The sequence below is a fragment of the Sceloporus occidentalis genome, unplaced genomic scaffold (assembly GCF_023333645.1).
Source record: "Sceloporus occidentalis isolate IW3139 unplaced genomic scaffold, rSceOcc1.0.p SCAF_67, whole genome shotgun sequence".
NCBI lineage: Eukaryota > Metazoa > Chordata > Lepidosauria > Squamata > Phrynosomatidae > Sceloporus > Sceloporus occidentalis.
The window spans coordinates 906,619-2,060,051 of record NW_028317047.1 but is presented as its reverse complement, the minus strand read 5'-3'; the positions used below and the strand labels follow the sequence as shown (position 1 = coordinate 2,060,051).

At 39.7% G+C, this 1,153,433-nt stretch overlaps 12 protein-coding genes and 1 non-coding gene across 19 annotated transcripts; 6 read left to right on the top strand and 7 right to left on the bottom strand.

Moving 5' to 3' along the window:
* Positions 1-26,135: 26,135 nt before the first annotated feature.
* LOC149286619 (small nucleolar RNA SNORA35) lies at positions 26,136-26,265 on the bottom strand. Its single transcript, XR_016277591.1, has one exon. It is a non-coding gene; the product is annotated as a small nucleolar RNA SNORA35 (small nucleolar RNA).
* Positions 26,266-236,757: 210,492 nt separating this feature from the next.
* On the bottom strand, positions 236,758-250,661 carry LOC149286618 (uncharacterized protein KIAA1143 homolog). Of its 3 annotated transcripts, none has more exons than XM_089493852.1 (3): positions 250,554-250,661; positions 237,709-237,880; positions 236,758-236,966 (listed from the first exon to the last, which is right to left on the bottom strand). In XM_089493852.1, exons 1-3 carry the CDS (start codon positions 250,659-250,661, stop codon positions 236,758-236,760), a joined length of 489 nt encoding a protein of 162 aa, XP_089349978.1. The 3 variants fall into 3 exon arrangements, with proteins under 3 accessions (XP_089349978.1, XP_089349979.1, XP_089349980.1); XM_089493853.1 differs by having other exon boundaries at positions 237,709-237,853; XM_089493854.1 differs by having other exon boundaries at positions 237,718-237,853.
* Positions 250,662-251,691: 1,030 nt separating this feature from the next.
* Positions 251,692-281,131, top strand: LOC149286617 (kinesin-like protein KIF15-A). The gene is made up of 35 exons (XM_089493842.1): positions 251,692-251,710; positions 253,399-253,441; positions 254,151-254,337; positions 255,979-256,055; positions 258,461-258,498; positions 258,728-258,825; positions 259,021-259,200; positions 261,897-262,106; positions 263,252-263,377; positions 263,817-263,939; positions 264,486-264,609; positions 265,199-265,287; positions 265,870-266,076; positions 267,325-267,502; positions 268,026-268,161; positions 268,470-268,611; positions 268,923-269,120; positions 270,227-270,334; positions 270,611-270,716; positions 271,113-271,278; positions 271,568-271,718; positions 272,379-272,464; positions 273,428-273,506; positions 273,930-274,016; positions 274,368-274,472; positions 274,901-275,023; positions 275,118-275,264; positions 275,776-275,871; positions 276,057-276,194; positions 276,880-276,989; positions 277,699-277,774; positions 277,896-277,933; positions 279,189-279,354; positions 279,562-279,693; positions 281,054-281,131. The coding sequence occupies exons 1-35, from the start codon at positions 251,692-251,694 to the stop codon at positions 281,129-281,131; spliced, it is 4,167 nt and encodes a 1,388-aa protein (XP_089349968.1).
* A 7,455-nt stretch (positions 281,132-288,586) lies between these two features.
* Positions 288,587-320,467, top strand: LOC149286616 (protein-glutamine gamma-glutamyltransferase 4-like). Its single transcript, XM_089493841.1, has 16 exons — positions 288,587-288,604; positions 290,105-290,251; positions 294,065-294,252; positions 306,010-306,209; positions 307,816-307,922; positions 308,299-308,431; positions 309,611-309,729; positions 310,476-310,583; positions 310,671-310,845; positions 310,974-311,112; positions 311,250-311,353; positions 311,798-312,049; positions 316,178-316,474; positions 317,431-317,600; positions 319,379-319,515; positions 320,326-320,467. The coding sequence occupies exons 1-16, from the start codon at positions 288,587-288,589 to the stop codon at positions 320,465-320,467; spliced, it is 2,436 nt and encodes an 811-aa protein (XP_089349967.1).
* A 9,284-nt stretch (positions 320,468-329,751) lies between these two features.
* On the bottom strand, positions 329,752-340,485 carry LOC149286615 (palmitoyltransferase ZDHHC3-like). The gene is made up of 6 exons (XM_089493828.1): positions 340,183-340,485; positions 335,741-335,865; positions 334,982-335,078; positions 331,655-331,736; positions 331,118-331,248; positions 329,752-329,910 (listed from the first exon to the last, which is right to left on the bottom strand). The coding sequence occupies exons 1-6, from the start codon at positions 340,483-340,485 to the stop codon at positions 329,752-329,754; spliced, it is 897 nt and encodes a 298-aa protein (XP_089349954.1).
* Positions 340,486-343,941: 3,456 nt separating this feature from the next.
* Positions 343,942-355,259, top strand: LOC149286614 (exosome complex component RRP42-like). Its single transcript, XM_089493851.1, has 8 exons — positions 343,942-343,998; positions 345,707-345,808; positions 346,539-346,633; positions 347,859-348,024; positions 348,922-348,992; positions 352,213-352,336; positions 353,367-353,522; positions 355,155-355,259. The coding sequence occupies exons 1-8, from the start codon at positions 343,942-343,944 to the stop codon at positions 355,257-355,259; spliced, it is 876 nt and encodes a 291-aa protein (XP_089349977.1).
* Positions 355,260-357,355: 2,096 nt separating this feature from the next.
* On the top strand, positions 357,356-362,609 carry LOC149286613 (tetranectin-like). Its single transcript, XM_089493832.1, has 3 exons — positions 357,356-357,452; positions 361,109-361,207; positions 362,209-362,609. The coding sequence occupies exons 1-3, from the start codon at positions 357,356-357,358 to the stop codon at positions 362,607-362,609; spliced, it is 597 nt and encodes a 198-aa protein (XP_089349958.1).
* A 14,254-nt stretch (positions 362,610-376,863) lies between these two features.
* Positions 376,864-413,168, bottom strand: LOC149286612 (CUB domain-containing protein 1-like). Its single transcript, XM_089493840.1, has 9 exons — positions 413,039-413,168; positions 386,391-386,606; positions 385,450-385,806; positions 382,727-383,095; positions 381,708-381,926; positions 380,983-381,372; positions 379,391-379,759; positions 378,353-378,440; positions 376,864-377,284 (listed from the first exon to the last, which is right to left on the bottom strand). Exons 1-9 carry the CDS (start codon positions 413,166-413,168, stop codon positions 376,864-376,866), a joined length of 2,559 nt encoding a protein of 852 aa, XP_089349966.1.
* Positions 413,169-419,988: 6,820 nt separating this feature from the next.
* On the bottom strand, positions 419,989-420,927 carry LOC149286611 (transmembrane protein 158-like). The gene has a single exon (XM_089493839.1). It carries the CDS (start codon positions 420,925-420,927, stop codon positions 419,989-419,991), a length of 939 nt encoding a protein of 312 aa, XP_089349965.1.
* Positions 420,928-478,433: 57,506 nt separating this feature from the next.
* On the top strand, positions 478,434-532,790 carry LOC149286610 (leucine--tRNA ligase, mitochondrial-like). Its single transcript, XM_089493829.1, has 20 exons — positions 478,434-478,553; positions 479,270-479,398; positions 490,239-490,330; positions 491,592-491,652; positions 495,108-495,197; positions 503,208-503,351; positions 511,820-511,927; positions 512,699-512,858; positions 514,234-514,338; positions 514,669-514,784; positions 518,475-518,758; positions 519,504-519,602; positions 520,049-520,186; positions 523,109-523,212; positions 523,885-524,067; positions 525,090-525,259; positions 526,197-526,274; positions 531,138-531,249; positions 531,982-532,109; positions 532,611-532,790. The coding sequence occupies exons 2-20, from the start codon at positions 479,300-479,302 to the stop codon at positions 532,788-532,790; spliced, it is 2,451 nt and encodes an 816-aa protein (XP_089349955.1). The 5' UTR covers positions 478,434-478,553; positions 479,270-479,299.
* Positions 532,791-572,765: 39,975 nt separating this feature from the next.
* Positions 572,766-591,082, top strand: LOC149286609 (histone-lysine N-methyltransferase EZH2). 5 transcript variants are annotated; one of them, XM_089493817.1, is made up of 19 exons: positions 572,766-572,882; positions 573,725-573,826; positions 574,337-574,453; positions 575,886-576,006; positions 576,181-576,330; positions 576,421-576,523; positions 576,814-576,977; positions 579,310-579,401; positions 580,269-580,509; positions 580,754-580,923; positions 581,540-581,634; positions 581,904-581,944; positions 583,742-583,867; positions 584,906-585,084; positions 585,894-585,989; positions 587,518-587,599; positions 588,609-588,689; positions 589,349-589,433; positions 591,022-591,082. In XM_089493817.1, exons 1-19 carry the CDS (start codon positions 572,766-572,768, stop codon positions 591,080-591,082), a joined length of 2,223 nt encoding a protein of 740 aa, XP_089349943.1. The 5 variants fall into 5 exon arrangements, with proteins under 5 accessions (XP_089349943.1, XP_089349942.1, XP_089349941.1 ...); XM_089493816.1 differs by having other exon boundaries at positions 573,725-573,853; positions 576,181-576,321; XM_089493815.1 differs by having other exon boundaries at positions 573,725-573,853.
* A 3,208-nt stretch (positions 591,083-594,290) lies between these two features.
* Positions 594,291-613,708, bottom strand: LOC149286608 (cullin-1-like). Its single transcript, XM_089493822.1, has 21 exons — positions 613,569-613,708; positions 607,346-607,520; positions 606,993-607,160; positions 606,849-606,899; positions 606,136-606,226; positions 605,770-605,933; positions 604,895-605,057; positions 604,200-604,330; positions 603,337-603,444; positions 603,149-603,255; positions 602,966-603,014; positions 601,223-601,354; positions 599,253-599,370; positions 598,267-598,343; positions 597,103-597,234; positions 596,859-596,951; positions 596,709-596,756; positions 595,589-595,671; positions 595,122-595,227; positions 594,900-595,013; positions 594,291-594,371 (listed from the first exon to the last, which is right to left on the bottom strand). The coding sequence occupies exons 1-21, from the start codon at positions 613,706-613,708 to the stop codon at positions 594,291-594,293; spliced, it is 2,331 nt and encodes a 776-aa protein (XP_089349948.1).
* Positions 613,709-646,713: 33,005 nt separating this feature from the next.
* LOC149286607 (contactin-associated protein-like 2) lies at positions 646,714-1,140,847 on the bottom strand. The gene is made up of 24 exons (XM_089493838.1): positions 1,140,829-1,140,847; positions 1,138,356-1,138,466; positions 1,107,161-1,107,354; positions 1,035,404-1,035,551; positions 996,166-996,369; positions 994,179-994,363; positions 993,431-993,574; positions 991,157-991,421; positions 965,473-965,622; positions 908,746-908,917; positions 879,016-879,122; positions 856,280-856,399; positions 853,092-853,292; positions 754,738-754,894; positions 749,694-749,821; positions 715,765-715,935; positions 706,822-707,040; positions 702,067-702,303; positions 700,545-700,784; positions 700,075-700,211; positions 679,956-680,049; positions 663,309-663,536; positions 649,450-649,524; positions 646,714-646,913 (listed from the first exon to the last, which is right to left on the bottom strand). The coding sequence occupies exons 1-24, from the start codon at positions 1,140,845-1,140,847 to the stop codon at positions 646,714-646,716; spliced, it is 3,906 nt and encodes a 1,301-aa protein (XP_089349964.1).
* Between the last annotated feature and the right edge of the window lie 12,586 nt (positions 1,140,848-1,153,433).

The following is a 1,153,433-nucleotide window of genomic DNA, read 5'->3' as shown; positions in this document are numbered from 1 at the left end:
TAGCGGTGGATACCATTTTGTACAATGTTGACTCTGGACTCTGACCTTTGGCATGGACTTTGATTACTTATTTGGATTATCCTTCTGTACCATGCAGTTGTCCCCTTGTGAATGACCTGGGTTCTGTCGACTCCATTGCTGGAAGATTCCTTGCTTCTACCATTTGTATGTATGTAGATGGCACCTAAGAATAAGTATAAAGCTATAGCAGACAACTGTCTGCAACTAGGCAAATCTTCACCTGCCTGCCTTGTGCTGACTTCTGAGCCTGAACCTGTCCTTACACAGGTACCTGCAGGTATCCTGCTTGAACCGGTACCTGCAGTCCTGAAATAATGCTCAAGCCAAACTGTGGTGACAGCAGGGGCAAATTCGACTCTATTCTATCTTTTGCAGGTCATCCGGACCACACACATACCGGTGCAAAAAGGCAACTTTATGTAATTGACCAAGGAAGTAAAACACCTACAATCCCTGCTATTCAAGGATCCAGGTAACTCACATGGCATTATAAGTAGGGTGGCTTTAGCGCTATGATATGAAATGAAGCGTAATGAAATACCAGCAGCCACCCAGCACACATTCAAGACATGACTGCAAGAATTCAGAGCTACGACTACATCCTCTCCCTGCTTTGATACTATTCTGTGCTGTACTCAGCAGGTCTAGAGACCATCTCTGTCCTAATGAATGGGCCAGAGGGAGGAATCAGAATGTATTTATTTAGTTTTTATTGTAGAGGATAAGGTCAAATCAGCTTTTGCCCGGTTGGACCTCAAAGAGTTCCTCCTGATCCCAATAGCATGATAACATTGAGCAGGAGTATACCTTCTTGCACTGCATATCCCAAGAGAAAGCTCCACATTAACCGGATGAAGCCCTTGGTTTTAAATCAGATGGCCTTTTCAAGTGATGCGATTAACAAGCCATCTAATTCTAGTTTGGAATGCATCTCCTCTGACTCGCCTCTGAAGGAGATGCACTGGCTTCCAAGCAAAGCCTGCAGCCCGGGGCGGTCTTAAGCTCATTACAGCATCAAGGAACTTTCAATTCAACCTATTATGAACCGATAAAACTTGTAAGGCTATGCCTTTTGGGTGGTTAATGGGGAGTTGGATCAGCTACTCTGTGTATTGATGGTATTTCACCTAACCACTTCCCCACCATGTGGTGTTAAGAGTTGCAGGACTCTGCCTTCCTATGCCCCATACCCCATACCTGCTTCTGACACACATTTTGCTCAATCCTATAATCAAGGACCTTTATAACCTGGGCATGCTGCCAGTTTTCTTGCTACAGCATTGTATTTCCTGGCATTAAAGTGTGCGCATCTGGTTTGTTTGTGTTACTCTTTTCTCTGTTTTTGACCCCTGATCCTGATTTGCCCTTTTGTACCATGTTGACCGATTATCTGGACACTGATCTTTGGCATGGACTAATTTTATTTATACTTTGGTACTGTGCAATTGTCCCCTCTTGTATGATCTTGATTCCACAGACTATGTTGCCATCTGCCTATTTTCTTGCTGGTGCTGCCGTGAACGTTGCTTCTACCAGTTCTGTTTTTGTAGATAACTCGTAATAAAAAGTGTATAGCAGAAAGCAGTTTGTAACTAGGGACATATACACCTGCCTGTCTCACCCTGAGTTCTAAGTCCAAATGAGTAACTACATATGACCCAGTACATGCAGTCTTGACATCATTTTTTAACTTAAAATCATCGAAATATGTTTAATATACATTCATTTTTAAAATATTCAAACAGAAATTTAATAAATCACCCACCGAGATGTGGATGAAGAAAGAAAAGAGAAGATAGAAGAGAGGAGAACAGAGAACAAGAAGATGCAGAGCAAGAAGATGCTAGACATGGAAGTCAAGCTATGAGACACGGAAGCATAAGTGGTTGGCAGAGAAGGTAGGGAGGCATTCAGAGAGCATGAGAGAGAGAGTAAACGAACATTAGAATGGGAGAGAGTGTCTGAGATAGTGAGAGTAAATATAAACAACAAATTTCGTCTCCATTTTTTGGGGCAGGAAATATTTGTACGAAATATTGACCCATTTGCACGTCTACTCTGAACCCCTTTTAAGCCAAGTTTATACAATGGTTGGTGAATAACATCTGGATAAACATAATCAATTGTTATATTAGAATATTAAAGTGCATTATATTACAACTGCAAAACGCTATGATGAAAGGGTACAGGAGCAATTTTGCAATTGCGTTGGGTTCTTGCATTAAAAGTTTTGAGGTCAGTGGTACTTGGCTTCTGTGTTTGTCCCTGACCAACTGAATAATCAGTCCAAGAATGTGAAAAATAGCAGATGACCTAGCTCTTTAATACTATATTGGGCAATTGTACATTGATTGGTTTGTGAAAGACACTATAGCAACTGGGAGGCAGCTGGGAAAATACATTTTACTATTTTTTCAGAAGCATGTCTGAAATATGAACTTGGTTTAGGCTACAAATGGAAAAATAATACATTCCATTAAATAAGAGCTGTGCACTTTCTAGAACTTCTTATCTTACACATTCTCCAATGTAATTATTGGGACCTGAAACCCAAGAAGAATGAATTACAGGTAAGGCCACTGGAACTGGGCAGACAATGGATAGCAAACCATGTTTCTTCAAGTGCAATCTAATTACCATTATTAGAATGCAAAGGGGATCTTAGTAGTCAACTGAGCACGATGTCACGTTTCACCATGCGCTAGCTGGACTTGTTCAAACTTTGTTGTTTGTTTTTCATTTACCGACCACTAGTGGCCGCCCTTGCCACTCAGACCACTCTGACTAATTATCAGGTCCAGCTGCAGTGGCTTACCTGATCAAGTCAGCCTTGATAAACCTGCCCAGCCCTGCAGTCTGGGCCTTGACATTAATGTTTGAGGACTACCTGTTTGGTTCCTGCCTTGTTCCAGTACCTGCCTTGTTCCAGTACCTGCCTTGTTCCAGTACCTGCCTTGTTCCAGTACCTGCCTTGTTCCAGTACCTGCCTTGTTCCAGTACCTGCCTTGTTCCAGTACCTGCCTTGTTCCAGTACCTGCCTTGTTCCAGTACCTGCCTTGTTCCAGTACCTGCCTTGTTCCAGGATCTGCCGTGTGCCCCGCAAGTGGGCTTATCTGCCGTGTGCCCCGCAAGTGGGCTTATCTGCCGTGTGCCCCGCAAGTGGGCTTATCTGCCGTGTGCCCCGCAAGTGGGCTTATCTGCCGTGTGCCCCGCAAGTGGGCTTATCTGCCGTGTGCCCCGCAAGTGGGCTTATCTGCCGTGTGCCCCGCAAGTGGGCTTATCTGCCGTGTGCCCCGCAAGTGGGCTTATCTGCCGTGTGCCCCGCAAGTGGGCTTATCTGCCGTGTGCCCCGCAAGTGGGCTTATCTGCCGTGTGCCCCGCAAGTGGGCTTATCTGCCGTGTGCCCCGCAAGTGGGCTTATCTGCCGTGTGCCCCGCAAGAGGGCTTATCTGCCGTGTGCCCCGCAAGTGGGCTTCCTGCCAAGTTGAGTGACTTTCTTTGTATTTATTGATGTACCATTGCAGTCAATACAACTCTTAATCCAGATCTGTTGTCTGTGGTTTAATCCTGCGCCTGTCTGTAACAACCCCAGACCATAATGCATCGTGGGGTACAGACAGAGCCCCTCGTATCCCCTGCACCTGGGCTCCTTATCAACCTGTGTTCTCAGCTCGTGACAGAATGTCAAGGCCCACACAAGGAGTTCGCGGGGATACCTGCAGTGCTGGAATTGTTGGCAGAATGTGTACTCCACCTATGCAAGTCGGTAAGGACTGTGGTGGAAGCCGATTGCGTGGACACAAAAACCAAGACCCAGACACCAAGAAAGAAGGCTGCTAAGAGCTTTAAGCGAGAGCCGCTCACCAAAAAAGAAATACAAAGGAGACAAGAGGACGACTTATGCTTTTATTGCGGAGGGATTGGCCACAGGATTACATATTGTCCGCACAGACCAGTCAAGACATCTGCAACCCACCTGGAGAAACCCCATGCCCCAGAACCTGCACATGACGCCAGCAACGTCACAAAGCAGGAGCATACCCTGTCACATCCACAGACAGGTGATGCAGGGGTTAACCAGTCCTCGGCACCTGTGACTCCTACGCCCTCCATCACAATGTCAGAAGACCTCCAGACCTTGTCTGACACCCCCGAGTGGCCCTATATGGACAGTGCGTCATCTGATGCAGAGGTCATGGACACATCCATGGAGATCAACCCCCCGGCTGTTTGTGCAGCCAGAAGCACCACTCCTACCACTCACAGGAGTAGAAGTAGGACACGACAAGCACATACCGGGACTTTCGCATCTGTCTATCCAGCCCAACTCGGCACAACAGAACCTCTGCCATCAGATCGTGTAGTGACATCCAACGGCAATGTAATATGTCGTGTAGATCTGGAAGCATATGAGAAAGCACTACGTGCTAGAGAGGAGGAGGAGAAGAAGAAGAAGAAAAAGAAGTCTCACCGCAAACGGTGAGACCACCGTTCCGTGGTTCCGTAAGCATCCGGAGGCTGCTCCTTGCAGTGGGGGTATGTCACGTTTCACCATGCGCTAGCTGGACTTGTTCAAACTTTGTTGTTTGTTTTTCATTTACCGACCACTAGTGGCCGCCCTTGCCACTCAGACCACTCTGACTAATTATCAGGTCCAGCTGCAGTGGCTTACCTGATCAAGTCAGCCTTGATAAACCTGCCCAGCCCTGCAGTCTGGGCCTTGACATTAATGTTTGAGGACTACCTGTTTGGTTCCTGCCTTGTTCCAGTACCTGCCTTGTTCCAGTACCTGCCTTGTTCCAGTACCTGCCTTGTTCCAGTACCTGCCTTGTTCCAGTACCTGCCGTGTGCCCCGCAAGTGGGCTTATCTGCCGTGTGCCCCGCAAGTGGGCTTATCTGCCGTGTGCCCCGCAAGTGGGCTTATCTGCCGTGTGCCCCGCAAGTGGGCTTATCTGCCGTGTGCCCCGCAAGTGGGCTTATCTGCCGTGTGCCCCGCAAGTGGGCTTATCTGCCGTGTGCCCCGCAAGTGGGCTTATCTGCCGTGTGCCCCGCAAGAGGGCTTATCTGCCGTGTGCCCCGCAAGAGGGCTTATCTGCCGTGTGCCCCGCAAGTGGGCTTCCTGCCAAGTTGAGTGACTTTCTTTGTATTTATTGATGTACCATTGCAGTCAATACAACTCTTAATCCAGATCTGTTGTCTGTGGTTTAATCCTGCGCCTGTCTGTAACAACCCCAGACCATAATGCATCGTGGGGTACAGACAGAGCCCCTCGTATCCCCTGCACCTGGGTTCCTTATCAACCTGTGTTCTCAGCTCGTGACACACGAATAACTTTCTTCAGCTTTCTTCACATAAACTATGATCTAAAGACTTCAAATTTCCTTTTTTATGAAAAGATAAGAGACATGTTTGGAAGCTTTTACATATTTATTGAAGGAGTAGCTGTGCTTTTGATTAAATGACCTGTCCTGATTTTTGCAGGTCATTTATTTTACTGTCCCTAACTGCAGAGGAACCTGAGTCAGCAGAAAGACTTTAGATATGTGTTATACAGGAAGTAGATAGACCAAAGAACTCAAATAGCTTATTATCCCTGTTAAAGAAAGCCACTGTTCCCACTTATTTCTTGTATACCATTTCTGGTATTTCAAGCTAGAGACATTTGCAGAACAAGAAGTCATTTTGTTTTAAGTAATTTACTACCATAGTGATATGCCAAGAAGTGGCACTTATCCAGAGCAATGATGTCTAGATAGCTTAAAGAGGTTTATTCATGTTAAGAGGGGACAAAAACTTACACTGGATATGGAATATCACATATAATAAAAAAGAAAGTTAATAGCATATATAAACTGAAGGTGGGTAGCAACCTTTCTTAAGAGTTTATGTCTAGGAGTTCCTTATAAAAGTCAGGTACCCTGGAGATCTCTAACTACTGAGAACATTTTCAGTGTCATACTTACCATTCCTTTATCTAGCACTGTTCTATGCTTAGTTTCCAGTGCTCTCACTAGCAGCTTGCATTTTTGCTATTTACTGTATAGTGTTTCAGACCATTGATATGAACTCTCCATCTTGGTTTTATGTTATGTCACAGAATACAGACATTGGCTGGATATTTGACTACTGGATCTGGGCTAGTGACCTGACGTTCATTTGTAAGAATATTTCCCTGCCTTGTGTTTTTGTGCTTCACCTTTTAGACTGCAGGTTTTTATGATTCTTGGACGTTACAACTCCAGTTAGCAATAACTTACTGTAAGATGAAGAATGTTGATTCTCCTGGACCTTGTGACTGACACTGTTCCTTTCAACCAACAGTTATAATAGCAGAAACAATGAGTAGGAAGGCAAAGTGTGTGAAGTACAACTAGGTGCTAAACAGTTCAACACTCCATTATAGAGGGGACTAATATGCATATGATGTGATCATATGGGAGTTAATACAGTTCTTCCTCTACATAGTCATTTTTATTAAGGTGCACAGTTGAGTGAATGAGAGTGAGAGAGCCTAAATGAGTGTGAAAGTCCGTGAGTGAGATTGTAAGATAGCATGAGAATGAATGTCATTCATATCAATAATTAATGTACAAGATGTAATTGTACATGGTCATACTTTCTTAAAAAATGCTATATATATAAATATATATATAAAATTGAAACTAAATAAAACAATGTTCTCTTATGTAAAACGTAATGTACATCATAAAATACAAATACTTCACTCATGTTCTTTTTGGAGAGGTTCTGATAAATTTCACATCTGTAAGTTACTCTGGGTCGGCACAAATGAAACAAATTATATCCGCTTCATATGACATTTTTGCCTGTAGCACCAAAATACACATGGCAAAGAACAAATTGCACAAATTTCCTTTTTTGTAAGCTATAATGATACTCTAGCCGTCAATAAGATTGTATTAAAGTTTCAACATCCCAGAAAATTCCATCAGCGTTATTTACAGTAGTTCCTCATTCTAGACACCATAGAACAGGAGGTCAATTTGTCAGAATGTTTGTGTACAAGTTGGCTGTAAGTACCAGAAGATTGATTTATGGAACACTTTGTGAGTCTTTTGATAGCTAACATCAATTTTCTTATTCTCTTTGAGCTATATGATACATCACACACACAAGTTTTGCAATTATTTTGCTTGGAAATTTTAAGCTTTGCTTTCTTTAGTCTATTTTATATAGGTTTATGGAAAAAGACTAAGACTCATAGGCTCGGATACAATCGACCAAAATCTTTTTTAAGTCTCTTTTAGCATCATATGACCTTGGACAAGCATCTCTCTAATGTTTTGCTGTAGGCACTAAGATTCAAGGAGTAAAACTGTATTATTACTCACTTCTGATCTTTCTGAAAATAATTGTTGTTCTGGTTCACTGATTTAAAAAGTTGCAACCTTCAGGAATAAAGGCATCTTAAAATTACATCAGATATATATATCCCAGGATTTTTGGCTTAGTTTTTATGACATTCCAATTGCCACATTTTAACAAATATTTACTGTACAAAAGTGTGCTTATGTTCACCTGGGTGAGATCACATGGATTGCCCCTTCTTGACATGGGGAAGACCACTTGACATCTAAGACCTTAGACCACCTAAGTGAACATTATAATGAGTCCTAATGACCACCAGAAATTTCAACCACACCTTGCGTCCAAAAAAAATGGCTTGAGGATACCAGGTCTTTCTCCTGGTACAGAACTGGTATTAATGCATCCTACTCACAAGATTAAAGTGCTTATTAAATGCATACAATTTACAGTTTTAATACACGTTTACTATAATTTGCAAATGGATAGTTATCATTACTTAAAAACAAAATTTAAGCATTAAAAAGAATAAACAGATGTCCTTTTTTCAGATGATGGAAATGAACAAACCACTTTGACAGCTACAGTACTACTAACTAGAGCCCTGCGCGGGACTGCTTTTTTAATCCCGCTCCCGCTGATTTTTTGCCCAGTTCCGCCGGCTCCCGCCACATTTGTGGCCAATCACCTGAACTGCAGATTTCCTGCGCAGTCCCGCAAGGCTGCCCTCGAGTTGCTCCCTCACAGCCCCTCTTCTCTTGCTCCGCCCAGGAACAAGGCAGAGTCACGAGAAGTGACGTCACATCACGTGACTCCGCTTTGTTCCTGGGCGGAGCAAAGACACTGTAAGGGAGCAGCGCGAAGGCAGCGTTGCGGGACTGCGCGGGATTACCAGGACCCGCAGGTACAGTGCCTGCCCACCCCACTTCCCCCGCCTACAACACCAGCAAGACCGCCCTCGCCCGCAGGACCCGCCTCTCGATGCAGTCCTCTACTACCAACACTGTATTCCCAGATGCTGTTGCATATTAGCCTAGTATAAAAGGTAGAATTTTGTGTTTTATTATATAAAAAGAATGCAAAATGTTTCAAAATTAACATTCTTTAGCAAGGATGAAATCTTAAATTTTAGCATGACGACATTTTTCAGGAATCATACCATTCCCTGCTCAATAATACTTTTAAAGAAATAGCTTAGCAGCATTAATCTTTAAAAATATAAACTTGGAATTGGAATTCCTGGGGTTTGTGCACTAATTGTTCATAAAATGTGATCTGAGCTATAAGTCACAAGTATTGACAAACACAATGTTCTTAAGTTAATAACACACATACAGTGATAACCTTTCATGTCTTAATTGAGCACACCCATAAAACATTCACAGTGCTGGTGTCAGGGTTTCGGCCTACCTGCACTGGCTTTCCTCCTCATGGCTCTCTGTTTGTTAGGCCGCGCCCCCTTCCTCTTCCAACTTTATGTCCTAGTTAACCCCTCCTCTTCCTGCAGGCTGTGACTATATTAACCAGCTAGTTCAGTTGCTGGTTGCCCTTTCGTGGTTCTGGACCTGTGAGTGCGTGCTTCCTTCCAGTGTTTGATTCTTGTGTATGACCCGGCCTGTCTGACTCCCATTCTGGTGCTGACTCCTGCCTGCTTTTGAACTATGTGGGTTTCTGGACTCCTGACCTTGGCTCGTATGACTACCCGTTCTGGCTCCTGACCTTGGCTTGTTCTACGACCACCCGCTTGTCTTATGTTTTGGATTCTTGTTATTATTTTATTTTAATAAACATTTTGACCAGTACTTTTTTGCCTCCGTCCTGATTCACTGGTACCCTGACATTACGAAAGGGCCATGAATCCTGATGGTACTGGTACTCTTCCTGTTCCTACAGTCTTCACCCGGTTAGACCAACAGGATCACAGGTTGGACCAGTTGGCTGCTGCAGTACAGACACTCCTTAACCGTACAGCGCATTTGGAACCACCACCTGCACGACCTATAGCTCCAGCTCCTTATGTTGTTCCTGCACCAGCTGTTGCAGCTGAACCACTGGCTCCCAGAGGCATGAGTGGTACTGCTCCTCTGCCCCAACGCTATGGAGGGGACCCCACCCAGTGCCGTGGCTTTTTGAACCAGGTTGGCATATATCTCGAATTGGTGCCTCAGGCTTTTCCGACCGAGCGGGCCAGGGTTGGTTTCCTGATCTCACTGCTAACCGACAAAGCTCTAGCATGGGCTAATCCACTTTGGGAGACGAATCGGCCTGTTGTGCAAAATTATGCAGAGTTTGTGGTTTCTTTCCGTAGAGTCTTCGACATTCCGGCCCGCGCTACCTCTGCTGCCAAACACCTTATGTCCATTCGCCAGGGGACTAGGACTGTGTCTGATTATGCGATTGAGTTCCGTACCTGGGCAGCAGAGGTCGGGTGGAACAATGAGGCTCTAGTGGCTGCTTTCTTCCATGGTCTGAGCGATTCCATTAAGGATGAAGTAGCAGCTAGGGATCTCCCTACTGACCTCGAAGCCTTAATCACCTTCCTGACCCTTATTGATACGAGGCTTAGGGAGAGACCCTCTTTCAAGGAACGCCTGAGGAGGCATCCTTTTAGGTTGGCGCCAACCTTTTTGAACCCACCCGTTCCTCCCTCTCCTCCCGCGCCTCCTGTGGATGTCCTGCCTGAGGGCGTTGAGCCCATGCAGTTGGGGGCTACCCGGCTCTCTGAGGCCGAGAGAGCGTACCGTAGGAGGGAGGGCCTATGTCTTTACTGTGGCCAAAGTGGGCATTTGCTACGTTCCTGCCCAACTCGCCCGGGAAACGCTCGCACCTAGGGTCCGGTCGGGGACACACTCTAGGTGGGCTTACCCGGTCCCCTAACATCTTCAAAAACAAGCCTCTAGTTACGGTTGTTTTGTCATGGCCAGTGGCTTCGATTGTTACTAAAGCACTCATAGACTCAGGTGCTGCCGATGCCTTTATTGACACCTCCTTTGTGGCTAACCATTGTATACCTGTTATTAACAGGGAGAAGCCCTTGGCCGTCCAGGCTATTGATGGTAGGCCTCTACAGCCTTCGCTCATTACCAAGGAGACTATTCCTCTCTCCATGTCCATCGGGGCTCTCCATCAGGAGAAGATCCAGTTCCAGATGATCTCCTCTCCTTACTTTCCTGTGGTGTTGGGCTATCCGTGGTTACAAAAACATAATCCTACCCTCGACTGGCGGCAGTCTGAGGTGTTAGCCTGGTCGCCTTCTTGCCAAAAGGAGTGTCTTTGCGAAGTTATCAAGGTCCTTTGTACTGATGCTACCCCAGTGTTGCCACAAGGATACAAGGACTATGCTGATGTCTTTGACAAAGTTCGGGCTGGTTCCCTACCTCCCCATAGGTCCTATGATTGCGCCATAGAACTCCAGCCAGGCGCTGCTCCTCCTCGTGGTCGAGTCTACCCATTGTCAGTTGCTGAGAATAAGGCCATGGAGGATTGTCTCCGATGCCCTGGCTAGGGGATTTATACGTAAATCCACTTCCCCCGCTGGTGCCGGCTTTTTCTTTGTAAAAAAGAAGGGGGGTGAACTTAGGCCCTGTATTGATTACAGAGGTCTGAATAAAATTACGATCAAAAATGCATATCCAATACCGTTGATCATTGAGCTTTTTGATCGGTTAAAAGGGGCCAAGCTGTTCACCAAGTTGGATTTACGTGGGGCCTACAATTTGGTACGCATTAAGCAAGGACACGAATGGAAGACAGCATTTAATACCAGAAGTGGGCACTATGAATATCTGGTTATGCCTTTTGGCTTATGCAATGCCCCTGCTGTCTTCCAGGAGTTTATCAATGACGTACTCAGAGATATGCTACAGGAGTGTGTTGTTGTATACCTTGACGATATACTCATACACTCGCCTTCTCTCGAGACCCATATCAGTGACGTCAAACGTGTCCTCCAACGCCTCAGAGAGAATGGTTTATACTGTAAGTTGGAGAAATGCGAGTTCCATAAAAACCAGGTTGCATTTTTGGGCTATATTATTTCCGATAAGGGCTTTTCTATGGACCCTCAAAAGGTTTCTGCGGTACTTAGTTGGCCTCGTCCTGTTGGTCTTCGGTCTGTCCTACGCTTCCTCGGTTTTGCTAATTATTACCGCAAATTCATACGCAACTTCTCTGATTTAGTCAAACCCATTACTGACCTCACCCGAAAAGATGGTGATCCTTTACGATGGCCTCTGGTTGCGATTCAGGCGTTTGAGGATTTGAAAAAAAGCATTCGCGTCCGCTCCCGTCTTGGTCCACCCAGACCAGACACTACCATTCATCCTGGAGGTAGATGCGTCTGAGACAGGAGTAGGCGCCCTTCTGTCTCAACGTCCTAAACCTGAAGGCCCGCTACACCCGTGTGGCTTCTTCTCAAAAAAACTCTCTCCAGCCGAATGCAACTACGAGATTGGTGATAGGGAACTTCTGGCTATAATTCTAGCACTCAAGGAATGGCGTCATCTCCTTGAGGGGACCACGACACCTGTTTTAATTTTAACAGATCACAAGAATTTGACCTACCTCTCCGAGGCCAAAAGATTGACTCCTCGGCAAGCTCGGTGGGCCTTATTCCTTTCCAGGTTTAATTTTCTGGTATCTTACCTCCCGGGCTCGAAAAACGTACGTGCGGATGCTTTATCTCGACAATTCACTTCCTCTTCCAGAGAAGAAGTGCCTCCGACACCGATTATTCCTCCCGATCGCATCCTGGCAAGCATCCGTACCAGTCTGACCTCCCCATTGGGGGAGAAAATCCTGGCTGCACAAAATCAGGCTCCACCGTGCACACCGCCTGGCAAGTGCTACGTACCTGTTCCCCTCCGACATTCCTTGTTGCACACTTACCATTGTTCTAAGGCCGCGGGCCACCCTGGTAAGAATCAAATGATTTGGGGTATGACCCGTCAGTTCTGGTGGCCCAAGATCCGTAATGATATTAAGGAATTTGTTGCCTCCTGCCAGACCTGCGCTCAAAGTAAAGATCTCAGGCATCTTCCTGTGGGTTTACTGCAACCTATTCCCAATGGCGAAAGACCCTGGAGACACATTTCCATGGACTTCATTGTGGAACTTCCTCCCTCCCAGAACAATACTGTCATTCTGATGGTAGTGGATCGGTTCTCCAAGATGTGCCACTGTATCCCACTTAAGAAACTCCCGTCTGCGCAAGAATTGGCAAACGTCTTTACGAGGGAGATCTTTAGGCCGCACGGAATACCTAAAGAAATAGTCTCGGATAGAGGGAGTCAGTTTGTGTCTCGCTTTTGGCGTGCCTTTTGTCTCCAGTTGGGGATACGCCTTTCCTTTTCCTCGGCCTACCACCCACAATCTAATGGAGCCGCAGAGCGCTCGAACGAGGGCTTGGAGCAGTACCTTCGTTGTTACATTTCGGATCATCAGAACAACTGGTCTGACCTGTTGCCTTGGGCGGAGTTTGCTCATAATAGCCATGTATCCACCGCCTCTGGTCTCTCGCCTTTCCTGGTAAACTACGGGATGCAACCTACCATGCTACCCGATAGCTTTCCACCCCAGAGCATCCCTGCTCTCGAGGACCGTCTACACGAACTCCGATCCATGTGGGCACGGGTCAAGGACTCACTCCAGTTATCACCACGACGGTACAAGCTCCAGGCTGACCGCAAACGGCTTCCGGCTCCTTCCTACCAGGTCGGGGAGAGGGTTTGGTTATCCTCTCGCAATCTGAACCTCCGGGTTCCCTCTCACAAACTGGCCCCTCGTTTTGTGGGTCCCTACCGTATTCTGCGCAAGGTTAATCCGGTGGCTTATGCCTTAGATCTTCCTCCCAACATGCGTATTCCGAATGTCTTCCATGTCTCGCTGCTGAAACCACTTGTTTGCAACCGATTCACTGCTTCAGCTCCTCGCCCTCGCCCGATTCCGGTTAATGGTCATGATGAATATGAAGTTCAGTCTATCATCGATTCTCGTGTGTCCAGGGGTCGCCTGCAGTATTTAGTTCATTGGAAAGGATACGGACCTGAGGAACGATCTTGGGTGCCTGCCCAGGATGTTCATGCCCCTAGACTGGTACGAGCCTTTCATACGCATTTCCCCTCTAAACCTGGTCCCTCCCCCCGGGGGAGGGGTCGTTAGGGGAGAGGTACTGTCAGGGTTTCGGCCTACCTGCACTGGCTTTCCTCCTCATGGCTCTCTGTTTGTTAGGCCGCGCCCCCTTCCTCTTCCAACTTTATGTCCTAGTTAACCCCTCCTCTTCCTGCAGGCTGTGACTATATTAACCAGCTAGTTCAGTTGCTGGTTGCCCTTTCGTGGTTCTGGACCTGTGAGTGCGTGCTTCCTTCCAGTGTTTGATTCTTGTGTATGACCCGGCCTGTCTGACTCCCATTCTGGTGCTGACTCCTGCCTGCTTTTGAACTACGTGGATTTCTGGACTCCTGACCTTGGCTCGTATGACTACCCGTTCTGGCTCCTGACCTTGGCTTGTTCTACGACCACCCGCTTGTCTTATGTTTTGGATTCTTGTTATTATTTTATTTTAATAAACATTTTGACCAGTACCTTTTTGCCTCCGTCCTGATTCACTGGTACCCTGACAGCTGGTAGAAAAAGTAAGCAAACCCTTTACTTTAATAAGTGGTTGGCAGCTTCTGGTAGCGGCGTATCCGACTTGCACGACGTTCCAGAGGAATTTTAGACCATTAGTCCTTGCGGAACTGCTTAAGCTCAGCCATGTTCCTAGGATGCCTGGTGTGAATGGCTTTTTTTGAGGTTCATTAGACATGGGCTCTGACTGGCTACTCCAAAAGACGTATATTTTCTTTAATAACTTTTTATGTTCAAATAACAGGTGCTGATCAACTATGTCATATAAGCAACATACAATAGAATAATGTATACACTACATATTAAATACCTGGAACTACAGTAGATATGTTGTTATAGAACAAGAGAAGAAAAAAGAAAAACAATACAAAAAGGAGGGAAATAAAGGTAGGAGATAGGAGGATAGGAGAAAGCCTAAAGGCTGATATTCCACAAGGTTAGGACATTTTAGGTAGTGGTTTTCTGTAGGCTAGAGTAATGCCCTCCGAATGCTATTTAAGAGCATCTGGCTATAGATCACTCATGCCAAAAGGGACTTATGAAGATCAGACCTCAGGTAGTCCCTCCATACCATCCATCGCAGATCATTTTGTGCTCTGACCCCCCTAGAGGTATACACATTATTTTCGATTGCCCATATAAATTGAACTTTATTGATCCAATAATAAATAAATAGTTAGTCTCTTCTTAAATGAATAGTAGTGTCTTCTTATACTTGGAAATAAGTATATTTGTGTGGTGAAATAAAACTGTGGCCAGAGAGGCTTTATAAGCTTGGGTCTGCTATCTTTTGAATGACTCTGTTGACTGTTGTCCATAAGTTTTTCAATCTAGGGCAGGAACAGAATGTGTTCCCAGCCCCTCCAGCATCAATGCACCACACCAGGGAAATATGGTTAAGATTTTACATGGGGTTTATTATAATAAAGGCATCTTTAGGATGGCCAATTGGCTGTAGGTTATATGTTTAAGCAGTTCATCCTGGACTATGTGTCGAGATAGAAGCTACTTGGGTTGCTATGGCCTGAGGTGTGTTGATGAAGCTTCTATTTAGCATAGTTAATCTTGAAATTGGTCAGCTCACTGTATTACAGGAAATTCTTGCATGAATAGCTTGTAATCACAAACTAGAGGTCATCAGCATATGCTGCAAGCTTTTGCTGTGTATTGCCCATGGGGACACCATGAATGTCAGGATTAGCTTCTTTAGCTTGTGCTAATGGCTCCAGGGTCAGGATATATAACAGTGGGGACAAGGGCAGTGGCGACTCTAGAAACAGTATATAGGGGGGGCACACATGATACCACAGTCAAACTGGGGGGGCATTAATAATTCCCACCATTAAATCATACCACTGAAAAAACATATATATATATATATATATATATATATAGCCAAAAGTAATGTGCTATGGAATGATACTTTTGTTATTGGACAATACAATACTTGATCATTCAACATGGGAAGCCTGAAGCCACAATTTAGTACGACTAATACTTGAAATCCTTTAAACAACACAATACACTAAATGATTTCAGGGCCTAATATTAGATCCTGCTGCTGATATATATATATTAGTTCCTGCTGCCCATATATATTAATATTAGTTCAGAACTGAAGGTATATATCAAATAAATAGAATCAGACATACAAATCCTGTATTTGCAGGTATACAATAATAATATATGAAACGTAGCATCGCAGGTATAGATCAAATAAATACATGGAAACAGCATTGCAGGTATTAATCAACTGAACAAGACATACAAACCCTGTATTTGCAGGTATACATAAATAATGTATGGAAACATAGCATAGCAGATATGGATCTACAGAAGAACACACAAACCCAGCTTTGCAGGTACAGATCAATTGGAATTCACATAAAAACACAGCATTAAAGGTATATTTAAAACCCCCTAAATTACAGGCATAGATCACAGGTTACACACCCCAAAGCAAGCCCTGGCGTCCACACTGTCCACATAGAACCTGGCCAGCACCCAGATAACACACATAAGATTTGCCATCTTTGTCCCATATACACCCTGCCTGTGCCATCTCAGTCTCCAAGGCTCAAACATCCTGCTAGTGCCATCTTTGCCCTTCCACAATTATACATCTATGATACACACAAACACATTAACTCATGCTCTCCCTCATTCAGACAATTCATCCACCCATTAACTCATGCTCTCCCTCATTCAGACAATTCATCCATTTTAAGAAACTACACCCCTTGGAGCTTCAAATGAGGGGCTACATGTATTTCGAGGACAAAAGTTGAGTGCACAAATAATGATGGAATATGTCGCTTTGGCTAGAAAATATGTTTTTTCTAACCATAGCGACATGTTCATTTTTGTCTTGCGCACTCCAGGTTTGTACTAGAAACACATACAGCCCCTCATTTGATGCGCCAAGGGGTGTAGTTCTTGCAAATGTGTACTTTTTGTGCCATAATTTAACTTCCTACATGAACAGTAATGCCACGTCAAGGCTTCAACCCTAATTACTGATCATTCACACGCCATAATTTCCATACATTCACTCACAGAAGCACACACACACCATTCTTTCCCCTTACAATCCCAAAGAAATGATGGTAAAGGGAGAAAAAAAAATCACTTTTACAGCAAAAATAAGTTTTGCAGTAAAAATGCAAGGAGCTCCAGGGATGAGATGGTTACTCACGTACCGCACAGGCTAAATGGCTGATTTTAATAATATTTGCAGTTCATCAGGATTTCAAAAATTGCCTCCCTCTACCGTTGGCTTAATTTAACCCCATGATCAAAGGGATCATGGGATTAAAAATTAGTATCGGCCATTTTTAAAAAGGGAATGTGACTTTTTATAGCTATATGATCGCTGTGGTAACATTGGCTACCACAGTGATCATTTAGCTAGAATACGTAAACTTTTTTTTTTTTAAAGTTTAACTACTTTATGTTTAAATCATTTTTTTTACATTTTTTTTTAACGTAATTTTTTAAAATTCTTTTACAAGCTATATACCGTTGGAAAGGTGAGATAATTACCTTTCCAACTGTATATGTTTGGGGGTCTGTAGCTGCTTAGATGCCTGAGATACAGGCATCTAAGCAGCATGCCCCCATACCGCTTTAACTGACAATTGTCAGTTATTAATAAAGTTGCGCGGTGACGTCATCGCGTCATTGCGCGTGCCGTCACCGGCCGGATCGGATGGCCCCGGTGATGCCCTTCAGTGTGAGGGGCAGATCGCCGGGGTAGTTGGTGATGGGGGTCCACAGACCTCCATCAAGGTAAGATAGTGCTAGCGACGGCATGGTGCCGTCATTAGCAGTCAAGGGGACTGTCCTGGGTGGCTCCAAATTCGGCGGGGGGGCAACAGGGGGGGCAAGGAATATCCTAGGGGGGGCAATTGCCCCCCCTTGCCCCCCTGTAGCGACGCCACTGGACAAGGGGGATCCCTGTCTCATGCCATTCAACAACAGCCCATTGACTCACACTATCACAAAAGGCAGATTTTCTTTTTTTAAAACCAGTACATTATCCTGCATGGTACCTTGATAACCTTGGGAATTCATTGTCACCTCAATAATGACATGCTGTCCAGGCAAAGCAGCCCTAAATCATGATCCTAAATCATGATGCTCCCTCCACCATACTTGACTGTTGGGATGATGTTTTCACGTGGGTATGCAGTACCCACATGGACTCCATGCCTGTTTAACGTTTTGCATTTAGTAGAGTCATGAACAGAAATGCTAAGCAGATCCAACGATCCATTCAAGCCTTTATCTGTTACTCTAGGGTTCTTTTACCTCATAGAGCATTCTGCGTTGTGCCCTTTGAGTCATCTTGGCTGGGTGCCTTCTTCTAGGGAGAGCAGCCACAGTACTAAATTGTCTCCATTTATAAACAATTTTCCTAACTGTGGACTGATAAATATGTAAACTCTTTGAGATTATTTTGTAATCCTTTCTAGGTTTATGCAAATCAACAATTATTGATTGCAGGTGTTCTGAGATTCCTTGTTTGTGAGGCTGGATCCCTCCTGCTTGGTTGCCGAGGCGTGTCTTTTTTTTTATCAATAATGCGTGTTTTGTGGGTTATTTTTACTTTATGACCTGAGCATCTCTTCCCCTTTTATTGACAGCTGATCATCACTAGGATACTCCAGATTGAACCCTAGTTTCACTGCTGCAGACCTAACTGACAGCAATTACCTTTGACTTCCAGGTCCATTGCTGTTGAAGACATGTTTTCAATTCTTTCTTTTTTTTTTAACAAGCCTCTGGGGGCTGAGTAAACAAACATATCAAGGGTTAACGCTGCACAATTGCTCTCAAGAAGCAATTGTGCAGTAGGGAAGGGTAGGGACTGGCCCACCATGAAAATGTAAAGGAACCACTCAGCTATCACATGCATTTAAGCGGACATAATGACTGTAGTGTCCCTTCAATAGTATTGTTTTAAAATACCGTATTTTTCGCTCCATAAGACGCAGTTTTTTTCCTCCCAAAGTAGGATGAAAAATCAGCCGCGTCTTATGGAGCGAAGATGCAGGCAGGGGGGGGGGGGGGGCAACAATATACCGTATTGGCTCGAATATAGGCCGCACTTTTTTCCCCCACTTTAAGACTTTAAAGTGGGGGTGCGGCCTATATTCGGGGTCTAGCGCCCGACGCCCGGGACATGCAGTCCCGGGCGCCGGGCAGGCAGCGGGGTTAGGATACAGATCCCCCGCAGCGGTGCAGGGGACCTGCATCCTACTTCCCGATACGCTCAGACAGCCTCCCCTGCCAGCACTTCCCACGGGGGGGGGTGCCGGCACGGGAGGTTGTCTAAGCGCATCGTGCGGATGCGTTTTACCTCTGCACCCCCCGCGGACTTACCGGAGCAGACTCCCGGGTGTCTTGCGGGGTCGGCGGGGGACGTCTACGCAATACAACTTCCGGTGCCGGATGTGCCGCACCGGAAGTTGTATTGCGTAGATGTCCCCCGCCGGCCCCGCAAGACACCCGGGAGTCTGCTCCGGTAAGTTGGGGAGGGGGGGGCAGAGGGGGACAGTGGCAGCGTATCTCGGGGAGGGAGGACAGTGGTAGCATATCTCGGGGAGGGAGGACAGTGGCAGCGTATCTCGGGGAGGGAGGACAGTGGCAGCGTATCTCGGGGAGGGAGGACAGTGGCAGCGTATCTCGGGGAGGGAGGACAGTGGCAGCGTATCTCGGGGAGGGAGGACAGTGGTAGCATATCTCGGGGGGCGGGGGGGGCAGAGTGGCAGTATGTTTTTTGGTGCTTTTTTAAAGAAAAAAACTTTTTCTTTAAAAAAGCACCAAACTTTTAGGGTGCGGCCTATATACGGGGGCGGCCTATATCCGAGCCAATACGGTACTCACCAAAAGTGTCCCGGACAGTCTCTGTCTCGCTTCGCCGTCCAGGGGAGGTCTTCATCTGGAGACCGCCGCCTCTGTCGCCGCCTCTCCTCTTCTCTGGTCCGTTGCGACGGCTAAGGGCGGACTGGATGGAGAGGACGGGGGGATTTGACGCAAGCGCCGTGTCACGTATGGCGCCGGCGCATGCGCAGTACGGCGCTTGTAGTCCAACTACACTTCCCATCATGTCTGACCAGCTTTTTTCTGTGCAGGCATGACGGGAGGATGATGTCCTTTTTTTATAGCCCATTTTTTAGCTCAAAATATTTTTTCCTTTTTTTTCTCCTCTAAAATCTAGGTGCGTCTTATCAGCAGGTGCGTCTTATAGAGCGAAAAATACGGTACATCATAAGATAAGAGTCAAACTTGCATGCTTGATTTTAGTGGATTGAATAACTCAATGTTCTATTTCTATAACTAAGCTGAAATGTTCTGAATTTCAAATGCAAAGCATTTGCTCTGTTACGTACTATGGATTTCAAATTGAATAAACCGATACAAGAAATAAACCTTACTCTTATATTTTCTATGTTCTAAATCTCTTTAAAATGCTAAACATATTTGGTCTCGATTAGGATCATCTTGAATTTTGATGCTCTGTACTTCACTTTACAAGGTAAATGTGATGTAAGATGACAGTTTGCCTTCTTAGTTCATTGACAGGATGTGGATGTGAACTGCTCTAGATTAATTCCCAAAACAAATGTTACTTAAATATAATGGAGTCTGCTTACACCTTACAATGGAGACTGAAAGGGATTGGGTGCAAAATAGGAGCCCCTATTCAGTTATTTCCTAGATGCAAATTCGACCTTTGCAAACAGTACATGAACAGGGCTTTCCACTGCAGATATTAATTTGATCTTAATATAGAAGTTGTTGTATGCCTTTTTCAGTGGGAGCACTTTCCTGCCACTGATTGGCTGTATCACAGATATAGGACTGCAAATAATATTTTCTGGATGCCCTTAGATTTAATCTGTGTACCCTGTTCATTATGTGTATTTACAGTTAAGCTGTTTTCATCATGTCCTACGTACCCCTGGTTCTTCCTTTACCCAGTTTTTGTGTTCTTCCTGCTCTCGCCTGACCAGGTCTCAGCCATGATTTCCTGGAAGCTTTTGGTCGCTACAGCTGCTTCTGGGCATGTGTTAGACTCATGATGGGGCATAGGCTGGGGTGGTTCCAGAGAGAGAGCTCACTTAGGAACCATGGTTTTCTTCAAGTCATCTGGAGACCAAGGTTTGGTAACCATTGTCATGGAGCTCTTGTCCGGCTATCCATCGGTACCCGAGGATTGCCACCGCTCCATCAGGATCACCCCAAAATCAGTGACTTTGTGGCTATGGTGACCGGTCTGTGGCTCCATGCATTAAATATTACCGTATTTCCCCAAAGTATTATCATAAAATTCATACTCATCCTCATCACTCCCATCCATTAACTGCCCCTAAATTAACCCTAAAGACCCCATCAACCATAACGGCCCCTAAATTAACCCTAAACACCCCATTAACCATAACTGCCCCTAAATTAACCCTAAACACCTCATCAATCATAACTGCCCTTAAATTAACCCTAAAGGCCCCATCAACCATAACTGCCCCTAGAGTAACCCTAAATGCCCCATTAACCATAACTGCCCCTAAATTAACCCTAAACACCCCATTAACCATAACCACCCCTAAGTTAACCCTAAACACCCCATCAACCATAACTGCTCCTAAATTAACCCCCATCTCCCCTAACTTTCAGCAGCCCAAATATTAATTTTATACTTACTGTTAGATAAGTTGCTGTCTGAGCAGTGTGGATGATATGAGGAAAGGGGCGGGGCCAATCGGCAGTGTGACTGTAGGGAGGTACTGGGAAGTACCGTAGTAACTGCAATCTACAATCTACAACAACTGTATAAGACGCACCCGGTTTTTAGACCACACATTTTTCGAGAAAAGGTGCGTCTTATACATGGGGAAACACGGTAATATATAATATAGCATTATAGCATGCAGCTATGACAAGACCAAGGACTGATTACAGGTTGAGTCTGTACAGCAGGAAATATAGCTCAGACTATATGGCTATGAATGAATCAAATTCACTACAAAGGGATATTTCAGACATCAATAGACTACTTGTGTTAGTAACTCTACCTTACTCCAAATTATTTATAACTGTAAATAACTCAAGCACATTGTATGTTAGGTAGCTACAACATCTTCAATTAATGCATAATCCATTTTCTTGATTTGTAAATGTTTATGCTGGATACTCAACTACAGCTATTTCCCAATTTGTGGGATACATGGAACTGTTTAGGATTCATTATTTAATGACTCCTTATTCTCGTATGAAGCTAAAATAGATTAGTTTGGCACAAATTGCTCATTTCTAATTACAGCTCAACTGTAATATTTATGGATTAGAATGATATGGGCGGTGTATATTCATTGACTATATATTTTAGAATATACGTGATTGTCATTTACTGAAATGTGTTTTGACATAGAGCTCAGGTTTCTTACTGCGTGCTCTAATCAGAGACACAAGGGAGCCCTTGGTTATGACATCATAACTTGGCACTTCCTTTGTACCTGGTTCCTGTGGGAGCAAGAGAGAAGTTATATGTGCTGGTGTAAGTATTATCATTTTTTCACATCCTGATATTTAAACAAACCAGCAAAAATCTTTCTGGAAAGAATTGAAATCCTGAATGCCATTCCTATTTTAATGTACATATTAAACTGATTGTGCAGCTTTTAACATTTATTTTACAGTTTGTTTGTCTGCTATTCAGATCTTGCCTAAAAGAACCCGGCATTGTATACAATTGTACTGATTTTCATGTTTTGCCTTCACTTTCCACATATAGTATACTTTAAGCACAAACCTATATTGACTCACATTTTATCATCAAATACAGTACATTTCATATAAGGTATCCATCATGAATTATTAATTTGAAATTATTCAACAAATCTAAGGGTGCTCATAAAATCAGCCCTAGTTTGATGTTATTGCTGTGAAAGATGAAATTACAGTCACAAGAAATTTGATTAGTTCAGTGAATGGAATACCATAAAAATATAATTTAATATAGGTTATATCATATGGTTTATTTGCCCTTCAAAATATATTTCTCATTTTCTGAAAAGATTTATTCTTGATAATTAAACAGAATAAATATAACCCCTCATTTATACTAATTCTCATCTATGTTTTACATTATTACTGAAATTACATAGAGACTTTAAAAAACGGTGGAATGAAATATGCAACAAAAAAAAGACCCTTATTTGTATACCTGGGAGGTCTATCTCCTGTGTGGCAGTGGCTTCATGTGGGGGATTAGCCACACTTGGGGCAAGGCTGGCTTGACATATAAGCGGGGCCAGCTCCAGGCAGCCTTAAGTGGGCTTGGAGTAGGAGGGGAAGTGGGTAATGAAAAGGTGTAGTCCAATACCCATGTCCCATGACCTCACAAAAAGTAAGGTGACCCAGAGACTCAAGAAACCAGTACTTCTCTCTGAGACTCCAGGTCAAACCCAAAGAGTTCCCAGGATAATGTATGAACGCCACACTTAGTAAGTTTCTTCCACAAAAAAGGCTGATTTGATTCTTCTAAGTGATAGAAAGTCACTGTTTTGTGACTAAATAAAAACCTCTGTAGTTTTTCATGAGCCTCAACAGTAATGCATCGGGATTACGTGTTCACTAAACTGTGGGCTGCATGGGAGTTGAAATATTCTATCTCCCCAAATAAACTATCATTGCTAAGAACAACCCGGGCAAGTTTTTCCTGTATGGCCTGTAAAGCTGTATCCCCAGAATTTGTTCTGTTTTTACATATATCTGTTGTAAGGGGCTTTTTGAAGGAGGAGTCCTTGGGAAAGCTACCACCTATGTGTTCCGATGAATGAATAGAAGGGTTAAAAAGCTAAGTACCCTGTTTTTTTATTATCTTTCATTCTTGTAGAACACAGTTACAATTTTATTGTAAGTTTTTCCTGTAGAATGGTAAAATTGTTCTTGCATAAATTAGTGAGATTACTATAAAATGCAATTATGCAGGCATACCTCAGCCCTTTTGCAGGCTAGGGTTGGCAATGCTGGAGACATGAAATATTTAATGTCAATTTATCTTCAACTCAAAGTTTATTTAATAAAATGTAATATATCCCCAAAGTCACCGAAGATTCGCCCAGTCAGAATCTTAATCCATATCTCTCAACAGTCTTGGTTTTTCATGGGATAGTCCATTTCTTGGGGCACTGTCCCTCTGTCCTGTTTTTACCTCTTAACCTCTTTGAGGCATGTAGAGTGTCTTGTATTATGTCCTTTTTTAACCTTGAAAAGAAAATGCATGGTAATATAAGGATGATTTCATTTGTGTAAATGTAAATTCATTTGTCTTACTAAATAAATCAGAGTACAGATCATAGTTAGGGTGAGAAAAAAGGTCACTCTTCATGTATCACATGAATCTAATACTCTGATCGCACAGAGTAAAACAGATAAGGCGAGAAGACTATTTTCATTAACAAACTATTTTGCTTGCTTTTATAGCATGCTTTATGTTTCACATGAAAAGAAATGTCAATACCAAAGTGTATTAATATCAAAGTATGCTTATGGAGGTTAATTATGCCCTAGTGCAGTGCCATAATATCTACTGCACTTGAGCAAACACTTATGGATGAATTGATAAATGTTCAGTTTCTAAATGTCTGTATTGTTGTTTAGCGAGATGAAGAATCCTTAACATTACATACTGGAGCGAATGTCAATTAACCCTGCTGAACACTGTAACCTAGATTGCCTTTTCATATGTAATTTAGGGTTGAAGAAGAGCTTTACTTATGCAAATTTAGAATTATCACAAACCATCCTGAAAGCTGCTATTTTAATATTAATCTATTTTAGGGGCAAAAGCGATTGTATTATCTCTGTGAAGGGACATATATTTAAACCACTTTTAATGACATGTGGTCCCAGGCTACCCAGAGCCTTTCCTTGGGGGACGCGGCCAGGACTGCTCACTGACGTCTTTAACATGGATGGAGCAATCGGGTAGTGGTAAACTGGCGATTACAGGGAGGGCTTGTGGGGGCTCTTTTTTTGCAGTTTCTGGTCTGCCTGGGCTTTTAGCATGACCTCACAGGATCTGCTTCTATATAAGGCAAGAGTCAATTTATATATTATTTTTTATAAACACTTCTGCATAGAAAACATCCTAATCCAGGGACGTCCAACATGCGGCCCGCAGTCCAAATGCGGCCCGCGAGACCTCGAGGTGCGGCCCGCGTAAGATCGGCAGCCAGGGCAACCGATCTTACGTGGGCCGCACCTCGAGCCCTGCTACTTACCTATGGGAGGGTCTTCTGTACTGCATAGAGGAAGCGGAACCTAGCAGAGTTCACGTGACATCACATGACTCTGCTCCAGTCCTGCTTCCTCTGTGCAGAACCAGAGAACGCAGAGGGAGCCCGCGCCCTCTGCTGAAGTCTGCTAGCGGCATCGAGGAGCTGCAGTGCAGGTAAGGGGGTGGGGAGGGTGTTTGAATGAGTATGCGTGATTGAGGGAATTAATCTGAATGAATGAGTATATGAATGTGTGTGTGTGATAGCATGGATGTGTAAGTGCTGGAACCTAGGCATGATGGGACTGTGATTGCTGTTAGCAATCACACTCCTATCATGCCAAGTCAGCCACTACATGCTGAAACCTAGCTAGCTGCCCCTCTTGTGTATTGATGCTGCCAGTAGTATGGGGTCTGCACATCACTTACAGCCACCCTGTACCAGCATGTACTGGCTGACTTGGCATGATAGGAGTGTGATTGCTAATGGCTAATTTTTTTGTCCAATTGTGGTGTGTTACCTACTTTTATTAACCCCTTCGTGACAAAGGCTGATTTTACTTTTTGTACCCTTCGTGACAATGGCTGTTTTATCGTTTCTGCGGTGTTTGTGTTTAGCTGTAATTTTCTCTTAACCCATTTACTAAACCCACACAAGTTATATATTGTTTTTTTCAGGACAAGAAGGGCTTTCTTCAGACACCAAAATTTTTTTCATATGATGTAATTTCCTATAATAAAAATAATAAAATATGACGAAAAATTGAAAAAAAAACACATTTTCTCACTTTTATTTGAAAAATCTTTTATTCATCATAAAAAACTACTGAAAAAACATGCTAAATAGATTCTACTATTTGTCCCGAGTTTAGAAATACCCAATGTTTTTATGTTTTTTTGCTTTCTTCTACACGTTATGGGGCAATAAGTACAAGTAGCGTTTTGCTAATTCAAAACCATTTTTCTCTGAATCTGGTAATTCTGTCTCTATGTGGTATTTGGGGCATCTTTGAAGCCAGCAAATTAAATTTACCCCACCAAACCATATATTTTTGAAAACTAGACACCCCAGGGTATTTTAGATGCTGATAGTTTAACCCTTTCCATGCACTAATCCTACCACCAACCCTTGTCAAAGTTTGGGATAGTAATTGTTTTTGGTGTTTTTTTCACATACTTTGTACTTCAGGTGTGAAATTACAGCTCCTGGTATATGTTGCTGTCACACAACACCCAGATATGTGTCCAGCAACATCTCCTGAGTACATTGATACCCCACATGCATGGGTTTGTCAGATTGTTTGGGGGCAAAAGGGCCACATTTGGAACATGAACAATTCAAATTCAGTAGGAATTTTACATCTGGGTAAAGAAAAATGCTTGTACCCAACTATCAGTAGGGACAGGTTACAAGAAAGCCTGGCCTATCTCCAAGAAGGGATTTGATCTAGCACCTTAAGTGGTCCCTCATGCCACGGAATGGACACAGGGGTCACTTGACAGTGCAAATAAAAACGCTTAAAAATGGTGGAGCAAATAAAAGCTAAAAAACAGTAAATGTAACAAAAAATTAAAAAAAAATACAAAAATGGAGCAGGAACAAAAAAAAAATAAAAAATGGGAAACTGTGTGATACAGCTTGAAGCAGTCACCGACACAGAGTGCAGGTTTTCCAGGGCAATCTGGACAGTAAAATGTGGTGTCCTTTCTTTGCCCCCTGCTGTAGCATACCCTGCATCTCTTTTGGGGATTCTGCTTCTTTGCTGTAGGGGGGATTTTAAAAATAAAATGGGTAGCCCCAATTCTGTTGGTTCCCATCACTACTTGGGGACCAGGTGCATCACGGTACAAGATACCTGAAATTACTTCGAGCTGAAACTGCAAAAAAGACAGCTTCAGTCCAGTGTCTGCTTTTTTGTGCAGCAAAAAAGCGTTATAGGTTGCAATTTGCATTAGATAAATTGCAACCTTCTTGTACCAGGCCTTTGTCTTCCTCATAATGAGGTAGGGCTGTAGGAGTTGATCTGACAGATCAACTCCACCCATGTGCTTGTTATAGGCCCTGATGCACACTGGCTTTGTAGTGACCCCAGCTCTGCCACGGACAGAAACCTCCACGGTTCTCTCATCGTGGATGGTGCTCAGCATGCACACCTCTTTTCTGTCCTTGAACTTCAATGCCAAAAGCTCCTCTTGGCGTAGAGCTGAGGTCTCCCCCTTTCCTAGCCGGGTTCGTACCAGGCGTTGTGGGAAACCCAAGCGGTTCTTTTTTATAGAACCGCAAGCTACCGTATCGAAACAATACAGCAGCTTGAACAAAGGGACGCTTGTATAGAAGTTATCTACATACAAGTGGTAGCCTTTGTTCATAAGGGGGGATATTAGGTCCCAAACAATCTTGGCACTGGTGCCCAGATGATCTGGGCAACCTGGAGGGTCAAGGTAGCTATCCTTACCCTCGTATACCCGGAAGGCATGAGTATATCCTGTCTCGCTCTCGCAGAGCTTATACACCTTCACTCCATACCTGGAGCGCTTGGAAGGAATATACTGCTTGAATCCCAACCTTCCTTTATATTTCATTAGGGATTCATCCACGCAGATATTCTTTCCAGGTGTATAAACCTCTGGAAACCTGGCAGCGAGATGGGTAATCAGGGGGCGGATTTTGTACAGCCTATCAAACTGGGGGTCCTCCTTAGGGGGGCACAGGCTGTTGTCGCTAAAATGCATGAAACGAAGAATCATTTCATACCTTTGCCTAGTTATAGTTTGGGCAAAAATGGGGGTACTAAAGATGGGGCTGGTGCTACAGTAGGAGCGGATGGAGGGCTTTTTTATAATGCCCATTAACATTGTGAGTGCCCAGAATTTAAGAAATTCTGGCACGTCAATGGGAGTCCATGGCTGTTTTGCCCAAAAAGAATTAGGGCTAGCAGCACGGTGCTGCTGGGCATAAATGTTTGTTTGTGTGACAATGTCTCCCAAGACATCGTCTCCCAAAAAAACCTGCACAAATTGCAGTGGAGTGAATCCTGTAACATCAATATTGATGCCAGGAATTCCAGAAAAAGGAGGGATAGCTGGCTTGTACCTATTAGGCGCTACCCATGCCTCTGGTGCACTGCCACGACTACGTGTGGTAGGCGTCCTAACAGCCACAGATACATCACTAGATGTATCTGTGAACTGACCAACGTCAAAATCTGACGCTGTATCAGTGGCCTCAGAATCTGTGGCCAAAAAGGCATACGCCTCCTCAGCCGTATACCGCTGCATGGTAAGAATTGCAGCAAAAATAGTGGAAAAGGAAAGGGTTAATGGCTATAATAAAAAATAAAAAAAAACCTAAAAAAAAGTAAAAAAAACTAAAAAAAGTAAAAAAACATGTAAAAAAAAACAAAAACCAAAAACAATTGCCACTATGCAAGATCACTGTTTATGCAGTGATCAATGGCAATGAAGGGGTTAATATTATATGGGTGGCTCTTATAAGAGCCTTTGGATCAATATATATATATTTTTATTAGGGAATACCTGAAATACCAGAACACACCGATCTGTCTCTCTCCCTCACTAGAAGCAAGTGAAGGAGGGGGGCAGATCCAATACTGATCAAAGGCAATGTTTAGAAAACATTGCCTTTGATTTATCAAATCATGATCACTCTTATGAGTGATCTGACCACTAGGGGTGTTATTCACTGGATGTCCATGACATCCAGCAACACCCCCCCGATGATGTCAGCAGGCTCCGCCCCCCGGCTTGATGGGCGCCGCCATCTTGAAACACCGCGTGTGTTTCGAAGACACCGGCACCGGGAAGGTAAGTTGAGCATTTAGGAAGCGATCGCGAGTCGCTTCCTTTGCTAAACAGGTGTTGCAAAGATGCCTCGATACTGAGGCATCTTAGCAACACCAGCTAAGCAAAGGAAGCGACTCGCGATCGCTTCCTAAACCCGTTTTTTCGGCGGCGGGCGCCGCCATGTTTGAAAGACGTGCAGTCTTTCAAACATGTTTTTTTTTTGCTCCTAGGAGCGATCGGGGGGGGGGCGGGAATGTTTTTTTTGGTGTTGCTCAATGCCTCGATGTCGAGGCATTAGAGCAACACCGTTTGAGTGAAAAAATCGATCACGGATCGATTTTTTCACCCGTTTAAAGACGTGCCGGTCCTGGCACGTCAATTGTCATAATCGTCACGATTTTCAGTGACGTGCCCGGACCGGCAATTGTCACGAAGGGGTTAAAAATGTGAGTTTTTATTATTATTTATAAAGGTGGGGGGTCATTTTTGGTTTTGGCTAAGTGAACTGTGAATGTTTTGGTCGAGAATTTTCATTTTGGTGCATCCCTAGAATAAATAGAAGTATTTCATTTTTAATTATCCTGAATTTGTAGTCACAAACCTTTCTAGGCCCAGAAATCAGTGAGAGGAAAAGTAAAGGTTTTGTGTCATTTACTTAATTTTAATCTGCATATTTTATTAAAGGCCATATTTTCTCACAGTGAAAAATGAGTGCGGCCCTCGCACGTATACAATTCTGATGAAGTGGCCCACTGCAGAAAAAACGTGGACACCCCTGTCTTAATCTATTTGTTGAAATCAAGCTTCTAATTTACATATTGTGCTCAACACTGGGGAACTATACTAATGTTTAGCATATGATAAATCCCTACCTCATATATGATATATACAGTATATCAGGGTCTAAAAATGCTTACCTGTAAATTCTATAATGCATTACTACTCACAAAAAAATCTCTCACAATGTGCAGAAACTTGCCCGTCCAAGAATCAAGTAGATGGCAGTTAACAAAATTAAGTAACTCACAAAACTCACCTTGCATTCCCAGGTGCTTGAAAGGGGACATGTGAGGCCTCCCCATACCCTACACAACCATATATATATTTTTTTTCAAATAATGAAATCAATAATAATAAGAAAATACCAAAGGGGGTGGGTGATTGCCTCCCATTTCCCCACCCTGGGAGGCAGTGGCGTATCCTAGCTTTTGACCGACAATCCCCCTGTCGCTAGGTAATCAAGTCCTCCAGTGTGCTGGTGCTCAATGTGCTCAATTCAGGTGAGATCTCTGATCTCCCGAACCAGACCATTTACACTATGGATGCTATGTTGACTCAGCACAGTCTCTACAGATTGAACTAAAAGGCGCTGTGCACCTTTAAGACACAGATCAATGGGATTTGACATCACAGGCACTATATGACCTAATGTTATGCAGTGCCTTTTCATGCAGTGATGATGAAACACAGTAAGCAAACTGGTTTGGTTTTGCATGAAAGGGAGATTACAAAAAAAGCATATAGCCGCACTAGTATAAAAAAAGGAACAATCATCTGCCTTTTATGTACGCTAATTTCACATTCTAAATGAATCTAGAATCACATATAGAAATGGTTTCTCATTCTATGTTCAATGTATCAAAAACATTTCCTAAAAGTAGACATAAAGACATTTTCACAGATAGGTAAGGAAGTTCTCCAAGCCTTTTATTTGGTTTTACTTAAAGATAATAAAATACAGCAAACCTTCTTTTCTGCTTGATGAGTCTGTGTAACCTGCTCAAGTCTATTCAAAATGGATCAGAGAAAGATGACTGGTGATGGATGGTGTAATGGTACAAACGGAAAGAGGCATGTAAGGTCAACATCACCTTTATTACTTTTATTATACAAAATATAATTCATTATAGATGGGAATTTTGACGTCAAGAATTAAAGATGACAACCTAGTACTTACTACAGTCCATTAAATTACAATGTTATGCATTTCTAAAAAGATATATGGGGTTCAAAAGACAATTATCACTCTATCAAAATATATTTTAGATGAATAGAACATATAAAAATGACCATGATTCGTCCCAGAGGCAAAAGTGAAGGCTAATATTATAACAATAATCTTTCACTTCTAGGAAAGAACGGCATCAACATCAAAGCTAGATGCACTTGACCCACAAATAAATCCCTGAATAATTTTTAATTATTGATTTATTACTAATCAATTCAAAAATATGAATTTATTAATTGGTGACTCATTATAATTTTGCAAGCAAATGCTGAAGGGTATATTTTTAAAATAACATAACATAAAATTTCGATCATTCTTGAATGGCTACTAAGCAGACAAGGTTCAGCAACATTAACTGTTGACTGTTAACTTATGACAGTGGTATATAATATAATAAATATATGGAAGCCTGCTCTCTGTTTTACCAAATGACTACATTTTGAAGGCTCTTAGTCTTTCCAGTATTTTTGCCAAGTGATTTCACATTGGCTGAGTGGAGTCCTGTGTGGCCAAACAAAAAATGTCTAATCTTTAACAGTAGCAAGGGCTCAGTGGCTAAAATACCCTTCACTTGTAAATCAGTGGGCAAGAATCTTTACTAAATGTTTCACTATTATATTTGGTCATCTTTGACAATTTACTGATTTCACATTTATCAGAAAGCACTGCTAAAGAGCAAACTACAGCTTTAACTTGAAATTTGAATAAATATTCTAGCTTTAGTGTTTTTACAAAATGTTTTTCAAGACCCATTTATTTTATCTGAGAGATACACTATTCTTGTTTATGCCAAATTGAAACAAAATATACCACGTGACCCAGCGGTGAAACCGAGGCAGTCCCGAGATAAAGCTGCTGGGTCAGTGAGTATGTATGTTTGTTAATATATATGTAAGTTTTTTTATATGTATGTATGTATGTGAGCATGGACGTGTAAATCTGTGTGTGAACATTAATGTGCAATTGTTTGAGTGTGTGACCATGGATGGGTAATTGTTTGTGTGTGCGTGTGACCATGGCTGTGTAATTGTGTGTATGAGAATTGATGTGTAATTGTGTGTGTGTGAGCATGGATGTGTAATTGTGTGTTTGTGTGTGAGCATGGATGTGTAATTGTGTACGTGAACATGGATGTGTAATGGGGCAAAGATGGCACAGATATGCTGTTTGGGGAGCACTGACAATCTGAGGGCAAATATGTCACAGACAGGCTGTTTGGGGGTCAGGATGGGGAAAAGTGGCGCTCACAAGCTGGTTAGGGCAAAGGTGGCACTGTGGGACATGTTGCTTAGTAAAGTTGGGGACCCCAGGGCCCTGCTAGTAGGTAAATGTCAGGTGCACCATTCTAGAACAATTTTGTTTCAGTAAACCAACCATCTGTTCTTCATCAACACAAAAAAATATCTTCCAACATCAATTTATACATTTTACAAGATACTTTTTTATGTAACATTTTTGTGGTGTTATCCTTTATTTTTATAACCAATTCTTGAAAATGTCATAGGGAAAAGACAAAGGGAATAAAGAAGACTTGCAATTTGCCAATAGGTCACTGTCAGGTGCACCATTCTGCAGCACACCTGTCTCAGTAACCCAACCATTCATTCATCTTTACACAAATTTATTTCACAACATTATTTTTTTACATTTTACAAGATACTTCTCTTATTTACCATTTTTGTAGTGTTAGCTTTTACTTTTAATATATTCATGAATATATTATCTTCCTTAGCAGTGTGAGAACCTGATCTATGCTAGCACTGCAATAGTTTATAAAATATTTTCTAACAGGTATTTTCAGCTCACACAGATATGCTAATTGGCAGCAATTTAGGATGGCCTAGTTTAGACTACATACTTTTTTCTCCTCTTTTCTGAGAGCTTGTAAATTGCTGTGATATATTTTTTTCCAGTTGCATACCAATAAAGACCAGATGGTGCAATGAATATGTAGTATTTTGTATTATAATTTGGAATTTAAAATACGCATTTATTGCTTATCAGAAAGCAAAAGGCATCCGTGTTTTCTGAAGATTATGATCGCTAAGCTACACTAATAGGGCATACATACATGCTTTATTTCCAAAGATGTCAATAATATATTGGGCTTTCAATGTTCTACATTGCTGATGTCAAGGTAATTTTTGTACCATGCTATCAATAAGAGATTATGAAATAAAGGAGAGATATTCTATGCGGTTAATGATTTTTTAACAATTCAGGTAAGACTATATATATATATATATATATATTCACTATCTATTTTCTATTCCCATCACTTGAGTGTAGAATAAATGGGATGGAACGGTGTTGATTCTAACTAGTGTAATATATTACTGTGTTCTAATAACCAAGGTCATTTCCACCTTCAAGGCATGAGAATCAATGGTCTGTCATAAACACTGACAGTTCTAAGCAAGCCAGCTAGGCACATGTATATCTTGTAATTCGTTTCCTTGGTTTAAAAGGGTATATATATATATTTTATAGACAGTGTTTAACCTTGCAAATTCTGTTCTCTGATAATTTGTCTTCTGAAGACTGAATTGTGTACTCAGCACTAAAGAATGGTTGAAAAATTGGCAGTTGGCAATATATAAAATTGAGTTTGTGTACCCAGAAAGATTACACTTTTACTGCTGACTTTCCAAATCCAGAGGCCACTATTGCATTGATTGGATATCTGTTAATATCTGGAAGTTTCTATAAGTTTGGCTAAGATATAAACAGTAAAAGTAAAAGACTGATGAGTCAATTTATGAAGTTGTCCTTCTTCTCAGTAGGAAGAACATTAAGAAAATCAACTTTAATTGTGTGTCTGCATTCAGACTACTGCAAACTGTCAGCTCATGATAATCACTAAACTATATACACAGCAACATTTCTGTGTGTGGTCTTCATTGTGCATAATTCAGTTTATTTTAAATGAGGCGGAAGTCAAAACATTCTGAAATACCAAACCCCAGTAGAATAACTATTATTAAAAGGCGTAAGCATTATTCAACAAGGGTTTAATAAGATTAAAAAAATAACCATCCTGATGTTTTGCTAGTGGATGTCTTTCTGAGGTGTCCTAGAAAAATGTAAAAAAAAAGAACAGAATTTCTATCTATTATGGCAACTGCATTGTTCACTGTTTGCAATAAACATGTATAATTCTTATCCATGATTGTGCAGTCTTCCCTGACTCCACAAGTTCTTAGAATTTAGTAACTTCAATCAGAATCAGCAAGTGTAAAAGTATTCTCTGACTCAAACAAGGGCGGTCATTATATCAGTATGTATACAGTATCAAGTACATAGACTAACATACGCTATAATACCAAAAGTATGTGGACACTCATCCTAATTAATGAGTTTACGTGTTTCAGCCACACCCATTGCAATAAACTCAAGCTATTTCGTACTGAGGAGCTCCGTGACTTTAAATGTGGAAGTCATAGGATGCCAGCTTTGTCACCGGTCAGTTCATGAATTATTTGCCTTGTTCCACTGTAAGGGCTATTATTGTAAAGTAGAATCATCTAGGAGTAACTCAGCTCAGCCATGAAGTGTAGCGCTTACAAATCCCCTGTACATCATGAAATGGGTTTCCATGGGTGAGTAGCTGCATACAAGCTAAAGTTTACTATGTGCAATGCCAAGCGTCGGCTGGAAGTCTGATGGATGAATCTGGATTTCACAGATGCCAGGAGAACGCTACCTACCAGAATGCTTAGTGCCTACTGAAAAATTTGGTGGAGGAGGGATAATGGTCTGGGGGTGTTTTTCAGAGTTTGGGCTAGTCTCATAGTTCTAGTGAAAGGTAATATGATTGCTACAGCATACCAATAAATTTTACACAACGTTCTAACTTTGTGGCACCAGTTTAGGGAAGGCCCTTTTTCTCTTCCAGCATGAGTGTGTCCCTGTTAGGAATTGACTTTGTCGGGACAAACATGGCTGCAGGCCCAGACTGGCCATCTGGCATACCGGGCAAGTGCCTTGTGGCTGACAGCACCACAGACTCACTCGATCTGCCCATCCAGCAGCAAACAGCCTGCTGCCAGAGGAGCGTAAGAACATAGAGTGTAGCCACATATATCTAGCCATGGGCTGTACCTATGACATGAGGAGGCCAGGGGGCTTAAAGTGAACTCAAAGGACCGATCAGTCCAACAGTTAGAAATATTTTCCTCCACATACACTACCATTCAAAAGTTTGGTTGTTCATGTTATTTTAAAGGACAAAATTTACTTTTCTGGGACCCCAAACGTTTGAATGGTAGTGTAAGTATGATCATGTCAGATCATGTCTCTTGTAGGCTGACAGAGGTAGCAGTTACATGACATTACTAATTTCTCTTGGGCATCAGACTCCAGCTGACCAATCAGAGCAGCAGGCTTGAATATGTCTAGAGCAGATAACATGGGTCATGTTTTAAAAAAATGACTAGACATTGTTTTTCAGCTATTCAGCTACTGCTTGACTAAAGCTACATAGAATCATTAGATTGAAGTTCTAAGAAATAAGCACAGCAAATAAATGACATCAACAATAGTCCAGCTGATTGTCTTTCGTGCTTGTTAAATAGTCAGGGTTAGCTTTCATAAGTGTGTGAAATGCTGTCAATAATCGTGGCATACGGAGAAACTGATGTAATGTGAAAGTCCAGTACTTATGGTTATTATTATTATGAGCCATAGAAAGGTTAATTACTTGTTTAGCCTTCTTGCCTTTTCTTGGCTTGAACCAAAACCGTAGTTTTATGATTCACTATGAACCTTTGTAATTGCATCCTGTTCACACACTTAATCTGTCCTCATTTATCCTGACTCCACTAATTCCATGTCTTTTGCCTGTTTTATAGATCCACACTTCCCATGGATTATCAGTTTTTGTTAATCTCATCAACTACTGTCTCTTTCTATGTTACATAATGTTACATTTATTGATATAGCAATACATTAAAAAAAGTTTTTGGTAAACAAATAATACCGTATTTGCTTGATTATAAGAAGACCCCTCAAAATCTGAATATTAACTAAGGAAAAAAAGAAAAAGCCTGGATATAAGACGACCCTATAGGAAAAAAGTTTTACTGGTAAATATTAATTCATGTAAACTATTTTTTCATATTTAAAAAAAGCTATGATTGAGAAAAATATGTATTTTTTATTTCCTTTTATACGCCAACCTGCCCCCCATTTTTGCACATCTGCCCCCAGATATGTCTTATACCCCCCTATATTCCACTCTCCCTCCCTGATATGCCTTATACCCTCCTATATGCCACTCTGCCTCCAGAAATGCCTTATACCCCCTATATGCCACTGTGCCCCATGATATGCCTTTTAACCCTCTATATGCCACTGTGGCCCATGATATGGCTTTTAACCCCCTATGTGCCACTCTGCCTCCAGAAATGCCTTATACCCCTATATGCCACTCTGGCCACCAAGAGAGGAACAAATTCGTCTGTGTGAACCATCCTGAACTATGTGGGGAAGTAGTAGAGAGGTTGTATCCACTGGAAGGTGCCCTAGAAAAACATTAGTGTTCATGCCTGGGAGAAAGGCTGTATTGTGCGTGAGTGGTATCAAAAGTGAGGGCTCTTGTGAAAGATGGTATGTTTTGGAGACTTTAACCTGTACAGTTTTATTACCGTATTTGTTTCCATCATTAACCTCTGAGGAAGCCTATTTGGTGAAAAGTGTCAGGTTGTAATGCAAACTTGAAATCAATGAATTGTTCCTATATTAACCTGATGTACCTTGATAGCTGCTGCACAGGCAAAAAACTATTAACACTTCAGGGCTGAACATTTTTTTGTTGCCATGGTAAAAACAGTTTGGAGAAATGTGGCACCGACATTGGGACTTAAAGGCCAACTAGGTACTGGTCATAGTGTTTGACGCCAGAGGAGACATAGAAACATAGAAATTGACGGCAGATAAGAACCATTCGGCCCATCCAGTCTGCCCAACCTCTGAATACGTTCCTTAGTACCTAGCCTTATGCCTATACCATACTTGCTTGAATGTCTTCACTGTATTGACATCTATCATGTGCCTATATGGGAAGATATTTGCATTACTAAAATATAATCTTTACATTGGAAATGTCAAGGTGAACCCCGTCTAAAAAGTCCCCAGTACCCGTTCTCTCTTGAAAGAGAGTAATAACATGTGCATAAAGTTTAAGCAATATGGTTTTCAGCTCTGATTCACAATTCAGCAGAAAGCTGCTGGAGCAAATTACATCTGACTTAATTTCACTAAAGATTATGCTGAATATATAAACTACAAACACAGCATAAAACTAATTATTCTTGGCACTTTTTTCTATTTAATATGCTGCATTTATGGGTAATTTGATATCGTATTCAACCTATTGATTCGTACAGTACACCTGGATATCTAGAAACTTTTTTAGAATATAACAATTATGTCACCGCGTAGTGTAAAATGGAGAGACTTTATTAAAAAAGGCTACTTTGTAAAATATGACAAAATGAAACGCCTAATACATATATATATATATATATATATATATATATATATATACATGCTATAACACTGCCCTGTGCATCATTTAGTGATATGCCATTGTTATGTGTATGTGTTATAGCTGTGTTATTTTAGCTCAACTTACTAGACAAACAATGACTTTCTATCATATTGGTTTATGACAAACAGCAGAATGTTTCAGTGTCACCCAGAGGGACTCTTTGACTGGTGACAGTCTGTGGAGTAAAATACTTCATTTGATAAACATAACTTTAACATAACCATAGATAATCAGCTCAGCTTGATGTTTGAGTAGGGAAATTCATCCAAAATATCACATTTTGTATAAATTTGTTATTGTGTGTAATGTATTGTAATATTGCTGCCTGCAAAACACCTACAGGTCTGCAGACAAAAGGAGGTTTATTGGAGCAAAGTTAACACACTTTTCTTTAATACTAAACTAAATTAATTTGTATAGAAGTGTATTTAGTACTCAGATACACGTATACTTCAGATATGAATTTTCCGCTCCTGTAATATGTCACTGTCAAACAACACCCCAATATATATTCAGCAACATGTCCTGAGTACAGTCATACCCATGCATGGGTTTCGTTGGCTGATTTGGAGGTAAAAGGCCACCATTGCTAGGTGTGTATTTTTGGGGAATTTGGACAACGTCCTAATTTTGGGACATCTTTGAACCCGGTCAATTCAATTTACCCCATCAAATCCCACATGTTATTACTATTTGGGGGCCTAAAGGGAATTTAATAATTCACTCTAACAAGATTTTACCCAAGGAGACTATTCAGAATTGTTTAAAAAAATAAAAAAGAATAGTGTCCATCCATCACTAAGTCCAGCAAACCTGAAAATATCTGCCATGAGCCATGTCCATGCCTATCCCTGGTTAAATCTGTGTATGGGTGTTAGTTTGCAGGGTTAAAATAAGTGTGTCAGTATACAGGATTACTTTAAGTGCATGTGGAGGGTGACAGTATACAAGATAAACTGTGTATGTGTCAGTGTACAGTGTTAGGCAGTGTATGGTTTTTGTGTGTGTAAGGGGATTGTCAGTGTATTTTGTTAGAGTATGTGTCAATGTACAGTGCTACAATGAGTGTATGTGTGTTGGTGTACAATGCTAGACTGTTGAGGGTTAGTTTATGGTGTTAGACTGAATGTGTGTTAGTGTACGGTGTTCCAGTGAGTCGGTAAGGGGGTGTCAGTGTATAGTGTTAGACTGTGTGTGTAGGTGTGTCAGTATACCGTGTTAAACAGGGTGGAGTGTCCATTTACAGTGTGTGTGTGTGTATTAATGTACATAGTGTCAGTCTATGGTGTTAGAATGTGTGTTATTGTAGGGTGTTTGCATATAGTGTTAGAGTGTATGAGCCAGGAAGGTGGTGTGCAGAGCGACAAGCAGGGGGCAAAGCATTGAGCAGTGAAGTATCTGTACAGAGTAGGGGACAGAGCAATTATTTCCTATGCCTGGGTGTAAAGTACAATGTCTAGCTTTCTCAACTGCCCCTGCATAGGGAATAATGGCTGTGTACACCCTGCTGTGTACAGCTTCTTTACTACTCAATCCTGCTAGACCTTAAAAATATTACTAACTATGTATAAGAATGGACCAGGGCACAAGAAAATGTTTTTGACTGGGGTGCCAATTGGTCTAGGACCGGCCCTGAACAATAGTATGGGATTCTGGCTACATCTAATAAAGACGTACAAGGAAGGAAAAAAAATATTTGTTCCCTTGCTGATTTTGTACATTTTCCCACTGACAAAGACATGATCAGTCTATAATTTTATTTGAACAGTGAAAGACAGAAAAACATCAAAAAATCCTGAATAACGCATTTCAGATAAGTTATAAATTGATTTGCATTTTACTCAGTGAAATAAGTATTTGACCCCTTTGCAAAACATGACTTATACTTGGTGGCAAAACCCTTGTTGGCAAACACAGAGGTCAGATGTTTCTTGTAGTTGGCCACCAGGTTTGCAGACATCTCAGGAGGGATTTTCTGCCACTCCTCTTAGCAGATCCTCTCCAAGTCATTAAGGTTTTGAGGCTGACGTTTGGCCACTCAAACCTTCAGCTCACTCCACAGATTTTCTATGGGATTAAGCTCTGGAAACTGGCTTGACTACTTCAGGACTTTAATGTGCTTCTTCTTGAGCCACTCCTTTGTTGCCCTGGCTGTGCCTTTTGGGTCATTGTCATGGTGGAATACCCATCCACAACTTATTTTCAATGCCCTGGCTGAGGGAAGGAGGTTCTCACCCAAGATTTGATGGTACATGGCCCCATCCATTTTCCTTTTGATGCAGTGAAGTTGTCCTGTCTCACCCCAAAGCGTAATGTTTCCACCTCCATGATTGACGGTGGGGATGGTGTTCTTGGAATCATGGGCAGCATTCCTCCTCCTCCAAACACGGCGAGTTGAGTTGACGCCAAATAGCTTGATTTTGGTCTCATCTGACCACAACACTTTCAACCAGTTCTCCTCTGAACCATTCAGATGTTCATTGGCAAACTTCAGATGGGCCTGTACGTGTGCTTTCTTGAGCAGGGGGACCTTGCAGGCGCTGCAGGATTTCAGTCATTCACGGCATAGTGTGTTACCAATTGTTTTCTTGGTGGCTATGGTCCCAGCTGCCTTGAGATCAATGACAAGATCCTCCCGTGTAGTTCTGGACTGATTCCTCACCGTTCTCACAATCATTGAAACTCCACAAGGGGAGATCTTGCATGGCGCCCCAGACTGAGGGAGATTTAAAGTTATTTTGTGTTTCTTCCATTTGCGAATAATCGCACCAACTGTTGTCACCTTCTCACCAAGATGCTTGGCGATGGTCTTGTAGCACATTACTTGTGTAGGTCTACTATCTTGTCCCTGACATCCTTGGACAGCTCGTTGGTCTTTGCCATGGTGGAGAGTTTGGAATCTGAATGATCGATTGCTTCTGTGGACAGGTGTCTTTTATACAGGTAACAAGCTAAGCTTAGGAGCACTCTTTTTAAGAGAGTGCTCCCAATCTCAGCTCGTTACCTGTATAAAAGATGCCTGGGAGCCAGACACCTTGCCGATGTTATTCTGTCTCTCACTGTTCAAATAAACCTACCATTAAAATTATAGACTGATCATGTCTTTGTCAGTGGGCTAAAACCACAACCCTCCTCCAAACTCTCTGCTGTCAACTCTCTCTTTTGTGAAAAGACCCACATATCAATGTTAGGATGCCTCCAGAGGCAATTAGCCCTCTCACATGACCAAACTTCTCTTGCTAGCATTGTGAATACCAGAGGTGTAACTTTCATAATAATTGAATAGGAATTGCACATAGACCTTTGAGGCTCCTGTATGAATTGCATTGATGCCTTTTTAAAAATCAAAAAGCATTTTTTTTCTTGGGAATTTTCCAGATATTATTACCTGTTTGATAAAATCCAGGGTCACTGTTTTGTTTCTATAAATATAATAACTGAAAAAAATGATGTGTGATCTATATTTTTCCTGTCACAGAGGGCATAGAGTAGAGTTTTCATCTTGGCTTTTGGCTTCAATGAACATCCATATACTCCTTGTAATAGCTGGTAATTTTCAAAAGAAAACAATAAATCACATTTTTATTACTAGATGTAATAGAAGCCTCATATTGCATCCAATGGCAGATATTATTGGCACACATTATTATTGCTCTTGTTTAATGCCAGCATATTCTGTCACACTGTATACTATATTGTAGGTCAATAAGGTGTTACATTAGAAATACCCTAAGCATAATTATTTTTTTCTTCAATCCAATACATAAAAGACTTAGTACAGCTTCCCTTCATTCTTTACATTCATGTATAAATGCAGTCTTAAATGTAATGTGAGAAAGTTTTACTTTAGCAAGGGGTGGTAGACCTGCCTCTTGGGAGAGGTGGTAGAAGCTAATATAGTGAGGGAATTTAAATATTCAGGGAACTGACATATCACTACCCTAAATCTGAGACAAGACCAAGGACATCTGAGGATTTCAGTCTTTACATCAGAAAAAATGGCAGGCTAGATGGGCTAATTGGTTCTAATCTGCTGTCAAATTTTATGTCCCTGTATAGGAATTTTCTTAGGGTCCACCTCAAACATTTGGTTATGCAGAACGATTCCCACCTTGTGTTCTTGTGAGGGGTTCACGTCTATCACTGTGAAGGCTCATCATATACTGCGATCACACCCCAACATCAGATGCATCTCTCTGTTTTCCCACATGATATTGTATTTTAATTTCAAGCATTGTCGGAAGCCAGATGCTTTAATAAAGCATTAATAAAGCAGAATACATACATGATTATGTATGTAAAAATAACACAATATATTGCATATAATATAATTTATACCATACTGTATATTGGATAAAATGTACAGTAGCTCAGAAAAGTGAGTACACCCCTCACATTTATGTAAATCTTTTATTGTACCTTTTCATGTGACAACACTGCTACAATGTAAAGTAGTGAGTGTACAGCCTGTATAACAGTGTACATTTGCTGTTCTCTTAAAAATAACTCAACACACAGCCATTAATGTCTAAACCTTGGCAACAAAAGTGAGTACACCCCTAAGTGGAAATGTCCAAATTTTGGGCCCAAAGTGTCAATATTTTGTGTGGCCACCAAGGAGTTCACCAGAGCTTCACAGGTTGCCACTGGAGTCCTCTTCCACTCCTTTATGAAGACATCATGGAGCTGGTGGATGTTAGAGACCTTGCGCTCCCCACCTTTAGTTTTAAGATGCCCCACAGATGCGCAATAGGGTTTAGGTCTGGAGATATGCTTGGCCAGTTCATCACCTTTACCCTCAGCTTCTTTAGCAAGGCAGTGATTGTCTTGGAAGTGTGTTTGGAGTCGTTATCATGCAGAAACTAGATAAGGCTGCCCGTAGCAGTCAACAGGAAACTCAGCTACTAAAGAGGCCGGATAATGAATATGTATACACCGCGGGCAACGGAATCACTTGTCAGTGGGCTGCAGAACCAGAACCAATATTGGTCAGGAACAAATAGACAATAAACAAGAGTCAGGCAAAAGAGTAGTCGGGGTCACGTAGCACAGTTCAGGGCAGGCGGCAAACAGCGGAAGTCAGGAACAAGCAGAATTCAAAGCCAAAAGGTTCAGAGAGAGTCAAAACGCTAGTGAAGTACTGAGGCACTATCACAGGCTCCTACCCATTTAATTAGGGGGAGGGGGAAAATAGATAAAGGCCCCTTTAAGACCAGAACATGAATATTCATGATAGCGGTCCGTGCATGTGCAGACGGCTCTCATGACGTCATGACGCGCGTCCTGCTTTGATCTTTTTTTCCATGCGGGGGAGCACGTCTAGGAGCTGGGAGGACCTGCCAGCGGCACCCACTATCTGGATGAGCAGGGGGCTGAACGTGAGGACTACGTCTCAGCTCCCCTGCCCGAGGGAGCACCGGAACACCACGGGAGGTAACACAGGTGCCACAGGTGCACAGCGCCTAGGTGCCTGTTAACCACGGCACACAGCACTCAGTCACTGAGGCACTCAGAAGGCTCATGCAATGCATGTTATGTGACCACGTGGTAATAAGGAAGTACCTAACACTGCAAGCTGGAAGAGGAAGGGGGAGTGTGTTTGAATGTATGGTGTTAGTGTGAGCTTGTGTTAGTGTATGCTGTTAGCATGTATGTGTGTGTGTGTATGTGAGTGTATAGCGTTAGCATGAGTGTGTGTTAGCATATGATGTTACAGTGTGTTTGTATGTTTGTGTACTGTATGGTTTTACCGTGAGTGTGTGTGTTAGTATTTGGTGTTAGCTTGTGTGTTTATGGTATTAGCATGAGTGTATGTGTCAGTGTATAGTGCGCAGGGGTGAGCTTAGGGATAGTGGTGTGAGGTAGGAGATATGTATGTATGTGTATGTGTATATTGATAGAGTGAGTGGGTGCTAGAACAACTTTAGTATGTATGTTTGTTTTAGGGGAATGTCGGAGAAATACTACAGACATGCACAACTAACCCTAGACTCCCCATATCTAGAAAGAACTAGCTTTGGAAAAAACAGGAGCTAGCTAATAAGTGACACTATCAAAGAGGGAAGGAAAAACATCATAGGAGAAAAGGTAGATCTGAGTGTTCTCAGCATACAGGTTGGTACTGTAAGCCAAAGGACGAAATTAGTTTGCCAAGGGTGTTATGCAGGGCCCAGGGGAATACAGGTTGCTGAACCCATGTAGCAGAGACGGAGAAGCGAACTCACGAGGTAGCAGAAATACAGATGGATAAATGCAAAATACAGAGAAGTCCACGGTCGGGGCAGGCGGCATAGAATCAAAGTCGAGGATATCCGAGGTCTGGGCAGGCAGCACAGGATCAAGGTCAAAAAGCAAGCCAAGGTTCAGTACATGGTAGACACAGGAACAAGCGTAAAGCGAAATAACCCAGAGCAAATCACAGTGTGACTCTTTGAACAGGCACTGCAATAATGGGACAGAAGGTTTAAATAAGAACAAGGGCAGGAAAACAATCAACCAATCATAACGTGTATGACATCATCGCGACCGACACAAGCGTATAGCGTTGTCGCGCACTTCGTGCAGTATCTGAGTGTGCTACACCCGCAAGCGTCACGCAGGTTCAAGGACGAGCGCTGCGAACGTGCTGCGGCAACTCGCTCATTCACTTGCGAGTGCCGCGGGCATTCCGCGGCTGCTCGCATAACATTGTGCGCATGCATTTTTGAAAAAGGGCATATTGATAGTGATATCAGAGAGGTAGGATGTGAACCAGAGACTAAGATTCTGAAGAAAAAGTGGGTAGTCTACAGAGCCAAAAGTGTCAGAAAGGTGCAGAAGGATTATGAAACAGTAATGGCCCTTGTACTCCCCAGCAAATAAATAGTTGATAATATTAGTAAGAGCCGGGGTGTGTCCGTCCTTGCAAGTGGGGAGTTAGTAGACTATGTGGAACCGAAGAAAGGGTAATAGAGAGGAAATAAGATGCAAAAGAGCAGAAAGAGGTGTCATGAGAAATGTTGAGGTCACCAAGGATAAGAATCAGAATGTCAGAGGAGAGGCAGTATGAAAGCCAGAGAAGTAATCACCACAGGGAGTAGAAGGGCCAGGGGGATGGTATAACTGCAATGCGTGCAGAAAATGTATTGAGTAGTTAGATAGGTCAATGTTATATATCACAACATGTAGTAAAAGCCACCAAATAGAACACAGAAGAGTAAAGCTAGGTTAAAGTCTAGAATTAATCCCTGCAAGAGATATCCTTCATTTACCCTGCAGTGTCTTTCTCATCAGTGCAGATGTCGTCGGAGGGAAGCTGGTTATTTCTGCTCACTTCTGCCTTTGCATGTGCAGTAAGATAAACAAATCACCAAGGAAACATCAATTTTAAAGTATAGGTGAAAGAATGCATAAGCAATACGAATTACTAAATAATGAGTATGATAAGTATAAAGACCGTCAGGAAGTTGTATCTTGGGTCTAGAGCACAACCAACACATTTGAAACAAGAAGAATGAATGTATATAGATGTTAAGAGGGCTATTATTTCACCAACAGTCCTGGCTTCCTCAGGACAGTAACTGCACCACTCAGGGCCGGCCCAAGACATAATGCCGCCTGGGGCAAAGTTTAAAATGCCGCCACCCCCTGCCAACGCCAGGGGTCATCTACCCTTCCTCTCCCTCCCTCCCTATTATCTACCTTATCCCCCCTTTTGTACTTCACTTACCTTTCAGCAGTCCTGCGGCGAGTCTCCCTGCTCTGCCACGGTGCACGCTGCTTTACTGCTGAGCGCCGGAAATTACGTCATATTCCGGCGCTCAGCATTACAAGCCGGCACCGAGACCGATCTAGAGGGCTCGCAGAGGAGAGAGGGGCGCCAAGCGGGTACTGACAACTTGATAAGCGAAAACCACTCGGCGCCCCTCTCTCTCCTTAAAAAAAAAAAAAAAAAGTGCCGCCTCTTCAAATGTGCGGCCTTGGGCAATTGCCCCACTCTGCTCCATGGTAGGGTGAAAACAAAATGCATGTCACACATAGCCTCCTCGTGATCCTATCGTCTCTAGATGACTACTTTGATAAGCTTGGTGTTGACCTTGCCCCTTCCCCTCACTTATGGAGCTGGCCGCACTATTCTTGGTTTTTGCTATACCCCACATAACACAGGTGTCCCAAATATGAAAACCTGAAATGAAGAATAAGTCTACACAAATAATGAGTTAGGTAAAGTAAACTTTTAATGCCAGATAAACGTTTTGATGCTCTAAGAACTAATTCAACACAAATTCTTGATCTGCTGCATGGTACATTTATATCTATCAATATTTTAACAGAGCATAGTGGAGGTGCTAAAAAGGTTTTTACAGGAGAACTGAGCTATGAAAATCTGCTAAGGTTTGTAAATGAAGTGTGAAGACAGAATAGCAGCATATCAATAACTTAAATGATTCCCACTTCCAAAGCAATTATTTAAACTCCTTGCTATGAAAAAAGACCCAGCAGGGAATGTTTGTCAATTTAAGACATTTTGCTGTGTTTTGATTGATGACTGGCATATGGGACAAAGAATTGTTTCCTTATTTTTTATTTCATTGGAGTGTGGAAACAATGGGAATTATTGTTAATTTGTTAGTATAATGAAGGGTTAATTTCTAGATTTTAAGCAAGTTTGCCCAGCTATTCCATTGAGAAAAAAATTAATGAATAGCAGCACAAGAATTGGCACTCCAGATGATTACGTATTTGAAATTGGGTCCAGCTTTTTCTGACTTGACAGGTGATCTCATCACTGCTGCTCAACTTTGATCAACTAAACTAAAGGAATCTTTTCTCATGAACCATCTAACCTTTCCAGCATTACTAAATACTACCTAGCAAGAAACCTTCTCTTCTCCGCTGACCTTCAGCTATTCTCCTCCCTTACAATGGACTTGATTCTGTTACGTGAGATGTATTTATAAATGTACCGCTTTAATTTTCATGAAAAAAAAAGCAAATGACAATCCTCAGCCAAAATGCATGAAAACAAGAAGCGACCATTTCCCTCCTTCCTGATTTCTTCAATTTTTGCTTAATTGTCACATTTAAATATATTTCAGATCATCCAACTAATTTTAATATAAGGCAAAAAAAACAGACAATGCAGCATATCCCCTTAAACCTAATAACTGGTTGTGCCACCCTTGGTGGCAACAACTGCAATCTAACATTTACCATAACTGCCGATGAGAAGAATTTTGGCTGAATTGTTTTCTTTTCCTGGCAGAATTGTTTTAATTCAGCAAGTTTAGAGGGTTTTTGAGCATGAACTGCTTTTATTAAGGATATGCCACAGCATCTCAATCAAATTCAAGTCAGGAGTTAGAGCAGACCACTCCAAAGCATTTATTTTGTTTGTTTTGAGCAATTCAGAGGTGGGCTTGCGTGTTTGATTCAGATAATTGGCTAGCTGCATAACACCACTGCACTTGAGCTTTAGATGACAAACTGGCGGCTGGACTATCTCCCTCTGGATTTTTTATCAATAGTTGCACGTCGGTCATGTCTTGAATCAGGAAAGCAGCCCCAGACCATCACACTACCACCACAGTGGACCGGAGATCTTGTGGAGCAGACTCTGTGGTGACTACTGCTTCCTTCTCCAGATCCACTGCTCATCTGGAGTGTGAGGCAGGCACGTTGTGGGCACCCAGGCCCAGCCAACTTAATCCTGGATGCAAACCTGGGGCTGGCAAGGCTGGCATGGCACAGTCAGGGGATGAGTGGCCACCAGTTTCTGTATCCTCTACTTTCCCTAATTTTAGCCAGATATGTCCTAATATGTTTGGGGTGGGTTTCATTTTGGTTGTCCCCCCCCACGGTGATACCTTGGGCATTGCCTTACTGGGATGCACAGACCTTAGGTGTAGAGGGACAAGGGGGCTTTTCATTTTTGGGGCCTTGGGCTGGTTGATGATGCGGCTAAAGGTGATATATACATTTGTTTTGTGGGCCTTCTGGTTTAAATAACATGATTTTATGTGTTTAACAAAGAATTGTAAGGTAAATAGGGTTTTGAAAGGGTACCATTGAGGTTACCAGAAGCGTGATATGCATCTTTTTCATTGTTATTTCTGTTAGGGTTGGGGTATTTCTGCAAGTGTTCATCTCCATACAGGAGTCTATTGTTTAAATTGGCATATTCCTGGGTGTTTTTTGGGATGTGTAGGGTAGGTGATTGTTTCAGGATTAAGTGGCTCTCGATATAGAGCAGATTTTTTGATTCAGGGGTCTCAGACGGACAAGTTGGATTGTATTGAATAAGACAATATACAAGTTTGTTGCACATAATGGTGGGCTTCTTGGCTAGACATTGTTCTTTGGAAGGTGACCTTTCTAGTTTGCTATGCGAAGATGGGGTTCAGCTTACTGATATCGATTTGGACATTTTACACTGTTATACAGGCTGTAAACTCACTACTTTACATTGTAGCAGCGTGTAATTTCTTCAGTGTTATCACATGAAAAAGATATAATAAAATATTTAGAAAAATGTGAGGGGTGCTCTCACTTTTGTAAGATACTGTACATAAATAGCCTGTGGCATCTTAAAATAGACAAAATAGACAAATGATACCACAAGCTATTTATGCACATGTTAAAGCGAATAAAACAATATCCCAGTTTGTTGCACATAATGGTAGGCTTGGTGGTTAGACATTGTTCTTTGGAAGATGCCCTTTCTAATTTGCTACGATTACATAAGTTATGGTGGGTAAAGGTGATGGAAAACCTTTCCACTTAAATTTAATAGGTAGTAGAAGCATTATTAAACACTCATCTACAGACACCAGACAAGCCAGAACAAGTCCCATTAAGGGCGACACAGCTGTCCATGAGTGGTGGTCTGGCTATTGCACCTCTTGTCTAAAGGCTGTCTTGTACAGCGGGCAATTACTTTCAAGGGATCCATGTATAAAGTAGATATAGAGGCAAAGGTGATAATTGTTAACCTTATTTGCATGTGCCTACCCAGAATCCCTTGTGGTTGTGGCAGCACCATAAGATTTCTGAGGGAAAAACAAGCCTTCTTCTACCCCTTAATTTGCTATGCAGGAAGGTATTGAGAAGCCTTTGGTGGCGTGGGGGGAGTCAGGTCACTTAAGGTGTCAAGCTCCCCTCCATTCAGGACACATGACAAATAATGTGTTCCTATGGATCCTATTCTACCTATGGATAAATTTAAAATTAGGATGTGCATCAATAGCTTGTGGCATCTTAAAACAGACACATGATCTCTGGCGAAATGCACAATAAATAGCTATAGACAATGCATATAAACATAAGGAATATCTCAATCAAAAATCATTAATTCCCCAAAAAACACAGAATTCTATAAGGTAAATTTAGAATTATATGCCTGGTAGAGCACAGGGTATTTGCAGAATTCAAATATCTGTGGCTAACACATTCTTATGTGCTTATATTATCTGTAACATTGGATAACCAGTCTCATGTCTTATAGTGACTGGCAATCAGCCTGTGTTTCCTACTAGAAATTCAAAGCTCAATGTCCGTTGGTGCCCTTATGATAGAATGTCCATGAGCTCATCTGATAAAACTCTTTCAGAATTCCTGGCAAGTAGCTTCTTTAGCTCTGATGAAAGAGAACCAACCCATTAATGAATGTGTCTGAAAACATGCATTTCGCGCTTTATAATTAACTAGGATGCTCTCATCACAACTGGAAACCTTCACAAATGACCCAGCTTTGACCTGTTTACTCAACTGTTTTAAGACTGACTGGGATAAAATTATGAACTTGATCAGCAATAGTTAACTCCTATTTATAGAAGCAGCTAACTATGGCCCCTATTCCAGTATGCTTTATATAGCAGTGGCAGGAGTGAGATAAACAACAGCTTTAAAAAATATAACGTCATTATCTCATAGCTATTTTAGATAAGTACAGTCTAGGGTTCCCATTGGCTGAAAGTCATGAGTGTGACTTTGCAATGACCTCAACACTGAGAAGGACTATGAAAAGGGTAGGATGATAAACATTGAACATACTAAGTATTGAGTAACATCTGCATACCAAATATATTTTAAATAATATTCTCAAGAACATTGCTGCTAGCCTGATATATAATAACTGCAAGACTTAGTACAACATTTAGAATCTCATAATAGTGCAGAATCCTAGAGCAACGAAGAAAAAAATTTTTTAAACTTGGACAATAAAACAGTTTAAAACCTTAGATCAATTCTATTTGTCTTTATCATTTTACTGGCACTGTTATCTGGTGAACATAGAAATGGAGAGTCATGCCCTGCAACAGTAAGAAACACACTTATTATAATGGAATAAAAATATACCAATACAGAAACATCTCTTGCTGCCTGTGTCCACATGATATACTCGCTGCCAGTCAGCTCCAATGCTGTCTCAGTGAGAGTTCTGGCGAGGAGTCTAAGGAGACCTCCCTTGCTTCAAACAGGCAACCGGTGACAGGCATCCCCTAAAGTTAAGTGATTAATTTTTTTAAACAGATTAAATAATGCATATTAGTTGGGGCTGCATAAGGCACTGGGGTAATCCTTTAATCATAGCTCACTTGCTCTTTGTGGCAACCCTAAAAAAACATGCCCTGTCTGTATATATCACAATCTCTCTCCAATGTTTTCGCTCTCTATACAAATCTATTTTCTCTCTCTCACTTTGGCCTCTTTGATTCCTTTGGTATAAAACTGCATCTAATTTGACAATATGCTGTATTCTGCTAATTCTAATAGTATTTATATGTCACAAAGTTGTTTCACTTATCATGACAACAGAGCCCCAAATCATATTCCAGGCATTGACATTATCAGTGCATGTACCAGTAATGGAAAAAGATAAGAACCCTCTTAACTTAAAATAGTCTTCCATTAACTGTGTGCTTGTGCCAGAGGGTACAGCTGAACAGAAAACACAGTACAGTGCAAACAGTCATGCCCCTCATTTAAATAGCAGTGACAAAGTTCAACTATATTTTTTAAAACCTATACTACATTATCTTTTTTATTATTAACTTAAATAGCCTAATTAATTTCCAATTTAAATGTATCTGTCTACAATATCGAAATATAATCGATCCTTTATTTCAAATTGATAAAACATATGCCCACATTAGCCACTAATATACAAAAATACTTATTATCTTTTGCATTATTATTATTATTATTATTATATTTTATTTATATAGTGCCAGTAATGTACACAGTGCTTCTTACGGTACATTCATTCAAAAGGTGTGACAAAACTATAAGGGGGTCCCACTGATTTCAATGGGTGTTCCCGATGCCGTCTGTGGGTGTTCCCATTGATATTGTGGGAAACACCCCATTTAAAGGGGAAATGGGCGAGGAGTATGGGCCCCCTGAGGATTCAGGTGTTGAACCAGAGACCCAGAGTTGAAGCTTCAAAGCAGCGATTCTCCTGAAGTTCTCCAGGCCAAACCTGGAGTTCCCAGGTATGCCTATATACCATGTAGTATGTGTTGGGATAATCCCTCTTGGGAGTTTACAAGGTGAGATGAACACCACTTTGCATTATAAAAAGCCCACCAAGAATTTGCCTATGGAAAAGATTTTTAAATTAATAAAATCAGTATGCAAAACGTTATTAATGGAACTTTTAGATAACACCCCAGCCAAGTTTTTTATTTGATCATTTGAAGCCCCAGGGTAGTGATAACCCCTCGCAGATTTGCCTTCCAAGAAATTAATGAGCAGCTCTAGTTGCACTGGAAAATGTAGTTCTCTCTAACCAAGTTAGAGGGTAAATGTCACTACTGATATAATATAAAAGTTTTTCAATAACTTCAGTCATATAAAAAACAAATTGTTACAAACTTCATTTTTCATTTCATTTAGATATTCCAGTAGACTCAATTTCATTGAGTAAAGCCTCAGGTATTTCATTGAAAGAAATGACCCGCATAGCTCTCCTTCCCTTTAGCAAAATATCATGCTGTTAAATGGAAAGTTTAAAAAGCAAACACTTAATGTGTGCCAAGCTGATTTTTGCTGGTTAATCTACCAGAAAACAGCGTGCCATTCTTTTTCCAAATGCTATCTGTGTTCAGGAGAGTAACTTCATCACTATCTGCTATCAACAGCTCTAGGTGATTACTGGTCTATTCAGATATATACGCTTCATTTTCTTTGTTCCATTCACATTAAGATGTATAGTTGGCTGTCACTATGCAAGAAATTTCCACATCAGAAAACACAAAAAAGAGGACAAGGTAAAATCTTCTATCAAGAAAAGGTTTATACAAGTAAACCTTTAATAACCAACCTTTTCAAACTCACAATAGGGAAACTTAAATCCCATCACACACACAGCTCCTTTATAACAAGTACTTTAATAACAATAGTTTATAAAATTATATCCTCTCCCTTTTTAAATGTAAAACATAGTTTTGCAAAAGTAAAATAATCACCTAGTGACCTAGTAGTTTTGAAACATCTAAACTAATTTAAAAAACAACAAAACAACTGAAGCATTATTCACAGGAGGATGGAAGGTAGGCTTGTGATTTGAAATTTGAGATGCGTTCCTACAAAGTAATTATTACAAGCTTGATGCATGGAAGACTTTGCTAATAGAAATGGCATGCCTAATAATGAAATTAAAGAATGCCTATGATAGTTATAAAGAAGAGTAGGATATTAAATAAAGAACTGGGGTCATACTTTCTAGCTAGAGAGTAGATGGTCTAGATTGGTAATTTTTGCTTTCAAATTAACATTTTACTAACCAACACTGACATAGGCATATACTGTATCTTGATTACTGCATTACACTTTATCTAAGCTCCCTTGCCATAGATAACTTTCCTTTGCTAACCTCAGAGAAATGGCATGAATTTCTTGACATCAAAAGGCAACCTGAGCACATTTGGTTAGACAATCCCAAAATACAAACTCATCAAAGTAGAACCCCACAATTGCTAAACAGCTGCTCTAAAAACATTATTATTTTTATTATCATTGGTTTATACAGTTCCATTATATTCTGTATTACTGTACAATGGGAAAAAAAAGAGAAACAAAAAGTGATGAGGTCAAATTTCTGGCTCCTACCTTATAAATTTATAGCTATTGAAACATGTATACAGTTTCTAGCTTTATGGCTAGTACAATGGATCAATTGAAAAATCCATTTAACACCTTGTTGGCGTGAGTTGATTAAAAACATTTAACTCTCAAGTAACATTCCACAGACCCACCATGAGTGGAATCCCACAGGATTTTGTATTCTGTCTAGACCAATGGTCAGAAGCAGGGAGGACTTTACATAAAAGTAGAATCTGGTATGTTTTCTTGAGTTGAAATTTGGAGCTAAGTCCCCGGATAAAAACAATGAAGCGTCAAGTCTGAGGAACTCAAATGACTAGAAAATATGCCAGCTGTTCTAAATAAATTGGCACTAATCCAATTATATTTATATTAGTGCAAAAACACAAATACTTTCTGCTCAAAACATAACAATGATATAGTGTATGACACTCTAGATTTCATCCTAATGAAAATGTAATTAATGTTAGACACATTTTGGACATCTATTTAACTTTACTTCTCCCTTCTTTTTCAGCCCCAGTCATATAACAAAGTTTCAAAGATTTTTGAAGATACATATTATTATCTTTTATTTACATAGTGCCAACAATTTACTCAGTGCTTAATACAATACACATATTCAAGGGGTATGACAAGACGAGAATTGACAGACTAAGACAAACGATACATTAGGTGGAGAGAACCCTGCTCGCAAGTCTACAATAGTAGCCAATCAGGAAAATGCAGCCAAATGCATGGCTGTAAATATGATTTTCTAATTATAGAAATCATGGAAATCCTGAAACTCTGGTAGGATTGTGGTCTTTGACGATTGATTTTAAAAAGTTTAAATGTCAGTCACGCTACTAAAATCTAAGATTAAAATATATACACTGTACATCCATTTCTCAATATTCAATGTATTTTTATAAAATGATAGATGGTATTTATATATTTTGGCTTAGCTTTAATGAGGCCCAATTTTTAGTTCCTGTGAAAACTGAATCATTATTTTTAGTATGATTTTCTAAAAATCTACTTTATTCAGGCAGAGTTATTGGACAATTATTGCTGAACAAAGCAGTAAAGTTTTCTGTCTCAGATGCTGCTGTTGGCAGTTCTTGTTGTGTCATCTAAGAATAATGAGCTGTGTTGACTTATTGGCAAAACATCTACTGTAAAAAACTGATAGTGAATTTTTGTTTTCTCAACTGAAACCAATTCACCATTTTATTTCTATATATTTGACCTTTAGAAAACTTATGTCACAGCTGCCAGGACTGTGAGAAATGTTAAAACCCCTTTTGTGCAAATTGTGACTAAATTCGCTAAAACTATACTTGAAAGACATTTGAGCATGTTTCTGAATGAATAAAGTTAGAAATCATAAACCCTTGTGAATGATGTTTTGACACATTGTAAATCATATAAAACTATTTCTGCGTTTTAGGATGTAAATGCATGGAAAAGATAAAGAACAACAAATACATTTTTATAAAAAAAAAAATCATTGAAAGCAATAGGCTTATGCTTCTAAAGGGCAAAACATTTCAGTAAAGGGCAAAACATTTCAGTAAATCACCAAAGACCAACACAATCCTTGCTATGCATACTATACCTGCTAAATACTTTCAATAATACAAATTATTACCATAAAATACTACACATTTTCCAAATCATAGATGAGATATATTAGATTAATTAGAATTATACAATTTTACATATAAACTGTATCTATACATGTTTAAGTACATGATATACCTAAGTATTTGAACTGTTTTTAAATAATACTGACATACCAACAATAAAGCTCCTAGTTAGCTATTTTGGTTATAACGCACTAAAAGTGTGATATATATATATATAGTCATCAATATCACTAATATCACTATTTTCTCAACACTTTCCAAGAGTGTTAATTAATACTTGGAATCTTTCTGATTATTTATAGCAACAGCTTTTTTGTTGTTCTATATTTTTACCATTTTGAGATGTTGCAAGCAGCTTTTGTTTAAGTACACATGACTTATAATATTTCATTTTTGGGGCCAGGGCAAATAACACTCATGGTTTGTGGTCATTTCCCATATACTTTTGTTATCATATCCACATTTCCATATATTTCCATTCTTCTCCATGTGCCCATTTCTCTCTATTCAGTCTTCATTTTCCACCTTTAACACTGTCTTGTTTCTTTATGGTTCCCCTTCAATATTATAACATACCTGATAATCAATCATCTGCAATTAACATACTTTATTTTAAAATATTGCACTGGTGGTGGAGTGGGAGGTAGGTAAGTGAAAAAGTGTCAGAAGTTAATTCATTAAGGGAATCTAAACATACAGGGGATAGGCATATGTCTATCCTGAATCTAAAACAAGACAAAGGACTGATTATAATTAGTGTGTGTCTACCTAGGTATCAGTGTGTGTCTGACTGGTAACATGTGTCTTTGTCTGGTATATTTGTGTGTTACAATGTTATTGTATGTGATTATTTTAGTGTGAGAACAAGTGTCTGTGGGTATGTTAGTGTGTGTCTAAGTATGTTAGCAGAGCCGGCCTTAGGTGTTCAGGCACACTGTGCGGACTAGTTCTCTGGCGCCCCCCACAACAAAATAGAATAGGGTAAATCTAGTTCTAATTAGAGATTATTTATTTGCAAGAGCAAACAAGCACAATAATAGATAACTGGAAACAATGGTAACAATAATGTACCTTAAATACATTAAATATATGAAAAAAGACAGCTAACAGTACAATCTTTGTAACAAAAATATTTTCCCATTAAATATTGAAAAAATTGGACCCTAGGCAATTATTTTCATTTGCACCCCCTCCACACACCCTAGCATGCAATCACTCCCTCCACTCCCACACCAAAAAAAAATGTCCGCACTGACTGCAGATTAGGGGAAGACTGTGTGAGTTAGTGCAGTCTTCCCTCCTGACTCTACTGTGACTTTGAAAGGTCTTCTCTCCCGTACTCGTCCCCAGACTCCTTTTGTCCCCTCATTCACTAAGCTACACCTCTCTTTTCCTTCCTCCCTGTAGTTCAGGTATAGATCAAATAAACAACACATGTAAACAACACTTGCGTGTATAGCATTGCAGGTATAGTCCAACAGATTAACACACAAACCTAGCTGTGCAGGTATAGATCAACTGGGGATCACATGCAAACTCAGCACTGAAGGTATAGATCAAATAAACAACACATGGAGGCAGCACCGCAGGTATAGATCAACTAAAGATCTACAAACCCTGCATTTGCAGATATACATAAATAGTGTATGGAGACATGGCATAGCAGATATAGATCAACAGAATAGCAACCAAATATGGCTTTGCAGGTATAGATCAACTGGAAATCACATTTAAACAGCATTAAAGGTATAGATAAAAAAACAAAATTACAGGCAGAGATCACAGGTTGCACACCCCAAAGCCAGCCCTGGTGTCCACATAGAACTTGACCAGCACCCACATTACACACACAAATTACAGCCCAGCCTGAGCCATCTTTGTCCCATAAACACCCTGCCTGTGCCATCTTTGTCCCATAAACACCAATGCCTGTGCCATCTTTGTCCCCAAATCTCAAACACCCTGCTTGTGCCATCTTTGTCCCATAAACACCCTGCTTGTGCCATCTTTGTCCCATAAACACCCTGCTTGTGCCATTTTTGCCTTCAAATCACTTATACATACACACAAAACACTTATACAGTCACTCCTTCAATCTGTCATTTACACAATTCCTTCACACAATTATTAATTCACTCACTCATTCACACAAATAATTTACACATATTCATTAATGCATTCTCACCATTCATCCACACATTAATTCATTCATTATCTTCCTCATTCACACAATTCATACAGACATTAATTCATTTATTATCTCACACTTTCACACAATTCATACAGACATTAATTAATTTATTATCTCACACTTTCACACAATTCATCCACACATTAATTAATTTATTCTCTCACACATTCACAAAATTCATCCACATACCAATTCATTAATTCTCTTTCTCATTCTCACTCTTTCTTTCAAGATTCTTACAACCTCCCTTTTTCACAATCTCCTCCCCCTTCTCACTATCTACTCCCCTTCGTAGTATCTACCCCCTCTCCCCCCTTCTTACTATCAACCCCCTCTCCCCTTTCATACTATCACCAACGCCGAGGCAGCAGGGAGAGGAGGATGTTAGCGTGTGTCTGGGTATGTCTGTGGTAGGGCTGCAACTAACGATTAATTTCATAATCGATTAGCTGGCTGATTATTTTTTCGATTAATTGATGAATTGATAAAAAAATAAATGTAAAATATTTGTTTATTTAAAATAACTGGATGTTAAAAACAAACAGAAGAATAAAACATTTCTTTGAGAGAAATGCATTTCTTGTTTTTATTTTCCACCCACCCCCCAGTTATGTACATCTGACCTCAGGCTTGCCTCCCAGATATGCCTTATAACCCCAGATATGCCACTACGCCCTCCCTAGATATGCATTATATCCCCTATATGCCTTATACCCCCAGATATATCCCTCTGCCCCCAGATATGCCTTGTACCCCCTATATGCCATCGTGCCCTCTGATATGCCTTATACCCCAGATATGCCACTGTGCCCCACCAAATATGCCACTCTGGCCCCCAGATATACCTTATATCCCCTATAAGCCTTATACCCCCCTGATATGCCACTGTCCCTTCTGATATGCCGTATACTTCCAGATATGCCACTCTGTTCCCCCAGATATGCTACTGACACCCCAGATATGCCCCTCCCCCAAATCTGCCTTATACCCTCTATATGCCACTATGCCCCCTGATATGCCTTATAACCCCCTATATGCCACTCTGCCCCCCCCAGATATGCCTTATACCCCTTATATGCCACTATGCCCCCCTGATATGCTTTATAACCCCCAGATATGCCACTCTGCCCTCCCCAGACTAACCATCCCTATGCTCCATATGCTCCGGCTGCCAGGGAGGAGGATATAGGTCCCCTGGAGCGCTGCGGGGGATCTACCTCTCTGGCAGCCGGCAAACGGCAATGCGCACAGACAACCTTTGCCGCCGGTACTTCTGCCGGGGCTTCTATGGTGGAGCACCAGAAGGTCATGTCACACTGGTGCTCCATCATAGAAGCCTCGGCGGAAGTGGAGGACAAAAGCAGAGGATGTCTGCGTGCATCTGGATCTTAGCGTTATTATCCGACCTCTATTTGAGGACAGATTCTAACACGAGGGGTATTTTTCAGAGTTTGCTCTGAAAAAACCCTCATCTTATATTCCATAAAATCTATTCAACTAAACGATAATGAAATTTGTTGGCAACGATTTTCATTATCGATCATTAGAGATTTTATCCATTAGTTGTTGCTGCCCTAGTCTTTGGGTATGTAAACATGTGTCTGAGTATTTTAGTGAGAGCGTGTCTAGGAATTTTAATGTGTGTGTGTTTGTATGTTAGTGTGTGTGGGGGTATGTTAGTTTGTTAACATGTGTCTTTGTGTTGGTGTGACTGTCTGCGTGTATGTGGGTGTGTGTTAGTGTGAGTTCCCCTCCAGAGGTCAGGCTCTGGATCTTCCCCTGATGCACCCTAGAACTGGTATTACATTTTAGGTTCTCTTCGGCAACACACCTAAATTCACAGATAAATAGTTATGGCCACATTACTGTGAAAAACCTCCGAGTGCATACAGGCACACCAGCAGCAGGAGTCAGCATATGAAATGCTAAGTAGAATATCCAGCCGTCATTTCGCTTTTCGCTGCCCTTAGGAATAACGTTTAAAGGAGCAATCTTATCTACTCAGGGTGTTCCAGCACCTTCTAGACTAACTTGCAGCCTCACCAAGATTAAGCTGCCTTACAGACAGAAAGAAAGTATATTACATTTGATGATTAAAAACTGGCATGTAGTGATGCACAAAATGAAACATCTTTGCTAGAGGTTTTGGAACAGTTCTCCTGAGGCAGGAAATTGTTATGTAAACTCAATAAACACTGAAAGGCATATAATTTAAATCATTTTTCAAATTAACCCCCTGTTCAGTTAGTGGTATTATGTATCATTTCACAGCTTGTTTCAGCTTGACATCTGATCTTCAATAAGTGTGTGACCTTTTGGTGATTTGGGTTAAAGGGGGACTTCTACTGTTTTGTTCTGCATGTGGCATATTCATATTATCAGTAGGATACCAAGCAATGTGTGGAGGTTTTTGTTAACTGAAGCAGAACGGGAAAATGTACATAAAGTTTTGTATGGGTGTCACATTCCCATTTCTCCAATGTGATTTAAATGCAGTACATTCAGTGTCCACTGTAGTTGAGCAATACTTTTCCTCTCCAGATTATGCACACTAAAGGGCAGTACTAGCCATTAACTGTTTATGAGCTGCATGGGACCCTAGAATGTCCCTTTAAAAGAGTGTATGCACTGCTGAATTCCTTTATCCTCTATCATTACATCTTAATTTAATTTCTACCTTACTTTCAATTATGCAACTATCTTATTTACTGTTCTTCACACCCAGTAAATTACCAGATAGAGCAACATACATTTAACAATGCAGCCCACGTTTAATGTTTCCTGACAAAACATGCAACCAGGGCCCTAGTTCGTACTTATTTTCCAACATCTAGATTGTTTCAACATGATCGTTAATTGTTTTTGAACTATTCACTTCTGTCATCAACAATCCAAACAGGATGCTGCTTATCACTGTATATTCATTGTCCTTACACTTTACTCTTAAAGATGTTTGTAGCATCTTGACCATCTTGTTAGTTCCTTTATCAGGGGCCTCTAGGATTTCATTTAAAATCTTGACTCTACAAAGCTCCTGTTTCACTTATTAACTGCACCTATCCTCTTTAGTTATTCACGTCTCTCACTTTTCAAAGTGATTCTCGCATACTGTAAAATGCCTTACTATCCATTGTAATTTCCCCTACAGTTTACAAATTTACTTAAGAGAAGCCTAACCAATCCACTAATCTATTAACTTTTCTATCTACAACTGTCCATCTCTACCTTATCTTTCCCAGAATATTCCAAAAAACAAACCAATTTATCTACTATACCGTCTCACTTCCTAATTCCCTGCTTGCTCTTTTTTTGTACCAAATGTCAGAGGCCTTTCACCTAACTACTTATATGCATACCTGAGAACATCCAGGCTCCAGGAACCTGGAGCCCTCCTTTTTTGGGATGAGGGTAGGCAGTCCTGCTGACCTTGATGGGCAGTCTGTTAATGTTGGAGGGAAGTTCCCCTAAATTTCCTAACCCTACTCAAAAACCTGGCCATAATTGGACGGGAAGTGGCCTGGGATTGGGGCGTGCCGCAATGCAGCTACCAGGAGTTTCTCAGTGGTGACCCGGAGACCAGGAGAAGTGGCGCTTCACCTAGAATCTCCGTGCGAAATCCAGAGAGTTCCTAGGTATGCTTATATGATGTGTGCCTACCTGTTGTACAACAGATCAAAATATGGCGATGCTATAGAAATGAGAAAATAAAAGCAATAATAAAAATAATATTTCTGCTAGAGGCCAGTAGTGTTCTAATAATTTCTTTTTATCAATAGCAAAATATTTCACAAAATAAATCCAATTTTTTTAATGCTATAATCTTTTATTTACATTCTTTGCAAACAAATCTTCTCTGTGGAGATTGCATTGGTTTCTTGGAAATAAGTGATACCATTTGGTATAGTAATGCATCCTTTCTTTAATCTGTGCTTAATAATGATGGCTTAATGGCTGTACCTTTTTGCTTGTCTAATTTTCAAATTAAATTCCACCAAGGTCTCATTTCAAGTTTTAAATGAGTTTTGGATCATTCACAAGTAAATAATTAGTGCTGTTATTTAACCCCTTAATGGCCATTTTACAGATTTTTACTTAAAAACTAAAGCATAAAACCTAACTTGCCATGTGCATGTTTAATAGGATTACCCTCTTACCCGTTTAGAGTACCCACACACATAATATATATATTCTTTTTTTCAGAAGAATAAGGACTATGATACTTACAGTGCCCTCTGCTAATATTGGTACCCTTTGTCTTTATTGCTTAGCCCTTTGATCTTTTTTTCACAAAATATACAAACATACTCTGCTCTCATGGATGTTAAACAATTGCAAACACAACACAGGTTTATCTAAAATATAAGAATTGTAAAATATATGTGTTTATTCCCAATGATAGTGTACTTTTTTTTTTGTACACTTGGGTGACTTGGAAGTGGAAATTGTTCAACCAAAACTTCCTGTTTCACAGGAGTATAAATATTAGGTAACACCAAATACCGTTAGTCATTCATCACAATGGGCATACCTGTGAACTCTCTGGGTTTGACCTGGAGAACCCCAGGAGAAGCACAGCACAGCTTCTCCCACTGGTTCTCCGGGTCAACACCCGAATCCTCCAGGTTGCAGGATCGTGGTCTTGACACGGGCTGCCTCCTGCCCATTTTCCCCTTTAAATGGGGATATTTCCTGTGCTTCCAGTGGGAATACCCCCTGGCACCAGTGGGTAGTCCTGGTCACATCTGCGAAGCATTCAGCGACTCCGAAAACCCACCCCAGTGACCACCCCGGAGAGCTCTAATGTTTTGAGGTTGTTTTTCTGCCAGAGGACCTGGGCATTTTGTTAAGACATGGCATCATGGACTCTATCAATATTAAAGGCCTGCAGAAGGCTTGCCGAGATCATGCCGGGCACAGGACTTGAACCTGGGACCTCAAATCTTCAGGAGGTTCTCTGTTCTGCATGCCACTTCTCTGTCTGTGCTGTTGATGATTATTGCAGTTATCTGCTCTACTATTTTGTTATCTGTACTGAAGGTACTTCCACCTATGGCCACTAAGTGATAATCACCTGCACCTGGTACCTGTTTAGCAGACTATTTAAACCTGCTTCTAGCCTGGATTCCTTGTGCAGTTACACTTAGTCTGTTGAGCATGGGTTGTGGCCTGTTATATTATATCTGACTTTGTACCTGTACCTGTACCTGTACCTGTACCTGTACCTGTACCTGTACCTGTACCTGTACCTGTACCTGTCTCTGTCTACGAATCTCTGCTGCCTGCCCTTGAATCTGGACCGTCTGGTTATCCTTTTGTACTGTGCTGCTGGACCTGGCTTTGTGCCTACTCACACTATGTCTGTGTTATTTGTGACCTGCAAGACTGTGCTTTGCAAGTGTTTGCATTCCCTGCAACTGGACTCCCTGTGTGGGACCCTGACAGATATTAAATGAACACCTGAGTGCCTTTGCCTGAAAGCTTAAAATTTGCTGTGGATGGTTCTTCCAGCAGGACAATGATCCAAAACACATGGCCAAGGCAACAAAGGAGTGGCTCAAGAAGAAGCACATTAAGGTCCTGGAGCAGCCTAGCCAGTCTCCAAACCTTAATTCCATAGAAAATCTTGGAGAGGATCTGCAAATAGGAGTGGGACAATATCCCTCCTGAGATGTGTGCAAACCTGGTGGCCGACTACAAGAAATGTCTGACCTCTGTGATTGCCACCAATTACTAAGTCATGTTTTGAAAGGGGTCAAATACTTAAATGCAAATCAATTTATGACATATTTGAAATGCGTTATTCTCGATTTTTTTGTTGTTATTCTGTCTCTCACTGTTCAAATAAACGTACCATTAATCATGTCTTTGTCATAGGGCAAATGTACAAAATCAGCAGAGGATCAAATAATTATTTCCTTCACTGTATGTCTGGAAAGTGACAAACAATTACCGGTAATTATAAAATATAATAATATATATAATAGAATAGAAAAAAGGAAAACCATAAAATCAAGGTTGTACCATGGCTACCCCAATCCACTGACTTGAACCTCATAGAAATCCTTTGAGGTGACCTGAAGAGGAGAGTCCACCAGCTTCAACCTCAGAATTTGAAGGATTTAAAGAGGTTCTGTAGGGAGGAATGGTCTCAGATCACTTGCCATGTATTCTCCAACAGGCATTAAAGGAGAAGACTCAGAGCTGTTATATTAGCAAAGGGAAGTACCACAAAGTATTGACTAAAAAGGTGCCAATAATTGACCTCCCCCGGGTTAGCCCCCCCATATTAAATTTTTTTACAAAAGATCATGGCATTTGTTAGATCATTGTTAGATCAGGTTTGATCAACTGTTTTTTTCGTTAGATCTACTCTAAAATAGGCAATATTAACAATCTTTTTCAGGGGGGGCTAACCCGTAGCCAGCCCCCCCTCAACAAAAATTTCAACAAAATGTTACTGATTATGATAGCTCTACGTTAGATCAGGTTTGATCAGACAAAATTTTTGTTAGATCTAGTCTAATTACTGAGATATTGCATATTTAATGAGGGGGGGCTGGCCCCCCCTCAACTGAAATTTGGATTTTTTTTAATGGATCTTGGTAGATATTCGTTAGATCAGGTTAGATCAACTGTTTTTTTCGTTAGATCTACCACGCAGGAGGCGGTATTCACAATCCTATTTTGTGTGCGGGGGATGGGTACACATACGGTCTGGCCCCCCCTCAACTGAAATTTTGATTTTTTTTTAATGGATCTTGGTAGATATTCGTTAGATCAGGTTAGATCAACAGTTTTTTTCGTTAGATCTATCACACAGGAGGCGATATTCACAATCCTATTTTGTGTGCGGGGGATGGGTATACATACGGTCTGGCCCCCCCTCAACTGAAATTTGGATTTTTTTTAATGGATCTTGGTAGATATTCGTTAGATCAGGTTAGATCAACAGTTTTTTTCGTTAGATCTACCACGCAGGAGGCGGTATTCACAATCCTATTTTGTGTGCGGGGGATGGGTACACATACGGTCTGGCCCCCCTCAACTGAAATTTGGATTTTTTTTAATGGATCTTGGTAGATATTCGTTAGATCAGGTTAGATCAACTGTTTTTTTCGTTAGATCTATCACACAGGAGGCGATATTCACAATCCTATTTTGTGTGCGGGGGATGGGTATACATAGGGGCTGGCCCCCCCTCAACTGAAATTTGGATTTTTTTTAATGGATCTTGGTAGATATTCGTTAGATCAGGTTAGATCAACAGTTTTTTTCGTTAGATCTATCACACAGGAGGCGATATTCACAATCCTATTTTGTGTGCGGGGGATGGGTATACATAGGGGCTGGCCCCCCCTCAACTGAAATTTGGATTTTTTTTAATGGATCTTGGTAGATATTCGTTAGATCAGGTTAGATCAACAGTTTTTTTCATTAGATCTACCACGCAGGAGGCGGTATTCACAATCCTATTTTGTGTGCGGGGGATGGGTACACATACGGTCTGGCCCCCCTCAACTGAAATTTGGATTTTTTTTAATGGATCTTGGTAGATATTCGTTAGATCAGGTTAGATCAACAGTTTTTTTCGTTAGATCTACCACGCAGGAGGCGGTATTCACAATCCTATTTTGTGTGCGGGGGATGGGTACACATACGGTCTGGCCCCCCCTCAACTGAAATTTGGATTTTTTTTAATGGATCTTGGTAGATATTCGTTAGATCAGGTTAGATCAACTGTTTTTTTCGTTAGATCTATCACACAGGAGGCGATATTCACAATCCTATTTTGTGTGCGGGGGATGGGTATACATAGGGGCTGGCCCCCCTCAACTGAAATTTGGATTTTTTTTAATGGATCTTGGTAGATATTCGTTAGATCAGGTTAGATCAACTGTTTTTTTCGTTAGATCTATCACACAGGAGGCGATATTCACAATCCTATTTTGTGTGCGGGGGATGGGTATACATAGGGGCTGGCCCCCCCTCAACTGAAATTTGGATTTTTTTTAATGGATCTTGGTAGATATTCGTTAGATCAGGTTAGATCAACAGTTTTTTTCGTTAGATCTATCACACAGGAGGCGATATTCACAATCCTATTTTGTGTGCGGGGGATGGGTATACATAGGGGCTGGCCCCCCCTCAACTGAAATTTGGATTTTTTTTAATGGATCTTGGTAGATATTCGTTAGATCAGGTTAGATCAACAGTTTTTTTCGTTAGATCTATCACACAGGAGGCGATATTCACAATCCTATTTTGTGTGCGGGGGATGGGTATACATAGGGGCTGGCCCCCCCTCAACTGAAATTTGGATTTTTTTTAATGGATCTTGGTAGATATTCGTTAGATCAGGTTAGATCAACAGTTTTTTTCGTTAGATCTACCACGCAGGAGGCGGTATTCACAATCCTATTTTGTGTGCGGGGGATGGGTACACATACGGTCTGGCCCCCCCTCAACTGAAATTTGGATTTTTTTTAATGGATCTTGGTAGATATTCGTTAGATCAGGTTAGATCAACAGTTTTTTTCGTTAGATCTATCACACAGGAGGCGATATTCACAATCCTATTTTGTGTGCGGGTAATGGGTATACATACGGGCTGGCCCCCCCTCAACTGAAATTTGGAAAAACAATTATGGATTTTGGTAGATATTCGTTAGATCTGGTTAGATCAACAGTTTGTTTCGGTTGGAGGGACAACCCATATGTATTCCCATCCCCCCGCACACTATATAGGATTGTCAATACCCCCTCTTGTGTGATAGATCTAACAAAAAAAACAGTTGATCTAACCGGATCTAATGAATATCTACCAAAATACATGAAAAAAATTCCAAATTTCAGTTGAGGGGGGGCCAGACCGTATGTGTACCCATCCCCCGCACACAAAATAGGATTGTGAATACCGCCTCCTGCGTGGTAGATCTAACGAAAAAAACTGTTGATCTAACCTGATCTAACGAATATCTACCAAGATCCATTAAAAAAAATCCAAATTTCAGTTGAGGGGGGGCCAGCCCCTATGTATACCCATTACCCGCACACAAAATAGGATTGTGAATATCGCCTCCTGTGTGATAGATCTAACGGAAAAAACTGTTGATCTAACCTGATCTAACGAATATCTACCAAGATCCATTAAAAAAAATCCAAATTTCAGTTGAGGGGGGGCCAGACCGTATGTGTACCCATCCCCCGCACACAAAATAGGATTGTGAATACCGCCTCCTGCGTGGTAGATCTAACGAAAAAAACTGTTGATCTAACCTGATCTAACGAATATCTACCAAGATCCATTAAAAAAAATCCAAATTTCAGTTGAGGGGGGGCCAGCCCCTATGTATACCCATCCCCCGCACACAAAATAGGATTGTGAATATCGCCTCCTGTGTGATAGATCTAACGAAAAAAACTGTTGATCTAACCTGATCTAACGAATATCTACCAAGATCCATTAAAAAAAATCCAAATTTCAGTTGAGGGGGGGCCAGACCGTATGTGTACCCATCCCCCGCACACAAAATAGGATTGTGAATACCGCCTCCTGCGTGGTAGATCTAACGAAAAAAACTGTTGATCTAACCTGATCTAACGAATATCTACCAAGATCCATTAAAAAAAATCCAAATTTCAGTTGAGGGGGGGCCAGCCCCTATGTATACCCATTACCCGCACACAAAATAGGATTGTGAATATCGCCTCCTGTGTGATAGATCTAACGAAAAAAACTGTTGATCTAACCTGATCTAACGAATATCTACCAAGATCCATTAAAAAAAATCCAAATTTCAGTTGAGGGGGGGCAAGCCCCTATGTATACCCATCCCCCGCACACAAAATAGGATTGTGAATATCGCCTCCTGTGTGATAGATCTAACGAAAAAAACAGTTGATCTAACCTGATCTAACGAATATCTACCAAGATCCATTAAAAAAAATCCAAATTTCAGTTGAGGGGGGGCCAGACCGTATGTGTACCCATCCCCCGCACACAAAATAAGATTGTGAATACCGCCTCCTGCGTGGTAGATCTAACGAAAAAAACTGTTGATCTAACCTGATCTAACGAATATCTACCAAGATCCATTAAAAAAAATCCAAATTTCAGTTGAGGGGGGGCCAGACCGTATGTGTACCCATCCCCCGCACACAAAATAGGATTGTGAATACCGCCTCCTGCGTGGTAGATCTAACGAAAAAAACAGTTGATCTAACCTGATCTAACGAATATCTACCAAGATCCATTAAAAAAAATCCAAATTTCAGTTGAGGGGGGGCCAGCCCCCCCTCATTAAATATGCAATATCTCAGTAATTAGACTAGATCTAACAAAAATTTTGTCTGATCAAACCTGATCTAACGTAGAGCTATCATAATCAGTAACATTTTGTTGAAATTTTTGTTGAGGGGGGGCTGGCTACGGGTTAGCCCCCCCTGAAAAAGATTGTTAATATTGCCTATTTTAGAGTAGATCTAACGAAAAAAACAGTTGATCAAACCTGATCTAACAATGATCTAACAAATGCCATGATCTTTTGTAAAAAAATTTAATATGGGGGGGCTAACCCGGGGGAGGTAATAATTGTGCCACACATGTATTTAAAATTTTTTTGGATAAACTTGTCTTGTGTTTGCAATTGTTTCATATGCATGAGAGCAGAGTCTTAGTGTTTTTTTTAATCAAAGGTGGAACAATAAAGACAATTTTTTCATGAAGCCCACGGGGGCCAGAATGGACTAGAGTGGGCCCTGACAGAGTGCTGAGCAGGGCTAGGCTAAGGCAGGAATTGTGGATTTTAGGGGAGGAGTTTTGGTAGGAGGATATTTAAGTTTGGTGATCACAGGGGTAAGGATCCATTTTGTTTAACCTTACCTGGTGAAGCTGGCAGGGCGGCCGGGTGCTGCCTGCGCTGCGGCCTGTGCGGATGTCAAGGTAGGGAGACAGCGGAGAGAGGCCTAGGCATTTACCTGGGGCAGCTGCCGTGGGGTTTGTTGAGGCATCCAGGCTAGGAGGTTTTGGCTGTGGAGCTGAGGGGCTGGGGAGGCCAATCTCCAATCTCCATCCTGAAGTGGCATATGGGGGGTTTCCGGCTGCAGCACCCCATCCCTCGCACAGACACACGCAGGCACACCCTAATTGATGCATCCATCAGGATGGGATGAGTTGGTGGGAATCTGCACCCCAAGGAGGTGGTTTTGGTGCTGCCACTCCTGCGGTATTTCTCTGCGGCGGCACAGGATCATACGACCTTGCTGTACGGGACGGCCAAGGGGTCCATTATTAAGGTTTTTTTTTTGCGTGTTATTTACATCGGGTGCACATGTGTGGGTTGATGCTGAGATGTTTTTTTCGGGGGCTGTAGTGTGGTATCTATGGAGTGTATAGTGGGGAGTTTCCTGGGAAGTTTATAGATGTGCTGGGCTTGAGATTCTTTGCAGGTTACATTGCTGTTGTTTGTGTGGTTCTGGCAGGTTCCGTAGCAATGTTTTATTTGGAGGCAGTGGAATGGTTTTAGGTCACGGTTACTGATGGACCACTGCAGGGGGAAAGCATGGCTCTGCTCTTGAGAGCTGTCAGTCTAATCGGTGGTTGGAGGGAGGTGACACCTGGTAGACAGACGTGACAGGGGGATATGATAGAAACGTTTAAATGCTTAAGGGGAATCAACAAGTTAAAGGGAGAGATTTTCTTTTAAAGTAAGTACTACCACTGCAAGAGGACGTAGTCATAAGCTAGTGGGGCAATGGTTTAAAGGTAACATCAGGAAATATTACTTACTGAAAAGGGTAGTGGATGCATGGCATAGCCTTCCAGCAGAAGTGGTAGATGTTAATACGGTGCAAACGTTTGGCCAGGCATGGGATAGGCATAGGACAGCGTTAGATATATGATAAGGGCAGGTACTAAGGAAAGTACTCAGAGTTTGGGCAGACTGGATGGGCCTAATGGTTATCTGCTGTCTCTTTCTATGTTTTTATATGTTACGGTGTGTTGGAAATGTTTGTGTGTCCCCCCCCCCTTTATTGCCCCCTCCTGTAGCTGCTTCTTGAGTGGGTTGCACAGGCAGCTTTACACAGGGAACCCTTGCTTTGTTGTGGTGTGAAGCTGCATTTGTCCAGGTCGCTTGCAATCAAGTAGGGTCATACTGGGGTTTTGGGGTGAGGGGGTAAGGGTTATCTGTTGATGTGACAAATTGCATGGTTGAAGGGTTGCAGCAGGAAGGCGATGTTGATGGTTGTTTTTTCTGAGGTGGATTATGTCTCCTGAACGGTGTCCCCGGTTAGCCTGGGGGTCATGTTAAGATGGAGGAGGAGGACTAGAGGCATGAGGGAAATTGTTTCTGGCTTTCTCTGGGAAGCATGGATGGGACGAGGTTAAGGAAAGGGGGCTACGGTACCGCGGTTTTCTGAAACTTTCGGTACTGGGTTCAGCATGACTGGGGTGAGATGTATTGGAGGGAGTCTCCTGACTAGGGATCCGCTCTGTCAGGTTTGTTGTATGGGGGTAACGTTTTTGGGGGGTCGCCATAGAGAGAGCTGTTTTGTTGGTGCCTAGGGGATAGCGGTGGGGGACCAAATGGTTCCGTCATGGGGTTTGAAGCTGATTCTGTTGGGATGGTTGATTCGCTTTGCTGGAAGAGTGCCTGTCAGCATTTCCCGGGGCCATGGGGTCTACGGTTTGTCCGAAGACTTCAAGCGGGCTGGGGCCGGGCTGCACATGGATATACTGGGGTTGGAGGAGGGGTACGCCAGTGTTGTGGGCACGCAACTACTAGGGCTATACACTGTGGCGTGTGCGGTTGCTGTGTTTGTACACTGGGGGTTGTGCTGGGGTGGTATGTACTACATGGCCCAAGGTGATTTAGTGGGACTGCGGGGTGAGTCTCCTGTTTTGGGTGCCGCTGTCTGATTTTGATCTGCTTCTGGTACGTCTAAGAGGTCACCATCTTTGGGGAGGGGTGGTGGTGTTCAATGTCTTTTCTGCGTTCCTTCGGTTTTCGTGCACTTACTCTGAGCGATTGGAAACTTGCTGGTGCATAGGTTTGTTACATTTCCCTGGTCTTGATTCGGTTTGGCTTTTCGGGAGCTGGAGGGCTCTGATTCGGATAACTATGTGTGAGGTGGGGTGAAGCAGGTGCTGAGAGCTGACTTGCTGGTCAGTGAGCTCTTGCTCCAAAGGCTGCGGGGAAGTGTTTGGGACAATTGGTGATGGGGTTGTCCAGGGGGCCATTGGTTCATGTTAGTATGGCCTGAGGTCTGGGATATATACACCCTCTCCTTGTTTTCTTTGAACCGTTCTGCTTAGTGTGGCCCTGTTTTTGGGTAGTTGTCAGGGGTATTGGTAGGGTGGTTTTGATGGAGCTATATCGGAGGAAGGGCACTTTGGTTCTTATGGTTGGGGCTTTGGTGGATGTTTTTTGTGCTTGGAGGTGCATGTTTCCTTCGGGTGTTGCATAGAAGTATCGCTGATTCTTGTTCTTGCTTCATGGGAAGTGGCCTCGGCAGATGGAGTTGGGGGTACACCATTCGGGTGCTTGCCTTGCCTGGCAGTATAGTGGACTCCCGAGGTCACAAATATTGGCATTGGTGGGATTGTTTATGGTGGCAGTATATTCAGTGGGAGGCCCACGTAGCCATGTTCAGATGGTTCCTGGCAGAGGCGACCCTTTCCCAGGTCTATGGGTTAGGGCTGGGTGATGCGCTCCTTAGTTTGTGGATGTGGGATCAAGTGGTGGGCGTTCCTATCCCCCCCCCCATTGGGATTTGTGGGAGGTGGTTAATGAGGTTTCACTGTCTAATTTTGCTTTGGACGTTGATGTGCAATAGTGCTGGTGCGGTTATGGTCATAAATTACCGGATGTCTTGGTGGGCAGGTTTGGTTTGTCTACTGTGCCCGATGATGCCATGTGGATGGGCTTTTGGGGGTTATATCAGCAGATTGTGTTCTTCTGGGTACATCAGGATGGATGTTGGCTCGGTCTGCTTGGCCGCCTCACCATGCAAATGGTGTTTGAGGCTGGTGGTCGGGGGGGGGGGCTCGGGTTGCTTCTCCCCTCTGTGGGTTTTTTCTTCGGGCCTCTTTTGGTAGGCAGGTTATGAGCCATTCTCAAGAGTAATGACCCCGACGGGGACCGCAGTTAGGTATAGCGGTTTGTAGCTGGGTCTTCCAGGGGTTTTGGTGCTTGGTGATGGAGTTTTTGGTGGTGGTTTGGTTGCCATTACACAATTTTGGTTATGAGTATGATTGTGTTTGTTCTTCTTCTTGCTAGGGGGGTGCCGGTTTGTGGGGGTCACCTATCGGCATTCACTAGTTTTGGGGGTGTGGCGGAACTGTGGTTGGAGAACTGAGCCCGTAGGTGGGGGCCGCAGTTGGGCATAGCGCTTGTGCAGCTGGGTTACCCAGAGGGTTTGGTGCTTGTGGCATGGAAATTTTGGTGTGGGTTGTTGGACCTTGGTGGCTCGACATTACAAAACTTGTTCAGTTATGAGTTTGTTCATTTATGTTGCTGATGTGAGGGTTGGTCACCGTGAGACGGTTGATTTGGTTTGTACAGGTGCCGTGCCTGTTGTTAGCACCTTACGTGAGTTAGAGGGGTATTGAGCATTGCCTGGGCGTCATGGTTACGCTGCTGGTGTGCTTTGTCCAGAGGCAGCAAAGGTGGATGGGCTGGTTTGTGGTGCTGGATAGGTTTTGTAGGCATTTGGCACAAATTTCTTGATTCAGTGAGTGGCGGTGGGTTTTGAACGGGCCAAGCTTTCTTTTGTTGGGGGGAGCCCATCCGGCTTGAGGTGTCAAGGGATGGGCTCATGGCGGTAGCTTGCCAGGTATCCAAGGGGTTAATGTGGTGGTATGATCATTGGTGGTCATAACCGGTGGGAGGTTCCTTGCAAGGAGTGGTGCTCGGAACCTCAGGTCCGGGTTGGGGCATCCTGGTATGTCCCCTCCCAAAATTGGTGTGTGGTTTGGTACCTGGATAACTTGGCAAGCTAGGTTGGTTTTGGTTACGTCATTGTCTCTGTTAACGCATCTATGTTTATTATTTCAGGTTTTACAGGACAATGACTGTTAAATAAAACGGCTGTGGCCTTTTCAAACCCATCTTGTGTGTTGGTGTTTTATTTAATTGAGCAGCTGAGCCGAGCCTGGCCCGTGAGTCGAAGCTACATCTGTCACAGCCTTTTTGCTCATATTTTCCAAAGCTGCCAGCATTAGTGGAGTGCACTGTACATGCAGACATACAAAACACCATTTGGTAACACTAATAAATAAAAAGGTAGGTACATTACTGCTAAGCAAATGTCCAGTATATGTTCTTCAACATCTCACATGCATGTTCTTTTTAATTGTTTTGGAGAGCCAAAATGCACACTTTTTATTTTTTGTTAACACAATGTTGTTTGAAACTATATATTATATTATATAACAGTAACTCAAATATATTGATTTAGATTCATGTGAACCTTTTCCTAGAACTTTTTGAATAATAGCTGTTTGTTGTTGCCTTCATTGTTGTTTCTATATAAAGCTTCTTGCAAAACAAATTGGGAGATTCGTTAAAATTGACCAATAAAACCAATTATGTATGCGTATGTTGTTTAATTTCCAACTATTCCTTTAATATGCAAAGAGAACACTATCTAAGAAATTGAAAATCTTATTGAAAGTCTTAAAAAAAACTCTTAGAGTTCCAGAACTATTTAATATAGTCTAATATAGTGTTTTGCATTTGTGGAATAGAAAGTATAGAGGGCTGTTGGAGGAAGCAAATACAGTGTTACATAATGCCTCTAGCTTCTATGAGTCACTGGCTGATTTATAAGCTGTAATTGTTCTACAAGCCAGCCAGACATATTTCCTTGTGGCTGTAATAAACACAGTGTTTGCGGTATAACTCTTGGATGAAATAGCACATTTTGTTGCTTATAAAAATTTCAATTATACAATTTACTGTCATGAGACCAAGTAAAAAAAAATAACAAAAATTGTTGAAAAATTTGACTAGTAAGTTACAGGCGACTTCAAGCCATATAAACTTGTTTACACATCGTCAATAAGATTTGACAACCATCCATGGATCATCTTGATAATGATCTATGGAACAGATTTGCAGAATCTACACTCATGGCTCATGGCACTCTCTCAAAAATTTAATGCATAGCACAATGGCACTACACATTTTACATTTCCATCCCACCCTCTGTTCCATCCATTTTTCCCACTAACATGTCAAAAGGCAGAGGCATAAATATTTAAATTTAATATTTTTAATTGAAACATATTTTTCCAAACATCTTTAGGAAAATATCAGCAAATTGTAAGTAGATGTAATTTGCAAGAAAAAGAACTATGCTTTAAACATTCTTGATGACAATACTGGGTTGCCAACCACATCCTCATTTATGTTTAGAAATAAAGGCAACCCTTGACACAGAAACATGGGGATTAATGGTAGCCTATCATGTCCTCATTTTAGACTAGACCACAAGTTATATCATGTAAGATTCAAGCATACATCATATTATTTCTTACTATTGTGTACAGAAATATACAGAAAGGGGATCGTACTAGCTAAAAAGTATAAATGGCTGTCAGGCATCCAACCTACCTCGGCTGCCGTGCAGGGTCCCACCACGAACTGCATCCATGTCCGGACACCTAAGACGCCGTACGAGAACCACGCGGTTGCGGAGTGGGCCGCATCCCCGGCCTCGATTGAAAGGCACCTCGCGGAAGATGGCCGCGAACACGATGTTCATGGCGGGGGGCGTGTCCAACTTCCCAGTTCCATTGAGCTAGTGCAGGAGGTAAGCAGAGGGCGGGGAATAGGGAGGATTGACAGCTCCTCACTAAGGGTGGATAATTAGAGGGGAGGAGTCGGGATCTGGCAGGGCTATATAAACCCCCAGCACTGTTCAGTCAGTGCTGGCTTGTTAACTAAGCGGTGCCCCATTCCTGTATGCTGATTACCTGAATCTTGCCCTTCCTTACCCTTATCTTGTTTGTGGATTTCCTGGCTATTCGACCTCGGCTTGTTTACTGGACTACGTAAGTTTCCTGGCTATTTTTGACCTCGGCTTGTTTATTGGACTCTGTGCTTATCTACTACCCTTGACCTTGGCTACGTTTAAATGGACTCTTGTGTATTTCTGTAATCCCTGACCACGGCTTGTATTAAGACATCGCTTCCGGTATATGCCTGTCTTTTGTGGAATAAATACCTGTTTGCACCACTCTGGAATCACCTGTGTTTAGCGTCTCACTGCGCTGTGCTCCGTTCCCCTACCTTCTGACAATGGCATACACATTTAGGTTCCCAGGTGGCCGCTAGAATAATAACCAACAAGTACGCAAAGCAAGAATTTAGTGCATACCAGTGAATACCACTTAAAAACCCCATATCTAAGGAAAAGATCTTGGGGATTCTGTCACACTGTATAGCTATATTTTGTTTAGCACACCACTACCTTAAAGTACCCCAAGTTTGTTGAGCCCTGTCTAACTTTTCATGGCTATATCGCTTACCAAAGAGCTGAATAACTGGAACTGCACTGCATTGTAACCCAAAATGATACTCTCAAGCAATTTAAAGCCTTCACTGAACACCATCAATGAGGTGGGCCCTAACAGGAATCTACAACGGTGTCCAGTTGCCTGGGAAGAATTCCAATATTCAAGAGTGTTTGTGGGAATTTGTGCCCATTCAGCCAGAGCAGCATTTCTCAACTCGGGCTCTGATATTAACGAGAAGGACTGGCTTGAAATCAGCCTTCCAATCCATCCTAAAGGTGTTCAAGGGTCTGTGCAAGCCATTCAAGTTACTCCACACCAAACTCATCAAACCATGTCTTTATGGACCTTGCTTTGTGCACAAAATTGGAAGCATGCAGTTGTCTAAAATGTCCTTGTATGCTGTAGCATTAACATTACACTTCACTGGAACTAAGCCTAGCCTACATCCTGAAAAATAGCTCCAGGCCATTATCCCTCCTTCACCTAACTTTACAGTAGGTATTATACATGCCAGTAGGTAGCTTTCTCCTGGCATCCGCTGAACCCAGATTGATCCATGGAGGTCTGATAGTGAAGCATTATTAAACATATTTCCACTGCTCCAGAGTCAGCGGTGGGGTACTTTATACCACTTTAGCTGATGCTTGGAATTGAGAACAATGATCTTCGGTTTATGTGCAGCTGCCCACCATGAAAACCCATTTCATGAAGTTCCTGACACATTGTACTCGTGCTGATGTAATGAATGATGCTACAGAGGACAGGCAATTTTTACACACTTTAGCACTTAGCAGCCCTGCTCTGTGAGTGTCTGTGTCTACCCCTTGGTGGCTGAATTGTTGTTACTCCTAAAGGCTTCTACTATTATTCTGCACATTAACAGCACTTACAGTGGATCCAGGCAGATCGAGCAGGGTAGAAATTTCTCAAACTGACTTTGGCAAAAGTGGTATCCTATGACAATGCCACGTGAAAAGCTCTACAGTACAACACAGTGGTTGTCTATGAAGATGGCATGGCTACATGGCAATATCTTTTGAACCTTGGTGTGCAACTGATCCAAATAAGATAATATATATATGGGGATGGCCTCCCTATGTACTTGAACTAAGAATAAAATTATGTTCTTGGTAACTTTTACATTTTGTATGTTGTCGTAAGTTAAAAGTTTCAAATTATAGAGTAGAGTGTCTGCATAAGCACAATAAACGAGTAGACAAGTATAGCAAAAAAATATGAACCAGAATGTCAAGTATAATATAATTATAAAAGTATCTGTACATTATATGTTGTGTCAAATATTCTTGTCTAGATTTCAAAATGTATGTAGCAAGTAAAGCAATTAGGTGGGTGAATACGAAAAAAGAAGGAAATGATACAATCACAAGGAGTTTGTAACACTGGCTCCTATGAATAAGGATGAGAGAGAGATTTTTTTATACAATTCGGTATAGGGATACTATCAGAAGATAAGGTGCTTAGGCAGTAAAGGAAACTACAATGTATTTATAACATTGGGGAATATATCTATTACACCTGAGATCAAACCACAATAGGATCTTTCACTTTTGTGAATTATTATTGTATTATTTTATTTAATGTTCCTTTTTGAAATTGTTCAATTTATATCAGATGTGCCCCCATAGCCAGTGCAAATGTCCTTTTATTTCCAGTAATGCTTAATTTCAGTTTATGTTGAAATCCTTCAGCCACAGTAGGCAGAACACACATCCCCAAACTCTACCTGTATTGTTTAATAGACTACTATAGTACTCTAGAGCGGGAGATTATATACAACCATGGACACCCTTTGTAAAGCTATTATCACAAATGATTTACATTTTAAAATGTGCACGGACAGCTCCCATGTGTAGAACAACATAATTTGAAATGGATCACTTTTATATAATAATGTAAGTGAAAATACATTAATATATTAATAGTTTGTGAACAGGAGTAAGAATTAGAAGAGCAGAAATCAAGAAAGTTCTCCTTTAAATTTAATTTGTAACCAAAATAGCAAGACTAGTCTATAATTTCTCTACCATCTTAAGTTACATGCTTACGGTAGATGCATAAAAGCAACAGTCTATCTATGCCTTTGTAGCGTAATTTACCAGATGTTTCTACATATCACTGAATGGCGATGTATGCCAGCAATATTTTCTTTTATGATGTTAGTCCTTGTGCATTACAGAATTTAAGACTGAGATTAAATCTGCTGTTTCTTACTAAAATTATTTTCTAGCAATATTGCCGCATAGATATAGAATGGTACAATAGATTAAATGGTACCATAGACACAATACACATAACAAGGCTCATTGGAGTAACAAAAAATGCTGGAGTCCCTTACCTTCCACCTTCCACCCCAAGCTCCTGTCTTAAAATGCTGCTTAAGAGGCTATCTGAATAGAAATGCACATAGAGGAAACCTGGTGTTGAGTGACCCTGTGTACTTACATGGGGGCCCCCACTAGACAGGGGGTGGCACGGGCCCCAGTTATGCTGGAGATATGGCTCAGAAACAGATTGGTTGCCTTCAAAGGATGACTGTCCTCCGAAGTGCTTACTTGAACTATTACTCAACAGTCATCTTTAACCAGTGAACATGAAAGTCAAGTTAGACAAATGTAAAATGGTAAAACAAGTTTAGATAATATTACTTATTATATTGAAATCCCTGGTAAAATATGTTTAATTTTTACAAAGCAATGGAGTACCATTCAAAAACAGTGAGCAATACACATCAAAAGAGAACGCATGGGTCATAAAGGCTCACCATATAACAGTAGTGATGGTGACTGAGACAAATATTTCATAGGTGGTGAGTCAAATTTTTCAGTTGATCTTTCACATTCCCTCCCAGATGCCTCTGACAGACACTTTTTGCAGGAATCCTAGTGACTTCCAAAAATAGTTGAAACTAGAAATGCATTCTAGTTGCATCCTCTGTGTGTCTGGTTGGCAAACCCATAAAAAGTTTTTTAATCATCATATACTTATCGGCTCTTGATACCAGGTATAAAGATATCTATAGTGCCAGGCCCTGGAGTAAGTCTTCCAAAGTAAATCTTGTAGTATTGTCACAGTAGAGAACAGTGGTCAGATTTTGGGGCAGGTTGGCAGGTATAGCAGCTTTAGGATAAAACAGATAAATTGTAGAAAGGCACACCCAAATTAATAAACTAGCTAATTGTGGTGCAATATACCAGGTCTTTCCCAATAAATATCTGATCAAAGGTAAAAAGAAGGAGGTGCACAAACTGAAATATGCAAAAAATACACTGTTTATTTAAAAAGTAAAGCAATACTTGAATGAAGGTAGTTGGGTTCCATGCTCTGACTACCCATCCAAGCACACTATGCAAAACTCAATAAACACATGACATGCAATTTGGATTAAAACAGGCCACAGCTTTTATTAAATCACCATAATTAACCCCTTAAGGACAATGGGCGGTCCCTAAACCCATTGAAAACAATGCATTTTGAGCCTGTACATGTACGGACTTTGTCATTAAGGGATTAAACTGTGTTAGCCTTAAACCAAAACATAACATTCCATAAATAACCATAAATACTTAAGTAGCCACACTTTGGGCGAACTGAGCAAAAATCCCTCAAAGCTCCTACAGGGCAAATCCCTGAGCCCTCTATGGAACCCAACTGTACCCACACACCCTTACTCAAAACATCAGTCTTACATCAACTGATCTTGAAACACAAAGACCACATCCTTCTACATGACACCCTCAGGAGCATGCTTACTAGTGCTAAGCAACTCCCAAATCTGCTTTCCCCCGAAAAATGCCCGAAACAGGTTAACCTCAAAATCCGACATGCATACCTATGCTAATACAGCAAAAAGCTTCACCAACTGCTCAGCGGAAACCGGCCTCCTAAGGTCCCAGGACCCCTCCTCCAACCGTTTGTAGCCTGCCAGACCGAAAACTCCTTAGTACAGTCTGGGATGCCACACAGCTAAAAAAGGAAATTAAGACCCAACAACCGGAGACCACCCGCCTCCCACCTACAAAGTAGTGAAAGCAACCCTCCATGCTCCAACCTGATCCCCATGGTCTCTAAATCACCCACAATCCAACTGAAACTGAGCCCACTCATCCCACACCTTACCATACCGGCCCATGTAGTACTAGACACTGAACTATGGATCCACTGCATCCCTTGTCCAACTTAAGGGCCCATAACTCCACCAGAAACGAGGTCTGGTCTGCAACTGAAAATGAGAGACAGCATCGGCTGTTACATTCTAAACACCAGGTATATGCCCTACAGGTCCCATTCAGACCCAAACATTGCATTACCAGCTGACGCAAGAGGCGGACCACCCCCAAATTATCACAGTGAAACATCACCTGCCCCACAACTTAACTGCCACCGGGATCGCTTCACAGCTCAAGAAATGCAAGATTCCTTGTAAGCCCGGATTCCTTTCATGATGCTGGCCACTTATCGGCACACCATTGTGTGCCCAGGATGGCCCCAAAACCAAGGCAGCATCCGCATACAGATGCAACTGGGCGTTAGATATATCAGGGGCCAGCCAATCAGAAATCATCACCAAACCGACAAATCATCCCGAGGGGGTGTGTAAGCCAAATGAGATGTCATGGCTTAACCATCCCTGCAGTTGCCTCCCCCAAGGGTTTACTAAAAAACCTGCCAATTGGCAACACTCGACATGCAAAGTTCAGCTTCCCCAGCAATGACTGCAGATGGCATCCCCTTTAAGTCAGCCAACTTGTCTGCACTCCATTGCCATGGAATCAGTCTCGATAACGAGAAAATGCAAACAGGTAGCAGTCCCTTCAGACCTCGAAACACCTCATCACCGCCAACAGATCAGGACAGTCCCCTGAGCCCAGAGAACCAATGCAGAGAAAGTTATCTATGTAGTGTAGGATAGAGGACACCCTGACCTCCTCCCTCACTACCCATTCTAAAAAGGTCCTAAAGCAAGATATAGAGCATCCCATAAAGAGTCTCATCCACGTAAAAACGACCCTCAAATTGGCAACTCAAAAACGGTGACAATCCAGATGCACTGGGAGCAGCCTTAAGGCTGCCTCCACATCTGTCTTTGAAAGGAGCATGCCATGACCCATTGCCTTTACCATCTGGACTGCCTTATAGAATGAGGTATAGGCTACCCCGCATAACTCAGCCGAAATACTGCCATTAACCTAACCCCCCCATGGATATGACAAATGGTGGGTCAGCCAAAACTTGCCCTGCTATTTCTTAGGAACCACCCCCAGTGGGGACACCCTCAAATTCTCCAAGGTAGGAGCGGCAAACAGGCCCGCGATCCGGCCCAAAGCCACCTCCTTCGCTAAATTGTCCCGGGGAAACTTCAAAACAGAATGCAAATTTCTAACAAAAATGAAGGAGAACGTTCAACAAAACCCTATGTGAAACCCCTCAACAAAATCTCTATTCTTATACTGACTCCAGCTCGACCTCAGAACACCAGCCTCTCATCTGATCCAAATGCTCATGGACTTCCCTGCCACCATCCCTATGAGCACTAGCCCTGAGAGCTGCGAAGATGGCATCAAGATCCATAATCCAGTCCGTACACGACGAGGTCAGCTAAGCAGCTAAGACTGTTAGCCGTTGCTTCCAAAAGTGGCAGTGATTGAGGTCACCTAAAGGGCACCCTATATCCCCTTGGGACCCCTGCCCCCACATTTACACACCACAATCATACAACACTCATACATGCTCCCTCTCCATTCAGCTCTGCCAATTCTCAGGAGCCTGTACAGAAGATAAGTATATAAATAAAAATTGTACTACCAACAATAGACATAAATAATAATAACATAGCTATACCAGTGACAAGAGAACTATATTATGGAGATTCCCCAATGTTTTGGCAGAATACCTTTATCATCCTTATAACGATATGGTCTCTAATGTGAAAGCTTAACCAGTTTAACTTGTTGTCACATCTCAAATAATTATATGAATTAAACAATCCCCAAGAAACCAGATAGGATACATCTCCAATAGGCAAAATTCTAGTAAGGCACTCTATATTCTTTCTAAATCTGTACTGCAAATATGCACCGTTACAGACAATCTACAGTTTGACTTCAAAATTGATAATATTTTATAGCCATTATTTATATGAAGGGCAGCCTTGGCGATAGCTTTCAAATAGTCATTTGTGAGTTATGTAATTTTTATGAGCATTTGTTGTTTAAATATGATCAATATATTAATATTGTGTTTAATCTATTTTGCATTTAAAACGCTGCTCATGTCCACAATACTTATAGAAATGTCAAGGTTTATAATGCAGCAGATGAATAAGACCCTCAGGCGCACTTTTTCATAATCATCAATATATATATATATACAGTATATGGAATAATAAATAATTAGTTCTGTGATGATATAACCTATAGTAATTGGAGTGAGGGATATGTTATATCCCACATTGCACAAGGACAATATTAGAGGCTGCAGTCTGAGTTGCTGTACTTATAAAGGTGTAGGGCAGGGGTCAAGTTTTTTTCTGCAGTGGGCCACGTCATCAGAAATATATGTGTGCATGGGCCACACTCATTTTTCACTGAGAGAAAATATGGCCTTTTAGCTTTATAATGCATATTAATACAGGGTTAATTTGGCGATAATGAAAAAAGCAGTGGAAAAGTTTTTTGATCAACTTTTATATGTCATTCTATCCCAGTAAAACAAAGTCAGTCTACAAACCATTTAAAACAAGTTTAGCCAAATAAAACTGCACAAGGCTGGAGCACACTGTGGGTACAAGCTGGATTTAAGCTGGCGCACACTGGAGCCACACTGACACCCAAACACACACACCAGGACAGGCTCTGCCACTCTGACATCCAGACACACACACACACACCAGGACAGGCTCTGTCACACTGACACCCTGACACCCAGACACACACACACCAGGACAGGCTCTGTTACACCGACACCCAAACACACACACCAGGACAGGCTCTGCCACACCGACCCCCATACACACACACACCAGGACAGCCTCTGCCACACTGACCCCCAAACACACACACCAGGACAGGCTCTGCCCCACCAACACCCAAACACACACATCAGGACAGGTTCCGCCACACTGACACCCAAACACACACCAGGACAGGCTCTGCCACACTGACACCCAAACACACACACAAGGACAGACTCTGCCCCACCAACACCCAAACACACACACATCAGGACAGGCTCTGCCACACTGACACACCAAACACACACACACCAGGACAGGCTTTGCAGCACTGAAGCATAAAAAAAATATTTTCTACACTGCTTTGTCATTAACTGTCCCTTTTGTATTTTTACCCCCTTGTGTATTGATGCCCCAGCCCGGCCCCCTTTAGTATTGATTAATGCCCCCCCACAACCTTGTGTATTGCTCCCCGTTGTGCATTTATGCCCCCACACCCTTGTATATTGATTTATGTGATGCCCCAGCCAATCCCCTCCCTTGTGTATTGATGCCCCCACCCTTTTTGTATTGGCTAATGCGATGCCCAACCAACCTCGAAGTCTGGTGGGCCACATTTGGCCTGCGGGCCATACGTTGGACGCCCCTGCTGTAGAGGGTTTATTTGGGAATGTGGCATCTCATAGAGTGTAAAAACACTCTGACCAAGCTTTCTGAGCTCTTGGAAAACAGAGATGCGAGTCTCAAAGGGTAGATACATCCTAAAGAAGTGTCTCTGGGATGTATGGTTATTTATTATTAAGTACTAGAGGTCAGGGTTTATCGAGCTAGCATAACTCTGGATTGTTTTTGTGTATCGAAATAATTTCTTTGCACAACAAAATATAAATAAAAAATGTCAGTCGTCTTGACAACAGCTACACTAATTGGAAGTGACATGATTACTCCATGCTTGAGATTGAACATTGTTTCCCACGTGGTCCTCGGGACTGGTATGTATTTTACCATATCTAATGGAGTAGAAATAACCATGGGAAAAAAGACTAGTGTTAAACATAGGGAGTCATGGAACCTGGTGAGCCTGCCCTTCATTGTATTGCGTGTTCTAGACATTGACATTCTTTCCTTATGCTATTTATAACCAGTGTAACCCTTTCTGTCTTTTGTAATATTTTTAGCGCTGGATACTACTACTTTCAGAGTGCCTTTTATGATAAAATATTTTAGCACACCATTTTGGATCTCTTTATGGTTTAGATGACCTGATGGTTTAGACATAGGATGAGTAAGCCTTCCATTTTTAACAATAGGCTTAAGACTTAACAAACATTGTTTCTAACACATTAAAATCAATGGCATAGTATGTTAATGTTTTACATATTGGAATCCTGTTGGATATAAAACACGTTAGAATCTGGGGAAATGGAGTTAAAGGAGAAAGAGATTTTACAAAATATACAGTGTTATAATTTTTACACAGCAAAATAACAAGCAGACACCATTTTTCACATGACACACCCAGTTGTGACCTTGCCTAGCCTAGCTGCCTGCTAGATAGGTGCCAGCATTCGGTTTTTCTCTAGAGCAAGCTACTGTGGAAAACCTCACTATAAAGGACCAAATGGTAACTATACCTTTAGCCCTATCCTTAATTATCCTCAGCTGCTAGGATTTCAATGCAATATTCTACTTCCCAATCCTGGAATGTACAATATGAGCTTTCATGGCAGTGAAATAGTAAAACACCACCGCCTTGTCTGGGACTGTAATCTGATACAAAGAAGAAACACTTTTGGATTAACATCCAAGGAGACATGAAGACAGATTTATTTTTTGTTCCCATGCGTACAATCAATGCTCTTCTGTCTCGCTAGATGTTGCTTTAGGGTTGTTTGGGTTCATGTTCTTCTTCCCATGCACTGATTTCCTTTGAATCTACCACCAAAATATTCAAACTAATGATCCAAAAATAGCTTTCTGCAGGAAGTGTTTTGGAGTGAGCATCTTGGAAGTTAAGACAGTCTGTTGATTCTGAATCAACAAGCAACTGGTTTTTTTTAGTTCTCTGTGTATGAAAATTCCCCACTGGATTTAACAGAGGTGTTTGCTTACTTTTCACTTGAATTTTCTTGATCACGTCAAAAACAGTAGCATTTTAATGTTTCAGATTGTGACGCTTTGCTGTGTCTAAATCCCCCATCTCCCCCATCTTTAGCAGCAGTGTACAAGACCAGATGGAGCTTGTAATATATAATAGCTAGTTGTTTAGCTTCTGATTCTTTCATGCAGAATTAAAGTACGGTACTTGTTTTTTTTTCACTAGACCTACAGTAGATTTGCATTTGGTATAAACTAACATTGGAGATATTTTGTTGGTTTTTCAGTTTTGTTCTTGGGCAAGCCATGAATCCCATTGGTGTTTGGAGAAGAGCCAGAACATCATTCTCTCCTATCTATACCTATCTTGCACATGCCCACCATGAGCCACATGGAAATGTTGCCTGCCAATACAAAATTAAGAAAACAATTACATGAAAAGTATAAATATATAAGATTATGACAAATTATCAATCCAATGATAAAATAACATTCTAAAAGACATAATGGAGCTATAAACTTATTAATATTAAATGTGTCCAGTGGGAGAAATTATGCATTAAGAAGATAGCATATATCTGAACAGTTCCAGTTTTCATGGAACAATCCCAATCTTTGGGCTTTGTCACACTAAACCTGGTAGCATGGGCCAGGTGAGGATACCCTCCAATCTCCTCTGACCAGCCCAGGGAGGTGAAAACTAATGGAGACCAATGCTGTTGAGATCTCCATTGCATCTCCCACTTTGCCAGTAGCGTTGCAAGGTGGCTGTCTGGGTATGGCAGGCAGGTGGCCATGCTTTTTGCCCCATCCATTTCTGGGGACTGACTCCCACCTATTTCTGGGACCAACCTCCCCCTCCCCCTCTGGTCACACACCCTAACACAGGTGTCCTGATTTGAATAACAAAAATGTTAGGGGAGTTATATTATGGGGTATATTCACTAATGGGGCAGTTGGCAGGAGAGTTTGTGGGTGAGTTGCGGTTTCAGCTACCTTACTATACTATTCATAATGAAGGGCTAATACTGGCAGGTTCCTTCAGAAAGAAAGGATAATCTGTCCTGGATAAAGTATAGGGGTAATGAGATGGAAGACAATTCATTGGTTTAAGTATACATTATATGGGGCCAACCAAGCTGATCCTGCAGAAGAATCCTATAAGGGTTAGAGCTTGATAATGTATGGTAAAGTGAAGAAGTTGAAACCATGCAAACCCTCGTGTCAACACTCCCTTCTCTAAACTATTGCCTGCAGGCCACATCCAGCCCACTGCAAGCTTTCATCTGGTATGCTGGCGGAGGGTATAAATGCTGGGTATGCAGGGGATGATTTTGGTGAAATACAGGATACTAATGATGGGGAATGAAATTATGGTGAGGAGGAATATGATGATGGTAGGAGGTAAGAATATGGTGGTTGCGGGACATGACATATAAATTATGATGTGGGTTTGTGATGATGGTCAGGGGCAACGCTCATCTCTCACATACACACATACAATCTAACACCTTACTTACACATAAATTATATGGACAAAAGTATTGGAACACTATCAGGGACCTTGCATTCTAAATACATAGATATTAATGTAGTTGGGAGCCCTGGTTTTATTGTCCATCTTTAGGACCAGGGTTTACCCAGCCGCTGCTATGGGACTCTGGCCCAGCTACTATGCAGACTATTCCCAGGGATGTTTCTGACACTGTCACTCAGGGTACCGACGTCAGGTCAAGTCGCTTTTTGAAACGTAACATCCTTGAACCGCCAGCTCTCCACTGGTCACACGGGATTGATGCCGCTCTGTCGGAATCAAAAAAAGGTGGGCACTGCTGGCCATAGAACTGTATGGATGCGCTAGACTGTCTGGTGCTTGATGAGATTATGCTCCTAATCCAATTATGCTTTGTGTATAAATATCTGTGCTGTTACCAACAAACTCAGTTCTGTTGGTACCCTACACTAAATCTCAGATAGTACTTGGGTGAATATGAAAGGTTAATCCCTTGAGCAATTGAGCTTTTAGCGGCAACGAAGATCTCTATGGCAGAGCTACTCAGTCGGCGAATGGGTCTCCATCATAATGCCTGTCAGATCAGTGATATGTTTTACACAAAATCTCCCTACATGAACTATGCATTATACCAGGCATTCATAGTATGTATTAATATTCGTCGTTTTTGCTTAATATACTTAAGTTATGGATTGTTCGTCAAAGAGACCTGAAAAACCAATAATTGTTTTCTCCATTTTCAGGTTAAATGAGCCTGCTTAAACATGTTGTGTCTGCATAATATTTTTCCTTATGCTGCTTCTGTATAATATTTCACCTTTATTAAGGTATATAAAATGTACTGTAGTACACTGCTATCCGTATAAAGCATACATGTAAAAATACAGTAATTATTCCAAACCTATAAAATAGTGAAATATTTCTCATTGAATGCCAAATACCATTATGTGAACATAATCTAATATTTTTTTTTCACACATTTGTATGCTAATTTAAATAACAATGATGAATGGTGGGAAAAATAAATGTGTTGAATGTTTACTGATGTTTAAGGAAGTGAGTTTTGTTTATCTATACAACCTATGAGTAAGTAACAATATCCTAAAGCAGGAAGTATTCAGATTTTTATCACTATGTGTATATTAAATAATTAAACCTATGCCAATATATTTAATTTGATGGTAAATGTGGGAGACGCCTCACTCATAAGGAAACAAGGTACCGGTGTTAGCCACAAATAATTGGAAGAAAAGCCTGTGTTTTGGAAGGTACAGCAAAATTAGATTTCTGTACAAGCATAAGAGAAAAATACATAAAAGTACTTAAAAAAAAGTTACATAAAATGTTGGAATAAACTCTAATATAGTTATATACTCTTAGAAAAAATGATACCAATTCTATGGGATAATGCACATGATGATTTTCCATTTTTGGTTCATTAGTTTTCGGACAATGTATTTCAATTTGGAGGGCTTTTTCCATTCAGAAACTAAATTCATTGTCATTTAACCTCACTCTCTCTCACTCAATGGCTCCCTGTCTTCTCCGCCAACCGCTTTCGTGTCCCTGTCTCCTTTACCACAGGAATCCTTCTTGTCTTGCCTTTTCTTGTTCTTCTGTCCTTCTTTCTTGGTCTGTTTCTTCCTGGGGAATTGTTATGAAGGGCGGGCAGAATGGCTGGACTGTCCCTTTACAATTGTATTTCAATGAGATTGCTTGAAAGTCACAATGGAGTTACCAGAGTCCTGACAAGCCCTGAAGGAAGCACAGGGCCGGCCTTAGGGGTGTGCGGCCGTGCAGGGCGCCATGGTAGCAGGGGCGCCTGCCCGGGACTTAAATTAAAGCATCGGGTTTTTTTTGTTTTGTTTTTTTTAAAACTTTATTTAACATCAAGTCCCGGGCAGGGGCGCCAAGCGGTTGCTCGTGAAGTTCTCAGTAACCGCTCGGCGCCCCTTACTCTCCGTGACTCCATCGCGGTGCCGGCATCTCACGTTGCGCGCCGGACTATTCCGATGCTCAACATGAAGTGCCGGCAGAGCGAATAGACGGATGCCTCCCGCTCTCACCACAGGACTCCGACAACAAGGTAAGTGAGAGGGGGGTGTAGTTTGAAGGGGCAGGGGGGGGGTATAGTTTGAAGGGGCAGAGGGGGGGGTAGTTTGAAGGGGCAGAGGGGGGTAATTTGAAGGGGCAGAGGGGAGGTAGTTTGAAGGGGCAGAGGGGGGTAGTTTGAAGGGGCAGAGGGGGGTAATTTGAAGGGGCAGAGGGGAGGGGTAGTTTGAGGGGGGGTAGTTTGAAGGGGCAGAGGGGGGTAATGAGGGGGGGCGCCAGAGGAGTAGTCCGCACAGGGCGCCACAACGCCTAAGGCCGGCTCTGAGAAAGCATCTCTCAAATTTAAATCTGGGACATTACTGTGCTTTCTTCAACAGACACCCAAGACTGTCTGACATGGAGGGCATAAAGCATCCAGAAAAGAGTCTACATTATGTTCTTATATCAGAGACGGATCTACAATAAGATTCAAGAGGAAAGCAAGACTAATGGGAAGTATAATTACATGAGTTTGCTATTACCATGACGAAAAGTCATGATTTTATTAAAGACACAGAGGCGAGTATTGCTTTAACTCTTTCTTTACTGAAATAAAATAGCAGCAAAATATGAATAAAGGTAAAAGGAAAAATTTAACATGTGGCCCCAACAGCCAATCCCTACACAGTATCCATTATAATAGTAAACTCCTCCTCCAAAACTTCCTCTTTCTTTGACTGGCGAACTGATAACTTGAGAGAGGCCGAACATCCATCCCGAGCCAAACGTCAACTGCCGTCAAACAACTGCCGATGCAAACATTTGAACTTGAAAAGTTTGGCAAACAAGTTAAGCTGTAGAAATACAAGAAGAAATCTGCGAGTTAATACCAGTGAACTGAACATATAAACACCACGTAGTTCATGAGCACATAATTAGAAAATGCTACCTGGAAAAAACCGACGTCCAGATAAGAACAAGGTCACAGTCAACCAGACAGACAGAAACAACGAAACCAACTGCATATACCTACCCATATACAAACCAAAATCCATCGGGTGGGAATGAGTGTCACGATGCGAAAGGGTGGGAAGCAATACTCGCCTCCGTGTCTTTAATAAAATCATGACTTTTCGTCATGGTAATAGCAAAATCAAGACACGGAGGCTCCTATTGCAAGTTCAAAGCTGGTGAACAATAGACGAGAACACATGAAGCGAGGGTTTGAAATAGAATTCTTTAAACGTAGACGCCCTGGACCAATCTGCCGTTTTCATTAAATCTTCCAAACGGCAACCTAGCTTAAAGATTTTCGTTGCCACCACACTCCTAGATGAGTGAGCCCCAAAAACAGATTTGTCCACCCCCGCAAGACTCATGAAGCGTTTTAACCAACGCGCCAAAGTTGTGGAAGAGACAGGTCCAAATGGGGCTTTAAAAGATATAAATAGGTTCGGATGAGATGGGGATCTCAAAGGCACCGTGCGAGCTTCGTATTCGCAAAGGCAAGCCACTGGACATAGAGATGGATTAGATGGAAAGGCCGGATAAGAAACAGATTTAATAGACGTTTTGGTTCTCCTGGAAATATTAAAAGTAACCCCGTCAGGGTCGAAAGAGCGTCCATCAACATCAAGAGCTCGAACATCTGCTACCCGTTTACATGAAATCAAGCATAACAAGGTAACCAACTTGGCAGAGAGGTCCTTCAATGGAAGATCTCCATTCTGAGGCCAAGACTCCAGAAAAGAGAGAACACATGATACGTCCCACGTGGTCGAGTATCGAGGACGAGGAGGTCTGCTGAAACGTGCACGGACACCCGTTGAGACCTGCATGAGAAGCTGAAATGGCGGAACGGTAAACATTAATGGTCCTGTAAGCTCTTCCCTCCTCAAAGAGGGAAGTGAGAAACTGGAGAACTGCATTCAAACGCGCTGAAGGGGGATCCAAGTCCCTAGCCACGCACCAAGCAGACCAAATTCGCCAGGCAGCCCCGTAGGCTTAATAGAAAACAAGAAAGAAACACCTCCACAAAAAACGGTGAATGATAATAAGAAAATAATAATAGTATATTTATAAATACCCTACAGGTCCTGCTGCTACCCGAGAATAACACTCCTCATAAGTGTTAACAGGAACAATAGAACAAAATACCGGGGCGCAAAGACATGTGGGAAAAAATAAAAATAATAATATAGTGTAATAAACAAACGTGCTCAATATTTGCACTATTTTTGGTTTCTGTTCCTTAGCACAGTATCTCTAAGGATATACAGACTCCATCACTTTGATGAGCGCCTCACCTTGAGCACGTTTGTGAGTGCAATTACTTCATTTTTTATCTTCAAAATATTTGAGATTTTATTACACTATATTATTATTTTTATTTTTCCCCACATGTCTTTGCACCCCGGTATTTTGTTCTATAGCCCCGTAGGCTTTCCTGGTCCCTGGAGCCCAAGATTCTGCCAGAAGTCGATTAGTCGTGTCCGATACGCCATGGATTGTCCAAGGTCCCCGGAAATTAGCCATGCTATCAACTGCAGAGAACCGTCCTGAATCAAAGGGTGGGGAAGACCGTCCGGGTTCTGCAGAAGAAGAGGCAACGTCGGCAACAACCTTGGGTTGTCGATGGACATCTCCAATAGGGGAGGGAACCAAGGTTGCGACCTCCATAGCGGAGTAATGAGTACCAATTGAACCCCCTGGCGTCTGACGTGAAGTAAGGTCCGTGGAATCATGGAAAAGGGAGGAAACGCGTAGTGAGTGGAATGCATCCACTGCCAGCACTTCTGGGTCTGGTCGCCAGCTGAAGTACCTCTGAAGTTGTGTGTTGAGCCTGGAGGCGACCAGGTCTGTATACAGTGGACCCCAAAGGGAAAAAATAGAAAGGAACACCTGCGGATCCAATCTCCAATCGCTGGAATCCCGAAGATGTCTGGAGTTCCAATCGGCAATAGTATTGTGTAAACCTGGTAAGTATTCCGCTTGCATCGTAATGTTCTTGTGCAGGCAGTAAGTCCAAAAGTCCAGCGTCAAGTCTGCTAGAGCCTTGGATTGGGTACCTCCCAAATGGTTGATGTACCGTACTGCAGAAATATTGTCCATCCTGAATCGGATACAGATGTTGGCATGTTCCTTTGAAAAACTCCGAACAACAAACGAGCCCGCTAGAAGTTCCAGACAGTTGATGTGAGGTCTGGCTTCCTCTGGAGACCATCTGCCTCCCGTAGCGAATCCCTCGCAATGAGCCCCCCAACCGTGCAAGCTGGCGTCCGAATCTATGGTGAATTCCGGTTGAGGTCCTATGAGGGCCACGCTTCCAGATTCTTTATCCACCATTGCAACTCGTCTTTCGTTTCTGTATCCAACGCAATAAGGTCCGCGTATGAAGCTCCTTCGCAGAGATGAGCTATTTTCAAGCGCTGAAGGGCCGGTAATGGAGTGGGGCAGGAATGCTAATAGCCCCACGATTCTGGCGAGAAAGCGTATGGAGATGAGAGGACGCGTGAGAGCACGGGTCAGTTCCTTGCGAATGGCACGAACCTTCAAGGTCAGAAGGCTGAGGGTCTCTGAGATTGCGTCCACCAGGAACCCTAGAAACTCCATTTTGTGGGATGGTTCCATCCTGGATTTCTCCTGGTTTATGAGGAAACCTAGGTCCGAGAGGAGTGAAATCGTAAGTGAAGGTGGGACAATAGGGTCTGTCGATCCTGGGCCATGATCAGGAGATTGTCCAGGTAAATGATGAGTCTTACCCCCTGCGTGCGAAGCCAAGTCACCACCGGACGTAGTAGCTTGGTGAAACACCATGGAGCTGACGATAGCCCGAACGGAAGACAGGTAAAACGCCATCTTCGTGTATTCCAATAAAATTGCAGGAGGTTTCGTGATTTTTCCCCCATAGGGATAGTGAGGTATGCGTCCTGCAAATCTAACTTCACCATCCAATCGCCCTGTAACAACAGGTCCCGCAGGAGAGGAATCCCCTCCATCTTGAAGTGCCTGTAACGCACCAGGGCATTGAGCGACCATAGATTGATCACCGGTCGGAAACTGTCTCCTTTCTTTTGAACCAGGAATATGTTGCTGACATAACCTGGAGCCACGTCTGTGGCCAGTTCTATAGCCCCCTTTTCCCATAACACAGTCAATTCTTGATCTATCAACGCTCGGTCTTGTTGGGAAAATGCGAAAGGGGTAGGGAGAACCGTCTGATGAGGGGATCCCACCAATTCTATCTCGTAACCCATGACGCAATTGAGGACCCATACGTCTGTCGTGAGATGCTCCCAAACATGGAAAAAATGTCGGAGACGTCCTCCCACTGGAAGATGGAAAGAAAGGGTGATTAGATTGGTACTCACCATACGGTCGTCTATAAGCACGTCCTGATCCTCTGGAACGCCAAGGTCTCGCCCTTGAGGGGAAGAAAGGCGAATTCCCGGGTGTCATCCATCCTGGGTGGAATGGAGTGAGCGAAGGAGCCTCTGGAGGTTCGTGATGAACTGGAAGCATTGCGGCCGGCCAGACGGCCCCTGAATCTGCCGGCCCTGGTGGAAACCCGGTTCTGAAACACCCGTCTCATGGATGATTGGGCCTTATCCAAGGCGGTGAAGGCACCAACAAATTTCCCGAGTTCTTTGATGAAGGAGTCTCCAAATAAGAGAGCCTGAGCATCCTTGCCTACTTCTGTCAGAGCAAGGTTGACCGATTTAGGTTCCACCTTAAAAAGTATGGCTTTGCGCCTTTCAATGCAAAAGGAAGTATTGACATTTCCCGCTATGCAAATAGCCCGCTGAATCCACCCTAAGAGGGTATCGGGGTCAATTGGTTCGCCCGTCTCTTTGGCATGAGATGCCAACTCAAATAATTTGGTCAAAGGACCAAACACATCTAGGTGTTTGTCCTGACAAGACTTAAGGGCAGATTCTAATCCCTTGGCATGTACATCGCCAATCTTATCAGTTCTGGAGGTTGGAGGATTAATATGTTTCTGCTTGGTCAGCGCTTTGTTATGCGTTGCCTCGGCAGTTAAAGTTGAGGAGCGTGGGTCAGATGAAGTGAGAGGGACGTTGTTAAACTCTCCCTGTTGACAGGATGTGAGGGCCTGTGCAATGGAATGGGATAAGGTGGAGGTCATGGAGCCCATGGCTAGAAAGTTAAATCACTGTGCTGTGAAATGAATCGAACTGACAGGTTCACCAGGGTACCGGCAACGATTAAAGCAACTTGGCGCAAAGAACCGCGAGGCCGGCCGTATACGACAGGACTCGAGTGTTTAGAACTCCAAGCTCCTGAATGTATGCAGCGGTCACGTGCATGCGCCAGAAGACAACCGAAACACGTACGGAAGCGGTATAGTGTCGTCGTTAAAGTAATATAACAAATTATATCCTATTTACAATGATGCGGCGGCGGAGCCCGTTGCTACCGAAAGGTCTGAGGAGCAAGGACCCAAGAGAGACAAATTCAATTCAACCTGAAAAATTCTACAAACAGAAATTCACATAAATACATTTATCTGAAATAAATTATATATACATAAACTATATATGCATAAATTAGATATAAACAAATATAAGACAAATGCACAGGATGTACTTATCTGATCCAGTGAGCAGCAAAGAAAGAGGAAGTTTTGGAGGAGGAGTTTACTATTATAATGGATACTGTGTAGGGATTGGCTGTTGGGGCCACATGTTAAATTTTTCCTTTTACCTTTATTCATATTTTGCTGCTATTTTATTTCAGTAAAGAAAGAGTTAAAGCAATAGGAGTCTCCGTGTCTTGTTATAAAATCTGTATGTTCATCTTCTCCTTTGATGCCTATCACCTATCTACATTTTATTAAGACTATAGGGAGATTGAATTAAGCAATCTGGTTGGATACATATACATTAGGAATACCTTGAACTGCCTGAACAAAGAGCTTTGTGGATCATTGACATCTAATCTACTTTTGTCTAACGTTATAACTTCACTACAATGAACAATTGCCTGTAAAAGCTAATAGTATAAATTGAGGGATTTGGACAACCCCACCAGCTGTACAAAGGTACTTCAACTTCTAAGTGGTTTATGGGGGGCATATTCTTTTATGATAGAGATGTGTAATACCAGTGTTTACTACAATGGCTGCTAAAGTAACTAAATTATCTCGGAATGTGAGGGCCCTCAATAAATGTAGTAGACACTTGGCTTTGAAAGAGGCTCACAAATCGAAGGCTGTGGTAGCATGCTCTCAGGCAACACGCTTTAAAAAGGACAACCCTTCTGCATTTTATTCTAGAATTTACCCGATTCATTATGTAGTTATGACTTCTAACAAAATAAAGGGTGTCTTCATTCTCTTCCATAAGAAAAAAAGTAGTTAGCCCACAAGGTAGATTTCTTATACTGGTTGGTAGGTTGAAGTGTGAATAAGTCACAAAAGCCATTATAATTGCAGTGTTCTTTTTTGAGAAAAGGGATTAGAAAAAGCTGACAAGTTCAGCAGGGAAACACATTTTTAAGAGGAGATTTTATTATGTTAGTAGACCTAGATTTAGATGGCACCAGCCAATCGTCAGGTAAATATCTAAATACAGCAGTGTGAGGAGAACCAGCAGGAAGTTCCGTGAGTCACTCAGTTTGACATCTCGTGTGAACAACATGGGTGTGCAACAAGTCTTTCAACAAATTAGCATACTGTCTCTCTGAATTAGATAAGCAACATAAAATTAACTGTTCAACAGTTCACATTTTGAAGAGTTTTATTTAGCGCAAACTGCTTTTAAATTGAAAAAAATGAAAATATTTGTATTATACAAGGGTAATAAAGCTGAAAGGCTATTGACAAATAAGCTCAGAACCCATAAACTGCAATCTAGAATCCTATATTTAGAGTATGGGGCGGACAAGAAATTGAAGAACCCAAAAAAGACATAGGGGACTTTGCTGCATAGATTAAACAATCTGAAGCATGAGACAGGTCTTTACCAGCCATCTGTTAATGATATTGGGGCCTCCTCTGTAGGATCTCGACAAATAAGGTAGCCTCAGAACAAACAGGACCTATATTAGAGAAATGGAAGTTCTGAAGGCAATTAATCACTGAACCCTAATAAAGTTACCTCCCAGATGGGGAGATTAAGGATCCCAGTGTCAGCACCAAGCTTTTATACACCCAATTTGTGGAGCCAAGAGGCACAATGAAAATATTTACCATGTTGCAAGTAGGGTAGGCAAATCGGTGCAATTTCCATTAGCGATGATACGATACAGCATGGCCATCAGACAATGACGTTACCTTATGTGAAGAGGGAATCTAGCCGAGAAAAAAACTACCCGACAGGGTTAACTTTAAAGGAATTTGAGTAGAATCCCCACTATTATTTGATGAAAGTAATGTTATAACATTTTCTTTGTTTTGTTCATTTTTCTCCTGTGCATCTTTAAAAAGGAACACTGCTGTTTAATGAAGACTCTCCCAATGGAGAAATTAAACAATGGGAAGATGCACAGAGTGTATGGAACAGTAAAAATTTAAATTATATGTTATGGAATGTTTTGGAAACCAGAGATGATGTGCTTAGCACTATACATTCTCCTTTTCTGCTCAGATTTTCAATATATTTTGTTTGTTTGTATAAAAAATACAATAAAAATAAACTAAAATATAAACTATATATTATGCAGGGCCAACTCAGACGTTCTTGCAGAAAAACTGGCCTTTATAATGCATAGTGAATTCATGGAGTTGAAACGATAACTCCCTTGCCAACTCTCCTTTTAGTAATTAACCCCAGGTTTGTGTAAGAAAGCCTCTAGACAATCTATTCATATAATGAATTTGAGCCTATTTATTTCCATCTCAAATATGCTTGTGGAATAATCAACCCTTTGAGACAAAATAACCTTCTTCCCAACTGCTGACAAGATAATTACCAAGTCTTTTTGGCTTGCCTTCAAGTCTGTCTAATCCTGGTCTGTGAAAATTCTGAAGATTGCCAAAGAAAGTGTGAGGTGAAAATGCATTGAGAGCGTTTGCTTGCTATAGTTATAGAGAGATTGGCACAATAACCTGATTATGGACCAGGCTCAGAAGCGGTGGTAAAAATTACTCACTGGGGTTCTACAATTCAATCAATTTTGAACAATTTGCATGTGCCTTTTCATATTCAGTCAAGTGCTGCAAAAAGAGAATGATAAAACATCACTGCACTTGCATGGGCTCCTGTTATAACATTCGGACGCACTTTTGTGCACTGTTTAATAACCTACTTATATAGAAAAGCTTTGTAGCTGCTCTGTGCCTGTAATGATGACATCATAGACCTCCAAATACAGTCATACCTCTTCTGTAGACCTCTTCTTCTGGCCCTCCAATCACTGCCACTGATACATTGTTAGATGATGAAATTCCACCACAAGAACCATTAGCAGGAGAAAAGAAAAGGCACAGAACCACTCGACGCAGATTTGACTAGACACTGACATGAAAGTCAGTGGGATACCTACCGTCATGTTAGTGACAGGCACATCAACTAGTAAAATACTGCAAAATGTATAAAACAACATTAGCTCTGTGTTAGCGTTTCCTGAAAATGTATTTCTAAATTAAGAATACGTATTACACAAGTACGTATTATAACCCACGTTTTACAGTGTATCTTTTCCACAACTGCTCTGGAAACAACCACACTCAAATGTCCATTTCATTGCCTATGTCTGGTTTTCGAGCACTATATATATATGTTTATATATATATATATATATATATATATATAATGTAAATGGGTTAAGCCGTATTAGTCCAGTAGACACGATGTAAAAAAACAGAGTATTGCAGATTTTTTATTGTACCTGATGAAGAGAGGATAACTCTTGAAAGCTTGTCTTTTAAATATTATGTTAGTCCAATAAAAAAGGTATCACCGCATACTCTGCAATACTGTTTTTTTTACATCGTATATATATATACATATATATATATATATATATATATATATATGAAAAATATATATATAATAAAAATAATATAAATGCAAATAATAGTTGCATTTTCTTTTAACACCACTACAGGAATTTAATCTTGATTCAAAATCTCTGTACCTTGCTGTGACTGTCTACATTTTACTGTATAATGTATGAGCAATTTCTGCTTGCAATCTGTTATATGTCAGTATGCTGTAGCATTAATGTTACCCTTTAATGGAACTAAGGGACCTAGCCCAAACCCTGAAAAACAGCCCAGACCATTTTACCTTCACCAAAGTTTACAGTAGACACTATGCATTTTGGTAGGTAGCATTCTCCTGACATCCACCAAACCCAGATCCATCACTTAGACTTCCAGAAATTGAAGTGTGATTCATCACTCCAGAGAACATGTTTTGACTGCTCCAAGGTCCAGAGGTGGTATGCTTTACACCACTCTAGTCGAGACTTGGCATTGAGAGTAGCGAACTTCATCATGTGCAGTTGCTTGTTCATGGAAACCCATTTCATGAAGCTCTTAATGGACAGCGCTTGTGCTCATGTTGCTTCCAGAGGCAATTTTAAACTCTGTAGTGAGTAATACTACAGAGGACAGGCAATTTTTATGCTATGCGCTTCAGCACTAAGTGGCCCCACTCTGTAATTGTGCAAAGCCTATGGCAATGGCTGAGCTGTTGTTACTCCTGGATGCTTCAATTTCACAATAATAACACTTACAGTGGACTTGGGCTGATATAGCAGGGTAGAAATGTCACAAACTGACTTGTGACAAAGATGGCATCCTATGATTAATGGTTAAAGTTACCAAGCTCTTCAGTATGACTCATTCTACAGCCAATGTTGTCTTTGGAGATGGCATGCCTATGTGCTTGGTTTTATGCACCCGTTAGCAATGGGTGTGGCACAGTTAAACTCATTAATTAGTAGGGGTGCTCACATACTTTTGGTCATATAGTGTAGCTATAATTAAAAATATAGCAACATAGCATATTCAGCCCTTCAGGACAGGACTATTTAATTCTGTTAAAGAAGGACCAGAGCAATTACCCTAGCTCCTTTCTCATTCAATTAGTGAACACACACAAATTATATATTTTTTTCAGCACAAGCTGGGTTTGAAACCATATTCACAAGTGTAATGCATTAAAATAATATTAGTGGGAAAAATGAGGTATGAGGGAAGATGTTGTGGCATTAGACAAGCTCAGAAAGCTTTCCTTGCTTAAGCGGTGTTGCTATAATGCCTTGATGCCCACCATAAACTGTATGACAAAGGACGCCTAATTAAGCTTAGGAGGCAATCAACGATAGTGAGGCATTCAGCGACTCCAAAAACCCACCGCAGATTTTACCACTCGCAAGATGGCGGCATCCTTTAAAAAAAAAAAAAAAAAAGTTTGCAACGAGGTCTCTCCAGCCCAGATTTCTAATCACAATGTGATTAGTAATATATTTAAAAAATAATAATAAAAAAATGGGAAAAATAAAAATAGCTCAAAATAAATAAATCAAAATAAGGTAACTGTCATGATCCCGGCCGGAGTACGGTCCGGGGGGACTCACCGCGTCGCGCTCCCGTGCGGAGTGCGTCGCCCGAGTACCCGCGGCGTCACAGCCCTGTCCGGGACGCTTCGCCCGGGTGCTCGTGGCGTCGCGCTCCGGTGCGGAGTGCATCTCCAGAGTACCCCCGAGTGGCGAGTACTCGGTACTTACCCCTCCCGGGACGATCCAGCCACACAATGTCCTCATACACGACGGTTCACAAGAATGAACCGCCGCACAGTGATGGACACCCACGGTGTCACAGGACACGCCCCCCTATGGAGGAGAAGCAACGTCCATTGGACGTCATCAGGGTTGGGGGCGGGATCTGGAAGGGCGGCAGGTTTAAAACCAGAGCACTGATGCCGGTTCAGTGCTCAGTTGTTTTTACAACTAGCTGTAGTACTTACCTGGCGCATATCTGTTTATTCATGTTGATTCCTGTTACCGACCTTGGCTTGATTCCTGACCGCGTTAACCTCTCTGCTCCTGACCCGGATTGTTTGACCATTCTCTGCCTGCTGCCTGTTACCAACCTTGGCTTGATTCCTCACCACGTTAACCTCTCAGCTCCTGACCCGGATTGTTTGACCATTCTCTGCCTGCTGCCTGTTACCGACCTTGGCTTGATTCCTGACCGCGTTAACCTCTCTGCTCCTGACCCGGATTGTTTGACCATTCTCTGCCTGCTCCATGTTACCGACCTTGGCTTGATTCCTGACCGCGTTAACCTCTCAGCTCCTGACCCGGATTGTTTGACCATTCTCTGCCTGCTGCCTGTTACCGACCTTGGCTTGATTCCTGACCACGTTAACCTCTCAGCTCCTGACCCGGCTTGCTTGACCATTCTCTGCCTGCTACCTGGTACTGACCTCGGCTTGATTCCTGACCACGTTAACTTCTCTGCTCCTGACCTGGATTATCTGACCATTAAGAGACTGATCCATTTGTATCCTGCATCCTGGTTTCCACACCTATGCAAACGTAACAGTAACATTTAAAAATCATTATGCAGCGATGTCATCATCAGGGGCACCATCCAATTACAAACAAAATATAAAAAAAGTCCAAAAATATAAATAAAAAAATTAAGTTTATTTAAAAAAAAATAAAAAATTCTGACATAGAAAGAGTTAAAGTACTAGCATTTTAAAGACCCAATATTGCAGTACACATATTGGGGTGTTGTTTGGCAGTTACATATACCTAGGGTTGTAAATTCATACCTAAAGTACAATGGGTGTGAAAAAGAACACACAGTACATTACTTCCACAAATTTGACAAAGGCTGGTGGTAGAATTAGTGCATGTAAAGAGTTAAAATACCACCATTTGGAATACCCTGGGAGTCTGGAGGCATACCAGGGGGGCAGATTGGCAATAGGGAGAATAAGGCATATCAGGGAGGCAGAGTAGCAAGCCGTGGGGCAGATGTACATAACTCGGGGGCAGGTTGGCAAATAAAAGGAAATAAAAACAAAAATGCATTTTTCTCAATCATAGTTTTTATTTACTAATAAAACTTTTTTCCTATTTTTTTCAAATTAATATTCAAATTTTTGGGGCGTCGTCTTATAATCAGAGTCATCCTCTAATTGAGCAAATACGGTATTTGTAAATGGGTAATAAGGGGGCAGTAGCGTACCTAGCGGGGGGCGGGGGGGGCGGTCCGCACCGGGTGCCGCTCATGAGGGGGGTGCCAACTTGCCGGCACCCCTCCAGAGACGGACAGCAATGTCCGCCGCTGGAGGAGCAGGCTCGCAAGGGAGCGGTATCGGAGGTCTTTAGCAGACCTCCGGCTCCCTTGAGTGATTTTAAGACTTGGCTTAAAATCACTCAAGGGAGCCGGAGGTCTGTTAAAGACCTCCGATATCGCTCCCTTGCGATCCGCGCGGCAACAGCTGCTGTGCGCCGGGATTTGTTGTCAGATCCCGGCGCACAACATTGAAGCCGCACCCACTGCTGTCCGTGCCCTCTGACCCGGAAGAAGACAGAAGAACTGAAGAAGAGGAGCGAAGAGGAGGAAAAGAAGCTGTAAGGAGAAAAGAGGAAAGGTAGGAAAGCATTCAGTGAGTGAGAGTTGATTGGTATGTGTGTGGATTGGTATGTGTGGATTGGTATGTGTGGATTGGTATGTGTGGATTGGTAAGTGTGGATTGGTGTATGTGTGTGGATTAGTATATGTGTGGATTGATATGTGTGGATTGGTATATGTGTGGATTGGTATATGTGTGGATTGGTATATATGTGGATTGGTATGTGTGGATTAGTATGTCTGGATTGGTATATGTCTGGATTGGTATATGTCTGGATTGGTATATGTCTGGATTGGTATGTGTGTGGATTGGTATGCGTGTGGGTTGGTATGCGTGTGGATTGGTATGTGTGTGGATTGGTATGTGTGTGGATTGGTATATGTGTGGATTGGTATGTGTGTGGATTGGTGTGTGTGTGGATTGGTATGCGTGTGGGTTGGTATGCGTGTGGATTGGTATATGTGTGGATTGGTATGTGTGGATTGGTATGTGTGGATTGGTATATGTGTGGATTGGTATATGTGTGGATTGGTGTGTGTGTGGATTGGTATATATGTGGATTGGTGTATGTTTGGACTGGTGTGTGTGTGGATTGGTGTGTGTGTGGATTGGTATGTGTGTGGATTGGTATATGTGCGGATTGGTAAGTGTGTGAGAGTGATGGGTGTTATGCTGTACCATTTCCAATGTATTTTTCATTATATAATTATGCTCTAGTACATCATAACTCCCATCACTCTATACTGTTCCATACAGTGGCAGAGCTGGGAGACAGAGGCCTTGCACCCCCACCGCAGGACTCCTGAAAGGTAAGTGAACTTCAAAGTGGGAGAGGGTAGATAGTTAGGAGGGGGTAGATAGGGAGAAGGGAGTGAGACGGGGGGATAGGGGGTAGATAGGGAGAAGGGAGTGAGAAGGGGTAGGTAGGACAAAAGGGAGTGAGAAGGGGTAGATAGGGCAATCCTATCATGCCAAGTCTGCGAGTACATCCTGGAATCTGGGTATGCCTGGGCATGATAGAAATGTGATTGCTGTTAACAATCATATATATATATATATATATATATATATATATATATATATATTAATATTGTTATTTAATTGTTTTGTCCTATTTTGGTGTGTTACTTACTTGAAATAAAAGTGTTAGAATTTTTTTTATGGTGTGGGGGGTAAATGCTGCATTTTCGGTTTCAGTCCAGAATTTGTTTCGGTGCATCCCTACTACTAATGAAGTGGTAGGCCTACACCACATCAATGTTTGGCTTAGTATATAGTGATAGGAGTTATGCTGCACTATTGTCAATGTCTGGCTCAATGTATAGTGATAGGGATTACGCTGTACCACCGTCAATGTGTGCCTCAGTATATAGTGATAGGTGTTATGTTGTACCACCGTCATTGTCTGCCTCAGTATATAGTGGTAGGTGTTATGCTGTACAACCGTCAATGTCTGCCTCAGTATATAGTGATAGGTGTTATGCTGTACCACGTCAATTTCTGCCTCAGTATATAGTGATAAGTGTTATGCTGTACCACCGTCAATGTCTGCCTCAGTATATAATGATAACAGTAAGCGTTATGCTGTACCACCTTCAGTGTCTGCGCCGGTATATAACAGTAGAAGCTATGCAGTTTTAAAGTGGGGGGGGGGTGCCACATACAGGATCCGCCCCAGGTGCCAAATACTCTAGGTACGCCCCTGTAAGGGGGTCCGATTTTAGAAAGCCTGTCATACTGAGGGGTCATCTTTGGGAAAACTGGCGTTATATTAGTAACAATGCTCAGGACTAGACTTGTGCATTCAGATTCCTACAAATTGCAAATTTACCTAATTTTGGTAAATTTGATTATTTATACACAGCCCTGAAAAAGAGGCCGGACCCCCACAAACTTCGTCCAAAATTTGTGGGTCCACATTCAGCCACACTCTCTGCCTTTCACTCTCTCACACTCTCGTTCACTCTCTCTCTCTCTCATGCTCTATAAATGTTTCCCTACCTTCGCTGCCGAACACTTCCTCTTCTGCCGATCACTTCCGCTTCCACATCTTCTTCTATCTTCTCCCCCTCTCTTCTCTATTCTAATTTCAATCTTCAGTACTTAATCTGCTATCTTCTTTCTTTATCCACATCTCCTCGGATATAACCTGGCAGCAACTTTCACCAAAATGGCTGTGCTTCTGTGATGTCCTCCCCGATCGTTTAGCTAAACCTGCTTAATAGATTCTAATATTTGTCCTGCATTTAGAAATACACAATGTTTTTATGTTTTTTGCAAGTTATAGGGCAGTAAGTACAAGTAGCGTATTGCTATGTCCGATGTACATATTTTTCAAAAGTAGACAGCGCAGGGAGTTAACTTGAGATATTTTGACATCTTTTATGGAACCAATTTAGCACCAATCTTTGCCAAGAAGTAACATTTTGGTGATTTTTTTTCACAACACCCCAATATGTGTTTGGCAACATCTCCCGAGTACATTCATATCACCTATACAAAAATGTGTCAGATTGTTTGGGGCTAAAAGACCCAGTTTCCGACATGCGCATTTCAGTTTTTCGACTTGACATCTGGTCATCCTGCACTCCTGTCCTGTTAGGGATATGTTTGAAGCCAGCCAATTCAGTTTACTCCCATCAAACCATATATTTTTTTGATATCACCCCATGATATTTCAAATGCTAGTATTTTAACACTTTACATGCACCTATTCTAACAGTTTTCAAAAATATTACGTTTGAGGTAAAATTCAATTGGATGGCTTCAAAGATCCCAATAAATAATCCAAAGAACATCATTGGATGTTCCTGGTCGCTTGTTGTGGATGAAGCAACACTCCCTGAGTGGCGGAGGCAATCATTGATCGCTTCTGACGTTCTTGCAAGGATAAGGGCAGCACCATATTGAAAGACACTATGTCGATGATCGTTAATCGCTTTCTAAGCTTGTTTAAACCTATGATGTGCCAGGGGTCCTTAACTGTATGTTTTCCACTTTTCACTCATCAGTCCACAGAATATCATCCCAAAAATCTTGTGGGTCCTCAAGATGTTTTTTTTGCCAAATATTATATGAGTCTTTATGCTCTTTTTAGTCAGCATTGATTTTCGCCGTACAACTCTCCCATGAATTATATTTTTGCACAGTCCCCTTGTTCTTATGGAATCATGAACACTGACCTTAACTGAGGCAAAGTGAGGCCTTTACATGTCACTCTGGGTTATTTTGTTACCTCCTGGATAAGTCATTGATGACCTCTTGGAGGAATAATTATTTTGATGATTTGATACATCAAAGTGTGACAAATATGCAAAATAGAAGAAATCAGAAAAAGTGAAAATACTTTTTTTCACAGCGCTGTATTGAGATTTTGGAGTCAGTTACAGTTGGCAATTGCAAATCAATGGGTTTTTTTTGTTTTCTTCTGGATGAACAGTGGGGTGGAACTTTATGGACGCATTGTGCTTAATGTCATATTTGTTTCGGACAGTAAGGCACATCAGGAAAAACAGGCAGACTAGATGGGCTGAATGGTTAGCTAATGTCAAATGCTATGTTTTTATATTTCTAGCATAGATAGTTTATAGTATTTATTTCATTTGTTAAAGCCCCCTGGGTAAAAATATTTTACTCAACCTATGGATTGAATGTGCTTTTTGTGAGTGATTTTGTATAAAGTGGACAAAAATGTCTTCTGTAACTTTCTCTGTACATTTTGTTCTCTGAGATTACCTTTAGTGTTTCAGGTTTCCTCATAAGGTTATGTGTAAGTACATGTTTCTTGTTGGTCAAAAAATATTATCATTTAATAAAAGCTAAGATATTCAGAAGTGTTGCCTATGTTAAATATACACACTGAAACTCAGTAACAAGTCAAAAAACATTGGTAGTAAATGCTCTGCTCTTGGGAACTTACAACCTATGATCTCTGTGATGCTCAAAGTGCAGCTATTTCGGTGAAATATACATTCCATTAGCAGTATAATTTGAACCTGTACATAGCCTAGAGACCATTGGGTTCAGTAGAGTGTGTATTTTGATATGTTGAATTATATGGAATTAGATGTTGATGGACCTTACCTGACTGTTTGATGTATCCTGTCAAATTGCCTGCAGTGAGCTGAATTTCTGCTTCCCCTAGATAATTGTATTTACATATTATAGTTGTGCATTAAGTGCCTGGCTCTCAGCATCCCAGTTCCTCTGATATGTGCAGTACACGTTCCGTTAGTGTTTCAAAGTATACATAATATCACAGCACTGTCTGATTTTAATGCATTGAGTGCCTATATAATAGTGCATTTATATGTATATCTAACATTATTATGACTGCATTATAAAAGCTTGTCTGACATCTTATATTTAAATTAAAAACATCACAAGAGCGAAGCTTGCTTGTTTTATTTCGTCTTATTGTATTTCTTTTAACCTAAGAGAATGGAGTCTTAGTCTGTATAATTATAAGTAAAGGCGTTGTAGTGAAGCTTTTGTTTGGAGATAAACTGGTTTGTATTCTTGACATGTTGTGCGGGTACTAGGCTGAAACTAGCAGTTTCTTTACTCCCCCGGGTGTTATCTTGGAGGCAGGCAAAAACTTTTTGCTGTAACTCCCACAGGAGAATTCTTTGCTCCTAAGCTTACACTTTTTACAACAATGTATTGTAATCTAACAGAAAGACCTCCTTTGGCATTGGTAAGGGTAGCATAACTTCAGTATTTTATGTATATATAAGTGATGTTTTATTTTTTGCCATGGACACATTTAGAAGCTGTCCACTATAATAGTGTAAATGGTCATTGAATTTGCTATCCACTGCCAAAATTCCAATGTAGCTCATGTAATTTAAATTGAGGACATCTTAGACAAACCTGTTTTGTTTTTCAAAGATTTTGCTGTGCTGCCCTTGGTTTATAAGCGTGCTTATTTTGAATTTGTTTTAACCATTAGAATGCCAGCTACATATGGGATATCTGATTGGCAAAGTGGATCTAGACCACAATTGTATTCAATACTTAGTAGCACTTTCCCATCAGAAACACCTTTCCTATCTGTAACAATTCCCTCTACTTCCTGAAGTGCATTTGTTTTAATATACACATGGAAGATTTGTTGATGCATGTACAAATGAAGTAAGGCATCTGACAGAGGAAGAAAGTGTTGCTGATTGGTCAGAGACTGAACATCGGCTTCTCTTACCTGCTTGGCTACTTCAGTAACCGTAAAATAAACCAAATACTTAAGGATTCCTGCCTGCTGATATGCAGAGATCAGACACAGTGATAACACCCTCATAACTGTCCTACAAAATAATCAGATAAAACCGTTCTGAGTAACATGGCACGGGAGGACCGGGGATTTTAGTTACCCTGGCAAAAAGGGCAGAGAAAGGTACACCTTGGGGGAAAATTGGCCTGGTGAGTCCAATGGCTTTGGTGCCAGGATTTAAGGGTCTGTAAGAGCGACTCTATTGGTTGCTGGCAAGGGGCTTGTCTGGCATTAACCAAGGAAGAGCAACTGTCCTTTCCCATTCACACTAAAGAAGGCCAAAGCCAGGATTTAAAGGTCCGTAACAGTGACTATTGGTCGCCGGCAGGGGGCTCGTCTGGCATCAACCAATGAAGAGCAGCTGCCCTTTCCCATTTATTCTTTAGTGGTTGATGCTCTCCATTGGTTGATGCCAGATGGAGTAACTCTTACAGACCTTTAAATCTACAAGAAAACTGGCAGAAAATGAAGAAAAAAACGAACACGAAGTACGTATATTTGCCCAAAACAAACATGGGAACAGGGGAATATTCATAGAATACGAAGATTTTTCCCCAAAGACGAACATGAAGATGAAGTATGCTAAGGTTTGGATATAGGTCCACGTTGCGAGAAACCTTGTTTATTCTTGAAACAAAGGTTCTAGGTCATATCGTGCAGTAAACCCCTCTCTCTATTATCTGTTCTATAAACGGAATTGTTGAATTAATTGACCCTTTGTCTCCATCAAGACTAATATCTGTTCTCAGTGAGGGGTAGAATACAATTTAATATAACCTATAATATTGACCGTTATAGCAGCCAAGTTGATAGGATTCCCATGTCAGTGCTACTGAAGTTTAGTTACTATACTGTATGCTTTGTTACCAAAGGCAACAATAATTAACGTATATCTTAACATATGCAAGACAAGAACTCTACATTTGGCATTAGGTATATTGACACAAGTTTTAATATACTAATATCATTCTTAGTTCTTATCATTTTATTTACTCTAACCAACTAGCAGCAAGGAAAAGGTTAAAAAAAACAACCACAAAAAACCACAGGAGTATATATAAACCCCAATTTAATCCTCTCTTGGGAGCTTGTCTCTCTCTGCTCCTGCTTGTGTAAACTCTGGCCCTTTTCCCCCTGTGCCCCCTGCTCCTTTTGGTGGGATAGGGCTCTCTTGGGGTCTGTTGAGGTTCACCATTCTACCTGGCAGCCTCTCTGCCTTGTTGTTTCCTTACCTTTTTAGCCATTTTGTCTCATTTGGCGGCCATTTGGCGAATTCTCGTATCTCTAGATTACAGTGGCCATCTTGGTGGGGCGAGCTTTGCCTGTGGCAGTCTTTGTTAGTCTCTGGACTGACTTCAAGTGAACCCGGTGGCCATATTGGTTAGGTTGCCGACATCTTACGATTCATGATTTTTGTCGCCCATCTTTGTGCACCTCAGTATCATGGTTAGTTCTACCTGCCATTTTCAGAGAGTTTTAGCTGTGCAAGCTTTTTGAGTTCTAGTGTGCCACATACTCTTCCCAGCCCTATACCTACTTAGGTCTCCTGACCCCTGTCTGGTTCTCCAGCTGTTATTCCTAGTGAAAGTGTCTGCCAACATCCCATCCACTGCTCCGGGATAAAGCACCACCATCGTGCCTATGGAGTCTACAAAGGTTCTCATGTGATGTACATTCATGTGACTCCATTAAGTTCCTGTGTCGTCTCGACGGATCAAGAGACGCTGCTGAGCAACGCAGAGGTAAGCAGCAGGTCCCCTTTCCGGTAAAAAATAAAAAAAAAATCTACCACCACTGTATAAGACTCACCCAGTTTTTAGACCCCAATTTTTTCTAAAAAAGGTGCGTCTTATGCATGGGGAAATTGCGGTAATTTAATGGATATAAAACAATCTTAATTTTTTAGATACATGATTTGATAATAATTAAGTACCTCGCTATAAAAATGACTACACTACCAATATTTAATTATATTATTATTATTTATTTATTATCAGTTTTCATGTGCACATTTGTTTAAATAGCTTAATCTTTGATTTTGTAACTGTCTGTACATAACTGGATATTCTGTGTATGAAACATGGTGTTATACACTTGCCTGTTACTTGTTCCCACACTGCACTTTCTTCCAGGATCAGGGCTACTCTGCTGAGAAACAGGTGCGTAACTAGACGCCTCAGGGCCCGGGTGCGAGAATCTGTTAAGGGCCCCCCCACCCCCTCACCCCCCCCCCAAAAAACATGATTTTTACCCAACAATTTTTTTTCAACTAATTCAACAAATTAAATTTACATATTGAATCATAATCAAAGAAAAAGGGGCGCATGTACAAAGGGCATAATCCAGGGGTGTCCAAGTTTTTTCTGCAGTGGGCCACTTCATCAGAATTGTATACGTGGGAGGGCCGCACTCATTTTTCACTGTGACAAAAAATATGGCCTTTAATAAAATATGCAGATTAAAATAAAGTAAAATGACACAAAACCTTTACTCTTCCTCTCACTGATTTCTGGGCCTTGAAAGTTTTGCGACTACAAATTCAGGATTCCCTAGATTTATTCTAGGGATGAACTAAAATGAAAATTCTGGACCAAAACATTCAGGGTTCACTTAGCCAAAACCGAAAATGACCCCCACCTTTAAAAATAATAATAAAAACTCACATGTTTAATAAAAGTAGGTAACACGCAATTGGACAAAATTAGCAATATGACTTGGCATGATAGGAGTGTGATTGCTGTTAGCCTAGGCAACCAGTAAATGCTGGTACCTAGGCATGATGGGACTGTGCTCGCTGTGATTGCTGTTAGCAATCACACTCCTATCATGCCAAGTCAGCCAGTACATGCTGGTACAGGGTGGCTGTAAGTGATGTGCAGACCCCATACTGCTGGCAGCATCACTACACAAGGGGGGCAGCTAGCTAGGTTTCAGCATGTACTGGCTGACTTGGCATGATAGGAGTGTGATTGCTAACAGTAGTCACAGTCCCATCATGCCTAGGTTCCAGCACTTACACATCCATCCAGTAAATGCTGGAACCTAGGCATGATGGGACTCTGATTGCTGTTAGCAATCACACTCCTATCATGCCAAGTCAGCCAATACACGCTGGTACAGGATGGCTGTAAGTGATGTGCAGACCCCATACTGCTGGCAGCATCAATACACAAGGGGGCAGCTAGCCAGGTTTCAGCATGTACTGGCTGACTTGGCATGATAGGAGTGTGATTGCTAACAGCAATCATAGTCCCATCATGCCTAGGTTCCAGCACTTACACATCCATCCAGTAAATGCTGGAACCTAGGCATTATGGGACTGTGATTGCTGTTAGCAATCACACTCCTATCATGCCAAGTCAGCCAGTACATGCTGGTACAGGGTGGCTGTAAGTGCAGACCCCATACTGCTGGCATTATCACTACACAAGGGGGGCAGCTGGCCAGGTTTCAGCATGTACTGGCTGACTTGGCATGATAGGAGTGTGATTGCTAACAGCAATCACAGTCCCATCATGCCTAGGTTCCAGCACTTACACATCCATGCTATCACACACACACACACTCATTTATTCATATAATCATGAATTCACAGATTCATTCCCTCAATCACACACACTCATTCAAACACCCTCCCCACCCCCTTACCTGTACTGCAGCTCCCTCGATGCCGCTCACAGACTTCAGCAGGGGGCGCGGCCTCCCTCTGCCTTCTCTGCTAAAGCACAGAGGAAGTAGGAAGTCACGTGAACTCCGCTTCCTCTGTGCTGTCCAGAAGACCCTCCCACAAGTAAGTAGCAGGGCTTGAGGTGCGGCTCGTGTAAGATCGGTTGCCCTGGCTGCCGATCTTACGCGGGCCGCACCTCGAGGTCTCGCGGGCCGCATTTGGCCCGCGGGCCGCATGTTGGACGCCCCTGCCTTATTTTAAAAAAAAAAACTTTAAAAAGATTTCGGGCGGCCCCTTGGCTTGGACCCCCCTGCCGCCGGGGCCCGGTCGCAGTCGCGACCCCTGCGACCCCGGTAGATCCGCCACTGCTGAGAAAACTAAACCGGAAGTGACTGGGCGCAGCAAAGTCCTGGCAGCCATGAAGAACTTTAGGGCTCAACCAACAGAGGAAAAGGGGTTGCCATGAGTGAAAGTCCCTGTCATGGAACCAGGGCTGCAGAGGACTTTTAACTAGACCTGTGCATTTGTATTCAAGCGAAAATTAACACGAAGCATGCGTTTTCATTGTTAAGCCCGAATACCGAAGAAACAAACATGGCGACGGCTAAACGTACATGATAACGAAGACACACAACACGAAGAATCTTCGTGTTCGTCTTCGTTAATATTTCCAACTAATCTCCATGGTCCCTTCCCCATCTATCTATGCAGCATCACAGGGGCTGACAAGAGTGGAAATCCGTAGGTTTACACGAGGCGTTAAATTGGTTGATGCTAGAGGAGGCCCCTGCCAGCGACCAATAGTCGCTCTTATGGACCTTTAATGCCTGTTCCCTCCCCAGGCCAAGTTTCGGCCTCAGGAGTTAAAGGTCGGTGTGGAGCGACATCGGCGACCAGTAGAGTTGCGTATGCCCTGGAGTGGGGAGCCCAGTTAATTACTAGTAAATATTAATTCATGTAAACTATGTGAACAATTTTTTTTTTAATAAAAGCTATGATTGAGAAAAATATTTTTCAACCTGCCCCCCCAGTAATGCAAATCTGCCCCCTGGCTTGCTACTCTGCCCCAGAAATGCGTTATATCCCCTATATGCCACTGTGCCCCATGATATGCCTTTTAACCCTCTTAATGCCACTGTGCCCCATGATATGCCTTTTGACACCCTATGTGCCACTCTGCCTCCAGAATTGCCTAATACCCCTATGTGCCACTCTGGCATTTAGGGGGTTAAAAGGCATATTATGGGGCAGAGTGGCATATACGGAGGTATAAGGCATTTCAGGAAGCAGAGTGGCGTATAGAGGGTTAAAAGGTATTTCTGGAGGCAGAGTGGCATTAAGGGGTTCACAGGGAACTCTGATCTCTGACAGCCGGGGAAGGTCTGTGCGATGGACACAGACAACCCCCGCTGCTAACCGGACCTCCTCCCGGCTGCAGCCGAAGTTGTCTACGCGAATCGAGTAGAGCTCTACACGCTGCCCGGACTAAGTACCGGTAAATTGGGGGGGCAGGAGGATCCAGGTCCCCTGCATTGCTGCGGGGGATCTGGATCTTAGTCTCATAGTCAGACCTAGTTGAGGTCCCGGGGAACCTTCAAACTGCTACCACTCGGGGTCCGGTCCATGTATCAAGTTGCTTTTTTGGACCTAATCATCTGCAGCATTGCTGTGCTTGGTGGCCTGATTGTGGTGCCGGGCTGTCTGGGCAGGGTATTGTTTGTGGTGATGGGATTATCTCTTTATCTGACTATTATAGTTTGTATATAAGGCTGTGTGTTTTCACAATAAAGTGTCCTTTGTTTTCACCTCAACATTGGTTTTGTCTGATGCTAGGGGTGGGCTGCTATAATTACTTATTGTCCATCCAGATTTCGGTCAGCTACAGCGTCAGAACGGCTCCGTTCCGACAAAGTCTCGCTTCATCTCTCTAGTGCTAATTCTGTCTTCCCCTGAGAGGGTTAATCGCTGAAGTCTTGGGAAGGAAGCAACAATCTGGCGAGTGTACCCAGTCGGGGTACAGGGTCTCCCGTCACAGTCCCCATCTGGGCACTGACCCGACTCTGCATAGAGGGTCCTTATGGACTTGGCATAACACATGTGAATACTTCACACCACTATACATTGCTGGTACTCACTTGCTAAACCTGAATGTAAAAGCCGCTAAGGTAGGACAAAGCATGGGCCATTTCATCCACTGAATATCATATACTGCTGATCAAATTATTTTGATGTAAACAAAGGATGTTTCTCTTTCCACTTCAGAAGGCCTTCAGATACAAGGAAATGCATATCTGAGAACTATGACATGTTTACAACTGTCTTCTTCCTATTAAAAATGCAATAAGCAAGTGTCATTTGCACATACTTTTTTATTTCCATACGGATATATTGTTCCCTGAAAGTATCTGTCTATGTTTCCTAAGGAGCAAGTTTATGATAAACACACTTACTAGATAATGTGAATATGCAAATTGCCTTGGTTCTCAACTTCTAGTGCAATCTGTGCATTCTGAAATCATGCCCCTCTGCACCATCTCGAAGACCGTAATGGAAAAAGCACAGTTCCATTATATATATTTTTTTAAAAGGTAAGGGTAATAACAGACTCTGCATTCTAATGACCTTATGTTTGCAGAAGAAATCAGAAGTGGCTGCACACCTCGCCTAGCAAAAGCATCTTTGCTCAATGCACCATCACAGTCTCTGTCAGCCTTCAGGACAAAGTGATTTTTTTGCTGTCAAACCTTGTTGTCTCACCTCAGTGATCAGGTGACTGACCTACATCAGCGAAAACAATAAGTCACATATTTTTTTCAAGCTCATGTTTCTATATATATGTAGTGGGCTTCATATTTATATTTTGTTATGTTGTTTTGTAGATTACTATAGATCACGTAATAGATTGTGTATTTAATATTATGTATTGCTATGGCTTGGCCCTTATCACTATGGACTTCTTTGAAAACTCTTAAGAAAAAAGTTTTATATAGCACTGAGAAAAATACCAGCACTTTATAAAGTTAAAATGATAACACAATAGAATCATTTCATCATTAATATTAATTTTATAAATGTGAGAATCATTTAATTGTTACATACACATCGTTTCTAGTAGACTTGTGCTAGCTTTTTCTACGAATCTCCGAAAACCAGATGACGCCCCTGTGAAAACTAAGAAAAAAACAACAAAATGTCCAAAGTTTGCTGGCTCTTTCACTCACTCTCTGATTGTCTCTTTATCTTCTCTGCCAACCACTTCTGCTTCCATGTCTCGCATTTTCTTGTTCTTCATTTTCTTTCTCTCTCTTCTTTATTCATCAGCATCTCCGTGGACATAACCACCCCGGAAAACTTCTGCCAAAAATGGTGGAGCTTCGGATGACGTCCTCAACCCCAATTGGTATATTTCTATTGATATCTTACATTTTGTAGTTCACCTGGGTGAACAGGAAATTGTTCAACCATGACCTCCTGTTTCACAGCGGTATAAATATAAGGTAATACATAGGCCAAATGTTATTAGTCATTCATCACAATGGGTAAGACCAAAGAATATAGCTGTGATGTGCGTATACGGTCAGGGCAATAATTGAGAACTTCCAGTCAACTGGAAATGTTATCAAGCTCCAAGGGTGACAGCTGGAGAATTGCAGTAATTAGTTGCATTTTGCCATGTATTCTCCAACCTCATGAGGCATTATAGAATACAAGACCTGTTATCTTGGCATTAGTATTCTGTCCATCATTCTCTGGAATGTGGCAGGGACACTATGCCAGCCAAAAGGCAAAACAGGGTATTGAAAAAGGCCACCTGGGGTAGAAAATGTATTCTTTCCTTTTGCTTGCTGTGTGAGTGGTACTTGCCAGTGCCCTTTGGCTAACAATAACGTAGTGAGGTATCGGGTTCCCCAAAGTCTTTCCACTAACTGATCATCTCTAGGCATGGAGTATACGTCAAACCTAGTAATTGCATTCAGTTTGCAATAATCATTACAAAACAGTACTGTATCATCAGGTTTAAAATTTCTTGACCTTGATTATGTTTGGTTTAAAATTCTACTTTTTCCTTGTTTCTGTCAAAATGTTGTGTTTAATCACACTAGTTCTTCCTGGGACTGGGAAAACACCTTTCAATTTAATATGACAAACTCCTTTACTTCCCATGTCTGGTGTATACACAGGGTCCCAGAGATATTTACCTCTAGGTCACTATTGCCCTTATCAGGGAAGTATAAAGCTTCTAAAACAAGAACATTTCTTTCTTTCCACGGCTTTAGCAAATTTACATAGTATATTTGCACCTCCAGTTGTCTGCCTGGTTGCTATATTTTGTTATTTATTTCTCCCACTCTTTCAATAATCTCATATGGCCCATGCCAAGTTGCCAGGAAATTGTTCTCTACTGTACCAATCAGCACTAGCACTCCTGGTTGAAATGCTCAAATCTGGCATTAATATTATAGCTATTCTGCTAATTTTGTTGAGCTTTATTTGAGCTTCATGCATATGTTCTCCAACTATTGGCATGGTGGTTTCCATATGTTACTGCATCTGAGGTATGTCTTCTATTACACTGCAATGTAGTGGTAGTTTCTAGTTCCCATGTTTTCTTCACTATGTCAAGTAATTCTCTGGGATGTATGCCATATAATAAGTCAAAAGATGAGAAACTAGAAGCTTGGGGGACTTCTCCAATAGCACACATTCTAGGGCAATAGAAAGTCTCAGGTTTTTTTCAATTACCTTGTGTAGCACAGTCTTTAATATTTTATTAAATTGCCCAAGCAAAAATGTGTGGGTGATACACAGAGGGTTTAGAGGGTGTTTAATGTGAAGGAGCTTGTAGAGTTCCTTTGTCACTTTGGACATGAATGGAGTACCCTAATCTCCTTGGCAATCCCAAACCGGCAAAACATTTTCATTAAGTCTTTAGCAATAGACTTTGCTGAGGTTGTACGCATAGGTATTGCTTTAGGATAACGGGTAGCATAGTCAAGTATTGCATCGGTATATATATGGATGCACCCTAGAGGTCTTCACAAGGGGGCCCAGAAAATCCATAGCAATATGTTTAAACAGGACTTCAATAAGAGGCATGGGGACTAACAGCTATGGTAAGCCATAAACGGTGCAGTGACCTGACATTCAGGGCATGATGAGCAGTAATTTACTATTGCTGCAATTATCCCAGGCCAATAAAACCTTTTCAACACACAATTTCTTGTTTTGTCAAGATTTAGGAAAATGTGCTCATAGGCTTGTGGAACCAACAGCTGCTTTGTAACAACAGACTCCCTTTTCTCAACCCTGTACAATAGATCATTATACACGTCAAAATAAGGGTGAATGAGGGATTTTCCTGAATTGACAAGGGATGCATTGGAAATTTTATTTCTGGCCACTACTAACGTTGGGTCAGCCCAACTTCTAAATCAATTAATTCTATTTGTGGTTCTGGGCTACTATATGGCCCTGTATCACACTGTACAGAATTTTCACCAACTAATTTTTAGATAGCTGCATATTTTTAGGCCCTCATCACTATGTAGCTCATCAGCCAAAATATCCTCAAAAGCAAAATCATTACTCTGTTCAATTGAGCTGAACATTTGCGTTTGGGTGAACATCAAAACAAACACAAAGGGTGCGTTTTCGTTGTTCAGCCAGAATACCGAAGAAATGGACATGGCCGCAAAACGTATACGAAGACACACAACACGAAGAATCTTCGTGTTCGTCTTCTTTTACTAATCTTCCTGGTCCCTTCCCCATCTAGCCTACCTTATCTACACAGCATCGCACAGCAACCTATTGGTTGATGCTAGAGGAGGCCCCTGCCGCCGACCAATAAAGCCATTCTTATGGCCCTTTAACTCCTGTAAGGGTCCCGGGGTTCGGCACCTACCGGGACGCCCGCCCGTTTGCGGCGCCTCCTCCATTCGCGGCACACCGTCTACTAGACGGGCGCACGTCACAACAAAACTTTATGCGTTCCCCGTCCGCGGCAGGGAACGCGCCTGAGTGACGTCACGCACGTAGGCGTGGCGTTCACGAGCGGGCAATTTAAAAACTGAGCACAGAGACTCATTCAGTGCTCAGTTATTGTGCAGTCCCTGTGATTTTCTCTCCGTTCGTTCCTGATTTAACCCTTTGTGTACCAGACCCGGCTTTGTATGAGATTGACCCTTTGTGTACCAGACCCTGCTTTGTATGAGATTGACCCTTTGTGTACCAGACCCGGCTTTGTATGTGATTGACCCTCTGTGTACCAGACCCGGCTTATATGAGATTGACCCTTTGTGTACCAGACTCGGCTTGTATGAGATTGATCCTTTGTGTACCAGACCCGGCTTGTTCAAGATTAACCCTTCGTGTACCAGACCCGGCTCCTGTTCCACAGCCTGCTTCCTGCGTTCCGGTCTCCACCTGTATTTTTTTGAGGAACTCCTCTAGGGTTCCCCTCATAATAACTGAGCCCTATGGAGTCCGCAGGAGTAGCAGACGCCATTTCTGCCCTTTCTCAACAACTAGCCTCCATGAACCAGTCTCTCCAGGAGATGCATTCTGATCATAATCAGTTGCGTCAACAAGTTCACCACCTGCAGATGCAGCAGGATACTCCACCAGAGCCAGCACCGGTACCCCCGGCACCAGTCCTCGAGGGAGCTACTGCTCAGGAACCACAGGTTCCTTACCAGAGAGATTTTTGGGGAACCGCAAGAAATATCCTACCTTCATCACCTCGTGTCAGATCCTATTCAATCTCAAGCCTCGGACCTACTCCTCTGATTATGTCAAGGTGCATACTGTCATCTCTCTTCTGTCTGAAGAACCGCAGTTGTGGGCTCACCATTTACTTCACAGTCAAAGCTCTCTCCTTGATTCCTGGTCGTCTTTCCGTCAAGCTATGGACACTCTTTATGACGACCCGTACCGAGTCTCTTCTGCTACTGCCTCTCTACGTTCTCTCAGACAAGGAAGAAGACCCGTAGAGGATTATATTGCAGAATTCCGGCGTATAGCTCTAGAAACCTCATGGAATGAACCCGCACTTCTTGATCAATTCCGCTGGGGACTTTCTGATACCATTAAAGATGAGTTGGCACGTACGTCTATTCCTCCTGTGCTTGAGGACTTCTTCAAAATGGTTACGCAAATTGACCGCCGTTTTAGAGAACGACGCCAAGGACATCAAGCCTCTACTTTTTTCTGGACTCCTAGTCGTACCGTACCTGTGACCCCAACATCACTTCCACCGGAGGAACCTATGCAAATAGGCATCGTCAGAGGTCCTCTATCACCTTCAGAGAAGGAACGACGCAGAACCATGGGACTGTGTATGTATTGTGGCAGGTCAGGTCACCTGTTTAAAGACTGCCGATCCCGCAACCCCTTCCCCAAGGGTAAGAACTCTGCCGGTCACTTGAACAATTATACTGAAAAAGCTCCATGTTCTTCATCTCGCTTGTCGCTTGTCGCTTTCTGTGTCTCTACAGTGGAAAAAAGAATCTGTATCCCTATCAGCTATGGTGGACTCGGGGGCCAGCGGCAACTTTACTGACACAGACCTGGTCCGGACACTCTCTATTCCCACTCGCCCCAAGAAACATCCTCTTTCCATCCAATTGGAGGACGGAAGTCCGCTCAAGACCGGGCCTATCATCACTGAAACCATTCCATTAAAAGTTAAGATTGGAACCAGCCACATTGAGACTCTCCAATTCGACGTGGTTCCCTCACCAATTTCTTCCATCATCCTTGGCCTTCCCTGGCTAAGAACTCTTAACCCTTCCATTCAAATCTCCACATTGCATACAAACCTGCTTAAAGACTATCTCAGTATGTCTGACTCAAGACCTCACTTCACCTCAGGAACTTCCTATATCCTACCAACAGTTTCAAGATGTCTTCGAAAAGAAGAGTGGGGATAAATTACCCCCTCATCGTCCCTAAGATTGTCCCATCGAACTTCTTCATGGAGCTGCTATTCGGCAGAATTTAGCCCCTATCGGAGCCCGAACTGGCTGTACTAAAAGATTATGTTGATGAGAATCTCGTAAAGGGATTTATTCTACCATCTACGTCCCCGGCAGGGGCAGGAATATTTTTTGTCCATAAAAAAATTGACTACCGGGAATTGAATAATATAACCGTAAAAAATCGGTACCCACTTCCACTTATTTCAGAATTACTGGAACATGTACGGTCAGCTACGGTCTTCATAAATATAGACCTACGTGGAGCTTATGAATTGATAAGAATGAGGAAGGGGGATGAATGGAAAACAGCGTTTAGGTGCCGTTATGGACATTTTGAATATCGAGTGATGCCTTTCGGTCTCTCTAACGCCCCCGCTACATTCCAACACTTCATCAATGATGTTTTTCATGACGTCTTAGACTGTTTCGTTATAGTATATGTACAACAGTTTATTGTTGTAAAACATAGACTGATATAGCCACAGAACTTCATTAACATAAATCAACATTGATAAACAGGTACATGTAGACAACCCAACCTTTAATCCCCTTTAGCTACTGAATATCCCCCTGGTAGCCATCCTGTTAATGGGATTACTTTACACAATGGAGTTCCTGCCTGTTTGGCAGCCAGGCTGGAGCCATCTCTGAGTACCTTGGGCTCCTGTATGACAGGTCATTCTGTCACAGTATACCTTGACGACATATTGATATTTTCGCCCTCCCTGGATATACACCATGACCACGTGTGTCAAGTTCTCAGCCGACTCAGACAAAATGGACTGAGGTCCAAATGTGTATTTGAGGTCCAAACTATCAAATTTTGGGGGTACATACTCTCTCCCAACAGTATCCAGATGGACCCCAGGAAAGTCACTTCAATACTCCATTGGCCTGCTCCCACTGACCGCAAAGGTGTACAAAGATTCGTGGGATTTGCAAACTATTATCGTTAGTTTATCCGTGACTTTTCCAAACATATACAACCTCTCACAGCCCTTACTTCAAAGAAGATTCCATTTCTCTGGAACGAAGCGGCACAACGAGCATTTGACTTTTTAAAGAACAAATTAATCTCTGCACCTATCCTCAAGCTTCCGATTCCTCATCATCCATATACCTTGGAGGTAGATGCCTCCGACACAGCGGTTGGTGCTATCCTTTCCCAAAGGCAGGAGGCCGACGGTCAACTTCACCCAGTCGCCTATTTCTCTCGGACTCTCGCCCCAGCAGAAAGGAACTACTGCATTGGGGAGCGTGAATTATTAGCAATTAAACGGGCATTAGAAGAATGGCGACATTTACTCGAAGGTGCTTTACATCCCATCGTTGTATTTACTGACCATAAAAATCTGGAGTATCTATGAACAGCTAAAAGACTAAAACCTCGTCTGGCAAGATGGTCTTTGTTCTTTACACGATTCCAGTTACACATAACGTACCGTCCAGGCTCCCACAACGTCAAAGTGGATTCCTTATCGCGTATGTATGACTTACCTTCTGATACATCTTCTAATCAGAACACGGTTCTGTCACCCAGTCATTTTTTGGCAGCTACCCATTCCTTATGGGACTCTATTCGGAGACACTCTCACCAGTCTAACCCCCCGAACATACCAGGATTACAATTTCGTCAAGGACTTTTTTACCATACGGATCATATCTATGTGCCTCCAGAGATCCGTCTCCAAGTGTTACATACCTTCCACGATACACCCCTAGCCGGACATGGTGGAGTGAAACAAACCCAAGATTTAATCCAACGCTTCTTTTGGTGGCCCAAACTGAAAGAAGAGGTTAAAACATTTGTGTCTTTCTGCACCGTCTGCGCTCGTTCCAAGGACTCCCACCATAAACCTGCTGCTCTCCTCCAACCCCTTTCAACTCCGTCTAGACCGTGGGCAAGCATATCCATGGACTTCGTTACCGACCTAGCTCCATCTTCACACCTGACCACCTTGCTGGTGGTAGTGGATCGATTTACTAAGATGGCCCACTTTATTCCTTTCGAGCATCTTCCATCCGCAGTGGAGAAAGCATGTTTGTTCATCTCCGACCGAGGATCTCAATTCACCTCTCGCTTCTGGAGTGCTTTTTGTGACCAAATCCACATCCACCGCTCCTTATCTACAGCTTTCCACCCACAAAGCAATGGCCAAACCGAACGAACTAATCAAACCTTGGAGCAATATCTCCGTTGCTTTACTACATATCTTCAAGATGACTGGAGTTCCTATCTACCGCTGGCCGAATTTGCTTATAACAAGCACATTCACCGATCCATCCGTATGTCACCTTTTTTCGCCAATTACTGGGTACCATCCATCCATGCTGCCTGGATCTCCAATTTTAAGTACAGTAGCTTCAGTTTCAGAACATATCACCAACCTTACTCAAACATACAAATTACTACATAATACCCTGAGTACGGCGAAACTTCGTTATAAGTTCTTCCTATAAGATGGGCGACAAAGTATGGCTCTCTACCAAACACCTGAGGTTATCTTGTCCATCTAGGAAGTTAGGTCCTAGGTTCATAGGTTCTTTCCCTATTGCTCGTGTGGTTTCCCCATTGGCTGTAGAATTGAAATTACCCAGCACCTTAACTGTCCACCCAGTTTTTCATGTATCACTGGTGAACCCATTCCCTGGCCGTCGCCCTGTTCCTCCTCCTCCCATCATTATTAATGATAACCCCGAATTTGAAGTTGAGGATTTTTTAGACTCTCGATATTTTCGTAAACGATTACAATATCTCATACGGTGGAAGGGATATGACTCTGACGAAGACTCCTGGGAACCCGCTGACGAGGTTCATGCTTCCACTTTGGTTTCTGCTTTTCATTTGCACCATCCGGATCGTCCGGGCCCTTCAAGAGTCGAGAGGCCTCCCGTTAAGGGGGGGGAACTGTAAGGGTCCCGGGGTTCGGCACCTACCGGGACGCCCGCCCGGCAGGTCCCGCGTCGTTAGCGGCACCTCCTCCTCCTCCTACATCACACATGTAGGCGTGGCGTTCACGAGCGGGCAATTTAAAAACTGAGCACTGAAACTGATTCAGTGCTCAGTTATTGTGCTGTGCAGTCCCTGTGATTTTCTGTCCGTTCGTTCCTGATTTAACCCTTTGTGTACCAGACCCGGCTTTGCATGAGATTGACCCTTTGTGTACCAGACCCGGCTTTGTATGAGACTGACCCTTTGTGTACCAGACCCGGCTTTGTATGAGATTGACACTTTGTGTACCAGACCCGGCTTGTATGAGATTGACCCTTTGTGTACCAGACCCGGCTTGTATGAGATTGACCCTTCGTGTACCAGACCTGGCTCCTGTTCCACAGCCTGCTTTCTGCGTTCCGGTCTCCACCTGTATTTTTTTGAGGAACTCCTCTAGGGTTCCCCACAACTCCTGACGGCGAACCTAAGGATTACCCCTGCGATGCTGTGTAGATAACGGGAGCAGCAATCGGTAGGTTCGCCTTCAGGAGTTGGAATTGGCCTGCTGGCGACCAATAGAGCTGCTCGTACGGACTTTTAAAATCCTGGCGCCAAAGCTACTGCGTAAGGATTACCGCGTTAACCCCGTATTAATCCCTTCTACAAAAAAGGCTAAAAACAGAAAGAAAACGAACATGAAGAATGTACACAAATAATCGCTCAAACCGAACACAGGAACGGGCGAATATTCATGGAATACGAAGATTTTCCCCCCCATAAAGACGAACACGAAGACGAACAAGAAGACGAACACGAAGAGTTGGCCGGCACCCAAGTCTAATAAAGACTGGTCTAGAAAGGTAGCCAAACTCCTTGAATCTAGTAATGCCTTTATCTGTCTCCCTTCCAAATCCAAGGTACACCAAGGGTGGCTATTCAAACATCCATCCCAGTTACTACAAAAATTACACTCTATTGTTTAAATGCTTCCAGGACAATCTTTTGTAATATACCAAAAGTTCCTGCATTTAAACCATAATTAGTACTTTTTGATTCCTTTGTAGGCTCTTCCCACCTCCCTTTCTCTTTAAACAATGTGTCTTGAAAAGACCTGGTTTACCCTGGGACAGAGTTATCAGATTTACTGGGGTTGTGGATCTTCGAGCTCTTTGGTCTGACCAGGAGCTTGAAGTAGTTCCCCCTGCTGCCACATACCTTTCAACCAATGCAAGCAATAGGTCTGCTGTTTGGGGTACCTATCCGGCTCAAAAGGTCTAGGGTGCCAGCTACGTAATGCATTCATGGCTGCACTCTGGGGCCTCCATTCCTTGATTACTGCATGCAATCACAGAGTAAACATTTCTGTAGTATAAATCTGCTCCAGAGCTGGCTGACACACATCCTTCCTCTTTTTTAGGCATTTGAAAAAACTCTCTCTCAGAAAAAGCTGCCAGTTGATATATTGTGACATCAGTTGTTCTAGTCTTCAAAAGCAGGCACCAGAGGTGGCAACAGGTTGGCATACTTTCAAGCATATGTATGTTCTACCTAGAGTTTGTGTTCTGAGCATGAGTATGGAATATACCCCCTTCCAATATGGAATACTGTTGTGTATGTTGTGTACTGTGACCTTAATGCACTGCAAGTGCAATCTTCATGTACATCTACAGCTACCGGATACATTTAATAAGGGGATTGGGAAACTTTAAGAAAAATATTCAGTTAATTTACTTTTGCTATTTGGTTTAGAATTTATTGGGAAATAATGGGGGAGTTTTTAGCAAAATATCACATGATAGAATGCATGGTTTACGCTAAGGTAGGTTTTTATAAATAGCTTGACTTGTCCTGTAAAAAAAAAAAGGTTTCCCCTGTAAGTTGTGTATAGGATTATCACCTAAATGTTTTAATAACAAAACTCTGAAAAGTGCCCCAAAGCGTTTAACCATGCAAAATGAAAAGATAACAGGACAAAAACAACCTATGACTGAAGGTTATGTATAGTCACAGCAGGGTAACCATTTTCCTGTGAGTATTTGCGAAACTGAGAAGACAACCAGAGACCTGTGTGTAGATTTTGGATTTATAAGAAGTAACTGTTTCCATGGGAATGTTTTATGGTTGAAAAAAGGCAGCCACGATTTTTTTCCTGGAGGTACCTCATTAAATTTAAGACTAGAAGGGTCATGTGCTGCATAGTTCAGCTCTATTTCGGACTTTACTCAAAATGCCCCTAAACATTATTATGACATAAAAATTCATTGGCATGTATTTTGTAAAACTACTAATAGTCCAAGCATATATGCTGGAAACATTTATAGTGATAAAGAAAATCCCAATAAAATATATGTTAGAAAAATGTTACTTAAATAAGAATTGAGAGAACTGTATAAAATATGATAGAATGTACTGAAGTAAAGTATATTATTTTATTATTATAAAGAACATACTATATACTAAGAAGTGTGGGAGTTTATATTAATATTTGTGAAGTGGCAGCATTTCATAAATACTGTATATATCAGCGGGAACACCCCCAGCGTCAGTGGGACTGCCCAATGACATCAGCGGCCCTCGCTGTGCTCTCCCAAGGGTAGACTCCGGGTAGCCGGAGCCCAGAATTCTCTGGTATGTTTGTATATATATTATTAGAATTATAATAATGTATTATATATATATATATATATATATTCTATTATTATATACATGCACCAATCAGCCATAACATTATGACCACTGATAGGTGAAGTGAATAACACAATCTTGTTATCATGGAACCTGTCAGTGGGTGGGAAATATTAGGCCAGATGCGTGTGCATCGCTTACCTGGAGAACACGTGGCACCAGGATGCATCTATGAAGGCCCCAACTTATAGGACTTAAAGGATCTGTTACTAACGTCTTGGTGCCCAATACCACAGCACACCTTCAGAGGTCTAGTGAAGTCCTTGCCTTGACAGGTGGAGGCTGTTTTGGTGGCAAAAGAGGGACCTACACAATATAAGGCAGGTGGTCATAATGTTATGGATGACCTGTGTAGATATATATACACAGTTTATATATAACAATAAATATATATACTGTATATATGTATATAAACTATATACAGTATACACAGTACATATATTCATACACAGTCCAAAAGGCTTGCACTCAGTTTATCTGTATAAAGGGGCGGAATGAGATCATCCAGGGCCCCGGGCATCAAAAGGTCATGCCGACCCCCCCCCATGGTGATGCTTCTCTATTAGCCAAAGCCTATCATGACCACGCCTCTTCCTGATTAAGCTCCTCTCTTGTGTTTACACACCTACATATCATTTATTTCAGTATTTGTAGTAATAAAAAGGCTAACTTTTAAACAGTTTTAAAAAAATAATTTACACAACATTACAAAATATAGTTCGTATTAAATATATATTAAATAATATAGACAGCAATTGAAAAATACCACAATATTGCTCAAATAATCTTAAATACATAAATATTTTAAGAACTAAAACAAAGAAGTACAAAGGCTCATTGAAAGTATATTATGATTTTGACACAAAATAGGACTTCTATATGAATTCACAATTCATATATTTTATATTATTATAAACATTAATGTTTACCATAAAACTTACAGGAGAAGAATTGATCAATCACTTCATCAAAGCTAAATTCATGTTCACCATATATCGAGGAAACATCTCTGTATACAGAGCCAGACATTGATGGTGGCACACCATAACCTCCATCACTTAATACTGAGTCGGGCACTGATGGTGGTAAACCCTAACTCTTTTCACTTTACACTGACCCAGGTACTGATTGTGATACACCTTAACGCTCATCATTTTATACTGAGCCAAGCACTTACTGTGGTACTGTTATTCTTCTTCCTCTTCTTCTTCCTTTTCTTCTTCCTCTGGTTTGGTCTGCCTTCCAGTCCGGATGAAAAATTAGCGGTGAGTGACGCTTTATATATGGCACAATATCCCAGGGCTCAGTTTCAGCCCCCCTGATCCCTTGATTTTGGGCCTGTTAGAGGAAGATCCATAGTCCGTCTCTGGAGGGGCACACACACAGGGCTGGCCCTGGTGGCACCACCCTGATGAATGGCACCGGGGCGAATGATCTCCCCCAGGTGGACCTTGAAATGTTTGCAGGCCCTCAGTCTGTGCCCAAGTGGCCTATGGGTCTGTCTGCCCATGTCTGCATATATATATAAATTATTTTAAAGAAGCCTTCCCTGACAGTAAAATCTAGAAATGGAAACTCACAATCACAGGGCTTATATACGAAGCACACTTTAATCTACAGTAACAAAAAAACAACACAAAGAAATAAATTGATATTGACCTTCATAGCCTTTTATTTCAGATTATTACAGAGCCAAAGCCAGGGGTATCCACATTAAAAATGTCTCCACGATCGGGAGGAATAACCCAGGGTTGTGCAAAAGCTGGATTGCTGTATTGAACAAGTGTTTTTTTGACCTGATGATTCAGGTGGTTGAGGAAGTCAGAAAAGAAATTAAAATTCCAGATTTGGAAAGTCCCAAAGCTGTTTCTCTATCAGAGCCCACATCTACAGAATCCTTGGTTAAGTTGAAAGAAGAACTCACTAAATACAAAATTGAGCTTTCAGTGGCAAAAATGTTATAAGGCCAATGAAGACTACATGTAACATCAGGTATATAAATAGCTTTGTGGTCAAAAGGATACTGTTCCACCTAGAGGACAGCGCTGAGAATGAACAAGGATTAGATAACCACTGGGACCCACGGTAGATGTAACCTGGGGCGAAGTTTAAAATGCCGCCCCCCGCCGACGCCGGGGGGGGCGGCATTATCTACCCCCCATCCCCCACCGGTACTTACCCTTAAACAGTCCTGCGGCGAGTCTCCCTGTGCTGCTACGGTGCCGGCTTGTAATGCTGAGCGCCGGAAATTCACGTCACTTCCGGCGCTCTGCATTACAAGCTGGCACCGAGACCAAACAGGTAAACTCGTCGCAGAGGAGAGAGAGAGGGGCGCCGAGCGGGTAAGCGAAAACCACTCGGTGCCCCTCTCTCTCTCCTCCGCTTCAAAAAAACCAAAAAAAACCCGCTTGGGGCGGCAAAGTGCCGCCCCTTCTGAAGTGCCGCCTGGGGCAATTGCCCCAGTCGGCTCCATTGTAGGGCCGGCCCTGTCTGTGCACTTAGGCTGCGGTTGCCATCTTTATGGTCTATAGCCTTCCCTTTCAAATAATTTTATTCTGTAGTAAATTACTTAATTAATGCCGATTGGGGTGCCTCAAGATATTGTGCCTGTGGGTACACTAAAATGTGAACATGATGTGACCATTCTTTGCAGTAAAATACTTTATCTAGTCCCCACAGTACTCTAGAGAGATTATGAAGAGAAAGGAAGATCTTGTACTTACTTTATTGTAGAGATTCCAAAATGGCAAAGGAGCAGTAAAGGTCTCTTTTAATATAGTAAAAAAAAAACTAAAATGAATAAGACTTTAGTATGTCTGCCCCATGAGACTTAAAAAGAAATTGTCCTGATCTTCTTCTCCTTCAAGGTAATACATTATTTAAAGAAACACAAATGGTTATATCTGATGTATATAAGTATATAAGGGATATATCAGCAGTGAGTTACAGTCCACTAATATTGCCCTGGGCCTTTGTCCACTTAAACCCCTTGGAGCGTGACATATTCAAAAGAAGAGTTATGTATTCATTTCAGAGCAAAACAACCATTGCTTTGATACAGTCGATGAGGTATAATGTGAAACTGTTAAATGGAAAATTAAGCCTTTATCAATTTGACTAAAGATTTTTTTTATTTAAGCTATGTTTCCATATACTGTCTGTCACTGTAATATTACATTCCAGTGTAGTAAGGGAATTGCATTACAACTGACCTTTTTAATATTCAGTATTTTGATTGGCTGATTATCCAGTAAACAATGAAAAAAACCATTATGGAAATGTTATGACAACAGTACAACACATTGACATATGCAGCATAAGTTGTTTATAAGTTGGAAGCTTTACAGGAAACATTACAAGAAATGTATGCCATTGATGCTTTCTACTGACCTACCTATTGACCTACCTAGTCTATAGCATTTGAGGGAGTCCCTTGTGGAGGCCAGAGGCTCTACATAGCCCTCTATGTAGTTGACAAGATAAGAGAACACCCCCTTAGGAGGACAAGAAGATATGGAAAGGTGGCCTGACAAGGAAGTTACTTGTGACCAGAAGAAACAGGTATAGGTACATCAGTAGCGTACCTAGCGGGGGGGGGGGGGGCGGTCCGCACCGGGTGAGACAGTAATGTCCGCCGCTGGAGGAGCAGGCTCGCAAGGGAGCGGTATCGGAGGTCTTTAGCAGACCTCCGGCTCCCTTGAGTGATTTTAAGCCGGGTTCAACCCTTGAACTCGGCTTAAAACCACTCAAGGGAGCCGGAGGTCTGTTAAAGACCTCCGATATCGCTCCCTTGCGATCCACCCGGCAACTGCTGCTGTGCGCCGGGATTTGTTGTCAGATCCCGGCGCACAACACTGAAGCCGCGCCCACTGCCGTCCGTGCCCTCTGACCCGGAAGAAGACAGAAGAACTGAAGAAGAGGAGGAAAATAAGCTGTAAGGAGAAAAGAGGAAAGGTAGGAAAGCATTCAGTGAGTGAGAGTTGATTGGTATATGTGTGGATTGGTATGTGTGGATTGGTATGTGTGGATTAGTATATGTGTGGATTGGTATATGTGTGGATTGGTGTATGTGTGGATTAGTATATGTGTGGATTGGTATATGTGTGGATTGGTATATGTGTGGATTGGTATATATGTGGATTGGTATGTGTGGATTAGTATATGTCTGGATTGGTATGTGTGTGGATTGGTATGCGTGTGGATTGGTATGTGTGTGGATTGGTATATGTGTGGATTAGTATATGTGTGGATTGGTATGTGTGGATTGGTGTGTGTGTGGATTGGTATATGTGCGGATTGGTAAATGTGTGAGTGATGGGTGTTATGCTGTACCATTTCCAATGTATTTTTCATTATATAATTATGCTCTAGTACATCATAACTCCCATCACTCTATACTGTTCCATACAGTGGCAGAGCTGGGAGACAGAGGCCTTGCACCCCAACCACAGGACTCCTGAAAGGTAAGTGAACTTCAAAGTGGGAGAGGGTAGATAGTTAGGAGGGGGTAGATAGGGAGAAGGGAGTGAGACGTGGGGATAGGGGGTAGATAGGGTGAAGGGAGTGAGAAGGGGTAGGTAGGACAAAAGGGAGTGAGAAGGGGTAGATAGGGCAATCATACTCCTATCATGCCAAGTCTGCGAGTACATCCTGGAATCTGGGTATGCCTGGGCATGATAGAAATGTGATTGCTGTTAACAATCATATATATATATATATATATATATATATATATATATATATATATTAATATTGTTATTTAATTGTTTTGTCCTATTTTGGTGTGTTACTTACTTGAAATAAAAGTGTTAGATTTTTTTTTATGGTGTCGGGGGGCCATATTCAGTTTCGGCCAGGTAAATGCTGCATTTTCGGTTTCAGTCCAGAATTCGTTTCGGTGCATCCCTACTACTAATGAAGTGGTAGGCCTACACCACATCAATGTTTGGCTTAGTGTAAAAGATTCTAATACATTTTCTAACCTCAATTAAGAAATGGACCATATATAATTATTGTTATAGGCAATAGTCAAAGATATGTAATCATTGTTCATAAATAAATGATTATTAAGATATATTAATAGGTTTCAATAATAAGCTTCAGGGTTTCCTTGACCTTAAATATAGAATGAAGGATTTGCTGAACAGGCATTCTATAGATAGGATAGTAACTTGCTAATGCAGGGTATAGTTGTAACTCTAAAAGGGCATTACAGTATACGTACAGTGACCAACTTAAATAGGGTTTCGACGTGTAAAGATCTTAGTGAGCATGTTTACCCGATTAGGTGAAGACCAATAGACTGACAAGACTGACATCATTATTCAAACCGTGTATATAAGTTAAGCCTTGGAGAAGCATGAGAGGAGAGGTAGAGGGGAGATGTACTTGCCATCCACGTACTCTTCACGTCCCAACACTCCCTCCCTCCATCCTCAGGAATGCATAGGACAGATGTCATGAACTAAATTCCTCTCCAAGGTTTTGTAAGACTCGTTTTGTATTATTTTTGTTATCTACTTTTTATATTCTTCTTCTATTTTTGTTCGTATTAAATGTTTTACCTTTGTTTGCATCTAAGTGACTCTGCCTATTTTTGACGCACATACATTTATATGAGATCCAATTATTTGAAGTTTGTATTGGCCTTATACATTTTATTACACTTAGTATATAGTGATAGGAGTTATGCTGCACTATTGTCAATGTCTGGCTCAATGTATAGTGATAGGGATTACGCTGTACCACCGTCAATGTGTGCCTCAGTATATAGTGATAGGTGTTATGTTGTACCACCGTCATTGTCTGCCTCAGTATATAGTGGTAGGTGTTATGCTGTACAACCGTCAATGTCTGCCTCAGTATATAGTGATAGGTGTTATGCTGTACCACCTTCAATTTCTGCCTCAGTATATAGTGATAAGTGTTATGCTGTACCACCGTCAATGTCTGCCTCAGTATATAATGATAACAGTAAGTGTTATGCTGTACCACCTTTTGCGCCGGTATATAACGGTAGAAGCTATGCAGTTTTAAAGTGTGTGTGGGGGGGGTGCCACATACAGGATCCGCCCCAGGTGCCAAATACTCTAGGTACGCCCCTGAGGTACATGGCTTTGGATTGGGTGGCAGAAGACAGCAACTGTTCAGAGAGTGATTGAGCAGAACTTCTGTATGCAGATACTTAATAGCAGTAAGGGTTAACATATATAAAAGGCAGGAAGATGGAAGAGAAATGTATTTGGCACCTGATGAAGCCATATGAACAACAAATGCGTAGTGCGCTGTATGTTTTATAGTCTCTCTAGCTACTAGAGTAACCGCAGAGGTAGGTAGCATGAAAGTTCTCAAGATCCAGCTGGAAAGCAAGTACGCTGGCAAATATACCATTGAATATACCATTAGCTGGACAACTGGGGAGAATATAATGCTTATTCAGTTAATAGTACCCAGCGTTAAGATGCATTCAATAAGCAATTTGTGAAACTGAGAATCAACATTTAAATACATAATAAAAGAAAACTTTCTTCATTGAAAAAAGTACCAGTTTTTCCTGTGTGGAGTTGATGTCTATTATCAGTGAAGAAAGAGTCCCAATCATTAATCATAGTGGGTGGTGGGTGCCTCTCCCAGATGGCTATTTGATTGAGTAGTATTACTGCTTAAAACCATGTGAGTGGATCCATTTCTATTAGTTAGTTGAGTAAAAACTTTTTAAACTATTGCAGTTGTCCCATTTTTATTACAGTGATACACAGAAGGACATTGAACTTGCAATGTGAGCGTAAACTGTATACAAGCTTTATGTGTTGATATCGCACAAACTATTTATAATATTTTTACTTAACATCAGTGGTTTCAGAGATAGAGAGTGACTACTGCAGAACTCGGACAGGCATATACATTTAAGACAGGGGCTGAAGATGGAGTGCTGGTGTGGAGTAGCAGGATGAAGGCATCAGTGACACAAGGGCAGGGACAGAATGAGACCATCCAGGGCCCTGGGCAACAAAAAGCCATGGGCCTCCTGTGGTGACATAACCTATTTTGACTACACCCCTTCCTGATTGAGTCCCTCCCCATGGTTACACCCCCTTATATCTATTTTTCAGTATTCGTCATTTAAAAAATGTAAACATAATATAATTATTTAACATAAAACATAAACATTACAAATAAATTTAATTATTTAAATATATATTAAATAATACGAACAGCAATTATGAAACAGTTATGAAACAGATAATGCCCAACATAAAAACGACCCACTCTTCTAGGATACTATGATGAGGTCACATCATCTCTTACTAGGCAAAGAAAAAGAAAACCAATCACTGACCTAAACAAGCTCATTTTTATCTTATGCTTATTTTAACTAAATAACAACTAAACAAAAGCAACTAAATATACAACCTCACCCAACACAACAAAGTAGCCTTCAAAGCCAAGTTAGCATTGCAAAAAGGCTTTATCAACAACAGGCAGACTAGGGTCAGACATATTATAGCGGCCATGGTTGAAGCCACGGACAAAACGGCCATACCTTGGAGGCTTATTAACCTTTACACAGAAAAAGGTCAATTGGCAATATCTTTCCTCCCAAGGCTTTGGGGGTAAACTTTATTCAATATATATTCAAGCTAAATATACTCTTCTCCCTGAACATTCATAACCATAACCATTATTTTGTTTAGAAAAGGGTATGCGACAGGGTTGCCCTCTTTTCACGTTTTGTGCACAAATTGCATATGTTACCCATTATCATGCCCAAGACAGATCTATGAAAAATAAATAACCAATGGCCACCTTGGCCAAATTCTCGTTCTTCCTATCTTCCTAACAAAAAAAACCCAGGGTACCACATCAGATGGCATATTTAAAGTGTGGGCATTCCTGGGTTTATCATTGACAGATTTAATAAACCCTAGCACAGGACAGATATTCACATTTTCCACTCTGGAATACAAATACTCCCTACCCCATCACACATTTGGCCATATATTCAAATCCAGAGTTTTAGCGGCATGGTCTGTTTTCCTTCGGGATGTCCCTTAGGCCCCACAAACCCTACTGTCGGCCTTTAAGCACAAAACTTCAAAACCTCCCTAGCTTCCTAGTTCCAAGATAACCTTTTCAAGCGATTTCAGAGTCAATGAAACAAATGCAACTCAGATGATGCTGAATTGGAACACTGCATTCTTACCTGCACCCTCATCACAGCTTTCCCTTATGGGTCACCTGACGACTCATTTCGGGTATCTTTGATGGTACAGAGACTAGAAAAACAAAGTTACCAGGGTTATTTTCCAAGAATGGTCTCAGATCCTCCAGGACAAAAAGGCCAGGGAGATGACCTTCTACACATCTGGGGGCCATATCTTTCAGTTCTACTGGACAGTACCCAACAACAAATCAATTTAGCATTCTGCACCATTGCTTGGTTTTGCTCCTGTGCTCTCATCAGAGATTAGCACCAACCTTGGTTACCTTAAAAAGTTAGTGAGATATGGGGCATACACAAATCCAATCTCAGGGACAGAAGCTTGTTCACTCATCAGGAGGATGAGGTTAAGGGGGATCACCTGCTGCCACAGCTCAGTATTCTTAAGTCGGACTGAGACGGTCAACTCAGAGTCTGCTGGAATTAACGACGCATTCCAAGTTGTTTCAGTTTATTTCTTAATTTATTCTGACACGTTTATGATGTTTTCTCTTTTAAACAATATTGTTACATTAACATACTCTACATACCACATTTCACCTAGCACAAGAAGAGATAGGATCTTTTTTGCTGAAAAATAATTCTAAAACACACGCAATCTAATAGACCACACAACCATCTTGCTCTCTAGTACACTAAAATCCTATAGCCTACAGTACTACTGATTACCATAGATCAGCTCATACTAGCACACACAGACTGAGACATAGCACATACACATCACACATATTGACCTGTGGGGGGCTGTGGAAACACTTGTAACAATATATATACAGTACACATTCCAGCTACTATGCTTATTTGTCAGTTGATCACATGATGTATGATGTATTTTGACTGCATCTAATGTTGTACCTGGCTACAAAGTGGAAAGTCACAATGTTTTATTGCATATGAATTTGTGACAACAACGCAGTATTTCCCCAAAAGAAAACCCACTAAAGTTTTGCATGCCTACATCCATGAGGTTTTTTTACAGTTGTATCATAGTTCACATACCTGCTATAACACAAATTTTCTTAAAAGTATATCATTTTTTAAATACCTGCTTGAATACAGGTAAATTAAATTAGAATATCTTGATCTTGTGACAAAAAATGGTTTTACAGCCATTCTCTTCTTGCTTTTAGTGGATATTTGCATGGAATATTAAAGGGTTAATTTTAGGGATAGCTTTAGGGTAATCCATAAACTTCCCAGGTATGAAAGTGCATTGTTGTTGAACAGAACATGAATAGAAAGTCTAAGTGAAAGAGATACAAGCTTCTGATTAACCTTGGTAAAGTCACATTGAAAGTGTTGAGTACATTAGCGATAGGCTGAAAAGATAATACTAAATAGTTTATTCTCGGGATACAAACAAAGCTATGATTGATAGCCATTTGTCTCTATAGAAAACACTGCCTTAATCAAATGGTTTTGTGTATATATATATATATATATATATATATATATACTCTGAAAAATACCCCTTGTCTAGTTGAATATTTTTTCTCGAATATAAAATGAGGGTTTTTTCAGAGCAAATGCTCTGAAAAATACCCCTCGTTTTATAATCTGACCTCAAATAGACAACCTCGACTACTGCCGGCACTTCCTCTTAAGCTTCTATGATGGAGCCCCGGCATGACCTTCCGGTGCTCCATCATAGAAGCCCCACCGGAAGTGTCGGGCAGAAGCGGAGGTTGTCTGCATGCATAGCGCCTGCCAGAGAGGAGGACCCCCCAGTGCTGAATGGGACATGGATCCCCTAATACTTTATGTTCAACCCGTCCATGGGGGCAGTAGGACCAGATGTAAAAGTTCCAAGTTAAAAAATTGCACACTTCCTAAATGTGGCGTTTTACCGCCCAAACAACCTGACAAACCCATGCATGGGTAGTGCCACTGTACTCGGGAGATGTTGCTGAACACATATTAGGGTGTTGTTTGATAGTGATGTATACCAGGAGCTGTAAATACATACCTGGAGCGCAATTTTAGTGCTAGAAAAACACAAAATAAATTACTACCCCTGACAAAGGGTAGTAGTAGAATTAGTACATGGAAAGGGTTAAAATACCAGCATTTGAAATACCTTGAGGTGTCTAGTTTTCAAAAATATATAGTTTGAAGGGGTAAATTGCATTGGCCAGCTTCAAAGATACCCTAAATCGCATATGGGGCAGAATGACCAGCGTTGGAAAAAAAATTGCAAAACGCTTATTGTACTTATTGCAAAATTTCTAAAGAATCTAGAATCTATTTAGCATGTTTTTTGTCATTAGCTTTTTTTGGATGAGTAAAAGATTTTCCGGGTAAAAGTCAGAAAATGTATTTTTTTCAATTTTCCATCATTTTTTTTTTTATGGGAAATTAGATAATATGATGAAAACAATGGTATCTGAAGAAAGCACTTCTTGTCCTGAAAAAGACAATATATAAAACATTTGTGAGTTGATTAAATGAGGAGAAAATTGCATCTAAACACGAGCATGCAAAAGTGTTAAAACAGCCTGGACCTTAAGGGGTTAAGGAGCATTCCAAGCTTATGTACAAGGCCTTTTGAATGAAACAAGGTACAGCTGAACATTAAAGTCTGATTTCTAGAATCAGAACTCTTAATTTAGGGTTGATAACTAGACTTCCAAGTGATAAAGTTAAAGAGTATATTGGTAATACTGACAAGTAGACTTGTGCATTCGTCTTCGGGCGAACGTGAAAACGAACACGAAGAGTGCGTTTTCGTGTTCGTTCCGAAGACATGAAGAAGAGAAGACAGTGCAGGTAAAACGTAGGCGAAGACGAAGACTCACACACGAAGAATCTTCGCCTTCGTCTACTAATCTACCCGGTCCCTCCCCCATCTAATTTACCTTATCTTCACAGCATCGCGGGAGTTGACTGAAGTGGAAATCAGAAGGTTCGTCGTCAGGGGTTACAGGGCAGTGTGAGTGAGCCTATTGGTCACCTGCAGGGTCTTCCTCTGGCATCAAACAATTGGTTGATGCCAGAGGAAGACCCTGCAGGTGACCAATAGGCTCACTTGCACAGCCTTTTTAATTCCTGATTTCCGTAGCATAATTCCTGATTTTAAGTAGCATATGCTTGAAATCCAAAGTTATTCTGCTACTCAACGTAAAACCAACAGAGGGCAGCATTCTGTCCGAAGATATATTAGCCATATGTGGCAGTGTGTTCATTTTCATTTATTAATTATTTAAATACAATATATTTCCATGATCCGCTGGTCTCCCCGCTGCAACAGTTAAATGTCCGCACTCGCGGACATTAATTTTGTCGAACTTCCAAACTCTTTTTTTCTATTTATTTTGGGGTTTTTTTGTATTAAACTGTTAGACGAAAGGATCATGGGAATAAATGCAAATGAGCACACGGCCCCATATGGCTTATATATCTTTGGACAGAATGCTGCCCTCTGTTGGTTTTACATTAAGTAGCATATGTTTGAAATCCAAAGTTATTCTGCTACTCGACGTAAAACCAACAGAGGGCAGCATTCTGTCCAAAGATATATTAGCCATAGTCTAACAGTTTAATACAAAAAAACCCCTAAATAAATAGAAAAAAAGAGTTTGGAAGTTCGACAAAATTAATGTCCGCGAGTGCGGACATTTAACTGTTGCAGCGGGGAGACCAGCGGATCATGGAAATATATTTTATTTAAATAATTAATAAATGAAAATGAACACATTGCCACATATGGCTAATATATCTTCGGACAGAATGCTGCCCTCTGTTGGTTTTACGTTGAGTAGCAGAATAACTTTGGATTTCAAACATATGCTACTTAATGTAAAACCAACAGAGGGCAGCATTCTGTCCAAAGATATATAAGCCATATGGGGCCGTGTGCTCATTTGCATTTATTCCCATGATCCTTTCGTCTAACAGTTTAATACAAAAAAACCCAAAATAAATAGAAAAAAAGAGTTTGTAAATTCGACAAAATTAATGTCCGTGAGTGCGGACATTTAACTGTTGCAGTGGGGAGACCAGCGGATCATGGAAATATATTTTATTTAAATAATTAATAAATGAAAATTAACACACTGCCACATATGGCTAATATATCATCGGACAGAATGCTGCCCTCTGTTGGTTTTACACTGAGTAGCAGAATATTCTGCCCGAGAATATATTAGCTATATATGGTACTGTGATCATTGGTCGACAGCAGGAGGCCCCCTGCTGGCGACCAATGGAGTTGCTGATACACACATTTAAAGTACTGGCGCCAGAGCTGCGTTAACCCCGTATTAACCCCTTAACCGGAAAAACGAAGAAAAAACGAATATTCGCCCGAAGAGAAGACAGGAACGGGCGAATATTCGCGGAATACGAAGATTTTTTTTCCCCGAAGACGAGCACGAAGACGAACACGAAGAGCCCCCTGGTGCCCAAGTCTACTGACAAGCGTTATAGCCAGGGGAAGGCTGGCAGCCCAAGGCCTGGGGGGCAAGTCTAGTCAACTGGCCCATTGCGCCACCAAATCGGCTGCAAGCGACATTGAAAGCGGCTGTCGTGCGGCAGTCACTCCACCGGCGCTTAATGAAATCAAAGTGGCCGGCGTGCACGCACCGCACCGCCCAATGGCTGTGCCTAAGCTCTTCATCCCACCCCTTTTAAGATGTGGGACAAAGAGCTGAGGCACAGCCATTGGGTCTGACTGCCGCATGATGCAGAGGCGTACCGAGAGTATTTGGCACCTGTGGCATATACTGTATGTGGCACCCCCCCACACACACTTTAAAACTGCATAGTTTCTATGGTTAGGCAAACATTGACAGGGGTACAGCATAACTATTATATACTGAGGCACACATTGACGTCAATGCGTGCCTATCACTATACATTGAGCCAGACACTGACAATACTGCACTACAACCCCTATCACTATATACTAAGCCAAACATTGATGTGGTGTAGGCTTACCACGTCAGTGACTGGCTTAGTATATAGTAGGGATGCACCGAAATGAAAATTCTGGACCTAAACTGAAAATTCAGCATTCACTTGGCCAAAAACCAAAAAAAACAATATTAATTAATTTATATATATATATATATATATATATATATAATTAACAGCAATCACAATCCTATCATGCCCAGGTTCTAGCATGTGCTGGCTGACTTAGCATGATAGGAGTGTGATTGCTGTTTGCAATATATATTGTAGGGGACAGCTCACGCATGGGGAGGCAATGACAGTTTCACACAGGTTTCCAACGTAAATGCGTGTTTATTTAGATGTTGTAATCACAGAGCACCTTGTAAACAAAACAAACTATAAGCCTGTCCAGCTCTAACTAAACAGCAGGATACCTCTCTAGCAGCCTAAGGTCTGACGCAAAGCAAAGTAACCAGTTTTGTATGGGGTAAAGCTTCATACCTGGTGGGCTGCAGCGCTGGCTGTAGCTGCTCCTTCATTCAGTGTCTCCCTCCCTCTGAAAACCTAACAGCCCTTTCTTTTAAGGCCTCCTCCCCAGTAACGAGCTTAGGAAGCCTCACCTGAGAGCACCTGGGTTTGCTACCAGGCCTGGCTGAGGTAACCAGGTGAGACATATATCCCATCAACCACTCTCCCATACACTTTACCACATAATATATATATAATTATTCTGTCCAATAAAAGTGTTGTTAACACACCAAAGTTGGACCAAAAAAAAATTGATAACAGCAATCACACTCCTATCATGCCTAGGCAGCCAGTATATGCTGGAATCTGGGCATGAAAGGAATGTGATTACAGCCTCCCTATGCCATGATATCACCCAACACTTACACATCCATGCTATCTGAAACCCTCATTCACAAACATTCAGCATAACACCCATCACTCTCACACACTATCCACTCTCCCTGAATCTTGTCCTACCTTTCTTCTGTCACTGTCACTTTTCCTCCTCCTCTTCGTTCTTCCTTTCTTCTGTGTCCTGTCCTTCCGGTGCGGAAGATGGTGGGCGTGGCTTCAAATCCCGGCGCACAGCCACAGTTGCCGCGCCGGCACCCCTCAGATGAGCGGCAGCCGGGGCGGGGCGCCCCCGCCAGGTACGCTACCGTCACGACGGGCGCATTCAATCCAGCCGCAAACTAAGCGGCTGCGTTGAATATCTGTCTGCCGGCCCACCGGCCCGGATTCAGGGCGGCTTGGGGGGGGCAATTGCCCCCCTGCCCCCCGGCCCAGCCCGCCCCTGGTTATAGCCCACCATCCACAAGTTCAACTTGCCCAACTTAAAATCATATATTAAAGAATCATTGCCAAGCACTAAATTACATCCACCAGGCAAGCCTAAAAGACTTGATTTTTCCCAATGGAACCCTGTCTAGCACAGCAGTCATGAGCGCTAATGTGTAAAGTGGATGTAGAGTGTTTGTCAGTCCTTCCTTCCTTATTTCTTAACTGTAAGCGGAAAGGTTTTTCATCACTTTTCTCATCCCTACCATAACATATCGTGAGCTACTGAACTATTACTAAGATGATTATTACAGTAAATCACGACTGTGTCTTTAGAGTGACATATCTTATTTCATTTCAAAATTAGTTTCCTTGTAGTAGTATGAATGTCTTGTGTTTAGGAAGGAACTCAAGTGGTCACAGAGACTAATAAATTATATAAAGTGGTCTAGATGTCGCTATGTATCTGAAGATTGTGTGTAGGCTATGTTAGGGAAATTTCATATTCACTGTATTCCAAATAATTATTCCATTGTTTAATTGACTGATAAGTCACAAAAAAGTTTATGATGTTTATATACCCATATAATTTACCCATATAATAATCTTTGAATACTCTGTTCTAAAAATTAACATTTAACTTGTATTTTTCCATTACCTGGCAATATTTTGTTTGATACCACATAATGCCTAGTTTACAATTTACTTAAACATATAGTATGAAATGTATTTAAATCTTCTACTTATTCAGATAGTTCTATAAATATTAGCCCAACACTATTACACACAAGTGGATAAACCAATTTTTAAAAACAATGCATACAAATTACTATAAAAAGTGCAGTGGCAATAATCTTTAGAATAGTTGGTATGAACGTATTGTTCTGTTTAGTGCAGAGAATGAATACAATGAATAGAGTAATACACTTGAAGTTAATGAGTCTTTACACCGTAGAATGCCATCTGTCTGCATGATTCCTTTTAACATCAGTAATTAAAACCATCCAGAAAAATTCATTTTCTAATTTTGGAAATATAGCTAACAACTAAAAACCATATGCATTCATTAAAGTTGAAGTGGTGTCAATATTTTAACAATCTACTACATCTAACATTGTACAATATTATATAAAAAAAAATCTTATTCTTACCATAAAATATATGTGGACACCTGCTAGTAAAGCACAGGCACAATAAAAGTGTGTTGGGCAAATGTTTAAAATTGAGGGTTTGAAAAACAGCGAATGTTAACAGTGACATTTAGCCTTGTGAGTGTTTGGATAGGTAGTTGTTGAGACATCCAGTCATTTTGCAGAAAAAGTCTTATAGAGTAACTTACTTAAGTAACATACATCCAAAGAGAAAATCACATGACCGGTGCAATGTATATATGGCCATTAAATACATTCAAATAAAGAAACCGACAAGGAGGTGTAGAGATAAAAGGCCACATTGTATTGAACACTGTGCCAATTTATTTTACAGCAAACTGTAATAAAAAAAAACATATGAATCCACTGATACAACATATTAGCTTAAACATAGCTAACTGATGTAATTGTCCTGACTGGCTGTGATCCCTGAGACCACTGACATAGGCACTGGTGTAACATCACCTGGATGCACTGCTTGCCACTTACTAGGGATCCAGGCCACTGTGAGCCCCCCACTAGCTCTGTTCTGGGTGGTTGTGGTGAAAGTTCTGGGTGGTTGTGGTGAAAGGACAAACCTGGCAGGCTAAAATAAAGTCTGAAACATCCTTTCTCCATGTCTGGCGATTAAGGATAAAATTTGTGAAACCCCCAGTATGGCCTGCCGTCTTACTGGAGTGAAAAAGTGCAAGAATTTCTCACCTTTTTTGGCGGTGCAAGAACGAATAGTCTCCCAGTAATATTATTAGCTGGAGCCACATTCTGGGAATTATGAATACGGTCTAGCAGAGGAGATGACAGTTTAGGGGTGAAGGCGGCCACAATACAGTGCTGCGGAACAATGGATTCTTCTTTTGGGGGATCCTCTTCTGTCACAGTAAATATACGTGCATTGACCTTGGTATTTTTGGATCCTGGTCGATATGAAATTATGAAATTAAACCTGGACAAGAAGAGAGCCCAGTGAGCCTGACATGGGTTCAGCCTGTTGGCCCAACTTATATATATTGGAGGTTTTTGTTATAGTCACCGGTTTTGTGAACCTTCCAAAAGACTTCACTGAGTGGAGCTCATGTTTCCCAACATTATAATTCCGTTAAGCAACAGAAAATGTTTTGGAAAAGTATCCACATGGAATTAATGGTCCGTCATAACTCTTACGTTGAGTTAGTATGGCTCCAGACCCAATTTTTGAGGCATCATCCTCGAGGAAGAAGGGTTACATAATATTTGGATGAATTAGCACCTATAACACTGGGTGGACCCACAATACAGGCAGGGCCACAGGAGGTGTCTGGAGACCAGCGGACGAAATCAAGAAGAGGTCAGCAACTGGATAAACAGACAAATCGTGGTCAGGACAAACCGGGGCAGTAACAGAATATTCAGACAAATTGTGGTCAGGCATTTCCGAAGTCAGCGATGGAATAATCAGACGAACAGTGGTCAGGTCAGTAACAGAAATATCAAAGGAATACAATACGTCAGCCCAAATGTACCAGGCACTATCTCAGGCAATGCAGAGATGTCCTTGGGATGTTTAAATAGCGAATCGAAAACCCCTGCCTCTGGGGTAGGAATGAGGTGTGGAAGACATTTGAAGCCTGAGGTTGTACAGAACCCAAGGCTGCCATATTCTGTACAACAGGAACATTAGACAAATGTGTGCATGCGCACACCATCTGAATTGCGGCGGCCGGGTTGGTGGCACAACCAACCTGTGAAGGATAAGCGGGACCCACTGTAGTAGTTTCAGATTCACACTTCCTCAGTTTGGCATATAAACGATTTTCTCTGAAATGCTGCAGGACTCTTTTGACATGTTCAGGGAGGGTAGAAAGATTAGGGGAGTGAATCAGAATGTCATCCAGGTAGATGATGATAAATTGTTGAAGATAATCTCTGAAACACTCATTGACAAATTCCTGGAAAACTGCAGGCACAATACATATACAGTATTACTATATATTAGACTTGTGCACTGCAAGCAAAATAGATTTGGATTAAATTCTCGTTTCATTTTTACCACATTCATTTTCAGGCAACAAATTTCGGTTCCTGGCTCTTCGGCTCGGATGAAATTCGGGAAGTGTTCCCAAAGGAACTTTCTGGACTAACTTTTCCCCTACAGCAGCGCAATCTCAAGGTTAAGATAGAGATCCACACTTTTTTGCACTACAGGACCACGGCCACCAGCAACAGCAGCATTGCACCAATGGACACACACATCCATCAGCATGCTATGGGATTCAAGTACAAAAATTGGACCAGTTTTGTTAATTGATCCCTCAGAGTAAGGGAGGTGATATGGCAGTGGCAGCAGTACAGGGTACCGTAACGACCCAGAGCGCCTAAAGATGGTGTTCAGAAGTTATTGCGCAGTAGCGGAGTTGGACAGGGCTTGGTGCAGGGCGACTGCACTCTCCTGGGTGGGCATCTAGGGTTGTGCAGCCACATTCCAGCACCCTGATACAGCAGAGGATGTTGTCCAGAACAAAGCAAAACTTGGTGATATCCTGCAGGCACCCTGGAGCAGGCATGAGACATAGCTCTCCAGACGAATATGCAGGATGCTGCAGGCTGGGAGTAAGGAAGCTAAGCAGAGTAACAGCAGAAACATAGCAAGCAAGGGGGACAGAGCAAGGAACAGGGAGACCGAGCAAGAAACAAATGACAAAATCATTTGGGGCATACCTTTAATTATTATTTTCATTTTTACCGGCAAGTATATAAAATATTTGGAAATGTCCATGAGAAGGAATAATTCAAGTGTTTGTGGGTTGGGCAGAGCTGACTACGTGTAATAGTCAGGTGACCCACGTTATACCAGCCCCAAGTAGGCAGAAACTTTCTTGCTTGGAGTCAGAAGTTCTGCTAATGCTAAAATCTTGTCCACTCCACATACCAAAGTAAGGCACGGTTTTAGTCACAATTACAACCAAGAAATCCCTGAGGGGCCAGGATCCAGGGCTAAGATAGCTTGCAAGCTACTTTATGGTAATGCACAGAATCAAACCATTACTTGCAGTGCAACCACAACTGCCCTTGGTGCTACCACTACTACCCCTGGCGGTACCACTACCATAAGCACTGGCAGCACCCTCCAGAGCAAAGATCGGCAGCAAGCAGTAGCACAGATGATAACAATCTATTTTTTCCCAGGACAATGGTGAGGAAGAAGAGTCTCCTTCCTTACTCCACCAGATAGAAAAGAATATGATCATCTTTGATGAGGATACTGATGATGACAATGACCTGGATTTAGATTATTAGCCATACTTGGAGGAGTGAAGCAACACATCTTCCAGTTTCTCTGTCTTATGTTTTCCTCTTTCCAATGTGCAGAAGCAGCATTAGCAGCATACCGTTGCCACAGGTTTCCCTTAATTCAAAGGCAGCACTACCACCACCACCATCGCAACCATCATTAAAACGATTATGAGGAAAAAAAGAACAGAAATACACTAATACCACTGTGGGAGATGGGTGCAATGAAAGTTGCAAGGAGATCAGTTTTGTTTAAGATGATAATGTGGTAACCACATAAGAACTAGACTTGGGCACCAGGGGGCTCTTCGTGTTCGTCTTCGTGCTCGTCTTCGGGGAAAAAAAAATCTTCGTATTCCGCGAATATTCGCCCGTTCCTGTCTTCTCTTCGGGCGAATATTCGTTTTTTCTTCGTTTTTTCCGGTTAAGGGGTTAATACGGGGTTAACGCAGCTCTGGCGCCAGTACTTTAAATGTGTGTATCAGCAACTCCATTGGTCGCCAGCAGGGGGCCTCCTGCTGTCGACCAATGATCACAGTACCATATATAGCTAATATATTCTCGGGCAGAATATTCTGCTACTCAGTGTAAAACCAACAGAGGGCAGCATTCTGTCCGATGCTATATTAGCCATATGTGGCAGTGTGTTAATTTTCATTTATTAATTATTTAAATAAAATATATTTCCATGATCCGCTGGTCTCCCCACTGCAACAGTTAAATGTCCGCACTCACGGACATTAATTTTGTCGAATTTACAAACTCTTTTTTTCTATTTATTTTGGGTTTTTTTGTATTAAACTGTTAGACGAAAGGATCATGGGAATAAATGCAAATGAGCACACGGCCCCATATGGCTTATATATCTTTGGACAGAATGCTGCCCTCTGTTGGTTTTACATTAAGTAGCATATGTTTGAAATCCAAAGTTATTCTGCTACTCAACGTAAAACCAACAGAGGGCAGCATTCTGTCCGAAGATATATTAGCCATATGTGGCAGTGTGTTCATTTTCATTTATTAATTATTTAAATAAAATATATTTCCATGATCCGCTGGTCTCCCCGCTGCAACAGTTAAATGTCCGCACTCGCGGACATTAATTTTGTCGAACTTCCAAACTCTTTTTTTCTATTTATTTAGGGGTTTTTTTGTATTAAACTGTTAGACTATGGCTAATATATCTTTGGACAGAATGCTGCCCTCTGTTGGTTTTACGTCGAGTAGCAGAATAACTTTGGATTTCAAACATATGCTACTTAATGTAAAACCAACAGAGGGCAGCATTCTGTCCAAAGATATATAAGCCATATGGGGCCGTGTGCTCATTTGCATTTATTCCCATGATCCTTTCGTCTAACAGTTTAATACAAAAAAAACCCAAAATAAATAGAAAAAAAGAGTTTGGAAGTTCGACAAAATTAATGTCTGCGAGTGCGGACATTTAACTGTTGCAGCGGGGAGACCAGCGGATCATGGGGATATATTTTATTTAAATAATTAATAAATGAAAATGAACACACTGCCACATATGGCTAATATATCTTCGGACAGAATGCTGCCCTCTGTTTGTTTTACGTTGAGTAGCAGAATAACTTTGGATTTCAAGCATATGCTACTTAATGTAAAACCAACAGAGGGCAGCATTCTGTCCGAAGTTATAGTAAGCTATTTATACTAAGTTAAATGTCCGTACCGGCGACTTTGTTGGTCGCTGGCACTGACATTTAACTGACACAGTGGGGAGACCACTGGTGTCCCTGCTGTGTCAGTTAAATGTCCGTACCAGTGACTTTGTTGGTCACTGGCACGGACTTTTAAGTTAACTGGTGCAGCAGGGTCCCAGGTTGCTTTTTTTTTCTGCCTAGCAACTAGTGGTAAGGGGCCGTGCGAGTGAGCCTATTGGTCGCTTGCACAGCCCTTTACCCTACAGATTTCTGCTCCCATTATCCAACGCAGCATTGCAGGGGTTAACGGGAGCGGAAATCAGGAATTAAAAAGGCTGTGCAAGTGAGCCTATTGGTCACCTGCAGGGTCTTCCTCTGGCATCAACCAATTGTTTGATGCCAGAGGAAGACCCTGCAGGTGACCAATAGGCTCACTCACACTGCCCTGTAACCCCTGACGACGAACCTTCTGATTTCCACTTCAGTCAACTCCCGCGATGCTGTGAAGATAAGGTAAATTAGATGGGGGAGGGACCGGGTAGATTAGTAGACGAAGGCGAAGATTCTTCGTGTGTGAGTCTTCGTCTTCGCCTACGTTTTACCTGCACTGTCTTCTCTTCTTCATGTCTTCGGAACGAACACGAAAACGCACTCTTCGTGTTCGTTTTCATGTTCGCCCGAAGACGAATGCACAAGTCTAATAAGAACTACCCTGAAGTATTTAACAATATTAATTTGTCACATCCAAGAGAACTCTAGTCCGTTCCATCTAGGAAATTGTGTTAACTTATTAACTAATTAAACAGTTTGCCAAATTCTGTGGTTTTAGAAAGAACCCCAGGAATTGAGGACCAAGGAGAAGACAAGGTAAGTAACGCATCTTCCATATAGGAATCAAAATCTATTATCAGATTTTCTAACAGATTCAGCCTGATGTTCTATAGACAGGACATACAGTAAAGGTGCCAAAGGGTATACTTGTCTGGTTTCGCTATTGATATCAAATAAATCAGAATTTAAATAGAGACCAAATACTTTAACTCTGGGAAAGGAATACAAGGCTAGAATATTTGTCTTGAATGTGCCAGACAAGCCAAAAATATTTAGAGTTTCTGATGAATAAAAGTCCACCCAACTCTGTCAAAGGCATTCTCTGCATCCAGAGCTATAATGACAGAGGGGGTTTTCCTCCACTGAATTTTAATTAGGAGGTCCAAAACCTTCCTTATATTATCCTTTCCAGATCTTCCCACCATAAATCCAACTTAATTTAGGTTAATTAGATTTGAGATGATCAATTTCAATGTATCTGCTAAGATTTTTAAAAAGATCTTGATGTCTAGATTGGTCAAATAGATGGGTCTGTAGTTTGAGACCAAATGAGGTTCTGTCTCTGCCTTTAAAATAAAAATAAAATATTGCTGATTTCAAAGTAAAACAATAAAATGTTGCTGTATAGCAATCCAAGCCTGGTGCTTTATCTCTTTTCTGATCTTTAATTATCTTTTTAATTTTATCTTTCAAATTGGCTGGTTAAAATATTTTGTTTCACTTCAGATAAACAGGGAAAATTTAACGTTGCCAGAACTTGCTTAATTTCAGTAGGTGTTTTACTACTTTGTGGAAGATTATACAGATATTTATATTATTGCATAAATGCAGAGGCGTATCTAGGGTATGGCACCTATGGCTCGTGCCATAGGCGCCATTTGAAGGGGGCGCCAGTGAATGGCTTTCAAACGCCGTCTTTTTTTTTGATGCGGAGGAGAGAGAGGGGAGCCTAGCAACCGCTCGGCGCCCCTCGTTCTCCCCTGCATCAAAAAAAGAAGACAGTGTTTAAAAGCCGCTCGCTGGTGCCCGCTGCTTCACTGCGCGGGCGCCGAAATATGACGTCATATTACGCCGCTCAGCAGTGAAGCAGCGGGCACCAGCAAGCGGTGCAGGATGACAGCAGCATCGTGCTCCCGTCGCTGGACTTCAAGGTGAGAGAACTATGGGGGGGGTATATGTGGGGAGGGTATATAGTGGGTAGGGGGGAGGGTATATAGTAGCTAGGGGGGGAGGGTATATAGTGGCTAGGGGGGAGAGGGCATATAGTGGGTAGGGGGGAGAGGATATATAGTGGGTAGGGGGGAGAGGATATATAGTGGCTAGGGGGGGAGAGCATATATAGTGGGTGGGGGGAGAGGATATATAGTGGGCGGGGGGAGAGGGTATATAGTGGGTAGGGGGGAGGATATATAGTGGGTAGGGGGGTAGAGGGTATATAGTGGGTTGGGGGGAGGGTATATATTCCTTCAGTGCTGAGATCACAAATGAATTTCAATTGATCTGGGTTTGTCTGTTGATCTATACCTGCTATCGGCAGCAGGGACTAATATTTATATATATATGTGGGCAGCAGGGGCTAGTAAATGGGTTTTAGATATTTGGACAGGGGCACAATTTCAGTGCTTGCCATAGGCGCTATTTTCAGTAGATACGCCTCTGCATAAATGCATTACTTATCTGTAATCGAGAGAGTGTTCACAGCCCATAACACTGAGAGTTTAACCTAATGCTATAATATTTATCTTTTAAAATGATCTGTGGGTCTGTGGATACATTTGGTAATCAACTATTGTAGTATTAACAGTAGGTAACCTCTTTACTTTGTTTATAGCACACAAACACAATTGTGTATCCAGTCCACCTCACTAAATATGTGCAGGTACTCCTCGACTTACAATGGTGTTACATCCCAATGAACCCATAGTAAATTGAGTATATGACTTCACATATCACTACATGTAATGTATTTGTATGATCCTTGAGTAATCAAGTACATGTACTGAATGTGCATTGATATCACAACATTGTAAAGTCGAAATATCGTAAGTTGAGCAATTGTAAAGAGAGGAGCACCTGTACAATAATTCTTCCTTATTTGTGAAATTATATTTTCATGGGTATATTTGATTCTGCCCTGGAAAAAAAACCTCACCAGGACTTTCTGTGAATAGACAAAATGTTAATCTACAAAGTACATTTAAAAGAAAATGGAAAGAAAATCAGAAACCTAGAGTATTCTCCCTGGTCACCAGTAATGAGTTTTTATTGATCGAGTACAAGTTTGATTTTGTCATCTAAGTCTATGACGGAATCCATTATCCCAGAATATTGATCAAAAGCACTCGGAGGGAAAAGTGAAACAATTCTCTTCTATTTAACTTTGGAGGATTTCCAAACATATTTGCAGACCATTATGTTGCATGCAAGGTACACAAAATTAGGGTCATTATCGGCCTTGCCACTGAATTAATGAAGTCAGTATTAAATGTTAGACATTAATACCACTATTTCTTCTTCACTGCCTGTTTTTATTGAAATTTATGCCTAATGGGTTTAGAAACACTGCAGAGTCCAGAACATAACTTACCTCTGGATATAACATCAATAAGACATGTGCTGGGAGGCAACAAATGCCAAGGGAACTGACTAATTTTTCTTTTTCCTGCATTAGTTTCCAAAAATTTGTCTTTCAGCAGTACAGAGATTTTCACAGTTAAATTGCTTGTTGGAAATACCTAATGTACGTTGATTCCATTTAAATTGCAAGCATCATCTGCAAAGGTTTTACTTTAAGCAAATTTTAATTATAGGCTTCTAACATCATAATCTTTGTGAAAAACAAATGTTGAAGAGCCAAATTTGGGAAGCCAATAATCTGAAAGATGTTGAAAGGCACTGTATTACTTATTGTATTGCTTCTCATTTTTCTCCATCATTTTAACAATTAATGACAATATCATTAAATATCACAAACTGTGAATGTTATGTTACAGCGAAACTATGGTTTTATTATTTTATGAATGACTACCTCCAATGGCTGTCTAAAGCCATTCTGGAAAATTCCCAAATATGGATATCGCAAGAATATATATAGTAATTCTCTGACCCAACCCAGAGGCTCTTTATATGACAGCTCATTGCTGCACCATGAGGATATTGAGAACTTATTGTTCTGTTTTTGACCCTTTTTGTTTTTCATGCTGCCTGTTCATGCTCCCACATCCCACCCAAATGTCACCAGCTCACAACTCCCTAAGACTAGGATAGAAGAATGTGAGGAATGTGTTGGATATTAAAATGAAGCTTTATGCATTACATATGGTCCCTAGTTTAGTAGAAGTAATGCAGACACAATTTTATATACCATAAATTATTTTTTGTTACGTACTTGTTAACACTCTATATTTAAATTGTGTAGTGACGTTGAATATAATGTACTGCATATAAGGTTGTACTTGTACCTGAAGCCATTTTGGGTGATGGGCAGGATGGGCAATAATAGATGGTGCTACTGGATATTGATAGGCAGGTCAATGCTACATCATAAAGTTCTACCTTAATAAATAATACTTCCTTTGATAGACTGGGAGCAGCTATTGTTTAGGGTCTAACTAGGGGCATAAAATATGCTACTGGGTAGTTTGCAATAATACCTTCTATCAGAACATGTGAGAAAAAGTAATCTTCACACAGATGTGTAGTTTGTCCCATCTGAAAGGCTATAAATGGTAACTATGGTGACAGTATTTTTGAAGAATTATAATTCTCTAAAATACAGTAGCTGAAAGTTCATTTTTTTGGTAGAAACAGCATACAGCCTGAAAAAAGCTTATACCCACATGCAGAGGCATATCTACTGAAAATAGCGCCTATGGCAAGCACTGAAATTGCGTCCCTGTCCAAATATCTAAAACCCATTTATTAGCCCCTGCTGCCCATATATATATATATAAATATTAGTCCCTGCTGCTGATATATATATATATAAATATATATATATATAAATATAAATATTAGACCCTGCTGCCGATAGCAGGTATAGATCAACAGATTAACACGCAAACCGAGATCAATTGAAATTCACTTGTGATCTCAGCACTGAAGGTATATATCAAATAAACAGAATCAGACATACAAATCCTATATTTGCAGGTATACAATAATAATATATGAAGCGTAGCATCGCAGGTATAGATCAAATAAATACATGGAAACAGCATTGCAGGTATTAATCAACTGAATAAGACATAATAACCCTGTATTTGCAGGTATACATAAATAATGTATGGAAACATAGCATAGCACATATGTATCTACAGAATAACACAAAAACCCAGCTTTGCAGGTACAGATCAATTGGAATTCACATAAAAACACGACATTAAAACGTATATTTAGAACCCCCTAAATTACAGGCATAGATCACAGGTTGCACACCCCAAAGTCACCCCTGAAGCCCACACTGCCCACATAGAACCTGACCAGCACCCATATTACACACATAAGGCAAAGATTTGACACCTTTGTCCCCAAATAGCCCAGCACAAGTCAACTTTGTCCCCAAACAGTCCGGCCTGTGCCATCTTCGTCCCAAGGCTCAAACCTCCTGCTAGTGCCATCTTTGCTCTTCCACAATTACCGTATTTGCTCGATTATAAGACGAAGTTTTTTTCAGAGCAAATGCTCTGAAAAATACCCCTCGTCTTATAATCGGGGTCATCTTATAATTAGACCTCAAATAGGTCTGACTATGAGACGACTAAGATCCAGATCCCCCGCAGCTGCAGGGGACCTGGATCCTGCTGTCTCCCCCCCCCGCCCCACTTACCGGTACTTCTGAGTCCCCGGTGTGTAGCTGGGGCAGCGTGTAGATGTCTACAGGAAGGAGGTGTGGCTAGCAGTCGGGGAAGGTCTGCGCGATGGACGCAGACAACCCCCGCTGCTAGCCACGCCTCCTTCCGGCTGCAGCGTGTTAAATGGGGGCATAAGGCATTTCTCCAGAAATGCCTTTTTAACCCCCTATATGCCACTCTGCCTCCTGAATGCCTTAAACCTCCCTATATGCCACTCTTCCCCATAATATGCCTTTTAACCCTCTAAATGCCAGAGTGGCATATAGGGGTATAAGGCATTTCTGGAGGCAGAGTGGCACATAGGGGGTCAAAAGGCAAATCATGGTTAAGAAAAAGGCTCGGCAGGCCAATAGAGTCCAGGACCTGAAAGAGAAACGGCCAAGAAACTCTATCAAACGCCTTTTCAGCGTCCATAGAGATCAGCGCATAAGGCACGTCGAGCCGCCTGGCATGGGTCAGTAGATTGAGGACTCTGATGGTGTTGTCCCTAGCCTCTCTTCCGGGTACGAAGCCCACCTGGTCCCTATGTATTAAAGAGGGGATATAGGATTGGAGGCGAAGGGCCAAAACCTTCGCCAAAAGCTTGAGGTCCGTATTGATAAGGGAGATGGGGCGATAATTAGAGCAACAGTCAGCATCCCTACCCGGCTTGGGAATGACGGTTATGTGAGCTAAATTGGTTTGGGGGTCCGGGGTAAGGCCTTCAGCCAAGGAGTTGAAAAGGGTCGTTAAGTGTGTACCTAAGACCGGGAAGAAACGGTCATAGTAGACACTGGTGAGGCCGTCCGGACCCGGGCTTTTACCCTTGGGGGCCAACTTAAGGGCAGCCTTCACCTCGTCGCATGACACAGGAGCATCTAGAGCCTCCCGTGCGGCCAAATCCAGGCGCCTGGGCAAATGTTTCTCTATATATGCCTTTAGGGAATCCGAGGATCGAGAGCACCCCGAAGACCCAGAGGGCAGATTGTAAAGGGAGTGATAGTATGAACGAAAACATCCAGCAATCTCAGAGGACTCATGAGCCAGCGAACCCGAAGGGTGTCTAATTTTCGAAATGAACGAGGCGGCCCGTCTGGACCTCAGAGCCCTGGCCAGAAGCTTGCCTGGCCTATCGCCAAGCTCATAAAAGGACTTCCTCGCCAACAAAAAAGAACGCCGTATCCTACCATCCAGAAGGGAGGCCAGTTGTGTCCGTAGAGCATGCAGTCGGGGGAGAATCGTCGAGTCTAACGAGGCTTTATGCGACTGTTCCAGGAGATGAATCTGCTCAATAAGCGATGACAGATTGGCCAATTTAGATTTTTTCTGCATGGAGCCTAACCTAATGAGATGACCTCTGATTACGGCCTTATGGGCCTCCCATATCGTGGGGAAGGGAAGCTCGTCAGTAACGTTGTCAGGTGGGGGGGTGCGGAGCGTGGCGCAGGCACCACTACACAAAGTCCAGTACGCAGTACAAAGAGGGGCAAATCCAATAGAAGAGTCGGGGTCACGGTCCAAAGGTCAAGGCAGGCAGCAGACAGCATAAACGTGGGACGAAAGCCAAACAGTCAAGATACCAGGGATTCAAAGAATACAGGGAGGTCATACGCTATGAGGAAGCTTAACAAAGAAGCATTGGTGCAGAGGCTTGTGGGGATTATATAGGGGCAGGTAATGTGTATCCACCCCTGTCACCTGATCCCCTCCCACCCTGAGTGCTACACCTGAGGGGAGGTAGACAGAGCCGTGTCTATCTCCTCCCCCTCCCTCTGGTGGCTGTGGAGAGGGAGGTTGCATCACGGGGCTAAGCCCCGCCCCCTCCTCTCCGAGAGCGCGGCGCGTGTGCGGCACTCCGTGCACGCAGACCGCGAGGCCGGGAGCGTGGCCTGCCACGAGGCAGGGCCGCGCCGTGATCGGGAGGTCCGCGGGCAGGAGTAGACCTCCTGCCTGACGGTTCCTGCGACGCGGGACCCGAGACTCGGCGTGGCGCACGGTCCTGGGACCGTGCGGCCATGTCGCAAGGAGGCCGGCCGACGGGGATCGTGGTCCGGGCGGAAGGACCCCGCAGCGAGGTAGGTGGTCCCCGCCGGGTCTGACATACCCCCCCGTACGAGCGACCCCCGGGCGCGACGGGGAACGGGACGACCCGGATGGGTGCGATGGAAGGATCGGATCTTAGCAGGGGCGTGAACGTTGGCCAGGGGTTCCCAGGACCGTTCCTCCGGGCCGAATCCCTTCCAAAGTACGAGGTACTCGAAACGACCCCTGCGAATGCGTGAGTCCAGGATGCTTTCCACCTCATATTCATTGTCGTCGTCCACCAGGACTGGAGGAGGAGGAGGGGTGCTTCCACAGGCGTCCCTGGGAGGGACCCATTTCTTCACTAAGGATACGTGGAACGTGGGATGAAGACCCCAGGAGGCAGGGAGCTGGAGCCGGACTGCCGCTTGACCGATCAAAGCGGTGACGAGGAAGGGTCCTAGATAGGTGGGACCCAATTTCTTGGAGGGTGTACGCGTGGGTATGTATTTGGAGGAGAGCCACACCTTGTCGCCCACTTGAAGAGGGGCATGTGGCCGGTGGTGCTTGTCGAACTGTTTCTTGTGTTGTGCTTGGGCTTTTTGCAGCGCGGCTCTGAGGACTGGGACGGTTTGTTGTAGGCGCTGGATACGGTCCCGGGCTGGAGGGACCCCCTCGGTGGATGGGAGGTCAAAGAGAAAGGACGGGTTGTACCCATAAACCGCTTTGAAGGGGGACATCCCTATGGACCGTTGTAGGTGGTTGTTGTACGAGAACTCCGCCAGTGGCAACAAGGAGAACCAATCGTCTTGGAGATGCGAGACGTAGCAGCGTAAGTATTGCTCCAGGATTTGGTTCACCCGTTCAGTCTGGCCGTTGGTACGGGGGTGATAGGCTGAGGACAAACAGCGACGGATCCCCAGTCCCTTACAGAACGCCTTCCAGAATCGGGACGTGAACTGGGTACCGCGGTCCGACAACACGGTGTGGGGAGTCCCATGCAGTCTGTAGATGGATTGCAAAAACAGGTCGGCCGTCTTGGCCGCGGTGGGTAACGCAGTGGTGGGGACGAAATGTGCCATCTTTGTGAGACGATCCACCACCACCATGACCGTGTTGTGGCCTTGTGAGGGTGGTAGGTCCACGATGAAATCAACTGTGAGGTCTTGCCATGGTTGCTCGGGGATGGCGAGGGGTTGCAGGAGGCCGGCTGTTTTGGTGGTGGGTTTCTTGGATCGGGCGCACACAGCGCATGAGTGGACGTACTGCTCGATGTCTTTCGACATAGTCGGCCACCAGAAGTATCTTTGGGCGAGGTCCTGGGTCTGTCGGTGTCCTCCATGACCGGAGGAAGGAAGGTCATGGACCGCGTGGAGTACTGTATGTCTCGCCGGGAGGGGTACATACACCAACCCATCTTTCAGGAATAGGCCCTGAGAGGCCCTGCAAGTCGCTGTCTCTGGTACTGAGCGTAGGGTTCGGCTGTGTCTGCGGAGGTCCTCCATGAGGGACGTCTGTACGCCCAGGAAGTGTGCGGACTGCAGGATACGTGACGAGACGGGTTCCTCCACGGGGTCGTATAACCTGGATAAGGCGTCGGCCTTGGCGTTCTTGGTCCCGGGTCTGTAGGTGATATGGAGTTGAAAGCGCGTAAAATACAACGCCCATCTGGCTTGCCGAGGGCAGAGTCTCTTGGCTGTACGAAGGTATTCCAAGTTGCGATGATCGGTGAATACTGTGATGGGGTACTGTGCTCCCTCCAGCAGGTGCCGCCACTCCTCCAAGGCCATCTTAATGGCCAGGAGTTCCCGGTCCCCCACGGTGTAGTGACTCTCGGCTGGGGAAAGGCGTTTGGAGAAGTAGGAGACCGGATGAAGTAGGTCTTGTGCTCCTTGGCGCTGTGAGAGAACGGCCCCCACAGCGGATTCCGATGCATCTACCTCCAACCAGTAGGCCTTCAGCGGGTCAGGGAGTACGAACTTATTGCCCCACTGCAACAACACCGGAAGGGAGAGGTGAGAGGCCACACCGTTGAGACATAGAGAGGTACGCAAAGACGTGGCCTTACCTCGAGGTGGTGCTAGGGGGCATACACGAACCAGGTGCCCTGGCTTCCCGCAATACAGACACAGGTTCTCGTTCCTCCGTTTGGTTCTTTCCGTTGTCGACAGGGGTCCTCTTGCCACACCGATCTGCATGGGTTCAACGGCATCAGAAGAGGAAGGACCCGGAGTCGCCGTCAGAGGACGGTTGGTGAAGCCAGGACGAGAGAGAGGTTGAGGACCCCGCTCGACTCGACGTTCCCGGAGACGGCGATCCAATTGAGTGACGGCGTGGATCATGGCCTCCAGAGTGGCCGGGGGGTGTACCCGGGCTAATTCGTCCTTGAGGGACTCCGCCAACCCGAGCCGGAACTGATGAAGCAGTGCGGGTTCATTCCACTGTGTCTCTGTGGCCAGACTCCGGAACTCGGAAATGTAGTCCTCCACCGGCTTGCGTCCTTGCCTGAGGTTATGGAGGAGGTTCTCAGCAGTCCCCCTTCTGTGGGGGTCTGCATATAAGCCGTCCATGGCCTGGCGGAACAGTACCCAAGTCTCCTGGCGTAGCAGGAGTTGGTTCTCCTGTAGGTCCATCATGTTTTGGGCCATAGCCGCAATCTGCTGGGTCAGGGTGTGGAGCGCATCAGCAGCGCCTGCAGGCTCCATATTGGCTTCTTTGTTTTGTCAGGTGGGGGGGTGCGGAGCGTGGCGCAGGCACCACTACACAAAGTCCAGTACGCAGTACAAAGAGGGGCAAATCCAATAGAAGAGTCTGGGTCACGGTCCAAAGGTCAAGGCAGGCAGCAGACAGCATAAACGTGGGACGAAAGCCAAATAGTCAAGATACCAGGGATTCAAAGAATACAGGGAGGTCATACGCTATGAGGAAGCTTAACAAAGAAGCATTGGTGCAGAGGCTTGTGGGGATTATATAGGGGCAGGTAATGTGTATCCACCCCTGTCACCTGATCCCCTCCCACCCTGAGTGCTACACCTGAGGGGAGGTAGACAGAGCCGTGTCTATCTCCTCCCCCTCCCTCTGGTGGCTGTGGAGAGGGAGGTTGCATCACGGGGCTAAGCCCCGCCCCCTCCTCTCCGAGAGCGCGGCGGGAGCAGGGCCGCGCCGTGATCGGGAGGTCCGCGGGCAGGAGTAGACCTCCTGCCTGACGGTTCCCGCGACGCGGGACCCGAGACTCGGCGTGGCGCACGGTCCTGGGACCGTGCGGCCATGTCGCGAGGAGGCCGGCCGACGGGGATCGTGGTCCGGGCGGAAGGACCCCGCAGCGAGGTAGGTGGTCCCCGCCGGGTCTGACAAACGTTGTCAGAACAGTATTCCGTAAGGCGGTCAGAAAGGTCAGATAACGAGATGGGGTTGTCAAGCAGATTTTCATTGAGCCTCCAATTCCATACTCTACCTCTGGAAGGGGACATATGCAAAGAGAAGTGGACTGGAGCATGGTCACTAAATGAGCGTATGCCTATCTCAGAGGAATGCAATTGAAGCAAATGGGGATGAGACATAAACAACATGTCAATCCTGGTATAACGGTTGTGGAGGGAGGAGAAAAAGGTATAATCCCTGCCGTCGGGATGCTGCGACCTCCAGACATCCACCAACTGGCCAAGGTGAAGGGCCCTCCGAACTCTTTTAATATGGCGAAAAGGGATGTGAGAGAATTGGGAAGAAGAATCTTTAGAGGGATCCAACGTCATATTCAAGTCACCCCCGAAGATAGCCAGACCCTCTCGGAAGTCTCCAAAGCGGGACAGAATACGGGAAAGGAACAAGGACTGGCCGCGATTGGGAGCATACACATTACCAAAAGATACCTTTTGATTACCTAGGTAACCTTTTAGAAAGATGGCTCTGCCCTCCGAGTCCCTCCAAACGTCCAGTAGACGGAAGGGGAGCGACTTGTGTAGCAGAATCGCAACACCCTTGGTCTTAGAATCAGGTGAGCTAGAGAAATAATTATGAGAGTAGTGATGGTTGAGTAGCTTAAATTCTCTCGAGGACTTATAATGCGTCTCCTAGAGGAACGCCACATGCGTCTTAAATGAGTGCAAAACATAAAGCAGCTTAGAACGCTGTTGGGGCATATTTAAACCTCTGACGTTTAAAGAGGTAAATTTGATGTGCTCAGGTGTCATTGAAAAGGTATCTGGGGGGACAAGGCGGAGCGAGCGTCACAGCAGTAGTGCAAAAATAAACAGGAAAAAGAGAAACACCATGAAACCAAAAACAACAGAAACGAAAACAAGAGTCAAAAGTGTGCACAGCGAGCACAGCAGGAGACCCTGGATGCCGAAGCATCAAATATTGACCAAATTAGGGCTCTGTACGCTAACCCCTCTGCACGGGTTAAGGTGAATGGCATCCTATCTGACAGTTTTGCTATTCGGAATGGCACCCGTCAGGGCTGTCCCCTTTCCCCCCTTCTCTTCATCTTGGTGATAGAGCCCCTGGCACAGGCCATTAGGATGAATAGTAATATCTGTGGCATTTCGGTCAATGGTCACACACACAAACTCGCTATTTATGCGGATGACATGCTTTGCATGGTCACTCGACCGCAGGTCTCCCTCACACACATTATACACGAACTGGACTTTTTTGCGACCCTCTCCAATTATAAAATTAATTTACACAAATCCGAGATCTTGGGGATTAACATTCCTGACTCGGTTAAAACGCATATAGTTCATTCCTTTCCCTTTCGGTGGGCTGCCTCTGCGATCAAATATTTGGGAGTGTGGATCCCTTCGGACCTGTCCCGGCTCCAGCTTCTTAACTTTGATAAGCTGCTTTCCTCAGTACATGCGGATCTCCGCAAATGGGCAGTCCCGCACGTCTCATGGTTCGGCCGCATTGGGGTTCTCAAAATGAACATCCTCCCCAGGTTCTTATATTTATTACAGTGCCTGCCCATTTCCCTTCCTAAATCGTACTTTCAGAAATGTCATAAGGTTTTTCGGAACTACATTTGGGCGGGGCGGAGTCCTCGGCTCTCCCTCTCCCATTTAACCAGACCTAAGAATAGGGGGGGACTGGGGGTGCCCAATCTCGAATGGTATTGGATGGCGTCTCACTTGCGTCGACTTGTAGAATGGTCTCTGGAGGTACCTAAGCTATGGGTTTCCCTGGAGGACTCTTTCTTTGTTCACCATATTACAGCCGCCCCGTGGTTACCGTCCTGTTACTGGACGTTGACAGTCACCTCCCACCCCACAATTCCGGCCACTTTGCGTGTCCTGAAGCGGGTGGCTTCTCGGTGTCTCCTGACGTCCGCTCCGAGCCCTATGCTCCCCCTCACGCACAACCCTGACCTTGACCTCACCACACGCAGGGGATTGCGGAGTTTGTCCCCCCCCCCACATTCCGGCCCTGTCAGGATCCATCAGATCCTGAGGGGCGCTTCCTTTCGCCCGATAACTGATCTCCTATGCCGGTCACCCCCCACCTTTCAGCTTCTTTTCGTATACCACAAAGTCAAGCACTACGCCGCCACCATGCTGCCGGCTCCCCTGATTACGAGGGAGTTGCGTGCTCTTGAGAAATTGTGTGTTTTATCTGAGGAACCAGCCCACTTGCTATCTCACCTTTATGCGTTATTGTCGGACGAACAGTGCAAAACGAAACCATTCTTCCTGAGTCTGTGGGAGAGGGATCTTGGGATCCCATTTTCTGAGGCTGACTGGGACAAAATGATACTACTTACCCACAAAGGCAGCATTTCAAGTAGGATTCAGGAATGCTCCTATAAATTTTTGTCCCGATGGTATAAGGTCCCCGTGGAGTTGCACCACTACCTCCCCCTTGTCTCCCCCCTGTGCTGGAGATGCGGCGTCTCTGACGGCTCGTACCTACATTTGTGGTGGGACTGTAGGGAGATACGCCCTTTCTGGTCCGCCGTGGTGAAGGTGATCAGGGAAGTGGCCGACCCCAATTTCGTAGCCTCCCCTGCAGCTCTCCTGCTCCATCATACGCAATCTTCTCTCGGTGTCTATAGGCGGTCCTTACTTGTCCACCTGATCCAGGCGGCTCGAGCTGTCATTCCCCGTTATTGGAAGTCCCCGAGACCTCCCCCCATTGATGCTTGGTTATCCAGGGTCAATTTTATCTACCAAATGGAGGACTTGGTGTCGTCTTCCAGGGGAAGGGAATATGGGAATGATCTCACCTGGCTCCCCTGGACGACCTTTATCTCATCCGCCCGCCTCCTTGACATATGCTACTGATCCCCTCCCTCTTGCCACCTAGGGTTCTTTGGAGGTACGGTTTTCCTCCTCCTGAATCTCTGCTGGACGGACTACTGTCTTCAGGCCCCGTCCCCTCCTTGCCTAGGGTTGGGCTGGGTCGTGTTGTTTGTCGCGTCTCGTGATGGCCGTTATTCAGACAATTCATCCACACATTAACTCATGCTCTCCCTTATTCAGATAATTCATCCACACATTAACTCATGCTCTCCCTCATTCAGACAATTCATCCAGATATTAACTCATGCTCTCCATCATTCAGACAACTCATCCACATATTAACTCATGCTCTCCCTCATTCAGACAACTCATGCTCTTCCTCATTTAGACAATACATTCACATATTAACTCATGCTCTCCCTCATTCACTCAATGCATCCACACATTAATTCACACTCTTTACTTATCCCTCCCCTTTCCCTACTACCCTCTTCCTCAATATCTACCCACTCTCCCCCTCTCCCTCTATCTACCCCATCTCCCTCCCTTATCACTTTCTACCCTCTCTCCCCCCTTTCTCACTATCTACCCCCTCTCATTTTCTTATCACTTTCTACCCCCTCTCCTTCCCTTATCACGTTCTAACCCCTCTCCCTCCCTTATCACTTTCTAACCCCTCTCCCTCTCCCTACTCACTATCTACCCTCTCCCCCTTTGTAGTTCTCTCACCTTGAGGTCCAGCGACAGGAGCACGAAGCTTCTTTCTTCCTGCTCTGCTGCGGTGCCCGCTGCTTCACTCCTGAGCGCCGGAATATGACGTCATATTTCGGCACTCAGCAGTGAAGCAGCGGGCACCAGCGATCGGCTTTTAAATGCTGTCTTTTTTTTTTTATGCGGGGGGAGAACGAGGGGCGCCGAGCGGTTGCTAGGCGCCCCTCTCTCTCCTCCGCATCAAAAAAAAAAAGATCATATAGCAGATTCCCCCACAAATAAACTCGATGTCTAGTTTAATACTTTTAATCAATGGCTTTTGGATTTTTAGTCCCCTTTTCAATTATGTTGTAAGAATTGTTAGTTCAAAAAGGTTATTTAGTTGAAGTTGATACCTTTCATTGGGCCAACATAGAAAAAGATGTAAAGTCCTCTTTAGATAGAGTTCATGGAAATCTAGTTTATTCTTATTTTATCCTTTTGCGATACTTTTTTACTTCTGTTTGCTATCCACAGATTATCCCATGACCTGGATGTATTTTTCTTCTTAGAATTTACATTGTGACAGAGTATATGTGTATAATGTACAAGCTAATTATTTTGGTGTGAGTAAAGGTACTTACAGAATGTTGAAATATGTGTCAAAATGTTCCCCATTTCACGATTAGCAGTTTCCTGTACAAACTAAAATGTATTCAAACTTGACAGAGAAATTGTGTACTTCCTAGGTTGCTGAATTTCTAAGTATTTTGGAGTTATTTTGTCTAACCATTGAATAGCAGAGTAAATCAAGTGCTGCATATAACCAGAAGCTTAATGTCATGAAATGTTGGCCAAGAAACACGTATTTCACTTTGCAGCCAGACCACACTTTATTAACACAGCTCACTTTGTCTGTCTTCAACACAGGATGCAATAGGGAAAGGGTCAATGAGAGTTCAACACACAAGGTCAGAAAATGAACTTGAGTGTATGTTTATGTACCATATTTTAATAAGGTTTGCTCAGTGACTTAGACGAAACCACATGTTCAAGCGTCCCTTCTTCACCGTTTGATACTCCAGTTGCACTTTCATTGGCCTCCGAAAGTACCTCTGCACAGACGAGTGTTTGTTTTAGGACTGTATTGAATTTGGCAGGTATTGGGTATACTAAATCCAATGAAAACCAGCATTATAAGCAATAAAACATGTCTCTGGCATAAAAGGCTTAAGAACAAAATGCATGCTCTATGATTATATCACCTGATTTGCCAGTGGAACTTACTTAACCTCTACTCACAAGTATGCTGTGTTATGTATACTACAGAGCATTCATTCACTTATTTCTACAGTACAAGAACGTCTGGTTATGAATTATAGTTTAGAGGAAGAGGTATGAAGAGTTTGTGCTCCATAACTCGCACAAAATGGATATTCCACTGACTCAGTGGAGAATGCGCCCTTTTAGGAGCATTCAATCTTGGTGTCTCTAAAGGTTGCCCACAAGTTTACACCATAAATTATGCTGCCACTTGGTCTATTAATGAGGGTCCATTGAGTATCATTCTCTTACATTTTATGCAGTTAGCAAAAACAACTATTAAGCATTGCAAGGAAGAATTTTATTTCTATTAAATTGATAAGGGTGATATATATTTAGGTGGTATACATTAGAGTGCTATTCATATGTCACATAATTGTGATGGGTCTGCAACAAGAGCTTGTGCAATGAGAAAATTCTGGGTCAAATAAGGCAAGCAATGTCAAAGAGGTTTGTGCCGATGTACAGCTGACATGGGCATAAGTTGGGCTCAAGAGCAATTTCTACCTTGACATATGTCTTCAGGAGAAAAGAAGTTCAGACTGGAGCTGAGCTGGCTAAAGCACCTCTACCCCTTCTAGTTTTGAGACCTCTAGTTTTTAATCTTTAGTCTCAAGGGAACTTGAGACTGAAGATCAGGCTGTAGCATTACACTAGGCATACTTTCATTAAAAAATTATACATATAAGGTATAATTGTGTCAGCTTCTTACTGTAATGAACAAATAGTCCATCAGTTCATTAGAGTAACTGCACTGACTCAAGGCTCTCAGCATTATAGCTAAAACAATAGAAGAGTATGAAACAAAACTTGCAATACTGCAAATCTGTACCACTGCACAAAAATAACAGAAACTTTTTTCCGTTAATCCAGTCCATGGTACCATGGTCCTACATTCACTCTATTTAACATATTCACTACTAATACCTGGTAGACAAGCCAAGATATGTGAAATTTTTTAAGTGAAAGTGTAGCCTCTCGAAATCAGGACAAGTGCAAAAGGTCATAAAAAAACTGTAGCTGGGACATTTTTAATATGTTCACTTTCACTCCCTGTAGATGTTCAATTTTGCTTTAATCAGTATGTGTTTGTGGAATTGTACAATAAAAGCGGGGCAGAAAACCTTGTAGAAAAATAGTTATTTGTTTAACAAAATGGACAATGTGACATCAAATTATATTAATTCCCTTTGTAAGTACTTTACTATGCAATATGTACCTGCAGAAGAAAAAAAAATGAAACAAGCCACTTACTCTTTGGAGAGGTTGCAGCCCCAGAACTGCAGCGGACTGTCCCCTCTGTGGTCCATATTTTTTAAGTCAAGCATGAAAGCACTTCCTTTGAAGTCAGTGACAGTGTTTTCTATGCATGTGCTCAGGGGTCTCATTCTATCCCATGGAACTCTGGCATAAGCTAGAACTGAAGCTGGCTGGTGGTGAATTTAGCATGCATACTTTATGGCAAACAGAAGATGGTTTCAGCTGCACACATTTTCTTTCAGGCTTAGGAGCTGGGGGTGGATATGAGGGCAAATTCATAAGGGTCGATCCATGCATTTGCAAGGGGGGGTGAAGCAGTAATTTAAAGAGAAAACAGCTATCATCAGTAGTCCACATCAAGGAGTATCACTTGAGATTGGAGTAGCTGTTTATAAAAGTAAAACTTAAATGTTATTCAATATAATCTAAAATACATCGGGTTAGATAGGGACATAGCTTGCTCCTCCACAAGTGCAGCATTGATATTGGAAGCCATTTATAGCTGTTAGTCAATCAGAATCGATAGAAAGGCTCTTTCATTAGCGGTTCTCAGCCATTCAGAAATTTATGAATAGGAATTAGGTGGTTTTCTTTCTGAGGCGGAGACCACATTCATTTGTATTGCGGGGTTTTCCGCCAAAGAAGTATTTTAGGTTAAGCTGCTTTCATTAAGCAATGCAGAGTCTCTTAACATAGCAAATGGCAGGAGCTCCCCACATTATTCACAAGAGACATACATGCTTTTTGCAGCTATGGTCAACATTTTTCCTTTCTCATTTTGCTTTATTTGTATTGGATTATATTTAATCAAATTTAAGTTTTTTTGGTTTTTTTAAACAGCTACTCTAATTTAATTTTTATACCAAGGTTTATTTAGCTAGGCCCACTCCCGTACCCCAATAAATACACATACATACTTTGGTAAAGGAAACATGCTTTTATTCAGTTGGATACATTTTGGCCACAGTTATTGAAGTAATTCCCCCAACCATGACACATAGATAATGACATATTGACTTTCAGTGCAATTGAAACAATCACCAAAATTGATAACTTGATAACAAATTCTAAATAACCACAGCAGCATTTAAAACCACATAAACCGTATGGGCTGGTATAGGTTTAACTTGGCTGTTCCAAAAAACCTCAGACATTTGCCTCCTCCGTACCAGCCACAACAAAAACTAACCAACAACATTGACCGTAATTCCACCAACCGCCACCTGTGAATAACCAAAACTGCTTCTGTTTCACACAATTTCTTTGCTTCACAAAACTACCCACAGACCCCCGTCAAAAACTCCACTCTTTATATACCTAGCGCCCCGCAAGCCCCCCCATCTGGATTTCCTGCAGAGAGATAGGGTCAAAAGTTCACCCCTGCTAATAGACCCATTTACAGTGGGTTAAGTTCTGCACCTGTGGTGGTTTAAAAAAAATAAAATGGGTATACAGTAAGTTTCATAGGATTGTCAGTTGATTGTTACTATCTGTTGAAATTGTTTCTTGAAATATTCCATTACTTTTTCCTTGGGAGCAAGGATTGTTTGGGAGGTAAAATGCCCCATCTAGGAAGTGCACATTTTTTAAATTGGAACTTTTACATCTGGTCCTACTGCCCCATGGCCCTAGGGTCATCTTTGAAGCCAGCTAATCCAATTTGCCCCATCAAACCATATAATTTTGAAAATTAGACACCCCAAGGTATTTCAAATACTAGTATTTTGACCCTTTCAATGCATGAGATTCTACCACCAGCCTTTGCCAAAGTTTGTGGTAGTAATTCATTTATTTATTTATTTTCACACAAATTGTACTTCAGGTATACATTAATTTTGTGTTTTTTTATCACAAAAATTGCGCTTCAGGTATGGATTTACAGCTCCAGGTATACGTTGTGGAGGTAGCATGCAGACTATAGTAATGTTAATTGAATGTACCTTTGATCCCTCCCTATAAGAACTCCCTGTATGTCCTTAGTTGTGTTACAATCTTTCCATCCTTATTGCAGTTAGTTACAATCTTTACATTTTCATTACCAATGTAACCCTATGTGTGTTAGCCTTTCATAGGCTTCATCACAGCATTAAACCCTCCATTCTCCCATCAAAGAAGTATTTTCTTGTGATTATTCCAGCTACATGGATTTAAGCTATTTACACCTAGACAAAGGTGTGTCGGCACCTGGAATCCCATTTTCCCAAATATATCCCATTTCTGACATACGTCACTATCAAACACCCCAGTATGTGTTCAGTAACATCTCCTGAGTACAGTGATACCATGCATGGCTTTGTCTGGTGTTTGGGGGTTAAAAGGCCACATTTGGGAAGTGCGCTTTTTTCCTCCATTTTGGTCAGTCTGTGCCTATGCCCTATCTTTGAGCCTGGCCACTCTAATTTACCCCATCAAACCATTCTTTTTTTTTTAAATTAGACACCCCTTCGATATTTGAAATGCTTTTACTTTAACTCTTTCCATGTCAAGATTTTTGGGAAGATGCAGCGCTAATTTAAGCACTTGCTCATAATAATAAACTTTTTTTTATTTTATTCTTTTTGGACTTTTTTTTACATTTTGCTGGAACTGGATGGTTCCTGTGATGCAGAATTATTTTCAAATGTTACCACTTTTTTTTTACTTGCATGGTTGAATGCAGTACCTGTATTTCACCTGCACGTGGAGCCAGAGTTCTCAAGAGTTATTTTAAAGGACGCGCCGCCATCTTGCGAGCGGTCACAGTGCATCCTGGGGTGAGTGTTTGGGGTTGCTGAACGCCTCGTTATCGAGGCATTTCAGCGACACCATTGAAGTTTAACCTTAACTCTTTTAAAACGGGTGTCCATCGCCATACAGTGTATGGTGGATGTTGACGCCCCAGGGGAGGGACCAGACATTGCCGATCTCAGTGTTACTGAATGCAAGGCACGTCATTGGTCATCACCTAACCGTTTTTGCGTCAAGCAATGGACGTTAAGAGTTTAAAAAAATCTTTATTCCCTAATCAGGTGCGTAAAACACCCCAATGGAAAGGGGGAAAATACTGAAATGCTATAGTATTTGTAGGGGTATTTTGTTTGTTGGATTTGAGAAATATTTTATGGTTTTGTTCTACAAAATGGTGGATGTAAGGTGATCCCACAAAATGGTGGATGCTAATCCACCATGCTAATGCTATTGTGTTTAAATAGCTTGTTGTCAGACAGGGGATATCTGAGGCTCTGTCTGTACTCCGAGATGCCTATTGACAGACAAGTAAGCACAGACAAGAGATAACAGTCACACACCAGGCTGATATACAAGAATAGATTTTATTGATGAAAGCTGGCTAATCAGGAACAGGACTAGTATATGCAGTGGAATAAAGCACAAACAGGATACAGTTTATCGTAACACATGGACTGGAAAGTCTTACAGGCGTGGAACTGGAGACCCTCTGGTGGAGCACCCGGCAGGAAGCCCTGTGGCGGGGCACGCAACAGGAAGCCCCCTGGCGGGGCACACGGCAAGAATCCCTCTGTGTAGCTGAACTGGCGGGGGGCCGCTCTGTGCAGCTGGGGTAAGAAAAGCCAGATACGTTATGCAGGAGAATCTGCAATATCAAACCGGGTCGGTAGCCGAAGGACACAATCATAAAGCCTAAATGTTATGCAGGAGTCTGGTCACAATCAAACCGGGTCAGAAGCTGAAGATCAGAAGCAGGATGCTAGGAACAATTCAGGACCACGTACAGACATTTCTATTAACTATATGCTACAATACAATAAAAAAATACTTTAAAACAGGTTAAAGGATATAATGGAACATGTAAAATGATAAAATGAATTAAAACATTTTACATAAAATTAGAATAAATACATAAAACCAGTCTTTGGGACATTCATGCAAGTAAAATCTTCCACATATTAAGGCACCAAAGTCTTTTTTTGAGTTCATTGAACCAATGCCTTTGCAATCCTTTAAAAAGTGTGTGTGTGTGCATACCACATAAAGCCATCTTTATGGAAATGGAAGGGTCTATATATTCTTTATGAAGTAATAAAATATTTCTGGTTTTCCAAATTGCTTCTTTTATACAATTTATCATAATCCACAAAACATGTGACTGGTCAGCTGTGGGACAGGAAAAAAGGCCATATAAAACAACCGTATAGCTTAAAAACCGGAGGCCACAAATCCATTTTAAAGTGGACCTGCCTTTTTCCATATGTCTTGTGCATAAAAGCAGTTCCAAAATATATGTAACACTGTCTCATCTTGGGTACACTGATCTCTGGGGCACTACCTGCCATGCAAGATCTCTCTGAGAGTTGGCTAGAAAGTGGCGGCATACATTCTGCCAGACTCTTCTGGACTCTATGAGAGAGTATTGTGCCACTTGTTCAGTTTGTTCCTTTGATAATATAGCAGCAGTCAACTTCTTTGGATTTGATAAAATATCCGGGCTAAAATCTTGGAGGTAGTAAAATTGTATTGCTTTCCTTAAAACGACATACTGCTTTTTAACTGCGGATTTAAAAGCACAGGAGAGTTAAGAGACCGTGAGTTAAAGTTATATTTCCTAAAAATAAGACCAACCGCGTAGCTTAAAAAAGAAGCAAAGGTACATTCTTTGTAAAAGTTTTTAAAACACATTCACATTAGGCATCCCCTTACCACCATTCTCGTTTTGTTTGCATATGTTCTCTCTTTTTAGTTTCTCACTTCTGGAGGTCCAGAAAAACATAAAACAAACCCGCATAAGGTTCTTTGCGTACAAGTCAGAAGGGGGAATACCACCCCTAAATACATCATTATTGGCAAGAGTATTGCCTTGATGATTAAAATGCTCCCTTCCATTGTCAGCTTTCGGGTTTGCCATAATTCTATTTTGTGGTTTAATTTTTCTGGGCTCGTGCAATATACACTAACATCATCCATGTAGCCCAGAGGCTTCACCTGTACCCCCCCCCCCGGGATGGGGACGCCCTGGATAAACTTATCCTTTCATAGAAGGACTAAAAGGGGTTCAATGGCACGGACAAAAAGAAGGGGTGAAAGCAGACATCCCTGCTTCACCCCAGATTTAAGAGAGACTTTCTGAGTTAAAGAACCATTGATTAAAAATAAAGAGATATTCATGGGATACATGATCAAAAGCTTTTTTAAAATCAAGAGATAAAATGGCCAGTTTTTGTTTACGGTCTTTCTGATATCAGATCAGATCACGTATTACATTGAGGTGCTCCCAGGTAGCATGTCCTGGGATACCACAGATCTGATCAGTGTGATTTGGCCATAATTTTATAGTCTACATTAAATAGGGTGATAGGCCTTCAGTTCTCCAATTTTGATCTATTACCCTTCTTAAAAATTTGCGTAATAATGCCTCTTCTCCACGAAGAGGGTAACTTCTGGGCATTAAAAGCTTCTATAAAAATATTAAAAATATTGTCCTGTAAAAGTTCCCAAAAATATGTATAAAATTCAATAGGGATTCCATCTGCTCCTGAGGACTTACCAGCAGAAAAGCTTTTCATTGCATCATGCAATTTGGTTAACAGCTTTCTTCTTAAACCCGCTTGATCAACAGATTCTAAAATATTAGTTATAGCCCCCAGAGTATCTGTTAAAAAAGAAACGATCTATGACTTTCTCATTAAAATGCTTTTGATAAACTCTTGTGACACATTTAAAATGCCCGCAACGGAGGACTGGCCTTCCATTTCTAAAATTAGGTCTCTCTTTTGAGCTATTTGTTTTAAAAAGAAGTGAGAGCACTTCTCCCCTTCGTCCAAGTGCTTTACCCGGGCATTAAAAATAGTTTCTTTACCTTTAAAATCTAAAACCTTTTTAATCTCCTTTAAATAAAAAATTAGTTAATCTGTATTGCTTACACCATACTCTTTCAATTTAAAAAGTGTTTGCAAACGCACATTAAGATCTTTAAAAACTTGTTTGCTCTCTTTTCTCTTCTTCTTGCCAGCAACAATAAAAAAGTTCTTAATCCTGGACTTGATGGTTTCCCACCAGTCCAAACATTTTTGACTTGGGTCGTTCTGTCACCTCCATCGCCCATATGAGACTTTAAAATTATTCTGGATTCGTTCGTCCACAGACATGGGCGTAGGAACCCCTAAAAATCTGGGGGGACAGCCTTTTCCCCATCAGATCCCCACTTTCTCCCCATCTCTCACACTATCTACCCCCTCTCACACTTTCTTACTATCTACCCCCTCCCTTCTCACACTAACTAAACTCTCTCTACCCCCCTTTTCACTAGCTACCCTCTCCCTACCTTCCCTTCTCACTAGCTACTAAATATGCAGATTAAAATAAAGAGTATTTTTCCTCTCACTGATTTCTGGGCCTAGAAAGTTTTGTGACTACAAATTCAGGACTCAGGTTAATTAAAAATGAAATAGTTCTATTTATTCTAGGGATGCACCAAAATGAAAATTCTGGACCAAAACATTCACGGTTCACTTAGCCAAAACCGAAAATGACCCCCCACCTTTAAAAATAATAATAAAAATTCACATTTTTAATAAAAGAAGGTAACACACCGCAATTGGACAAAAAAATTAGCAATATGATTTGGCATGATTGCTAACATCAATCACACTCCTATCATACCCAGGCAGCCAGTACATGCTGGTACAGGGTGGCTGTAAGTGATGTGCAGACCCCATATTGCTGGCAGCATATACACAAGGGGGGCAGCTAGCTAGGTTTCAGCATGTACTGGCTAACTTGGCATGATAGGAGCGTGATTGCTAACAGCAACCACAGTCCCATCATGCCTAAGTTCCAGCACTTACACACCCAACCAGTAAATGCTGGAACCTAGGCATGATGGGACTGTGATTGCTGTTAGCAATTACACTCCTATCATGCCAAGTCAGCCAGTACATGCTGGTACAGGGTGGCTGTAAGTGATGTGCAGACCCCATACTGCTGGCAGCATCAATACACAAGGGGGGCAGCTAGATAGGTTTCAGAATGTACTGGCTGACTTGGCATGATAGGAGTGTGACTGTTAACAGCAATTACAGTCCCATCATGCCTAGGTTCCAGCACTTACACATCCATGCTATCACACACACACTCATTCATTCATATACTCATTCATTCACAGATTCATTTCCTCAATCACGCATACTGATTCAAAGACCCTCCCCATCCCCTTACCTGCACTGCAGCTCCTCGATGCCGCTCAGACTTCAGCAGGGGGCGCGGCCTCCCTCTGCGTTCTCTGGTACTGCATAGAGGAACCAGGATGTGATATGATGTCACATGAACTCTGCTGGGTTCTGCTTCCTCTGTGCAGTACAGAAGACCCTCCCACAGGTAAGTAGCAGGGCTCTTGTTGTAGCAGGGCTCGAGGTGTGGACCGCGTAAGATCGGTTGCCCTGGCTGCCGATCTTACGCGGGCCGCACCTCGAGGTCTTGCGGGCCGCATCTGCGGCGTTTCTATTGGGGGGGTTCCTACGGCCCTGGGGGGGATTTCTTCGTTATCGGTCCCCCCCGCATGAGTTACTGGGGGGGATCTGTCCCCCCCGTTCCCCCCGGTTCCTACGCCCATGTCCACAGACCATTCCTAGTTTTTGAATCATTGGGAATTAAAAGCTAGTGTCAGGACCCTACCGGTTGTCGGCGGGGGCTCTCGCCCGGCGGCGACACCCGCATCCTCGGCCATGTGTCCGTCGGGTCCCAACCCGTCGGCGGCGGAGGTCCTCACCCGGCGGAGTCCCCGCCGAGCAGCTACATCCTCGGCCGCACGGCACGGCATCTCCGTGCCGCGGGCCGCGTCCCCGGTCTCCGTTGCGGCAGCAGCCGCACGCCAGGACTAACAGTATGGCGGGGGGGCAGGTCCTGCGGTCCCAGACCGCTGCTGGCAACCAGGGGGGGCGTGTCCTGCGGTCCCAGACCGCTACTGACAGCCAGGGGAGGCGTGTCCTGCGGTCTAACCGCAGAGGGGAGGGATTAGGGACTAATTGACAGCCACAGAGAGAGGAGGGGTTAGAGGAGGAGTAACAATTAGGCGGGCTATTTAAACCTGCAACCCTGTACCTTCAGTACTTGGTTGTTCAAGTTCCCTACCGGATTCCTATACCCTGTTGCTGTTTCTACTCTAATTGGATTATACGGACTTTTGACCCTCGGCTGGATTTCTGGACTTTGTTTTTGGATTACCCTTGTTGTACTGCGAACCTTCTGATTTGATTACATGGACTTTTGACCCTTGGCTATATTCTGGACTTTGTGTGTTGGATTACCCATTACTTCACTCCCTTGCACCCGGTGTCTCTCTGCGCTGCGCTCCGATCCCAACTCAGCCTTGACAGCTAGTTTTTAAAAGCTTATGGTCTGAGACTACATTATCTTCTAAAAACATGTCCTGGAAATAAAAACCAGCAGAAGACAACATAAAATCTATGCGGGAGCTGACCTGGCCGCTAGAGCATGTATATCTGGGGTCAGAGGGTTTTAAATGCCTCCATGCATCTTTCAATTTAAAATCAATGATAACATTTCTAAGGTGGCGAGAATTTCTATCTACCTTCTGGTTCTTATCCCCTCCACTCAGGGCCGGATTAACAGCATCATGGGCCTGGTGCTGACGATTTTGGTGGGCCTTTTACGGAAATAGAATAGACAGAATCTTAACTCCTCGGCATCCATGTGTACTGAATAAAGAGAACATCAGTGCTAGGCAGATAGTATAAAATAGAATTGTATGTGATGGGATTGGGAGTGCATCAATACACCAAAAAAGTCTTCCTACACCTGAAGCCACAATTTAGCACCACTAATCCTTTTTAATAAAATATGTAGATTGAAATAGAGTAAATAACACAAATCCTTTACTTTTCCTCTCACTGATTTCTGGGCCTAGAAAGTTTTGTCCTCTGAAGTGACTACAAATTCAGGAGGCATTTTATCTCTGGATGAGAAAAAAATAAATAATTCAATGTATTCCCACCCAGACACCAGGATGGGTTCTGCAACACCAACACCCAAACAAACACACCAGGACGGGTTCTGTAACACCAACACCCAAACATACACACCAGGACGGGTTTTGTAACACCAACACCCTAACACACACACCAGGCCAGGCTCTGCCACACTGACACCCAGACACACACACCAGGACAGGCTCTGCCACACTGACACCCACATCCGGACGGATTAACACGGATTTTTAAAACATTTTCCACCCTGCTTATGTCTTTTGTGTTTTTGCCCCCTTGTGTATTGCCCCCTGCCAGCCCTATGTGTATTTATGCCTCCAGCTTGCCCCTTCCTTTGGTTTTGATTTATGGTATGGCCCCAGTTGCCCTCCTAGTGTATCGATACCACCAGCCCCCACATGTATTCGTGCACTCCAGTGAGCCACCCGTTGTGTATTTATGCCCCCCAGCCAGCCCCACATTGTATATTTACCCCACCAGACAGCTCCCCTTCAGTATTAATATATGTGATACCCCAGCCAGCAACCCCATGTGAATTTATGTCACCACACCCTTGCATATTGCCCCAACCAGCCCCACATTGTGTATTTATGCCACCCATCCAGCTTTAGTATTATAGAGCAGCTGCACTTCATCGGTTGATGGCAGGTGGCCCCTGCCAGCGACTAATAGACTTGCTCGTATGGACCTTTAAAATCCTAGCGCCAAAGCTGTTGCATACCGCGTTAACCCTGTATGAACCCCTTCTAATTTAAAAAAAAAAAAACACGAAAAATGTACACAAATATTTGCCATATTTTTTTTCCCCACGAAGACGAACACGAAGAGACAACAAAGATTGGCTTTACTAACTGGTTTTCATCTCTTGGTTGCTTGGCCATCAAGATTATCCCTAAACAAAGTGTAATTATCAAGTCCATGGTTTAGAATTTTTTTTTAAATACACATAAGATAAAAATGATTTTTGAACTAAAAATTTGCAAAATAAGGAACCATAATTCATAGACTAACCATTTGAGTGACAGACTGGTGTGCATTTTAATAATAGAAACTGAATAAATGTATAGAAAATACAACAGAGAAAGCATACTTACAGTATTGGACACCCTTGGTTATAAACAGCCAGAAAAGAAAAGCTACAAATTAGATGGTGAGAAAAGCAAGGAGTTGTTAAATATTCACATTTAATATGCTTTTGGTAATTTAGTTTAATCCAACACACAACGTGTACGTGGGCAGAATCTATCCATCCTTCTGTTTACTGATTTTTCCAACAGTTCGAACGTAAGTAACAAGTCCTTCTCCTCTGCAAATTACCCCATCGGTCTATAGTCACATCTTTTGGTTTTTGTCCACTAAACTCAGAGTTTGTAGTAGTGTTGTAGTTTCAGTTTCCTAATTTTTTTATGCATTATAAAGAGTCATACTTGGAAAATTCCTTTGCAAGATGGGTAAAGTTAGCCTCACATAATGCATAGTTTAATTAGAAAGGTGACTTTAAGGAAATCTCATTGAATTTAAAACTTAGATGGTTGGCAAATTGGATTTCTGGAGCTGATGGCATACCTCATATGGATACGTGGGAATATCCAGGCTTCAGCTACCCGGAGTCCTCTCTCTTTTGGATGCGATTAGGCGATCCAAGTGGCATCGGTGGGCGGTCCTGCTGACATTGGCGGATGGTCTTGCTGATGTTGCTTGTGGGACTAGGAAAGCTGGCTGTGGTTGGAGGGAAAGTGGGTGGAAAGTGGGGCCTGTCACATTGCTGCTCCCACAACCTTTAGCAGAACTCCAGAGAGCTCCCAGGTATACTCATATGTGGTGGCACTTGTAGTGATTGTGGATAAAACTTTTCTGTAAATAGTATTTCACGCCCTAAAGACCAAAGTTTTTAGCAACATAATTTTTCATTTATTTAACCGTAATAGCCTTTTGTGTCTTTAATGTGCTCAGACAAATTATATTAGTTTTTATAAGAACTTCTACTAATTTTACTATATTTTTTGTAAGGCTGCCATCAGAGAGCAGTGCAATATGTTAAAGATCACATTAAGCCAAGATATGAATGTAACCCTATGCCCAGCAATAGACAAAATTTACTCCAGGGAAACCCCACAGGCTCGCTCAGCCAAGGATAACAGACTTGTTTGAGGCTTTCTGAACTGCCTTCAACTCTTGGACATTGGAGGTTGAACCCCTCAGTCAAAGATTTGTGAGTTGTAGCATGCAATTGCATGTGACTTGAGTTGTCACTCTAGTTAACCCATTAACTTGACTGTTTAGTGATGGATCTATTCTGTTAAATGATGAGTCAAGTTACGGGTTAACTCAACTGACAAGAGTTAAATGAAGTTGCATGCTATCACTTACAAAACAACTTTCAGAATTAATGTGAGTTGTTTGCAAAGTCTTGTAACATTTTGCTAGTTGCAGGCGAGGGTATACCATGTGGGTAAACCTGGGGACGTTTATTGCTGTTTATGCATCTCTCCTTATCCCCCGCTCAAAGGTATGCCAATTTGGAGGGGCATAGACCCCAAATCGATGCATCCCCCACCATCCTCTGAGATATTTTAAAGTCCTGCATATTCTTAATCAATAAAAAATGGAAGAGGCTGAGGATAATATACTTAATGCTTATAATCAATGTTCAATAAAACATAATTGCATTCTACTCTGAAATAATGTTTCTTTCAGAATAAATAGCTAACTAGTGATCTGAGGTTTATTTAAGCAATGTATTGATTATGTTTGCCTTCAGTACACTTGGGTTGAAACACAAACTAGAACTAGGAATAATGAATCAATTGATCAGTTGTATCCAGAGCTGTTTGACTGATTTACTCCTGAGGAAGTTGAACCATAGATCCGACGAAACGAGTATATTACGTTTTTGCATATATTCACTGCAGATATTTACTGATCTGCAAGAACTGATCTTGATCACCACAAGTGAGTTATATTGGGATGCCACAGACCGCTGTGGTATTCACAATTTTACAGCAAGACAGGAGGCTTCGTATTTTGCATTACTTCCTTTACTGAATAACCTCCAGCAGCAAAACAGTTAATGATAAAAGAACAAATAACCAATAAGAACAGAGCCCAAAGACCCTATAAATGATACAAAGTCCAGTCACTCCTCCTCTTTCTTTGCTGCTTAGCCTCCAGGTGAGAACCTTCCATTTTATTCGCCCTAATTATTAGGCCTATTACTTATATTCCTATCTGGAAGATTGTTATTTAGGCCTATTACTTATTTACTTATTTACTTATTTCCTTATTTCCTTATCTGGTATAGTTATTTAGCTATTGGGTTTTCATTTCTGTGGTAGCTACTATATTTTTGGTCCTACCTTCATTATTTTATTATTATTATTGTGGTATTTCTGTTGTATTCCTCCTGTATTATTTTATTATTATCGTTATTTTATTGTTTGGCCTCCATTGGTTTTTCCCCTTTTTTCGTTTTATTAACTTTCCTCCCGCGTGTCTACGTCGTTATCTGTACGACGGTCACGTGGGCCTGCGCCTCGCGGTCGCACCGCGGCATCTCTGCCGCGTGACGCGACTTCGCGGGCTTCTATCCGCGCGGCTGTGTCGTCCCGCGACGGTTTTTTCTTCTGGGCTTGAGCTTTCCGGCCGCGTGGTCCCTGGTTGGGACCGCGCGACGGGATCACTCAACCCGTCCTTCACCGCGGTCTCGGATTGTAGACTGTCTGTCTGCAATCCGGCCGCGGTACTGTGTTTCCTCTCCCCGGCTGGTTTTCTTACCGCGTGGTCTCCTGTATCGGAGACCGCGCGGCGGGTTCGTCCAGCTTTTCTGGTTTATGCCGCCTCGGATTGTGAACTACTAGTTCACAATCCGGCCGTTATTTATATATTTTTTCCCCGCGCGCGGCTCAGCTTCTTTAGTCTGACCACGCGGCGCGGCCATTTTGTTTTTCTTTAGCACAGTGGTACTGTGCAGGTCTTTTAGTTCTAGGGTCCTAGGTTCGATTCCCGGCCACTCTTTTTCATTTTTATTGCAGATAACTGAGTTGAACTAACTAAATAATTATATATATAATAAAATAAATAAATAAATAAATAAATAAAATAAGATATATTTACCTTTAGCCTGCCTGCATCTCACATTTGTTTTGTTACCTGCCTGTTGGGGTGAACCCCCCCTTGTACGTTGACGAGGGTGAACCCCTTGGCTATTTGCTGCCTCTGGCTCTCAGGTTGTTTGGGTCTTGGACCCACCATTTACTACAGGGTCACGTACCCTTTTATTTGCGAGGGTGAACCCCTCTGCTGTCTGGTGGGGGTGACCCCCCCTTTTTTCCCGCCTCTCTGCTACCGCTATATTACAGTATTGTTATTAGGAGCTGCTACCTCATTATACGAGCGTTTTTTGCCCTTGCCTCTCTCTTACTATTTCCCCTTTATGTGTTTTAGATAACACATTGGGCATTATGGCGGATGATTCGGAGACACCTATCCCCGCAGCTTTTCAGGCATGGCTTCGTACTGCATTAGCGGCTTCTCTGCCCGCCGCTCTGGCTGAAGCTCAACGAGCCCGCCCGGGCCAGGCAATCATTCCGGCTGAGGCCGAGGAATCTGACAATGGGGTTTCCATCTCCCCCACTGACCGGGATCCCTCCCGCAAACGTGGTTGGGCGGCTGCCCCATCCCTCTCGGACAAGGGCAAGGGTCATCTGAAGCGGTCCAGGCCTGTTACAGATCCTGAGTCACCATCAGCCGACCTAGAGGCAGAATATGAAACCTTAGATGAGTATCAGGCGGGCTCCTCTGGTCACGGCTCTCCTTCTGTTTTGGCTCCCGTTTTGCCACCCGACGACCCCAAACCCTCCTGTTCCAAGCAGGATCAACCTTTTGAGGTCACCGATCAGATGGGCATCCCACTTTTCGACCCCAGGGCAATACGTCATCCACGCTCCACCGAATGGACCCCATCGGATCACATTGCGGAGTTTGTCAAGTTTTGGGTCCGCAGACCACTGGACAAAGAGGTTCGCCAGCGGCTCCGGTCAGAATGCCCCCGGCCAACCGTTCCCGCCAAGGTCACCAATACACCTGAGTTTGACCAATCATTCGTTACGTTTCTCACACGGAATGGCAAGGATCCCAGGAAGGGGATCGAGCTTGGTCTGCGTTCCACTCAAGACAAGCTCTTGGATGTTACGGGTCCTCTTACTCACATTTTTCAGATGGCGGACGAGGCCCTTCTCGATGGATCTCCGTTGGATCCGCATTTGGTTCGCGAGTGGACCCAGAGAGCCCTATGCCTTCAGGGAAATGCTAATTGTGCCCTGTCAGCTGAGCGCCGTAAAGCGGCTCTCTTCAAGCTCGATGCCAAATTGGTGGAGTTGGCTCCCAAGGAGCTTGGTCCTGAAGCGAACGGGCTGCTTTTTGGAGAGAAGTTCCTCAAGGATCTTACGCGTCACGTTACCGTCTTCACCTCCTTGGAGAAGGCGCAGACATCTTTGAAGAAGGTGTTCAGATCCGGGGACCGTTTTTCCGCCAGGGCTGGCCGGCAGAGGGGTCGTGCCGCCAGCAGGTCAGCCACCTTCGGCTCAAGACCCCGATATCAGGAGTCGTCCAACACCTTCCGGTCCCGCTTCCGCACACCATTCCAGCGTGGAGCCTACCGCGGTAGAGGATCTTCGTCCTTCAGGGGGAAGACTGCGTCAGGTAAAAATCTCTCCTGTTTTTCCCTCTCTACCTATTGCGGGCAGACTCGCCCATTTTTTCCATGCGTGGTCGGCCCTTTCCTCGGACCCCTGGGTTCTTCAGACGGTCCTAGGGTTTCGTCTGGAGTTCCTTTCGCCTCCGGTCCAAGCGTTTCCTCCTTGCCCCCCTCGATTTGCGCGCGCGGCAGTCGCTCTCGTCCATTCAGAACTCTGCTCGCTTCGGGACAAAGGGGCTATAGAACGGGCGTCAGGTTCCCCTCGTTTCTTAAGCAACATCTTTCTAGTGCGCAAGAAGTCGGGAGACTTTCGCCCCGTCATAAATCTGCGGGCCCTCAATGCATTCATAGTCTACCGTCACTTCAAGATGGAGGGCATACATCTCCTCCGCGACCTCTTACGTACCAACGACTGGTTTACGAGACTCGACTTAAAGGACGCCTACCTTACCGTTCCCATGCACCCGAACGACAGGGGTTTTCTGCAGTTCCATTGGCGAAACCGCCTTTGGCAGTTCACTTGTCTCCCATTCGGCCTCAGCTCAGCTCCCTGGTGCTTCACGAAGCTCCTAAAGCCGGTTATGGAGTTTCTTCGTACGAGGGGCATCCGCGCCATTATTTATCTAGACGACATCCTCCTTATGGCGGGCGACGTGCAGACCCTCCTTCGCGACACCACGACCACGGTCCGTCTCCTGCAGGATCTAGGGTTCGTTATCAATGTGGAGAAGTCATCTCTCTCCCCCACTCGGACTGTCCAATTTCTGGGGTTCACGGTGGATTCTGTGGCAGCGGTACTCAGGTTACCGCCCGCAAAGGTCCAATCTATAAAAAAGGAGATTCGTCGCCTACTCGGTCGTCGCTGCGTTTCCCTTCGGAACCTCGCGAGGGTTATTGGCCTTCTGTCCTCGTCTATCCAGGCTATCTTCCCGGGCCCTCTCCACTATCGTGCTCTTCAGCGCTTAAAAACTTTCCATCTTCGCGCGTCGGGTTCTTACGATCACCTTATCACTCTTTCCGACGAGGCTCGTCTGGAACTCCGCTGGTGGCTGGGGCACATGGAAGCTTGGAACGGTCGTGCCATTTTCGGCTCGGTTCCGGACTTCGTTCTGGACTCCGACGCCAGTCTGTTGGGCTGGGGAGCGGCCTGTGGCCCGGTGGCCACGGGAGGTCCGTGGACCGCCGAGGAGCGCGGCCTTCACATAAATTGTCTCGAGCTGATAGCCGGCTCCTTCGCGGTTCGCAGCTTCACCAAGGACCTTACGCACTGCTCCCTGGTTCTGCGCATGGACAACGTGTCCGCGGTGAGGTACATCAATCGTCTGGGGGGCTCTCGCTCGCGGCTTCTGACCGAGCTGACCAAGGATCTCTATCAATATTGTCTAGACAATCATCTGTCAATTCGGGCGGAGTATCTACCCGGGTCAGACAATTTGGTGGCGGACTGGTTCTCGCGCCATTGGAGGGACGCCAGCGACTGGCGTCTACTCCCCTCGGTCTTCCGCGCGATCGAGCTTCGCCGCGGTCCCTTTCATCTGGATCTGTTTGCGTCCCGGACCAACTGTCAGACTCCAGCGTTTTTCAGTTGGCTGCCGGATCCGCTCTCGCAGGCTGCGGACGCGTTCCTCCAGTCGTGGCCTCCGAGGGGAGCTTATGCGTTTCCCCCGTTCTCCATGATCCTTCGGGCTCTTCACACCGTAGCTCGTCAGGGTGTTACGATCGTTCTGCTGACCCCCCTCTGGAGAACTCAACCTTGGTTCCCGTTGCTCCTAGAGCTGTCTTGTGCGGATCCCCTTCTTCTTCCATCGTTGGGGGACCTCTTGCTGGACCCAGACGGGTATCCTCACCCTCTGGTCCTGCAGGACCGCCTGTCCCTCGTGGCCTGGACAGTTTCCGGGGCTCCTGGGACATGTCAGGTTTATCGGCGACGGCTCGAGATCTACTCTGGGGATCCTGGGCTCCTGGCACCAGGAAATCCTATCTCCAGGCTTGGAGGGTCTGGAGTCGCTGGTGTCTGGAACAGCGTTGTGATCCCCTTACGGCCCCTGTAACGTTTGTCATCAACTTTTTAGCTCATCTTTTTTCCCAAGGGAAATCGTACAGGACCATCAACCTGTTTCGGTCGGCCATTTCTGCTGCGCACGTTCCCGTGGCGGGCCTTGGGGTCGGTAAAGACCCCGCGGTCTGTCGGCTCCTGCGCGGCATTCGGTCTTCCAGACCCCCTTTGCCTCGCTATGCTTCTTTTTGGGACGTTTCCAAGGTCCTTGAGTTCCTGGAGAGTTGGCCAGACAACGACCGGTTGTCCCTGCGTCAATTGTCTGCCAAACTTGCCTTGCTTCTTTGTCTGGTGTCCTTCCGTCGCGTTTCCGATGTTCTGGCCTTTGATGTTTCTTCTTTTTCTTTTTTCCCCTGCGGGGGTTTCCGTTCGCATTTCACGCCGGACTAAATGTCTGTCGTCCTCGGTTTCTTATCCTTATTTCCCGGACAGACCTCGGTTGTGTGTGGCGCGTTGTGTTTTAGCTTACATTCACGTGACTAGTCCTTTTCGTTCCTCTGATTCGGGTCCTCTGTTCATCTCTTACGTTCGACCTTTCCGCCCGGTTTCGAGTCCCACCTTAGCCAGGTGGGTTCGCTGGATCCTTCGGTTGGCTGATGTTCCGGACTCTTTCGGGGCTCACTCGGTTAGGGGTGCGGCTGCCTCGGCGGCTTTCGCTGCGGGCAGTTCTATGGCCGACATCATGTCGGCGGCGGACTGGTCGCGGGAGTCCACGTTCCGGACTTTTTACTTTCGCCCTCTGTCTCATGCTTCTGTTAGCTTTATGGCTGGGCGTTAAAATTGCAAAATACGAAGCCTCCTGTCTTGCTGTAAAATTGGAGATTAATCTAGCCTTGGTGCAGAATTAATCTGAATTTTATTAAAGACAGGAGGCGAGTATTTCCCCCCCTTCTAGATTTTCCCTCCCTGGGTTTTTTCGTTGGGTTTGCCTTTTTTCGGGGATTGTTTATATGTGTTTACTGTTAGTTTTTATTTCATGATGTTTTCGGTATTATAACCAGTTTCTTGTGTCTTTATTACCAGGTTTTTTTTCCTTGTTACAAATGCCTGGTACTTTCACGTATTTGTTCTCCTTTTCAGGCCGCTCCTCTGCTGTCTAGAGTGTTCGTGGATCCTGTTCGTTCAGTTTTCTGCTGGGTTTTTCCGCTGGGATATGGCTGTTTGTTCCTGGTTTTTTTCCTGTTCGGCTTATCCTGGCAAAGAAAGAGGAGGAGTGACTGGACTTTGTATCATTTATAGGGTCTTTGGGCTCTGTTCTTATTGGTTATTTGTTCTTTTATCATTAACTGTTTTGCTGCTGGAGGTTATTCAGTAAAGGAAGTAATGCAAAATACTCGCCTCCTGTCTTTAATAAAATTCATATTAATTCTGCACCAAGGCTAGATTAATTTCCAATTAAACAAGCAGTAAACAACTAAAGACAAGTCAAGCAGGCCGTGAAAGGACTTATCTTTATGAATTTAGGTTTAAATGCATGTCTGAGTATTCCCGCCCCCATAAGTTTAAGGCGGCTTGGTTGATAAAATGTTGCATTTTTTATACTGGAATTTATTTTACAATCACTCTAGTCAAGTAGGGGTTTGAACTGCCCTTAGATCTACTTTTTGCTTTATTTCAGCTTTTATGGCTCCAATGTAGGTTTACCAATCCACATACACTGGCTGTACGTTACTTAGTTTTTCAATTCTTCAGTTAATTCAAGGTTCACAATAACGGCTATTACATATTATATAACCTACTTTAGTACTAAACATCTTAATAGAGTTCAGCACTTTCAAAGCTGACAATGGATCTGGGAGAAAATTCTCCTATGGACTGCTTTGACATTTCCAGCTACTACCATACGCATTTTTCTCTGTGTTTCTATATAGACACTGTTGTGGCTAGTAATAAGTACATTAGGAAGCACTCTGTGGCTCTTTTACAGACCTCTGTAGTAGAGGAAAAACTTGCAGGCGTTGCGGGTGGGAGCGGGCGGTCAGACACTGTACCTGCGGGTCCCGGTAATCCCGTGCAGTCCCGTAAGGCTGCCTTCTCGCTGCTCCCTCACAACGTCTTTTCTCTTGCTCTGCCCAGGAACCCAGCGGAGTCACGTGATGTGACATCACTTCCCGTGACTCCGCTGTGTTCCTGGGTGAAACAAGAGAAGAGACGCTGTGAGGGAGCAACACGAAGGCAGTCTTGCGGGACTGCGCTGAATATCTGCAGTTCAGGTAAGGAGGTGGGCATGATTGACCACATATGTGGTAGGAGCGGGCGGGATTGGACACACATGTTGCAGCAGCGGGCGGGAGTGGAACACATACATTGCAGGAGCGGGCGCGATTGGACAAAAAATTAGCAGGAGCAGGATTTTAAAAAGCAGTCCTGCAAAGGACTCTACTCTATAGCTCTATGTGGCTTTTTGATTATGCAAACTAACATCTAGTGGAACAAGAGGTAGAGTTGTATAGGGATGTCAATCTTTGGTTTATTATTATTCCATTCTTTTCTGCAATGTACTGTTACACACAAGCCTTCCCTTTGCAATTTTAAACATTAATTTTGTATAGCATTTGATCATTTATTATGATTACTATTTCTTTATACTGAGCTTTCGGCAAAGTGCTTTATACAAATTGAAAATCAATGGTTGAGGGAAAATGAAAACAGAATAATCGCAGTGCAGGCAGAATAAAAATATGAATAAATATTGCAAAATGTGTAAAAACTGTTGTTATTTGAAGCTGAATAAAAGGGAAAAAAAGTTGAAATAAGAAGTCCATCCTTGTGGTAATAAATGTTTTACTTTGAAGAAGCAGTGCATTTTATTATTATTTCTTTAAATTTTTATGGTAGTTAGCAGGGTAGGTGCATAAAATATTAAAAAACAATACATCCCCGAGTCAATGGACCTTAATTCTAAAATGTGGACCAGGTACCATGGAAATTTTTACGCTGATTGCCTTGTATCCTATGCTTTGCACCAGAATAAACTTTAGTGTGTTGTAGATACAGTCATGTGAAAAAGAAAGTGCACCCTCTTTGATATGGTTTTACATATCAGGACATAATAACAATCATCTGTTCCTTAGCAGGTCTAAACATTAGGTAAATACAACCTCATATGAACATATTATACCGTGTTAATATTTCATTAACAAAGATAAAGCCAAAATGGAGAAGCCATGTGTGAAAAACTAAGTACACCCTTACTGCTTCCATTTCAAATGCCCTTGATTAACTGGTCATCAGCTAGTGTGACCACCTCAATAAAAGCTGACATTTTAGCAATTTGCTGGTCTGGAGCATTCAGGTGTTTGTTAACACATTGCCAAAGACATCAGAAATGATCTTAGAGAAGCAATTGTTGCTACCAAGCAATCTGGTAAGGGTTATAATGCCATTTCTAAACAATTTGAAGTCCGTCATTCTACAGTGAGAAAGATTATTTAAAAGTGGAAAACATTCAAGACAGTTGCCGATGTTCCCAGGAGTGGATGTCCCAGCTTATTGACCTCAAGGTCAGACTGGGCAAAGCTCAGAGAAATTGCAAAAAAAGACAGCACATCAGCACATTGTAGTCATTGAGTTGACCATGAACTCCTCTGTATACCAAAGTATTCTAGAGTCAAATGTGAGGCCATCTGTCCGACAGCTAAAGCATGGTAAAATTTGGATCATGCAACAGGACAATGATTCCAAGCACACCAGCAAATCTACAACAGAATGTCTTGAAAAAAAAAGCATCAATGTGTTGCAATGGTCCCCTCAAAGTCCAGACCTCAACCCGATTGAACTGAAGCCACGTTGTAAAGAGAGTAGGCCAAATTCCTTCATAACGATGTGAGAGACTGATAATGTCATACAGAAAAGGATTACTTCAAGTTATTCCTGCTAATGGTAACTCAAATAATTTAAATTACCACAAAGAGCAGTGTTTAATTATCTGCGTAGGATTTTTTTGGATGAACACTTATATACAGACAATATGGAAATTATAATATTAGTGGAAGGTTTTTTTTGCAAAAAAAAGTTAAGTTATCCAAATTCTTAGAACTAATTAAAATTAAAAATAAGAATATGCCATATGAAATTTGGCTTGTGTGACTTAAATTTTTAATTGTTTAAATTGTATAGACAATAATTTTGAGGTACTTGGTGCCATGAAAACTTAATAAAATGTTGCTACCTGTTTTTGATGTAACCTAGATGAGGGCTCATTTTGGCATATCTGGTGGTTCTGTGAGAAGGTGAGACCTTTGTGAGAAATGATGTACATCTTATTAGAAGATATGAGTATACTCAGTTTAAAACTGGAGGTGGCTCTTCTACATTTAAATTGGCAACTGGTTTAATTTAAACAGCATTATCTCGCTATACACTGTATGGTGGCAATAAAAATCCTAATAGCTCAAAATTGGAAACAAACAACAGCATTTAACTTTTAGCAATTAAAAATCAGCTGAGGTACCAACTGATTATGAAAAAATGTATTTGTTGGGTGTTAGCTGATTCTGTCAGAATTCAAACTACCAACAAGAACTGGATGAGAGTTCTAGAGTCTGTATAGTAGGGTTCTATGCCTGTGCAAATATGCCCTAAAAGGTTATAAAGAACTTGATAGAGACCACACCCTCTGCTCCCCGGCAATTGTTTGTATATTTTGTTGATGTTGTTTTTTTATATTACTGACTGTCTATTTTTTTGTTATTTATGGTATGAAAGAAAGCATTGTGATTAAATAGATAAAGGTATTCAAAGTATATTTCAAATGATAGGACAAAATGTAATTATCTAAAACTAGAGGGCTGGAGATTGCAATGTAAGGAAGTTTTACTTTATACAGAGTTGTAGATAAGTGGAACAGCCTTCCAGCAGAAGGTAAATGTTAATAGAAAGAGGGAATATAAACATGAATAATGCTATGTTTTCTTTCATGTGGTATTAACCGTGAGCCCCCAGCATGTTAAATGTTTATCTCCTACATGGTATATTTTAAACACTACATTTTCTCCGGGGGGGGAGAGGTACTTTTCTTCCAACATTTAATAATTTGGTATTATGATACCATAATATAGTAAAGGCATTTGTAAACAGACCAAGTATAGTTTTATAGCTGTCTTCATCCACCCTTGGCATAGGTAATTTAGATATTTAAAGAATAAATTAGAATTAACCCAAGAAAAGTCCCTAATGTATATTTATTACACTGCTGGTTATTCCAGGATACCAAGAGATATGTGTATCTTCTTTGTTTTGAAATGATTCACAAGAAGGTGTACATCAAACATGTCATAAAAGACATATAAGCATACCTGGGAACTCTCCGGGTTTGACCCGGAGATTGCTGGGTGAAGCACCGTTTCTCCAGTTCTCCGGGTCAAGACCCGAATCCTCCGGGTCGTAGGGTCTTGACACGCCCCGCTCCCCGCCCATTTTCCCTTTAAATGGGGGTGTTTCCCGATGCCGGGAACTCCCACTAATGTCATTGGGAATGCCCACGATGCCGGCGGGACCTCCCACTGACGTCCGGGGGACCTCCCACTGATGTCTGTGGAAACTGACGTCAGTGGGCAGTCCTGGCCGCGTCCCACAAGGGAAGGCTCTGAGTAGCCGGAGCCCAGAAATTCTCAGGTATGCAAATAAGACATTTCAATTTTGTGTTAAATCATAGTGTACTTAGTGAAGGCTTGATGAGTAAGGCTGGATATAGGAATAAACAAAAATGTAGAGAGGTGGACTGGATAGATAGATAGATAGATAGATAGATAGATAGATAGATAGATAGATAGTGACTGCGTAGTTCGCTGAGTCAGAGAAAATCTACTTTTCTGTACATTCCAGTACAGACTAGTAAAGCTGTACAAAGCAGTATTAGGGATTGACTATGCCATTCTGTAATGAAGAGGTAATACCAACGTGTGATATTAGCACATTCAGATATTGTACAGAAAGTTTTAACACATGAAGAATGCAAATTCTCGAAAGTCATGTGGTGTAGCTGACTTATACTTAGATTTATTTATAAAATTCTACTGTGTTCATTCTTTCTTTCCCATTTTCCTCTCTTATTATTATCATTATTATTATTATTATTATTATCTTCTCTGAATGCTTCTTTATATTTGTTCAGCTCCATCTTCTACAATTTCCTCCACTAAACGATAGCTACTTTTGTGACCTTTAATAATTGCCTTTGAAGTGGACGCTCTTGACCTTTGCATGGTCATTTTATCTTCTTATGTGTAAGTAGCTAAAATTGGACTGTAATATTGATTTACGAATGTACAGTCTTTTGAACATTATTAGAAAAATAAATTAAAGTTATGGGAAGTTATGTAAACTGCAGCTAGACTGGGTTAGTGGCAATGCTAGGTTAGGTGCACCAGTTACTTGCCTTATTAAATAAACATGTCTTGTTGGAGGAGGTTACAAGTTGGGCCTTCTAGCACTAAGAGAGTCCCCCACTCATAACCATAATGACCATAGCATTTATCAGGGGTAATATGTAGCTGTCTGGTGGTAAACTCCAACCTTCATTATTCTGTGGTACACAGTGGGTTGATGTTTATCACAGATAATTAGCATACCTGGGAACATCTGGGCTTCGGCTACCCGGAGCCTTCCCTTGCAGGATCCGGCCAAGACTGCCCACTGACGTCAGCGGGCGGTCCCATGAAATCAGTGGGAGTTCCCCATTTAAAGGAAAAATGGGCAGGGAGCGGGGCGTGTCAAAACCCCGCTCCTGTGACCCAGAGGATTCGGGACTTGACCCGGAGAAGCGGTGCTCATCCGGCAAACATAATAAATTCACCCAATGTGATAGAAAAAGCAAAATATATACTTAAATATAAACTGAAGATTCGCTTAACCCAGGAACATGTATACATAAAAGACACAAAACAATACACATAAAGAGTGCGATATTGCAAAGTAGTTTAAATTCAGCTGGTGCCCAGACCCCAGTATAAAACTCACATATGGGTGAGCAATGTAGCTGCTCACCAGTGTAGGCACAGGGAGACCCACGTGGGACCAACAGATGAAAAACTTGACAGTTTCAAAAACGTTGGTATGATCCTTCGTTATAATACCCAGGTCACAATATGGCAGTATAGCAGAAATAGGAGAAAATGGAGGAGCAGGAAGTTAAACAAAATCACAGATTTACATATAGTAAAAAGACTTGCTCCATAAGGTGGGAACGAGAAGTGCTCAGATCACTCCGAATAGTGTAGTATGGAATTTACAGATACCGGTCAAACCGGAAGCTACAATACAGGTTCTCACGAGGTTCTCAGGCAGAGATGTCCGTCCTGTTTGGGCGGAAATATACACTACACATTTTTGCTCCTATAGGTGGGCTTTATCACGGGCAGTGAGGTATCCTAACCTAGTCTGATTAGGGCGGCAGGTCCAGGGAGGTGATAGTCCTTCTGCTGCAAAACTTCTTGGGTGATCAGGTCCACTGATGTGCTGCTGCTCAATGAAACATTTATGGGGGAGATCTCTGATCTCTCCAGCTGGCCCATTTTAATATGGCATAGCCTCCATAGATTGCATTATTATTATTTATTATTGTTTTATATAATGCCATCATATTCCGTAGACAGGGCATAACAAGTAGTATATAACATAATTTGAGGAGGAGCTTACAATCTTGCATTAAAACGCTTTACGCGCCGTTTTGACATGGAGTGCCTAGATATGACGTCAGGGTAGCAGTAAAGGTAAATACACCTCTGATGACCGTATTTGTAGTTCTACCACTACTATCTGCTGACTACTTCTTGTGTGTAACATTTAGGTCTAGGATACAAATCCCCTCTTAATAATTGTTTGGGCTACCACTGGTTCTTAACATAATAATTGCCTTTTAACTTTGTGAAAAACCAGCACCATTTGGTATCTTTAAGTCCAGAGCTTTTGAGTACTCTACATTCTTACATAATGTATGTAGATAACACTTAATAATAACAAATTAGCATCATACAGAAGTTATTTTCAGTATTTCTTTCATAGCAAACACAAAACAAACCAGGTTTAAATTGAAGGAAATAAAAATAACAAAATATCTTCACTCCTATTTATATTCTAAAACCTTCTCCTTAATTATTCCCAGTTCTCTTTCTGTTTATGTTTATGTTAGAACATTGAAAGGCAATAGATCGTTTGAAGAAGTCAGCAGAGAGCTGCTCAAGTGCAGCAGACTAAAATATATACATGTGCAAAACTGTTACAGAATATGAGACAGCTGTTCAGATAATAGGATTGCAGAATGATAAGCACAGAATGATCTAAAAGGCCAGGGAAATTTCATTTAAAATAAGGTCGAGTTCTCATTATGGTATTGACACAGCTATTGCCCTTGCAGTGCAATATTGGAATGTTTATGTTGTTGTTATACTGGGATGGACTCCAGAAAACAGGAGGGTATTGTGTAGCACATTAAACATCACTTATATAACCAAAGGCATGGTTTCCAGTTTGTCAAAAAAGCAAGAGCAGGATAAACATCTAGGCACAGTTTTTTGTGTTGTGTTGGTGCTTTGTGCTTCCCAATGGATAAGTGGTTTTAAAAAAAAACACCAAACACCATAAGTGTTGTCTCTTGTTGTAGAATGCAGTTTTTCAGAGCTGTAGTTAAAAAATTAATTGAAATCAACTTTAAGTGAGTAGTTGTCCCAGGGTCTCAGGAAGGCACTCCTTTCTAGGGTCTCAGTAACCAGGTGAGCAGCAAAGGGCCACATCACTTCCACCCCTCCCCCTTGTAGCAGCAGCTCTTAAGTATTGGACATCTTTTCAGAAGTAGTACTTAGAAGCTACAACAACCTTTTCCACATAGATAGCTATCAAAATACAAGCAATCATTAACAAATTTATAGTTAGGATTAGACTTGTGCAGTCGGATACAAATTGAAAATGCATGCCCCCCCAACTGTCCCGATTTAGGTGGGACAGTCCCGATTTTCCGTCTCTGTCCCGCCTATCCCTTCCTCTGTCCCGCTTTGCAGGGGCAGAGGAAGGGTGAGGTGAGAGCGATACTCACCTTAGGTGCAGCTGCGGGGGTCTCGCCTGATCAGCAGCTGCAGCCTGCAGACTAGTTGGGAGATCAGGATCTCTCTCTAGTCAGCCCAACATTAGGGAGTGCGAGGTCTGTCACTTCAGATCTCGCTTTACTCTGAAGTGACAGACCTCGCGCTCCCACCACAGGATGCATGCTGCACCTTGAGGCTGGAGGAAAAAGGATGGAGGAAAAGGTAAGGGATGGGGAGAAAGGGGTGTAAGGGCAGTGTACATGTATATGTGTGTGTGTAAGGGCAGTGTATATATGTGTGTGTGTGTAAGGGCAGTGCACATGTATATGTGTGTGTGTGTAAGGGCTGTGTATATGTGTGTGTAAGGGCAGTGTATATGTGTGTGTGTAAGGGCAGTATGCATGTATATGTGTGTAAGAGCAGTGTACGTGTATATGTGTGTGTGTGTGTGTGTGTGTGAGGGCAGTGTACATGTATATGTGTGTGTATAAGGGCAGTGTATGTGTATATGTGTGTGTAAAGGCAGTGTATGTGTATATGTGTGTTTATGGGCAGGTGTGTGTGTAGTTGATGGAAAAACAAAACATAATATGAGGAAAAGCAATAAAAATCTCCAAAGGAACAACCTCATATACTGCATGAAAGTATGTAGAGAAAGAAAACGCACAATATAGAGGAAAAAAAGGGAAGGGGGGAGGGAAATTGTCGCCTCCTGTGTTTCTGAAAATTCCAATTATTCTGACAATAATTGTTACATTATGCAATTATTTGCAATTTTAACGTCTGGATAATAACGGCAGCATAGCTGAAATTACTGGTCAGAAATAAAATGCACCAAAAATAGTAGAAGGGCGAGACCAATCGGCCTCCTGAGGGAGCCGCCTGCTAAGAAGGCACGTGAAGCTGCCCCCCTGGACAGAATGTGCCCTAATACCAGGGTTGAGAGCGCCATAATTGGGTCACCAGGACCAAGGTTACCTGAGAGGTGAGAATATGTTGAACGACCCTGGGAATGAGAGCAAATGGGGTAAATGCATAGGCTCCAGATATTGACCATATTTCAAGAATCCATCATCAGAGCTTCCGGATCCGGTAGCCAGCTGAGATGATTTGTCCGCGATGCAAAAAGGTCCAGAAAAACCAATCTGTGTAATGTCCAATGGCTGGTGTCCCTCCAGTGTCTGGAGTACCAATTGGCCCTCTGATTCTCTACTCCTGGGACATACTCGGCCAAAAGAAAGATGTTTAGTTAAGAATTGGTAAATCTGTTTTGTCAATTCCGGCAAATGTATGGATTTGGTTCCGCCGAGGTGGTTGATATAGCGGACTGCAGAGAAATTTTCCATCCTCAGAAAAAGACAGCGGTTTGAACAATCTTTTGCATGACTGCGGATAACAAGAGAACCCTTTATCCAGACAAATGATATGTAACGTGCGTTCCTCTGGACACCAACGACCTCCGGTGGTCTCCATGATAGACTCTGCTACCCAATCTACCATGCTGGTGTCTAATTCCAGGATGAAATCTGGATGTGAACCGAAGATGGCCCTGTCATTACAAGCCTAGAAGTAGAAAAGCTGTTCTTGACGTACCTCCTTGGTAAGCTGGACAGGTTGATCATATGATGGCAGTCGTCTCAGATGAGTTGCTGTATAGCACGGTAATGCAGAGGACCTGGAAAAATTGCCTAGATGGAAGAAGTCAGTAGACCTACAATTTTTGAGAGCCTTCTCAATGGACAAGACTGCGTGCACAGTAAAGTCTTTCTTCATGGCGGTAATTTTTGAAGTCAGTAGTCAAAAAAGGGCCGGTACTGAGTCCATGTTGTAACCTAAGAACCAAATCTTCTGAGTGAGCTTGGACTTTGGAATGTTTACCAAAAAACTGAGCTGGTAAAGAGTTTGTACTGCAAACAAGGTCTGAGCCAGGAGGATAGCTGGGTCTTGAGAAAAAAGAAGGATGTTGTCTAGATAAAGGATTGATCTGACACCTCTGGATCTGAAAAATTACATCACCGGCTTTAAGAGCTTGGTAAAGCACCAAGGGGCAGAACTGAGCTCGAAGAGGAGACATTGGAATTGCCAGAGTTGATGCCCCCATGACAGAGACATGGCGGTTCAATTCCTTAACAAAGGAATCTCCGAAGAGATCATTGGCAGCCATGCCTAGCTCTTTTGAGCTCAATTCCATCCATTGTGAGCAGAGCTGCCTTTCTGCGCACGGTAGATATGGCCTTGTAAGCATTGCCAAGATGTTTAAGTCAAACAAAAGCAAACAAAATATACACAACAGGGGCCCAACCTGCAAGTAACAGCAAGTTTCAAAGACTGAAGAACCGAAGAACTGATGAAGAGCACTGCACAGAATCGAGAAAAACAAAATGTCGACTGAGTCTCGCGAGAAACAAGAGTTCACCCATCAAAGAGGTGGGCCAAACTTCAACCAAACCATATGAACCACAATAAAAGAGGACAAATACAAGGTCAGAGCTGACCTTATTTTTATGTTGAGCATCCAAGAAAGTTTAAGAAGGATGAGCTGTATTTAACTATATTCTTTGCTGCTATGGGGACAGTAAAGGAAGATTATGCAAATATGAAGCTGCTTGTTTTGCGTTAATATGTAGAGGTTCCATGCATTATGTATTCGATCTATACCTTCAATGCTGTGTTTCCATGAGTTATTTATTTGAGCTATACCTGAACTACATGGAGACACCTAAGGCTGGCTTTCTCTGCAGCTGCTGTGTCTCATCATGAGGGAGAGAGAGATGCACCACTCTAAATGAATGAGCACCCGTAAAGTCTCCTACCGCCCCGAACAAGCAATGTAGTAGTGTGCCGAATGGCTGCTTTATATATATATATTTATATATCTATATAGATATTATTTCTCCAGGCTCTAGTTCCATTTTTCATTTTGTAAAGGAGGAGGACTGGATGGAGTCAACACAGGAGAGACAGGTCATGTGTATAATGCGTTCATATGACTCTGCCCTCAAGGGTGGGATAGAAGGGGTGGAGCCAAGCAAGCAGCAAAAAGATAAGCATTAGGATAATGCTAGTGCACAGAATTAAGAGTTCTGAAGATTTGCATGAAGGTCAAGGATGTATGCATTTCAAGTTGCATCTAATGCTTGAATCTGCTATAATGCATCTGACTTAATGTTTGTTTCACTCATTGTCATTATATTACATGTAGGTCAGTAACCTCTGAGTCTCTACATCCGGAAAAATGGAGAGACTAGATGGCTTCGGTGAATTTGTTGCATAGACTATTGTTGCCACTTCACAAGCCTTCACAGTTTAGTGAATAGATCCCTTTGCACCCCAAATGCATCACCAAAACAATTCACTCTAGTGTTTGTTCCCATTTCCACAACAAACTATTCAATATATCTAAGGAATCAACATAGAAAATAATCAATTGGCAGTTAAAGTACGATTCCATTATACACCTGTCTGGCACTAGCACAGTTAATAAACCTCTCCAGCGTTCCATGCAAACAGCACAAGCTGGTTGTACAATGCATTTGATTTGATGTGCTGAGGGAATTTAATATGCTCATAAAATACCATAAGGATTCAGCCATGTATGTAAAACTCATTACCTGCATTTTAAGAGAAACAAAAAGGTTTTATGCAGATTAGTTGAAAGCAAGAATTTTAGCATTTAGGATACTGAAGGCCAAGGAGGAGATGGCCTCCTGGGCTGGTCCAAAATTGTTCACAAAGGGCTGGTCTAAGCTGTGTTAGCATAGATGTGTATTTGTAAGTGTTTTATGTGTTAACATATATGTGTAAGAGTAAGTGTTTGTGTTTTAGGATGGATGTGTATGTGTAAGTGTTTGTGAAAGGGAGTGTGTGTTAGCATGAGTCTGTAAGTGAATGTTAGCGAATATGAGTAATGTATGAGTGTGTAAGTATAAGTAGGCATGTGTATTTGTGTTAGTGTGTACGTTGGGGGGCAAAGGGCAAGCTTTACTTTCCCCCAGGCCATAAGCTGCCAGCCATCCCCTGCTGAAGGTACTGTAACCTTTTGAAAATGTTATTTCCAAAATAACAATGCTGACAAGGAATTATTCATTTAATGCCTCTGTTTCTAACTGTTTCCATTAAAGTGCTGCTCACCTTGAGACAGTGTGTCCTTATTACCCCTGGTATACATAAATAAACGATGGTTTGAATACATAATATGTTATATTGCTAGTAGAATCCTTTACAGAAGACAAGCAAAAAAGGCATTAAAAACTGAATTAATCTCTGGGTCAATAAATTAAAATGAAATCTACCATACATATATACTGTATATATCAGGGGCGTCCAATGTGGGGCCCGCAGACCACATTCAAAGCAGCCGTCATGCGGCTGTAAGACCGCGTCCGCCGCCCGATTTAACTTCATTAAGCGGCCGGCGGAGGTGGTCTTGCAGCCGCACAACGGCTACTTTGAACTTCGTGGCCAGGTGGCCGATTTGAACACGTGATGTTCGAGGGGTGCAGGCTCACAGAAGATGTTCCTCGTGGCAAGGGGAGGATCATCACATTGGAGAAGATCAGGAAAAAACAAAAAAAAACAAAATTTAAGTATTACCAAAAAAATAGTTAGGGGTTATAGGAAAGCGGACCCATATTGAAGGGGGGGTGGCTGGGTTATGGCATTACAAAATAAATATAAACAGGGGTGTGTGTGGCTGGGGGGTAATACACATGGCAGTGGGGGCATCAATAGACAAGAGGGTGGTTGGGCATCACATTAACCAGTACAAAAGGGGTGGGGGCATCAATACACAAGGGAGGGGGCTGGCTGGGGCATCACATAAATCAATACACAAGGGTGTGGGGGCATAAAGGCACCTTAATCAATAGTAAAGGGGGCCTGGCTGGGGCATCAATAAACAAGGGGGCAAAAATACAAAAGGAGCAGTTAATGACAAAACAGTGTAGAAAATATTTTTTTATGCTTCAGTGTGGCAGAGCCTGTCCTGGTGTGTGTTTGGGTGTCGGTGTGGCAGATCCTGTCCTGGTGTGTGTGTTTGGGTGTCAGTGTGAAAGAGCCTGTCCTGGTGTGTGTGTTTGGGTGTCTGTGTGGCAGAGCCTGTCCTGGTGTGTGTGTCGGTGTGGCAGACCGTTCTGGTGTGTGTGTCTGGGTGTCGGTGTGGCAGACCCCGTCCTGGTGTGTGTGTCTGGGTGTCGGTGTGGCAGAGCCTGTGTGTGTTTGGGTGTCAGTGTGGCAGAGCCTGTCCTTGCGTGTGTCTTTGGGTGTCAGTGTGGCAGAGCCTGTCCTGGTGTGTGTGTGTCTGGGTGTCGTTGTGACAGAGCCTGTCCTGGTGTGTGTGTTTGAGGGTCGGTGTGGCAGAACCTGTCCTGGTGTGTATTTGGTTGTCTGTTTCCTGGCACTTTACTTTACTAGTGCCATCCTAACCCCCAAACAGCCTGCCTGTGCCATCTTTGCCCCATCTTGTCAGTGCCCCAGATGTCATATCTGTGCCATCTTTGCCCCCAAACAGATTATCTGTGGCTTTTTTGCCCCTTGCCCCTCTCTAACATACTAATCTGTACAAATATGTAAACTCACTTACACAAATTTATACATGCTAACACACTCATACTCAATACACGCACTCATTCTTACAAACACTCTCCCTCTCACACCACTTATATATATATATATATACATATCCATGCACACACACAAACACACACTCATGCTAACACATGCTCCATCTCACACCAATTACACATACATGCTCATACACACTTACACATACCCATCTATGCTCGCACACAAACACTTACACATACACATCTTTGCTCACACACACAGGAAAGGTAGGAGACCTAGGCCTGATTGTAACCACTTTAGAGAATCTGTATAAATAAGCAGGAGATTGTAAATCTCCTCTTGCATGACATGGTTACATATTCAGAATGTCCTGCTGGACTAATGAGCCTGTCGGCTGGTTCATAAACCCTGCTGTTGGGAGCTTTGCTTTGCCTTTGTCCAGTGAGAGAGGAAGGTGGCAGGGAAGGTACTGTTTAATTGTCTACCTAAACCACAGTAATTTAGGAACCTGTCTTGTCAAGATATGGACTGATTCAGATGTATTGAATGGCTACAAGAAGTGGATAATACTGGTTTTACTGTCTACTTGAAACTTGAAAGTAGTTTGAAAACTAATGTACACTTCTGTGTATGCAGGGTGAACTTCATAAAATTACTAGGACCAATGTTTCCTCTTTTATGCTACCAGCATACAAAGGAAATTTATGTGCACCACAAAGGTTACTAATTATTTCCGGTAGATCGCCTCCCCTGGGGATGGTCTTGATGGCAGCCAATGTAGCTGCCACCACAAAACAAAATTTATACCAATTGAAGCACAGATCTCCTCTCACTGACCGTCTACCAGTCAGTGCTGCACCGGATACGATGTCATATCTGGTGCAGTGCGGACTGGCAGACGTGTAGGGGAAGATAGCGATGTAGACTGCCAGATAGGGACGGTGTCACAGTTTGGCTGAACTGCTCTCTGTTTTTACACTCAGCTCATGAATAAATGATCAGTCTTTTCTTCCCTGTGTCAGGATGACTCAGCTGATGTTTAACAAATTGCCTTTACTCCTCTGTTACCATGGTTACTAACCTGATTCTTATCAGTCAACCCCTTCCAGGTTATTTAAGCAGCTAGGCCCATTTCCTACTTGCCCTTGTATTGTTTCTAGCTAAAAGTGCATTCTCCTGTGTTCTGTTCTGTGCATGACCCGGCTTTCTCTGACATCCCTCCTGGCTCCTGATTCCTTGCTTGTTCGTGGCTTGTTCCTAGCATCCCTGATTTCTGTATACCTGACCCTGGCTTGTTTGACTACTCATCTTGGTTCCTGACCCCAGCTTGTCTTTTGGTATGCACTCCTGGATCATGATTTTTCTTTATTTGCTTGGTTATTACAATACATATGTTTTGCACTTTATGTTTTGTGTCCGTCTGGTTCCTGGTCCCATGGGGAGGAGAGCGGAGAAATATGTTTGTTTGATATGAAGGGGTGGTGTGCTAAGGGAAGGGTATAAAGATGATTACATAACATCCACCAGCTTCATGATGTTGTCATGGAGGAGTGGAAGAGGACTCCAGTGGCAACCTGTGAAGCTCTGGTGAACTTCATGCCCAAGAGCATTAAGGCAGTGCTGGTAAATAATGGTGGCCATACAAAATATTGACATTTTGGGCCCAATTTGGACATTTCCACTTAGGGGTGTACTCACTTTTGTTGCCAAGGTTTAGACATTAATGGCTGTGTGTTGAGTTATTTTGAGGGGACAGCAAATTTACACTGTTATACAGGCTGTGCACTCACCACTTTACATTGTAGCAGAGCGTCATTTCTGCAGTGTTGTCACATGAAAAGATATAATAAAATCTAGCAGGCGGTTTTAGCAGACTTTTACTTAACCTCCGAACTGTATGTTTTATTTTCTGCTTGTAGTATCTGTATGTATTCATCTTGTTGCACAATAATTTCCATGCTCTAATAAATCACATGAAAACAAAATGCTGTTTGAGCTTTGCTGTCACAATTCCTGATCTCACAATGTGGTAATATGTACTGTATATGTGTGTTGCTATGAAGGTTTCATAACAGAAACATTAAATTAATATTAAATAATTTGTTAACATGTATTTTTAAATGGCAATGGAGCTGGAGTTGTGAGATAAGATTGACAAACGTACAATACCATATTTAAATCATAAAGCTTGGTATCTGTGCAGATACAACACATTATTATATGAAAAATCTACAGTAACTTTAATGTAATTTAAATTTGAAAAAATAGCAAATTAAATGTATAATTAATATGTAACTCATAATGGCCCCTCTCAGCTTTTATTTCTGTAATGTGATGCACTACCTATTATGTGTATACACAGACACACCTATATATAATATGTGTATAGATAAGATTAATCTATAATAGATGTAGTCCAAATAAAACTAAACAATAATACCACGGAAAAGAATAAACCATCTGTCACGTACAAGTAAATGGAGACACCGTGGTCAGGTAGGACTCCAGGACAGAACAGTTCATATAAGCCGAGGTCAGGATTCCGGAGAGCAGGATAGTCGTATAACGTAGCCGAGGTCAGGATTCCGGAGAGCAGGATAGTCGTAAACGTAGCCAAGGTCAGGATTCAGGAAAACAACGAAGTCAGACAAGCCAGGATCAAACACGGGAAACAGTAATCAAACGCTATCTGGGAGCTAGCACTAGGCATAGACAACCATCAGGAGGCAAGGCATAACTGAACTGAGCAGGTTTAAATAATGAACCGCAGGGGAAGTTCGAATCTCCCTCCAAAACCTCATGACGTCACTTCCGGTGTCCGGGACTCGCGGCCATCATGAGTGTGGCGTAACCTCCCTTCATATAACCCTGCAGTGCGAGTGCAGAAGCAGGACGCCGTGTACCAGAAGGTCTGCCTCTCCTGCGCGGCACTTCAGAGGACGGCGGCGGAAGCGGCTGTGCGGCGGAGGGGGGTCTCCCTCTCCTTCGTGGCGGCTGCTGCGGAGGTGGCCGGGCGTTGGAGGGGGGTCTCCCTCTCCTCCGTGGTGGCTGTAGCGGAGGTGGCCGTGCGTTGGAGGGGGGTCTCCCTCTCCCTCGTGGCGGCTGCAGTGGGGGTGGCCATGCGTTGGAGGGGGGTCTCCCTCTCCTCCGTGGCGGCTGCAGTGGAGGTGGCCGTGCGTTGGAGGGGGGTCTCCCTCTCCCTCGTGGCGGCTGCAGTGGGGGTGGCCGTGCGTTGGAGGCGGGTCTCCCTCGTGGCGGCTGCAGTGGAGGTGGCCGTGCGTTGGAGGGGGGTCTCCCTCTCCTCCGTGGCGGCTGCAGTGGAGGTGGCCGTGCGTTGGAGGGGGGTCTCCCTCTTCTTCGCGGCGGCTGTTGCGGCAACGTGGGAGCCGAGGACAGGTGAGTAACACTATCTAGTGATTCTTTATTACACACTTCACAAACAATTGCCTCAATTGAAAGTGTAGTCAATGCGTAGAATTTTAAAAATATAATTTATGGATTGGGATTTTAACTACATGAAATAAAGGATATGTTTCACCTTCTTCTGACACTGCCCATCTCCATAGTTCAGTAAAATTGCATTATTATGCCAGCCATTTAATGCTCTGTATATTCAAGTCAAACATCAGAAAAAGTTCTGCCCATAAATCACATATGATTAACATCTCCTGTACTCTCTGTTGATCTCCTGTTGGCTATAAATCCCACTGGCAAGGATAAGATTCATGCAGAGTCAGTTGAGTGAATAAACATCCATCAATAGAACAGAATAGTCCAAGAAAAATCTTTACCGTTCTAGTAGAAGGTATACTTAATTTATAGATACATATAAATAAGGCAGTGCTCCCTGTTATAATGAATGTTGTCATTCTCTTCATTGTCTGCTTATATAAAAAGCAGGTTACGGACCACCATTGGGCCATTAAGTGGTCTAAATCAATACATATATGCTTAGTACTGACAACCCACCATGTTATTATTAGTGTAGTTTTATGTGTATAAAGAAGGCTAGGGGGTTCCACACAGTGAACCCGGTGTGTGGAAGGGCTCCTAGAACATGTTGCTGTGGGAAGGGGATGCAGGAAGGAAGGAAGGAAGGAAGGAAGGAAGGAAAAGAAGGTGAGAGGAAACAAAAAAAAGAAAGCAAGAGAGAGGAAAGATGAAGAGGAAAGAAAAAAGAAACAAAAAAAGAGAGAAGAAATGAGAGAGGAAAGAGAAAAAAATCTAAAAAGAAAAAGAGGAAAAATACAAATCAAGAAAGATAAAAGAGAAAAAAGAGAGGAAAGAAAAATCAAGAAAAGAGAGATGAAAGAGAGACTAAAGAACAAAAAGTGAGAAAAGAAGAGAGCAAAGGGAGCGAGAGAAAATACAGAAAGAACAAAGAAAGAAAATGGAAGAGAGAAGAAGGAGAGAGGGGAAAGAAAATTAGAGGAAAGAGAGGTATTGTGACTTATTACAAACATGCAATAAGTTTTATTACTGCATTTGTCCGAAACCCTTAAGATCACTTGACAGGACATCACACACCATGTTAGGAAAAAACTATAAAGTCACAAAATGTTTCAATTTCTTACCCAGAGCTTGCATGTGGCAAGTAAATATAGAAACAACACAAAGACTACTAAACCATGAAAAAAGGAAATATTAAGTTAAATATATATGATAATAAATATAAGAATGGCTGTTAGCAAGTTTGCAAGGCCAGGCAAGCTTGTATTATAATTATTACTAGTTAATATAATTTATACTTGTTATTTCACTTAGAGATAAGTGATAAAATAAAAATAACAATACAAACAAGTAGCCAAGTGTTATCAGTAAAAAGTAGAAAAGGTACAAGAGTTTAAAAAAATATGCCATATTATAATTAATGTATCTGTCATAGGTATGTGAATCATAGCCTTAGTGTTGATGCAGATGATCCTCACAGAGGAGCTGGCTGATAGTATGGGCGCAAGTAGCTGGAAAAGAGTTTGCGGCTGAGGGCAAGGAAAGGGGTAAATGCATTGGGGGGATTCTGCATGATCATCCCATGCCTTTTCAAGGGGGGAGCTGATCTAGAGGGACCACTCAGCTATCATATGCATTAATGTGCATATGATGGCTTAGCACTTCATTGAGGATTGACAATGATCTGAAATGCAAAACTTTGCCAGGCTCTACTTTATAATTACATAATTACATTTTTTTTGCAATAATAATAATAATTATTATTATTATTTATCAACGACTTTTGATAGTTTATTACATTTTGGGAGTGGTTTATAGATATACTTAATATTTTGGGATTGTCGAAAAGAATACAGTTAATAGAAAAAAAAATTTTTTCATCACTGTAGTTCAGGAATCTGTAACCTGAAACTTAATGTATGGATCATTGGAAAAATCTACAATTGTTTGTATTCAGGATTTCCAGAGGTGATATTTTGTTAGAATGGTCTTTTATTAAAATCCTGAAAAATATTTTGGGAAAACTGTCAACTTAGAAACAATCTTATCTCCAAATAAGTAAAAGCCTTTATAATTGAGTGATTAAATAATTTCTTTCCAGTGGTTTCTCAGCCCAGTGCTAACTACTATGAAGCAAAATAAAAGAAAAAAATCAATAATAACAATCTCTATGGTTCTCAAAATGTCAGAGGATCACCCATTTTAGTAAAGAGTGCTCATCTTTAAACAAAGCAGAGCAGATGTATAGACAATTTTGTTTGGACAACCAGATAATTTTTGGAACCAACTAGATTTTTTGAACCCAGGCTCGCATATGTCCCTAGATTTAGATAGTATAAATTACGAAGGGGAATTAACTAGCTGTAAAAATTTCATAGCTATGTTAACATTAATTAAGTCTCCCCTCAAGATAAAGGAGAAACACCAGAACATTACTTTATATCCGTGTTATGCAAACATAACAACCCTTTATGGATGAAATATTTTGGATGAAAAAAATAAATAAAAAGAGCAAATACATTTATATATAGCATTAAGGCCTAACTATATATATATATATATATATATATATATATATATATATATGTAAAATTGTAAATATCCACAAACATGCAAATGACAAAAACAATTACATTATCTGTAAAATTTAAGAAGGTATTTTAAAGTGTGCCCAATTTCTCTACATTATTCTTTCTGTGGATTTAGCAAATTAATACACAATACAAAGATACAATGCAATGGTAACGGGCAACGTGAGCAAGCCTGTGTTTCCTGTTCCAACATATGAGTTATATCAGATGGACAGCAATTTGTTCAGGGAATTTAATTAATTTTCTGTGTAAAAAAAACCAAACACTTACTGCTCAGATAAGATTCGCGCCCATACTATACATTAAATATATGGGGGGGGGGTTTTAGGAAAAGAAAAAAAAGGTTGATTTTGTATTGGTAATTTATGCTTAAATAGTGTCAAGGAGATGAAGACAGCATGTAATCCAGCTGTGAGCAGAATTGCATATTTTAAGTACAGCAGAACAGATATCTGTCAATCGAAGGCAGGGAGTGAGAATTAAAATTCAAGATATATATAAAGTTGCATAAATGTCGAGCTGTAACAACATGTCAATTAAAGAATTTCTACATTGCAGTAACTAGGAATCTGTTCAACCCTTTAAACCAAAGTCAAATGATGCATTCTTTAGAAGCCAAAAACTGAAAACGTAGAGCTTAAAGACAGTGTATACAAGTTTATACAATTGAACAGGATAAAATGCTGTTTGCATGGTGTTGCATTGTTCAATGAAAAAGCTAAAACCTGAATTTAATAAAGAGTGGTGTTGAAGCAGAGGCTACTGTGTGTCAAATACAAAATGGTGTCACAAGGATCTCAGAAATTAACTTGCAACAACAATGCATAAATAATGAACTAGGCCAAAATCTTTTGGTATACCCTCAGCCTTAATGCTGTATCAAAATAGGTGACTTGTAATAAAAACTATATCGGTGATTACTGCCTTAGAGATATTTTGTACGGAGATTTTGTTTACTTTACTCCTAACTGGAGAAGGAGATCCCTAATTCCATTCTGTGTCGTGTAGGCAGAGTTGTCTATATAGTTTGCCTGATAGATTGCACCATCCTTCTAGCACCTTAAATGTTAGAAGGCATTTCTGCAAGCGTAGTAAACAAAAAAACAAAAAATGTTATTCTGTATATCCTAGAAATCATAGTTGTAAGATTCACACCTTACGCGCAACACTTGACTTTCACAAGAGCGCCCTCTTCTGCTTTTTCAGAAGCCATTTTATATTTTTTAGTTCTGGGAGTTACAACTAAATATCAAGTCTGTAAACATAATTACGATACCACTAAGATTACAAATGCTGTAATTTTTTGTACAAATTTTGTAAGGCCAAGACTTTTCATTTGGCAATTTCAAAAGGCAACCCAATTCAATAATTACTGCTGTAGTGATTTTTAATTTCCTTACATTAGTAAATGCCTAAAAAAATAGCTTTCAGTCTAATTCAATATAGATATATTATGACATCTGCTTTAAAATATATTGAGATTTTTTATAAAATAAACAGCATAGGCAATATGCAATTTGCCTCTACAACCAGATATGCTGTGACAAAAGGCAAAATAATAATTGTGCTTCCTACTCAGTCTATAATGAACATTTGTTAAAAAAATAAAATAAAATGGCAAATGCTCTGGATATTTGTCTTAATATCCCTATGCAGTTTTGCTGTTGTAGTGACAGTAATTATATATATATATATATATATATATATATATATATGTATTTGCCCACGTCATCAGCAACTATACTATGCAAACACAAAAGATACTGTGTTTATTGGTATATGGAATCCTATCCGCTAAATACACCTTTTTAACTGCAAAAAAAATAATCTTTCTTATAAACATTGAGGCTTATAACTTGCTATCAATTACTAAGTGACGTTTTAAGGGATATAGATTATTATTATTTGATAGAATGCCATTTGTTGTGCTTTTTAGACCCCAAGCTTAATATAAAAAAATAATCTATTTAATTGAAGGATTAGTATAGGTGATAATATACTCAGAAAGTATTGATATAGTTTTAGGCATCCCATATGCTTGCCTGCAGAGACAGGGGATATACTGCTGGATACAGAGCCACTTGGTACTTTGACTGTAATGAGCAATGAGCAGACTGCTGAAAAATTGATACCGCCTGCAGATTGCACAATCCACTGAACAGCAGGGGGTCAGCTTCTTACATCTTCTACTCCTGGTATAATATGCTAATTTCTGCAAGCTCACAAGGGTAAAGGAAAAGAAGAAAAGATTTCACAAAAGGAGAGAAAAAATGCTAATGAAAACCACAAAGATGACTGCAGAGAAATCCTAGAGCTTTGTATGGATTAACTGTGCTGGAGATGTCCTTGTCAAAAATTAACCCTTTTTTATCCCATGAAATCTAGGTGCACTCAGTCCCAGTACACATAATGGGTAATGCTGGTGAGCTTATTGCAGTGCTTCAAAGCCTGCAAACGACTCACTTTACCAGTTGGGCTACTGGTAGCACTCGGGAGGACTAGTCGAGTCATTTGCTACCAGTGTTTGTCTTGTCATCCACATTTGCAACCCTAAGCGTTAAACATGTTTATAGTGTAGAACTAAAATATAGGTGACCTAAAAGATAACTTTGCAACATATTTAATGTTTTTCACAAAAACATATTAAAAAATATATATAGTATATACATATATATATACTATATATATGTACTATGAAAATACTTTAGCTTAAATTAAAAATAAAATTACATATTTTGTGAATTCTTTTTATATATATATATATATATATTCACCCAATTAACAAAGGTCTATCCACTGCTAATGAAATATTTAATGGTATTATTCTTTTATTGTTTTATTATTTTGCTGTCACTTCCTGTGTGCTTTCTTTCTTTCTTTCTTTTATGTGTTTGTATGTACTAATGTATATTGTTAAATTGTACACTGTTGCGTAATTTGTTGGCACTTATAATAATAATAATACAGTACATCTACACAAGATGATGTATCTGTTGACTAAATAAAGAACTAGTTTTATTATTATTTTATTATTTAATATTGATGATGATTCCAAACAAACTATGTCTGCTTATCGACCAATCTTCATAGACACAAAATACAGAAATAAAGCATTTTGTGTTGTCGCACTTCATTGTCTTGTCTTCCAAAATATAAGACGTGATGCCTCTATCCAAGGCTAAATCAGAACATATTTACAACATCCCTATAGCTACAATCTTCTAGGATCTGATGTGTGAATAGTTGAAGTGGTATATAATACAAACTTATTTACAGATGTATTTTTCTTATATGTTGTTCTTTAAAATTATATATCCAAAACATTTGATTTAGCATTAACAGTACTATAGAAATTCATGTTTGGTTTATTTTGAAAAGCAAGTTGAATTAAGGGTATCTTCTCATAGATATTTCGACATGTATGTTTACGCGTTCGCTGGACAACTCCGAGACTGAGAGGATAAGCTACCGGCGTGAAATCTTTCAAATCGGTATTAAAGCAATTTCTTAAAAGAAGGAAGAAAGAATTAAGGATCTACCGATCAATAAACTATTCAACTTCTAGATACTAAGGAACATTTGTCTTGGAAATATACTTTTACTTTTGATTTTTCAACACAATTTTACAGATTATTCAAATACTAAAAATAAACAGGCACTCGTTTCAAATGTGAATTTTGTGATGTTTGTGGTTACTCTATTTTTGTTTGTATATAGAGTGCTAAGTTCCAATGTTATTGTTATATTCGAAAGTGATATATCTAATATTTTGTATATCATTTAGCATCATGTATTTCCAAATTATAGTATGTGATTGTTTATCAAAGAATGATAAACCAATTTAAATATTATGCACCAAGTGTTAATACTAGATAAATGAGAGAGATTTAATAGTGGCGAGCTTTGAAAATGCCATCTGGAGATTTATTTTTTTTTAACCTGTTAAAAGGCAGGGAGTATAATTTTCTTTGTTATTATAGCACATACAAAAACTAAAAAGAAGAGGTCTGTGTAGTACTGATAAATTGTTAATCCAAAGTGTGAACATTCTTCCTACTGACTATGTAAGTTCCCATAGTTTGAGAATCACTCTGGAAAGTTGTCACAATGAAGATAAGCTCCATTTAATATGGGTGCGTGTGATTGCCTTTTGTACTGCACCAAACCGCAGTGGGATACAAACCATACAAAAAAATGGAGAAGTGAACATCAAAAAAGCTAGAGAAATAGAGAGGAAAAACAAAGTAGAAATCTGGGGGAGCTTAGTGGAAGAAGGTGGTTATAAAATATATAATTATTTGTATAAACAATCCAAAAAATTTAAAATCTAAATCGCGGCATCATTTTATGGTACAATTTTTTATTTTTTTTTAGTAACTTTAGTTAACTTTTTTGTAGTTCTATTAGATTTCACTGACAATAAAGAAAGTAATTCAAGAATGAGCAGCTTCTAGCATTATTATTATTATCATTATTATTTTTTTATAGTTTGAACTAAATACAAATGAAAAAAAAATCTCATCAAAATGATTTTTTTTCTTTAGGTGGAGGTCAATTATTCTGCGGTCCTACCTTGATGATCAATATTTTCTCTAAAATAACCTTTAATAAGAAAAAGTATTCCCAATGCAGAATATTTTTAAATCAATGTCAATGATAGTTGGTACATTTAATCACAATCCTTTTATTTAATTATTTTGTCTTCTGGGTGTACTTTAATATTCTTTTTAACAGCAAAATTGTGGTAAGGAGAATTTATCAAAGTTGTATTTAGCGATTTTTCATTGAAATGGAAAGGCTATTGATTGTGGGCCCATACTGAAGAAACAAAACGTCAGAAATCAGGTTGGCAGTCAAACCTTTGTGTTGTTAACCCCCTCTCTGCTACTAGGGACTCACAATGATTTAGTAAGTGATGCAAAACCATTTAGCGAAATCCAAAGAAGTGGTTTATCCAGCCAGAACATTTCAATTGGTTTTGTCAGATGTTTGTGGGACTTCCAGCTAGCTAATAAAGATGTAAGCTCAATAACTAGTAAAAGAACGGAAACGTGTCATAACATCCCAAATTTTGTTGCAAGGTTTTAGCATGTGTTGCTTCCCTTGTGTGCAGACATATTTTCTGGGCTGGTTTCTTATACCAGAATAACAGGTAGTCAGCCTGTTTGTCACAACAATGTAGACTGCGTGACTAAGACCTGTGATAATTATTTTGTACACTTGAACATACAGTATATCTAACTATAACAAGATTTATTGTAATATTAGGCACTTTAAAATGGCTAACACCTTGGTTCAAGAGAAGCTACTTTGTTATTGGCTTTAACCGTAGGAAATAGCTAATGTTTTTCATCAGAAAGTGATGCAATCTCTTGATCTTTACATGGCCCCTGGAATAGAATAAAAAAACAGGGAAATTGGTCACCTGCCTAACCATTGACCTGAAGTCCTGTAGTCTGAACTCAGATTACTATTGGATATTATGAAATTGTATATAAAATATTATGTATAAAAAAAGACTATAAGTAAAACAAAAATTTGATATTCAATGTTCCCTCTAATTTTTAGTAGTTGGTGTACCCAAAAATCTTATGTTGTACAAATGTATGTGCGCACCGAACACTTGTGCAAATGTAAACCTAAAATAGTTTCAAGATAATTTTGGCACAGCCTCTCTTTGTTGGCTACTAAAGCTGTATTGACATGTGTTAATATAATATAAATATAAATGCAACTTATAAAGTTACATATTTAGTTAAGATTTATTTAGATACTTTCAAGTTTGAACTATTTTGTTCTGTTTGTTGTTCGATTAAATAAAACGTTAAGGAAGCTTCCACCAATGTCCATTAACTTGTGTATATATTTATGTGTAAGAGTGTGTGTGTGTATGTGTTGGAGTAATGTGTGTATGTAAATGTAAGTGTAGGTTGTTAGAAGAAGAGGCCTGCTTGGAAAGATTAGTAACCTCTTGTGGGCACATACATTTTCAAACACCTGTGTGTGCGCACAGTTTAGAGGGAACATTGGTAATATGGCATGTGTTCAAAATAGCGGGTATACAATAAAAAAGTGATACCTGTTAGTTGAATAAAATTGATGATTAAAATAGCCTTTGTGTAAATGGCCATAAATGGTATGGTCATATCTGTTAACATTTCTTATCTTAACAGACGGATTCCATTATTTCAATTTGAACGTATGGGAGACCTACCTGTTTTGTGTCTTTTTATTTATATATGGGCCCTGTGATGTCTGATGTGCAATTCTACAATGCAACCTATATCACAAAGCCACAAAAAAAATGTGTAAAAACAACAAAGGTTTTATATACAGTGGATACATTTACAGATAATATCACAGTATCAAGATATAGAGTTGAGAACAGACATGGGGTGAAAATACACTAATATACTAAGACCAATAATATTACTATGTTGTGGGTGACTGACAGTTATCTTTTGTAAAGTGGATATATATTTTTAATCTGAAATTCCTTTACAAACAGAAGAGAAGTGCATGTTCCAAAGTTATTGTATCATTCCTGGCAATATATAGACATGGTGATACTTACTATGTATATATATATATATATATATATATATATATATATATATATATATATATATATATATATATATATATGTATAGAGGTCGATACTCTCGAAAGCTCATATTTAAAACGAATGCACAAGGGGGATCTTGTTAAAAAAATGCAATATATATATATATATATATATATATATATATATACACATATTACATTTTTTTGGAGTATTTGTAGTCAGCATACATGTACTGAGTGGCAAAAGAACTTCACAATAGGATGAAAAATAAGACATTTTAAAAAAATAAGTGAATTTAAAACTAGTACTTGGCACATGTAAAAGGTAACATATTCCAAAGAGAAAGAAGTATAGCTTCTATATATATTTAATTACTGGAGAGAGATAACCCGGATGTACATGCAGTAAATTAAATACCTATACAATCTGGAAAATATGTTGAAACTGTATAGGGATTATCTAAAAGATACAAGTAAAAAAAAACGAAAGAGCTTTCTCTTTTTTTATGAAAATACTATTTTTTCTTCTGCAATTATTTAGACGATGTAATCACATTGGCCTGGAATATTTTATGCAATAATAATCAGCATTCAAAGAAAAGATATGTAGATATAAACTACTATAGTTACTATATATAGTATGTATACAGTATTTATATATATATATATATATATATACACACTTAAGCACATATTTATACAGTAAAATGCCAAATTCACAAAAGGAAATATAAAAAATGTCATACTGAGTATACTCTAAACGATAATAATGGTAATAATATTTACCAATCCTCTACATTTGCCCCAAAAAGTTACTAGTAAGTACATAAATGAATTTACTTATCCACTGAGTAAATTATTTTACTTATCTTTGCAACATAAACCCATTTTTTACATGATAACACAGGAAGTTAGGGAGCTAAGGCCCAACATGTCTTGTATTTACTTTTTCAAGACAAACTACATCAGGCATTAATATAAAGTTAATATATGAATGTCTTTAATGCAAATTTGCATTGTATAATCATTTAATTGCATGTCTTTTACGAGCTTGTATTCATTACATATATAAATGACTAGCATTAACTCAGGGAACAAATGATTCTCAAAACACACAACCAACCTCTCCAACAATAGCATTATTGAACTAGTTCACTTTTTGGTGACTGTTACACCCACATCACTATTAATGACCCAATGGACTTTGTCTGGGAAAGTCTTGATAATGCTGGAGGTGAAATGTAGGTCATTTATCAAAGCCCAGACTACAAGTCCAGGGCAAAATTGGGTACAAAAACATTGCATGGGATTTATGTCACCAGAAAATCTAAAGGATTTTGGCTGGAAAGAGTTTTATATTTTAATCAGATATTGTTAAAATAGCTAAGGCTTTCAAGGTGTTTGCATAAAAATACGATATGTTTAAAAATATCTTTTTACTTTATTTCTTCAATGGGTCCTGTTTTTATGAATAAGTATACTGTTGATTTATAACTAAGTAAATATTTATTCAGGGATACCATCCGCTTAACAATGTCTTATTTCTCAGCAACAAAAAAGAAAGCTAATGGAAATTAAATATATGCCGTTAAGTGGAAATCTGCAATTTCTTATTCAAGTTATGAGTTTGCAATTATTTTCTTGAACATTTTACATGAGCCACATACATCAGAAGAAACATGCAGCAGCCTTTGTTTCCTCATAATATTCATAAAACAAGATATGCTGTGTAATATTTATATATATATATTTTTATTTTTTTTTATTTATTTATTTATGCTCCGCCATATAGAAGAAACAGACAAAAGGGTTTCTTTGAAAGGTAATTTTACTTTCATTATTAAATAAAATGTATATTCATATTTCTTATGAGAAACCAGTAAAAATAAAGTTGATAATCTTCCTAAAGCTAGACCTTTTGTAAATTGATTCATATATAATTTCAAAGGAAAAAACAGTAAAATACATAAATGTAGAAGTACTTATTGTTGTTAATATAATTTATTAATGTGCGAACATTAGCATAAATGGTAATTACATTCAGAATACAATTTCTAAAAGTATTTACTATTTATATTAGGTGGTTGTAGGTGTCTTATGAGAAATGTTGAATTAATTTTTTTTTCAAAATACCTACATTTTAGTTTTTGATATTTCAGCAGACACCTGGGTATTTACTTATGTTTTGTAAAATTGAGTAATGCTTTAGTTAGTAATAATATTTTTGATATATCAATAAAAGTCTGAAAGTATGGACTTCACATTAAACATCGGAATGTTTCGGGTTCTCCTATTTTTATATTATATCCTATTTTTGTGGTAAGCAACCAGGTGTTGGAAGATTCAAGTGCTGGGGCCTTTTTGTGAATATATATATATATATATATATTGGACCTGGGTCAAATCATAGGACAAACAGTACCATCAAAAAATATATTTCCTAACTGCATTGCTTTGAATGATGTTTGTCTATGACCAATATACAAATACTAGGCTTTCTTATGATGACAATAATGAAATCTGCATTTAATAGTTAATTGCCACAGATTGCAGAACATGCAGTGCAAATTAATAGAAAACTGAACGACAGATACTGAAAGCGTAAAAAAAGAAATCAGCTAAATTGATTTCATAGAAACTGCACTATTAAATTGTGTTATTTATTTTCAAAATGCAAAAGGATTACAAGAAACTGTTTACTAGTCTGTAGTTGTATAAAATTAAATGTAAAATTAAATTATTTTACAATAAGCTCACTGTTTTTAGCAAATTCTTCGGAAAATGTGGGATTTTTTTTTAAAACATATGCTGAAATATGAATTAGATTAATTAAATATCTATATACATATGTGAATCAGTACAAACTAACCAAATGTAGTGAAATCAGATTCAAATTATGACATAGAAATATGACAATTGTCAGAAAAAGACGGATAATTTGATTTACAGATGATGACGGCCACAGAATACAATTGAAGGGTATAAAAGACGTCAATACCAATATTTCTCATAAATGTGCATAAAATGTTATGAAATGAATGCAAAATGCATTGTACTTTTATTCTGTTGTTTTTTTTCTTGTTTCGACAATTATATATTAGATACATTGTGACAAAATGTAACATTATTTGTATTTTTCTTGTTTCTGTCAATTAGATACAGTGTGACAAAAAAACATTATTTGTAAAAGAATGTTTCAAGTCTTTTTCTTAATATTTGAATACAGAACTGGCATTATTACAAAGATAAAATGACGCTGATAACATTGTATCTGTAAATTAATAATTATCATCTATTCAGCAACTGCTACAGACAGAAATACATCCATGGATTGGAGTAGAGGATACAGAAGAACTTGATAATAAAAAGAAGGTGGAAGAAGAGAAGAGGACAATCAAACTCTCAAAGAAATACACCGAAAAAAAAGATTCTCTGCTAAAAGTCTCTCTAGACCACAAATGCAGGTGAAGAGAGTAAAGAAGTGAGAAATGTACCTTCGCATATCTGCTTCCCAGCCTCCTTCTTATTTATTTTACCAGAGCACAGCAGAAAATCATGTGTGCTATGAACAACGAGGTTTAAAATACAAGAATTCTATGCATTTTGGACATTGAAAGAATGTATTTCACACTGTGTTTTCAGTTGTAGTACAGAAGGGAGTCACATGACAGTGACCCCCAACTGAGTGATCACAATAGGAATGCCCCAATAAGCCGCAAAACTAAGTAGTGAGCAAAACCAACTCAGATGGGAGATTAGGAGAAAGAGACAACAGATGCAGTAAGAGTGCTCTAAGGTGTTTAAAGTTGAGGAAGTAATTCTTTCTTTAGGCACATAAATACACATGATCACATCATTATATGATGAGTTTATCTAATTTTTTACTTTTTTATTTGATTTTTAAAACATTTTTAGGATATAAAAAGGATCCCTGAATTATAAGAGTTAGAAGCACTATACGCATTTGATTCAAACTTATACCAGAATGAGCAGATACCCTTTTGGGGGATTTATCTCCAATCCATTTCTCGCATGTGTTTATCACTTCCTGCTCATCTTTTTTTTACTCCCTGCTTCCTGACATTAATAATGCCTACCTCGCTCATTCATTTACCTCCTTCATTCTATTTATCTTTCACCTCTTTAGCATGCTGCTGTTTCATGAATTATCCCACCCTGTCATTTTCTTCATCTTTCAATTTTATATATTTTATTTTTTACTAACTTAATGTTTATACACCTTCTCCCTTTCATATTTTAACTTATGTCTGTCACATATTTACCCCCCTTTTTCTCTCTTGTTCACATGTTCTTTTAACTACTGTTGTCTTGTATGTTAAACCCACTCCTCCTCTCTTACAACTAGACTTGTGCATTCGTCTTCGGGCGAACATGAAAACGAGCACGAAGAGGCCGTTTTTTTGTTCGTTCCGAAGGAACGTAGAACAGAATACAGTGCCGGCAAACCGTAGGCGAAGACGAAGACTCACAATCACGAAGATTCGAAGATTCTTCGTGATCGTCTTCGTTTTTGCCGCGCAACCGCCAAAATTTCAAACAGGAGTGAGCTGATCCTCGTCTGTCCAATCAGCTCACTCTTGTGACGTAACGCTAAGGGTCTCGTCCAATGCCTGTGCTGCTGTTTTTTGAATTCTGAAGGCGCCTTTATAAGACCAGAGCTTGCCTGAGAGATCCATTCATTTTTCGCTGTGACTGCTTTGGCAACACTGCTGTGCTGCATCCGAGCGTTACAGAGAGAGATTGTTCTGTTCTGTGTGAGACTGGTAAGCCTTAGCCTGCCATTTCTCACTGTGTACTTCATCCTCACTTCAGTGCTACTTAATTAATATATTTAATAATAATAATTTGATTAATTTAATTTTTTTAAAATTAATTTGTCATCAACTTTAGTGTAAGTGCTGTTGAGTTGACAGTGCACCCAGTGCCTCAGTGGCACTGGGGTGCCCTTGCCCTGGGCTGGCACTAGTGCCTATTGCCTGTCCTGCTTAAATAAATTAAATAGAATTTATAAATTACAATTTAATAGAATCTATAATTTAATAGTTCATTATAATATTATATATATATATATATTTGTCAGTCATATATATATATACTATAGTATACTAGTGTAGAGTGTACTGTAGACATTCATCTACTAGTGTCTAATTTAAAATCAGTAATATTAATTAATATAATTAATAATTGAATTCATTATAAAATTATATATATATTTGTCAGTTATAGTTAGTAATAGTATACTAGTGTAGAGTGTACTGTAGACATTCAGAACATCTACTAGTGTCTAATCTAAAATCAGTAATATCAATAATTCTCTAATTCTTTCTTATCTTAATAGTTAATTAAATTAGCTATAAATAAAAGTAATAATATTAATTAATTACTACTAGCGTATAGTTCAGCTAATCTTATTAGTACTGGTGCTGCAGCTCTATAGTTTGTGCTTTGTTTTAGCAACAGTAAGAGACCAAGTCAATTTTTCTTAATTAATCTTTCATTTTATTTCATTTGTTTTGCTCACCTCAGTCCATCAGTGAAGTGAACTTGTTGGGCTAGTGAGTGCAGCCGCATAAGTGCTGTGTTTTTTTTTGATCAGCAAGCAGTGACGTTAACTGTTTTGCAAAGATTTTCTCATTTATTTTACATTTTATTTCAATTTTATTAAAAGTACCCTTAGTGTTTTGCTCACCTCAGTCCATCAGTGAAGTGAACTTGTTGGGCTAGTGAGTGCAGCAAGCAGTGAAGATAACTGTTTTGCTGTGACATTTTATTTTATTTCTAATTCTTTTCAAGAAAAATTGACTGTGACGAGCTGTACTAAGCAAAGCTTCAAGCTACTAGCTGTAGTACTAAAATAATTCTAATCTTCTTTAATCTTAATCTATAATATATTATAAATAATAATATTCTAATTCATAATCTATAATATAAGTAATTCTAATTCTAAATTCTAATTCATAATCTATATTCTTCTATCTATAATACATAATATATAAGTAAATTAGTTCTAATCTATTAATATTATATAACTTAATATTAATTAATAAATCATATACTGAATCTGATTTAACCTCACTTTAGCTTAGTGGGTTTGAGAGCGTCTGCCTAGAGGTAGACTTATAGTAAGGAAATATAGCTTTAGGCTAGCATAGTGGTAGGCTAAGCTCTTAGGCCCGTGTAAATTCAAATTAAAAATAAAATACTGCTAGTTATTAAATAGTTAATCTTGAGTTAATAATTTCAATAACTTTAGGATTTTGGCAGATTGCACACAGCACAGTGCAGTAGTGCATAGTTTTACTTTTTAAGCAGTAGCACTGAAGAGAACTTCCTCTAATTTTTTTGTCTTTAATTCGTTTTTCCTTTTTTTTATTTTTATTTTTTTATTTTTTTTTTTATAGTTTTTTAAACACTACACTACACTACACTACACTACACTACACACACAACACAAAATTTGAAATGGATCCTCCTTTTGGGACTAAGGAGGGACAAGCTCCATCTACCACCACCACCACCACCACCAGCACCACCACCAGCACCACCACCAGCTCTAAGATGCAGCCTTTGCGTCAGTCTAGTCGGCCAAGTAGGCCAAGCTCTCGCTTATCATTTGGGGAAGCATTGCTTGAAGGATCATCAAGTAAAGGAAAGGCACCAAAAGCAGGCAGTAGTAGTGCGGCTAGGCCCACAAGCTCTATGGTTTTTTACGGAAAGCCTAAAGCACCAGAAGCACGTTCAAAGTTAAAGGGTAGCACAAGTAGTACCAGCCCAGTGACTAAAAAGAAGTGCCTTTTGCCCCAAGCAGCATCTTCCCCATCCACCAGCAGCATGCAAGGTACCAAGCAGAGCCAAATTAGCAGCAAGACTCAGAGGGGTCCCAAACCAAAGCGATCTCATTCCTTTGTAGGGAAAACCACCACCACCACCACCCCCGCCTCTACCACCACTAGTGCTGCGCCTACTGTTCCCACTGGTACCGCCACGCCATGTCCTCCTAGTACCTCTAGCAAGCCACCAAGTCCTTACAAAATTTTTGTAAAGACAGTTAGAGAGAGGGCTACACATAGTGGAACTCCACCTAGCGAGGTAGCAGAGGAGCCTGAGACTGAGAGGCCAAGTGCAGAGTCTATTCTTCCTGCTCGCACTACTACTAGTCACGAGTCTCACGACGATATCAGTCTTAGCTCCAGCCTAGCAGGAATTCCATTCGATCTGGCTAATGAAGAGCTAGACTATGAGCCAGAGGAAGTAGAGGAGATGAGTGGTCAGGAATCAGATTCCTCAGGGAGCAGTGTCCAAATGACTAGTGCACAATTTTCCCCTGAGCCTCCACCTTCTCCGCTACGATCATCACCATCACCACCACCAGCAGCAGCAGCAAAACCTAGCAAATCTAAAGCAATTAGCAGTCCCACTATGGCCAGTACTGTTACCACCAGTCCCACCACCACTAGTTCTGCCTCTGTTCATCCACCCCGAGCAGTAAGAGCAGCACCCAAGGCACACTCCAAGGCTATGCGCGCCCCAATTTGGGAGCACTTTGAAAATGTTGAAGAAGGGCGCTATGGAAAGTGCAAACATTGTGGGAAGCTAATAAGCAGAGGGAAAGTGTCTGGCCATTTTACCAGTGCTAGCATGAAGCATCACCTCAGCACTCAACACAACGCTGTGCTATTGGGGAAAGATGCAGAGGTAAAACTTAGTGCAGGCAGCATAGCTGGTGGCCGTGGAAAAACCCCAACAGCTTCTTCTTCTGAGCCAATAGCAGCAGCAGCAGCAGCAGCAACTAGTGCTGGCAGCCAGAGACCAAGGCAGGTTGGAGCACTGCATGCCCAGCCCACCCTGGAAGAATTTGGGGCATTCCACTCCAAGAGAACGATGCCCAAACAGCAGGCCAATAAAGTAACGCGACTTATTGGTCAGTTCATTGCTGTTGGAGGGGCATCCTTCTCCATGATTGAAGGGGAGCCTTTCAAACAATTGATGGCGGCTGTGGCTCCACAATACACAGTTCCGTCACGTTCCACTTTCAGCAGGAACATTGTCCCCTCGCTGTATCGGTCCTGTGTTGCAGCAGTGAAAGAGGAGCTTTCCAAGGCTGCTGGTCAGTGTGTTCATTTCACTACAGATTTGTGGAGTGCACCTAGCGCCCAGCATGCCTTTCTTTCTTTGACAGCACACTGGTGGCAGCCCGGTGTGTCTAAGGAAGTTGCTGCAGCAGGCTACCGATCATTCCTTCTCCATGCAGAAGTGATGGATGAAAAGCACACTTCCCAAAATATTCTGCATGCGATTAGGAAAATGTTTAGCCTTTGGGTGGGAGCAGAGGCGGGCACCAATGTTGAAGTTGGTTTTGTGGTAACTGACGGAGGTGCCAATATGGTGAAAGCGCTGCGAGATGGTCATATTGTTGGTGTGCGCTGTGCAGCCCACATCATCCATCTTGTAGTGAAGGCAGCAATGTCAGAAGGAACTAATGTGGCAGCAGTAGTTCTGTCCCGCTGCAGAAAGATCGCTGGGCACTTTCACCATAGTGTTAAGGCTAGCCAACTTTTGAGGGAAGAGCAAGAGAGGTCAGGTCTTCCCGTACACTGCCTACGTCAGGATGTCAGTACACGGTGGAACTCCACGTTAGACATGCTAGAGAGGATTTTGGAGCAGCAGAGGGCAATCCATAATCTTGCCTCAGAGCACAATATTGGGATTACCTCTCCATTGAATAGGGAGGATTGGACAGTGATCGCCCAGCTAGTGGCAGTCCTTAAACCATTCAGGGATGCCACAGAAAATTTAAGCTCAAACACTGCCAGTCTGGCCCAGGTAATCCCAGTGTTCTCCCATCTAGGCAGCAAGATGGATGTGTTCCTTGGAAACCGTGAGGCTGTTCAAGGTGGCACTCTACATCCTGACGTAGCAGCCATAGTCAGGAAGCTGAAGGATCTGCTAAAAGTACACCTTCGCAAGCGAATGGAAGAGAGTCCCGAAATGATGCTAGCGTGCCTTTGTGATCCAAGAATTAAGGGAAAGCTAGCTTTGAAATTCAATGTTCTCAGTAGCTACCGGGAGCAATTGGTCAACAAGGTGCGTGACTGGCAGCGTAAAATGGGAATGCTGTCCGAGGAGGGTGAGGTGCAGGAGGAGGAAGAGATGATGTGGTCTGCTACCCCTAGCAGCAGCATCAGCAGCAGTGCCACAAGCAGCACAACACAGCTGAGTGGAGCAGCTGCGTTTTGGGAAGAGGCACTTGGCAGTATAGTTGGACCATCTGACAGAGCTAGCAGCAGAAAGGAGAGTAGTGCTGCTGAAATGGTCAAACTTTACCTCTGTGAAGTTCCTTCTGCTCCTAATGTTGATCCTCTTAGCTACTGGGATGAAAAGAAGAGTGTGTGGCCTGCACTCTCATGGGTTGCGCAGCAGCTTCTATCATGTCCGCCAACCACTGTTCAAAGTGAGCGCGTGTTTTCTATGACTGGAAACATACTGAGTCCACAGCGCTCACGCATGGCACCTCATCTGATGGAGCAGATTGCCTTTCTTAAATTCAATCTGCCCAAATTGGGTTACCCAGCTCTTAGCTTGGAAAGTTAAATTTTTTCTCTCTAATGTTTAAGGTAGTTTCTCCCCCTGGTTGCACTTGCTGCGGTGTGGCAATGCCTGCTACCTCCGCTGGTGTAGCCAATTTACGCTAGGGCCTAGTGTCTGAGCTCTGTAAGTCCGCTCCCAAACGCCTAGGACTGACAGTCTTTGGATGCTTTGCCCTGGGGTGAAACAGGTGAGTGGGTCGTCAATTGCCCACTCATTCACCTTTTTCCGTTTCCAACGCTGCTGCTGGTGGTGGTGCCAGTATCTTTTGCCAGTTCGCTTCCTGGCTGAAATCATGCCTCAGATGTCCCTAATGGAAAGGGTAGTTTCTCCCCCCTGGTTGCACTTGCTGCGGTGTGGCAACGCCTGCTACCTCCGCCGGTGTAGCTAGCTTATGCTAGGGCCTTGTGTCTGAGTTCTGTAGGTCTGCTCCCAAACGCCAAGGACTGACAGTGCTTGGATGCTTTGCCCTGGGGTGAAACAGGTGAGCGGGTCGTCAATTGCCCACTCATTCGCCTTTCCCAATTCTGCTGCTGCTGGTGGTGGTGCCAGTGTCTCTCTTCAATGCCAGTTCGCTTCCTGGCTAGTGTCATGCCTCGAATGTCCCTGATGGTAAGGGTAGTTTCTCCCCCCTGGTTGCACTTGTTGCGGTGTGGCAACGCCTGCTACCTCCGCCGGTGTAGCCAGCTTACGCTAGGGCCTTGTGTCTGAGTTCTGGAAGTCCGCTCCCAAACGCCAAGGACTGACAGTTTTTGGATGCTTTGCCCTGGGGTGAAACAGGTGAGTGGGTCGCCAATTGCCCACTCATTCGCCTTTCCCAATTCTGCTGCTGCTGCTGCTGGTGGTGGTGCCAGTGTCTCTTCGATGCCAGTTCGCTTCCTGGCTAGTGTCATGAATCAAATGTCCCTAATGGTAAGGGCAGTTTCTCCCCCCTGGCTGCCTCTGTCTGCGGTGTGGCAACGCCTGCTACCTCCGCCGGAGTGGCCAGCTTACGCTAGGGCCTTGTGTCTGAGCTCTGGAAGTCTGCTGCCAAACGTTTAAGACTGACAGTGTTTGGGTGCTTTGCCCTGGGGTGAAACAGGTGAGTGGGTCGCCAATTGCCCACTCATTCGCCTTTCCCATTTTTCAATGCTGCTGCTGGTGGTGGTGGTGGTGCCAGCATCTCTTCTCTGCCAGTTCGCTTCCTGGCTAGAGTCATGCCCAAAATGTCCCTAGTGGTAAGGGCAGTTTCTCCCCTCTGGCTGCGTCTGTTTGCGGTGTGGCAACGCCTGCTACCTCCGCCGGAGTGGCCAGCTTACGCTAGGGCCTTGTGTCTGAGCTCTGGAAGTCTGCTGCCAAACGTCTAAGACTGACAGTGTTTGGGTGCTTTGCCCTGGGGTGAAACAGGTGAGCGGGTCGCCAATTGCCCTCTCATTCGCCTTTCCAATTTTTCAATGCTGCTGGTGGTGGTGGTGGTGGTGGTGGTGGTGGTGCCAGCATCTCTTCTCTGCCAGTTCGCTTCCTGGCTAGAGTCATGCCCAAAATGTCCCTAATTGTAAGGGCAGTTTCTCCTCCCTGGCTGCCTCTGTCTGCGGTGTGGCAACGCCTGCTACCTCCGCCGGAGTGGCCAGCTTACGCTAGGGCCTTGTGTCTGAGCTCTGGAAGTCTGCTGCCAAACGTCTAAGACTGACAGTGTTTGGGTGCTTTGCCCTGGGGTGAAACAGGTGAGCGGGTCGCCAATTGCCCTCTCATTCGCCTTTCCAATTTTTCAATGCTGCTGGTGGTGGTGGTGGTGGTGGTGGTGGTGCCAGCATCTCTTCTCTGCCAGTTCGCTTCCTGGCTAGAGTCATGCCCAAAATGTCCCTAATTGTAAGGGCAGTTTCTCCCCCCTGGCTGCCTCTGTCTGCGGTGTGGCAACGCCTGCTACCTCCGCCGGAGTGGCCAGCTTACGCTAGGGCCTTGTGTCTGAGCTCTGGAAGTCTGCTGCCAAACGTCTAAGACTGACAGTGTTTGGGTGCTTTGCCCTGGGGTGAAACAGGTGAGTGGGTCGCCAATTGCCCACTCATTCGCCTTTTCAATGCTGCTGCTGGTGGTGGTGCCAGCATCTCTTCTCTGCCAGTTCGCTTCCTGGCTAGAGTCATGCCCAAAATGTCCCTAATGGTAAGGGCAGTTTCTCCCCCCTGGCTGCCTCTGTTTGCGGTGTGGCAACGCCTGCTACCTCCGCCGGAGTGGCCAGCTTACGCTAGGGCCTTGTGTCTGAGCTCTGGAAGTCTGCTGCCAAACGTCTAAGACTGACAGTGTTTGGGTGCTTTGCCCTGGGGTGAAACAGGTGAGTGGGTCGCCAATTGCCCACTCATTCGCCTTTTCAATGCTGCTGCTGGTGGTGGTGCCAGCATCTCTTCTCTGCCAGTTCGCTTCCTGGCTAGTGTCATGCCTCAAATGTCCCTAATTGTAAGGGCAGTTTCTCCCCCCTGGCTGCCTCTGTCTGCGGTGTGGCAACGCCTGCTACCTCCGCCGGAGTGGCCAGCTTACGCTAGGGCCTTGTGTCTGAGCTCTGGAAGTCTGCTGCCAAACGTCTAAGACTGACAGTGTTTGGGTGCTTTGCCCTGGGGTGAAACAGGTGAGCGGGTCGCCAATTGCCCTCTCATTCGCCTTTCCAATTTTTCAATGCTGCTGGTGGTGGTGGTGGTGGTGGTGGTGCCAGCATCTCTTCTCTGCCAGTTCGCTTCCTGGCTAGAGTCATGCCCAAAATGTCCCTAATTGTAAGGGCAGTTTCTCCCCCCTGGCTGCCTCTGTCTGCGGTGTGGCAACGCCTGCTACCTCCGCCGGAGTGGCCAGCTTACGCTAGGGCCTTGTGTCTGAGCTCTGGAAGTCTGCTGCCAAACGTCTAAGACTGACAGTGTTTGGGTGCTTTGCCCTGGGGTGAAACAGGTGAGTGGGTCGCCAATTGCCCACTCATTCGCCTTTTCAATGCTGCTGCTGGTGGTGGTGCCAGCATCTCTTCTCTGCCAGTTCGCTTCCTGGCTAGTGTCATGCCTCAAATGTCCCTAATTGTAAGGGCAGTTTCTCCCCCCTGGCTGCCTCTGTCTGCGGTGTGGCAACGCCTGCTACCTCCGCCGGAGTGGCCAGCTTACGCTAGGGCCTTGTGTCTGAGCTCTGGAAGTCTGCTGCCAAACGTCTAAGACTGACAGTGTTTGGGTGCTTTGCCCTGGGGTGAAACAGGTGAGCGGGTCGCCAATTGCCCTCTCATTCGCCTTTCCAATTTTTCAATGCTGCTGGTGGTGGTGGTGGTGGTGGTGGTGCCAGCATCTCTTCTCTGCCAGTTCGCTTCCTGGCTAGAGTCATGCCCAAAATGTCCCTAATTGTAAGGGCAGTTTCTCCCCCCTGGCTGCCTCTGTCTGCGGTGTGGCAACGCCTGCTACCTCCGCCGGAGTGGCCAGCTTACGCTAGGGCCTTGTGTCTGAGCTCTGGAAGTCTGCTGCCAAACGTCTAAGACTGACAGTGTTTGGGTGCTTTGCCCTGGGGTGAAACAGGTGAGTGGGTCGCCAATTGCCCACTCATTCGCCTTTTCAATGCTGCTGCTGGTGGTGGTGCCAGCATCTCTTCTCTGCCAGTTCGCTTCCTGGCTAGTGTCATGCCTCAAATGTCCCTAATTGTAAGGGCAGTTTCTCCCCCCTGGCTGCCTCTGTCTGCGGTGTGGCAACGCCTGCTACCTCCGCCGGAGTGGCCAGCTTACGCTAGGGCCTTGTGTCTGAGCTCTGGAAGTCTGCTGCCAAACGTCTAAGACTGACAGTGTTTGGGTGCTTTGCCCTGGGGTGAAACAGGTGAGCGGGTCGCCAATTGCCCTCTCATTCGCCTTTCCAATTTTTCAATGCTGCTGGTGGTGGTGGTGGTGGTGGTGGTGCCAGCATCTCTTCTCTGCCAGTTCGCTTCCTGGCTAGAGTCATGCCCAAAATGTCCCTAATTGTAAGGGCAGTTTCTCCCCCCTGGCTGCCTCTGTCTGCGGTGTGGCAACGCCTGCTACCTCCGCCGGAGTGGCCAGCTTACGCTAGGGCCTTGTGTCTGAGCTCTGGAAGTCTGCTGCCAAACGTCTAAGACTGACAGTGTTTGGGTGCTTTGCCCTGGGGTGAAACAGGTGAGTGGGTCGCCAATTGCCCACTCATTCGCCTTTTCAATGCTGCTGCTGGTGGTGGTGCCAGCATCTCTTCTCTGCCAGTTCGCTTCCTGGCTAGAGTCATGCCCAAAATGTCCCTAATGGTAAGGGCAGTTTCTCCCCCCTGGCTGCCTCTGTTTGCGGTGTGGCAACGCCTGCTACCTCCGCCGGAGTGGCCAGCTTACGCTAGGGCCTTGTGTCTGAGCTCTGGAAGTCTGCTGCCAAACGTCTAAGACTGACAGTGTTTGGGTGCTTTGCCCTGGGGTGAAACAGGTGAGCGGGTCGCCAATTGCCCACTCATTTGCCTTTCCCATTTCCTTTTCCATTTCATTATTTTCCTTCTGATACACAACCAACCAAACATAACACACACAATAACACATATAACACATATAACACACAGTGACATCACACATAACACACATACACACACACTTACAATGCACAAAACACAAGGACCTTTTCCTTGTTATTTGCCCTGGCCTTCACTCACTAATAGCATTACATTAACACTATAACTCACACTTCACCCTATAACATTTTTCCATCCACATACCTGCCAACAGACCCAACTTTTTCAGGGACAGTCCTGCTTTTTTCCAGTCCTGTCCCATCTAATTTAGCTAAACTAGGTATGCAAAATGCAAATACACATAGGTAGTTATAGCTCGGTAGGTAACGCTACTATAAACATTTAATAAATATAATCAAGTACTAAATAATAAATCTAACTTTAAAATACATTTAAATAAACCCCTATTTTTTTTTAAAAAAAAACATTAAAATTTAATTATTATTATTTAGACATAATCCATCTTTAACCAAACCAGTGCACTGCTACTAATCTTAAACATAACCGTACATTAACCCTAAGCTATTTTTTAGTTCTTGTCCAACATTTTTCCATCAGCATACCTGCCAACACACCCAAGATTTTGGTGGACAGTCCTGCTATTTTCCAGTCCTGTCCAATAAGTAAGTTGGGTTGTTGCAAAGTATGCCATTGTAAATAGGTAGCAAATGTTAGGCATGTAAAGTGGTCCAAAATCAATTTAAAAATGTAAAATATTCCCTATTCTTTTATTAAACATCTATGGACAGTACACCTCGGTATGTGTGTGCAACTCTATTGGTCGTTTCGGCAGGGGGCTCGCCTGCCATCAACGAATGAAGTGCATTCTGCAGTTCTGCAATTCACTCGTTGATGCCAGACCAGCCCCCTGCCGAAACGACCAATAGAGCTGCACACACGTACCTTCACGGCAGCTGCTGCTGCTGTGATGTGTTATTAACCCCGTATTAACCCCTGCTAGGCAACCAGGAGGAAAACGAAGATTAAACGAGCACGAAGAATGTCCGCGAATATTCGCCCGAAGAGAAGACAGGAACGGGCGAATATTCGCGGAATACGAAGATTTTTTTTTCCCCGAAGACGAGCACGAAGACGAACACGAAGAGCCCCCTGGTGCCCAAGTCTAAAATATACAGTATCTCAGAAACATCAGAAACATCTTTTCATGTGACAACACTGAAGAAATTACACTCTGCTACAATGTAAAGTAGTGAGTGTACAGCCTGTATAACACTGTAAATTTGCTGTCCCTTCAAAATAACTCAACACACAGCCATTAATGGCTAAACCTTGGCGACAAATATACTGAGAGTTCTGTAAACCTATACAATTCAAGAAATATTCAGGATATGTGTGAGTGACTTAAAAAAATATGAATGCATTTATATTGCTCATGCAATCAGACCAATCAATCAAGGAGTTTTTGATCTAGAACAACATCAAGAGCACATATGCTTAACCATGAGCAGTGATTTAGCTTTTTCTTACTAATTTAGAAGAAAAAACAGAAGCTGTCACTAGAGGGTGCTGTTTCCACAATAAATTAATATACTTATATTGAGCTATAATTCAAAAAGTAGTATTGGTGAATATTTTTGTGAGTTATGCATACCCAGTGAATTATTTTGTTTTTTGAATGATTAGTGCAAATGTGTTCTGCTAAAATTAACAGTTTTGTTTGCCGTTATTTGGAATAGATTTTACCAATCACTAGAAACAATTTCTAGGGGTAAAGTTATGCTCACCAGTGACTTCTTAGCTGGCCAACAGGGTAGTCACTGTGAAATAGATCATGCCAGGCAAATTGTGCATACTTGCTTATATATATTAAAATCAAAACTAGTTATGATGGTTGTTAGCTTACTTTACATAACCAGTTTTTTTGGGGGGGCAAATAAAATAATGTTTGAACTTGTTGGATGTTACTTGGAGCTTGGAGGACATGGATGAGCTGAAATGCATCAGGTCGGGAAAAGCCTGGTCATCAAGATAGTGTGTACATTTCCCACTAATGTAAACGACACTGAAGAAAAATAAGTCACCCTTAATAATATATGATCCGTGTTGTATACATGGCAATGTAGATATACCTTGTTTTAAATATTTTATATACTGTAAGTGTGTTGATGCCATTTTAACTTTTCAGTAGCAGTTACAAACTGATAAGAGTTGTAGTGGGAGACAGTAGGTGACAGTAAGTTAGTAGAGGATGAGACTGATGCTCATTGATCATACTGCAAGTCAATTCAATAATGTAATGCAGAACATTTCTGGGGGTGGGCTATGTGACGGGACGTCCTGTACCCAGACTAGGTACTCCCGCAAAACGTTGCTTCCTCCTGCCAGGACACCAACGATTAACCCCTTCAGTGCCAGACAGAACCAGCGTTGTAGAGAGAAGGGGGGACGCTGCCACTGTGGCTAGCCGAAGCTTAGCTACACAGTGTGGCTATTGTCCTGAAAAGGACAATAAAGTACCATAGCAGCCCACCCCAAGCATCAGACATCACTCATGTGTCCAAGCTCCACAGTCTTTAGAGTCTCTGGTACTTGGGGAAACGTGGCACTCTGTATCAGGGCCCAAAGTCTGTAGGAAAAAGGCTGGCACTCAATCCACTCCACGAGACCATGGCACGGAGACTTCCGTGACATTTCTCCCCCTTCGCAAGGAGACTAACACAGGAGGAGACCCTAGATGGGTTGATTCCAAAGTTGGTCAGTCCATCCAGCCCCAACTGGTCCCCTAGCCCAGATGCCCCTGCAAGGTCAGTGCTCACCCGGCCAACCTCTGCCTCTCCAGATGAACATAGCAGCCACTGGAGAGAAGTGCCGACTGCCCCTTCTCCCTGGAGTGTACTCAGCCGCTGTGGAGTGATGACGCCTGTATCCCCTCCATGGTGCTCCGGCTGTCGCTGGGGTGATGGACCAGCTTCAGCACCTCCCTGGATCACTGTAGCAGCGGCGCTCTGTCCTGTTGCCAGCATTTCAGCTGGTGATAAAGAATCTGTTGAGTCGGCCTGCCGCTGGGAAGGAATGACATTTTCCTCAGCTCCCTGAATTGGGATTTGCAGCTGGGGAGGGAGGACAGGTTCCTCCACTTCTGGACTTGTGAGCTGCCACTAGGGAGACTGGCTTGCTGTGCCATCTCCCGGGCAGGGAATTAGAGGCGCACACGGTATTTTGGAAGGGATATATTCTTACAACGAATACACAAATTATTTCTAAAATATTACACTCTAACACAGTATTACAACAACTATGAAAGAAACACTGATATATAAAATGATGTGACACTAATATATAAAATGATGTGACATTAATATACTTTTCAGTTCCTGGGAATTCTTATGAAAACAATGGAAAAAGGACAGGATGCAGACATAGTGAACTAACAACTTTATGGGTCACAGCTGCGTCCACTTCACTTAAAGTCTTTTAACCAAACCTGTTCTCCCCTACTGCTAGCTTAGAAAATCTCAATTTTGCTGGGGAACATAGGCTGAACATTTATTCTATATTTTTGTAACGTAAGCTTAAAATGTTCCACATTTAACTGTGTCCATAACAAGAGGAGTCAAGTGATACATCTTCCAGTAATTTCTCTGTCATAGGTTCTCCTGCATGCACTGGTGCCACTACCACCACAACCGCCACTCTCTCAACCATCATTAATACTATCATGGAAAAAACAAACAACCACTAGTACCACTGCTACCTTGTCTGTGGGCAACACTATAGTAAAGTGGCATACCTGGGAAATTCTAGTCTCAGGCTACCCGGAGACTTCCCTTGCGGGACTCCCCACTGACGCCGGGGGTGTTCCCGGTGACGCCGGGGGCGTTCCTGCTGACGTCAGTGGTGTCTGTAGATGAGTGTTTTAATAATGCTTCTACTACCCCTATATATATATATCTATCTGGTACCCCCATTTTGTAACGGAGAAGGACTGGAGACTTAGGCACTGTCAATGCAGGGGGGGAGGTCATGTGTATGATGTGATCACATGATAACGTCCCAAAGGCCAGATACAAGGGGCACAGCCAAGGTGGCACAAATCTTTGCACCAGCCCTGTGCTTTATCTGTCATAACCAATGCAGTCAGTTCCCTGCATGAGATGTGGGTTGTGCACTTTAATCTCCTAAAAATCCTTTCTTCTCAAATTAATACTAGTTTTCTTGGCTGGGTGACCATTAAGATTGGAGTTATCAGAATGCTTTTGGTTTCACCTCTCTGGAGAGACATATCAGATGATGACACCAGATGATCTAAATATTTTATTAGCAATATGTTGGCTCACGAAACTATGAATATTAAAGCTGATGGATGGGTGATGGATGAGCCTTAACACCCATCTACAATCAACTTTTCACAATACAGTCTAATACACTGGTATCATTTTGTCTAAAAACTTTAATCTCCTTGTGTGAATATTTTGCATAACCTTGCATAAGCCATGTTTGATATCATTGAAGAAATTGAGCCCACAATAAAGTCCAGAGATAAGACAGAGATAGTGATAAGATCTTTATTTTATTACCTACACACAGCTCATTCAACACAGTCACAATATATTATGGAATGGTTGAGTTAAACAGATTTAAAAAGTAATGTCAGTGGGATCAAATAGAGAGCATTTATGCTTTAGGGCCAAAGATATCAATTCAATGTATATACATAAAATATTTTTAACACACTGTTTATGCATTTATTGCCAAAGGCAATTACAAGATAATTAAAAAAAATAAAGATAACATAATTTGGTACCACAGCTGTTATTGCAGAAAAAACATTGATAATGTGGTTTGTTTTAATGGATTACACAAAATATTGAAGCATTCAAAGTTTCTACTGATCTTTTGTGTAATTTCATGATGTAGCATCACTTTTTCCTCTGTGCCTTTACTGTGGTTTAGTAAATTAATCTGAATTGTAAAATCCACAGCGCTTGGCATTTTGAGCAAGCTCATTGATAGAATGTCAAGGCTAGACCAGATGATAAAGCCAACACAGAAATGTTCGCTCTACAGAGATTCATCTGTCAATCAGCATCTAGGAAAGGAGCATAATTGTCTTTTTACCATAACACTTTTGCAGTGAACATTTCCTTGTGTTTTCTTCTTTTCACAAATCTTACTTATATCAAGTTTGTTAATGTCAGATTGTATAATCTCCATTACATCCATATGCAATGTCTGCTTTGTCAGTTTTAGTCTCAAGTATTGCACTTTGTAGATGAGCTTTATGAATAAAGGTTACCGGGATTTATATCAGAAACTCTGGACAGGGGCTTTCTAAAGCAAAAGTACAGGAGCAAATTCATTTAAGGTCATCATTTCATATTGTGTAGGCTGGGGTACCTGCTTGCTTATTCATGTTTCATACTCACTAAGGTCTGATACATGCTGAATAGCACACGTTGATTACACAATTAAACAGTTATGTCTTTCAACTGTAGTCCAAGCCATGTTGTTTCTAAAAAGACCTGTGTGATGAAGCTAATGTAACCCTACCATATCTGTGGAAGAGTGGGAGCACCACCTCTGTGAATATAAAAAGCAGTCAACATTCTATCTTATGTCGTGAGTAATATATATAACATTGTTGTCTATCATGTTTTGATCTCACATCCCATAACAAGTAGATCATTTACCAAACATGGCAAAAGGTATTAGACAAGGGCCATCTACGTTCACTGTGGGACATCAGGGACTATTTAAACTACATTTCAGTAATTCCGTTTGTAGCATTACATTTATTATAATGATAGTAATTCATAGCAGCTAACAAATATGAAAATATTTCTGTATTTTATAGTACATAATTTAATGGTGAATTACAGGAAAAAGTAAAAAAAAAAAAAAAAGTAAAAGTACAACAGACTCAATATCATCCAAAAGTGTTTTCATGGCAGAAAACGGCATTTTAAAATAAGATGTCTATTGTTCTTAATAGGAACAGGGCTGGAAATTCTACAAATGCTGCATTTTAATGTACATAGAAAACACATAATGCCTTTTTATAATGGCACCTGACAAAAAAATAGAATGATTATTTTCTTAGGTAATCCAAACACCATTGTTTTCCTTTGAATATTAATATTGGCAACCTTAAGTTAATTATATCAAATACCCTCCAGTCATCTTTAAAAAAAAGAGCTTAAAAATTAAAAAATAAATTGCTTTTGAGAAATAATTCACTTTTATGATATTGTGTGTTCAAGGACATCAGGATATAAAAAAAAAGCTGCATTTTAGTTACGGCAACTATAGAATGGCATTAGTAATAAATTTTATAAATGAAAGATAATACACATTGGTAATATTCTCTAAGCAACATTCTTCTGATTCATAAAGTCAAATGTTAGTTTATGTTTTCCCCATGAACTAGAGCACTGCCTTGACTTCCATTGTAGTGTGTTAAGCACCACAATAAGCATCTGAATGTTTTAATTTTTTTGTTAGAGTCATGAAATATGGATACATGCATGGTAAGGTTACTAAATCACAATAACTGGATTTCATATTAATGTAACTGTGAACAAATATTAATGGCATTTCTTGGTAGGTGCCTCCAACATGACCCCAATAACAAAAGCAACTTCTGTGCTTAAAGAGACATTCCAGCCTTCATATTTTCCATGCAAGAGATGAGTTTGGAAAAACACGTCGGTTGCCGTATGATATAATTACTGGCAGTCAGATCCTGCGCTTTCTTAGTGAGAATCCCATGGGTGGAAAACAGTCCCACAGATTTCAATTGGACCATTTTCCTGCCACTGATTGGCAGCTTCAAGCTATGTTAGCTATATTACAGCTCATAGATGTCTTCATTCTACCAGAATTTTCTAGACATTGTTCCTTCAATTATCCCTGTTTAAAATACAAACACTTTCGTGTACTTCTTAGATCGCTTCATCATTAGTGTTTCTATGGTTACCTCGTGGCATGGAAATGTGTTTAAATTATGCCTTGCAGTATAAATCAACTTTTAAAAAAAAAATAATTAAACATATTTATAATTAGTTTGGCCTGGATATTAGTTGGCAGTAATTTAATATTAACCATGTACATTGTTATATGTATTAATTTGTAATGTTTGTATTTCATGGCAGTTTTTTTTGTTTTTCAGATTCAAAATGTATGTTTTTTTATTCTTAGTAGATTTTAATCATGAGTAATAATTAAAAGTTTTGACAATTGCATTGGTTTATGTTTTTTGTGAAAAAATTCTAAAGATTCTGAAATTTCTTGTATATGTTCCACAAAATCCGCTGTTAAATGCTGACATTTGGAAGTGATGTAGGGTAAGCATAGGTACCTGTATAAGAATTGTAATTAGAAATATAAAAAGCAGTCATTTTCATTGGTCTAAAATATAGTATTAGAGGATTATTCCTAAAATATAGCCAACCCAACTGAAAAGGGAATGTAAGAGGATTGCCATGTACTCTTTATTCATTGTTATTCGTCTTGAGTGTATGTAGGATTTGTGGGCAATTTAGTTATCACGTTGACTGTGTTTCTTTTGATTTCTCTATAGTGTTGCTGTAGTGACTTTGCCAAACACTGAATAGTGTTTTTGTGAACAGTCTTTCTTGTAAAAAGTGAAATATTTTCCTAAAACCAAGTTTTAGGAAACAAATGATGCATTACACAGATTAAGATTATTTCTGATTTGCACTATGCAAGGAATGCCATTTGCCAGGTAGATATTATTGTTTTTTAAACTACTTGAATTATTCTTCATTTTACTGGAAATCTTCCTGCCTTAATGCATATTCTTATAATTGCTTTTGCATATTATTAAGCAGCCCAAATTGACACTGTGAAATTGTTTTATATGTAGTATGTGTTACAGTACAACTATTTATGGATCAAATGAGTGAACCAAATTACATAAACATACAGAGCTTTATTATAATTAAACCAGAGAAGAGTATGCTATAGGTCTATTTTCTTCTGAGGTAGGGTACTGTGTTCAAACAGGAGACCTGGCCTTCTAGGGTAAAATGCGAAATGGCAAAATATGTCTCTGCCACTCAAATCTCTGTTTTGCAGTTGTCTAAATGCACAACCATGTACCCACAAACAGGGCAGTTATTAGTGGAATACAACCAGTAATGGTGTAACAGGCCCAGCTAAGCTCTCTCATGGACCCATATTTGGTTGGGACAAATGTGTAAGGCAGGACGATGGGAGGAGCATGTGCAACAAAAGCATATGGTGCTTATGGGAGGATCATAAGGCGGGGAAATGAGTGGAACATGGGCATCACTGGGATGGACATGCTGAGGGCCAAATGGGAGCAGTAGGGGGCCCAGGTTTTAAGTCTGTACTGGGACCCAAGATTTCAAGCTTTTTGGTTGATTGTGTGCTGTCTGCCCTGGATACTACTCTAAACAAAACAGCCATATAAAGTACAATAGCCACTTAAATTGGTGGGAATTAGGAGAACCTTACATCAGCGTTATCTTGATTTTGAATTGATTGCCCCCTCCATAATAAAATGTTGCATTAGTCATAACGCAGGGGCAGAACAGTAGGAGGTGCAGCCGGTTTAAAACCAGGGCCCCACAACCCCCCAAGGGGTCCATTGAGGGAGATCATAGTATTTACCTTTACTGGCCCTACTTGCAAGGGCCACAACCCCCCAGGCCAGACATACCGCTAAGCCGGGCCGCTGGCTTACTGAGTGCTGGGATATGATTGGATATTACTGTATGTGGAAGTTTGTTAATGTGTTTATGTGTGTTTAAGTATGTTAGTGTGTGTGTGTGGAAGTATGTTAGTGTGTATGTGTGGAAGTATGTTAGTGTGTGTGTTTGGAAGGTGTTAGTATAACGGATGGGAAATTAATTTCAAGAGAATTTTAAAACTGAGTTCAAACCAGTGGAGTTGGGAAAATCTCCTATTCAGCTGTTGTTCCAACTCTTTGCTTGCTGAATAGGAGACATGGGCGCCAGCCAACTCTTCGTGTTCGTCTTCGTGGTGAAAAAAAATCTTCGTATTCCACGAATATTTGCCCAAACTGAACACAGGAACGTTCGTGTATTATTCGTGTAAATTCTTTGTGTTCGTTTTTTTTTTCTTAGTTTTTAGCAGTTTTTTGTAGAAGGGTTAATACGGGGTTAATGCGGTGCGCACTACGCAGCAGCTTTGGCACCAGGATTTGGTCCCCAGCAGGTGCCTCCTCTGCCATCAACCAATGACGTGCACCTGCACTTCATTGGTTGATGGCAGATGAACCTGCTGCTGGCGACCAATAGAGTCCACCAGTGGTCTCTCGCTTCAAGAGTTAAACCAAATGGTTGATGCTAGAGGAGGCCCCTGCAGGCGACCAATAGAGTCGCTTGCACGGCCCTTTAACTCCTGACAGCTCTCGTTAACCCCTGCTATGCTGCGTAGATAAGGTAGGCTAGATGGGGAAGGGACCAGGGAGATTAGTAAGTGAAGAAGAAGATGAACACAAAGATTCTTTATGTTGTGTGTCTTCATCTTCGTATAGGTTTTGCCGCCGCCATGTTCGTTTCTTCGGGATTCGGGCTGAACAACGACAACGTACCCTTCGTGTTCGTTTTCATGTTCGCCCGAATACGAATGCACATGTCTACTGAATAGGCCCTAGAATACTTTATGTTTCAAGTTTATATTGCACTACAGTCCTAAGCTCACTAGTTCCATCACTTCCATAAAGCTATATAAGTCAATCTGTTCTATAGTAGTATAGTAGTATATTGTAATATATAGTAGTATATTGATTGAAAACTCAAGTATGATTACAAAATTGTAGTAAGGAAGACAAATAGTAAAATAGGTTTTGTTCCCTAATGAAGAATTCCTTTAAGAATCATTGTTAATTTCATTTTTCAATTATTTATCCATTCCAAAGATCACTACAGCAGAGCCTGAGATAAAATCTAAAAATGAACTGCCTGAATTTTCAGTCAACAAGAAAGCAGCACAGATGTTTTAGATGACATTTAATAACATAAACTTAAAAGAGATTTCAGAATGACTAAATATTTGTTGATAAAAATGGACTCAAGATTTTTTTTATACACATAAAAGATGTAAATGTTTATTAGATGATAAACAAAAAATACTTAAACTTCCAATGCAGAGGGAGTTATTCTGCTGATTACTTTAATTAATAATATTGGAAGAAAATGTCATAAATCAAAATTGATTATAATAATCAATTTTCAGTCTGACAGATACATAAAGGTTTTGTACAGGCATATAGAGAATAAACGCAGTGGGCTTACAGGACGAATGTCAAAGTTATATACAGTACAGATAAAACAATACTTAAGTAATGTAAGCTTTGTATTTTCTATGACATTTGTGAATCATTATTTAATTGATAAATTATCAATTTACATTCAATGAGTATGAATGTATTATGTCATATAAGTTGTGCCAAGTTGCCTTCTTATAGATTCTGTGGAAAAAACTCAAACGTGCCCTTTGTAGTATTGACTTCCACCAGAAGACTCCAGCTGGGCAATGGGGCCATCATGGTGGTTTCAAATCATTAAATAGCTAGAATTTCACCCACTATTCCAGTGATGTTGGTAGTCGAGATTCTATATTCCCATTCAAGAATAACAGACTTGAATCTTGTCATGTATGTATACATCATGTGGAAGCTAGGATCTTGGCAATAAGGCACAGCAGTAACCAATGGAGTAAAGTGCAAATAAAAGCTAGATGACAACTGGTATACTTACTTATGTGGGAGAGTGAATATTACAACTGAGTTCTGCGGTGCATTATAAAGTGACAAATGCTATGACTATCTCCTGTACACAGGAATGAGCAAAAGACCAACATCATTGAGTTGAAATGTTCAACTCTCCTCTAAACTCTTATTTAAGGTTTCAGATTGTATTTATAGGAAGGTGTGAGCTTGTGAGGCAAAAAAAGGAAGAAGAAATAAATAAGAGGCATGTAAAGAGAAGAAACTGGGGAGAAAATAAAAATAAAATGCTTATAAGAGCTAGGCCCTTTAATACTATATGATTACAGAGGGCTTTCTGTAACATCATGCCATCAAGTCTTAGGAAGCATTTACAACCTGGCAAAACCTGGAGTCATTGTTGCTAAGGGAGGTTATTAAAAAGTCTGGGCAAGGGTTCCATTATCATAGTAGTAAATTTGGTCATCTGACATACCAAATGTAGTAATTACAATTAATATAGGTGTTATTAGCAGGATGGAACCATAGCTTAAAGTATTTACCAACGTCAAAAGAAAAATATAAACCCAACATTAGTGTTTAAATCTCTTTATGGTACACATTCCATTTTGTATTGTTACCACTTTGTACGGTAATACAGACATTTCTCATGTCTTGATATTCAAGATCTGCTGTCATGTGGTGTTCCCACTCTAAAGTATTGTGTGTTTCTCCACAAAAGGACTTTATTTGGGTTATCTTGTAGCCACCAACTGAATTCTTAGATACAAAAGATATTTTCAGATGTTGTTAGGGCTAATTTATTGGTAGTGTATCCTTCTCACTCATGAAAGCTCCTTGATCTTATGATTCTATAATCTTATCTCCATCAAAAATGTATCAAGGGAATCATGTCAAATTGGTTTACAAAATATGTTAGGTTACATTGTTGTGATTTAATTCAATAAAAATGTGATAATACCTAAATGTGTACATGCTGAAGGCAGGTCTATCACTTCCTAAATCCTACATGTAACAATTGTATCCACTTCAGTTTAATGACCACAGAACATATGTTTGCTTTCTTCTACCTATGTTTATGTACATATATCCAAAATAATTTACATTGCAGAGGAGGTTTCATGTTAATATGTGGAAACTGTCAGAGGGCCATTTTGTATTTGCTGTTTGCTTTTAAAGCATTGCTTTGAGGTATGTGGGCATGGCCCAATACTTAAAAGGTAAATTGTGTTGCTATTACATACCGTACTTTGTAAGATCAAGAACAGAAGATGCTATTAACAAAGTATATTTGAAAAAATAGCTTTTTGTAACAACCAAAGATGTTTCTTTAAATCTGATGTAAGTAACTAGCACCTATGTGCATGTTTAAGTCTTGTTTGAAACCATTTACCTCTTCTACATTCTTGAAACTGTAACATTTAACAGAGGCCTCCAGGAGAATAATGAGTAACAATAAAAGATCTAATTAGTACCTGTTCCCGATGTCTCTCTGTCTACAATTGCGAGCATTACTTCAGTTATAAAAGAAATAAAGGTTATCATAAATTAAATGTTCATACCTTTACCCATCCTACTCTGCAGACAGTACTTCACTTTAGGTAAAGTCAACAGAAAGCAAAAAGTCACAGTATATAGTGGGTGATGGAAAAAGAGATTGCTCCTATATGACGCACTGGACACTGGTGCAACAGTTATTATGAGATTGGTCTTGGGTTTTAGTTCTATAAAACACTGCTCTGCTGTACCAGTTTTGTTATATTTATATAACGATATACCAGGTTGAGAACTTCCTTTTAGGGAAATCCTAAAGTTAGACCATCAGGGTCTTCCTCTACAGTCAAACAGAATGTATGTGATCTATAGTACTTATTAACTTATTAGCATAACTGGGAACTCCCCATGTTAGACTACCTAGAGCTCTCCCTATTCTGGGAGAGTGGGTTTGTGAAGGTGCAGGGCTAGCAGTGGCATGGCAATGGCAAGCCCTGGACACAAAAAATAACATTAAAACAAGCAGAAAGTAATTGGAATTGTACCCATTAAAGGTGGACCTCCACCATAGTTTATATTACTTGTTTCATTTTAAAAACAGATGTTACAAAATGTGGTCTTTTTATGCATAAAAGTGTGTAATTTGTTTCCAAATTGTTTGACAACAGCCTATTAGATTAAGTTTTTTTTTTAATCTAAGCCACATCTACTAGACAAACACAAACACTTATCGTACTGCCTTGGGGTAAACAATAGTATGTATAATTTTTAATCACCCAGTGTTTACCCTCTGATTAAATCTATGGGGGGAAAAGGAACATCACTAGCATCACCATATATAATCAGTTTAATGTGGCCATAGAAACAGAATTTTACAGCAGATAAGAACCACCCAGCCCATCTAGTCTCTCCATTATTCCTGATGTAAAGACTCCAACGTTAATCAGTCCTTTGTAGGCAAAGAGTAAGAGTAAAGTTGGGTGGGGAGTAGACATGGCACGCCCCGGGGAAGTGGAAAGTGACACAGAGACCCAGGGAAGCATGGCTTCACCTGGAGACTCTGGGTAAAACCTGGAACGCTGTTGAAATCTCTGATATCATTGTAAAATAATAGATATGTACATAACAGTGAGTATCATTATAGTGAAGGGAAAATAAGGACACATTTTACTGTTTCAAAGGAAACATAAAAAATTAGCATACACACATAATTACACCAAATATTCTACACATTTAAATTATAAAGCTGTTTTTTAATATATTCATTTATTTTATTTAGAAAGCTTATAGATTAGTATTATGCTGACACACCAAATGGAACCAGTTAATTGAACAGTTGAATAAATAATTTCTACCACCTGCTTAACCATATAACCAAAATGCCAGCATATAGGTCAAATAACATAGACTAAAGGATTTTTGTGTGTATCTGTATGCGTATGTTTATACGAGAGGGTACTTAACCATTAAACTTTCTGTTTTTTTCCTGATTAAAACCAGAAAGAGTTAAGAAAAATTGTGCATTGCTCCCCTTTCAGAGCTTTGTGCATTTCAAATTAAATAAACCCCAAGCAGCAGGTGCTGGTATAGATATGTAGAAGAAAAAAAAATGCACCATGCAACTCTCAGCTTTAAAAACCTAATGAAAACCACGCCGAATTTCTAGAAATCTCTTTCTAGTCGAGCCCCCTGCTGAGATAAAAGGTCAGAAAAGGGAATGAGGGAATAGGAGGAGGCTGAGAGGAACAGAAAGGTATTTTACAGACGAGATAAATGCACTAAGAGACAGTGTCCATGCAGATAGTCCACGGTGATTGTTTTCTTTGAATGCCAGATGTTAGCATGTTTCATAAAAGAAAACAAGAGAGAAATCATTTAAAAAAAAACAAATACAATGTTGGTTTAAGCAGTTTCTATGCTATGCAACATTTAAAATTTTAAGAAATATGAGGATACATTTCTGTTGGTCCCATACTGCCATCTCCTGGAAAAATTGAAAATAAAAAGCTTTCCATACCTTTGGTCCTCTATGTGTTCCCATGCACATTTTGTGGAAAACAGTTCATGAAAAATAGAAGATTTTGACGGCAGATAAGATTTAGCCCATCTAGTCTGCCCATGTATAGTATTTTACATCCTCAGTTTCTTTGTGAAACTAAGCTGCGAATGACCTTAGTGAAGGTTATAATTTCCAAATGCTCAAAATTACCAGTGAATTGAAAGGCCTAGGTTATATATATATATATATATATATATATACAGAAGGTATAAGGGCATAAATCCATGACCATCGTTGGAGCTACAGGATGTAATTATTTTAGACTCCAGTTGTATACTGCAACATATACCATGCTATCTATAAGGGATCTGTCACCATCACAGTTTTCTGTTTTTTGAACAACATATTTTTTGAGCAACATATTATATTTTTTTTGTTTTACTAATTTAGCTCAGTGACAGTGATATATATTTATCTATTGTGAAAGGTGACAAAACTAGTATAACAATTAAATTAGGGAAATAACTTAGCTAAAGGGAAGAAAATGCTCATCAGAACAGGAAGTTGTGATGGCTGCTCCCAGTGTTATATGTGGCAAGTTACAGAGTAAAACTAATATTTAATTCCATATTTTATTCTTTATGTACCATGGGTTTACAATACATGTGGGTTTATGTGGTATACTGAATTACAAAATTATGAAACAAGCAAGTGTTCAGAGGGCTATTCGTGTCATGTATACTGAAAGCTTTCTTTGACAAATGATGACAAACCTATGGGGTAATTGGTGTCTGTCACAACACTTCATATTTTTTGGACATAATAATGGTAACTGACCTGAATTTGTCAGGAAAACTAACTAGCTGCAACAAGGAAAAGCAGTTAAGGATTGGGGAACAACATTTGGCCTCTTCCAATGGCCTCTTATTATGCACACTACTAGTGTTAAGTTCCTTTGGTACCTTACTAGTAAATTCTTATTAAAAAACACAAAAAATAACATTAACACAAGCAGAAAGTAATTGGAATTGTACCCATTAAAGGTGGACCTCCACCATAGTTTATATTACTTGTTTCATTTTAAAAACAGATGTTACAAAATGTGGTCTTTTTATGCATAAAAGTGTGTAATTTGTTTCCAAATTGTTTGACAACAGCCTATTAGATTAAGTTTTTGGTTTTTTTTAATCTAAACCACATCTACTAGACAAACACAAACACGTATCGTACTGCCTTGGGGTAAAAAATAGTATGTATCATTTTTAATCACCCAGTGTTTACCCTCTGATTAAATCTATGGGGGGAAAAGGAACATCACTAGCATTACCATATATAATCAGTTTAATGTGGCCATAGAAACAGAATTATACAGCAGATAAGAACCACCCAGCCCATCTAGTCTCTCCATTATTCCTGATGTAAAGACTCCAACCTTAATCAGTCCTTTGTCTACACTTAGATTGAGGAAAGCTGTATGTCTGCCCCATGGATTTTTAAATTTGCTTACTATTTTAACCTCTGCCACTTCTGCTAAGATGATGTTTTACTTATTTACCACCCTCCCAGAAAAAAATAAAGCTTCCTTACATTACCTCTAAGCCACTCACTTTCTAATTTTAGATGATGACCTCTTGTTCTACTATTTCTCCTCTGAAGAAATAATGTTTGAATATGAAATGCAATCAAAACTACCTACAATGGCACGCTCCTGGTTTGCAGATCGAGAAAATTTACTGTAACAATGCTGTTTTTGTGTATGCTATGTTTGGCTGTCATTCACCTGCTTATTCACTGGACTTAGGCTGGTAAATATATTTATAAGTAAGTACGAGATAGAGGCGGAAAGAAATATTTTTCAGTGCTACGGATGACAGCCTTCTAACTACCTAGAGCCCCAATGTACTTTGTGGAAACACACTGCCATACTTTACTTTTATAGACTTTATTATAAAATAAGATGCATTAGCAAACATTTAAGAGAATAATATCTTGTGAATTCACAATAGATTAAAACAACAGCATTGAAGAAAAAACTGCACGTCGCCTATTAAATGGGAATGCTGGCTGTTGCCAGCATGTAAAGGGATGTAATGGTTCTAGCCACAGACCATCTCCCCGCTGGTTCTTTATCGATCATATGGTATTATTTGAAGAACGTTCCAATTACTGAGCTGCTAAACTGTGGAATATAGAAATAAGCTCAGCGTGGATGGAAACGTAAAGACGAGGGAGCAAGAGTAAGCTATCAACAAGAAAAAAGAGCTCAAGATGAGGAACAGCAGGGGAAGGGGCTTTATAATTGCTGTAGGAAAATAGACAGCATAGATTAGGCTGCTTATTGATAATTTGAAATTAAGTTTTGCAGAAGGGAGGGTGTAAATAGAGAAAAATTGCTGTCCATGAAACACAAGATATAAAACCGCCTATTATGCTTCTTCAGCATGCCTCGTCAGGGATAAAAGATATTTTCAAAACCAAAAATACAGAGGTTCTTAAATATATCAGAACTAAAAGGGCTGAAACAACATCTTGCAGAACATAATGTATTAATGGAAACTACATACAGCTTGTGCATTTTGTTTGTCATTTTGGTGATATTTGTTTTAAAAGTATACTCCATGGAATTTGTTGCTACCATTTAAAATACCCACGGTTGTCTACTTTCAAAAACACATGGTTTGATGGGGGTAAATGGAACCAGCCGGCTTCAAAGATGTCCATAATAAGACATGGGGGCAGGATGACTACATGTCAAAATTCCAAGGAAATGTGGTTTAATTGGAAACATTTAAATGTCTTGGGATTGACTAGTCAAAGCCCAGACATCAATCCAATTAAGAATGTGTGGTATTACTTAAAGATTGTTGTACACTAGTGGAGCCCATCCAACTTGAAGGAGCTGGAGCAATTTTGCCTTAAAGAATGGGCAAAAATCCTGGTGGCTAGGTGTGCCAAGCTTATAGAGATCCCCAAAAGACTAGCAGCTGTATTTGCTGTAAAAGGTTTGGGTTTTTTGTCTTATTTCACAATAAAAAAATATTTTACATCTTCAAAGTGTTGTGTAAATCAAATGATACAAACCCCCAACAAATCCATTTTAATTCCAGGTTGTAATGCAACAAAATAGGAAAAATGGCAAGAGGGTGAATACTTTCACAATGCACTGTAGGTATATATACAAAGAAAGCTCTAACTGTCCTTTTTAAAACATTATATAGCTTTTATGGGTGTGTTAAAATTTAAAGAGGAAGATCATCAAAAATTGAAAAAATGCTCTGGTCATTGAACCAGGAAAATCCTTGGTTCTTAATGGGTTAATACACTTTGATGAAACTAGGGAAAATATCAACTACAGGCATACCCCACTTTAACATACACAGTGGGGTCCAGTATGTATGCAAAACAAACATCTGCCTATGGCAGCTTCAGGACTGAAAGTTTATTTGGTCTCCACATGAGTTTGGAGACCAGCCCCAACCCTCCCCTGCTGCCCGATCAGCCCATTAAGAGCGATTGTGCAGTGTTAACCCCTTAAATGCCACGATTATGTGTGAGACAACCACGGGATTGTAGGGGTTAATATGTTTCCCCACAAGCTTGTGGGGACTAAATATCAGTCAATTTTGTACTCCTAAGGAGCATCAGCACTGAAAGAGTTTAAAAAAAAAAAAAAAAAAAAAAAAAAAAAGCAGCACCGACCTGGAAGTCAAGAGTGCTTCCAGGTCAATTGTTGTGAGTTCAGGGTCTGCTGCAGTTCACACTGCTGCAGAACCAATCAAAAGTGGACCGATGATGAGAACAGATCACTCCTAGCCAATATAAGGGGTCTGATCATCATGACAGCCCCTGGATGACCCTGCCAGGGGAAAAGAGAGGGGTCATCTAAGGTAATAAAAAAATAATTAAAAAATGTAATACATCATTATTACCTGATCATGATGGCTTAAACTTGTCAAAAATACAATATATAGGTAACCTAATAAAATGCTATGTGACCGTGACCACTGATTAATGACCGTTTTGGTCACTGATCATTGATCCATCTCACTTCAATAGCCAGGGACCTATTCTTATAATTATCCCTAACACCAACACGATACAGTACTGTAACCTTTCATCTAAATGTAATGATAACTATCAATCACCAGGATCCAAGTGTTACCCCTAATGTTATCAGCTAACCCATATTTTCACTAAACTGAAAAGTAAGGGGGTGACTTTGAGGGGTTAAATTGAAATAATGGACCTCTACAGTGTCTCAAATGCGACATGGACCCAGCAAACTGATCTGTCAAAATTCCATGTTTGAAAACCGCAATGATACAAATCACAAGTTGTTTCAGTAATTTAATGTACCAAGGGAAATGTACTGAAATACTGTATTTGGCTAGAAATTGTTTGTTAAAAACGAATTGAGAGGTTGGCGCTAAAATGGTTAAATAAAAGTGTTAAAATGCCCCAAGTAAAATACTTTGGGATGTCAACTTTCAAAAAATATATACTTTCGTTCAGTAGTTTTTCTTTTTCTGGTCGCTATTGGGACCCAACTCCCAGCATACCACATTTTAAAAAAATCTTGTTTAGAAACAGCGATGTGCATCATTCATTTTAACCCCTTCAGTACCGGGACGTACCTGGTACTTCCTGGTTAACAGTCACCGGTAGACCGGGACGTACCAGGTACGTCTCCTCCAAAAAACGCCCCCACATCACCACAATCGCGGTGATCGTGGGGGCGCTGCTGCTGCTGTCTGCCCAGGAGTCCTGTCGGCGCTTTATAATCTGTCGGCGCTTTATAAATAAAGTATAATAATAATAATAAATGATGGTTATATATATATATATATATATATATATAATTATTAATTCAAAAGAAAGCCCTGCGCGGGCAATCACAGTTGAATAAAGACATAGCAAAACTGCTCTCATCATTAAGCCGGTCCTGAAGGGGTTAATGATATTTAAATTGTCGTATTTACTTTGACTGTACTCTATTGTAACAGTGCTCTGGAATCTGCTGGCGCTTTATTAATGTAACAAAATGAGTAGATCCCAAGAACCTGAAAGGTCCGTGCACAGAAAGACATGACAGAAGTAGAGAACAGTAGCAAGAGAATGCATGACGGGAAGAAAATAATTGGGACATTTTGGGAAAAGCTATTGTAATGCTCTAACTGAATTAAAAGTCTTAAGTCCAATCACACAGTTTTATTTACTAGGCAATTGCACACATTCTAATTCGTGCTCAAGTGAACTTAGTCCTCTTATCCCAAAATTCTACACACATGCACCTTGCAAATAAACTATACTATTCAAGAGGACCTATTGTCATCATTCTTGAAACAAAAATGAGCAAGAAGGACTTACATTTACATTTTATTAGCAATCTGTTCCCAGTCTACAAAAATAGACTTGTCTTTAAAAAATACAAAAAGAAAAGCCACTTTAAAAAAAAAAAAAAAAACACACGCACACACAATCCCTACAGGAATATTTTACAGAAGTGGAAACACTACTTTGTGCCATCATGGGTAAAACACAACAAAATAAAACCATTCATGGAAAATATAAGCCAGTCATTTACTTTAACATTTACAGCCTGTTTATCAGCTTGGAAACACCAACAGTCATGTTTGAATAAATGCTAATTTTCATCATCTTCATCGTCAAACGAAAGTAAACTACTATTTCGCACTTGTTTCTGGCTTGATTTGCTACTTGGTGACTCCTGAATTTCTTCTTGTTTTTTCTTCTTTGTGGAACTTGCACTAATGCCCGAGAACTTGTCACCAGAGATGCGTTTTTCAGGCTTCTTAAACATGATCCTTCCGTCTGCAGGGGCCGATTCCTCACCTACATAAGGAATAAAAATAAACACCACCGTGTGCTTGAATTTATTGATTGCAGATTGCCTGTTCAGCTCAATAAATATCAAATGAGTCCAATAAGAGTATCTGCTAATGTTCTTATCATATAACACAACTTTTCAATGGTCATTTTGCACTTCCCAGGCTTTGCTGCCATCTAATGGAGAAAAAAAGGCTATAGAAATTCCAATATGAGGTCCAAAGAAGTTATGCATCCATGGAAACTGCTGCACAGTTTGAAAAGTAGCCTTATCACCATCGCAACAAATGGAAACCTCCTGTGGACCATTCCATCTGCTGCTATGTTGATTAGAATATACCTCAAATTCAGCACCATTGTATATATAACGCCGTACACGTTCCTTCTCTAAGACTTCACATAAAGGCTGGATACAAGATCAGCTTAGTGTAAGAGAGACTTTAAACATCTTCTTATAAACGACATTTTTTTTTTTTTTTTAACAGATACTAGATTCATTTTATTGTACACAAGGTATTTTATTATTAAACATTCTCTACAGAGTCCATTATAATGTAGTCAGCATTAGGACATTACTCAAAGCGATGGAAAGTCTTCTTAGTATCTTCAATGCAAAATGTCTACATGCTTTTCAAATTTGCAACTATATTTGCAAAATATTTTCCAATAAGGAAGAGCGTGTGGTTTTATCAATTATATTATATATTATCAATTATATATATATCGGAATAAGCCTTTGTGTACAAACCTTTAGAACTTTCTTTAACTTGCTGTTTAATTTTCATCACTTCCTCTTCTGAAAGGTCACCTTTCTTAAGCACTACCACCTGGGGCAGCTCATCTTCCTTATCACTGCCATCACCGTCATCTGCAAACACAGGAAGTTCCTGACGCTGTGAAAAAAAAACGGGGGAAATACTCTGATATATTCCTACAGTAGGTAATATAGCCAATACAAATGCACAGGACCTTTGGAAATTTATGAATCCACGAACAGTTTGAACAGACAGCGACGACCCAATTATTTCTAAGTTTCAAGGGTTATAATACGAGATTTAAAAGGTTTGGGATGTTTCAAATGTCTTTGTTTGGAAATTAAATACAGTTATAAAAAAATTGCAAAAACTGGGATAAAAAAAATAATGTTTAACCCCTTAAGGACCAGGCTGTGTTTTACCTTTTGTACCATTGGGACCGAGGCTGTTTTAACACTTTTGCGGTGTTCGTGTTTAGATGTAATTTTCTCTTCACTCATTTAGTGAACCCACACAAATTCTATGTTGTTTTTTTCAGGACAAGAAGGGCTTTCTTTAGATACCATTGTTTTAATCATATTATCTAATTTCCCATAAAAAAAATAATAAAATATGATGAAAAATGTAAAAAAACAACACATTTTCTGACTTTTACCGCAAAAATCTTTTACTCATCCAAAAAAGCTAATGAAAAAACCTACTAAATATATTCTACTATTTGTCCTGAGTTTAGAAATACCCAAGGTTTTTATGGTTTTTTTTGCTTTTTTCTGCACGTTATGGAGCATTAAGTACAAGTAGCGTTTTGCTATTTCAAAACCATTTTTTCCAAATCTGGTAATTCTTCCCCCATGTGCCATTTCGGGTATCTTTGAAGCCGGCCAATGCAATTTACCCCATCAAATCATATATTTTTGAAAACTAGACACCCCAAGGTATTTCAAATGCTAGAATTTTAACTCTTTCCATGCACTAATTCTACCACCAGTCTTTGTCAAACTGTGGTAGTATTTTTTTGGTAAATTTTTTTTTACACAAATTGTACTTTGGGTATACATTTATAGCTCCAGGTATACGTCACTATCAAACAACACCCTAATATGTGTTCAACAACATCTCTCGAGTACAGTGATATCACCCATGCATGGGTTTGACTGCTGTTTTGGGTTAAAAGGCCACATTTGGGAAGTTCGCTTTTTTTTCCCTATTTTGCTCAGTCTGTGCCTATGCCCTATCTTTGAGCCTGGCCACTACAATTTACCTCATAAAACCATATATTTTTGAAAACTAGACACCCCAAGGTACTTAAAATGGTAGTATTTAACCCTTTCCATGCATCAGATTCTACCACCAGCCTTCGCCACACTTTGTGGTAGTATTTTTTTTTTCCACACAAATTGTACTTTGGGTATAAATTTATAGCTCCAGGTATACGTCACTATCAAACAACACCTTAATATGTGTTCAGGAACCGAGTTCAGTCATACCCCACATGTATGGGTTTGTCTGGTGTTTGGGGTTAGAATGCCACATTTTGGAAGTGCGCTTCCCCCCCCCCCATTTCGGTCAGTCTGTGCCTATGCCCTATCTTTGAGCCCGGCCACTCCAATTTACCCCATCAAACCATTAATTTTTTTAAATTAGACACCCCTTGGGTATCTGAAATGCTTTTATTTAAATTTTTCCATGTCAGGATTTTTGGGAAGATACAGCGCTAATTTTAGCACTTGCTCATAATAATAAACTTTATTTTTTTATTATAATTTTACTCTTCTTGGACTTTTTTTTTTACATTTTGCTGAAACTGGATAGTTCCTCTAAAGCATAATAATTTTTAAATGTTACCATGTTTTTTTTTAAGCTTTTTCTTTTTTAAATATTTTACTAATCACAGTGATTAGAAAGCTGGGCTCCATTGACTTGTATGGTTGAATGCAGTACCTGTATTCAACCTGCAAGTGGAGCCAGAGTTGTCTAGAGGGTCTGGAGACCCTCTAGCAAACTTTTTCAACTTAATTTTTTTTTCCCGGGCCGCCGCCATCTTGCGGATGGCGAAGACTGCGTGCAGCTGCGGGTGTGACCGCTCTCCGGAGCGGTCACAGCCCGCCCTGGGGTAAGTATTTGGTGTCACTGGATGCCTCCTGATCGAGGGATTCCAGCGACACCATTGAAGTTTAGGAGGCGATCGTTGATCGCCTCCTAAACGCTTTTAAAATGGGCGTCCGCCGCCATACAATGTATGGCGGATGTTGACGCCACGGGGAGGGGCCAGACATGGCCCATCATGCCGATCTAGGTGTTGCTGAATGCCTCGACATCGAGGCATTACAGCAACACCGTTTAAGCCAAGAAAGTGATCGTTGATCACTTTCTAAGCTTGTTTAAGTCTCATGATGTGTCAGGCACGTCATAGGTCGTTAAGTGACCGTTTTGCATGACGTGCCTGACCCAGCAATGGACGTTAAGGGGTTAAGCAAAGCGGTACTAGCTATGCACTTGCATTTTACTACATAACCATTTTCCAATAATGTCCATGTTTTGCCAACATTTCATTTTATTTTTTTTGGAAAATAGTTTAACAAACAGGCTGTTTTAAATGTCTGAGGTTTTTACAGCTTTATATAACGTATTAATACGTGCACATTAACCCCTTCGTGACAGACGGTTTTTCAAATTTTGTACCATTCATGACAATGGCTGTTAACCGATCATATCTTATTTGAAAAATCTTTATACTCATCTACAAAAGCTAATGAAAAAAACTTGCTATGTAGATTTTAGTCCTCATAGAGGAGCGTTTTGCTATTTTATAAGGGCGTGAAAGGACCCCCATACAGTCTACACTTTTTTTTTTTTCTTTCTTATTTTCTGTACTTTGGGGGGAAGATACATTTTTTAATGTATATTTTGAGCAGGAGGGGCACAAGGTTTTTTTATTTGTGATTTTATTCATGGAACTGGATGGTTCTGCTTATGAAGTTGTGGTGACATTGTTGGAATAATTAAATTTTCATATATTCTTTAGCTATTTATTTTATTGACAAGCAGACTGGAACCATGTCCTGCAGTCCAATGAGACCAAGATAAACTGGAATTTGATTCAGATGGTGTCAAGTGTGCATGGCGGCAACCAGGTGAGGAGTACAAAGACAAGTGTGTCTTGCCTACAGTCAAACATGATGGTGGGAATGTCATGGTCTGGGCCTGCATGAGGGAGCTACAGTTCATTGAGGGAACCAAGACAAACATGTACTGTGACATACTGAAGCAGAGCACAGACTGGGCCGCAGGGCAGTATTCCAACATGATAACGACCCCAAACACCCCCCAAGATGACAACTGCCTTGCTTTGACTTGTCGCCAGGTAAAGGTGATGGACTGGCCAAGCATGTCTCCAGACCTAAACTCTATTGAGCATCTGTGGGGCATCCTCAAACGGAAGGTGGGGAGGCGCAAGGTCTCTAACATCCACCAGCTCCGTGATATCGTCCTGGAGGAGGGGGAAGAGGACTCCAGTGGCAACCTGTGAAACTCTGGTGAACTCCATGCTCAAGAGGGTTAAGGCAGTGCTGGAAAAAAATGGTGGCCATCCATGGGACGTAAAATTTCCAACCCATCTCAAATGGTTAACATCTTTGCAGACTTCTACACTCAGCTTTACAACCTCCGCAACTCACACCCTTCTCCTCACCCTTCTTCTTCCAACATCCCTCTATCCCCTCACACATAGCTGAGGACATCGACGCCCCTATAGAACTCCGCGAAATAGAGAAGGCCATCACTCAATTTAAAAATAATTCTGCCCCGGGACCGGATGGGTTTACGTCCTCCTACTATAGTATCTACCTTTCTACCTTAGGTCCCTTCATGCTAACCCTCTTTCGCTCTTACATGACCTCAGGACTGATTCCCTTGGAAAACCTTCGTGCTCATGTTATTACTATACCCAAGCCAGGCAAACCCACTGACAGCTGCTCTAACTATAGGCCCATATCTCTTCTTAATAATGACATTAAAATATATGCCAAGATCCTCGCCAATAGACTGGCTCCTCTACTCCCATTCCTATTGCACGCCGACCAGGTGGGTTTTGTCAGAGGACGTCAATCCTCGGACAACACGCGCAAATTCATTAACGTGATCTGGGCTGCTAATCTCCGCAAAATTCCCACTCTCCTTATATAATTTGACGCAGAAAAAGCCTTCGATAGGCTCCATTGGCAATTCCTCCAAGCAACCCTCCTTAAATTTGGCCTCCCCCCCTCATTTACCCAAGCCATATTAGCTCTCTACTCCTTACCTTCGGCTTGCATCTCCATGCTAGGTTTTCACTCCCGTCCTTTCCCTATAACTAATGGCACCCAGCAAGGCTGCCCCTTATCCCCTCTCCTATACGCCCTCGCACTTGAACCACTAGCGGAAAGTATTCGACAGGACCCTCTCATCTCAGGCTTCCCAATGACTCCCGACTCCCCGTGTACCCTGGGCCTTTTTGCAGACGATGTCTTACCGTCTATTACCTCCCCCTTGACATCTCTTCCTGCCTTACTGCTACAATTTGAAAAGTATGCATCATTTTCATACCACAAACGTAACATTTCAAAAACTCAAGCCCTTTGCCTCAACATGGACACTATTCTCTATCCTTTTGATTGGAGGGAATCCTCCTTAACATACTTAGGTATTCACCTGACTACACACATACGATCCCTCTATGCTTACAACTTAATTTCTATGTGGCGACAAGTCAAAAGGGACATCTCACGTTGGAAGGGCTTTGAATTGTCTTGGCTGGGGCGCATTAATGCACTGAAAATGACTGCCCTACCCAAACTCCTATATGTCCTACGCACAGTCCCTATCCCTCCCCCTCCCTCTTTACTACATTCTATACAGTCCTTCTTCATTGACTTCACAAAACAGAAGGGTAAATCCCGTGTTGCCAATTCCACTAGGTTCTCTCCCAGACTTTGTGGGGGATTGGGGGTCCCACATATTAAGTCATATCATGAGGCTTGCATTCTCTCTCAAACCCTTATGTTCCATGCCTCCTCTAACATACCGGCCTATATTTACAGATACGTCATGCCCTATCTTCTATTTTTTTTTTTTACAAGTCTCAGTTTATTGAAAAAGAGAGTAAAAACAGTACAACACAGACACCAGTTATAAAAAAGATGTAAGGCACAATAAACCAAATAGTGGTGTGGGCCACGTGACAAGTAATAACACAACCATCAGGCACAGTAGTAAGAACACCGTAATGAGAGGGCAAATCAGACACATAGCAAAAACCCATACATGTAAAATCCTCTCAAATGACAGTCGGCTTGTGTAACAGAGAAAACCATAATCAGGAGAGCCGATGATCTAGCGACCCGGATTAAACCGAGACAGGCTAAGGAACATAAAACGAGGTAACAAATAAAAGGACGTGAGAAAAACATGACGCCAAAGGTAAGTAGAGCTGGAGAACGAACATAGGTACAGCGAAAGACAAATCCATGTAACCACAACAGAGTTCTGTAAGAACTGGCTATTCATGAGCCTGAAGCCTGGGGTAAGATCCTCTGGAAGGCAGGAGATCCGAGGAAGGTCTGCCAGGGCAGCCACTTCAAATGGTTGGCACAGCCAGAGCCCCTAGAGGACATCACCAGATCCTCCATTTGACAGAGGAAGTTAACGTATGACAGCCAAGCAGAGATCGGAGGAGCGAGGGGTTGTTTCCAGAACCTAGGGACAGTGGCTCTGGCGGCATTAAGGAGGTGAATGACCAGAGAGCGTTTATAGGATCCCAGACTCGACTGCGTGACGTTAAGGAGGGCTCCCCCAGAAGTAAGACAAAAAACGGGATCTACAACCTCCCTGAGTACCGCTTCCACAATATCCCAGAAGGGCCGTATCAGAGGGCAAGCCCACCAAATGTGGAGATAGGAGCCAACGCCCGCGTCGCATCTCCAACATTGCGGAGAAACCTGAGGAAGGAAGTGGTGAAGCTCCGCCGGGACCTTGTACCACCTAGTAAGTAGTTTATAGGACGTTTCCTGCAGTTTAGAAGAGGTTGCCCCCTTATGGGTGAGAAGGATTACTTTGGACCAATCCTCATCAGCCAGGGAGAGACCCAGGTCCCTCTCCCACAGTCCGAGGAAATATGGCTTAGCCTGAGACCGGTGCGAAACATATAAAGTATACATGGTGGATAAAAGGTGGGCATGACGGGTCCTGTCCGAACAAATAATTTCAAAAGGGGTATGCGGACGAGCCGAGTCAAAGGCAGGGGAAAGAGCCGACAGGAAATGTTTTAGTTGATGATAGAAAAAAATTAAGCTAAAAGGCACCGGAGTAGTCTGGGACAGGGAGGAGAGCGGCCGGAGCGCACCATCCGAAAAAAAGATGGTGAAGCCGAAGAACCCGCACATCGTCAGGCAACAAGTGGCGAATGACACCAGCACCCAAACCAGGGGGGAAGGCCGGATTGGAGGACATCGGGTACAGATGACTGGGGGATCCCAGCCAACCCAACCGCGAAAGATGTGTGCGAAGCACCCGCAACGTGGGAAGCAGAGTCGGACGACTAGGAATCGCAGGGCGGCAATGAATGTCCGCCAGCCAGGGTACAGCCGAAATATCCACCACGAAGGAGGATTCCTCGATTTGGACCCACTGCTTAGGGGCGCGGGCCGCCCACTCCACCACCCGACGTGCATGGGAAGCGATCCAATACCCCTCGACATCTGGGAGGCCCAAGCCACCTCGCTCCCTAGGACGGGTCAGGTAGGAGAAGCCGAGTCTGGGGGAACGATCAGACCACACAAACTTAGTAAACACTCTACGCCACGCCCTCAGATACGACCTAGGGAGATATACCGGGAGGGACTGAACCAGATATAAAAACCTCGGGAGGATGTTCATCTTCAGTACCCCCACCCGACCGAACCACGAAATATGCGGAAAAGACCATCGCCTTAGGTCATCTATGACCGAAGACAACAGTGGGTCAAAGTTGACCTTAACCAGGGCGGACAGGTCGGCGGGCACACGAACCCCAAGGTAGGTCAAATATTCGTCCACCCAGCGAAAGGGGAATAACGATTGAATAGATGCCTTCAGGGACGGGGGAATGTGGGAGCCCAGAATCTCAGACTTTTGGATGTTTATTTTGTACTGAGAAACCGTTTGAAACTGCCGGAGCTCGGCCGTAACGTGCGAAAGGGACGACAACGGGTCAGAGAGCAAGCAAAGCATATCGTCCGCGTAAATCGAAAGCTTATACTCGACCCCCGACACCCTAAGGCCAGTGATATCGGGGTTCGAGCGGAGAGCGTTAGCGAGGGGTTCCAACATTAAAATAAACAATAAGGGGGACAGAGGGCAACCCTGTCTCGTACCATTAGCCAACGAGAAGCGCTCTGACAAAATTCCATTGACCTTCACACAGGCCGAGGGCACGGCGTAGAGTGCCCGCACCTGCTGTAGGAAGCGGGAGCCAAGCCCCAGTCTCTCCAGGACGCGGAACAGAAAGGCCCACGAGACCCTATCAAAGGCCTTCTCCGCGTCAAAGGAAACTAACAGGAAGGGAATCTGCCAATGTTGCGCCTGCGCCAGCAGGTCCAGAACCTTAATCGTGTTATCCCTAGCTTCCCTCCCCGGGACAAACCCCACCTGATCGCCATGAACCAGGGCAGGGATAAGTGGTGAGAGCCTGAGAGCCAAAACCTTCGCAAACACCTTAAGATCAGTATTGATCAATGAGATAGGGCGATAGCTGCTGCACAACTCCGCGTCCTTGCCAGGTTTCGGTATTACCGTAATATGCGCTACATTAGAGAGGGGGTCCAGGGAGCCGCCCGTAGCGAGCGAATTAAAAAGGGTGACCATATGTGGACCTAGTACTGAGAAAAACTTTCTATAATATACGGGGGTCAACCCATCTGGGCCCGGGCTTTTACCCTGAGGGGAGGATTTAATAGCTCGCTCAACCTCCTCCAAAGTGATCGGGGAATTTAAAACCTCTCTATCCGCGCTCGGAATACGTTTATGTAGATGCTTGGACAAATAACCATCCATGAGCGATGAAATACGAGAATCAGGGGAGCGACCCTGAGAGATGTTATAAAGCTCCCGATAAAAGGACGCGAAGCAGGCGGCTATGTCCTTAGTGGTGTGATGCAGAGTGCCCCCAGCGTCCCTAATCTTGGGGATAAAGGAAGCAGCTCTTTTAGCGCGCAGCGCACGGGCCAACAACTTCCCAGGCTTATCACCCAGTTCATAGAAATGTTTGCGGAGAAGGAGATAATTTCTCCGCAATTTAGAATCCAAAAGGGTCGCAAGCCGGGACCGAAGCGCCTGAAGCTGTTCCAAGACTGCAGCGGACAACGAGATTTTATGCTGCAGCTCAAGTTCCGCTATGCGACACGACAAAGAGGATAGCTCAGCCTGATTAAGTTTCTTACGGTGCGAGCCCAACTTAATAAGGTGTCCCCGAATAACAGCTTTATGGGCCTCCCAGACCGTCGAGAAAGGGGAATCGGGAAGGCAATTTTCCTCAAAGTAGTGTTGCAGATGTGATGTGAGGTCCGCAATACCCTCAGGGGCATCTAGCAAGTTTTCATTGAGACGCCAGCACCAAACCCGTGGGGGGAGCAGAGGCAGGCACAGGGTGAGGTGGACAGGGGCGTGATCGCTGAGAGTCTGAGACCCGATATCAGCGGATCGGAGGTAGGAGAGATGATGATGGGAAAGGAAGAGAGAATCAATGCGGGAATACCGATTATGAGGGGGGGGAAAGAAGGTGTAGTCCAAGGTAGAGGGGTGGAGGACCCGCCACGCGTCAACTAGCTGATTGAGGAGAAGCATACGCTTAACCCGCTTAATTTTCACAAACGGTATGTGGGAAGTCCCTGCAGAGCAATCGAGCCTGGGATCCAAGACCATGTTAAGGTCTCCACCATAAACAGTAATGCCCTCCTGAAACTCCGCCAATCTAGAAAGAAATTTCACCAGAAAGGGAACTTGATCCCTATTTGGAGCGTAAACCGTAGCCAACGAAATTTTGTGAGCCCCCAAATAACCCTTAACCATTAAACCTCTACCCTCCTCATCCCTCCAGACATCAATAAGGTGGAACGGGAGGACCTTATGCAGCAAGATAGCGACGCCCTTGGTCTTGGAGTGGGGGGAACTAGAAAAAAACGCAGTTTGGAAGTATCTGTCCCGGAGTGTGAGCTCTCTAGTGCGAAGATAATGGGTTTCTTGCAAGAAGGCAATTTTGGTACGAAAGGAATGTAAAACATGAAGCACTTTAGATCTCTGCTGTGGCTTGTTTAATCCCCTCACATTGAGGGAAGTGCATTTAACAAAAGTGTCAGACATATGAACCCAGCATCAGAGATATAAACAGCGGTAAGTAAGGCATAAACACGTCCAGTAAGGCAAATAAACATAAAACAAACAGTAAACAAAAAGAACAAAAAAGGGCAAACAGGTGCCCAATGAAGTCACAACGAATCGTGAGCCAAGTGACCATGCGAGAGGTCAAAAACCCTAGGACCCTGTCCCAAAGGGCAAGGCGGGTAGGCTCTTGTGGGGGAGAATGTGTAGTATGTAGTGTAAGTGTGGAAAAGCAGGCGAAGTGGAGAAGAATGTGTAAGGAGGTGCAGGAGAACCCTCTCCATATGTAAAAATGTAAAAAAAGAAAAAGGAAACACCACGACAAAAAACTGAAAGGCAGTGAGGCATGAGAGTGTGTATACCAGAGCCACGGCCAAAGGAACAAACCTCAGACGAGGGGGCAGGTGGGAGGCCCCCGAATAGCTGCAGAGAAAAGAGTAAGGGGAAAGCGGAAAGAGAAGGGGGCTAGGGCATGAAGAGGAGAGAACCCCGAAGACCGTAATGTGTGAATATAAACATGAGATAACCGAAAGGGGCACATTGAAACCAGAAAAGGTGCAAACCATAAAATACAAGTTGCGAAGTGGAGGCAACTGCCCGCATATGTAGTCAACACACAGGAATCGAGTATCATGTAGGAGACCGCTGAAGCATAACCGCAGGACAAAACTACGACGACGTAAACACAAAAGAAAAGCAAACCAAAGGTAAAAAAACAATAAAAACGGCGACTGCGAACAAAACAAAAACGAAATGTCAATGTCCCGGCAAGTGACATATAAAGTCTCTCCGTAGAGGTAAGTCAGGTAAGTGTACCCCATGACCATCATACCTGGTGACCAAACAGAGAGGACCAGAGTAAGGAGCATGATGTGGACACCAGAATCCAAGTCCGCGAAGATGGACGGGCCGAGGCACAAAGGTGAGTAGGGACGAAAGTCAGCCACAACCGAAGCCGTACAGCCAGGGGCCAGTCAGGTGCAGCGTGATGCGAAGAGCAGGGTCCAGAAGGCAACCCGTCGAACGCGGAGAGGGAATTCAGGCGTCCGGAACCTTTTGTCTCTTGGTGCGACGAGGCCTAGGAGACCAATCCTTCGTGGAGTCTCGAAGCGGAGCGAGGGCCGGAAAGGAAACTTCCCAGTCAGGGATAGTGAGATGCGGAAGGCCAAGGTCTCGCAGAAATTGAGGAACGTCGGACGCCTGGCGAATGACGAAAGTATCCCCATCCCGACGAGCGATCAACGCAAAGGGGAAGCCCCATTGGTACGGTATAGATGCATCACGGAGAGCAATGGTAAGGGGTTTCAAAATGCGCCGAGTCTGCAGGGTAGACGGGGAGAGATCTGGGAAGATAGAGATGGAGTTACCCTCCCAGATAAGGCTCAGACGCTGCCTACAGGCCCTCAAGATGTTCTCTTTCAAAGGGTAGTCCTGCAGTCGGCAGATGACATCTCGCGGTGGAGCGTTAGCATCCCCTCTGGATCTCAGTGCCCTGTGCGCCCTATCAAAGAGAATTTGCGTGTCGACGGGCCTCTGCAAGGCGTCATTAAATATCGCTTGAAGTGTAGAAGGAATGTCCGACTGGGGGACGGATTCCGGGATCCCTCTCACCCGCAGGTTGTTGCGACGTCCACGATTGTCGAGGTCCTCGACCTTGCGTGCCAGGAGCCGCAATGCGGTAGTCTGGTCGGACATCTGCGAGGAAAGGGAATCCACTGTGGCAGCAGTCTGTAAGTTGTCGTGCTCGACGGCAGCCACTCGGTCACCCAGCTGATGAACATCTGCCTTGATATCGGCCAGCGCGTCGCGGATACTCTGCGTGGCTTGCTCGATTAAAGGCACCATTTCTGCCCTCGTGGGCAAAAGGCGCAGCGCATCTTGTAGCGGGAGTTGCTCGGGAAGTGGCGGGTCCGCACCGTGATCCTCGGCCCCATCATCATGAGAGCTGGTGGCAGACGGCGCCATCTTGGCAAAGGAGTCCCGAGAGTCGTGGTCCTGGGCAGCGTGAAAAAACGCCCGCACTGAAGTGGCAGCATGTTTGTCTTTGCTCCCCTGAGACCTCGGGGTCCCAGGGACCTTGTTATGTTTGCCCATGGTGCAAAAAGTCGTGGTAGAGGCGTAAAAAACGGAGAGGGTCCTGCAGAGCTCCAGGTTTATGCGGCCATCTTGTTAGGCTGCTAGCCACGCCCCCGCCCTATCTTCTATTACCTCCCCCGTGGCTCCATCCCCATATGAATTACACCCTATTCTCTCCTTATTTCGTTCCGCACCGGAGATTAAAGGAGCAATCTCCCGTTGGTATCTTTTGTTGGTCTCCAAATTTTATGTACACAAATTGCCCCACATGCACGCCTGGGAGAGGGAACTGAACCAAACATTTCCGTCCGATTCCTGGTTTGAGTCGGAAGCTATGATGAAAGGGGTATCCCATTGCTTGAACCACTTAGAATTGCAGAAAAAAATAAGCTGCCCCTGGTATTTGACTCCGTCCCACATGGTCAAGGGCTACCCTAAATTCTGTTGGAGAGGCTGTGGTCAGGAGGGCTCCATGCTCCATATGTGGTGGACTTGCCAACTTCTAGCCCCGCTTTGGCAGCAAATATTCTCTACCATTCGCTCTATGCTCCACTTCCACCTGGATCCCTTACCTGAATTTGGATCTGAATAAAAACCGTTATTTACAAAAAAAAAAATAAAAAAAAAATGGTGGCCACACAAAATAGACACTTTGGGCCCAATTTGGACATTTCCACTTAGGGGTGTATTCACTGTTGTTGCCAAGGTTTAGACATTAATGGCTTTGTGTTGAGTTATTTGGAGGAGACAGCAAATTGACACTGTTATACAGGCTGTACACTAGAGGACTGCATTGGGAGGTGGGTCCCGCGGGACCCGCCAAAAAACTTGCGGCCGGTCTTGCTGGGGGTGCGGGCGGGAGCGGGCGGTCAGGCACTGTACCTGCGGGTCCCGGTAATCCCGCGCAGTCCCGCAAGGCTGTCTTCTCGCTGCTCCATAACAGTGTCTCCTATCTTGCTCCGCCCAGGAACAAAGCGGCGTCACGTGATGTGACGTCACTTCCTGCGACTCCGCCTTGTTCCTGGGCGGAGCAAGAGAAGAGACGCTGTGAGGGAACAACTTGCGGGACTGCGCGGGAAATCAGGTAAGGAGGCGGGCGTGATTGGCCACAAATGTGCCAGGAGCGGAACACCCACATGGGCTCTACTGTACACTCACTACTTTACATTGTTGCAGTGTCACGTCTTCAGTGTTATCACATGAAAAGATATAATAAAAAGGTGAGGAGTGTACTCACTTTTGTGAGATACTGTGTGTGTAATATATAATATATATGTATATATATATAAACTGCCATTTCAATCAAACACATAATAAACCATCCCATTAAATTTCAAATAAAGTCCCACAACTCCAGAAGACAGAAAGATACCTTTGTGTCCACCGTTGGACCTTCTTTGTATCCAACATCTTTTTTGAACTTGGCCAGAAAGGTAGGTTCTGCTGGCTTCACATAGGATACCTGATTCCGTTTACTCATTGCTGCAAGTATGGCAAAGAAGTGTTAGAATATTAGTAATGAAGAATAAAGGGGGGGGGGTAGCCTACCGATAACTATGGTAGCAAATTAATGGAAAAGTCTTGATATTAAACATTTTGAGTAAATAATTTCATTAAAAGCACAAATCCACGTTCTATAACCACCACCCTACAATACGCAGTAAACATATACCTGTCAAATCATAGATGTATTTATGGCATGCATATATAATGAAAACATCCTTCAGAGATAACCTTTGCTAATACTCCGCTTGGCACTGTGGATAAATGAAATGTGCAAGGAAACATGATCCTTATTTATTTCCATGGCAACGTGCAAATCACAATAAATAGGAGCAGCGCAGATTTACAGAATAAGTAGCTCGATCAAGTAATCATACATTTTAGACCGTTAGTTCATTTAAGCAGTGTCCTGTCACCTTTTTGTTTTGTCAAACCCAAACTACATGTTACATAGTATATCCGGTTTGCCCATTGTACAGCGCCACAGACTATGATGACACTATAAAATCAATATATAACTGAGTGAATAAACGGGGTATTCTAACTAAGCGGTTCCTGTGAGGATGTTTAGTATTAACCTTCGCAAAATGAATGATTCGAGACAGGAACTGGTCACTTTTCCATTAACAGAAAGAAAAGAAAGATAGCGTTAACACACGTATTGTACCTGCTCTGTAAATGCAGCTTGGATACCCATAATCCTCTGCGTAAACGCTAATACCGCCCAAGCAAACAATGGTAGACGGTAGCCCTCTGGAGACAATTCTCTTGTAAAGCGATTTGCACTCATCAGAAAACCAAAATCTCTCTCGGCTTCATAGCTTCTGCCGTCTCGTTGGATGCGATCGGCTCTGACATGAGTGGCGTCATCGAGTGGGCGTGTTTGTGCCGCAAAGCGCCAAATTTGAAGTTCCGCCATTTTGGCTGTGGAGGTCGCTGCCGAATATTAGAAAGGGGTTTATTTTGTTTTTCTTAAGGAACCCAGCGAACCTGGAAAGACCAGGAAGATGGCACCGGGAACTAAGGGTACTATTTATTTATACCGTCGCTGGAGCCCCCTCTGTATATATGCTTATTACGGCCCAGTACTCGGTGGTCCTTTGGCTTAGTCCTTTAAATTCCAGCCCCTGTGCCAAGTCACCTCAGCCTCCCCTATAACTCAGTAACTCCTGGGAAGACTATTCTAGGTGGCTGTAGTATTTGTTGAATTGGTTCCATGTATAATTAGTAAATCCCATCTCTATTAGTCCCTGTGGCATTATGTACCCCTTCATCAGTGACAGTGTCCACATTCATCAGTGGGCTGTGTTCAATGCTTCATATTGTAGGCAAAAAAAGAGAGAAATCTGAAAATATTCAAATAAAAGACATCACGCTGTTAGAAGTCACCGGTTCTGTATGTCGTCTTGTTATGTTATATGTTATGTCCTGCCTACCTTTTGTACAGCGCTGCGGAATCTGATGGCGCTATATAAAACAGTAAATAATAATTACGTACAGGGAATGGCAGGCTTGAATGACATTTTGACACATGTGGCATATGTGATTTTCTAACAAATACTGCCTTTTTAATTTCATTGCTAATTCTTTTTGAGGTAAGTATGTGCGATATATAGTATATGCATTTTTCTGTTACACGTTTTAGTAGCAAGCCATTTATTTGTCGTTATAGTCTATAAAAGCAAATCGGTGCTTATTTTGACAGAGCTTAGTCAGATGTCACAATTCTTGTCACAATTTCACATGTTTTAAATAGTATTTTTAATTATTTTACAACAATGAAACACATCAACATATAACTAACCTATGGAAAACAGATTTCGACGCCAAACAGACCAACAATGTTTACTTATTTGCCAAATAAACGCCAGCCGATGTAAACACTTTTTAGGAATATTTTGTTAAATTAAGCCAGGGAATTACATATAATAGAGGGTTATTTTTTTTTACTGGGGTGTCCAAGGAGAATCAATACTACAGGATTGCTTGTAACCAATGGCCACTCTTAATTATTAAAGCGTTATTATAAACGCAGCTTCTATGTTGACTTTTTCTATCCCCGTTTTCCTTACAAAATGAAGTTCCCGAGCCTCCCTGCGACTTTTTTTGCTTATTTTGTGTGATCTGGTCTGTTCAGCAGGTAAGGTGTCTGCCGGAGGTACAGGACAGCACTAAATCTGGCTTTCGACCCGATTTCTTGGCGAGCGTAATAGGAGCGCAGAAACTTGTTGCGTGACTAAGGTCATAAAGGACGCACCGAGTATGCTGAATGTGTAGCATATCTAAGTGAAAACCAGTGATCAGAAAAGTAACACATCTCACATCTTTGTAAAAAAAAAAATAAAAAAAAATGTATCACTGGGGACATCAGTGAGGCTGATACTTCAGCAAAAAAAAGAAGCGCTTCGTTCAGCAAACCGTTTACTTTTCCGGAAACACAATGCAGGACTGTTGAGGGGGCTTCACTTTTTAATTTGAATTTATATATATATATATATATATATATATATATATATATATATATATATATGTGTCTATGTCTAATGGAGTGAGTAGAAGTGATGGAGCTTTTCCTCAGTTTTCTACTTGTGCTCGCCCCCCAAATATTACCGCATTCAACTTCTTGATTCGCTAAGAAATCATCTTTGTGCATAAGCGTCATAATTAATATATATACGGTACAGTAAATGCGTTCTATCTTTTTGTCTTCCTAGGTGACCCATGTGATGTTACGCTACCTCTCTCTTCCCTGCCAAGGTAAAATAAGAGATGCTGTAGTATAAGCATTACAGTGACTTTTCAATGTGATGCGTAAAGAAAATAATCTGAACCATGTAGATGGAAGATGCAGACATGTACCCTGGGAATAGTTTGCACAGAGGCTAGAAGAAAAACATAGTTTTAAAATTACCATCTACTGTTGATGAGTTGTCAATATTACTTTTGATACTCCCAGCTGCACCGCATTTTGTATCCATGTTATGCTGACCTTTAGCATGGTGCATGAATGCCGATGAGTTGGTTCCGCCTGGTTATGGCATCTCATGTTTCCTAGCATTGTGATTATTATCTTTTATTTATATAGCGCCAAGCAACTTAGAGGTAAAAGGAAGCAGAGAGATAGGGCGGTAGTTAGTCAGACGAATGGGTGTCATTAGCGCTAGTGATCAATTACACTATGAAGATCTTGAAGAAGTTCAGGTGGCCATATAGTGCCAGCCCATTCTTCAGAAGGTTAGAATGTTTAGGAATTCAGATTTTTCTAAAATGGGAAGCTAGATTATAGCATCATCTGTTTTAGTTTAGAGAGAACTTTGAAGAGAATTGTTTAATACACAATTAATTTACCAGTTATCAATATTATTTATTACAGCTCCTATTCACGTGGAATATCAAAATGCCCTTGCAACACCAGCGCCCGACTACTGTACTCAATTCAGTTCACTAATACTTTCTGTTTCAACAGTGGTGAAGGGGACGCAATCAAAGTGTTTGTGAGGATTCGTCCTCCGGTAGAGGGGAGTGTAGCTGGTGGTGATGGGGATCAAAGCTTGTGTCTTTCTGCTCTGTCTCCCAATACCATCCGCTTGCATTCCAAACCGGAGCCAAGAATATTCACCTTTGATCATGTTGCCAATATGGATGCAACTCAGGTTTGTGCATTTGTTTAGTTGTGTTACTTAGACAATTGCCTGAATTGTTCTCCCTGTTAGACTTTTAGATCAGCCAATTAAGCATAAAATCTTTAATATTTTTAATACCAGATTTGCACCCACAATTTTTTCCAGGTGTGTTCAAAACATAGTTTCTTAGCATTCTCCTTCTTTCTTGTCTTTTAATGTAGTACCTTTCCTTACAACAGGCAGGGAGTCCAGAAGTATTTATAGTGTTAGCTATGTCCTTAGTTTCCCAACAGTAATGTTTAACTCCTTCATAATCAGACATGTACCAGGTACTTCAGGTCCACATCATTCCAAAGTGTCCTCATAAGACCAGCGACATACCTGGTACTTCATGGTTAAAAAATACAGCCGCGAACATGGGGCTACCGCTTTTTCTGTCCGCCTGGGCAGTGCAGCAACACATAGCCCCCAAAGTCTTTGATTACTCCTACAGGAGCGATCATACAGGCTCAACCACCGGTTTATCGGCAATCGTGTCCAGGCAGTCCAGCAACCATGAGAGGTAGCTCTCATGAGAACGATCATATGCAGTTAAGTGGCGATCAGGGCCCAGCTATTCCTTCTCCAGCCCTGATCCTCCCTTGCTTGTGGGGAACTAAATCACAGTCAATGCTGTGCTCCTATGGCTTGTAAGTCAAAGGTGCTTCTGGTCAATCGCTGTCCGTAAAGGCACTGCTGCAAATAAAGATGTTCAGATAGCTCCTGATCAAAAGGTGCTGGTGTGAAATCAGCTGTGTGGGACATGCTCCATTCATGTAAAGTGAGTGCTGCAACCTCAGTAAAGTGAAAAAAATGTATAAGTTATCCAGCGGTAGGCTGATTGCTGTGAATGGTGGTTCCTGGTCTAGGGGGCTACCTAGCACCAGAGGCAGTCCACAGGAACCACCATTAGCCCTACCAGTGCCATTCATGTAAAGTGAGTTCTGATCTTTTAGACAAAAAGTGTGCCAACTGATCTATAGCCTATGGCACTGAAAAAAGGCTGTCTGATCATGCAGGGGGACAGCCAGCCAACCCCCTCACCTGCAAATAAAATCAATAAAATCTACAAATAAAAATTAAACAAAAAATCAACAACTCTACTCTGTTCTTTAGTGCAAACATGGTAAAATACAAAAAGGTCCTGAAGAGGTTAAATATAACCTGCTGTCCAAAAATCTCCAAAGGCCTTTTAAGTTTCACTTTTGCTAGCAATGTCACTAGTAAATATATAGCTAAAACATGCACATTACCTGAACATTGACACCCAGGGTGTTGAGAGGAAAACACATAAATTCATGGTGATCAACATATCTCGCTATCGTCAGGTTTTCCCACAAAAGGGGTATTAGAAGATCCTTCATAACGCCAAGAGCAGATTAAATAGTGATCCAGGGATTAAGTTAAACCTTTTCCCCCTGTTTTTAAATCATTGCTATTGACCTGCGTACCGTAAAGCAGTGTTACCTTTTGCAGTCATCTGGACAAAAATTATGGTTATTATGTGACCTCAATAGGAGCATTATGATTTGATTTCTTAGGTATTTTGAGGTATATAGGTGTATTTGTTTTGTATAATTGGTTTGTGTTTGACCCCTGTCATATTTTTTTTTTTTTTATTATTTTATTTAGGAATCTGTGTTTTCAAGCGTGGCAAAAAACATTGTTGAGTCATGCATGAATGGTTACAATGGCACCATATTTGCCTAGTAAGTAAACCAACTGTTTTTTAGCAGACTTACTGGATAACAACTCTGACAGATGTGTGAACAATGGAATATATATTCATGTGTGCATTGAAGTCTCCCAAAATTAAGCCAACATCGATATAAATTTTAAAAAAATCTTTACCGTTTTGTGTTACTAAGAAGATGAAGTTTTTATCATTTTCTATTTGTTTGCTTTTTTTTTTATGTTCATCTGTTACCAAATTTAAATGACCATTTCCATAATCTAGTTTATTTGTTAAGGATTTTATATCCAGCTATTTTCATTACAAATTTTCACTTTATGAATCTAGATGTTAACAAATCACAATCTAAGGAATTAAAGTATATGTGAAAATTGAAAAGTGACTTATTTAACATTTAGATTTTAAGAGGAGAGTCACGCATCAGCCTAAAATTATAATCATTTTGTTCTGTTCTGGATGAAGGTTGTAGGGTATATAAGTTGTTAATAATGTAGAAATAGTCTAAGATCCTTGGTGTACCAAAATATTGTAGAAAGTATTTCCCATTAACCCTTTATCATATGATAAATGTACTATGACATGTTTACCAATGGCCATATACGAATCAACGTCGTACCAGTGCCCACAGACAGTGGTCATTGGATGCACAAAGCACACGCTTGCTATTAACCCCTTGATGACAATTGCCGGTCCGGGCACGTCACAGAAAAACAAGTCGTTTACGACAAATGACGTGCCAGGACCGTCATTTGTTAAAACGGGTGAAAAAAGTCGATCCGTGTCTGGCCCCTCCCCGGGGCGTCAACTTCCGCCATACATTGTATGGCGGCGGACGCCCATTTTAAAAGCGTTTAGGAGGCGATCAACGATCACCTCCTAAACTTAAATGGTGTCGCTGGAATGCCTCGATCAGGAGGGGGAACCTTCCAGTTGAAAAAAAAATTGTAAATTTTTTTTTAAAAAGGCAACAAAAATAAAATATATATATATATATATAATATATTTTTGTGAGCAAGTCCTAAAATTAGCACATTAGCTTAAAACAATTCTCGCATGGAAAGAGTTAAAATACTGGCATATTAAATTCCCATGGGGTGTCTACTTTAAAAAAAAAAATGTATGCTTTGATGGGGTAAATTGAATTGGCCGGGGGGGGGGGGGGTGGCCACACATCTAATTTCCAATTAGAAAAATGCGCACGTACCAAATGTGGCCTTTTAGTTCCCCCAAAAAATGACCAACCCATGCATGTGGGATATCACTGTGCTCAGGAGATGTTGCTGAACACATATTGGGGTGTTGTGTGACAGCGGCATATACCAGGAGCTGTAAATTCATACATAAAGTAGGTGTGTGGGGGAAAAATACACACAAAAGAATACTACTGCAAACTTTGAAAAAAATCTGGTGGTAAAATGTGTGCATGCAAAGAGTTAAAATACCAGCATTTAAAATACCCTGGTGTGTCTAGTTTTCAAAAATATATGGTTTTGTTGGCACACTGAAATGGCCCGGCTCAAAGATGTACCAAATAGGGCATGGGCAGTGGATCCCCAAATGCCAAAGTTCAACATTGAAAATGCGCATGCCCCAAATGTGGCCCTTTTGCCCCCAAACAGCCAGGCAAAATCATTCATGTGAGGTATCGCTGTACTCAGGAGATGTTGCCGAACACATATTGGGGTTTTTTATGATAGTGACATATACCAGAATCTGTTTATTCATACCTGAAGTAAAATGTGTGTGAAAAAAACAAATGCAAAAAAATGACTACCACAAAGTTTGACAAAGGCTGATGGTAGAATTAGTGCTTGGAAAGGGTTAAAATACTAGCATTTGGAATACCCTGGGCTGTCTAGTTTTCAAAAATATATGACTTGATGGGGTAAATTGCATTGGCCGGCTTCAAAGATACCCGAAATGGCACATGGGGGGAAGAATTACCAGATTTGGAAAAAATGGCTTTGAAATAGCAAAACGCTACCTGTACTTATTGCCCCATAATGTGTAGAAAAAAGCATAAAAACATTGGGTATTTCTAAACTCAGGACAAATAGTAGAATCTATTTAGCAGGTTTTGTCATTACCTTTTATAGATGAGTAAAAGATTTTTCAATTAAAATTCAATTTTTTTCTAAATTTTTCACCATATTTTATACTTTTTTTAATAGTAAATAATATGATACAATCAAAACAATGTCATCTAAAGAAAGCCCTTCTTGTCCTGAAAAAAACAATATCTAATGTGTGTGGGTTCAGTAAACGGGAAAGAAGAAAATTACAGCTAAACACGAGCAGCGCAGAAATGTTAAAACGGCCATTGTCACGAAGGGTACAAAAAGTAAAATCAGCCTTTGTCACGAAGGGGTTAAATGAATATCAGTAAGACTAATGTGTTTCTTTGTATTGTTTTCTTTTCAGTGGTCAGACTGGCTCAGGAAAAACTTTTACAATGCTGGGTAGGTAAATATGTAGAAATCATAGTTTACTTTATAATATCAATTTAGTTATTTTCTGTGAAGTTGTTCATTTTGTTCCAAAGATACTTTAAATGTTTTTACTGAGCCACTTTACAACATTTTACATTTCATTCCAAGTAAAATTACTTTTTTAAATGTCAACCTTACGTTCTTTTTTTGTGTCATGCTGTATTTGTACAATATTTTTTTTTGCTTTTTCTGTTTTTAGGCCCTTCTGAGTCTGACAACTTCACACACAATCTCAGGGGAGTCATTCCTCGAAGCTTTGAATATTTATTTTTTCTAATCAATCGTGAAAAAGAGAAGGTAATTGAAAAAATCCCTATATAATAAGTATTTTTATTCCTCCACCCCACGGCAACCCACAGATGTATCTCCCACTGCTGTAAACCCTCTATGATTTGTAACCGGTTTATCCACTGGCCGACGCTTTCTGTTGTCTTGTCACAACGAAAAAGCAATTTTATTTTAATTTTTATTTTTTTTTTACTTGTTTTCCAGGCCGGAGATGGTAAAAGTTTTTTGTGCAAGTGCGCGTTTATTGAGATCTACAATGAGCAGATATTTGACTTATTGGATCCAGCTTCAGCAGGGCTCCTACTCAGAGAACATATCAAAAAGGGTGTTTTTGTTGTTGGAGCGGTGGAGCAAGTCGTCACCTCTGCCGCAGAGGCATATCAGGTAAAAAAAAAAAGAAAAGAAAATGCATAGCAGTACAGAGAGATCAGACAACACAGTGAGATTATTTTCATACAGCTGAGAAAAAGGAAAAATTATTATTGAGGAAAATTAACATTGTTGTATTCCTACAGATTGTCCTGAAAATAATATTTAGACTAGGGCTGAAACAACTAATCGATAATAATCGATTATGAAAATCGTTGGCAACGAATTTCATCATCGATTAATCTAATCGATTTTTATCGATTATAAAAAGAGGGGTTTTTTTTCAGAGCAAATGCTCTGAAAAACTCCTCTCCTTATAATAATCCGATCTCAGAGATCGGATTATAACACCGGAATCCAGATCCCCCGCAACGCTGCAGGAGACCTGGATTCCCCTCACTGTCGGCCGGTCTCTCACTTCCCTCTCTCTCCCCGGGTAGAGAGGCAGAGCGGGGTATGGGAGGGGGGAGGAGTCAGAAGGGTGTATGGGAGCCACCCTCCCATACACCACTGTGGCTCCTCCCCCCAGAGAGGATGATTTTCTGTCAGCCTGTGAGTGTCCGTTACTGCACTTCACTTACACTGTGGCTTCTATGAAGCTGCAGTGAAAGTCCTTGTCTAGTGAAGATCCGTTGCTGACAGGAGGCAGAGTGGAGTATGGGAGGGGGAGGAGGCAGAGTGGAGTATAGGAGGGGGAGGAGCCAGAGTGGAGTATGGGAGGGGGAGGGGCCAGAGATGTATGGGAGAGGGGAGGAGCCAGAGTGGTGTATGGGAGGGGGGAGGAGGCAAAGTGATGTATGGGAAGGGGAGGAGGCAGAGTGGAGTATGGGAGGGGGGAGGAGGCAGAGTGGAGTATGGGAGGGGGAGGAGGCAGAGTGGAGTATGGGAGGGAGAGGAGGCAGAGTGGAGTATGGGAGGGAGAGGAGGCAGAGTGGTGTATGGGAGGGAGAGGAGGCAGAGTGGTGTATGGGAGGGGGAGGAGGCAGAGTGGTGTATGGGAGGGGGAGGAGGCAGAGTGGTGTATGGGAGGGGGAGGAGGCAGAGTGGTGTATGGGAGGGGGAGGAGCCAGAGTGGTGTATAGGAGGGGAGGAGCCAGAGTGGAGTATAGGAGGGGGGGGAGCCAGAGTGGAGTATAGGAGGGGGAGGAGCCAGAGTGGAGTATAGGAGGGGAGGAGCCGGAGTGGAGTATGGGAGGGGGAGGGGCCAGAGTTGTATGGGAGAGGGGAGGGGCCAGAGTGGTGTATGGGAGGGGGGAGGAGGCAAAGTGATGTATGGGAGGGGGAGGAGCCAAAGTGATGTATGGGAGGGGAGGAGCCAAAGTGATGTATGGGAGGGGGAGGAGGCAGAGTGGAGTATGGGAGGGGGAGGAGGCAGAGTGGAGTATGGGAGGGGGAGGAGGCAGAGTGGTGTATGGGAGGGGGAGGAGCCAGAGTAGTGTATGGGAGGGGGAGGAGGCAGAGTGGCGTATGGGAGGGGGAGGAGGCAGAGTGGCGTATGGGAGGGGGAGGAGGCAGAGTGGCGTATGGGAAGGGGAGGAGGCAGAGTGGCGTATGGGAAGGGGAGGAGGCAGAGTGGCGTATGGGAAGGGGAGGAGGCAGAGTGGAGTATGGGAGGGGGGGAGCCAGAGTGGTGTATGGGAGGGGGGGGAGCCAGAGTGGTGTATGGGAGGGGGAGGAGGCAGAGTGGTGTATGGGAGGGGGAGGAGGCAGAGTGGTGTATGGGAGGGGGAGGAGCCAGAGTGGTGTATGGGAGGGGAGGAGGCAGAGTGGTGTATGAGAGGGGGGAGGAGGCAGAGTGGCGTATGGGAGGGGGAGGCGGCAGAGTGGCGTATGGGAGGGGGAGGCGGCAGAGTGGTGCATGGGAGGGGGAGGAGCCAGAGTGGTGCATGGGAGGGGGAGGAGCCAGAGTGGTGCATGGGAGGGGGAGGAGCCAGAGTGGTGCATGTGAGGGGGAGGAGCCAGAGTGGTGTATGGGAGGGGGAGGAGCCAGAGTTGTGTATGGGTGAGTTATAGTGGTGTATGGGGGGTATTATGAATTTCAGGGAATATAGGGGGTATAAGGCATATCGATATTAGGCGTATCAGGGGGTCATAAAACATCTGGGGGTAAAAGGTATATCGGGGCTCAGTTGCATATCACTGGCATATAAGGAGTATAAGGCATATCAGGGGCACAGTGGCATATCAGGGGCACAGTGGAATCTGGCATATAAGAGGTATAAGGCATATATGGGGGCAGAGTGGCAAGCTGGGGGTCTGATGTGCATAACCGGGGGCAGTTTGGTAAATAAAAAAAATTTAAATAAGGCTTTTTTTCCTCATAGTTTTTATTAAATATGAAAAATAGTTAACATATGAATTAATATTTACTAATAACTTTGTATTAAAACCTAGTTTGAGAAACACTGTGTTTGGGTTCTTGTAGCTTTTATTATTATGTCAGTAAAATAAGAAGGTGAATAGAGAGAGGCCATTGCAATAAAGAGATGAAAGTGTAAATTGTACGTTTTTTATTACATTATTTTAAATTTAAAAAAATAGCATTTTTTTATCCGATTAATCGAAAAAATAATCGGCCAACTAATCGATTATTAAAATAATCGTTAGTTGCAGCCCTAATTTAGACTATTTTTAAACTCCAGACATGGGAGTTAATTGCACCTACTGTGTAATAGAATTCCCCTGAATTATTCGTTTTCCCATTTTCCTAGGTTCTGTCTATGGGCTGGCGAAACAGACGTGTAGCTTCCACCTCAATGAACAGAGAATCATCCAGGTCCCATGCTGTCTTTACAGTTACCATTGAATCTATGGAAAAGATCAATGAGATAGTCAATATCCGATCCTCCCAGCTTAACCTGGTGGATTTGGCAGGTTCTGAGAGGCAGAAGGATACACACACCGAAGGAGTCAGATTGAAGGTAAGGAACAAAATGCACATTCAGTGTCTTACCAACAGCACAGTCTCTTCCCAGGAATAGTGCAAACTGGTTCATAAACTATTCACTGTCAAAGTAGGGTGTAATTAATATTGTTCAATTGAAACTGAAATATTAATGTTACTTGGTGATCAGTTTATTTCTCATATAGAAGAGTCCACAAAGCTGCTTTAGAGTTTTGCTCTTTGACACTTCAGCTGATGTCACTAATGGTAACATCTGACATGCCTGTGATGAGTAGCCCCCTCATATCACTTTTTACAAGGCTATCCTGCCCCCAATGGACCCATCCAGAGTCAAGGTCTTTTTTTTTTTTATTCGGAAGGTCATTTGGGGGGCATTCCCAAAAGGGGAAGATCCCTTCTGGGCTCTCCTTTTATTGAAGAAATTATAAAAAAAAATAAAAAAATAAGTTAGGACGATCATAGAGGTGCAGAAAATGTCCCTGTAATACACTACTGTGGTAACCACAGCTTCCCCTATACCCTTGCAGTATTGTATATGAGTAATGAGCATCAATCTCATTCTCTAAACTGTCACTGTCTCGCACCCCAACTCCCATCAGCCGGTAACTGCTGCTACTGACAAGTTAAAATGGTGTCAACACACTAATATATCTATTGCTTGTCCCCTCCCCTTGTAACTGCTGATTGGCCAGAGTGAAGAAAGGGAAAAACTCCCACAGGTTGTTGGCCCATCAATCACAGCCATAACAATCAATCAGACCATCGCCCTTCTTTTGTTTTGGCTACCTATTCTTGATATGTACTGTCCCACACACACAGTCTCTTCCTCTTTAACTCATCAAGGAGTGCCAAAAACAGCTTGCGGTGGCGACCATTCGTGGCAACGAATCCTAAGGAAGAGTCGGCACTTTTGCAATCTGTTGTCGTTAGTTTCTCGGAGATCACCTTTTGTTTTCGTTGAGTAGTACAAACGCATGAAACGTGCAATTTTCAGTAAATAAAATTTGCACGAAAATGAATGCGCAAGTCAATTATAAATGTATTGGCACATTTCTCTCCCTAAAAGAAGCAACGTTCCCTCCTACAAACCTTTTTTTTTCTCTTCTCTATGGTTTTGAGTATGTTAAAAATTGATTTAATATATTTTTTTCTTCTGTATAGGAGGCAGGCAGCATAAACCGCTCACTGAGCTGCCTTGGTCAGGTGATCACTGCATTGGTTGATGTCGCTAATGGCAAACAGAGGCATATATGTTACAGAGACTCAAAGCTGACTTTCTTATTGCGGGTAATTTCTTCTCTATTTTTGTTTTGATTTCTCAGTTTATATTTGTTTGCATATGCTATATGTTGAAACACAGCTGTTGAGGTGTATGATCTGAAAGGGAGCTACAAGTGATCTCTTACATAGGCAGTTGTATAATAAAATACTTTTTCCACCTGATTTACCAATTTTGCCATTTTTTTTCCTGCAAAAATAATTTGCTACCTGTAGCAAAATAGGCTTAATATTTATCCTTGAGTAATATTTGTAACGTATTTATATAATATACTATATTGTTTGCTTTTGACCAGCTTTGCTGATGGTAAAATGCAGCTGCTTTGGAGGAGAGTGCAATTATTGTAGGCAATTGCTTGCTGTAAGACAACTGATTGCAAGGACATTTTCTGTTTTATTTTGCATGTTTCCAGACTACTTTTATTGAACATGTTTCTCTCAACCACAGGATTCTCTTGGTGGAAATGCAAAAACCTTCATAATAGCAAATGTACACCCTGGATCCAAGTGCTTTGGGGAAACTTTATCTACTTTGCAGTTTGCACAACGGGCCAAATTAATTAAAAATAAGGTAACACTTGACATTACAATGGGAGAATATTAGCCTATGATTAGAGAGAAATTTGTATATGGAAGCTCATTTTGAACATTCATAGACTGACCATTAAGTTATTCTATTTGGAAAGCAACCATATTACCAGACCATCTGATAAGCCGCCTGTTCTTTGTGTACATTTTTCAATGTCGAGGAGAGAACCAAATACCACTGAACGTTGTTAGGTTTTCTGCATCCATTAACGCCGACAGACGCAACCAGCCTGTTTACTTTTATACCCCACACAATGTCTCTAATGTATAGGGAATAAGCCAACAAACCAAATACATTCATCCATTGGCAATCCTGTTTTGCCAACTGATTACAAATGACTTTAGCCAACCAGGGATAAGAGCTCAAGGATCACCAACATCTACAGCAATGGTCCTTATCAGTTCTTCAACCTTTATTGCAAATGAACGTGTGTTACTGGTTCATCTGAAACTCCTTACGTTTACCTCTGTACTATTTAGATCAAATGTACAGTGGAGTTAATTCAGACTTTTACTTGAACTTCCCTAGGCCGTAGTAAACGAAGACACTCAGGGGAATGTGAATCAACTACAAGCAGAGGTCAAGAAGCTGAAAGAGCAGCTTTCTCAGCTTCTTTCTGGACAGATGCCACATGATATTTCTATTGCCAGAGGTGAGAGGGTTAATGAAAAGCATATCCTAACGTCTGCACGTGTGGATGACATGATAATGCTACCCCTTGGCTGTCACTGCATGAATAATTTGTTATAGCTGGAAATTTCAGCTTACAATAAATTGGCATTTTGTTTAACTTTTTATCTATTTTAAAACAGTCCTAATATTTTATTTAAATTGTGTATCTATTTCAATTTTATCTCTTACAAACGAAGAAGTGGGTGAACTGGTAACAATGTATATTATTAATAGTATTGTGTACAAAGCCCAGTATACCTCTATGATCTAGCATGTGGCTTGCAATGCTTTCTGGATCTGATAGTATCTCAAATTAAGTTAAGGATTGTAGGTTATATGCTTAAAATACAAGGGTGATAACTTGCTAGAATATATGTGGCCACCCTTCATGAGAAGTTTTCCCCGTTCTGGTTTGTCTTTTGCTGGTTTGTCAGTAACACAGTGATTTTCACATTGTGTTGAAGAATTATGGTGATGTATACATCATTTTCTATTCTGGCTATAATACACATGTGAAATGAGTGTTTTATTTTTCAATTAACTTCTTATTTTGCACTGCTTAATTTCAGTAGTTTCAGTGGAAGAAAACAACGGTGACTACATGAACAACTTTTTAGAAGCCATGATGCTTTTGGACAAATCAGAGAACGAGAAGAAGGTAAACTAAAATAGTGTGTGTGTGTATATTATTATTATTGTATTATATAGCGCCATCAAATTCCGTAGCCCTGTACAATGGGTAGACAGGACATAACAAGTAGTATGTAACATAACAAATTGACTTACAGGGGAGGAGGCGTATATATAAACCAAAAGTATTGACACCTGCCTATTACACCAACAGGGGCTTTGATTACATAGCGATTAATATGTAGTTGGTCCCCCCTTTTGCAGCTATAACACAGTCCCTCTTCTGAGAAGGCTTTCCACAAGATTTTGGAGTGTTTCTGTGGGAATTTTTGCACATTCATCCAGTAGAGCATTTGTGAGATCAGACACTGATGTTGGGCGTGAAGGCCTGGCTCGTAATCTCCATTCCAGTTCATCCCAAAGGGGTTCGATGGGGTTGAGGTCAGGGCTCTGTGTGGCCCAGCCAAGTTCTTCCACACCACACTCCTCCAACCATGTCTTTATGGACCTTACTTTGTACACCACTATATGGACAAAAGTATTGGGGCACACATCTGCTCTACATAGTAGGCACCTAAGACAAACCCCCCATTTTTGTTTGCCTTTGCAGGCCCTCTTTCAAAAAGTATCCCAGCTAGAGGATCTTTGCAACAAAAAAGAAAAGTTTATTCAATCAAACAAAATGATTGTCAAATTCAGGGAGGATCACATTGCTCGTCTTGAGAAAGTTCAAAAGGAAGGACGGGACTTATCAAATAACGAACAAGATGACCTCATCGCTCAGCTCAAGGGGGAGATACTTGTACTAAGAGAACAGGTCAGAAATGCGTGTTTTTACTTAATCACTTTGACTTCACTGCTGCCAACGAAGTGTGTGTGTGTGTGTGTATATATGTATGTATGTATGTGTGTATATATATATATATATATATATATATATATATATATATATATATATAATGACCCCCCCCCCCCAAAAAAAAATATTTGAATATTAATTTAGGAAAAAAAGCTTAAATATAAGACTGATTGAAAAAAAAATTTTTATTTGCCACTCTGCGCTAGTTATGCACATCTGCCCCCCAGATATGCCTTATGCCCCCCTATTTGCCACTCTGCCTCCAGAAAACCACTAAACCCTGCCCCATGCCACTCTTAACCCCCTACCTGCCACTCTAACCCCCCCGACTTACCAGTGCATCCCTTTACTTGTGACCCATATTCAGACAGTGGGGCAGCCGGTGGAGGTCTGTGCGATTAAAACCTCTGCTGCTGGTGGCCAGTACTTCCACCGGGGCTTCGGCAAACATTCACTGCGGGATGCTCACAGAGAACCTCCACTGCTGCCGCCACTTCTATGGTGGAGCACCAGAAGGTCATGTGATGCCGGCGCTCCGTCATAGAAGCCTCCAGAGGAAGTGCCGGCAGCAGCAGAGGCTGCCAGAGAGGAGGATCCAGGTTCCCTGCAGCGCTGCGGGGATCTGGATGTTAGTCTTGTAGTCAGACCTCTGAGGTCTAATTAGAAGACGACCTTGAATGTAAGACGAGGGATATTTTTCAGGGCATTTGCTCTCAAAAAAACCTTTTCTTAGAATCGAGCAAATACGGTATATAATGTTTTTTAAATAAAATATTTATAGTTATCTAAGCTAATGTGAAGTGTTTTCCTACATTGTTCTGTCTTCTGTATTTTGCTAATCAATTTAGCCGTCTTAGTATACATTTTGAAATGTTTATACTGTTAGTTTGGACAATCTGTCTACATGCACTTCCATTGACTAAATATGCACGCTTATCTAAGCTACCATCATATGAAGGCTAGCAAGTCAACATGCAGTCACCAAGCCTACCCACTAACACTGTAATTTGTCACCCCTCTTTTTCCAAATTATTTGAACTGTTTAAATACAATTTGGAAGCCTCAGTGACAGAAGGAAGCCATAATTTCCCATCACTACTGCCTTGCGTAGCTGTATTCATTCAAGATCAGAGGATTTTGCTCTTCTGTGGTAATTATGCGCTGTTATAAAATGTAATTCATTGCTTTTGTTGTGTTGTCTTCCAGATTGAGCATCACCCACGTGTGGCAAAGTATGCCCTTGAGAATCACAGTCTTCGAGATGAGAATAAACGTCTGCGGTCCCTTCAGTCTGTAAAGAGAGCACATGAGCTAAACGCCCAAATAATAACAGATCTGGAAAAGGCATTCTTGGAGGCTTCTTCAGCCTCAAAAGATAATGGAGGTACTTAGGCCAATTTCATATACAAATCTAGGCTTTATTTTAAAAGTTTATTGTAGTTCAGAAAGTGATATTAGTATGTTATTACTTGTGCCAACAATGACCCCCAAACTCACAAATTAAAGCACTCAAATCAAAGTGATGTTTGTGCCACCGCAAGTGGCAACATTGCCACTTATGCTGGAATAAACATCACTTTGATTTAAGTGATATCTTTTTATTCGTGAGTTTGGATTCAGATTGGGTGGAATCCTGTACAGCACCTGAATTTTTTTGTGCTGCGCGACATTATCCAGTGATCTTGCATGGACAATTTATAAAATGTTAAGTTTGATTTATATAGTCTTGTCAATCAGTTATACTTTAAGACGTGGCTGTAGTTATGAAAGATTTAACATTTCGGGGTGAAGGGTGAAACATATCACCTCTGCTGTTTTATACTATGTGCAGTCATGTGAAGAACAAATACATATAACACGCTTCGTTATGTACATGTGATGTTTTTATTCATGTTGTACCCTATTAGATATGCAAATGCATTCCGCTTCAATACCCTCATCGGATATGCCATCTGTGGAAAAGATGCAGGAGAGATTGCTGCAACTTCAAAGTGAGCTGGCCACTTCGAAGCAAGAATATGAAGAATTCAAAGAGCTCACCAAGTATGTGCAGATTTATTGCACGCTTAAGTCAGTAACTTACCAATAACCCTGTATTTTAATACACTAAGTATTTTGCCACTAGCTAAATCAGGTTAGTCCAGATCTTATTTCTTAGACAATGTATGGAGGAGACATCTTTGCCACTGTGTATACACAACACAGAGATATAGAATAGCATTCTTTGCAGTCCTGCTTTGTATTCCAATTATTCATATTGCCACCATAGATCAGAGGTACTTCATACATAGCATAACAATTCATTGCACAAATCGGCTACTACATGTGAAAAATCATATGCCTGTGTCTAGGAAGAAGCAGGTTGAACAAGAAGCGGAGGTTCAGTCGCTTCTGAAGTCTAATCAGCACCTTGAAAACATTTTAGAGGCTATGAAAGCTCACAAGCGACAAGAGGTTTCCCAACTCAATCGAATGCATGCAGAAACCATCAAGGTAATGTGAACTAAACCTCTATTTACCAGCTGCACAGGATGTGTGTGTTTATTTATTTATAAAGCATGAATATGCGAAAACCTTAAACTTGAATCCATGGAACTACCAGTGTATATTTTCATCATTGATCAATGTACCCACACTCGCTTGGAATACAAATAAGGCAACTACCAGAAGTCCTCCCCCTTTTATTTTATTAAACAATGTTATTGCTTGTAAAGCTAGATTTCAAACATTTCTTGATGATAGGGGTTGTGCACTAAAGCATTTGACCGTTTCTTTTTCATCTGTCTTGTTTTGTTTCAATTCAGAATATGACAACTCCCACTAAAGCATACAACCTACGGTCTCGCCTTGTGCCCCGCATGAGTCCAGACAATTTTCAGAATGGATTGATGGATACTCCTAAGTCAGGAGAGCAAATGGATGACATCTTCAATGAACCTATCCCGCCGGAGATGAGTGAACAAGCCTATGAAGCGATTGCAGAGGAGCTCAGGATGGTGCAGGTAGGCTGTAGAACACGCCTCAAGAATTGTACTCATTTTTATCATCGGTAGTGTACTGGGGAGACTTCTGCCCCCCCCCCCCACCTCTTTGTACCTAGAGTATTTCTTGCTTTGAAATAACTGTAAATCCCTCCCCCATTTTGCTTTCCTATCCATCATTATCTTTCAAAAGCACCCATTTCATTGCTTGCCAAACGTTAACCTATGTATCATAATTGTACGTCCAATCATGTTATTGGCTTTCTGTTTCACTGTCATTAGGCCCCATGCCCAAGAGAACTGTCCTTATTGAACTGATTTCTTTATCATAACAAATGTCAATGATCACTCATTGTTCACTTTCTAGTATAATATTGCAAGGATTTGTTTTTAAAATGGCATGTCCCGTGTAGACTAATAATTTAACCAAAGCCATGGCATCAAAAATAGGAGAAGAGAGTGTAAACCCCCCCCCCCGCCTTTTCCTCTGCCGCAAAACTCGGTGTTTATTGCAGGAGGTCTTTAAGGGAGTCGGAAGTTCTGGATCGTCGTGAAGAATCTTCAAACACATCAACTTATATCTCAGTAATAGATAACATCATTCAATAAGCCAAAGAATAGAAACAGATGGGCTGATCAGACAAATAATGAACTGCTATCGCTATTCATAGCTGTTTGTTCACGCTTATCATCGTTAAAAAAAAAAAAAGAGCAAAATCATGATAGGATACATGCAACTTTGTTTAATGTGTATACTTAAATGCTACTCGGTTTAAATGCATGTTTGTTGTATGAAACTAATTGCAAAACAAAACAAAACATGCAGAACAAATGATATGTGGGCTAAAGCTCTGTCCTAAGATAACTTTTGCTATAGACCATGGTTACCAATGAGCTTTTCAGGCCTCCCAACCCCAAAAGATAACTTGCAGAGGCAACCTAAACGGTTTGATGGACTGCAGGGGGGGTTTACGATGTGATTTGCTAATGCTTGTTTGAGGTTAAGCTCACAATAAGGTGTTTGAGTAAGGTATGACATCCTGATGTTGACCTTCTCTATCTTTATATCTTGAAGTCTCCTACTTTATCAAGTAGAACTGAGTGAATGTGCTAAACTTTACTTTTAGGAGCACGTGGCTGCCCTTCAAGCAAAACTAGATGAGGAGGAAAGTAGAAATATGAAATTCCAACAGCAGGTTGACAAGATGGAACATCACTCTACCCAGATGCAAGAGGTGAGGGGGGGTACCTATTGTTGTTGTATAGGAAGTGGGGGGGGGATAACACTATGCTAATAATAAATCAATATTTATTTTTTTTATTGACACACTCAATATCATCCGAACAGAAACAGCAGGAAACGTAATTCGTAGTCCAAAAAAGAATGAACCAAAAACAAGACGATAAACTTGTCCGAATCGTTTTTGGTCCATTTGCACAAGTCTACTTCTACATAATCATTATCTGACCGTTTTTGCCAAAACTGCCTTTTTTCCCCCCACTTTCGATAGCATTTTTCTTCAGAAAGGACAAATTGGAGCACAGAACAACAAGAACGTCTTGCACAAATTAAATTGCTTGAAAAACAACAGCAGGACTTTAAGGTGAAAGAAGAAAGTAAGTTGATTTGGGGTGGTATACCACAACCCGAAAAACTGAATTTTGCATTCATATGATGTCCTCGCTCAACCCTGTAATCTGAATAAACAATAGCAGCATATGCTTTTTCATACAGCCGGTATGTGAGCAGACCAGCTGACTATGCTGCTCATAATTATTTGTCATCACGCTGGCTGGAATGTTAATTCATGCCTTAGTATTGATTCAAACAGTTAACCTGACCTTACTTGGGAGTAAGTAAATAGATATGGTTTGGGGGCCTTCTAGTTTGTTAAATATGTATCAGGCAAGTAAGAATGAGGATTAATACTTGGTAAGCTTAAGCATTCCCACGCCAGTTTATTGAAGCAAGCAGCATTTGGAATACTGATTTAAATGTATTTTATTCAACAGTATTGAAAAGCGAGGTCCATGACCTGCGAGTTGTGCTTCAGTCTGCAGACAGAGAACTCCGAAACGTGAAGTTAGAGTATAGTGATTTTAAAGGCAAACAAGAGAAGGAGCTGAGCCAGCTATCAGACAGACATATGAATGTGCAGCTTCAACTCGATAATGTCAGGTATTGTGAACACTGCGTTTGTTGGCCTTGTGTGTGCATGTGTGTGTGTATGTATATGTGTATAATATGTACGATATATGTGTGTGTGTGAATATTTACATGGGTTTATTTAGTGTCCTAAAATTTTGAAATGAAAGTGACAGGTCCAATCCTCTCTAGGGGGATCTTAGCTGATGCCTCCACGGTCTTAGCTAATTTTCATAACTGAGAGGGTTTTTTCCATTGAAAGAAACCAAACAAATTTGCCCTGTTTCTTTTTTTTTTATTTTTTTTTCCTTTTGCACTAAAGGTTAGAGCATGAAACCTTATTGGAGGAAAAGAGATCACTTCAGGATGCATATGATAACCTCGAAGAAGTAATGAAGTTTGAGATTGACAACCTGAAACAGCAGCTCTCTGAGAGCAGACAAGAAAATGAGGCTTTGAAATCTGAACTTAGTGTAAGAATATACTGTCCCAAACTGTACATTAAAATTTATGTATAATTATACGCTGTATGGACAAGAGTATTGGGACATCTGACCATCACGCCAACAAGGACTTTGATTTTGTATTCCAAATACATAGACATTAATATATTGTTGGTCCCCCCTTTGAATCTGGGAAGGCTTTCCACAAGATTTCTGTGGAAATTTTTGCACATTCATCAAGTAGAGTATTTGTGAGGTCAGGCCTGGCTCGCAATCTCCGTTTCAGTTCTTCATTAAGGTGTTTGATGGGGTTAAGCTCTGTGCAGCCAGTCAAGTTGTCCCACACCAAACTCATACAACCATGTCTTTTGTCTCTTGTTTTCCTTCCTTTTGAAAGAAAGGCAAAGTTTCTCCATTAAGATAACTTTAAATGGATCAAACATACAGTGTAGACATTGTTAATGTTGTAAATGACTATTGTTAGCTAGAAACAGCTGATTTTAATTAAACATCTTCATAGGCGAACAGAGGCCCTTTATTATTATTATTATTATTGTATTATATAGCGCCATCAAATTCCGTAGCGCTGTACAATGGGTAGACAGGACATAAGTAGCCATCAGCAGCCATCACTTGTGTTCTGATGGCACGTTGTGTTAGCTAATCCAGTCTAATGTATGTATTAAACAGAATTTGCTGGAGCTCCTAGAAAATGAGAGAGAGTGCAGACAGAAGCTGGAATCTCAGCTTGAAGAAGACAAAGAGTACAAGACAAAGTACGTAACTTTTTTGCCTTTGGATCAAAAGCAGGAAGGATGGGTAGGAGGGTTGAACTTGATGGACTTGGGTCTTTTTTCTACACAAATTACTGTGCTGCTATTACAAAGCTATAATCGGTTAGATGTAAAAAAAAATACCTAAACAAATGCCCACTGTTGCTATGCTATGCTAGCGTTACTATAACATTAATTCTTGTGTTTGTAAATGAACTGTGGATATATCACAATATAAAGTTTTATGAACAATGTGGTATTTTATGTTGCATTGTAAAATCTACTTTTAGGCTATTCTATTTGGCAAAATGTCAAAGAAATTCATAATTAACCCATTATTAATAAGACTGTTAATGCTTGCCAGGCTTAAGTTCTTCACAAATAATGACTTCAAAATCCCTCTTCTCTGCCATTGCTGACTGCATACTGCCCCTAATACTATACTTTGCCTTTGTGATTTTAAAACCCAATTGCATTGCTCTAGTTTACCAACGCCGAATTGCAGCTGCCACACGCCTGTCCATTTGTCTAACAAAACCATAAGCCCAATTAATTGCCTTATGTCGCCGTCGATGTATTTTACAGATCTTCATACTGTGGGCAAAGACATCCTCACCATTGAGACAATTTGTAAGATCTCTAATAATGGTATTAAAAATAATGGGTCCCTGAGATACCCCACTAGGAACAAAATTGTCTTCTGAATATTTGACATTAACTACAACTGTGTATATAAAGTAATTCTGATCTTACAACCATCTCAAGCCAGTCACTAGTACCATTCTATTGGATGTGATATGCATAGCACCACTTTGTAACTTTCTACATGAAATATATTGACTTCACAATTATCGCCCTATCATAATCTTTCAGTAACTGCAACTGAATCTCCATGAACATGTGTGTTGAATATTGTTTGAATATTTTTTTGTATACTAAAAGGTCTTATACACTTAACTTTTTAAGGGAACTTTTGAAAGTTCTTGATGAAAACGTGCATCTCAAGAAGGAGTGCTCAGATCTTATGACACGCTGTGAACAGCAGGTACTTCCTGTACTTTGCACCAACGTTTTACTTAAATTGTGTGATTTATCCACCAGCACGGTTTTGTTCTCAAATATACTTTAGTTATTTGATAGAGTTCATCTTAAAAAGGCATAACTTTTTGTACATATGTGTTGTAAACATAAAATGAACTTGCCTTTTGCATTGCTGAATTTATGTCCGGACATAAAAGGTGTTTGTTGCACCTTTCGTATTATGTACCAGGTTATCTGAAACTGGTGAGTTAAGCTGTAATGTCGGATTTTCTTTTTTAGTGGATATAGAATTTTTTGCTCTAGATAATCTACAGTGTATACTATAGATAGATAGATGCATGATGTAGAAATATGGAGATGAATATGTAGACATTAGATATAAAACTATTAGTGCATAGTTCCCTTTCATAATGTTCTGATTTTTAAGGTCATGGATCTCCAAAAGCTTGACTACAATTTGACATCTTGCAAAGAAACAATAGCAGATTTGGAGAGGAAAAACTCTGCAGACAAGGTGTGTTTACTACTACTCAACTACTGGTGCTCGTTGCTTTCAAATTCTGCATCAACAAACTAGAAGTATAAAGAAGAACTGTTTTAAATATAAAACATGTATTCTTTAACATGAAGATAAATACTTTAAGTTTGGAAATCACATGTTGGAGAATGGGCACTGTAGTCCAATCTTTTTGTACACCAAGACTGCCTGAAAACAAAGTTCATTTTGAACTCTGGGTTTAATTTGTAGGTGCCGTTCTAGCAAAGTTTCCAAATCATATATACGACACTTGCTATAAAGCTATTTGAGCTATGCCGTTCTTGGGCCACTTTTTCATACTTTGGCCTGTTCTTTTGTTTCTAACAGGATGTTGTGGCTGACCTCATGAACCAAATTCAAGCCCTGAGAACCACAGTCAACCAAAAAACAGAGTCTGTAGATGTCCTTACGAGAGAACTTGAAGACATTAATGTATGTTTACTGTAGACTTAAATATATAATTAATATTCTAATTTCACCCCCCTAGCTGGAAATGTATATGCATGTTAGATTCAATTATGCATCCTGGATAAGAGTGTCTCTGCAAATGCAGCATTGTCTTTTTCCAGATGTTGTTGAAATTTAGTACAAAAGGTTATTTCTACATCTCTCGGCAATAGTACTTGACATAAGTTGTTTTGAAAAACAGGATAGTGGGTGTTCACATATTACTTTATCAACACAGTGACAAGAAAAAGTAAATGAACCCTTTGAAACATTTCTGTGTGTGTATGTATATATAATATATATGTGTGTGTGTATGTATATATGATACACACACATACAGTTTTGAATGTTGAAATGATCATAAAAAATGTTGGTAAATTAGAATATCCCTTGTTTTTTTATGTTCTTTAAAGAATAAATACAGTTCTGTGGTGTCGGCAAGGGAAGAAAGCAAAAATATTTTAGAAAAGCAGGAGCAAGTGATCGAAGAACTGAGAGAGAGCTTGGAGAGGAAGCAGTCCGCTGATAACATCGAGGTGAGCAGTCCAATGAATCACGACCCACAGGCTCTCTGGTCCTGATTAGTGGGCGCTTGATACTCAACGGTGATACTGTGCTTTTTCTTTATAGAGAGAGCTTTTATGCGATGACTTGGCTCACGCAACTGAACAGCTGGACAAGTTAACAGAAGCCTTTAACAAGCAGGAGGCCTTACTTCAGTCACACAAAGAAGAACTGGTTCAAAAAGAACAACAAATCACAGAACTAACCAGCCAGGTAAATGTAACACTCTGGCACCAGGGCTAGTTTTACCACCCAGGTCCAGGCTATTGGCATCTACCATTTTTGCTAAATTATTATATAAAAGCAATGCATGCACAGTCTAGACAGCTGTCTTAGCAGAACATGCGCAAACGTTGGTGCGGCATGCTTGGGAGAGGGTGGCATATACCCAGGTATGGATAGTTTCTTCCACTAAAAATGGAGCATGTTCTGCAGTTTGATTAGACTGCTGATTTATTGTGTATATATGTATATATCTTTTGTGTGATGGTATGATAACTTTTTCTATAAAAGAGAGAGGGTAGCTATACTTTTTGACAAGTTTCTTTTATTTTACAGCATTTCAAAATTTTTTTTTTTTTTGGTTATTCCTGGATTTTTAATTTTATATCCTCTGCAATGTTTCCATCTAGAAGCTGTCTTTGATTTGTGCTTTTTTCCCCCTCTTAGACAATTAGTTTATATCTTTAATGTTGTATTCATTTGACTTTTTTTATTGATTTAGCTAAAACAACTCGAACACCTAAAAACAGAAAAGCCAAATAATGAAGAAGCGAAACAGTCATATAGTAATACATGTTCCCCCACCCAACTTCCACAGGTATTTCATTGCTTGTAAATTCATGCTTTGGTTCATGATGGCTCAGTATTTTGATAATCATGCTTTCATCTGCCTTATTACTTAGACAAAGAGTTAAATATGTTTCAATAATTGTATTTCTTTACGGATCAGGAAGAAAACCAATATTGTGTAGGCAGTATGTTATGATGTGTTTTCAATTTTAGACTCCCAGAACCCCACAGGCATACCTGTTTGAGTCTGAGCTAAGTGGCCTACTTAACACAAATTCTACGTTGGAGCTACTTGTATCTGAACTAAATGAGGACCGAATGGCCAAAAATGAAGAAATCTTAAGACTTAAGGTACGTAAGTTTAAAAAAAAAAAAAAAAAAAAAATCTTTCATATTTTGGTTGTAATTTTAAACCCCTTCAGTCCCCTATTTCACATCCTGACTCTCTTGCACGGAGAACATCGCTGTAATGGCTGCCAGCATGACCACCAGTAAGCTGTTGACTGATTGCGCAATCAGCATTCCCTTCTGGGAGATGTTACTGCTGACATCAACCTGGAAGTTCAGGAGAGGACAAAATATCCTCTCCAGGGTCTGTCTAGACCAGGGGCGGCCCTCCAGCTGCAGGACTTCATCTCCTACAATGCTCTTTCAGCTAAGGGGCAGACTGAGAAGTATGGGAGATGTAGTCCTGCAGCAGCTGGAGGGCCGCAGGTTGGACACCCCTGGTCTACACCCTGTGGCATATCCGATTGCTCCCCCTGCTGATTCTGGGAAAAAAAAGGATGTGTAATTTGTGTGGGTACATTAAACATGGGAAAAGGGAATGTTAATTGAACCCGCATATGGTAATACATGGCAAAAAAGCTGTGGGACCTAAGGTACCAAAACCCCCTGGGACTGAAGGGTTAACTATGTTTTTATTTTATCGGCTTTACCGTGCGTACCTATGATCCATTTATCGTTAACCATCCATTATTAACCATGCGATTATTGCAGTCGTGTTCATCATACTAAAGTCTGCTGTACATTCCAGGCACAGTTGTGTGAAACAGAAAACATGCGTCTGGAGATCCAGAATTTACAGGCACAGTGCAATGAACTAACAAGCCAACTGGACAACCGTAAACAAATTGATAGGGCAAAGTAAGTAACCCGGTGAAATATAGGTTCTTAAAATCGATGAGTACCATCTACTGCAAATGGCCCTGAAATCGTAAGCTGTACATGTCATAGTCCTGTTAAGATATTTTCAGTTCCATGCTAATTTCAGTCTTACACATGAAAATTGACTTTATTATATAAGCATAAAATATCCCAGGACATTTGGTAAACAGCTCAAACATTTGTGATCTCTGTTGTGATCAATTTTTTTTATTTTTTTTTAACATAATGAACAGCTGACACAAGCACTTGGCATATAAGTGATTTTTTATATTAAAAACAGTCATCACAGCTTTTAGCTAACTAAATTTATACTAAAATTATAGTTTGCAGGATTTGTGGTTTGAGATTTTTACGTTAGAAGTTTTCAAGCGTTTTAGGACGATTGTCATTAATGTGAATTAATTACATTATTAATTTCCTGCCCTGGCGTTCTCACTCTTCTTGCCCTGACTTTACAGAGGATGCCACAAAAAGTAGCAGTTGGCTATAGGGGACAGGTAGGTTCGTGGTTATAAAGAACCATGCGGATCCTGAGCAAAAAATGAAGAAACCTTCCCCATGCTATAAATGTAACATAAGGTTTAATATATATTCTTATTGGTCAACACCTATTACATAGGTTTTACTGTATATAATGGCACAATGTAGTATTTTGGAAAAGTGACAGATCTTCTTTAATATACTTTAGTTTGGCACAGAAACAATCTGACATGCAGGAGCTGAAGAAAGAAATGGAGAACGAAGTCTTTGAAAGGATGGAAAAGGTACTTTTAAAATGTTATTAGCTCCCTAATTAATAGTAATTTTTTATATTGAATATATGAAAATGTATTTCCTATTTTGTTTTTCTACGTAGTTTCATAGTTTTCTTTTTTCTCCCCACAGGGTAAAGCAGCTGGTCACTTACTGAAAGTTGAGGCAGAGTAAGTCAATGGAGTTTTCTGTAGGACCTGAAAACCTTTCAGGGATTGCTTGTTTGTTGGTTTCTTAGGCATCTAAAATCCCCCAAAATGTTTTATTTAAATTGGTGATCCACCTACCGATCCCAGTGGTTGGGTAAATGTAGCATTGAAATGGAAACATCATTCCGAATAGCAGTCAATACCTAAAACCTTTCAATGAATATTAATTTAACCATTTAAGTGTCTTGATTCATGGACTGATCATTGCCATAATATTGGGGGGTAGTGTTTTATGTGATTAAGCTCTGGAGACAGAAAAAAATGTGCAATCAATGGAACTGCAACTTTAAACTATAAGGTACTATATGGCAGGGCTTGACAAATTTGTTGTGAATCTAGGCGCCAGCTAAAAAAGTTAGGAGCAAGGATTTTTTTTAAAACTAACAGTTGGTCACTTACTAAGCTCACAGCATTTGACCTGGAAGCACCCTGGACAGTTCAGAGGGTTGGGGCTGGTCTACACACTCATGCGGAGACTGAAGAACCTTCTCCCCCTGTCCCTGAAGCTGCCTCTGGCAGCTGGGACGCAATTGCTGGTCTATAGACCAGCCATTGCAGGGAGGAGTCTCCTTGATGACTCCTGTAGGCTTCCATGCCTACAGGAGTCATCAAAGGGCTTGTGGGGGCTCGTTTTTGCTGTTGCTGGTCTGGGGCATTGAAGGGGTTAATGCTGCACTTTCGCTCTCATGGAGCGATCAGGCAGCAGGGGGATGTTGTGTCAGGTCCCCACACCTGTGTGGGGGACCCAATCAACACACAACCCCCTTCCCTTAAGCTGTCTGTGGCAGCTGAAAACGCAATTGCTGGTTTGCCGGCAATCGCTTTTTCAGCCTACAGAATCACTCCTTGGGAGTGATCTCGGGCTCGGGGTGGCTGTGCTGGTCTGCCCATCCCTGCTATGTCGTACTTTCTACTATCAATTGCATTTTCTACTATCAATTTTCTTACATTCACTCACACGTGTACGTGATATACTGTATATGAAAAAATATGTATCCTGCGTTCTTGCGTGTTATATTGCAAATACACAGTAAGTTAAGTTGGATGATAAGGTTGAGGCTTTTAAACTGTCGCAACTTTAGGAATATGTTCTAAAAACTGGTCATTATCGACTAATATGGCATTATGTCAGTGTATAAACACATTTCTTAGGTAATGAACGTTTTGGGGTTTTTCTTTTATTAAAGTTGGTGTATCCTTATATCTTTTTATATAGGTTAGAAGAGGCAAGAAATCTCCTTCAGAATAAAGAGCATTTCTTAGATGAGCTCGGGAAAGAGCTCCAGCGTACAAGAACGTTAGAGTCCAAAGCCTTCCAGGAGAAAGAAGAAATAAGGTCACTGCTGGAAGGAAAATATGAAGAGACGGAAAAGCTTTCCCTGGTAATGAATAACATCCCAGGCTTACGCTAATCATGGGTTTTATGCAAGAGAATACCTTGGGGAAGGTGACTGTTCACGTTTGTGGCACATGAATACTTTTTTCCCCTTTCCTTGTGTTCACAGTTAACATTTTCATGATAAATGAGATGGCCTCACTTGTTCTCCCAAATATAATGATTATTGTTATGATGTCGGTCTTTGTTTTAGGAGCTGGATATGTTAAGAAAACAAGTTGCATTTCTTGCTGAAGAAAATGGGAAACTAGTTGGACATCAAAATCCTAACCAGAAGATTCAGTACTTGGTGAAACTTAAGAAAGATAATACTAAACTTATGGAGGTAGGATTTACAAATCAAATGTGTTAAACACTGAGTATACCTTTCACACTTTTTTTTTTCTCCTGTGTAATGGGGACATTTAGCTACTATTTGGGAATCACCAGTAATGCTCTCACTGCAGATCAGTGAAGGACTCTATAAATCGGGGGAAACGATTGTCATGAAATACTTGCTGAATCTGTAATTTTCCCCCTAAAACACCAGCTTTTTTTCTAACATTGTACAAACATTCTCTTTAATGAGAATGTATTTTTTTGTATTCAGTATGTATATACAGTATTTGTACATAATAAAAAACAAGGCAAGATACCCCACAGAATCTTTTATTAAGAAAACCTTCACAAGTAACAGTGCACGGTCACCATAGCAAAATCCACAAATACAAGCAAGTGTTTAATATGAACCCAGTATACCCATCACAATTAATCACACATACATCGTGATCTGTTCAATGTGTTACATCTGACTCGGATTAGAAACCTCAAAACACAAACACATCATATATTAAGTAGGCTTGTGCATTCGGATTTGTACGAATTTTAACAAGATTTGCCAATTTCGTCAATTCATACAAATGTCCAAAAATGAGGGGCACCCAACAAAACAAACGAAGTAGAGAGCGCCATTTTTTTCCCCTATTTAGTTTTCTTTTTCACTCACACTTGCTCAAACTTTCATTCTTGCTCTCTCAATGTCTCCCTATCTCTCCCGCCCAACGTTTCTGTGTCCCTGTCTCCTTTCCCTCAGCTACTTTTCTTGCTTTCCTTTTTGACCGCTTCCCCCCATGTCGTCTTCGTCAGCTTCTCCCCGCGCTTCCGTAAAAGAGCAGGGCCTCGAGCCACGCCTCCTGCCCTGATTGGATGAACGGAGGGAGGCTGTCCCCGTGGCTCCGCTCTTTTGCGGACGTACTCGGACCAGAATAATGCAGAATAGGTGCAGAAGCACTTCTTTCGCTGCAAATCTGTTTACATTCTTAATACTAATGGATAATAAAGTACCCAATAATATATAATAAAGTTTCTAGTTGGATGTAATGTAGGCAATTACAGCGAAATATGTGGCAAGATGATCTTTAAACAAAATAAAAAGGAAACAGAAAACTTTCAATAGGCATGACTGCATTTATAAATTCACATACTCTTTTTCAAGATCAAATGTGCCACAAAATAGGGTTATTCCTCAGGAGGGGCTTCAATGCAAAGTGTTCTTGTACATGTTATGCAACTTTCCTTATCAATACTATAACTGTAGTTACTAGGCGTTTAGTTTATACGCACATCCTGCTATAATTGCTTTTGCTTCTAAATGTCTCACCTAGATATTTTTTTTGTTTTTGTTAACATAGATCTTTGTCTTTTAGGAGGCCGAAAAACTGCGGATAGAAAATGCTTTTTTCAAAGAAGTGAAGAAATGTGAACACTGTTTAAACAATGTTTAAACAAAATATTAACAGTGAATTATTGTAATAAGTGTGTTTTTTACAATGAAATGCTCCTTTTCCATAATACATTCTCAAGTGAGGTCTTCAAGCTAGATATTAACTGTAGCTATGTATAGGAACTGATGCTAAAAGGCAGCTTTTTGTTTAACTAATATTTGTTAAACGGTACTATACACTGCAAAACAACCAGAAGTTTCTCTTTTTTGATTAATGGCTGTTAATGTTTTGATCTTAATTCTAAATAGTTTTTGATAAATGTCAGCATGTAGGGAATAAGAGGGATTAGGGGTTGATGCTTAGAAAAAAAATATGTGAAATTGTACTTTTGCCTATACAATATCTTATGGACGTGTGTGTTGATTTTTGTATGTTATATAAATGTCTTTCCATGTTTTGTCTGTCCTTAAGCTGTAATACATTAAATATTTTTTTTTCTACTGATTATTTTCTACTTTGTTTTCATTGACCTTTGTTATTTGGCTTTTTAGCCTCTAGTCCTGTTTGGTGTATTTCAAATGTACCATATGTCCTACATTTCAGGGTGTCTCCAATGTAGATATTACATTGATTTTGTTAGACACAATGAATATCACATTAACTTCCTAAATGATAATATAGCAAGTAACCCTCTCCTTTTTTTTTGTATTTAAGTTTATTATACAAACTGATTATGATAAAACAGACATCAACCTGTTTTAGCAGGAGTACATAAATCGGTATTATCGGTACAGGTAGACGATAAGCAGTACTGCGACGCAGCGCAGGGCAATACACGTTACAGTACGACTTCAGTTACGGAAAGCTCAGTAGAAGCAGTGTACAATTACATTTCCAGACGTGGCGCATATGGTTAGCACTTTGGTGGAACATAACCTGGGGAAATGGGGGGAGGGAGGGGGCCGAGGAGAATGGGGCTAGTCTTCAGCCTCTAGACTGTCCTTGAGAGAGTAGTCTCTCAGCAGGCTGTGGATAAGCCTGCGGCAGTCACGGACTGTGACCTGCTCCCTCCTCAGCACCAGGCGGTTCCTGGCAAACCATAGAGCGTCCTTTACACAGCACATGAGACGCCAAGCATCCTCAATGGCGCTCTCCGTGTGTGTTCCTGGAAAAAGTCCGTAAAGTATCGAATGGTAGGACAGGTACTTTCTCTCGATATAGTCCTTGAGATCCAGCTCCAGGGCTCTGAACAAAGCCTGTGCAAACAGGCACTGCCAGAACAAGTGAAGGGAAGTCTCCTCCACAATGCACTGTGGGCAGTGTCTATATCTACACAGCCCCCTGGCATGCATAAATGTCCTTAGGGGGAGGCCTCCCTGAATGGCCATCCATGCCATGTCTTTATGCCTGTTGGTTAGCCTGCTCGACGACACGTTAGCCCAGACAGTCTTGGCTGTGGCATCGGGGAGCCCTGGGCTGTTCTCGATAGTGTCTTTGGCTCTGATGAACTTGTGGATCACACGGGGTAACCACAAATCTGGTTTAACTCCCTCCAGTTGGTGCTCCCTTACAGATTTGCCCACGTCCGAGTAGAACCAGGGCATGGTCCAATTGTAAGGGACGGAGCTGTCCCACTTTTCCCACTTGAGCTGCCTCCACAGGGGCAGCAGGAAGAAGCGAGACATGGAGTTTCCAGCAGAGCCTTTCGCTACGTCTCTGAGAGTCCTGTGCACGCAGTTGCACACAAAGAAGGTCCTCAGCATGGTAGGGATGTCAGGCACTCCTTTGCCTCCCTTGCCGGGTTCCTTGTACATCACTGCGCGCTTTACTCTGTCCATTTTGGAGCCCCAGATGAAGTGGAAAACTGCTCAGTTGATGGCTCGGTGAATGATGACCAGCAAGGGCCAGGCCTGAGCCACGTACTGCAGCACGGGAAGAATCTCGTTGCGCAGCACCAGCACTTTCCCTTCGATGGTAAGGTCTCTGAGGCTCCACAGCCCAAATTTCTGCTTTACTTTGTTGAGTCTCTCCTCCCAGCTTTTCAGGGCCGCGCCGTCTCTGCCGAAGCAGACTCCCAGGATCTTTAGGAAGTCGGTTTTGACGGGAAACGGGATCGGCTCAGAAGTCAGGTCCCACTGCCCGAACAGCATGGTCTCCGACTTCCCGCAGTTGACCTTTGCGCCTGAAGCTCGGCTGAAGTCCTCGCACGTCTGGACGAGCGCTCTCACCGACCGGCGATCCGTCGTCCATGTAGAGCGAGCACTTTATCTCCTTCTTGTCTCTGCCCGGCGCGGTGATCCCTCTGATCTCTGGATTCCGTCTGATGCACTCGGCGAAGAGCTCTATACAACAGACAAAAAGAAGAGGTGAGAGAGGGCAGCCTTGTCTGACCCCAGAGAGGACCGGGAAGGGGTCAGTCTTCCAGCTGTTCACCAGCACCGAGCTGCGGATATCAAGGTACATCAGGTTAGCGTAAGAGCAGAACATCTCCCCCAGCCCAAACCTCCGCAGTACCTGACCCATAAAACCATGAGACAGTCGATCAAATGCCTTCTCTTGGTCTAGGGTGACCAGAGCGGCACGGACGTTGCGGTCCTTGATGTAGTAGATCGTGTCCCTGATGAGGGCCAGGCTGTCCGTGATCCGGCGTCCTGGGATGCCGCAAGTCTGGTCGGGGTGGACGATCTGCCCGATGACTTTCTTCAACCTGGTGGCTAGTACCTTGGCGAGGATCTTGTAGTCCACGCAAGTAACCCTCTCCTATAATAAATAAATGAAATGGCTGCAGTGGGGAGTGTTAAATAAACGCAACATAACCATGTTTGTTATATTAATCCTTACCTGATTACCTGTGGAGAGTAAAAACCAGATAAAACACAAACGGAGCTTTTTTTGGACGGTGGATTTGTGGTCTGATCCAAAAAGTATGACAAAAACATGATGTACTGCAACTTTGTGCCAAGTCAGTCCTGAACTTGCAAAAACATGAATTTGCTGGCCGCTTAGTCACTCATGCCACTTTCCCAAATCCTACGTTTTATGGTTCTTTACAATAATTATATTTCATATCAAGCACATGTATTTATGAGCCTCGGTTAAAGTGAGGCCACTTGCATGGTGCAAGCAGCAAAGAAATTCTACAGCGGAGCTGTTATGGGGGGTGAGTGAGGGAAGGAGAGAAGTGTAAGTGTGAGAGTGCATAGATGTTTCTGAACATGTATGTGAAATTGTGTGTAACCATGGATGTGTGAGTGTGTGTATAAAAATGTGTGCCGCTGCGTATGAAAGTTGGTGGATGCCAAATATAATGAATGAAAGGAGAGCTGGGATGGAGAAGATATGGGGACAAAGGGGACAGATAATAAGTAGGAGGGATAAAGTGAAATCGGAGGAAAGATAAAGAGAATTGAAGGCGAGGAGATAAATAAAATGAGGTAATTTAATAAGAACAAGGGACCATATGGGCAGCAACCACTCCCAAAGTGGACTCCGCTGCTTTAAAATATGTTGTGAGCTCTAGCCCCCTGCTACCAAGATTACATTATACACCGTATCACCACACTGGTAATGGCCATTTTTGTTTTAGGGATTGTGGGTAGTGGCAAGACCAAGGGGCTTTACCTAGACTTTGATCTATGACCTACTGAGTTATGTTATTTGAATGTAATTTAAAATATGCTATATTGTGACTTCTATGACTGTACAAACTGATATACATGCCAAACATATCTAGAGATGCATGTATGTATTCCATAGTGGAATCACAATGCCATGTCACATCATGTCCTGTCCCCGCTGCATATTTGACAGCACATTATTCCTATAACTGGTATTTTGTATATACAGGACATAGACTGTCTAGACAGCAGCACAGTGAAATGTCAGGACTGGCCCATCAAATGCAGTTGGCAAGTGCCATCTCTGCAGATGCTGCTGTTCGCAATCACAGTGGGAATACGGTGCTGTCTATGTCTTGGAGGCAAAGCTTGCTGCCCTGTTAAGGATTGCATGCCAACCCAATTCTTCTTTTCCCACGTGTTGCCACTTTTGATGTGCATGTTTTCTTTAACTGAAACGCGCATCACGATAGCAGTATGAAAGGTATTAGTGGATAGTGATACATTAGCATTTGGGCGTTTCTTTCGTTAGTATATCATATAACATATAGTGTATATGTATATATCACACACTCGATCACAGCGATCTCTCCTTCAGATAGAATAATTACAGAGATCTTATCTGATCAAGTCTTCTATGTATATGCTACGCTCATAAATACATTTACATTTACAGGTGTGAAATATTTGGCGAGCATTGCACCTAACTGTAAAAATAGTTTTTCGTGTAACTTGTTTCCATAGATCTTTTTCGCTTACACAGTGATATAAGCACACCATTCATTTCCTTGCTGTATCCACGTTAAGTAGGCGTGGACAGGCCCTTAACAAACATGGCCGCCCATGATCACAGGCCACCACCTTCGCTCGGTCACGTGACAGAGCAGGAAGGAAGCCTTGGCTCTGGTTCGCGGACTCGATGTGGTCTGCTTCGGCGTGTAGTGCGGCGGCGGGTCTCTTGGGGGCGCTCTCCGCCTGCTCGGCCAAGCTTGCCCTGGGTGCGGATCACCTGCGGGATCTGTGTGAAGATGTAGTTGGGGAGCAGGGAGGGGTTTGTGAATGGGTAAGTGATATGTAGCGTAACGCTGCAGGGACCACTGAAAGAAAGGGGTCATCCTTAAGTACATTTAGTGTGTGCATTGTCTTAAAAAAAAAAAGTATATATCTTGAGCATAATATAGAATAATGTAGATTAGCGTTCACAAAAACTTAGTTTTATCTAAATTTTCTTCCAAATAAACATACTTAATCTACAGACCTGAAAGCTGCCATTGTTATGAGTCATGTGACATTTTGGGTGACCTCCTCTTTGTAATTATCAGTCTGAGGCAATTCCTTATTGGCAATGCTTAAAAAAAACAAACTAAAATAGATTCTAATGTTTATCATAGTTTATCAAATACCCAATGTTTTTTATGGTTTTTTGCGAGTTATAAGTGCACATAACATATTAAATTTAAGTGGAAGGGTTTCTGTTACCTTTTACCCACCACAACTTATGTAATCACATAACATATTGGCATTTCAAAAGCATTTAAAAAAAAAAAAAAGTCCATCTGCCCAGGGCCGGACTGGGACTGAAAATCAGCCCTGGAAACATTTGGAGAGCAGCCCCATATAGTTTATCTCGCGATTGAGCTCTTATACCCACACGCACCCCTTATACATACCCGAGTCACACTATTTGCCGTACAAATAACTATAAAACATTCTTTTTATCATATTATTTGTATTAAAATACCAGAAAGCAAAACTGTTAAAAGGCCCTAATAAATGAAATATATTACACATAATGGAATCAAAACATTTACTACTGCAAACATTTTTAGATTGAGACATTTTTTTGTTTTTATTTCCTTTTATTTGCCAACCTGCCAACAACCCCTTCTACCCCCTTTTTATTTTCTTTTGCACAGAGCCCAATGTCAAGGAGCTTTCAATTACTTAAGTTAATAGAACCTGATTAAGTTAGTAGAATCTGATGTCTTTTCGTATTGCAGGGTACATCCAGAAAATAAACACAGATCAATTCTGGTGGAGTGCCAGACATCTGCCCCAGGCTTGCCACTCTGCCCCCTTTTAACTCCCTATATGCCCCTCTGCCTCCAGAAATGCCTTATACCCCCTATATGCCACTCTGCCATATAGGGGGTTAAAAGGCATTTATAGAGGCAGAGTGGCATATAGGGGGTTAAAAGGCATTTATAGAGGCAGAGTGGCATATAGGTGGTTAAAAGCCATACCATGGGGCACTCCAGAAAAGCCTTATACCCTCCTATATGCCACTCTGCCCCATGATATGCATTTTAACCTCCTATATGCCACTTTGCCTCCAGAAATGCCTTGTAGCCCCTATATGCCACTCTGACTCCAGAAATGCCTTATACCCCTATATGCCACTCTGGCATTTAGGGGGTTAAAAGGCATATCATGGAACAGAGTGGCATATAGGGGTATAAGGCATTTCTGGAAGGAGAGTGGCATATAAGGGGCATAAGGCATATCAGGGAGGCAGAGTTGCATATGGGGGGCATAAGGCTTTTATATAAAAAAATATTAAACAGTTTGTTAAAAAAAATAAATTTGTTTATTTACCTTCTACTTCTTCCACTTTGGGGCTTTTTCATCCTGGCCTCCGTCCTCTGGTAGCTGCAGGCTGCCGTTTTCTATGTTGACAGGATGTCAGTGACAGGACATCCGGTGCTCCAGCAGTCTGAGTGTGAGGGGGCGGAGCTTTCACCCCTCACGCTCCTCCCATCACTATGCGGCCATCAGATTAATGGAAATTTAATCGAAACGGCCGATGCGTCCTGACACCGCCGGCCGGAGCTACTTTAATTCTTTTTTTTTTAAAATTGAATATGCCGGATCGGCTTGCCATATAAAGTAAAATAAAAAAAGTATTAAAGTAGCTCCGGCCGGCGGTGTCAGCACGCATCGGCCGTTTCGATTAAATTTCCATTAATCTGATGGCCGCATAGTGATGGAAGCAACATGAGGGGTGAAAGGTCCGTGTGAGGGGGCGGGGCTTTCACCCCTCACGCTGCTCCCTTCACTAGGCGGCCATCACACACGGCCGCTGAGTGCTGATGCCGCCGGCCGGCGCTGCTTTAATACTTTAATAAAAAAAGAATTGAAGTAGCGCCGGCCGTTTAGATAAGATTTCGGGCACCCGCCCGGCCTACGAATCTGCCGGCCCACCGGGAAAGTCCGGCCCTGCATCTGCCCCATATATTGGTTTTTTTTTCCAGGACAAAGGGGCTTTCTTTAGATACCATTATGTTGATCGTATCATATAATTTACTATAAGAAAAATAATAGAATTGTGAATAATTGGGAAAAAAAGCACTTTTTACTCATCTACAAAATCTTTTACTCATCTACAAAAGCTACTATGTATCCTGAGTTTAGAATTACATCCTTGTTACATGAGGCTGTGGGAGAGAGACTACAACACACAGGAAGAATAGAAAAAGATAATTTTCTTGACACAAAAGTGCCCAAATGCAAGTAAAATACAAAAAACATTTTACCATATGGATTGATATGGAGCAGGCCTCCTTGCCATTTCCCTTGTCATCTGTCATTGGGCTTCGTCCTGGTGCTCTCCGGCTCGCGCTTTGTTTGAACCCCTTTGTGCGTGCCTCCTTGGGAGTTTGGCGCCGGAGGCGGATTGGTGGGTCCGTCTCCTCTTTTCCGTCTCCGCTGACTCCCATAGCTGTTAATCTGGATTTTGTTCTGGGACTGGAGAGGGGCTTCTTGGAGTCTCTAGGTCTGTCCCCCACTTTGAAGCTGTCTGAGGTCTGGGATGGGTCGGCCCCTGTATGTTTCGAAAGTGCTTCTCCCACTGCTCCACGCTCCATTCTGCCGTGCTTCCGCTATAATCAGATTGCGCGCTATGTCACTTCACTTCCGGGTAAACATAATCTCAAGAGAGAGCTGACCCCTTTTGAACATCTCGCAGGGAAGGGAGACTTTGCCCAGGGGTGGGATCTCCCTTATTTACCGCATTCTTCTGCTGCAGGACTCTTCGGTGTCCCCGTCGTTTATGGGATTCTGGGAATCTGCCCTCGGTGTCGTCCTCTCTGACCACCAGTGGGAGAAGATCTGTGTCTTGACACACAAATGCTCCATCGCTTCCAGGGTCCAAGAGACTGCATACAAGCTCTTGACCCTGTGGTATCGAACCCCTGTGGCTGTTAGCAGGTTTTTGCCGGGAAGTGATCCGTCCTGCTGGAGGTGCGGCCTCGAACCTGGTACCTACCTGCATATTTGGTGGGAATGCGGCCGCTTGCAGTCCTACTGGGCGGGTGTTTTTCGCTGTCTGGGGGAGGTTGTGGGCAAATCAATAGCGCCTTCCCCGACTCTGGGTCTCCTTCTTCACTCCGAGAGGTCCTTGGGTACCATGAAACGCTCAGTTATATGGCATCTTCTCAATGCGGCACGTTGCCTGATCCCCCTGTGCTGGAAACGCCCTGAGCCTCCCTCCCTACGCCAATGGGTGTCCCGGGTAGAGGAAATATGAGTAATAGAGGAGTTGCTCCACCTGTCCTCCAACAGGATGGAGGCTTACACAGGGACCTGGACATGCTGGATTACCTTCCAGTCCTCTGCGGTTCTGTCAGATTTCCTTCGGTTGTAACACCTTTGACTCGCCTTGGCCCTGACCTACTTGGACATCCTCTCATCCTGATTTGACCTTTTTTTTTTTCTCTATCTTTTCAGGCTTTCCCTCTCTCCCTCTGCCCTCTTTCCCCTCCTTTCTCCTCTTCCTATCTCCCTACCCTCTCTGTTCTCTGTGTCTCTGTGTTTGTGAGGCCCCCCCCCCTTTTTTTTTTTTTTTATATCCTCTCACTCTTCGTTGGAGCTTGAGTCCTTTACATATTAACCACAATGCTTTACACCATGCTCATTCTTGGTTTATTCTGGCAGAACAGAGCGGTGTCTGTGATCCAGTGCGTACTTCAAGCATTTTTTTATTTTTTTTTTGTACCTATTCTGGTCTATTTCATTTTATTTTCTGTTATAGTCACCGTTTGTTTTATCTCTCCCAAACTTATTTGTTTGATGTTTCTATGTCTTTGAAAAGAAAAAATATGATTTACCTAAAAAACATCTTACCAATTATTGACACGTTGGTACATGGTCCCTGCAGATGTTCGTAGGTTTGTGCCAGGGCTCACGGAGAAGTGCTGGAAACGCTAGTTTGTCCCAACCCACAGCTTGGGTTCTTCTGTATCACACTACACAGCCTGAAAGTGCTTAAAAAATAACCCACCATCCATTTATTAAATGCCGCAAAATGGGCAAAAAAAGAAGAGGTTTTGATTAACATTAATTAATGTTGTAGGATGTGAAACAATAGCACAATAAAACTTTGTTGTAGAACATTTATGGAACATTTCTTGTATTGCAGATCCACCTTCTCCTTCGCTTCTGCTGCATCTGCCTGGTGTTCCTCTGCAATGCTGTAATGTGGACCTTCTTTGCAAAAGCCTTAAGACTCTCTTCCTCTTCAGCTACTGCGACAGTGACAACGACTGCCTCAAATTTTGTATCTTCGGTAAGTTCCATTGAAGAAAATGAAGAGAAGAAAAGCACTCCGGTTTTACTTGTATTCCAATTCATTGTTAAGAAGTACCGTATTTGCTCGATTATAAGACGACCCCCTAAAATCTGAATATTAATTTAGGAAAAAAAGAAAAAGCCTGAATATAAGACGACCCTATAGGAAAAGTTTTACCAGTAAATGTTAATTCATGTAAACTATTACATTTTTTAATAAAAGCTATGATTGAGAAAAATATTTTTTTGTTTTTATTTCCTTGTATTTTCCAACCTGCCCCCCAGTTACGCACATCTGCCCCCCAGGCTTGCCACTCCAATATGGCACTGTGGCCCATGATATGCCTTTTAACCCTCTATATGCCACTGTGCCCCATGATATGCCTTTTAACCCCCTATGTGCCACTCTGCCTCCAGAAATGCCTTATACCCCTATATCCCACTCTGGCATTTAGGGGGTTAAAAGGCATATTATGGGGCAGATTGGCATATAGGGAGGTATAAGGCATTTCAGGAGGCAGAGTGGCGTTCAGGGGGTTAAAAGGCATTTCATAGAGCACTCTGCCTCCAGAAATGCCCTATGCCCCCATTTAACACTCCCCCCCCCACACACACACTTACCGGGGCTTTCAATTTCCTGCTGTATACCGGGGCAGCAGTCTTCCTTCTGTCTCCCCCCCATTTAACACTCCACCCCACCCCACACACTTACCGGTGCTTCCAATTTCCTGCTGTATACCGGGGCAGCGGGTTGACGTCCACGCGATCCGTAGACAACTTACGCTGCAGCCGGAAGGAGGTGTGGCTAGCAGCGGGGGTTGTCTGCGTCCATCGCGCAGACTTTCCCCAGCTGTCAGAGATCAGAGTTCCCCGCACCCGCTTCCGGGTGCAGCGTAAGTTGTCTACGCAGATCGCGTTGACGTCAACCCGCTTCACTGGTATACAGCAGGAAATTGGAAGCACCGGTAAGTGTGTGTGGGGGGGGGAGACAGAAGGATCCGCGGTGCGGGGGATCTGGATCTTAGTCTCATAGTTAGACCTCTGTTTGAGGTCTGATTAGAAGACGACCCCGATTAGAAGACGAGGGGTATTTTTCAGAGCATTTGCTCTGAAAAAAACCTCGTCTTATAATCGAGCAAATACGGTAAATCCATATAAAATCAACGTGAGAAATTTAGCAAACCAAAAACTGTGCAAGCTTAACACGTTTCATGCCTTATAGTGTTTCACTCTAGGTGTTTTCCATCATCAGCGGAGGTAACCTGCGCACTGTTAGCCCAAGTTTGTAGTCCTTAAAACCTTTAATTTAAAGCAATTTATTCTTACAGTTTTAAGTCTCATTAATATTGTGACAGTTTATCAATAGGTTTTAATGCACCAGGTCACTTGTTTTGGCTGTTGCACCATGTTGGATAGGTTTCAGGTTAAGTGCATCTCACATTAAAATCATGGCCCAAGTTCATTTTCTACAGGACGTATTGAGGAAGCAAGAGACTCCAGTGGGAATCCCCCACATAAATCACACTGTGATTAGTAAAATAAAGGAAAAAAATAAAATTAAGTTAAAAAAATAAATAAAATGTGGTAACATGGAAACATAATTCTCCAGTTATGTCACCATCAGGTGAACCACTCAGTTGCATTAAAATGTAAAAATGAACAGAAAGTTTACTTTTATGAGCAAGTCCTAAAATTAGCTCTGTATCTTCACAAAAATAGTGGCATGGAAAAAGCTAAAATGCTTGCATTTGAAATACCCATGGGTTGTCTAGTTTTCAAAACTACATGATTTGATGAGGTTAATTGTATTTACCGGATTCAAATATGTCCCAAATAGGACATAGATGCAGGATGGCTAGATGTCAAAATTGAAAATTGCATACCCTCCCAAATGTAGTCTTTCAGGTACAACCCTATTGGTGGTATCACTGTATTTAGGAGATGATGCTGAAAACGTAATGAAAGCCTGTAACATATACCAGAAGCTGTAAATTCATACCTGAAACATATTGGGTGGAAAAAAACACACACACAAATACTACTGCAAATGTTGACAAAGGCTGGTGGCAAAATGTTTGCATGGAAAGAGTTAAAATATCAGCATTTAAAAAAATTACCCTGGGGTGTATGATGTCCCAAATGGGACATGGTACAGAATGACCAGATAAAAACATAAAACATTGTGTATTTCTAAACTCAGGACAAATATTTAGAATCTATTTGGCAGGTTTTTTTTCATTAGCTTTTGCAGATGAAAAAAGCTTTTTTAGGTAAAAGTCAGAAAACGTCCCCCTTTTCAATTTTATATTTTTTAAGGTACATAAGATGTACCTTCTTGTCCCGAAATTACAATATATAATTTGCCTGGTAAATGAGAAAGAAGAAAATTACAGCTAAACGCAAAGACTGCAAACATTGAAACAGCCATTGTCATGAAGGGTACAAAAAAGAAATAGGAGTTAAAAAGAAATCTTTCGGCACTAGACGTGGTTCTACCACTTATAACTGGAAATGTTTTAGGAAAAAGGGGAAAAAAGATTAAATTATGTAAGTCAAGTCTGACACATGGAAAATGGTTCTTGACCTATTGTATACCCAGTTAGGTCAAGAAATTGTCTATGCATACAATGTTTCATAAAATGTATTAACAGGTTAAATGATAGACCGTTAACTAAGCAGTGAGGCCCCTTTAAATAGAAGGGAACTTGTGACAACATAAAGTTTAGTGATTTAAAACCATAATAATGAGAAGATGTCCAAGCCCAAGTACTATGTGACTTGAGGTCAGGTGTAAAATAGAGACATGATACTTTGACATTGTAAAATTATTGTTTTTGTAGCAGTCTGCCAGATATCCACCAGAAGATATGATGTTAACACCTTCTTGATACATAATACATTAATAATTTATTTAAAATTGTTATTTTTTAATGCAGGCTTTCCTGGGCAAGGTGCTGTTTGGAGAATCACGCGCTCTACTCTGGTGGGTGGGCATTTCAATAACATTATGCGGACTTCTCTTGCTCCATAAGCGAACTCCACCATCAAAAGATGAAAGTGAAACCAAGAAAGAAAGTTAAACTATGAAGGAATATACGTAGTGCTACAGAAGATAAATGATCCATGGAAACACTATGATCAATACATTACCTACATTAAACTTATATATTAATTTATAGAAACATAGATGTTTTACTTTTCATTGTTCTGATTACATGGTTTCCTTGCCACTAAGAATGTTTGGTTGGTTGTGGGCTGTACATCTAGCATAACATATTGTGTCATTGAGATAAAAAACATCGATCAGTTAGCAGCTGCTTTACTAGTAATGAACATCGTAATGAAAATGAAAATTATCTCATTACCTGGCTGAGGATATATCCTGTCAAAGAGCAGGTTGTTTGTGTACATAATGCATCTGATGCATTTGCTAATAAGCAAAAGTATTTTGTCTTTCTTGGGGGTGGCTGGCAATTCAGATGAAGACTGGAGAGTTGATGCAGACACAGAATTTCAGGGGTTTTCTCTACCTTTCTAAGTCGGGTATATTTTGGGATGGATGCTGAACATTTAGCTAGCTAGAACAGGGAAAATTTTTAAAAAAACTTCTCCTGTGCGCATAGATACCACACATGTGGGGTATGCCAGGATTACAGTCACATTAGAGCCCAAATCACAGTTTCGCCTTTTTTTTTTGGTTGAATCAGAAAGCCACATTTCATGATTTTGGAAAGTAAACCTACCCCTAAATATCAAAATAACACATATAAACTATACATTCGCTTTTTTTTTTACCTTTTTTTTTCCATAGGAGCACATACTATTTTGTGACTGGGTCCCCACAAGCTTGTGGAGGCTGAAGAAACAAACCTTTGTGCAGCAAGAGAGGGTCAGGGCTGGTCCCTACAAGTGTTTGAGGACCAAAGATAACATTTACCCCATTCCTGATGCTGCCTATGGCAGCTGGGACGTGGTAGCCAGTAAACTGGCAATTGCAGGGTTAACACTCTCTTGGAGCAATTGTGCGGCAGGGGAGGGTTAAGGCTGGTCCCCACACAGGGCTGGTTTGTTTTGCCATCCCTTTGGCTCCACCCCTCCCCCTTTGTGAGCACATCATACACATCCCCTGCGTTGATAGGACCCTTGGTCCTTTCCTTCACTGTGCTACCTCCCATGTAGTTCAGGTATAGATCAAATAAACACCACATGAAAACACAACATTGCTGGTATGGATAGCCCTGGCACCCAGATTGCACTCATAGGACTTGACCAGCACCCAGAATGCACACGTAGGGCTTGTCCCAGCACCCAGATTGCACACATGAGAACTTGCCCTAGTACCTGGATTGCACTCACAATGGCCTCCTCTAAGTCAGAGGTCCTCTCAGTTTGACTCATGTGCACCCTTTATTAATTTTCTACCCTTTAGGCCCAAAATAGGAACAGTAATGGACAGACAGTCAGATTACACATATATACACTGCCCTTACAAATGCCTGCCCATAAAAACATGCACATGCACTCTTGCCCCTACACATAAACACCCTGGCATACACTTGCCTTGCATCCACACACTTGCCTTGCATCCAAACACACTCTCTCTTTCCCCTTTTTTCCACTGTCTCATTCTTCTTGCCATCTCTCCCATTCTCATTATGCCATTTCTATTTATCTCTCCCCTTCTCTTTGTTCCTTTCCTTTCTCCTTCTATTTATCTCCCCCTTTTTCCTCTCCCCTCTTTCTCTATCGCTCCCCTTTCTCTTTATCTCTTCCCATTATTTTTATATATCTTTGTTTTATTGATATCCTCTTTATCTCTCCTCTTTCTCTTTGTCTTAATTTCTCCTTCTCTTTCTCTTTACTTCCCCCTTTTTCTCTATCTTTTCCTTGTCTGTCTTCCCTCCTTTCTGTTTATCATTTCTCTCTGTTAATCTATCTTTTATCGCTACCCTTCTTTCTCTTTATTTCGCCTACGTTCTCTTTATCTCTCTTTTTCTCCCTACCTCTCCTCTTTTTAATCTACCTTTTGTTTGATTCTCACTTTCTTATTATCTTTCCTCTTTTTCTATATCTTTACATTATTTCTGCTGATATTAATGCCAGTGGAAGTTTGGAACTCTTTAGTTATGGAATTAGCAGAATGTTGGCGACTTTTACGCACCAAGCGCCTTAGCACTCTGTGACCCCGCTCTGTGACTTTACAAGGTCTTCCGCTTTGTGCTGAGTTGTTGCTGTTCCTATACACTTCCATTTTCCAGTAATGCCACTTACAGTTCACCATGGAATATCTAGCAGGGATGAAATTTCAAGAACTTACTTATTGCAAAGATGACATCCTATTACAGTACCTAAGCTCTTTAGAGCAACTGTTTTTTTCACAAATAGTTATAAACAACAATATATAGAATACGTTCATGCTTACATACAAATACTCTAACACTTGCCCTTGCAGCCACATGCTTACTGGCTCTTAGACACACTTCCCCTTACATACAAACACTTTCAAAATACATACACACTCTCTCTCCACTTTCTCATTACCCCTCTCCTATTTCTTTATCTCTCATCTATCACTATCTTTCCTATTCTTTATCTATCCCTACCTCTCTTATCCCCCCCTTTCTCCCCATCTCTCTTCTTTCTCATTCTCTTGTTTCTCATTATCTCTCTGTGGTTATTTATGAATGCATGTGGCTGTGCCTTTAAACCCATTCGTGACAATGGCTGATTTAATTTATTTTTTTTGTACCTTTAGTGACAATGGCTGTTTTAACGTATCTGCGGTGTTCGGTTTTTTTTAGGATAAGAATGGCTTTCTTTAGATACCATTATGTTGATGATATTACATAATTTACTAGAATAAAAATAATAATAAAATGGTAAATAATTTGAAAAATCACTTTTATCTGAATTTTTTTAAACCTTTTACAAAAGCTAAAGAAAACCTGCTAAATTGATTCTATTTGTTCTGTTTTTATGTTTTTTGTTGCTTTTTTTCAAATTATAGGGCAATATGTGCATGTAGCATATTGATATTTCAGAACCATTTTCTCTTTCAAAAATGGTCATACTGCCCCCATGTCCTATTTGGGACATATTTGAAGCCGGCCACTTCAATTTATCCCATAAAACCATATATGTTTGAAAACCCAAGGGTCAAACAACACCCCAATACGTGTTCAGCCACATCTCACGAGTACAGTGATACCACCCATGCATGGGTTTGCTGGGTTGTTTGGGGACTAAAGTGGACTAAAGTGTGCATTTTTCACATTGGAATTTTGACATGTGGTCATGCTGCCCCCAAGTCCTATTTGGTAGATTTCTTAAGCCAATTCAATTTACACCCATCAAATCATATATTTTCCAAACTAGATACCCTAAGGTATTTCAAATGCTGGTATTTTAGCTTTTTACATACACACATTTTACCAGCCTTTATCAAAATTTGCATTAGTATTTTTGTGTGTTTTTCTATATTATTGATGAATTAATAGCTCCTGGTGTATGCCACAGCCAAACAAACTCACTCATCTCCTGAGTACAGTGATACCACCCATACATGGTTTGTTGGTTATTTGGGAGGTAAAAGGTCAGCTTTGTGAGGTGTGCATCTGTTTGGGAATTTCAACATCTGATCAGTCTGTGCCCATGTCCTATTTATTGGGACATCTTTGAATCCAGCCAATTTGATTTAGCCCATCAAATCATACATTTTTTTAAAACTATATACCCCATGGGCAGTTAAAATTAGTTAAGTGCAGACATTCGGTTAGGCGTGGAGGAGTGGAGGTCATATTTACACAATGGGTAAGCAGTGTAGCACTTTATGGTAATACCTTTTAGTGGTTATCAGATGGTCCATGTATATATGAACTTAATAAGAATTGATGCACGATATAAGTTGGAATGCGATGGCATGTTATAATGGATAAAGGTTATTGTGTTGCCCCGTTTGCTCCATAGAGAGTAATTGAGGTGTCAACGCCTTATTGCTATTTACATTATTGCCATAGTGCATACAGGCTACTTTACATATGCAACTTTAGTACCTTCACATGCTCGGATTTGTTTCTTAGAGATCTTCTTGTCCAATATTTGAGTGCTGTATGTGTTTTTATATTTTTGTATAATAAAGATATATATTTTATTTTTGAAGGGCTTGTTTTGAACTCATTTTTTCTAAGTATATAATTAATGAGGAGTTTCCCTAGTTTAATGACATGATCTTAATATACACCATGGAATTCATATGATGGAATTATGTGTGAGAGGTGTTTCGGGATTCTTGTGTGTTGTAAGGTAAATGCAGCTTTGCAGGAACCACAACTTGCTTTGCATGATGCATAGTGGCCAACATTTGAAAACAAATTCCAGGAACACTTTGACCATAGCTTGAAAATTTACCACATCCACTGCCCCCAAAACTCTGCCTACTATGACCAACCCACATAATTAGCATAATTTAGCTCCTCCAACACTACCATACATCCTTGGTATGCGGTAGATACATTTGCAGCACAGCACAGGAAGGTGAATTGCATCACCTTTACAGAGGTTATTTTCAGTAAGGTAGATCAATAAATAACAAGAAAATAATGATATTACAACTGCAGAGAATGAACCTCTTAACAACCAATGACATGCCAGGCATGACACGCAAAAGTACTCAGTAAACGACCGATGACATGCCAGGCACCTGAGCTAAGGGGGTGGGTGAGGGAAGAAGGGAGAGATGAAGGGGGCAAAGTGTATGTGTTTGTTAGAATGCATGTATGTATGCATGTAAGTTAGTGTGTGAGCATGTATGTGTAAGTGTGTGTGCATGTATGAGTAAGTGTGTGTGCATGTATGTGTAAGTGTGTGCATGTATGTGTGAGCACAGATGTACATGTGTCAGAGCTTGGGTAAGCAGGTCGGGTAGGAGCCCAGTTGCAGGGTATACCAGAGGCTCTGTCTGTACCTACCTACCAGTCATGAATCATCAGAGCCCCTGGTATCCCCTGCAACTGGGCTCCTACCCGACCTGCTTACCCAAGGCACACAACAGACAGGAAAGCAGGACTGGAACTGAAGAGTAAAGGGGAACTGTAGCGAGGACAGGAGAACTGTAGCGAGGACAGGGAACTCAGAATGTCAGGGCACACGGCTTGGAAGCCCTCAGGCAGGGCACAGGCTTGGAAGCCCTAAAGCAGGGCACACGGCTAGGAAGCCCTCAGACAGGGCACACGGCTAGGAAGCCCTCAGGCAGGGCACACGGCTTGGAAACGGCTGGACAGGTAGGTAAGTTTAGATCACAAATGTGATCTGGTACACAAATCTAGATCGTGAACGTAGCCAAGGTCATAGACAGGAGATAAAAATGAAGTACATGGAGCTTTAGCTACAAGCAGACTAACAAGAACCTAAGCCAAACAATGCAAAGGCCCAGACTGAATGGCAGAGCAGGTAAAAAAGGGCAGGGCTAAACCCAGGTAACGTGGCTCAGCTTTCCCAAGTAATTAGAAAGGGGTGCTCCAGAGAGGGAAGGGTGGCCTCTAGTGGCTGCATGTAGACATGACAATGTTATGATTATCACATACAGTAGTCCAGGGTGCTAGGGTGGAACCCTGACAATATGTGTAAGTGTGTTAGCACTGATGTGTATGTGTGTATAAGTACATTTATGTGTGTGAGCACAGATGTGTATGAGCACAGACGTGTATGTGTGTGAGCATGGATGGGTATGTGCAAGTGTGTGTAAGGGTGTGTGAGCATGGTTGTCTAAATGCTTGCGTTCAAAATGGGTGTCTAAATGTTTGTGTGTGTGTAATAAGAAAATGGGTGATCCATGTGCTTAGTGATATTCTCCAAAAGGATATGTAGATAATGTAGCCAAATTTTAAAAGTTTGAGTAAACATAAAACATAAAAAACATAAAATACAAGTGCAATACTGTAAATCTGTGAAAGCTATCTGGATTTTGTTTCTTTATACCTCTTGCTGAAACAGTTGTTAAAATAATTGCTTCCTTACATTAAGCATTTCATGTGTCTCTAAATAAAGAAGCCATTTGGTCCCACGGAGGAAGAATATAAAACTCTCCCCTACAACAGGAAAGTAGGCCGCTTCAACTGGTCTTGGTTAAATTGTCCTTCTGTGTTTTCTATTTATTGCCAGGCAAGTAAAGAAATTATATTGCTATAAAGTATGGTGTTTATTTATTATATTTGTGAAAGCATTGGCAGGTGAACGTAACCTGTATATGAAATGACTCTCAAAAGAAAAAGTATGAGTTAAGAAAGAGAGGGGATTTAAAAGAAGAAAGGAAGGAGGCGGAGAAAAAAATAAATGTATTCTGTAAAAGTGCCAAAAGGGCATAAAATATATAGAAATGTAAGGAGCCCACAGTGGTGAAGTTTAAAAAAAAAAACCAAAAACATAGAAAGAGATTAACTAGATCCAAGTGCTTTTTGCACCCTACCCTTAGCTGGCCTTATTATATGTGTGTTTTTTTAAAACAAAGGGTAATAAAGAAGTTCTCAGGTAAAGGCACTGACCCAACTAACACCTTTGTGGTAACTTCTAATATTTACTTTATTAATAATACTTTAGCTCAAATTGCAGCATCGCAAACAGTACTATTTAGAGATATTCTTGGCCTAGGTCAAGTCCGAGCTTGCTGAATCTCAATCTCTAGTATAGAGGTTCCCAAGGACTTCGGCTCATTAGCTACTCAATGACCAAGCAGTCTGGTTCAACTTATGCCAAGCACTGACACACTAAAGAAGGAATGGGAAAGGGCAACTGCTCTTCATTGGTTGATGCCAGACAAGCCCCATGTCGCCGAACAATAAAGTCTCTCTTATGAGCTTTTAAATCCTGGTGCAATCCTACGGATTCTGCTATTAACCTCTGCTATACTACGGAAGAGTTAAGAAAACCAGCAGAAAATGAAGAGAATACCGAATACGAAGAACGTATACGAATATTCACCCAAAAGGAACACAGGAACAGGCGAATATTCGTAGAATACAAAGATTATTTTTTCCAGAAGGCGAATGTGAAGACGAACGCGAAGAGCTTATGTATCTTTACATATTTTTCTATGTTGGATCAATAAAATGTATCAACTTCAACTAAAGTTACATTTTCTTGTGGGCTAATAGATCTTCATACATTTTCTTATTATTAAACACAGAAAATCTATACATAGATAGATACAGTGAAGGAAATAATTATTTGATCTCCTGATGATTTTGTACGTTTGCCCACTAACAAAGACATAATCAGTCTATAATTTCAGTAGGTTTATTTGAACAGTGAGCGACAGAGTAACAAAAAATCCAGAAAAAGGCAAATGAGTTATACCAATAACCAAAGTTATGGTGGGTAAAGGTGATGGAAAACCCTTCAACTTAAAATTAAGGGGGTAGTAGAAGCATTATTAAACACTCATCTACAGACACCAGACAAGCCAGAAGGCTTGTTTTTCCCTCAGAAATCTCATGGTGCTGCCACAACCACAAGGGATTCTGGGTAGGTGCATGCAAATAAGGTCAACAATGATCACCTTTTGCCTCTATATCCACTTTATACATGGATCCCTTGAAAGTAATTGCCCGCTGTACAAGACAGCCTTTAGACAAAACTCGGGAAGAAGTGCAGTAGCCAGATCACCACGATCCCAGCCAGCCAAGAAACATCTAATTAATATTATTATATATTTTCTTATTCTATAAGTAAAATTAATTAAAATTAAATTGTTTAAATAAAACTTTGCAGATAAAACCAATATTTAAAATATTTAGGTGCTTTTGGTTTTTCTTCTGCTCTGGGAATGTGTACAGGACCTGGGCTAAACTCTTTCAAGTATTGTGATGCAGTTTCTTAAATAGATAAAAGCACAAAAAATGAACACATAATTAAGAAAATGCAATTAAAAGTAAGCATCCTTGTGATCCCATTAACTCCTGCTACTGTGTAGTAGGATGACTTATATCGCAAAGTGAACTATTTGTTATGAAAGGCCAACCCAGGTCAGTTTCTCATGCAAGATGGGCTGGGTTGGCCCTCATAATGGATTGTTAATCCGTAGCAACAGTTTGGCCCAAGACCCAAGGGGTCTAGGTGCTCCCACATGCCAGGGGGTTTAGCAAGGACTAAGCCACACTTTGCCAATAAGGATGTTGCTATGGAATCTGGTTATGATAACATAATCTATTTTATTGGTCCTAAATGCACCCATGAGAAGAGTGAGAACATCCATGGCTTGGTCCTAACTCACCTACCAAGTTTACTAGTGATAATAAGCCTCCATCATATGCATAAGGGTTAACATGACAGGTTAAAATATTTGGAGCTTGCTCATCATCATTGCTTCATAACATTACTATGTGACAAGATAATATTTGTTTTCTTCTATGTCGCAGTAGAAAAAAAAATGTGCCTTTAATTTTCAAACTCCCATGGAAATTTTTTTTGAAATATGTGATTTTAATGTTTTAATGATATTCCCTTAAAACAAGACTCCCTTTCTCTGTTAAACTTCACAATAAAACACAGCAACAGTTTTGCGGTACGTTATGGCACAGAAAAAAAAATTCCAAGTGGCAATGCTTACAGTTGGGGTGGCATTCTGTCATTAATTTTATTGGGACTGAAAGTGAAGCAGAATCATTTCTTTATAATCTGAAAATCAATATTTAAGGAGCTCATTTAGAGTAACCTTTTCAACACCCTTTGCAGTTTGCATAACATTTCTGCTTGCTTTTGGTGTGGCCTGGATTTCATAAGGGATTTTATTCTGCAGCTGCTCCCAGTTCCCCATGTTGGTTTTGGTAGCCACATATTATATGTGTTATCTGAAGCAGGCCCCGTATGTGAAATAAAACAATAAACAATGGGGTTTTCACAAATCATATATATCATTGAAACATATCACATATTGTAACTTTACCAATGGTGTTTGCATCCTATTCAATCTTAACATCTTAAATATATTTCCCACCCGCCATGTTTTTTTGAAGAAAAGTCACAGATTTGGGTTCTGTCGCATTGTTCTGCCAGATATCCTTATTGTACCTCCTTTGGGATAATGGGCTGTTGGGGAACTCCTCTTATTTTCCCAGACTTGCCAAGCAAGCTGTGACACTAATTGAGGTCTGAGCTCCCCCATTACAACCTTGTGGTACTTTTTTAGCTAAGTGCTATAAGTTGGCCAGATGGATAAGGTAGGTAGGTGGCCCGGACCCATTACATCTCTAACCACGCTTCCTCCAACAATGGAGTTTGCTTAAAGGGTATGTTCTTAATGGCAAAAGGTTTTGTTAATATTGGAATACTGTATTTACAATAGGTTTCTTACATACTAGTAGCTTTCATAGAGATAACATTAATTTTGAGGAAAAGGAAAACATGTAATACATGCTTGAACCACATTGATTAACCAAAAACAGGACAAATACAGCTTCCACTCAACAAAAAGGCAATTCTTTAATGTGCAGTTTTACCTATCATGTCAGTAAATCCAATAGAATATAATATATAATAAAGTGAAGCATTCAGACAGTCTTTGATATACTAGAAAATGGCATTACTGCCCCTATAGGTTTATTTCTTTTTTTCTCTCTAATAGTTATATCTTTTTCTCGATTAGGGAGGGATAGGTTTTTGGCAGTGAACTTTTCTCACATAGGCTTTACTGCAACCACCTCCTCATACCTGCCCCTCTATTTAGATTACTTAAACATTACTTCATTGGTGTTTCCTTACTGACGTCAAAATGTGAGATTACATAAAAAGCAAGGATCTTTGTCTTGCCAGTTTACAACAACGTGCAGAGGACAGAAAAGGGACTTTTAGTCGGTGAGTGGAAACTATTAACTCTTTTATATTTGTTAGGGGTAAGAAATCCAAATGGCACTGATGACCTAAAAGGAACATAAAGGTGGGTCATAAAGTGAGAGTACAGGTTTTCATGATCAACTTGGTTGCACACAGCTGGAGTTGACAAGGTCTGCCATTGACCACTCCAAGGAGTTCATACTCGCAATGTAATTTATCTTTGCTTCAATGGAGAATCACCAAAGGACCCATCTTACAAATGAGAGACCTTGGTGTTTAAAAGAAATTGCCGTTATCCTAATGAAAGACAAACATTGTTTCCCAAGGCAAATGTGTTATTTTTGCATAATTAATAAATAACATAATGTTCCTATTTGAACACACGACAGCTGTGTAATCACTATAATGTCATTTGATGTACTGTATAATGTGATTTGGTTATAAATTGCCCCTATAAAAATTACATTTAATTGAAAGCTTCCCTTTGGTACATTCAGCATAACATGCAATATAGGGAAACTATTATTACATGAACGTTACAACCATATAATTAGGTATGATTGCGTTTAATAGCTGTGTCTCCTGTTGCCAGACTTCTTAAAATTGTTTAGTAGCAATTATCTGGTTATAACATTATAAACAAAGAGACAATGAAGCCAACAGGTCTCCCTCTATTATTTTAATGTATTTTATACTCTACAATGACAAACTGATGCTGTTCCTAAAATCCCTATTATTTTATTCATTTGGTGCCCCCTAGTGGTATTTTCCTGCATTGGTTGCAAAAGTATCCTACCTTCCAGATTTAAATGCCCTGCTTGAGAGTTGGAATCCCACATGTCAAGAATAGTAGACAGTGTTTATTTTATTAATCACTTTGTGAGCAGCCAATCAATGGCAAGAAAGCACTTTCTTTGAAATAGGAGTGCTTTCCGTGCATGCAAAAGGTGGGGTCTCTTTAGACCCCTGCCCAAATGCTTGCCAAGCCAGCACTAGAGCTGATTGGCGGTAATTAATATTATACCACCTGTCAGAATATGTGTTCAGCTGAATACCTCTGCTGCAAAGCAAATAGAAAGGAGTTAGGAAAGGGGCATTTGCATGTGTGGGAATTCTGCAGAATCACCTCATGCCTTTGCAAGGAGAACACACAAGCCTTTAAAGAGACTATGCCGATGTCATATGCATTGAAGTGCACATGATGGCTTGAGGGTCCATTTAGAGCAGTCACTAAGAGAAAAAAACACCCAAGGTTTTGTATCTTAAATATATGCAGCACAAAATATCAGAAATGTTAAGTTAAATATAAAATACCACAGCATTGAAAATAAGACTGCGCCTTTACTCATATGGTGCAACTACAACTGGCTTTACTCCCCTTATAACATGTTGCCAAATAGCCTTTGCTGTCAAGGTTAAGTTCCACTTTAGGGAAATATGCATTATTCGTGGTATATTGATTTCTGCAGGAAGTTTTGCCCATTCATCCAGTAAAGCATTTGTGAGGTCAGGCACTGATGTTAGATGAGAAGGTCTGGCTCACAATCTCCGTTTCAGTTCATCCCAAGGGTGCTCGATGGGGGCTCTGTCATGTTCTTCCACACCAAACTCATCCAATTGTCTAACATGTCTTGCTGTACCATTAACATTACCATTTAATTGAGCTAAGGGGCCTAGCCCAAACCCTGAAAGACAGCCTCAACAAAGTTTGCAGTAGGCAGTATGCATTCCATTAGGTATCGTTCTCCTTACATGTGCCAAACTCAGACTTCATCACTCCAGAAAACACGTCAGAGTCCAGAGTCCAGTGGTGATGTGCTTTATACTGCTCCGGAAAACACTTGGTATTGCGTATCCCTTACAAAAAATTACTGGAGTTTTTCTGAAGTAATACTGCAGTTTTTTGGACATGAAAATACTGCACTTTTACTGCAGTATTACTGCACATTTACTGCAGTTTTACTGCATTTGTACTTCACTGTACTGCAGTTTTACTGCACATTTACTGCACTTTTTTTTTTATATTGCAAACCTGCAGTTGTACTTCAATGTACTGCAGCTTTATTGCATTTGTACTTCCATACAAAAATAACTGCAGTAAAACTGCAGTACAGTGAAGTACAAATGCAGTAAAACTGCAGTAAATGTGCAGTAATACTGCAGTAAAAGTGCAGTATTGCAGTTTTTTCATGTCCAAAAAACTGCAGTATTACTTCAGAAAAACTGCAGTAATTTTTTCGTAAGGGTAGTAAACTTCAGCTTCTGTGCAGCTGCTCAGCCAAGGAAACCCATTTCATGAAGCTCCTGACACAAAGTGCTTGTGCCGATGTTGCCTCCAGAGGCAGTTTGAAACTCTGTAGTAGTGAGTGAGGATATTTTTACTCACTAAGCTCTTTAGCAATGGGCAGCCATGCTCTACAAGTGTGAATGATCTACCGCTTTGTGGCTGAGCTGTTGCTACTACTAGATATGTCCACTTCACAATAATAGCACAATAAATACACATGGACCCAATGTGAGAAAGATAGGATTGTGAAAAGTGTATTTTTCCTCCAACACCAAAACAGTGTGGTCAGCAGGGAACACCATACAATTATCCTAGTCTTTTAAATATGTAAAAGAATGTAAAATTATCTGTAACTCCGACCATGTGAAATTAAAGACCTCTTGTTGTGACAAATCACATTGTATTTTAGTATGCAGCAGGTGGACTTTAAATGGGTAAATGTGGATAGGATCAAAGCTAAGTAAGGTTCCAATATAATTTTTTGCATCACCTGAAGGTAACAGGTGAGCAAAATTTGACATGCCCAGTACGAGATATCAAGAATTTCAAATTTCACATATTTTTTTGGGCATACGCCATTTTGTTTAAATGGAAAAGCAACTAAAACGTAAATTAAATATGTATCACTTTTATATTGTTTTCAGTCAGGAATATCAAATCCTAGAAATGCATCTGAGAGCTACCAAAGTCGATTTTCTCAAAGGCGAGAATAAATGTCTTCATAACACTTCAGAGTACGACAACTCACACCTCATTCTAAGAAGAGGACAGGAGTTTACTCTGAAGATTACATTTGATAGGCAACTTACTAAAAAGGACAAAGTTCAACTGCAGTTTACTATTGGTAAGAATAAAGCACACTACCATCGAATTATTTTCATTATTTTCAAAATTCCAAAATGTTGCTTTTAGTATAATTTTAGCTTCATGGCTGTTGGCTCCTCATTCCCTAAAACAACTGTTTTCGTTGTTCTAGTTTTACTCCCAGCTTGTGAATGTAGTAATGAAAGTCCTATTCCTTATTAACAAACTTGAAGAACATTGTTGTAACTTAGAAATATTTGTTGACAAGGTACTTCATTAAGACACATCTATACTTTATATAATCTATAAAATACTACAAAATCTCCTACAGGTTCTCAAGGGAAATAATTATTATATGTTTAGATCTGTAATGATACATGTCAGTTTAAATAAATTGTGGACTGGACTGAAAATTTGACTTTTAAAAAAAAATACCGTATTGGCTCGGATATAGGCCGCACCCGAATATAGGCCGCACCCTAAACGTTATGTGCTTTTTTAAAGAAAAAAATTTCTTAGTAAAAAAAAAACACTTAGTGGAACAGATATGCTGCCACTCTGTCCTCCCCAGACATGCTGCCACTCTGCCCTCCCCAGACATGCTGCCACTCTGCCCTCCCCAGACATGCTGCCACTCTGCCCTCCCCAGACATGCTGCCACTCTGCCCCCCCGAGATATGTTGCCACTCTATCCCCCCCGAGATATGTTGCCACTCTATCCCCCCCTGAGATATACACTCTGCCCCCGAGATGTGCCCCCCCCCCGAGATATGCTGCCACTCTATCCCCCGCTGAGATATGCTGCCACTCTGCCCCCAAGAGGTCCCCCCTAGACTTACCAGTGCAGACTCCCCGGGGTCTTGCAGGGCCAGCGGGGGCCAGCTACGCAGTACGCGTATTCAACTTCCGGTGCTTGCACTTCCACCGTGGGGAGTGCCGGCAAGGAAGATTGTTAGCGTATATCGCGCAGACGTTCACCGGCTGCGGCGATGCAAGCGTTAACAACCTCTTGCTGCCGGCACGTCTGCACGATGTGCTTTAACAATCTCCCTTGCCGCCCCCCCCGTGGGAATTCTCAGTAAGGGAGATTGTTAAAGCACATCGTGCAGATGTGCCGGCAGCGGGGGCTGTTTACGCACATCGCCGCTGCCGGTGAACGTCTGCTCGATGCGCTTTAACAATCTCCCTTACTGAGAATTCCCACGGGGGGGGCGGCAAGGGAGATTGTTAAAGCACATCGTGCAGACGTGCCGGCAGCAAGAGGTTGTTAACGCTTGCATCGCCGCAGCCGGTGAACGTCTGCACGATATACGGGCGTCGGGCGCTAGACCCCGAATATAGGCCGCACCCCCACTTTAAAGACTTAAAGTGGGGGAAAAAGTGTGGCATATATTCAAGCCAATACGGTATTTTACCTGTGTACATAGTGTAAAAATATAAATGCACATAGAGAAAATACTGTATTATTTTAATATTTCATGAACAAAAATGTACTGTGTATTGGACAAGTGCCAACAACTCACGAGAGGCAGTTTTTGTTTTCATTCACTGGATTACATCAGTCCCAAGGTGAAAGATATTGATGTTAAAATTAGGACTGTAAATGTTTTTTGAAGTGTTGCTAATCATATGTATGCATTTCTTAGGACCACGTCCAATGCAATCTAATGGCACACTTGTCATAATTGAAGTGGGTTCAACAAGCTTGACAAAGCAATGGAGCGCTGCCATCCGACAGTTCAATGGCAATGAGGTAAAATGAAATCACACCACTGGGTAAATGGAAAATCTGGAAAAAAGTGGGTCAATTTACTTGAAATACCTTTATCTACAGACAGGATTTGAAAAAAAACATATACTTACTTAAAATAAAGTTTTCAAGGTCAAATTTGAAACAATCAGTGCAAACATTCCACTACAATTTATCCAGACTTAGCATGCCTCAGATTTGCTCCTTTTTGTTGTTTTTGATAAATATTGCGTCCAGGCTGAAAGTGAGTCATTGTTAAAATGCAAAATGCTAATGCATTGTATAAGTGACTGCAACCCTTTATTTGCTAAATATACTTTAAGTTCCCAAAATCACAAATGATATCCACTCTAACAAACAGTGTTTATTTCTGTTCTAGTACTTGATTGCTGTCACAAGCGCTGCCAACGCTATTGTCGGAAAATACTTTTTGAGCGTGGTAACAGGAAAAGGAATTGTCTACGTTCCAGCAGACAGTCCCATTTATATGCTGTGCAACCCTTGGTGTGAAGGTAATTATCGACTGCCTTGATCCTGCCTTTTTCAATCAAATAGAGCAGAATTAACCAAGAGGTACCGTCCAGGTACTGATAAACTACACAATATTCTTACCACAATATCTGATCTTGTATAAATAAACAGTGGGACACAGGAAATTATTTTGCTGCTTGTGAATTTAATTTCCTCTAATTGATTCGTTTGTTTTACTTTTTATCTAAATTTACGATTGTGAGCAGCACTATGCACCAACATTGCCCTTGGTAAATAGGTTGGAAATCTGCCGAATAGAATAGGGTAGTAACTATTGAGCAAGTCCTGCCTCCCTAAATGACAGCCAACTTTGAATCCTCTCCATTGTTGTAAGCATCAGGGATGAATTAAAGCACTTTTATATTCCACCACTTTAGCCATTCCCCTCTTCCTAAACCTCCTGGGGAGTTCACCCATCCTTTGTCCTTGCCTAACCATGTCCACCCTTTTCTACCCTCATACCTTTTGTTGGTGGGGGTGCTCATGGAAAGGGTCTGTTACAGGGCAGAGATGGATTTATGCCTTGTTAGGAAGAGTCAGATGAGGCCAATTTGTCCATTGACTGATGCCTATTTCACCCAGTTTTGGAGATCTTTGCCTCCTCTGGCATAGATCTCTATCATTCACTCCATTGTATCCTGCTACTCTTGGCTCAGCGAGCTAGGCAAAGACTGCAAAAGAGTAAATAACAACTAAGATCTGTACCAAACCCTTACTACTGTGTACACTGCAAAGTCCGGTGGGGAGGCAGGATGGTGCTGTCTTTTGCAAGGCTTAGGGCAACACTGTATTGAAGTGTATCAATAGCAGAGGGAGCAGAGATCTGTTCCTCTGCCTCTATAATCCTTCTGATGCTGCTCCCTCGTGGTCCTTTTAGAACTATGCAATGTCTTGTTCTGACACAGTCATACATCACTGCCTCCAAAACAAATGCCCAACTTAAATAAAATTTAGAAATATTTTATGCAACTCAGGTAGGGCTGAAACATGAGCATGGTCTGGGCCACTGAATAATTGCCTTTGGGAATAAGCCCATCATTGGTAGGTTATGATAGACATTGGCAGAGTTGGCAACACTGACAAGACATGTTAAGCTGCATACTTATTTCTGGATTTTAGTGTTTTGTAATTTAATGAGTGCGGTCCTCCACTTTTCATAGATGACAATGTCTATATGCCCAATGAGGATGAAAGGAATGAGTATGTTCTGAAAGACTCAGGATACATTTATGTGGGATCATCCAGTAAAATCAGCGCAAGACCATGGAACTTTGGCCAAGTATTTATTTATTTACTTCTACTTATCAAGGCTATGTCAAATATTAAGACAAAAAGGGGCAAATCTATATTTTCTGGATAGTTACTCAGTACAGAATTTCCTCATTGCCGTCTCATAAAGTGTTAATAATTCTTAGCAGGCGTGCAAAAAATGTAGTTTTTAAAAACTGAATACCATACACGTGGGTCTATTTATTTTTTATCTTGCGTTTGAATTTATTGATCTGTTGCTAGGTTAATATAATTAATATTTTTTTCCTAAAAATATGAACAATATATTCTTAATATATATTTTGTTTAATAGAAAAAATTATGCCAGTTTTGGTGTTGTACTACTCCTTTTGTTTTTACTGCACTGATTTTGTCCAATTTACTATAATCATGCTTAAACACTGTGTCTTACAGCTTTAGTAACCAACATATGACTCTATATGATGTAGAAATGTAGGTCCCATAATGGGTATGGGACTCTGAAGCCATTATGGCAGTTGGAGAGCTACTTGTTGGCTTTCCTGTTTTTTTGTCTTCACCAAGTGATCATGGGAAACAGATTGACAGTTGGCATAAAAGTGTTGTAGTGCAGTATCAGCTAGAAAATATGAATAAGAATAAAAATAGGAACATTAAAAAAAGCAAATACAGAAATGGTGTCTGGTTTTCAGTGTTGGATTCAATTATCTCAAAATCATTCAAAATTCCTTTTTACAAATTCAAAAACCTAAAGTTTGTTTTTTTTGTTGTCCTTAGCATGAAGTTGATGTCTTGGACTGTTGTATGTACCTCCTTGACCGTAGTGGGATCAAACCTGCAGCAAGAAGGGACCCAGTGATTATATCTAGAAAATTCTCTGCCCTGGTATGTTTTATGCCTTATTGTCTAGACCAGAATTACACTCAGTTTTAATTTCAATTACATAAAAACTCATAAACCATTTTCATTCAGGTTAACTCCAATGATGACCGTGGTGTGTTAACTGGAAATTGGTCTGGCAATTATTCTGCTGGAACCTCACCAACTGCCTGGACAGGAAGTAGTGCTATTCTACAGCAATACTATACAACCAAGAAGCCTGTCCTTTTTGGACAATGTTGGGTTTTCTCTGGAGTTCTTACCACTGGTATGGAGCAGCAAAACTGTGTTTTTTATTTGAAAGCATCCTATCATCCTACCATAAAGGAAAGTATTGGCATGTGTATATTTTGAAACATTCCATATGTTTTTCCCTTTTCTCTCTTCTTTTGTTAGTGTTGCGTTGCATAGGAATTCCAGCTCGAAGTGTCACCAACTTTTCTTCAGCTCACGATACTGAAGAAAATCTAAAAATTGATATTTACATGAATGAAAAAGGCGAAAAACTAGATGAATGGACTTCTGATTCAGTTTGGTATGGTCCAGCTATTCACACTATCTTTAACTGTTCAGAATATAATATGTTCTTCCAAAACAAATAGACATTGGTGTCTAAAGGACCAGCCCATCACAATTTTATATCCTAAAACAATGTTTTCCTTTATTTCATAGGAATTTCCACGTATGGAATGATGTGTGGATGAAACGACCTGATCTGCCCAGTGGATATGATGGCTGGCAGGCACTCGATGCTACCCCACAAGAACCAAGTCAGGGTAAGTCTATAGGCACCAAATAATCCTTAATAGCAAGTGTGATAAACTGGGTCTATTAATTTTCCATCGCAGGAAAGGGCAGGCATCCTCAATAACTGTAGTGCTAATGGTGAGTTTAGAATTTTATTTGGTAACTTGGACTAATAGAAAATTATAATGCACCCATTGTTTCTGGGTATTCAGAATAGAAAATGTGATCAAATACAGGTTAATTTCTCCAGAAATAAGTCTATTAGTTTTAAAAAAAAATGCCTTTTTTAAAATTAGTTTGTTAGCTTAGGACCAAGGTGTAAGTTTGAAAAACCAAATCATTTTAATCAATAGCAATCATTCAATTTTTACTATTATAAATCAATGCTCTTTGCAATGTAATCATGTAATTTTAATACTTCTGGTCAACATCTTTTAAATGATCAAATGTGATTTTTTTTTATCCACTGGCAGGTGTGTTTCAATGTGGTCCTTGTTCGTTGACGGCAATAAAGAATGGAGAGGTATATTTGCCATATGATGCCAAATTTGTGTTTGCCGAAGTGAATGCTGACCGAGTCCACTGGTTGGTTGCGGAGATAAATGGGGAAGAGGAAACCTCTCAAATTAAGGAGGAGAAAAACTGCATTGGGAAGAATATCAGCACCAAGGCAGCAAGTAGGAACTTGAAACAGGACATTACATCACAATACAAGTACAAGGAGGGTAAGAAACAGAGATGTATTGTTCTTGTACACTAATAACCATTTAAATTAAAACATTTTATGACAATGCATTTAAAATGTTTTCCAAAAAAAATATAGCTTAGAGGAGAGTAGAGAGGGCATGTGATAGACGTATTTAAATACATAAAGAGATTAAACAAAGTACAATAGGGAAGCATAATTCAAAGGAAAACACATCATAGGGCAAGAGATTATATTTTAACATTAGTGTGCCAGAGGCTTAGATGTAATGTAAGGAAGTTTTATTTTACTGAGTGGCTGGAAGTGGAACAGACTTCCAGCAGCCATGGTAAAGCTAGCATAATGAATGAATTAAAAGTGCAGGGGATATGCGTAAGCTGATCTTGAATATGAGAGGAGACCAAGGACTGGTTAAGGTTTGAGATTTTTGCAGCGAGAAATTGGTTTTAAAAATCTTAAAGAAGAATGGGCTGAAGATTCCTTATCTGCCAAAAAATTCTATTTTTTTTTTCATTAAACCTATGCCAGTATCAGTATTGATGGCAGGGCTTACTAAATGGTACGAATTACACTGAATATTTAATTCTTGGTAAAACAAAAGAATAAATGATTCCTTACTTCTTAAACTCCTTACGTTAATAAAATAATAGAATCACAATTGCATACCCTCCTTAACATTTAACATGACCAAAGCTGGACACTTGTATTGGGGCTGTGGCAAGAAGTAGGGAGCATGGCTAGCCCTGGAAGTGGACAGGCTGGGGTGTGTGGCCACCCACCCAACTGCCTTACCCAAATAGCCACCTTGTAATGCTAGTGTCACAAGGAGGCAAAATGAGAGCTCCTTTGATTTTTCCCTGGGCTGATCAGAGGAGATCAGGTGGGGTAGCTACCCAAGACAACTGGACGGTGCTCAAAATTCTTGACTGTCCTGAGAAAATCAGACTGGCGGTAGGTATGAAATTGGGTCTTCTCTAATGTTTAGGGGCGCACATTTACCCATGTTATTATTATATTTAGGCAGAAATGGAAATCAGTGACGGATTTACACCAAAAAACATCTCTTTGGGAATAATCTTGTAAAGTTTGTAAGTGTATGAGCTCGTAGTAGAATAATGAATTCCAAAATGACAACAATGTAGACCAAAGTAAGATCCAAGCTTTATTCTCATATCATAAAAACATTATGGCATGAGAGCACAGTCTCACACGTTTCCCCTTTAGAGGCTTAATCATAGACAAACAAATTGAGAAAACACAAGTTATAATAGCCAGTTGACTTTGTTACTCTTCTAAGAGGTGTGTAAGTATCAGCTCATACACTGTCAAAGTTTCATTATAGCGGGTGGAGATTCAGTAGATGCATGCTGTTGCGGTGATGGGCACTATACATCCGAGGATACTGTGATTCTGCCTGCACTCTGTTTCTTTAATAATCTCGTTAACTCAGCCATCACAACAACAATGTGGCTATAACGGTATATTCGCAGCCATTATCATATATGTCAAAGAAACTATCCATCAAATGTAATAAAAAAACAATTAAAGAATTATGTTGGAAAAGGAATCCAAGTGAAAGAAGCAGAGTAAACTCCAGAATTACCTGAAATATAAGGATTTGTCATGTGTGTTAATAAGGGATTAGCGCAGTACTGGCACAGCTATTATGAAAGAAGAATCATTCTGCATGGTAGATTTTGCTGACAAATGTTTTTGCAATTCATTTAAAGGTAATCCATAGCTAATATATCTCTGCAGCCAAACAGTCCTGCTCGTGTTTCTTCATACAGATTCGTCCTAACCTTTTCAGAGCCAGTTTTGTGCCGTGCTAGCAGATGCTAAACCGATATTTGAATTGAAAGATGTGAACAAAAATCTCCAGTCTCTTTTATCAAGAAAATTATATATCCCAGCATGCAATGTATCCCCTCCTTTGGGATAGGCCTAATAGTTTACCAGCTTTCTAATTCTTTGTAATCATTTTTGTTTAATTACAAAAAATAGTAAAATAAGAGGAGCTTTAGATGAGTGTTTAAAAACTCTCAAAAAACTCTCTTTCCCAAAAGACAAATCAAGACCTCAAAAACATCCATGCATTCTGTTAAAAAACGTTAACACAACCTCTAGACACCTTTTTCAGACCTCTTCTTTAATATCAAGATTATTTTGCTGACAAGTCCAGTTTATGGAGAACCTCTACATGTACTGTTCCTCATCAAACACCTTGTTTATGATGTAGTAGCAAGATTATGGCTATGATGTAGTAGCAGGGTGCTATGAATCGGCATCCATTCTCTGTAATAACTTTCAGTCCAAAAGTGTATATACAAAATATCTTAGTGTAATCTAAGAGTTGGTATGTAGACATATTCAAAATGAAAACCCAGGGCCGGCCCTACAATGGAGCAGAGTGGGGCAATTGCTCCAGGTGGCACTTGTAGAGGTTCTCCATAAACTGGACTTGTCAGCAAAATAATCTTGATATTAAAGAAGAGGTCTGAAAAAGGTGTCTAGAGGTTGTGTTAACGTTTTTTTATTATTATTATTATTTTTTTAAAGCGGAGGAGAGAGAGGGGCGCCGAGTAGTTTTCGCTTACCCGCTCGACGCCCCTCTCTCTCTTCTGCGAGCCCTCTAGCTCGGTCTCGGCTTGTAATGCTGAGCGCCGGAAGATGATGTCATTTTCGGCGCTCATCATTACAAGCCGGCACCGAGACCGAGCAGGGAGACTCGTCGCAGGACTGCTGAAAGGTAAGTACAAAGGGGGGGGATAGGGTAGATAATAGGAAGGGCGGTAGAGGAAGGGTAGATAATGGGGGGGTGGCAGAGGAAGGGTAGATAATGGGGGGGGCAGCGCTTTAAACTTCGCCCCAGGCGGCATTATGCCTTGGGCCGGCCCTGTGAAAACCTAATGTTATCTTGCTATATAAATGAAGACGCAATCCAAGAGGGAAGATTGTAACATTTCCTTTAGTCTTTAAAAAAATCTTCTGCAATATGCCGACATTGGGCATCAAGTATTGGGTGGCAGAATATAAATGAGAATTTGAAAAATAAGAATATGGTGGCCTAATCTAGTTGCATATCTCATCTACTAATCTTAAATAATATTTCTCCTTTGCATTAAAAATGTTAATGACCCAAAGTTATAAAGATATCCAATCATTCTCAATTGGTTTGTAATGTTTTTTACGATACCACTTGTCCCGCTAAACTTTTTGTTGTACAGCACCATGGAAAACTGTATGGTGGCACTATAAATCAACAATATTTAAAAAAGCTTTGGATTCTTTTGAAGCTAGTTTATGAAGTATTCATACTTGTATATTTTAGAAGTTATTCGCTTACAGCAATCTAGATGGTTACAGGGAGATACTCCTATTTCATCTAGATTTATTATCTCCCTTCTGGTATGTTTGAAAAGAAGCGTTTCCTAATGTAGAAACGGTGAGAGATGATAACTCATTTCATCTTCCCCCAACAAGTGTTTGGGTCTGCATCAGTGAACTACTTCAGCTGTGAGTAACCAGGCATAGAAAAAGTTAGGTATCTCATCATGTTTTATAAAAAAAAAATCAGTCTTTAGTTTGACACAACTACATGGCATGACCAAAACAAGTCTGAATGGCAGCAGCCCCTGGACTGCTTTACTAGGGGCTGATTGCTTTATTGGGAGACCGGCGCTCATAGTGTACCCTAATTCATAAGAGCCCAGTTATTGTGCGGAGGTCTGTGCAGACATCAGTAGAAGTCAACACCACCTAATGCAGAGCTCCGGAATATGATGTCATATCCTGGCACCCTCAACAAAGAAGGCTAGCAGAGGCAAAGAAGGACTTTTTCTGTAAGGTAGGTCTTAAGAACAGTGCTGTGGGTCAGACAGCGGCCCACATAAATAAGCCACTGCCAGCAAATTAGGGCCCACCATAACAGATAAACCAAGCACCACATTGGGCACCGGACACTGTCAATCTTATCAAACTAGAGTACATAAAACAGAATAGATTTTATGGCATTAAAAAAATACTTGGCCTGTTACTGTAGGTATTGTCATAGAGTATCAACCACTCTCTGATATAAATAGCTTTAATAATGTTTGGCTTACAGATGCTACACAGTGTGTTTATATATTTTTCATTTATTACCCAGGATCCCCAGATGAGAGGAAAGCTTTTGAAACTGCCTGTTCTTACTTGAAGTCCGATGCTTGCTTAGTCTTTGCGGCTCCTCCGCCACCTCCTCCTGCTTGCATAAAATTACAGATCATAGGTGATAAAGACTTGTTGCCTGGAAACCCATTATCTCTAAACATCTCTGTCGAAAACGAATCAGACGAGACAAAGACCGTGAATGTGATTGTTGGCTGCCAGCTACAGACCTACACTGGCAAAATCATTGCCAATTTGGCATCCCTTTCTCAAACTGTTGAAGTTGCAGGAAAACAAGGTATCACGATCAAAAAACTTTTATTTCAAAAGTTACTGAGATTCTCAAAGACACCAAAAAAGGAATAAAGCTTTTTATACACTATCTCTGCTGTTTATAAAGATATATTGGATAAAGATCAAATTTGAAAGTCACTTTGGCACACGTTGCTATCAAAATAAACATCGGTGTTCTTTTGTTTGTTTGTTCAAGCATATGGCAGACATAATGAAGAATACTAATTTTAAAAGCAATGGTCTATGCAAATTGCTTGTACTAAGCAGTAGTCTGTAAAATTATATAAAATGTAATATTATTTAGCGATAACGTTGGAGAATGCAAAATATTAGCATTACAATCTTATAGATTCCTGAGTAGAATTTCTAAAATGGGGGTTACTTCTGCTCCTTAATCTATGTAGCATGCAAGGGTAATATAATGCATAATCTGTAAAACGAGAAGGATGCTGTTTTTTCCCCCAGAAACTTCTATAATATAATATCATCTAACCATCCCGATTTAAAGCTTGTCCATAAAGGGTGGGAAAAAGTAAGAGGAAAGAAGAATAGTGTTACTTCACTGATGGAGTTCTTTGCCTCCACCTGTACTGTCCACTGTCAATTATAGCGGGGAGACAATCCTACAGATCCGCAGCAGGCTTCACGTTAGACATATGTGTGACATTCCCCAGCTAGACACCAGCAATAAGAATAAAGGGAGTTTGGTTTCTGGTCACCATTGTAGAACCTGGGCTTCATGCAGGTATACCCCTGTTTTAAAAACATTGGAGTATATGTAATACAATGAAGCAATGAATATTGCTTAGTGGTTTGTGAACATAATTTGTTTATTACCTTCTAATTTTAGTAAGACACTCAATAAAGTCATTGTAGAATAAACTGTAGCTCTGAGACCATTGAACTGCTCTGAGTTCTAGCAAGACGTATTCTGTATTCACACGATTTCTTTTCTTAAAGCTGCCTCCATCCCCTTGAATGTGGCTGCTGACTTGTATATGAAGTCTGTGATCTCGACAGATGACGAGCTGATTATGCGGGTCAATGTTATTAGCGAAACCAAGGAAACAAAGGAGAAAGACAGCGAGAGCGTGGTGATATCCTTCACATACCCTGACATCAAAGTGGAGGTAATCCTGTTATGTTGAATATATCTTTTCTACAGTCCGACACCTTAGGAGATCCAAATCCAGATCTTATACATACTTAAGGTTGGTCTACACTAGACGGTGGATACAATTAATATATAGAATAATAAGATAATAATACATGAACATATTGGATAATAAAGATAATTGTAAACCAACACATCAAGTACTCACATTTATTTTATTGCTCATTATTAGCCATAATATTTATAATGTATTCAATATATATGATTCCAATGCTTTGAGTAGGGGGGGGGGCGCTAGGCACTATAAAATTAAGCAAATTACCGTATTTGCTCGATTATAAGACGACCCTGATTATAAGACGACCCCCCAAAATCTGAATATTAACTTAGGAAAAAAAGAAAAAGCCTGAATATAAGACGACCCTAAAGGAAAAAAGTTTTACCAGTAAATGTTAATTCATGTAAACTATTTTTTTTAATAAAAGCTATGATTGAGAAAAATATTTTTTTTGTTTTTATTTCTTGTATTTTCCAACCTGTCCCCCAGTTACGCACATCTGCCCCCAGGCTTGCCACTCCAATATGGCACTGTGGCCCATGATATGCCTTTTAACCCTCTATATGCCACTGTGCCCCATGGTATGCCTTTTGACCCCCTATGTGCCACTCTGCCTCCAGAAATGCCTTATACCCCTATATGCCACTCTGCCTCCAGAAATGCCTTATACCCCTATATCCCATTCTGGCATTTAGGGGGTTAAAATGCATATTATGGGGCAGAGTGGCATATAGGGAGGTATAAGGCATTTCAGGAGGCAGAGTGGCATTAAGGGAGTTAAAAGGCATTGTATAGAGCACTCTGCCTCCAGAAATGCCTTATACCCCTATATGCCACTCTGGCATTTAGGGGGTTAAAATGCATATTATGGGGCAGAGTGGCATATAGGTGTATAAGGCATTTCAGGAGGCAGAGTGCTCTATTAAATGCCCCCTTAACGCCACTCCAGAAATGCCCTATGCCCCCATTTAACACACACACCCTATACCCCCATTTAACTAACACACACACACACACACACTCTCCCCTCCCCTCCCCTCTCAGCCCTCTCTTACCGGTGCTTCCAGCCGGGGCAGCGGGTTGACGTCGCCTTCTGCTGCAGCCGGAAGGAGGTGGAGTTGGCAGCGGGGGTTTGTCTGCGTCCGTCGCGTATACTTTCCCCGGCTGTCAGAGATCAGAGTTCCCCGCACCGGTGCGGGGAACTCTGATCTCTGACAGTCGGGGAAGGTTTGCGCGACGGACGCAGACAACCCCCGCTGCTAGCCACACCTCCTTCCGGCTGCAGCGGACGTTGTCTACGCGGATCGCGTAGACGTCAACCCGCTGCCCCGGCAATACAGCAGGAAGCACCGGTAAGTGTGTGTATGATGGGGGGGGGGGTGAGACAGGAGGATCCAGGTCCCCTGCAGCGGTGCGGGGGATCTGGATCTTAGTCTCCTAATCAGACTCTATTTGAGGTCTGATTAGAAGACGACCCCGATTAGAAGACGAGGGGTATTTTTCAGAGCATTTGCTCTTAAAAAAACCTCGTCTTATAATCGAGCAAATACGGTAATACAAATGGACAGGTTATGAGACCACATCTGACATGTGACCCAAGCCTTTGTAAAAACTTCTTAAAACAACAGTCTCCTATTATTTTATGCAAATGTATTTTATCTTATATTTTTGCATTGAAAGACCTGTAAGTTAGTTGTTTTTTTAAATATGTATTTTACATCTATGTTTTATTCTAGATGCCAGAAACTGGGAAGCTTGATGAAGATTTCACATGTACTTTTACATTTAAGAATACACTTAGTATTCCTCTAGAAAAATGTGAGCTGCACGTGGAAGGATTGGGTCTCTTCAAACTGCATAAGTTTGATCAAGGGTAAGCAGGGGGGATGATTAAGATAATTAGACAGCTCTCACCGGTGAATTGATCCTTTAAGGTTCTTTGTTAAAAGCACACTCGACTCCCCACATTGGTTGGTTAACTCATATTGAAACGGAATTAAATGCAGAAAAATATACTGGGGTTTTTTCAAAATGGATTTCAACACGCCCAGGTATGCATATTTCCCTAGTCTGAAACTAACTCCAAATACATTTGGTGCTTCTATCACCTTTTGCTACACACTTTTATCACCATAGTACTTTGATATAAGGAAAAATGTTAACCGGAATAGTGACATTTCTTGGAGGGCCCGATTAAATTCCCACATTGTCTACTGTAGGAAGTCATCCTTGATGCAACTGTTTTCCGACACAGAGATACAATTTGCCTTTAAAATACTGTTAGCTTTTCCAAAACAACAAAAGGAGAAATGACCTCCAAAAAGATGTTCCTATTTAGGAAATCCCTCTTTTATTGAGATATTGTTCCTCAGCAATTACCCTTTGATTTTGCATCACTACCTGATGACAATGGTGCAACACCAGTGCTACATCATCATTTCCACGCTGCTTTCTCCAATTCCTGCCAGTTTTGGTTACTTGAAGCAGCCAGTCACTGGCAGGAAAGGGCTCTCCTTGAAATCAATGGGAGTGCCAAATGTACATTGCTCATAGTTCGAATGTATCGTTCATTCCTCTTGAAAAACTTATGTAGAGCTGAAAGAAAATGTTCACGTAACCTGCAAATACGGGCAGTCAGTCAGGTGTTTTATTTGGCCCATAAGTTCACAATAATATTTTACAGGGATATACGACCAGGAGGAATCTTCCGTTCCAAGATTATTTGCAACCCAAAGAAATCTGGTGAGAAGAAAATTGTGGCTGAACTTATTTCCAAGCAAATCAAAGTAATTTCAGTGGAAAAAATCATCAACATTACAAAATAGAAATATTATGCAGATTATGATATTTCTTGCATAAATTGAAGTATGGAAGTATATTACATGGGCAATCCAAATAAACATTAATCCAATTAAACATTAATCCTCTCTGTGTCAGTGTTGGTATTTTGTCACTGGTCCTATTATTTTATGCAAACTTATTGTATTGTATATTATAGCATTTACATCTGAAGGTGTACCATTAAGGTGAAAAACAGATTTTTTTTCATTTTCACGTTTTTTGTTTGCCCATGATGTTTGGCTATCCACACATTGGCCTTAGCTGCCTTAGCTCTGTTTTGAATATAACACCTTTTAGGAGTGTCAAAAGTGCATCCTTTACTGTTACAGCAACATTGTGTTGCATTTTACTGCATGTAAGTCAATAAATACCTGTTGGACAATTACACTGTTATTGGTGTTACAAGCACATTTTCACTCCCCATCATCAACTGTGGCATCAAACAGTCCCTGAACATACACGGTAGTATTTTACTTCAGCTTGCTAGTTCAATTAACATCTACAGAAAGCATACACAAGTACTCATTTTATTGGAGTTAAAGACATAAGGGTATGCAAAAAGCAAAAAGGAATATATTTTATGTAAAGGTTGTTTTTTCTTTTATAGTTAATATTTTATTTTGTGACAAAATATTGGAAAATATTTTATTCTCTCTGCATCATTTAAAAATCAACAAATTATGTGTAAATTGATATTTTATTAATGTAATTTCTTTTCATAAACGAAAAAATCATACAGCATACACAGTGAATTTTCGATTTTTGGTTTTATTCGAAGTTAAAGTTTTATTATAATACGGAAAAATAGAATATCTTTTATGAAATCAATATGAATTATAAGGTGGGAAATAAAAATCCTGTTAAAACATTGAATATTTCTTGTCATTTCTCAGTTATGCATGTAGGTCAATCAAACTAAAGAGTCAAACAGTTTGCTCTAAAACACTTATGGCATGAGGTGGCCAAACGTGCTTGTTAAACTAGAGCTCCCGTAACCCTTTTCCTAGCCAAGTTTAGAAACAGTGAGGGGTCTCTGTAGGCCATCCATGGATAATGATAATGACAAAACCATTGTAAGTTTTCCCTGTGAGGTCTTCTGGCTTTAGTTGCCGTTTAATACATTTGAGATGACTAACCACATAACTAGTGTCAAGTGACAATACAGCTATACACAATAACAACAACATATATTTAAATAATTATCCTCATGGTTAACGTAACACATTTCTTGTCTTGTGCAATTTATTGTAAAGTTTTCAAAATTTTATAACTTTGTTTTTAATGAGAGTAAAAACATTATTCTTCATTTGTATATTAGCTCAGTTACATCTACCAAAGGAAAACCGGCGCATATCTATGGCAAAGTGGCAAAGACATGGAGAAATCATTATACGACGGGATGTTTCTGCATAATTATTAGTTCCATGAGTAGCAATTATTATCATTTATACGGTATATATTTTAAAGACTTTACTTGTAATTTAATATTTAAAAAATTAACTCAAGAAAGAAAAAAAAAAATTAACCTGTTAAACCCCAGGAAGTAGCATTTTAGTGTCCCAACAGAAAGTAAAAATATATAATTTAATTTTTAGAGTTCATTAAAAAGATAGTACCAGCAAGAAAAATAATTTGGGTTTATGTTGTGTAATTGTTTTATATATTCAGTTCACCTACTGAAACATGTTTTGTATCCCACATATCCCAACATGAAAGCACAGTGCTTATTTCCAGGAGTCTCTGGGTTAAACACTGCTTCCCAGGGGGCAGAGAAGCTGCGTTGGGTCACAACCACTATTTACCCTGCCTCTACCCACTCTGACCCCTTCATAGTCTTACTGGGGCTAGCCCTGCCTCATATAAGGAGAAGAAGAGGGGCATCCAGGCCGTCCACCATGGGAATTTCACAGGAATACTTATATCTTGCTGTGTCTGTGGGTAAACGAGAAATGCACTGTATATCAGGGAACTCTAACTAGGGGTATGTGTTTTTATGGTCACGGTTCAGTGACAGGTTCTGATGGCAGTTACGGTAAAGGTTAACGGTTCATTTATATGGTAAGGTTTTTTTTTTACAATGTATCAATGTACAATGATACATTCTGTGTCCAAGGCACAATTCAATTAACACAAATACTGTTGTTGAACAGAGATGCGTGGAGAAAGGTAGTGCAAATCATGGCCTGACCACATTATTTGGAGCTTTTTGTCCCCAAGTGCAGTGTCCAGTTTGGGGACTGCGTAGCCATAGCTGCCAAAAATCCTTATAATTAGAAAACCTTTCGTTACATAAACCAATTTGTTGGGAACTGCCCAGCTAATTCACAAATTCAGACCACTATGGTCATATTAGGCACAAACATACATTGCAGAAGCTTTCTTTCTTTCTTTAAGGAAATAATTTTATTTCTAAAAGGGGGACTTTAATGGGCAAATACTCATTCATGTTTGAGGAGCCAGTATCATATACCTCACTGTAACAAAGACCCCCCCCCCAAAGAAAACTAATACTTTAAAGATGAACTTCTTCCTGGTACCCTTTCTCAGCAAAATTATAATCTTTTGATGATTTAAGAAAAACTATATGATTAAGAGATATTTCCCCACTGGGAGACATTGTTCTAAACTGACATCCCAGCTGCATTACTGAATCAGAGATTTATTGCTACTTTGATCAAAGAACATGATCCATCCCAGCTGTTGCCCGCTGAAAAAATAATATGCCTGCCCCAGTGATATTTTAATACATTTCATTTAAATATAACTTTGGCATGTGTCATAATCACATCTGTGTGATTCTCGGGCTGGTCACTTGAAGCTCTTCCATTCATGCCCCAGGCAACTGCGGGGCTGGCCCTAGTAGTAGGGAAAGGGGGTAACAAGTGGGTAAAACTAAATACTACTCACTATCCTCCACTAATGCTTTCCCAGAGTCTTAGTAATCATGTGTGATTCCCACAGGGTCAGACCTGGAGTTCCCAACGTCAGTGACAAGACAGACTATATATTTTCTGAAAGTAATGATGTCCAGTTTATACATTGGTTATCATTTACCTATCCGCACAATACTTACAATACGATCAAAGTGTCTAAAAGTAGGTGTACATTGCAATTAACTAAAAGAACAGGATGATGAGAGCCAACTCACTCATGGAAATGTTTTATGATTAAATACTATTTCACGTAATTCTAAAAGACAGTTTAAATTATAACTATCACACAATATAATTCCAGTTAAAAAATATTATTATTGCCATTACCCAGTTTTAAGCCCTTTGTTGTCTATTCCTCTTCATTGCCCACCTCAATAACCTCCACATGCCCTACTAACCGCCCTGTGACATATATTTTGTTTTCTTCTGATGAGGCAGACTCGATGTCTGAAGGCACTTTCTGGTACAGAGTACGTGAGAAGGGACTGAACCAGCTTGGTGAGAAGCTGCCACCAAATGCTTGTTTGAGCCCATCCCAGCTGCTAGTTTTCTCCCACGTATGATTTTCTTTCTTCAGCCGTTCAATACCCTAAAGGACAAAAAGGAAAAATGCATAAGGGAAATAAATATGTATGTGTAAAACATGTCGTACTTCAGTAAAATTGAAGCACAAATATTGTACAAATTTAGTGTCATTTCCACACAAAACCAAGGATGGATCAAGGTCAAAAGCTGCTTTGCATTCAGTAACAGGACATTATTATTTTGGGTAGACACCTATTCTATTTCTCTGTTTTGTTCAGGATATTGATATGTTTTTATGTATAAATTATTATGGATCACTTTAGTCATAATGTTGAAACCTCTGTTTAATATTGACTTGCAGGTTTAACGTGTAATAGTTGTGTTTTCACCCTGTATGTTTATTAAGAATGACTCAATTAAATTCAACGTAATCACTTCACCTCTGTTGTGCATTTGACGTTGTACGTGTGATGAGACTAGTCTAGGTTTGTCTGCATAATCCCTTGCTATTGTGCTCTGTGAATCCTTTCCGGTGCCCTGTATGTGTACATTTTTTGTGTAAATGTACCCTTCCCTGGGAAAGTGGATACATAAACTATACCCAGTCGCAATAAAGTGTGCTCTCTTGCATCCTGACTGGTGGTACGGTTATTTGGGAGACCCTTTGTCCCCAAAGAAGTACTTTTACTCTGAGAACCAGAGCTACCCATCTTAAGCCAGCTTTCACTACGAGGAAGGTGGCAATGATGGCCCCTACTTTAAGTTACATACTGTAATGGTTTGCTTTTAGAAGAATAGAAACTAACATTTATATAGCCTCTCAGAATTAACCGTAGTTAATTTTCAATCCTTTTCTTCAGATTTGTTTACTCTATTGCCCATTTTTTGTCCATGTGTCTCATATTCCTGCATCATAAATATTTATCCTGACAATTCACAGCTTTCTGCGATTTAATATCTCCCTTTTTCCCTTTTCTCAATATTATTCTTCTCTTTTCCTTCCTATGAACTACTTTTATCTTTCTTGCTCCCTTAGTCCATTCAGTCTCCCCATGAATTATTCTCGTTACCTCTCTCTTCTGCTCCTTACACCAACTACTATTACCATACCTCCATACTACAGCGAAATCCATTTTTAGAAGTTTAAAATATTTGCTGTGTAGGAGTATATGGCAGTGGACAGTATGCATTACTCATTTTTATATAAAAGTACATCTCACTTTTGAGCACCTCTCATACTTTCTTACCTTTACTTTGAATCTTTGGTGTTCCTCCACTACTGGTCTAGATGGGTGCCTCTGTTTCAGCATTATATATATATATATCATAACAATTGTTATACATAACAATCATCTGTTTCTTAACATGTCTAAAAATGAGGTAAATACAACCTCAAATGAACGACAAATGACATATTACACCGTGTCATGACTTGAATTCAACAAAAATAAAGCCAAAATTTAGAAGCTGTGTGTGATAAACAAAACACACCCATACTGCTTCCATAGGAATTAAGATGCTAGGCAGCAGACAGGTGCTGCTAATCAAATGCCCTTGATTAATTGATCAGCAAGTGTGACCACCTCTATAAAAGCCTACGTTTTAGCAGTTAGCTGGTCTGGAGCATCCAAGGAGGAAAGACTTCAGCAATGACCTCAGATAAGCAATTGTTGCTGCCCATCAATCTGGGAAGAGTTAGCATCTTCTCTCTAAAAACAACATGGCAGCATGGCTTACGTTTGCAAAGTTGCATCTGAACCAATCACAAGACTTCTGGAACAAAGTGGCGATGTTTGGCTAAAACCAAACACAGCATATCAGCACAAACACCTCATTACAACTTAGCTCCATTATTTTTCAGTTACCATCTTGACTGGCATTGGTTGGGGATTTGTTTGTCATATTCTACTTGCTCTTATTGTGATTTTTCATACCATACCATTAGAATCTTTAAGGCGTGTTAAAAATTCAATTACTTTTTAAAAAGATGTACAAATTGATTTTCTAGTAAGAAGCAAAATTATACTTAAGTATACATCAATAAAGCAAATTTTAAGGCAACATATTTTTCATACAATTTATTATAGTACTTGAAAAAAGTTTTATTGCATTTTTTTTCCAGTATGGATGCATTTACTTTACAGAGCTAGTAAGATATGGGTGTATTTTCACATTCCAGCATAAAACAGGAAGCATTCTTTGTACATTGAACATAATTTCCATGAGATGTTTATTCAAGTTTTAATGAGGCTGTCACCAAAAATACATCCAACAATAACATAGCTGTCTATATGTTGTATTAACATTTAATATTACGGTACATAAGTAAATACATTCAACCCGTCTTGAAACTCCATATTTTATGTGGCAGCCAATCAGAATGAGAGTTGGTGAGTTTCATGCTGGGATTGCATCATCTCAGCAGAAAAAAACAGAAAACCAAAGTGCAAATTTTGGTTTTTTTTTACAAATGTTAAAAATTGCCATATAGAAGGTTAAAATGTTAATACAATATATATATATATATATATATATATATATATACAGATAGTTATGAACTGTTGATTCATTTTTAGTCTCAGAACTACTTTAAAAAGGAACAGTCTGGTACCCACAATTATCTTTTTTTATGGTCCACTTTGCATGAGCTTCAATGCATATTTCTGCATGCAAATTGTTGCATATGTTTAGTTATTGGAGACAGAACATGTACTCCTCCCCTAGCTGCCTCTACGTTTTATTCTGACCTAGTGGGTGGCTGGGCATATCCACCAGGCAGCCACACTCGAACTGGTGCTGGAGTGGTAGACTGGGTATTGGGCACTATCGGTCAGCAGCCCACCTGGCATTTGCCTGGTGTGCCAGATGCCCAGTACAGGTCTGATCAATATAGAATACATATGGTTAGCTGCCCTTTTCCCACCGATGAAGAATTCTACTGAGCATCTGGAGAAAGTTATATAAAAAGTCATCGGATTTTCCAGCTCTAGTAACTAAATGCATGCACTGGTCGGCATGCAGTAAAAATGTACTGAAATTCATGCAAATTGGACTCCAATTAACAAATCGCTCATCAGCACGTTTTTCTTTTTTTTTTTCAAATAATTTATCCCCTGATCAAATCAATATTACGTCCTAAAATTTGATTTGAAACTACAGAACAAAAAAATGTATATGATAAATTTCAAGTCAAAATAGAATAAAAAAATATTCTGCAAAGCGATTTATGAATGGAATGTTCTCTTTTTCTTTAGACTATATATGTATATTGATATTATACTGACAATATATAAAAAAAAAATGTATGGAACATCACAGGAATTAAGATGTGCAGTATACTTTGGCATTTAAAGAAACTGTGTGCGTAATGCACGACTAACGTATGACATGAGCTACACTCAAACAATGAAAGAGTTCAACAGAATAATGCGTTGATTTGGACACCATCTAGGTCACTCAAACGATAAAGCACGATATGCATTAAATAGCATTTTCCCTATTGCTTTTGGAGTCATTTCCAATTTTCTAAATCAGAATCCTGCTAGAATTAGTGTATTTTGTTTCAAATTATCTTGTAACAACGGGATATGTATTTTTTTATATATACTTTCTGATTCTGTTGCAAAGTGTGAAAACAGTTTTCTCGCTATAATAACCAATTGAGATTGGTGGAGATTAAACCACTCTTCAGGCCTTGCACCAGAATTATTCATCTCTTCTTCCTCCCTTAAACTCCTTCCACAGTAATGAGAAACAATCAGGATTCGGGGAAGCTTAATGGGACACAGTAATAAGGAAAGCATCAAGGCAAGTACTTAAGGTGGTTACTCACAAGGGCAAGCAGATGAGAATTTATCCTGTTTATTACATTTCTTTGCAATTACTATATACTGTACTTTAAAATATAGAATATGGAAACATGGCTGGTCTACCTTAACTGTTGACATAATCCTAGGCAGGCAGACTCCTTGACTACTCAATATAAGCAGTTTAATATCTTATTGAGATAGCATTCAGCGACATCATACCCAATGGTCATTTTGCCATGACCATTATAGACCAGGCAAAGATTACAGCTTGATTACATCACTCATTAAATACTCCCAGCTTCAGCTACTGCCTAAGGTGATGTTGTTTAGCAACATTTACAGATCTACTTTCCTTCCAACTCCAGCATAGTGGTTTATTTGCCAAAAAGGCATTTAGCAGGAGAGCTGCAGTTTTAAAGTCATCAACTGCATTATGAAAGGGGCATCCCTGATGAACCTGCTTGAAGAAGGGGTCCTGCATAGTTCAGTCAGTGATTTAACTATGCATTATACATAACCAACAGCACACTGGAGTTGATCCTTTATAACGCATTGTAAAGTCAGTGAGTTGAAACCTCAGTGTGAATAGTGAACAAGCCACAGGGAAAGTAATTGGCCACTGTGATATCAGCAAAATATAAAGTCCATTTAATTGGATGTGTGGTTTTTCGGTACTTATAGATACAATACTGCACCTTTATTTCCAATGAACATATCATATGAACACTGGAATTCAAACTCTTAAATCCCATCGAACATACACAAAAGGTTGCCACAAACCCCCACATGTACACAGAAGTAACGATTACTGTAGAGTTCAAACAAATGTGACGCTGCAATATTCAAAATGAAACTCTGCATTTCAGTAGCAAATGACAACCATATGCATAGATATGTGCCCTGCTCTCTTCCAAAACGTGACTGCGATATGCGATTATTTCAACTCAGAAGAGAATCCTAGTCCAAACAGAACTAAAGTTCAGCTGCATATGAGAAAGGTAAAAAACCTTACCGAATTAAAATTTTACATCTTGTAGCAAGAGTCCAAGTGGATGGACCACAAATTAACAGCATAATCATATTACTATTACGAATATATCCAGCACACAGTTGGTTAAAGTCATGTACAACATCATTGTGCAAATTCCAGTCTTGTCCAACCTTCTGTACACTAAACCATACTCCTCTTAATGTGTTTCCAACCCAGGGTGGTTGCTTGGAACTAGTGGACACTTAACAACAGTACAGATTATAAATTGCATTAAGTAAATCCCATGTAGGGATATGTTACATCGTACAAATTGCTACCATTATAAAATATTACGTTACTTCGACATCAATTACAAAATATTTGACAAGACAACCATGCAGTAATTTATGATTAGCAAGGTGGCATCAAGTTGTGAGATTTTGGTTGTCTAAACCTAGATTAAAGCAAAGGTTGTATGCTAATATATTAGATCCTAACCACGGACATAGGGCCTGTATCATCAATACTGCTAATTCTACAGAACACTAAGCCCCATTTTAAACAGGTCTCCCTGCACCAAGTCTAAGTTTTTTTCCAAGTGGTGGTATTCACAGGCCAAATGTCCAAGGAGAAAATATGCCCCATGAGTGACATTTGAAGCCTGTTATCAGTTGGCACTGTTAGCAATGGAAGAGGATCTCAGCTGTACTCAGAAGCGAGGTATGTTACATGAGCCAGAAGCAGCAGAGGCATAGGAGAATCACAAGTGTAGTTTTTGAGGTCATATAGAAAGCAGAGGTGTGAAGAACACGAGTGACAGCCTGAAGATTACAGGGGGGGAAAAAACAGAACTGTGTGATGTTGGCGGGCAGATGTCTTCACCAGTTACTTTCAGCCATATAAAAAGAAGAAATATATAGTCTTATTTTTATGAAAACATTCAATGTCATGCTGGTAATAGGTGTTACTGCAGTGATTTTAGGGGGGGTTGTTCTATCTTTTTCGTGGGGACAATGTTGGCAAAGAAATCCTCAGACCACATATTGGTATGGGTCTGCTTTTCCCTTGTCTGGCGTGGCGAATGGGCTAAGCCAAGCTATAGAGAACGGATGGCCAAATACTGCTTTGAGATTCATCCATTTCGTTTTTTTAGCCCATCTTCTCTCTTCCTTTTTCAACTGTTCTATTCCCTGGAAATGAAAAATCAGAAACTTATGGTCAAGAGGGTTGCCTCATTTTCACCGAGAGCACAGGACAATAGAATAGCCGCTTATGTTGGCGATCAAGTCAAATATTTGCATTGTCCTGCTGTAGCTCGCATTCTGGAAGCTCTGGGACTTCGTGGGACCTCCAATTACTTTACTTTAAATGTCAGGGCTAGTGAGAAGATCTTAATGTTGCTTACCAATAAATATTGTATGACATAATGCCAAGTCTATTCCACCAACACCACGAATGAGTTTATCACATAGATATTAAGCAAAACAGATTTGAGCATAGAATTAAAACAGATAGAGAATGAAATGTTAGTTTTTATTTTTAATATAAAAAAAAGAATACAGAAAGCCTCTGAGATTAAAACATAGCACATGTTAATGTCAAGAGTCAAAGCATCTGCAACTTTTTACAACGTGAAAGCTATTCATTCATCTTTTTGGTTTGGTACAGTAACAGTTCTGCAACATCTAACATTTATAGAATGTCCATTTTACAATAAACACCAAAAACTAAGAATTTTTTAAGGGAGCAAACTGTAACTACACAGTAAGGTCACTGCCAACTGTATCAAGCAGGAAAATGTAGACGTGGCACCAGAGCCTTCACTGAGAAAGCCTGAATTTCTCACAGCCTACCTAGCCTTGGCAATAAGCAAACTGCTGGTGGGTTGGGTGCTAAACCCATTTGCAAGGGGGACATACACTTGGAGCACGACCAATGCTTGTACACATGAACATACAAAAGACATATCTGCCAAGACATATGGCGTTCCAAAAAGGAAGAGAACAGCTTTTCTGACGAAAACACAACTGAGACTGCAACAAAAAAAATGAACAGTGACATAGTCTAAACCTGCTTTATGGATCCCCTTGACAAAATCCATTAAATCATTTGTGGAGTCCATCAATATTACATTTGTTAACTTCTATGAATTCAAGCCTGCCAAGACCTCATCAAACTTATGATACTGCGGTTTTTTTGCTTGGTTTCATAGGTATTGATCTGAAAATCAATCAAAGATTGGAAAGAAAATGTATGGGAGCATCTTAATACAATATGACATGTCTAAATGCAGTAACTTGCATAGCACCTGGAACAGCTGCAATCAAAATAAAGAGATGCTTCAGATTGTAAGGTGAGGTGACCCAAGGTCTCCAGGTAGTAACCACAAAAACTCACCGTTTCATCAGTGCAGATGGAGTGTACCTGTGTTCCAAACATCACTGCAGTGAAGATGAGGAAAAGCAGCCCCTCAAAACAAAGAAGGATGAGCAAGATAACTGTGGTCGGTGGTGAAAAGGAACTACATTCTAAAGAACAAAGGAGACAAGCATGGATTAAATGTCATCAACTACCCATTACTGTTATCTACCTATAGTCTGTTCCTGTTATTAAATCAGTGTAACTATTTTGCCAATATTTATTTTAATAGGTCACCCCATTGATCCTTGGATCTCAAGGTAGCAGGGTTATCCATTACCAAGAAAAACAGCAACAGTTTACATGCATATTATAGTACAGTATCAAAACTAGCACAATACTAGAATACTACAAACCAAAGAATTTGGGGGTAGCCCTCAGTTAGCTCCCCAACCCTCATTATTCTGAACAACTACATGCCTAAAAACTGAATGCTGATTAACTTGAGTTCCCATCCGTCAACATCTTGGGGAGATACCTGATGACCAACCTTGCATTGGTTAAAAGGCTACTTACTTGTCCAATCTTCTTCAAAGCAGTACAGGAAATGAACACCCACCATAATCAGGGCATGCAAGGAGATGAGTGCTATGTACATCTGGAGGGGGGAAAAAGTGTATATGTGTATAAACGCTATTTATCCAGTAAGGCAATTTCATTAAATTGATGAGAGAAGTTCAGTTATTGACAAAATTCCAACAGACTTAGCTAAATGTAAGATGTTTGTTTTGTGGGCTGGAAAAAAATCACAAGAATGATGCATTTAGTAGCTAATTTGCTTGGCTGATTTGGCTGTGAAATGAGTTGCTGGTTCCGGTAACCTTAACATGTGACTTGAAAACAAACTGAACCATGTACTTTACAATGACATCTTATGCACAAAACCAAAATAAGGAAAACCTAAAAACAAACTGAAATTTAAATATATATAGCTAGTTTTTAAACAATGCAAATGTAAACAGAAAATTGCATAGAACTGCTTTATTTATTTGATCTCTGTCAGCAAAACACCAACTCAAGTGGATCACATTATCAGTAGGATAGTGCGGTAATAGAACTGAATACGTTTCTTTCCACGATCTTCCCTTGCCCTTCATGGGAAAGGGTTATTTTTACCATAAAGAACATGTTCAATGTTCGGCATGGATAGGTTAAAAACCGTTTGTCCGTACTGCGTGGCACCCATACCTCGGCTCTATCCCAGGTCAGGTTCTTCGAGGTTTCATTCGGTTTCTGTTGTTACGTGTCCTTCAGGTGTGGGTCATTTCTCTGTTTCTCAGATATCCAACTTCAATTGTAGGGTCACTGCAGTTTCAGGTACCTATTGTCATCTTGGCTTAGCGCGTCAGGTCAACTATGTTTGTGTCTCACATACTTTTTACATCACTCTGTATTACGGCTAGTTTTTTTTCTTTTTTAGCTACCATTGCTAGTTGGTGGCCACTTTAGCGTACATTTTAGCCCTCCTCATAAATAGTTTTTGCTTAGAGAAGTTATTTGGTGTGGTTCAGTAAGAGTCAACGTTCTCTATCACAGAGATATCTATTCTATTATTTCACCTGCATCCCATTTTCAGCTTCAGACACGAAGCCATAACTATTTTGGCTGCTGTTTGCCAGACCTTCATTTCCTCCTCTCTCTGTAGTTCTGTAGGCATGGCTCACATGAGGGACATGTTAATATCACTAGTAGCCTCTATCTCTGCTATCCAGGACTAGCAAATTTGTAATCTTGACCTATAGCTGGAGGTCCTCCTTGCACCTTCTGGGTCTATGAGGTCAGGTATGTGCTCAATCAGGTCCCCCTTAATTATTCCAGCCATAGGCCGGAGATTGCAAATTTGCTAATCTTAGGAAGGATATTTTAGAAGGGAAAGATGTCCCTCCTTATCAGCTCTCATGATTTGGCTAATAAATCTCTCTTTTGTGGGGAAGTCTCTGTGGTACTTAAATCTCAAGAGCCCAGACTGGCTAAAAAACTCTGTTACTGAATTTGCTCTGGCAAAGCATCTGCGGTCTTGGCTCAGTTCAACTGCATTACAGACTGAAGCCAGTTGGATACAGAAGTGTTTTGCAGGCATTTGGCGGGGGGGGGGGGGGGCAGCTTTAAAATGCAGCTTGTCAAATAGAGTCAGTCTACAGCACACATGATCATTTTTTGTTCCTCTCCAGACAGCCCTCCGTCCACCAGTGCAGCATGGCCATCGGTTCCCTCCCTCCTCGGTCCTACTCATGACAGAATAGGTAGACCCATCTCCTTTCTGGGCAGAGTGCCTTTTGGAGAAATTGCCGAATGTTCGGCCCCTTTATCACTATCTGCATTGCTGTCAGCAAAATTTTCATTAAAAGAGAGACAGCGTTTCAATTTGTCAGCACCTCATTCCTCGATATTACCCGACATTATATCCCTCATACCGGCCATTATGCTATAGTCTCAGGGAAAGGCTCATGGTTGTCCAAAGCAGACATCACAAGTTGTAACTTACTCAGACTTATGGCATCTGCATGCGATCGTGAAGGGGGTAAATATTTATTTGGTAAACATCTGGTTCAAGGAGCCGTCCAAACATTGTGTTGCCTCCTCCTAAATTCCTACTGTCGCCCCACAGTATCCATTACCTGGATGATTTTATTTTATTTTTATTTTTTTTACTATCAAGTCCCCCGATTAATCCCCTTCCAGTTTGCACAAGATGGCAGGGCCAGGCACCTGTATTGAATTTCTGGGTTTAGCTTTAGACTGGATTAAAATGGAGGCCAGCCTAACTGTTGTAAAGCATCTAAGAATTCAAGAAAAAAATCAGGGTTCTAAGGAGTTCTCCAACTTGTCCTAGACTGCAATTACAGTCCCTTTTGGGTCCCCTAAATTTCACCATGCGTATAATTCCTCATGAGAGGTTGTTAATTTCTCACCTTATCACCCTTTTATCCGAATTGCACAGTCAGGCAACATAGTCAGTACAGATCAAGCAACTAGGTCGGACACCGGGTTTTGCAGCAATTTTTAGGAAACAATGAATTTCTCTGTCATACTTTTTTTCTGTCAGTACCTTCCTTGCAGCCTATTGTCACTCTACCTTACTATCATACAGTACTGTTAAGCTATACCTTCAGAGGTGCAACATCACATATCAAAGATGTTCCCTGATAAATCTTCTCCGATTACTTCCCATCCTGTGAAGAGCTTCCTAAAAGATCTTCAAAGACCAAATGGGGAGGTTTTCAGGGCTTTGGTAAACCGTCTAGATGCCAGTCGGTTTGCACCTAGTACGAATCTAGTTATCAAAGCCATGTTCCTAGGGTTTTATAATTATATACAAATGCATATAAACATACATATGTTCATTTTTTTTTTATTATTATTATTTATTTATTTTTACTTTTGAGCTGGGTATGAGGAAGGGTCTCCGAGGACTCCTGCAGCCTTCTCCTACACTAAAGCTGTAAGCTCAGATGCAGTTATGCTGATCACCAGGCTAATACAAAAAAAAAATAATTCAGTTGTAAGGTCACCAGGACACCTTTTATTTCGATGTAATAGTACGTCCGTGGGGTCCTTGAGGGGGTAAATAATCATGTGCTTAAATAGAAAAAAAGCATTTTTACATATTACTTATCTTCCTAATACATTAAGCTGAATAGATTAAAAACCTAATAAATCAAAGTCACCCTCTCTTTTTTATTTTTTAAGATATTTCCTATACATGTACACAAAGGCATATTAAGGTCGAGACCTAGGGCAATACCAGAAGCTCAGTCTATCATATACTAACATACAGTGGGAATCATCTATGCACTATTCAATATACTAAACTGTTATGAAAATGTAGTTATAAGAACTTACTGTGAACAAAACAAAGAACTTCTGATTGTTCTCTCCCACACAGTTGTTCACCCATGGGCAATGATGATCCATCTTCCGAATGCATCTCTTACAAACACTAAAAGCGGAAAGGCAGATTAGAAGCTTGAGGAATTTACACTAAGGAATATGTTATCAAGCAACTGTATTTCCCTTAAATGCATAACGGCAAGATAAAACATGCCTCCATATTAGTGAGAAAGAACACATTTGACATCTGTATAGCCCATAACAGAAGTTACTAACTGCATGTAATGGTGCAAATGGTTGCCTTCATATATCGACTTTTGTCTTGAGGGACCAAAGCGTCAGACTTGCATGCAAACAACTAATAAAAGAGCCACATTTAGTAAGATAACTAGGAGATATATTTCTTTTTTCTAATGTCCTGTTAAAGGGGAATGGCCTTTAGCACAATTATCAAAAATATGGTTTGTACATTTCATGTTCTCAAGAGGGGAAAAAAGGAGACGAGCCCCGGTAAAATGGACACTCCAGCCATAAATTTTTGGGGGGCAAACAGGGAAAATATGGTACATTTTATTGGTTACTACGGTGATTTTCCGCTTTTGAACAAACAAAATGCAATGTTACTATGGATCAAAGTTTAAAATCAATTACACCATACATGCGAAATCCATAAATTGCCTATTGACATCTTTAAATGAAACATTAAATTACTATAACTGTTCTTTAGCGATCAGGAAAATCAGGAAGTGTTCTAAGTGTAAGGACTTTTACCTGCAGTGGTGAGCTCGATCGGGTTTGATGCTGCAGCACTTTGGACATTTGTAAACAACTTGTCCTGGCTTCAGCTGCAAGCTCTCAATAAATTCCTTTGTGGCATTTCCTTTGGGAACAGCACCCTAAGAAAAAAAGAGATAAACTGTGTTACATGTAGACACGGGGGGGAGGGGGGGTAGCCTTTATATTAAAGGGATTGTTGGCAGATCATAAACCTGTGGCTTATAGCCCCAGAGTGGCCAGTCTTCAGGAACTCACAAGCCACCAGGGAAATTAGCCCAGACAGCAGGGTCTTGAGTCCAAACTGGAGACACATGGTAGGCGTGAGACTGCACAACACTGGTTAGGTCTTGACAAGCGCCATAAGCACTCCAGGGAAAGGTTTTTTCTTTCGAGCATTTTTAATTTGTAAATCCACAATTTTCCTCTTTTTTAATTTACTGTACCCACATGCATAGTGTTTTTCAGAAATAGTAGGGCCATTTTTGATACTATACGATTCTTTTTAAAACACACTTTGTTCGCACCACGCACTTACAGTATAGAAGAAAATTTAGGCAAGATTGCATGGTTTAACAAATATTTTGGTAATGAAAACCGCCAGCCCTGAACGGGTTAAAACACTTCATGAGCTATATGAGATATTAAATATTTATTTTCATTAAATGTGAATTTTAGCCACAAGACATTGTGTGATGCATTGGAATGACAAGAATTCTCCGCTGGAGGTGGGGTGTCCAGGGTCACCCCATGGCACCCTGCAGTGGGGGTGCGAGGCCATGCGGGTTATTCAAATGTCATCTGGACTGTGACAGCACAAACCTTCACTGATTTTACAGATCCCTGGGCTGGTCAGAGGCCATCAACGGATCTCTCTAATCAGCCCATTATCACCATGGCTTACAAAAAGGTGGGACAGTAGTGCAGAGGGACAGTGCCCAAGAATTGGGAACATCCTGAGAAAACCGGGACCCTTGGGAGTTATGCTTAATTAGTTTGCAGAGTTCAGTAACTATACTCTTTTATGAACATAGACACTAATTGACCTAGACAGAAAGAGCTTGTAGTTCTAGGATTTACATATCCCAGTGACTATGATGTTTCCATTGCATAATACTTTTTATAATGCAAAACAAGTAGAGATTTTAAAAATGTTAAAATGTCACAATTAAAACTTTTAGCATTACAAATGTATTAAAAACTCCTATAGCCTTCTATTCAGATGGGGATCAGTGTGTCTCAGTGGCAGAAATACCACCATCTGATCGATTTCCCATCTTGAAGTTATATAGCTTCTCCTTGACCCCACCCATACAAAGGCTGCCTGAACCAATCAGCAACTAAGGGGCAGAGATCACTAACTGGGGGTGGGGCAATCTTGCAGATCCAGAGAAAAGGAAGTTAACATGTTTATGATATCATAGATAGATGAAATGATGCAAGGAATCCAACAGAGAATACAATCAACCCATTTGTTTTGAATAATCACTGCTTGAACCACAATATTTAGAATAATCATAAGCTGAACCAAAATAGTTTTCTAGGTAACAATTTCATTTTAATAATTATTGAATTCTATTAACATAATTTAACATAATTTTAACAGTTTAACAATGCATTGCACTCCTCTAAGGCGCTGAAAGATTAGAGATTGTTAGTTTCACATTCTGTGTTTATCTGCAGGAAGGGCTAAGACGATCCTTTATTATTAATAGTTAATGCAGACAACATAGATTTACAGCAAACTTTGGATCCAGTGCCAAAACCGCCTGATCCACTAGAAAAAAGTTAATAACTAAACGTTCCTGTAATTCCTGAAAAGTAATGTTCCAGGAGCTACCTGTGATTAGGGACACTCCTTGTGTAAATTCGCACACTGAAGCACTTAGCGAGCATTAAGGCTGGGGCAGTTACCAGATGAGGCAGGTTACTTTAACCACTTGCATGCCAGAGGGAACGAAGCCCAATCTCATAGTGGTATCAAGAGTGTGATTTAAGAGCAACGCTCATGTCTTGACTGTGTGTGACACTTACCGGCAAAAATACATTTATACAGCTTATTATATAATAATAAAAAAAAAAAACGGATACAAAAATAAAGGGAATGAAAGTAATTATATATATATATATATATATATATATATATATATATATATATATATATATATATATATATAATATTATATGTTGGATGATGCATCACCTTTAAGTACACATAATAATGTAGTTTGGCTCGGACAAATCTAGTAATTATGGTACAAATTGCTAAATCCACAATGCCCCACCCCCGTTAATAAAAAATGGCAGCCATTGCGGTAATTACGCTGCTCGTAGTATATGATAAAAATCATTAATTTGACCACTAAATACATAACAGATCCGACTGCAGAACTCTGCGGCGAATAGCAGGGAGAAGGCAGGCGAGACGGGGGGTGGTTGTAAGTGAAGATTGTGCAAACTTGACTTCCAAATTTAAGGTTTGCTTAATCGTTTTCTTAAGAGGAAAAAAGTTTAGAGAGGCACTTTGAAACTATTTAAGTTGCTTTGATCCACTGCATGACAGGGCTCCGAACTTGCGACATACTGAAAGACAAAGGGCGAGGAGAGCTACGCTGCCTAGAATTCGCATTTCTAGCCTAAAACTTCTGCAATTGGAAGAATTGCAATTACAATTCTGATCGATTTCAGAAGAAGCCCAAGATGGGCTTCTTATAAATGTACACTGCATATTTGTATATGTAAATGCCACTGCTTATTTATTAGATGCATGCAATGCGTTTATTGTACAGAACTCCAAAGTAGTTGTATTTAGTACGAGAAACAGTTGTCATAGTAGCGGTGCATTTTTACTTTTAACATGCTAAACCATGTTACGCAGCATGGAGTTTGGTACCAAGCAAACCATATAGACTGTGTACACTTACTCTTGGATAGATATATATATATATATATATATATATATATATTGTGACCGTGTGAACCCCAGGGAGATGATTAGCATGGCATCTGAGTACAGCTGCTATGCAGATTATACATATGGGTCCCTGGGGTGGAGCAATTGGAGAGCAGGGTGGGCCAATGCTCCATTCCCCCATTCTGTGGAAACTCCATGCCGGGTTTTCCAGGAGGCAAGAAATCTGCAGGATCCGGTCCGGGATTTCTATGAGGCCGGCGTCAGGCACAGGTGCTGGGCATTAAAAACCCCTGGAGCCTGATACTCAGGGAGACTGTTGGGGGAAGAGGAAGTTCCCTGTGCTCCCAGGGCAAGGAGAGGCCCTGAAGAAGACCATCCCTGAGCCAAGTGAGGCAATACCTGTCTGGACATTTTGTGTGCTGTCTGGGGGAGGTTTTCCAGAGCCTGGCGTAGCTGGGTCTGGTTGGGAGGTTGAGGTAGTGGGTGATTAGGCTGGTCAGTTTAGACCAGCATTGTTCAGTTAGAGAGGGCTCCAATTGGGAGCTAGGTTTTCTTTTTATGATTTGGTTTTTGGGGTTTAAGTGGTTAAAATAAAGCGCTGTTTTGTTTAAAGCTGCTGTTCCTGACTCTGATTGCCCTAGAGGACTGTGCTTAGGACCCCTAAAAGTGACATGTATGGCCCTCATGCTATAGGGTTTGTCACAATATATATAAAACAAACTATAAATTGATATTTTTATGGCTTGCTTCTTCAGATGATTTGCATAGAAGTCAAAGGGCTACCCTGGCGACACATGTAATGTATTTCTTTTAAGGAAATGTAGTCAAATACTATTTACCTTTTTCCCCTGAAGTCTAAATAAATGTATAAAACATCCAAGTATTCAGAAGTTTATGATATTTGCTATGTATCACAATATAACCCAATTCTTTATTCCCCTTCAAAAAAAATAGTAAACAGTTGTATAATGTAAAGGGAAAATGCAAAAGTCTGAAATCTGGACAGGGATTAACAACTTTCCCTCCTTAAAATGTGATCCGTCGGGTTTTATATTAAATATACTGATTTCACAGTCATAATGTGTAGGGTTAAGTCGGAGTGTCTGTCAACAATTAGCAGGTAAAGAGAATCAATAGTTATATTTAATATTAATAAATTGATATTGAGCAGAGTTCCACAAACAATTCAGTTTTAAATTCATCTTCCCTCTAATTTGATGGGGGGAAAAATTAGGACAGAGATTTTGAGGCATATCAAAAGATAAATGTATATAGCGCAAATGATAGATTTTCATTAATAGAATTACGGAGATAAATTGTAACGTGTATGTAATAGCTGGTTTATATGTAGAGAATCCAGCTAGACATTTTTATATACTATTTCCTTGCTTTTGTATTTTGCATTTGCATTGTTCCTCCATAATTTTGAAACAAAACATTAATCCACAAAACATCAGCTCTGGAACACGTGCGTAAAATGCTCATGAGTTTACGTTGCAAAGTCGCGTACATGGGCCATACTTACAGGATCGGTGATCATAGCTCGGAAATGCGACGCCAGAGCCATGAAGGCCAAGATGTTAAAGATGATTCCATTAATTGTGCTGTAAACCAGGTCCTTGGATGGCAGCAGCATAGCAAATATCACCACAAAGTCAGCGTAGAAAATGAGCAGCCAGGTCACCACAGCACACGCAATGCCGCAGCCATCTTTGATGAACCACACTTTATCCATGGAGTCGCGTACGGGTGGTGGCAAGCACTTCTCTGGCTGGAGGTATTCTGCCGTCCTCTCAATGTCTCGGTAACGGTGGCTTGGGGCCAACATTATAAGGTTTATAGTCCATATTTCACCCTGCAAGAAACAAGCACCAGTTCAGATGAAGGCCGAATCCCTGCAAACAACTACATTTCACTGAAAACTAAATTATATTACTATATACTTCTTACTAGCGATAAATATTACAGGTTTGTAATTTCTTAAATATAGGGGATCTACATGCACAGAATACGTCACTTCGTCAGTAGATGGTACGAAAGAACCAGTATTGCACCTGCATCTTAAAAATCAACTCACGAGCGAGAACAATAAAGCCAAGTTAGGTTCCTAGAAAACGCAGGGCTTCATTCATAAACCTGTGCTCAGGACACACTGTCATGTGACACAAAAGCAGGCCCTGATAGGTTGTTGCCATTGAAAACACAAACGTCTCTACAAATTAGTAAATTCAGTCATTCAAAACTGGCCACCTAAGATTTCCCCATGCTCAGAAGCAGCTTGACCTGAAATATTTTCAGTGCAACGTACAAAAAACAAATAAAAGAATAGCAAACATTATTTACTGTACAAAATATATAGTGTGTATATATATATATATATATATATATATATATATATATATAGTTTACAATTTATGTTCTTTGCATAGCGAGAGATATTCTTTGCAAAAGATTACAGAAACATTGAATAAATCACATATTTTAGGTAACATGACAAAAAAAAAATGTAAAAAAATAAATAAAAAAATTCATTCATGTACTTCACACTACCACATACCTCTTATCTCTTTGGAACGGATGCCATCATGACAAAGTATCACGGTCTAAGAATTCCTTTCCCATATAAATGAACAAAAGATTCAGGACTTAAAGTGATTTTAGTTCTGTAGACACTTGTTTTAAGCTCTTAACCCAGTAAGCAGAAACCAAGGCAGTGAGAAAAACAGCCATCCAAAGACAACGTTCTAGTGTTCAGCCAGATTTAAATCCCCATAACCAAGGGAAAGGGAGCATTAGTGCCCTTAATGAAATAGCACACCGTGGACAAGATACGAGATAAGCCAGAACAAACCACAAAAGCGCAAGTTAAGTAAGCACAGAGAAACTGCTTGCCAAACCCGGAAGCTGCCTGCAAAGCTCCGACGTTACCGAGTCATTTCCTCACTACACCTGTATTAAGCTAATCCAGCCCTCTTCACCCGCCCAACAGGCGTAACTTGAATTCCATTCCCTTTCTAGATTTTCTTCATAGATACCAAAACAGGTAGTGTTTGTGAATGCTGACCTCCACAGACCGTGTAACACAATACGGAAAGTGTCTATGTTTCACGCGATTGACCCAATAGATAAAAATTAGTTCCCACGGTGTCCCCGTACACTATTGACCCAAAAGCTCAAAATAGTTAAAAAATATTCAGTTTTAAAATAGGTAAACATCCCTTTTATTTGGAGTTTTTCCCCGTCTGGAGATTGCAGGTATGATTGCCTAGCATGCCAAACAAATATGTAATTAGCGTGGCCAATATATTTAAGGATATGGTTGAACTGTACAAACCTTGATCACCCATAGATGTTCAAGGGCTGCACGGCTACAAGGAAATCCAGTCCTACAAACAAACAGAAACGTGAAGCAGTTCCAATGAAAGTATGAAGTACCACCTGGACTGGGACACAATGCGAGACCTCCCATAATGCGAAAGTCAAGCAATTTGTCATGTACATGGTGAACTCTGCAGGAAGGTTATGGAAGGAGACGACAGAACGCTGAAACTGAATAGCAGGCATCCCTATTACACTGATCATGTCCAAGACAACGTGATCCTGCACGGTGTCAATTTCAATGTCATCGTGACACTGATGGTTCCTTATATTCCAATACCTGAAGAACTGACTCTAATGCAGGGTAGAAGATTGTGTGTATATCTGGGAACTCCCATAATTTATTATATATTTTAATTACTTTAATATACATATAGGGCATATTCAAGTCCCTAATGTGGCTTCTCAATCCCTAACAGTGGCACTTCTGTAGTTCACCCTCTAGATTGTATACTCATTGACCAAGGTCCTACTCCCCTGTTTCTGTTAGTCATATTGGTATGTTATATACTGCTTGTTGTTCCCGGTGTACCAGTTGTACAGCACTACGGACTATGATGGCGCTATATAAAACAATAAATAATAACTCATAGTTCACTGTGCATTAGAAAGGGAGAAAGCCGCCGAGTTTCTCCTGCTATAAGGGTCGTAGTGACCCTGCATAACCTGCCATAAAAATGGTTGAGTTAATGTAAGAGATCTCCCCGCATGATGCTACGCAAACAAGAACAATACAGAGGAGTAAAGTTTCAGCACATTGTCATCTCCGCCAGGCAATTGACACAAGTGGGGGAATAGTTTAATGGAGGGGGGGGGTCACAGAGGTCCCACAGTATACACACAAGTGTGACTTGAGATACAGATACATTGGTTCTAGACATCATATGCAATGACTCAGAGAATGCTGCAGCCAGGGATCTATTCAGACCTCCCCCCTATGCGCGGAAAGCGCTCCTATTGAATTCAACGGGAGTGCTTCCCTGATGTCGATTGGCTGCTTGAAGGAGCCAATCAGCGGCATGGATCGTCAGACGACGTTTTTGATGAACGCACTCACGGAGTACTTTAGTATACATTCTCCTACGGAGGGCTGATTTAAAGGCACTTTACTAACACCAGGTACAGTATAGTACTATTGTACATATGTGCATTTACAAGACATAATGGCACATTACTTTTGATCAGTGATAAGATTAACAATGTTAACATTTGACGAGACAATCGTTACACCTGTACAGATGTTTCATGAGATCCCTAAACATTTTACAACAGTATTAATATTTTTATTGACAGACACACATATATTTGCAAAGCAAACAATACCAATACCATATCCATTACTAATCTTATAATTAATTATATAGAAACTCAGCATCAGCCACTTCTGTAGGTATCAGTAATGCAGAAAAACATAGATATATATATAAATCCCAACCCATTGGCCACCCCTTTCAGTTAAGACATGCCACACTTTGCCACCCAAGTGTTGGGAGTAGCCAAGACTGGCAGAAATGACACGAAACCTCTGCCCCAAACCCCCCGACAAGCTGGTATTAACACCCCCTTGAAACTACACTGGTATTAAGAGCAGAGTCTCCTGTTTAGTACATACACACTTACAGGCAACTATATCTTCCCTGCTTTCGCTTGTGAACAGACCGGAGATTGGCCCAGGGGTTGCCTATTCACTCACCGGAGATGGCGTGAGGAGGGGCCGGGTAAAGGCTACCTCCGCCGCAACCACCACCGCACACCGAAAAAGAGGAAGAGAGACAGCATATAGTGGCGCACTGAAGATGTCGAGTGCTGGCAAGAAGCTAATGTGGGCAAACTGGAAGACCGGCGGTGACGTTCTGTCGTGTGTTGATGACGTATCAAAGCAGCCGGAGAGTGTGGGTCGTTCAGCATGGCTTCTGTGGTATTAAGTGAGGCGGAGAAGGCTTATATCCTGCACGGGATTCAGGTGCTAACGCAGGGATGGGGCAGTAAATGGGGTATGATCGGAGACCCTCTAAATGTTTCACTTACCTATTAGAAGGCGTGCACGGGTTAAATAGCACCACATTAGCCCAAAATACTAATATTCGGTGCACCCCAGGAGTCGAGAAGGGGTTTTATTCACTATACATTATGAAGGTCCAACCCCAGTGAGCTTCTGCTGCGGAAAGAGCTTGGCTGGCCCTGTATAATGTATAGTTAAATCCAGTGAGATGTCTCAGAAGTCTCCTTACACATTGAGTTGTACCTTATACAGGGTCAGCTCAGCCCTCCTTACTGTTAGTGTTGACCCATGATAAGGAATAGTAAATTGAGGAGCAGAAACCACCACTCTGCTGCAAACAACCCATTTAGTGAATAGACTCTAATGATCGCCCTGTTCTTTCTACTCAAGATAAGTTATTTATTTGGGTTTTAGTCAATATACAGTGAATAATGATTAGATAAAGCACTTGATTTCACTGAATTGAGACCATATATATTTTATCTTAGCAATTTGAGATATACAGTATTTTCCTTATGTACCTCTGTCTTCTTGTACAAAGACATATATATATATATACCGTGTGCATGTGTGTATATATATATATATATATATATATATGTATATGTATGTATATGTATGTATGTCAGTATGAACTAGAACTATGTTAAAGTCTACCCAAAGTAGGCCTCTCACAATTAAGAAAATACTGTCTGCGCTTCTCACCCTAATAAAGTTGGCAACAAATATATAAACATGATATAAATGAGAGGTTTTGGTTATATGAATTGGCCAAAGCATAGTTAAGCTCACCCGCCACATCAAGGCACACCCTCAATAGGGTGAGATCCTACTCTCACCTCCTACATACATTTGTATTATTTGAGCCTGAGACTAGCTCAGCGCACCGACATTTTTTCTTTTCCCTGTTTGCACATATTTGAGGTTGTTGGCTCCTCATCAGTCTGGTTGCAGCTTGCTGTCCAGGGGTTAATAGGGAGGAGGTTTAATTGCACCTCCCCCAACACATTAATAAGGTTTTGGTAGCAGTATAAACTGCTTTGTGTGTCCACTATGTAGGAGGTGAGAGTAGGTTCTCACCCTATTGAGAGTGTGCCTTGACGTGGCGGGTGAGCTTAACTATGCTTTGGCCAATTCATATAACCAAAACCTCTCATTTATATCATGTTTATATATTTGTTGCCAACTTTATTAGGGTGAGAAGCGCAGACAGTATTTTGTTTTTTGTATACATTGTACAGCCAACACACTGTATTTGCAGCATGCTCACACTGTTTGGTAGGCCTTATATTATACATTTGTATTATTTGAGCCTGAGACAAGCTTAGCGCACCGACGTTTTTTCTTTTCCCTCTCACAATTAAGGAATATTTCTCCCCATTAATTGGTATTTGTTCTCCATCTAGAATCTGTCAGCTTCTGTTGGATTAGATATGGGGACGGGTGGCATATTGGGAAATGGCAAGCTGGCAAGCACATAAGAGACTTTAATTGAGCAATAAATCTATCTACGGATCTAATATTACATCCATGGGTTTAGCTGCCAGTTTTGCAGGGATGTAAAAAGTCCTCTGCCCTTAAGTGGTTAATAAAACGTCATCAAATCATCTCACCGAGGTTTTCTAACTAGCTCAAAATATCAACATCTGATAATTTTTTCCTCTTACAGGATGATCTGCGGGTTGATGGCAGAGCATGCGAGGACTACCGATGCATTGAAGTGGAGACTGAAGTGGTGTCCAACACCACAGGATCCGCACGGGTGAAAATTGTACGTTGTCTTATGGCATATTGAGAGATGTGTTGAAGTCGATGAAGGTTATTTCCCAGTGAGAACCAATGGCAGGGGAAACAAAAGAAACCGTTACACTTTAAAAGTTTGATTCCACCACATCACAAAAATGACGTTTGATGCTCTTCTAAAGCTTGGATGTGACCAGTTTGGAAGTAGAATTTAATGGACTTAGTGTTTGGTTGTAGGCCACACATAGAAGAGATATGAGGTGGGAATCGGCAGAGGAGTTCAAGCAGCCTTTGTCAGGATAGGGTGAGAAGAAGGGAATAGATCAGATCATGCTAGGTTAGCCATATCTACTGTTGTAACGTTTTAAACCAATCTCCCCAAAACAAAGCACTAATCATTGATAGCTGATACAGATTTACTTCTACTGAAACCATAAAAGCAAAGGTTTCATTTAAACCTGCTTTTCCACTTACTCTGCTCAAGCTGACACTTTTATAGGTAACACTCCTAGAACGATCCAAAACTCTTCCCAAAAAAAATATGTTGTAATGTTCATAATGTGCAGGCAGTGTTTAATTCTCATGGGACGCTTATTCAGGAACAGATAGGTTGTCGCTTTAGGAACCGAAAACTTTAAAAGTGTCAGTGATGTTTTTTATTAGATTAAAAATTCGGATGAGAGAATAAAAAGGCAGATCGGCTAAGGTTTGTTATATTTGTACTTGCATTTCAGTTTTTTTATGTTTCTATGTTACAGGGTCACACAGATGTTTTAGTTGGTATTAAAGCAGAAATGGGGACTCCAAAGCTGGAGCGTCCAGAGGAGGGCTACCTGGAATTCTTTGTTGACTGGTTAGTAGATTACAAAAAAAACTTATACTCACGCGGGGGTTGTCTGCATCGCACAGACGTCCACAGTCTGCCAGAGAGGAGGATCCAGGTCCCCAGCAGCGCTGCGGGGCTAAATGAAAAAGGAAAAAAAAAAAACACCTGCCCAGACTTAGAGACTTAAAGTGTGGGGGGGTAGAGTTTGGCCTATGACAAATACGGTATATGTAGAAGATCTGACATCCCATTGCTCTAGCACTACTGTAAAAATTGAAATTATATATTTATGTTTTTGCTAATATCCCTGCATGGAATACTCTCCGGGATTCACCAGCTAAATGCTCTTCTGCTTTTATAGGCAGCTTGATAATAGTTCACTCATAGTAGGAAACTTTTGACTGTGATGTTCCACCCTCTATCTCTGGGGTATAATTTTCACATCGTGCTGAATAAATGTTACTAGCTTTGTCTTTAAAATAGAACACAGTGGAGTAATTTCTTTGAATTAAGGGTGTACTGTCATTATGTGGTTTAACAACAATAATTAAATAAAGCAGTTGTAACTGTGGTGGGAGGCTGTTGGCTGTAATGTCATATACACATACTACAAACACCCCTGATTCTAATGGAGTTAACTTATTTTACACTACTCACAATATTACCAAACCTATTTTGTTCTCAACCTAGATAGTCAGTACGGTAACAATGCAGATCTGCATATGACTTTTTGCCCCTATACAGCCTATTGTTTTGGCCAAAGCAAAGTGACAATTGAAGTATCACATCTGGTAGAATTATCAGAGTCGTACTATAGGAGATGCAGTAAAATGGGGACTAAACATTTTGATTAATTTTGTGGATCCTAAATGATAAATGCAACCATTGTAGTAATTTACAGAAAGATACAATCATGTTGGTCTGCTTCCTTTGTTTATGGTTCCATGCAGCCTGTCGCATCACCCAAAGCAATCTTTGCCCCAGTTTAAGGCCTTCACCATAGCTGATTACAAACCCAGTGGGACAGAATTGAGATTGTCAGTTGTGCATCACCTGAGTGCACACTCAACAGTCAGAGCAGCCGAGTCACCTCGTATTATATCTCAACTAGCCTGTCAACCAAGCAGTGATTAACCTCTTCCTGTGAGCAACACACGGCCTAGATTAACTGCGTCAGTTAGTGACCTGCTCAAGGAAACAGGTCCTCTAGAGCGCATTGTATTAATGTTTTATTTTCTTTGAATTCTTTCAGTTCTGCTAATGCCACTCCGGAGTTTGAAGGACGTGGAGGAGAAGAACTTGGCACAGAAATAGCAAACGTGCTGTATAAAATGTTTGAAAACAAGAGCAGCCTTGATCTTCGATCTCTTTGTATCCAAACTAGTGAGCATTGCTGGGTTCTTTATGTTGATGTGTTGGTGAGTAAAGAAAAGGGAAAAAAAACCCAAAACATCCAAAGAACTAAATGATACATGCATGATTTAAGGCATACTTTATTTTTGTGATAATTAAAGGATACATTTTATGTATCTTAACAGCCTTTCCATTAATTAAGCACAGGTTTAGGAAACGAAAGGTCTGTAAATAAGGCAATAGTTGTACATAATATGAAGAAAAGAAACAACATACACTTGTTCATGCCATAATTATTACAGCGGATAATCAGAAGCAAAATAGCTGTCCCGTCCTCCTAAACTTTGCTCCCATGAATTTGGAGGAGCTGTGGATATTGGTTCATGTCACATTATTTTATACGAGAGCAAAATCACCCTTTAGCATAGAGGTGTCAATGTATTTTTTATTTTTTTTACAGCAGAACTCTATACAGGAAAAAAAAATTGATCATTGCAGGTTAATAACCTTTTTCAAATATTTCGCTCTCTATTGCCGTCCACCAAAATCCTGCTAATTAAAGATCTTTGAAAATTACATCTTTTCATGTAAAGCGCTTGATTTAGGCCCTCTGTAATTACTAGAGAGTTAGCAATATAAATTTGCCACCTGCCTGCTCTTCTAATTGTTCATTGTGTTGGAGTGTGATCACGTCTGGCTCTGTGACAGCGAACACACTGTTGCTTTGAAGAAAACAAGTGAACAATTACAACATGGCTTATTCTCTCTGGCTCGGGTAGAATTGTCCTTGCTCTTGTCACACAATGATACGTGGAAAAGAATACACAATTGTATTACTTCGGACATAGCTGCTACATATCATTCAGGTTTTTTTTTTATCATTATAAATGTCTCTTTATAAGCATGGTGCTTTGCTTTACTCTCTATTAAACTATTTTATTATTATTATTACTTTTGAATAGCTTTTGGAATGCGGTGGAAACCTCTTCGATGCAATCTCCATAGCAGTAAAGGCGGCTCTCTTTAATGCCAAGTAAGATATTTTTCTGTTTAATTGCCTAAAAACTGAATTCCCAGTAGAAGCTTGGACTGCCAGCTGTACTTCTGGGGTTTGTGAAACCTGTTTATGATGCCAGTTACATAGAGGGGTTACCAGCTGCTGGCTTTGTAGCAGACGGGCATTTCAGTAAATGCTCCAAAGGCATTAATGACTTCAACGTGCCTTGTCACCGACACTGGCATTCTCATTAGAACATGCATGTAGTACTGTCGTAGCAGAAATGCCAGGAACATGCATGCCATCATTTATTTTTTTACCAGGAGGAAAATGTATATAAATAAACTCCTACAGATCTACTAAGATCAGGTTTCTAATACATGATTAGAAATGTATCTCTGTGAGGAACGCTTTCATTTACTTTTATTGCTAACAGTGGTGAAGTATAGCCTTCTCACCATTCATTTTTGAAAGCAATCCTAAACCCTCTCTGATCTCCCAAACTGACCTGTTTACGCTATGAAGGTCTATATCTGGTCCTTAATTGGCAAGGAAATGTCATATTGTAGCGCTCCACACTAATGACAATGGCCTCGGAGGTGACAGCTAGAGGTGCTGCCCTAGATAAATGTCACTGTTATAAATCTGTCAACTAGTCAGGTGTTAGAGAGGAAACAGATTATTATTATATATATTATAACTGCCGTTGTGCGACAGTTTTTATCTCTTGCTGATTTTCATTGATGTTGGTTTTCATTTTGTGGCTTGAAGGAATATAACGAGGGAGTCTGAAGCAACAAATACAACCAAAGTCTGTTTCAGGCAATCTAATATCCACTCACCAGATATGAAAGAAAAAAAAAAAAACAGTTATTGTCTCGTAATTTATATTCTGCATAATGAATGGAATTATTAGGGTTGCGTGTTTGTAACCCTTGGTTTGGTTTAGCCCTGCCATATATAAATGTGACTAATCTTGGCATCAGACTGTAGCTGTCAGCACATGCGTTTCCACAGCCAGTTAGTTATTTCTAAGGCTCTAGAGCGCCCCTGAACCAGTATCGGAGCCATATTAACAAAAATCAAGGATGTTTAGGGTATCTCTTAGAGAGCGACACCGAAAATCATCCAGGAACCTGCGCATCCTCCCTCATCTCAGCTGTGGTTAGTGTTCATAACATAACATTTACAAACATATTAACATGGCAATACGGAAATACCACCGCTCTCTAAGAACATAAATACTTATCTAGGGTTTTTTGTAAAGCTTCTGGATGCTCCTCAAATGTTTTTTAGGATCAGATGTATTTTGAGGCAACCTGGGTCCTATTTTGTCTGGCAAATACTGCTTTCTGCATTAACTATAATATACCAACGGGCAAGCACATGTTTGGGGATTATTTGCTGCATCAGGTCCTGGACAACTTGCAATCATTCCGTAAATCCATAAATTCTTTGGATCAGAGCATACTACAAGAGAACATCGATGTATTTGTGAGTTGAAGCTGAGGAGCAACACGGTCATTCAGTAAGACCACAATCTGACACACAACAGCAAGTCTTCTAAGAAGAACAAGAAAAGCCTAGTCTAAATCCAGACCTGACCCCAAAGAGACAATGATGTATAGCAACTGATTGCAGTTATTGCTACCAAAGCAAAAGGGAGCTTAGTATTTCCAACAGGGCCATTGGATGTCGAATACGTTTCTTGCATATGGCATAGCTATATATTAAAGTTTGTTTGAAAATATAATTACTCTTCCAAAAATATGTAAGAATGCAAAAAATCACATGGGAACAAATATTTTGTACACAAAGGTATTGCAATTATGATATAACAAAAACATTTTTGCGTTTGATTTTGTGTACTGTACTCGTGTTATGAAAACAGTGTGTTATATTTCTCTGTTCTGATGCTAAGGACATAGCATTGGCATTATAACCGCCAGTTAATGAATAACACGTTTGGGATCTATCCGCAGTGCCTGTAAAGCATTTGAAAGCTATAAAATCCACATGTTTTCCCTTTCTTCTGAGTAGCACATGCTGGGAGGAAAACCTAGGATGAGGGCACCAAAATTGTGAAATTCCCTAAAACTGTGGTTTACGTTTTAAACCATTAAACTCTGCAGAGTTGGGCGAATTGTCAAACGACCAAAGTTAACACCAGATGGTGGGAAATGATGTATTTCACGGTAACCGTGGATAGATTTTATAAGTAAATAATATTGCCGGCTTTAAAGTGCAGACTATTGCTAAAAATTGTGGAGCATAAAATCAATGTGGACGTAGCACTAAGAGTGTTAACAGATCTATGGAAATCTAGTCATTCCCGTTTACCAGTCCACAATGCACGTTGCATTTTTTTAAAGAAGGGGAGGGTTATAAAGTTGAACATTTCCAGAGGTTTTTTCTAAACACTGCTTAGATCAATACTGACTGACAAGCTTCTCGTGTTATGGATAATGTGTATCAACAAGAGTCAGAAGCACTAGCTCCTAGGGATTTTACCTTTTATTATTGATCGGCTCATTGGCAGCCAGTATGTACTTTTTGATCCAGATCTGTTTCTGTGAATGCAGTAGAGTTGTGGGGCTTTAGTTTCTCACAAAGTAGCGTTGGCACCGTGACTGTTCCTTAACTTGGCTGTCATGTCGTCGTCTCTGCTGCTTTACCAAACCCATAGTCAAATAAGCGGAAGATTACTCCTATTTGTTTATGGAAATATTCCACAGACATGGTGCAGTTGTGCTCTTTAGCTCTTTCTGTTGGTATGTAGTGCTCACTTTGGGGTTTAGGAGAGTTGTGTGTCTGCGCCTTGACTTCCTTATACACTATGAATGCCCAACCCTAGTGAGCATTTGCTGCAAGAATAGCTTGGATGGTCTTGTATGATGTATAGTGTGACACTAAACAGCCCAGGGAGGTGTTTTGTTGTGTTGTATGCACATATCTTGTGCAAATTATAAGTGTGGGTCCCTGGGTGGAGATTTGGAGAGCAGAGTGGACCAATACCCCAACTCCAGTATTGTAGAAGACTGGTTGCCCAAATTGGCTTTGCAGGATCCAGTCCAGGATTTTAATGAGGCCTACATCAGACACAACCCATGGAGCCTGACAATCAACTCTGTGGAGAGGAGAGGTTAAGAAAGTTTCCCCTGTGCTTGCAGGGCAAGGAGAGGCCCTGAAAATGACCACTGAGCCAAGTGTAATCTAGCTTTAAATTATGCTAACAATTTTATGTTTTGTGTTTTAGGATTCCTAAAGTTCACATGTTGGAAGATGATGAAGGAGCCAAAGATTTTGAGCTATCGGATGATCCTTATGACTGCATGCGCGTGAATGTGGCCAATGTCCCTTGCATTGTCACTTTAAGCAGAGTACGTACCAACATATACTTTAAGGATTTTTGGAATCCATTTTTTTATCTAATATGCACTTGTTTCAGGTCCCCCAGCTGGTAAATTCTTACTGTGAGAAAGTTTGTTAAAAAATGTGGATTTACCATTAAAACCTATATTGATTGAGTACAACAAAACTGTATGCTATAGATTTTTAGCATTAAAAAGTTATACTTTTGCCCCATTGTATCTTTTCACTAGAATATTATATACATTTCTGTTTTAAACAAGAGACAAGAGTGTCAACACAACAAAGTGTTGATTCATGATCATAGTATTGTTATAATGGTTGTCTTTAATGCAATATAATATATACACTGGACAATAGCATGATAATATGCAAAAAATGGTATAACATCTGCCAGTCCCTTTCAGCAGCCGCCGTGACGATGCTTGAGAAAATTGTTGTGACCTAGTCTGATACTGCAAAATAACATACAAGGACATAACAATTAATGGTAAAGGTTTCCCAGCAATGGATTGTCCTCGCACGCTGAGTGATCCAAAGGTATCAGTTCACTAAAGGAAGAGACGATAGAAGTCTTGGGGTTTTACCCCAGTGGGCTTCTGCTACAGTCGGAGCTTGACTGGCCCCTGTATAAGGCATGTTTCAACAACTGACCTTTCTTTAGTCTCCTCACACATTCAGTTATATACTATACAGGGCTAGCTCGGTTCTTCTTGCTGGAGAAACCTGCTAGTGTTTTGGGGGTTTTTTTACAATGGGGGAAAAAAACATAAACAGAACCTTCTTCTTGGTATTTTCAGCTCATCACAGATCCATTTACAATTAAAATCATGTGTGATAACAGAAAATGCATAAATGAAAATAGACTAAGGAAGCAACCAAGGCCAAATATGTTTTGCAGGAAATTGGATAGACTAGATAAGCCTAATGGTAAACTGAATGATTCTTTCTTTAATATTATGTTTAATGTGATTATTTGTATAATGGAAACTGATGTTAAAGCATGATTGTCTCTTAATATGCAGTTGTTCTTGTTTACAGATTGGGCACAGACACGTTGTAGACGCCACCTTACAAGAGGAGGCCTGTTCACTGGCGAGTCTGCTTGTCTCTGTGACCAGCCAAGGGGTCCTAACGTTCATGAGAAAGATAGGCAAAGGCAGTCTGGATCCTGAAAGTATCTTTGAGATGATTGAGGTAAGGGAATAGCAAACTGCCTCTTATAGAGTGATTGTAAGCTTCTCTTCAACTGCTAGAAAATCTCCAAACTACACCATGGGAACATCTTTGTCAAAGAAGTTGTATATTCTACAACTCTTAAGAGACAAAATAGTACATCACTAAATATAATTAAGATTTATATATGTCACTATAGTTAAACCACTTGGCCAGTATGTCAGAGGTTACAAGTTCTTAGTTAAAGTCTGTGAGTATAATGACAAATGGTATAACTAATATTTTAGGAAAAAATGGAAGTACTTCTGTATAATACGCACTCATAGCTCTAGGTTTGCAGGTACACGTATAGCCACACTCATACTGACACTTATACATGTACACTTACATATACAAACTCACTCAATGCATCACACACATATATACATGTAGGTCTCCCTCCCAGCGTTTGTAGGCTTTTCCCTTGCGGTCCAGCAGCTGGTGTTCTTCTGCTCCCTCGCACTCCTCATGTGCTGCCTGCATCACAGGAGGGACTCACTGCAAGTCTTTAACTTGTAACTTGTGGGGATTTTACAGACCAGACTCTCATTTTCACCTCCTGTTGCTTAGAATATGTACTTGTTTCATGATGCGCTATTCTTCATCATAATCTCTGGTCAACAAGAGCCTTGTTGGCCTTGGGATGAAATTCTTCATATCACCCCAACTCACCGACAACTTACTGTTTGTTGAATAAATCCAATTTTTCCGAATCCTTTTAAAGTGTGAATAACTACGTTATCCAACACTATCTACTTTATTGTCCAGCGTATGCAATACTACAAGGTAACTTTTAGATGTCACGTTTTTCTTTTGCTCAGCATTGTGATAATGTTCCATATCTCTGCACAAGGTCTTATACAGAGATCTAGACACGCAGTTTTAATTATTCCAACCAGAGGTGCTGAATGCCAGATATGAGATCATTGATAACCTTCTGCTATGAATTATTCTGCATTAATTCAGAGAACAATCTATTGCATCTTTCCCTCTAGACAGCAGGAAATTAATGGCCTCCATGAAGGACTGTAGCTGAGTGAAAAAAATTATTTTAAACTAGTGAAGGACATGAGTGGTATATTACAATTATTAATGAGTTCTGATCTTCTGTCTTCAAGGGGTGAACTCACTCATGCTTCTATTAGGCGAGCCCCTTGGACTGAATAGCTTTGCATACAGATTCTGCGCTTTCCTGCCAGTATACACGGGTGCATGCAGTCTGCTGTGTAGTATTATTATTGAGTAGCTATTGGATAAATGCATACTGTATATAACTTGGTCTCAAAATACAGATGTTAATATGGATTTCAAAATGCAGTAGAAACCCCTTGGGCTAACCAAGCTACTCTTTCAGAAAAGGATCACTGGTTTTGCATGGTGATTTTGTTAGTTTTTAAACTCCCATGTCGGGGAAAAAAAAACCTCATATTGTGCCTTGTGCTTAGCTTTGTCTCCTTCAAATGCTTCTGTTCCTTCTCATTGATATCTTTTTATTCAGCATGATATGGTGCCATTTGCTACATGTCTAACCCAGGGTACTGTTTTCCAGTTTTCTGTGCCCTGTTAATATTTTTTTAAAACATAACATCTTATCTTTTCTGGTTTTCTTCACAGACAGCGAAGCGTGTCACTAAATCATTACATACATCGCTACAGAGCATATTAAACCATGAAGAAAGCTTAGGAAAGAAGAGACAAAAGATTGGATTCCTGAGATAAGCTCCATCAATATCTTTTATCTGTTTTCGAGAAAAAAAAAATAATAAAAGGATTATTTTTTCATATACCAGACTAAGAATATCATTTAAGGATCACAATCTGCAATATCTTTTGTACTAGCTGACACCACATATGCGGCTAAATTCAAAATGCAAATATCCTGGTGGTTTAATTAATGGGTTGTTTAAAGCAAATTCTTTAAATGGTGTTGCGTAACAATTATTTAATGTTATTACATGTGCAGGTAGAGATGCCTGCATGTTCTAAAAAGACTGGGGTTTGTTACTGTTACAAATGCGTGTATTGGATGTCTAGATAGATGCAAGGATATAACACATCTGCGATCAGAAAGGAAATGATGTACAGACAGTTTGTGTTTATAGGAATGGTCACACACACACACGTGATTCCAAACAGTATACACATAGCTGGAAACTCTGAATTTGACCCAAAGTGTACAAGCGAAGTGCTTCTTCCGAGGGCCTCTGGGTGCCAGTCTTTCTCTAGGAAGAGTAGTGTTTAACCACTGTCCCTAGGGGCTAGCCTTGCCCCTATGTGCCTCTAGCTCTACCTACACAGCTGGCTAACCCTGACCCTCAGAAAGCTGCTCCCCTTGAAAAGGGAAAGTTCCAGATAGTCCATTCTAAAAGGAAAATACCCTTACAGCTGGAACTTTGAGCTGTCTTACCTGTATGAGACTTGTGGCCCCTTAAACCATTGGGTGATTTTTTTTTTCTGTATAGTAGCATCAATCCTGTTTCTACCAACGAGGGGAAAGAAAACAAGATATTTGACATTAAGAATAATAATTCTGTAATTAGGAATTCTCAATTTCTTGGTAAACCAACTGAGAAAGTTTATAGCTGACACTCTGTAATGAAGTAACTACAGACAATTCATAGCAGGTTTGTATCATGAAACCTATTGAAATATGCTACAAAACAAAGGTCGGTAGGTGTGTGAATAAAATGGTATTGAACAACATCACAAAAAAACTGTTAGGATTGAGAGATCTAAAAACCGGAGACAATAGCGGAAAACCCATAATATAAGCATTATTACAATAGGAATTACACATTTATGATGCTTAGGAAATGATAACACAATACTGACAGATTTCATGACCCTGCTGGCGAGAATGTAATACATTATAATGTGTGGATACGCATGCTTGACTGCACCTGCCACCAGCTTCTCAAGGTGTTTTATACTTTCTTACTCCTTTGTCTACCACTAATTTTCACCTCCTGCATTACTTGTTTAATATCATGTAGTGCAAATTAGTGAGAAGACAGACACGTTAATTAGCGGAATTAGGAATTTAAAAGAATTTTTTTTTTACACTGTGAGGACATAAAGAGGAACGTGTCCTTATAGATGGGGTGACTGATGGTTGGATGTGCGGTGGGATAGTGACAGTCTAGGTGGATGATAGGAGAGGAAGAAACTGCAGTATGTCCTATCATACCTCTAAGGTGTTCCTCCACATGAGAGACAGTTACCTTTGGAACCCACGTACATCTGTCGCGCTCTCCTCGGCTGCCATCCCTCTTTCTAAGAGCTGAGCATGTTTGATGGGTTGGAGTATATCACATAGTAAGGGGTAAATAAGCAGAGGAAAATGTTTAGAATTCAGTGAATAAAATAAACTCTTCTAAATGATTTACTTAGTTACACAACAACATGTGAATATAGCCCAAACCCACTAGGCAAACTTTTAACAGCACGCTTTTAATTAAAATGTCCCCTTCTTTGTGCCAATGAAAGGTTGGGTGGGATGTACTGTGAGGATTGTATATGCATAGCGTATGAGGAACAATACCTTATACTTCTCATACACAATATGAGAAGTAAGTTGTTCCCCCCCCCATATTTTCCATCTTAAAAATAACACACTGTACTTCAGATATAATAAAGCATATTTTTCATAACTGGTGACTCTCACTTGGTATGGCTCCCTGGCGTAGCCTCTAGAGGTTGGAGAAAGTCTTGTTTTTGGGATCTGGAAGGAGTTTCTGTACAGCCTGTTTTCTATTATAGGCGTACTTAAGAAAGTGCAAGAATTTTTTGGGCTGCAAACTGTGGCTGAATTCACCATGGAGTACAGAGGAGTCTGCCTGGTCTTGTGTCTCTTCTGCTTTGCTCAAGTCACTTTTCAACAAAATGGTAAAAAGCAAAGGCAGTCAAATAAAGGTAAGTATATTTACCAAATGAATTATTAAACCTTTTTTTAGTTAGGTTATTGTGGCCGGACTTCCCCTGCACTACTAAGCCAAAGACCACCAACAAACACGCACACTTAGGGGCCAAACAAATTGTCAAATTAAGGCATCTGCAAAATTTCTCTAATATTTACTAAAGAGTTACGTGCCGGCATTAACTTCCTTTTGATCCAAGGGCAACAATAACCCATTTACGCATCCATTACTCATCTGTGTGGCCAGAATCATATTGATTCAATATATTGCTGAAATATTTTAAAAATGAAATGATAATGCATGGTATAGATAGGCGATATAAATGTTCATTAATGCACAGGTTTGTTTTTAAGAAAATTTTAAGGAAAAAAAATCCAGTTGCTATTAGTCTCCCCAGATCAAACTTCCTATTCGTTCCTGATGCACTGCATGGCATCTTGCACATGTGTATTAGGGCAGGATATAACCTAAACCCATCTTTCTATAATTGTTTCTCCATTTATTAAAAGGAAAAAAAATGATTGGAAGCAAACTGAATCTAAACATTTCATGGTAACTGAAATATTTTTTAAGCCCAGGTCAAAAGAAGGCTTACAGAAAAGTTTAGGCAGAATTTACACAATGGCTGGATCCATTCTGTGCTCTATTTATTCACCTTATGGACTAGACAATGCACATTTAGCATGGTGTCACTGGGGTGTTTGTTTTTTCCTCTATGCTAAATGTCAGTCATCCTTAGTCCAGGTTTTGTTTGACTAAAGTGTCTATAGGCGACCAATTTTCTATACCCCTTACTGCAGACACATCTTACCTGTGCTTTGGTTCGGCAAAAGGACTGTCTGAGTTAGCAATGCCAGATAAGGTATCTTATTTTAGATAAGATAAAGGAAATATGTTTTTTGGGCCACCGTGTTTTTAATCTCCCGATTCAGCAGTTTTTTCCCCCGATAATGCAAATTTTTGTGATACTTTTGGGTTTTTGTTATATATATATACTAATTATAAGTTAAGTATTACATACTTGAATTAACAATTTTGATTGTATAACCAATGATATAATCATCACTGCCAAAATGTATTTTAATGGTCGTTTGCTTCTTGGTGTCCCTTATTGTATTCATAGTTAATAAATAACAATGTTCGTTACTTATGATTCACAGCATGTGCTTTCATATATAACCCTTTTATGTATAATGTGTGAATGTCCCCCAAAGACTAAAGGTAAAAATAATAACACAGTTTTCAGTAAGACCTTCCCTTAATGGCGTCACATGTCTTATTTCTGAGTAGAAAGGGACAAAAGCAAATCCATTTAGTTTGTGCAATGGATTTGCACAAATGATCAAGTCTGTTCTTTATTATAGTAAGTTGCACAAATATGTTTGATATTTTAAGTGTCAGCTGAGTATGGTTTTTTTTATATATAATATATAATATTATATTCCATTGGGGTACATTGGGTTAGATTATACCACCTTGGTGTGTGTTTTTGTAATGGGATTTAATTTATATACTTTGTGTCAGAACTCCTTGGAATCTATCAATAGCATCTCATGCTAAAGGAATGCATGGAAAATTACAAGAACAAATAGCCCATCTGATGATGTGAAATATTTAGCACCGCAGCCAACATAGAACCTAATAACTGTTTCCATTTTTAATGATATCCAGCCAACTGCACCAGCAGGGCCAATTATGGCGTTATTATATAATGTGCTATTAAAAACAATGCTCATGAAGAAACCATGATTGCAGAGTATTGTAATAGAACTTTTTCAAATGTCACCGATCATTTTTGCTGTCGTTTTCTGGTTGTTTCAGAGTCTTTGGATTTATTGCATTTAATTTGTGCTATTCTCGTTTAAATCCTTTCCAACACTTCCTTGATGTGCTTAACCAGGGTACTCTCTTAGGCCTAAGGACACCTCCTACATAGCTCTAGTCTTTTGTTTATTAACCACCATTGCATTTATTTTTTGGTCGACCCATACCTCTCAATAGTTCAAATGACCAAAGATGGTCACTTTAAGGACACATTATTGCGACTAACATGATTCAGATACATTTCTTGTTTCATTTTTAGATTAAATTTGGAGGACAGAAATAAAATTTGTTGTTAATCACCCTCACTCTAACACTCTCTCATGCTCTTTCACACTCACTCTCATTCACTTTCTCTCACGCACTCTCAATATCTCCCTATCTTCTCCGCCAACATCTTCCGTGTCTCTGTCTCCTTTTCTGTAACTCCACTTTTTCTGTGGAACAAGAGACAGGGACACGGAAGTAGTCAGTCAAGAAGGTAGGGAGACGGAGAGAGATTGAGAGTATGAGAGAGAATGAATGTAAGTGACAGCAACGGAACACAAACTGAAATTTGCTTCATTTGCTTTGTTTAATTGGAGTCTTTCTTCGTTTCCAGGCATTTGTAGGAATTAACAAAATTGGCTAATGTTGTCAAAATTAAAAGTCGTACAAGTCTAGTGACTAGGGTTTCCACTGTTTGCCTAGCCTGGGCATGCTTTGAGAAATTTTACAATAGAGGAAAGGAGAGTCAAGAGAGGAAGGGGGATGATATAGAGAAAAAAAGAGCAGATGAGACAAGGACAAAGTGACATAAACAAAAGTAGAAATAGGATAAGACCAATGAGAAGAAGACAAGAGAACAAAAGAGAAATTGGGAAAGAAAAGACGAGAGCATAATGGAATAGTGACAGGAAATTAGAGAGAAATAAGATAGAAATAAGATAGAGAAATATGACGAGAAAGATAACAGGGAAAAGAGAAAAGGAAGCTAAAATTGATGACATATGGAACCAAAGCAGCTATTATATACCTATTACATCTTAAACAAGAAGCAAAACCTTCTCACAGTTATGGTGTCAGTCACAGTCTTTTCTGCAGAATGTGTACTGACAGGAACGTGAGTAATCTCCACAAAATCACCAGCACATTTACACCTTGATGCTGTGCTCAACCTTCCTCCCATCCATCAACACCAGCATGCACAGAATGTTAACTCTCTACACCATACTAACTGAATGTCACTATTTACTCATATGTTCAATGCTCATTCTGGGGCTCCCCTAATTGCAGCAATCGGCTGCTTTCACTTTATCAAAGACTGGTAAGAGATCCTTGTGGAATGCAGTCTCACATGGCAACCAGATGAGAATTTCCCTAGGCATAAAGAGGTAAAGCCAGGACCCAGGAATACACTCTTTATTCCAGGGGAAGAGGGATACTACGGAGGTGTGGGTTTGTACAAGGTAAAAGAAACACAAACTTCTGATCCTACGCGAGCAGGGATCTTGCTGGCATCCTGCCAGTCCCAATGTTACTAGCAAGGGTGAGAGTAGGGATTAAAATGGTGCCTAGCACGACCATGATAAATGGATACACATGTCCTTTAGTGTGCTTCTGTCAGCCAGATACACAGGTCTGCACACTGCAAATGTGTAGGAGTGTGGCACACGACTGTCTGTACCTAGCTACCTAGCAGCCGTACTAAAGGGATCTTCAACACGTGTAGCAATATACGTGTAGACAAATTGAGTACCCAATTCTTTTTGCAAATGCTTACAATGTCTTATCGCTCCTTGTTTGATGGATTTGTTATGTTTTATTATTTTCTTTTTGCTTTCACAACAGATGTAGTTAGCATGAAAATGCATGAGGACCTGAAGAAGGAGGTTGAGAACATCTGGCAAGAAGTGAACCATCTCAAAGAGCAACAGTCTCTCACGACACGTAAGAGAGCCTCACTTGTTTGAAGGGCCTATGGAGACAGTCAGTTACAGGAGCCCACAATCCAATGATATATTCTTCATAATGCAGTCTATGCCTAGCCTATTAACCAGAGGATCTGAAGGAGGAAAGGAGCAGCTTATTAGTAGCCACCTTGTCACTCTGCCCCACATCATAAACATTTTTCACAGTAACAATACATTTTCCCATGCCTTGCTCATCTTGTTTTGAACACACAGACTTCCAGAATTTTGGAGCCTAGATCTGACCAATAATGGCTACCACCTATTGAAGTGTAGATCTGACTCCACCACTATGGCTCCGGTTTAAAACTATGGTTTACATTTACAAAAATGTAAAATTGTTCTTAACGTTCCTGCCATTTGTTTCAGTCATTGTACCAAACTGTTTTTTTTATTTCACTCAATTTCCAATGGTATTGTCATTGAGCAGTTTGGTGAATTGTAGTAAATTAATAAATAAATCATCAATGTACCAATTCAGCACATTCCCTGCCAACCAAACCGAATATTGTCTTGTGTAATGATTCAATTTGAAAAAAATACATTACGTCTCAGTTAAGTAGGTTAGCTCAATCGTTCTGCTGCTTCTGGGGCCTTTCTTAATAAGTATACTATAAATCATTGGCTTCTGTGCTAAAATAATAACTAGTCAACGCTACAGTGGTGCTTAATTATGGGCTTCAAGGGCCACAAGCAGACCAATAATTCTGTGATTCTTTGCTGAATTCAAGTAATTTTGGGGAATAGTTAATTGAGAAAGTTGTTCTTCATCTCTGATGAAACTGTGGCCTGTTTGTGGTCCTCAAAGCCAGCAGTGGTACATCTCCATACCAGGTCCACATCTTCAAGTACTGGTATCAAAAGTCCCATATATCTTGTTCTATACATCCTTTCTATTGTTCTATACAATGTTTAAGTAATGTTGGAAGAGTAAATATATATACATTTACTAATGTATTTTTTTCTTTTTTGCCATACCAGTTTGTATGAAAGGTATGAAGATCCACAACAAATGCTTCCTGTCCTTTACTGAAGCAAAAGCCTACCACCAGGCTAGCGATGTGTGCATTGCACAAGGAGGGACTCTCAGTGCACCAGAAAACGGGGATGAAAATGATTCTTTGTATGATTATGTGCGGAAGAGCATAAATTCCAATGCAGAGATCTGGATTGGTATTAATGACTTGGCAACTGAGGGTATGTGGGTAGATATGACAGGAACCAAGGTCCCTTTTAAAAATTGGGAGACTGAAATCACCAAACAGCCTGACGGAGGGAAGCAAGAAAACTGTGCATCCTTGTCAGCTATGGCAATCGGCAAGTGGTCTGACAAAAACTGCAAAACTGAATTGCCTTTTGTATGTCAGTTTGCAATAGTTTAGCTGCTTTGCCGAATGTTGTCTATCATCCCAAGTTAAAGGTAATGTATGTCCTAAAAATAAGAGTACTTGTTTTACTAAGGCAGTTTACAGACCCCCTTTCTTGGGGCAAAGGCTGTGGGCTGATGGAAATATAATTTAACCCATTTTGTTCATAGAAACCTTACGCATACATGTGGTCACAATCAGCATTAAGATATCTTAATAGCCATGCCAATGTAAAATGTAAAATGCATAATATAAGTATAATTGTGCAGTCATATATCTAGAAACCCTGCAGATAGTTCTTACCATTTTCCCCTGGGCTCTGAAGAAAGACTTTCAACTATTTTTCTCCACCGAGATTTAAGAAAAATCTTTCAACTGTGCCTTACAGAGCTGAGACATCATGATTTTTGGCACCTAGGGCACAGCTAAACTTATAATCACTCTGCTGGGACAACCCAGGTAAACCTCATGTTCTGATGGTAAGCCTCATGCACAAGCCATATAAACCATACAGTTTAATTAAGGGGTCCCAATTCATGGTGTGAAAATCCAACCCTATACATTATAGCTGCCATATCAGCATTTCACATTGTCCAGTTATATTCAATATTTAAATTACAATGGTAGTTCTGCCTCCCTTAGCCACAAATCTAAGGCTCTCCTAAGTAGACCTTCATTAATCAGAAGATGCTAGTTCTGCTACAAATATAAGGTTCCCTAGTTAAAAAATTAAAACTACAAGCTATAGGTACTTTTTGCTATTATGTATTATGCTTCCCTTTAATGAAGCAATATACATCCGACATACCAAAAGGTAGCTTTATATCGGCAACACATGAAAATGTGTCCTTGGGGAAAAAAGCTGACCTGGCAATCCTAATAAACATAAATCAGCCAGCATTATGAAAATAATGTCATCCTGCAATATAAGCATTCCCAAATATTGCTTGCTTTTTTGTTTTGTTTTTTTAGATCATCATTTCCTTTTTAATTCACTAATGATCATGATTTTTTTCATGATCTTGCTCAAAAAATATATATATGAAACATGCTCTGTCGCTTCCCAAAACTCATAAATATTAAAAGCGGGTTATTGATAAAGTATGACACAGTATAAGCTAAGATTTCTTTTGGTTGGCACATTTATTTTTTATTTCTACTTTATACAGTGTATATAGTCTAGTAACAATGGAAGTAATTAAGCTATACATAAGTATTCAATTGTGCAATTGAATAAAAATATTCATGTGTCTATTTACTTTTCATTCAAGATTCCAAAATACTTGTGTTTATATACTTGTATGTATGGTCACTGAAAAGATTTCACATGTTTAAATATTAAAGGTTTGTTAGAAAGAGTGACTAAATGCCACAAAGATATCAATGAGCAAAAGTCATTATACTATAACGTTTAATCTATACATTTGCTAGAAATTTGGCTAATGCAATTTATAGAAAGTTCTACCTGTTACAAGTTTAAAATGCCAACGGGTTCAGCATGGGCATCTATAAAATAACTCGGGAGGGACCCTGGGGTGCCAACAGTCCCACACTGGTGTACTCCAACAAGAGGTGGGCTTTTTTATTTGGTAGGTACTTTGTGTGGGAAGTGTACCTGGGAACTTCCTTGGGATGGCTCCTTATAGGAGGCAGAACGGTGTAAGGGGCAAGGGTGACCAAACATAGATGTGGTTCTTGCACCAAATAACATTGAAAGGCACAGGAAGTGGGAAGAAACCCATGTAGGGTGGGCAGAGATTAAATACACTGATCTAGATGCACAGTAATCAGTTGGGCCGCCATTGGGGGGGTACATCTGGTACTGGTGCCCAGACAGTTTGGGGGCTCGGCCATGCTACTCTCACTTAAGAGAGACCCCTTTCCTGGATGTAGGGTTATGCTGGAAGTAGGGCACAGAAAGACCTCATTTTGTTCCAGGAATTCATTTTTGTTTTGTTTAAGGTAGGTAAGTAAGGGGACGACTTGGCCCAAATTAGCAGTGCTCTAGCTTAATTTCTCTGTGACAACCCTGAATTTAGGAGCGCCACCACCTGCCCCATTAATGCTGGAAGCCCCAATGTTCTGCTCAGAGGACATGGAGTTAAGAGCCTGCTGTTGGTCTAGGATCTGCTCCATCATGTCCAGAGTTCCAGCTCGTGACTACATCCTGTCATAGATGTTGTTAAGGGTAAGTGACTTTTCCTTCTCCCCTCTCAACTGCTGCGGTGTAAGTGCCCGGAAATCTTATGACACTTTTCAGTTAGTTGACAGCCTACACTGCCCATCAGTGTCCACTCTCCTATCCACCAGTACATTTTCTGCACTAAAATAAACTATTGTCACTTTATTAATTATCTCAGCTCTGCTAATCTAACTGTTACTGTCTCACACTGTCTCTCTGACCTAATCTAACATGTTTCCAAAAAAAAATTATGAAGATTCCTTCGAAGAATCCTTGACGCCATACATCAAGAGCCCCACACATATGTGCCACATCTGTAAGTATGGCTTTTGATCTCCCTCTCTGGATTTAGTTCAGTTTCATACCAACTTGTCAGAATCCAGTACCACCTGCAAAGCATTCATGATGAGAGAAACATCTCTAACATAACATTTCAAACAAGTATGTGGTATGCGATCTGAACCGTAATCCAGATGTTGCCTAATAAAAAAATGTACTCCATGACTAACAGCAACCTTTGATTTACCCTCTTTTTCATGGCACCAACAGAAACCATGTTCCTGAATTTGTAAATTTTATTACCATTATCCACTTTAATAATATCAATTACGTTTATTCACTAAAGGGTTTTAGGAAGGAAAGTTTGCAGGAGAGCGGTGGTTTCAACTTCTGAAATTCACTGTTTATCATGATTTTCTCCAAAAAAAAGGGGTTTTAAGATGGCTCTGTATAATGCATAATCCAATGGGTGATTAGACTTTGAAAAGATCTCACTAATTTAAAAAAAAATTAGATAGTAGATCTCTTTATCCACACTACAGTGTACATTCAGGAATCGGATACATGAAAGTGTCTCTGGTCTGACAAATGTATGATCATAATGAAACACTCACTTCACAATGTTGATTATAAGGATAAAACAGTAAAACAAAAACAGGCAGAACACCCAGCAGCCCTACCTAAACTCTTGTCATTCCCACCCAATTTAGGAGAACGCCACTCATATAAAGATCACTGGTGGCGGCTACCTGGACTCTATGCCTATAACTACATTTAATATCGGTACTTCACAAATGATTTCTTCTTAGACAAGCATGGAATCATAATCATGTTCTGTCCCTGGTAATAAATCTCTTACAACTTTACAAGAGATAATTTCCATAAGAACTAAACCTGTAGAACTGAAATAATGACTGCGTGGATCTTCGAGTAAATAAATTTCCAAGTTTAAGACATACCTGAACTGTAAGCATCCTACCACTGGAAGTCACTGTTGGGTTAAGATTGAACATATTCTGTGACTTAAAGCTAGGTAATATTAAGGCTTTCATAAAGAAATCCGTTGACAAGTTGTGAGGCATTCAAAGATTTTTATGTGCCTTTTCAGTGCACTATTTTTATATTAATATGATATTTGATCTAAATAAGGATGCCAAACTGGTACCACACAGTTGGAAAAATACAATTGTATAAAATGTCTTTGTATGTTGTTGCATTAAGATTGCCCATCACTGTTTAATTAGAGACCTACCCTGAAAAACAGCCCCAGACCTTTATCCCTCCTCCACCAATTATTACAGAAGGCACTATGCATTCCGGTAGGTGGCGTCCATCAGACTTCCAGATGTGAATCTTAAATAATGACTCCAGAGAATATGTCTCCACTGCTTCAGAGTCCAATGCCAAAACATGACATTGTGCATAGTGATCTTCTACTAGTGTGAAGGTGCTCAGTCATGGAAACCCATTTCATTAAGGCATCAGCACAAGATTTTGAACTCTGCAGTGATTGACGCTTTGTGGCTGAGCTGTTGTTACTCCTAGATGGTTCCACTTCACAATAATATGAATCGGTCACTATACTCATCTAGGGCACACCTTTCGTAACAAGCAGTGCATTTTCTGCAGATCTTTCCTGTGTGTGTGAGACATTGTAAAATGGTGGAAGAGCACATGAATGGATGTTGGCTGCACAACTAATAATATCTAAACATTTTTCCATTCTATGACATTCAGGGTGGCTGGCACAAAGGGCAGGGGATAATTGCCTCTGGGTCACTCCAAAACTTTCTCTCTGGGAATGTGGTGGGGTCACATTAACCTGTGGTGAAAGCGTGGCTGCACGCACAAACTGTGGGGTTTGTTCAGCCCATTGCATTGGAGACACTTGCCGGTGTTGTTCCCTCATAATGAATAATGTAGTGAGGGTGTTAAAAAAAAACACAGTCATCCTGCAAAATCTACTTACAACTCACCCTTCGGTGAATAAACCAATCTCTCTCTGTTCAGAAGATTTCAATTACAAAAAAGGAAGAACCCCTTATGTATGTTTTTTTATTATTATTATTAAAATAACCACGATATGTCCATTTATTACACTTTTGTTTTGCTAATTGGATTCCAGATTCCAAAATATCAATGTTGGTCCACTGAATTGATTTATCAAACATAATTTTAGATCATGGATAGATAAAAATCTATAGTTTAAAATTACAGTATTAAAAACTGTCATAACATTATTAATCTTAATGCTTTTGTCACGTTGATAGATAACTACAAGTTGGCCACAAAAGGTCTAACCCCATCCATTAGCTGCCAACCATCCCAAATTTGTTAGGGCACTCCCAAAAAATGTGGCTTAGGTTCCAATGGTCACTGAACCAGGAATTTAAGCTTATCATGTAGTGCAATCATTTTGGTACTCTCAAACAGTTCAAACAGATGAGGGGTCTCCAACAAGTAGTTCCAACAGGAAACAGGTGTTATTTGTATCATTTATAGCACTACTAATGCAATTAATTAATACAATATAATCTCAACATATTTAACAATATGTTTAGCATATAATCATAATCATATAATCATACCACCTAAAATGTTCATTGTAGCTCTCATAGCCTTCATTCATCATAACTAGCTCCTATTAAGTTTAAGGTTGAAATGTCTTTGCATTAGATGGATTCCTAACTAGGGTGTCTAATTGGCCATTTATAATCTGACAACTCTAAATTCTGCAAATTAATTGCCAGAGAAAAGGGCCCTGATCAATTGTAAAATTGTCATGTAAAGATTATCCATCACCATAACTCGAATACTGGCCAGCAAGTACAAACCAAGCAGTATGACTAACTCTGCCAGACACTTCTGCAAGGATTCATAATGTCTAAGGTAAGAAAAATGTTCCTGGCTGAATTGATAGTCACTGGATCCAACATGTAGGGAGTGGCATTAGTTAACGGGAACTTAAAAAAAATAATTTGTAATTCCTCTTAACCTCATGAGAGCATCAACATAGCCAGTTGTACAATAGAGACAAGACACACAAACATATAAGGAAATAAATAAGTCTTGTACTTTTTAGGAGTTAACATCAGGAAGCTGTCCAGCTGTCAAAGTATATTGTTCATTGTACATTACTTTAAGATGCATTATTTAACCTGAATAGGAAAAAGGTAGCTCCAGAGGTCCAGGACATTGTCCCCCTCCCTGATTCCATTTTTCATGCCACTTTTGGCTGCTTGAGTATGATGGCTGAAGTGCCCCTTTAGAGCCACAACCTAGCTTTGGAACCAATAACATCACAGATGATTTGTAGTAGGATATAACCCATATTCCCTTTTAGAAGCAAAAAGGGACAGAATACTGAAGCAAAGTAGGATTTCTCAAGAGCAGCCATCAGACCGGCTGGTCTTGAGGTTTTGGGTAAAACCAGGACACGGGGAGAACATCCGACATTAATATAAATATGACAACTATGTTGTTATAAAAGGGAAATATAGGTTTTTAAATCTTCTGTATTGCTATTAGTATTTACTGACGTGAAATTATTAAAACCCAGCATTATTTTTTGATGATTCGGTTTTGTATTATTCCATAGTAGCCCTTGTGTACGTGCATTTTCTTTTAAAAAGCATACTGTATTACAAAGTCAACTGCTTCCTCTGGTAGGAAATTGTGGTTTTCCCCCGGTGATTAAGCAGTATCTCACTACCTTGTAAAGAAATCCTCCTCCCTTTCCAGCTCTGGAAAGCTGAAAAGAACAAGAGCTTGCATCATGCAGACAGAATATAATGCTTGTGATCAACTGCACAACCATCTAAAACAATTCTTTTTACAGAATACAACAATAAGTAATGATAACAATAATAAAATAAAACATCACAAAACATCCAAATCAGTGTTTTTATGGTCCTTGAGCAAAAAATAACAAATAGGAAGGAAAATGTAGCACATGCTATGGATTTACTTGTACAAAATATCAGCAGGACACACAGCGCAGATTAAGGGTGTACTGCCTAGACACAGTCCTCCAGAGGCGTATCTACCGAAAATAGCGCCTATGGCAAGCACTGAAATTGCGCCCCTGTCCAAATATCTAAATCATTTATTAGCCCCTGCTGCCTATATATATATATATATATATATATATATATATATATATATATATATATATATATAAATATTAGACCCTGCTGCCGATAGCAGGTATAGATCAACACACAAACCCAGATCAATTGAAATTCACTTGTGATCTCAGCACTGAAGGTATATATCAAATAAACAGAATCAGACATACAAATCCTATATTTGCAGGTATACAATAATAATATATGAAACGTAGCATCGCAGGTATAGATCAAATAAATACATGGAAACAGCATTGCAGGTATTAATCAACTGAATAAGACATATTAACCCTATATTTGCAGGTATACATAAATAATGTATGGAAACATAGCATAGCATATATGGATCTACAGAATAACACAAAAACCCAGCTTTGCAGGTATAGATCAATTGGAATTCACATAAAAACATGGCATTAAAGGTATATTTAAAACCCCCTAAATTACAGGCATAGATCACAGGTTGCACACCCCAAAGCCAGCCCTGGCATCCACACTGCCCGTATAGAACCTGACCAGCACCCAAATTACACACACATAAGATTTGCCATCTTTGTCCCCAAATAGCCCAGCACAAGTCAACTTTGTCCCCAAACAGTCCGGCCTGTGCCATCTTTGTCCCATATACACCCTGCCTGTGCCATCTTGGTCCCCCAGGCTCAAACCTCCTGCTAGTGCCATCTTTGCCCTTCCACAATTATACATCTATGATACACACAAACACTTTTACAGTCACTCACTAATTCACACTTTTATTCAGACAACTCATCCACACATTAACTCATGCTCTCCCTCATTCAGACAATTCATCCACACATTAAGTCATGCTCTCCCTCATTCAGACAATTCATCCACACATTAACTCATGCTCTCCCTCATTCAGACAATTCACACATTAACTCATGCTCTCCCTCATTCAGACAATTCATCCACACATTAACTCATGCTCTCCCTCATTCAGACAATTCATCTACACATTAACTCATGCTCTCCCTCATTCAGACAATACATTCACATATTAACTCATTCTCTCCCTCATTCACTCATGCACACATTAATCCACTCTTTACTTATATCACTTTCTAACCCCTCTCCCTCCCTTATCACTCTCTAACCACTCTCCCTCCCTTATCACTCCCTAACCCAGGGGCAGCCCCCCAGGCTGCCCTGAATCCGGGCCGGCAGGCTGGCCGGGCGGCCGGCAGACGACCATTCATGGCAGCCGCAAAGTTAAAAACTAAGCGGCTGCCGCTGGGACTGGCCTCCGAAAATGATGCGGACTGTGGCTGTGCGTAGGGACTTGATGTCAAATCCCGGCGCACAACACTGAAGCCACGCCCACCGTCTTCCGCACACTGGAAGGACAGGACACAGAAGAGGAAGAATGAAGAGGAGGAGGAAAAGTGACAGTGCCAGAGGAAAGGTAGGAAAATATTAGTAAGTGTGTGAGAGTGATGGGTGTTATGCTGTAGTTTATGATGAATGTTTGTGAATGAGGGTTTCAGATTGCACGGAAGTGTGGGGGGATAGCATGGCATAGGGAGGCTGTCTAGGCATGATAGGAGTGTGTTTGCTGTTATCAATTTTTTTTTCCGTCCAATAATTCAATAACAGTATTAATAGATATATATGGTTGCAAACAGCAATCACACGCCTATCATGCTAAGTCAGCCAGTACATGCTAGAACCTGGGCATGATAGGATTGTGATTGCTGTTAATTATATATGTATATATATATATATATATATATATATTAATATTGTTATTGATTTTTTTTTTGTCTAATTTTGGTGTGTTACTTTTAATAAAGTATTTTAAACGGTTTTTTTTTTTGGTTTTGGCCAAATGAATGCTGAATTTTCAGTTTAGGTCCAGAATTTTTATTTTGGTGCATCCCTACTATATACTAAGCCAGTCACTGAAGTGGTAGGCCTACACCACATCAATGTTTGGCTTAGTATATAGTGATAGGGGTTGTACTGCAGTATTGTCAGTGTCTGGCTCAATGTATAGGCACACATTGACAGTGGTACAGCGTAATCCCTAAGTATATAATGATAAAATTTATGCTGTACCACCGTCAATGTGTGCCTCAGTATATAATGATAACAATTTTGCTGTACCCCTGTCAATGTTTGCCTAACCATAGAAACTATGCAGTTTTGAAGTGTGGGGTGGGGGGAGTGCCACATACAGGATCTGCCACAGGTGCCAAATACTCTAGGTACGCCCCTGCATCATGCAGCAGTCAGACCCAATGGCCATTCCTCAGCTCTTCGACCCACGTCTTAAAAGGGGTGGGATAAAGAGCTGAGGCACGGCTATTGGGCGGCGCGGTGCGTGCACGCCGGCCGCTTTAATTTCATTAGGCGCCGGTGGAGTGACTGCTATCAATGTCGCTCGCAGCCGCTTTGGTGGCGCAATGGGCCACTTGACTAGACTTGCCCCCCAGGCCTTAGGCTGCCAGCCCTCCCCTGCCCTAACCCCTCTCCCCCTTTGTAGTTCTCACCTTGGGGTCCAGCGATGGGAGCACGAGGCTTCTGTCTTCTTGCACTGCAGTGGTGCCCGCTGCTTCACTGCTGAGCGCCTTAATATGACGTCATATTTCGGCGCCGAGCACTGAAGCAGCGGGCACCGGCGAGCGGCTTTTAAACGCTGTTTTGTTTTTTTTTTATGCGGGGGAGAACGAGGGGCGCCGAGCGGTTGCTAGGCGCCCCTCTCTCTCCTCCGCATCAAAAAAAACCAAGACAGTGTTTAAAACCCGTTGGTGCCCGCTGCTTCACTGCTGAGCGCCGCAATATGCCGTCATATTGAGGCGCTCTGCAAGAAATGCCGGCACCGGGACGGGGGTAGAGGGCTCGTGGAGGAGAATGAGGGGCGCCGAGCGGTTGCTAGGCGCCCCTCTCTCTCCTCCGCATCAAAAAAAAACAACAAAAAAACAACGGCGTTTAAAAGCCGCTCACCGGCGCCCCCTTTCAAATGGCGCCTATGGCACGAGCCATAGTTGCCATACCCTAGATACGCAGCTGCAGTCCTCCATAATGTATATGGGACAGTTTCCCAAACATCCATAGAGAGGTGGCTGCCGGTGAGCCCAATTGCCAAAGAGGGTGACCTGTCCCCAGTTATGCTGCAAAGGGGCTGCCTAGTCAGCCTAAGCCTGGTTGTGTACAGAGCCTGCAGGATTGCAAAAGAAGAATCAGTCTTCATTAGAGGAACGAGGGAGAGGCTATGCAGGGTCATCTTAACATCATTGTAGGCCCTTGGGGCCCTATCCACCACCAATAAAATTCATAATGTGGAGCGAGATTTAATAAACAATAACATACATATAAAGTAAAAGAGAAAGTGAGTGAGCCTGTGAGAAAATGTGAATGAGAGTGTGATAAAGAGGGGGATTTGAAGTCCGTACAAATCCGAATGCACAAGTCCAATGCATAGTGTTAAAGTCAGTGTGTGTGTGTATGATATTAGCATATGCGTGTGTCTCTTACACCATACGTGTTAGAGTATGCTAGTGCATGGTGTTGGCATGACTGTGTTCGTGTGTGTGTTACCGTGTTAACGTGGGTGTGAGTGTTAGCGTATTGAAGTGTCAGGGTTTTGGGAGTCTGGGAGAGGGTTTTGCGAGTTTGGGAGAGGAGACCAAATGTGTTTGTGTAGATGTGTGGTGTAAGAGAGGCGAGTTTGCATGTTACTGTATATGCATGTTACTTACAGGAGCCCTGAAGAAATACTGCACCCAGATACCACTATCCCTAAACTGGCCTCTGCTCTCATAAGCTGTGCTTATGGGAGGATTGTAAGGCGGAGTGATGGGTGGGACAATGGGATGGAGTTATGAGATGGGTATGGAGCTGGTACTTGGCCCCAAGATTTCCAATAGCAGCCCTGACCCCCAGAATTATTTCAATTGCTACATTAATTTATGTTAGTTGTCTACTATGAAATATACAGCAGTAAATCCTATGCTAAGTTCTGGATCTGTTAAAGGGACAAGAGGTGAAAGGGCTGAGCCAAGAAAAATCACATGTCCTTACTAGTAGAAGATACAAGTGACAGTAGGGGTGTTTTAGCCAGCATGCACTTTTTTCAGACTCAGTGTTTAGTCCAAACCATCTCACTCAGTTCTAAAAGAAGATTTTAACACAATAAGAGAACTGATAAGAAAAAGTTGGCATGGAAACTGCCACTGTAAAAGATCAAATTAGGATAAATAGATAGACTTGGAGACATATAAATGTTGCTCACAATTTAACTCCCAAGAATGGAATGTCAGATAAAATAGACCATACAGAAATTGGGGTGCTGGGTCCATGTTAAGGAATGTAACTGCAAAACACATCCAAATAGGCATAACAGAGAGGAAGAATAGGGAATAAACTTGATAAGGCTACTCGGAAACAGGAAAATAAGTTAAAACCTTGTTGTCAGTATTGTTGATGCCAGCTGTGGTGGCAGGCCTTAAATGAGGTTTCCCAGAAGTCCATCTTTGACTTATACAGTTTGTGGATTAATGTCATGCTACTGACTCAAAGCATTCCAAAAGAAGAAAACATCCCTAAAATACCACTTTTTAGCTAAGCATTAAAACTTAAAGAAGAAAGGTGTGTAAGTGTAAAAACGCAAATAGGGCAATTCTAATAAAAATAAGCTACTAGTCCAATTAAAGGATCTACTTCATGTAGACCAGTTCTTCCCAAAGTGGGTGATACCACGGCCTGGGGGGGCGCCGGAAACATTAACAGGGGCGGTAGTAGCCTCGGGTGCTATTGGGGGACGTTGAATAAAAATAAGGGGACAGTGGAAGCAGAAATAAGGGAGAAGAAAATTAGGGAAAACAATTCTTCGTACATGTTTCATCTGTTGTGTTGAGTTAAAGTCGTAGTGATTACTTTATTTTCCAAATAAACACACAAAATGCAACTTATAACTATAACCCAGTGCTTCCCACTGGGACGATAATGCCCCCTGGGGGGCACGGGAACGTTTTGTGTAGATCTCCAGTCTTACAGTCAAGCCATCAGATACAATCCCACACACTGATGAAAGATCTCGGACAATATTCCCACATCCCCCTCTACTTTCATTCAAGCCGCCTCTCAATCTAAAACAATGGATTGTGAGGAGCATCCTTCACAGACAAACAGCAAATGGTACCTTTCCCTGCCAAATAAAAACATTTGAGACTTGTTCACACATCCACAGCACAGATAAAATACTAATACTAGTCTCACACTTCCACCACAAAACCAATGGCTGTTTTATGGGCAAATCATCTAAAGCGGTGTGCCACTATGTGTGTGACATGCCCAACAGCAATGTATGTGGGATAAACTCGCCAAGTACACATAAACGGTTAAATTCCCACAGACATACTATCAACCAGAAAAAAATACACCTGTTGGAGAACATTTATGTCAACCTGGACACAGCATACAGGATATGAAGCTCTCAGTACTGATGGGATTGTTCCGCACCCAGATGGAGAGAAAAACATGGGAGGTCAAACTGATATGTTGGTTTAATGCCTTAGTCACTGGCCTTGAGATTAGGAATTTATCTCCCGATACCACTTTACAAATTAATAATCCTCTCACAAACACTGAATTACTTCAACCAATTTATTACTGCTCACATTTGACATCTTCATAGATCTGGCATGAGTCAAATGGTTCTATGGCCCTTTTAACCAGGGAGTAAACTGATCAAAGACTGTATCTATCTATTAGATCTCTGTTAGTCCAGCTTATTTACTGTTGAGGAAATTCTCCAATACTATTTTACCTTTTTGTAAACTGTGCTTTTGTATTAAGGAAATTCTGTTTTAGCTTCACTAATGCCTGAGGAAGGGACCTAACAACTTGGTCTTGAAAGCTTGCAATTAAACCCTGTTAGCCAATAAATTTTATTATTTTAACTATACTCTTCTCCTGTTTTTCCACGACTAACGCGGTACAAACCTTTTGATCATTTCAAAAAGAAAAGCCAAATTAAACAAAGCATTTATTTAGTGGTTCTTCTGAAAGCACACTGCAACTTAAGAATTATATTTTGTATAAGATACAGTTTTACAATCCTTGACTTTTAGCCTGTTCAAACACATCTAGACACACCTCGCTGTGCCACAAATTTCTTGTATGAACATGTGATCATTGCTGAAGTCTTTCACAGTCATAATATAACCCATTAACAACCAGTCACATTGATCTTAAAGGAACAGTTATCTCATTGTGTTATTCTTAATAAAATATTAAAATCCCCATATTTTTCAGTTTTATTTTTCCCCAGAATTGTTTTTTAGTGATCGCTTCCTTTCTTCTCCTTTTAAGGGGAAGAGTTTAAATAGTGTATGCAAAAAACAAAACATGTTTTTTTATATTAAATACATTTTTTAAAAACAAAATGACAGCATGTACAGTCACAATTTATCTTACAAAAGTGTTTACATTTGCTACACATTTCAAACCTCTGAATATAGTACATTAAACAGTTACAGTCAAAGCTGACACATTAACAACAATTTTAAAAGAACTCTGGCTGAAAATTGAACCAAAGCGTTATAAATTGTAATATACTATTTGAGTGGTGTTTTATAATGTCTTATTTTATTCTTGCTGCGTGGTGGTCAGTTTAATATTCCATTAGGATTTTACTTGGAACCAATTTTTACTGCAAATCACATAGATCTAAAATGAACATAATGCACACATTGGAAGTAGAATTATAAATATGAACCACACTTACTCACTTCTCAGGCTTCTTGCTCTTAGCTATAAACTGTCAAGTAATACTCAGATGTGAGTGAGCAGAATTTCCAAGTCATAACTTACAATCAGTAATGACATCACTTCACATCATTACCTTGCTTAATATTATACATTTCACAATAAATATTATTATGCATGAATATGTGTGTGTGTATATATTTACTTTAAGCTTACTCTGTGACCAAGGGCACCATGGTTTCATTGATAAGATCTTAGAGTACAGGAGAATGAAGTTATCTGTTCATTGAAAACCTCTGTGAGCAAAGTAAACAGTTTTAAGAAATACAATAAAACTCAAGTCCCTTTAGAATCTCTATTGTAGACTGTATCATAGTAATTTCTTGGGATATTTTTAAACAGGACTGGCCACACTATATTGGTAACGTATGCAGCTGCCTCGGGAGCTGTGCTGGTGTATGCACCACCAACTAAACAAGTTCATGCAAAGGGCATAGTGTAGGATGCCAGAAAATGCAGGGTTGTCTCTGTCTTTAAAGAAAGCACATACAACCATAATATTTCCACATGATAAAAGCATACTGTATCTTTAATCCAAATCTATTAATATTTACATTATATATATATATATATATATATACTGTATAAACACACACACATATATTACAAAGTATATTCTCCTTTATCAAAGTTCCAAGTTTTCCTCTAGGCTGCAATGTAAATTAAATGTATTCTATTAACTATGCAGCTGACACAGAAAGTTCAGACTGTGGAGTCAAAGCGGTCAGTTGTCACCATATCGGTAGTTTCCGCCAGTATCCAACAAAATGCAGGTTGACTGCCTTCCTTGCAAGGTGCAATTGGTCCTACTGGATGGTGAACTTTTATTTCAATTACAATGCGTTTATCTGTAACTGGAAAAAAGTTGCCTTATCTCCATTCTTCAAACAAATCAGACTGATGGTACATTTCCATTCCCTTGATAGTCTAGAAAGGATAAACTGGTATCTTCATCTTCAACAGGGACCTTTGGGATAGTTTCTGAGAAGGTGTAAAGTTCATTTTGTGTCATTGAAAGGGCAAGTGGATCCTGCCAGTGGTCCTCTTTAGTACTCCCATTGGAAGACAGAACTGGGGGAACAGGAGGAGGAGGATCGGACATATTTCCTTCAAAGGAGCGGTACACATCCACCTCTGGGTTGCTCGGACCATTGGTGTTTTTCAACAAATGGCCATAGACCATTGTATCATCAATCACAGCATATATATGGGACTCCTTCTTCCTCCCTTTTCTCAATAAACCTTGACGTCTTGGTATTTCTGTGTTAACTTTCGAATTGTATATCCCCAGAGGGGTTTCTTTCTCTTTTTTCCTAAGAAACATACATAAAAGTAAATAATTATTAAATATAAAGCACTGAAAGATAAAGATTGCTCATATTCATGATACAATGGTTTAATAATAAAAAAACTATTTTCTGTGTTACTAAGATATAAAAAAACACTACAAATATATATATATATAAAAAATATATCCCTGTCTAAATATTAAAAGAGAAGTTGTTTCAATAAGAACTTCTTATTTTATTATAGTAAATGAGTATGATCAGTGCTTGCAAACACCATACAAGATTTAGAAAAAAGCCTAGTGCAGTAGGCCCACCACGAGTAGAAGAAAGATTTATTATAATCTTGTTCCCAGGCACCCAGTAATGTAGCGTTTGAATATCTTTCTTCAGAGTAGGTAACGTTGAGCCTGAAGAAAGATATTAAAAACGTCGCATTACCGAGAGCCTCCTTGGTTTGTGCTTTGTTTTTTAGTTTTTAATCAATTGTAATTTAATATAAATTGACTCATAATTAACTATTATTGGATGTACTACATATCTTTGATTATATATATTATAATAAAAAGATAAATGTTTACTATAATGAATTCTAGTGGTATGTATTTAATGTTTTTTCATATTTTTTATATTAGTGCTGCCCATTTTTAATAATGTATATTTGTAGTCTCTAGTTTCCAGAGTACATATTTGCCATTGTATTATTTGAATTTAATATTGGGCAAATTTATTATATTCCTCTGGGACCACAATGATTGCTGCTGAGCAATTGTCTTCTCTGCAAAAAGGTTTCTATCACCAGGTGTCTGGGAATGATAAGCTAATTAAGTAAAATGTTTTTTTCACATTGGTGTTCTAATTTTACCATAGCACATTTAGTTTATATGTTCTATATTATTACATTACTGTAGAACATAACTCATAGCCTGTGTTTCTCCCAACCCTATGCATCTAAATTATATTTGGTCCAATAATATACAAATAGTAATTACCCTAAGAGTTTCAACATTGTCAGTTATTAACTTCTAGCATCAATTAATATAAAACTTTCTATCTTCTAATTTGGCTACTGAAAAGACATAATAATCCACCTACTTTTTTCTGATGCAGCAGAGGGCTACTACAATGGCTATAATAACAGCTCCTGCAGCAGCAGCGGCAGCAATTGCAATGATTTTTGTATCTGAAATAAAGCAAGAGATAAGTAACAAACTGAAAAGTAAAAGCTCAAGGCATTTTATCGCACAGTGCGGTACATTTAAATATACTAATGTGCATATTATTTCTATTAGGGATAAAATCATATCTCCCAAGTGTCCTTAGTTTCCAAGGACACCCAAACAGTATTTCAGGATAAGGAGATTGCTCAAAACCAGATAAGGGACTGACCCCAAACAAGTCTGGTAGAAAATACAACTTGCAGAATTATCATTCCTATGTATAGGTCTAAGGGGAAGAGGTTGTGACTCAGAGAATCAAGAAAACTGGTGGCTGTGCATACTGCATACCTCCAACCTGTAATTTTCTTACTTGGGTTTTGTGCAGCACACCGGAGAACGGATATGACGTCATCCCTTTAGTCACTGCTAAAGAGGAGCTGAGCCACAGGCACATACCTTATTGCTGAGTCTCACAATACCACTGGAGCCTTTACTAGCTAATCAATGTAAAATCACTATCCAGCAGTTCTTAAGTTACTGAACTGGGTAGGTGAAGCTCAAGACTTGGAGAATCACAGAATAACCAGCACAACAAATGTTAGAAACACAATAGAACCATTTGGCCCATCTACTGGGCTCATTTTTCCTGGTGTAACTGAGCAATCTTTGGTCATGTCTTATATTCAGGATAGCTTTATCTCCCTCACTATATTATCCTCTACAACTTCTCATGGGATTCTATTGTATTAATCTACCACCCTCCCAGTAAAGCAAAAATTACATTACATCTAAACCTCTGATTTTTCTTGCTTACAGGCATAGAAGGAAATATCAATTTAATGAAACTTCCAGTTCTTCATTCTTTGGTCTTTTAACACTAAATAGTTGGTAAACAATATGGTTTAGTTACAAAGGTCTAGTATAATTAGGATCCCTAGGAAATATGTTTTACAGAAGCACTATTAAATCTCACCTGAGCTACTGTAATCGGTTGTTATAGTGAATTGTATTTGAAGCTTATTGTCTCTGCCCTTGGGTTTGCAGTTGGAGACATTCACCCAAAATGGATTGTAAAGATCCAATGTACGTGGTAATTTCTCATCTTCTTTTGTTACAATGTTGATGCCATTCGCTTTCTTTTCCCTCACCCTGAGAAGCGCACTGTTCATTTGACACATAATGCCAATTTTTTCCCTATCAAATGTTAATTTAGCAAACTGATTTGTAGCAAGTTCTATGTTCCAGGAGAGAGAAACATAGTCTGGAAGTCCTTCCTCCCAGTTGGGCGTGTGAAGGCGAGTGGTGGAACCAGTCTTGGGGCTCACGGTAAAATAAACCTCTTCTACAATAAAAATAAAAGGATTACATTATAATAATATGCATAAGAAGCTCAGTTTACAAAAACTATAACAGTCCTTAGTATTTCTTTTTATATACACAGATAAACACCAAAGCCACTAACTAAGGATAGCTCTGGCTCAATGTTTTTATCAGTCCATATTACATAAGAATTAAGATTTTTTTTTTACATTTTCAACTCAGATTGCCAGTGGTGGCCATTTGCCCAGTATGTATTTCAATCTAAAATGATTATTCTCTGGGTTCTGTGGTATGCTTTGGAAGGTGAGTGTGTTCGTCTGTGTATTCCTAGCAGGGTTTCTATAGAGTTGTCAGGGTAGACAGGGATATGCAAATTGTGAAACAGAGACTCATGTCTAAAAAGCTTGAATGGACAACAAAATCCAAATGGAGTACATTGAATATGCATTAGGAAGTCCACTTTTTTTTTCTTTTTCTTTATTTGGAATATTTTTTTAGGCCTGGTTTCACTGCAAGTAGGTTTTAAAGTTAGGAAGAGCTGTCTGTTAAATTAAGAAAGAATATTTCTGACTAGGGATTCCTGGGTATCTATAAGCTATCTTCAAAACCCAGAATTAGAAGCAATGTAGTCAAGCTTTTCAAGTATTAGTTTTATCATACAGAACAATTGTTAATTAAGAGATTTTAATTTGGTTTATACTCCATTGGTACTTCCTATCTATTCTATCACCGAGCCCAATACAAAAATGTGAATACACATTAGAAAAGGTAATTTTATGAAATATGCTTAATGTTCTAATATTTGAAATGCTCTGCATCTACTTGAAATATTTGTAGTCTTAATCTCTATGCTAACCGGTACGGATGATAGAGATAGAAACTAGAAATAGCTGTCATAAAGGCCCAAGCACATATCCCATGGCATGAATACGACTTTGGGTATTTTGAGGTTATGTATACAAAGTGATTCTGATTACAATTTTAAAAAGTGATTCTATTTCCATAGCAAAAGAAAAAATTACCTTTCAAACTTTTGACCAAAATCACTTTAATTATATAGCCCCCTTCGTATAAACATACCAACAGTAATGTTGCAGCAGAAATGTAGTCTTCCACTGACACCTGAGTTATTTATCCACTTCTTTTACAAGTCTAACATCAAATAAATAATTCTGGATTCCATAAGTAGTTTCTGAATTATAAGTATCTGAATACCTGGTAGTAGGTAGTAAGAAATGTTCATACCTCTAAGGCGTGTTACAAAGGATGCATACAAGTCATGTATGAGAATATGGCTGACGTTGGCATATTTCCGTATGCTTAATATGATTGTGACGTTGCCTTTCATCTGAATCTTTTCAACAGACCCATTAGGACAAAATGTTCCAATTTTAAATTGGTTTTCTTGAGTAGAGCTGGTGATGCCATATTCAAAAGCTGTAGTTGTTGCGTTGCATGTTTTTCCTGGAAGAGGCTGATGTAGTTTTAAACTTTTGGACCCTATTTCAGTACTGCTGTTTGGTGGAGGTATTAGTTTCCAAGTGATTGTTTCCAGACGTACAGGAAGGTGGACCAAAGACGGGTGTATGGCAAGGTTCCTATCTTTTATGGTGCAGGTTTTAATATCTGAGCATGCTGGAAAAGAAAAGAAAAAAAAACAAACATGTCCAAGTGAAAAGTTGTAGTTGCCCAACTATGTACTACATAAAGCTAAAGGGGTATTTCTGTTTAATTATTAATTGTTCTAATATTATGTTCTAAACGTTTAGTGGTAATGCAACCTAAACACTACACAAACATTTCAGTAGCACCAGGATACTATAGGATTTTTGCAGCTTGCATGAACATTTTGTCTTTAATTGTAAACAAAGTAATTAGATCATTTGCAAAACTTCCATGCCCTCGAGAACTGAGATGGAGAACACCATCCTACAATGTCTGAATTTATTAATTATTTATAAATTTCCTACCTATGACACTCTCTGCTGTTACCATCAGGCTGTCCAAATTTTCACAAAGGAAGTAAATTCTATAGTATCTGCCGCCTGCCAGGTTTAACTCCGTACCGCAGTCAGTTTGGCCTTGGCAGATGAGACAGAGTCTGACAAACTGACGACCGCTTATGGGCCGCTTTGAGATGCGCACATTCATATCATTGTCTCTTCTTAGATCAATATGGTAGGTTTTATCTGAAAACAGAAAAATGTGGAAGTGAGATAAAAAGCAGTTTCAAAGATGTTCCACCTTGCAATGTTTAACACTTTTGTCACTAAATGCAGAGTTAGAAACATAATTCCAACAGTACTGTTGTTGATGAGACACAAAAGTAGACGCTAAAAGGTAGTTGCTGTAAACACTGAAAAAGCTTCTAAGTTGCACCGAAAAACAAAATATACAAGTAGGTACTCTGTATCCACTCGTAATACAGAGAATGGAAGGGGTGGAGCTCAAAGAGAAAGAGGTGGTGCCTTAAGAGGATGGGTGGAGTTTATAAAGGAAGGGGTGGGGCAAATTAAGATTATGAGTGGTGTGAGTTTAGACAGGCCTAGGGCAGCACAAAACCCACTGGGCACATCCTTTACTCTTTGCAGTCTCTTCAACTACATCTAGAATCCCTAATGAAGTGTAAAAAAAATCTGAAGATTTATGCTAATGCTGGAATAACAACAAAAGCTTAATTGCAAAAATAAAGAAGGAAAATGTTCAACACGTGCAACCATTATATTATGCTATAACTGATAAAGTTCTACTATAAAGATAACTTTATTTAAGTACACTACACAATACTAACACATTTTAATGAAGTTCAACTGTGGCATTAAATTGAGCCAATGCATTTGTTTATTGCTTTTGGACTGACCATCTGTCTGGTTTTTTTTTTGTTTTGTTTTTTACAACACTGGAGTTTGCAGTTAACTCATTTCTTGTCTCCTCTGAAATCCTTTCAGCGTGCTGTTACATATAACTGAATTAATACAAAATGACTCACTTGCTTCATTTGGAGTCTTCTGAACTGTGACACTGAAGACCAACGTGAGGGCACTTGGGTTGAGATTGTCCATGTCACAATTGTACAAGGACATATTGAAGTTTCCAGGTATATTTGCAGGTTGATTGCCTTGTAGTTTGTATACTTCTGGATTGTTGTGGAATGAAGTAAGTTCATATTCCACTCGCTCCTCTTTCCTCAAGCAATTGGGCAAGGTATAATTTAGAAACTGAATGCTGGCTCTGTGATCTGGTGGAATGGCGAACTGCCACATCATGAGCTCATCATTGGGGAACCCCTTTGGATAATTTGCAGACATCATGGTTATCATGGACTCTCTCTGAAAGGTGGATTCAATAATACACAGCCCTGTAAATGAAGAAGAAAAAAACCCACAAATGTAGATAAGCATTACATAAGCATATCCAATTTAGAACCCAGGGTACCAAATTTTAATTGAAATAAAAAAACAAATGCTTTCTTCCAGCGATGTAAAATCGTTGGTTTACATAGCCTCATGAAGAATATCTTCAAACCTAATATCTTGATTTAAGATGAACTCAAAATATAATGCCATATTTTTAACAAAGTATTAATTATGTTAGTAGCCAAGAAGCACAAGTGTATAATGCTTTGGGTCCTTAGGGCAACTTGAGTGGCCCCTGTCTGTATTGAAGCAGTTGTTATCATGCAAATGTTTTAGCCCTCTACTGCAGAGGTTAGGTTACATTGTAATGACATATGATATCTTGTTTATAAGTTTCATTCAATGACAAATTGTTAATAATGTCAAGAATGTTCTCTGTGTTAATGCAGACGTTATGTAACAAACATACATAATTCCCTAAAATAACAGACCTACTCAGGCCACAGATATTTTTCTTTTGTTGTGACACAGCCCAAAGCATGCACAAGAAAACAAAAATACATATACCGGTAATTACATTTCATTGACTGTCAGAGACTATTCAGTGACTATTCACCAAGGTCTGCTTTGTTATATGATATCAAAATGATACCTTTTATTAGACCAAACAAACAATATCATGTCACTAACTTTCAGGTCCTCACATCTCTTTTTAAGATGAAAATGTTCATCACTTAACATTGTCTTGTAAGCTGGTCCAGTAATAGGCATCACCTTCAACTGAAAAAAACATTATATATATTATATATATGGCTAATATATGGCTATATCCATTTTCTGTGATAGGATATCAGCATTTTTCCCATCAGATACAAAACACCTTATAATTAAGTCAGTATTTTTAATGAAATTAAACAGTGGGGCATAAAATGGCATATATGTAGGAGTCCAAGTCTTTTTTGATGTTAGATGGGCTCCAGTAGCAATGCATTTGTAGTATGTGTGCACATAAGTATTGGAAATCATTTTTATAACTGTTACAATATTTTTAAGTATCTTTCTCATTTTTATCCATATAGAAAAAGCTAGGCAGTACGGTTACTATCCTTTTAAGCTTAGTTGATCAACTATTACTTACTTTTAATTTATATCCAAATTTTTGACTGGATTTTCCATGTTGCACACTAAGCAGGTTTCTAGAGGACCATCAACAGGGGACATAAGGCACAAACAGGGGCCTTAAACCTTAAAAATTGGGTGCCCCTACATTTGCCCTCTTACGGAAGCAGGTACTACGAATACATGGCACCAGGCCACCAGGCCCCAAAGAGTCACACAATCAGTGTGTATGTGTGTATATATAGTGCTAAAATGTGAGTGTATGTTTGTCTTGTGTTAGAGTCAGTCAGTGTGTGCATGTATACTGTTAGTGTTTATATTTTATATATTTACATAAAGCGATAGTCAGTGTGTGTGTGTATGTATGTATGTATGTATGTATGTATGTATATATATATATATATATATATATATATATATATATATATACACACATACACACACGTATGGCATTAGAGTCAGTGTTTCTAGTTGAATAGTATGTATGTGTGGTGTAAGCGTGTATGAGTGTATGATATTATCAGTGTTACTGAATGAATGAGTGTGTATGTCAGCATATAGTGTTAGAGTGTGTGTGTATTAGTGTATGGACTTTAGCATGTTTATGTCTGTTACTGTGTCGTTAGACTGTAAGTGTATGTTAGCATATGATGTATGTGTTAGTATTTGGTGTTAGTATGTGTGTGTGGTCTGTTGTTGGCATTTCAGTATATGGTGTTATATGGTGTCAGCGGTAAGCCTACGGTTAGTGTCATCTGTGAGATGGAGAGGAGGAACAGGCTAAAGATTGTGTATGGTGTTACAGTGAGTGTCATCTGCGCGTCAGTATTTATGTTGGTTAGTTTTAAGAGGGCGCTGAGGAGATACTGCACCCAGTTGCGGCTAACCCTAAGCTCGTCTTCTGTAAATTCATCTATATTTTGTATGGGATGTTAGCATATTTTATTTACAAACATACATAAAATCCAATACTTTTGCCAACTCAGCTGCTTAAAATATATCCACAAGTCCACAAAGCCTTGGAAACATTAACATACAATAAATACAATACATGCTGTACCATCTTGTAACTTTCTTCTAGCACAACAGTTATAAAACAGTAACCCAATACTAAATACACTTGAAGACAGATGCCCCTGCTTTTCGGTGAGGGGCACCAACACCAGATCCCGCAAACCAGGGGTGGGTTGGCCCACTTGGGAATCTGCATTGATTATATACCAATAGAACTACTTACTTCTAATAGAAGACCGGTTTGCTATGCTGAATCCAGACTCTGTGAGCGTTTCATTCCAAGGTAATTCAAGAGTAACAACTCCCCCTCCTTGCAACTTAATACGTGATACAGTGCCGTTTGAGCAAAAGGTTCCAATACTGGTGGAGGAACCACTAACAAAAGTTCCAATGGTGTAAGTTACTAGATCTGGGCATTTCATTGAAGAATCTATTTGCTTTAGCCATGGAGTTGAAAAGCTTAATACCAAGCCAATATTCTGGGCAGTTGCCACGTGCCATGAGAATGTTCTATTAAGGCCAGTCAAGCTTGCAGGCTGTAGAACTACATTTCCAAAGGGACACGAACCACTGTTGCAATCTAAACGTAAAAAAGAAAGTACATGTTTATTTGTGCAACTCCAGCTAACCTTTAAGTACTATTACACCCCAGTTTAATCATAGGAATACCTAAAAAACCTCCAAAAAAAGTTTGCTTTTTAATATATTATATATGACTCTACTTTTAATAGACGTACAGTGTGCTAGACCCTTCATGATGCACAGCGGAGTCTGTGCGATTAAATGTTTCAGTTTAGTAAATAACTTATTTTTGAAAATTGGTTTTGGATAACCAAAGCAAACCTCAGATGTGTAAATTGGGACACCTGTGTTGGAGGGTCTGACTAGAGGTGGGAAGGGGGTGTAGTCAGATCCAGGAAGGGCATAATCAGAACCACCAGCCCACCATACCCAAGCGCCACCTTGCAGTGCTCAGTTTCAGAGTGTTGCCTGGTGACCTTAAGGGAGCTGCAACAACAGAGACCTCCAATGATTTCACAACTTTCAGGGATAGAAAAGAGAATAGAAGCCTATGAACTCCATTGCCCACAGTGGTGGTGCCCATGAAACTCACTTGGGAGTTATGCAAAAAAGCATATTATATAAAACATTAAGAACACTTACCGATTTTATTGAGTATCTCCATGACAAAGTATTTTTCAGGTGAAGGGCAGCTGAAGGTGTACCCCACAGTCATCCCTGGGCCTATCCATAATGTAGAAAGTTTACAGCCATCTTTTTTAGTACAGATGAAGCAAGATGGGGATACCGGTCGAGTAGAAGCAGGTTTTATTGTGATAGTGATGTTGTCTTTCAGTGGTATGCTGATGTCAATGGATTCTAGGAAAGAAATTATTTAAATTATGTAAAATTTGTATAGTAGATTTTTAAATTAGTAACTGTGAGGCTTACTGGAGGCTCAAATGTTTTCTAGAAGACAAGTGCTATTTCTATTATGCAACCCAGACACATGGATGCTTCTAATCCTTAATCTTCTCAGACCCTATTATACCAGATAGAGAGGGTAATACCCCGGCTCTTGTGGTCATTAATTTCTCATCAAAGGTATCACTGCTCTTTCTTCTAGAATACCTAAATTTGAGGATCTGCAGGTTTACCTTCTCAGTTTTCTCCCCTGTTAATCCCATCTATCCCTTCTCCCACAAGGTCATATCTACTTCATACCTCATCTATTCCCACTGTTGTGCCTTAGTAAGTTTCAACATCCGGTATATTAGTATATGAATGTACAAAATATTACTAAAACTACATGATACAGGCAAAGTGTGATATCAGACATTGTATAGAAAATCCAATCATTGTTTAACATTTAGTAATAGATGTTTCATATACCGTACTTCTAATTAGTGGCTTCAGTACAGTAAAGAACAGAACTGTAAAGATGAATTAGAAATACAACTAAACAATAATCACTTGTAACTTATCAGAATTTATTGCTCAATATTAATTACTACAGTGCCTACAGACAAAATATTCCCTTATAGTGTCTGCTTATATTTAATCATGATCTGCCCATCATTAGATCATTTAGACTAGAAATTATAGTACAGTGTACATATAGTAAATGATATTCATGGAATTTACAACATCACATAGAGGAGATGCTTACCATGACTGCATACCTCCAGCAAATAAACAAACGTCTGCTTTAAAGGGGTATGGGTAGAAGTGTGGTTACTGGACATGACATCATGAAAACCTTTGATGAGACTTTTTGCACTACGATATTTACATAGCCGAGGAAGTAATTTCAATTTACATACATTGAACTTATAAACATTTATGTGGTTTCTATGCATATTGTTGTGACTTGTAGGAATGTAGAACACATACCCACTCATTCTCAAGAAACATTCTAAAAACTTTTAGAAGAGAGGGAAACTAGGAAAGAAAGATGTACCGAGGGACTTGTGTCCTGAAGAGTAATTGGGGATGTATGAGACTACACATGAGTATGAAGAGTTGAATTACAGGAGTTTACTTACAATTAGGTTGACACACAATATGAATAATGTTATATGGCATAGGGTTCTCTTATTGGTTGCTCTCATTGTTTTAACTTGCTATTTGTCAAACAACTTCACCACTTCATAATGGGTGCATGTCGAAATATGTGATGGCTTCATTTATTATATATTTTTATAAGAAAATTATTTAGTTTTAGTAACTTTTCGCAAATTGTTTTGTTTTTTTTTACAGAAATAATGGTGGGAAAATAATGTTTTTTGTGGGGAGGGGTATATTTTTACCACTATACCATGGCATGTGATGCAATTTAGTTTTTTTCCTAAGTTAATTTGACCTGAAGTCAACAAAACATAGGTTTCCTTAGTTAAGGTGTAAGCCGAATATTGGCAAAAATATGTCCTGACCACCAGCACTCAAAGGGGTACAAATGCAGTTCATCACTTTCCCAACATTTGCAACCCTACTTGGTTAGCCAGTTGCATGCTAACCTGACAAATTTTATGGAACTTTTAGAACTGCGTGAAAAGACAGCACATGACATTAGCTGTGGAAAAACACAGATGAAGTTAGGCAAACTTAAATGGTTCTGAACAGCTGTTTTGTAGTTCCATAGCTTTTTATATGCATATTCAACTTATCTTTGGTCAGAAAATATTTCTTGGTTAAGTCAGCCAATGACATGCAACTGTGAATTTCCAGGGGCTTCATATAACAGGCATGTGAGGGTATATTGAGGGGAGACTCCGTCCATCATATGCACATTGCCTGGTGCCTTCATTGCAAATGAATGCGGGAATTCAGCAGGTGCCAAGGACCAAAATGTGGGACTGTCCTGGGTGATCTGGGACACGTGGTCACCCTACATGGGGCCAGCTATTTTAACACCCTGGTCTCAGCACCTACATGATTATTGTACCCCATTAACTTATTTTTGTGAAGCTGTATAGTGGCTCAGACAGTCTTTGGAAGGTTGGATTAGGAGAAGGGCTAGAACTTCACCTTCCCTTATTCCGCTGCTAATGCCTCTAGCTATAGAACCCAGCACCTTTTCCACTGCTTTTTTTGCATTGCCTGTCTTATGTGTTATCTTCCCTGCCATCACCTTTCTATTTAGCAAACTAAAACCAGCCGACAACTTATAGAAAATGAAAAATGTTTCATTGTGTAGTGCAGATTCTATGGTATTACCTCCTACCGCCAAAGGTGTGCAGGGATAAACAAAGCCAGAAGTCCAAGTATAATAAATGTTGACTGTTTTATCTACATTTTTGTCTATAAAATCTATAAACTATACAATGCAAAGAGTATAATGTGAGACATTTTTAGAAAAAAAGAATCAATTCATATGAGCTGATAACAAACAGGTAAACAAGAGTATAATAAGAAAATAAGATTTTATAGGATTCAAAGTATGTATTTTCGCGTTGAGACAGGTTTCTTGTGTCGCTACATATGTGCATTTATAACCAAATGGGTACTAGGAAACCTGTAGTTTGTTTCACATAGGAACATTTAAGGACACATTATTTATTTATTTTAATTATCAATTAAGATAAAACCAAATATGTTGAATACTGAAATGCAACATATTTCAGAAGAAACAAAGCTAAAAAAGTCTCTGGGAGATAATAGGTAATCCAGTATGTCCCTTTAGGTTGCCCTGATGAAGACCAACTGTTATTGAGGCTTAAACATCAGCATAAGATGGGTTTATGTTTTACTCTATAACCTAAATGCATTCTGATATCTGATTTGGTGTGGGCAGTGATATTGTATTGTATGTGTTTATAAAACCGAGAACTCATTCTACATATGCTCTTTAAAGAGACACAAATATGAAGAAAACAGACTCCTATTTATCGGTTGCTGTACACTATATTCCTAATCAGTCAAATAAACACCTCTGTTTCCTGGCATTAGACTTGGAAAATGACTGCTATAGGACAGTGCATTTTGTCAAAGACAAAGCAGCAGTGGTACAAAAAAGGTTTATTAGATTATCAAGCAATTAGTATTGGTTTACTTAATTACTCAGTCATATGGTGTGCCCAAATTGGTCAGAATTACCTAATTTGAGTTATATTGTTTTTTTGCAGATTATTTACAGCAGTGTCATCTTTACATTGTACAGTGGGGCAAAAAAGTATTTAGTAGACTTGCGCATTCGTCTTCGGGCGAACATGAAAACGAGCACGAAGAGGCCGTTTTTTTGTTCGTTCCGAAGACACGCCGAAGAGAATACAGTGCCGGCAAAACGTAGGAGAAGACGAAGACTCACAACCACGAAGAATCGTCTTCGTTTTTGCCGTGCAGCCGCCAAAATTTCAAACAGGAGTGAGCTGATCTCGTCTGTCCAATCAGCTCACTCTTGTGACGTCACGCTTTTTGAATTCTGGAGGCGCCTTTATAAGACCAGAGCTTGCCTGAGAGATCCATTCATTTTTCGCTGTGACTGCTTTGGCAACACTGCTGTGCTGCATCCGAGCGTTACAGAGAGATTGTTCTGTTCTGTGTGAGACTGGTAAGCCTTAGCCTGCCATTTCTCACAGTGTACTTCATCCTCACTTCAGTGCTACTTAATATAATTAATAATAATAATTTGATTAATTTAATTTTTTTTTATTTCATTTGTCATCAACTGTAGTGTAAGTGCTGTTGAGTTGACAGTGCACCCAGTGTCTCAGTGGCACTGGGGTGCCCTTGCCCTGGGCTGGCACTAGTGCCTACTGCCTGTCCTGCTTAAATAAATTAAATAGAATTTATAAATAATAATTTAATAGAGTCTATAATTTAATAGTTCATTATAATATTATATATATATATATATTTGTCAGTCATATATATATACTATAGTATACTAGTGTAGAGTGTACTGTAGACATTCATCTACTAGTGTCTAATTTAAAATCAGTAATATTAATTAATATAATTAATAATTGAATTCATTATAAAATTATATATATATTTGTCAGTTATAGTTAGTAATAGTATACTAGTGTAGAGTGTACTGTAGACATTCAAGACATCTACTAGTGTCTAATCTAAAATCAGTAATATCAATAATTCTATAATTCTTTCTTATCTTAATAGTTAATTAAATTAGCTATAAATAAAAGTAATAATATTAATTAATTACTACTAGCGTATAGTTTAGCTAATCTTATTAGTACTGGTGCTGCAGCTCTATAGTGTGTGCTTTGTTTTAGCAACAGCAAGAGACCAAGTCAATTTTTCTTAATTAATAATTTTTCATTTTATTTCATTTGTTTTGCTCACCTCAGTCCATCAGTGAAGTGAACTTGTTGGGCTAGTGAGTGCAGCCGCATAAGTGCTGTGTTTTTTTTTGATCAGCAAGCAGTGACGTTAACTGTTTTGCAAAGATTTTCTCATTTATTTTACATTTTATTTCAATTTTATTAAAAGTACCCTTAGTGTTTTGCTCACCTCAGTCCATCAGTGAAGTGAATTTGTTGGGCTAGTGAGTGCAGCCGCATAAGTGCTGTGTGTTTTTGTTCAGCAAGCAGTGAAGCTAACTGTTTTGCTGTGACATTTTATTTTATTTCTAATTCTTTTCAAGAAAAATTGACTGTGACGAGCTGTACTAAGCAAAGCTTCAAGCTACTAGCTGTAGTACTAAAATAATTCTAATCTTTAATCTTAATCTATAATATATTATAAATAATATATAACAATATAAATTCTAATTCATAATCTATAATATAAGTAATGCTAATTCTAAATTCTAATTCATAATCTATATTCTTCTATCTATAATACATAATATATAAGTAAATAATTTCTAATCTATTAATATTATATAACTTAATATTAATTAATAAATCATACTGAATCTGACTTAACCTCACTTTAGCTTAGTGGGTTTGAGAGCGTTTGCCTAGAGGTAGACTTATAGTAAGGAAATATAGCTTTAGGCTAGCATAGTAGTAGGCTAAGCTCTTAGGCCCGTGTAAACTCAAATTAAAAATAAAATACTGCTAGTTATTAAATAGTTAATCTTGAGTTAATAACTTTAGCACTTTGCCAGATTGCACACAACAGCACAGTGCAGTAGTGCATAGTTTTACTTTTTAAGCAGTAGCACTGAAGAGAACTTCCTCTAATTTTTTTGTCTTTATTTCGTTTTTCCTCTTTTTTATTTTTTATTTATGTTTTTATAGTTTTTTTAAACACTACACTACACTACACACACAACACAAAATTTGAAATGGATCCTCCTTTTGGGACTAAGGAGGGACAAGCTCCATCTACCACCACCACCACCACCACCAGTTCTAAGATGCAGCCTTTGCGTCAGTCTAGTCGGCCAAGTAGGCCAAGCTCTCGCTTATCATTTGGGGAAGCATTGCTTTAAGGATCATCAAGTAAAGGAAAGGCACCAAAAGCAGGCAATAGTAGTGCGGCTAGGCCCACAAGCTCTATGGTTTTTTACGGAAAGCCTAAAGCACCAGAAGCACGTTCTAAGTTAAAGGGTAGCACAAGTAGTACCAGCCCAGTGACTAAAAAGAAGTGCCTTTTGCCCCAAGCAGCATCTTCCCCATCCACAAGCAGCATGCAAGGTACCAAGCAGAGCCAAATTAGCAGCAAGACTCAGAGGGGTCCCAAACAAAAGCGATCCTTTGTAGGGAAAACCACCACCACCACCACCACCACCCCCACCGCCTCTACCACCACTAGTGCTGCGCCTACTGTTCCCACTGGTACCCGCCACGCCATGTCCTCCTAGTACCTCTAGCAAGCCACCAAGTCCTTACAAAATTTTTGTAAAGACAGAGAGAGGGCTACACATAGTGGAACTCCACCTAGCGAGGTAGCAGAGGAGCCTGAGACTGAGAGGCCAAGTGCAGAGTCTATTCTTCCTGCTCGCACTACTACTAGTCACGAGTCTCACGACGATATCAGTCTTAGCTCCAGCCTAGCAGGAATTCCATTCAATCTGGCTAATGAAGAGCTAGACTATGGGCCAGAGAAAGTAGAGGAGATGAGTGGTCAGGAATCAGATTCCTCAGGGAGCAGTGTCCAAATGACTAGTGCACAATTTTCCCCTGAGCCTCCACCTTCTCCGCTACGATCATCACCATCACCACCACCACCAGCAGCAGCAGCAAAACCTAGCAAATCTAAAGCATTTAGCAGTCCCACTATGGCCAGTACTGTTACCACCAGTCCCACCACCACTAGTTCTGCCTCTGTTCATCCACCCCGAGCAGTAGGAGCAGCACCCAAGGCACACTCCAAGGCTATGCACGCCCCAATTTGGGAGCACTTTGAAAATGTTGAAGAAGGGCGCTATGGAAAGTGCAAACATTGTGGGAAGCTAATAAGCAGAGGGAAAGTGTCTGGCCATTTTACCAGTGCTAGCATGAAGCATCACCTCAGCACTCAACACAACGCTGTGCTATTGGGGAAAGATGCAGAAGTAAAACTTAGTGCAGGCAGCATAGCTGGTGGCCGTGGAAAAACCCCAACAGCTTCTTCTTCTGAGCCAATAGCAGCAGCAGCAGCAGCAGCAGCTAGTGCTGGCAACCAGAGACCAAGGCAGGTTGGAGCACTGCATGTCCAGCCCACCCTGGAACAATTTGGGGCATTCCAATCCAAAAGGTCAATGCCCAAACAGCAGGCCAATAAAGTAACGCGACTGATTGGTCAGTTCATTGCTGTTGGAGGGGCATCCTTCTCTATGATCGAAGGGGAGCCTTTCAAACAATTGATGGCGGCTGTGGCTCCACAATATACAGTTCCGTCACGTTCCACTTTCAGCAGGAACATTGTCCCCTCATTGTATCGGTCCTGTGTTGCAGCAGTGAAAGAGGAGCTTTCCAAGGCTGCTGGCAGGGGAGGGCTGGCAGCCTAAGGCCTGGGGGGCAAGTCTAGTCAACTGGCCCGTTGCACCATCAAAGCGGCTGCGAGCGACATTGAAAGCGGCCGTCGTGCGGCAGTCACTCCACCAGCGCCTAATGAAATTAAAGTGGCCGGCGTGCACGCACCGCATGCCTCAGCTCTTCATCCCACCACTTTTAAGACGTGGGAAGAGGAGCTGAGGCATGGCCATTGGGTCTGACAGCCGCATGATGCAGGGGGGTACCTAGAGTATTTGGCACCTGTGGCAGACCCTGTATGTGGCACCCCCCCCACACACACACACTTTAAAACTGCATAGTTTCTATGGTTAGGCAAACATTGACAGGGGTACAGCATATTTGTTATCATTATATGCTTAGGGATTATGCGGTACCACCGTCAATGTGTGCCTATACATTGAGCCAGACACTGACAACCCCTATCACTATATACTAAGCCAAACATTGATGTGGTGTAGGCTTACCACTTTAGTGACTGGCATAGTATATAGTAGGGATGCAACGAAATGAAAATTCTGGACTGAAACTAAAAATTCAGCATTCACTTGGCCAAAACTGAAAACCCCCCCCCAAAAAAACCTTTAAAATACTTTTAATAAAGTAACACCAAAATTAGACAAAAAAATCAACAACAATATTAACATATATACACACAAACACACATATATATAACAACAATCACAATCCTATCATGCCCAGGTTCTAGCATGTGCTGGCTGACTTAGCATGATAGGAGTGTGATTGCTGTTTGCAATTATATATATATATATATATATTAATACTGTCATTGAATTATTCTGTCCAATAAAAGTGTTAACACACCGAAGTTGGACCAAAAAATAATTTATAACAGCAATCACACTCCTATCATGCCTAGGCAGCCACTACATGCTGGAATCTGGGCATGAAAGGAATGTGATTACGGACTCCCTATGCCAAGCTATCCCCCAACACTTACACATCCATGCTATCTGAAACCCTCATTCACAAACATTCAGCATAACACCCATCACTCTCACACACTTACATTCAGCATAACACCCATCACTCTCACACACTTACATTCAGCATAACACCCATCACTCTCACACACTTACATTCAGCATAACACCCATCACTCTCACACACTTACATTCAGCATAACACCCATCACTCTCACACACTTACTAATCCACTCTTTCCTACCTTTTCTTCTTTCACTCTCACTTTTCCTCCTCCTCCTCTTCTTCTTCTTCCTGTCCTTCCGGTGCACTGAGCGCGGAAGACGGTGGGCGTGGCTTCAATGTTGTGCCGCGCGCATCGTTTCTGAAGGCGTGCCGGCATGGTGGCACCCCTCAGATGAGCGGCAGCCGGGGCGGACCGCCCCCCTCCCCCCCACGCCAGGTACGCATGACGGCCGCATTCAATCCTGCTCGCGGCCGCTTAGTTTTTAACTTTGCGGCCGCAGCCGCATTGAATGCTCGTCCGTCCGGCCCACCGGCCCGGATTTAGGGCGGCCTGGGGGGCAATTGCCCCCCTGCCCCCCGGCCCAGTCCGCCCCTGGCTGCTGGTCAGTCTGTTCATTTCACTACAGATTTGTGGAGTGCACCTAGCGGCCAGCATGCCTTTCTTTCTTTGACAGCACACTGGTGGCAGCCCGGTGTGTCTAAGAAAGCTGCTGCAGCAGGCTACCGATCTTTCCTTCTCCATGCAGAAGTGATGGATGAAAAGCACACTTCCCAAAATATTCTGCATGCAATGAGGAAAATGTTTAGCCTTTGGGTGGGAGCAGAGGCGGGCACCAATGTTGAAGTTGGTTTTGTGGTAACTGACGGAGGTGCCAATATGGTGAAAGCGCTGAGAGATGGTCATATTGTTGATGTGCGCTGTGCAGCCCACATCATCCATCTTGTAGTGAAGGCAGCAATGTCAGAAGGAACTGATGTGGCAGCAGTAGTTCTGTCCCGCTGCAGAAAGATCGCTGGGCACTTTCACCATAGTGTTAAGGCTAGCCAACTTTTGAGGGAAGAGCAAGAGAGGTCAGGTCTTCCCGTACACTGCCTACGCCAGGATGTCAGTACACGGTGGAACTCCACGTTAGACATGCTGGAGAGGATTTTGGAGCAGCAGAGGGCAATCCATAATCTTGCCTCAGAGCACAATATTGGGATTACCTCTCCATTGAATAGGGAGGATTGGACAGTGATCGCCCAGCTAGTGGCAGTCCTTAAACCATTCAGGGATGCCACAGAAAATTTAAGCTCAAACACTGCCAGTCTGGCCCAGGTAATCCCAGTGTTCTCCCATCTAGGCAGCAAGATGGATGTGTTCCTTGGAAACCGTGAGGCTGTTCAAGGTGGCACTCTACATCCTGACGTAGCAGCCATAGCCAGGAAGCTGAAGGATCTGCTAAAAGTACACCTTCGCAAACGAATGGAAGAGAGTCCCGAAATGATGCTAGCGTGCCTTTGCGATCCAAGAATTAAGGGAAAGCTAGCTTTGAAATTTAATGTTCTCAGTAGCTACCGGGAGCAATTGGTCAACAAGGTGCGTGACTGGCAGCGTAAAATGGGAATGCTGTCCGAGGAGGGAGAGGTGCAGGAGGAGGAGGAAGAGATGATGTGGTCTGCTACTCCTAGCAGCAGTATCAGCAGCAGTGCCACAAGCAGCACAACACAGCTGAGTGGAGCAGCTGCGTTTTGGGAAGAGGCACTTGGGAGTATAGTTGGACCATCTGACAGAGCTAGCAGCAGAAAGAAGAGTAGTGCTGCTGAAATGGTCAAACTTTACCTCTGTGAAGTTCCTTCTGCGCCTAATGTTGATCCTCTTAGCTACTGGGATTAAAAGAAGAGTGTGTGGCCTGCACTCTCATGGGTTGCGCAGCAGCTACTATCATGTCCGCCAACCACTGTTCAAAGTGAGCGCGTGTTTTCTATGACTGGAAACATACTGAGTCCACAGCGCTCACGCATGGCACCTCATCTGATGGAGCAGATTGCCTTTCTTAAATTCAATCTGCCCAAGTTGGGTTACCCAGCTCTTAGCTTGGAAAGTTAATTTTTTTTCTCTGTAATGTTTAAGGTAGGTTCTCCCCCTGGTTGCACGTGTTTGTGGTGTGGCAACGTCTGCTACCTCCGCCGGTGTAGCCAATTTACGCTAGGGCCTAGTGTCTGAGTTCTGGAAGTCCGCTCCCAAACGCCATGGACTGACAGACTTTCATGCTTTGCCCTGGGGTGAAACAGGTGAGCGGGTCATCAATTGCCCACTCATTCACCTTTTTCCTTTTCCAACGCTGCTGCTGGTGGTGGTGCCAGCATCTTTTGCCAGTTCGCTTCCTGGCTGAAATCATGCCTCAAATGTCCCTAATGGAGAGGGTAGTTTCTCCCCCTGGTTGCACGTGTTTGTGGTGTGGCAACGTCTGCTACCTCCGCCGGTGTAGCCAATTTACGCTAGGGCCTAGTGTCTGAGTTCTGGAAGTCTGCTCCTAAACGCCAAGGACTGACAGTCTTTGGATGCTTTGCCCTGGGGTGAAACAGGTGAGCGGGTCGCCAATTGCCCACTCATTCGCCTTTTCCAATGCTGGTGGTGGTGGTGGTGGTGCCAGCGTCTCTTCTCTGCCAGTTCGCTTCCTGGCTAGTGTCATGCCTTAAATGTCCCTAATGGAGAGGGTAGTTTCTCCCCCCTGGCTGCGTCTGTTTGCGGTGTGGCAACGCCTGCTACCTCCGCCGGTGTAGCCAGCTTACGCTAGGGCCTTGTGTCTGAGTTCTGGAAGTCCGCTCCCAAACGCCTTTCCCAATTCTGCTGCTGCTGCTGGTGGTGCCAGCGTCTCTTCAATGCCAGTTCGCTTCCTGGCTAGTGTCATGCCTCAAATGTCCCTAATGGTAAGGGCAGTTTCTCCCCCCTGGTTGCACTTGCTGCGGTGTGGCAACGCCTGCTACCTCCGCCAGTGTAGCCAGCTTACGCTAGGGCCTTGTGTCTGAGTTCTGGAAGTCCGCTCCCAAACGCCAAGGACTGACAGTGTTTGGATGCTTTGCCCTGGGGTGAAACAGGTGAGTGGGTCGCCAATTGCCCACTCATTCGCCTTTACCAATTCTGCTGCTGCTGCTGGTGGTGCCAGCGTCTCTTCAATGCCAGTTCGCTTCCTGGCTGGTGTCATGGCTCAAATGTCCCTAATGGTAAGGGCAGTTTCTCCCCCCTGGTTGCACTTGCTGCGGTGTGGCAACGCCTGCTACCTCCGCCGGAGTGGCCAGCTTACGCTAGGGCCTAGTGTCTGAGCTCTGGAAGTCTGCTGCCAAACGTCTAAGACTGACAGTGTTTGGGTGCTTTGCCCTGGGGTGAAACAGGTGAGTGGGTCGCCAATTGCCCACTCATTCGCCTTTCCCATTTTTCAATGCTGCTGCTGGTGGTGGTGGTTGTGGTGGTGCCAGCATCTCTTCTGTGCCAGTTCGCTTCCTGGCTAGAGTCATGCCCAAAATGTCCCTAATGGTAAGGGCAGTTTCTCCCCCCTGGTTGCACTTGCTGCGGTGTGGCAACGCCTGCTACCTCCGCCGGAGTGGCCAGCTTACGCTAGGGCCTTGTGTCTGAGCTCTGGAAGTCCGCTGCCAAACATCTAGGACTGACAGTGTTTGGATGCTTTGCTCTGGGGTGAAACAGGTGAGTGGGTCACCAATTGCCCACTCATTCGCCTTTTCCATTTCCATTTCATTATTTTCCTTCTGATACACAACCAACCAACCAAACATAACACACACAATAACACAAATAACGCAGTGACATAACACATAACACACAACACATATAACACACAGTGACAACACACAACACACATAACACATACACGTACAATGCACAAATCACAAGGACCTTTCCTCTTGTTATTTGTCCTGGCCTTCACTTCTACACTCACTAGCATTAACGCTATAACTCATACTTCATACTATAACATTTTTCCATCCACATACCTGCCAACAGACCCAACTTTTTCAGGGACAGTCCTGCTTTTTTCCAGTCCTGTCCCATCTAATTTAGCTATCTAGGTATGCAAATACACGTTGGTAGTTATAGCTCGGTAGGTAGCACTAGTATAAACATTAAATATAATAAAGTACTAAATAATAAATCTAACTTTAAAATACATTTAAATAAACCCCTTAATTTTTTAAAACCCATTAAAATTAAAATTAAATTATTTAGACATAATACATCTTTAACCAAACCAGTGCACTGCTACTAATCTTAAACATAACCGTACATTAACCCTAAGCTATTTTTTAGTTCTTGTCCAACATTTTTCCATCCGCATACCTGCCAACACACCCAAGATTTTGGTGGACAGTCCTGCTTTTTTCCAGTCCTGTCCAGTAAAAGTTGGGTTGTTGCAAAGTATGCCATTGTGAATAGGTAGCAAATGTTAGGCATGTATTACAAGTGGTCCAAAATCAATTTAAAAATGTAAAATAATCCCTATTCTTTTATTAAACATCTATGGATGTGTGATTGTGTATGATAAACGGAGGCCAAGTTCCTTGGAGCATTTGTCTCTAGGTCATTTTGTGTACAGTACACCTCAGTACGTGTGTGCAACTCTATTGGTCGTTTCGGCAGGGGGCTGGCCTGCCATCAACAAATGAAGTGCGTTCTGCAATTCACTCGTTGATGCCAGACCAGCCCCCTGCCGAAACGACCAATAGAGTTGCACACACGTTCCTTCACGGCTGCTGCTCCGATGTGTTGTTAACCCCGTATTAACCCCTGCTAGGCAACCAGGAAGGAAACGAAGATTAAACGAGCACGAAGAATGTCCGCGAATATTCGCCCGAAGAGAAGACAGGAACGGGCGAATATTCACGGAATACGAAGGTTTTTTTCCCCCCGAAGACGAGCACGAAGACGAACACGAAGAGCCCCCTGGTGCCCAAGTCTAGTATTTAGTCAGCCACCAATTGTACAAGTTCTCCCACTTACAAAGATGAGAGAGGCCTGTAATTTTCACCATAGGTACACTTCAACTATGGGGGGAAAGAATACAGGAAATCACATTGTAGGATTTCTAATGAATTCATTGGTAAATTCCGCGGTAAAATAAGTACAAACAAGCAAGATATCTGGCTCTCACAGACCTGTAACATCTTCTTTAAGAGTCTCCTCTGTCCTCCACTCGTTACCTGTATTAATGACACCTGTTTGAACTTGTTATCAGTATAAAAGACACCTGTCCACAACCTCAAACACTCACACTCCAAACCCCACTATGGCCAAGACCAAAGAGCTGTCGAAGGACACCAGAAACAAAATTGTAGACCTGCACCAGGCTGGGAAGACTGAATCTGCAATAGGCAAGCAGCTTGGTGTGAAGAAATCAACTGTGGGAGCAATTATTCGAAAATGGAAGACATACAGGACCACTGATAATCTCCCTCGTGCTGGGGCTCCACGCAAGATCTCACAAGAACGGTGAGCAAAAATCCCAGAACCACACGGGTGTATGACCTAGTATGACCTGCAGAGAGCTGGGACCAAAGTAACAAAGGCTACCATCAGTAACACACTACGCCGCCAGGGACTCAAATCATGCAGTGCCAGACGTGTCCCCCTGCTTAAGCCAGTACATGCCCGGGCCCGTCTGAAGTTTTCTAGAGAGCATTTGGATGATCCAGAAGAGGATTGGGCGAATGTCATACGGTCAGATGAAACCAAGGTAGAACTTTTTGGTAGAAACTCAACTCGTCGTGTTTGGAGGAGAAAGAATGCTGAGTTGTATCTAAAGGTCCTGGAGTGGCCTAGCCATACCCCATAGAAAACCTTTGGAGGGAGTTGAAAGTTCGTGTTGCCCAGCGACAGCCCCAAAACATCTGCTCTAGAGGAGATCTGCATGAAAAATCCAAAATACCAGCAACAGTGTGTGAAAACCTTGTGAAGACTTACAGAAAACGTTTGACCTCTGTCATTGCCAACAAAGGGTATATAACAGGGGCGTCCAACCTGCGGCCCTCCAGCTGCTGCAGGACTACATCTCCCATCCTCCTCAGACAGCCCCTTAGCTGAAAGAGCATTATGGGAGATGTAGTCCTGCAACAGCTGGAGGGCCGCAGGTTGGACGCCCCTGGTATATAACAAAGTATTGATATGATCTTTCGTTATTGACCAAATACTTATTTTCCACCATAATTTGCAAATAAATTCTTTAAAAATCAGACAATGTGATTTATGGACTTTGTTGTCTCATTCTGTCTCTCATAGTTAAAGTGTACCTATGGTGAAAATTACAGGCCTCTCTCATCTTTGTAAGTGGGAGAACTTGCACAATTGGTGGCTGACTAAATACTTTTTGTCCCACTGTACTTGCACGGTCTATGCACAAGGTTTTGGCCAAGCATAGCACTAGGCCAGAAGTAAATGGCTCCTCTCCTTGGGTGAAATCTCAGGTGTCCTTCACTAACTCACATGCTGTTATATCCATTTAAAATGCATTCTGATTTTCCACAATTCTTTGGGAGACCTACTCCAAAAACTCCTCTATTCCAGCTTTAACTTTATACCTCCCAACACATTGAATTGAATTCCCATAAGGACATAAGCCAGACATACTACTTCTATGATGCTGGCTGAGCGTCATGGGAAGTGCAGTAACAGTAAAGCTGCAGATGCTAGCTGTGAACTAAAATTCATATGGTTCTCAGCCAGCCAGGTGTCCACCAAAATGCTGGCTGAGCATCATTGGAAGAGTAGTCCACAGCAGCAGAGATTTTTTATTTTTTTTATAAAAAAAAGCCTACTGTTAGCCTCCCTCCCAGGACCCCAACACACACAAATACATGTACACTGCCCTTAAACACACACACATACATACATGTACGCTGCCCTTACACACCAGCTACCAAATAACCATACTGCTCTTACACACACTGGCCCATATACACACACAACCTTACAAACACATACATACACATAGACTGCCCTTACACCCCTTTTTCCCCATCTCTTACCTCTTCCTCCATCCTTCTTCCTCCAGCTTCCATCCTGTATCTTGCATCCTGTGGTGGGAGTGCGAGGTCTGTCACTTCAGACTTTACTGCTCCCTCATCACTTGGCTATTAATGCAGAGAGCAGGGATGACATCATATCCCCGTGCCCGGCATTATTTGCCGGCGCGTAGTGATTAGGGAGCAGTAAAGCGAGGTCTGAAGTGACAGACCTCGCGCTCCCTAATGTTGAGCCGACTAGAGGGAGATCGTGATCTCCCAACCAGTCTGCAGGCTGCGGCTGCTGATTGGGCAGCTGTGCGCCCCCTTGCAGCTGCACCTGAGGCGAGAGCAGATCTCGCCTCACCCAGGGCCAGACTGGGAATGAAAAGCATCCCTGGAAACATTTGGAGACCAGCCCCATATAGTTTATCTTGCGGTCGATCTCTTATACCCACACGCACCCCTTATACATACCCGAGTCACACAATTTGCCATACAAATAACTATAAAACATTCTTTTTATCAAGTTTATGTATTAAAATGCCAGAAAGCAAATGTGTTAAAAGGCCCTAATACGTTAAATACATTAGACATAATGGAATCAAAACATTTGCTACTGCAAACATTTTTAGATGAAAAAGTTTTTATTCAGTGGAACAAAACAGTGATCACATTATTCTTCACGATATTCTTGTAATAAACTTTTATTTCTTTATTAATTCATGCAAACTATTTTTTCATATTTAATAAAAGCTATGATTGAGAAATTTTAGTTTTTATTTCCTTTTATTTGCCAACCGTCCCCCCCAGTTATGCACATCTGCCCTCAGAAATGCCTTAAACCCCCCTATTTGCCACTCTGCCTCCAGAAATGCCTTATACCCCCTATACACCCCCTAAAATTGGGACAGTTTGGGGGCATGCTTTCCCGCAGATCTTTATCGCCTGCAAAAAAACAGATCACACCAATAAGACCTTCTGTAATATTATTAATACAAATAGTAACAAGTACAGGTCTCAATACTGATCCCTAAGGTATCCCACTAGTGACAAGTCATTCATCTGAATATACACCATTAACGCCTCTCTTAGTTGGACACAACAGCCAGATGTTGTAGGTTCCTTAAACATAGCCCTCTAGTGAATACATGTTTGTATGCATGCATGCATAATAGACCTGATGGTACTGCATGCCAGAAGAAAGGAAGCAGCTGCCAGAAAAGTAAACAAGCGACATGTCTAAGCAAAATACTGCTCGTTTGGCTGAATAATTGGAGTTTGGAAATAATGTTATAGTTTCAGTGACCGTTCAAAGCGAAAATAGACAATGACTGTCGCTTTAAATGAAATATTAAAAGTGCAAACACCTCAACAAATACTCAAGTACTACTAAGCATATTTATTCATTGTTTTTTTGAACAGTAGTTTAGTTTAATTTTTTGCACGTTACATAGAGGTGTCCAAGACTAAGCCAGGCTACACTGCCAAACTATGATTCACTTTTGGGTGAGGTTACAGCGGCCACAAAAACAGTTTGGGTGTTCCTATGCAAACATAAAATTACTGCTCACACGAGGAAGGACCTTGGGTAACTAGGAAAAAGCTGCTTACTGTGTGAAGAGGAATACAATGAGATAGGTTAAAATGAGGATGCTCAGATTAAAAAAAATAGCAAGATGAAATAGGTACCGCAAAAAAAAAAAAAATCCCTTACCAGAGAATGTAGTTTTTTGATATTGAACTTCATTTGTTTAAAAAAAATGCATCAATACATTTGAATTATACATAGGTATTATATCATGGCACGTGGCATGTAAGAAATGTAAGGAGGTTTTCCCATCACTGAGGTGCAACTGGAGTGGGCTGGACACAGGAGATATTTTAACATCTCTAGTTTATTTCACATTACCATACGTGGGAACTAGTGGGCTCCAGCTACCAGAAGCTGACCCTTGTGGGACGCAGCCATGACTACCCACTGACGTCAGTGGGGGGGGGGTCCAGCTGATGTCACCGGAAACACCCCCATTTAATGGGGAAACAGGTGGGAGTGGGGCAACCCAGAAGATTCGGTTGTTGACCCGGAGAACCAGGTCAAACCCTGAGAGTTCCCAATGTGACGGAACCCTCCATCACTGGGCCCACTGGAGAGGCCTGACTGCCAGCCTCCTCCCTACCGACTATGGGCCTTGACTTTGTAAAGACTTCTGCGTCACCCCCAGCAGTATCATCTCATCACTAGTTGAGGGGATTATCTCTGGCAGACAGCCAGGATCTGTAACCAGGGAGTGACCACCATTGTTTCAGTTTAATGTTGTATAAATCAGCCCCCCCCCCCAAGTGCCACTACTACAGATATTTACCCCGGCCATCCCTGGACCTGATTTTGGCTAGCGATAGATAGTGGAGGTTGGGACCCCTATTGTATTGTTAATCCCGTTACTGCCCCTGTTGTCTCTGGGATGCAGATTAAGGGGGCGGTTTGTGTTCCAATATCTTGTTTTATGTTAATATGTGTTTTGCTGGATTGTGTGTCTAAAATAAATCAGTCTATGTTTTGGTTTATACCCTACACTGAGTCTCGGCTAGTGACTGGGAAACCGGGGGGAAAGTGTGTTGTCCCAGGCTAAAGGAGCACAAGTCAGTGGAGTTAGTCGGTCGGACTATCCAGCTCTGTGACACCCAGGTATAAACGTTACATTTAGACTTTACACACTCAGTCACAGAGATTTAACTTCTGATATGTTTCATTCACAAATAAAAACTATATCATAGATACTGTATCTGCATGTGTCATGTCTAAAATACTCTTTGCTCGTTTCTTTTGGTCTCCAAATTCCATTTCTTGATTTAGTTTTTAGCTTTCTGGTCTTCTTTTATCCACTTGTTTTTTTCCCACTAATTGGGTGAAGTTTACCTATATTTACTCATTGATATCCTTAGTTATATCTCTAACTTATAATATGATATTCATATCATAATTTATTTTCTATTGTGTGGACATTGGTCGTGTGTATCTTTACATACAAACAGAATGACACACATATCAATGCATTAATTTACAACTGTACACATATCCATTTATACACACAATGATACACATATCCTGGGATTTGTTAATCCCTGACATGTGCAGTACCCAAATAAAGACTGACCATTATATATGATGAAGTACACTCACTGGCCACTTTATTAGGTACACCTGTTCAATTGCTTTTTAACACAAATAGCTAATCAGCCAATCACATGACAACAACTCGATGCATTTAGGCATGTAGACGTTGTCAAGACAACGTTCAAATCAAGCATCAGAATGGCGAAGAAAGGGTATTTAAGTGACTTTGAACGTGGCATGGTTGTTGGTGCCAGACGGGCTGGTCTGAGTATTTCAGAAACTGCTGATCTACTGGGATTTTCACACACAACCATTACAGAGAATGGTCCGAAAAAGAGAAAATATCCAGTGAGCGTCATTTGTGTGGACGAAAATGCTTTGTTGATGTCAGAGGAGAATGGGCAGGCTGGTTCGAGATGACAGAAAGGCAACAGTAACTCAAATAACCACTTGTTACAACCAAGGTATGCAGAATACCATCTCTGAACGCACAACACATCGAACCTTGAAGCAGCAGAAGACCTCACCGGGTGCCACTCCTGTCAGCTAAGAACAGGAAACTGAGGCTACAATTCGCACAGGCTCACCAAAATTGGACAACGGAAGAACGTTGCCTGGTCTGATGAGTCTCGATTCCAGCTAAGACATTCAGATGGCAGGTCAGAGTTCGGCATAAACAACATGAAAGCATGGGTCCATCCTGCTATGTATGTATGGCAGTCAGTGATTATGGTTGTGTATTTGTTATGCATATATGTTTTTGTGTATGTGCAATATGCCTTTCTGTGTCTATGTATATCAGTGTAGAAGCCCAAGAAAACAAGAGCTTTCATGAGAATATGATTCCTGGTCATAATAAGATCTAGAGATTTAATAAAATCTAAAAAGTGGCCACAATTGGCGCAATATATATTTTACAATGTAATCTAACACATGTGTAATTGTATAATACTTAGAAAACATTTTAAAAACGTACTTTCTATCTATTTTTACCCAGTTTTTGCAAATGTAAACATATATTTTGCTTACAAAATCATATTGTATTTTAGCCTACTGGACAGAATAATTACTTTACTATACTGTTTTCAAATGAAATTGGTTATTTATATAGAGGAATTCCAATTAAAAATGTCAAAAGTTCCTTGTACCTAGATTTTCCCCTCCCCCCCAGAAATTGTATATGCAGTAAACATTACAGTGCGCTTATGTATACTCTTATACATGCACCTTCTTGCGTAATTCTTCTCCGTAATGTCTATTTCCCAATGTGGTAGGTGAACATAGTTACACTTTGGGCATGTGCATGCAGATAAAGGGAGAAACAATGTCATGTAACAAGCAGGGCCATGATGTGCGTACCTGGGAACTTTCTGTCTCAGGCTACCCAAAGCCCCCCATGCGGGTAGGAGGTCCCTCTGATGTTGCGGGACACATGCTATTTTTAATGGGGAAATGGGCATGGATTGGTGACCCAGAGAAGCGGTGTTTCACCCGGAGGTATGAGGATGTGATGTCACAATGCTTCTCATATACTGTTGGCAAACCATGCATGATATCATATGTGCATAGAACAGCTTGTATGGAGCTAGCTGGTATACTTTACACCACTCAGCACACATGTCGACTCCTTTTATAGTAAATATTGAAGCTTCCCAACATACCCATGATCTTTAGAGTGCTTCACAACCACATTTTAAAGTGTTGGCACAGCAGGTCCCTGAAGGCATGGACAGTTATCCTGGTGGTACTGCCTAGAAATTGGCAGCACACCAGATTTGATAATAAGGAAGGAATCATCGAAAGCATGATGTCATATGGTATTATGATATTTATATCAAAACTAAAAAAATCTTCCGGTTAACATAACTGGAAAGACATTTCACAGAATTATTATATATTTTATATAGCACCATAATATTCAGTTGCCTTGTACAAAAAGCTAAACAGGACATAACTAGTGCATAACATAGCAATTTGGGCATACATAAACAAAATTGCATTCTTAAGGTTATCTCATAAAGGGTTAATATTTTAATATTAAAGGTCACCTTGATTATAAGTTCACTTTTCTGTGTGAATTCAGGTGTGTGCGAACACAACTGAAACGATCACAAACTCGGATACTTAAATCTGGCCTGCTATTAGCTGGGTAAGAAAACTTAAGGCAAAGACGTGTATTGTAACTATTGCTGCATGGTTTATTTTTTATATACAACCAATGTATTTTTATGTACATAAACCCTTTGCTTCTTACCTGTCATTTGTGGAAGCAGCCAAGTGAACAGAATACCCACTAGTAACATTGCTGCGTCCCTGTGTCCCATGTCACAATGTGTCGGCGTTCCCCTTATCCAGGAAATCCTTCTCGCTGTCCCATACACAAGGCAGTTTGTCACCTTAACTCTCCCAGGGAGGACTCCTTTTTCTTAGTATACCTTGGTCCCACATTGAAGAAGAAGGAAAAAAAAAAAACAGGCTTGATGAAAAAGGTGTTTTCTGCCCGTCTTCACCTTCCTGAAACCAACCTACAGCTTTCAGGAAATGGAGGCAAACTTTAGACACACTCCCTGTTTCATTGCATAGGGCGGATTCCCCTGTATTCCCTCCTACCTCCAAAGGTGTGCAGGTATAAACAAAGCCAGCACAATAAATGTCCTTTGATCTCCAAGCAGACAGCTGCTTGTTCCTGCAGTGAATGCAGTATAAGTGTATCTGCAAATCAGGAGTAATCTAAACTGGGAGATCCTGTTTGCAGCTAAAAGGGTTAAAGGCTGTCCACTGCAGAGGACTGAATGGAAATGTACTAGCGTCCATTGATCTGCCATTAAACCAACATGTTTATCTATCAATCTATTTAAATGGTTAAGTAAAGCCTTTTGTTAGATTCCAGTAAAGAGTATTGATAAGATCAAGACAATTAAAAGGGGGGATTATCAATGACCAAGAGGAGATGCTGCAAAAAGTGTAATAGAAACAATGTATCTAACAAACTTTTTCCCCCATCTGCAGCCATTGTGTTGTCCTACGCCTCCTGTTTTCTGCTAAAAAGTTAGACCTGTGTCAGATGGGTCATTAGCATCATATATCGTCCACTAATCTGCCAACAATATGAATCTAATATTTTTGCATCCCTATATAACAGTGGGGAGCCAGTTGCTAGGGCAGTTGATCACTGACCAGACCAGCAGCTTTTTTTTCTCCCTGGAGTTCCAACAATACAATGACAATGTAAGGGGAAGCACTTTTGTTCAGGCCAGTGACCAGGGATAGGTAAAGTGTCCATACAAGGACACCAGTATCCGTGGCAAGGTTTGTGGTCATAGAACATCATTAAATTGTCCACCACAGACATTTTTTTTGTTGTATACATTGTACAGCCAACACACTGTATTTGCAGCATGCTCACACTGTTTGGTAGGGCTCATATTATACATTTGTATTATTTGAGCCTGATACTAGCTTAGCGCACCAACATTTTTTCTTTTCCCTGTTTTGAGGTTGTTGGCTCCTAAGTGTCTGGTTGCAGCTTGGTGTCCAGGGGTTAATTGGGAGGAGGTTTAATTGCATCTCCCCAACTGTGCCCACTGTGTAGGAGGTGAGAGTAGGTTCTCACCCTATTGAGAGTGTGCCTTGACGTGGCGGGTGAGCTTAATTATGCTTTGGCCAATTCATATAACCAAAACCTCTCATTTATATTATGTTTATATATTTGTTGCCAACTTTATTAGGGTAAGAAGCGCAGACAGTGTTGGTTTTTTGCTTATTTTTAAGTGACTAAGTGAAAGTGTTGTAAAAATATAAAACCTTAATGGGGGTTTGACTATGCTTGGCTACTAGGCTTTATGCCTACTTTCTTAGATGTAAACAATGGCTCTGTGTAAGATGCTTCTCTCTTTCTGTTAGCTTCTCTTTTACATTTTGTTTATAAAGTTCCCACAGATTCCGTAGCACTTTTACAATATTCAGAAGGGAAATTAACAATAACATGAATATACATTAAGATACACAAGAGAAAAAAAAGGCCCTGCTCTTGTGACTTTATGATCGGAAGGGGTCAGGATTAAGCCAGGGTGGGAATGATAAATTAGATGGTAGAATGTGGCCAAGATAAAGCTTCCCGTTCCCTGTTTCCAGAGATGATGTCAGGTCTCCAGAAGAGATAAAAAAATAAGGACACTTTGTTCAAAATATCTTTGTATCTATACATGCACCATGACTTGTACACATTATTTCTGCTTTTGGCTAAGATCAGCTGCAGTACCAGTGAGACAAGGAAACACATGCTCCTCTGTCCTTAAGGTTAAGGCAACCTGATTCAGCTGCTGCTTTAGCACCCACAAAGTTTCTAACCTGGTCGCATCCCACAGAAGTAATTATGGTGAGGAGTTTGTGTTGTGTTGCTTAGTGCACAAGAACACCATTGAACTCTGGGCTTCACATTTTATTTTTTTGACCCTCCCCATATCCCTTTTTAGTCAAAAGAAGAATTTTTAAAATGCCAGTTCATGGGGCTGGGGCCTCATAAGGCACTTTTTTTTATTTTTAACTTCCCACATGTATTGCACTTCTTAGTTTTGCATACATGTGCCAATGATTTGTATATTTTGTAAATAGTTTAGTTATGTGGATTTTTGTTGGTATTGAGATTAATACGCTGGGCAATAGCGTACACCAGAAATTGATTTCTGAAAATATCAAATGGAACATGATCCAAGAAGATTAAATTTTTTTGGTGGGAAAGGCAGTGTGTGCATTTTGGCTCATGCCAACTTTAGTTGTCAGCCACCTAGAACTATCTAAGTGGAACAAAGAAGATACAGCCCTCCTGCCGACTTAGGTCAAGTTCGTATGGATCTGAAATCCCTTAGGGAAGATTTCTGTAGCAGTACTAGCACCCCTGGCTTCAGTAAAAAAATATTCTTTCATTTAGCACCCCCCACTCCGGCTTCCTTAGGTGAAGTCAAGAAGGCTCCACACGAATCACCAATGACTAGTTTTAAAATAATGCTATGTAAGAAACGATGTCTGCAAGTAGATCTTGTCCTTTAAACGTTTAGATGCTGTAATAGTTTTCTTTAATGTTATGAAAGACACCCTTCACTCATTTTATGATTTAGAAGCTTTTAGGGTATAATTGTACTTATTGTTTCAGCTTTTGTTTTGCCTGACATAAAATGTGTATTTTATATACAGCTTAGTTAGTTTACTGGGGTACAAGGCACATTTATGACATACAAACAAGTAAATGTAGCTACTGCCATCTGTTGGTTTAAATGTTTTATGTTTCTAGTAGCATGTGTAATATTAACAATTAAATGATATCTTGCGTGATTTAAGTTGAAATACAGAAAAATATAATGGTTGTCCTATTTCCATTAATCTGCTCTAAATTCAAAGCAGCAGAGCTGCAACTGCTATCAAAATATCATGTGATCAATAAAGTATAGGTTGCATTTTTTAGCTGTTTGAAAATGTAGCTTAAGGCTAGGTTTCCAGCCTGGTTTTTGTCCTGCGTTATTTTCTTGATGAAAAACGCCAGGAAAAACGCTAAGAAAACTGCCACTGCATTTACCTGCGTTTTGGCGTTTTTTCTGGAGTTTTTTCTGGCGTTTTAGCCTTTCTGTGGAAATTGCTTTTTTGACCTTAGGCAGTTTTTCCAGCCTTTACACGTTGGAATTTTCACCCAGCTAAAAGGGATTAGGATAAATGGCAAGTATCTGCCCTCTCCTGATGTCATTTACTTGGTAGAGTTCTACTTAAACCCCCCCCGGCGGACCCTTTTGTCTCTTTTCTGTGGTTTGTAAGGCTTGCTTTATTCCGAATGTCTGCTCCTCTAGGAAGATTGGCCCCAAATGATGGTGCAAATTGTTTGCTGTTGCTTTTGGCACGCAGGATCCAGTTGGATATGTTTGTTTGTAATGGCATGTTTGTTCCCAATGGTGTAAAATTCAATATGAACTTTGTTTTGTGTGAAACTGTTTGTTTCCAGCCTATTTCTCGTAGGACACACAGATACTGGGTCCATCCTCTGCATTGTAACTGTGGAAAAAAACGCCATAAAAAACGCCAAGGCAAAACCCACATGGCTTTTTCATGGTGTTTTTTCTCTCCCATAGACTTCTATTGGAGAAAAACGCCAGATTTCTTTGCAAAAAACGCCAGAGTGTCAACATGCTGCGATTTTGAAAAACTGCCACAGAGCCCAAAAAAGCAGAAAAACGCCAAAGAGGACTGAAAAACTGCCAAACAGAAAAACGCCAAGTGGATATGGCATTGTGTGATTTCCTATTGAAGAACAGCTAACATCTGGCTGCAGCGTTTTTATGGGCGTTTTTAGCAAAAAAAACCCAAGTAGAAACCTAGCCTAAGACTTTTAAGGGAATTAGGCCCTGGGACTTGAGGATTTATTCACTAAAGTGAAAGATAGCAGGAGAGCTGTGGCTTCAACTTAAAGAGTTTGTTAAGCATTCTAAAGAGCCATCCCTTTCTACCACAAGAAGTGGGTTCATCTTCATATATACTGAAACTTGGGTTTACACCCTATACATATTTAAAAAAAAAAAAAATAAGTACTTTTTGAAGCAAAACAGTCTCATGAATATTCATATTTCTAAACATGTTGATCATCCAGGTTCATGTGTTTTTCTGAATAGTTGATTTGATTGGGCTTGTTTCCACATTGGAGGTATGGCTTTTTGGCCTTAAGTTTTCCATGAAGTCTACTTCTGACCAGTCTTCTCTGGATACTAGATGGATGTACCAAGGTCTCACTGTTTTCTGCCACCTCTGAGCTAAAAAGAGATTAATAAAAAGTACCAACAAAAAGATGTACTCAAGAAATGGCAGTGACAAGCAGTCCTAGTTGTAGATATTGATGTAGTGATAGATTTCAAATACATGTTATATTAAGATTTATGTTGAAGAAGGGATAGTGGTGTCACTACGTTCAATATATGCCCAAACAAATACGAATTAAATCAAGACGCTAGTAAACAAAGTTTAATTTAAAAAAAACACTTTTTTTGCTTATGATCAGATATGTACCTGGGCATATTATGTCATTTCATGCAGCTCCACCTTAGAATGATGTGTAATGCTGGATGCAGAATGCTATGGAGATTATGTGTCACGTCCGCCGTCACCAAATAAGCACTCACTGCAGAAGCTCTTTAGCCCCAAATCACCTAGCAATGAGTTGGGCCCAAGCTAAGCTGAACTTAGATGATCCTAATAGTGAGGAAACTCGGGTGTAGGCAGGTGAAGTTTGGTTCTGAGTGTAATTGACAAAGCTCAGACAGATCCAGATAAATGTACAAGGAAACTGCAGGCTGGACTCACAGAAGGGTAATGCAGAATGGATGGCTAGACACAGCTGGGTTTGGTATACTAAATCAGTAGTCAGACAAGCCAGGTACGGTACATAGGTAGGGCAACCCAGGATCAGAATCAGTAAGCAGAAAAGAAGTCAGGCACTACCCTTGGCTTAACCCAGGCTAGTACCTCAGCCACTCTGTTTGTAATTTCCATTTTTTAATGCTGAGGACGACATTATATTGGATATCAAATGGCGGAACTACATAGGGTAAGACATGCTATGGAGGCTGTGCTGTCCAGGCACGGTGCTCCATACCAGATTTCCCTTGCAACCTGCCCATTGAGCAACAGCACATCAAGGAGCCTGATTGCCCAATAGATCTGCCCTACACTTGCTGACTGTGTGTATTACATGCACCTAAAATTGATAAAAACATTAAACCGTTATAAAATGTATGCTAGTCTTCTGTCTCATCCAAAATTGATCGTTCATCTAGATGTATAAATCATATTTGTTAATATTTATGTTTATATATTCGATCTAGATTACGGATTTTGGGGGGAAATTTAAGATGCAAATGGGTAAATCTTTTAGAAGCAAAACCCACAAATAACTGGCTGTGTTTGTTTTGGGGGAAACAACAATACAGGCAACTATTTAGTAATGTTTTTTTCTTTTCAATAAAAAAGTAAGGTAAAGACCTGTGTTCCAGAAAATACATTATTTAGCCATCATAGCAAGCATATTTTGTCCCTCAGTGTTCCATTGTTAAAAGGTTTCCATTGAAACTACTTTCTCAACTTACATTCTCTGTTCTGACTGGACCTAACATCATAAATGGTAGGGACACACTTTTGTTTGGAGGTAAAAGAAATACAGATGTCAAAACAGAGGAAAATGTAATTGAAGGGGATTTTTGGGAATATTTTTGCCTTGAGCATACTAGGTAAATTCCCGGGCCTGGGCATTATAAATGCTCCCTCTCTAGCATGTGTGAGATTGGAAGGGGTAAGGTTAGGTCAAGAGCATACCTGCCAAGTGTCCCACTGTCCATGTAGCTGCTGATGGATCACAGGCAGGTTGGATAGTTCCTCTGATCTCCTCTGTCCAGCCCAGGGAGCTGTAAATGCATAGCTGTTTTGCTAAAGCATAAACCTCCATTCCAACTCCCACATTGAAGCCCACGGGGGCCAGAATGGACTAGAGTGGGCCCTGACAGAGTGCTGAGCAGGGCTAGGCTAAGGCAGGAATTGTGGATTTTAGGGGAGGAGTTTTGGTAGGAGGATATTTAAGTTTGGTGATCACAGGGGTAAGGATCCATTTTGTTTAACCTTACCTGGTGGTGTTTGTCCCACCCTCCCTCCCATTATGTGGTTGAGTTTGTGGAGTAGTGTTGCTGCATTAGTCACAGTTGTGGGCGGTAGCTTGCCAGGTATCCATGGGGTTAATGTGGTGGTATGATCCTTGGTGGTCATAACTGGTGGGAGGTTCCTTGCAAGGAGTGGTGCTCGGAACCTCGGGTCCGGGTTGGGGCATCCTGGTATGTCCCTTCCCAAATTGGTGTATGGTATGGTGTTGCTGCATTAGTCACAGTCGTGGGCGGTAGCTTGCCAGGTATCCATGGGGTTAATGTGGTGGTATGATCCTTGGTGGTCATAACCGGTGGGAGGTTCCTTGCAAGGAATGGTGCTTGGAACCTCGGGTCCGGGTTGGGGCATCCTGGTATGTCCCCTCCCAAATTGGTGTGTGGTATGGTGTTGCTGCATTAGTCACAGTCGTGGGCGGTAGCTTGCCAGGTATCCAAGGGGTTAATGTGGTGGTATGATCATTGGTGGTCATAACCGGTGGGAGGTTCCTTGCAAGGAGTGGTGCTCGGAACCTCAGGTCCGGGTTGGGGCATCCTGGTATGTCCCCTCCCAAAATTGGTGTGTGGTATGGTACCTGGATAACTTGGCAAGCTAGGTTGGTTTTGGTTACGTCATTGTCTCTGTTAACGCATCTATGTTTATTATTTCAGGTTTTACAGGACAATGACTGTTAAATAAAACGGCTGTGGCCTTTTCAAACCCATCTTGTGTGTTGGTGTTTTATTTAATTGAGCAAATGAGCCAAGCCTGGCCCGTGAGTCGAAGCTACATCTGTCAAGAACCTTGCAGTAGAAGATGGCTTGTTAAGTAAGGTGGGAGAGTGGGCACACACTTTTAGCTCTTCCCTTGCCTCTTTCTAGCCACATCCCCAATGCAGGTTTCCTATTTTTCTAGATCTGAAATGTTGGAGGGTATGCAGGAAGTGGTATACTGTATTACCAGGTTGGAAATAGGCAGGATCAAACACCACACAGAGAGGTCCAGTAATCATCTCTGATATCAAGAGACCATAGATGTGAATATTTCAAATGGCTAAAAGGGAACATCTTTTGCTTTTAGTAGTGTGTTTAGAAGCCTTTGTAGAACAAGACTATGTGATCCTGCATTATATTGATGCCAATTAATGAGTAGGGTGTTTAAAAGAATAATGTATCTTATTTATTAACACTTTCTATTGTTAAGATACACATTCTTTTGACTTTTAGGCCTTCAACACAATGTGATACCCGTGTACCCATTAAACATTCTAAGCTCCTTGAAACGAGGGGTACTGGGAGTAAAACTAGTGACATGTATGTGTCTACAAAATGAATCACTTTTCACTCCTTCTGGAAATATGATAAAATTATTTCTTATTTTTCCTCTGTAGATGTTTACACTAAAAATATAAAATGTATACATAATAATTATAAATAATATTTTTTTCAACATTGTAAGATCACAATTGTTTGTTATTGTTTGTGACTTTACATTTATTATACCAACTCTAATTAAGACTTAATGTGACAACAGAACACTCTACAGACTAGAGATCAGCCACGGCCTGTCAGGCATTTGCCTGGGGTGCCAGATGCCCAGCCTGGGCCTAGTTCCTGTTAGATTAATAAACCTTTCACCAAGTTGGGGGGGGGGTGTCAGGTGGGGGGTGCGGAGCGTGGCGCAGGCACCACTACACAAAGTCCAGTACACAGTACAAAGAGGGGCAAATCCAATAGAAGAGTCAGGGTCACGGTCCAAAGGTCAAGGCAGGCAGCAGACAGCATAAACGTGGGACGAAAGCCAAATAGTCAGGATACCAGGGATTCAAGGAATACAGAGCGGTTATACGCTATGATGAAGCTTAACAAAGAAGCATTGGTGCAGAGGCTTGTGGGGATTATATAGGGGCAGGTAATGAGTGATCCACCCCTAGCACCTGATCCCCTCCCACACTAAGTGCTTGTTCCCCTCCCTGCTGCTACACCTGAGTGGAGGGAGACAGAGCAGTGTCTATCTCCTCCCCCTCCCTCTGGTGGCTGTGGAGAGGGAGGTTGCATCAACGGGGCTAAGCCCCGCCCCCTCCTGTCCGAGAGCGACGCGGGACCCGAGACTCGGCGTGGCGCACGGTCCTGGGACCGTGGGGCCACGTCGCAAGGAGGCCGGCCGACTGGGATCGTGGTCCGGGCGGACGGACCCCGCAGCGAGGTAGGTGGTCCCTGCCGGGTCTGACAGGGGGTTAAAACATCTGCAAATAATAATAAAAAAACACCTGGCCAGGGGCGTACCTAGAGTATTTGGCACCTGGGGCGGATCCTGTATGTGGCACCCCCCCACACACACACACACTTTAAAACTGCATAGCTTCTACCGTTATATACCGGCGCAGACACTGAAGGTGGTACAGCATAACACTTACTGTTATCATTATATACTGAGGCAGACATTGACGGTGGTACAGCATAACACTTATCACTATATACTGAGGCAGAAATTGACGGTGGTACAGCATAACACCTATCACTATATACTGAGGCAGACATTGACTGTTGTACAGCATAACACCTACCACTATATACTGAGGCAGACAATGACGGTGGTACAACATAACACCTATCACTATATACTGAGGCACACATTGACGGTGGTACAGCGTAATCCCTATCACTATACATTGAGCCAGACATTGACAATAGTGCAGCATAACTCCTATCACTATATACTAAGCCAAACATTGATGTGGTGTAGGCCTACCACTTCATTAGTAGTAGGGATGCACCGAAAGAATTCTGGACTGAAACCGAAAATGAAGCATTTACCTGGCCGAAACCGAATATGACCCCCCCCACACACCATAAAAAAAAATCTAACACTTTTACTTAAAGTAATTAACACACCAAAATAGGACAAAACAATTAAATAACAATATTAATATATATATATATATATATATATATGATTGTTAACAGCAATCACATTTCTATCATGCCCAGGCATACCCAGATTCCAGGATGTACTCGCAGACTTGGCATGATAGGAGTATGATTGTCCTTCTCACTCCCTTTTGTCCTACCTACCCCTTCTCACTCCCTTCTCCCTATCTACCCCCTATCCCCCGTCTCACTCCCTTCTCCCTATCTACCCCCTCCTAACTATCTACCCTCTCCCCCTTTGAAGTTCACTTTCAGGAGTCCTGCGGTGGGGGTGCAAGACCTCTGTCTCCCAGCTCTGCCACTGTATGGAACAGTATAGAGTGATGGGAGTTATGATGTACTAGAGCATAATTATATAATGAAAAATACATTGGAAATGGTAAAGCATAACACCCATCACTCTCACACACTTACCAATCTGCACATATACCAATCCACACATATACCAATCCACACACATACCAATCCACACACATACCAATCCACACACATACCAATCCACACACACACCAATCCACACATACCAATCCACACATACCAATCCACACATATACCAATCCACATATATACCAATCCACACACATACCAATCCACACATATACCAATCCACACACATACCAATCCACACACATACCAATCCACACACACACCAATCCACACATACCAATCCACACATACCAATCCACACATACACCAATCCAGACATATACCAATCCAGACATATACCAATCCACACACATACCAATCCAGACATATACCAATCCAGACATATACCAATCCACACATATACTAATCCACACATACCAATCCACACATATACCAATCCACACATATACCAATCCACACATACACCAATCCACACATATACCAATCCACAAATACTAATCTACATACACCAATCCACACATACTAATCCACATATACCAATCCACACATATACTAATCCACTCTCACTCACTGAATGCTTTCCTACCTTTCCTCTTTTCTTCTTACAGCTTCTTTTCCTCCTCTTCGCTCCTCTTCTTCAGTTCTTCTGTCTTCTTCCGGTTCAGTGGGCGCGGCTTCAGTGTTGTGCGCCGGGATCTGACAACAAATCCCGGCGCACAGCAGCTGTTGCCGCGCAGACATTACTGGAGGGGTGCCGGGTGCCGGCAAGTTGGCACCCCCCTGATGAGCGGCACCCGGTGCGGACCGCCCCCCCCGCCCCCCGCTAGGTACGCTACTGCACCTGGCGGAATACTACTGGCTGTAACACCACATGTAATGGTATATTCTTTCTCCTGTGAACTTGCTTACTGGCAAAGGGACCAAACCCTCAATATTCAAAACACCTCTAACCACCACTTCTCGTACTTGCATCAAGGGACTTTTCTTATACGCAGGCAGTTGCAGCTGTGTCGTTCTGATTTTAATGGTAACATGAATTCAAGGTAAAAATTGTCAGTGATAAAATATGCTTAAATTATTTATTTATAAAGTGTTTTACCCGGAAGATTTCTCTTGTTTTCAGGTATGTCCTGGGTTATGTGTGTACCACATACACCGTATAGTAACAAATACCGGTATGATCTACTTTTAATGAAACATGAAATTACAATGAAATATTTATTTGAAATCTATTTATTGAAATATATGGATGTATTACAATTTTCCTGTCCTTACAGATGTGAAGGCGTTTTCTTTTTGTACACATTCCTAAACCATGTATCCTCTTTTTTCTTTTATGGAATAATCATTCAACACTGAAACAGTGAAGATGATGACCATAGCCAGGGGTGGCTCTAAGTTTATAGGGGACCTGAGCAAAAAGATCTCCCTCTGTACGAAAGAGGATACAAAAAAGAATTCTAGTAAAAAAAAGATAATTTTATCTTGATATAACTTTATGAAAATATGTCTAATATCGCCTACATTCTCTGTTGGTGTCCTTTACAAGCAACTGCTAAATCTGCTTACTTGGCTGCCCCTAACCTTACTTAAAATAACAGATGGCCCTTAATATACAGTAATGATTTTAGCCAGAGGGGAAGTACTTTTCCTTTACACCTAATACTTCCTGTTTTTTCTTTCGTGCTAAAAGGTATACAAGAAGTCCTCATAAGAACCAGTGTACACAATTTTTGTTTCCCCTTTGTGCTGAAAAGAACTCTGTGTGGCTAATGCTCCTATGCAATTTTCTAGAATATCACCTTTTAACTGTTCCGGTGTTGGATTCATACCCGCAACCAAGCAATTTTCAGTACAGAAAAGCAAACTCTCATATACAGAGAACCACAAATGTTTCATTAATTCTTTGTCAAAGCAACCAGGTGTTACAAATGTATACCGCATACACTTAAGGTGCATTTCACTTTAATTACTATTCACCTAATTCACTGTGCATCTTAAGCAACGTGATCACCTTTGCAAGTTACGCCTCTGCAAAAAGAAAAATAGTCTAGTGATGTTTAGACAGAGAAGTAAATGTCAGAGTGAATTGTGGAAACGGATTTTATGTTCTATACAAAGTTCAGTATTTTTAATCGACTGTGAATCAGAGTTGACACCTACACAACTCCCCTCCCCACCACAAGTGGAAAATAATACAATAATAATACAAAAGAATGGCAGCGCGGAGGGAATATACTGACAGCTGGATTTTTTTTTTCCGTTACAAAATATCCTATGAAGTATTATTTCAGTAATATAATAGTTCAGTAATATATAAAAACTGTGCTTTAAAATTGAGTCACAACTAGAAAACAAATAGCTCCTGATTTAACCCCTTACTTGTCAGGAAAGAAGACAATGTGGCCATCAATAGCTAGTTAAGAGTCAAGGGCATTCCCTATTGGTTAGTGATGGGTCGATGAAAGTAACAGGTCTAGCTGCGCCCAATTATCAATGGTATTTTATTTAAAATATATATGGAAAAATGACATCAAAATAGATTGATCAATCATTGAAAACAAAGAGAGGAGCAGTCATATTAATAGTCTCCAGGTGAGGTTGTGTGAGTGTTATCACTCAAGTCCCAAAGATAGCAATAATGCCTGAAAGGTTATAAATTACATTGAACTTACATTTCTTTACGAGACACAATGCACAGGGTTGCCTTGTAAGCCTTTCCGTACATAAAGCTTGGAAAGGAGAAGTGGCAGAGGACAAGCTATGATCGATTAGATATGCAAATGTGATAAAGAAGGTAAACAATATTTTAGAGAAGGGTTGTTTAAAAGTAAAGGTTGACATCCGTAGATTTTGTTTTTTTATTTTCTTAGGAAAAATAGTTTTTCTATTACACTTTATTGTAGTAACATTATTGAAGAAACATTGAGTTTACGAAAAGAAGGGGCATTTAAAAGGGTGTTAGGGGCATGTATTTGTATAGGGCTTTGGACCGCAAAATTGATATGTATATAACCCAGTTGGCATGAAAGTACAAGTACTGAATTATGTTAAAGTACAAAATATACAATTTACGAACATGTGTATCAGAAACCCATGTAAACCACTATAATTATTTGTATCACATTCATACTGTACTGTAAATGTACATAAAATTGAACACAATTTAATTGTACGCATATTTTTCTCAAATGTAGTCATCTGGTGCAGAAGGAAATAAAAAAAAAATGTATGCAGAAAACTAAAAGATTTTGAAATAAAAAAGTGGAAATGGATAAACTATTTACCACAACACTATTGTACCATATCTGAGAATGGCTATTTACTACTTGTCCGTCTGTGTTCCATTCCATTAGGCAAGAACCCTGCAATTATGGGCACTGGCCAGATGAGGGCAGCCACACTCCAGACAATGATCACCAGAGTCATGAAACAAGCCACCAAAGTGGATTCAATGGGTTTTCGATTCATTCTCCATCCCTGTTCCCCCCTCAGTTCCTCTAAGCTGAAATCCAGGCAACAAAAATTTAGTGATTCTCCTTGTAATGAATTATGAGGTTCAGTCGAAGAGGATGACGAAGAAATGAAAGAAAAAGTGGAAGAACCAGGGGCTGATGCTTGATGGTGCCTGAGATGACCACTCCTTCTGCCCCTTGACCATCCACAACCTACACAAAGTCGAAACTCCTGCTGGGCACCAGCAACTCCAAGATGCTCAATGACAACTGGGGACACAACACGATTGTAAGCTGCAGAGAAAAAAGCTCTACCATGATTATTGGTGGAGAAGAGCAACAGGTCACACTGAAATCCCAGCTGGCGTCCCCAGCGAACCAACAGAGAGGTGAGCATTAACCTCTGTACACTGACATTGCAGTGTGCTGCCCCATGTTGCTGTGAGTAAGAGGGATGGAACTCCTGCTGTTTTCGGGGCGAGAGAATCAAAGTGTCTCTACTGGTGTCCCATATGTTGCTATCGGAGGGAGCTGAAGGATGAGGAGAAGCTGTGGCATCAATGGGCTGACCTGTCTGGATCCTGTCAACATTCTCGTGGGCAGTGGTTCTTTTCTCATTCTGTAAATCAAGCTCCAAGTTGGCCAGTGACCTGCTAGAAGAGTTAATAGGCAGAAGGAATATATCATCTTCACTATGTCCTTCCTGGCTCCATCCTTGTGTTGGTGGCTGGATACATAGAGCCAACAAAGCCAATAGCCACCTTAGCAGGCTGCAGGTAGGGTAGAGGCGCAGCACCCTCATTGCACAAGATGTTAAAGAAGGGGCTGCATATTTAGCTGGTTGCAGACACAAAGAAAGAAACTCACACAGGCGTGGACGAGTCTGCGAGTAACTGTGAAAGCTCCACTCTGCCTCCAAGTCAGCCTCCCTCTGCTTTTTCTCCTCCTCTTTCTCTCAGCATTTGATTTGGATGATTAGAGGATTGCAAGAATATCTTTATCTATCCCTTTATTTCTGTTTCCCGAAAGAGAAACTACGAAGGTCTCCTGCCAAGAAATGTTGGCTAACGCTTCAACCGGTGTGAACAGCAGGGATGTTTTGGATTTAGTTAGTTTAATAAAGGAAAGGATCAGCCTGTAATAGCTTATTGCATATGGGAAAAAAACATGTACACTGGTTAATGGAGTAGCTTTTATTTCTCCCGTTTTCAATAAGTCTAATAAAATATTTTATTAATGCTTTGCTAACTCTTTACATCATAATTTAAATCAATATATTGATCTCGCTTTACAATTCACTCCCCTTCTACAAAATAATTTTTATATTATATTTTTCTTTAGGATTATTGGGAAGTCATACCCTGAAATTTAAAAAACAGCCTCATGCAATAAAAATATTTTAATGCAAATAAACCGACACCGCTTTTAACAAAATGGAATAAAGTAAAATTCATAATAATTCAAAACAATAAATAAAAATATTACAGAAAAGGTCCACCCCTCTATCGCTTTTCCTTGAGCTGACTGGGCCGTTGCTCATCCCTGCCACAGTCTGCCACTGGCAGAGATGAATTTGGGTCTTTGAAGGGTCCCTTAGCAGCTTGCAAGAAATATGTGAAGACTACTCCTATTTTATCCTTAGTAGGCAAGTGAATTCCACAAAAAAGAACTTCCTGAAATGGAGTGTGCCACCCTAAACCACTCTAAATAATTAATTGTAATTGTGTGGGAGGACACTAAATTTGGCTGAGTTTCCGGTCTTATTATAGTTACTGGACTCAATTAGTGTATCAACTAATTGATAGTATCAATTAATTAAAATATAATAAGCATACCTGAAAACTCCAGGAAGTGCTGGTTCTCTGTGTCGACACCTCAACCATCCTGAATGGGGTCCTGACAAGCCCCACTATTTAATAAATAACTCACAAGATAACATTTGTTAAAATAGCATCTCATAGATCAAATAGCCAATCCGATACTGCTCACCACTCCTGTGTTTGTTTTCTGCTGTCGCCTGTAGAAAAATGATGGTACTCTTGAGGTTCCCGTGGGTGAGATTTGGCAGTCCGGTATTTGGATGTGTTGAGCTATCGGTGAAGCCCCATCATGTTTTTATGTGTGGAAGACAAACTGGAGAGGCTTAATTGTAGCTCCAACAAACAAGCTTTTGCTCTTTTCACTTTCACTAAGCTTTTCTATTTTATGACCATTTTATTTTATGGCCATGCCTCTCATTAAAAGAGTTTTACAATATTTTCTTTTTTTACCAGATGGGTGACTAGGGTCTTAAAAAACCTAGTGGTGGCTGAAATGCAAATCTAGCCCTAGAGAAGGAGAATGAATGAAAGTTGACCACTGTTCCTCTTTATATGGGATCCTTGAGGAAAATGTATACAGGACAGCATTAAGATCCATTGTCACATTACATAGAACCTCACTAAATATGTATTATGCAGGACCAACTCAGTACTTCTAGTAGAAGGAGCTGTCTTGGCACTTAATAATGCATATGTAGTAAAGTGTGATAACATATTAAGATGATGTAATTCACTATTTAGCAAATAAACCTCATTGTGTTGATTTTCCTGTGATATTTCCCTAACAAAAAAGCACAATTACTAAATTGTCAGCATATTCCTACTATTAATAAGGGTATCTCAAGCCATAGGGAATAGACTGTGTAAATTAATTGTAATGGTGTTTCTTTAGGTCTTTTAATGATATACTTCTGTCATTAAAGAGGTAAGGAATCATCATCATGTTAGGCACATAATCAGGGCCAGAAATTCCAGTAAAATACATCATCATGCATCCATCTATGTTATCAAGGATAAATACTGTTTTATCGAATATCACACTTTGGAGATTTGGGAGGAATTTCACTTTTCATCCCTTAAGCAATCAATTTCAAGGCTGCATGTCCAGAAGGGTAGAGACCCTTTTCCTGCATTCATGGGGCAATCCGGTTTCTTAGCACTCTACAACACAGCTTCTGTAGCACATTTTACTGGCATTGCTTGTGCTTCTAAGTAGAACACCATGATATGATGTCATAGCTCAGTGCTTATTGGCAAATTAATATACCTAGGAACTTACCAAGGCAGGCTATAGGCAGCTCTCCCTCTTCTTACGGAATGGCAGAATGTGGAAACAGGACTAACTGAGGAGTTGAGGGAACATGGGTGAGGAGTCTGCATAGCCACAAACCGCTCCTGCCTGGAAATCCAGAGAAGCAAGGCTTCACTTGGAGACTCAGCGTCAAACCCAGAGAGTTCTCAAGTATGTTTACTTATCTTAACTAATACCAATACAAGATCTTGTATTTTTCACTAAGTGAAGGATTTAAAATGGAAAAAGGTTAAGGCTAGGTTTCCACTTGGGTTTTTGTCCTGCGTTTTTTTCTTGATGAAAAACGCCAAGAAAACTGCCACTGCATTCTCCTACGTTTTAGCGTTTTTTTCTGGAGTTTTTTCTGGCATTTTAGCCTTTCTGTGGAAATTGCTTTTTTGACCTTAGGCAGTTTTTCCAGCCTTTACACGTTGGAATTTTCACCCAGCTAAAAGGGATTAGGATAAATGGCAAGTATCCTCCCCCTCCTGATGTCATTTTCTTGGTAGAGTTCTACTTAAACACGACCCTTTTGTCTCTTTTCTGTGGTTTGTAAGGCATGCTTTATTCCGAATGTCTGCTGCTCTAGGAAGATTGGCCCCAAATGATGGTGCAAATTGTTTGCTGTTACTTTTGGCCCGCAGGATCTAGTTGGGTATGTTTGTTTGTAATGGCATGTTTGTTCCAAATGGTGTAAAATTCAATATGAACTTTGTTTTGTGTGAAACTGTTTGTTTCCAGCCTATTTCTCGTAGGACACACAGATACTGGGTCCATCCTCTGCATTGTAACTGTGGAAAAAAACGCCATAAAAAACGCCAAGGCAAAACCCACATGGCTTTTTCATGGCGTTTTTTCTCTCCCATAGACCTCTATTGGAGAAAAACGCCAAGATTTCCTTGCAAAAAAACTGCCACAGAGCCCAAAAAAGCAGAAAAACGCCAAAGAGGACTGAAAAAACGGCAAACAGAAAAACGCCAAGTGGATATGGCATTCTGCGATTTCCTATTGAAGAACAGCTAACATCTGGACGCAGCGCTTTTTCACACAAAAAACGCCGTGTGGCTGAATTGGCGTTTTTAGCAAAAAAAAAACAAGTGGAAACCTAGCCTAATGCAGGTTTTATTGCAGACCCAGTGAGTTCATTTTCTATATGAATTGAAGACTGTTAAAACATATAGGCTTGAAGCACTATGCATTTTAAGCATTAATTCACCACCCAGCATCAGGTGTTTTACACAGCAATTGCAAAACAAACACCATCTGATCCAGCGAGGGTTTAAATGCCCCAAGGGACATACCTCTTAAGAAATTAATGTACATGCGCATGAATTATGTAACAAAAGGGAAGTATTAAATCTGAAAAACATTTATCTGTCACGTAATAACTTCCAACAACACAAATACAATAAGGTTCATCATCTTAATCTGCTAAATTGGACATACCAAGCTTCATTTGGTTCCTTAGTCCTTTATACCATTAGAGTTTGGGGACATTGTACTGTTTAATTGTAATGTCTGTCATATTTCTTAATTCACCAAATTATAAACATTCCAAAAAAATATTATTAAATAGATACCTGGGGAAGCAGTTATATTACTTTAGTAGACTAGGAGGGTGAAGTAAACTGACCAGATTTTTTAAATTCATTATACTTTATACGATTCTAAGGCAAAGGAGTTCTATGTAAAGAATGTATTTAGATGAATGAAAAATAAATAGGTGTATAAAATCAAGCACATAGGCATGTCATCTCTATAAACAAACATTCAGATTAGAATAGCTCGTACTGAAGAGCACAGTGACTTTAAACGTAGCATTGTGATAGGATGCCACCTTTGCCACGAGTCAAGATCTGCCCTGCAAGATCTGCCCTGGTCCACTGTAAGTGCTATGATTGTGAAGTGGAAACGTCTGGGGTATTGGCAGCTCAGCCACAAAGTGGTCGACCCATGGGCGTAGGAACCCCTAAAAATCTGGGGGACAGCATTTTCCCCCATCAGATCCCCACTTTCTCCCCATCTCTCACACTATCTACCCCTTCACCACCTTCTCACACTATCTACCCCCTCTCCCCTCTCAAACTTTCTTACTATCTACCCTCTCCCTACCCTCCCTTCTCACACTATCTACCCTCTCCCTACCCCCCTTCTCACTAGCTACCCTCTCCCTACCCACCCTCTCCCTATTGCCCTCTTCTCACTAGCTATCCTCTCCCTACCGCCCCCTTCACACTAGATACACTCTCCCTACCCCCCTTCTCACCAGCTACCCTCTCCCTACGCCCCCTTCTCACTAGCTACCCTCTCCCTACCCCCCCTTCTCACTAGCTACCCTCTCCCTACCCCCCTTTTCACTAGCTACCCTCTCTCTACCCCCCCTTCTCACTGTCTACCCCAGGGGTGTCCAAGTTTTTTCTGCAGTGGGCCACTTAATCAGAATTGCATACGTGCACGGGCCGCACTTATTTTTCACTGTGAGAAAATATGGCCTTTAATAAAATATGCAGATTAAAATTAAGTAAATGACACAAAACCTTTACTTTTCCTCTTACTGATTTCTGGGCCTAGAAAGTTTTGTGACTACAAATTCAGGACTCAGGATAATTAAACATGAAATAGTTCTATTTATTCTAGGGATGCACCAAAATGAAAATTCTGGACCAAAACATTCACGGTTCACTTAGCCAAAACCGAAAATAACCCCCCACCTTTAAAAGTACCGTATTTGCTCGATTATAAGACGACCCTGATTATAAGACGACCCCCAGGAAAAAAAGAAAAAGCCTGAATATAAGACGACCCTAAAGGAAAAAAGTTTTACCAGTAAATGTTAATTCATGTAAACTATTTTTTTAAATAAAAGCTATGATTGAGAAAAATATTTTTGTTTGTTTTTATTTCCTTGTATTTTCCAACCTGTCCCCCAGTTATGCACATCTGCCCCCAGGCTTGCCACACCAATATGGCACTGTGGCCCATGATATGCCTTTTAACCCTCTATATACCACTGTGCCCCATGGTATGCCTTTTGACCCCCTATGTGCCACTCTGCCTCCAGAAATGCCTTATACCCCTATATCCCATTCTGGCATTTAGGGGGTTAAAATGCATATTATGGGGCAGAGTGGCATATAGGGAGGTATAAGGCATTTCAGGAGGCAGAGTGCTCTATTAAATGCCCCCTTAACGCCACTCTGCCTCCTGAAATGCCTTATACCTCCCTATATGCCACTCTGCCCCATAATATGCCTTTTAACCCCCCTAAATGCCAGAGTGGCATATAGGGGTATAAGGCATTCCAGAAATGCCCTATGCCCCCATTTAACACACACACACACACACACACACACACTTACCGGTGCTTCCATTTTCCTGCTGTATTGCCGGGGCAGCGGGTTGACGTCTCCTTCCGGCTGCAGCGGACGTTGTCTACGCGGATCGCGTAGACGTCAACCCGCTGCCCCGGCAATACAGCAGGAAGCACCGGTAAGTGTGTGTGTGTGTGTGGGGGGGAGACAGGAGGATCCAGGTCCCCTGCAGCGGTGTGGGGGATCTGGATCTTAGTCTCATAATCAGACCTCTATTTGAGGTCTGATTAGAAGACTACGCCGATTTGAAGACGAGGGGTATTTTTCAGAGCTCTGAAAAAAACCTTGTCTTATAATGGAGCAAATACGGTAATAATAAAAACTCACATTTTTTATAAAAGCAACACACCACAATTGGACAAAAAAAAAATAGCAATATGACTTGGCATGATAGGAGTGTGATTGCTGTTAGCAATCACACTCCTATCATACCCAGGCAGCCAGTACATGCTGGTACAGGGTGGCTGTAAGTGATGTGCAGACCCTATATTGCTGGCAGCATCAATACACAAGGGGGGCAGCTAGCTAGGTTTCAGCATGTACTGGCTGACTTGGCATGATAGGAGTGTGATTGCTAACAGCAATCACAGTCCCATCATGCCTAGGTTCCAGCACTTACATATCCATGCTATTACACACACTCATTCATTCATATACTCATTCATTCACAGATTCATTCTCTCAATCACGCATACTGATTCAAACACCCTCCCCACCCCCCCTTACCTGCACTGCAGCTCCTCGATGCTGCTCACAGACTTCAGCAGGGGGCGCGGCCTCCCTCTGCGTTCTCTGGTACTGCACAGAGGAAGCAGGATGTGATGTGATGTCACGTGAACTCTGCTGGGTTCCGCTTCCTCTGTGCAGTACAGAAGACCCTCCCACAGATAAGTAGCAGGGCTCTTGTTGTAGCAGGGCGTGAGGTGCGGACCGCGGGTCTCGCGGGCCGCATTTGCGGCGTTTCTATTGGGGGGGTCCCTACGGCCCTGGGGGGGATTTCTTCATTATCGGTCCCTCCCGCATGAGTTACTGGGGGGATCTGTCCCCCCCAGTTCCTACGCCCATGGGTCGACCACGCACATTCATGGAGCTGGGCTCACTAATGTCCTTCTCTTTGTAAAACTAGAGTATTTCACTTAGAAATACTTCTTGATTACTTTCCTGGTAGTCCCTCTGTCTCCTGTCATGCAATCTCAATGCATTCTCCCTTAATTAGAAGAACCCTGCAAAAAGGGCAGAGCATATGTGCTTTGCAATACTGTTATTTCCCTCTGACCAGTATCTGCCCTGCATTATGGTGTGCTCTGAGCAGTCTTAAACCCACCCCTGCAGGATTCTAAAAAAAGTGCAATTTAATATCGTAAGACCCCCTTCATGGCCACTCCATCCACCATATGCACTTTAATGCATTTAACAGCTTAGTGAAACATTTTAATATTTAAAAAAAAATGTGTTTCCCACACATATGCACCTACTGCTTACCAGTGTAAAAATGTAGTATATTCATCAAATTTCAGCTACCTTACTAGCTTGTGTGACATTTCTGGGGGGGAAAGGGGGCCAAACGAACATAGTAGAGACGGTGCTATCCGGAGCACTGGAGCTTCAGTGTTTAAGGTATTTTTTATGCAAATCAAAGTACCTACAAAGTTATTTAATATGCATTCTTCATCGTTTCAACCGTATAGAACATCACCATGGGATGGGATGGGGCAGGAGAGCAAAAAACCTTGCTGGTCTTAGGCCCAAATAGAGCCAGGCTGCTCATGGAGGCTGGGCTCAACAAGGTCTCTGTGATAGTAGCATGGCAGTAAGCTTCCCTGAAGACAGGATCTGTGTAAGGTGAGTGTGTGCTTGAAGGAGTGTATGTCTTAGAGTGAGTGTTAGAGTAACTGTGTGTGTTACTGTTTATGTGTGTTTGTTAGTGTTTCTGTGTTTTAGTTACAGTGGGGATGAGGGGTAAGTTCCTTTGCTTGGCCTCTGGGCCTGAAGGTGCCGGCCCTTCCATGGATGTCAGACTGTCCACTTTACTTTTATACTTTCAAATGAGGAAAGCTATAGCTGATACAGGTTGCCCAGTTCTTCCGGTTATTCTCAAAGGGACCATGATCTGCTACTGTATGCTCATTCTGAGAAAAACCCATATATTGCTGTAATGATCTGTAGAATTGGTGCAATACTTTTTATTAATAATTGTTGATGCAGGCCATATTTTATATAAAGAGAATTAAGTAAAATAGTAAGTGTAAAATTAGCTACCCACAGTGCACACAGCTTGCAAGACCCAGAAGAAGTTTCAGATTGTGCCAATAAAAGAGAAAAGTCAGAGGTTCTCCATACAAATTATCATGCTTGGAATTTCTGTCCAAGCTGTTAAAGTGCTCATGACTCGCTTACTATTTCTGTCATTCGCTTATCTGAAACATGGTATGTCACATTCTGATTTAATTAGTCCCCCGGGAGAGAATGACAAGAGTTTGCCTGAGGGGACACATAGCAGATAATTTTGCAAGTTTAGGGCATCCTAATTGGCTACATGATTTACACGGTTCTCATCTCTTCTCTGCAGAGTTAGCGCTTTGCTATTCTGGACCAATATGCTGTACTTGATTTGGTTAGTTTGTCAATCCCATGAGAGCACTGGAAATCAGGCACTAAATTGTTCAGGGCACAAAATACCGTACTATATTATGTCCCACATAGCATAGCGATATACAATCTGTTGTGTGGTTCTCTATCAACACATAACTACAGCGGTGACTGCATGTTTATCAGCTGTCCTGAATTTCACAGGTTTGGTGCTAATTTTGTCTCTGCCCAATTTATTATTCTCCATGTTCAAGTATGGTGATATTCAAACTTTTAACATTGTCATTTGAATTCTAAATAAAAGGGATCTGCCAACAGTATAGCTACTAGAATTACTAAGTTTATTTGCCAAACGTATCTATAGCTTGTGCTTTTGTATGTCAATCAGTGTAATTGTTTTGGAGATATTTAGTTTCAAAATGTAATCCAGGAAAGCAGAGACCTTTGTTAAAATGTGGCACAATTAGCATTTTCTATAACTTGAACATTTTTTTTTCTCACAGTGTAATTATTTTACAATTATTTCTTTTAAACATAATGGACTATTTTACCACAGGGAAGTTAAGATCTAAGGTAAAAAGTGTCAAAACATTATCTTATCAATAGCTAAATTAATCAACAACAATTAGCATTATGGGCAGGGGAGGGCTGGGCATGGATGTGCTGCCAAGATGTTTTTTTAGAAGTTTTGGATTACTAGTCTAGCATTCAAATGGCCGAAGGATACTCATTATGAAAACATTATGACTTGCCCTTGTAGGTGACACCTAGCTCACTTATACAGTCAATACACAGTATGCTGTCCAGCATAATGGAGAATTGCCTGACTGTAGTGCGATTACAAACTTGAAAAGTGAAAATTAACAAAAACATTAAAATTTACAATATACAATACTGATACTACTGATACAGAAGTCCAAGAGGGCCCTGTTCTTACAGTCTTATAGTCTATAATGTGAATGTGAGATACAAAATACTTCAGAATAGGTTTAACTATGAACCAGTGCCAGATAATGACAATCGTCCCTGTCTCCAATGGAGGTCCAAGATGTCCACAGAAATATCAAATGACACCTGCTTAATGACACCTCCCCCGGGTTAGCCCCCCCATATTAAATTTTTTTACAAAAGATCATGGCATTTGTTAGATCATTGTTAGATCAGGTTTGATCAACTGTTTTTTTCGTTAGATCTACTCTAAAATAGGCAATATTAACAATCTTTTTCAGGGGGGGCTAACCCGTAGCCAGCCCCCCCTCAACAAAAATTTCAACAAAATGTTACTGATTACGATAGCTCTACGTTAGATCAGGTTTGATCAGACAAAATTTTTGTTAGATCTAGTCTAATTACTGAGATATTGCATATTTAATGAGGGGGGGCTGGCCCCCCCTCAACTGAAATTTTGATTTTTTTTAATGGATCTTGGTAGATATTCGTTAGATCAGGTTAGATCAACAGTTTTTTCGTTAGATCTACCACGCAGGAGGCGGTATTCACAATCCTATTTTGTGTGCGGGGGATGGGTACACATACGGTCTGGCCCCCCCTCAACTGAAATTTGGATTTTTTTTAATGGATCTTGGTAGATATTCGTTAGATCAGGTTAGATCAACTGTTTTTTTCGTTAGATCTACCACGCAGGAGGCGGTATTCACAATCCTATTTTGTGTGTGGGGGATGGGTATACATACGGTCTGGCCCCCCCTCAACTGAAATTTGGATTTTTTTTAATGGATCTTGGTAGATATTCGTTAGATCAGGTTAGATCAACTGTTTTTTTCGTTAGATCTACCACGCAGGAGGCGGTATTCACAATCCTATTTTGTGTGCGGGGGATGGGTACACATACGGTCTGGCCCCCCCTCAACTGAAATTTTGATTTTTTTTAATGGATCTTGGTAGATATTCGTTAGATCAGGTTAGATCAACAGTTTTTTTCGTTAGATCTACCACGCAGGAGGCGGTATTCACAATCCTATTTCGTGTGCGGGGGATGGGTACACATACGGTCTGGCCCCCCCTCAACTGAAATTTGGATTTTTTTTAATGGATTTTGGTAGATATTCGTTAGATCCGGTTAGATCAACTGTTTTTTTCGTTAGATCTACCACGCAGGAGGCGGTATTCACAATCCTATTTTATGTGCGGGGGGATGGGTATACATACGGGCTGGCCCCCCCTCAACTGAAATTTGGAAAAACAATTATGGATTTTGGTAGATATTCGTTAGATCTGGTTAGATCAACAGTTTGTTTCGGTTGGAGGGACAACCCATATGTATTCCCATCCCCCCGCACACTATATAGGATTGTCAATACCCCCTCTTGTGTGATAGATCTAACAAAAAAAAACAGTTGATCTAACCGGATCTAATGAATATCTACCAAAATACATGAAAAAAATTCCAAATTTCAGTTGAGGGGGGGCCCACCCGTATGTATACCCACCCCCCGCACAAAAAATAGGATTGTGAATACCGCCTCCTGCGTGGTAGATCTAACGAAAAAAACTATTGATCTTACCAGATCTAAAGAATATCTACCAAAATCCATTAAACAAATTCCAAATTTCAGTTGAGGGGGGGCCAACCCGTATGTATTGCCATCCCCCGCACACAAAATAGGATTGTGAATACAGCCTACTGGGTGATAGATCTAACGAAACAAACTGTTGATCTAACCAGATCTAACGAATATCTACCAAAATCCATAATTTTTTTTCAAAATTTCAGTTAAGGGGGGGCCAGCCCGTATGTATACCCATCCCCTGCACATAAAATAGGATTGTAATTACCGCCTCCTGTGTGATAGATCTAACGAAAAAAAACAGTTGATCTAACCGGATCTAACGAATATCTACCAAAATCCATTAAAAAAAATCCAAATTTCAGTTGGGGGGGCCAACTCGTATGTATACCCATCCCCCGTACACAAAATAGGATTGTGAATACCGCCTCCTGCGTGGTAGATCTAACGAAAAAAACTGTTGATCTAACCTGATCTAACGAATATCTACCAAGATCCATTAAAAAAAATCCAAATTTCAGTTGAGGGGGGGCCAGCCCCTATGTATACCCATCCCCCGCACACAAAATAGGATTGTGAATATCGCCTCCTGTGTGATAGATCTAACGAAAAAAACTGTTGATCTAACCTGATCTAACGAATATCTACCAAGATCCATTAAAAAAAAAATCAAAATTTCAGTTGAGGGGGGGCCAGACCGTATGTGTACCCATCCCCCGCACACAAAATAGGATTGTGAATACCGCCTCCTGCGTGGTAGATCTAACGAAAAAAAAAGTTGATCTAACCTGATCTAACGAATATCTACCAAGATCCATTAAAAAAAATCAAAATTTCAGTTGAGGGGGGGCCAGACCGTATGTGTACCCATCCCCCGCACACAAAATAGGATTGTGAATACCGCCTCCTGCGTGGTAGATCTAACGAAAAAAACAGTTGATCTAACCTGATCTAACGAATATCTACCAAGATCCATTAAAAAAAATCCAAATTTCAGTTGAGGGGGGGCCAGACCGTATGTATACCCATCCCCCGCACACAAAATAGGATTGTGAATACCGCCTCCTGCGTGGTAGATCTAACGAAAAAAACAGTTGATCTAACCTGATCTAACGAATATCTACCAAGATCCATTAAAAAAAATCCAAATTTCAGTTGAGGGGGGGCCAGACCGTATGTGTACCCATCCCCCGCACACAAAATAGGATTGTGAATACCGCCTCCTGCGTGGTAGATCTAACGAAAAAAACTGTTGATCTAACCTGATCTAACGAATATCTACCAAGATCCATTAAAAAAAATCCAAATTTCAGTTGAGGGGGGGCCAGCCCCCCCTCATTAAATATGCAATATCTCAGTAATTAGACTAGATCTAACAAAAATTTTGTCTGATCAAACCTGATCTAACGTAGAGCTATCATAATCAGTAACATTTTGTTGAAATTTTTGTTGAGGGGGGGCTGGCTACGGGTTAGCCCCCCCTGAAAAAGATTGTTAATATTGCCTATTTTAGAGTAGATCTAACGAAAAAAACTGTTGATCAAACCTGATCTAACAATGATCTAACAAATGCCATGATCTTTTGTAAAAAAATTTAATATGGGGGGGCTAACCCGGGGGAGGTCTTAATGACGGATGCCCACGGGGTCTGCATAGACTAGAGGGGGCCCTTGACCGGGATGCAGAGCAGAGCTAGGCCAGGGGTCATGTAAAGTTCAGATGGGAGGGGGAGGAAGTGAAGGGGTATATAAGGTTAGGTAAAGGGGGGTTTCAGGCTGTTACGTTTTGCCAGCTTACCATGTGTGTTTGTCCCACCCTCCCTCCTTTTATTTATTCCGAGATGTTTTCTTGTTGCTCTGTTTCTGGTTGGTGTTCATGTTTACTAATTTTCTCTGTTTCTGTTCTAGGCATTTTGTCACAGCTAAGGGCAGTAGCTTGCCCGGTAATTGGGGGGTGTTATGTGGTGTTATAGGTACTGGTGGTAAAGTGTTGGTGGGAGGTTCCTGCCTGGGCGTGTTTTCTGCAACCTCAGATGTACCTCAGATATAACAAAACGCAGCTGAACATAAATACACAGAACATTGATTATATATATAGCCAGATAATACAAACATGGTACAGGATGCCACAAAGGACAGGGAACAAGGCAAGCAACACGGGATGGAGTGAGGAGCTGAGATCCTCAAATGTATAAGGGAAAGAGGGCAAAGGTACATAAAATACAAACACAAATAAACAAGACAGCAAGCTGTGGAGAGGAGTTTAACTCCAGGCAGACCTCTTAAACGGGTGGCAGTTTCCAGGGCTGGGGCTGAACCCTGACAGAAATTCACTATTGGGGAGAGCAAAGTGGAGGTGCTGATAGAGTGCAACAACATGGAATAGTCTGGTAAGAATAATAACATTTACTATTTACTAAAGTAAAACATTTTACAGTAATATAATAAGGAGAAATGACAATCTCTAAAGAGGGATTGTTTTTGTTCCACAAACACAAAGAAAAGAATAGCATAAATAGTATTGTGTAATGTGTGTGTCAGTATTTGAAGTTGCTTTCACTTCCAGGCCAAGGACATGTCATGGCAAATGTTTACAATGCCCAGTTTATCAAATGCAATTCATAGTAAGATGGTATCTTTTCTTTATTGTAAATACAATAAATAAACACATAGGAGAAAACATAAAAGGAGCCCTATGCATAAAACAATCCATTAGGGAGAACACTTAAAGCCCCTTTGAAAAAAAATATTTTTCTCTTCGAGCATAAAATACAGTGCTGTGTCCAATAATATAGATTAACATTGGTTAAAAAAACTTGTCCTGTTTTTGTTTCCATAAACCTTTATTTTTAAAACTGAAGTCTGCCATTGTTGGTAAAGTCACATGATATTTTTGTGATTTTTTTTCCCCTGCTCAAACATCACACTGAGCTGATTCTTTATGGCAATGCCAATGAAGTCTGTTCTTTCATTCGTCAGAGTGTCCAGCTAGGTTTAATAACATAGACAGTGTGATACGGAATCAGGGTGTCTAGTAGATTGGTGTACAATAACAAAGCTAAAACACATATACATGGTTAATATCCAGCTGAAAACATATGCTAACAATAGAACTCTTTTAGAAGAACATTTGTTTCATAAAGAAATTGAAAATGTAATTTTAGTCTGATACTGGTGTAACCCCTTTGGGATTACAGTAATTTCTGCTGTCACTGATTTACCTGCAGTTCTCATGTACTGACCAGTAGATGACAAACCTCTAAACACATTTACTGGAAACATTTAAGAGGGCAATAAATTTTAATGGGAGTTCAGTGCTGGATGTGAAAGGTGAAGGGCCCCTGCTAAGAAGTGATTGATGTTTGGGGTTAAGCCCTGATAACGTGCAGGGGGTGCTGGAACACCACAATAGCCCAGGCACACATACATACATACAAAAATACGCAGAAACACACTTTTACTAACATACCCAGACACATTGCCAGGCACACATGCTAACATACCCAAAGACACAGTCACACTAACATACCAAAAGACACATGTTCACACACACACTGAGAGACCTAAACACTTTCACTAACATACACAGACCATGCTAACAGCCAACATACCCCAAAAAACTACTCCCACAAGATCTGCCAATGGTTTATCAAAGGCGTATGGAAATGCAGGGTGGGTCCAATGGAACCACGAGGAATCATGTAAAGGCCGGGTCTGCCCTTGGAGATTAGAGAATAACCCAAGCCATATAGTGGATTAGCATTATTCTGGGTCCCAACTATGTGCACCAACTAACAGTATCTGACTGCCACTAATGTGGGGAGGGGTAAAGTATATAGCCACTGGAACACCTGCTATTGTGTTTTGCACTATATTGACTATTGCATTCTGTACTATTACTGCATTGCATTTATTTAACTACTATGTTACTGTATTGCAGTACAAAGCTATATTTAACCCCTTCAGGACCGGCAGGTTTTTTTAAAATATTCTAATTCCGTGCACGTGATCGCTTTGAAGCAAATCACGAGCACGGAATTAAAATATTAAAAAAAAATATGAGGGGGAGTGGCTGGTACGGATCGCTGGGGAAACCCAGTGGTCAGTAGCAGCCGCCCCTCGCGATCCCAGCGTTCATAGCGATGCTGGATCACGCATGGTACGTCCTGGTCTGGCGTTGGTGTATGACCAGGAAGTACCAGGTACGTCCCGGTCTTGAAGAGGTTACGTTAGCTCTGTGTCACCTTTTATTGCAAGCTTAAATATGTCCCCAACTGGAGCCCACATTCATACCCTGGATACCCAGCTGGCTGGAGACACTGCTGAAACCACTAATCCCAATTCCCAGGAAGTGGAGGCTCAGGATCGCCTTGAAGAGTGTAAATAGGTAACTGGTGGGTCTACACAAAGCCCAGTTACACTAGTAAAAAAAGAAAATGGTTGAAGTTCCCCTTTAGCCTTTTCTCATTTCATTGAGCAACATAGGTAATGATGCCCATGGAGTCTGACTAGAATGCAGGGGACCTAAAGAAAGTTCAGTGGGGAGGGGGAGGAAGTGAGGGGGGTATATAAGGTTGGGGCATAGGGGGGTTATAGGCTTTTTGTTGTGCCAGTTTACCCGGTGTTTTTGTTATTGCAGCAGAATATGTGTCCTGGAAAACATAGCCAATGTGGTCGCCTTAACCGACCATACATACAATATATATGCTGCTTCTTCATTCTGAAGGTGCCAGAACTAGCTCCAACTGAGGATAAAAAATATTTTCAAGAGGAGTAATAGTACAAATCAATACAAGTAGTAACTAGATGCTTACAATATACAGTATGTATGGTGACTTTTGAATACACACTACATTTTGCCTGCTAAAATGTAAGAACATTATTACATCTGTTTATTGAGTATCGAATTGGAAAATATAATATAAGCAGCAGGCAAGTTAATGTTAAGTATTATTCTAAGCTTAGTTTTGTAAAGTGAAGTAGTGAAATTAACTAACATCTTCTGCCTTTAGCAATTAAGGATTTACAGAATATTTGAGAAACGCTTGACTAAGTCTCACCGTAAAGTTTTCTTTTTGGTCTTAAGAAAACACTAAAGAAAACTTATATTAACAGGAAATTTTGAACAAGATTGAATACGATAGTTATTAAGTATAAAAAGGGATACTAGTACAAAGTTTGAAAAACAGTCACATAGCAATAATTTTGCTGTTGATTGGACTACGCCATTGGTTGCTACCAGAAGTTGATCTACATATGCCCGGATGTATAGAATTTGACAGTATTTCCCAATGCTAAAGTAATGTTGAGTCATAACAGATTAACCTTTGTAAAAATCCAATGTTGGAGAAAAATAAATTATGCATGTCACTCACGTGTTACCAACTGTGGTTCAAATAAACTGACGTCCATACTCAGGAGGTTTAAGTAACATTAATCCTTAAGAAAAAAAACCTGCTCCTTTTTTTTACGTTAGAGATGGAAAGCAGTTGTGTATTGTAATAGAATCTGAGAGAGCCATCCATAAATTTGTTATTCGTCATATGCTTTATATGACTAAACTGACACGTTATTTCCTTTTGCCTAGAGGGATGCTGAGCTTTTTCATTTCAGGTTGAGTTGGTGAAAATCATGTGGTGCGACACAGGAAGCTTGGTAGTTTTACACATATTCCAGAAACCTATTTCTATACAGACACTTTGTAATAGAGAGTAAAACTGGTTAGTGGATCTATAACTCATAACCCAACTATAAGCATCAATAATGGTGGGCTGCAAAACAAGCATATTAGTTTATAGTATTTTCTTTATCTCCACACTACAAAGGCTACCAAAACCTATTGTGTTCTAATCTTTATTACATAGATAGAAGCCGGTCATTAAAAACTATTTTTCTCATAAAAGGATAATTATTTTATAATGAGGGTGGTAGTGTTTGTCAACATAGATTCGGCCCATCTAGTGTACCCATGTAAAGACTCGGACCTTAATTACAAAATCTAATGAAAAAACCTGCTAAATAGATTCTAATGTTTGTCCTGAGTTTAGGAATACTCAATGTTTTTTTTCAAGTTATAGAGCAATAAGTAAAAATAACATGTTGCTATTTCAAAACCATTTTTTTTAAAACTGGTCATTCTGCCTCCATGTTCTATTTGGGACATCTCTGAATCCTGTTAGTTCAACTTACCCCATTAAACCATATATGTTTTAAAATACCTTGGGGTGTCTTAGTTTTCAATGCTAGTATTTTAACTCTTTCCATGCAATAATTCTGCCCTTGTCAAACATTGAGGTAGTAATTTCTTCATGTTTTTTTTTCACATGCATTTTACTTCAGGTATAAATTTATTGTTCTAGTATATGTCACTGTCAAACAATACCTCAATATGTGTTCTGCAACATCCCCTGAATACCATCCATACCATCCATAGGCTTGTTGGGTTGTTTGGGGGGCTAAAAGACCACATTTAGGAAGTGCACATTTTTTTAAAATGTTGACATCTGGTCAACATGTGCCCATGTTCTATTAGACATCTTTGAACCCAGCCAATTCGAATTACCCATCAAACTATACATTTAAAAAAAAAAAAATTAAATGCCAATATTTTAACTCTTTTCAAGCCAGGATTTTCTTGACGATATAGAGCTAATTTAAGGACTTGCTCATAAAAATAAGCTTTTAAAATATATTTTTAAACTTTTTTGGTGGATGTGTGGAATAGCCTCCCAGCAGAAGAAGCTTGAGGTCCACAGAACCCTTATGAAATAAAGTTTTACTTAGTGTAATGAAGATTTACTTTCCTGAGGGGGTGGAGGATTAAGTAAGTCAAGGTCCACAGAGTGCCTGTGATCTTTATTCTCATTTTTCCCTCATCTTTGCACCCCTCTAATATAAGTTGGTGTTTTGGTTGAGATTTTTAAAGATATTATTAAAAGTTTAATTTTAGAGTGATCTGAGATAGGATTTTGTCAGAATAGACATGTCTTGCATTGGAATGGTTAACTATAGCCTTTGTTTTCTTTTGCTTAACCATGTGAACCCTGTCCTGGATTGTTCCCTCTGAAGCTTGCATTTGTTAATACTTAATAAGTGGTCACACAGCTATCATATACATATAGTGTTGACATTGTATAACTGTCTTATTTATGTGAAAAATTAGCCCCTGCATTTATTTGGCTCATAATATAACTGTATGTGAGTGCAGATTTACATTTGCGATATCATGTTCAGATTGTATAACATAAGAAGGCATACCAATAGTTAAATAGAGCAGTATAAGGTCAAATGCCTGGACAATGAGATGGTGCAAATACCAGGTATGCAAGTCATACAATATAGAATAAAAGAGCGCTATACAGACCCATAATAAAAAAATCTATTGCCAGACATTTTCTAGAGATGAAACACACTGTTTCAGAATTGTGATTCTTGAGCCTTGAAATAGTAAGCACGCAGGTACAGATGCTCTCTAGGGACACCTATTTAAATAGACATGTGATGTCTTGGATCTATTGGCTTGACACCCTCTATATTTCTATAATCCTCACCTGTGTGTATACCTTGTTTTATGTATGTGGTTTAAATTTTGAGTTCCGTTTTCACAGTATATTTTAATTTATCTAACTGCTACCTTTCATAGAACTTTGTCTTGAGGAACGTTCATGTACCTATATTAATGGTGAATGTCTCATAATACATAGTGATGGAAATACAACTATATGTAATTATTAACAAACATCTGAAGCTTATGGTATGTTGTATATATGTACTATAACTGCATGTGATGCAATATAATTATATATATTCTGTTTTATAATTATATGTATAATATAATATATATACCGTATTTGCTCGATTATAAGACGAGGTTTTTTTCAGAGCAAATGCTCTGAAAAATACCCCTCATCTTCTAATCGGGGTCGTCTTCTAATCAGACCTCAAATAGAGGTCTGATTATCAGACTAAGATCCAGATCCCCCGCACTGCTGCAGGGGACCTGGATCCTCCTGTCTCCCCCCCCACACACACACACACTTACCGGTGCTTCCTGCTGTATTGGCGGGGCAGCGGGTTGACGTCTACGCGATCCGCGTAGACAACGTCCGCTGCAGCCGGAAGGAGGTGTGGCTATCAGCGGGGGTTGTCTGCGTCCGTCGTGGATACCTTCCCCGACTGTCAGAGATCAGAGTTCCCCGCACCGGCAAGTGTGAATAGGGAAAAAGCAACAAAATGCAAATGAAAGTGATGATGATGGGAGTTATGCTATACCAGCATCAATGTCTAAGTATTTAGTAATGGGCATCATGCTGAACTACCATTAGTGCCTGGCTCGCTACATAATGATGGGAGTCATTCTGCACCACCTTCTGTGTCTGGCTCGCTATATAATGATAGGAGTCAAGCTGCACCACCGTCTGTCTCTGGCTCAGTATAGATTGGTAGGAGTCTTGCTGTACCAACGTCTGTGTCTAGATCACTATATAATAGGAGCCTTTCTGTACCAGTGTCTGTGTCTGGATCATTATATAATGATAGGAGCCTTGCTGTACCATCGTCTGTGCCTGGATCACTATATAATGATACGAGTCTTGATGTACTATGTGGAAGTTGAAGAATTTAGCTGATTCTGGATGTCTGCTGATAGCAGATAAGATAACACTACAATCACCTGTCTACCTCATTTCTTAGTTTACTTTTGTCTTGTTTGTGTCTTGGAAGAATGTGTACGTATGGTATGTTTTCGTGTGTTTTCTTTGCTCTAAGTGCCTTGTTGCAAAAGAATCAGAGTCCAACACGACAAAGGACAAGTTGTCCCGTTCTTGACCTCTTTTAACCGTGTGTGTCAGATGGCTAGGCAATATGCTAATAACTGTTTGAGCTTCTTTGCCTATATATGTTTAGAAAATTAATGAGGTGGAGAGAAGTCTGCGAACTGGACTCTCCCCTGAGCGCACTTGAATAAATAAGCTCTTGCTTACTCAACTCATTGAACTGGTGTCGTCAGATTTCTTGCCGACATTCACAACTACCATCTGTGTCTGAATGACTATATAATGTTACGTGTCTTACTGTACCACCGCTTGTGTCTGGATCACTATATAATGGTAGAAGTCTTGATGTACCACTATCTGTGTCTGGCTTGCTTTATAATCATAGGAGTTATACTGTAGCGTCCTTGGTGTCTGGATCTCTATATAATTGCAGCCTTTCTGTACCACTGTCTGTGTCTGGATCACTATATAATGATAGGAATCTTGCTGTACTACCATATGTGTCTGAAACACTATATAACGATAGGAGTCTTATTGTACCACTGTCTGTGTCTGGCTTGCTATAAAATAATAGGAGCTTTGCTTTACCATCATCAGCAAAATTACAATGTAATGATAGGAGTTATACTGTAGCACCCTTAGTGTCTGGATCACTATATAATGATAGGAGTCATGTTGTACCACCAATTATGTCTGGACTACTATATAATGATAGGAGCCAAGCTGTACCACCGTCTGTGTCTGGCTCACTATATAATGATAGGAGTCAAGCTGTACAAAGTCTGTGTCTCGATCATTACATAATTTTAGGAGTCCTGCTATACCACTGTCTGTGTCTGGATCATTATATAATGATTCATGCTGTGCCACCAGTACAAAAAGTAAGTGTCCCTAATTTAGGAAAGTTAGGAAATGTGATTACCTTAGCTACGCGCCACACTCTGCTACAGCTGCATCCCGGCGGCTGCTGTGTCCTGACACAGAGAAGAAAACTATGAATGAGTGGGCTCTCCCAAAGCCTCGTGCTTTTCTATATCTCTAAGTCCTCCAGGCTCCTGGTCTTTCACTGAGCCTTCGGTGACGTCAAGGCAATGGGGTGGGTCATGTGTATGAAGTTCTCACATGACTCCGTCCTAAATTTTTTAAATCTAGTGTAGCACGATCTGCTCCTTCCAGTGCCTGCCCTCTCCTTCTATTAGGGTAGGGAGAATGATGCTGATGACCCAGCCATACACTGCACAATCCCAGTAGTAAATCTGGAGCCAGGGCTGGGTGATGGTAAATTTCTGGACCAACAACAAGGTATAGCTACCTGTCTGCCCAGTTCAGGTTGTAGGTAAAATTTAACACAGGTGAACGTTTTAATAAAGTTGATGCTGCCCCCGCAAAAGTGATGTTGTCCCCTGACCACCACATAAAGTTGATGCTTCCCCCCAAAGGTGATGCCATCCCACTAACCTGTATATATTGATGTTGTCCCCCTATCCCAGTGATGGGCAACCTTTTTGGCGTGGTGTGTCAAAAATCGGCAAAAAATCGAGCATAACTCGCGTGGTGTGTCACTTCGACAAAAAAACATGCACCTCTGCCCCCAGGCTTGCCACTCTGCCCCCCTGATATGCCTTCTAACCCCCTATATGCCACTCTGCCTCCAGAAATGCCTTATACCCCCTATATGCCACTCTGTCCCATGATATGCCTTCTAACCCCCTATATGCCACTCTGCCATATAGGGGGTTAAAAGGCATATCATGGGACAGAGTGGCATATAGGGGGGTATAAGGCATTTCTGGAGGCAGAGTGGCATATAGGGGGACACACTTACATACATACACACACATGCCGATTTTTTTTGTTTTTAACAAATACAAAAAACATTATACAGTACAAAAAATACATTATTTTACTCACCTTCTACTTGTCTTGACTTCCTGGTAGCTGCAGACTGTTCTCCTCTATGCTGACAGGATGCCACTGACCTGACATCCGGTGCTGCAGCAGTCTTCCACCTCACGCTGCTCCCATCACTATGCAGCCATCAGACTGCTGGGAATGTAATCTAAACGGCCGGTGCGTGCTGATGCCGCCGGCCGGAGCTACTTTAACACTTTTTTTTTATTTATATGGTAAGCTGGATCGGCTTGCCATATAAAGTAAAAAAAAAGTATTGAAGCAGAGGCGGCCGGCGGCATCAGCACGCATCGGCCGTTTAGATTACATTCCCAGCAGTCTGATGGCCGCATAGTGATGGGAGCAGCGTGAGGGGTGAAAGGTCAGTGCGAGGGGGCGGAGCTTTCACCCCTCACACTGCTCCCATCACTAGACAGCCATCGCACACGGCTGCTGGGTGCACAGATTCTTTCATCCTCGGCGGCCGTGCAGGAGCCGAGGATGGATCGCATGAAATCCTGCGCGTGTCACCCCAAATGGCTACGCGTGTCAGCACTGTGTCATAGGTTCGCCATCACTGCCCTATCCTAAGAACAAAGTTTATGCTGTCTCCTAACCTCAAAGTACAGCGTATGCTGTGCCCCTAACATCAAAATAAAGAACGACTGGTGGGTGTTACCATGCTATTTATGAAGAATCATGAGATTGACTTTGAAACATAGCTCAGTGATTTTGCTAATGTAAGGTTTGCACTGTTTTTTATAGACCAATATTGATTGCACTGTTATATGCTAATGCAAGGTTTGCACTATTTTTTATAGACCAATATTGATTGCACTGTTATATGCTAATGCAAGGTTTGCACTGTTTTTTATAGACCAATATTGATTGCACTGTTAAGTTTTGTTTTTTACTATAATTTTATTATAATTTGCTCATTTGCACTTTAGTTTATTGATCCATAATTACCGGTATTTTATTTTTCTTGTACTATATACTGCATATTGAGAGATGTTAGAAATGTTGGAAGTGTTTTCTGTTGTTTTTTGTCATTTATTTTACCATTTGATATAATGTTTTATATAATTTTTTATTGAATTTTTTTACCTTTTTTGAATTATCTCATCCAAAAGATTAATGGGGGACTGTAAAATATCAAAAATTAGCTAGTCTAATAAAGTGCTGCATGCAATGTTGGTTATTGTAACAATCTGTTCTTTGAACATCTCTTAACCCCTTGACATGCTGACATGCTGGGCATGTCACAAAAATACATCCCCTTAATGACAATTGGCGTGCCTGGCATGTCATGGGGTTAAAGGTTTCTCCCAAATGGAGTTGCTGTAATACTTCAAGGCAATCTGCAACACTGAAAACTGCTGCAGGGGCATTGTTCCCTGGAGCAACAACATGTAACATATGTAATATTGTCGTGGCTGTCTGCTTTAAAAGAGCTTAGTAGTTAAGTTCAAATGCTGTTGCTAAAATACCTCGATGCAACACCAAAAACCCACCCCAGGATGCACCGGAGAGTGACCACAAGCATTTTAGCTAGAAATATTGCCTCTCACAAGATGGCGGTGCCCACTAAAATAGTAAATGAGTTCCCAAGAGGCTATGTATTGAGAGCAGACAGAATTTTAAAGGCCTGACCCCCCCCAGACCTTGTTTTAGGAAAGGGTTTATACACACTATCATTCATAGTGTCACTGTGAGACTGTCATACTTACAGAGAAAATACATCCTATACAATATTAGGGCCTGAGCCATGAAAAACTTGTGTGGTAGGCTCCATTAAGTGGTTAAGGCCACAGCTTCATTGTTGGATCTATCCACATTATCCATATAATCAATATCATAAACTTCGTTCTTCATTACGAATGACAAGAAAAGATATGTGATTAATTTAAGAAGAAAGATTCTCAAAATTAGGACACGAAAATCAGATTTTACACCAAGCAAATTTAAGGAAGCTGACAAGTGTGATTGTCCACCTTTTGGCCTTGAGCGTTATGTGTTTTATAGGACATAATTGATCCTGAAATAAGATGTAGCCAAGTCAATATTAGGATACAATGGATAATGGAATTTAATCTATATATTGCACAACATACATGGATAAACTGAGGTAGCAGACTAACTGCAAGTGCGAGCCCTACATCCATAAATGAATCACTTTATTATGGCACAGGTCAACAACCAGCAGTTATGATTATATGTGTATATTATTGTATATCAGTGGCGTAACTAGAGTTACGGTCACCTTGGGCAGAATAAAAGTTTGCGCCAATCCCCTATGTATCCCCCCCAACCAACCTGTCCATGTCCATCTTGTTGTAATACTACAGCCTCATGTCCATACACATATACACATACACTGCCCTTACACATGCCTAACCACACATACACCTTGGTTGTTTTAGAGGGTTTTAGTCTATTGTTTAACTGCTGCTAGACCTCATATTTTATATTCTAAAATGACTTGCATATGCGTTAGTTAAGGTATAATATATACCAATAACAGCTCCTACTGGCTTTATCTGCTACTAAAATATTTTATACTAAATTTAAAATATAAGTTAAAGGCTCAAATGTAAACCCAGGCAACACACTATTTGCAATTCCTTCCACTGCACTGTATTAACAAGAGCTTGAAACTAATAATGCTGTGACATAGATCATCCTGGGCATTCTCAATATGTCTGCTTGATGAGAGATTGTATTATAAATGCATGCTTGCTGTGGTTATTAGTCAATTTACATTAAACATGTAGGAGTTTACTTGTACATACTAATAGAAAACTAATCAATATTCTTTATGCCTGTGGAGGTGCTTCTCCATTACTGATTGGGATTTCCTTATGTCCTGCACAGTACTTATTACCCGCATTATGGAGCTTGCCAGCGTGTCTTATGCAAACCTCCTGCAGTCAGTCCTGCAGGGAAGCTGTCATTACATTTCTAGAAATTCAAAACCATTAGTCTGACATGTAATTCATTTGGGTAAATAAGGAAGAGGAAAACATCCGATGATGTCACAATGAGTGATAGAAATGCACTGAACACAGCAGCTTTGGGACACAGGAAATATTTTCTACATTGTGACAATATCTCTGGTAACTTAAATGTAATCACAATAGAACTATTCATATAAAGTAAAATCTGTCAGTAACAGCTAATACACAAATCGGGGGTTATGCTTCAAGAACAGTAGTCAAAGTGCTGCAACCCCCATAGCAACCAAATCTGTACTCTTTTCTATGTAAATGTCGTTCTTACCTTATGATAATAATGCATGTGGTTAACATTCCCATAATTACTGTATCTAATATCACTGTCTGTTGATTAATTCCTGACAAGGATTTTATGGCTACACTGGGTTCCCAGTCAGGTGGAGGCAAACCCTATTTTCCCTTGCACCCCAACCTCCCAGAGTTTATTACCTGGGGTTCAGGATTCCTACTAAATGCCTCAGAGATACATCGTAGAAGGCGGTTAGCAAGAAGATGGATACTTATATAATCAATAAATGTCCCAGTGAGGAAATGAAAAGTTAATCCCACTATTTTTAATAACCGATTGCATCTTGAATTGTGTGTAATGCATTCTCTCCATGCAAAGTACATCAAATAAACAGGAAATTATTTTAGATAAAACATTGCTTCCCTGGGGCTGGGCGTTTATTTCTTCAATCCCCAAGTGTGGGGCTGGCATTTGGTCACCCACTCGCCAAGCCTAAAAAGTGCTCCCGGCGCTAGATGTGCCCCTATTCATAGCCAGCCCTGGGAAGCTCTAAAGTATAAACATATTGTCAAGGAAACATTATGTAGGTATATGAAAGGTATGGATTATTTTTACATAAGCTTAAATTCGAGCTAAAAGAAGATATGGTCACTTAGAAATAAAGGATAACCGCGTCATTTTCGCTAATGTAATAAGAAACAAAATAATTACTCTAATTTATTTTACAAAATAAAGTAACGAGTTTTCTAATATGAAAATTAATTTTGCTTCCATTGGATATTTTCCTTTCTTCATTTCCTTGATTGTTTATTTTTTTTACAATCTGAATGTTCTGTTCCTCTTGATTATTATTTTCCTGTAATCAATAAACAGTAATACAGTTAAAGCAAGTTTAAACATTTCAACAAGATGTGCATTAGTAAAACCAGATTTCTTGATCGCTGGTCAAGATGAAGACATTAATGCCTTCGTGGTGTGAATGCTCAATAACTTAACACAGATTCTTCCCAAAAGAGTTGAATAAGCAGATTTTATTGCTCGTGCACACGAGGGAGTGTCATTAGCCAGACTACTCTCTCTCCATGAAAACAACACATGTCTTATATACCTTTACAAACAAGATCTGTCTACGTAGCAAGTGTCCTGAAATATACATACAGAAAGATACAGAAAACCATTCATCCTATTATGGTCAGTTTATGTCAAAGACCATGTTTGCAGCTGAGATGATCAATCACTTCTGACCCCCCTCATTGTGGTCCTTGAATAGACTTGGTCAGTTTCTTCTAACTTACTTGGAGCAAGAAATAGCCAACCACCTGTCCACTCTCAACCTTTCATTGCACATAGAGTCACATGGAAAAGGACACTCAGGGTTAACATAAAAATGTCTGCTGAAAAGCTGAAGGCACATATTCAATATTCACAGTGGTAACATTTTTGACCATTTGAGCCTTGAACATTTCACTTGGTCCAGTAGATTAGGCAAATTTACTTATTGTGTAGCTCTATATAAATAATACCCCTCTATAATAAAGTTATTAACATTGAAATATTTTTGATTTATCATTGTTTTACTTAAAATGAGGGGCATTGCTAGTAAGTTAATAAGGATATTGTAGCAATACCTGCATCTGCAAAATCAGGAATATGGGAGAATGTGTCAGGTAGGGAGAATGATTTTACATGTAAAATGGTAAGGCTGTCTCAATTCTTCCTAGGGCAAGGGCTTGAATAAGCGTCTTCTGATTTCATAGTGGCTCAATCCATTGTTGTTAATATTAAACATCTGTTTAAATACACTATATGACCAAAAGCATGTGGACAACCCTTCTACTTATTGAGTTTAGGTGTTTCAGCAACAGCCATTGCTAACAGGTATATAAAATCAACCATGTAGTATTGAAGAGCTCAGTGACTTTAAACATGGCAGTCATAGGATGCAAAATGTACCTCATGAAATTTCTGCCCTGCTAGAACTGCCCCAGTCCACTATAAGTGCTATTAGTATGAAGCGGAAACGTCTATGAGAAACAACAGCCAAGTATCGTCTGGGAAGGTATAAAGCTCACCACTGGACTCACAAATCTAACTGATCCTAACTATTTTAATGAAACCCCATTATAACCTTAAAAGATTGGAGACACATTGTGATTGGCTACGTGAAACACAAATAAGAAGCTGTTGACGTGGAGCACTTGGAAGGCCCTGGGTTCTCAGACTAGGTCACTGTAGACATTCTAATGTCAACTAGCTACAGTAGCCTCATGTTACCAGAGGAGAACCTCGGGATGTCCAAAGGGGCTCAAACATGGATGGCATCTAATGTTTTGCGTAGTTTGGGCACAAGAACACTTTATTGGCACTGATCAAAACAGTAATATTAATAACAATAATTGGACGCTTGTGAACAGATCTCAGTCTTTCCTATCTTCTCTTTGTATTTAGAACTAATTTACAAAACAATATTAACTATTAAGCCTCAGAGTTGAATCACACTGTCACATTGTAAATTTGCTCTCAACTTCTATTTTTATATAATTTAAATTGGATTTGATGGCTTTCTAGGTGTTCATCGAAAAGATGATTTTTTGGTAAAATTCATAAATATTAAGCAACATCCAATCATTTAAAAGTCAAATTGTGCTGAACACTTTCATTTCGTACTTTTCAATTTCACAAACTTCAGAACAGTTTCCATGCATTATCAATACCCCTATAAGTACTTTTATTGAGGATTTTCAATGGCACATTTTTCAGAACATAGAATCTGCAACTAATTTATTTTGTTTATGACAAAGCTAAAATGTTAATAGCACTTATAGGTCATGGTAATTTTCTTTCCCTTATTGTGTTTTCCTGACCGTTACTTTGAGGTAGTGATATGCAGATATTACTAAATATGGTGTTATTTATATATAATACTATGGGGAATTTTGTCAACAAAGGGAGAGCAGACTGAGTGACAGAAGCTAGACTTCATATTGAGACTGATAGGTATCTTTATTTTATTTTATGCATATAAGCTTAAATAGGCATTCTATTCTATTTTTCGTTAATAAATTATTAACTATATTTGAATTCTCTGTCCCTTTCTCATAATTGTGCTCACTACTTAATTTATTAAATGTGAGACTGATCCATATATAAAAACTTATTGTGAGAGAATAACCTTTTCTTAAGACATTACATGGCAGGTGAGGATGTGATCCCCTTACAACACACACATGGACATTAATACAACTGTACACACACTAACAAACATATTCAAACACACACAGACACCGACACTACCAAAAAACACACACTAACATACCCACACACAGACACCCAAGCTAGCATACCTAGACACAGTAACATACCCAGACACAGAAAAACACACAGACTAGTTTACTCAGAGACATAGCACACTAACATACCTGCGCATACACATAAGCAGACACACAGTAACATACCCAAAGACACACACTGACATATCCAGACACACGCAGTAGCCACAGTAACATACCTAGACAGACACACTAACATGCACACACTATCACACACACTAACATATCGACAAGCATATACAGACACATAGACACCAACACTAGCACACACACCTGGACACTCAAACTAACACATATGCACACAGAAGCACCGCCAAACACTCACACTCACACAACCAGGCACTCAACACTAACATACACAAATACACACACAGTTACACATGCTAACATACCCAGACACACAGACACTCACAGTAACACAACCAGACATATTAATACACACACACTGACACTAACATAACTGGACACACACTAACACACATTCTCAGGAACTAAAACACAACACTAACAAACGCACACCTAAATTAACATACCTAGACACACATTAATATATCCAGACACACACTATCATACTCATACACACACAATATAAAACTAACAAACTAACATTCCCAGACATACACACACACAGTCACGCGAGTTGTTGCGCTACTACTGCGATGTCACGCAGCGCAACACAACCCTACACCACCCCGCTCCCTCCTTGGAAATAGGTGAATAATCATGTTGCCGTCTTACTCACTAGGGGCAATTGCCCAATTGTTTATGGTACAAAAAAAACAGATTTTAAGAAAGTAAGTACATGGAAGAGGAGTCTAGTCCACCACAAAATCATATGCTGCAGTGTCAGTATTCAACATTATTAACAAAAAATGGTCTCTTTGACAGTTTTAGATGATTCATGTTCTTGGCTCACAACCAGTCATGATGCTACTGTCAATCAACTCTTCCAATCTGCGAATATTCCTTGTTCAGTGAATTATTTAAAATTAACTAGTCGTTATCATCTGGCTAGTAATCACCAAGCATTTTAGAGGGCACAAATATATTCCAGAGTTATCTATTTATCTGATTATGTATATAAATATATATATATACACTATAATTGAAAAGTTTGGGATTACTTTGCTGCAGCCTATGTAACTATGTATTAGAAATGTCATTTTTTTATTTCTTTTGTCCATTAAAGTAACTTCAAGTGGATCAGAAATACAGGGTATTGTTAATATTGCAAACGACTTGGAAACAGCTGATTTTTTAATGGAATATCTATATAGATTTACAGAAGCCCGTTATCAGAAACCATCACTCCAGGTATGAAGTGTTAGCTAATTAAAGTTTAAGTTTAAAAGGCTAATTGATCCTTTTGCAATTATGTTAGCACAGCTAGCAAAGTTAACTTTTGAACGGTGGTGTAAATATAAAGTAAACATTTTTGTCACCAAGTACATCTTGATTTTGTAAAAAATGATCATCCAAGGGCACATGCTAACATAAACCCTACCGGCATGATCAATATGCAATCCTTCTTAGGCAAGGTTTGGTGGGTATGAGTGTATCACAATTTTCTACATCTCTAAAAGTCACAATAATATATATAGATAAACAACAGAATTTAGACAGTTACACATTAAAAGGTGTAAAAAAAAAGATTGGCCTTTTTTCAAATACAATAAATAGCTATAATTACAGTGATAAAAGCTAGTGTCTCCAACTATGCCTCCTGTAATACCACATAAAACAAATGTCCTTCTTTGCCCATTCAAAATGCTGGGGAATTTGATTTTAGTAGAGATTATTAATTGATTATTTTATTGTGGTTCTTTTATCCCAAGATTAAAAAAAATGTTAAAAGGTTGATCTGCAAGGAGTGTAGGACAATGCAGGAAAATGCCTTGTTCCCGTCTGCTAGGTATCAGAGACTACTGTCGACCCAGTACCTTGGTCTTCAGCTCCTATTTCTAGTACGCGCCTATTTAATATGACAGTTGAGAATTTTTGTAACTCAGGCTCCCTACCAGCTCAGTGTTCTATACCTAGTGTGCCAATATGGTAAAGCCTGGTCTCTTTGGACCCCATATCTTAAGGCCCTCTGGAGAGGTATTATCAGGACCACGCAGCCACCAGCAGCTTGACACACCGCAATGAAGGAGCACTCTTGTCCCTTACCTAGAGAAGGCTCCCCTTCCAGTATATATATATATATATATATATATATATATATATATATATTTATTAATTTTTTTTATGTGCACGTTTGTACTCCTTGTGCACCCCTCTTAAAGTGATGTTACCAGATTCCACTTGACACGTGGACATGCCCTGACACTTCTTGTTCAGTTGTAGAGTTTACTTGCCCCAGAGAGTTTGTTTTGCAATCCTATCTGACCTTCTGGATTTGACCTCTTCCTGACCTATCATTTGAGAACCTTGCTGCCAGCCCCTGACCTTTGGCTGGTTGATAACGAGTTTTGGATCCCTCTTTGGTACTATGAACCCAGCCTTCTCACCTTTTGGGCTCCTCTTTCTAGTAAGCCTGACAGGTATACAGAGAGTGGGATTATGATGGCTCTTCAACAGGTCCCACCATTGCATCAGAGTCGCTTACTCTGTATCTAGTAATTGTCCTTTCAGTAAGATTCTGTGTCACTCCCAATCACCTCTGTATTGGTAAAACCTGGTAACCTGTAATCTGAGAGCTAAGACTATTCACAAAATGCAGTTTGGTATCAGGTAAAATTACATTAACTTTCGTCATCCCCAGGATGGCGGTGATGCAAGAACTCAGCCCACCAGGTCAGATTAGGGATCAGATGAAGAAAGCTAGTGTTTACATATTGGGAGGATTCTCTTCTTGTCTTTACGCTGGAAAATATTAAAGGGTTCCTTGCAGATCTCCACAAATCACTTCAAGCTGATTTCAAAGCCACGTTCACAGATATTGCCAGAGAAGTGCAAGAATTGGGCGAAAGAGAGGTACACATTGGAACCAAAACTTAGTACTGCCTACAATGCGTTTGTAGACACATTAATAGAAGAGAATGAGCGGCTAAGTACAAAATAGCAGATCTGGAAGATTGATCAAGGGAGAACAAAGTTGGAATAAGGAGGATAGTGGAGTAGGTAAGCATAGCTCTCTCTTCCTGCTGGTATATCGAGTGTAATAGCATGAGCACCAGTACACAGTTATAACCTCAAATGCATGATTGCACAATGGAAATGGAAAAGAAAAACAAAAGCATTTTCACAAATGAAAAAACTATATAGGATGTCACCATGACATTACTGACATCCATTAGGTTCAAAAGAGATCTCTATCCATATTGCATAGAGAACTGTGCTAAAAAAATAAAAAATAAAATATTAATTTAAACAAATGCCCTAGCAGGACAAGTAAAATAAAAATAAAATAAAAACCTTGGCTTTTATCTTCACTAGATTTTTACTTTGTTTCCTTTGTTGAAGTGGCAGTTTCGGATTTTTTCTATTTTTTTTAAATGTTAGCACAAAAAGAATTTTTAAATATTAGCACACATAATTATTATGCCTCGTGTGTTTCCATGGTTTCAAAATAAAGCATTAATTGTCCTGAAAAAAGGATGTTTTTTCTTGAATCTTGATTAAACCAACATATATGGTCTGAAGTGAAAACTTTATTATAATATTATGTAGACTAAAAGTTTTAGCTCAAGTCATATTTTGTTTTTCTTTTCAAGAGGCAAATGTTATCTCAAGGAGGTTCCTTATTGGGCATTTTATTACAGCCTTAACTTAATATGCAACAATCTGTTATACTGATGCAATGGTGTAAAATTCTGTTAATTCTGCGTTATTGTTGATATCTTGTTTTGTTATAAACATGTAATATTAAGTCAGTTGATGCAACTTATCAGAAGTTGATAACTAAGGTTGTGTTGCCGCCCTGGAATGAATATTCTTTAAAAAATTTGTTTTGACATTAAAACTCTATGTTTAAAAAAAAACCAGACTAGCTATGATAGCTTCGGAAATTTAGATTCTGCCAAGCTCAGTGTTAAATCTGTCTGTATAGCTGTATTTGGCGGATATCCAGTATGAACCCTGAATCTGCTGCATTCAAAATTGGCTTCTGTCTTGGCATTGTGCAGCATTTATTATGAGCATAGTACAGGCAATGGGAATTCAGGAAACAATGGAATATACAGAACATAAACTGTCCTAAAGAATTAATAATGGGCAAATTGGTTCTCACCTGTCGTCAGCATGTATCTATTTGACCTGACAATCATAGTAACTGATGAGTCAAAAGTTGCTTGGGATACCACTGGTGATTTGTAACCCAGTCAATGCGGTAAACAATCTAGCACATTTTTAAATGTTTCAATTTAATTTATATTTACTATAAATTGGCCAGCTGTTGTGGTCCATGTCCTATAGTCTAATTGGGCTACTACAAGGAATGCCCTTTAAGGGGAATAACCAGCTTTGTGCATATATGACGTAAACAGGGCATGAGGTTATGACATAGTTACAATGTGGTTGGTCAAGTAATGGAGGGGGCACAACCTTGGCATGATACTTACAACTGAGTGGAGTGCAAAGTGACATTTTATATCCACCCACTTATTACACCATAGCCCCATTCTGTCATGATAGTTCAGTACGGCATGCTGGCAACTCTTCATACAAAATAAAGTCTTGTGTATGTTGATGACATTTCCTCCCTCATCCCTCTGCCTCTCAAAGTAGTAAACTTGTATTTGCGGTAAGATAGACCTTTGAGGACATTTAAGTGGTAATGAAACAGGAGCAATCTGTATTATGAACCAAGAACAGAAGGAAGGTGTGAATGATTAGGTAGACAGCAACAGATGGTCACTAATCAGGGGGTGAATTATGTATAGGAGGGAATGGGAGAAAATGTTGAGAGCGTGGGATGGTAATATTTCTACAGATGTCCGTTAGTCCTATGTTTATGGTGTGAAATACAACTTTTTTGGTGCATGCAACATATATAAAATATCCCCGCATAAGCAAATGAGTAACTACATGTAATTGTTGTTGATATATTTATTAGCAACTTCATGTATTCTAAAATATAAGCCTCTGAAACATAGCTGTAAATGATTCCATGCATTGACAATATAATGTTTACTAGTCAAGCAGACATTTTGGACAAGTGATTAATGCGCAGCCCTTTCTTACTTGTCAATTAAAGAGATAATATTGTTTTGGTAATATAGGCATAAAGTAAGTTCTTATTAGAATGCTTTCTAATACAGTCAGAGTGAGGGACAATGGCATGAAAAAAAAGCTTTTGAGGAGAATTATAAGACTCTCTTTAATCAAAAACCTCTTTAATCTTTTCATTAGAAAAGGAGGGCAGCAAATAATAGATAAGTAGAAAGTTGGAAGATTTTATAGATCTTAATTTAATCAAGGATCTGCTAAAGCAGTCTTAAAGTACAATCTGGTATAAAAGGGAATATATAATGGGACCGTAAGATTTAGAATAATTCAATTTAATAACATATAATGACTGCTCAATCCTTAAGTCTAGCCAATTACATTAGCTAGTAAAGTGCATTAACATCTCTTGAAAGTGAAAAGATGACTTTAATAGTATAATGCCTGGTTTCTGCAAAATGAATCATTAATAGAATTAAACTGGAATGTCTTCTAAAATTCCCACCCTCTGTACTATGGCCAAAGGCTCAATGTATATGAAAGCCATGAACCAGAATTTACTGAAAATTGTGGTGTAATTGTCTTATTTTCAAAAACATCAAGATAATTCATTGCACATTAAGTAAGAAAGATAGTTGCTTTTGTTATGTTACTATCATAGCAAGTAGAAGATGTTCTAGAAAAAAGGTAGAATGGAAATGTTTCTACGTGAAGTAAATAAATCCCTACCAGATATAGCACTGGCCTCCATTTAAATATTAATAATTATGCGCCTATATCTTTTTTTTAAAGTACACTCCAGAACTTCTAAATAATATGTTAATGTATCCAGGTTTATTCACTAAATAGTCATTGTGAGAATAGTTCTTTAAATGAAGTCATCCTAGAATCAAAAACCGTTTGGCACATTTCGAGTAAATGTGAGGTGTTTTGCTCCTGGCAAGGAGTATTACTGAGTATTTCCTGCATGCACATGGGATTTTAGTAATTTGCATACAAGCATTGGGGGTCCTACAAAGGCCCTACACCGTCTCCCCTAACAAAGTACCTGAGAACTCTTTGCGCGACCATGAGTCTCTGGGTGAAGCACTGCTGCCTCTGACTGTCAGGAGAACAGTGTTTGACCATGTCTACTACCTAACCACTTAAAGCTATGTCTCCTCACTAAGCCACTTATCCAGAAAAGGGTGAGCTTCAGGTAGCCCCCCCCCTGGAAAGTTCCAAGCTTTCGCCTCAATTCTAAAATAAACAGAAACAATATGCAGGTCCTGGGAGTTGGGGTGACTTTTCATAATGAGCACCCTTGCTATTCCAGCAGAGGCCATTATTTCAACTTTCAGCAGAAATACCAATATGTAAGATTTGTGTCAACACATTGTTTTACATCACCATTTTCATGAAAATAAAGGAAGATCACTATGGCTTTCACCATGATGCTTGCAAGCATTTTCCAACTGCATACTTTAGGCCCAGAGTCTCCATTTGGGGCTTTGGGGTGGTGGAGGGATGCTCTCTTAGGATTTGTGGGGTTAAGTGCAAAATTTGAACTGAGCTAACGTCTTTTATTTTTCTTTCTAATGTTTCCAGAAATCTCCGCATCCAAGGGATCTCTCTTAAAATGAGTGGGAAATGCTAATGATGTAATGGTATTTATACTTAAATTATTTTAATTTTTGAAGACTTTCTTCAGGATCATCAATGACTTTGAAGGGCGTCTCTCACACTCAGTGATCTTACTTAATATCAGCACTGATAGTGCAGTAAAGGATTGCGGGAATGGAAGTTAGTCATTTAAATCTCTTTGTGTCCAATAACTTCCTTTAAATGTACATTCTATCTGTAAAGAAGGAGCCAGCGATGCTTGAAATGACTGACCGAAATGATCATAGCGCTTACAAGTCTATGAGCTACTTCTGGGCTCCGGCTACCCGGAGCCTTCCCTTGTGGGACGCGACCAGGACTGCACACTGACGTCAGCGGGCAGTCCTGATGACATCGGTGGGCAGTCTCGCTGACATCGTGACCCGGGGCGTGTCAAGACCCCGTTCCCGCGACATGGAGGTTTTGGGTCTTGACCCGGAGAACCGGAGAAGCAGTGCTCACCCGGCAAACCTGGTATGAGTATAAGGCATAAGTTATACTTTTTTTTGGCATAATAACTGTCTCATTTACAAAAAATACAGTACGCACTTTTCTACAACACTCTTATTAAACAAAATAAAGAGCGTTTTCATCATATTTTATAGGGTGGTACTATATTTGTAAACCAATTTCCCATTTCTCTGGAGGTGCATTGAAATGCTTGTAAGTAAATGTAGGAAGGAAGAGGAACATCACTGTTTTTGATAATGGAATATCCTCCCTATTAACATTGTAATTCATTTGCTTGTTTCACATAAACATGTGATTTCTAAGATACTGCCATATTGCTTAATTGCATAAATTCTTGTTTTGGCAGAAGTCCCAGTAAACGTTCCTTTAGCAGGAGATCTGGAATCCGTGATGATTGATATTTCCACCACATACAAATGATGGCACATTAAATTGAATGATCAATTCTTAAAAGTCTACATATTATATTTAAACCTTTTTGGACCCACAATGGCAAATGCCTTTAAATCATTTGAGATGTTAAATAAACAGGACTATTAAATGAAAATATCTGTGGTCTGGATAAACAAATAGGATATGTGGTAAAAGACATATTAATCTGAACACATTTCTTATTTTAATCTTTTTTATTAGAACATGCCTACAAAAATACATCAAAATGCTATCATTGCAGTCATTATACAAATAAGGAAAAAATAAATAATATTTTATATAATAATCACATTATAACACCTATACTAAAGTATCTTCCATGATACATGTCTTTTCTAAACACAGTCAATTGTGAAAAATCAACTGATCATCCAAAACAAACAAACTGCAGTCTTCTCAAAAAAGCCATGAAGGAAGGAACTGTCTGTCTTATACCAAAGCAGACCTCTGAAAAAAGCATGGAAGCAGCGTGGAAACAGAGAGGTATACATTTAGGCAACCTTTGAGAAGTCTGGGAAAATGCTTGGAATTTGTGGACTCTAAAGGAATTATTCGTTCACTTAAGTTTGTAGCAGTATGGATTTCTTTATTGGATCACGCTACCATGCATAAGCCACGGGTATTCAATGAAAGCGCTGTCCACATTTTATGGGTGAAGCTGCACCTAAAGCCGCTTTTGTGTTACGGAAACAGAGCATGATTCAATAACACACTGGAGCTCTACTGTGGCTCCTACACTCCTATTTAATTTATGAAGAGGGTTAAACCTACCACCTAAAGTAATTAAACAGAAATACATATCATATATATATATATATATATATATATATATATATATATATATATATATATATATATATATATACACACACACACACACACACAGTATATATATACATATACCAAGATCTCAGACCAAGATTATAAAAAGAAGCCTCTAAACACAGAGGAAAGAAGATAGTTTGGAACATTTTAAATGGACAGGTTAGTGTCCCATGCAGCCACAACATTTTATGTACTATAATATGCATGATTTAACTTGTTAAATAAAAGCACCTTTACCAAGAGTATTTGGCGCAGATCCTGTATGTGGCATCCCCCACACACACAAGAATTAATGTTTGGCAAGAATATTTATTTCACAAATTTGTAAACTGTATGTAAATTGTAAAAAAACTAGTGTCACCTCTGCCCCTTTAGCAGTCTACCTGTGCCACCTCTGCCCCTTTAGCAGCCCGTCTATGCCAGCTCTGTCCCTGAAACAGCCTGCCTGTGCCAACTCTGCCCCTGACACAGCCTGCCTATGCCACCTTAGCAGCCAGGCTGTGCCATCTCTGCCCCTTTATCAGCCTGCCTGTGCCAGCTCTGCCCCTGAAGCAACCTGCCTGTGCCAGCTCTGTCTCTGAAACAGCCTGCCTGTGCCAGCTCTGCCCCGAAGCAGCCTGCTTGTGCCACCTCGGCCACTGAAACAGCCTGTCTGTGCCAACTCAGCCCTGAAACAGCCGGTCTGTGCCAACTCTGACCCTTTGGCAACCTGCCTGTGCCAGATCTGCCCCTTTAGCAGCCTGCATGTGCCACCTCCCTGTTTAGCAGCCTGACTGTGCTACCTCTGCCCCTAAACACTCACTGATTCATACATTCATTCATTCACCCATTCACTCTCCTGCCTTTTGCAGATTTCGTTGGCCTGTGGGCCTGCCGAGCATCACTGGGGCCGTGCAGATGTCTAAGCGGCCCAACGGGCAAATGCACTGTGTGAGGAAACTTTCCCACTCAGGGGAAGCAGCCACATTAGGTGGCCACCCCCCTGATGAGGGGCACCCAGAGCGGAGTGCCCTCCCCACCCCCCTTTAAGTATGCTTCTGCACCTTTAGAAACTAAAACACCAGAGGTCCAGATTCACTACAGGGTCCAGGTGTGCCACTGGTTGTTTTGAAATGAATAAGAGTGCCTTCTGCACATGTATACAGGTGATCTTGTTAGAATCCCCCTCAAAACTCCTACTAAGCAACCAGAACTTGAATTGATTGATGTTGAATATAACATATGGGCATACCTGGAAACTTCTGAGCTTCGTCTTCCCAGAGCCCTCCCTTGCGGTAAGCGGCCATGACTGCCCAGCAGTGAGCGTTCCCGCTGAGGTCGGATGCATTCCTGGTGACGTCAATGGGCGTTCCCGCTGACACCCCATTTAAAAGGGAAATGGAAGGGGAGCGGGGCGTGTCAAGACCCCACTAGCGCTGCCCTGAGGATTTGGGTATTAACCCGGAGAAGCGGTGCTTCACCTGAGCGTTCCAGAGTATGCATTTGGGTTGGCTGAATCCGTTTCTATAAGCTATTTGCATGGGGGAGCAAATGGAAAAAAAGAACCATTCAGCTATCAAATGCATTGATGTACATATGATGAATGGGCTGTCTCTTTATATAGATTCATTTGGGGTAATTTGTTGGTGGTGAATTTAAATTAGTGGTTGATCAAGGAATTAATCTAAGTGCCCTTGAAGCTCAGAAATATTTCCTCCCTTTTCTCAGCAAAACTATAATTATTTTGGATAAATGCAGTCACTAATTATAGTCGATAGGTTAACCTTGATGTACCTATATCAGGTTTCAATTCCACAATGTAATAATTAGCACAGACTTTATTTTCTATAGAGTAAATAATGAACACCCCTACATATTTGCATATTTCTTATGGCAAATCTAATCATTAGGTTTTTTACACACTTGGCAGAAGATGACTGACCCCAAGTAAGCTGACAATTACAAACAGTGATAACATAAAATAGAAAAAAAAATGACTAGCAGAATAGCAAGTAATATACAGACTCTATATGCAAATGATTTATTCACTTGTAAATGTAGCAAGTAAACATACAGCACTATATGCAAATGATTTATTCACTTGCAAATGTACTCCAGGCATTTCCTGAATATTGTGTAGGCAGTGACTTCTTAACGCTTGGGCACACTGGGCAGTTACTCAGCCCCCCCCCCGGTTCTAGGGGCCCCATGTTGAATCTCAGCTCCTAGTAGCCTGCCTCACCTGGGGGCGGTCTTGAGGCGACCATTTGAAAATATGTATGCAACCTTAAAGCCTTAAAAAAGGCCTGTGCCAATTAAGGCACAGATCTCCAATGATCCACTGAGCATCTGCCAGTCAGCATCGCACTGGATATGGCATCATATCCGGTGCAGTGTTCACAGGAAGGCATGCAGTGCAAGACTGCACCGTGGACCTGCAGGTAGTAAGTTGCATACAGACTCAGAGGCCTGTGACAGGGAGGTAAGGAGATTATGCTGGGCGGAGGTATAAAGGGGAAATAATGCTATGTATAGAAATAGAGGGGAATGATTTTGTTAGACTAGAGGGTGATAATGATAGGTGGGGAGGAATATTATGATAGGGAGGAATATGATGATGATTGATGATGATGGTGGTGGTGGGAGGAATATGATGATGATAATGCATTTTGATAGGGAATAATATGATGATGATGGTGGAGGTATGTGTCAGGGACTGGGTCTATACAGACGACTGTAATGACCCAGAGCGCCCAAAGATTGTGTTCAGGATTGTGTTATGCAGTAGCGGAGTTGAACAGGGCCTGGTTGGGCATCTAGGGTTGTGTGGCCACATACCAGGGCCCTGACATAGCAGCTGATGTTGTCCAGAACAAAGCAGAACTTGGAGATATCCTGCAGGCACCCTGGAGCAGGCATGAGACATAGCACTAGAATCATTTGCAGGATGCTGCAGGCTGGAAGTAGGGGAGCTAAGCAGAGTAACAGCAGAAACATAGCAAGCAAGGGGGCCAGAGCGAGCAAGGGACATAACCAGACAATACATACCTGGTACATGACACAACAAAGGACAGGAAACAAGGCAAGGAACACAGGGGATGGAGCGAGGAGCCGTAATCCTCGGACGCTTCTCCTTTAAGCAAGGATAGGACATTTTAACTGGGACATGAGGAGAGGAGAGAGGAACCAAAATCCTCAGATGATTCAGGGTATAGAGGGCAAAGGCACATAAGAGACAGACAAACATGAATACAGGAACTAGCCTAGGACTATGTAATAACAATTGGAGATTCCGTCACATCATATGGCCATAGTATGCTTAGCCAACCACTACGCTAAAGTACTCCAATATTTGGTGGGTCCTAACGCTAAACCCTGCCTACTGAATCACTAATAAACTAAAACCAAACATTAAACCTAAACACAGAACCAAGAAGGACATACCTTTAGACTGCAGACAGAGACAAACATTACAAACGGGTGGGGCACACTTTATAAAGGAAACAGGAGCTGAAGCAAAGAGCATAACTATAATCCAGGAATCAGAGGTTCAGGACAGAGCATACGGAAATGCAGGAACGGATTACAGCAAAACATGGGAACTGAGGCAAGGCAGTTTGAATATGGTATTCCAGGGTCAAATTAGGAATATGGTGGTTGGGGGTACGAATTGATGAAACTAAGATTACATTTTTGAGAAGAACACTTGTTCTTGTCTAGACCATCTATGTCCTCAAAGAGCCCAAACAGCCTGCCTGTGCAATCTTTGCCACCAGCTTGTTAGTGCCCACTTGAGAAAAACACGCAACACTGTGTATGGCGTAAAATGACACCTCATAGCCACATTAAAATATCATCCAAATGGTGAAGTATGGTGGAATGAGCATTATGATTTACGGCTGCTTTGCTGCCTCAGGGCCTTGACAGCAGTGGCGTCGCTACAGGGGGGCAAGGGGGGGGCAATTGCCCCCCCAGGTTATTCCTTGCCCCCCCTGTTGCCCCCCCACCGAATTTGTAACCACCCAGGACAGTCCTTGACTGCTAACGACGGCATGGTGCCGTCGCTAGCAGTCCCACTCAGGTGCTAACGACGGCACCATGCCGTCACTAGCACTATCTTACCTTGATGGAGGTCTGTGGACCTCCATCACCACCTACCCCGGCGATCTGCCCCTCACACTGAAGGGCATCACCGGGGCCACCCGATCTGCCCGGTGACGTCTCGCGCAACTTTATTAACAACTGACAATTGTCAGTTAAAGAGGTATGGGGGCATGCTGCTTAGATGCCTGTATCTCAGGCATCTAAGCAGCTACATACCCCCAACATATACCATTGGAAAGGTAATCGCCTCACCTTTCCAACGGTATATAGATTTTAAAAAAAGAATAAAAAATATTAAGTAAAAAAAAAACAAAAAAAAATGTAAAAAAAATTATTTGGGGGTCTCTAAAGGCAGATAAAAAAAGATCAAAATTGCCTAGAGACCCCCAAATGAAATTATTTAAACATAAAGTAGTTTAACTTAAAAAAAAAAAAAAAAAAAAAGTTTAAGTATTCTAGCTAAATGATCACTGTGGTAGCCAATGTTACCACAGCGATCATATAGCTATAAAAAGTCACATTCCCTTTTTAAAAATGGCCGATACTAATTTTTAATCCTATGATCCCTTTGATCATGGGGTTAAATTTAGCCAACGGCAGAAGGAGGCAATTTTTGAAATCCTGATGAACTGCAAATATTATTAAAATCAGCCATTTAGCCTGTGCGGTACGTGATTAACCATATCATCCCTGGAGGGCCTTGCATTTTTACTGCAAAACTTATTTTTGCTGTAAAAGTGATTTTTTCTTCTCCCTTTACCATCATTTCTTTGGGATTGTAAGGGGAAAGAATGGTGTGTGCTACTGTGAGTAAATGTATGGAAAGAATGGCGTGTGCTTCTGTGAGTGAATGGAGATATGAAAGGCGTGTGAATGATCAGTAATTAGGGTTGAAGCCTTGACGTGGCATTACTGCTCACGTAGGAAGTTAAATTATGGCACAAAAAGTACACATTTGCAAAAACGACATCCCTTGGCGCATCAAATGAGGGGCTGCATGTGTTTCTAGTACAAACCTGGAGTGCGCAAGATACAAATGAACATGTCGTTATGGTTAGAAAAAACATATTTTCAAGCCAAAGCGACATATTCCATCATTATTTGTGCACTCAACTTTTGTCCTAGAAATGCATGTAGCCCCTCATTTGAAGCTCCAAGGGATGTAGTTTCTTAAAATGGATGAATTGTCTGAATGAGGGAGAGCATGAGTTAATATGTGGATGATTTGTCTGAATGAGGGAGAGCATGAGTTAATGTGATTGTGTGTATCATAGATGTATAATTGTGGAAGGGCAAAGATGCCACTAGCAGGATGTTTGAGCCTTGAGGAACAGGATGGCACAGGCAGGGTGTATATGGGACAAAGATGGCAAATCTTATGTGTGTTATCTGGGTGCTGGCCGGCGTGGTTGGGGTGTGCAACCTGTGATCTATCCCTGTAATTTAGGGGGTTTTAAATATACCTTTAATGCCGTGTTTTTATGTGAATTCCAATTGATCTGTACCTGCAAAGCTTGGTTTGTGTGTTCTTCTGTAGATCCATATCTGCTATGCTATGTTTCCATACATTATTTATGTATACCTGCAAATACAGGGTTTGTATGTCTTGTTCAGTTGATTAATACCTGCAATTCTGTTTCCATGTATTGATTTGATCTATACCTGCAATGCTACATTTCATATATTATTATTGTATACCTGCAAATACAGGATTTGTATGTCTGATTCTGTTTATTTGATATATACCTTCAGTGCTGAGATCACAAGTGAATTTCAATTGATCGATACATGCAAAGCTGGGTTTGTGTGTTAATGTGTTGATCTATACCTGCTATCGGCAGCAGGGTCTAATATTAGGCCCTGAAATGATTTAGTGGAAAAGTTAAGGTATTGTGTTTCAAGGATTAGTCGTACTAAATTGTGGCTTCAGGCTTCCCATGTTGAATGATCAAATATTGTATTGTCCAGTAACAAAAGTATCATTCCATAGCACATTACTTTTGGCAATATATATATATATATATATATATATATATATATATATATATATATATATATATATATATGTATATGTATATATATGTTTTTTCAGTGGTATGATTTAATGGTGGAAATTATTAATGCCCCCCCAGTTTGACTGTGGTATCTTGTGTGCCCCCCCTATATATTGTTTCTAGAGTCGCCACTGCTTGACAGTGTGCCATCATCGAGGAGAAAATTAATTCCTAAGTTTATCAAGGTATCATGCAGGATAATGTGGGGGTGGGTGTCCTTCACTTGAAGCTCAGTGGAAGTTGTGTAATGTAGCAGGACAATCGCCCTAAATATCAAAGTAAATTTCCTACAGAATGGTTTAAAAAAAAAAAAAAATCTTCCTTTTTGAGTGGGCCAGACCTTAACCCATTAGAGATGTTGTAGAATGACCTTCAGAGAGCCTTTTCACAGCAAACATCCTAGGAATATGGCTGAGCTTAAGGAGTTATCTAAGAAGAATGGTCAAAAATGTATCCTGAACGTTGTGCAAGTCTGATATGCAGCTACCGGAAGCACTAGTTTGAGGTTGTTATTGCCAAAGGAGGTTCGGCCAGTTATTAAATCCAAATGTTCATTCAATATTTGCACAAGCACTGTAATGAGTAAAGACATGAAAGATTGTAATTGTTTGTGTGTTATTAGCTTAAGCAGATTGTGTGTGTTATACTTATGTAGATAAGATCTAATTTTATGAACAATTTTATGCAGAAATACTAGTAATTACTTTTTCGTGCCACTATATATACTTATGATTAAACAATAGTTTCACAATATATCTATTTAGAAGAAGACTCAGACACAAGGACAGAGAAAAAGGTGATGCCTGAGACATCCTGACCACGCCTGAGTACCAGATTCACCTCAGCCAGTCTGGGGCAATCAAGATAACTGCAGCACTGTCTGTTTCTTCTGTACCACACTCACAATTCCAGGAAGAGGGGGAAACATGTAGTTCAGAGTGGGATTCCAGGTCTGCGAAAAGGGCATCTACTGCGACCAGGTTCTCTCCTGGACAGGGAGTAGAACTCTTAAAGCTTGGTATTCCTGCATGAGGCCATCAATTCTATTTCTGGTCACCTCTCACTTTGTTGCAGAGAAGGGAGAAAACTTCTGGATCCAGGCTCCTGTCAGGACTCGGGTGATCAGGTCGGGTAGAAGCCCATGTGCAGGGGATACTTGGGGTTCGCTCTGTAACCCACGGTGCATTATTATAAGACACCACAAGCATAAATCCAGGTAATGCAATGTATTGTATGTACCGTATTGGCTCGGATATAGGCCGCACCTGAATATAGGCCGCACCCTAAAAGTTTGGTGCTTTTTTTTTTTTTTAAAGAAAAAAAGTTTTGTAATAGATATGCTGCCCCTCTGTGTCCCCCCCTTGAGATATGCTGCCACTCTGTCCCCCCTCCCTCAAAATATGCTGCCACTCTGTCCCCCTCCCTTGAGATATGCTGCCACTCTGTCCTCCCCCCCTCGCGATATGCTGCCACTCTGTCCTCCCCCCCTCGCGATATGCTGCCACTCTACGTAATACGCGTATACAACTTCTGGTGCCGGCACTCAGCCGGTCCCGAAAGACACCCGGGAGTCTGCTCTGGTAAGTCTTGGGGGCAGAAGTAAAACGCATTGTGGGAATTCCCGGCAAGGGAGATTGTTAAAGCACAACGTGCAGACGTGCCGGCAGCGGAGGTTGTTTACGCGCGCATCGACGCAGCCGGTGAACGCCGGTAGACAATCTCCCGTGCCGGCACTCCCCCGTGGAAAGTGCTGGCAGGGGTGGCTGTCTGCGCGTATCAGAGAGTAGGATACAGGTCCCCTGCACCGCTGCGGGGGATCTGTATCCTAACCCTGCTGTCTGCCCAGCGCCCGAAACTGCATGTTCCGGGCGTCAGGGCGCTAGACCCCGAATATATGCCACACCCCCACTTTAAAGACTTACAGTGGGGGGAAAAAGTGCAGCCTATATTCGGGCAAATACGGTATATAACAGGACAAGCAAATAAGGGTAATACAGTCTAAGCAAGAAACCAGTGGTATGGCAAAATAAATACCGGTAATAAGTCTTTTGGCAGGAAGCCCGCTTGGAAGGGCACGAAAGGCAGAGAGCCCGCTTGGAAGGGCACGAAAGGCAGAGAGCCCGCTTGGAAGGGTACGAAAGGCACACAGCCCGCTTGGAAGGACACAAAGCAGGGAATCCATTTGGAAGGACACAAAGCAGGTAACCAGGAACGGTACAGGTGCAGAGCCACAGCAGAAAGGTCCACAGACTTCAATACAAAGGCCCTTACTGAAGGGCAGGGCAGGTTCATAAAGGCAGGGTAATCCAGGTAACAAGGCCCAGCTGGATGTATTGACTAGGGCTCAACCCAGGTAACAAGGCACACCTGATCCTAGTAATTGAGTTCTGAGTGCTCCAGAGGGTGGAGGGTGGCCACTAGTGGTAGCAGATTTAAATGCCACAGGTATAACAAAAGCCATGGTTCAGGCAGCGAAAAAGTGGTTCCTGACAGCTCCATTCTCCAGTGTGAATTTGGTGATGGCTCAGGAAATCTGCTGTGGTATAACAAAAGCTGTCAAACCTTGTAGAGAGACTTCAATTCACTGAAGCAATACTTTTTATCAGAGCACCCAGGCTGCGGTTCCTCATGCTGCCTTGTCTGTGTTATATTCACTATCCCATTGTCTGAGCAGATTCTGCTTCTCTTTCCTCTGGTCTTCTTTGTCAGAGCTTTAGGGCTTCTCATACAGCTAGGAGCTCCATGTAATTGGAACATGCCTGTTCTACCTTGGACCACTTCTTCCTCAACATGGGCTTTGTACCCCGTCAGTATGGCATCTATTTTGATGGCATAATCCACTAAGGACTCCATTAAGGACCTTTTGCTAGGTTCTGAGCCCCAATCTTAAGAAAAGAGTAATGCTTCTTGGGAACAGAACAGACTTGTCCAGGTAGAGGGGATTTTTTCCCACTCTCTTAGCAAGAGCCCAATGGACTGCATGCCTTGAGATCAACTTTCCTAGGATTTTCATGATCTGCCAGAATAACACTTTTCTCCTCTTTGCAAAGCAATAGGACACTTTTGCTTATTGATTGCTGTTTCCCTGGTGGCAAAAAAAGTATAAAACAAGTCCCAGAAACTCAAATCTCTGACATGGCTGACAGAAGACTTCTGGAGGTTGTATGTGCACTGTCAGGAAATATTTTGGTGAGAAGGCTGGCCTAAAATGCCATCAGCATCCAGATTGGTAATACTGAAATGCCGAACAGTCTCAAGTAGGCAACTACTGAAAATGGTAAGGCCTGGAATGGAAAATGCCTCAGTCCCTGGGGAGCAGGTATAGCCACACTTGCATCACATCTGCTGGTGATGCAGATAGATGGGAAAATTGAGGTAGGCATCTGAGAGGTCTAGGGTGGCCATGCAGGAACAACATTAGCAGGTTAGATTTCACCATCTCTGTCTTGAAGTAGATGTAGGAGATTCAGAAGCCTTAAATCTAGGATGAGCATTGGCTTCCCTGACATTTTTGGGACAACAAAGACCGAGGAATACAATTCCCCCTGCCTTAATCGCTGGATGGCACATGAATGATCATATTCTTGTCTACAAAGTTTTCCACCATCAACATCAGTTATTCTTGTCTTTCTCTGGACATCGGAAGGATAGAGACCTTGAAATTAGGTGGGGGCTTTGTCTGAAGTTCTACATGGTACACTTGACTGATAATTTGCAAGACCCAAGCATCTGATGGGGAAGTAGAGAGGAGGGGTAATTTATAGTTACATGTTTCTCCTGCCCTATCTGAGTCAAGAGGAGGCTGCCAGGGATGGCACGGGAAAACAGTAATTTGAAGTGGTCTTTTGCCACCACATGCATTACAGGGGAGTATCTTTTTAAGCAATGGGGCACATTCAAATATGGTGTTGATTTTTCATTATTCAGTATAATCAACATGATTCCAGACACACTGGGGTCTAACACCAGCTGTTTTTTTTGTGTCTACCAGTTATATATAAACTGGTCCATGTTGAGTCACACTGCAATATTTAATCAAGTTTATTCAGCCTTTAGTTAAAGTTGCAATCAAAATTATTCAACCCCCATCTCAAATACGTTAATTGTCAAAATTTACAGAATTTCAACTGTTTGCAATGAACAAATCAAACAAAAGTAATTGAAATAGTTCAACACAATGAATGCTTCAAGTGGTTTCCCCAAATTCAACTGAAAATGCAACTTATAATGACTTCTCCAGTCTCAAGATCAACTCCCTTAACCCCTTCAGGACCGGGATTTTGATACAAACGTGTCGCTAAAGGACCGGAGCCGTTTTTGTGTTTTTGCCATGTCTTTCTTCAACTGTAATTTCTCTCTTATCAATTGGTGCACCCACACAAATCATATATTGTTTTTTTCAGCACAAGTAGGGCTTTCATTTGAAACCATATTAAGCTGGGTAGTACATTGTTTTGTTTGAAAAAAACTGGAAAAAGTGGGGAAAAAATGAAAAAAACGCATTTTTTTACAGTTTTGTATACATACAAATTGTACACACATTAAACCAATGGAAAAAATTATCCCAAATATATTCATTAACTTGTCCTGATTTGGAAACCACCCAACATGGCCAGGATTTTTATCTATTTTGACCAGTATAGGGCAAATATTGCAAGGCATGCATCACGTTTTTGAAATGTAATTTTTTTCAAATTTGGTATGGTAGTCTAATAACTGCAATAGTTGTCACAGATACTGATTACCCCCCAAAAATTATATGTTTATGAACAGTAGATAAGTCAAGGTGTACAACTAGGGTCATTTTGACACTTTTCAAACAGGGATTTTATCGCCAATTGCTGCCAAATTTTGAGGTATTTTTATATTTTTTGGGTTTTTTTTGCATATGTTGCAATGTTGCTTTAGATTTTATATTATATTTTGTATAGAATATGTGCAACTGCAGAACAAAACACCAAATTGTGTTCACCAACATCCCCCGGTTCCAACAAGGCCTCACATGCATGGTTCATGCATTTTTTGAGGAAGCTATGAGGGCAAAACTGGAACATGCGCATTTTCGTTTTCACATTTGGAATTTTCAGAAATTGGTTTCCTGGGCCCATATCCCATTTGGGACATTTTGGAAGCCCCCTGCTGTAAATTACCCCATAAAAGTATATATTTATGAACAGTAGACGAGTCAAGGTATTCAACTAGGGTAGTTTTGACAGTTTTCAGCCAGCCATTTCTTCACTGATGTCTGCCAAACTTCACAGGGAAATTATTTTATTGCATTTTTAACGCATACATTTCAATGTTGCAATTTATTTCTTGCACAGCATATGTGTAACACTGGAAAAAAAACACCACATTTTGTTCACCAACACCCCCCGGTTCCAACAAAGCCTCACATGCATGGTTCATGTATTTTTTGAGGAAGCTATGAGGGCAAAACTGGAACATGTGCATTTACATTTTTTTTTATATTTTTTTTCCATCAGATTACTTGTAAGTGACAGGTTTAGGCCGCTGACATCAATCAGGGAGACCGATCAATAATCAGCGACTTAAAATGTCACCGACAAGTGATCAGGTAATAATTATGATTTTTTCATTTATTAATAATTTGTGTTTTTTCATAATTACCCTAGATGACCCCTCTCTCTTTGTAGAGCAGGGTCATCCGTGGGCTGCCATAATGATCCGATCACTCCTATTGGCCAGGAGCGATCTGATCAGCCCAGCATTTGACCTGGAAGCACCCTGGACTTTCAGGTCAGTGCTGTTATTTTTTTTTATTATTATTATTATTATTTTATTAATTTTTTTTAATTTATTTATTTTTTAATTTTTTTTTTAATTATTATTATTTTTGACATTATTTTTTTTAACTCTTTCAATGCTGATGCTCCATTGAAGCACAGCATTGATTGATATTTAGTCCCCACAAGCTTGTGGGGACTAATATTAACCCCTGCAATGCTGCGATGGGGGTCATACACAATCGCAGCATTGAAGGGGTTAATTGAGGAAGAGGGGGGTAGGGGTTAACTGAGGAAGGGTGGGGGTGGGGGGGTCTGGTCTCCACACTCATGTGGAGACCAAAGAACCCTGTCTCCCTGTCCCTGAAGCTGCCTCTGGCAGCTGGGACACAATCTCCAATAGACTGGAGATTGTAGGGGAGGAGTCTCTCTGATCAGTCCTACAGGACTGATCAGAGGACTTCTGGGGGCTCGTTTTTTGCTGTTGCTGGTCTGCCTGGGCTTCCAGGCAGACCACCAGCAGCAGAACCCCCTAAAAAACGGGAATTAACCCCTTCAATGCCGCGATCGCATTGAAGGGGTTAACGCTGCACTGACGCTCTCATGGAGCGATCAGGCAGCAGGGGGGTGTTGGATCAGGCCCCCACACTTGTGTGGGGACCCATTCAACACCCCCCCCTTCCCTGAAGCTGCCTGTGGCAGATTTTTCTGCAATCGCTGTTTCTGCCTACAAAATCACTCCGTGGGAGTGATCGTGCGCTTGGGGGCGGGCTTAGACAGGCTGTGCTGTCTGCCCAGGACTCCTGGGCAGACAGCAGCAGCAGCGCCCCCACGATCACCGCGATTGTGGTGATGTGGGGGCGTTTCTTGGAGGAGACGTACCTGCTACGTCCCGGTCTACCGGTGACTGTTAACCAGGAAGTACCAGGTACGTCCCGGTACTGAAGGGGTTAAAATCCCTCACAACGGCAAAAATACACACAACAGATGTCTTAACCCCTTAACGACCTTTGCCGGTTCAGGACCGTCATGGGAAAAACGGTCGCTTAATGCCTCGATGTCGAGGCATTCAGCAAGGCCGAGATCGGCATCGGGGGCCATGTCCCCGGGGCGTCAACAGCCGCCCATTTTAAAAGCGTTTAGGAGGCGATCAACGATCAGGAGGCATCCAGCGACACCAAACACTTACCTCTGGATGGGCTGTGACACAGCCGCAGCTGCCGGTGATCTTCGCCATCAGCAAGATGGCAGCGGCCCGGGAAAAAAAACAGTAAAGATGAAAGAGTTCGCTAGATGGTCTACAGACCCTCTAGAGAACTCTGGCTCCACTTGCAGGTTGAATACAGGTACTGCACTCAACCATGCAAGTCAATGGAGCCCAGCTTTCTAATCACAATGTGATTAGTAAAATATTCAAAAAATAATAAAAAAAAAAAATGGGAAAAAAAATAAAAATGTGCTAACATTTAAAAATAATTATGCAGTGATGTCACTAGATGAACCATCCAGTACCAGCAAAATGTGTAAAAAAAAGTATTAAAAAAATAAAAAAATAAAGTTTATTATTTTGAGCAAGTGCTAAAATTTCTCAAAAATCTCAACAAAGAGTTAAAATAAAAGCACTTCAAATACCCAAGGGGTGTCTAATATATATAAAAAAAAATGGCTGTATGGGTAAATTGGAGTGGCAGAGCTCAAAGATAGGTACAGAGTGACCAAAATGGAGAAAAAAAGCGCACTTCCCAAATGTGGCATTTTAAATCTCAAACAACACGACAAACCCATGCATGTCGGGTATCACTGCACTCAGGTGTTCTGAACACACATTGGGGGGTTGTTTGACAGTGACATATACCAGGACCTGTATATCTATACCTAAAGTACAATTTGTGTGAAAAAAATATAAAAAAAATTACTATTACAAAGTTTGACAAAGTGTAGTTGTATAATTGGTGCATGGAAAGGGTTAAAATAACAGCATTTGGAATACCCTGGGGTGTCTAGTTTTCAAAAATATATGGTTTGACAGGGTTAAATTGAGTTAACCGGCTTCAAAGATATTCCAAAGAGGAGATGGAGGCAGAATGACCAAATGACCACCTGAATTACGCATGCCCCAAAAGTAGCCTTTTACCAGCCAAACAATCTGACAAACCCATGCATGTGGGGTATCGCTGTACTCAGGAGATGTTCCTGAACACACATTGGGGTGTTGTTTGACAGTGACACATACCAGAACCTGTATATCTATAACTAACACGAAACCACACGAAAAACTGACTGCAGATTAGGGAAAGACTGTGAGAGTCAGTGCAGTCTTCTGTCCTTCTCACCCTGACCATGACTTTGAGAGGTCCTCTCCCCTGCAATCATTCCCAGTCCCTTTGTCCCTCATTCACTAAGCCATACCTCTCCTTTCCTTCCTGTGAACTATAGATCACATACAAACCCTATATTTGCAGGTATGCATAAATGATGTATGAAATCATAGCATATCAGGTATAGATCAACACAAAAAACAAGCTTTGCAGGTATAGATCAACTGAAAATCACGTTAACTCAGCGTTGAAGGTATAGATCAAATAAACAGAATCAGATATACAAACCAAATAATGTATGGAAACAGAGCGTACCAGATACAGATCAACAGAATAACACACACCCAGCTTTCAGTGCTGGATTTTCTCCATGAACTTGTTCTAGCCAGGTAAATCAGGATACATCCACGAACGTCTAAAGTATAGAGCTGATGTTCTTTAGAATTTTAAGGCTCAGTACAAAAAGAGGGTAACACAGTATCTAAAAAAACCTTTAGGAATGAGCTCAGGTGGAAGTTTTAACACCACTGTACCAGGTAGAATTCTGAGGAATGGTTCTTTCATGGACCTTGCTTGAAGTTCCCCAACTCTACGGGCAGGAGTGACAGCCACTAGGAGTACGACCTTAAGAGTGAGTAGCCTGAGAGAAACATATTCCAGTGGATCAAAGTAAGAGGAGGACAATTGTTCTAATACCAGATTAAGATCCCAAGGAGGGATCGTAGGATGGTGACGAGGTCGCAATCTAGAGATACCCTTGGAAAATCTTTTAAATCGATGGATGTTTGACCAGATGGAAATCTAGAAAGTTGCTGAGAGCAGCTATCTGTACCTTCAAGGTACCCAGTTTGCAGGAAATGAATAACAGAGTGGATGTCAGCAGGAGAGGATAAGTGGCCCTTTCAACGTTTTAATGAAATGACGTGTCAGGCACATCATAGGTCGTTAAGGGACCACTTTTGCGAGATGTGCTTGACACGTCAATGGACGTGAAGGTGTAAAAGTTGGTGTCTGCCACTATACAGCGTATGGCAGACGTTGACACCACGGGGAGGAGCCAGATATGGCCCCCGATGCTAATCTCAGTATTGCGGAATGCCTCAACATAGAGGCATTACAGCAACACCGTTTAGGTGCAGAAAGCAGATGTTAGTGCATGACGTGCCAGAACCGGCAATTGTCATTAAGGGGTTTAACAGCTTTGGTCACAAAGGGTTAAACCAACCAACTAGCTAGGCTTGAATACCATCATTGCTCCTCAACTGCACACCACTAACTCATTGGGCTCCTACTTAAATTCATTCAGTCCAAAACTTGCCCAGCAACAATAACCAGCTGTAATGAATTCAAATTTAAAACAAGACTCCCCAAGGGAGGTTTGATCAACATATATATATATATATATATATATATATATACACACACCCACATTTAAAAAAAAATAAAAAATCGGAAGACTACAGGACAGCTCCATATGGCATTGCAAACTAGGCATACAAATCAGGGTTACAAATTGGAGAAAAAAATAATAAAAAAAATCTGGAACTGCAAATTGCAGGTGGCGCCTGAACACGAAGAACAATAATTACATCGTGTCAATAATAATCGCGACGCTCCTGACTAACCAAATTCCTCTATCCCTGATCCGAACACTGCAACTGTTATAATTACGGTAATCTCGCGATATGCGAGATTATCACGTGCTCAACAAACTGTAGCGCGTCGCTGAAGTTAGGATGAAGGTCACGCTCGCGCCTGTATATGACGTCACGTCGCTAGACTGCAGCACGCTCTCGGCTGACTTTCTACAGGAAACGCCGAACACAAGTGTTTTTAAAGCGGCGGACCGGCGGGTAAGCGTACCGCAGGACTGATGGGTTCGCCTATTTTGCCCTATATCGAAGACGGTGCCTGGTATAGTAACGTAAGCAGCGAAAGGCTGGTTTATGTGAAAAAATGTATTAAACGGTAACTATCAGATTATTCAGATAAAGTAGCCTTTCGTTGGTTGCATTTTGTAGCTTGTGATTGTTACATTTTTGAGAACTTATACATAGCTGGAAAAACTGTAAATAATTCCAATATTAACTGGCAGTAATTTTACCTGTTAATTAAAAAACCTATATAGGCTATTTTTTGTTTATATGGCATTCTAACGCATGCATTTACAGTGTAGCCAATTTTTACAATGTTATTCATGAAAATTAAATGAAGTACATCTTTAATGGGCTACCTCCTTAACAAAAAGTGTCGTGTGTATTTACACTCCTGTCAATGGGGCAGCAATCTGTATAATCAACACATCTTATTTTAAAGCATTTTCACCTGTAAATAAAGCAATGCTTTTCATTCCTCTTTTGTTTTTTAACTTTTGGATTCATTATGGGGGGGGGGGGGGGGTGCCATGGAGCTGGAAGTACATTTATCCATAGTTTCAGTTGATATGGATCAGTATGTAAACATATGAGAAGCAACATGACACCACAAACGCTCACATCCAGCCACTCATACTAACAAAGCCACTCGACACTAACTCTCACAACCACACACACTCACATACATGTAGACACACAACTCACTTAAGCTGATAAGTCTCAGCCTGACTTCAATGCAGCTCACACACAGTGTGATGTTGTGTTACCCATTGAACCCCTTACCTCTTTATCCCTATAAATCTTTATCTCTTTTAAATTTTAAATTTATTCCTTTATCAATGCAAATATGAGCCTCCTGTCTTGCAATAAAATTCCAATTATTCGGTCGAGTCTAGAATAATTCTGTAATCCCGGGCGTGTCCTGCAAAACCATAGGTGTATTGAAGTGATTTCTTGTCCCCATGGCAACCTAGCCTCTGGGGTTTGTCAATCCTTGAATTAAGGTGTAACATCTGGGGCACTGGCTGTTAATGAACTGTCTCTAATTGCGTGTTACCTTACCCTTTCACTTCAGTTGCTCTGCTAAATAACAGGCTGGGTCTTCTGCATGTACAGAGGTGTTTATTCCCAGACTCTCAATGCATCTACCTCTGTTTTTCGCCGTTCATGATGGAATGGAGTTTGCTCCAATCTAGCACAATAGCCTGCTAGAGAGGAAAACACAACATCAGGTTAATAGGGGCAGAGCATCTTTGCACTCTGACCTTGTGTTACTCTACAGGTCAAGGAGAGATGGGATGTACTAATATTAAACGCACAGAAATGTACACAATAGCATGTTAATTTAACCACAAATAAGCCAAGCAACCCATGAAAATTACAGAGGTTGCCCAGGTTTGGATAAATACCGGTAATGCTTTTATTGCTCTTAGACCTTATGATGTTGGGAGATGTGTAATAACATGAGCTTGCATAATTGAAAGGGTTCATTGACCATCACAGCATACTTCGGATTATTCAGAGTTTTGTTTATCGCATTAAATATTAATATACTATTTTTTATTCAGATGCAGGTCTTTATTTCATCACTTATTTATTGGCCCTCATGAGAAAAGTCCCATGATTTGTTTAAGGTAGTATTGAAAAATAACTTAACTATCTTTCATTATTACCGTACTTAATATAGTTTTCTGTAGCAGTGTACAATGTGATGTAAAAAAAAGAATATTTAAAGAGTCAGACATACTAGGAAGTCTTGCTTGCTTGCGCTTATGACATCAATTAAAATAAGACCCTGATACCAGGGAAGCCTAATGACCAGTGTTATGATAGGCTTCCATGAAGCCGTGTGCTTTCAAGGAACTCTTGCATGTTTGACCCTTGAAGGGAGGCTAACGGAGTGGCAAATAACCTACTATAGCGTAGGTGCTGCATGACAAATTTTATAGGCAGGAATAGGTAAAACATTGGAACAATAATATTAACAAATAAGTACAAGGAGAATCCATAATTTTAATACCCATGTCAATTATTGGCTTTCGGGTCAAGGGGCAACTATCTATTAAGGATTTTAGAATGACACATTTGTGACATAGGTTACGCCGCTGTAATCTATGAGGACTCTATCACGTTTGTATAAAGCGCTCTCAAATCTCTAAACCATTGTTAGGATTACATGATAAGCATGTCTGATCTCATCAACTGTGCAATAAGTTATATGAAAATATAATTTGATGGCAGATTACAAAAATGGCTCATCTGCTCTGAACCAAAAAGCCCTTTAAAGTATTGCATTTTGATTCACAGGAGGATGAATAGACAAGTCAAAAGGTGTTGAGAGTCACTGTAGCAAGACCGCAATGGTCTGCCAGGCTCCATCATCCACCTCCCTTAAAAAAATGCTGGCGGAAGTCTCAGGTAATTTGTATCAGAATGCCTTTGTTAGCTACACTATGAGTATTGGGACGCCTGACCATTACACCAACATGAACATTTATGACATTGCATTCTAAAGACATAGGCATTAATATGTAACAGCTTCCACTCTTCTGGGAAGGCTTTCCACAAGATTTTGGAGTGTTTCTGTGAGAGGTTTTGTCAGTTAATCTAGTAAAACATTTGTGAGGTCAGTCACTAATGGTGGAAGAGAAGGCCTGGCTCACAATCTCTGTTCCACTTCATCCCAGAGGTGTTCGATGTGGTTGAGGTCAGGGCTCTGCGTGGGCCAATCTCATCCAATGATATTTGGGCTTTGCTTTGTAGAAAAGGGCCTTCCCCAAACTGTTAGAAGCATAGCATTGTCTTGGTATGCTGAAGCTTTAAGATTTCCCTTCAATGGTAGTAAGGGGTCTAGCCCAACCCCTGGAAAACAGGATCATACCATTATCCATCCTCCACCAAACTTCAGTTAGCACAATGCAGTCAGACAGGTAACATTCTCCAGGCGTCCACCAAACCCAGACTCGCCCATCAGACTGCAAACAGAGAGGCATGATTCGTCACTCCACAGAGCCCGTTTCCACCGCTGCAGAGTCTGCGCTTGGCGTACTTGGTGATGCAAGGTATGCATGCAGCTGCTCGGCTATGGAAACCCATTCCATAAAGCCCTCGCTGCTCGGTTTTTGAGCTGATATTAACCTCAGTGGAAGTTTCAAACTCTTCAGCTATGGAATCAGCAGAGCATTGGTGACTTATAACCCCCATGTGCTGAAGCACTCTGGCCCCCTCTGTGACTTTATGTGGTCTTCTGTTTCGTGGCTGAGTTGCTGCTGTTTCTTAAACACTTCCACTTTCCAATAATACCACTTATAGTTGAATGTGGAATATCTAGCAGGGATGAAATTTCACGAGCTGACTTATTGCAATCCTGTCACACTACCATGGTTGAATTCATTGAGCTCCTCACAATGACCATTTGTAAAAAAATAAATAAATTGTAAATACAAACTGCATGGCTAGGTGCTTGATTATATACGCATGTGGGAATGGGTCTATTTAAAAAAAAAAAAACTAAATTCAGCAATTAAGAGGTGTTTTTTTAATACTTTTGTCCATATGGTTTAATATTCTTATTTAGCAACATACACACCTACGAGTCACCAGCAGAGAGCTGTTCGGTTTGTTAATTTATTGTAAGGAGTTTGCTCACTCTCATATAGTGTCCAACTAGAACTTTTATTTTCCAAAATTGAGATAAGTCTCTAAAGGTAAGGTACATACATAAGATGTTTTGGTGTAGAAGAAGGTGGAGCTGCTCTTGCAGTCTTAGTCTGTTAGGCAGTTGAGAGGGAATGAGGCCCAATGTGAAGGGGCTTTTTGGTTGAGGTTGACATTTTCTTTACATTATAATGCAAATTTGTTGAGTGTGACCATTTGGTTTATTCACTACACATTGAGCTATAGATGGTGCTGCTAGATGAAAAATGTATACCTCACAATTTTTTTAATGTGTGGCTTGAGGCGGTGCTCTGAAACCTCTTCAGCTATCTACTGAGTAATCAGAATGTGTGCATTATAGTTTATAAACACACATTTCTACTGTTTGATACACTTTATTGGCATTCATGACTAAAGAACTCCTATCCAGTGAACATTCAGAGCTCTTAAAAACGATGGACAAGGACGATATGGACCCCAAAGAGACACTGCCCCTCCTAAAAGGGAATATTTAGGAAAGCGTGGTGTTTCTCTTACAAGGATGGCTTACTTTGTGCGTGATGCATAATTTAAAATCTAAAATAGGATTCAAAGTTGCACTTCGGGTTACTTACAATGCACTCTTCAATATCATGTCATGTAATTCTGTAAAGCTTTTTGACATTTAACCATCTGGTTATTACCCTACTGCGACCAAGTGTATTGTTGGTAAAGCCAAGAGATTTTTTCCAATTATCATTTTGGATTTTTAATGAGTTCATTTAAAATTAGCATCTGTTTAGCAATTACTTAGGTTTTTTTCCGGAACCATAGTCAGATCCATTGTAAGGCATATAGATACCTACGCTTTAGAACTTTAGCAACGTAAATGTATAAAATGACAAAAGTCCCATCTTTCTTCATTATGTTTTTCTGGTTTGCTTTTAGAATCATAAGCATTTAATAACATCCCAAGATGTTTTGCCATGTAATATCTGCTCATTCCTAATAAAATACGGTACTTTTTTTTTTTTTTTCTTTTACTTGGATTAATTTCTGAAATCATTAGCATTTTTTTTTTCTTCAATTTTCAGTAAATCCATTTAATAAAGAATGGGTCCTTCTCTTTTGAGCCGTGGTGTATGTACCTCCTGCTTAAGGGTAAGGCTGCACATGCTTACGTTGCCTAAGAAATGGAAGCTGACAACACACTTGGGAGCTTTAAGAAACATTTATAGTGAGACAGGAAAATGGGAGAAAGAGTATGGACTGGAGACCAGAAAAAAGGTGGAAAATTGGTGGCGTCTCAAAATAAAGGATCGATTCACTACCATCAGTGAAGTCGATGTAAGTATTTATGCAGCATGCCATAAACAATATATATATCACTGAAAATTGTCATATACATATTTTTTCTGTTTGTTCCTGTTTTATTATAAGGAAATCATCTGCAGTCAAAAATGTGGCCTGATTGTCTTTCAGGATAAGTGCTCATGCACATAAACCACTCTAAAACACATTATGCTTTAGTAGTGTTAGTAGAAAGTACATTAAAAATCACAGCAACAACTGAAAATTAAAATAGAATGCAGGACAACTGTCATTTTAAAGGGACACAGTGATCTTTATGTTTCATCTTGCCAATTTCACTCCAGCGTAGCCAAACCTCTCCAACTCCATTGTTTCATTCTTGGTTATTTTCCTCCAACTGCCAGGATAATAGTGATAAGAGGATAAAAAAAGTGTAAAACACATGTGCCAAAAACATCTCCCTGTTCACAATATACTAGCCTCCTGTCGGCTCCATCAATGGTTTGGGGAATGCTGTAGGTAGGGGCCTGTTAATATGTATTGGGGGAAAGTGATGCCATTGATTTAAGTGGGATACATTCCTGTCACTGATTGGCTGTTCCAAGTAGCCAGCTGTGGCAAGAATGGTCAGATTACAGAGAAGGGCAACAGCTAAGTCTTCTGTGTCAGGTAAAAAAGGCTGCAATAAAAGAATGTATATTAAAGCACTCTTCTTCATTGTGTTGAAACCCAAATGTTTTTTTGTTTTGTAGACATCAAAGCCAAAGTTTTATGTGTTATCCATGTTCCCATACCCCTCAGGAAAACTCCACATGGGTCATGTTCGGGTGTACACAATAAGTGATACAGTAGCCAGATTCCAGAAGATGAGAGGCATGCAGGTAATGTATGACTTACAAGCAGGCATGTCTGGCTCAGCGCAAGAGAGGAGCTGGGATTTTACTAAATCAAAACTAGTCAAAACATTAAAATTATATACTGCAATTAGTCTTATTGTAACTATATTTGTAATTATAATTGTGCTATAGAATCTGCTGGTGCAATATAAATACTTTTTTTTTAAGGAGAATCAGAATACCTATTTTAGGTTCAGCAACATCCCTTGAGTACAGCAGTAACTCGCGTACATCACCGGTGCTTTCAACCATTTGCTTTAGTATAAACAGAGTAGGTCATTGGCCATTAGCCACGCTGTGCCTCCCCTCACTGAAGTAAATAAATGCAGAAACATGCAACACCGCCATACAACAAACTTCTCTATCTATGTAATGCCTTGTCCCAGTGGCAATTGAGATATAACCTTGTTTTTTTTATTTTTTTATTTAATTTTCACAAATCAGCAGGGGAAGGGACAAGCAGTCACTGAAACCATTTTAACTTGTTAGTAGCATTTACAGACTAATGGGAGTTGGAATGTGAGGCAGAAGGTGACAATTAGTACAGGCAGAGATTGATGCTCATTGCTCATCTACCATACTGCAAAATAATAAAGTGTATTTTAATGCAGAAGATTTACTGTTGTGGGTGGATTGTAGGAACTGCAAGTCGCAGGAGTTTTTCATTTTCTATATTTAGGGTGGCATTGTCAAAGAAGATATCCCTTAGGATTTTCAGTTCGAATTCCTGAAAGGTGTGGGTCTTCCCAGTTCCGCATTTCTTGTACAGCACGTACGTGTTGAGTGCTTTGATGGAATATACTGCCTGAAGTGCGATGCTTGAAGTTAGCGCTCATTGAGAAATGGTGTTCTTAACACCCTAAACATTTGTGCTAGTCTGCTATATGTTGTAAATAAAAGTAAATGTTGTTTGGGCCAGGGACTCCTCAACAGCAACATTCTGCTCAATATTTGGTCAACCAGGTCAATATCCGATGCTGTCAGAGTGGCTTTGTTAGTCATCTGACTCGGCAAGAACGGAGTACTCTTGTTCAGTGCTGTAGACCTGCTCCATTTTAATTAAAAAAGAAAAAAAAAAACCTCCCTTACCTACACTGCCTACCCCATTCACTAAATACTAATACACTAAAACATATATCATTTGTTTCCCTTGATTCCTAAAACCCACTACACAATCCTCAGCTCCATCTAACCACCCACCAAAGTAAGCTAACGCTCACAGATCACAAAGATGGAGGAGACAGAACATCTGCAGTAATGGTCAAACGATCGCTGTGATTGGTCAGCTAATAATGTTTTAGTGTTCTTTTTTTGCTTGGGTTTTTAGGCTCAATGTTCTTTTTTTATTTAAGTGTATAAAGTCATATAACCTGGATCCTGAATGAATTGTTCGAAATAGTTTTTCCAGTTTCTAATTGTTTAGCGATTTGTTCTTTTTGTTTCTTCAGACACGCAAGCGAGAGAGCAATTTAGTAACATTGCATTCTGTCGTTCAATAAAATCTCCATGTTTTAGGTGTGTCGGTGGGGTAACAAACATTCAGTCCACATTGGACTAGATTGTGTTAGATCCTTTTCAAGGCTGCTAATTTCCCACCAGCTTCTAAATTGTCAATTTTGTAATTATCAACCTCACACATCTCCTGCTCTCTTTGCATTTGTCTCAGCAGACACCACCACATGGTCACAGTGGCCATGTAGCATGTCTCTATTCTTGATGCTCAGAGGTTGCACACCCCTAAGCCTGGCTCTCAGTATACTGGCAATTAGGATTACAGTTATAAACAAAAAATAATTATTTGAGTACATGTATTTTATTAACCCCAGTGTAACTGCTTAAAATCTCCTGTATCCCCAGGTCATTGAAATTCTTATTTTTGTGTAGTTTATTCAATTCTGCAGAGAATATTTGCTTTTAATACTGAAATACATGGAATAACGAATGAACTTTGTCTCTCTTGCTCAATGTATTATCTGTTCATACTTGACTTTCAATCATATTTGATGGGGATTAAGGCGCTTAGAGACTTTACGCTAGCCTCTTAAGCTGCTTTGGTGAAGAACAGGAATAGCTTAATTTTATTCTTCGTAAGAGTCAGGAAAAAATATGAAGAAAATGGTACATTAATTTATATTTGCTGATTTGTTCATGACTGTGACTAGATAGATACAAAGTTAATTTGTTATAGCTGGAAACTAACAGGCCAACAATGAATAGTTCTTAAGCTCACTGTTTTAATTTATTCAGACCGGTCATGTTTCTTATAGGCATTTGAATATAAACAAGCAAATGTTCCAAAGATAAACATTGTTCCTGTCCTGACAGCCAATCATGCATTTTATTAATCAAAATTAATACAGTAGGCAAACTTTATTTAACTTCCCTTTTTCCCTAAAAACAGTTTCATTTGTTCTACTGTCCTGACCATTGTCCTCAGTCATGTGATATTTTGGGTCACTTTCTCAACTCAAACACTGACACTGAGTTGACTGTAATGCTACAGATGTCCATTCCTCCATAGATGACAGACTATCCGGCCTGGTGATTAATACTGAACCATTCTATGTTTACCACAAGCAGTCTGACGAGAGGTCTGAGTGTTTGTCTCGTAGACTGGGCTAATATAACAGAACACGTAGAAATGTCTAGTATGCATCAGCCTGAAAACATTGTTAGGGAAAACCTTGAAAGATCTTAAAATAGGAACCAGCACATTACTTCAAATAACACATTTTTAATCTGATACTAGTAATACAAAGCTATGAGAAGCAATCCTTTTCAGGCATGGGCATAGGAACCGGGGGGGGGGGAGGGGGGGCCAGATCCCCCCCAGTAACTCATGCGGGGGGGACCGATAATGAAGAAATCCCCCCCAGGGCCGTAGGAACACCCCCCCCATAGAAACACCGCAAATGCGGCCCGCGAGACCTCGAGGTGTGGCCCGCGTAAGATCGGCAGCCAGGGCAACCGATCTTACGCGGTCCGCACCTCGAGCCCTGCTACAAGAGCCCTGCTACTTACCTGTGGGAGGGTCTTCTGTACTGCACAGAGGAAGTGGAACCCAGCGTGACATCCCATCCTGCTTCCTTTGTGCAGTACCAGAGAACGCAGAGGGAGGCCGCGCCCCCTGCTGAAGTCTGTGAGCGGCATCGAGGAGCTGCAGTGCAGGTAAGGGTGTGGGGAGGGTCTTTGAATCAGTATGCGTGACTGAGGGAATGAATCTGTGAATGAATGAGTGTGTGATAGCATGGATGTGTAAGTGCTGGAACCTAGGCATGATGGGACTGTGATTGCTGTTAGCAGTCACACTCCTATCATGCCAAATCAGCCAGTACATGCTGAAACCTAGCTAGCTGCCCCCCTTGTGTATTGATGCTGCCAGCAATATGGGGTCTGCACATCACTTACAGCCACCCTGTACCAGCATGTACTGGCTGCCTAATTTTTTTTGTCCAATTGTGGTGTGTTACCTACTTTTATAAAAATGTGAGTTTTTATTATTATTTTTAAAGGTGGGGGGTCATTTTCGGTTTTGGCTAAGTGAACCGTGAATGAGTCCTGAATTTGTATTCACAAAACTCTCTAGGCCCAGAAATCAGTGAGAGGAAAAGTAAAGGTTTTGTGTCATTTACTTTATTTTAATCTGTATATTTTATTAAAGGCCATATTTTCTCACAGTGAAAAATGAGTGTGGCCTGCGCACGTATACAATTCTGATGAAGTAGCCCACTGCAGAAAAAACTTGGACACCCCTGGGGTAGACGGTGAGAAGGGGTGGGTAGGGAGAGGGTAGCTAGTGAGAAGGGGGGGTAGGGAGAGGGTAGCTAGTGAGAAGGGGGGGAGGGAGAGGGTAGCTAGTGAGAAGGGGGGAGGGAGAGGGTAGCTAGTGAGAAGGGGGGGAGAGGGTAGCTAGTGAGAAGGGGAGGGAGAGGGTAGCTAGTGAGAAGGGGGTAGGGAGAGGGTAGCTAGTGAGAAGGGGGGTAGGGAGAGGGTAGCTAGTGAGAAGGGGGGGTAGGGAGAGGGTAGCTAGTGAGAAGGGGGGTAGGAAGAGGGTAGCTGGTGAGAAGGGGGCGGTAGGGAGAGGGTAGCTAGTGAGAAGGGGGCGGTAGGGAGAGGGTAGCTGGTGGGGAGGGGAGGGAGAGGGTAGCTAGTGAGAAGGGGGTAGGGAGAGGGTAGCTAGTGAGAAGGGGGGTAGGGAGAGGGTAGCTAGTGAGAAGGGGGGTAGGGAGAGGGTAGCTGGTGAGAAGGGGGGTAGGGAGAGGGTAGCTGGTGAGAAGGGGGGTAGGGAGAGGGTAGCTGGTGAGAAGGGGGCGGTAGGGAGAAGGTAGCTGGTGAGAAGGGGGCGGTAGGGAGAAGGTAGCTGGTGAGAAGGGGGCGGTAGGGAGAAGGTAGCTGGTGAGAAGGGGGCGGTAGGGAGAGGGTAGCTGGTGAGAAGGGGGCGGTAGGGAGAGGGTAGCTGGTGAGAAGGGGCGGTAGGGAGAGGGTAGCTGGTGAGAAGGGGGCGGTAGGGAGAGGGTAGCTGGTGAGAAGGGGGCAGTAGGGAGAGGGTAGATAGTGTGAGAGATGGGGAGAAATTGGGGATCTTATGGGGGAAAATGATGTCCCCTCCTACGCCCATGTTCTCAGGGGCAACAGAAGAATTACTTGAATATTTATGGGGAGAACCAAGACATGTTAGCTGAGCACCATAAATATAAATTTTAGGGTTTTAAGCGCTGTCTTCTAGGGCCATAAGCCTCAGGAACACAAATTTGCAGGAAACAGTGTGACTTATTTGTAAGTGCACAGATCAAACACCCAAAAGCCTAGTGTGACGGAAGCCTCCATCACTGGGGCCACTGGAGAAGCCTGACTGCCAGCCTCCTCCCTATTGACTATGGGCCCTGGGTTTGTAAAGACTTCTGTGGCTACCCTCAGCAGTATCCTCTCATCACTGGCTGAGGGGATTATCTCCAGCAGACAGCCAGGATCTGCCACCAGGGAGTGACCACCATTCTTTGATGTTTAATGTTGTATAAATCAGTCTCCCCCCCCTATTGTATTGTTAATCCCGTTACTGCCCCTGTTGTCTCTGAGAGGCAGATTAAGGGGGCGGTTTGTGTCCCAATATCTTGTTTTATGTTAATGTGTGTTTTGCTGGATATATCCAGCTCTGTGTGTCTAAAATAAATCAGTCTTCGTTTGGTTTTACCCTACACTGAGTCTCGGCTAGTGACTGGGGAACCGGGGAAAGTGTGTTGTCCCAGGCTAAGGGAGCACAAGACAGCGGAGGTAGTCGGTCGGACAAGCCAGCTCCGTGACATTGGTGGCAAGCGGCGGGATTTCTTCTTAGTCTGAGGGACACTTACTTTCTACCGGGATTGACCGACAGGACGACAGACTTCGGTCGCCTTGGCAAGGACATGGATGTGGTATCCGAATTCCAGGGACTGCTGCGGGTCATCCTCTCCTGCTACACCACTGCTTTACCTACAGAACAATACCAGAACCTGAGGCAAGTGGTTCGACGGTCAGTATGGCAGAGGGCTGTTATACGCCGGGGTCGGTGTCTTCCAAGCTCCGAACAAAAGATTAGAGACCAGCGGGAACTACGGATGTCTTTCCTGGGACAGCAACCCCAGGAGCAATGGGTATCCGAATTGGACAAGCTGGTCCAACAGGAGGTAGAGCTGGAAGATCACTATAGGGCTCTGCAGTGGTATACAGAGCAAGCATATTGGGGAACTGCGAAAGATTGTTCTCCAGAGGGCTATGACTTTGGTGGCCCTGGATTATTATGGGATAGTCTTCAGGAGGATCCGGACTTCGGCAGTACAGCGGAGTGGCGGATTGAGGACATCCGGGATTTCAGGGAGTGGGACCTCCCAGATACCCTAGGACTTAAAGGTGATTTAGACTTTTTAATTACGCAGGAGTGGGAACTGGAGAAGGCGTATAAAAAACTGTTTGACCGCGTTCAACAGAATGCCCCAGTGTCCAGGGATTGTGTGGATTTTGTGGATGTGATTGAGTGGTCAGCTGAGGATGTTGACCCAGGTGGGGTGGATGGGACTGCGGTCTCCACCCCTGAGTCAGAGGGATACTGGGCAGCTAATCCAGATCCGATACTGGAGCTGTGCGACTGTGCTCCACAACCAGATCCAGAGATTGTGGATCTAACTGATTTTACATCTGAGGATGTTAACCCAAGAGGGGTGGATAACACTGCGGTCTCCACACCGGGGGCCTCAGAATGCTGGGCAGTCTGCCCAGATCTCTTAGTCCCAGCTGAAGAGCTGGCAACAGGGCAGAGCGCTGCTGGCTTCTGCCCCACACCTGCAATGACTACAGGGATCCAGGGAGATGTGGCAGCCGGCCCTTCTCCCCAGCGGCAGCTCACATGTCCGGGAGCGGAGGAACTTGTTTTTCCTCCCCAGCGGCAGTGGGAGGAACCGAGAGATGTGACAGCCGGTCCATCTTCCCAGCGGCAGCTCACATGTCCGGGAGCAGAGGAACCGGCCCTCCCTCCCCAGCGGCAGGCCGACCCACAAGATTCCCTAACCCCAGCTGAAGTGCTGGCAACCAGGCAGAGCATCGCTGGCCTCTGCCCAGCACCTACCAAAGCTGCAGGAGTTCAGGGAGATACAGCGGCCGACCCACCCCCCCAGCAGCAGAACCTAATTCCAGGACCGGATCAACCGGAACTCCCTCCTCAATGGCAACAGGAGCACCAGGGAGGGGATGCAGGCGGCATCACTCCCCAGCGGTACCCGGGAGATGGCGCAGCCGGCCCATCTCCCCAGCAGCAGCAGGAGCACCAATTTTGGGAGGGCATTAATGGGCCAAATAAACTGACCCCGTTTGGGGTCTCATCCTATATCAGTCCAATTCGAAGGGGGGAGAATTGTGACGGAAGCCTCCATCACTGGGGCCACTGGAGAAGCCTGACTGCCAGCCTCCTCCCTATTGACTATGGGCCCTGGGTTTGTAAAGACTTCTGTGGCTACCCCCAACAGTATCCTCTCATCACTGGCTGAGGGGATTATCTCCAGCAGACAGCCAGGATCTGCCACCAGGGAGTGACCACCATTCTTTGATGTTTAATGTTGTATAAATCAGTCTCCCCCCCTATTGTATTGTTAATCCCGTTACTGCCCCTGTTGTCTCTGAGAGGCAGATTAAGGGGGCGGTTTGTGTCCCAATATCTTGTTTTATGTTAATGTGTGTTTTGCTGGATATATCCAGCTCTGTGTGTCTAAAATAAATCAGTCTTCGTTTGGTTTTACCCTACACTGAGTCTCGGCTAGTGACTGGGGAACCGGGGAAAGTGTGTTGTCCCAGGCTAAGGGAGCACAAGACAGCGGAGGTAGTCGGTCGGACAAGCCAGCTCCGTGACACCTAGCTCCCGTTTAAAGCCCTTTCTAGTTAGCTACTCACTTCACTCCCCTGCCACACTTGGATATTCTTCATGGCCTCTCCTTGCCCTAGGAGCACAAAGCCACTTCCTCTCCTCACGACTGTCTCTCTGGTCGTCAGGCTCCAGGGAGTTTTATTGCCTAACAATTATGCCTGATGTTGGCTTCAGTAATTAAAGACCTAGACTGGATCCTGAAAACCCAGCTTGGCATCCAGTCTGCTACAATACTAGAGTTTGTACATTGGCCCACCCTGCTCTCTAAATGGTCCACCCCAAGGGCCCATATGAAATTTGCACATAATCTGCCAAAAATACTCACAGAACATCAGCCCTGGGGCTGTACGGTGTCATAATAAATATACATATACACTATGTAAATGCTGTAAACTGTAGGATTTGGGGACATTACAGAACCACATTATTGCCAAGATTTCTCATTTTCTCTCAATAAGCCTTTCTTATTATTGTTCTATATAGGAGCATTATATTCTGCAGCACTGTACAGCAGGTGGACAGGACATAATAAGTAGTGCATAACATAACAATTTGTTTTACAGAAACTAGCTGTAAGGAGGACCCTGCTCAAAAGAGTTTACAATCTAGAAATAATTGTGGACTTTCTTACAAACAAAACATATTTGAAAAAAAATATGCTACCAATGGTTATTTTTCTTTACATTGCATTAGATTTCTTTACATTATGCTTTGTGTAGGCTGCAAGTCTATTCCTGTTTTTTCATAACTTGGAAAGAAATAATGCATAATGTTGAGGCTTTTCTGTTTATTTTTTTGTCTCTAGAGGTTAAAGTGAGACATGCAGTTCCACTGTCAACCACTCAGCCCATGAGGCCTGTTCTGTTAATTGGCCTGTCAGAATGTTTGGGCTTTTCAACTTGCTATGTGTTTCATTAAGCAGGCTTTTGCATGTTTTTCTGAAAATAGGCTCGATACTAGTCATTGATAAACCTAGTATATAACACTGAAGCTATTCTGTTGGGTGTCAACAATACTTTCTTCTCAGGCTTGTATTGTACATCTATTTAGGGTTTACCAAAATAAGCAACACGGATTGGGAGAGTGGTCATCAGGTATGCCAGATTATGTTCTCCAACTAAATATAGGTGCCTGTGGTATTATCTAATCAACAGTTGGGCAGCTGAGCAAACTAACAACAGCTAATGTTGCTGTCACTAATTACAAAATCAAGTACAGGCAGATAGCACATAGGATTCAATATAAATGTATTATGAAAAGTTGTCCCGAAGTTAGCTTTCTTGAAGATGGTTTGTAGCTATAAGGAGTAGAACACCAATTGGATGCAATTGCAGCATTGCTCCAAACCAGAATCCGTATGGATTGTATGTTTTCGTACCTGTTTATTACAGGTGACGATAGCAGATAAGAACATTTCAGCCCATCTAGACTATTTAATTTTACTATATAAACTCATACCTTGCTGACCATGCTCGTCACAGAAAAACATAGGGTTAAGGACCAATGATGTGCCTGGCACATCATTGGTTTAAGTGACTGCTTTATTTGCTCAAACAGTGTTGGTGCAATGCCTTGATATTGAGGTATTCAGCAACGCCAAAAAAGGTTGCGGGGGACCTGTGTGATCACTCTCAGGAGCGGTCACATTTGCCATAGTCAATATAGGAGTGGCCAGTTCCTTAAAAAAGAGCTTAGGAAGCAATCCTTGATTGCCTCCTAAGCCTGATGCTGAAATGCCTCAATATGGACGCATTCAGCAACAAATGGGGCACATCATTTTCTTCTGCTCCTGGAAGCAATAACAAGCGCCCGTATTGAGAACCATCCTGCCTCGCACAAGATGGTGGTGCCCAATAAAAAGTAACCCAGAAGGTCTGTCCAGGAACTGTAAGCTCCCCTTACAGGTTGATTAGATGTACTGCAGCTTTCTTCTCAGAGTAATGGAGTATACAAACTAAAACTTTACCTTCTGCACTGACGCTCTGACAACATCCCAAGGTCCCACAAAGTGTTCAGCCAATGCCTGAATCTCCCTCTGCTATTTCTGGCCGCATAGACTCCCACGCCCTCAGACACACACCCACCATGCAGCAAGTATGAGCTGTATGGAAACACATCTCCTCCAGGCTCTGCACAGCATATGTGTTCCAAGCCTCATTTTTCCTGATTCCTGAGGTAGAAATTTTCATTGGAGGATTATTTAAACCAACTGTTCCTGTGCCTGTGATAGTGCCTTGTGCATTTGGCTGTGTCCTGTGTATTTGTGATTTTGGTTCTTACCTTGGCCACCTGACCATCCTGTTTGTCTCATGTCCTTGACCCAGCTAGTTTTTAGGTAATCTGACCTTGGCATTGGATTTTGACTACGATTCAGATTCTGCATTTTGTGTTTCTAGTCTGCTCCGCTACCTCATTCTTTCTACTATTCCCGAACTGGGTTTTGACAATTGCCTACTATGTTCCTGCACCGCTTGTCTTCCTGTCGTGACATGGAGCCCAGCTTACTAAGCACTGTGATCAATAAAAAAAAAAAATTAAAATGTAACAATAAGAAATACCCCATTGATGTCACCATAAGAGCTGGAACAAACTGTGAAGGAAAAAATTTCTGCTGTACTTCACAAGAATCAAAGGATGGAATGTGTTAAAATACCGACATTTTAAATACCTTGGGGTGTCTAATTTAAATATATGGTTTGATGGAGAAAAATTTAAAGGACAGCTTTAAAGATGTGCCAAATGAGACATAGGCACAGGATGACCAGATGTCAAATTTGGAGTTGAAAAATGCACACCTCCAAAATGTGGCCTTTCAGCTCCCAAACCCGATATGTATGGTTGATATCGCTGTACTCGGGAGATATTTCTGAACATATATTGTGTTGTTTATATACCAGGAGTTGAGGTACAATGTGTGTGTGGGTGGAATGACTACCAGGATCTTTGACAAAGTTTAGTGGTAGAATTAGTGCATACCAGCATTTAAAATATGGGATGTCTGGTTTTCAACAATATATGGCCTACTTCAAAGATGTCTCAATTAGGACATGGGCGCAGGATGACCAGGTTTGGAAAAAGAAAATTTGAAATAGCAATACACTCTATTGTTTTTTCTAAACTTTTATTATGTTGTTTAAAAGTAAATAAGATTATATTTTCCAATTAAGGATGTCTAAAGAAATCTCTTCTTGTCCTGAAAAAAAAAAAAAAGGCTTTGGTGACAAAGGGTACAAAATCTTAAACAGTTCTGTGTTAAGGATAACCGTATGAGTATCCCATACATATTTCATTTCACTCACTGTAATAACTTCTATCTCTTTACCTGTGAGGCTGTTCCATTTCAATTTATCCACCACCCTCTCAGTAAAGTAAAACTTCCTTACATCATATTAGGGGTACTGTCATCTTTACTGGCTGCTTTCCTTTGTCTATTAGGTTATTAATCCAATGGGGTGGGATTCATTTGGACTCCCTGCTGAAAATGCTGCAATTGAACACGGATCAAAGCCGCATATCTGGACAGACAGGTATGAAAGACATCCATCGTATGTTTATTAGGGTATACTCCTGCACATGTTGACCTTGTGTGATGCTTCCATGTGCTTTAAACTGTTGTTAGTTGTTCTGTTAGATATACCTTGGTTTGTTCCATTACAGTTACACTAGATATCTGAAGAAGCAGACTTATGGTATGGCATTGCCACACGCATCTGATTTTCAGACATTCATCAATCTGTATTAAAAATCGCTGGGCTCAAATCTTAAATTAAACCTACTGGTTTTCAGCTGTCACTTTCCGTTTTGCTTCAAAGTTCTACCAAACAGCAAGACTTTTGTAAACCAATATAAATGTCAGTGGTTAAAAGTAGCCCATTTCTGTACAATTAGCCTAAACCTGCAAAGGCCTTTGACCAATTCTGATGTGCAATACTTAATATGTGTTTATTAAAATGTTATATATATTTTTTTTCGATCAGATGGATGCTGTCTTACTTACCATACCATGCATCAGTAGAAATAACAGCAAGAGTTGCATGGATTAAATGCCGTAGCTACACAATAAATAGCATTTTATTTCCAATGCACAAGACACATCAAATATGTATGCCACTAGCTAATTTCATGTTAAAAAAAAAATAAAAAAATCTAGCAGATTTGGAAAAACATTCTGTGATTTGTATATTTAGGACAATAACAGAATTACAGCCCAGGTATTGACATCTCCTCGTAAAACAAAGGAACGATGCTGACTGTGTTTATCATTGTCAGATTATAAAAGACATAGACTATAATGAATCATCATGTTCATTATTTTTTCTAATCTGAGTGTGGTTCATTTACATTGTTCATCTGCATATGAATAGCCTCGCTACCATGCAATTTACTTATATAATACATACGAGTGCATCTACTAAGCCCCCACACAGTTTAACTTAAATGGTTTATAACAGACGACAAAACATCTGATCATTTTGCACCCACTCTCCTCTTGCACTAGTTTATTTATTTTAATTAAATTTTTGCATGGTATAATTATATAACGCTAGTGATCTGTGCGGTAGCACAGTCATATATATTATTTGCAGTTAATGTCAGTGTAGTGATTTAATTACAGTACTGCCTGCTCATGCAATGACCATTATGTTATCTGTCTTATATGTATATGACTTGAATATTCAATGTTCACACGGTGTCAAGACTTCTGATGTGCAGTCTTTGTTTTATATGTGTTAGCCACGTTGGTTGTTGACAGTTGTATAAAAAAGGTTGTTTTTTTATATTCTGCAGTAATATCAAGCATATGAGGGAGCAACTTGAAAGAATAGGCCTCTGCTTTAACTGGGACAGGGTAGGTGTACAGACTGGACATTTGTGTACTGAAGGACGCGTATATCTGATATATTAAGAGATCAGGCTTTGTATATTTATTATGTTTATTTACTTAAGGGTTATCTATTATACCTTTGTTTTTTCTGTTCCATGATCACTTGCTTATTTATTGCTCTCTGTAGGGGGTAGGAAGAATTCAAACCCTATATTAAAGAAAATGTTAATTTGGATATCACTACTATAAAAATGCACCCCTTCCATCAAATACAGAGTATCTTGGAATATGGTTGAAGGTAAAAAAAATTCTTATGGTATAAGCAGAGCTATATTTACATTCCAGGATGCCCTAGGAACAGACACTTGACCCCAGGGGGTAATGAGCAAAAAGGGATGGTGATAGTTTAGTGAGCAGGTAAAAATATATGGGAATGCTAGCTCCTCACCTCCTACATCCCTAGGCATGTTTCTCTTTGTAGAGAATCATGTTACCCACAGAGCAGACTTACATTTTTACATTTGCTTTAGGGTCTAAAAAATGTATTACATTATCCGTAAATACTTAATGGTACTCGGAACTCAGCAGGAACCTTTTAACTTGTATACATATCAGTTACGAAGGCATTCAACATGAGAATAAATGTCATGCACATCTGAGCTTCATAATAAGTCACACTTGTGCCGCCATATGTATTTCAAAGGATACATGATGAGCTGCCTTTGCTCAGACCTGTAGAAGTGCTAACCAAGTAAATGTAGACATTATGCTTATAACAAATAAACAAACATAAAGTAACATTGATGCAGATGTGCCCAGTGGCACAATACAAATCGGCTGTAATAACAGAGCAAAGGTATGTTGAACATAGATACAACATAGATTAACTAGTGCAGAGGCACAAGCAGGTGATAGGGGCTTTAGTATGAATATAAATTAGACTGATCAATAACTGCAGGATGTGGGGGCAGTTACTTATGCAGGGGCATTAAAATGTTATTTCTTCATTTATTTATTAGTTATTCATGTTCTTGTTTATCGAATAGATTTTGCTTTAAGGTCAAATAGCCTTCAATGCCAAAAATATGTAGCAAAGCAGAAAATCAGATGGGGCAAATACAATCTCACATAACTGTGTAACTCTATATATACACTGATCAGCCATAACATTATTACCACTGGCAGGTAAAGTGAATAACACTGATAATCTTATCATGGCACCTATCGGTGGGTGGGATATATTAGGCAGCAAGTGAACATTACGGCCTCAAAGTTGATGTGTTAGAAGCACAAAACAATGGGCAAGCATAAGGATCTGAGTGACTTTGACAAGGACCAAATTGTGATGGGTAGATGACTTGGTCAGATCATCTCCAAAACTGCTATTCTTGTGGCCATCAAAAGTGGTCCAAGGAAGGAAAAACAGTGAACCAGCAACAAGGTCATAGGCGGGCAAAGCTTATTAATGTACTTTGGGGGGAGCGAAGGCTGGCCCGTGTGAGCAAAGCCAACAGATGAGCTACTGTAGCTCAAATTGCTGAAAAAGTTAATGCTGGTTTTGATAGAAAGGTGCATCGCAGTTTGTTGTGTATTGGAGTCATTTCCAGTATTCTTTTAGCAATAACATATACACCCCCTGCTTTATTTGTTAATAAACTAACTGATATTGCTGAATTCCTAGTTATTCCATAGGTATCAAAAGAAAGCCCTATCGGCCTATAATTTAAGATACTTGAAAAGGTGACTACTTCTTGCAGTTGAAAAAGTTAATCATTATGTGCCTTTCTTTTATGTTTCTGAACAATTTTAGATTAAATGTTACTTGAGTTTTAATTTGGAAACACATATCCAATAGATCTAAGTTAAACATAAATAAAAGTTATAACCTATTTATTCAGCAGCTGTTTTGTGTATGTCTCAATACATTTTGTCAGACCATCTGAGCCAGCTTTTCACTGTATCTCTTCTGTTGGCTTATACTTGATACAAGGAGTGTGGTCACAAAGTAGCTTAATTGCCAAAAAATTTTTCCGAATATTAGGGAGGGAGAGAGAGAGTATCAGACTCCTAACCACTCCCTAGTTGGGTGTCTATTTCCAGATTCTGGACCCCTTTAGCCTAGGAAAGTTGTTGAACAGAAACTGAATTACCCCCAATGGGCTGCTGTCCATTTATCTATGGAGTAGAAAATGCTGCAGCCTCTCCAAAGGGATAAATATCAACTGAAACTGCAGGCAGATCAGAGACATATTATTTTGCAGAGTGCTACAAGAGATCAACAAACCTAAAATCAGATACAGGGTAATAAGCTTGCTTCTTATATTGTCGTCACAGTACATAAACAAGGACAATGGAGGAAGAAACAGGGGTTAACGGCAGATAGTATGGTTATGGTTTGTACCTTGGTAGATAGAGGAGAGTGGGAGAAAATTGAGTCCTGGGATGGTATAGACTCTGATAAAGAGTTTGAGGTAGAATTGTAGGAGGTAGCCACCTGCCCTGTCATCACATTTAGACAAAGATTGGATATCTCTATGAGGGTGGGGGGAGCGGTAGTGGTAGGTGTCCTTGATTCTCCTGCAGAAACAGGAAGTCAATTCACAGATGAGATATGTTATATATTATGTATGGAAAACTTACAGAACTGGAAAAGCCTAGACAGTCTAAGACTTTTACTGTTTGACAGTAACCAGGGAGGGAACCAGGATGGTTCACAATTCAAGTTAACAAATATTAACACGTAAACAAATATTTCTGGATCTCTTAGCTAGTGGTGTTCCTACAATGGAGATAGATGTGGAACCTAAAGCATTATTGAAATGTTGACATGAAATTAGAAAAAAAAAAGATTGCAGAGCCCCCACACCCATGAAAATGACTAGTGGTGTAGGTGGGGAACCTCCCTTATTATCCATCCACCCACAATACAAGACACACCCCCTGCAGAACTTGACATTCCTTTTTCCTTCCAATATGCAAATACATATGATGGTTTAGCTGAACACCGAGGGCATGGTGGTCTTCTGAAGCGGAGGCAGGTTCCCATCTCCATCACTACAAGTCATCCACGTTGTAGTTATGAAACCAGGGGACCGATGCCTACGTCTAAATATACTGTTATATTGGGTACAATAGAGACTAGGCCACAGCAAGGGACCACTTTCTTAGATACTGGGGAAGAGGGAAACGCATGTAATATGAACATATTGAATATACAAAGGAATGAGAATGGTAGAAGAGTTGGGAGGGCCACATAGACCTATGTGTTTTTGTGCCATACTGAATTAGAATAGGGGGAAAATCGATGCTTGAGATACAAGCCAAAGACATAACAGATAGTAATTTTTGGAATATATATATCATTGAAGTGACGGGCTGTTCATACAAAGTCTGGGTGTCAAGTCAATAGAAACTCAAAGACTAATGTATTGGACTGGCGTTAATAATACTTGTTTTTTAATATTATTTTTTTAATCCAGGAAATCACAACGTGTTCTGAAGATTATTATAAATGGACTCAGTACCTCTTTGTTAAGATGTATGAAGCAGGACTTGCCTATCAGAAAGAGGTAAATTGTGTTCTCCCTATAGGCTTTCCCCTTTAGACATGTAATTACCGTATTGGGTCCTAACTTAACACTTTTATTATTGGTACACTTGTATAACTCTCTTATTCCACAGAGGTGTGCAGTGGGTAAACAGGACATTAAAGTAGTGCATTACATAACAGTATTGACTAATTAGCATCAATCTCTCTGCCCTACCAGCTGAAGTCTTGTGAGATTTAGAAGAATGAAGGCTCCCTCTTTAGCAAAAAGACCTCTGCGTATTAGTGAAAGTGGTAGCATGCCACCAGTTATGTGTTATGTTGTGACATGGAGAAAAGAATAAAGGGGACATAAAATGACATTTTGGACAATGTTATGCTTCCAACTTCGTGGGAACAGTTTGGGGAAGGCTCTTTTCTATTCCAGCATAACTGTGCTCTACTGCAAGGTCCATTAAGATAAGATGAGTTTGGTGTGGAAAGAACTTGACTGGCCCTCCCAGAGCCCTGACCTCAACCTCATCGAATGCCTTTGGGGTGAACTGGAATAGAGATTGTGAGCCATGCCTTCTCTTCCAACATACACTCCATAAAGGTTTTGATGTCAAATAGTTTAGCAAAGTTAGTGTCAAACACATCTACACAGCAAATAGCTGTGTGGTGGGGAACGGGACAAGGGGGACACCACAAACCTTGAAAAGTATCTCTTGGCATTAAAGTACATATGATGGCTGGAGTGTCCCTTTAACCCCTTCAGGTCCGGGACGCACCTGGTACTTCCTGGTTACCGGTCACCGGTAGACCGGGACGTACCAGGTACGTCTCCTCCAAAAACCGCCCCCACATCGCCACAATCGTGGTGATCGTGGGGGCGCTGCTGCTGCTGTCTGCCCAGGAGTCTGGAGTCTGGGCAGACAGCACAGCCTCTCTAAACCCGCCCCCAAGCCCACGATCACTCCCACGGCAGCTTCAGGGAAGGGGGTGGTGTGTTGAATGGGTCCCCACACCCCCCTGCTGCCTGATCGCTCCATGAGAGCGTCAGTGCAGTGTTAACCCCTTCAATGCCGCAATCGCGGCATTGAAGGGGTTAATTCCCGTTTTGTAGGGGGCTCTGCTGCTGGTGGTCTGCCTGGAAGCCCAGGCAGACCAGCAACAGCAAAAACGAGCCCCCAGAAGTCCTTTGATCAGTCCTGTAGGACTGATCAAAGAGACTCCTCCCCTACAATCTCCAGTCTATGGGAGATTGTGTCCCAGCTGCCAGAGGCAGCTTCAGGGACAGGGAGACAGAGTTCTTTGGTCTCCACATGAGTGTGGAGACCAGCCCCCCCACCCTCTCCCTTGCTAAGTTAACCCCTACCCCCCTCTTCCTCAATTAACCCCTTCAATGCTGCGATTGTGTATGACCCCCATCGCAGCATTGCAGGGGTTAATATTAGTCCCCACAAGCTTGTGGGGACTAAATATCAGTCAATGCTGTGCTTCAATGGAGCATCAGCATTGAAAGAGTTAAAAAAATGTAAAAAAAAATTATTAATAATAATAATAAAAAAATAAAATAAAAAAATAAATACATTTAAAAAAAATGTATAAAATAATAATAATAAAAAAAAAATAACAGCACTGACCTGAAAGTCCAGGGTGCTTCCAGGTGAAATGCTGGGCTGATCAGATCGCTCCTGGCCAATAGGAGTGATCGGATCATTATGGCAGCCCACGGATGACCCTGCTCTACAAGGAGAGAGGGGTCATCTAGGTTAATTATGAAAAAACACAAATTATTAATAAATAAAAAAATCATAATTATTACCTGATGACTTGGTGACATTTTAAGTCGCTGATTATTGATCGGTCTCCCTGATTGATGTCAGCGGCCTAAACCTGTCACTTACAAGTAATCTGATAAAAAAAGAAACATTTAAAAAAAAATGTAAATGCACATGTTCCAGTTTTGCCCTCATAGCTTCCTCAAAAAATGCATTAACCATGACTCATGGGATGTTGGTGAACAAAATGTGGTGTTTTCTTCCACTGTTGCACTTATGGTGTGCAAGAAATTCAGTGCAACATTGAAATGTATGCGTTAAAAACGCAATAAAATAATTTCCCTGTGAAGTTTGGCATAGCTACCTCAAAAAATGCATGAACCATGCATGTGAGGCCTTGTTGGAACCGGGGGATGTTGGTGAACACAATTTGGAGTTTTTTTCTGCAGTTGCACATATTCTATACAAAATATAATATAAAATCTAAAGCAACATTGCAACATATGCAAAAAAAACAAAAAAATATAAAAATACCTCAAAATTTGGCAGCAATTGGCGATAAAATCCCTGTTTGAAAAGTGTCAAAATGACCCTAGATGTACACCTTGACTTATCTACTGTTCATAAACATATAATTTTGGGGGGATAATCAGTATCTGTGACAACTATTGCAGTTATTAGACTACCATGCCAAATTTGAAAAAAATTACATTTCAAAAACGTGATGCATGCCTTGCAATATTTGCCCTATACTGGTCAAAATAGATAAAAATCCTGGCCATGTTGGGTGGTTTCCAAATCAGGACAACTTAATGAATATATTTGGGAGAATTTTTTCCCATTGGTTCAATGTGTGTACAATTTGTATGTATACAAAACTGTAAAAAAATGCGTTTCTTTCATTTTTTCCCCACTTTTTCCAGTTTATTTCAAACAAAACAATGTACTACCCAGCTTAATTTGTGTGGGTGCACCAATTGATAAGAGAGAAATTACAGTTGAAGAAAGACATGGCAAAAACACAAAAACGGCTCCGGTCCTTTAGCGACACCCTAGTTTAAAAATCCCGGTCCTGAAGGGGTTAAATAATACAGCCTATGTAAATATTTACATATGCTTCCCACTGACAATTTAAGTTCAAAACTGAGTTTGTGGCTTTTATTTATTTTTTTATTAGCAGCGTTCAGTGGCGTCGCTACAGGGGGGCAAGGGGGGGCAATTGCCCCCCCAGGTTAATCTTTGCCCCCCCTGTTGCCCCCCTGCTAAATTTGTATCCCGTCTTTCTTTCTTTTCTTTTATTTATTTTTAAACGCGGAGGAGAGAGAGGGTGCGGCCCGAGTAAGATCGGCAGCCAAAACCGATCTTACGCGGGCCGCACCTCGAGCCCCTCCCACAGGTAATGTGGGAGGGTCTTCTGTACTGCAAAGAGGAAGCGGAACCTAGCAGAGTTCACGTGACATCACATGACTCTGCTCCAGTCCCGCTTCCTCTGTGCTTTACCAGAGAACGCAGAGGGAGGCCGCGCCCTCTGCTGAAGTCTGTGAGCGGCATCAAGGAGCTGCAGTGCAGGTAAGGGGGTGGGGAGGGAGTTTGAATGAGAATGTATGATTGAGGGAATGAATCTGTGAATGAAGTGTGTGATAGCATGGATGTGTAAGTGCTGGAACCTAGGCATGATGGGACTTTGATTGCTGTTAGCAATCAAACTCCTATCATGCCAAGTCAGCCAGTACATGCTGAAACCTAGCTAGCTGCCCCCCTTGTCTATGGATGCTGCCAGCAGTATGGGGTCTGCACATCACTTACAGCCATCCTGTACCAGCATGTACTGGCTGACTTGGCATGATAGGAGTGTGATTGCTAACAGCAATCACAGTCCCATCATGCCCAGGTTTCAGCATTTACTGGTTGGATGTGTAAGTGCTGGAACCTAGGCATGATGGGACTTTGATTGCTGTTAGCAATCACACTCCTATCATGCCAAGTCAGCCAGTACATGCTAAAACCTAGCTAGCTGCCCCCCTTGTGTATTGATGCTGCCAGCAGTATGGGGTCTGCACATCACTTACAGCCACCCTGTACCAGCATGTACTGGCTGACCTGGCATGATAGGAGTGTGATTGCTAACAGCAATCACAGTCCCATCATGCCTAGGTACCAGCATTTACTGGTTGCCTGGGTATGATAGGAGTGTGATTGCTGTGTGGGCAGTGTGGACGGCAGGGCCGGCTTTGGGGTGCGCAACCTGTGATCTATGCATGTAATTTAGGGGGTTTTAAATATACCTTTTAATGACGTGTTTTTATGTGAATTCCAATTGATCTTTACCTGCAAAGCTGGGTTTTTGCGTTATTCTGTAGATCCATATCTATATATTTCCATACATTATTTATGTATAGCTGCAAATACAGTGTTTGTATGTCTTATTCAGTTGATTAATACCTGCAATGCTGTTTCCATGTATTTATTTGATCTATACCAGCAATGCTACGTTTCATATACTACTGTATACCTGCAAATACAGGATTTGTATGTCTGATTCTGTTTATTTGATATATATCTTCAGTGCTGAGATCACAGGTGAATTTCAGTTGATCTATCCATGCAAAGCTTGGTTTGTGTGTTAATGTGTTGATCTATACCTGCTATCGGCAACTGGGGCTAATATTAATATATATGGGCAGCAGGGGCAAAAACACTAAGGGGGGTATAAACGACAATGCAGTGTGAAAAATCCATCCTGATTCAGACGTCTGTGACGTGGATTGTGTCCTGCTGTTTGTGTGTTTTTGGTTATCAGTGTAGCAGAGCCTGTCCTCGGGTGTGTGTGTATAGGTGTTGGTGTGGCAGAGCCTGTCCTGGTGTGTGTTTAGTTGTCAGTGTGGCAGAGCCTGTCCTAGGGTGTGTGTTTGGGTGTTAGAGCCTGTCTGTGTGTGTGGATGTGGGTGTGGAAGAGCCTGCCCTGATGTGTGTGTTCAGTTGTCAGTGTGGCAGAGCCTGTCCTGGTGTGTGTGTGTGTTTGGATGTGGCAAAGCCTGTCCTGATGTGTGTGGGTGTCTGTGTGGCAGAGCCTGTCCTGGTGTGTGTGTGTGTGTTTGGATGTGGGTGTGGCAGAGCCTGTCCTGATGTGTGTGGGTGTCTGTGTGGCAGAGCCTGTCCTGGTGTGTGTGTGTATGTTTGGTTGTCGGTGTCGCAGAGCCTGTCCTGGTATGTGTGTGTCTGAGTGTTGGTGTGACAGAGCCTGTGTTGGTGTGTGTGTCTGAGTGTTGGTGTGACAGAGCCTGTGTTGGTGTGTGTGTCTGGGTGTCAGTGTGTCAGAGCCTGTCCTGGTGTGTGTGTGTTTGGATGTGGGTGTGGCAGAGCCTGTCCTGATGTGTGTGTGTGTGTGTGTGTTTTTGGTTGTCGGTGTGGCAGAGCCTGTCCTGGTGTGTGTGTCTGGGTGTTGGTGTGACAGAGCCTGTCCTGGTGTGTGTGTCTGGGTGTTGGTGTGACAGAGCCTGTGTTGGTGTATGTGTTTGGTCATCTGTTCCTGGCACTTAACTTACAGTAGGAATTATTTAATTTATATTTATCCAGAGATAAAATGCCCTCCTGAAGTTGTAGTGACTTCAGGGGACAAAACGTTCAAGGCCCTGAAATCATTTATTGGAAAAGTTATTTATTGTGTTATAATATTTATTTCAAGGATTAGTTGCACTCAATTGTGGCTTCAGGCTTCCCATGTTGAATGATCAAGTATTATTTTAGCCCAATAACAAAAGTATAATTCCATAGCACATTATTTTTGGAAATTATGAATGCCCCCCCAGTTTGAATGTGATATCTTGTGTGCCCCCCCTATATATTGTTTCTAGAGTCGCCACTGGCAGCGTTGCATTTTGTGCTGGGAGAAATAAGTTGACACATAAGTAGAAAAACTGATATCTCGTTATAGCTTAGCTTGAAAGCAGTTGGCATACTAAAGTTGAATAAAGTTCATTTATATTCATTGAATTCGGTCTTTTGTTCATGCAATCTAGGTAAATTCACGGCTTGAATTATGAAAGGCAGTATTCCAACAAGTTATTTGTGTTAGACTTGCTGGGAATCTGCTTAACTGGCTTGCCGCTTCGTCTGTATTGTAGGGCAAATCTGTTTCGCCATAGCTAGAAAACCATATAGATTTTTATTATTCAGTGCCAACTTTTTGATTTTGATTACACAAATGTTCTATTTTGCTGCCAACAAAATTAGAATCTGCCTGACACCGGTTACAAAAGATTGTTTCTTCTTGTCTTTTGCCTATGCACCACATTATTATTATTATTATTATTATTGTTTTATATAGCCCAAATTCCGTAGTGCTGTACAATGGGTGGACAGGACATAACAAGTAGTATGTAACATAACAAATTGACTAACAGACAACGGGTGAGGAGGGCTAATGCAAATAGAGTTCTATTGTGATATAGTCATTTCACATAACATAATGCACAAAACCACAATCTACAATACAAGTTATTTACCTACAATTATTTTTCCTTCAAGATTCAGGTCACTTTAATGAAAACTTTTTTTTTTCTGGATTAGATTGTTTTATTTTTGAAAGAGTGTTAGGAATTAAAGCCTGCGGTAATAACCATTTGTGCACTAGGATAGTTGAGTATAATTATTGGAAAAGTAAATTGCAGTTGTTAGCGCTTAATCCATTCAGTGGCTTCGCACGTGGAAATGGCTTTGCTTTACAGGCGCGGCTGACCTTACAAAAAGTATCTCATGCCTGATAAGCTTGATGGCTAGAGGTAATGTGTGGTGAGTTATGATTAAACACCCTTCAGGCATGAAATAGGTCAAGTGTGGGTATTTATTTTAAGAACACCTTCCGAGTAACAGTAAGCTGATGGACCAGAGATGCCTTGTGTTTGTGTTCTAATGGGGATTGAGGAACAAAAATAATGAGGTCATCAGTTCTACTGCACTTACTTTGAAAGGCACAAGACCCAGGGAAATAAATTTACGATACAATGAAAAGAATATGCTTTATAAGAAAAAAAAATTGCAAAGGGTTTACGTTTTCTCTTGTAACATGATTTTTGGGCAAGATGGTGTGCCCACCTGTAGGAACTAACAATATTATGGATTACTATGTCATGTCTCGCCACCCCTGTACTGGAGCAGTTTTTTTTTTTGTTTTTTTTTTACATTTTGTTTAAAATATGTTCTGTGGTTGCCTAGGAACAGTAGGTGTAACTTAAAATTGAACACACTGCATTTTTCCTAAAGGGCCACAGTTAAATATATATATATTTTACTGTATATATATATATGTGTGTGTGTGTAAATATATATATATATATATATATATATATATATATATATATATATATATATATATATATGCTAAGCCAAAGCAAAATAAAATTCAATTTCTTTAGCGTGTTTTAACTCAGATTAGGCTCAATAAAACATTTTGTGAGAAGAAACATTAAAGTGAGTAGATAGATCAAATAGCATAATAGTCTCATCCAAACATCACTGTTTGTTCCTTTAAATTAAATAGTTTTATGTAGGTATAGTTATCTGCTTTCACATATGAGTTCATATATTCTGAAAGACTTGCCATGTCTTTGAGGTTGGTTTAGTCTTTATACATACCATTTAATTGTACCTTAAGGAACCTTTGTTGTGTGTATAGACCAGTAAAATTAAAATTACTTTAAATGTAAGCTCTGTTGGGGGGTGAGCCTTTCCTAATTTATTCATAGATACTGTACTCAGATCAAAAATTCTAAATGACTACTGTACTTATACAGTCACACAGAGGGGGGGGCTTTGTAGGAGTGTGGGGGGGCTCACCCCAGATAGTTTTAAATAGGCGGGGTAGAAGATGAAGTGAGTGGGGGTGAGTGTGACCAGGCACTGCTCCCATACCTAGAGTAAGCAGACCTGAAGACCCGGGGAAGCAGCTCTTTACCTGGAGACTCTGAGTCCAATTCAGAGTGTTCACTGCTGTGGTGATGCTTTTAGATGACCTATAAGGACGATGAATTGTGTAGCTGTAGCAGAACAAGATTTTATGACATTGCTCCATAAGGTAGTCAGAGTTCGCCATTCCATACAATGAGTCAGTAGTGACTACTACCATTTTTTTAAAATTTACAGCCGAGTTACCTTAGACACATCTCTAGAATCTAACAAAACAAAAGTGTTACATTTTAATTGTTTAATGGTATGACATATGTACAGGCTTGATCTATAATTATGTTGGTGTTTTTATTTCTTGGTTGTAGGCTATGGTTAACTGGGATCCAGTAGACCACACAGTGCTTGCGAATGAGCAGGTGGATGAAAATGGATGTTCATGGCGCTCTGGGGCCAAAGTTGAACAAAAATACCTAAAGCAGTGGTTTCTCAAAACAACAGTGTTTGCAAAGGTATGTACTGTACAAAGATTTACATAACCATACTATGGAATCAACAAGCATATTGTTAGAATTTCAGTGTTTATGAATTATAACCAAGCTTTTGAAATCATGTCAACTTGTTCAGCAATAAAGAAACGTCTGATGAAACATATATTGTTTACCATTTTGTTATAACATCTAGTACTTATATAGTGCCTTTGTGGGACTCAACACACTTTAACCCCTTAAGGGCAATGGGCGGTCCCTAAACCCATTGAAAACAATGCATTTTGAGCCCGTACATGTACGGGCTTTGTCATTAAGGGGTTAAGCGCGTTCGGAATTAACCTAATCAGCAACTGAATGATTATTATTTTTGACCTCTGAAGGAGTTGATCCTGAACTTGGAAGGACTTGAGTGCTGAGTTGACCATGCCGAGAATAGGCTTCGCAGTCAGAGCATTTACTCACTGAACTATCTCACAGGCGTTATCTTCTTTATCATAATTATTATAATTATAATAACATGAGTTGCAAAGTGATATATGAACTAGGATTATACTTGCATTGGTTATTACAAAATAGGGTAGGTGCACTTGAAAAGTAGTATGCAGTTATCCATCTTTAGTTTAAATATTGGTAAACGGCAATGTGACAACAGATCCCCAATTACTAACTTGACTACCTGTTGGGGGAAAACCTGATAAAACTATATTAATAGTGATTCTTCATCCAATTTCATTACAAGAGGTGAAGGATTATTCATATTCACATTAGATGAGACTTTCTCCAAGATAAACTATTAAACTGCAGAGTAATTGAGGATCTCTTTGCAGTCTTATATTCAATTTATTGTTATAATTAAATTTAAACACAGATAATTAAATCAGACATATAAAATAATAAAATCTTGATTTGTCCCTGGGGCTTCTGGTGTGTCAGATGATTACTGGGCCTCCATCTAGGCTTTTGATCTGTTAGCTCCAAACTCTTCTTGCAAGAAATCCCAAAACGGTGTTGGGGCAATTGGAAATTATTCTAGTCTTGATGCCCGAATAATTGTAATTTTAATAAAGACAGGAGATGAGTATTTTGCATTACTTCCTTTACTGTCACCAACAGCAGCAAAGAAAGAGTTAATAAACGAAACATAAACAACCAATAGAAACACAGCCTGATGCAGGTATATAAACCCTCAGCAAACCCCCATCTTCCTCTTGATCAGCTGCGAACCAGGAAACCGGAACGAAGAAGAGCCGCAAGCCAACAGCAGCGCAGCACCGAACCAGAACGTGACCCGGAACAGAACACCAGGCGCAGGGACTCTCCAACAGGGAAAACACGTCCCTCAATCAATCAGCCAGACGAAGACCTCCAGGCGCAGAAATCACGCTGAAAGAAGAAGAGAAACGCATAACAGCACACCACATCGAAAATTCCAAAAACGGCCACCCACAACACAACCAAATATCGCCAAGAGCAAACATGAATGCACAAAGGGAAAACAAAACGGCAAAAGGGAGACCGAAACCTAAACACTGATACTCACCCAAGAAGAAACAGAGCCATAAAGGGAGGGCCGAGGAGGGAAAATACTCGCCTCCTGTCTTTATTACAATTATTCGGGCATCAAGACTAGAATAATTTCCAATTTTAAGGCAAGACAGGAGGCTTCCTATTTTGCAGTTTTAACGCTAGACACCAGAGCAACCGCCGCGGAAGACACAGGCCGAAAGTAAAAAGCCCGAAAGGTAGAGGCCCGAGACCAATCTGCCGCACGCAAAATGTCACCCAAAGCCCCCCCAGCACGAAGAGCGCCGGAAGCAGCCGCTCCCCGAACGGAGTGGGCCCCAAAGGAGGGCTCCACCCCCGCCAAGGAGAGAAGCCAGCGAACCCATCTGGCCAACGTGGGAGAAGAAACCGCCCGAAACGGTTTCACATAGGAAATAAGAAGTTGAGAAACCGAAGGTGGACGAACCGGAGCTGTGCGAGCGAGATAAGAGCGGACACACCTGGCCACACACAGCAGGGGGTCATCCAAGAAGTAAGGGTAAGAAACGGAGGAGGATAAGGACTTAGTCCTCCGAAAAACCCGGAAGAAAACACCATCGGGAGAAAAAGAAACGTGGTGGGAGTCAAACGCCCGAACATCAGACACCCTGCGAAACGATAGGAGACAGAGAAGAGTGGTGAGTTTAGCCAACAACTGTCGAAGAGAAAGGGAATCATTATCCAGCCAGTTCCGGAGGAAATCCAGGACCACTGCCACGTCCCATAAGGAGTCATATCGAGGAGCCGGAGGCCGGGAGAGACGAACACCCTGCAAGAGACGGCAAACCAGGGGAGCCCTACCTACTGGCTCACCTGAAAAACCAACATGACCGAAGGAGATGGCGGACCGAAAAACATTGATCGTGCGGTAAGATTTACCCGCCACAAACAATTCAGCCAAAAAATTCAGAACGCAGTCTAGAGAGGCCGAATGGGGATCCACACGCCGTCCCAGGCACCAAGAAGCCCAGCCTCGCCAAGCTGACCCGTAAGACTTTCGGGTACCTGGAGCCCAAGAGTCGCGGAGCAGGGACTGAGCTGCCTCCGATAGACCCGCGCCTGAGCCGGGTCCCCCGAGATCGTCCAAGCCACGAGGAGCAGACGACCCTCCAGAACCAGAGGGTGAGGTTGACCCTCCGGGCCGACCAGGAGAGATGGAAGGGGAGGGGAGAGCCAAGGGGTCGTGGATCGACATCTCCAGAAGAGCTGGGAACCACGGTTGCGAGTGCCAAAGAGGAGTCACCAGGACCAGAGAAGTCCCGGCTCGACGAAGGTGGAGAATGACCCGCGGAATTAGAGCGAAAGGTGGGAACGCGTAAGCGCCTGAAACCGGCCAACGTTGAGTAAACGCATCCGTCGCCTGAGCCTCCGGATCCGGGAGCCAGCTGAAAAAAGCCGCCGTTTGGCGGTTCGTGCGGGACGCGAAGAGGTCCAGGTGCAATGGGCCCCTCAAGAGCTGGAGCCTCTGAAAGACCTGGCGGAGAAGGCGCCAATCGCTCGCGTCCCTCCAGTGTCTGGAGAACCAGTCTGCCAGAAGGTTCTCCGGGCCCGGAAGATACTCCGCCTGCAAGGAGATATTGCGGGCCAGACAGAAGTCGAAGATCTCCTTCGTCACCTCGGTAAGGCGATTGGAGCGCGCGCCCCCTAACCGGTTGATGTACCGGACTGCGGAGACATTGTCCATGCGAAGAAGGGGGCAACAGTCCGACCGATCCCTGGCCAAACTTTTGATTGCAAAAGAGCCCGCGATCAGCTCCAGACAATTGATGTGGAGAGATCGCTCCTCCCGAGACCAGAGACCGCCGGTCACTTCCGAATCGGACGCCGCGCCCCAGCCGAGCAGGCTGGCATCGGACTCGAGAACAAAGTCCGGCTGGGAGCCGAAAATCGCCCGACCGTTCCACGCCTCCATGTGACGAAGCCACCATAGAAGTTCCTGACGAACCTCGAGGGTCAACTGAACCGACTGATCGTAGGACGGGAGCCTGCGAAGGTGACGAGCCTTGAGGGCCCGAAGATTGATCACCGGGCGAAACTCGCCGGATCGCTTGCGAACCAGAAAGATCGAGCTGAGGAAGCCGATGGGCCCCCACGCCCGTTGGATAGCACCCTTGTCGCGCAAGACGCGGAGCTCCCTTTCCACCAGGGCCTGATTGGCCGCGGACCTGCGGCACGGGGGCGGGACGCGGGATTGCACGGGAGGAGAGACAAAATCGTTCTGAAAGCCCTGGACCGTCTGGAGGATCCAGGGGTCTGAGGAAATCCACCCCCAATTGTGGGAAAAAAGGGATATCCTGCCCCCAACCTGAGGAGGGGAAGAATGGTAAACAGAAAGTAGACTTACCGATCCCGGAGCGTCCCCTGGAGTAACCGGAAGCACCTCTGCCTCTTGAACCACCTCGTTGGACGAAAGGCCTTTGCTGGAAAGGGTTCCGGTAGGACGAGTGGCCCTGGTAGAATGAACGGGAGCCTTGAAACGACGAACGGCTGGCGACCCGGCCCCGCGGTCGTCCAGCCCTGCCAGAAAAACGAGGTCCGGCTTGGAAAACTTTGCGCATAGACAACTTGGCTTTGTTCCAAGAAGTCAGGAGAGACACGTGCCGGTTCAACTCCTTCACAAAGGCATCCCCAAAGAGCAGACCGTTCGCGGCCGCGCCCAGATCCGTGGCGCCGAGCTCTGCCAGGCGGGGGTCCATACGAAGCAAGGCTGCTTTACGTCTTTCCGTCGCGATGGCGACATTGGCATTGCCCAAGAGACATACCACTCGAAGTGCCCAGTCTCTAATGGTCTTAGGGTCCAGGGGAGCGGATTGGAGAAAAGCTTTGTCCGCCAACGACAGGATCTGGGTAACCGGACCGACCAGGTCCAACAATTTGTCCTGGGCTGATTTTAAGCCCAGTTCCAGGCCCTTTCTAGGGTCTCTTTTGTTCGCCGCCAGCAAAGCGACCACTTTAGGGTCGAACTCCGGAGTAAGCGCAACTTTATCCGGTATGGTAGGGCGTGGGCATTCGGGCCCTGAGTTTGTTGCGAACCTCCTTGGGAAGGGGTTTACCCAGCCATTTGTGAATATAGAGGGCAATATGTTCGGGCAGAGCCCATTCAGTAGCCCTGGGGTGACGCATGGAGTTGGGGTCGAAAAGGGAGGATCCAGTAGGATCCAGGACCGGTAGATCCGTGGCCGAAGACGCCATATGTTGTGAGATGGAAGCGCCTGAGGTGTGCTGGAGGTCGGTCAGGTGGGGCTCATCCACCAGGTACTCACGGATGTAACGTGAGTCTAGCTCTCTGGACGAACCCAGATTCAGTGAGGCATCCGATTCATTAGAAGAATCAGCTTGCCACTCATCCACAATGGATAACGGCTCCTGCAGCGAACTGTCCTCGCCAGGAAGCCGGCGGCCGGAGGTATGGGGAGCCTCAGAAAGTTTAAGACGCTTGGCGGGGGCTTTGCCTTTACCTGCGGACACGCTGCTGCCCTTCCAGGGGCGTTTAACAGTGGCCTGTTCCTCGTCTGATTTATCAGAGTCAGAATCCGATGGAACCGTGACAGGATTAGAGGGCGCCGGTGTTGGCCCTTGAGGAAAGTTAGCTGCCATTTTTGCCATGAAGGCGTCCATGGAGGTAGAGAATTTAGTCTCCAACCAGGCCATAAAGGCCTATTGCGAAGGGAGATTATCCTGAGACATGGTATAGAAGCAGCAAGACCGACCAACAAACAGGGACTCACCCAGGAAAAACCTGTATGATATACAGGAACTCAGCAGTGATAAGGCAGAAAAAATATATATAAATATGTCCCAGGGACTCAGCCTGGTAATGGAGACAGTGATATAATTCACAGGGGATCAACCTGGAAACAGTGGTAGTACTAGCCAGCACAGGCGCACAGTCAGAAGAGTACCTAAATATATATATCTACCTCCCAGGGGCTCAGCCTGGAGATGGTAGCAATCAATATGAGGTCTCGGATATACTGTAGGAGGGAACGGAGAAAAAACGCTATACGCCGGCAGGCAAGCGGAGATAAACTGAGAAAAAAGCAGGGGAAACCAAAATGGCGACTAAACCAAAATGGCGACTAGACTACGCGGATTAGCAAACGACGCGAGATCCGGACGCCAAACACAAGATGGCCGCCGAGAACAGAGGCAAAGAACAAAAGCCAGAGACAGCCGGCGACCGGGAAGGAACAAAAATGGCGGCGAGATCCCGCAAGACGAGATCTCACCGCGAGAACCAAGATGGCCGACGGAACACTAAGAGAAGGAAAATACCGTCCTCCAGCGTGACACGAGAGAGAAGAACAGCGAAACAGGAGACGGCAGCCGGTAGAGAGAACCGGCGCTGTCACAACAGGTAAGGCAACGAGGAGGAGGAAAACCCCCCCCGAAGGGGGAAGGAGCGTACACCGGGCGGGAGCGCCGGTCCCCTAAGGAAAAGGGATAAGTCTGGGAAGGAAAAACGCCGAGCAGAAAAAAGGCATAAATCGCACAGAGAGGTAACATAAATCGGCACAACTAGATAAAAGAGAAATAAATGCTAGACTGACCTGAACAGCCGTTGGTGAGCAGCAAAGAAAGAGGGAGATGGGGGTTTGCTGAGGGTTTATATACCTGCATCAGGCTGTGTTTCTATTGGTTGTTTATGTTTCGTTTATTAACTCTTTCTTTGCTGCTGTTGGTGACAGTAAAGGAACTAATGCAAAATAGGAAGCCTCCTGTCTTGCCTTAAAATTACTTTTCTCGCAACTTTTACTATTAATATGTTTTCTTATAACTTATTTACATACATCTTTTCAAATAATTGTTGTTTATTTTTATCCAGGGTAATACATGCATCACATTGCAGTATACATTGTCTCTTCTGCATTCTCATCTAACTGATGACAAATGAGTTAACTGTATCATAGCTGATATTGGCAACTTTACATTTAAATTCACCTGCAGCTTTTTTTCTGGATTTTTATTTTGGTTAAGGCTACTACTGAAGTCTATTTAATGACAGTATTTTGAATAATAGCCCCTAAAAATTAGAAAATGTGCGAAAGCAATGTGTAGCATTGTCTATTTAAATCAGTAAAAAAAAATTGCATGTTTTTAGATCTTACAGCAGACATCACTGGTTGCCATGGTGACTGTTCTCCACATGTTGAATTTTGATGCTAATTTCCGTATTTTGAAGATTCTTTGTGATTATCAGCAGTTGTAGGACCCAGATGAATACAGTGAGATCCCCACCCAATGGCAATTAAAATTCCCAGCAATATGTAGGGGTTAACTCCAATATTGCTAGTTCACTGCTTCATTCTGTAACTAATGATCCAAAGCTAAGTTCTTTACATAAATTAGCTAGAAAATACAGCAAAGCGATGCTAATTATTCAGTACTCTTTGTTCTTGCCACTGTTAGAAAAGTTGGTGAACACTATGGTATTTTAAGCAAAATTGCAATCCAGTTTCAGGTAGCCATTCAAAATGTAATATGCCATTTTTGAAATAAATATTACCTTTTTTGTTTATGTAGCTCCAACAATTTATGCAGCACTTCTTACAGTACATATATTCAAAGTCTACGGCAAAGCTAGAATTGACAGATTAAGGCAAACCGATTAGGTAAAGAGGGCCCTGTTTGTAAGTTTACAATCTAATACATTTGGTACAAATAATGACAGTTTGGAATCAGGACTTCCATCTCACAACTTGTCACCCCAAAGCCCCTCTCCCAAAAATCTAAATATGTGCATGTATTGACTATATTTGCTCATCTAATATTAGGGAGCAGAATACAAAGATCAAATTGTATGTTTTAGAATGTCAATGAATAAAATTGTTTAAATAATAATTGGGATGATGCACCTGAGAGCTTCCTTTAGATTTTTGAACTATCCTAAGGTTGTAGACCTTCTCCTCACAAACTTGAAGTACCTCTAAAATGCTCCATCAACTACCATCCTGTATCCTTCACCAGCACGTATCCTGATTTATTACCAAACACAATGCTCTTATGCAATAAATCTTATTTTTCCTTTTTCCTTGCCTTTCCATTTCAGCTCATTAAAGACGCATTTTCTGTTTCTTGGCAATAATTAGTTTTAAAAATAATTGCACATTTGAACCTGACCCAAAGTATTTCCCGAGATCTGTGGAACGGCTTTCCTGGTTATCGCTAATTCTGGTAATCTGTCCTGCACCGTCCTGCACTGTCGCTGCAAATGCTGAACACCATTAAAAGAATTTTCATTCTGAATTGCCGGAAAAGAACAAAAGTGCCAGGTTTCTTTGTTGCAGCCGTCACTCAGTAGCACGTAGATTTAGGTTTTCTGCTTGCGTTCTGGCCGACTCACCTGCAGACTCCATTTTTGAGGGCCTATATCTCTTAAGAGAATGTCTACTGTGATTTCTGTTTAAAAGAAAGTGTGATAAACAATGTGCAAATGGCAGATATGCAGTGTTAAAATTGACAGCTTTTGGATTTTTGAGTATTTGTCCAACTCTCTCAGGGATGATTTAAAATAAGGTTTAGAGAAGTGTTGTGAATGTTGTTAGGAATCAGTGACGAGAGATATTTTTCAACGCATGCCTTGCAGTAGGGTAAACACAGGTGTATGTCTTTGGACTGAACTCCTGTGTACTGAGCAGTCTCTAATGGTTTGGAAAGCTAACACCTATTCACTTTTTCTGAGCTCCTGCATGAATATCACTTTCTAGATTCAAAACAGTGAATCTAGTGGCAATATTTTAATATGAGGCAGAGGTGAACGTTGCATGAGCCTACTTGGGAGATAAACAGAGTACACATGTCTTTTTTTTCTGTGTTTGGATAGGCTAGAGAAATTAGTGAATTATCATGTTCTTTATCTGTTTTACGCCTTGTAAATATGTTCTTTATTTATACATGAATAGATAGTACTGCACACATCTAATGTTCCATTGTGCTATACTTTCTAGGCTATGAGTGATGCATTGGCTGATCTTCCAGAGTGGTATGGTGTGAAAAGCATGCAAGCCAACTGGATTGGGGACTGCAAAGGTTGCTTTTTTGACTACATGTTAAAGGTAAACTATGTTTTGTTATCGCTAGACATCTTTTCTGCCATGTGCCTTTGTGCCCATATGCCCAGCCAAGTTTCAACTGATTGGCGGTAAAGAGATCAGTGTATTTTTGGTGAATGAACAAGTTGTGTCCAACATAGTTTTCTAAATATATGTATGTGTCAGACTTGATCGGGAATAAAATCTTTTAGTTCCTATAGTAATAGTGCATAGTTGGGATCTGATAAAAATTAAATTATACAATGTTATTACATTGCATGTTTTGCCTATAAATCCCAGGCTTTAAATTAGTCAATTACATTTATATAAGTAGTGTCTTAGGGTTTGAGCTGATTTTAACCTTTCTGCGATTGACATACATAAACTTTGTAAAACCTTACATTAGGAGTGCTTGTCAGTGGCTGGCAAGGATTGCAAACTAGTTACTTAACAACCTATGCTAAAAAAACCATGTTAAATAACCAGAGCTGATTCATTTAACCATTAGCCTTATTTCACAGAAGGCATCATTCTGAACAGAAAAGATAAATACTAATGAACAATCTTAGTGTTCCGCTCTCCCCCCAATAAATTAGTTCAAGATGCAGAGTCAATACGATGATTTCAAGAACAAACTTCAGCAAAAGAATATATCCCACAAATTATTAATTCATTCAATCAAAATACACCAAGGAAAATTTCCTCTGAAAGTTCCATCACTTTTGGTACAGCTGTGCAGAACAAGACTGCAGTAAATGGTAACAACAAATATAAAAGCACATTTTTTCTTAAAAGGTGGATGATGTGCATACAGGAGAGAAGATTTCAGCATATGCTTTTAATCCTGAGGCTATTTATGGAGCATCGCATATAGCAATTTTACCAAACCATAGACTTCTTCATGGGAACAGCAGCCTAAAAGAACAGCTGCAAGAAGCATTCACAGCTGGCACAGGTGATAATTTATGCATTTGGTGGTGCTATCATCTAAACTTATTCCACAAGTTTTCTGTATTGGCATATTTAGCGTACCTGTTTGCCGCTTGCTGGCAGGCAGACTCAAAGCAGCTGATAGGAGGGATTTCCTTGCATGTGATTGTCCGAGAAACCAGTCATGCATATAGCCCTTGACAGTGATCTCAGTCTGTCTCAATCTAATCGTGAGGCATAGAGAGGCACAGGACACTGTAGTAATAATACAAAGTATATACCGGTGTGTGTATATATATATATATATATATATATATATATATATATATATATATATATATGTATATATGTATATATATATAATATATATATAATTTTGTTTTGCATTTTTTGCTTCTTGATCACTATATTATAGTGTGATCAGCAGTCTTCATACATGTGCTTCAACTTTATTCTTTATATCCTAGATCCACTTTTAACAATTACATGTAATAAACATGATGTACATGTACAATTTCCAAAATCAGGACATATACCTTAATATACAGATATAATATCTGTATATAATTTTTTTTTCTTCTGCATTCACTATGTATAGTTTTTTTATAGGTAACACTTTCAAAAATAATTCCCATGTATAATTTCAATTTTTTGTTATACGTGCTGTTTATAAATGGCTTCCAAAAACAAAGAAATGGGCAGTTTGACCTGAAATAATAATAAAACAATATGAGTATGGTATTTGTGTGGTTGAACTAAATGAGAGAGGGTAAAACAATAAAACACAAAAGCTTTAGCTGTTTTATCATGAAATGGAGTTTAGACGATTTTAATAAAGATAATAAACCCTTTCTTATAAAAATGACACTCTGTGCCTTCAGATGCTCGCTCTCTTCCCTTGTTTGTCTTTACGTACAACTCTGTATCAGTGAGGGCCAACAAGACGAGATAAGCATCCTCTGACTACTCTTACTCAATCGCTCTCCTTCTCTCTTCCCTTATGCATACATATGCACGTATACACTCGTCCCTTTCTGTTTTCTCTTCCGACAAATTTGATCAAAATTAATTGTCCAAGCAAGAATTAATTATGCTTCAAAGGAATACATGTGTGTAGCACCTACCTCGATTATCATGAGCCCTGACCCCTTTTCTTTTTCCACTTTATTAGCAGAAATAACAAGATAAGTCTAATCTCCAAGTGAAACTCAAGCTTTTCACAAGACAGTTGGTAGAGTTACCAGGGAAATCATTATACAATTTGTACAGCGCAGCATAATTAGCTTCATAGAAAGATAGTTACAATGGCGACATCACATTAAAGGTAAATTCCTTGTGAGTTTAAGGAACATGTTTGAATGTATTTGTGTAATGCTCATGTTTCACTATTTTTCTTACAGATTGCCTTACCCGCGTGTCTGCTGTAAATCTATTTACTAAGCAAGAGATTCCTGTTGTTGTTTCTGCAAAATATGAGTTTGAGGGCTATCTAGACACTAGAATCGGTAAGTAATTACTAAACGTAAGAATTAAAGATTAGCAGAGGGCTTGGACCTCTGGTCTTTCCAAGAACAACACAATTAACCCCTTAATGACAATTGACGGTCCGGGCACGTCATGAACTAATATCCGGTTAGCGACAATTGGCGTGCCAGGACTGTCTTGGCTTTAAACGCGTGCAGAAAGTGAAATACGTTTGCTTTCTGCACCCAAACGGTGTTGCTGTAATGCCTCGATGTCGAGAAATAGAAGAATTTTGGCTTTTTAACATGTACAGAAAAAAAGGCCAACGTTGGTTGAATCATATATTTTTATTAAGAATATCTTCTTGGCAGGTATCCCTAGCACCAGTCTGGAGGATGCAGCTATAGCTGATAAACTGGGACTGTCCTATATCAGGGTTACTGAACAAACCAATGATGATACAGAGAAGATTATAAACTCAGGAAAGGTCGGTTTGAATTATTTTGTGTTTCACGTTTATATATGAATCAATGCATGTTTACCGATTACTCCACTTCTTAATATGTATTTCTATAAACATATAACTCTATTTGTTTATTTTTGTACTTATATTGTCATACATTAACATTAGCTTTTTCCAGAAAATACATTGTATAGCCAGACCACCGTAGGTCGAAGGAAAAGAATGGTCCAGTGAGTCAGACCATTTTCTAGAATACATGGGACAGACTACAAATACAATCACTTTATACATAGTAAAATATTTAAATACATACCTCCTTAAAAAAGAATATGTATTGTTTCTGCGTGTAAATGCCTCCAATACTATTTAGTGTGTGCTCTCTCAGAATCTGCGTCACCATCTCCTAGTTAACCGTTTACTTCTCAGGACAACCCCTTGCCTTAATACAGATCTCTCTGGTGGGAGGTGGCACAAGCAATCAAAACTTCAGCAAGAGGATTGATTCATGCCTTGTTCAAGAGTTTCTTACAAACTACAGACCAATCTCCTTAATTAATCTTGATACAGAGATTTATTCTAAAATTCTGGCTGATAGATTGAATGTAATAATAGCAGATCTGATACATCCAGACCAGTCCGGGTTTATCAGAGGTAGATCTGGAGAGGATAATACTCGCAAGTTAATCAATTTGATCTCACAGGTTCATTCCTCCTCTACTCCCTGTCTTCCTGGATCTAGATGCAGAGAAGGCATTTGACAGAGCAAGCTGGAATTTTTTGAGTGTCACCTTGGACGCTGTCAGGATCACTGGCCCTTTCAAAAAAAAGCACAATGGCTCTATATACTAACCCTAGCGCTAAAGGGACAGGACCCTCTTTAATTCTACCTTTTTTTATATTAACAACGGCACCCGACAGGGATGCCCGTTGGCTCCTTTACTTTACTATAGCCTTTAGCTATACTGATTAGATCAACACATGAAATCAAAGGGATTAAATTTAAGGAGCGGTCTTCTAAAATAACTCTATACAGACGCTATTATTCTCACTTTGACTGATCCGGAGGTATCTGTGCCTGCGGTCCTGTCGGCTGTTCAAGAGTTTAGTGCATACTCTAATTATAAATTAAACCTTCCTAAGACACAGATGATGACCACTTATCTTTCTCCTCTGCAAAAACTTTTCATTTCCGACCGTTATCATTTTGACTATTCAAATGATTAGGTGGACTACCTTGAAATCAGACTGAAGTTTAACTTAAAGAATCTAGTCCCCATTCATTTTGAAATCCTGATGAAAGAGCTCCTCCTCCAAATCGAAAAAATGAAGTCGTTAGAATTTTCCTGGCTAGGAAGAATTAATTTGTTAAAATCTTACCTGATTCCAAAAATCTTCGAGTTTCTGGGCATATTCTGGATAAACTTTTTTTCATTTGTTTGGAAACATGGTAAATCTAGAATTAGTCAGAAAACGATAACAAGGAGCTATAGATCCCTCTGGCTGGGTTTTCCAGATTTAAGAATGTTACATGAAGCTGCAATGTTCATGCACGTATTGCACTGGGATATTAAAAAAGATAAAAATCTTGGATGGCTGAATTGCGAACGCATCCAGACAAACGAGCATGAACTATTTAATTTGTTTTGGCTCAATCCTGCCATTTCGAGACAACAAAACTTTTAAGAACCCAATTATAATTGACACAATAAAAACAAGTTATAAGTTTAGGGCAATGCAAGGCTTAGAAGCAGAGTTCACTGCTCGCACCCCTGTCAAGGTGCTTACTTACTATATTCAGAATATAGATTTAATGGTCTGGATGCAAAATAATATCTTGACACTTGGGGATTTGAAACTGGATGACTCGTTTTTGAGCTTTATGGATCTTCAGGGCAGGTTCTCGCTCTCAGATAACGAGTTATTCTCATACCTTAGAGTGAGGCATTTTTCTGAGATCCAGGGTGGTCCACCCACCATCAGAACTTGACACATTTATTAAAAACCAGTATAAAACAAATGTAATTTCTAGGATATCACAATACCTTGATATGCATAAAAAAGATATACTACCTCTGTCAATAGAGAAATGGCAAATTGTGATTGTGAGATTACTTTTCCTATGGAAAGCTGGTCTAATGTATGGCTACAGGTTAGGAAGGCAGTCCACTCAGTTAATCTTCAGGAGATGTTTTTTAAATTACTGCATAGGTGGTATCTAGTTCCATCTCGCTTAAACAGATTCTCTAATTCAACCTCTAACTTATGCTGGAGATGTGGAAACGAGGAAGGGACACAATTTCATATCTGGTGGGCATGCAGTAAATATGCCGATATTAAACACAAAGCTGCCGCCGCCGCCGATGGATGTATGTGTCTTGTATTGTTCCTTGGTGTGACTTTTATTTTTTATGTTCAATATAATTTCAATACAGCCCTCAAGGCCCCTACTTAACGCTGCATTGTATATTCAAATGCTACCGTAACTACTCATTAGGGACATATGAATACCTAATTCTTAGGCTCAGATTTGTAGAGACCTTGATATCAAGCCTATATTATTAATTTAGTCGGTGGTCTTAATTCATGACTGTTACTAATATTGCTGGATCTATGTATAACTATATTTGTGTGTATTTATTTCAGTTGTGTATGTTTAAATTTGAATACATTTTTCAAAAAAGAAAAGAGTTAACCTGGGAGTCTTAAGTGGTTACAGCACTCCTTAGTGGGGACAAACATCTTGACGCCTTTCATACTGCCTTGTGGCAAACAATAAAATTGCTTTGTGTCTATGGAGGTACGAATTTTATTAGTATCGCCATAAAGTATCGGATCAGTATGATGCCGAGCAGGGAAGGTCACCTGTGATATTACATGACTGACCACAAAGGCAGCAAGCAGGTCTGCGGATTAAGGGTGTTTATTGTTGGGGAAGAAAAAGTCACAAACGATGACTATAGGCATTTCTCTATATATGTGATACTTCTTCTGGTGGTCTACAAGAGATATCACAGAAGAATAGGGAACAATATAGTAATTTTTTTAAACATTAACAGATCTGTGAGGTATTGTTTTTTTTTTGCGTTTCAAGCTATTATGGTGGACCACTGGTTTGTTGTGTAATCCATCAATATGACATAACAATAAAACAATGTGAGCTTGATTTTAAAAAAAGTGAGTTTATAGAAGGAAAATGAAATACATCCAGGTTTTGTCAATTGTTTTTACTGTATGCAGCACTCCTTAACTTTCTTCTTTGACTCAGGAAACATAATGGGCATGGCAGCCTTATTATTAAAGGGTCGGGGGGGGGCATTATTAGCAGGAAAATATATTTTAGTGCCTAATATGTTGTATGTGAATTTACATATTACTTAAGCGCCACTAATTTCTTATTCGAACTTCTTAAAAAAGTAACACCTACCATAATTCTTATAATATATTTATAACCATATAGAAAAATAAACATAAAACATGTTTTCACATACTAAATGTTTTTAATGATGCATATTTGCTCTATGTATGTGTTTAGTATAAAAACAAGCAGCTCGTAATGTTTAACTTACCTACAATGGTAATCCATAGCTTTGCAGATAAATAGTGTTTATGGGAACAATAAGGAATAAACCTTTTCTCTTTTTCTATTTTGTGGAAAATGTTATGTTGAAAGTAAATATTTCACAGTTTCTCCTTTAATCTTTCCTATTTTTCCAGTTCACTGGTCTGACCAGACAAGAGGCGTTTATTGCTATTACCCAGGAGGCACAAATTGATGGAGTGGGAGGACATTTAACTAGTGACAAACTAAGGGACTGGCTGATATCAAGACAACGCTATTGGGGCACTCCAATCCCCATTATTCATTGTCCATCTTGTGGAACTGTGCCCGTGCCTTATGATGACTTACCAGTGGTTTTGCCCAATGTAGCTTCATTCACAAGGAAGGGAACGTCGCCATTGGCTAGTGTCTCTGAATGGCTAAATTGCAAGTGTCCCAGGTAAGCACTGCACTGTTAAAGTAGGTTTAATTTTATGAAATTGAAATGTTACCAAAGTAAGAAGGTCAACCGATAAATTAACGTAGGATGTATAATATAAAGGTTCCGAAAAGTCAATCGTTAACCAAATCGGCTTCTGCCGTTGGGACATCGAATTCTTTGCATTCAGTAAAAGGTAACATTGATTGTATGACTAACCTTTATAATCCCCCCCTAAATAAATAATGTGTCTTTACACAACAAACTACAATAACATCATAAATGCATATGAGAAAAAATTAAAAGTGGGAAAGCGGCAAAACTTGAGATGTTCGTTAATGGATTTATACATAATCCAGTTGAATGGTATTACAATCCACAAAACTTTACAAAGGGACAGAAACACAATTCATCAGGTTTATTTAAAAATACATGATTAGCTCTAGGGCAAAGTACTACATATGGAGAAATTCCTATAAAAACTCTGATTAATGCTGGCGGATTTAATTAGGGCTTGTTGTCTATAGACTTGCACTGTAAAAAGTTTTTAATGCAATATTGTTGTTTTTGTTTATTCATACAAAATATGTATTTCTCTTAATAAATATTTAGGAAAACGTAATTTTCATGAAAGTCCTAGTTAATTCTCCTGGGCTATAAAGCCGTAATGAAAACCATCACTACGTTAGACTCAAGAATTCACTGCATATATTTTCCTTGATTTGATTCAAGTTAACCTGTAGTATTGTATATTTTGCTTTTTTAGGTGTGCAGGGGCAGCTGTAAGAGAAACTGACACAATGGATACGTTTGTTGATTCCGCTTGGTACTACTTGAGATATACTGACCCCCATAACACAGAAAGGTGAGATGATTTAATCATAATGTGCTAGAAGATGCATATAAAGATATAAAGATACATAATTTATATTTCTATATATATTTACTACACCTTGAACTAAATGTATTCTTTACTTTCAAAGAAAAATAGGTATTTTGTTGGTCAAGTCCTTCTCGATTAATATACACCAACATACATTTTAGTGGTACAGATCGCCCCCAAAGATTTTTACCAACTAAAACGCCCAGGATGGCCACCAATCCATTGGCTAACAGAGTGCATTATGATAGTTATAGTCTTAGATCTGGAAATTTAAATGTTCGCTAATTGTGGTCTTGGGACTTTCTCTCGATGATTGATTTTTTTATTTTATTAAAAAAAATGTTGTTTTTGTAAATAGTGTGTCCATAAGTAGAGACCCTTCTGGTAAATGTATAGTAAGTTCTTTTTCATTTGTTCTCTTTCTTCAGGCCTTTTAGCAAGTCCTTGGCCGACTTCTGGATGCCGGTAGATTTGTACATTGGAGGGAAGGAGCACGCTGTAATGCATTTGTATTACGCCCGTTTCTTTAACCACTTCTGCAGTTCCCAGGATATGGTGAAACACAGGTTAAGATTTTTAGAGTCCATTATTTTCATCAATTGCATGTTATTTTGCTTCTTCAACTGAATAATGAAGACTATAGGTGAAGATGAGAAACATCAGTTTGCTCATTAATCAAACCTGGCATTTGCATATAAACTGACATGTGAACTATATAGCTATACTATGAAAGCTTTGGGGTTTGTTCACTCAACTGTGAGGTGAAGGTGAGTGGAGAGGGGAAGAATTCATGTACATGACTTAATTATACTCCTCAAGTCTCCTACAATGGTTTAGTTTCTCTACATAATGCTTCGTTTACTATTATTATTATTGTTATAATTTGATGTATAAGGTGCCATTGTATTCCCCAGTGCCATATGCACAGGTAAACAGGACAAATAATTATTTCATCTTTCCCAGTGTGACAAAGAGTTAAGTGATAAAACAAGACAAAATGCAATTAAATAACTCGGACTAGATTGTGGTCACAGAATCCTTTTTTCAAGTTAATTTCACATATTGAAATAAAGCCCAAAATGTGATGCTGTTGCTATTTTTTTCCCTTAGGCTTTCTGAACCTTTGTTCATATGGCTTGGTGCCTCTTCAGTTCCCAGGCTGAAGGTTAAAATAAATATTTTTACAGTGCCTTCTTCTAGCAGCTGAAAAATGCATTTCTTAAATATTTATTCTGGCAGCTGTTTTGATCAATACAGAGATGGCTTTTAGAAATACTTTAGATCAAACACTTTATTACATCCCAGACATCCATTCCCCAAGTTAAGAATAATCAGACAGATTTGCTTTCATGTCTTGTCTGAAAATCTCCTAATGCTTATTCAATGAGAACCCTTTGCCTCTCAGTGGAGCTGCCTTTACTTCTATGTGTTCTTCCGAGGGTGGTTTTCCCATAGGTCACACGTTACAGATGCCTGCAGACTCAACCTTTCATTTCACAACATGCAGCCTTTCGCTTAAATGGCAAATTTCATTACTGTTGAATCATATCTGTTTAGTTTGGTGTATATCGAAACGCATCTTTCTCATATACCTCTGTAAACTGTACATGATGAGGCCACCTAAAGTTTTGTCCAGAGTTCTGTAGACCCCATATCCAGATGGATATTAACATTTCAGAGTCCAGAGACTGGATGCTAATATGGTGCATGGTTTGCAGGATAAAAATGATTAGGAAAGTCTAATTGATCTCAATATGTATCATTTAGAGGAAAGAAGAGACAGAGGCTTAGATGTAATGAGAGGAAATTTAACTTTGATGAGAGGGTGGCGTAATACTGAGTTCAACGTGTATCCAACGTGTCCTACTTCTTTTCAACACTTTTATTTTTTTTCATTTTTGATCATGTATACTGGTAAGTTAAGTTTTATGTAAACAAGATAAATTACATATTTCATTCTTGTTTGAGAAAAGGGAACCACCTTAAATGTTTACTTTAAATCTTTAGTTTGACAACATTTATGGCCAAAAAATAAAATATGGAGTAGTCTGCAATATTTCTAGTGACACGCTTTGCTTGTTCTGATGTTTTTGTGCAACGTTTTATGGCTAACACTTTCTTAAAGCATTTGTATTCAGTTATGCTTGTTTTGTGCAAGAATCGTATTAGTTATGTATGATTGCATAGAACACTTTTGACATTTAACTGTACTCAAGAAGCAACTGACATCTAAAACCTTTACCGCCTTGCATTTCCATCCCAAAGTAAATGATATGCCTTCGTAAGGTTGGGAGATACATTGCACATCAGATGTTTTTGGAAACAATTGTAGTGTGTATCCTACTCCCTGAAACAACTTTTTTGTTTTTATTACAAAACTCTGTTAACCCTTGACGTGCCAGGCACGTCATGGAAATGCATCGCCTTGAAGATAATTGACGTGCCTGGCACGTCATAGGGTTAAAAGGAAATTGCTTTCTTCTTTCAAACGGTGTTCCTGTAGTGCCTCAATATCAAGGCATTCAGCAACTTTGAAATCTGCTGCAAGGGCCCTGTGTGATCAACGTGTACCCTATACACTGTTTTAAAGCCAACTACTAAAAGAGCTTAGTTGATTGGCTCCATAGTATTGAGGCATTAAGCAACCGAAAACCCACCCCATAATGTTTGACAAGGACTGGTGGTAGAATTAGTGGATGGAAAAAGTTAAAATAATAGCATCTGAAATACCCTTCGGTGTCTAGTTTTCAAAAATATATGGTTTGATGGGGGGAAATGAAACTGACTGGCTTCAAAGATGTCCCAGATCGCACACGGGGACAGAACAACCATTTCTGGGAAAGGGAAAAAAAATGGTTTTGAAATATATGCAATATGCTACTTGTACTTATAACTTGCAAAAAAAACATTGGGTGTTTCTAAACTCAGGACAGATTTCAATTATTTATTTTGCTGTCCTAACGTTGCTTAACATTGTTTGGGTGGTCCATTAAAAGGTTTTCACATAATTGTGAGGCTACTGCATCTAATGAAAATAGCTTACAGACCATAGGAAGTGAAAATTATCCTTATAAAAAGCCTACATTAAAGGAAAGGGAAAGTGACATTGGAATATTATATAGCTGTTCTGTCATCCTTTGGAAAAAAAATCAGATGTTGAATATGCATGCATATCGATCTCTACCACACATCGGCAACCTACCAAATCTATCTACCCATCAAATTATAGCTCTACTAGCCCCGTGTCTTTTATTTGTTGTTTTATTGTATTTGTTACCAATGTCCCACAGTTAGGGTGAATTTTTATTACTAATGTATAAAGTATAAATTTTTAGTGAGCTTGTATGCATGCTATATGTGTATGCATGATCTCATCTCTTAAAACGAAACAGCGGCAATATTTTTAGAAATACTATTCTTGCACATTAATCCTGGCTGGTGTCTACTAATATTTCAGAATTAATCTACCTTTATTTTTTGATTTACAGGGAACCTTTTCAGAAGCTCTTGGTTCAGGGTCTTATCAAAGGACAGACATTTAAACTTGCATCAACTGGAAGGTATCTAAAGAAACAGGAAGTTGATATTAGCGGTAAGGAACATTTTTTGGGGGTGAAATATTTGCTTGAAATAAACAAGGCAGTAATTGGACCAGTATGTGTTAATAACATGGTTGCTGCGAACAGTAGTAAGGTGATTATACCCCATAACATAATTACAACCACATGCCCCTCAACTGTCTTTTTTTGATCCCAGGTACCTCTGTCCCTCTTTCTTCCCCTCACGGACAAGAACATGTTATTTACTGGACTATATTAATGAGAAAAAAGGCTATTGTCGTCTTAGCCCAAAAGGAAATTGAGCATTTATTGTAAAATATTTGACATAAGCTTTTGTGAACTCGTCTTTTTCTTTGCCCAACTAATTTAGAAATATGATTCTTATGTAAAGTAATGACACTGTCTATGGACCATTTGGCAAAAAAAAGATCCATACAGTGACCACACATTAAGGAATGTCCACTTTAAGATAAATTAGATATGTGCTTTGTTTAAAAAAAAAATTAGAAAAGTAGAACGTATTATTGCTGGCTTCAAACATGTTTCTTATGCTCCATACATGTTTCTTATGCTCCATACATGTTTCTTATGCTCCATGTGAAAGAGCTTTGTTCTATGATGATCCTAGAATTCCAAAATCAGATAAAAGCAAATGTTAGTTTGGGTTTCCTTTCAATTGTGTTTTGCTTTGTACTACTTTGCAGTTTCTGAGCCACGGCACACTGAGACAGGTGAAAAGCTCCAAATTACATGGGAGAAAATGAGCAAATCCAAGCACAATGGAGTTGACCCAGAAGAAATGGTGGAACTATACGGAATTGACACCACCAGACTCTATCTTCTCTTTGCTGCTCCTCCAGAACAAGATATTTTATGGGATGTGAAGAGTAAGCTGCTACTTTCTCTTTTTGTTATAAAAATAAACTAGTGCCTGGTACATTGTCACACGCTTCTATTTGCATCCTGAAGGTTTAATGTATCTTGGGTTTTTCCTGGTTGCCTGCCTTTGTATCTATTTCTAGCTTTGATTTAGGCAATTAAATTGAATCTATTATCTAAAAAAAATGCATGGCTCTTTTAGTGTTCACTACAAAATTCTAGTGCAAACTGCAACCTGAAAGATTTTAATTCAAGGCTAAAGTAAAAATGCAGTCCTGTTTGGACAATTCACTTCTGTTGTCTTGTATGTTTATATTTAAGGCATATATGTCGAAGGTAATCTATAAAACAGGTGGTCCATCAACATTTCCTCCATACCATTAGCGCTTTGAGTGCATGTTTATCAACCTGTAGAATCCAGAACAACTAAGATCTTAGAACAGACACAAGAGGGGGGGCTGCAAAGTGGCAGAAATGTATAGGCAAAAAACCCTGACCATCACATTTTTTATAATTTATAGCATAATAGTTTACAAAGTGAGCTATGTGGTTTTTTTTCAAAACCTGAACCTTTTGACGCTTTGACCCTCTACAAAGTCTATTTCTTGCATGCCCCTGTATACCTCCAAAAGGACCCAAGTATTCACAGTAGATATGCGTGAGACTGTATCGCAATCGCTAGTAAATGAGCCGTTTTTGTTTTTAAATATGTTATCTTTCAACAGAGTGCACGTAATAACCTCACAATCAGACATTTTTACTTAGTTGCTGTAAGCAATTCTCCTCATTAGACTGCTCAAGTAGTGTGCCACTTGCATCATTTGCAGTTTTTATCACGGAAAATATTCTTCAAGATATTTTATTGTGTTTTTTCTCATGAATGCCTGCACTATATTCTGTTCTTCTCAGCCTTTAAATTATAGCAAGACAAGGAGGGAACGTGCAAAGTAGTTGGTTGTATACATTCACTTTATACTATAGTACTGAGAATACTTTGAATTTGACTCCTGTTAAATTGTGTTTTTCTTAGCTGATGCCATACCTGGGGTAAGAAGATGGCAATCTCGGCTGTGGTCCCTAACCGCAAAATTTATTGAAGCCCGGAACTCTTTAACAGTGCCAAACCCTACGCTGCTTACTAAGAAAGAAGCCAAAGAGGCCTGGAAAATATGGGAAAACAGAAATCTTGCTGTATCTGAGGTAACCACATGGCAACAGGTGTAAATTATTTAAACGTACAGAGGATTATTTTCCTCAGAGCCAATTAGATTAAGGCAGTTGTTTCAGTTCAACTGCGTGTTCCAGCGGGGATCTTCTATTTATTACCATAAAAAGATTCATGAGAATCATGATCTGGGGCATAGCTTGGCCTAATAACTGGCAGCTTGGACCTGGTGAAGAGCTTCCCACTGTAGACCTAACAAAAGACGATCCATGCCCATGTTTTTGCCTCAGTTCTTCAGCGATTCAAAGATAAAAAGCAAAACAAAGGCGCCACTGTGCTGATCAGTGACAGTCTTGTTTATACGGGAATTAATGTAATAACACTAGGTAATTAACATGCTCTATAACATGCAGGGGATTTCCAACGCTTGGCACCTTCTACATCTACGATAGCTTTGGGTCTGACTGTGTTATGCTCCTGCTCTGGCTCGTAGCTCTTTTGAATACATTGATAAAACTTGAAGGATGTTCACTGGCTACTAAGAACATTCAGTGCTTCTTAATATGTTTTATAAATTTATAAAGGCCATCAGGATTTGTTTTAGAGCACATTCATTTCGTAATGTCACATAACAAATATATAATGTTATTTTCTGGTGCTGGATAGAATATTCGACGCATTCTACTGGTTTTCTTTACAGTTCAGGTATTGTATTGCCACAAAAGACTGAAGCCTTAAGTGTGGCTTTTGGTGTTGTTTTGCGCCAGTAGGACCTTGACACCGTTCATTCCAGAGGATTGTCTTTGTGCCACCCTGTTGATTACATACGAGGCTTTCACAGAAAAAAATGAGATGCGGTCCATCCTCCAGCATGATAGTTATTCACCTGTGTCGAGGAATCAGTCTTTCGCATATACCTTCGGCATATATAAATGAGCCTAAAAAGCCTTTTTTATTGTTTGTGTTGCCTAGGTTACCAGCCACTTCTCTGAGGATTACTTGTTCAACGCAGCTATTTCCCAGCTAATGAGTCTCAGCAACACACTGTCGGTTAGTACATCTGCTGCCTCCAGCACTCCCTCCTTTTGAATGGTTTGATTGTGACTTCAGATGGCTTATAATGTGACTGTGAGGATACCTCTTTTCTTTTCAGATTGTTTTGCCTTTGTTTAGCATTGAAGTAAAACACAGATTCGGCAACGCTGCACAAACAAGGAACTTTATGTAACTTCGTCAAGGCCTTATTACTCTCTTTGTGCTGCAAGCAATCTCAGATGAAAGGGTTGGCAAGCTTTTAGTCACTGACTTCAGTACAGCAACGTGACCAATGCCTTTTTTTCAGAGCAGCACTTATGGCTTTTCCTCTGTTAACACTAACCACGAGTCCTTTTTTTGTATGCCGGCTTTATGAAGCAAAACAAAAGGCTCCGATTTTTATTCTACCGTGTATAGTTTGTGGGCTTCGTAAAGCAGCAAAACAGTCATTTCTACTACAATGTAATAAAGTTGTCGCAATATAAGACTGGCAGGCAATGTTCTCTCTAATTTTCCTTAGGTGGTGTGCGCAGAAAATTTCTCTTGTGCAAAAATTTTCCCAGAGCCAAAATTTTGTGTGCACAATATGCTTCTGCAAACGTTACATTTAAATTATTCTATATTTTTGGTACAGCTCGCTCATGGTTAATAACACTACATATATATAGGGATGCACCGAAATGAAAATTCTGGACCTGAAAATTTAGCATTCACTTGACTGAAACTGAAACTGACCCCCCCACACATTTAAAAACAAAAAAAACACTTTTATTAAAAGTAAAACCAAAATTAGACAAAAAAAATCAATAACAGTATATATATATATATATATGATTAACAGCAATCACACTCCTATCAAGCCCATGTTCTAGCATGTACTGGTTGCTTGGGCATGATAGGAGTGGGATTGCTGTTAGCAATCATTATATATATATATATAATATTATCAAATTTTTCTGTCCAATTTTGGTGTGTTACTTACTTTTAATAAAGGTGTGGTTGACACACCAAAATTTAACAAAATAATATATAATTGCTACCAGCAATCTCACTCCTATCATGCCCAGGCAGCCAGTATATGCTGGAACCTGAGCATGATAGGAATATGAATACAGCCTCCCTATGCCATGCTATCCCCCCCCCCACACACACTTACACATCCATGCTATCACACACACTCATTCACAAACATTCAGTTTAAACTACAGCATAACACCCATCACTCTCACACACTAATTCACTCTCACAGAATGTTTTCCTACCTTTTCTCTGTCACTTTTCCTCCTCTTCGTTCTTCCTCTTCCATGTCCTCTCCTTCCGGTGCAGTAAAGACGGTGGGCGTGGCTTCAGTGCTGTGCGCCGGGATCTGACATCAAATCCCGACGCACGGCATCAGTTGCCGCGCATCGAAAGGGAGCAGGATCAGAGGTCTGTATTAACAGACCTCCCGCTCCCTTGATTGATTTTAAGACTGTTGGAGGGAGATCCTTGATCTCCCCAACCGAGCTTGCTCCTCAAGCGGCGGACATTACTGTCCGTCTCTGGAGGGGTGCTGTGCACACAACCGGTAGCGGACCGCCCCCCCCCCCCCCCCTTTGGTACGCTACTGGTTGTGCGGACAATTTTTGTTCGTGTGCGCTCCCTCTGAAAGCTATGTGCGCGCGCACAAGCTCACATCTTAGAGGGAACACTGCTGGCAGGTCATCATTTTCTTGTATATTATGTTTGAAGGGTTGTGTGGCTGCCTATGCAGTTCATGTCCTTCCATGAAAGCGTGGTAGATAAATGGAAAAGTCTTCCAGCAGAAATGGTAGAGGTTATTACAGTGAGTTAATTTAATTTTACAGATTAGACAAAGAATCAGATAAGCTCTGCAATTTTTACAGCTGGAAAAAATGGGCTGATGGGGTTCAAATTCTGGTATTTTGTTTGACGGTAATCTTATGTACAGACATAAAAGTTAATACAATTCGGTTACTTTTCCCACAACAGTGATCTTGTTTACATCTTCCTATTTTAGTGCATTCTCTGCAGTTTAATGATCTCTATATCATAAGATTACAGTTTTAAACCTAATTTAATATTATCTGAGTGAGTATTTCACTATATACATAATCAACACCATGGTAGGTAGTCAGGTTTGATTTAGGCAATTCAGATGTCAAGGATGTCTAATCCCAATGGGCACTCTGGGCAGTACCAGTGTCTCCTGTGATAAGTAATTATTATTTGCATGTAAAGAACTGCATACAAGAAGCTCAACACCTTCCCCTGGTACCGAGAGTTTCACAGAGGGGAAAGTGCATATACACAGCTGTAGCTTGCTATAAGTTGTGCGTGTTCCCCCTGGGAGTAATGGAGAAGCACACTCGCTGGTGGCCCATCAAACATGTTCAGATCCCAATGTACATATCCACACTAAGCTAGGAAGCAATCATTTTCACACAAATCTATTTCAAACACATTTTTATTTATTAGGTCGTAGACAGACATCATCGTAGACTCCATCACTGGAGTGGTTACTTGCTATCAATAGCAGGAGAGATCGGTAATATGTGCTTCACCAGTGAATGAGAACTGTCATCATGCCCTGGGGCAATTGCTTAATTTGCCCCATTGTTACTTAGCAAAGTAGGAAGAAAATTAAATAAAGTGAGCTCACCATGCCATCCTCGCAGTAATTCTGCAATAATAAGTGGATTAGCCCCACCATTTTCCGGATATGCTCGGCATTTTCACACCTTTGTCCTGTTTTTGCTCACACTCTTTCTTTTTATCTGCTAATCCTTTTCAACTCCTTTTATTTTTTATTTTTTTTTACAATTTCCTTATATATAGAGCAGGGGGCTTTTTTTGATGAATTTAATACAAATATTCATGGCATTGACCTTGAAATGTGCCTTGATGATGCTGAAGGTGTCTTCAGAAAAGGGAAGGGTTGTACTGGAAAAGCAGTGTGCTTTGCATTTTTCATTGGCCTTCATGACCACAAAGGATTATATGGGATGGGGAGGGGGCTGACAAGGAAGCTTGGTGGCAATTGCCCCTTGGGCTGTTTGGGTTTAAACGTTTTGGGCCTCTGCATGTAATCCTTATTACCATATTTCATTGTGAAGATTACTTTGTAAGCATTTTGTCGCTTTGAGAAAGATCATTAGCAAGTTTAAAAGACTAAGAATATAATGTAATACTTATCACTCATTCTCCCTTACCTTACTTGTCTTTGACTTTCTCTGGAAAACCTCTGCTGTAAAGATTAAACACATTTTGGTGTAATAGTGCTTCTTTAGTACCATCAATTTTTATTACATCAAAAAATGGTTGGGGTTTTTATTATTATTTTTTTATTCTCTCCTAAGGATTTCGTTAACAAGAGTAAATGGTTTATCCTCTTTCTATTATGGTCATAGCGCCCCCTTGTGTATTTGTTCATGTGTTGCCATTAATGTCTTGAATTCCCAATGATCCACACATACCAAACAATTTGTTTTTCTACAATGTAGTAATAAGGCAATTAAAATAGTATTTTTGATGGTATGTGCCGCGGAAACGTGTTTCAGACACTTGGACGTTTATAATAGCTGCCTTGCAGCTTGCATTAGTTAAATCAGACAACTTAACTGAAAGGGGTATTATAACTTTTAGCATAACTAAATTAATTCTCTGGACTAACTAGAACATGTGTTTTATATTTTGTAATCCATGTAAGGTTTGTGTTCATATTTAGTTAATTTTTCAACGGTTTAACCAATGGAGGCTTACATATTTGTCTAAATAATCTAATCCAATGGTGTCCAACCTGTGGCCCTCCAGCTGCTGCAGGACTACATCTCCCACAGTACTCTTTCAGCTAAGGACCTGGCAGAGGATTATGGGAGATGTAGTCCTGCAGCAGCTGGAGGGCCGCAGGTTGGACACCCCTGATCTAATCCGTTGGGGAGATAATTTTATGGATAGAAATAATCATTCAGGTCTAGGGTGACCACATATCCTGGAATTAGTGAATTTGTACTGGATCCCAGTGATCTTCTTTTCTGTTAATGTAGTGTAGGTTTTGTGTGAAGATGTGTAGTTCTATGTCAAGCTACCAGATGAGATCCTTCAGCTCTGCTACTAAAGGGCCAGCAAGAAGCTCTGTTGTAATAGAAGCATTGTCTCAAGCATTGCCTGGAATATTAAATAAGATGATAATGCTACTTTAGTGGATGTTTTCCTTGCTGCTGACTACTAAATCAGATACAGAAGACAGATCCAAAGTTACAGTTATGGATAACTTACCATGCTCAGCACAATCTCAAGTAGCATCATCCTCCATTTATGAAACTCATACTCTTGAGAATTGTGTAATTATTCATTACGTGTTAATGTGCATTTTATTGCTACAGTTCCCTCCTTTAAAATACACAATGCATTGAACACAATTTGTCACAGTCTCAGTATCGCTTGTTAGTTGGGCAGAATTATCTTTATGCCATTGACAATACAATTATCATTGTTTGAAAGTTGACATGTTTGAAGGACATGCAGCAAGCCTGAGACTATAATTGACAAAGTTTGAATGAACTTTGTTTGTATTTTGGTATAACCGCGTTCCCCGTTCTGTATTATACCTGCTGAAGTAGTGTCAGTGTGACACATTTCAGAAGGCGTATTTCACAAACAGTGTTGATTAGATCCTGAAACGGCTCAGGCATCAATCTGCTTTTACATTGTGAGTAGATTATTGGAAGATATTTTTCTAGGTATTAACATAATATTTAGCTTTCCATTTATTACCAGAGAAGCGGAAAGCTGTGTATTGGAAACCCCTACCGGAGTCTAATCACTGATATGCTAGGAGCTACGATTTATAGTAACTTATAATTATTATTTTTTTAGCAATCAAGCTCGCGGGTTATTCAGCACAGCTCTGAGTATGAAGATGCCTTAGCAAGTCTCTGTATTATGATTGCTCCCATGGCCCCACACCTTGCATCAGAGTTATGGAATGGTATGTAACTGAGTATTCTATTAATATAACTTCATTTTTAATCTACACACACACACACACACACTCCCGACCTCATTGATTTCTCCATTTTGACGTTTTCTAAAATACAAGAGAGCCTTGTTCTTCATTAATCTTTTTTTGGAACCCCCTATAACCCTCCACTATGCTTTTACATGGTTAACATCCTATCCTAACTATCCTTGTTATGAAGCAAGATTTAAAATGCTTCGAACTGAACACTTTCGTCAAGAAGACAAAGTCAGACACGCGTCTTGTTTGCTAAACACAAAGGGGCTTTCTCTCTAAAGTGAGGGTTAGCAGATTAGTTTGTTGGAGGATCGCAGTTCATGATCACTTACTATTCATTATGGGGGTCATGTTCACTTGCTATACTATTCATTATGGGTGTCATGTTCACTTGCTATACTATTCATTATGGAGGTCATGTTCACTTGCTATACTATTCATTTTGGGGGTCATGTTCACTTGCTATACTATTCATTATGAAGGTCATGTTCACTTATATACTATTCATTATGGGGGTCAACTCTGTTGAGTGAACAGAGTTATTACTATCACGTCTTAACATCACAGATACATTTAATGCCCTGTAGGTTAATGTAAAGTTCACACACCCTCTTTAATTCTTGTTATGCTGACAGCCTGAAATTCTTCTTCGCTTGAAATGATTTCTTTTCTTCTTATGTTTTATTTTTCTGTTTACATCTACAGGCATAGCCCATGTGCAGCATAAGCTGTGTACACAGTACAACTGGGACGCAGACGTCCTTCTTCAGAAATGGCCATTAGTTGACCCAGAATACTTTCGCCAACCAGACACTGTGGAGGTATCCGTACTGGTAAGAGCTCAAACGTGACTGTACCTAAATACTTAAAGCAATGACAAAGCAACACTTTTATTTAGAAGTTGATAAATGTCCGTTTTATGTATCATTTGTTTAGGTTTTTTATACTTGCATGTGTTTTATTGAAGGATAATTTAAAAAAGCATGTTTTTTACCATTAAATTTATGACATTGGTTTAACATCAGTGTTATAGCAAATACATATCAAGTAAAATACTTTTATTATCTAGTGTGTGTATGCCCTCCATCATTACTGCAGTAATAAGCACTTTAAGCAATCAGAATAATAGACAACATTGTACAGCGCTGCAGAATATGACGACACTATATAAAACAATAATTACAATAATGTCTTTTGTTTTTGTACTATTGGCTTATTCAGAAATTCATTTTTAAAAATACATGAACCAAATTGCAATATTTAAAAATCATTGATTTGTTAACATGTTATATTTACTAAATTTGCTAACACAAATCTTGTGACCCATTCCACAGGTAAACAATAAATCCTGTGGTAGGGTTGGTGTGCCCTTTGGTGACTCTCGGGATTTGGAGAAGGTGCAAGATCTAGTGCTTCAGAGTTCCCTGGGAGCGACACACCTACATGGACGCAACATCAAAAAAGTTTTCCTCTCTCCAAGGACAGCCCTCATCAGTTTCCTTGTAGAAGAGTAAAAACTGAAAACAAGCAGAGCTGTAGACATATCGATTCATCTATATCCAGATACTGGGTACATATCTAGAAACTGGATATCTTGAAAAAATAAATCTGGTGTTAGGAAATCCTTTGCATTTTGGGCAGCTAATAAAATACTTGAAAATACAGAGAAGACAGATAGAGACATTAGTGTTATATTCACACTTAACTGGACGATATATATATATTTGTTGCCACTGGGGACGTTAACAGGTCTTTATTGAACAAGTCACTGTGAATGGTTACTGATGTGTGCGAAAAGCATTTTTCCAGCTCCACTATTTTTATTTTATTATGACAACTGTGTTATATTAATGAATTTCTAATTTTTAGTATTATTACATTATTGTTGAAATAGATATGTCATTATGAAGATGAATAGCTACCAAAGTCACATTTTCCTTGAATACAGTATATTGTTTAGTGCCTCAGAATACTTTGCTGCAGCACACAAGCCGTTTAAGTGGATGGAATATTACATCTGACCTGGAAATCCTGTAGCTGATGTTATATGTCTGAAACAACCAACTTGTACACTATCTAGTGAATGTACTACAGACTATATGAATTTGTGGTTTGTTCTGACCAATTGTTTTGTAATCCAAAGAGAACAGCCACAAAGTAAATCCAAGACGGAGGACAGGTATTGATACATCAAAAGTTTCAAAGTTTATTTCTTGTGACATGTAGACAGTCATGTTCAGACCAAGCCTATGAAATAAATGTATTTTCATAAGTATATTTCTTACTTGCATTATTATGCGTATCTGCTGGATACATATATTAGGATTTAATCATTAACTTTGTGGTTGTATTTGAAATTAAGTGTGTTATATATTGTTAAAACTGTAAGATCTCTTCATTTATCTGTGTATATGCAGGACTAACTCAGTTTCTTGGGAAGCAGGCTATCTGCAGTTAGCTTTTCATACTCTGTAGTAAGGTTGGACAATGGAAATGTGAACACATTTTTTTGTGTGTCTCCTTTTTAATAGAACATTTAAGATGAACTATTGGGTTTCTGTTTCTACTCAGTGAATTACTTTATGTATGTCTCCTTAAAGGTATTACTTACGCTATTATTTAAGATTATTTATGTAAAATACACATATTTTACAGGACTTGCATTCCATGACCTTGATTGTTTCTAATATCCCAGCAAATACAAACAATAGATATATGATGTGAAAGTAAGTTAAGAGCTAGATCAGAGAAGAGAAAATTGAGGAAGTGTTACTCACCTGCCCTCGGCTCCCATGTTGCCGCAGCAGCCTCCACGAGGGAGAGGGAGACCCCCCTCAAATGCACGGCCACCTCCGCAGCAGCCACCACGAAGGAGAGGGAGACCCCCCTCCACCGCACAGCCACCTCCGCAGCAGCCTCCACGAGGGAGAGGGAGACCTTCCTCCACCGCACGTCCACCTCCGCAGCAGCCGCCACGAGGGAGAGGGAGACCTCCCTCCACCGCAAGGCCGCTTCCACTACCTTCCTCTGAAGTGCCGCACAGGAGAGGCAGACCTCCTGGTACACGGCGTCCTGCTGCTGCGCGCGCGCGCGCCCTCTAGTGGGGAACTCGCATACTGCGGGAATTTATGCAGGGAGATTACACCATCCACAAGATGGCCGCGATTCACTGACACCGGAAGTGATGTCATGAGGGGCTGATGGGAGATTCAGACTTCCTCTGCGGTTCTCCATTTAAACCCCTCAGACCAGTTTCACCTTGCCTTCTGATGGTCGTCTATGCCTTGTGCTAGCACCCAGATAGCGTTTACCTTCTTGATTTCTGTGTTTGACCTCGGCTTGCCTGACTACGTTGTTATCCTGTATCCTGACCTCGGCTTGTTTATCGTTTATCCTGATCTCCTTAATCCTGACCTCGGCTACGTATACCGGCTATCCTGTTCTCCGGAATCCTGACCTTGGCTTGTCTGAACTGCTCTGTCCTGGAGTCCTACCTGACCACGGTGTCTCCAAACTACTTGTACGTGACAGGAAGCAGTAAAAAAAAAATTTAAAAAAGTAGTAGATTCTGGAAAGTACAGAAATTATGGAAAGTGTTGGGGGAAAAAAACCCAGGAGAAATAGAGCAGAGGTGTACAACATAATTATGCCTAGCTTGTTTTTGCTCCTATACGCTTCAGCTGGCACAAAAGGTCCTGGATCATATGAGCTGTAATGTTTTATTAATATTGCATTACATTATTACAATTACATTTATTAATGGAGAAACATTGTGTAGATTGTGTACTGCTGTTACAATAGGGGCACAGCTCTGGCTCATAATGTACCTTTATGATGATACCTGTGAACTCTCCAGGTTTGTTCTAGAGTCTCTAGGTGAAGCCATGGTTCTCCTGGTCAACTTCTTTCTCTGGGCAGAGAAATAGTGTTTAACCATGCCGAACAACAAAAAATCATCTTAGCCTCAAATTTATGTTATCCATGCAGGGCGAATTAGTAATCTTAGATGATCATTGATGCCATGACTGGACAAATCTCAAGAGCCAGATAGCTTTTTCTTGTGCTCTTTTATAACAATGCGTTAAGATCCTGCCCATGCTCGTACAAAGAAACTAGCTGTCTTTTAATGTTTCTAGCATGGCTTCAAAATTTCATGTAATTTATTGAGCTTTGATTTTTAGATTAAGGATCATGTGATATTTTTGCTTCATCAAATCAGTGGGCATTTAGTGTTTTTGCACATTGTACACGCGTTCACTTTTAAACTGCTTATCATCCAGGGTGAACAATGGCTATGGATAATACTAATTTATTCAAGATTTATAAGACCCTCTAGGTCTACGCTAGTAGGTGGTTACGAAGGTGGACACCATTTTGTTGCTTGGGTGATTGTTGTGAGATTGAAGAGAATAATGTTGTTAAACCACTGATTTTATAAAATACCTTTGGTAGCAGGATATTGCAAATGGTTGTAAGAGTGTGGCTTATTATTGTTTTTGTAATTGTGCTACCTTATACATGGCCGCATATACAAAATTTGTCTATTTGAACTAGTTTTTTTTTTCTTTTGGAATAATATAATTTAAAAACATATATAAAGCATAAAAAATATTTAAGGGATTGTTCGGTGATATTTCTTAAATGTAAAATATGCCGAAGCATCTCTTCTGAAACATTCATGTATAGTAAAGTACTTTGGTGAAATGTGCATCTGTGAATAATATGCAGGTATACGCTCTATTTTGTAAGTAAAAATTAAGTACTTGTGTATAATGCACACCTATAACTCCAGCTTCACAGGTTATTTGTATCTCAAACATACACACATTTACATGTACTCACAATGACATATACGGACACTTTATACATGTACGTGCACTTGTTCAAACTCTCTCCATGCTGCACACACATCTAAGTTTAAGACCCAGCAGGAGGCTCATGACTTGTGATCCGGCAGCTGGTGAAGGGTCTCTTCTTCCGCTTCCTCTCATTCCTGCTGTCTGATCGCCAGAAAATTGCATAATATCCTTTCGCTCAAACTCTGCATGCTGGGACTAAAGGGACGCCATTGGAGATCGTGGTGATCATGGCCGCAAGCAAAGCCCTCTACGTTGGCATTCCCCCAGTCCCACCACACTGATTGTGTCTGAGCTGCGCAATATGATCTGACTTCCTGGCGCTTGAGGCATTGCAACTTCGGTTTACAGGTACGTTTTTTATTTTATTTATTCTATTCGGGTATTACTCCTGAACAATGAGTTAATTGTGCCTATTATTCCACAGATTTTACAGTACTTTAAAATGCATTCTTTGTTAGTAAGGATGACTGGGACACTGTATTGCTTTCCCTTGAAATTATTTGAATATAAAGCTCTAATAACTTGAATGAACATTTTTTTTTCGTCACTTGGAAGGCCTGGCACCATTGTTCCAACCCAAATTCTAGTCTCAGATCTATTCCCCACCTCACTAACTGGGGATCTTTCTCATGATTATGAAGCCCTTGTAGAAGAATATTCGAACTCGAAATTTGTTTTTGTCTTTTATGAAGAGTCAACCAATGTTCAATATCGGGATTGTTAACTATTCGTGTCTGATTAATAAAATTCTTAATCCTTAGATACGTGAATAGCTCAGAGGATGGTAGAGAGAAAAGTTCTCTGATCTCAGAGAAAGGCATAAGTATATTCTGAATTAAAATATTTTCCAAACAAAGTATACCACTATTTAGCCATTTAGTTAGATCTATATCCCTTATGTAGAGATGGATAGCCTCTATGGGAGTAGAGGGTAGTAAAAACTTATTTATTTTTGCTTTCCGTTTAAATCTATCCACAGTTTTAACTGTATCATAAATTATAGGGTTCCGTTAAGTTTCTTTACCCGGCGTAAGTCGACCCAAAATAAAGGAAACAACTCGGTCCTCCCAATGAGTGCTCTCTCAATTTGTATCCACCTCGGTGGATTGTTTGATCTTTTGTCCCGAGCTAAATAGTGTGTTAACATTGTAGCTTCATGAAGATTATTATTATGCCAAATAAAATGATCAATAGTTTGTTGGAACTGCTTTGAAATATGAGGGTGTACCCTCAGTGGGATTGTTCGAAAAAAATATAACATTTTTGGAAGAAAATATACATTTATGAGATTTATACGGCCAAGCCATGAGACTTCAAGATTTTTCCATCCAGTAAATTGAAGTTTTGTTTCCTCCAATAGTTTTTTTATACCGTATTTGCTCGATTATAAGACGACCCTGATTATAAGACGACCCCCCAAATCTGAATATAAATTTAAGGAAAAAAGAAAGCCTGAATATAAGATGACCCTATAGGAAAAAAGTTTTACCAGTAAATGTTAATTCATGTAAACTATTTTTTTTTAAAAAAAGCTATTATTGAGAAAAATATTTTGGTTTTATTTCCTTCTATTTTCCAACTTGCCCCCCAGTTATGCAAATCTTCCCCAGAAATGCCTTATACCCCCTATATGCCACTGTGCCCCATGATATGCCTTTTAACCCCCTATGTGCCACTCTGCCTCCAGAAATGCCTTATACCCCTATATGCCACTCTGGCATTTAGAGGGTTAAAAGGCATATTATGGGGAAGAGTGGCATATAGGGAGGTTTAAGGCATTCAGGAGGCAGAGTGGCATATAGAGGGTTAAAAGGCATTTCACAGAGCACTCTGCCTCCAGAAATGCCTTATGCCCCCCATTTAACACTCCCCCCCCCAAACTTACCGGTGCTTCTGACTTCCCTATCATGTACCCGGTGCAGCGTGTAGATCCCACGCACTTACGCTGCAGCCGGAAGGAGGCACCGCACCGGGGAACTCTGATCTCTGACAGTCGGGGAAGGTCTGCACGATGGACGCAGACAACCCCCGCTGCTAGCCACACCTCCTTCTACACGCTGCCCCAGCTACACACCGGGGACTCAGAAGTACCGGTAAGTGGGGCGGGGGGGGGGGGAGACAGGAGGATCCAGGTCCAGGTTTAAGATTTTACCAGTGTTGTTTGTTGCACTTCTACCCTCTACAAAGCCCACCTGATCTTTGTGACTAATATGAGGAATAACTTGCTTTAATCTATGCGCAAGGATTTTGGAATATATTTTAATGTCTAAATTTATTAATGATATAGGTCTATAATTGAGGGTTGAGCTTGGGTCTTTGCCTTCTTTCAAAATTGGAGTAATTGTGGCTTGTAATAATTCTAAAGGTAGTTGGTCCGTTAATGAAAATGAAGTAATTAATCTCATTAATTGCGGGGCTATGAGCATATGTCGCTTTAGATACAGATCACAAATGCATCTAGTTAAATTTTACTTTGCAAGATAGCAATCATCTGGAAAATGAGGTGTGTTTTTTTAAATCTCAACATAAAGGTTCACCTTCTGCTTTATCTATTAATGTAGTGATATCTACTGCACAGCTCTTGATACTGTAAATTAAAGTGCAGAAATGCTTTCAAAGACTGTAAAAAAAGAGACGTGCGCTGCTAACACAGAACAGAAACTGTGCCAGGCAGCCAGTTTATGTTGATGTCTTTTATATAAGGCTGTTTTGACAGGACAGCTTGTGTTTTCCTGACACTTTGTGATTGTCATTACTGGAAATCAATTTCATCTAATTTCCAAACCCATGCACTTCTACAATACATGAACTGGCATGTTACTGCCATACCTCTACCCCCCCCCCCTTAAATGTTGCATGACATGGGTCACATCTGGCTTTCCCCTTGGGAATCCAAAGTAGAACAGATAATAAACAGGTAATACATTGGAATTACATGAACCTGTAGTAGTAAAGAGAGTGGTGTAAAGGTGGCCCCCTCCTGGTTATACCGCCAGGTCGGTGCTTTAAGTCGCGTTTCCTCAGGCTCAACACACTAAGTCTAAGCGGCAGCATGTAACCTAGTTTGCCAGTGCTCATACATAGCGTGTAAGGACTGAGATGGAGCAGGAGAACCTTCACCAGTGTGTGAGGCCCTTAAGAGAGCAGAAGAGTTGTCACCAGCCTCCCCCCTCCTGAGCCAGTAAAGATAGGTTGTAAGGTATAAGTATGTGCAATTATATTACTGTATGTGTGTGTTAGTGTGTGTGTAAGGATGTGTTAGTGTGTGAAAATATTTTAGTATGTTTAAGTACATATACCAACATACTTACACACATACTAACCTGTATAAGTATGTTACTGCCTTTTCAGCACTGCCTTAACCCTCTTGGGCATGGAGTTCACCAGAGCTTCACAGGTTGCCACTGGAGTCCTCTTTGACTCCTCCATGATGACATCACGGAGCTGGTGGATGTAAGAGACCTTGCACTCCCCCACCTTCTGTTTGAGGATGCCCCACAGATGCTCAGTAGGGTTTAGATCTGGAGGCATGCTTGGCCAGTCCATCACCTTTGCCCTCAGCTTCTTTGGCAAGGCACTGGTTGTCTTGGAGGTGTGTTTGGGGGCGTTATCATGTTGGAATACTGCCCTGCAGCCCAGTCTCCAAAGGGAAGTGTTCATGCTCCGCTTCAGAATGTCACTATACATGTTGGCATTCATGGTTCTCTCAATCAACTGTAGCTCCCCAGTGCCGGCAGCACTCATGCAGGCCCAGACCATGACACTCCCACCACCGTGCCTGACTGTAGGCAAGACACGCGTGTCTTTGTACTATTCACCTGGTTGCCGGCATACACGCTTGACACCATATGAACCAAATAAGTTTATCTTGGTCTCATCGGACCACAGGACATGGTTCCAGTAATCCATGTCCTTAGTCTGCTTGTCTTCAGCAAACTGTTTGCGGGCTTTCTTGTGCATCATCTTTAGAAGAGGCTTCCTTCTGGGACGACAGTCATGCAGACCAATTTGAAGCAGTGTCTTGCATATTCCTTCAACCTCTGCAGCAATGCTGGCAGCACTCATACATCTATTTCCCAAGGGTCTTGGCAATCTTCTTGTAGCCTAGGCCATCTTTATGTAGCGCAACAACTTTTTTTTTTTCCCCCAGACCCTCAGAGAGTTCTTTGCCATGAGGTGTTATGTTGAACTTCCAGTGACCAGTATGAGAGAGTGCGAGAGCGATAACACCAAATTTAACACACCTGCTTCACATTCACACTGGGGAGGGAAAATGGCTAATTGGACATTTTCACTTAGGGGTGTACTCACTTTTGTTCCCAAGGTGTAGACATTAATGGCTGTGTGTTGAGTTATTTTGAGGAGACAGCAAATTTACACTGTTATACAGGCTGTACACTCACTACTTTACATTGTAGCAGAGTGTCATTTCTTCAGTGTTGTCCCATGAAAAGATATAATAAAATATTTACAAAAATGTGAGCGGTGTACTCACTTTTGTAAGATACTGTATGTGAAGTGTTTGTGTATTATAATATGAACGCTGACTCAAACATTGTACGTATACACACACTATTCTATTGTTTCCCTTCCCCTCTCAACTTTAAATTATCATGGTGATTTTTAACAGTGCTACAGAATCCGCTGACGTTTTTTTTAAATAAAAGTAATGTAACACGATATATAGTTAGTCAGTGTGTGTGTGTTAGTGGTTGATGTTGGATAGTGTGTGCATGTACATAATAGTGTGGTGTTAGCTTGTGTGAATGTATGGTGTTGTGTGTGTGTTACTGTATGGCATTTGCATGAGTGTGTATATCCACATGTATTGTTAGACTCTGTGTATTGATGTATAAGGTTAACATGTCTACATGATGCACTGCGGGGGATCTGTATCCTAACCCCGCTGCCTGCCCGGCATGCAGTCCCAGGCGTCGGGCGCTAGACCCCGAATATAGGCCGCACCCCCACTTTAAAGACTTAAAGTGGGGGGGAAAAGTGCGGCCTATAGTCGGGCCAATACGGTATATCTTCACAAAAATTCCCGCATGGAAAGAGTTAAAATATTGGCATTATAAATGCCCATAGGGTGCCTAGTTTTAAAAAAAAAATGTAGGATTTGATGTAATTTGAATTGGCCGGCTTCAAAAATGTCCCAAATATGGGACGTGGGCACAGACTGACCAGATGTCTAAATGGCAAAAAAAATTACACAACTCACAAAGGTGGCCTTTTACCTCCCAAATAACCCAACAAACCCATGCATGTGGGGTATCACTGCACTCAGGAGATGTTGCTGAACACATATTGGGGTGTTATTTGACAGGGACATATACCAAGAGCGGTTGTACCAGAAATACAACGTGTGTGAAAAAAATACAAAAACAATTTACTACCATAAAGTTTGACAAAGGCTGGTGGTAAAATTAGTGAATGGAAAGGGTTAAAATACCAGCATTTCAAATACCTTGGGGTGTCTAGTTTGGTTTGATGGGGTAAATTGTATTGGCCAGCTTCAAAGATACCCCAAATAGGATATGTGGGCAGACTTCCAATTTGAGAGGACACCTCTCAAAAAGGGCCTTTTAGTCCCCGAACAACCTAACAAACCCATGCATGTGGGGTATCACTGCGCTCAGGAGATGTTGCGGAACACATATTGGGGTGTTGTTTGCCAGTGACATATACCAGGTGTGATAAATTTATACCTGGAGTACAACGTGTGTGAAGAAAATACATTTTTTTACTACCATGAAGTTTGACAAAGGCTGATGGTAGAACTAGTGCATGGAAATGGTTAAAATACCAGCATTTGAAATACCTTGGGGTGTCTAGTTTTTAAAAATATATGGTTTGATGGGGTAAATTGCATTGGACGGCTTCAAAGATAGCCGAAATGGCATATGGGGCAGAATGACCAGCTTTGGGGAAAAAATGGTTTTGAAATAGCAAAACGCTACTGGTACTTATTTCCCCATAAAGTGCAGAAAAAAAAGCAAGAAAACATAAAAACACTGGGTATTTCTAAACTCAGGACAAATAGCTAAATCTATTTGGCAGGTTTTTTCCATTAGTTTTTGCAGATGAGTAAAAGATTTTTTATCTTTTTTTATAGTATATGAGATGATATGATAAAAATAATGGTATCCAAAGAAAGCCCTGTTTGTCCTGAAAAAAACCCCAATATATAATATGTATGGGTGCACAAAATGAGACAGAAGAAAATTACAGCTAAACAGCAACACTGAAAAATGTTAAGAGCCATTATCCCAAAATGTCTTACGAGTAAGAAACAGTCTTGTCATTAAGGGGTTAAAAGGGTACAAATGCTTAATCCTTTGTCCTTAAGCGGCCCCAATGCAGGTCTAATCTGGGGCTACGCTATGGATGTACTGGTGTGGGATTACACCATGCTCTCCATGTTCATTGCCTCAGTGACAGCAGTGAGCACACTTAGATGGACCCTTCCCTGCACTTTTTATTTTTCCACATCTGGCTTGGCCTTTCAGCTGGAAGGTGTTTGTAATCTTTTTAATTCATTTTTTGGTGAGGTGGTAGGATGTCCTTCTGGGCTCCTGTCTCCTCTTGTAGACTCCAGTGGGACCAAGAAATACTGCTGCCCCAGAAGATAAAGATTTGGGGATCTGATGATCCACTGTGGCTCTAAATGGACACTTTTTTGAAACAGTTCCCATTCTTCATTTAGTAATGCAGCGCTGACTTCAAATCAAATAAAATACCAATTCCAGTTTTTTTTATATATTCTATGGTACTTGCATGGCAAACTATGCCTTGTATACACATCAGTTACAAACAAAAGGGATAGTGTTTAAAGTGAATGCAGCCTAATAAACATGACACGCAAAAGACTAGTCAAGAGCAGCAGTGGAAGGGGAGAAACAACAAAGAAACCTGTAACTGTCTGTCATCAATTAAGTGTAACAACCACTGCCTTCGGACCAGTCGGGGCTAAAAGAAGACCTAAGTTATTTATATGACCCTCCAATTTTACAGTTTTTTTAGTTAAGGTGACCTGGCTTCAGTTTCATCATGTAAATGCAATAAACCCATATAGAATACCTACATGGTTTCATGAAATTAAAATAAGAGGAAATGAATAAAATGACATGTTTTTTCTCAATCTGATGAAACAGATACTGGTAAAAGGGCATGATGGGAGATTCACATGCAAAGCGAACCAGTGATGCATTCAAACCATGATCCTCTGGCATGACCCAGATGGGAAAATTAACCGCTGAGGAAACAAAGAGAGAGGACCAATTGCAATACAATGAATATTCTAGAAACCGAGGATGTGCAAAAGTCAACAGGAAATAGTTAATTTCCATGAGTCTGTGATCCAAGCAGGCGGATAAAGAAGGATTGTCTCCTTAGTCTCTAATAATAACACTGAGCTAAAATCAGCTGCCAGTCTCCATTATGACATTTTATGTGTGTGAAAGAGTATAACAGCCAGGAATAGCCCCATTTACTATTACAGAAAAAGACATTTTGTGGCTTCCTTGTAAACCTTGGGAAATGATTTCATTGTTGTTTACAATAATTGAATGTTAAACATAAACGACAACAGGTTAACAAAAGTGTAGGGTTGCCTTTGTAATAGTAGAATCAAAATTTAGATTTTTCTTAAATTTCAGAACATAGTTCCTTTTTACTCTTATTATTGTTATTTTGTAAAATAAGTTGAGATAAAGAGAAATAAAGCGTTAAGTAAGTTTCAAAGTTGACGCTCCACCTACTCTGCTGAATTTAACATGTTTATAACCAGATGCAACATTAGAAACATAATTTCTAGCCCTGATGAATGCTTAAGCCTTTCTCTGAAATAATGAAAATATTCGCTCTTTTTCCCAGGGACACTTGTAATGTGACACAAGAGCAGCAGCGACATGCTGTTGCCATAGAAACTAAAATACCTTCTTAACTTTTTTTTGTATTGTTATTATGTGATGATTAAACCTTAAGAGGAAAGAACAAAATGGGAGCTCTGCAAAGGTTTATTTGATTAGTAAGTCATTTATAGAAGCTCCCCCTGTTATATCTCCCAGCGCTCACCGGTAAGGAAAGTGATCAGAGGGAACAGTTAGAAAAGTTAGTCCGAGGGCTGCGTTGAATTTAAATACTAAAATGCTTGGGGGTAATACATAGTTGTTGCAAGTGCTATAGATCCAATGATGTATGCACATTTTCACATATGTACTTTTGGGTGTGACTCTCTGATTACAGAAAATGTTGTTGCGAAATTTGCGAAATTTGAACGGACATCTGATAGATCATAAGACCACAAGAACACTGCCCTGTTCTTCTTTCTTCTCCGGAGCAGTCACAGCGCGTCCTGGGATGGGTGTTCGGTGTCGCTGAATGCCTCTCTATCGATCAGTGTATGGCAGAGGTTGACGCCCCAGGGAGGGGCCAGACATTGCCCCTGATGACGATCGCGGTGTTACTGATTGCTTCAACATCGAGGCATTACAGCAACACCATTTGGGTGCAGAAAGCGAACGTAACCATGACGGTCCTGGCACGTCAATTGTCACTAACTGTATGTTAGTGCATGACGTGCCCAGACCGTCAATTGTCATCAAGGGGTTAATGTCATTGTCTAGTTGAATCCTGTTAATTTTAATGTGGCAACTGCAAATGTTTACCTATTTTGGTGCTTGCATTGTTTTTGTGGACCCCTCTTGTGTAAGTAGTTACTAAATAGTTACTATTTAGGGTAAATCAAGATTTCTTTATTTTGTAATTTTTGCAGGAAATAGGGGATACAGAAGGAAAAAAAGGGGAATGCGGGGTAAAACAGAAAACAATGGTCGCAACAAGAGACCCACAGTAACATATCTCAATACAAGAGGCAGGGTGCATTAGGGTAGCTCACATTGCGCGTAGAGAGAGCCACACATCAAGAGACATAGTTAACAGTACATCGTAAAACGGGCAGATCACATAACAACAGCGCACTCGTGCTCGAGAGAACCATATGACAAGAGGCAAAGTGGCACACATGATAACCCCTATTGTAAGGGTTTGCAAGGTAGTACAAAGGGCATTGTGTTGTTGCATACGTGGTAGCTAGAGGAGCTCTCGTTTCAGCAGCCCCAAAACTGAAGGGGAATCACTAAGGTGGGAGAGGGAGAGGGAAAGAAGGAGAGTGAGAGAGAAGAAGAGAGAAAAAAAAAACCCAAAACAAACCCACAAAAAACACAAACACAAACACCACAACAAAAACTACTACCCCACCGGGCCACCACAACCAAACGCAAAGGGAACACATCTCCGTGGAACTAATCCAAGAGAGGGCGAATAAGGGGGGCCTGCGATAAACTCCAGCCAGTGAAACCAAGTCTTCTGGTATCTCACCTCCGCACCCGTGGCAAGCAGGTGCAACTCCTCCAGGACCCTCGTTTGCTCAACTCGGAGGACCCACTCCTTAAAGGTAGGTGGGGCAGGATCACCCCAGTGCGGCGGGATGAGTGCCTTAGCTGCTGTGAGAAGATGGCGCATAATAGACCTGCGGAACCAACGTTCCGAGAGGGGGGTATGAAGGAGAAGGCAAAATTCCGGCAAGAAAGGGACCACGCGGTCCGTGAGGCGTTGCAACTGGGTATGAACAGATTTCCAGAAAGGAACTATACGAGGACACTGCCACCACAAATGCAGGAGAGAGCCTGGGGAGGCGTCACATCTCCAGCACCTGTTCGGCACGTCGGGGCGGTATACAGAAGTCAAGGCAGGGGGTCGGTACCAAAGGGCCAGTAGCTTATATGACATTTCCTGGTCGCTAGCACTCCTGGAGCAGCAATGAGTAAAGACACAGATCTTCTCCCATTGTTCCGCCGTAAAAGCGACCCGAAGCTCGGATTCCCACCGTCCCATAAACACAGGGGGCACTGGGTTAAGTGCCTCAAGGAGCAAACCATATAGCCGTGAGATGCCATGCGGCGGGAGCTCAGCAGCAACACACAGGTCTTCAAACACTGTGAGTGCTCGCGACATGTCATGTCTCCGGGGGAGTGACCGCACAAAGTTACGTAGTTGAGCATAGTGGAACGCGTCTAGAAAAGAGGGGGGCGTGCGAGGGGAAAGCTGATCCAGAGGCTTAAGACCCTCACTGGAGAGGAAAGTGCAGATCTCCGACCTCCCGCCCCCGGACGAGGCCGAGAAGAGGGCCCCACCCATCCCAGGGGGGAAATCAGGGTTATACCGAACAGGGGTCAGCGGCGAGGGCACCGAGGATAGGCGCGTCTTCCTAAGAACCTGAAACCAGACATCCAGAGTGGCCCGTATGAATGGGTGAGGCAAAGCCGCTCCCCGGGCAGTAGGGGGTAGAAGCAAAGGCAAAGAGCGCATAGGAAGGCCCAGTAAGGCGGTTTCAACAGCCACCCATTGTTTGTGTGCCGGGCTGTGGGACCATTCCAGCACACGTAGTAGATGGCACGCCCTGTAATAAGTGCGAGGGCAAGGAAGGGCCAGACCGCCCTTAGATTTGGGGAGAATTAGCGTGGCAAGGCGTACCCTAGGGGCCCGAGAACCCCAGACAAAGCGAAGAAATGCCGTGCGCAGAGAAGCGAAGAAAGAGGGGGGGGACAGCGATAGGGAGGGTCTGAAACAGATACAGAAAACAAGGCATGACGTTCATTTTGAGCACATTGATACGACCAAACCAAGAGATCGTCAACGACTTTCAGGACCTCAGCTCAGACCGGAGGGTAGTCAGTAAGTGTGAGAAGTTATAGTGGAATAGTTGAGAGAAATCAGGCGATAACCAGGTCCCGAGATATTTGAGCTTAGAGTTACACCAGGCAAAAGGGAACGAGGTCCTCAGGGGACCGACCACCTCATGAGGAAGGTTTATGTTCAATATTTCGGACTTGGAGGCATTAATTTTGAAGTTCGTAAGAGCACCATATAAAGAGAACTCACGGAGGATATTGGGGAGAGAGATCTGGGGGCGAGACACAACGAACAGCAGGTCATCCGCGTAACCTAAAATTTTATGATGGGTACCCCCAGCTTGCAACCCACATATATCAGGGTTCAGCCGCACAGCTTGGAGTAAGGGCTCAACAGAGAGCACAAACAGCAGGGGGGAAAGTGGGCAGCCCTGCCTCGTCCCATTTCGGATAGCAAAATAATCAGAGAGGGAGCCATTAACCCGGACGCGAGCTGAGGGAGTGGAATACAAGGACCGAATCCAGGTCAGTAGACCGGGACCGAAACCCATATGAGACAGGGTGGACAGCATGAAAGGCCAGTCCACCCTGTCAAAGGCCTTCTCAGCGTCCGTGGAGAGCAGCATGGTCGGAGTGGAGGTGTGCTTGGCGTAGTGCATAAGTGAAAGGGCTCTGATAGTGCTGTCCCTGGCTTCACGCCCAGGGATGAAGCCCGTCTGATCCGGATGAACCAGTGAGCGCATGAAAGGCTTGATCCGGTTGGCAAGGATCTTGGCCAGCAGTTTCAGATCCGCGTTCAGCAATGAAATTGGGCGGTAGCTGCTGCATTGCTCCGGGTCCTTGCCCTCCTTTGGAATGAGAGTAATCGCAGCAGACAAAGTATGATCCGGAATACGACCGCCCGACAGAATAGAGTTGAAGGCCCTCACAAAGTGAGGGCCCAAAAGATCGTTAAATTCCGAGTAGTAGCGTAAGGGAAGCCCATCAGGGCCTGGGCATTTCCCTGCCGGGGAGGACTTAAGGGCAAGGAGAAACTCTGGCAGTGTGATTGGCCGCCTCATCCGACGTGATCTTCCGTTTAACGGTCCTATCAAGATACGACCTAGTTTCCAGGGACTGACTGGGAAATGCGGGGCCGGAGGGGACCGCGTGAAGGTTGTAGAGTCCCTCATAATAACTCTGGAAACAGCGAGAGATATCGGAGGGGTGCGAGCGAAGGAGACCGCTCGAGGAGCGTATCTTGGGCACATAGGTCGGTTTCCGTATGGCCCGTAAAGCCGAGCTAGATATTTACCCGGCTTATTGCCATGCTCGTAATAAATTGCCTTAGTTTTCAGAAAAGAAGTGTGCAGTCGGCGATTGAGGATCGAGGCCAACTCGCCCCGGAGAGACAAGAGGAGCTGCAGGTCACTTCCAGACACCGAGGTTTTGTGTGCCTGTTCTACCAAGGCTATCTGGGCGTAGAGACTGTCTATCCGCTCCTGCTCTGCGCGTTTACGCTTAGAGCACTCCTTGATAAAATGCCCCCTAATGACGCATTTATGCGCCTCCCAGACTGTCAACTCAGGGGTACCCTGGAGGAGGTTATCCTGAAAATAATGGCGGAGGACCTCAAGTGACTCAGAGCGGGCCAGCACGTCCGATAAGATAGATTCATTAAGACGCCAGGAGCCCCCAGTAGGACAGGGGAGAGGGGAGGCCAGGGAAAGGGACAGGGGGGCATGGTCCGACCAGGTCGTCACCCCAATGGAAGAGCGGCGGAGGAGGTTGGCGAAGTGGCAAGGAAGAAAGAAAAAATCGATACGGGAATACGAGTTGTGCGGCATAGAAAAGAAAGTGTAGTCCCTTGTATCAGGATGGAGAGCCCTCCAACAATCAACCAGCCTGTGGGTCGTAAGGAGTGAATGGATCCTGCGGAGGACATGGCGGGGGGGTCCGCGTTGTCCCTGAAGAAGTGTCTAAAGCCGGATACAGTGCTACATTAAAGTTACCCCCTAGGACAAGAATCCCTTCTTGAAAGCCATTAAGCTGCTGCAGTACAGAACGAAGGGCGAGGTGTTGGCCTCGGTTAGGGAGGTAGACATTCACCAGCGTGTACATTTGATCCGCGATTGTGCCCTTAACCAATAAATACCTCCCCTCGGGGTCAGCTACGACGCCTGAGGTGCGGAAGGGTAACTGGGCAGAGAAAAGAATCGCCACTCCCTTAGATTTTGCCAATGGGTTATTACTGAAAAAACGGTGGGGTATGAGCGGCAGGAGAGCCTAGGAGCCCGAGACCCCGGGAAGTGAGTCTCCTGGATAAAAGCGATGTCTACCCGACCTCTGCGAAGATCTCGGAAGAGGGAGGAGCGTTTCTCAGGGGTGTTGAGGCCCTTGACATTAAGTGAGAGCAGATTAAGCCCGTGGGTAGGTAGAGTCGACATTGAACAAACAACTAACACACACAAAAACAAAGACACAACAAACAGAAAAAAAAAATAAAAAAGGGGGGGAGTAGAGAGAAGAGAGGGGGGGAGAAGAGAGAAAAGGAAGCAGGAGGAGGAAGGAAGGGAGGGAGAACAGGAGGAAGGGGGAACCGTGGAGGGCAAGGGTCAGGACAAGAAAAACGGCGCCCGACGGGTAGTATACACCCGACAGCAACAGGGCGTCCCTGTGCAGGGGAGATGTCAAATCCGGAAGGAAAGGTGAAACCACAGAACAGAAAATAAACACAAAAATGAGTGAACCATGTGCGGGCCGCCGCCCGCTACCTTTTACTAGAAAGAGCAACAAGAGCGATAACAAAAAGACCGCTATGCAAACCAAAACATAACAAATGAAAGGGGACATCATAGAAATCTCAGAAGTTGTCATCGTGGAGAGGAAAGGCCAAGTGTCGTGGCCATAAAAAAATAAAAGTAAATAAACATAGATATATATAGATATAGTAATGTACATGCATATACATAACAATACATCAAAACGTATGGAGGTACGCTAGTGTGATATGGTGTGTGAATCGCCCGCAGGCACAGGCGTAAGACAGAGGCACTGGCCGTGCAAAGGCAAAGTAAATGAGGGGGCCAGAGGCCAGCCATGACGCAGAGGGCAGCCCCGCGGAAGAAACGTATGTGTGATGAGGTGCAAACAACGCGCGCAAATGAAAAAAAAAAGGGGGGGTGTGCGTGTGTGTGAGAACTCAGGTGGCCATGGCTGCAATGTAGGTACAACTCAAAAACAAACAGAAATCATATCACCATGCGCACCGAAAATCAGCGAAAAGAGGCAGCGCATCCGCGCAGGCAGGGCGAACCACGCCAGCCAACATAGAAATGTATGGGCAGGCGTACAAGCGTGACGCAGTATGTGCAATGCCCGCAGGTACAGGCACAGGGTACAGACTCTGCCCAGGTAGGGGCCCGAAGGCAATAAACCCGCAGGAGATGGCACCGTGTGTTAACAGGCCAAACGTGGTGAAGCGTGAGCGCTGTCTGGGCTGTATAGGCGGGAGTATATGTAAATATATATATGTTACAAAAAAAAAAAAAAAGGGGGGGGGGAGAGGGAGATATGTAGAGGCAGGCATACAAGTGTAGTGTAATGTGCGTAAAGCCCGTAGCTACAGGCCCAGGGGATATGCACTGCCTATGGAGAGGCCAGAGGGCAACCAACGCGCATGAGATACCACTATGCATGCATATAATCAGCGAAATAAAAGGAAATTCCAAAAAAGGAAGTAAACAGGACAGTCTAGTCCAAGTAAATAAACAAAAATAAATTGCCACGACAGGCAGGTATTGAGTGTGCTGCAAAATCTTCTACTCCTCTATCGGGCCTATACGTTGAGAGGCCAATAAGGCAGGAGGGTCAAGCGGAGAGCTCCGTCGCGTGTCAGGGCGCCGAAGTCTACGAGGCCTGGGTGGTGGACCAGCGAGACGGCCAGGAGCCGCAGACAAATCTACCCAGTCAGGGATCTGGAGGTCCGGCAGGGCCAAGTGGCGTAGCACCTCCGGGATATCGTGGTGGTTTCGGATAGTCAGGGACCGGTTGGCATGTCTGATGACCAAGGCGAATGGGTAACCCCAGCGGTATGGTATGCGGAGCCGCCGTAACTCCGATAGTAGGGGACGTAGAGCCCGCCTCGTCTGAAGCGTCAGGTCAGAGAGGTCCTGGTAAAAGGAAATTGGGTGTCCATGAAAGGACCACTCACCAACCTCCCTGGCGCGGGCCATGATGGATTCCTTGAGGCGAAAGTCAGTCAGATGGCAAATTATGTCCCTAGGAGGGGACCCCGGATCTCCACGGGGGCGCAGGGCACGATGAGCCCTATCTGTAGGCACGGGAGTGTCCCACGGGGGGTACAGGAGGCCATTGAAGATCTCTCTGAGCAGACCGATGATGTCCTCCGGCGCATCCGATTCTGGGACCCCCCTGACCCGAACGTTCTGCCTCCAGCTACGATTGTCGATGTCCTCGACCCGCCGATGCAGCTCCCTAAGCTAAGTCGCGTGGCAGTCACCAAGGCGTTGAGTGGATGCGATGGCAAGTGTCTGCTGAGTCGCCGAATCCTCCAAGGTCAGGACCCTCTGTTCCAAAGCAGATAGATCCGTGCGCAGGGCCAAGACTTCGTCGCGGACCACCTGCTTGAGTTCGGCGATGAGAAGAGAGAAGTCAGCCTTCCATGGTGCCGAGAAGAATAGCTGCACAACCTCTGGAGGGTGAGATGATGGAGGTGGATGCGAGATGGAGGCCGATTCCTCACCGGAGGAAGAGCTGGCTGGAGATGCAGCCTCATGGTCCCCTGAGGCCTGCGAGGCCAAGTCAGCCGGAGTGCGAAAATATTCGCGGAGAGAGGCCGAGCAGGACCGGTGACGATCCACGGCAGGAGAGGGGTCAGAGACCATCTTCTTATTGCGTCCCATGCTAGTGTAGCGGTCAGGGAGTTTAGGAGAAGGAGCGAGCAGCGGCGGAGCAACTAGCTCATGCGGCCATCTTCCTCGGTGGCCAGACACGCCCCCCTAAATAGTTACTATTTAGTTATGACGGACCAGCTTCAGTTTCTTTTTTGATATTGGCCAAGCTGCTTCTGCATTATGCATTTTCCATCAACAATACTTTAAGCAGAGCCAAGTTAGCCCTATTTGACCCTTCAAAGAAAAAATTAATAGGATCAGTCAAGTTCAGAGATTTTAGAATATCTAAATGCATGTATTAAAGCTACCTATTGCTCATGCCTTTTCTTGTAATTGCTACAAGGGATCATTTTCTGTAGAACAGTGGATGCTGCCTATAGGTTCCTAAGCCTTACGGCAGCAATTTCTCCCCCTCCCAGAGTAAGCCTTATATGTTTAACTGTACCTTGAATTTACAGTTAAACATGAAGGCTTCCTCGGGAAGCAAGAAGTAGCTGCTGATCGGTTATCATAGGTTTGTAAAAAAAAAAAGGTCAGGTCCATGGAAAGGCAACATATTATGACTGCTTGCTACCATAGTAACATAAGCAGAAAAGTTAGTGACAATATGCTGTCAGCTGAGAGACAAGATCTGCCAATTACCATGCTGTATAAAAAATGGATGATCTCCACTGACATGCAAATACATGAAGTCTAACATTGTCACCTAACTATAATTATAGCAAAACTATTATTATATTAGCCCAGCCTCCCATGTAACCCCCAGAACTCATTACCTCTCATTCATCTCACCTGATCCTCCAAATGCTATGAGAACTAGAGGAAAAAAATTATGAGGAAGGATACAACCAACCAAAACCTGACGGAAATATAAGAAAGCTACTCTTGGGGCATCTGTATTTTTTTTTATCACCAGTTTATTTAGTGTAATGGACTGAAAATGTAATAATTGGAAAAAGTGACAAATCCTGTTGAAGATTATTTTGTGAGGCAAATCTACACTTTTAAAAAAAAAATATGAATTGAACTTGGTTGATATTACCTTGACATTCAGATATACAGTAATGGTGTTGTAATAATGGTGTGATTATCGACAGTGGCGACTCTAGAAACAATATATAGGGGGGGCACACAAGATACCACAGTAAAACTGGGGGGGGCATTCATAATTTCCAAAAGTAATGTGCTATGGAATTACACTTTTGTTATTGGGCTAAAATAATATTTGATCATTCAACATGGGAAGCCTGAAGCCACAATTGAGTGCGACTAAGCCTTGAAATAAATATTATAACACAATAAATAACTTTTCCACTAAATGATTTCAGGGCCTTGAACGTTTTGTCCCCTGAAGTCACTACAACTTCAGGAGGGCATTTTATCTCTGGATAAATATAAATTAAATAATTCCTACTGTAATTTAACTGCCAGGAAACAGATGACCAAACACACACACCAGGACAGGCTCTGTCACACCGACACCCAAACACACACACCAGGACAGGCTCTGCCACACCCACATCCAAACACACACACACACACACACCAGGACAGGCTCTGACACACTGACACCCAAACACACACCCTAGGACAGGCTCTGCCACACTGACAACCGAACACACACACCAGGACAGGCTCTGCCACACCAATACCCAAACACACACCAGGACAGGCTCTGCCACACCAACACCTATACACACACACCTGAGGACAGGCTCTGCTACACTAATAACCAAAAACACACAAACAGCAGGACACAATCTATGTCACAGACGTCTACATCAGGATGGATTTTTCACACTGCATTGTCATTTATACCCCCCTTAGTTTTTTGGCCCCTTGTGTATTGATGCCCCTGCTGCCCATATATATTAATATTAGCCCCAGTTGCCGATAGCAGGTATAGATCAACACATTAACACACAAACCAAGCTTTGCATGTATAGATCAACTGAAATTCACTTGTGATCTCAGCACTGAAGGTATATATCAAATAAACAGAATCAGACATACAAATCCTGTATTTGCAGGTATACATAAATAATGTATGGAAATATATAGATAAGGATCTACAGAATAACGCAAAAACCCAGCTTTGCAGGTATAGATCAATTGGAATTCACATAAAAACATGTAATTAAAAGGTACATTTAAAACCCCCTAAATTACAGGCATAGATCACAGGTTGCACACCCCAAAGCCAGCCCTGGCATCCACACTGCCCACACAGCAATCACACTCCTATCATACCCAGGCAACCAGTAAATGCTGGTACCTAGGCATGATGGGACTGTGCTTGCTGTGATTGCTGTTAGCAATCACACTCCTATCATGCCAAGTCAGCCAATACATGCTGGTACAGGGTGGCTGTAAGTGATGTGCAGACCCCATACTGCTGGCAGCATCAATACACAAGGGGGGCAGCTAGCTAGGTTTCAGCCTGTACTGGCTGACTTGGCATGATAGCAGTGTGATTGCTAACAGCAATCACAGTCCCATCATGCCTAGGTTCCAGCACTTACACATCCATGCTATCACACACACACTCATTCATTCATATACTCATTCATTCACAGATTAATTCCCTCAATCATGCATACTCATTCAAACACCCTCCCCACTCCCTTACCTGCACTGCAGCTCCTCGATGCCACTCACAGACTTCAGCAGAGGGCGCGGCCTCCCTCTGTGTTCTGTGATACTGCACAGAGGAAGCAGGACTGGAGCAGAGTCATGTGATGTCACGTGAACTCTGCTAGGTTCCGCTTCCTCTATGAAGAACAGAAGACCCTCCCACAGGTAAGTAGCAGGGCTCGAGGTGTGGCCCGCGTAAGATCGGTTGCCCTTGCTGCCGATCTTACGCGGGCCGCACCCTCTCTCTCCTCCGCATTAAAAAAAACAAAAACGCGATTTAAAGTCGCATTGCGACTTTATTCCAAATTCGGTAGGGGGGCAACAGGGGGGGCAAGGATTAACCTAAGGGGGCAATTGCCCCCCCTTGCCCCCCTGTAGCGACGCCACTGATTATCGATAAAAGAATATTTATGAGACAGTATATAAAAAATATGAGTGAAGGTTGGAGAACAATGCATTAATTAAGTTTATGATGGGCACACCGTGGCAATGGGTTGATACTATAGCCTTTATCAGATTCGAGAGAAGAATCTCTTAAATTTATTCAGTTGCCCTTCAGTGACAACATCCCTCAGAAACGCTGGAACTAGTTTATTCTGTTTTTAGAACGTATTCAAATAAACATATTATTTCAGGAAGCCCAGAAAAAGATTTGGGGTTTGGCATCAAGCCTTTCGAAAAGATATGGAATGTGTGGGAAATAAGCCAATAAGTTTGAGAGAGGGAACATGTGCTAAAAAGTTTGAGGAAGATGATCGGCCGAAAACATTTACTTTTGTCCAGAGATGAAACAAACAGACATTGGTGTGACGCTTCTGGTGTTAATGGCAGAGTATGGCCAAAAATAAAATTAAGGCTCTGCTAGAATAGCACTTAGAGCAGAATGGATGTATTACTGGAAACAATAGCATAACACTGTGCGCATGTTATGTTAACAGTACCATCTAGTACCATCCATTGTCATTTTTGGTACAGGATTGTCCCTTTATTTTAAATTATTATGGAACAGAAGGCTTTTTCTCACCCTCCACATATTCCAATACTACTGCTACTACTACAGTTATCCCAACAGTATCATCAGGGGATTTCTAAGGAGAAATTCGAAATCCCCTGCTGATACTGTAGGGATATCTACAGTGAAAAGTGCGTAGGGTTAAATTACATTAGATTCAGTCAGCACTACAAGATTTCTGTGAGAAAAGCTTTCTAGCTTGTCTGATGGATGTAGATGAGTGTTTAATCATACCTGGTATTACATAAAACATATATAAATACAAAACCTTATCATAGATCATAAAATAAGTCATCTTTGGTATTTACTTTGTTAACGTGTGTAAAAATGGACAGTCAAGGTTGGCAGCGGGGTGAAATAGAAGGTTAGTGATGCTAACAATAACAATTTGGGTAATCCATCAAACCATCCAGACTGCTCTGCTTCCAAATTGCTATATAAACCTCAAACAATCAATTCCTTTACCTTTATGGAGACAATAATTAATTATAAAATGAATCACACCATCAGGTAGCTTATATTAAGAGAAATGTTTTGGAATTTAAGGGGTCTTTTTTTGCATTCTCTGCTCACATATATTAGTTTTGCCAAATATATTACATGGCATCATAGGTAATTTCTGAAAATATTTATAGGAGCATGTTGCTTCTATACTGGGGTTATCAGTACATTGTTGGCAATTTAGTCATTAAGTTGAAGGATATGAAATGCTGGAAACAACACAAGTGTGTTGTTACAAGCTTTATTCTTCAGTTCTTTTACATTCGAGTTACACTGTTGATTTTGCAAAGCTTAACTGCAGATGGCAGCAGAATAATGCCTCCCATAATAATCTCTTTGTTACTCAGTGGAATCTCATTTTAAAAGGTAAATACGTTCTACAGAACAACGTTGAAACATTCTTCTACCATGATCTTTATTACATTACACGTATTAACTATGTTACTTTTATTAAAGGGGAATTGTCAATGTCACGTCTTTTTGCATAACTTAACTCATTTTTACAATTTGGAATGTAAAGCAGCATAATCCTTTTAGTGATAATTAAACTTTTATCTTGAAGAAGTAGATCTGTCACATAAAATGGCCAAACTTGCATTATCTAACCAAGAGTTGGAATAATTTAAAGGGGAGGCATAATCATGTTGCTCCTAAGAACATACACAAAAAATTGGTTTGTAACACACATGTATGATTTATTTTAATCTGTAAATGCCATTACTTTTGTTTGTTTAGTGTATATAACTATAACATACAGAAATTTTAAGCATATAAGACTTAGAATGTACCTAATGTTACATGGGTGTTACCATGAGTACATGCTTGTGCCAACACTGCCCCCCTAAACAGCCTGCCTGTGCCAACACTGCCCCCCTAAACAGCCTGCCTGTGCCACATCTGCCCTTGAAACAGCCTGTCTGTGCCACCTCAGCCTCCTTAACAGCCTCCCTGTGCCACCTCAGCCCCTATAACGGCCTGCCTGTGCCACCTCAGCCTCCTTAATGACCTGCCTTTGCCACCTTTGACCCTAGCTTGCCTGTGCTGCTATCTACCCCTACAAAGCTTGCCTGTGCCACCATCTGCCCCTAAAAACTTATACATTCACTCCCGCACCCTCTTACCTACAGATTACTCTGGAAACTCTCTTTTTCCCCGCACAGGTTCCTGATTCCTCCGGGCGGCAAAAAGTTTCCTCACACAATGTGCGAGGTCAACAGCGGTAAATCGCCCAGCTTCCGCGAGGCCAGTCCAGCCCTGCTTGCTGATCACTCTGTGATCAAGTGCAGTGGAAATGGGGAGAAACAGTTTCTTCCTCTTTAAGACAATCAAAATATTTTTTAAAAAAAAATAATAACATGGACCCTGGTGATGTCACTGTGACCTCATAAGAGGTAAAAAGAGAGAACCCCAAGGCCTGTCAAAAAAGGTAAAATAACAACAAAATGAAAATAGATACAAATTTTAAAAAATAAAAAAAATAAATACCCAAACACATCTCTACCCACTAGCAATATATATTTTTTTAAAAACACCTTTTCCTGACCAAGTAGCATTTTGCTTCTTTATAAAAAGAATCTCTGCAAGCAGTGGCACCTTACTTGGAAAAAATCTAAGTAAAAATATATTTTATTTATTCCTTTATTGTCTAGCATACTAAATAATATATTATTCATATAAACATGGTATGAATATAGCGTTATCTTCATACCATATAAACATGGTATGAAGATATTGCTATCTTGTCCTTGAAAATAACGATAAACAATATATAAATTATGTCGGTACACTAAACATAAAAAGGGAATGTTAACTGAGGAAACAGTAAAAATTGAAAAATAAATGTTGGTCACTACAGTGGGAAAAACTCAGGTCATAATTATTATTATTTATTGTTTTATATAGCGCCATCAAATTCCGTAACGCTGTACAATGGGTGGACAGGACATAACAAGTAGTATGTAACATAACAATTTGACTTACAGAGACAACAGGTGAGGAGGGCCCTGCTCAAACGAGCTTACAATCAAGGGGTTAATATGCCTTCTTTGGCAGTAGCCAATAGGCAGCTGTGTTCAACTGCTGTCAGGCTATACTGTGAAACTCAGGTTTGACAACACAGTAATCAAAAAAGAGAAAATCGTCTGTCTGTCTATCTTTTCTTTCTCCAAATGCTGGTTTTGGTTCAGAAATAAAAATAAATTAAAACATTCACTGTAAGTGATCAACATTTGTTTCAACTAGATTTTTTCCGACACACTGCTAGAGAGAAAAAAAACCGAACTTCCTGTAAAGATATTTCACAACCTACTTCAGACCGTAATGTATTCATTACCCACAATGCATATAGATATGCTAATATACACATTTAGAATAACTTTACATTTCCTCACACATTCTACTGTTTGGACTTATGCTTAAAGGTAATAATTTTTCAGAACTTCATTGGGGTTTGTGTTTTTTTAAAAATTTCGTCCGTTGTCATAGGTCACTTTAACTTTAAAGTTACTTATTATGTCAAGGTATAAATATAAGTTTGGCGGCTTCATAACACGGGTTGGTCCGATTATAGTGGGTTATCGTTGCTTTACGAATTTCTCCCCCGCTATAGACCTTGACTGACCTATTTTTAATTTATTTATATTAATCAACAAAGGAAAATCCAAAGCAAATATGATTCTTTTTAAAAATGTATATAGTGAACATTGCTAGAAAGTAGTTTCACATTACTTTCTCTGTTTTTGACAAGCAACAACCTAAACCACTTATGTGTGGTTTGATTTCGAGCTTAGCTATTGCGGTGCCTAGAGGTAGGCAACCAAAGGCTTATTTTCAGCAATATATGGCTTTACACAAGGGGCATTTGACGTCAACGGAGGATGTCACTGCTCTGTTCGGACCATAGTCGGACTTGGAGAGGCGATGCTGGAGCACTGTGAAGACTGAGGAAACAGCAGCTTATACACATGGAAGGAAACAAGGACACCCATTGAGAAGTTCATGTATGTTTTCCAACATACAGCTTCACATAACATTAGCTTTCTAAGTACACAACATTAGGTACACTACTGACTACACAGCTATGTCACCAACCCAAAAAAAAAAAGGCGTTGTTCACACCCTGCCTATCACCAGTAGTTTCTGTGGGGGCTCTAAGTATAACCTTTCCCAGAATTGCTAAGCATGTATACCGTGTAGGAACCCAGATTCATAAGCCATAAGCCTTTTTCTTTTAGTTTAAATGACATTATTGTTCCTGAAGCTGAAAATTTTGTGTTCACATTACTGTGGTATTAAATGAGCAAATGGTTCCCTTTAAGTTTATGTATGTGGGTATTTAACTGAATTTCTTAAATGTTAACATTAAAGGAGATCAGGAACCAGATTGATCGCTTTGCCCAGTAAAGGCGATCTAATTGTTTACAATTGATTATATTAAATACATTTTGGTAAAATAGTTAAGAGATTAAAAAATATTAATTGGTAAAAGAGCCTCTTAATTTTTTTTCATGGTGTAAACGACACAATTACTGCTGTATTCTCATCTTAATGTGTAGGAAGTAAGGGGGTTGGGGAGTCCCGATTTTTTTTGTTTTTTCACCAGTTACCAACCCTAAGGCCTTTTAAGATATACCCTCTAGTCCCCCTCGGGACATACACACATCCATATACAAGCGCAAACACAAACCTTTGATGGCTCTCCTGCCATGTACACAACCAAATTTCACAATTTGTTCACAATGAAGTCGGGATGAAATTAGGTCAATGGCCCTTACTGGGTGGTCCTGCCACAACATACATCCTTTATAGGAACCGTAAACTCTTGGGTACATTATTTCAACACATTCCCGCTGGCACACAATGCTATACACAAGTGAGAATTATTAAGTATTTAACTTAATTAATGATAATTTGTTGCACATGACACAGTATAGGCACTGTGGTCTAAAGAAGTTTAGACGCTATCATAATTTAAACCAAAGACAAAATTTGTGTTCAACATTTCCCTTTCATATGCCTAGCAAACCATGGTTGATCTTTGTAACATTGTGTTTATCTTTCTGGAATTTTGTACATCACTGTATAAATATGTATTGTACTCAACTAAGCCAGTGGCAGTAAATGTCATTGTATCTTCAAGACAAGGAGGTAAAGCTACTTTGATCTGCTTTAACTGTGTATAATGACCGATATGTTATGTGTATGTTCATATAAAATAGTATCAAAAGAATGTCGCTAGTATGGATAGCAATATAAATCAGGCAAACTGTTGTCTCAAGAAATAAAGACAAAGGTGGAGATATAGGGAAGAGAAAAAGAGCACATAGCTGTGATCAGGACCTAATGATACTGTGGGAAACCTCCTGCCACAATTTAAAAACCATGACAGAATTTACTGTACAGAGTTGTACCATGTTAGCCATAGAAAGAGAGAATGTAAATTTGGTAAAGATGATACATTTATTGACTAACTGATGTATAATGGATTACAAGCTTTTGAAAATATCTAGGTCTCTTCTTCAGGCATATCATACATATAGCTACAGTGAAGGAAAAATTATTTGATCCCCTGCTGATTTTGTACGTTTGCCCACTGACGAAGACATGATCGGATTAATGCATTTCAAATAAGTTATACATTTATTTGCATTTTACTCAGTGAAATAAGTATTTGACCCCTTTGCAAAACATGACTTGGTGGCAAAACCCTTGTTGGCAATCAGAAAGGTCATACGTTTCTTGTAGTTGGCCACCAGGTTTCCACACATCTCAGGAGGGATTTTGCCCTACTCCTCTTTTCAGATCCTCTCCAAGTCATTAAGGTTTCGGGGCTGACGTTTGGCAACTCGAACCTTTAGCTCCCTCCACAGATTTTCTATGGGATTAAGGTCTGGAGACTGGCTATGGCACTCCAGGACCTTAATGTGCTTCTCCTTTCTTGCCTTGGCTGTGTGTTTTGGGTCATTGTCATGCTGGAATAACCATCCATTCAATGCCCTGGCTTAGGGAAGGTGGTTCTAACCCAAGATTTGACGATACATGGCCCCATCCATCGTCCCTTTGATGCGGTGAAGTTGTCCTGTCCCCTTAGCAGAAAAACACCCCCAAAGCATAATGTTTCCACCTCCAGGTTTGAAGGCAGGGATGGTGTTCTTAGGGTCATAGGCAGCATTCCTCCAAAAGGTTTATGCCAGATAGCTGGGTTTTGGTCTTATCTGACCACAACATTTTCATCTAGTTCTCTGAATCATTCAGATGTTTATGTGCTTTCTTGAGCAGGGGGACCTTCCTGGTGCTGCAGGATTTCAGTCCTTCACAGCGTAGTGTGTTACCAACTGTTTTATTGGTGACTATGGTCCCAGCTGCCTTGAGATCATTGACAAGATCCTCCCATGTAGTTCTGGGCTGATTCCTCACCATTCTCATGATCATTGAAACTCCACGAGGTGAGATCTTGCATGGAGCCCCAGACTGAGGGAGATTGACAGCAAATAATTGCACCAACTGTTGTCTCCTTCTCACCAAGCTGCTTGGCGAAGGTCTTGTAGCCCATTCCAGCTTTGTGTAGGTCTACAATCTTGTCCCTGACATCCTCGGACAGCTCTTTGGAGAGTTTGTAATCTGATTGACTGTGGAGAGGTGTCTTTTATACAGGTAACAAGCTGAGTTTAGGAGCACTCCCTCCTAAACTCAGCTTGTTACCTGTATAAAAGACACCTGGGAGCCAGACATCTTGCTGATTGATAAGGGATCAAATACTGAGTAAAATGCAAATCAATTTATAACTTATTTGAAAAGTTTTTCTGGATTTTTTGTTATTCTGTCTCTCACTATTCGAATAAACCTACCATTAAAGTTATAGACTGATCATGTCTTTGTCAGTGGGCAAAATCAGCAGGGGATCAAGCATTCTTTTCCTTCACTTTATGTATATGTATGTAGAATTAAATGTAAACAGCAAACCCTAAACACAATGTATTGGTATATTTTAAGTATGTAACCCCTTGACGACAATTGATGTGCCTGGCACGTCATGACCTTAAACGGGTAAAGAAAGCGATCTACAGTCGCTTTCTTCTCCCAAATGGCGTTGCTGTAATATCTCACCCACCCCAGGACGCACTGTGACCGCTCTCCGCAAGTGTGTGTGTGTTTTATGAACAAGCCCTAAGATTAGCAGTTTATATTCACAAAAATTCTCACATAGACAGAGTTAAAATACTGGCATTTCAAATGCCCATGGGGTGTCTAATTTAAAAAAAGATGAATGATTTGATGGTGGCAGTATATTTGAAAAAAATGGTTTTGAAATAGCAAGATGCTACTTTATGCCTTATAATGTGCATAAAACCATTGGAATCTATTTAGGTTTTTTCATTAGCTTTTGTAGACTAGTAAAAGATTTTTCAAGTAAAAGTACTCCCCCCCCTAATATTTACCATATTTTATACTTTTTTTTTACATTATATGATGTAAAGAAAGCCCTTCTTGTCCTGAAAAAAACAATATATAATTTGTATGGGTACAGTAAAGGAGAAAGAAGAAAATCACATCTAAACATGACCACCGCAGTAATGTTAAAACAGCAATGTCACAAAGGGTCCTAAAAATAGAATCAGCCATTGTCACGTAAGGGGTTAACAAAGGTAGGTTAAGGGGACACTCCAACCATCATAGGCACTTTAAATGTATAGGGGATATGACTTTGCATCTTTCCCCAACACCCTAGATATCTACTATTTAGATGTGTTTGGCCAGCCACATCTTCATGAACTCTGAGTTCACCTTGATTTTAATAGCTTGAAGCTGCTAATCAGAAGGGGACTACTGAGAAAAACGGTAGCTGCAGCTTCTCCCTCAGGTAAGTGGTTTATTTTTTGAAGAATGCAAGGGACTCACAGAATACTCCCTGTACTGCACTTACAAGTCTGACAGACTATAAGGATGAGCAAATAATCATGAAAAATATTAAATGTATTTATATAGCGCCAGCAGATTCCATAGCTCTGTTACAACAGAACCAGTAGAATACTTTAAAATCACAAACAATAACAAACTGGGGGAAATTGAGCTCTTGCGAGCCGACAATCTAGTTTGTAGTTGTGGGGGAAGGGAAACAGTAGGAGAGGACTGCTTGGATGTGGATGAGTCAGGATGATCTGTAGAGGTTGTTCATATGGCTGGATTAGGATGCTGGCTGAGAGTGTTAGGAAGAAAGGTTGTAGACTTCTTGGGAGGAAAAAAAAAAGCAGGTTTTAAGAGAGCTTTTGAAAAAAATCCGAAACGGGGAAGGGAATTCCAGAGACAGCGTACAGCAGGAGTAAATTTGGAGGGTATGGGGAGCCAATGGAGCGATTGGCACAGTGGAGCAGCAGATGAGGAACGGTGACAGAGAAAGATCAATCTACCTGCATTGTTGAGGACGGACTGAAGCAGTGAAATGCAGGAAAGAGCAGTTAGCAGGGAGTTGCAATAATCCAAGCGGGATATAACAAGGGAGTGGGTTAGCAGTTTGATTCTGTGTCTTGTACGAGGAACGGACAAATTCAGATGTTTTTCAGGTAAAGGGGGCAGGATTCGATGAGAGACTGGATGCGAAGGATAAACACTCTAGATTGTGAGCAGGACCCTCCTCCCCTGTTTCTGTAAATCAAATTGTTATGTTATATACTGCTTTTTATGTCCTGTCTATCCATTATACAGCGCTACAGAATATGATGGCGCTATATAATACAAATGGAGCGAGCAGACAAGTGGCACCAAGGCAGTGAACTTAGTCAGTTAGGGGAGTTGTCAACAGTAACAGAGATGTAGGCATTCGTGATAAAAAAAAAAAAAAGAAAAAGGATATAGCAGTATATCTCCAAGCCATGATACAGACTGTAGTTCAAATCAATACCTTTTATTGGGCTAACATAGAGAAAAGTGTACAATCACTGACACTTTGAAGACCTCAGAGGTCTCGTTTTTAGTATGAAAATAAAAAAAGCTGGTCATTTGAAGGAGAAATCTATCGCATTTTCCGTGTTGGCACCACCTTCCACCGAACTCATCTAGGTTACTGAACCCGCTTTTCTGCCTGTGCAGCCCTTTTAAAGGAAGAGTTATGACGTTATGGAACGACTGTACTTCTGAAAACCACGCCCACCCCAGTGCGACCGTTGACACGGCCAACGATATGAGAATTCAAACCCGAACTGTCTCCTTCCTTGTTCCCGCCCCTGTCCACACCGCGCGAAATATGCTTACTTGGTCATATTAATGCGGGAGAGCCGATTTTTAACGTACTGGCGCCAAACGAAAAGGCGGCCATGCAGTTAAAACTCCGTAATTTACTTTTGTACAGTCCACTCACTCCCACCCTAGAAGGGGGGCTATCCTTTCCGCTGCCAAAATGCATAGATAATAAGCAGGGGTTTGTAAAGCAGGTTATTAAAAAGCGCCCGGTCGATATTATGTTAAACTTAATCACTAACGGAAGGAAAAGCAGACGGTGGCTTGACGAAAGAGTTATTGTGCGCGTCCCCGCCGCGGCGAAGAGAGACAAAACAGAACAAAGAACCCCGAGTGCACGTCCGACTGAGGAGGGTATTGCTGGCGCCGTCTTCGTTTCCCTCTCTGCTTTCTTATTGGCTGCTTGAATGCCGGGTGCCGTTCTTCCAGCCAATGGGGAGGCGGAGGTTAGGCCCCGGTATGGGCGTGGTCATACTAAGGCAGCGGGTGGGTGGGGAAAAGAGGAGGAGGTTCGGGAGGTTAGTTTGGCGCCCGGGCCGGTGGAGAGTGTGGTTTTGGGGGGCCGATTACCGGTTAGGGAGGTAGAGGAAGAAAAGAAGAGAAAAGGAAGAAAGGACCGGACCGGAGGAGCAGCGGTTCAGATGCACGGTAAGAGCAATTGATCTTAATGTACATTGTTAGAATCTGGACTATCGGTGAGTGCAGACGAGGACAAAGGGGCCGCCCCCGGCAAGGGAGGAGGAGGGGCTCCCAGGCATCACCTCTCTCGCTGTGTGTATAGGGGTTGCAGGTACAGGAGCACTTTGGGTAACGATCACACTCCTGGGACATGCTCAGCACACCGGGAGCCGTGCACTTTCGGTGTAATAAAGCCAAGTTACACGTGAGATCGGGTGCGGTGCACGTAACACATGATATCGGCTGGGAATGCATGAACTGGTATGACAGGAGTAGTGACTGTGCTGCGGAGGCTGGATGCCAGGGTGTGGGTGCAGATCATAAGGTGTGACTCCAAGGACTTGACATCCATCTGTGGAGATGAGCTGGAGTGTATTAAAACAGTCACTTTTTGCGCAGAGCCAGTTTGATCAGTACAGTGTGTGCTTTCATACACTAGTGCTCTCTCACTGCAAGTTTCTCATCAGAAGGTGTCTTCACTATGGGGACTTCCTACTCTGTACTAAGACAATATGGTGGCCTGGGGGATCTGCTAGCAAAGTCAGCAATGCTGAAAGGAATAATTCCGATGGCTTTATTATTTTACATACTAATAAGCATATGTTCTTTTATGTTTTAGTGTAGTTGTAGCCCAGTTTATTAGATTTTACTGCTTTCCACCTTAATACATTGTACAGTACTTAGAGGGTGGTGGATAAATGGAAGAGTCTGCCAGTAGAAGAGTTAATATAGCGAGGGGGTTTAGACATGTATAGAGGTAGGCATATGGCTATACTTAGCCTAAGCCAGGACTGATTGAGGTTTGAGCTTTTTGCAGCTTGAAGAAACAGACGGGTTACACGGGTTGAATGGTTCTTATCTGCCATCAAATTCTACGGTACCTATGCTTTACAAGAGATTCAGTTATGTGTAGGCAGAGTGTGAATAACTATTTTTTCCATGGAAAGGGATGATTTATATACCAGTGTCACTAATTGGACCAGGGGGTCTTGGTGGCTGTAGAAAGTAGGTATACTTTAATTCACTGCTTGTCGCAGGTTAAGGGATAGTGACTGTAAAGAGACTTGTGAAAATCAGGTGCAGAATTCATGAACAATGCGGACTGCAGCGTTCAGTCAATGAAAGCACGTGTATTCAGTGTATGCTTTTTACAACCGTGCCGTTATGCGTTCTCTTCTCTACCTTGTGTTTCTTCTCTCAGCTCTTATTCCAGTTATCAACGTTTCTATAGCACCTCAAACCAGAGATCTACAAAATTAGCTTCTAAATAACAATTCTACATTAAAGCCGAGACAGAAGATGTGGAAAGCCTTGCTCTCAAGAGCTTACAATCTAGATCGTTACCTGATGTTAGCCTCTGTCAAATTGTCTCTATATAACCATTCAGAGGGCAATTTAATCAGAATGGACATTTATGTTCACGTTGGAAAGCCAATGCACGCGTTCTGGATATACAGGAATAAATATTTGAGTCGCGTTTCCTTCTTCCCTCGCTTGCTTCAATTGAACTTCAAAAGAGACTCAATTCTCATGCTTGTAAGATCAGCTGGCTTTCTAATGTGCATGGGCAGGCAGCATACCTAAGTGTGTTGCTTGCTTTAGTTGATGCAGGTAGGGAAGCAGGAAAACGAGACGCAAGAAGCAATAAACATGTGCTTTTTAGCTGTAATTCCTCGCCTCTGTGTTTTGCCCTTTCAAGTATTCGTCTTGCCCTAGTCGCTTATTCATGTCCTTACTACCCCTTTAAAGAAAGCTGTAGGTGATGATAAATGAAAAATGACCCCCACCTAGATTTTGATCCATTATGTATGTAAGGCCCGTATGTGGCAGCGAAGTACTATATATCACCCAGCACCTCCCCTACTCTGTTGCACCTGGTAGCTGGGAAAATACACTGTCGGTGCTTCTAAGAATGTGCCCAGTGATTGCGCAGGCACTGTAACATCTGACAGGTGAGTGTGCAAGCAACTTTTCTCACAACAGGGGACATTTAGAACCCCAAGACAATGAAAAGGTGAACGAAATTCTAAATCACTTCACCGATCCCTGTTACGCTAAAAGCCATATACGTTTCATTGAGTCCTGGGGATTGAATTTTGTTGACTGTATTCTGAAATATGTTTACATATTAAACTCTACTAAGTAGCACCGCTCTTAAGAAGTCAAAAATCTTAAAGAAACCGAAAAGCATGTAGAAATAGATATAAATGGCAGGTAAGTGGAATTCTTTCCTGCCAGTGTAAAACTATTTATCACGTGGTCCTTCACCTGTATATAGAAGACAAAGTTTAGCTACTATTTGCCTATGCAAATAAGCGTTGTTAAATTTTCTCTGTGGCCACAAACATAGGTTAGGCTTAGGTTTTACAAACTTGCGTCTTGTCTAGAAGCAATAGGAGCAAATTGATAAATAAAAAATTGACAGCGCTTAAAAACAATGCAATAACATCAAATTATATATAAAATAAATAATCATTGAATAAATATAAAACAGCCACACTTCGTGTTAATAAAAATAAGAAATCTAAAATACAATATGAAGAAAAAAGACAAATTATCTATATATAATTTTATGTTATTGCATACTTTTAAGCGCCGTCTGTTTTTCTATATATATATTAGATTATTTTCTGTAAGACATCATTGCAACCCAAAGACTAGCAGCCTATTTGTTGCATTCTCTTCATTTGGAGAATATGTATAAACACAGTTTTTTTTATTTATTTTATAATTTGGTGGTGTGTGTATTTTTTTATATATTTTTTCACATGCAAGCAATAGTTTACCAGTGGCGTGGACTTGAAGAACGTTTTCTTGTGAATTTAGTGGATCTTCTAGACGTGACATTGACATAATTTATAACTGTTAACGTATGATGTCAAAAAGAACATACAATGCAACTTAAATTGTGGATTGACAATGTATTCAACTTTGAGGGGGTGTGCGGCTGGAGTTAGGGACTGTTGTGATTTGCTTGTTGTCTGCGTGATATGATTCATAATTTCTTCCAGCTGCTCTTTAACTTAATGGGCTATAATAGAAGGAAGTATATTTTTTTGGCAAGTTTAATTGATGGTGGTAAAGAAGTAGAAAGGTACTGTTAGAGAGACGTGATGTCTTGGGTATTGTGATTGAGCGTTCAGGCTGCGGAGTATGACAAGAGAAGTTTATGCTCACGCTTAGGTGGTGAGATGTACAGTGGGTAGTTAGCGTAGGATGAGAAGTCATGTTGCAGCGAACATTCATATGATTGTGGAAATCATTTTTTTGTCTAGTACTTAAATGTAGGTGTTTCCTGGAGACGCTCACATCGTAGAGAAGAAAGCGTTGAAGTAAAACATTTTGTTGGCATATAAACAAGTAAAATACGTTTTGACCTAATATTTTTGTGGATGTATTTTTACAAAATACACACATTAGTAGCGAAAGGCAGCAGAGTGATAATGCACAGCCGGTTAGTAAACGGAGAGGCACCTTGGTGATTGGATACCACTGACGTTAACGACCATGTGCTGGGTCGAACATTCTGCTTTGTTCAGTCTCTGTTGCTGTCCAGCAATCTGATGCTGCTTAATCGGTCAGATGTTTGCTGCAGTAATAGTGTTAGATTGTTCTTCTGTTTGTTCATTCTTGTGAAACTGAACCATGATAAGACATTTAGTCTCCAATGCATGATGAAGGACCATCCTTGACATGCTGACTTGGCTTAGCATAATACATGGATAAGTTGGTGAGAAGTATTAATAGATTTAACAGTGCATTATTTGTGGCCAGCTCTGTCGTAACTGCAAAAGAATATCGCCAGAGTTTTCCCTTCCTAATGCTTAGCAAAGTTGAGGCAATTAAATATTTTATCTCCCCTCCTACTCACAAACCAGGGATTTATTCACTAAAGCACGGCTTTGTCAGAGAACTGTGGTTTTAACTCCTTAACTTCAAAATAGCTCTTGGAGGACCAACCCTGATGAGCTTCTCCTGCAAGAAGAGCATTCTTTGGCTTTGGCAGATAACCCCCCTATATTCCTTTATCGGTTACTTTAGTCATTATGTCAAGCCAGCTTGACATTTCGTTTTTTTACTCAACGCATTTTCTGTACCTTGCGACATGAGACAGATCTTCTCAAAATCTAGGTTGGCTGTTCTGTTACGTTGGTTGTTCATTGCTCTCTACTGTAAGCCAAATGACTTAAGGGACTTTTTAACAGTCATATGTGGAGAAATCATACTCGCTTCAAAAGAAATCGGGTCCGTTGGGATTTCCCATTACATTTACTTTCGTGTGAAGCTGTGGAGTACTGCACACATCTTGATGCACTTTAAGTGCTTGCAAACACATATATCTCGAAATAAATGTCACTTCCTCAGTGTTTGCATGGAGGTTTTACTTCAGTTTACTTCTTCTTTAACTCCTGAAAGTACCAATTGGTTAACTAATATCCTGGTTAACTAATGTACTGGTTAACTATTGATCTTGGGTACCCTTGTTTTTTTTAATGAGTCTCTCCTTCTTTAAAAGTAGCACAATGTATTTGCTAGCACACGCATCTCAGTCATCACCGATGTACTTGGTCTTGGGTGGTTCCTGACCCATCCCTTAAAATCTAAAGCAATGGTTCCCTCTAAGAGAATATAATCCATTATCACTTTCTAATTGTTTTCATTTCCATGCTGATTTTGGTTTCTCTAATTCCTGTTATGACTTAAGGTTATACAGGTTGGAAGTTCCTAATTCCCTGTGACCTATATTTGCATCATCATGGCAAGCAAGGGTTATATTTTCCCCATAGGGGTTGCAGCAAGGAAATATTCCTGATCTCGGATATGGCGGGCGGGGGCGCAATCTAATTCATGTAGACGTAGAGCACAATAACCCTACTTGACCTTCCTGTGTAAAAGCTGGTATCGTGATTCTGTGGTCTTGAAGTGGCTTCACGTTATTTCCTTTTTATTCTTATTAAATGTCTGCAACAAAGAAAGGGCTGAGCCATGTCTCACGAGATAATTGAGGCACGGCCTGATAATTATTGTTAAAGGATAGAATAAATGCTGACATATGCAAGTTCTTATTGTGCATGTAGGCTGCTTCCTTTGGCACTTAGTGAACCGATTCTACTACTTCTAAGGAAGAAGGTCATTTTCAAGATGGATCATCGTTATGTATTTGAAGCAGTTTAGTTTCATTCATTCTTATGAAACTTTTTAAATATGTTTACATTATTCCAAACCCCGGATTGTTGCTGATCTACTATGTAGTGTAGTTTGTGGCTTGATTTTGGCAAGAAAGGATTTCAGGTTCCTGATTCCAGAGTAGCTATTAATGGCACCAGCCAGAAATGCGTGAACGTATGTTGCTATCATTAAAATGTAACGTTTTAACCATTTTGAGTTTGGTTACTCTTGTTAAATGTGCTTCACGTATAGACAACGTATTACATTTTCTCTACAATATTTCCTTAAATGACCCAGTAGAGTTGAACGTCTGTGGAGATAATTTGCAGTTTACTTCTCTTAAGTATACATTCTGCAAAAAGTCGTAACTTCATTGTTTGCATAAATGTTAAGTTTAGTATGACCTACTTGAGGCTCTAATTAGTAATGAAACCGAACATTTTATTATGGTACAGATCAACCTGTTTGGTGTGTTCAAGCACCCATTGGGGGAGGATCTCAAGAGAAAGTATAATGATACAAATTACAGATTATTTTTTTTGGGCTTTGTGACTATCACAGGCATATGACGGGAGTAACATAGTAACATAGTTCATAAGGTTGAAAAAAGACCAAAGTCCATCAAGTTCAACCTATATACATATTGTGTCCCTACTGTGTTGATCCAGAGGAAGGCAAAAAACCCAATTGGAGCAGATGCCAATTGCTCCATGCCAGGGGCAATTTTGTGTTTATTTTAGTAGAAGATTACAAGGATTGTTTAGTCTATGTAAGTAAACATGTTGGGCGGAAAACGTTTATCGTTATCAATGTGTGACCATGAGCATGGAACTAGTGACCTTGACGATGTTTTCCCAACCCTGTGTATAAGCATATAAAAAGGGGGTAAAATACTATAAAATTTATAGAATAAGACATCTTCACTGTGGATAAACTGGCTTCCCTTTTTCCAAGAATGGTTTTTATTGTAGCTTTGAGAACAATGGCTAACTAGTTCTCCCTATGTGTAAAGTAAACGTGTTGGAGCTCTCTATATTTCAAGGCACGTAAATTAAATTAGTTTTCCGCATGCAAATCACAAGCTCTTTTAGTCTAGGGATCTTCAATTGAGTAACGACAACCACTTACGAAATTATGTTTTCACCAGTACAGCTGTCCTCCTTTGCAGTGATTTAAACATGAAACATCTATTCTTTGTAGGTAAGTGTCTACTCGCTGTGTAGAATAGACTTCTTCCATACTGTTTCTTTCATTAGTCAGAATTTATTTTTTTCTTTTAAATGGCTTCATTTTTTTTTTCATATAATGAAGCATAAAACTGGGGGTTAGATGTTCAGCAAAGTTTTAAACATTATTTACACTTCTTGGCCCAGGTTTTCATGACATTGTCCCTATATCATCCCTTTTTAAATGTGGTGGCCAGGAAATATACATTTCCCCTCCCTAAGGTCTTGTTTTTTTAATTAAAATAGCTGTATGATATTTTAATGAGGTGATTTCTCTTAGAGTATGTGATTCTAAATATTAAAGGGCAATTTATGGGCTGCATAACCAAGCTATTGGGTAAAACCAGAGCCGGCCTTAAGTGTTCTGGCGCCCTGTGTGGACTGCTCCTTTGGCGACCCCCATCCCAAAAAAAGGGAAAAAATCTCCCCCCTCTGCCCCTTCTCACTGCCTTCCCCCCTCTGCCCCTTCTCACTGCCCCCCCTTCTCACTATCTACCCCCTCTCCCCACATCCGTCTTCCCGCGATGCGCGCTTCATATTCCGGCACTCGGCATGAAACGTCGGCACCACGACGGAGTCATAGAGAGTGAGGGGCGCCAAGCGGTTGCTGAAAACTTTACGAGCGACCGCTCGACGCCCCTGCCCGGCATTTAAATTAAAACACCGTTTTTTTGGGGGGGTTTAACTTTATTTAAAACAGAGGATGTTAAATAACATGGGGATGTTAAATAAAGGTTTTTGTTTTAACTTTATTTAACATCCTCCGTGTTAAAGTAAAAAAAACTTTATTTAGCATGGAGGCTGTTAAATATAGTTACAAAAAAACCCCCGATGTTTTAATTTAAGTCCCGCACCGCGCCCCTGTTGTCATGGCGCCCTGTGCGGCTGCACAGGTCGCACACCCCTAGGGCCGGCCCTGGGTACAACGTGGGAAAGGTAAAAATGGTCACGGTTGAGGTTTGCGAAGATAGTCCAGCTATGACCAAAGAAAGAAAAATGAACTGTATTTCTTGCCCTTGGATCTCTCCAGGTATTGGATTGGCCTGAGAGCATTTAGCCAAGCAGTTTGATTTGTAACCAGTAGAGAAGCGTGCCATTATACATGTAAAATTATCAGGTATTGTGAGAACAGTGATGAATAAGTGCAATCACTAGGAGTATGACCGGACTAGGTGGTGACTAGGTCTATTTGAGGCTTGAGTTTGCCTGTCTAGCGCATAGTGTGTCCATTTGGGTGTCTCTTGAAGCCAAAAAGGCAAATTAACTAATTTGGGTTGTTTCAAACATACTTCTTCATCCCATATCCTTTGAAATTCAGATATCCTTTTTTTTTTTTTTTTTTTTTGCAGACAAGAGGGTCATAATGTATACTTTAAGCTCTAATTATATATTTTTCCACGAGAACCTACAGAAAGGGGAGGTATTTTCATGAGTGGATTTTTTTTCCATGTGGAAGATTTTGGTTTACTGTTGTATGAGAGAAAATGTAATTTTATGATGCACTGTCTACCGCAGCGCCCTTTGCATTAAATGTACCTTCAGTATCAAAAACCTAAATCTCATGTTTTTGTAAATATTGCAGGATAATCATGGGACAGACAGGCAAGAAATCCGAGAAAGGGCCGGTGTGCTGGAGGAAGCGTGTGAAATCGGAGTACATGCGCTTAAGGCAGCTCAAACGCTTCAGGCGAGCAGATGAAGTAAAGGTAACTGAAGATAAGGGACACAGCGGGGGTACAAGAAGCCAGCTTGGCTTTAGGGTGACTTTTACTTATAGAAAAAGTCATTAGTATCCCAGTAACATCATAAACACCCAGATAAAGCAGCAGAGCGTTTTCCTGCAAAAAACCCTCTTTAAGGCTATTAATGAACCTTTTGATGTTCATTCAGTGTAATTAAGGAAATCCTATACCCATGCTGATAAACCGAGCTTAGACAAATGTGACGTCTTTCCAAAGACTGTCAAAATATGTTTGATGTAAATGCAGTTGTTTGATATGTTTTGACAAACACGCCGTTAACCAGCTTCAAGAAGTTAGACTACTGCATCGCTACTAAAACAGCTTTTAAATTAATAATAATCTGGAACAGAATACTATTTGTAAAAATAACTCTTTAAAACGCATTTGAGAGTAAATAAAAATAGGAGCACTCCGAGGTCAGGTCACAATGTGAAAGGCAAAAATACACATGGGGGTTAATGTTTCTGTTCTATTAATATCAAGGTTATGCATATATCCCATTGTACAGCGCTACGGAATATGATGGCGCTATATAAAACAATTAATAATAATAATACACACACAGGAATTACAGGAAAAAGTTGACAGTAGGGTATTCTCATTCACCATACTGATTTACAGTGTTTCTATCTATTTGTTTTCTACTATGCCCTACTGTTCTAGTATGCTACTGCCAATGAAACCGACCATCTTAAAGGGCTACATTTCCTCAGGAATCAGTGAAACATGTCAAAGAAATCCATCAAGACAAAGTCATTTTGGGTCCTTGTTGGACAGACCGTTCATACCAGTTTTCTGTTTTACAGAGTATGTTTAACTCCAACCGACAGAAGATTTTGGAAAGAACGGAGATTCTAAACCAGGAATGGAAGCAACGAAGAATCCAGCCTGTGCACATCATGACTTCTGTAAGCTCTCTACGAGGGACCAGGGAGGTAAGTCCTCTGACGCGCTTTAAATTAACATGTTCCTTTGTGTACAGTGCATATATTATCCTCGTTGTCCATTTTTGTTTTAGTTTTGTTTGCCTGGCACCTATCCATACAGCAAGATGCATACTTTGTTTCTTAATTGCTTCATAACAGACATGACCAGCAACCTTTTTCGCTCTACTTACTCTGCAGAAGACAGTGGGTGGAAAAGGTATAGGGACTGTAATCAAATAGTAGAATCACTGTTATTCCACCAAGTCCACTGGCAAACAGGTTTTAGTACATCTTTAGCGTTATAGGATGGAGATGAGGATATGTGAGACAAGTGTTGCTAACATGAGTTCTTCTTAAAGTGTAAACACCATTATCCTCTGTAGCATCATCTAGCTCCCATGCTGTTAAACGGTAGATATAAATGTCTCTACTTCTGATCAGGTTATATGTTTGCAAGCTTATACTTATTGTTTTATTTATTATTTTGTCTAGTGCTCGGTCGCAAGTGATTTTGATTTTCCAAAACAAGTTATACCGCTAAAAACTCTCAACGCTGTTGCCTCTGTGCCTATCATGTATTCTTGGTCTCCTCTCCAGCAAAATTTTATGGTAAGTTACTCATTACAAATTTATTCCACATGTAGTATTTATCTTTAGGCAGTAAGCAACCATTTGCATTTGATTTATTAACAAAATCTCCTGTCTGTTCTCTAACATACAGTGCTGTGAAAAACTATTAGCCCCTTCCACAATTCTTCTATTGTTTGCTTATGTCACACATGTTTCATACCCCGGGGATTAAAAATGCAGTTGTTTCCTATTTGGACATGTGTGAAAAAGTAATTGCCCCCTTAGTTATGAAAATCGACAAGTTAACTAAATTTAATTGATAATTGGGTTCAATTTCACTAGACACACCCAGTCATGGTTTCTGCCAGCCCCATTGAATCTAAATGTCCATTAAATAGATCCTGTCTTGCAAACTGAAGCAGGCTTAAAGGTCTCAAAAAGCAGCACATTGATCTAAAGAAATTTCAAGAACAGATGAGGAACAAAGTCATTGACATCTATCAGTCTGGAAAGGGTTACAAAGCCATTTCTAAAGCTCTGGGACTCCAGTGAACCACAGTGAGAGCCAATATCTACAAATGGAAAAAAAAAACTTGGAGTAGTGGTGAACCTTCCTAAGAGTAGTCGGGCCACCAAAATGCCTCCAAGGTGCATCGACGACTCATTCAGGAGGTAACAATAGAACCCGGACTAACATGTAAAGAACTGCAGGCCTCAACATGGTTTAGTTATGGTCAGTGTTCACGATTATCACAATAAGAAACAGGCTGTGCAAAACTGGCATCCATAGGGGAGTTGCAAGGTGAAAACCACAGTTGACCAAAAAGAATACAAAGGCTTGTCTCACATTTGCCAAAAAACATCTTGATGACCCCTAATACCTTTGGGATAATACTCTATGAACTGATGAGTCAAAAGTGGAACTTTTGGAAGACATCGGTCCCATTACCTCTGGAGTAAACATAACACAGCATTCCACAAGAAGAACAACTTGATTGAGATGCTGTGGCATAACCTTAAAAAGGCAAGAAGAGTGGGCCAAAATTACTCCAAAGACCCTCAAAGTTGTTGCATTTGTTGCCGCCAAGGATGGCACAACCAGTTGTTAGGTTTAGGGCCAATTGCTTTTTCACATGTGTGATATAGGTTTCGATTATGTGGTGTATGTTCTGATATATTTAGACGTCAGATACTGACAGCCAACAAACATATCTAAACAAATACATTGTCACAGTGTCCTATACAGGCTTACAAATGTTTTTAATATATTAAACATTATTGTAAATCAACGTGCTTTGCATACATGTCAAGTAGAAATTCCAGATTCAATCTCGCGACTGCCTATTACGCTAATTCTGTTGGGTGGCATTGAATAAACCGTATGTAAAAATTTAAGGAGAGATGACTGCTTAATATAATTGCACTGCTGTGCCATATTTTGTGTGTAACTGTTCTCGGATCACCCCTTTAGGTTGAAGATGAGACGGTGTTGCATAACATTCCCTATATGGGTGATGAAGTGTTAGACCAAGATGGGACTTTTATTGAGGAACTCATAAAGAACTATGATGGAAAGGTGCATGGAGACAGAGGTAAGATCATGTTGCATAGTATTATGGACATCTCTTTAGTCACATAAAACACTGTGAGAAGGGCCGTGCACAATGTGTAGAATGTGCTGCCCCATCTAAGATTCTGTGCCCATAGGATCTGGGTGTTAAACTAATTTCTTGAATCCTCACTGACAGGGGTGTATTGTGTTGCAGAATGTGGCTTTATTAATGATGAGATATTTGTGGAGCTAGTGAATGCGCTTAGCCAATACAGTGATTATGAGGACGACGAAGATGGCGATGACAATCAAGACTATGAAAGGGATGACAAAACAAAAGATCTCGAAGACAACAGCATGGAAGGTAAATGAAAGTGAATGCGCACTGACTTTACTCGCTCTCTAGCCTAGTCCGTCACACATTCCGTAATGGCCCTTTTATTGTCTTCTGCAGATCAGGAGCCCTGTCAACCACGAAAGTTTCCCTCAGATAAGATTTTTGACGCAATATCCTCTATGTTTCCAGACAAGGGCACATCTGAAGAACTGAAAGAGAAGTAAGGCCTTTCACAATTGGGGCTGGGGAACAGATTAAGCTTGTCTGCCGTTGGACCACAATCCCTTGATGCTTAGGACGCTAAGGGAAATGGTTGTCCTGTCCTGACATACCCCATACTACTGACTCCAGATGCACAGATCCACTTACACATTTGGTGTTTTTAGTTGTGGTGCAGAGCTTCATCAGATATTCCACGTTAAAGTTGCATAAAACAACACTTCATGTAGAGCCAGGAAACATTTGTGTTGTTTGCGTACGAAATTAACATGTGTGTATGTCTTGATTTAGGTACAAGGAGCTAACGGAACAGCAGCTTCCAGGAGCATTGCCACCTGAATGCACCCCAAACATAGATGGACCAAATGCAAAATCCGTACAGAGGGAGCAGAGCCTGCACTCATTCCACACCCTCTTCTGTAGACGGTGCTTCAAATATGACTGCTTTTTGCATCGTAAGTAAAACACCCTGACACATTTTACTTATTTACATTGCTTTGGTGCAATGGTCACGTTGGGTTTTCCACCACACTATTGTGCACTGGAAGAGAGGTGTAATTTGCGACGACACTGGTTCTCACCTGATTGTCCACATTGCTTCAGGTTGATAGAAAGAAAGAATGGTTAACCTTGTATGTCTGCTGTTAGTATTTTTTTTTTGCTATTAATGCTCGTGCAATAAGTCAGTTGCCTGTCTAAAGTGTCACCAAATTTAAACTACCGTATTTGCTCGATTATAAGACGAGGTTTTTTCCAGAGCAAATGCTCTGAAAAATACCCCTCGTCTTATAATCGGGGTCGTCTTATAATCAAGACCTTAGACTATGAGACCAAGATCCAGATCCCCCGCAGCGATGCAGGGGACCTGGATCCTCCTGTGTATGCCCCCCCAACTTACTGGTGCTTCTGAGTCCCCGGTGCTTAGTCCAGGCAGCGTGTAGAGCTCTACGCGAATCGCGTAGAGCTCTACACGCTGCCCGAACTAAGCACCGGGGACATTGATGCAGGGGACCTGGATCCTCCTGTGCTATGCCCCCCTCAACTTACCGGTGCTTCTGAGTCCCCGGTGCTTAGTCCAGGCAGCATGTAGAGCTCTACGCGATTCGCGTAGAGCGGAAGTTGTCTACGTGAATCGCGTAGAGTTCTACATGCTGCCCGGAGTTAGCACCGGGGACTCAGATGCAGGGGACCTGGATCCTCCTGTGTTATGCCCCCACCAACTTACCAGTGCTTCTGAGTCCCCCGGGGCAGTGTGTAAAGCTCTACGCGATTCGCGTAGACAACTTCCGCTCTACGCGAATCGCATAGAGCTTTACTCGCTGCCCGGACTAAGCACCAGGGGACTCAGATGCACCGGTAAGTTTGGAGGGGGGAGGGGGAGGGAGTGTTAAATGGGGGGCATAAGGCATTTCTGGAGGCAGAGTGCTTTGTGAAATGCCTTTTAACCCCCTTAATGCCACTCTGCCTCCAGAAATGCCTTTTAACCCTCTATAGGCCACTCTGCCTCCTGAAATGCCTTATACCTCCCTATATGCCACTCTGCCCCATAATATGCCTTTAAACCCCCTAAATGCCAGAGTGGCATATAGGGGTATAAGGCATTTCTGGAGGCAGAGTGGCACATAGGGGGTTAAAAGGTGTATCATGTGGCACAGTGGCATTTATAGGGTTAAAAGGCATATCATGGGGCACAGTGGCATATATGGGGTATAAGGCATTTCTGGGGCAGAGTGGCAAACCTGGGGGCAGATGTGCATAACTGGGGGGGGCAGGTTGAAAAAAAGGACATAAAAACAAAATATTTTTCCCAATTGTAGCTTTTATTAACAAACAATTCACATAGTTTACATGAATTAACATTTACTGGTAAAACTTTTTTCCTATAGGGTCATCTTATATTCAGGCTTTTTGTTTTTTTCATAAATTAATATTCAGATTTTGGGGGGGTCGTCTTATAATCGAGCAAATACGGTATATACTAAAATATCCTGCCATACAGCAGTTTTACCATATTTTTCAAACCTCTATTGACAAGTCTTTGGCCACTGTTTCCTGATTTACTGAACCCCCCCACCAAATATTTTTATCTTTTATATTTAAAAAAATAAAATAAAAATGAGCAACCAGTCATGAAAGGTGGACAGATGTAATGCCATCTCGCTTGAATCTAAATGTCTGTTATGACATAAGAAGGGTTTTTACTGCTCTTGATTGGCTATTTTGTTAGGTCCAACATTGTTTATGTAATCCAAATATTACACAAAACTAACAATTACCTTTTTTCTTTTTGAAACAGGTATGTATAATTAACTATACTTCTATAGCCTGTGTTGTCAAGAGCAGAAGTTACACACCATATCAGCATATTTTCTAAATATACGGTTCAGAATTTGCCATACTCCCAGACAAATAGATGCGTGTATATTGTGTGCTTTTGTCTTGATTTGATGTAGTATGTGTGTTCAGTGTAAAAGTGTACATGTATGTGCTAGTTATTACATCACTGTGTGTCTTTATGTTTTTGTAGTCGATTTTTTGCGTCTTAAGTGAGTGTAGTGAAAATTATTTTTTTCTTGTGCTTGCTAACTGTGTTGCACCAATTTACACTGTAGAGAATAAGTTGCCTTTTGTGTGGGTGGGCAGTCATCTAAGAGTTCCTTCAGAAGCCCATACGAAAGACTCAAAAGGTTTGTAAGTGAGTTACAAAATGTTTTTCATCTGAATTACCTTGTAATGTTACGAGGAGCACAATCCAAAACTATTTTTTTGTGTTAATGTTTTAAACAGCACTTCACGCCACTCCCAACACATACAAAAGGAAGAACAATGAAGCTGCCAATGATGGGAAACCTTGTGGGCCCCACTGCTACCAGCTTTTGGTATGAGAAATGTCTATCTTTTTGTATTTAACCCCTTAAATGCATTGTTTTCAATGGGTTTAGGGACCGCCCATTGTCCTTAAGGGGTTAATCTTTATATGAACACATGGATTAATTGTAGTGTATGCCATTTTTCATTTCTTTTTACAGAAACCTCAAACATGACCAGAACAAGTTAAAAATGTTAGGTTGAGCTTGCCTACTTGTTCCCTCTCGTTAATAACTGGTTAATTCAGAGTTAAAGCAAACACAAACAATTAGCAGGGACCCTGTTAGATAATTAATTTCTATTTTTTCTTCCTGAAACATTTTTAAACGTATTAAAGCATATTATACTGCTTATTTTTTTTTTATATATATATATATATTTTTATTTTATTTTTGTCTATTATGGGATAAGGTTTGGTTGAATGCAGTCTGAACTAAATCTAGTACATGTTAGATCATTTTGTAGACAGTTACTGCAGACAGTAGGTCTTGCTCTATTTCATAATTTTCTTACTATTTTAGGGCTTAGATTACTTAAGTGTCTATGTCTGTGCCAGCCATCCACCCTATATTATGTATCATTCACACACCCAAATGTGTGCTTGATTAATACTGGCTCTCTCATTGGTGATATCACCCTCTACTGTTGCTTCACAACCCAAAGCATGAAACCATAAAAATGTACTGAGTAATAATGATATTTGTCTATTTACTATTTCTCTTCATTACCTAAAACTACTTTGTCTGTTTAAGGACAATCTACAATATACATTTTTCCTTCCTGGTTATTTTCTTTATATAAGGGTCAGGAAAAGTAGAAATTATCCATAAATACCATATTTAAGAGCATTCAGATTATGAAGAGGTCTTGTCTTGTAGGAAGGAGCAAGAGAATTTGCTGCCGCTTTGACAGCAGAGAGGATAAAGACCCCACCAAAACGCCCTGGTGGTCGTAGGAGAGGTCGTCTTCCCAACAACACCAGCAGACCCAGCACACCAACTGTCAATGTGTCTGAATCAAAGGACACAGACAGCGACCGAGAAGCTGGTACTGAAACGGGAGGAGAGAGCAATGATAAGGAAGAGGAGGAGAAAAAGGATGAGACTTCAAGTTCATCCGGTCAGTAAAAACAGTGGCAAAATCTCTTTACCTGCCTCATTCTTTCACAGCGTTTTGAGTAACTATGTAATTGACTCGCATAGAAGATACATAGAAAATAATTACCCTTCTCAGACTCAGTTCTTATCTCCTAGCTCAGCATTTCTCAAGTGAAACAGGCTACTTACATGTTGCATAAAATAGCATTATTTTTCTAGGACAGTGCAGTTATATGAAGTAATTTCTTTTTTCTTTCTTTCTACAGAGGCAAACTCTAGATGCCAGACTCCAATAAAGATGAAGGCAAATGCTGAACCCCCTGAAAATGTGGAGTGGAGTGGGGCAGAGGCATCCCTCTTCAGAGTCCTCATTGGCACCTACTACGACAACTTCTGTGCAATTGCTAGGTTAATTGGCACCAAGACGTGTCGGCAGGCAAGTCCCTTAACATTTGATGTGATTTTGAGAAGAGGACAAGCAGATCAGAACAACAGTTTTTAGTAAATGAACTCTACCCATTTCTTTAACGTGTCAGTGATGTAAACATAGCTTACTTAATTTATTCACGTTTAAACGAAAGCTAGGAGATTTCCCCTATTGCAGCTGGGTTCAGTAAAGCCAGTGGTGGTGTTCCTCCCAGATGAACGCTGCTGAACCTTCTCGTGTCCTGCTAGACAGGCTGGGCTGCAGAGTTGAGCAATGCTAGCTCCAAAGATGACCTTCAGGATGCACTTAGCTAGCAGGGAGGGTTAGTGGAATTGTTAGATTAAAATTTTGATCTATTTGGTGAGATCCAACAGACATTCTTTAAAGATCCATATACTAATTTACTCAAAAGTGTGGAGGAGACTTGTGTAATATTCGTCTGGGGACCCATATCTAACCTTGAAACTCAAGGCTTTAAGAAGCAAAAATCTTTGTATTTGTTTATTATATATGCACAGCTGTAGACGGATAAGCTTATCCATGTTTTCCTCCGGGATGGGAATCTTACTCGAAATGCACCCAGTCATGGAAAAAGCTAATTAATGAAATGTGTTCTTTGTTGCAGGTGTACGAGTTTAGAGTAAAGGAGTCCAGTATCATTGCACCTGTTCCCACTGAGGATGTTGATACTCCTCCAAGAAAGAAAAAGAGAAAACACAGGTCTGGGAAGAGATGTTTCTTCTATTCATGGATAAACATTAGGGTTCCCAAAGTTTGCTAATAACGTTCATTGCAACCGAATCAAATAACCTTTTGTAGCTTATTGTCTTAGCCTAAGAGAGTACAACAATAAATACTCTGACTGTTTGCTAAAGATGCCCATTGATTAATCGGTTGACTTTAATATTCAATCTAACCAATTCTTTAGTTGTTCTGCACATGAGTAAGTGTTGCCACTTTTGGTCATTCTTGGTTTATTATCCTTGCAGGTTGTGGGCTGCACATTGCAGAAAAATACAGCTGAAGAAAGGTATGATATCTTGTTTTTCTCTTCGCGATTGTTCCTCTGAAATGTAATTCGATACAAAAGTTGTTCCATCTATTCTTGATTAAAGAGAACGTGGAGGATGTTTAGTATACAGATGACAATGTCACAAAATGCAAACCGTCATTGATCTATGATAATGCCCCCTATAGCCCCACCAACAAAGCATGCATAATCTGTAAGTACTGTAATATACATTTTTGTTACTTTTATGAATAACGATTTACCTGGTGAAAACGCTGCAGAAGTATGTCTCTGCTGCCATATTTTATGGCGGTTTTGGCAAGAAATCACTCATTGAACTCAGTTGAGATTGCTTTCTGTGCATGCGTTATGGGTTCTCATTAGACCCTCTTGAACTCAAGAGCTAGCGGAGTATCCCACGCCTGCACAGAACTGCCATCTCCAGCAATGCAGAAACCTAGACGGGGCGGGTAAAGAGCACAAATACAATAAGAGGAACCTCCCCCGGGTTAGCCCCCCCCATATTAGGAATTTTAATAAAAAAATCATTCCATTTGTTAGATCAGGTTAGAGCAACAGTTTTTTTTCATCAGATCTACTCTAAAATATGCAATATTCGTAAACCCATAGCCAGCCCCCCTCAACAAAAAGTTTTGTTGGATCTTGCCTAATTGTGAACCCCCCCCATGAAATTTGGATTTTGGTAGATATTCGTTAGATCCGGTAAGATCAACAGTTTTCTCGTTATATCTATCTGCGCACAACATAGGATTGTGAATACCGCCTCCTGCGTGATAGATCCAGTAAAATCAACAGTTTTTTTCCCCATAAGAACTAATATCTACCAAAAAAAAATAAAATAAAATTTCAGTTGGGGGGGGGGGGCAACCCGTATTCCCATCCCCCGCACACAAAATAGGATTGTGAATACCGCCTGCTGCCTGATAGATCTAACAGAAAAAAATAGTTAATCTTATCGTATCTAATGAATATCTACTCCAATCGATAAAAAAAAATTCCAAATTTCAGTTGAGTGGGGGGGGCAGAACCCCCCTCATTAAATATGCAATATCTCAGTAATTAGACTAGATATAACAAAGTTTGTCTGATTAATCAAGATCTAACACAGAGCTATCATAATCAATAACAGTTTGTTGAAATTTGTGTTGGGGGGGCTGGCTAAAGAAAGAATGTTAACATTGCATACTTTACAGTAGATCTAACAAAAAACAGTTGATCTAACAAATAGAATGATCTTTTGTTAAAATTCCTAATATGTGGGGCTAACGGGGGGGGGGTAAAAGAGGATTCTGATGAATCCATTTGTGCATTTGCCTGAAACAAGTTAAGTTAAAGGTGAAACTCTGCTATAACCATTGAAGTCCATATGATGGCTGGAGTGTCCCTTTAAATGTCTGAAGGTTAGATGGTGTGGTGGATGATTATTCAAAATTAAAGGAAAAATGTAGCTGTGTTTTACGATACAGAAATTAGAATTTATTTTTTTACTCTCATTACCCTTAAGTTGACCAAAAATAAAATAAAAATGTGTGAAGTGTATGAAGGTAACTAAGATTGGCAAATAATATATATATAGTCCCGTTTAGATACTGCCTATAAAAGATGTCCTTAGAAAGGAAGTTATTTGTTGCATATGTTCCAGATCTGGAAAACCTGGACTAAATTACTCTTTATCAAGAAAAATACAGAAAATAATTGGCTTAGTGCAAGGCTGTATTGTGATTGATCTAACCATGAATCGACTTCATTCATCCTGATTAAAATACGAAGATTTTATCTTCTTCTTTTGTTTTTAAGATGGCTCCTCCAATCATGTTTACAATTACCAGCCGTGTGACCATCCCCGGCAGCCTTGTGACAGCACCTGTCCATGTGTCATCGCCCAGAACTTCTGTGAGAAGTTCTGTCAGTGCAGCTCTGAGTGTAAGTGGCAGTCTGAAACAAAAAGTTGTTTCTCTATTTTCTAAGCACTAGTGAATGTTTTTTTTTTTTTTATCTTGAGCACGGGTGATGGTGAACCATAAAATCCTTTTTTTTTTTTTTTTTTTTTTTATTTATTTTTTTTACAATTTTTAGCGGATGCAAAAAATCAAGTTTGATTAAATTTAATACGAATTTCAAATTTTTATGGAGAATTGCACAAATGGTATAGTGTTATTTTAAAAAGAAAAACAGGGCAGTTGTTATCATGTAGCGCTCAAGAGCTATTAAACCCCCAAATTAATTAAAACATTTTAAATTTTTATGGCACCAAAAGCCTTTAATGGTGGGTGTGTGTGTGTGTGTATATATATATATATATATATATATATATCTATATATTTTATTATTTTATTTTTATTTTTTTTTAATTTTTTTTACAATAAAGCAGGTTGATCATATGCAGCATAGTTACCCAGCCACAAGCTGGGGGAATGACGACTTTGTCCTACTGAATGAGTTCTCTCTACTTCCGGTTCTCTCCCCATTGCATCCACACCTTGTACTGCAGCTTCCGTTACCGATACTGCTTTAAGGCAAAGGTCAAAGCCAAGCCTGGAGAAACGTCCTGCTTGGGTTGGAAGTGTATGTGGAGCAACGTCAAAGAGGGTGTTCAATGACCCCGACGGCCTTGTGAGAACATAAATGGTTAAAAAAAAAATTAAAAAAATCACTAAATTCGCTTTTAGGAGAAACTGAAGCTTTCTGTGCATGCGCTTGGTGGGGGTCTCTTCAGAATCCCCCCGTGACACCAAATACATTTAAAGGGCTCCTCAGCTATCATATGCGTTTAAGTTTAAGCTACTACTGTACATAACACACAGATCTCTAGTGCTTATGTCTTTAGAGAAGTATGTCCTGAATCCAGTTTTAAGATTGCGTTGAAGGTCCTAAATTGTTATGAAATGGCTCGGGGTTTTTTTTTTTTTTTTACCTGCACCTGTCCAAAGTCACATTTTCTCTATCTCTCTCTCTCTTTAGGCCAAAACCGCTTCCCCGGATGCAGATGCAAGGCGCAGTGTAACACAAAGCAGTGTCCTTGTTACCTGGCTGTACGCGAGTGCGACCCGGACTTGTGTCTAACATGTGGTGCCGCCGATCACTGGGACAGCAAGAACGTATCCTGCAAGAACTGCAGCATTCAGCGGGGATCTAAGAAGGTGTGTAGTGCGTGCCGATCGCCAGTTTATGGAATTTTTCGGGGATATGACTTTATTTTAAATTAAACTAACAGAAACGCGCTATAAACTACTATTCTATTACCGCTCCCAAACGTATATGGAGGACATTTTAATTTGGCAGTAGGGGGTCTATGCACAAGGCCTTCTGCCCGTTAATAGAAAGACGGGAAATGCTTATTTAACAAAGAAATAACCTATCCTTTTGGGCGAGGGGCATTAAAGAAAATGCAGTCTTTTGGCGCCCCCGTTATAATAACTTTTGATCCCGCAGGCTGGTTTCATGAAAATTTGGCAAAATGGGCAGACCGCTAGGTAAGGCCTATAAAGTTTTTGATGGTAGATGCACGTGACTGGGCGGCATGGCTGCCTGGCCCTTAAGACCTGCGCAGAACGTAAGCCCCCCCCATTTCAAACTACATTCTTTCTATGACAACCATGCGAGAAAAGGCCTCATGAACTCTTTTCACTCTCTTCATTGTTATCCAGCGAGAGGACGTAGATCCCATTGAATGCCTGCTGTGCGATATAATTTTTTGTGATTTTTGCCGCTTTACGCGCACCATTTTCACAAACCCGAACATCTGTCACGCCTAGTTTGGCTTCATCCCAAAAGCAGGTGGACTCTGTAAAGTGCAGTACCATGCGTTGCATGACAGTGGTGGCTCCCTTTGACCCCAGTCAGCATTTTTATTTTCTGTGGTGTACCGATCATTCCTGGAACGGCCCTTTAGGTGCTCCAACGTGCCGCCGGCCTTTCACATACTCACCGCTTTACTTATTCTTCTTAGCATTTGCTACTGGCTCCTTCTGATGTCGCCGGCTGGGGGATTTTCATCAAAGACCCTGTGCAGAAAAATGAGTTCATATCTGAATACTGTGGAGAGGTAAGCTGGTCGTGTTATTCTTCACTTATTCAAGTAGTGTTAGGACTTGCTATGTAGAGAACAACAAGCCCACACAATTTAGAGGCCTATATTATAGAAAAAAGGACTGGCAGCAGATAAGCTTTGGCCCATCTAGCCTCTACCTGGTTTTATAAAACCGTAACCAGTCCTTGATCTTTTCTTAGATCCGGGATTCCTATAGGCTCATCCCATGCATGTTTAAGCTCCCTCGCTGTATTACCCTCTACCACTTCTGCTGGGGGTCTGTTCCACCCTCTCAGTAAAGCAAACCCTCCTTACATTACATCTAAGCCTCCTGTTTTCTAGTTTTAGACTGTGACCTCTTGTTCTAATATTTCTCCTCCTTTGAGAAAAACTTCCAACCTGTACTTTGTTAAATCCCCTGATGTCGTTATCATATTTGTACAGTCCTGCTTCACCAGCGTTTTGTACAATGCGTTCATTGACTCTCATTGAAAATTTTCGTCTATTAAAGTTTCTTAAAAAGTTAAAGAAAAGAAGTACCATGCTTTGTTTCATGAAGTCTTGTTTAATTTATATAGCACCATCATATTTTGCAGCGTAGTGCTGAGGTTTTACCCATGGATATTTGTTTTTTGTTTGCTTTGTAGTCAATATTATTGGCAAACAGAACATCTAATCACTTGTTTTCATTCTTCCCTTCCCGTTCAAGGTTTATTTCCCTTCCCGTCCAAGGACGCTTAACGTTACATATTTCAACTCCCTTCCTCCCATATTCCTTTAGCTCACCTTTCCTAGTCCCTCTCCTGCAATACTTATACTCGTGTGGCTTGTCCGTCCCTAACAGCGGCACTTTTACCTCTTCTTTAGTTCACCCTCTAGATTGTAAGGTCATTGACCAAGGCCCTCCTCACCTGTTATCTCTAAGTCAAAATGCGGCTGCTTGTTATGTCCTGTCTACCCATTGTACAGTGCTACGGAATATGATGGCACTATATAAAGCAATAAATAATAATCTCTGCTTTACCTTTGGCGTGTCGTTAAATAATAAGTATGGGCATGGTAACACTCCTACCATGCCCAGGCATACCCAGATTCCAGCACAGCTAGCATCACACTCATCCTGGAACCTGGGCATGATAGAAGCCCCAAAATTAAGGTGCGTCTTATACATGGGGAAATACGGTAGTAGGGAGATGGGCAACATAGCCATTAGGGCAGGTAGATGTCAATATGTGTGCCCAATCCAGTAAAAGGCGTTGTCTGATCAATTAAATTGTACAGTGGGATTATGCAAAGTTATGAAAAGTGGTCTTATCGCCATAGCAACCAACAGAATCCTCCGGTAAGCAGGGACATCTTGTTAGTTGCTATGATGTTTAAGGAACTTTTTTAAGCTTTTGCGCCAGAATCTGTTTTGGTTTTTTTAAGTTTAAACCCCACTGGTTCCAGTCTGTGATTTGTATAATGGACAGCGCTGTGTGTTTGCTGCATGTTTGACAGCCGCCAGCAGATCATCTCACAAACTTTACTGTTCTTCCTCCAGATCATATCTCAGGATGAAGCAGATCGGAGGGGAAAAGTTTATGATAAATATATGTGCAGCTTCCTCTTCAACTTGAACAATGGTATGTAATAAGAAATAATAATGTTTGTTTTTTGTAACACTGTAATTTATGATGGTCAAAAAAAGAGTTAAACTTTAAAAAGGAACTAATTGAATAATTGCCGCAATTTCTATTTTTGGGAGGAATCAGAAAATGTAAAATAGTGCATTAGAAACATTGAATTCATTGGGAACCGTGTAAATATTTTTGCTCTGAAACAAATTGGTTATCCATCTGTTTGTCCGTCTCCTCACACATTATATAAACACACGCTGTTCTCTGCACGTGCGCGAGTCAGAGCTGTTCCTATTTTGCACTGATGAGATCTAATATGATTGTAACGGTCTATAGCTGGAACACTTCTAACTCTGTCTGTAAAGTAGCAGGCATATACAAATGGAGAAGTCCGTGTCAGGAATCAAAAAGTAACATACGCTGGAAAAGTCCGTCTAGTTCGACCCCACAGTTAAGCGTCAAAATTCAAAAAAATAGCTTAGGGGGGAAAAAACCTCATTAAAATGTTCTACTTTTCCAAAACCCCAAAAAATATCCAGACCCTTTTTGAAGGCATCCATTGTATTTGATATTTGATAACATCACCTCTCTTGATGGTGAATTCCACAGCTTTATTGCCCTTACCGTAAAGAGCCCCTTCCTTTGTTGGATGTGAAATCTCCGCTCTTCCAGTGTCAGAGGAGGACCTCTTGTTCGTCACACATTAACATTTCTGTTAATGAACAGGTCACTGGAGAGCTCCTTATGTTAGTCCTGCACATATTTACACAGTGTTATAATATCCCTTATAGATGCTGTTTTTCTAGCGTATATAGATGCCACCTATTTATTCCCTTTTCATAGCTAAGATCTTCCACTTCTTGCTTATAAGCATACTCAAAATGAATTATGTACCATTTAACGTATGTTTGCTTTCTACAATCATAGGGAATGTACCATGTTCTAAATAAGAACAGAATTGAATTTATTAAAGTATAAAGTACATTAATCATTTTTTTTCTCTCTTCTATTTCAGATTTTGTAGTCGATGCAACACGCAAAGGCAACAAAATTCGCTTTGCAAACCATTCTGTGAATCCAAACTGCTATGCAAAGGGTAAATAAAATGTCTATCAGAATGTATTAATAACTGCATGTACATGTGATTCCTAATCCCATGCATGAAATACAAAGTAAAAAAAACAGTGCAACTTGGAAAAAAGTATCAATGTCATTGTTTTAAACACTGTTACCTTCCTGAAAATTAAAAAGTTGATGGCCGAGGAGCCCTAAAATGAGTTAACCCTCTCCTACTGTCTTACGCCCCCACACCAAATAGAGCGTAAGCTTGCAAGAGCAGGGCCATCTTCTCTTTCTGTACCAGTATGTTTTAATATGTTAATTTAAATTAATAATTAATTTTCACTGTCCCCTATTTAATATATAAGTAAATGTAACATCGACCCATGGATATTTTTGACACTTTTTCAGCTTTATGTTTTTCTTTTACTATTTCCTTCATCGATGAGTAGTACATAACTGTAACGGCTTCCCAGTTGAAGTGGTAATGACTAACATAGAAAAGAACTGTAAACATTAACAAGATAAGCATAAGGATATCCTGAATGTAAGACGAGACCAAGAACTAAAACCCTTTTACAGCAGAAAATTATGGGCAGATTAGATGGGTTTATCCTCTGGCAAATTGTTTCCATTTGGGATCATTTCAATGATAGGTTTTGGAATATTAACGCATTCTTTTCCCTTCTGCTTTAGTAATGATGGTTAATGGAGATCACCGAATAGGAATTTTTGCAAAGAGAGCCATTCAGACCGGTGAAGAACTTTTCTTCGACTACAGGTATGTAGTGTCGTTCTTAACTAACGCATTGATTTACTACTATCTAGAACATTTGTCAAAGACTCTAAACTGTAAAAAGCCACAGGAATTACTTGCACTTAGAATTCAACATTAATTATACCCTCTAATATGTTGAACAAGTAAACTTTAGCCAATCTTTTATTCTTTCCCATGAAGATTTAATCGCATAACCTAGTTTCTGTGGAAACAACTTATTATGCATCACATGACACAGAGTTTTCTGGGAAAATTATAAATACGGCAAATGTTTAATTAAAAAAAAAAATAGAGAAAGAAAGCATTAAGTATTACTATGAATTATTTTAAAATTCTCCATTTGATTACAAAAGTGTTAAATTCTGCAGAGTAAGAGCAATAAAGGGCACTGATGTCTATCATGAATGAGGTGGCAGTTTAGGGCCTTCTATCCGTGATCAAAGTGATTGCGGAAAAACGTTATTTGCAGTTACAGACTAATCGGCAGCTTCTCTTCGAAAACGGGAAAAAAAAGCTAAAATCTGATTGCTGCCTTTTGGCAAAGATCAATACATGGAGCAGGCAGCCTAATGTTGCTGCTTGCTACCACGGTAATAATTACTGGCTAGCATGCTGGTTAAACAAAAAAAAAAAAACTTAATCTAGGCTGGCATTCTAAGATACTGTGATTTCACAGGTACCCCACTAAGCCCCTTCCTCTATAAACAGTAACTAAAAATACAAAAAGGCACAAATTTAAAGATTTATATATGAGTTGGCGTACTTTGTTAGGTGCCAGTGTTCTGTGAAGTATTCTTAAGTGCAACATTTTAGAAACTATTAAAATACTTGTGTGCCCAGTGGTTTTTAATGGAATTTTTAAACTAGATACATTTTTATACAAATCAACTTTGACATGCTCACTAAAAAAGGACGGCCTTAATAGCCTGGTAGCAGCTTACGTTGTGGCTCGCCTCTGCTAATACAGGGGAAAATCAACATATCAGTCTGATCCTGTCCTAAGGGCAGCCCAGAACTGAAATGTGATGCAACTTTCCCCTGTGCGAACCAACGACCCCAGACATTTGTCAGTGGGGTCCAGTTGGTATCCATTGAGGCACAAAAGAGCAGGGAGGTCAACAACTGGTCTCACCCTTTCACTTGGAGTGAACCCCAAGAGATCCCTCATCCATGAAGTGGCTGTCCGTTGTTAGTGAGCATCTCAAGTTTGTTTTATATGGTATTTCACCTTTTGAGGATCGCTTGGGACTCAACCCAAATGAAAAGGTGAGTGCCTAGAGGGATACCAGCTGGATTGGAGATATGACTCTGGAAGTTTGCAGGTTACGTTGCAGTTTCCACCCACTGACTTTATGTATTACAATTGGCCAACAATTGTGAGTTCCGGCCCTGCATAGTGCACAGTTGGTGCTGTAAGGTGTGCAAGAAATTTCACGATGTATTGTACGGGCCGCAGAAGAGGCTCACCAAGTTTGGCCCTTCATAGTGCATAACGAAATAGGTGAGAGAGAACTTGAGTCCTTGTTGAACTAAACGTTGGGCTCGCAGTGTTGATATTCCTTCCATTTTTCTTTTTCTTTGTGCTTTTCAGATATAGCCAAGCTGATGCTCTGAAATATGTGGGAATTGAGAGAGAAATGGAAATCCCTTGATTCCAGCTACCTCCTCTGTAAGCCACATGCCTTACCTACTTCAGGAATTTCTAATACTGATGTTGCAATTTTAGATAAGAAGAAAACAAAATGCAAGTTGAAGTTCTGACAATACCATGTACTGTAAAAGTAATTTATAGTGAAAATAAAAATCAATTATTATTATCTTTGCCAGCTGCAAACTTTTGTACCAATGAATTTTTGGCAATAATGTATTGTGGTACATTTTCCACCTCAAATAAAATATACTTGAACTTCTGTATATTTTGTTTATGGTTTCTTAGCTTCTCCTAAGATTGTTCTCACTATTAAGCCGTATCATTGTATGTAGCACCGTGCTTGTGGATGACCTGTCTGTTTTAAGGACTGGAGCTCTGAGATCACATGTACAGCATATAACCAGACACAATATACAGCAAAGATATAATTTAACCCTTTTGTCTGCACGTAGCAGAATGCCTATGGGGACTGCTATTTTGTATACATTTAGATTTTTTAAATTCCAACACAATAGTTTAATAGAAGATCTTGCTGAAATGTGGGTACAGGACAATATTAAACCCCATAGTTATATTAGAAAGAAGCATTGGACGGTAAACTGAAATACATGCAATCATTTTTCAATAAAGAAGATTTAAGGGACACTCCAGCCATCGTATGCACTTTAATGCACATGATAGCTGCATGGTCCCTTTAAATTTTTGTGTGGTCCATTTTGTAAATGCATGGAGGGATTCTGGAGATTCCCCATCCCCCGTCTGAATGCCTTGCAGGAGATGCATTTGGCTGAAAACATCTTCCCGCACATAAGCTCTCCTCAAGTCAACTCTAGTTTGGTTGAACCCCTGTGCACATGCGTGGAAAGTGCCGCTATTGATTTCAATGATGGTCCTTCTGACGCTTGGTGCTTCAAAGAAAGAAATGTAGGAGGAGGGCAGCTGCCGCAGCAAGTCTGCAAGTTCTAGGTCAGGTAAGAGCTTTAATACTTCCAAAACAGAAATGAAGTAATCATACACTACATCGTTATGCATTTTTCTATAGTGGGGGTGTTAAGGGCATTAGACTAAGTAAAAGTTATCCATGCCTCGAAAAAGAATGTGTAACATGGCATAACCACTTCTCTTTTTGCTACTAATGTCACTAACCACGCAACCCAGCATCCTAATTACCTCTAAGGCTTTAAAAATAACACACCGAATATCTGAGCATTAATTTCAAGGAGAGAGCCAGCTGAATTCCTCCAGCTCCTTCGTTTGGAGAAGTATGTCACATACTTTTCTTTAAAACATGTTTCTAGGTGGAAGCAGAATTTTTACTGGACCAACACAATGTTACGTATGTTTCAACCTGGTTGTTAGGTGTTCTCTTTAACCCCATCACGACAAAGCCCATAAAGGCTCACAATGCATTGTCATTACTGGGTTTAAGGAAAACCTGTTCTATAAGGACAATACTTTCAATCAACCCAGCATTCTCATTAATAGAATATTCCTGCTTTTTACAATTCTACTGGTTGCTATCTCACGTTTTACATGAAAATCACATGCAATCGCAGCGATAAAGTATGATTCCCGAAGACAATCCCCTCAAGCTTTCTAAACTTTAACTTATTTTTGTTAATGGGGCCTCCTAACTTGTTCCCTCTGCACTGCTAGCTTTGTTCTGTGCCTGACAATTTCAGGCGTCACAAAAGGGGTGTTTGCTGGAAGGTCCTTTGAGTTAAAGGTGTTTGTGGGGGATGTTGTAGGAGGTCAGACTGCTGAGGAAGGCACCGGTCGTTAAAAAGCACATTATGGAACTAGAAGTGCTAAGGAGGGCTAAAAAATTAAAGGGATTGAAAGATAGTAGTTATTAAGAGAGAGACTAAAGTTAAAATTATATACACTGGAAAAATGGCGTCTTAGAGGGGCTATGATAACATTATATAAATAGCTCTTCAGTGACCTGTTCATTAACAGAAATATACAAAGAACATGAGGTCACCCTCAGACTGGAAGAGTGGAGATTTCATAGCTGACAAAGGAAGGGATTCTTTACAGTAAGGACAATAAAGGTATGGAATTCACTGGGAAGGGAGGTGGTGTTATCAAATACATTAGATGCCTTCAAAAGGGGTCTGCATATTTAGTTTTTTTTTTGTTTGTTTTTTAGAAATGCATGACATACAGGGCTATAAATAGAAATAATATTTTAGAGCTTGATCCAGGGAGAAATCCGATTGCCTTTTGGAGTCAAGAAGGAAATTTCCCCCCTGATGGCAGAATTCAAAGTAGCTTAATTAGTGGTTTTGTGCCTTCTTTTGGATCAAGAGTAAGAAGGTTAGGTTGAAGGGTGGAACTTGATGGCCTTAGGTCTTTTTCAACTTTATGTACTATGTATTTGTAACTATGATGTAATACATAGAGGGTGGCTTTGGGAGAATCAAAGGAATGTTTTCTAAGCAATTTTAGTATCTCAAACCCTTTAGTGATGGATCATTGAGTACAAAATATTCCTCTTTATGTGATGCAGCAGTTATTTGGTGAGGTATATGCTCACAATTAATACATCCAATTTGGATCACAGTCAAATCCTGTAATGCTACATACAGAGTTGGATTGTTCAAGATATCACAAAGTTTTTGTAATTGGAACTTTTTATTTACATTTAGGAAGGAAAAAGATAACACAAAAAAACCAAAGCAATTTGTACAGAAATTGTTTGATTTTCTTTTTCTGTTTTTATTTTCCACACATAAAAAAAAGAAAAAAGAAACACACTATACAAATGGGGTTTTCGTAGCAGATTACATTAGGTCCATTCAAACTCTCAGTGGGCTCCGCCAATATATATAGGGACTGTCTTTACCAACACTGGTTGCCCATACAGCCAAAATCTATTGATTTAAAAGAAGGGAGGTGGTGGCATGCAAACATCTGTTCAGTTCGGGTACAAGCTCTCCCTCTGTTCTTAATTTAAAGGGCACTGGTGTCCATATTTACATGCTTGAAATGTTCGCAGTCCTGAGCGATACAGATGTAAGTCTGAGGCTGGCTTCTTGGAGTCCTGTTCCGGTTGTTAAAAAGAGTAGGGACCACGTGGCAGCAGATTGGCTCCTATGAAGTTCAGTTCTTCTCCAGTCTTTCCACCACATAAAAATGTTACTATCTGCCGAGGGTCACACAAATTAAGTTTTACCAACTGCTAAATATATGTATAAAAATGTTATTTAAGCCAGGTAACTGTAGGTGTCCTTTTCTCCATCCACACGTTCCAAGTACTCTTTCTCTATTAGAATGTCAATACATTTCTGTAAAGGCAAGAAGGAGAAAAACAAAAGATTGAGGAACATGTCTCAACTTTCAGCTCTGGGCATCAGGGACTCATTGTTTCAAGAAGGCCTGTATTAACTATAGGAACATTCTTTCATTGGAAACTATGTAGATCAGTGAAGCTCAAAGGGATTCGACAAAGTAAAAGAGGGAAGTATATTTCAAAATGGGAGAATTAGGACAGCAAGTCACAGCAATACAAGGTTTTACTTTACAGGAAGGTGGTAAATATGTGGAACGGCCATACAGTAGAAGTGTTTGAAGTTAATCTAGTTAGGGAATAAGGCTGACCTCAATATAAGATTTAATATGGTTGAGTATAACAAGAGAAAACATAAGTTAACATTACAAGCATCTGCATAACAATTTTATTAAACATTAAAAAAAATGGTTAAACCCACATAGCAGCAAGAACATAAAAATAACATATACAAGCAAGCGGTAACAGCTAGGATAACCATTTTCTCCCAACCAGGGCAACAGAGCTACATTTTATTTGTCCTTACCTTAATAACCGGAACACGTGGCTTGAATCTTGAGGACAGCTGAGTCAAGACTTCTCCCAGAAGCTGCTGGTGTTTCAAGACCTTCCTCATTTTCATAATCCTTACAATAGCAGCCTAAAATAAAAAAAACAAGTCATCCGATACAAGAGTGCACCATTTTCCATCCTGCAAGTCTCCATGTAGGAGAGAATAAAGTCAGTGGAGTGAGACAAGTGCTGATACCTGGATGAGCAATTTCCGATCTTCCTCAATGTTTTTGTGCGTTGTCTCCTGTTCCTGTTTCTGCTCTGTCTTCATAGGCACGTTGATGTTCACTCTTAACTTCTTACTGCCAAGAAATAAGAAAGGGGGCCATTTGAATTTTTAAAAAATAAATAAAAAAATATTGGTTTATACACTTGATTCAAATTCCATTACTACTACTAGGAGTTTACACATTACACAGAAGCATGTAAAATAACAGGGAAGCAGGTAGGAAGAATAGCTTGATTCAAATAAAAAAAAAAGATACTTAGATCTCTTTAGCCAAGCATTATGGCACGTTTCTCCTAGCTCAGTAAAATAAAGTGTAGTTTTATCAGCACCTCCGCACTCTTACTATGTTTTATGCAGGGCCAATGATTTGCTATACTGCCAAGGAAGTCAGAAATAAGAGATACTGCTCTGTTGGTGCAAAAGGTATAACATACTTTTTATAGCCAAGGAATAGCTTTATTAAGGTGTCCGGCTTCAGCTCTACGTCGTCTACATTTGCATTTTCATCTTCTAAAACCTGGTGTTTAAAAAGAACGTTTGTTATTACACTTTGTAATGTAAAATAAAGTATACTTTAAGACATGGAGTAATGCAATTTAATGCTTTAGTAGGGCTGCAACTAACTATTATTTTCATAATCGATTAGTTGGCCGATTATTTTTTCGATTAATCGGATTAAAAAAAAATGTACATTTTTCATTTAAAATAATTTAATAAAGTAACGTAGGATGTTAAAAACAAAGAGCAGAATAAAAAAACTTTGATAAAAATGCATTTCTTGTTTTTATTTCCCAACCTGCCCCCCCCCCCCAGTTATGCACATTTGAACCTAGGCTTGCCACACTCCCTCCCAGATGTCACATACCCCCAGATATGCCACACCGCCTCCCAGATATGCCACATACCCCCAGACACACTGCCCTCCCCACATATGCCTTATATACCCTATATGCCTTATTACCCCAGATATGTCACTCCGTCCTCCCCAGGTATGCCTTATACCCCCCTGATATGCCATAGTGCCCTCATAGATTTGCAGACTCGTTCACAGACAATACTTTTATAACTAAATACAGGGTAAATCTTCACTGCCCCCAGGATTTAGATTCCCCTCAGTTTGCCCCCCCCCTTTACCTCTAACGGCACCTTAAGTTAACCTTAAATTAAATTAACCCTCAGTCCTCATCATTAAATTAACACTGAAGAGAAGACCCCATTAACCACAACTGCCCCTAAATTAACCCTGAAGACCCCATCAACCACAACTGCCCCTAAATTGACCCTAAACACCCCAACAACCACAACTGCCCCTAAATTGACCCTAAACACGCCATCAACCACAACTGCCCCTAATTATTATTTAGCAGCTTATACAACTGTCAAGCTAGTAACCAATGGCCTCCCAAAAAAAAGATCTTTGCACATCTTGTCCCCACTCCGTATTATGCAGGGGAAGTGGGGATTCACTGAGGATTAGTTTGTCCCAAAACATATAAAGCAATATTAAGGTATCCAGTACCAATGGAGGTGCTTCAGTGGCTTAATAAAACTCACCAATAATTTTGATTTCAGCAGTATTTGAAGAACTTGCACCAGGATGTCCTGTCACAACAAAAAACACACATTATGAGGTTGGGCACAACTTGCTTAAACCTATACATATACGGAAAAAGTAAAAAGGTTTCGCCAAACTACTAAGCGTACCATTTTTATCTGAGTGCTGTCTGTGAGTTGCTGCACTGTGTAGGCATCTTCTGTGTTATACTGTAGCAGGATTGCCATCTGGAACGTGGAAGCCTGAAACAATAATAATAATGCAATGTATGGTTTACTATATGTAGAAAAGATTCATCATTAGCTATCTTGATTAAAAGGAGATAACCACACTTAATAGTTAAAACTCAATGACTCCAACTGAAATATGGATTTCTTACAAACCCCCACTCACCTGCAAGGTGTATCTATTTTTGAAGCAATTAGTGACCAGCTCCCCTTTAGATAACTGATATAACCAAGTCAGTTTCCTTCCGCTGTGCCGGCTGGCATAAAAAGCTGTAAACCTCTGGTAGCTGCGTTCCAGCTGTGCAAAAAGAAAGAAGGCATCAGAGTTCCTAAACGCCAAGGAGGATCTTAAGAGTACAAAAGGGTTAAAATAAAAAAAAAAAAAATGCTCCTTGAACATGAAATACAGTTTTCTGCACAGTAATGTAAGCTAGCGTCGACAAACACCTTCTGCTCCAATAAATCTGCAGACTGCCGGCTGCCATTGTTGTCACCCCTGATATTTTGGATGACTGACAAGATTCTTTATTGCAACGCTAATGGAGTCCATAGACTTTCATTGGTCAGAGGGTCCGGCTGGGTGATTAAGACCGAGCCACTATTGTTTATCTAAGACTAGGCAAAGATACGAGAGCCAAGACATGTACGAATGTCTATGCAGGTTCCTGAAAAAACATTATGCAAAAACTTCAACAGCATATTTTCGGAAAATAATTTAATGCTAGTACAAACAAAATAGCGGGAGTTCCCAATTAGCATTTAAACGTCACCAGTCTGCTTAACGGAAAGACGATGCTAAAAATGTAAATACAACACGCTCTTTCAAATAAAAGGAAATATTAACCGGTCTGCTTTTAAAGACACGTGTAAACCACATCTTCAGCAACCCATGTATGAAGTGTAACGCATGCGGCGAAAAAATATAAAATTAAAAGTAAATTAAGCTCACAGCAACAGAGCCTGTTTTAAAAATAGCTATTTGTTTGAAGGTACAAAACATTAAAACAAAACAGTTCCGTACATAAAATATTCAGTGTTGCTTTTAGGAAGGACTTTGTTAGAGGGGTGCGTAAAAGCTTCTAATTAATCCTTTACAACGGACCGCGAGTCAGTCTCAGTCACACCATTCAACAACTGGAGAACTGCATGCATCAAACAATGTAAAACAAACCATCTATTACTTATTAAGTACAACTAGTTGGGGGAGTTCTGAAGTTATCAAACAGGTTATGAAACTAATAAATGAATATGGGGGTACCCAAAATCATTAGCAATATAATGAAACCACAACAAGCAGACGCAGAAAGAAGAGGAAAAATAAGGAGCATACCTCGGATGGTAACGCAAATGTGCAAAACTGCTGAAAGGGCCATGATCCAGAGCTGAGAACCTGAATGCTGAAATCCACTACAAAGAGAGAGAAAAACAAAAACAAATTACACAAATAAGGGCGCTAGCTGTTAAAAAAAAAAAAAAAAAAAAAAAAAAAAAGATTGGGATCGCCAATTATTTCTAATTTAGCGTTTAATTCAAAAGTGAAATGGTCATAAAAACTACATTATATTTAAAATGTTCTGCAAAAGAAAGAAACATTATATATGCATTACATTTAGAGCATCAGCATAGTGCGATAGTGAAAATGAACAATGTGCAGTAACAATCAAGCCTTAAAAATACCAAATATAAACTTTAAAAAGCTACTGGAAATCGGCAATGTGGATGATGGACACCCCAATATCACGTAAACATCATTGTGAACATATCACTGTATAGTTTGTAGAACTGTGGCATTATCTCAGGTGGGTTAAGGAAAAGGTCTGCATGGGCTGCAGGAATACAGCAGAAAGCATAAAGTCCACAACACGTAGCGTGGAAACTAGGTCGACACTCCAATACACTTTTGAGTGCTCTAAGAAAACGTCCTCCTAATAAGACAGCTATTGTAATGATGGAGACGTGGACTGCTCCAATAGTGCCACCTGAGTAACGTCGGAAAGATTTGCCCTTACACAGACAACACTTTCTTATGAAAAGTCACTAGAACCCCCAGACAATGGTGTCCTGCACTACATCACAATAATAGTAATTAAAAAATGAATACATACAGGGAAAGCTAGCATGACTGATTTTTTATTTCTATTAATGCATATCGGATTCGGGACATATTTGTGTACCTTTGAGACAGTAGGTAGGCAAGACGTGCCCAATAGTCCGATGCAAACTCTTAAAATGGCCACAAAACCAATTCTATCTGCATAGGTGCCATCTCACGCAAAAACAGTTACACGGAGTTCACAACCGAGTGGCGATACTTACGGTCGAGTGGCTCGGAATTGGTGAGGTGCCTTTTAAACTGCTCATTTAGGTCCTTGCTCACGCCTATGTCTTGGAACATCCTCTGCAGTTTTGAGGTATACTCAAAGCCGCATGCTTGCTGCAATACAATATAGACCATGAAGGGCAGCGCAAGACAGGGTTAGACAACGCCGGATGAAACAATCAGCACTATGTCTCCCAGTTTCTCCAATTGTTCTGTTTCCTTCCCAAATATATTCTACTAAAAGGCGAGCACCAAGACAAAAATTAAATAAAAAACTGGGGAAAAAAGCACAATTAGAACTGAATTCTGCTACAGGATGCATAAAACTTTTTCCCCAGAGAGAATATTATGTTATTACACAAATAAAACTTATTGTTGATACCTAATAAGTCTTTAAAAATATAATTTTTATTGTATAAAAAAAATATAACGTTACTTTCGTTCCCAGAGCTGAAAATGTCTAACAGTCCTAGCATATTTATACCACGAGGTTACGCAGAATACCGACTGTTGTACAGCAGGACCCTAGAACTAATCATTAACCACATAAATGAGACTTAAAACTATTTGGGACTACTAAAAGATTTATTTATGTAATAATACAATATTCGTTCTGGGGCTTTATCACTTTCATTTAGTAGTAACCCTTAGGTTTTGCACGACTATTGACATTGGCCATCTTTTAGTAAGTTTTTCCCAATGTAGTTTGCTAAACAGAAAGGAAGAAAAATCGAACGTGTGAAAAGTGTAGGATATGGGCTGACAAGGAGGTTTTCTGTTACTGTAATCCGTGTCATATTCTTCATGCAAAATAAGCAATTTCTGAAGCTGTCTGGGGCAGGAGGTGTAATTAGAGCTGGTACATCCTAAAAGCCTTCAGATCACCTTAAGTGAGACTGACATTGAAACCGTGAAGAACACAGATATTACCGTATTTGCTCGATTATAAGACGAGGTTTTTTTCCAGAGCAAATGCTCTGAAAAATACCCCTCGTCTTATAATCGGAGTCGTCTTATAATCAGACCTCAAATAGGTCCGACTATGAGACGACTAAGATCCAGATCCCCGCAGCTGCAGGGGACCTGGATCCTCCTGTCCCCCCGCCCCACTTACCGGTACTTCTGAGTCCCCGGTGTGTAGCTGGGGCAGCGTGTAGATGTCTACGCGATTGGCGTAGACCACTTACGCTGCAGCAGGAAGGAGGCGTGGCTAGCAGCGGGGGTTGTCTGCATCCATCGCGCAGACCTTCCCCGGCTGTCAGAGATCAGAGTTCCCCGCACCGGTGCGGGGAACTCTGATCTCTGACAGTTGGGGAAGGTCTGCACGATGGACGCAGACAACCACTGCTGCTAGCCACGCCTCCTTCCGCCTGCAGCGTAAGTGCGCGATCTACACGCTGCCCCGGCTGCATGACAGGGAAGTCAAAAACACCGGTAAGTTTTTTTTGGGGGGGGGTGTTAAATGGGGGGCATAAGGCATTTCTGGAGGCAGAGTGCTCTGTGAAATGCCTTTTAACCCCCTTAATGCCACTCTGCCTCCAGAAATGCCTTTTTAACCCTCTATACACCACTATGCCTCCTGAATGCCTTAAACCTCCCTATATGCCACTCTTCCCCATAATATGCCTTTTAACCCTCTAAATGCCAGAGTGGCATATAGGGTTAAAAGGCATATCATGGGGCACAGTGGCATATAGGGGGTATAAGGCATTTCTGGGGCAGATGTGCATAACTGGGGTGCAGGTTGGAAAATAGAAGGAAATAAAACCAAAATATTTTTCTCAATCATAGCTTTTATTAAAAAAAAAATAGTTTAGATGAATTAACATTTACTAGTAAAACTTTTTTCCTATAGGGTCGTCTTATATTCAGGTTTTCTTTTTTTTTTTTTCCTACATTAATATTCAGATTGGGGGGGTCGTCTTATAATCGAGCAAATACGGTAATATGGCCCAGGAATTATTACCTTGAGTTTGGATATCATGCTGGCCTCTGCATCATCACTTGCACTGTTCTGGTGAACAAGGCGCTTGGCAAGCATCTTTGCATAGAACTTCTGAAATACATCTTTGTCTTCTATGTACTTAAAAACCACCATCTGGAGAAGAATGTTGGTATTAATGTCTACATAAGCCAGAAAACAGGGGAGAAGTGTATACACTGAAATCAGCTCTCCTACAGGTTGTACCTACTCTGTGTTAATATATAAAAGTCATTTAATTTTTTTTTATTTATTTTTTTAACAAAAGGAAATTTTATAAACAAAAAAACTTTTTTATATCTGGCAATGGGTGGAAGTCCCCTGTGTATGCCGTTATCTTGCAGCATAAGATTTTGAGCTCTAAAGAAGAATATGTTTTACTCGCACTCTTCTTATCAGATGACAATGATCAGGGAAAAATATGTTAAAACAAAACCTGGAGATTCTAAATGTGATTAAGTTTGCGTTATTACTGTGTAAAAAAAGAATAAACTAAATGATCTATATTTGTATGTAGATCAGTGCAGACGTATCTAGTCTCTAATGAGTTGGAGCTGTTAAAGCAGGGGTAAAAAATTTGGTTTGGATCTAGGTGCCAGGCAAAAAAATAAGCAGCTATTTTTTATTTTCTTCCCCAATCATGTTCTTATTTTTATACTAACCAACCTGGCGCCCGGGTTTTGCCAAGCCTTGCCATACACTTACATTTACACACTCCCTATACAGTAAAAAGACACGCTAACACCTCATCGTATCTCATCAAATACTAACACTCTTCAGTAACGCACGCTAACATTTTTACACTCATGTACACACATTCTAACACCATACACACATTCTAACACTATATGCTAACATACACACTCATGCTAATGCCATACTATAACAAACACCATACACACACAAATACACTATACATTTATAAAATTACACACTTACACTGCGGACACATACACACTGACTCTGGCACTACAATACAGTAGACACACTGACTCCAGTGCTATAAACATAACACATTGAATGACACTATAGTGTACACACACTCACATACACTACTCCCCCTCTCACCTGCCAAGCTACTGCCTATGTTCTGCCATCGCAAATCGAGCACACTATGCCTTCCTGCCAGCGCGCAGTGAAGCAAATCATGCGAGGTACCCACAAGGTCACGTAGCATGCATTATGTGACCCCACTCGGTGCTTCACGGCACCCACTACATTAAATTCATAATGGCAGCCCTGCAAAACCCTGGTCGCCAAGAGGTGGATTCTGGCCACCTGGCAGGCTGTTTGTAGAGCACTGTCTTTAAAAGTTTTTGCTGGAGGGTTTATCGCCTTTACTTCAGTATACATTTTAAAGGTCCAACCCCAGTGAGCTTCTGCTGCGAGAAAAGCTTGTCTGGCCCTATGTAATGTAATATATAGATAAATCATATCATAAATCATAAAGTAAGCTTTATTTAATGTATCTTTAGACTTTGAAATATGTAGGTCTGGCTCAGACCTTTTGCTTATTTACTCCCACTGTTGAGAACCTAAAAAGGACACAAACATCTCTTCTTCGTTTTCCACTTTCATTTATTGGTTCCACCCACTGCCACAACTGACTGCTAGGAACACTCTCAGAAATGTATGTTTTTGCTCTAAATCTTATACGTAAAGGAATAAAAGGGTCAGAAAAAAAATTCTGCACACAGGTTTAAAATCTTTGTGATTATTGATCCTTACCACTTGATTTAGTGTATCTTCCAGCTCTGCCTCTTCTGGATTCTTTGAACTAGGACAAAAAGAGCAGAATGCAAACTAAAAATGACAAGCATCACTAGTAGAGTGGTCCGTACAGTTGCAGCAGGTGAGATGCCCAAGGGATGCAAGGGCATTTCTGGGTGTATAAAACATAACCATGCTCACCTCTTCTTCAGCAAAGAGTCACAATACCGGGCAAGCAGCTCAGGAGACTTGCTGGAAGATTGCGCCATCTTTGTCACAGCATTGTTATTTATAAACCGTCCACAAGCCTGACAGCAGAAGAAGGTAATTTACTAAAAGTTCTGCATACCACGTGCTGGTCATTCATTAACATTTCTACTGCGACTCACCTTATCTAGTGCAGCCACAAAACCAGCATCATTGTTGAATGCCGACATAACTAGTGCATTATATTTTTTGTGGACATCCAGAACGGTCTGTACATACATTTTGGGATCCTGGGGGGGGGGGGGGGGGGGGGGAGGAAAACGCGCATTAGAAACCGGTTATACAGCATTATCTTGATGAAAACACGCTACTATCATTTCAATTCATTAATACTTGTATTATGATGAACACAAAGAACAGGAGGAGGAAATTTGTGAGCAATGTTAACTTGTGACACTATGCCTAATGGCACAAAAAAAGTGCTTGCGGGGTATAGCAGGTAGTTAATTTTAACATTTCCATCCTAGCCAATGAGGGTTGCCATAAACCAAGGGTATCCAAGTGCTTTATTGGTGGTTGTTGCTTTTGGCTCATGGGCATTCATGCTCGTTTCATAAATGCCATGGTTTTGCAATAGTTTTGGTCTGTAATTAACAGACTATTGCCACAAAAAGTCAAGTTTCATCCTAACTCAGACACTTACAAAAACAATTCATGCAAAAATCATCTGACTCAAAACACAACCTATTCTATGTAGCTGCCTTAATGATACAATACAGAGCAACACAACAACGGCTGAACAGCTTGTTTACAATGACAATGTCGGAGGACCATGCTATGTCAAGGACTGGGACGCATGACTTTAGTCCTCCATCTTTGCCTGAAAACAAGTAGTTTCTTCGTTAAGATGGGATCAGATAAAAATTGTGGCCTGAGGACTTCAGTTGTACAGCCCTGGTCAAGAGTGCTCTTATGCGTCACATCATAGTCATAATTAATTGTTAAACAAGAATATGGGATTCTAGTTCTGTGAAAGGTGGCCTACATTTTGTGCCGCTTCTCCACACTTTTCTATAGCAGCAAGTCCTTGATTGTGGATATGTGTTTCCAAAAGCTTTTTCAATTCCCCCAGGCCATCTTGAATTCGAGATACAAGATTGTACATCCGCCCCAGATCTGCAAAAAGAAGCATCTTTCCAGTAAGGAAAAAAAATACAGACCACCACAAGATTTGGTGTTTAGTCCAATGTCAAAACATGATAGCCATTTCAACTATACGGATGAAAATCCGTTAACTTCGTTAAGAGCCGACACATGGCAAGGGGTTTCAAGGATCAAAAGCCTAACAGATACAAATATACAAACTGACAAACTAACGAAAGGTCACCAGTTATACACGTGTATACAGGTTCCTTGGTGTCTTTAGGGGTGGGTGCTATACCCGATATGCGCTATTTATTGAACTTCTTTGTCTACATAGGTCGTCTTGATAAAAGTCTCTGGTTTAGACTGAAACAATGATATGGAATACGCCACTGTGATTTTTGATAAGGAAAAACCTGCTGATTTAAAAAAAATATATATACACACACACACACACTGAATGAAGAATTTCCCATATGATCAATTAGTGTAGGTGTAAGAGAAATACACTGGTGAAAATTAAGTCAATACAACCTGATGCTCCTTTCTACATTTAATCATATAAGCCAGTTTCATGTTACTCAAAAAACATTTTACCTTCATTTTTGTCAGCGTCTAGCAAGTTCTGAAACTCTGTGTGAAAGATCTCTAAATGTTTTTCAATTAGCACTTGTTCACATTTCCGTGCCAGCTCGTCTTGGGTGCTTTCATGAAGGTAAACCTGTACTCTACGCTGCTCCTCTAAAAGCCGTGCTTCTGCCTAAAGCGCCATGGGAAGAAAGGAAGAAAAAAACAACATGAAGAAGGAAGCCAGTGGAAGTCACCTCATTGTATTGGTGAGTGAGTACTGAGCGTTCTTCCTGTTGCACACAGAGCATGTAACAGATTTCTTAACCTCTTCGTGAAGCTCTAGATGACAGACGACATAATAGTACTCCCTACGGTTTTCACACCGCCAGAGAGGTTTCTGTGGCGGTATACAGAAGACTAGGCTGTCATTCGACACCTTGGGGATTCCCCTGTCAGCAAGACCCAAGATTGTCAGCTTCCGGCAGACCAATCTGGTGTAACTGTGTAAAATGTAAAATGGGTGCCCAAACACCCCATGCCCCTTCCACTACAAATACACCTAACACTTTACCTTTTTTGCTCCAGGAGCAAAAATTGTAAACGTGTGTTCCCTTTGTTTACATACTAAATGGCAGACTGTCAAAAAAAAAAGTGGTAGAAGCAGAAAGCCCCATCTGTCCTAAATAAATAAATAAATAATTATATATATATATATATAATTTATGAGGTTACACTAAACATGGAAAAGGAGAATCATGGGTGAACAGAGATATGCTGAAAACGGGCATTTAAGGGGGTAAAACCTCTGTCACAAAGGAGTAAACCACAAAAAACAAGCACTCGGCCACAACTGTAATTTGTGGAGTGAGCATCAGCTGGCAGGTCTCAGCTAGCAAGCTTACCTTTTTCATATACTCTGTGACAGGGTTCTGCTGTAAAAACTCTGTGCTTTCTCTCGTGTAGAAACGCTCTGTGTCGGCCAAAAACTGTGACTCAAAAGACTCTTTGTATACTGTCAGCGTTGGGCCCTTGGCAAACGCATCGTCTTCATTCAAGCCTAGCTCGACTGTAAATATAAAAAGGACACTGTTAGTGCATTGATTCCACTGATGTTCATAGGTGCCTCTAAATAAATCTCACAAAAACAAAAAAGCCACTGCATTTGTTTTCCAAAATGACCGCAGGGTGACTGCCCATGAAGGTGGCTACTTTCATTAATCATAAATGTGGATTGAAATGTTACAATGTGAGGTACACCAACGTCTTACCATAAGACTGTACAACACCACTGATGAGTCTGGTATTGATGGTTTCTCCATTTCGTTCCTTTTCAATCAGTTTCAGCACAGCATTTGTCACCTTCAAAGAGACAATAAAAATTAAATTTAGCCCAATTTTTAAACACAAAATAATTAGTCTGATTGTGTAAGGCCTTAAAAGGCTTGCTCAATTCAGGACGAGGGCCAGGAGACATTTTTCTGAGGCGATTCACTTAAGCTTTACAAGTGTAATGGAAGAAGCAGGTGTGATACATGCCATACTTGCAACGTATGCATCCAACAAATTGTAGAGTGCAAACAGAGCAGAGTTACACATCAAGAAGACTTTTCATCCAGACACTTTAGATACACATTGGCCTAGTGAAACCACTTGCAAACATGCATTAGATAAAGCCAATTGGCAATGCTCTATGCATAATCACTTTGTTCAGTCCCAGAATGCTATGCGTTCGCCAGAACAGAGTATTCTGGGAGATGATTATGGATGAACACTAGCTCAGCCATAGCCGTATCTTATCTGTGCAGCACATAAATGTATTTCACCAATACATTTGTTGCAAACTGATTACCAAAATTCTGACCTACCAAACAGGCAACCATTTTTTTTTTTAAAGACTTCTGTTTTCATCTTGCTACAATTACATCAACAAGAGCGTAAAAATAGGGTACAATTGTTAAAATACTTTTTGAAAATAACTTACTTGCTTGTTTAAGGGCCGGAAAAGACAATCTCTCCACGTTACTAACGCAAGCTGGAAAAATAAGGAAAGACAAGCATATTACCATCTGCCACGAGTTGGCTTTGCCAAAATGCAGGTGCAAACATAAAAAAGCCACAAACTTACAGAGTAAATCTCATATATTCCTTTCCTTCCTTCGTCACACTCGCGCCGGACCCAGTGTCGGTTGAGGTACGCGCAGATCCCATTCAATACTTTGCTTGAAAACCGGTAATCTTCCCATTGTTGTGTGTAAAACTTTAGAACACTTTCATCCATTAAATCCTCGCCATCCTGAAGGGTGAAAGTGGTTATATTCGGGTGCTCGACCAACTTCAGGTTTATTTTGTTAAAATATCATGCCTTGGTCAATACATTTGTAACAATTGAATGATCCCATTACCCATTCTCCTTGTGAGAAGTGGCCTTACCACCATTTTTCCAGGCAATACATTGCTTACATATGAAAGCAAACTCACCTTGAGGAGGTTTGTCAAGTAATTCTTCAGGAACTCCTTGAGGCGTTTGTATAGTTCCAGCCCAACAAACTGAGCTCCTCCTGGCGCCTGTCCTTTTTTTGACTTTGATGGCGGTACACCAGCTCCCCGTGCTTGGTTTGACTGGTGTACACTGGTGCAGTAGTTATAAACATGACTGAAGCTAATGGTCAAGGAAAAACACATCTTTGCACCTCTACACCCAGCACTATCTCACCCATAACAATGGCACAGAAACATGCGCCAGGCAAAGACGACACACGGTCTACAATTGCTTTAAGTAACACAAAAAACAGAAACTGTCTGCGCTTCTCACCCTAATAAAGTTGGCAACAAATATATAAACATAGTATAAATGAGAGGTTTTGGTTATATGAATTGGCCAAAGCATAATTAAGCTCACCCGCCACGTCAAGGCACACTCTCAATAGGGTGAGAACCTACTCTCACCTCCTACATAGTGGACACACAAAGCAGTTTATACTGCTACCAAAACCTTATTAATGTGTTGGGGGAGGTGCAATTAAACCTCCTCCCTATTAACCCCTGGACAGCAAGCTGCAACCAGACTGATGAGGAGCCAACAACCTCAAATATGTGCAAACAGGGAAAAGAAAAAATGTCGGTGCGCTGAGCTTAAGTAACACATTAAGAAAGAGGCAAACGCTCCAAATCTAGCACTGTTCCTTTGAAAGAATTTTTTTCATTTGCCTAAACAAAAGGAGGAGCATGCTAAGCTTATTCTCCATGCAAATGATAATACAGTTGTTTCATAATTTACTGTAATAATGTCATTTATATACACACACATTAAATGCATATCTATATAAAAACAAAGCCTAGATGTGGCCATTGTACAACACATTGTAAGATATGGAGTTTACACACACACATAAAACATGGACTTGTGTTTATTTTTAAGGTGGTGTAAATATAGGACTGCTCCATCCAACCTTCGAGCTTTAACAAGGAAAGCCTTAAACCAGGAAGGGTATAGTCCTAAAGAAGCTCAAAAGAAAACAATGGGGTGACGTAGAAGGGGTGACGTAGAAGGGGTGATGTGTCAGGGTGGATTATGTTTTAATAGCAAATTATATTACACCCGGATACAAGTCATGCCAAACCAAATATGCGCCCAAGGACTCTGCCACGTTGTAAATATCTCACTACGTCAGTAAAACATACTACCTGTGCCTTTTTGCTTAGTGGTAACTATAAAGAGGGAAGAAAATAGGAAACGAATATTCAGAAGGGAGGAATCATGTGGAAGGATCTATAAAAAGATCCTGAGCCCAAAGTACACACACTGCTGGACAGTTTCTCTGCACCAGACCCTGACTAATGCCTTAACAGCTGACCGACTGTGAAGAGCACCGGAACAAGGAGAAAGTAAGGACCAGAAGCCTCACTCAGATGTTTATCACCCTGTAAAGCTGAAACATCACCTACTTTATCTGGGTATTGTCATTTCTATCCAAGAATTGGAGTCTGGTAAACGCATAATGCTACTGATGCCTTTCTTTATGGTATACTGAACTGTCTGTATACAAACACACACAAAAAGTGTGATACAATACACGAGTCGCAATCCAATTATTCACTGGTCACAGGGACAGGAAGCCAAGTGTATTGAAGGATTTGTTATTCAACGTTTCAAAATTGTGAGGGCATAAAGTTCCTAAAACGTTAATGGTAAGAAGAAAAAATAAAAAGGATATCTGTAAATATTTACAGAAAGTTACTATAAAACAGAATATATATATTTTACAAAATGACAACTACATTATAAAAGGAGTTCGTTAGTTACCATCATCCAGATCCACACACTGTAGTCATCCTTCTTTCCTTCACATCTTCTACGGTGGCCCAACAAAAAAAGTCAGCTTTGCCAAAGGACTCCATTTTCTCTTGGGCCAATATCAAAAGTCCTCAACTGGTCTAAATGCTTGCATCATATTTACATTTGCCCTTTGTGCCACCATTTCAGACATGTTCATAGTTGCATAATCTAGGATTACTAAACAGAATTCTAACACACTTTTGCAACCCTGAGAGGAATATAAAAAAAACAAACAAAAAAAGATAAGCCATGGCTCAGCAGTGGCAACTGGCATTTGCTGTCTGGCACCTACATGTACGCGTGTCAAATCCTGTAGTAAGCACACCGATTGCAAAAGTTCCACAATAAGGTTACCAAATAAACAAGGGAAGCGGTCTTTGTAAAGTATTACTTCTGCAATGTTTCACAAAGAAGTAACTCAGCAGGGTTTAGAGGTGTACCAGGGACTTAAAAACAGGAATAAAAATGTTCATATGACTGCTCTTCTGAAATAAACATCCCGCCTGCACAGGAAATAACATCAATCAAAACATTTTAATACATATAAACCCAGGTTCCAAAAATAATCATTATATAAATATAATAGTCATTTTTACCCAAGAGTAATAGAGCTTATTGTCCGAGAAAACATCAAGAAAGAAAAGAGGCCTATAGAAACCATAACAAAGGGCAGAAGTTGCTATCCTCGCCTCATTCTTTTGATCCCTGAGGTCCCAAGAGGTTTTTTTTGTTTGTTTGTTTTTTAACAAAAAGGTATCATTTACAACTATATACTTCTTACAGCAGGGCTCGACTAACCCCAGGCACCAGTTAGTCATGGTGACACGAAACCATGGTTTTGTGGGTGCCATAAACCGTCCAGCCTGGTCAAGTAATACACGTTATGTGACCCAGCTGGAAGCCTCACAGCACCCATGCCCCTGCAGGAAAGCGTGGGATTTTAGAGTCACGATGGGGATAGGCATACACGTGGCAGGTCTTCACAAGTTGAGAGAGATAGTAGTGTATAATGTTGGGTCAGAGTCAGTGTGTGTATGTGTAAATGTATAGCGCCATAGTCAGTATGACTATTACACTGTAGTGCCAGAATGTGTATTTTTATATATGTATAGTGTTGGCCAGTGTGTGTATGTTGTTGGATAGTGTGTGCATGTGGATAAGAGTGTTTGCATGTATGGTATGGTGTATGTTACAGTATGGCATTAGCTTGAGTGTGTGTAAGCATATAGTATTTGTATTAGTATATGGTGTTAGAATGTGTGTAACATGAGTGTAGAATGTTAGCATGTGTTTCTGTAAGCATAAGATTGTGTAAGCATAAGATGTTTGTTACCGTTAGTGTGTGTAAGTGTAAGAAAAATGGTAAAACATACAAGCTAGAGTCTTCATGGTGTATAATACACCTTGTCATGAAGTGGTTCACTGCAGTACCATACAAAGTGGTGCAGCACTGAAGAAAGGTGTTTTATGTTGTATCGCCCCAATAGCCATTGTTTAACTGCAGATCAAAGAATAATAAATGAAAATAAAAATATTATTGGGAAAGAAAAAAAAAAAAAAAAGTTGGCTCGTGAATTCTTTGCCTCGCTTCTAGAGCCAAACAAAATTTGTTGACACCTGACTTACAGTGTTGGAAACATTCTGTGCCCTGAACAAGTGTTGGAAATTTCAAAGAAACAAACAGCTTGCAAAAATACAGCACAAAAATTCCATCGTAGGCACAGGAAACAAACTACAAGGCTTAGGCTGCATAGATGCATATAAGTTAATAGAATTACTTTATCCAGCAAAACAGGCATTAGACTATATACCGCACATGCATGGCTTATGACAACGTTCATGAACAGCAAAGGTTGTGCTAATGAATATTAACATAACAGAGACGCTACCTCAGCCAGATATACCCAAAAATGACATGAGGCTTTGCCATAATATGAAACATAAAAGGTCAAACACTGAATACAAACCATCATATTCAATAAAACAGGACCAATAAAAAGAATAGAAAACACCCATGTGAATACTGCTCTCACACAACACTGGTATTGTGGTAAGGAATTCTACACACAGAGGCTGTGTTGAATTGTTGGTATTTCCAGACTGACACTGGTTAGTCATGAATATTCATTGGGGAACTTGGGAACTTTCACAATACAGGGCCCCTAATGTGGGCTCATTGACACTAGTAACATATATAAAATATTTTAACCTCAAAGCTTATAACAAAAAACCCAAGATAACATGTTTGTTTTTTTAAAAAGAGAGACCAAACCATATTTTGCAGGTCAATAGCCAAACTAAGAGTCTAGTAATAAAATCTTATCCTACAAATGAAACATCTTAACCTCTTTTATGAGGATTGGTATAACGGTAAAAGGGCAGTTTAGTGCGCACGATACTCCTACTACAGAAGAACGTTCTGCGACTCTTTTAACACCTTAAGGACAGAGCTGTTTTTTGTTTTTGTACCATTTGGGGACAATGGCTGTGCTTGTTTTTATCTGTAGTTTTCTTCTCTCATTTGCTGTAGCCACACAAGTTATATATTTTTTTTTCTCAAGACAAGGTACCTTTATTTTGATCATATCACCTAATTTACTATAAAAAAAAAAAATTAATCATAAAATATGGTGAAAAAGGACCTTTTACTCATCTACAGAAGCTAATGGAAAAAAACCTGCTCGGTTCAATTTACTCCCATCAAACTATATAATTTTGAAAACTAGACAGTCCATGGTATTATATATATATATATATATATTTATTTTTTTTTGTTTTACTCTTTCCATGAACTAATTCTACTACTAGCCTTTGTCAAGCTTTGTGGTACTGATTTTTGTGTGTTTTCTGTTACACACTGAAATGCAGGAATGATTTTCCAGCTCCTGGTATATGTCACTGTCAAACACCACCCCAATATGTGTTCAGAAAGCCTCTTGACTACAGTGATACCACCCACGCATGGGTTTGTCACGTTGTTTGGGGGTTTAAGGGCCACATTTGGAAGGAGCAGTTTTCTTTTAAATTTGGAATTTTGACATCTGGTCATCCTGACCCCTGCATATCGTTGAAGCTGGCCAATTCAATTTACCCCATCAAAGTAGAGCCCTGCGTGGGACTGCTTTTTTAATCCCGCTGATTTTTTGCCCAATCCCGCCTGCTCCTGCAATGTGAGTGTTCCACTCCCACCACATTTGTGGCCAATCACGCCCACCTCCTTACCTGAACTGCAGATTTCCCGCACAGTCCCGCAAGGCTGCCCTCGAGTTGCTCCCTCACAGCCTCTCTTCTCTTGCTCCGCCCAGGAACAAGGCGGAGTCACAGGAAGTGACATCACGTGACTCCGCTTTGTTCCTGGGCGGAACAAGAGAAGAGATACTGTAAGGGGGCAGCGCGAAGGTAGTCTTGCGGGACTGCGCGGGATTACTGGGACCCACAGGTACAGTGCCTGACCGCCCGCTCCCGCAACACCAGCAAGTATTTACTTTTTCAAATTGGAATTTTGACATGTATTCATTCTGCCCCATGTCTTTGAAGACAATTTGGGAGAGATTTTAATAAAAAATATTGTGAAAGGCAAAATCTTGGTTCGTGGCGGCTCTCCGAAGCGATATCAAGGCAGTTCAGCAACACTGTTTGATTGCCTCCTAATCTTAAAGCCGGCAGCACCGTTTGGGAGAAGAAAGATGTTTAACCTCATGATGTGCCTGGCACGTCACTTGTCAATGAGATTAATTTCTGCAAAGTGTCTGGTACGTCAATTGTCATCAAGGGGTTAATATGCATTCCTCCAAAAAAAAAAAAACACAAAAAAACCCACTTACCTTACCACAAAAGTTCAGCAAAGCTAATGCTGGATCAGGCTGGAGAAGAGTACATCATGTGCAGGGCATGTAGCTGGGGGTAGGGAAAGGGGCAAATGTGTCTTGGGGGTTCTGCCTTTGCAAAATGGACCACACAGTTACTTTTTGATAAATTAACCTAGACTGGCCACCTGTCACATACTTTACTAAGTAAATAACTTTCGAAACCTCAACATCTACATAACACTGACTGGCAAAAGTTTAAAGGAAGATTTAATGAACAAATTATGCTAAATGCTGTGAAAGCAAAACCATAATCTAAAAGGCATTCTTTGATGCCACATGAGCCACACAAGTGATTGTTCTTCCCAACAGAGATGCTGCCTTGAAATGGCAATGCACCAACACACATATACTTACAGCCATACATTACGAGAAACTGGCTCTACCACAATCCCTCAGGATGGGTTATATGATCCCATTATACCAACTTTAGTCTTCCAGATGAAGCCATGAATTTTAAACAGAAACCCCTATAAAGATGGACCATTCTTAAGGATACGTGTAGAGTTCCATGTATCTGGCCTTTGCCATGCTTTGTCTGGTGTACACCTGTTGGATCCCAGCCCTCAGGTCATCCCAGATCTGGTCCAAACCAATCTGTTTAAGTCCATGTGGATTTTGACTCCGGTTTGATGACATGTTGTGTTTCTTTTTGTTTTGAAATTTTCAACTCCCTGTTAAAAGTCCTTCTGTATAGCAACTTTCAATTGTGGTCTAGTTAATCCTCCATATGACAACAAATCACAGGTACATTCCAATATCCGGTTGAGTGTTGATAATACTTTCTGCGCGACCAACTATTCTTCAATCAAAAAACCTGAAAATAACAGAAAATAGTTAAAATACTAAGCAGGTAGTAAAATATTAACAATACTACAAATATAGCATTATTGCAAAACAGAAAAAAGAAGAAAGGTCTGGAAACACGTGAAAATGCACACAAATAATAATAGGTATTGAACGTGAAAGCAAGATCACTAAACACACACGTGTGTGTATGTATGTAATTATATATATATATATATATATATATATATATATATATATATATATATATATATAATTTTACTTCTTAAATTATGTGGCATTACCCGAGAAAAAATAATCACAAATCTTACAATCATGTAAAATAAAAAGTTATGCTTCATGCAAGTCAAAAAAAAAAGTTTTGTTAGTGTCTATAAATATCCCATATAAAATAAATAAAAATGAGCCTGCCTGTCGCCTAGTCTCAACGCAAATGTCGTCATACCACTTAACATCAATAAGAAGCCTCCAAAAAATGTCTTAACGCATAATAGTGTGTTCTTTACCAGGTCTCTCGATAATAGGAAAAATCTCCAGAAAGCAGCTCCGTATGGAACTTTTTGCCTAGATCTAATATGTAAGCAATAGTATGAAATGAGATCCATTTCATATTTCTAGCTCATTAAGAGGAGGAGGTCCTACGTCCTGCTTTGGACCAATTCCAAGGAAGACCGTTGCAAGATGCAAGATCCTCAGTTTGAACGTCTTGCCAATATATCTTACACCAGTTTTCAGTCCTGAAGGTTCCACTGTGTGCCTTCATGCACGTGGACATGGTCTTCACATCGATACATTCTGGGTGAATTGGTTTTAAATTATGGAAATTGCTATGACCATAGAATGTAAACTGGATCTTACGGGTGTACCCATGGTGCAAATGTTAATTTATTCTATTGGTTGAAATGATGGATTCACCATTCCGCCAACATTCGCTCTTTACGCATGCCCTCTTTGAGCTCTTGTCACTAGAAGTGCAGACGAAGGTTAAAGCTATAAGCCACTCCAATCTATTCACGAGCCAACATGCATATTTCAGTGGCAGAAATACAATTAAGCGTACATTCACAAACAAGGTGAAAGATTTAATCTGTCACAATACCGGTTTTTAAGCTTGAAATATTCACAAAGTGACACTTTTCTGGTTTTCTGTATACTTCCTTTAACCTCACCCACAACCATATCACCTTCCAACACGAAAATATTCATAACCATAGTAAAGGTAATGCTCCACAATATTTGCAATACAAATTCAAAAGATTGTGTATGTGTGACCAAACTCTCTCCAGCCACTCTCCAACAACAATGGCGGCAGATACTCTAATCAAACAGCAAGATATGGCAAATATGACACTTAAATGTGCTACAAAAGTTTATGGCATGTAAAGTAGAATTATGTTTTTGTTTTTAAAACAGATATACTGAAGAGCACAACTTCTTTCTAATAAAAGAATGGTGGTACATGCAAGCAGAAACTCATCACAGGATGTGTGCTGTGCTTGAATAATACCAGGATGATGAACCTACGCGAGGCTTTACCTAAACTTGTTTCCTACAAAGCATTTCTAAAACTATATGATGCCATATGCAGTATATTGCTTTCTTCTTCTACAACGAAAATCAGCTGGCTGGCGTTGTTCTGAGATGCAGGAGATTCCGGTCTTGTGCTGCTAAAATGGGTTCACAACATGTGTGCCAGCTTCTGGGAAGACCTCTTATGTTGAACATCTAGATAATGCATCTTAGGACAGGATGAGACATATTTAAGATTGGAAATCGCCACCTGGCAAAGCCTCCAAAAGGGAAAAAGAATTCATCCCTTTTTGTACATTTTAGCAAAAGACACAAGTCCGCCCCCCCACCAAAAAAAATACTGCACGTGAATGCTGAAATCATAATATTTTTAAAGAGACGCTACAGGAATAGTAAATACAGATATGCATTAATTTACAAACACAGCAACGTCCTCATTAAAACAAAGGCAATAATATGCGAGACTATTTCACCTGTGTTCATAGTACAAAAAAAATCTGAAGCATTAACTACATACATCTGGCTCTGTCATGATAATGCTGGAAATATGATCTTTGCAAATGAAGGTACAAGGCTCAAAGGTCACTACAGACAAGAAATATTTCAGGAGTCTACTATGAATATATATGTTATTATATTATAACACACCATGAGATTACACTGCGCTGTACAAAGGGTAGACAGGACATACAGTATCTCACAAAAGTGAGTAGACCCCTCACATTTGTGTAAATATTTTATTACAGGGACATCCAACCTGCGTCCCTTCAGCTTCAGCCAGCCCCTTAGCTAAAAGAGCATTATGGGAGATGTAGTCCTGCAGCAGCTGTGACAACACTCTGCTACAATGTAAAGTAGTGAGTGTACAGCCTGTATAACAGTGTAAAGGTGATGGACTGGCCAAGCATGTCTCCAGACCTAAACCCTATTGAGCATCTGTGGGGCATCCTCAAACGGAAGGTGGGGGGAGAGCGAGGTCTCTAACATCCACCAGCTCCGTGATGTCGTCATGGAGGAGTGGAAGAGGACTCCAGTGGCAACCTGTGAAGCTCTGGTGAGCTCCATGCCCAAGAGCGTTTAAGGCAGTGCTGGAAAATAATGGTGGTCACACAAAATATTGACACTTTGGGCCCAATTTGGACACTTCCACTTAAGGGTGTACCTCACTTTTGTTGCCAAGGTTTAGACATTAATGGCTGTGTGTTGAGTCATTATACAGGCTGTACACTCACTACTTTACATTGTAGCAGAGTGTCATTTCTTCAGTGTTGTCACATGAAAAGATATAAAAATATTTACAAAAATGTGAGGGGTGTACTCACTTTTGTGAGATACTGTACTTGGTATACAACAGGGCTTGACAAATTTGTTTTGAATCTAGGAGCCAGGATTTTTTTCTAACAAAGTTTTATTTTCAACAACAAAAGTGTCCCAAGGGATAACCCCCCCCCCCTTTAAGTATAGGTCCACTTTCCTTGAACGGCCGCGAGGAGAGGTAGTAAGACCGCCGTGTGTGCACACCGGCAACTTTAATTTTATTAGGCGCCTTGCACACACCGTGCTGCAACGTCAGCAGGGCCAGTCTGGTCTTGCTCACGCGGGCCGCACATTGAAGTGCCGCCAGGACAAAATTCTCAGTCGCCATGGCGACCTGGGATTTGTCGAGCCCTTGTTTAAGGCATATTTGGGGGGGCAGAGTGGCATATATGGGGGTATAAAGCATATCTGGGAGGCAGTGTGGCAAGCTTGGGCTCAGATGTGCATAAAAACAAGAAATTTATTTTTCTCAAAGTTTATTTTATTCTGCTCTTTGTTTTTCACCCAATTTATTCATTAAATTATTTTAAACAAAAAAATTTCATTTTTTTTATCTGATCAAAAAAAATAATCAGCCAACTAACCGATTATGAAAATAATCGTGAGTTGCAGCCCTAGTAAAGTTCTCTCTTGTACACTAACCTGCCGACCATCACTTCCAGTACACCTATCACTCTAATCATACCTCATTCCAATCACACACCACTCCTAAGACCACCATCCAGCACATCTAATGCCCATTACACCCAGCCACCACACATCCCAACTCACTCCTACCACACCCAGGCATCACGTATCAGGCCCATCATAATCAGCTATTACACATCACTCCCAGACAGCTTCTTTCTTCCTCCTCGTTACCTTGAACAGAGCTAGAAACTCCAGAAGATGCAAAAGGGGGCGGGCTAGACGAGCGGAAGCAGGCCAGGAACGGAAAGGAAGGGGCGCATCAAGACAGACACACTCGGGGGAGTGGCTGGGAGAATGAGAGATGATAGATGGCAAGATAGTCCCTCCCCTGTCTCTCTATTGGTGCTGGCTACATGGAAGCCTACAGCAGTCATCAGAGACTCCCCCCCTGCAATGGCTGGTCTATAGACCAGCAATTGCCTCCCAGCTGCCACAGGCAGCTTCAGGGACAGGGGAGAGCGTTCTTCGGTCTCCACATGAGTGTGGAGAGCAGCCCCAACACCCCCCTGCTGCCTGATCGCTCCCTGAGAGCGACAGTGCAGCGTTAACCCCTTCAATGCCACAATTGTGTATGACACATTTGTGGCATTGCAGGGGTTAACATTTGTCCCCACAAGCTTGTGGGGACTAAATATCAGTCAATGCTGTGCTCCAATGGAACATCAGGATTGAAAGGGTTAAAAAAAATAAAAAAACCAGCACTGACCTGAAAGTCCAGGGTGCTTCCAGGTCAAATGCTGTGAGTTTAGTAAGTGGGCTGATGATGATCAGATCACTCCTAACCAACTGTTAGTTTTAAAAAAATCCTGGCTCCTAACTTTTTTAGCTGGCGCCTAGATTCACAACAAATTTGTCAAGCCCTGTACTAGCCCTTTTATGAAGTGCAGTATAATACAATGAATCACTGACACTTTTTACATAACACAAAATACATAAGCAGCAACTTAATGCATGTATTGTATAGTGTAGCTGAGCGGCCCCTTCAAAAGTACATTGTGCCCCTCATGCAAATACATGAGGGATTCTGCAGAATTTCCTCACATGCATTTACCCCCTTTACTATTTTCTGAACACATCTCCTTGCACAGGATATACTTAAAACTAATCAGCTCCAGAGTTGGCTCAATGAACACAGGAATAGGGACCTATTCAGACCCACCTGTGCATGAGTGGAAAATTATGGATTTCAATGGGAGCGCATTTCTGCCATTGAAACTGCAGCTTCCAACTCTTTGTTTTTGAAGAATCCATATTAACATACCGAGTTCTATAGTGGGACAATAAACTGTCCCTCTAACACCAATGAAGAGCATTGCTGCTGGCAGTTTCTGGAGCTTTCAAACTGTCTGGTACAAAAACCACATGCATACTTCTGTCAAATCAGTATGGACTACAACATTGTGCTCACTCAGCCTGTTGGTAACAACACTAGAAGTACCCCCCAAACAAAGTCACCAAGTTGTCCAGCTGCCTATACAAAGATAGAAGGTTTGGAGGTAACTGTGCCTGCGGTTAATACATATGTGAAGTATAACTATACGTATAAAAAGTTTAACCAAATTTCATTGATAATTTCCCTAGACACACCCAGCATGATTACTGCCAGCCCTGTTGAATCTAAATGTCAATTAAATAAAACCTGTCTTGCAAAGAGAAGTAGCCTAAAAGGTGTCAAAAGTAGAATATGATGCTGTGATCTAAAGAAACTCAAGAACAGATCAGAAACAAGGTAATTGACATCAGTCTGGAAAGTGTTACAAAGCAATTTCTAAGGCTCTGGGACTCTATGATAGTGGCCTACGAGAATTCCTCCAAGAGCTTATCCAGGAGGTCACATTAGAAGCCAGACTAACAGGCCTTTTTTGCTTCAGCTAAGGCCACAACAAGCAAGAGACTATCCATGGGAGAGTTGCAAGGCGAAAACCCCTGCTGACAAAGAGAACAAAAAGCCTTGTCTCACATTTGCCAAAAAACATCTTGATGACCACCAAGACTTTTGGGATAATACTCTATGGACTGATGAGTCAAAGTAAGGATGCACTGAAATGAAAATCCTAGCATTTACTGGTTACCTGGGCATGATAGGAGTGTGATTGCTGTTAATCATATATATATATATATATATATATATATATATATATTAATATATATTGCATTTTTTTGTCCAATTCACTCATTCACATACTCATTCATTCACAGATATTCATTCCCTTAATCACGAATACTTGATTATACATACTCCGCCACCCCCTTACCTGAACTGCAGATTTCTCACTCACAGACTTCCGCAGGTGCCCTGCTGCTTCCCTCTGTACGAACAACTTCTCTTGACCCACCCCCAGTGAAAGAAGGAACAGAACAGAGTCATGTTACGTGCATTCACGTAACTCCACTGGGTTCCTGCTTCTCCTGGCCAGTACAAGAGACGCTGCTCAAGCAACGCGCAGGAAAGCAGCCTTTCTGCCGATAATGCCCTTTTCGGCCGATATATTTCAGCCACTGATATATCGGTGCATCCCTTGTCAAAAGTAGAACTTTTTGGAAGACATGGGCCCCGTTACATCTGGAGTAAAGCTAACACCACAAGAACATGGTGGTGGTACCATGATGGTCTGGGGCTGTTTTAGGACCTGGGTGACTTGCCATAATTTATGGGGCCATGAATTCTGCTCTCTACCAGAAAATCCTGAAGAAGTACGTAAAGACATCTGTTTGGGTAAAGATAGGTGCCTTAAAATAGTATTTGCTGGGTATGTGTCTATCTATGCTTTGTTGTGTGTACGTGTATATAATATATATATATATTATAATTGAATTATAATTTCTTGGTGATGTCAGTCGTCTCAGTGGTAGACATGAATTCTGGCCTGAAGCACTAGCAACCCTCTGTTGCCGCTCATATGGCTGTGCCTGGCTGGCATAGCATCCATCACACTGAAACTAGCACCGCATGATGGAAGAGGTGGGGTACCAGAATGATAGGTGCAGTCACAGGGCAAGCAGCTGGGAGCACAGTCCTTGGTCTGGTCTAGGGTAGTACATAACATGAATATTGCAAGGATTACTGTTTCAAAGTGCCGTATTAGTTTCTAGTATCATGGCCCACAAGGTATTTCTTTTCAGTAATCTCCATAATTTTGGCTCCCTATTGTATGCATATGCCATAAAACCAGCAGTGACCCTAATAAGTTACATAAGACTTCTGCCAGGAGTTTATGCCATTTATTTGGTTGGCTTTATATTTCCGAATTCTACTTTCAGACGGTGATTTTTCTTCTTTGTGAGGAGCTGAAGCATCACAATTAATCTGTCAGCAAGTAAGTTTTACACATGCTTCCCTTATAAGCTCATATAATGGACTTGTCTGTCTTGGTTACCAAACTGAGAACAAAAAAATAAATAATTATTATTCAACATCTGGGTCACTTGAAGGTGCATCGGAAATTTGTACCAGCTGCCTGTAGTTTGGGCCACTCCATGGATTACTCTGAAACCTGGAATTTGATGGCAGATGAGAACCGTCCCCCCCCCATCTATAATGTCTATTTTGCCGGATGTAGAGACACAGCCCTTAATCAGTATTTAATATTTTCTTAGATTCAGGATAGCTTTAAGCCTATCCTATGCATGCACTGAATTAGCCTCTACCACTTCCTATCGGAGGCTGCTCCATTTATCTACCACCCTCTCAGTAAACTAAATCACAGAAATATAGATTCCCAATACTCTGACAACCCTAATGATAAATGTATCAGAAACTTAATATAATGCCAGATTTATACCTGATCTGAATATATCATGTTAACAAGTAGATCGGGTCGTATCAGAACTTTGATTTATGCAATACTCTTAAATCATCATTACTCATTATTGATTTCTTCTACACACAGATTCCTCCCCCAAAAAATCTCCTAAAATGTCCCACCATAAACATCAGAAGCCCATAGAGGCTTCATGTCATAGAATATTAGAGGGCAGAAGAAGCCAGGCCTTTAGGGTTTTTTCCAGTTGTTTTGGAAACTCACTGCATACAGAATGCTAATGGATAACCACATATCCTGAACACTTCCACACATTCATATACAAATAGTTATTTATATTAAAATAAAAGGTGATCCCTGTAGTTAATACATATATATATATATATACATACATACATACATACATACAGGAGAGTTGCTGATGTTTAAATATCATTGCCCTCATGACTGGGACAATTACTGTATGTCTGTAAAGAGCCTAGTGCTCACACTACCGCGGGGCCGGACAATACACACAAAACCTAAACACCTCCCGGCTCCCACAGTCGCCCCCATCACCCCTGTGCCGTTTATAACCCCCGTAACCCCACAAGTCGCCATCTTTCTTTAACCCCCTCCCTCACCTGTCTCTCGGCGGTAGACGCAGTAGACGGAACCCCCGGGGAGAGCCGGGAACAGTAAGCAACAACTCCCTCCCCTTCCGCCTGTCAATCACCCTGTCGTCACAACTTCGCGCGACAGTAGCGAGAAGAGAACGTAGAAGAGAGTATAGGCGTGGCTATGAGAAGAGAGGGCGGGGTTATGCAAACAACGCGCTGGGAAAGCAAAAAGTGTGGGCGTGGACTGACTCAGGGATCTTGCCCAATCAGAGCCGCTAGAGAGCAGAATTCTATGGAAACAGAATACAGCAGGCATTGGCGCGCCTGTCTCACCGAGCCTGGTGACGCCGCTTCCTGTTAGTCACAGAAGGCAGTTATGCCTTAGTATTGGTGCGTAAAAGGCGTTCAGCAACTGTAAGAGTACACTCAGAACAGAATGCTACGTACCCACAGACATCAATCTAGTCACGCCGCCCTACATCAGGTAGAGCTCTAGTTTTTGTTACAAACACAACTCCTACAACCCTCAGCCAAAAAACAATTACAATATTGATAATTTAGACTCTGTAGGAGAAAACAAATTCAGACCTAATGATACGGATATGAGCATGTTATGAATGGCCCTGACCATACCTGGGAACTTTCTAGACTCTCGAAATATTAACCTTTTAATAGCCCACCGAAAATTGTATGTAGTGACTCTCCAAATGTGTTACCTAAATGGCTCTAAGGGCGGTAGTCACGGAAACAGTGACGTATTACGTAACAATACACTTAATTAGGTCACTGGTAGCACAATCACCAATTGGCAGCCTAGATATGATCACAGCAGTGTACAGTAGGAAGAAGCCAGCTCCAGACTGTGACCCTAAGAATCTGCCCCATCACCAAGAGATGGAGGCAAAAACCCTGATAATCAGGTATGGTCCTTAATACGTCAATGTTGTCTGCAATCTTCGTCGTAGATGCTGGCCCATAAGTGGCAACTGTTTATTACAATAGTTTGCAAGGGTACTCTCCATGTTACTAGTGCTGTGTGATTATCAATATAAGGCTATAAATATACTATGTAGCTCCAAGAGTGCAAGGTCCAGCCACTACACCCTGCTTAACCAACTTGGGTCTATAAAATAATGGGAAAGCTTGCAGGATAGATGAGATTTCAACTCCTTGACTTCACTATACACTCACTGGCCACTTTATTAGGTACACCTGTTCAATTGCTTGTTAACACAAATAGCTAATCTCCCAGTCACGTGGCAGCAACTCAATGCATTTAGGCATGTAGACGTGGTCAAGACAACTCACTGAAGTTCAAGCCGAGCATCAGAAAGGGGATTTAAGTGACTTTGAACATGGCATGGTTGTTGGTGCCAGACGAGTTGGTCTGAGTATTTCAGAAACTGCTGATCTACTGGGATTTTCACGCACAACCATCTCTAAAGTTTACAGAGAATGGTCCGAAAAAGAGAAAATATCAAGTGGCAGTTGTGTGGACGAAAATGCCTTGTTGGTGTTAGAGGTCAGAGGAGACTGGTTCAAGATGACAGAACTCAACAGTAACTCAAATAACCACTCACTACAACCAAGGTATGCAGAATACCATCTCTGAACGCACAACACGGAAGAACTTGGCAGGCCCTGTATAATGTATACACTCAGTTATGCGTTATACAGGGTGGCCTCTTTATCCTGGAAAAACTTGCAAGTTTTGACCCTAAATCAGCTCATGCCTTCTTGCTGGAGAAACGTGCCAGTGCTGGCCCTTTATAAATCAATAGTGGAGTGAGTTAAAATCTCATTATTAATGTGCAAAGTGGGTGGAACTGGAGCATTACTCTATGTATCTGTATAAAAGTGTACTATGTATCCGTATAAAAAAAAAAGACGGGGTATAGATAGGTAGGACTACCATTATATGTTGCCCATTTGGTCCTGCAGGGTGCCTCTAAACACGGCCGGACCAAATTTTCCCGGTTGGTCGGCAGACCAACATTCAAAGAGGCCACCGTGCGTCCAAAGTTCAAAACAGCCTCTGAGCGGCTGCAGCTGTCGTGTGGAAGTCAGGCCTTCTCCGCCTAATGAAATTAAAGCGGCCGGCGTGCTCGCACAGCGCCGCCCAATGGGTGGGACGTAGAGCTGAGGCATGGCCATTGGGCGGTGCGGTACGTGCACGCCAGCCACTTTAATTTCATTAGGCGGCGGCCTGGCTGCTGCACGACGACCGCTTTAAGGCTAGGTTTCCACTTGGGTTTTTGTCCTGCGTTTTTTTTCTTGATGAAAAACGCCTGGAGTTTTTTCTGGCGTTTTAGCCTTTCTGTGGAAATTGCTTTTTTTGACCTTAGGCAGTTTTTCCAGCCTTTACAAGTTAGAAGTTTCACCCAGCTAAAAGGGATTAGGATAAATGGCAAGTATCTGCCCCCTGATGTCATTTACTTGGTAGAGTTCTACTTAAACGCCCCGGCGGACCCTTTTGTCACTTTTCTGTGGTTTGTAAGGCCTGCTTTATTCCGAATGTCTGCTCCTCTAGGAAGATTGGCCCCAAATGATGGTGCAAATTGTTTGCTGTTGCTTTTGGCAGGCAGGATCCCATTGGTTTGTTTTTAATGGCATGTTTGTTCCAAATGGTGTAGAATTCAATATGAACTTTGTTTTGTGTGAAACTGTTTGTTTCCAGCCTATTTCTCGTAGGACACACAGATACTGGGTCCATCCTCTGCATTGTAACTGTGGAAAAAACACCATAAAAAACGCCAAGGCAATAAACCCACATGGCTTTTTCATGGCGTTTTTTCTCTCCCATAGACTTCTGTTGGAGAAAAACGCCAAGATTTCCTTGCAAAAAACGCCAGAGTGTCAACATGCTGCGATTTTGAAAAACTGCCACAGAGCCCAAAAAAGCAGAAAAACGCCAAAGAGGACTGAAAAAACGCCAAACAAAAAAACGCCAAGTGGATATGGCATTCTGCGATTTCCTATTGAAGAACAGCTAACATCTGGCTGCAACGTTTTTTCACTAAAAAAACGCCAGGTGGCGCTATTGGCGTTTTTATGGGCGTTTTTAGCAAAAAAAAACCAAGTGGAAACCTAGCCTAAATCCCGCTCGTGGGCTGTCAAGAGTTCCTCGTCACGTCGGAGGAGATCAGGAAAAAAACCCACAAAAGTATTACCAAAAAATAGGGGGTTAAAGGAAAGGAGACCAATATTCAAGGGAGGGTATTTAAATAATACAAAAGGGGGGTGGCTGGGTTGTGGCATCACAAAATCAATATATTTGGGGGGGGTGTGGCTGGGGGTAATACACATGGCAGTGGGGCAACAATTGTTTTTGATAGATTTGATGTGTAGATATGCATAAAACTCATAGCAATGTTTAAAAGTTACTATTTCAGATTTACTAAATGCAGATTTACAAAGGTTATTCTTCGTGCCACTGAATGCACTGACTTCTCCCAGAAATAATTATCTTTCAAAAATAGATTGTACATAAATCGGTTCAGGTCTGATAATAGAATAGCAATTCTTTTTTTGTATACATTGTACAGCCAATACACTGTTTCTTGCTGCATGCTTACACCTGTTTGGTAGGCCTCGTATTACACATTTGTATTATTTGAGCCTGTGACTAGCTTAGCGCACCAACATTTTTTGTTTCCCCAGCAATTCTCCCATAGACTGCAATAGCAAAGACTGTGACAAAACCAGCAATACCTCGTTGTGAGGGTGATTTGACCAGCCAAGGCCCAAGGAGTGCCACACTGCCACTAGTTTTCTTTCTAAGTATCAACTAAATGGTCAAAGATTAGTTACTGTTTTAAATCTTTCATTAAAGATATAGCACTTTGTAAATTGCATGACGTTATGATTAATTTATTATATATTTATGTAATGCTAATTGATTACAGTGGCAAAACCATGCTGAAATATAACTAATAGACAACAAGGAATGTTATATTAAATTTGTCAGAATTTGGTTTAACAAAAAAATAAATAAATTAATTAAATATGTGCTGCTCAGTCTAAAATGCCCGGGCCTATTTTTTGTCCTAGTCCGGGCCTGCCCACCAGGAACAAAAGATAAGTTAGGTCCTCCTAGGTTCCCTTTAGTTACTCAGCACTCTGTGGGCCTCAATCAGTAGCTCACAGTGCCATGCAACAAGACACTCTCATGACTTCAATGTGATCTTGTTTATCAGATAAAGAACTCATGGAAAGATATTAATGTCCTTTTCCTCCTACACTTGTCCGAGTCACCAACTTGGAATAACCCTGAAAACAACCTAATAAGAGCAGCGTTAAATATATACATTTAAAAAGACATTACACATCTTGGGTTAGTGGACACATGAGCTATGAATCATTAATGTTAGTCCTCCTTTGCCCTTTATGGAATTTCTAACACTTTTCTAACCCCTTCGTGACAGGCTGATTTTACTTCTTGTACCCTTCGTGACAATGGCCGTTTTAACATTTCTGCTCTGCTCGTGTTTAGTTGTAATTTTCTTCTTTCCCGTTTACTGAACCCACACACATTAGATATTGTTTTTTTCAGGACAAGAAGGGCTTTCTTCAGATGACATTATTTTGATTGTATCATATTATTTACTATTAAAAAAAGTATAAAATATGGTGAAAAATTTTGAAAAAAATGACTGTTTCTAACTTTTAGTTGAAAAATCTTTTACTCATCTATAAAAGGTAATGAAAAAACCTGCTAAATAGATTCTACTATTTGTCCTGAGTTTAGAAATACCCAATGTTTTTATGTTTTTTTGCTTTTTTCTACACATTATGGGGCAAAAAGTACAGGTAGCGTTTTCCTATTTCAAAGCCATTTTTTCCAAATCTGGTAATTCTTCCCCCCCCATGTGCCATTTCGGGTATCTTTGAAGCCGGCCAATGCAATTTACCCCATCAAGTCATATATTTTTGAAAACTAGACAGCCCAGGGTATTCCAAATGCTATTTTAACCCTTTCCAAGCACTAATTCTACCATCAGCCTTTGTCAAACTTTATGGTAGTAATTTTTTTTGCATTTGTTTTTTCACACACATTTTACTTCAGGTATGAATAAACAGGTTCTGGTATATGTCACTATCATAAAACACCCCAATATGTGTTTAGCAACATCTCCTGAGTACAGCGATACCTCACATGAATGATTTTGCCTGGCTGGGGGCAAAAGGGCCACATTTGGGGCATGCGCATTTTCAATGTTGAACTTTGGCGTTTGGCGATCAAATTCCCATGCCCTATTTGGTACATCTTTGAGCCGGGCCATTTCAGTGTGCCCAACAAAACCATATATTTTTGAAAACTCTTTGCATGCACACATTTTACCACCAGAATTTTTGTTTGCAGTAGTATTCTTTTGTGTGTATTTTCCCCCTGCACACCTTTGTTATGTATGAATTTACAGCTCCTGGTATATGCCGGTATATGCAGCAACATCTCCTGGGTACAGTGATATCCCACATGCATGGGTTTGTCATTTTTTGGGGGAACTAAAAGGCCACATTTGGTACATGTGCATTTTTCTAATTGGAAATTAGGTGTGTGGCCATCCTTCTCCCCCGTGTTAATTGGGACATTGTTGAACCCGGCCAATTCAATTTACCCCATCAAATCATAAATTTTTTTAAAAGTAGACACCCCATGGGCATTTAATATGCCAGTATTTTAACTCTTTCCATGCGAGAATTGTTTTAAGCTAATGTGCTAATTTTAGGACTTGCTCACAAAAATATATTTTTTATATATATATTTTATTTTTTTTGCCTATTTTAAATTTTAAAAAAAAAAAAAATTTTCAACTTGAAGGTTCCCCTGATAGTGACATCAGTGGGAAATTATTTTTACATTTTACTGTTTTTTTTTTACTATTTTTTTCTAATTATTATTAATTTTATCTTTTAATTTATTTTCTAATCACACTGTGATTAGAAAGCTGGGCTCCATTGACTTGCATGGTTATATGCAGTACCTGTATTCAACCTGCAAGTGGAGCCAGAGTTCTCTAGAGGGTCTGTAGACCCTCTAGCTAACTTTTTCATCTTTATTATTTTTTTTCCCGGGCCGCCACCATCTTGCTGATGGTGAAGATCACCAGCAGTGGCGGCTGTGACCGCTCTCCGGAGCGGTCACAGTCCATCCAGAGGTAAGTGTTTGGTGTCGCTGGATGCCTCCTGATCGAGGCATTCCAGCGACACCATTTAAGTTTAGGAGGTGATCGTTGATCGCCTCCTAAACGCTTTTAAAACGGGCGTCCGCCGCCATACAATGTATGGCGGATGTTGACGCCCTGGGGAGGATCGATTCTTTTTTTTTTTTTTTTTTTTTTTTTCACCCGTTTTAACAAATGACGGTCCTGGCACGTCATTTCTTGTAACGACTTGTTTTTCCGTGACGAGCCTGGACTGGCAATTGTCATCAAGGGGTTAAAGCTCTTCATACATGTTTTCATATCTACAGTTGTTGGTTTTAGCCAGTTCTGTCATCTGTCATTTTTTTCAATGGTAATCATGGCCCCCAAAAGAATATTTCTGGGTAATGAGTTCCAGTAACTAAAGCAAGTTGACAACAAATAACTTGAGTGGACCATTTAATAGCTACATGGACATCCTGAAGATGTAAATTTCCTACCATGTGATGCTGCATCATGTTGTTGTCCAAGTCTAATAACAATTTCTGTTGTGGCTAGGGCTAAATCTTGATGCTGTGTAAGAGACATACACAAAAAATAGACCAACTTGCAGATCAAGTAGGAGAGAAGAACGTTGGAAATAATGCTGGATGGGCAAACTAAATCCTACTCTTTCATTAGTCTATTCTAAATAAATAGTATCTTAATATCCCAATTCATGATTTTTTCATGATAGATCATGGCCAAAATCTCCCCTAGAATACAGGTGATTTAATTAAAAAAAGATATACTTCCTGGTGACTTATGGTATAAAAAAGTACTGTAGTAGAACCATTTGGTTACCACCATTAGTTAGTCACTGCAATAAAAGCCATCTATTAAATAGTACTTAAGGTTTGTTCATTTACAAAATTACCAGAGTGGCAGCAGGCACTGGATGGCTATTACAATACCAAAAATTAACATTACATTGACAATATACAATATTGACAATAACAGTAACACTTGCTAAGAGAAAAAGAAGAAGAGGGCCCTGCTCTTGTAAGCTAACAATCTACATTCTCATAGCTCTTAGTCCTGCTTGTGCCATCGCTTGTTCCTAGTATATAAACATTTTTTGGCAAGCTCAGCGAACTATAAACTTGTCCTACAGTTATTTTAAATATGAAATGCCGGAGATACCAGTAATTTGTTCAATTTATATATTAAACATAAAACTAGGTGTGCTGAGACAAGATAAATATAACTTCGTGTGAGCCTTGCTCATATGGGACTGAGAAGCAACAAGAGCAAATGGAAAAAACATGCAATGTAATGTAAACAAGTATGTGATTATTTGGATTTAACCCCTTAAACAACCCCTTTAATTGGAGGAGGCGCTTTCCCCGCATTTTCACTGCATTTTTGACCAACAATTAATTTTTTCATTATATAGCCTTTTTCAGGAGATTTTTTATATATATATATATATATATATATATATATATATATATATATATATATATATATATAATAAAAATGTACACACACTGGGATTTTTATCCACCCTGGTATTTACAGGCAATTACAGAGCATATATCAGTATGTATAACCTGTAATTTTTTTCTAAATTCAGTATGTGGGCAGTAGAGTTATCAAATAGTCCAAAACAGCCCCAAACTGATGTTTTTCTTCCTGGTGGTTTTTTTTTATTATTATTATTAACAAACAAGGGCTACTACCATAAAGAAGAAAAATCTTTCTATCCTTCAGTGCTGTAATCGGAGAGCACCACCAAGATGACTGGTGATCTCATTGGGCATTGCCTTTCTCAGTATTCCAGTAACCCTATATGTGACTGGACCACTGATTTTCTTCCAGGCACCCTAAATTTTGAAGACCGCTTCTACTTGCTGTTTTCTCAGGGAACCAACACTGCGAGACACTATTTTTACCTACATTGGTAACTTCAGTTTATGAGCCACAAGTGAGCAATCCTTACTGAGAGAGGCGTGAGAGAAGAGTGCCTCAGCTAGTTTGCCGTCCATCATAGCCAATGTTACAGGCATTTTAACATGGCTACTCTCATGGTATATACATAAGTGTATTTTTTGTATATTACAAATCCACTTTTTTAAATGTGTAAACATAATACAGAGTGTACAGGACTGTTACAATATGAGATTGAAGAACAAAGCAGTTCTTAGTTTGCTACTATGAATCAAAGCTATATAAACACACACACTTGTTTTACAATGAGTACTTGAGGAAAAAATTGTACACAAGTCAATTGGACACCAAGTTATTATTGGTATATTTCCAATTCCTAGTATCTTTTTGTTACACTATTCAGGAACAGATATGTTTACAGTATTCCTTTTGCAACACACGGTCCTCAAAGAGTAGCTAAATGTTTTGCAACGCTCCATGTGACAAAATATCTAAGGTATTATATTTCTATGAACTATTTTCCAATGTCATTTAAGCAAACAACAAATGTATAACCTTTTTGCCCATCTAGCCCACATGCTTTTTCATGCTGTAAACACCTCAAACCTGCTCCATGCATAATTAAATTCCCTCGCTGTATTAACTTCTGCTAGGCGGCTGTTCCACTTATCTACTATGCTCTCAATAAAGATCTAATAGCTACAGTATGAAATCCTGATATACAAATACAAACTCCAACGGATTGAGCCATTCTAAACCAGTTTATAATATACCCTTCCCTTAGTAGAACATATCAGCCTTACAGTACCGTCCAGCTGTTTTGGAAACCTCAGACATCTCTTGAAAATGATCCTCAATAGGAAGCACCCCAATGATAAATCAATTGGTGTACTTAGTATACTACAGGCACTTGTGTCTTTTTGAAAATCATAACCTGAGGTGAGAGAGACCTATAGATCCATGGTTGCTGTTTTAGGGTTTTTTGTGACTTCCTAGAAAATTTTACACTTTCTTCTTGAGTCATTTTGGCAGGGTGACCATGTGGTGGTATGGTGGTTTCTCTATCACCTGTTGACTCAATGTTTGATTGCCTAGCTCATTAAACAAAACAAGAACCAAACACAGTGTCATATTTTCCACTGCTACAACAAGCCACACAATCTTTTGACCAAAAATGTAATAATGATGGGGTGACTCTTTTTCCCCACAATTCTTTATAGGGGAAAAAGTATTGGGACACCTGACCATCACACCAACAGTGGCTTTTATTATATTGCATTCAGTTTCCAACTTTGTGGGAACAGTTTGGGGAAGGCCCTTTTCTATTCCAGCATGACTGCCCCAGTGCACCAAACTAGGTCCATAAAGACATGGTTGGATGGTGTGGAAGAGCTTGACTGGCCCGCACAGAGCCCTGTCCTCAACCCTATTGCAAGCCAGGCCTTCTCGTCCAACATCAGTGCCTGACCTCACAAATGCTCTACTGGATGAATGTGCAAAAATTCCAACAGAAACATTCCAAAATCTTGTGGAAAGCCTTCCCAGAAGAGTGGAAGCTGTTATAGCTTCAAAGGAGGAACCAACTACATATTAACATCAATGTATTTAGAATGTGATGTCATAAAAGTCCCTGTTGGTCTAATGGTTAGGTGCCCTAATACTTTTGGCCATATAGTGTCCACTAATATTTGCACCCTTGGTAAATATGAGTAAAGAAGGCTATGAAAACACAATAAAAAGGTAAAAATCACCAGTCACGTGAAAGAAATGTGACAAATTTATCAGAGAGAGTAAATACTTCCCAAATAAGTACTGCTGCGGCCATATCAACACTCCTCAAATGTTCAGGATACAAGTACATCAATATTGGGACGCATGTACATTATAAGGAGCTCATCAGGAGTTAAAATGATGAAGTTTCTTTATTTCTTCTTTCATGAGCTCCTTATAACAGTTTAGTCTGTGAGTGCGATTCTATCACATAATATCATGGATATTTTACTTTATTACACCATTGTTGTTTTTATTTTGTTTTTACCACATATACATGCTTCCCAATATTGATGTAATTGTAAACACAACACAGGTTTCTCCAAATAAAATGTAACCCCTTAATGACAAAGCCCGTACATGTACGAGCTCAAAATGCATTGTTTTCAATGGGTTAATATATGTGCCCAATTCCCTTAGTTATTCATCATTCAGGGTAAAACCAAGGACTATAGCTGTGATGTGCAGCCATGGCTATCGCAGTCCTCTGACTTGAACCCCATAGAAAACCTGTGGGGTGAACTGAAGAGGAGAGTCAACTATTGTCAACCTTGAAAATTGAAGGACCTGGAGAGATTCTGTGTGAAGGAATGGTCTCATCATGCATTATACAAAGAAGACTCAGAGCTGTTATATTGGATATTGGTAGCACAAAGTTTTGACTAAAAGGGTGCCAATAATTGTGCCACACATATATTTAAAATATCTTTATTTTTTTGATAAACCTGTGTTGCGTTTGCAAGTGTTTGATATCCATGAGACAGAGGATTAAACAATAGACACTTTCTTCACAGCCATATTTACCAAAGGGTGCCAATATTAGTTAGTGGAGGGGACTACCGTTCAAATGTTTGCTCTCACCTAGCTGTTTTCATGGGGAAAAGGACATTTCTAGCTGTGCTAACATAATTAGAAAAGCATTTTCCAACAATCTATCCTTTTAAACTTAAACTTGGATCACCTAAAACAACGTGCCATTGGAACACAGGAGTGATGGTTGCTGATAAAGGGCCTATGTGATGATATTCCATAAAAAAAATCAGTCTTTCCAGCTACAATAGTCACTTACAACATTAGGAATTTCTATATTGTATTTCTGATCTATGTGATGTTTTTTTTTTTTTTTTATGGGAAACTTTTAAGTTTATGTCTAAAACAAGGAAATTTCCAAGTGACCCCAAACTTTTGAACAGTAGTGTGTATATATGTAACAGACAGTGTTGTATATTTTAGTAGCAAAAACAATAAATAATATAAATCAATTTTGTTTTCTTTGCTAGATTATTAGACATAACTGCCTGTTTGATAATAAGTATTGGTACTGCTGCTGAAAAATATTTGTGTTTACGAATTATGGCATGTCCCCCTTCCTTATTTCTCTTCTGTTATCCCTTATTTTGTTTAAAAAAATCTTAAATAAACATTTTGCAATATAAAAAAATAATATAAATCAACAAGTCCATATGAAACAAGAGGTGGCTTCATCATGTATGCGATGATTGAAAAATATAGATTTAAATGTATATTCGAAATGGGCTTACATGTAACATGTAGACACATTTCAAGCGTAGGTGTCACCACGGGCAGTAATAGTTGTTGAAGGCACTTAATGAGACATTGTCATATTCTGTGTGTGGAATTGCTACAATTGCTATATTCGTTAGATACAGGTTACACATATTCAAGAATGCGTGAATGACAAGTCGGTATTAAACTGCAGGGAGTAGACGTATGACGGGGTACATGCAAGTTCCTAAAAATAAATCCATGTCATACTAGAAAATTTGGGTCTATTATGTATGTCCTATGAATTAAAGAATCAGCTCTGCTCTCTCTTACCAGCATTACTGCGCTTTCCAGAGCCCAGCTTCCCCTGGGAAAGGGGTCGATATAGATTGAAGACTTCTAGAGGGAAAGCTTCCCCTTTCTCTCCCTGGCAGGAATTAAAGCGACGCAAGAGAAAGGAATAGGCAGTAAGCAAGGCCTCTCACAAGCAGGCCTGCCTCAAAGGCAGATGAGGCCCTGTGATCTCATGGTCACATAAACTCACTCCTCCCTCTGATTCACATTAGCTACAGCTAAATCTACCATATGAAAGAGAGAACCCAAACCTATCACTTATTGGTTCTTAAATCTGTCTGTCAGTGCTCAATTCCTACGCCTATCTGTGACTGCCTAGTGTCAGACCAGCCCAGTGATGTCACAGCTAGGTTGCCTGTTTGTACTCTGATACAGCTCAAAGTAGCCTGTCCCTTTTGAAAACCAAGAACACATTGGTTTGTTTTGTAGCGCGCACACTGGAACAGCAGCACAGCTTCTTAAAGGGACATCGTCAGTTAAATTATAAGAGAAGGAAATGTATTGTGTTGGTAGGAAACAGATTGCCCGTTTAGAGCTACAAGACAAAACATTTTTGGGGAGAATTGTCATTTGTACAATAATTCATTAGTAATGAATTCGTAATTGAGTATTGCTTTTGACTTGATAAAGAGATGAAGCTCTCAAAAGTGCAACCTTAAAAAAGGTATTTTATATTGCAGTAGTCATTTTTTTCCAATAGAACAATTTACAAATATTAGGTAAAAGTGAAACAATATTACAAGATACTTGAGTTGTACAACACAATAAATCATGGTATAGTTTGGTATAGACTGTTCTAGTAAATTAGAGAAGGTTTGCTGCTATGATCTTGGTAGCCACACATCTGTCTTTACATTTAAGGATAGCACCTAATATTATTTTGGTACCTATGCATTGGTAATAACATCAGGGATCTAACGTTAGCAATATATGGGGTAAGCTAAACAGTCTGTAGCTCTATTAGGGAAGGTCGGTGATAGGGTTTATCACCTATATCATTACCATAGTTATAAATGGTATGTGATCTGCATTCTCCCACATGGCAACAAATGGGTCATCTCTTGAAGATAAAGAAAGGCTTTCCCCTAAAAAAAATGCATTTATTGCATTTTTTTAATATATATTTTTTAAATTAAATACCATAAATTTTTCTTTAAATTCGAAGATATGCATTTGTCCCTTCCCTTGCCCCCCTCTTTTTTCCATGCATGACATGTGTTCCCCAAACACATCTCCATGCACATAATATACTTATCATCAGTCAGCTCTAGTGCTGGCACAGCAAACACTGAGGGTTGGGGTCTATTCATAGCCTCATGCTGGTGTGTGGAAAGCACTCCAGTTGATTTCAATGGGAGTGCTTTTCTGCCACTGATTGGCTGCTTAAAGTAGCCAATCAGTGGCAAGGATTGTCAGAAAACGAAGTATGAGGGCAGCCATTTCAGGTAAACTGTCTCTTTAAAGAGTCTTGCTATCACTGCTAAGATGGTTTAGACTTTTTTCACTATATTTCATAACTCCCAATGTCATGATTTAAGCAGAACAGTCCCTATTTTTAGACCACTGTCCTGCTGAGTGATTCATTTTCATCAATGGATTCAGGTTTTACATTACACACTTGCCTAGAGTGCCAGAGTGACAAGGACATTGTGAAAGGCCATGACTAGATATCCCTGCCCCTTGCCCAGTTACATGGCTGTAGGATGACCACATCATGTTTTTCAGAATGTGTCTAATATTTCACATATTGTTGAACAGCACGTGTAAAGTGTTGTGATAGGGTGAGATGTATAACTGATTCCTCTTGTTGAATTTACACATTACCTGTGCTGGGCAGCAGTGCATGAATATTATGTGTGTCCCGGAAAGCATGGCCGATGTAGTCATCCTACTTGGTGCTATATTTGAAGTACATATTTGTAAGCAAACCGTGGAGCAATCGTTGCCCCCCAGCCACTCCAAAATTCTTAATAAAGGGCCGGTTCAACCTATATCGGGCCACTTGCAACGTCGGGAATGCAGCAAGGTCACATAAAGCAACGTCACATGACCCCATGATAAAATCGAGGCTGCAGGCCTGTAGAAGATAGGAAGGGAGTAAAAGTAAGTGTGTTTGTTAGCATGAGCGAGTGTGTGCTAGAGGGAGTGTGTGTTAGCATAAGTGTGTATTAGCGTGAGTATGTACAAGTGTGTGTAAGTGTGAGTCTGTAAGTTTAAATACGTGGGACAACTTGGTTAATCTGCCTCCAGGGCCAGAAGGTGCCAGCCTTCACCTGAACACACAGCGTGGCAATATAAGCAGAAACCAAAATGTCTAATTTTAGAAACATTCATACATTTGGAAGCACAAATTAAATATATTTTCTTGGTTTGCAAGTTCAACTTTTTGGATGCTCTTAAGACAGGTGCACCTTATACTTTCAACTAAAATTCCCAACTTCAACTTGAAGTGTAGCCTATAGTAAATTAAAACTATGGCGATTTAGCGCCACCTACTGGCTATTGATTGACAGTGCACTAATCTTGCCTTTCACATAAAGATGATATCTGCTTCAGAGCACTGTCATCCAATTTATTTGTGTCAGTCCTGCCTATTGATCCTCCATTATTGTTATCGCATACTGTTTTTAATAAGGCTTGAGATAAATGTGAAGTGTATTGTAAGCTACTGGAGGCCTTTGAATGTCTTGAGTTACATGGATTCACTAGTATTGAGAGGGCCTCTAGGATTCTATAAATGAACTTTTGTAATAATTTGCTACCAAAAATACCATATAATCGATTTGTTATCATATTAAAACTAGCACCTTGTCATGAGGTTAAACAGTTTTAGAAAGTGATCAAAGATCGCTTTCTTCTCCCAAACAGTGTTGCTGCAATATCCAGGCATTCAACACCAAAAATTGCAGCAGGGGACATTTCTGATCTCTCCCCAGAGAAACAACATGCACCATATTAAATATGTTGCCAGCCGCATGCTTTAAAAGTTGATCGCTCCTGAGAGTGGCCACAATTGCCATAGTAAGAGATTTTGCCTCTTGTAAAATGGCTGCACCCACTAAAAAATAAACAAGTTCCCAAGAGCCCAGACCCTCCTGAGAGCTTACTAATCACAATTTGATTACTAAAATAAATAAAAAGCTTAAAAATAAATAAAATAGTTAAGAAAATAAGCAAAGTAAAAATAATTCCCCCGTGATGTCGCTATCAGAGAAACCATCCAGTTTTAACTGTATCTTGAGGGCCAGATTAAAAGCATCATTGGCCTGGTGCTGAGTATTTTGACAGAAATAAATAAAATAGACAGAATCTTAACTCCTTGGCATCCATGTGTACTGGATAAAGAGAACATCAGTGCGTGGCAGATAATATAGGATAGAATCTTATGTGATGGGATTGGGAGTACATCAGTACACTAAAAAAAAGTCGTCATACACGGGACACCTGAAGCCACAATTTAGTGCGAATAATCCTTTTTAAGAAAATATGCAGATTGAAACAGAGTAAATAACACAAAACCTTTACTTTTCTTCTCACTGATTTCTGGGCCTAAAAAAGTTTTGTCCTCTGAAGTGACTAAAAATTCAGGAGGGCATTTTATCTCTGTGTAACTAAAAATTGAATAGTTCAACTTATTCTTACATTAAGCAATGTGCCAGGAAACAGATGACCGCACACACCAGAACGAGTTCTGCCACACCAACACCCAAACACACACACCAGAACAGGCTCTGCCACACCGACACCCAAACACACCAGGACAGGCTCTGCCACAACACCCAAACACACCAGGACAGGCTCTGCCACACCGACACCCAAACACACACACACTAGGACAGGCTCTGCCACACTGACACCCAGAAACACACACCAGGACAGGCTCTCCCACACTGACACCCAAACACTCACACAGCACACGCACAATACCCTTTGGTATTGATTTATGTGATGGTCCCAGCTGCCCCCTTGTGTATTGATGCCTCCAGCCCCCACATGTATTTGTGCACTCCAGTGAGCCCCCCATTGTGTATTTATGTCCACACACCCTTGCGTATTGCCCCCAGCCAGCCCCATATTGTGCATTTATGCCACCCAGCCACCAAATCAGCCCTGGCACCCAGATTACATCCACAAGACCAGCCTAGCACCCAGATTGGAAGCATAAGACTTGCCATCTTTGCCCCCCAAAACAGCCTGCCTGTGCCATCCTTGCCCCCACAAAAAGCCTGCCTGTGGTACCTTTGCCCCCTGAACAGCCTCCCTGTGGTATCTTGCCCCTGAATCGCCTCCCTGTGTCTTCTTGCCCCCAAACAGCCTCCCTGTGCCATGCCCCGCCACTTATACATCCATGCTATCACACACATATTCATTTACTCATTCACATATATTCATTCACTCATTCAGATATTTATTCACAGATATTCATTCACTCATTCATATGTTGATTCCCTTGTTCAGATACACATTTACACATTACAAAAATATTAATTCACTCCTTCACAGATACTCATTTCATTTTCATTTCCTCATTCAGATAATCATTAATTCAGTCATTCATTCCCTCAATCCCACATACTCATTCATACAGCCTCCCCCATCCCCTTACCTGAACTCCAGATGTCTTTGTGCCGCTCGCAGACTTATGCAGGGGCCCGCTGTTTCCTTCTGTGTTGCTCGCACTCTGCGCGAACAATCTCTGTTTTACCACCCAGATGCAGAAGCAGGCGCGCAGAAGGGTCATGTGACGTATGTGATGTGACTCCGCTGGGATCCTGCGTCCCCTTGGCAGTACAAGAGACGGTAATTAGCGGGCCCCTGCGGAAGTGATTGCGTGTTTGCAGCTGTGGGCTCAAGGGACAGCTACCCCTTTTGCCCTGCGATAAAGACTGCCCTGGAGCTGCAGCTCTATCAGCCCCTACGTTAATCTGGTAGTAGAATTAGTGAATGGAAAGAGTTAAAATACTAGCATTTGAAATACCCTGGGGTGTCTAGTTTTCATATATATGGTTTGATTAAAGTGGCTTGCTTTAAAGATATCCCTAATAGGACATGAGGGCAGAATGACTGGTTTTGAAATAGCAGTATACTCTATAACATGCAAAAAACATAAAAACCTTGGTTATTTCTAAACTAAATATATTTAGCGGGTTTTTTTATTAGCTTTTGTAGATTAATAAGGCATCAATCTCCGTCGCGGTGCCGGCATTTTCTGCTGAGCGCCGGAATATGACGTCATATTTCGGCGCTCAGCTATGAAGTGTACACCGCTGCAGAGCAGGAAGACGGACGCCGGCAACAAGGTAAGCAAGGATAATGAGAAATAGGGAGAGGGGGTAGATAGTGCGAAGGGGCAGAGGGGGGAAGGCAGTGAGAAGGGGCAGAGGGGGGAAGGCAGTGAGAGGGGGCAGAGGTGGTAGATAGTGAGAAGGGGCAGAGGTGGTAGACAGTGAGAAGGGGCAGACGGGGGGGCAGTGAGAAGGGGCAGAGGGGATAGATAGTGAGAAGGGGGAGAGGGGTACATAGTGAGAGGGGATAGATAATGAGAAGTAGGGGAGGGGTAGATAGTGAGAAGATGTAGAGGTGGTACATATTGAGAAGTGGGGAAGGGGGAACATAGTAAGAAAGGGGGAGTGGGGGTTATTATTGTATACCTACAAATAGAGGGTTTGTATGTCTGATTCTGTTTATTTGATCTATACCTTCAATGCTGAGTTAACACGTGATTTTCAGTCTTCCCCTAATCTGCACTCAGTGTGGCAATTTTTTTTTGGGTGTGGTAGCGGAGGGGGTGATTGCATGCTAGGGAGCGTGGAGCAAGGCCCAAGGAAATGCTTTCTGGGGTCCAATTTTTTCAATATTTAAAAAAATGTTTTTGTTACAGCCGATTAGCTGTTTTGTTTAATGAAAGCTATTTGTTTGTTACAAGATTTTTTTCCTTTCTATTTTGGGGGATGGGGGGGCGCCAGAGGAGTAGTCTGCACAGGGCGCCAGAACACCTAAGGCCGGCTCTGGTTAAAACCCAATGTATAAGTACATATACATGTATAAGTGTATGATTAGGGCCAGTGCCTAGATAATTACATATTCTGCTTGCCAGTATTTTGAGTCATGTCTAAAGGTGTGTTTTGCGGTATACCTGGGAGTCTGTGCCAGCTCAACAATGTCCTCCATATTGAAAATTGGCTGGTGGGTAAGATTAGAGACCTCAGTTGTAACCAGTCCTTTTTAGCAGAGGCACACTAGGGGTGTTTGTGACAGGACCAGGCTAACTGGCTCATGTGTCATATGAAGTTTAGCCGGGTCACGGAGCACTTTTGTGTCCGGTTCCGTATACCGTGACCCGGTAATATATTATATTGTGTATTATTGTGTAACCAGCCCAGAGACTCATGTGGATTCAGTTCCAGCCTTCAAAGAGACAATCCTATAATCTGGCTGGGGCTCTTAATCAGCCAGCACAGCCCTGTCTGCCCCGACGGCACCCGCACTACAGGGGGGATAACACAGGTGGGGGAACCCATTGTATTCTGTAATCCCCTCACCTGATACATCCCCTGTATACTGATGGGATTTGTGATGGGATGTGGCTGATGGGATTGGGGGTTGGGTTCGGTACACATTGCATTGAGATTGTATAAAGTTCTGTGTGTTTGTAATAAAGAGAGTTCTTCTTGGTTTACTACGAACGGTGGTCTGGATGATCCGTGGATAGCTGAGTGCTATCCGTATGAGGGACTGACTGGTGATTCCTCAGCCCTCAAACAGGGGGACCCAGCCTTGGGTACGGTTACCCTGTAACATTGGTTGGCAGCGGTGGGATGAATCCCACGACTTGGGTGAAATCCAAACCACCAACTGGGATTGCAGACGAGAGACACCAAGAGAGCTCCTGGAGGTTTGTAGCAAAGGAAAGGCTACTCTGATTGCGGACTGCAGAGAGATGGACCAGCACCAGGATGCCCCAGAGGAGAGCCTCGGACTGAGTGCTCTACAAAAGAACATTCTATGGCACTTATCCCTGTACCCAGGAGGGGCTACATCGGAGCAAGTGACGGCGGTGATTAAAATGTGTCACCAGGAACTGAGCCAGAGTGGGTCTGTATCTCCCAGACTAGGGGAACAGAACACCAAAATATTGCACCAGGATATCCAATCCTTCCGAGAACCAGAGGATGAGACAGACCGGGTTACAGCCGAGGTGTGTGAGCTGGAACACCAGCAGAGGCAGTTAGAGTCTGTGCCTGCAGATTGGAAGGATGATTTCTCCCATCCCCACTTTGAAACGTACTGGGCACAATACTGGACAATGTGGGATATACGAGTTCCACTCCTGGGGGAGAACCCGTTGCCGGAATGGGAAGACGAATTGAGGGGTCTCATATATGCAGAGCTCGACCTCCAGAGCCGCTACCAGGGATTCTCCCAACAGTTAGCAGGGGAAGACCACAGCGACCCTCTGATGCTGTATAGCCCCGTCGACCCAGGACTGATATATGATGCCTTCCAATTTGACTCGTCCTTCGGAAGCCCCTGCCACTACCGCAGGGATACAATCTGGGACAACCGTGCAGAAGTCCTGGTTTATGCTATTCCCCCCGAGCTGGAGGCTGTTATGGATTGCCTGGTCCAAGAGGAATGGCAGCTCGAGAGGGACTATAAAGAATTGCTGCGGAGAGTGGAGCTTCAGGAGTTACAAAGAGACTGGGAGCATGATACTACAACTTGCGGGAGTGGGACCGAGGTCCTCTTCACCTACTCCGGGGCCCCTGCCCTGGCGAGAAGAACCGAGGTCCTCGCCAACAAGAAGAAGCGGAGGAGGAAGCCAAAAGCTCTGACCCAAGTCCTCACCAACAACCCTGGCTGCTCTACCCCAGCAGAAGAGATGACTGTCCCCACCGCCCGAGTAAGTGGCACAATCCCCCTCACCAAACCCCTAGCTATGCCTGTAGAAGCCAGTGCCCCAGACTGTCCCCATGATTTTCTGAGTGTCCTGGAAGAAGCCTGGGTCACTGCCCCAGAGGTTCCCTATGAAGTCCCCGGTGACCCGGTAGAAGCACCGTTCTCCGACCTAGCGAGGGCGCCAGAGGGGCTGCCGAGTTCCCTGGGTCCTCTCAGTAGCCTAGCGCAGGCCCTGGTTCCTATCCCTATGTTCTCCAAAGTGCCCCCTGATTCCCTGAGTATCCTGGAAGAAGCCCAGATACCTGTTCATATGCATCCCCCTTGTCTTCCCGATATTCTCGCAGAGCTGCCTGGCCCTGCGTGCACCCCTGAATTTCCACGTGTCCTGGTAGCGACACTTATCCCAGAGAGGGAGATTAAGGGTCTGCGTAGCCCTCCCGATGCATCAGTATTGACACCGGTCCCTATCCCCAAAGTGTTTCCTGAGTCCCTGGATGAAATCCAGGCCCCTGTCCCTGAGTACACCCCTTTTGTTCCCGAGATCTCAGCAGAGCTGCTGAGTGCACCCAGTAACCCTGTAAGGGTACTGGCCCCCAGCCCCGACAATGCCCCAGACCTGCCCGCAGAGACCCTGGTCCCGGTGCCTCTTTCTACGGTGCTTGGTGGCCCAGGAGTGGCACCGAGTTTAGCCCCGGGGGTAGAGGTTGTGTTTCCTGTTGTCTTTTCCCAGCTCCCGGTAGAGGCCCCTCTTCCTACCTCTACGTGTTTCCCAGGTTCCCCGAGTGGCCCCGGCCTGATGAGCACAGCTTTCTTTCCATGCAGCCACCCTGGCCTGGTGGATGCCAGACCCAGACCCAGTTCCCAAGCCCAAGGCTAGGGAGCAAAAGTCCCCAGGTGCCCCTGTTACCCCGGTGAGGGGGATAGCCATGTGCCCCCAGCTGAACTGGGACCGTCCTCCAATTCACAGAGAACTACTGACTATCTTTTTGGGCAACCAGGGCCCTGGCCCACCTTCTCTGGATGCTTCTGACAAAGGGCGCCATGAACTAAGGCCTGCACCTTTTGAACTTTGTCCACTCGGACAGCCTGCAGCAGACCCGTGTGGATCTGCCTGGTCTGCCGGACCGTTGGTCAAGGGGGAGATCTGTGACAGGGCCAGGCTAACTGGCTCATGTGTCATATGAAGTTTAGCCGGGTCACGGAGCACTTTTGTGTCCGGTTCCGTATACCGTGACCCGGTAATATATTATATTGTGTAACCAGCCCAGAGACTGATGTGGATTCAGCTCCAGCCTTCAAAGAGACAATCCTATAATCTGGCTGGGGCTCTTAATCAGCCAGCACAGCCCTGTCTGCCCCGACGGCACCCGCACTACAGGGGGGATAACACAGGTGGGGGAACCCATTGTATTCTGTAATCCCCTCACCTGATACATCCCCTGTATACTGATGGGATTGGATGTTGGGTTCGGTACACATTGCATTGAGATTGTATAAAGTTCTGTGTGTTTGTAATAAAGAGAGTTCTTCTTGGTTTACTACGAACGGTGGTCTGGATGATCCGTGGATAGCTGAGTGCTATCCGTATGAGGGACTGACTGGTGATTCCTCAGCCCTCAAACAGGGGGACCCAACCTTGGGTACGGTGACCCTGTAACAGTGTTATTGACTCAAGGGGCAGATTTGTGACAGAGAGACTACCACCTTCATGGGCCTGCCATCCTAGTCTGGAATACGTCACCGTACATCAAAGGGAATAGCAAGTTCCATATTGGACATGACTATGGCAGGCAATTACATTTTAGCCGTGGGCTAACATAACAGTACTATTTCTGTATATGTGTTGCAGACTGGGCAACCATCCCACTTTGCTTTATAGTGTTTTTCTGGTAAATCCATTCTAATAATCCCATTGTGTTACAAAACAGTATTAAATCACTTAAATACCTTATTCAGGACAGAAAAGAAAGCCACAAATAACTATTTTTTAAACCATTTTGGTTCATCATCTGTTTTTATTTATCAATCGGTTTTCTAATAGAATCTTTATTTAAAAGAAAAGACATTCACAAAGAATATTCGGCAATTGGCATACATACAATAAGTTCCGTGTTCCATTCATGTTACATGCGTCGTCTCTTAGAAACTTTATTTAAAATTTGGAAAAACATGGAGTCCACCTCTGAAATCATTTGCCGTTCAACATGTAACCTCTGCCGATTCACATTAAATGGAAGAACAGAAAAACAAATAGCACTAGGTGACAAAAAATATTGTGGGAAATGAAAACCAATGGGTAAGGCAGTTTTTGTTGCAAAATAAAATATTGTAATTAAAGAAAGCCTTGGATAACCCATACACAAAAGATGGTTAAACAAGCTTTTCATTTCAAAATGGTGGTACATATAGCATTAAAAATTGTGTAGTAAGAACAGCTATCCTGTGACAATAAATCTTTTATGATAACACATGCAAGTAACAGGGCATTGATTTGGGGTATTTATACATCCTCCTGTGTTACTTTCCTAGCGTTACCCTGCTTTACCAAACACTGCCTGAACAATACTGCTAACCTATGAGATACTTTAGTTTATACATGAAAAATAGATATGTATGTATACACATTTTTGTGGCACTATTACATCATAATAAAAAAAGGTATGTTAATAAGAAGAGCAACAGATTTGGGAATTATACCCATTCCTGGGAACTTTTCAGGGCACACTACCTGGAGCGCTCCCTCTTCTAAGGGAGTGGCTTCACAAGGGTAGTGGCTTCACAAGAGGCAGGGCTAGACACTGGCAAGGGTGGGTCTAGTTGCAGATAACAGTAAAAGGTTTCTGAGTGGGCGTGGTTAAACGCCGCCCCCCATGCCCTGGGAAAATAGGAGAGTAACCCAGAGACCCAGGAAATATATATAATGAACGAAACATGTGATTAGTGACCAAGTTACTAAATCTTACAGTTTATTATGTTATTTTTGTTTGGAATGAAGTGTAAATTCACAGTTATTTGGCTGCCTAGATGTGTTCATTTTTACACATTACAAATTCTCCAAGTTATTTGATAACCATACTAAAATCTGACTTTGGTTATAAACTATATTTACACCTAAAGGCGGCTGCTAAGTTCTTGAGAAAATTGTCATGGCAACTAGTATGCATTTGACATTAACAAAAATATACAAACGGCGTTATGTTAATACTTTTGACACAACTTCTGGGGTAAGAGATATATGTACTTAAAGCGTTTAACGTTCCCATTGCAAAACTCAGTTTCTTTTGGTCACATTGGGCACCCTTTTTCTGTTTTATGAACCACTTATAAAAGATGTTACTAAGCCCTTACGAAAAAATTACCGCAGTTTTTCTGAAGTAATACTGCAGTTTTTTGGACATGAAAAAACTGCAATACTGCACGTTTACTGCAGTATTACTGCACATTTACTGCAGTTTTACTGCAGTTATTTTTATACGGAAGTACAAATGCAATAAAGCTGCGGTACATTGAAGTACAACTGTAGGTTTGCAATATAAAAAAAAAAAGTGCAGTAAAACTGCAGTACAGTGAAGTACAAAACTGCAGTAAGTGTGCAGTAATACTGCAGTAAAAGTGCAGTATTGCAGTTTTTTCATGTCCAAAAAACTGCAGTATTACTTCAGAAAAAACTGCAGTAATTTTTCGTAAGGGAGACTTTTAAAAAGCTGTTAAGCTGTTGAGATACATTATCTTCTCAACATTCTTCCTGCAGGGAAATGTTATTTTTCTACTTTATTTTCAAATGTTTTTAAAAACCCCATGGGGTGGAATAAAACGCAGACACGCCATAAAGTCAGCTTTAGGCTCTTCTGATTTATATCAACATTTTGTTTCCTGCCTGATTCCTGCAGCATTCTCTAGTATTGCTTACCTCCCAACATTCAAAATGGCCACTTTTGCTTTATGGGGTATACCGGTAATTACAGAGAATTTTTTTAAGGCATTTACATGTAGTTTATTCAGAGTTATATGTGTGTGTGTATAGGGCATATAGATAACTATATATTAAAACTTTAGAACTAATTTTCTGTATACCTCAAAGGAAATTAAAAAGCCAGTTTACTACTTTAATCAAATCAAATGTATCTATGTTTTAGTCATACCCGTTTCTCCTTCCTCTTATTTAACCCTTCTGACATACAGACTAAGGAATCTGTTCTTTAATTAACTTCATTAAATGTAACATAACATAATAATTAAGTCACGTAATCCAATATATGAATAAAGTAGTAATCCATTTACTGACATAATATTTTGTATTTGTTTTCTTACTGGATGTTCTAGTGTTGCTACAGTTTGGCAAGACTTAACCCTTAGTGTGAAATCTGCTGATGACACAATTAAACTAAATTATTAACACTGAATTGTAATGTGGAATGGGAAAATAGCAGTACACAATTTAATACATTTAGGATATAAGGTTCATTTCCATTTCTAATGTGTCAAATTGTAATCATTCAACAGATTCAGTGCCAAAGGATTGCTTTCTCTTGTTTAATTTATTATCTCCGTTAACGTTTTATGTTGTCTATGTGTCAAGTAATATACAATGAACCTATATTACATATACATAAAAAAAACCCACCTAATTTATTTCAGTGCAATATATTTTAACCTATACATTCCCATATTTCCTTACTATACCATTTTACCAATTTTGTCTTTAATAGCATGTTTCCTCAGCTTTTAGAATATAGGAATGGCATATCAATGTTGGCATGTTCGTTCCCTGTTGCAATGATCCACCCCTCACCCTTTGGAGTTACTGCAGTGCCAAGGCATGCAATGACAAGTAAATCCTGTTGTATTAAGAATAAAGGGGAAGCAAAACTATGAATTACATGTTGCGTGCTTAAACATATATAATATATATGAACACACAACATACATGTCTATGTTGGTTTAATTAAGACAGAAATTCTAACGTTCTAAGGGCTTAGAAAATTATATAAAACAGGCCCTTTATTTTTATTTAGTATTTAGAATGCCTCTAAACACGCACAAAAAATAGATATTACTGACAATTGTGAACCAATGCTGAAACTCTAAAAGCTGATATTTATATTTTTAGGCAGGGATAAACAATGGCAGCAAAATCCATCTTTAAGTAAACAAAAAGGTACTTTCAAATGCCTCTCAAAGTTTTTTTTTTCTTGTTATAGTCAGTATATACTGGGTGCCCCTTAGGGCCTGCAGAGGTGCTGATCTTGTTAGGGGGAACCTGAAGCTGACCTTTAGTGAGATACATGGTCCCACCCAACTCCCATCAAAACCAACTCTCTTTAAGTCTTCTGGCCCACTTAGATCAGCCATTCCTTTTTGCTTTCATCGATTGTCTCTGTGAAATTGGGGTCATTGTTGACAATGGCTGCGTCGGCGGTGTCGGCAGATTCGGCTCCCTTGGCTTCGTTGGTGTGGTAGGTCCCCTTGTGGCGAAACATGTAGCGTATCAAAAACACTAGGGTGCAGAGTATAGTGAAGATCACCACGGCTATGACCCCTTAAGAGGAAAAGAAAAGTGCATTCAATTATTAAAGTAGACAGGACATTTTTGATATGTACATTTATCAGGGAAACATGGGTCAATAAATATTTATAGATGCAATCAGTGCATTCTGGTTGCAGTACACCATCTATAGATTGTAAGTTAATTTCAATGTCTCCTAGCAAAGGAAATCATTATTGTCCATAATCACAGAGACACATACATTGATGCATTTGTTGGGTTGGGCACTGACTACATTATAGCATTTTGAGTAAAGACCTGTCCATTTACCTCCTGCAAACAATAAAATACCAGCAAAGGTAAGTTATGTGTGAGAGGTGTCATAAACCATGATTTTTATCTTGTTAAAAGCATAGAAAGATTAAGTACATGCTGACTAAGTAAATCCAAATAAAAAAATTAGAAGCCCCATATTCTGTTTTTTCTGTTAATCACTGAGCGGAGAGACTGTGTTCTACATGCTACATAATTACGGTAATTTGTATATGAACACACAGAAATGTATGCCTTTTTTTTGGATACATTGTCCAAATTTCACTGGGCTCAGCAGTACTCATCACAATGTGCCACTGGAGCTCCTGATAATCAAATCATGCAAGATGGTACTCATCTCACTGAAAAGTCAAATATAAATCAACGTTGCTAATAATTTCCTAACAAATTATTTGCTTGGGCACAATATTCACGTTTTATTCTACAGTGAAATGGTAGCAAGTAGGATATTTCATCTGGACATGAGCTTTTTGCAAAAGCAGATAATTGGTTGTGAGATTGCTTGCTTTTCTTTCATAGTTCTTCAGTATATTTTGGTTATACAATTATGGATGTGACATGAAGGTCTACTATGTAGTCAACACCAAAGAATAAAATAGGAGTATCTACTATTTAGGAGTAATATCTACTTGTTACCATTATTCAAGGTGGAAACAGACATACATACCTCGGATTGTATGAGCAGGAAGCAAAAGAGGGACTTGAAAGGACTCTGCTTATGGGTCCACTTCCATGCTTCTATTTTTGCTCTGTCCCTCCATTGTACTAAATCTCCACCACAACATCCTCTCCTTTATCTCTCTTATTTTCAACCTATTTTCCTTTCCCACCAACTAAGCTCAGAACAAAACACATTAGCTGTGTTACTGTGCTTAGGCATAAGAAAACCAAACCTTTTATCCTGCCTTAACCTTTAACGACCAGCGACGTAGGGGATACGCCATGAAAAACTGGTCCTTCAGAACTAAGATTGTCATGGGGTTTTGGCACTGACATGGTTAAATCTATTGTGATGAATGGGAGATCAGGCTGTCAAATGACAGCCTGGTCTCCTATTTGACAGCTGGGGCCACAATTTGTGGTCCAGGCTGACAGATCAAATGTAACAGTGCTCTAATTGAGCATGTTACATTCTATGGGGATTTAAATGCCCGAATGGAAGTTCGGGCATTTCCTTCAGGCGATGTCATAACTGATGTCGCTGGGGAGTCCGTCATGCGGCAGGGACGCACGGTGCTTGTAGAGACTCCGATCGGGTCTTCTGCCACAGTGTTTCCCTGAATAATGGCACAATGTGTGATCGGTCAGTGCATAGGGGTATGCTGCAGCCCTATTACAGTGCTGTCACAGGGCTGCACCGCGATGCAAGGGCTCCCTAATTGCTGTAGAGGGGAACACCACAGTCATAAGAGCCCTAGAGTCATAAGTGGATCTTTATACATTGTGCACTGTTCTCTAATAGAGATAAGTGTAAAACAATTGGAAATGTAACAAAAAAAAACCTGAATATATTTAAAATCCTTTTCTCACCCACAACACTACCTAAAAATATAGAAGGAAGAAAATATAGGGTCATTTGAATCAGGACAACTCAACTAACTTAGGAGATACTGTATAACAGTGTTTTTTTCTGCAGCTGCGTGCAATGTTTTAAAATACCCCAAGTAATCACTAAGTTGAGATTGGATAAGATTGGTGATAAAATGGCTGCCTGAAAAGTGTCCCTAGTGAAATTACTGTGGTTTTCAGTAACAGTTGTATGGGGTCTTTTTGACCACTATTGATATTAGAGTACCATCATTTAAAAAAAAATAATTCGAGGCATATAGGGTAGTTTCTAAATCAGGGCAATTTAATAAATATATATCTGGTGTATTTTTTCTTCGTCATTTTTTTGCCATATTTTATTCACACAAAATAATGTCTTCCATTTATGAAAACGGTTTCAACAGAAAACCCTACTTGTCGTAAGGAAACAATATATAATTTGTGAGTATGCATTAATTAAGAGGGACATAACAGGTAAACAGAGACATAGTAAAAACATGAAAATTGCCCCAGTCCTCTAGTGTAAAACAGCACTAGTCCTTAAGGGATTAAAGACAGCCTTAGACTGTTAAAAAGGGATTTAGAAGCTTTACAACTATAAACAAAGGATGAGACATGGTTTTTAATATAGTGTAATTATATGTGTATACCTTTTCTAGTACTGCTTGTAAACGGTGAAATATGGTCACCCCCCAAAAAATTGTCTCACCTCCAATAATGGCAGAGTTCCTGTTCACCCCATCTTTAATGGCCTGTCCTTCGTTGTTTGGAAACTCGGCATTCTCTGCAATAAAAATAGACAAGATTAATACAATTATTTATAATTAAGCAATGATACAATGATCCCTGATGTGATGTGTCAGTTATGAACTAATTTGTCTATTGGGAGTTTCAACTGCTTGATATCCTTGGAAGAATTTTGACACTTGTGCCAACAGTTTAGAAATTGTGCATGTATGCCATACTCTTCTATAGCTTTTCACATTAAATAAGAGAACCCATTGCAAAATATTGATAATATATATATAAAGATATTATGTACGTGTCAACCCTGGACTGGCCATCTGGAACACTATGCAAATGCCGCTTTGGCGACAGGGCCACATACTTACTGATACTTAGTGTGTGACCACCGTATGTATATGTAATTTGGCAACCACTGATGTTAAAGTGCCAGGGCCGCTTAGTCATCCCTAGTCTTAAGGTCGTCATTACCTACAGGCAAAGTAGGCACCGGCCCAAAGTGCAGATCTACATGGGGGCTCCTTCTCTTTGGCTGACTGGACTGCGGTGGTGGGAGGGCAAGGCCTCTGCCTCTCTGCGCCGTTGACTGATGCTGATCTCCGGATAATGACATCACATCCAGGTGCTCAGCAGTAAAGCTGCACACACCACAACAAAGCAGTGAGACAGAGGCCTTGCACTCCCACCACACGCAGCAAGGTAAGTGATAGTGAGAAGGGGGATAGATAGTAAGAAAATGGAGAGATATTGAGAAAAATGTGATATATAGTGAGAATGGAGGATAATGAGAAAGGGGAGATATAATGATGAATACGGGAAGAGATAGGATGAGTGATGGGTTCAAATGGGACAGATAAGAAAGGAGACTTAGGCAGTCAGCTTAGGGTGGCTTAGGCCGTCAGCTTGGGGGGGGGCAAGTCATGTGTATGATGGGTTCAAATGACTTCACCCCCATGGTTAGGATACTAGGTGTGGAACCAAGGGGTGGCAAAATTATCTTTTGCCTAAGTTGGCAAAAATCCTTGCACTAGCCCTGCTTAGTCTGTCCCTAACATCAGTCGTCTGTTGCTTCATATTCTAACTCAATACCATTATTTGTCCCTGTGGCAACAAAGCCCCTGTTCTTAGTGCACTTTTGCCTGGATCATACGGCTATGTTACCTTTTTGAAAAACAATGGTTGCTCATATTCATAGTACTTATATTTGGCAGATATGAAACCATGTCTCAATGAAGCGTTCTAATGAACTCTTAACATGTTGGTAACTTAGAGATATGTCTCGAATAATTCTTAATCAACTTGCACGGTTTATTTTTACAGAAAATTCTATTGGTCAGTAAGGTAAAAAGTAATAAGACAATGCTGAAAAATATATTGTCATTGATTGGTCATGTCTTATTAGCAGTCCACTTGTACACATGAAACTCTAATTTAGTACCTGACTACTTAGAGACTGGATTAAACAGTACTTTGGTTGGGGTATGAGGAACAGGAGATGACCATCTAATTTTAGAGACATGGAGGAGAGGATGCGTCACCCACTGTTGATTAGACTGTATTGGCTCCTTGCACTGCATTTTCCTTGATGCTACTGTAACATAGAATCAGTGGTGTCGGCAGGGGGGGGCCAGAGGGGGCCATGGCCCCCCCTACATCATGCTGTGCCCCCCGGTGTGCCCCCCCAATTGAAACGCCGTCTTTTTTTTTCTTTTTTTTTTAATAGACCCGGTGGAGAGAGTGAGAGGCGCCGAGCGGTTGCTGAGGAATAAGTTCTCAGCAACCGTTCGGCGCCTCTCACTCTTCTCCGCGACCGCGAGGCCTCTTCCTGGTTCGCAGTGCCGGCATTTCAAGCCGAGCGCCGGTATATGTCGTCATATCCGGCGCCCAGCAGTGAAGCCGGCAGAACCAGGGATACAGAGACCTCGCGATCTCACCGCTGGACAAGCCCAAGGTAAGTGAACTTCAAAGGGGGGGTTAGAAAGTTAGGAGGGGGTTAGAGAGTCAGAAGAGGTAGATAGGAAGTGAGAAGGGGTAGATAAGGATAGATTGGGAGGGAGGAGGGCGTAGATAAGGATAGATTGGGAGGGAGGAGGGGGTAGATAAGGATAGATTGGGAGGGAGGAGAGGGTAGATTGGGAGGGAGATGGGGGTGGATGGGATACATTGGGAGGGAGAGGGGATAGTTAGGATTGATTGGGAGGGAGAGGGGGTAGATAGGATAGATTGGGAGGGAGAGGGGGGTAGATAGGATAGATTGGGAGGGAGAGGGGGGTAGATAGGATAGATTGGGAGGGAGAGGGGGGTAGATAGGATAGATTGGGAGGGAGAGGGGGGTAGATAGGATAGATTGGGAGGGAGAGGGGGGTACATAGGATAGATTGGGAGGGAGAGGGGGGTACATAGGATAGATTGGGAGGGAGAGGGGGGTACATAGGATAGATTGGGAGGCAGATGTGGTAGATAGAGAGGCAGATGTGGTAGATAGGGAGGGAGAGGGGGTAGATAGGATAGATTGGGAGGGAGAGGGGGTAGATAGGATAGATTGGGAGGGAGAGGTCTTTATGGGACAAAAACGGCGTACGTTCAGCTGTTTGGGGACAAAGTTGAGATAATGTGTAACTTAGGTGCTGGTCAGGTTCTATGTGGGCAGTGTGGACACCAGGGTTGGCTTTGGGGTGTGTGACCAGTGATCTATGCCTGTAATTTAAGGGGTTTTATCTATACCTTTAATGCAGAGTTTATATGTAATTTCCAATTGATTTATATCTGCAAAGCTGGGTTTTGTGTCATTCTGTTGATCTGTATCGGCTATATTTCCATACATTATTAATGTTTACCTGCAAATATAGGATTTGCATGTCTTATTCAGTTGATCAATACCTGGAGTGCTGTTGATTATTTGATCTAAACCTTCAGTGCTGAGTGTACATGTGATTTCCAGTTGATATATACCTGCAATGCTGGGTTTGTGTGTTCTGTTGGTTTATACCTGCAATGCTATGTTTCCATACATTATTTATGTATACCTGCAAATACAAGTTTTTTTTTAATCTCATTCAGTTGCATGTGCTGTTTCCATGTGTTGTTTATTTGATCTATACCTGAACTATAGGGTGTAGTAAAAGAGCGCTATGGTTTAGTGAATGAGGGGACAAAGGGACTCTGGGGATGATTACAGGGGAGAGGACTTCTCAATGTCACGGTGCAGTCAGAAGGAGGGAACACTGCACTGACTCTCACTGTCTTCCCCTGATCTGCAGTCAGTGTGGCAAATATATTGGCAGCAGGGTCTAATATTAATATATATTGGCTGCAGGGGCTAATATTAATATATATCGGAAGCTGGGACTAATGTTTATATATATCGGCAGCAGGGGCTAATATTAATATATATTGGCTGCAGGGCCTATTATCAATAAATATTGGCTGCAGGGGCTAATATTTATATATATTGGCTGCAGGGACTAATACTATATATCGGCAGTAGGGGCTAATATTAATATATGTTGGCAGCAGGGTATAATTTCTATGTATATCGGCAGCAGGGTATAATATAAGTATGTATCCGCAGCAGGGGCTAATATTAATATATATCCGCAGCAGGGGTTAATATTAATATATATCGGAAGCAGGGTCTAATATTTCTATATATCTGCAGCAGGGTCTAATATTTATATATATTGTCAGCAGGGGCTAATATTAAAGAATGAAAAATAACTGTCACTTTAGCTGTTATTTTGAAATCATATTTTAATCACAGTCTTTACTTCAAAGAGATAAGTGCATATTATGTAGTTAAAAATGCACGTCTAACGTGTGTGTGTGTGTATGTATGTATATATATATATATATATATATATATATATATATATATCTAGTGTATATGTACCGTTTTATAATTGGCCCCCCTACTTTGGTCCCTGGCCCCCCATGTGCCCCCCCTAAATATGAAACCTGGAGACGCCACTGCATAGAATGGAGGAGTTAATTTAGGTGCATTGACTCTAATGCACTTTGCTTCCTTAGAGACTCAATATCCTGACAGCTGGAAATAGAGTTAGATTCTCCTCTCATAACTTCAATAATTATTAGGTGGCATCAAATCTATACTATTATTACTGGGACACATCCATGTAACACTTAATTTACACAAGATGAGAAACCTGATCTTACTGTCAAGATTGGACAAACTGTTGCTGCACTGTAGGAGGTAAAAGAATGAGACAGAACTGGCTTAACTGGCAGGTGCTAGAGTGAGTGTGTGTTAGTGTATGGTGTTAGTATGTATATGTATTTGAATGTGTATGATGTTAGTATGTGTAAACCTATGGTGTTTCCAATGTGTGTATATTACTGTATGATGGTAGGGTGTGTGTTAATGTATGTGTTAGTATGAGTGTATAGGGTATTAAAGTGTGTGTATGTTAGTGTACTGTGAGATGGGAGGAGACGAGGAGAGAGAGAGAGTATGTATGTATGTGCAATTGTATCATATTAGATTAAGTATGTGGGTGTTAGTTACAGAATGGGGGCACTAAATAAATACTGCACCCAAGTGCCATTAACCCTTAAACACAGGGACCTGCATTTCCAAGGGGTGAATTTCCAATTGGCTTGTGCTCCAGCTGACTCCACCACCTCATCATACAACTCAGGTTAACAAATGCTCAATATCTTATAAAGAGACACACATTTTTAACAAGGCAGACTATCATATGCCTAGGTTTCTTTGCTCTTAGGGAGTGCTTATGGTTTAATAAAACACCACCCACTACCACCCATGCTCTGCCTACCTTAACATCCTATCCCACATGTCAAGGCTGTTATATCACAAAGTATTTTTCCCCACTTTTAAGACATGGGAGTATCAGTGGCATTTGTGCTTAAAGTACATCTCATGGAAGGATTAGTGATGGGGGTAGATGCAGGGCCCACTGCCAGTATCAGAAGCGTTGTATATTTACATTTCTACATATACAGCCACCTGGCAGCCTAGAATAACAACCAACATAGAGACAGCATTTACACAACGGCTTGATTACTTCTATGGATTTACAAGTGGATGTCTACGGGACAGTGTTTAATGATTCATTTTCCAAAAATGTGTGGGGCCCTCTTGTGGCTGGGGTATCTAGGTGTGCTTACGCCCCCTTGGAAGAGTTCCTTTGTACGTGGCATATAAATCTGTGTAAAGAGTATCCATACATCAGCAGCTACATGAAACGACAAGCAAAGGTCCAGCTCATTACTGTAGCTGTATTGTAAAATTCAGAAAGTAGGATTTGGCCAGTGTATTTCCATATACACAAAGCAGTTTTGTAAGATCTGCTTACGTAGTGCTTCAACACTACATTCTCAGCTCCCTGTGGTGTAAGTCATGTCTTTATAAATTGGTTTGCTCAAACTAGATAATGATTTATTAGTTGTGATGAGTACAGCTATGGCACTCATTTATTTTTGATGATTTGTGCCTATACTACACCTGTTAAGAAGAAAAAGGCTTACACTTCATTATTTAGAAATCCAGGTCTAGCAAAACATAGCCAGGATAGCTAATGGGAGATAGGATAAGTGGGAGATGTGTGGGTTCTTCTCTCTGAAATCGCTGTGCATTATAAAGAGTGATCACTGGGTAATTTTTTGCAAGGGTGGCTAAGCTGTATTGCTCAATCATTAAGGAGACTTTTGAGAAATAACATTGATTTTCTCTATTCATTCCGAAGGGCCAACCCACAAGGGCTGAGCTGGCCCTGTATAATGTATAATTCAGGGTGTGAGACTTTGAAGAAATCTCCCATATTTAACTACACATTATACAGGGCTAGCCAAGCTATTCCTGCATCAGAAGCTCTCTGCAGATGGCTCTTCATAATGTATAGTGATGTCAAGGAGCTGAATACAAGTCTCCTGACAACTTTGAACAGACCCCCAAAGTGACATCAATGAGATGAAACTGCAACTCTTCTGCCAACCTTAGTGAATACACCTTAAGATTATGGTGTCCAGTTGAAAACAAAATATGGTTCTATCTGCATTAGACGTGTTTGAGCTCCTATCTCATCAAAAACATGGAACAACAACTTGAGTGCTTTTGATATGATATGATGGGTCTGGTTGATGCGTAAATGCATCGGTAAACATTGGAAGAATAAACAAAAATGTGGTGTTAGAAATTACTTAAAGTAACATTATTATAATGCCACAAAAATGGAGTCCACACTGGTAGTCTTCATAGTTATTTTAGTAACTTGGTGTCAGGGATGGAGAACTGGCTGGGCGTTTTTCTCATATCCTCAGAATCTAAATATGCTGCTCACAATAGTTTAAAAAATGCCAATCATGCTACTGAACCATTTCTGCTCACATGGATCATATGCTAATTATAAAGCAAGGTAGGAATCCAATTAAAATATACCTTAGAAGAATCAGTTGCTTAATGGTAAATATTATGGGGCAGGGTAGAGCTTTATATGTAACGTTTGAAAAGCAGTGTCCTAAGACACTTCATCATATGCCAGTATTTTGTCTCAGCACAATGCATGGTAGCTGGACAGATAAGGTCCTGCACCTTATCCTGCCACTAACAATGCCCCCAACAAAGGTGTTCTGCTTTGGGCATCTGAAATATTAAGGCGTATGAGGCAAGAGTGTGTCGGTATCCTTATGAGTGGGTCTGTGTATATGAGAATAGCAGTATGGATTTAAGTGTGTTGCCTCAAATTGGACAAAATCCTTTTGGCTTTTTAGATGACTTATTTGAACATTTGTGTCCCATTTGCGTAATACAAGTGAGTGCAGCTAACAGTGTGTCTCAGGTTCCCAGTAAAGGCGCAAAAGCCAGTGTGGGAATGACATTATGAGTACTCTTCATAGATGTTTAACTTATTTTATAATGTACTTTAATAACATACCATATACTTCACAATATGTAAAGAATCTTGGTTTTGTCATGTATCAGTAGACCGTTGACCTAGCTAGCAATGATTAGTGGCTCCAATTTAAACTATATTTTTTATTTTATACGTACCAGTAATCTGCTGATTTATACTAGAAAAAAACATTGCAAGTGTGACTACCACAACTGTGTTTAGTCACCTTTATAAAAAAAAAACACCTTTTAATATAGTCCAATTGTGTTAGAAAAGCAAATATTTTGTCATCAACGTAAACTAAGTCAACTCCTACGCCTTTACCCCTCGTGTCGCTTTTTTATATTAGTGAACCAGCATGTTTGCAATCAATATGTCCTTTGGGCTATGTTATTTACTGAAAACTGCTGAGAAAAATCTATTTAGTAAATCACATTCTTCCGTCGTTATTGCTGCAATCACAAAAAAAGCTAATCAGTTAAGCTAAGAGGACTAGCGTCTACGGTGAAAGTTGCCTTCAGTAATCACAGTCATGCCAAGGAAATCAATGAATGTTCTTACCAGCAGCGTGTGGCTCTTCAATGATTTGTTAAAAATGTAAAGCTAAACCCTTATGTCTCATAACGGGGTAGCTCCCCAATAACTATACACTGAAAAACTAAACTATGAAGAAAGGCTAGAAGAGTCTAGCCACCAAGCCTTACTGCAGCCCTACACTCTTTATTCGTTATGGCTGGATAAACTCGATCTGGCCTCTGGCAACGTATCCATGTTCATACTACCAGAAGCGAGTGAGGACCAGTGCTCTCGCTGCTTTACTTATATAGTTCCAACACCGTCTTACATTCAATAACAATCTAAAATAACAAGTGATATTGCAAGTTATTTTATCATAGTTTTTTTTTAAATTAGTTACTGCAAGCATATTTTATATACATAGTATCTGGATCCTTGTATCCACTGTATGCAGACATGCCAGATATAAAGGTCTTCTATCTAAAGAGTGCATGCGATTTGATGATAATGGATATTACTGTATCACAAGAGTCTCAGAAGGTGCTACCGTTGCCTGCAAGCGTGGGGCTAAAGCGTAATGGGTCCCTTTAATCATGCTTTTGTTAAAGTCCCCACAGTGTAAAATAGCCTTTGATCAGATGCGTGGAAACGGTTTTGCATGAACTGTACAGAACTGAGAGCCTCTCAATAAGATTTCCAGAAAGCTTGGCCCCTTGCTTCATTCATACAGGCTTTGTATTCAAGAGCTACAGAAGGTTGATAATTCATCCCTAGGGTGGTCTTTTACTGGATTCAGCAGGGGGCTGACATAACTTGAAAATCCCTTTAGCCTCACGTTATTGTAGGTTTCTTCAGAGTACAAAGTAAGGCCATATTGTTGTGACCGCAGCATTCTAATTCAAATCTGGAATAAATGCAGTAATACCCCAGGAAAGTACTAAAGGTGGGGTCTACCAAAAGCCCACTTTTGAATATAAATCAAACATTAATAGACAAAAGTATAGTGTGAATATTGAGCAAAAACATCATTTGCCCCAAGGTCTGTAATCTGTGATCTTTCATCACCGAATATCTGAAACATAAGCAAAGTGTCGCTACGATCAGCACAAGCCAATAAAGAAATCTTAACCGCTTCCTTTTTAAAAGAAATGTATTGAGGGCATAGCTTCACTCCTAGAAGGGAAATAATAAATAAAGCTGTAAACCATGGCATCAGTATTCCACTTATAGTTGTATATTTATTTGTCACCTGGGAAATCATCCAATTCTTTTATAAACTTAAGCTGTTTTTCTTTGCGCCAGATGCGTATCATATATTGGATACATTAATAACATGAGACTAGAAAGTTATTTTGAGACAACAGCAGATGAATGACGCAATAAAGAAAGCCTTGTTAACATAATGTGGCCAATTACTTAATGGGTGTGCGCTTTGTAATTAATGCAATTGTCAAGGCAGATAAGGCAAAGAGATGAATTAACGCTTGCGTGCTGATCAATGAAACAGAAGGCAAACATTATTGTAGCTCTGCACAGGAAGATTTCATTGGTTGCTTTGGCAATATGAATATATATATAGAAAAAGGCACACCAGCTAGCAAGAAATAAAATAAGCAAATATATAAGAATACGGTGCAACACTCCAACCTGTGTCCACCAGGTATAGATCAATGAAATATTTAAATATGGAGGTGCACTCAAATTAAATAAAGAAGAAAAGGAAGAAATAATTCCACAATGAGCAAATTACTTTATTGAGCCCCTAGGAAGGGGGTCTCTTCTGCATTTTCTGCTCTTGTGCCATTTATGTATTGATTTTTCTATATTTATTTATGCTCTAGTAGCATTATTGTGCTCAATAAAGTATTTTGCTCATTGTGGAATTATCTGATCCTTTTCTTTTTTTAATTTGCGTGCACCTCTAAATTTATATATTGCTTTGGCAATGTGACCACCCCTTAATCAGTATACCTTACCCCCCAATCAGTAGAGCATTGATATGATGTTACACACAGCACGTGTCCTATTGGTATGAATGCACCATTGCTCGGATCAATTCTAGATTTTTAGTGGCCCGGAACAAACTTATGTGGGGGAGAAAAAGATCTAACTAAAATAGTTTGTTGTGGGGATGCTATGAAATGGAAAACATGAAGCCTATATTTCATTTGAAAACAAGACTTGATCTTTAAACAACAGAAATTCTGGTCATTGACAGCAACATTTAAATAAGGATTGTCAAAGATTTTGTACGTAAATGAAATACAATTGGAAGCGCTACTAATAATACATACATCCAAAGGGTATGACAAAACTAGAGCTGACAGACTAAGACAACCAAAATATAATATCCCTTTAAAATTATATTCATAGTTACACAATTAATTAGGTTGCAAAAAAAGACATAGTCCGCCAAGTTCAACCATTCCACAAACCCATATTAGTTGATCCAGAAGAAATTAAGAAGACTCACACTGGATCAACATTATCTTATCTACTTTTACTCATGATAACCCTTTGTACATTTCATAGAAAGACATCTAAATATGATTAAATTGGCTAAAACAAATTCAGATGGCCGTCTATTCCACAATTTAATCTCCCTAACAGTAAAGGAACCTTCTCTATGTTTAAGCTGAAATCTCCTTTCTTCTAATTTTAAGGGATGCTCATGTGTTGTGTGGAAGGAACAATTTAAAAAGAGAGATTTGCAAAAAGATCTTTGTATCAACCTTAGACATACTTGTAAAGGTTTATCATATCCCCACAAAGATGCCTTTGCTCCAGAGAAAACAATCCCAATTTGGACAGCCTTTCTTCATAGCTCAAATTTTCGATTCCTTTAATCATTTTTATAGCCCATCTCTGAACTCTTTCTAATTCCAGTCTGTTTTTTGTCCTGGTGCCCAAACAGCACTGAATATTCTAGATGCGGTTTTACGACTTATAAAGTGGCAAAATTATGTACTGATCTCTTAAACCTATTCCGCTTTTATTACATGCCAGCATCTTGCTTCCATATTTAATCAGTGGCTTTGTTTTATTAATATGAAAGCAATATGTAGTCAACCACTAGTATTAACTGCTGACTGTTCAAACTTTTTTAAACCTCTGTCTTTGTTTCATGCTTAGACCTGTCAACTATTAAAAACTCTGTTCCTTTAAACATCTGAATTAAAATCGCATCCATCAGACGTTTGTGTGTAATTCTAACCATGCTTCCAAACATTTCAAAAAACCTGAGGGGTATGTTACCTTTGCAATTTGGTAGGTCATCTAAAACAACCTTATATTATTATTGTTTGTAAGCAGATTAACAGCAGTTTAACCCCTTCGAGACAAAGGCTGATTTTACTTTTTGTACCCTTTGTGACAATGGCCTTTTTAACATTTCTGCGCTGCTCGTGTTTAGCTGTAATTTTCTTCTTTCCCGTTTACTGAACCCACACACATTAGATATTGTTTTTTTCAGGACAAGAAGGGCTTTCTTTAGATGACATTGTTTTGATTGTATCATATTATTTACTATTAAAAAAATTATAAAATATGGTGAAAATTTTAGAAAAAAATGACTGTTTCTAACTTTTAGTTGAAAAATCTTTTACTCATCTATAAAAGGTAATGAAAAAACCTGCTAAATAGATTCTACTATTTGTCCTGAGTTTAGAAATACCCAATGTTTTTATGTTTTTTTGCTTTTTTCTACCCATTATGGGGCAATAAGTACAGGTAGCGTTTTGCTATTTCAAAGCCATTTTTTCCAAATCTGGTAATTCTTCCCCCCATGTGCCATTTCGGGTATCTTTGAACCCGGCCAATGCAATTTACCCCATCAAGTCATATATTTTTGAAAACTAGACAGCCCAGGGTATTCCAAATGCTAGTATTTTAACTCTTTCCATGCACCATATCTACCACCAGTCTTTGTCAAACTTTATGGTAGTCATTTTTTTGCATTTGTTTTGTCATACACATTTTACTTCAGGTATGAATTAAAATGTTCTAGTTTATGTCACTATCACAAAACACCCCAATATGTGTTCAGCAACATCTCCTGAGCGCAGCGATACCCCACATGAATGATTGTGCCTGGCTGTTTGGGGGCAAAAGGGCCACATTTGGGGCATGCGCATTTTTCAATGTTGAACTTTGGCATTTGGGGATCCACTGCCCATGCCCCATTTGGTACATCTTTGAGCCGGGCCATTTCAGTGTGCCCAATAAACCCATATATTTTTGAAAACTAGACACCCCAGGGTATTTCAAATGCTAGTATTTTAACTCTTTCCATGCACCATATCTACCACCAGTCTTTGTCAAACTTTGTGGTAGTCATTTTTTTGCATTTGGTTTTCCACACACATTTTAATTCAGGTATGAATTAAAATGTTCTCGTATATGTCACTATCACAAAACACCCCAATATGTGTTCAGCAACATCTCCTGAGTACAGCGATACCTCACATGAATGATTTTGCCTGGCTGTTTTGGGGCAAAAGGGCCACATTTGGGGCATGCGCTTTTTTCAATGTTGAACTTTGGCATTTGGGATCCACTGCCCATGCCCTATTTGGTACATCTTTGAGCCAGGCCATTTCAGTGTGCCCAACAAAACCATATATTTTTCAAAACTAGACACCACAGGGTATTTTAAATGCTGGTATTTTAACTCTTTGCATGCACATATTTTACCACCAGCATTTTTTCAAAGTTTGCAGTAATATTTTTGTGTGTGTATTTTTCCCACACACACCTACTTTATGTATGAATTTACAGCTCCTGGTATATGCCGCTGTCACACGACACCCCATAATGTGTTCAGCAACATCTCCTGAGTGCAGTGATACCCCACATGCATGGGTGTGTCATTTTTTGGGGGAACTAAAAGGCCACATTTGGTACGTGTGCATTTTTCTAATTGGAAATTAGATGTGTGGCCATCCTTCCCCCCGTGTTAATTGGGACGTTGTTGAACCTGGCCCATTCAATTTACCCCATCAAATCATACATTTTTTAAAAGTAGACACCCCACGGGCATTTAATATGCCAGTATTTTAACTCTTTCCATGCGAGAATTGTTTTAAGCTAATTTTAGGACTTGCTCACAAAAATATATATTTTATATATATATATATATATTTTTTTTATTATTTTTTTTTAAAAAAAATTTAACATTTTTTTTCAACTTGGAGGTTCCCCTGATAGTGACATCAGTGGGAAATGATTTTTACATTTTACTGTTTTTTTACTATATTTTTCTAATTATTATTAATTTTATTTTATTTTTTAATTTATTTTTACTAATCACACTGTGATTAGAAAGCTGGGCTCCATTGACTTGCATGGTGAATGCAGTACCTGTATTCAACCTGCAAGTGGAGCCAAAGTTCTCTAGATGGTCTGGACTATCTAGCGAACTTTTAAAATTTGTGGTTCCTGTTACAGGACGGCGGCCATCTTCCTTGATGGCGAAGATTGCCGGCAGCTGCGGCTGTGACCGCTCTCCGGAGCGGTCACAGCCCATCAAAAGGTTAGTGTTTGGTGTCGCTGGATGCCTCCTGATCGAGGCATTCCAGCGACACCATTTAAGTTTAGGAGGCGATCGTCGATCGCCTCCTAAACGCTTTTAAAACGGGCGTCCGCCGCCATACAAAGTATGGCGGATGTTGACGCCCCGTGGAGGGGCCAGAGATGGCCCCTTCGTGCCGATCGCGGCGTTGCTGAATGCCTCGAGGTCGAGGCATTCAGCAACGCTTTTTGGGTGCAGAAAGCGATAGTAGATCGCTTTCTGCACCCGTTTAAAGACGTGCCGGTCCTGGCACGTCAATTGTCGTAAAGCACATGCTTTTCCGTGCCGTGCCAGGACCGGCAATTGTCATTAAGGGGTTAAATACTAGTTACAGAGTTTTGTCTTCGGCTATATACTGTGATACACTCATGCAGACCTGTTCTAAGAGCTGACTGTTAGGAATAAAGATAAAGACTTCACAGAAACACTTTCCCTACTCAAATAAAGTTGACTGCATCTACAGCAACCACGCAGTTGGGAAAGTGTTTCTGCAAATTGTTTCTGTTGTATATTGACATCTTCGGAATTAGAGACTCCAGTGATGCCCAGCTTGGTATTTGAGGTGAATTCTTTTACGTTTACTTCATTGTCTCTTATTGTGTCAAGGAATTTAGGTCTAAAAATACACTACTGTGGCGAGAACCCTTATTTAAGAAGTGTCAATTATGGTCCTTGGAGCATGCATTGGTTTAGAAGTACATTTTAGTTGGTGATTTAATACAATAATGAATAGGTGTGTTACATTCCTACTTGAGACATTTAATTATAAAACTGACATTTGGAGTCCCTGTACATTCAGAATGCTTTTTATGAATATGTACATGCATGCATCATCACATACACAATATCAAATCAAGCAGGTTTGACTACCTGAGTTGAGATGCCAGGGATCTGTGTTGGAAGTCATTGGAGGGATGGTAAGTGGGGATGCTCCGCAGTTGGATTCCACAAGCTCTCCTTGTATGTAGACCTGGGTATTGTTGTTAGGCCTTAAAGCTGCTTTAAGTGGTGCAATTAGGTTGAACTGGACTCTGGAGAGACAGCCACTGAATCCTGGAGTGTTGTATGAATGGATCTCCTGATCTATTGTCCCCGTCTCTAGAGCAAAATAGAAAACTGATGTGTCAACAACCCAATGCATTTTAGGTACAATGTAGAAGAGCATGCTCAGTAAATCTTGATCACAGTCTGCAAGAAAAATTACATTTCATGTGGCAACATTATCTGCGTTGCAGTAGAGTTTATAACCTGCTCCTGGGATATAGCCTATGTTGGATAAACATGCTAAACAAACAATACAATAATCACAGTACAACCAGCTTTTCTCATTGTGACACATTGTGATACAAGAAAGAAAACAAACATACAAATAGGTCAGTATTGCATTACAGTATTGTATGCAATGAATATGTAAATATATAAGTGGATATAATATTTTTGGGTCACCAAGTATGTTCTGTACCGTTCTCCAACTGTACACTTATATTTTCACCAATCATATAGGTGTCTGCAGGAGAAGAAAACGCTAGTGCTTATATCCCATCCACTGCTAGTGTGTCCATCCAAGAGGCTTAGAAACAGAAAACCCAAAACACAATTTGGCAAACAACATACTCAATGCATGAAACAACTCTAAAGGGGAGCACAGGCTTTTTCCGGTTGTAAGGGATGTATTTATTTTAATTAGGTTTTCCAAAAGACGATATAACAGGTCATTCTTCAGGATCAGGGGCAGCTCTAGGTTTTTGATGGCCCTAACCAAGAGAATTTATACAACCGATGAACACAAAATTTAGGATTTAACATTAAACTAATCTGCATTATAATGAAATAACTTCATAAGGAATCTGCACCACACATGTAAGAGTCTCTCCTAAATTTGAAGCTCCAGGGGCCTATTAGATGACTGGTGCCCTAACTAGTTTCTTAATATTCTTATAAAGTAGTGCAACCCCTATTGCAGATGCCACTTCTATAGTCACTAGCAGAAGAGCTCACATAACATGTCTTTCGAAAAACAAAGGCAATTAAAATGGTAATTACAATTTAGTCATAAGCTTTTCTTTAATTAGGGGACATATTTTTGTTTATATATATGTAATTGCAAACCCAACTAAAAGTCTGAACAAGCTTGTTCATAAATATCCATATCATGTCTTGTTTGATATACTCAGGCCAAAACACCCACTCATATCAAATTGGCAAATGGTCTAGAGAAATTAAGGTTAATTTACAGCAGATTAATGACAAAACCATTGCATGCAATTGTGGCTGCAGGACTGCAATAAAGTAAAACACATCAAAGACATTTGAAAGTGAAATGCTGCAATTTGTGGTCGATAGCTGAGTCTGGCTTCTTGCAACTATGACGCCTTCTGAGTTTGCTAAATTCAATGGCGTACCACAGGCTGGAATTATAATTCCAGCACAGCGCTTCTCATCCTGTGATAGTGGACTGAAACACATTACTGTCCTTATCTCCAATCGCACCAATATCCGGATCAGTCAGACTAAAGGCTTTTACATTTAAGCTTCAAAGAATCAACGACAAAGGAGTCTCAATAGAGCTACACTTTCTAAATAATTATTCATGTTTAAGTATTAGCATGTTTGACAAGAGTTTTATGCATGTAAGAAACTCGTGGAATAAACTTACATAAAAATACGCATTGCCTCCAAAGAGCGTTTGTTTTTTAGTATACAACAAGGCAGTTGATAATTTGAACAGTATTATAATGCAATGATCAATAAAGTGCTTTTATGCATGTGCTTTTGATAAGACCAGTAATGTGTATTTCGGAACACTATAACAAGATTTCTTCTTACTAGTACCAGGCCTGGACTGCCCATGTGGCACATTAGGCAAATGCCTAGTGGGCTACTGGTCATCGATGCCCCATACTCTAGTTGAAGATCAGGTGCTGCAGTGTTTATGCTCACATAGGATGCGGCTGATCATATCCAGCCTCTGGCTGCACAACAGTTGAGCATAAAGACAAAGCGTTCGGCTGTGCATATCCAGCTGTCGCCTGCACCAGTTTTATCAGGCGGCCGCTGGGCTTAAAGGGATCAGCAGTTTGGTCCTGGTAGTACCTCTCCTTCTACAGGGCTGACACTGCCATATAAAAGTGTTCTGCCACTGAATTAGATACATCCTTCATAGTACTCTTGAATGTCACCCCACAAGAACGCAGAAGCCATTTTACATTCTTGTGCCTTGGTTTGAATTACCAGAAAATATGTTCTTAATGTCTTGTTCAAATCATTGTAAAAAAGTTTAAATAGAGTTTAAGATGCAAATGGAGCCATAAGTGCAATTCCAATGGCTCCACCAGGGGAAAGGATGCCTTAACAGTCAAATCCCTACTGTGAAATTGCATGTTGATATATTGTGTTAGAGTGTTGGAACAGATGGAGAACAGGGCACATTAGAAAAAATGGTAAGCTGGTGGCGGTAGAAGCAAAACACTCCTTTGTTAAATGAAATGTTAGTTAAAATCACAATCGTGATGGTTACAACTGTGGTAAAATGAAAGCATCACCGTATCCCATCGGACAGTTCTTTGGGAAACATAAGCCGCGTCCCTTTCAAGTTAATGTATGTTAGTATGTCCAACAGTCTATCTTCCCAGCGTCATGACGGGGTTCATAAAATAGCAAAATAAACTGTTGGATGGAAATAACCTTGTGAAATACCCCCCAAAGTTCCCTTTTGCTCCTTCCCTCAAGGGCACTGGACGATATTTTTTATTTTATATCAACATACTATATCAGCATTTCTATTGCCCCAATTATTCTGGCTGATTCAAGGTTCATGTATCTGACTTTTCTTTAAAGAATCTCCTTAAAATTCTGTACATATAAAAGTACTTTAAAGACAAGGCAGTGCTGGCACTTTCAGGCCAACAGACACCTGATGACGTCAGTGCGCAGTGTGTCGTTAGACCCCCAAGATCTCCTGCATGAGCTACAACTAGAACTGTCTGGTGGTTTAGTGCTTGTTAAACACATCTCATGTAAGCTGGGGGTTGAGAAAAGAGGCAAATGCATATGGGAGAATTCTGCAGACTCCCTTCACATATTTGTTAATAACTAGAAAGGATGCAAATGCGTTTTTTTCCAGCAAATGCATTTTTCTTTCCAGCAAATGCATTTTTTTCCCAGCAAGTTTGGTCAAAGCAGCTGTTTTTCTTAATAATTGGTGTTTGCTGTGATTACACATTTTAAAAGCACAGATGTCCAAATCATTGTTGCCATACTGCTATTTTAATAAGGGATGTCCATTGTAAAATAGACTGTATTGTGTGTAATGTAGCTTTCAGTAAGCATTTTCCATTCCTTGCCTAATTAAAATTAAAAAAAAAACTGACAGCAAAACCACCATTAAGTGAATGGATTCTCTGCTGTCAAGAAAGATTCTCCTAGACCTAATATAGTTTTTCTATTTTAGTGATAAAAGGAATCTATACTTAAAAATAACCATGTAGCCAGTTGGGACAACAATTAAGTTGTCTATCCTCTGTAACTCTGTTGAATATCCTCTGTAACAATACACAAACTCAGCAGTATTCTCTAGGTATGTATTGATCATCTGTCTTTCTATCACTCAGGTGGTTAAACCTGTAATCTTAAACTATCAATGAGTCTTGAATCAATGTGTGTTCAAGGCGATGGAATGGAACCTCAAACACCATTAACCTTGACTTACACAAGAGAGTAGAGAGAGCTTTGAATTTAATAAAGCTATTCTGTAATGAGTTTAGGTGAATCATATAGGTAGCATGATCTGTTATGAAAAAAAATGCAGCAGTCACTCATTATATTGTCTCATAAATCCTGTTTCGTTGAAATGCTCTGTGATTAATATTAAGGCTGAATAACTATAAAAACATACCTCTGGTGAAAGTCTATAAAGAGGTCTTACAGCTATTTAGACCATTCCATTGGTTGCTATAGTGACAAGGCCATTTTTGAACGTTTGCAAGAGAATAGTTTATTATTTTTTGAACCCAATGTTCTTATCTGCTTAAGGAAAGCAAGGTTAGACAACAAACCTATATCAATGTATGGGTCTTGTTAAGAAAATGCTTGTATCTTCAGGTTCATCAATATTTTTGGTAACATCACAGGGGGCCTTCTAAGGTCCCCCAATTAGTTTTTTAGAAATTGCATTAAAAATTATTCTCTATTAAAAATGGTACAGGTATTCCAGGTTCATGAGTTAATATATTAAATGCAGGTTCTACCTTCTTACGTTTTCTAATTCCATTAATGTTCGATGAGAACATTGTTTTTTTTTTTTTTAAACAGTGATGTACTAGCCACAGTGGGTATATATTGGGATCATCTTATAGAACATACACATGCATTGTCTGGAGCCTCTCTAACCAGAGGACAGTTTGTCCTTCGCAGGGAAGTGAGAATGTGTGTGTTGGCACTGTGGGGCTTGCTGAAATGTTAAAGCAAGTACATCACTAGAGGATACTTTATAAAATATCCAAGAGAAAACCTAAACGATAGCTAGGTTTATGTGAAAATATAAGGAACTGACATTTAGATTAAAGAACCACTCCAGTCCTATTTTCATGTTGTATGCATACTGGAGTTCATTTTGCATGGACACAAATGCATTTTACAGAAAGTAAATCTGTGCAGGCATTGCTTACTTAATGGACTTCTTATTTAATACCTCAGGGCTGCCCCTACTGAAACCAGGAAATGTAAGCGTAAAGCATACTTAAGTACACTTCCTCGACATGCTCATTTGCTCACTAGCACATCCAGGGCCGGCCCGACAATGGAGCCGAGTGGGGCAACCGCTCCAGGCGGCACTCTTGAAGGGGCGGCACTTCGCCGCCCCAAGCCCTTTTTTTTTTTTAAAGCGAAAGAGAGAGAAAGGGGTGCCGCTGTCAGTACCCGCTCGGCGCCCCTCGCTCTCTCCTCTGCGGCGAGTCTTCCTGTTCGGTCTCGGTGCCGGCTTGTAATGCTGAGTGCGGGAAGATTTCCGGCGCTCAGCATTACAAGCCGGCACCGAGACCGAACAGGGAGACTCGCCGCAGGACTGCTGAAAGGTAAGTACAAGAAGGGGGGGGGGCGGAGGGAGAGGAAGGGTAGATAAGGGGGGGGCGGCATTTTAAAATTCGCCCCAGGCGGCATTTTGCCTTGGGCCGGCCCTGAGCACATCCATTGAAGTTAATGTGAACTGAACCCAAAATAAATGTTAGTGGGGGTAGCAAAAGCTGAAGACACGCTTGCTAGTTGAACATCAATACTCTGTTAGCATGCCAGTTTTTAACAGTTGCTACTTCCATTGATTTTAGGTAGATGTTCGTTTTTGCTTGGTTCCTAGTTTCCTTTGTGCGCACAGCCTGTGGTAAATTCGGTCTCCACTGCTCTAGGGAATCTCCTCTCATAGCTGGACTTACGACTTCACAGGGTGGTACTAGAAAACTGACGTCAAACGTCAGGCCAAAAATAGTGTTTTTAGCATCACATGGTATGTTTTTGGGACATTGGATGCGATTTGCAGCACTGTATTTATTACGTATAATTATATAGTGCCAGCAAATTCCGTTGCGCTGTTACAATCGGAGGAATAATTTAAAATCACACACAATAACAAACTGGTACAAAAGGAGAAGAGGGCTCTGTCCCTGCAAGTTTACAATCTAATCGATGGTTGAGGGGGAAGTGAAACAGTAGAGAGGACTACTTGGATGGGGATGAGTTGATAGGGACAAGATGATCTGAAGAGGTTGTTGATCGTTTAGAGATGTTTTCACCTGAGTGGTTAGTGGTAGGGAGGGCATGAGGAAAGAAAAGAATGGCATGTGAGCTAAGGTAGGGTGATGGCAGATGTGGACAGTAGAGAAATTATCAAGGGGAACGGGAGATTAAATATGTATAAGGAGTAGGGAAAAAAAAACAAAGAGTGAAAACATGTAGGGCAGGGGTGTCCAAGCTTTTTCTGCAGTGGGCCACTTCATCAGAAATGTATACGTGTGAGGGCCACACTCATTTTTCACTGTGAGAAAATATGGCCTTTAATAAAATATGCAGATTAAAATAAAGTAAATGACACAAAACCTTTACTTTTCCTCTCACTGATTTCTGGGCCTAGAAAGGTTTGTGACTGCAAATTCAGGATAATTAAAAATGAAATACTTCTATTTATTCTAGGGATGCACCAAAATGAAAATTCTGGACCAAAACATTCACTGTTCACTTACCCAAAACCGAAAATGACCCCCCCACCTTTAAAAATAATAATAAAAACTCACATTTTTAATAAAAGTAGGTAACACACCACAATTGGACAAAAAAATTAGCAATATGACTTGGCATGATAGGAGTGTGATTGCTAACAGCAATCACACTCCTATCATACCCAGGCAACCAGTAAATGCTGGTACCTAGGCATGATGGGACTGTGCTTGCTGATAGCAATCACACTCCTATCATGCCAAGTCAGCCAGTACATGCTGGTACAGGGTGGCTGTAAGTGATGTGCAGACCCCATACTGCTGGCAGCATCAATACACAAGGGGGCAGCTATCTAGGTTTCAGCATGTACTGGCTGACTTGGCATGATAGGAGTGTGATTGCTAACAGCAATCAAAGTCCCATCATGCCTAGGTTCCAGCACTTACACATCCAACCAGTAAATGCTGGAACCTAGGCATGATGGGACTGTGATTGCTGTTAACAATCACACTCCTATCATGCCAAGTCAGCCAGTACATGCTGGTACAGGGTGGCTGTAAGTGATGTGCAGACCCCATACTGCTGGCAGCATCAATACACAAGGGGGCAGCTAGCTAGGTTTCAGCATGTACTGGCTGACTTGGAATGATAAGAGTGTGATTGCTAACAGCAATCACAGTCCCATCATGCCTAGGTTCCAGCACTTACACATCCATGCTATCACACACACACTCATTCATTCATATACTCATCCATTCACATACTCATTCCCTCAATCACGCATACTCATTCAAACACCCTCCCCACCCCCTTACCTGCACTGCAGCTCCTCGATGCCGCTCACAGACTTCAGCAGGGGGCGCCGCCTCCCTCTGCGTTCTCTGGTACTGCACAGAGGAAGCAGGACTGGAGCAGAGTCATGTCATGTCACGTGAACTCTGCTAGGTTCCGCTTCCTCTATGCAGTACAGAAGACCCTCCCACAGGTAAGTAGCAGGGCTCGAGGTGCGGCCCGCGTAAGATCGGTTGCCCTGGCTGCCGATCTTCTGCGGGCCCCACCTCGGGGTCTCGCGGGCCGCATGTTGTACGCCCCTGATGTAGGGGTTCATAGTAAGGATTAGGGTGATTGGGACATGAGATTAAGTGGGTTACCTGCTGATTGCACAAGGTGATGGTGTTGCAGTTTTACATTGCATGCTATGTTGTGAGTGACAAACAGAAGGATGAGAATCACAAGCACAAGAGGACTCCTAACATACTTCTCCCTGCACACATCCATGAAATTTGTCAGTTGTTAAATTTGACTTAACTTTTTAATGACGCATTCAGTATTTGATTTGACTTGGACAAACACTGGAGTTTAATCAGTGAACTATAATTTCGTAGGGGTTTGCTTTGCGATGAAACACCTCATCTCACCTAACTCACCACACATTATGACAGATCAACCCCACCCCGCTTCTCCTGCTTGCCCTTGCAAGGGGTAAGATGACTTAACATATCTCCTCCAGGAGACTATACATTAGGACTAGCAGTCCTTGCAAGAAAAGCCTTCTAGATTTGGCCTGTTAAAAACGCATACATAAATTGATGAGTTGAAAGTTTTATCTAATTGCAACTTCCCATCCAAATTACAACTTCATGAGTACATTTCCGTAATGTTTTACATATTTATTGCAAAATTGAAATTAAATTACTTAGATTGTAAACACCAAAATATAGTCTGCTTATTCTCTTCTGTGTTCTACATGGCCTCCTGGGTAAGTGTTAGCAGCATGTTGACTGCATGCTTTTGAGCAATAATGCAAATTGCCAGCTCAAGCACTGCAGAGAACATAGACCCCCAACCAATAAGTGTTAAACATTACGCATTATTTACAGCTAAAGTGTTTTATTATGTCATATGCATAGCTGGAGTGATGGAACCCTGTGTAAAGTTACTGTTATGATGTCATATATTAAAGTGGATACATATTATCAGGTCCCGAGACGCTACTGTAATTGATGCTAAAAGGGACATGACCTGAAGAATGTCTCTTCACATTTAAATTGCAAATGCTTTTAGAAACACAGCTGAATAAACCAGGGGGAGCAAAGACCCTCTTATCTACTAATCTATATTCTGCAACAGTCCTAAAATAAAAAAACGATACAACTGCATACATGATAGACCTAATCATGCCATTGCAAACAGCACTGTTAAATACCAAATTAATCTATTTAACTACTCAGCTACCAGGGCAGTGTGACGCATGCCATGTGAAATCTTTATATGTGAATAGTTAATGCAAATGTATGATGATATCATTGTATTTTAGGTCTCATAGGTAAACAGCAAAGAACAGAAAGCTTGTGGGAGCTCGGCTGTTTTAATTATGAAATAAATCATGTACTTTGTGATAACCGCACATCACGAGAGGTAACTGGGATCCTAATGCCATGTGCGGTTTGTAACAAAAGCAGCGCTGAGAATTATTGATTGACACTTTCCTGCTGCTAAACCCATGCTGTATTTAGACAGAGAGATACTGTGCGCCAGTCATTAACCCTCCTAATGCCACGATAACTACCAAATTACACCAAAAAAAAAGGATTATAGGATGCTATTTTTTTTATAAAATCACAAACAACCTCTGATAGAGTAGCCATCAAAGGAATAACAGTAGAAAAAATACACAAATCATATAATGTAACTATACAAAAAAGAATATATATTTATATCATGGCGGATACAAATATACATATATAATGTTTGATATTCATTAACTCTTGCCAAGGAAATGCACACAACATGTTATGTTATAGGCCCACTGTTAGCCAATATAGTCATTATAATAAGCATATTATATGTCTAATGAAGGAAGCAGGGTATTACAAAGAACTTGCTCACAAATCAACCTTGCACACTATGAAATGGGAAATGTAATACATAGAATCTATGAATCTAACATAATTCTTGATGTGCCCATTTCTTTTGAAAACACACAACACAGGGTTACAGAATGCAATATTATATTATAATACCAATGTGGTCTCGAGTTATCAAGGTGATGGTATTAACATGTGAATTTCCAACATGCTTCAACCTAGAGCAATCATGCTAATCTGAAATGAATGGGACTGGCTACTGGCACTTCTTTTTAAATACAATAAAATGAAATGAAATGTTGAACTTACTATGCCTGGTGTCTAACTTGCCTCGTGTGCTTGCTGGGTGGGTGCTGCTAGATGCTCCTGTACTGCAGCATCCTTCAGTCTCATGGATCCTACAGCATTAGGCTATTAATGTACTCAGAGATGCAGGTGAAAGGCTGCCTGCAAAACAGTGCATGGAGCCCAGGGACCAGCTTTACCCAGGGCTAGGTCTGTGCATGTGGAAAACAAGGACTGGATTTCCACCTAATGATATATAAAGTTGTGATTGATTTTTTTTTATATAATGCAGCTATTCTATTATATCCAACGCATATGTGTGCATTAATTGACATTGCTGTTTTTTTGTCTTTAATATGTTTCTTACATGAGTAGAACAAGAGGACAGAAAATCATTATAAAGATTTTTTTATACGTTATAATAATCATGTAGTTTGTAACATTAATAAAATCCTTTTTCTGCCCCAGTGTTTACATGAAATATATAATGTTGCACTCATATTTATTAATTTATATAGAACCATCATATTCTGCATCGCTGTACAATGGGTGTATATATATATATATATAATATATACAGATGTCCCAAGTCTCCTGGAAATATGGTGGTTTCTCCATGACACACACTCTCCCTCAATGACTCTCTGACACACACTCTCTCTCAGTGACTCCCTACCTTCTCAAATTCTGCTTCCCTGTCGCATTTTTCTACGGTTCCCTACAAAAGGCGAGGCTTCCGCGCACACCCTCTGCCGTGATTGGAGGAATGGGGAGAGGCTGTTCCTGTCATGTGTGCCGTGGCTCCACCCTTTTGTGGAAGTACTCCAAGAGTCTTTTATTCTACCCTGCCCTTTTGAGAAAGTGCTGAGGAGCTTTGGTTCACGGAGTTGATATTGGGAAGAAGAAGACAAAGAAAGAAGACAGAAGAACAAGAAGAGAAAAGAGAAGAAGTGGAGCTGCAGAAAAGGAGACGGAAGGGGGAGCATTGAGAGAGAACGTGAGAGAGTTTAACCCCTTAAGAACAATGGGTTGTCCTTAAACCCATTAAAAACAATGTATTGTGAGCCCGTATATGTACGGGCTTTGTCATTAAGGGGTTAAGAGAGCATGAGAGAGAGAGTGAGAGTGAAAAAGTAACAAAATGCAAATTAGAATTTGTTTGTTTCGCCGTGGTTCCTCCCTGTTTGCAGAGCCCTCAGACTACCTACCAATCTCCCTGAAGCCCATTATCCAAACTTGGGGCCTCTCTGGATAGCGTTGTCTATGAATGTTTATATTCCCTTACTGTATAAGCCACTACCACTTCTGATTGGAGACTGTTTCATTTATTTAGCACCCTCTCAGTAAAGTACGGTAAAACCTCCTAATATTACATCTGTTTTGTCCACAGCCTGTAAATAGGATGAAGGCAATCTCATCCGCCTGTTCAATGCAGTGCAATGTGGAAAGCTAAATTGTACATGTGAATAGTAAATGCACACATTGTTAGGATGTGTCGCAATATCTTTGTCCTCAGTGGATATATATATATCGGAGTGATTCATGAGAGCCAAGCCTTTTGCAGCACACTTAACTAAAGAAACAGTATAGATTAAATGTATATAGACAGTTCATAAAAAGATCCAGTTAGTACCGAAGTGCTGTATAGATGTCAGCTGTCACTTAATAGGCAAATAATTGTGATTTGATTTTCAGTGACAAGAAACAGAACATTTGGTTAAAGATATTGAAATGTCCATATGGCATTTCATAAATGGTAACACAAAACATAAAGAATAAAAAATTCACATCTCAGAAAATAGGTATAGCTATACCTATATATGGAAAGAGACTATTGTTCTCTCTACTTCTCCCCCTGTCTCAATGTTCTAAGCCATCCACACAAGAGGAGCCGTTGGGTAATTCCTGCAGTCATGGGAATGGATCAATGGCGTGACTGTGATAGTCATTAAGCTCCAGGCTTTAGAATTAGCACAATGGCAAAAGGGTATTTAGTCTGCTGTGCTCAGAGCACAGGGAGCACGCAAAATCAGTGAGACAGCTCCCGGGAATATGTGACTGAATTGCATATGAAGGCTTTGTCGCCCAACCCGAAACTGCTACAGTTTTTATGGCCTTTTACATGCGATTTCAATCATACTTAAGTCAAAGTTTGGATCCTTTGGGAGTTCTTGTCACCACCCGTTTAGCTTCATGCCAGACAGGCTTGTTTCATTTTAAATACAAAGCTGTTCTTCCATAATTCATCAAGTCTTTCTACTGTCCTTACAATTTATAAAATGGTGGTGGATCCGTGTCTACGAGAAAGGCAACAAAAGATTGATTTACACTGCCCTAAATTCCCTTGGAGTTAGTCACTCAAAGTGCACCTTTTTCACAGACGCTTTACCCACAAAATCAACCTACATAACACAGTCTCAAATATACGGCCAATGGACACTGGCCTATCTCCTCCAAAGGTGTCATTTCCAAAAAGACTAGACGCTTACAAAAATCAGCAATTTTTAGGGTTCCATTCAGCTTTATGAGGATTTTAAGGAAAGAAGAAATTCTCCTTTTTAATTCAGACAACTCCATGAACTAGATAATTCACTGGTTATTTAATTTAATGTGTTTCTGGGAATTACAAATCATCACCTCTACCGACACTCTTGGAGGGGCTTTCAAATAATAGCAAATAAAAGTATGTTCATTTCACAGCTCTCTGGAGGCACTTGTTACTTAAGATGTTTTTTATGAACTTATTCTGTATCAACAGATTAGAAATATCATGGAAGGATGTTGTATTCAACTACTTTTTCAACCTTATTGCTATTTAACTATCACCTCAGGGTAGTGGTAATTCTAATAAACCTTAATACATTATCAAAAGAGACCTGATTAGTTTTAGTATGATCTCTGCTGGTACTGCTACTCTTCATAATAATGTGGAAGGTTGAAGAGGTCAGCACTTTCAAGCCAGAAGAAAATTGTTTATTTGGACAGCTTGACATTTAGTAAAAGAATATTGATTTATTTCTTTACATGTGTATGCATGCATGATTTAATGCAATCAGGTTTTTTCCCCAAAAAAACAATAACTCCAATTTAATTAAAATTTTAGTCTTAGGAATTTTTTAAATACTATTTTTAAAGGGGTTTTCAAACCCACCTGTTTCTTGCTAAATCACTTCTGTATCATATACATAGACTTCATGGCAGTTCTCCAGCTGAAGTCTTCCTTGATAAACCTCCAGTGTTGGCAGCCAGATCTGGCTACAACATACTGCAAAACACTATTCTGTCTCAAGGACATTCTCACAATTTCATGCTGAGAGCTTCTACTGTCATTACTGTCTACAGTTCTGTAGGGAAATTAATGGTGGCAATATGGCTGAGTGACAGAGTTGTTGTTTAATTTAAAATTGTATAGGGAACAATTTATTAAAATAATCACGATAAGAAGTGAGTTTTTATATTATGATACTACAATTGATTTTCTATAACTAAGCAACAGAATAAAAACAATAGCATATGTGAATAGTAATAAAAATTAAATTACAGCTGCACTATCAAGGGAAATTGTATATAGTGGTTGGTTTCATGACAGTTCTATGTAAATTTTATCCAACAAAAGCTTCAGAATGATTACTAGGTGTTATGAAGTAAAATACATTTTAGAAACTATATCACGTCAATAGCCAACCTCCACCAATCTTTAACAATTCGGCCATTTAATCTGACCTCCTTAGATTTCCATTACTTAATTCTGTCCCTTCTGCTGTTTCCTGACTTGCTGATGCTTGGGTTGTCCATCACTAAAACCCACGTCATAAACACACAATAAAAACAAAAAATAAAGGTATATTTTAAATAAATGTATTTTGTATGTTTGAGTATTGCAAAAGCTTCAACAAGACACAGAAACTAAAAAAACTGGACCAGTTTTCTTGCCTGGATTCGCTAACTACAACTGTTTAGCTACCTTCTCAAGAATATATGCTGAAAGGGCAGCGGACAACTTAACCCCTTAATGACGAGGCTGTTTCTTAATCGTAGTACACTTTGGGACAAAGGGTCTTTTAACATTTTTCAGTGTTGCTCTTTAGCTGTAATTTTCTTCTTTCTCATTTTGTGCACCCACACACATTATATATTGTTTTTTTTCAGGACAAGCAGGGCTTTCTTTAGATACCATCATATCATCTAATTTACTATACAAAAATGATAAATATGGTGATCTTTTGTTAAAAAATGACTTTTTCTCACTTATTTGAAAAACCTTTTACTCATCTGCAAAAACTAATGAAAAAACCTGCTAAATAGCTTCTACTACTATTTGTCCTGAGTTTAGAAATACCCAATGTTTTTATGTTTTTTTGCCTTTTTTTATTAAGTTATTGGGCAATAATTACAAGTAGCGTGTTGCTATTTCAAAACAATTTTTTCCCGAAATCTGGTCATTCTGCCTCATGTGTATTCCGGTTATTTTTGAAGCCGGCCAATGCAATTTACCCCATCAAACCATATATTTTTGAAAACTAGACACCCCAGGGTATTTCAAATGCTGGTATTTTAACCATTTCCATGCACTCATTTTACCATCAACCTTTGTCAAACTTTATGGTAGTATTTTTTTCTCCCACACACATTGTACTTCAGGTGTTAATTTACCGCACCTGGTATATGTCACTGTCAAACACCCCAATATGTGTTCAGTAACATCTCCTGAGTACAGCGATACCCCTATGCATGGGTTTGTTGGGTTATTTGGGAGGTAAAAGGCCACCTTTTGTGAGGTGTGCATTTTTTGGCATTTGGACATCTGGTTAGTCTGTGCCCACGTCCCATATTTGGGACATCTTTGAAGCCGGCCAATTCGATTTATCCCATCAAATCATAATTTTTTTAAACTAGGCACCCCATGGGCATTTAGAATGCCAATATTTTGACTCTTTCCATGCGACAAGTTTTGTGAAGCTATAGCGCTAATTATAGGAATTGCTCATAAAAAACACAGCCCGCTTGGAAGGGTACGAAAGGCACACAGCCCGCTTGGAAGGGTACGTAAGGCACACAGCACGCTTCGAAGGGTACGAAAGGCACACAGCCCGCTTGGAAGGGTACGATAGGCACACAGCCCGCTTGGAAGGACACAAAGCAGGTAACCAGGAATGGTACAGGTGCAGAGCCACAGCAAAAAGGTCCACAGACTTCAATACAAAGGCCCTGAATGAAGGGCAGGGCAGGTTCATAAAGGCAGGGTAATCCAGGTAACAAGGCCCAGCTGGATGTATTGACTAGGGCTCAACCCAGGTAACAAGGCACACCTGATCCTAGTAATAGAGTTCTGAGTGCTCCAGAGGGCGGCCACTAGTGGTAGCAGATTTAAATGCCACAGGTATGAAAAAGCCATGGTTCGGCAGCGAAAAAGTGGTTCCTGACAAAAGGTTTTGCAATTTTACATCACAAAACGAAAAAAAAAAATTCTTGCAAAGATATTTGAGTTATTCCGTTGGGTAAAATATGAACGTAAATCTATTAGCTACAATGAACACAATTACAAAGCTACAACCTTGACTAACATAAAAATATGTATAAGATAAAACTAGACAACAGTTGAGGTTGACAATGTGACTGAATGGTGGTAGCTTCAGAGCAATATTACTCAAAGGAACTCAGTTTTTAAGAGTGGCATGGGTGGTTTTGGATACTATAATCACTGGGCTGACGCTATGAGGGTTATGTATAAAAGGAATTCTGATGCAGTTTAAAAAGTGGCTTTATCTCTACATCAAATATTGTTATATTCCCTCTCATTGTGTCATTTGATGATTTTCAGAATCACATTTTATTTATAATCCCCAATGTATAAATTTTCTCTGGAATGTAGGCATTTAATAATGTCTCTTTCCTCTGTACATTCATAGACACTGCTCATCGTATAGACCATCTAAAACAAAAGTTAAACAACTTCAGCTTTAACTTAAGAGTTTTAACAACATGATATACATCTCATAAAAATATAAAAATACGGATTCATGGTATCTGGTTTTCACATTGTTTCAGGCGGCTGCATGTTTGATGTACATTGTATGGTATTTTTCTGTGCTGTTATTTTAGACTAACATAACAGACAAAGTCCCCTTCTTTCTGCTGTTTTTGTTTCCCGTCACTTTTATGGTGCATTAAACATTTTGTGACTTATTTATTAATTTCAATGATTTATATTGGTTAAATGGTATCATTTATATTGCATAGACAGAATAGCCCTTGCTTCGTATGCAGAAAAATAATATTGTGGACAAAAAAAAATTGTGTTGTATCAAAAAGGGCTGGTCCTCAACCAAATAGCACCCCAAGCGAGAAAACCCATTGTCACAACCCCCCCCCCAAGGTATTTTTTTAACCTTAAGAAGGCCAGCAAAAAGCATAGATCTTTTCAGGGCACATTGCTAGTGCATTATGGAGGCTTCCACCCCAGACAGCAAACCTATTTCTACACACTGAGGCCCTTTTCATGGGTGATTACCAGCTACCCCCTTGGTCCCGAGTCACCTGGCACTAAGGACTAAGGCCATCTCTAGTGTTCAAAGTGCTGTGAAGTCAATTGCCCATGGTGCATTGGGCCTCCAGTCCCAGTGTGGCCTAGCGTCAGTGAACATCATGTTGCACTTGTCCCGAGAGGTCCAGTGTGAAGGAGAGAGATCAAAGTCACCCCTGCCAGCACAAGCAGCATCTCAACCTCCTCATACCGGAATGCAGGTGTGTAGAGGGTTCGTGAGCTGCAGTGCTACCGCCACAGTACACCACTGACACAGCTTTATGTCAATATGCATGTTTGCTTCATATGCTGAGAATTTCTGCAATATATTTGTGACATAACCTAGGTAACCATACAAAAAGTGCTACAATCTTCTGAAAACATACATTCTACTTTTACTAGGAAGTAAATCCAAACGGTCTCACTGAATAGGCGATAAAATAGGAAACTGCCAAATGATGTACAGACCTTAGTAGGATATATGTACTTATTGAAAAGCACAAAAATACCCTACAAATGTTTACCACAGTAATAACTTCTGGGTGACAGCTTCCAATGTGAGCCATAAAATACACTCATATTGAGCGTGGCACTCTCAGGCAGCTGCACTATTTCATTATTGTGGGGAGTTTCACTTACCGTTAACTCTTCCAAGGAAAAGGGCCTTTGGACCATTAAACTGAGTCTCGGAGGCCAGGGGAAGGCTGTACGATTCTGGAGGGTAATGATCAAGCTGAAAGAGAAGAATGAGAGAGAAAAAGAGAAATGTGAGATGGGAGTGTTTTTAATATCACATTTTACTGATGCTTCTGTTTCATTACAGGGCTAACCACAAAACACCAGCCAACGTCCTTCAGAAGGTCAACATTTACTGCTGGGAAAAGAGTGCTCTGTAGTCAGTCTTGAAAACAAAATATTACTTATATATTTATGTTATTTAAATTGTGGGCTTATAAATTACATATTTTACAATAACTTCAAATATACCTTGCCAATATAAATTTTGGAATTTTCTGGAATTCTTTAATACTTACAATTTAAAAGCAGACGGCATATGAACAAGAAATATATATGTATTGTAGTTTAATCAAGGTGAACAACTCCTGTAGTGTGTGCTCCTGGTGCTAGCCTTTGACAACACTATGTTTATTTTGGTTGCTCTGCCCTACATGGTCTATTACAGCACCACCAGTACTTTCTTCATTGCAAAACCTTTTTGTGGTAAATTGAAATGTTGGATCCAGTGAGTCTGTTTATGCATTCCACATACATGCAGAAAAGCACATGTGATGCACACTCTTTTGTGAAAACAGAATGGATCGTCTTGTGGATAAGAGTCTCCACAACATCTCTCCTTGGTCTCCATTTCAACAGAGACTCACTAAGATAAATAATGCACAATTATCGACTTTTGTAGCGGCAGCAAAGCAGGCTTGGGACAGGGAGCTCTCAAGACAGGCCAAAGATACCTCTTTAGGCTTGCAACCAGCCCAGCGAGCAGCGGCACACCAAAGGGCATGATCTTGCTAAGTAATAGAGCTTATTTTTATAATGTAAAATAAATATTTTACTTCTTCTCCTCAAACTATTTTTTGAAAGAAAGAAAATCTAAAACCTAAAATATGATGTGTAAAAAATATAAACAGATTTGGTATTTTTTACTGGGGGTACACCTTGTTACTTCCGTTATATTATTATTATTATTTATTGTTTTATATAGCGCCATCAAATTCCATAGCAAATATAGTCATACTACTGCTGGTGCACAGGAGTATGTATGTATATATATGTATATATATATATATATATATATATATTAAATTGCATTTTAAAATCAACTGCTGTTTGGATTTTTTATGTTTATACATATCCTGTTTTTTTTAAGATGGATGGCCACTTAAAGGTTTCCCCTTACCTGTTGTACTTTGAATTGGGGGTTTATTTATTAAAAAAATATGTCCATGCCTGCCTCCTAAGATATTGTTAACTACCTACCTCTTGCCCCTTGGTTGTCAGGGATCTTGGGGACTGTTTTTTTTATACAAAAAAAAAAAAGAGTTTAGTTTTAAATGTTAAACTTGCATTTCACTTTTATGCGCATTCCTTTTAAATTTGCAAGCCCAACTGTGCTGCAGCCAAGATGATCCTAGTCAAGTTCACTAGACTATAGGGACAGTGATAGGTATGCAAGTTAGTCATTTTGATTCTGGGAGTCTGATATAACTTCTTAATTAAATCCATCATAAGGAGGTTTACATTCTATTGGCAGTGACAATGAACTGATGTAGTATGTAAGACGATTTAATGTTTAATTGGATTACTCCCTACATTTTTGCTCATAGCACTTGTCTCTTGTCTTCTTCTTTGAAAGAGCTTTCATTTTTAATATAGCATCTCTTTCATGCGTACAATCCTGTAAAATTAAAGCTTTGTAATTTATCCGAGAGTTAGCCCAAACCATTTAACCATCAATTTTTGTGAGGCTCGCAACAACCTCTATGAAGATAATCATTATTTAAATTTGAAGCTGAGGACACCATGTGGCCCAATATGGTATTGCTCATTAAATTGCTTTAAATCTATTCATTTTTTTTTTGTTTTTTTTTTGTTTTTTGAATCTATTCATTTTTAATGGGAGCCGCTGCCTATTCAATGTTTTAAACAAAAACAGGATATTGTTTATGCTTGCTATTGATTTGAAAGAAGAGACTGATATTTTCATAACATTGTTATAACTTTTTGTACTTATATCAGTATGGATGCAGGTACATATTACTGGTGCTTTACTTTGAATGAGAAAAGTCAAGAAATGTTGTACTACCTTATAAGATGCCTAGAGTGGGAAGTGTTTAGTGATTTGGATTAGACTTGTGCATTCGTCTTCGGGCGAACATGAAAACGAGCACGAAGAGGCCGTTTTTTTTGTTCGTTCCGAAGGAACGTAGAACAGAATACAGTGCCGGCAAACCGTAGGCGAAGACGAAGACTCACAATCACGAAGAATCGAAGATTCTTCGTGATCGTCTTCGTTTTTGCCGCGCAACTGCCAAAATTTCAAACAGGAGTGAGCTGATCCTCGTCTGTCCAATCAGCTCACTCTTGTGACGTAACGCTAAGGGTCTCGTCCAATGCCTGTGCTGCTGTTTTTTGAATTCTGAAGGCGCCTTTATAAGACCAGAGCTTGCCTGAGAGATCCATTCATTTTTCGCTGTGACTGCTTTGGCAACACTGCTGTGCTGCATCCGAGCGTTACAGAGAGAGATTGTTCTGTTCTGTGTGAGACTGGTAAGCCTTAGCCTGCCATTTCTCACTGTGTACTTCATCCTCACTTCAGTGCTACTTAATTAATATATTTAATAATAATAATTTGATTAATTTAATTTTTTTAAAATTAATTTGTCATCAACTTTAGTGTAAGTGCTGTTGAGTTGACAGTGCACCCAGTGCCTCAGTGGCACTGGGGTGCCCTTGCCCTGGGCTGGCACTAGTGCCTATTGCCTGTCCTGCTTAAATAAATTAAATAGAATTTATAAATTACAATTTAATAGAATCTATAATTTAATAGTTCATTATAATATTATATATATATATATATATTTGTCAGTCATATATATATATATACTATAGTATACTAGTGTAGAGTGTACTGTAGACATTCATCTACTAGTGTCTAATTTAAAATCAGTAATATTAATTAATATAATTAATAATTGAATTCATTATAAAATTATATATATATTTGTCAGTTATAGTTAGTAATAGTATACTAGTGTAGAGTGTACTGTAGACATTCAGAACATCTACTAGTGTCTAATCTAAAATCAGTAATATCAATAATTCTCTAATTCTTTCTTATCTTAATAGTTAATTAAATTAGCTATAAATAAAAGTAATAATATTAATTAATTACTACTAGCGTATAGTTCAGCTAATCTTATTAGTACTGGTGCTGCAGCTCTATAGTTTGTGCTTTGTTTTAGCAACAGTAAGAGACCAAGTCAATTTTTCTTAATTCATCTTTCATTTTATTTCATTTGTTTTGCTCACCTCAGTCCATCAGTGAAGTGAACTTGTTGGGCTAGTGAGTGCAGCCGCATAAGTGCTGTGTTTTTTTTTGATCAGCAAGCAGTGACGTTAACTGTTTTGCAAAGATTTTCTCATTTATTTTACATTTTATTTCAATTTTATTAAAAGTACCCTTAGTGTTTTGCTCACCTCAGTCCATCAGTGAAGTGAACTTGTTGGGCTAGTGAGTGCAGCAAGCAGTGAAGATAACCGTTTTGCTGTGACATTTTATTTTATTTCTAATTCTTTTCAAGAAAAATTGACTGTGACGAGCTGTACTAAGCAAAGCTTCAAGCTACTAGCTGTAGTACTAAAATAATTCTAATCTTCTTTAATCTTAATCTATAATATATTATAAATAATAATATTCTAATTCATAATCTATAATATAAGTAATTCTAATTCTAAATTCTAATTCATAATCTATATTCTTCTATCTATAATACATAATATATAAGTAAATTAGTTCTAATCTATTAATATTATATAACTTAATATTAATTAATAAATCATATACTGAATCTGATTTAACCTCACTTTAGCTTAGTGGGTTTGAGAGCGTCTGCCTAGAGGTAGACTTATAGTAAGGAAATATAGCTTTAGGCTAGCATAGTGGTAGGCTAAGCTCTTAGGCCCGTGTAAATTCAAATTAAAAATAAAATACTGCTAGTTATTAAATAGTTAATCTTGAGTTAATAATTTCAATAACTTTAGGATTTTGGCAGATTGCACACAGCACAGTGCAGTAGTGCATAGTTTTACTTTTTAAGCAGTAGCACTGAAGAGAACTTCCTCTAATTTTTTTGTCTTTAATTTGTTTTTTCCTTTTTTTTATTTTTATTTTTTTATTTTTTTTTTTATAGTTTTTTAAACACTACACTACACTACACTACACTACACTACACACACAACACAAAATTTGAAATGGATCCTCCTTTTGGGACTAAGGAGGGACAAGCTCCATCTACCACCACCACCACCACCAGCACCACCACCAGCACCACCACCAGCTCTAAGATGCAGCCTTTGCGTCAGTCTAGTCGGCCAAGTAGGCCAAGCTCTCGCTTATCATTTGGGGAAGCATTGCTTGAAGGATCATCAAGTAAAGGAAAGGCACCAAAAGCAGGCAGTAGTAGTGCGGCTAGGCCCACAAGCTCTATGGTTTTTTACGGAAAGCCTAAAGCACCAGAAGCACGTTCAAAGTTAAAGGGTAGCACAAGTAGTACCAGCCCAGTGACTAAAAAGAAGTGCCTTTTGCCCCAAGCAGCATCTTCCCCATCCACCAGCAGCATGCAAGGTACCAAGCAGAGCCAAATTAGCAGCAAGACTCAGAGGGGTCCCAAACCAAAGCGATCTCATTCCTTTGTAGGGAAAACCACCACCACCACCACCCCCGCCTCTACCACCACTAGTGCTGCGCCTACTGTTCCCACTGGTACCGCCACGCCATGTCCTCCTAGTACCTCTAGCAAGCCACCAAGTCCTTACAAAATTTTTGTAAAGACAGTTAGAGAGAGGGCTACACATAGTGGAACTCCACCTAGCGAGGTAGCAGAGGAGCCTGAGACTGAGAGGCCAAGTGCAGAGTCTATTCTTCCTGCTCGCACTACTACTAGTCACGAGTCTCACGACGATATCAGTCTTAGCTCCAGCCTAGCAGGAATTCCATTCGATCTGGCTAATGAAGAGCTAGACTATGAGCCAGAGGAAGTAGAGGAGATGAGTGGTCAGGAATCAGATTCCTCAGGGAGCAGTGTCCAAATGACTAGTGCACAATTTTCCCCTGAGCCTCCACCTTCTCCGCTACGATCATCACCATCACCACCACCAGCAGCAGCAGCAAAACCTAGCAAATCTAAAGCAATTAGCAGTCCCACTATGGCCAGTACTGTTACCACCAGTCCCACCACCACTAGTTCTGCCTCTGTTCATCCACCCCGAGCAGTAAGAGCAGCACCCAAGGCACACTCCAAGGCTATGCGCGCCCCAATTTGGGAGCACTTTGAAAATGTTGAAGAAGGGCGCTATGGAAAGTGCAAACATTGTGGGAAGCTAATAAGCAGAGGGAAAGTGTCTGGCCATTTTACCAGTGCTAGCATGAAGCATCACCTCAGCACTCAACACAACGCTGTGCTATTGGGGAAAGATGCAGAGGTAAAACTTAGTGCAGGCAGCATAGCTGGTGGCCGTGGAAAAACCCCAACAGCTTCTTCTTCTGAGCCAATAGCAGCAGCAGCAGCAGCAGCAGCAGCAGCAACTAGTGCTGGCAGCCAGAGACCAAGGCAGGTTGGAGCACTGCATGCCCAGCCCACCCTGGAAGAATTTGGGGCATTCCACTCCAAGAGAACGATGCCCAAACAGCAGGCCAATAAAGTAACGCGACTTATTGGTCAGTTCATTGCTGTTGGAGGGGCATCCTTCTCCATGATTGAAGGGGAGCCTTTCAAACAATTGATGGCGGCTGTGGCTCCACAATACACAGTTCCGTCACGTTCCACTTTCAGCAGGAACATTGTCCCCTCGCTGTATCGGTCCTGTGTTGCAGCAGTGAAAGAGGAGCTTTCCAAGGCTGCTGGTCAGTGTGTTCATTTCACTACAGATTTGTGGAGTGCACCTAGCGCCCAGCATGCCTTTCTTTCTTTGACAGCACACTGGTGGCAGCCCGGTGTGTCTAAGGAAGTTGCTGCAGCAGGCTACCGATCATTCCTTCTCCATGCAGAAGTGATGGATGAAAAGCACACTTCCCAAAATATTCTGCATGCGATTAGGAAAATGTTTAGCCTTTGGGTGGGAGCAGAGGCGGGCACCAATGTTGAAGTTGGTTTTGTGGTAACTGACGGAGGTGCCAATATGGTGAAAGCGCTGCGAGATGGTCATATTGTTGGTGTGCGCTGTGCAGCCCACATCATCCATCTTGTAGTGAAGGCAGCAATGTCAGAAGGAACTAATGTGGCAGCAGTAGTTCTGTCCCGCTGCAGAAAGATCGCTGGGCACTTTCACCATAGTGTTAAGGCTAGCCAACTTTTGAGGGAAGAGCAAGAGAGGTCAGGTCTTCCCGTACACTGCCTACGTCAGGATGTCAGTACACGGTGGAACTCCACGTTAGACATGCTAGAGAGGATTTTGGAGCAGCAGAGGGCAATCCATAATCTTGCCTCAGAGCACAATATTGGGATTACCTCTCCATTGAATAGGGAGGATTGGACAGTGATCGCCCAGCTAGTGGCAGTCCTTAAACCATTCAGGGATGCCACAGAAAATTTAAGCTCAAACACTGCCAGTCTGGCCCAGGTAATCCCAGTGTTCTCCCATCTAGGCAGCAAGATGGATGTGTTCCTTGGAAACCGTGAGGCTGTTCAAGGTGGCACTCTACATCCTGACGTAGCAGCCATAGTCAGGAAGCTGAAGGATCTGCTAAAAGTACACCTTCGCAAGCGAATGGAAGAGAGTCCCGAAATGATGCTAGCGTGCCTTTGTGATCCAAGAATTAAGGGAAAGCTAGCTTTGAAATTCAATGTTCTCAGTAGCTACCGGGAGCAATTGGTCAACAAGGTGCGTGACTGGCAGCGTAAAATGGGAATGCTGTCCGAGGAGGGTGAGGTGCAGGAGGAGGAAGAGATGATGTGGTCTGCTACCCCTAGCAGCAGCATCAGCAGCAGTGCCACAAGCAGCACAACACAGCTGAGTGGAGCAGCTGCGTTTTGGGAAGAGGCACTTGGCAGTATAGTTGGACCATCTGACAGAGCTAGCAGCAGAAAGGAGAGTAGTGCTGCTGAAATGGTCAAACTTTACCTCTGTGAAGTTCCTTCTGCTCCTAATGTTGATCCTCTTAGCTACTGGGATGAAAAGAAGAGTGTGTGGCCTGCACTCTCATGGGTTGCGCAGCAGCTTCTATCATGTCCGCCAACCACTGTTCAAAGTGAGCGCGTGTTTTCTATGACTGGAAACATACTGAGTCCACAGCGCTCACGCGTGGCACCTCATCTGATGGAGCAGATTGCCTTTCTTAAATTCAATCTGCCCAAATTGGGTTACCCAGCTCTTAGCTTGGAAAGTTAAATTTTTTCTCTCTAATGTTTAAGGTAGTTTCTCCCCCTGGTTGCACTTGCTGCGGTGTGGCAATGCCTGCTACCTCCGCTGGTGTAGCCAATTTACGCTAGGGCCTAGTGTCTGAGCTCTGTAAGTCCGCTCCCAAACGCCTAGGACTGACAGTCTTTGGATGCTTTGCCCTGGGGTGAAACAGGTGAGTGGGTCGTCAATTGCCCACTCATTCACCTTTTTTCCGTTTCCAACGCTGCTGCTGGTGGTGGTGCCAGTATCTTTTGCCAGTTCGCTTCCTGGCTGAAATCATGCCTCAGATGTCCCTAATGGAAAGGGTAGTTTCTCCCCCCTGGTTGCACTTGCTGCGGTGTGGCAACGCCTGCTACCTCCGCCGGTGTAGCTAGCTTATGCTAGGGCCTTGTGTCTGAGTTCTGTAGGTCTGCTCCCAAACGCCAAGGACTGACAGTGCTTGGATGCTTTGCCCTGGGGTGAAACAGGTGAGCGGGTCGTCAATTGCCCACTCATTCGCCTTTCCCAATTCTGCTGCTGCTGGTGGTGGTGCCAGTGTCTCTCTTCAATGCCAGTTCGCTTCCTGGCTAGTGTCATGCCTCGAATGTCCCTGATGGTAAGGGTAGTTTCTCCCCCCTGGTTGCACTTGCTGCGGTGTGGCAACGCCTGCTACCTCCGCCGGTGTAGCCAGCTTACGCTAGGGCCTTGTGTCTGAGTTCTGTAGGTCTGCTCCCAAACGCCAAGGACTGACAGTGCTTGGATGCTTTGCCCTGGGGTGAAACAGGTGAGCGGGTCGTCAATTGCCCACTCATTCGCCTTTCCCAATTCTGCTGCTGCTGGTGGTGGTGCCAGTGTCTCTCTTCAATGCCAGTTCGCTTCCTGGCTAGTGTCATGCCTCGAATGTCCCTGATGGTAAGGGTAGTTTCTCCCCCCTGGTTGCACTTGTTGCGGTGTGGCAACGCCTGCTACCTCCGCCGGTGTAGCCAGCTTACGCTAGGGCCTTGTGTCTGAGTTCTGGAAGTCCGCTCCCAAACGCCAAGGACTGACAGTTTTTGGATGCTTTGCCCTGGGGTGAAACAGGTGAGCGGGTCGTCAATTGCCCACTCATTCGCCTTTTCCAATGCTGCTGCTGCTGCTGCTGGTGGTGGTGCCAGTGTCTCTTCTCTGCCAGTTCGCTTCCTGGCTAGTGTCATGCCTCAAATGTCCCTTATGGTAAGGGCAGTTTCTCCCCCCTGGTTGCACTTGCTGCGGTGTGGCAACGCCTGCTACCTCCGCCAATGTAGCCAGCTTACGCTAGGGCCTTGTGTCTGAGCTCTGGAAGTCCGCTCCCAAACGCCAAGGACTGACAGTGTTTGGATGCTTTGCTCTGGGGTGAAACAGGTGAGTGGGTCGCCAATTGCCCACTCATTCGCCTTTCCCAATTCTGCTGCTGCTGCTGCTGGTGGTGGTGCCAGTGTCTCTTCGATGCCAGTTCGCTTCCTGGCTAGTGTCATGAATCAAATGTCCCTAATGGTAAGGGCAGTTTCTCCCCCCTGGCTGCCTCTGTCTGCGGTGTGGCAACGCCTGCTACCTCCGCCGGAGTGGCCAGCTTACGCTAGGGCCTAGTGTCTGAGCTCTGGAAGTCTGCTGCCAAACGTCTAAGACTGACAGTGTTTGGGTTGCTTTGCCCTGGGGTGAAACAGGTGAGTGGGTCGCCAATTGCCCACTCATTCGCCTTTCCCATTTTTCAATGCTGCTGCTGGTGGTGGTGGTGGTGCCAGCATCTCTTCTCTGCCAGTTCGCTTCCTGGCTAGAGTCATGCCCAAAATGTCCCTAGTGGTAAGGGCAGTTTCTCCCCTCTGGCTGCGTCTGTTTGCGGTGTGGCAACGCCTGCTACCTCCGCCGGAGTGGCCAGCTTACGCTAGGGCCTTGTGTCTGAGCTCTGGAAGTCTGCTGCCAAACGTCTAAGACTGACAGTGTTTGGGTGCTTTGCCCTGGGGTGAAACAGGTGAGTGGGTCGCCAATTGCCCACTCATTCGCCTTTCCCAATTCTGCTGCTGCTGCTGGTGGTGGTGCCAGTGTCTCTTCGATGCCAGTTCGCTTCCTGGCTAGTGTCATGAATCAAATGTCCCTAATGGTAAGGGCAGTTTCTCCCCCCTGGCTGCCTCTGTCTGCGGTGTGGCAACGCCTGCTACCTCCGCCGGAGTGGCCAGCTTACGCTAGGGCCTTGTGTCTGAGCTCTGGAAGTCTGCTGCCAAACGTCTAAGACTGACAGTGTTTGGGTGCTTTGCCCTGGGGTGAAACAGGTGAGTGGGTCGCCAATTGCCCACTCATTCGCCTTTCCCAATTCTGCTGCTGCTGCTGGTGGTGGTGCCAGTGTCTCTTCGATGCCAGTTCGCTTCCTGGCTAGTGTCATGAATCAAATGTCCCTAATGGTAAGGGCAGTTTCTCCCCCCTGGCTGCCTCTGTCTGCGGTGTGGCAACGCCTGCTACCTCCGCCGGAGTGGCCAGCTTACGCTAGGGCCTTGTGTCTGAGCTCTGGAAGTCTGCTGCCAAACGTTTAAGACTGACAGTGTTTGGGTGCTTTGCCCTGGGGTGAAACAGGTGAGTGGGTCGCCAATTGCCCACTCATTCGCCTTTCCCATTTTTCAATGCTGCTGCTGGTGGTGGTGGTGGTGCCAGCATCTCTTCTCTGCCAGTTCGCTTCCTGGCTAGAGTCATGCCCAAAATGTCCCTAGTGGTAAGGGCAGTTTCTCCCCTCTGGCTGCGTCTGTTTGCGGTGTGGCAACGCCTGCTACCTCCGCCGGAGTGGCCAGCTTACGCTAGGGCCTTGTGTCTGAGCTCTGGAAGTCTGCTGCCAAACGTCTAAGACTGACAGTGTTTGGGTGCTTTGCCCTGGGGTGAAACAGGTGAGCGGGTCGCCAATTGCCCTCTCATTCGCCTTTCCAATTTTTCAATGCTGCTGGTGGTGGTGGTGGTGGTGGTGGTGGTGGTGGTGCCAGCATCTCTTCTCTGCCAGTTCGCTTCCTGGCTAGAGTCATGCCCAAAATGTCCCTAATTGTAAGGGCAGTTTCTCCTCCCTGGCTGCCTCTGTCTGCGGTGTGGCAACGCCTGCTACCTCCGCCGGAGTGGCCAGCTTACGCTAGGGCCTTGTGTCTGAGCTCTGGAAGTCTGCTGCCAAACGTCTAAGACTGACAGTGTTTGGGTGCTTTGCCCTGGGGTGAAACAGGTGAGCGGGTCGCCAATTGCCCTCTCATTCGCCTTTCCAATTTTTCAATGCTGCTGGTGGTGGTGGTGGTGGTGGTGGTGGTGGTGGTGGTGGTGCCAGCATCTCTTCTCTGCCAGTTCGCTTCCTGGCTAGAGTCATGCCCAAAATGTCCCTAATTGTAAGGGCAGTTTCTCCCCCCTGGCTGCCTCTGTCTGCGGTGTGGCAACGCCTGCTACCTCCGCCGGAGTGGCCAGCTTACGCTAGGGCCTTGTGTCTGAGCTCTGGAAGTCTGCTGCCAAACGTCTAAGACTGACAGTGTTTGGGTGCTTTGCCCTGGGGTGAAACAGGTGAGTGGGTCGCCAATTGCCCACTCATTCGCCTTTTCAATGCTGCTGCTGGTGGTGGTGCCAGCATCTCTTCTCTGCCAGTTCGCTTCCTGGCTAGAGTCATGCCCAAAATGTCCCTAATGGTAAGGGCAGTTTCTCCCCCCTGGCTGCCTCTGTTTGCGGTGTGGCAACGCCTGCTACCTCCGCCGGAGTGGCCAGCTTACGCTAGGGCCTTGTGTCTGAGCTCTGGAAGTCTGCTGCCAAACGTCTAAGACTGACAGTGTTTGGGTGCTTTGCCCTGGGGTGAAACAGGTGAGTGGGTCGCCAATTGCCCACTCATTCGCCTTTTCAATGCTGCTGCTGGTGGTGGTGCCAGCATCTCTTCTCTGCCAGTTCGCTTCCTGGCTAGTGTCATGCCTCAAATGTCCCTAATTGTAAGGGCAGTTTCTCCCCCCTGGCTGCCTCTGTCTGCGGTGTGGCAACGCCTGCTACCTCCGCCGGAGTGGCCAGCTTACGCTAGGGCCTTGTGTCTGAGCTCTGGAAGTCTGCTGCCAAACGTCTAAGACTGACAGTGTTTGGGTGCTTTGCCCTGGGGTGAAACAGGTGAGCGGGTCGCCAATTGCCCTCTCATTCGCCTTTCCAATTTTTCAATGCTGCTGGTGGTGGTGGTGGTGGTGGTGGTGCCAGCATCTCTTCTCTGCCAGTTCGCTTCCTGGCTAGAGTCATGCCCAAAATGTCCCTAATTGTAAGGGCAGTTTCTCCCCCCTGGCTGCCTCTGTCTGCGGTGTGGCAACGCCTGCTACCTCCGCCGGAGTGGCCAGCTTACGCTAGGGCCTTGTGTCTGAGCTCTGGAAGTCTGCTGCCAAACGTCTAAGACTGACAGTGTTTGGGTGCTTTGCCCTGGGGTGAAACAGGTGAGTGGGTCGCCAATTGCCCACTCATTCGCCTTTTCAATGCTGCTGCTGGTGGTGGTGCCAGCATCTCTTCTCTGCCAGTTCGCTTCCTGGCTAGAGTCATGCCCAAAATGTCCCTAATGGTAAGGGCAGTTTCTCCCCCCTGGCTGCCTCTGTTTGCGGTGTGGCAACGCCTGCTACCTCCGCCGGAGTGGCCAGCTTACGCTAGGGCCTTGTGTCTGAGCTCTGGAAGTCTGCTGCCAAACGTCTAAGACTGACAGTGTTTGGGTGCTTTGCCCTGGGGTGAAACAGGTGAGCGGGTCGCCAATTGCCCTCTCATTCGCCTTTCCAATTTTTCAATGCTGCTGGTGGTGGTGGTGGTGGTGGTGGTGGTGGTGCCAGCATCTCTTCTCTGCCAGTTCGCTTCCTGGCTAGAGTCATGCCCAAAATGTCCCTAATTGTAAGGGCAGTTTCTCCCCCCTGGCTGCCTCTGTCTGCGGTGTGGCAACGCCTGCTACCTCCGCCGGAGTGGCCAGCTTACGCTAGGGCCTTGTGTCTGAGCTCTGGAAGTCTGCTGCCAAACGTCTAAGACTGACAGTGTTTGGGTGCTTTGCCCTGGGGTGAAACAGGTGAGTGGGTCGCCAATTGCCCACTCATTCGCCTTTTCAATGCTGCTGCTGGTGGTGGTGCCAGCATCTCTTCTCTGCCAGTTCGCTTCCTGGCTAGAGTCATGCCCAAAATGTCCCTAATGGTAAGGGCAGTTTCTCCCCCCTGGCTGCCTCTGTTTGCGGTGTGGCAACGCCTGCTACCTCCGCCGGAGTGGCCAGCTTACGCTAGGGCCTTGTGTCTGAGCTCTGGAAGTCTGCTGCCAAACGTCTAAGACTGACAGTGTTTGGGTGCTTTGCCCTGGGGTGAAACAGGTGAGTGGGTCGCCAATTGCCCACTCATTCGCCTTTTCAATGCTGCTGCTGGTGGTGGTGCCAGCATCTCTTCTCTGCCAGTTCGCTTCCTGGCTAGTGTCATGCCTCAAATGTCCCTAATTGTAAGGGCAGTTTCTCCCCCCTGGCTGCCTCTGGCTGCCTCTGTCTGCTACCTCCGCCGGAGTGGCCAGCTTACGCTAGGGCCTTGTGTCTGAGCTCTGGAAGTCTGCTGCCAAACGTCTAAGACTGACAGTGTTTGGGTGCTTTGCCCTGGGGTGAAACAGGTGAGCGGGTCGCCAATTGCCCTCTCATTCGCCTTTCCAATTTTTCAATGCTGCTGGTGGTGGTGGTGGTGGTGGTGGTGCCAGCATCTCTTCTCTGCCAGTTCGCTTCCTGGCTAGAGTCATGCCCAAAATGTCCCTAATTGTAAGGGCAGTTTCTCCCCCCTGGCTGCCTCTGTCTGCGGTGTGGCAACGCCTGCTACCTCCGCCGGAGTGGCCAGCTTACGCTAGGGCCTTGTGTCTGAGCTCTGGAAGTCTGCTGCCAAACGTGTAAGACTGACAGTGTTTGGGTGCTTTGCCCTGGGGTGAAACAGGTGAGTGGGTCGCCAATTGCCCACTCATTCGCCTTTTCAATGCTGCTGCTGGTGGTGGTGCCAGCATCTCTTCTCTGCCAGTTCGCTTCCTGGCTAGAGTCATGCCCAAAATGTCCCTAATGGTAAGGGCAGTTTCTCCCCCCTGGCTGCCTCTGTTTGCGGTGTGGCAACGCCTGCTACCTCCGCCGGAGTGGCCAGCTTACGCTAGGGCCTTGTGTCTGAGCTCTGGAAGTCTGCTGCCAAACGTCTAAGACTGACAGTGTTTGGGTGCTTTGCCCTGGGGTGAAACAGGTGAGCGGGTCGCCAATTGCCCACTCATTTGCCTTTCCCATTTCCTTTTCCATTTCATTATTTTCCTTCTGATACACAACCAACCAAACATAACACACACATATAACACATATAACACACAGTGACATCACACATAACACACATACACACACACTTACAATGCACAAAACACAAGGACCTTTTCCTTGTTATTTGCCCTGGCCTTCACTCACTAATAGCATTACATTAACACTATAACTCACACTTTACCCTATAACATTTTTCCATCCACATACCTGCCAACAGACCCAACTTTTTCAGGGACAGTCCTGCTTTTTTCCAGTCCTGTCCCATCTAATTTAGCTAAACTAGGTATGCAAAATGCAAATACACATAGGTAGTTATAGCTCGGTAGGTAACGCTACTATAAACATTTAATAAATATAATCAAGTACTAAATAATAAATCTAACTTTAAAATACATTTAAATAAACCCCTATTTTTTAAAAAAAAAAAACATTAAAATTAAATTATTATTATTTAGACATAATCCATCTTTAACCAAACCAGTGCACTGCTACTAATCTTAAACATAACCGTACATTAACCCTAAGCTATTTTTTAGTTCTTGTCCAACATTTTTCCATCAGCATACCTGCCAACACACCCAAGATTTTGGTGGACAGTCCTGCTATTTTCCAGTCCTGTCCAATAAGTAAGTTGGGTTGTTGCAAAGTATGCCATTGTAAATAGGTAGCAAATGTTAGGCATGTAAAGTGGTCCAAAATCAATTTAAAAATGTAAAATATTCCCTATTCTTTTATTAAACATCTATGGACAGTACACCTCGGTATGTGTGTGCAACTCTATTGGTCGTTTCGGCAGGGGGCTCGCCTGCCATCAACGAATGAAGTGCATTCTGCAGTTCTGCAATTCACTCGTTGATGCCAGACCAGCCCCCTGCCGAAACGACCAATAGAGCTGCACACACGTACCTTCACGGCAGCTGCTGCTGCTGTGATGTGTTATTAACCCCGTATTAACCCCTGCTAGGCAACCAGGAGGAAAACGAAGATTAAACGAGCACGAAGAATGTCCGCGAATATTCGCCCGAAGAGAAGACAGGAACGGGCGAATATTCGCGGAATACGAAGATTTTTTTTTCCCCGAAGACGAGCACGAAGACGAACACGAAGAGCCCCCTGGTGCCCAAGTCTAATTTGGATGCAGCTCAAGAGGTAAAATAAATATGTGTTTCATTGAATCTGGGCCATTAAAGGGTTAGTAATGAAAGAGTTTCAGGATAAGCTTATTTAGAAAGTTCCCATGTATGTTTATTAGACGTATTGCTGATCTCTATCCACTGTTACCTGGGTATGTTCAACAATTCTGTCTACTAGCCGCATTGTTTTTTCATCTGATCTCATCTCTTGTCCTACCATAACCTAACCTTCAGTGCCACCGAACCACTGGAATAGTAAGCTTTAGAGCCTGAATCGTCCATCGACAGACAAAGAACTGGGGGCAAACTTAATGTGTAGTGGAACCGTGGAAGTGGATGCTCGTGTGTTTTCTTCTTAAATGGTACATTTTTAGTTCAGATTGCATAAGAATTTCTTTTTTGTCTGTTAGATTCAACAAAATAACTATCTAGTGGAGAATCTGTGCTATTTATTTAACAATTTATAGTGAAATAAAGATTCAAATGGAGTGTACTTTTATAAAACATATTCCAGTGGGCTTGTTCATTAAAAATGAGTTTTCGGATGTGTTGATCTCATCAATTTAATTATGAATTACCATGGGCCAACCCAATAAACGTTTCCTTTCATAACACTGACAAACAGACTTTATCACTGATTATGCAGGTCAGCATATATTTATATGTATATAGCTGTTTTACATAATACCTGTTTAACCCTTTATGGTTTTTGGCTTTATGAATCAATTAAGTATTTAGTTTTCACTCTTATAACTCATATACTTTGCAAATTCTCAGCAAATTCCGCATCTGTGCTACCCAAAGCTCTTCTTTTTCTAGGAGAGTGGATTCCCATGGTAGCTGGGGTAGGCATCTGTGGAGGCAGGACTAGCTGGAGAAGGGGTCACAACTAGCCCCATACAGTCTTAAATGGGCAGGGTGTGGGAGATGAAATGGGCATGTCGTAACACAGCCGAGAAATCGACCCGGAGACAAAGGTGGCAGTGCTTCATTTAAGACTCTTGCCAAACACAGAGAGTTCACAGGTGTGGACATTTCCCATCATATACCTAAACTTTTTCTTCCTGATTAGCTGCTCTGATTTGAACTCTTCAAATGCAAGACATTAACTGCAATACGTAATTTCATAAATAAGCTTTGTATAACCCCCCATTGTTTATCCAGCAATATAGGAAAGTCGTTTTCTATTTTAAAAAGTACAGCAGTTTAGAACCTTATGAGTTGTTATAGACGGACAGACAATGAAGGCTGATTGAGGCATTTTCTAGTGATTGCATCACTCAGAGTTGGACCACAGGAGAAGCTAAAAGCATTTTTTACGTGAGGTCTAATCAATATTAAAGACGGTCCTGACTCCTGAATCACAGAATCACAAACCACTGACACTGCTCTCTTTGCCTTTCGGGGCTGCAGCTATTTCGAGAACTGACACCAAACCTTCCAAGTCACTGAAACAACTGAACAGAACGGTAAAATAAACTGGCAGTGACTGTTGTGCTGATAGAGCATCTCTATGTAACTTTAATCAACCACTGATGTGGTGTAATTAAGGAACCAGATGGTTCTTGCTTATTAAAAGTGAATGTTTTTAAAATATTCAAAAGCCGCCTAGATTCCTAACAACTTTTTCCAAGTATATATAATTAGGTTCATTTAAACCCCATAAATGAACTTCAAAATGTGGGATTGTGGCTTAAAAATGATATATATTTCACACAAAAGTAAGACACCGAAAAATAGGCATTATTTACATATGGTACAAACTTCAATAAGGAAAACTTCTTTACAGTGGATCCAGAAACATGTCCATGACAGGATCTATTGCAGGTAAGCATCATGTATATATGTGTGTATATATATAGTGGCATCAAAATTGCTAGCAAATCTAAATCTAAAAAGTTATACTTACCTGAATGTTGCCGGTTTTGGGCTCTTTCCTACATGGCTGCTTGGGTGCTGTAAATGCTTGAAGACTCAGACTACCTTGTGTTATATTAAAAAATGCAATGTGCTCATTGAGTTGAGTGGCCATGTTTGTAGTTTTTTATCTCTTTGCTATGCTGGCATCTTATTAATGGGGAAAATTTAAATAACTTTTCAAATATAGATTCGCTAAGCTTCAGAGGCTGCATTATCCAGGGAGTTCATTGGATGTAATAAACTACATTATTTTACATGACATATTTCTTTCATGTCCCTATAATAATGTCTTGTTGTCCAGCACAGTACAGCTACTATGCACAACGTTTTTGGATCATTTATTAGTTTATCCGTTATAGGTTTGCCACCCATCCTGGTTTGACTGGGACAATCCCAGAATAAAGAGGTAAGTCCTGAGTCCCAGACTTAACTCTATGTCCTGGTTCTCAAAGAAGTCGAGACATGGCTCGGTGGGGCGACGTAACGTGGTAGTAGTGCGGCAGCTCTCCATGTTCTCATGCTTCGCACAGGGTAAGTGATGAGTGTCTAAGTGTGTGGGTGTCTTGCTGTTTGTGTGGGTGTGTATGAGTTTTGTGTGTCATTGTATGTGTTACTGTGAATGTCAGGATGTTTGTTAGTGTATGCATGTTAGTCTGAGCGTCTGTGTGTATAGGTGTCAACGTCTGTGTGTGTGAATGTCAGTGTCTGGGTGTATTAGTGTGAGTGTCTTGGTGTGTTAGTGTGAGCATTATTGTGTGTGTGTTGGTGCGGGTGTCAGTGACTGGGTACATGTGTGAGTATCAGTGCTTGGCTGTGTGTGTGTCTGTCAGTGTCTGGGTGTATTAGTGTGAGTGTCTTGGTGTGTTAGTGTGAGCATTATTGTGTGTGTGTTGGTGCGGGTGTCAGTGACTGGGTACATGTGTGAGTGTTAGTGTCTACGTTAATATGAATGTCTGTCAGTGTGAATTTTATGGCAATTATGGTACAAGAAAATATGTCATGTTTGGCCTAGTGATGATTGTCGGCAAGGTCCCACACTAAAACCTGTTCCTTGTCTCTCTATGGCAATATGGCCAATTTGGTGAAGATGTCATCTTTAACTGAATTGGGTTAGGTTGTAAGCTTTCAAAAATACTTAGGCCTCTTCAAGAATATTATTCAGGTATAATATGCCTGAGAAAAGTAATCTCAAAGGCTTGCAATCTAATGCAATTCAGCTAGTTAATAAAGGTATCATCATGGCCAAATGTGATTATTGTGTTTTCAATGTTAACACTGTACAACTCTATCTTGCTGTATATTTAATTTCCCTCAACATGTACTGCACATCTCACACACATCTTGTTCCATAACATATTAAGCAGTGAACAGAGGGTAACACAAATTGGCCATTCGGTAAACTGGGAGAAAATGCCTAGTGGTCCTACGCCTTGAATGTTGCTTGCGCATCGGAACCTTTTAGTGTAATGTAAGCATGTAGTGTGCAGCCACGTGTATCCAGCAGATTATGTCATTTTTTTGTCTGTGCCTCGGCCGATTTTAATCCTCAGTTTGGCGCTGAAGGGGAGTGAGGGAACTGGCTCCAACTGTTGCTTTCTCTAAAGTCAATGGAGCTTCCTGTACTTATATTGACGACAGGCTTAAGAGTGAGTCAGTGCAAAAGGTGCCATTACAGTGGCGCCAATTCTGTGTTAAGTGTTGTGCCTAGCCTATTAACCGAAGTTGTCATGGTGCTCGTGCCGATCGAGATGCTGACCCAATCTCAATATAAGTCGTTTTAGATCCTGACACTCCCGAGATGTCTCTAGTTTTCACCCTGTAAGCCTCATTACTTGTCCTGGACATGCTTTTTAAAACTAGTGTATATGGCACACTCTTTAAGAAGTTTTAGCAACAATTTATATTAATGATGTTCTAAATGAGATGCTAAATTAAAGGGTAATTCTAGTGAAAAATAGGTATACTTAATTACCTTAGCTGTGGAAAACAAGATGGATGTCTGTGATTAACTTGTTTTGCTGGTTTTATTACCCATTAATCTGAGAATTAAGAAAACTAAAGTAGTTTTTGGGTAATATTTTTTTACATTCAAATAAATAAGGATGACACTTGACAGTAAGCAAAGAAGCACATATCTATATAATGCGTGTCCTCAGATTAAGTGGTAATCTTAGCAATGTTTGATCTTTTTTTTTTTTTTTTAACGTCCCTGGCAGCCCTACTAAAGAAGTACTTTAATATGCATTTTCCAAACGAAAACAAAAAAACTACCACTATCTGCCCTAGAAGTTGCAGCCCTATGGCTGCAGCTTCTTTCCTCTTCCATGGTCTAACATTTTTTCCCCGCTGATTGGCTGCTTCAAGCTTTGCTTATCTGCAGGATAGAACAATGTCTGCCTTAAACATTAATTTCAAATACATTAATCTCTAGAACTGCCATAGTGATTGAACATGTAGCTGTTGTGGGGCCCATATTATATGCCTGCATGACTGCCTGAGACATGAGCAACATATCATAAAATGTGTTAGTGTCTTAGTGTATAGATCCCATTTAAACGGACCAAAAAAAAATGTAGTCCTTTGAATAGAGGAATCAAATACCTGCCTGCTGTATCATAGCAGAGAAATAAATATTTAAGTATGTATGGGAGCAGCTGCTGAACATCTGCAGAGTCGGAACTGCATGTTTAGGAACAAAAAGATTAATTCTCCAGGCCCTGGAGCTTTTATTCTCCGTTTATAGTGCCGTGATATCAAACTATAATAGTTATGACACATTTCAAGCCATCCAAAGTTCAATCTACTGTAGTGAGTCTCCAGCTGCCATATTAATGGTGCCATTAAAGGGTTTAGCTACTAGGTTGAACCCGTTTCACCTTTGTATGTCACAGTTTCATTCTTTGTATTGGATATGCCACATTTAAAATCACAAACAAGCTTCCTGTGCTTATCCTGTAACATTTTAAGGCTGAAATAATACACATTGTTGATGTACTTTGGAGACAGATCAGCTTTAGGATTTGTGCACTGGCTGGAACCTGGTGTTCAGGAGCAGGTTAAGGTCAATAGAAAAGTTGGATTGACCTTATCTAATTTTAAAGAGGAAGTTGTTTGTGGTAGGACCTTGTGTTACAATAAACACAATTTGCTTTATACATTGTTTAAACAAACTACCATCCTTTTTTATGTAGTGCAATGGGGAGTTGAGGACAAGGTGAGTACGATAAAGGTGTAATGATGACAAGGTAGCACATTGATGGCAAGCTGAAAAAAGGTAAAAAGAAACTGAAATTTGCATATGTACATTTACCTGAAAAATTATGTTTCTCCCCATTCTTGTAATATTGACATTGTGAGGCTGCCCATTTGCCATATTTTTGTGATCAGTGATATCCACGTTGTATGGCTCTTTGGTGCCCCCTAAATTGTACCGAATTTGTAAAATTCCTGAAAAGACACGATGGAAAACCTAACTGGTTAAATTAGTGTCCTATTCCAGCCTACAGAGATGCAAAGACTAATATTAATCAGGAGGCTAAAATTAGACCTACCATTCATGGAACTCATTATTGTAGAAATCTCTCTGGCAACCTCATAATTATTCCAAAAGTATGTTACAAAAAACATTTGAAAAGCTAGACAGTGAGTACCCAATAAGATGGGTGAGGTGGGTAGTAGCACCCTTACAATTTATCAAAATGCAATGCATAATTTTAGACTAATGCATTGTTTATTTCCAGTAAAGGAAACGGTCTAGTTTAAAAGAAAATACATCCTTACCAGATGACTTTAGCAGGACAGCCAGGTAGTCTTGGGAATAGGAGCTAACATACACGAGAATACATGGGGTCTTAGAGGTGCTGAAGCTAAAAAGCAGTTCCTCTTTTGCTAGGGCAATGTCTGACGCTGAACTGAAATGAGGAACATTTGCTGTGTCCTTGGGACTGACAATTGCAGATGTTGACGCTGAGTGGAAGTTGTATCTCAGCCATGTTCCTTCTTCGAAATAGCCCCCCACATCTGTCAATGGTGAAAAATGTAAGCAGAGGTTTTTTTAAATCCAAAAGAGACAATGCGCCAGTTAGTCGAAAATTACAGTGGTCATGTAGATAATGTGAGGCAAAACTGTCCTGGTCATTAGCACATCTGCAAAACAATGAGAGGTCCAAACTATGCCAAAAATGGTTTTAATGAAACTTTCTTTTACATTTTTATGCAGATAAGTATCTATCTTCATTATTCAGAACATCTGATTTGCTCATTATTGCCCATGCGACTATTACTTGTATCTACATAACCTCCTTCTGCAACAATTCCTCCTTTTAATATAAAAAAATATATAAAGTCAGCAACGTTTGGATGTCATTGATATAAAGCAAAGCCTTATGTTTATGTTCATTTTCTGATATTGTTTTGTTTTCTCTTGAACACATATGAGTCCCCCTGGTTCTATATCTTCCCAAGTACACAATGTAGAAATCTATAAATTGACAAAAGGCATTGAAGAAGAGAACTTTATAGTCAGTAATCCCAGAAGACAAGTTTGGAAGGTGGAAACACAGGTTTATGGTGCTTGATGCACCCTTGGACAATCATAAAAGCACCTGTTCCAGTTATGGAACTTATTGAAGGTGGGCGAGGGCTGGAACTAACAAAGGAACCTGAGTTCTATAAAAAGCTAGGCGGATGTAGGTTGCTTTAATATAGATATGTCCTCAAAAGAGATCAGTTAGATCATATTGGGACAGTATCTGGAAAAGATTAAATTGGTTTCTAAGGGGATTTGCTTTATATTTAGCACCTTGCTTCACAATATGTTTTCTTTGTTACCAAGGCTTACTTTCTAAAACAAGTGGTACCAGATCAACCAATTCTGAGCCATCAGGTAGGGCTGCTTTGTCTGATGCATGTTGAAAAACACATATGAATCTTTAGATAGATAAATGTTTTTCAGCCCATGGTAGGATGTCATTACATATGAGCATTTAAGACCTAGTTATGAGTATTGAAGGTGCTGTTTCATGGAGGCTGTTCAAAGCTGTTGGTGATAAATATGTTGGATGTCACACAAAGCTAGACTAGGGTCTTAAATACCAACATAGACTATTACTGGTCATGATCAAAGGCAAGATAATAAATATGTAACATGAACAAAAATCTAACTTTTGTCGAGGGATCGAGTGATAAGATTTATAACAACAAACAAAGGCAAAGCATTTAAAAAATCAAGGAAAAGAAAGTATAAATAAAATGATTGATTCCTTTACTTAATGGGCATGGTGAATACATGTTAAGGTGTTACCTTTTATGCAGAAGGGTCCGTCATATGCAGTCCTTGAGCAGTCACAGGAATAACCGTTGTATTTCTCTACGCACTTGCCCCCGTTCTGGCAGTACATCCCAAAGCTGGTACAGTGTCCCGAACAGCCAGGCTTTACCCCTGGTGTGACCTTTGCCCTCTCTTCCAAATCCAGAGTCACACCATTCATTCTCAAAGAACGTATGCAACCCAGGAATCCTTTCTGATCTCCAGCAGCACCTTATTGTGCGAAACAAGAAAATGAGGTCATATCTGGCACCTCACTACAGAATTATCCTTTTATCTGTCTTTTTTTATACGTTACATTACAAAAAAGTTTAAGAAATAATTCTTGGCAACGATGGCACTAAGAAGTTTAGTGCCCATAGATGCCACTAAAGTTTGTTTTACCTATAGTGGCTTCTAAGAAAAAGATCGCTTCCTACAAACTTTACAATTCAATTACAAGAGTCAGTCTTTTATTTCCAGGCATGGTTTACAATATATAAGATGAAATACCTGGCACGTTCAGCTATTCTGCACTGTGGTAATGGATTCTTATATGACATGGTATTAAAGAATTAACACAATGTTCCCATTTCTTTAGAGCTGAACGTTCAAGCAAATAATTGAATATTCTGATTTTTTTTCTGCCCTGTAGATGGATACTCAAAGCTGCATGAACAAAAAAAAAGACATCTCTATGATTTTCTACCAGTCTGCAATAGGACCTTGTGCACCCAATTAAAGAGATGTTGGCTTCCTTAGCTTCAAATATTGTTTTTGACTTAAAAATCATACATAAACCTATGGCCTTAAGGCCCATCGTGGCATTGTAAACCTAGTTGCTGCACTTTTAAGCATTTTTAATTAAAAACTCAGCAAGAGGTGCTTAGTGATGTGACAGTTCTCATAAAAATGCCCTTTATGTGCCATGTTATTAAAACATTAATTAATCTTTGGCGCCAGAGTGATATCAGAAGAGACTATTTAATTCTTAAACATCATAAATACGATGAGATGTTCTTCACGAATTGGATGTGAATTACGGGGGAGATGTCTACTCCCACACGTTGTCCAGATGTTCCATACAATATCTGGCAGTAACAGTTTCTAACAAAGTAATATGGCTTCCACGGAATTGCAATGAGAATTGTAGATACTTCCAGCTGATTGATTGATTATAGACTGGTTTGATACGTGTGCTTAATATCTTTCCTACCGCAGCAGTTTATTACAAGCCTTAAATGTGCATTTGGTTCAATTATGAGGTCTCGGCACAGGGCCTCCATTTCATATTAATGTGTTATTTTAAGTATTATCTATACCAGGCAAGCATATGGAGAGTTTATATTGCCTTACATCCATTCTACATTGGAAGAAACCATGTGCATTCTAAACTCTGGGAGAAGATTAAACTTTTATCTGCAGACCTAGAAGTTGTCACATGGGTGACTTTCTCTGCTTAAACAGCACACTGAGCTGATTCTTTATGGCAAAGCTTATGAAGTCTGTTTCTACTGAACTACTACTACTGAACCATTCTATTGCTTGCCACAGGACGTATGATGAGGCAAAAGGATGCCTGTCTATTAGACCGGGCTCAAATAACAGAAAGAGAACACATACAAATGGCTAATATGCGGTTGGCAGAAATTCAATATTTAATCTTATACTAGTAATACAACAGTTAGGCGGGGATTACCCTTTAATGTGTTCTAAGTCTTCCTCCATTTGCATGAATGGGGAACAAGATCTTGGCAGGCACAGAATGATTATGAAACTCAAATGAAAAATTGTTACCCATGTCTAGCCCATTTTAATGTTCAAACACCCTTTATCTGTAAATAATGTTCTAGTCTTCAAATTATTTTACCTGGCATAAGTACCCACATACCGTACAGTGCCATTAAGCTACTACATCTAGAAGCCTCTGGAGCAGATGGACCCTGTCTGTGTTTAGACATAATGGTTTTATGTATGAAAAATACTGCATCATATACAGTATTTTTGGAGAATGTGGGATGGGTAATAGGTGTGGGTTTTTGGAGCCCCAACACTCCAGCATTAAACATCACTAACTTGCTTTGCGACAGGTTTTTTCGGTCAATGACCTTGGATGACCTTGCATGTCTAAGTCAACACAATTTCTAGTCTATAGCTATTACTAGCATAATCTACATAAATTCACTATGTCCATTTTACATCCTTGTAAAAGGTTTATTCTGATGCCTGACTGTAGTAAAGTTCTAAAAAAAAAAAGTATTAATATTACCGTATTTGCTCGATTATAAGACGAGGTTTTTTTCAGAGCAAATGCTCTGAAAAATACCCCTCGTCTTCTAATCGGGGTCGTCTTCTAATCAGACCTCAAATAGAGTCTGATTAGGAGACTAAGATCCAGATCCCCCGCACCGCTGCAGGGGACCTGGATCCTCCTGTCTCACCCCCCCCCCCATCATACACACTTACCGGTGCTTCCTGCTGTATTGCCGGGGCAGCGGGTTGACGTCTACGCGATCCGCGTAGACAACGTCCGCTGCAGCCGGAAGGAGGTGTGGCTAGCAGCGGGGGTTGTCTGCGTCCGTCGCGTAGACCTTCCCCGACTGTCAGAGATCTCTGATCTCTGACAGCCGGGGAAAGTATACGCGACGGACGCATACAAACCCCCGCTGCCAACTCCACCTCCTTCCGGCTGCAGCAGAAGGCGACGTCAACCCGCTGCCCCGGCTGGAAGCACCGGTAAGAGAGGGCTGAGAGGGGAGAGAGGGGAGAGAGGAGAGAGAGGAGAGAGGAGAGGGGAGGGGAGGGGGGGGGAGAGAGTGTGTGTGTGTGTGTTAGTTAAATGGGGGCATAGGGCATTTCTGGAGTGGCGTTAAGGGGGCATTTAATAGAGCACTCTGCCTCCTGAAATGCCTTATACCTCCCTATATGCCACTCTGCCCCATAATATGCCTTTTAACCCCCTAAATGCCAGAGTGGCATATAGGGGTATAAGGCATTTCTGGAGGCAGAGTGCTCTATACAATGCCTTTTAACTCCCTTAATGCCACTCTGCCTCCTGAAATGCCTTATACCTCCCTATATGCCACTCTGCCCCATAATATGCATTTTAACCCTCTAAATGCCAGAATGGGATATAGGGGTATAAGGCATTTCTGGAGGCAGAGTGGCATATAGGGGGTCAAAAGGCATACCATGGGGCACAGTGGCATATAGAGGGTTAAAAGGCATATCATGGGCCACAGTGCCATATTGGTGTGGCAAGCCTGGGGGCAGATGTGCGTAACTGGGGGACAGGCTGGAAAATACAAGAAATAAAAACAAAAAAAATATTTTTCTCAATCATAGCTTTTATTAAAAAAAATAGTTTACATGAATTAACATTTACTGGTAAAACTTTTTTCCTTTAGGGTCGTCTTATATTCAGGCTTTTTCTTTTTTCCTAAGTTAATATTCAGATTTTGGGGGGTCGTCTTATAATCAGGGTCGTCTTATAATCGAGCAAATACGGTAATAGCTAGATATCCCTGCAGTGCATTTACAAATGTCAAATTTCTACCCATAATGCTTTAAGAAACTGCAGTATACTAGCAAAGAACAAGGTTCAGAGAGTAAACTTTCCTATTGCAACACAAAGAGCTACATTAGTTTATTTTACTAAGTTTATTTATCACTTGGCAATTTTAAAATGACAAGGACATTTTTATAGAGGCTGATTTTAAAAGCCAAATTTGCATTTACTAGGCAAAAGTTATTTTGAAAAAGCAATGGTGCTTTGCCTGAAAGCAGCAGAGCGTAATTCTGTTAAGGACTAGGACTTTTGAATTAGCGTATTCCTAAAAGCATTTCCGTATGTATTTGTGTATCAGGAAAAAGCACATACTTAATAGGAATACATTTTTTGTAATTAAATGGCCTCTTTTATCTAAAGGTTTGTGATTTAGATTAATAGTTAATTCAATTTAATGTAACCCAAAACAATATATAGATATATTTTTTTTGCATCAAAATAGAAAGCATTTTTAGAGACTAGGAGTATTCTTTATAATATAATCGTAATTATATGTTTTATGATAATTGTTGGTGTAACATAACAGGCCATAGCCAGTAAGGATAAATATTTTCTATTATGGAAGTAAAATGTAACCATATTTGGAATCAACAAAAAAAAAAGTTTTGTTTTTGTTTTTTTGCATAAAAATAAAAAGCATTTTCAGAGACTCTTGGGGTATAATTTCATCCTAATTATTAGGTTTATGATAATTGTTGGTAAACATAAGAGGCCATAGGCAGTAAGAATGAATATCTTCTACTGCGGAGGTAAAATGTAACAGTATTTTGAGAAGTGGAATCAACAAAATAATAGAACACTGTATTGATTGACTGTGTGGGTTTATCCACTAAATCGATAGCTGGCTTGCAAGAGAGTTGCCTTTTCAAGTTCCCAGCTTCAGTATACATTATTAGGGGCCAAAACCAATGAGCTTATCTGCTAGAAGGGTAAGCTTGCCCTGCAAAATGCATAGTTTAGCCAGTAAGTCGACTTTAGAGGCTTGCGGATTTAACTATGAAAAGTCAAACAAGCTATTCTTGCAGTAGAAGCTTACTTGTGTTGGACCTTCATCATAAATAGTAAATTAGATAAAAAATAAGCTGCTTTCTGTTAAATAAACCACTAATAAGAATTGGATTTTCAGTTTTACATGACTGATTAACATATTACTTCAAGTCAAAGTATTTTTTTTCTTTTCTTACCAACGAAGAGTTGACTGTAAAGCTCAAGTCGTGTGTGACCTTGGGTGGGAGCTTTTCGTATCTGAAGAGGTAGCTGGTCAACTTGTAAGCTGGCCTCCTTTACATTTCTTTCTGCTCTGACTCGGTGCCACTGATCATCATTCAGAGGAGTTGGAGACTTAACAATCAATTCAACTGGTCCATTTCCGACATCAAATGAAAAGGAAACCTCTGTGTTGGCTGAAAAGTAGGCCACACAACATGAGTTTGTCATACAACCACATATAACACTTCAATTTAGAACTATCTTACAGAAATGTCTACATGCAAGGTGAGGCTATACCAATGCTTTATTCTAAATAAAGATGTACAGTATCTCAAAATTCTATTGGCTTTCATATAATACAGCATTACCTTTATAGGATTTGCCCCTACTAGGGATAATGCTAGGCTTATACACATTCCACAGCACCTTCAAAAGACTTTTAAGAATCATTTCCATAAACAAATGTGTGATAGACTTTTTAGTACTGGCAGACAATGACAACTCTATTTCGGAAAATATATTTCTATGTATGTGTGACAGAATGACCTGTCATACAGGGCCCCAATGTAGTCCGAGATGGCTCCAGCCTGGCTGCCAAACAGGCAGGAACTCCATTGTGTAAACTAATCCCATAACAGGATGGCTACCAGGGGGATATTCAGTAGCTAAAGGGGATTAAAGGTTGGGTTGTCTACATGTACCTGTTTATCAATGTTAATTTATGTTAATGAAGTTCTGTGGCTATATCAGTCTATGTTTTACAACAATAAACTGTTCATTCCTGCTGTACTCAGTTCAAGGTAGTTGTGTCTACTTATTGGGTACACATAGCAGGGTTCCAAGGTGCGCATGCTTACTAGTGCTGGAAGTTATTCCGGGGACAACAGGAGGATACATGTGGGTGATCTCTGGGAGTTACTACAGCTCTCTTGGTGAACCCGTTACAGTATGTTTATATCATATATATATATATAACATAAACACCATTGAACGCAAACAGGCAGCTGCTTTATTAGTGTCTGTCCATTGAAAAACTTGCTCTACCAAGACAAATTAAAGACTTTTTTGATGGCACTGGTTACATTCTCATTTCCAGTATGTGATTATGTATATTATTAAAAAGCTCATCAGTTTACTGCCAAAGAGCACCGAGTGGCAGAGATCAGGAGACCTCTGACAAAAGGAAAATAAGAGCTTTTATTTGACTCTATCCAGGTCATCCTGATAGGAATTAAGGTAAGAGTTCATGAAATGGGAAAAAAGTTAAAACCTAATATATGAATGTCTTTCATTGGGTCCACGTCATAACAAGGATGTCTTCTTTAGAGATTGCAGCAAATCCATAAAAAAGGTTAAGACCGTATATATCGCTTGGCAGGGTAACAGGGTGGGACCCATATAAGCACCCACATATGGATTCCAAATGCAGTACTAAAGCAAATTTGCATTAACATATCTAAACAGGTCAACCTAGGTCTGAATACGCTTTGAGTATCAGAAAATTCACGTCAATCTTTTCTTAATTCTGACAAGGTAAAGGACAGGGTCCATTATAGGTAATTATATCGCTTATAAATCATTTTAAAGTGAATAAACTGGGCAAAGAAAGAGCTGAGATGTTTGGTACTATGACTGGCCTTTGTTCACATATTCTGTGACATTATGTGTGAGCATGATTTTGCATGTTGAAATGAAAGCTTTACGTCATGATTTGTGAATAAATAATATATGGATACGATAAGGTAGATTATCAAATCACTTCCCACCAATACATTTGTTGTATATTGGCTAGCACAAACCACATATAGAAAAACCTAGCCATTTTAATGATACGTGCACTTTAAGAATTCAGCTTCTGTTTTAGGATATCTCGGCTTAAAATCTAGTCTAACAATAAGCACTGTGCACCAGTAAGAAATATGATACTCGATTCAATGAGCCACCAAAACCGTAATTGGTGTTAATGGTTAAAGATGGATGGTTTGTTGTACAACTGAAACTGTGACCACTTTAGAACGCAATAGGAAACAACTTTGCTTAAGTGACTCAGTGTGGCAAGAAGAGTATGATGTCTTTTTTAATGAAAAGTCTGGAATTAAGCAGCTCGTTGAATAAAGCATATCATATGGATTACCTTAAAACCCAGCCATGGACTGCAGTGTGTTCTTTGCATTTCAGGATTACTTACAAGAGGTATGGACTTAATTCCATTGATCACCCACCTAATGAAGATTTAACCAGTAACTGAACTTTGCTAAAAAAATTCAAAAGCTACATTTGTCTGTAAGAGAGTCTTTAGCCATAGTATGTTAAACAAGGACACTTAGCCAAATATGTAAGGTTATTGTTTATTCACAATCTGTAAACACATTAGCCCAACGAAGAACATTTAAACATTTCCTAAACCTAAACATTTAAAGCGTTTTTTTCTGTCCTGGAGTTATCTCTGTTCTCTTCAACCACCCCTGTAATCCTTGCCTGGATCTATCCACAACAGTTATCTACTTAACAAGATAGAGATAAGATAATGGGAGAAATCATGCAGATCCTGAGAAAAAATGGTTAAGATAATTTTCCCAGTCGTATGCACATTCATAAGGTTATACATATACACCTGGACTGGGAAATGTCAGGTGGGCACTGGCCTACAGCGCCACACACTCGGCCACTGGCTGGATATTCCCGGGTGCACGCTACATATATATATATATATTTTTTTTTGTTGTTGTTGTTACAGAGTGTATATTAAGGTGATAGAGGGCAGGTATTTATTACTCAAGATCCTTCATAGACTCTACTTCCTCAACTGCACCTAATTAGCTGCTTGATTGAGTACACAGCAATATGAATTTGGACTTGCTGGGAGAAGGAGCAAGCTCACAGAGCTAAGATTTTGCTGTCCTGTGAAGTCAGTACCCTAGAGGACTTTGCTTTGGGACAATCAGGGCTATCCTACCTGTTTGCTGTATCAGAAGTTGGTGGACACTGCAGGTAAAGTACTTGTGGATGGTCTATGAGTATTGAGGCTTACTACTGCCGCCTGTGAGTTTATGTCAGGCAGTACTGCATTGTACTTGTTACATACAAGGAAGCTGCCTTTACAAATTAGGATGGAAGACCTGGTGAAATAGAGACCTATTAGGACCAATGAACGGAGGTAGATGACATTGTAGCGTACCAGACAACATTTAAGAGGATTGCTGTTAAGATTGACCTCCAGAGGAGTGAGCAGGACTGTTGACTCCATCTCTTAGCGGAGAATCCCAGAAAGTGTATAATGACTTACCACATAGCTAAGTTCAACCCTATAATAAGCTGAAGTAAGCGCTACTCAAGTGCCTGATAATCAAGCCCAAAATTATAATGCACAGGTATAAGATTGTATGAGACAGGGGCGTACCTAGAGTATTTGGCACCTGGGGCGGATCCTGTATGTGGCACCCCCCCCCCCCACTTTAAAACTGCATAGCTTCTACCATTATATACCGGCGCAGACACTGAAGGTGGTACAGCATAACACTTACTGTTATCATTATATACTTAGGCAGACATTGACGGTGGTACAGCATAACACCTATCACTATATACTGAGGCAGACATTGACGGTTGTACAGCATAACACCTACCACTATATACTGAGGCAGACAATGACGGTGGTACAACATAACGCCTATCACTATATACTGAGGCACACATTGACGGTGGTACAGCGTAATCCCTATCACTATACATTGAGCCAGACATTGACAATAGTGCAGCATAACTCCTATCACTATATACTAAGCCAAACATTGATGTGGTGTAGGCCTACCACTTCATTAGTAGTAGGGATGCACCGAAACAAATTCTGGACTGAAACCGAAAATGCAGCATTTACCTGGCCGAAACCGAATATGACCCCCCCCACACCATAAAAAAAAAATCTAACACTTTTATTTAAAGTAAGTAACATACCAAAATAGGACAAAACAATTAAATAACAATATTAATATATATATATATATATATATATGATTGTTAACAGCAATCACATTCCTGTCATGCCCAGGCATTCGCAGATTCCAGGATGTACTTGCAGACTTGGCATGATAGCAGTATGATTACCCTATCTACCCCTTCTCACTCCCTTTTGTCCTACCTACCCCGTCTCACTCCCTTCTACCTATCTACCCCCTATCCCCCCGCCTCACTCCCTTCTCCCTATCTACCCCCTCCTAACGATCTACCCTCTCCCCCTTTGAAGTTCACTTACCTTTCAGGAGTCCTGCGGTGGGGGTGCAAGGCCTCTGTCTCCCAGCTCTGCCACTGTATAGAACAGTATAGAGTGATGGGAGTTATGATGTACTAGAGCATAATTATATAATGAAAAATACATTGGAAATGGTACAGCATAACACCCATTACTCTCACACACTTACCAATCCGCACACACACCAATCCACACACACACCAATCCACACACACACCAATCCACACACACACACCAATCCACACATACACCAATCCACACATATACCAATCCACACATACTAATCCACACACATACCAATCCACACACATACCAATCCACACACATACCAATCCACACACATACCAATCCACACACACACCAATCCACACACACACCAATCCACACATATACCAATCCACACATATACTAATCCACACATACACTAATCCACACATACCAATCCACATATATACCAATCCACACACACACCAATCCACACACACACCAATCCACACACATACCAATCCACACACATACCAATCCACACATACACCAATCCACACACATACCAATCCACTCTCACTCACTGAATGCTTTCCTACCTTTCCTCTTTTCTCCTTACAGCTTCTTTTCCTCCTCTTCTTCAGTTCTTCTGTCTTCTTCCGGTTCAGTGGGCGCGGCTAAAGTGTTGTGCGCCGGGATCTGACAACAAATCCCGGTGCACAGCAGCTGTTGCCGCGCAGATCGCAAGGGTTGATATCAAGGGTTGAACCCGGCTTAAAATCACTCAAGGGAGCCGGAGGTTTGTTAAAGACCTCCGATACCGCTCCCTTGCGAGCCTGCTCCTCCAGCGGCGGACATTACTGTCCGTCTCTGGAGGGGTGCCGGGTGCCGGCAAATTGGCACCCCCTTGATGAGCGGCACCCGGTGTGGACCGCCCCCCGCTAGGTACACTACTGGTATGAGAGCTAGATCCTTCTAAGCAAATGGGAAAATGGTCATCCAGGATTACAGCATGGTCCACAGCTACACTTATTCTCTTGCCTTTTTTCTCTGTCTTTTTTCTATGTCCACTTCTGCCTGTGTCTTCTTTCTACCCCTCCTGGTGAACTTCTGGAAAAATGCAGTAACAGAGGACGGGTGTTACCAGAGGTTCCGTCCTTTTTTGGAAGTTCACCAGGAAGCTTTACTAATGTTTTTGATAAACAGCAGTCCTAGTCTTCATAGTGAAAGGCAAAAGTTGTTTTTGTTGATATATACAAAACTAAAGCAAAATAATGCCCAAAAAAAGAGGGACTTGGAGTAATGGGGGAAAGGGTATGGCTGGATGCTCTGCCATTTTGCAAAGACCTCTCTTTCTCTGCAAATCTATCTGCATTATTCTGGCCTCCTAATGCACTTCCACAAAACAACAGAGTCATGGAGACAGCCTCTACGGGGGGGGGGGGGGCTGAGCCCAGAGGTCCCCGCCCATTTGTGGAGGTTAACTGGGAGATCAGTTTCACAGAGAAGCGGATGAAGAAAGAAGACAGGGGGAGAAGTGGAAGAAGACCAAAGAAAGACGACAAAAGAACAAAGAGTCAAGATAAGAACCAGAACTGCGGGAAAGAAGACAGGGACACAGAAGTGGTCGGCGACATTGAGAGACAACGTGAGAGAGTGTGAGGCAGTGAGCATGGGAGAGTGTAAGAGAGAGTGAGCGTGAGTAAGAGTGAGTGAGGGTGTAAGAAACAACAAAATTCAAATGAAATTTCAGAGGTCTTTGCTTAATATTTGTTAGTTTCATTGGGGCTCCTTCCTCTTTTTTTGGACATTCTTACAAATTCACAAAATTTGCAAATTTCATTAAAATTTAAATCTGTACGAATTTGAATGAACAAGTCTACTGTTTATAGTGCTTTTTGTTTTATGTACCATGTAAAATCAATGAGAATAAAGAAAGACTCTGCAAGCATTCCTAGAGTCTAGGAGTGGTGTTACTTCAATAACAAAATGTTACACAAACAAGTCATTGAAATTTCATGTATTCATGGCAATGTTCACTGACACCCCACAGCTGTTGAAATTGAAACAGGTGTGGGAATTAGCAGTCATAGAGCATATGTGGTACCTATATTATGATGCTAGTGCTAGTGCTAGTGCTATGGCGAGATTTTCCCCACTTCCACCAATTATGGGAAAATCACTCAGAGCCAAAGTGTAAGTCTCTAGAAGAATTGGGAGATACAGAGAAGATAGAAGATGTTCTCCCTATACAAGTGTCGAATGGGATCAGGTAACAAGAAGGTACACAGTGAGAAATTAGCCCCTTAGCAAATGAAACCTAAAGATCATATAAAGGGGCTTACATTATTATTTTTTTTGTTAATTACCTTTGGACAAGGTTTGGACAATAAAAGTAAAAAGGGATGTTGCTTTCATATTTGTATATCTAGTTATATTTAGTTGCAACAATGCTTTTAAAATGACACAGGCTTTTCTACAATTAGGGAACAATCTAAAAACTAAAGTTTACATCTAGTACACAAAACTATTTTTTTTAAAAAACAGTAAACAAGCTTGAACGCAACAGAGCATAATTCGGTTAAAGGCTAAAAGGAAACCCAGAATAAAAGAATGTTAAAAGATTTGTACCAATATCCAGTGTTAAAGCAAATAGTTACATTGGCTTTATATGAAATCTATGAGTGATATGTGATTGAAGAGAAAAAAAATCATAAATGTGACTTTTTTATTCCCTTGAAATGAAAAAAAAAATTCTATATGGGCACAAAAGTAACGTTGAACTTGTCAATCTCTGTTTTTCATGCATACAAATGGGATAAAGAGAACTGCACAATCCCAAATTTCATTGGATTCTGACTAATAAAGCCTTGTCACATGTCAGTTCAGTTACCCACAATTTTATATCCTTATTAAAAGCCACGCAGAACGCAGAGAGAACACTAAGTTTACTTCACACAGTACTGTCAAAATGATCCGGAATAATCCAGATCCAATCACTTTATCATCAGGGCCTTGGCAGAAAAAAAGTCATTTGTCTAGAGTTAGAGCTTTTTGTGCGCATATATATACACACACACACACATATATATATATACATATATATATATATATATATATATATATATATATACACACTGTAGGCCCTGTAGAAGGATGTAAACATAATAATATTTACTTTGGATGAACAGTAAAATCAGCAACTCAGAAGATTAAACATTTCCAATACAATATACAAGGTGTTCTAACGTTTATTAGATATAGTTCTTGCCATGTGCACTGACAAGACAGGACATTGGGTCAGAAGCCATTCCATGTAGCAGGACTGTTATTGACATCGGCACTGTCCTAAAACACAATTGTCATAGATGTGTTCTGCAGCTTCAGGTTTCATGCTTGGATCTACAGAGTTTAGCATCTCATCCTGTTGTGTCCCTGACATAGAGCAACTTGTAACCTAAGCCGTCCAGGGAACTCTGAACTATACAGTGTCAGAGTAATTACAACTAACAAAAATTATCTTTAGTACATAATAGGAAACAACTGAGAAGATTTAAATAATCCAAAAAGGGCATCATTATCTTGGGACAAAGTGTCTATATGAGGACAGAACAGTTGTCCCTTACATCTGATTATTATTGTTTGTAATGATAGATTAGAGCAAATAATCACTAAAACAGAGATTTCAACTTTTGGTACATGTTTAGTTCATGAATACATCAAAATAAGTTTAATGAGATGTGCTAGTTCACACATTAAAATAAAAATATATGTTATTTAAGCATTAAATCCTTGGTGTAGTGTTCTGTGCAGTTTTCATGACTACATTTACACTCCCACTGCATTGGAAAGGTCAATTAATTCTAACACTTTTATTATGCTTCTTTGAAAGTCAAAATATAACCTCCACAAAGTAAAAAAATCTTATTACCCCTGCGTTTATAAAGAATTGAATATTTGAAAAATTCATTTTTTTTGTGTGAGGCATAGATTAACTCACCTAAAGCCACACTTGGGGGAACAGACAAAAAAAATCATAGTTCTATAAAAATGCCCTTAATGTTTTTTTTTTTTCAAAATTGTGAAAATGTTTGTGTGCCAGTTAGGTTGTTTAGTATTCTAAGTGTGTTAGATGCCCGAAGTAATTCCGTTTTGTGGGTTTACTGAGGTGTGTAAAAGCCTTGGTGCTTGACATCTTTTAATAATCTGCAACTGTTCTATAGGTGTTAACAAGGGTGAAGTTTGAAGACTGAAGAGATGCAACCAAAGCAGCAAAGAGCCTGTGGCAATTTTAGCGCATGTGCACTTTACCAAAACGATTTGTCATTGACCTAGTGTTTTCTTAACCTTGAAAGAACATTGGCATTTCAAGAAAAATCGAGAAGCTATTCCTACTCACCTTTAAAAAAACAAACCTTGTGGCTGAAAATATTTTACTGTATGTGTGTGTAAGTATGTTAGTGTCTAGCTACTGTACTGTGTGTATAAGTATATTACTGTGTGTGTAGGAGGAGCTTGGGGGTCTCAAACGTACATCTCACAGGGGTGTGTGTGTGGACTGCCAATCTTATTTGCTATTCAAGAGTGAAGATTAAGAATTTAAATGAGACATACATTGTCGATAATACGTCAAGTAAACATCATTTTCAAAACACAAAGAATACTTAAAAAAAAAAAAGCTTACATTTTAATTCCAGTTTGATAAAGTCTGTGATTCCTCTGTTTTCAAGGAAGACTCCATCTGGGGCAGATGTCTTGAAGTAGAATGAAATATCTGCACTGGTTTCTCCTTGGAATGTAGAGAAGTGAAGATAGGAGGATGGAGTAGTGAAGGAGGCTGCATTCCAATAATGTCCTATAAAGCAGGATAAGTAATGTACATCAGTGAAATTCTCGTTAGATAGACATATATTGCCCGATTGTTCAATAAATTAAATGTTTTCATGCAGGAACACTGATGGTATCCAATGGGGCACACAGTTATCCATATGCATCCTTTCATTCCTATGTATTTAACTATTCCCATCAGTCTTCCTACATGAAGACATTTAATTATTTTGCTATTTCCAAAAATATTTGCTATTCACTTCTTAACAATCTACTACCTTATTTCACCTAAAGCTTTATCTGGCTCATTTAGTTCAGACGTGAAATAACAATTGAATCTAGAATATTGGATAGATTTTTTTATGATTTCTTACAATAACTCTTGTTCCAATGTCTGAAACATAATCTACACTTAGAACCTTGGACTTTCTTTAGCATCTCGCTTGTGTACACAGAACAGTTTATTTAATTGCAAGCCAACTGTGTTGTTGTCGCTCTAAAATGCAAGAGTGAAAAGGATAAAAGTTGAGCTCATTTTTATGCCATTTGTATTTTATGTTGACCTAGCTAGAAAGAAAATATCAATTTGATATAGAAGCTTTAAATCACCGAAACTTTATCGTAAAGTCAAGCAGAGATGGATGGCAATACTTGTTTTCATCTCCTGTTTTATGAAAGTTTAAAATCTGTTTTTAAAAGCTCTTCTTTCACTCTCTGAAAACAACTTATAGCGTCTACTAATATCTTACCCAAGGTTATAGTGCGACACAAATAGCCCATAATACACCACAAATATCCAAAGAATGTAACGGATTATCTACTTTCATCTTGGTAAACAATAAAACATTGTCCATTTGTTAGAATTTTATGACATGGTGATGTGACTCATGACAAGGAGAGCACACATTTTAAATTTTCTTTACTTTTCTTTTATGACGCAACTTAACCATTATACAATGCTTTGCAAAAGGTAGTGCACTCGGTGTTCTACCAAAACAGAATGCAGACAAGAAACTTGTAACTGTACAGTACCATTTCTTGGAGCCATATCAAAAGAGAGGTCAAAAGGAAAAAAATATTTTTCCTACAGCGTAAAATATATTGCAGTACACAGTGATGTAAGAAAGTATTGACAAAAACCTGGTTTTATCTCATTTTCCTCCAATAAACATACCGTATTTGCTTGATTATAAGATGACCCCCCAAAATTTTAATATTCATTTTTAAAAAAGAAAATCCATACAAGAATCCCCATAGGCTTTCATTTTTCATGACTATTCGCAAAGAAAAATATATACGAAAATAATCACTATACGTGCCTCCGGGGGAAATAAATAATCGGTGTACTAATTTTTCAATAAATGGAGGATTATTGTGACAGTTTAGGGTCCATTGTGCAGGATATACATACAATGTGCACTTTGCATAAGCAAAATAAATCATGTAATTATTTTATACCATCATTTTGTTGCACTGTTTAATTCGAGTGTTTGTGGATCTGAATATGCTCACACTCACTATATTCTATGATAAGCTTAACCTTCACAACTGACTGTGTATCTCATCCTCCCTATACCTGCATTTTTATAGTTATTGGAGGCTTGTGTGAAACCCATGCTTCTTTCAGGCAAAAAAAGAACATTCAGCTGACCCAAGTTACTTTCATTAAGCAGTTTTAATTCTGGCTATTTAGCATCATTTTTGGCAAGTAAAGAACCTCTGAGATCTGTTTATTTTCCTTACACAGCACGCCGCGGTTATAAATTATTGGCATGAAAAAAAAAAAAACGTCTTTCAATGCCTTAACTTTTGGCGTTGATGTTTGGCTTTTAAAAGAATGTTAGTTTAAGGATTAGGAGAGCTGCTGACCACCTACTGCTTTGAAAGACACAATAAGCCTTGAGAAGTGCTGTGTTCACTAAACAGATATAGGCTTAGTCCCAAATGGATGTTTAACCTAGAGGTTCACTGTTAAAGTGACAGATATCCTGGGAACAGTATTTTCTACTTAACTACATGTACTGATCGCAATAAAACACTTCTAAAAAATAATAACAATCATCATAGCAGTTGGTGAATAGATTCATAGCTACTTACAAGTCTCATAGGATGTTATTAGAAGAATAAGACTGGAGGGTGTTTGAATTAAATTTAAACGGGGGGCACAGTAGGTGGGAATCATCAAAAGGTACTGTCTACTTCCCCAAACAAAAACGCTAAGAACATCTGCTAACTGACTGGTAAATAATTAAATAGTACTTATGCATTATTTCAGCAAACACAGAATATTTGGATAGAGTTTTTCGTTTAAATTCATTATCCTTACATTATGAGAATATTTGATTTTCATATTGATCCAGTTAGAAAAAAGCAAGCACCCTTATGCAAAGATGTGTCCTTATAAAAGTGCTAGACTGCTTTTGCAGCTGACCTTTTTAACTAAATGGAGCATTTGAAAGATTATTATTTTGTATTATTAAATGCCCAAACCTTCCACAAAAATAATGGCTTAATCATGCAAAATTAATTTTGCCAGGAAAAATGTATTCTAAAAAGGGAGGCACTGATAGGCTTTTATCATAGAAATTCAAATTTTTATTTTACATGTTGTGTCCATGGGATTAAACATCAGAGGAAAAATGAATTGGCAGACACGGACTTGAAATAATTAATCAGTGGCAAAAAGTACTCCCACTGAAATCAATGTGAGCACTTTCCACACATGTACATGAGGACTTGTTAGACCATCCACAACACTGACAAAGCCGAATTACATATACGCTTCCATGCACACACACACTTACAGATACATACCCATGCTCACACACATCTACACATCCATGCTCACACACACTAATACATCCATGCTCACACACACTAATACATCCATGCTCACATACAAACACTTACACATCCATGCTCACATACACATTCATGCTCACATACTTATAGATATACATCCATGCTCACACGCATATACACGTTCATTCTCACACACACTTATACATACGTGTTCATGCTGACACACACATACATACATACACATAGCCTCTCCCTCTTTTCCTCACTCATCCCTCACTCATCGCTAGCTGTCCCACTGTTTAACTGTGGGGTCAAGTAACCTTGCATTGCGTGACCAATCTATGTTCCTGTCTCCCTAGTCTGCTACAAAATTGTTCACAAAGGGCTGGCACCTCCCAGGTTTTATATGCATTAAAATGTATGTGATGGCTGGCATGTCCCATTAAAAAAGAACAGCACTTTCTATCATCTGACACCAAAAGTAGTCAAATGTATCTAGAGTTAGGATTCTAAGCTAACAAATGGGACACCACCTTTACCTTATCTTTCTGTGTCCATCTGTCAGACACTATGTATATAATTGTTTAAAATATATGAACAATAATAACTATAATTAATGATAATAATTTATATATTCCATAAATATGGTTGACAATAAAACAGTTTTTGTTCTAAAGTCCCCCGTACAGTAAGCAAGAGAAAGGTTGTCACTCAACAGTAACTTTTTCATAAATTGTCATATGAATGTCACAGCAAATGACTACGTTAACAATGGTCTATAAAATATACCCCGTACACCTAGTTTGTGGCTTGTAAAATATCAGCTATTAAAACGAATCCCTGAAAGGTCAAGGCAGTATCGAAAATCTCAGCATGCAAATTCTTAAATGTTAAATTGAATAAATAATGATGACCTACTCCTTTATCATAGAGATCCTAAAACTTCATATGTCACAACAATATTTCCCAGTATTCTAAGGCACCTTTACAAGCAACATAAAAATTCTGCAACCAAGAGGGTGTTTCAGAATGAATTTAGGAAAGGTAATCATATTGTGGTTTTATAACATGCATTTAAAAAAAACAAAAAAAACCCCCCCAAACATTTGCTCATAAAAGACACACTTTTTTTTAAAATGCAACAGATGCTTTAGAACAGAGCTGGCCTAAGACATTGTGCTGCCACCAAAGCCACGCCCACTGAAAAATCACACCCACAATAATGCACACCACAAGACACTAACACAAACGCAAACATAAACTAACACTAACATACTCATCCAGAGACTCACTCTTACAAACCCACTTAGACCAATACAACCAGGCACTCAACACCAACATACACACGCACACACTAACATACCCAAACACACACAGTCAAAAACACTAACATACCCACACACACAAAACCACGCCCACTGAAAAATCACACCCACAATAATGCACACCACAAGACACTAACACAAACGCAAACATAAACTAACACTAACATACTCATCCAGAGACTCACTCTAACAAACCCACTTAGACCAATACAACCAGGCACTCAACACTAACATACACACGCACACACTAACATACCCAAACACACACAGTCAAAAACACTAACATACCCACACACACATAAGCAGACACACACTAATATACCCACAACGTCACACAGTCACGCTAACACATGCTCACCCAGACACATTAACACACATTGACACCAACGCAACTGGACACACACAATCAGACATACACAGACATACATTAACATACCCACCCACAGACATCAACACTAACATACCCAGGCACACAGTAACATACCCAGACACACACAGAAGTAGACAAACACAGACACACGAACAAACACACAAACTAACATACCCAGACACACACTAACATACTGTCACACTAACATACCTAGACACACACACTAACATACCAAACCACACAGACAAACACAGACACACAGTCTCCACACTAACATACTCAGACACACACACACAGTCACCCCACTAGCATACACAGACACACAGCAACTGCACTAACATACCCAGACACACAATTACACACAACTCACTTAACATTGTGAGGCCTCAGCCTGTCCTTAACACATACTTAGTTAGGGTCCAAGTACTACAACTAGTAATTACTAAAAATCAGGACAGCACGATACCATTTAGCAGGCCAGTAAAAAAAACCTTGGGATATCTGTAATTTCATTGTTTCCTCTAGTGATAGAAACACATTAAATGAAATTGTTGAAACCTTTAAGGGGCTTTTTCAGTTTGTATGACAACAGCATATAAGTGCCTACCTTTGTGTCACATAAGTGACATGTTTTCCCTAAAAGTAATAAATGACACAAAAATGACCTCATTAAAGTATTATATTAAGAAAGGGTTAGGCCATTCTAAGTTATTGTGAAATGTCATATTATACTTATTATATTTAGTTTTAGTGTTAAATTAAATACTTTTAAGATATTAGCAATATCGGTACAATGTTTGATTCTGAAGCTAAATTGTGAATTTCTTAAATTGTATACATAAATAATTCAGGTAAATAATTAAATATGCATGCCAGGCCATACAAGACCATATACTGCAGAAAATAATTTTAAGGTCCTTGCCCTCATACCATCTTCGCCTTTTTTTTTGTAACAGGAGGTAGTAATCAGACTTAGTAGAAATAATGAAGATTATTTGTAAAGAATGAGTGTTGTGCAGTTTCAATAGTGGTCTTATTGCTATGGCAACCAGGAGAATCAGCCATATATTAATAATGAAAGGAATCTTATGGGTATCACAGTCAATTAGAAACTGAAAAAATAGTAAATAAACATCACATTAGATTTGGTTGAATAAATGTAGCAGTTCTACAAATAAGTACTTTATAGGACTAAATAGTTCAGTATAATGTCTGTCAATTCTTGTTTGGCCGTACCCTTTGAATGTTCGTGCTGTAAGAGCGCTGAGTAAATTGTTTGCACTATAGAAATAAAAGGTAATAATAATAATTTATCTCTAAAAAACCCTAAAGAGTAAGTGGTTTACTGGGTAATATCTGCACATTGATATGGAGATGTCTGTTTTTAATATTTCTAATCAGCCAGCAGATGGCAGTATATACATACAATGTAGATCTCTACAGTGACAATGCTTGGGTACAGTGTTTAATAACAAATAGTCAGTGCTTAATTTTGATTTAGCCGCAAACCTGAGATAAAACAAGAATTCCAAGACAAACAATGCAAATAGAGGTAAAAAGTGTCCGGATTAATAATTTCATAAAAACATAACCAGAAGGCTAGGGTTTCATAATATTGTCAATAGAATTATCAGCGTTGCTATACTGGGGTACAACAAACACAGGAGACATGATGCTTTATCAGGGTGCTATAAATATTCACATCTAAATTCCAAACATGGATATTGAAAAAGCCGAAATATATATTTCCTGCTAATGAGAACCCATATGTTTTTTGTGTTAATGATGCCGTTCCACTTATACAAATCATTAACCGAGCTCTTTAATATGTTAAGCAAAAAAACCTTAACAGATTGTGTGACTTTATTATTTCTTTTGACATTTAATCACATTAAAATAACACAGAAACATTTAAGTAGCTTACTATTGCCTGATCACATGACAATTCAGCGTTCTCTGATAAAGTTTGAATATGCCAACATTTTACATGGTTAGCAATAGCATATTTATTGGAACGTTTGGGGCATTCAACAGTGCTAGGACTTATGTTTCTTATGTAATATTATATTTTAGTGTGTATAGAGTAGCATCATTTAGACCTCTGGCATCTGAGCCCTAAAATTAAATTGCCCTCTATAGCCAAACTGTGCTGTCTATCGTTGGACAAGCCAAAGTTAGTTTGTGTCCTACTCCTCGTTCATCCTCACTTGTGAAATGAGGAGCTGAGCTCTTTTTTTCTTGATTTGGATCCTCGCAAGCATCCATATTGACTTTCCTAATGTCGTTGGTGAGTGTTCCTTAAGTCTTCGGTCATGGTTGGCCCATGCTTAGTTGGTTCTAAATATTGCCTTTCTACCAGGTCAACTTTCAAGTCCTGTGTCATCTGTTAATTTAAGATAACTTTAAATTTTCCATCTTGCTTGAATTTACTCAAACCTCACTGTTAACTGATTGATCTCCATGACTTTACCTCTTAAACGAATTTCAAAATTGAAGTTTGTTTATGATAAACAGGGTTAACAGTAAGTATTCTGTATATATACATATATTTAGGGGCCCTAAGCAAAAATTAAAAGAAATGGACATATAATTAGGAATACAACACATACTAAAGGAATGCTGTGAAAATTTTTTATCCTCCGCTCTATGGTAGGGAACACACATTATCAATGGGGGCATAAGCACTTAGTGCGTTTTTAACAGGTTTATTTACTGAACAGAACATATAAGAAATAGTTAAGATCTTAACTTTGATATTTGGGTGTGCACAGGAGTATATTTCAAGAGCAATAGTGTCCAACATGCTTAAGTTGTTATAGGAATGTAATCAATAACTACACTCCACATGAACATTGTAGATGAATAGTGGATGTTATCATGATGTAAATATTCCGTTGACACTTTCAATGGCAAATTGGACCAGGCAGAAGCCACCACTGATGGTCGTGGAGAACCACAAACATTATAATGCTCAGCCAGCTGTCAATTTACTATTATCCAAATAAAACAATCACTATATGATATTTCTAGTAATCAGACAGGTGTGGTAGTTGTTTAATCCTTGCTACAGGTTGCCACAAATGCAAGTGCTATGACAGCAGAGAATACATTGTCCGGAATAACCAGCTGTCAACAATACTTATAACTGAGATTTTCATTACCTGCCTATCGAAGAGAACAGCTTTTGCCGAATCAATAAGGAGGATTTTATGTTGTAAAAGGGAGCTGCTTCAGTGCTGAACAAAATAAACAATCTTAAACGGCTGTGTACCGTTGCTAGTCATAGTAACTCAATAGCAAGGGGCTGACATGCACTTTAAAGTGAAATAATGTGTGGAAACTGAATAATAAAGCATATTAGTTCAGGTCATATTCTGTTGGAGACTGTAAAGGTGTGGATAAAGGTATTGCAATTCCTACAATGCAAACTGACTTGCTGCATTAGGAAATAGAGTATAACCGTGTTTGTTGGAGATACCTGAAAACTGAAATATAGTATATTGCAAGCTTTTGAGAGTATCCATATTATATTTGAAGACGAACATATATATATATAAATCAAGAATATGCATAAACATAATTACTAGCCTCTATACATAGCTGTCTTCCGAATACAATACTGCCACTTTGAATGTGAGGAATTCATTTATGAAGCAAGAACATGTCAGATACTGGGACATCTTCTTATGTAGTGATTGTCCATTTGTTTGGAAAATTTTAAATGCTTTTTGCCATTTTTGCACATTTATATATAAATATATACATAATATGGATATGTAAATAAATGTATCCAAAGTTAAAAATAAGTGTCTCTCCAGTAACTTACCAAAAGTAATATTGCGTTCACTGTACAAAGCTATGCCTCTAGGTTAAAAAATGATTCTATGCCCTTAAACTAGTATGAAGTCTATTAGCATACATGTTAAAAATGGCACTTGCTGTGATATGATACATAACGCACTATTGTTGCATTGATGGTTACCTATCATGCTTGCCTTCATTGATAGCATGAAATTTAAAAGGTATGAACACAGGGGATGGAGTAAGGAGCCACGATCCTCAGACGCTTCTCCTTTAAGCAAGGAAAGGATATCTTAACTGGGACATGGGGCGAGGAGAGAGGAACCCAGATCATCAGATGATTAAGGGAAAAGAGGGCAAAGGTACATAAAATACAGACACACAAAGATACAGGAACTAGCCTAGGACTATATGATAACAATTGGAGATTGGGTCACATCTTATGGCCATAGTATGCTTAGCCCACCACTATGCCAAAGTACTCCAATATTCCGTGGTGCCTAGCGCTAAACCCTGCCTACTGAATTACTAATAAGCTGAAACTAAACATTGAACACAGAACAGAGATAAAACTGCAGACTGAGACAAACATAACAAAATGTTAGAGCACACCTTATAAATGAAACTGAAGCTGAAGCTAAGAGCAGGACTGGAATCAAAGAATCATAAGTACAGGACACAGAATAAGGAAATCCAAGAATGGATACACCAAAGGGGGGGACTATAGCGAGACAGGGGAACTGTAGTGAGACAGACAAAACTTGGCTTGGGGAGACCATTGGCTTCGGTGCCAGGAGTTAAAGGTCTGTAAAAGCGACTATTTGTCACCGGCAGAGGCCTCCGCTGGCATCAACCAATGAAAAGCAGCTGCTCTTCATTGGATGATGTCAGAGGAGCTCCCTGCTGGCTCTTATGGACCTTTAACTGCTGATGCTGAAACATGGCCTAGGGAGACCGTTGCCTTTCGCAATAGGAGTTTAAGGTCTGTAAGAGCGACTCTATTGGTCACCTCTGGCATGAACCAATGAAGGTCAGCTGCCCTGACTGACCTTTAACTCTTGGCGGCATCTTTCGGATTCCTGTTCTTGTTAACCCCTGCTTTGCTACGAAGACTTCAGGTAGAAGGTTTTATAGAAGGAAGGGACCAGGGAGATTAGCTAGGCCATTCTTCATGTTGTACTTCGTGTTCGTTTACCCGCAGTCATGTTAGTTTAATCCGTATTTGGTATGAACAACGAAAACACAACATTTCGTGTTTATTTTCATGTTCTCCCTAATACGAATGCACAAATCTAATATGAACAGCATGACAGTTTAAACAGTTTCTTTATAAATTAAAATTTGTTAATTTAATACATTACCTTTCTTCTAAATGTGTTAATCACTTACATAAACAGCTATCAATAAGTTACCAAGTGACATAAAAAGTCTCAGCAAAGTCTTCTTCCTCAGCCTTGCCTCAAACTTTTCCTCTATGTTCATATTCCTCCATGTGTCTGTGTATATATATCTATCTATATATCTATATATATCTATATATATATATATATATATATATATATATATATATATATATATATATATATATATATATATATATATATATACACACACACACACACACACATATCGGGGTTAATTTGGTATGTGTTCCCTTTAAATTAAAACACACCGTAAGCAAACTTTTTAGGGATAAAGTAGTAACTGGACAAAATGAACCAGCTAAACCTTATTTAAACTTTTATTTCAGAATTAGGATTCTGAAGAGAAACTATGGGGTTAGAGATTAGATTTTAATGATCTATTGTTTTGAGCTATTCTTAATTAGCATGACACTTGTGACATATAGATGTTGGAATGTATTAACTGATGTTCCTGTTTAATGCATTGTTAATTTGACACAAGCGTCCTGAATACTTTATTGCCCATTTACAAGTCCGGCCATGATATTAATGCACCCAGTCAAAAGTGAAGAGTGGACTGGTGTGTCCACATTCCGCAACATTTTGCTGTACAGAATTGTAATACTCCTTTTCACTGGGGAATATTTAAATTAATTCTATACAATACAGTTAAATACTTTTTAGACAAAATTCCTACACTGGGCCTTCCAAAAAGATCTCAGGTAAGCAATATAAATTGATCTTTGTATATATCTTAACAGTATATAAAATCACACATGAATAACATAAAATAACACTGCACTAAGCTAGTATAAGTTAATGCATATTCTATTTTTTAATTGTTAGCCAGGCTTTATCACTATTTCCGCGTGTAAACGCAAAAACCCATGGGCTTGAATCAATGTCCCGTTCTAAAACAAGACTGTTCAAGAAAATGTAGATAACAGACTAAGATTCACTAGACATTCAAATCACAAGATACAAAACCTATAAACGATCACGATCCACTCAGATGCACGTAAATGCTTAGCGGGCATATTGCCTTTAAATCCCATGGAATTTTTTTTTCTCTTTCAATATAAAAAACACACAAAGTATGTATGCATATATATATATATATATATATATATATATATATATATATATATATAAACAAGCCTTCTGGCTTGCCTGGTGTCTGTAGATGAGTGTTTAATAATGCTTCTACTACCCCCTTAACTTTCAGTGGAAGGGTTTACCATCACCTTTACCCACCATAACTTATGTAATTGGTATATATATATAATCAGCATTGGGGAAAAAAATACTCATTTTGTCCCACTAAACAACCTTTATTTACAAATAATAAAAAACAGTGGTTTGTAAGCCTTCACAAAAAATAAGAAACATTATATTAACCTTAGTAATGATCAGACTCCAATAATTAGTGCAAAAATGTACAGTTGTGTCAGAAATGGGTACCTTTTATATAATGCACTCATATATAACTGCCAATAATTGTTCTCTTCAAAGCCAATAGGGTAATCTTCCCCAATTATGGTCCTCCAGCAGATGTGAAAGGTAATAAGAAAGGTATAAGACAGTATAAATGTAATAGAGGTCAATGTGTATCTAATCATGTCAAAGCAAACCAATATACCTTCAGTGAGATCATAGGAAACTTATGCATATATAAAAGTATAAACATATAATAATATATTAATAAGCTGTAAATGTTATATTGTTAGTACACAGCGAATAGTTATATAACTAAGCTTCCTGAAAAGTGGCATAAATTGAACTTCTGTTACAAATGTAACAATTTCAAGTAGCAATCTATAATCTGGTCGTAATCTAGTTTCTTTCCCCTTTATGTATTTTTCCTAAGTGACAGTAAGGCCATAAATATAACGATCTAATAGATAAAGGAAATGGATATAGCCATTCTGGCCCAAGAGAAGACTGAGTTTTTAGTCAGTGCATTTTACTGGGACAACATAGAAAAGTATGCCTCCGTGCTTACTATAAATTAATTTTAAAAGTATGCCTAATGTGCTTGCTATCCCAGACATTGTAGTGTCCATAAGTGAATTTCTGTGTTATACACACAAAAAAGAAGTAAAACATTGTCTAAATCTTTCAATAAGAGCACTCCATAGGACCCCACCTTTGCTAACCCTCTCTTGCTGGTTTGCTAATTATTCTGCTTGTTGTAATCCTTAATCCTTTTTTGTCCTTGATTTTATCGTATGGTCAGGATAATATTTGCGGGAGGAATTCTTAGTTTCTGCGTTTAAAGGTGGTGTTCGAATTGCACTCTCAAGAATGTCAAGGAAATAGACCATAACATTTCTGTTTTTTTATTTTTTTATTCTGCAAGGTTAAACACATAAAACAAGAGCATTTTTGGCTTCTATGGCAACAGTCTATCAATGCTTACTTTTGTGTCATATGACAATACGTTGAAAAAACCAACATGTATAAATGAGGATTTTTTACATGATTACAGCATTCATTCTGGAGATGTATCTTATTTTGTTACAAGAGTATTTAACAGAGAGATTGGAGCTGCACCTTTAACAGAGGCAATCCTTAGGCATAACTTGGAGCAGCTTTCAGCTTATGCTGGCTCCTAAAAGTTGTTGCAAGTTTACTTTTCAATGGGACTTGCTGGAATCAGATCTATCAAGACAGCATGGTGAGTCTTCCTTGCCGGAAAAGCCCTTAAGGATACTGAGTAGGGGTTAATTAATTTTTCAAGATTTATTTTTAATTTTTCTACATGACATTTTCTAACTGCTCCCATTGCACAGTTACATTTTGCCATATATGTGGCAAATCTGTCACACTTGCTTCCAACTTTGTTTTAACATCATTTCAAGTGCGGTCTGGTTTAAAGTCTGCTTTGAGCCAGCAATATTAAAATTCTGAATAAGAACTGCCAATTTCACATTCCATTATGTGATTAAGCCAAGTTATTAATGAAGACAGAGAGGAATAAACCCATCAGAACAGTATCACATTTCATATCTTCCTTGGAGAAATATCAGCATTGGTAACTGCTGTTTAGGTGTCTAATGAACAAAATGTGCTTAATATTTAAGGGCTTACTTTATGCTGTAAGACTAAAAACTTTTTGTGTTATGACTATCTCTAAAAAGCATTTGGCTTGTCAAAGTGCAGCTTTAATTAAAGGGTTGCATATAACAAGTGACTTAAAGAAAACGCTGCTTTAGACATATGTTAACATATTTTAATGGCAACAAGATTAGGCACATTAAAAAGTGTGAAATTATTGAATCTATATACAATGATGTCAAATCTTATATTTCACATGAATTTTATTAAACTACAAGTTGGAAAGTAGTCTGAACAGCATAACAAGAGAAAGAAAAAACAAAATCCCAAACAGGTAATAAACCTTTATGCAAGGTAATCAGGGGCAGGCAGGAGGTGGGATGTACGTATATATGTGTTTGTATATATGTATGTATGTGAGCATGGATGTGTAATTGTGTGTGTGAGCATGGATGTGTAATTTTGTGTGTGTGTGTGCGTGAGAGCATGGATATGTAATCATGTGTGTGTGAGCATGGATGTGTAATTGTTTGAGCATGGATGTGTAAGTGTTTGTGTGTGAGACGGGATCAGACCTAAGGTTGGGAAGGAGGGACGGGGAGTTTGTTTTATTTGTAGACTGGAGGGTTGGGGTTAATGAGGGGACTGGGGGAGTTAATCATGGGAACTGGGGGCCGGATCAGACTGAAGGGTGGGAAGGATCAGACCTAAGGTTGGGAAGGAGGGACAGGGAGTTTCTTTTATTTGCAGACCGGAGGGTAGGAGGGGGTTACTGAGGGGACCAGGGGGGTTAATGATGGGATAAAAGAGAGAGACTGGGGACCGGATCAGACCGAAGAGTGGGAGTTACTAGGTACCTTACAGCAGCCTGCAGTCTGGCACATCTTCTCAGCTCCAAATTAGCATCTGTCTGTTTAACTTTAAATAACAAATAGTGCATGTTGTACCCAGAACAACTAATCGAACAACCAACTAATCAATGCTGAAAATTGACAACTATTTTCATTATCAACTATTATTGATTTAGTCGATTAGTTGTTTCAGCCGTAGTTTAACCCCTTCGTGACAAAGGCTGATTTTACTTTTTGTACCCTTCGTGACAATGGCCGTTTTAACATTTCTGCGCTGCTCGTGTTTAGCAATTTTCTTCTTTCCCGTTTACTGAACCCACACACATTAGATATTGTTTTTTTCAGGACAAGAAGGGCTTTCTTAAGATGGCATTGTTTTGATTGTATCATATTATTTACTATTAAAAAAAGTATAAAATATGGTGAAAAATTTAGTTGAAAAATCTTTTACTCATCTATAAAAGGTAATAAAAAAAACCTGCTAAATAGATTCTACTATTTGTCCTGAGTTTAGAAATACCCAATGTTTTTATGTTTTTTTGCTTTTTTCTGCACGTTATGGAGCAATAAGTACAGGTAGCGTTTTGCTATTTCAAAGCCATTTTTTCCAAATCTGGTAATTCTTCCCCCCATGTGCCATTTCGGGTATCTTTGAAGCCGGCCAATGCAATTTACCCCATCAAGTCATATATTTTTGAAAACTAGACAGCCCAGGGTATTCCAAATGCTGGTATTTTAACCCTTTCCAAGCACTTATTCTACCATCAGCCTTTGTCAAACTTTATGGTAGTAATTTTTTTGCATTTGTTTTTTCACACACATTTTACTTTAGGTATAAATAAACAGGTTCTGGTATATGTCACTATCATAAAACACCCCAATATGTGTTCAGCAACATCTCCAGAGCGCAGTGATACCCCACATGAATGATTTTGCCTGGCTGTTTGGGGGCAAAAGGGCCACATTTGGGGCATGCAACATTTTTCAATGTTGAACTTTGGCATTTGGGGATCCACTGCCCATGCCCTATTTGGTACATCTTTGAGCCGGGCCATTTCAGTGTGCCCAATAAAGCTATATATTTTTGAAAACTAGACACCCCAGGGTATTTCAAATGCTAGTATTTTAACTCTTTCCATGCACCATATCTACCACCAGTCTTTGTCAAACTTTGTGATAGTCATTTTTTTCCATTTGTTTTGTCACACACATTTTACTTCAGGTATGAATTAAAAGGTTCTCGTATATGTCACTATCACAAAACACCCCAATATGTGTTCAGCAACATCTCCTGAGCGCAGTGATACCCCACATGAATGATTTTGCCTGGCTGTTCGGGGGCAAAAGAGCCACATTTGGGGCATGCACATTTTTCAATGTTGAACTTTGGCATTTGGGGATCCACTGCCCGTGCCCTATTTGGTACATCTTTGAGCCCGGGCCATTTCAGTGTGCCCAACAAAACCATATATTTTTGAAAACTAGACACCCCAGGGTATTTTAAATGCTGGTATTTTAACTCTTTGCATGCACACATTTTACCGCCAGCATTTTTTCAAAGTTTGCAGTAGTATTTTTGTGTGTGTATTTTTCCCACACACACCTACTTTATGTATGAATTTACAGCTCCTGGTATATGCCGCTGTCACACGACACCCCAATATGTGTTCAGCAACATCTCCTGAGTACAGTGATACCCCACATGCATGGGTTTGTCATTTTTGGGGGGAACTAAAAGGCCACATTTGGTACGTGTGCATTTTTCTAATTGGAAATTAGATGTGTGGCCATCCTTCCCCCCGTGTTAATTGGGACCTTGTTGAACCCGGCCAATTCAATTTACCCCATCAAATCATACATTTTTTAAAAGTAGACACCCCATGGGCATTTAATATGCCAGTATTTTAACTCTTTCCATGCGAGAATTGTTTTAAGCTAATATGCTAATTTTAGGACTTGCTCACAAAAATATATTTTATATATATATATATATTTTTTTTTGCCTTTTCTTTTATTTTTTTTAAATTTTTTTTCAACTTGAAGGTTCCCCTGATTTTACTGTTTTTTTACTATTTTTTTTCTAATTATTATTAATTTTATTTTATTTTTAATTTATTTTTTCTAATCACACTGTGATTAGAAAGCTGAGCTCCATTGACTTGCATGGTTGAATGCAGTACCTATATTCAACCTGCAAGTGGAGCCAGAGTTCTCTAGAGGGTCTGGAGACCGTCTAGCGAACTTTTTAGACTTTATTGTTTTTCTTTATTGAATTTTCCCGCAGATGGCGAAGATCACCGGCAGCTGCGGCTGTGACCACTCTCCGGAGCGGTCACAGTCCATCCCCAGGTAAGTGTTTGGTGTCGCTGGATGCCTCCTGATCGAGGCATTCCAGCGACACCATTTAAGTTTAGGAGGCGATCGTTGATCGCCTCCTAAACGCTTTTAAAACGGGCGTCCGCCGCCATACAAAGTATGGCGGATGTTGACGCCCCGGGGAGGGGCCAGAGATGGCCCCTTTGTGCCGATAATGGCGTTGCTGAATGCCTCGAGGTCGAGGCATTACAGCAACGCTGTTTCGGTGCAGAAAGCGAAAATAGATCGCTTTCTGCACCCGTTTAATGACGTGCCGGTCCTGGCACGTCATTTGTCGTTATCGACATGAATTTCCGTGACGTGCCCGGACCGGCAATTGTCATCAAGGGGTTAAACTGCGTGCTTTTTCTGAGTATAGAATCGTAAAACTCTATAGATCAATTTAAGTCCTGTGTTCTCTTGTCAAAGACAAAGTCACCATATTACTGATTCATGTAAATGAGTAGAAGGAGAGCTCGCAGCTAGCAACAGTACAAATCAGTTACATTGGCACTATGAGAAACATATAGAGTAACCGGATTAGGATCAAGAATTGTGTTATAATATTATTTCCTGCTGATAAAATGGATGTCATTAATTCTTTCCTGCAAAAATGTTAAAAAAAAAGCATGCAGGTTTCTGCAGTGCGACTTCGTAAAAATGATATAGTTCCTGAATAAGTTATTAAAGCAGACTGTGTTAAGCGGAAAGTTGTTCCTTCTCTACAAACGGTGCAGATTTAAAACATAAGCAGAAATCAACTCATTAATGGCAACAAAAAATGCTACATTGAAATGTGAGTTAACTCCTATAGAAAATATATTATACAAAAATTACTACAAAAATTCCTTTTATGTTGACTATGCATTGTGGAGGGATTGTATGGTTTACATACATTTGTATACATACCTTGGAACTCTACAGTAGATGTAGAAACAGACACTATGCCTGAAAACTAATTGTGACTAGTGTTAACCTCCTGTGCAAGGAAGAAAAATGTTCAAAGTTGCGTACATGGCACTAGAAAATGAGGAGTCTAATTACCCCAGAGGTAGAACCTCTATTATCACTGCCATGATTATGTGTAGATTTTATCATAAGATTTAAGGAAATGCAATTGATTTACACAAAGTGTGTTAGAAGGACTCTTAAAGGGTTAACGGATGCCTGCTTCTAAATTAGAAGTTAGTCAAGTTTTGCAAACACACGCATTAAGCAGAACAACAAGATCTGGCTCACTGTAGCGTATTGTTTAGGGAAAACTGCAGGCAGAGGTACGTGTGTGTGTGTGGACAGTTCGGAATTCACACTGACTCGTCCTGAGCTCATCGGCTCAGCCCTAAATTCCCAGGTGATAGCCACAGATCACTGGCTGAATCCAGAAACTGGATAGACAATACATTCACAGACACATGGAACCACCATATGCTGCCTCACGAATTCTGACACAGTGTCAATTTGCTGTGGTTTTCCATTTTCACCATATGCTCCTTGTATTTTTGCCATTTCCTCGCTGAACACAGTGATCTCATTTTATTTTCTTAACATTCTCTTAACTTACTTTTAAAAGGACTCATGGTTTGCTTAATAAAAAGACAAACTATTAAGATGTGTTATTAATCTAATTTGTTGTTTATATTTTAATTTTTAGTAATTTTAGGTAATTTAAATTTAATTTAAGTTTTGTTATTTCGTTTTTTTTCTAAACACCTGCTCACCACCTATTAAAAGAAAGCTTTGTACGACTAACCCCACCCCTATGCACAGTAAGTCTTACCCCTTTGTGTTGGTAGACCCGCCCCTCAATAAAGCTGCAACCCCAGAGGAGGGGAAGCTCTGGGTAGCCAACCCCTGGAGGTTCCCAGGTATGGTACGGTCATCAGATCTATAGCTTTAAGTATATCATACCCCTTGAAAATGTACTATGTAGATTGTTGCCCTGGGAAAATAAATTGTAGCACTAATTAGAAAACCTCTGTTCATAGAATGTGTACCATATTCTTCTATGTACTGATCTAGGTTATGTTAATTCAACCTTTTTTTCCGTTCAGTCCTTTAAAGGGTGCATTTCGGGTCACTGTGCCCCTTGCAGCTATGATAATGGCATGATTTGCTTCACTTGGCAACTGCTCCACCACCATCACATAGTCCTGCTCCTACCATTCCTCTCACCACAACCCCCAAGAAAAGTATCTCGCTTTGGGTACTTGATATGGGCCATATGGACTGTGGTTCCTTTCATATTTACTTGGCACATTTGTTGGGTGTACTCACAAAATAGACAAAGTGATACATTTCAATGAGGGGTAAACGGATTCTGATGCAGAGTTTAAAAAGCTGCTATCAACAACGCAACCAATGAAATGGCCCTTTAAACTGAATAAAATGGCTACTGTGGCAATAATACCACTTTCTACATGTGATGACGTTCTGCACATTACTAAATATGTTTAAAACATATGTGGTTGTATGTGGAGTTGGTATATTAGTTGTAATATAACAGAATTCACGATATTTATTAATTTTACCGTAAAAACAGCTATTTCTCCCAGGCCTGCAGAACATATTTTCTGCCATCTTTTCAGTTTACACTAAGTTTTCACTGTCAGATTTAGACACATTACCCAACTTAACCTCTGGATGCTGTTAGACCCTGATTACTGCATTATCACGAACATGGATGAACACTGATTCTCTTTGATTGCATCAGAGGCACTCTACGAACACGGATTCACCAGAACCACAGAGATAATAAGCCAAGGTGTTGTTTTTGGCTCAGCTAATGAAATGTATGTTAGCTTTTTTTAAAGGGAAACATATTTTAAGAAAATATTAATGAGAATTCTCTATATATATGTTCCCACCTGCACCATTGCACACTGGGTGAGGTGACTGATAATGTCTCTATTATGGTGATTGTTTTAAATGTAGGAATAGAATCGAGTAGACAAGTATTTTACTATGGAGTGTTTTTTTTTCTTCCTGCTGGAGTATTTGCAAATACTTGATGATGTCTCTATAATGTATTGTGTAAATCTTGAATATCTGCTAGCTGAAGCCACCAATGCCATTTTCCCCATAGTTTGTGGGTAACTACTTTCTCCTTCAAAAAGTGCAGTCCAATTCCATATTACATTTGAAAGAAATGTGAACACTATTGAACTAATTTGAGCTCACGTTAAATGGAGTTAATGAAGCGCAGATTGTTGGCCAACGTCAGGATTTCAAGCGTTTCCTAATGCCATGGATAAACTATGTTCCTGGTGCCCCAGATGCAGGCACTTGTTTGTTAGCCTACGGAAGAAGCTTACAGCAGTGCAGCCTACACCACAGGCATCTGCCTGTTATGCCAATTAAACACAGCATTACCTGCTAATGCTCTTTCTGTGCAGTCACTCCATTTCCCCCGAGTGTTATGAAGTTAGGAGAACTTCTGAAATTGTTTTGTAGCATATGTTTATAACTGTAAAACGCCCAGCTTAGATTGCCAGTTTCCCCTCTCCTCAATCAGCTATCCTAAGCAGCTGCTCTTACTTTATGCATCATTTGCATGTCCCTTCATTGAACAGAGCCCTGGCGCATAACAATAAATGCTTTATCTTCCTCCAAATGCTTCACTTTGGTCTGGAATAAAATATCTGTCCGGCAAGCAATGCGATGTAGAATTACTTACAATGAAATTACTTACTCAGCTGCCAATGATTCCCTGACACTCAGATAATGCTTCAGGTGCTGCTACAGATAATACCCTTTCTGTTTTGATTTATTTATACCTGGAACAAACATTTCTCCCAACTAGATATTGCTTTTTTAGTAATAATTCTTGTTGCTATTGCTGTTTCTGTTAAAACATCCCAGGACAGGCAATATTCGCTGTGTTCTGTCTACAAGCAAGAAAAATTTGATGTTAGTTTGACATCTACTGGTGCCCACCAACCCGTGATATTCATGGCTGTGATTTATGATGCCACCAAGATGCAACATCTACCATCTAAAATACATTCATATTTCATATTGCTTTCGATTTTTGGCAGGGTGTGGAGAGAAAGTTGTGAACCAAGCAAGATGCATAAGGAGATATTTTCTTTGAGTCTGCTACTTATTCCCAAGATGCATTTCTATCAATTGATGCCCTTGGATAACAGAATTGTTTTCATTGTTGAAGGGTATACAAAATCACTGGCGCGTGGCATACAAGGAAGGTGTTTTATGGGAATGCCATCGGAACACGCATTCTGATTTGAAAGTCTGGCACATGCTTGTGCGTGAGAGCTCTTGCCAGAAAGCCACAGTGGGTCTGGTTGTAAACTATCAGTATATCTGGGAATATCATATGGACACATATAGGAAAACACCCACAAAAGAGTTCCTACCTACAAAAGGTTTCCTCATTGTAAAAAGACAAATGTTTCATTTTTACTAACACTCACCTTTCCACGGTTGTTACCGAAACTGGCCAGAGAATTTTCAAGACCCAAGAACACACCCCAAACATCAAGACAATCTCTTATCTGTATTTGGCATTACAATATATGATGCAGTAATCAGTGCTTTTGGTGTTCATCACATTACTACGTGGGTATGCATGTTAATAGCACAATCAGGCTTAATCTGTCTTTCTGATTATGAAAGTTATACCAAGCAACCCTAATGTAATGACCCAATTCTTATCCACTGCTAGTCTGTCCTGCTGGCTTTGCTATCTCATTTAGGTGATCTATATGTCTGTATGTTTAGGTATACTGTCACTAGTCTCTTCCTTAGGAAGCCAGTGGATGCAAGATGGGACACGAAAAAACCCTTTTCACCCAGAAGAAACTAGTATAGGATATAGATCAGTTAAATACTATGGAACTAATACATTAACAACACAAAAGCTATACATTTTTTTCTGTTATTTTTGTTAAAAAAAACTAGGGAAAACTGTAATTGTGTATTCAAATGTGAATGCCTGCTCCATCTTTGTTGCAATATGGTTATGGTTGAGGTTATAGCAAGTGTTTTTAGTGCAGTCAAAAGGTATTGTAATTAACACTTATCAGGTAGGAGAATCTTTCTAGCTTTTTCAATTACTGGTACTCACATCTATTCAACTTGACTTGACTAAGATATGTAGGCATATGCCTGCTGAGCTTCTTTTACATTATTGCATTGGAAGTAGGTTTGTTATCTGTTCGATTTTACTGTGATAGGGATAGTCACACAATGTACAGCTGCAAAACAGGACATCTGAACTGTCAGAAACGTGGAGTCAGGGAGATGAAGCTACAACCCCCCTGCAAATTATTTTGCCAACTCCCTCTTAAGGTGTCTATGGCTGAGTGTGGTATCTAATGCTGAGTGTGGTTTCTGTGAGGGCAATTGATTTCTTAGGGTACTTGCTCACTAGTTTGACATCTTATTTTTTAATAATGTTAATAATTTTACAATAAGTGAGTGCTTCATGTGTGGCTGAGAATGATGTCAAGGTGAGTGGTTATCTTCTGGTTGAAAGTACTGTGCGCATTAGTTTGACTTAGAGTGGTATGTATATTTCGGTTTATGCCTATGTTGACATGTGAGGAGTGGTCACTAGTCAGTATAGTGAGAGTGGGAAATGTGGTTAGAAGGGATTACTACAAGTGTGCATCAGTAGGTCTGAGTATGCCAATATGAGTAAGAGTGGTTAGTATATTGTGAGTGAGTGAGTGAGTATAGTATGGTCACTATGTGTGTTTTACTATGAAGTTGTCAATTAAAATTTAATTATTTGGAGTTATGTCACCTCCAAATAATTCACACTTGCAAGATTCCCAGGGGGTCTAAAAAGATCACCTGTGGGCATGAGCATTTGGTGTTCCCTTTGATTTCAATGGGAGTGCCTTTTTTCTGCCGATCATTGCCTGCTTTGAGCAGCCAAAACTGGTGGGAATTGAAAATACAGTAGGGGCTCTGGAGTTGTAGCATTTACAGTGGGTTAAGTGTTGCAAGATAACACTAATAAGAAATGTTTTTCTCCCAAAGGTAACTTTAATTGAGAGGTTCTTTATCAGGTCCCCTTTTAATATGCACAAAACTTGTTTGGAACAAACATTGGTCAATAGTGATGACCAATTGGCTGGGTAAATTTGTCCTTGCATCTGTGATCAAGGGAATCTGTATATTTGCTGTCAGGTAAACGGCATTATTGTATCCTGTTCTTGTTATTTGTATGATTCCGCATATACTTTTTTAAAAGAATGTTGGTATTTAATTACTTAGGGATGTTGTACTATCCATCTCTGCAGTCAATTGAAGTGTTTGGAAAGAATAGCCATGTTTTCGCTTTACCCAAATTTAGAGTTTAATCATTTTGACCCACCTACATCAATTCCCTACTTCCTCACTGTTAATCTGAGTCAACTGTTAACAGTGGATTTCAAGCAAATCCAAGAGTTGATTACAACCCTATACAATTCTCATTAAACAATTCTCAAACCATTCCACAATTGTTGGTTGCCAACAGCTTTCTTGATGATTATGCCAAAAACGTACATAACATAGGAGCATAGAATTTGATTTCAGATCAGAATAATTTGACCCATCTAGTCTGCCTGTATTTTTTCCTGTTGTGAAGATCCAAACCTTAATTAGTCATTGGTCTCGTCTTAGATTCAGGATAGCTTCATGCCTATCCCATGCATGTTTAAATTCCCTTACTGTGTTAACCTCTACCACTTCTGTTCCACTTGTCTAATACCCTCTCTGTAAAGTAAAACTTATTTAAATAGCATAAAGATAGGATTTGATATTCATGTATTAATTTAGGAAATGTGAGTTTGCTTTTCTACAGATCGATAGTATGATGTCTGCATTTTTCAAATCTATTAGACAATGTCCTCATTTAATTATCACCATGTTCAGTAAAAAGTAATATTTGTTGTTACCTTGCAAGGTCTTTTGTGAGGTTCTTGTAACATGCACTGAAAGAAGGTATTGGAGAATTTTAGTTAAACGATTGCCATGCCCTGAGGAACATAAAGGGTTTATAGATAAGCTTTAATAAACCAACTACATCTGCGTTTCACGTACAAGAAAGACTTTTTCTTTGATAATATTGTATATTGTGAATAGAACCTTTTGGCAGCTTAGCTTCTCTGAGACTTTCGGGATGAATTAATTCAGAAACTTGGCAAAGGCTGACATCTGTCAAAGACATGGCTGGAATAAAGGGAAAGTCCAAGAAATCCAAATGCTCTGTATACAGGAGTGATATATTCCCTTATTATCATTTTTAAATGCCTTGTGTAAACTAAAGAATGTAATAGATTTTAGAAGTTTAAAATGTATTCAGACTCCTTGGTGATAATTTAAAGAAGGATTAATCATGAAAAAGTGCTCTAATATTCCTCCAACCTTACAGAAAGCAGAATTTATTGTAAGTCTTAATTCTGTTTTCCTCTGGAAAGTAAGAAAATAATAATAAATAAAATAGCTTATTCTTCAGCATTATAACATATTAGAACATTATTTGTACAGTACATACCTATTTTGTCTTTCTTTGTACCCCTGATATCTATGTTTATAGAAACTGGGCATGTATAATATGCCCCTAAAAGTCACAATAATGTGTGTGGAAAAAGCAGGATATGTGTTTCTAAACATAATTGTTTAATAAAAATGAATTCTACTTCAAAGGGCTTTATTTGGTTTCATAAATCGCTCACAAAGCCCTATTAAAAAGTTTGGTAAAGCACTACTTCATAGAAAGTATTCTAAAAAAAACTCCTAGAACAAGTGTTCCTCTTTAGGAATAATTATGGTATAGGTATATAATTATGTTTATTTTAATCCAATCCCATTTAATGTCACACAGCTTTTAAAAGAACCCCTATATGACAACTGATATAACAAAGGACCCCTATATGACAACTGATACAGATAGTATAATTTGAAATGGGGGTCATCAAAACTTTTTCTTTTTTCCCCATACATTTTAATCAATACAATGAAGCGTGGACAAGCCTAACACCACCCTTACACGATCTCCTAGGCCTCTAGTCAAAACTCGAAGAGTTCCTAGGTATGTATTTTGAGCATGTGCAAACCCAGCTCACTGGGCACACCATCAACCGTTTTGACAACAGACGGGACAACCATACAACTTCTCTTTTCCATACCCATAATAAACTATTCTGATCTCCTGGTACAGCCAAGCACACAGCACCTAGAGTTACCAAGAGGAAGTTGAGTAGTAAGCAAATGGACACGTGTCAACTATTCCTTCTTTGCTCAATGGTTTGAATTCCAAATAATTCTAATTCCAGGACTATTTGCTCAAGTGTGAAACCAGCACCATGATTTTCCATAAACATAATATTATGGTATATACACAGATGGCTACATTGCCACCATTAGGAGGGCACAATACTATTAAAGGAATGCTATCATGGTATAATTCCAATTAGCTATTCTTCCATCAATTAGTGGACATCAAGAATATTTATTGTTCATATAACATTACTGCATTTGCAATCAGCTCTTGGGTGAATGGCATCATTTACTAGCACTCATAAAGTAATCATTTCAAGCAGTGTATTCATATTGGATAAAGAATCTGAAAGTCTGTTTTTGTACTTGTTTGACAGCAGTTACAATCACCTCTATATGCCGTCCTTCACGGGCCTCTGCATTCAACTGACAAATGTGTATTGTTCGAACAAAAGCAAACAATTAAAACTGGGGGAAAATTTTCCTTAAATTAAACCAAATGAGGCATGCAGATTACTCTGGAAATGTAAAAGTTGACAGATAAGTGTTGGGAAACATAAGTGCTTTAATTTACTGTTATAGAACTTGCACTGGCAGCTTAGCCATGGCTTACAGAGATTAATGTAAGCCCCTAATTGTACAATGAATGGAGCAATGTTGAATTGGATCTCTAAGAATGACTGCTATGCCGAAGGATTTTCCACTGTCATCTGCGTTTCATTTCACAAGGAGCGAAGAAAATGAAGTAGCTAGAACAGAGTGATCAGCATTCTTATTTTTATCAAATGCAGAACCGCAGCTGCAACCAGCCATAAAATGATGTACCAGCTTAATACTTGAACAGAGCCATCAAGTGTTCAAAGGCAATCCGGTGCATGTATAATACCTCCCAATACTTATACAGAAGTATTTACGCTAAATGGATTCTAGGCTACACTGCAAGGTTTTAGCACTTTCCCTTCGTCTATATTTTTATACCCATATAGATATGTATTTTAACCGGCTATTTATATTTTAACAATATAAATATTGTTACAAGTAATCAGTAAAAATGGTGTAAAACTGGATTTTTTTCTTGGCAGTGAAGAAACTTAAAGGGACACTGAAGCTCCCTCTTTTAGATGTCAATGAAGCAAGTTATGTTTCATTCACGGGTACCTGTCTTTCAGCTAAATAAGTGGTGTTTCGGTAAAAAAGAATTGCTCTCATGTACTTTCATGGTGGCTGCTTTCAGACTTCCATTAAACAGCCCGTGCCGCTGGGCACCTGCATTCCCCTTTATTGGAAGGATAGTGACTCAGCCCTGCTAATGGGCCCGGAAAAACAGACAAGTTTGCCAGATCAAAGAAGAAGGGCACAGGGAGTCTGGTGAGGTTGGTTCAAATTTAGGTGCTAAGGGAACGCTAAAAAATGTTTTTTGAACACGTGAGTTAGAAGAAGATGAGATAAAGAATGCCTTTTAAACGTAAGTGGCAAATATTAACTAGGGTAATATTTATGCCAGTTAGCAGAGTTGCTCAAACATATTTATATGTAAGCAAGGTAACATAAAATGGTACAAGAATAAATATCTCATCTTTCACTTTTTAACATATGCTTAGAGGAAAAAATACATTGTTACCATAACTATATAATATATGTAATTAATATGCAATATGTCATAAATAAAAATAAAAAATACATGATATGAATTAAAGTTCTAGCATTATGACTGGACAAACATTTTTTATTATATCCCTTTTTCCTCTTGTTCTCTTTATCCCACCATCTTCTTTCCCTCTTTTTCTCTCTCCTTCTTTCTCTTTTCCCCTCTCCTCTTAACTTTCATTCTTTCTTTTTTTATCTCTCTGCAGCACAGGATCCACTCATATAAAACAGTCATCCTCAAGACAATTCTAGTACTGAGTAGAGATTAATGTGAAGATCTAATCATTGTCCAGCAACTGCTTTATGATTGGAACTTTGTCTCAGACATAGCCCCTGTGACTGACAATTCCTGTGGTTTATATATATGGAGCTAGAATAAATTTTTCTTGAATGGGAATAAAAGAAACCTGACACATTTCCTGAAAAAAAGTATGCTTGTGTGCACATATCTGTCCGTTTACAAGTACAGAATAAGTGTTGGCCTATTTTAAATGGCAAATATGTTCCATTGTGAGAGCAGCAAAGATTGAGCTGCTAATGGTTTTAGACATAAAGGGTTAGAATGAATCATTAGACTATTTTTTTACATAAAGCTTACATTTTATTTTTGTTATATTTGTCTGAATTTAAGCGTATTAAAATCATTGCACCCTACCAGATGATTCAACCGATAAGGTTATACCACAGTAGTCATATCTTAATATATCACTGTTGGGCCTCTGATTCTGTATTAAAAAATGAGAAAGTAATACAAAGTAGTTCTTTTATAACACTGTGTAAAAAGTACACAATAATACCTAGAAACGATGTATTTTTCTGGATGTCATATTTTTATTGTCATTGCCTTTCACTCCTAACTCTTAAATTTAATGAATAAACCAAATGGAACTAAAACCTGGCACTGCCCCTGACATTTTGGGATAGTTATCCGTTTACCTTAAAGGGCATAACTCGAAAGGTCTGTAGTCGGACAGTGACTAACAATGACCAAATAAAGATTATGTAAATGTAATATAATCTTGGCCAGTGCCAAAAGTATTTTGTTTTCCAAACTTCCATCACTAACTTTAATAGGTCCTGGAAGGTCAGCCAGCCTTTGATTGACATGCAGTGGCAGAACAAGCTGCAAAATTGGGGCCGATACAGGACAGGTCTTTCCTACTTTGGCTTTGGCATGAGAATGTGTTTGTGACATCATGATACGAAATACAGATGGTTAATAATGGTGCACCAAAACCTGTGGAGAAACATTACCTGCCAAAATATTTCAGCAGTGGTACATAATTCATAAAAGATTCAGTACAGATTATAATAAGCAATGTGGAGCTGCATGTCTTATGTCTTAGAGATGAACTGCATATGTAATATCCCAGCGTACACCAATGAGTATAATACTCTAGAATAAAACAATATTTCAAAAGCCAAAATCCCACAGAGAGGAATATTTCAGAGCCAAAGTGCTAGTGGTTTGTAGTTCAAGGCTAATGGAAAATGTGTGAATGTTAAACTTCATGTTCTGTTTCATTAAAGAAAAGCGTAATAGAAATCTTTTGTCTTACAGTTATAAGCATATACGTATTTTTTTATTTATATGGAACTTAATGATGTACTTAAAGCTTTATCATTTGCATCACAGTTTAAGTGACAAACAGTAAAAAAAAGTATACTTGCATGAATACATTAGAATAATAAATACCTGACAAAATTGCTTTCATTTACAAAAGTGGTAGTTCCAAAGATGGAAAGTTGCTTCAGTTGTGGGGCATATGCAGGAAGTTGATGTAAGGAAATATTACAGCCTAAACACTTGAGATAAGTAGCGCCATGCCTGGTGGATTGCTGGCTGTCAATGCCTCATATTTATCCAATTTTCCATTTTGGCGACGGATTGGGTAAAGCAGAGTGCAGCCACCGATAGGATATAACCAGTCTTACACTGAGTATAAAAGCATTTATCCTTTTTGGTGGCTCACCTTAAAGTGCCAGGGCTGCCAATCATACATGGAACTTTTAGGCTCCGGCTACCCGGAGCCCCCTCTTGCAGGATGTGGCCAGGACTATCCGCTGACGTCAGCAATTTCGCCGATGTCAGTGGGCATTCCCGCTGATGTCGCGGGACACACACCCATTTAAGGGGGAAACAGGTGGGGAGTGTGCCAGGACCCTGCTGCCTCGACCTGGAGGATTCAAGTGTCGACTCGGAGAACCCGGGAAGCGGTGCTTCTTCCGGGGTCTCTGGGCAGGTATGCCGCCAAGTCGTCCACAGTTCGCCATTAGGTAGTGCAAGGGAATATGCATTGCTAAAAATTTATTTAAAAGTACTGAACCATTTAAGAAATGGACTAGGTACAAATTTCTTACATTTCCATTGTAAGTGTAAAAACCCATTAATACAGACCTGCGGACACACATCTTCTACATAACAATTTTTTTATGTTATCGCAAATTTAGTTTAAGTTTTAAGGACTTGAGATAGTTTATTATGAGTCATGACTGCTGATTTACATATACTGTTGGCAATGTCAAAGTGAATTCACTGACAGAATTTAGCATGCTGTCAAATGTGTTTTCTGTACAAAACAAAAAGCCTTGACATTTTAATTGCAATAAGTGTTATTCAATATTTATTCTTATATTTAATGGAAAATAACATTGTCTGCATTGAGCAGCTCCTCTGTTATTTGTTTTGAGTTCTTAGCAGGTAATGTCTGGCACCTTTACCATCAAGTTTCTTCATATTCACAATAAAACGCTTCCAGACTTCCAACTTGTTTCTGCGCTCATTAAATGTGTTTTTTGTCAAACACAATTGAAATTACAATATGTGTAAAAAGTCAATCTAGTATTTAAAAACTGGTCATATTTCCATAGCAAGAATGAACCAATCAGCAGGTATATTCCATTGGTTGCTATGGTTTTTTTTCTTATTTATTGCATCAGAAACACAGAAAAACTATACATAAGCATAGCTGGGGATGATGTAGGTTGCGTTTTTGGGTAGTCTGGGTCAGTTTCTTGGGGCAGGGGAGTAGTGTTTGGTTACACCTACTACCTGCCCACTCCCCGCCCATTTAATGCTGTCTGGGGCTGCGCCTCCCCTTATATGCAGCTACTACCAACCTATGCACAGCTAGCATTCATAAATGAATATGAACACTGGGCAGGAAGTGGCCCATGTAGGGCTAGCTCACTTGTGAAGCCACTTCCTCGAAAGGAGAGCTCTGGGTAGCCTGCCCTGGGCAGTTCCTAGGTATGGTTATTAGGCCACTTAGGTTAATGTAAATGGACTCTCTTCCATCAAATAATGGATACGACAAATAGAACCAATTTTTGCAAATATAATGACCTATTGTTTGGTTATTAATTTCACACTGATTTTCCTGCAGTCCTGATCACACCGTTGCTATTAGTTGACCCTGAGGCATATGAATGAGTTGTTTTTCATACCTTTAGAGAATGTCCAGGGTTTCTGAAGGCTGGACAATGAGCTTGATACTCCTATTGTCACGGAGTTCATATCACCTGCAGATTTTTTTTTTTTTACCTAAAGTACACTGTTGTAAGCATTTAGACCCTGCGTCAGCCATCTTGAATCATAAATCAAGACAGTGTTATCATTAACATGAGTATTGTAGAGCCACTAAAGTTATCATAGCATCTACTATTCTGCATTTATTTTATAGCATATTACCATCAGTACACAGCACCATGCTTCTCACCTATCAGTGATTTGACTCACCTGACTAATTATGTGATCTCTCAGTGACCTGAAGACTTTGCCAATATTTGATGAGGGCATGTGTACAATTTCTTAATTTCTTAAAGCGTGCAGTATTGGTAGTATATATATCATGTAGAAAGACAAAGTATTTGCTTAACGTTACACTGGGGATTATAACGCATTGTGTTCTGTTAGCAGAATATATACGATACACTGATGGTATCTAATTGATCACTAACTATTGTGGTGCCCTTCATTATTGACATTATTGATTTTCAAGATCTGATATGAATCACATTTTAAAATGGAAAAGTAAATCAATAAACTAATGTTTATAAAATATTTATATATATATATATATATATATATATATATATATGTTTAGGAATTTCCTTGAAAATAGGTTTTAATAGATATGTCCCTTGTTCTTTATAGCATACGCTACTGATCTGTATTAAGAATTATGTACTGGACTTCAATCCAGGATTATGGTATACCCCAGCCACTATAAAAAGCTCCATTATCTCATGTGTCCCCAAAGTATAGAAGCATTTTAAATATAAAAGAAAATGTTACTGATTTAAATGTAGATTTTTAGAGCTTAATGTCCTATAAGCAATAATGAGGATTTTACCTATGAGATAGTCCAGGCAGCAAAACCTTTGCAGCAAGACCTCTTTTTTACAAAAACCCTCTTTGTGTACAGTAGACGTACCTTTAATGTAAGCTGTGCCAACATTATAAATGATAATTCAATTAGCGAGTAAAATAAATCACTAATCTTATTGAATTAATAATGGCTTGAATCAATACTTTAGTAACCATTGTAAATTAATGCTGTTATTAAAAGGTAGGACAAGATTGCAAACTCAACTGGGAAAACAGCGTCATTGATTTCAGTGTTATAATATAGGGTCTCCATTATTGCAGGAATTTATACTGTTTTAAGTCTAAAGTGAAAGTTTAATGTCACCTGCACAGAAATAAATGGTACATTCAGAAATGCCCGACAACGGACTTAATCAGAGCTTGCTGTGTGTAAAAGTTCTGTGGAGCATGTTTCTCGAGAGAACATGTGGATATCAGTACAGGTTCTTTGATCTCAGAAATTCTTTTTGCTTGGTACTGGTGGCAGAATTGTACAGTGGAACCTCGATAGTTTAACTGATGCTCTGCCAGAATCCAGGGTGTTAATAAACTTCAAGGATTAAGGCAGTGAAAATATCATATAGCTATGAGCTTCCCTAAATGCATACAATTCTGCATACTAATGTATTAAACCAAACATGCACAACTTCAACTCTCCTGTGATATCCATTTTCTATGTACACATACAATACTGTATAATTTGAGCATGTCATGGAGAAAGAGTTTTTATTCCCTTTTTAATAGGGATTCCTGGGGATCCCTGTTTGTTTTTTTATAGCAGGAGGCTATTTTGCATGTTCCGGGTGAGGACATCACACATGCTTTTGCGTAAAATGTAAAGTTGCAGGCACTCGCAGATTAGTGAATCGGTTTACATGTAAGGGGATGCTACTGGACTCAAGCTCAGCTGAATTAAATCTTGGGTGACTGATTGTCTTCTTAGTGGATAGATCCATTTAGAGTGATTAAAAGGGTAAGTCCTTGTATGTGTTTAATGCAGTTACATTTTTTTTCTACAATGCTACCTCCAACTGCATTATGCTACATAGTACCTAATGAGCAAAGAAAAGTAAACTTTGCCATTGGACTCAGCCTTTAATATGCTAGGAGACAGAAAATATTTAAAGGCTTTTTGATGTGGGGTGAGAAAGATCAAATGCTTTTCTGGCGTTGTCATTCCACATGATCATCTCCCATAAAATCTTGGGTATAATACCCAATACCCAATGTACAATCTATGTAACAAATTTAAGGCTTTGAAGCTTTACATAAAACTTCATGTTATTTTGTTCACACTTATGATATGCACTCGCTATCTCTGAAATAAGGGACATTTATTAAATGTGAGATTTTACAGTATTTACATAACACACACATGATGCCCATTTCCTCCACTGCCACTCTTGTTTCGTGTGAAATGTGTGCATGTGTGGAACTATGGCACAATGGCAATTGTAGACGGTTCAGACAGGCCAAAACGCTAAGTATTATGTTGTAGTTGGAAAATCTGAAAAAATATCAGCCCTTGAAATGCTCATCTCTCATTCTCATCCTCTGCCAATTATTTCTTAACATCTCTGAATTAATCACAGAAGCACAGAACAAGAAAAATCTTATCATATGTATCAGATGACGATAATGTACTAACAAAAGCAATCCTATTAATCAATGCACTTGAAGAACGAGGATGAAAAGCCCTAACACCGATATCTACTGAGTTTCTTAGGATTTATTATTATTTGTTCTATAATAAACCTGGTTAATATGGAAATAAATAGCAGTGGTAATAGCATTAGCAACAGTGTCCCATCTGTTAAGTGCTTTTTTATGTCATTCCTATTATCTCTTCTCTCAAAGTAAGTATGATTGCCAGCCCTTTTATCATTAGCTACAAAAAGACATACCATAGAAAACCATATTAGCTATTTCTTCGCTGAGAACCAGTTCACTGCACAAAGAAAAACATTGCTTAATTTGATTTAAGTTAGTAAGGTAGTATTATTTAATAGGAACACGCGGTATATGTTTGATGTAGTCACTATGCTGTCAAACTTTCTTAGTTTTTTTTTTTTTTATTATATATATATTATATTTAACTACCTAGAATTATTTTCAAAACATTTGATTTATACATAAGGGCTGAGATATGTGGCTGAAGGTGATTGAATAATAATAAAAATGTAGTCTGAACCAATTAAAAATAACCAGCAACCTAACCGAAGGGCAGAATTAAGGCAATGGGGGGATCATGCAGAACCTGACAAAAATGAAGCCAAGATAGGTGGGATTTTGCAAATGTTTCAGATCCACTTTAACAGCTCAGTTGCCAGACAATTTGTGTAGTCATAAAAAATGCCCTGTGGATCAATTAAGCCCATGGATGTGCACAATGCTACAAGTATACATAATTACTGTGTATACTCAAAATATTCAAATTAAGGAAGTAACCTTTGAAAAGAAAATACAAATACATTGATACTGTATAGCCTGACAATACCTTCCTTTACAATAACACAAAAAAGAGAAAACAAGCTAAATAAATTACACATTTGTTTCTGAAGTTGATCAAAAAAATGTCAAACCCCCCACACACAATTAATTGATTTCCAACTTTGCTTGACAAAAGAATAGCTTGTATTCATAGCATTTGTTTAAGGGATATATTACACTTGATAGGATTACTGGTGAAACATGTTTTCAACTCTTACTGTGAAGTACTTTTTCATCGGATTAAAAAGTCTTTGCCAATATCTGAATGAGTTGAATACTATTCTTATTTGAAAATAAGTTTAATCGATGTGCAAATCTTTCAATCAACGTAGTTGCATATCTACGTTATCACATTATCACATAAAGTGTTATCACTCGTCTGTATATATGCTTTATAGCATATTACCATCAGTACAGACATTTTTAGAAACAGGGATATATTGGGGTTGATTCTATACGCTTGAGGTTCGTTCTGCATACAAATGTGCAGGGCAATTCAATACTTCTGACTGCATGCACAACAAAAAGTGTTTTTAGCCAAAATTCACTGAAGCCAGAAAATACCATTGCCAGAGTGCCAGAGCATGCACTGTGAGAACCCCCAAAGCCACTAAATAGATAAAAGGAAATATACAAAAGGATGTTGACAACAACAGTTGGCCAAGTTTCCAGACTTATTCTGGGAACTCTGCCAGCTGAATAATAAGTTATAAGTGGCCAAATAAAGAGCTGGGCACGTTCCCAGACTTATTCTAAAAACTCTGCCAGCTCAATGTTAACTTTTAGGTGATCAACTAAAGAGCTGGCGGAGTTCCCCCAATGTGTCTGTCCTGATTAATACTAAATGAGTGTCTTCATGGCTTTTGCTGCAGGCGAGTCTTTACCAAAATACAGTGTTACCAAACCAAGACAAAATGGCTGGAATACCAAGCCAAGTATCTGCTACATAAAAGAGGGTAAGTTTTATACGTCTCACTGGAAACACAACCATTTTGTTAGCTAAGTAAAACTGTATTTCAGTTAGGACTCCCCTCTCATGGAGTGCCTTGATATGACATTTTTAGAAATACTTTTTATATGAACTTACTGTCTCCATAACAGCGAAGAGGCTCAACTGACAACTTTGCTTCTGAGTAAGGTCGATATGTGTCCCCAACCACAACTTGGCTGACTGGGAGATGATCTTTGTAGGACAAGAGACCTCCATCTTTCCTCCTTAGACACAAGAAATACAAAATATACCACTGTTAATGTAAATTTGACCAGGCAAAGTAGTTCACATCCTTAATTGTGCTGCTTCTTACAATTCTATTACCAGGAAAATTACAGGGAAATTGAAGCATGGACTACATTGTGTACATTTTGTAATTGTTTCTTAAATATTTGGCTAAAAGTCAATATACCGGTACTTGTCTTGTGCTGAAATATAATGTAGTCATTTTTGAAGGCATATGCTTAAAAGAACAATTGCATATTCCTAATGCTCCTACATACAAATACAATTGTAAGGTCTTTCTCTGCAAAGACATTTTAAGTGTTTTGTAACAAAAAAATTACCAATGGACATGAAATACAAACAAAGCGGCTTGGTATCCACAGTTGATATTTAGAAAAGGTGCCCATTTATTGAAAGAAAATCTTTTAATGTTTCTAGCTAAACCACCTTTAATTTGCATTCTAATATACGCCATATGAAATGTTAGTTCTTGAGACGCCATCCATTGTGATAATACAATGTTGAGTGATTAATAACGTTTTTTGCTGAGAATATAATTTAGTTTTCGTAATGTAAACATGTTGAACAAGTTCCAAACTATTGCTTGCTGTACTAAAAGCTTAAATAAGTGCTTGATACGATTACGAATAGTTTTGCAATAGTTTTGAATGGTGACAACACAGCACAATTCATGAACTTATTAATACATACTTAATACGTCCTGAGCAAATCTGTAATTTCATGGTACTGATTTTTTAAATCAATATCATTAATATAATATTAAAGCAATATTAAAATATATACATAATATCAAGATGACTAAACATGGCAATAACTTTCTGGCTTTGTTTAACTAAGTATTTCGTTACTCAGCTGAGACATGCTGGGAGCACTGAAATCACTTTTGGTTATCATTAGCTTTTAGATGCTGTTGATGCACTTATTGCTATATTATTTAAATCCCGATGAAGGGACCTATGTGGTTTTGAAACGTTGATTTAAAGTATCACAACTGCAGTAAAGAAGACCAGTATAGGAGTTATTGTGTGTCAACACCTGGCATTGACCTATCGGGCGTTTGCATGGGTCACTCGCCATTGCTGCCACTTTCGTGACAGATTTGGTGCTTTAATATGCAGCTGCATGTTTTTATTTACCTGGGATGTATATTCGTGGTGATTATTTATTCTAGGTTCTTGCATATTATCTTGGTTTAATAAGGATCTCTTAAATATCTGAGCTAAAACTCAGTACTTGAATATGCAAGTACCCAAACACACGCCAAAAAGCTGTACTTAAGCATTTCTGTTCGACAATAACTTAAACATCCATTTTTACAACAGTTTTAATGCTTTGCCATTCATCTGTAATAATTATTTACAGCTTAATGCTTGAGAAACAGTAAGCACATTTCCGTTAATGGCTAAACAGAAAGGTAATTAACAGATAGTTTTCACTAGGAATGGCAGACTGCAAGAAAACATGGGCAAAAGGCAGATACTTGTCAATTTCCACAGCTTGTAAACATGGACATATGTCTGTAACTATTATTTTTATTTAAACTACACTGTTTTTTCATCATCATCTAATTAGCAAACAGATGACCTTGTTAGAAAACACCCACATCCTACGCTGCATGTAAAACGACAGATGTGGCTTTCAGTTGTATAATTTTTCTTAAAACAGTGCTTAGAATTCATCTATCGACAATTACCGCAAAGCATAGAAAAAATAACAAGCTTCTGTAAGGATTACGGTATTTTAAGTAAAAGATACAACCATGCAATCTTTGATTTTCTGAAAGATTTTATTGGAACTGTACTAGAAGTGTAACTTACTTTTATTAAAGAGGGACTCCCGCCATACTTTTATATCCTTTAAATATTGTCGTATGTTTGTAAGGGAATTGTTTTTAAATTTATTTCAAAATGTCTTATACCGCAACATTATCGATTATTTATTATTACGGACCTCTACCCACGATTCTCTGTTTTTTGTGAAGCTTTGCAACCTGTATAGATCCGAATATTGCACTGATTGGCCACAATGCAGTGTGCAAAAAAATTGTATAAATATTTAGTCTAATAATAGTGTCAACATTCTTACACAAGTCACATACTGTTTAAAAAATAGCAAAATGCATCTTTACGACAACAATCTATATGTATGATGCTTCTGATGTGAGCCCAAGATAGCACCGCCCCTTAGTGTCAATTTTAGTATATTCTATGTCAAGTTACCCTTTTAAACCAGGGACAAACGGGTAGGTCTTAGTGAAATGTCTCCTTGAGGTGTTTATGGTGTATACAATCATACCAGATAACTTTATAAATAAGTGACAATGGAACTCTCGAAAAAGTAAACCTTAAATAGCACAATTAGGGTCCTTATAACAATACGGTACCCATAATTATAGTCCCTTTAAAAAGCTGTAATCAAGCAGGGATTTCAACCTAGTACACCAGTGAAAATTCATTCTATATTTAGGAGTAGTCTGAGACCCTGAGATCTGGATCTGGAGCGATAAAGAGAAAAATGACAGAGAAAGCGGATGAGAGAAGGGGGAATAAAGAGAAATGGGAGATATAGAGAGAAAATGAAGAGATAAAAAGAAAGAGGAGAAGAGATAAAGAGCAAAGGTAGAGCTGAGATAAAGAGATTGTGTTTGTAAAGTATTTGTATGTTACAGAAAGCGTGTGCATGCAAGGGCAAGTGTAAGCCGGTTTAAGTGTAAGGGCAAGTGTGAATGTGCATGAGTATGTATGTATTTATAGGCAGGCATGTGTAAGAGTAAAGTATATGTGTGCATTTTGGCAATCTCTCCATTACTTTTTGGGTCGAAAGGATATAGAATTAATAAAGTGTGTGTCTGAGGAAGAGTGAGAAATGCTTTACAAATATTTGTGTGTATGAACATACTGTATACGTGCAGTGTTGCGCAGTGACCACTGCCAAAGTGGACTCAACTGCTATCAAATCTGCTATGGGCTCTAGCCTCAGATCTTTTGGAGACCTAGCAACACCCCTGCTTGTAATTAAGTAGGGGTAGCTCTTAACAAGAATCCCCTTAGCCAGCAGTATACAGTATTTTTAAGGTAACAAGAAGATTTTACCCTGCTCGACCTTGCTTTTGAATATGACCATGCTATTGTGATTCATTTGCAGATTTGATTTACAGTAAAAGACATATACACAATGGTGCATATTATCAACTTTCGTAATATAAATGTAAATTCGGTATGTGATGAGGTAATGCGTTGTGAACAAAGGCCCTACAGGGGCATTCAATCATTGAGACGGCAGTCCTGACAGTTGCACCATAGTGTGCAAAAACACTGTGTTCCAACCAGATTTCTTTTTATAACTGTTACTTTTATCAAGTCATTGCCATAATGACTGGCAGTGGAAATTCTGTAGTGATGGCTACATAGAATTATTGTTACCTTTTACATTTATTATCATATTATCATCTCCTCTCATGCCAAGGGGTGATTAAAACAGTGCAATCAGTCTGTATGTTTCATCAGGAGTTGCTAAGGCCGTAGGAAAATTATAGCAGTTACAATTGATGACACTGCAGCTGTGTAGTCTTTTGGACATAAAATAATGGAAACAAATGCTTTAATGGAATAATTATGTTAGACTGCAGTATAATTGGTAACTGTATTCATTATACCTCTGGGAAACCGCAGTATATATATATATATATGGTTTTTTCGCACAAGTCAGCAATTCATTAGTATAGTCCACACTTGGCCTTTATTAAACGTCAAACACCTGTTAGGAATCTAGAAAAAATGCCTTAATCACAAATTAATCAGTTGTGATTAATTATGCAGGCACAGATTCTACGCTGGTTATTTGTTTTGTGTTATTTTCATGCAAGTTAGCCATGTGACAAGTGCCTGACATCCTCTGCAAAAATTAATTGGTATTAACAAACAGAGTTCTCTGTTAATAAATCATAACTCTTATGATCCTCAGCAGTATATGGCTAGACACAATATCCTTAATATCAAGGCCTTAATATCAAGGATACTGTATCATAGCAAGTATTGCTCAACCTTTTGGCTGGCTCTGAGTTTTGGGAATGTTTCATGAGCCCACCATTTAAGTTTAAAACCTACACATTGAGTAAAAACATCATAAAACTCACTTATACTTATGTTGTATAAAAATGTACCCATAAGGTTGCAGAATACATTGGTGGTACCAGGGTTGGACTGGTGATGGCAGGGCAGCCCTGCCCCTTTAAGGCCAGCGGCTTACTGATGATGTAAGTGTGGCCGGCCGCTAGATATGTGCGAGTACGGCAGGGGGACTGTGTGGTGCTGTTGGCTCATGCGTGTGCCAGACGGCCTGCTCATGACTGCAAGCTACAGAAAAGTTAACCTATTCTGTAATGGTGTGGTTTTCTGCAATTTAAATTCACAGTGTAGACAACAGAATTACTTTAACTGCTTCTTATTGTACAATTATACTGTAGTACAATAGCATACAGGGCATAACAATTCAACTTAGTCTCCTTATTCAAAATTCAGCCCTATATTATCTGTACAACTCTAGTAAAATGGATAGAGATATGACTGATAGACAGATAGACATATAATAGATAAATAATGTCAGAACATAACTACTAAACTGCTGTAATTCCTCTATTCATATTACCCATTCAAAGTAGGTTATAGATAATAGACAATGACTAGGCTAATTTCCTACATGCAATGACACTTCCCAAAGACACCATAAGGCTTACATGTACACCATAAAGCTTACATTTTTTCATAATTGGCTTTGTATTCATGCATGGGTGTTCGTCGTTAAACAAAAATATGCCATTCTGCCAAAACACACCACATACCAAGGCAAGTTTGTGTGCAATTAATGTCTGTTGTTTAGATAATGTAGGTCTTACCATTGCCTTTGATCTGCATCACAGTTACAGTAGAACTTGCTGACACTGCAGTTCCTTTCAATGCCGCATGCACATTTCTGAATCCCAGGGCCAGAGCCTCCCCAGTAATGATGCTTCTCGTTGCCTTTTCCAACCCACCATGTATATGGGTTTCCATCTGAGAATAAGAAAAATAAATATATATGTATATGTAACTGCAGCTATTATTGTGCCAGATCTAGCACAGATTTATAGTTATGGTTAATTAACAGCTAGGAGTTCATTTTCTCTTCAACTTCAGCAACTTATGATAACAACTTACTAAAGGGAACTAAGAAAAAGCTAGTAATAGAATAGAATATATTAATCATTATAATCATTACAATCATTCTACAAATACTAATCATTATACAAATGGAAAAGGATATCTGAGATAAAACATAAGTGATTAAAACAATAGAAATTCATCCTGATATATTTTACTACTTGTTCTTTTAGATTCCTGCTCCTCATTACCAGAAGTCAGAACATTTCTTATATATATAGGTATATATATATATATATATATATATATATATATATATTTGAATTCAAAGTAGAAAATGTTTTATATATCCCTATTTAACATGTATTACATTTTGTTTTATCTTGATTATACCACGCTTGATATCTTCACAAATTTAATTTTAAAGACCAAAAAGCATGACAATAACAATCTCATCCTTTCACAATATAAGCTGCTCTTGTTAGTTCCAGTTAAAATATTCCACAAAATCAGTTCAAGTTGAAGATGTGTCCCAATTTTATCTTTCCACAAAATGCATAAGACTAGAATTAAAAACTAATTTTGTTATTTTTTTCTTGGCGTTCTAACCCAGATAGTTTTCATTTTCAAGGTCGTTCAAAGGTTTAACACTGAGAAAAGTTCTTATTAGAGATTTCAGCAAGATAATAGCAAGTTTTCAACTCAATAATTACATTGTCAATTATATTCTGAACCCAAGAATGTTTAAGAAAGTAACCTGTAGACAAGAAAAACTTTTCAACAACCTTTATCTTAACTGAACACTCTGGTTCTTAATCTCTAGTCAATCTTAGTCAATCTCTACTTTAATAGTGATTGATCATACATTTGGTATAAGAATAAAGATAAAAGGTGCTCATAAATTGACTGTATAAATAAAATAAAAGTATAAATAAAAACAATTCTACCATTTGGCACAAACCTTAAAAGTGAACTCATGTTAAATGCATATTCAAGTCCATGTTTCCTACTTACACATCAGTAGAGGCAGCCAGGGGAGCAGTTAGACATTTATAGTTTAAAGAATAACTACACTGATTTACATTTAGTAAAGTTCATTGGAGACCGTGGAAAATCCGACTCCAATATGGATTAAAGTTAAAGCCACAAAAAAATATTTTGGAAAAGACAGCTCCCTTAAAACAAAGGTGACCCACCGCTTTAGCCATTTTAAAGGTTGGATGGTATGTTTGAAAAACACAACTGTTAAATGTCTGGTTAATCCTAAAATATTATTTATCCTAAAAAAAAATAATGCCAACCAGAGGGATAGTTGGTGTACAGCCTGGATCTTGTGATAACCTTCAGATTCTTTTAGTTCTAGCTTATTAATCGACTCTGCACACCCTTCATCTCAAGAAAAAGTAAGACAATTCTGCTCTAGATAAAAATGTAGTTTAACTTAAAACCATACATCTAATTCATTATCAGGCTAATCATGTGTGGACCAAGCAATCTTCACTACTGCCAGTAACTTACTTTCTTTATATTTTTCTTCTTTGTAATAGCTAATGATCAATAACAATATTTTTGGATGCTTAGATTAAGTTATATTCTTTTTTGCAGCTGTGATAATGTCACCGAAATAACCCCCTATACAACTAGAACATATAATTTCAGAACAAAAGTGTAAGTGTTGTTTGGAGACTGCTTTTGTTAGAAATTTTGAGTAGGGACATATGATTCAATTAACATTTAATTTAAGCAATGGGAGTACCTCCAAATTTCCTTTTTTTTAAGCAGCAGGACATAGTCTGTTAGAACATCACTTATTTTGCAAGATTCGCATTCTGCTTTTGTTAAAGCGGAATTTGTATAGCCTTAAGAGGTTTCATAGAGTTCTACAACAGTGCGCTGTAATAGTAAAAAATGAAATAAGAAAATTAGTTCTTGACAAAAAAAGTATGCATGATTGGTATTAACACTGCCAAAGTATGGGGATTAAATGATCAAAAGAGGTTTGATCCATAAATCAAATCCCTTTCATTTATTTATGTGAATACAAGAATATGAATTCCAAGTCCCATTTGCATTCATTTCCAGCAGGGAAGCTAAAATATACTTACTGCAGCAGTGTCATGGCAAGTCATATTAATGGTAAAAAAGTATTTTGTATAAAATATGTAAAACCGTCCTGAAATGTGCGGAGTTTAGGAGACAGAACACATGGGGGGATATGTCATAAGTCACAAATTAACTACATATCTAATAAATTGCTTTATTTTTCAATGGATTTCAACGGACTTCCAGAAAAAAGAAAAGTTTCTGCACTGCTCTCTTTCTCCGCGAGTCCGTCTGCATTATTCTAGCTTCTTGGAGTACTTCCGCAAAGGAGCGGAGCCATGGAGCACACCACGGGGAGAGCCTCTCCCTCTTTCCCTCGGAGCGTATAGCAGGGAGGAGCAGACAAAAAAAACATCAAGAACACAAAAGAACAAGAAGTGGTAAGAGAAGAAGCGGAGGTGCAAAAAAAGTAGAAAGGCCATGGAAGTCGTCAGCAGAGAAGGTAGAGAGACACAGAGAGAGTGTGAGAGTGTTAAAGAGCGTAAGTGTGTGAAAGTGTGAGAGAGTGGGAGAAAAAGTTCTGTTTTACCTTTCTAATGTGTTTTTTTCTTTAGAAAACGGTATGTATCAAAAGAAGACAAATGTTTTGTCATATAGCAGTATTCTCTTAATAAAAGCTTTATGTCGCAATGTTGTGTGATACCACTATGCCTCTGACATATGAAATGACCAAAGAGGGAGACTTCTATGTGACTTTGTTACTTATTCATAATGATCCATGTAACTAAGAAAGGCATTAAGAAAAATATTGTATTTAATTCATACAGTTTAGTGTTTAAACATATTTCCTGCTGTTTCTATAAACATTATTGTGAGCGGAACACAGTACTACTAGAGGAACGTAAATGATGGAAAGAGGCACAGAAGTATTAGAGTTCTAACCTGTTTCTCCTAAAGTGATACATTTGGGTAGCATATAAGGTTTTGGTATTGGCTCTTCTGCCTTTTTGCCTTCTTCTTCTTTAACTTATTTATTTTTGTATTAAATGTATTATGGAATACTTACTCCAAGAATCTATTTCCCTTCATGTCCTCTTGCATTTACATTCCAATAACAACCTCATAAAAGCCTTTGTCTTTTTAGCTTACCTGCTAATATGAACTCATCTTTTTATTATTTTTTTTAAAGTTTTATTGCAACACATACCAGCTTACAGTCTAACTATCGAACTTTAAGTAAAAAAAAACAAAACTTGCACAACTGAAAACGAACGTGAAAGTGAACATTAACTGAGCATGTAACTATCAGACTCTAATTATTAATTATGAGCAATTAGATTGATTTTGACCACGTACTGTAGTTTGAGGCTAATGTAATTACATTTTCAACCCACAAGCCATCAGAGGGCATGGAAGTGAACAGGCTGTCATGGTTAATATACTGTACTTAATTCAGTGCTCCTATGAGAAACATGGTGCAGCATTGTGCAGCTTGGGATGCTGTGGGGTAATTAGTACAGATGGTGCTGTGCAATCTGATGAAAAAAAGTAAATCCAGCAGAAAATATATTTTTTTAGTTTTTAGGGTTATGATTCCAGGTGTCAGAACAGCGATGAGCCAATTATATTGAGAAATGAAAAACATGTGCATTAATCATTTAAAAATGTAGAATTATTTCTTAATTTCAAATAAAAATGAGAATTTAAAGTTTTAAACAATTCTACCTTTCCTAGTTATCGGTAGTACTGAAATCATCATGCAAAGTTAAATTTCATGCTTATTAAATGTATCTTGCCAATGCTACAATAACATTGGTTGACACTATACGGTAATAGATAACATGGTATTATATATGCTGTCGCTATTAAGCTGGTCTCTAAGGGAGGTCTTCACCGCAGAAGTTCTTCTGCCCAAGCTACTGCTGCTGAGAGAGGAGCTACCGGCAACAGTAGTCCAGGACTTAGATGATCCCAACAGTGGAAAACCTCCCTCCAGCTGGAGATAGGCACTGAGCAAAAGCAGCAAGGCGCAGCACGTACCAGGAACACGATGCAGGAAGTCAGACGAGCCAGGGTTCAGATACACTAAGCAGGTAGTCAGACGAGCCAGGGGTCAGGTACACGATACAGGTAATCAGACGAGCCAGGGTTCAGATACACTAAGCAGGTAGTCAGACGAGCCAGGGGTCAGGTACACGATACAGGTAGTCAGACGAGCCAGGCGTCAGGTACACGATACAGGTGGTCAGACGAGCCAGGGGTCAGATTCACTAAGCGGGTAGTCAGACGAGCCAGTTCGGTAAACAGAAGTCACAGGCAACGGTACCAAATCGTGGAGCAAAGGAATGTCAGGCAAGCGAGGGTCAAAACACAATAAGTGACAGCAAGAGCAGCAATACACTAACTGCAAGGACCACAACAGGGTGCCTGTGAGAAGCACAACCGGCTTTTTAAATCTGGCGCCACTTCACAAGCCCCTCCTCGACAATAACCAAAACCACGCTCCCCGGCCGTCCATCAATTCCCCAGCAGCACGCAGCGTGCCCGAGAGGCAGACCGACGACTGCTGTTCCCTGAGCTGGTTCTCCCCTTCCTGGGACGACGATCCGGGGAACGGACCGATTCCCCAGATCGTCGTGTACCTCGGGCGGAGGGTTGTCCACTGCCCAGCGAGATGGTTTCCCGGGACCCGCGGCCAACCCTCCTCCCGCTAATACCACATGTGCCGCGGATGGAGGACCGCCCGGTTCACGGCGGGCGTTCGTGAAACCGCGGCGGCATCAGGAGCCGGAGTAGTGATATATGCAAAATAAGCACCTAATTGACGGATCAACAAAATGAAAAATGTGCCTCTCCCTTACATATTCACCTTTGTGAGTAACTGCCCCAAACTATAAAACAATAATGTGCTACTATACCCACTATGAAGTCTATGTGCATTGTGGATTCTTACACAACATTGTTTACATTGTAACTGATAATCTGGGATATGTCTGGGTTTGACCCAAAGTCTCCAAGTAGGGGGGCGGCACTGTGGTGCCCACTTCCCTCCCGCTCCCCATCTGCTAAAGGTTGTTTGCCCAAACCCTACAAGCAACTAGCCCCACCCCCAAGAAGAGGGAGAGCTCCAAGTAGCCTTCCTTGGAAAGTTTCCAATCCAAAAACATTTTTGATCTAAATTATGTAAAATATTATTACACTCTACTCATCATATACACCGATCAGTCATAACATTATGACCACTTGCCTAATATTGTGTAGGTCCCCCTTTTGGCACAAAACCGTCAAGGGGTGTGGTATCTGGCACCAAGGCGTTAGCAGAAGATTCTTTAAGTCCTGTAAGTTTCGAGGTGGGGCCTTCATGGATGCATCCTGGTGCCATCTGTTCTCCAGGTAAGAGATGCACACGCACCCGACCATCCATGTGATTCATCAGACCAGGCCACCTTCTACCATTGCGCTGCATCAAGTTCTTATGCTCACGTGCCGCTTGTAGACACTTTTGGCAGTGGACAGAATCAGCATGGGCACCCTGACTGGTCTGCGGCTACACAGCCCCATAAGCAACAAACTGCGATGCACTGTGTTTTCTGACACCTTTCTATCAGAACCAGCATTACCTTTTTCAGCAATTTGAGCTACAGTAGCTCGTCTGTTGGATTTCAACCCCATCTATAAACCTTGGTCACCCATAACCCTGCTGCTGGTTCACCGCTTTTCCTTCCTTGGACCACTTTTGATAGGTATTAACCACTGCAGACCGGGAACACCCCACAAGAGCTGCAGTTTTGGAGATGCTCTGACCCAGTCGTCTAGCTATCTCAATTTGGCCCTTGTCAGTCGCTCAGATCCTTCCGTTTGCCTATTTTTCGTGCTTTTAACACATCAACTTTGAGGCCGTAATGATAACTTGCTGCCTTTTATATCCCACCAGTGGTAAGTGGTCATAATGTTATGGCTGATCGGTGTATGTCTTCTTTACTATGGAAACATATAATACATAGTTACTATAAGTAACTACTCTTGTGTAAGACTAATTGAAAATAATGTTAAATTCTCAAGAAAACGCAAAGAGCGAGGTGTTAGCATACTTAAAAATGTTTAACATGTAAATCTGCAGGCTTGAAAACTTAATTGGAATCAGGGCAATGGAGCGTGGGATTGTATGTGGACCACATTCATTATAAATCTATCTTTAAAAAAAACTGTACTGAAATAGTTCCCTTCTATAATAATTATGAAATAATTAAGTGAACCGTATTAATTTGAGTCCCGCTCAACAGCTGAGATGAATACACAATATTTATACATTTGTATTTCAGATGACTGAATTGCAGCAGTATCATCAGATAGAGTGTGCACAGCTGTGCTAATGAACCTGGAAATGTGCCATCTTTTATTTGGACTTAATTAAAAACTAGTTTTTAATTAAATCCTGTTCTAATATGAATTTCATATTTTGATCAATATTGTGTGAAGTTTTTTTATTAGACAAACAAATAGAATAAAGTAAAGCAAGGTGCTGCACATGCAGAGATGTGTTATTGGCAGGGCCGGCCCAAGGCAAAATGCCGCCTGGGGCGAATTTTAAAATGCCGCCCCCCCCCCCTTATCTACTCTTCCTCTCCCCCCCCCCCTTGTACCTACCTTTCAGCAGTCCTGCGGTGAGTCTCCCTGTTCGGTCTCGGTGCCAGCTATGAGGAAATCTTCCGGCACTCAGCATTACAAGCCGGCACCGAGACCGAACAGGGAGACTCGCCGCAGAGGAGAGAGGGGCGCCGAGCGGGTACTGACAGCTTGGTAAGCGAAAACCACTCGGCGCCCCTTTCTCTCTTTCGCTTTAAAAAAAAAAAAAAAAAAAGGGCTTGGGGGGGCAAAGTGCCGCCCCTTCAAAAGTGCCGCCTGGAGCGGTTGCCCCACTTGGCTCCATTGTCGGGCCGGCCCTGGTTATTGGACCCGTATGTATATTTTGAAGAGTGAAATAGTGTCTAGCCCCTTTCAAAATTCTGCATGCTGTATGCATATTTAATATACACATTATCTGCTGATCTATCCTACTAAACATACTCCTAGGGATTTTAATACCACAAATACAGTGGCGACTCTAGAAACAATATATAGAGGGGGCACACAAGATACCACAGTCAAACTGGGGGAGCATTAATAATTTCCACCATTAAATCATACCACTGAAAAAGCATATATATATATATATATATATATATATACACACACACACACCGGTATATATATATATATATATATATATATTGCCAAAAGTAATGTGCTATGGAATGATACTTTTGTTATTGGACAATACAATACTTGATCATTCAACATGGGAAGCCTGAAGCCACAATTTAGTACGACTAATCCTTGAAATCCTTTAAACAACACAATACCTTAACTTTTGCACTAAATGATTTCAGGGCCTAATATTAGATCCTGCTGCTGATATATATATATTAGCCCCTGCTGCCCATATATATTAATATTAGTCCCTGCTGCCGATATATATATAAAAATATATATATATATATAAATATTATATCCTGCTGCTGATAGGAGGTATAGATTAACACATTAACACACCCAGCTTTGCATGTATAGATCAATTGAAATTCACTTGTGATCTCAGCACTGAAGGTATATATCAAATAAACAGAATCAGACATACAAATCCTGTATTTGCAGGTATACAATAATAATTTATGAAATGTAGCATTGCAGGTATAGATCAAATCAATACGTGGAAACAGCATTGCAGGTATTAATCAACTGAACAAGACATACAAACCCTGTATTTGCAGGTATACATAAATAATGTATGGAAACATAGCATAGCAGATATGGATCTACAGAATAACACAGAAACCCAGCTTTGCAGGTGTAGGTCAATTGGAATTCACATAAAAACACAGTATTAAAGGTATATTTTAAACCCCCTAAATTACAGGCATAGATCACAGGTTGCACACCCCAAAGTCAGCCCTGGCGTCCACACTGCCCACATAGTACCTGACCAGCACCCAGATAACACACATAAGATTTGCCATCTTTGTCCCATATACACCCTGCCTGTGCCCCTCTTGGTCCCCAAGGCTCAAACATCCTGCAAGTGCCATCTTTGCCCTTCCACAATTATACATTTATGATACACACAAACACATTAACTCATGATCTCCCTCATTTAGACAATTCATCCACATATTAACTCATGCTCTCCCTCATTCAGACAGTTCATCCACATATTAACTCATGCTCTCCCTCATTCAGACAACTCATCCACACATTAACTCATCCTCTCCCTCATTCGGACAATTCATCCATTTTAAGAAACTACGCCCCTTGGAGCTTCAAATGAGGGGCTACATGTATTTCTAGGACAAAAGTTGACTGCACAAATGATGGAATATGTCGCTTTGGCTAGAAAATATGTTTTTTCTAACCATAGCGACATGTTCATTTGTGTCTTGCGCACTCCAGGTTTGTACTAGAAACACATACAGCCTCTCATTTGATGCGCCAAGGGGTGTAGTTCTTGCAAATGTGTACTTTTTGTACCATAATTTAACTTCCTACGTGAGCAGTAATGCCACGTCAAGGCTTCAACCCTAATTACTGATCATTCACACGCCTTTCATATCTCCATTCACTCGCAGAAGCACACACCATACTTTCCATACATTCACTCACAGAAGCACACACCATTCTTTCCCCTTACAATCCCAAAGAAATGATGGTAAAGGGAGAAAAAAAATCACTTTTACAGCAAAAATAAGTTTTGCAGTAAAAATGCAAGGCGCTCCAGGGATAAGATGGTTACTCACGTACCATACAGGCTAAATGGCTGATTTTATTAATATTTGCAGTTCATCAGGATTTCAAAAATTGCCTCCCTCTACCGTTGGCTAAATTTAACCCCATGATCAAAGGGATCATGGGATTAAAAATTAGTATCGGCCATTTTTAAAAAGGGAATGTGACTTTTTATAGCTATATGATCACTGTGGTAACATTGGCTACCACAGTGGATCATTTAGCTAGAATACTTAAACTTTTTTTTTTTTTTTAACTTAAACTACTTTATGGGTAAATAATTTTTTTAACTTTTTAAAAATTTTTTTTTTTTTAACTTAATATTTTTTATTCGTTTTACAAGCTATATACCGTTAAGTAATTACCTTTCCAACGGTATATGTTGGGGGTCTGTAGCTGCTTAGATGCCTGAGATACAGGCATCTAAGCAGCATGCCCCCATACCTCTTTAACTGACAATTGTCAGTTGTTAATAAAGTTGCGCGGTGACGTCATCGCGTCATTGCGGGAGACGTCACCGGGCGGATCGGGTGGCCCCGGTTATGCCCTTCAGTTTGAGGGGCGGATCGCCGGGGTAGGTGGTGATGGAGGTCCACAGACCTCCATTAAGGTAGGGTAGTGCTAGTGACGGCATGGTGCCGTCGTTAGCACCTGACTGGGACTGCTAGCGACGGCACCATGCCGTCGTTAGCAGTCAAGGGGTTAAAGTCCCATTGCGGGACTGTCCTGGGTGACTCCAAATTCGGCGGGGGGGGCAACAGGGGGGGCAAGGAATATCCTAGGGGGGGCAATTGCCTCCCCTTGCCCCCCTGTAGCGACGCCACTGCACAAATACAATATAAATCATTTTAATCATCACTTTTTTTAGGGTGGAGTAGACAGAGGAGTGGCTGGGGATAAGACTTTACTCAGGCTTTTATGTGCTTTTCTTACCTTTTATGTCTATAAGTATTTATTTTTATTGTTGTAGTGTATTATGATACAATATCAATATGGTACAATATGCCTACCAACTATTTGGCATCATTAATGGATCATGGTTCCTCTCCCATGGGATCTGGACAATTTGCAGGTATGATACACTCATACCCACCAAACTTCCTGACCTCCTATAAAGAAGAGACACCAAAGGAATGAAAGGGGGCCAGAGGGATTTAGTTGCCAGAGGGCCATTTGGGAGGTATTCACTTGGTTTCATAAAATGTTACCGTAGTTTAAAAATAAATTTGTTTAGTCATACTGATAAGGAAGATGCCAGGGGCTTATGTTACATAAGCTTTTAGCTCTGCTAATCTTTTTACTTATTTTAAGTACCAGTATTGACTTTTTTCAGCAAAACAGTCTATTTTCACAATAGGGCGAATGCATGATATTTTTAAAGCCAAAATCTTTGAGGGGAAAAATGTTTTTTTGTTTTTTTTTTTAAAAAACACAATAACATGGTTGCATAAGTGCACACCCTTCAACTGATACTTTTTTGAAGCACCTTTTGATTTTATTATAGCAATCAGTCTTTTTTGGGTAGGAGTCTATTAGCATGGCACATCTTGATGTGGCAATATTTGCCCACTCTTCTTTGCAAAAGAGCTCCAAATCTGTCAGATTGTGAGGACATCTCCTGTGCACAGCCCTCTTCAGATCACCCCACAGATGTTCAATTAGATTCAGGTCTGGGCTCTGGCTGGGCCATTCCAAAACATTAATCTTCTTCTGGTGAAGCCATGCTTTTGTGGATTTGGATGTGTGAACTTCATCTTCATCTTCAGCTTCCTAACGGACGCCTGAAGGTTTTATGCCAAACTTGCCTGGTATTTGGAACTGTTCATAATTCCCTCCACCCTGACCAAAAAGTTCAACCTTGGTTTCATCAGACCATAACACATTTTCCCACGTGCTTTTGGGCGACTTGATGTTTGTTTTTGCAAAGTTCAGCCGGGTTTCTTTGTAAGAAAAGGCTTCCGTCTTGCCACCCTACCCCATAGCCCATTTATATGAAGAATACGGGAGATTGTTGTCACATGTAGCACACAGCCAGTACTTGCCAGAAATTCCTGCAGTTCCTTTAATGTTGCAGTAGGCCTCTTGTAAGCCTCCCAGACCAGTTTTCTTCTAGTCTTTTCATTAATTTTGGAGGGAAGTCCAGTTCTTGGTAATGTCTCTGTTGTGCCATATTGCCTCCACTTGATGATGACTGTCTTCGCTGTGTTTCATGGTATATCTAATGCTTTGGAAATTGTTTTGTACCCTTCTCCTGACTGATATCTTTCAACAATGCAATTTCAGTTTGTTTTGCAATTGAATTGTTCATGTTATAGGTCACATTTAAGGTGGTTTATCTTTGTCTCATTCTTTAACATCACAAGAACCTGGCATTTTAACAGCGGTGTGTACACTTTTTATATCCACTGTATAGTACCTGGAACTTTTTAAGATGGCTCATCTAAAGCTCTCACCATTCTGACTCAAACAACAGCCTAGATGGTGAAGCCGGTGGCATATAAGACTGGGCTACCTGCCATTTCAAAAATAGGATTGTGTGGAGTGGACAGGCCGAACACTACCTACACATGCAGAATAAAAGAGTTTCTCCATGTTTGATGATACATCAAATTATCTGCCTCTGCATAGCCCTTTTCAGTGGGAAATGTCTCTTCAAAATGCTGACGAATTAAAAAAAACCCAAAACATACAGCATTTGCTCGATTATAAGACGACCCTGATTATAAGATGACTCCCCAAAATTTGAATATTAATTTAGAGGGAGCAGCCGGTAGATGTCTGCGTGAGGCTTCTATGACAAAGCACTGGAAGGTCATGTCACCCCAGCGCTCCATCACAGAAGCGCTAGCAAAAGTTCCGGGTAGGATCGGAGGTTGTCTGCGCGCATTGCACAGACGTCCACCAGCTGCCAAAGATGAGGATCCAGGTCCCCTGCAGGGCTGTGGGGGATCTGGATCTTTGTCAGACCTCTGTTTCAGGTCTGATTATAAAATGAGGGGTATTTTTTAAACATCGTTTTATATTCGAGTAAATGCAGTATTAAAGGGTTGTGAGGTGACTTAAGAGCGTTCAGTCTCTATACTTACCTGTGCATTCTGAAATGGGTACATGTGGGTGGATGAAAATTATTTATTGTGGGATAAGTGTGACCAAAATGTTTATTAAAACTAAAATGATAGGCAAAAGCAAGATAACAATTTTATTCATATCTGATGAAAGATGTTACAACTGTTCTGCACTTCTTTTTCAGAAAATACATTTCAACGTTCTTAATGTGAGGAAAAACGCTCAACATCATTTTGCATTTTGAATGCAGGTACATGGTTTTATCAGATTTCTGATACACATATATTTTATATTTTTTTCCACATAAGTTCCCGCATCGTTCAATAAACAGTTAGACCTGTTATCCGGCAATCAGAATACTTCCTGATGAATACTGCTACAGGCCTATAACACCTTCTAAAAGTGCTAAGTGTTCCATTATAAAGCAGTACACATTCAGTTAATCTAATTTGACCTAAAAATTCAAGGCCGAGACAGAGCTTATGATTTCAAAAGCTAGAAAACTGCTAAAACAAATGCCCTTGGATATTCACCATTTCACTTCTGAATAGCATTGAATAAATTAATCTGTTTCCTATTAGCATTTAATATTACTGTTTAATAATAAATTATAATATCATGTAGGAAAAATAAAAAGGGATCTTTGTCTCTAGGTAGGATGATTATAAACTTGTAAGGTAAAGTTGTAAGACTAGTACATAGAGAAATTATTTGCATGGGAACAGCGGCAGTGGTATCCTTGTGTCAGGATCTCAGGTAGGAACTCAGTTGCAGCTCTCAACAAAATCAGGTATAAAGTCAATTTACAAGGGTTCAGGCAGAAAGCGTAGTCAGGCAGGTCCAGAGGTCAGAAATCCAGGCAGCAAAGGGTCAAAGAACAGGTATACAGCACTACAGGATTCAGGATTCAGGAGCCAAACGTTCTCTGCGAATAGCACAGAACAACTGAGCAATGAAGGCTCAATTGTTCAGGGCTTTAAAGGTGAAACTCCACCCTTTGGTTGCTACAGGTGTCCATGACTTGTTCTGAAGCCAGGGAAGATTGGCGGCCGCTCCTCTCTCGTTTAACAGCTGTGTGTGTCGTAATGCTGAGTGTGGGGGCCGGCCCTCTTCCTGGTTTGTCTCCCTGGCATCCCTGGAGACACATTGTATTGAGTTCGGCCTGCCCCCGCAGGGAGGACGGGTAAGTCGCACAACGCGTGACACCTTGGACAGGAGTATGTCAGAAATTGGGTAACATATTACGTTTTATTTTAATAATGGTTCTTTAGGAGATGTTTAACTGTCCCTTTGTTCCCCCATGCTCTACAGAGTTTTTCTATGTAAAAACCCTGCATCGGCACTTGGCTCAGCCTACTCTAGATTAATAGTACATTAGCTCAATATCAGACAGGTTAGCTAAATTGTCCCTCAAACATTTAGGCCAATGGCTAATAAAACAAAGGTGGTCACCCACTACTCTTTTACAGCATGCTAAAGGTAGGTGGGAGATACTCTAAGCTCATAGCTTGCCCTGCTTTATCCTGTTTGGCACAGTTAGCTACTTGTAGGCTTTTGTCCTCAGTCCTGCCATTAGGGAAAAGTTATTAGGAGTGCACAAGAGAGGCACAGAGAGGTTTATTAACAAAAGTGAGAGTTTGCATGTAATATTTCCCCTCCTGATATGACGTATGATAAAAGGCCAACCCCAGCAAGCCTTTCTTGCAAGAAGAGCTTGGTTGGCACCATATAATGCATAGTTAAAACAGTGATACTTCTCCAAAATCCTCTCACTGAATAAATTATACATTAGGTAGGCCCGGCTCTGAGCATTTGCTGGAGAAGCTTGAAAAGATTGAGCATTCGTACCGTATTTCCTCGATTATAAAACGACCCCCCCAAAATCTGAATATAACCCTATATAATCTGAATATAACCCTATAGGAAAAAAGTTTTACCAGTAAATGTTAATTCATGTAAACTATGTAAACTATTTTTTATTAAATAAAAGCTAGCATTGAGAAAAATATGTTGTTTTTATTTCCTTTCATTTTCCAACCTTTCCTAGTTATGTACATCTGTCCCCAGGCTTGCCACTCTGCCCCAGAAATGCCTCATACCCCCTATATGCCACTGTGCCCCATGATATGCCTTTTAACCCTCTATATGCCACTGTGCCCCATGATATGCCTTTTGACCCCCTATGTGCCACTCTGCCTCCAGAATTGCCTTATACCCCTATATGCCACTCTGGCGTCTACACGATTCGCGTAGATAACTTCCGCTGCAGCTGGGATGAGGTGCGGTTAGCAGCGGGGGTTGTCTGCGTCCATCGCACAGACCTTCCCTGGCTGTCAGTGAGGAGAGTTCCGGTGCGGGGAATCGCGTAGACGTCTACATACACACCGGGGAATCAGCAGCACCGGTAAGTGTGTGTGTGGGGGCATAGGACAGGAGGATCCAGGTCCCCTGCAGCGCTGCAGGGGATCTGGATCTTAGTCTCATAGTCAGACCTATTTGAGGTCTGATTATAAGACGACCCTGATTATAAGAGAGTCGAAGCTATAACTCTCTTGTAAACACCTCCGCTAATTCCCTCTTTAGTGACTGATCCCCAGACAAATACATCAGAGGGAACGATTGACATGAGCAAGTTGATGTAGGGAGATACTGAAAATCTAAAGAGTCTTAAAAGCAGAGTTGGGGGTATAATATAATGGGGTTTAGAATTAAACAGTTAATTAAAAGTGTTACCATCATAGCAAAAATTGAAAATGTCACGGTAATCAGGTAATTGGTTGCTATAGTGATAAGACCATATTAAACTTTATACCAGAGGCACTTTTATACAAGATATCAAGAAAACATATTGTTTTGTGCCAAGAAAATAAGATTTGCTTCTCGTTGCTAACTAGTTCATCCAGTAACTATGTGACAAGAGCCCTTGAAAATAGGATTATGTTAGACTGTTTCGTCTTTAGATAGTGGCTTTGCACAATCATTCAAGACAGCATTCTTTTATTTTCTCAAAATCAGTGTCACTGATTAAAATTGGAAAGAAGCTGTAAGACAGCTCTGCAATTTACAAACAGCTGCTTCTTAAAAAGTAAAAAAACTTGGTTCAAATATATGCCTTGCAGCATAAAACATGCATCTCCGCCATACTGAAAATTACTAAGAGTGACTGTATTTTAAAAGCACCTTATAATTAAAAAAAGGCTAGGTAATTAAACATGTGAACTTGTCGCTGCATTCTACTTTCTGAAAGTGGTTATAAAGCTGTAAATGATAACAAGGATAAATATTCAGCTCTGCCTTTTTGAAGATTGGGAAAGTTGCAAGAGTATACTTTTACGTTTTTTCCCAAACCATTAATCAAAGACAAGGCTAAAAAAAAAAGACAGTTTTGCATGCCACCTCAAGTTCTAAAATTAATACCGTATTTGCTCGATTATAAGATGTCCCTGATTATAAGACGACCCCCCAAAATCTGAATATTAATTTATGCCTTATACTCCCTATATGCCACTGTGCCCCATGATATGCCTTTTAACCCTCTAAATGCCACTGCGCCCCATGATATGCCTTTTGACCCCCTATGTGTCACTCTGCCTCCAGAATTGCCTTATACCCCTATATGCCACTCTGGCATTTAGGGAGTTAAAAGGCATATTATGGGGCAGAGTGACATATAGGGAGGTATAAGGCATTTCAGGAGGCAGAGTGGCATTAAGGGGGTTAAAAGGCATTTCACAGAGCACTCTGCCTCCAGAAATGCCTTATGCCCCCCATTTAACACTCCCTCCCCCTCCCTCCTCCAAACTTACCGGTGCTTCTGAGTCCCCGGTGCGTAGTCTGGGCAGCGTGTAGACAACTTCCGCTGCAGCCGGGAGAAGGTGCAGTTAGCAGCGGGGGTTGTCTGGGTGCCTGATGAGTGGCACCCGGGGAGGACCGCCCCACCCTGCCCCCTTTAGGTATGCTGGCTAGCCCAAGACAGCCTTTATTGAAAGAGAAGTTGGTAGGGAGTAGACAAAGAGTGGACATGGCCAAATACAACTTCTCTGCATGTAGAAAGAAGAAACTAATATGGGTGAACAGGAATTCACCCAGAGACTCCAGGCTAAACCCAGAGACTTCCCACATATGCTAATTGTCTCAATAGCCAAGGATACTTAGTTCAGGAGATTATGTGAGAAGCATGTGAGAAACAAAATCCGAGCTTTATCATAATCAATAAACTATTAAGTGCAACAATCCCATTTTCATTTACACATGCAACTATTATACTGTTACTGATGTAGATACTGCACGAGGGTTGTGTGCCTAGTGACAAAAACACACTTTGGAATAATTACAATATTGTAGGCATGTTCGTGTACACAGATTACCTTAATAAATTAGATGATGCACCTTAAATAAACTAGCTGTCATCTTTCCAAACCTTAAGTGTAACCACCTCCCTTTAAATCATAATAGCAGTAGTTTCCAGAAAAGGTCTGCAACATTCTCCAGGCAAATGAGTCCAGCCAAGCTGCCAAATAAAAAGGCAGCCCAAAACACATTGTGTAGATGTACACCATCCAGTGCTATCCATTATTCTTTTAAGTAAAACACACAAAAATCAAGATAGCGACCCAAAACATTTAAATCAGAAAAGCCTTGGGTATGGTTGTCCTTGTGCCCCCTTTTGTCAGCTATCATTTACACCTATATTATATGTGATAGTGAGAGAGAGCAGCCTTTACTACGTTATACATATATTGAGAAAGGGCTGAGTTAAATTGTATTAGTTTAAACAATTACCACTTTGAAGGGAATTGGTGACTTTAACTTACAGATAAAATAAAACTTGACAAATAAGTTGTTGCTATGTGAATGCATTTGACAATGTGTGAATGAGTACCTTCAGCATTGTCGATAATGCAGTGTGAATCTGACAAAGCAGCTGTTTTTCTGCCAGTTTGCATAATTTTGTTGTCACATTTAAACATACTGTTATGTGTTTTCATACAAAACTCACACCAATCAGCCATCCTGGTTAATGACAAAAGTCCTAAAATTGCGTCCTGTTTGGCTCCTGCCGAATACAGCAATTAAAAAGACAAAATTTAAAAAAAATATATGACGGTAGAGAAGATCGCTCACTGCCCAGTAGATGAAACATGTTTTTTTAAACGAGAGCTTGATATAAATTAATAAATAAAAAATATATGTGTTGGGAATTGTGTTTCATAGTATATCAATGCATAGTTTAATTTATCTGCATTTTAATAATCTCTGATAGATTCAGCACACGCTCTCTTGGGCCACATGACATCCTGCAAGCATGTAACTGTCCTCTCGTTCGCTTAATTAAGTAACTGCAAATCACTTGCGTGCATTTAGGTTGTTCCATACAATGACATTTGATAATCGCCTCAAAGGGAATGGCAGTGGCTCCTATAATATCACAGAACCAATACTATTAATGTTTAGTGTGTTTATTTTTACTTAGACATGCCCTTTACATCAGAGAGCTTAAAGTTCATTTTGCATTACTGCAATTAACATAATTGGTCCCCACTGTGTGCATCATCCACAAGCTCCCCGCATTCATAATGGAGGTCTCTACTCTCGCTGTAGACAATCACATTTTTAATTGCGTTGCTGATATTCAGTAAGAACCAGTAAAACAGCAATTAAGTCGACTATGACAAACCAAGGAGGTCAAAATAACTCAGCTATTTATATCATCTTTTTAATCCTTACACTTAAGTCTGCTTTAGTTAAAGTAACTATAATTGTTGATGAAACATTAAATCATATTTATCGCTAAATATGCTATTCAGGTTTTTTTATTCCGAAACTGATATCTGTTACAATTTCGTATTTGTTTAAACAATCCAGCAATTCTTAACACCTTTTTTATAGCTCAGCGCCAGGTATGTATACATATTTAATAGTGTATAGCCTCATAGGCTGCTGGAATGATTAAAATCACCCTTAAAAATATACCATTGTCAAGAAGATTCTCACCAAGGTCCTTAAGCTACACTCCAGCCATCATATGCACCTTAATGACCATGATGAGTTAGTATCACGTTATACCCTTTTTTACATGCAAAATCATAGAAGCATTCATTTATTGAATTTGTTGTCACCCAGCTCATTGGCTTGTAGGAGATGCAAATATTTTAATATGCATTAATTGGTAGTGAGGCTATTTGAGAGTAGACTGTTCTTTTATACCGTGGCTTGCCTATTATACATCAGCTGGAAGCAACTCCATGATACATTGTATGACCAAAAGTATGTGGACATTGGACATCCCATGCCAAAAATATGGGCATTAGTATGGAACCCCCCGTTTGTGCGTATATAACTTTTCCAGGAAAGCTTTCCACAGATTGTGGAGTGTATTTGTGAAAATTAGTGCTCATTCAGCCACTGGTGCCAAAAACAATTGTCTAAAATGTCTTTGTATGAGGTAACATTACTCTCCACTGAAACTAAGGGCCTTTACCAAACTCTACCCGGATGGCTAGTCCAGGCCTGGCTAACATTACCCAATTGGACCCCCCCCCCCAGCAATAACACAGTTTTAAAAAATTATGTAAGAGAAATAATGTAAGAGTAACTTCACTGCAAAATGCTCCAAAAAAAGTTGGTGTGTGTTGAGTTGAGGTTCTAGTGGTAGCAATGGCAATGTGCTGTTTTACCTTTGTGTATCTGTTTATCCAATACACTACAATATAAAAGTTATACAATAGACTAAAGCAATACTTCCTTTCTCTGTGCTCTTTATTGTATGAAGTCTAGATCATGCCTTGGTTGAAGACAAACCTTCAAGGTTATCATAAGGCAACTAGGCATGTATCTAAAGTACATGTACTATGAAGGAGGTGAAGGAAATGGGCTTAACAGTCCCACAATGCCCCCACATTTTGGCCACGTCACCTCATTTCATGTCCTAGAAATGTTGCTCATGCTTTGCACGTTTGTGGCTAACTGGCTATACTATCCCACATTTCCAACCTTTTTAAACATTTATTTTAGACTCTGTGTCCCAGTACTCTTGACTGGGGGGTGCCTGTAACATTAATTTTGTCCCACTAAATCATTATCCATAAATCAAAAATAATGATCTTCACTGTATGATTTCTAACACATTGTTTTATTAAAATGAGCTCTGGAACATGCTTGAAACTCCTACAGCTTTTTTTTAAAGCTGCTCTAAGAAATGACTAATCTTACTACTTTGTTATATAAAATCCCATTATGTTGTAATAGAAGCAATTTACGGAATTACCAATGTGCCAGGAGTTTTGAACTTAATTATTTCTGTTGCATAATATGCAATTAATTAGCTTTTTATATCCAGCACGCGCAGAAATATTTGACATTTTCTTCCTATTTTTATACAGGCTGGTGAAATACAATATATTTATATCACATTTAATCTAAATAAATTATTATATATATATATATATATAATGTAAAAGGGTGAAGCCGTATTAGTCCAGTAGACACGATGTCAAAAAATAGAGTATTGCAGAGTATGCGGTGATACCTTTTTTATTGGACTAACATAATATTAAAAAGACAAGCTTTCGAGAGTTATCCTCCCTTCATCAGGTCTGAAGCAATACTAATCATCATGATAGAGGTTACAACTTAAAACAAGTGATGGTATAAGGGGGGGGGGTTGAGTGGGGTGTCGTAAATAATAGGTCTGGAGGTGAGAAATGCAGAGAGGTAGAGAGATAACCCAGGGACAGAACAAATAAACTTAGGGAACCAATAACCACAGTAAAACATCAAAGATAACAGCAATTAGACATTGGATGACTAGATGAAGTTCATATGAAGTTCTGGTAGTGTGTAAGGAAACCAGAATCCACATTAAGTCCCTCTTTTATGGTGTTAAAATGTGTAATCATTTTCATCTCAAATGTTTTTCTTTCCTGAGAGTCTCTGAAATTTCCTTTGAGTACTTAAATTTTTAGGTTTTGGATGGAGTGATTGTTCTGTGTGAAATGATGTCCTACCGGGGTGCAATATTTTTCTTCCTCGTGGTTTTTGATGGAGCTTCGGTGCAGGTTCATTCTAAGGTGCAGCTTAAGCCCAGTTTCTCCAATGTAGCACCCTTTGTCACATGCAGAGCATTGTATCATGTACACCACGTTTGCCGATGTACATGAGTAAGAATCGTTGATGCTGTATGTTTTGTTGTTGTGATTGGCTGTGTTGCTGTCACATATATGTTGGCAAAGTTTGCAGCGGGATTTGTTGCATGGTACAGTGCCATTCTGTGTATGCTCCTGTTCTGGGGCCAGTTTGCTGCGCACTAATCTTTTCCTCAGGTTTGGTGGTTGTTTGAATGCCAGTATTGGGGGCTGAGGGAATATTTTTTTCAGTATGGGGTCTTCTGAGAATATCGGCTGTAGGTCTTTAATAATTTTGCGGATTTCCTCAAGAGTTGGGTTGTAGGTAACTACCAGAGGGATCCTGCTTGTGTTATCCTTTTTTTTGTATTCTAGAAGCCTTTCCCGTGGTGTCCTTACAGCAGATTTAATTTTTTTGGATATAGTTTTTTCCTTGTAGCCCTTCTTCTTAAATGACTCTGCCAGCGCGCCCAGGTGTTTGTCTCTGTCCTGAGTGTCAGAGCAGATACGGTGGTATCTTATGGCTTGGCTGTAAATGACACCTTGTTTAGTGTGTTTGGGATGAAAGCTTGAATTGTGAAGGTAGCTGTATCTGTCTGTGGGTTTTCTATACACGGAAGAGTAAAGAAAGCCAGAGGTGACGGTTATGGTGCAGTCCAGGAAGCTCACACTGTGTTTTGAGAAATTCATTTTGAGTTTTATAGATGGGTGGAATTAATTAAAAGATTCGTGGAATTTTAAAAGGTTTTCTTCTCCTTCTGTCCATATTATGAAGATGTCGTCGATGTAACGGTAATAATTATGCGGTTTGTGTGGGTGAGTGGCTAGGAATCTCTGTTCCAAGTCAGCCATGAAAAGGTTGGCATATTGCGGTGACATTTTGGTGCCCATGGCTGTCCCGGTCATTTGTAGGTAGTTAGTGTCATAGAACTTGAAATAGTTGTGTGTCAGTATAAATTCTATGAGCTTGGCGATGGTTTCACTATCATATTTTTGTGTGGCATTGCTGGAGGAGAGGAATTTGATGCAGGCCTCAATACCATCTTTATGGGGGATGTTGTGACAAAGGGTGCTACATTGGAGAAACTGGGCTTAAGCTGCACCTTAGAATGAACCTGCACCGAAGCTCCATCAAAAACCACGAGGAAGAAAAATATTGCACCCCGGTAGGACATCATTTCACACAGAACAATCACTCCATCCAAAACCTAAAAATTAAAGTACTCAAAGGAAATTTCAGAGACTCTCAGGAAAGAAAAACATTTGAGATGAAAATGATTACACATTTTAACACCATAAAAGAGGGACTTAATGTGGATTCTGGTTTCCTTACACACTACCAGAACTTCATATGAACTTCATCTAGTCATCCAATGTCTAATTGCTGTTATCTTTGATGTTTTACTGTGGTTATTGGTTACCTAAGTTTATTTGTTCTGTCCCTGGGTTATCTCTCTACCTCTCTGCATTTCTCACCTCCAGACCTATTATTTACGACACCCCACTCAACCCCCCCCTTATACCATCACTTGTTTTAAGTTGTAACCTCTATCATGATGATTAGTATTGCTTCAGACCTGATGAAGGGAGGATAACTCTCGAAAGCTTGTCTTTTTAATATTATGTTAGTCCAATAAAAAAGGTATCACCGCATACTCTGCAATACTCTATTTTTTGACATCGTATATATATATATATATACACACACACACACTATATGGACAAAAGTTTTGGGACACCTGACAATTACACCAACAGAGACATTTATGACAGCAATAAAAGCTTCCACTCTTTTTTTACCCATGCATCTAGTAGAGCTTCTGTGAGGTCAGGCACTGATCTTGGACAAAAAGGCCTGGCTCACAATTTCCGTTCCTGTTCATCCCGAAAGTTTTCTATAGGGTTGAGGTCAGGGCTCTGTGTGGGTTAGTCAAGTTCTTCCACACTAAACTCATGCAACCATGTGTTTATGGACCTTGCTTTGTGTACTGGGGTACAGTCAGGCTGGAATAGAAAAGAGCCTTCCCCAAAATGTTCCCACAAAGTTGGAAGTATAGCATTGTCCAAAATGTCTTGGTATGTCCCCTTCATTTTGGTAAATAAACCAGTTTTATCTAATAATAAATTAAAGACATCCAATCCCCTATCCGCTGTATAATGTTTTAAGTATGGATTTGTAGTGGTTTGTTGTATATTTCAACTTCCAGCTATTTATGGGTCGATCCTGGACAGTCAAATTAGCACTGACTCTGAGTTTCCAGATCAGTCTCCTCTTTCTCCAGACAGGGGAGAAGCTTTTGACAATGGTCACTTACTGCATTCTGCCCTCTTACTAAATGGCCACTTAAGACTGTCTCGTGTTAACCCAACACCATGTAGGTCTAGGTATGGAGTGCCCTTAGTGAAGCCTACGCCCAGAAAGCAAGAGCTCTGGGTAGCCTACCATTGGAAAGTTCTAGTTCTGTAAATCAGTGAGATTACATTCAACAAATCTCATCATTTTAATAACTATGTAGGGCCAGTTCAACATTTAATGTGAAACTCCAGGGTTGGTCTTTGTTGATGCATAGTGACTGTAACAAGCTGTAGGTTTAACATGGTGGAAATAGGTTATAGGGAGATTTCCAGGTGCTGATACCTTTATCTATCGGTAAAGTCTACCAACTCATGTGCTACATCCACACAACATCACAGTTAAGTATATACAGCCCAGTTTAGAGACCTCATTGCAGTCGACTGTTTAATAGCTCAACCCAGCCACAACAAGTATATAAATAAGGAGTGCATATAAGCATTCTCCCAGTGGCAATGCATGGTTATAATATGTAAAGGTCCAGTGGATACAAAATTTGTGCATTTGGAATTCTACAAACTGCAAATTTACCGAATTCTGGCAAATTCAGCGAATGGTACAAAGCCGTGAAAACGGAGCTAGATAAACCTTGAGGGAGAGGGCATCAGGGTAAGGACCACAATTTTAGCAGAAGCTCACTTTAGGTCAAAATCATACTGCTTCCAGTGATGTTCTCTCCCTAGATTGGAGAATCAGGGGAGAAGACGTCACCGGACGCTCTACCATTTTTGCAGAAGATCGCGTCAGGTTATTTTTGCAGAGATGCGGACGAAGAGAAAAGATATAAATATGCCCCCTGATTTTTGTCTGAACGCAATGGGCAGGGAAGGTAATTCGTTGCCCGCAAACTAATGGGCCAAAAACTAACCCAAAAGATCAGTCCGAATTGTTTTTGGCCTATTTAGACATGTCTACTGGATATGTTATTCACAGTTAAGAAAATGGATGTTAACACACAGTTTATATTATATAAAATGTTTGGTTTTTTTAAAAAGGATTTTGAATAGTAAATAGACCATCACGTACTTAACGAAACTCCATTTCTGTTAGAATGTTAATTGGATTCATGAAAATATGTTTTAGGGTAAATTTGAGAGGATTAATCTCGATCAATTGATAAAATCTCTTTTTTAGAAACAATTTTTAGAATACCCAATGTTCCATAGCCATCAGTAGCAATTTATTGCATAATTACCAATTAATTAGCTTTTTAAAAGCATTTCATTTCGTTAACATTTATTTCTAATTAATGTAAGTATTAATTAAAAAAAATACATTATCATTATAATTTAAGTGTACATGGAAAATGTTCTTGTTGGAACTGCAGCAGACAATGGCGTATTTATCTTTGGCTCTGCCCTAAAGAGCCTCTCTTCCGTGTTGCTGTCTTTACTGCTGTGCTGGTTGTTGAGATATAATGTCATATCCTGGTGCTCTGTATGTTAAAGGAGCGCAGTGGCTTTTAATGCAACCTATGAGCTGGTTGGGGAGATAAAGTGGTCTCACTTTTAAAAAGCCCATTGAGCAGTGGTGCTACAGGAAGCACCCCTTGGGACTGCTGCCGTAGGCCTACTTGGCTCTAGGGTAATACACTGCTGCCTGCAGGTACAAAGACACCTGCAAAAATGCTCACAAATTGAAACTGCACAATATAAGCATGCACAATGATCACAGGGGTACAAATGTCACAAGGTTATTCATTGTCAAGATATCAGTTTTCACATGCTCCTTCACCCAAGATTTTAGAGACTAGAAGCACAAGCTTCGAATCTGTGTTCCCAGTGGCTTCCTTTGTATCACAATACCATTTGATGGCACTAGATTCAAGCTCAAACTTAAAGGTCATGTATGCAAGCTATTGCGAATGTATATATATAGATGCATATGCCTAAATTGGGTTACAATTGGTTAGTCCTTTAGGTTTCTGTTTAACTTCTTTTTCTGTTTAACATCAAGTTTTTAATTACATCGAATGATCCTTTCCCTCTGCACATCAGTCTTTTATTGGGCTTTTGTTAGTGAAGTATTCCTTCCCAGAATTTAAAATTTTTCTCATTAGGTTATGGTTGGCAGAGTGATGGGAAGTTAATTTTTTAGAGAACTTTATAATGTGCTCACAACAACGTATACATCTGTGTGAGTTATTTAGTATGAGAGTAAAGCTTTTTATTTATAAATGTGCACATTTGCTACAACTTATTGGTAACCTTATTGAAGGAGAAAACAATAATGCAGTGGTACATGGCAGGTGCAATGTCATTAAACTGGTGGTAATTAAATTATTTTAAAATAAAGAAAAAGAGGCATGGAGATAAACTACCACAGTGTTATTGGACACTGTGACAATTTATTTTACGGCAAACAAACTGTAAGAAAATGATGATGACTTGACGACTGGGTGGGGTCTCTGAGAGTAATGACAAAGACAAAGCACCTTTGTAACAGCCCCTGCTTGAGGGGCACGCTGCTTGACACCCAGCTTGGACTCAGCCCGTGGTGAGCCCTGCACTTAGCTACTTGTGCTAATACAACTCGAATTAGCTGAACCTCAGACAGCTAATGCCAACCCTTGGGGACTTCCCACCAGCACTGATCTTGACTGTAAAATAAAGCAAAAAGGGAGGGATTTATTCACAGATGTCTGAAGTCAGTGAAGCTCTACTGTCTATACACCTTCCATGTCTAATTTCTTCTGCCAACACATACTGAACTGAACCCTGGGCACTGTGTATGGTAATGCTATTCCATGCCCAGTCAAGCAACCCCTCCTCAATGCTGAATCCTTGGCTATGATTCATATCTTAACGAATTCCCATGTACTCAAGCAGACCTGGTAATGCTAAAGTCCTGGGTTGTTTAACACAATACCTAGCAAGCTTTAACTATCCCAAAACATTAAATTTACCTGGAAACGGAACGGCTCTTTTCTAATGCTGCTTACTAGCCTGTTCTAAGCTCACCAGCCCAGCCTACCTAACCTGCTCCCTAAAATGCCCAGGACAGCCATGAAAAATCTTGGGGTCCAGTACAGGCTTAATGTCTGGGCTGTCATGCTCCTGCTAGATCATCTTTTAGTAACTAGCTCACCACTTAGACAGGGCTATGCCATTGACTCTGTTAATGGTGTACAAACTATGGTGCTATCACTGTTTTGCTTGAAACTTTTCCTTAACAACCATCAAGGTCTTTGACGTAACAGTGCTGAAGTAAAATTTAATGAGTGCACATCTAAACAATCCATTTTGTGTTGTTAATGTTTATGACTCTGCTGAGAATTGTATATCTTCTCTAATAAGTTTGGCTAATAAAACAGATATGGAAATAAAATATATATTAGCAACAGGGGCATTTTCAATCCAACCCTCATAAGATCCATCTTTTAAGTACTAAATACTGAGTGATGGATAAATCAAAGCATTTAGGCTAAATGCCACCTTTAATTAATGATTACATCAGGATGGATGTGTCCATCTTTTATATGCTGCATTAATGTAATCTTCTACAAGAAATATTTGGTTCCATTGTATTTCAGATATAGTCTGCCAGCATGATCATTGAAAAGAAAGCTGCAATCCAAAGATTTGAAATGGTTCTTTGTAGTAAAGTAATGGTTTTCTGCAAAGTGTGAATATACTTATGAAGGCAGCTCATAAAACATATTAACTGGCCTGAAGTGCCTTATATTAAGACATCTTGACTCTATTAAAGCTGTCTATATTCCTTTTTCAGCTTGATCAACACTGATTAGTAAGTCTATGGCTTGCTAGAACAATTAAAGATGCGCATCATTGTTTGCCAGAATACAATCATGTCAAATATTCGTCATTTTATTTTTTCCCTGATGGTATCATCCCATAAAAAGAACACAAACTATTAAGAAATATTTTCAGTTTCTATGGCAACAACCTATTAGCACTTGACTTTGTGTGACAAAAAATTATGAATGAAGCATAATTATTCATTATTCCAAATTATTTTTGGAAGGGGTTTGGGAATTCAGCTTTTCTATGAATAATTTTCCTAACACTACATTTAGTTACAAAGAGCAATACCTTTGACCCTTTCAGTGACAACTATGTATAGGAGAAGGAAACAGATATATTCCATCCATGGAACAGATCACTACTCATTCGCTTCCTCGTTGGTCTTTAGTATCAAAGATTGGGACGTCATGGAATGATATTATCAAAACTCTTTTTAAATCAGTTAAGGCATATTAATAGTCGTGCCACAAAATATATTAATGTGTGACCACTACTGACTTTATAAAATGAAGCCCATCATCCTTTCACCAAGTTATCTAAAAAAGTCATAATATAGAAATGTAGGCATTATGTTCACAATAGATGCGTCAGTACTGACACGCTACCCATGGCAATAGGACACAGCCAAAAGAATAAATTATTTAGACAAAATCACAAAAGAAAAATCAACGTTCAGTGTAACAGGACGGGAAGATGATGACCTGTTGTAGCCAACAGCCATGACAGTGCAATCCTTTATGTTTCTGATATTATGACAGTAAGCTCAGCTACATCAAAAAGCTTTGCAACTCGACATCCAGCACCACGCAACGCACCCCTAATATACAATTCAAAACAAGAAATCAACTGTCAAAGAGACAGATGCCTTTGGGGGAAAAAGCCAGAACTCGCCATAGCAAAAGATGTTCTTAGTTGTTGATCCAAATTATGCATAATGGCAAGAACATATTCCAGGATGAAGAAATTATTTATTGCGCCACATTCTAAACTCCATAAGGCAGATTCAGATGGCTTTATGTGCCATTTATTATTAAACTTGCTGCTAAAAAAGTTGAGAGATGCCAACACGATGGGAAAACATGTCTGGAAACATTAGAAAACAGCAAGAGAGGTGGCCATCTTGTTTTTGCACTGGCAAAAAGAAGGTCATGAATATTTCAGTTATAGACATCTTTGAAAATAACACTAAAGTAACATAAAATGCACATGACTGAATAGCTAAAGTATTAGGCATTTTCCCCCATTCTGTACTAAAGTAGAGAAAATTATAGTTCTTTATTTTCTTGGTTTCATTTCCAACAGATTTGTCTTTTGAAGCCTTTCTGTGTATTTTGAACAAACATTTCCCAGTACATTACTTTTATTGTTCTGGTTCCCTTTGATCCCCTTAAGAAATAGCTTGTCATTTAAGAGAGCTCTACTTAATTTACTGGATTCCTGAATGACGATATTGGTGAGAAAAACAAGAAAAGGTGAACGAATCCCCTGCAGCTACAATTTATACCTCCAAATGAAATTACAAGTCAGTAGTCCAAAAACTTACATTAGCATTTAAATTTGGTCTATGCCTCATCATGATCACCCTGCAGCGGCAAAATAAATGCATTTTCATTCATTTTGTGCCACGGTACATGCGATTGTAGGGACAGCAAAGACAACAGCATTTAAATCTAGTTACGTGAAAAACTTTTAGAAAACTTGCATATGCAAATCCCCATTAGTAACCAAAAATCTGGTTTTCCTTAAACTATCATTGAAAACACCATTTAAAAAAAATTTTTACTTTAGAAACTACCAGACTGTTCATTTCTTCTGGCTGTCAAAAATGTGTAATTTTTAGTTTTATAATGTTTAGCATGAATAGGTGATTTACAATATGTGTGTCTCATCTGATGTATGAACTATAGGGGCAGTGACGATGAAGAACAAGAACATGGGGAAGAGGAAGTGGTCAGCAGAAGCGGAAGTGGACGGCAGAGAAGGTATGGAAACATTTATAGAGCGTGAGAGAGAGAGAACAAGAATGAGAGAGTCAGAGAGCGAGTTAGGGTGTAACAGTGAAAAATGAAGAGCTCTTGTATTCGTTTGCATTCGCTTCTTGGGGGTCTGGCCTCATTTTTCTGGCTTCGTACGAATCTTCGAATTTGCCAGCTTATATATCTTTTTTGTACACTGTATTTGATTGGGTTGTTTTATGGCAATTTGTACTATTTATATTTGTGGCATATACCCTTTAGAGATGTAAGGTAGCACAATGATGTAGATTTTTGTTATTGTCAATATATGAAGTTGTTTATTCTCTTGGCCTGCCCTTTCCTCTTCTTCAGGAATAAATTACCATTACTTTAACACAGTACTGGCGTAAGTGGAAAATTTAGGGCACACACAATGCAAAGCAAAAGCACAAGTGGTAACACAGATTAAAGGTCCTCCAACTCCTCCAACATAAAATTATAGCAAAAGATGATGACAATCATGCCCTGCTACATCACTAAAATAATGGCTACATACCTAATTCACATGTTCGTAGTTCATTTAAATATGCTACGCCCTTTTTTAACCAGTCTGTACCTGAGTCTACATTGAATTTAATCAGGAGCCAGGTCAACATTGTGACTTGATGGCAACTCCATGGTCTTTATAATCTTTCTTGCTTCATAAAACCATTTGATGCCAAATATGTTGATACACAACCAACTTTTTTTATTTTGATTCCTAATTCACATGAGCCTCCATTAGTAAGGATTATTTTACATTTCATGTTCCTCTAACCACTGAGTCTTAGATGTCTATCTATGCCTAGAATTCAACCTACACAAAACAGTGGTGGCTTTGTGAACAAGTATTTGTGGACAGCAGGGCTGCATATTTAGTACTGTTTCTGAAACACAATAGATAGGTCAAAAAATGTTTATAAATATTTATAAGCACCATTACAAGTATGACATATAATATTTATGTTGTTTGCTGACTTAATGACTCATATACGCAAATCTACATTACCTAATGAAAATAAAATGGAACCCTAGCAACACACTTTGTAACCATAATTGTTTTCATCCACCTTGCGCAAGAACATGAGCAAGACATTCATAGTTCACAAAATTTGTGTCCCTCTTGGTTTAATGCTGTCTGAAAACAGAGATTTTTATGGTTTTGAAACGCTCAAAGTATTGTTATGCTTGAGGGCTTCAGGCCAGAGTCAAAAATGACACAGCCTACCATGCAAAATTCAATTTAGGGTAATAGACATTATGGAGCATGACAATCTCTATCGTGGGGATAATAAAGATTGAAGTCAGAAGTCCAAAAACAAACCATCTGTTTGGGATGCAGGCTACTGGAATTGCAAAGGAAAGATGTGAAAAAATAACACTTTGAATTATAATAAGTCTCCTGGTAGGAAAATGTTGTTTTATCCTATGAAGTTTTTTCATTTACATTTTTTTTATTTTTGTGCATTTTTTAAAAAGAAAATACATACTGAATTTAAATGGTAAAGGACTTTACTCATGGAGAACTGGAATTTGAGATCAACTATAAAGTGGAATTGCTTCACTTAGGTCTTTGTTGGCAAACCTTTCAAGGTGTCAGGTGTCCCTTTACTTTTATAACGAAGGCTTTTCAAGCATACCAAGAGCCATAGAAAAACAACTGATGGTCATATATAGGGTATCAATTGCACAAAACGTACTTGAAGCAGGGGCGGGACTAGCCGTGTATAAAGGAGGGGCTAGCTGTGTGAGGGGCGGGGCTCACTGCTTCACATGGCAGGACTGTATAGCTTACAGAGCCCATCCATATTAACAGTGGTGAGGCTGTATATACTTTTCTTTCAGGGGAGCCATGTTTGGCCATGCCCACGCCCCCCCCCCCACTAAAGACGATCTAGGGCTAGCCCCGCCCCTATGCCATGCTAGCATCACTTCTTCATCAAGCCATTCCCCTACAGGAGGAAGAACTCCGGTTGGTCTAACCTGGGTATGGCCATTGCTCAAAAATCCTGATAATGAAAATGCAATATGATGAAAGTCTGAGTCTGCCATGATGTAACCTGAGATTTAAAATTGAGACACAATGTTAATTATAGAGAGGATATAAAATGAGGAATGCCTATTTCTTTTTTGTTCTGCTGTATATGCTAAAATAGATAATTGGAGTGCTACTATCTGCATAAGCTTGCCATGATGTGAAACATGTGATGTGTGTATTAACATGCTTCACAATATTTTGGTACTCTGATCGCGTATTGTGATTATTTCCATTGAGTTGGCAGTGTTTTTTTAATTAATTTCGCTGTCAGAATTGAATTAAGACAATAAAAGGCTATGTCACATTGTCACTCCAAGTTAAATACAGTAGCCAAATCCATCTCATTATTCGACTCTTTAGTGAATACTTTTCATAATATAGATTTTTTTATTTTTTATTTTGAGCTGGGACATATTCATCCAATGTACCACAATAAGACTCTGATCCAATTTATTTCTATCTATATTTTGTTATATAATTTTATTTTGAGAGGTATAATTAAACGAAAGTAGGAACCATGGTTTCTTTTCTGATGTAACTAGATTTAAGAGAATTGTAATGGAATGAGTTTCTTTGTCAGTGGTGAAAAAATTATTTTCAAGAGGTTTTTTTTTTTTATGAAGAGATTAAACAATGGTTAGAATAGTCCTTGTGATTCTGCTAAATGAAATGAAGCTTTGTTGAATCAATGACTTAGCATAAGAATGATTTTAGCCTGTCATTTCAAATAAGTTTTGTACTTAGGAAGACCCTGTAGTTTGCATGATTTATATGCAAACTAAAGCTAGTGAATTTTGAGAAATGAACTGATATTCTAGGTTGCAGATTGAGAATGAGCGAGTCAAGGAAATATTCACAGTGGCTGCCTTATATTTTAACGGGGACAAATAATTATATAAAAACTGCATATTTTTACCAATATCAATTTCCATGGTAATGTAAATAGTTGTTAGATAGAATATATGTATGTATGTGCGCGTGTGTGTGTGTTTAAGAAGATAAATAATATAAAACTGTTCCTTGAGATTAAGGATAATCTTCTATCGATCTGTATACTGGAGAAAAAATATCAAGCTCACTCAAAATTGTAGCAACTGGGAATAATAGCAATAGCAATAGTACGCTTTTCTATGGGTTGTATTGCAGTTTATTAGATTTTTGTAAGAAAAATAGATATTGCTGTATTAGTTTTTAGCCCAATGTGATAAACTTATATTGGGCCAACATAGAAAAAGATGTAAAGTGACGCGTTCAGGACCTCAGAGGTCTCTTGCTTAGATGGAACCTTTCATCTGAAGAAGATACCTCTGAAGTCCCAAAAGGCTGTGTAACTACATCTTTTTTCCTTGCTGGCCCAATAAAGGTATCAACTAAAGACTCTATGTAAATTAGTATGCAACCTACTATAGCTGTTCAAGTCAAGTTATGGATGCATGATTATTTGTGTGTCATGCTTTGCTGCATTATTTAAGATTATTGGAAAGATTGTCATCCACTTGAATATATGTAAATTCTCCACAATTGTGTATTAATAATATATTATGTAAGGGTGATCAAAGGTCAATAAAATAAGTTGTTTGATGAATGGTGAGGATATTTATAATAACATTGACTAAAAAAACCACAAGGTGTTGGATTAATGGGCCAGAAATTGACCAGTTTAAAGTTTGAAAAGTGATGTTAGTTGTATGTAAGATACTAATGTTCATCTTTTTGAGACTTGTGAAGAGGCACAAAACTTTTTTAAGCTTATATCACCACTTTAGAAACTTTTGATGCTTGAAGGATGATGATGATAACAGTCTGATCAAAATGAGAGATTTGTGAGGATATCTCATGTAAGTTTTCTTCTGAAATGTGATTGCAAGTTGCAACCAAGCATCCTTGTTAATCCTTCTACAACTGCCAAGAACAAATCACACTTAGCTTAATCAAGAATGAAGAATAGATAAGATAATTAAAGAAGGCTTTCATGGGAAAAAAAGATTGCACATTAATATAGTTGTCAGAAATGTAAAAATGCTGTAATAACGAAGAAACAGTTTAACTGTCTGCAGATCCTAAATATTCAACTGAAAAAAAAGAGCGAAGAAAGAGAATACCTCCCTTTAATCCATCATGCGAGGTTGCTTATCTAACGTAAAGAGGAAGGGAAACAGAGTGTGATTTAAGTTGATGCCAAAATTCCTGGCCACTGACAACTTTGGGACCAGAAGACCTCATTACTAGCCACTGCCATGCTTAGGGTTTTATTCTCTAGGGGCAGACTGGTCCCAGGTTAAACCCTTAAGTACAATTTCCAAAACGTGGTATTTTCTAAAACCACTGGAGGTCAAGGATATTGTAAGTTTGAACTCCACAATTTTTCCACAAATGTGTTAAATGTTTCACCGCTGGGGACTCAGTATGGAGAAAATTGGAGATGCTTCATGAATAGTAAATTTGCCGAGAATGTTATCTCTCTGGATTGTGAGTCACTCCAAATTTCTCTTAGTTGATTTGCTCAAAGATCCCTGTAATTTGAATTGTACAGCACTACAGAATATGATCACGCTATACAAATCAATAATAATAATCTTTTTCTTAGCTGCCTGCTTGGAAGTACCTAAATATATAACATTTACACTTTTACAGCAGCTGAATGCTTGGTTTTAGACATCTAAATCTATAACATTTACCTCCTGTTGTATACTTGATTAGAAGTACCTAAATGTGCACTGTTTTACCCAGCTGTATACTTAGAAGAAGGTATCTTAATCGGAAACATTTACCCCCACTGTCTACTTGATTAGAGGTACCCAAATCTCTAAACTTAACCCCATTCTCTTTTAAATTGCATGTCAATAACAAAGCCTTATCTTAGTTTGCACCTTTTCGGTTCGAAGGAGCTCAAAGATTGGCATTAAATCAGAAACAAAATATGTTTATTTATATAGGCATATTTCATGAATTTATAATTTGATTTTATATTTTTTACTTTTTTGTGATAGCTCAAGTGTTCCACACATTCTCGCCAAGAAAGAATACATAATGAAGTACTTTGTCCTTTAATGTGTATTCTTCAACATATTTTTTTCTAAAAATCTTACCTTATAAACGTACCCTTACAAGAAGCGGCAGCTCGAGCACAACCATTACTCTTGAGGAATCAGTGCTGGAGCTGACTGGTGGTGGCATTAAAGTACATGTGATGGCCGTAGTGTCCCTTTAAACGTATTTTTACATAAATATCTAAATATTGTCTACAAACGTAGCTGTCGTTTACACTTTCTAATAGCACCTTAATAAATTGACCATTCAAGTGCGGCGATCTTCTTTCAGTAAAGAGAGTCGCTGCTGTTATAATCTGTGTTCAATTGTTTGTAACAACTATAATATATTTAAAGCTTGAAACAAGACTAGGGAGGAACAGCTGCATAAATACCTCTGATCATTAGCAATAAACTAATGAATGGGTTGGCAGCTTAGTGTATTTGATGGAGGTTTCTGTAGAGGCCGCTTTTGTTTCCAGCTGTAGCATATTTCAGTACCCCTCTCTGATTGCATGTTGCCAATCCAAAACAATAATTATTTTACGTTTATGTTTATGGATAGATGGTAAGTTTGATTAACCCCTTAATGACAAAGCCCGTACATGTACGGGCTCAAAATGCATTGCTTTCAATGGGTTTAGGGTACCGCCCATTGTCCTTAAGGGGTTAAATAAATAATTTCAGAGTGGCAATATACTAATTTGTGTTGTGCAGTGAAATGATGGTAAATTGAAGAGTGAAATGCCTTAACTGGCTTCCAGCTGAATTTACATTGTAGTCATGCACCCTGTCATGCTTTCTACTTCATTTATTTTTTTGAAAACAGCATGAATATGGGCAACTCAATGTTTACGAGCTTTTAGTAGTTTTACAACACAAACAAGCCATTTTTCATTCACGTAGGTGCCTGTATAATATTGATGAAATAATCAGCACCTTTGCAACCACGCAACTTCATTAAACATTGATTAAAGCTACTAACTTTACAATCCCTGATTACATAGACTAAGGGATTGTTCTAATTTTGTAAATACTTTGTTAGAACACCACCCATGAATCAGGATCTTCAAGCAGGATACTAAGGACGTTCAAATAATGGTAGACAGTTTCAGCTATTAGCCTTATTATATGCCTTGAGTTTTAATTAGTGGTTCTCTGTAAACAAAACAATCTCTTGTTTCCTGTGATGACCATAAATCCATATCTAAATTCAGTGCTGGCCTGATCTCTAGAAGATTTTGGTGCCCTAATGGGCAATCTGTCCTATAACAGAGCATTAGGTGACACCATGCCACTAGAGAAACAGCTCCTGTTGTTTGCATAAAGGAGTGCAGCCACGCATCTGACTGATAAGCAGACTTGTGCTGTGTGTATGTGTGTCTGTATGTGTATGTATATGTGCATGCGCCTATGGGACCTAAAGGGTTTTATTTTGGCACTGTCTAGATAGTAGCATTGTAGGCTGACAGAGGAAAGATGGGAGAGAAAAAAAAACAGAGAAAAAAAGGGCATTTATAAATATGTATAAAGAGTCATTTAAACATTCCTGCAGAATAGAGATTCCATCCTCTTCTCCGTTAAATCCCTTTAAGTATTTAAATGATTCTATTACATTAAGACACCGTAATCTTTTCTGGTATTTGTAAACCATTTACCGTTTTAGTAGCCCTCCTCTGAACCCTCTCCAGTATGGTAAAACCATTGACTTACCCATTCAATTGTTTTAACATACAAACACTGTAATTTATTTATCAGTCTTAAATGAGGGACAGTGTCAAATACCTTCCTGAAATCCAGATAGGTTATATCCACTTCTCCTCCCTGGTCTATTATTTTTGCTATCCAGTCAAAAAAATTAGTTTGACACAATCTCCCTGCACTAACCCCATGTCTTTTCCTTTAGTATGGTTTAATTTCCCAGCTACTCATGTAATAGTTACTGGTCTGTAGCTGGCTGAGTCGTCCCTGTTATTTTTTTAGTGACGTGATGCCACAATTGCCAGCTTCTCATCTTGTGGAACTACTTCTGTGAATAGTGACTGGTTAAGTTAGTCTGCCAACAGTTTTGCCAGGACTCGTCAAAGCTCTTTTAATAACATTGTATGTATCCCATTGGGTCCCGTGGATTTGTCTGTTTTTATTTTGGACAGTTCATGTCGAAATATTCCTCTGTAAGGCTAGGTTTCCACTTGGGTTTTTGTCCTGCGTTTTTTTCTTGATGAAAAATGCCAGGAAAAACTGCCACTGCATTTTCCTGCGTTTTGGCGTTTTTTCTGGAGTTTTTTCTGGCGTTTTAGCCTTTCTGTGGAAATTGCTTTTTTGACCTTAGGCAGTTTTTCCAGCCTTTACACGTTGGAATTTTCACCCAGCTAAAAGGGATTAGGATAAATGGCACGTATCTGCCCCCTCCTGATGTCATTTCCTTGGTAGAGTTCTACTTAAACACGCCTGCTTTATTCCGAATGTCTGCTCCTCTAGGAAGATTGGCCCCAAATGATGGTGCAAATTGTTTGCTGTTGCTTTTGGCAGGCAGGATCCAGTTGGGTATGTTTGTTTGTAATGGCATGTTTGTTCCCAATGGTGTAAAATTCAATATGAACTTTGTTTTGTGTGAAACTGTTTGTTTCCAGCCTATTTCACATAGGACACACAGATACTGGGTCCATCCTCTGCATTGTAACTGTGGAAAAAAACGCCATAAAAAACGCCAAGGCAAAACCCACATGGCTTTTTCATGGCGTTTTCTCTCTCCCATAAACTTCTATTGGAGAAAAACGCCAAGATTTCCTTGCAAAAAACGCCAGTGTCAACATGCTGCGATTTTGAAAAACTGCCACAGAGCCCAAAAAAGCAAAAAACCCCAAAGAGGACTGAAAAAACGCCAAACAGAAAAACGCCAAGTGGATATGGCATTGTGCGATTTCCTATTGAAGAACAGCTAACACCTGGCCGCAGCGTTTTTTTCACAAAAAAATGCTGTGTGGCTGAATTGGCGTTTTTATGGGCGTTTTTAGCAAAAAAAAACCAAGTGGAAACCTAGCCTTAGGAAAATAGAAGACTGATTCACTTGTCTTGATTTAGCATTAAGGAGTATTATCTAATTCTATGGACGGCTCTCTTATTAACCCCTTAATGACAAAGCCTGTACATGTACGGGCTCAAAATGCATTGTTTTCAATGGGTTTAGGGACCACCCATTGTCCTTAAGGGGTTAATATATATCATGGGAGGTACAAGTCAGCGCTATCTATGGTATATTAGAGCGTTTGGAAAAACTGTATAATAAACAAATACTAACAATGATATTTTTCCATAAAAATGTTTTCTTAGGTAAACTTTATTTGCTGGAATCGTATTAATTAAAGAAGAGAACAGTCTCAATACTAGTTGTTGCTTATAAGGTTAAAGCTGTAGTGATCACCTGTCACGTTTTAACAAAAGCAGTATTATGTTGCTTGACATGTGCAAGACTACTTGTCTCAATCTCTGCTAGCATATTAAAATTAATTTCAAAAGAAATATCTTAGCTCCCCAGGAATCAAAGTGTTTATGAGATTATTGTTAAACCTTCCAATTTTAATTCACAGTAGAAATATGATGATCCAGTGTTGCTGGCAATGTGTATAAATCATCCTAATGTATTTTGTATGTGTGAAAAGATATCCCAGTAGTAATCATTGTAGTTTACTTGCTTGTCATTTAATTTACTTGCGTGTCTAGCTCTTACTTTTTCGAAATAATAGCTGTATCATCAGTGGTTAATGAATCCTTCAGAGCAGTAGTGATGTATAGAGCGTTATTTTGTATGGTAACAATGGGAAGCGAATGAATAATATTATGGTAGAAAAACCTACCCATCAATACTTTTGTCTATACCCCACATCCCTATTCAGTCTAATAAAACTTCTTTACGTCACATTTAAGCCGAAACATTCTTCCTCCTTTGATACACAGAAAGGTCTTCTCCTTCATCCTCTAATGGGCCACCAAGAAGAATGGGATCTAATCAGCTGTGTCATATGCTTATATAATAACACCATCCATAGGCACCAGTACTCTTTGATGCCTTGAGTATTAGAGGATGAAAATCCAGCTCTTGTCAGGAAAGAATAGTTTTTTAGAATAGGTTTTATTCTATTTACAAACTGCAGATCAGTATTTTGTGCACCTTCCTTGTTCTACATGTGTTTCCAATATATCTAAATTTCTGTTTTGTCTGCAGGGTTAACTTTCCATTCTTTTCTGCTGTTCCTTAAGATTTTACAACAGTGTTTTATGTTAAAACTACTGCAATGTCCCTCATTGATCAAAACATTAAGACACAAGGACACAATAACATCTACCGCAGCTTAAAAAAATGAATTTAACAAAGGTGAATACGATTAGTATTCTTCTTAGTCCATCCATTTGTTCTACTCTTGTTCTTCTTCTGTCTAGTCTGCCTGTAATACATATATCTACTTTACCACAGCATTCACATATTTTGTATCTGATTTAGCAGAATTATGCTGTGTGTTTTTCATATGCTGTAACTTACAAGGCTACAAATTGTACTGCAAGCTAACAAATTAAATGCACTTGGCATAGAAAATATTTAGAATGTTTTCGTCATTGAGATTCAACCCCTAACAGCAATTAAAGCAGATGGTTAATTGTTACAAAGCCGCATATAACAATTTTCCAAAATGTGCTAACATACGGCTTCTATAAATCCAATTCTACATTTACTTCAGTAGAGACATAGCCATAATCCTAGTGCTCTGCAGCCACCACTTCTTGGATTTCTGCTTTTTGGGCAGTGCTTCAGAAAGAATTATGCCTTAAAACAAGCCTTGACATAAATGTTGGCCCTTCATCCCCTGAAGCAGCAACAAGACTTCCAATAATATTCACATGCTCAATCAAACATTAAGAAAACCTGTCCCTTCTTAAAGTGCCACATTAACTTGACACTGTCTTCCTTTAGGTTAGTCTATAATTTAAGTTGGTTGGAATCTGAATTCTTGCCTTTGCTGAGGATCTGTCACATCCCATGTTTGACAGTGATCTAATACAAAACCATATATATTAAAAATCCACCAGCATACTTATATTAATTAACTTATTTTTTGGAAATTCTGACTTTTTAAATTCAATTGTATATAGGCCAAAAAGCACCAAGTAATTAACACCCCTGGTCTCAAAAAAACTAGAAATCTGAAAAAAATTACTTATAAATAAATTAAATAAGTTTAAACGGATAACATTTACTGAACAGATATGGTACAGCATAACTTCTATCACTAAATACTGACACAGACATTGATGGTGTTACAGAAAAACTCCCATCACTATACAGCAGACATTGCCGGTAGTGCAGCACAACCCCTACACTAAGCCAGACATTCAAGTGGTAGGCCTCTGCCCCTAATACTGCCTTGTGCCACCACTGCCCCTAAAACAGCCTGACTGCGCCACCTCTGCCCTTTTGCAGCCTGCCTGTGCCACCTCTGCCCCCGAAGCAGCCGGCCAGTGCCAACTCTGCCCCTTGATAGCCTGCCTATGCCAACTCTACCCCTGAAACAACCTGCCTGTGCCACCTCTGGACCCCTAATCAACCTGCCTGTCCCATTTCTGCCCCTAAACACTTACTCATTAATTTGTTCATTCACCCATTCACTCCCCCTGTACCCGCTTACCTCTCTTGCAGATTTCACTGGTCTGGGAACTGGCCAAGCATCACTGGGGCCGGGCAGACGCCCCGCAGCTTACCACTGTGGTGCAAGCACACTGTGTGAGGAAACTCTTTTCCCGCCAAGCGGAAGCAAGAACCTAGACCTGAAAAGAGTTTCCTTGCACAGTGTGTGAGCTGCATATTGGTAAACTGTGGGCATGCGATAGACAGCCGTCGTGCCACATAGACAAGTTTTTTTTCAAGGGCCCATTTCTGCATCAAGAAACTTTGGGGTTCCCTAAGACCTTATGTGGTGACATGAGATTCTTAACTATGAATTAGGCCATATGGTCAACCTTCTTGCAGTAGAAACTTACTGGGATTGGCTCTATGTAATGCTTAGAAATGCCAGTAGGATTAATGTTTAATTTATACTCAGAGTTGGATATGCCTGGCTGCATGCTATATGAGCATAAAAATTTACTCTATGGCTGCACATATCCAGTTGGCGGAAGCACTTATGTAATTATGTTACCACCGGTTTTCTTCATCCACAGTGTGGCCCTGCAAAAACTTGGTTTATGTCCTGGCTGATCTACCGCAGTGTCCTAATTATTAGGAGATCCTCAATGCCTGAAATTGAGCCGTGCATTAAGAAATAGGTGAGAATTACTCATGCCTTAAAAACAAGGTCCATGCAACAAATAATGTAAGTATGTCCCACCCTGCTGAGGCAGTAATACCTTAGATGCCAGGGGCAAGAACTAAATAATTATGGTAAAAAAAAGCATTATGTATGACAGCACCTTCTGTGTTGTAAATAGGTATATGTGAGTTGCAGCTCAATACAGGAAGTGTCAGACAAATACATCACAGTGTATTATAACACGTGCTCTTTATGCTGTCACAAGAAGATATTGGAAAGCATTGATGCAGAATCATAATTATCACCAGTTCAGATGTGGCAAGTTTCATTCTTTAGGAACAGTTCGGGGAAGGCCCTTTTCTATTGCAGCTTGACTGTACCCCAGTGCACAAAGCAAGGTCCATAAAGACATGGTTGGATGAGTTTGGTGTGGAAAACCTTGGCTGGCCCACACACAGCACTAATCTTAATCCCATCGAACACCTTTGGGATGAACTGGAACGGAGATTGCAAGCCAGGCCTTTTTGTCCAACATCAGTGCCTGACCTCACAAATGCTCCACTGGATGAATCGAAATGAATTGGAAAGCCTTCCCAGAAGAATAGAAGCTGTCATAGCTGAAAAGGCAGGGGTGGCAACTACATATGTATGTCTATGTATTTGTAGATAATGTCATAAAAGTCCCTGTTCGTGTAATGGTCAGGTGTTTGTGCCATTTATAGGAAATCCACAAAAAGCATGTAAATCAGAGCCAATCCTAGGATCAATTAGGCGCGGGTGCAAAAATTTATTTATCTGCCCCTAAAAGCAGGACAGTGCAGACAATTTGATAAATATACCAATATATATTATAAATAACCAATGAATTCAATAAACCTTTGCCTGTTGCAGATAATAACATGGATGGCTATGTTTACTACCCATTCAATATGTCAAAATCATGTCAAATAAAGGAAAACAAAAAATAATTTTAAGAATATGCACCTTTCTAGTCAGGTTTTATCTGGTGTTAACAGTAGTATATTTTTATATTAATCTTGTTAAATAATCCAGTATTGACGTTATGCAGTGTTATACCAGTCACACTTTTTGTTGCCGACTATTTAGACAGCTTGCAGAGAAGAAGCTGTTTTTGAGCAAACGTTAATTGCACATTCGCAGCTTTCAGAAAGGTTAATTTCTGCATGAATGTCTCCACCTCCAGACCTGAGCTTAAAGAAAGTTTATATCTTGTACTTATTTCTTTTTTTTTTTAAAAAAACAACTTCACACATACAATTTCCAGCGAGTGAGGAGTATGTTTTGCCAATTACTTTTACTTTTACACAGTATTTTGTAAAAACCTGTCCCACCAGAGATTAAAGTTTAAAAAAGATTCAGTACTCTGAAACTTTGTTTGTATAGACCATTAGATGGTTTATAAACATCTTTTGCTTTGAAACGACACAACCACAATCCACACTTTAAAATGATATACTATCTTATTTATATATATATATACATATTTATATATATATATAGTGTCATATTAAACTTTGGCGCTGCCGTAGACCAAACTTAGGGCAGCACCACCAGCTACCGCCTCCACACCACTGTCCTTTACTGGTGAGCACCAGGATACAATGTCATATCCCGTTCTCAGCCTTTTAAAGGACCCACACTTCCTCCATAGTGTTAAAAGGCAAAATGGGGAGATCAGTGGAACCCTTTTAACTGTTCTCCTTCAACAGTGGCACTACAGGGAGCCTGACTGCCCATGAGCTCCCTGTTATGCTGCCACTTTCTGGTCCTGCTGCCCTAGGCCGACTAGAAAACGCCACTATATATATATATATATATATATACTGTATATATGCTGTAGGGACACAGTGGCTATGAACATGTCTGGGAATGTCCCAGGGTAGGTTAGTTCAGTTGGCTTTGTGAAGTGGTCGATATAGCCATCTGTCGGGATGGGGGCAAGCTGCACATAGAGGCTAGCCCCAGAAGCCTTTAATTAGTGAGGGGCAGGCAGACAGTAGGTGTGACCAAACACCACTGCAAAGAAAAAGCTGAATGTGTAGAGAATTACACTTCTGTGATGCTAGTTCTCCGGAATGCTAGTGTACATCTTTTGTGTTCTACATTTAATGCCAAACTACTCCCTGTTCTTCTTTTCCCCCATTACAATGACTGCTACCAAAAAGTAGCAATAACCGTACCTGGGAACTCTCCGGGTTTGACCCGGAGATTGCCGGGTTAGCACTGCTTCCCCAAAATGTATAGTTTGGGGAAAAAGTGCCATATTTGCTTTAAACTTAACATGGATGCATTCTGTGTTCCAACTAGCAAAAATACATGCATTCTAAGTGAACAATATTCCAAAATGTCACTTTACAGTATTTCTGTTGCTTAAGTAATACCAATGAACACAATATTTTGTGACAAAACATATTATTTATCTCTTTCTATCTGAGCTGAAATCTATTTGTGTAAGATGCAAATCAAAGGTGTGCGATTTTTGGTCTCCAAAGACATGTTTATTTCACACTTAGTCCTGCAAAATATCTATGTCAAGTTTACTGTGAACTGCAATATGTGAAGAGAATTGTCATGGAATAAAGGGAATTGGACTCTTGGCAAACAACTGCATTGGCTTTTCTCAAAAGGTAGTCATTAAATTTTCAAAACACAGTACACAAAGGAGTAACTACAAACACATCATTTTAGTCAATATTACCTATAATGGTTTGTATTACTGAAAATACCAAACAATTTACCACAAAAAGAGAAACTTTTATTGGATCCATCAACGATACAGCATGCAGAACAACAGAATGATTTGTGAACTTGTAAAAGTTATAAACATGCTTATTATGATTGGCTAAGATGCACTTGGGAGCTCGGATCTTAAAAACATGAAAATCACTTGAAAATCTTATATTGAACACTCCAGTGCACACCAATGCTATGGTGTTTACATACTGTATATATGTCTATATAGAATGATGTGTTGGTGCTATAAAATCAACATAAGCCTGTGGTTAAGACAATGACCTAGTTCTAGAAGAACTAGAAGACACAAAGTTAAAATGTTTATTCTTACAGATATAAAATAGGGTTATGATGAGACTATAACCAATATAACTGTAAAGAATACAATTAAAAGAAAATGTTTTAACTAACATGATCATTGTTGGAATATACAGTACGTAAGTGAATTCTCCTTGGATGTTTTAAAAAGTGAAGGGATAGTTGACGAAGAACATGCCAGAAAATAAGCACTGAGGTATATTCCCAAAACCCAAGGTTAGTCTTTGCTAAACTAGAAGTAGGTGGAGCATAGAACAATTTACAATGTCCATGTCGTTTTATGAGTTAGGCCCCTGTTGAGTTCCATGAGTTATTCAAATGCACAATGTATGGGACTCACAAGGGTCCCAGGTAATTGGAAACCTTTACAGGTTTCACCCGGAAGTAGGGCCAAGGAAAAATGTTTATTTCTTGAGATTACTAGGCTGTTTAAGAACACACTCCATGGTTAATTAATGTGGCCATGTCATATGGAAGTAATGAACAAATTGGGTCCTGAATTTGGCTTATTCAAAACAATTCCACAGTCAACAAGAGGTCAGGCATATGAAGAGTTCATAAATTAACCACATTCAAGATATATGTCCCCTAACATCCATGGTCGAGGTCATGTAGTACAAAGCCTCCCCTTGGCAAGAAACAAAAAGCCAAAACACAACCCTTGGAATTAACTTATATTTTGAATAATGAAAAGTAATAATAGTATTGAAACTGCAAATGTGAAAAGACCATTTCAATAAAATGGTAGAACATTTTACTGAGAATCTCTTGAAGAGCTTGGATTATGCTTGGACCAGAAAATTATGACTCTATTTTATTGTTTTTTCTATTTTTCATTTTACCTAAGAAAACACAAAATGTATCATAGGAGCTCTATAGCTGTGTGTCCAATATTAAAATATTTGATTTAGACAATATAAAAGTTTGCTGCCAAAGTCCATTAAACCAATGATAAATTTTAACTATTTTGTTGAGAAAGCCTACACACTTAACGCTTCTATAAAAAAATATAGAACTGAAGAAGCTAGTAGACTGTTACTGTCATTTTTTTCACTCTTCTTCTCACATAACAAAGGAAATGGCATGGAATGAAAACAGCTGGTGTAATTTTCTTAGCACATCTTGCTGCTGACTGATTCGATTCATACCAGTTTGGATGGAAATCACAGGACTTCGATACATATCAAGCGGAGAGAGATAATTTTCCAGAAGTGACATCTTAGTAGCTGGCTGGCTTAAAAGTTGCCTTGAGGCTTGACATATGGTCTGGCTGCCGATGGGGTAACGTTGCCACGCATGCTTCTGATCTGACAGTCTTTCTTATTTGTTTGAGTCTTAAGTTTCTTAGGAGTCAGGTCCTCAGCAAAAAGTATACTGTTGATTACCGATTAAGCAGACAGTAAGGGTATCCGAGGTAAAAAACAGTTTGATGTATGACTCTAGTAGCAATGGTTAATAGATTTATACATAAAGTGTAACCCATATGATTTTTTTAAAAACATTAACTGACTTAAGATGCATAGGTTGCATGCATGTTACTGTGCTTAAATTTTTAAAGAAAAGTCTGAAACATGGGCAAAACTGCCTAACTAGCTCGCTCTGTATCGATTGTTGGATATCAAAGGGTGTACAGAGAAAATACAGCTACTTGAACATCCCTTCTGCCTCATTTATATGACTAATAGCTCTTTGAGCTTATTAGAGTTGCAAGCCCAATTTACTTTCATGGCTTAAAATGTAGGAGAATGACTGACCATTCCCTAGTGAAATGTAGGAAATATTCTGGAGCGTCTTTTCAAAGTTCGTCAAAATTAGCATATAATCTGCAGTATATTTCAGCAGATTCACAGTGTAAATGAAGAATATTAACTAGGCAGATGCAGGTGAAAATGTGGATACAAGAAAAAGCAACAATATGCTTTGATGTTAAAGTTTTGATGTGTGGCAGGAGATTTTCCTTACGTCCTAGGTAAATGTCATTCTAACAGTTCAGGAATCATTAAAATATATTAAGTGCATAAAAGACATCTACGGCCGAACTCCCTTGCCGAGCATATTTTGACCATGAAAAATTGCTAAGTACTGTTAAAAGCACATTTCTTTCTTTGATGCAGAAGGAAAATTAAGTGGAGAAAGTTATTAAATTATACCTTTCTAGAATGGAATCAATTGTTTGAATACCCAGTGCACCAAGGTAATGCTCACACGCAACTGAAAAGGTTAGAGCCGGAACGGCCCTACTCACATGGCTGCCTCAGGCAAAGTATGAAATAATATTCTTAACACATGCTAAGCGTTTTTCCTTCTACCCTGGCTTATAGTTTCTGTCTCGTAGCCTGAGGGGCCTAACCTCTACTTTTAACAGCTGGCCCTAAGCTAGGCGACTATTCAGTAAAGCAGCGGGTTCATTATGCATTATGAAGGGCTTCTTGGGGAACAAGAACTGGCTGGCCATTTAAACAGTTAAACCAGTGAGATTTAGTGCAAATCACTCAAATTATGCAATTCATAATTTCTTGAACATTATATGGTAATGTTAACCCTTTAAATGCTGTAATGGCAGCGAGTTAAAACGGTAACTCCTCTGCAAACAAACCAGCCATCTCATTGGACATCAAAAAGTGCAGAAACTTTGAAGTAGTTTTACAAACATTTTTCCAACTATTCTATAACAGGGGGTGCCCACCAGAACATACTAAAAGGATGTTAATTTTCCCCGAGTATTGCTTTGGAAGGTACTTCCAACTAAACTGACCCAGAAAATATTGTCCATATACTAGTCAAAGGAACAAGTGCCATTCAGCAGCTGTCGAGGGAAAAGGAATGACCCTGATACATGTATATGATATTTCAATTATTTCTACTATAGTCTTAAGAGCTGTATCCAGATAAGAGGTGGTCTGGGCCATAAAGCTTTGTTTCACATTTCCAGATATTCATGAAATGCCGGAAGGTTTCTTTAACACAGCAAATGCAGAACAATCTGGAAAGGGGAACATGCAGTGTAACTGTCATTTTCTTAGCATACTTCTCAGTCACTGCCCTTTTTTTTTTCTTATTCTTTAGTTGTCTGATTACTTGACATTGTCACAGTCATCACTAAATAAAAATGGTGCCCTTCTGTGATATAGTGCTGACCCATGCTTAACTCATCTTATCCACTGCCTCGCCCTCAGTAATGACAAGTATTTATCAGTCACTTACTGAAGCCGAAAGATTGCTGAACATGTTACAGATTGTGCCAGCCGTGCTCGGGGAGTTACTGCTGATACTGCTCGAGGTTCTTTAACAAGCAAATTTCTTTGGTCCCCACTGAGTCCCATCCTGTCAGCTTGTATACCGTGCCTGTGTAAGCTGACAGCAGCCGCCAACTCTATGAGTTTCTGTGATTTTAGGTAAACACCGGGAAAATGTTTAAATCGCTCAGCAGCAGAACTCCATATGACAAATAACAAATACAAATCATGTTTAAGACTTGCAGAAATCTGATTGAAACAAATTATATAGTTACAAGGAATAATTAAAGAGCAAAGTTATTTTACAGCTTTCAAATATTGTGATATTTAATAGTAAATTTAATTATGAATATACTATCACCATCATCCTGCTCACCCAAAGGATATTTCTTAAGGTATGAGCTGCCTTTGGTTTAGCTCCAAGGTACACTTTTTGCACATTTGTTTGATTTATCAGGGGCGTTACTAGAAACCACATTGCACTGGTGCAAAAATTGCCACAGGGCCACCTTTGTCCGAAACAGCTTGAGTACCTTTGCCCGCAAGCAGCTTATCAGTGCCATCCTAACCTCATAACAGCTTATAAGTGCCATATTTTCCCCAACCAGCTGGTATGTGCCATCATTGCCCTCAAATAGCTTGTATGTGCCATCATTGCTCCCAAACAACTTGTCTGTGCCTTTTTTGCCCCTTGTCCCTTCCAATATACACTTTGACGCATATATGTAAACACACATACACAAATTACACACACTTACTAATACTCACTAACACACACGTACACATTCATTCTAGCACAATCCCCATCTCACCTCACTTACACATCCATGCTCACACACAATTACACATTCAAGCTCACACACTTACACATCCATGCTCACATACACACACAGTTACACATCCCGGTCTGCACTGGTTAGTGTTTATCAAAAGTGGTACAAGGAAAGAAAAGCGATTAACCAGCGACAGGGTCATGGAAAGCCAAGGCTCATTGATGCACATGGGGGATGAAGGCTGTCCTATGTGGTCAAATCCAACAAGCAAGCTACTGTAGCTCAAATTGCTTAAAAAAGTTAATGCTGGTGCTGACTAGCTACCTAAGAATTGTTGCAGACCATGTGCATCACTTCATGGACACAGTATTCCCTGATGGCATTGGCCTCTTTCAGCAGGATAATCCGCCCTGCCACAAAGCAAAAACAAAGAGTTCAAGGTGTTGACTTGGGCTCCGAATTCCCCATATCCCAGTCCAAAGGATTTGCTGCTAACATCTTGGTGCCAGATACCGCAGCATACCTTCAAAGGTCTAATGGAGTCCACACCTTGATGGGTCAGGGCTGTTTTGGTGGCAAAAGGGGGGCCTACACAACATTAGGCAGGTGATCACAATAGTATGGATGATCAGTGTATATTAGCACATTACCTCTTGCCACGAAGCTCCAGGTTAAATCGTCTTTCCAGCAAACCCCTTGGTATATGTTATGACTGCTACATGGACATGACCCAATTGACACGGTTACCCCTTGACACCTCGGGGTCATGACCCCCTCTCCTCAAGTTTGTCAGACTGTCATATCATTGAGGCACCTTTCTATACCAACTTGAACACATTGGATGTATAACTGATGACAGGCATAACAACGGGTATTGTTATTTATAATTTTGTTCTATCAAAGGCTATACGAGATTTCCTTCTTTGATTTCCTAATGTTTTAATGATCATACTGTACCTTTGATTGTACAAAATTCAACAGATACAGGCCATGTCTACCAACAACTATCTCCAGGGGAAGCACGTTTTACAAGGTAGCACAACAGTCATTCATTTCTTGAACACAGTTCACGAAAGGAATAATCTTTATAAAATGTATCATTGAAAGGAATGAAAGGTTCTCTCGTTGCATTAAAAGCTCTCTGCGTGATGTTGCTCCATTAAATTCAAACCAATCATTTAGTCCTGGTTATGATAGAACGTTTGTCTGTACCTCAGTGACTAAAGATTTCTCACATGCTCTACACAAGTGTCAAAGCGTAAAGGACTTGAACTTAATGGTAGTTATATAATGTAGGATTTTATTATTATCTTGAAGCTGACATTATAAAATATATACTTTAACTGGGACATGTTATTTTTAGTTCAGTTGCTTCCACTTTGAGTGTCAAGTGGAATAAAAATTGAAAAGCCTTCAGAAACATATACAAAGTTATGCTTTCACAAAGTAAAATAACATGGAACATGGTTCAAGCTTTTGTAGTGCTTTTTGTATTAAAATAGCCCAAAGTTGAGTGTAGATGAGAAAAAAATAACCTACTATCAAAGCTCTTGTGTCCACTGTGATACCTATATAGATTCATTCTTTTAATCCTAAAACAATTATTAAAAAATATTCAGTCCAAGAAAGTGTTGTCCCTTCCAAAAGTAAAGGGGCATCTATCACATCCTGATACCCATTATTAAGCAATCTCGAAAGCCCTAGCATGAACTGTTTACCTGCTCACAAATTGTGGACAGCACTGGGACAAATTCCGACACACCTATCTGAGGATACAGCAACAGATAGCCAAGCAAGGTGGCATCTGTCATTAAAATATTGTGCCACATTATGGGAAGTGTACAACAGGGAGTGAGAATCAATGGCATCGCTAGAGGGGCAGAGGGGGTCAGGGCCCACCTACAAATTACTGTGCCTCCATGTGCCCCCTGACAGAAACATCCTTGGCGACAGCCTGCCAGCTAAGCTAGAGGAACAGGGCCAGTTGGGAGAGATTATAGATCACCCTCTAACCGTCCCAAAATAAAAGGGGGTGTGAGGTCTGTTTATATAGCTGGTGTGCTGGAAGGCGCTGTGTACACAATTATATATCTATCCCTTAACCTCTTCCATTACATAGCATGCTGGCTATTAATGCTGGGAGATGACATCATATCCCAGTGCTCAGCAGTGAGGCCATGCGCAGTATGAGGGAGCAGGGAGACAGGGGCCTGCACGAACAGCACCACAGGAAAGGTATGAAGGGGAGAGCTAGATAGTAAGAAAGTGGAATGTAAGTGAGGCTAAGAGAGAAAGGGGGCAGAGAGAGATGGGGAGAAAGATAGAGAAGAGGGAGAGATAATGATGATAAATGGTGATTATCAGGAGAGGTAATGAAAGCGGGAGATATTGAGTATAAGTTAGATGGAAAGAAAGAGGGAAGATAATGATGAGAGACTGGAAAATGATGGAGAGATAAAGAATAAGAAGAGATAATGAATAAGAGATAGGGACAATGGAGGGATAAATGGAAAGAAGAGAGATAGAGATAAAGAAGATGAGGGATAGAGAAAGAAGAAAGAGGCAAAGATGAGAAGAGATAGAGAAAGGAGAGAGAAAATTAGATATGAGAAAAAGGAGAGATAATGAGAAAAAGAGAGAGAGATAACAAGAAAATGGGAAGATAATGAGGCAAAGAGGAGATAATGAAAAAGGGGAAACAGGCAAAAAAGGAGTGATAAAATAGAAAGAGGAGCGATGGGATAAAAAGAAAGAGGAGAAATGAAGAGAGAGATGAGAAGGGGGAGAGAAAATTGAAATTAGATTGGATAAAGAGAAATGCAAGATCTTTATAAAAAAAAAGAGACAAGATAATGAGAAAGGGGGAATCAAAAAAGGGGAGAGGTAAAATGAGAAAATGGTGAGCGATAAAGGCGAAAAGGGAGAGGCGAAGAGAAGGAGAGCTAAAAAGAAAGGGAGAGATAAAGAACCAGGAGAGAGAGACGGTGGGAAGATGAAGAGAACAAAGTGGGATAAAAAGGAAAGGAAAGGAAACAATAAAGAGAAGCAGGATAGATACAGAGGAAGAAGAGGAGAGATCATGAGAAGGGTGATAAAGAGGAGGAGAGATAAAGAGAAATGGGGGAGCAAAAAGGGAGAGATAAAGAGAAATGGGAGAGATGGGGAGAAAAGGAAGAGATAATGAGAATGGAGGAGAAATAAAGAGAAAAGGAAGAGAAAAGATAAAGAGGTAATGGGAAAAGGTAGAATCAAAGGGAGGGGAGAGATTTGGGAAAAATGTGAGGTTAAGGGAAGCAGGAGGAGAGAAAAAGAGAGATAAATAGAAAAGGGAAAGTTGAGATAAAGGGGGGGGTTAAGAGAAAGGGGAGAGAAAGGTGAGAGATAATAAGATAGGGGAGAAATTATGAGAAAGAGAGAGTGTGCTTAGGTTTTGAAAGTGTTAAAGCAAGTATGTCTAAGGGCAAGCAAGTGTGACCCAGGTTGTTTATATGTAAGGGGAAGTGTAAATGTTTATATATGTGTGTATGAGCTGGTGTGTATGTTTATGGGCAGGCATTTGTAAGGGTAGACTATATGTGTGTATTCTGACAGTCTATACAGTACCTTTACTGTTTTGGGCCTAAAGGGTATAGAATGAATAAATGGTGCGCGTGAGCCATACTGAGATCTTGAGAGATGACCTGAGAGTCTGAGAGGAGACCACTGTGGGTGCAATCTGTGTGCTGGTTAAGTCATATGAATGTAAGTCCAGGGAGGTCCATGCAGCCTTACTGAAGCTGGTAGATTCCCATTTTACTTTATAATTTTGGTCTTTAGTGGAACTGGAAGGTCCATGGAAAAATAAATATTGTCGCTGAGGGTTTTGTGTTTAAAATGTTGTGATGTTATAATGCATGAGGGAACAAGAATATGTTGTCATTATACCAGGATTGGTATTCATATTCATAGGAACTTGCCACGAGTTCCCCCTCTTGTGCTCCTTAGATGAGACATGAAGGTGTGTGGCATTGACAATGCAGTGGGGTTAGCTATGCGTAGTGGCATAGTATGATAAGAAATTAAAAGGAGAGGATACTGGCCATTATTATGTTACTACATATATATTTTTAAATATCCCTTTTAGGAATTCCTTTTAAACATCACACAACGACTTAAAAGAAATGGCCCCATTTAAACATTGTTCACAAATAATCTATTGACCCAGATGCATAAATCAAAGCAAACTATTTAGACTGTCATTTTGATAAATGTCAACAAATGTCACTGCACAATATGAGACACGTAGACAAGATGGTGTCTGACAACAAAGAACAAGCTCAAAAGGTCAATTAATACTTGTAAAAGCAACAACTTCATTAAAATTACACAAAATTCTCAACAATGAATAGTGTATACAAGTTGGCTCATTGGCTACACAAGGGAGAAATAGGACACGTTGCCCTTATACTTTGTTTCCTAAACTTCACATAACATCTAAATTGACATGTCTTATTATATTAACGCAAAGGGACTTTTTTCCAATCATTAGAGATGAGAGAGAAAAGCTGGGGAAAGTATAAAAGAGAAAAATGGTAACCTGCATCCAAAAAAACACACTATTAATCTGAGCATGACCGAGATGTATGAGAAAGTAAAAACTATAAAGTTTGGATGTAATGAAAGGATATAGTAGAAAGGTGGAAATACCTCTCATCAAAAGTAGTAGAGGCTAATACAGTTAAGTGATTACCTGCACAGGATAGGCATATGGCTATCCTTAATCTAAGACAATACCAATGACTGATTAAGGTTTGAGTCTTTAAAGCAGAAAGAAATGGGCAGACTACATGGGCTGAATGGTATTACATCATAAAAAATAAATATATACACTATGACTTCATATAATGGATTCAACATAATATTAAGGATAACATTTAGTCTGTATTTATATTTCCATGCAACATTTTCAGCATGCTTTTAATAAAGCATTTCTTTTGTAAATGGAACAATTAACCTAATTTAACTTCAATTAATGAAATTACCCTTTTTGCAAGCTCTTAAAATCAAACTAACACATGTTTTGACAAAATGATGGAACTACTAATGAAGAAGGCACTGTCTAGTATTATGCAAAGACTCTGTTAATCAGGCACAGTATAGCTCACGCGGATAATCTCACTTGTGCAGAATGCATTGATAAACACTTTCTCTATTTAAATGTGATTGCTTTTATTCTAAATGTTGTGTTTCTCAGAATACGTGGAGTAGGTTGTATCGTTCATGTTGAGACACCTAACGCTTACACTTTGTATAGTGTTTCTTCTCTGTAAGTGATGACTGTGTTTATTAACTGGAAGAGTCTAGTACTAAACATTTTCCTCTTGTGCACATTTTAACCCCTTCAGGGGGCAGAAGGTTTATACTTTTTAGATGTTGTGTTAGGGCAATGGTATGTAAGGGTTTTTTCTTTTTTATTATTATCTTTTTTGTATTTTTTATTTTATTTTTTATTTTTTTGTATTTTTTATATAGTCTTTAAATGGTTAGATGTCCTCTAATGCCAGTGATGTCACAATGACATCACTTAGCTCACTTTATTGTTTTTTTTTTTATTATTATTTATTATTTTATTGATTTTTTTATTTATTTTGTAAAATCCCTAACCTTTTTTTTTCTTCGTCTTGTTTTTCAGCATGTGAGGAGAGTGAGAAACATGCGTTTTTTGGACGTACTGGTACGTCCATAGTGGACTGAAGGGGTTAAAGCAGAACAGGTAATTGAGTATTTTTCCGGTAACTGTTATAAAATACAAAGCAAATGGTGATACTTAGAGCTAGAGTTTTTTCAGTGGAACTCAGCATAAAGACAAAATGAAATCATTAACCATTTATTATCTGTACCAGTTCTACATCAGCTTATAAAACATGTGAAGATACTGAATGCTAGAATTCAATGAGGCATATTCGCTAAACTGTGATTACTTCCAAGTTGGCAGAGGGGGGATATTTTTTTCCTTTCTTTTTTTTGGGATGGGGGGGCAGAGGAGTAGTCCGCACAGGGCGCCAGAACACTTAAGGCCGGCTCTGCCCTCTATTGATCTGGGTTAAAATCAGACTGGTCATTGTAGGAAAAATAAGTATAACAATAGTAAAGTGCAAAGCTTTTTAACATTGCTGTGGCAGTGTAAGAATAGTTTTAGCCTCCTCAAAAAAACTAATGTTATTTCTGAGCCACAATTTGAAATCTCTTCAATGTGTATTTTTTGCCTTCTTCTGCGTCAACTGTGAAGTTAATCTTGAAGGACTTGTGTCTTTTTTCAGCTTTGATTCCTTATTATTAGTAAACATTTCCTTGATTCATGACGCTTACATTTTTTTTCTGGCTCCTAGATCCAAATTAAATTTGTCAACCTCTGGACCAAGGTTCAATACTCAAATTGAGTAAGGGTGACCAAGACTGCAGAGATGGCATTCCTCAACATGCGCATCTGATTCCTTTTCAAAAAGGATGAAACATATGTCATTATTTCTTTTGAGATGCAGAAAGAAATCACTTCTGGAGAAAAAGTTAGAGAAATCATTTCATATGTGCTTTGTGAACCAATAAGGATGTGCTTTTAATTATTTTAGCCCCAGCTTGTGCCACTTAACTGAAGCATGTTCTGTTGTATTTGATTACTAAGGAACAATAGATACTGACATACTTACAGCCTTGAAGTATACAAGAATAAACTTGTGACTAATTTAGCTGTGAATCATTTTTTCTGCCTTACATTAGGCTTTCATGCTGAAATAAGTTAGTGCAACATGGCTAATACAGCGTATTATTTGGATCAGAGATTGACTTAAACCATTGTTAATTTTAATTAGATAGAAATAAAATGGCATAAAATGGTTTCTGGGCAGTTTATTCTACCCATTACCATTTGCACCTTATGCATTATTGATATATGCAGTATTATACGCATGATTTTACAGTATATACATTAGTATGTCAACATATGAATACATCAATTGTACTCGAACGGACAGAGGGTGTAGGGCTGATTTCTGCAAAAAATGCAAGTGAAATTTCATCTCTAAAAAAGCATAACAAATAATTACCGTATATTCCGGCGTATAAGACGACTTTTTAACCCCAGAAAATCTTCTTAAAAGTCGGGGGTCGTCTTATACGCCGGGTACTAACCGAGTACCGAATACTTACCCAGCCGAAGAGTCCCACGAAGCCACAAATCTCTAGGGGAGGGGCGAGTGGAGAAGCCGCCTCCCCTGGGCCGGTCTTCAGGGCCACGCCGAGGTAGGTGCAAGATCGTGATCTCCCCAACTAGCCCTGATCAGCAGAGCTGGTTGGGGAGATCACGACCTCCCTCTAACTAGCCCGACATTAGGGAGCTCTAGGTCTGGCACATCAGACCTCGGCTTCCCTGCTCCCTAATCACTACGGTGATGACGTCATGTCCCGGCGCTCGGCATCAATTGCCGGCACGTAGTGATGAGGGAGCAGTAAACGGAGGTCTGACATGACAGACCTCGCGCTCCCATGACTGGATGGAAGAAAGAAGATAGAAGATGAGAAGGTAAGAGATGGGGAGAAAGGGGTGTGAGTGCAGTGTATGTATGTTGGTGTGAGATGGTCAGTGTGTTTGTAAGCTGGTGTATATATATATATATTTATATACATACATGTGTGTATATATATATACGGTATATACATGTGTGTGTGTATATATATGCATGTGTGTGTGTGTGTGTGTATGTATGTATAGATATATATACACATATGTGTGTGTGTGTGTGTGTATATATATATATATATATATACACATGTGTGTGTGTCTGTATATATATATATATGTATATGCGTGTGTGTGTGTAAAGGCAGGGGTGTGTGGTGAGGGCAGTGTATAAATGTGTATGTATTGACAGGTGTATGTTAGTATGTGTAGATATGTGTGTGTGTGTGTGTAAGGGCAGTGTATGTATGTATATGTCTGTATAACAACCAGCCAATCACCGGTAAGGTACATCGCTTGCCGTGATTGGCTGGTTGTTGTACGCTGGGTAGAGGGGTAGTCTTATACGGCGAGTATAGTCCAAACTCTATATTTGAACTGGAAAAGTTGGGGGTCGTCTTATACGCCCAGTCGTCTTATACACCCGAATATACGGCATGTACTAACACATTAAATTAGACTTTACTCGGCTTGAAGACATACTTAATCAGTGGAAAGCAAGAATTATTTCCTCAGCATCCATTTCAAGGATCCCTCATAATGAACTCGTCTGGCTTTTATGTAAGCACACAATGCCTCAAACCATAAGAGTTTAACTGCAACATCCCATTCATTACCGTCCACTTGTTATCCATTTGTTTTCGAGTGTGGTCTGCCTAAAAACCCAGAAGACATATGCTTGCAATCTAGCACTTCATTATAGCGGCGCACCTGCAGGAACAATGGTCGATGTTGCTCTGTAAGTGCTTCACAGTGGAAATCGGGTGTGCTATTGACATATACAATATGTTTGTCAAAACAGAGCAGCTATTAACCCACGCATTTATAGTGCAGGGCCCATGTGAATGCAGAGAATATCTGAAGACATCTTTAACATTTACAACATTCAAATATTAGAGTTCAATTCACCTCAGTTATGTAAGTCACTTAAGTCATCATCATAAGTCCAAAGCACTGCTGCAGAAAAGTAATGTAAGGTGAAAACACAGGTTTTCAAAACAAAGTTTCATTTTTACCTAATCCTTTTTTTTATTCAATGAACTGTGGTTTAAGCTAGCACATATACAAATAGTTTAAACAATCATACAAGGTTATTATTAATTATATTTATTGACTTAAGCCATCATATTAATTTTAATGGGTAGGATATCTAAGAGATCCCTTTAAATTTTCATTGCGTCCCCATGCAAACCTTTTTGCGTCCCCATGCAAAAGAGTGCAGTTGCCTCTTTCCCCATCCCCCAGTCATTTGCCATTCAGGAAATTAGTTTGGCTGATCACATTTCCCGACATGTGATTTACTTACTACCAATCACCTCAAGCACTGGCCTGACGAACAATCCTGGATTGATTTTCTGTCACTGATTGGCTCTTAGAAGCAGCCAATCAATGGAGCGAAACTTTGGACACTGGGGGATGGGAGCTGTCTTTTTTTCAGGTAAAATGAATGCACAGAAAGTACGTAAAAGTTACTCCCATATTCATTCATTGTCCAGATGGTCTCTGGGACACTGGAGTGTCCCTTAAATGAAACATAAAAAACATCTGACAGCACCAGTGGGAATGAAATTACAAGATGTCAATTTTAATAACAAGATGCCAAGTTTAATTTTAGTCTTTATCATTTTGTTCTGGCCGGAACTAATGTGCTTCATCATGATATTACAAACTACTTTGTGATATGACTAATTGGGAATCTCTCCATCAGATCCAGTGTTTATGACAAGCCTATCATACACATTTTATGAAATTTGCAAGTTGTTAAAGCAAACAAAATTATTCCTATGCTCTATCATATTGTGTAAAAGATAAAACCTGTATCTTTGGAGACCATTCTTTGACATAACTGCCTAAATCTTGCCACATCCCCACCTACCTTAAGAAATATGTTTCTTATTCAAGGTGTGGAATATGTGTTTTGGAAGAACATAGGGATGCCACCTAAGAGTAAAAAATAATGATATTCATTGCTATATTATCTTGCCCCAAACTGGTTTATCTTGCCGTGAATTAATCTCTTACCTCACAAAACCTTTCACTTAAAATCTGCCATTTTCACAGCATATATTGGTATATCAATACCTGCAAGCTTTGCAGAGTAGGCTACCCAAAGCACTCTTTCTCCTAGGGAAGTGGCTTTGCGAGGGGCAGAGCTAACTCTAGATAACTTTAAGTGGGAGGGGAGTAGGAGGGATGGGCGTGGTCAAACATCACTCATTTGCCCAGGGAAAGTGGAAACTGTACCAGAGACCCATGTAAGCAGTGCTTCACCAGAGGCTCAAGGGCTACCCAGGTATAAGTATATCTATATGCTCCTTGTCACTTCCGCTGTTAACTATATTCAATATTTTACATATATGCTTATATTTCAAGACAATAAAGCCTTATCTACAGTTATTTCTATAAGAAAGTTTAAACACCTCATTACAGCATAACAGTACGTGAAATGAGTGCAAGGCAGTTTATACCTTTTCATGAAGTCTTTCATGTCTATCGTGCACTACACAGATTGCTGTATCAGTTAATTCCTCATGATGGTACTAAATTGTTTACGAGACATTTACGCTTTGAGAACTTCTCAAAGTTAAATTGTATGGCCTTCTCGGTCATGATAAGAATACATTCACAGGTTTTGTCATAATGTGGACAACATCACCTTGCAATGTAAGAAGTCATCCTCAGGAGAATAAACTAAGATAAATATTCTCATTCTGGCTGCTGACAGCACTGAGTTTGGGATGAGCAGTTATACAAGGAGGAGGAGAAGCTCAGTATTGTAATCACGTTCAGAACTGGTTTGCCTTGTCTTAGAAAATCAATTAATGAGCTGTCTGTTTGCTTCCAGTGCTCGCTTAAACTGCAATCTATGTTAATAGGTTTTATCATCCTCACAAAATATAAATTAAATAGATTAATAAAAAACCTGACTCTGCAGAACATATATTAGACAATATATACACATATAGAGACTCTCTCTCTATTTACTATACAAGGACACCACTTGTAACTCACTTAAGTGAGTACAAATATTCTATATTACTAATAAAAGATGTAAAGACAAAAAAAAAGAGAACAGTATTATCGGTTTTTTAATTGAATTATTAAATTGATTCTAAATAGATATTGCTTTTGCGCATAAACCTACATTATTGTCATGCCCCATCCAGGCTGCGGAGCTGCATATCTCTGGTCTTCCCTTTTTCGCTACAGTCCATTCCTGTATTTTCTTATGCTCTGTTCTGTGCTTCTGATTCCTTGATTCCAGTTCTGCTCTTTGCTTCAGCTTTATAAGGTGTGCTCCACCCATTTGTTATGTTTGTCTCAGTCTGCAGTCTAAAGGTATGTCCTTCTCTGTTCTGAGTATAGATTCAATATTCAGTTTCAGCTTTAGTTATTCAGTAGGCAGCGTTTAGTGCTAGGACCCACCGAATACTGGAGTACTTTGGCGTAGTGGTGGGCTAAACATACTATGGCCATATGATGTGACGGAATCTCCAATTGTTCTCACATAGTCCTAGGCTAGTTCCTGTATTCATGTTTGTCTGTCTCTTATGTGCCTTTGTCCTCTATTCCCTGAATCATCTGAGGATCTCGGTTCCTCTCTCCTCTCCCCATGTCCCCGTTAAGATTTCCTATCCTTGCTTAAAGGAGAAGCGTCTGAGGATCTTGGCTCCTTACTCCTTGCCTTGTTCCCTGTCCTTTGTTGTGTCCTGTACCATGTATGTATTGTCTGGTTATGTTTCTTGCTCGGTCTCCCTGTTCCTTGTTCTGTCCCGCTTGCTCGCTATGTTTTAGGTGTTACTCTGCTTAGCTTCCATACTCCCAGCCTGCAGCATCCTGCACATGATTCTAGTACTATGTCTCATATGTCTGCTCCAGGGTGCCTGTAGGATATCACTTTGTTTTGTTCTGGACAACATCCGCTGCTATGTCAGGGCGCTGGTATGTGGCTGCACAACCCTAGGTGCTCAACACCCGGGTGAGTGCAGTCGCCCTGCACCAGGTCCTGTGGCTCCTGAACTCCTGAACACAATCATTGGGCGCTCTGGGTCATTACAGTTGTCTGTATGGACCCAGTTCCTGACAATTATAAGCATATGAAGTCATACCCCCGCGCTTTGCATCAATAGCCAGCACGTAGTGATGAGGGACCAGTTATGCAAGGTCTGAAGTGACAGACCTCACGCTCCTACCACAGGATGGAGGATGGAGGAAGAAGGATGGAGGAAGAGGTACGAGATGTGGGAAAAGGAGTGTAAGGGCAGCCTCTTGGGAATTCACTTAAATGTGTTGGTTATTTTTAATATGCATGACTGTGCTGACAAAAATTAAGCATGTTTTAAGTGGCGATGCAAGTGCGACATCGTAAAGTGCAATTGCTTGTATTGGTGACTTCTGCGAGAGTGATTTTTTTAAAAAAGCGCCCCTCTTTCACATTTTGAAATGTTGGGTATGTAAGTTAAATTAAACAACTGGTATTCCCTTTAGTTTTGTCATCCCCCAAATTTAGCAGACCTCCTATCAGTTTATAATAATAATGATATTTTCCTAAAACGTTTTTGAATCATTACATCACAAGTTCACAACTAACCTATACTGATGATAAGATCAGGGGAGGAAAGACCAGTTTCACGGTGTTAATGGGTAAGTTATCAAGGCCACACAGTCTGGAACTGACATCATATTCTACTCTGAGTATCATAGCCTCTGCTTTTATCACTGATTGAATATAGGTGCTTAATTTCAAATATTTTTACTGTTGGGCAAGTAATGATTTTCATAAGGTCTCTTAATAAAATCAATTGCTTCCAAACATTAGAGGATCACTGTGTTTTTAGGACCTCTGTGATGGCTTGGTAAACAGATAATATTCAGAGTGTTTCTATCAACTCCTGATATGATAGAAACTAGACTTGCGCATTTGTCTTCGGGCGAACATGTAAACGAGCACGAAGAGGCCGTTTTTTTGTTCGTTCCGAAGACACGCCGAAGAGAATACAGTGCCAGCAAAACATAGGAGAAGACGAAGACTCACAACCACGAAGAATCGAAGATCGTCTTTGTTTTTGCCGCGCAGCCGCCAAAATTTCAAACAGGAGTGAGCTGATCCTCGTCTCTCCAATCAGCTCACTCTTGTGACGTCACGCTAAGGGTCTCGTCCAATGCCTGTGCTGCTGTTTTTTGATTTACTGAAACCCCCTTTATAAGACCAGAGCTTGCCTGAGAGATCCATTCATTTTTTGCTGTGACTGCTGTGGCAACACTGCTGTGCTGCATCCGAGCCTTACAGAGAGAGAGAGAGAGATTGTTCTGTTCTGTGTGAGACTGGTAAGCCTCAGCCTGCCATTTCTCACAGTGTACTGTGTTCACTTCTACATCTACTGAATTAATAATTTTATTAATTTAATCATTTTTTTATTTAATTTTTTTTTCAGTGCTTTTGTCTGTCATCAACTGTGTAGTGCTGTTGAGTTGACAGCGCACCCAGTGCCTCACTGGCATTGGGGTGCCCTTGCCCTGGGCTGGCACTAGTGCCTACTGCCTGTCCTGCTTAAATAAATTAAATAATAGAATTTAATAGAATATATTAATAATTGAATACATATAAAATTATATATATATTTGTCAGTTATATATACTATAGTTAGTATAGTATTAGTAATAGTATACTAGTGTAGAGTGTACTGTAGACATTCAAGACATCTACTAGTGTCTAATCTAAAATCAGTAATATTAATTAATAATTGAATACATTATAAAATTATATATATATTTGTCAGTTATATATACTATAGTTAGTAATAATAGTATACTAGTGTAGAGTGTACTGTAGACATTCAAGACATCTACTAGTGTCTAAGCTAAAATCATTCAGTAATATCAATAATTCTATAATTCTTAATAGTTAATTAGCTATAAATAAAATTAATAATTAATTACTACTAGTTTATAGTTCAGCTAATCTTATTAGTACTGGTGCTGCAGCTCTTTAGTTTGTGCTTTGTTTTAGCAACAGCAAGAGACCAAGTCAATTTTTCTTAATTAATAATATTTCATTTGATTTCATTTGTTTTGCTCACCTCAGTCCATCAGTGAAGTGAACTTGTTGGGCAAGTGAGTGCAGCCGCATAAGTGCTGTGTTCTTTTTTGATCAGCAAGCAGTGACGTTAACTGTTTTGCAAAGAATTTGTCATTTATTTTACATTTTATTTTAATTTTATTAAAAGTACCCTTAGTTTTTTGCTCACCTCAGTTCATCAGTGAAGTGAACTTGTTGGGCTAGTGAGTGCAGCCGCATAAGTGCTGTGTGTTTCAGCAAGCAGTAAAGCTAACTGTTTTGCTATGACATTTTATTTTATTTCTAATTTCTTTTCAAGAAAGATTGACTGTGTGACGACAACAACTGTACTAAGCAAAGCTTCAAGCTACTAGCTGTAGTACTAAAATAATTCTAATCTTAATCTATAATATATTATATAACATAATATAATATACATTCTAATTCATAATCTATAATATAAGTAATTCTAAATTCTAATTCATAATCTATATTCTTCTATCTATAATCCATAATATAAGTAATTCTTCTAATATTAATTATTATATAACATAATATAATAAATTCTAATTCATAATCTATAATATATATAAGTAATTCTTTCTAATTCATAATCTATATTCTATCTATAATCCATAATATAAGTAATTCTAATCTATTAATTATATAAAATAGTATATAACTTAACCTCACTTTAGCTTAGTGGGCTTCAGAGCATCTGCCTAGAGTTAGACTAGAATACTAAGAAATATAGCTTTAGGTTTAGCATAGTAGTAGGATAGGCTCTTAGGCCCGTGTAAATTCAAAGTCTTTAATTTTTTTTTTTTTTTAAGTTTTTTTAAACACTACACTACACACACACAACACAAAATTTGAAATGGATCCTCCTTTTGGGACTAAGGAGGGACAAGCTCCATCTACCACCACCACCACTTCTAAGATGCAGCCTTTGCGTCAGTCTAGTCGGCCAAGTAGGCCAAGCTCTCGCTTATCATTTGGGGAAGCATTGCTTGAAGGATCATCAAGTAAAGGAAAGGCACCAAAAGCAGGCAGTAGTAGTGCGGCTAGGCCCACAAGCTCTATGGTTTTTTATGGAAAGCCTAAAGCACCAGAAGCACGCTCAAAGTTAAAGGGTAGCACAACTAGTACTTCTCCTAGCCCAGTGAGTAAAAAGAAGTGCCTTTTGCCCCAAGCAGCATCTTCCCCATCCACAAGCAGCATGCAAGGTACCAAGCAGAGCCAAATTAGCAGCAAGACACAGAGGGGTTTTCCCAAACCAAAGCGATCTCATTCCTTGGTAAGGAAAACCACCACCACCACCACCACTACCCCCACCTCTACCGCCTCTACCACCACCCCCACCTCTACCGCCTCTACCACCACTAGTGCTGCGCCTACTGTTCCCACTGGTACCGCCACGCCATGTCCTCCTAGTACCTCTAGCAAGCCACCAAGTCCTTACAATATTTTTGTAAAGACAGTTAGAGAGAGGGCTACACATAGTGGAACTCCACCGAGCGAAGTAGCAGAGGAGCCTGAGCCTGAGACTGAGAGGCCAAGTGCAGAGTCTGTTCTTCCTGCTCGCACTACTACTAGTCACGAGTCTCACGACGATATCAGTCTTAGCTCCAGCCTAGCAGGAATTCCATTCGATCTGGCTAATGAAGAACTAGACTATGAGCCAGAGGAAGTAGAGGAGATGAGTGGTCAGGAATCAGATTCCTCAGGGAGCAGTGTCCAAATGACTAGTGCACAATTTTCCCCTGAGCCTCCACCTTCCCCACTACGATCATCACCACCACCAGCAGCAGCAAAACCTACCAAATCTAGAGTTAAAGCAATTAGCAGTCCCACTATGGCCAGTACTGTTACCACCAGTCCCACCACCACTAGTTCTGCCTCTGTTCATCCACCCCGAGCAGTAGGAGCAGCACCCAAGGCACACTCCAAGGCTATGCGCGCCCCAATTTGGGAGCACTTTGAAAATGTTGAAGAAGGGCGCTATGGAAAGTGCAAACATTGTGGGAAGCTAATAAGCAGAGGGAAAGTGTCTGGCCATTTTACCAGTGCTAGCATGAAGCATCACCTCAGCACTCAACACAACGCTGTGCTATTGGGGAAAGATGCAGAAGTAAAACTTAGTGCAGGCAGCATAGCTGGTGGCCGTGGAAAAACCCCAACAGCTGCTTCTGAGCCAATGGCAGCAGCAGCAGCAGCAGCAGCAGCAGCTAGTGCTGGCAGCCAGAGACCAAGGCAGGTTGGAGCACTGCATGTCCAGCCCACCCTGGAACAATTTGTGGCATTCCACTCCAAGAGAACAATGCCCAAACAGCAGGCCAATAAAGTAACGCGACTTATTGGTCAGTTCATTGCTGTTGGAGGGGCATCCTTCTCTATGATTGAGGGGAGCCTTTCAAACAATTGATGGCGGCTGTGGCTCCACAATATACAGTTCCGTCACGTTCCACTTTCAGCAGGAACATTGTCCCCTCATTGTATCGGTCCTGTGTTTCAGCAGTGAAAGAGGAGCTTTCCAAGGCTGCTGGTCAGTCTGTTCATTTCACAACAGATTTGTGGAGTGCACCTAGTGGGCAGCATGCCTTTCTTTCTTTGACAGCACACTGGTGGCAGCCCGGTGTGCCCAAGGAAGCTGCTGCAGCAGGCTACCGATCATTCCTTCTCCATGCAGAAGTGATGGATGAAAAGCACACTTCCCAAAATATTCTGAATGCGATGAGGAAAATGTTTAGCCTTTGGGTGGGAGCAGAGGCAGGCACCAATGTTGAAGTTGGTTTTGCGGTAACTGACGGAGGTGCCAATATGGTGAAAGCGCTGCGAGATGGTCATATTGTTGGTGTGCGCTGTGCAGCCCACATCATCCATCTTGTAGTGAAGGCAGCAATGTCAGAAGGAACTAATGTAGCAGCAGTAGTTCTGTCCCGCTGCAGAAAGATCGCTGGGCACTTTCACCATAGTGTTAAGACTGGCCAACTTTTGAGGGAAGAGCAAGAGAGGTCAGGTCTTCCCGTACACTGCCTATGTCAGGATGTCAGTACACGGTGGAACTCCACGTTAGACATGCTGGAGAGGATTTTGGAGCAGCAGAGGGCAATCCATAATCTTGCCTCAGATCATAATATTGGGATTACATCTCCATTGAATAGGGAGGATTGGACAGTGATCGCCCAGCTAGTGGCAGTCCTTAAACCATTCAGGGATGCCACTGAAAATTTAAGCTCAAACACTGCCAGTCTGGCCCAGGTAATCCCAGTGTTCTCCCATCAAGGCAGCAAGATGGATGTGTTCCTTGAAAACCGTGAGGCTGTTCAAGGTGGCACTCTACATCCTGACGTAGCAGCCATAGTCAGGAAGCTGAAGGATCTGCTAAAAGTACACCTTCGCAAACGCATGGAAGAGAGTCCCGAAATGATGCTAGCGTGCCTTTGTGATCCAAGAATTAATGGAAAGCTAGAGGAAGTGGTAATGGTAAACTCAATAAAAGAGTTCAAAAGGAGCCTGGACGTGTTTCTTGAAAGCAATAATATTACAATTTATGGATATTAGATTAATAGGGACAGAACGTTGATCCAGGGATTTATTCTGATTGCCATATTTGGAGTCGGGAAGGAATTTTCCCCCTGGTATGGGGCAATTGGCATCTGCTTCATAAGGGTTTTTTTGCCTTCCTCTGGATCAACACAGTAGGGACACAATATGTATATAGGTTGAACTTGATGGACTTTGGTCTTTTTTCAACCTTATGAACTATGTTACTATGTTACTATGTTACAGCTTCGCAAACGCATGGAAGAGAGTCCCGAAATGATGCTAGCGTGCCTTTGTGATCCAAGAATTAATGGAAAGCTAGCTTTGAAATTCAATGTTCTCAGTAGCTACCGGGAGCAATTAGTCAAGGTGTGTGACTGGCAGCGTAAAACGGGAATGCTGTCCGAGGAGGGAGAGGTGCAGGAGGAGGAAGAGATTATGTGGTCTGCTACTTCTAGCAGCAGCATCAGCAGCAGTGCCACAAGCATCACAACACAGCTGAGTGGAGCAGTTGCGTTTTGGGAAGAGGAACTTGGGAGTATAGTTGGACCACCTGACAGAGCTAGTAGCAGAAAGGAGAGTAGTGCTGCTGAAATGGTCAAACTTTACCTCTGTGAAGTTCCTTCTGCACCTAATGTTGATCCTCTTAGCTACTGGGATGAAAAGAAGAGTGTGTGGCCTGCACTCTCATGGGTTGCGCAGCAGCTTCTATCATGTCTGCCAACCACTGTTCAAAGTGAGCGCGTGTTTTCTATGGAAACATACTGAGTCCACAGCACTCACGCATGGCACCTCATCTGATGGAGCAGATTGCCTTTCTTAAATTCAATCTGCCCAAGTTGGGTTACCCAGCTCTTAGCTTGGAAAGTTAATTTTCTTTCTCTAATGTTCAAGGTAGTTTCTGCCCCTGGTTGCACGTGTTTGTGGTGTGGCAACGTCTGCTACCTCCGCCGGTGTAGCCAATTTACGCTAGGGCCTAGTGTCTGAGTTTTGGAAGTCCGCTCCCAAACGCCATGGACTGACAGACTTTCATGCTTTGCCCTGGGGTGAAACAGGTGAGCGGGTCGTCAATTGCCCACTCATTCAACTTTCCCAATGCTGCTGCTGCTGCTGCTGGTGGTGGTGCCAGCGTCTCTTTTCTGCCAGTTCGCTTCCTGGCTAGTGTCATGCCTCAAATGTCCAATATGTTCAAGGTAGTTTCTCCCCCTGGTTGCACGTGTTTGCGGTGTGGCAATGTCTGCTACCTCCGCCGGTGTAGCCAATTTATGCTAGGGCCTAGTGTCTGAGTTCTGTAAGTCCACTCCCAAACGCCTAGGACTGACAGTCTTTGGATGCTTTGGTCTGGGGTGAAACAGGTGAGCGGGTCGTCAATTGCCCACTCATTTGCCTTTCCCAATGCTGCTGCTGCTGGTGGTGGTGCCAGCGTCTCTTCAATGTCAGTTCCCTTCCTGGCTAGTGTCATGCCTCAAATGTCCCTAATGGTAAGGGCAGTTTCTCCCCCCTGGCTGCGTCTGTTTGCGGTGTGGCAACGCCTGCTACCTCCGCCGTTGTAGCCAGCTTACGCTAGGGCCTTGTGTCTGAGCTCTGGAAGTCCGCTGCCAAACGTCTAGGACTGACAGTGTTTGGATGCTTTGCTCTGGGGTGGAACAGGTGAGCGGGTCGTCAATTGCCCACTCATTCGCCTTTCCCAATGCTGCTGCTGCTGGTGGTGGTGCCAGCGTCTCTTTAATTCAAGTTCCCTTCCTGGCTAGAGTCATGCCCAAAATGTCCCTAATGGTAAGGGCAGTTTCTCCCCCCTGGCTGCGTCTGTTTGCGGTGTAGCAACGCCTGCTACCTCCGCCGGAGTAGCCAGCTTACGCTAGGGCCTTGTGTCTGAGCTCTGGAAGTCCGCTCCCAAACGCCAAGGACTGACAGTGTTTAGATGCTTTGCTCTGGGGTGAAACAGGTCGCCAATTGCCCACTCATTCGCCTTTCCCAATGCTGCTGGTGGTGGTGCCAGCGTCTCTTTAATGCCAGTTCCCTTCCTGTCTAGAGTCATGCTCAAAATGTCCCTAATGGTAAGGGTCGTTTCTCCCCCCTGGCTGCGTCTGTTTGCGGTGTGGCAATGCCTGCTACCTCCGCCGGAGTAGCCAGCTTACGCTAGGGCCTTGTGTCTGAGCTCTGGAAGTCCGCTCCCAAACGCCAAGGACTGACAGTGTTTAGATGCTTTGCTCTGGGGTGAAACAGGTCACCAATTGCCCACTCATTCGCCTTTCCCAATGCTGCTGCTGCTGGTGGTGGTGCCAGCGTCTCTTTAATGCCAGTTCCCTTCCTGGCTAGAGTCATGCCCAAAATGTCCCTAATGGTAAGGGTAGTTTCTCCCCCCTGGCTGCGTCTGTTTGCGGTGTGGCAACGCCTGCTACCTCCGCCGGAGTAGCCAGCTTACGCTAGGGCCTAGTGTCTGAGCTCTGGAAGTCCGCTACCAAACGTCTAGGACTGACAGTTGTTTGGATGCTTTGCCCTGGGGTGAAACAGGTGAGTGGGTCGCCAATTGCCCACTCATTCGCCTTTTCCATTTCCTTTTCCATTTCCATTTCATTTTTTTCCGTCTGATACACAACCTACCAAACATAACACACACAATAACACATATAACACAATGACATAACACATAACACACATAACCCACAGTGACATAACACACACATGTACTATTCACAAATCACAAGGACCTTTCCTCCTGTTTTTTGCCATGGCCTTCACTTCTACACTCACTAGCATTAACGCTATAACTTACACTTCACCCTATAACATTTTTCCATCCACATACCTGCCAACAGACCCAACTTTTTCAGGGACAGTCCTGCTTTTTTCCTGTCCCATCAAATTTAGCTAAACTAGGTATGCTAGTGCACATAGGTATAGCTGGGTAGGGCAGCACTACAACATAAAAAAAAAATATAATAAAGTAAATAATAATAAATATAACTTTAAAATAAAATTAAATAAACCCATTAAAATTAAATTATATTTAGACATAATAATAATACATCTTTAACCAAAAAAAAGTGCACTGCTAATAATCTTAAAAATAACCGTACATTAACCCTAAGCTATTTTTTAGTTCTTGTCCAACATTTTTCCATTCGCATACCTGCCAACACACCCATTTTCGTGGACAGTCCTGCTTTTTCCAGTCCTGTCCAGTAAAAGTTGGGTTGTTGCAAAGTATGCCATTATAGATAGGTAGCAAATGTTAGGCATGTATTACAAGTGGTCCAAAATCAATTTAAAAATGTAAAATAATCCCTATTCTTTTATTAAACATCTATGGATGTGTGACTGTATGATAAAAAGGAGGCCAAGTTCCTTGGAGCATTTGTCTAGTTCTCAGAGAGAAACTTGGCCCTCAGTTTCGGGCAATGTGTATTGTGTACAGTACACCTCGGTACGTGTGTGCAACTCTATTGGTCGTTTCGGCCATCAACGAATGAGGTGCATTCTGCAGTTCTGCAATTCATTTGTTGATGCCAGACCAGCCCCCTTCCGGCGACCAATAGAGTCGCACACACGTACCTTCACGGCGCGAACGCATCTGCTGCTGCTGCTGCTCCGATGTGTTCTTAACCCCGTATTAACCCCTGCTACGCAGCCGGGAGAAGACGAAGATGAAACGAGCACGAAGAATGTCCACGAATATTCGCCCGAAAAGAAGACAGGCGAATATTCGTGGAATATGAAGGGTTTTTTTTCTCCGAAGACGAGTACGAAGACGAACACGAAGAGCCCCCTGGTGCCCAAGTCTAATAGAAACATAGAATTTGATGGACCATTCGGCCCATCTAGTCTGCCCATTTTCCTGATGTAAAATCTTGGACCTTACTCAGTCTTTGGCCCAATGTTAGAATATGATGACACTCTCTTCACATGAGAAATGCTGGACTGAATGCCCCTATCATATTGTATTAGTTAGAAAAATGAGCATGAGAATACACAAGGAGCTTCACAATTATGTTGCTGGTTATATTCTCAATGAAGATACGTTTAGGAAGATTTAGCCTGCCCACTTTCTACTAGACTTGTGCATTTGTCTTCGGGCGAACATGAAAACGAACACGAAGAGTGCGTTTTCGTGTTCGTTCCGAACACACGAAGAAGAGAAGAGATCGGCGGACGAAGACACGCACACGAAGAATCTTCGTGATAGTCTTCATCTTTGTCTACTAATCTCCCCGGTCCCTTCCCCATCTAGCCTACCTTATCTTCGCGGCATCGCAGGAGTTGACAGAAGCGAAAATCCGTAGGTTCGCCGTCAGGGGTTACAGGGCAGTGCGAGGGACCCTGCAGGTGACCAATAGGATCACTCGCATGGCCTTTTTAACTCCTGTGGGAGCGGAAATCTGTAGGTTAAAGGGCCGTGCAAGCGACCAATAGGCTCACTCACACGGCCCCTTACCACTGGTTGCTATTCAGAAAAAAATAAATAAAACAACCTGGGACCCTGCTGCAACAGTTAAATGTCCGTACCAGCGACTTTGTTGGTGCATTAGGAGTTTAAATGTCCGTATGAGCAACTCTATTGGTCGCCAGCAAGGGGCTTGTCTGCCATCAAACATTGGTTGATGGCAGACAAAATGAACACGAAGTATGTCCACGAATATTCGCCCGAAGAGAAGACAGGAATATGAAGATTTTTTTTTTGCCGAAGACGAGCACGAAGAAGAAGAGCCCCCTGGTGCCCAAGACTACTTTCTACTTACCCAACACCATTTTCAGTGCACATATGTTGCACTTATGTATGTAAGTCTCTGGTCCTTAGTTTCAGGATATGACTTCTTGTATTTTTTGGATCTTTTTAAGTATTTGAATAACTCTGTAAAACTGTCTATTATGTATTGTTTTATTTCATCTTTCCTGAGTGGTGTTAAGAGAAACAGCGCTGGTGTCTTCTACATCATTTTGCATATGGTGAAGAAAAAGTGTGGAAACTTGTATTAGCAGTATAATTATTAGTGTTTTATAGAAGGCAAGTTAACACTGTACTTTTTATGAGCCATCTGCCTTCAAACTGCAGGGAATAAAACATACTCTTACTTTTTATTGCAGAATCGCCTGAACTGCTGAACTTTTACATCCATTAGAACATTTGACCTGAGAACTGAATCAGCCACACTGATGATCTTTTAAATCAATTGACCAAAACCCACTATTCATTTATAAACACATGTAAGAACTTTCAGGATTCAGCATTAATAATGCGCTGGTGGCTGCAAAAACGTGATGGAAATCAAACTATACGTGTCTCTTGAATTGTGAAATAATTTACATGCAGCAGAAAACCTCATCATATGTGTAAAAATCAAACGTTTTAGTAGCTAGCCACTACACAGGGATGAAGTGGCAAAACATTTTGTGCAAGGAAAGCAACATGTCTTCAGATACAAGTAGTTTGAGCAGTTGTGATCTAAGGAAAAACAAACCTAGACCCAATTCTTAATTGCAGGCATGATGTAAGTATGAATCACTGTAAGCTGAGATCATGTAAAGTGAGAACTGTCAACTGCTTGTACATAACACAGCATCTTGAGTCAGAAACATCTTAGAACTTTAACTTTTAATTCACTTATTTCTATTAGCATATAACTAAACAAAAAAATGCTGCCGCGTCCCAGTTATGTGTATATGCTAAAATATATATTATACTATATATAATAACATCTTGAAAACTTGCAGTCTATTATACTCTAGCCAATAAAAGTATCACCTGTACCAAATTTGGTCTTTTCCTTTCAGTGACTAACACAGTCTAAGCTATATTTTTTTTAGCTTTTTGTAATAATAATTAGTTCATTTTTAGGATATAGAAACCGATAGATTTAAAAAGTGCTTAAAACGTAAGCAATATAAATATGGACTTTGGGAAACTACAGTTACTGTGTATATTAAGTATATTAAATTTTACCATTCCAGGCATAAAAATAGCAATATGAGTTTTTCTTTTTGTGTACTGCTGATTAGAATTAAAATAAAACATTAGTGTAGAACCCTTTGAAACAAATGTTTCCTTTTACAGGGACATCATAATTTGACTGATGAAAGGAGAGAGTGGTGATACCATGAAACAGCAGAATAAGTAGTTTCTTAACTGGACAGAAGACTCAGTTTATATGATATATATATATATATATATATATATATATATATATATATATATATATATATATATATATATATATATATATATATATATATATCTGAGGGAAAGAAAGCAAGAACCCTTACAAGGTCTAATTAACAAAGATAGTATAGTCTTACCTGACCACATTTGTTACATTACCAATGAATTTCACAGCTTAACATTGAGAAAGATGTGTTATGATATAGTGTGACATACAGATGCAATGTTATATGGTTAAGTGTGTTCACTAATGTAATTTGCACTCATCACAATATAACCCTTTTATGAGCAAGGGTGTTTTACACCTTAAATACAGGAGTTTTTGCAACAATAATTTCCCCTTTTCATTTTTAGTGAAAAAACTAATTATATTAAATAGTTTTCAATGACAAGTAAGTAGCTTCATTTGAAACCCTATTAACGCACTATTTATTAGTCCTAAAATATAAAAAGTGAACAAAAATGTAAAAAGCACACGCATTTGCTTATTTCTTGAGAATGTATGAAAATGATCAATCAGAACTGATAATATACTGTATACACTATTGTTATTACCATCCCAATCACCAAAGACTGACACATATAAGTGAATTAAGAGACACATTACATATTGTAGATGGAATTATATGAATATATGACCATTCCAGTAGTGTATTGTGGCCTATATCAAGGGTGGCAGGTCCTATTAACTGATCAGCCCTGTTGCACTGCTTACATAATGGGCCAGTTATGGAGATAAGTGATCTCTTTTGTAACATCACATTAATACATGCTGCATCTGCACTATGCACCTTCCGAGATAGGATGTTATATCACAGTGATCTGCAGAGATAATGGTGGTAAGGAGGTGAGTTATAAGGGCTGGGATTTTGCTTGGGTGTTTCCCTCATCAGGGAAAAATCTTACGAGATAGGATGTTATATCACAGTGATCTGCAGAGATAATGGTGGTAAGGAGGTGAGTTATAAGGGCTGGGATTTTGCTTGGGTTTTTCCCTCATCAGGCCTCAAATTCAACTAGATTTGCACATCTTAACTGTTTTTCCCTGATATCTGTGCATGAAGGCCTTCCCTTGCTCTCCATTTATTACTCAGGAGGGACAGGGCAGGCCAAGGGATGTAGGCAGAGTCATGCACCACTCAAATCCACTTGATTGCATATTGTAGATATATTTTTTTCTTTCCAGAGATAACGTTCATTAAAGTATTCATTGGTCATGCTTTAAATTTAAGCAGCTAATGAAGGTTTTTAGGGTCCCAGCTGAAATATGAGCCCTATTATATTTATTTATTGTCAGTATATGAGATGGGGCCCTCAAATTTAAGGTTAGGTCGACTAAAACATAGAGGCATCCCTGAAAGTATTTGAGCACAAAATAAATGTATTATATATTATTATATTATTATGTAAATGTCTATATACACTATGTGTGGAAACCACTCCTAATTATTCAGTTTAGATGTTTCAGCCACATCCATGGCTCAGAGGTATATAAAATCAAGTACATGGGCAGCCACCTCCATACACAAACATTGGCAGTAGAACGGGTAGCACTGTAGCTTCACCCAAACTGTGAGTGAGGGTAGTATATTTGCTACATCATACTAAGGCATTCTAGACAATGGCATGCTTCCAACTTTGTGGCACTAGTTTGAGGAAGACCCTTTCCTTTTTTTGAGCGTGACTGTGCCTCTATGCACACAGCAACGACCATAAAGACATGGTCTGCTCAGAGCCCTAACTTAATTGGCAGGTCGAATTGTGAGTCAGGCTTTCTTGTCCATCATCAGTGCCTGACCTCAAAAATCTTGTTTTGGCTGAATGGGCACAACCTCCCACAAGCACACTCAAAAATGTTGTGGAAAGCATTAACAGAAGCGTGGAGGCTGTTGTAGCCACAAAAGGTATTAATGCCCATAGATGTGCAAGTAGCGCAAATAGGTGTGATGGACAGGCGTCCACATACTTTTGGTCATACATATATGTATACATATATGAGACCTGGGTGATGAAATCCTACCTAAATAAGGTTTTAATTGAAGTTTCATTCCTTGGAGACTTCATTTTTAACTCCCATTTAGTGTAACTCTTGTTACCAGTACCGTATGTTAATTTCTAAATCTATATTATAATATTTTTCAATCCGCCTAAAACAGACACAATTAATTTCACACCTTAAACTCGTAAACAAATGAACACCAATATGTAGTGTAACTCTTGTTACCAGTACCTAATGTTAATTTCTAAATCTATATTTTAATATTTTTTAATCCGCCCAAAACAAACACAATTAATTTCACCCCTTAAACAAATGAACACCAATAAGTAATTTTGGCAGCATTTAAATTTGATCTAATTAGTCCAACTTTTATTTTTTATTGTCGGGTTAAAAAACAAAACACTGACTGTCGTATGAATGTACGTCTGTTAATCATCTTTACCTAACTCTGAAAATAACTATTTGCATATCATAATTAAACGTTTAACCTTACGTGCTACAAATAAATTAAGTTATTAATCTTTCGGAACCTGAGTTTTTACACGTTCAGACATTTTTTTAAGCTTGACTATTGATTATCAAATCTGCAGAATGACTGTAGAAATAATGAAATTTGCTACTAATTAACTAAGCCTTTTGAGTATTAGTGGGAGGTTTATATAACAAACGAAGGACTCTTTATAATAGATCATTCTTAAATACCCTCATTTTACATTCCACAGTCTAACTGTAACATACAGGAGAATAAACAAATTGGCTTTAGAACAATTTAAAGTGACATTCCCACCAACGATATTTTTCAACTGATACTTCTGCCTTTCCTGGGATGGAGATCTATATCTCTAATAGGTCCAAGACAGTAGTGAATGAGGGCACAAGTGAATGATTTCAGGAACCCTGCACCTTTACTCTCTGCATCTGATTAGTGTAATTAATTTGATCTAATGGAAGCACTAATCATGTCTTCTCTCTCCCACTAAGCCACCAGAAAGAACGGTTAGAATATATAGGGTTGATGCCTTATGACTGCAGTTGGTCCAGTTCCAACTGCACATCTGCAACTCTCAGACTCGAGGTGCTGAATTTGTAGCCAATGTTCAGAAATCATTTAAGATTCCCTGGCGTTATAATACTGAATAGTGTTTACTTTGACTATTCTATTGTGCATTTTTGAACAGTGCAAGATTAGATGTGTTGACATGTAAGATATTTTGCAACTATCCTGCTGCTTAAGTATAACTTCTATCTCTTACAGCATCATGGAAATTGTTGTTGGTTAACAGCTAGACAGACCCACGTTGACTACATGAGTATGTAGGTCATCAACAAAACAGATCTGTTGTTTGAACTTACAATGTTATGTTTCTTGTTCTCATTATTATTCATAAAATACCAATGTATCCTACAGTGTGTTTACTTTATAAGGATTGACCAGAATAAAGTTTAACAGCAGAAAACATGCATGTTTTCCACTGAGTTGCCACCAGGTGGGGTCATAACACCATATCTTACCTGCGTAATATGAGGTTTATAGTTCCTTCCTAGCTGGAGAATTTGGCTTGCCTACATCTGGTCTGCTCTAATAACGCTATAAATGTCAATGTAAGAATATTTATACATGAGTGTCTATGGTGTATGTAACACACAGAAGACATGTTAAAGAAATTATTTCAATACATACTGCCTTAGCTAGAATTACCGCCTATTTCTTTCCCCCCATTTGGAAGTTGTTGCCAACCTCCGTAGATCAAATAAACGCAAAATATAAAAAGCAAGTTCCTTGTTTCAATACTTTAGATCATCCACACCAAGAAGTTTGAACAACTTATAAAGTGCTCTGTAGGCAACTTTTCAGAGTGATCTGTAGGCCATTTTTCTGGCTGTTATCAGAACAACTGTGAACATTCTCTTTAGTATATTATGTTCGTTTTTATGTGACCTACATTTTAGGGGCTTTTGGTATATTCAGAAGACACCATAAATCGAAATTCTTAATTAATGAACAATTTCATTTGGCATTGGAATAAAGATAGAGAGCACTGAAGCAAACATATGTATAATTCACCTTTCTGTAAACAATGTACTTTCCCTTTCTTAATTGGTGAGAGCACCACTATTTTTTCTGTTGTCTTTAGTTAAAAGTGTTACCTTTTATTGGATCAACATAGAAAAAGATGTAAAGTCACATAAGCTTTTGGGACCTCAGAGGTGTCTTCTGATTTTCTTCTTAAAAAAAGACCTTCAAGATCTACAAAGCTTTTGTGACTCAATAAAATGTATGATCTTTGATCATAGACTCAACCTTCAATTTTCCATAATCTTAAGGGTTAGGGTTTACTAGGTGCCTTGCTTTTTAGTAAAGCTGAATTAATTAATTAATCAATACAAACGACCATTCAGTTTCAAATTAAGGAACTAACTTGTAGGGATGTTGAGATTTTTGGCAAAGGGTGATAAAAACTTTATTATATTGTCATATCCAATCAGTTTCCTTCAGTTTAAACGCACAACTTAAAAACACTCTATACTTCTTTGAACGTTCTGCTTTAACTCATACATGAAGCCTTAACAAGAATGTCATCTTTTGATAATGGGGCTCTACAGTGACTCTCTTAATGGTACATTGGTTAAAATGTTTCTACATTCCTCTGAATGCATATTGTTCCCATTATGCTACAAAATGTCACTTTTGGAAGAAATACCCCTTTTCATTAATAACAGATACATAACACAATAATTTGAGGCATTTTTCAGAGGATCAGTGGGGAATATGTGATGAAAACATTGTTGGATGTGTCAGTTGAAATAACAATAATGAGGCTAGTGATCTTAATATTTACAGTGATATGTGATTAAACACTGTTTGCCTGAACAGTCTTCTTACTGAACTTTATAATTCACTTTCAAGATATATACTCTAACAGTTTGAAAAGCAGTCCATGTTTGATTTCAAATTTCTGAGGCTAAGCTATGGAAACTGCATGTCTCTTCCCCTTTCTTTAAAAATAATATATTCACTAAAACATATGTGATATCTTTGCCCCCTAACCCCTCAGGGCTGGCCCACCCCTGTTAATGATACAGCCAAACATCACTAACCTAAACCCATGATATTATCGTAATACAATTCCTGTCAAGCCAAACACCTATTTTGTTAAGGGTACACACCAACCTTCTTACGCACTTTAATAAATGTGATAGCTTAGTGTCACTTTGTAGTTGCTGATTTTTGCTACATAACACTGCCTTCCAGAATTTCCTTTAGGCATTTAGCAGGTTTCCTTGCCTCTCATCTCCTGTCTCATTTGACCATACGCACTAGATTCCTAGAGGTTAAACAAGAATACTGCATGCATGCTAATATGACGTTACTATTGACTACCATAGGAGTGTTTACCTGCACAGTGATAGGCTGCAAGAGGCAGACAAAACTGATGGGAATTGTGAAGAGCTGATTACGGATACATTAACACCTCTGCAGCATCTACATAATATAAGTAATTTATGTTTTAAGTTATGTAAGTACTTATGCCTTAATGTTGTGTGTGGGATTTTTGGAATTAAAATGCCCCTTTAACATTCTATATACAGAAAAAGTAAGAAAAAGTAAATGAACCCTTAGGGATCACCTGGTTTTCTGCACTTATTGTTCATAAAATGTGATCTGATCTGTATCTAAGATCATCTATAGACAAACACAATATGCTTAAGCTAACACACAAACAATAATTGTTCATATCTTTATAAAACACACCCATTAAACATTCACAGCGCTGGTGGAAAGAGTAAGTAAATCCTTGGATTTAATAACTGGTCAAACCTCCTTTGGCACCAATAACCTCAAACATGTGCCTCTGGTAGCTGCAGATGAGACCTGCATAACATTCAGGAGGAGTTTTAGAACATTCCTCCAGAACTGCCTTGGCTGTCTAAGTCCACTCGATGATGACAAGCTGTCCAAGCCCAGAGGCAGCAAAGTAGCCATAAACCAAGCCCCCCCGGAATATAAGGAAAGGGGGAATATGACTGCTGGCCCAGGTCAGGTCATGGGGAGGTCAGGATAATTTTGGCCCTTACTGGGTAGTGGGGCGCAACATTGTTGCATGCTAGTTTTTAAAAGTGGAGGACAAAGGCACTCACCTCTTTTCCTGCCTGGAGCGTAAGGTCAGGCACTGTCCCACTCTCCCTCCCCTTCAACTGTATTGTGATGTTTCATTATGCATGTGTTTGGTTCTGTTTTTTTTCTGTGGTCCTTTTAGTCACAGCGCAGAAGATTCCCCCCCTTTTTTGGTCAGCATGGGAGTGGTGGCATCTGGAAGCTGTGCCCAAATGGGCTTGGGAAGGCAGGTCCAGCAGGTGGCTGATGGCTGGTGGTTTGTAGCCGCCCGCTGGGCTTAGGCCTAGTAGCTGGCAGGTTGTTATTGGTTATGGCAATGTCATGTGATTATGGGGGAACTGTTAATAAAGCTGTGTCCAATGCCCTTACCCACACCAGTGATTCATGTCTTTATTTATGGTGGGTGGGTGAAGGTGTTGGATTCGGTCTTCCGGAGCATCTGGGCCTAAGCAGTCATGATGCTCCTTCCACCATACAGAAGATAGTTTATTGTTGGTATGTGATGCCTTTTTTGCCATATGTAGTTCTGCGTGTTCTTCCTGAACAATTAAACCTTAGTTTTATCAGTCCACAAAACATTTTCCTGGTAGCACTGTGGAGTGTCAAAGTTTTCTTTGGCAAACATCAAGTACCCAGCAATGTTTTGTTTGAAGAGCAGCGACTTTCTTTGTAGTCTCCTGCCTGTTCAATTTTTTCCATATGTAGACACATAAACACAGATGTTAACCAGTCCCAATGATTCCTTCAAGCCTTTAGCTGTTACTCAGATTCTTTTTTTACCTCCCTGAGCATTCTGTGTTGTGCCCTTGAAGTAATCTTGTCTGTGAGCCAACTTCTAGGGAGAGTATTTCCCAGTACTAACTTGTTTCCATTTATAAACAATTTGAATTTGAATAAATGACATCTTTGAATTTACTTTTTAACCCTTTTTAGCTTTATCCAAATCACCAATTATTGATTGCCTTGTGAATAGCTAACCCAAAATATTTTAATGTTTTCCATACTGTAAGTCAAAGTAGCTCTAAAACACACTGTTTCATTGATTAGACTCCAGGTTTGCTAACTTCTGGCTTCAATTAGCTTTTGTTGGAGTCATTAGCCTAGGGCTTCACATACATTTTCCAACCCACACTGTGAGCATTTGACTGATGTATTCAATGTGGATAGGAACAATACAATAATTTGTGTTTTATTAGTTAAAACAGATTGTGTTTTGTAACTTAGATGAAGACCAGACCACACTTTAAGACAAATTTACACATAAATGCTGGTAATTCCAAAGGTTTCCTCATACTTTTTCTTGCCACTTTTTTACATCTTAAATCTAGGGCTGATTGTATTTGCATACCGTTATATAAATCAATACTTAATTCGAAACTTGTAAGTCTATATACAGTGCCAATTTTATCAAAGCCAATCTATTTAATAGAAAATGCGAGTAAGTCCTCATAACCACTTGTCAAAGGACAGGTGACATCATCTAAAGTAAGTTATACAGTCGAATAACTGCATAGCATACTTTCAAACAGTTCTGCTTTGCCGTATGCCTCTTACCCACGTGTTGAGAAATCTCTTGAAGTTTTCTGAGACAAAATAACATATGGCTATTTACAAAGACATAATTAGCACAGTTGCCTAAATATGCTTTTCATCCTTCTTAAGGCATTAAAATGAAAATGCTAATTGCATTATTTGTGTGAAAATTTAGATAGGAAAACAACTTAGTAATTGTTTGGAGTCTTTAGACCCAGGAATAAGACTTTGAGGGTAGGAAGTAAGATGGTGTTTTAAGATTTTAACATATGTTTCTGTGATAGGAAGCAGGGCACTTTGTCTTGCTTTGATTATTGGGACCAGGACAGTGTTTGGTACTCAAAAAAAATTTCTTAAGGACCAGTGGCGTAACTATAGGGGTCTACAGGGGCCCGTGGGTCTAGGGGGCCTGGTGCGACCCCTGAGACCCATTGTTCCCTTCTCATCATAACGGTTCAAAATTGTTTACAAAGAACCCTTCCGACCTGGACCGCACTAGTCTGGGTTGGAAGGGCACTTTCTAAACTATTTTGAACCGGCACAGGGACACAGGAACGTATCAGGGCCACGTTACATCAAGTGACCCAGCAGTGAACAGTCGGACTGGAAGCTGCCAGAGAGGGGAGAGGTAAACAAGGCAGGTAAGGGGTCAGATGTATGCATATGTGTTTGTATATATGTAGGTATGTGAGCATGGATGTGTAATTGTGTGTGTGGTGTGTGGTGATGAGACCATTTTTGACTGTTGAACTGACACTCTAGTGACCATATGTAAAGGGATCAATGATCTCAAAATCAGAGCAGTGCCCCCTTCCCTGTTTTTATTTATGAAATTTTAAGGTAATCTATCACCCTTTTATGAGCAGTAGAGAATGTAATATAGCTAGGATCTATAAGATTTGCAAAAAGCTTTTGCAATGGTGTCATTCTTTCTGTTGAGCACTTGGACAAGATATTACATCATGCTTTTTCATAGTGATCAAGGGATTGTGCATCGATTGAAAGTAATGACCTCAGAGAGAGAGTCTGTGAAGAAGCTACTCAGGCTGCCCGCTACAGTCTAAGTATTCTAAGCATTCTAATGGCACCAAGCACTAAAGAAATGTTGAGATAAAGTCCAATGTTTTTAATCTATTCTATGGAAATTAGGTTTTAATACTGTTGATCGGATTTTTTGCTCAGTACCCAATAAAGAAACCATCTGTCCCGATAGATAGATAGATAGATAGATAGATAGATAGATAGATAGATAGATAGATAGATAGATAGATAGATATGGATATATAGATATACATATAATGTCTGTTTGTAAAAGTGGTCTGTTATAGTCCCCGGTTATTTACATGTCATTGGTCATATGCAGTTATCTCACATATTTCCAACAGATAATCCGATAAAACAAACCAGTGTTTTCAATGCACAGGGTGATTTACCAATCAAATAATTTAGTTTTGGAGTAATTCAATAAAATGTTCAGAAGACAAACATGGATCTGAAGAATCTAATTTTCAAAATAAAACACATTCTCATGGTACATTGCAAAATACCAACTTCTGACATTAATGCAAATCACATTTTAAAATGTAAGTGGCAAAAGGAATGGTATACCTAACAAAAAGCACAGTCGTTTAGGGTGAAATTAGAAGTAATTTGGTGTATTGTAAAGACAATAATATGATTGTGCTAGTAACATCCACAACCTTGTTTCTTATAATTGGCCATAGAGATTTTATCAGCTGTTTAATTCAGAGGTAGCAACTAACACAATGAAAGCAAACTGAGCTATTGCTACAGAAATGTTACTTTACAACATTACCAAATATATACTGTTTGCACAATTATCTATACCTTTATTGAAACACACTGTAGACATGTCTCCTATAATACAAGATTTACTCAGTTTATGTAGTTTACATTATGCATTTAGACTAGAATTATTCAAATTGGGGTGTATTTTTTTCTTGGTAAAGATGACTTCAGTGGCAGTTCTGAAAAAATTCTGTACAATTACTTAATTGTATTGGACAGAGGTACATTTATCATCACTCATAAATGCTAAACATAGCTGAGAAATTGTCAGGGTCCGGCTACCCGTTGCGGTAACCGCCGGGGTCCGGCTACCCGTTGCGGTAACCGCCGGGGTCCGGCGACCCGATGCGGTACCCGCCGGGGTCCGGCTACCCGTTGCGGTACCCGCCGGGGTCCGGCGACCCGACGCGGTCTCTTACCTGGATGCCCGCTACCCGCGGGCATCGGATCCAGCAGGTGTCCTACCGGCCTCTCCACTCGACCGGCTTTTGCTAGGCGCGCGCGCGCGCGCCCTCTATTAACTTTATTGTTCCCCGAACAAGGTTCGCGGGAACTCGCCGCTGTAGCCTCCCACTCGGGGGCGGAGCTTCCCCCGAGCGGCAAGTTTAAAACCAAGCACTGAGCTTTGCTCAGTGCTCAGTTATTGTGCTTCCCTGCTACATCCTGAGTGCGCCTTCCTAGTGATTCTCCGTGTACCTACTTGGCTTTCCTTTGACCTCGCTTCTGCCTGACCCTTATCTACTAAACGGTTCGTGATTCCTGGCTCTCCTTTGACTACGGCTTTGCCTGACCCTTTTGTACCTCGTTGCCCGCTCGTGTACCGTACCTCGGCTAGTCCTGACAGCGTTGTTGGCCTTATCTGCTAAACGCCTCTGCCTGCATATTGAGCTCTGCTCCCTATTGAACTGGTCCTTCCTGATTCCTGCTCCTGACAGAAATCTATAAAAGAGCTTATCCCATGAATGTCAATATTAAATATTGACCCTTTAATAATTGACCATATTCATTCTATTAAAGTGTACCACTAATGTTGGCAACCACAACATTCTAATGTGGGTCCTTTTAAAAATTATCAGGAGGTACTGATATGCTGAATTAAGTTACGTGTTTTGAAGCAGGAATTTCATCTATGACATATAAGTGAGTACTTCAGCATTTGAGATACTCAACTACCATCAGAGTAGAATATGGAGGAACCAACTTCAGATTCAGGATCAAACACTATTCACAAAGAAGTCACATTAGGCCTTAACTGGACTGACCAAACTTTACTTCAGTCACACTCCCTTGCATGCTAACACTCTCAAAACACCTTGCAGATTCACCCAGTTATTTGCAAGGACATGGAAGAAATTTTACATGTCCTCGCCTGAAACTCGTAAACTATCCAACCCTCAGCTACAAATTTTTTTTTAATAAATTGAATACCGTATTGCTCGATTATAAGATGACCCTGATTATAAGACGACCCCCCCCAAATCAAAATATTAATTTAGGAAAAAAACAAAAAGCCTGAATATAAGACTACCCTATAGGAAAAAAGTTTTACTAGTAAATATTAATTCATGTAAACTATTTTTTCTTATTTAATAAAAGCTATTATTGAGAAAAACATATATATTTTATTTCCTTTTATTTGCCAACCTGCCCCCCCAGTTATGCACATAGTCAGACCTATTTGAGGTCTGATTATAAGACGACCCCGATTATAAGACGTGGGGTATTTTCAGAGCATTTGCTCTGGAAAAAACCTTGTCTTATAATTGAGCAAATACGGTATATATTTTTTAAATAAACCTCTGAACTGCTATTAACCAAAGTATAGGAGCTAATTAAAGCACACAGTGTCAGGCATCACCCAGAGTCCCACAGACCACAAGGCGTGGCTGTCCCTTTAAGAGGTCTGGCTGGACTTAAACTCACTGGACTCATGTGTCATTACCTAGTTCTGTTATGGACTGAACCCGCCTCTCTCACCTGGCCTTGTCAACAGGCTTTAAAGATCAGCCTCACCTCCAGCCCAGTATCTGGTTGTGTGTTTTTGCTGCTGGAGGTGCTAGAGAGTGATATGCCTGATTTACTGGGCTTTGACCTCTGCTTTGATACACGTTTATGAACCCTGTCTGCTGGTCCTGACTACTGGATATTCCCTGCCTCTCACTGCTCAAGTGATTTCTCCATCCTGTTGCTCTGAGCAATGTTATTTTGCAAGGGTCTGCACAATCCCCTGCAACTGGGCTCCAACTCCTGGTAAGTCCTTACACATAGGGGGTATATGGTGCTTTATGGGCTGAATACTGACTCAATGCTTTGTCTCCCCCATAATGTACATTCGGTTCCCAGTGGAATGATGTGACTAAAGTTAAAATAAATCACTCTTAGGGGGTATTTTAGTCCCCCAACCTTTGCCTATTTAGGAGAGATTTGATTGAAAAATAAAAAATACATACATATCCCTATTGACAGGCCATAGTTAATATCTTGTGTCTCCCTGCCCTATGGAATAGAGGGGGAGAAGTGAAAAAAACCAGACCTTAACTCTATTTCTCTCTGGTAAGGGGGGTCCATTCAAGCACTCTTTGTGTGCCATGGGATAGGTACCCAAAGGATGGCACCTAAAATAAAAAATGATTGACTTTACTTTTTAAGAGCCCATGCAGGAATGATCCACAATGCCTTCTCTCCTGATTTTTTCCAAAAGGGTCCATGCAAAAAAAGAAATCATATGCATCTTCGCCTAGACTAAAACCCCGAGTGTTAGAGGCATGTATCGCATACACCATATCTGTAAAAACGCTTGAAATAGATGTATCAACCATCAAGTGAAGTACCAGATGCCTCTTACTTACATAATATTTCTAATATATGAACAGAAGAATCTATTTCCCAGTAAAGTATTTTTGGTATTCACTGAACATATCTCTACCTAGTTCCCTCAATGTTTAATCTTTTAAACCTTATCTCCAACGAATCTGAATAATTTATAGACACTGGGTGTAAAAAGCTACAATACAATTTGTATGGACTGTATTCTGTTTCATCGTAGTAACTTCAGCCTTGACTAAAGAAGTCTTTTCTAACAAGGGATTAGCTGGGAGTCTGGTAACCACACAAATGAGTTAGATGCAAGCATGATGAGGAAGCACCTTTGAACTCGACACTTTAAAAATGTACCTCTATAGATACATTTTTTAGTTCCCTCGTTTTTTTCAGGAAATAGATCACTATAATACAACGTCAGCATTGTGCAGTGTTGAATGGTGTGTTTGAGATGATAATATGGCAGTATGATCAAAGAATAAAAAGCATAGAAAAATCAAAATAAAAAATGTTAACCACATTATATGACATTTTTTTTCTTTGTTACTGTGGATGCTGTTTTTTTTACAAAATTAAGTTTTTCAGCTTACATGACAAAATCAAATGAAATAGTTGCAGTTTCCCTACAGTTCCCTTACAATTTTTTTCTTTTAGATTATCAATCAGGTACATTAAAAAATAGGCCACAGGTATAGCACACATCATACATGATGCTTATTTACAAATAGATGCCAAAACCAGCCACTCCAATTTTAAAGTGAAATACTTGATTACAATTAGATCTTTGTCCTGGGGACATTGATATGGGTATGGTGTAAAAACCTGCCCCTGTTGCTCCCTAAGATGAGGTTCTTCCAGGAGAGAGGGGAAGATACAAGGATGTAGGCAAAGAGAGGAACAGAAAGGGTAGAGTAGACAGAACCAATAGTAACATAGAATCTGACAGCAGATAAGAACCATTTGGCTCATATAGTCTGCCCATTTTCTCTGACGGAAAGACTCAGTCCTTGGTCTTGATTTAGGATAGCTTTATGCCTGTCCAATGCATGTTTAAATTTTCTCACTGAATTAGCCTATACCACTGAGGGGAGGCTGTTCAATTTATCTATTTACCCTCTTGGTAAAGTAAAACATCCTTACGCTAAACCTCCAATCCTCTAGTTTTAGATTAAAATTCATATTAAAAATCATGATATCTAACATCTAAGGTCCTGGAACAGTAGCTGAATGCAAATAAATAGCTTGTTTATTTTATTATTACTCTCAATTCATTTACATTCATTCAGTCTATCTTTCTATGCATCAAAAACGAATGAAATCTTCCTTGGGGTGGCTTTGCTAAACAGTATTGAAACAGTTGAGAAAAAGCCATTATTATCCCAAGGAACCTTTTTTCAATGTGAGTAGCCATGAAAGAAGACACTACTTCCGTCCAACGTTTGGCCTCTTAGTAAAGTTGTCCTGATATGTACCTTCTGACCCCATCAGGCTCTTAAAATTAAGAGCTGTGTTTGTAAGCTCTTTGCTTTGTATTTTTTTATTTTTTTTGTATATTTTTGTATTTCACTACACTAAATACAATAATAAAAAAAGACCTCCTGTGATCTTTTGATAAAAATTTCTACCAATTATACATTTAAACAACTCCTACACAGTAGACACGTTTACGTATTACAAGTAATATACAACAGTTATACAATTATATAAAATATACTGTCAAAAGGGCTGCTATAAACAATTTAGACCTCTTTTGTTTTTCGCAGCTCTTAGGATAAAATAATAGTTACAAGAAAACAACCCCAATTAAGGCATAATAAATGCCATTACAATAACTCATTATAGTTTTGCAGAGAAAATTACCTGACAACTAAAAAGTAGTATATGTCTGAATGAAATCATAAAAAACAACAAATGCGTAATGCCTTTACTTTAGTATTTGCGATTATTACTTATTTTTTTTCCAGACCACTTATTTTGTAAAACCATTGTGTCACAAACCCTGAGCACTAGGTGGTGCAAGTACCTACAATTTTATAGTATGATGCCACATAATGTCCTATAAGGATACAGGTTCACCAAAGGTAAATTAGCTGCAAAAAGACAGCACTGGTATCCCAGGGCTTTAAAACTAGATTAAAAATGACATAATTAAATCAACAAATATATTTTAATTCATAGAACAAACTGAAATCCAATCTTAACTTTTGTTCAAATATGCAAATATTGCCTACCACCCGATGCTGAGAAGGTATTGAGTGCCGTACAATATTTGTTTTGTATCAAAGCTACCAAGCTATCAGTATGAGGCTTATACTGGTAGACAATGGGTTAAAGTAGATACATCACTTCCACATCTTGTTTTATTCGGGTAGGTTACAATAATGGACGATTGTGCATCTCGCCAGTGTAGCGGGAAATGTATCTAGCAATACCTTGCAGTGTTGCATGTGATAAAAAGAGCTTTCCTAGATCAATATCAATCAATGGGTTAGATGCATATCTTCTAAGAAGAACAAAGACAGATTTCACACATGGAAGTCATGACAAGATGGATGGATATCTTCAAATGATTTAAAAAAAAGATATTACTTGAGCAAATGTAACATTAGATCTGCACAGTGCCTTCCAGAAGAAGTCACTGAGAAAGCCATCTTTCTTTCTTGAGGACCATACTGAACAGATTTTCTCTTGCAGTGAAGCATTAAAGAGGATTAAGCTGCTGACACACAGATTTTCACAATAAACTTTTATGTTTGATTAGGATATGATTCCATGGCTTCATTTCAGCTCAGTGAACACATCAGAACACAGAATTACTTCTAACACAGTTGTTGCCCGTATGATATATGCAGGAGGGAATGGTTAAAATCTAAAAATAAGATTGGGATGCATCAGTAAGACAAGTCACTGAGCTGCCATTTTTATAAATGAAAACATGTTGATGGACCTTGCATTGAGCTTCTACTAACAATACAAAAGTATATGGAAATGTGGAACAGCTGACAAAAAATATTATTTATTCCCTTATATACAGTGTGATTATTGCATGATGTTCTCATTATAGATCGTTTCAAGATAGCACCAACTGAGGGATATAAAATCCCCCAAGCAATTGTAGTATATGAGCAAAGGCACCTAGCACCAGGATAGTTTATTAATAGTTATTATAATTATAAACAATAAATAAGTGCATTAAACTGACATTTTTTAGATGTTCAATTGTGTAGTGTGGTAACATGGGCAGCATGTTTTCTCAACACCTCCATTTCCCAAGTCTTGGGGATTTTGTGCACTTACAGATCGTAAAATCTGGTGGGTAAAAACATATTTGGTTAAATGACCGTGTTCAAGGCACATCTATACCCTGCTGACTGTGATGTCAGTAGAATGAATTAATTCTGAACATTGAGTATATGTGAAGGCTGCTTCTTCAACTCTGGCTTGATTGGAGATTGGGGTTGAAGGTCCCAAGAGCATGCACAACCATAACAAAATTTGATTCAGATCAACAGCTATGATCTGTAAGAACCAGAATCTTTTATGAATTTCATCAATAAATAGTATACAAAGGGGCATGGGGACAACTCAACTGAAAGCCTACCCTATGGTGCGTGCCCTGCTTGGAAGCATCTCAAATCTTCTTGTCATACTTATTTGTATAGCGTAGAAGATCTAGAACTATGTCTTACCATTTTTTCCTCTTGCCCTTTGGTAACTATTTCCAATTCATTGCTCCTCTAGAAACAGCCATGAAATGCACAGAGAAGAAGATCTATCCTTAGACCATAAGCATAATATTGTAGCTTGACTAACATGGGGTTTGGAACTCTAGAACACCCTATTGAAGTCTGTGTTCCTTTCAATTTGCAGAACTTGTCTATGGTAAGGTTATTTTGGAGACTAATCAAGACTATTTGTAGAGGAGAATTTCCAGAGTGCTCTACTATAAAATCAGGGGAGGACGCTGTCCAATGGTTGTTTTCCTAAATGGACTGCATGAAATGAGCACAGAAAAGCTATAGATAGGGTGTAAATCTTACCTAAAGCCTATATTGCTTTAGATAGCCGGGTGGTGGAGCAATAAAACTACAAGTAAATACACAGAAAAGGCCTCTGGCAAAATCTTCAAATTGGAGCAGCTTAGGGGCAATTTCCTCTTGCCCTTCTTACCACCCCTCCCATGCAGGGAAACAAGTTTCTGATCATCAATTTGGGAGTTAATGAATTTACTTAGATGAATCTGCCCAGCTCTTTCTAAATGAAGCCACTTCTTCTATCAGGCAAAAATGCATTGTACTTGCATTACCTGCATACACATGGACAATAGTGCAGCGTAAAATTTTAAAATATAGTTGTCTTATAGAGCTAAACAAAACCCTAAGTAAGCAATGTACATCTGCTACTACAAATATACGCTGTATGCAATGTCTTACTAAACATTTTACTGTTGCCTATTAATATAGCATTAAAAATTGTGAGGATTTCTCAGTTTGAACATGTGTTGAAGGGTATTGAGATGTGAGAATGGTAGACTAAACAAAATATAAATAAAAATAAACAAAATAAAGGAAATGAAATAAATGTTGGAATCGTAGTGGTTTCATTTTTAACAACAGGTATTGGCATCTGAAAATGTTTTATGCAGCACACATTTAGTAACGAAACAGCAAGTTTTGCTATTTTACTCTCACTATTGTTCCTATTTAAATGCAGATTTTGTACCTTTTGTAGGAAAGGTACAGGAACAGGGCATTTTGAACATAATTGCATTTTTATGGGATAAATCTCAGTGTGAGGTACTTTTCTTTCAAAGAGGCAATGGAAGAATATTTCAGCACTAATTCTATTGAAGGGACTTTTTAACAATGCTGCTCTATACATTTTTGTTTTAATCTAGGTTGCGCTTTTAGAAACAGGAAATTAACTTGCTTTCTGATCATAAAACATATGCACCCAGATAAGTGCCTACTAAACGGAAACAATGCAATGTTTTAATTTTTGGAAGACTTTAAAAATTAAACTTTCACAGCATTTTGACACATACTATATATATATATATATATATATATATATATATATATATATATATATAGTATCAGCAGAAACACAGCAATGCATAAAAGAGATACACAAATATGCAATGTAGAAGAATGATACATTACAGAGAATTAATATAGTACCAAGTGCTGTTGGATGGTCATACATTTCCCAGGAATAATAATGTAAAATTATTCTAATTTTTGGTGGGAAAACTCTTCACTGACAAATCGTTGCCATAAAAACAAATCTTCATAAAAGTTCCTGTGTTTTTAAAAAAATATATAATTAAACCTTCTGGGGAAAGAATAAATTATAGGTTTGCTAAGGTTTAATTTTGCAGCATACTGAAGATTGCTTTTCTCTGAGAGGCGATACATATACATAAAATGGTGAATATTAGGAAAAGAATAGTACACCATATATTTATATATATATATATATATATATATATAATTATTAGTAATTAAGATAAAATTATTCTGGTAATTAAGAAAAAATATGACATGGCAGCATCTCATATTTAACCCAAAATATTTGCCTCCTGTGTTGAATCATTCCCACACATCTTATTTTCACATGTACAGTTCAATAAATGAGAAGCATCAATGCTTTGCTTAGCAGCTTGAAAGGCAGAACATGTGAGCCTATTACATAAAAATATGGAAACAAATATTATAAACATAAATATTTAAAAAGGGAAAAGAAAAAATGTCGGTGCACTAAGCTAGTCACAGGCTCAAATAATACAAATGTATAATACAAGGCCTACCAAACAGGTGTAAGCATGCGGCAAATACAGTGTATTGGCTGTACAATGTATACAAAAAAACTGTCTGTGCTTCTCACCCTAATAAAGTTGGCAACAAATATATAAACATAATATAAATGAGAGGTTTTGGTTTTATGAATTGGCCGAAGCATATATAAGCTCCCCCGCCATGTCAATTATATTATGTTTATATATTTGTTGCCAACTTTATTAGGGCGGGAAGCGCAGAGAGTTTTTGTTTTTTGTATAAATACTTAAATGGTGTGTACTTCATGTCAGTACTTTTCAAGAACTTCAAAATCTAGACTTCAGCCTGAATTCACACACCACAGACGAAGAATAAACCCATACCAAATAAAATGAAAATAAATTTCAATTTGAGCAGATGAATTCTGCCCAAATTAAATATATGTGGATTAGCTCTTTCAGTTTATCTCACAAAATCTCCAAAAGGATGACACATCTTCCACTGAGATATTTGCAATCCTGGCCTTCTCAAATTTCAGTTGAAAAACGAAAAAGATACAGTGCATTCCTAATATTCATGATATATTTTCAAACATTAATCACATTACAAAAATATGGTTCCTTCATGCTATGTTAAACTGATATAATTCACTTGAAGCATTCTTTCTAGCTTTGTACCGTGCTAAACAACAAAACATGGTTTCCGCCATCTTTAATGTTTTCATTTTTCTGCCACTGAAATTAAACTCAGATATACAGATAACTTACTCGTGTCTGGGGGCTTCTCCCCTCTTTCTCCCTGCTCAGCTTCACCAGGTCAAATTGTGATGTACCAAATGCTTTATTTTAGCAGGAGCTTAGCCGAAATGTTACTGTCTGTGACTTAGTACTTGTGTTGTGACATTGTACTCTTATGATGGAGTAAAGCCTTCACATCATTTATAGCCATCTGAAATATCTGATCCTGAACCTGGAAAGTACTCGCCTAATCCTGAAACCTGATAGATTTAATTTATTTAATCTTCTATTTAGAAAATATATGTTCAGAATTATGAAACTCCATTGCTTTAATGTTTGCATAAGTTTAATTTAAAACTTGTTTAGGAAAAGAAAATCATATCAGCAATGATTATATATGCAGTCCTACAATTTCATCTTATCATGCTATTATCATGACATTAGCAAACATCAAAACATATGATACACCTTTAAGGTATAATACATATGGTATCTAAATTACCTCTAAAGTATTAATCTATCTGAAAAATCTGTAACATGGAGGGATACAAACCTGACAAACCATCTGGTTTAAAAATAACATGTTTCGCATTAATGTATCATTTTCTATGTATGAGTTCATGTTAATTGGAGAAAAAATAAAATACCAGAATTATGACAACACTGGTATGAACTTCACAAACTGATGTTACTTGTGACTAATTTCTACAGGAAAGGATCATCCTCAACCTTCTACATGATGTATAGGAATTAATCTGTTCACAATATCTCCAAACTATAATAAGTTATTATAAAACCAGAACATCAAGAAAAATAATGAAGTAAATAAATGATAAAAGTCGTACAAAGAAGATTGTTGCAGTAATTTCACAGATTCAATGAGGGGCTGAGAAGTGGCAATTATCTTATAATAACTACATTACGACTGTTATTGCTACTGATTTGTAGAAATAATTCTGATAGCAAGAAAATAGACATTCATCTGAACACACATTTGCATTTATATATATATATCTATATATATATATATATATATATATATATATATATATATATATATATATATATATATATATATATATATATATATATATACATTTACAGTACTGTGCAAACATATTAGGCAGGTGTGGAAAAATGCTGTAAAGTAAGAATGCTTTCACAAAAAGACATGTTAATAGTTTATTTTTATCATTTAACAAAATGCAAAGTAAGAAACACCTAAATCAAATCAATATTTGGTGTGTCCACGCTTTGCCTTCAAAACAGGATCCATTCTTCTAGGTACACTTTCACACATTTTCATAAGGAACTCGGCAGGTAGGTTGTTCGAGTAATCTTGGAGAACTAACCACAATGGATTTAGGCAGCCTCAATTGCCTTTCCATGTAATTCCAGACAGACTCAATGATGTTAATATTAGGGCTCTGGGGGGGGGGGCAAAACATCACTTCCAGGACTCATTTTTTGTTAGGCTGAAGATATTTTTTAATGACTTTGGTTGTATGTTTGGGGGTAGTTGTCATGCTGTAGAATACATTTGTGGTATTGTGCATAATGAATAAGTATCTGCCTGTATTTCTCAACATTTATAAGATAATTAATTCTGACCAAAATCTCCAACTCCATTTAAACAAATGCAGCCCCAAACTTACAAGGAACCTCCACCATGCTTCACTGTTGCCTGCAAACAGCCCTCTGGCCCTTTTGCGAACAAACTGCCTTCTGCAACAGCCATATATTTTAAATTTTGACTCATCAGTTCAGGGAAACTGCTGCCATATTTTGTCCCCTTTGGCCTTGCTTCCACGTTGTAGGTATGGTTTTATGGTAACAAGTCTTCTATGGAGACCACTTCTGACCAGACTTCTTTGGTCACTAGGTTGGGCGTATCAGGGTCCCACTGTTTTCTGTCACTGCTAAGTTGAGGGCACACTGGACATCTTCTGAATGCAAAGGGAAGTAGGCATGCTGTGTCTGCATCTGCTGCATTGTTTCCTTGGCTGACCACTAGGGTTATGGTCCTCAACAAAGAGCTTGGAAAGAACATCTGGAAACCCCTTGGTGATGCATTTGTGTCTTGTTGCTGTGCTCAGTCTTGCCATGTTGTATGACTTTTGACAATAAACTGACTTCAACAACCTCACCTTGGCTGTCTCTAATGCAATTTTATTCCTCCTACACAGCTATTTCTGTTTCAGTTAATGATTATGTTCCATTATCACCCATACACCTAATCATATTCCTACAAAATCCCTGGCTTTGTTGCAGTGTACCTAGAAGAATCAATGCCATTTTGAAGGCAAATGGTAGCCACACCACATTTTGATTTGATTTTTTTATATTCTTCTGTTTTGTAAAATCATAAAAATAAACTAATATGTCTATTTTTGAAAGCATTCTCACTTTACAGCATTTTTTCACATCTGCCTAAAAAATGTTTGCACAGTAGCGTATGTCCCTCAATTACTCAATAAATATGTCTTAAAAGGTAATAGTTAATTAATTAAAAATATAAAATGTATTAGTCTGACAAGAAATAGTCCAGGATCATCAAGGATGTTCAAAGATAAAATGAGCATATGCTGCTATGAATGCAATCAATGTGTGTGAGCCAGAGACAAATGCCTTTGCTATATTATGATAACCTAGGTAGTTGGCTTAAAAATACTATGGGAAGTGAGTTGAACTCTTGTTCCCGATGCTCATATAATGTAAAGGAGCAAGAGATCTCTTAGATTGTACGCTTGCGAGCAGGGCTCTCTCCACCTAATGTATCGGTTTGTCTTAGTCTGTCAGTTTTCGTCTTGTCATACCCCTTGAATATATGTATTGTATGAAGCGCTGCATAAATTGTTAGCGCTATATAAATAAAAAATAATAATAATTTTGGAACATATTGTGCTGCACTGACACTCCAGATAGAGGTGGTTGGGATAAGATCTGAACTTCCCCACATTTAGAGGTTCATGTGCCATATTGGCAATGTATAAATGTTAACTATATATGGGGCATGAAAATTACTCATTTTCAGATATACAGGTAGTTATTTTATAAGTTTGTGCATCCTTCCGGTCAAGGTCCTAACAAGGTTTTACTCATCAATCCATGCTACATGGCTTTTAAGGTATCTGCTGACATCTCTCATCGTGTGACTAGTACCCAGGATTAAAACAAGCATAGGGTATTTTCTAATGAGAGAGAACATAAATCGTGTGAAGATAGAGACTGAGCTTTATATACCTTCTTCAGCAAATATCGAGACATTTTCTATAGCTGTACACTAAACAATAAACATGTCACGCTGTTAAACAAAACTGACTGTAGCAAGCTTTATAATTAATTTCTACACAGGAGCTGTACATACATTTGTCAGCAACCATCATATTTTAATAATTACAAGCACACAAAATTATATTGCTTGTTTACCCTTATCACTATTGTTTTTTTTAGGAAGCAGCAGTGTCTGCTCCCACCACCTGCTGCATGGGGCTATCAAGCTGAAGTAGAACATAATGTTCTACCTGACACTCCGAAGATTGCGCAAAGACTAATACATTACGTGTACATATTTGTAAACGAAAGTGAAGTAAGCAAAGAACATCCTACTGTGCTTCATCTAGCATGAAGGTATAACAGATCAAAGTATAATTATATGTTTGAAAGTAATCATTTTAATTGTTGTTTTCTCTTATATTGGTGTTGAAGAAATGATGTGTTTTCTACAACAAAAGGTATAAGACCATTATCCCAGGGTGTCAGAGCAAACAGTAGTGCTATACAAAACTTTCTGGATTCTAGATGTCTACTGTCAAAAGTACCTTGGTAGGAACTGAAACATTGAGTTTCCTGAAACCTTTTTTTATTGAATAAAGTATTTAAAAAGTCCTGGTAGTGAACCTTTTTCATATATATATATATATATATATACATATATACACACCACTGGTTGCACGTTGCCATGTTTGGGTGCCAAGTGCTTTTTTTACTGTCCACCGTCATCACACCCAGGTATGGTTTAATGGAGTATTTAAATGTATTTTTAAGGGGTAGGGGTAGTTAAAGTTGCATTACATTTGACCTGTATTAGAAAAGGCAGCATAAAATTAGGTGAACAAATTTATAACTTGTAATCAACTTGGGGGTTAATATAGTCATTTTTTTCCAACTGCCATTCAGTTTGAAGTCAAGCAAACAGAAACATTTAGCCCATCTAGTCTGCACATTTTTTCCTGTTTTAATAACCTCTACCCTTATGTAGTCCTTTGCTTACCTCCAGCATAGTGTTATGCCAATGCCAGGTATGTTAAAATTCCCTCACAGTATCAACCTTTACCTCTTCTATTCAAAGGCTCTTCCACTTATCTACCACCATCTTAGTGTCTTTGTCTAATGGGTCTATGTGCAAACATTAGCATTTAGGGTCTTAACATGCAAAACATTCCGAAAAGCGAGTAGGAGATGCCCAATAAATCTATCACTCATAGGAAAACTCCCAACTCCCATAGGTGGTGCTTCCAGATAATCAAATTAGGCAGAGGCTAAAGGCCCTTTCAGATGATGCAGGATGGGAAAAAACGCAGAATATAAATATTTATATAGCTGTAATGTTTGTTTTTATTCATAAATCGTGACATATTTTGGCCTAGGTTGACAAGGGCAGTAGGTCTGGGAGAAGATCCCATGGCCACTGCTGCTTAATCAAGAGAGATCTCTGGTCCATTTGCACTAAGGAGGACTATGCCAAAGTAATATCCTAATGTTCAGCAGTAAAGAGTGAAAGGGTCAACAGGAGGTACTGCCTTACGAAGCACAGAAGATAAATACTGTATGATCAAAGGTACCGTGTTTCTTAGGACCCTTAAAAACACAGACCCACTCCTGACGATTATCACAAGTGTAAGTTTCTTCAACAAGCTGTTGAAGCTATAGAAATGACTAAAGTGAGATTCCCAGGGTGAGACCACTGTTAGTGAATATGCCCAAAGAATACTAGTAAAAAGTGTTTAACGCAGGTAGTAGCATGACCCCCTTTTATACCCCAAATATCCCAAGTTTCTTAATTTCTTGTTATCAAGAAATGTCTCTGTTTGTTCTGAGATGTAATATGTTTATAAACAATGGATTTTGTACAATATTGTTTACACTGTGTTTTATCTTCCTTGGAAGGAGACGCAGAGTATTTTAATTTATCAATTTTATTATTTTGCTATTGTTGTTTTATCTTTAAGCAGACACTGGCAAAATATGCAAGCTGAACATTACATTTTGACATTATATAGAGGATTGTCGGGAAACTTTGTTCACAGGTTAAAGCTGCTCTTGAATGGTAATTAGGTGAGATATTAATCCTATATTTATAGTTCTATTGATCCATAACTAGAGAAAAAACTCAGCAAGGCACTTGCCAATTAGGATCCTATCTGCAGTAATGGCTCTTCGATGATCGATACCGGGTCATGTTTCACTTAAGCGACACACCCCTGTAACCTTGCAAAACCGAGGTTAGTTTCATGCTTCTGTGAGCCATTCGATACAAAGATGTGGCTGGTTGGATGGCTTAATAACCATGAAAATATTGCTCGCTAAGAAGTCTTTTTATTAATCAAAGTCTCTTGAGGGATGAACTACAGGGAAATTTCCGCAAGAAATAATATAAATAAAGGTAATACTGCAGAAAGTTGGTCATTAGTGACCAGGTTATAATGCATTATAATGATTCTAGAAGTTCCAATGAAAAGTTAATAAGGCATCTGTGAGATAAGTTAGCACAAGAAAGGCAGCTGGAGCTGGTTTTAATTTTTTTCTGGTTTTAAATCATGCCTTTAAATCTAGTGCCTCTTATAGCTATACTTAACACTTTAAATGCCTGATGAATAAGGTAACACTTTTCTATACAGATGGCAAAACATTTCACCTGTCACATCTGAATACTTTTTTGGGGAATTATATGACAGATATTGCATCAAATTATATGTTATAACTAGTAGTACCGGTACTTTTAATGGAGACCTACTCTAGGCCTGACCCATACCAGCCCACAATGGTTGCCATCCTCTATGATGAGCACCAGCATATGACATCAGTCTCTAGGCCCTGTCTTCCATAGTGTAACTGGGCAAATTCCAAGGGAGATCTCTGATCTCCCCAACCAGCACAGAGAGAAGTGGTGCGCCAGAAAGCCTGATTGCTGAAGAGGGTGATATATGTTATTTAAACAATAAAATATATACCGAAGTAATAGGGTGCACTAGAAATGTGTATGTTGTGGACCTAGCAAAATATTAGGTACTTAACTTTTGTATAAGTAGTAAAGGAATGTTCAATGTAGTTCTGCAACTCATATAAAAAATACAAAAGAAATACAAAAATACTCATTGGACAATAAAAGTACCAAAAATCTATGTATATATGAGAAACAAAAAAATTTAACCACTTATACTTTTCAGAGCAGATCACTTGAGGAGTTGATTCAGTTTGTTTCCCTGCTCAAGCCAAAAACACTGTTGGAGGTGAAAGGAGGCTGATGGGGGGACTATTTGGAGAACTGTGAAAACATTTATTTCATGTAACAACTTATTCCTTTATACCAAATTAAAATACTATTTTTTAACTGGCAATTTACTTGTTTTATTGGAGCTACTGTCAAGGAGAAAGGGTCTGCAAGCAAATTAGCTTTGTTCGGTCAAGCTCATCACCGAAAACCCACTCCCGGACACACTGTGATCGTTCTGGAGAGTCACAACAAGCGTGGTATTGAAGGTTGTTGCCTCTCGCAAGATGGCAGAGCACACTAAAAAACAAACAGGATCTATGTCCTTCCAGACCTCCCTGAGAACTCTGAGCTTCTCCTGCAGGTTGAATAAAGGTAAAAATAAAATACCGTATTTTTCGCTCCATAAGACGCAGTTTTTTTCCTCCCAAAGTAGGATGAAAAATCAGCCGCGTCTTATGGAGCGAAGATGCATGCAGGCAGGCAGGCAGGCAGGCAGGGAGGGAGGGAGGGGGGGCAACGATATACCGTATTTATCGGCGTATAACACGCACTTTTTTAACTAAAATCCGGAGCTTAAACCCTACCTGCGTGTTATACGCCGATAAATCCGGGGTCGCAACTGAGGCAGGCGGCGGCGGCCGCCAGCAGAGGAGTCCTGGATTTCTGCCAGTCAGGGGGGCCCAAGGGGTGCCGAGCGGTTGCTGAAGACAACCGCTCGGCAACTCTCGGGCCCCTCTGCCTGACAGATATACAGGAATCCTTTGCTGGCGGCAGCCGCCGCCACCGCCACCGCCGCCTGCCTCAGCGCTTCAACTCCTGTGTTGGAAGCGTTTGTCTCGGGTGCCGGCGCTTTACGCTGGGCGCCGGCATATGACGTCAGACGCCGGCGCTCAGCAGTGAAGCGCCGGCACCCGAGACAAACGCCTCACGCTTCCAACACAGGAGTTTAAGGTAAGTGACCGGGGCGGGGGGGGGGAGATCCTGAGAAGGGGGGGTTAGGGAGTTAGAGGGGAGATCCTGAGAAGGGGGGGTTAGGGAGTTAGAGGGGAGATACTGAGAAGGGGGGTTAGGGAGGGAGGTCTTACTGTGTGTGTCTTACTGTGTTTGTGTGTGTGTGTCTTACTGTGTGTGTGTCTTACTGTGTGTGTGTGTGTCTTACTGTGTGTGTGTGTCTTACTGTGTGTGTGTGTGTGTGTCTCACTGTGTCTGTGTGTGTCTTACTGTGTCTGTGTGTGTCTTACTGTGTTCATAGCTTATTCAGTTATTGTAATAAATATTTTAGCCCATTTTTTAGCTCAAAATATTTTTTCCTTTTTTTTCTCCTCTAAAATCTAGGTGCGTCTTATCAGCAGGTGCGTCTTATAGAGCGAAAAATACGGTAAATAAAAACAAGAAAAAAATAAAACGTTTTAAAAAATACATTAAAATGTGGTAACATGCCAAAATAATTATCCAGTGATGTCACCATTAATGGAATCATCCGGTTCCAACAAAATGTAAAAAAAAAATATTGAAAAAATATTGAAAAAATAAAAAGTTCTAAAATTCCAAAAAAGCCCAAAAATGAACACTGTATCTTCTTAAAATTCCTGGCATGGTAAGAGTTAAAGTACTAGAATTTGAAATACCCATAGTGTCTAATTTTCAAACATTTATGGTTTGATGAGGTAAATTGAATTGGCTGGTTTCAAATGAACATACGCACAGACTGACCAGATTTCAAAATTTTAAAAAAACAATGCATGGGTAGTATCCCTGTACTTAGGAGATGTTGGTGAACACATTTGGGGTGTTGTTTGGAAGTGACATATACCCAGAGCTGTAAATGTATCTCTGAAAGATAAATTACTATCACAAACGCAAAACAATAAAGGCTTGTGATAGAATTAATGCATAGAAAGTGTTAAAATACCAGCATTTGAAATACCTGGGGTGTCTAATGTTCAAAACTATATGGGGGTTTGATGGTGGTAAATTGGATTGGCTGGCTTCAAAGATGTCCCACATCGGACATGGAGGCAGAATTACAAGGTTTGAAAAAAATGGTTTTGCAATTGCAAAAAAACCCCAACAAGCATTGGGTATGTATTTCTAAACTCTAAAATATTAGAATCTATTTAACATTTTTTCATTAGCTTTTGTAAATGAGTGATTCAAGTAAAAGTCAGAAGTGTTTTTTTTTTTTACAAAATCTTCACCATTTATATATATATATATATATATATATATATATATTTAGCACATTAGATGATATGATCAGTATTCTTTAGATACTATGGTCATAGTTTCTAAAGAAAGCCCTTGTACTGAATAAACAATATATAACTTGTGTGGGTACAGTGAATGAGAGCAAAGAAGGTTACAGCTAAACACGAGCAATGTTAAAACAGCCTCCGCCACGAAGGATACAAAAAGAAGAAAACAGTTTGATCCTTACGGGGTTAAGGTTTGACTCATGAAAGCAGATCTAGCATAAAACTTGTTTCATCACATAAGGCTAGCTTGCATCTAAAATTAATTACCATCTCTTACAAAGTTTTTAGATCACAGAACAAAATAAGTAAAGACATTTTTGCAACAAAGGGGATATCCAGGTTTCAGTGCATCTGTTTCAAAAATGAAAAAAAATAACCTCAAACATATTTTCACATGTTATCCCTAGATGAATTTAAGTGAATGTGTGTAAGTGATGAAGCACAAGGGTTATTTCATGTGACATTCCATTGTTGGCCTACCTGGGGTGTTCAGCAACCTTGACATCTTGCAGGAATACGAGATGTACTGTTCACAGTATTCAGCACTGCTGGTGATGGCAGAAATCTGGTCCGTGCTTGCACTGTAATTTAACTGTAGTATGACTCGTTTCTCTTGGCTGGCACCCACTACTGGTGTCATTGGTGGTAGATCGTGGTATAAGGTTGTCCATACTTTATCCTCTGTTGAGAAAATAACAGAAAGCTAGTCAACACATAGTGTATTACAGTTTTGACCTTATGAGCAATGTTATGGTAGTTACTGGTCAGATGCGTACTAAGATCTTGAGCAGTTCTCATTACTACATCCAACTTTAAGCCCCAAAGCCTGGATGACAAGTGGTATGTGAAACAGGCAGCCGTTAAAATATTCATCATTGATGAATACGATTTATTTTCCTAGGAAGGTTAGTAAATGAAAAAAACTGATTTCTCTCTGTATCATTCATAGATATTGGAATGCTGAGGACTGAGAAAAATGAAATAGAAACTCGTAAGCACAACTACTGTAACCCAATTACTTAAGAACATCTGCGCTTAGAAATTGCGCTCTTTTCAGGAGAAATGAGGAACAAAACATACAAATTAGGTAATTTAATTGATATGGAACAGTCCTGTTAAAAAAACAAAACAGTCTCTATGAACTATGTTCATAATGTATTACACTTTTTGACAAAAAAAGGTTAATTACCAATTGTGTACAACTGTGACAAAATAGTTACTGGAAAAAAAATTAGTTTCTGAAAGTTAACTTAATAAGATATAAATTTCATACTGTGACTGGTCACCTTTAACAATTACATTCCTGTAGTGTTGTGGCTTTAATTTCTTCAAACAGTTATTCTGTATGAAATGTCGTAGAATATGCAGAAGAGAAATTAGTTTTTGCTTTAAAAAAAAAAAGTGCAGATTTATATTATGGTTTTGAACACTGGCAAGTGTCAATCAAAACTGTAATTTAATTGATGGTTACATCTATCTATTGAGAGGCATAACTACATTCTCTTTACACAGCCTCCGAATGTTAGGTTTCCCACAGATACCTATACAGATGTCATGGATTCTGCTTTTATTGGTCATTAGCTCTCTTCAATCTACAGCCCAGAGTTTTGCTTTGCAATAATATTGTTCCTCATTTAAGCTCAACTGAGAATTAAAAAGCATTAAAGTCGCTTGATAAAAAGCATCCGTTATTGCAAAACAAATGTAGATAACTTGCAGTGATTTGTGGTACCAATTTAGTGTGTTCCTCTACTAAATTGTGCAGAGGAAAATGAATGAGGGACTGGAACACAACAATTCACATTTTATAAACTGGTCCTGCTATTATTAATCAAGATTTTTCATCAATTATTTTCATGTTCAGCTCTCAACATTCTTCTGCTTTTTTAGGGGTATATTTTAATGAACCTGGCATTATTTTTTCACTGGAAAGCAGAAAGGTGAACTTTTTAAAGCTTGATTAATTAAGAACATAGAGTTGTTATGATAAAGGGTTTTTGAGTTCTGTTAGCTTTATTGGATCAGCCTAAAATCTCCATAATATACTGACCTCCTCCACTGTGGTTTATTCCAGCTAGTATGTGCGTGTCTTAATGCTAGCACCATCTAGCTTCTGCGTCTAGTTCACCTATGGCTTATATTAAATGTAATGTTGTGGAGTTGGTGCTTGTTTCTATGGGAGATCTTGGATTTAAATGTTCTGATGTGCAGGCATATTTTTTACATAAAATTGTGAAATATTTGTAAATGAAATCCATAAACTATGATATAAATGTTGTTTGGACGCTCATCTTATATGTGAGCAACCAAAATGTAAGACCTAAATGGTGCTTATGTGGACATTTTTACATGTCCTTACTATTGTATTAGCCTCTAAACCTTATGCTGGAAGATTGTTGTTGACCATCTCCTGAAATAAAACTTCCTTATATTACAGATAAGTCTCTGACCGTCAAACTATGACCTATTGTATTAATATTTTTTTCTCCTTGAAATATACTTCCCTCCAGAAAAATGAATAATATGTTGAGTGTAAAAATGTTTTTGTTCACAGCATTTCAACATCTCTTTTTTTTCTACAGAAATATATCTACATACTACTTATTTTTATAAAGAAATGTGTCAGTAATTGCTCATTGTATTTTCAGCTTCTACATTTCATGTAAAAATTAGAAAATGGTGGCTTCCAGGAGCGGTTGTAATGTCACCATTACAGTTTATATAAATCAAAAGCTTTTTTGGGAACAAACATGGAATATGCATTTATTGAGTATTACAGTGCCAGTTTTGGAGTTTAATGCCTGTCTAAAAACATATGCATTGCATTTTAAGTCAAAGATACTTTTTTAAAGATACTTTTTTTGCCTGACACCCAATGGTTTGGTATTATAGGCATGAGATTATATTACGTGAAAAAGATAAAACAGGTATTGATGTTTTCGGTACAGATCTCTCTGGGATTATTTTATGACATAGTGGGTACATGAGATCTATAGATATATCCTCAAAGAGACTGTCATAGAAGGTAATATTGTAAAAAGGTAGGAGGGTAAGGTCACCTCTACCTTTATCCTCTACTCTTTCTCCTCCATCATTTCAAGAACCTGAGTCTGAGAAAACCACTCTGAGCAACTTGGCCTGGGAGGAATAGGGATTTTAGTCACTCTGGCAATGGCTTCGGTGCCAGCTGCCCTTCATTGGTTGACACCAGTGGAGCCCCCATGCCTGTGACCAATAGAGTCTTATGGACCTTTAAATCCTGGTGCCAAAGCTGCTGCTAACTGTTACAGTGCAACATAATTGTATGTTATTCATGACTATGGAAAATGTTGGATATAACTTTTACATTTTGGTAGAATTTTTGCTGTTTTAAATACTACTTATTATTATTATTACTTCAAACTATAATAAACATCAACATGAACTACTATGCCCTATTAAATCAATTAAGTACTTTTTATAATTATATATAGTACGCTTGTGAGCAGAGATCTCTTTACCTAATGTATAAGTTTGTCGCAGTCCTTCAGTTCTAGTTTATTCAGTGTGTCTGTTGTAAGAAGGTCTGTGTAATTTGTTGGCGCAATGTAAATAAAAGATTATAACAGCACAGTAGCAACACTAAGTATATTCTTAAAGCAACAGAGCAGTTACAAATATTCTGTTACCTGTCATGTTGCAGTAAACCTTCAGAGGCCCAAGAGGACCACTGCCATCTGGATCAACCCAATACCAGTCAGATGATTTTCCAAGGTGTTTGTAAGCTTCACAGGAAAGTTCGTAGATAGCTATAAAAAAACAAATTGTAAAGCACTGGTCAATTTACACATACATATACATCTCTTCCATACATTATTCTGCATTGTTTCTGCTAAAAGGGTGCAACATAGTCAATAGATTAGAGTGAATATGTGTCTTTAAAGTACAATCCCAGGAATGAGAATTCTGTTCCCAGATTCTTTTACTTATAAAGTAGGCAGACATTGACCAAAAAAGCTTAAAAAATAAATTAATAAAAGGTGCTATGCCATTAAATGCTCTTTCCAGTAAACTGTAAAGAATCACATATATGATAATAACAGTAATATGATACATACAAATTAAGGATTTGTTGAAATTAATGTATTAATGTATTTTTCGACCTTGCTAGTAACAATAACTTTTGCTTTTATACAGAGCCCAGTTGAACTCCTATTCTCTCAGGCTATGATATGTGCAGAATTGGCTGTGAAAATGTTTTTTAATTGAACACTTATTCAATCTCTCACTCTCACTTTCACTCTCACTCTCACTCTCACGGAAATGAACAAATTCCAACATGAAACTTTCACATGGCATCCCTCCCTCAAAAACAGGAATTGGACAATTAAAGTAAGTAAAGAAGCAGATGTGCCTGAATGGCACACTATAAAGCTGTGCACACCACTCTACTGTTAATGCTTCCCATTAAAAAAATAGTAAAATCATACACTTAAGTGCATTTATTCTTTGTATTTGTAAATAAAATTTGCCGATGAGTGGACCACAATTCTCATCACTTTCAAGTGATAATGAGGGTAATGGGAGTTTTAATCCTCAAAATGTATATTTTCTCCCTATATTATCATGTGATATACTGCTTACTTTAAACTAGGTATCTTTGAATACCTTAACCCCTTTGTGACAATGGCTGATGACTGTTTTAACTAGACTTGAGCATTCGTTTTCAGGAGAACATGAAAACGAACACGAATGTTGCGTTTTCTTTGTGGTTAAACTGAATAACAAATATGGCTGCGGATAAAGGTACATGAATACGAAGACGCACAACATGAAGAATCTCCTATAGTGTGAATGGGAAAGGCAACTGGTCTTCATTGCTGGAGGCCAGACAAGCCCCCTGCCGGCGACCAATAGAGTCACTCTTACGGACCTTTAAATCTCGGCGAAATCCTGCGGATTCCCGCATTAACCCCTGCTATAGCCTATTAAGAAAGGCTAGAAAAGAAGCAGAAAATGAATAGAAAAACGAATAACATATACAAATATTCGCCCAAAACGTACACGGGAGCAAGTGAATATTAGTAGAAGACAAACACAAAGAGTTTGCTGGCACCCAAGTCTAGTTTTAATATTTCTGCGGTGCTTGTATTTAACTGTAAATTTTCTTCTTTCTCATTTAGTGTACCTACCTTCTCTTTTTGATCATATCATCTAATTTACCATAAAAACTGAAAAAAGCACTTGTTCTTACTTTTATTTAAAAAATCTTTTACTTGTCTATAAAAGCTAATGAAAAAACCTGCTAAATAGATTCTATTTGTTCTGAGTTTAGAAATACCCAGTGTATTTTGCAAGTTATAGGGCAATATGTACAAGTAGCATATTGCAATTTTTTCAAAACTGATCATTCTGCTCACATGTTCTATGTTTGGGACACCTTTGAACCCAGTCAGTTAAATTTACCCCCCAAAAATATATATGTTTAAAAACAAGACACCCCAGGGTATTTCAAATGCTAGTATTTTAACTAATTCCATGCACTACTACTAGCCTTTGTCAAACTTTGTAATTTCTATGTGTTTAGCAACATCTCCCGAGTACAATTTTTTACCTTTTAAAAAAATGTATTTCACTGATGACATAGTGATTTGTGAGCTGGGCTCTATTGACCTGTCTCGATGTCGAAGGATTGCAGCAACACCAGCTGAGCAATTGTTGATTACTTTCTGTGCTTGTTTAACCCCATGACGTGCCAGGCCAGGTCATTAAGGGGTTAACATGTCCTGGAAAATTTATATATTAGGTTTCCCCAAGAGATAACTTTAGAGAAAGTATGAACATTGGCCCAAACTCCCACAGAGGAAAATGTATCTTGACTTATTGAATTGTGCCTCTTTCTTATCTCTTGACATATTTGAACGCTTCTATCATACCCCTCTCCATTTTCTCCCAGGGGGTTACATATTAAAACATATGAAATCTTGACATGTTACTATTTGATTGTGTGAAACAAGCTTTTTTTGATCATTTAAACAGCTAAGCTGCAGGTTGCCATTATGCAAATGTTCAACTATTTTAAGGTTTAACTAGTACCTTGAAATACTGAAAAATCTAGAACTATATATTTTTAGAATCATCAACATCAGGAATGGCTTCGGTTCTGATGTATTCAATATCAGTACTTTTCAAAAATGAGTTTGACGATAAGAAAACCATCCAAACGTAAATTGGTTAAATATCTTCTGTTCGGTCCATGGCTTTACTCTCCAGAGAATCTTTGGGGCAAACAAATAAGAACTGTGCTGGATATGGAAATAGATCATGCTATTAATTCTTCTGAGAGGTATACATACTGGAGTCTATAGATGATATCCTTTGTAGGATGGCCTAGTATAATTTCAACGCAAAATGCATAAGAGCTGTGCACAGATCTCCATTGCAGCCTCTACGTGTCTAACGTTGTGAGGTGGCTATCCAGGAAAAGTGGGCACCATGCACTCTTCCAGGGCCGTCCCTTGCCTCTTGACAAATCCTCAACACAGGTGTCTAGATTGGAACACCTCAAAATGTTGTGAGGTACGATATAGGACAGAATCTGACAGCAGTCCACCCTACTACCCCAGCAGCTGAGGTAGTTGTCTAAGGACCTATAGGGCAACTTTACACTCCTCCTCATTAAGCAGATTAGTTGTCATTTATTCATTATTACTTTGTATATACTATAATAGTTAAAGAATAGTATATTTGCTCATCATTGCAGATTTTATCAGCTTTTTTGATTTTGTGAAGTACAAGAAGCATTTTCTTACACATACTTTAATTCAGTTTTATATCTATGCAGCGGTACTTCTCCAAATCTATTGTACTGACGCCTGCTGCTAACTAATGAACTTTTAAAGGATTTCAATTATCATGTACGCCCTGCAGAAAGATATCTAAGTTTAAAGTATACAGACAATAAGGTATTAATTTAAACCACCAGACTGATACTTAGTATAAACAAACCTGGGGATTCAAACAAATTGATAGTCTTAAAGACAACTAGCCGAGGGGTCGGCAAAATACTTTAGAGGGCCATAAAGAAAGGGGATTTAGGAGAAAAAGTAATATTCACTTAGAGAAATCTAGCACAAAAAAATGATGCATGTAAGATGTGTAATATTCTGTACAGCGTGCAATGCTCTCGGAGTAATTGGATGTGAATGCAAGTTTGCAGAATTTCACTAAAACCAATAAGCGTTGTAAATCCAATAAAACCATATACTCATTGCTTTGTCTAACTTTAAGTCTGGCACTATAATCCCCCAATGCCTGCTTGCTTTTGCATCAGAGAATATTATTTGTATAGCAGAATTTTTTATTTTTGTGAAATAACTTGGACAGATTATTCTAGCAAGGAGTTGTAAGGGGTAAAAAGTTCTGCAAATATGTCAAGCATTACCATAAGATACTGTGAAGAAGCAGTTGTGCCCCAGTTGTGCTAAAATTGGGATTTGATTTGCTGACACATCTGTAACCCATGTAATGATACCATCATATAGTTACGTTCCAACCTGTTGTACCTAATTGTTTTTATCCCCATATGTTTTTGTGTTTAATTACTATAAACAATTAAGAAAAGAAAATAGAAGAAGCAAGGCGAATGAAGAAAAAAATATTAGCTTCTGAAATTTTTCATTGGAACCAAAAATCTCTGGTTTCAGTACAATGTGGCATTCACAGCTTGCTCAGTGGTAGGGTGGCCACGTCAGACATTTTTTTCCATGATCGGGCCGCACCTAGAGCATTTGGCTCCTGGGGCAGCTCTTGTATTTGGCACCCGTCCTAGGTATGGTACTGCCCATGATACATACACATTTCACATGTTGCTGACCAGCACATGCAAATGAATGCTAGGCTATGAAAAATCCATATTCAAAATACGTGTTGAAACACTTATCTATGTATGATCTTCTTACCAATGTGGACCAATATGAGATCATAGAGAAATATCATACTTTATTTAATTTTGTTGTTTTATTTTAGTTATTATTATTCATTATCTAGAATTATGTAGCACGGTAGTGACTGCTGTGTTCTGGCAGATAAGAGGGACAAAAATCATTTTCACGTCTCATTCATATAATGCATGAGCTGTGAAATTAGTTCCAAGCAAGATGCATAGATTGGAGGTTGTTTGAACTGGTACACTTTAACTTACATTTCAGAGAAAACATAGTTTTTTATTTCTCTTTCAAAAGGCAGAATGAAAAGGTAAACTCATTTTTTAACATAACTCTGTAGGAAAAAAGAAACCACTGTTAGATGCCATCACAATTTGGATATCATTAATGAAAACTTTGGAAGTTTTCAGTGAAATCATTAGTTTTCTCTCATATCTGGGACCCTAAAATGGGTTCTTGGCATAGGTAAAATATTTTTCATTCTTTTTTCTTGGATGGATATAAATATAATACCAGTTTCTTGACAACATCACCATGTCCACTTATTATATTAAGCCATGTAGGGGAAAAAAGAAATAGATTAGTCTCAGTTTTGTGCAGACACTGGATCAGTAAAACATTTCAAATGGAGTATGAACAAGTTGAAAGTCTTCCACTAGTTTTAACAAGAACCATACTCCGTTGAATCCCATGTGTTACATTGTATAACATCATTAATTCAAGCCCAGCTTGCGTATGGAATATTGCCCTCCATGTAAGAATTTCATGAAAATATTTCATCTTCAGTCTTAACATCCTTCCATGTTTCAGATTCCAGATACATTTTCTAACAAAGGCTAAATACTATAGTAATTTTAATAAACTTGAGGATGTAAAGATAGAACACAATACTTATGCAAGTACTTATGCAGATAATTAATGCAAGTTCTGCCATATTACAAAGTGGCAAACTGCAAAGCTGGATGAAACTGTCTGATTCAACTATGTATTAACTGTTAAAAACAGGTGGAAATAAACAACTTTTGCCTAGTTGGAACCTAAGTTTTTCTTTGAACTATCTTTCGTAGATTTGGAACGGAATTGTCCTTACTGAAAACCAAAATTGATTGTTTTCAAACAATGTGCCTGATATTGTGTGACTGGGTCAGCCTGAGTGACTAAGTGAATGTCTTATTCATAAACCCATGACTTAACTAATATGTTTACTCTTTGCTTATGTATGTTTACAAGCAGATATTTACATTTAGATTGGGCTCAAGACAAAAAGTATTAAGGGTATAGAATATCAAATGCCTTGGAGAAGAGAGCAATCAGCTCTCTCTTCTGTCTGTAGGCACTATATGACCAAAAGTATGTGGACACATGGCCATCACACCCATATGAGCTTGTAATCTACATTCCAAAATCATGGGTACTGATATGAAGTTGCCACCCACCCTTTGTGGCTATAGCAGCCTCCACTCTTTTTGGAGTGTCTGTAGATCCTTCACACCAAACCCACCAAGCCATGTCTTTATGGACCTTGCTTTGTGCATAGGGTCACAGTCATGCTTCAACAGAAAAGAGCCTTTCCATAACTGGCACCACAAATTTGGAAGCTATAATTACCTAAAATGTCTTTGTACCCAGCAGCATTAACATTACCCTTCACTGGGAAAAGAGGGCTCAGCCCAAACCCTGTAAGAACTCATTACCCCCATTATCCCTCGTCCACCAAACCTTACAGAAGGGGCTATGTATTCCAGTATGTATCTTTATTGTTGCATCTGTCAAAACCCTGCCCTTTCAGGTTAATTGCCCAGAAAATCCTTTGGAGAGGCATGGACATTTCCAACCATGAACTGTTCAGGTGCCAGGAGGGTGGGCAGTGAAAAATCGCTGCTGACTCCTTTCACACTGAAAAGGTGCAATCTTTGGGAAAAATATCACACACTTAAGGGCCTATGCGATTGTAGGGTGAGGTGGGGGCACAATATAGGGTCTGGGCCCAAAGTAATCCCCTGGGGGTATATCTGCATATTTACACAAGAAAATCACTTAAATGAACCCATAACTCTTTATTTGGCACTTCATTTTAATGACAGGTCAATAAGCTAGTATGACTAATTCCTTTTAATATATAAAAGGGTTCAGCAATAAATATAATGAGAAGAGGTCATAGGCTAAAACCACAGGATCAGAGACATAAATCTAAAGGAAGGAAGTTTTACATAACTGAAATAGTGGTAAATAAATTAAACATCTTCCCATCAGAAGTGGTAGAGGTTAATACAGTAAGGCAATCTAAACATGCATAGGATATCATCAGGGCATCCTGAACATAAGAAAAGAGTAAGGACTGATTAAGGTTTCAGGTTTTTACATAAGGGAAAAATCAGCAGACAAGAATGAATGGTTATTATCTACAGTCATATGCTATGTTTGCAAGTATTTGTATGTAATGTAAGTATTCTTTACAGCTGTAGTAGTTATGCATGTACTGTATATTAGGCAAAGCTGTTGAGATGTAGTATTGTGGTGGTAAGGTGGTGTAGTATATATGCAAATTACTTATTTTAATCTCAAAAAGCTATTAAATAAGTTTATTAAGTATGGCCAAGTGTAAAATGCAGGACTAAAATTCACACTTCTACTTTAAAGCCTAAGGCTTTCAGCTATTCAACTATGATTCATTTTATTAGACATTTTATACTTGGAGAGGAGACGTTTTTTTTATTAAAGAATTTTGCTGAAACACAAAGTTACGTAGCAATCTTTCATCTGGTGGCTACTGGCGAAGGGTTAGGATACACGCAGATTTAAGTATGTTAAAGATGTTAGTAAAAAAAATATATAACTAATTTCATTAAATTTCATTAAAAACAAATAAAATCTTAAAGGATACAGTGGCAGGATCCTTAAAATATTTACTTTTTAATGCATATGACAGCCAAGCATTACAATTGTATATCTTTTGTATGCAAATTCCTAGAAGGATTCCTCAGATGACTCTGTATACGTTTGGCATGTTTTGCCACAGCTCATGTACCTTAACCCCTTACGTACATGTACACGCTTGCAGTGCAATGTGATAATGACAAAGCCTGTACATGTAGGGGATGCCGTTAAACAGCAGTATCGCCGCAATCGGCGGCTTTGCAGCATCCACGGAAGCCTCATAAGTGAGGCTGACCGTGGATCCGGGGAGGAATGCCCTCCCCACAAGAAAAATGGCCACCGCCGCACTGATCATCAAAGATACAACAGCTTAGGAAGCGATTGGAATAGCTTCCTAAGCATAAACGGTGTTGCTGACATGCCTCAATATCGAGGCATTTAGCAACACAATCCCCCTACCCCTATAGCCTTGTGATTGCTCCGAAAAATACACACCTCACAAAGGTGGCCTTTTACCTCCCAAATAGCCCAACAAACCCATGTGGGGTATCACTGCGCTCAGGAGATGTTGCTGAACACATATTGGGTGTTGTTTGGCAGTGACATATACCAGGTGCAGTAAATACCTGGAGTACAACGGGTGAGAAAAAAATACAAGAGTTTTTTACTACCATAAAGTTTGACAAAGGCTGATGGTAGAACTAGTGCATGGAAATGGTTAAAATACCAGCATTTGAAATACCTAGGGGTGACTAGTTTTTAAAAATATATGGTTTGATGGGGTAAATTGCATTGGCCGGCTTCAAAGATACTCGAAATAGCACATGGGGCAGAAAGTGAGAAAAAGTCATTTTTGTTTTTAACAAAAAATCACCATATTTTATCATTTTTATTATAGTAAATTGGATGATATGATAAAAATAATCGTATCTTAAGAAAGCCCCTTAAGTATAAGATACTGACCTTCAGCAATCTCCAGTGCTCAAGGGGGTCACGAGTGTGTGTGTGGGGGGGGGGGGCTATGGGCCCGGCTGCGACAGTGCAGAGATTGTGGAAGTGAAAAGGTTAATGACACCAAATACCAGGTTACATGTTATTTTGTTACTACTCTCAGCAATCACTAAATTAACCTCTAAAATCCCTCCTACACTATCACTTGAGTATTACATATCGTCCCATCTGCTACAGCGTTTTTTTTAAGTCCGTGGTCTCATTCTAGGTTGAGGATAATCATGTGCCAACGCCATACATGTTTCAATTCACTCATTGTATTATCCTCTATGACTTTTGGGAGGCTGGTTGAGTGGACGAAGAGGGGGCATTTCCAGTGGAGATAACAGGTGTACTTCACTGGTTGATGGCAGAGGAAGCCCTGCAGGCGACCAATAGAGTTGCTCGTAATTACATTTAAAATCCTGGCGCCAAAGCTGCTGTGTAGTGCCGTGTTAACCCTGTATTAACCCCTTCTACAAAAAACGAAGAAAAAAAATGAACACGAAGAATGTACACAAATACTCGCCCGAACCGAACACAGGAACGGGTGAATATTCGTGGAATGAGTTGAAGGCAGTAGAATGTCCATTTAACCCTTTTTAAGTATCGTGTAATAAAAAGTAAACAAATATAAGGTCAGAATTCTTAGAAAATAAAGTATAAAAAAATTATATCATTCTTTAAGAAAGCACAGCATAGAGAAATGAACTTTTTTATGCAGCTTAATTTTTTAACAAAATCCAAAAGTTTCAAGGTTGCAAGTTTTTAAATTATCTTTTTCTGTTCAAATTAAATTTGTTACTGCATTATCCCAATGATATTACATTTATAACAAAAACATATTTTTTCTTTAATTGAGAACATTGACTTTACCTTTAATAGATTTTTAAAGAAAATATTACACTAAATATGCCCTGATGACTTTAATACTTTGATTTCCTTATTTTCCACAGTACTGTAATTTAATTTTAATTACTTTGGGATGCAAATTTAAATATAATTCAGGTCTCTTTGCTTTTAATTCTTATTGCCGTATTCTTTCTGAGCACTAACGTAATTACACGTGATAGTCGAGAAGTTTATAAAGCTTTCTTTTACACAATCCAACAATCGGCTTCAAGTCAGATGGCTGAATGTCTCATACTGTGTAGATTATATTCATTGTTTTCGAACTCATAGATATGCCCTAAAATGCAATGTTTTTATTAATGTACAATGGATCACTACTTCACCTTATTCTTTTCACAGTGTGGGATGATCTCCCTGCTTCTAATTAAACAGCATCATGTACTAAATGAGGCAGAGCCAATCTACATGTAACAACTCACCTAAAGACCTAGCTTGTATCTCTTGCACTTAATGAGAAAGCGCATTTGGTTGCTAATCACAAAATTAGCTAATTAGTTGACTCGCACAGAAGGTTTTTATTTTACCTTCCAATGTTATTATTTATGTTCCTTATTTCAGAACCAGCAAGTATCAGTGTCTGGCCCAGACTGGGCATAAGGGGCAAATGTCTGATGGGCTAGTGACCGATAGGGTTGCATACTTATCAATAAGGATACGCATGGCCGCATGCTCAGAATTTGGTGATTCCATAGAGTCATTTGAGTGAGTTCTATTCAGATGACACCAAGTGTGCAAACTGAAAAGCTAAGCTGAAATAGTAGATAGGAGAAGCTGTAGGGTCAGTGGTGGCATTGTGATTTATGGGTCTATTTTTATTTCCCTACCCCAAATGAACATTTTATTTACAGTGCCAATGCACAAATACCCGCTGTGATTAAAGCTGCCCTTAAATGCTCATTTTGCCCAGCCCCCCAAAGTAAATGGTTAAGAATGCAAAAGACTTTTAGACCTAAATTTCCTTCATCACAAGTTAAGGGAGGGGTCACTATACAGTATCAATGACTGTGGTTTCATGATGAGCCATTCATTAGACACTGCAGGTCTCCAATTAAGTGACTTGATTTGTTGTTACAAATTGGTTGTCAAGTTATACAATCAATTTGAGTCGTGCAACCGTGTCCTCAGAGCCACGCCGAGACGAGTGCACAGGGTGAACCACACATGGGTTCTCTGAATAGCAGGGGCACAAAGGGCAGGGAAGTCTGTGCCAGCTGAGTGCTTCCACAAATGGGTGGAAAGGAAGAGGCTTTTCACGTGGTGCACACGTTGGCTTCACCTTTTTCCAAAAGTACTTCATGCAAAACACTTGCTCCGACCAGCATAACATGTAAAGTAAATCACAGGGTTTGGGGAAATGTGTTTTACTATTTTTTAATTATCTCCATCATTTATTTCCTTGTAATTTATTTATCCACTTTCCTCAAAATAACCTCTGTAAAAATTTAATGTGGGGGGCACAATTTTCTGTTCTTGCCTCAAGTGCAAAAAGAGCTAGCTACGGCTCAGCCCATTCTTTAAAGTCAGAACATTCACTGTAATGCTCTGTGGAGGCAACAATGTCACTGACAAGCTGTCCTGGCAGAAAAATGGCATTAATAAGGTGCTGGGTATAAAGATGGTGCTGCCAAGCTGTTTGGGCACAAATATGGCACTTATAAGATGTTTGGGGACAAGGGTGGTACGGACAAGCTGGTTGGAGCTCAAAGATGGCACTGAGTAGCTGTTTGGAAACAAATATGATACTGACAAGCTGTTTGCGGCAAGGATGGCACTGAATAGCTTTTTGGGGCAAGGATGGCACTGGCAAGTTTGGGGACAAATATGGAACTGATGAACACAAAGATGACACTGACAAGCTGGAAACAAATATGGCACTGACAAGCTGGAAACAAATATGGCACTGACATACTGTTTGGGGACGAAAACTGCACTGGTAAGTTGTTGGGGGGCAAAGATGGCACTGGCAAATTGTCAGGATGCAGTTGACATGTTACTTGCTTAACAGGGTCGTAACTAGAAGCAACGGGACCCTGGTGCGAATAATTGCCCCGGACTCCCAACTTCAACAGCTGGTCTGTGCCACCATTTCCCCCACACAACTGGTCTGTGCCTTCTTTGGCCCTTGCCTCCCCTTCCAACATACAACATATGTAAATAGACTTACTCATACTCACTAACACACAGTCCATCTCATCCTACTTATACAATTACACATCCATGCATATACACATACCCAATTACATATCCATGCTCACACACACACAGAAGTGCACATGCATGCTCAAACACACACACACACACACAAGTACACACATATATATATATATATATATATATATATATACACTGTATATATGCAAACATATATCCATATATCCCACCTCCCGTCCCCACTTACCTCTCACCTCTCTCAGCGCCCCTTGCAGCTTCCTCTCTGGCTGCTCAAACACTGTACGAGCAGCATCGCTTTCACTGCAGGGTCACATGACGTCATATGGCCCCCGATACATTACTGTCTCCCCGTGTTGGTTCAAAATAGTATAGAAAGGTGCCTTCCGACATGGATCAGTGCAGTTCAGGTTGGAAGGACTCTTTCTAAACAATTTTGAACTGGTATGAGGACACAGGAAGAAGGGGCAGCAGGGGTTGCACCAGGTCCTTTACAGGCATGGACTGCAACCCCTGTAGTTATGCCAGTGTTGCTGAAGTTGGTGGCCCAAAGAGGTGGAATGGTTCCCATAGAGAATGGGCGTGGGTAGAATTGTTATGTTTGTTAAGTAAAGGCACCAAAAAATATTGCACCAGGTGTCAGTGACCTTAGGTTCACCCTTGCTGTGTTAAGAGTCAAACTGACATTGTCCATTTCTCAACATGATTGCCAACTCAATTTAAATTGATGTGAAAAGGCTGGTGGTCAGTTCTCGGCTCAGAGTTGGCAGTAAAGCTGAATAGACAGGCTGTTTAATTTTGGCCAACAAAGATGAGTTGGCCTAAACAGTTTAACTTGACTCCTGCTACACCTTGTCCCCAATGGTGACAGGAGAAAGTAGAACTTTGTATGGATTTTACTTCATATTCATAATGTCCTAGAAAAAAAAATATATTTTAAGCTTGTTCTCACACCTTTATTGTGATTACACAATTCTGTGTACAATTCTATTATCACATTTCTTGCCTCCAATAAACTGACTATAGCTCTTATTATTATTACTGTTATCATCATCATTTGTAGTTTGTAGTACGCTGTAGAGTATTTACATGTCATTTAAATTTTTCTATTACCAAATACTTAAAATTTACAATTTTAATAAAAATATAGGAAATATCTACAGAGCTTGATATTATTATTTGTTCTAGAAGTTTACCAAAATCAGCGGCGTTTTAAACATGAGCTGGAGCCAGTTGATGTTTATAACACATTCTGATAAAACAGAAGGTATTTTGCTTTTTGGAGTTGGTTGAAGGCCAAACTATCATTTTATTGTACATATGTGCCATTTAGTCTAATTGATATATTGGCATGTCTGTGTGGGGTATTCCATAGAATACTCATATGTGTACTCCTGGATTCATGGTTGTATCAAAGGAGAAGTACTGTAATAAAGAAACCATTGGGTAGAAATAAATCATCAAGTATCTAGTTAAGGAGATACCGTTGATTGGGCCATGGAAAAAAGATGTATAGTGTTATAGCCCATAGGCTTTTGGGACAACAGAGTCTCCACTTCAGATGGGATTCCAGAAGAAGGGACCTCTGAGGTTCTGAACGCTTATGTTACTGTACCTCCTTTTTATGTTAGCCCAATAAAAAATATTACCTATGACTACATATTCCATCTTTTCTTTAACTACTTTTGTCTATTTAGAAATTATGGAGACAGTAAGTTATGGTTAAATTAATTTTGCAGATACAACAAAAACTAAAACCCTCTGCTTTTTCCTTTACTATTTCAATACCAATATTTCTAAACCAGTTAAAATAACCCAGGTTATATGTTACAAACTGCTCTACTGCAAATTTTACATTTATCATCTCCCTGTCCTTTTGGCTAAGAGCCCGATATAAATCATGATGATTGTTATCTCTGTTTCCAAACATATTGAACATTTTCACTCTTTGATTGGCCAATGTGGTTGACTCACCCCTGTTTACCAAAACTCAGAAGTGACAAAGTTGAAACGTATTTTTTTTTACTTTGCTGAGAGAGTGGTAAATAAGTGGAACAGCCTCCGAGCAGATGTGTCATAGGCTAATCCAGTGATCCATGGAAAGAAGCATGGGATAGGCATTTGGTTATCCTGAATCTAAGATGAGACCAAGGTCTTATTAAGGTCTGAGTCTTTACATCAGGAAAAAATGGGCTGACTAGATGGGCGAAATTCTAGGCTTCTATGTTCTTACGCAATTAAAAATGAATAATGGTACAACCAGCATATGTTGACTAGCATATTGGCCGACTTCAAACCCCTTTTTTTCTTTATCCATATGGACCATTGAACTCCTGGCACCAATGTGAGTAGATAAACTTTATTATGCCTGTTGCAAGGATATCACCATAAATTACTTGGATTCTATGTTCTGCAAGAGATGGACATCTTTCCCTGAAAGTCAGTTTAATCTACGTTATCAACTCTATGGTGTTTATACACCAAAAGCTGTTAACCATAACTGCCAGCAGATAATGAATAGACATCTATAGCTACGTAAAATTAAAATTATTTACATTAAAAAAATTGATGATTTTTTAATCCCTAGATTGCTGATTAATCTGTTCGCAAATAATTCCAATGTCTCTATGGCAGGTGGGAAAATCGCCTCTTTTATGGAATTACATTTTAAACTGTTTTTTTTCCCATCCCCTGAACAGAAAAAAACAGATTCACCAGTTAAATGCCTTCAGTCATATTCAGCATTACCATTAGTTATTTTCATGAGGTTGGTTTTGAAGTCATAACGGGCCATTGACATGATGGATGAATTCGGTCCAATAAACTATTACCTACTTTGTTCATTCAGAATATTAATTATAAAATGAAATTCAATATTCTACTTTAAGATCAAACATGTTTAATTCAGAAAGGAATGCTCATTCCTCCAAGGTTTCAATATAACTTATCAAGGTGTCGTGTGCTTGCAAAACCAAGGCAAACGGTTGCAACAATTGAAAACTGAATAATGCCAGAAGCGCATAATAGAAATCATACATCAATTATATTTTGTGCCTCTGTGACTGCTAGGTTGATGAGTGCTTATGAGTTTTTTGTGTAAAGGCCCTGCACAATATAAATGAAGCCCAGGAAAAAAATGAACCACGGGAAATTGAAAAAAATATCACATAAAGACAAACATAGAGAAAAAGACTAAAGATAGGGAGAGAGAAAGAGATGCCTTTAGCCCTGTAAATTGTGTGCAGGGAAATGATCAGAAGGGTAAATAATACAAACATCATTGATATATAACTGAAGAACTAAGGGTATTGTTGCTACGGGGGATATAAAGATTACTGTACATATTCCACTTTTGTTTGCTATAGACATAATTTTAGAACATTTGTGGTTTATGTCTTCATCTTGTTACTATTGGTTATAATCAATCATTCTGTTCTGATTAATCAACAATAGATTGTGAGCTCATAGGAGTTCTGTTAGCATACGTCTTACTATGTGTTAATGTTATTGTCAATTTTTTAATTGTCTGTTAAATAATTATTTTAATAGCGCTACGGAACCTGATGACACTGACCGTATTTGCTCGATTATAAGTTTATGATTATGATTATAAGACGACCCCCCCAAAATCTGAATATTAATTAATGAAAAAAAAGAAAAAGCCTGAATATAAGACGACCCTATAGGAAAAAAGTTTTACCAGTAAATGTTAATTCATGTAAACTATGTGAACAATTGTTTGTTAATAAAAGCTATAATTGAGAAAAATATGTTGTTTTTGTTTTTATTTCCTTTTTTTCAACCTGCCCCCCCAGTTATGCACATCTGCCCCCAGGCTTGCCACTCTGCCCCAGAAATGCCTTATACCCTCTAAATGCCACTGTGCCCCATGATATGCCTTTTAACCCTCTATATGCCACTGTATAGAGGGGAGGTATAAGGCAGGGAGGTATAAGGCATTTCAGGAGGCAGAGTGGTGCATAGAGGGTTAAAAGGCATTTCTGGAGGCAGAGTGGCATTAAGGGGGTTAAAAGGCATTTCACAGAGCACTCTGCCTCCAGAAATGCCTTATGCCCCCCATTTAACACTCCCTCCCTCTCCCTCCTCCAAACTTACCGGTGCTTCTGAGTCCCCGGTGCTTAGTCCGGGCAGCATGTAGAGCTCTACGCGCTTGAGCGGAAGTTGTCTACGTGAATCACGTAGAGCTCTACGCGCTGCCCGGACTAAGCACCGGGGACTCAGAAGCACCGGTAAGTTGGGGGGGGTAACACAGGAGGATCCAGGTCCCCTGCATCTGAGTCCCCGGTGCTTAGTCCGGGCAGCGTGTAGAGCTCTACGCGCTTGAGCGGAAGTTGTCTACGTGAATCGCGTAGAGCTCTACGCGCTGCCCGGACTAAGCACCGGGGACTCAGAAGCACCGGTAAGTTGGCGGGGGGCATAACACAGGAGGATCCAGGTCCCCTGCATCTGAGTCCCCGATGCTTAGTCCGGGCAGCGTGTAGAGCTCTACGCGAATCGTGTAGAGCTCTACATGCTGCCCGGACTAAGCACCAGGGACTCGGAAGCACCGGTAAATTGGGGGGGGCATAACACAGGAGGAAGATCCAGGTCCCCTGCATCGCTGCGGGGGATCTGGATCTTAGTCTCATAGTCAGACCTATTTGAGGTCTGATTATAAGACGACCCCGATTATAAGACGAGGGGTATTTTCAGAGCATTTGCAATCGGGCAAATACGGTATATATAATGTAATGTATGTTTTGGGTCTATTCACTAAGAAGTCGAGTGGTAAATTGAGTTAAGGGTTAAATTGATTAGCCAAACTCGACTAGTTGACTGACCTAATCTGTGAGTTGTTTGCAGTAGCATGAGAGGACCCATGTTACTCCAGGAGGGGTTAATAATTATCCCCTCTTCTGCCATCCTGTGCATGGTGGGGGGTTGTTAAATAACCCTGGAAGGGTATATGCCCCTTTATAACCCCTCCCCACACCCTGTCAAATATAATAATCTTTTGAAGAATAGCAATAGTAACATTCAGTTTACTTTTATATTTATAGTTCAATAATTCGGTGATTGAATAATAGTTTATTTCTAAGACAGAATGTAGTACATTATCATAAATTTTGTAGCATATTTATTCTCAGTTGTTCAAAGGAATACAAATTACTAAACATCTGTTACCGATGTTACTTTTAACATATACACATGGCTTTTGATACAATTACTATGTTGTACATTCTGATATAATTGTATTATGAAGTACATTCTCAGTTCATTATTTAAGGATAACTAACTAGCAATGTAACGATTGTGCATAAATGGGACACATGGGATCCCAGAGAATTGGTGATCCTAATTATGATTGGGCATCTACTCTGATTTTGTTATGATCTGTTGAGTTTGGCAGTTATTCAGTAATAACAATTATTAGACATAAAACTACCGGAGAAGGTAAGTTTAGTAGGGAGATGGTAGCCCCATCTTGGTATCTTGAAATTGTTGTGCTATCTTTTGTTTGCATAATTTTTTTGTCAGGAGGGACGGAGAGCCAGCTTTGGCTATCTTTGGCTTCTTGCTCATGAAAACCACCTTGTAGCCAACAGATGAATCCGGCAAAACAAGAAAAGTATCTTTCATGAGAACAGCCAGTTGTCATACTTGGGAACTCTCTGGGTTTGAGTGCATTGTCGGGCTTACTCTTATCAAATAGGGAGATATTTTATTCCTGAACTTATTTGTTTTTAAAGAAGTCTGACCTAGTGTTGAAGTAATGTAAGATGTTGTGTACCCCACCAACAGCTTTTCCTCTTTTCATACTTAGGAGTCAGCCCTAAACACATTTAGAGTGGTTGTGAAGGTGTAGGTTTGCAGTAGGACCTGTTCGGGGAGTGAGTGAGACCAAGCACCACTTCGTCTCCCTTAGATTTCATGCTTTAATCCAGATGGCTGATAATCAGCTTTGATTTCCAAAATCCGGAGAGTTCCCAAATATGTAAATGTGTGTAATTAATTAATAGACAAAATCCTGAAGAACAAAATTTCCCGTTTATAATGTATTTTTGTTGCTACATAATCGTCTGCCCATTGATAAAATATGCACACATTATCGGAAAAAAACCCCACATATAAAATATAAGGTGATTTTTCTGAACTTTTTAAAAGTTTCTTTTATGGTTTCCAATATTAGTTTTAAAAAGTCTCAGGTGCTCTCGTTCCTTTCTGTGATGTATGACAAAAAGTGATAAAGCACTCTTGGTTTTATAAGAGAAAAGGAGGAAATTAAATTATATAGTTAGTTCAGGAGACAGCCAATATTATTAAAAAATAACTCACTATTTTCTCTCTGGCTTTCTTTCTAAGTGTTCTGGTTTTATGGCACAGTATTTTCAATGTGTGCACATTCCATGTAGCTCTATGCAACAAAGACTAAGCCAAATGTGTGTGTGTGTGTATGTATGTGTATATATATATATATATATATATATATAGAGAGAGAGAGAGAGAGAGAGAGAGAGAGAGATAGATATATATATATATATATATATATATATATATATATATATATATATATATAGATATATATCTATGTCTATATCTATATATCAGTATTGTGCATTGAAATTTATATCTATTTTAATTTTAACTAACATCAAAATGAAGCAGAGAGCTCTGAACTTTTAATTTGCAATGTTGTTTTGTTTTTTCCATTCTCACACGCTCTTATTCTGTCTCACACACACCCTCTTCCCAACAGGAGGAATGAGGGAGAGGCTATGCCCTGTTGTGGAAGTATTACACCAAGCCAGAACACCAAGAGGGCAACCTCTCCCCCATTGCTCCAATCAGGGGGGGGGGTGTCTGCTGAGGCTCTGTAGAAATATACAGAAGGGGCCATGATGATACAAGGGGGACCCTGGAGTAGCAGAGCTGGGAGAAGAAGAAATAGAAGAATAACATGGAAGTGGTTATCGTAGAAGGAAGGGAGACATTCAGAGTGAAAACAAAATTCATTGTGGGAAAACAAATGGACTAAACACGAAATGAAAAGTTTGTCCGAATCATATTTTGTCCATTTGGTCCATATATTTATAAAGGTATTCAACCCTATCCGACCCTATGTGAAAAGTAATTACAAGGAGAGTTGCAAGGCGAAAACCACTGCTGACCAAAAAGCACACAGGCTCGTCTCACATTTGCCAGAAAACAACTAGGTGACCCCCAAGAGTTTTGGGATTATATTCTGTGGTCTGATGAGTCAAAAGTGGGTTATGTAGCAAGACAATAACGTGAAGCAGCAAGCCAACCTCAAAATAAACAAAAAGAAGGTTTTGGAGAGGCCTATTCAAAGTCCGGACCAGTTTTTAAGGTTAAAGGGACAATTACTTTTTAACATGGGTGATCTAGGTTTCGATTAACTCTTTACCTTCAATAAATATTTTTATTATTATTATTTAAAAGCTGCATTTTGTATTTGCTCAGATTGTCTTTGTCTTATATTAGACTATGTTTGGATGACACCATCTACATGGCGACTGCTTTGATTATATTTAACTTTATCACCAATTTAGCCCATACTTAAATTATTGTATTTATAGAAAACAGCAAAAATCTATATTTAATGTTAATATGAAAGATAACGGAGAAATGGTGGAAGTAGAGAAGGATCACATTTAAACCAGAGTTACACTAGTAAAATTCTGTAGGTCATTTGTCCCTTGATGGCCTATGTTATTGTAACCCAATAGCTTTACTTTGTCTTTTTAGATGGAAGGCACAATGAGATATTTCTAAATCCTTTTTTGATACCATGGGGCAGGTACAGCTGTTTTATTGCCTTTTGGTATTATTGTAGGTGTCAGAGCACAATCCTGAATGAAAATCTACAAGAGTTTAAGGATTAGTGTGTAGTATTTAATGAAGGTGGTATCTGGAAACTGACAGTGGTTGATGGTCTATTCTTCATCTAATGGGATTTGAACAAAAACCCAAGGATTACACACTTAATCTGAAATATAGAGTGAAAAAATGCTGTTTACTAGAAACTATTTCAAATTACAGTGTTTATTTTATAATGGCACTTATTTAAACTTGTCCTAAATTTATAAAAACAATAAATAACCATAATAAAAAACTGTTATAGCCATAATAACATTTAATCAGGTAAATGAATTAGATAATTTATATTAGTTTCGTTACAGTAGATCTTTTACAAAGTTTTAATAATTGATTGTAATAAATGACTAATAAATAATTTTACTGGCTTTAACGCTTTTATAGTAACTAAATGAGTTAATAAAAACTACCACTAACTTGTACTTTTTGTTTATCAATCAAAGTAATTGTTCTGGATATATCTAGTGTAAGTGTTAACTGGTGGCAGGACTAGGATCATCATCATCATCATCATCTCATTCATTTCCTGATGTTGTGTTTTCCAAGATATATGTGTGTGTGTGTGTGCGCGTGCACACACGCACGCACACACGCACGCACGCGCATATATCTTATTAGGATTTAGGTTTCTCACTGCCCGAATGGCAGGTCTTGGAATTGTGTGACCCTATTACCTTTAAGAGCTATGGGTGGGCGATCCTGGCAAGTTCCTAAATGTTCATAGTAGGCCAATGAGGCACTTGCCAACAGTAATAATTTTTAGTGGTTTTATAAGAAGCAACTGTACATGACTTGATGATAAAGCACCAAGCTGTAGGGGGAATTTATTCTTGGTGGTGGAATGAGGTTGAGGACTTCTTATTTTTCCTTTGGCCATTTTGTACCCTCCTTAGCATGTTACCTGGAGATCCTGCTGCTTTCAACTAGCTGACTATGGACAGTTACAATGCTTTTTTAGTTTTCTTTTATTACATGGGAAGAGAAAACACTTGCAGGAGAGGCCCGTTGGTTGTTGACCATTTGTAATGCAAAGTGAAGTCTACTCGCTGTTAGTTAATTGACATCAATGTTTTACATACCTTTTTCTTTAAACAACTAATTCCAATTTTCTAATGATCTGCACTTGACATTCCATGGAAATCAATATAACACCCTGTTCCAATCAATTTAAATTAAAGCAACAGAAAAACATTGCAGGCTGAACGTTTCCACTATGATTTGAAGCATCTGGATAATTTGCAAGTAAGTGTTTATGATTAGGAGGAAAACAAACTGAAAGCAATTTCTAAAAAAATAACTATTTTCAAACTCTCCAGAAGGTATCGGGCTATAAATGGCATTACAATAAATATGTTTCTCTTGGACTCTTAAGAGTACGAACAATTTATCAAAACATTTGGATTGCCGATGGGGTTGTAATAAAAAAAATATACAATGAATGTCTGTTCCTTTGTTTGCTTTAAAATAAATTACTTCTCATTTTCTGCACGTTACGATATAAACATTTATCAATGACAAGTCCGTGCTATACATGCTTGGAATATAAATTATTCTATTTTATTTTAATTGTGGGAGAATGTATATTACTGATTACGTTTTATTAGTTGCAGGGTAATGTGATAAGAATTGCAAGCCATTGGCATTCAAAGCATGCCTGCTAGTAAAATGCTCCAGAATATTGAGAGATTAAAGATGCTGTTCTTCCAACTCTGTTGAACTCAACACTTACTTTAATTTATAAAATATTGCCTCATTCATAATTATTTGCCAGGAACACTTATTATGGGGCAAAAGTTGGCATAGTAGATTTAAGTACATGGACATACAGAACAACCAAAGCAAATAGTCAATGTTCTTCATACGACTATTAAGCATTTAATATAAAAACATATCAAAGGATCTAAAACTGAAGACAAGCCCCACTAATTACAATGCAGAAAGAGACCCCAACAACTCCATGTCTGGTTTTATCAAAGCAGTAAGGGAGTACCTGAGAGAGAATCACAAAAGCTAGAGTGTTAACTGTTGATTCCTTTTAGTTTAACCTTTTTGGTTATCAGGCTATCATGGATTGTGGTTAAAGGAGCTCCATAGTCAAAAGGTTGCATTGCCTGGTGGTTCTTCACATTCAGATCACATGATGTGTTCTTGTCCTGTCTTAATTAATTTAGTGATGTAGACATTATAGCAAACAACTTGCATACACAAGAACCCTAATTTGTCCTAGAGGCGGTGAGATTTGGAGCTGACTCAACTGTTGAGTTTTAAAAAGTTCTCTTTCATGGCTAAACTCAGAATATAGAGAGAGTTCAATGTGAAAGAAGAAATAGCTATTCAAATGTAAACACAAATATTGTTATATATTCTGTTTCAGTTATGAAAAAGAGTTAGTTAGTATTTGAAAAAGGGCTCACTGCTGATATTGCGTTTAGAATTCTAAATTACTTGGTAAGAATCATAATTCTCAGTTAGTGTATTGTAAGGATATAAATCAATAAAACTATCACCATGATAACAGCTGAGAAATAACAACCATTTCTTAAAAAATTGGATCTGTATATGAAGTAATCACACTAGAAAGTAGAAGTTCGTTGCTCTGAATAAAATTGAGTTGACCATTTGTTTTTCCTTGTGAAATCATGTATGGATAGACAATACTTTTTTTCATCAAGGGGGTAACATAACAACCAGTATTTGTATATAGCGCCTTTCTCCCAGTAGGGCTCAAAGCAGTTTTAACACACACTCATTCAATTCAGGAGCTGAATTATAGATGTTAGTATTACCCAACCAATGGTACTCATTTTATCCACCTCAGAAGCATGAAGGGCTGAGTTGACCCTGGCAGGATTGGAACCTGCAACCCTAAAGTTTAAGCAGGCACTGTAGTTAGGGCAATTACCAACTGTGATATCACACCTATTATAAAGCCTCCGTGTTCTAGTGTTCCACTTAAAATATTTAACAAAAAAATGTAAAAAAAAAAAAACAACCACATTTTACTGATGAAATGGACCCCTTGTTATTAATTAATTAATCACCCTTCATCATAGCCATGGTGTAATGTATAATGCACCAACCATCATAATGTAAACATGATGTCATCAAGCTCACAAAGGAAGTTCTACACCAGACCAGAATATTGTAGATGGATCTGCAGAGAAAGAGAAGTGTAGAAATGCTTCTCTCTCTCTCTCTCTCTCTCTGGATTCTGCAACAAGGCATAGCCTCTTCCCTTTTCCTTTAATCAGGGGAGAGTGTGTTGGCAGAGGCATGGAACTACTACAGCATGTGAGAGAGTGCTTAATGGAGAGTGTGTGAATGACAACATATTTCCGAATGGAAAAAGGCCTCCGAAATTCATCTGAACTGAAAGGACAGAAAACATGATTTCTTGTCCAAAATGATTTTTTTCATGTGACCAGCCAATATTCAAACTATTAATTGGACAGAAAAAAAATTTGAGCTCACAATAGGAAAAAAGCACACTTTCACAACTAATATGTTTGCAATACTCAACATGTAACCAAAATTACATTCCATTTTCTTTCTAGTAATAAACTTTAGCTTTTGTGTCACACACACACACACAACATGCTTAAAGAGAGACAAGTTCTGAAAATAAATTCACTTACAGTTGTGGCAGGTGGCACCAGTGTACCCTGTTCCTTCACAGTTGCATTTGATGGTGTCCCATGTTTGTGTACACCTGCCGCCATGTTCGCATTGATTGGGCACACATCTGTGAAAAAAACATAACAACCAATATTAGCTTTATACATGTCCAAATCTCAATCTGTCTCTGTTATACATCCCACCAAAGGTCACTGACAGGTTTATTCGTCGTGGCAATTAATCCTCATTAGGTCACATTGATTATAATAAATCATGACAGAATATGCCAATTGCACAAAAGATGATGCGTGGCAGGTCCAGTAACAGACATTGTATGCAGGCAGCAAATGAGGACCCTAGCCCATGGTACAGCTCAGATTCTCCAAGCTCCATAATTGGCAAAAACAAGCAGGTAAAGATCAGACTTTAGATTAAATTAGAACATGAAACAGATACTTTCATACACTGGTCCAGTGCAGCGTTTGCCCTACGTTTATCACATATCATGAAGCCGTAGCAGCACACAGAGACATTACAATGAATTTCTAAGGCTACTTCTCATCAGTAAATGTGTAATGAGGTGGCGATGTGCCTGCTGGCTTCGACAGAAGATAATCAGCATTCATTGCAAAGCATGAGCATTCGACTAAGGAAAAAAAAAGACATTAAACAGCAAATCTTGTAACAGAAGTTGGAATGATCCAATCTATGCTATTTTATCCCCTCTGAATCTTATTCTTGCCAGCCTGAGGCATGGTCTTTTTATGGGAAATAAAAATATATATATAAAAAAAGACAATACATGGTTAAAATGATGAGATATATTAAAATATTAATATTGGTAAGTGTCAGCACATGCAGAAGGTTCCCAGAGATGATGATAGTAATAATGTGTTTGGCCTTTTTAAAAATATTGAGTCTGCTCAGAATGCCTTGCCGTGCATGCAAGCAATGTCATGACGTCCAGATATTATTTGCTTAACTCTGTTATATGAGGAGTGACAACTTAGCCTATGTCATTACCCCACACTCTTAATGAATGTGTTTTTAAATTTGATAAATTTAAAGTGAAACATGTTATAAAAAATGAATGTTACCTTACTGACGCTTAAAAGAGCAAGCTACATCGTAGGGTAGATTATATAAGACGTAGTTTGAGTAATTTACTTTTTTGAATTATGAGTTTTGGAGCATGCATTTAAGAGCTACAGCATAATAGTTGTTACATGAAGATAGCACATGCCTGGTTTCATAATGAAAACACATGCATAAACATAACTGGGGCCTTTCCCAGTCTCTGGGTAAAGTGCTGCTTCTCCAGAAGTTTTTTAAATCTTTGGGTAGGTAGCGGTGTTTGGTCATGCCCTTGCCCATCCAAGATCCAGCTATTCCCCATGTACTAAAGTATGTCCAGGCCTTCCACTCAGGGTGACCACATTAGCCATGTTTTCCAGGACAAGAATACGTTTTTCATATTGATGACCAGCCTAGATTAAATGCTGCCCTGCAGTATGCGGGATGTATAGACTTATGGAAGGGAACCAATTAGCACTTTATCTGGTCTGGTCAGCAATATGTATAAATTATATGTGTCCTGGAAAACATTGCTGATGTGGTCAGCCTACTTCCACCACAAGCAGTTAGTACTACCTAGTAAAGAGTGGAATGTCTTGATAGCCAGTCCTAGGAAGTTCTAATTTTTGTTTATGAATGAATATATATAACTTGGCTTTTGTTTAAAGTGTCATCCAAACTAGACATTGAACAAAATTCAACATGCTCAATTGTAGAAGCAGGGCAGCATGGACAAAATCCAGTTCTGGACTAAGCCACAAGAGTACACTATACCATATGTAAGTGCACTGCTAGCGCAAGTGGACTTCCATGGAACACATAGTCATGACATTTCATGCACATTTGTTTCCCATACTTCTTTAAAGAAGACTGTATACAATATGTGATGTGGCAGCCAGATGGCAGACCACATAGCAAAATATTAAACATTAAAATATAGGGGAATATCTATAAAGTAATTAACTTTTACATTTAATCTCAGATTTGGCAGTGTCCCCTTAAATAAAGAAACTTTTAGAATCAGAATTATATAACAAAATGTAAAAATGACCTAGCTGCCCCCCAACCTTAGAGAAAGAACTGAAACACACAAACACATATATAAATGACAATTAAGCACAGTAAAAATTATTAAAATGGAATGTTTCATATTTTCTGTGAATGTTTTGTCTAAACTACCCATCTTCTTTACCGATATGAGTGCACTAGAGATTCAATTATTGTGTTTTATGTATTGTGATGGTCCAGAGGAAAAGCTTTTGTCTGGATTTTGGCTATATAATTATCCATGCTTAGGGGGTGAAGAGTATTGAGTACAGTACAAGCCTGGAAGAAAATCAAATTGTTTGTATAATGTGGCCTTTGGGAAAGAGGTTGTTATCAAGATTTTGAAAATAATTGTGATAACCTCTAAGATGTTTATTATCCAGGGTCTTATTATATCATCCATTTACCTGGACAATCATCTCTTTCAGAGCTGGATCAAGAAACATCAATGGAAGCTACAAGGTGCAACCTACAAAAATGGTACTTATGTATTACATTTTACGTTTTATGAGTCAGTATGCAAACACTGAAAATTGTGTAATATTTCCAGGGCTGCAAAAATAATAATTAACGGAAAGGGAAAATTATTTTAAAGGTGCTGTTCCATTATTTGTTCTCTCTAGTATACTTAGCAGATAAACCTTAGCTGTCGTCATTCTTTTCCTCTGAAAAACACATCAAGAAATACATAAAAACATTTAAAAATATTTTTTTCAGTTTCTATAGCAACAACCTGTCATTGCTTGCTTTTGTATGACATAACAAGTGTTCCTGGTAAAACCTGAATGGGACAAAATTTTACATGAGTAATGACTTGTCAACAGCACTAGCAAAGCGTCTAATGTTGCATTTAGTAAAACTATTAAGTGTAGATAGAACAACACCTTAACTGCCATCAGGGTGAATGGAAATTTTTAAGTAGAAATCTAAATATTGGTTTATTTGTGGAAGATATAGTCAAGAGAAAATGTTAACAAAAAGTTCAGATTTTATATGGAGGGACATAGGGAGGATAAAGGTTATGCAGGTGGAAAACATGGTGTTGTATAGACAAAAATATACATAGCATCACTTGGGGGTGGAGAGGTCTACAGTTATGCCATGTACATCTGACTCTCTTTGTATCCCTAAAAAGTAAGGTTTCAAACATAAACCCAAACGACTTTGGGAAGAATCTGTCCCTGTTTCCATGTATTTACTAGTAATAGAGATTTTATGGGCAAGTGACAGAAGATTCTCATGTAGATCTGTCAGTTTTCCTCAACTTAACATTTTGTAATGGGTGGTAGACAAATGAAACAGCCTCCCATCAGAACTGGTGGTGGCTAATATAGTAAGGAATTTTAAACATACATGGAATATAGGCATAAATCTATCCTGAATCAAAGTCAATATCAATCACTTATTAGAATCCTTACATCAAATTTTATGTTTATATGTTTGTAGTTCAATACACTTAAACTGATGTTATTTATATGTATTAGAAACCCACCTTATGATTACAGCTCTGGCTGTAAAAGTAAGGCAAAAGTAATTGACAAAATTGTTCTACTAGCTCTGTTACAGTGTCTTCTTATTTAAGTTTCTAAAAAAACAATGTATTAGAAGAGTCCTTTTGTAGCCATTGCTCTAAGGACCAAATATTATCCATACAAAAACCAACAACCATATCTAATAATAAATTTTTCTGTTAAATGTATAACTTTCTATAGATTTCTATAGAATGCACTTAAATGTGTAGCTACAACTCCCAAATGCATCTGTTTATGAGGAACCTTATCTTTGTAAGAACCTAATGTCCCTCTCTGTGTGTTACAGGGTTTTACAGCCCTAAAAGTCACAATAATGTGTACTTTAGCAACAAAAAAGTGCTTAAATGTGCTTTAATCGTGTGTATACCAAAGTGTGGGGCTATCACAAGCATTAAAACAAGAGACTGGTATAAATCAAGGAGGATCCGTGCTGGCTGGATGGGTCAAATAGCTGAAATTGTCTATTAATTCTGTTGTACATAATAATAGTATTAGCGCTAGAAGGGTAAGCAATATGTGCCCAGCAGTTTGATTTTATATCTAAAACTTCTGAAGCAAATCTGGAGATTCCCTGGGTATGATCATGCCCTGTCATTGAAAGGGTTTTCACATCCATTTTCTTATTTAACCAGGGACCCTCTCATTCTTCCGCAGCTGTACTTTTCAAGCTGTTTCACACATGCAGTGTGGAAAGCTGTTTTTTTTTATGAAAATAAAATCAGATTCTTAGTGAAGCAAAACAAATATGTGAAATCAGTGCCTCATTGCATTCAATCCTATCTCGGGAAGTACTCATTCCTTTTCAGATGTGACGCAAAGCTATTTCTCACCATGAAGAACTGCAGAGTGTTATTTATAATGTTCAGTCACTAATGAAATATTCAATGACATTTACCTCAGCAAAGTTTTTCTGTAGCAAATGAAAACAAATGAAAACGAACCATAGCAGCCAGCTGTTTGTGTCAGTGACACATTCATGCGATGCTACACCAAACTGCACGTTTTTCACAAGAATAAAAGACACACACACATGTAAATAAATAAAACAGTGTTAAAAAATATTATGTTTTTCTACAACTGTTTTCCTAGCAGTAAAGTGTTGTCTTTTATCTCACTGCCAGTGGCAAGTGTTGCACTGTTTTACTAAGTACTGTACTTGTTTTGTATATTTGTACTTATTCTGATCCTCTCTGATTCTACTCAGGAGACACGCAGCCACCTATCTGTGTGCTGACATTATCGCTTGCCTTGGGACCAGACTGGCTGTAGGCATGTCCTAGGATACTCTTAATTACCTTGGGAAAGCCACGTGTTTAGACACCTTTGGATTCTGTGATTTGTGTCACTAGCCCAAAGTTCTGTACCCTGATGTTGGGCTTGAGGCTAACCATGGGTGATTCATCACCACCCTTACCCTCATATCGTAAACTGGATGGACCTCAGGTTTAAATATATTTACAACTTCACCAGGTTGTTCAAGTTACTGGCAGTAAGGCTGATATTGCATCTTTCCCCTGATAACAGCTTCTGAGTATATTCCTCCCTAAATGATTTGCCATCCATAATATATAAGTAGATTTTGAACCCTTACATAACAGTGTCTATAGTATTACTGGTATTAATAAACCTAGTGAATATTGCCTTATAATTCATTAGGTAATTCTAGCCAAGACCAGTATCGACTTAAAGCAGATCTGCAAATTTTCCAAATTGTTTGCACACCAAATGAACAAGCCTTATGAGTATACCATGACAAAAGTAATCTTCAATTCATTCTCATGATTTACATGACTATTTATGCCATCAGGCCCAGACTGGCCATCTGGCTCATCCAATGTCCAGCCACATGCAGCATGAGCATAAAAACGTAGCATGCAGCCGCTGCACGGTTAGGCGTCCACTGGCCTTAAAGTTCCATGGCCACCCCATCATTACCAGTCCTGCCGCCTATTATCTTATATATGCTCACTGGTTAAGTTGCTGATTGTTGTTGACTGGTTCAGAGAAAGTAGGTGAGAAAAAGGGAGAGAACATCACGATAGAAAACTCAGCTTCCATTTCCTCAGAATTCAATTACACCGTTATAAAGAAAGCCCAAGCTTTGGGTAGTTTTAATTAACAAAATGAATTATGCCAAAAGCTGTGATACACTTCACCTCTAAACTAACAACAGGAACAAATATATTTCAGCACGTACAGTCTGTTTCTGGAAAGCAAGTATATTATATATATATACTATACATACATTCTAATGTGGTGAATACATCAACAGCTAGCGTACACATACAGTTTGATATGTAGACCTTAAAATGTGTAATACTAATAAATAAATAGCCCATAATGTGTATTATTTGTTTTTGCAGGAGCCTGGAATGAAATTTTATACCCATAGCAATTCTAACTAGCGTAAATGAATTCAAGAATAAAATTGATATACACGAAGGAATGCTTGACTTATCTTTACTGTTGTGTCTGGTTGACTGCTTGTTAGATGTCCTGCATTTATTTGTACCTTTGCAAGTTGTAAAATAATACGCATTTTATTTGTAAGCTAATGCATTTTAGCAAGGATGCCCCAGTGAATTAAAGTCTGTGGTGCATTGCGGATACGTGTTAATATATATACACATTTACAATTTACAACTCATTATCCCAATTATTTCCACTGTACATGAAATGATTCTGTACACCTACAAACATAAACAATTAATTTCTTTGGCAACGCCTGTGCTGGCAATTTCTTAAAATTGTCACTTTATTCATGAATTGGTAAGCTTCGAATATTTGGAGGCGACATAGTAAGCATAAATGTATTTCTGGCCTCCAAAAGTATTTGTGTATACTTAAAAAAAGGAATTCAATTTAATTGGGTTCAATATGCATGTAATTGTTCTTTTGTACCAAGTTTGTAGCGTAGCCATTTCAATATATTTTTTAAATTATGGAACACTCTGCATGTCGAAGGGCAAATGCTTTACTTAAATAGAATTTTAATATAATGAGCTGTATAAAACATTCACTCTTGTTAAAATGCATTCTTAGAACAGATGGAATAAGCGTTTCTATGTACCCTCCGGGGAGAGATATCTCGCTCCAACATTTTCCCTCACAGATTTGGCCACTGTTTTTGGCTAGCTCCAACCCTCTACACAGTTTTCCCACCCTTGTGACTTCTGTGAGGCCCTAGTTCCTGGTTGTGAGAATACCTTTTTAAGGTGTTATATTATCAGTCAAAACTATATACTGGCTGGTCATTTACTATAGTAAATGATACATAGCTGTTATCTTAACAAAATGTGGAATAGTTTAGCAATCAAGGTACTATGTTTCTAACTCAAAATAGGCCTAACCAGATAACCAGACCAATGTCCGGTTGAGGGGTGCCCGATGGTGCCTTCCAGGTACCTTTATTACCACACATGCTGCATATTGTCTATTTTAGTGTGCAGAACCCCAGTAGATTCACGTGTCTGCATTCGAACCCGAGTAAACCTATTCTAACCCCTTCTCCTTCTAAAATTAAATACAAGCCAAATTGCCTGCTTATGATTATGATAAAGCAAACGGCAAGTGAAGCAACATGAATTCATAAAACCACCTGCTTTTACCTTCCTTCATACTTCACCTGCACTTACTGATGCATAAGGCATTAATAATACTCTACTCGGGGCATGGGAAGTGCATATATTATTTATTAACCTGACACCGCTGTGCTTTGTTCAGCATTAAACCATTTTGTTTTTTTTTAATGGAATGACCTTCCTGGCTGTCATGCACTAAGCAAGAGGCATGCTTTGCTTGTCTATTGACTGTAACAAAGCAAATTCGGATAACATCACTTCTGTTGAGCCAGGTTAGAAAGGAGTTGTCAGAAGATTTTAAATTGCCTTAGAAGAGAACATTGAACATTGAATGGAAAAACATACTGAGCTACATGTTTGTTCTGAACGAAACAACCAGATATTTAAGGCAGGTGTTAGTTTTCTAGTTGAAGGTCAGAAATCAGAAGACAAAGAAAAGCAAGTAGTATACTGAAAATAAACATCATGTTGCAATATGTGGTCTAAATACACCAGTGTATGAACATTATTTTCCAGTGGCAGATGTCTATAGAATATTTCTTCTTTAGACCAACAGCTTAAGGTTGCAGAAAACATGCTGTATATACGGTGTGTGTATATATATATATATATATATATATACACACATACATACAGTATCTCACAAAAGTGAGTACACCCCTCACATTTTTGTAAGTATTTTATTATATCTTTTCATGTGACAACACTGAAGAAATGACACTCTGCTACAATGTAAATTAGTGAGTGTACAGCCTGTATAACACTGTAAATTTGATGTCCCCTCAAAAAAGGTTATTAAACCTTGGCAACAAAAGTGAGTACACCTCTAAGTGGAAATGTACAAATTGGGCCCAAATGTCAATATTTTGTGTGGCCACCATTATTTTCCAGCACTGCCTTAACCCTCTTGGGCATGGAGTTCACCAGAGCTTCACAGGGTGCCACTGGAGTCTTCTTCCACTCCTCCATGACAACATCACTGAGCTGGTGGATGTTAGAGACCTTGCAATCCCCCACCTTCCGTTTGAGGATGCCCCACAGATGCTCAATAGGGTTTAGGTCTGGAGACATGCTTGGTCAGTGCATCACCTTTACCCTCAGCTTCTTTAGCAAGACAGTGGTCGTCTTGGAGGTCGTCATCATGTTGGAATACTGTCCTGCGGCCCAGTCTCCGAAGGGAGGGGATCATGCTTGCTTCAGTATGTCACAGTACATGTTGGCATTCATGGTTCCTTCAATGAACTGTAGCTCCCCAGTGCCGGCAGCACTCATGCAGGCCCAGACCATGACACTCCCACCACCATGCTTCACTGTAGGCAAGACACACTTGTCTTTGTACGCCTCACCTGGTTGCCGCCACACACGCTTGACACCATCTGAACCAAATAAGTTTATCTTGGTCTCATCGGACCACAGGACATGGTTCCAGTAATCCATGTCCTTTGTCTGCTTTTCTTCAGCAAACTGTTTGCTGGCTTTCTTGTGCATCATCATTAGAAGAGGCTTCCTTTTGGGACGACAGCCATGCAGACCAATTTGATGCAGTGTGTGGCTTATGGTCTGAGCACTGACAGGCGGACCCCCCACCCCTTCAACCTCTGCAGCAATTCTGGCAGCACTCATACGTCTATTTCCCAAAGACAACCTTGGTCGACCATGGCGAGGCCTGTTCTGAGTGGAACCTGTCCTGTGTTTGTTTCCTGCCCTTTCGTTTCAGACAAATTCTATGTCACGCTCTTTCTCACTCTCTCTCATATTTTGGCTCTTCATTGTTCTTTATTCTCTGAGGATGCGCTTTTCACGGCGATCCACTTAGTTACCCTGGCCTCCAAGAGCATTTCCACATCAACGATTGCCTTCTAAGCTTAAATGGTGTCGCTTAAATGCCTCCATAGTGAGGCATTCATCAACACGGAAAACCCAGCCCAGGGCACACTGTGACCTCTCGGGAGGAGATTAGTAAAATAAATTAAAAAAACAAATAGTTAAAAAAATGGTAACATGTAAAAATAATTTACCACTGATATCACCATAAGGAGAACCATCCAGTTCCAACAAAAATTTAAATATAAAAAAGTGGTGGTGGTGGGGGGGTTATAAACAAGTCTTAAAATTAGCACAAAAGTTCTCACATGGAAAGAGTTAAAATACCAGCATTTGAAATACCCTGGAGTGTCTAGTTTTCAAACATATATGGTTTGATGGGGTAAATAGAAATAGCACATGGGGCAGTATGACCATATTTGAAAAAAATTGGTTTTGAAATAGCAAAATGCTACTATATGTGCAAAAAAAAAACGTACAAAGATTGGGTATTTCTAAACTCAAGACAAATATTATAATCTATTTAGCATGTTTCATTAGCTTTTTTTCTCAATTTATTACCTGAAAAAAACAAAACAATATATAACTTGTGTGGGTACAGTAAATGATAATGTTAAAACAGCTATTGTCATGAAGGGTGCAGTAGATGGGCCAAATGGTTCTTATCTGCCATTAAGTTTCTATGTTCAGTTGGCAATGATTTAACAGAATATGTCTGAACACCTTAGCTTAAGAGTGACTTCATCATTTAAATGTAATTAGTGTGACAGATCCACCTGTGTTTGAGATGAGAATATCATGCAATGCTTTAAGTTACAGATTGAGTTTAACAAGATACTTCTTAATTGAACAATGTAACGGTCCTTCATAAAGTTAAATGAGAGCCTTCAAGACCCTCACAGATATTTTTATTTCAGTACTGAAGTGTTCTTCACTTGAAGATATTTTTAAAGGCTCATACTTAGAATTTATACATAAGTAATATGTTAAATTTTTGAGAGCCCTTATTAATTAAAAAACTTATGTTCTTTTAAGACAGAAAAATGCATGGAAATAGGAAATGTGAGGCAAAATACAAACTTTTTTTCAGTGTATTCTGACTTATGTTTTAAAGGGACAATAAGACCCTTTATTTCTAAGTGGTGAGTAATTGAGACTATATTTGCCAATGTGAATACATTGGAAATCTTAGAATTAAAATAGAAAGTCCATTCTATAAATTGAAAAAAAAGAAAGAAAAAAAAAGAAAACACATCTTGGAAAGAAAAGGTATTATTTATAACAATCTATTTAGACAAAGAGAGACAAAGTTAACTACTTAGTCATCAAACACATCTGAAGGAGCCTACATAGACTATAAATGCATTATTATGCAATACACGGGGATGACTTGACCCACCTTTATTATTATCCTGAATATTATTATCCTTTAATATATATCTTATATTATAACTGAAATATTTTAAATTAGTGGCAACCTAATTGTTTTCAATACTGTCCGTACAGAGAGCAGAGCACTGGAATATCTGGTCTATAAGACCTAGACATCATGTTATTGCCAGTATCTCATTTAATGTGTCTTCAATGAACCCCTTAACGACAATCCACGTACATGTACAGGGTTGCCGTGCACCGTGATAACGACAATGCCCGTACATGTACGGGCTGTCGTTAAATAGCTGCATTGCCTCACAAGTGAGGCTGACCATGGATCTGGGGAGGAAAGCCCTCCCCGGAAGAAAAACGGCGGACTAAAACAGCTTAGGAAGCAATCAGAATCGATATCCAGGCATATCAGTAACACTACCCCCCTACCCCGATCACCCTGTGATTGCTCTGAAGAGCAACCACAAGTGCCATCCTGTAAATGATGTTGCCGTCATTCACAGGATGGCATTAACAATAGATCTGAGTTCACAGAGGGTCTATCCAGACCCTCTTGAGAACTCTCGAGCTCCTCCTTCAGGTTGAATGCAGGTACTGCATCCAACCATGCAAGGTCAATGGAGCCCAGCTCACTAATCACAGTGATTATTAAAAAAAAAAACCTAAAAAAAAAATTAATTATTGTTCAAAAATGTAAAACAAAAAAAATTTAAAATATATGGTAACATGTAAAAACCCCCACTGTCACCAAAAAAATTAAATAAATAAAAAAAATTAATAAGCAAATCCTACAATACTTTATATTCACAATAATTCCCGCATGGAAAGAGTTAAAAAATTGGCATTACAAATGCCCATATGGTGTCTAGTATAAAAAAATGTATGATTTGATGGGGTAAATTGAATTGGCCGAGTTCAAAGGTGTCCCAAATATGGAACATGGTGGCAGTAGGAGCAGATGTCTAAATGGCAAAAAAATACACACCTCACAAAGGCGGCCTTTTACCTCCCAAATAACCCAACAAACCCATGCATGGGGGGTATCACTGTGCTCAGGAGATGTTACTGAACACATATTGGGGCGGTACTTTTAAAAGTTTTTTAAAGTTTCACAAAGGCTGGTGGTAAAATCAGTGCATGGAAAGGGTTAAAATACCAGCATTTCAAATACCTTGGGGTGTCTAGTTTTTAAAAATATATGATTTGATGGGGTAAATTGCATTGGCCGGCTTCAAATATAGCCGAAACAGCACATGGGAGGCAGAATGACCAGATTTGGAAAAAATGGTTTTGAAATAACAAAACGCTACCTGTACTTATTGCCCCATAACGTGCAGAAAAAAGCAAAAACACATAAAAACATTGGGTATTTCTAAACTCAGGACAAATAGTAGAATGTTTTTTCATTAGTTTTTGCAGATGAGTAAAAGTTTATTGTTTTAAAAGTGAGAAAAGGTAATTTTTTAACAAAAATTACCCATATTTTATCATTTTTTTATAGTAAATTAGGTGATATGATAAAATTAATGGTATCTAAAGAAAGCCCTGTTTGTCCTAAAAAAAAATATAATATGTGTGGGAGCATGAAATGAGAAAGAAGAAAATCACAGCTAAACAGCAACACTGAAAAATGTTAAAAGAGCCATTGTCCCACAATATACTACGAGTAAGAACCCCTATTGTCCTTAAGGGGTTAAACAAGTTACTGTGAATATTAGAATGGCAAATGTAAGGAAAAACAGCAAGAATAATACGTGATTCAGGGCATGGCTGTTACATTTACATGGTGTGGGAAATTATTAAACTACAAATTGCTGTACTGCTCTGATAAATAATTCTTTTACACATACCCCAAATTGAAATTTTCCTGAAATAAATTATAATTGAATTAAATAGTTAAGCGGCAGAATTCTGCATTTTAAAAGAAGAAAAAAAACAGGTGGTTTACTAGATAATATTTAATAACAGTTTTAAGCGTTTGATTCTAGGCTCATGTCAAGTCAATAATTTTAGTTCTGCTGACAAAAAGCATTAAAAAATGTTTGAGGTTAAGTTATAAATGTATGTATATGTGTACTTATATATATACATATATATACATACATATAATCATGAATGTTGATGGAAAAGTGAAAATGTAGCTGCATCTGTAGCTTGTGAAAACTAAATGCTATTCCATACTGCTAATTATTTTTCTTGTATATGAACAGCAGATACTGGATGTTACCAGTTTTTGTGAAAATAAATATAAAGGTTTGTGTTAGTTTCATTTACATTAATACAATGAAATAATTGTTCACATTAATATATATGGCACACATACATGTTTATAAGAATCACTAGAGCCTTCGGTGGGTTCTCTTGCTTTTCTCTTCTTTTTTCCTTTATTCTTTTTCACTTGATTATATAGATTATCCTCTCAAAGCCGGGTCCTGTGAACTGTTCTTAACTGTCTTCTCTCCCCGCCCATCGGGAGGTTTGCTTGGAAACCCTCCCGAATACAGGCTAGATTGCCTTCGTTCCTTCTTCCTTACAACTTTATTGACATACGCGGGAACAATTAAGAACATGAAGGATACGTGATGACATCAGGGGAAGACGCAAATACGCGATGACACACACGGAAACGGCTATAAGAGAGTGGATAGAAGGAACGGAATTTCTCACAGAATACCGATTGACTTACCGTTTGATCTCCTGAAGAAGCCCAAGGGGCGAAACGCGTCGAGAAGGATCAAAATTGGACTTCATTGTATTCTACCTTTGGTGGACTTTTACACAAAACGCCTGCATATGCACTTTTGTGCATGAAAAATTGTGAGTGCATTTTTCTGGCAAAATTTGCATTTTACTTGAAGATACTGCACTATTTTAGTTTGTATTTTTAGATTTTATACGAAGACAATTAAAGAATTTATCTTACTCCATGCTGATGGGTCAGAATCACCTTTTTCATTTGTGAGTGCAACACATCACTTTTTATTTATCTTGCACATATCATCTACACTATATTGTGTTATTTTTTCTTCCCTGCATATATACCTGCGCCCCATACATCTTTGGTTCGTTGATAGTTTACACAATACCACTGAAATAATAGTATGATGATGATGGTTGGTAATAAATGGGAAAACACTTTTTTTAAACAAATCTTAAAAAATATAAAACAGCAAGTTAAAGAATGGACATGCAAAAAAGCATAATTTTATTTATTTACTTTTTCTTTATCATAAGTATCTTAATCCCTTAAGAACAGAGCTTTTTTATCCTTGTACCCTTTGTGACTATGGCTGTGGTGTTTAGCTATAATTTTCTTCTTTCTGTACTACACAAATTATATTTTTCCCCAGAAGGAAAAACTGGACAATTCAATTTACTCCGTACCATACATTATTGTAAAACTAGACCCCTCTGGATATTTCAAATGCTGGTATTTTAACTCTTTCAATACAGTAAGTCTACAACCAACCTTTGTCAAGTTTGTGATGCTATTTTTTTTCACACACATTGTACTTCAGGTATGAATTAACAGATCCTGGTAAAACTGCCAAACAACACCTTAATATGTGTCCACCAGCATCTCATAGGTACATGCATGGGTTTATCAGGTTGTTTGGGGGCTAAAAGACCATATTTGGGAGGCACACATTTTTCAATTTGGACTTTTGACATATGATCATCATGAGCCCATGTCCTATTTCGGACATCTTTGAAGTCACTTACCCCATCAACCCAGGCTATTTAAAATGTTGGTATTTTAACACTTTCTATGGCAGGATTTTTAGGAAGATATGGTGCCAGTTTTAGGACTTGCTCATAAAATGACACATTTTTAATTTTTTATTTTATATTTTCTTAGAACTGGATGGTTCCCCTTATGATGTCATGTTGACATCACTGGATCATTATTTTTAAAATGTACTAAATTTGTATTTATTTTTTTAACTATTTCTAAATGTTTAATTTTCAAATATGTTTTATTTTTATCTATATTTTACTAATCAGATGTGATTGATAGATCAATTGGCTACAAGGGGTTAAAAATGTTTTGCATTTACTTAAAATCTCCTGTAAAATATATAGTTTTTAGAGTTTACAGTCATAAATTAAATCCAGAATTGTAAGAAAAATACATTTACATTTCCTTTAATGCGTGTACGTAATTTGCTCGTGCTTTTCAAATATCTTTAAATTGGGTCAATTTGCAAGTTTAATTTTTGAAAATTCACAGTAATGGTTTCAGGGAGTGGAAAAAAATATGCTACATTATACTGTTTACATGATGTTGACATGTCACTCACAAGATGGCATAGGTGTTAAGAAGCTTTTGTTGACCTACAAAGGTCTTCATCTTATTCCGTTACCTTTTACCTTCCCTTGCTGCATCTTAGCTTGTACTCTTTTCTACCCGTCACAGAGATTTTCTTATGCACAGTTCTTTAACAAATGCCTTACCCCTTCTCCCTCGTATTTGACTTTTGCCTCATCTTAACTGCATCGATCTCTCCCATATCAACACTTGCACTGCCACACTTTCACTTTACTTTGACACCAGCTAGCTGTGAAATGTCAGATTTTTGTAATGGGGAATGGAAGTCCTACCGGGTTCCACTGATTCAATCATGACAGCACAGCTCTGTAGGTCTGGCAAAAGGAAATGTATTTAATTTTTACTTCTTTCCAGTGATCCTGCAGCAGCAACCACCTCTACAAGTGCGTGGGTTTTGTCATCTACGGATTAACGAATAGTTGTGTAGAGTTGCTACCTTTGCTTAACCCATGCATGCAAAGATCTGTGCCTCAAATCCATACTAATGTATTTTCAGACATAGAAATTAATTTAGAGAAAAGTAGTGCTTCCCAGTGCATTCTTATGTAAAAATACACCCTTCAAAAATAACGTCGTAAGCAAACCTGCATGTGTGCTACTTAAGAACACACCTTATTTGCCGCTCCTTTAGTTAGATTACATTTTCCCACTAATTAGGGTAGGTAGATGAGGTATCCACAGGGGAAATGCAAGTGGTGACTTTTTTAAATAGCAAAATATGGAAACTAAAAAAAACACGAGTGTAATCTTTGTGATTTCTTAAAAGACAAAATACATTGTCTGTATATATTCTATGTGTACATGTTATTTATTTTGGGAACCTATATTAAATTGATAGTCTTAAAAAAACATAGACATCTGGTATTATTGCAAATTGTGAATTCAAACTAATACACCGCTTCAAATTTTGGGCCCAGACTTCTACAAACATACTGTTACTTTATAAACATTCAAAACATATGTTGGCAAAAGAAAAAATATCGTTTGTAAAAGCTCACATACAATTATTCTTGCAAAACAAAATATTCTTAATGTGGATTCTTAAATGTCTTAAACACCACTCTATGGATTTCAAAAATTATATGTGTGGTTTTTAAGTTTGTTTGATTTATGGATTCTGTAACACTTGGGGGCTTTACCTTTAAACCAACATGTTCCTACTGACCTTTAAAAGACGTATAACTCACTGGTTCAATAACTCATTAATTCCCCTGTCATCTTGGGTCTTCCAGTCTATTACAAGTTGAATGATATGCATCCTTTCAGGCGTCTGAACTGGATATACCGTTATGTGATGATGCTGACAGCTAGAATGTGGAGCTTCAATCAGTTTTCAGTACAAAATAAATTGCTTGCACAGGTTTTGTTTGATTTTAACCAGCTAGCGGGTTGAAAAATTAATTTTATTGCTGACAGTATTACCATTGAAACACTCAAATAAAATTGTAGAAATTAAAGTTACATGAACAAAACTCACAGAAAAAAACATGTTTCTATATGGTGTGAGACTGTGAACCCCAGGGAGATGATTAGCATGGCATCTGAGTACAGCTGCTATGCAGATTACACATATGGGTCCCTGGGGTGGAGCAATTGGAGAGCAGGGTGGGCCAGTGCTCCGTTTCCCTATTTTGTGGAAATTCCATGCCGGGTTTTCCAGGAGGCAAGAAGTCTGCAGGATCCGGTCCAGGATTCCTATGGGGCTGGCGTCAGGCACAGGTGCTGGGCATTAAAAACCCCTGGAGCCTGAGACTCAGAGAGACTGTTGGGGGAAGAGGAAGTTCCCTGCACTCCCAGGGCAAGGAGAGGCCCTGAACAAGACAATCCCTGAGCCAAGTGAGGCAATACCAGCCTGGACATTTTGTGTGCTGTCTGGGGGAGGTTTTCCAGAGCCTGGCGTAGCTGGGTCTGGCTGGGAGATTGAGGTAGTGGGTGATTAGGCTGGTCAGTTTAGACCAGCATAGTTAAGTTAGAGAGGGCTCCAATTGGGAGCTAGGTTTTCTTTTTATGATTTGGTTTTTGGGGTTTAAGTGGTTAAAATAAAGCGCTGTTTTGTTTAAAGCTGCTGTTCCTGACTCTGATTGCCCTAGAGGACTGTGCTTAGGACCCCTAAAAGTGACATGTATGGCCCTCATGCTATAGGGTTTGTCACAATGGGTATAATCCTAAATTCCTCCTGGCAAAATTTTTGTTTTAGAAGGCATTGCTGGTGGCATGACTAGCTGGTGGTAATCATACCTGGGAACTCTCTGGTTTTACCCTTACGAAAAATTACTGCAGTTTTTTCTGAAGTAATACTGCAGTTTTTTGGACATGAAAAAACTGCAATACTGCACTTTTACTGCAGTATTACTGCACATTTACTGCAGTTTTACAGCATTTGTACTTCACTTTACTGCGGTTATTTGCCCTTAGAGACTGGGTGAAATGCTGCTTTTCCAGGTCTCCAGGTCACTACAGGGATAATCCAGGTTGTAGGAGTGATATTGCAGCACCCCACTTTCCACCCCACTTCCCCATTAAAAATAGAGAATAAGCTGGACCTCCTACCCATATCCTGCAAAAGAAGTTCCAAGTAGCTGGAGTCAAAAAGTTCACAGATATGTTCATACTCTACTGGTGGTACTTCAGGTAACTCAGTATGTGTAAATCAGTTATTGCTTTCAATGGTGACATACACTGTTGACTTCATATAGGAGACAACCTTGATCGTGCTAAGGTTGCGATAAAGTGTGATGCTGTTTTCCTGCAACCCAGCTAAGACCAAGTTGATAAAACCGCAGAAGCCCTCATTGCATATAATACCAGTGATTAACAGGCCTAGGCACTTATAGGGTGAACTGGGGAATTCTCAGCGTCACGCATTTTTGTGCTAGCTCCTTAAATTCTACTCTCATCTAATAATACCTGAGCATCTTAATTAGTGCTTTTTTACTGGTATGTCACAGCTGAATTCCATGCCTTCATTATGTTGAATTCATATTTTTATCTTCGGAAATGTTGTAACTTTCATAAGAACAATAATAAGAACTATTTTGATGCCACCGTTAGTGAGTCACTACAGTAGAACTTTTGTGATTTATAATTGAAGGATTACTATTTAAATAATCTTGGCTCAGCTTCCCAAGTGTGGTGATAAAATAGGGATCCTTGGTTTATGCAACAGTGAGTGAGAGACAAAAAAATATGACTTAGTACTTTTTGTTTTTTTTTAAAATACTACTCCCTTCCTCAAACAACTATATATTAATTGTGGAAAAACCAGAGTTCTTCTCATTTATTTGTTCTGCATTTAAGTTTTGCCTTCCATCTAAAGCCCTTATGAAAGAAACTGTATTATTTTGTAAAGGGTAGTTATACAGATAACAAAAATATTAAAACAAGGTTTAAAAACATACTCCTCTAAACTATTATTATTAATTATACTATACATTATATGAGGAGTAGTTGAGCTGAGGCTCACTAGTCATTGATGACTTGCAACTCCCACATTTCCATGCTACCCCTGGCTAGCTTTACATGTTTCATTTACATGAGCTCATCCCATAATGTCATATATTCACACAGTGTAGTTTAAATATCCAGGAGTGGAACAACTGACAAACTATCTATCTCACCAATAAAAAGAAATGATAGTGTAAGTCAGGTATAGCCGCTGTAGAAGCAGGAAATTGTACAGTCCGTTGGGTGCATTTAAACATGGTCTTACTAAATCCACTCCTTCGAAAGCCTTTTTCTCTACTATAAAAATCGGCCAATGAGTTTATTTCAACCATATTTTTCATTTTTATCAGCCAGGAGCTTATGAACACTTTCAGTGAGGTGTGACAGGGGAAAATAAATCACGCATAATGAAATCATCCCTACGAATCCCTTTGGAGAGAGTGTTCTTCGTCTGCCTGTAAGAACAAGTTCTCAGAATAAAGGAAACCAAGAAAAATATACACATATCTGCACAATGAAGTCTCAGAGCATCAAAAGTGAATATCTAATATATGGCCAGAGTATCTCTTCGCTTCATGCCTTCGTATTCAACTCTTTTTTGTAAAATAAAGTTATTTTTGAATCATTGGTGGAGGGATTGATGTATTTGGTTTCACATTGTTCCTGAATCTATTTCCATACACTATAAATAAACTTATAGCAGATCAATGCTTTCATATCAAGGACTTTCAAGACCCTTTAATTTTATCTTGAGTTTCTACATTTGAAGTATTGTTTGGCACTGATATAATGGCACTTTTATAATAGCAGCTCATTCCTAAATCTTGATGGTCCTGTAAGGATGTCCATCATACATCAATAATACTGTATGTAGCCTAGATTTAAGCAGAATATGTATAAAAAAATAGCAATGAAGTTCCATTCAAGTCATAGAATAATAACTATTTTTACCTATACATAACTAATTTATAACACAAATAATTATAACATAACCATATGTGTTATGATCATAACATACATTTATCTATTTACTTGTACATATGCAGATACACAATTACTGCATATATAACACTGAAAACGTATCTATTTTTTTTTATTGTTTTGGAAATCTCTCCATATGGAGAAATCTTTCCTTTCCCCCAGTGTCTTCCTTCCTTATGTGAGTGAAGGAATGAAACAAGCAGGACATCAATCTTAAGTTTTAAACATGGACAGGAAGTAGGGTGACTTGTTCATTTAAAACAGAAACATAGAATTTGACAGCAGAAACCATTCTCCATTTTGGTAGCCTCTTCTGAACTCTCTCCAAATTGTCAATATCCTTGAGGAGATAGGGTCTCCAGAACTGCACACAATAATCTAGATGAGGTCTGACCAGAGATGCCCAGAGGTTCAAAAATTGTCCCTGACACAGGGAGGCAGGAAGGTAGCAGGCCCACCCAAACATGAGGCTAGTCACCCCAGCAAGAAAGCTGCAAGTGATGTAAGGGGGTATATGTACCCTTCATGACAATGGCTGTTTTAACATTTCTGCGGTGCTTGTGTTTAGCTGTAATTTTCTTCTTTCCCATTTACTGCACCCACACAAGTTATATATTATCATTATATCACTATTTTGATTGTATCATATCATTTACTATAAAAAAAAAGTATAAAATACAGTGGAAAATTGAGACAAAAAGGACTTTTTCTGACTTTTAATTGAAAAATCTTTTACTCATCTATAAAAGCTAATGAAAAAAACTGCTAACTAGATTCTACTATTTGTCCTGAGTTTAGAAATATACAATATTTTTATGTTTTTTTGCCTTTTTCTTCATGTTATGGGGCAATAAGTACAAGTAGCGTTTTGCTATTTCAAAACCATTTTTTCCAAATCTGGTAATTCTTCCCCCATGTGCCATTTCGGGAATCTTTGAGGCTTGCCAATGCAATTTACCATCAAACCATCTATTTTGAAGACTAGACACCCCAGGGTATTTCAAATGCTAGTATTATAACTCTTTCCAAGCACTAATTCTACTACCAGTCTTTGTCAAACTTTTGCGGTAGTCCTTTTTGCATTTTACTTCATGTATGAATTAACGGGTCCTGGTATATGACACTGTCACACAACACCCCAATATGTGTTCAGCAACATCTCCCCAGGGTATTTCAAATGCTGGTATTTTTACTCTTTGCATGCACATATTTTACCACCAGCCTATGTCAAAGTTTACAGTAGGATTTTTTTGTGTGTATTTTTCCCACACACGCTGTCCTTTAGGTATGAATTTACAGCTCCTGGTATATGTCACTGTCACACAACACCCCAATGTGTGTTCAGCAACATCTCCTGAGTACAGTGATACCCCATGGGTTTGTTGGGTTGTTTGGGGGCTAAAAAGTAACATTTGGGACGTATGAATTTTTCAAATTGGAAATTAGACCTGTGGTCATATTTCCCCGTGTATATATTGGGACATTGTTGAACCGGGCCATCAAATCATACATTTTGTCCCAGTTTTTGTGAAAGTTTTAGTGTGGCGCAGCACAACCTCTGTTCTTATATTAAACCACACTGATTGGTGGTCACTGAACACTCTCCTATAGTGGCATATGAGATTAAATTACCAGTTGTAAATACTAAATCTAGCACAGCCTCCTTCCTTGTTGGCTCTTTTACCATTTGCCTATGATACAATCCCTGTCAAGAATTCAAGATGTCTCTACTCCTTTGTCTAGACTACATCAGGGATGTCAACGTCCCCCATAACAATAACCTCATCTTTCATCGACATCTTAGCTACTTATTCAACGAGCAGATGATCAAGTTAATTTCTCTGTCCAGGGGACCTGTATGTCACACTTGTGTGAACAATTACTTTATTTCCACATTCAAAAGTTACCCAAACGTTTGTAGGCTCACTTTCTTACCTTTTATCTCATTAACGTTTAACCTATTTCTTACAATAAGGACAACCTATCCTAACAACAAATGCTTCCTCTTACAGCGGTTTTCTCTAATTACCTTTTTATCAGTAGAATGCAGTCTTAGTTACCTGTGTTGCTAGGTATGACACTTCTACAACAGCATTGGGACATGCCCCAGCACTGAGGATGCATTCTGAAAGGGCAGCAAACGAATCATGAAGAGCCAGAGACTATGGATGCATGCTTCTTATGTACAACTCTTACTTGTCCAGAACCAACTGTATTCCATCTGACATTTCTAGAAAGTATCGGTGGCGCCTGCTGATTTTGTACCTGAGTACGGTGAGATAGCGTGTAAATCTTACTCTGCAATTTATGAATATCCTGGTGTAAAACAATAGTTGCTTACAAAATGGATAACACTTTAGACTCCATCATATTGTTCTGGGACAAAAGAAAAACAGACATTGCACTAGAAGTCTGCCATTGTAAAAGTATTACGTACAACTTATACCTCAGTTTTCAGTATAACATTAGAAATGGAATAGTGCATGTGTTAAAAAGTTTCTAAATTTTGTAGACAATACACATGCTGCTTACCTTCCATTTATTCGATGACTGAGAATAGCTTTAATTAGAGGTCAAGAGAACCTTTCAAAGAAGTGACATTTTACAACCTTACTTTTAACTAGGATTGGTTTCTGTTTATAGTACTTCCAGAATAAGAGATTTATTCATTCTTTTTTTTATTTTTGGTCCTGCTACCAAATGGCATTCTCTGGAAATTAATTTAAAAAAAGCCCCAGTCCTCACAATGTCTTCGAGAGGGTAAAGGAGGACATTTGACCCTTGTCAAGGGTCTATTCTATTTTGTAGTTAATGTTTTTTTAACAGCTTTTAATAGTTTTGTTTGCTAAAAGGAGTGCCTCAGATATAAATTCTGCTTTAAATGTTTTCTTTAATTTCGGTACAAGATTGACCAACACTTTAGGACACTGCACACAACCTTAACTACATTAACGCTTCAGTTCTAGAACAAATATATGAGACTCAAATATAAATATTTATATGTACTCAAATATAAATGTAAATTTTGATTGTCTGCAACTTATTACTTCTATATCTCATAGGTTTATCAAATGCCACATTTTTCTCTTCCTCTTCCAGATAACCTTTTATTTGACAGTTCTAAAGAATATATCTTCTCTGTCGTAATTGGTTATTTCTTCCTTTTATTGTAACCTATAATATTTAAATTAAAATTTAAGTATTCAAGCATTATACTATCTATTAATGTCCCAGTGTAAGCTATATTTAATACACAAGCTATATTTAATACACAAATAGCCAACCGTGACAATGATATTAAAGGACTTGGGCCTCCATAATGATCCACATTTTTGTTCAGCAACGGCAAAAAACATAGAAAACTTTATATTTCACTTTCTCTGGGCCTTTGGTTTATTCTTGAAAGTAGGAGTTTATAGACAACCTATGTTTATCTCACTGAATTTAGTATGCATTATGACTTAAAGAATCTATGTACTCTCTGTGTCGATTGTGTATAATATTTTGCATACCAGATTAGTGTTAGAACAGTGATATGAGATTGGTGATACTGTTGTCAAGTAAGGGATTTTTAATCATGTTACATTGTAGTGTATTGATATTTACTAAATAACTAATTTACAAAATGTTGTGATGTTAGCCAATCGTTTACAAGAAAGGTGTGCCCTTAAATTGAAATAAGCAGGAATTTCTACGGAACACCATTTGGACCTCTAACAAAGCCATGCACAAGGCGAAATACACCTAAGATATAGGTAGATATAGTTAGCTGCTGCTTCCAATTTATTAGCAGTCAAGTCAGGTAAGGGACCAGCTACCGTGATTCACTTTAAGTGATTAGTTATAAGTTTAATTCCTTAGATTTTTCTATAGCTACACAGTTGAGGCAGGCAGAAACTGATTATTTGTGAGATCCTTGCAGCGATGTATACCTTGCACCAGAGTTAATCCTGACTCTCCGCATATTATGCTAGCTATCAGCAACGTGAACTAGCCTATAACGGCACATATAAACTAATGAATTCATCCACATATATAACTAATATAATCTTTTTAATGTTACAATTAAGCTAGCTGGAAGGGTAGCAGCAAGATTATTTACCCCGCCTTTTATTTTCTTGTCCTTTATTGTACTTACAGTCATTTTTGGGGGGTTCTACAGTTTATAAGCGGCATGAAGGAAGTCAAGGTCTTAGGTCATCAATAATATAAAACTGGTTAATATGGTAAATAGACATATACAGTAAATATAAACATTATGTGCCTTATACAGAAATATGTATGACTAATACAGACAAGAATCTCTTCCAAAACTAGTATCTAATCTAATAACTGCCCCATTTTGCCCAATACAAAGGATGCCCTTATTATAAGATATGTGAAGGGTAAAACCCACCCCAGGATGCACTGTGACCACTGTGGAGAACGATCACAAGCACCACTGCGAGAGATTTTGCCTCTCGCAGGATGACGGCATCCTTTAAAAAACAATTTTCTAAGATGGTCTTTCCAGACCCTCCTGAGAACAGGTACTACATTCAACCAAGTCAATGGAGCTCAGCTTTCCAATCACAATGTGATTAGTAAAATAATTTAAAAAAAAATAAGATATTTTTAAGAATAGTTGGAAAAAATGATAAATGATTAGTTAAAAATAACTAATAATTTACCTTCCGGTTTCAAAAAAATGTAAATTGTTTTTAAAAAAAATTATAAAGTATAAAAGTTTATTTTTATGAGCAAGTCCTAAAATTAGGACTATATCGTCGTATTTTAAAAAATATATGATTTGATGGGGTAAATTGGATTGGCCGTGTTCAAAGATGTCCTAAAATAGGACTTGGGCACAGACTGACCAGATGTCCAAATTCTCAACAATGCACACCTCTCAAAGGTGGCCTTTTACCTCCCAAATAACCCAACAAACCCATGCTCGTGGAGTATCACTGTACTGTATGTTGTTTGTCTATACCAGGAGCTGTAAATTCATACCTAATATAAAACGTGTGTGGAAAAAAAGCAAAAATACTAGTTCAAACTTTGATAATGGCTGATGGTAACATGTGTGCAAGAAAATAGCTAAAATACTAGCAGTTGAAATACCCTGGGGTGGCTTTTTTTTATACATATATGGGATAAATTGAACTGGTCAGCTTTAAAGATGTCCCAAATAGGACATGGGGCAGAATGACAATATTTTTTTAAAAATGGCTTTGAAATAGCAAATATTGCCCTATAATGTGCAAAAAAAACAAACATAAAAACATTGGGTATTTCTAAACTTTTTTCATTAGCTTTTGTAAATGAACAAAATATTTTTCAAGTCCTTTTTTCTAAATGTTTACCATATTTTATACTTTTTATAGTAAATTAAATGATACAATCAAAATAAAGCCCTTCTTGCCCATAAAAAAACCAAAATATAAATTGTGTGGATATAGTAAATGAAAAAGAAGGAAATTACAGCTAAACATAAGCACCACAGAAATGTTTAAACATTGTCTGGAAGGGCACAAAAATAAATTCAGTCATTGTCAGAAAGAGGTTTAAATGAATCACATCAAGAAGAATGGTGCCATAACAAACTGTACTCTTTATACAAATGGCACTAACACTTAAGCAAACTAAACAGTTGTTTAGGGTCCTTGTTGGTCCAAGGGCTCATCAGGGATGAGGGAGAGGTGTCTTGTTCATTAACAAATGTGATTATAAGTATTGTTTTTTCATTTATGTGTAGTTATCTGTTTATGTTAATTACACTTAAGATAGGGCCCAAACAATTGTTTTCACTTATGGCCCAAAACAAAAAACTAGTGCCATTCCTGACACTTTGTAATGGCGGTGATCTATTTTATGCGATAATGATTTTGTATAGCGAAAAGCATTGTCTTCTCATGACGTTGCATATAATTATAAACTGTAACATTCGCTAGTTGCCATGGTTATTTGTTTTTATCTAGCCAGGCAACTAAAGAATAGTATTGACATACCCACAAAGTATATTTACTCCATACACATCAAAGAAGAAAAATTAAATTTTTAAAACACCGCACTGTGATATCGTACAATGACTTCAATAGAGAGGACATGTGTAGCATCAAAAATATGTAAGTTAAGTCTAATTGAATTCTCCTATAGGGAATAACAGCCATCTGTTACACCTAAGAGAAAGCAAGTATTGTTTCTGAAGTATCTGTGCTTCCAGCAGTGTCTCCTTGTTATTGTGTAATTTATTTGCAGTGACAATTGCATTTTACACAGAATGACTGCATATAGAAATCATTCCCAGCCGTAGATGGTCCTCCTTCCTATTTGCCTTCAGTTAAGATGTCATGAAGTCAAAGTTGTAGGTACACAGCAACTGAAGGGATAGCTAGGTATCAGTATTTTAACCATTTCAGTTCTACAGTATTGGACAAGCCTTGATCTTCGTTCTTTAGCAAATTAGTTCCTTGCTCTAAACAGCATGTGTGTGGAACATGTTGCTTTAACATAGCAATAAAGCAGTCTGGTAAGAACGTAGTTTTTAATCTTCTTTGTGCCAGGGACATTAAGTTGTACCTATAATGGCAATTAGTCCATTAACACTTACAAAATCAAATATTGCAACAGGTATCTTGTTCGTATCGTTGTGGAGAGGAGGTAACAGGGAACTGTTCAGAAAGAAGCTAAATGGCTAATGCATTGGAAGCTTTAATATCTCTTATTACATATATATTTGTCTTATTTTGTAATATCTGTTTTCTCTACATACCCCAAACCACAAGGACAGTTCAAAAAGTATTCTATGTATTCATTGAGGCTATATGCATGTATCTTAATCTTTTGACCAGTCTAGGTGTCTGAGACTGTGAATCAGAGTGTGAGAGAGTGTGCATGAGAGTGAGAGAGAGCAGGAATGAATGACTTTTGTAAACACAATCTAACATAATGCATGTGGTCGTGTTTTTGGTAGGGTTTTTTCATCCTTTGACCCAGCCAGCACCATGTCTTGGGCCGGACCTAGGAGTAAGTAGCAATTATGTAGATAATGTGCACTTGTATTTTTATGTATTCATATGGTAGGCGCATTCAGAGAGGGGCTATTGGTCCAAAATGTTGGTGCCATTTGTACTATGTAAAATAAAATGTTTAGTGATCCAAGTGCACCATATGATACCAGGAATGTATAGTATATTTATTGCTGTTTTATTTAGAAATTAATTAAAACTAGTATTAAAATTTCTACTCAACACAGGGAATATGAAATGATTAAGCTTATAATAATGCTAATTGCATCTATTGCTTTAAAGTATATTCTATTGTACAGGGATATTATTTTTTTTAAATGGTTTTAGATGAGTTAGTAACTGATATTCCACGTTTGAAGACCTACATCCTATCATTGGAAATTAAGGATTTTTTTAAATATGTTTTTTTTGTATGGGCATTCGCTTACATCACTGATATAAGTGTTGTTTTGTATTGCATGGTATATACTGTGGAATACCATTTATGTAGCATTTTCCATATTGTACTTTGTTCTTTTGAGTGTGAATAATGCCGGAGGAAAAAAAAATCTAAACTGGCATATTATTTAAAATCATTTAGAACTGATACAAAATGATCTAGCTATTTTACATTGAACATGGGATTTAAATGAAAAATCAAAACTTATGACATTGAAAATTTAAGGAACAAAAAACACCATTTAAATTGTAAACCTTCGTGCAGCCGATATACGCTAGAATTTTCTAATTTAACCTTGATTATGTAAAAAAGCAAACATTTTAGCAAGAAGCATGTTTTTGCTACCTACCGCAATAAACCCATTTATTTTGTTGAGATATCCCTAATATAAACTTTAGTTGAATGCATTTAACATAAAAACATTTTCTTCAAGTGTATGCAGATGTTTAGAGAACCAAGAAGAATTTAATTGATTTGGCAACAGAAAGCTATTTGGGAGAAACCAATGCACAGAGCAGATTTTGTTGCTATTCATACTGTGCTACTGTACATAGATAAATTAGCTGACAATTACTTTAAATGAAAAATGCAATGACATTTCTTCATCTGTCACAGGTTAGATGTGACAGTTTTTAGAGATACCATCTCATTCCAGCCTTTAGAAAATGTTTTGCGCAGCTGATCAAGGAGAAGGTCGTCATGTGGTCAAACGACATCACTCATCCATTATCCCTGACATAATACTATATAGCTGAAAGTGAACTTCGATCACACGTATGACAGGAGCTCAACTTCTAAGTCACAAACATCAAACCTCTTTATCACTGTGCGCTAAAACATCTTGGGCAAAAATAACCTTAAGGTCATTTCATTCTTCGGCCGGGACCTATAATAAATAATTGCATGATGTATATTTTTTCCTGTAAGAGAACCTCAGTGCAGATCGACCGTAATGAAGGGAAAGATTGATATTTGGTGGCTTACAGATGCTAGTTTTTTCCTTTCTCTAGATGGTAGTGCTAATCACATCTGTGTGCTTTAAGACCTACAATTGTGTCTTATTGATCTACTTTTTACATATTTATAAGTACCGGAAAACAATTAAAATTATCCAGTCAGTAAACAGTAAAAAAAAAAACACCCTGAGAAAGGCATTTTTGTCATCTTTTATGAAGAAAGTTAAATGGTTTGATGGAGAGGAGACAGATGGGTGAGGGAAAGAGAATTATTCCCGGTTTACTAGGCATGGAATGAAGTGGAAGAACTTCTCAATGTTGGGAGTAGATCACTTTAAAATGAGATCTCATATGAGTGATTTTAATAGAAAAGACAAATATGTATATGTGTATACCATAACTCTTGTTTTATATTGCTTTGTTAAGTAAATGTGAGATACTGAAAAAGGCATCCCTTCTAGCCCCTTGAATTTCTAAGGTCTGCAAATGACTGCTTAAAGAACCAATTTGTACCTTCAACAAGCTTGCAAACATTCCAGAATACTTTCGCCCTCTCTCTCTAAATCTTGTATCATGGCTGATTTTATGGTTATAAATAAGACAACCATGGATCCTGAGTCAGGACTAGCCAAGTATGGAGTTCTGTCAGGGACCATGAGAAGAGTTGCATGGTTCTTTATGATGATGGCCACCCCTGTAACGTGAATTAAGTCCAAGTGGGCAAGCCTCCAGGCCTTAATTTGGTGCCCTGCCTAACTGTTGATGCAGGAGCCAGGTACGTGGCTCAGCAGGATACCCTATACAGGGCTAAAAGACCTGTTAAAAGAATGTATCTTTACCCAGTCCAAGAGTTACTTTCACTCAACACTTTTTAACTTGGTTACCTAAAATCAATTATTTTGGCTCTTCCTTACTCTTTAGTAAGAAAGAACTGTTATTTTACCTTATATGGTATCAAATACACATTGGTAGAGAAGTTATACACTACATATTTATGTACGGTTTATATATATAGTTCTTCAGAGTTCTACTTCTTTCATTACATAAAATTAGATTACTTACGAAAAACACCAAGTCCTTTAAACTATGTAAAAATACCTTGAAATTCATGCTGAGAGGAATGTTTATGAATATATGTATATGAAAATGAACTATCATTCTGCGTAATGTATGAAGGTAGTTCACATAATGGCAATATTTAATTTATAAAAGTTGCGTTCAGCATCTTGTCTCAGCAATCTGTTTCATATTTCCACTAAAGTATGTCTATTCTCTAGGGAGCCATCTTTTCATCATTTTTTAATGTGATAAATGTCAGTCCTGTCTTCCCAGGGATATCTTGCATTTAATGTTCATAGCTTCCAATATTAACTGTTTACATAAAAGACAGAAAGCTACATCATATTGCTGAGAAAAAAAGAATTGAAATCCCTGATGGATCTAAACAGTAAAATGTTTTGCGCATAAATATGTGGTGTTATTTTTGTGGTCTAGTGTCGTATGACTAGGGGGAACCAGTTAGTTGTCACAGGTGGTATTCAGAGAGGTAGTTTAAAGACAGTTTTTTCTTTTACTTGTTATCTTAAACAATATGAAAAATGATGTCTTAAGTAGACTTTGCATTCGATTGGTACAAATAAAACTTTTAATTAAATTTGCCAATTTTGTCAATTCGGATGAATTTATGTCAGTAGAAGCCTCCTTCATTTGTTCACAATGTCTATTTGAAAGTACCATTTCCAACCTCGTCTATGAATTCTAGCAACAATAGTGAATTGTGGAGAAACAAAATGTGCCAAATCATGTAAAAAATAACAAATGTTTTCCATATTTTTTTTTCCTGTATGTATTCCTATTTTAGAATCTGCCAACAGTTGTACAAAAAAATGCAAACAATGGAACATCCCACCTTCCGCAGAGATTTAAACAACCACATTTGAGCATAGATGTGCTTATTCAATTATACAGCTTTTTTTTAGTATGGATGTGAAAATTCATGCACAGGCAGTTATTTTGGAGAGGCTTTTTGTAATAAAAAACTATATTTTTATTGTTCATGTTTTAAGGAATAAATAATATTCCAGAATCAAACCTCACATTTAAAATAATAATCATCATCATAATAGTAAAGTGTTTTTTGGCCTACCTGTCTATAATGGCACACATATCAATGCTGATATTTTCAAAACTTCCTTCCTTTCCTTGTTCTATATCATGGAGGTCCATCAGTTGGTCATCCACATGAATGAGTTGCATGCACCCTTGGAATGAATGCTGAAGAAAAGTATAGTCTGACTCATTTGATTTTGGGAAAAACCCTGGTGGAAAAACAAAACACAGAATACATTCAGCAACATTATGACTTCTTATTAATCAGCTTAGTTTGCAATGGTTACAAATTAATTCTGTTGTGTAAACAATATCATTGTTGTAAAATGGCTGAAGATTCAGTGTTAGATTCTCCTTAAGAATAAGTTATCCATGTTATGAGCATACCTGGGAACTTTCTAAATGAGCTGACCCTGAGACTCTGGAAATATTAAACCTTTAATAGCCAATCATGAAGATTCTATATAGTGAGACGCCAAATGTATTATCCAAATGGTTCTCATACATGTCATCATTTTAACCATAACTTGTTATTATTTACACTTAATTGAGTCACCTGCATCCAAGCAGGGATATCAATCACAACATACTGGTAGCCAAAGCACCAATTTGGAGTCTTATATATGAGCACAGCGGTGTAGAATAGGAAGGAATCAGCTCCAGACTGTGTGACCCTGAGAATTTATCCCTTCACCCTGAGATTGAGGCAAAAACCCTGAGACTCAGGATCAAACCCTAAGAGTTCCCAGATATGGTTATGAGAGCTTTTTAAGGATGCCACATCAAGGATTTTGGAGTGTTATACTACTCCTGGCTCTGCCTATTCATACCCAATTTTTGAGGATACATACCCCACTTACATTCATCCTAAACCCACTTAAAACACTTCTTTTTTATGTGTTAAATTATTTGACATTTTTAGAATGTGAGATGTGCTAATCTGGAATGTTTTGAAAACTGAAGGTGTCCACTATGGTTCCATGATCAAGGATAAACCTGTGTTTGCCTTTTTGAGTAATGTATGAAAGACACATATTGGTGAGCCAAATTCATTTTAGTTTTTATTAGACATAAATTAAATATTAAGATACTGAAACAAAGTTTTGTATAGTAATATATATTTGACATGTACCAAACATACTTTTTCATATTATACTAAACACTGGCCTCAATATTATTTGATCTTCATGGACCAAAATTTAACCTAGTTTCATATTATTATAGTTTTAGGAAATGCCTAGCTATACTGTATGTGCCTAGACCAAAACAGTTATGATGAACTTGTGATGGAAATATGCTTGTGATTGTAAATTTTTACAATAAACTGTTTTTTCCAGCAAGGAGGACTAGCAGGCATAACTATAGAAAAAGAGATTGGTCCAATCCTGTCTGCTTCTTTTTCTTGATGCAAAGACTCAAACCTTGTCTTAGATTTGCGATAACCACATGCCTCATATATTGAGTCATGTAAGTCAGATGACTTAATAATGTTCCCACATTCACTATGCATTATGGAATCTGAACATTATGAGCATCTTTTGAGTTCACATTTGTTGACCCTTCATAATGCCTAGTAAAGTCAATAATCTGAAACCCCCAATTTAATGAATTAGTCAAAGACACTTCTAGAGAAATTGTAAACCATGTAAATTCTATATGACCCAATATTAAGGAATGCATGTTATAATTTTCTAGAATAAAATGAAATGAAATAAAGTATTCAGTTTCTAAAGAAACTGTTAGAAAAAAACTATAAATGGTTTTACAGAAAAAAAAATCAGCTAGAGTCATCAGAATAGTTCTCACACGAATCAGAAGTAATTTAACAAGTCATTACATGCAACATTTGGAATAATTTGAAAACACTAGTTATGCCTATAATTATTTCTTTGTATACTTTAAATTTTATTATACACTGAGTATGATAGAAATTCAAGTTATCATCTATTGTTATCATTCAAATTACAATATGCTCTTTTCGAGCAATACTTTGGTAGCCAAAAAGAAAAAGCCTAAAGTAACACTCCAGTTATCAAATGAACTTTAATACATATCATAGCCGAGAAGTCTGTTTCATTTTACATCGTGTCCCAGCTATTTCCCATGCGATATATGTCTTTGGCCCAACAGACCCCCTTACACGTGATATTCTTACTGACAATCAGTTCTAGCGTTGGCTTGTTGAACACTGCAAGCAGGGTCCATTGAGACACCATGCACATGCTTAAAAAGCTCTTATTGATTTGATTTCCTAACATCAATTGGCACCAATCAGTGGTGAGAATCTTCAGACCCTAGAGGGTGGGAAGTTGCAGCTTCTCCCTAAGGTCAGAGCATTTTTATATTTTTTTTTCTAAAACATTGAACAGTTCATACTTACAAAGTCCTTTTAAAGGCAGTTATTTTGTTTGTGTAGGGGGTTCCCTGGGACACTGGAACATTCCTTTAATCTGTATTGCAACTACAGTTCCCAGAGGGTCTTAAGCAATATGGGGCTTGTCTTTATGCCACAGATAAAGAGATGCCACATCTTCACGTAACAGGAAAGGCAAGGGCCTTCCTTATTTCAGGAAATTTTACCAATACAAAACTATTAGTGCTATGTGTGTGAAATCATAAAAGGTAGTTCATTGTTTCCTATAGTAATAGGAAAGTATCTTACAAGGTTCTGACAGGTCTGTGAATTTGCAAGATAACTTTGTACAGAAACTTTATATGTTGGAATGACATTATTCTGAAGAGACATGTTGCTATGTATTCAAGAAATCAATGCGCTTTCTAGATGATTTAGTCCCAGGCCATCTGGCAGGTAACTGGAGAGCAGATAGCTTTTCAAGACAGTCATTTTCCATAACTATGAGGTTATGCAGCAAGCAATGGACAGTGGTTAGTCTGTAAAGCAAGAGGAGTGGAAAACAAATCCCTTGAAATGGAACCCTGGGCAGTAGGGTGACAGATGTCGGCAAAGTGAGCTTTCATTTGGTTTGTTTAATGAAAATGAGTGTATGCTGTGATAAATTCTTGTAACAGCATGTATGTATAATATGCATGTGAGAAATTAACCAAGGACTGTATTTTGATAGCATAATAACCAGTTCTGGATCCATTCTTAATGAGCAGTCACCAAAAGAAGAGCATGATTAATTGGTCCAATATAAAGCAATAAGCCCACTCAACATATTTAATTGCACACAAAAAAATCATACTTAATCAACGCTGTAGAACCTGGTATTATACCTGGACTATATTTCGCAGACCCGGGGAACTGTTTTACCAACTTTTTGGGGTCAAGAAGGATTTTTTTCCCCTGGTTAGTACAAAATTGGAAAGAGCGAAACTGGGGGGTTTTTTTGCCTTCTTTTGGATCAACAGCAACAAATTAACAGATATAGGAAAGGCTGAACTTGATGGGCGCATGTCTTATTTCAGCCTATATAACTATGTAACTATGTAAATGTGACTGCCGTTGGGTATAGTGGGCACAATTCAACGATCTGTCTAGTTTCTAGACTATTGTAGGAAGAAAAGTACTGAAAAAGTGCTGAATTGTTACAAAGTAGTCAGTGATTCACCTTAATGGGCACATGGTCAAGTAGCATTTGCTAATCATGTACCTTTGTCACAATGCCCACTGTTTTTAATTAAACATCACTATTTGTTAAATCAGATCAAATCAAAACTCCTGATATGAAGTGAGAATTCTAAACAACTTTTACAGATGTATTTAAACCCCTATTAAATGCATATTATCATTGCGTATGTTACACATGTTTTGTGTATATGTGTGGATATAGAGAGTGTGGTTTTAGCATTCATTCTTTTCCATTGGATTTTAGATAGCTTGTTGAATTAAGCCCAGTGGTCCTGACAGTTGCCAGTTATGCTCATATTTTTAATATGCTCCTCAGATATTATACTTTCAGCTAGTTAAGCTCATTGTTCAGACAACTACAATCTTAAACTGACATAGTAAACATGCTAAAAACTGAAAAATAAGTACATTTGAACCAAGAAAGAATTGTCTATCATGAAATAAAGTAAGCTTAAGTATTATTATTTATTTATTTATATAGCTCCATCCTTTTCCTATGTGTTGTACCTAATGATAATATATTGTATGGAGGATGATGGTGATGTTTTAACTTTCTTAACATCCTTGGGTAATGTATGTGGAGACTAAAACATCACAATTGCTTACCAAGGATATATGTAATATATTGATGCTACTTTTCAATCAATTAGCTTGTCTAGCCTACAGCTTAGACAGAATTTCTGGCAAAAGGTATTCACGGTGGCTTCAAATTTGACATATTTCTAAAATAAAACCAACAGATTTAGATTAAAGTAACATCTAATAAACCAAAAAATAGAGTCCATGTTTGTCACAAAAGGGGGTGCATGAAAAATGAATAATTTCATAGGTTATCAATTTTATTGTAATTTTACCCTCTAGTTAAAATAGCTATGTGCAAAAGCCTAAGACCCTTAGGCATTCACACATATACATTCATACATATACACACAAATATACATACATACACAGAAGATGCCTTTCTTTATTCCAAGTGATGAGAGCTGCCGCAAGTGTACTGCAAGTGTGATGATGTTATGTCGCCCCACTGAGGTCCTATCTACAGGAGCCTGCACTACTGTTGAGTGGCTGGTAGTGTTGCAGTGGCTGGATTATTCATTAAAAGCGCTGCAACATTCTCAGAGCTCAGGGACCATAGGCAAGTACCTCATCTGTGTAATTGATATTCTAGTGCTGTTTGGGAGTTAACTAAATCATTAAAATGGTGCCTCTGTGGTCTATCTTCTGTTGGACTTACCATAACCATTATAGGAGGAAAGCTCCTCAATACATGTGGCCATAGGCAAGAAATGCCAGGTATCATAACTACATACATTGAGCACCAGTCTTCAACTTTAGAAGCATATACATATTTATCAGTATACAGTGGGGCAAAAAAGTATTTAGTCAGCCACCAATTGTGCAAGTTCTCCCACTTAAAAATATGAGAGAGGCCTGTACTTTTCACCATAGGTACACTTCAACTATGAGAGACAGAATGAGACAACAAAGTCCATAAATCACATTGTCTGATTTTTCAAGAATTTATTTGCAAATTATGGTAGAAAATAAGTATTTGGTCAATAACAAAAGTTCATTTCAATACTTTGTTATATACCCTTTGTTGGCAATGACAGAGGTCAAACGTTTTCTGTAAGTCTTCACAAGGTTTTCACACACTGTTGCTGGTATTTTGGACCATTCCTCCATGCAGATCTCCTCTAGAGCAGTGATGTTTTGGGGCTGTCGCTGGGCAACACGGACTTTCAACTCCCTCCAAAGGTTTTCTATGGGGTTGAGATCTGGAGACTGGCTAGGCCACTCCAGGACCTTGAAATGCTTCTTACGAAGCCACTCCTTCGTTGCCCGGGCGGTTTGTTTGGGATCATTGTCATGCTGAAAGACCCAGCCACGATACATGGCCCCATTCATTCTTTCCTTTACATGGATCAGTCGTCCTGGTCCCTTTGCAGAAAAACAGCCCCAAAGCATGATGTTTCCACCCCCATGCTTCACCGTAGGTATGGTGTTCTTTGAATGCAACTCAGCATTCTTTTTCCTCCAAACACGACGAGTTGAGTTTCTACCAAAAAGTTCTACCTTGGTTTCATCTGACCATATGACATTCGCCCAATCCTCTTCTGAATCATCCAAATGCTCTCTAGCAAACTTCAGACGGGCCTGGACATGTACTGGCTTAAGCAGGGGGACAGGTCTGGCACTGCATTATTTGAGTGCCTGGCGGCGTAGTGTGTTACTGATGGTAGACTTTGTTACTTTGGTCCCAGCTCTCTGCAGGTCATTCACTAGGTCCCCCCCTGTGGTTCTGGGATTTTTGCTCAGCGTTCTTGTGATCATTTTGACACCACGGGGTGAGATCTTGCGTGGAGCCCCAGATCGAGGGAGATTATCAGTGGTCCTGTATGTCTTCCATTTTCAAATAATTGCTCCCACAGTTGATTTATTCACACCAAGCTGCTTGCCTATTGCAGATTCAGTCTTCCCAGTCTGGTGCAGGTCTACAATTTTGTTTCTGGTGTCCTTCGACAGCTCTTTGGTCTTGGCCATAGTGGGGTTTGGAGTGTGACTGTTTGAGGTTGTGGACAGGTGTCTTTTATAATGATAACAAGTTCAAACAGGTGCCATTAATACAAGTAATGAGTGGAGGACAGAGGAGACTCTTAAAGAAGATGTTACAGGTCTGTGAGAGCCAGATATCTTGCTTGTTTGTAGGTGACCAAATACTTATTTTACCGAGGAATTTACCAATGAATTCATTAGAAATCCTACAATGTGATTTCCTGTATTCTTTCCCCCCATTCTGTTCGTTCATAGTTGAAGTGTACCTATGGTGAAAAGTACAGGCCTCTCTCATCTTTTTAAGTGGGAGAACTTGCACAATTGGTGGCTGACTAAATACTTTTTTGCCCCACTGTATGTATAAATGAAATTTTGGAAATAAACGTTACATCATATCAGTAGGTAGTAAAGTTATATACAATGTCTCTGTAAAGTCCTGCACCCCTAGCTGCATCTCTAACCATAACCCTAAAACAAAGGGGTTTCTATCAGGCCATTTGAAATAATGGCAACGCCAGTGTATTTTTTTTTTAATGACCCAAATATTCTTCAAAAATGTTACAAGACTGCAAGGATAATAATGAGCAATTTTTTAAAATTCTTTTTGTATAAAAAAAATACAGTAATTATGAAACTGTATCACAAAATAGGATATAAATAAGATATTGCTAACTCTGGGAGAACCTAAATTGGCTTCTAGCATCTAAAATTTATTGTGCATCAACTGGAGTGCAGAAGAATTTAATGGCCTGTGGTATTGGAAGCAGAATTTGTGTGTGTCCGATTATTCAGTAAACCTGCATACTGATCCTGCGAGAAATCAGAATCGCTAAACATACAAAAAACAATATTTGGAGCTTTCTAGACTATAACTCTAGCCAAAACGCTTAATAATTATACAGATGGGAAAAATCGACATTCTATTAAAATGGTATACCAAAAAATGTTTTTGGTAATGTAACATTTATAGGAACAGTCTAGTCCCCCAAAATTCTATTTAAAAAAATAAATATATATATATTTTAATGCATCTTGAACTCCATTGCATTTAACGTTATGAGAATAGATGTAAGTATTATTTAGTTATTGGAGTTCTTTGTTTTTCTGGCTGCCTCCTGGCAGTTGGGGATTATACTCTACTGAAATGTGTTGTGTTAATTAATCCAGGCGGTACAAGAGATAATTAACCTATTTTTTTGTTGAAAAAATGACAATGTAACATTTTAAGCAAAATAAAAATAGCAATTGAGTTTTCTGCTTACAAGGCAGTTATAGCATATTCATTATCTGATACATTTGCAGGTGAAGTGCAAATGCCGTAAGAAACAGACATAGTTATCATAGTTGCCAACTGTCCTGAGTTAGATTAGGAAATACCAAGAGTAAACTAGTGTCTCACAACTTTTCTAGCAATGCATGGGCTAGATATGCGATATGTCAGAAATGATGAAGTGCACAAAAGTAAGATGTAGGCAACGAAAACTGTATTGAAGTAGAGAAAACTGAAAAAGCTAAAACGTCATTGTGTGAAATAACCCTCCTGTTTCCATCTTCCAAGATAGATATATGAGTAAGTCAAAACTCCTTTTAAGGACTAAGGGAGTGAAAGAATTAGTGTCCTTGTGGGCAAAAGAGATTACTAGAGGACGTAGGAGATATAGTCAAGAGGTTAGCAAAAAGAGCCAGTAGAGCATTTCAATCAAATGAATATAAAGGGAAAAAGTTGAGGGCAAGGAGAAAGAATGAGCTAAGGAAGGAAGAGCAATGTAAGGAAAGGTTCATTGGAGAATGGGGTGTGGATAAGAAAGTATGAGAGAAGAAAATGGGAGATGGAAGTGTATAAAGAGGAGATAAGTGGAGATAATAAAAGGAATTGCTGGGGAGTAACTGATAACAAAATGTAGTTTCTCTGAGCTAGCTACTAAAGTTATTGGTCTGTACCTTTTAAATCTCATTTTGGACCTTAACTAGCAGAATGCCTTTTAATACGATAAGTCTTAATTGTTCTGTGGCTCTGTGGCTCTGTGGCATGCATTTTAATACACAACATGTCCCAACTAAACTAAAGTCCACTGACTATAAAGCAATGTGAAACATCAACTCAAGATATCTATTAATTAAGAGAGCCCTTTCAATTAAACAAAGATAAGGTAAAAAATTTGCATGTTTAATAAGGTAATACAAGTAACAGTATGTTTTATTTCCATTTGAAAACACTATATAAAATCTTCAAATGATCTAACGCTTGTCCTGTCCATTAAAATGCTGGCAATGTGTGGGTAGGAATATAAGGAAGAAATTATGCCTCGTAAAAATAAAAAACCTAAAACAATTAATATACTGTCCGGTTGGTTGGGAAGTCATTGCAAAAAAAGTAATACTATTTGGGACATGTTTGTGTTGTATAGGGAGAAGACTTGGAAAGAAAAGTTTTGATATTTATATTCGCCTGGCGACAGGAGATGGAGATTTTTTTGTATGTTGACTTGTTTAATAGATTTCATTGTGATGGTACAGCTATAAAACAATGATAAAATTAATCTTTTTAGTAGTGTTCACCAGTCACTCAAGAGGTTAATCATTCTGGTCTACCACTTCAAAAGAAAACTTTTAATTGATTGGTACACAAAGCCAGTGTGGATGATTTGTTATTAACCCAACTGGGAAATAGATTATGCAAATCACAGTCTATAAATTAAGCTTTTATGGTTACAGTTGATTACAAGATGACATCAATGTAGTACAGGTAGTGAAAACAAATATTCAGGGGAAAAACAAGACTGACCACAAATTCTTATTTTTATGCTATACAAGGAACTAGAAGGATCAAGTCTTAACCTGGTTATGGTGACAGACAGAACCTGAGTGATTAAATATATCCTCATTGGTATATATATACCTACATTAACCAACTCTCAGCCTGTGAAGATACATGTATATGTCTCCAGCCTCCTATAACAAATGAATGAAAACTCGGCAACATGTGTATCGTGGTAGGCAAGTAATTTGATGTTCTGCAAATATTTTCTGAGAGTATTCCCCAGAGTCAGGAGGTTGGTACTAAAGTCTTAATGAGGTATAAAATAAGTATATTGACGTTATATCAAGCATCGTTTTGCTACTTGCATTTAACACAGGATATAAAACTAGTTTCCAATAAGATTCATCATTAAAATAGCTTAATAGGGAACAAAATAAATGGTTTGATAGGGTTAATTGCATTGGCTGGCTTCAAAGATGTCCCAAATAGCACGTGGGGGCAGAATATCCAGATTTGGAAAAAATGGTTTTGAAATAGCAAAACACAACTTATACTTATTTTCCCATAACTTGGTATTTCTAAACTCAGGACAAATAGTATAATCTACTTAGCGGGTTTTTATAATTAGGTTTTATAGATGAGTAAAAGATTTTTGTAAGTAAAAGTCAGAAAAAGTCTTTTTTTCCTCCATATTTTTTTTACAATATTTTGTACTTTTTTGTAGTAAATTATATGATACAATCAAAATAATACAGTCCCAACAAAAGGAAAACAGCAGTGTAGTTAATTAAACAGTTCCAAGGACAAAGGCAGGCAGCGTAGTCAAAACAGTTCTAAGGTCAAAGGCAGGCAGCGTAGATTCATAAACGAAGTCACAGTTCCAGTATAAAGGGCAAAGCCAAGTAGCGTAGTCAAAAACAGTTCCAAGGTCAAAGGCAGGCAGCGTAGGTTCATAAATGAGGTCACAGTTCCAGTATAAAGGGCAAAGGCAAGTAGAGGAATCCAATAAAGGGGAGCCAAGGGTCAAATACCGTAAAGTCACGTAGAATGTTCAAAATCTTCTGGAAGGAGGTGATAGGGAATCCACAGGAAAGCAGCTCAACTAGCAAGCAAATTGTGAAGGGGTTATTGGGTCTTTATAGGGTCTCTGATTAGAGGTCTCCTCCCCTTCCCACCTGATTACCTCTTCTGTGCACCTGTTCCCCTCCTCCACACACATGGTGCCCTCCCCTTGGTGTGAGAAGGATAGGGGTAAGGGATTCTGGCTCCTCCCTTGTTTGGCAGCTCCCTCCTGCCTCCCTCCGTCCTCCGGAACGAAGTCCTTAAGGACTGAGGACATAGGGGATAAGTCACCAAAAACTGGTCCTTAAGAGCCAACGGCATACCCCCTACATTATGAGGTTTTGGAACTGAGATCCGGCTGTCAAATGTGACAGCCTAGTCTCCTCCCTGACAGCTGGGGCCAACATTTTTGGCCCCCAAGCTGTCAGATCAAATGTAACGGCTCTCTAAAAGGGATTTAAATGAAAAGTAAGTGCGTGAAAAGTGTTAAAATGCCAGCATTTAAAATACCCTGGAATGTCTAGTTTTCGAAAATATGATGGGGGTAAATTGAACTGACTGTCTTCAAAGACGACTCAAATATGATATGGGGTAAGATGTCCAGATTTAAAAAAAATTTGCAAAATGCTACTTGCCCTATAATGTAGTTATATTATATTATATATTATATAACTAATATATTATATTAGTATCTATTTTTTTCATTAATTTTGTAGGTGAGTAAAATAGTTTTCAAATAAAAGTAAAAAAAGAAATATAGTAAATTCATGATATGGTAAAAATAATGGTATTTAAAGAAAGTCCTTTTTTCTGAAGAAAAAAAGAAACTAGGGGTACAGAAAGAAAAAAACAACCTGCCCTTAAGGCCTTATAGATTTTTTATTGGAATTTTTAATAATACTATTTACACAAATGCAAGAGTTATATAATCTCTTAAAAGAAAACATTAATATATTAGGGTTATACATTTCTTAAAATCTTTTGGGGTCTTAAACAACACTATATTAAATAAGATCATTCAAATTATTTCTAGAATCAGTAAAGCTTTACGTTTATATAACCATAGGGAGAAAATAAAGACTACCGACAAATGGGAAGACAAGATCTCTATGACATTCTCTTCTGAATCTTGGTTAAACTCATTCTCGCTTTTAAAGAAAACAATACATTGTGTTTATATTCAAGAATTGTTCCCAAAATTAATACATAGTTGGTATTTAGTCTAAACTAAAGCTAACACATATTTTAGATCTATATCTATTTTTAGCTGCAACATGCTGAAGATGTAATTCCGATATAGGTATTCTGTACAGTTTGCAAATTAATAGTAAGTAAGTGAATATCTCAATTTAATCATTCTTATTTCACTTAGATCTACCTTGAATGAAAAAAACCCAAATACTTTATTTTTTATTATTATTTTTTTTACTTATATTCTAAGACATTTGTCCTAGATTAAATGTAGTTAGATCACAAATAAATGATCAATACTTTGTGGAAAAATCTATTTAATGAAATATGATTAATTTAAACTTCTAGTATGACATATGGACACCTTGGGCATTACAAATATACCTTATATTAAACAATAATATATATATATATATATATATATATATTTGATCTACGCATCTATATTTGATCTACGCATCTCTTCCTTTTTCTTTGGACCCAGGCAAATTTAAATATTGATATACATTAATGTCTTCATTCTCTCTTTTTTAACAGGCTAGACAATCATTTAAGATCTACTTCTTCTGCCACGATTTGCCTTTTGTTTGATTAGTTTGTCTGTTTTTATGTTAGTTTGGATCATATGCACCTTGTCAAGATAGAATGTATTATCCTGAATCATTTATTACTATATTTACAAACATAATTAATATATGTTTATTTGTTCTTTGGAAAACTTTAATTAAAAAAAGAAAGAAAAAGGAAAAAATGCTAATACTATATGTGAGCAAAAAGACTAGTATACAGTTAGAAAATAATCTTACATGATTCAAAGCAGATGGCTGTAGAAACTCACCATTTAATTAACTTTTTGCGTAGAGGTATCTAATTCCCTTTTCATTTATACATAGAACTAATAATTCTGACATTTATAGTTTTAGCAGTGAAACACGTTTAACCAGAATTACATAATTAAACTAAATGTAGAATCCAATGTGACTGAATAATTTAGTTTGCATTCTATAACCTCCAACCCATTCTCCCCATCTCACAGCCCAGCAGTGGTACTTCTTAGCTGCCTACACCACTGTCCTCTATGCTGAGCACCAGTATAAGCCGTGATCAGGAGTGTAACGAGAAACCACAGGGCCCTGGTGTAAAAACTGCACTAGGGCACCAACTTCACCAAGCAACATGTCCCACAGTGCCGCCTTTGCTCTAAACAGCTTGTGAGTGCCACCTTTGCCCCCAGCAGATTATCAGTGTTATCCTAACCCCCAAACAGCTTGTCTGTGCCATCATTGCTCCAAACAGCTTGTCCCCTTGCTCCGCCCCTTGCCCCCCCTCCAACATACACTCTGGCACACATATGTAAACACACTTACACTAACTACACACACTTACTTATGCTCACTAACACATACTTATACACTATATCTGACCACTCACGCAGCTATGTTCACACACACTTACACATCCATGCTCACACACAAACACACACATCCATGCTCACACACATTTACATACGCATGCTCACACACACTTACATATCGATGCTCACACACTTACGCATTCTTGCTTACACACACAATTACACATCCATGATCACACACACTTACACATAGACATTCATGCTCACACACACTTATAAATAAGCATCCATGTTCACACACTTATACATAGACATTCATGCTCACATACTTACATACAAACATACATACATAACCCCTTCTGCCCCGCTTACCTCTCACATCTCCTGCAGCTTTCTGTCTGGCTGCTCGTACACTGTGCGAGCAGCCTTGGGTTCAGCGAGGGGTCATGTGACGCAACGTGTCCCTGATACTTTCCTGTGTCCCCGTGCTAGTTCAAAATAGTTTAACCCCTGCAACCCCTGTAGTTACACCACTGGGCATCACAACCTTTAATGCTACACTTAATTGACACGGCATGGCATGGAGTAGGTTCACTATGGAGGTGTGCCTGCTAGACACAGTGCCGGTTATAAAGGAGATCCCTGAACCCCACAACTAGCCCATGGGAGCAGTAGTAGGCCAGAAAGAATAACTGCCTAGTAGAACAATTTGCCCTGGTTATGCAAGCTGCCTCCACCCCGAGGCCTAAATGGGATATTTGTTTGGTCTTCATAAATTTCCTTTATGATAGGCCAAGCCTTCCCCTTATCCAGAAACCCTTCTATGTTCCTTAAAACCCTTTACTTTTTCTCCCAAACTCAAATAAAACATATTTTCTATGTAAGAACTTAAGATATTTGTGCATAAGCACTGCAGACCCCCATACATGGGCTAATATTTAATAGGTACTTTTACATGCATTTATGCATGGGCTGTTGAAAACACTGTGTTTAGGGGTCTCTTTAGATCAGGGGTGTCCAACGTGAGATTTCACGGTGGGCCAGCCGCCTCCGTGCCCCCCAGTGCCTTAGTGAGGCTCTTTGCCCCGCCCCTTTGAAGATGCGAAGTGGCGCTAAAGGGGGTGGGCTCACATGGAAGAGTTCCTCGTGATGGGGAGAAGAGCATGTCAAAGGAGAGCAGTCTGCAGGGGAAGGAAGCCAGCAAAAACGTGTAGATAGATGGAAGGGGACCCATATTCAAAGGGGTGCTGCCTTGGGGCAACAAAAAGGGGGTTGCTGAGGGTTATAAGCACACAACAGGGTGGCTGGGGCATCACATATATATATATATATATATACATATATCGATACAAAAAGGGGGGGGCTGTTAACAATACACATGGGTATGGGGGGCATTACATTAACTAGTACAAAAGGGGGTGGGGGCATCAATACACAAAGGGAGCTGTCTGGGGGCATAAATACACATGGGGCAATACACAAGGATGTGGGGGGAGTACATTAATACTAAAGGGGTGCCTGGCTGGGGCATCAATACACAACGGGGCAAACAACAAAGCAGTGTGGAAAGCACTCCTGATACTGATACTTACTGATACTTTACTTTACTGTAGGAATAAATAGAACTATTTAATTTTTACTTATCCAGAGATAAAACACCCTCCTGAATTTGTAGTCACTTCAGAGGACAAAACTTTCAAGGCTCAGAAATCAGTGAAAGGAAAAGTAAAGGTTTTGTGTTATTTACTCTGTTTCAATCAGCATATTTTTTTCAAAAAGGATTAGTGGCACAAAACAGGGTGCATTTATTAGAGAAGTTATGGCATACAATACCGGACAACAGATATCCTAGCAGGGATTCCATATACTACACTTACTCACTAGCTACCATGAAACAGAAGTTGGGCACATGCTTTCACTTGTAAAACGTTCACACAAACATTGTTTCACGCAGGACTCTCCAAGGTTCCTTTTTCCTCACTCTCCCAAGGGGTAAAAAGGCCAGGTCAACCCAATTGGTCCCTGGGCAGGAATCCATATACTCATTCTTTTTGCCTCCACCACATATGGGTAGCCCCCTCAATTAATCCAGATACAGTTCACAACTGCAGCTTCATGATCATGGTAGAGCAAGCGGGATGTCCAAGGAAACCACGTTCTGTTCATTGTCTGTCGCTGCCTGCAATCTTGTCTGCACAGCTCCCAACCTTGATATCTCCCATGTCCACTCACAAATCCCAGTGTTCGTAGTAAATATACTCCTCCGGGAAAACTCTTGATTCTGCTAAACGCACACAGTCTTGGCTTCTCATGTTGCAGAAATACTCACGCATCCTGTGCCAGATGGGTGCCCTCTCTCTACATCATGAAATCTCTCCTACACCCCCACACATACTACACCCCCTAGCTCATACACATTTTACAACACCCCCCCCCCTGGTGTTGTCACAGCTCCATTTAAAACAACCTCACTCTATGAAAAGGAGGGGAGAACTGTAGACAAGGAATTCCTGCCAGTGCCCACAAATGGTGTTATCAGTTATAAAGCATTTCATCTCCCAAATGTCTTGGCACCATTATATTAACCTGTTCATTAACTTTCCCAATGCATACTGTTACGCCGGATCAGGCACCACAGGTGATGGACCCACGATGCAGAGATGGCGAGAATATCCGATAGACAAGCCGGGATCAAGACAGGCAGCACAGGAGCGTGGTCAATGCAATAGCCGGGGTCGGGGCAGGCAGCACAGGATCAAGGTCAAATAACAAAGCCGAGGTCAGGACGGGCAGCGCAGGATCAAGGTCAAATAACAAAGCCGAGGTCTGGTACACGTGGAGATCAATCAATTCGCAAGAGCACCCAGAGAACATTAACATGGACTCGTTGAACGGGCAATGAAACAAGGAACAGGAAGGTTTAAATAGAGCCAATGGCGGGAGAGCAGGTAAGATGACGTCATCGTGACCGGCGCAATAGCGTCGTCGCGATGGCAACAACAAAACAAAACTTCCTGCCTGTGTTACCTCCGTGAAAGACGCGGAGGGGCCACACAGGCAGGGGAGGTAAAACAACCTCCGTGGCATGCCCGCGGCGGTTAACTACGAGGTCCTCTCTGCCTGTGTTGCCGCCGCGAGCGACGCGGCAGTGCCACACAGGCAGAAGAGGTACTGGTCGGGTGCCGCGAGCATGTAGCGGCGGATCGTTTCTCCGATCGCCGCTGATATGCTGCGGCAGCCCGAACAGAACCGTCATTGACCGGGAGGCGTGCCTGCTCTATACGCACGCCCCCTCGTGTGCGTGTAGAGCGCACGTCAGTACACGAGGGGGACGTGCGCGAGGAACGCCGTGGGACCCCGGCCGGACAGGTAGGTGTAACACAACCCCCCCTCCCAGGAGCGCGCTCCGGGCGCGAAGGACCAGGACGGTGAGGGAATCGGGCATGGAACCGGGAAACACAGAGAGGCGCGTGCACAGCACGGGCCGGAACCCAGGACCGTTCCTCAGGACCGTACCCACGCCAGTCGAGCAGATATTGGAGGGAACCGCGGTGCCAACGGGAGTCGAGCACGCGGCGGACGACGTGTTCCTCGTGACCGCGGACAAGGACAGGGGCAGGAGGACGAAGGGACACAGAATAGCGATTAACCACGCAGGGCTTAAGGAGAGATACGTGGAACGTGTTGGGGATACGCATAGACGGAGGAAGAGCAAGGGACACGGCAACCTCGTTGATGCGACGGATGATGCGGAAGGGACCGAGAAATCGGGGACCTAGTGTCCTACTGGGCTGACGTAGTGCGATGTTCCGTGCGGACAGCCAGACATAGTCGCCGACCTCGTAGCGAGGAGGCGTAGCACGATGCTTGTCAGCAGCAGCCTTGCTGCGGGTCTGGGCCTTGACCAGCTGGTCGCTGAGGGTTTCCCAATGGGCACGCATATTGGCAACCCGCTCCTCGACGGCAGGAATGCAAGCACCGCGAGCGGCAGATGGCGGTGGTAGAACTATTGGGTGGTATCCCAAAGCGGCATAAAACGGCGAACAACGTAATGATTCGTGGACAGCGTTGTTGTAGGACAACTCGGCCAAGGGTAACAAGGACGACCAGTTGTCTTGGCGTTCATTGACGTATAAGCGCAGGTATTGTTTTAAGGTCTGATTGGTGCGCTCCGTCTGGCCGTTCGATTGCGGGTGATAAGCTGAGGACAGATGTGTCCGGATGCCTAGCTTGCAGCAAAGGGTCCTCCAGTATCTGGATACAAACTGGGGGCCCCTATCCGACACTACGTGGAGCGGCAGGCCATGTAACCGCACCACGTCTCTGATGAACACGTCTGCCAATTGGGATGCCGTGGGTAGCTTGTGTAGGGCAATAAAGTGGGCCTGTTTGGTGAACCTGTCAACCACAACGAGGATAGTAGTGAACCCTTTAGAGACAGGAAGGTCGACAATGAAGTCCATAGCTATATGAGTCCATGGGGTTTCTGGCACGGGAAGAGGTAATAAGAGACCAGAAGGCCCGGGTGTGCACGGACTTGTGACGGGCACATTGGGGACAGGTGGCAATGAAGGCGTTGACGTCACGTGTTAAGGACGGCCACCAAAAGGTTTTCCGGATGTGGTACTCCGTTTTGCGGGCTCCGGGATGGCCGGCCAGAGGTGGGTTATGACCCCAGTGGAGAACATCACCACGAAACCGCTGGGGAACGTAGAGGCGACCTGATGGAGGACGTTGGGAAGCGGTGATGTGCGCCTGTTGCATACGGATCCGATGCATCATGGAAGATGATAAGGCCGAGATGACGCGTGCTTGTGGAATGATGGGTTCCTCTTGGGTGAAGTCACGATGGCTATCGAATTGACGGGAGAGAGCGTCTGCTTTGACGTTTTTACTGCCGGGCTGATATGTCATGACATAATTAAAACGGGTAAAGAACAAGGCCCATCTGGCTTGTCGAGGATTCAGGCGTCGAGCGGATTCTATATATTGTAGGTTCTTGTGGTCCGTCATGACCACAACAGGCAGTTTGGTACCTTCGAGTAGGTGACGCCATTCCTCAAAGGCCATTTTAACCGCAAGTAGTTCTCTGTTTCCCACATCATAGTTGCGTTCGGCGGATGAGAAGCCCTTTGAGAAGAACGCACAGGGGAGGTATTTGGACGTTGTCGGGTTTCGTTGAGATAGAACAGCCCCAGCACCGTTCTCTGAAGCGTCCACTTCTAAGAGGTACTGTAAGGCAGGATCTGGTCGTTGCAGAACGGGTGCTGAACAGAAGGCTTGTTTCAGTCGCTCGAAGGCTTTCACGGCTTCCACGGACCAGTACTTGGGATTAGCCCCTTTTTTAGTAAAGGCGATAATGGGCGCTGCGATGGAGGCATAATTGCGTATGAAGCGCCGATAATAATTGGCGAATCCCAGGAAGCGTTGAACAGCTTTTACGGTATGGGGAATAGGCCAATCGAGGATAGCCTTCAACTTGCTGGGGTCCATTTCGAGGCCATTAGCGGAGATGATGTACCCGAGAAATGGAAGGCTGTTCTTTTCGAAGTCGCATTTCTCGGCTTTGGCATAGAGACTGTTCTCACGTAATCTTTGCAGGACAGAACGTAGATGTATACGATGAGTTTTGACGTCAGGTGAGTATACAAGGATATCGTCGAGATAGACGACTACGTGGGAGAGCAACATGTCTCGGAACACGTCATTAACGAAGGCTTGAAACACGGCAGGAGCGTTACATAGGCCGAAGGGCATGACCCTGTACTCATAGTGACCATATCTTGTATTAAAGGCGGTCTTCCATTCGTCGTTTTCTTTTACGCGTACTAGGTTGTATGCCCCTCTTAGGTCGAGTTTGGTGAAAATCGTAGCCCCCTTCAATCTGTCATAGATCTCCGTGATTAACGGAAGAGGATACCGGTTTTTTACGGTTATGCGATTTAGTCCCCTGTAGTCTATGCATGGTCGAAGGGAGCCCTCCTTCTTGGAAACAAAAAAGAATCCGGCCCCTGCTGGTGAGGAAGAGGGTCGGATGAAGCCCTTCTCCAGGCTCTCTTTGATGTACAATTCAAGGGCCTCGTTTTCGGGCTCCGACAGGGGATATGTGCGTCCTCGTGGTGGCATGGTACCCGGCAACAAATCTATGGCACAGTCGTAAGGTCTGTGAGGGGGTAGGCGTTCTGCCTGTCTTTTGGAAAAAACGTCCAGAAAGTCCCAATAATGCTTCGGCACTAGAAGCTTGGGGTCTGTAGGCTTGATTTCCAGAACGAGGTTCACCCGTGTGCAAGGTAGAGAACAAAGGCGGTGACAGGAAGGACTCCATGCAAGTATCTCGCCTGTGTCCCAGTCAATGCGAGGGTTGTGCAGCCGTAGCCAGGTGAACCCCAGTATCAAGGGGGCATGAGGTGACTGTATGAGTTCAAACGTGATGGTTTCTCTGTGGGTTGCTCCAATGTACATAGTAAGCGGACTGGTCTCTTGGGTGACCACTCCCCGACCTAGGAGACTACCGTCCACAGCAGTCACCACAGAAGGAGTCTTCTTGGGTCGTATTGGTAGCCCGTGTCGTACTGCCCATTGTTCGTCCAGAAACACACCAGCCGCCCCGGAGTCTATGAAAGCGTGGGTGACCACGGAGTGGTCTAGCCACCTAAGCGAGACTGGTATTAACATGCGTTGAGGAGGAGAAATGTTCTTAATGCTTAGGGGTTCTCCTCCTTTGGCCCCTAAGCTCTTTCGTTTCCCGGACGTTGCGGGCATGTACGTAGGAGGTGATCCGCTTGCCCGCAGTAGAAACAGAGTCCTTGATTCCTCCTTCGTGTTTTTTCCGCTTCGGTGAGATGACGTATAGTGCCGATCTCCATGGGTTCCTCGGAGGGATAACTAGGTGTGGTAGATGGAGAATGAGGACTGCTGTGGGAGGTAAACGGCCGATATCGCCTGCCTTTATCTTTTTCCGAGTGTCTTTCCTGAATGCGCTTGTCCACACGCAAACAGAGGGTGATAAAGTCCTCCAGGTCAGATGGGGGTTCATGGAACAACAGCACATCCTTGATCTTGTCATTGAGACCTTTCCGATAAGCGGCTCGGAGGGCGCCTTGATCCCACTGGAGTTCACAGGCCAGGGTACGGAATTCCACTGTATACTGGGCTAGAGTCTTATGTCCCTGTTGTAGCTCCAACAGGGAGGTCTCCGCTGTTTCTTTGCGACCTGGCATATCGAAGACTGAACGCAAGGCTGCCATGAAAGCTGGGCAGTCATCCATCAGGTCAGAGTCCTGTTCAATAAGGGGAGAGGCCCACAGCAGTGCCTCACCCTTCAACAGTGAGATAATGAAGGACACCCGTTTGGAGGATGTACAAAACGCCCGTGGATGGTTACGGAAATGCAGCAAACATTGGTTCAGGAACCCCCTGCATTCCTTAGGATCCCCAGCATACTTGTCCGGAAGAGGCAAGCGAGCGGTAGCACCTCCTTCCTCTGGGCTGGGATCCCTTGGTAAGAAAGACGGTCTGGCCGAGGGAGCGACAGCCAGAGACCGTAACAGTTCAGTCATGGTGTCCAGTTTGCTGGATAAGGTCTGTAATTGCGAGGAATGGGACGTAAGAAGCTGGTCCTGCAGGTCCTGGCGGGAGAGGACGTTAGCCATTTCCGCGGGGTCCATGGTAAGGCCCGTTCAATATGTTACGCCGGATCAGGCACCACAGGTGATGGACCCACGATGCAGAGATGGCGAGAATATCCGATAGACAAGCCGGGATCGAGACAGGCAGCACAGGAGCGTGGTCAATGCAATAGCCGGGGTCGGGGCAGGCAGCACAGGATCAAGGTCAAATAACAAAGCCGAGGTCAGGACGGGCAGCGCAGGATCAAGGTCAAATAACAAAGCCGAGGTCTGGTACACGTGGAGATCAATCAATTCGCAAGAGCACCCAGAGAACATTAACATGGACTCGTTGAACGGGCAATGAAACAAGGAACAGGAAGGTTTAAATAGAGCCAATGGCGGGAGAGCAGGTAAGATGACGTCATCGTGACCGGCGCAATAGCGTCGTCGCGATGGCAACAACAAAACAAAACTTCCTGCCTGTGTTACCTCCGTGAAAGACGCGGAGGGGCCACACAGGCAGGGGAGGTAAAACAACCTCCGTGGACATGCAGCGGCGATCAACCTCTTGATCGCCGCCGGCATGCCCGCGGCGGTTAACTACGAGGTCCTCTCTGCCTGTGTTGCCGCCGCGAGCGACGCGGCAGTGCCAGAGGTACTGGTCGGGTGCCGCGAGCATGTAGCGGCGGATCGTTTCTCCGATCGCCGCTGATATGCTGCGGCAGCCCGAACAGAACCGTCATTGACCGGGAGGCGTGCCTGCTCTATACGCACGCCCCCTCGTGTGCGTGTAGAGCGCACGTCAGTACACGAGGGGGACGTGCGCGAGGAACGCCGTGGGACCCCGGCCGGACAGGTAGGTGTAACACATACTGTATAGTAATTCTTTTTGAACGAGTTTGAAAGCAAAATGGTAACAGAAATCAGAAAAAGATCACCTTCACATATAATACACTGCCCATATTTTTCTGCCAAAATAAACTCAGAATTCATTCAGTTTTGTTTTATGAGGACAGACTTTTGTCCATACTATGGATTTCCTCATTGTATTAGCCTCCTTCACCCTCTCAATGAAGTAAAACTTCCTTATGTTACATTGAAAGATAACTGTAAGACTATGTTTTGCAAGATCATACACACTAAATATAAATCTAAATGTTATTTAAAAAATGCAATGACTACAATAATGATTGCAATCGCACATATTCACACCCACATATACATCATCACTCTAGCATTAATACTAGCTATGTCCTTCAATGTGCAAGGTGCACCTTACTGTCTTATAATGAGTACCACGCATTAAATACTAGAGAGATAATGGATCAAAGCCTCCTGGCTTCAAAACCGAAGCAAGTAATCTTCAGATTTATTCAAGTAGAACCACCCACTGGCAGAGATAGCGGTTTTGTTTTCCTTCAATAAATCTGCTCACTTGGTGTGGACTGCTATTGATGTCATAAAACTACTGGGTTATGCATCAAAGTCTGAAACTGGATAAAACCAGAAAACTAAATATAAATACATTTATTGACAACAAAATGTTGATTACCATACCATACCATGGGCATGTATTGTGTACATATACTTTATTTGGCCGAACATTCTGAGTTTTTCCTGTTGTACTATATTCTGTTATGATCATCTCAATATCTCACTTTATCTTTTAAAAAGAAGGGTTCCCTTAAGGGTATAAAAGAAAGAACACTGTATGGCTGAAGTGGTGATCCACGGTGAGGTCTTAAGGGATACATAAGCCCTGATTTCAAAAAAAGGTATGTAAATTAAATTATAACTCTTGACTTGTAAAATTTGCTACCACACAAAAAACACATTCCTCCCCCTTTTTAAATACAGTTGTGAGGAGTATAATTCCCAGGTATATTCCCATCATCCTCACCCCTGCTTCTTTTTTTTTTATACCGTTTTCATTATATGTATTAAAGGGGATAGCATATTTACATGTTTCAAGCGAGGACATGCTAGATGTAAATGAACCTGAATTCCCTCTCCACTTTAAACACATAAAATATAAAGTTGCACGGCCTTGCCAACAAACCACGTTTTAGTGAATATGCTAGTTCATTTGTTAGCTGTGACAGGAATTGAAAGAAAACACTGCATACAGTTATTCAGCTGGTTTTGGGGGAAACAATTTTCTTTCTGATATGATTGCTAATAGTTTCCTGAGCAGTTTCTGAAAGCTACAGTTATTTAATGCAGGAACCACAAAAAAATTCTGTATGGAAATATTTACATATGGTAATTACTACAAAATGTACTTTGATATAGTGCCGTTTTGCACCTTTTATTCTGTAGCTTGGAACCCTGTTAGCTATTTGTTATTTTTAACCAAGGCAAAGTATTTAAAAAGTGTATTGGCATTTCTGAATATATTAAGTCAAATATTCTGACAAGGAATAACATCATACATTTGTGTAATACCTGTTCTTATTTATACGGTATTATGTAAAATGTTTTTTAAATGGACATATTTCTGGTTTCAGACAGAAAAGCATCTGAATAGCTATCACAATGCAGTTGCAAATTTAATGCATATGTAATACTGCAGTAAACACTGTCCTTCACCAGAGCACATTTAGACTGGTAGAATCAAACACTGCTAAATTCTTACAGAAAAAGTCTGTAAACTTCAGGCAATATAGAGTGACTATGCTATCCATTGCCCAATGCAAATGCGCAAATGCTATATAGTTTGTACTAATTGAAAGAAACCCTCTATTAATGAATTACATTTTCATTACTGTTCATGACCTTTGCATATTTAATCACCTCATCCTTGCACTTACTGAAACATGGATAACATCCACAGACACTACTTCTCCTGCTGCTTACTCTTACGGTAGTCTACACTTTAGCCACTCACTTAGACCTGTAGGCAGACAAGTAGGGAGTGTTGGAACCCTCCTCTCCCCTGCCTTACCTTTCAATGTCCAATTCCCTCCCTCTTTCTCATTTGAAGTATACTAAGTGCATCTCTTATCTTCACATGCCGTGGATGTTGCTATGAATTTTCTGATCTCTTTGCTGCATTGCTCTCTCAGTTATATATTCGCCATCCCTATACTAATCCTGGGGGACTTCTATGCACAGATTCACCTGCAGCTTCTAAACTACTTTCACTCTCCTCTTATTTTGGTCAATATTTTGACCACAATGGTCACACAATGAACCACCTCCCCTACACACCATGATGACCACGAAATTGATCTAGTGCTCTCCAATTTGTGTTCAATGTCCAACACTCCACTCTCTCTGTTTGACCAGAGAGCTTATACCTACAAAAACACCACAAACCTACCGGAACATCTGTGACCTTAACGCTTTACACCTTACAAGTTTACTTCTGTCTCTACTCTCAAACATCCATACTGCCTCCTGTTCTGATGTTGCCACAGCTCAGTATACACTAGTCTAAGTCCTAGAATGATGTGCCACCCTCCACACAGTCCACCTCAGCCATGGCATTCCACACAGACCTGCCTCCTCCAAAAGTGTTCAGGTACTCATTAACATCTGTATCTTGTTTATTGAAGACCTTCAAAATTAAAAACTCATGCTCTGTTACTATACAGTCTTATTACTGTATCAGCCCTCCATCTGCCCAAACCCTAAATGTCGGTTTCCCACTTTTAACACCCTCCTCTGTCCCCAGCACACTTAGTCCCATTCACTTTTCGAGTTAGACAAGGTCTTGGGCAGAGAAGTCAGAACCTCGACCCCCTTTCTCACATCAAGCCGCCCTCAACTGCTTCAATCCAGTCACCCCTACTGAGGTTTCTGAGGTCCTTTGGTCCTCCCACCTCACCCCCTGCCCCCTCAACCCTGTACCCTCACATTTCCTACCATCTCTTTCCGGTGTCTTTTCTCCAACCCTAACCTTTCATTCAGTGTGTTCCCATCCTCGCTTAAACATGCCATCATCTCTCCCATTCTAACAAAACCTTCCCTTGATCCCACATCCCCACGGTCCAGTTCCCCTTCTCCTTTTGTCATCCAAACTGCTAGACAACTAACTTGTAATCAACTAACTCATTTTCTTTCCACAAACTATCTGACCCTCTACAATCTGGTTTCTTTCCACAGCCAAGACTACACTCACTAAAATAATTAACCGTCTCCTTGCCGCTAAGACAAAAGATCATGTCTCACTGCTTATTCTCCATAACCTTTGACACAGTCCATCAACCTCTCCTTCTCCAAACCCTTTGTGCTCACAGCATCTGTGACATAGGTCTTTCCTGACTCAAATCACACCTCTCTGATGTTACCTTTAGTGTCTCCTTTGCTGGATCTTGTTCCTCCCCCCTACCGCTATCTGTCAGGGTTCCTCAGGACTAAGTTCTTGGGGCTCTACTCTTCTCTGTCTACAACTCTTCCCTTAAACAACTGTTCTCTTCCCTTGGCTTCCAATACCATATATAAACTGACAGTCCTTCATTAAATCCTGCCACCGTCACCTGAAAAACATCTCCTGAATCCACCCATTCTTCACACGAGTAACAACGAAAATATTAATCCACTTACTTATCTCGCCTGGATTATTGCAACGCCCTAGTAAATCATGACTCCAATCCATCCTCAAGACTAACCTTCCTTTGTCATCATTCATCTGCTGTTCCACTGTGTCAATTGCTCCATTGTCCCCCATACCCTCCAGAATCACCCACCTTTTTCAAGAAGCATACAACATTTCCTCCTAACACTCAGCTGCATTCGTGAGCAAGCCATTTGAATGATCAACAACCCCTATACATCATTCTTGATTCAATCAACATGCTCTACTGATCATCCTTAATTCAATCAACTCCTTATCCAAGCAGTCCTCTCATACTGTTTAATTTCCCCCTCAACCACCAAGTAGATTATATGCTTGCAAGAACAGGGCTCTATATGATTTGTACCAGTATGTGTTAATGTGTGTTATTTTAAATAATGTTACAGCCTCTTATTGTAACAGTGCTACAGAATCCAGGGGCGCTAAATAAATAAATGTAATGAACATGCATTCTTTATCGGCGAGGCTGCACTGGACACTGGACTTACCCTTTAATATGGTTACTCCCATAGTGCACACATATGCAGATATTACATGAATATATTTTTTTATATTCTGATGAAATGAAAGTTATGGTAAAAAGTGACAAATGTAGACTTTTTAAAAAAAGAAAAAAACTTTGTACCCGATTAGGTAGTGTACTGACAAACCTGAGAACAAGTATGATGCATAAAAGAATCAAAACACACTGCTTTGTGTACTGCTCAAATAAATCCTCTGTTTTACTTGACATTTCTTTGTATGTCCTCCAAGTTTAAATAATGAAAAATCAAATCTTGTTAGTTGGTAAACAAAGATAACTTGAGCTCACAAGTAGTAATGTATTTTGCTGTAAAAATTGTTAGGATTTTTATAAAGCAATTGATTGTTACTACAGACTGAGGTATCGTAGATTTAAATGATGTAATATGAAAAACATCAGTGGGTTTTCAATTGGTCCAAGATTTATTTATTTAATCTAGAATAGCACTGTTCAATACTAATACGAACAACCCCCTTGCAGTGCTCAGTGTTTTATTAAACACTATCAGTTGATGTATTGAATAAACTATAATAAGACTGCTTATCTCTATATTGCTATTTTAATTGGTTTCAGTTGGCAAGCATATGGTTCAGGTCGCCATCATTAATGGGTAACTGTGGATTTACATTTTATTATAGTACACAACACTTTTAAGCTGGAATTAATACCTGCAAATAGGAAAACATTGCTTTCTTAAGGGCCCAACTGAAGGTCAATCTAGAACTTTAAAATCTTAGGTTTAATGTTACCTTAAAACATTACACAGAATTATTAATATTATTATTTTATTTGAGCATAATATTGACCTCCTGTAAGTATCCCAAAAAAGTAAAAAACAATCTATGATATTTCTATATTTTCTATTTTGATTTTTAATTTTTTCCTGGTGTTGATATTTTAACTAGAATATAGTGTATTAAATTAACGTAATTTTTCAATGTCTCGCCTTTTTTTGCTAGTAGCAGGCACACATAAAGATGCAAATGTTACATATGTATATATATATATATTTATATATATATATATATATATATAATTGAAAAATCAAAAAAAAGTTAAATGTTGCTCTAAACTTTGACTAACAATTTTATCTACTAAGATAATATTTAATCTAAACTATATACATAGAACAAGAAAGATAAACCCAAACACCTCTTGCTCTTGTAATATATCTGAGTCAAGGAGTATTCATTAGGAATTACGCTTTTTTTTTTTTTTTTTCCTTTTTTTAAGAACTACTTACTCTATGACCTGTGCCTGAGGCGGGATCAGTCTCTTATTCAACAGCTGTAATAAATTATTTTATTCATAAGTCTAAGGCTTGAGTTACAACAGCTACATTTTGTTCTTTTTATCTTTCCATGTAACAATAAAGGTTGTGATATAGATCTAAGTATGGCTGAAAAGATATGTTATTTCTGAAATGGATTGGTTTTACTTGGATCTATAGGAAATTTAAAAGAAGCCTTTATGTTTGACACATCTTTTAAGAGCTGGAAGGAACAAATTGTCTGTAATATAACATTTGTATACTAAAGCTGACGTAGGTTTGGTTGTTTTATTATTGGTCTTTCAATGTTTTACCTAACAAAATCTTTACCAAGGTGACTAAGTCACTAACAAAATATATGGCAAATGGTAGGGACTGGGCTCTAGGTTTCATAAACATTTTGTATTAGTTAACCATGCTAAATTAAATACATTAAACATTAGATCTCACTCATTTAAACTTCTTAAGGACCTGCTTTATTTTATCCTATAGGACCAGATCAATTTTCCTGCTTTTCCTGTGTCTTTGCAGAGAACTTAGACAAACGCAAAGCTTAGAAGCATTTTTATCTGACTGTATTTGTGCATGTGATTGCTTTGCACAGGATCTGCTGTAGACTGGCAACAGGGGTGACCCATGATCATCTTGACAACATAGGACCTTTTTTATTAGATGACAAACCAGGTACATCATTGGTCCTGTAGGGACATCTTTTCATGACATACATGGTATGTCATTGACTCAAAAAGGGTTAAAAAAAAACCACACTAGCCATAATATGCACTTTAATGCATATGATAGCTGATCGGTCCCTTTAAATTTTTGTGATGTCTCCCTTGCAAACGCATGGGGAGTGAATCGCATTGGGCCAGTATACTTACCACCAAATCTCCTTAAAGGGGGGGTGGGTTGCAGGTTTAATTAATACATATTAAAGTACTTACAAAGTACAAAGATTCGTTTTTCAGGGACCGCCTGGGACAGTAGAGTGTTACATTCAGAGTTGTGTAGTTCTATTTTGCAAAAACAGAAAACTTTGGGTCATTCCAACTAAGCCTTTTGTGTATGAGAAACCAGTGGGGTATTTGGTCATCCCTACTGCATATAATTTGTGCATTCTAAGAAAAGAAATCATAATATTTACTACTTGTTTACTTTTGTTATTTGTAACCGTACAGAATTTTAGAATTTCTAATTTCTCCCATTAAATCCTCTGTTTTTTAAGATATTGTGGCTTATAAAAAAAACACAATACCACACAGGTCTGATAAAACACTGCAATTAGATTTCACAGCAGTGAACAGGAAAAATACATACTTTTTATAAAAGAATATACTTGTGCCTTTAAGGTAAAGAGAGCTGTAGGTTATTGATGATATGGGGTCTGGTACTGAGCAAAGAACAAAATGTTGCCAATTTGAAATCCTGTGGATTCTGTTGAATAAGCCATCACACTTCTGAAAGGGCTATAAATGTTTATGTTTTAACGCAATGAAATTACCTGGAGCAATGAATTACAATTTCCCGTTACCTTCCACAGAGAGAGCCTAGAAGATGCTAATTAATTCACCTGTTTTGATAAGTATAGGTTCTTTCCTAGCAGGATGACAATTCAAACAAAACCTGATACGGGTTTGTGTAAGTTTCTGTTATGCTCAGCTTACTGCAGCCACAGCTGTTCCGTTTAAACTACTTTTGGCTTAGTCCCCAGAATACACAGATTTAGAATGTATTTTTTTACAATTTCCCTTAAGGCAACAATGACATATAGTGGCAGGGAGGTGGCATACAACAATGCCAACATTTGAAAACGTATGCCATTACATAGTTCACTGGCAATGTAATGGACTGTTGTACATTAACTGTTAAATGGCAAACAGAAGTGTTGTATAACTGCATCTTATTTGGGGAGAGGGTCTTTACTGATAAGTCCTAATAGCTTTGCCTCTTATTGCAGATATTCCAATCTCAATATCACTGTTGGCTTCTCCCTCTGTTGGGTACATTGCACCACAGTGCTGTTTGAAACAGAGTAACAGGTACAGGTATGGGTTTATGGTACAGTCTTTTTACAGGCATGGTTACCTCAGTAATAACTTAAGGACATCACATAATGCAAGTGTCAGGGGTTTCTCAAGACTCAAAAGGTCAAAAGGGAAGTTGCCCTGGGCCCAGGCTTCCCTTAAGAGTCTCAACAGTCGCCATAGTCGGGTGAAAGTCTGTACACTTGCCAGCATAGACCCTTCCGTTGGTGGACACCAGGATATTACATCATATCCTTGCACCCAGTAGCAGGCTGTGCCCTAGCGGGGGGCGGGGGGGGCGGTCCGCACCGGGTGCCGCTCATCAGGGGGGTGCCAACTTGCCAGCACCCGGCACCCCTCCAGAGACGGACAGTAATGTCCGCCGCTGGAGGAGCAGGCTCGCGAGGGAGCGGTATTGGAGGTCTTTAACAGACCTCTGGCTCCCTTGAGTGATTTTAAGCCGGCTCCCTTGAACCGGCTTAAAATTTCTCAAGGGAGCCGGAGGTCTGTTAAAGACCTCCGATACTGCTCCCTTGCGATCCGCGCGGCAACTGCTGCTGTGCGCCAGGGTTTGTTGTCAGATCCTGGCGCACAACACTGAAGCCATACAGTTCCATACAGTGGCAGAGCTGGGAGACAGAGGCCTTGCACCTCCACTCCTGAACTCCTGAAAGGTAAGTGAACTTCAAAAGGGGGGAAAGGGTAGATAGGAGGGGGTAGATAGGGAGAAGGGAGTGAGACGGGGGATAGTGGGGAGAATTGAGTGAGAAGGGTTAGATAGGGCAGAAGGGGGTGAGAATGGGTATATAGGGAGAAAGGAGGGTAGCAAGAATATTGAAATAAAGAGTCAGAATGAGAGAGAGAAAATGAATGGATTAATGTGTGGATGAATTGTGTGAATGAGTGAGAGAATTAATGAATTTGTGAGAATGCATCAATGAATATGTGTAAATAATTTGTGTGAAAGAATAAATGATTGTGTGAATGAATTGTGTGAATGAAAGTGAATTAGTGAGTGACTGTAAAAGTGTTTGTGTTAATCATAGGTGTATAATTGATTTGTCAAACAGGCAAAGATGGTATAAGCAGGGTGTTTATGGGACAAAAATGGCACAGGCAGGGTGTTTATGGGACAAAGATGGCACAGGTAGCGTATTTATGGGACAAAGATGGCATACACTCGGCTGTTGATTTGATTTGTCAAAAAGGCAAAGATGGCATAAGCAGGGTGTTTATGGGACAAAAATGGCACAGGCAGGGTGTTTATGGGACAAAGATGGCACAGGTAGCGTGTTTATGGGACAAAGATGGCATATACTCGGCTGTTTGGGAACAATGCAGACTCATGCTGGGCTGTTTGGGGGCAAAGATGGCACGTCCTATGTGTGTGTGTAATTTGGGTGCTGGTCCGGTTCTATGTGGGCAATGTGGACGCCCGCTTTGGGGTGTGCAATCTGTGATATATGCCTGTAATTTAGGGGGTTTTATCTATACCTTTTATTGCTGAGTTTTTATGTGAGTTTTTATTCTAGTTGATCTATACCTGCAATGCTGTTTCCGTACATTATTATTGTATATCTGCAAATACGGGATTTGTATGTCTGATTCTATGCCTCCAGTGCTGAGTTCACATGTGAACAATAATAATAACAATATTAATATATATATATATGATTGCTAACAGCAGTCACACTCCTATCATGCCCAGGCAACCAGTACATGCTAGAACCTGGGTATGCATGGGCATGATAGCTGTTAACAATCACATATTTATATATATATATTGTGACGGCCCCGGGTTAATCGGTACCGTCTGTAATAATTATTACAGACGGTACCGATTAACCCGGGGCCGTCACATATATATATATATATATATATATATTGCAATTTTAATTTTTTGTCCAATTTTGATGTGTTACTTACTTTTAATAAAAGTGTGAGATTTTTTTTATGGTGGGGGGGTCATTTTCGGTTTTGGCCAAGTAAATGCTGAATTTTTGGTTTCGGTCCAGAATTTTCATTTTGGTGCATCCCTACTAAGCCAGACACTGAAGTGGTAGGCCTATACCACAACAATGTTTGGCTTTGTATATACTGATAGGGGTTATGCTGCACTATTGTCAATGTCTGGCTCAGTGTATAGTGATAGGTGATATGCTCTACCCCGTGAACGTCTGCCTCAGTATATAGTGATAGGTGTTACGCTCTACCCCGTGAACGTCTGCCTCAGTATATAGTGATAGGTGTAATGCTGTACCCGTCAATGTCTGCCTCAGTATTTAGTGATAGGTGTTATGCTCTACCCCGTGAACGTCTGCCTCAGTATATAGTGATAGGTGTAATGCTGTACCCGTCAATGTCTGCCTCAGTATATAGTGATAGGGGTTATGCTGTACCCTCGTCAATGTCTGCCTCAGTATATAATAATAGGTGTTATGCTGTACCACCTTCAATGTCTGTGCCAGTATATAACGATAGCAGCTATGCTGTTTTAAAGTGTGTGTGTGGGGGGGGGGTGCCACATACAGGATCCGCCCCAGGTGCCAAATACTCTAGGTACGCCCCTGCTGTACAGTACACTTTCTCAACAGCTTAGATAGAGACATCTACTGTATTTCTGCATGTATCAGGCAGATGACCACATGGTGCATTTTAACATTGACTCTCTGGTGGGAGGGGTTATTGGCCACTAATTACCAGCTCAGACCTGGACAAATTCCATTGCTTCCAAAAAGTCATCCTGACCTTACCATTAGGTTAAACAATGAATGAATCTGAAATATGGAATTGCTTCTATTATGTTTTACTTAAAGGGATGTGCTCTATATAAAACATTCACGATTCCCTCAACGTATTATCTGTATTCCCTAGGAAAAAAGCTATTTTATGTGATATAATGATTTTGTTCCTTTTTTATTTTCTGATTCATTTCTTTCAATAAAATAAAGCAAAATGCCAGACTATTCTTTAAAACCATGCTTCACTGACAATCTCGGATCTTTAGATTACTGAAAGCTACATTTGCAATTCTACAAATTCCACACTAATAGCTGATCACATTTTCTTTTCTCCAGTGTATGCATGGAAAGCTGCCTGTGCCTATCTACTATAAACAGCATTAAGTATTACTTCATTGTACAAGAAAAGAATTTTAATGTGTGAGAAACAATGAACTTCACCTTTCTGACAAATGGTGAGAAAATGTATATTTTTACTTTTCATTAATGAACTTAAATAATTACAGTACTCTAAGGGACAGACAAGGAAGCTGAGGTGTAAAGTAATTTATTTGCCCTACTGCAAGGGAATGCAAATAACCACATTTGAAATTATATCAAGTCATGCATTATGTAATTAATAGCTACAGTATTTGCTTGATTATAAGACGAGGTTTTTTTTCAGAGCGTCTTATAATCGGGGTCGTCTTATAATCAGACCTCAAATCAGTCTGACTATGAGACTAAGATCCAGATCCCCCGCAACGCTGCAGGGGACGTGGATCCTCCTATCTCCCCCCCCCCAACTTACTGGTGCTTCTGAGTCCCCGGTGCACGCTTCAGCAGGAAGGAGGTGCGGTTAGCAGAGGGGGGTTGTCTGCATCCATCGCGCAGACCTTCCCCTGCTGTCAGAGATCAGAGTTCCCCTCACCGGGGAATTCTCTCTAACACCCGGGGAAGATCTGCACGATGGACGCAGACAACCCCCGCTGCTAACTGCACCTCCTTCTGGCTGCAGCGAATTGCATAGACGTCTACACGCTGCCCGGACAACACACCGGGAGCAAGAAGCAGCGGTAAGTTTTTTTGGGGGGGGGTGTTAAATGGGGGGCATAAGGCATTTCTGTAGGCAGAGTGCTCTATGAAATGCCTTTTAACCCCCTTAATGCCAGAGTGGCATATAGGGGTATAAGGCATTTCTGGAGGCAGAGTGGCAAATAGGGGGTCAAAAGGCATATCATGGGGAACAGTGGCATTTAGAGGGTTAAAAGGCATATCATGGGGCACAGTGGCATATAGGGGGTTTAAGGCATTTATGGGGCAGAGTGACAAGCCTGGGGGCAGATGTGCATAAGTGGGGGGCAGGTTGGAAAATAAAATGAATTAAAGACAAAATATTTTTCTCAATCATAGCTTTTATTAAAAAAAAATAGTTTACATAGTTTACATGAATTAACATTTACTGGTAAAACTTTTTTTCCTATAGGGTCGTCTTATATTCAGGCTTTTTCTTTTTTTCCTAAATTGATATTCAGATTTTGGGGGGTCATCTTATAATCGATTAAATACGATTATTTCTCTAGAAGTCAAGAGGTTTTAAATATATAACCCACATATTGTTGCACTGGAAATTAGTAGAATTATTATCTTGAACTATTTCCCAGAGACTTAGAACATGGAAGGCTGATGCAGTTTCAATATTACAGAAGGAGCAATAGCTGAAAGCAAAACTGCTACACACAGCAGATGGACCTCTTGGCATCCTTCTGGTCATATAGCAGACCTGCAGCTTTTACATTCTGTATGATGCACATAATCCCTGTATAATCCATAGGAGTGGGAAAATTGGTGTGTACACAAGCCTGGTTTCACACAAATATCTGACTCTGATCATCAGGTACGTAGGAGCACAACACAAGCCAGAACTATGCCAGTTAAATCACCTCCTCCTTCTATTTTCATGTGCCTCTGAAATAACACCTATATACTGTGCAGGGGCATACCTAGAGTATTTGGCACCTGGGGCGGATCCTGTATGTGGCACCCCCCCACACACACACTTTAAAACTGCATAGCTTCTATCGTTAGGCATTAACATTGACAGGGGTACAGCATAACTGTTATCATTATATACTGAGGCAGACATTGACAGTGGTACAACATAACTGTTATGATTATATACTGAGGTAGACATTGATGGGGTAGAGCATAACTGTTATCATTATATACTGAGGCAAACATTGACGGTGGTACACCATAACACCTATCACTATATACTGAGGCAAACATTGACGGTGGTACAGTCTCACGACCACCCGCACCAACAGCGCTTACCGCGGAAGTTCTTCTGCCCAGCCTCCCGCTACCGAGAGAGGAGCCCTTAGCATTACTCAGTACCTATCTCTACCTGCCTCCTTGCTCTTGGGATCCTCTTAGTCCTGGTTGTCGGCTGCTAGAAATGTGAGAAATCTCCATGTTGGGACTGGATGCTACCTGATGGATTCCCAAGATTCCGGTGCGGGGAACTCTGATCTCTGACAGCCGGGGAAGGTCTGCGCGATGGATGCAGACAACCCCCGCTGCTAACCACACTTCCTTCCGGCTATAGCGGAAGTTGTCTACATGCTGCCCTGGCTACATGTCCGGGGAGTCCGAAGTACCGGTAAGTTTTGGGGGGTGCTAAATGGGGGGCATAAGACAGGAGGATCCAGGTCCCTTGCAGCGCTGCGGGGGATCTGGATCTTAGTCTCATAGTCAGACATATTTGAGGTCTGATTATACAACGACCCCGATTATAAGACGAGGGGTATTTTTCAGAGCATTTGCTCTGAAAAAAACCTTGTCTTATAATCAAGCAAATACAGTATACAAAATTCCCTTCTCACACTTATGGGTGGTATGTGTCTTGTCTTCCTCAACCTTGGTCCTCTACCAGAGGCTTGGAAGTTTGAAGGTTCTGAGTAGACTTGGGTGCCGGCAGAAAATTTGTGTTCAGTTGTGTTTTTATTTCATGTTCATTTTTTGGGGGAAATTTTTCTTTGTATTCAATGAAATTCATCCAACATTTTTGTTTTAGGAAATTCCATTTGTTTGTCCAGTTTCCATGAAAGCAAGAAAGAAATGCATAAAAGTTGAATCGGGAATTTGAGACCAATGGATGGGAGAGGGTCACAATTAGCTTAGAGTTATAGGGTTAAGGTTAATGAAAGTATTGGACTGGTTAAATTATCTTTATTAAATTAATTAAGGATCTTAATTAAATTACAACTTTAGAGAGGCTTACCATGACTCACACAGAAGAATCTCACAGAAGAGTGTCACATAAAGCAGTCACAGTGAAATGAAAGGATCCCCTGCCTGCTCTGCTCTTATATATCCTCTCTTAATTACTAGCCATTGGACAAGCCATTAGCATGATGTGACAGGAGTGAGCTGATTGGACAAACGAAGATCAGCTCAATCAATGTCCCTCCTTTTAGTGCAGGCAAAATGGCCAGATTCTCCTCCTCTTAGTGTAGTTAAAATGGCTGCCATAGTGAGGGAACTATTGAACAAAGACTTTGGCTTTTACTCTATACATCCTATCTAGTTCTTCTTTCAGGCCCTGGCACTTATCATACTCCAGCTTCTCATAATTCTTCTTCCTGATGTTATTGTCACTTGACAGCGCTGCATCTATCACCACTATATATATATATATATATATATATATATATATATATATATATATATATAACTATACACACACATACTATATGACCACACCAAATATGTGAACACTCACAACACAAAAATCATGGACATTAACATGCAGTTGCCCTAACTTTTAAGATTACAACAGCCTCTTCTAGAAAGGCTTTCCACAACATTTTGGAGTGTGAATTTGTGAGCCCAGATGAATAGTGCTTCACGTAGGCACAAACCTGCATAGTGCAAATGGTCCTTACAATTGATCTCTGCAGCCACCTTATTGAGCTGCACCTGGTACCTGACCTGCACCTGGTACCCTGGTACAATCTGCGTAGAGTAAAAGTCAAGTTCCTTATGTCTCTAGTATATTTATCTTCTGTAAACAAAAAAAATTAATTGTGCATTTATCCCAAAGGGATAAAATGTAAACACTCATTTATGTGACAGAAAAGATGGATCACAAGCTCTCTAGTTGCAAGAGAAAAAAAAGTAAAAGCTTGAAAAAATATACAGTTTAATATATACTGTATATGTTATAAACTATTAAAGTAAGAGATCAATAGAAAACCAGTGGTAAAAACTATAAAAATAAAAACAGGGTAATGTTTTATTCATTCTTTAATAATTTGCAATATACAGTACGTAACTTCTACATGTATACAATGCAACTAGTGAGTAGAATTGGTTTTCTTTGTTCTAAATATAAAATTTCAGTTTTTCTGATTTTGCTGCAATATTTCTACACTAATAACAGAAATAATAATATTCATGAAAAATGTATATGTATATTTATCAGTTCAGCTCTCCTGAATCATAAGACAAGACCAAGAACTGATTAAGGTCTAAGTGTCTACAAAAAAAATTAGCAAAACAATTGGAAAAATGGGCTAGATGTTCCAAAGGGTTTTGCTGTCAAATTCTGTAACTATTTTTCCAGCAATTTGTCATGCACGGATACAGAAAAGTAAGATTGAATTTATGCATGATTTCCACTCAGATAATGTGCCTGGGTTGCCTGATCAGGTCCATGCTGGCCTGGAGCTCTCCCCCTCTTGCTTAATATGAGATGTGGGAGGAGCAGGGGTAGGTTAGTCCAAATTCCTTGAACATGGACATTATTAATTGGGCCAGGCTGCTCACAGAAGTGGGATCGGTGTGGGGTTACATATTCATAACATTATATGACCCTGCAGTAGTAGCAAGCAGCTTGCACAAAATGCCTAAAGACAGGCTCCATCCAAGGTAAGGATTTGTGTGTTAGAGTGTGTCTGTGTGTGTTACTGTGAGTGTTTGATACAAGGGGCTCAGGTACCCCTTGCCTTTACTTTGCACATGGACCAGAAGGTGCCAGCCAACCCTGGAGATAGCTCCCAGTTGTGGAGATGGGTCCCAGTTGTGGAGATGAGGTTAGCTTCATACAGCGATGTGGATGGAACCATGCAAAAGTAGGCTTAGCTAAACATAACTCCTTCCCATCTGGAAATTCAAACATTTCAAGATTTATAATTAGCTTGGATTGATTTTACCAATATTTCCAAATATTTGTTAGTATTGCGTATTATATTTCATTTATCTAAATTAGTTGTATGTAACATTAAAATTTAACAAATAAATAATACATCTAATAAAATTTAAGAAAACAAAATGTCGTAAAAACCTAGGCAGTCAATTTGTTCACAGTGTGGGACACTTTTCAGTGTGGTCTGTCCTGCACTAATGAAGAAAATGCAGTTTTAAAAAAAAAAGTTCTTAAACAATTAAAGGTAAAAAGTATGTCAGTCCCTATTGTCTGTTTACGTTGTATCTCAATGCCCAGCAGTTGCTTTTATTTTGAAATATTTTGTACTTTTAATTGTAACATTATTGAAAACACTTCTACATTTTATTTGAAATTGTTATGTCTTTTCTTCTCTTAAAGTTCAACTACTGCTTAAACCGAAAGTGAATATTTCATAAATCTGAAAAGAAATAAAAAAAACTTGCTGACTTGAAAAATAATTATTTATCAAGTAATAATGCATGGCTTGCATGACAAGTTCAATCAGCACAGTATATATTTTATTGTCAATGTCTACTATATGAAGAAAAGAGAGAATTACTTTTAAAACAGGGACAATTAATTACAAATTGTCAGTTTTATTGGGCTAATAGAATGACAAAAACAAGTCAGTTTAAAAGTAAATAGCATTTGTGTCCAGTAAAGAAACTAATTCCATGAATTTTGTTTCTGTATTACATCCTCAATTTGATTTACTTAATCTTTATATAATTATTTAGTATATTATTCAAGAATTATTTTGTGTGTGTATATGTATGTATATATATATATATATATATATAACCCTCTGGTATATTATTTCAACTTTGCTATTCAGCAAGGAAATGTCATCTGCTTAACCCCTTAACGACAATTGCCGGTCCTGGCACGACAAGGAAAAGCATGTGCTTTACGACAATTGACGTGCCAGGACCGGCACGTCTTTAAACAGGTGCAGAAAGCGATCTGTTTTCGCTTTCTGCACCCAAAAAACTTTGCTGAATGCCTCGACCTCGAGGCATTCAGCAACGCCGCGATCGGAACGAAGGGGCCATCTCTGGCCCCTCCACGGGGCGTCAACATCCGCCATACTTTGTATGGCGGCGGACGCCCGTTTTAAAAGCGTTTAGGAGGCGATCGACGATCGCCTCCTAAACTTAAATGGTGTCGCTGGAATGCCTCGATCAGGAGGCATCCAGCGACACCAAACACTTACCTTTCGATGGGCTGTGACCGCTCCGGAGAGCGGCCACAGCCGCAGCTGCCAGTGATCTTCGCCATCAAGCAAGATGGCCGCTGCCCTGTAACAGGAACCAACAAATTTTAAAAGAACGCTAGATGGTCCAGACCATCTAGAGAACTTTGGCTCCACTTGCAGGTTGAATACAGGTACTGCATTCACCATGCAAGTCAATGGAACCCAGCTTTCTAATCACAGTGTGATTAGTAAAAATAAATTAAAAAATAAAATAAAATTAATAATAATTAGAAAAAAAATAGTAAAAAACTAGTAAAATGTAAAAATCATTTCCCACTGATGTCACTATCAGGGGAACCTCCAAGTTGAAAAAAAATGTTAAATTTTTTTTTTTTAAAAGACAAAAAAAAAATATATATATATAAAAAATATATTTTTGTGAGCAAGTCCTAAAATTAGCATATTAGCTTAAAACAATTCTCGCATGGAAAGAGTTAAAATACTGGCATATTAAATGCCCGTGGGGTGTCTACTTTTAAAAAAGGTATGATTTGATGGGGTGAATTGAATTGGCCAGGTTCAACAACGTCCCAATTAACACCGGGGGAAGGATGGCCACACACCTAATTTCCAATTAGAAAAATGCACACGTACCAAATGTGGCCTTTTAGTTCCCACAAAAATGACAAACCCATGCATGTGGGGTATCACTGTACTCAGGAGATGTTGCTGAACACATTATGGGGTGTCGTGTGACAGCGGCATATACCAGGAGCTGTAAATTCATACATAAAGTAGGTGTGTGTGGGAAAAATACACACACAAAAATACTACTGCAAACTTTGAAAACATGCTGGTGGTAAAATGTGTGCATGCAAAGAGTTAAAATACCAGCATTTAAAATACCCTGTGGTGTCTAGTTTTGAAAAATATATGGTTTTGTTGGGCACACTGAAATGGCCCGGCTCAAAGATGTACCAAATAGGGCATGGGCAGTGGATCCCCAAATGCCAAAGTTCAACATTGAAAAATGCGCATGCCCCAAATGTGGCCCTTTTGCCCCCAAACGGCCAGGCAAAATCATTCATGTGAGGTATCGCTGTACTCAGGAGATGTTGCTGAACACATATTGGGGTGTTTTGTGATAGTGACATATACGAGAACTTTTTAATTCATACCTGAAGTAAAATGTGTGTGGAAAACCAAATGCAAAAAAATGACTACCACAAAGTTTGACAAAGACTGGTGGTAGATATGGTGCATGGAAAGAGTTAAAATACTAGCATTTGAAATACCCTGGGGTGTCTAGTTTTCAAAAATATATGGGTTTATTGGGCACACTGAAATGGCCCGACTCAAAGATGTACCAAATAGGGCATAGGCAGTGGATCCCCAAATGCCAAAGTTCAACATTGAAAAATGCGCATGCCCCAAATGTGGCCCTTTTGCCCCCAAACAGCCAGGCAAAATCATTCATGTGAGGTATCGCTGTACTCAGGAGATGTTGCTGAACACATATTGGGGTGTTTTGTGATAGTGACATAAACGAGAACCTTTTAATTCATACCTGAAGTAAAATGTGTGTGACAAAACAAATGCAAAAAAATGACTACCACAAAGTTTGACAAAAACTGGTGGTAGATATGGTGCATGGAAATAGTTAAAATACTAGCATTTGCAATACCCTGGGCTGTCTACTTTTCAAAAATATATGATTTGATGGGGTAAATTGCATTGGCCGGGTTCAAAGATACCCGAAATGGCACATGGGGGGAAGAATTACCAGATTTGGAAAAAATGGCTTTGAAATAGCAAAACGCTACCTGTACTTATTGCCCCATAATGTGTAGAAAAAAGCAAAAAAACATAAAAACATTGGGTATTTCTAAACTCAGGACAAATAGTAGAATCTATTTAGCAGGTTTTTTATTACCTTTTATAGATGAGTAAAAGATTTTTCAACTAAAAGTTAGAAACAGTCATTTTTTTCTAAATTTTTCACCATATTTTATACTTTTTTTAGTAGTAAATAATATGATACAATCAAAACAATGTCATATAAAGAAAGCCCTTCTTGTCCTGAAAAAAACAATATCTAATGTGTGTGGGTTCAGTAAACGGGAAAGAAGAAAATTACAGCTAAACACAAGCAGCGCAGAAATGTTAAAAAGGCCATTGTCACGAAGGGTACAAAAAGTAAAATCAGCCTTTGTCACGAAGGGGTTAAAAAAAAGGATCACTTTTTGTACCTAACTACAATGTATAAATTATAAAAGTAAGATTACAATTGTGCTTGGGACAAATACTGTCAAGTAAAATATTTTGTGCATGTTTAGAATGTATACAAACTCTTCAGTTATACAGACCTCAAAGTTTTATTTGGGCAACATATGGTTTGCCTCTAGGTCAACACCAGAGTTTTCAAATACAAAGGTATTCACTATTCACCCTACCCAAATTTACAAATACCTAGCATATTATTAGTTTATAACTAATTATTTTAAAAAAAAACTACACCTAGTAGCTTATAGCCTAAGTAGTTCGCAGTAGATGTGTGCATTTGGATTTGTACAAATTGCTAATTTATAGAACTTTGGTAAATTAAGCGACTCGTATGAAGCCCCAAAAACAAGGCCCGACCCCCCACGAATCAGATGAAAACTAAGCAAAACACGTATTTTCATCTGAAATTCGTGGGTCCACATTCACTTACTCACACTTTCTCAGTCTCTCACCCTCTCGTTTACTCTCTCACGCTCTCGAAATGTTTCCTTACCTTCTTTGCCGATCACTTCCGCTTCTGCCAACTACTTCCTCTTCCGCATCTTTTTCTGCATCTTCTCTCTTTTTCCTTCTCTTCTCTTTTTTATCTTTAATCCTTAATCTGGTATCTTCTATTTTTCTTCATCCGCGCCTCTGTCGACTTAATCCAGCAACTTCAGCCAAAATGACAGCGCTGCAGTGATGCCTCCCCAATCCTCCAATCAGGGAAGAGGACGTCACCGAAAGCCCTGAGGGCAATATGACAGAGCTTTCGGTGATGTCCTCTCCTCCGATTGGAGAGGACGTCACCACAAGTGCCATCATATTGCCCTTAGTTCACCTGAATGGGCAGGGAAGGAAATTAGTTGTCAGAAAACAAATGCACCAAAAACAATCCAAAAAATATGTCTGATTAGTTTTTAGCCCATTTGCACATGTCTAGTTCAGTGTTTATTCTGGGAACTGTTCTGTCCTATATTTGTTCTGGAGCTCTTGGATATTTGAAATTGATGTACATGGGACTTTGACCATTGGCTCGTTTGACTTCAGATTGCCTTTTGTTACTGATGCCTGCACTGTCCTTCTCTGTAGGTGACTTCCCTTTTGCTCTGAAAACGGAGGTAATAGGGACGGTATGTATGGGACCAGTTGTAGTTGTTCTTTGGAATTCTCCCTGCCCTATATTTTCATATTTATTAGGAATGCCTTTGTATTTTTTACATTACTTCATGGCTCTAACTTTCATGTTATGTTTCCTCTTTTAAAGCTCAACTGCTGTTCTTAAACTGAAAATTTAAAGCTCTATAAATCTATAAAGAAAAAAAATTGCCAGCTTGACAAAGAAATGTTTTTTAAGTAACAAATGCATGGCACAATCAGCATAATATATATGTGTTTTCTTGTTTCAGATAAGTTACATTGAAAAGGACAAAGAAAACTATTCTTTTTTTTAAATAATAGAAAATGAAACCAATAAAATATTTTAGTAGAGTAATAGAATGACAATAACTATTTATTGTAAAAGTCAGTTTGAAAGGAAATCACATTTGTGCCCAAAAATAAGCTCTATGGATTTTTTCCTACATTATTTTCTGAAAGTTATTATATTTATTTAACCTTACACTGTTCATATACTGATCAATATGAAAGCATTTTACATTAACTGTACAATATATATATATATATATATATATATATATATATATATATATATATATATATATAAATATTATTAAATATAATCTTTGTATTGTAAAGACATGGATATTTTCTGATTCCATACAAAAACCATATCTGCCTATAATTGCTACAAGAACCAAGAATGTCTCAATTAGAAAATTGAGATTGTAATTCCGCATTGGGACAAATATTATTGTTGAACAAAATTTCTGTGCATGTTTGGAATTCACCTAATTGTTCTGCTAAAACACAGATTTTTTTTAATCAGAAAAAAGTACCTAAATACACAACCATGATGTAGTGGGCATGGATTCAGTTGTCCATTATTAGTTATTCACGTAACATATACGCAATATCTGTATCTCCCTTTGGATAAACCACTCCCCTAACTGTGGCATACATTAGATTAGCAAGTATTACTATTGTTTAAGAAGTCCATTACCTCTACCACCAAGTAGCACTAGAGTGTGTTGATATGTACATCTGTTGTTTATCTAAGACCATGGATTATGACCATGGGATATCAGGAACTCCAGGAAGACAGGGGAAGAGCAGGACGGACTGGAAGGAGGAGAAGGAAACAGCATGGCAGAAGCTAAGGGAACTGTGAAAGTTTGCCAGAGAAACTAAAATTGTAACTAAAATTAGAAAACAACTACTGAAAGATTCCCTTAAAGTCTTCTATATTAACCTGGTATCTAGAGCCATTTTGGACACTGAACATGAAAGGAGCCATTTTGTATGCTGATCCTCTCTAAAGTTAAGTAGAATATAATTATTGACTGTCTGTAATTTTGTTATGGTAACCTTTTCAATATATTGTTTTTACCGCCAGAGGTATTAATAAAGTATATCATTATATATCATAACGTCTCTTGGTATCCGTCTTTACATAATTTAACTGTATTCTTGAAACAAATAAATTTATTGTTGTATTGTTAGATGCGTTTTGTCAAAATTGTGTATTAAATATTAGCATAATTTTGCATAAAACAGGCCACAACCGCAACACATGCTATAATTGTAATTGTCAAAATGAGCTTTGAGGTCATTGATGTATTTAATGGGGCTGCCACCCAAGGCCTGAGCTAGAGCAGCACTTCAACACTGCCAATGGAACTCACAAAAAATCCCTTAACTCCATTCCTCCTCAAGCGTATGAACAGCAGAGGGAGTGCCTGTGTTCCTCCATCACAATCTATGATCCTTCATGACTTGGTCACTTGGTCACATTTGGGAAGTGTGCATTTTCCAAATTTGAATTTTGACGTAGTCATCCTGCACTCTATGTGTTATTTGGGTCAACTTTGAAGCTGACCAATTCAGTTTACCCCCATCAAACCATATATGTTTTAAAACAAGACACCAGGGGATATTTCAAATGCTGGTATTTTAACCCTTTCCAGCCTTTGACAAAATTGGTGATGGTATTTTTTGTGTTTGTTTTTTTAAACACCTGTTACTTCATGTATGAATTTACCTCTCCTGGAATATGTCACTGTCAAGCAAAACCCCAATATGTTATCAGCAACATCTCCTGAGTACAGTGATACCCTCTATGCATAGGTTTGTCAGGTTATTTGGGAGGTAAAAGGCCACCTTTGCGAGGTGTGCATTTTTTTTAATTTTGACATCTAGTCAGTCTATGCCCATGTCCTATTTTTGGAACATCTTTGAGCAAGGCCAATTCAATTTACCCCAACAAATCATAATTTTTTTAAAACTAGACACCTAATGGGTATTTAAAATGCCAATATTTTAACTTTTTCCATGCAAACATTTTTGTGACGATATAGTGCTAATTGTAGGACTTGCTCATAAAAATAAACTTTATATATATATATATATATATATATATATATATATATATATATATATATATATATATAAAACATCCAAAAATAGTTACCGGCACTCCAGGGACTTCTTTAAATAATCATTCAAGAAACTGCAGTTTTCTAATCAACGTTTCAGTCTGTTTATTAGACTTTCATCAGTCCTGATGAAAGTCTAATAAACAGACTGAAACGTTGATTAGAAAACTGCAGTTTATTGAATTATTATTTAAAGAAGTCCCTGGAGTGCCGGTAACTATTTTTGGATGTTTTATGATTTGCTGTTGCAGCTACTTGGCACCGGGCTAAAAAAGTGGTAATTGGTGTGCAATTGTTAATTTTGGACTTTATATATATATATATATATATAAATATATATATTTGGACCTTCTTTTTTTTCTTCTCAGTTCTCAGGAGGGTCACTGTCACTGATTGCCTCACTTTCAAGGCATTTCAGCAACACCATTTAAGCTTAGGAGGCGATCGTTGATTGCCTCTTATGTTCTTTTAAATCAGATGCCCCTGATGTCCAGGGGAAAGGGCCACATGGGGTCCCTGCTGTACTTCTCGGTGGGAGAAGAAAGCCATGGTAGATCGCTTTCTACACCCTTTTAAAGTCACGTCAATTGTCGCCAACAGTATGTTTTTCCATGACGTGCCTGGCTTGTCAAATATCGCAGATGGGATGTTTTACCATGATGCATCTGGCACGTCAATTATCATCAAGGGTTTAAAGGCGAGCCGGTGTGTGGATGCAAAGGCAAGTATAAGTCAGGATGTTTATGTTTAGGGGTAACAGAGAACATGCATGTGTTTATAGGTAGGCATTTGTAAGGGTAGTGTGTATTGTGTATGCTAACAGTCTACCCATTGCTGTTCATGTTTTGGGCCTTAAGGGTATAGAATGAAAACAGGGTACACGTGAGCCAGACTGAGAGTCCTGACTTGGAGGAGACCTGAGATTGAGATGAGGCCACTGTGGATGCAATCCGGGCAAGTCCTTATGTGTGATATCTGGGTGCTGCAGCAAGTCCTATTTGTGCAATCTTGCTCCTATTTCAGTAATCTCTGTGCTGCTCTTTATAATGTCCCTGAGCATTAACCTTTAGGAACTGAAACTGTCCTTGGGCTGCACTCATTGATCTAGAGCTTAAGCAGGGAGATCTATGCATCTGTCTCATGCCTACTGCTAGTCAAGATATACGAGGAGCCTCTTGGTAACAAAGATTTTCATTTAAATCAGCACCTTGAATCTCTGCAGACTAATGATGCTCAGGAGATGTAATCAAGTTATTAGCTTTAACCCTTAATAGCTGGCCGAGAATAACAGGACTTTAAGTCAAGTATAGGAATTATTTAGACCTCTGTGAATTTTAATATTCCAAAATCTCATTGAAGTGTTCTATGAATTATGTCAGTCTCTCAAACCCCTGCTAATAGAACTCTGGAACAACTATTATCTCACTAATCCATGATAGAAAATGTGGTTGACAAAGTTTGCATAGAAATACATTTACAACGAAAAGCCAGGGATTAGTTTAACAAAGTAGAAACATGCATACATTTATTTTAGCAATTTAAATACTTAAAATGGAACCAAAAGCTGCAACTACTTTACAGGAATGAATTAAACTTATGTATTTTGCAAATGATTGAGTGTACCTGGCCACTATCCTACAAACAATTCCATAGTTATATATCTCCCACTACATCACAATGAAAAAGTAAACACATTATACTTATCAACTGTTGGGTTTAGGTCTCAAGGATACTTAGCACCCAATGATGCCATATTTGCCCACATTAAATTCCGATTGTGCCTCTGCCAACTTTGCTCATGCAGAGTCCTTAGGAACTCCAAGAATGTTTCCCCTGGCTTGGAGTATCTTGTTGTTACAAGTGTATTGGACCATTTGGGACTGCTGATAAGATGTACACTTGGAATAAAGCATTGGTGGTATATTTGCCTGGCCCCTTATTTGTGTGGTGTCCTTTACCCACATAGAGCAGCAGCAGCCAATAGGAACTGTCCATGCATATAGGGCATATTTACCTATATACCTCTAGTTAGCTAATAATGATAGGATATAACAAATTGGAGAATTTATCTGTCTTGAATAAGGTCCAAAAATGCATACAAAAAATCTTAAAAAGTGAAAAGAGATTTTGTTTCCCATTGAAACAGCATAACTAGAATTGTACTGGCTGCCAAACCTTAATAGGTTTGTAATTCCCAGCTCTATCCACTCTAGCTAATCTTATCACTATTCATTTTCTTATCAGCATGTAGTTTATATCTACCAAATTCTAATTTCTGTTTTGTGTTTCGTATCTACAGGTGCTTTTCTTTTCAATTATGTGAATTAACTCAGCTCCCTTCTGCTTAAATATCTCCATCACACATTCACGTAATTATATATTTTGTCTATGACCCGACCCCCTAGCATTTTTATATTGAAATATTGCAAACTTTTGTTCCAACTTTAGCTTACAGAGAAAGAAAACACATGATTAATGTCCATAATGTATCATTTAATTGGTAACCTCTTCAAATATTCATGCGGTAGAACCTCTTCACAGTGATGAAGCTGGGTATGAGACGCTTTCCCTCGGGGCTTGTGTTCTCTTTATGCTACAATTTAACACCCATTTCTCCAATGCATACATAATAGGGACATTTAAATGATGAATGTTTACATAAAAAGAAGAGTCATTTATTATAAATCATTACAGAGAATTTTGGACAATGTTACCAGAAAATACAGACTGTGTGTTAGATGCATTTTTTTTTGTAATTCACTACATATAATTACATTTCTTTTTGCATATTTTAATTATTCTGACAAATGTCATCTGATTGAGCAAAACACATATAGAGATCAAAGACACCTTATTTATAAAATCCTGAGCCAGTATCTGAAATGTGCAATATATACTTGTTTATTAGTTCAATTTATAACGTAAATGAATATATTTTGGGGTAATTTTCTTCAGCTTTATATGTTTATTTTTTCATATTTCTTAGATTTTTATGTAGTATTCAGAATAGATTATTTGTTGTACACACACACATATATATATATATATATATATATATATATATATATAGTATAAAAATCAAAAGATTGCCCTAAAACGATATATAATAAAAATGTCTACAGTGAATTAGAAAGAGGGAAAGTTTGGTTTAAAAAGTACATTTTAAAAATGCAAAAAATGCTCTGGTCTTTAGAGTATAATAGCCTTGGTACCTCTCGTAATAAAGAGGTTTAGCTCTTGTTGTCATATTCAAGTTATTTTTCTAGTTCACTTAAAGCATTTGCCATTTGGCTTACTCCCATGAGAATACCTCCCAAGTATCCCTGTTTTCACCGAGCAATGGCAATTTACAAGCATTGTTCGTGTAACGTTCACCCTTCGCTGGATGGACTTGTTTAAACTTGGTGCTACTCATTTCACGTTTCCAGCCACTAGTGGCCGCCCTTGCCACTCAGAACCACTCAGACTGATTATCAGGTCCAGCTGCAGTTGATTACCTGATTAAGACAGCCTTTATAAACCTGCCCAGCCCTGCAGTCTGGGCCTTGAGATTGATGTTATAGGACTGCCTGTTTGGTTCCTGATCTTTTCCTGCTTTGGTTCCTGATCTTTTCCTGCTTTGGTTCCTGATCTTTTCCTGCTTTGGTTCCTGCTTTGGTTCCTGATCGGTTCCTGCTTTGGTTCCTGATCTGTTCCTGCTTTGGTTCCTGACCCGTGTGCCCTGCAAGTGGGCAACCTGCCGTGTGCCCTGCAAGAGGGCTTCTAGCCGTGTGCCCTGCATGAGGGCTTCTAGCCGTGTGCCCTGCATGAGGGCTTCTAGCCGTGTGCTCTGCAAGAGGGCTTCTAGCCGTGTGCCCCATCCCGAGGGCTTCCTGCCGTGTGTGCCCCATCCCGAGGGCTTCCTGCCGTGTGTGCCCCATCCCGAGGGCTTCCTGCCGTGTGTGCCCCATCCCGAGGGCTTCCTGCCGTGTGTGCCCCATCCCGAGGGCTTCCTGCCAAGTGACTTTCCTTGTTGATATATTGTTGTACCATCATAATAAAATACAACTCTTAATCGGCATCTTCTGTCTTTGCGTCTGTCTGTACCAACCCCAAGCCATCATGTATCGTGGGGTACAGACAGAGCCCCTTGTATCCTCTGCACCTGGGCTCCTATCAGACCTGCTCACCCGGTTCGTGACAGTTCGCTGCATAGCTGCCCCGCTTTCCTGGTTTGTCCACCCTGATATGGCTGTTTGTATCTTACGAACCCTTATGTAGCCCTAAGCATCCATAGTTATTATTGCTACCTTGCTAACTTTAAATGTTTATTCAATATAATATCGTAGATCCAATCACTGCCCTTCAAAAGAGCTTTAATGTCTTTTCAAAATGATGCGTATTGTGTTTGTTTGTTTTTTAGTCTTTGACAAGTTAAAAGGACCTTCACATTTTGCTTCTGCATTACAAATTGCTATAGGTTTCTGACAAAGCGTACTTCCGGTAGTAATATACTGTATGAAAAATTTTAAGAAATCTCTGACACTGATTGCAAAGTAAACCTGTTCTCTTTCAAGCAGGCAATTTTGGTGTTGGCCACATTTCCAAGAATAATGCACATTGGTAATGCATACCTATCCCTATCTCTGGAACTTTATGTTTTCATTTAGCTCAGCAGATGAGACTTCATGATAAACCTATCAAAGGTACCATTCTTCAGATTCGCCCGGCAGACTAGGTTATAGAGACTACTTTACATTCAGACACAAGACAAATTAGTCGCTTTTCTGTTCATGCTTCACATAGCATACTTCTAGCAGAATGATTCATTTTTCCCCTTTGATTGAGAGATACCGAGTTAGCTTTTAAGGCAGAGGAGAGAGAGATGCTGCAAGAGATGAAGGTGGATTTAAGCCAAACAAAGCTTGTTTCACAACAGAACGCTGCGACATATGTTGCAATTTGTTATATACTTAGTTTATGCTTGTTAAATATGTAAAAGATATGTAAAGATTTTTTTAAAAAGGGAAACTATTGCTAAAATGCTTCTAAAACGAAAAGGTTTTTCTCACAGTTGCAATAATACATTTAAGTGACATGTTGTATATTATGGTGTATGTATCATGTGTAAATTAATTACATGTTTACCTTACCATTCCTAATTAACAGCTTCAGGTACCACGTAAGTCTAGACTCTAGTAAAAGTAAACTATGATCTATTCACTAAAGGTAGAGTTGTCAGGAGGGCTGTAATTTTAACTCCTTGACTGTCCTTTACTTCATGAGGGCCTGACCTCAGTAAGCCTTTGCTACAGGAAGAGCATTGGTAGCCCTGTATAATGGATAGTTAAATTGGTGAGAATTTGTACAACTGTCTGCTTTTTCCTAAACCATTTTCTGTCAAGTAAATCTGCATCTGACTGCAGCCTACCCGGTCTAGGAGATATCAGGAGATTAGGGTTATTTAGTTTGGAAAAAAGACGGCTTAGGGGGGATTTAATAACTATGTATAAATATATAAGGGGACAGTACAGAGATCACTCCCAGGACCTATTTATACCCAGGACTGTATCTATAACAAGGGGACATCCTCTACGGTTGGAGGAAAGAAGGTTTCTACACCAGCACAGACGGGGGTTCTTTACAGTAAGAGCGGTGAGATTATGGAACTCTCTGCCAGAGGAAGTGGTAATGGTAAACTCAATAAAAGAGTTCAAAAGGAGCCTGGACGTGTTTCTTGAAAGCAATAATATTACAAGTTATGGATATTAGATTAATAGGGACAGAACGTTGATCCAGGGATTTATTCTGATTGCCATATTTGGAGTCGGGAAGGAATTTTCCCCCTGGTATGGGGCAATTGGCATCTGCTTCATAAGGGTTTTTTTGCCTTCCTCTGGATCAACACAGTAGGGACACAATATGTATATAGGTTGAACTTGATGGACTTTGGTCTTTTTTAAACCTTATGAACTATGTTACTATGTTACTATGTGTTCCCTATAGATTGTTTCAGTACAGAAGTTTGCACAGAGGTGGCAGCAAAGAAAGGAATACAAAGAAAAACAGGCTTGTCTCATAGAATAAAACAGAATAATGAGATAAGACAAAACATAACAAAGATAGTTAAGACGTAAACTTAAACAGGGCTACAGAAAATAAATACAGATGAGGAAGGCCAGAACATGAAACAAAAACATCTGAAAATAAAAAAAATGACAAAAACATGTTCTGTAAATTTTCTATATACCGGTAATAAACCCCTTTAATAATAATTCAATTACGGTATATTATTATTTATTTTTAATGTATGCATTAAGACCAGAAACGTTCACTGAAAAAATAAATCTAATACAAAACTGTAGAGGCCAAGCAAAATGTAAGCTGACATTTCTAAATGCAAATTTTTAGAACCTTTAACATATAATTTCCATATTTCTTTATTTTCTGTTGAGATTTTTTTCCCCCCTTGCTACAGAAGGAGCACTTCCTACTTCTGATGTTAATCACATTTCGTTACAAGCGTTAAGCAATGTATGTTAATAGATGACTGTCAGGCATTGAGCGCTAACAGAATGGCAATTATTCTGCAAATGTACTAATTTAAATGAGTTCATTAAAGTCTTTAACAGAGATGTATTATGTTTATAACCCCCCAAAAAGTGTTACTTCAACTTGCCTATGCATGAGCTGTATATGCTTAATCAGGCAGGTATTTATTTTATTGTTAAAGATGAAACATCACTAGCAATTCAATATCAAAGGGACATTTCAGTGTCCGAGGCAGCATCCTGGAAAAAATGCATATGAAAGCACTTTTAGATGCATTTATTAATTCTTTAGAAATAAACATAGTACTGTAACTACATTGTGAGAACTTAAATATGTATTTATGAATCCTGCATGAATAAATAAAATGACCATTAGGAGAAGCTGCAGCTTCAGAACGCTTCTTCCGAGGTCCAAGGTTTCACCCCTCTGCTTGAATAAGGCACTCCCATTAAAATCAATTAGTTAGACTCCCTCCTAACTTGCTCGCCAATCCAGCGCTGGAGCCAATAGAGACCAAATAGAAAAGGCTCCATTCAGCTATAATATGCACTGAGGCGTATATGATTTCTGCTGTGTTCATTTAAGTCAACATATTCTAAACCAGGTTAGAAACAATTTAGCCACTTTACAAGTTCTTTATTTCTATTATTATTATTAGCGTATTGGCTCGGATATAGGCCGCACCCGAATATAGGCCGCACCCTAAAAGTTAGGTGCTTTTTTAAAGAAAAAAATTTCTTAGTAAAAAAAAACAAACACTTAGTGGAACAGATATGCTGCCACTCTGCCCTCCCCAGACATGCTGCCACTCTGCCCTCCCCAGATATGCTGTCACCCTGCCCCCCCGAGATATGTTGCCACTCTATCCCCCCCTGAGATATGCACTCTGCCCCCGAGATGTGCCCCCCCGAGATATGCTGCCACTCTATCCCCCCCCCGAGATATGCTGCCACTCTGTCCCCAAGAGGCCCCCCCCTAGACTTACCGGTGCAGACTCCTCGGGGTCTTGCAGGGCCGGCGGGGGACAGCTACGCAGTACGCGTATTCAACTTCCGGTGCTGGCACTTCCGCCGTGGGAAGTGCCGGCAAGGAAGATTGTTAGTGTACATCGCGCAGACGTTCACCGGCTGTGGCGATGCAAGCGTTAACAACCTCTCGCTGCTGGCACGTCTGCACGATGTGCTTTAACAATCTCCCTTGCCGGGACTCCCCCCGTGGGACTTCCCAGTAAGGGAGATTGTTAAAGCACATCGTGCAGATGTGCCGGCAGCGGGGGCTGTTTACGCACATGGCCGCTGCCAGTGAACATCTGCGCGATGCTCTTAGACAACCTCCCGTGCCGGCACTCCCCCCATTGAAAGTGCTGGCAGGGGAGGCTGTCTCAGCGTATCGGAGAGTAGGATGCAGGTCCCCTGCACCGCTGCGGGGGATCTGTATCCTAACCCTGCTGCTTGCCCGGCGCCCGGAACTACATGCCCCGGGCGTCAGGCGCTAGACCCCGAATATAGGCTGCACCCCCACTTTAAAGACTTAAAGTGGGGGGGGGAAAGTGCGGCCTATATTCGAGCCAATACGGTATTACTATTATCAGTTTAGTTCCATTATTTCACACCATAATTAAGTAATGATGGAAAACATCCTGGACTCAAGCTCATTTTTAACCTTATACGCTAAGAATAAATGATGATAGCTGCACATCGTACACATCTTATTAGCAAAGTCTATTTGGCTATATAATTCATAGTTTATGGAATGGGATACTATCATTAACACATCAGTTGAGATCTGTATGCAAAAGAGGAATAGATTGTCAGGGCTGGTCTAGGCATTCTTCTTGTCCTATGAGAACAACAAATCCAGCTGCCACAGCAGGCTGCACCTATGGTAAAGCTGGCAATGCATAATGATATTTAGTTTAAGTATGAATTAATTAAAATAATGCTTCTGTTAAAAAACATAATTTGGATCATTTCTTGGACCAATCAAGCTTAAAATGATCTACTGCTCTGTGGGTTCTTTCAGTATTAAATAAAAAATGAAAATAATGTACATTTTTTTAAACTGAAGTGCCATAACAATAGTTTTTTGGTTCATTCTTGAGACAGATTTTCAGTTCACCCTGAGAAGAAATTTGCTAGCTTATGCGTCCTTTATTTGATTATTTAGAACGCAGTTGGGGATTTGTCAGTGTTGATCAAAATAACATATTTTGTGTAAATTAATGTGCAAGTAAGATCTTCTGCTTATAGCAGTACAGCCAAATATGCGCAGCTTCTGTCCCACTAAACATCTGTCTTGACCAAAGCCCTGACATTCTAGCTGTTTGTTGGTTAACAGGATTTGCCATGGGCAATGTAGGGTTGATGTTGACTGTGCTTCATGTGATTAATGTTGGCACAGCTCGATGCACTAACGATTTTTTGCAATGTGTGGCATTGCAATATATCATACCAGGCAAGTATCTCTCTTAAGGGAAGCCAGTTCCTCCTAATGCAGGGGTGTCCATCCTGCGGCCCTTCAGCTGCTGCAGAACTACATCTCCCATACTCCTCATCCAGCCCCTTAGCTGAAAGAGCATTATGGGAGATGTAGTCCTGCAGCAGCTGGAGGACCGGAGGTGGGACACCCCTGTCCTAATGGTACACACCCTATGCCTTTTTCTTTTCCTAAACCCTAAACATCACATTGTTCAAATTTGCATTGAAAAACCTGTTGAGTAACTAAGGTGTATAAACAAAATATATTATTCTACATCTGAATGTCTTACAGTATCAATAGATTAAAAAAATAAAAATACACAAAAGTGTTAAAATAAAAGTATCCATCTTTGGCTACCTGAAAAGCTGGTAAAAATGATATTTCCAAAACACATTGATGCATACTGCCCTTCAGATCATGAATGTTGTAATCAGTGTTACAGCACACTATAAGGCTAATTCTCATTTCTGTATCAGATACCAGCTGCGTGGCATTAAAATGTTCCTCCGAGAAAAAGTCTTCTTCAATTTCCCGAATTCTACCACCTGTGAAGCACTGCTGTACTTCAATACTTGGCTAATTCTACATTTATTGCCCAGTGAATCCAGTTGTGTAACATTCCATTTTCCTACTGGGACCACCAGCACAATGATACTGCACCATATGGAGCATTTTCCACCTATTTCCCCAATTCATCATCTTCATTTTAATTAGATGCATACATTTGCCATGCTTGTTACCCATAGTTAATGAAGATAAATACAATGCCAGATATAAAGAAGAGGATAGCCAACACATAGCTCTCTTTAGCTGGTTTTCAACTTTTGTTTTGCCTGCCAAAAGGCAGAGAATCATGGGAGATGTAGCCCATTTACATCTAGAGAGTTTACATGTTTGCCAACACTTACATCATCTGTAATAGTACAATACATGGCCAATGGTTCAACTACTAATGTTGAGTAGTTAAGAAATGGGACACATTTACATATGTAGAATAGGCTCACAGTATTGTTTTCATTTCTTTTGAATATGAAAAAGTAAACTTACCGGAATCTACTCTATTTTGGCATTTATAGAACAAAGGGGGTTCGGTTTATTTATGATTAGGGTGGCATTAAGTTAAATTTGGTTCAGGTGCATTTATAAGCTACCTGCTTGATGTTCAGTCTATTTAAATATGGTGTAAAATGATGCTGGGCAATATCTTCAAAGGCTTACTTCCAAAAAGAACCATCTGCCATTCAATCTGTACAAGAAATCTCTAGTTAACATTTTTAGTTGATTCTTGTGCTGATTGGGGAAAAAATAATGCATTTTCATCTTAGGTAGAAATCTAATAATTAAAAATCAATTATGTACACAGTCTATTGCAAATCTCATTCATGACTAACTACATTTTACATTCAGTTAATGAATAGCCCTAATTTTTAACACAAAACAATGAAAAAGAAAAGTTTGGATTGAAACTGCAAATATAATTTTGAAAAACCCATACAAATATATAAAAAAAATATATAAAATGCACCATATTAGCTACATTCTACAATGGATAAATAAGTGTCCTTTTTATAGAAGCAAATATATTCTGGTAACATTTTGTTTCCTCTCATTAAAATTAATAGGTTTGCAAAGTTTGAATCATTTGTTCTCTTTATAATCATAACCTGGCAAAATCATAATGTAAATAATGTGACCAGATAAAATAGATTATAAGCTTACAAGCAGAAAAACCTACTTTGTAAAAACAAGTTACCCCTTTTCACATCTTTATAAAGACCCTAAGTATTAGTAGACGCTTCAAGTAATTACAACATGGATATTATAAACAAAGAGGGATCATGTATTAATGGATATTATAGCACCACCATGCTTAAACCATGGCAACATTAAACTTTGCACCCAAATCAGATTTTGTTAAGCCCCGCTAAAATAGGGACAGTTTTTTTGCTAACTTTTGGAAACACCGTTTGTCTAGTATGGGGACAATATCACTGTAGGCCAAAAAGTAGATCACAATTCTAGCAAGCAAAAACACTTCTATGGTTGACACACAATCCCCCGACTAGGACTACCTGAAGGCCAGCATGACATTGATCACAGACATTGGGTCACTTGCATGATCCAACAGACTGCTTGCTAAAGCTTTTACAACAGCTTGGAGGCATAAGAGTTACTTGATACCACATATATTCAGTAGGCAGCTATACACTAAATTATTACATTGGCCACACGAGTGACCTTGACAAAGGATGAGAGGAGTTATTCGGCACCAGCCCTCTGGACATTTGTGCAGTCTGTACGATAGCCCATCACATGTCAACATGGTACATGTGTAGATACATATGATGTAATAGCTATGTCAAGTGAACAAGCACTGCCCCTAAATGAATTTGACTATAAAAGAGCAGTCTCAGTTTGCTTTACAGCAGGGGTTCTCAAACTGCGGCCCTCCAGCTGCTGCAGGACTACATCTCCCATAATGCTCCTTCAGCTAAGGGGCTGGCTGAGAAGTATGGGAGATGTAGTCCTGCAGCAGCTGGAGGGCCGCAGTTTGAGAACCCCTGCTTTACAGCATCGTGAAATAAAAAAATGGAAACAACTCAACCAATAAAAGTAAGCTTTAACAAGTGAAATAGTTCAGTAGGTTACAGTGTGAATATTTTACTGGATAAACAAGTTCATTTGTTTTGTCAGTACAACGCACTCTCAGCTTTGCATATAGTTCTTTTACATGAACTAATTAGAGATGATTTGTAGGGAATACTTTAACATTCTAAGCCACTCTATTTAGATGATTCTTCATTTTTAAGTAATATTATAGTGTAGGATGTATATAAATTATGAATGATATGTGAGTAAAAATGAGTTTGTAGCAGGTTTAATTGCAAAACACCCAGAAACACATCAATAATTAAATAATTGCTTAGTATGCAGCTATGCATGTACACCAGACCAATGAAAATGCTGATTAGCTTGGAAAAGAACACTGAAACCAGAAGCTTCAGAACTGAGTCAGTCCCCAGTCAGTTTATGATACTGTCAGACTTGAAATAATATAGACTGGTTTTATACAGGTCATATACTAGTATTAGCAGCTATATTATTTCTCATACTATGTAGATTGCTGATCTATAGCATTGATCGATCAATCAAGCTGTCTCTACTCGCTACCAACCTGTTGAAAAAATTAGTGCAAATACTGCTGAAAAAAAGTTTTAATTTCATTACTTGGATACTGATTTTATATATAAGGTGATTAATGGATGAAGATCCTTTATTATTCTGTAGTTATTATGTTATGAATCTGACTGATTCTTCCGAAGTGTTGATATAATTCCAGTAGACCAGGGAATTATACCAGCTATAGTGTTTTTCAATATAGCTGTGTGTATTCAGTAATTGACAATATTAAATTAATATGAGTCTGCTTGTTTATAACTTGTGACATTGTAGTCATCAATCAAAATCCAATTGAAAAAGATGGTGTTCAGGCAGCTTCTCCTTAGAACAGGTTATTACATACATTTTGCTCTTTTGAGTTCGAGTTTGTAAGTCATTAAATAACACTCAGAGATTCAAGTTTATATCTTCATTTCACAACAAGCTGAAATTTACGCTGTAATGCAAATAAAGTCTATAAATTATTTAATCTAGGACATAAACATAAAATGAGTAACAAAGTGAATTTAAAAATGTAATTAAAATAATTTTGAGAATATGCATTGTTGAACACTTTATAGCAAAGCATAAATATATCAAATTTCTTAAAAATGCTAATTTTATTGTTTAATTATGATAAGGGCAATCATATTCAATAGACATTATGCCACAACAATTCCAAGGGTGTTTATGTCATACGGGGTTAATTACAATGCATGTTATATGCTATGTATTAAAAGTGTTTGTTTAATTTATTATATAATTCTTAAAACATATGTTATGTGAAGGGTTTATATATATATATATATATATATATATATATATTTAAAAAAAAACAAAACAATTTTAGGTTGGTGGTAATGTCTTATAAATGCATTTAATAGCACAAGAAAAAAAAATCAAAATGCTGATATTCCATTGTTCTGCCTTATCTTATCGTGCTGCCACCTTGTCTTTATGCTACTTCCATGCTTCTGCCACAAGTAAGACTCTCTCAGCCAATGAGGTTACAACAAATTGTAGTATTGAATATCAAGATCAGAATTTCAATTGTCTTAAACACTCAAACAATATTTTTTGGTAATATTGAGTTTAACGTTTTAAGCCTACCTCCAAAGAAGTATCGGTTTCCTGTTCGAAACTGTAGAGGACTGTTCGTTCTTACTGAAGATGCTTCATCTCCATCGATAGTTAACATAGCAAAGTTCTCCTTGGCTGTGAAGCGCACCTCATGCCACTGTCCATCATTCAGGCTAGAGCCTAGTAAATCAAAATATATAATTATTTCTTTTCCAAAAAATCTATAAATGAATAACATGGTGATATGTTTTGCATATTTTTATGTGTTGTCATTATTTTGTTGATTATATTGTTCCTTACTATGCAATTTTTTCATGAAATTTTTATTGCGCTTGGTGTCTAATGGCAGATGGCATTGAAATCCAGTTTGGTGTATTTGTAAGGCTACTATATGTAAAAAGTTACAAAGTAATGTAACCAGAGAGCACTTTTGTAGGTATAGCATGGTCATTTGACCCACACATGATTTACATCATCATTAAAACATCTGTGATTTTTCACTAGATGTATGCAAACATTTTATTTATTATTTATTATTTAGTGTCTTGTTTATTTAATTTCAGCTAACTTACAGACATTCCCTAAAATATCATTTCTAACTAGTAAAATAAATTCAAAAAACTACTATATAATATCAATAATAATGCAATCTTGGTATTGAAATAGAAAACATACCATTGTTTAAAGGAACACATGTTAACTATTCATTTCTGACTTGGACAACAATGTAATCAAGAATGTATGATTCAACCGGGTTGTATTCCATTGTGCTAAGACAAAAAAATGTCAGAATACTTTTGGACAAGGAAAAGGTAAAATCTATTCCAATGCATGGTTAAATTCTAACATGGTAACCAACTTCATGGACAATAAATATTGCTTCTGTGGATGATACTGCATTTCTTTGTATTTCTTTTTAAAATAAAATGTAAAATACATTTACAAATTCAAAAGTAAAAATCTTTTGTGACTTTAATCAGTTATTGTAAATATTTTTTTAAAAAATTATAAAAACATTGAAGCACATTTTTAGAATATACATTTATGGATGCTAGTTGCTTAGATGGTAAAAAAAAATCTAAACAAAAATATGTAATGTAAAATGTGAAATGGAAGTAAAATCATTTCATCATGTTAGGACTTGCTAAATCACTGTTCTGAGGGTAGTACACTGAATTTAATGTACAATTCCACAAGCTGGAACATGTTAATATCAACTACTTTCCAGTGCACAGCATGTTATATTAAAACCAAGCATGCCTGAACAAAAGAAAATAATGTGAGACAAAATAATTATTTTTTGCAGATTTACATACAAATAATGCCATTTCACACTGGGATCTTGATTCTATGGCCCACGTAAAATCTAGAACGTATCTGTCAATGAAAATTGCATGCTAAATCAAACTCACAAGTAAGCAATACCCAAAATGCCCAAAATCAAAAACTAACTAGTCAAATTCATTTGCAGACTTAGTTGACGGGGACATACCAAGACATTTTGGAAAATGCTATGCGTCCATAGCATTGGGAACAGTTTGAGGAAGACCCTTTTCTAGTTCAACACAAAGCAACGGCCATAAAGACATGGTTGGATGTGTTTGGTGTGGAAGAACTTGACTGGCCCACACATAGCCCTACATTTAACCCCATCAAACACTTGTGGGATTAACTAGAATGGAGATAGCGAGCCAGGCCTTCTCTTCCAACATCAGTGCCTGACCTCACAAATGCTCTACTGGATGAATGGGCAGAAACACTCCACATTCTTGTGGAAAGCCTTCCCAGAAGAGTGGAAGCTGTTATAGCTGCAAAAGGGGGGGAGCAACTACATTTTAATGTCAATGTATTCAGAATGTGATGTCATAAATGACCCTGTTGGTATAATGGTCAGGTGTCCCAATACTTTTTGTCCATATAGTGTATATAAAAATAGTCTTAGTGGATCAAAATACCATGCAGTGCCACTGATTCATCTCCATGGTAAGATATACAGTCTTGATAGGACTCACCAAGATTGGGTGTGCGTTGATATTTTTTGGGGGCTAGTGGGGAAGAATCATTGAAAGCACTTCAGAAAGCACTCAAAAATCTTTATTTATGTATATGTATGACTAACAAACAAATGCATAAATAATAGATATGATCTTTCCATGTTTGATTTAGATTTAATACTATATATCCATGCATTATTAGGTTTATGAATGCATTATTAAGAAAGTCGCTATTGGTGCTGTTATAACATAACACATTGTTTGTTCCCTGAAGCCTTTAAAAATTGTATTTGGATAAGGAGCCATTCCTGTGTAAGTCATAATTCAGTGATGTATAATTTAGCTTAGGAATAGCTTTGACGTTTGATCATAATGCTACAGTTTATACGCTGCACAGAAACAAAGGTTGGAATACAGCACTCAGTAGTGAGATGGTGCACGAGCCAGGGTACCACCAAGTCCTTCAATAAATCCAAAATAAAGAAGCAGAGGCTCAGCACTCAAATGGTAAGGTGAGTTTATTTCACGCAGGCAACGTTTCGACACACAGGTCTTTCTCAACCAGTGTGCCGAAATGTTGCTTGTGTGAAACAAACTCAACTTACCATTTGAGTGCTGAGCCTCTGCTTCTTTATTTTTGATACAGTTTATACGCTGGCATAGGACGAGTTCAGCTGCCACTTATATTTTGTGCTTTTACCACATTGTACATGTATAGGGTGTTCATTTCAGGTTTCTTTGGAGCAATACATTTCTGTTCAGAAAATCTTCAGGTATATATCTCTCACAGAAAACAGTTGGGGGAAGGCAAAGGGGCACATGCACATTGATTCTGTAGAATCTGTGTTTGCATTTGCCAGAGGGACACTGCAAAATGTTTAAATGGACCATGCAGCTATCATATGCATTAAAGTACATAAACCTTCTTTGTACACATTGTCTCCCTTTGGGGATTTTTGGGGGTTTACCCAAGGTCCATACAGGGACCTCTTTTCTCGCTTATGTATAGAGAGATACCAACTGTGCCCCACTGACAAGGACCATGAAGATTGGAATGCTCTTTAGGGGGTTGATTTTCTCATTCAGAATAAATGTGCCTTCTATTTGGCTTTGGACTGCTTTTGTTGGCGGGATTAGATTGATCCAAATAGAAAGTGTTCCTCTGAGCTAAAATGTGGGACTCTAGCAGACACACTATAGAGCAGTTAAAATAGTTTAATACTTCTTTTTATGCAAATATTTTATTTCTGTCTCCCATTCTGTGCACATTTGGTTGCTAAAATAGGAGAGAGCCTGGGACATAACCATCTGACCACCCTATGTAAACTCAGCACCCCAGGCAGCTGCATAGATTGTTTGGTAGGAATGGCCATGCCAATTAACGGTAGTAATTTAATAAAAAATACCAAGATCTATCACAGATTTGCCCAACAAAAATCGAATCTAGTATGTAATCTTACTGCAATTCTTTACTGCTTAGTGAATAAACTACATGGTTTAAATGAATAGGCATGGGATGATTTTTTGATTGCAGAATTATTCTTGCAAGCCATATTTTATAATGTACTATTTCTTTCAAATTCCAAAAGAGTGAACGTTTCCATTTACAGGGTGCATAGTAGTAGCTGTTAATATATATTTGATCTATGCAATTACTATAATCTCTGATAAATCATGTTTCGTGTATGGTTTATGGCCTACATATCTAATCAACAGAAACAATAAAAAACCATCTCAGATTACCGCTTTTATACTGGCAGTTCAAGTATAACAATTCTAGGAAAGGTTATGAGAAATTGTCATTAAAATCATCACATGGACTTTTTTGTTGCTGCTTGTGATTCTTGGTTTAATGTGAGTTAGAATACTAGTTTCTAATGGCAAGTGTGTTTTTTAATTGTTGACCCTTTGATGCACTCTGTTGCTGGCTGCTCGTGTTTCCTTGACGTGACAAGGAATTTGTATATATTCTAGACCTTTCTTTTTGTCAGTTGCACTTATTGTAACGCTTTGCTAGGATAACAGTAGTGGTAAATAAATAATTTAAACCTGTCACTGAAGAATTACACTTAGTCGGTAACTTTTCACTTATGCATATTGCGCAGTGGATCTTGGCAACCACACTTTTTGGAGAACAGGTCCAGTTTACAACCAAGACATTCTGTTGCTGAAAAGCAGTCTGAAGAGGAGTGAGTGTGCTTTCTCTTCAAGATTGACTGGATTCTAATATTTCATTTTAGAACTTGTGGAATAATATTATTCATGGAGATGTGCTCATACCTCAGATAAAACTATGCATAATGCAGGCCCAAGTCTTTATTGAAGGAGAACCTGACAGGGTCAGTCCTTCACAGTGCATAGTTAATGCTCTGAAATGTTTCATTTCACTTTAACTCTTGTTGTTGTGAAAACCCCATCAATATATTTGAACCAAAATATGCAAAAAGTATGCAGCGCCTGAAAATCAGAGTTTCTTCATTTAGTTCATGAGTGGATGTCTCATGCTTCTCATTAGTGAGACAGGGGAAACAGAGGAGTAGGTACTCACTGGATACAAATGTATCACCCTCAATCGTAAATGAGAAGAAAGTAGAAACCTCAGCCAGGATAATAGTCAAAGCAGTTCTTTTCTTTATTTCTGTGTTCTTTGTTTCCAGAAATAAACTGCTTTGACTATTATCCTGGCTGATGTTTCTACTCATTTATGATGGGTGATGTTTCTATTTTCTTCTCATTTTATTTGTATCCAGTGAGTACCTACTACTCTGTTTCCCCTGTCTCTCTCACTGAGAGTGTTTTTGTATATTCATTGTTGCTACCTACAGAGTGGAGTTCATATTTATAAGCAGCTCCAGTGATCCTTTCCTATATCATTAGATGTCACTAACGGTGGTTCAGGCTGTGGATCCACGCTGCAGTACAAGGAAAGGCGCCCCCAAGCGGTGATGACGAGCTGTACAGGAATAACCAGATGGTACTAGGAGCTGGCAATCGGATAGTCGGGGTCACAAGCAGAGGTCAGGACAGGCAGCAAACAAAGGATAGCTGGGGTCACGAGCAGAGGTCGGGGCAGGCAGCAGACAACGGATAGTCGGGGTCACAAGCAGAGGTCAGGGCAGGCAGCAAACAACGGATGGTCAGGTTCAAGCAAAGTTCAGGCAACGAAAAGGCAAATAAGATTCTGGAACGCTAGTGAAGGCAATAAAGGCACTATCACAGGCAAGGGGTACATGCAGACTGAAGGTTTAAATAGTCCTCTAGCTCAGGATCCTCCTACCCCCTAAATTAGGGGGAGGAGGAAAAGAGATAAGTACCCCTTTAAGACGCGGCATAAATATTCATGAGATAGCTCTCATGCTGCTGAGACGCGCGTCCCGTCTAACCTAGATCACCACACGGGGGCGCGCGTCTAACGGCCGGACGGACCACAACGCGTCTTCCCGCGAACAGAACGAGCAGGGGGGCTGAACGCGCGGGCTGCGTCTCGGCTCCCCTGCTCGCGGCAACGCTGGAACCGCCGGCAAGGTAACATTAGACCATTAAGTTGTTTTGGGGAGATTCTGTTTTATTATATGTCATATATGGTTGCCATCTGTATGACATTTTGAAATGGCCCACTATCATATCAAAATGATTAGAAGTTGAAAAAAATGGCACTCATAACAACTGCATTAAGAATGGAAACATGATAGATTATGTTTTAATGAGTCACAAGTTCCCATTTATCTTTTGTTTCTATTTCCCTCCCTCATACTGTGCAACCTGAAAAGTTTCTATATTGTTAAAATGCAGTGCAGTCCCATTGATTCAGCTCCTTGGACGTGCCAAAGTTGGGGTACTTTGACGTGGTGGCGGGTTAAACAATATATGGCCATATAGTGTGTGGAATTCCTAATATTTATTCTTTAGATGGTAGTGTTCTGTATTGGTTATTTTGCTCTGCCAGTGCAAGGCTCTGTATCTTACATTTAGCTGTATTATTAAGTTTTGTAAGGAACTTACACATATCCCACCTAATTATAATCAACATGCAAATATTGGTGATATGTAATCCCTTAACGACTAGTGACGTCACGGGCGCATCACGCAAAAACAGTACGTTAACAACCAATGACGTGCCTGACACATCATGGCATTAAACAAGCTTAGAAAGCGATCTGAGATCGCTTTCTTCGCTTAAACGGTGTTGCTGTAATGCCCTGATGTTGAGGCATGTCTCTAGACCCTCCTGAAAACTCTGGGCTTTGGTACTACATTCAAACAGACAAGCCAATGGAGCTTTTTTTTTCAATTTCTCGCCATGTTTCATTAATTTTTTTATAGAAAATAAGATGATATGATCAAAAAAATATAAGAAGAATGCCCAAGGTATACAGCACACAACAAAATAAAAAACTAGATTTTGTATGGATAGGCCTGGACTGGCCATTTTGCAAACCAGTCAGAGCTAGAATCATGCCACCAGTGCATGGATCTCAGAACATAAATTGCTCTCTGGCAAAGTGTTCCATGTTTACATTAAACTACTATTTCAAATGGATATAATAATTTTATTGTGCGTGTTATATAATGTTCCCTCTGTTCTTAATTGTATACACTAATTTTGGGATAACAATAATGGCTATAGATCTGGGGTGTACTAAATGTATATTTTTGTTGTTGGACTCTAGGGCTGGCTGATAATTATGGGAATTGTACTTTCACAGCACTTTCATATCTACCCATTGGCCATCCCTGCTAAGAGACCATACCTGGTATATTCCAGGTATTCTGTATACCTTATGGGGAATAATTATCTTTAATCACCAAAACATTTTATTTCATGAAATTATATCCCTGGGGGTAAAAGCCCAGCATTACATGGCAATATCTGGTACGTTCAATGCAGAATAAATTAAACATCGAAATGAGAGCCTTAGGAGGTTTCTTTATTACTTAGTGACTTGACAGCTTTACCCACGATTAGCCTGTACAATACCTATAGTGCATTTCATATGGATCTGAGCAAGGAAGTTTAATCTTAGTGTCATTACTTGTTTAAATGAATTTTATTATTACACTGGTTGCAGGCTAAAATCAGAAAAAGGGGCCTGAAAGTATAAGTAGGCATTGTACCGTTAAACCATTTATTCACATTCCTAAATGGACTACATTGTATGTTCCATTTATATTGTGCTGTCAAGTTTACAGCATGTAGTATAAATTGGAGAGAAGGCTATAAGCTATTAGATGGACTGGGCTAAATGCAAATATAACCTTGTAGGAGATTAATAGCTATGACTGCCCCACATCAATAAAAAACAGAGAAAGGCATTGCTTACAAGAGACAACTTATCATAGAAGTTTGAGAGGCAAAGTGCAAATATTAACCTTGCTTATAATAGAAGCTTACACAAATATTTCATAAGCCTGTTTTTTTCCTTTGTGCGGGGAACACAGCCATTAAGATTATGACACTTTTTTTTCAAAACATGGAGAAGAAAGTAACAGATCTGATGTGCCTTTTATGGTATTTCTGTTTAATGTATGTGTTTTTAACTTTTGAATGCCAAAAATGATATCCTTTTCATCTCTAATTCACTTTACCTATGAATTTTCACACTGTGTATAAGTGTAAATAAATATGTTAGTGTGTGTGTTAGTATGCATATGTGTGTGTGTGTAAGTAAGGATGTTAGGTATGTGTGTGTATGCTAGTATATGTGGTTAAGTATATTAGTGTGTGTATGTTAGTGTGGGTGTGTATGTTACTGTATGGGTAGGGGGTCCCAGGCGCTAAGATTATTGCTGGTGGCCCAGGTTGTTGGATACTTGTTTTGGTTCTGGATTGACCTTGTGGGTGAGTCAAGTTTGATATACCGATCTTTACGCTATAATGGCACGAGAGAGTTAGATGCACATTAGATTCATTGAAAGGCAGAACATTTGTTAGTCTCATTCACTGTGTATGAGTAAGTTAGGCATGTCTGACCAAAGGCCCATATGTCTCACTGGTAGAATCCAAGTACAAAAGGTTGAACAACACTCCTGGATTTATATGACCATGCCCACTAACATGTCACAACCTTGGAACCAATTACAAAATGTCTGGGCAATTAACCAAGCAACTTTTCTTTGTCCACCGTCTTACTGTTGTAAGCATTGACCACCCTATTTAGGTTAAATGTTTTCAAAGCCAGCCAGCAGTTAGTTCACAGTACTCCTTTAAAATTTCCTTCATTTGTTTTGACATCTAAGCAGTGATCTTGTGACAAGATAGGAAATTCCTTATAATAATGATATGATAGGCTTTGAAATGTTTAAGAAAAAATCTCAGCCAGTAATAATTGAAGTAGGTATACATGCTTCCTCACCTTTATTTTGTAATAAACAAATCCACAGTAGTGTAAAATGTTTCATCAAAACACTACATATATATGATAAATACATCATATTTCAAATTTTAATGACATGTAAAATTAATAAAATAAACAACTAATAACCAATAGCAAAAATTCTCCCTAAAAGTACTTCTTTTAACAATACACTCAAATAATGCATCTTTTACCCAACTATAGTTAAGTTCTATCTCAATAAAGACTCTAAGCTTCACTTGTGCCTGTTTTACATGAACCATAACTATAGGTATTGGCTGTTTAACCTTCACTGTTGGCCAAGATTTACTGTTAAGTGTCCTACAGGTGCCAGCTGTGTCACAAATCACATTTGAAATTTCACTGCAGTGAACAATACATGTTTTACTGCTGCAGGAGGATTTATGAAAGTGATGGAAAAGGATTCTACACAAGAGTTATAGTAACATATACACATATCACTGCCGACAATATTTTGTGGATTACACTATCTGTATCAAATAGCATTAAAGTCTACATATTTCCAATGTAAAAGTTCTGGATAGAATTATATATATATATATATATATATAGTTAAAATTATGCTTTATCTTATTTTGGATGAATATCTGGACAACCTCATAATTGCCATTAAACCCTTATAGAAGATACCATCTTAGATGATAGATTTATACTGGAAGAAAAACGCATCAATATGCAAGAAATTGTCTTGTAATATACAGTATTTTTTCTGTTCTTTTTCACTTTGGTTTTATTTCTGAAATATTTTAATTCAGAGTAAAATTGTAATCAAAGTAGGTAGTAATTCACCCTTGATAAGACCGCTGACAGAAATAGAAAAAATCTGACCTACAGATATTTCTTTACATGCCAATCTATTCGTGTAAGGACAAAAATGCATTTTACTAAGCTTTGTCGAAATAAAAAAAAAAAAGTAGATTTTGCTGATATATATTTAGGTATTCAAACCAGTTAATGCCAGTTTCCCCATTATATTTCAGAATTAATTTTACCAACTCCCTTTTTAATTTGGTACAAAGAAATCATAATAAAAACACATCTACAATTAAACACATAGTAGATTCACAGTGTTAAAAGATCTTACACTTTGTTGATCTTACACCGAATAACGAACAAACAAATATGGCGGCGGATAAATGTACACAACACGAAGAATATTCATTTCTTTGTGTTTGTATATATACTAGGCTAGCCTAGTAGTTAAGACAAAATCCCTAAATATCTCTTAGCTAATCTAGCTAAGCTAATAGCGTGGGAAAAATAAATCCCTAACACTCTAACCCGACACTCGTTTCGCCGGGATGCACCTTGGATTCATCAGGGCGGGAAATCACTAAGCGGAAAGCCCAGCTTTGGCACTAGGATTTAAAGGTCCTGAAAAGCCACTCTATTGGTTGCCGGCAGTGGGCTTGTCTAGCATCAACCAATGAAGAGCAGCTGCCCTTTCCCATTCATTCTTTGGTGTGAATGCAGTTATGTCAATGCTGCTGCTAACATTATACATTGTTATACATTTGTTTGATGCATAGGTTCGCTTCTGGCGATTTATATAAGTGATCCAACGCTGCCCTTTATTCATAAAAAGTGTTAGGGATTTATTTTTCTCCAGCTATTAGTTTTTTGGGGGTTAGGGTGGCAGGGATGGATTCCCATATTAAGCCCTGCTATGCATCGGTAGACTTAAGATAGGCTGGGGGCAGTGACTTGCATGGGGGGAAGGGACCAGGGAGCGAGGAGATATTTAGGAATTTTGTCCTAACTAATAGGCTAGCCTAGTATATATATATATATATGAACACAAAGATTCTTCATGTTGTGCGTCTTCGTCTTTGTGTACATTTATCCTCGGCCACATTAGTTTGTTGGTTTGACAAACGAAAAAACAACATTCGTGTTCCCTTTCATGTTCTTCCGAATACGAATGCGCAAGTCTAATAAAAACACAATGTGTGACCACATGTATCCAGTTGGCGACTGCACATATGTAATTTGGTGGCCACTGGTCTTAAAGTGTCAGGGCTTGTTAGTCATCTCAATTTCAGCCCTGTAGGCTACTGCTATTTAGGATCATTGGATTGCCACCATTAATAAATCACTACAATAGAGTCCTTGAGATGGAATATTAAAGGATTGATATTTCAAGAGTCTCAGGTCACCTCATTTATAGAGTTCCCATGTGTGATTATCATCAATATTTATATACAGCTACTGTTTATAATTGTAATGATTTACTGTGGCACATAATGGTTTCATAGGTTTGCATAATACTATCCTGCCTGATGCTTCCTTAACTGTGTTCTTCCCATACATTGCGACTTGACGCAAGTTGACGCATCCTACAGTGCAGACTTAGAATTGCTCACCTGTGCTTGTATAATTTATAATATACCTAATTAACCTCTAATTAATAACTAATCCTTGTTTTATTGCAATAACATGTTGCCATCCTGCAGCACGAAGGCATGAATTTGTAAATGTATCATGAAGCCAAGCAGAGGCTGACTATAGACAAATGGCTTAATAAAAGAAAAAACAAGCAATGATTTGTTATAAGCCTGGCTCTGCTTTTTCTCTAAAAAAAAAAAAAAAAAAGCTAGCAAATATTGCCGTATTCTGCTATTGTAATGGATTAGGTTCTCAAATCTCCCTTATTACATTGTGCGGTTCTTATAAAGCTGTGGCACAGCACAATGCTTTTCAATTTATTAACAGCCATTTATAATGAGGCGTAAGGCTTGTTCAAAAGGCTCCGATCATAGCCCAGTTACTTCTATTACATCAACTGAAGGGAGATGCTTTTCTCTTTGACTTCAGATCATTTGTAGGCAGGTTTTAAGTGACCTTCCATAAAATGTGTGTTATTTGTCAACTAATAAATGTACTTCCCATACTTTTTCATAAATGGTAGATTAATAAAAGTAATAAGAGAACTGTATGTAAACACATTTTTATGAAACATTCTGAGGTTATCTTTTATGTTGCATATCTTCTCCGGGACTAGTGATCTTATCTGCCTGTCTGTCAGAAACATGTTGTCCCTTACTCTTTTTCCCTTATCTTTTCCCTTATATTTTCCGCAGTAAACAGAATGCCAATCTGTCAAGAATGGGCAGGAGCTCCCATAAAGCAGAAGAGTGAGATTAGTCTGGGAGAAAGAATATGGCATATTTCCCCCATATTCTTTAATCTCGTTTTTGCAAGCCATCCTATTAGGGATTGATGGGAACTACTGTAAAGTTCAGTAAAGTGCAGTGGCTGGAGAGCATTGATTAAGATTGATTAACTCTTTCACGCTATAGAGGTAAGACATGGGATATAAAAATGTGGAAAATGATCAGAAAGATCTAATTTTAATTTTTGATCACCTATACAAAACCTATTATTTTTACATTATTATATTTTATGTAAAGAGTACCTGCAGGATGCATAGTGTTATTACAACAGGTAAGAATGTAAAAGGGGCAATGCAAAAATTTAAAGGCATCACTCGGCTATCAAGCATTAAATTGCATATGATGGTGGAGTGTCCCTTTATTCCTGTCCTGAAGTTAAGAACATAAGTAAAGAAGAAATAAAATCAATATTAAATTTCATGCTTTTTTGGACAACTGGCAGACTGGATGGACCAACTGTTTCGCATCTGTCAATAAATTCTGTTTTTTATGTTCCTAGAATGTTAAAAAAAAATTACTAATTAGTGGAATCTTTATCATTAGACTCATATGAAGATGAATCTACGCCTACATATTTATCATCTAGAAACATACATATTTATCAGGGGAAATCATTTTCTATTTCTGTTATGCATAAAGTCTACAATACAGCGCAGGGAAAGTTTTAACACATGCAATCTGCAGCCATACACAGTAAAGGATGACAGCCTTGTCACTGCCAGTAAACACATATTTACTCGCTGGGGTTATTTTCACTGGAACATGACTCACTTGATTCTGCTGCTAAAACAAACCCCTATTCACTGTTAATAAAAAAAACCCCAAAGGTACCTCCTTGACAGCTAATCACGAAAACATTCCATCTCCATCTTTGGCGTTTATAGTAAATGAGAAAATACATTTTAAGTGTACATTTTCACATTACTGTTAAGTATTTGGGTAGTTTAAATGCATAGTAACCATGACTATGGCGCTATCATATACACAGATTAAGCAGCTGTTTATTGGACCCTTAAGGGTGAAAGGAGAGACACACACACATGCCACATAAGGTGATATCTCTATACTTTCCTTAAAAAATACATTTGTGATCATAAACATAAATTTTTCAAATTTTGCACAATAATTATTTTCATTACGTGTGCTACATATAGGGCCTCAATTAATCTTTTTTGACTCAGGGCCCAAAAACCCTAGAGCTGTACTTGACAGTGACTAGATGTAGGTGCAACAAAACATCAAGCTTTTTTCTTCCTATCTGTACAAAGCCCATGCCAAGTGTAACAATCAACTGCCTTTAAAGCAACAGACTAAAGCAAACTCTTCAAGATTCGCCTGAGAGATTTCATATTCTCTAATTTTATTCTGTAAAACAGTAGTTCTCTCTAATGGAGATGGTCAAGATTTCATTGACTACTACGTTGTAAGTACTTATATATTCATCAAATAAACCTACCAAATAATGTAAACAAACAAATACATAAATAACCTTTATGAGAAGCTGCAGCTCCAGTACATTGCCTCCTCCGTGGTGCAATGTTTTGCAACACTGATTGGCTGTTTGAAGCAGCCAATCAGTGTCAGGAAATCACTCCCACTGAAATAATTTGTTTGTCCATAGATATCTCCTGCATGGCAAATAGCTGGGGTAGGGGGGAGGACATTGGCAAGAGGGACATCACAAAAATGTAAAAGTTCAAAAGATGGTTGGAGCATCCCTTTCATTTGTATGAAACAAGATGAAATATTTTCTACAATATGGATGATGACAGTTTGGTTTGAATTACCATAATTATTTTACTTTACCAGAGTACTTCTAACATATCTTACACAGAATACTGCCTAGCCAGGTAGTATAATATACTTCCCTCAAATGGGTTACTTACGTCAATCTCACCAGAATGTTCTATGAATCATAACATAAGATATAGCCATACAGTTTATACCCAGTTTATACTGTAACACTGCAGGTTATGGAAAACATATGTTGAAGATAGCCTAGCAACTGATTGCTTAGACTGTGAAACACTTCCTAAAATAATTCAATTGTTTAACAGTTCCCATTATAATAAAAAACAACAGTTTTATGTCATGTTGAGAGCCATTGAAACATTTGGCATGTGGAGACCAGCCATTAGAAATGTAAAAAACCTGCGATTTTATGACACATTATGGAGTGCAACATTTGTAAAAACTAGACGTTGCAGTAACTCCTGTAACCATAAAATGAGTTCTGTTACCTATAAACATATGAGAAATGATTATGGAATTGAATGAACGGTGTGTAATACATCTGTAGTTTGTGAATCCCTTATTTCTGAAAGCACTTGTTCATTCTCCTTGGCACTCAGCAGGTTTAATATTGTTTCAAACTTTTTTTGACAACTTTCAAATCATAGTCACCGAGATCAGGCATGGCCTACCATCAACCTGAAAACAGCCATGAACCATTCCCTATGTAAATATCTCATTTATTGGGAATTCTGACAGCATACACAGTTTCCAGATACTGTTGCAGCCTAATCCTTCTTCTCTAAATGCTGGGAACTCAATGATGTTCTGCAAGACTGCATCTAAGCAATATAGGAGTAGGTTCATACTTGCCAAAAGTCATCTATTCATGCATCAGAATATAAAGAAAATATAACAATTAAAATAAACAAGTACAGGGTAGACAATGAATCAATGCACATTGGAATAGTGCACACTACATCGGAATTAGGTTGTATAGCACATCTCATGACGTACTTGAGCTTTAGGCTATTGAATTCACAATTCAAAATCCTGTACTACCCTAAAAAGAATCTATAAAATTCTTTAGAGCCAGAGAAGATATATTGCTGTCTGCTACAAAGTATAGTGGCAAATGCACAGCATTTTATTTGGAAAGCAACAAATCAATGTATACGACAGGTTTGCTAATGTGATTTGATCTGTACCATTAGATGTAGGCACTACTTGCTGTCACTTTGGGACAATACATAACATAGACATGATTTCACTTTTAACATTCTATACTCAAACTCATTAATTTTGAATAGATTGCACAGGATGGCATTTGGTGAGACAATCAAGTTTTTGGGAATACAACATTCTCGTCCAACAGTCTGTCTGAAGTTGATGGGAGTTGTATGTAGGCTGAGGGACAAACAAGTCAGCTATAGTCAGTATAATTAACAGTAATCCATTTGTTGGAGGCTAGAAATACTACCTTTTTAGATCTATGCTGCTAAGAGAATTGCTTGTTTCTCACTAAAATGTTAGACACGTTTTATAGAACTTATAAAAACCTTAGTGAAGGGTTGAGTCATCATAGAGATGGAATGAGAGCATGCTAGATGGTATAACACCCAGCGGCATGTTCTGTCGGCCTAGTGTGGCAGGTTCAGGGAGTGGCAGCCCCTTTGACACAAAACTGGGAGCAGAACCCCAGTTGGGGCCATACAGCTCCTTGGTGTGCTGCTCAATGGGCTAGGCACAAAGGAGATCTGTCATCTCTCGAGCTGGCCCGTTACATTACGGAGATCTGTGATGAGGAGGCACAGCCTCCACAGCTTGCTGTACCTGATGTTGATGGTCTTTAAGAGATTAAGTACTGTGATATAACATAATATCGCTAAGGGTAATCATATTAAAAGAGTGTCCTGTTTGCATATTAACATCTCAGATACCACTTTTTAAAAAGACATGGTTAATATGCCCGCTGTAGTAGGTGAGTAGTGCCAACAATGCGTCTTTCCAGTAACATATTCTGTTAAAAGGTTGGTCTTGCAAATCAGTATAGTGGCATGTGAATCAATCTACAGCAGATGTCAGGTATCTGGAGTTGATAGTTCCATCCATGCTGTTAAATGTCAAAATAGCTTGTTTTTCTGTTGCGGAATGAGTTGTTCATCGTTCTTTCCATAACATGTCACAAAACATGATAGTCTGGAATCGAGCTGGCAAATTGAATTGTTAGTTTTAACTATTCACATTTAATAAAATACAAGGCGTACTGTCTTTGTGGCACAAAGCCAGATGGGGTAATATATCACCTTCAACTTTACTGGTCTCATGCAACCTTTACATAAGATATGCCTTCATTAGCTTGACCTTTGGCTAGTCTCTTCAGTTGCCCATTAATTTCTATAATTCTGTGTCAGGAAGAGATATGTCCATTCTTAATAAGTCTGGCTTCGGCTTGCATTTCCAAAGGTGAAAATAATGTCATAAATCAATAGAATAACAGATACTGTGACCTGCATACACCGCAAAAAAAATCATACAAAAAATTATTTGATGTATGGCTGTGATCGACCAGCAGACAAATGATATCAGTTAACGTTCATAGTCGTTTTGTTCATCCACTTGGTCTTCTAGACTGTAAGCTTGTTTAAACATGATTCCTTCATTCCTTCTTCATCCAGATGGTTATGTCATGCATTATTCATTAGGACCTGTTTACTCATTGTGCAGTGCTGCAGAATATGAAGGCGCTATATAAATCTAACAATGATAACAACAGTCATATTTTTGTCACTTTTTATAAGAATATAATGTGCTCCAGGGAGATCTGAGTAAATTCAAAACATTTACTTTAGTAAAAAATCATTTAGATATTTCTCCAGATTCATTTAATTGAAGATGCAAATGTGTGAACAAGAGCAAGGCTAAATTTAAATTCTAGGTGTCATAAAGCCTTCGGAAGAGCACATACCCTAAAATACAAATCCTGTCTAAGCGAGGGGGAGTTAGCAAATTGTGTTAATTTATGCAGGAGATAAGCAAACAATTATATGCCAGCTTACAATATATAATTATTTTATTTGGTTCGTTTTGGCAACTGTAGTAACTAATTACTACGAGTCTCTAGTTCAAGTGACCCTTGCAGAATCACAAAAACGTTCAAGGTTTCAAAGGTCTCTTTTTTAGATAGAATGATCTATACTGGGTCCTCTGGTTTGCTTTGATAAATTATTACCGTGGTGCATAGTCTTTTTATTCGTCTGACAATTCAGCATTATAATATTCTGGATCTTAGAAACTTTTGATATTCCGCTAATCATTGGACATTCTTGCCTGATTCTCTTCTTTCTGCCACAGACTTTGCATTATTTTCTACAATTTGCATTTTGGTAAAAACTCTGATTTATATACTCTAAATGAATTCAGACAGTCTTCATCTGGAACTACTTCACTACATTCATTTTTTATTATCATTTACTGGATGAAATACTCCTATCATGTTACACAGCACTGTAGGACAGGCATCACTGCTTTTGATGTAAGTTTTATGCAAACTATGTTCCCTTACCACAAATATGCCAACACTAGGTGCTCAGTCCAAGGTGGTTGTAAAGACCATGGTACATCAGCCCTAATCTTGAATCACGATTTCCAACCCCATGGCTAAGGCTACCACATCTACTACTGCTACAAACAATAGGTGATAATGGATGTTTATGTGATGTAAAGGATCAAAATGGAATTGCTTAATGAATTCCCATCTGGTACTCAAATGGTTAATGTTAGTAGTATATATTATTTTTATTTGATCTAAGTCTGTGTGTACATACCTATGTGTATATAGAATACATATATATTTATACATATATGTACTCCTTATATATTTTACATATGCAACTAATACTCAAATTACATTAAGCAATGAAAGTGTGAAATAATCTAAAAAAAACACCAAAATGTATGCCTAAAAGTATTAACTTATTATTTTTAAAATATGTGAATTTATGTAAAAATGTGTAAAAATGTTTTTTAGACTTTTGACAAGAGCCACAAAAGCTTTCCCTAACCTTTTTCAGTTTATCTACATATAGAAATATTTAATACAAGAGACAATTAATAGGTCAATTGACCTAAATTATGGCATTATATTAAAATATGAAACATATTGGAAAATATGTGATTAGCTTCCTTTAATTGGTGTTTGTGATATATAGATGCTTCTTACCTTCTGGTACACTTTAGGAAGAAGTGTCTGCATGATAAACCACATTGCACTGGAGACACTGCTTCCTTCTGTTTTACTGATGCAAGCAGCTGTATGGCCTGACCAATCTTGCACACCTACTGTTTTCTAAATAGGTACAGCTGGACAGTTGCTAAATACTGTCCCTTAAAGATACCTCCACCTTCTGTTCCAGCTGATCACATGTTCAGCTCCTAAGCCAAGTCCTTTCATATATTTCTATATACAGTACATGCACTGCACTTTACTAAACAACAATTGTTCATTTTGTTAAACTATGATAGTTTCCATTAAGCATAATGTATGTAAAGCTGAAATGTATTACATCACAACCGGTGGAATTTAGAAACATAAGAGTGCTATTCCCCCCACTCTTAACACCTTGTACCTAAATGTGGCATTTGAATATCACTGAATGCCTAAATATTTCCCCAAATCAATCCTTAACTGGATTCCCTCTCAGACTTTTTGTTTTATTTGGAACTCTTAATTGTCATGTTGCATGTGCCAAGGGACCATGGAGGGTCTACATCTGGCACTGGATGAGTCTTCTTTTCCCTTGGTTTTTAAGAAAGCAAAAGAAGGTATACTGTTATAAATTACCCTCATCTATTAAGTAACTGGTTTTGGTCAGTTATTGTATGTTTAATTGTTCTGTATGAGTTTTGTCATGTTAGAACACCCAAAGATAATGGCAGACATACGGATGAAACCCAGTGAAATAAAATACTATGTTCTCTTGTACAATCAGATAGTAATGTAGTATCTTACCATACCGAAAGCAGTCCTTACCTAAACAAAATAATTTCTTATTTTCAGAGCAACTTGGCCAACACATAATATAAAGCAGCACTGTCTTCTCTTAAGAGAAATAATGCAATTTAGAAAACTCATTACAGAACAGAGCCAAACTTATTCAGATCAGAAGCTGAAAAGCTTGTAATTTAATCAGAGCTCTGTATCATTACAATAGCATCTGTAAAAACAAATGATGATGCAGTATTAGACACAACATTTATTTTACTGTGGAACTTTAAACTTTCTCTTTCTCATTTCAGAATAATCTAGTTTGCTCCTGTTTTTATCACGTACATGTTTTATTTTGTGCTTTAAAACCATTATGATTTCAATTAGCAGGTCCAGAAATATCCATGGTTAATTTAAATTATGTGAGGCAGATTAACTACAGTTCAGTGTAATAAAAAATGATATTGAGAGACCTTAGAATACAGGAAAAGTTTTTACCACCAAAATTATTTTTATTTTCCAACCCAACGTATATATCGACTTTTTTTTAAACTAATGCATGCAGATAAAAGTTAGGCTCAAATAGGTATTCACGTTCTTGTAGCTGTAAATTGGACAATGTCGAAGTAAACAACTTTGTAGTCTTGTTACTAAGTCATTTCCAAAGATTGCTTTAAATTTATATAAACTGACTTAGAGCCTCTGAGTTGGTGTCTATTTAGAAATTACAAATGTTTATATCTGCAGATATTTTTCAGTGGATGTCCATGACCTTTTTCGGTAAGTCATCTAAAGGGTTTTATTGATGATCTTTTAGGTTTTATATGCTAGGAAGCAATATAAGTACATTATATCACAGCTCTGATGACATCACTGTCACAATCTGTTCTATCAACATAAGAGACAACTGTACAACCATAGAGAAAAGTGCGATACAGAAATACCAAATCAAGCATTTTCTCATGACATTTTCCCCGGCCTATGACCCTGCAACCCCTCACACCCCTTTGGAGATTATATGTGCTGATGCAGGTCGCCATGCCCATCTTTTATCTACCATGTACAATCTTTATCTCATACAATGCTCCCAGACTAAACCTTATTTTTTCGGCCTTTGGGAGAGGGACCTGAGTCTTTCGCTGGACGATGCTGACTGGGACAAGATTGCCATTCTCACCCACAAGGGGGCTATCTCCTCCAAACTTCAGGAATTATCCTAAAAATTGCTCACTAGGTGGCATCGGGTACCAGCTGAACTCCATCATTTTTTGCCCCACGTCCCGCCACACTGTTGGAGGTGTGGTTCTGGTATTGGCTCTTATCTCCACATTTGGTGGGACTGTCCCCTGGTCAGCCCTCTTTGGCTAGCTGTTGAGGCAGTGATCCGGGAGATTGCGGACCCTGATTTCCACCTCACCCCTGAGGGTGCTATCCTCCATCACACGCAGTCGAGCCTGGGGTCCTACAAACTCTCCCTGACCATTCAGCTCCTTAATGCTGCTAGGGAAACCATCCCTAGGTTTTGGAAGCAGCCTGTCTCTCCCCTGCTCTCCGCTTGGTTGAAACTGGTTAATTTTCTATGTCAAATGGAGGATTTGGTGTTGTCCTCTAGGGGTTTGGGCTATAAGAACCGCCTGAAATGGCTGCCGTGAAGGGAGTTCCTTAAGTCACCTACCTTTCAGAGGGTTCTGCCGAATCTTCCTGGCTCTCCTCCGGCCCTGGATCCCCTGTGACTTGCCTCGCGGCTCTCTGCCATGTGAACTGTGTGGTTTCTCTTCCTCGCCTGTGTCGATTATGATAATGTCTACCTCTGCAGCATGGTGTACTCTTTGTTTCTACGACAATACATCCACCTTCTTCTTGTTGTTTGGTTCTTTGCTAGTTTCAGCTTGGTTTTGAGCTACTCCTTTCTCAGTTCCTCAGGTCGTACCGTTTGCTGAACCTCCACTAGACTGTGTACTGTGAGGATGCCTGCTTTTTCTACCATTGACCCATGTATGGATTGTCTCAATGTCCTTTTGCCTTGGTTCTGCCTGATGGATTCCCTGCTACCTAATTCAAATCTTCTCTGTGTTGTTTTGGCGAAATGTAAAGGAAGGCCCCAACTTCGTGTCCCACCTTATAAACCCTAACCATACATATTCACACCCCCTTTAGATCTCATCCTGTCCCTAACCTAACACAATGTGTAGACACAGGGGAGGGCTGGCAGCCTAAGGCCTGGGGGGCAAGTCAAGTGAAGTGGCTCCGCCCCCTCGCACTCACCTTTCACCCCTCACGCTGCTCCCATCAGTATGCGGCCATCAGACTGCTGGAAAACTTATCTAAACGGCCGCTGGGTGCTGATGCCACCGGCCGGAGCTACTTTAATCCTTTTTTTTTAATTTATTTAATATGCCGGATCGGCTTGCCATATTAAAAATAAATAAAGTATTAAAGTAGCTCCGGCCAGCAGCATCAGCACGCAGCGGCCGTTTAGATTCGATTTCCAACAATCTGATGGCCGCATAGTGATGGGAGCAGCGTGAGGGGTGAAAGGTGAGTGCGAGGGGGTGGGGCTTTCACCCCTCACGCTGCTCCCATCACTTGGCGGCCATTGCATACGGCCGCTGGGTGCTGATGGCGCCGGCCGGCGCTGCTTTAATACAATTTTTTTTTATTTAATAGCCGATCCGGCTTGCCATATTAAATTTTGAAGAAAAAGTATTAAAGTAGCGCCGGCCGGCGGCATCAGCACCCAGCGGTCGTTTAGATTATATTTCGGGCGGCCTGGGGGGCAATTGCCCCCCTGCCCCCCCGGCCCAGCCCGCCCCTGTGTAGACACTGCCTACCTATAATCATGCGGCTCCTCAACTCAATGTGTATATTGAGGGCCCACTTTAAGAGGGCATCATTTTCTATAATAATCTTTATGAATTTATGTTCAGAGTTACCGTATTTGCTCGATTATAAGACGACCCTGATTATAAGACGACCCCCCAAAATCTGAATATTAACTTAGGAAAAAAAGAAAAAGCCTGAATATAAGACGACCCTAAAGGAAAAAAGTTTTACCAGTAAATGTTAATTCATGTAAACTATTTTTTTTAATAAAAGCTATGATTGAGAAAAATATTTTTTTTGTTTTTATTTCTTGTATTTTCCAACCTGTCCCCCAGTTACGCACATCTGCCCCCAGGCTTGCCACTCCAATATGGCACTGTGGCCCATGATATGCCTTTTAACCCTCTATATGCCACTGTGCCCCATGGTATGCATTTTGACCCCCTATGTGCCACTCTGCCTCCAGAAATGCCTTATACCCCTATATGCCACTCTGCCTCCAGAAATGCCTTATACCCCTATATCCCATTCTGGCATTTAGGGGGTTAAAATGCATATTATGGGGCAGAGTGGCATATAGGGAGGTATAAGGCATTTCAGGAGGCAGAGTGGCATTAAGGGAGTTAAAAGGCATTGTATAGAGCACTCTGCCTCCAGAAATGCCTTATACCCCTATATGCCACTCTGGCATTTAGGGGGTTAAAATGCATATTATGGGGCAGAGTGGCATATAGGTGTATACGGCATTTCAGGAGGCAGAGTGCTCTATTAAATGCCCCCTTAACGCCACTCCAGAAATGCCCTATGCCCCCATTTAACACACACACACACACACACACACACACCCTATACCCCCATTTAACTAACACACACACACACACTCTCCCCTCCCCTCCCCTCTCAGCCCTCTCTTACCGGTGCTTCCAGCCGGGGCAGCGGGTTGACGTCGCCTTCTGCTGCAGCCGGAAGGAGGTGGATTGGCAGCGGGGGTTTGTCTGCGTCCGTCGCGTATACTTTCCCCGGCTGTCAGAGATCAGAGTTCCCCGCACCGGTGCGGGGAACTCTGATCTCTGACAGTCGGGGAAGGTTTGCGCGACGGACGCAGACAACCCCCGCTGCTAGCCACACCTCCTTCCGGCTGCAGCGGACGTTGTCTACGCGGATCGCGTAGACGTCAACCCGCTGCCCCGGCAATACAGCAGGAAGCACCGGTAAGTGTGTGTATGATGGGGGGGGGGGGTGAGACAGGAGGATCCAGGTCCCCTGCAGCGGTGCGGGGGATCTGGATCTTAGTCTCCTAATCAGACTCTATTTGAGGTCTGATTAGAAGACGACCCCGATTAGAAGACGAGGGGTATTTTTCAGAGCATTTGCTCTGAAAAAAACCTCGTCTTATAATCGAGCAAATACGGTATTCTGTGAAGTTTATACTAACAAGCAAAATTAGACCGGTACTAAATTGGAAAGTTAACCGCTACACTAAAATAACATAGTAACATATAAACAACATTTACCTATGATTAAATAAAACAAGCTTCTTGACAACATCATTAAAAATTTATTTTAATAATTTCTCCATACTAAAAGGCTGATATATATGAGAACTGATTTGGTTATGACAATATGATGGGCACAAAGAATTCCCAAGTGCTGTAAACTGCTTAGTGACAGTAGGTGAGATTTATCTTATACAGATTTACATGACAATAAGATATCCATATTTCAAATTTCTAATAGCTCTCCCTTGACAGCACATACACCGTAATCTAGCCTTGATCTGCAAGATTAACAACAAGATGTTAACTAAGGGGAGACAAATATGCTCAAGGCAAAGGAATTCAATTTTAGTTTCAGACAATGTGAAATTTTCATGAGAAAGTGCCAAAGGCCCATAAAACTGAATCTTTTCAGAACCTGTAGCTGCAAAATTTCCACGTCTGCTTTACACCAGAAACTTTTTTGAACCTCAGGGGCAGAGGTGGCACAACTGGCCATCACCTTCATTGGAAATTAATTCAAATGAGAAAATGTGTGAAGCATAGATTTTCTCCCCCTTAAAGTAAAGAATACAAAGAATATAGGAAATATTCTCCTGAGATACGTTTGTATTTTTTTGTTTTATGAACCATCATCCGTCAGGAGGTATACTGCCCAGTAGAACTTTACAATTCTATTAATGTATACTCAACTGTGCTTGGAACACCAACGACAATTTAATTTTGAACTGTAAATGTGCCAGATGGTGTCATATATCAAATTTTCTTATCTGCATAATGAGCTATGAAATATCTGTACGTCAGCCAGAACTATCCATTTTAGGCCAAATGTCTTTGTTTCTTGCTAACTGCTATATAATCAGCATCAACTATGTAATGTGCACCTCTCTCCAAACCGGTATTTATCGTTATTAAACATATTTATTAGACCTACCGGGAATGTATTGCATATAGTATATTTGAATTGTTTATGATGTTTTTGTTTAAAATCTCTTGACTTTTTTACTGCCAAATAATGTCCACCAATGGAAAAGAATAATATCGTTATTCCTGTGACTGTTGTCATTTATATATAAATATAAGAGGATATTTTAATGCACACATTAGTTAGTACAACCCAGTAGCATACCTAAAGGTGCCACTCAGGGGTGCCCCAGGTGCTGCCCCTGTTGGCACAAAACAGAGTGTTCCAGGCACAGTTGGCACAGGCAGGCTGCTAAAGGGGTAGATGTGTCACAGGCAACCTGCTAAAGGGGAAGAAATGGGACAGGGAGGCTGGTTTACGGGCAAAGGCCTACCACATCAATGTCTGGCTCAGTGTATAGTGATGAGAGTTATCCTCATATCTGTTTTGTTCCTGTTGACATACAGTTTATTGTGACTTAAATATTCTTGCCAACTGTCACGTACAAGTAAATAGGAGATACCGTAGTCAGGTAGGACTCCAAGACAGAACAAGTTCAGACAAGCCGAGGTCAGGATTCCGGAGAGCAGGATAGCCGATAAACGTAGCCGAAGTCAGGATTCAGGAGATCAGGATAAACGATGAACAAGCCGAGGTCAGGATACAGGAAAACAACGTAGTCAGGCGAGCCGAGGTCAAACACAGGAATCAGGCAGGTAAACGCTATCTGGGTGCTAGCACAAGGCATAGACGACCATCAGAAGGCAAGGTGAAACTGGTCTGAGGGGTTTAAATGGAGAACCGCGGAGGAAGTCTGAATCTCCCATCAGCCCCTCATGACATCACTTCCGGTGTCTGTGACTCGCGGCCATCTTGTGGATGGCGTAATCTCCCTTCATAAATTCCTCCAGTATGTGAGTTCGCCACTAGAGGTCGCGCATGCGCAGCAGCAGGTCGCCGTGTACCAGGAGGTCTGCCTCTCCTGCGTGGCACTTCAGAGGAAGGCAGCGGAAGCGGCCTTGCGGTGGAGGGGGGTCTCCCTCTCCCTCGTGGTGGCCGTGCGGTGGGGGGTCTCCCTCTCCTCCGTGGGGGCTGCTGCGGAGGTGGCCGTGCATTGGAGGGGGGTCTCCCTCTCCTCCGTGGTGGCTGCTGCGGAGGTGGCCGTGCGTTGGAGGGGGGTCTCCCTCTCCTCCGTGGTGGCTGCTGTGGAGGTAATCGTGCGTTGGAGGGGGGTCTCCCTCTCCTCCGCGGCGGCTGTTGCGGCAACGTGGGAACTGAGGACAGGTGAGTAACACCAACATTCATTTTTTTGTGTGTGGGGGGATGCCACATGCACGATCCGGCTGCCAAATAACCTAGGTACACCCCTGGTACAACCTAAAAATTGTGTTTCTGTTTTATTTCAAATCTAAAATCTTAGAAATCATCTTTAATCATCTATCAATTAGAAATGTTAAAGAAATTATTTAATTTTAAGATTTCGCCTGTATATTATAAGACTTGTTTTTTGCTGAAAACAAGATATATGCTTTTTTGCTCACATTTGCACAAAGAGAACTACACCTAAACCCCTGTTTTTATCTTAATGGTGGCGCGCCCAGTTTACATTAAAGTGCACGCACTCTGTATGTCACTTCAGTGGAATCTTTTTGAATAAATAATTCTCTCTCAATTTGGACCAGCTGTTTCACGTTGATTTTTTCCACAAAAGTAACAAGTTAATAGAAATCTTAGATTTGGTGTTCTCTTACCCTGTTCTCGGTCACAATTTATTTATTATGATTTAATGCGAAAGTGTGTTTAATACTCCCAATACATTTCACAGGTCATTCAGAATTTCATCATGCTGGAGATAAACAGTTTTTTCTCAGCATGGCCAAAGCACATTGTCCTATAACACAGCAACCTAGATAAGATAAGAACCTAATCTAGCAATTTTAAATATTGAAAAACTGCATTCAACTGATTGAATTTACAATCAATCTCTGATGAGAATAAAGTAGGCCGATTTTAAATATGTCACCAGGAACTGCATCCAGGAGACAATCCCACACTAAGATTTGATTTTCTTCCTTCTTGCCTTAACTGTCCAAGGTTTGTAAATTGTTGATAAGCCAGGGAAACCTATAGGCTGAGACATATTTATGTAATCTCCACAAGAAAATAGATAACTATTATATTGTATTCAAGTAAAAAGCCTGTGTCTGTAGAAGAATATATACTATAACCTACCTGAGGAAATATCGATGCGATTCTTCTTGGACTTGGTCATATTTATGTGAACGCTGATTTTTCCTTCTGTCAAGTCAATTTCTACGTTGCCGATTTCATCAGCAAAGGTATTAAAGAGAAGAAGTCCATTTGGATTCCAAGTACGAAACTGAAAGTTTACTGACAAGAGGTCTTCATTATGACGGCCTTGTACTTCCAAGTAACTTGTGGCATTAAAAAAGACAGAGACTGCTCGTGATTCCACACAAGTGAAGTTTATATTGACCTAAGAAACAGAGTGGTGACAGTTTAAATAAATTATTTTTTTAAGAACTACGGTATTTATGTTAAATAATTTACAAGACACCGTTTATTTAACTCAAAAAAAACTTTGAGAAAATAATATATTTGACCATTTTTGGAAAGGTGATAAACATACATTTTTAGACCAGGTAATACCCACACAGAACACTCCATATGAAATTTAACAACATCATAAGGAGTATTGAAGAGTGTCTTTGATTTTCAAAACAAGGACATTTCTAAGTGACCCCAAACTTTTGAATGGTAATGTTTATATTGTTTTTAATTAATGTACATTAGAAGAATATAAATGCTATAAATGTATACCTTATCTTTTATTGTTACGCTGTACTTAATTTGGAAACAGGCTTTGATTCATTCAACACCTTAAATATTACATATACAGACAGACTACCATTGCAAAGCTACCCTTTAAGGGAATATATATATTGGCTTTTTTTTAGCCCAGCACTGTGAAGAAGGTACTATAAAATGTTTTTTGACATGAACATATTCCATTAAGGGATATTCTTGTTACCTGCAGTTATAAGAGGAAGTAAATCACAATCAGAACAGTTTGTGGTTCCACTTTAATTCTAAATTGTCCAAAGCTGCTTCTTTCTAGGTGAAGAATTTCCTATTTATTGTAGAGTTTTTGCCATCAGAGAAAGTGCTTCAAAACATTTACTCGCTGCTGGCTAATGACTATCCGAGTCTGGTTACTTTTCCTTAGAAAATATGATGTGGTTATTTTATAAATTACTAAAACACATCATTACAAGTACGTTCTCCTCTACATTCCCGTCTTGTACTTTACAATAAATAATCTTCCAAAACCATTTCTGTGAGCTTCTGTTTTTTTTTTATATCTTCAGTAGAAGTTTTCAGAAAATATTTAGCCCAAAGTCAAATCAGGTAGCAAAATAAATGCTTTGAAAAAAATATTGAGTCACTTTAAGATCTATGCTGAAATGTATCATTATTATCATGTCCCTTATCATAGAATGTCAACTGGTGAACACATCACTGAAAGATAAGCTATACAGAAAGGTTATGTACAGTCCATCCTATGATTAAGAGATAACCATGTTAATTATGGAGCAGTTCCTAGTCATACTATGAATTCAAATTCCTGGCACCAACAGTTATAAGACAAGTATGTTGATTATGGAGTCTTTCCTAGGGTCCAAAGCATGATGTAATATATTTTGTGGACAAATGTCCACAGATCAGAGTAAAGACTGTGAGACATGAATAGTCTCTTCTTAAGTAAAAAAAAAAACTAAAGAAGGGACCTCTCTGTTTCTAAAAGATTACATTACTTTTTATATTACTCTGTGAGTGTTGACCCCTGAATTTAAATTTAAAGCAGTAAAATCGCTCATAGTACAGTTCCCTCATGTCATGCCTGATAACACATTAACTCTTGAATTCTTTATTAAACTACCACGTTACTAAATAATTTATTGTTCCTACATCTGTTTTTTTGTGCTATTTTTGTGCACCATTCATCTCCTTTATGGCAATAGTTCTGCTAGAATGTTATTGGCAGAGGCCATATGATATCAGCTATATGGTGTGTTAACAATATTCAGTGTGCTTTGGAAGCTAGCCCCCGAGCTTAAAGAAAAACTAAATTGGTAAGTATTCAGTTAATTCAACAATGTTTTATGAATATTGATATATTTAAAACTGTCTTGTGGTTTTGGGATGGATTGCATGAACTACTGTTTGGTAATATTGTGTATAGCACACTTAACACACCACTACATAATGTTCCCAAGTTCCCCTGAGGCGGTTTATAATGGCAAATAATACATTGTGATGGATAAATGTATTTGCAGTTGACATTTGGTATGGGACATTTTCATTCTCAGATACTAATAATAGGGTTTTTACTTAAGTGTTATTATTGTAATTGTCGTAAATATTACATTATTCTTTGTATAAAAGAGTTGATTTCTATTACAAATGTAAACATGATGTACTTACCACATTGTAAGGATCCATCTTCCTTCTCCTGGCAAGGTCAGTAATGTTATTTCCATTGTAGTTGATACTTTCCATGCAACCCTTGAAATTCTTTCTACTGCTTGAGCTTGGTTTTCCGGAGAAAGGCATACCTCCAAAAGTCAGCTTTTTTAAGAAAAAAAGAAGATTTCAGGGTCTTTTTTGGTTTTGTTGTGCTTAATGCTTAAATTTTAACTCCCTATCATATATTTACTACACAATTATCCAATCCAGAAGCCAATAAACCATATAGTTTTGTTGTCCTAATTGTTTCTTTAACTACATATTGTATAACATTTTATTTGGATAATTTATCATCTCTGTTCCATCATGTATCTTCTCTGGTACACAATGAATTACTGCCAATAGATTTGCATTGTTGCTCCCTTAATATTTCTGCGCACTTTAGCATTACATATATTTGTTATCAAAATGAATGTGAAAATATGGAACACGATTTGCAGACTTGTTAAGATTTGTAGAAAAGTACAGCAGGGCAATCCAGCATCTCAAAACAATATGTTTAAACTACAATATGTCGCATTGTTTTCTTCCATATTTTGCGAATGGAATACTAATGTAGCATTTTTACAAAATAATGCAGTAGATTTGCTTCCACAATTGAAGTAAAAACAAGTTTAAAGGAATTTAAATTACACATAAAATATATTTTCTTATTTTATAGTAAATGTTTATATATAACACAGATGTGCTATGTGTGTTGTATTACCTCAAAGTCCAAGTCTAAATAATCAAAGTCTCCATTGGCTTTAAAATGTTGTATGTGTCTGTCAAGTGTCAGGTTAATATTCCTTCCATGGCGCTCAATTATGACAGAATGCCAATGGTGATCATCTAGAAGGCTTCCTGAGGTTGCTGAGGTGTGACCATAAATGGATCCATATTGGTTGCTTCCTGAAATTGAAATGAATAAATTACTTATGATGAAGAAGTAGCTACAATCCAGGTAAATTCAATCATAGCTACTTTTACCATGAGCAAATTGCAAGGTACATTTCTGATAAATTCACACTGATTTCAGTGGGCAAAGTTTTTCATGCCGCTATAATAAGACCAGGCAACACATTCATTGTATGGAAGTTGCTAATAACTTTAGCTGAGCACAGCAGCTCCCCAGATCTTTTATCTACGAGATTCAATAAAGTTCATGCTGCTGAGGGACCCAACACTGAACTCCAAAAACACTTGTGAGTTCCAACTGGTGAACACGTAAGCTGACATTTTTTAATTAGAATTAGTGAATCTGTTGAGGGAAAACATCAACTAGCATTGTGATGGAAATTTTGCTTAATTAACCATATGCACCAATGATTTTGACAATTCTTGCATTATGTGAATAAGGAGTCATGCTTTAAAAATATCAACTCAAGACATATAAATATGTGTATTTTGTATATATGGAGAATTACTGTTTAGAGTGGACCTATCACCTTACAAATTTACAATAGCTAGAATAATATTGTCACCGCTTTGTTTTGATAACACTGTTTCATGATTTTATTATGGCATTTTTAAGATTTACTTAGAAGATATTAACAAAAGATTATGATCTATTTATTGTTACTATTATTATCGTGATGATTATTTGTTAAATAGTCTTTAATTGGCATGTAGACACAAGAAGTACTCTAGCTTTACAGTAGGAATATAATATTGCCTTCTTTGAAGCTAAACATTTTACATAGAAATCGTATTTCTTTTTCAGTATGTGTAAATAAAATTAAATATCTGTGGTGTAAAAAATGATAATTTGTCTAAAATTATCACTTGACATCCTTAATATGAATATATTGTTAGAAAGTGATAGATATGTATCACCGAAAATTGCCTTTGATTTAATTCAGTTATGTTTGAGACCAGCTACATAAAAACAAAATAAAAAATGACATTTATTCATCAGTGTGAAAATATCCACAAACCTACAAAAGTTATTTCCAACTAAGATGACTGTTCATTTTGTCTTACTGCCTCAATATAGAAATTGAATAAATACAATGCATAAATAGCCACAGTATCATAAAATAAAATAATAAACAAAATTATAACCCTCCGCCAGATGACACAACTAACACTGCAAAAACATCCAGTGTTAAAAAAGAAATAAACTTACAATTATATTTCCATAGTACTAATAAAAAAATATCTAAAACAAATAAACGAAAAAAGACATAGTGTAAATCTGTATAGATCAAATGAAAAAAGGAAAATAAATGAAATTAACTCACAAACGTCACTCCAAGTTAAATGTGAATCTATGTGGAGCAAACTTAAACAGTAGTATAGATGGATAGATATAACATATAAACGTGTAAATGCTTTCATGAAGTCACCTGGAAAAATATAGTAAAAATCCAATAGGGAAAATAATAAATTCCTTTTTTTTTGGTATGTGTTCACAGATGAACAAATGAGTGACTTAAAATGGATTTCACTATATTGTTTCTGATGACTTGATGAAAGCGTATACATGCTTATACGTTATGTTATATCTGTCTATCTATCTATCTATCTATACAACTGTTCAAGTTTGGGATCATTTTTTTATGGAATATCTCCATAGGTTTACAGGAACCATCAATTATGTTAACACAGCCAAAAACATTGTTGTTTTGGATGAAAACAGCTATGGGGCCCCTAAGCAATATATATATATCTCATTTATAGTGTTCTGCTGTTTTTTTTTTTCTTTCTGTTACCTAGGTTTAACTGTAGCACCAGCTTTGCTTTCTTAAGCTCCAAGGTGATATAGTCCCCCTGCTGGCCTTCACCATGAAAGAGCACGCCTTCACTCTCTGAAGTTTTGAATTTGAGTGAGATGACATCTTTTAATGTCTTCATCTTTTTGTTCTTAAATCGATATGTCAGCCCAGCACTGCCATCAAAATTGATAACATCAGCCCCTGTAAAAATAGAAAGCATGTTAGAACAAAAACACACACCGGCATTTGAAACTAGAATTCATGAAACAGAGTACGTTAAGTTATATTGAATACTGTGCCATCTTTGTTATGTGTTAGATTTTTTACACACCCGCCTTAGTTGAATTTAAATTGCATGTTTAAAAGACATATCAAACATAAGCCAATTCTGCACTGATTAATTGTTTCAATGTATAATAACTGCAACAGGGAAACACATTATTTACCATACCTAACCTTATACACTTATAGATTCTTATATATTCTTTTTTCTTTTATGTTCATGGCTCTCTTTGGCTTTCATATTAAGAACTTTTATATGCGTTCTTTATGTGCACTATGATGCTTTTACTGATCTAATTAAAACAATGATATAGGCACAATTTATCCCAAACATAAATATTGTATTATTAATAATTATTATACTTGATACCAACTTGAAAGTGACAGAGAATCATTTTGCATTTGAATCGATAAACACTTTCAGAAAATGAACTATTCTTTTATAGTATTCTGTCTGTAATAAATTATACCCTGAAACCATTCTTTATAATAATAAAGACATAAGAACACATAGAGTACTGGATATCAAACCACATGGGTAACTAGTTCAGGGGAAGACATCTTTATTAAAAACAGTAGCTTTTTTTTTTTTTTTTTAACTAAGGGGCTGAAAATGCTTACATTTCTCTTATTTTGTTTTAATGCATTCAAGAACTGTAACAGTATGACATGTCTGTGTCATGCTTGCCCTGACCTATCTGCTACAGCAGTCAGATATGCTCCCAAGGTTTGTGAGGCTTTGAGGGTTTGTTGCCTTTCTTAGGAAGTGGCAATGGGCTTTTGTGATCATGGTAAGAACTGTCTACTAGGCAGTAGCTGGTGGGTTGTTTTTGGTTACTGTTATTTGTTAACGATGGTATGGGAATGTAATAAAGCTGTGGCCAACACCCTTACCTAGATTAATGTCATATGTCATCTTTCGGGGTAGCGAGTTGAAATTAGGTTTTGCTGTTTCCTTACAGATATAGACCTGACCACTCAAACAGACCACTAGAATATGAAATAGTCTTAGAGGTCCACTTCACTCAGCAAAACAGAAACCATGTGTGTGAAGGAGAGAATGTCGTGGTGCTAGGGAGCCCGGGGCACGAGTCCCGCTCCATTCCGCCTAAGGGCAGCACTCCCTACACTTTAAGTTAATAGCCCTATAGGTCTTTTATGCTACTGAATTCTCATTGAAATACTTTAAAGTTGCAAATGTGCAGGAAACCGAATGAGTATTACATACTGCACTTACAAGATAAATGACATATCTGCTTTCTCATAAAGAAATACTAATATACAGTTTTGGAAATTATCACTGTATCTTAAACTGTTCCCGTAGTTCAGGATGCACTGGTCTTTGGAGATTTATTTAAGAAGTAGGTAGTATTTTTAGCTGATAAAAGGAGAGGTTGAACATGTCAGTGCAAGATGTAGTTAGTCCATTAAAAAACACAACAGAAGTGCTGATGTTTTCTTCAGTATATTTCATAGATAAGCACTGCTACTCTTTCATCTTCTTGACTTGCCCCGAACTTGCTTTATATAGTTTTTCTTCATTTGTTTTAAAAACCAACACAATTGTAGACTTGCTAAACGTCCACAAAAATATTAATACTTTGTAAAGGGTTAGTTAACGGTGCAGATCTGTTGTTACTCTTAATGTTTAAGTACATAGAAACAATACAGAAAATTTGAGGAGTCTTCCGGTTTATCAAATTTCAATTAAGTCTTCCTGGCAATTATATCCTGGCATTATGACTGAAACAAAGATACCCATGGTTAAAATAATCATTCCTGTAAACATTTTTTTTTACATTTAACAGTACTAGGAATATAATTACAAAATTATTACATTTCACCAGTAGGTAGAATATCACCTTTAAAGTATGAATAACACTATATACCAAAATGAGGCTACAGGAAAGTGACAATATGTTCCAAGTAGGAGCAGGAACCTCTGCAGTAAATACGTCAAGTTCCTTGGTGTATAAAAAAAGCATTAAATTAACAAGTGATATGTCATGGTTTCATGATGTTGGTTTTCATTATCATAGACTCTTCCCACTAGACCTCTGAAGGTGTGCTGTGGTATCTGGCACCAAGACATTAGCAGCAGCTCCTTTAAGTCCTGTAAGTTGCAAGGTGGGGCCTCCATGAATCGGACTTGTTTGTCCACCACATCCCACAGATGCTAGATTGGATTGAGAGGCCATGTCAACAGCTTGAACTTGTTTTATTTCTCAAACCATTCCTGAGCCGTTTTTGGCAGGGCGCATTATCCTGCTCAAAGAGGCCAATACCTTGTCCATAAAAAGGGTGTACATGATCTGCAACAATGCTTAGGTAGGTGGTACATGTCAAAGTAACATTCACATGAATGGCAGGACCCAAGGTTTTCCAGCAGAAGATTGCCCAAACCATCATACTGCCTCCACCATCTTGCCTTCTTTCATGGATGCATCCTGGTGCCCGTGTTCTCCACGCACCCAGCCATCCACATAATGTGAAAGAAAATATGATTCATCAGACCAGGCCACTTTCGTTGATTGCGCCGTAGTCTAGTTCCTTTGCTCACATGCCCATCGTAGGCACTTTCGGCAGTGGACAGGGGTCAGCATGGGAACCCTGACTGATCTGCAGCTTGGCAAACTGTGATGCACTGTGTGTTCTGACACCTTTCTATGAGAACCAGCATTATTTTTTTCAGCAATCTGAGCTACAGTATAATATACATGTTTGCTCTGGAAGTATCCAAGACATTTTCATACAGTTTTATAAGTATATTTCAGTTTATATTCACTTATGTGTGCGCAGTCACTTTCTTTCACATTTTTCCGTAAATGTTTTTTGACTTGTAGAATAAGTTTGTTGCCTGCCAAATATGTTTTGGGCTACATTATTATTGAATCACTTGGCTAAATTTTCCCACTGGGTGAACATTGCCGGCCCTCTTCTGACTAATATATCCTTACTGATGACTGGCAGAGCTAAATTCTCTAGTTTGCTGATGCTATGCACAATGGCAAAGTGTGTTTTTATTTATATATTAAATGAGCATTTTTGGAGACGAAAACAACAGATATTTGATTAAACTGTCACCTATACCAACAATGTTCTCATAAAACCTAAAAACTCTCCCTCAAATCTACTGTGCTTGTCAAAATATTTTATAATCAATAGCAATCATTTGATGTACTTTTTGTTTGAAACACCAGATGTGAAGGGAAATGTTTTGCTATTATTCAAGTAACCCAACAATATGTCAACAGAATGTTGGGCAAGTACATGATCTATCACACATCTAGTCTTTTGTTCTTCCACAAGTTTATTTTCTCTTTTTTATATCTGAGTTAGGAATCATATGCGGTGTAGTTATTTTTTTCCACCCTTTTCAGCAGAAAGTTATCAGCAATGATGCATGGCACTGGAATAAGAAAAAAATTGTAGCGTTGCTAAAAGTCATTTTTGACTGTGACGATGTAAACTTTTAAAAATGTTGCAGGTACTAAATTTTAAGTTTTCAGCATTAATAAAAAAAGAAATCCCTTGACACATTAATTTGTTATACTTTTTGTACATCATTTTTCATTTTATTTTCTCAAACCTCATATGTATGCTAAATGTACTATAATACATCGTTTTGTTTGTTATTCAGAGAATTTTCCTCTCATGAGGATTGGCAAAGGTTTGTGAGGCTCAGACAGAGAAGAACCTTACGTGTGGCAAATCTTGCTGTTAAAAGCTGTTGTAAGCATAAGGCAAGAATGTATGGCACTGGGGCATTGCAGATAACCCAAGGATGTTGTGTGGGCATAGCCAGGCAAATTAAAGGATGAGACATGTAGAACAGGTAGCCAATGTCGAGGAACAAGCCGTGTTTGAGGGGCAGGGGATAGTTGGGATAGTCCCAACCGAGTTCAGGTCAGGAACCGGGAAGTCCAGCAGCAAAAATGAGGGTCAAACAGGGACAACAGGCTAGCTTAAGGAGAAATGCCGTCTGCACTAAATCAGACACCAGAGCTTGTAACACACAAGAATAGACAAGTGCAGTTTCTGGGGTTATATAGGGTCAGGAGGGGAGGGCTCCACCTCACAAAGCTGCCCCTGCTTCACTGTAGAGGGAGCAAGGCTCAGTAACCAACGGTGACGTAGCTAAAGGCAGGAAGATACACCTCCCTGCTGGCAGGAGAGGCGTCACTCCACAGTTTCCGGTGTACCAGTAACGCAAGGTCAGGGATGCGGCCTATTCCACCGTTGGATGTCGCTTCCGGACACAGCGCGTGTGTTAAGCAAGGCTGGGGATGATCTCATATCTTTGAGCTAATTTAACCTTAATTGATATTAACAATGGTTGAAAATGTTTTGTAATTCAACACCCTGACTAATTGTTACTGGGTAACTCAAATGGAGTACTCAAATACATCTTTAAAGCACACTGCAGACCTTCAAAACTTTCATATAGAATACTCAAAATATGACTTTTCAATACAAAAAAATACAAAGAATAACTTGTCCATGTTTATTTTTAAATAGCGCCTGGCAATGAAATACCATCTTTTCAATTCAAAAATATTACACCTAAAAATGCTGTTAATTAAACCCACTTGCTCCACAAGCTAACAAATCTTGGCACACGAGTCAACTTGTTCTTTCCTCTAAATCACATGAACAACTCAAAAACAACTTTTATGAAGTTTTTGTTATGCAGGAAACTGCCTATCATTCCATACTTAGGTTTTACGCGACAGTTAAGCATTCCCTGCAAAAAAAAGAATATAGCTAAATTTTACAAAATGAAATAATTATTTCAGAGAAACATTTGGACATTCTGCAATAGTAAGAATGATGTTTCTAATGTTGCATTTAGTTAGAAATTTAGCAAAGAAGATGGAAAAGCATCTTTGATGCATATGTCTGCAAGCCATCAGAAGTAATGCATTTATATTTACAGGGGCGTAACTAGACGCCTCAGGGCCCGGGTGCGAGAATCTGTTAAGGCCCCCCCCAAAAACATGATTTTTACCCAACAATTTTTTTTCAACTAATTCAACAAATTCAATTTACATATTGAATCATATCTGTAAAAAAATCAAAGAAAAAGGGGCGCATGTACAAAGGGCATAATCCAGGGGTGTCCAAGTTTTTTCTGCAGTGGGCCACTTCATCAGAATTGTATACGTGCGCGGGCCACACTAATTTTTCACTGTGACAAAAAATATGGCCTTTAATAAAATATGCGGATTAAAATAAAGTAAATAACACAAAACCTTTACTCTTCCTCTCACTGATTTCTGGGCCTTGAAAGTTTTGCGACTACAAATTCAGGATTCCCTAGATTTATTCTAGGGATGAACTAAAATGAAAATTCTGGACCAAAACATTCAGGGTTCACTTAGCCAAAACCGAAAATGACCCCCACCTTTAAAAATAATAATAAAAACTCACATGTTTAATAAAAGTAGGTAACACACAATTGGACAAAATTAGCAATATGACTTGGCATGATAGGAGTGTGATTGCTAACAGCAATCACACTCCTATCATACCCAGGCAACCAGTAAATGCTGGTACCTAGACATGATGGGACTGTGCTCGCTGTGATTGCTGTTAGCAATCACACTCCTATCATGCCAAGTCAGCCAGTACATGCTGGTACAGGGTGGCTGTAAGTGATGTGCAGACCCCATACTGCTGGCAGCATCAATACACAAGGGGGGCAGCTAGCCAGGTTTCAGCATGTACTGGCTAACAGCAATCACAGTCCCATCATGCCTAGGTTCCAGCACTTACACATCCATCCAGTAAATGCTGGAACCTAGGCATTATGGGACTGTGATTGCTGTTAACAATCACACTCCTATCATGCCAAGTCAGCCAGTACATGCTGGTACAGGGTGGCTGTAAGTGCAGACCCCATACTGCTGGCAGCATCACTACACAAGGGGGGCAGCTGGCCAGGTTTCAGCATGTACTGGCTGACTTGGCATGATAGGAGTGTGATTGCTAACAGCAATCACAGTCCCATCATGCCTAGGTTCCAGCACTTACACATCCATGCTATCACACACACACACACACACACACACTCATTTATTCATATAATCATTAATTCACAGATTCATTCCCTCAATCACACACACTCATTCAAACACCCTCCCCACCCCCTTACCTGCACTGCAGCTCCTCGATGCCGCTCACAGACTTCAGCAGGGGGCACGGCCTCCCTCTGCCTTCTCTGCTAAAGCACAGAGGAAGTAGGATGTCACGTGAACTCCGCTTCCTCTGTGCTGTCCAGAAGACCCTCCCACAAGTAAGTAGCAGGGCTTGAGGTGCGGCTCGTGTAAGATCGGTTGCCCTGGCTGCCGATCTTACGCGGGCCGCACCTCGAGGTCTCGCGGGCCGCATTTGGACGCCCCTGCCTTATTTAAAAAAAAACAAAAAAACGTAAAAAAGATTTCGGGCGGCCCCTTGGCTTGGGCCCCCCTGCCGCCGGGGCCCGGTCGCAGTTGCGACCCCTGCGACCCCGGTAGTTCCGCCACTGTATATTTATATAACTAATATTTATTGGCTTGTGTCATCTAGTATGCTTAGTGGTAGACACTTAAAAAAATTATTGCATTTGTTTTGGGAATGTAGAAGAACTGTATTCAGAATTTAGATGCTGTATTACATTTGTGTAATGTTCATTTCAACTTTAAAAGAAAAAATGAATTTGGTAGGAAATGTCTCTTTCTAGATTCTATATACCTGACAAATTTCGTTCAATTGTGTTCAACACTACCAGACTAAAGATATGCAATACAGTTTGAAACCATACACTTTTATGCAGTAAACTCATTTTAGAAAATATTAAACAGATCATTACATATTCCCCACACATAGCACTAACTGAATGCAATATGAATTTATTAAAGATTAAAAAACATTAACCTAGTCATATTTAGAGTAAAAGTATGTTTTGGATTGCAGGTAGGCAAAAAGTATCATATGCAAAATACAACAATGCCATAGTTCATCTTAGTCTCACAATTAGCCCTTGAGAGTTTAATCCTTTATTTACACATAAATATTTTTGGAAAATACATATAGCAAGGAACTTTCTATATGACATTACCATTAAGACATTGAGATTCTTCAGATATCCACCTTTTCCATCACAAACATAATGGTAAAATTACAATATATATAATAATACCCTCACTGACTCAACTTCCACCTCAACCATAGCAATGAATCAGTTATATAAAATCAGGCCATCCAATTCTACTACATCTGTTTATAATGAGGAGCTTAGACAAAAATATCTACAGTATTCTGTCTCTGTGGATGCCTCATCCAGCAAGGACATTCAGTGAGGCAAATTGACAAGAGATTTGAACAGTCCTTAAATATATTCAGGAGTGCTCACTTCAATATAACAATATGTAGGAGAACATCTGTATTCCCCTGGTTGTTACCTACTACCACATAATAGAACCACTCATGGGTATAGTTAAGCGCTTGTACCAAATTGTCTCTTGAGGACCACATATTTAGAGACTTTTTTGTAGAATTCCCTGTCATATCATCCAAAGAGCCAGCTGATCATCATAGTCTTTATGTCAGGAATGGAATTCCCATCTGCTGTACCATCTTTCATTGGCACTCTTGAAGACATATACTACACAGCTGTTAACTACATTGTGATAGACACATGAGTTTATCTCTGCAATGTAATGCAAATAGTGCCCCAATATAAAATATACGGTTGAACAGCTCCTGGAAATTCTTTTTATTCATGTTGTGTTTATTTAAGACTACCTGCTTAGTCTGTCAGACCATCTGAAGAAGAGATGTCTGAGGTTCTGAAAGGTTATGTCCAGGGGCGTAACTAGAAACCTCAGGGCCCCGGTGCGAGAATCTGTTAAGGGCCCCCCACCCCCTTTCTCACTATCTACCCTCTCCCTCCCCCCCTTTCACGATCTCCCCTCTCCCTCCCTAACCCCCTTCTCATGATCTATACTCTCCCTCCCTCCCCCCCTTCTCACAATCTCCCCTCTCCCTCCCTAACCCCCCTTCTCACGATCTCCCCTCTCCCTCCCTAACCCCCTTCTCACGATCTACCCTCTCCCTCCCCCTTCTCAAAGTTTCCCCTCTCCCTCCCTACCCCCCTTCTCCCAATCTCCCCTCTCCCTCCCTACCCCCCTTCTCACAATCTACCCTCTCCCTCCAAACCCCCCTTCTCACAATCTACCTTCTCCCTCCCTACCCCACTTCTCACAATCTACCCTCTCACTCCCTACCCCCCTTCTCACGATCTACCCTCTCCCTCCCTACCCCCCTTCTCATGATCTACCCTCTCTCTCCCTACCTGCTGAGCGTGAAGCACCGGCACCCGAGACAAACGCCTCACGCTCCCAACACTGTACTCTGGGCAGCGCTGAGGCAGGCGGCGGCGACGGGGAGCAGAGGCATCCTGGATTTCTGTCAGTCAGGGGGGCCCAAGAGTTGCCGAGCGGTTTTCAGCAACCGCTCGGCACCCCTTGGGCCCCCCTGACTGGCAGAACTCCAGGGCCCGGTCGCAGTCGCGACCCCTGCGACCCCGGTAGTTCCGCCACTGGTTATGTCATTGCATATTTTATTCTATTTTGGCCCAAAAAAGTATTGGTTTCAACTCATCTTGAACCAAATCAGATATGATTTTCTTTGGTTCCAAAGAAAACCAAGGAAAATAATATGGAAGTGTTTGACTTTGGAACAATCACCTAAAAATCAGTTTCAGCCAGTTTCTCAAATTTCTTCAAATACAGCACTTTTACAATTACAATTAGTTAACTAAGAAAATATCCCTTTATATATATTATGAAGTTAAGTGTCTCTTACTGCTATGGACTAAACCATGGGACACTATGTACATTTTATGCATTTTTAATGCAGAATTCTAATACAGAAACACATGATCTAAGAAATCCTAAAAAGGTAAAAAAAAATATGAATATGTTTAAAATAATGCAATACAAAGTTGAGGTGCCATTTCTTCACTTACCGTAACCTGTCTATGTCTAGAATAAGGTGACCAGCTTATTAAAATTGGCAAATAGTTAAAAAAAAACATTTTATAAGCATTTTCTTCAAATTATATATATGCAGAGTATTTGATATGCAGTGATTGTATGATATTTAGGTTATTTCTCACATTTTGTGTATTTGGAATGAAGTGATCGTATGATACTTACGTTATTTCTCACATTTTGTCCGTGGGATAAAAAAATACTTTGGTGGGCCTTTTTATGAAAATAAAAAATAGACAGAATCTTAACTCCTCAGCATCCGTGTGTACTGGATAAAGAGAACATCAGTGCTCGGGAGAAAATATAGGATAGGATTGGGAGTCCATCAGTACACTAAAAAAAATCATCATATGCGGGACGCCTGAAGCCACAATTTGGTATCACTAATCCTTTTTAGTAAGAAATATCACCAAAACCTTTACTTTTCCTCTCACTGATTTCTGGGCCTAGAAAGTTTTGTCCTCTGAAGTGACTGAAAATTCAGGAGGGTGCTTTTCTCTGGATAAGTAACAGGACAGGCTCTGCCACACCAACACCCAAACACACACACCAGGACAGGCTCTGCCACACCGACACCGAAACACACCAGGACATGTTCTGCCACACTGACACCCAAACACAAACATCAGGACAGGCTCTGCCACACCGACACCCAAACACACCAGGGTCTGCTATCACAATCACACACACACATATCCATTCATTTACTAATTCACAAACATTCATTCACGCATTCACAAACATTCATGCACTCTTAACCCCCACCCCCTTAACTGAACTGCATATCTCTCGCTCGCAGACTTCCGCAGGAGCTGCTGCTTCCTTCTGCATTGCTCGCACTCTGTGCGAACAACTTCTATCGCACTGTACAGGGAAAGCAGGAACGGAGCGGAGTCATGTGACGTGACGTAAATTCACGTGACTCTGAACAATGTACAGGTAAGTAGCAGGGCACCTGCGGAAGTTAATCCGGCACTGCATCCAGGGACATAATTTGTAAGGGGACAGTGTCCTCAATCTGGGGAGTGTCCCGGAAACCGGGGACGTCTGGTCACCCTAGTCTAGAATCTGTATGTAATATGAGAAAATCATATGTCCTGAGGAAAGTCAGAAATGACTGAAACGTCGACTTGGTTTGAATAAAGAGATATTGTTAATTTAAAGACCTGGAGTGCTGACCATCTTTTGAAAGATCTTTATATGGAAACTGCTGGTTACTAGCACCAGACTTGGGAAACTTGGAATGGTGTGCAATGGACTTTGTGAGTAAATGGATATATATATATATATATATATATATATATATATATATATATATATATACATATATTGCACAACAACCATTTACAAGGATGCATAATAAATTACTTTTGCTGCCACTTGTTCTAGACCTTAGATAATTTAGTGTGGTTTTGGGCAGCATTAAGCTATCGATCCTGTTTACACATTGTTACTTGGCATCAACCTGCAAGTGTGAACTAATTAAATTTTCACTTCTAATAACCAGATCAGTCTAATTATCACTTTTAGTGCATTTGTATATGTATGTATCATATATTTAATAGAATATATGAGAGAAGAAGCGGAGCTGCGGAAAAGGAGACAGGGCCATGGCAAAAGTAGGGAGAAACTGAATGCGAGAGAATGTGTGAAAAATGTGGAGCTCTCTGCTTTATTTAGGTTTCTTTTGTTGGGGGTTCATTTTTGGACAGACATTTTTGGAGTTAATAAAATTAGAACATTTTATTAAACGTTGCATGAATTTGAATGTACAAGTCTAGTGAAAATCAATCGCAGTGAACACATGTAATAAATGACAATCCTCCCTTTCTCCTACTGACAAACTTTGGTCTTGTGCCAGAGAGAGGGAGAAGATATATACTGTGTCCCTGAAAATAATGTAATAAAAACAGTGGTTTTGATTTCCCCCCCAATAGGGTTGCCGTTTAATTAGACCTTTTTTTCTTTCATTAATGTCCAAAGTTTGAGGGGTTGTCTATATCTTTCAATTCTGAGAAGCACAAAACGACATATTTGTTTGATATTTTCTTCCTTTGGGTCTACAGAGAATTTTCTGAAGCAAACCTTGTTGGGAACTTTTCACCTTGTGTTATATACCCCATCATAATATAGTTCTGGAGTTGTTTCAGACCAATATTATTTTTATTGGAAATGTTCATTGGGAATTTGCCCTACACATTCAGATAGTGATGATATACCACTTTAACCTATATAGCACCATTCCTGTCATACTGAGCCTTTATTGATGTTTTTAAGAGACACTACTTTGTGTTTTTTGTAAATTGTGTTTTGCAAAATTGTATTTTATTATTCACATTTTCCACAAATTTTTGGTATTAATTTATATTAACCTATATTGAGGCACAACACCAGTGACAGGTATATACAAGTAGTAGCCACATATGTTGATTAATTAGATAATTGTATAATTAGAAATCTGCTATGAACCCAGCCGATTTATACCACAGATGTTTATGCAAACCTTCATAGTATCCTTTTAGCACGTTCTAAGAGAGAGTGCCATTATATAACGTTTGTGGACAAAGGGGAAATGTTCCTCAGAATGGTTGAATTTTGGGCACTGCTCTAGGTTAGGCCAAGTCCAATAGCCCATAATACCGTATTTGCTCGATTATAAGACGAGGTTTTTTGCAGAACAAATGCTCTGAAAAATAACCCTCGTCTTATAATCGGGATTGTCTTATAATCAGACCTCAACTAGGTCTGACTATGAGACTAAGATCCAGATTCCCCGCAGCGATGCAGGGGACCTGGATCCTCTATATGTACAGTGGCATATAGGGAGTATAAGGCATTTCTGGGGCAGAGTGGCAAGCCAGGGGGCAGATGTGCATAACTGGGGGGGGCAGGTTGAAAAAAAAGGAAATAAAAACAAAATATTATTCTCAATCATAGCTTTTATAAAAAAAAATTGTTCACATAGTTTACATGAATTAACATTTACTGGTAAAACTTTTTTCCTATAGGGTCGTCTTATATTCAGGCTTTTTCTTTTTTTCATAAATTAATATTCAGATTTTGAGGGGTCGTCTTATAATCAGGGTCATCTTATAATCGAGCAAATATGGTATATATTGCTTCTATATTTTATTGTTCCAATTAGACAAAACATTAAGTGAGCTATCTTTTATGTTCAGAAAATATGCTTTTAAAGACCATTCACATGAATTTTTGCTCTGAAGGTTCAACAATATCAAAATAAGAAGGATTATCAGAATCCTTTTTTTATAAACTAGGTCTTAGGTTTTTTAATACTAACTGTAATACATGTGCTACATTTAGTACAGTAGGTGGAAATGAGCCATTAATGTTAGCAATTGTTAAATTGTAAATCTGATCTATACATATTTTTCTGAACATCTTTGGGTCAATGTTTTATGTAAGAAGTCTGTAAATATTGTATATGTTGTTAGAGAAAGTTGTACAACAGCTGCTCATTGCTGAGTAGATGTCAGGTAATTGAAGGTCATTGACTTGGGATACTACACTTCATTAAGGTGGTGATTGAACTATAATGTAATAATATAATAATTCAGTAAAACATCAATACGCAGTTGATATATACCATTATATCCTTAAGATGAGAAGTAAGACTTCCTTTTTTCTTTTTAAACACTGCATAAAATGAAAGTGCATTTTGCAGACAGGAAATCAATGAAGCCCAATAATTACTTGATATGAAGTTTGACCATTGTAGCATGTGCCAGCTGGATATTTGTTATTTATTTGACTAGGATTTTTTTTTACAAATTACAAATTTTGGGTATCTAGTAAAGATAAGGCCTTTTCTTATAAATAAAAACTTCCTCTATGACACCCTTGAATAATATTCACCGGCATACAGGAAAACTTATTGCAGGATAACATAAACACTGCTTTATGGTGGTAGCTTAACTGCTTCTCGCCTACAGGAAGTACTATTACGTCTTCTAAACAGTGGATGAACAAGGATGTAATAGTACAGCCTATGGAAAATGCCACAAGCCATGGGTTCACATTGGAGGAGACTGCTTTGCAACCAAGGCAGTCACTGATGAGCCAATCCAGGCATCCCAGCTTCACGTGATCACCAATCAGAGCGATCACATGCATCCATATGACAAAGCAACATTGTGGCCATAGAAATGTCCCCCAATTCAAGCCATATTTTGTAAGAGGTTTAAAAATATAATTTTGGAAACAAACTGGTATGCCACATAATATCTCGCCTCCACCCAGGTTCATCCTACCATACGATCTGGCACTCCACTGATCTGATAGAGGTTAAAACTTTAGGGCACTAACCCTATTGAAGGGCATTATAAAATGAAAAAAACAAACAAACAGTACACAATCTTATTGGAGTAATCGTCCAGTTTGCAACTTCCTTTTCCCAGGCATTATGAACAGGAAAAGATCAAGTTTTAGGATGAAATTTTATAAATTACACAAAAGCAGTACTGCCTATACATTGTCACTTTCATATATCAGGATGAACAACTGAATACTCTGGGCTGCCTGACTCTATAGGCACAACATGTTAGGAACCCCTCCAGTTCAAGTTTGGGCAAAATGGCAGTGCTTTTGGTGACATCCTCTTGGAGGATAAAGAAGAGGAAGCAGAAGTGGTTGGCAAATGCGGAAGTGGTCAGCAGTGAAGGGGAAGCATATGTCACCAGAAGCGCCACCATTTTTGCAGATGTTTATGGGAGGTTATCTCTGCAGAGATGTGCAGAAGTTCACCGGGAGGTCATGTCTGCGGAGATGTGGACAAAGAAAGACAGAAGATCAAGAAGATGAAGAAGATGCTAGCGGAGCTGCCAGACAATGAAGCAATTGGCAGAGTGAATGAGAGAATATGAACAAAAGTGGGAGCGAATAAGCCCACAGAGGCTCTGCTCTGTTTTCAGAGATTCAAATGAAAGTTCCGTTTAATATAATTTCATTGTTTAAGTACCATACCTACTCTAAACCTCTGTTGGTACCTACTTCTTTATAATATATTTGTTTGCTGGCTAGTAGACTGGGGTCATGCTATAAGACTGCAATGAACATTGAGTAAATGTTGTACTATGTTGGCACTAATGTCTGTTTTTATGCCGGATTGGAACAACAAAAATTGGTATTTAGAGACTAAATAATAAATATATAATAAGTATATATAATAATAAGTATGATCTGCAATAATAACAATCTATCAGCAATAAATAATGATGATAATTGAAGCTATTATTACTATGGGGCAGAATTTATAATGCTAAAAAAGATATAAAAATAAAGGAAGAGTTTAAAAGTTAGCACTTACGTAATAAGATTATTCAAGAAATTCCCAGAAAGCATGTTTTTTTACATTAATTTTTTAAAATTGCAATTTCCTTCAAATTAGCCACTTTACTACCCGTAGTGCAATTTTAGCATCCACTTTTCATTCCTATCACCTGCTGAGAAAAGAGACTAATATTCTCTCACACTAAGGGTATTAAAGTGTGCTAAAAGGCAATTCCATTACATTTTATTAGCTGCTAAAGTGATACTTTACTTGCATGCAGAAAGCATAGCCTACTTGGGGAAGAAAGATAAGGTTTTCCTTCTATAGGCAAACTGCAGGAACACACCGTCTTCAACCAATGATATATTGCTTGTGGTTGCAGATGCTATAACCTTGCACTATGTCAATTTCACTCCTATGTCTGGCAACATACTGATTATTCAGTTTTGGGTCTTTTTCTAAAAAATAAACAGATATCAACTAATGTTGGCCATTACACATTGTGCTTTGATTTAGCAGTATTATACAAATAAAAAGAGCACCATGTGAATAACTGACATTGAATAGTTTTTATCATGTATGCTTAAAACACTGTACTTGGTAATTTAGTGTGAAATCAATTTGGCCCTGAAATAATATATAAACGTGAAAACAAAAAAGAGAAAAGGGTATGAAAATGGGTTTTATTTTACTGATTATAAACAAAGAATAAATGATAAAGAACTAAAAATTGCAATTTTTACTGTGAGAACAATGTTTAATAATATCGGTCATATAATATAGAGGTTTCAGGTGCATTTTAAGTATAACATATATATATATATATATATATATATATATATATATATATATATATAAATAAATATATACATCTGTATATCTGTACATGATATCTTAACGAGAAAATATTTTATTGCGTTTTGACTGTGACTATACAACATTAATTTGTAAACCTTTGTAATATCCAAAGAAGCTCATTGGTTAAGAATGATTAAATAAGCAATAGGCTGTCAAACAGTTCCATATACCTGAGAGCAGTGTCTTTGTTATTGTTATAGCACGAGTAACACATATCGCTTTTAATACATACTGTGTGTATGTATATATTTGGTCTTCTATTTGAGAAACTCTTCTTTAAAAATGTTTCCTCTTTTATAAGTACAAATACTAAATATCACAAATCTATATCTATGGCTGGTCATTGATTGTGCAAGTAACCTTGTTTCTTACATACTAAATTATGGAGTATGCCTTCTTGTGTAAGTATTCCCACTACTTTTGCTTTTGACTCTATATGACTATATTTGACAATATGATGTGCACAAATAATTGTATAATAATCCTCCATAGCACAACTGGGAAAATGTGTTGGTGCTTCATAAATCAGGGAGCATTTCTACTAGTAAACATCTTTAAATGCTTGCTGTATTGTTTTCAAGATCACTTAATAACAAACTTGTGCTAAGACCATTATGTCTCTCTACATTTTTTCCAAAATAACTTGATTCTTGTAAAAGTTTGCTAAAAGCATGTGGCATTATTCCAGAAGCCTACATAGTTTATCCTAAGTACACATACTTCCTTTCACTTGCCTGAAATTGCTTTTTTTAGATACTGTTGTTCTTTAGTATTAGAGGGCTATATGAAAAGTTTAAAAGATGCTCTTTTCAACAAAGAGTTTTAAAACAACCAGAATCTAGGTAGCTAGAGTATATATATATATATATTTATATATATATTGATCATTGTTTCTCGGAGGCAAGGATTTCTTCCACTCATGATCTCATTCTTTCCATTTAGAGGCAAATGTTTATTTAAAAACAGAAGTACATTTTCCCCCAGATTTAACCTATTTAGTCCAAGAGGTATCACTACATCATATTTGTTCATGCCCTTTAATAACTCGCGTAGATTAAAGCATTATTGATAAATGTACGTTATTGTATAACCTCAGAGTACAGCTCTGAAGAACCTGTTGCAATTGTTTAGAATCAAATAATAACGATAATGATGGTAAAGTGATTGTAGGAGAATGGGTATTTAATAAGATATATGGTGGAATGGAGGGTAGCATATAAACTATACACATATTTAACACCATATGTTGACATACACACCCTCTCCCATCACCACTGCTGCTCTTACAGTAGCAGGAAAATGGAAGAGTTTTGTACGTAGTACGCACTACGCAGCAGCTTTGGCGGCAGGATTTTAAAGGTCCGTATGAGCAACTCTATTGGTCACCGTCAGGGGCCTCCTCTGCCATCAATCAATGAAGAGCCCCCTGCTGGCGACCAATAGAGTCGCTCGTACAGACTTTTAAAATCCTAGTGCCAGAACTACTCTCCCTGCTCCAAGAGTTAAAGGTCCATGCGTGCGACTATTGGTCGCCTGCAGGGGCCGCCTCTGGCATCAACCAATTGGTCACCTGCACGGCCCTTTAACTCCTGACGGGGAACGTGGCCTGTATCCCCACTCCAAGAGTTAACAGTCTTTAACTCCTGACGGCGATGCTGCGTAGATAAGGTAGGCTAGATGGGGAAGGGACCAGGGAGATTAGTAAATGAAGACAAAAACGAAGATTCTTCGTTTTGTGTGTCTTCGAATACGTTTTGCCACCGCCATGTTCGTGTGTTCGGTATTCGGTATTCGGTATTCGGCTGAACAACAAAAACGCACCCTTCGTGTTCGTTTTCATGTTTGCCCGAATATGATTGCACAAGTCTACAAAATACCTATGGGCTGGTGGAATGGGCTAATGCACAGGATGATTGTGATTTAAAGGAAGCTGGAGAGTGCAAATATAACTAGTAGAATCACATTTCCATATTGGACAGAAAAGTCCTGCGTGATACGGACCTTATCATTCACGGTTTAAGGTACCCCTAAAGAGAGACTGCAACGAGGAGTAATGAGTGTTCCTGCCTTTAATTATTAGAAAATTTTATTAAATATTATACAGTTAGATTTGTATATTTAAATATAATATGTAGGATCTGGGAAAGGAAACCAACTTTTATATGATGTTATGTGTAATAATTACTTTTCACCAGATTTACATATATATATATATATATATATATATATATATATCATTTATATGATGTCCTGATGAAAGTCAGTAATGACTGAAACGTCGACTTGACTTTGAATAAAATGAAATTGTCAATTTAAAGACCTGGAGTGCTGACCATCTTTTTGAAAGTGTTTTATATATATATATATATATATATATATATATATATATATATATATATATATATATATATATGTTATACTTAAAATGCACCTGAAACCTCTATATGATATGACCGATATTATTAAATAACATTGTTCTCACAGTGTAAAAATTGCAATTTTTAGTTCTTTATCATTTATTCTTTGTTTATAAACAGTAAAATAAAACCCTTTTTTATACCCTTTTTCTCTAAAAGTAAATGCCACATTTCCACTTATGTGACAGACCTTGGTACAAGTAACATTTACTGCATTTGAAATATTAGCATCAACACCTGTTTTTTTTTTATTTTTTTGTTACTTAAAAGACATCAAATTACTTGCCTTGGCAATCCTGTACTGGTGATTATTGAATAAATGCGTATTGTAGTAGCTGACGGTGATCATTTCATATGATGAACATGACTTTGAATTTTATCTTTTCATTCTCTTAAAAGCTTTGGGTGAAATGTTGCAGTTTTATGCTTGTGACATGGTCAATTAATCAAATGTAATGAGAAATAAATGGTTTTGACAAAATCCTAGCGTAGGAAAAGAATTTCCGTCAGCAAAGCTTTTCCATTAGGTACTTATGAAAACATATAAATGCATGGTCGTGTAGGGCTGATTTAAGATAAGTTTCAATAACATTTATGACGGAAAAGCAATGTCAATACTTTGAACAAAGGTATGTAAATCGTAAGCACTGCATGCTGTGTTATAGCAATAAATATTCTTGTGCATTATATATGCAGGTAGTTTTAAGAACAAATAGCAGCAGTAAATACGGGGACATATTATGTTTTCTTTATTAAACTTTATTGACTGTTATAACGGCCTGTTTGTATACACAAATAATTTTAACCTTCAGTAAGAATGTAATAGTAATTCCACAACTCTAGAGCAAAAGCTCTCGTGTCTGTTTGATTAAAGGTGCTGTTCCACTTAGGCAAATAAACTATGACAGTTATTTTAACCTTTCATGACATCATAAAAACAACACTAAAACTTTTATGAAGCATTTTTGTTTTAGATGGATGTTTGCTACCAGGGTAATCTGTGTTATATAAGACAAAAAGGGTGCTAGATGGAACAGTGTGGTGTACCATACAGTTGTGCCAATGAAGAATGCATATTAAAGTCCACTTGTCGTCACTTTGTAAGGAGTAACCTCTATGGGTGAAATATTAAAATAAATAAATTCCACCCCCCATTATCTCTATGCTGACACACAATAAGTTCCTATAGAGATAACAACTATAAATATGGCTGCCAGGTGCGCACATCCACAATCCTCTAAAATATGTCACAGAATATGTGCAAATTACAGAAGGCTGAAGGCAGCCTGTGTAACTGGCCATCTGGCACACTGGGCATATGGGATCTAAGTAGTATGCTGCCACGCATTTCCAACTCCTGGGTGCCGCGATGCCTAACAGGCGGGCACAAGTCTTAAAATGCCAGGGCCACCTCAGCACCGCCATTCCAACCCTGACCCAGACAGTTATATTAAAAATCCCTCGGAACCGACACCAACAGCGTTCAGTTAAGTGTAGGTTTAAATACTGTATTTGTTAGCAATTGTTCCAGTATAATATATTAATAATGTGTCTTACATGTAGTGGACCCGGTCAACCACACCTTTTTGGATACCAAATCTACTTTTACAAACATGCATTAAACCTAGAAGGAAAAAAGGTACCTACCTTAAGGAGAAACAGCAGATCCATGCCCTACACAGTCTGACTTTTCCCTTGGCTGAAGCAAACATCAGTGTACTCACCCTTGGCAGACCCCAAGCACTGAACATGGCTGAGGGTGAGTATATGGCACATTTGCAGTGCCAATTTTGACTAAATGTTTCAACTGCAGACCTAGGGACTGTGGGGTTTGGAAAGAGGCAGGTGCATGGGGGAAAAGAATTCTGTTGAATCCCTCCATGCATTTGCTAGGGGTAGAAAATGATACTCAGCTATCATATCATTAAAGTGTAGATGATGGCTGGAGAGTCCCTTTAAATAAATGATCACTTTAAACAAGATTTGCAATAACTGACTTTCGATGCATGTTAAATCCATGTGGAACAAGCTGCTTGTTTGCCACGTATTTTTGTGTTTTTGCTCTGCTATGTGGATAGGTTAGCCAGACCTCTCTTGTTCACATCTGTCCATTTCAATTTGATTGTGGCTTAGTTATCGCTCATTTCAGATGATACCCTTCTTGCAAGTGAGGCACCTTTAGTGGGACGCATACTATTTAATATTTTTATTAGAAAGTATTATAAAAGGTTTTAAAGGTTAAAGTATGTGTTTTAAAAATGGTAGACATCCCTGGTGGAAAGCCAACTGGCAAATGTTTTAAGTAAATTAGAAGAATTGTTGAGGCAGTAGCTGCAGTATAATGTTGGTAACTGTGAAATAAGGCATTTGGGGCATAAAAGTCCCAAAGCAGAATATAGTATTGGGGCACTGCTCTGTCGATAACAGAAGTGAAAAACTCGGGAGTAATTATTTCTGAGGACTTAAGGATAACCAGGCAATTCAATAAAGCATTATAAAAATCAAACAGGGTGCAGGTTTGAATAGCTAGAAGCATTAGTAGCAGGAAAAATGATAGTTTATGTAATGTCTTTAGTTAGACCTCGCAAAGAGTATTGTGTACAATTCGGAAAAAAACGTATCCCCAGAGGAATATTGATATTTTTGAGAGATTTCCGAGGAAGGCTACCAGAATGGTGAAGGATTTGCAGAACAAACATTTTCTGGAAAGACTACAGAATCTTGATAGATTGGAGGAAACAGGGAGAAAGGGGATGCGATTTACATTTTTTAAAGGGATTTAACAAAGTACAAAAAGGAAGTTTATTTTAAAGGAAGAGAAATGTTAGAACAAGAGGTCATAATGTAAAACTCGCAGCTGAGAAATAATGCAGCAGAAGTAGTAGAAGCAGTAGAAGAATTTGAACATGCATGAGATATTAGTTAAGATAACCTGAATCTAAGATAAGACTAAAGCCTGATTAAAGATTGAGACTAGATGGGCCGAATAGTTCTTATCTGCCGTCAAATTCTATATTTTTAGAAATATATTTTGGGAAAACTTCACTTCAGCATCTTCCCAATTTGTTAATTTTTCCAAATCAAAATAAACCATATTGTTAGTGCAGAATCCTCAGGGTATAGAGGCTGTATTAAGCTAATAAAAAAAAAAGCATTTTGATTAATGACTGTGAAAAAGGTGTTCATTGTCAAATTAACTTAATCACAAAAATTGTGCTGCGCCTTTCAAGCAAACATAATTGGGAAAGAGTGGGTCCAAATACAGAGCTTTTCTGACAAAGTCACTAAATGATGGTGAACTAGGAGCCAAAGGCATGTTGAAATATTACTAGCCTCCCCAGCTGTCTCATACTGATACTTGGCTTTCATTTAGAGAAAAGCTGCAAGAGTGTAATTATATATTTCCAGCAGAACATTTACAGTTAGTGTGGATAAATGAAAATTCTAGATCTCAAAATATATGTCCTATAATGAGATGCACATATATTAATTGCTTTTCTCTAGGTAAGATGTAGTAAATAATTTTTAGGGATTTTTTTGATTTTAAAAATATAGGAGAGTTTGTAATGATGCATATGCCCCCAATACCACCAAAACAGGATATATGAACTATAAAAGTTACAGTACGCCCCACATGCACCTCTTTTCGATTGCATTACTGGCCAGTTTGTGCATAGGGAGCTTGTGGGAGCGGTGCAGGTGCCTCTCATCAGTCCACGCCCTTTGTGAAAATTTTGGACCAGCCCGGGGCAGATCAAAGATGCTAATTTGGCACCCCCTGATGAGTGGCACCCGAACACAAGGTTGCTCATAGCCAGAGAGAAAGCTGCGGTTGAGGTAAGGAGTGAGTGAGGGAGGGAGGAAGAGAGTATGCACGTATGACTATATGAATGTAAGCGTGTATAGGTGTATGTGAGCATGTATGTGTCTGTCAGCATGAATGTGCTGTGTGTGAGCATCGACAAGGTTGGCACAATTAACATAGAAGGGACAAGCTACATAGGGACAAAGGAGGAACAGTTGGGGACAAAGATGGCATTGTTAAGTTGTTTGGGGCAAGAATGGTACTGTAAGTATGGCGCAAATGGTGTGTGAATGTATAGTAACAGCGATTTCTGTTACACACATCATGCTTACATCATGGATTGAATACCTGCTAATTCCACCAATTTGAGCACATATGATCTTTCTAGTATAGCTGATGGATGATTGATCTTGGTGAAAATGGTTGAATTTGCACTTTTTATTTTAATTAAATATTATCTCTTAAAATAATAGATAAAACATTAGATACATTTTAGTTTAGTTATTCACGTAGATTTTGACAAGGATGACAGCATAAATAGATAACTATTGATATCACCAAGTTTCTTCAGTAAAAATTTAACTGCATGATGTCAGGCCCCAAGTGTAATTGACATTACGTCTTAATTTGGCAAACAAACTTAGAGGGCAACCAATTACAAACTTGGTCACTCAGTAGTCCTTTTAAAGTTAGACATTTTCTACAACATAGGGGCACTTATAGAAAATTTACAGCGCAGGGATGCATTAATATCAGGGTTTCCTCAGAAAGATACATTACTCATGTGCACTGCTGGAGCCATCGGATTGCAATTTTATAAAGAATACATTTTATAAGCTTGATTTTATCAATGATTCACTTGGCTATTTACACTTTCTTGGTAACCCATCAACAAATGGCATTGCCATCTCCCCAAATCTTCATTTGTATGTTATCTTTGCAGTTTACCAGATATGAAAGATTATATGCCACCTACTTGATAGCAACTGATCTGTCGGACCAGATTCACAATAAGTAATAAGAACGTGAGCCAAGGGCTGATCATAACATATGAGTTGCTACACATGACACAACATGCAAGTAAACACATCTAAAGCAAATAGTCCATTACTAAGAACTGTAATATAGCTACAACTCTTATGCTATTAGCAATGAGACTCACAATCAGGAATCCAGTTAAATGAATACAAATATCTGCAATGTCTTAGATACAACGGCTAGCATATTCTTCGCAGACAACAGACACACACCATTAAAATATGAAAGGGAAATAATCCGTCTTTCAAGCAATCTAAACTGATGTAATTTGCCATACTAAACTGCTTAACCTTGTAGATGTAAACAAATGTACTACTTAATCACACATCTACCTTATTCTATCAAAAACAATGAAACCCAAACACATTTTCTGTTCTGCATTTGAATGTAGATATTGGCATAATGGACTTTATGTAGTAGATTAGGGTTCAGTTAATTTTGCTTGGATACTCTGGTCTCCTCCCCTTCACTCTGGCAGTTGCTCCTTCATAGGCATAGAGTTACTACTTGGGCAAAGACACAGTTTGTATGCTGCAGACACAAGGTATTTTGTTGCAAACATGAATTGAAGCTAGGGTTAGTTAATACTCCACTTGTTGAGATAGCATTTCAGCCAGTCTGGTATGTTAAACATCATGGGAAAGTGAGTAAACAACAACTGGAGTGCCAAATGTTAGCATTTATATCATTATGATTTGGCACTGCAGCTGCTGTGGAATGCACATTTCATGATTCTCAGTCATCCATTAGTTTGAGAAATGTAATAACAGAACTTGTAATAATAACACCAAATGTTAGCCACAACTGCAGCAAAACTACCATTTTTGTTCCAACCCACCATGTCTCTTTTTTCACTATCCTCTAATCACAGTATTTTTTTTGTTACACCTCAGGACATTTGTTGTGCATCACAGAGCTATACTATACTACACAACATTAACTCCCATGATGTTGAGCAGCAACAGTGCAAGTTCACTTTTTTATGGAAATAGTAGCTAGTAACTGTAGACTGTAAGGCTTGGGGGCAGCTCCCATCATATACAGTAATCTATTGCAAATTACATTTACTCTATTGTATTGCAGTTGATCACAAACCTTTGGAAAATGTATATTCATTTGCTTATATGTTGCTATATCCACTGCATTATGAGATCTATCGGCATTGTGATTTTTGGCCCTGGATTCAGATTCCTTTTGCATGTAACTTCTGTTAGTTTCTGTCACCTGCTGTCAATAATGCCATGGTTACAAAACCCATTAGGGTTAGGACTAGGATGATCTTTCATACAAGCAGACAAAATTACATTGCAAATTGAAACTAATATTTGTTGGGCAGTGTCATCCGTTTGATCACAGTGCTGCTTAAAAAAGATTAATGTACCCTAATGACCAGCTGTGACAAGGCGTGCAATGAGCATTTTATATCCTTTATAACTCTTCTTGGCACAGATCCACCTGAGCATTCATATAATGATCCTTATGTTCAGCAGAATCAATTGAAGTAAATAAAAATACATCCAGTGTTTCTACCAATTGCATCCTTTTACTGTCATCCAATATATGATCTGTACCCTGTAATATTTTCACAATATTTAAATGTTTTTTTTTTTTAAAAAAAGGTCAATTTTGTTTCTTATTATTTTACAAATTAAGGTAGTATGACCATAAAAATAAAAGGAACATATTCACCAAAGCGCTTACATTTTATAGTTCACGTTAAATAATAATAACTAATATATATATATATATATATATATTCCTTTCTCACTCCTATGGGTGGTATGTGTCTTCCTCAACCTCATGTCCTCTTCCAGAGGCCTGGGAGTTTGAGGTTTCTGTGCAATATCTAAGCTGTCCCTAGCACTACATTTTTTGGGACAGAGTGTTCTGATGTTATTCCTGAAAACTGTTGGATTAACTCTCCCAGTTTATGAATCACAGCCCGGAATGCTACTATAACCACCGGGACCAGTTTGGCCTTCACTGTCCACATCTTCTCTAGTTCTTCTTTTAGGCCCTGCTATTTCTCCAGCTTCTAATACCTGGGGGTTTCCTGATGTTGTTGTCACTTCGCTTTCACCACTGCTGTCCCCTGGTCCTTGTCTACCACCACAATGTCGGATTAATTGGCAAGTATTTGCTTGTCTGTCTGGATCCGGAGGTCCCACAGGAGCTTAGCCCTGCTATTATCCGCAACTTCCTGTGGAATCTCCCATTTGGCGTAGAAAGGATTTAGACCATACGCTGTGCAAATGTTCCTGTACACAGTGCCAGCTACTTGGTTTTGTCGTTCAGTATACACTGATCCTGTGAGCATCTTACACCACTATGTGATGGACTCTTTCAGAGCCTCTCCGCAGTCTGCACCTTGAGTCCTGTCTGGTGTGTTAGATGCCTGACTCTATGGATCTGGTGCTTGGTGCCTTTTCTTGTGCTGCCATTATCATTGCCTCAACATTGTCTTTGAATCTAGCCCTAGAATTTGCCAATGTCAGCCACCTCAGCTATTTGATACATACAGCTAGATGATACATTCCATAAAGGGCCTCTGCTTGCCGTTGTACTGTCTGTACTTGATCTTCCTTCCATGTCTAATGCTGGTTCAGGGATTCTCTCAGCAGCTCATCTTTGAGTGCCACCTTACTCATGTACAGCAAAAAGCTTTGCTTTTCATCCAGGACGGTGGCTTTGACACTTACCAGATCCCTACCGCCTTCTTTAAGGCTGGTGTACAGTCTCTGGCTGTTGGACTTGGGGTGTAAACCTCCGTACATTGTGAGGAGCTTCTGGGTCTTCACATTGGCAGCCTCCAGGTCCCTTTTTGGCCAGCTCACCATGACGGCAAGGTATCTGATAACTGGCAGGGCATATGTGCTGATCTTGTTCTTCCCATTGAGCTGGCTCTTCAGGATCTGCCTTAGGATTTGGTGGTACTTGGATGTTGCTGCCTTCCATGCCTCCTCATCATGGTCTCCTAGTTACTGTGGGATACCAAGGTACTTGTAGCTGGCCTGTATATCTGCAATGTGTCCTGCTGGCAATTCCATCCCATCAGTCTTAAATATCTTCTCTCTTTTTTGTGTTAGATGTGTTAGAAGCAGGAAGCATAAGGATCTGAGAGAGACTTTGACAAAGTCCCATGTTGTTATAATGACCACTGTGTTAGAGCATCTTCAAACTGGCAGCTCTTATGGGGTGTTCTTGTTTTGCAGTATTGAGTACAAGGTTAAAAGTGGTCCAAGGAAGGAAAAGCGGTGAACCTGCGACAGGCTCCTTGATGCACGTGGGGGGCTAAGGCTGGTCCGTGTGCTGAAATCCAACAGACGAGCTACTGTGGCTCAAATTACTGATAGAAAGGTGTCAGAATGCGTATGGGTCTGGGGTCAGGGTGCCCATGCTGACACCTGGACACAATGGGCATGTCAGCATAAGAACTGGACCATAGAGCAATAGAAGAAGGTGGCCTGGTCTGATGTATTATATTTTCTTTAACATCAAGTTTATGGCCAGGTGCGTGTGCGTTACTTACTTGGAGAACACATTGCACCAGGATGCATCCATGGAGGCCCCACGTAGCAGGATCTGCTGCTAACGTCTTGCTGCCAGATACCACAACACACCTTTAGAGGTCTAGTGGAGTCCATGCCTCGACGGGCCAGGACTGTTTTTGCGGCAAAAGAGGGCTCTACACAATACTAGGCAGTCATAATGTTATGGCTGATCAGTGTATATATACATTTACTTGATTAAAGTAAATCAGAGAATGCAATGCAGACTTCTGGGGACTGCTGGTGCACATGAATATATAAACACAACCCTGCATAGCCATTTACAGATGGCATCGTTTGAGCACCAACATCATGAAACCATAAGCTTCTACTTACGTGTGATGGAGTAGGTAAATACTACATTATTTACTCCCTTCTAAAGGAGATTGTATTTATTTTTAACCCTCTCACACCAGTGGGCAAAGCATGGGGGGATGGCACTGTGGCCCCCCTCTTGGTTAACAGGGAGTCCTGGGAATTCCAGTATTTTATTTTATTTATTTAATTTAATGTAGTGGGCTAAGGGGTTGTAATTTTGCATGTTTCAGGCAAGGACATGCAAGTTCACATTGTCCATTTTAAGATCATGAAAAATATGATTCTATATAATTGTGTTGATTATTGACATAAACCATTTACATCGGCTTTCAAATACATTTTCTCTCTTTTTTGCATTTGCTTATTTATAACTAAATGCTTTCTTCATAAAATTTACAGTAATGAAAAGTAGACATACATAAAAATGAAAACTACACAGGGGTAAAATTGGAGGAACCATAATGACTTAAACATATTATTTTACAAATGCTTTCGTGAAATATCTTTTGCCTACCACTGAGTTTTGCCTCCTAGAATAAGACCTTTCATCACCATCTGTACAAAATGTACTTTTAAAATGGAAAACTTTATGTAGTGTGTTTCAAAAAAAAAGGTTAAATGTTTTCTAGTCTGCCTGTAATTTAAATGTACTTTTAGAAAGTTTTGCAGACTGAAGAGAACAATGAAGATATTTTTAGCTAAGCATTTTACATACATCTATAAGATTGATTTCCGTATTTTAACAATGAATGATTTTTAGTACACTAGTCCCGGTTTCAGCTGATATATCCATGACTCTCTCTGTATTTCTGAGTCTAATATAAACAAATATTTGTGTTTATATAGAATGTACTCTGAAAACAGAGCAATTCATTATGAATAAACATGTTACCTACTTAAATGTGATATTGAACTTTAGTTTTAAGAAATGGTGTTAAGACAGTAAACGGTAATGCTGTATAAGATTATATTCCAAGTCCAGAAATTAGATGATAATCATTGCAAAAATCTACATCCTGGCATTGTTTCTGACTCCAGGGCCATACTTTGACTCCAATACAGATTTAAGTCTGCTGATGTCATGAGGCATGCAAGTTTTACTGAACTAATCAGTACATTGTGACCTTAGAGTTAGCAATCAGTTGACATAATAATCAAAACAGATGTGATGCCCGATGTGATGTGGTAGAAAAAAGCATTTTTATATGTGTGTGTCAGTTTCTACCCAAGTCTAGTGGAGAGCCCTACTGGGCAGGACTGGCCAAACAGAGCAGGTGGAGGTGGCTCCACTAGGTTATCTATTTTGTTAGAAAGCAAGTGCATGGGTGGATGCCGGTGGTGTAGTTTGCCTATGGAGCTAAAAGTACACCCCCATTGAATATGATGGTGCTATAAAAAAAACAATAAATAATAATAATACTATGGGTTATACTAACTATTGGCTTGTGTGGTTCCTGTTTTGTGAAATACGTTAGAGCAAAAGCATAAATACCAAGTCTAGGATCCAATGTAATTTTAGTTTAATTGACTAATTGACTATGTTTCTGTGTTTATTTGCTCACACTGGTACTTCAAAATTAAATCTGTCCAATAAGGTGCCCCTGGCCTAAATTTATTTATTAATTTAACTAGATATGGTAGAGTACTAAATAGCTGAATTTATGGTGTATAAGGCTATTGGGTTTTGTTCTCAGATCGAGAAGCAGAATGCAAACAATCAAAGTGCTGTACATATGATGGTGCATTAGATATACATGCATTTTTTTTAAAATTAAATGCTATGGTAACATAAACCGAGTTTGACACGTAAGGCTACCTACCTTCTGTAGAAATGTAAAATATATAAGTACTAAACTATATCAAATGAGTTAATATAAGAATTAGTAGCTTTAGTAAAGATTCATGTGGAAAAATGGTATTCCATTTGCAACATTTGTTTGGTGAATTTAAAATCATATGAATTTACCTTTTGCTTGCCCAAGAGTTTTTGTGGGAGTTTAAATGTACGTATGAGCAACTCTATTGGTCGTCAGCAGGGGGCTCATCTGCCATTGGTTGATGGCAGACGAGCCCCCTGCTGGCGACCAATAGGGTCGCTCGTACAGACTGTTAACTCCTGGTGCCGTAACTTACCCGGCACATCCCACTGGTCTCCCTCCCTGTTCAATTAGTTAAATGTCCGTACGAGCGACCAATAAAGTTGCTCGTACGGACATTTAACTAATTGAACATGGAGGGAGACCAGTGGCATCTGCAGGGTAAGTTGAAGCATTGGGGTTTTAAAACCCCAATGCTGCAACTTACCCGGCACATCCCACTGGTCTCCCTTCCTTTTCAATTAGTTAAATGTTCGTACGAGCGACTTTATTGGTCACTCGTACGGACATTTAACTAATTGAACAGGGAGGGAGACCAATGGGATGAGCCTATTGGTCACCTGCAGGGTCCCTGTAGGCGACCAATAGGCTCATTCGCACTGCCCTATAACCCGTGACGGCGAACCTGCGGATTTCCACTTCCGGGAACTGCCGCGATGCTGGCGAAGAGGTAAGTTAGAAGGGGGGGTGGAAGAATGGTAGACGAAGACGATCACGAAGATCTTCGTGGTGTGTGTCTTCGTCTTCACCTACGTTTTACCGCCGCTGTCTTCGGAACGAACACGAAAACGCACTCTTCGTGTTCGTTTTCATGTTCGCCCGAAGACGAATGCACAAGTCTAATGAATATAATGCCTCTAAAACAAGCTTTTTAATACCTACATAGAGATAACAATCAGCTGTAAGCCACTTAAAGAGTACAAGAGGTCATAGTCGAAAACTAAAGGGTCAGAGAGACTTTGATGTAATGGTGGTTGAAATACTTTCCAGCAGAAGTGAAAGGTGACACAGTGAGGGTATTTAAACATGTATGTAATAGGCTTATGGCAATCTACAATCTTAGATTAGACCAAGAACTCATTAAGGTTTGAGGGTTTTTAATGAAGAAAAAATGGACAGGATGGACAAAATAATTTTAATGCACCTTTATTCTTCTTTTTCTAAAAGTCTCATGTGTATGTTGAACTTTTTAAAAAGGATAACAAGGTCATCCCACTACAATTTCAGCATAATTCCAACACAATGGTATACATTAGACATCATGTCTGGATGGTGTTGTTTTTTCACATTTTTATTTTTATCCCCTTGGTACTTGAAGAGTCATGGGCACACACATACAATAGCTGTAAATAATACTAGAAAATACACACCCAAGTACAAATTTCTTTCTTTGCGTGATCAAAAATATACACTCAGGAAATTATAATAACTGATGAGACACAAAATATATGTTGTGATTGTCTAAGCACTGTTTTCAAGCATGTCATATCCACTTGTATTGACAACCTTTCATTGCTTTGGTGTGAGAGGTACAATGCAATCTAGACATCCAACACAGAAACCAATCATTGGGAAAATTACTAGGTATGAAATTATAGAGGAAGATTCAATGCATTCTACAAATTTATGGCAGATGTAAATATGATTAAAAAAACTAAAATTGTATTCATAGAAATAGAAGGCTTCATTTCTCTATAGTCTTTTGTTTGAGATGGATCACTTAAGACACCAGTTTGACTGCTAAGTTTGTGGAGAAACCGTATGATAATTAGATGTTTCAGGTGACATTACTCTAATTTAAAATTCTCTTTCCAGTTGTTATTTCTCCCCAAAAATCTTTTGAAGCCTGAAGGTGTAAGGCATATCCTAGGTTTTTTCCCCTCTGAATAAATCTAGTAAAGCAGGTGTTCAGTATAGTTGTGACTGTAAAAGGACATTACAATATGCGTACAGTGGCCACCTAAAATAGGGTTTAGACGTGTAAAAACCTTAGTCAGCATGTTTGAACACCCAATTAGGTGAAGACCAATAGACTGACATCATTATCTAAACCACATATAAGGTAGGCATTTGTAAGACATGAGAGAGGCATGGGAAGAGAGGTTGAGGGAAGATGTACTTGTCATCCACGGACTCTTCACGTCCCAACACTCCCTCCCTCCATCCCCAGGAATGCATAGGACAGATGCCATCAACTAAATTCCTTTCCAAGGTTTTGTAAGACTTGTTTTGTATTATCTTTATCTACTTTTTATATTCTTCTTCTATATTCTATATTCTTCTTTTGTTCGTATTAAATGTTTTACTTTTGTTTGCATCTAAGTGACTCTGCCTATTTTTGATGCACATACATATATATATGTGTTCCAATTATTTGAAGTTTGTATTGGCCCTATATTTTTATTACAGACCCTAAACTTGTTATGCCCACCAAAAAGCCTTGGTTTTCTTTAAATTAATGGTGAACCACGTGACCTTAACCCAGCCTTTCACCTCCTCCAGTACTGACCATAGTGATAAGTGTGGGTCAGAGACAAATAATAGAACATCATCAGCAAAAACTAAGGCCTTCACATGAGTATCCCCCGCCCATCAGGCCATTTTTAATTTCTCAATTTGATAAGATCGTTTTCATTTATGTTTATAACATTTCACTATGACTACATTTCTTTTTCATTACATCAAATAAAGTGTATTCTTTCTATACGTTTGCCTATAACCTGTAACCAGTCATGTCCTGGTTTGAATTATATAAATCAAGTTTTACCAAATTGTCCTCAGTTTGGTAAACTGGTGAATTTACTGGTAGTTAAACAACTACAGCTGAATTACCAACCAGATATATTTGCTCTTGCTGTTGGTACAATACAACAATCGGTACTATGGTGTATATCTGATATAACCGTCTGGTTATTAAGATTTTCTAGGACAAAGTATCTAATAAAATGACCCACATGCTGTGGAGGGAACTGGCCCTTGGTCCTGCAAGTTACTTTTTTCATCACAAAATACTCCTAAGTACACAATAGGTTACTGCTGCACATACTAAATGCTGCCAAAAGCTTGATCCCAGTTTACTGCCAACTGTGGAATCCCCTATGATTTGTAGACTGAAAAACCAGGGAGTAGTAGGCTAAGCGTATGAGCGGGTAATGTGCCTAGAACCCATTTGGACAGTGTATATTTACAACAAATATGACATGCAATGATCTGACCTGCCAACATTCGGACCTATAAGGGCCATTCTAGGTGTTCAGGGCCCAGATGAGCACATGGGTAATGTACAAAATACACATTATTAAATGACCTAAAGAAATAAGGACTGCGGAATTCGGGTCTCCCGGGATCTCCATGAGGTTTTACTAAAATCAGTATATAGCACAAACAGCAGTAAGTTAGAGGTTTCTGCTGGAGCCAATTAAAAGGGGCTCAAACTCCACTTTATGCAGAAAATTGCCTTTTTTATTGTACATTAATAATCTACCTCAAAGGATATAGCAACAGGGTAACACAGCCCAGAAAGGAGAAATGGTGATAAACACGTGTTTCACTTAATCATAGTAGCACTTAATCATAGTGCACATCTACCATCCAGTATAAAGCAACAGCGGTACCAAGCGCAGAAAGAAGACATGGGGATAAATACATTTCATGTTATACTTAATCTTGGGCCTATAGTGTTTATCACCACGTCACCTTTCTTTGCTATGTACCGCTGCTGCCATATACTATAAGGTGTATCATAACAATAAAGCAATTTTCTGCATTCTGTAGATTTTGAATCCTTATGCATTGGCTCCAGGGAGACCTCCAACTTCCTGCTGTTTGTGCTATATACTAATTTAATTACCCTGTCTAGTTTCTAAGGCTATTGCAGAAAAAAACAAGTGCTAAGCTGCCATAAAGCAAACATTGCTTGTCAAAACAAATCAAAGCATACATCTTTGTGGCTAGTTAAGACCAATTAGGTTTAATTAACTGGCTGTAAAAATGTGTCCCTTTAGGGGAGCTGAAACTCATACAAGAAAAAGATATATATTTTAAACCATACACATTATCATATGTATGTTACAAAGTTTTGTTTGTTTGTGGGTAGTATTTAAATATATATATGTATGTTGCATATCTGCAGGTGCGCCAGCAGGGTAGACCACCAACTGGGGATGGGGTGGTCTGTTCTGCCACTCCGTTGTCATGGACGTTCTCTGTCCTCTGTCCACTGTCCCATGCAGCGTACAAGATCCTCTGATGGCAGTACCTCTGCCTGTCATAGTGTATTCTGTCCTAGCATTAACAAGTAACTAGTAAAAAAATAACAGCAACAAAACATAACTTAACCCCTTAACGTCCATTGCCGGGTCAGGCACGTCATGCAAAACGGTCACTTAACGACCTATGACGTGCCTGACACGTCATCAGACTTAAACAAGCTTAGAAAGTGATCAATGATCACTTTCTAAGCTTAAACGGTGTTGCTGTAACAGCAACACCGAGATCGGCATGATGGGCCATGTCTGGCCCCTCCCCGGGGCATCAACAGCCGCCATACATTGTATGGCGGCGGACGCCCGTTTTAAAAGCGTTTAGGAGGCGATCAACGATCACCTCCTAAACTTCAATGGTGTCGCTGGAATGCCTCGATCAGGAGGCATCCAGCGACACCAAACACTTACCTCTTGATGGACTGTGACCGCTCTGGAGAGCGGTCACAGCCGCAGCTGCACGCAGTCTTCACCATCCGCAAGATGGCGGCGGTCCGGGAAAAAAAATAATAAAGTTGAAAAAGTTCGCTAGACGGTCTCCTGACCTTCTAGAGAACTCTGGCTCCACTTGCTGGTTGAATACAGGTACTGCATTCAACCATACAAGTCAATGGAGGCCAGCTTTCTAATCACTATGTGATTAGTAAAATATTTAAAAAAAAAGAAAAAAAATTAAAAAAAAAAAAAAGAAAAAAAGAAAAAGCTTAAAAAAAACATGGTAACATTTAAAAATTATTATGCTTTAGAGGAACTATCCAGTTCCAGCAAAATGTAAAAAAAAAGTCCAAAAAGAGTAAAATAAATAAAATAAAAAAATAAAGTTTATTATTATGAGCAAGTGCTAAAATTAGCGCTGTATCTTCCCAAAAATCCTGACGTGGAAAAATTTAAATAAAAGCATTTCAAATACCCAAGGGGTGTCTAATTTAAAAAAATGAATGGTTTGATGGGGTAAATTGGAGTGGCCGGGCTCAAAGATAGGGCATAGGCACAGACTGACCGAAATGGGGGAAAAAAAAGCGCACTTCCAAAATGTGGCATTTTAACCTCAAACACCAGACAAACCCATACATGTGGGGTATGAATGAACTCGGGAGATGTTCCTGAACACATATTAGGGTGTTGTTTGATAGTGACGTATACCTGGAGCTATAAATTTATACCCAAAGTACAATTTGTGTGAAAAAAAAATTTAAAAAAAATACTACCACAAAGTGTGGCAAAGGCTGGTGGTAGAATCTGATGCATGGAAAGGGTTAAATACTACCATTTTAAGTACCTTGGGGTGTCTAGTTTTCAAAAATATATGGTTTTATGAGGTAAATTGTAGTGGCCAGGCTCAAAGATAGGGCATAGGCACAGACTGACCAAAATAGGGGAAAAAAAGCGCACTTCCCAAATGTGGCCTTTTAACCCCAAACAGCAGTCAAACCCATGCATGGGTGGTATCACTGTACTCGAGAGATGTTATTGAACACATATTAGGGTGTTGTTTGATAGTGACGTATACCTGGAGCTATAAATGTATACCCAAAGTACAATTTGTGTAAAAAAAAATACCAAAAAAATACTAACACAAAGTGTGGCAAAGGCTGGTGGTAGAATCTTATGCATGGAAAGGGTTAAAATACTAGCATTTGAAATACCTTGGGGTGTCTAGTTTTCAAAAATATATGATTTGATGGGGTAAATTGCATTGGCCGGCTTCAAAGATACCCGAAATGGCACATGGGGGGAAGAATTACCAGATTTGGAAAAAATGGTTTTGAAATAGCAAAACGCTACCTGTACTTAATGCTCCATAACGTGCAGAAAAAAGCAAAAAAACATAAAAACATTGGGTATTTCTAAACTCTGGACAAATAGTAGAATATATTTAGTAGGTTTTTTCATTAGCTTTTTTGGATGAGTAAAAGATTTTTGGGGTAAAAGTCAGAAAATGTGGGTTTTTTTTACATTTTTCATCATATTTTATTATTTTTTTTATGGGAAATTAGATAATATGATTAAAACAATGGTATCTGAAGAAAGCCCTTCTTGTCTTGAAAAAAACAACATATAATTTGTGTGGGTTCACTAAATGAGTGAAGAGAAAATTACATCTAAACACGAACACCGCAAAAGTATTAAAACAGCCTCGGTCCCAATGGTACAATAGGTAAAACACAGCCTGGTCCTTAAGGGGTTAATATCACAATCAATAATTATTTTATAATTAAAACGTGCCTGCATTCCAAGAGTTATATTTAAGATCTTTACATTTTCATTTAGTTAGCTCAGAATATGTCAATCTTCTGTGCTAAAAGCACTGCATGGATTTTTGTTCTGGATATTGCAAAGGTATCATGAAATTCTATTAATTTTGGGCCATGTCCTGGAAAACAATTAAGAGACTGAGCACACTGTATGAAGTTGGAGAGTAAAAAAATATATAAAACACCGTAAAAAAAAGTGAGTTTAAAATAAATAACCCTTGCAATGCTGGTATCTTTTTTCATTTGTGGACTATGATGTTTTTATTCAAGGGTCCTTCCTTGCAGTTAATAATATATTAATAATTATGAATTTATTATTATCAGTAGTTATTCAATTAATTATGTACAGTACATATGCAAAAACTAAAATATTCTTTATTACATTGGAATGCCAGCATATACAATTAATTTTGCAATAAATAGGATAATTTGTGTTAAAGTATATTTAGATCTCTCTGCAGACATGTTGAGTTTTAATTTTTTACTTTAAACAATGTTCAGACTTGTCTACAAATTTCTAGATTCGATTTTTAAAAATATGACAAAAATGTCTAAATTTTATATGTGCTAATTTTCTATGGCCCCATTAAATTGCTAAAGTGGAGATGTTGCTTTCATTGTAGGATTTCTTAGCGGTTGCCTAGTTTCTATTCCTTGATAATTTAATTATGGAGAGGTAATTGAATCACAAACCTTGCATTGTTTGCCTTTGTTAACTCCAATTATGGTTTAGATGGGTCAATGAATCAAGCCCATTCTTGTAGGGACGATCTAATGCCTCATACAGCCCTACCAACGAAGAATGCATTTTTAAAGTAGCGCTGCAGATTACCACCTCTTCAGGTGTTTTGTGTCAGTTTAGGTTGCCAGCATTAGAGCTGGATGGCTTTGAATATACATGTCATACAGATTGATAAGCAGGAGATGTGACATTGACGGGGATACAACCAAGCACTGATGATGGTACACTATAACTCTAATCACTCCATGCGGAGCCAGACATTAATGGTGCTACAGCATAGTTTCCATCAATATATAATGAGCCAGGCACTGATTGTGGTACACTATAACTCCCATCACTATATACTGAGCCAGACATTGACGGTGGTACGGTGTAGCTCCCATCACACTTTTTCACATGCTTACTAACGCCTCCAAATAGTCTCTGTCTCAATGTCTCTCTACCTTTCCCGTGTCTCCGGCTCTTTTTCTGCAGCTCCTCTTCTTCTTCCTTTACTTCTTCTTTTTTCAATTGTCATCTGCATTGACAAGCGCTTCTGAATATGGCGGTGAGAGCGGCTTCAGTGTTGAGTGCCAAGTTATGACATCATATCCTGCCACTCAGCATCAGTAGACGGCGTGAATGACAAAGGGAGCAGAATATAGAGGCCTCCCATTCCCTTGATTTTGGTCTGGTTAGAGGGAGATACATGATCTTCCCAACCGGCTCTCCTCCTCCTTGGCCCTGGTGGCACTTACCTGATGAGTGGCACCCAGGGCGGACTGCCCCCCCCAGATACGCCACTGATGACTCCCGTTTTTTTATTTTTACTGCACCCATACAAATTATACATATAATATATCAATAAATGAAAAAAGCACCACTAAAGTAGCTAAAGAGTTGACCAAAATACATTCATTTGAAATATGAAACTAACGAATAGAACAAGAAATTTTTGTATATTGTATATTTTTTTTACATTTTCTAAAATAAAAATAAAATAAAAAAAATACATTCATTTAAGTGTCTTTAGAAATACCTTATATGTAATAATGACTATATGTTTGTGGAAACTTTAGGGTAAATATTAGATGGTATACATTGATGTTTCAAAGTGTTTCAAACCCACAAAGGACATATTTCTGGAAAATATTCAACTTGGGGTCTTTTACTGAGAGCTTTTTAGGCTTTATATAACCATTTGGCTACCAGTCTTTGCTAAAGTTAGCCATTATTATTTTTTAAAAGCATGCAAGTGTTTGTGTGACGGCATGAGTGTAGGGTGGGCACAGGCTGGCACACCAATACTTCATTCATGATGTTCCATGCCATTTTTTTTTACTCTTGCTAATCAGCATTTACAAGTGGAAGGGACAAGCATACCTATATAAGTGTTCTGATGTCATTTTAACTTGTTATTAGCAGCCACAGACTGGTGGGAGTTAGCAGTGTGAGACAGATAGTGACAGTAACTTTGTTGAGGCTGAGATCTACCATATCGCAAGTGTAAGGTAGTGTTGTGCAGAAAATGTACTGGGATGGTTTGGATTGGATAAGCTTTACAACTATAGTTCATTTTATTGGCTTGCTGGGACTGCAGCAGAAGGGTTTTTTCCCTTTTTATGTAAGAATTGATTTATTTATTTTAGGGTTTTTTTCACTTACAAAAAATAATTCAGGAGCCAATTCTTTAAATATTATTATTATTATTATTATTATTATTATTATTATTATTATGTGAGATCCCTTAATCTTTCTACTCTAAAATGTCAGAATCCTTCTGGAGTTTGGATCTCCAGCACTGTTTACAATACCAGAGATCTGTAAACTGGCAGAACCGTCCCCCTCTTCCTGCTACTAATGCCTCTAGCTATATAACCCAGAACCCTGCTTGCTTTTTCTGAAGCTTAATTGCATTGCCTGCTTATTTCCAACACTCTTGATTGCCTGCTTATTTAATACATTTTATTGCATTGTCTGCTTTATGTTGCAATAAGTATACAGCTCCATGGGTTGCAAAACACACAAAATGTTAGTTGTATTGAGTTCCTTTCAAATATAAGCCTCCAATAATCTCTCTCTCTTCTGTTAGCGTTTTTGGGATGGGAGATGGTAGAAAGCCTGGATTAAAAGCACTACGTGTCAATAACTAAACAGGCAAACAGGAGATGCATTTTTCACTGTCTTTTTAAAAAACATAAAACTGACAAAAGTACAGCAAGCAGAAAACAGATTTACTATTGAGTCATTACTTTAAGAAGATCATAAATTGGATGAATGCATGTATGCTGCTTTATTATAATTAACTAGGTTACTTCATAATAATTCAACAATAAAATGAAAGAATCAGTTCTGCGAGATTAATCTGTTATAGTAAAATAGATATATTTTTGTTTTTGCAAGATGTTAGATTCTTTGAATTTCTGAATTAACGTTTTTGCTATGTCTACAGCTTCATAAGAATAGAATCATAAATTCGAATTTTAAATAATTATTATTATGTGTAAATTTTGTATTTATTTAGCTTTGTAATAATTTTGCTTTCAATTCTTGATGATGCACCTTTCATTGCTACCAACTTGTGGTAAGACTCACTTGTTGCACAGAATTACATTTAAGCCATAAAACACCCCACAAGAAAGAGAAAGGTGCTCAGAAGCAGTTTACCTGAAGACTACTAGATACAGATTAAGTCCATTTAGGGAAAGGACTGTTGTGGTTATTGCAGGCAGTCTTTACAATGCTTACTGTTGCCTCTAACAGAACGCCCCTCCTGGCAAGGTAGTAATCTGGGTATCTTTACAGAGAAAATGCCCTATTAGCAAACCATATCAAGAAAAAGCAATTTAGATAACAAAAATTAAACTTTGATAGAAAGAAGGAACCTTTATATGAACCTCAACTAGGGTCCCAAGGAAACAACCATGTTGTTGCCACCTTGACATAATATCCATAAAAATATAAAAAAAAAAAACCAGTATATTAATTTCCCTTTACTTATATAAAGATATATTTAAAAAAACGTATATGATAAAAAAGCAGTGTTGATATTTTACTTTATTGTGTTGTAATTAAATACTAGCTTGGGACATACTCTGATGTAATAAATACACTGAAATACAAATAAAATGCACTAAATTCAAACCTAATATCAAAGCATTTGTTTTATAGATATATAGCAACTATACCTAGTATAGATTTCAAGAAAATGTGTGTAAATTGCAGTTTGACTGACTCTTAGCTCTTCATCTTGTAAAGCATGTATTAAAGAAGACATCAATTTAGTTTAAATGTGTCTGTGGAAACAAAATTTCATTAAGTTTCAATGTCCCCCAACTCTAAGGAGACTTGATCTTTCAATTTTATTGAGCCTTTCTAATTGTTAAAGTGTCACAATAGAGTTATTATAAACATCTGGGACAGGGATACTAAAATGTTCCACAATTTAAATAGACACATAAATTAAGTCCTGTTCTAAACTTAATAACACTGTGTATATACTAAAAAAAAAATAAGATTTAGAACTTACAGTACGGACATCCATAAAGTTCGATTCTTAAGCCAATTTGTCCTTCTCCATTCCAGTCCAAAGGCACAATACGTACATAGCGGGCAACCACTGGATGCTGCAATTCATGTCTGACAACAGTGTCGGAGTTAACATTTCCTGGAAACGCCTGTTAAAAAAGAAGATGTTTTAAGTAAAATTAAGTTTTTTGGTGTATTCCAAAAATAGTAGACGCAATGGCGTATTTATGAAATTTGGGGCACAAAAGCAGATATTTCTTTTGAAATCAGCTGTGTGGCTTTGCATTTACATTTAGCATTCTACCTTTTACTTTCTTTCCTATTTATCTTTAATTTTGTTTTGTTGTTTGGCAACATTTTATAGTAGTATGTATAACCAAATGCGTCTATTGCCATTCTTTTGTTATGTTCTGTGAGAAGAAAACTAATTTGGGTGTTAATATGCAAATATATTCCATTGGAGTGTGAAAGATACCTAAATCATTCCCATTTTCCTATTTTCATTCTCAGGATAGGGAAAACATTAAAAAAGCTGCTTAAGACAACTAATTGTACCTAAAAACATTGAATAGCATTCTTTACACATAACCAGCAGATCATCTAAGAAGATTATGTGGCTGCGTAAATCTCCGATTTGTTTAACCTTATTCAACATCTTGACAGTGAGATACTGATGCAAAAGAGACACAAACTAAATATTAGGTTACAATGATATGACTATGCTATTGTGTTGTATTCCACAATTTGTCCACAATTAAACCAGCATTTGGTGGACTTGCTAAACCAATCTGCTCAGGGTGCTTATAAACCTAGAGCTGCCCCTAATATTATAAAAACACAGATGATCAAATCAACTGACCAACCACATATAGATTAAGATACCCTCTGAGACAATATGGGCATCAGAGGTAGTTCCATGCAGGGTTACATCATCAGGCTGATTACTTTCACCTTCTTGAGGACAGCCAGACAGAGGAAGCAGTTAAAGGACATCACTGTATTTCCCCGAACGCCTTCTGCTAAACATGGTATTCCGAAACATGGTATTCAGTAAGGGAAAGTTCTCTGAGGTGATCTGAAATCTACTTGTTAAATCTCCAAGAATGCACCAGGGCTAATATGTGTACATGTCCTCTTGACTAGTGTTGGCCGATGTTTTTAAGCTTTCTTCTACAGGAGTCACTCTGATGAGAGCATTGATAAGCAAAAACGTGGTTTGAAACACCAGGTTATCGCCCCCACAGACATTATGCATCACACAATGCTTCCTAAAATGCAGATGAGAAAAGACACGGTTTCTGCTGGAGTTTCCCCAGGAAGTTAACTACTAGAGAATGCGTGATGTTTGGGGCTGGGTTTATAAAAACAATATATGCCCATCAAATGTGTCCTCAGGACAAAGCCCCTGAAATACTAGATGTCATAGCCAATATATTTATATGTACCATTAGGTACCCCCTAAGCCAAATGTGGATTTGCCATATTAATATTCTCACTGTATCGCTTCTACCTCTTCTCTTTGTGATCCAAGCAACAATTTTTAACTGGTCTCACCATAAAGATGTTTATTTCTGCTAAACAAAACCTACTTCTCTTTAATGATGATGATAGCCTTTTTGTTTGCTCATTACCAAGGAAGAAACCCCTTGTGCTTCTCCAAAAAAAAGAGAAGTTGGGTAATGTACTTCACAAAGGAATAAAGCTCAGTCTGATTTTTATAAATTGTAAACTATATTTTTATGATAGATTGTCAATGTTCTGTAGCACCTGGAGTATACATTTTGTATTCATGCAGTCTTGTTACAATCGTTATAGCACTAAAAGGGTCAAAGGTGATGACTAAAAACATTTTCCGTAAATATGAACAAATTTGACATTGGACTGTGTGATCGGGATTACAAACAGAAATATACACTGTACAAAAACATACTCAGGTGCAGTAATTGGGGATATGCACTTGAAATCCGTTCAGAATATGATTTTCCCTGTAACAGGTGTCATATTATCATAAAGTCTGTTTTTAATGCAGCTATTTTGCCAAGCTGAATATTACCACACTAGTTGGCTTCTCAATTCTGTGTTTGGGTCATTCAAACGTTTCAAATATCAACAAAATAGCTGGGCTTGTATCTATGTAACTTAAGTGGACACAGTAAAAAACAGAGGAACATAGTGTCTACACTCAATCCCAATTGAGCAATTACATAAAACTGAGCAGTATTTAATAAACAAGAACAAATGACTATTGCTACATTTCATGTAATTGCTGCTGCTGCCCAGTAAGCTGGACTTGAGCAGGTCTATCAAGTTCATGCAGACTGGCAGAAAATGTGAGTTTGTGGCTAATTTACTAAAGCCAACTTGCATATACACTCACAGAAATAGCCTTTCAAGTTCGATACACTCAAGTGCAAGAGTGTTGAGATGGTGTTAGTTCCAATTTGCGAATGTATTAACTAACAAGTTAAGGCAGGAGGCTTATTCTTTACCCATTGTCACCTTGGATAGTGGGGTTAAATAGTGAATTACAACAAAAAAATGCAGTTAAAAAATCATACCTACCCCTACAGCACATGGAGTAGGGAAAGGGGGCAGAGCTCCTTACTCTCACCCCTAATTAAAATTAGTTCAACCTTGTTTACTTATAATGTATGTTAAATTGTGCAATTTTTTCTTGCAGATACTGTTTCACAGATTCATATTGCATGAGCTAGAGATGTTCATATCTTTCACTGAGCTCTAACATCCTGCAAATCTAAATAGATTGAAACAGTCTATGCATAGTTTGAATGAAAAAGTGACATACTTTGTAACTTTGTGTTTGTGTTTCAGTCTTAGGCATGTCCATATTTACATATTTAGTTTTGCTTACTATCCTCTGTGTAGTAGAAGGCTTTTGCCCTCTTGACCCCCTACACAGCTTTGAGAATGGGTAACATTAGTCTGAAAGGAATCACTGACTTTGGCCGTTGAGACATGCACTAGACACATTAACATTGATTAAGCTCTTCTGAATTTGGCTGATATCACTTGTCATCACCCCAGTAACCAATGTAATGTTCCACTTGGCAGGTAAGACCACATTCAGTCAACCCAGTGTTTTTGGTACAAGACTTTAATTTTAGTTATGTCAGCAAGGTGAGCAAAACTGAGAAGCTCTCAGAAACTGCTATTACTAGAGATTAATTAAAAGAGAAATCAATTATATAAAATATGTGCTAAGAATAAACAGGGTTGCAACACAACCTGGACACCCTACAAGATGCTGTAGAGCAAGGGTGTCCAGGTTTTTTCTACAATGGGCCACTTCATCACTATCATTTTATAGTAAGACAGACAGAGACGGTGATACAGCATAACTGCTGTCATTATATAGCAAGTGTTTTGCCCAATCAATGGGGAGGAGGAAGGAAAAGAAGAATCCAGGAAGCCAGAAGAGCCCGATCATGGGAGGATCAGCGGTAAAGCTGCAGGACCTGGGAAAGCTTCGAGCCAGGGGCTCCAGATGTTCTCAAATTTACTCATTTTGTCATGTAGTTTAGCTGTGATTTTCTCCGTCGTAATGACTGACCAGATGTTAGAGAGAATTTTGGAGCGAGTGGGAGGGGAGCGTTTCCATCTCTTGGCTATAGCTTGCCTGACAGCAGCGCACACTCTGTGGACCAACTTCTGACCATGAGCCGCTAAGCAAGGAGTCTGTATGTCCATGTTCAACAAAGCAATTTGGGGAGTGGCAGGTATGGCGACCGCCAGGGCCGTGGAGAGATCGCGGAAAAGCTCATCCCACAGAGGACGAACCAGCGGGCAAGACCACCAAGCGTGTAAGTAGGTACCAATATCACCACAGCAACGGAAGCAAGTAGCGTCGCATCCAGAGTGAAGGTGAGAGAGGCGCACAGGGGAGAGGTACCAACGTGTCACAACTTTATAGGAACGTTCCTTAATGATCGTGTTGGTAGTGATTCGATGTGTGTTGACGCCGCCTTATCCCACAACTCATCTGTCCATAGCTCCTGGAGATCATCATGCCAGCGGGCTCGGTACGACGGGGGAGCACTGCAGGCAGTAGCCAGGAGGTGAGTATAATGCGAAGAAATAGAATGTTTCAGCCTCTTGCGGGTCAGAAACCGATTTTCAAAGCGAGTTAGGGGAGAGATAGCAGCTATCCGGAGATGTGAGTTGATGAAATGCCGTATCTGGAGGTAGCGGAAGCGCTCACACGAGGGGATGTTGTTGCGTTCTTGCAATTCCGAAAAAGAGAGTACGTGACCTCTGTGGACTATCGCCCGCAGTCACCACTCAAATCTCCCGGTCACCATTCCCTCTGGAAAGAGAGGATTATACAGAATTGGAGTCAGATGGGACACTTGACCCTTGAGAGCTAACTTGTATCTGGATTTCCGCCACAGAGAGTAGGAAGCTTTCATGGTTGCTAAAGCTAACGTGGCAGGCAGCTGGGCTTGTTCCGTCCACAGACATAATTGAAGTTGGCGGTGGGAAATGCAGCTACGTTCTATGTCAACCCAGGGCAAAACTCCTTCCGGATAAGACCATGCTTCCAATTGCGAGAGTCTAGCTGAAAGATAGTAAAGGCGTAGACATGGAACCAAGAGGCCTCCTTTGTCTTTAAGTAAATACATAGTGCGTCGGTTGATCCTCGCCCTCTTGCCATCCCAGAGGAAGTGGAAGATATGGTGTTGGAAGGCATCAATGTCAGGGGTATGAACAGCCAGAGGCACAGCTCGGAACAAATACAGCAATTTCGGCAGGATATTCATCTTCACAGCGAAGTTGCGGCCAAGCCAAGAGATGCGACAAAGGGACCACTGACGAAGATTTCGGCGGAGTTCGGTCAGGAGAGGTAAATAATTTGAGGCATATAGTGTTGTAGGGTCATTAGTGATGTTGATCCCCAGATATTTAAGGGAGGAGGCTTGCCATTGGAAGGGGAAGGAGGATGCCAGAGTCTGCTTGGTGTGAGTGTCTATTCAATCTTCTTTCTTAATCATCTTCTCCCCCTGTGAACTAGGCCTATCGAAACCTTTCTGCAAAAGGGCAGGGTTTTCAGGCACACCGTCAGTGTACTTCCTCAAAAGAGCTGAGAGGGTGTGACCTTTTGGACGTGCTCTGGAAGCCATGGTTCTCAGAGAAGCAGACGAAGAAAGAAGACAGAAGAATGTAAACAGAACAACAACAAGATACAGAAGAAGAAGCGGTGCTGCAAGGAGATAAGAATGAGGGAGCAGTTAGAGAAGTTAGGGAGACTCAGCCGGCACAGCCTTCACCGTGCTGAAATGGCTTTAGAGTACTCATTCTTATTAATGTCTTTTATTTTTATGATTGCCAATGCATATCATTCTACCATAGATGTGATGCTATCATGGGTTCGCATTAATGTTCTAGCTTGATTGAACATCGCCTCCTTGAAATAAGCTTGAATAATGTAATTTTTATGTAAGTGGATGTTTGGCAAGAATTACTTTATTTCCAATTAAAAAAAATTATCTTTTGAAAGGAAAGGAAAATTGCATTCAAATCTAAAATAGATCCTGTAGATGCCTAAAACAATAATCTGAGTTCCAGACATTATCTAACATTTTGCAATTGAAAATGAAATCTACACCTCTTCTTCCAGGAAAGAAAGCTTCCAAAACACATGAAAATTGTGCCAAGAGTCCACTGTATGTGAAATACTAGCACATAATCTCCCATTTGATTTTCAGTATTGGTATATTCAAATTCTGATTGCAATCTGCAATCTAGGTTCTACAGCATGGAATGATAACATTAAGACCTTAACAATTGAAGCAGTAAGGATACTTTACACCTCTTAGGTTATTAGCAAAGTGATTGCAGTAGTCTAAAGCTGACTTGCTGTAAGGTTTGCTATAATAGTATTGGAAAAATAAAACAAGATAGGCAGTATAATGAAATAAAACTGAAAATATAAATACTAAAAAGAGTTGTTGAAAGTCTATATACAATACTGAAATAAGTAGCTTAAACGAACATATAAATGTCCCATGGTTGTTCCAAAATAAACCTAAAGAAAAAGGTAAGTTAAGGCGCAAACCTAAGGTGATGTATTTAATTAAAAAAAACATGTTAAAAACAATAATAATGCACGCCATACTGGTGTGTAGTAATGCGTTAATGACAATCATCTGAAAGCCTAGCGGTTTGGATAAGCATCAACACAGTTATATGTTTAGTTACCTAAGGACAGATAACACTCCATGAAATCTGGACCTAGATAGGGACATTGAGAGCCTAGGATGCCTAAAAGGTCTTCTGCCTGTGAATGTGAATTTGCATATGGAAACATAATCAAATAAATCAGGGAGTCAATTACAAGTGCACAATAATAACCTTCACACAACCAAGTGTCATAGGTTTGCTGAGTCTGTCTTAATATGCTAGCAAGATCCCTGGTGGCCCAAAGTACCGGTTCCCTAGGTCACGAGCACTTGACAAACCACCAGCGGAAGATACCCTAGAAGCTGATTTCTGGGAGTTTTCCATTTCTTCAAGCAACTAAAACTCTCTCTGTTGACAAATAATAGATTAAATAATAATTATGGTTTTTTTAAGTATAGGTTAGTATAAGTATAGTTTAACCCCTTCGTGACAAAGGCTGATTCTATTTTTTGTACCCTTCGTGACAATGGCTGTTTTATCGTTTCTGCGGTGTTTGTGTTTAGCTGTAATTTTCTCTTAACCCATTTACTAAACCCACACAAGTTATATATAGTTTTTTTCAGGACAAGAAGGGCTTTCTTCAGACACCATAATTTTTTATATATGATGTCATTTTCTATAATAAAAATAATAAAATATGACGAAAAATTGAAAAAAAAATAAAAATTTCTCACTTTTATTTGAAAAATCTTTTATTCATCATAAAAAACTACTGAAAAAACCTGCTAAATAGATTCTACTATTTGTCCCGAGTTTAGAAATACCCAATGTTTTTATGTTTTTTTGCTTTCTTCTACACGTTATGGGGCAATAAGTACAAGTAGCGTTTTGCTATTTCAAAACCATTTTTCTCTGAATCTGGTAATTCTGTCTCCATGTGGTATTTGGGGCATCTTTGAAGCCAGCAAATTAAATTTACCCCACCAAACCATATATTTTTGAAAACTAGACACCCCAGGGTATTTTAGATGCTGATAGTTTAACCCTTTCCATGCACTAATCCTACCATCAACCCTTGTCAAAGTTTGTGATAGTAATTGTTTTTGCTGTTTTTTAAACATACTTTGTACTTCAGGTGTAAAATTACAGCTCCTGGTATATGTCACTGTCACACAACACGATATGTGTTCAGCAACATCTCCTGAGTACATTGATACCCCACATGCATGGGTTTGTCAGATTGTTTGGGGGCAAAAGGGCCAAATTTGGAACATGCCTCCTCAGCCGTATACCGCTGCATGGCAACAATTGCAGCAAAAATAGTAGGGAAGGAAAGGGTTAATGGCTCTAATAAAAAAAATTAAAAAAACCCTAAAAAAAAGTACAAAAAAAAATAAAAAGTAAAAAAAATGTAAAAAAAAAGAACCCCAAAAACAATTGCCACTATGCAAGATCACTGTTTATGCAGTGATCAATGGCAATGAAGGGGTTAATATTAAATGGGTGGCTCTTATAAGAGCCTTTGGATCAATAATAATATATATTATTGAGAATACCTAAAAACACACTGATCTGTCTCTCTCCCTCACTAGAAGCAAGTGAAGGAGGGAGGCAGATCCAATACTGATCAAAGGCAATGTTTAGAAAACATTGCCTTTGATTTATCAGATCATGATCACTCTTATGAGTGATCTGACCACTAGGGGTGTTATTCACTGGATGTCCATGACATCCAGCAACACCCCCCCCCGATGATGACAGCAGGCTCCGCCCCCGGCTTGATGGGCGCCGCCATCTTGAAACACCGCATGTGTTTCGAAGACGCCGGCACCGGGAAGGTAAGTTGAGCATTTAGGAAGCGATCGCGAGTCGCTTCCTTTGCTAAACAGGTGTTGCAAAGATGCCTCGATACTGAGGCATCTTAGCAACACCAGCTAAGCAAAGGAAGCGACTCGCGATCGCTTCCTAAACCCGTTTTTCGGCGGCGGGCGCTGCCATGTTTGAAAGACGTGCAGTCTTTCAAACATGTTTTTTTATTTGCTCCTAGGAGCGATCGGGGGGGGCCGGGAATGTTTTTTTTGGTGTTGCTCAATGCCTCGATGTCGAGGCATTAGAGCAACACCGTTTGAGTGAAAAAATCGATCACGGATCGATTTTTTCACCCGTTTAAAGACGTGCCGGTCCTGGCACGTCAATTGTCATAATCGTCACGATTTTCGGTGACGTGCCCGGACCGGCAATTGTCATCAAGGGGTTAAGGCCAGACACCTCCACAACATTTTAACAGCTGTTCTATTAATGCAGCAATAGAACTTAAAAAAATGAAAGATATAGTAACCGAGAAAAAAGATTTAGTCTATTTTTTGGTAGAAAACAAGCTGGAATAACAAACACTATGTTTGTGAGATAATTAAACTGCGTTTCATTTATGCTCTAGTAAAATATAGCTTTTATTTAGACAGATGTTGTACAGAATGTACACTTTATGGATAATACAGAATTCGAGTCTATATCCATCATTGCAAGGCTGAAAAATCAATTTACAGGAGCTTGTAAATTATAAGCAGCTGCCATTACATTTCTCTTTTCCTTTTCAGCACGTAAAAAGAATTTCAAAGTTTAGCTATTTTTTCAAAAAAGGTTTTCTTAATTGTGGTGGTTTCTTTTTAATGTATAGTAATGTGATAAAACCCAAGCATGTATATACATACATATATTGTAAAAACCTTGATGTACATATAGAAATTCAAGGTTCCTTTAAGGATGGGGTTGGTGAGTTGGTAAAACCAGCTTGTTAGCTAACAATCAGAAACTTGTCTATTCATTAAAGTTAAGTTTACGGGCAACACGTCTACTGCTAAAGTTGACTGCCATCAAAAACCTATGATGACAGGCTTTAATAACAGACACAACCATTGACTTGTGCAAGCAACTTGGCAGAGATCAAATCTCGAGCATGTGGACTTCCAAATTCTCAACCTCCAGCTTGGGTTTCTGATACAGATGACATCCTGCTGCATCCTGCTTCCTATTTGCTTTTTGTTTTCTCAGATGATAACCTCTTAATCCATGGCTTATAAACATTATGATGTCTGTGGAGCACACATTCAAAATGTTGTTTTCCAAGGTCCCATACTGTGTCATGTCTTATAATTAAAATATGGACATAGAACTTTGCAGTTATATAACATTTACACTTTACTGTTCAATTATTGTCTTTTTACCATCCATACATATACTTTCTACATGATGCACTTTAAATTGTTGAAAATAAGCACAAAATTGAGGACCCCCAGTAAGATGGTTGTTGCCAGGCTCTCAAAGGCCCATCTTTAAAGATACTCTTCAAAATAACAGCTATTTTCATACACATAGGCATACCTGAGATTCTCCAGGTTTTTCTTTCTCCTGGAAGGGGAGCAGCATTTCACCATGTCAACTCCCTGTTTACTCCCTTCTCTTGGCCTGCCCCACCACTTCACACAGTCTCAGCTCCTACATGCAGCTGGCCCTGTGCCTTTACAAATCTATTTCCCAGCGGAAGTACACCACCAGGAAGCCTTCCCTGGAACGTTCTCAGGTATGCACATATACTCTATACCACAAGCACAAGATAAATCTTCAAAACATGAATACACATATTTCACACATACGTTTCCCTATCCTATATTGCAGAGTTTTCTCCTGAATTCTTGTCATCCAGACTCGAAGTTTTACCTAGGAGGCTCTGGGATTTGGAGATACTTTATTACGCCTAATCTCTGAGCCATCTTCCAGTAGTGCCCCCACTCTAGACCATAAATTGAGAAATGCTATGGTTGATTTAATGCTCTTGACATAGTTTTAGTTGAGAAATACAGAATGTTCATTTTTGTATACAAATGTGTGGAGCAATTGGATGCTCCTGACTACATGCACAACAACCAGCATTGTTAGCTGAAATTCATTAAAGTCAGAAATGATCACTACAACATGCACTGTGAGAACTGGAAAACCACTTAACCCCAAATGAGAGAAAACAGAAAATTCAAAACAATACTGATTGCAGGAGGCACATATATAATATATGATAAATAAATAAGGTTAGCAGAAGGGACAGAATTTTAATGCACACTGAAAAGGTATAAAACAAATGTGGATTCCCTTTAGATTTGCTCTCTATAATATTTACTGAGAAAATGAGCCAAATGTATTTATTCCAGGCAAGGTATTTGGTAGCAATTTATGAAAATACATTATTTAAACTCTCTTAAAATACTGTACATTCAGGATGTCTTTATACTAACATATTCTATAGACCCTCCCACCTTAATATACCAAAAACATGGTGTAATGTGCTTATAGCACCAAAGAGAGTAGGGGCAGCTTTTGTATCCAAAAACACTACGGCTCTTTGTAGTGTGCAGATATCCAATTCAGAAAAAAAGGACACAGTGTTCAGGTAATGCAGTAGACAAACTGCTTTAATGCATATCTTGCCAGCAGCCCCCCCCCAAGAAAAAAAAACCATTAAGGTTTTGAAGCAACCAAGCTCCTTTATCAGTGTACAGCCTCACACCATGCAATAAAAATATCAAACCTTTTATAAATAATTCTAAGCCATGACATGATATATGCATATATGAATATATATTTACATACCTTTACATAACTTGACAGAACAGTAATTATTGACATGTTGTGTATGATCATTAGTCAAGGCTCTTAGGAACATACATCTGCTTCTTGCCAGTTAATTAGTCTCATGACGTAATGAGATCTCCCATTTATCTTTCGCCTAACCTTATCGCTACAATTATCTCGGCAAACCAATAAAAATGATACTCCCAAGTGATGACAAACGTTTGCAAGAAAATATCAATGAGCAATTGTATTTAGCAATTCACTGTTAGGGGCGTTAAATTGCATTAGGAATCTATTATTCCAAGGGTTAAAAATAATTACCAATGACAAACAATGCTAAAATTACCATGCTAGGTAATATAACATGTTTATTGATTTTGTTGATAATACACAAGGTTTTATAATAAAAGATTCCACAACAGATATGCTTCTTTAATTCCTTCTTTGCAGAAATATTATAATATGACTTATTGAAAGTAAGAAATATAACCACAAAAATAAACCAGTTTTATAATTAGATAAGGTTGGAAAAAACAGACTCGCAGGTTATTTCAAATCCTTAGATGGTCTACATAAGACTTTATCATCAAAGGTAAGAAAAATATAGATAAGCATTAAGCTTTGTAACGGCTGTGAGAGGATTCATACACAAAGCACACAAGACAGCTTATGCCATAGTGTGATGCAGTGGGTACATTGTTACCATACTACCATAATGCATGGACTATGGATTTCTACTTTTCCGTTAATGTGAAAGTTAATTGTATGAATTGTGTATTATAAATAATAAGTGTTAGTTTTTTTTGAACATACTTATACCATTAGTATATTTTATTCTTTATTTTTAGTAGTATGCATTAATTAAAAGGTTCTGTATTGTATATATCTTACAATTTATATTGGAATTAATTGATTTAGCTATTTTATTTTTGGATTTGACATCCACCACATTCTCGTCTCAGTCCCAAACAAATCCTGATTCCATCCTCTGTATCAGAACGCTACCTACACAACAATAACACATCCTCTGATCACACACTAAATACACACACACACACACACACACACATATATATATATATAAATATATATATATATATATATATATATATATATATATATATATGTAGTAAGCCAGCAACTGTCAGAACATTTTTTATTTTATTGTATGTCTATAAAATGTATTATATAATAATTTCAATAAAAATAATTTCTGCAAGTTACAATATATTACTGGTTTACAAAGAATATTGCTGGTGGGAATCAAAAATTCCGAATAACAATACTTTTTGGACAATCAGCCCAAAATAAAGGGAGTGAGAGCTGTTCCCACAGACCTGTGTTTCACTGCTCCCTTACAAAGCGTGCCAGCTCTTAATGCTGAGCAATGGGATACGATGTCATATCCTGTCGCTCAGCTATGAAGCTGCGCACCGCGACGAGGCACTGAAACAGAGGTCTGTAGGAACAGACCTTCTGCTCCAACCACTGGAATTTAGAAAGGTGAGATATGAGGAGAAAAGGGAGCGATAAATAGTGAAATAGAGGAGAGACAGTAGGAAAACAGAGAGATGATGATAAACAAATAGGGAAGACAGACAGTGGTGTCGGCAGGGGGGGCAGAGGGGGCCATGGCCCCCCTACATCATGATGTGGGGCACACGGGGGTAAGGGGTTATATATTTTACTGGATTCTCTACAGGGTCCCATATCCACTCTGGACAGGGCTATATCTTGCCAAGCAATGTAGGAAATAAGAACAGTAAGTATTATTTGATGTTTATGTGAATATTGATAAGGTCTGTACTCTCCAAGGGCGTTTGTGTTCTGGTTATGAAATGGGTCCTGCCATTCAATAATTCAGTAATTATCAACAACTTTCTCTTCACACATGAGTTGGATAGAGTAGAAGTTTTTTCTTTATTTTTTGTGCATTATGCGATCCAGGTGTTTGATGACATACCATTTCTTAGAAATGAACGAAGGACACTATTTGGAAGTAAGGTGGTCAATGCAAAATAATGAGTTATTCTCCAAAGCTACTGTTACTTAGCAACAACACATCCAGAAAGAAGCATCTTCAAAATTGATGATTTGAAAGGAAGCACCACATTTTATTGGATAGAACAGCTATAACTGATCATAGGCTAAATCCATTAAGAAGTCCTAAAACCCCTGATAGTTTACTGACAAAGATGCATTCAGCTGATAACCTATTCACCTTTGTGAAACCTTGAGACATTTGTCAAGAAAAGATTGGGCTATAAATCTCTTGTTGTGATTAGTAGGACCCAAGAGCTCTCTGAAATTCTACGTGTGGGAGTAATAATTGCCTGAAAAGTATAGTATGAGTTGCCATTCTATTGACAGGCCAGTCCTTATCTCAAGCTTTGTTCTGAGAGATTAATTGGGATTGCTGCTCTAATGAAAATAAATGATGGCAAAAAGAGCAAATGGACAAGGGTTCGCTGTACAGGAGTTATTTAACCAGTTTAGAATCCTAGGGTAGCCTATTACACGAATTCAAGTTAAAGTAAAGGAACAAAATATCCAACACATTTTTATCTGGATTAACAATAGTAGTATCGGTTGATGCCAGAGGAGGCCCCTGCAGTCGACCAATAGACTCATTCGCACAGCCCTTTAACTCCTGGCGGAGAACCTACGGATTTCCGCTCCCGTTAACCCCTGCTGCTGTGTAGTGAGTACCGCGTTAACCCCTGTATTAACCCCTTCTACAAAAAATGACAAAAAAGGAAGAAAAAAAGCGAACACAAAGATTCGTCTGAACCTAACACAAGAATGGGCGAATATTCGTGAAATACGAAGATTCCCCCCCCCACAAAGACGAAGACAAACATGAAGACAAACTCGAAGAAGTTAAGAGCATAAAGGAGCTTTAGCGAGTTAAGCCTGCAGGGTCTCAGACATTATGAAGAGCCTCCTCCTTACCTCTAAATAGAAAAGGAGTCATCCATGACCTCTGAGGGCCTGAGGATTTGATCAGGCCTAGGACAGGACAAAACCTCACTTGAGGAGTCCACATGCATGGCCAAGGTCTGGCTTGCCTTGGTCTTCTACTGGTTCACCATATCCTATTTTAACCTAAACTCTGTTTTTCTAAACATGCTTGCTTCCATGTAAGATTAATTATTTAAACAAAGTGATACTCAAAGTTAAATGTAAAATTCTTCCAAAATGTTTTGCTTGATTAGAAAACCCATATGCTTATCTCTACTAACTATAATACATATTTTGATCTAAGATTTTTATTTCAAAATAAATCCTGAAATAACTTCATTGCAAGTTAGTAGAAAAATTGTGAATGTGCAGCAATACTTAGAGGATACCATTAAACCTTATTTGTTTTCTGTTGGTGATTGGAGTGCCTTGCAGGTCTTAGAAACAAATTATTTCTACAGATTACATTGTATGGTATTGACAGCCACTTGGCAGATATCATGCAGGCTCGGTTTGAATAAATCCATTTTAACATTATCATTAGACATCATATTATGTTGTCTAGATAAATGAGAAAAAAACAAGCATCATATCCTTTGTCGCTAAATGGAAGACCAGCTGATAGCTAATAATTACATTGCATATGTTGAAATATAACAAATGTAAGAATAACAATATCTATGTTTAACCCCTTCAATCCCAGGAATTTTTGGTACCTCAAAGCCCAGAGCAATTTTGCCATTTTTGGGGTATGTCGGTTTAGCGATGATTCTCTTTTCCTGTGAATAGTGTACCCATATAAACTATAGAGATAGAGCTTTCGTTTGATACCATAGTTGGATGATTAGCTGAAAATTTAGAATGAGAAATTTAGTAAAAACTAGCGAAGATTAGAAAATTAAACTATTTTTTTTTTACATTTTCCCTCTGAATGCTCACAAAATTAGGTAAAGTGATGAAAAATCCCCTCCAAGTTTATCAATTCAGGTGTCCTGATTTCAGAAATACCTAATTTATATAGATTTTCCAGACTTTCCCAGCACCAGGGACCATACTATAAGGTGTACAATTTTGTATAATTTTTATGCTTATGGCTTAATGGGTTTGGGGGTTGTGAACGGGGGTAGAAGGGTTATACTGGCTAGATGTTATGCTAGGGCAATGGGAAGTAAGGTTTTTTAATAATTTTTTTATTATCTTTTTTTATATATTTTTTTTTATTTAAATTTTTTACATTTTTTTTTTTATTTTTTATATATAATTTTTACACAGAAATGGTTAGAGGTCCTCCTAGGGACCTCCTGAACATGCCAGTGATGTCACAATGACATCACAGCTCACATTATAAATTTTTTTTGTATTATATATATTATTATTTTAATGATTTATTTAATATTATTTTTTAAATGAATTAACTTTTTTTTTTTTTCTGCTTTTCTCTTTCAGGACAGGAGGGGGAGTGAGAGAGATGGTTTCTCACTCCCCTCCCCGCGATCCCCCTGCACCGATCACACTGTGATCTGTGAGGACCTGCATAGAGATCGCAGCGTCTCTGTCCCTCATCGGACCCCCTGCAGGGATATCCTGTCCTCCGATGACCTTCCGGGTTACGTCAGCAGTGACGTAACCCGGAAGGGAATGCCCGATCGCGCGTTTGCAACTGCGCGATCGCGCGATCGGGCACTTTCAACCGTAACAGCTTACCGGCTTTCATGGGAGATCGGGAGATCGGGCGTTTTCTACACATTATGGGGCAATAAGTACAGGTAGCGTTTTGCTATTTCAAAGCCATTTTTTCCGAATCTAGTAATTCTTCCCCCCATGTGCCATTTCGGGTATATTTGAAGCCAGCCAATGCAATTTACCCCATCAAGTCATATATTTTTGAAAACTAGACAGCCCAGGGTATTCCAAATGCTAGTATTTTAACCCTTTCAAAGCACTAATTCTACCATCAGCCTTTGTCAAACTTTATGGTAGTAATTTCTTTTGCATTTGTTTTTCCACACACATTTTACTTCAGGTATGAATTAAAAGGTTCTCGTATATGTCACTATCACAAAACACCCCAATATGTGTTCAGCAACATCTCCTGAGTACAGCGATACCTCACATGAATGATTTTGCCTGGCTGTTTGGGGGCAAAAGGGCCACATTTGGGGCATGCGCATTTTTCAATGTTGAACTTTGGCATTTGGGGATCCACTGCCCATGCCCTATTTGTTACATCTTGGAGCCGGGCCATTTCAGTGTGCCCAATAAAGCCATATATTTTTGAAAACTAGACACCCCAGGGTATTTTAAATGCTGGTATTTTAACTCTTTGTATGCGAGAATTGTTTTAAGCTAATATGCCAATTTTAGGACTTGCTCAAAAAAATATATTTTTTATAGATATATTTTATTTTTACCTTTTAAAAAAAAAAAAAAAATTTCAACTTGAAGGTTCCCCTGATAGTGACATCAGTGGGAAATTATTTTTACATTTTGATGGTTTTTTACTATTTTTTTCTAATTATTATTAATTTTATTTTATTTTTTCATTTATTTTTACTAATCACACTGTGATTAGAAAGCTGGGCTCCATTGACTTGCATGGTGAATGCAGTACCTGTATTCAACCTGCAAGTGAACTTTTGTTGAACTTTTTCACCTTTATTGTTTTTTTTCCCAGGCCGCCGCCATCTTGCAGATGGCGAAGATCACCGGCAGCTGTGGCTGTGCCCGCTCTCCGGAGCGGTCACAGCCCATCGAGAGGTAAGTGTTTGGTGTTGCTGGATGCCTCCTGATCGAGGCATTCCAGCGACACCATTTAAGATCAACGATCGCCTCCTAAACGCTTTTAAAACGGGCGTCCGCCGCCATACAAAGTATGGCGGATGTTGACGCCCCAGGGAGGGGCCAGAGATGGCCCCTTTGTGCTGATCATGGCGTTGCTGAATGCCTCGAGGTCGAGGCATTACAGCAACGCCGTTTCAGTGCAGAAAGCAAAAATAGATCGCTTTCTGCACCCGTTTAAAGACGTGCCGGTCCTGGCACGTTATTTGTCGTTAAGGCCTTGATTTTCCGCGACGTGCCCGGACCGGCAATTGTCATCAAGGGGTTAACAAAGAACAAGATCTTGGATCTATGGATTGGGTTGTATGTTTTTTCAGCAGCAAATTAAATTATTTTTTAGAATCAATCATTTCCTTTTTATATTTAGTAAATGTAATTGTTCAGAATTTACAACAGTAAAAGAGTAATATAAGTTCATTCTGCACAATGTTAAGAAACTTTTACTCATAATTTTTTTTGAATAATGTTGAATTTATAGATGGGGTTTGGTTGTGTTTAACCCCTTCAGGACCGGCATTGGCAAACTGCATCTTCCCTTGAAGACCGCAGTTTTTTAAAAAATATTTAAATTCCGTGCTCGTGATTTGCTGCAAAGTGATCACGTGCACGGAATTGAGGGGGAGTGGCTGCTACGGATCGCTGGGGACACCCAGCGGTCAGTAGCAGCCGCCCCTCGCGATCCCAGCGTCCATAGCGACGCTGGATCGCGCATCATTGATGACGTACCTGGTACGTCCTGGTCTGCCGGTGACCTTTGACCCGGAAGTACCAGGTACGTCCCGGTCTTGAAGGGGTTAAAAGATACAATAAGAAAGTCAACAAAAGTTTGCAAAATCATGTGCAAATCTCACAGACCACATTGTCTTAATTTAGACAGTAAGTTCATGCTCGGATTTTTAAAAAAGCTCTTTGACATTTCCATGCTTAATGGAATGATAAAATAATTCTGATTAACACATAATATGAAAAAGAATATTGTCTTCTAAAGCAGTTGATGGACAAGTTTCTAAGACATGTAAACAATAAGTAAATAAATACATTTTAGCTTATAAATAAATAATACATTTTCATAACTGTGCATTTAAGAATCCAAATGTTGCTTCTTTTGACTCCCCTAAAGCTAAATATAGTGGCGTAACTAGAAACCACCAGACCCTTGTGCGAAAAATTGCCCCGGGCCCCCCAACTTCAACAGCTGGTCTGTGTCATCATTGCCCCACAAAGCAGGTCTGTACCTTCTTTTTCCCCTTGCCCCCCCCGCCAACATACCACATATGTAAACACACCTACTCAAATTACTCATACTCACTAACACATACACCATCTCACGCCACTTACACAATTACACTTCCATACAAACACACACAACTACACATCCATGCTTACACAAACACACATGTGCATGTCCATGCTCACACACACACACACAAGTACACATTTATGCTCAAACACACACACAAGAAGTACACATCCATGATCACACACACACACACACACAAGTACACATCCATGATCACACACACACAAGTGAACATCCATGCTCAAACACACAAGTACACATGCATGCTCACACACACATTATATATATATATATATATATATATACATACAAACACATATACATATATCCCGTCACCTGCTTACCTCTCACCGCTCCCGCAGTTTTCTCTCTGGTTGCTCGCGCACACTGTGTGATATGCTGAAACGTCCATTGGTTATATGCTTGAACAAATCAATAAGATATTTTATTTAAGGAGTGTGTGTTTTGTGCACCACTTCCAGGAATTGACAGGGCAGACCTGTAGCCGGCCACGTTGTCTTCGTTTCTTAATTTTGTTCTTGCTGTATTGGTGTGCTTTCCAGCTACTATATTTTTATAGTATGTTTGTGGATATAGTAAGGATGGAGTCCTTAAGGGCCACAAACACTCCACAGTTTTTTCCTGTCCTGGCTTGAGCATAGATATCATTCATTGAATTGCTTGTTTTTCAGGCAACAATACAGTGAATTCTTGGCCTATTTGCAGCTATCTAGAAATGAAGTTGTGCACGCCTGAGAGATTACCATATTTCTTAACTATAGCAGTACACGTATTAATATTTAATTGTGCAGGTCAGTGATGCATGGATGTTTTTACCGAACAACTTTAATAATTTATATTAAAATATACTGTATATGTGGTGTACTGGAGGTAATATGCTTTTTGTATGTTAGTTAATACATATTGCTTTCCACACTCGCAATATCAGAATCTACATACAAATTTATTAGGTGCAAATGGGTTAAGAAGTCAGGAATTCTTAACCCATTTGCACCTAATAATTTTTAAGCAATTTGGGAAATTTAAATCCAGGGACATTTAAAGCAAAGAAATGCTATTTCACAATCAAGTAAACAAAGAAACTACAAGGAAAAGGTGGAATTTTTCCACATAGCAAAAAACAGTCTATACATTGTGTTAATTTATGTTATACCCCAAATCATAGTTTTCAAGACAGCACACTTCCTGTTTTGTCATCTACTGAAATGGTGATGTAACACAACATGTCACTTACCTACTTCTGAGTGCCTTTTTTTATTTTACCCCACACCCACAAAACAATTTAAGCAGGTTCTCTTAATATACAGACTTGAAAATTGGAATAATTTTCTTAAAATACAAGACTTATCTGTCAATAAATTGGATCTTTGTTTTTTACTCGAGGAATATCATTGACTTTTGACCTCAATACTATGTATTGTAATAGTAGATGCCACTGGGTTATACAAAAAAACAGCGTTTCCCTAAGAAAAAAATGTTTTACACAGTAGGAGAGATTATCTTCCAATTGTCTGCCTTAAAATGTCTGGTGTTCTTTTAGATCCCTTAACTGTCTTCTCCCTGCTTGTCAATAATTTTTTCTGTCACTTCTCTAACTCCAATTCACAGCTTCCTAATTTACTTCCTGTGAAACCAGCTAATCCCACGCTGATCCTACAATGGAACTTCCTCTAATGTTCTTCTGATTCATACAGTGAGCTTGTTCATGTCTGCATGGACGCGATATATTTGGATTTTCTTCCTTATTTGAAGTATCTATGTTTGACACATATTACTTTTAATATCCCCTATGTGTGAATCTGCTATTTCTAATTAAATATATTAAAGATTTCCAACCAACACCTTTTATGTTTAGTTTAAATAGACTGCTTTTTACAAACAGATGTATTACTTTTAACTGAAAGCTTTAGGGTTTCTCTATAACGCAGAAGGAGCGATTAACATTGGAATGGAACTGGACTACCTATCCAGGTTTCATCTTATAAAACTTGAATTTCTGGAAATACTTTAAATTTCCCCAACAAATTGTACAAAATCCAGTGAAATTAGATGAATGACAGGAAATCCTTACATTTTATAATCCACAGTAACCGCTGTACATCAGTTGTGACTTTGTAATTTTCTGCAACCATTTAAGCTGCAAGTGGCTAAATTGTTGCTAGTGCATATAGGAAGGGTATCTTAATGCTAATACAGTTTAATATATAAAAAAAACTGTTCTATGTGAAATCTACAAGTAAACAGTGTCCAGGAGCAGCACCTATGTCAATTATGCCTAGGGAGTCAGGTTTGGGTGGGGTTGCAACCAGGGTCAAACCTTCCCAACCAGCCCATTTACACAGTGGAGTGCCATACCTAGCCTGCACAGCATCCATGGTATGCTAGACCTGGCTGGGCACACCTTTTACATCAAGGGTAACAATTATGTTAATACATCAATATCTCCATGAAGATCATCAACTGTGGAAAAGGTTATGCCATTTCATGTTCCTGAAGGGATGTTAGACTAGTCTTCTATATAGTGACCACATCAGCCATGTTTTACAGAAAAGTGCTGGCTTTTAATGGGTGGGATGTATAACCGATTTCCTTCAATAAGTATAAACATTCCACATACTTCATGACAGCACTTTGACTGTGCAATTCAACAATTTGCGAAATATATGAGTCCTGCAAAACCTGGCTGATGCGGCCATAATAGTCCATCCACTGGCTTGAATGAAGGCCATCAAGGTTCAATTCTGAATGCTGCACTAAGGTCAAGTGCACCAAGACTGCAAAAAGACTACACCTCCATTGCCATTCCTTGCTCGCACAGCACCCTTAAAAGTGCTGCTTGTTAGAAGAAACAATCTTGTCATTGTTTGTCCATTAAAATGGATATAAACTCATCTTTTTTCCTCCCTTACTAAACCAAAAATTGGAACTTGCAAACACGAATAAAATAATACATTTTAGAAAAATATATTTTGAAGATTTACTAAACAACCAGTGACAGCTGGGCACCTGTACTGAAGTAGCCAGACAAAACACGTCCCAGCAATTTATGATAACCTCTCTATGGTTGCACAATGCATGCATCAGCTATGTTCTAGTGTGGAGTTCTCTAAAGAATTGACTTCAAGCACAGTGCTATTTACTATATTTAAAAAGACATTAAATTATAACTCATATCCCTCTAATGCAGGCAAGCATTATTATAATTACCTATAAGAAAGAATATATTTGCTCTGCTCAAGGTGCACTGGCACAATAACTAATCTCTCATTATTAAGTTGATTGTTGTGGCAGATTGACCTTTCACTGTTGGAACTAGCATAACATATTAATCAATTACTGTAGCTAAGGTGAGCTTATTAAGAGCTCCTGATTAGCAGTATCAAGAGAAACAATTAAAACCGGACATATTTTCCCCATACATAACTCATTTTAGGAAGGAGCAGATATATTTACTGGATCACTTTTCCTTAGTCTATTTCTACCAACTAGTTAATTAATGAATGGAAGGTAAATACTTAATTGATATTATTAAAATAAAATAGTTTATTAAGGTTAACTGTGACTTACAGGTTTGTTTGTTAATCAGGGTAATTGTTTCGGAGAAATTTGTTTTAAAACAAGGGATTGCCTTACTTTCTGAGAAAAGGACCAGCTCCAACATATAGGCAACCTAGGCAGCCACTAAGGGCACTAAGTGACAGGAAGAGTTGGGCATGTTTTGATGTCTTTGAATGGAAGGTTGCTAACAGTCCCTGTGAAAATAAATGCAAAGATTTACTATATATCCCTCTGTAGGCACAGAGCTCCCTGCCCCACACTCCCTCAGGCTGTGCATGTCACTAATGACACCGAGTGCCAGGATATGGCACCCATAACTCAGCATCTAATGGCTGTGTCCATTTTGGTGAAAGATGACAGGGGACCACTCTTGTCACCTAAGCGCAGGAAACCTTTAGTTTTTGTAAAGGTAGACATCCTGTGAAATGTGTGTGGAATTCCAACTGACACTCAAGAAAAACTTTTTGGCAGTGGCCAAAAAAGGAACTTTTTCTGAGAAATTTGGTTTGGTTGACTTAAGGGTTCAAAACGTTTTGCACAACTTTAAAAATAAATTCCCATAATTTATTATCAGTAGTATAAGATTAAAAATATGTTTTCAAAAATATGATGGCAGCCTCCAGGTCTACAGATAAAGTGTGTTTATTGGAACTAAATGAGATAAAGCCATTTTCTGTCGATGTTATCCTACATTACTACATACAGTACTGTATATTATGCCCACGGGGAAATATTCTTACTCTATATATATATATATATATATATATATATATATAATGCCTAAGGAGAAAAACATGTATAAAAAAAAAAAACATGTATAAGATTAAGAAACCACTTATTTCAAAAAATATATTTTATTTAATAGATTCATTTTTATGCTAAAATATTTGAAAGATTATGTTTTCAGAGTACTATTGCCAAGATTATACATGTCAGTTTAGAAACACAATATTCAAATAGCTAGGCTTTTTAGTTGAGTCTCCTTTTTACTTTTTGCCATGCTCAGGCAGTATGCAATTCTTATTTCAGTGTGAGCTATAGTCCATTTTACAGTTTTGCATTACGTCATTCAAATCACCTGTCATTATTACATTCATTTTTAACCACTCGTTATAATTTTACCAATCTAGTATCTCTGCAGCCAAGTTCATTCTCATTTATTATTAAGTAGCTCCAACTTTACTCCTCACAAGTTTTGTTCCACTCTTACATAACCTGAATGGTGTTTGGTAATACAGAATAAATCATATGAACCTCTCTTCTGTAAAAGTAAATATTCCTCAATCCCACAAAGTAAATATTCATATAACACAAAGTTGGTACCTCTTGGGATTAAAAGTTTACAACTTTATGGAAAGACTTGTCTTCGGTTTCCAAACATTGGATATTTTAACTCTTAGCCTGTTATATGAATATAAATATATATCAACTACTATAATATACCATACCATAGTATACAGTAGAAGGGGCAATTAACTTTAGGTCTATTTTGTACTATTTATACTCCTAGCACGCATGCTTCCAGATCTCTTTTGAACGGCCAACACAGCTTGTCAGAGCATGTCCACAGTCCCACTTTATTAGTGAGTGGGTGAGTATTACTCATATGTTCAAGAAAAAATAACCCGCGTATAAAAATTCCCTGCTGTCTGCCTTAAAAATTGAATGTGAAAATAATACCAGAATGATGTATGATCCTTGCGAGGGGTAGCAGATGAAGACGTATATGTCTTCTACTAGTGCCGGCATGGTGACGCGCCCATGTTTACACATGGCGGGCATAGAGGTTTGGCTTAAGTATGTGTGTGAGATGGTTAACGTTTATGTATACTGGATAAGAACCCTCAAAAGTTTTAAGGATGTTGGTCACTTTATGTTATTTAGTTAATAATCCATTTTAAAATGCGCTTCAGCCTAAATTATTGTCTGATGATCAGGGTTCTCTGGTGGAGTAAGATGGAGTATCCATATCCTCTGCTTTGGAGTCACAAACAGGGAAAGTGACTGGTCTATATCTTAAACATTAAAAAGTTTGTATATACTTTATAACTCTAGTTTGTTATGTGTGTGTTCCCATTTCTCTTGCAGATTCTCAATTGTGACAACTGATTGTGCCATTTTACAATACCTGATGATGTCATATTACAGAACCCCTCTTAAAATGGGGCAAAAAGCAAAGGGAAAAAGCTGACACAGCAAAGGCAAAAGAACAGTTAATATAAATGGAGATTAGATAATTGTATTCCTTTTTTTTCTACAGAGAGTCATTACTGAACAGGTTGCATATTTCCTGAAAAAATATAGCTGAAAATAAAATTGGGAAACACAAGGAGGGTAGGGAATGAGTTATGTTATATATGCTAATTTTAAAGAAAATAAATGTCGAAGTGAAGTGTTTTTGCACTATTTTCTTGCATGGCATTATTTGCTAGCACAATTTATACCATGTATGTGCTCAGAAAGTGTTTATAATCTAGCTTGCTGCTCTTTTTCTTCTTTGGGAATGTATTTTTCTGACACCCATTTCCTTTAAGTCTGAATTATCATTGAATTCAATATCTAATGGCTAACTCTATATTAAAATTGATGTTAAAGGCGTCCATGTACTGTATATATATAATTGTCAATCTTAATGCATCCATGCATCCTATGCACAGACTATTTAAGATATGGTCTGTGCACAGCAATATATTTAATATACCATTTAATATATAAAAGAAAAGGTGCGTGGCACCCTCTACATGAAATTGTCACGACTTCTGTACTATCTATTGAAATCCTGATGGTGGTGCTACTGCACCCTATTACAAATGGAACTGTCAGGTATTGCTGAAACTTTTCTTTCATAAAAGAAGTTTCCACCAATCAAAATGAATTACTGCCAAAACAGAGTCTGATTGTAGTGATTTTAAAAGGATGACGGCATCATCATCATTTGCAGAATTATCCAAGTCGTCTCAAATGCGGCATAAATGTAGTACGCAATGGAAGGAACATAAGAAAATGAAATTTAATGCATATGATAGCTGTGTGGTTTCATTAAATTGTCATGGTTTCCCCCTTGAAAATTCATGGGGGGATTGTTTAGAATTTCCGCCATATGCATTTGCTCCTTCCCCACCATACAGCTATTTTCTGTACACATCTGTTCTGACAAACACATCTCCATGCATGCGATATACTCACCTCCAGGCAATGCCAGCCATGGCTTAGTGAACACTACCAGCAAGGATCTGTTCCGATGCCGCTGTGGAAACTGTCCCCTTTGATTTGAATGGGAACTCTTTCCTGCCATTGATTGGCTGCCTTAAGCTGCCAATCAATGGCAAAAATCATTGGACCGTGGATCAGAAATGCAACTGCAGGGCTTTTTATTCTTTGTTTCTGAAGAATGTATATTAAAGTACTTATTTATACATTCTTCTTTCAGAAGGGCTGTAAGGAATACTAAGATGTCTGCGTAATATCTTACTAACTTCTTGCAGTTAACACTGGACTGTTACTTAAATACTTTATAATGCAGCTTAAGACATTTATGGTTTGAATGCAGGAAAATATATGACGTGCATCATCATACTAAGCTATATGTGTTATTCTTGCACACAAGCATATCTAACTAGTTTTCTTTTTCAAAGGGGGCAGTCTTATTTTGGATCTAAATTAATTGTCCCACTTTCCTCATCTGATAGGTATACCTGTATCACAGGTTCTACAACCCTGAAAGTCACAATAATATGTAAATAAATCATATAAATATGATACACGTTCTACTTCTAAACATCTTAGCCTGCCACAGTCAGGGCCGGCCCATAGCAAAATGCCGCCTGGGGCGAATTTTAAAATGCCGCCCCCCCTTATCTACCCTTCCTCTCCCTCCGTCCCTGCCGCCCCCCCTCCATTATCTACCCTTCCTCTCCCTCCGTCCCCCCCCCTTGTACTTGCCTTTCAGCAGTCCTGCGGCGAGTCTCCCTGTTCGGTCTCGGTGCTGGCTTCCGGCACTCAGCATTACAAGCTGGCACCGAGACCGAACAGGGAGACTCGCCGCAGAGGAGAGAGAGAGGGGCGCCGCGCGGGTACTGACAGCTTGGTAAGCGAAAACCACTCGGCGCCCCTTTCTCTCTTTCGCTTTTTTTAAAAAAAAAAGTGCCGCCTGGAGCGATTGCCCCACTTGGCTCCATTGTCGGGCCGGCCCTGGCCACAGTCAATAAAGGACAGTCTCATAAAAACGTATCATAAAGATATCTTTAAGGCAAATACAATGTAAAACACAAGGCTAGCACTCAATTCATAAGAATTCATAAGAAAATCAAATATATCAAGCAAGTATACATTTTACTGAAGATAGTTAAGACATAAATTGTAGAAATGCAGATAACATACCAAAAATAATGGGCACGGACACCCTGTGAGATCCCCCAATGTTTTGGCAAAATACCTTTGTCAAGGGTTGGATTTGTTTGGTTACTCTTTGATTAACCATTTAGCTGCTGAGTGCATTTTCTTTTTATTTTTTATATCATTGAACAAATGTCAGTTTTCTACATCTTTGACATATAATTCTAGGGCAACAAAACACAACTATATGTGGTGAACTGGGTGTTTAAATGAAAACCTTAATGAGCTCTCATTGTAGTCTTGACATAACTATGGCCCGCTAGTCCTGAATGACCAGTCTGAATGTCATTCAATTAAAAAAATCAACCTTCTAAATAGCTTTCTTTCATTCTAAGCCAAGCTGGAGTTCCCTTGTGTAGAATATCAGACTAGGTATTTTATTTATGAGGGAGAACGTGAACAGCACCAGTGTCTGTGGGACCCGCCAGTGCCTACCATCCCACTTGGTATAAACTTTGTAGGAGAAAAGTATAGTTAAAATGATACCATTTATTGGCTAACTGAGACTTTGTCGGAAGAGAAGAGGGAAGAAATCAATAAACAATATGTTCAAAATGTGGCCAGAAAAATGAGTGTGCTAAAGTATTGTTAAGCCCTTTTTTTCTGCCTTCCGCTCACTAAATATAGAAGTGATCCAGGTAGATCCCTATTTGAGGGATCTACATCCGTTACAATAAAGTTTGCAAGATATATCAACAAGAAATGCACATAGTTTGGGTACAAAAGAATACACCCGAGTGATAGCTTCAAATCTAATTTAACTGTATAAAATGACAAAATGTCACAGTGACAATTTTTCATGTAAAATACAGAGTGATCTGAAAATTACAAACAAGTTTTGAAGAAAGAGTCTTTTGTAATAATTTGGTGACAGCCACACTAGGTGAAAAGATATACCGTATTTGCTCGATTATAAGACAACCCTGATTATAAAAATTTAGGAAAAAAAGAAAAAGCCTGAATATAAGACAACCCTATAGGAAAAAAGTTTTACCAGTAAATGTTAATTCATCTAAACAATTTTTTTTAAATAAAAGCTATGATTGAGAAAAATATTTTGGTTTTATTTCCTTCTATTTTCCAACCTGCCCCCCAGTTATGCACATCTGCCCCAGAAATGCCTTATACCCCTTATATGCTACTGTGCCCCATGATATGCCTTTTAACCCTCTAAATGCCACTGTGCCCCATGATATGCCTTTTGACCCCCTATGTGCCACTCTGGCATTTAGAGGGTTAAAAGGCATATTATGGGGAAGTGTGGCATATAGGGAGGTTTAAGGCATTCAGGAGGCAGAGTGGAGTATAGAGGGTTAAAAAGGCATTTCTGGAAGCAGAGTGGCATTAAGGGGGTTAAAAGGCATTTCACAGAGCACTCTGCCTCCAGAAATGCCTTATGCCCCCCATTTAACACTCTCCCCCCCTCCCTCCTCCAAACTTACCGGTGCTTCTGACTTCCCTGTCATGTAGCCGGGGCAGTGTGTAGATCCCACGCACTTACATTGCAGCCGGAAGGAGGCGTGGCTAGCAGCGGGGGTTGTCTGCGTCCATCGCGCAGACCTTCCTCGACTGTCAGAGATCAGAGTTCCCCGCACCGATGGACGCAGACAACCCCCGCTGCTAGCCACACCTCCTTCCTGCTGCAGCGGAAGTTGTCTACGTGAATCGTGTAGACATCTACACGCTGCCCCAGCTACACACCGGGGACTCAGAAGTACCGGTAAGTGGGGCGGGGGGGTCGACAGGAGGATCCAGGTCCCCTGCAGCTGCGGGGGATCTGGATCTTAGTCGTCTCATAGTCAGACTTATTTGAGGTCTGTTTATAAGACGACCCCGATTATAAGACGAGGGGTATTTTTCAGAGCATTTGCTCTGAAAAAACCTCGTCTTATAATCGAGCAAATACGGTAATATATTAGGAGACAGAGGTTTTTGGACGGTTACCAGGAAGCTTTCCAAAGAGATTTAAATGGATATTCAAAGTAACATTTCAGTCATTTTTAATGTATAAGAACAATTTCTTCAAATTTTGAAGTTTCTGCATTTAATGAAAAAAAGATGGTCAGTAATGCAAAGGGGAAAACGTTATTTCTTTTTTTTTTTTTATCAGTTTATTGTATATTTGTGTTTTCTCCGGTTTATATTATTTTTAATCACGACAATCCATTAGGGTCGCTAAGAACAAAGAAGAAGGGTATAATAAAACTTATGGTACATTCTGGTATATTCCATAGGCAGGTGCATTTTAAGCTGTGTATATTTACCTTACATATTTGCAGTGCAAATATATTACGTCCCCCTCCATTTCTTTCTTCTCAGGAATCAATAATGTTACAATTATGCCGATAAAGTTCCTCACCTCATCAGTGAGCACGCTCACCTTATAAAATAATAAATAACATCCCTGCTGCTTGTTAGTAAAATGGGCAATGTGAATGCTAAATACGGGTTGGTAAACTAAAGTTAATATGACGTGCATCATTATATTAAGCTATGTGTGTTATTCTTGCACACAAGTGCATCTAACATGTTTTCCTTTAGAAAAGGGTCAGTCTTTCTTTGGATCTAAATTCATTGCCCCTATTTCCTCATCTGATGTTATACAAATAGCACAGTTATTATTTTAAATTAAATTATGTAAATATGATACAGCGTTCTTCTAAATGACTGACACATAAATAGCTATAAATAGATGATAAAAAAAAACATAAAAAGTTTTGGAAAAGCTCCACGTTCTAGTCCTCCTTTGGTCATTTTAAATTTTGAGAGGCATGCCCAAGACACAGATGAAGGTGCTCCATGACCATGCTCAGAGAGATTTTTATGATACCAGTGGGGAAAGAAATGCTCAATGTTTTAAAGGTCAATTAGGTTTAGAAACCCCCCCAGGTATTTCATACTATACAGAATGATGATCGCAGCATCTTCTGTTGGTAGGTTGCAACAGAATGCTGTAAACATTTATTATGTGCATTTTGGTTTGAAAAACAGAGGGCAAGAGATAGTGAAATGTGCGAGTAGTAAAAAAATATGGTCAATACTCCAATGTGATTTCTTTAAGGACAAGGTTGACCTATTTAGCAAACTAGGTCAAACTGTATATCTAGAAGTTTAAAATCTTGCAAGACTTATATAATGTTTACAACTATCTACCTAACCGGAAATACAGTCATCAGTGGATGAAAGAGGATCTGGGTTCTGATCCTCCAAAATGATTACACTCAATGTATGTATCCTAGAGCCTCTTCAGAGAAGCAACAGTGTATGGTCATCCTTTATTGTTTTTCCAGAGTCCAACCTGTCTAGATATTTTGACATCCTAAATATGGACAGCAATGCATGACAGATGTAAGACAGACCCAAAGGAAAAATTAATACGTTTCAGCTGAACACACAAGTTTTTGACAGGAGTTATTCTTTGTAGCATTTAAAGCTCGACCCAACTTTAGACACTGAATTAATGTTTTAATCATTTTGCTTTGCTCTGGACATTAATCTGCTGCACTGTCAGGCGCTTCCCTTAGGGTTTCTGGAACCATAAAAATTTGGAACCATTGACCTTGAATGAACAAATCTAACTTGAAGCTTATTTTTGACAAGTGAAGGGAGAAAGAAAAAGTAAAGTAAATTCAGAAAGCATTCTATACCAAAACATAATTGACCATGGCCTTTGCAATTTAACTTGTATTAATAGACATAATACTGATATAGCATACTCAATATTAAAAAGAAAATATAACATACTAAATAATTTTTCATCATTAACCTTACCCTAATACACATTTCTCATATTTTTTGCATATTAGAATAAATAAAATGTCTCTTGTTATTTATCTGTTATGTTCTATGTGCATGAGTGCCCCCTCTTGCCCCCCACCCAAGAGACCCACAGGACCAGCAGCAAGGAAGGGAGAAACAATGGGCTGTTAAAAGTAGGTTAACTAGACACAGAGGGTAGAAAAAAAACACCTGGCAGTCTGGGAGTATAGCAAAGAATCTTTTATTTAATTCTGTGCACCCTCTGCTGTCAGAGTGGCTTAGTCTGCTCTCTTCATCTCTCTCTAGCCGATCTCCTCTACTTCACTCAACCTAAGCAGAGACACAGTTTACATGCTGCAAATAGAAGGTGGTTTATTTGTATTGCAGCATTGTAACATGTATTGCAGCTAGGGTTAATGAATCCTCCAGCTGTTGAGACTACATTCCCCATGACTCTGAGACAATCAAGTACATTAAGCATCATGGGAACGTCAACACTCAACAAGTGGAGAGCCAAAGGTTTGCTTTTATATTGATTGTAACTGCAGCTGCTAATGCACATCTCATGAGAAATGTAATTACAGCACTTTTAGTGCCACATGTTAGTCACAACTGCTGCAAAACTACCATTTGTCCTATTTTGGTTCCAAGACTTTATGTCCCTTTTTTACTACCCTCTAACTACCCTCTTTTTGTGTAATACCTCAGAATGTTTGCTATACTACACTACATAACATTAACCTTTCTTGACTGCTACTCCCATGATGTTGAGTTAGCAACATCGCTAGTTGATTATTATGTGAATAGTAGCTAGTAACTGTAGATTGGGCATTGTTGCACAAATCTGCCAGCTCCTATTACCATGGTCATATAATTTTTACTATTAATGGGTAACTAACATTTTCCTCCCACCAGGAAACAGAGGTAGATAATGTGGAGAAGCTAAGGAGGTATTGGGGTAGGTGAGGGAAATGGTGGGGAGGATATTTTGCCCCGCAGGAAAAATCTTGAGGATTACCATACCTATTTGGGAGCCACTGGTCTATTCTGGCCTAGACTTTGAATGGCAGTACATCAGCTGCATAACCTGGGGCAGATCTCCCTATTGGATGATTAGGCTCCCTGCTCCATGCTGCGGTTCCATGAGCTGGTTGAAGAGATTAGTATTATTATTATTTATTGTTTTATATGGAACCATCAAATTCCATAGCACTGTACAATGGGTAGACGAGACATAACAAGTAGTATATAACATAACTATTTGACTTACAGGAACAACAGGTGAGGAGGGCCCTGGTCAAACGAGCTTACAATCTAGAGGGAGTTAGTGCCATTGGTAGGGATGGACCAGCCACACTACTATTGAAGGAGAGGGACTAGGAAAGGTGAGCTGAAGGAATATGGGAGGGCGTTAATCTGCAAGTTGCTTATATACACTACATACTCAAGACTGGGAAGTGCCACCAGCTGCCCCCTCCAGCCCTGCTCTTCTTCAGTTGGCACTTTTGCCCACCCTTCAACAAAATAGCATTAGAATACTTTTCCTACACCTGCTCAGCAGAGCTGCTAGAGGGGCTTTGGACTCACCTTAAAATTATCGTGCCACCCCCCCATATCAAACGCCGCAGATGATGCTGGAAGCGGCAGCTAGCCTGGGCCCAGTCATTCCTGGGGGCCCATAGCATCTGCCCCTTGTGTCTGCAGCAACGGTTTTCAAGCGCAACCCCTGCGTCCACTTCCACATGGCCCGCAGATTACATCTGTGTCGCTTGCACATTGTGGGAGTCATTTCACTTTTAGCGCATGTGTGAAAAAGTATGTGTGCTTTAGCATGGATGTATAAGTTAGGGGGCAAAGATGGCACAGTCAGGCTGTTTGGGGGCACCGGCAAGTTGCCCAGGGTACAAACAATATTAAAGATGGCCCTATGCCAGGGGTGTCCAAGTTTTTTCTGCAGTGGGCCACTTCATCAAAATTGTATATGTGCGAGGGCCGCACTCATTTTTCACCGTGAGAAAATATGGCCTTTAATAAAATCTGCAGATTAAAATAAAGTAAATGACACAAAATCTTTACTTTTCCTCTCACTGATTTCTGGGCCTAGAAAGTTTTGTGACTAAAAATTCAGGATTCTGGATAAGTAAAAATGAAATAGTTCTATTTATTCTATGGATGCACCAAAATGAAAATTCTGGACCAAAACCGGAAACGGAGCTGCATGTCTTTTGTTTCCCTGTCTTGCTGTGGTCCATTTCTGGATTTCTGTATGTTCTGTCCTGAACCTCTGATTCCTTGATTCCAGTCTTGCTCTTTGCTTCAGCTCTGTTTATAAGGTGTGCCCCACCCGTGTGTTCTGTTTGTTTCAGTCAGCAGTCTAAAGGTATTTTCTATGTTCTATGTGTTTGGATTTCATGTTTGGTTTGTTTCGTACCTCTGTAGGCAGGAATTTAGCCTTAGGACCCACCGTCATTGGAGTACTTTGGCGTAGTGGTGGGCTATGCATACTATGGCCATAAGATGTGACGGAATCTCCAATTGTTATCTTGTAGTCCTAGGCTAGTCCTGTTTGGTCCTGTGGTTTCTGTGTATTCTTGTCATGTGTTGCCTGGTAAGTCTTATCAGCTCTGTGCCTTGTTGTCCTGTCCTGTATCCCCGGTAGAGTGGTGTCCTGTCTTGTAACGCCGGTAGAGGGGTGTCCTGTCTTGTAACCCCGGTAGAGGGGTGTCCTGTCCTGTTCATGTCGGATCTTGAGTATTCCTTGTCTTGTTCCCTGTTGTGCCCTGTATTATGTATATCTTGTCTGGTTATGGTTCTTGCTTGGTCCCCTGCTCCTTGCTCTGTCCCCCTTGCTTGCTATGTTTCTCCTGTACTCTGCTTATCTTCCCTACTTCCAGCCTGCAGCATCCTGCACATGATTCCAGTCAGGGCCGGCCCTACAATGGAGCCGAGTGGGGCAATTGCACAGTTTTTTTTGTTGTTTTTTTTTGAGGTGGAGGAGAGAGAGGGACGCCGAGTGGTTTTCGCGTACCCGCTCGGCGCCCCTCTCTCTCCTCTGCGACCCCTCTAGCTTGGTCTCAGTGCCGGCTTCTAATGCTGAGCGCCGGAAGTGACGTCAATTTCCGGTGCTCAGCATTACAAGCCGGCACTGTGGCAGAGCAGGAAGACTCGACACTGGACTGTTTAATGGTAAGTACAAAGGGGGGAGGGTAGATAATGGCGTTGGCAAAGTTTAAAATGCTGCCTCCCCCGACGTCGGCAGGGGGGGGGTCTCATTTTAAACTTTGCCCCAGGCGGCATTAAGTCTTGGGCCAGCCCTGATTCCAGTGCTATGTCTTATGCCTGCTCCAGGGTGCCTGCAGGATATCTCCAAGTTCTGCTCTGTTCTGCCATCATCCGCTGCCATGTCAGGGCGCTGGTATGTGGCTGCACAACCCTAGATGCCCACCGGGAGAGTGCTGTCGCCCTTCACCAGGCCCTGTCCTGTGACTCCACTACTGCACCGTAACTCCTGCACACAATCTTTGGGCGCTCTGGGTCATTACAGTCGCCTGTATGGACCCAGTTCGTGACATATATTATGATTGTTAACAGCAATCTCAGGCATACCCAGATTCCAGCATGTACTGGTTGGCTGGGCATGATAGGAGTGTGATTGCTGTCAACAATCATATATAAATTATTATTGTTATTGTATTTTTTGTCCAATTTTGGTGTGTTAACCACACTTTTATTAAAAGTAAGTAACACACCACAATTGGACAAAAAAACTACACTCCTGTCATACCCAGGCAACCAGTAAATGCTGGAACCTAGGCATGATGGGACTGTAAGCAATCACACACCTATCATCCCAAATCAGCCAGTACATGCTGGTACAGGGTGGCTGTAGACCCCATACTGCTGGCAGCATCAATACACAAGGGGAGCAGCTAGCCAGGTTTCAGCATGTACTGGCTGACTTGGCATGATAGGAGTGTGATTGCTAACAGCAATCATAGTCCCATCATGGCTAGGTTCCAGCACTTACACATACATGCTATCACACACACACACAAAAATTCATTCATTCACAGATTCATTCCCTCAATCATGCATACTCATTCAAACACCCTCCCCCACCCATTACCTGCACTACAGCTCTCGATGCCGCTCACAGACTTCAGCAGGGGGCATGGCCTCCCACTGCGTTCTTTTGTACTGCACAGAGGAAGCAGGACTGGAGCAGAGTCATGTGATATCAGGTTCTGCTTCCTCTGTGCAGTACAATAGACCCTCCCACAGGTAAGCAGCAGGGCTCTTGTGATCCTGGCTGCCGATCTCATGCGGGCCGCACCTCGAGGTCCCGCGGGCCGCATGTTGGACGCCCCTGTCCTATGCCTTTCTATGAGGCATAGAAAGAAGGGAGAGAGATAGTAAGAAACTGGGAGAGGCAGTGTGAAAGGGAATATTGAAACATAAGAAGGATGAGAAGAAAAATGAGAATAATAAGAAAAAAGGTGGAGAGAAAATGATAGGAAAGATGGGGACAAAGAGGAGTGACAAAGAGGAGAGATCGAGGAAGGAGAGAGGTAAGAGATGAGAAGAAAGGAAAGAGAGCAGATAATAAGAAGTAGGAGAGATAACAAGAAAAGGCCAAGAGATATTAAGAGAACAGAGGGAGATTATGAGAAAGCAGAGAGGCAGAAACGGGAAAGGTCAAGAGAAAAAGGAAAGATGAGATAAAGGCTAAGGTGGAGAGAAAATTGTGAGATTAAGACAAATGGAAGAGATTAGATAAAGAAAAAGAGGAGAGATAATCAGAAGGGTGGTAGGATATACAGAAAGAGGGAAATGGAAAAGGTAAGGTAAAGAGAAAAAAGTGAAAAGGAGGAAGCATTAAGAGAAAAGGTGGGAAGTTAAAGAGCACAACGAGAGATAAAGGGGAACATTAAACAGAGTTGTCACCCTGGTTCCTGTTATGCTGGTGGCAAGCTGTGGGATTTCATGCTTCCTCATAGATAATCCAAACCACCAACTGGGACACCAATAAGTCAAAACAGCAGAGTATCGGCATTTTACTGTACCGTACTGCAGGACCTACTCTTGCAGCGAGGATGGCACTGGCATGAAAAAGAGTGAGCTGATTGAAGCTCTCTGAGTTAGCGATGAGGCTCATGCACAAAGGGGTGACCCCCAAAACAACTGTGGAACAGGTATCCCAGGGTTTCCACATTCCCTGATGCAGGGAGCAGCCCCTAAGGAGGAGGACTATGTTATCTGGATAGCAACAAAATTATTGGCACTTTTGGGGGCCAAGCCTACAATGGAGATAGCCCGAAAGGTTATGGAGGTGGTGGCAATCCCCCCCCTCTCCTCAGCCTTGCAGTAGTGGTCTGTAGGGACTGGAAGTCACAGATCCACTGGGGCTCTTAAAATAACCCATCAATCGTTTCAGACCTTTGATGATGCTACTGCAGACATTGACAGATTTTTACAGGACTTTGAAAGGGAGTGCCAGTTATACTGGATTGATACTCAAGAGTAGGTCCCCATTTTAGCAGGAAAGCTGACTAGGCGGGCAGCTGAGACCTACTGTGCAATCCCAGATGAATGGAGCTGGGAATACCCTGAGGTTAAAAGGTGATTATAAGCTTGATAAACCATAAGCCTGGACATGTAACGACATTGATTCTGAGAGATTAATAAGGGGACCCAAGACCCCAATGCCCAATCGCTCCACGAGAGTGATTGTGCAGTATTAATCCCTTCAATGCCGCAATCGCAATAATTTTAGGGGGTAATATTTGTGTCCACAGTCCCCACTAAAGCAACAGAAAGTGTTAAAAATAATTTTTTCAAATTATAATAATAAAAAAAGCACTGAAGTCAAAGGTGCTTCCAGGTCCAATGCTGCCAGTTAAGGGCTGATGATGATCTGATTACTCCTGGCCAATAGGAGTGATCTGATAATTATGACTGGTTGATCCTGCTCTATAGAGGGAGAGGGGTCATTCAAGGTAAACCCCCCCCTAAAAAAACACACACACAAATTATAACTAGAAAGTTACCAAATATATTAAATAATTACTGACAGTGACCATGAAGCTGTTTGATTAGTTATTTGTATACTAATAGGTTCTGAGACACTAAAAATGCATTTGAAAAATTAGCTCCAAACCCAGGGAAGCAGAGACAATTTTAGAAGAAAAAAATATATACCCCAAACCTAGGGAGTTGAGAGGCACCAAAAAATATTTAAAACTGCCCAGGTAATGAACACAAAAACTGTTGTGTGTGCACAAAAAAATGAAACCCTGATATTAATCCAGATGTGTGCAAGAAATGAAAGATAGAAGAAAATCTTAAATCTCCTATGTTCTTTTTGGATAGGCTTTCTGGTTTGGCTGTAAAAAAAAATGAAATCTCTTTCCACTCTCATGATTTGGAGGGTGGCTTGTGACCATATGATGCTGACATCCCACACAAATGCTTTTCTGCTTACTTTATTTTAGTATGAAGCATCTATCCCAAAATATGCTTGGTAGAATAAAAACCTCAAAATTCTGTGTCCCCGTTAAGATTTGTGGTTGCAGTGGTCCACCAAGAAAGGTAAGTAGGTTGTCTATCAAATCTTCAAGATGTGTGCTTGTAGGGAACATATATAGTTTTATGGGGTTAAATTGAAATATGGGACCTTTAAGTGAGATGCTGTAATACGCATGTTTCAATTTTGAACCCACAGTGCCAAAAAAAGTCCTGTCCATGCATGTGGGGTATTCCTGTACTCAGTGGGTTGTTTCTGAATACAAATCACAGTAATTTCACAATAAATGAAATAACAGTAATTTTCACAGAAATAAATGTACTGAAATACTGTGTTTGTTAAAGATGAAAAAAAGCAAATTTTTACTGCAATGTTTAGAACAGATTGGTGCTAAATAGTTAAATAAAAAAGTTTAAAAATGCCCCTAGTAAAATACTTTGGGATGTCAACTTTTAAAAAATATATACGTTTGTTTAGAGTTTTGGATCTGCCTATGCCCCTGATTCATGACAGCCTTAAAGTGTGTGCCAGGTAGGTGCCTAAGCAATTGACAGAGAAGCATAAGCATAAACGCTTAGACGGTTGTTCCCGACACATGGCCCGTTATCTTGAAGAAGTTGATGATTTTCTGCAGAAGATGCAGAAGTCACTGGTGATGAAACATGAGTTCGCCATTAAGGGGCCCAAAAGCAAGCGGCAGAGTATGCAGTGGAAGCAATCCATCATGACGGTGCATCAGTGGCTACGTGTTCAACCAAAAATATTTTTTGCTGATGGCATTAAAAAGTTGGTACGATGTTGCGAAAATTGCATTGCCAAGGAAGGTGACTATGTAGAAAAGTGATGTAATTTGTTTTGAAATATATAGAGCTTAAAAAAGTGTGGAAACTTTTTGAACGTCGCATATATATAAATATATATATATCTTGCATTTTATAATGGGCCCCTACTTTTCTCCGTGTCCTCCCATGTGCCCTCCCTAAATATGACTGTTAAAGATCCCACTGCAGCTGCTGCCAATAACCTACAAGGCTGAAGCACTCAGCGTACTGTGAATACACAGTCTTGTCTGTGACTAGAATGTATGAAAGCAGTAGGAGCCAAGCAACTCTACACACACAGTGTGTTCCACAGATGCTCTCTGCAGAGAACTAGGAGACTTGGGGAGGGAGCCTTCAGCTTTTATCCAAATGTGATACACAAAAAAAATGATGTGACTTCTACTTGTGTTACCGTAATCCTTAAAATGCAAAAAAAGCAGAGAGGCTTCCACATTTACGGTTACATTTGGATCAATTGGCAGATACGGTTGATAAGTACCCTTAACACTTGATGAAAAGTAAAAATATATTATAAGCCTTGAATTCACAAGCGGTGTGTTCATTGTAGTAGTTGTACAAGCAGCGGACAAGTACACAATAGCTCTTTAAAAGAATGAGGTTCATATGTTTGAGGATTTCAAACCTGCAGAGCTCAAGGATTAGATAGCAGTAAGTGCCATTCATAGTGAAGGGCAATTTAATCTCAATGTAGGTTCATTTAGTTTTAAAGGAGATTCTAAATGCCTTTCTCATACACAGATTATAATAGTTTCTTTTTTACAACTGGCCTTCTGAATCACTGCTCTTTATCCTCGTGATACAGCCATGTAAAGTTGCATGCAGAACTGACCAGTGCAAATGTCGCCACACACTGGCATTCAATACTGGTGCCTGACATGTCAAGAGGCAGCACAGATAGGTAACTGGTCATGCTCATGAGTGAAATGCTGCTTAATATAAACTGATTCACTAATCCTTTAATAGATTTGTCACTAATATCCTACATTATACAGCAGATGTATTTTTTTTGTAAATCTTGTATTATACAGATCTAGAAACTAAATGTACGTAACAGTGTTTACAGATTATAATATGCAATATTTGTAAAATAAAACCTCACAAATTTACAGTTGATCAGTCTTAATATCAACCGTATATTTTCCAGTACAATGACCAGATGCATTTGCTGCTGTAGCTATCGCCTATAGGGCTTTAACCATTAGAACTGTTCTCTATATTCAGTATACAACATATGAGACTCTCACGTTTATGGGGCTGTTTAGGTCACAAACTTTGAACTTCTAGAAATTTGTCACTCTCAAAATGCATTTCCAAAATATCGGGAGAAGCATTATAATATTCACACCCAATGCGCCTACTGAGGCCAGGAGATGCAGGGTCACCACGGTAGATATAGACTCAGAACATAGATCATATAAAGGGCCACATTCAAAGTAAAGCTATTTTGGTCTGTAATATATTTGCCCCTAAAATATATGACAGGCTTGAGATATAGGGAAATAACAACATGTGACTTCAAGTTATCCTTAGATCCTTCTTTTCATCACCCCTCATCTGATGTGTTTGAAACCTACCCCTGCATAAAAGGCAGCCTTCCAAAAGCTTTCTGATAATTCCCTGTTTCATAGTTGGTAAGCCATTAATCATGGGTCCATGGATTTTACATACTAGTCCCATGTCAGACTCTTCTTTCATGTATTGGTTACTCCAACGTTGTTCCTATTGTGTGGTTCAAATGTAAACCACATATGCCCCCATGGAAGTTTAGCCTTAAATGTCTTAAATACCTATATTACAAGAAGTGTAAAGTAATCAGTGAAAAGGCCATATCCCCAGACACATTGATTCTGTGGTATACTCAGAAATTATATAGGCAGTCTATAAAGCAGTCAATATGGATTGTCTATATTATTAAAAGAGGAAAAATAGATCCAAACGATCAGCATACTAAAGTACTACACCTCAGTTGTGTTAATGTAATAATCCAATCACAGCTAGTAACTTAATAGGATTTTTTTAGTCTGCTTAAATCGGACTACAGGCCAGGAACATATCATGTAAAAGTTTTTGCCAATTATATGATGTAAATATAGCCCACCCAAGAGGCAAATTGTATGTCCTTTTCCTGTCCCTCAGGCCAGTATACTCTCTAAGCTCTCACAGGATGACATCTTTGCCCTTTCTCTAGCAGATCTCAGAATAGGAAGTCCCTGGTGGTTTTTCTAAGACATATTACATCACTTTTATGAGATTCTAGCACCTCTCTTTACCAACGCCTTTAAATCCATAATGGACCCCACAGGAAATGAAAGCGGCTGCGGTTGTGGTGATGCTATAAAGACACCATTGACAGCAGGAATTCCCACCCTATCTTATTGGTAATGATCGAATACTAACTAAAAATATATTTTTTGTGCTGATGTACCGATAAATAAACAATAATTTCAGATTGATTCGGCATAAATGTATACAATGCTTTTATTCCTCACATGAATCACTCATTAACTTAACAACTCTAACATATTTTCTAACAAGGCCAGCAAGTACCTCGCGCAAAGTGATGAGAGAGCACTAAAGCAGAGGCCTGAAGTGACAGACCTTGCGCTCCAAAAATTGAATGGAAGATAGAGGATGGAAGATGAGAAAGGTAAGAGATAGGTAAGAGATAGGGAGAAAGGGGTGTAAGGGCAATGCATGTGTGTGTATGTGTGTCGTTTTTAAGGGCAGTGTATATGCATATTTTGGCAGGTGTGTGTAAAGGCAGTATGTATGTGTGTTTATGGGCAGGCATGTGTAAGGGTGGTGTATGTGTATATGTGTGTGTGTATGGGCAGGTATGTGTAAAGGCAGCGTATATGGGCAATCGTGTAAAAGAGCAGTGGTGTGTAAGGGAAATGTATGTGTGTATATGTGTGTTTATGTGCAGGTATGTGTAAAGGCAGTGTATTAGCATACGTGTGTTTATTTGCAGGTTCGTGTTAGAGCAGTATATGTGTATATGTGTGTTTATGGACAGGTGTGTGTAAAGGCAGTGTGTATGGGCAGTGTATGTGTATATGTGTGGTAATTTTTTCTTTAATGAAGGTGCTTTAGTTTCATTTTTCATTCCTCTCTCCGTACATTGAACTGGATCCACTAGAAGGACCAGCAAACGAGCTTATTTGGTACTACACCACAAAGAATAATATATTGAAAATATCAATGTGGATTCAAAATGGGATTCTTCAACAATTCACTCAAGACATTTGTTTTGGAGTTTGCAGATTCATATATAATTAATGTAGATATATATTTAGGCATTTAGAAAATGTTATCTATTTATTTATAACTATGTTGGTACTTGGTTCTTTTTTTTTCTTTCTCATTATCACTATATCCCTATTCAAAATATGAATAATGAAAAAACCCTTAAAATAAGTTGGAATGCTGGTATATCATTCTGTATTGGTTAAATATGTTGTGTGCCTAACCCAGGCCTCCTTGGTGTGTCATGGTTCTATAATGGCCAAGCCACCTTTTCTGGAATTAAATTAGATTCCAATTAGATTGGAAGAGATATTGTTGCCAGTTTAATTTAGCTTCATTTATTTATTATGAATGTTCTTTTGTTGAAAAGGGGGTAAGGGTGTTGTTAAGACTGAAATGTATACCGGGCTCTGCACTGGTCAAGCAACTTGCTACCTTAAATGTCATACCTAGTATAAAACCTCAACCAAGAAGATAAATTAAACAACACAAGCAAATTCTGCTGCAAAATAAATCTGGCTACATTCGGTATACAACAAAACAACTTCTAAAGAAAATAACGTTGAGGCTTGCCTGCGGCAAAAATGAAAAAAAAAGCAAACAGGCATCAATACAAAAACAAGCGACTTCTGAAGCCAGAGGTGCTTAACTCAACCCGGCAGTCTTCAAGGATAAGTATTAGGCAAGTTCTAAGGCCATTTTTTGCTTCAGTGCAGGTGAGTTAGTGAAATTGATGGATCCACTGTTCAACACACATCATGAAGATATGTCCTTAAATCAAGACCTTCAGGGATTAAGTTGTGCTTTTCTGCTCTAAAGGAATTAGTTGCTAAACCATTTTTTTAAAAAATCTATAAAAATCTAAGCAGAGCACAATCAGTATCTCTCATTCCAGTGCATATGTAAAAATATTGTTCCTCCTCTCTTCCACTATTCAAAACCAGTGGGGTATCTAATGGTTCAGGAGGATATGTGGCTTCTTAATACAGTTGAGCACATATTACTGTTAGTATAGTATGGAGCTGTGATGAAAAGTTAATAGCTTGAGTTTAGTATTGAGACATACCTTATCTGTTTCTCTCTCTTTTTACTTGTGTGTCCTCCAGATATAATACAATAAATATTTTAAGGGAATAGTTTATTTAAAAAAACTTTATCTTTAAAAAAATATATATTTTTCTAGACCAAAACAAATATAGGATAAAAAATAATCAAGAAAAACAAGAATTTGATTAACAATGCAAGTAAGTAAGTAACAATATTTCTCTAGTCTTAAAGAGTTAATTTTCAAAAAAAATTATAAAAAATGTGAAATTAAAGGAAAACCCATTTCTGATGGCAAAAATATTAAAACAGCAACGCAAACTTTAATTCATGTTTCTTTTTTAATACTAGTGGATTTCGCTGAGACGATGTTGCTTCTTGTTAAAAAAAAAAGAAAGAAAGATGGAAAGAAGGAAATGTTGCTATTATGGACACCTAAATCTAAGAAAATTGACATTATAAATAGTTTGGCATAAAAAGGACAGAAGCAGAGAAAAATACCAGCTAGTGAGCATTTATGCAAAACTATTTACTCACTCCATTATGGTTGCCTTGGTGCCTTCTTCACGGAAAAATATTCCCATGGGACACATTAAATCCCTATTCATTTCTTCAGTGAATTTGACATAAATAAATACGCTGCACGTTGTATGCTGTCATCTGTGATATTTGAGATGAAAAGTGGGATCTGATCATATTCACGAGCATGGAGTGTGAAACCAAGCAGAAGATACATACACACACATGGTCCATTGCTCACAGTGATTGAGGTAGTAAGATCTAAGAGGGTCAAAGAAGGATTCAGAAACTTCAAAAAAATTAGCAATTTGCACCATATATTTTAAATTTAATGGATACCTTTAACTCTCATATACCATGCTAATTTTTAAGTTACCAAAATGAATAGGAATAAAGCATTTTCTGAACAGAATTCAGAAGCGGCCATGCTGTAGTTTAAAAAAGTCAGGTGATAGAACACATTCACATCTGTTTGATGGAACAAAAAAAATATGATTCATAGCATAACAAGATAGCTTTGTGCAAGTCACTGTCATGTAAAGTTTTGGGGTTAACGTTATTAGCCATTATGGATGGCATGGACCAGGGAAATTGGAGGACCATTTGGAATTGCCCAGATACCCAAAGCTATCCTTTGAGGGGGTGGGGGCAAGCCACCTATGAGGGGTGTGGTCAGCCCCAAATGGCATTAAAAGGGTTGGGAGTGGGAGGAGAATAGGATAGGGGGTGGAAATGGCTAAATGGTCAAATGGTCAATGAAAAAAGAGAAGAGTGACCCGGAGACCCAAGGAAGCAGTGTTTTACCCTGAGACTACGGTTAAGAAAAATATGTTCCTCAATCTAAACCCCCTAAGACAGCCTGCCATTCCCAATTCGCTCCCTTCACCTCAAATAAATCATGATTATCGATCCTTACAATGTAAAAGGCTCAATGACATTTAAGTTTTTAGGTGCAAAATGTTTAATGCATTTTAAAACAATACCTTGCCCATTATTCGGGCGCCCAAAAACGCTAATGATCTTTTTTACATGTCTTGTATCTTATCTACTTCATTTAAAAAAAGCTACATGATTAAAGGCACCAGTGAAATATATCTGTGGATTGTTAAATTCGTAAGTCTTTACCATTGTGCTTCCTTTCAAATACTTGACATTTAGTTTAATTATTGATAAATGGCCACTTTATTTTTGACATCATCCTGGTTATTTTATTCCTTTTTAAGCCATTTCACAAGATGATCTTAAATACCAAATCCATTCATTATGGCAGTAAATATATAACGTGCTACATATTTAATAATAAGAATCGGTTTGATATGTTGACAACTTATTGAAGTAAAGAACAAAAGTCTTTATGGGCACATTTTTGTGAATCTGCACTTCACCTTCGTGGCCCACAGAGCACATATCCAGCACCATATCAGTTGAACAAAGATACAGTGAAAGTGCTGAAAAAGGTTCAAAGCTAAAGCATAAAACATAATTATCATTGGTTCTTTAGGATTTACAATTTCAAAAAGTTGAGGAAGGGAAGAGTTTGATAAAACAGAGGCTATTACTATGCAGTGTTCTACACATAGCCTTCCCTATCGTATATTAGCGCCTCAAATAAAAATTTAATATAACTGATAGAAAAAAAAAGACATATGAGTGTCCAAAATGTCCCTAGCATAAGAAATACCATATGACATCTGCTATGAAAAATAAATTTAGACTGTTTAAAAAAAATTTAGCTTGCTTATGAATGCTTGTAGGTATGGGAAGTTTTGTTAGCCATTTGGAAAAAGTGTCCAGCACTTTAGATGTTATTCAAACTGGTTTTATCACTTGTTTTCCCATGCTTTACAGTGTGTGGTTAGATTATACTACATTCAATTGTTTGATAACCTCCTGTCAGCCTGCCATGGCAGATATGAATAGATGCTTTCCGCCAAACTCCAGGTTAGTATTGTAAATCTCCAGACAAGGGAGAGGTGTTTGGCCATTCCTACTACCTGCCCAGGTTACACCTGCTCCCCACCAACTTCCTAACCTTTATACTTAACTGGAGATAATCCTGTCCCTACATGCTCCTGACCTCTGCTACTACCCTGGAACTGGGGGAGCACTGGATAGCCAGCCACAGGAGGCTTCTAGGTAGAATCAGCACCCTAAATAGTCTATCTGGCAGGACCACCCCTGGCCCTTTGATTTTTACTATAAAACCTATTTTTCTCATTAGTCCTTGGTACTGCAATAATGCAACTTTCATTGCAGGGATACATAGGCAACCAGCATAGGGCTTTAATTGAATGAAAAGTAAATGAGGGTGGAAGTGAGGAGAAGTGTGAGGGAAGTACTTGACTCTCCCTCAATCCATCAACTTTACTGCAGGCACTCACGGTTACACATCAAAACTAGATGCAAAATGTAAAAAAGATAGCAATGATTAGTCAATGCTAAATATTAGAAACAAATACAATGTTACTTTCATTTAAAATGAAGACTAATGACTTAGCTCGCTTGTAGACAGCCATGTTGAGGTAGACAAGAAGTTCTTCAACCAAATAATTCAAGTGAAGCAGAGTCTCAATGCAATATTGATCTCAAAGACAGTCATATATATATTTTCCTTCTGGACCCTACTTAGCATTATTTATCATTCTTCTCACAGGCCACAGAGACAGAAACATATTCTGCTTTTACATTCTCTTATCATCCGCTCTCTTTGATCAGCACAACATCCAAAGGAGACTTTTAAAACCTACTTAATACAACAAGCACACTTCACAGTCCTTCTTACAAATGCTAATATATAAGATTCACAACATCTAAAAAAAATAATAATGCAGGTTACAGGCGTAAATCAGTCACGGATACAGCTGGGGTGATTAAGAAACACCAGCCTTCTCTATTTTTTTCAGAGAAGGGAAACAGCTGAATTATGACATTGCTGGCTCGATTTATGACAATAACATAGGTAGGGAATATATTATATAATATATTATATATATAAAAAAGAGAAAAAACTTTCTATGTATACCGGCTGTTATCTGTTAAATTTCATAATACTGCTGCTGTGTTAAATATTTTACCAATGGGTATTAAAGCTTTAAAAAAGTTAAACAAAGTATGCACACTAGGTCCTCTCAAGCTGCTCCAATCATTTACCAACCTTACTCTTAAAGGCATACTTTGGAACTTTATGGCCCTGGCTACCCAAAGCCCTCCCTTGCGGGATGCAGGCAGGAAGTCCCGCTGATGTTGACGGACACACTGCTGTTGAACTGATGGCGGGAAGTGGTGAGCTACTACCGTGATCCAGAGTTTTCTGGTGGCGACCCAGGCAAGCAAGGCTTCTCTTGAAGTCTCTCGGTTCCCAGGTATGGTTAAGGGTTGTGACATATTTGTCGATAATAAGCTCCACTTTTAAAATGTTGTTGTTTTATAATCTAATATTCTTGTTTAGTTCACAAAGAACTGGGAAAACGTTAAACTTTGGGGCGTTTATAAAACTAAATCAGATAAGGTTCTAACATTTTAAGAATTGTTTATCATTCTGCATTGTAAATTATGGAGATAAATAATATATAGTTTTAATCTTAAAACTGGAGATCCCTCACAGGCTACACTAATGTCCAGAAACTCATTTGGACAGCTTTTTTCATACGTCCTCATGTTTTAGTAAGCAGTTTGAGTTCTGAATAAAAGTGAAGTTATAATACATTTTTATTCTTAGTTACCTGCAAAAAATTTACAATGCATTAAAAAGGGAATTATTAAATAATATATATAATCAAATTACAATGTGGAATTTTTAAAATTAGGATGAGATACAGAACAAAATAATAGCTGACAAATAAAGCAATAAAACAGTAAAGCATAAAAAAAAAATACAAACATATATATGTAATACAAATATGTAAATAGTACATTTTTTATAGGGCAACTACCAAAAGCTTTCTATTTAATGGTTCGACATCATGTGGTCTAGTGTTTAAAAACTTTAGACATTTACACCATCATTGTATCCCTTCTGTGTTCCTTTCATTTAGTTTTTTTGGCAGTCTCTTTTGGAGAATGTATGTTGGGCAGGACAATTAATTTTGTACCAAACTTTCATCTTTACTATTTTTTATTTATGTTAATATCAGTGTGTCTGTTACTGACTTCATTTGTCCTTAAAGTGATCAGCACATAGAACATTGTTAAACTTAGATGAAAATGTCAGCAAGGGACACTTATGAATACTTATTTTGGCTTTTAATAACTGTAACCTCTTATTAGAAAAATGCATTTACTTGTCAAAACTTAAAGTACTGTATATCCAAACACAATGCAAATTGACAACTTATAATTGGTTTTATTGAATTGCGTGGATCCTAACATATTGCTAAAACAAGACGCAAGAGGGAAAACAAGAAAGAAAATATATATGACAGCCTATTTTGTATTTTAAATTAAAAAATATGTATTTTGAGGAAAATATATTACATTGAAATATAGTCACTCATAGTAACTGTTTTCCACTACTGAAAATACCCAGGTAAAATGGTTCCAAAGAAAACATAAATCTCAACAAATAGGAATAAACATGTCATTTATTTAACCATAACTACTGTACTGAAAATTCATATATCTTTCACAATTGAGTAACTAGTTGTTAGACATAAAAGTACAGAAAAATTGTGGTTTTCTAAATCAATTCTGCCAACACTTAAAATGAATGCTGTTTCTAACATCACCTGCTATGGATCTTGTTACTTACAAATAAAATCCCTAAAAACCAAAAGTTGGATTATTCCATTAAGTATATATATTTGCAGTAACACGAAACCCTAATAAATTTATAAAATAAAAAATGTCTCTATTGTGCTGCTCGCTTTACTGCAACCATGACACTATGGTAGGAGCTAAGTTGTCATGGTATATTTATATCGATATGAAACAAGAACTTAGATGACCGTAAGACAGGTTGGCAAAAAATACTTCAGGAATGGCTTCTTCAGGCGTTATTAGAACAAAAATAAAAAAATAGTCCCTACCCTGCAATTTTAATAGATTCAAAATAGTTCTACTTTATTTTTTGGTTATTTCCAAAACAAGAAACTCTGTATTTTCTTCAGAGACACTGACCTTTCAGGCAAGGGAGGGCTGGCCCATGGGGCAAGGTGGCAATAGCCCTCTAGACCTCTCCAAAATTCTTAAAAAAAGGGCTGGTCCAACTTAAACTCACGGAGAAGGAAACTGGGAGGTTTCATGTAATGCAATGTTATATGACCTGAAGTAAAAAGGGAGGCTGCCCACACAAGAAGGAGACTCCAGAATGGTAAAGAGAGGGTGAAAGAGAGGGTGAAGGAGGGAGTATGTATGTATGTTAGGTTGTTAATTTTGATCTCTGTGAGGGTTTTTGAAATTCAGTTGTCTCTACTTCCAGTCTATTTAAAATAAAAAGTGTCTGCCCCTTCTTTCATTTTAAAAAATCAAATAAAATATTTGTAAAAAATTATTACAAAGAGAAAAAACAACAGACACAAACAATACATATACATATAGATTGGCCAGATATCTGTTTCATTCTCTTACAGAGGTTTTAATGTCGAACATTGGAGAGAAAGAATATATCTCTAAGATTATATTCCAAATGGGTATACAGTAAAATCTATCCAGTTCTACCCTTGGTCTTCCTGTCCATTTTTACCCTTTTTAATTGATGTCTTTTTTTCAACAATATCCTAGTAAGAATTTCTTGTGATTTCCATAAGCTAGCCAATAAGACTTTCCCGCCTATTAAAATATGTGCCATTAAATATTTTTCAAGTTTACTCATAATTGGCCATCCCATATGTAGATGGACCACATACTAAGATCTAGTTAAGTGAATTCCTATGGAATCAGATCAGAATTTAAATATAACTTCCCAAAATATTCCCAAATTAATTTCTCATATTTCCACCAGATATGGATGTATGTACCTATCTGATTACCACATCTCCGGTATTTAGGAGATCCCTCAGGGTATATCCTCTGGCCAACCTCCTGACCCCCATATAAATAAAATGAGAAGGATCCTGGGAAAGGCTTTAACAATTTCATCATCAACAGATACATTTTTAACTAAACAAACCTAAAGTTTATACCAAAAAACTGTGCTTAGGTGTATAGCATTACTTATTACATTTTTCGTTTCAACAGACATGTAAGATGCCATCTGCAATTTACTACTGGTTAGTGGTTGTCTTCACTGGCACTTTCAGCTGTCTCCTATGGTTAACGTGTTGTACAATAACAATTTCACAGCAATACAGTGACCAGTAAAGCATGTCACAGCTGTAAATGTCTGCTCCGTCAGGTTTTATTGCTTGACTGAGAGACTTAAATTTTGAAGTAGAAATGATGAGTTTCCTAGACTCATGTTTCAATAGGCTGAGTTTACTGGAAAAAAAATGAAAGGCAGGTGCATGAACACTAGCTGGCTCTTTTTGTCTAGGAACATGGATTAACAAATCTAATATGTAAAATAGGCATTTGTTTTTTTATTTTTTTATTTAGTAATTCTTAGATTTGTTTTAAGTTCTTTTGCTGGTATAAATTGTGTATACATTTTTTACTTGTATATCATGTCAAATACTTAATGCATAGTATTAAAATGATGTATTTGGTGTAAAACAAAATAACCAGCTACCTTGTAGATTTATTAAGAGTTTTTTTTTACCAAAACTGGAAATTTACTGGATTTCACTTGGAGGTGTAAAAAAATTTCAAATAAAAAAGAAATGTAAAAAAAATATATAAAAACAGATAATAAAAAAATTATTAAAAAACCTTACTTCCCATTGCCCTAGCATAACATCTAGCCAGTATAACCTCTCTGCCCCCGTTCACAACCCCCAAACCCGTTAAGCCATAGGCATAAAAATTATACAAAATTGTACACCTTATAGTATGCTGGTGCTGGAAAAGTCTGGAAAATCTATATAAATAAGGTATTTCTGAAATCAGGACACCTGAATTAATAAACTTGGAGGGGATTTTCCATCATTTTACCTAATTTTGTGAGGATTCAGAGGGAAAATGTAAAAAAAAATTAGTTTATTTTTCTAATCTTCGCTAGTTTTTACTAAATTTCTCATTCTAAATTTTCAGCTAATCATCCAACTATGGTATCAAACGAAAGCTCTATCTCTCCTTGAAAAAACAATATATAGTTTATATGGCTACACTATTCACAGGAAAAGAGAATCATCGCTAAACCGATGGCAAAATTGGCAAAATTGCTCTGGGCTTTGAGGTACCAAAAACCCCTGGGATTGAAGGGGTTAAATGTTTCCCTACCTTCCCTGCCGACCACTTCTGCTTCTGCTTCCACTTCAGCTTTGTCTTGTACTTCCTCTTCTCTTTTTTATGTTTTATTTTCTCCCTTCTATTTTCATTCACATCTCTGCAGACATAACCAGGTGTGAACTTTCACCATGGCAGCGCTTACGGGATGTACTCTCTCCCAATCCTGCTCTCGAGGGAGATGACGTCACTGAGAGCACGCCATTTCTAGTTCACCTTAGGGCACAATTCTGGCGCTTTCGGTGAAGTTCTCTCCCCAATTAAAGGAGCGAGGTAATGGAGGTCATCAGAAGTACTGCCATTTTGGTAGAGGTTCACCACAGATTATGTCCGTGTAGATAGAAGAGAGAAAATAGAAGGCAAAAAGTAAAAGAGTGAAGCTGAAGAACAAGTATATGCGTAAGTGGAAGCAGAAGCGTAAGTGAACAGCAGAGAAGGTAGGGAAATATTGAGAAAGTGTGAGAAAGAGTGACTGAAAATGAGAATGTGAGAGAGTGAGAGGGCCCATAACTTTCTGAAATTCTGAGCTTTTTGCTTAGTTTTCGTCCGCTTTGTGGGGGGTCCAGCTTCGTTTTTAGGGCTTCGTACGGATTGCTGAATTTGCTAAAATTCTGTAAATTTGCAATTCGTACAAATCTGAATGCACAAGTCTAGTGTAGCTACTGTATGGCATAACCTTTCCTATTTAGTCTTGAAACATTAAAATTAAATAAGATCATTACTTCAAAAACAACTCATATTCATGATCTAATGATACATACTCTGTTCTCTGATGCATCTCAATAAACGTTTGGCTGCAATTGATGTACTATTCCAAATGTATTACTTTCCCCTGAATTATTAAAATGAAAAGATAAACAGTTTGGCTTTAATCCATCACACTGCTGTATTTATTTTTATACTGGAGTTTAAAACTTTTAGGTACAATGCAATTTATCAAGAGGCTTGTCTCCAGACAGCCTAATCCTATTCTCCAAAAGACTATTTAATAGATTGAGATATGCACATGCAATTCATCACGAACTGTGCTGGGGAAAGAACACTTCTAATCAAGTGCAAATTTTCAGAAGTACCTGTAATGTTTTATAGTTCTTCCTGACAAGAAAAGTAGCTGAATTGACTTTTTTGTGTTCATACTCTTCAGACTAACCCTGGATGTGCAGTGCCTCTCAGGCTTTCAATACTAGACTACAGATGGGTGCTATCTGTATTTGGGAAATGACATATCAGCAAAGTGAGCCCCAGACAGCATGAGCCTAAAATGTTTTGCATATATCATGAAATTGTAAAACAATGCTACCATTGTGTTCAAAGAAAAGGTCCACGTAACAGACATGGGCGTCCTGGTTCTTTTCCTTTTTATATGCTCTTTTTCTTTTTACACACTTATCTAGTATATTGGTTAAAAGTTGGTAAATTTACCTGTTTCATCCTTTAGATGAATCACTAAAGGATGAGACATTTACAATCTTTTAACACATGTCGTTTGTCATGGTAGCCATTATATTCCTAACATAGGAGACAACTAAAAGTTCCTTACCAGTGTCGTAGTTCAAATGCAACTGGACGTGTAAAATTCTCATATCCAGAGAGTTTGGCGTGAGTAAAGAATTACATTATGATTTCCCCATTAAAAATGAATGGGGTATGCCATCTAGGGTGACACACTATGAAGCGCATGAGATTACACATATATATATATCAAATAAGAGAAATGTTTGAGACTTGAGAAAGGGAGAAGAGCTCCCGAAAGCTTGTCATTCCAAAATTCTGTTTGTCCAATAAAAAAGGTATTATCACCAGATACTTATTTCATCTCTTATTTGATATTGACACCACTGGACTAATACGGCTACGACCTCTACTATATATATATATATATACTTATCTCTTTGAAGTAAAGACCATAATTGAAATATGATTTAAAATAACAGCTGAACTGGCAGTTAGACCCTGCTGCCAATATATATTAATATTAGCCCTTGCTGCCGATATATATTAATATTAGCCCCTGCTGACTATATATATTATTAGCCTCTGCTGACAATACATTTTATTTTGAAAAAAGTGGAAAGGCATTTCCTTGGGCCACGCTCCACGCTACTTAGCATGCAATCACTCCCTTCGCTCCCACACCAAAAAAAATATTTGCCACACTAAATCAGAATCCTACATAGAACCTGACCAGCACCCAAGTTACACACTTTTACAGTCAATCACCAATTCACACTTTCATTCGCATAATTAATTCATACAATCATTTATTCACTCACTCATTCACACAAATCATTTAAACATATGCATTAATGCATTCTCACAAATTCATTAATTTTCTCACTCATTCACACAATTCATCCACACATTAATTCATACTCTCACTCATTCAGACAATGCATCTATACATTAATTCATTTATTCTCTCACTCATTCACACCATTCATCCACACATTAATTCATACTCTCACTCATTCACACAATTCATCCACACATTAATTCATACTCTCACTCATTCACACAATTCATCCACACATTCATTCTTTCATTCTCTCACACATTCTCACTCTTTATTTCAATATTCTTACTACCCCCTCTTCTCACTATCTACCCCCTCTCCCTCCTTTTTAGTTCACTTACCTTGCAGAAGTCCTGAGGTAGGAGCACAAGGACTCTGCCTCGCTCTTCTGTCGCGGTGCGTGCTGCTTCACTGCTGAGCACCTGAATATTATGTCATATTCTGCCGCTCAGCATGAAAGGCCGGCACCGCGACTGAGGTAGAGGCCTTGCGGAGGAGACTGAGGTTGCTGAAAACATATTTTTGAGTGACCGGTTGGCACCCCTCTCTCTCCTCCGCGTCAAAAAAGGACGACGTTTCAATTCCGGGAAAAAACATTGTCCCGGATTGAGGCTGCCCAAGACCCGGGACTTAAAGTCCCATTGCGGAACTGTCCCAGGCATTCCGGGACATGTGGTCACCCTAATGTCGTCATACTGCAAGCCTGATTGTGTAGTTATGCTATGATATTGAGGGGATTGTCTGACCCAAGAATTCATAAAAGTTGGAGTGCGCTAGAAAACCAAGATTAGTGCCTCCCTGCGCCTAATTAAGTTGGCTTTAAATAACATCAGCATACAATAAGAAGGCTGCTAAAAGCAGGCATTATCTATTTTATAAGGATCATCACTTCTAATGTACAGTAGTATTTGGGGTTTACATAACTTTAATAGCTCTATATTTAAAATTGTTGTGGCTGGCACGCAGATAGACCACAAATAGCTTATGGAAAGTACAGTATAATTACTGCAATGGTAAAGTGTTAATAAGAAAAGCCACACTGAGAAGAGCAGTAAGGTTGATAATAAATTAGAATGAAGAAAGGAAAGTCTAATTGTGTTTTCTTTAACTAACCAAGTTTTTTGGAATACCAAGGGACTATTCAAAGACAATTGTATAATGACAAACTAAGGTTACTTAATGTTAATAGCAAAGAGACAAACATTTAATTTAACCTATTTTTCTAAAGATGGCAAGCTGTTAATGGTGATATGCCAGGGACAATATTAACTGCCCCCTGTTGATTTTCATGCAATTTTTCGAAGCTTAATGCAATTTCTCTTTATTGTGTTACCCTGCCATGTATTACTGTCCCCAACCTGCTTAGTTAGATTTTCATTCCCAGATTGTATTAAAAGGATAAAAGACATGACTGATTGTACAATTACAACCACTGACGTATTTACCTTTGGAGCTACCCTAGATCTAATCTAGGACAACACTTCCAACTGTGCCCTCCACGCCACAGTTCTTACTGCTGAGAGCAGGAATATTACTTCATACATTACTACATATACTCTTCTGCAGGCAGGAGCAGCGGCGTAACTACAGGGGTCACCGCTGCAATGGGGCCCGTCCCTCTAGCGGGCCAGGGAGACCTCTAGAACCACGTGTTCATGTCTCTTCCTGCTGGTTCAAAATTGTCCAGACAGGAACAAGTGGTCCTTAGAGAGACACCCCTGATGCAGTTTCTGTGTATTAATATTTATGTTTCTAAAGGAAAATGTAGTACTTGATTTGGTAGATATGCATAAAAAGATAAATGATCTTGTAGTTTAAATCAGTTTTAAAATACAACTCCCTGAAGTTCTATCAAACACCCTGACTAAGTGTTACGATGAATACACCTTCAAGGCTTTATCAAAAATAGCGGGATCATTAAACAAACTATAATAAAAATCAACATGTGGTGAGAAACCAGATGAAAATGTCTTAATGTGAAATTTAATAAGGGCTATGGACTGCTTTTATTTGGGAAGTAGCACTCTTGTTTTATGCTTTTCTATAATGTTTGATTATAAAAAGGCATTTCTCACTTTTCATTTTAGATTCATCTTTTTTTTTTAATCCTTTTCTTTCTATCAGTCTTAAGACATGACGTCTACTGAAGAGTCTGCTTGTTCCTGGCAGGCAAATGGGTAGCCTGCTGCTTACACAGCTCTGCTCCATGGATGATCAGACGTAATTTCAGTTGCTCAGAGCAAACACATTTTACTGTCTACGTAGAGATATCAAGACACATGGCAAGAGAATGCTTCATGTAATTTAAGAAATGGAGAGTAAAGGGATTAACAAAAAAAAGATGATTACTTTTCAAGCACAGGGCCAAAAAAAAAATCTAAAGCTCACAGTTTTCAACTTTAAATGCCCTGTAGGTATACTGATTTAGTGGAAATCCCTGAAAGAATCAAGATATTTTTTTTACCTGTTCTTATCTGTGCACTTATGACAGGAATGCAAATGAATACTAAACGGTTAGGTACAAAAAAGATAGGAGAGGTTGATAAGGGATGTGTTGTGCAATGCAGTGCTCATTACCCTTGTGGTCAAGAAGTTAACAAAATTTTAAAGAACTATGTACTGAATTATACTAGAAGTTTAATGTATATCAATACATTAGATTTTATGTACAGAATTCTAACTATTTAGTCTCAAGATAAGGAGATATATCTCTATATAATGTTTTTGCATACTCGTTGCAGGATTGCCACTGTATCTCTCAAAGGCATACAGGTGTGACTAGGCCACATAATTTCCCATCCGGTGTCTAGCAAAGATTGCATAAAACTCTTGCTGTTTCCATCACTGAGGTTGTTGACAGTAATTGTGCTAATCACTGAAACTAATACGTTATGTAAACCGCTTAAAGCTGATTAATATAGCAGCAATGTGGGCCTATGTGTGTATTCCATATTAGTTGATAGACTGACACGGTCTCTTGTGCTTTTGCTTCTAGTCGGATTTTCCATTATTCTTCAAAGGGGCAGACAGACTGGAACTTACATTTCTTAACGTTTATTTGCAAAAAAAGAACATTCGAGAACACAGAGTAATCCAGCTAAGAAAAACCCAGCTGGGATCCACACTGCTTTTGTAGTGTCTCTAGGGGGAATGTAGAATGTACGCCGTCAGCACTGGTTTGATGAAGTATAGAGAACAGTAAGACTTTCAGCAGTTGGTTGGCTGTGATTTCATCTGTTAAAAACGATAAATTTCGAAGTAGGCTTTGGAACCTATGGAGCAAGTCATATTTAAAAAAATATTTATTGATAAGTATTTATTATCATCATAGATAAGTGGTAATGAGTTCACATAAACTTTGTTAATTTAAATTGAACTGCCCCATAATGTTAAAGTATTTGGATTGTTTTATAGTGCATATTAAACTTCCATGCATAATATTAAATTCACAAAATAAGTGTTTACTATAAGATAAAGTAGCATTAAGAATGTAGTATCTTATCTTATATATTTATGGGAATGTGTCATTATCTGTCATATCCCTAATTTTACAGATTAGTGTACTAAATAAACCTACGTAAATGCAGAGCATAAAATCTGATGGCAGAGAGAAACAATTATGCCCATCTAGTCTGCCCATTTTTACCGATGGAAAGATTCTCACCTTAATCAGTCCTTGGACTCATCTTAGATTAAGGATCGTCATATGCCTACCTCATGCATGTTTAACCCCTTCAGTCCCAGGGCTTTTTGGTACCTCAAGTCCTGGAGCAATTCTGCCATTTTTGCGGTATGTCGGTTCAGCGATTATTCCCCTTTCCTGTGAATAGTGTACCCATGTAAACTATATACTGTTTTTTCAAGGAGAGAGAGGGCTTTCTTTTGATACTTCTTTGTTGCTTAGATTTTTTTGCACAGGGTATGTGTTACAGCAGAGAAACCTGGCCACAATTGTTCAGCTGCATCTCCTGATTATGGAAATACCCCACATTCTTAGTTTTTTTTTCTTTCTAAAGGGCCATATCCATCCCTTACATATAGTATATAGTTTATGGCTTAACGGGTTTGGGGGTTGTGAACGAGAGCAGGGGAGTTATACCTTTTAGATGTTGTTAGGGCAATGGGATGTAAGGGTTTTTCTTTTTTTTTATTATCTTTTTTATACTTTTTTATTTTAGTTTTTGTAACTTTTTTGGGTATTTTTAAAAAGCAGTTTGCAGTATGGTTAGAGGTCCTCTTAGGGACCTCTTAAACAAGTTATTAATGCCAGTGATGTCACTTAGCTTTTTATTATTATTTATTGTATTATTTTAGTGATTTTTATTGTCTGCTGACAGAGCGGAGCCCAAGCTGTCAAAAGCCTGATCTCCCGTGTAGCGTCAGGGAAACGTCCCTGCCGCTGCAAGAAAGTAAGGACGTACCGGTACGTCCATAAAGGTTTTTTGAGATGCGTTTTATGGCTGTACCGGTACGTCCATAGGGGACTGAAGGGTTAAATTCCCTAAGTGTTTGAATACACATACAGTTACATACAATCAAATGTGTTCTGGTAATACATTTTTGGGGGGTTTTCCCCAGGCATTAGTAAAGGAAACAATGTTTACTTCACACGTGTCATTTACACACCAGTACACAACTCCTCAGAGTACACAATGTACATACACGAATGCACAAGCACTGACACTTGGTAATGTGTGTTTACATGGTCTAAAGATACAAGAGACAGGGTTCAGTACTGAACTGCCACATATGATGCCTGGCATTAGAGTAGATGTTCTCAGCGGGGTCCTTCTTGACTGTTACTCTTTTTTTTGCTATGTTGTATATACTTTTTTTTACATTGCTTACCAAGTCTTCTTTTAAAACATTAACCTTAGCCCTTTTAAAAAATGCAAGGTAAGAAAAAAATATGCTTTGAGACAAAAAAAAGTTTCATTGTTTATATACTTTGTGAGTCAACTAAGCAAAGGTCTTTTTAGTAATAATTCATAGACTTTTCTATTTACATTTAATCTGTACGTATAGGACACCTGAATGCACACAGATGTTTTCATACTGGTTGATATGTCACAATGATTTAAAGTTTCTATAAATTCTTGTTTATAATGCAGATGTTTCTTAATGCAGCTGGCAGAAACCTTGTGGAAAAAGTGCAATCATTTATAATCCTTTTTTAAAGCTGAGTGATTTTGGTCTCATAACGCATTGTGTGTTAAATACTATGTTCATGAAAATATTTTTAAAATATATAATTAGGAAGCAAAATCATAGGCGATAAACATGCTTAGAAGGTTCAACTTACAATATTTATATTTCTTATCAAGCATTTTACGTTATTTTCTCATAAGCGTTGGATAGGTTTTTGTATGACACCCAAACATTACCACTGGCCAAATTAAACTGTTCTTCTCATTGTTAGCAGTGTACCATATGTTCTCGAATATAAGATGAGGTTTTTTCATAGCAAATGCTCTGAAAAATACCCCTCGTGTTATATTGGAGGTCATTTTATAATCCAACCTCAAATAGAGGTCTGACTACAAGACTAAGATCCAGATCCCCCGCAGGAGAAATTAAGCAATATTGACTCTCAATATTGGCTTTGTAAATTAGGGAAATATTTTTTTTAATAAAGGACATTTTATTATAAAAAATGTAAACTAAGCAAAGAATACTTTATGCAAAATGACTGAATGGACACTTAAATGTATTCTATGAAGAAAGGGTTGATTTATTACTGGGTCTTTTGCATTTTCCTTGATCTGGACAAATAATGGGTTACTTTTGTTAATCTACTGTATATATAGTGCAGAAGAGGTCAAAATGCCTGACTAACTATTTAACACTGCCTCTGTGTTTTGTTTGTTTTGTGTGTGTTTTTTAATTATCTTTGTAAGCTAATCTGTAAATTTTTCAGCCATACAACTATATCAGTGAATTTGTCACTCCTCCACGGAATGCACATAATATTCTAGGCATTCTGACCTTTTCTACACTATTAGTATATTACTCATTACTCATATACAATTATTTCACTCTCTTAAAAAATGTAGTTATATGCCAATATATTTCCCAGTAAGAAATTATTTTACTAACTGAGCTATATCTATTATGAATGTCAAGTTATTAACTTATTTGATAAGTAGGTATAGACAATTATTTTGTGTGTAATAATTTGTAACACCTACAGTTGTCGGCACCTTACATTTAACTTGGCAGATGCAAAGCTATAAGGCTAAGATTCTGGTGTAGATTGTCAGATTGTCAGAACCAAATAGCCTTCATTGGAAGTGGTGCATGGGGAAGCAATGTAGAGAGTGTGGAAAAAATGAACAGAAAAAGAAGAAATATGGAGACTCCAAGCATGACAATTTAGAGTACATTTGCTGGGTGTCATATGATCACATGTCCCTGGTACTCTCTATATGCAATCAAGGCTTAATTCAAGGATTTATGACTTCCATATCATCATTTTGCCAAATAAGAATACTTATTCTCCATCATTTTTAGAATATGCATGAATGTTTTCAACACATCTTCTTATTATTGTATTATTAGTCCTGCAAACATTCATTCCGTTCCCAATATCTGTTTGGTACATAATATTTTATTAAAATATACACTACAGTTTCAGTTCAGATGATAAGTACCTAATGGATGTGATTAGCGCACTAATATGTGTCTATTTTTATATCTCTGTTATGAGGAGGAATTATTTTTGTATAAAGCATTATTTATGTACTGAACCTTTTTCCAAATAAATTATTTTAAAATGCTCCCAGTCTGTGTATATAACAGTCTCCTACAGATTAAGTAATTAAATGTGGTTTTACTCTTGGTTCCCCACTATGCCTCTTACCCTGTGTTGTCCATTGCTGAATTAAAATATAGGCATTAAGAGAACATTCCGTACCAATGGATAGACTGCTGTGAAATTAATTATAATGTATGCAACTTTACCCGCATCACTGGTTGCCAGATGGAGTTTACCTTTTTTTCCACTGTATCAGGTGAATTTCTAAATACTGCTGCAAAGACAACCTATTTATTAACACTTTCATAAGGACAACAAAGTCTTAGATGCAATATACTACACAATATGATATTTTAGCTTCAAGTACATTCTATTAATCAAAGAAGTATGCTGTATGTGATGTTATCGTACCCTGATGTGAAAGATAACATCATTATCCTAACATCAATCATGGCTAATTGGGTCATAAAATGCAGAACATTCCTAAAACCTTAATGAATATGTAGACCAGGGGCGTCCAACCTGCGGCCCGCCAGCTGCTGCAGGACTACATCTCCCATAATGCTCTTTCAGCTAAGGGGCTGGCTGAGGAGGATGGGAGATGTATTCCTGCAGCAGCTGGAGTGCCTCAGGTTGGATGCCCCTGATGTAGACAGATGTCATATAAAAATTGACATTTGCTCTGCAGAGATCAATACACAGAATACATTTGAATTTGAGCTACCTTTACCCCTTCAGTCCCTTGTGGAAGTTATTATACATCCTAGAAAGGTATTCAATAAAGCCCTTTATGAAGTACATGTACGTCAAAACTTTCTTGCAGTGGCAGGGACATTTCCCTGCTGCTACACAATGATTAGACAGTCGTTTGACTGATCATTCATAATGGCTGCCCGTTTAAGTGCAAGTAAGCTATTACATAAGGAATGCCCGATCGCGCACTCCCTTCCAGGAGACATGACATCTGATGTTAACTGGAAGGCCAGCAGAGGACAGTGTATACGATTGCTACCCCTACTGGACGATCACACACATTGCAATCCCCAATGCAAGTCTGGAGACTTGCTTTGTGATCACAGTGTGATCAGTGCAGGTGGGTCGCAGGGAAGAGAATAAGAAATGTTTCTCCCTCTTTGGCCATTGTTTACCTGGAGCACCTAAAGTGTAGAAGAAATTCAAAGAAAACTGCAAGAAAATAAAATCAAGACATTATTAGTTGTTTTGTTTTACATACTAGCGCTCACAATTATTATTTTTTGCATATTTCTATGTTTTCAAATGAAACATTTTTTCTGAAGGGGAATCTTAATGTTCACATATGGTAAAAATGGCAAAAATGCTGGATGTAAGGTACCCAAAACCCCTGGGACTGAAGGGGTTACAAAAGCTGACCCACATTGGTCCTCACTTGTATTCTGAAGGTGAGGATGTGTCCTAAACTTCAGACAAGTCATCTACATTCTCTGAACAGAACTCTATGATGTATCATCTAATAATTTTGCCTCCCACATCCTATTCTTCTTTATCTAAGATAAAGCATAAAAGAGGATAATTGCATGGCATAAAGCCAAGGCAGTATTTCAAGAACAAGTTCCAAGAAGTTCAGGTAATTCTTCTAAGAGCCAGATGGTTCATTGCTAGAGGAAAAAATACTAAAGGTAGGGTGCATGCACTACAGAACAAAATTTAGAAGAGCAACCACTTGTATTTCATTTGGATGATTGGTTAATAATCTAGCAGTTCCTGATTCTTTTTTTGTGATTTCACACATAACTATTTTTTCATTAACATAAGAGAAGTTAAGTGATTAAAGAGTTGATTTTACACAATCTTGGTTAGTTCGATACGTGATTTTTTTTAGAAGGGGCTCAAGCGTTCTGGGAAAAAAAGGTTAAATAAAAGCCATATTTCCTGCTCTGTGAAATATATTTTAGTTCAGTCTAACAAGCCAATATTTGTCCTTGTTTAGACAAATTTAGTGGCAAACTGCATTGTTCCAGCATGTTTACTCTAATTAGCACGTATAAGTTATTCAACCTGTCACCAACGTGTGACAATATCATTGGCTTATAATAGTTGTTACTGATTCATCCTCACAACTTCCACTCATGCATATAAATGCTACTTTCCTTAAATACTTGTTTCTACTTTAATATTGCCTAACTCACTTTGTTTCAAATATTTTAAGCTGGCAGACTAGATGAGCCAAATGGCTCTTATCGACTGTCAAATTTAGTGTTTAAATGTTCTACAGATGAGAGGTTTAATTTTATTAAATGTTGCAAAATGGGAGGTTTGCATGGTATGAATAATGTTACGAGGTATTATAGAAAAAGAAAGAATGGACTAGACTTAATTATAAAGATTAATCTGTAACAAGTAATTGAATAGCAATCTCCATTACACTCCAATGGAAAACATGAGATTAAAAAAAAAACATAATTATTTTATCTTAATGGATCTAAAGAAATATGTATATTTTTTATTTTATTTTTTTCTCTTGCAGTCTATATCCAGTGATGATTGCTATTCTATTACTTGAGATTGATATATCTCCATATTATCTATTTAATCCCATTAGGAAAGTTTAGAAAGAAGGTACCGATGATAACAAGCTCAGCCCAGTGTGTGTGGATAAAATGATGTATATGGATGATATGTTTCTGTCTCTCTTTTATATGTGTCTGTTTGTGTGTGTGTGTGTTTTAAAAGTGTTGGCGGATCCAGGTGATAAAAGGTGCGATCAGAGAAGAGGTTTACCAAGCAGAACTTTTTTAACTGTACAATACCCTTAACTTGTAAAGCAGTTCCTTTGCTAAATTCAAGTTAGGAAGCTATACCATAGGAAGCCATACCATTATAATAATAAAAGCAAATGATTGAAAAAAATTTAATTTTCAAGTAACGCTATTCAAAGGTTTTACCATCAGCTAATGATATTTTAAACAGCATTTATAGAAAAAGTGTTAGAACAAACCTTTAATGTTTGCAGGGATTTCACCAATGGGTTTTTGCCGGTGGGTATTTCAAGTCATACCATTGATTAAAAGTTATGTAATAAATACATTTCATCAATAAAGTTCTTGGGATGGCCTTTACTACGACATTAAAAAAAAAAATTCTAGGACTTCTCTGTTTTTATATATGACGGAATACTTACAAAAAATCCACAGAGACTAAAAATTCTACCAAAGAGAAAATAAAGCAGACAAAGCAATAATATAAATCCAAAGGGAAAGTTCTGCTTGCCCTAAGGCTGCTCAATACTGAATGCCGTGACACTAGGAGTATTCTGTTCCTGCCTTCTTAGCGAGTTTCCCTTTCTAGAAAAAAAAGGCTTTTATGCTGCTTGTTTCAATGAACTAGTTGAAGATGTTATTAACCTAAGGGTCTAAAACTAAAACACAAAGGTATTGAAATCCACAATAAAGGCAAAATGCCTAGAACAGAGTCACCTATAAAGCATACTTATGATTACGTCTTTTGGGGTCATTTATCAAAGGCCAAAGAGTGATTTATGTAAGCAAAATGTGTGCAGTTTCTGTTGTGTCTAACCAGATTCTTCTATTTTACAAAGGCAGTGCAACAATCCCTTAGCATATAATGTCTTACTATTACATTGTCTTTCTGAAAAGCACACCAATATTCAAACATAGTTTGGATTTGTAATTCACATAATTTTTTCATGCTGTGCCCATGGTTGGATATGTAGGATATTCGATATAAGATTATTTAACTATATAATGATCTCTCTGTTACAGCAAGTTACATGTACCTACTTTAGTACATTAAACTGGGCACTAAGTTATGAAAACCCAGCATGCTGCATTTTTAGGCCAAGCAGCACTGACCAAGTTTGCTATTGACATCTCTAACGATCCTCTAGTTGGCCTAGGTCAGAATACGCCACTGACTGCTTGCACACCTTCTGCTATAAAACTATTAAAAAATCACCTTGTGGTGAAGCATGGTTAGAATTGGGGTACAGACTCATAAAACCTGACTGACAACTTAGGAGGTAACCACATGTGGAGATAAGCAGGTGTTAGTATACTTACTAAGAAACTAGGACAACAGGATTCAGTCCAGGTAGAAAAAAAGAATTGCGATTTAACAGTATTTTTTACTTAACAAAGACTTAAAAATATATTTGCCAAGGTGAGGGGTCTCCAACCTTTATCATTAAATTAATTTTAATTATGTTTTTGACTTTTTAATGTTTGACGCATGAAAGCGTCTGATAATGTTTCGTAGAGTTTAAATAAACATATCGTTAACATAAGATATGTTCAAAAGCCTTAAGAAAAAAAAACGTGCTTTGACTATAAACTTTAAAGTTTTCCAATTAAATTATAGACAAATAAAAGAGCAAATTAGGTGATGGCCTAAAGCAGTACAAATTTAGAGGAAAGATAATTAAACCATTTTACTAATAGAGAGCTTGTTACCAAAAAAAGAGAGAATCACATATCGTATGGCCTTTCTCATAGAAAAGTAGCACACACATTTCATTTTTCTGCATTTGTGCATAGAATATTATAGTCTTAATATTATTATGCTCCTATCAGATTGGGTTTCTTACCTGCACCTCACACATGATATATAAGCTGCGCCATATTTTGTGTTCTTTGTTTTCAGGTTGCTGTCTTGATCATATTTAGTTGGCACTAAGGGTAGGAGGGAATCCATGGCAACCACTCCCTTTTATATGACAAAGATTAACAGTTATTAAGAGGAGTTTATATGTTTATTTCTGTGTGTTGCGCAACCTTCTCTGAGAAGTATATGCATCTTTACCCTCTGTAGGGCCGTCATCAGTTTCCCTTGAGTGAACAAAGTTAAGATGACATGGGTTGATTTGGCAAAGGCATATTTTTGCAGTTATATGCCCCACACATGACACCTTATGGTGGCAAATAAATTTGCCTAGGCATGTCAGCCATTAACCTCAGCTAGTGCAGATGTTCCTAAAGTCTCATGACTTTATCCCCATTCTTCACTTATTACAGGCCAACATGTTCCGCAACATTGAGAAATTGACCAATTATATATTTCTTAAAAAGGAACTATTAGGAATGATTCACCAAGATATATATTAAAAGTCAAATGTTTTTCCAGATGAAGTGCTGTGTCCACAGAATTGCTATTAAAGTAATTGCTTTCAGAAATAGTTTTTCTTCTCCGCTTGTTCTATGTCATCTTAACTTTGTTCACTCAAGGGAAACTGACGGCGGCCCTACAGAGGGTAAGGATGCATATACTTCTTAGGTTCGGCACTCAAAGAAGGTTGTGCAACACACAGACGTCTCTCTCCCCTCTGTAGGTTTGTCGACAGTAACCATGTTGCTGCACACATGCAGAAGGCCACACATTTCAGAGGGCTGCCGCAGGGGAATGGTATATATGTGCTTCGGGTGGAAAGAAAGGTAAATATGGTCTTTAATATATGTCTCACTGCTTACAGGTGAGTTTAATAGGATACGATTTAAAACTATCAAGTGGAAACTGGTCAGGACACAAGCTTGGTCAGTAGCTCTATCCTAAAATACAAAGCTCAGGGATTTCCTGTTTTATGAATAGCCACTTATGTTTTTGAACATTTTGAACACACCAAAGCCGGGAAGTATTTGAGGGCCTTTAAAGATGCTGTTCCATCTACTCTGCTGAATGTAACATTTCTATAACTGAATGAATTCTTAGAAAGCTAGTATTGCGGAATGTCAATACTCTTCCCAGAAATAAATCGTTGTGTCATTTTTCAAGGAGAGTTTATCATGTGATAAGTTCTTGAATTGAAACTGAAGGCATTTCCTTAAAGCTTTTATTTGATTTAATAGGTCTGATAAGGTTTATTTGCTTAGCCCAATGAATGTTTTGGTAAGATAGCACCGTTAACATGTTACACAATTGCCAATGTAATGCACACAATGCTCAACGCAGATAATGGATGTCATGTCCAAACAACTCTTCTGTGGGTTAATTATTACGGCAACCAATAATCTTCTTTGCTTTCATTCAGTTCTACCTAGATAAATATAGACTTTTACTCTTTAAAGTCACATGAAGAAAACTATTTTTATTTAATAGGTATACCTGGGAACCGGAGATGCCGAAGCAATCAGTTTCATCATTCTTCCAGAGAAAAGAGCAGTATTTGGTCTTTACATATATAGGTACTGTATACACACATACGTATATGTAATTTACCAGATAAAAGGATTATTTGAAACAGTTGCATTCAATAATTCTGGGATATTATAGGTTCTGATTTCTGCACAAAACAAAGCCATTCATATTGCTGTTTAGCAACTCTACATAGCAATATGATGAATTAATGTGTCTTGACCAATGTTCCCTCTAATTTTTCTTAGGTGGTCTGCGCAGAAAATTTATCTTGTGCAAAAATTTTCCCAGAGCCAAAATTTTGTGCGCACAATATGCTTCTGCAAACGTTAAATTTAAATTGTTATTCTATATTTTTGGTACAGCTCGCTCATGGTTAATAACACTACATTATAGTGTGATAATGTAGTATTAGTTACACAACAGTATTACTTACTGTAATGTTTTTTTAAAGGTGAAATTCTCACTGCATAAGTAAATTATGAGCGAATCACGAGCAGAGGCTCCAGGCCGCATAAAGGATAAAAAAAATTTGGGGAAAAACTGTTGTGCGCAGGGGCGTACCTAGAGTATTTGGCACCTGGGGCGGATCCTGTACGTGGGACCCACACACACACTTTAAAACTGCATAGCTTCTATCGTTAGGCAAACATTGACAGGGGTACAGAATAACTGTTATCATTATTTACTAAGGCAGACATTGACGGTGGTACAACATAACACCTATCACTATATACTGAGGCAGACATTGACGGTGTTACAGCATAACTGCTATCATTATATACTGAGGCAAACATTGACGGTGGTACAGCATAACTGCTATCATTATATACTGAGGCAAACATTGACGGTGGTACAGCATAACTGCTATCACTATATACTGAGGCAAACATTGACGGTGGTACAGCATAACACCTATCACTATATAGAGAGGCTCACATTGACCGTGGTACAACATAAAACCTATTACTATACATTGAGCCAGACATTGACAATAATGCAGCATAACCCCAATCACTATATACTAAGCCAAACATTGATGTGGTGTAGGCCTACCACTTTAGTGTCTGGCCTAGATTATATATTTATATATATATATATATATATATATATATATATATATATATATATATATATATATATATATATATATATAGGGGGTCAGTTTCAGTCAAGTGAATGCTACATTTTCAGGTCCAGAATTTTCATTTCGGTGCATCCATATATATATGTCTGGCCTAGTATATATATATATATTTTCATTTCGGTGCATCCATATATATATGTCTGGCCTAGTATATATATATATTTTCATTTCGGTGCATCCATATATGTATGTCTGGCCTAGTATATATATATATATATATATATATATATATATACTAGGCCAGACATATATATATGGATGCACCGAAATGAAAATATATATATATACTAGGCCAGACATATATATATGGATGCACCGAAATGAAAATTCTGGACCTGAAAATGTAGCATTCACTTGACTGAAACTGAAACTGACCCCCCCCCCCACACACATTTAAAAACAAAAACAAAAAAAACACTTTTATTAAAAGTACAACCAAAATTAGACAAAAAAAATCAATATATATATATATATATATATATATGATTAACAGCAATCACACGCCTATCATGCCCAGGTTCTAGCATGTACTGGTTGCTTGGGCATGATAGGAGTGGGATTGCTGTTAGCAATCATTATATATATATATATATAAATTAATATTGTTATCAAATTTTTCTGTCCAGTTTTGGTGTGTTACTTACTTTTAATAAAGGTGTGGTTGACACACCAAAATTGAACAAAAAAATATATAATTGCTACCAGCAATCTCACTCCTATCATGCCCAGGCAGCCAGTACATGCTGGAACCTGAGCATGATAGGAATATGATTACAGCCTCCCTATGCCATGCTATCCCTCCCCACACACACTTACACATCCATGCTATCACACACACACACACACACTCATTCACAAACATTCAGTTTAAACTACAGCATAACACCCATCACTCTCACACACTAATTCATTCTCACAGAATGTTTTCCTACCTTTTCTCTGTCACTTTTCCTCCTCTTCTATGTCCTCTCCTTCCGGTGCAGTAAAGACGGTGGGCGTGGCTTCAGTGCTGTGCGCCGGGATCTGACATCAAATCCCAACGCACGGCATCAGTTGCCGCGCGCATCGCAAGGGAGCAGGATCGGAGGTCTGTATTAACAGACCTCCCGCTCCCTTGATTGATTTTAAGCCGGTTGGAGGGAGATCCTTGATCTCCCCAACCGAGCTTGCTCCTCTAGCGGCGGACATTACTGTCCGTCTCTGGAGGGGTGCTGTGCACACAACCGGTAGCGGACCGCCCCCCATTCGGTACGCTACTGGTTGTGCGCACAATTTTTGTTCGTGTGCGCTCCCTCTGAAAGCTATGTGTGCGCGCACAAGCGCACAGCTTAGAGGGAACACTGGTCTTGACCACTATGTTTAATCCTATAAATTTCTGCTTCAATTGCAGATAGATTAATGTAATTGTCATTTGATCCAAACAGAATATAATTCATTTTATGAACGTGAAATAAAATGTTGCATTGTTCTGGCTTCCCATGCGGTAATTCCTCATTGGCAACCAATGCAAAATTTACACTAAAATTTAGAATGATAAAATATGTTTCATGTTTCAGAGCTGTACTTACAAAATAAATTAAGAAGAAACATGTATGAATTGACACAAGAAAAGGTGCGAAGAACAGAGCCAATAAAACAATAATCAATCATATCATATAATATTCTTTACAAAAATAATAGGGTGTTAACAAAGGAAAAAGTCATGGAGAAATCTCTGGAAAGTATACCTCAATGTTCCCTCAATGTATAAAGCATAAACCTTGAGCTTACCGTGAGAACACTTTGAGATCTGTTATTGGTAGCTCCTTGGACCTGACATTTAGACAATGAAACCAAAGGTAGACTAACATTCCTAAAATAATTTTATGGTAGATCAGCATTTATGGGGGTCACTGTCATAGGTCTGCCCAAGGGCAACACTATCTCTATCTCCCCATACTAACTATGCCCTTTCCTTTGGAGCACCCCATATTTGTGGAGATCGCCAAGGTATATCCCAGTGTGCCTCCTTAGGATACACTACAAAAATACCATGGAGGCATGCACAGGTTTCACAAGAGATCTCTGATGTCCCCAACAGACCCAGGTGCTGCTCACTAGGGAGGCCAATAGCTCTGTCATCTAAAGCAACATCACACAATTTCTTTAACATGCAATTATTGCTATAATGAAAACATAAACCAAAAATCACATGTAGCCAATTCTAACAGACTAGACATGGAGCAATGATAATGGGAATAAGGTTAAAAATGTATAGAATCTTTAAACATTTTGAGAACAAAAGAGTGTTTTGAGTCTTTGCAAAGCATCCCCTTATCCTTTGCACTCAAATACATATTGCTTTTTTTTAAACATTGCAATACAAAAAGACTAAACATCCTCTACTCTGTAACTGAGAAGTGATTCTATCAAAGTTAAGGCATACAAACAGTTCAAACTCTGTTGGGTTACCCCTAGTAAAGTTACCCATATGCTGCCTCCCCATCAGACCAGCCTAGACAAGCATAAACCACTGGGTAGATCCGACATAATTTAGCTCTGAGCAGTTCCTTCCTCAAATGTTCTTCTGCCAAAGCGTGGTTGGCTTGCTACATGCAGAGCAAGGCTGTAATTGAAGCCTGTAATTGAACACTTTATATGTTACCAAAAAATAACATTAAAGAAGGCATCTATAACACATTGCATGGGTGTCCCCAGAAAGGTTTATTATAAAGATGGTCCTTGCATTATTATATTTAAATAATTCAAAGTATATCAGGATAGAAGTAACTCCACATCTGTCACTTTTTATTAATCACAACCTTTCACAAGCAAACTCAGGATTTTTCAACTACATTAAACATTTGCTATTATGAGAGACGCTGGATTGTACAGCTAATCAAAATTACGTGGTCCATTCGTTTTCTGTTTTTAATCATTCGCAATTCATTGACCGCATTTGTTACAATCAAACTGATTAAAAATCAGTCCCCAGGGTCAATTCTTTTACTATGAGTAACATGACTGGTTAGTATAGTCTTCGGTGCTGACAGTCCCTGTACCTTTATCTAGCAATAATTGTCCTGTCTGGTCATCAGTTCTTACATGTACTGCAGCAGTGATACCTGTTGTGACAATTTGTGATCCATTTTTATTGTTAATTGTTAACGTTAATTTGTTATTGCATCACCTACCACTTGTAAAGCATATTCCAATGTGTCATTTATATGGTGCCCTTTATTGGCTTTTAGTGGTATTATCCCACCATTCTCTGTTATGAGACTTTTCTATAAGGCTGTCCCTGCTAATATGCAAATTCAGTGATTCTTGTGTATAATAAGTTTGCACAATGTCACCATTGCGTCAACACCTTGTTAGTGTATTTTGTGGGTGTTGCTTTGTGTCATCATAACTTATATGGGGCTTGGATGTCAACAATGCTTTAAAATATAGGTTTTACCACCAAAGTTATGTCTGGAAAGTATATAATTTTATGATGAGCAAACACTGTTTCTGTAACACATGCCAAATGTGTCCTTACAATACATTAATACAATACCAGATGTCTTGAAATGGTTGATAACTGAACACAAATTAAACACATTTGGTCATGTTATAAGGAACAGCTAAAAATGAAGTATTGCAAAAGACATTTAAAAAAATGTATATATTTCATGCTAACTATAAATGTTAAATGAAAACCAATAGGCTTCACTTTTAACATTTTCTATCAAGCAGTTTACAGATCAAATTATTGTGTATATAACCTTAGATAAAAGATGCAATTCTTCACTGACTTTGGAGAACATGTTAGGTGGAAACTCAACCACAGAAACAAAGTTTCTTCCTGTGCAGATCGCTATACATATATTTGACTGATATTGGGAACTGATTCTAAATTATGATCTTAATGTGTACAGGGCCGGACTGGCCCACCAGGATACCGGGAAATTTCCCGGTGGGCCGGCAGATTCGTAGGCCGGGCGGCTGCCCGAAATCTAATCTAAATGGCCGGCGCTACTTCAATTCTTTTTTTATTAAAGTATTAAAGCAGCGCCGGCCGGCGGCATCAGCACTCAGCAGCCGTGTGTGATGGCCGCCTACTGATGGGAGCAGCGTGAGGGGTGAAAGCCCCGCCCCCTCGCACGGACCTTTCACCCCTCATGTTGCTCCCATCACTATGCGGCCATCAGATTAATGGAAATTTAATCGAAACGGCCAATGCGTGCTGACACCGCCGGCCGGAGCTACTTTAATACTTTTTTTATTTTACTTTATATGGCAAGCCGATCCGGCATATTCAATTTAAAAAAAAAAGAATTAAAGTAGCTCCGGCCGGCGGTGTAAGCACGCATCGGCCGTTTCGATTAAATTTCCATTAATCTGATGGCCGCATAGTGATGGGAGGAGCGTGAGGGGTGAAAGCTCCGCCCCCTCACACTCAGACTGCTGGAGAACCGGATGTCCTGTCACTGACATCCTGTCCACATAGAAAACGGCGGCCTGCAGCTACCAGAGGACGGAGGCCAGGATGAAAAAGCCCCAAAGTGGAAGAAGTAGAAGGTAAATAAACAAATTTTGTTTTTTTTTAACAAACTGTATAATATTTTTTTATATAAAAGCCTTATGCCCCCCATATGCCACTCTGCCTCCCTGATATGCCTTATGCCCCTTATATGCCACTCTCCTTCCAGAAATGCCTTATACCCCTATATGCCACTCTGTTCCATGATATGCCTTTTAACCCCCTAAATGCCAGAGTGGCATATAGGGGTATAAGGCATTTCTGGACTCAGAGTGGCATATAAGGGCGACAAGGCATTTCTGGAGGCAAAGTGGCATATAGGAGGTTAAAATGCATATCATGGGGCAGAGTGGCATATAGGAGGGTATAAGGCTTTTCTGGAGTGCCCCATGGTATGCCTTTTAACCCCCTATATGCCACTCTGCCTCTATAAATGCCTTTTAACCCCCTATATGGCAGGGTGGCATATAGGGGGTATAAGGCATTTCTGGAGGCAGAGGGGCATATAGGGAGTTAAAAGGGGGCAGAGTGGCAAGCCTGGGGCAGATGTCTGGCACTCCACCAGAATTGATCTGTGTTTGTTTTCTGGATGCACCCTGCAATACGAAAAGACATCAGATTCTACTAACTTAATCAGGTTCTATTAACTTAAGTAATTGAAAGCTCCTTGACATGGGGCTCTGTGCAAAAGAAAATACAAAGGGGGTAGAAGGGGCTGTTGGCAAATAAAAGGAAATAAAAACAAAAACAAAAAATGTCTCAATCTAAAAATGTTTGCAGTAGTAAATGTTTTGATTCCATTATGTGTAATATATTTCATTTATTAGGGCCTTTTAACAGTTTTGCTTTCTGGTATTTTAATACAAATAATATGATAAAAAGAATGTTTTATAGTTATTTGTACGGCAAATAGTGTGACTCGGGTATGTATAAGGGGTGCGTGTGGGTATAAGAGCTCAATCGCGAGATAAACTATATGGGGCTGCTCTCCAAATGTTTCCAGGGCTGCTTTTCAGTCCCAGTCCGGCCCTGAATGTGTATATGTATCAACACGTATTTATTATTATTATTTTAATGAATGAGTATTAGCCTCATATTTTTGTTGGGGGGTTGTTTGTGGGACCTGCCAACTTACTGCCACAACATTTAAAAAATATATTTGTGATGGAACCCTTATATAGAAAGTACAGGGTATGCAATCTGTTGAAACAACGCAAAACTAGTCTAGGCTTCTTAAATATCCTACTTAGGTTAACAGTAGGGTATCGATACAATATCAATTATTTTTTTTACTGGGAGATTATGAAGAATTAAAACGTTTACATGAAACTTGCAATGCTTTTGTGGTAGTCAGAGCTGGTAGTCAGAAACCATAATGGTTATTGAACTAGCCTAATCTTTTTTTTTGATCTTGAGCTGTGATAGATACTGCATTTTTAAAGTAAATCTATTTATTACCAAAACACTGATTTAACTATTAAAGTACTCTTGCTGCTTCGAAAATGTCCAGCTAAAATCATCTTTTTAATAGATTTATAGAATCCATCATCTAAAGCGACATCATTCAATTTCTTTAATGCAGCCATTTCTTTTAATAGACTAGAAATGGAGCAGTGATAATGGGGGGTATATGGTTCAAAATTTATAGAATCTTTAACCATTTAAAAACAAATTAGTGTTTTATGAGTCAGAGGTCAGTCTTTGCAAAGCATCCCCTCTATCCTTTGTACTCAAATACATATTGCTTGCTTTACACATTGCAAAGCAAAAAGACTAAAGATAAGATTAAAGGTTAATCTTATCAAAGGAAATTTCTGCGTTGTTAAGGTTCAAATATCAAAAAAACATACCCATATGTTTCCATCCTGATGGTATGGTTTCCAATTCCTTCCAGTGTCACTGTAGAGCAGTCTATACTGGGACACCCAGTCAGAACTACTGTATCGTCCTTGGGTGGCAATAGAGCGGATCTGTTTTCTATTTCCAAAATCCACCTGCAGCCACTGGTAGTGGTCACTGTCCAAAGGTGACCATCCTCCAGCTCCTATAATATAAAAGAGTATTGAAAATCTTAAATGTTTACAATAATAACCACCGTTTGTCAAAGCAAAACTCCGGCAAATTGAAATCGGAGCAATTAGGTAATTAGGTTCAATTAAGCTAAACTAGCCATACAAAAATTCCAGATCCTCTTCATACGAAGTAAAACATATTTAAAGCAAATAAAACGTTTACTTATTTATTACAAGAAGCATTCCACCTAGATTTGTAGTGTGTATGTTGTATATATGCTCTTGTCTTGCATGGCCATTCGGCGCTTCCGCTGTCAACAATAATCCAACAACAACGATAAGGTTTAGGCACGCAACATTGCGGAAATTAATCTAAAACAAGGTAATGTGTTTAAAGTGTTATATTTACTGTATTCCATTCGGCCAACCTTGAGATTTATTTCTTGGACATTGTGGACCTAAACCTTATCTTTGAAAACCTTTACATATACATTTAAAACCCTATACATTATTATCACATTTATGTAACTACTGTTTTTGTGCGAGTATTAATTACGTACTGTATGTGTAAATGATGCATACAATATAAAGTCATTTTATAAATGTAATATAAATATTAATCATAATAGCATAATGGACCCTGAATAAATAAAAAAATACAAATTAAATAGCTTTATTTAATAGCATTATCCACAATGCAAGTAGTAGTGCCAAGTGCTTCTCCAATCCACCCCGCCCTAGTAAATTTTCTGGACTACACTACTTGACACTTGCAGTACGGTAGATAGAAGAACATCAATCTCAGCTGAATCTAACACTGATACTCTCACTGCCACTGCCTTACACTCCTAATTCCCATCCGTCTGCGGCTGCTAATTACAAGTTAAAATAGCATCAGCACACTTAGCTATCTATGCTTCGTCCTATCAATCACACCCATAATAATCAATGACACCATCCAACCGATGTTTTTTTTACGAAGATAGAAGAGAGAAGATGAAAAAGAGACCACAGAAGAGAGAAGGTGAAGAACAAGACAAACATTTAGAGAGCGTGAGAGAGGGATTAAACGAGAATGAGAGTGTGAAAGAGTGAGTGAGAGTATGAGAGGGTGATAGTGAGTGAATGAGAGTGAATATGGGGACCGTATATGGACAACAAATTTCATTCCTGATTTAAAACCCAACATTTGTCAGAAATACTTTTGGCCCGTTGAGTACGCGCACCGCCACAGCCGGTGAACGTCAACGCGATGCGCTTAGACAACCTCCCGTGCCGGCACTCCCACCGTGGAAAGTGCTGGCAGAGGAGGCTGTCTCAGCGTATTGGAGAGTAGGATCCAGGTCCTCTGCAGCGCTGCGGGGGATCTGTATCCTAAAGATCAGAGGTTGCCAGCTGACACCAAGGAATAGAGAGGAAGCATCCATTGTAAAATATATCAAAATGTAATCAAGTCCATGGACCATAAAATCAAAACAAGAGCTAGATAAACAGGCACAGGGTAGAAACACAGGCTAGACGCTGTATCCTAACCCTGCTGCCTGCCCGGCGCCTGGAACTGCATGCCCCGGGCGTCGGGCGATAAGTATTGCGCATTCCTGCACTCCCCGAATATAGGCCACACCCCACTTTAAAGAGAGGGGAGAAAGTGCGGCCTATATTCGGGCAAATACGGTACTTACTTTGCATACCTCCCTGCTCAGTAAAATGTGTTCACTTTTAGTGAGTTAACCTGTCTCCAATTAACCTTTTGAACAATTAAGCCCTGACTTACCTATATCTCTTGCTGCTGAGAGGCAGTTCAAGTAATTATTCTGTAATTTACAAATCACTCTGTGGAGAGCAAGTATATTTATCACATTTTCTTCTTTAAGCCTAAATATTTATGAAGCTTTTTTTTCAAATTGATGTAGATTTACAATGTAAGTTATTTGGGCTAAACGCATGTGCTATATCAGAGAGCATATTACCTGCTGTTTTGTGAGAAATATAGGTCTGCATCAGACTTGATTTACTTTCTGGAACAAAAATTATATATTGAGAAACTTGGTAAACTAGAATTTGTTTGTCAGACTCCCAACTTAAGCATTTGTGTGTGTTCTACATTTGTAGTATAAAGACTATTGCTACTGGAAGAACAAGGCAGCTGTTTGCAGATACTTATTTGTTCAGCTTTCTGTTCAATTGAACCACGGAGAGATGGAGTAAATACATTGTGCTTATGTATAAAAAGGTGATTCTGGCAACATTTTGACCATACTAATTAATCGGCAGGTGCAGTCCATCGATGGTTAGGGCGATAAGGCCACTTTTAAAACTTTGTAACAGAAGTGTGGCTTATATCATAACACTTTTTCTACAATTTAAAAGAAGGGTGAGAAGTTTTGAGAGGGAATGGAAGTCTATTTAAACATCCATCAGGGTTATGCTCCAGCCAGTATTAAAGTCCTGGCACAGGACGTGAACCTGGGACCTCAAATTTTCAAGTGGGTTCTCTGTTGTGGTTGCTGAAGTATAATATTGCAATTAACTACCTGCTCTGCTATTTTGTTATCTGCGCGGAGGGTACTTCCACTAAGTGCTCATCATCTGCACCTGGTTCCCGTTTAGAAGACAATTTAAACCTGCTTCTAGCCCAGATTGTGTTGTGGCCTGTTATATCATAACTCACTTCTTGCTTGTGTACCCGACTACCATACCTGGGAACTCTCCGGGTTTGACCCGGAGATTGCCAGGTGAGCGCTGCTACTCCGGTTCTCCGGGTCAAGACTTGAATCCTCCGGGGTGTTTCCCGCTAACGTCAGTGTGCAGTCCTGGCCGCGTCCCGCAAGCCGAGAAGTCCCAGGTATGCCGACTACGAATCCAGTCCTTCCTGAAACATTATCTCATTTTGCAAGGAACCCAACCTCCATTTGTTTTTATCCTTATTCTCCTTGCCAGTTGTACCTAGGTTCATCACCTCCTAGGTTTTTTTCCACAACGCACCACTGATCTTTCTTGAATACCTCATACTATCTGATAGTCATTACTAAACTTATACATTCAGATTCCTGTCCAATTTTTAACCAATTCAAATATGTACAAATGTCCAAAAGTGAGGAGGGAGCCCTAATGAAACAAACTCACTCTCATAGTTCAGTTATTTAACTGATCTTTTGCGCAGATGATATTTACAAGATTTTTTGCAATAACAAAAAGGTGATTATGAACAGTGCATAATGACAGAAGAAGCTAGGTCCCATCAGCAAAAATATTTTCAAAAGTGTCCCATTACACAGCATAATCTGGTTCATTTGGGTAAAGGGAAAATAATAGAATTTAAAAGAAAAAAATGTCTTGAGCTAATTAAACTTATAAGGCATAATAAAACAGTTTACAAAGATATTAGTCATTGTTACTGCAATATGGCAAACCCCAAAGGTCCAGCAGCATATTGCCAATCAATAGATTTGCTTCTCTCATGTAATAAAAGGTGTAATTTCAAAGTCTTTGATTGCATTGTGTACATGGACAATACAACGTGTAACCTCTATTGATTTGTCAGCTATAAAGCAGGCTCTTCAAGGGACATTAAGACTTCAACTGAGATACAGGTGAGAAAGATGTTGGATTTCTGAGTCTGCTCCTCAGCACTGTACATGTTCTGTGTTTGACTTTATAAGGAAAATTACATTGCATGTGACTGCATTAAACACAAATTAGTCAATAATTAAGATTTTGATTGCCGATAAAACAACTTAATAAATTGCTAAAGACCACATCCTTTTGATAGTACAGTAAAAAACTGATGTTCTAGATAAATAGAATGCTTTAGTTACAGTATGGTTTTATAGGAGATAGGATAAGAGGAGGCAGAGCTAGTATGAGGAGATGGACAGGACAAGGCAGACCAGTGGGACAATTGCCTCCCGTGCCTGTCTGAGTTCTTCATGTTGGACCCATCCCAATTTTTAAAAGCAACCCTGGTCCACTGTGATATTTAACACTTGGACCAGCCTGCTCTGGGAGGTGGGTGCTCAACAGGGCAAGAAGCAGTTTGTGAGAGGTGGGTGCCAGCCTCAGGAGGTTGCAGACATCACTCCCAACCTGCAGTACAAATGCTACCCTGGAAGTCCAGTAATTTCCTATGATTACAGGAGCCTCCAGGATTAACCCCCAAAAGTTCCTAAATGTGTATAATTGAATACTATTTTTGATAAATAATAATTGTCTATCAGATTCCAAATAAAAACTGCTCTTCTCAATCTCAATAAAATGTCCTTCTTTGATTATTCCTAATGATAATTTCCCATTATCCAATTAGTGCCCCAGAGAGCTTAAGATATTCCAGCTGCGAAGGTTGATTTGTCATTAACCCCTTCGTGACAAAGGCTGATTTTACTTTTTGTACCCTTCGTGACATTGGCCGTTTTAACATTTCTGCGCTACTCGTGTTTAGCTGTAATTTTCTTATTTCCCGTTTACTGAACCCACACACATTAGATATTGTTTTTTTCAGGATTTTTGGTGTTTGGCGATCAACTGCCCATGTCCTATTTGGCACATCTTTGAGCCGGGCCATTTCAGTGTGCCCAATAAAGCCATATATTTTTGAAAACTAGACACCCCAGGGTATTTCAAATGCTAGTATTTTAACTCTTTCCATGCACCATATCTACCACCAGTCTTTGTCAAACTTTGTGGTAGTCATTTTTTTGCATTTGTTTTGTCACCCCAGGGTATTTTAAATGCTGGTATTTTAACTCTTTGCATGCACACATTTTACCACCAGAATTTTTTCATTCTGCAGTAGTATTCTTTTGTGTGTATTTTTCCCCCACACACCTATGTTATGTATGAATTTACAGCTCCTGGTATATGCCGCTGTCACATGACACCCCAATATGTGTTCAGCAACATCTCCTGAGTACAGTGATACCCCACATGCATGGGTTTGTCATTTTTTGGGGGAACTAAAAGGCCACATTTGGTACGTGTGCATATTTCTAATTGGAAATTAGATGTGTGGCCATCCTTCCCCCCGTGTTAATTGGGACATTGTTGAACCCGGCCAATTCAATTTACCCCATCAAGTCATACATTTTTTAAAAGTAGACACCCCATGGGCATTTAATATGCCAGTATTTTAACTCTTTCCATGCGAGAATTGTTTTAAGCTAATATGCTAATTTTAGGATATTTTTTATATATATATTTTATCTTTTTTTGCCTTTTTTTAAACTTTTTTTTAACATTTTTTTTCAACTTGAAGGTTCCCCTGATAGTGACATCAGTGGGAAATTATTTTTACATTTTACTGTTTTTTTTAAAAATTTTCTAATTATTATTAATTTTATTTTATTTTTTAATTTATTTTTACTAATCACTGTGATTAGAAATCTGGGCTCCATTGACTTGCATGGTTGAATGCAGAACCTGTATTAAACCTGCAAGTGGAGCCAGAGTTCTCTAGAGGGTCTGGCGACCATCTAGCGAACTTTTTCATCTTTATTGTTTTTTTCCCGGGCCGCCGCCATCTTGCTGATGGTGAAGCTCTCCAGAGCGGTCACAGTCCACCCCGAGGTAAGTGTTTGGTGTCGCTGGATGCCTCCTGATCGAGGCATTCCAGCGACACCATTTAAGTTTAGGAGGCGATCGTTGATCGCCTCCTAAACGCTTTTAAAACGGGCGTCCGCCGCCATACAATGTATGGCGGATGTTGACACCCCGGGGAGGGGCCAGAGATGGCCCCTTAGTGCCGATCGTGGAATTGCTGTATGCTGTATCGAGGTCGAGGCATTACAGCAACGCCGTTTGGGTGCAGAAAGCGAAAGTAGATCGCTTTCTGCACCCGTTTAAAGGCGTGCCGGTCCTGGCACGTCAATTGTCGTAAACGACATGTTTTTCCATGACGTGCCCGGACCGGCAATTGTCATCAAGGGGTTAAAGGAAACCTTTGCTTCAAAAATATCTTAGTATAATTAAATATATGTTTAATCCGTCTATCCGCAAGTGTAACCAAATGTGTAATCGCCTACATGTCTCCTACATACATTTTAAAAATCCAGCAAATTTAAGTCCTTCTGATGCACAATTTTGTTCCTCTCCTAGTCTTTACAAGAATCAAGCTTGTCTGGCTAAAATTGCTTTGTCAATTAGCAACAGGATCATTGACAAAGTCTACATTGTTTAAACATCATTGAAACATTCTGTACTTTCTTATCCTTTGAAATGTCGCTTGCTACACAAATCTTTGCTCCTTTTTAATATTAAGAAATCAGAACATACAAATAATTTTGTAATTTTAATGTTAGAATCTTTGGACAAGCAACTTATCTATATCAATCTCTTTATTAGCTGTTAGTAGAAATGTTGCAGTTTTACCTGTCTTTTTCCCTATTTACCTTTAAATCTGCAGAGCGTTAAAATTGCGATAGTCTTTATATCATTTGAGAAATACTATGTAATTAGGAGGAATGCAAATATAAAAGAAGAATGCAAATTTAAATGTAGTTGAAAAGTACACTATCCGTCAATCTCTCTAAGTACCAATTGCTATGTTTATGGGTCATCACATGGCAAAAGCAATTTGGCACAAAACAGAAGAGTCTCGATAAACAAGTTGGCGTTGCCATTTGCAAAGAGGACACAATTATAACAGCAAACAAGTTTCATATGCATTGGAAGCTTCATCTGCATGATCTTCTTGTTCTGATTCATAAAAAAAGATTTTCTCAGCCAAGACGTTGAAAATCCAATAAACGTCAAGCTAGCTCAGCTACTATAAGGACATGCTTGCAAATGATCAGTTGCTGCACATGCGAAAAAAGAAATGTCAAGAGAGCCAAATGTGTTTTCCTAGATATGCCTGAATATAAAGAAAACGATCGGATATTACATGTTGTGCAATTATAGACTGACACATCTCTGAATAAATCACTCTAAAAAAACGCAGAGCCACAGACGAGATAAATTCCAGCACAAATGCTAAATATACACATGGGTGTTCTACCCCCAAAACAAAATGAGTTGCTTGAGGGAGTGGTACTCGTATCATGAAGAAAATATGCCATAGGTACTTTTCTTGCTAAATAGGCTACTATGCAACATCATGAAAGAGGTAGGGGCAATCAGCTCCATTATACATGGAACAGGAAAGGGCATTCACTGATGTTAAACAACATACAACATAGTTTCATACAAAACTCCATATTTATTCACAATTTGTTACCATCTACAATTATATACTAATATTATATATAATTATATATAATATATATTATATATATATTCTTTCTATTTCATTTTTTCCCATTGCATTATTTTTAAAGTAATATTTGTATTTTAACTAACAATAGCAGGAAGGCAAGATACATTTGGATACATGAAAAAAAGAAGAAATGAATCAACAGCCATTTGGATGGATCTATGGGAATCAACTAGGGATAAAAATTGGCCCTGACCAGGGATGGACTGGGAATTAAAATAGACCATGGCACTTTAAGACAAGCTGATAAAATGACATGCTGGTCACTAGCTAAATATATATATACATACATGCTACATTTGTGACATCCAGTAGATGCAGACTAAAAGACGGTTTCTGCTGCACAATTGGTAATAAAGGTTTATGTGGAAGGTGCCTTTTTAATGGTTGGCCAGATGGCCAATTTAGGCCTGGCCCTGACTCTTTAAGCTCACTGGTCAAGAAATCGCATGTGTACAGCTAGCTGCTAAATACACATGATCAGAGTGTTTTTCTCAATGCTCCCTATGAACAGTATAGCCCTTCATAAACTTTCTATGGTGCAGGATTGTATGAATATCAATAATTTTCTTTGCAAAACAAAAAAATGAGAATACGTCACCCTGATGGACATATTGGAAATCTTAAATATAAATAAAAAAAAACATGTCAACATACTTTAGTTTGAATTCTACTTAAGTCTGAATTCTGCGTTTTTACAAAGAGTGCACTTCAATGGCTCTATTCATCAACTCCCAACAACATAACAGATGAGAAAGCCATTAAAAGTATAAAGTGAAATTGTATAAATCACTGTAACATAGTCAACCACATACTGAGCTAATAAAAGATGCACACAGTAGTATAATGCAGCTCAGTGCAATATGAAGAAAAAATTCAGAGCAGCATTATAAATAGATAAACTTTGCAAATTCCAATAACTCAAAAAATATGAAATAAATATTTTAACTGTTTTGGTAAGAGGGTTTTTTTAGTTCTACAGTACAAATTCTACCACAAATGATTGAAAGGATATAATTGTAATGCACAATTACTGAAATGCTTCTACTTTTTCATAAGAGAACTTCCCAAATGAGACAGTGTATCATCAGTGATACATTGTGGGTGATGCTTCAGGGCAGTGTGCTCTACTCACAGCATACATACAGGGAATGTTCTCCACTTTGTGCTAGCTTCATTATTATAGCAATAGATGAGGAAACTGGAGGTGGACAAAGGTATACAAGTGAATAGAAAGGGAGAGTAAGTTAAACTAGGCAGAGGAAATGCTAGTGAGGAGGGGCAAAATGAAAGATATAATGTATATAAGCGAGTTGAGAAGTAGCACGAAATGTAATTCTGCCCCAGGTGACCGTAACTCTGGTTATGCCGCTGAATTTGAGAGATCAAAAAAGAGCTACATAGTAAATAGGGATGTTTTTACATTTGGTGCTTCTCTAGTCCTGGCCAACAGCAGCACTACCAGTTGCCTCCTCTGGAGCGACTGTCCTAGTAATATGATATTACATCATATCTTGGTGCTCCGCGCAGCATCTTTTAGTGTATGCTATGGAGGCTGTGTCCACACAATCCTTTATAGTATAAATGGTCCGGTTGGGGAGATCAGAGAGCTTCATTGTAACTGGGCCATTGAGCAGTGGCACATTGGGGGCATAAATAATGAACCTGCCACTCTAGACCTAGTCAGTCTGTGCCAGAATATGTTGCTGACAGTAAAGTAAGGAAGTTCAGATTGGTACGTAACTGTTTTTCGGTTGTGTTTTTATCCATCCATCATATTGTAGTTACATTACAATTTGGCAGAATCTAAACTTTACTGTTAGCTTAAAGTTTAATTCACTTGCTGTCATTTTAACCTGCTGTATGGAAATACTTGGCAGCAACAAGCACATTAACAAGGTTAAAATGAATGGAAAGTGTGGGAAAAGTGACCCTTTGATGCCCTCATTGCTTTTAGCATTAGCCATTCTGCTCTAGGTGAACAAATGGTGAAATACATTTTTTTCATACTTAACAAAATACAATAAAATAAAAAAATGTATATACTAAACAAAAATTTATTAATTCTAGCGTTTCCTTTTTTCTTTAAAAAAATATTGGTAGAAGCATGTTGTGGTGAATGGACTAAAATCAGTTATATAGTTACATATTAATTTAATTACTTATTTTTGTAAAATATTAAACTAAGTAATCAGAGCCTCAGAGGAAGCAAAGGTATACTCCCCCCATAGCATGTTATGGGAGAAAGCTGTATGTGGAAATGGGGCAGGTGAAGCATATGAAGCCTTAAACCACTCATGTATATAAATACAACGCTCTCTACTTGTCCATGGGCACCGTGTCATGGTGGCCTTTTCATGTATTCAGTACCAGAGGTTAAAAAAAACCCATCTACAAGTTGCTCACTTATTTCAGTTTATAATCCATTGTTCTAGACAACAGGAACCACTCAAAAGTATATTGGCAAACCAAAAGGAGCAGTCTTATGGTTCTCAGATGAGGTACTTAAAAAGTCTTGAAGTTAAAATCCGGCCTTATCTGCAGCTTACCAGAATTTGACAGAACAAAATACATCTTTAAACCTCATGACAATAACTTTTTTTCAAATGCGCTAATTCAATCTTTACTAAGGCTTCTTGGTACATTTATGTGAATACCACATAAGATATATAATCGCTACCTAAGACATATACATATATCACCTGATTTAACCTTGGTTAGTTAATGGAATAAGTGTGTTAATTTCCCTCTGATTTTGTTAACGAAAATCTCTCTCCGCAGGGTTACAGTACTGTCATTAATGACTGATCAAGAAGGTTAACATTGTGCCTCCATAAAACGGCTAACAAGTTCTAAATATATTTATTAGGGAACTAAGACACAAGAGATGAAAGGATGGGCTTTTCTCATCTTTTAATTGCCTCTGTGGTTTTCTACAGCCACAGTAACTGAGCAAACAGGATCAAAAATTCTCCAGGAACTCACCAGGAGTTTTGTTAATGAACTGAAGCAGAGACGTGGAGATAACATTGCTTATTTGAAACAGTTTTAATATATATATATATATATATATATATATATATATATATATATATATACAGTAAATACATGGATATGTTATTCACTTTAAATTGGTATAATTTAGAGGTGGGTAAACTATCTAGATGCAAAAGAGGGGGTGTCTGATATTTTTTTAATAATATTAATATATTCTTACTCCCTCATTATTGAAAAAAGCAACAAGAACACAAGAAATATATACATATAGTTACTGATGTTATTGTTACTGCACTATAAATGTATTCAAAATATAAAAAATGCATCAATCAGAAATCAGTTACTAACATTATTGCAAATCTGTGTTTATAAAATATTTAAGAATCATATTTCAAACTTTAACTGGTAATTGTCATTTCAGTTTTAAACTTAATTTTAAAAGAACTGTAAAAACCCTGCAAAGCAAAGATTTTTTGTATGTAAGACTGCAGAGTAAGCATCTTAAAGTGTAGTTTTTTTTCACACCAAACATAGATAATTTCATCACAGTACTGGGAATTGTTGTAATTTACTGTTCACTCAAATGCAGCAAACTATGTTTTCACATTAGGATTTATTTATTCCAATATTCCGAAAGCCCCTGGGCTGCATGTGCCGTCATGGAAAAAACAATAACTGTTTTTTTTTTCATGTATTGTATAGCTAGCAAATGTATTAAAACTAAACGTTATTGTGTGATGTGCCAAAATGTAGGGAATTTTGTATGTACTTAAAATAACATTATTCATATAGGTGAACCCAGCACAGAAAAGCACAGATAAAAGATGTTTTGGTTAGGGAGATCATGGTTTAGGGGCAGGTAGTGAGAAATTAGTGAATAGGGTACAAAATTGCAGAAGTACCTCCATGCCAGATAAAGGAAAAAGGCTACCTAGGCCCAGATTTGGGGAGCATATTTGCATGTGAAGTGCGGCAGATAGCAATATTTACTTTAAATTTCAGTTTCTCACTTTTGGTGCAAGTAATGTGCTTGCAGCATTGAGATTAATAATGGAAATCTAGACACTTTGAGACAGCCAGCAGTCACTACATACGGTTGACTGTATCTAATTGTTAATAATTTTGGTAGTGGCTTGTGAAAAGTGGGGGAAAAGACAATGAATGAAAAAATGAATGGGGAACATAAGATGAAACTGATGGCTGGAGAAGTATGTTAAGTTAAATTCATGGCTGGGAAATAGTTAACCATGATGAGGAGGAAAATTATTGTATTATTTGGATTAAGAGATGTGGTTTGAAGACCTTAGGATGAGTCCAGTGGCTGTGCTGTACCTTTCAAGGGAAAATAAACAGACTAGTAATGAAGAGAGGCTATATAAGAGCAGAGCAAGCAGGGGATCCATTCATTTCATTGTGACTGCTTTATGTGACACCGCTGTGCTGCATCTGAGCATATTACAGACTGAAAATTCTTCTTTGTGAGACTCAGCAAGCCTCAGTCTGCCATTTCTCACAGCGTATAAGATTCCCTAAAGTTTTGATTTAATTAAGATAATGAATGAATTTAATTAATGTAATTAAGATCATTTAACCAGTCCACTACTATCCTCAACCTTAACCCTATAACTCTAAGCTAATTTTGACCCTCTTTCTTCCATCCATTTGACTCAAATTCCTCAGTCAACTTCTTGTACGCGTTTGTTTCCATGGCAACTGGACGAATGAATGGGATTTCCAAAAATGTTGGACAAATTTTGTGGAATAGGAAGATGGATGAATTCCAACGAAAACTATGAAAATTTCCCCCAGAAAAACAAACACTAAGACGAAGGGCCCACGTCTAGTTTTAATTACACCATTCACTTAACATATTTTTAAACAATTTAGACACCTAAAACTTAATGAAAAAATAAAATTATTCCATTCTTTAATGGAGATGATTGTCCGTGCTTGCGTCAGTACAAAACATGTAAAGATTGTGGATAAGTTATCAAAATGTAGTCATAATAGTTCTAGATTACAAAAAAAACAAAAGAAAAGTTTCCTCTGAGACATGGCATCTATATTAATTTTATTTTCTCAAATGATAATGTCAAGGCATCAGCATCTTTTCAATCTGATAGGGAATTAAACATGACTTTTAAATTGTTTGCTCCTATAAACTAAGAAAAAATTGATTGTAATTCATTTCTGAAGGCTTTGGTGTTGAAAGACACCATGAAAAACCATTTCTCATCTGAAATGTAGGATTAACTCAAATGTCAATATGTAAAAACTAACATTATCATGTTAGATGTTTTTAGTCTTAGTGAGAAAGTTCTACTTTTTCTTGTATTGTAAATCAGGAGACATCTGTTTTCTGGTTAATTAATGTAGTTTGCTCAAATGCCTTGTGGGTTCCGTGTGTGAGGACCTCCTCCCCTAAGTAACATTACATAAACCTGTAGTTTCCCTGTATATATTATGTGTATATAAAAATTATGTGTATATATATATATATATATATATATATATATATATTTGCCATATATATATATATATATATATAACATAACATTCATGAGAAACATCTACCTTTACCAAGAAGGATGTGGTTATGGTAGATGAATATTGGGTCGCAGGGCAAACTTTTAATCTCCAGGTAGCTGGGGCGGACTGAGACCATCCAGGGCACGGGCAACAAAAAGTGATAGGCCCCCTGTGGTGATGCCCCTCCCTTACCCACACCTTTTCTTGGTTAAGCTCCTCCCTTGTGGTTACACCCCCTCATATTTATTTTTTAGTATTCTTAGTAATAAAAAAAAATACATTTTAACATTTGTAAACCACTTTTAATATGAATATGATTATTATTAAATAATATCCACAGCAATTGAAAAATACAAGTAATTCTAATCATAAATATATAAATATAGAAAATCAATCTGAAAAAATATAGTAGTATGGAAGTGAATACACTGTATTTGGTCGATTATAAGACAAGGGTTTTTTAGAGCAAATACTCTGAAAAATAACCGTCGTCTTATATTCGAGGCCGTCTTCCAAAAAGACCTCAAATAGAGGTCTGACTACAAGACTAAGATCCAGATCCCCCACAGCACTGCAGGGGACCCAGATCCTCCTCTCTGGCAGCCGGTGGATGTCTGTACGATGCGTGCAGACAACCTCTGCTGCTGCCGGCACTTCAAAGAAGCCCCGGCAAAAGTGCCGGCAGCAGCAGTGGAGGTTGTTTACACGCATCAACTAGACACCAAGGAATCTGAAGCAGAGGGACAAGTCTAGGGAAGCACTGGTAAATTGGGGGAGGGTAAGGTGGCATATAGGGGGGATTATAAAGGCTTTCTGGAGGCAGAGAGGCATATAGGGGGTTAAAATGAATATCAGGGAGGCAGAGTGGCATATAGGGGTTAAAAGGCATATCAGGGAGGCAGAGTGGCATATAGGGGTTAAAAGGAATATCAGGGAGGCAGAGTGGCATATAGGGGTATATAAGGCATATCTAGGGCAGAGTGGCAAATAGGGAGTCAATAGGCATATCTGGGAGGCAGAGTGGCTTATAGGGGGGGGTGTAAGGCATTTCTGGGGGGCAGATGTGCCAGCAGGTTGGCAAATAAAAGGAAATACAATAAAAAAATGCATTTTTCTCAAACATAGTTTTTATTAAATAGAAAAAATAGTTTAGATGTGAATAAGTATTTACTAGTAACACTTTTTTCCTATAGAGTAGTCTTATATTCAGGCTTTTTCTTTTTTTCCTAAATTAATATTCAAATGTTGGGGGGTCATCTTATAAGCAAGCAAATACGGTATTTACTGTTACTGCCATCACTATATACTGTGCCAGGCATTGATGGTGGTACAGCATAACTGTAATCACTATATACTGTGCCAAACATTGACGATGGGACAGCATAACTGCCATTACTTTACACTGAACCAGCCACTGGCGATGGTGCAGCATAACTGCCATCACTATACATTGCACCAGACATTGACGGTGGTGCAGCATAACTGCCATCACTTTATACTGAGCCAAACATTGACGTGGTGCAACATAACTGCCATCATTTTACACTGAGCCTGACATTGATAGTTGTACAGCATAACTGCCATCATTATATATTGTGCCAGACACTGAAGGTGGTACTGCATAACTGCCATCACTATATACCCGGCCAGACACTGATGGTGGTACAGCATAACTGACATCACTATTTACTGAGTCCATACACTGATAGTGGTACCACAATCAGTGCCTGGCTCAGTATATAGTGATAAGAGTTAAGGTGCACTGTACATCTCAACCCCCATCACTTTGTTCTGAGCCAGTCACTGATTGTGGCACCAATAACTCCCATCAGGGATCAGATCTGGCAGCTTTTGGTTTCAACGTGACGCAACATGACCCCAATATGCTCCTTTCACACATGTTGGTTCTAAATTGTCCAAAAAGGGCCCTTCTGACGTGGACTGACCCGATCCAGGGCGGAAGGGCCCTTTTTGGACAATTTTGAACAGACACAGGGAGACAGAAACACTTGGTCACAAAGATCGGCCTGGACCCCTATAGTTATGCCACTCTTTGTGCCTGTCTATATATTGTGCCAGACACTGAAGGTGGTACTGCATAACTGCCATCACTATATACTGTGCCAGACACTGATGGTGGTTCAGCATAACTGACATCACTATTTACTGAGTCCATACACTGATAGTGGTACCACAATCAGTGCCTGGCTCAGTATGTAGTGATAAGAGTTAAGGTGCACTGTACATCTCAACCCCCATCACTTTGTTCTGAGCCAGTCACTGATTGTGGCACCAATATCTCCCATCAGGGATCAGATCTGGCAACTTTTGGTTTCAACGTGACGCAACATGACCCTAATATGCTCCTGTCACCCAGAGTGGCATAACTATAGGGGTCCAGGCTGATCCTTGTGACCAAGTGTTCCTGTCTTCCTGTGTCTGTTCTAAATTGTCCAAAAAGGGCCCTTCTGACGTGGACTGACCCGACCCAGGGCAGAAGGGCCCTTTTTGGACAATTTTGAACAGACACAGGAAGACAGGAACACTTGGTCACAAGGATCAGCCTGGACCCCTATAGTTATGCCACTCTTTGGGCCGGTTAGAGGGAGATCATGGCCACTCTCTGGGCCAGTTAGGGGGACATCATGGATGATCTATGCTCCTCCAGACCCCACCCGACTCTGCTCATTGTGACTGAGGAGATTTCACTGTTGTTCTGGCAATGTCCTTTAGCAAAGGTTATGTTTGAATCTCTGGAAAAAGCCATCAAACACTCAGTGGAGGCACTCACATAGGGGGCCCCATGTGCATACTGTCTTGTGTTAAGGATGTGTTGAGACAGGCTAACCATTTCCTAAAGATTATTCCATCCTCAACTGTCTGAAGGAGGATTTATTCCCAGACTTCACTCTTCTGGTGCCCATCAGCCCATGGATATTTGTCTTAACCATTTGTCTTAACCATTTCCCCATCCCCTGCTTTCCACATCTTCAGGTGTCATCCTGCCATAATGCTGCTTTCTTTGCATCCCTTGAACTGCTGTTTTTGCTCTTGTGTCATGATTATTGTTGCTTTTATGTTGCACTTCAATGTATGTTCTGGCACAGTACATTACTTGCAAACATTTAATGTTTTAGATGTACTCTTGCAATTATTAAATGTACTCATATGTTATGCCTGTACATACTTGGTTATACCATAACCTACCATATTACCATAACTCCTATCTTGAAAAAGAGCTCCCTGAATTCCCTGATTTGTACAACTACTGTCCTATCTCTCTACTTGCTTTCGCCTCTAAGTTTCCCTAAAAAATTATTTACACCCAAACTAAGTTTCTTGACTCCAATTCATTACTTAACCCTCAGGATTCTGCTCTCAACATTCTAAAGAGACCACTCTTACTAAAGTTACTAATGACCTCCTCACTGCTAAATCCAAGCTAATCCTACTGGATTTCTGCTTCTTTTGACACAAATATGTTTATCTTGGCAAGGCTGTCAGTGCTGCAAAAAACCCCACATCTGTTTACTTGAACTGTAACTGTGCCGTAAATACATCTTTGGACAAAACTTTTAAACTTGGATAGAGGTATAAACTGAAAATGAGATGTGTTGATACTCTTCACAATATTGGTGTTTGTAACATCTCCTGTTCACATCTTACCTTTCTGATCATACCTTCACTGTCTCCCTCTCCAGTAACGCTAATCCTTCCATTCCCCTCTCAGTCTGGGTAGCCCAAGGCTCAGTTCTCACTTTACTCTATCTCACTTGGCAAACTAATCTTAACCTTTGGGTTTCACCTGTATGCTGATGATACCCAGATCTACCTATCCTCTCCCTCTCTTTTAGATCACTTAACTACCTGCCTTGACCTTGTATCTAATTGGATGTCTCTGCATGTTTCCTGGAACTCAACTCTCCAAAACTGAACTTCTTCTCATCTTCCCACACTCTAATGCTAACATGCTCTCAACAGTTTGATGTTAATGCTTCCATCATCTCCCTGTCCCCTCACGGTCACTGCCCTGGTGTCACCCTTGACTGCGACCTCTCATTCACCCCCACATTCATTCTGTCTCAAAATGTGCTGTCTCCATCTTAAAAACATTGTCCGCATTTGTCCCTTCCTAACAAAAGATGCCACTTAGGCTCTTGTCCATGCCCTAATTATCTCCCACCTTGATTATTGTAACCCTGTCTTAGCTGTTCTGCCTTATACCTGTCTCGCCCCTCTACAATTCACCATGAATGCTACTGCCCATTGCTTTACTAACACGTTTCTCCTCTTACAGTCTCTTCACTGGCTGCTTGTGCGCCTCAGAAACCATTTCAAAATCCTGACTCTTACTTTCAAAGTGCTTCATAGTGGTTCCTCTACTTACATCTCATCACTCATCTCTAAATACACATGCGCTCATCCAATGATCTCCGTCCGTTCTCTCCTCTGGTTTCTAGTTTTCATACACACTTCCAGGATTTCTTAAGGGCTATCTCTATTCTCTGGAATGCCCTCCCCTAGACTATTCTGTCTTTCCCCCTGCGTTCGGAAATCTCTCATGACTTACTTCTTTAAGGACACGTATGAACTTGCACATTATGCCCTTCCTCCCATGTTCCTTAGATCATCTTTCCTAGTCCCCCCGGTCTGTCCCTAACGGTGGCACATTTACTTCTTGTGTAATACATCCTAATGTACTAATGTAATAGTAACTACTACTACTACTACTACTACTACTACTTACTGTGCTGCAATCAAGCTGAACAGAGTTTCACAATTGAGTAAGGTAGATAAAAAGTAGTTTTTAATTAATGGTCCCCCTAACAGCACAAAAGCAGTTCCAGGCTATCTTCTTCATATCCTAATTCCGGTATGCCCTGCTCACTCGGGAAGGGGCAGCTTGGTGAAGGAGGTGAAGGAGGACAAAAGCAAGAGTTTGTTGTATGGAGGAGTGGGGCTCACCTGAAGGCTCTTATTCGGATCCCACAAACTAGCCCTTTCGCCTATTTGGATTGCAATTTCATTCATATCAAATTGTACAGCAAATATTGACATTGTGTCAAATTTGGTTGCAGCCTTCATATTTTGGTAGCCATTTGAAATGAAATACGGCTTTGTGACTGAGTAAGTCATGATGTTAAAATATAACTAATGCAAATTTAGTGTCAGTTATAAGGCAAATAGACATCCTGTGTGTATACCTGCAACTCATTTCTCCCCCACTTGCGTCTAGCAAGAATACTTAAGAGTTTGTAAGACTGAGCTGGCATATGCATCTCCATATTTGGTTGGGTTTGTAGATTACCTTCCTTTGAGTAGTCAAGGAACTAAAACTTTACTGTGTGGGTGGTAGATAAGCAGAACAGCCTGCCAGAAGAAGTGGTAGAGGTTAATACAATGAGCTAAAACAAGAATGGGATAGGCTATCCTGAAAGACAAGACCAAGGACTAATTAAAGTCTGGGTCTTTGCAGGCATCAAAATTGGCAGACTAGATGGCCAGATAAATTGTTAGCAGCTTTCATATTCTGTGTTTCTGTGCTTTATGATCAAATTAAAAAATAGAGCCTTTTTACTTTGTTTAATTTTGGAAATTGAGAAAATGTAAATCAACTTTTTTTTTTAAATGTAATCGGTAGCTAATTGTTTACTAGTCATAAATAATGATATAGAACTTCAACATGCCTTTTTGATCTTTTCTAATTCAGATGTCTTTTCACTTCAAAAGAAGAGAAGCTCATGTCTCCTACTAATATTATATGGCTTTTATCCTGGGCAGCTATTATACTCGGAAAAAGTCCAGAGTCACACAGCCAGAGTAAATGTGCTGTTTTTAAGATATGAGGATTAATGTAGCATATAGGACACGTAGTATCAAGACAGACTAATTGTCAAAAAAATGTTTATCTTGGAAAAGCTGTCAGTGCTGCAAAAAAACACATTAAGATCTGTTTACTTGAAGGGATGATGTTGTAATTTTTGTAACTGTGCCAGTAAATACATCTTTGGACAAGAATATTAAACTTGGATAGAGTTGTAAACTGTAAATGAGATGTGTTGATGACTGTAAGTAAATATATCATTTGGTAAAGTGGATTGTGTTATATTAGAAAAAAAACATCACTTTTTGGTATCATTATAGGCAAATATATGGTAAACATCAGTGTCAGGGCTCGGATAAGCAGGTCAGGTAGGAGTCCAGTTGCAGGGGATACCAGAGGCTCAGTTTGTACCACACGATGCATTATTACAAGAAAGAACAGGTGGAATGAAACACACCACAGGCTGAATAGTAATTCGATATGGTCTGTATTGGAGAAGCTGGCAAGACAGGCAAGTACAGGCTGTAAATCTCCTGATGGGGTGCTGTGGATGGAATGTTAAAGTGGCAGGAACACTCGGCTGGGGGACAGGCGCCTCGGACACTCGGCTGGAAGGTCCTCAGACAGGGAACCGGACACACAGCAGGGAGCCCTCAGGTAGGGTACTGGACACACGGCAGGGAGCCTTCAGGTAGGGCACACGACAGGGATCCCGACACACGGCAGGGAGCCCTCATGCAGGGCACGCGACACACGGCAGGGAGCCCTCATGGAGGGCACACGGCAGGGAGCCCTCATGGAGGGCACACGGCAGGGAGCCTTCAGGCAGAGCAGACGTAGTCAGGCAGGCCAGGTCAGAACCAGAAGGACAGTATCAAAGCCAAATCAGAAACCAGGAGGAGAGTCAGAACAAGCTGGGTCAACACGAGCAGTGGAAGAGCCAAATCAGGAACCAAGGGACCAAGTCAGAAGCAAGCCAGGTTACAACGGGATAATCCAAAACAGAATGCTGGAGGCGGAAGCAGGTATTTAAGGGGGAGGGTTACACCAAGGTGAGCAGATGCAGCTGGTCAGGTTGTTAGCATACATGGCACTGTGTTCTGACAGATGGCCTCTAGAGGCTACAGCGGATATGACACCTAAACACAAATAGAGTCTGGGCTAACATGGTGGAATCCTGACAATTAGTAAATAAAAGATACTGGGGTCAACATTTAGAAAATATAAAATCCAGTATATATATATATATATATATATAAATATATACTTAATATACATCAGAATAAGCTGTAGCATACCTAGTGGGGGGGGGGGTCTGCCTTCCGCGCTCACTGCACCGGAAAGAGACTTAATAAGAGGAGCCTGGAGGAAGAACGAAGAGGAGGAGTAGGAAAAGGAGCTGTAGCGGGGAAAGAGTAAGTGACAGAGGAAAGGAAGGAAAACATTTAGTGCGAGTGAGAGTGGATCAGTGAATGTGGATTAGTAAATGTGGATTAGTAAGTGTCTGAGAGTGATGAGTGTTATGCTGTAGCCTGTGTGTGTGTGTGGGGGGGGTGCCACATACAGGATCCGCCCCAGGTGCCAAATACTCTAGGTATGCCCCTGAGTATAAGTAGATGATAGATAGACTTAACCCATGGGAAAGGAGACTTTCAAACAGTTCATTGTCAAATGACCTGCTCAAGGCAATGGAACACAGTAGGTACTGAATCCGCAGGATATCTCTTATGTTGTTTTGTCTTATGTTTTTTTGTATGTAAAATAATTTATTATCTTTAAAAAAAAAAGATTTATTCTCTTTTAAAAAAAAAGATTGTATGGCAAATCTTAGTCAACAATTAAAATAAATAAACTTAACATTATTATCCCTTTTAGAAAGTTCACTCTTATATATATATATATATATATATATATATATATATATATATATTATATTATATTATATATTGGGTTGGCTTTTCCTATTTATTATTTATTGTACATAAATCCCAGGCATATCTTATTGTATATGAGGTTGCATCTTGAAAAGATTTATTATTTCATATATTAGAAAGTAGCTAGTTCTAGCATGTTTCAGATGTGCTGCAAAGTAAAAGGTCAGCGTCAATGGCTTTTGTTACACTATGTCCTTGGAATAAAAGATCAGGGGTGTACAGAAGCGGATTGGAAATGAAAAGCTCAGCTATTGTCAATATAGAATTATTTTCAAGTGAAGAGATCATTCATACTACAAATGTAGTAATGATCATCATTCCTCCAAAAAAGAAAGGGGGGGTATTATTCACAGGCGGAAAAATAAGATCTGATGTTATATGTGAATCGGTTTCCATGTGTGTTAAAATCTACGGTATTACTAGACTTGTGCATTTGTTTTCGCACAAACTTTATCTTTAACAAAAAACTGTCTGTTTCGTGCGTTTGTACGAATCAACGAAAACGAGGCCCATCTCGATTGAAAACGAAGGGCAAAAATGGCGAAACTTTGTAATGTTTCATCCATTCGGCGCCATGTGTAGCCGCCATTACAAGCATTTCTGGCGGCAGTACAAGATGTTTTGACGCTTGTTGACTAGGTTAAGTCGGAGAGACTTTGTGTAGGAGGGTGCATATCAATGACTGATAGGTAGAAGAAGCCAAAAAATCCTTCTATCATATGATCTATTATTTGTCATTAAGAAATATTGGTGACAATAAATACTTGTGAGTGTATAATATGTATAATATATAATATTGGGGAAATTCAGTCTTTCTCCATGGGGCTTCATGTTCCTGTCACCTGCCTGCCCAGGCCCAGTGTCCTACTACTACTACTACTGCTACAACACAGGCCTCCATTTATTTTACAGCTCCTTGGGCCAGTCAACTAATCAGGAAAGCAAGACAATGCCCAAAAATCTGCACAGTTGGGAAGTATAGGGTACACTATGGAGCTCTTAGGCGTTGTGGAGGGTTGGAGCTAGCCATGTGTAGGGGTAGGGCTACCTCAGACAACCTTTAGTAAGTGATAATTCAATGTGGCCCAATATCAAACCACTGCCCTGTACATATATGTGCATTATAATTTTGTGTGTTCATGTATATTGGTGTAATAGTAAAAGGAAGGAAGCAGCATCTATATAGCAGCTTATATAAATTAATTTGGAGGGATCCCATTGTAACAGTGTTTTCCCTACATATTATTAACCAGCACAGCTGTGTGATGTAAACCTGAGTAACTAGTTTCCTTCAGTTAATTACTGGCCTATGTGATCACCCTACTTGTTTTAGGGGACCCTATCTGATCTTGATCTGCTCTTGAGTGTCAGAGGATTGTTTGTTGGCAGAAGGTATTTACAAACCCGAATCCAGCATGCCTGTACCCTCTGCAAGGTTTCAGCTGGGAAATGTAATTCCCCAGAAGCCAACACACCAGGTCAGGCACCATTAAGGAGCTATATACAAAAATTGAAAAAATGGGCCTTAAAGGTAATAGCAAGTGGAGAAAACAATTTTTAGTTGTAGTATTTGTATTGATTTCCTGGTAATGGAGTAAACATCCCATATCCAGGGCCAGTCTTCGTACCGGGCGGTTTAGTCAGCTGCCTGGGACACCTTAACTAGTGGGATACCCATTGCCCGATTTGCCTGGCCAGTTGGGGAGATCCCTCTAATCAGTCAAATATTAACGGAGCACAAGGTCTGTCTGCTTGAGTGCTCCCTGTGTAATGGCAATTGATGTCGAACACCAGTATATGATGTCATATCCTGGCACTCAGCACTAAAGCCATACCAAACAGGAGGGAACACTGAAGCAGAAATCTGAAGGGACATACCACACACCCGCTACCAAGAAAAAAGAAGAGGTAGATTGGTAAGAGATGCGAGAAAGAAGGGAAAGTGATAGTGAGAAAGGGGAGAAATAAAGAGAAATTAGAGAGAAAATTTGGATAGCTATAGAGAGAGTGAGAAAAGAATGCGGGAGTGCCTTCATTCAGAAGGGAAAAATGTTTAGTTAGTGCTCTGGTGAGGGATAATTATTTATTTTTGTTTAATTTAATTTGAGCTTTTAATAAAAATACATAAAATAGTTAAGGAGTTGGACATGTGTGTCCCTTGAAGACAATACTAAGATGATACCTAAATCTTGGAAAATTATTACATTATATGTGTTTATGCTATTGTTAAGGTCCGATATTGTTAATGTCACTGTTATTGTGTGTTTGTATTCTTTCTGTTTGTAAATAATGCTAAAGAACTTGATGAACAGAGTGTACCGATGAGCAGAATTAGAGCCATAGTACGAAGGAAACAAGGTACGAAGAGAAGCAGACAAACCCATAAACAATGCACATGAAATCATGTCAGGATCAATGCTCCAGGCAGGAAAGATGAGAGCATAAAGGCCCGTGGTTACTAGATGAGCCACAAGCTGTTTAAGGAACCAGGACAAGGATGACAAGTAGCATCGAGAGACAGGGTTTCATCATGTCTACTATGTGCTATAAACTAATAGATAGATAGGAGGTTATTATATAAAAAGCAATTCTGTGGTGCAAAATGCTGATTCTCAAAAATGCTCTATATACATAAATACCTTATATTATTTAATGCTATATTATCTTGACACATCTTCCAACAGTAGGTATACAAATGGTGAAAATGTATAGATAGATGATAGATAAACTGTTGTTCCTCTGACTAGTAGTGAGATGTATAACAGCTAAAGAACAGGACAGCTCAAGGCCTCTTCTTTAGCAGCAATTGATCTTGATAAGCAGGATCAAAAGCATGTCATAGTTGTGGCTCTAATTCAGTTTCAATGGCTTTTTTCCCCATTGCGACTCTAACAGCTATTGTTAAAGTGAGATGTGAACCTCTTTTAGATTTCTCCAAAGAAAGGCAACAAGAATAGGAAATTTACTGTAAAATATCCAGCTTCATGCAATCAGCCACTAACTGAAATAGTAAATGCTTTGCAAAGGCAATGTAGTTGTGGAACTGCAACTGTGTAATGGTGTCTCTCCATTCTTTAATGAAATATCTACATTATTAATGCAAAAACAAACTTTTATGCATTAATATTTAAGTATTATTCTAAATCATTTGAACTGCCGCATTATTCTTTACTGTATTATGTTGTTGAGTGAAAATACTACAATATTTACCATTTAGCCCTTCAAAAAATAGTAATTTAATTTTAGCTTAGGAAAGTAAACATTGTACAAAGCAGTTTGTGTTTATTATTGATGAGTCAATACAGTATATTATGGAGATTGAGTAGCCAAAGAAACAGCAACACAAAGAGATGTGATCTGTCAGGAACAATATTCACAATTGGCTACTTTAAGACAATTCATGCATCATACCATTCAAGTGTCTGAAAAAGTGAGCAGAGAGGTCGTTCACTGGTCATACCTCGGAGTATTGTGTACAATTCTGGAGACTCCATCTCCAGAAGGATATTGGCATACTGGAGATAGTACACAGGAGAGCTGCTAAAATGGTGAATGATTTGCAGGATAAAAGTTATTAGGAAAGACTTAGGGACTTAGGGATCTTAATATTCAAACCAATTAGTCAAAAGAAAGCCAAATTAGAAAGCAAAAGTAAAACAAAAGAAAGGTGTGTGTGAGGGAGAAATCAAGGGAATCCTTCAATAATGATTTATGCTACTTAAATGTAATTCATTGTCTGAAAATCAGCCTTAAATTTCACACAATCAGGGCCGGCACAAGACTTAATGCTACCTGGGGCGAAGTTTAAAATTATGCCCCCCCCCCGCCGACGCTGGGGGGGGCGGCATTTTAAACTTCTCCAACGCCATTATCTACCCCCCTTTGTACTTACCTTTAAACGGTGCTGCGGCAGGTCTCCCTCCTCTGCCACGGTGCCGGCTTGTAATGCTGAACGCCGGAAATTTACGTCCCTTCCGGCGCTCAGCATTACAAGCCGGCACCGAGACCGAGCTAGAGGGCTCGCATAGGAGAGAGAGGGGCGCCGAGCGGGTAAGCGAAAACCACTCGGCGCCCCTCTCTCCTCCACTTCAAAAAAAAGGCGCTTGGGGCGGTATTGTAGGGCCGGCCCTGCACACAATTCATCCTTAATGAAAACGTCCCAAAAGTGTATCTAAATAGTAAATACGAGTTCTTCCTAGTGTCCATATGGAAATGTTCTTTATTTTCCTCTGTATGGCCAAACAAGTTATATGGATGCCCCTTCAACGTGTCAAGAGCGCTACCTCTCCTGGGGGTGTGACTGTTAGAGGAAAGTGGTAAGGCTAGTACCAGTAGAGAAGTGGGCATAGAGTTGGCATGAGTGGGAGGAACCTTGGTGGGTAGTGGACATATCCAAATGCTGGTCTCTGTCCGGAGATTAAAGATAATCATCTTAGAGCCCTTGGACGCAACACTTTACCTGTAGACTCTGCATCTATCCCAACAAGTTCCCAGGTATATTTATGTCAACTTCCACAGAGCACAACCAGTTGCCAAAAGCTCCTACTTTAAAATAAAAAAATAATTTTATCAGTTTCTATGTACATTTACCATGTAAACTAAGGATCTTATTGAAAGACGTTTATATTTAACTATGCAAAAAAACTCACAGTAGCTCGGATCCCAGAGAAAACAGAATATCTCAACAAAAAAAACTCTCTTGGTAAGACCGGACTGGATGACCCCCTCGGGGACACGAGTGGACATAGGAGAAAAAGGACAAAAATAGTGTAATACCGTCTCTTTAAAAAATATATCTGTATACAATTTATTATGAATAAACTCACAAACAAGCATGCACTAAGGGCCAGCTCAAGTGCAAAATGTTTATTGATAAAATTGGGGTTACTGGACACCTCCGTAAGATAAAGTGCTCTTCTGGAAATAGTGTAGTATCAGGTGCTTTCTATAAAGTGCTTAAGCGTTCCCCTCTGTTCCAGAGTGCGGTGAATAGGTGTGGTAAGTCACTGTTTTTGAGACTCTCCCCCCAGTAACGCCGTTGACGTTAATAAATAATAATATAATAATCAATACATACATTGGTGTAGTCTCCGCCCTACACACCACACTGGTGTTGAGGAGTCCTTGCAGATATCCGTTTTAAGGAGAGTATTTTGTTTCAGTCTACATGGGACATTGCAGGTTTAGCCTGTGAACTAGACTCAGCTGCCCTTAATTCAACTTTTCAACATTATAATCTCAGACATTTTTTATGCTAACCTACAAAGACTTTTCATTGCAGTGGATTGCAAGGTCATTTTTGTAGTCAGAATGAACATACTGATTTCCATGAATCAATCTGTATTAACATATGATGGTTGAAAAGTGTTTCACCTCAGAGACATCCTTAAACACGTTAATGTATTTTTTACAGGTTTTGGTTATGGGTTATTCCAGAGTTCAATAGTTAAATTGATAATATAATAGCAATTTAAATACACTTCAATAGGTCATAATCACTTAAGATAAAAAGTACCCATAAAGTCACTACCATCCCATTAATTTTAAGTAATTGAGAGTGTATAAGATAATAATGATAATAATGGTAATGGTAATAAACCCATATGTATACCTATCATTTTAATAAAGCATCTTTGAGTATCACGCCATTGAATAAAAATATTAATTAGCTTGACCTTATTTTAAAATATGTAATAATTCATGCCAATCTCTTAAATTTACTGTAAAAAATGTGAACGCCAACCAAAAGGTGTTACATTAATGCGAAAACCTAACAAGTGAATGGAAGGGGGTTGTCTCTAAACATGAATCAGTTTAACTTCTAATTCTGTAAAATATTGCGGAAGTAGTAAAAATATTGTATGAACTTATACTTTCTGTTAAAAATAACATTTCACCAAAAGACTGGCTGCATAGCGGAAAGTCTGTTCTCTAGTGATTGATGATCCAATAGCGGTATACTCATCCAATTCTGAGCACAAGACGTTTGGGTTTTATACTGTACCTAGCCTGTTGTTTGATAGCAGTCTGTTGAGATTATGGGTCTATAATATAGCTTTGCCCTTAGTCATGCCCCATAACTTCCAACCTGTTTAAGATTTTTTCTAAGTGCCATACACAGACTATTTTTTTGTTTATTTTAATGCCAGCCAGTTATTGAGTATTTACTACTTCTTGCATTTTATGCAGAGCCTGAACTGAACTTTTTTTTTTGTAATTTTTAGAGTTTGGTAAAACCATTGTATTGTTCATTTAAAAGTTATTGATAATTGTGTATTTTTTTCCAAAGAGAACCCTTTTCACTGACATGCTGGCAAACAATTTCCACATTTTTTTCTGATGTAATCCGGAGATTTAAGGCAGCTCTGTGTCATACATTTTACTTCATCCATATATATATATATATATAGATTCAATAATTGCCTTTTGGATTTGAAATGTGACTGCAAACAATATATTTGTTTTATATAAAACGTTATAGGACTTCTTTTTATAGGACGGGACTGTGTGTAGGAGGACACATATTAATGATGGATAGGTAGAAGTAGCCGTTGGAGCCCACTTTGGACAGATGCGGTCGCACTGCTCAGGCATTAGCTATATAAGTGTGCTGACGCCATCAGTAGCAGCAGTTACATACTGATGGGAGTTGAAGTGTGAGACAATGACAGCTTAGCAGAGGCCTAGATTGATGCTCATTGATCATATGCAATACTGCAAGTTAATTAATAAAGTAATAATAGTTCATTTTAGTGCAGAAAATGTACTGGTGTGGGGTGGATTGGAGAAGCTGTAGTGTATGTATATAATTTATATATACCACTGCATCAGATATTTTTTCCCCATTTTTTTTAGGGCAAAACATCTAGTTTTTGGTCAACACAAATAATATATTTGTGACACAATTAGGCATTAGCCCATTTATGCTACCAGCCAAACCTCTTTGTGGATAATCATAGATTATTTGCCATCTTTATTGACAAATATTGGTGACAAAACCAGGCATTGTACTGAGCGTGAGAACAGTGTGACCTTAAGGTTTTTAATATTTAAAACATGTTCCTAAGTAGTTTAAGACAATTGCCCATTTACGCTACTAGCCAAACCTCTAATTTGTGGACAAAAAAAATATTATCTTTCTATCATATCATATATTATATTATTTATTGATAAATACATATTTATGACAAAACCAGGCATTATAATATGTATAGTATATAATATTGGGTAAATGCAGCCCTGTTTGTGTTTATCATCTACCAGTGCCTGTCTGTCCAGGCCCAGTACTACTACTACTACTACTACTACTACTACTACTCATCATCCTTACTCTGGTGGATCAATTCTTATTTCTAATATGGGGGGGGGTTCAGTTTTTCTGCCAGTGCCTGCCCTGCTCTGGCTCTGCAGCTCAATTGCCTTCCTTACTCAGAGGGATAATTGTTTTTCTAATTTGGGGAGCAATTGAATCCCATTCTGTTGTGTTTGTGTATCCATTGGTTACGTGCTGCTGTTGCCAAGGGTTGATCTCTTCTTTAACCTTGAGATGGTGCTGCTGTAGTTGAAAGGTGAGCCCAGAAGGTATCAAGGACCTCAAGGACGTTGTTCCTGAATCCAAAAATGTGCCCCAATTTCTTCTGAGAAGAATGGCCAGGAAAATTCATAGCCCAAAAATGAGTGTGGTAAAAACTAAATGCGCAATTCTAGTAGTGAGATACAAACCAAACCTTTTTGCGCTGCTACGTTGTTACATCTACAATACATGATTATATTCCACAATATTCTACAATGCTGTACCACTAATTTCAAAGAAGGAGGCTGCCATTTGAAGATTTTCTTATTAATCATGTACTTCAGTCCCACAGAGATTCACACACTGCCATTCTCAAATTGTTGTACTGATAGACCTGGTCTGTCGTACAAAAGTTACAAATTATTTTCATATGCAAATTCTTTTCTCACATGAAGTTACACCTCAGTTAAATGAGTTAATTTCCTTTATCCAATTTTGAGTCTCTGTGCAAACTACTTTGCAACGCGAAATGCAATTCATTGGCAAACAGGAGAATGACTTTCAGTTATTAAATTACACAAATGATATTGGGTTGGCACCTGAAGGAGACCACCGGCTATATATTCATAATGCAATAAAAACAGTTGATATACATAACTATATATGTAAACATACAAACATACAAACATCTTTCTTCTTTTCCCTCTGCTCAGTCTGTCTTTCTTTCCCACCTCTTCTCTCGCTTTCTATTTTCACCCCAGATCTCTCCCCTTCTTTTTTCTATTTGTCTTGTTTTTCCTCTACCTTCAATGCTATCTCTCTCCTCCTTCTTTTCTTTGCCATTTTCCTCTTGCCATATTCTCCTCTCTCATCCCTACTTCTTTACTCTCTCATTCCCTCCTTTCTTCTGTCTCCCTCATCTCTCTCTTTCCTACGCCTCTTACTCTCACTCCTCTAATTCTGTCTCCTTCCCTTCATTTCCGTACCTATCTCTAAACATGACAGCATGCCTGTCTTCCCGATAACTTACTGAGGTCAGCCCCCACAACATGCCACCAATGTTACCTGCCATACCTAGAAAATGTAAAGGGATAACACTGGTAACTGCTTGTCACCATGGGACCTGAAACACTGAGCAGACACACACAAATCACAGTGCAGCAAGTGCCTTACTTTAAGCCATGCCCATTGTGAACAACATTTCCAATAGTGAATTTTTATTCTAAGGATATTCAATCTCTCTCCCTCTACTTGTCTCTCTTCCCTGTTTTCATAGGGATGTAACTATTATTATTATTATTATTATTATTATTCTATTATATGATGTGGGGATGTATTATGATAGCATGTTACCACTCAGTAGAACAGGCATGTTGCCCAGTGAACAGCAAACTGTTAAGTGACACCTGCATTTAGCATGGTTTTATCATGGGACATAACCTACAAGATAACTAGAGTGAAATAATAACCACCTTTAAGTTATTTACTTATTTTCATATATTTAATATACAGTATAATATGAAAAAGTCACAGTACATTTAATTGTTGTAATTCATTTTTAACATGTTTTTTTTTGTAATATTTCTTATGCATTACCCTAGCATAAAAAGCTATATACTCTTACACACTCTTATAAGTCGAAGCATCTGGCCATCTAGTTTTAGACTATGGCTCACTATCATGGCACTTCCATGTATGTATCTTAATGATTTTTCTAATATAGTTGTTCTCTTTTCCTCCTAAAGGTAAACATTTTTGTGCTAATATTTTATTTTCTGCAAACCTCACAATATTCCGGTAGACTTTCTTTGCATCCATATGAGAATTTCTATAAACTTCTGGAGACTGGGTCTCCACTGCTGTACACTACACTCAAGGTTAGGTCTCACCAAAGTGCTTTACAGTGGAATGACATTTAGGGGGCTATGCTGATTGCATCAACAGAAGGGCAGGTTTGGGACTAATGATTTCTAAGGACCTAAAGGTAGGCACAAAATGTAACAAACAGGTGGAAAATGCAAATAGGGTGTTGAGTTGTATACCTTTAGGCATTAATAGCTGACAGTGGGAGGTGGTTATGCCAAAATCTCTGGTCAGAACTCCCCAAGAGTATTGTGTACAGTTTTAGACACCCCACCTCAACATGTGTAGCTAAATGAAGAAAGAGGATTTAATAGCATTATTTAAATGCATATATGGATTTAATAAAGTACAGGAAGGAGGTATATTTAAAAGAAGGACAAGTAATATGATGTCGGTGCAGCTTCCCATAAAGAGTTTATATATGCTTTAACGCCACAATGCATAAAGATAGGCAGCTCTCATCTTCAAGAAAAAATAAGTTGGCCTTGAATAATGCTTGATGAAACAGGTGACTATAACAATGAAATCTGGGTACCTCTGTGTACCTCTTCTTTTAATTTCAGAAATCATATATTTTCATAATTTATCATTATCAATGTAGCCCCCACCCCACACATAGGCATTTTTAACAATATTCATCATGCGAAAAATCACAAGGGGATGAATTTCATTAAACTGCATTAATTATTAAAATCAAAGTGATTATAACTGGTAATATATTTTAATAGACTTGTTTAATCATTCTTCTGCAACAGCATCGATCATGTTGAATTCTTATATGAAATGTAAACAGAACCTAGTTTAATCCAATGGCATTAGCTAAGCAATTTCAAATTTTAGAAATACAATATACCTATATATCAGTTATGTTTTCCAATGGTATTTTTGTAGCATCTTTAGGATTCTTATACATATTTCTAATGGATTATTAGATCACAAGAGCAAGGCCTTCTTTGTCTTATGTATAAATTGAAAGATGTCTTATTTCTTGTTACCCTGTTACAGGTTTCTCTAATTTCTCAAACTGCAGAATCTCACCAACCCGATTATATAGCATATCTTTACTAGGCCTGAATAGCCTATCTCACATACTACAGAAAAAAAAGTAAAAAAAAAATTGTTCGTACCTTCTCTTTTGTTGAGTTTGGCATAACCTGGAGCATAACTGTTATACATCATGGATGAACTTCTAAAGGATTGATGGGGAAGCCCCGAAACCAACGGCTCATCGCATTTCTCTGTAAAACAGAAACATCCAAACCATCATCCTTTTGCCGTAGTCTGAATTGTATCATCGGTTACTGATGTTACTCATCAAATTATAATTTCACATGTACTGAATGTATAAATATAGCATAAATTATTTGTAATGTTTTCACATTGAACTAAATGAAGCAGCCTATATATATGTAACAACACACATTTTATAAAGGTAGTAATGCTTTTCACGAAACACATTATGAGGACTCTACATGTCCTGAAAAAGAACTGCAAAAGTTAACAAATTGCAATTTGTTCAGTTTATGGAAAAACACTTTGGACAATGAACCAATAAATTAATACATTTTTAATGTCAGCATTCTATATGATGTGTTGTACTAGACCGTATCCAAGTAGACTATTCAGGAAGGTACCACATCACAAAATGATTGTAAATCTGTAACATACACAGACACCTTGTAACAAGCATAGGGTTAATATTTTCAGCCCTGGTGAACCTTTTAGATTATGCAATTTTTCATAATCTGCTAAATATGAGAAAATGTGTATGTTTTCACTAGAATGACACATTTATAAGATGCCTTGTTGAAACGGAACATTAACTGTCAATATAATTAGTACAGAAAATGTTAAAAAATACAAGACAAGCAGATTCTCTTTTTAATATTAATACAAAGTAGTTGGAACATAATTGTCTCTAATTGTCTCTTTTCTAATAACATGACTGCCTTTTTTTTAAAAAAATACTTTGATTATAAAGCACTTTCATGCTACAGTTTCAAGTTAAGGTCTTTGAATATCATTCTTGAGGAAATCGTTGAGGGCAACACTGGTCTGTATTTATGTAAAATACTATTGAGGTGGACATGGAGCCATGGCAATCGGATCCTGATGATTGTTCTCCAGTTAGCATAAGGTCCATGTTCTTCCACCTACATTTTACCAGTAGCTGCTGTCCCTACCCTAGCTTAAAAAATACACCTCAATGTATTTTATATATCATTACAAAACTTGTGTATTTGGATTCATACAACTTGACAAATGTCAGCTAACGAGAAGGGACACTATTAAAGAAATGGGGGAGAGGCATTGCCCTGTTGCAAAAGTACTACACCAGGCCAGAATCATGTAGACACAGGGACAGCCTCTCCACCATTTCCTCCAAATACTGGAGAAAATGTGATCAGAGGCTCCACCCTCGTCAAAAACAAACTTAAAAATTTTTGGCCCATTTGCCAAAAATGTAATGCATTTGGTGCGCATTACATATAAATACTTAATTTTTCCTACAATATAGTTATACCTGCGTATTATACAAAGGATTTTATGATAAGTATTCTGGAAACGTTCACTGGTCTAAACAGAGAAAATGTGTTCATGATCTAAATTGTGTGAAAAACACACAAATCTTCATTCAATCATTCAAAACCCTATTAAAGCCTTTCCTTTTGCCACACTACCAACCACACACAAGAGAACACAAATACCTATGCTCCTTAACAGCAAAGACAAACTTAAATAATGAAGAAAAATGCTAGTCCAAACAGGATATTCATCAGCCAGCCAATGCGTATGCCTCTATATAATTGCCACTGTGTGTAAAATGCATCTTCCCATTTTTTTCCTTCACCACTTAAGTGCAGACCTAGGGAAATCATTTTGTTTATAATAACAGAAATATATTTTCTGTGGAAATGATATGTTGATTCTGAAGAGACTTTGCATAAAAAATATTAGGACTAAGGGATCTCAATATAAACATATTGGAGGAGAGACGAGAGAAGGGATGTGACAGAAACATTTGAATGCATAAAGGGATTTAACAAAATATAGGAAGTTCACTTCAAAGGAGAAGAAATGTCATAAACTAAAGCTGGAGGCCTTGATGTAATGTTAGGAAGTTTGACTTTACTGAGATAGTGACAGATAAGTAAAACAGCCTACCAACAAGCATGGTAGAGGTTAATACAGTAAGGGAATTTAAGCATGCACTGGATAGGCATATGGCTATTCTGAATCTAAGATGAGACGAAAGACTGATTAAGGTTTGAGCTCTTACAGCAGGAAAAAACAGATATATTATATGGGCAGGATGGTTCTTATCTGCCGTGAAATTCTATGCTTCTACATAACGTTCCCAATCAGAATACATATTTGGGGACAACCTCATTCAGCTTGATGCTTGAGTCAATGTCATCACATTTTTTTCAAACTGAAGAGCTCAGTCAGGTAATCTATATGATACACAACCTATGGCTGGTGGCACTGTGTCATATATTCAGAGCAAGTTCTGCAAACAAGTGCCCTGGACTCGGAATGGCAAGGTTACTGAAAATCCAAGATGGCGGGCGCAGGCAGGAGGAAGCGATATCTCCTCACCTTCTTGACCAGGCTTCATGGATACAGGGGGCGGTGGCCACTTTGCAGCTACTGGTTGATCAGGCTGATTCTCCCGCGTTAATTGTACAGTGATGACGCTATGGTGACATTATAGCAACATACCAGGAAGTTCTTCTCCAGGATAAAGGCCCTGTCATGCTATAAATAGCCCCTCCTTCTCTTCTTTATCGATTCGTTAATGTGACGCTACCAGTCTGTGTTACCAGTGTTCATGTTGTTCCCCTTATATTTAAATTTCCTGAACATTGATCTCCTGTATGTACCTTGACTACGAACCAAAGCTTCCAGTCCAGACCTCTGCATTTGCCTGACGTTGACGTTTTTTACCAATTCGTTATTTGTCCTTGTGCACCTGTTCACTGTCCATAAAAACTGCCCCTTTCTCCAACTATTTGGGACAGTGTTTAAGTTTGCACGTGAGCATGCAGTTCTTAACCTGCTCCTGGACTCCAGCTTCAGCCTCATCATGATATACTGTTGTTTAGCATGCATACCATTTTGATTTGGAACCCTCAGTTATTTTTCTTTCGTTTTGAAGCAAAGGCAATTCCCTGTATGTTACAGTTTACAATGAGCATAAACACAGTTTAGGGTCAGACTTTAAAAAAGTCCAAACTCGTATTTAGTCGTATTTAGACTGAAAAAGCAGTCAAGATGGAAATCCTTCATATTCTCACCTCCTTGGTGCCCTCAAGTAAAACAGTTTCTACCCCAAATGTTGTTTACAAAGAGATGTTTTATAAGTAAGAATTGTCATCCTGTCCATTGTGTCTAGTAAAGAGCTTTTTTTTTTTTCTTTTTAGAAATAAAGACTGAACAAAAAGTAATTCCATGTTGTTTATTGATACTGATATTTAATATTCTCCTTTAGAAAAAAATTGATTTATTTCAGGGAAAGTGAATTTACACAGATTTCCCAAAAGTTATCATTACTAAATCATTATTAATTTAATTTAATTTAACCTTTCCATTGTCAATTGGTAACTGAATGCTTTACTATATGAAGACCACACATGTAAACCTTGATCATTAGAGGTGTAATGAAGCTACCTTTTTTCTTCCAGGTGGGGCATAAAAGAAAGGTATGCCCCATACTACAGAAAATTTATATTTTGAACATACATATATAAATATGTAATTATGAATTATGAAAGGGCGAATGCCTGTGATTTATACATTCAGAGCCTAAAAGGACTGAGGGCTTATGTATAAAAACTGATTCTGGTAAGTTCCACAGAAGTGGTAGATGCTAATACATCGAGGGAATTTAAACATGCATGGGATAAGCATAAAGCTATCCCGAATCTAAGACAAGACCAATGCCTGATTAAGATCTGAGTCTCAGGAAAAATTGACAGAGTAGGTGGGCTCAATGTTTCTTATCTGGCATTCAATTTTATGTTTCTAAGTTTGATGTACCATTCCATTGCGTAATAAAACATACGTTTCTACCTTTGTTCCAGAATCACTTCTTATATTTAACCTTAAATATAATTTGATAGCAGATAGTAGTATTTAGGCACACCTACTCCCACTAGTCCATGACTTGTATATTCAAGCCTTAAACCAACCCAACACATACTTTATTCTTCTTGATCTGCAGTTTTTCCTCACTTAATGTCATTCTGGTATCAGTTATCATCATACATCAAGCCACCGATCAAAATCTCATAGTTAGGGAAGACGCATTTTCAGATATACAAGTAGATGACACTCCGATGGACACTGTCACATTGTTTCTTAAACTGTAAACTCACAATAGCAAGACTATTTTCTCTCTTTGTACCAGTATGTTAATCCTAATGTGAAATTATATAATGCCGATTTTAATGTTATAGCTAATTTTCACTATTCCCCTTTTGCAATAATGCTAAGGAATCTGCTGGTGTTCCATATATAAAAACAATATAATGCTCCCTTTTCCTTCAAAACAGATCTGATTTATAGTTGCAAAATTATTTATTTCTGTGAGCCTTTTAGAGGTATTTCTGTGACATGTCTCATGAGTCCTATGATATATGAAGCAAGCAGGAAATTCTGTTGTAGGAATTTAGCTTCTCACATCAGTTAATGCTTGTTAGGCCATTACTAAACTGTCTCTACTGACTTTGGTAGCAGATCTGGTAGTCCTTTGAGGGTATTCACTCACCAAGCACTAAAAAGCTGCTCTTTGCTGTCTCTGTATTAAGTCTATGGATTAAGTTCTCTCTTTATACTGGTTACCCCTCTTTTGCAAATGGACCAAATACGATTGACACATTTTTATTTTTGGTTTTGGTCCATTAGTTTTTAGACAACAAATTTTGTTTCCGGACTTTTCAGTTCCAATGAAATTCAAAGGGCTTTTTCCATTAAGAAATGAAATTTGTTGTCACTCACCTTCACTCACACTCTCTTACACTCTCACTCACTGCGGGTACTCGGGTGATAGGGTGATAGGGTCCGTGACAGTGTCTGGGTATGTTAGTATGATAAAAAGGTTTTGTACCGTGTTAGCCGTTGAGAAAACAGGAGAAAAGTATAGTTAAAATGATAGAGTTTCATTAATGCCTGAGGAAGAGACCTAACAACTTGGTCTCGAAAGCTCGCAATTAAACTCTCAGTTAGCCAATAAATTGTATCATTTTAACTATACTTTTCTCCTGGGTATGTTAGCGAGAGAGTCTTGTGTTAGTGTCAGATTGTTAGTGTAGGTGTCTATTAATGCTTGTTTATTTGAGTTTCTGTGTTGTGTTAGTGTGAGTGTTTGTTTACATTTCCACAATTTTTTACTTGACTCTGAGGGTAGAACATTTTTCTTAGTATTTTGGTTGAGTTTGCAAGGGTTGGCTTATCCACGGATGGGTTTAACTACAAGTATATACGTTAATATAAAAATATGAACATGGTAGGAAATTATAGTGCTTCACAAGGTAATATGTAAACATTGTACTCTGCACCACATGTTAAATATTATGCTTAGGGTTTTCACTGGAATGTAAATGCTTTCTGAGAGACCGGTGTTTATGTACAAACATAAGCTGAAGCATTTCTAGTAGGTGATTTATGAAGAATAAACAACAAAAGCTGAAATACCTTGCTATTTATGTTACCTTAGATACATGCGGTGAAAGCATTGTAAACTAATATCGGCATAGGTAATCAGACATTTTTTAGATGTGGTAAATGGATTCCTAATTCATTTTTTCTTTTCTTTCTTTCTAACATTTTCCCATCAGGGAGTGTTTTGTATGATAAATCACCTATTTGCAGGCTCTTATGGTTACACTGTCTCAATTTCTAAAATATGCGATGTATACATATTAAATTATTTGTAAATATCCTCGTCTAAAGGCATCTTAATTCCTTAAAGCCCTTAGGATGTACTATTGTGTCCTTACTGTGCACAGCCTCTTTGGTCCTTAAGAGGTAGAATGCTAGGGTGTAATGTCTTACCATGGTGCTCAGGTGCAGCCTAAGGCCCTAAGGAGCATCAAAAGTATCCCTTACGAAAAAAATTACTGCAGTTTTTCTGAAGTAATACTGCAGTTTTTTGGACATGAAAAAACTGCAATACTGCACTTTTACTGCAGTATTACTGCACATTTACTGCAGTTTTACTGCATTTGTACTTCACTGTACTGCAGTTTTACTGCATATTTACTGCACTTTTTTTTATATATTGCAAACCTACAGTTGTACTTCAATGTACTGCAGCCTTATTGCATTTGTACTTCCTTACAAAAATAACTGCAGTAAAACTGCAGCACAGTGAAGTACAAATGCAGTACAAATGCAGTAAATGTGCAGTAATATTGCAGTAAAAGTGCAGTATTGCAGTTTTTTCATGTCCAAAAAACTGCAGTATTACTTCAGAAAAACTGCAGTAATTTTTTCGTAAGGGTTAAATCTACCAGTGTGTGTGCACAGTGACATATTATTGTGAATATACATGTATGTTGACTAACGTACATTCATACGCATTGACAAACTCACAGACATTTTCATACGAAGGCATAAAATGATACAGTCTATGCTTACACATCTCCAGAATACATCCTGCTTCAGGTCCATTTATCTAAGGTGGTGAGGCACCACACAATCACAGTGACCATCTGATGTCTCCCTCCTTATGGTACCCTGAGGCAAGCCCGGTATAGCCCTTTGAAGTTATATGCTTTTTTATATAAAGATATACCGGTATATTATTATTATTAACAGAGCTATTCTTTATTGCATGAAGCACACAGATTAACTGTATAACAATTTTTTATCTTATATCACCTCCACAATTACCACAATCTATATTCTATCATTGTTATTTAGGATTTAGGTTTTTTCAAAATCACTTTTTAGAAATTCTTTCAAATTAATATTGTGTTTTGTATGTCTGCTCACCACGCTTTTTTCATTTTTTTTTGTAAATAATTTCATTTTTACCTTGCTGTGGTAGCAGTAATTTAATCGCTAAATATCACTGCATGACATATCCTCACATACATATTTTAGGTATTGATTTTTCCTAGAAAAAATCACTGATAGATCCCTAGCATACAAAATATCTTAAAATCATACAAAATCACAGCACTTGCATGATAAAATAGTACCTCCAGATTGAGCATAATCAAATATATTTTGCAAAAAGCTCCTTGAATAAAGATTATGTATTACAGTTCAAAGTCAGTTACAAATCCTAGCCAGTTCCGCTTTGTCAGACAGCAAAGGTCTTCTGTTATAATTAGAAATGCTACATTTACTCTGTTTTCCAGAATGAGCAAATTCTGCATGCAGCCATAATTCCATATAGTGTCCAAATTATTACATAGCCTTCTTTACATTGGATCAGCTAGAGACTCTTTTATAGTCCAAATCATGAATATTTTAATGAGCCAAGCCAGATGTTTGCCTGCGGATAATGTGGCTCAAATGAAGCCACTTCTGTGAAAACATACATATGCATGGAGAAGAAATACCTTTTTCTCCAAAGACGTTCTGTAAAGATACGGTTCCTAATATCTCATGGTCCTATTGCTCAGAGTTTAATGGTGGCCATACAACATTTTGAACTTCTGCCTGGAACTGCCGGACACGACACATAACTCACAACCGTTCAGCATTAATGCTCACCTGTCTTCTAAAAACATCTTGACTTAAATAAAAGTAGAATAAAAAATATATTTTTTATAATAAGTTAGTCAATAGTAAGCTTGAAGTCTCAGCGTATCAGGGATCTTTCTAATTCCGCTGACCCAAAGAAAAAAACGAAGCATGACGGTGTAAAAAAAACGTCATGGACAATCGCAACAATCTTTTGTTCAAATAACATTTATTCCTGAATATCCATAAGCAATCCATTTTATTTTTTAAAACCTCCACAGCACCTGCTTTTACCACAATTGCACTCCAAAGCTTTATTGCCCTTACTGTGGACAGCATCCTTCACTTTTTGAGAAGCAACTGTTGCTCCTCAGTTGGCCTCTAGTTATCTGCTCTGTCAGTGGGGTAAGATATCCACTCCAAGGCCCTCAAGGGGACTCTGAATTCATCCTTCATTGGCATGAGGCTAATTTAAAAGAACCTGCTTTCACGAACTTTAGTCACATCTTCCTTATGAGCTGGTGTCAAGATAGAATTGCACATTCCAAACAAGACCTAATGCTAAGTTTATATAGAAAAAATGTAGATAATTGCAGTAGTTTATAAATAAAAAACGATTAACAGTGTCAGTGTTACGGATGCACTGTATTTATCTTTTTATTGAATAAATTGTCAATAACCTATTTATTTAGGTCTGTATTTGTGCTAACGTCTTATACTGGCTCTTTGTCTACTTCAAAATGGTTTGAATATTTAAATAAATAATAATAATTTGATGTTAGTAATACCAGTTAACGTACATGTTAAAATACTGTTATGTCTATTGGATTCTAATGGAATTTATATAACATTGACAATTTTTGGTGCTCCCCCCGCCCTTTTTTGTTTTTGTTTTCTCGTCTTCTCTACCTTTCCATAGCCTCTTATTATTTTTCACTTTGCTCTCTTTGACTAAACAGTATTCGTATGCTTCGATATTTTTCATGGATTTAATATTGTATTATACTTTTTCTTTCTGTACCTATATAAAATGATTTTTTTCTGAAAATCTCAATAAAAACTTATTGCATCAAAATATGTTTAACTTCACCTAGCATATTCTTGTGCATATCACACCAATCATCTCATATTGTCTGAAAGTAGGGAAATCCTTTTTTTGTTTGGTCATTTGATCATTTGTAAAGAAATTGCACTGTTTTTGTTATTAGTATAAGATGTTCAAAGAAAGGTACGCTATTCTTTTTTCTGAAAAGCTATTAAAATATATATGAGAAATATAAATAACTTTAAATCAATTTATGATTGATTATTAAACTAAAGTATGTAGGTAACTAAAGGTCCACCTTAAACAAGACTCAACCATCATCAGTTTATATCAGAGTGCTTGTTTAAAGTGTTCAATGTTTTGCTTGTTCCTTGCAGAGTGTCCTTTTCCACTTCATTACAGATGTACGCTTAGGAATTGCTGCAGCAGTTATGTGTAAATTAATAGATCCAAAATTAGTCCAATGACTCAGAACAAACAAGAAATAATGATCTCTTGCAGAGACAATTGCTAACAATTGTACATTTTTCCATACCCAAATCTGTTTCATGTTTTTGACAAAATCATGTAGAGGAGAAATTTTCCTTTACAATGACAAGGTTACTATAAGACCCAGTTTATATAGTCAAAGATGTTATTTTTCTGTTGTAGAATCACAGGTAAATTAGTTTATAAATACATGGACATTTCTGTATATTGTTTTATTCAACCTTTTTTTTTTTGTTAAAGCAGCAACATGCAGTTCTAAATGTGATTAGAATATATTATTTTTTTCTTTACTTAAATTTGAGCACTCTGAACGTTATAATTCTGTCTAGCAAGTTAGTGGAAAATCACATTTGTACTTTTGTCCCTTCCAAAAAGAATGAACTTTGGAACGTATGCAATGAATATTCATTAAATCTTTCTGAAGCTCTCTCCATAAATTTTGACTTATGTTTGTGTATGAAAAATGTTTTGTCAATGCGATTGCATAGGTTAATTAGAACATTCTAAATGAATATTCTTTAATGTTTTTGTTAATTGAACATATGCAATACAATACACAGCATATTTATTTTCTTAATCCATGTCTCATTTATAGATAATAACCTTACTTCACTTTGTGGTTAGTGAAAACAGTGTACACCATATAATAAAAGCTGCATTAAAGGCAATAAAGTGGCAAAGCACATTGAATCATATTATGAAGACAGCAATGCCAGCACCAAGGGCTAAAAAGGGAATTCTCATCATACTTTTATATCCTTCAGTGATTGTCCTATGGTTGTACAGAATATGTACCCATGATCCTCTACTATTTGCGAATTTTGATCTTGCAACCTGAAAGCCTCTTGGAGATCTGAACATGCCAGCGACAAATGGCGTCAAATGTTCTTATGCTAACCATTTTGACATAAAAAATCCAGTATCGTAGCTTTGCTATCGTTTCAGGATATTAAAAAACAGAAAAGAATGAAAGTTTGGCTACAATTCTATTTCTAGCAAGAATAATTTTGAAACACTATATAGAACAGTTCCCAAGAAAACAACAGTGGTATTTTAATACAGTTGAAAATAAGTGGCTATGTATATTGCACCATAGCTTTTTTGGGCGTTTTCAACATTGCCCTAAAGCAATTTAGTGAAAATGCATGGTAATTCCAGATACCATAGTATGATATAGAACTAGTAGACATCTGACGTATCGGCAAACAAACAATCTTTACATAATACTGTACTATTATTTTGTTTTTACTCGCTCAATCTTTTCCAAAAAGCGAACATTCCCTTAAGAGTTGAGAGTGACTGAAAATATATGTAACTCTAAATTCTCTTACGATCAATTACATATCTAATCCCGCCATGCTAGACATTATAAAAAGCTAAGTGTATCATTTTATGGAAATGACTACAATAAAAATTAATTGCACTGTTATTCTGCTTATGCTTCTCTAATGTATGCGTTTATGAGCAGCTAGTTTCTTTGTGTTTAACCTGTTATCGCGATCAGCTGTTTAAAAAGATTATCTAATCTTATGGTTCCATATAGTTTAATCCTAGGACAAGCCGAATACTGTAGCTGTAGCTGTTTTGGATGATGGATGACAAGCCGTCACTTGACAATGTTGGTCAGTAGAATACATAATGAGTTATTATAAGCACAAAAAGGAACAGTTTATATAATTTGCAATGTGAAGTTTTATTTTTAAAGAAAACCTAAAGTTTGATTTGTGTTTGTCGAGCACATCTGCATCACAGAATGACGGGACAAAAACAAAATGAGAAGTTTTGAGTGGTTTGACAGCTAGAGTAAGTTTCAATTCAGGAAACCATATCATCAAAATTACGATCACAGTGACACATACAGGTTGGGGAAGGGACTTTTGGGGGCTATTTGGAGTAATTCATCACTTTGCAACTGAAAGGAGCTAAATTTTGTTACTGCACTTTGCTACAAAACAGAAGACAGATCACTATATTTGAATGATCAATCTCCATGGTGTGTCAGCGCTCAATGAGTTCCCTAGTTTTGAACCAGCACTTGGATTTAGTGTCATAAGGTTGACGGCTGGATAGGGAGCTGTCCTGGGTCAGGAGTAGGGCAACTTTCAAGGCCAATACGTTGCTGTGTGATACCTTTTATCGGGCCAACATTAGATGGAACTGAAGAAGAGACCTCTTAGGTTTTTCTCTATGTCAAACAAAAAAGCTATTAATGTTATGCAATTGTATGCTTTTTAGCCCTCATTTCCTGCACAAATAACAATGTGGGAATGTTTGAAGTTCATTTTTTTACAGATTTGTGTATGATTTTGTGTTCAAACCTAAACGAGGGAATGAGATCTTTGGCTCAAAAAATCTATGCTAAAGAAAACACTAAAATGCAGCAAGGTAGTATTTCCCGGTTGATTGCCTTGTATAAGCCAATATATACGGATATCAAATTTCAATCTTTCCCTGATTGAATTCAAATTGTTTTCCACCAAGTTAAAGAAAAAAGTTACTCAATCAAAAGCACAAAACAGTTTTGCGAGCAAAGATTTTGCTTTACTCCTGTAGTTTGCATTTCAATATTTTTGATATAATACAATTAATCAGAGTATTTTTTAAATAAGAAATTGGAAGGGATTTTACTTTTACAGAGAACATATTAATAGAATATTTATGTTGCTGAAATAATGATAAGGAAAAGACATTTGGCTTTCTCTTATGACAGGTTTTAGTGATTACTGATAAAGCAGGATCAGTTTTAGCTGCATGAGCAAATGAACCGAGATGTAACTGAATCAACTCTGCAAATATCACGGGAGTTAGCCTGTAATCTAAAGATTAAAGCGTCACAGAGTGATCTCTCACAATACGTTTTTCAGCCAGACAAACAGGCTGCCATTGGAGATAACACATAAAACATTAGATAACTCTGAGAGGGAAAGCAAATCCTCAAAATTGTAATTCAGAGGAAAATAATTTCATACGTCTGTTACCAAGCCATAATGCAAAAATATCAAAGGATGCTAAAATCATTATTTTACTCATGGAATTTTAACTGCTTGACATATTAAATTTTATGTTCAGTAGCAGCAATTATGGGGCTAATGTATGTGATGTAACATTGAAAGGTCATTTGTGCTCATTGAAAAATACTGACTTCTGGAACCACTTAGTTATGTAAAAAATGAGAATATTTATTTATTTGTATAAATCCATTGTGACCATTAACAGTAGGAAATTAACTCTAACCAACGGCTACTTAAGTGTTTTGTCAGAATGCAGGATAGTAAATTAGTTTTCCTTTAAATGCAGCCTTTATCTCAGCTTTTATTTATGTTTTTCTCTTCATTACATACTACAACATATAAAGACGCTGCCTTGATTTTCAGAACATTGTGTTGGAATTATCCTATCTTTTTCCTAATCTACTAGCGTAAGCTCTAGAGGGCCCGTGCAACCCCTGCGACCCCTTATTTCTCTCTCCTCATACCTATTGCAAATAGTTTATAAAGGGCCCTCCCGGCCTGGCCACATACGCACCATACAGGAACGTATGGGGGTCAAATGACATCATGTGACCTAGAGGTGAAACTGAATAGGCCCCCGCACAGTGTGCAAGCAGCCGGATAGCAAGCTTGTTTGTTTGAATGAATGTGAGTATGGATGTGTAATTGTGTGTAAGCGAGTATAGATGTGCAATTGTTTGTGTGAGCATTGTGTGTGTAAGTATACATGTGTAATTGTGTGTGTGTGATCATTGATGTGTAGTTGTGTGTGTGAGCATGGATGTGTAATTGTGTGTGTGAGCATGGATGTGTGACCGTGTGTGTGAGCATGGATGTCTGACTGTGTGTGTGAGCACGTATGTGTAAGTGGGATGAGATGGATTGTGTACATGTGTGTTAGTGAGTATGAATAAGTATGTGTAATTTGTGTAAGTGTGTTTATATATATGTGCCAGAGTTTATTTTGGAAGGGGGAAAAGGGGCATAAAAGGCACAGACAAGTTGTTTGGGAGCAATGATGGCACAGATCAACTGTTGGGGGCCCCAGGGGCAACTTTCCCACCAGGGCCATGTGGTTTTTAGTTACGCCTCTAATCTAATCAGTTATTTTACAATTTAATGTATGTTTTTAACCATTTTATGAAAACAGTTAACATTTCACATGCGTAAATTGTTATAGATTCTGTTGCCCAGATACACTTATAAAAGCAGCCAATCAGTGGTAAGAAAGAGCTCACATTAAAATATTAGGAAACATTTTTGCGCACGCATACACAAACTCTTGCAGAGGCAGAACTGGAGCTGACTGGGGTGAGTATACCATGTGGTATCATAGGAAACGTAACAATGACTAGAATGTCTCTAAAATTGAGTGATTCATTGCGTTACACCAAGAATACCAAACATTGTAATTTTTATATAAATATCCTAAACCAGCTTCTGCATATAGCAATCAGTGAAGTGTGATTTAAACTATTCTGCCTCTTAGTTCTCCTGCCATAACAGTAATGACTCTGCCATCTCTAAAGTTAGAGGAAAAAGAGCATATTCTTGGCTACCAGATCCCCATGGCTACAAGTATGTTTAAAATATAATCAAACATCGTCTTTATAATAAACCAACTAATTTCCCTTCAGTGCATCTATATGTTACTTCCTGGTTTCATCGTAGGTTTATACAGTATGACAATTGTTTCTTAATTTTAATTCACAGCTTGCCATTCTATCTCCTTATAATGATTTGTATTGAACTATGAAAGCTATGAAATATTAAACATTACAGAACCTAAGCAACATCACATGATTTATGGATATTTCTGATTTAAAAGGGAACTTTCACATCTAAGAGAAAACTTAATGCATCTTGCCACAAAGCAGAGCTATCCCATTAAGGAAGGGTTTTAAATGGGGACTGTGACAGCTGAGATAAAAACATGATTGAATCCAACACCAAAAGCCATTTATGACATATTTTGTTCATTTTATATATTTTATATATTACACACAAAATTAGATCCCATTTAATTTACGATCACATGTATTCAACTATATATGAATACACTATAAAACCAAAAATATGTGGAGACCTATATGAGGTTATACAAAAATAGGGGAGTGCACAACCTAAAAAAGGCACAAAAATTCAGATTCTACACATTGTATATTTATTGTGTTATGCATATTTATAGGTTCCGACCAAGCCTAAGGGTTGAGCAGCCCTTAGTTGCCCCATTAATGGTGTCTAGAGAAGGCTTTAAAATGCCTGATAGTGTCATTTATGTTAAAATGCAGTGAAGTCCCACTGATTCAGCTCCTTGGTAAGCCATGTAAAATTAGATAGGACTCGCAAAACTTGACATAATGTCGGGCTAAGCAATACATGGCCATACAGTGTGACAAAATGCTCAGTATTTATACTCCTGCCAGAATAGGTGCCTCATTTATGGTGTACAGAAAAGGCTTTACATAATTTGAAAGTCTCATTTGGGTTAACAACACTGCGGTCTCATTGAGTTAACTCCTTGGTTAGCAAATTAACCATGTTAAGTTATATAGGACTTGCAAAACTTGGGGTAGTTTGACATAATGTTGGACTAAGCGATACATGGCCATGTAGTGTGACAAAATGCTGTATATTGATACTTCCCTCCACATAGGCACCTCATTAATGGTGTACAGAGGAGGCTTTCAGCCAAAAGAGCATTTGTGAGGTGAGAGCTGATGCTGAACAAAAAGGCTTGGCTTGCAATCTGAGTTCCAATTCATCGCAAAGGTGTTCAATGGAGTTAATGTCAGGGCTCTGTGCAGGCCACTCCAATTCCTTCACACCAAGCATGTCAAACCATGTCTTCATAGACCTTGCTTTGTACACAGGGGCAGAGTTACGCTGGAACAGGAAACTGGTGCCACAAAGTTGGAAACATACACTTGTCTAAAATGTCTTTGTAGGCTGTAGCATTAACATTAGCCTTCACTGGATCAAAA

Coding starts and splice junctions, on each gene's coding strand:
- LOC149286611 (XM_089493839.1), bottom strand. CDS start 420,927: ATGAGGGTGCTGCGCCTCTACCCTACCTGCAGCCTGCTAAGGTGGCTA.
- LOC149286613 (XM_089493832.1), top strand. CDS start 357,356: ATGGAGTACAGAGGAGTCTGCCTGGTCTTGTGTCTCTTCTGCTTTGCT. Junction 357,453..361,108: donor GCAAAGGCAGTCAAATAAAG/GTAAGTATATTT, acceptor CTTTCACAACAG/ATGTAGTTAGCATGAAAATG. Junction 361,208..362,208: donor GCAACAGTCTCTCACGACAC/GTAAGAGAGCCT, acceptor TTGCCATACCAG/TTTGTATGAAAGGTATGAAG.
- LOC149286610 (XM_089493829.1), top strand. CDS start 479,300: ATGTTCCCATACCCCTCAGGAAAACTCCACATGGGTCATGTTCGGGTG. Junction 519,603..520,048: donor GACCCCCATAACACAGAAAG/GTGAGATGATTT, acceptor CTCTTTCTTCAG/GCCTTTTAGCAAGTCCTTGG. Junction 523,213..523,884: donor ACAGGAAGTTGATATTAGCG/GTAAGGAACATT, acceptor ACTACTTTGCAG/TTTCTGAGCCACGGCACACT.
- LOC149286607 (XM_089493838.1), bottom strand. Junction 702,304..706,821: donor TTACAGTCAACTCTTCGTTG/GTAAGAAAAGAA, acceptor TCGCACAATAAG/GTGCTGCTGGAGATCAGAAA. Junction 700,212..700,544: donor TGTCCTGCTAAAGTCATCTG/GTAAGGATGTAT, acceptor GTGTCTTTTCAG/GAATTTTACAAATTCGGTAC.
- LOC149286616 (XM_089493841.1), top strand. Junction 309,730..310,475: donor GACCATGGAACTTTGGCCAA/GTATTTATTTAT, acceptor TGTTGTCCTTAG/CATGAAGTTGATGTCTTGGA. Junction 316,475..317,430: donor TGAAGTTGCAGGAAAACAAG/GTATCACGATCA, acceptor CTTTTCTTAAAG/CTGCCTCCATCCCCTTGAAT.
- LOC149286614 (XM_089493851.1), top strand. CDS start 343,942: ATGGCTTCTGTGGTATTAAGTGAGGCGGAGAAGGCTTATATCCTGCAC. Junction 346,634..347,858: donor CTGGAATTCTTTGTTGACTG/GTTAGTAGATTA, acceptor GAATTCTTTCAG/TTCTGCTAATGCCACTCCGG. Junction 352,337..353,366: donor GCATTGTCACTTTAAGCAGA/GTACGTACCAAC, acceptor TCTTGTTTACAG/ATTGGGCACAGACACGTTGT.
- LOC149286608 (XM_089493822.1), bottom strand. CDS start 613,708: ATGTCATCAAACCGGAGTCAAAATCCACATGGACTTAAACAGATTGGT. Junction 607,161..607,345: donor ACTTGACAAACCTCCTCAAG/GTGAGTTTGCTT, acceptor TTCACCCTTCAG/GATGGCGAGGATTTAATGGA. Junction 597,235..598,266: donor CATTTGCGTTACCATCCGAG/GTATGCTCCTTA, acceptor CTTTTTGCACAG/CTGGAACGCAGCTACCAGAG.
- LOC149286618 (XM_089493852.1), bottom strand. CDS start 250,661: ATGAGTAAACGGAATCAGGTATCCTATGTGAAGCCAGCAGAACCTACC. Junction 237,881..250,553: donor GTCCAACGGTGGACACAAAG/GTATCTTTCTGT, acceptor GGAATATATCAG/AGTATTTCCCCCGTTTTTTT. Junction 236,967..237,708: donor AGTTAAAGAAAGTTCTAAAG/GTTTGTACACAA, acceptor TTCCTTATGTAG/GTGAGGAATCGGCCCCTGCA.
- LOC149286617 (XM_089493842.1), top strand. Junction 263,378..263,816: donor AGCTGACTTTCTTATTGCGG/GTAATTTCTTCT, acceptor TCTCAACCACAG/GATTCTCTTGGTGGAAATGC. Junction 274,017..274,367: donor GGAAAAACTCTGCAGACAAG/GTGTGTTTACTA, acceptor TGTTTCTAACAG/GATGTTGTGGCTGACCTCAT.
- LOC149286609 (XM_089493815.1), top strand. CDS start 572,766: ATGGGACAGACAGGCAAGAAATCCGAGAAAGGGCCGGTGTGCTGGAGG. Junction 572,883..573,724: donor GGCGAGCAGATGAAGTAAAG/GTAACTGAAGAT, acceptor TCTGTTTTACAG/AGTATGTTTAACTCCAACCG. Junction 579,402..580,268: donor CCCACTGCTACCAGCTTTTG/GTATGAGAAATG, acceptor CTTGTCTTGTAG/GAAGGAGCAAGAGAATTTGC.
- LOC149286615 (XM_089493828.1), bottom strand. CDS start 340,485: ATGTTGGCCCCAAGCCACCGTTACCGAGACATTGAGAGGACGGCAGAA. Junction 335,079..335,740: donor GATCGAGCTCACCACTGCAG/GTAAAAGTCCTT, acceptor TTCCGCTTTTAG/TGTTTGTAAGAGATGCATTC. Junction 329,911..331,117: donor CCATCTGCACTGATGAAACG/GTGAGTTTTTGT, acceptor TTTCATTTCCAG/GGAATAGAACAGTTGAAAAA.
- LOC149286612 (XM_089493840.1), bottom strand. CDS start 413,168: ATGGAGGTTTATGCTTTAGCAAAACAGCTATGCATTTACAGCTCCCTG. Junction 383,096..385,449: donor AAACCGGTCTTCTATTAGAA/GTAAGTAGTTCT, acceptor CTTCATTTACAG/GGCTGTGTATTATTGAATCC. Junction 377,285..378,352: donor CTCTGCTGCATCAGAAAAAA/GTAGGTGGATTA, acceptor TATGTTTCTTAG/GAAAAAAGAGAAAGAAACCC.